Source organism: Balaenoptera physalus, assembly GCF_965194825.1.
Source record: "Balaenoptera physalus genome assembly, chromosome: 11".
In the NCBI taxonomy this organism is placed as follows: domain Eukaryota; kingdom Metazoa; phylum Chordata; class Mammalia; order Artiodactyla; family Balaenopteridae; genus Balaenoptera; species Balaenoptera physalus.
In genome coordinates this window covers 57,586,558-58,670,512 of record NC_138896.1, presented here as the reverse complement: position 1 = coordinate 58,670,512, position 1,083,955 = coordinate 57,586,558, and the positions used below count along the sequence as shown (strand labels likewise).

General features: G+C 42.5%; 7 protein-coding genes, 1 long non-coding RNA gene and 3 pseudogenes across 18 annotated transcripts; 4 read left to right on the top strand and 7 right to left on the bottom strand.

The window, feature by feature from the left end:
- Window positions 1-25,187: 25,187 nt before the first annotated feature.
- Window positions 25,188-25,791, bottom strand: LOC309637376 (small ribosomal subunit protein eS10 pseudogene; annotated as a pseudogene). The gene has a single exon. The product of its transcript is annotated as a small ribosomal subunit protein eS10 pseudogene (transcript).
- A 4,796-nt stretch (window positions 25,792-30,587) lies between these two features.
- Window positions 30,588-32,177, top strand: LOC309637381 (small ribosomal subunit protein eS27 pseudogene; annotated as a pseudogene). The gene has a single exon. The product of its transcript is annotated as a small ribosomal subunit protein eS27 pseudogene (transcript).
- Window positions 32,178-80,713: 48,536 nt separating this feature from the next.
- DYNC1LI1 (dynein cytoplasmic 1 light intermediate chain 1) lies at window positions 80,714-134,737 on the top strand. Its single transcript, XM_082411865.1, has 13 exons — window positions 80,714-81,329; window positions 81,523-81,596; window positions 105,089-105,205; window positions 105,943-106,173; window positions 114,880-115,049; window positions 117,337-117,430; window positions 119,951-120,086; window positions 120,673-120,784; window positions 122,548-122,607; window positions 122,734-122,778; window positions 123,439-123,559; window positions 124,840-124,995; window positions 126,833-134,737. Exons 1-13 carry the CDS (start codon window positions 81,184-81,186, stop codon window positions 126,943-126,945), a joined length of 1,575 nt encoding a protein of 524 aa, XP_082267991.1. The 5' UTR covers window positions 80,714-81,183; the 3' UTR covers window positions 126,946-134,737.
- Window positions 134,738-148,517: 13,780 nt separating this feature from the next.
- On the top strand, window positions 148,518-190,111 carry CMTM6 (CKLF like MARVEL transmembrane domain containing 6). The gene is made up of 4 exons (XM_082411873.1): window positions 148,518-148,752; window positions 166,910-167,086; window positions 184,713-184,811; window positions 187,361-190,111. The coding sequence occupies exons 1-4, from the start codon at window positions 148,615-148,617 to the stop codon at window positions 187,481-187,483; spliced, it is 537 nt and encodes a 178-aa protein (XP_082267999.1). The 5' UTR covers window positions 148,518-148,614; the 3' UTR covers window positions 187,484-190,111.
- Window positions 190,112-226,458: 36,347 nt separating this feature from the next.
- Window positions 226,459-268,611, bottom strand: CMTM7 (CKLF like MARVEL transmembrane domain containing 7). 2 transcript variants are annotated; one of them, XM_082411875.1, is made up of 5 exons: window positions 268,215-268,586; window positions 235,705-235,878; window positions 231,154-231,252; window positions 228,574-228,655; window positions 226,459-226,991 (listed from the first exon to the last, which is right to left on the bottom strand). In XM_082411875.1, the coding sequence occupies exons 1-5, from the start codon at window positions 268,371-268,373 to the stop codon at window positions 226,978-226,980; spliced, it is 528 nt and encodes a 175-aa protein (XP_082268001.1). In that variant the 5' UTR covers window positions 268,374-268,586; the 3' UTR covers window positions 226,459-226,977. The 2 variants fall into 2 exon arrangements, with proteins under 2 accessions (XP_082268001.1, XP_082268000.1); XM_082411874.1 differs by lacking the exon at window positions 231,154-231,252 and having other exon boundaries at window positions 268,215-268,611.
- Window positions 268,612-280,378: 11,767 nt separating this feature from the next.
- Window positions 280,379-375,461, bottom strand: CMTM8 (CKLF like MARVEL transmembrane domain containing 8). Its single transcript, XM_082411879.1, has 4 exons — window positions 374,956-375,461; window positions 285,996-286,169; window positions 282,097-282,213; window positions 280,379-280,633 (listed from the first exon to the last, which is right to left on the bottom strand). Exons 1-4 carry the CDS (start codon window positions 375,100-375,102, stop codon window positions 280,550-280,552), a joined length of 522 nt encoding a protein of 173 aa, XP_082268005.1. The 5' UTR covers window positions 375,103-375,461; the 3' UTR covers window positions 280,379-280,549.
- Window positions 375,462-378,386: 2,925 nt separating this feature from the next.
- On the bottom strand, window positions 378,387-493,034 carry GPD1L (glycerol-3-phosphate dehydrogenase 1 like). 4 transcript variants are annotated; one of them, XM_082411861.1, is made up of 9 exons: window positions 492,870-493,033; window positions 478,947-479,124; window positions 465,242-465,382; window positions 463,644-463,782; window positions 455,549-455,661; window positions 444,100-444,333; window positions 443,752-443,858; window positions 384,352-384,494; window positions 378,387-378,421 (listed from the first exon to the last, which is right to left on the bottom strand). In XM_082411861.1, the coding sequence occupies exons 1-9, from the start codon at window positions 492,914-492,916 to the stop codon at window positions 378,402-378,404; spliced, it is 1,122 nt and encodes a 373-aa protein (XP_082267987.1). In that variant the 5' UTR covers window positions 492,917-493,033; the 3' UTR covers window positions 378,387-378,401. The 4 variants fall into 4 exon arrangements, with proteins under 4 accessions (XP_082267987.1, XP_082267986.1, XP_082267988.1 ...); XM_082411860.1 differs by lacking the exon at window positions 378,387-378,421 and having other exon boundaries at window positions 384,113-384,494; window positions 492,870-493,034; XM_082411862.1 differs by lacking the exons at window positions 378,387-378,421; window positions 384,352-384,494 and adding an exon at window positions 434,057-436,889.
- A 448-nt stretch (window positions 493,035-493,482) lies between these two features.
- OSBPL10 (oxysterol binding protein like 10) lies at window positions 493,483-875,308 on the top strand. Of its 4 annotated transcripts, XM_082411848.1 has the most exons (13): window positions 575,548-575,672; window positions 593,253-593,353; window positions 666,068-666,243; window positions 673,251-673,330; window positions 713,812-714,003; window positions 783,900-784,110; window positions 809,350-809,504; window positions 841,544-841,693; window positions 855,422-855,899; window positions 865,033-865,219; window positions 867,880-868,062; window positions 871,530-871,683; window positions 873,994-875,308. In XM_082411848.1, exons 2-13 carry the CDS (start codon window positions 593,304-593,306, stop codon window positions 874,036-874,038), a joined length of 2,061 nt encoding a protein of 686 aa, XP_082267974.1. In that variant the 5' UTR covers window positions 575,548-575,672; window positions 593,253-593,303; the 3' UTR covers window positions 874,039-875,308. The 4 variants fall into 4 exon arrangements, with proteins under 4 accessions (XP_082267975.1, XP_082267973.1, XP_082267972.1 ...); XM_082411849.1 differs by lacking the exons at window positions 575,548-575,672; window positions 593,253-593,353 and adding an exon at window positions 493,483-494,550; XM_082411847.1 differs by lacking the exons at window positions 575,548-575,672; window positions 593,253-593,353 and adding an exon at window positions 573,526-573,668.
- LOC309638140 (large ribosomal subunit protein uL23 pseudogene) lies at window positions 793,955-809,277 on the bottom strand (annotated as a pseudogene). Its single transcript has 2 exons — window positions 809,252-809,277; window positions 793,955-800,664 (listed from the first exon to the last, which is right to left on the bottom strand). The product of its transcript is annotated as a large ribosomal subunit protein uL23 pseudogene (transcript).
- A 14,226-nt stretch (window positions 875,309-889,534) lies between the features above and the next one.
- Window positions 889,535-983,387, bottom strand: STT3B (STT3 oligosaccharyltransferase complex catalytic subunit B). Its single transcript, XM_082411845.1, has 16 exons — window positions 982,643-983,387; window positions 938,876-938,984; window positions 934,962-935,249; window positions 920,646-920,711; window positions 918,916-919,015; window positions 909,110-909,208; window positions 907,833-907,979; window positions 906,533-906,581; window positions 904,986-905,140; window positions 902,362-902,573; window positions 900,956-901,143; window positions 900,056-900,227; window positions 898,999-899,172; window positions 896,473-896,586; window positions 894,221-894,433; window positions 889,535-891,186 (listed from the first exon to the last, which is right to left on the bottom strand). The coding sequence occupies exons 1-16, from the start codon at window positions 982,951-982,953 to the stop codon at window positions 891,106-891,108; spliced, it is 2,478 nt and encodes an 825-aa protein (XP_082267971.1). The 5' UTR covers window positions 982,954-983,387; the 3' UTR covers window positions 889,535-891,105.
- On the bottom strand, window positions 964,511-974,875 carry LOC309637385. The gene is made up of 2 exons (XR_014250508.1): window positions 974,401-974,875; window positions 964,511-974,078 (listed from the first exon to the last, which is right to left on the bottom strand). It is a non-coding gene; the product is annotated as an uncharacterized lncRNA (long non-coding RNA).
- Window positions 983,388-1,083,955: the final 100,568 nt, after the last annotated feature.

Genomic DNA, 1,083,955 nt, shown 5'->3' with positions numbered 1-1,083,955 from the left:
TGCAAAATGATACATGGAGCTCTTGTATACTCCTCACCTAGTTCCCCCTGTTGTGATCGTCTTGAATAATTATTACATTACTGTGGTACATCCATCACATCTAAGAAACAACTTTGGTTGGAACATTACTATTAACTAAATTCAACATTTAAAAAATGAAAAAAACTTTTTTCAGTCAATGTCGCTTTTCTGTTCCAGGGTCTTGTCCAAGATACCACATTAAATTATTCATGTCTCCTTAGGCTTTTTTTTTTTGCGCTCTGCTGCGCCGCTTGCAGAATCGCAGAATCTTAGTTCTCCAACCAGGGATCGAACCTTGGCCAGCATCCAAGTCCTAACCACTGGACCGCTAGGGAATTCCCTCCTTAGGCTATTCTCGTCTGTAATCACTTCTCAGATTTTCCTTGTTCCTGATGACTTTAACAGCTTTGAAGAACACTGGTCAAGATTTTTGAAGAATGGACCTGGATTTGGGTGTATCCAGTGTTTTTCATGGTTAGACTAGGGTTACAGGTTTTTAGGAGAAAGACCACAGAGGTGACTTGCCATTCTCATCACATCAAATCAAGAGTACGAGCTAACAGAATGACTTACTGATGATGTTGACCTTGATCACCTGGCTCAGGTAGTGTTTGCCAGGCTTCTCCACTCTTAAGTCACCTCCACACACTACTCTTTAGAATCATTAAGTGTAGCTCACAGTCGAATGGTGGGGGGTGTTAAGCTCTGCCTCCTGCCATGGGGAGTCTGTGCATAAATTATCTTCTCTAAGGGAGATTCGTCTCTTCTCCTCCATTTAGTTACTTATTCAATTATATATTTATGTCCGTATGGACTCATGAATGTTTATTTTATTTATTTAAATTGAAGTATAGTTCATTTACAATGTTGTGTTAGTTTCTGGTGTACAGAAAAGTGATTCAGTTATCCATATATTTATTCTTTTTCATATTCTTTTCCATTATGGTTTATTACATGATGTTGAATATAGTTCCCTGTGCTATACAGTAGGGCCTTGCTGTTTATCTATTTTATACATAGTAGTTTGTATCTGCTAATCCCAAACTCCTAATTTATCCCTCCTCTGCTATCCCCTTTGGTAACCATAACTTTGTTTTCTATGTCTGTGAGTATGTTTCTGTTTTGTAAATAACTTCATTTATATCATATTTTAGATTCCACATAAAAGTGATATCATATGATATTTGTCTTTCTCTCTCTGACTCACTTCACTTAGTATGACAATCTCTAGGTCCATCCATGTTGCTGCAAATGGCATTATTTCATTCTTTTTATGGCTGAGTATTATTCCATCGCATATATACACCACATCTTCTTTACATGAACATTTATTTTATATTGTGGTTATAATCCAATACTACATTATTTTGTTGCTCAAATTGTTTCAGCTTTGCTAGTTGGGAACCTTTTCAGGTTTGCTCCTATGTCCCTTTGACATGGTTGCTCATGTTTTAAAAAAACCTTCTAAACAATTCATATTAACATATACACAGAAAATGCACAAAGCATAAGCACAGTTTTTTGAATTTTCATCAACTAAACATATCCACATAACTAGCACCCAGAGAAAGGACAACACATTACCCGCATGCAGAAGCCCCCTTCATGTCTCCTCCCATCCCTGCACAAGGGCAATTCCTAACCAATGGCTAATACCATTGGATTGAGTTTTAAACTCGATAAAAGTGGATCACAATATATTTTCTTTAGAGTCTAGCTTCTTTTGCTCAACCTTACAAGATTCTTGCATGTCATTGAATGAAATTAGTTTCTCATTGTTATGTAATGTTCCATTATGAGAATGTACCGTAATTTGTGTATTCATTTTATTGTTGAGTAGTTGGGTATTTTGTCTATATTGAATAAGCCCAATATGAATATTCTAGTATGTCTTTTGATTAGTATGTTAGAGCCCACATAAAAAGACACCTGCAGTGTTTATTGATCTTGCCACTGTAAGGAGCCTCTCAATAAAAAAGGAATTAAAAGGAAATTGAGAGAATTTGGGCTTTTGCTGGATGATTTTAAAGAGGGATTAGGGAAGTTGAGGTGTTGGCAATTTTGGATTGGAGGCAGTTGGGAAACAGACAATTCAGTGACTGAGTGTCTTAGTTTTTATCTAGGAGGCAGGAGGATTAAAGCAAGGCTAGAGAGTTGTCATTGGTCAAGGAGCTGCATCACTCATGTTAGAAGAAGTTGTTCCCTCATTTTTGTGCGTATGGAGGGCTTCATTTCTGTCTTGTCCCAAACACAATTATGGTGTAACCTTCTCTGAACATGTTCGTATTCTGTGAGTGTAGTGTATGTCCCGCTAGGAATGTTCTGCTAGCAGAATTGTTTTTCTCTTAGTCTCCAGGCTTGTCAGCAGAGCCACTTTTCACTTTCTCACATGTGGTCCCACCTGTTGGACCTTATCCATTTCACGGATATGGAAAATGAGGTGTTAACCCACTTTCCCAAGTAACAAGACTAGTAAGCAACTATTATCTTAACTGTTACGTTCAGCTTTAAAGGTTCTAGAATTCGCCTATGTGGAAAACATCTTGGGTCTCTTCTCTCACCTTTCCATATCGGCAGCTCTCCCTCGTTTACAGGGAGGGAGAAGAGTTAATTCAGATGTGGGAGGTGTGGGACTTCCCCGGTGGTGCATTGATTAAGAATCCGCCTGCCAATGCAGGGAACACGGGTTCGAGCCCTGGTCCGGGAAGATCCTGCATGCCGCGGAGCAACTAAGCCCGTGCGCCACAACTACTGAAGCCTGCAGGCCTAGAGCCCTTGCTCTGCAACAAGAGAAGCCACCGCAATGAGAAGCCCGTGCACCGCAACAAAGAGTAGTCCCCTCTCGCCGCAACTAGAGGAAGCTCACACGCAGCAACGAAGACCCAACGCAGCCAAAAATAAATACATAAATAAATTAAAATTTATTAAAAAAAAAAAAAGAAGTGGGAGGTGGAAAATCTCAGTGGGACTCTGCATGGTCAACCATGGCAAGTCAGTTCACATCCAGCTAGTGATGGTACCACTGTGTACCCACAGTGCCTCAAACCCAATGTGGTCCTTGCCACTTGTGGAAGACTGTCTCCAAGAATGGTTGTCACCAGTTCCTCCCATCCCAATATGAACATTGCTGCTCTTCCCTTCCCTTTGATTATGAGTTGTGACTTGCTCCAACCAGCAGAATGCAGAAGTGATGCTGAGCCAGTTTTGGTTCTAGCCCTTGAAAGGCATGGCAGTGTCCACTTTTCCTCCCTTGTACTCAGCTACCATGCTGTAAGGCTATAAGACTGTCCTGCTGGAGCGAGACCATGAGAAGGGGAGCCAAGATGTCCCAACTGACAACCAGCACCAAGGTTCTGGACATAAAAATGAAGCCTTCTTGAACCTTCTAGCCCAACCCAGCTACCAGCCCAATGCAGTCACATGAGTGATCCTAGCTAACATCATATGAAGCAGAAAAACTGCTCAGGGACTTCCCTGGTGGTGCAGTGGTTGGGAGTCCACCTGCCAATGCAGGGGACACAGGTTCGATCCGTGGTCTGGAAAGATCCCACATGCTGCGGAGCAACTAAGCCTGTGTGCCACAACTACTGAGCCCACGTGCTGCAGCTACTGAAGCCCGCGTGCCTAGAGCCTGTGCTCCACAAGAGAAGCCATCATAATGAGAAGTAGCCCCCGCTGGCCACAACTAGAGAAAGCCCGTGTGCAGCAATGAAGACCCAATGCAGCCAAAAAAAAAAAAAAGAAAAGAAAAACTGCTCAGTCAACCCCCAGAATGGTGAAAAATAATGTTATTGTTATTGGACAATGACTAATTTTAAAAATTGAGATATAAGCACATACCATGCAATTCACCATTTTAAAGTATATAATTCCATGGTTTTTAGTGTATTCACAAAGTTGTGCAGACATTACCAATATCTAATTGTGTCAAACCAGCAAGGTAGAGTGGGGTTTTTTTTTGGGTTTTATTTTTTGGCCATACCTTGTGGCATGCAGGATCTTTCCCCACCAGGGATCAAACCGGTGCCCCCTGCAGTGGAAGCATGGAGTCTTAACCACTGGACCATTGGTCCTGTGTTTTTTGTTTTTTGTTTTTTAATGACTCATTGGTGCCTTCTCCTTGAGGACATTTCCAATTTACAAGTGAAGAAAAAAATATGTATGTTAAACATATTTTTATTACTCTCTAAAACCTGAATTCAGAAAGATTATTCAACTACAAATAATGGGAAAATTGAGTAGTTAAAATTTTATCATCATCGTGAGATATTTCAGAACACAGAAAAGTACAGAATATATTATGACAAGTTTATTTACCACTCAGATTTGACAAATGTCAACGTTTACCACATTTGCTTCAGGTCTTTCTTTTGAAAACCGTTACTGGTACAGATGAGTCCAATTTATATTCCCTTCCTGATTGCATTTCCCTTACTCTCTTCCCAGAGGTAGCCACTTCTCTGAAGATAGTATGTGTCCTTGTAGTTCATGTTTAAAACACGATATACCCATAAACAACATTTATTATTATTCATTCAACTTTAAATATCACACTGACAGTATCATTCTGAAACTTGCTTTTTAATTTTTTTTATTTAAAAAAATTAAAAAGGGACTTCCCTGGTGGTGCAGTGGTTAAGACTCTGCACTCCCAATGCAGGGGGCCCGGGTTTGATCCCTGGTCAGGGAACTAGATCCCGCATGCCACAACTAAGAGCCAGCATGCTGCAACTAAAAGATCCTGCACATGGCAACAAAGATCCCGCGTGCTGCAGCTAAGACCCGGCTCAGCCAAATAAGTAAGTAAATAAATAAATATTTTAAAAATAAAAGTAAAATAAAATGTTTTAAAAAAATTTTTAAATTAAAAAAACATTTTTTTTGCCACACCGTGAGGCTTGCGGGATCTTAGTTCCCCAACCAGGGATTGAACCCGGGCCACGGCAGTGAAAGCGCCAAGTCCTAACCCCTGGACTGCCCGGGAATTCCCTGAAACTTGCTTTTTCAACTCAATGCTACATCTTTGAGATTGAAATATATATTCATAACATATAATATTTATTTTAAATATATATTTATATAAAAATATTATAAATGTATTATATATATATTAAACAACATATATAGTTTATAGTATTCCAGTAAATGATGATCACTTAGGTATACTTTTGTAGCATGATCCCTACATAAAAGTCTCATAGGGACTTCCCTGGCAGTTCAGTGGTTAAGACTCCTCACTTCCAACGCATGGGGCTTGGGTTCAGTCCCTGGTCGGGGAACTAAGATCCCACATGCCTCGCAGTGCAGCCAGAAAAGAAAAGTCTCATAAATAATAAAGGCATTAATTATCTCACTGATGAGAAATCTGCAGGTAGACTGTTCCATTGCCAAGTCAGTGACTCAGCAATGTCAAGATGCAATTTGGCATCCCTGGGATTCTATCTTCCTCTTGTGGTCCCAAGATAACGGCCATAGCTCTGAGCATCATACCCTTGCCTGTCGCGGTATCCAAAGGAAGTGGAGGAAGGGGGAAAAGAATTTTCCTTTTCCAGCCTTATTCTCTAACATATAGGTACCACATTTCATCAAACCCAAGATCCTATCAATTTACTACTAAAAATAAAGAGTGCTGACAATTAAACTGGCTTAATGCTTTCTTATCCCTTAGAATTTATGTTTAAATAAATAGCTCTTTGAGACCTAGACATAAAATTTTTAAAATTATATATTACTCCTGAGTATACAAAACAAGAAAATAGAAATGAAATAAATTGTTTAAGGTATTTTCAGAACGTCTTCCCACCAGAGTTCCACTCTAAATTACTTTTCAATTCAGTGCCTTCCCTGTCTGTGTTCATCACCCTCTGTGCCCTCAGGAACAATGGCAGGACAGCAATCTCCTCACAGAATCACCACTGTTGTCTCAAGAAGGCCCATTCTGCAGGTTTTAATTCTGGCACTTTCTGGATCTTACCAGAAGTCACGAATGGTAGGTTTTCAGATCAAGTTTGCACACACATGTGGAATGACAAACACACCATAGCAGCCATCTGACAGAGATTGTGAGAAGCCTGGTAATTTCAGAAACAAAAGAAAGAGTGTGTGTCTTAGAATCAATGAAGTACAGTGAATCTTTCCCAGAAGTCTCTCACCAAAATCTCCCCTTAGTTCTCCTCGGTGAAGTTGGTTGCCTGCCCACCACTGGATCAATTACTGGCAAAAGAGATTCCAACTTATGCCTTGGATTCATCACAATGCATCCATAAAACATTTATGTGGGGGATAAATAAAATCAGGATTTTATTAACCAGGAGGAGCAGGAACGGACTGCTGAAAGGACAGTCCCTTATCACTTAATCACTGTTTGTCTCTTATTGACAGACTCAAGTCATTTCCAATTTTCATTTTACAAACACAGCTGCAGAACCACCCTTGGACATGCGCACTGTTATGGGAGCTGCTCTAGGATACATACTATCAGGTGTAATTTATTTGAAAGTATAACAAATCCTATGTGTCTATCTTCTAGCTTCGTTTCATCATAGACTTATTTCATCTCCCCTGTCCTCTTCTTATGTTTTTGTTGCTGGAATATTTTAAAGCAAGTCCCAGACATCATACCATTCACTTCTAAACACTTCAGTATGCACCCCAAAAGGAATATCCAAATACTTTCTTGCATAACCACGCCATTATCACATCTAACACAATTCAAAATAATTCCTTAATATCATTCAATTACCAAGCCATACTCAAATTTCCTCTATTGTATAAAATACTCTTTCTGTAATTTCTGTTTAGAATCAGGATCAAACAAGATCTCTTTTATTTGGTTATGTCTCTTGTGTTTCTTATAAGTCTTTTAAGTCCTATGTTTCTCTTAATCTAGAACAGTCCCCTACCCTTTTATTTTTTCTTTCATTGACTGGTTGATGAAATTAGAGTCCAATATAAGATCCCTCCTTTGAGATCTGGTATATTGCTTCCTTGTGGACTACATCCTTTATGCTCAATATTTCCTGTGGACTGGAGATCAGTTTTAAAGGCTTGATTATATTATGATTCAAAAAAACTTTTCCCTGAGAATCTTTTCCTAGGTGGTGCTGTGTACTTTTTGCATCACTGTCTGGAGGCATGTTATACTTTCTGTCTCATTTTTGGTGACATTAAGATTGATCCTTGGGTTCAGAGAGTAATAGTCTGATTTTTTTTTTTTTTGCTGCGTTGGGTCTTCGTTGCTGTGCGCAGGCTTTTCTCTAGTTGGGGCGAACGGGGGGCTGCTCTTCGTTGCGGCGCACGGGTTTCTCATTGTGGTGGCTTCTCTTGTTGCGGAGCACAGGCTCTAGGCATGCGGGCTTCAGTAGTTGCAGCACCTGGGCTCAGTAGTTGTGGCTCGTGGGCTCTAGAGCACAGTCTCGGTAGTTGTGGCACACGGGCTTAGTTGCTCTGTGGCATGTGGGATCTTCCTGGACCAGGGCTCGAACCCATGTCCCCTGCATTGGCAGGTGGATTCTTAACCAGTGCACCACCAGGGAAGTCCCTGACAGTCTGATTTTTATACATTTCCTACCAGCCTTTCTCCTAGTGGTTTCTGAAGCACTAATGACCACTGCCTTAATCAGTTATTTCACTAATAGTTGAAACAATTTTCGACTTTCAACACTCCTGCCTCTGTTAACTAGAATCAGGGCTGAGAGCCTCCATGAATTTTATACACTAGGCATCTCCCTTGCCTTACCTTAGTCCTAGCCCTAGCTAGAATTCTTCTGCACTGAAAAACTTTCCCTTGTCCACAGTGATATTTGGTTACACTGAAATTCAGTTTATATCAGAAAGGTAGGATGAATGCTTAGTTCTTTCCCTATAATTATTGATGTTCCGAGGAGTAAGTTGATGTCCCAACAATCTCTAGGACTATTTCTTTTCTAAAAAATTATTCTGAGCTCATATATTTTTTTATATGTTCAATATGTTTTAATCAACTGCAGTCCTTAATCTTTCTGAAATTAAAATTATTCCATGTGTGGACTTCCCTGGTGGCGCAGTGGTTAAAAATCCGCCTGCCAACGCAGGGAACACAGGTTCGAGCCCGGTCAGGGAAGATCCCACATGCCATGGAGCAGCTAAACCCGTGCACCACGACTGCTGAGCCTGTGCTCTAGAGCCCGTGAGCCACAACTACTGAGCCCGAGTGCCACAACTACTGAAGCCCGTGCACCTAGAGCCCGTGCTCCACAACAAGAGAAGCCACTGCAATGAGAAACCCGCGCACCGCAACAAAGAGTAGCCCCCGCTCACAGCAACTAGAGAAAAGCCCGCGTGCAGCAAGGAAGACCCAATGCAGCCAAAAATTAAAAAAAAAAAAAAAAAAAAAGCATTCTCAGAGAACTGTAGCCCTATCCTCACCTGCACTCCCCTTTCCCATTATCTAGTCTTTTTATCCTTTTCCACCCACCCACCCCTGGTAATCAACTTCTTAAGTTCCTGAGAACTGCAGTTTCCCCCCACCTTTTAGAAATATGTAAAATGTGAACATTTCTGAAGTAGAGACTCTTAGCCACCTACCCCAAATGAGTTCATCTTCCAAAGTCATACAGTCAGTGGTGGGAGGAGGGATAAATTGGGAGATTGGGATTGACATATACACACTGCTATGTATAAAATAGATAACTAAAAAGGACCTACTGTATAGCACAGGGAACTCTGCTCAATACTATGTAATGACCTGTATGGGAATAGAATTTTTTAAAAGTGTGGATATTTGTGTATGTATAACTGATTCACTTCGCTGAACAGCAGAAGGTAACACAACATTGTAAATCAACTATAGTCCAATAAAAAAATAAAGCATTGAATATTAAAAAAAAGTCATACTATCTATAATTTTCACTTATCAAAGGCTCCCTTCTCCTACTCTCCCTGGCAGCTAGGTGTAGTCACAGGACTACTGCTTTAAAAGGTTTTTGCATGTCTTCTTTCTCTCTTTTTCTTTTTCTTCCAATTCTCCATCCTGCTGCCTAGAATGTAAATGTGATGGCTGGAACTCTAACAGCTATCTTAGATCCTGAAGCCAAGAGTCTGAGGGATAGAGGAGTGGAAAGCTTAAAGAGCCTGCATTCTGGATGATATCGTAGACGCTCCATACCAGTTCCAGACTGCATTTGTGTGTGTGTTGCATGCAAGGCTTATTCATTGTTTTTTGGTTTTTTAAAAATTTATTTTATTTATTTATTTATTTTTGGCTGTGTTGGGTCTTCGTTGCTGCGCATGGGCTTTCTCTAGTTGCAGCGAGCGGGGGCTACTCTTTGTTGCGGTGCGCAGGCTTCTCATTGCGGTGGCTTCTCTTGTTGCAGAGCACAGGCTCTAGGCATGCGGGCTTCGGTACTTGTGGCAAGTGGGCTCAGTAGTTGTGGCTCACGGGCTCTAGAGCGCAGGCTCAGTAGTTGTGGCGCACAGGCTTAGTTGTTCCATGGCATGTGGGATCTTCCCGGCAAGGGCTTGAACCCTTGTCCCCTGCATGGGCAGGCGGATTCTTAACCACTGCACCACCAGGGAAGCCCTTATTCATTGTTAATTTGGGTGTTCTATCACATAAAGCTGAAACTAATGTTTTTTTTTAAAATTAATTTATTTATTTGCTTGCGCCGGGTCTTAGTTATGGCAAGCGGGCTCCTTAGTTGCAGCTCTTGGGCTCCTTAGTTGCAGCTCGAGGGCTCCTTAGTTGTGGCATGTGAACTCTTAGTTGTGGCATGCATGTGGGATCTAGTTCCCTGACCAGGGATTGAACCCGGGCCCCCTGCATTCGGAGCGCAGAGTCTTAACCACTGTGCCACCAGGGAAGTCCCTGAAACTAATCTTAACTGCTTCAGTCTCTAAATGAAACTAAGCAAATAGATCTGATTTTATTTTTGCTTGTGTCATTTAAATTTATTATTTCATTATTTACGGTCCCACATAAATCCTGTAATAACTCAGAATGAAAACCATAAGTTTGCATTAGAAATTTTGGTATTGTGATGTCGTCAGGGCTAATATTGATATATGGTTAGTGTTCATGCGTATGGTTATGGGGGCTGTTTACAGATGACTCCAGTACTGAATGAAAAGTGCCTATGCCATATTTCCTACTAAATATTTCAAAAATCACCCCAAATAAGAATTGCATTCACTGATTTGCACATTTAACAAATAGTTATGGAATGTACTGTGCTAAAGTGTCAATTCAATGGAGAATGAAAATGAACACAGACCCTGTCTATTTACAAACCAATGAGGCTATAGATATTAACGAAGAGTCATAGGTATGTATATACATTTGATTGTGTATATTTGTTATTATGTTATATGTTATGACAAATGAGAGGTAGAAGGAGCAGAAAGATGCGATTCTGAGAGTGCTTTTTGTGGGATGTGACCTAGCCCAGGAGTCAGGAGGCTCAGAGAAAGCCTGAAGAAGCTAGATCTGAAGGTAGAAATTAACAAGGTAAAGGGAAGAGCGGGTACAAAGGCCCTGTGGTGAGAGGGATCCTGCTGAGTGTGAAGGATGAACATATGTTCAGTGTGGCTTGGGCAGAGAGAACGAGGGGCAAGGGGAGGTCCCTGGGGCAGGGAGGAGCCAGACTGTTCCTGGTCACACAGGCCATGTTAAAGAGTCCTGTTTGTTTCTTGTCCCACAAGGATCACTGCTTTTTATCACCTGATGTCCAATGTTTTGAAAACCATTATTTTTCATATTTTTAAAAATTAATTAATTAATTTATTTGTTTATTTTTGGCTGTGTTGGGTCTTCGTTTCTGTGCGAGGGCCCTCTCCAGTTGCGGCGAGCGGGGGCCACTCTTCATCACCGTGCGCGGGCCTCTCACTGTCGTGGCCTCTCCCGTTGCGGAGCACAGGCTCCAGACGCGCAGGCTCAGTACTTGTGGCTCACGGGCTCAGTTGCTCCGCGGCATGCGGGATCCTCCCAGACCAGGGCTCAAACCCGTGTCCCCTGCATTGGCAGGCAGACTCTCAACCACTGCGCCACCAGGGAAGCCCATATTTTTCATATGTTTTTGAAATATATTTTCTCTACCTTTTCCTCTAATGGTTACTTAATATTTCATGGTATAGATGTGTCTTGATGTATACAACCAATCCTGCATGGTGATCGCTGAGATATTTTCTAATTTTTTGCTGTTTCAAAGTGTTACAACCAACATCTTTACACATGTACCTTCTCTTCCATTGCATGATAGCTGTGCTGACACAATTTGTCAATAGAAGGCGCTGATGGAAGAAAAGTCAAATGCAGACACCCTTTAAGTAAATTGAACAAGACTTCTCTCTTATGGTCATTTTTCTTTCCAGAACCTGCTGTCTCTCACTCCAGGCCAGCCGCCTTCGGGAAAGCCCAGTTTACTAGGTAGGTTGGTACCTGTAAACCCCTGTTATGAATTGTTTCAAGTTCCTTCTTCGTGTGTAGGACTGCTCGGCCATTGGCAGTTAAGAGGTAGAGTTAGGCAACTGTTTTATTTATTTTTATTTTATTTTATTTTTAAAATTTTGGCCACACCGCGAGGCGTGTGGAAACTTTGGGAATCTTAATTCCCAAACCAGGGATCGGACCTGCACCCCCTGCATTGGAAGGCAGAACCCTAACCACTGGACCACCAGAGAAGTCCCTAGGCAACTGTTTTAAATGTCCCTGAACCTTCTATGATGAAGAGGAGGCCATTCTGACCACAGCACGTAGGAGTTTCTAGAGCCTCACTTCCTCACCCGGGTTTGTCAGCTGTATTGATGAATGTCAGTAGCTGGCTCCGAGGGAAGGAAAGCCAAGCCCAGTCACCCCCTTGGGTAAATCAAACAGGTTTTACATACCTAGGGGATCCATAAGGAAGCGAGCAGTCAGAAACAAATCAATCAGCAGCAATCTTTGGGATGGACAGAAGTGCAAGCTTCAGAACCTAAACAATCTCACCATAAATGTGTGTGTGCTGGTGGTGGGGTGAGGTGCAGATGGGAACGTCTGGGTCTCCAGGGTCACATTCAGCCTCCAGGAAGCTCAACTGCCCACTGTTGGGCCCAGACTGCTGTGTGTATGTGTCAACCTGATACGTGCTGGGCCAGGTGACCCTCACCAATCCTGGGGCTAAACACTATGGGGTTTCACTGTGGGGCACCATTTACATACCCTCAGCATGACTGATCATCACCCTGCCTGACCTCAGGTAAGCCGTCTGGTCTACAATGTTCCTGAACTCAGAGCTGTGGACACAGGACATGGCTCAGTGTGTTGGAGTCTCTGGGATCATCCAGCAGATACTTAGACCAGATGAACGGCCTGGCTGTAGGCATACAGGGTCAAAACCTAGAAGCATCTTTCACCGTCCATTCTTGGGAAATGCCTGTTACAACCTTTGCCCATTTCCATAGCCACTGCTGCACCTTTTCCAAGACCTCATCATACTAAGCCTCAGAATTGGCCTTGGACATGGCCTTCGTGGGCCCCGGCTCTCCACACACCTCCCACATATGTGGCTCTCATTACACGTGTACTAGCGTGAGTTTAGACCTTTGGGATTGGTGTACATACCTACACCCCTAACTTGAAAACGTAAATTTCCCACATCCACTAGGTGACACCCCATTACAAGTTATACATTTAGGCTCAGCATTTTAAGACTGCTTGCTTTGAGAATATGTGATCTGACCAAGATAATACCTCCCTTTGTACTGTCAAGTTTAAACATGGTGGGTCCAGTTCCAATATGAATTTCAAGAGCTTGACTGAACGATATACACAAGTAACCATATAGAGAGACTGGTTGTGATCTCTCACTCTGCTCCTCCATTCAGTCTGTATCTGTTGAAAGGATGTATTTGTTGCATGGATTAGCCACTGTCTTTATATAGAAACATCTCCTCTATGACTTGTTTCTCTCTGGAGTACCGGAGACCCTGGTGCAGGCCAATCTCAAGTCTCTCCTCCTCAGTCCAGCTGGTTTAGTCTCACAGCTTTGCCAACTGGCAGTATGTCTTCCACCTTTGCCCTTTCATTTATCAATAAAACAGGAGGAAGAACAATAGGGCCACAAATCCCTTTCCTTAGGCAGTACAAGGAGGCCAAGGCCATGCTATTTATAGCAGGTAATGCAAACGGAAATAAATCAAGATATTGTCTCCTGTGGCTAACTTTGATTGTTCTGGCTCCTGGCTACTGTTTAACTTCCTTTGGTGATTGTAGCCATATTTTATAAACCCTTCCAGCAGCTGGACCTCGCTCAATTGCAGCAAATGCTGGGAAATCAGACCCAGCTCTCTCTATATATACCTTGTCCTGTGCACTTGCAAACCGACAAGGCTTGCTCTCTGATTTCCTGTCCTGACAATTTTGCTTTATTTCATGTCCTTACCATTAAAAAATTTTTTTTTAAATTGAAGTATAGTTGATTTACAATATTATATTAGTTTCAGGTGTACGATATAGTGATTTAAAATTTTTATAGCTTATACTCTATTTAAAGTTATTATAAAATACTGGCTATATTCCCTGTGCTATACAATATATCCTTGTGGCTTATGTATTTTATACATAGTAGTTTGTATCTCTTAATCTCCTACCCCTTCTTGCCTCCCTCCCTCTCACCTCTCCCCACTGGTAAACCACTAGTTTGTTCTCTGTACCTGTGAGTCTGCTTCTGTTTAGTTATATTGATGAGTTTGTTTTATTTTTTAGATTTCACATATACATGATGACATACAGTATTTGTCATTCTCTGTCTGACTTATTTCACTGAGCATAATGTCCTCCAGATCCATTCATATTGTTGCAAATGGCAGAATTTCATTCTTTTTTATGGCTGAGTAGTATTCTACTGTATATATATATACCAGATCTTCTTTATCCATTCATCTGTTTATAGACACTTGTTTTGCTTCTATATCTTGGCTATAATGCTGCTATGAACATTGGGGTGCATGTATCTTTTCGAATTAGTGTTTTCATTTTTTTTGGATAAATACTCAGGAGTAGAATTGCTAGATCGTATGGTAGTTCTTATTTATTTATTTATTTAGGCCGCACTGTGCACATGCAGGATCTTAGTTCCCTGACCAGGGATCGAACCCATGTCCCCTGCAATGGAAGCTCAGAGTCTTAACCACTGGACTGCCAGGGAAGTCCCTGGTAGTTATATTTTTAGCTTTTGAGGAACCTCCATGCTGTTTTCCGCAGTGGCTGCACCAATTTACATTCCCACCAACAGTGTACAAGATTTTCAAGTTTACTCTACATCCTTGCCAACATTTGTTATTTATGGTCTTTTTGATGATAGCTGTTCTGACAGGTATGAGGTGATATCTCGTTGTGGTTTTGATTTGCATTTCATGTCCCTACCATTCTTGATTTCAGCCCGCAGTATGTGTCAAGGCTCTGTTTGTACTGTACACTGGCCACTCTGTGAAGGACTTTGCCCCCAGCAGGGTATTATAGAAGGCAGAGGACTTTAAAGTAGGGAAAGGGGAGGGAAGGACTGACAGGTCAGTTTCAGTGAGAGATAGCAGTCCTGCTAACAACTGTGGGCAACCCCTGCTGGTCTGTATTCTGTTTAACTATTTTGAGAGAAAACAGAAAGTGAGAAACCAGCAACGCGTGAAAAGATACTGAGGGCTAACCTACTTTCGGTTTGTGGGATTAAAAACAATTCTTGTTTTCTGATCATAAACCTCAGGTTTATCTGTAGACAGTAATTCATATACACAATGCAGCAACGATATAAGGCTTTGGCTTTATCCAGAGTTGGCAAATAAAATGACAGTGGTTGAGCTTAGCTGTGTGAAGTCACCAGGCAAACTAGACTGTCACCCTGACCCAGGGTAAGATGGAGGCTGGTTAATTGATGATATTAGGAAATGAAAAGGAACAGGTCAATGGGAGGGGTTAGGGTCCATGTAGAAATAAAGGAACACAGTGACAGAAGGAGGCTATGAGAAGGTCAGAAGCACAGGTCCAGCCCTGCCTGGAGAAGCCAGTGCTTCCAACATGATTGCCCTTCTTTGTGGCAAATATATTATAATGACTGCTATTTTCATTGAGGCCTCCTTTTCTTTTTCTTTTTAAAAATCATTTATTTATTTTTTATTGAGGCATAATTGTTTTTAATTAAAAAAATTTTTTTAAATTTTTGGCTGCACGGCATAGCTTGTAGGATCTTAGTTCCCCGACCAGGGATTGAACCTGGGCTATGGCAGTGAAAGCGCCAGGTCCTAACCACTGGACCACCAGGGAACTCCACTGAGGCATAGTTGATTTACGATATTAAATAAGTTTCAGGTGTACAACATAGTGATTCACAATTTTTACAGGTTACGCTCCATTTATAGTTATTATAAAATATTGGCTATGTTCCCTGTACTGTACAATATATCCTTGAAGCTTATTTATTTTAAACACAGTAGTTTGTATCTCTTAATCCCCATACCCGTATCTTGCCCCTCCCCCCTTCCCTCTCTCCACTGGTAACCACTAGTTCGTTCTCCATATCTGCGAGTCTGTTTGGGCCTCCTTTTCTTTATCTGTGAAATAAGGAGGTTAAACTAGACAATGTAGGGGAAACCGTGAAAATCATTGAAATGTAGCAAAATGATTACTGGGTGTCTTCAGTGGAAAAATAGGCAGACATTATCTGAACACACCCTGCTGGGTCATCTAATTCTAATGGAGTATCATCTGCACCTTTCCTTGTCTTTGAGCTCTTTTGTAAATTCATAAATTGTAGATAACTGATGGCAATGCAAATGATTCTTGTCCATAGGCATGCAAGTAAAGTTTGATAGGTGGAAATGCAATTGAATTCTTTCTCTCCCTGCGTTCTTACAATCGTTTATCAATTTGTAAGTTCATTATTACCGATTGCTTATATATGTGGTTCTTTGTATTATCCTTTGACCCAATTATAATATCTTATTAGTCCTCTAATTTGTTAACGAGTTAAATAAAATCTTTGACCTATTATTATTTTATATTTTTATGAGTGTCACGATTTTACCGTGTTTAAAAAACTATCCTTTAACAACAATTGCTCAAAAATCCAATGATCACAAAACTATTTGGTAGAAAACCATAGTTTTTTTAGGAGGATACTGTGGTGAAAGTGATGAATTGCTTCCAAAATTGCTTAATTTAGCCTGTGGTTATAATTATACACCAGAAAGATATAGATTAAAAAGATCAAATGCTTGCTATACACCTGAAACTAACACAACATTGTAAATCAACTATACTTCAATTTTTAAAAAAAGATCAAATGCTAGAGAGTAGTGGATTTACCAAATACCCCAGGTGTATGCCTGAGTCATGTAGAAGCTAATTGGTTCAAGGTGTTTTCTGAACAGAAATTTTATTGGCCAGTCTTGTACCTGAGATCATCCAGGGTAGAGACTCTTCCAGCCTTTGCCTCGGCTATACTTTGGTAAATATGCCTTTGTCATGTGCCATCTGTGTCCACTTGGGGCTTTCTGTTGACAGAAGCAGCTACAGCTTACTACACTGGGGTGGTTTCAAGCAAGACCATTGTGCAAGAAATGATAGTGGAGTAAGATTTGGGGTGGGCAGCCTTGAGAGGAAATGTACATATGGGAGAAGGAATTCTGGAAGGGATCTTCACAAATCAGTCAACACTTGTACAGACCTATCTGTAAACCAGGTATGAGCTTTTTCTTTATCCAAACCTGGTCCCAGGAAACTCTCCACGAGGTCATGGTGTGGCTTGATGGAGGGGCGGCAATGCAACAGGAGTGAGTGTCACAGGAGAAGTAGGTGTTGAATAAGTCCTAGCCATATGCTTACACACCTTGCGTATGCCTTTTAGACCTGCTCCCCTCTGCTCTCGTGTGTACGTGTACCACCACCATCTGAGGATGCGATGCTGCTGCACACGCCTGGCCTCATGGCTTGGCGGATCAGAGAGCAGCCAGTCTATAGAGTTACCAGATTTCTCACAGCCAAGCAGCTGGTCCTATCAGGGCTTAGTAACAAACCAGAAACTTTTTCTCAAAAGCAGAATAGTTAATAGCAGAAGAGAGCATGGCTTTGCTCCAAAATTGTACCTATTTAGACTATGATTTTCCCACTGGGGCTTTGTCTGGTACTTTTATTTACCAAAAACATTCAAGTGCTATGCTGTGTCAAAAGGCCCAAGTGGCAGGGTGGCTTGTACCGCAGCCTGGATTCACTGCAGAGTTTTATTGCTCTGGGACCCCACTTAAAACTGGCTTCTTTAAGGTAAGTGGGCTGGAGCAGCACATTTAAAGGTGGTAAAATTTTGCCTTCAAAATCCAAAGAAGCTAAAACTATAAAATTCTTAGGAGAAAACATGGGTATGAATCTTTGTGACCTTGGATTAGGCAATGGTTTCTTACATAGATATGTGGTTTAAGATATGACACTTCAAGCACAGCAACCAAAGAAAAAACAGATACGTTGGACTTCATGAAAATTAAAAACTTTTGTGCATCAAAAGACACTATCAAGAAAATTAAAAGATCACTCACAGAGTGGGAGGAAATATTTGCGATTACGTATCTGGTAAAAGTCTAGTATCCAGAATATAAAAAGAATGCTTACAACTCAACCATAAAAAGACAACCCAATTTAAAAATGGACAAAGGGGGCTTCCCTGGTGGCGCAGTGGTTGAAAATCTGCCTGCCAATGCAGGGGACATGGGTTCGAGACCTGGTCTGGGAAGATCCCACATGCCGCGGAGCAACTAGGCCCGTGAGCCACAATTACTGAGCCTACGCGTCTGGAGCCTGTGCTCCGCAACAAGAGAGGCTGCGATAGTGAGAGGCCCGCGCACCGCAGTGAAGAGTGGCCCCCGCTTGCTGCAACTAGAGAAAGCCCTCGCACAGAAACGAAGACCCAACACAGCCAAAAATAAATAAATTAATTAATTAAAAAAAAAAAATGGACAAAGGATCTGAACAGAAGTTCCTCCAAAGATATCCAAATGGCCAATAAGCACATGAAAAGATGCTCAACATCATCAGTCATTAGAGATGCAAGTCAAACCATAATGAGATACCATTTCACACCCACTAGGATGGCTATAATAAAAAAGATGGGCAATAGAAAATGTTGGTGAGAATGTGGAGAAATTGGAACATACATTGTTGTTGGAAATGTAAAATAGTGTAGCCACTTCCAAAAGCAGTTCAAAAACTTAAAACCCAGCAGTTCCGCTCCTAGATAGATCACCCAAGAGAAGTGAAAACAAATGTTCCCACAAATACTTATACATAAATGTTCATAGCAGCATTATTCATAATATCCAAAAAAAACAAAAGGAAACAGCCTGTCAACTGATGCATGGATAAACAAAATGTGGTATATCTTATACAATGTAACGTCATTTGGCCATAAAAAGGAGAAAAGTACTGACACATGCTACAACATGAAAACATGCTAAGTGAAAGAAGCCAGTCGCAAAAGACCACATACTCTATGATTCTGTTCATACGAAATGTCCAGAATAGGGAAATCCATAGATACAGAAAGTAGATCAGTGGTTTCAGGGCTGGGAGGAGGGGGATGGGGAGTGACCGCTAATGAGTTTGAGAGTTTCTTTGGGGGATGATGAAAATGTCCTGGAATCAGAGTAATGAGGATTGCAAACCTCTGAGAATAAACTAAAATCCACTCAATTGTACTTAGTTCTTCTTTAATCTGAAAACAGTTCTTCAATATGTCTTTGTCTTCCATGACATTGATGCCTTTGAAGAATATAGGCCAGTTATTTTGTAAACTGTCCTTCCATTTGAGCTTGTCTGCAGTTCCTTCATGTTTAGATTCAGGTCATGCATTTTGGGGCAGAAATGATGTTGTCTTTCTCAGTGCCTTATTTCAGGAGGCACCTGCTGTCAGTTTTCCTGGTGTCACTTTGTCTCAATACTGGTGATGTGAACTTGGATTGCGTGATAAAGCTGCTGTCTGGCAGGTCTTGCCACTGTCAAGTTGCCCCTTTACAATCAATATGTAATTTGTGGGGAAGTACTCTGACACTATGTAAAAAACCTATTCCTCGTGAAACTCTATCATTAGCTTTAGCATCCATTCACGATTTTCTGAATCCTCTAAGGTTTTTTTGTTTTGTTTTGTTTTTAAATTTAATTTAATTTATTTTTGGCTGTGTTGGGTCTTTGTTGCTGCGTGTGGGTTTTCTCTAGTTGCAGCAAGCGGGGGCTACTCTTCGTTGTGGTGCGCGGGCTTCTCATTGTGGTGGCTTCTCTTGTTGCAGAGCATGGGCTCTAGGGTGGGGGGGGCTTCAGTAGTTGTGGTGTTCGGGCTCAGTAGTTGTGGCACACGGGCTTAGTTGTTCCGCAGCATGTGGGATCTTCCCGGACCAGGGATTGAACCCGTGACCCCTGCATTGGCAGGTGGTGAATCCTCTAAGGTTTAAAATGACTTGTTTCTACTCAGACTAGAGGCTGTTTAAATAGTTGTTGTTTTACTCCTAAACTAATACCAATTCCTCTACAAAAGGGTTTTTTTGTTTGTTTGTTTGTTTTTAAAAGTCTTGATACTCTCCTGATCACAAGAAAGGCATCCAGGCAGAGAAAAAGTTTGACACAAAGAATTAAAAAAACAGCAGGGTGCTTTCCTTTTTCTCTTCTCTTTTGTTTTCAAATGCAACCTCTGTGTCTAGACATGGAAATAAACACACAGTTGTTCAGTGTAATTATATCTATTGTTTAGGGGGCTGAATCAGACTGGTGGGGAGGACTCGCTAATGTAGAGGTTAACACTATTTTTTCCTTCCCACTCAGCGCCCATTGGAACAAGTACAGCTTTGGAAATGCAAAATAATGTTTTCGATGTCTTATGAAGCCCATCATTTGATTTCCTTTTTTGGTAGTCCTGGTGATGGTGGGTGCAGATATTGGGGAAGCCAGTGGCTCAGGAGACATTCTGGAAATAAAATGCTACAGGAACAAGTGATCAGATTCCACTGATGCATATCTCAGCACGCTGCTTCCTGGCTACAGACAACCTTAACTTCAGTTTTCTAAGCCTCAGTTTCCTTATCTGAAAAGTGGGAGGGGATAATAATAGTACCCAACTAATTGTTTAGCTGATTAAATGAGATAATACACGTGAAGCACTCGGTATGGGGTTGGCACCTAATTAAATACTCTGTAATGTTTGTTATTATTATCATTATTCAGTGGTCTTAACTGGGCAGGGATTATTGCAGTGACTGCTTTAGGAGGAAGACTAAGTTGCCAGGCTGGATGCTCAATCCTAAAATCCTAATACCACTGCCTACTAATTTCATCAGTGTAGCCTCAGCCTGTTTGGGCTTTGAAGGGCTTTGTAGCTCCAGGTGTTGCCAATTAAAAGGCAAAGGCCTGAGGACATGTTCACCTCCTGTGCTGCCTTAGAGAGCAGAGCCCTGGGAGGGACAGAAATGCAGGCAGGAGAGCTCCAGCTCTAGAAGGATGGTAAGGGAGTGTCTGTAGCATCAAAATATCTGGATTTAAATCTCACCTCCCAGGAATGAGTGGTGTGAGTTTCATTACTGTTTATTTTTTTTACTGGAGTATAGTTGATTTACAATGTTGTGTTAATTTCTGCTGCACAGCACAGTGACTCGGTTTTATATATATATGGGAAGCTAGTGGCTCAGGAGACATTCATGGCCATATGTGTGTGTGTGTGTGTGTGTGTGTGTGTGTATGTTTTCATATGCTTTTCCATTATGGTTTATCCCAGGACATTGAATATAGTTCCCTGTGCTATACAGTAAGACCTTGTTGTTTATCAATTCTATATATAATAGTTTGCATCTGCTAACCCCAAACTCCCAGTCCATCCTTCCCTTACCCTCCTCCCCCTTGGCAACCACAAGTCTGTTCTCTCTGTCTGTGAGTCTGTTTCTGCTTCGTAGATAGGTTCACTTGTGTCATATTTTAGATTCCACCTATAAGTGATATCATATGGCACTTGTCTTTCTCTTTCTGACTTACTTAACTTAGTATGATAATCTCTACTTGCATCCATGTTGCTGCAAATGGCATTACTTTGTTCTTTTTTATGGCTGAGTAGTATTCCATTGTATATATGTACCGCATCTTCTTTATCCATTCATCTGTCGATGGACATTTAGGTTGTTTCCATGTGTTGGCTATTGCGAATAGTGCTGCTATGGACATAGAGGTGCATGTATCTTTTTTTTTTTTTTTAATTGTGAGAATGGGTACCATTTTATTTATTTATTTATATTTTTTAAAAAATTATTTATTTATTTATGGCTGTGTTGGGTCTTCGTTTCTGTGCGAGGGCTTTCTCCAGTTGCGGCAAGCGGGGGTCACTCCTCATCGCGGTGCGCGGGCCTCTCACTGTCGCGGCCTCTCTTGTTGCAGATCACAGGCTCCAGACGTGCAGGCTCAGCAATTGTGGCTCACGGGCCTAGTCGCTCTGCGGCATGTGGGATCTTCCCAGACCAGGGCTCGAACCCGTGTCCCCTGAATTGGCAGGCAGACTCTCAACCACTGCGCCACCAGGGAAGCCTGCATGTATCTTTTTGAATTATAGTTTTGTATGGATAAATGCCCAAGACTATATATATCCTGGGATTGCTGGGTCATATGGTAACTCTAGTTTTCTGAGGAACCTCCATACTGTTCTCCATAGTGGCTGCACCAACTTACATTCCCACCAACAGTGTAGGAGGGTTCCCTTCTCTTCACATCCTCTCCAGCATTTATTATTTGTAGACTTAAAAAAAAAAAAATTTATTTATTTATTTATTTTTGGCTGCGTTGGGTCTTTGTTGCTGCATGCGGGCTTTCTCTAGTTGCAGCAAGCGGGCTTCAGCTTCAGCGGGCTTTGTTGTGGTGCACGTGCTTCTCATTACGGTGGCTTCTCTTGTTGCGGAGCACAGGCTCTAGGCGTGCAGGCTTCAGTAGTTGTGGCGCGTGGGCTCAGTAGCTGTGGCTTGCGGGCTGTAGAGCACAAGCTCAGTAGTTGTGGCGCATGGGCTTAGTTGCTCCACAGCATGTGGGATCTTCCCGGACCAAGGCTCAAACCCATGCCCCCTGCATTGGCAGGTGGATTCTTAACCACTGCGCCAGTGGGGAAGTCCCTGTAGACTTTTTAATGATGGCCATTTTGACTGGTGTGAGATGATACCTCATTGTAGTTTTGATTTGCATTTCTCTAATAATTAGTGACATGGAGCATCTTTTCATGTGCCTATTGACACATGACACTGCCTATATGTCTCCTTTGGAGAAATGTCTGTTTAGGTCTTCTGCCCATTTTTTTTTTTTTTTGATCAGGGATCAATCTCTTTATTCACAACAGCATTTCAGAAAAAGGCAAACTTCGCCTGATGCCCTTTGATGAGGCGTAGACTCTGCCCCCACCGGGCGTCTCCATGGAGCTCTGCACCCCTTGGGGACCTTCCCTGAACCCCCAGCACGTGGGAGCCCCAAGGGATGACGGCCAGGGAGTAAGCTGAGGTCGGCATCACAGAAGAAAAACCAGGTGGCTCTTGAACCCCATTCTCTCTGGCCTCACACCACAGTCCAGAGCGCCAGGCAGCCCACAGCACAACTTACTGTACAGAACACCCAAGGGCTCCAAGTCCAGGAAGAATCAAACACAGAGAGCCAGGGAAAGCTCTCCCACATTTCTGTCCACAACAGCCAGTGCTGTGAGGACAGACGGCCAGCCAGAGGCCTCTGGTCGGCACCGTTCTGCTCATGTTTTTGATTGGGTTGTTTGATTTTGGTGTTGAGTTGTATGAGCTATTTGTATATTTTGGAAATTAAGCCCTTGTCGTTCACATTGTTCGCAAATATTTTCTCCCATTCTGTAGGTTGCCTTTTTGTTTTGTTTATGGTTTCCTTTGCTGTGCAAAACTTGTAAGTTTGATTAGGTCCCATTTGTTTATTTTTGTTTTTATTTCTTTTGCCTTGGGAGACTGACCTAAGAAAACATTGGTACAATTTATGTCAGAGAAGGCTTTGAGTTTCATTATTTATATCATTCTTTGGTTCATCAGTTTCCCCATTTGTAAAAAAAGGAATAATATTAATAATAGTATTTATTATATGTTGCCCTGTGGGATATTTGAAAAAGGCAACAGGTTCTGGCTTTGTTAAATCCCCAGGAGCTGGACGCACACAGTTTTCCCTCCCGTCCAAGGAGGGTGCCTGGACTGGATTGTGTATGTGCACAACATGGAACTAGATTATTACCAGAGGTAGGTGATGTTGGTGGATATAAAACAGATCTGAGTTAATCTGGACCAAGAATCAGAAATCTCAAGTGGCCTTGATAATAATGGCCAGTATTTTTTTTATACCCCTTACCCTGTGCCAGGCAGTTTAAATACTTTACAGAACCAACTCATGACTCTTTACCAAAAACCTATGACGTAGGTTGTGTTTTGATCTCTGTCTTAGAGGCTTGAAGTCTCAGGCACAGAGAGGTCACAGCTAGTAAGGGGTGGGGCCGATTCAAACTCAGGCAAGTTCATGCTTTTCATCAAAGTATCCAGAAACACAAGGAGGGTAGAACCCAATGTCACTAAAGAGCGAGATCATCACAGACAGTCATCAGACACTTATGTCTTGGTTTACGGAGCCAGGACCTTGCTCCAGGGGCCTTGCATCCTGGGAATTCACCGCTGCCTTGGGGAGTTTGTCCAAGCGGGAGCCTCTGTGCAGATATAACACATCATTGCTCTCTCTGCGGGGGTTTGTACATGCAGGGGAAAAAAGCTCCTTGGTGCTTTTTATAAAAAATAAAAGCCTTGAAGATCCATAACTCTGAGTACATTCTCGGGGTGAAAACAAGTTCACCTCAATTTGCTAAGTCTGGCAACCCCAGGCAGTGGCTGCCCCGGTTTCCCCCTCCCCACCCATCTTTTCTTCCAGAGGTTGCTGCAGGCACTTGCTGAGAGCAAGTGTAGCCTGACTGCACCTGGCCTCAACTGCCCTGAGTCTCTCTTTCTGCTCTGGGGGCAGCTGTGTGGGCTCCGCTGTGTTTTGTGTTTCCACTCCCACAGCGTGAATACTTAGATTGTGTCCAATTATCTGTCAACACAAACTATACTATGATAAACGCTCTCATCCTGGTTCCCATATGGGCCAGGATGAAAAATCCTTTGGGACATATAACCAGGAATATATTCTGTGGCCCAGGGTATGTATATTCTTATGTCACTAAGAAATGCCCGATTGCTCTTCAGAACATCTGCACCACTCCTGCCAGCGGGGCCTGCAGGACCCTATGCCCCTAATCCCAACCAACACGTGGCATTATCCATCTTTCTAATTTTTGCTGGTCTAAAAAGTGTAAAGTGAACTCTCAATGCTGTTTCCTTTTGTATTTCTCTAGTTACTAGTGAGTTTGAGCATCCCAGCATAGGCCTTTTTGCTTTGTCTCCTATTAATTGCTCATTTTCCCATGGGGTTCCTTCTTGTTGATTTGCAAGAGTCTCTTGTACATCCTAGATATTAGTCACCTATCAATTTTAGACATTATAACTGTCTTCTCCTATCTTTGTTATTTGTTAACTTTTTCCATACTGTTCTTCATTGAACACAAATAGGTCATCAGCTTTATCAATTTTTTCCTATGGTGTGTGCTTTTGAGTTTCATTGAAGTCCTTCTCAACATAGACAGTCTCTCACATTTTCTCATTTTAAATTTATATGCTTATCTTCCCATTTAGGTCTTTCATCTGTCTGGAGCTCACTTTTGTGTGTGGTGTTAGGTGGGGATCCAGTTTTTTTTTCTCTAAAACGTGAGCCTTTTTTTTTCAGGACCTTTCACTAAACAACCGCTCTTTTCCCATTGCTTTGTGGTGCCAGAAGGTACCATGTTTGTCCTGTGCCTTCTTGAGATTAGACAAACCAGAAGAAGGCAGAACCTAGTGGGGGACAGAGGGGAGAGAGGCCGCTGTTTGGACTCCAGATATTTCTACATCCAGAAACCCTAACCCTGCCTTGTTTTTGCTTTAGTTTTTGTCATTTGCAACTGAAGTGACTATTACAACCATGATGCCTTAATCTAGCTTCTGTCTAGGAGAGCATACCCTCCTGACTAAGGCTGCCTGGGTTCCAATCCCAGGTCCACGACTAAGTGGCTGTGTGACTTTTTTTTTTTTTTTTTAAATCTTTTCTGGCTACACGTTTATTCAACACAAAACAATCTCTTCCAAACTTTACTGAGGTGGCTGACCACGTCCACGACCAAATCTGCCTCTAAACTGGAATTCGGTTGCTGACCCCACCCCGGCCTCAGCTTTCTTGTCGGCACCAGAGGGCACAGCGCTTCGTCTGTAGGTGTCTCTGTCGGCTTCCCCTCTTGTGAGTCTTGCAGGTCGCTCTCCCTCCAGACCTTTGGGCTGTGGCCTGCCAGTCTCAGGACGACTGCGGCGCAGGTTAGCAGGCACAATCTCAGGGGGCAGGTGGAGGTAATCCCGGAGATAATGGATACCCTCCTTGGTTAGGTACCAGTAGAAATGTCTCCAGGCAAACTGTTCCTTCATGTAGCCTCATGATTTGAGAGACTGCATGGCCTTCATGACGTGAAGATTGGGCACATTCTTGTCTGCCAGCTCGGGGTGCTTAGGCATGTGGATGTCCTTCTTGGCTACCATCACTCCCTCCTTAAAAAGGAGTTCATAAATGGCAATCCGGTTCTTCTTGGGCATCAACATCGCGACGGCTGCTGTGTCCGGGGTCGGAGCTGGAAAGGAAGGGGTATCCGCTGTGTGACTTTGTTATAAGTTACACGATCTTTCTGGGCTTCAGTTTCTCCATCTGATAAAATCAGGGTAGTAATAGTACTTAATTCATAGGATTATGGTGAGGATTAGATGAAACAATACTTAAAGGAGAACAGCGCCTGGAATGTAGTAAATAATAAATGTTATTCACTTGCATAATCCTATGTTCCCAATTAGCTGTGAGTAAATCGTGTATGATTTTGATCTATCTGGTTATATTCTAATTACACCTGAGAGGCCATTTAGGAAGTCATTTAGAAAATTAATTTTTTTGGCATACAAATAAATTACTCCTAATCGATCTATTTAAAAAGTCCTTTTCAGGAAGTCCCTGGTGATCCAGTGGTTAAGGTTCCGCACTTCCGCTGCAGGGGGCGTGCGTGTGATCCCTGGTTGGGGTTCGGGCTGGGGGAACTGGGATCCCGCATGCCACACCAAGCGAGGCCAAAAAAAAGAAAGCCCTGGCGGGTTTCCCTGGTGGCGCAGTGGTTGAGAATCTGCCTGCCAATGCAGGGCACATGGGTTCGAGCCCTGGTCTGGGAAGATCCCACATGCCGCGGAGCAACTGGGCCCGTGAGCCACAATTACTGCGCGTCTGGAGCCTGTGCTCCGCAACAAGAGACGCCGCGATAGTGAGAGGCCCGCGCACCGCGATGAAGAGTGGCCCCCGCTTGCCACAACTAGAGAAAGCCCTCGCACAGAAACGAAGACCCAACACAGCCATAAATAAATAGATTAATTAATTAAAAAAAAAAAAAGAAATAACTGGCAGTGGAATAAAAAAAAGAAAGTACTTTTCCTGCACTGCCTTCTTGGGAACTGTGACAGTCGCCGTCACTAGGTGGCGCCTGAGTGGATTCCGGGAGCGTGAAACAATGGGCCTTAAAGCAGCAGTCCCCAGGTTTTTGGCACCAGGGACCGGTTTCGTGTAAGACAGTTTTTCCACAGTCCCGGGGGGGTGGGGGTGATGGTTCCGACGGTAATACGAGCGATGGTTCAGGCAGTAAGACAGATGGGGAGCAACGGGGAGCGGCAGATGAAGCTTTGCTCGCTCCCCCGCCTCTCACCTCCTGCTGTGTGGCCGGGTTCCTAACAGGTACCGGTCCGCGGCCCGGGGGTTGGGGACCCCTGCCTTAAAGAGCATCTGAGCCAGGGTCAGCTCACCATGTGCCAGACGGATTCATAGGTGAGGTTAATTTGGCCTGCAAGGAATTCACAAAACGTTTTAAAGTGCATCTGCTAATATTCAAAACTCAGGAGATTCCATATAAAAATCCGACTTCCAGTGCCCGGATAAATAGGAAAGCCTGGCAACCTGGGACCTGCAGCGGTGCTTCCTTGAGGGTGGGTGGGCTCCTCCAGTCCCACACAGCCCCATTTGTTCCTGTCATTTGTCCCTCCCTGGCTCCTCTAGGCATTTGAGTTTCTAACCCCTAATTATCCCAGTCATTCCCTTTGCATATTGGAGGCTGAGGTCCTACAGAGAAGGGAAGGGCTGGAACTGGAATCTTACCCGACAGACCAGGGCTCTTTTTTTTTTTTTCTTTTTGGCTGTCCCTCAAGGCTTGTGTGATCTTAGTTCCCTAACCAGGGCTTGAACCCGGGCCCAGCAGTGAAAACATGGAGTCCTAACCACTGGACCACCAGGGAAGTCCCCAGGGCTCTTTTTTATACCCATGTTGTTTCTTTTACACTTGGTTGTTTTGAGAGACTGACTGAAGCTAAAAAGTGGGTAAGACATTGTGGAAGAACTGAAATTTGGGAATTTAGGGGCACCAGTTAGATGATTAAAATAAGGTGTGGGGGGACTTTGCCGGTGGCACAGTGGTTAAGAATCCGCCTGCCAATGCAGGGGACACAGGTTCCAGCCCTGGTCCAGGATGATCCCCCACGCGGTGGAGCAACTAATCCCGTGCGCCACAACTACTGAGCCTGTGCTCTAGAGCCCGCGAGCCACAACTACTGAAGCCCGCGCACCTAGAGCCCGTGCTCCGTAACAAGAGAAGCCACCGCGATGAGAAGCCCGCGCACCACAACGAAGAAGAGTAGCCCTCGCTCACCGCAACTAGAGAAAGCCCGCATACAGCAACGAAGACCCAACGCAGCCAAAATAAATTAATAAATCAATTAATTAAAAAAATAAGATGTGGGAAAAAGTAGAGGTCAGTAGGATTCTTTTTCTTTTCTTTGTGGAAAGTAACTTCATTGGTTTTGGGGGAAATAATATATGTTTAGTGCAAAAGATTCAAACAATACAGAAAGATACAAAGAAGAGGGTAAAGATTTCCCCAAATTCCACTTTCCATTTATAACTCCCATTCATTTTGGTGTCTATGCTTCCAGCCCTCTCTCTGTGTATTTATAGATACACTTAATATAGGCACTGTTTGGGCCAAGGAGTATCTGGGAGTATGGGGCCTTAAAGTTCCCACACCATCTTCATCAGCTTCCCTCCAAGTAATTCTTTGATATGGCCCATTGGGAGTTTTTTCAATTATATTAAAGTGGTATAAAAATGAAATGTCAAAACTTTATGCTCACCCCCAACTCTCTTCCAATCAGATTGCTATCCAGCCCACCTATATAGAAATTCTATATAGAAATTCTGGAGCTGCCAGTGCATGTTTCAAATTTCCCTAAATGAGAACATACAAGTTGTTTTGTAAACTGATTTTTCCACCAATAGAATTCCTAGAATATCTGTCCCTAGTTTATAAATACAGACTTTAGAAATGAATAAATAGGGCTTCCCTGGTGGCACAGTGGTTAAGAATCCGCCTGTCAATGCAGGAGACACGGGTTCGAGCCCTGGTCCGGGAGGATCCCACGTGCTGCGGAGCAACGAAGCCCGTGCACCACAACTACTGAGCCTGCACTCTGGAGCCTGCAAGCCACAACTACTGAGCCTGCACGCCTAGAGCCCGTGCTCCGCAACAAGAGAAGCCACCACAATGAGAAGCCCAGGCACTGCAATGAAGAGTAGCCCCTGCTCGCTGCAACTAAAGAAAGCCTGAGCGCAGCAAGGAAGACCAAACGCAGACAAAAAGAGAAAAACAAATACTGTATGCAGCCAAAAATAAAATTAAAAAAATAAACAAATTTATTAAAAAAAAAAAATCTGGGTTAAAAAAAAAAGAAGAAATGAATAAATAAATCTCACCTTCAAGAACACCCTCAGCAGACTTCCCTGGTGGTGCAGTGGTTAAGAATCTGCCTGCCAGTGCAGGAGACAGGGGTTCAAGCCCTGGTCCGGGAAGATCCCACTTGCCGTGGAGCAACTAAACCCGTGTGCCACAACTACTGAGCCTGAGCCCTAGAGTCCGTGAGCCCCAACTACTGAAGCCCTCACGCCTAGAGCCCGTGCTCCACAACAAGAGAAGCCACCGCAATGAGAAGCCTGCGCACCTCAACGAAGAGTAGCCCCCGCTCGCCGCAACTAGAGAAAGCTGGCGAGCAGCAATGAAGACCCAATGCAGCCAAAAATAAAAATAAAATAAATAAATAAATTAAAAAAAAAAAAAAAGAAGAACACCCTTAGTGTCATCAGGACAAGCCAGTCATTTAATCAGACTTTACTCCATCTGACTGATGACTGGAAAGATGGGGACCAGCTAATCAGAACCCAGCGTGCACATTCTAAAGTCTGTATGATTGCTCACAGTAGGCGCTAATAGGAACAATCTTTTTTTTTTTTAACATCTTTATTGGAGTATGTTTGCTTTACAATGGTGTGTTAGTTTCTGCTGTATAACAGAGTGAATCAGCTATACATATACATTTATCCCCATTTCTCCTCCCTCTTGCGTCTCCCTCCCACACTCCCTATCCCACCCTTCTAGGTGGTCACAAAGCACCGAGCTGATCTCCCTGTGCTATGCAGCTGCTTCCCACTAGCTATTTATTTTACATATGGTAGTGTATATATGTCCATACCACTCTCTCACTTCATCCCAGCTTACCCTTCCCCCTCCCCGTGTCCTCAAGTCCATTCTCTACATCTGCATCTTTACTCCTGTTCTGCCCCTAGGTTCTTCAGAACCATTTCTTTTTTTTTTTTTTGATGACCGTATTAGTCAGGTTTTTGCTGTAATAATATTACATAGTAATCAGCTCCCAAATGTCAGTGATTTATAACTACAAACGTTTATTTTTCTCCCGCTGGTCTGCGCGCAGCATGTGGGTGGCCAGGCTTCCCCTGACCTTAGATTTGGGTCTGCTCCACGTGTTTCTCATTCCAGGACCCAGGCTGAAGGGGCAATGGCTATGCAGGGCATTCTCTCCTCATAGCAAATGTGCAGGAGGTCAAGCCAAATTTCACAAATTCATGTAGAGCCTCTGGTCAGACACGACGTTTGTTACATTCACCCACATTCTCTAGACCAAACCCAAAGTGAGTGAGTTAGAGAAGCGTGCTCTGTCTGTAGTAAGCCATGGCGAGGATGGGGAGGGAAGAAAGAGTCATGAACAAAAATACTATCTACCACAGGGACCAACCAGGATGGGAGATAAAATGAAATTTAGACTAAGACCTATCGTTAAGCCTTATAAATGCAGTTTGAACCCACGCTGCTTGAGAACCGCAACTGCTTCATCTAGTGTGTCCCTTAATCAAAGAACCTTTGTCCTCAAAGACTCTTACTGAAGGCTCCTCTCTGATCGTACTCACTCTGCCTTTATATTTTATATGCTTTATGCTTTTGTATAGTATATGCTTTTTATGCTATTTAAAGTTATGAAGACCTCACCTGGGTCTTTAAAAAAAGGAAAAGGTTAAACTGCCCTATCAATTTTTGATTGCTGAGAGAACTATTTTGTCCTTTCCCTTTCCCTGCCAAAGTTACGCCAATCAGCAAAAATAAATTTTCCTGTGAGTAAAAACAAGGAGTATTGCTGCCAGGCATCAAATGAGAGAGCACTATTTTTATGTTTTTTGGAAGGTGTAGCATCTTGCTCCACTGTTACCATGGAGAATCCCAATTGTCAAGTTTAATCAAATGCTGGAAAATTGAAATTTATGCAAAGAGACTAGCTTAGTAAGCAATTACCTTTGCTAAGTGACAACTAGGAGAAATATTTCGATGAAACCTCTTACCACAAATCAAGCATTATCCCTTGGTATCAGTTGACTCAAATTAACACTTTCATGTGTGTCAACTGCTTTTCTAAGGCTATTGCAATAATATTTCAACAAAATCACAAATTGCATGCACACCACTTCCAGTATAAATCACCATGGATGTTTGGAGCACATATGAACTGCATCAGAATACAGTAAGGAATATATAAAGAATGGTTGTAAACAGGGAATTCCCTGGCAGTCCAGTGGTTCGAACTTGGCACTTTCACTGCCATAGGCCCAGGTTCAATCCCTGGTCGGGGAACTAAGATCCCGCAAGCTGCGCAGTATGGCCAAAAAATAAAAAAAGAATGGTTGTAAACAAAGGTGTCTCTTTTGTTAGTGTGGTAATGTATCAGTTTCTAAAGTTCTTCCCAATAAATTAATAAGAGAAAATACTCAACATAATTCAGAAAAAGTAAAGGAAATGGAGGGAGGGTGGAGTTCAGAGACCAGTCCTATCAGATATTAAAACATACAGCCTTTCCGGCAGTGACGACCTTCCCACGAGAACATGCCTCTTGCAAGGATTTCTTTCATCCCTCTCCAGAAGAGAAGATGAAACACAAGAAGAAGTGCTTGGTGCAGAGCCCCAGTTCCTATTTCATGGATGTGAAATGCCTGGGATGCTATAAAATCACCACCGTCTTTAGCCATGCACAAACAGTAGTTTTGTGAGTTGGCTGCTCTACTGTCCTCTGCCAGCCTACAAGAGGAAAAGCAAGGCTTACAGAAGGTTGCTCCTTCAGACAGAAGCAGCACTAAAATCACCCTGAATCAAGATGAATGGGAAACCATCCCAATAAACACATTTTGGATACAAAAAAAAAAAAAAAAATTAAAACATGCAGGATAACCAAACGTAAAATAGATAGCTAGTGGAAAGCAGCCGCATAGCACAGGGAGATCAGCTCGGTGCTTTGTGACCACCTAGAGGGGTGGGATAGGGAGGGTGGGAGGGAGGGAGACACAAGAGGTAAGAGATATGGGAACATATGTATATATATAACTGATTCACTTTTTTATAAAGCAGAAACTAACACACCATTGTAAAGCAATTATACTCCAATAAAGATGTTAAAAAATAAAACAAACAAAAAAACCATGCAAGATAAAAAAGAAAGGTATCCTTCTGATGAAAGAATAGGCAGCTAAATGGAATAGAATAGGGAGGTATGATAAAGCATATGAGCTATTTCTATGGTATATACCCCAAATAATCAAAAATTAGGACTTGAACAAATATTTGCACACCAAAGTTCATAGCAGTGTTGTTCACGATAGCCAAAAGGTGGAAACAACCCAATATCCATCTACAGATGAATGGATAAACAAAACGTGGTATGTACATACCATAGAATATTATTCAGCCTTAGAAAGGAAGGAAGTTCTGACACATGCTGCAGATGAACTTTGAGGACATTATACTAAGTGAAATAAGTGAGACACAAAAGGACCTGAATATAATTTTAAAGATCCTAAATGCTGCTGTTGTGCTATTGCATATTTATTATAATTATGGGCTTTGCTTTCCTCTTCTCCAGTCAAGTTCTGCTCCTGACAAACTGAAGACTTTTCTCTCGTATTAGAGTTAAGTGATGCTTAGAAGGTGAGGTCAGATAATTATCTGAACTGTTTCAAAACTGGGGAGAGTTATGCTGACTGGGACACAGGATCCAATATACCTATTAGAAATATACATGAACTAAAAAAACAAAACAAAACAAACAAATAAAATGGAATCCAAGAAGTTGTGTGAGGGGTCCTGTCCCTGTGAAGTGAAAAGGAGAGGTGGTCTAATACCAGCCCAGGCAGTTGGCTATGAACCACAGTGCTTTGGGGAGAGGAAGTTCCAAGAATAGAACCTCCAACTGCAGGCAGCCCTCCTTACCACTGGGAAGCCACAAGAAAGGGGAATGAATCTACATCAAGGTCAGAGTCCTTCTTATGGGAGTCAGTGAAGGCCAGTCATAGGCAGCAGGCAACACAAAACATGCTGGTCATTCAAGAATGACCCTGTGTGAACAACACATGGCACAATAGCCCAGAGCAGAAAGAGAAAACTTGGATGTCCAGAGGGATCCACTGATGGAGTAAAAGGAAGGGCTCAGGACTTGACTAAGGTGGGACCGGAAGGAACCAGCCCTAGATCTCCCTCTACAACACTCCCCGCCACATGTGATGGTCCAGGTTCCACTCTAAAGAAAAACAGAAAACTGAGACAGAGTACTAGGTTGTCTCAAAATATATGCACCATAGGCTCGCTGGAGTGATTTTATGAAAGACCCGGAGGGACTCAAATGGCTTTCCTAGACAATCTGCAATTATTCTACCTGCTGGCTTCTTCTTGGGCTAACAAATGAACACTGAAGGCTGAGTGTTAGTGAGTTAGCCGTTTACACCACTTTCTGAGGATCAGTTTGACCAACTTGTTTTCCTAAAGTTGAGTTGGGATTCAATCAGGGGGTGGGAGTTTTAAAGGGCAAGGAGGAGAAGGCGGGCAAGGAAAAGAGAGGGAGGGTAGAAAGATCTTCAGAGAAGGAGGTGTGAGAATAAGACCAGGAAGGAAGTTAGGAAGAAGAAAAGGCAAGATGGGCAATGGAAAGGGAGGGGCAAAAGAAGAAAAGTGTACCCACAAGGTTTTTGTTCAAATGGACCTGCCTTACAGCCCTCACACAGCAAAAATATCATACAAACCTTGACTTTGTGTCCACCATGTTAGACTCACCATAGTGTCTAGAATTATGTCTAAACTATAGAAAATGGATTTCTGTGTCTTCTATTTAGACAAATATTTCAGCCCATAAATGTATTGTTTTCACTTGTATGATACCAAAAAACTAAAACTAGAATCTTGTTTGACTTAATTTTTTTCTCATGAACTAAATGTGGTTCCACAAAGACCCAGATACGTCTCTCTTTTTTTTTTTTTTTTAAAGAAACTAGCTCTTTTTTTTTTTTTTTAATTTATTTATTTATTTTTGGCTGTGTTGGGTCTTCGTTTCTGTGCGAGGGCTTTCTCTAGTTGCGGCGAGCGGGGGCCACTCTTCATCGCGGTGCGCAGGCCTCTCACCATCGTGGCCTCTCTTGTTGCGGAGCACAGGCTCCAGACGCGCAGGCTCAGTAGTTGTGGCTCACGGGCCCAGTTGCTCACGCGGCATGTGGGATCTTCCCAGACCAGGGCTTGAACCCGTGTCCCCTGCATTGGCAGGCGGATTCTCAACCACTGCGCCACCAGGGAAGCCCCCAGATACGTCTCTTTCTGTTTAGAGGAATAACGCCTTGTTTGGAGAAATGGCATTATTCCAAATAATGTCATCATGGCTGGAGGCACCCATAATGGTCCGGAAACAGTCACAAACCTAGCTAAAAGCAGAAATTGGCTTTAGAACTAAAAGGAATTACTTGCCCTGAAGAGCCAGAATCATCTTGAAAAAGAAAAACAAAGTTGAAGGATTCAAACTTCCTGATTTCAAAACAAACTACAAAGCTACAGTAACCAAAGTAGTGTGGTATTGGTATAAGGATAGACAATAGACCAATGGAATAGAAGTCCAGAAATAAACCTACATATTTATGGCCAACTGATTTTTGACAAAGGTTTAAAGACCATTCAATGGAGGAAAGGATAGTCTCTTCAACAAAGGGTGCTGGGGGAGTTCCCTGGTGGTCCAGTGGTTAGGTCTCGGTGCTTTCACTGCTGGGGCCTGGGTTCAATCCCTGATCAGGGAACTAAGATCCTGCAAGATGAGACATGGCCAAAACAAAACAAAACAAAAACTAAAAAATAAAACAAAGGGTGCTGGGACAACTGGATATCCACATGCAAAAGAATGACTCTGGGTCCCTACCTCACACCGTATGCAAAATTATCTCAAAATGAATCCACAATCTAAATATAAGAGCTAAACTTTAAGACCCTTAAAAGAAAACATAGGCTAAGTTTTCATTGGCTGCATTGGGTCCTCGTTGCTGTGCATGGGCTTTCTCTATTTGCGGTGAGTGGGGGCTACTCTTCGTTGCAGTGTGCAGCCTTCTCATTGTGGTGGCTTCTCTTGTTGTGGATCATGGGCTGTAGGCACACAGGCTTCAGTAGTTGTGGTACACAGACCCTAGAGCTCGAGGGCTTCAGTAGTTGTGGCACATGGGCTCAGTAGTTGTGGCTCATGGGCTTAGTTGTTCCACAGCATGTGGAATCTTCCTGGACCAGGGATCGAACCTGTGTCCCCTGCATTGGCAGGTGGATTCTTTTTGTTTTGTTTTGTTTTAAAATTTTATTTATTTATTTATTTATTTTATTTTACAGCTGTGTTGGGTCTTCGTTTCTGTGTGAGGGCTTTCTCTAGTTGTGGCAAGCGGGGGCCACTCTTCATCGTGGTGCGCGGGCCTCTCACTATCGCGGCCTCTCTTGTTGCAGAGCACAGGCTCCAGACGCGCAGGCTCAGCAGCTGTGGCTCACGGGCTTAGTTGCTCCGCGGCATGTGGGATCCTCCCAGAGCAGGGCTCGAACCCGTGTCCTCTGCATTGGCAGGCAGACTCTCAACCACTGCGACACCAGGGAAGCCCGGCAGGCGGATTCTTAATTAACCACTGCGCCACCAGGGAAGTCCCTGGTAATGGATTCTTAAATATGACATCAAAAGCATGAGCAACAACAACAAAATAGTTAAATTGGATTCATCAAAATTAAAAACATGTGCGTCAAAGGACATTATCAAGAAAATGAAAATACAACCTAGAGAATGGGAGAATTTATTTATTTATTTATTTATTTATTTATTTATTTATTTATTTATTTATTTTTGGCTGCATTGGGTCTTTGTTGCTGCACATGGGCTTTCTCTAGTTGTGGTGAGTGGGGGCTTCTCATTGAAAGGCTTCTCTTGTTGCGGAGCACGGTCTCTAGGCACATGGGCTTCAGTAGTTGTGGCGCATGGGCTTCAGTAGTTGTGGCATGTGGGCTCATAAGTTGTGGCTCATGGGCTCTAGAGCACAGGCTTGGTAGTTGTGGTGCATGGGCTTAGTTGCTCCACAGCATGTGGGATCTTCCTGGACCAGGGCTTGAACCCATGTCTCCTGCATTGGCAGGTGGATTCTTAACCACTGCACCACCAGGGAAGTCCCGGGAGAAAATATTTTGTGATAAGGGGTTAGTATCCAGCATATATAAAGAAGTCTTACAGTTCAACAATAAGAAGACTATCCAATTTTAAAATGGGCAAAGGACTTGGGTAGACATTCCTCCAAAGAAGATGTACAAACGGCCAACAAGCACATGAAATGATGCTTATTAGTAATCTGGGAAATGCAAATCAAAAAAAAATGTATAAATACACATTTCCATCTCTTTATGTTTTGGAGGGTTGAAAACTGTCTTCTATTATTTGTTCATATGTCAGATGAATGCATTTCCAAAACAATTGGAGCACAATCACAACTAGTCAATCAAGCAAATCAAGAAATTCAGTCCTAAGACTTTGTTTCAATTGCTATGGTTGGGGGAGCAAAGATGAGTTAGAGGTAGTGCTGCAGATTACAGGATGAGGGAGATACGGATGGATGGAGATTGAGGAAAGACAGCCTAATAAAATAAGGAACAATGACACACATCAGCAAAGCAAGGTCTCAACTGCCCCCACTCCCTCCTCCGCCTCATTTTTGGAGGGAGACAACCCATGCAGATACAGGGACTCTAATGTTATTTTAATGTTCATACAATCTTTTCTTAAGAATCTGTTTATTTTATTTATTTTTGGCTGTGTCAGGTCTTAGTTGTGGCATGTGGGATCTTGCGTTGCAGCGCGCGGGCTTCTCTCTAGTTGTGGCACGCGGGCTCCAGGGCACGTGGGCTCTGTAGTTGTGACGTGCGGGTTCCAGAGTGCGTGGGCTCTGTAGTTTGCAGCACACAGGCTCTCTAGTTGAGGCGTGCAAGCTCAGTAGTTGTGGCACGTGGGCTTAGTTGCCCCACGGCATGTGGGATCTCAGTTCCCTGACCAGGAATCGAACCCACATCCCCTACATTGTAAGGTGGATTCTTTACCACTGGACCACCAGGGAAGTCCCAATGTTCATATAATCTTTACCAGAGTGTTTTTTTCCTGTCTTCTCTGACTACTACATAAGTATAACCGGGTAAGCCAGTTCTCCACCCAGAACCATTAGGGACGAGGCAGCCTCGAGTCATCTTGGAAAAGAAATAAACATACGATTCAAGCTAGATGAGAGCCATACTTGCCTCTGGGCAAAATATAAGAGAATATGGCTTAGATGAGATTAGAAACAAAAGATCAGAATAAACACTTCTTTAATCTCTTATGAGAATAAGAATTTCGAGCCTCTCTCTGGAACTTTCTACCTGGCCTGATCAGCTGTATATATACACATCAAAAAAATTAAATCATATGAAAAAGTTCAAAATCACCCTTCCTTGTCCTTCCGTCCTATTCTCTAGGAGCAACTGCATTTAATACTTTAATTTGTTTATTCTTTTATTGGTGCAGGTTTCTAAATAATTACATTAATATTTTATTTATCAAATTTTGACATAATTTATGGCTTTCTGAATCAGTCAGTTTTAAGTCAGAGAAATAAAACCCTCACCATTTAGTAGAGAAAATGTAATAAAAAGGTTGGAACGGTAGTTCTCAACTGGGGGTGATTTTGCTCGCCAGGGAACATCTGACAATGTTCTGACAATGTCTGGAGACATCTTTGTTGTCAAAACTGTGTGGAGACTACTGGTATCTAATGGGTATATGTATGTGGGTATATGTATATATATATACATATATATATGTATTTGGCCATTCTGTTACCAGGTATAATCAAGAGAGAGGCTCAAAATACTTATTCTCATAAGAATATTATATATAATATTCTTGTATATATAATATATCATATATAAATATATAATATTATATAATATATAATATAAATTATACATTATATATAAATATATATATATAATGTTATATATAGAGAGAGACAGAGAGAGAGGTGTCTCCCAGATTTCAGTTACATTTATATTTATGTCACTGAGACTAGATATCTTTACTCATTAATGCTGTCAATCATAATTTAATGAGCAATGTTGTTTATTCACGTTGTAAATGTTAATCATAGTTATGTTTCTTTTCTTGTACAACTTTTTGTTCTTTCTTGGAATTAACAGTAGTCTCTTTTTTTGTTTGCTTAGTTTTCTGTGCATTTATCACTAATTATTCTCAAATTCCCCATTAGGTCTATAAGACTTCTTTGATATATGTTTTTTTTTGATGCATTCCTTCAAGTGCATTAGAAAGTCTATTAGTTTCTTTTCTTTTTTTTTTTTTCAGTGATCTCCTTCCTGTATATCTTTCTCCTTTAGTGTCAGTCCTTTGACTATATCCGTAAGTTTCATTATCTTTTCCTTTTTGAAAAATGGTTTACTTTTGTAAAGGAGCTGTTATTGTCCTCTAGAACTAATCAGAGAAGTGATGAAACACTTAACACTTTGCCTCCTCCAATAAAGCCTAAGTAGGGTAATTAGATGGTTCAGCAGGAGAAGAGTTAGAAGTGATTTTCTGAAAAAATTCTATACCAGGTTAAGGACATTTTTGACACTTGAACCACCAAAAGAAAGTTAAGTATTCTCCTTGTAGTTGAGTAGGGAGGCCAAGATGAAGTTAAAGTGGTAATTAATGGCCTAAGAGGATGAGATGAAAAGGTACTTAATTTGAAGACATTTTTATTTCTCTTAATACTGTTCTATATTGTTCCGCCTTGTTTTATCTCATAATTAAGAACTGCTAGTTATATTGACAAAGGGTTATGTTTTTGTAGGAAAGCGTATAAGAAGCTTGAGGTACATTTCTGTTTCATGCTGATAATTCGTGTGCTGGATCTTGGGGCAAGCTGCATCATTCACCTGGTGAAGGCTGATACTTTATTTATTTTTTAATTTTATTGGAGTATAGTTGATTTACAATGTTCATTTACAATGTGTTAGTTTCAGGTGTACAGCAAAGTGATTCAGTTATACATATACATATATTCATTTTTTTCCAGATTCTTTTCCCATATAGGTTATTACAGAGTGTTGGGTTCCCTGTGCTATCCAGTAGGTACTTGTTAATTATCTATTTTATATATAATAGTGTGTGCAGGTTAATCCCAAGCTCCTAATTTATCCCTCCCCCCCATGTTTCCCCTTTGGTAACCATAAGTTTTTTTTGAAATCTATGGATCTGTTTCTGTTTTGTAAATAAGTTCATTTATATCATTTAAAAAAAATCAGATTCCACATGTGAGTTCGTCATATATTTGTCTTTCTCTGTCTGACTTACTTCACTTAGTATGATCATCTCTAGGTCTATCCATGATGATGCTGCCAGTGGCATTATTTCATTCTTTTTTATGGCTGAGTAATATTCCACTGTGTATATGTATCACATCTTCTTTATCCATTCCTCTGTCGATGGACACTTTGGTTGCTTCCAGGACTTGGCTATTGTAAATAGTGCTGCAGTGAACATTGGGGTGCATGTGTCTTTTCGAATTATGGTTTTCTCTGGATATACGCCCAGGAGTGGGATTGACGGATCATACGGTAGCTCTACTTTTCGTTTTTTAAGGGACCGCCACACTGTTCTCCATAGTGACTGTTACCAGTTTACATTCCCACCAGCAATGTAGGAGGGTTCCCTTTTCTCTACACCCTCTCCAGCATTTATTGTTTGTAGACATTTTGATGATGGCCAATCTGACCGGTGTGAGGTGACACCTCATTGTAGTTTTTTTTTTAATAACTTTTTTTTTAAGAGTGTTAAGATCTTTATTATTTATTTATTTATTTTTGGCTGCGCCATGTGGCATGCGGGATCTTAGCTCCCCGATCAGGGATCGAATCCGTGCCCCCTGCAATGGAAGTGCATAGTCTCAGCCACTCGACCACCAGGGAAGTCCCCTCATTGTAGTTTTGATTTGCATTTCTCTGATAATTAGTAATGTTGAGCATCTTTTCATGTGATTTTGGGCCATCTGTATGTCTTTGGAGAAATGTCTGTTTAGATCGTCTGCCCATTTTTTGATTCGGTTGTCATTATCTATTTCTTTTAAAGAAATTTTTACCTCTTCTTACTCTGTCTGTTGGGTGTCTCTCTGTTCATTACATTATTTTCCCCAATGAGACAGTCTACACAATAATTGATCCCTTTCATCTTATCTGTTTCAGAATTAATAGCAGTCCCAGGGTTATTACATCAGTCTACAGATGGGAAACCCTGGATTTAGTGAATCAAATCCAACTACCTTGCCTTTATTTTTATGGTTGTAGTAGACAGTGCTGGTGCCCTACCCTGATCCCATTTACTGTGCTAGCGCCCCTCTTCCCAGCTATTCTAAGTGTTGCTGATAATGGCTCAAGCTTATACCTGTCTCTGGAGATTTATCCTTGGCCAGGGGGAGCCACCTTATTGGGAAATGCCTGGGAAGTGCTATTTCCCCTCAGGGCATCAGGCAGCCAATGACTGACTAATACGAGGATACAAAAACTGTCCCCTTGCCTCAAAGGGGACAACTCTGTGGTGACATTCACACTCCAGAACTGGGATCAGGCTGAAATTAGACATCAGCTGAAACCTCATCTTTGTTTAGCCTCTTCCCCTGCTTCCCTTACCTTTTTACAAGTTTCTCCTGAAAGCACGACTTCAGGGTGTCACTTGTATAAGAATCTCTGCCTCGGTCTCTGCTTCTGGGAACCCAACCTAAGACAGTGGTGAACATTTTTTGCCTTCTTAGCATTCATCCTCCCTTCTTAATAGCACCAGAGTTTCTTCTTGGGAAATGACTTTCCCATCACCCTATTATGGACAGTCTTGATGTGACTAAAGCTAGGTACCTGCCCTTCCATCTTGGAAACTGAAGGGGTTTGTGGAGGGTCCTTCCAGTAAATTCTTCCTCTCACTGCCTTGGGACAGCAGGCTCAGGCTTTTGACCTAAACTCCGCCAATGTGACATTCTCTCCAGGGATTATGAATCTTGAGTGAGCAATACAAAGATATTTGAAGTTCGTTTTTCTCATCATGGGCTCCTGCTAGCCTGTTTCTCCTTCTCCACCTTTCTGTGGTTCCTGCCTCTTAACTTCCAGCACCTTGATTCCTGCCCACTCCCAAGCTATTTGGTTATCCTTTTGTGAGTTATCCCAATCCTTCCAGTAGTTTCCCTTTTGTGTAAGGTCTCTCACTCAGGTTCTCTTGCTTATAAGCAAAAGAATCATTAACGATGCAGTTACCTTAGTCTCTTTTATCTAAGTGCAGAGAGGAAAAGGATCTGGGACCACATCACTAATTCAGAAGAGGGGAGACTTAGGGCTTCTGAGCTTGGTGAGTAAGAGCCTACCTGGACAGCTCTTCTTGCTCCAATGAAGAGGTAGGAGTTTGCAAAGCATCTTTCAACTGAGTAAATTATACTTTGATCTTAGGTGAGATTCTGAATTAATTTCTTCTCTTAGAAAGCTGGTGTCTGGGGACTTCCCTGGTGGCACAGTAGTTAAGAATACACCTGCCAATGCAGGGGACACGTGTTTGAGCCCTGGTCCGGGAAGATCCCACATGCCGTGGAGCAGCTAAGCCCATGCGCCACAACTACTGAGCCTGTGCTCTAGAGCCCGCGAGCCACAACTACTGAGCCCACGTGCCACAACTACTGAAACCCGTGTGCCTAGAGCCCGTGCTCCTCAAAAAGAGAAGCTACCGCAATGAGAAGCCCGCGCACCACAACGAAGTGTAGCCCCCACTCACCGCAACTAGAGAAAGCCTGTGCGCACCAACGAAGACCCAACGCAGCCAAAAAAAAGAAAAAAAGAAAAAAACTGGTGTCTGGCTTTCAGCCGCAAAACATACATCTCTGTCTGAAACCTCCTCTCAGTTGGCATTTTTCCTTTTCTTACATGTTAATGCATTTTTCCTTTTCTTTTCTTATATGTTCATGTAACAGTCCTAAAAACAGAGCAATTCAACTGCATGAAGAGAGCTGTACTTCTTAAAAATATCTTCTGTAGGAAGAGAGACTTTCTTATGAGTGGAATTCTTCTCCCTAAATTGTTCAGTTCTGGGATTGTAGGGAAGGAAATGAGCTCAACAGAAAAACCAAAATAGATGCACTTGATTCCAGAGGAATCTAAAGACAAACCTCTGTTCTGAGTTACCAGGCAACTGTTTCTCCAAGGATGCTGTCATTTTGATTTTATAGAATAATAGGGTGCCTGAATTTCTGCCTCAAGAGATTTTGGGATAATAATGAGTTCATCTTTTGTTATTTAAAAAAAGTATAAGGAGAAATCTCTCTCTTGCTTGGCACACGTTTCACTCTTTTTTCTTTCAGTTTCTTTTTTGTGTGTCTTCAAAGCAAACAGGTTTTCATCTGTTTGGGATTTTTTAAAAATTTATTTTATTTAACTATAGTTGATTTACAATGTTGTGTTAATTTCTGCTGTACAGCAAAGTGACTCATGTATGTGTATATATATATACATATATATATATATACACACACATTCTTTTTCATATTCCTTTCCATTATGGTTTATCATGGGATGTTGAACATAGTTCTCTGTGCTATACAGTAGGACCTTGTTGTTTATCCATTCTGTATATAATAGTTTGTATCTGCTAGTCTGTTTGGGATGTTTTTGTTGGGTCCTGCTGAGAGTGGACATGGCTGGAAGACCACTCAAGATGTTGATTTTTCGCTGCTTCAGATTCTCATCTTATGGTTACTAATTTGTTTTATCCACAAGGAACAAAAGAAAAAATTGCACGTAAACATCGCCTAAAACAATAGTCCTGGGAAGCTCAGCCTTAGGCCTAGAAGCAAGGTCACCCACACAGGTAAACAAACTATTATTGGATAAAGAGCTGGACAAAGAAACAGACACATAGATGAGTCTTTTCATCAGTATTTGAAAAAAGAAATCCTTGCAGAAACACAGTTGTTTGTTCAGGTACTTGTGTATTAATCTCAGAATAGAGTTTTCTAAAAAATTCCATGGCTAATTTTCCAGTGTCTTTTTGTCTGTACCATGATTTGTTACTTTTTATTCATTTGTTTCTTAGTGAAAGCCTAAATTGTGCAAAGGTCTCTGCTGGACATGAGTCGACTCCAGTGGAAGAGTCCACAGTCCTAGGCTTCAAGGCATCTACTGTCTAGAAATTCGAAGAGACAGGCCAACAACTCTTGAGCAATGATACAGAATGGAAACTAACGCAACAGAAAGGGAATGTAGGAGAAGGATGTCAGGGGAACCAAGTGTGTACAGCTAGGCTTGAAAAGGTGCAGCCTAAGGGGCTCCAGGAGGCCATGCATCAGGAACCCCAGCAGAGGCCACACTTTAGAAGAGTGTAGTCAGCAAGTCCCTGCTGCCTGCAAGGAGTGACCTCCAAACCGTCCCCTCCTCCAGGTGTCATTCACTCCAAATTCCAAACTCTAGGAGAAAGCACCCAGCCCTCTGTCTGTGTTGGGCTAATCAGGGAGGACCTTCCTTTTAGGAAGCTGCAGAGACTTTCCACTAAGGCCACACATGTGGGGCGTCCCCCAAACAGAGAGCAGCAAATAGGAAGGTGAGGTTAGAGTCTAGAAACAAAGGGAAAGAGCCAAGCGTCCACTGCATGTATTATTTATCTTTGAATCTCAAAATCTAGGCAGAGTCTAGACACGGTGAAGACAATTCTTAATGTTATTAGGGGAGAAATTATCTATAGAAGATTGGAAGTAAAATCATCTACCCCAACCCTTTTATTTTAGAGTTAAGGGAACTGATGCCTTAGATGAATGTGGCCTACTGACATCGAGCCAGTTGAAGAGGCTGGATTGCTATTCACTGTCTCAGTCTCTGGTTGCCATACCCTGCATTGTTTTTAGGGCTGACATCCAGCTGGCACACACTTGATTGGCTGTACTGATTGTCAAAATATTGAAATACTTCTGAACAAGTTGGTAAGCAGCCACTGCCCTGATCCCACTGGTACAGACAATGTCAGGGCTCCATCCTCCACCTGACTCTCTGGGTGGTTTCACCTCCAGCACCTGTTACTCTGCAGCAGCTGCTCAGCCAAGGCACAGAGAGCCAGACGTGCGTGGGAAGGAGATCCCTGCCCGATGTGGCCGTGAAACAGTGACCAAGAAGTGCTAAGATAACAAGCGGCTGGCTCCCTTGCCTCTGGTTGGGAGAAATCTGCAGCGTAGCTTCAATCCAGAACTTCACTTGTTTATTAGTGAAAGCCTAAACTGTGCAAGGGTCTCTGCTAGACATGAGTCTATTCCAGTGAAAGAGTCCACATTCCCAGGCTGTGGCATCTGGGATGAGGCATCCCTGAGGGGGTCTGTGATGGTTAATTTTAAGCATCAACTTGACTGAGACACAGGGTGCCAGATATTTGGTTGAACCTTATCCTGAGTGTGTCCAGATGAGATTAGGATTTGAATAGGTAGACTGAGCAAAGCAGATGGCACTCCCCAATGTGAGTGGGCCTCACACAATCTGCTGAGGACCTGAATAGAACAAAGGAAGGGCGAACAAAGAGACAGAGGAAGGGAGAATTCGATCTCTGTCTGATTGCTGGAGCTAGGACATCAGTCTTCTCCTGTCAAGGGCTGGGCCTTACACCATCAGTGGTCTTTGTTTCCAGGCCTCCAGATTTTGACTAGAAGTTATATCACCCATTCTCCTGAATCTCAGGTCTTCAGATTGACTGCAACTGTCTTTTCTGGGTCTCCAGCTTGCAGGCAGCAGATGGTGGGACTTCTCAGTTTCCATAATCATGTTAGCCAATTCCATATCTATATATATGGAATCATATATGTGTATATATATTCATTCCTCCCTCAGTATCCAGGAGCCCTCGCATATACCGAAATCTGCAGATTCTCAAGACCCATAGACAGCCCTGTGTTTCTGCATCTGTGGATTCACCCAACCCCTGATTGTGTAGTACTATATATATTTATTGAAAAAAAATCTGCGTATAAGTGGACCCATGCCGTTCAAACCCATGTTGTTCAAGGGTCAGCTGTACACGTGTATTCCATTGGTTCTGTTTCTCTGGAGAACCCCAATATAGCACCCTTGCTTGGCTTCCTCTCCTCCCCTGTCTTGCTTCATCCACTTTCTTAATGGCCTTCCCTGGGAACATTTCCTTAATAAATCACTTCCATGTAAATCTGCATCTCGGAATCTACTTCCAGGGCACCTGAACTTCTAGGAAAATTCCCCAAAGCCCCACCTCTCCAGGGCCACCCTGGCCCCTTCCATAGTATGCCCCATACCTCCCCATGACCTAGTAACTACAGGATTAATGCCTGACCCAGCAAGGACCCTCCTGGACCTTATTTCTAGTCTACAACCAGCATTGGTTGGACTAGTCACTGCCTGGGTCATAGCAGTTGTTAAATATTTTGAATATAACCCTGAACCTATTGAAATGTTAGGGCTACAAAATATAGAAACTAACGAGTGTCTGCTCTACTCACAAAATCTTTCAGTTTCTGGGAAGACTCAAATATGTCAGGGCAGGTTCAAGCCACATGAGCTGGCCATTCTGGCCATGGCTGACTGGACCAGGGATAGACACTGCACCTAAGCTGAGCCAATGAGTTTCTCTCTTCAGAAACTTGACCTGAAAGACACAGCAGTTGGGACTTGTTGGGGCTGAGTCACCATAATGACATCATTGCCCAAAGGGGAAGGTCCATGAATTCCTGGTTCTGCCCTACCCAGGGTTTGGATGTTTAACTCTTCCAGTAATAGCTTTCCAATAAGTTCCCATTTTTGCTTACATTTGCTGGAGTAGCTGTTTCTTGTAACCAGAAGACGCTTAACTAATATCCTATATTAGCATGTGGAATGACTACTACTCGTTTGTCTTGTTCACAGCCTCCAGCACCTAGCATAGTGCCCAGCATGGATTAGACACTCAAGAAATATTTGCTGCCTCAATAAACAGCTCTCTGTAGGAAGGAGAAGAGCACCTTGAATCTATCTATCTATCTATCTATCTATCTATCTATCTATCTATCTGATTTGGATAAATATATAGGGTTGAAAATGGGGAAATTTCATCCACATTGCTTGAGTATGTATGGTCTCTGGAGGAAAAACAAATTTACGTGCCTCTTGCTTTTGCTCATATTTTTTTCTTCATTAAAGTTTCCTCCTAACTAATTAGCTTATCTCATGGTCTATCTTCATTTCTTAAATGGAAAACATTTAATATGCTAATTAGTGTCACATAGCTTTAAGGTAAAAATCTTTTTATAATTTTAATTTTAATTTTTTGGCTGCGTCGGGTCTTAGTTGCGGCATGCAGGATCTTTGTTGCGGTGCACGGGCTTCTCTCTAGTTGTGGCTTGCATGCTCAGTAGTTGTGGCACGTGGGCTTAGTCGCCCCGCGGCATGTGGGATCTTAGTTCCCCGACCAGGGATCGAACCCACGTCCCGTGCATTGGAAGGTGGATTCTTAATCACTGGACTACCAGGGAAGTCCCTAAGGTAAAAATCTTAATTCAACATGAATTTAGGAGGTTTCTGAAATACATATCATGTTGGTGAGTACATATTCCCAGCTAGTGAAGTAAACCATTTGGGCACCATCTTTGATGTCCCTATGTCACTACTACTTACTCCATTGATTGCCTTTCTTTAACAGCTCTAAACTCTACACCTCCCACTGCCCAGTTTTGATCTCTTAAGTTAGAAAGGGTAGCAACTGCAGTTTAGGAATTTTGCTTAAATGAAGAGAAAGTGTGCTCATGATAAAGTCTTTTTTTACACTGGTAAAACAAACTAGCTCTGTAAGTAAGGAGAAATAAATTTGGGGATATAAGGTAATGAATGAACCATACAGTTGTATGTTCTTCCCAGGCATCTTGAGAGAGAATTCTAGAAATTTCATTTCCAGAAATCAGGTTGTCGCCATCATCATAGAAAATCACCTCAGTCAAAGGCTGTTCTCTGACACAAAACAACTGGTTTTGCTGGTGGTGGCTTCTGTTGAATCATCAGTAGAAGTTAGACAACATGTGGGTGTAAACTGCAACAGTCAAAACAAGCAGAAACCCAGAGAAAGAAATCTGGGTTGTTCTCTCTCCTGCCTGTCAGCAGAGCAGTCTCTAGTTATTGCAAAGCAATTTGAAGGTTTGAGCAGACAGAGTAAGTCCTTTGAAGGACTTGCAGGTATTGCTGCTTAATGAGGATGTCTGGGAAAACCAGAGGCTTAGAAATGGGGCACGTAGACTCAAAGAAAATGCTTTTGTGTGTGTAGGAGCAGAAAATGGACTTGAACCCATAAGAACTGTGAAATGTTTTCATTTTCTGCCATTGGAGAAGGATCTGTGTGTGCCAAAGGTGTCACAGGAACTTAATAATAGAAAACAGTCTATGAAAGACACCTTCACATCAGAGGGTGTGACAGCTCATGAGAAAGAGCCTTCTCTTCATGGCTCCAGAGCATTACCTCATTTTGCCCTGGGGTGGCTCAAGTGTACCCATCAAAGCAGAGCAGCCGTCTGAACGCTGGGAGCACGCCCACGAACACTGCTGTTTATTAACTTGGGACCTGTGAAGACAAAGCCACGTCCTCACTTGGAACATGGAAAAGCTGAAGACATCGGGCTCTTGCTTATGTCTCTTGATTCCACCCTTGCAATAGTGAGACCAGGTACCGGTTACTGAGGGCTTAGATGTGCTGGGCACTCAGCTGGGCCATCCTACACACTGTGTCTCAAAATCTCCCAGACAATTCAGTGGGGCAGGTATGAACCCCACCCCCTTCTTTACAAATGAGGGAACTGAGTCTCAGAGAGGTAAAGTGACTTGCCCAGGACCACCCAGTGGGTGGAGAGCTCTATCTGTTCCCAAAGCCCAGGGTCTTCGCTTCACGGAAATGCCTGGAAAAATTGACGGTTGCTTGCTGCCTTTCAGAGCTGCAGGAAGATGTCCATCGCTTCTCTCTCATCTTCTTTGCTACTTAGTAGCATTTCCTGGCTAAGTGTGGTCCCCAGACCAGCAGCATTCTGGAGGCATCTTAGACATGCAGAAACTGGGGCTTCCCCCCAACCCCAGACCTGCCCTCCAAAGTGGGAGGAGAACTGATCACCTTCCTCACTGTACATTCATTTCAGGCCTTTGATAATGTGCTAATTATCCTGTGAGTTACCTCAGAGCAACTCTGAGAAACAGTTTCTGTGTGCTTCATCAAATCTTTGAATTTCAAAGTGTGTTCCTTCAACTGAAAAAGGGGTATCACTTCTGCTGATCTCTTGCCCCAGAACAGAAATCTCCATCAAACAAGCAGGGGAAAGAAGCAAGGGAAGCATTCCAAAAGGTTCTCTGATGAGGCTGTGGGCAGCTGCATTTACCAGCACCTGGGTATTACCAGATAAGGCTAAATATTAACACCTAAGAAGATTAGTGGAGATTGCAGGAGGGGGACTCTCATTGGGTTAAAGGTCATTTGCTCTCAAATCTCTTGCTGGGGAGGAGCCTCACAGTGGAAGTGACAAGGCAGGAGGCCAGGAGAAAGGGCACAGTTATGGGGACGAGGCTTAAAGGGATTTCTCTTCTAGAGGGGAAGGTGGATGACCATGGGAAGAGCTTCTTGTGGCTCCAGGTTTTTGGATAGAACAAGGGGTTACAAGGCAAAGGAAATTAGTCAACAAGAGAGATAAGAAGAGAAAGACTAAGCTTAAAATACAGCCAAGAGGTTGGCAAATAGAAGAAAGTAGTAATTCAAGACAGAAGAGAGAGAAGAAATTCTTCACCCATGGAACCATACTGGAATCACCGTATTTTGCGATTTTTTTTGAGATTCCAACTTCTGGTTCCTTGGAAGTCTAAAGCCCTCCCAAAGATTTCTTCAGATTACCAGGAGCTTATTTTCTTACAGTTCTATCAAGTTTATGGTTTGCACATCTTTCTAATGCTTGAGTCCCGCCTATGAAACCCCATGCAGTCATTATGTGCAGCATAATACATGTTTTTCTTATTCAATGCATAGAATGATTCTGCCCAGAAGGAATTATATCCTGATTATTTTATGGATAAAGAAGGTAATGGTGGCTCAGAGAAGTATAGAAATTAGGCCAAAGAAATATAGCTAGCAAGCTGAGGAGCCAGGATTTGCATTCATATCCATGTGACTCACTGGTGGCCGCCAGTAACCCATGCCTCCTGGTGTTCATGCCCTGTGTGTTCCCTTCCCCTTGCGTCTGGGCTGGGCCTGTGACTTGCTGTAGCCAACAGGATGCAGGCAGAATTCCAGACACAGGCTCCTGGGAGCCTTGCAGTCATGCAGGAAGACTGACCACCCTGCTGGAGAGACCATGTGGAGAGGGAAAAGCTCTGAGACCACATGGAAGAGAAGCCAGGCACCTGGCAGCCGGAGTAAGCTAAAGCCCCAGACATGTGATCCCAATGTAACCATTCCTGTTCGCCACCAGCCTTGCCAGTGGTCTGAGCTGAGGCGTTGGACATGGTGGACATTAGGCTTCAACAGACATCAGGTGGAGCAGAGATGATGGGGCTGAACCTGCTCAAATCCCTGACCCACAGAACTGTTGAAAAATGCTAAAAATGGTTGTCTTAAGTCAGTGAGTTTTGGGTAGTTTGTTGTGTAGCAATAAGTCACCAAGACACACGCTGCTGTCCTGTGACTGAGGAGAAAGAGACAGTGATGAACTCACGAGGTCTTTGAATAAGAGGGAAGGAGAGGCGGGGAAAGAGTGGGTTAAACACGATTGTCAGGGTGGAGAGAGGAAAAAAAAGGGCATAATTATGCAGACCTTTAAGTAGGGGAAACAAGAAGTAAAGGAATCCTTAGGTTACCTTTACCAGGCAGCATTTCTGCTCTAGAGCAAATCCTCACAATAGAATTCATGCAAAGAAAATAAAAAGGCAAGATACAGACTATTTTCAACAGGAAGGTAATAGAACAAAGTGTTTAGAGTGGCTGTCTCTGGGTGGTGGGATTGCAAATAATGCTTTGTTAGTCTTGCATATTTTCCAATTTTTCCATATTTTCTACAATAACCTCTTAAAATTTAGCTTAAAAAATTTTAATATCAAACAAGCAAAAGTACACGCATTTATTCCTGTCCTGCCCCTAGGTTCATTAGAACCTTTTTTTTTTTTTTTTTTCACATTCCATATATATGTGTTAGCATATAGTATTTGTTTTTCTCTTTCTGACTTACTTCACTCTGTATGACAGACTCTAGGTCCATCCACCTCACTGCAAATAGTTCAATTTAATTTCTTTTTATGGCTGAGTGATATTCTGTTGCATATATGTGCCACATCTTCTTTATCCATTCATCTGTCAATGGACACTTAGGTTGCTTCCATGTCCTGGCTATTGTAAATAGAGCTGCAGTGAACATTGTGGTACATGTCTCTTTTTGAATTATGGTTTTCCAGGGTATATGCCCAGTAGTGGGATTGCTGGGTCATATGGTAGTTCTATTTTTAGTTTTTTAAGGAACCTCCATACTGTTCTCCATAGTGGCTGTATCAGTTTACATTCCCGCCAACAGTGCAAGAGGGTTCTCTTTTCTCCACACCCTCTCCAGCATTTACTGTTTGTAGATTTTTTGATGCTGGCCATTCTGACCGGCATGAAGTGATACCTCATTGTAGTTTTGATTTGCATTTCTCTAATGATTAGTGATGTTGAGCATCCTTTCATGTGTATATTGGCAATCTGTATATCTTCTTTGGAGGAATGTCTATTTAGGTCTTCTGCCCATTTTTGGATTGGGTTTTTTGTTTTTTTGATATTGAGCTTCATGAGCTGCTTGTATATAGAGAATGGACTTGAGGACACAGGGAGGGGGAAGGGTAAGCTGGGATGGAGTGAGAGAGTAGCATTGACATATATACACTACCAAATGTAAAATAGATAGCTAGTGGGAAGCAGCTGCATAGCACAGGGAGATCAGCTCAGTGCTTTGTGACTACCTAGAGGAGTAGGATAGGGAGGGTGGGAGGGAGACACAAGAGGGAGGGGATATGGGGATATACGTATACATATAGCTGATTCACTTTACAGCAGAAACTAGCACAATATTGTAAAGCAATTATACTCCAATAAAGATGTTAAAAAATAATAATAAAATGGAAAAAAAAAGTACATGCATTTAAAAAATTTCCATATACACAAGTGCTGCAGTAAAGTATTTGCCCTCTGTCCCATCCTTTCTTTCCCATCTTGAACCCTACAGGCAACTCCTTTAACTATTTCTAGTTTACTTCTTTGAGTGGTTAAGTCCACATCCCTAAATAATGTGCTTGTGCTTCTATTACTTGATTTATTAACATGAGGCATCTATTGGTTCCCTGTCTCAAAAGTCTTATTATTTTATTCAACAAACATGTTGAATATGATGTGCAGGTGTTACCAAGCAAGGGCTCTTGTGCCTGCAGTGCAGAAAGCCAAACTCTGACAGTGGGTGTTTTCAGCAAAGTAAGGGTTTATTGCAGGTGCCAAGCAAGGAGAAAGGGCAGCTCATGCTCAAGAGACCCAAATTCCCCAATGGCTTCCAGGCAAGGGTTTTTAAAGACAGTGTTAGGGAAGAGGGTGGGAGGATGCATGATCAGCTTGTGGAGTTTCTTCTGACTGGTTGGTGGTGAAGTAACAGGGTGATGTTTCAGGAATCTAAGCCTTCTGGTTCCAACCAGTCTAGTGTCTGTGTGCTTGTGGTCAGCATGTAGTGTCACCATCCTCCACTTGCATAGGGGTCTTAGTTTCTGCAGAAGAACTCCAAGATATGCACCAGGTTGTTAAGTATATCCCTTTAGGAGGAGCTAGGAGTCCTATGACTCTGTTGTCCTGATCATTAACTGCTTGAACTTGCTCTTTGGAACTTGGGGAAGGCCTAGGAGACTAAAGCCTTTTTTTCTATGAACAAGAAATGGGGGACATGGAAGGACTTTTTTACCTGGGAAGGCCCCACAGGGTCCTGCTTGGTTTCAGTCCTCCATTTTCTTTGCTATTCCTCAATCCTAAAGGAACAGGGTTTTGGATAGAGAGATTAATCATAACTCAGGAGAACTTGGTTTTAGGGGGACTCGGTTTCACACGCACCATTCAAGTACTGGTAAGAGGACAGAGAATAATAAAGAGAGGGTTCCTGCCCTTTTTAGGGCACATATTCTAGTAAAGGGCGATGGCTGATCAAAAACAAAGAAAGAAATAAAATAATATCCAATAATAGAAAGTACTATGGAAAAAACCACATAGGGTATGGACAGTATGGCTGAGTATATCTTCCAAAAATTGGCTGCAATAATATCTTCCATTCCACATGGCTCATCTAGATTCTTATCACTCACTTATGAAGAGGTAGAGTGTATTTTCCTTACCCTTGAATTGAGGTGGATTGGTGATTTACCTGTAACCAACAGAACACAGCAGAAGCAATGCCATGTAATTTCCAAGGCTAGGTTGTAAAAGGCAATGACGTTTCCCCTGTTTGCTGGAATACTTTCTTGAGACTGTTGGCTGCTATGGGAGCAGTCCAACTGCCCTGAAGCTGCCACACTATGAGGAAGCTCAAACCAACACACAAAGAGAAACCACACGGAGAGGCCCTGAAACTGTAAGAGAAAGAGGTGCCCAGCCAGCCCCCAAGTGTTCCAGCCCCCAGCCTGTCCCCTCCAGCCACCATCTGATAGCTAGCCTGAACCGTGAGAGAGAGCCAGCCTTGGAAAGATCTAGAGGTGAAGTGGTCCAGGCAGAGGAAAGAGCAAGTGAAAAAGACCTGAGTTAAGAATGAGATTCACACCAAAAGACAAAGACAAGAATTTTCACAATAACTTTATTCACAATAGCCCCAAACTGGAAACAACCCAAAAGTCCATCAACAGAAAAATGAGTAAACTAGTATTAATCATACAATGGAGTACCATTGGGTCATTAATGCAATCAGTTTACTACACTTACATTCCCAGTTCCTCAAAATCATGCTGCGATTTTTCGTTGCTTCCTACATCTTGTACATTTGTTTTCTAATGTTTCTAATTGGTTCTCTTTTGCTGTTGAAAGAAGAAATATATGCTTTCTTTACTACATGACTAATATCATTTAGCTTCTTCTTCCTTTTTCCTATTGTTTGAAATGTATTCCATGTTTCTTAAAAATATTCTTGTGAGAGCTCACTGAGTCTTTGATCTAAGGTGAACTGGTTGTGCTCAGGCTGCTTGAACAGCTGAGAAGCTGGAGTTTCTTTTCATAGCATTCCTTGGGGAGTTCCACTGTGTCCTATATACCACATCTTCCTTTGACAGAAAGGATACTTGAGAGGCAAAATTTCTAAGCTCTTTCATGTCTGATAATAAGTTGGATGCCTTAATCTTTTTTTTTTTTTTTTGGCTGCGCTGAGTCGTCGTTTTGGTGCGCAGGTTCTTCTTTGCTGTGGCGCACAGGCTTAGTTGCCCCGCAGCATGTGGGATCTTAGTTCCCCGACCAGGGATCAAACCTGAGTCCCCTGCATTGGAAGGCGGATTCTTAACCACTGGACCACCAGGGAAGTCTCTGGATGCTTTAATCTTTTCCTTTATTTGTGATCTGTTGTTTCTTACCTTCCTAGGAAGATTGAGGGTCTTCTCTTAATCCATGATGTTCTGAAGTTTCCCTTTGGTACCTAGACTTGGGTTTTAAAAAAAAACCAACTTATTAGACCAGGAACTCAGAAGGCTCTTTCAAAGTAAGGGCATATATCTTTGTAGGAAATTTTGTTCCATAGTTCTTTAATAATTTCCTTCCTTTGGTTTCCACTTTCTCTGTTTACTGACTTCCTACTATTTAGATGTTGAACTTCCTAGGGTGGTCTTCTATCTTCATTACCTCTTCTATTTTCCATTTCTTTGATTTTGTTCCATTTCCTGGAAGAGTTCCTTTTCTTTCAAACTCTCTGTGGAATTTTTTATATCTGCCATTATACTTCCAAAGATTTTTCTTGTGCTGTTGACTGTTTCCCCCCCCCGCCCAGTATTCTGTTCTTGTTTTATAAATATAATAGCTTCTCAAATCTCTTTGAAGTCACTTAAGTTTTTTTGTTTTTAAATTATGCTTCCTGGGCTTCCCTGGTGGCGCAGTGGTTGAGAATCTGCCTGCCGAGGCAGGGGACATGGGTTCGAGCCCTGGTCTGGGAAGATCCCACATGCCACGGAGCAACTAAGCCCATGCGCCACAACTACTGAGCCTGCGCTCTAGAGCCCGCGCTCCACAACAAGAGAAGCCACCGCAATAAGAAGCCCACGCACCGCAATGAAGACCCAACGCAGCCAAAATAAATAAAAATAAATAATTAAAAAAAAAATTATGCTTCCTTCTGTTCTCTAGTTTATCTCCATTTCCTCTGGGGTTAATTGTACCTTTGACTTGGTCTTTCTTTTTCATGTTTCAAATTTTCTTAATGTTTTTGGTAGCCCTTTGTTAACTGTACATACCCAAGAGTAAGAGACTGGATAGATTTTTCAAGGTATTTGGTACTGAATCCTTCTGCTGGTGTATATGTCATGCTCTTTCTTTTGGTCCTCAGCTGAGAGGTGAAGTGGGCAGGGCTTATTTATTGGCAGACTTTGCTCTAGAATGAACAAGAAGGGAGTAGGCCTTGAGATGATAAGATCTCAAGATTCCAGAATGGGGACAGCTTCATTCTGGGAGCCCTCCAGGCAGTTTATTCAGTTTCTTTAGAGTCTCTGCCAGATTGTTAACAGGATGGTTCCCAATGAATCAAACCTCCCTGTGTCCATGCCTCTTTAACAATGGCTTTGCAGCTCCTCCATCAAAAGATGAAGTCTATTTCTTACCTGTTAAACCTGGTCTGCCCTTGTGACTTGCTTTGGCTAACTGAATGCAGCAGAAGTAACACTATGCATGTTCTGGGGCCTCAGTCTCAAAAGGCCTTGCAGCCTCCAGCTTCTCTCTCTTGGAAGCATGAGCTAGACTACTGAAGTGATGAGAGACCATGCAGAGAGGGGGCCAAATGACAGCCAGAACCAAGGCCCCAGGCCATCTTAGACTGCCCAGACCTGGTGGAGCTGCCAATTGACCGCAGCCAACCCATAAAATTGTGAGAAATAATAAATGAATGTTATATTATGCCACTAAAATCTGGAGTGGTTTGTTGTACAGCCATGATAACTGATACAGAGCTTTAAAATTTTTTTTGTTTGGATTGCCTGTGTTCCACATGTGCGAGGTAGATGCAAAGTGGAGATCTAAATGGTTCAGTTATTCTGAAAACAAACATTCAACTAACCCCTGTTTTCTGTCCTTCGCCTTGCAGCCCTCTGCACCAAACATCTCTAAGCCTTGGATCTTTCTTGGTAAGGCAGAGAGGGGTAGTTATCTGACCCAACAGCCCATTCTTTTGTTCCCTACTTAATAGCACCACTCTGATTTTAGCAGCTAAGACTGTATAATTCTAGGGCTCCTTTGCAGCTTGAGGCTGCCACATGAAGTTCTAGACAATGGGATCTAAGGGGAAGAGTTCTACGAGGTTTCCAGGCAGACTGCTTAAATGGAATTGACCTGCTAGGAAGGGTTCCTTTTGCTCTTCTGCTCTTCCTTCCTTCTGCTGCCTAGAATGTGGATGTAATGGCTGGAGCTCTAGTTGCCACCTTGGGCCATGAGAGGATGAAAGCTATACACAAAGGATAGTAGGGTTGAAAGACCAGACTGAATCTGATGGCAGAGTGCAGCTGCCCTTTTAGTTATGCAGTGCCTACCTCCAGATTTCTTTTACATCAGAGAGGAATAAGCTTCTCTCTTGTTTAAGGTACTGCTAATTACCACCCCCTACCCTGTTTTATGTAACCGAACCTAATCCTAGTTATTATAATTTGACCTCTGCCTGTCAGCCTGGGATCTTCATCTACTGTCGATGTTTATCTTGGTTGCTTTCCTCTCTCTATTTCATCTCTAGCAGTTCCATTGGACTTTAGAATATTTTCCATATCTCATCTTATTATGCTCTAACTTTTTGAAAATACAGAACATAATTATAATAATGATTTTAATGTCCTTATCTGCCAATTTTAACATCTGTATCAGTTTGTGTCTACTCCGCTGATCGAAGTTTCTCATATCAAGGTTTCCTACAGTTAATTCTCAAGGGGCTACATTCTCTTAGGTTGGGTTCCCCTAGAAGGAGACATGGACACAAGCATTTGAGTTGGGGGTGATGCCAGGAGAACTGGTAGGGGAGTAGGAAAGTAAGACAGAAGGAAAACCAACCAATGCAGGGTATGTTAATGAGCAGGTTACTGCTCCAGGCGTCTGTGATCCACTCACACTGGGACCTGTGTGAGATGGCAGAGAACAAAGATGTCCTACCCACAAGACAAGGAAACAGGGATTATTAAACACCAACTCCCATTGGTCATTGGTTGATGGTTGCTCCAGGAGATGGCTTCCTGCCCTTCTAGCCTGCCTGTTCAGATGGGCCTGAGCAAGACTCCTGCAGCCAGAGAAAGCCCTCAAGTAACACTTCTTAGATGCTTGTAGTAGGAAGTGGTTGCTATATCTGGGAACGGTGTGTGCTGAGGGAATAGGAGCAGGACTCTGACAGTGTCTGCAATACACACCATACCTGGAGTCCAAATCTTCATTCAACAAACAAGCAAAGAATGAGCTGCCTTCATGAAAGTCTTTGCCTTTCCCAGTGTGGGTTTCATTGACTCACTCTGACCCAATGCATGGTGTTCCTTCTGATTTATTTTTGCTCCTAGGCACTTCACCAAGCCTCGTGGTTTTTCCAAATGAAGGAAGAGATATTTTATCCTATTATATGTAGTCAGCTGATGGGGAAGGAGGTACCCTTTCAGGCTCTCAAGCACCAGAAGAACATAGCCTTCCTTCTAGCTGGGCAGCCAGCCGCCTGGCCATTCCATCTTCTGTGTCATGATGTAATTTAATTTCTAAAAACAACCCAAGTCTGGAGCCTGATGGCCTGGCCAAGTCTGGTCCATCTGGGCTGCTCTCAGAGAGGCTTGTTGAGGGCTTACACATATGCCAGAAGTGGCAGACAGTGCCCCAAAATTGCAAGGGACTTAACCTCTTGGGGACTCAGTTTCCTATCTGAAAAACAACAAAGAGGGTGTGGGAGGAGGCTATCTCTAGGGTTCCCTCAAACTTGAGGACCCTGCCTGGCCTGCAACTCCTTAGCCAAGAGAGTCATCTCTGTCACAGATTCTCTCTAGGGACTGCTGAGTGGAGGCCGCCCCTTCACTCGGTCCCCAGACTCTTGGCCTCATTCCCTTTGACTCTGTAATCCCACACCTGAGAGTACATCGCAACAAAATACCCAGAGGTCAGATTGTCAGCACAAAGGTGTTCACCACAAATTCACAGAAGAATGGCCAGATGGTTTATGGCATATCCAGGTGATGGAATAGGATTCAGATGACAGACACACTGTGAATTTGTCAACGGCATACAGATTCACACAACCCATGATATACTTTATGAAAAACAGGATATAGAACCATGTATGTAAAAGGATCCCAACTGGCTCTAATATATGATTATATTATAAAAGATCTGCATTTTCTTTATATATAGATTTACCTATTTTGTTTATGTATTTATACAAGATCAGAACATGAATTATAGTTCATTTTTTCCCTTCTTTACCTTATTCTGTATTTTCGAAGTTTTGTAAAATTACCGGAAGTATGTATTATTTTTATGAACAAAAAGAAAACAAAAGTATTTAAAACAGTACATATTTGGGACTTCTTATTTGTCTGCAGGAGCTCTAGTGTAGGCACCAAGTATCCGCTGGACGTCTTTGACTCGGTGGGCTTCATCGTCATGGCCATCACAGGTATTTAACATTGTTCCCTGCATTCTCTAGATACAGATGATAGAGTCTGAGCCCTGTTCTTTTTTGGCTCTTGCAAATGCTGCTGTCTCAGTTTTCAGCTGAGAGTCAACGGCGTCATCTTCTGCCCAGACTTGTGCTGACTCTACAGGGGGAGAGTGACCTCATTTACTTTGGGTGGAGCTGGAGAAGGGGGATGGGAACTGCAGATGATAAAGGCTTCAATTCCAATTTGCTTTTGCTCCACAGCCAATACCTACAGCTGGATTCTCTGCTTCTTTACTTAAAAGCAAACAGACCAGGGCTTCCCTGGTGGCACAGTGGTTAAGAATCTGCCTGTCAATGCAGGGGACACGGGTTTGAGCCCTGGTCCTGGAAGATCCCACATGCCACGGAGCAGCTAAGCCCGTGCGCCACAACTACTGAGCCTGTGCTCTAGAGCCTGTGAGCCATAACTACTGAGCCCACATGCCACAACTACTGAAGTCCGCGTGCCTAGAGCCCGTGCTCCGCAACAAGAGAAGCCATCGCAATGAGAAGCCGGCGCACCGCAGTGAAGAGTAGCCCCCACTCACCACAGCTAGAGAAAGCCCGCGTGCAGCAACGGAGACCCAGTGCAGCCAAAAATTAAAAAAAAAGAAAATAGACCTTGCAAGGCAAAAATGGTTGTTCAGAAGTCCATACTGTGTGTGTGTGTCTGTGTGTGTGTATGTATATGTATTTGGCTGAGAGGCTTGTGGGGTCTTAGTTCAACAGCCAGGGATCGAACCTGGGCCCTCAGCAGTGAAAGCATGGAGTCCCAACCACTGGACCTCCAGGGAAATGCCCATACTGTATATTTTAAATGTGGGTCACATGGCTCATTTACGAATCGGACCCTGACCCTTGTCACAGATGCTGTCAGTGTCCCACCCATATGTCCTTCGGCTTCGTGGAGAACTTCCTAGTCTCTCTGTCCAAGACAGTCTCTGACCCTGGGAAGTGGGGCTGCTCAGTCCACTCCAGGGCAGACCAGAGGCGTCACATAATTAATGTCCCACACTCAGCCCTTAGTCCCTGAGGGATGGGAGTGGGTGTATACACACTCCATCTCTCCGCCCTCAGTGGGATGGTTCTGAGGCATGTTCCAGGACCTCCAGAGTCCTCAGAGGATGAAGCCACAGGGGCCATGACAGAGACCTGTTGATGAGCATCTGCTTCATTGTTTCTCCACCCTCCTTTCTCCTCTCCCTCACTGTGGTCCTCAATAAACCTCATGCACCAAAATCCTTGCCTCACTCCATGCATACCTGACAACGCTCTGGGCCATTTGCAATAAAAGACATCACCTTTATCCTCCCCAAACCAAGGTGGAATTAGGGATATCAAGTTCACTTACTGCATAGGCCATAAAGCAGGAAAGTACCCTAAATTCCAGTGGTTTGAAACGCTCTCAGTTGGATATGAGCAATGAATCGTTTCCTGTTACTACAAAGAAAGAACTCATTCTGGACAGTGGCTGGAAAAGAAAAGAGAACCTACGTCATTTCCCTAAAGCGCTGGAGACATTTCCTCCCAGGCCAGCAAGAGCTTTGAAATGATCGTGCCCTAAAAATAACATTCTCACTCCTGAATGCGTTATAAAAACTGAAACGGTGGGTTATTTTCATCCACCTCCAGAGCAGCTGCTCAGGAACTCTGAACATCGGAGGGGATTATGCAATGACTTGGCACTGTCTTCCGCTTGGCAAAGTAAATCATTGTCTGTGATGGGCTTTCAAGGTAATGCAATAGGACGTGTGAGGATCCACGCAAGGAGGGAAGGAAAGGGGTGAAGAGTGGGGAGAACGAAGAGAGGATTAGAAAGGGGGTCACACGCAGGGCCTGCCTGCCTTCCTGCTTACCTTGGAGAGCATCCCGCACTCGCCCTCTGCACCTCGCCCAGGAAAGCCCTGATCCTCTCTGCCTTATTCGCCCTGGCTGCGACTTTCCCCACACCACCCCTGGACCTGACCACTGGTCTAGAATTCACTACTGACCTAAGCTCCACTCCTGACAGGTCCTTGGAGAACACACAGGCTTTCCAGTGGAGTCAGACGCTCCCAGCTTCCTGGAAGAAGCCACTGAGGCCACACTTGATTACAACTCAATTTACACAGAGAGCTTTTTCAGTGGAGATTATACAGATGTCACTGGTGTTTATCATGACTGGAGCACCAGACCAGCCCAACACCTCCTTGGGAAGTGACAGTTAAGTCCCAAATAAAGAATTATTTTTCTCATATATCGAGAAGTCCAGAGGTAGGTTGTTCAAGTCTAATATAGCAAATTCACAATGCCCTTAGGAAGCCAGATCTCTTGCACTTTTCTGCTCTTCCATCCTTAGCATTTGACTTTCATTCTCTTGGCTACAAAATACTACTCTACCTTCAGGCATCACATCTGTATTCAAAGAAGGAAGCCAGAAGGACAAAATCCGTATGTCAGCTGAGTCTTTCCTTCTCTATCATTAAAATACTAATTTTGTGGAAGCCCCATCCAATAGACTGCTGACCAAATCCCATTGGCTAAGAATGGGTCACCTGGTCTGCCCTAACCTGTATGGGAGACTGGGAGATGACATATTTTAACTGGAACATTGCCCCAAAACAAAATTGCAGTTTTGTTAGTGAGGAAGAAGACAAGAGTAAACACTGGATAAACAATTGTTAGCTCATGCCATTGAGCCCACCTAAGCACACTGGGAATGGGGAGGCGGAGCAGGCGTCTGGCCCCAGGCTTCCCAAGGCTTATCACAGGGAGCAGACAGGGCCACTGGCTTTGGCCTCAATGTCACAAAGGGCCTCAGAGTTTGTCCTTTGACCTTATATTTGTTCAATCATTGCATTTTGTGTATATGTTAAATTATAAATTTATTAAAAATAAATATTTGAGGGGACTTCCCTGGCGGTCCAGTAGTTAAGACTCTGCCCTTCCAGTGCAGGGGGCACAGGTTCGATCCCTGGTTGGGGAACTAAGATCCCGCATGCCGTGCGGTCTGGCCAAAATTTTTTTTTTTAATCTTTTTAAAAATTAAAAATAAAAATAAATAAATAAATATTTGAGATATATATTTTTTTCCCACAACTCTCTTTTCTTTTTAAAGGTAGTATTCCTTTTAGTTAATTTATTTTTTATTTTTATTTTATTTTTGGCTGTGTTGGGTCTTCATTGCTGTGCGCGGGCTTTCTCTAGTTGTGGCGAGTGGGGGCTGCTCTTCGTTGCGGTGCGCGGGCTTCATTGTGGTGTCTTCTTCTGTTGCAGAGCACGGGCTCTAGGCGTGCTTGCTCAGTAGTTGTGGCTCACAGGTTCTAGAGCGCAGGCTCAGTAGTCGTGGCATGCAGGCTCAGTAGTTGTGGCTAACAGGTTCTAGAGCTCAGGCTCAGTAGTTGTGGTGCACGGGCTTAGTTGCTCTGCGGCATGTGGGATCTTCCCAGACCAGGGCTCGAACCCGTGTCCCCTGCATTGGCAGGCAGATTCTTAACCACTGCACCACCAGGGAAGCCCCCACAATTCTCTTTTGACTTTTCTTCACTAAAATATCTTCCCAGGAGTTTAAAATATATCCCAGGTCTCTCTCATTTTCTGGCTTTGTTGCAATGACTTAACTAGTAATGATGGGCAGTGGATGGACATATGGGCCCTCACATACAACAAAAGCTCTCTGTGATCCAGGGAAGTCTGCAGGCAAGGTGGGAGCAAAGCAAAGCAAGAGATGTGTGATGCTGTAATTTTGGTTTTACCCATGGGTGGTAGAAGGTGGATATCTTGGGGCCATAGGCCTTTTGATGGTCTTGACCCTACCCAAGGGGCTTCCATAGACACTTCCCAAGGCAGTGCCAAATTAAACTCCTGCCTCAGTATAGCCAAGGTCTGTTCTCTTAGGCAGGACAATAGACAAGAATTCTGAGTCAAGACCGTGACATCCAGGGCACCCGCTTTCCCCGAACTACTCCCTGTCCCCCCCTCTTTCTCAGCTCTCTCCTGTGAGGAATTTCAGTCTGTCGGCAGACAGGGCAGATGCTGTAAGGGAAAAGTTGCTGTATTAGGTTCAGTTGAAGCAAACTCTGCGTTCCACTTTAGCCAGTTTCTACTCCCTCCAAATTCAGACACCAAAGCACCCCTAGCCTTTGGGTTCCCGTGTACTCCTCCAGCTGCATCAGCTGTTTTCCTCCAATTGTTGGAGAAAACACCAATAATGTTAAGAATGATGCTTTAGACCCTTCTACTCAAAGTGTGGTCCATACACCCACATCATCTGGGAGCTTGTTGGAAATGCAGAATTTCCATCCTTACCTCTGATATTCTGAATAAGAATCTTCATTTTAACAAGATCGCTGGTGATTCAAATGCATACTGAAGTTTGGAAGCTCAGCCTTAAATGTTAGCACCTTAAATCATGAATCATAAATCTAGCTCTCTTTGCTCATTCATTCAGCCACCTAATGATTGTAATTTGACTGCTGCAGCAGAAATGCCCGACCCAAAGTCCTTTTCCTTGCCTTCTTTTTTTTAAAAAAATATTTATTTATTTGCCTGCGTCGGGTCTTAGTTGTGGCATGTGGGATCGTCATTGCAGCATGCAGAATCTTTAGTTGTGGCATGCAGGCTCCTAGTTGCGGCATGTGGGATCTAGTTCCCTGACCAGGGATTGAACCCAGGCCCCCTGCACTGGGAGTGCAGAGTCTGAGCCACTGTGCCACCAGGGAAGTCCCCTCCTTGCCTTCTTTTTATTTATTTATTTTATTTTAAAATTTATTTATTTATTTTTGGCTGCGTTGGGTCTTCGTTGCTGTGCGCGGGCTTTCTCTAGTTGCGGCGAGCGGGGGCTACTCTTTGTTGCGGTGCGCGGGCTTCTCATTGCGGTGGCTTCTCTTTGTTGCGGAGCACAGGCTCTAGGTGTGCCGGCTTCAGTAGCTGCGGCTCAAAGGCTCTAGAGCACAGGCTCAGTAGTTGTGACGCATGGGCTTAGTTGCTCCACAGCATGTGGGATCTTCCCGGACCAGGGCTGGAACCCGTGACTCCTGCATTGGCAGGCGGATTCTTAACCACTGCGCCACCAGGGAAGCCCCTCCTTGCCTTCTTAATAACAGACTTCAATTTTATTTGGGCAAGAAATATGCCTGCCTAAATGACCACATTTCCCAAGTACCCTTGCAGCTAGATGAGGCTGTGAGATTCTCACCAATGACATATAGGTGGAAGTGTTTATGGGACTAATGGAAAGCCTCTGAAAACCAGGTGGTATAGCCTTCTTTCTTCTTTCCTCTTAACTGCTGCCTGTGATATGGACATCACGGCTGGCCTTTAGAAGTCATCTTGGGACATGAGGTGACGTTGGGAACAGAAGTCACAGGCTGAGAATGGCAGAATAGAAAGATGAAAGCTTATGTCCCAGAAGACACAGTGAAATTACTGTATCAGTCTGGATATGCTGATATAGTATCATATATTATATCATATGTGGTGTATGTCCAGACTTCTTTTATGGGAAACTTCTATCTTGTTTAAGCCACTGTAATTTTGGGTTTTCTGTTATATGTAGTTGTTATTTGGGTAAGTGTCTAGAACTTATTGGCAAAAAAAAGAGCAAATATTCAGCCCCTTAGCAATTAAATCTCTCTTTGTACATTAATGAGATTGAGATTCTGGTTTATGCATCAGTCTCTCTGAACTCTGGTAATGTGAATCTGTTCCTGAGAAATGACCTGGTGACTAAGTGTTGGGGGAAGGGCAATAAGGGTGCCAGCCGGGAGGACCACCAGGTGGCCAGCTGGTCCCTTTCCAGGCAGCACCCCTCTCTCTTGCCTTTCATTTTCTTCTTTTTTTTTTTTTTCATTTTCTTCTAATCTTAGTACATACTATTAGCAAGAAGAAGGAGAAATAAAAAGCCTAATAATTCCAGACAGAATAATCCATTGTTCAATCTCTAATCAACTTATTTATAAACTATTTTCTGAGTTATGAAGAGTTAATTGGTCTTTATAAACACATCAATATTCTAGACAGAACATCTCTTTTGAAGACTATTGTTCTATTCTTATTATTAAGCATGGAGAATTTCACTGTAATTCTGACATCTTAAATTATTTTCCAAACTACAGTTACTAATAATAATATTTGTTGTATGCTCTCTACCTTACAAAGCCCCTTCACATACTTAGTTTTATTTAATCCTCTACAGCCCTGTGAGTAGGTATTCAACCCATCAACTTATAGATAAGGGAACTAAGATTCAGAGAGGTTAAGTAATGTGCCCAAAGTCACACAGCCAGAAAGTAGTAGTAATTTCACCAGGCTCCTGGCCACAGTGCCACACTGCTCTAATCCTTTGCAGGGACTCACTTAATGGGGCCAGAGAGGATATACTGGGGAAGTGGCACATAGCATCTTCTTCCATCACATCATATAGCCTTTGCATATTTATGTGTGCAACTGTCTTTTTTATGTTTTTATTTTTTATTATTATTTTTAAAAACATCTTTATTGGAGTATAATTGCTTTACAATGGTGTGTTAGTTTCTGCTTTATAACAAAGTGAATCAGCTATACATATACATATATCCGCATATCTTCTCCCTCTTGCATCTCCCTCCCACCCTCCCTATCCCACCCCTCTAGGTGGTCACAAAGCACTGAGCTGATTTCCCTGTGCTATGCGGCTGCTTCCCACTAGCTATCTATTTTACATTTGGTAGTATATATTAGTCCATGCCACTCTCTCACTTCGTCCCGGTTTACCCTTCCCCCTCCCCATGTCCTCAAGTCCATTCTCTACATCTGCGTCTTTATTCCTGTCCTGCCCCTAGGTTCTTCATAACCTTTTTTTTTTTTTTAGATTCCATATATATGTGTTAGCATACAGTATTTGTTTTTCTCTTTCTGACTTACTTCACTCTGTATGACAGACTCTAGGTCCATCCACCTCACTACAAATAACTCAATTTCGTTTCTTTTTATTGCTGAGTAATATTCCATTGTATATATGTGCCACATCTTCTTTATCCATTCATCTGTTGATGGACTCTTAGTGCAACTGTCTTTTTACAGCTGCAGGTTACACACAGGCTGCAAGCTGGTTTAAAGTTTTCCTTTCTTTCAGAGGTAGAAAGGACATGAGGTTATCCACTATTACGTACCCCCATCCCTCAGATAAAGTCTCCAAAGCCCAAAGAAGTGAAACAATTTAATCCAAGATCTCAGTTAGTTAGATACAAGTCCTAGACTAAACCCCCAAACCCCTTACCTCTGGCAGAGTGAACACTTCTCCTAAAACATCACCATGATTCTCAGTAAGTTCTGAGCAGATCATGTTATCACAGTAATGTCTTGACAAAAATAAAGTATCCTTGGTTTATATATCAAGATGCAACACTGGTTGCTAGTTAGATCTGGCCCAGACTTCCACTGATTAACACCAAAATGAATCACTGGCTGCTCTAGGACCCGCATATTAGTACAGGAATGAGTCCACCTAGAAGCTACTGTCTTAAATCAGCACATGATTACCTTTGAACTACCCTGAATTGATATTTGAAAAAAGCCTGAAATCAATCACTACATAGGTTTAGACGTAAGTATTACTCTACAGGGCTGTAGACATAAAACCAGTTTTATATGTAAGCCCCAAGCAGCCAGCTTTTTTTGCAATGCAGGAGCTGTTTCTTCCACTGAGCACCAGATGAAGTAGCTGACTTGCAGTTAGGCTTCATGTTGTATGAAAAAACCTGTACCTTTACTAGAAGCACGTTCAGTGTGGCCAGACAGCCCCCTACGAGAGGCAGGTGAGCAGTGATGTGCCAGTTAGCTGGCTCTCTGAAACAAGCATCCTGATTTGTAGCATTTGTGACATCTATGGGGTGAATACTCCCACCATAGGCAATTTCAGGCTACCAACATGATGTCACTGAACACAGAGTTGGGAAGAGATGTGCACATTTGCTCCAGTACCCGACTGAGAGCCGAGGGCTCACTTGCCTGACTCAGAGATTAGTGAATTCTATCTCCCACTTCCCTCTCATTTCAGAATTCCAGAGCATACGTCCTGAATATCAGACATAATTAGCTGCATGATTGAATATTTTTGTTCTTTTCTGTGTTTTGTTTTTTTGGTCAAATGCATTTAATTGAGTCAATGCAAATGAATTGTACCTCTGATGTCTGTCTCGCCTTTAGTTGGGAAACAGGTAAAATCTTTCATGCTCAGATAAAGTGGATCACTTAGATGATACTCATGGTGGTCACTTGGGAACCAAAGGTCCCTGTGATGGCCAGTCTGAATTTACGAGACACCGAAGAATGTGTTCTCCCATCTCCACCTCAGTCTCAGCAGTACCCCCAGATTCCTTTCTGCCTTGGTCTCTCCAGGCGAACAGAATGAGGAGCCAGCTTCATGCTGGCAGCAACTTTAATATCCCCTACCTGCACAGATGTGTGGATGTTGAAACTTTATTTTCCATCACTTTTTGTTATGTTGGTGGATATTATTTATGCAAGGTAATAAAAAGAAAGTACATTAGCTGGATCCCACTAAAAATAAAAATTAGAATTTGTGTAAAAGCATTATAAATTTTTTTGGCAAGAATCATATTCTTGACCTTTTTATTAAGGTTAATATGCATATATTAAAGTGTATGATGTACATTAATCTTAAATGTACAGCTTAAGGGATTTTTACCTAGGTACACACACATGACTAACATCCAGATCAAGACCTAGAACATTTCCAGCATCCCAGAAGTCTTCCTTATGCTCCTTCCCAGTCAGTAAGTGCCCCCCCGCCCCGCTGCCCCGGCCACCTGTCCCAGGTATTTTATTATTATTATTTTTTTTTGTCTGTGTTGCACGGCTTATGGGATCTTAGTTCCCGGACCAGGGATTGAAACCGGGCCCTTGGCAGTGAGAGAGCCAAGTCCTAACCACTGGACCACCAGGGAATTCCCTGCCCCAGTTATTTTAATGTTTGTTGTTGTTTTTCTAAAGATAATTCTTAATCATTGGCTCATAAAATGGTAGAATTCATCCAAAATGCTTATTGTACTGATGAGGCAATGGAAACTTAGAGGCCAAGTGACCCTCCCAAAGCTGTCAATTTGTTGTCTGGGCTGCTTCTAGGAGCCAGGACCCAATTCTAGTCCAGCGGTTCTTAATGTGTGTCCTCCAGACCAGAAGCAACGGCATTATGTGGGAACTCACTATAAATGCAAATTCTTACGTAGCCCCACTCCCACCTCCTGAATCAGAAACTCTGGGATGGGGCTCAGCACTCCATGTCTGAACAGGCTCTCCAGCTGATTCTCATCCTCACTCAAGGTTGAGAACATCCCACTCACTTCACTCATGTGCCTGCCCCACCCCTACAGGTGTTTGATCTGTGAGGATTGAAAGAGACAGTGTATGAAGAATCCCTAACATGGAATGAAGAATATCTAGCTTGGTGCCTGGCATGCAGTTGATTCCAAAAATGTTAGTTTCCTTTCACTCTGTTTATTCATCTTGATCCCAGAAAAGGACGTTCGGTTTCCAACTTTACCCTGACACTCAGTTGTTCAATGTGTACATATAATTGAGAAGGGATATAATTGAGAAGGCCAACAAAATGGGTCACATCTAACAAGGTGAGGAGACCAAAAAATGAAATCAAATCAGGAGAGAAGAAAGAGACTGAAATTCTTCAGTCTAAGAAAATAAAGGCTGAGAGGAGACACAATCAAAACTATAAAATCTTGGACTTCCCTGGTGGCACAGTGGTTAAGAATCCGCCTGCCAATGCAGAGGACATGGGTTCGAGCCCCGGTCCAGGAAGATCCCACATGCCGCAGAGCAACTAAGCCCGTGCGCCACAACTGCTGAGCCTGCGCTCTAGAGCCTTTGAGCCACAGCTACTGAAGCCCGCGCGCGTAGAGCCTGTGCTCCACAACAAGAGAAGCCACCGCAATGAGAAGCCCGTGCACCACAATGAAGAGTAGCCCCTGCTCGCCTCAACTAGAGAAAGCCTGTGCGTAGCAACAAAGACCCAACGCAGACAATAAATAAATAAATAAAGTTAAAAAAAACCACAAAACTATAAAATCTTAGACAGAAGGTGTGAAAAGTGAGAATTTTGTTCAGGATATATTCCTTCCTTCTCTGACCCACCTGCATGGGAAAACAGTACCTCCACATCCCATGGATGCTGGGCTTGGCCATGTGGTTTGTTTTGGCCAATGGAATGTGGGCAGAGCCGACACACTGTCAATTCTGTGTGTGTGTTTGTGAGCTCTGCACCTGGGCCTCTGGAAGATTCTGACCTCCACCAGGAGAAGAACGTGACCCGGGTAGCCACTAGCCCTCATCCTGGACCCCAGAAGGAGCCCTGTGGAGCAGACCCACAGGCTGGAACCAATTCCAGCTGACCTGCAGACCCACAGCCATAATACATGCTTAGTGTGGTATGCTGCTGAGTTGCGGGGTGCCCTTTTATGCAGCATTATTGCAGCAAAAGCTGACCACCTGGTATATCTGGTGAAAAACTTTTATAATTCCCTAAATGCAAGGACCAGGCATCTAAACATTGTTCTGTGTGAAACTTCAAAAGAGAAACCATTTCTATCTGGTCCCTCTTCTTTAAAGCCTCCATTCTTACTCTCGATGTCCCCTCCCTCCGTTGCCCCCGATTATTTGGTTTCAGTCATACACTGTGGGTAGATTTTCCCCATCTCCTTATTTCCTCAAAATGAGCTGTCCTTTGGGCCATTCCTCAGAGTTTTACTTCCTCTCCAGTGATGATGATAATAATTAAAGCTAATAATAAATAGTGCTTTCTACGAGGTAGGGAATGTTCTAAGTGCTTGACAAAGTTTAACTCATTTAATTTTCACAGCCATCTATGTGGTAAGTACTATTTATTAATTTCCATTCTGTAGATGAAGAACTAAGGCAACAGAAATTAAGTAATGGCTCCAAATAGCACAGGGTTAGTAAGTGGAGAACTGAGGATTCAAGCCGGGTAAGTTGACCCTCCACTCCAAGCTCTTTGCCGTTGTCTTTTCCTTTTTAGTGGTGGGTTAAATGAATCAGCTAATCTACGTTAACATTAATTAGTTATCCAGTATTGGTTTATTATTTCCTCAGATACCATAAGGTCAGGGACTTCCCTGGTGGTCCGGTGGTCAAGACTCCACGCTGGCAGTGCAGGCGGGGCGGGTTCAATCCCTGGTTGGGGAACTGCGTGCTGCGGGGCCGAATAAACCCCCCAAAACCTTAAGGCCATAACTCATTACGTGTGTAGAGGGCGCCCTGAAGAAATGAATCTAATGATGGAATTTCGCCCTGTGACATGCCACTAAGGAGATAACTTGAAGGAGATATTTTTTCCCATGCCCCTCGGATCACACTCTAATTTCAAGAAGGCCAAAGAATTAGCAAACTCAGACTTTGAAAGAAGAAATTTTGGCAAAAAAAAGGAAGTGACTCTTCTCTTTGGACAGTGCGTTCTCCGCATGCAAATCACATGACTGTCAATGCACACCTGAGTGTCGCGGAGGGGGTCCCTCCTACCAGGTGCCTCCCCAGGATTTCAGACTCTACCTCCTCATGCCTGTCTGGATCCTGGCAGCTTCGGTTCTATTGTTCCTGCATCGTGTCTGGATACAAAACTCCATCTCCTCGGTGGTTCCTGCAAGAATATCAATGAGACTAAGCATACGATTGTTTTCTATTTTTACTGAAAACATGTTAAGACACAGAGGAGGGGATCACATCGCAGATCACACAGTCTCTGCCATCTCGCGAGGCCCCATCCAGCGCCTCAGGTCACCCCCCCCCTTTCCAAAACCACGACACCCTGTGTACACAGAGCCTTGGTGGGCAGTCCCCAAGCTTTGGCTGCTTCTCTCAAGAGGACCAGGCCCACCAAGCCATCTGTTTCTCTAGCTTTCAGCTACCCTTTCCCCTAAAATTCTGATAAATCCAAATTTCTCTATCTTGTTACAGTAAGAAGTACTAAGGAAAGTGGTGGGCTATGATACCATTCCCCCACAAGGAAATCTACTCGAAATGAATAAAACAGTTCAGCAAAATTGGTGGATAAAGGATCAATATACAAACAGCAATAGCATGCTGATATACCAGAAACCAACAATTACATAACCTTAATTTATTATTATTCCATTAATAAATAACACATGAATCAATGCCATTTAGCCTATTTACCAGAACTATAGGGTACCTCGTGATAAGTCTAACAGAAGATATCTAATAGAACAACTTAACTCTTCCTTTGAGGGAGAGTGGATTACATAAACTGGATTATTCATACAGCAGAATTCTGTATAGTAACTAAAATGAACGATCCAAGACCCTCCTATATATCTACATGGCTCAATCTTGAAAATATAATATTGAGTGAAAAAAGCAATTTGTAAAATGTATAAACACATAGTATAAAATTCCTGTAGGGACTTACCTGGTGGCACAGTTGTTAAGAATTTACCTGCTGGCACAGTTGTTAAGCAATTTGTAAAATGTATAAACACATAGTATAAAATTCCTGTAGGGACTTACCTGGTGGCACAGTGGTTAAGAATCTGCCTGCCAATGCAGGGGACACGGGTTCAATCCCTGGTGCGGGAAGATCCCACATGCCGCGGAGCAACTAAGCCCGTGCACCGCAACTACTGAGCCTGAGCTCTAGAGCCAGTGAGCCACAACTACTGAAGCCTGCGTGCCTGGATCCCGTGCTCTGCAACAAGAGAAGCCACCACAATGAGAAGCAGGCGCACCGACCGCAAGGAAGAGTAGCCCACCCACCCCAGGTCACCGCAACTAGAGAAAGCCCTCGTGCAGCAATGAAGACCCAATGCAGCCAAAAATAAATAAAATAAATAAATTTATTAAAATAAAATAAAATTTATGTAAAAATTTAAAACCTACAATTGAATATCCAAATATACATCTGCATGAGAATGAAATTCACCTATTTATTTTTTTGAGATTTTTTTTTGATGTGGACCTTTTTTCTAAAGTCTTTATTTAATTAATTTATTTATTTAAATAAATAAATAAATTTATTTATTTATTTTTGACTGTGTTGGGTCTTCGTTTCTGTGGGAGGGCTTTCTCTAGTTGCGGCGAGCAGGGGCCACTCTTTATCGCGGTGCACGGACCTCTCACTGTGGCGGCCTCTCCCGTCGCGGAGCGTAGGCTCCAGACGCGCAGGCTCAGCAGTTGTGGCTCACGGGCCTAGCCGCTCCGCGACAAATGGGGTCTTCCCGGACCGGGGCACGAACCCGTGTATCCCTGCATTGGCAGGCGGATTCTTAACTACTGCGCCACCAGGGAAGGGAAGCCCTGAGTCTTTATTGAATTTGTTACAATATTGCTTCTGTTTTTTATGTTTTGGTTTTTTGGCCACAAGGCATGTGGGATCTTAGCTCCCCGACCAGGGATCAAACCCGCACTCTGCATTGGAAGGAGAAGTCTCAACCACTGGACTGCCAGGGAAGTCCCCAAATTCACCTATTTTCAAGATGAGGCTACCTCTAAGAAAGAAAGGATTGGAAAAGTGGACTGACTTTAAAAAATTCTAAGAGGATTGTATACCTAAGAGGATTGTATTCTAAGAGGATTGTTATACAGTGTTATATGTCAAATATATTCGATAAAAAAAATTATAAGAGGGAAAGACGTTCTATGGTGATATTATGTTACTTTCATATAATGTGCATATTATTAATGCATATTAATATAACAATAGATATATATTACTTTTTGGTATTTATACGTTTGAAATATTTTATAATTAGAAATTGAAATGGAAATTTTATATGGGTTCAAAAAAGGATTTCAATGCGATAACGCTGAAAAACCTTTCATCTTCTTTAATGACTTTATTTTGGTCTAATCATGTATATTTCTAAATGTCCAAGACAAAAAAAGGAAAACGAAAATTTGGTCCTTAGCAGGAAGCTAGAGAGACTAACCAAATGTTGTAAAATAAGAGATCAAACTCCTTGATTGAAATTTTACCATTATGGAAAGATCAGATCAGATGTGCAATAACTTGCCCTTATTTTGAGAGGTTTTTAGGTAATGCTGAAACAGGGCAAGTCACTTAACAATCCTGCACCTCAGTTTTCAGATCTAGTGGCTGAACTAAGAAGTCCCATCCAGGTCTAACATTTTATGAGATCCTAGAACCCTACGCTCTTCGTGTGAGCTTCGAACTCAGATCAGCTTGCCTGGAAGGGCCTGCTCCTGGCAAAAGTTAAAAGCAGTCTCTTTTCTGTCAGCTGGAGAGAATCAAACAGGGAAGGCTCAGAATACAGAGGACAATGTGGAGAGGAAATCAACACCTAGACTTGGCAGATCAGTTAAGAAGCGGCAGTGAGGGGAAGGATGTTGAGGATGTCAGTCCTGCAGGTAAGACGATGACTGCCCTGCCCTCTTTGACAACAGCAATGTTTAGGAAACAAGCATTATTTACTTTGTTCTTAAGTGTGGGGCTATTTTGAATTCTACTTTAACATGTATACATGCATCTCATTAACTATAGTAAAAATTGGATGGTAATTTAAATATATGCTATAAATTCAATAGTTGCAGTATGTTTGAAATGATTATTATAACGGTATAATGGTTATGTTTTTTGTTTGTTTTTTTGGCCGTGCCGTGTAGCATGCCAGATCTTAGTTCCCTGACCAGGGATCGAACCCGCGCCCCCTGCACTTGGAAGCTTGGAGTCTTAACCACTGGATGGTCAGGGAAGTCCCCAATAATGGTTATGTTTTTAAAGAAAAAGAGTCCTTGGTTTTTAAAAATATGTATTGAAATATTTATGGGTAAAATAATACTATGTCTTGGATTTGATTTAACATAATTCAGAGATGGAAGAAGAGGGTGAGGGTCAAACTAAAATAAGACTGGCCATGTGCTGGTAACTACTGAAGCTGAGTGATGGGTTCATTATACCTCCCCTCTATGATATATGTTTGACATTTTCCATACTATAGAAGGTAAAAATACTGTCGGTAAAATAAAATGCTTCACAAGCTAGCTTCTTTCCTCAGTTATCTCAGTTACTTGTAGAAATTCTACCCACTCTGACTTTGGGCGCCACCACTTGCCTGGGGCATTTTCCCAATCTGTTCCCACAACATTTGCTTGCCATGCAATGACAAACTTTTAAATCAACGTTGAAGTGGATTTCATAATGATTGAATTCTAAGAAATTTTCAAAGATTGGAATTTTCAGCTTTTCCACGAAGGAAAACTACTATAGTCTCAAAACTACCATAAGTCTCCCATACTGGATGGACCAGTAAAGCATTTCTTATAGAAAAACTGAACTCAGATTTGTTAAGTACTTACAATATGTCAGGTATTGTTTGAGTTCACTATTTTTTATTTAAAGAAGATTGATTTAATTAGAAATACATATTATTATCTCCATCTTAGAGATGAGAAAGCTTGACCTTACCCAGGTCATACTGCTAACATGTTTGGAGCCAGGATCCCAGTCTGCAGGTGGATAAATCCAAAGCCTGAGTTCTTTCTACCACATATCCTTGCTTTGTGGTCCAGCAGTATAGATACCCACTTGGAAGCTTGTTAGAGATGCACTCTCAGGCCCCATCCCAGTCCTACTAAATCAGAATCTGCATTTTAACAAGGTTCTAAGGAATTCGTGTGCACGTTTAAACCATTTCAACATTGAGAAACCCTGCTCTACAAAACACCTAATAAATTTATTTCAAATAAGAATAACAGTAAGTATTTCTGCTGAGTCCTCACTATACGTCAGATTCCATTTGTTTACCTCACAACTCTATCAGAGGTGAGGAAACAGGCTTTACAGTTTAAACAACTCCAAGGTCACATAATAAGTGGCAGAGTCTAGATTTGAACTCAAATTGGTCTGATTCTGGAGTCTGGGCTGTACCCATGACCCCATGCACCTCACTGCAAATGCTGAATCCAAACACTTTATTTCATCTAAATGATGCAAATCAGCTATCTTTTTCTTTCTTTCTTTCTTTTTTTTTTTTTTTTTTGCTGCATTGGGTCTTCATTGCTGCGCAGGCTTTCCCTAGTTGTGGCGAGGGGGGGCTACTCTTTGTTGCGGTGCACGGGCTTCTCATTGTAGTGGCTTCTCTATTGTTGTGGAGCACGGGCTCTAGGCATGAGGGCTTCAGTAGTTGCAGCATGCAGGCTCAGTAGTTGCAGCACATGGGCCCTAGAGCTAGAGGGCTTCAGTAGTTGCTGAGTGTGGGCTCAGTAGCTCCGCAGCATGTGGAATCTTCCTGGACCAGGGATCAAACCCGTGTCCCCTGCATTAGCAGGCAGATTCTTAACCACTGTACCACCAGGGAAGTCCCTGCAAATCAGCTGTTTTACCACTTGATTTATCATTAACATTGTTTAATCCAATACTTAGGTTTGATGGTGTGGACAGAGTCTAAAATGTCAGACTCAATATAATATTGCTGCTATTTAAAAGCAAGATTTTAAACCATGAGGTCATATGGCAATATAATCCTTAGGCTAGAGCCGGTGTATTAAAAAATATATATGTACTAGGGTGAAAATTCTATTAGGTTACCTGTCATCATTTACCAATGAACTGAAATAAAAGGTGAGGTTGATTCTTCAACACAATCCTGAGATTTTCTGAGGAAGAATCGGATAGGACATTCTGCTTCCCGATTTCACCTTTACAGTACTTGGCAATGCTAACTTTCTGTTTTCTAATAGTAAAAAGTTGAAGATCATTAGAATCTCCTTAAACACCTTCGAATAAACAACTCTTTAATCTTACATGGTGTAAAATAACTGATTCATTTTGCTTATAAGAAACTTCCCACTGGGCAACTCATTCATCCTCTTTCCCATGTGGGGAAAAAAGAAACATATGTAATGTTTTTGTTGGTACAGAATATAATAGGTTATATTCTAGGCTTACTTTTAGTAAAGCAATAAGAAACCATAATTAGCTCTAGACTAAAGTAGACTAAATTGTTATGAACATGAAATCACCTGCAGCTCCAAAAGACAGTGCATTTCTAAAAATGCCATGGAATTTCATATTTTTTGCCTCATGTAGAGCCCCCAGAGCAGAAAAACTTAATGACCTTGATGATCTAGTGTTGGCAGATCTCAATCTATAAAGTCAGTTACTAGATACCTTCTCCTTTAGGAAGTAAAGAGGCTGGCGGAGTGTAATTCTGGAAATCTAAGAAGTAAGCGGCATTAAAATCACTATTCTTTTGAAAAGGTAATGGACTTGAACTTCAGAGTATCTGATTACAAGGAAATGAGATCCTCCAAAAACATATGTAAGAACTATCCAGCTAACAATATATTAATCAGTGAACCTTTTTCTTTCTTCTTTTTAGTGGGAAAGAACAGATTAAAACAACAATGACAACTAAGCATTCTAAAAATCCTAATTGTTCTGTATTAAAAATGTATAAATAATTAAAATGTTTAGATGAAGAAACATTCTTCTAGCCTAAAAGATAAGTCTCTTTGTTTTCCCTGTGTCTCACAGAGCATCTACTCCATGTGAATGTGGATTGATTTACAGGTTGTTACCCTTTCATTCATCACCCATTTTCCAGGAATGAACGTGGATATTGTGGTGAGGAGCTCAGTCCAAAACGAAAAGACAATTCTAATTATTGTCTTATTCTGGAATTTTAAAAACTATTCAGGGCATATTATTTTTCAGTGATACATTTATAAGCACATGAAACATTTTTTCTTTGTGAACTGTAATCCTCAAGTATGCTTGTACACAAACACACACAAATGCATACACAAGCATTTATTTTTTTAAAAGGAGGGGCACGGATTTCATTTTAGACCCAGAAATAGAGGAGATTCTCTTCTGCTGTTTCCTATGAAGGGGGGGAAAAAAAGCCCCTAAAAATGTCTATTTCCATCTTCTCCTGTCAGGTATTTCCCCACCTCTTTCTTTGTCTAAGGTATGAAGTTCTGCCAGGGCTCACCTGATAAAAATCCTAGGTGAGTGGTAGGAGAGAGGTTAGATCTGTAATTTAGAGGGACTGGTGACTGAAAAGTGAATTAAATACCCATCATTGTATTCATTCTAAGGAGGTACTTAGAGTGAGATAAAAATGACTCAAAGGAAAGCAAAAAAACCAAGATTCGTTGTCTCTTTTCCCTCTAATTGGATCCCTGGATCTCCTGCTGGAGAGTAAGAAAGGACTTTTACTTACTTGTAAGCAAGGACTCTGCCAATTCTAGCATTACCGTTTTGTCTCAAATGTCAGGGGTGTTACCAAAAAAAAAAAAAAAAAAATTCTTACATCATGTAAGGGAGGGCACTCTTTAACCTCTGAAGTTCGTTCTGACACTTTTGTTGACACTTTATGACAAGTTGTTCATAAAGTCAAATTTTAAGGGGCCACTCATCGCCTTGCTTATTTCTTTTTTCTTTTGGTTTTGGCTTTTCAGCTGGCATTTGTATCAACTGTGATTGCATTTGGCGCAGTGGGTGAAGCAAGTCTTGTTTGAAAATCTGCCAGAGGCGGCCTGTGGAAGCTGGTACAACAGGAAGCAGCTTGAGGGGTGGCTGCTTTGTCTCAGTTCTCAAACTCAGAGGGAGGCATCCCTGGCAGAAAGAGGAAGTGGCCTGCATCCCCCACCTCAGCCCTCCAGAAGGTTCCCCTCCCTAAGCAGTTTTCTGCAGAGCTCTTGTGCATGACAAATGATTGCTTTTCTTTCTTTTTTTTAATATATTTATTTATTTATTTATTTATGGCTGTGTTGGGTCTTTGTTGCTGCTCGTGGGTTTTCTCTAGTTGTGGTGAGCGGGGGCTACTCTTTGTTGTGGTGCGCGGGCTTCTCATTGTCATGGCTTCTCTTGTTGCGGAACTCGGGCTCTAGGAGCGCAGGCTTCAGTAGTTGTGGCACGTGGGCTCAGTAGTTGTGGCTTGCAGGCTCTAGAGCTCAGGCTCAGTAGTTGTGGCGCACGGGCTTAGCTGCTCCGCAGCATGTGGGATCTTCCCGGGCCAGGGCTCAAACCCGTGTCCCTTGCGTTGGTAGGCAGATTCTTAACCACTGCGCCACCAGGGAAGCCCTGATTGCTTTTCTTGAGATACAGAAATACCTAACTGTGACCTTGAGGAAACTGTTGAGTAAGCAGAGGATGATGGTTGACAGAGAGGGAGGAGAGACATAGCTCCCGAGAGACGGAAAGCTGGGGAGAGGAGCTGTCCCTTCTCTGACTAGTGTTCCATTTCCCACTTCCAGGCGCCTGGGCTCAGCTGAATTAGAAACGAAACCAAAAAGGATATCTGGGGTACACCCTGGAGTATCCCAGCAGGATCTAAGACTTGCCCATACAACAGCAGGATACTATTGAATATTATCGAGAAACCTAAAGAGGCCCAGAGCCTTCAAGAATAGGTAAATCAGTATTCAGGCAACCTGTTAAAGTAGCAAGAGGACGTGGAATACTTTTATATCAAAAAGTGGTTAAAATATTGTAAAAGAGAGCTCCTGCTTTCCAGTGTTGAAGAATTTTTTTGTATCCCCTTTTCTTGAAACACACACACACATCGTCATCATCATCATCCTGAAATTTTAGAAACCTGGTGACAAGCAGTAAATCTGTTCCTTTATCCATATCTTCAACAAATCTTCACTGAACGTCTGCTATGTTCTAGGCACAAAGTGCTTGGGGTACGTTAGTGAAGCTCTCAAGAGCTTAAGTTCCAATAAATAAGTAAATTCTACAGTCAGCCCTCTGTATCTGCAGGTTCCATGCCCACAGATTCAACCAGCCTCATATTAAAAATATTTGAAAAAAATTCCAGAAAGTTCCAAAAAGCAAAACTTGAATTTGCCATGTGCAGGCAACTATTTATATAGCATTTACATTGTATTTACAACTATTTTCTCAGCATTTACATTGTATTAGGTATTATAAGAAATCTAGAGATGATTTAAAGTATATGAGAGGATGTGCATAGGTTAAATGCAAATACTACCCCATTATATATAGTTGAGCATCCATGGATTTTGGTATCTGTGGGTGGGTCCTGAACCAATCCCCTGCAGATATCGAGGGATGACTGTACTACGTTAGGAGGTAATAATCAGTACATTTTATACTATGTTAGAAGGTAGTCAGTGTTATGGAAAACAAAAAGGCAAGCAAGGTAAGAAGAACCTGGAATTGCAGGGGTGAAGATTTAAGTTGCAGCATTGAATGAGGTGGTCAGGGTAGACCTCATTGAGAGGCTGAGAACTGAGCAAAGACATTGGAGGAGAAGGAGTTAGCCAAGTAGCTATCTGGGGGAAGATATTGGTTTGGGCAGCTGCTTATCTCCTTCATGGCAGAGGGAACAGCTAAATCAAAAGGATACACAATATGTTTAAGGAACAGCAGTGGAGCCAGTGTGGCTGGATGGGAGCAACGGAGGGACACAGTGGAGCAGAAAGTCCAGAGAGGCAGTGGGGGCCAGATTCTGTAGAGCCTTCTGGGTCATTGTAAGGACTTTGGCATTTACTCTGATTGAAATGAGGAGCGACTGTGGGGTTTTGAATAGAGGAGTAACATGATCTGATTTTTTTTCCCGGTGTTGAGGGGTGACGCTGGCTTACGGGATCTTAGATCTCCAACCAGGGATTGAACCCAGGCCTCGGCAGTGAAAGCACCAAGTCCTAAACACTGGACCACCAGTGAACTCCCTTTTGGTCCACCAAGGAACTCCTTTTTAAAGGATCTCTCCAGCTACCATGTTGAAGAGCCTTTTACAGCAATTCAGGCAAGAGATGATAGCTCAAAGTGGTATCAGAGAATGAGTGATAAGAAGTTGGATTGTGGGTATATTTTGAAGGTACAGACTCCAGGATTCCTAATGGATTCAATTGTGGAGTGTGAAAGGAATGGAGGAGTCAAGAATAGCTCAGGCAACAAGGAGCCGCTACCTAGTGGGGACGGTGATGGGTGAAGCGGGATTTGAGGGGAGAGGTCAGCAGCTCAATGTGGAGCATGTTGAGTTTGAAACGTGCTGTTAGACATCCAAGTGGAGACGTGGAAGAAGCAGTTGGGGACTTCCCTGGTGGCTCAGTGGTTAAGAAGCCGCCTGCCAGTGCAGGGGACATGGGTTTGATCCCCGGTCTGGGAAGATCCCACATGCCGCAGAGCAACTAAGCCCATGCGCCACAACTACTGAGCCCGCGTGCCACAACTACTGAAGCCTGCACACCTAGAGCCTGTACTTCGCAACAAGAGAAGCCACCACAATGAGAAGCCCATGCGGCACAACAAAGAGTGGCCCCTGCTCAACGAAGAGTAACTAGAGAAAGCCCGTGTACAGCAACGAAGACCCAACGCAGCCAAAAGTTAAAAAAAAAAAAAAAAAAGCAGTTGGATGTATTAACGTGGAGTTCTAGATGGAGCTCTGGGCTGGAGAGAGAAACCTGGGCGTTTTTATCATACAGATGGAATTTAAAGCAACAAGACTGCATGAGATCACCAAAGGAGTGAGTATAGATAAGAGGAACAAAGGCTGAGCCTAGGAGTCCTGTAACATTAAGTGGTCAGGAAAATGAGGAAATGGTGGAGGAGACTGAGCTAGTGAGGCAGAAAATAAACCCAAGAGAACATTGTGACCCGGAAGCTATGTGCAGAAGGATATTTAGAAGGGGTGATCAGCTGTATCATATGCTGCTGAAAGGTCAAGAAAGACGAGGAAGGCGAATTTACCATTGGACTTAGCAACAAGGAGATCATTGATAAGAAGAATAAGAGCAGTTTCTGTGGAGTCATGGGGTAAAAGTCTGATTGAAGTGGGTTCTAAGAGCAACGGGGAAGAGGAATCGAAGACAGCATATAAAGACAAATATTTTAAAGAGTTTTGCTGTAAAAGGGAGGAAAGAAATATAGCAGCTGGTGAAGGAGCAGGGTTAAGAGAAAATGATCCAGTTGAAATCAATAAATGATTATATAGAGAAAGAGGGGGGAGAATTGTTGGAGCAATGTCCTTGAGTGGAGGAGAGGAAATGAAATCTAGTGCACAAGTGGCGAGATTGCTTTAGTGTAAGGGTATGGATTATTTGTCTATGATAACTGGCAGGATAATTATTATGACAGTGCAGGCACTGGAAGGGGGTATATGTGTTAGTGGAAATCTGTGTAAGTTCTAAAAGTCTCCAAGTAGGGGAAAAAAAAAAGAACACTTAACAAAGGATTAGGAGTCAGAATGACTTTGGATTTCTCAGGGACAACACTAAAATCTAGCAGACAAGGGGTCAAGGCCTTGAAAAACCTAAGGGAAGATAATTTGCCACCTAAGAATTCTATACCCAGCCAAACTATCACTGAGTATAGACTACATGCAATTTCAAACAGACAAGGTGAGCTCGATATCTTGTTTGCCCCTCCAGATCCACTCTGCACCCTTCTCTATCCTTCTTTGTGCTCAGGTAGGTAAGCCTGCATAGATTGCTTTGCTTGAGTTTTTTGCCCTCTGGCTTCTGGTAGGGTTGCAAATGTGAGACACTGGCAGGATACCACAGGGCAGAAAGAGCGGTTAGTGCTGTGTTCCTTTACTCAAAGCCACAGATCTTGCTGATCAGCACTTTTCCTATAGCTGCAGCTCTCTGGATTCTAGCAAACATCCCTTCCTTTTTCCCCTTCAGCCCTAAATCTTCCTGCTGTTGCTAGCCGCATCTCTTCGGATCAGTGACACCTTTGTAAATAGTTCCTTCATTAAGCTTTCATCTGGGCCTTGATTGAATACACAGGTCTCCAAAAATGTAGCCATACACCTTTTTCTCATAAAACTAATGGAGAAAGTTCTCCACTAAGATAAGAAAGAAGACGACACAGGAATGAGGCAGAGAATTTGCAGAACAATGGTGAAAAGAGATTCCAGGATGAAATTAGGAATCTCTTTTGTATTACGTACAAAGAACAACCAATTCCAACTGCAGCAGGCGGGACGGCAATGACAGTGCAGCAATTCCACACCCGCTGCGGGGTTTGTGGACCCGACTGAAGAGTGGGAGGGCGCACTGTTCACCTGACACACCCCAGCGCGCCCAGCTGCAGCCTAGGGCTGCGGAGGGGGTGGCGGGAAGCTCTTCAGCCCGCTGAGCTCAGGACGACTAGGTCTGCAGCACGGCAGCCCGCCGGGCCACCTGCGCACGCGCATCTCCTCCTCGCCGGCTGGCGGCCTGCTACGCACGCGCAGTTCGCCGTCTCTCGCTCCGTCAGTCCCTGCAGGGCCTGGGCCCCACCCCCGCAGGCCCCGCCCCGCCGCCGTGCGCCAAACGCTGCATATCCGGGTTCTCGCCTCCGCCGCCGCCGCCGCCGCCGCCGCCGCCGCCTGGCTCATTCAGCTTTGCCGGGACCGGTGAGATTCCCGACCAAGATGGCGGCTGTGGGGCGAGTCGGCTCTTTCGGTTCCTCTCCGGGGGGATTAACCTCGACTTACACGGGCGGCCCCTTGGCCAACGAGCTAACCTCGGGCAACGGCGGCGCCGCGGCAGGGGACGACGAGGACGGGCAGAACCTTTGGTAAGGACCGCACCCTTCCCCGGTCCCCGCCGGTACCCCCGGGCCGGGGATGCCCCGGGGTCGCGTGCCCGCCGGAGCTCGGCGCCCGGCCCAGGCCGCCGCGTTCTCGGCCGCCCCCGCCCGGGCGCGCGAGGCTGGTGCCGTTTCTCCCTCGCGGGGCTCCAGCCTGAGCGTGCGCCTTGCTCCCCGCCAGGTCCTGCATCCTCAGCGAGGTCTCCACCCGCTCGCGCTCCAAGCTCCCCGCGGGGAAGAACGTGCTGCTGCTGGGTAAGTGCCCCGACCTGCTCCGCCCTGCGCGGCCCCCCAGCGTGGCCTGGGTCTGAGTCCGCCCGCCGCTCTCTGGCTCGCTTTGTGCGGACAGCCGGGGCTGGCCCCGCCCCGCCGCCCGACCTGTGGCTGACAGCTGGGGGAGAAGGAGAACAGGGACCCCTGCCCCGGGACCTGCAGGGACCCGCCCTCCCCTGAAAGTTTCTCCTCCCCTGGGTGTGTGGGGTTGGCCCTGACAGCTTCCTCCGGGAAGGACAATGCGATAGCCCATCTGAGAGATTCTAGTGGCTTGGGGTTTACCTAGAAAATAAGGATGGTTTTTCTTTCATGACAAAAATTGGTAGCAGGAGGCTCTTCGCGATAGCTCCAGTGCAAATGGCATGCCATCAATATTTAATAGCCGGCTCTTTGTATAATTTACAGAAGCTAGAAATGAGACCTGGTGTAGTCGTGATAAATGTAATTATTTGATTCAGCTTTTACGGGTACAGTGGGCTCGTGTTGCAGCTGTCTTTTTCACTGTCACTTATAATTCTGAAATTTGTAAAGTGCAGTAAACGTTTACCTTTCTCGCTCAGTCCCTTCGGCCTGATGGGTGTAATAAGGATTAATGGTCTAATGTCTCAAATCTCCTGATTGTTCTATATTCCCTCTGCTCTCTGGAAGTATTTTGTTTCTTTACTGACTCTGGGGGTGGACGTGGAGAACAATTCACAGGTTCACATTTTTGCAGGCTTAGCTCCAAAGTAACTTAGAGGTTCTTTCATATTCTTTAGATGTGAAAATTTGAAGTTTGGCTTATAGGATGATCGTTGAATTTTAAAACTTTGGTATTGATGTCTCAAGACTTTTTAATGTTCATTTAAAAACAGGAAGGGAAACAAAGAAGTCAAATGATACTTGTCAGGGTCCGCTTTTAATGGGAATGTTTAGGTAGAAACAAATTATTTTTCATGAACTCTTGACAATCTACAATATATGATTCTTGGCGTTATTTATTTAAAGTTACTGGAGCTAGTTGAAAAATTAGTGTTACCTTTGTTTTTTTTTTTTTTTTTAATATATATCACTTTATTTATTTATTTTTATTTTTGGCCGTGTTGGGTCTTCGGTGCTGTGCTCTGGCTTTCTCTAGTTCCGGCGAGCGGGGGTTACTCTTTGTTGCGGTGTGTGGGCTTCTCATTGCGGTGGCTTCTCTTGTTGTGGAGCACAGGCTCTAGGCGCGCGGGCCTCAGTAGTTGTGGCACGCAGGCTCAGTAGTTGTGGCACGTGGGCTCAGTAGTTGTGGCACACGGGCTTAGTTGCTCCGCGGCATGTGGGATCTTCCCGGACCAGGGCTTGAACCCGGGTCCCCTGCATTGGCAGGCGGATTCTTTACCATTGTACCACCAGGGAAGTCCCTACCTTTGCTTTTAATGTGATTGAAAGTACCTACTGCGGATTCACCTGGGTTCATTCATGACCCTATTACATACTAGTCCTATGATCTTAAGCAAGTTCTTTGACTTCTATGACCCTCAATTTCTTCTTCCTTAAAATGGATGTTATAGAAATAATAATGCCTACTTCCTAGTGTTATGGGGAGAACTGAATGAGATTATGTTTGTGAAGTGATAACAGCACAGTGACTTTTTGTGATGAGTCTCTTAACTGGATTAGAAAATATTTTATCAGAACTCTTTTTAAAAATTGAGTTAGTGCCTACGTAACTGATATTTATAGGGCAGAGATAGATTAGGATCCAAGAGCAAAAAAAAGTTCAGAAAATGTTTTCAGGTTACTAGTTTAAACAAATTACTATTAAGCGCTAAACTAAAATGGACCTAACACAAAGTGACCTCATTGAAGTGGGTTATGTTTCAAATACTCTAAGTTAAATAAGACTTCTTTTCAAATACTGCCATTGTAAAGATAAGATTCCTGAATTTTGTTTTCATTTTATAAGTTCCTCCCAGTTATTCCTGTGCACTAGATGTTAGTTAGATGGTTCTGTTTTTAGTGAAACAAAAGTGACAGTTTTGTTCATTTCTTAACGTTCCTAATTTGCACTGAGGTTGCACCATGCTTTTTTTTTTAAACCCTTTTTTTAATCTGCCTTTGACACTGGGTCAGTGCATATGGCTGAATATATTTAGAGGCTCTAGACCTCCATCCTTCCAAACTTAGAACAGATTAAATTTCCTTTTATATAAGCTTTTTTTTTTAACTTATTTTATTTTTTGGCCACACCATGCGGCACGCAGGATCTTAATTCCCCAACTGGGGATCAGATCTGTGCCCCTTGCAGTGGAGGTGCAGAGTCTTAACCATTGGACCACCAGGGAAGTCCCTTATGTGAGCTTAATAGTTCATAAAGCTCCATCTAGTATCAAGTTATACAAGCTTAAAATTAAAAAAATTTTTTGAGTACTGTTACTATTGGGACTTTAATCAAAGTCCTTTTCAGCTTTGGAAAAAGCTGATAACAGATTTTTATACTGATTACATAAATAGGGTTAATTTTCTAAAATACCTCTAAAGATTTCTTAAAGACATTTTACCATCACATATTATGGCCGCATTCAGTTTATGCTGGTAGAGGGGAGAAATAGAGAAATAGGGATTGTGGTTTTCTTTGTTATGAGTTTGAAGGTGCTAGGCAGGAGGATGCTTGGCCCTAATATGTCTTTCATGAATTATGGTGATCTCTGGAGTCTCGTATTTAAAAAACCAAATCTGAGACTATAACAAGGTTTTACGTTTCCAGCAACTGTATAGAATAGGAACATTGATCAAGGCTTAAGTACCCCAAACACAAATTGCAGTTTAACTTTACCTTGCTACACGGCCTCCCCTCCCACTGCCTGTGGGTGAAAGGGGTCAGAACTAGCAATGTGTGCATGTGTGTAAGCCATCCTCAAAGCATTTTCATACAAATCTTAGTTTGCCTCCTCTGTCCCCCTTTCCCCATTCCCCCCAAAACCTGGGAGATAGATGTTAACACCAATTATAGATGAGGTACTGAATCTTAGAGACCTGTTCAGTGAGTTTTCCGAGGTCACACAGCTGTAAAGACCGTGCCTTCTGTGGCTCTGGCCTGGTTTTCCAACTTGATAGAAGTTCCTTCAAGGGAGTAAGTGCCACGTACTCTTCCTACTGCATAACTTTTTTAAAAGGCCATCTTTGAGTAAAAATACTAATGATTATTTTAAAGTAAAATCCAAATATTTGTTGGATTCTAGGATGTAGCTTAATGAGGGACACGTCTGTTGCCATGGCATTTGTGTTGAAGCAGTCATTTACTCTACCTGGGCCTGACCCCTAGTGAAACCCAGAAACACTATGGCATTAGCATTTAACCATTGTTTCATGAAAGATTTTGAGAATGAACTTGTTTGTTCTTAATATTAAAAGGAAAAACTTTTTTTAATATTTATTTATTCATTTGACTGCGTTGGGTCTTAGTTGTGGCACGTAGGGTCTTTCGCTGTGGCGTGAGGGCTTGTGGGCTCTGGAGCGTGCGGGCTCAGTAGTTGTGGCGCGCTGGCTTAGTTGCCCCACTGCATGTGGGATCTTAGTTCCGACCAGTGATCGAACCTGCGTCCCCTGCATTGGAAGGTGGATTCGTAACCAGTGGACCACCAGGGAAGTCCCTAAAAGGCAAAATTCCTTGTGCATGTATTTTAAGTAGGATTTAACTTATAAATGGTCCTTTGAAGAACTGTTTTTTTCTCTTTACCCTTTATATTTAATCAAACTTTACTACAGAGATTGTAATTACATGTATTTCAATAGCTGTTTTTGAGGACACTTTCTTCATACCTCGGTTACTTAACCATGTTTTGGTAAGAAAACTACCTAAGGAAAATAACAACAACAATGATACCTAAAATTTATAGAGCACTTACCTGTACCAGCCACATAAGGATTGTTTACATACCGTGATTATCCCCTTAAAGATCAGGAAACAAACACAGAGCTGTTAATTAAATTGCTGTGAGGTTACATAGCCAGAAAGGGGCAACATCAGGATTCTGAATTGTGCAGCCTGGCTCCACTGGACTGTCTCTCTACAGAAAGAGAGCTTTCTTTGTAGGAAAAGCAAAAAGATGTTGAGCAGTTATTAAGGAATTTTATCTGATTCTCGTGATGTAATCTGTCTCACTGCAAAAAAATCTTACTGATAAAGATTAATTGAATTCATTGTCTGTGAAGATACATATGTAGCCCTGGACCCCAGCACAGTGCCTGGCTTATAGAAAAGACGTCAGTATAACTTCCTGATTTAAGGCCAGCATGAATTAATGAAAACTAGTTGGCCCTTCGGTAAATCATGTAAGCCTCATCTTTCTCATCTGTAAATTAAGATATTTGGATTTAGTCATCTCAAGTCTTATCTCTTCTGACATTCTGTAATTATTTCTAATTGTAAAGCTTGTGAGTTGTATATTTTTAAAGAAATGTTTTGAGAACATATTGCAATTGGGTTTAAATTAATAAAGTATTTCTTTGTATACGTGGGCTGTTTGATTCCACTCAGGGAAGAAATCTCGAGTCTGCATTTTTCCCCGAAGGTGCTAATTCAGGATAATGTGCAGCCAAACAAAGCCCCACAAAATACTGAGCATCATCAGGAGTAAAACTAGTTTCTATTATGTTTGAATTATTGCAAGTAGGAAACCTTAAGATATACACTGGACTAGAGATCTGTTCAGAGAAGTAACTTGTCAAGGAAGTGAATGGTTTTCTGTGTGAGGACTTACTCTAAAAATAATGAGATTGTTCAGTCAGAAACTTAATTTTGGGAGAAGCTGAGATTAAAGATCCCCAAGGTTATATGACTTGTGGGAAACACAGATTTTTATCAGTAGATGCTGTTTTCTGGCATGATTGGTTATGGGAATGTGATGCAAGGAATAGTGTTACCACATATATGATACTGGACTGGTAATTTTCAAAGGATTAACGAAACTATTGCCTGTTATGTGTTACTACTGCTAAAAAATATAAAATGTTTTTGAGAGTCCAATGGCATATTGATATTTTATGATGGTCAGCAATCTATTAAGGCCACATAGTAAATAATCCAGGCTCTGTGAGCCATAATGGTCTCTGTTGTAACTACTCAACTCTGCCCTTGTAACCCCCAAAGAGCCATAGACAATCCATAAGTGGATGGGTGTGGCAGTATTTAGTAAAATTTTATTTACAAAAACAGCACCTCCCAATGCAGGGGACACGGGTTCAAGCCCTGGTCTGGGAAGATCCCACATGCCGCGGAGCAAATGGGCCCGTGAGCCACAACTACTGAGCCTGCATGTCTGGAGCCTGTGCTCCGCAACGAGAGGCCGCGACAGTGAGAGGCCCGCGCACCACGATGAAGAGCGGCCCCTGCTTGCCCCAACTAGAGAAAGCCCTCGCACAGAAACGAAGACCCAACACACCCAAAAATAAATACATAAATTTTTAAAAATAAATAAATAAATAAAACAGGCAGCAGACCAGATTTGGCCTGTGGGCTCATTTGTAGACCCCTGCTTTAGGCTATTACGGGCATCAATTTTATCAGTAAGCACAGGTGCCAGTTAATAGAGGTTTCTGGTTAATGGAATATGATGTTTGGCCCCTAATAGGTGCTCAGTAAATAAACGTTGGATGATTGATGACCAGCTTTTACTTTATTCCAGCTAGAGGTATAGTTTCAATGCAGGTTTAAGAAATGTCAAGAGTGGTTCATATATTTCCCCTTAGTGCTGCTGTCAAAAACAGAAAACAGAGCTGGAAGAACTGCAGATGTCGACCAGTACAGTGGTAATTCAGCTGGTGTGAAGTCCATGTGAGAGAAGGTCAGCAAAAGTACTTTGAAAATGCAAAACACACAGGAGCTTTGTGTTGGGAAAAAGAAAAGACCCAAGTTCAGCATGGGACTGTTGCTATTGAGTGACCATGGACTAACATTTTGGGGCCTTATTTCTAAAGTCAGGGCAGTGGCTGTTAGACTTCACAGGTAACCTCTTTATTTATTTGTTCATCAAGCATTTATTAGAACGTGCTGTGCATAAAATGCTCTGCTGGGTCATCTGGAGGAAACGGGGCTCACTAGGTCCGTGCCCTCCAGGAGCTTATAACTTTCTGTGGGGAAGGACTCAAAGTATATAGTAAAAAAATCAAATGCCAGTCTGAAATAATTGCTAAATAGCTTACATAAGTTTTTATGGAAAAGGTGGTATCTGAGTAAAATTTTGCTAAGTAGGGTGGGGAGGAGGACACTGCAGGACTAAGGGAACGTGTTGCTGTAGCTACGAACGTGGTGAAAAGGCCCAGGGTGCTCAGGTGTGGAAGAGTCCTTAACTAGAGGCCCCCCAGGTGTGGGAGTCAGCCCTTCCTACCATTCGAAGCTGTGGGATTGTGGGCAAATTACAGCCTCCTAACTGAGATTCTTTCATAGTTCCTGGGATTAAAAGAACTGAAAGAAATTATGTGTAACATACCTTCCTCTTAAAATTAGTATTCACTGTTTTAAATTATAAAAGTAATACATGTTTCTTGCCAGAGAGAGAGAAAAAAAAATGTATGAGGATAGGAATGTTCATTTTTTCTATGTGTATATTTGTTTTTTTAAACAAAATAGGCTCATACCTTGTATTTTGAAGTCAGATGTTTTTTCTTTATGTATCAGAGGGTTTTTTTTGTGTGGCAGTAGATATGGATTTCTTCCCTTTTAATGACTGAATAAAATATATGGCTCTATCATAATTATAAGATTGGTAAACAGATTATTATTGTTATACCCCATTTTCCACTTGCCAAATATTATCTTTGGGATAAATTCTTGTTAAGTTAAATTGCTGGGTCAAAAGTATATATATTTTAAGTCTTTTTGTATATTACTAAACAGTATTTTTGGAAAGCTGTACCATTCTACATTCCCACCATCAGTATGTGAAAGTACTTGTTTGTCTAGCACTATTGCTGACACCAAGGATTATTCATTTTAATCTTTGCCTATCTGGTAGGTAGGTTAAAAATTGGCCTGTTAATTTAAAGGCAATTTTATTGTAAAATATATTTCATGTTTGTTAATTAAGAACTATTGCATTAGTGTGACTTTGACCTTCTGGAGCATAGGAACTGTTAATAACCATTGGGATCAGCACTTGTTGGCCTTGGTGAATGTCTATTGAATTAAACTCAGTGGTTTTCAGTTCATGTCTAGTCAGGCTGCAAGAGTGAGAGAAATGATAAAGGAATAAGTTCTATTTTTTAATGTGATGTGGATTGCTGAATGATGATATTCAAAGGTAGGGCTTTGGCCAACTGATGGGGTGGGAGTATCATATATTATGCTTGTTACTTGAGTGTTCTGCTAGGTGCTTTACTATGTAGCATGTTCACTGTTTTGGAGAAGAGGGCTTTGAACCCCAGGTTACACAGCTGAGCTAGGATTCAGGGTTGGGTTTGTCTAACTTTCCACTGTCCGTGCACTCCTTGACGTATTGGAGGGAGGTAGTCTTGAATCACCGGGTGCAGATGCTACAGCTGGTTAAGTTTCTCCCTGCTCTTGCCGGCTGAGGCAAGGGAGGAGATGCTCTTTGTGAGATGGACAGCAGATCAAAACCCCCCACCCTATCTGGGTCATCAGATAATTTATGGAAGGCCATGAAGAAGGTCCAAGCCCAAAAGTACCTCCAGTGATGACTCCTCATGGCTCTTGTCACCAGAGCTTTCAGGTAAAATAGGATAATTTATTTTATATCATACAAAGTCAAATCAAAAATGTTAATTTTACAATGTTGGTATCTTACTTGGATAAAGAAGGAATATGGCAGGTTAGAATTCTCTCTGTCATGATGCTGTGGACCATAAAGTTTCCTACAGAAGTGTGGAAGTGTGAATCAAAGGTCTGCATAGAAAGCAGGCATCAGGCACACAGACCTATGCTGAGCAAGAAGAGTACAGTGCTTCAGCGTTCCACGATAGCAGGAAAGGAAACTGGGAGGAAAGGGAGGCAGAGTGCTGCTTAATTTTACCTTTTGTCATCCCTGTCTGTCTTGAGCTGGGGGGAGAAGACTGGAAGCTGCTCCCGATCAATGACAGTGACAATAGTGTGGAGGAGCATTGCTGGATTTAAATCCTGACCCTTCTTTAGCAAATTGCTTAATCTTTCAGATTATACTGTTTGCCTTTTAGGATTATCGTGAGGATTGTATGAGGTAATGTTTGTAAAACACTTCAAACAGTGGCATACATGGGAAGTGTTCAAGATAGCTGTTGCTAACGTATTGTGTGTACTTAGTGTTCTGACTGCTCATTTTCATGATTCATGTTTTTATGTTGTCTTTTTAAAACACTGTTGATGTCTTATAAAAAATTTTTTTTTCTAGTGTATCACTGATCAAGGAGGTAGGAATTGTAATAGTCAAAGAATTTTAAATCCATCACTTTAGAGATTGTCTGGATTTACCTCCCCCTCTGTTTAGAAGACAGGGAGCAAATGGAAATACCTGACTTGTCCGGTTTCACACATCTAATGGTGACGATGTTATAGTTGGAAATCACATCTCCTAGATCTTCACGTATTTAATTCATTAATTAAATTATCATTATAAAGTTTATGGACAGTACATCGTATTGCTGAATTAGATCTTTTGAGGACATAAAACAATATCATGAGCACACCTTTACCTCTATACTGTTTTGGTGACTTTGTGTGGAGTTTTTCTTTTGTAATCAATTTGGTTTTCAAATTTGAGCTGAGAAGTGAGAGTTGATGGCTGTTACTACTTTATGGTAAAACCGAAGTTCTTTTGAGTGCTTGGACCCTGTACTTGGTTCACTCACAGAGAGTGACTTATCTGAATAGGGTTCAGACAAATAATTTGAAATACAGGCTTATTTGCTATGGAGAATTTCACTGTAATTGGATCAACAAATCTTTCCTCCTTTTGGTCCATCCACTAGGACAGGGTTTGGCCTATAGACTGTTTTAGTATGGCCAGCAAGCTAAGAATGGGGTTGGTTTGTTTTTTACATTTTTAAAGAGTTGTGGGGGGGAACTAAAGATAAATATGTGACAGAGACCTTATGTGACCTGCAAAGCCTACAATATTGCTGTCTAGTCCCTTACAGAAAAAGTTGCCCAGTGCCTGGATGAGGACATGAAAATAACTTTATTATAATAGAATTTGATCTAATGAAAAGTTAGTTTTTTAAAAATTTTTATTTTATGTTGGGGTATAGTTGATTAACAATGTTGTGTTAGTTTCAGGTGTATAGCAAAATGAATCAGTTATGCATATACATGTATCTATTCTTTTCCAAATACTTTTCCCATTTAGGTTATTATAGACTGTTGAGCAGAGTTCCCTGTGCTATACAATAGGTCTTTGTTGGTTATCTATTTTAAAAATAGTTGCGTGTACATGTCAATCCCAAACTCCCAATTTATCTCCATCACCACCCCCCACCCCCAACCCGCCCGCCTTTCCCCTTTGGTAACCATAAGTTTGTTTCATTCTATGAGTCTGTTTCTGTTTTGTGTATAAGTTCATTTGTATCATTTTTTAAATTAATTAATTAATTAATTAATTTATTTATGGCTGCATTGGGTCTTAGTTGCTGCACGCAGGCTCTCTCTAGTTGTGGCGAGCAGGGGCCACTCTTCTTTGCGGTGCGCGGGCTTCTCATTGTAGTGCCTTCTCTTGTTGTGGAGCACGGGCTGTAGGTGTGTGGGCTTCAGTAGTTGTGGCTTGCGGGCTCTAGAGCACAGGCTCAGTAGTTGTAGCGCATGGGCTTAGTTGCTCTGTGGCATGTGGGATCTTCCTGGACCAGGGCTCAAACCCGTGTCCCCTGCATTGGCAGGCAGATTCTTAACCACTGCGCCACCAGGGAAGCCCCACTGTATCATTTTTATAGATTCTACATATAAGTGATATCATATGATATTTTGTCTTTATCTGTTTGACTTACTTCAGTTAGTATGATCATCTCCAGGTCCATCCATGTTGCTGCAAATGGCATTATTTCATTCTTTTTAATGGCTGAATAATATTCCATTGTATATATGTACTGCATCCTTTTTATCCATTCTTCTGTTGATGGACATTTAGGTTGCTTCCATGTCCTGGGTATTGTAAACAGTGCTGCATTGAACATTGGGGTGCGTGTATCCTTTTGAACCTTGGTCTTCTCTGGATATATACCCAGGAGTGAGATTGCTGGATCATATGGTAGCTCTGTTCTTAGTTTTTTAAGGAACCTCCATACTGTTCTCCATAGTGACTGTACCAATTTACATCCCCACCAACATAGGAGGGTTCCCTTTTCTCCACACCCTCTCCAGCATTTATTGTTTGTAGACTTTTTGATGATGGCCATTCTGAGTGGTGTAAAGTGATATCTCATTGCATTTTTTTTTTCCCTTTGGCTGCATTGGGTCTTCGTTGCTGCGCATAGGCTTTTCTCTAGTTGTGGCGAGCGGGGGCTACACTTCGTTGCAGTGCACGGGCTTCTCATTGTGGTGGCTTCTCTTACTGCAGAGCACAGGTTCTAGGTGTGCGGGCTTCAGTAGTTGTGTCACACAGGCTCAGTAGTTGTGGCTCACAGGCTCCACAGCGCAGGCTCAGTAGTTGTGGCGCTCAGGCTTAGTTGCTCCATGGCATGTGGGATATTCCTGGACCAGGGCTCGAACCCATGTCGCCTGTATTGGCGGGCGGATTCTTAACCACTGCGCCACCAGGGAAGTCCCTCGTTGTAGTTTTGATTTGCGTTTCTCTAATAATTAGCTATTTTGAACATCTTTCTTTGTGTCTCTTGGCTAGCTGTATGTCTTCTTTGGAGAAATGTCTATTTAGGTCTTCTGCCCACTTTTGGATTGGGTTGCTTCTTTGATATTGAGCTGAATGAGCTGTTTGTAGATTTTGGAGTTTAATCCCTTGCATCATTTGCAAATATTTTCTCCCATTCTATGGGTTGTCTTTTCATCTTGTTTATGGTTTCCTTTGCTGTGCAAAAGCTTTTGAGTTTAATTAGGTCCCACTTGTTTATTTTTGTTTTTATTTCTATTACTCTATCAAAAAAGATATTGGATCAAATCAAATGATCAAATGGATCAAAAAAGATATTGCTATGATTTATGTCAGAGTGTTTTTCCTATGTTTTCTTCTAAGAGTTTTATAGTGTCAGGTCTTACGTTTAGGTCTTTAATCCATTTTGAGGTTTTTTTTGTGTATGGTGTTAAAGGATATTCTAATTTCATTCTTTTACAGGTAGCTGTCCAGTTTTCTCAGCACCACTTATTCAAGAGACTGTCTTTTCTCCACTGTATAGTCTTGCCTCCTTTGTTGTAGATTAATTGACCATAGGTGTGTGGGTTTATTTCTGGGCTGTCTATCCTGTTCCATTGATCTATATTTCTGTTTTTGTGCCAGTATCAAACTGTTTTGATGACTGTAGCTTTGTAGTATAGTCTAAGTCAGGGAGCCTGATTCCTCCAGCTCTGTTTTTCTTTATCAAGATTGCTTTGGCTATTTGGGGTCTTTTGTGTCTCCATACAAATTAAAAATTTTTTTGTTCTAGTTCTGTGAAAAATGCCATTGGTAATTTGGTAGGGATTGCACTAAATCTGTAGATTGCCTTGGGTAGTATAGTCATTTTGACAGTATTGATACTTTCAATACAAGAACATGGTATATCTTTGCATCTGTTTGTGTCATCTTCGATTTCTTTCATCAGTGTCTTAGTTTTCCGAGTACAGGTCTTTTGCCTCCTTACGTACGTTTATTCCTAGGTGTTTTATTCTTTTTCATGCAGTGGTAAATAGGATTGTTTCTTTAATTTCTTTTCCTGGTCTTTCTTTGTTAGTGTATAGAAATGTAATAGATTTCTGTGTATTTATTTTGTATCCTGCAAATTTACCGAATTCATTGATGAGCTTTAGTAGTTTTCTGGTAGTATCTTTAGGATTTTATATGTATAGTATCATGTCATCTGCAAACAGTGACAGTTTCACTTCTTTTCCAATTTGGATTCCTTTTATTTCTTTTTCTTCTCTGATTGCTGTGGCTAGGACTTACAAAACTATGTTGTATAAAAGTGGTGAGAGTGGACATCCTTGTCTTGTTCCTGATCTTAGAGGAAATGCTGAATTTTCTTAGCTTTTGCTTGTCAAATCTGAATGAGAACCTTGCTGAGTAGAGTATTCTTGGTTGTAGGTTCTTCCCTTTCATCACTTTCAATATATTATGCCACTCCCTTCTGGCCTGTGGAGTTTCTGCTGAGAAATCAGCTGATAACCTTATGGGAATTGCCTTGTATATTATTTATTACTTTTAATATTTTTTCTTTGTCTTTAATTTTTGTCAGTTTGATTGCTGCGTGTCTCAGCATGTTCCACCTTGGGTTTATCCTGCCTGGGACTCTCTGTGCTTCCTGGACTTGGGTGACTGTTTCCTTTCCCATGTTAGGAAAATTTTCAGCTATTATCTCTTCAAATGTTTTCTCAGGTCCTTTCTCTCTCTCTTCTCCTTCTGGGAACCCTCTAATGCGAATGTTGGTGTGTTTAGTGTTGTCCCAGAGGTTTCTTAGACTGTCTTCGTTTTTTTATTCTTTTTTTCTTTATTCTGTTCTGTGGCAGTGATTTCCACCATTCTGTCTTCTTATCCGTTCTTCTGTCTCATTTATTCTACTATTGTTTGTTTCTAGTGTATTTTTTATTTCAGTTATTTATTGTTCATTTCTGTTTGTTCGTTAGTTCTTCTGGGTCTTTGTTAAACATTTCTTGTATCTTCTCGATCTGTCCCTCCATTCTTTTTCCAAGATCTCGGCTCATCTTTACTATTATTACTCTGAATTCTTTTTCAGGTAGATTGCCTATCTCCACTTCACTTAGTTCTTTTGGGGTGTTATCTTGTTCCTCCATCTGGGACATTTTCCTCTGCCATCTCATTTTCTCTAACTTACTGTGATTGTGGTTTCCATTCTGCAGCCTGCAGGCTTGTAGTTCTTCTTGCTTCTGCTGTCTGCCCCCTGGTGGATGAAAGTGTCTAAGAGGTTTGTGGAGGCTTCCTGGTCAGAGGAACTGGCTCTTGCCTTGGTGGGTGGAGGTGGGTATTGTCCCTCTGGTGTGCAGGGTTGTGTCATGGAGTGTGTTTAGTGGGGAGCTGTGTGCTCAGGAAGACTTTAAGTATTAGTCTGTCTGCTGATGGGTGGGGCTGTGTTCCCACCCTGTTGGTTGTTTGACCTGAAGTGTCCCAGCACTGGAGCCTACAGGCTGTTGGGAGGGGCCAGGTCTTGGTGAGAAAATGGCCACCTCCAGGAGGGCTCACGCCCCTGAGTACTCCCCAGAACTACTGCTGCCGGTGTCTTTGTCCCCGCAGTGAGCCACAGCTGCCCCCCGCCTCTGCAAGAGACCCTCTAATACCAGCAGGTAGGTCTGGTCCAGGTTCTTATGAGGCCACTGCTTTTTTCCCTGGGTCCTGATGTGTGTGAAACCTTGTGTGCACCCTCCAAGAGTGGAGTTTCTGTTTCCCCCAGTCCTGTGGAATTGCTGCAATCAAACCCTGATGGCCTTCAAAGCCAGATTCTCTGGGAGCTTTTCCTCCCATTGCCAGACCTGCAGGCTGGGGAGCCTGACGTGGGGCTCAGAACTTTCACTCCTGTGGGAGAACTTCTGTGGTATAATTGTTTTTCAGTTTGTGGGTCACCCATCCAGTGGGTATGGGATTTGATTTTATTGTGATTGTGCCCCCTCTTACTGTCTCATTGTGACTTATTCTTTGTCTTTGGATGTAGGATATCTTTTTTGGTAGGTTCCAGCGTTTTTTTGTTGATGATTGTTCAGCAGTTAGTTGTGATTTTGGTGTTTTTGTAAGAAAAGGTGGGCTCACATTCTTCTACTCTGCCATCTTGTCTTGGAAGCTCTAGTTATGGTTTTTGTTTTTTGTTTTTTTTGTTTTTTTTTGGTTTTTTTTGCTGTGCCCCATGGCTTGTGGGATCCTAGTTCCCTGACCAGGGATTGAACCTTGGCCATCAGCAGTGAAAGCATGGGATGCTAACTGCTGCACCACCAGGGAATTCCCTGATTTGTTTTAAAAACACCTTTAAAATATGCCCTCTTTAAGAAAACCTAATATGGAAATGCAAATTTAGATGAACTATTTAGAGAATAATTTTAACATCCTCACTAAAGAGTGCTTTGTAGAAGGGCTTTCATCTTAGTCTGTTTAAACAGGAACTCTCTACTTGTACAAGTATATGTTTACAGATCATTAACTATTTGGCTGGCACACTTAATGCTGGTGTGTCTGTTTCACTGCCAGTTGAAGGCTGAGGAACTGAAGATAAAACTTTCTTAAAGTTCATAGATGTTACGTAGGTGCATTCTTTCAGCATTGTTTGAAGCCACACAGGCCCCATTGCCCTACTTGCCACCCTAAAGGTATATTAATTGGGTAGAATGAAGTATGTATGTAATTCTTACTATATTTTACTCATACTATTAGGCTCTGTGTTTTGTTTTCCAAAAATGACTTGGAATTTAATGGCTTTTGTTTATTGAATGGTTAGGCCATTAAAGGTGATTTTTAAATGTCCATCAATTCCAAACATAGGCATCCTGAATTTTAACATTTTTTGATCCTTCTAATTGTATAATAGAATAAAGAGGAGGTTCATGACGGACTTTTTAGTATCTTAAAACTAAGTTCAGATTGGCTGTGGCAAGGCAGCTCAGTACAGTGACTAGAAAGTTTTCCTAAGTTTAGTGAAGGAGGTATGTTTTATGATCTGTTATTGATGAGAGGGAGCCGCTTAAATTTTATAGATATGAGTGATGAATTACTATAGTAGATTGTGGTAAAGGTCCAGGATAAGCAATGACAGATGAGGTATAGTTATGAATACAGAGACTGCATGTGGTTGTGATTAAGAAATAAGAATGTTGCTAAAGGGTCTTCTCTGTATAGGACAGATGCTATAGAGTGAATGAGTCCCCTCAAATTCATGTTGAAATTCTAACCCCCAATATGATGGCATTAGGAGGTGGGGTCTTTGGTAGATGATTAGGTCATGAAGGTGGAGCCCTCATGAATGGGGTTAGGGCCCTTACAAAAGAGATGCCAGAGAGCTCTCTCACCCTTTCTGCCATGTGAGGACACAGTGAGAAAACTGTCCCTGACCCAGGAAGCCAGCCCTTACTAGACACCAAACCTGCCAGCACTTTGATCTTGGACTTCCCAGCCTCCAGAACTGTTAGAAATACATGTCTGTTGTTTAAAGCCACCCAGCCTATGGTGTTTTTGTTATAGCAGCCCAAAGAGACTAAGATATGGTTTCTGGTTTTGGTGAGCAAGCAAGCAAGTGCCCGTTAAGAATGGGATAATTTTTTTCCTGTAAGCATCTTAAAAGCAAGAACTTTATATCTTGCTTACTGTTAAGAGAACTTGCCCAGAGAATATTTGTTGAAAGAAGGGGACAGACGTGACACACTGAAGGAAACACACAAATAAGCTGACACACTACAGTGAAGTATATGAAGTGTGTGGTATGTTGTGGAAGTACAAAGGAGGGTGCTTAACCGGACTTCTGGAGTCAGAGAAAGCTTCTTAGAGGAGACTAAACTGAGACAGGAAGGATAAGGTAGGGTTCTCCCAGGTGCAGTGAGGGGAGGGGAAGAATGTTCCAGAAAGAAGTGAAAGTGTGTGCGAAGATTTAGAGTTGAGAGAGAGAGGCCTCTCTGCTGCACTGGAAGAAGTTGTGAATGGCTGGAGCCTAGCGTGCAGGTGGTGGGACATGGTGAGAGATGGGCAGGAAAGGTGAGGGGGCCTTTGCAAGGGACATTGGCCTTTACAGTTTGCCCTTTACTGCGAGAACAGCAGGAAGACCCTTAGGGTTTTTTTTCTGACATTTTATGAAAATTCCAAACATACAGAAAAGTTGAAGGAATTTTACAGTTAATATTCATATACCCAAACCCAGATTCTTCCATTAACATTTAACTATTTTTGCCTTATCATATGTGTCCCACCATGCAACTATGAAAAAAAATGCATTTCAAAGTAAATTGCAGATGTTGGTATATTTCCCTTTAAATACTTCAGCATGAATATCATTAACTAGAATCCCTTTCAGGGTCTTAAGAGGGAGCGTGGCATGATTGTTTCAGGAAGATCACTCAGCTGCAGGGTGCGGAATGGATTAGAGTGTGGTATGAACTTGGTGAATGTTCACTTTTGAGTGGTATGTTTATGTAGTGAGAGAAGAGAACTGGGAGGCTGATGGGTTAAGACAGAGAGAAAAAGCAGTCTAACAAATAATGTGGTTGGAAGGTGTGTATAACCCTAGAACAAGACTATATCTTTACAAATACCTCAGATGAGATTTCTGGAAATAGTAGGTAACAAATGAGATTTTGTTTACAGAGTATGTCTTCATTGGCCTTCTTAGACATTTTAGAAAGTCTATTTTCAGATGTCTACATTTACCATCAAGACAAATCATGTCAGAGTTCATTTAGATGTTAAAAAAAAAAAAAGGTGACAGCAGCAGAAAATGGTCATTATAATTGAGGCCTTGAGGCCTAAGACTTATTTTAAAATGTGTAAAATATGAATGTTTAATTTTCAACCAACTATAATTTCCAAATGTCGTTAAAGTTGAAGAGGGGAGAAATTTTGTTCCCAGAAAGATTTTGTTCAGCAAGCAAAGTGCGTCTTCAAACATCTTGAGAATCTTCTCTGTTAGGTTTAGAATATTCTTGAGAATAAGATATTCTTCTGTTTTTCTTCCCTCATTATATTTTCTTCTGAGGACAAAGGGGAGTTGAACTATTGAGAAGGTTGACTTGGATTCTCTTGGGAGGTTTGGGTTACTGTCACCATGCTCCCACAGTCTTTGTGACTGTGGCCTGGCCTCAGTTTCCTCATCTCTAAGTAGAGAGGATGTCGTTGAGTTCCTTATAGCCTGTGTGTGTTTATGAAATGTTCTTTATTCTCATTGTGAACACTTGTAATTTGTTACCAGAAATGAGAAATTTCAAATCACAGAATGGGAGGAAAAAATCTCTAACTACCATATTTACCATATAAAAATCTCTAACTACCATATTTACCGTATTCCATTTATTTGACAGTACTCTTTTTTTCCAAATTTAATGTTGTAAAATTTTTCTTAAAATGGGTCCCCAAGGTTTAAAATTCCAGGAGAGAAGAAATTACTAGTATAGTAAAACAAACTTCATTCCCAGTCCTTAGAGGTAGAATCAGGAGAATGGGAACATAACCATCCGTCACTCAGAGGCTGCCCACAGAGAGGAATGCATTAAATCATTTTTCTTTTTCTTCTGAAAATAAGTGACCCCTGGAAGCAGGAGTGTCTTATTCTTTTGTCATAATACAAAAATAATAAGCAGTATGTTCAATAGTCTTCTAAAGATTTAATTATTGTTTATTGTATATTGGAAAGAGGGTGCTTTGGAGTTCAACTCATATGAATTCAGATCCTGGCCTTGTCATTTCCTACTTGTTTGAGACTTTGGATAAGATACTTTAACAATTCTGAGCCCCAGGTATCCTCAAATGGGAGGTAATCATCGTTCCGCTAGAGTTGTGGTTGTGTTGGAATTACTGCTGGTTAAATGCATACGGTAGGCACCGTGTGTTTGCTGCTACTGCTGCTTCCATAGAGATGGAAGCAGAAGCCACTGATGGTTCTGTTTGACTAGGCTGTGGGCGAAGGGAGGTAAATTACAGTCCTTTAATTTTTCTTATATAGAAGTACATTGATGGCCTTGAAATTTCATCCCTTTTCTGTCCTGACTTCTGAGGCTTTTGCATTAATGCACACTAAAGTTTAAAAACCCTCCTGGGACTTCCCTAGCAGTCCAGTGCTTAAGACTTCGTGCTGGGACTTCCCTGGTAGCACAGTGGTTAAGAACCCACCTGCCAGTGCAGGGGACACGGGTTCGAGCCCTGGTCTGGAAAGATCCCACATGCCACGGAGCAGCTAAACCCGTGTGCCACAACTGCTGAGCCTGCACTCTAGAGCCCACGAGCCACAACTACTGAGCCCACATGCCACAACTACTGAAGCCTGCGCGCCTAGAGCCCATGCTCCACAACAAGAGAAGCCACTGCAATGAGAAGCCCGTGCGCTGCAACGAAGAGTGGCCCCCGCTCACCGCAACTAGAGAAAGCCCACGTGCAGCAACAAAGGACCAACACAGCCAAAAATAAATAAATAAAATAAATAAAATAATTAAAAAAAAAAAAGACTCCATGCTTCCACTGCAGGGGGCATGGGTTTGACCCCTGATCGGGGAACTAAGATCCCGTATGCCACAGGGCACGGCCAAAAAAAAAAAAGAAAAAAGAACCCTCCCTAAGTGGGTAAGGGGACAGAATTTGCATTTGTTCATCCAGGGATTTGTGAAACTTGTATTAATATCTTGGCATATTTTTTTGTTGTTTGAGACAGTCTATCAGTGGCTACTGTGTAGGAGGATTAGGAATATACTTTTCACTATGAAGAGTTAATAGGCACTGGAGATGCAGCAGTTATCAAAACACAAAAATGCCTGTTCCTCTGGAGTTTTGGAGGGTAGGGAGTGACTAAGCAAAAAAAAGAAAAAGCCGTATTATGTTAGTAAGTTCCATGGAGAAAAAACAAGAAGCAGTAGGGGTGTTGGGAGGTTGTGATTTTATTGATTGATTGATTGATTGAGGTTGTGATTTTAAATGAGGTGGTTAGGGACAGCAGCCTACCTGAGGAAGTGATATTTGAGGGAAGTTGTGAAGAAGCTTAGGTAACACATAGAAGAGTATGTTCTAGATAGAGGGAACAGTGGATAAGGGCCTTCATGTGGGACTCTTTTATTAATAATTATGTAAGTGAATGTTTGGGGGGGAAAATGCAAGATAATGATATTAATACTTCTGTGCATATTGAAATGTGAGTTATTTATGGGACATCCAAATAATGATGACCAGTAAGTAGTTCAGGAGAGACTGAGGCTGGAAGGAAGTCTATGAGTCACCAGATTATAGGTGGTATTGAAGTCTTGTGTGGAGATTCCCCTAGAATTATATGTAGAGCGAGAAGAATAGAGGTCTGAAGAAGGAACCCTGGGAAACACAAATATTGGGGCGGGGGGGAGGTGGAAGCTTGCAAGGAAGACTTAGGACCAACCACCGAAAGGTAAGTGGTGGAACAGGAGGGGTGGCGCGACTATCGCTGTGGCAAGGGAGGGACTTCTCTGCCCTCTGTGTTTCCCTTAACCTCTCTGCCAGCTCCCAGCCAAATCAGCCTTTGAGTCCAGCTGTCCCACCACACCACTAATACTTTAGTTCAGGCCTACCTCATTTCTTGCTAGGACTCCAGTAATTGTCTATTATCTAGTCTCTTTACTCCCAAACCTACCCTTGTCAGTCACTCTTCCACACCTTTGTGATAGCAGTCTTTCTAAAATACCTAAATACTGCCAGTGACTCTTCAGGATAAAGCCTAACCATCTCAGCCTGGCATAGGATGCCCTTTGTGATCTGGCATTCCCTTTTTATTCTCACTTTCTGGCTCCTTTTCCCCCTCACATTCTAAATTTCATGCATTCAAATTATTTGTCCTTTCTAGAAGGACACTTCTTTGTCTCCAGGCCACTGTATATGCTTTCCTACTTCCTGGAATGACTAACTCTCTGTGGTTCATTAACACTACAAGATCTGGCTGAAGTGCTACTTTCTGTGCAAAGCCCTTTTTGACTTCCAGGCAAATCCAGGATCTTCCCTTTGGTCTGGTTTCCTGCTTGTTGCACATCTCAAGTGCAGTCCTAATGGCAGTATCTTGAAATTGTCTTGTTTGTTTTCCCTCCAATTTATGAGCTCCTAGGACAGCAACTTTGACCTGTGGATCTTTGTATTCCTAGTGCTTGGCTTAGTGTAGTAAACATCTAAGTAACGTCTAAATGTCTGAGTTCTCAAAGTGTGGTCCTTGGACCAGCAGCATCAGCAACACTGGAAACTTGTTAGAAATGCAGAGGCGTGGACCCCACCCCAGACTTACTGACAGAGAAAGCCAGGAGGTGAGGCCCAGCAGTGTGTTAATTTAACAAGCCCCCCAGGTTATCCTGATGCATTTTGAGAACCATTAGTCCAGTGAAATGAATGATGGTCAGCATTCACTGGGGAGGAATAAACTCTGGTCTCATGATAAGTGGGGGTGGCCCCTTCCGTTTGCAGTCAGCCATCACACTGTGCTGATGGGTGCAAGAACTTAGAGTGGTGAGCGTGTGCAGCTACGATTGACAGTATTTTTGGTACCATGAATTTGGGCTCAAAATCTATTCTGAGCTTATTGACTTAAACCTTTGAAGTTAGAATTAGATAAACTAAAAGGAAGACACGAACTTATTACTTAAGGAATCACTCATAATCTTACCATCAGAGATAACCAAATTATCGATGATTATTTCTAAGGGATATTATTATGGTTTTATTCTTTTTGCTTACGCTTAAGATTACGAGTATATATATTTTTCAGAAACTTTTGTATATAAAATATATATTTGAAATATTAAAAAGAAGTTGAAACAGACTCAAATTTTTGACCCTTTTAAAGATACGTTGGGACTTCCCTGGTGGCGCAGTGGTTAAGAATCTGCCTGCCAATGCAAGGGACATGGGTTCGATCCCTGGTCCGGGAAGATCCCACGTGCCGCGGAGCAGCTAAGCCTGTGCACCACAGCTGCTGAGCCCACACGCCACAGCTACTGAAGCCTGCGCGCCTAGAGCCCGTGCTCCACAACAAGAGAAGCCACCGCAATGAGAAGCCTACGCACCACAACGAAGAGCAGCCCCTGCTCGCCACAACTAGAGAAAGTCCATGCACAGCAACGAAGACCCAGCACAGCCAAAAATAAATAAATAAATAAAATTTAAAAAATAATATAAAAAATAAAGATACTTTTTCACTTTTTAACATCTAAAGTGGGAATTAAAGAGATAAGATAAATGCTGGCTCATATTAAGTGAAATTTTATCTGACTAATTACTGCGTATTTTTATGGATCTCTATATATTATACTTCGAAAATTCTTAGTGAACATTGTATTGTTGATTTAAGCTTCTACGATAAGTCTGGGTACTAAGTGTTTGCTTATAATACATAACACTGTTTCTGTGGGGTAATAAGTTTTCAATTGGTGTCATTTTAACTTAGAAGACTCCTTTCAGGAAAGTAGCCTGTCATAAGAAAAATCTTGATTCTTTCAAGTTATAGAACAGACTCAGACTCTTTTTTTTTTTTTAAGTTAGTAAACTTCATTTTTTTAGAGTGGTTTTATGTTCACAGCAAAATCGAGTGGGAAATATAGAGAGTTTCCAAATACCACCTGTCCCCATATATGCACAGCCTCCCCCACTATTGACATCCCACACGGTGTTACATTTTTACAGTCAGGGTACTAACATTGACACAGCCTTATCACCCAAAGTCCATAGTTTACACGAGGGTCTGTTTTTGGTGTACATCAGATGGGTTTTGACAAATGTCTAATGACTTGTATTTACCATTATAGTACCATACAGTATAGTTTCACTGTCTTAAAAATCCTCTGCTCTGGGCTTCCCTGGTGGTGCAGTGGATAAGAATCTGCCTGCCAACGCAGGGGACATGGGTTCGATCACTGGTCCGGGAAGATCTCACAGGCCGCGGAGCAACTAAGCCCGTGCGCCACAACTACTGAGCCTGTGCTCTGGAGCCGTCGAGCCACAACTACTGAAGCCTGCGTGCCTAGAGCCCATGCTCTGCAACAAGAGAAGCCACTGCAATGAGAAGCCCGTGCACCGCAACTAGAGAAAGCCCGCGTGCAGCAACGAAGACCCAACACAGCCAAAAAAAAAAAAAAAAAAAATCCCTCTGCTCTTTCCTATTTAAACACTCTTTAAAAGAAAGTTTTCATAGGTCTCACACGGTGATTTAGATTATTTTTATTATGTCTAATGCTCATGCCTACTGAGGTGACTAGATATAAATTCTTTAAATTTTTTTTATAGTTCTTGAACTATAAAAACAAATTATAAATTAAATGCCATAAAAACTATGGAACTGATAAAATTCAGATTAGTAATCAGTATAACACATGATGTTTTGCTGAAATTAAATGAGTTTAATAGTAGACAGAAATATTTATGTATTTTATTTTTCACTGGTTAACCTTATGATGTCCATTTTAAGCATGATCATAATGGAACTCATGTCATTATCATAGATATTCCTGATTTCAACCCAGTCTGTATTTTGCTGGACCATTTTAATGGTTCACTGCAAAAATAGTACTATTTAATAATAGTACTATTTAAGTAAATATTTAAGTAAATATTTAATGGCAAGTTCTTTATTGCCTAGTTAAGTCTATACTTATTGCTGTGAAATGTTGGAAATGGTTCAGAACCATTCTGACCAGTACAGTTGAAAATAGTACTGACTGCTTTGGGACACTTTCTTTTGAGTTTGGCATACCTATGTGGCCACTCTCTTCTCTGTTCTGTCTGCATCACTTGGCCTCCGCTTGGTACCAGAAGGATGATAAACACCAGTGCAGAGGTGGGTACTGCAATTTTCTGACAGCATTTAGATATAAAGATAGTTATTCAGAAGATCCAGGACATACAGAATTTTTTAAGTGCTTAACATGAAAATGAAAATAACTTTTAAATTCTCAGAGAACTCATGAGTCTCCACTCGTAAGTCCTTAGATCCAAGAAACTCACCTTTATTAAGTACCAATAACACAATATTGCCAATAACAAAACAAGTCCATGAAATAGTAACATGTAGTATTTAAATAAATTCACAATATAAAAAAAACTCACCAAAACATTGACTAGCTATCCTAGTTTTAAACTTTTAAAATTTGTGCCAAGTTTAAATCACATGATTTCTTGCTATTAATATTTTTTAAGTTACATTTTATTTTTGTCTAGTCTACATTCTCTCTGCCCTTGTTTTTGCCCAACTCACTATCTCCAATCCTCACCCCTCTCCTTTGCGCATATTTCTTATGGCTTCATGGTTTTGGTGAGGCTACAGTCACAGTTCCCTGCCCAGGTCAGTTTTTATGTATTATCCTTCCTCCATGAGTGGCCCTTGGGTGTGCACATAACCCCAGCTGGGCCAACTAATAGTCTTTACCTGAGAGTCTTCAGACTGAAAACTGACAGAGAGAGTCTTTTGTTCCTTGTAGATTAAATGAGGATGTCATAAGAGTTGAGCCTCCTGAAAAATACCCATGGAGGAAGCCATTTGTAATAGGGTAAAATGAGACTTAACAAGAGGAGCAGAGATACCAAGAGAGAGAATCCTGGAGGTGAAGTCCGCATCTTCACCTGTGTAATTACCTAGTTATCTTCCATCAAATTACCCTTTTGGTTGAAGCTAGTTCCAGTTGGGTTTTCTCTTGGCACACTAGAAAGCGTTCTTAAATAATCCATGTTATAATTTTAAAGATTTGTCCTTTTTTACAGGTGAAGATGGAGCTGGAAAAACAAGCTTAATCAGAAAAATTCAGGGAATAGAGGAGTACAAGAAAGGAAGAGGATTGGAATATTTGTACTTAAATGTTCATGATGAAGACAGGGATGGTGAGTGTCGTTTATTTGTAATGTAAGTTTACTGAAGTCTTTCCAAGTTGCACTGCTGTCCGTATTAATATTAGTCTTTGACTTTTCTTAGTGTGTCATTTTTTACTAGGAGACCTACTGTGTCATGCCAGTCAGTAAATAGTTATGTTAGGGCATACTTTTATTGGTTTGAGATTGGGATTCATATAGTGGTATTTTTAAATGTCTTAGGGTATTGGTGTGCAGACTTTAGCTTTCTTGCTAACCTTGAAGAATCTCAATTTTTCAGTTCATTTTCCCTCTGATAGTGAAATAATAGTATCCTATGATTGTTTTGCCCTCTTTTTACCCTCATCTCATTTTTTGACGTGAAAGTGTCATTTACTCCCCAGCTTTTCTCATCTGATCAGCCAATTTTTTCTTCTATAGATCACTTGCCTTCTCATTTTCATATATAATATCTTGAATATGCATGGCTCTATCTGCTGATGGTAAGAATAGAAACATGTTATTCAGTCTGTGGTTTGGGATTGAGAAATATGAAGTAGAGGATGCTGATTTTCTGTGTTGGCAGTTAAATCATTTTCTTGAGTATTCATTAGGACTTTACTGAATTGGTAGATGTAACCCAAGTAGGTGAACCTTGCCAAAGGAGACATCTCCTGTGGAGATGCCTTAAAATACCAAGTAGTATTGTTAGTTGGATGATGAAATGACATTATCCTGTTGCCTTGGTAACTTTCTTTTGTCTGTCGTAGATCAAACAAGATGTAATGTATGGATCTTGGATGGAGACCCGTATCACAAAGGCCTCCTTAAATTTTCACTGGATGCCATTTCTCTGAAGGACACTCTAGTTACGTTGGTTGTTGATATGTCAAAGCCTTGGACTGCTTTGGATTCTTTACAGAAATGGGCAAGTGTTGTTAGAGAACATATTGACAAATTGAAAATTCCTCCTGAAGAAATGAAAGAAATGGAACAAAAGTGTGAGTAATCTAGAAAATATAGATTTCAAAGACAAAATGTCCTAGCTGACTGTCAAAATTGTTAGGAACTTTTGACTTTGAATAAGGTTTAATGAGGAAACTCAATGAGAGTACTGCTTTTGAAATTCAATTTGAATGATGTGCTGTTTTAATATAGTTTTACATTGGAAACATATACATAATGGCAGACTCTTTAGTAGAGGCGCCTTTTCTTCTTTGCCAAAAGGCCGTATGTGTTCATTTTGGAAAGTGGGTTTTCAGGATAAAAAAATTTGAATCTTTCTTCAGCTGCTCATTTTCAGTAGTCTCGTTTCTTGATAAGTAGAACAATCTTTACTAACCTTGTCAAAATGAAGTATGTCCATAAAGATGTTAAGTAACAGCATAAATATAAAGATGTTAAGCTGGTTGTATGATTTACAAGGTACATAATATATTTTGTATGTGCCCATGTAAGTTGGAAATTCTCATGGAAATTATGAAAATGATACGGGTCATTTCTAACAAGTTGTAAGCCACTTGTCACAGTTCTTAATTTCACTGAGAGCTCTTCATATGTCATTGTTGCACTTTGCTTAAGAAAATATACAGATGGTATGCTGCCGTTCTTTACTATTGTTAGCCGATAACTTTTAGGGGAAATTTGACAGCTTACTGGAATTTATATGCACGGAAACAGTAAAAACTTAAGAGAATGTATGTCCTAAATTATTGAAAAGGGTGTCTAACTGTTTTTAATCTATACCTTTTTTTCCTTGTTGGCCATTACCTCTGGGGCTTTTTTTTCCCTTCTCTAAGTTTATACTATAGCAGTCAGTGGTTTTCAGTGTGTGGTCCTAAGACCAGCAGCATCAGTATCAGTACAGTTGAGAGCTTGTCAGAAATACACATTCTCAGGCCCTATCCCAGACTGCTGAATCAGAAACTTCTGGTGCATGCTAAAACTTGAGAACCAATTAGATTTCAGCCTCTGATTTGAAGGGTAATAGCTACCAGAGCTGCTAAAGGTATACGCGTGCCCCCCTGTTCCTGATGCTCAACTGTTCAAGATTCCCTCTTCCTGACCCCATGTAAGTTTAGGACAGTTTTCCTCCTTTGTGGCTCTGTATAATATCCCCTCATATACTGTTTTAATCCTGCGCTGTGGATAATTTGTTTCCAAATTTGTTGTTTTGCCTTTAAACATGAAAATCACTTGTATGGAAATCCCTGTGTGTGTGTGTGTATTTGTCAGTGGTCCCTTAAGATTTCCTTGAAGAGTAATTACTAAATCAAAGTATACATTGTTAAGCCTCTTTGTATATTCACATTAACTTTTTTTTTTTTTAATTCAAACAGAAAATCACAAAAATTATGATCATCCTCATCAGTTCACTCAATCCCATGTAATTAATTTGTTTTTCATCTTGATCTTTTGTTAGCACTTTTATGAATTCATCAGTTTTCCATTAGAGTTCTGAAAATGCTTATTCATTCAGTTCAGCAGTATAGTCAGTTACCAGAAACCTGTACTTGTCAGAGTCTTTTCCATGAATTCCTTGAACATTAAACCCTTTTATAGGAACATTTTTGCGAAAGCATCAGAGTACACCCAGAACTCTCTGTAAATAACAAAAGACTTAAAAATGACCACGGTTAAGATTTGATGAAAGTTCATAATAATGCAACTGACAAGAAAATTTAGTTATTTCTGAGATATACATTTTAAAGTAATAACTAGAATTATGACTTATAACATTATACCAGAACATGTAAGATTTTTAGAAATTTCATGTAATGTCTGAAACATTTATATTAACATATTTCCATACAAATAACCCAAAGAAAGTTTAGTATTAGTTGTTTTTTTGTTTGTTTGTTTCTGTTTTTTTATACTGCAGGTTCTTATTAGTCATCAATTTTATACACATCAGTGTATACATGTCAATCCCAATCGCTCAATTCAGCACACCACCATCCCCACCCCACTGCGGTTTTCCCCTCTTGGTGTCCATACATTTGTTCTCTACATCTGTGTCTCAACTTCTGCCCTGCAGACTGGTTCATCTGTACCATTTTTCTAGGTTCCACATACATGCGTTAATATACGATATTTGTTTTTCTCTTTCTGACTTACTTCACTGTGTATGACAGTCTCTAGATCCATCCACGTCTCAACAGATGACTCAATTTCGTTCTTTTTTATGGCTGAGTAATATTCCATTGTATATATGTACCACATCTTCTTTATCCATTCGTCTGTCGATGGGCATTTAGGTTGCTTCCATGACCTGGCTATTGTAAATAGTGCTGCAATGAACATTGGGGTGCATGTGTCTTTTTGAATTATGGTTTTCTCTGGGTATATGCCCAGTAGTGGGATTGCTGGATCATATGGTAATTCTATTTTTGGTTTTTTAAGGAACCTCCATACTATTCTCCATAGTGACTGTATCAGTTTACATTCCCACCAACAGTGCAAGAGGGTTCCCTTTTCTCCACACCCTCTCCAGCATTTGTTGTTTGTAGATTTTCTGATGATGCCCATTCTAACTGGTGTGAGGTGATACCTCATTGTAGTTTTGATTTGCATTTCTCTAATAATTAGTGATGTTGAGCCGCTTTTCATATGCTTCTTGGCCATCTGTATGTCTTCTTTTTTTTTTTTAAATAATGGAGACATTCATTTGGATTCTCCTACAGGATGGTAGTCATTATTAGTAGCTCACACTTTTTTTTTTTAAATTAATTAATTAATTAATTTATTTCTGGCTGTGTTGGGTCCTCGTTTCTGTGCGAGGGCTTCTCCAGTTGCGGTGAGCGGGGGCCAGTCTTCATCGCGGCGCACGGGCCTCTCACCGTTGCGGCCTCTCTCGTTGCGGAGCACAAGCTCCAGACGTGCAGGCTCAGTAGTTGTGGTTCACAGGCGTAGTTGCTCCGTGGCATGTGGGATCCTCCCAGACCAGGGCTCGAACCCGTGTCCCCTGCATTAGTGGGCAGACTCTCAACCACTGCGCCACCAGGGAAGCCCCATCTGTATGTCTTCTTTGGAGAAGTGTCTATTTAGGTCTTCTGCCCATTTTTGGATTGGGTTGTTTGTTTTTTTAATACTGAGCTGCATGAGCTGTTTATGTATTTTGGAGATTAATCCTTTGTCCGTTTATTTGTTTGCAAATATTTTCTCCCATTCTGAGGGTTGTCTTTTCGTCTTGCTTATGGTTTCCTTTGCTGTGCAAAAGCTTTGAAGTTTCATTAAGTCCCATTTGTTTATTTTTGTTTTTATTTCCATTACTCTAGGAGGTGGAACAAAAAAGATCTTGCTGTGATTTATGTCAAAGAGTGTTCTTCCTATGTTTTCCTCTAAGAGTTTCATAGTGTCTGGTCTTACATTTAGGTCTCGAATCCATCTTGAGTTTATTTTTGTGTATGGTGTTAGGGAGTGTTCTATTTGCATTCTTTTACATGTAGCTGTCCAGTTTTCCCAGCACCACTTATTGAAGAGACTGTCTTTTCTCCATTGTATATCTTTGCCTTCTTTGTCATAGATTGGTTGACCACAGGTGTGTGGGTTTATCTCTGGGCTTTCTATCTTGTTCCATTGATCTGTGTTTCTGTTTTTGTGCCAGTACCATATTGTCTTGATTACTGTAGCTTTGTAGTATAGTCTGAAGTCAGGGAGTCTGATTCCTCTAGCTCCGTTTTTTTCCCTCATGACTGCTTTGGCTATTCGGGGTCTTTTGTGTCTCCATACAAATTTTAAGATGATTTGTTCTAGTTCTGTAAAAAATGCCATTGGTAATTTGATAGGGATTGCATTGAATCTGTAGATTGCTTGGGGTAGTATAGTCATTTTCACAATGTTGATTCTTCCAATCCAAGAACATGGTATATCTCTCCATCTGTTGGTATCATCTTTAATTTCTTTCATCAGTGTCTTATAGTTTTCTGCATAAAGGTCTTTTGTTTCCCTAGGTAGGTTTATTCCTAGGTACTTTATTCTTTTTGTTGCAATGGTAAATGGGAGTGCTCCCATAATTTCTCTTTCAGATTTTTCATCATTAGTGTATAGGAATGCAAGAGATTTCTGTGCATTAATTTTGTATCCTGCAACTTCACCAAATTCATTGATTAGCTCTAGTAGTTTTCTGGTGGCATCTTTAGGATTCTCTATGTATAGTATCATGTCATCTGCAAACAGTGACAGTTTTACTTCTTCTTTTCCAACTTGTATTCCTTTTATTTCTTTTTCTTCTCTGATTGCTGTGGCTAGGACTTCCAAAAATATGTTGAATAATAGTGGTGAGAGTGGACATCCTTGTCTTGTTCCTGATCTTAGAGGAAATGCTTTCAGTTTTTCACCATTGAGAATGATGTTGGCTGTGGCTTTGTCATATATGGCCTTTATTATGTTGAGGTAGGTTCCCTCTATGCCCACTTTCTGGAGAGGTTTTATCATAAATGGGTGTTGAATTTTGTTGAAGCTTTTTCTGCATCTATTGAGATGATCATATGGTTTTTCTTCTTCAATTTGTTAATATGGTGTATCACATTGATTGATTTGCATATACTGAAGAATCCTTGCATCCCTGGGATAAATCCCACTTGATCATGGTATATGATCCTTTTAATGTGTTGTTGGATTCTGTTTGCTAGTATTTTGCTGAGGATTTTTGCATCGATATTCATCAGTGATATTGGTCTGTAATTTTCTTTTTTTGTAGTATCTTTGTCTGGTTTTGGTATCAGCATGATGGTGGCCTCATAGAATGAGTTTGGGAGTGTTCCTTCCTCTGCAATTTTTTGGAAGAGTTTGAGAAGGATGGGTGTTAGCTCCTCTCTAAATGTTTGACAGAATTCACCCGTGAAGCCATCTGGTCCTGGACTTTTGTTTTTTGGAAGATTTTTAATCACAGTTTCAATTTCATTACTTGTGATGGGTCTGTTCATATTTTCTATTTCTTTCTGGTTCAGTCTTGGAAGGTTATATCTTTCTAAGAATTTGTCCATTTCTTCCAGGTTGTCCATTTTATTGGCATAGAATTGCTTGTAGTAGTCTCATAGGATGCTTTGTATTTCTGTGGTGTCTGTTGTAACTTCTCCTTTTACTTTTCTAATTTTATTGATTTGAGTCCTCTCCCTCTTTTTCTTGATGAGTCTGGCTAATGGTTTATCAATTTTGTTTATCTTCTCAAAGAACCAGCTTTTAGTTTTATTGATCTTTACTATTGTTTTATTGTTTCTATTTCATTTATTTCTGCTCTGATCTTTATGATTTCTTTCCTTCTGCTAACTTTGGGTTTCATTTGTTCTTCTTTCTCTAGTTCCTTTAGGTGTAAGATTAGATTGTTTACTTGAGATTTTTCTTGTATTTTGAGGTAGGCTTGTATAGCTATAAACTTCCCTCTTAGAACTGCTTTTGCTGCATCCCATAGGTTTTGGATCGTCGTGTTTTCACTGTCATTTGTCTCTAGGTATTTTTTGATTTCCTCTTTGATTTCTTCAGTGATCTCTTGGTTATTTAGTAACGTATTGTTTAGCCTCCATGTGTTTGTGTTTTTTACGTTTTTTTCCCTGTAAATCATTTCTAATCTCATAGCGTTGTGGTCAGAAAAGCTGCTTGATATGATTTCAATTCTCTTAAATTTACTGAGGCTTGATTTGTGACCCAAGATGTGATCTATCCTGGAGAATGTTCCGTGCGCACTTGAGAAGAACGTGTAATCTGCTGTTTTTGGATGGAATGTCCTATAAATATCAGTTAAATCTATCTGGTCTGTTGTTTCATTTAAAGCTTTTGTTTCCTTATTTATTTTCATTTTGGATGATCTGTCCATTGGTGTAAGTGAGGTGTTAAAGTCCCCCACTATTATTGTGTTACTGTCGATTTCCTCTTTTATGGCTGTTAGCAGTTGCCTTATGTATTGAGGTGCTCCTATGTTGGGTGCGTATATATTTATAATTGTTAGATCTTCTTCTTGGATTGATCCCTTGATCATTATGTAGTGTCCTTCCTTGTCTCTTGTAACATTCTTTATTTTAAAGTCTATTTTATCTGATATGAGTATAGCTACTCCAGCTTTCTTTTGATTTCCATTTGCATGGAATATCTTTTTCCATCCCCTCACTTTCAGTCTGTATGTGTCCCTAGGTCTGAAGTGCGTCTCTTTTAGACAGCATATAGATGGGTGTTGTTTTTGTATCCATTCAGCAAGCCTGTGTCTTTTGGTTGGAGCATTTAATCCATTCACGTTTAAGGTAATTATCGATATGTATGTTCCTATGACCATTTTCTTAATTATTTTGGGTTTGTTTTTGTAGGTCCTTTTCTTCTTTTGTGTTTCCCAGTTAGAGAAGTTCCTTTAGCATTTGTCGTAGAGCTGGTTTGGTGGTGCTGAATTCTCTTAGCTTTTGCTTGTCTGTAAAGCTTTTGTTTACTCCAGAGAATCTGAATGAGATCCTTTCGGGTAGAGTAATCTTGGTTGTAGGTTCTTCCCTTTCATCACTTTAAGTATATCATGCCACTCCCTTCTGGCTTGTAGAATTTCTGCTGAGAAATCAGCTGTTAACCCTATGGGAGTTCCCTTGTATGTTATTTGTCGTTTTTCCCTTGCTGCTTTCAATAATTTTTCTTTGTCTTTAATTTTTGCCAATTTGATTACTATGTGTCTTGGCGTGTTTCTCCTTGGATTTATCCTGTATGGGACTCGCTACACTTCCTGCACTTGGGTGGCTATTTCCTTTCCCATGTTAGGGAAGTTTTCGACTATAATCTCTTCAAATATTTTCTCAGGTCCTTTCTCTCTCTCTCTCGTCTCCTTCTGGGACCCCTATAATGCGAATGTTGTTGCGTTTAATGTTGTCCCAGAGGTCTCTTAAGCTGTCTTCATTTCTTTTTATTCTTTTTTCTTTAGTCTGTTCCGCAGCAGTGAATTCCACCATTCTGTCTTCCAGGTCACTTATCCGTTCTTCTGCCTCAGTTATTCTGCTCTTGATTCCTTCTAGTGTAGTTTTCATTTCAGTTATTGTATTGGTCATCTCTGTTTGTTTGTTCTTTAATTCTTCTAGGTCTTTGTTAATCATTTCTTGCATCTTCTCGATCTTTGCCTCCATTCTTCTTCCGAGGTCCTGGATCATCTTCACTATCATTATTCTGAATTCTTTTTCTGGAAGGTTGCCTATCTCCACTTCATTTAGTTGTTTTTATGGGGTTTTATCTTATTCCTTCATCTGGTACATAGCCCTCTGCCTTTTCATCTTGTCTATCTTTCTGTGAATGTGGTTTTTGTTCCACAGGCCGCAGGATTGTAGTTCTTCTTGCTTCTGCTGTCTGCCCTCTGGTGGATGAGGCTATCTAAGAGGCTTGATGGGAGGGACTGGTGGTGGGTAGAGCTGACTGTTGCTCTGGTGGGCAGAGCTCAGTAAAACTTTAATCCACTTGACTGTTGATGGGTGGGGCTGGGTTCCCTCCCTGTTGGTTGTTTGGCCCAAGGCAACCCAACACTGGAGCCTACCTGGGCTCTTTGGTGGGGCTAATGACAGACTCTGGTTGGGCTCAGGCCAAGGAGTACTTCCCAGAACTTCTGCTGCCAGTGTCCTTGTCCCCACAGTGAGCCACAGCCACCCCCCGCCTCTGCAGGGGACCCTCCAACACTAGCAGGTAGGTCTGGTTCAGTCTCCCCTGGGGTCACTGCTCCTTCCCCTGGGTCATGATGCGCCCACTACTTTGTGTGTGCCCTCCAAGAGTGGAGTCTCTGTTTCCCCCAGTCCTGTTGAAGTCCTGCAATCAATTCCCACTAGGCTTCAAAGTCTGATTCTCTATGAATTCCTCCTCCCGTTGCCGGACCTCCAGGTTGGGAAGCCTGACGTGGGGCTCAGAACCTTCACTCCAGTGGGTGGACTTCTGTGGTATAAGTGTTCGCCAGTCTGTGAGTCACCCACCTAGCAGTTATGGGATTTGGTTTTACTGTGATTGCGCCCCTCCTACCGTCTCATTGTGGCTTCTCCTTTGTCTTTGGATGTGGGGTATCTTTTTTGGTGAGTTCCAGTGTCTTCCTGTCGATGATTGTCCAGCAGCTAGTTGTGATTCTGGTGTTCTCACAAGAGGGAGTGAGAGCATGTCCTTCTACTCCGCCATTTTGGTTCCTCTCCCACATTAACTTTTTTTAAGTGAAGGTTTTGACAATTTTGCAAACGAGTTCTAAAAACTTATTAGTATTGGTAATATCTCCCTAGTTTTTATGGGAGTTATAGAATAAACATGGCTCAAGATTGCACCTAGGTAAAGAGGAGGAGACCTGAATAAAGGGTTTAGAGAAAGGAAGTTAATATTAGAAAGCCACCTGGAACTGTCTTTTAGATTGTGGAAACCTTCCCCCCCCGCCATATTTATTTATTTTTTATCCTTTCAGTGCTGTTTGTGAATTAGAGAGGGTAGAGGGACAAAGCTCAATTGTGACTTGCCCACAGTAATTTGCACAGATTGAACCAGGCCTGCATTGAACCCCACCCTTTGGAGCCCCTCAATGTTTTATTCTTCCTCCTGATAATTAATGTGCGTCCAGTGTTCCTATACTGTCTTTGAATTGGATTTCTCAAAACCTCTTTGTTTCTTACACAAGACTAAGTGTGAACTCTAGTAAAATATGTATTTAGACAGCAGAAAAGCTACCTCCTGAAATAAAAAGCCATTTCTAAACTACGTATTAAATTATTTACTTTGATTTTCAGTGATTAGAGACTTTCAGGAATATGTAGAGCCAGGAGAAGATTTCCCAGCTTCTCCTCAGAGAAGAAATACCGCATCACAGGAGGACAAAGACGACAGTGTGGTTTTACCTCTGGGTGCGGATACACTTACGCAGAACTTGGGCATTCCAGTACTAGTAGTTTGCACAAAGGTTAGTTTGCTTCCTACAGATTCTACTACTGATACTAACCAAGGATGAACAACTGTTTTATTTTCTAGGCTCCTTTTGGAGTTGACACATTAGTTTTCCTAGGTAACTTTTCTTAATAAGTAGATATGATAGTTTAAAATATTGAATGGTATTCACATGTTTGTTTTGTGAACTTAATCATAGTTTTCTTTGAAAGAAAATGTTACTTCAGATATTCTAAAATTTGTGATCAAATTTCATTTTCCTAATTCCAGTTAGACTTCAAATTGTATAGTCAGTTTAGTAGAGATAGTTACAGGTAAGATGATAGCTATCAACTTTATAAAATAAAATATTTTTCCACAGTAAGTTTTATATACTAATATCTTGATGTTAGAAAATGTACTCAAAATAAGATAGACTTAATTTAAAAGATGTATCAATACTCATGTAAAGTTGATATGCAGTTATCAAAGGCCTTTTATTTATTTAAGAGATTCTGGTAGGATTACTATTATAAAAATTCTGTTAATTTAGTTCTGTCACTGTATACACTTTATAATACAATCAAATTTCCTTTAAAAAATAATTTATAGTTCATCTTCTCCCCATTTGGTCCTAAGTAGTATGTCTTTACTGTGTAAGCCATGGAATAGTTAAGATAATTACAGAACATATAAACGCTTTTGAGATCTAAAATTATTATGTTTTTTGTAATGTAAAATTTGCACATCTAAATGAAGGAGGGTGTGGAATTTATTCACCTTTGGAATAAAAATGATAAAAAAATTTAAATATAGCTTAAGTTTTACTTTAAACACTATAAAAATTATCAATAACAAAGGAATGTGGGGGTAGCATTTAAAATAATTAAGTCAAAGTCTATTGTCTGCTTTTCAAATGGTGATTCAAGTGTAGTTAATTGTTACTTATATCTTTTGCATAAAACTGTGCTTAAACTCTTACAGTAGAATCCTTTTGTCTGCGGTTTGTTTGGGTTTTATTTTGTTTGGCAAAGAGCTGTTTATTGGCAGATATTTTCCTGTTTTACACCACAACTTGCCTTATAAAAAGCTCTTTATTTTCCAAAGAAAAAATGTCATGCTTTAAAGGGACCCAAATCAGTATCAAATGAGTCATAGGTTCATAAAATTTTTAAGCCAAAAGAGATCATCTATAGTATTTCACAGAATCTAAGACACCATCAGTTCTGCTTCAATTTAAGAGCTTTTAAAGTGTGTGGAGGGATGGGGGAATGTGTGTCTCAGGATAGATGAAGAATGGTGGTTCAACTCAGTTTAAAGACGCTTGAAATTGAGACTCAGCTAGGTTTCTTGCCAGATCCTCATATTTCAGTTAAAAATGTTTTTACTAAACTATCGTGCTTCACCAAAAATGTCATAAGTCAACAGTATAATAATTGTAAGTATCTTTAATAATAATGAAATAATTACTCTCAGTGTTTTATAACATGGACAGTATGCTATATCATGTTTATATAAGGAGACTGTTCTATGTTGTATATATGCATAACAAAAAATTACATATCAAAAAAAATGACATCAAATTTGACCCCAAACTAATATTAGGTATGATGGACATTGTTTATTTTTAGATTTCATAACCTTCAATTCACAAAAGTTTTGATGAAGTTATTTGGATATCATGATGTTTGAACATACCTTAATTTTTTTCCTAGCATTTTTTTTTTGGCAAGCAGAATTCAGAATTGTTTCATTGATTGTACAGGTGACATTTCAGAAATAGCCTGTAATTCCCCTTTTTTGCTGTTGGTGAAATTGAAGTGAGAGTGAATAAAAGCACCAGAAAAGAAATAAAGGTCAATTAAGAGCTATCAAATAAGCAGAGGAACAAAGGGGAAATAGTGAGAGGTGCAGACTCCCTGGATATACAGAGTGTTTTATAGAACTAGAATAGACTTTAGATCTTAAAAACTTTGTTCTAGGACATAAGTCATTGAGTTAGCAAGTATGACCGCCCATTATAAGGTTGTCCTGTTATTCTTCATTCCTTTATGTACTAAAATTTTCTCTTTGGTGTTCTCATCACATTCAATATACCATAGAAATCAATGCTTTTTAAAGAAATAAAAGTATTCATTAGTCTTAAGACTCCAACTAAAAGTCTCTAGACATAATAGGAGTAATTAATATTCTAGGTTCTACTGATCAGTCACTGTATCAGAGTGGTAGTTTTGTGATATTCCCTCACCCAACATTGAACTGTTTAAATCATTATATTATTATTTAAAGTTAATATTGTTTTTTAAATTATTTTAACTCATTAGTGTGATGCCATTAGTGTGTTGGAGAAAGAACATGACTACAGAGATGAGCATTTTGATTTTATTCAGTCTCATATCCGGAAGTTTTGTTTACAGTGTATCCTTTTAATACATTGATTGGTGCAGTGTTCCTTAGCTGTTTGGTTGTTTGTTTGCTTAAGTAAAGGAATAAATTGATGACTTCAGAAATTCCATAAACTTTTTTCCTCCTGCCTCTGGTTGGAAATTTCAATTCCCAAATCATTTATATCTAGGCATTTTGAGATATAAAAGCACATATTGAAATATGTAACTTTGATTTGCTGTTTTTAAAGTACTGTGATTAAGAAAAATAATGATCAGACTTATGTAGAAAATTCTAATGAGTTGGCATTGAAAACATTCTCGCTGAAAACTGGTATTCATTTCTTGGGGGTGGGTGGTAGGGAAAGATCAATATTTGGGTTTGTGTGTTCTTGTTTTTAATTTGTTTAGTATGTTATCTCCACTATAGTCTAATGCAATGGTTTTTAAATCTGGCTTTGCCCATCTGAGACTTACTGAATTGGAACATTCCAAGGGGAGGCTGGAGAATCTATGCTGAATTTTAAAAAAGCTTTCTGGGTAATTCTGATGATCACAAGGTTGGAAAACCTAGCATAAGGAATCTTGTGTAGTCTAGGTTGCAAGGATTATATGAGCCAGTGAATAACATTTACAACTAAACAAAGGATAAAATGAGTGAGTGCTTTTAAGAGAATTTCCTGTTGAAAACTTCAAACAGCTTGAGAGCACCGAAGAGAGGTGTTCTCACTTGCCCCCTTGGATCAGATGTTTTGCAGTTGCAGTCCCCAATCAAAGCTTTTGGGTCTGAAAAGTGAAGAAATGATAGATAGTAGCAGTAGACAGGAATAAGTAATGTACACATGTTTATAGTATCTGTAGTTTTTCATCATCATTAATGGACATTTAATTTAAGGACCACTTGGCAAGAGCCTCGTTGAATAATGAATAAGATCACTTGACACTGGGAGTTTCCCTTTTCCTTTTTTCCTTCAGTACTTTGTCCTCCATGGCACTTTCTCTTCTCATGTCACATAATGGTTAGTTGGATTGTATTAAAGGGCATTTGTCTGCAAAAGAAAACAAAAAGTAGAAGTAATTGAAGTAGGTGTTGATAGCCTTTTTGTTATCTTTGCAGATTAGAAAATTTGAGAACAAACAGTCTCTTTAAACATTTATTTAAAGCTACACTTGGAAATGTACATATAGAGATGTAATCAGGAAGGAGACTGTCCACTACAATAATTACAGACCTTTAGTAGAGCTGGTTGATTTTAAAAGAATACAAAACAAGAAATCACTTCAAGATAGTGAGAGGGGGGCTGCCCTGGTAGTGCAGTGGTTAAGAATCCTCCTGCCAATGCAGGGGACACGGGTTTGAGCCCTGGTCTGGGAAGATCCCACATGCTGTGGAGCAACTAAGCCCATGTGCCACAACTACTGAGCCTGCACTCTAGAGCCCATGAGCCACAACTACTGAAGCCCATGCGCCTAGAGCCCGTGTTCTGCAACAAGAGAGGCCACCGCAATGAGAAGCCTGTGCACTGCAACGAAGAGTAGCCCCCCGGCTCACTGCAACCAGAGAAAGCCCGTATGCAACAACGAAGACCCAACACAGCCAAAAATAAATAAATTAATTAAAAAAAAAAAAAGGTAGTGAGAGGTGTGTGTGTGTGTGTCAGTGAGGACAACAATTCAAAATCATCTTTATTTTAAAAATTAAAAAATTTTAATTGCATTGCAAATTTTCCAGCTGTGTAAATCTTCCAAATTATAAATTGGCTCTCGTGAGAAAGATCATTCATGAAAAGTTCACACAATTAAGCATTTACTTAAGATTATGGATGTTTGTTTCTACCAAACTAAGTATTATGACAAGTAGTATTTAGCAATACCATTTTAAGGTTCATAAGCCTTGGTTTGTGTCCTAGAAAATACGAGTATCCTAGTTCAGAAGTTAGACCATTCTCAGCATTTCCTCTTGGCCTGAGTCACCATCTCTCTTGAGACCCAATGGCTAGTGCCAGTGTTTTGGTCATGAAATCTACTTTTGCCTTGGATCGTTCTTAAAAGTTTCCTGATGGTTCTTGATGGTTCATCTTCTCTGTTCAGTGGATCTCCTGAGCTTTCTCCGCAAAGTCCTAATTCCTGGACTAGTAAAAACTGTAAGAGACACTAGTGCAAGCCATTTTTGTTAAAAAGGCAAAACAGTTTTTGATAAATAATATCCCTCCTTTATGGAGTTTAGGAAGGTTAAAAACAAAGATAAATTGCCTCTTCATATGCTTTCAATGTAGAGGTAGTAGTGGTGTCAGTTATTAAATTTACCTTTACTTTCTTGGCTAATGAGATTTTTGCCCTCCTAAGTTAAATCAATTATGTAGAGATAGTTCTATTTGCATTTTAGCCTGTATATAAGTATTTTATAGTTTTGAAAGTCTTGATTACCATGTAATTATGCCTTTGGAAATTATTTTTGAAACTAATATGCATAAATGCTAAGCTGAGAACCCAAAATTTTATGGTACCTGTTGATGGAGTTTGTCCAAAAGTTTCTTTAACGGTGTTCATTCAGATGGTGCAGCACTTATTTACACTTCAGTAAAAGAAAACAAAAATATAGATTTAGTATATAAATACATTGTTCAGAAACTCTATGGATTTCCCTACAAGATTCCTGCTATTGTTGTGGAAAAAGATGCAGTATTTATGTAAGTATACTCTTAATGTATTGTTTTATCATGTGTTGTTGCTCCAATTCGATGGTGCGCCATCATCATCATCTCATTCTCATTTGAAGTGAGACCAGTAGACTTTTCCATGATGAGTAGGTGAGAATCTGTTCCTAGATTGTTTTGTTTATAACCTGCCTTGATTTATTTATCTTTGCCTTTTAGTTTTACTGCTGGTCTGAACCCTTTTGAAAGGCTTGCTATTATAACTAAACTATCTATTGGGTGCATATATCAGTGTATCTACTCTCTAATTGGTTATGATACATAAAGGACCCAATGTATAATCTAGACATGCTTTGAAAAGTTATCTGAATAAATTGGGAGGTAAAAATAATTACCACCTTCTCCCCAAAAAACCTGTAATGACAGTTTTAAAATCAGGAAGGTTGATAATAATTTTAAGTAGAAATTAGTAAACTTGAGCATTATAATAAAACTGATTAATTTTCCATAATTGGTCAAATTTAACTTCATAAAAATATTCCCCTTAATATGATCATGGATTGAATGAAAGAATGACTATATAAATGCTTGAGAATTTGTCATGTGCATTTCTTTCTAGTCCAGCAGGGTGGGATAATGATAAGAAGATAGGAATATTACATGAAAATTTTCAAATGTTAAAAGCAGAAGATAATTTTGAAGACATCATAACTAAACCACCTGTCCGAAAGGTAACAGTTTTAGTATATAGTCTCAATATTTAGGCTTTTAAACTGAGGGGGAAGTCCATAATTTTAAGATTGTAGGTAGAAAGGTAAGGGAGTCCTTTGCTATCAAGTTGTGAACTTTACAACCTAGAGCTCAACCAAAAGCCAAGAACACCTTGTTAGAATAATTGTATTGGCTTCTGTCTGTCTAGGCAGATCTTGCATCTTCATGGTCATTAGTTATTCATACTAGCCCACAGCTGTCCAGGGGCTGCCACGTTCCTAGATTTAATTTTAGTCTTTACTATTACATGTCATTCTTATAACTATTAAATCGCGTTTCAGAAGGTATTCTTCTTTTATATATCTTGATTTGCTAAGCAGTATATGATGTTTTATGGTTAGATAGTATAGATACTTATGAAAAGTTGTATAAAAATGAGTGTTTGAAAAGAAAAAAAATGAGTGTTTGCATGTAGTACTTCTCACTGACTTTTAATTTGAACATGTTTCCGGAAAAAGTAATTTTGATTTAACATATAATGTTCTTAATTAAAAACCCAAATATTTACATTGAGCAGTTAGAAATAAGAAAAGTAACGTCAAATGAAAAATCAGTTGGTGTGTTACTTGGTTTGGATGTCTGTTAAAAGAAATGCACACATCAAAAAAACCCCCCAATTTTTCCCATTCTCTCTCTTACCAGCAAAATTGTGCTTTAAGTTGTCTTTTATTCATTTCGCAAATATTTATTGAGCCACTGTTCAGGCACTAGGTGCTGAATAGGAGGGTGATGCAGTAGTGAATCAGTATATATGCCACCTCTCAAGTGGTGATCAGTGCTATGGAAATGAAGCCGAGTGTGGGAAGGGTGAGTGAGAGGACCGAAGTGGGGAGGGCTGCAGTTTTAGGAATGATGAGGGCATGTCTCTGATGAGAGGGGAGAATGTTGAAGGCACAGGGAACAGGAAGTGCACATGCCCTGAGGCAGGAGTGTGTGAGGGGACCAGAGAGGCTGGAGAAGAGCCCCAGAGGGCCAGAGTGGTAGGAGAGAAAGGCCTCATCATTAGGCCGCAGTCAAGACTTTGGATTTCATGCTGAGTGGGATGGAAAGTGACGGGGGCGGGGGGGTGCAGGGGCGAGTTTAAGCAGAGGAGTGATATAATCTGACCTAACCTTTCAAAGGATCGCTCTGGCTACTGGGTGGAAAATAGACTATGGCGTACCTTGTACAGAAATAGGAGGAGCAGGAGACATTTGCAACTCCTTTTTTTCTAATTATTCAGCAGGTAGAAGAGACATTATGTTTTTATTTCAGGGAAACCAGGGCCAAGTTGATTTTCACTCAGCTGGGATATTATTGGCCCTTTTAAAACACCTGACTGTTGCTTAGCAGATTTTATAAGCATGACTGATATGCCTATGGCTCTCAGGTTGTGCTGTCCAGTACAGTAGCTACTAGTCACATACAGCTTTTAAATATAAATTAAGTACAACTAAATAAAATTAAAAATTCAGTTTCTCAGTTACAGTAGCCACATTTCAGCTGCTCAGTAGCCACAGGCTAACGTATTGCACAGCACAAGTATAGGACATTTATATTATTGCAGATAGGTATCAGACAACTCTGCTGTAGGGCCTTGGGGAGGGCAGCTCACCCATGTAAATATGGTTTAGGTAATGTTCATATTCTTGGTGTTTTTTAAAAAAATTAATCTAGAGAGTAAGTTATGAATGACATTAACATAATATATGAGACTTGCTCATTTATGCATTACTCATTTCAGTTTGTGCATGAGAAGGAAATTGTGGCAGAAGATGACCAAGTGTTTCTTATGAAGCTACAGGTATGAAATTACATCAGAAACAGACTTAGTATGATTAATGGTTAAACTATTCTTGTACATATTTTCTTTAAAAATACAGTAATACATGCCTGAATATCTAACCTAGAATTTTTTTGTGTTTTTCAGTCCCTTTTGGCAAAGCAGCCACCAACTGCAGCTGGAAGGCCTGTGGTCAGTATTACAGATTTTGACAAAATTATTAAAATGCAGTGCATATTGTTTTAGTTCTTTTTTTCTTAATTATATACCTGTCTTAAATGGGTATGCTTTAATATAAACTTGCATTAAGGATTCTCCTGGAATTTGTGAGATTTTAAAAGATAAAACTTCACTCCCGTTTAGAATATTGAAATCATAAATATCTATTTTGCAACATCTGTCCCACATGAGTTAACTGTGCCAAACCATTTATATGTGCTATTTTGTAAATCCTCACAACAGCCAGATGAGGCAGGTCCCCCATTTTGCTGGTGGGGAAATGGAGGCTTTGGAGGACATCATGGCTTGCCTGAGATTATACAGCTGGTGGGATGGGATGCAAGTCCAGATTGGAGTCCAGATCTGACTCCCAAGCTTATACTCGTAACCACACCTCATATTCAATATGTTCTTTTTCCATTGAAGGGAAAGTTAGTATTCTAAAATGCAGTGGGTCTCTGGTATTCTAATAATGAGGACACAATTGCTAAACACTTCTGCCCAGGGCTTGCAGCGTAAAGGGACCAGTAGAAGATATGGGGGACAGTTGCAAAGTAGTTTTTTTTTGTGATAACTTCTGTGAAGTTGAAAGTTTCAGGGTTCTGTAATTATGCCTTTCCTATTTTTACTTAGGATGCCTCGCCAAGAGTCCCAGGAGGCTCCCCTCGAACACCAAACAGATCTGTGTCATCCAATGTTGCCAGTGTGTCACCCATCCCTGCTGGGTCAAAAAAAATTGATCCAAACATGAAAGGTACATTTCTGTCTTTCTTAGAGAAAGCAACACAATACATTTAACAATAGAAATCTACCTAGAGTCATTCCACCTTTTGCTTTAGCTATTTTCATTTTTATTCAATAGCTTCTAATCTTTGTGTCTGTCAATACAATCTCATAGTTAATCAGACTGTGAACCATTTTATGGTGTAGTCTTAACATATCATCTCTGTGCTGTGAGCTTTATGAAAGCTTTGTGTTATATTTAATCATTCTGCTATGGTAGGTCATTGAAGAAATTCATGTTTTTCCTATAATGGGTTATCTGCAGTTAACATCAAGGAAAAAACTATATGCATTATAGTTATTTCTATAGGAATAATTGCCATAAGTAGGATTAGTAGGTGAGAGTTTGTACCTTTTTATGCCTTTTGGTGATGTTTCTCAAATGGATTCTTCAATTCACATGTCATCAACATTGAGTGTTGCAGTTTGCCCACACCTAATCAGCATTCTCTAAGTACTAACAAATAAGAGCTCTTCCCCCTAGTATTTCCTTTCTGTTTGTATTTTTCTTCTGTGAATTGTTTATTGCTATCCTTTGTCCATTAATATCTTAGAACTTCTGCTGGTTTTCATATAGCATTGGGTAACTTTTTGTAATACTTGAAGCAAATATTTCTCAACAGTTATATATTTTTTTTTTTTTTAAAGGAATTCCTTTATTTTTATTATTTATTTATTTATTTATTTATTTATTTTTGGCTGTGTTGGGTCTTCGTTTCTGTGCAAGGGCTCTCTCTAGTTGCGGCAAGCGGGGGCCACTCTTCATCGCGGTGCGCGGGCCTCTCACTATTGCGGCCTCTCTTGCTGCGGAGCACAAGCTCCAGACGCGCAGGCTCAGCAGTTGTGGCTCACGGGCCCAGTCGCTCCTTGGCATGTGGGATCTTCCCAGACCAGGGCTCGAACCCGTGTCCCCTGCATTAGCAGGCAGATTCTCAACCACTGCGCCACCAGGGAAGCCCAACAGTTATATTTTTGAAGAACGCCTTTCAAAAGAGAGATATATTTGCATCTAACAATCTGTTTTAAATGCCTTTGGCCTTTTAAAAATAATACTCTAATTTTTTAATAATTATCTTACTCTCTTAACACTCATATTTTGTTTTATATATGAGTAGATTAGAGAAGTTACCCAGCCTCAAAAGATTAAACTTGAATTTGGAACATTTTCTGTATATAATTCTACAATAATAATTTATAGAAAAGTTGAATGCTTTGAGTACAAGTTTTTTATCTTATCTTTTTTTTTTATAGCTGGAGCTACAAGTGAAGGTGTCCTGGCAAATTTCTTCAATAGTTTGCTGAGTAAAAAGACTGGTTCCCCAGGAGGCTCTGGTGTTGGTGGTGGTAGCCCTGGAGGTGGGGCTGGAGGTGGAAGCAGTGGTTTACCACCATCTGCCAAAAAGTCAGGTATAGTTACCTGGAGCTTTTTTTTTCCTTAAACAGCTTTATTGAGATATAATTTACATACCATGAACTTTGCTCATTTAAAGTGTACAATTCAAAGTTTTAGTATATTTACAGACTTACATAAACCATTACCATAATCTAATTTTAGAACATTTTCTTCTCCCTAAAAAGAAACATCCAACCTATTAGCAGTTATCCTTCCCTAACGTCCAGCTTATTAGCAGTTATCCTTCCCTCCCCTGCAGTCCTCCTAGGCAACAAACAATGTTTTCTGTCTCTTTGTATTTGCCTATCTGGAGATTTCATATAAATGGAGTCATGTAGTATATGCCTTCTTTAAAATAATGTTTCCGAGGTTCATCCATGTTGTAGCGTATGTATCAATATTTTGTTTTTTTTTAACTGCTGAAAAAATTCCATTGTATGGATATGCATACATATTTTATTTATCCATTTATCAGTTGATGGACATATGTTTTCATTTCTCTTGGGTATATATCTAGGAGTGGAATTGCTGGGTCATGTGGTAACTCTATGTTTAAATTTTTAAAGAACCGCCAAAGTGTTTTGCAAAATGCCATACCATTCTACATTCCCACCAGCAGTTTATGAGGGCCCCAGTTTTTCTCCATCCCTTCCAACAGTTGTTATTGTTAATCTTTGTGTTTTAGTTGTTTTGTTTTTTTTGGTTTTGCTTAACCAAGTCCAAAATGTCTCTCTATTTGTGTGTGTGTGTGTGTGTGTGTTTTAATTGAAATATAATTGATTTACAATATTATATTAGCTTCAGGTGTACAACATAGTGATTTGATATTTTTATATATTACAAAATGATCACCACTTGTCCATCTTTTTGGTTAGAGCCATCATTTTGGCTGTGAAGTTGTATCTCATTGTGGTTTTGATTTGCATTTCCCTGATAGCTAATTATGTTGAGAATCTTTTCATGTGTTTAATAACCATTTGTATATCTTCTTTGGTGAAATGTCTATTCAAATCCTTTGCCCATTTTAAAATTGGGTTATTTCTCTTATTGTTGAGTTCTAAGTGTTTTTTATATATTCTCTTTACTAGACCCTTATCAGATATAGAATTTGCAAATGTTTTCTCCCCTTGTGTTGGTTATCCCTTCACTTTCTTGAGTGTCCTATGAAGCACAAAAGTTTTGAATTTTGATGAAGTCTTTTCCTTTTGTTGTTTTTATAATTGCTCTTCAAGCAGACTTTTTAACCCATTCTCCTTTTTTAATCACACCTTCTTGCCACCTTTTTCACAAGTACCTGCAGCTACCATTTTTGACCATTTTACAGGTTCCTGGGTATAAATTGAATTATTTTCTGGCTTCTCGCACTCTCAGTGTAGAAGATTACCTTTCTCAGTACTGCTGATTTAATTACCACTCACTCATCTTTCCAGATTCTGAAATTTTGTTGCTATTTTTCTCTTTTACTGTTCTTATTGTTCTATGTCTTTAAAAAAGTATACCTTTATGAGATTAAATGGTAGGTGCTAGTTTTACTTCTATTTGATAACAGACCCCACAATTTAAAATGAGGGAATTCAGGGGCTTCCCTGGCAGTCCAGTGGTTAAGACTCTGTGCTTCCACTGCAGAGGGTGCAGGTTCGCTCCCTGGTCAGGGAACTAAGATCCTGCATGTTGCGTGATGAGGCCAAAAAAGAAAAAGAAAAGGGGAATTTTTTAAAAAATTAAGGATGTTTATATAACTGTGTTTTAGATAAAGTTAATGAAACCGTTGGCAGTTGTTAAATGAGGACACATTGGTGTTAAGGATATTTTGACTTATGTCTAAATCTTGGTTTCTTTTCCTTTATATAGGCCAGAAGCCTGTCCTGTCAGATGTTCACGCAGAACTAGACAGAATTGCACGAAAACCAGTTACAGCTTCTCCTGCAGCACCCACATCTCCTACAGAAGGAGAAGCTTCTTGAAGATACCAAATAAAGCCATTTATTCAGTTTTCTGGGATAATGTAAACTTGCCTCTGCCTTCTCCTTCAAAAGTGGTATTAGGGAGCTGGAGTGCTTTTTCAGCTGGACTAAATTCATGTCTTTTTTGTGTATGTGGTTGCCCATTTTATAAAAGGGAAGTATACAGAAGAAAAATTATTCTACACTATGTAAGATTGCTATTTGCATTGCCACTTTGCATAAGGAAGTAATTTTGGATTTTGAAAAACTCAAATTTATAGATCTGAAATACAGCCATGCGATCATATTCTAAAGGCTACTTAAAACATATAGGAGGGTTTGAGAAGGGCAGAAAATAATATGCTTTGGGCATTCGACTTACTTGGAAGGAAGTCCAAGCTTATTTTAGTTAAGACTATTAAAAAATCATTAAAAAAAATTATGTGTTAGTTTTGCTGGAAAAGAAGATGATCAGTTGTCAGATTTTCCACACCAACGTAAATATGCCACCACACATGGAATATGCTGAGAAAACGATCAGATAGCATTTGATACACTAGTCATTGTCTCAATCCATGATCCTGTAAGTTGTCATCAAAATATGATTTAGAAATATTGGTCAAGATTTGTTTCTTTAACTGAGAAGAAAAGAAAGCACACTGCCTAAATGTGTAAAAGAAAAATGCAGAGGTTGTTAAAATGTAAAGAGGTAACAGTCTTTGGATTTGTCTATATATATATATATCTACATATATATATATATCTATATATATCTATATATCTATATATATATTGATATATATATATATATGGCTCTGCCTTAATATACCCCTTTTTTGTTTGTGACTTTCAACTGTAATCAGTTAATAAAGTATTTATTCTCTGCATTCAGGTTCAAATAACTTGTTTCATTCTCTTATATTTAAATTTGTATTTATCATATAATGAATAAGATTTGTTAGTACTTTTTTAATGTTTGATTTAATAGGATTATTAAGCTTTCTGATCTTCTTTCTAAGAGACGAGTACATGAGATTCACTGCCTTGTCAAAGGAATTTACCTTGATCAGTACATCTTCCCCATCAACATGTCTTGAACTGCAGAATCTTACATCAGCATTCCTAGTAGAAAAAATAGAGCCTTTTATCATTATTTAATGGACAGGAGCTGTTTTAAAAGTTTGGCAAGTGCACTGAAACATAGCTACTCCCTTACAGGTGAGATCACCTGGTAATAGTTCCACCTTTTCAATACTCAGATTTCAGCGCTTGTTTTGGAACCTTCGTGAGAACAGTTTGATTTTCCTACTGAAGTTCAACTAAAGAACGCATGTACATTTGACCTGTTGTGTAATTTCAGATAATTTGGGGACAATGGTTACTACCCTTTATGTTGGTCTTTGTTGTAACTTTAAAATATATATTCCAAAGATTTTTTTTTTCAACAGAATATTTGAGGACAGTACCTCTACTATCAAACATAATTCTTTCATTAGAACTTTAAAATCTGTTTGGTTTTATAATAGTATTTGGCTTCTAATGGTTGAATGTAAATACTAAAAATATATGAGAGGGTTATAATTTGTTTCAGTGTGGGAAAAACTTAGGATGTTTGTGGGCATGGAAAAATTAATTTGCAAAAACATTTTGTTTAATAAAATATGAGATGAAAAATGCCATTAATAAAATCTTCAGTCCAGAAGGGGTTTTGCAATCCTGGTGTTGTAAAGACCAGTTTTTCTAAACTAGTAGTACTTGATGAAGTAAGTGAAACTAATGAAGACAGTTGCAGACTGTGCATTATGGTATACTTTGGTATGTCTGCTGTGTTTGCATGTCTAGACCAACTCATGTTTTTTTTCTGTGTGACATTGGAGATGTACTGGAAAATCCTCAGAATTACATTGTTACCTGAAGTAATTGTAATTGTTCACTTTATATGGGATTCAATTTTAACTAATCAAAAATCTTGTGTTTACTGCGTTTAAACCTATTTTTGTCCCTATTTTTGCAAGGAAGTTTGTTTTTAAACTACTTAATCTTTTTTGTTTGTTTTTTAAGCAGTTTTTATTGAAGTGTACAGTACAGAAAAGTGTACAAGTTACAGGTGTATGGTTTGAAATATCACAAAGTGACCACATATAACCAGCACCAGGATCAAGAAAGACAGCATTATTTGCACCCCAGGTGCTTTCCTTGTGCCCCTGTCCTCCCACCTACCAAGTAACTACTGCCCTTTCTTCCAAAGCTGTAGATAAGTTTTACTTATTTTTAAGCTTTATATAAATGGAATCTTACATTTATATTCTTTTGTGTCAGGCTTCTTAGTATTCTGTGGTTCCTCCATTTTGTTGCCTATAGCAGTTGTTACCCATTGTCATTGCACCATAGTATTTCATTGTGCAAATACACTGTAATTTTTACAGTATGCTATTGATGGGTGTGTATTAGTTTCCTAATGCTGCTATAACAATTTACCAAATTTTAGTGGCTTAATACAGATTTATTATCATACCATTCTCGAGGTCAGAAGTCCAAAATCAGCTGTACTAGGTTAAATTAAAGTGTCAGCAGGGCTGGTTTCTTTTGGAGGCTCCAGGGAGCATCTGTTTCCTTCCTTTCCAGCTTCTAGAGGCTGCCTGAATTCCTTGGTTCCTGGCCCCCTCTCCATCTTCAAAGCCAACAGCATAGCATCTTCTACTCTCTGCTTCCATCACATTGCTTCTCACTCTGACCCTGCTACTTCCCACGTATCAGGATCCATGGGATTAAACTTTGGCCCATGTGAGTAATCCAGTATAAGCTCCCTCAGCACGTCACTCTTCTTGCTTGCATGGTTTCTGTAAAGAAATTGGATGTTATTCTTACCTTTGCTCCTCCATAGGTGTTTTTTCCCTTTGGCTTCTTTTAAGATTTTTTAAGTCTTTGATTTTATGCAGTTTGAATATGATATGCCTAGGTGTAGTTTTTTTGGGGGGGTGGTTATCCTTAGTGTTCTCTGAACTTCCTGGATCTGTGGTTTAGTATCTGACATTAACTTGGGGGAAATTCTCGGTCATTATTGCTTCACATACTTTTTCTGTCATTGTCTGTCTTGGCATTTTCATGTATATGTTACATCTTTTGTAGTTGTCTCATAGTTGTTGGGTATTCTGTTCCCTCTTTTTCTTCCCCAGTCTTTTTTCTCTTTGCTTCTTAGTTTTGGAAGTTTCTTTTGACAGGCCCTCCAGCTCAGAGATGCTTTCCTTAGCCATGTCTAATCAGCTAATGAGCCCATGGAAAGCATTCATCATTTGTTAGTTTTTTTTTTAATCTCTACCTTTAAAAAAGAATTATTTCTTAGAATTTCCATCTCTCTGCTTACATTAGCCATCTGTTTTGGTGTGTTGTCTACTTTTTCTGTTAAAGCCCTTAACATATTAATCAGAGTTGTTTTAAATTCATGGTCTGATAATTCCAACATCTCTGCTGTGTCTGGATCTGATGCTTGCTCTGTCTCTTCAAACTGTGTTTTTTTGCCTTTTACTTATGCCTTGTAATTTTCTGTTGATAGCTGGACATGATATACTAGGTAAAAGGAACTCCAGTGAATAGACCTTTTAGCACTGTGGTGGTGAGGTGTGGGGCAGGGGAGGCATTCTGTAGTCCTATGATTAGGTCTCAGTGAACCTGTGTCCCTGGGCTGTGAACTTCATAAGTGCTTCTCCATCCCCCCTGCCCCCTTACACCATAGGTGGGACAGGATGGCTAGAGGGAGCTGGAGTTGGGCATTTCCCTTCTACCATGTTGTTTAGGCTCTGGTAAACCCCAATTAGGGAGGCTCTGATAAAATGGCTTCTCTTGAGGGCAGGCCTTGTTAAGAACAGAATACTCTGACTTATTTCAAAACAGTTAACTTTCTTCCTTCTCCTACCGGAAGCACCAGGGGATTTTTCTCTGATTTTCCCTTTGAGACCCTGGTAGGGCTCCAGGAGGTAGAACTCATAAAACAGTGGGGATCCCCTTCTAACTGGGGGTTTTTAACTCACAGACTTGTCCACTCTGAGCCTCCAGTAATTTGTCAGTTACAGCTCCAGCTTTCTTACCCCAGCACTGTCTCCCTTAGAGGTTTCTGCTTGGAAGTTTCTGCTTCAGTAAGTTGTGGTTCTCTGTGTCCACCTGCCTGCCTCTCCAATATGGAGGACTGCAGTTGGCCCTGTGACCTCACTTGTCTGACAGATCTAAAAAGAATTGTTGATTTTTCAGTTTGTTCAGCTTTTTACTTGTTAGGATGGACTTCCAAACTCCTTACTTGGTGGACCAGAATCCCAAAGTCTAATTTCCCCCTCTCAAAATCCTAGCCACACCTGCAGAGTCCCTTTGCCAAGTAAGGTAGCATTCACAGGTTCCAGGGATTAGGATGTGGACATCCTTGAGGGGCCAATAGTCAACCTACCACAAGATGTTTGGGTGGTTTCAGTTTTCCAATTGCTGTTATGAATTGTGTTGTTATGAACAGTCTTGAATGTGTCTTGTGGAAAACACGTTCTCTGTTGGGTGTATATGTAGACATGCATTGCTGGATTCATAGGCTATGTGTATATTCAGCATTAGCAGGTGTTAAATGTTTAGCCAAACAGTTTTTCCAAAGTTATAAGAGGTCCCATTCCTGGGAGAAAATATTTGCAAATTATATATCTGATAAGAGTATAGTGTTCAGAATATACAAAAACTCTTAAAACTCAATAGGAAGACAGCCCAATGTTGAAATGGACAAAGTATTTGAATAGATATTTCTTCAGAGAAGATATACGAATGACAAGCACATGAAAAGTTGCTTGATATCATTAGTAACTGGCGAAATGCAAGTCAAAGCCACAATGAGATACCACTTCACAGCTGAAATAAGAAATAAGTGTTGGTGAAGATGTGAAGAAATTAGAACTCCTGTACATTGCTGGTGGGAATGTAAAATGGTGCAACCACTTTGGAAAACAGTAAGGTTAAACATATAGTTACCACATGACCTAGCATTTCCACTCCTGGATATATACCCAACAGAAATGAGAACGTATGTCTTCACAGAAACTTGTGTACAAATGTTCATAGCAGCATTATGTATAATAGCTAAAAGGTGGAAACAAAACATCCATCAGCAGACGAATGGGTAAACAGAATATGACGTATCCATACAATGGAATATTTTTCAGCTATAAAAGAATGGGAGTTCCCTGGTGGTCTAGTGGTTAGGACGCTGTGCTTCACTGCCGAGGGAACTAGGATCCTGCAAGCCACATGGCGTGGCCAAAAAGAAAAAGGAATGAAGTCTTGATACATGCTACAACATGGATGTACTTTGAAAGCATGTTAAGTGAAAGAAACCAGTCAAAAAAGTCAGAATGTATGATTCCATTTATATGGAATGTCCAGAATAGGCAAATGCTTTGAGACATAAAGTAAATTAGTGGTTGCAGGAAGAGAGGGCAACGAGGAGTGACTGCTAATAGGTATAGGGTTTCTTTTGAGGGTGATGAAAATGTTCTGGAATTATACAGTGCACAGTCTTGTGAGTATACCAAAAACTTGATGTCACTTCAAAAGGGTGAATTATGGTATGTGAATTACATATCAATTTTTTTTAAAGGAATTCACATTACTACCAGCAATATATGAGTTCCAGTTGCTCTGCATCTTTGCATACACTTGGCTATTGTCTATCATTCTGGCAGGTTTTTTATTTATACAATAGGATCTCATTGTGGTTTTAATTGTATTTCCTTAATAACTAATGAAATTAAGCATGTTTCATGTTTATCGGCCGTTTGGATATCCTCTTTTGTAAAGTACCTGTTTAAGAATCTTAAGAGTCTTATCATTTTTTTCTCCCTCAGAAAAATAGGGAGATATTTGACTTTTTCTTACTAACTCATTCTTTACGTATTCAGAATACTAGTCCTTGTCAGATACGTATTGCAAATATCTTCTCTCATTCTGTGGTTTGGCCTTTTCACTCTCTTATTGCTATCTTTTGATGAATAGAAATTGATTTTAATGTTCCATTTGCCAGCTTTTCTTTATGGTTATTGATTTTTTTTTACCTGTTTTGAAGAAGTCTTTGCTTGCCCTCAAGGTCATGAAGATAGTCTAAGTTTTTTTTTTTCTAGAAGCTTTATTGTTTTACTTTTCTACAATTCATCAATTCATCTGGGATTGATTTCTGTGCATGGTATGAAGTAGGGGATAAAGGTTGTTTTATTTTTAGTGTGGTGTTCAATTAATTCATTACCACTCTGGTGGGGGGTATATCATCCTTCTGAACTGCAGTGTCACCTGGGTCATAATTTGTCCATTTATGCATGCATCTGTTTCTGGACTTTTTGTTCTTTTCCATTTGCCAGTTTCTCTATCCTGTACTAGTACTACAGTCTCAATTTCTGTAGTTAAAAAAAAAAAAGCCTTTATCTGGCAGCCTAAGCCCTCCCCTATTGTTTTTCCTTAAGATTGTTTTTGCTATTCTTGACCCTTTGCATTTCCATATAAACTTTAGAATCAGGTGGTCAGTTGCCACACCAAAGAAGTGGCATTTTGATTGAGATTGAATTTATGGATCAATTTGGGGATAATTATCATATTTACAGTATCTTCCAAGCTATGCACAGGAATATCCTTCCATTTATATAGGCCTTCAGTCTCTCCTCGCAGTGTTGGTAGTTTTCAGTGTATCATCTTGCACCTTCTTTTGGTAGATTTTTTTCCAGCTAATTTTTTTAGGCTATTGTATTTTTTATTTATTTTTTTGGCCATGCCGTGCAGCTTTCGGGATCTTGGTTCCCTGACCAGGGATTAAACCCGGGCTCTCGGCAGTGAAAGCTCAGGGTTCTAACCACTGGACTGCCAGGGAACTCCCTTTTTGATGCTGTTTTAAATGGCATCCTTTTAAAGTGTTATTTTCTTTGTTGCTGGTATGTAGAAATACACTTTTTTATGTTGATCTCATCCAGCAGCCTTACTCAGATTCATTTGTTAATGTTCATCCGTAGTTTATTTTACATGTGTCCTATCTACAGTCCTCTGCTCTCCCAGCTGAGCTATTGAAAGGTGCACCACCTGTAATTTATTTTATATTTTTCTACATATAGTTATGTCATCAGCAAATAAAGAGTTTTAATCTTTTCTAATGTTATCTTGCTTTGTGATGCCTATGCTCCAGTATAGGATTCTATAGAACCGATGAGAGGAAGCATCTTTATCTTGTTCCCCATCTCAGAATGAAAGCTTTAAATATTTCACTATTGAGTATATTTGCTGCATGCTTTTTGTAGATACTCTATCAGAAAGAAAGTTCTCTTCTTTCCTAGTTACTTTATATCATAAGTTTTATCATGAATGGGTGAATTTTATAAAATGTTTTTTTATTTATTGAGATAATTTTTCTGTCAATGGTATCAGTTACATTACCTTTTAGAAATTTTAAGCCAACTTTGTATCCCTGAAATAAATTTAACTTGATCTTGATGTATTAGTTTTATTATATTGCTGGATTTGGTTTGCTAATATTTTATTAGGATTTTACATCATGCTCCTGAGAAAAATTGGCCTGTAATTTTCATGGTTTTGTCAGTGTTTGATATCAAGATTATGTTGACATCATAAATCAAGTTGGAAAGTATTCCCTCTTTGTAGTCTTTGTAAAGAGTTTGTGGGACTTCCCTGCTGGTCCAGTGGCTAAGACTCTGCTCTCCTAATGCACGGGTTCGATCCCTGGTCACGGAACTAGATCCCACATGCCGCAGCTAACCCCCGGCTCAGCCAAATAAATAAGTATTAAAACAAACAGTTTGTGTAAGATTGGTGTAATACTTGTTAGTTTTGCTTCTTTAAAACTATCAGATATCAATTTATAAGGCCTCTTGTGGAACTTAACAATAGCCCAAATGGTAATATCTATTACAGTTTTCGTATGTGGGCTTTCGTTTTAGAGAAAGTACTTGCTTTTTAAACTGGTAAAATGCCAGAATACGGGAATTTCATGTAGCACTTTATTAATGTCTTTATCAAGTAGTGGTTCCCCATGCTGAAATAGGATTGTAGACAGTGATGTCAGGGAATTCTCACTATATGTGTAAGAGTTACCCTGTTATCATGATCACTTCAGAGAATTATAGGAAAAATTGTAGTCCATACATACAATAAAAAATACATGAAATAATTAATGTGAAGAGGTATATGAAATTCAAGGATTTTTAAAAGGTATTTCTCAATCAGATAATTAGTATATGGATACAGTTATACTTTGAGAAATAATCATAAAATAATGATGCTTCCAATTTCTCAAAATATGACTATATATAGAGAGAGAGAGGGAGGGAGAGTAATATATACACACACACACACGTTTGGGGCAGAGTAGTACCTTGATCTCATTGTATCACCAAAATCTTTTTAGAATTAGTTGGTGACAATTCTTTTCTGTCTTATGTTGGGTTAAGAATTTTTTCTAAAGTTCAAATATGGGTGATTCTTAAAACTTTTGGTCTAAGACTCCTTCCCCCACCCCCTGCACAAGGCTTGGAAGGGTCTTAGTTCCCCAACCAGGGATTGAACCTGAGGCCTCAGCAGTGAAAGTGCTGAGTCCTAACCACTGGACCACCAGGGAATTCCCAAGACTCCTTTATATTTGTACTTATTAAGAACCCCAAAGAATTATTGTTAATGTGGTCACTTATCTGTATTTGCCATATAATAAATAAAAGCTGAAAATTTTTAAATATTCATTTATAAATAACAATAGTAATTCCATTACATGTTAAAGTAACTTTTTATAGAAAACAGCTTTACAAAACTAAAAGTATGTAGAAGGGTACTGTTTTACATTTTTACAAATTCTAATGTCTGGCTTAATGGAAGACTACTGGGTTCTCTCATCTGCTCTGTATTCCGTCTGATCTGATGTGCTATTTGTATTCCAGGAAGAAAATCCAGCCTCACAAATACATAGGTGGAAAAAGTAGGAGTATTTTAATAGCTTTTCCAGATAATTGTGAATTTTCTTTTCTGATACTAAAGCTTGACAAGTGTTAGTTTTTTAAAGGTTAATTGCAGTGTGGAATCCATTGGTCTTTCTTGCCCTTTGAGTGGATTTTTACCCCTATGTGATTTTGTAACATTATTCATTGGATTTAGAAAATATCAGTTCACTGAACTACAAGGTTCTTCCAAATATTGACATGTCCCATTATAAAATGTCTCCCCAAATCACATATTTTTAGTTATTATCAGATCTCATTAGAAAAGATTAAGTGGTGGGAAACTGTCAGGCTGAGTGATGGATACAAATTTTCCAAGATTCTGATTTTTTGAAAGTTCACATTTTATCAGTGTAACAGATACTGTCAGTTTTACTCCTTGTACTGACAGGCTCACTTCGTTCATTTCTGAGAAAATGTCTGCCAAATACATCTGAGAAACCAGTTGGGCTGTAAGTAGTTCTTTCAAGTAAGCCTGGTGGAAGAAGTGGCCAGTTCAGCTTACCACTCAATAGCACGAAAACACTTCTGTAAGCAGCAGAAGTGGTACATGTGTCCTTCCATTTCCTCACACAGAATTTTAGAAGAACTGGTACTAAATGGTTGCAACTTAGTGAAATTAATTTTTACTTCATCAAGGGAATTCTTAAGTGAACTTGGCTTTATATTTTCCCCCAGAGTGGTAGAGTGGTGAAGAATACGATGACTACAAGTTCAGTTTGGTGCCACTGCCTTGCCGTGTGCTAGAGTGCTAGCAGTTTTACTCCGTCTGTGGTGCAAACAAATGTTCACACAGTGAAAAAGGCAGATGACCTCTTAGTAGTAGTATGAGAGTAGTTTTGACTTTATGGAATCCCAGCAAAGTTCTCAAGACTCTAGGGGTCCTCTGAGCACACTCAGAACTGCCATTATAACCCAGTAGCCAAATCAGTCATTTGATTTTGTCCTGTGTTGCCTTAGAATTTAAAACAAGGCTTTGGTTCAGAAATTTTGGTTGATGTCCTGTAGGATGTGACTCTTCTAAACATTTTCTATTAAAGTGTGTTCTGTCTTTAATGCTACAACTTTGCCAATAGTTACCTGGGTTAGTCTCCTATTATTCTGTGTTTTGTGCATGTGCACTCTGGTCTACTCAGATGGGAAATACTATTAAAATGATAGGTGATGACCAAATCTTTTTTTTTTTAATTAAAAAAATTTTTTTAAAGGTTACTTTCCATTAACAGTGATTACAAAATATTGGCTCTATTCCTCATGTTGTACAATATATCCTTGAGCTTATCTTACACCCAGTAGTTTGTGCCTCCCACTCCCCAACCCCTGTAACCATTAGTTTGTTCTCTATATCTTTGAGTCTGCTTCTTTTTTTGTTATATTCACTAGTTTGTTGCATTTTTTAGATTCCACATATAAATGATGTCATATCTGAGCCTGGAGCAGCCACCTGCACCTTGTGTTCCTGTCTCCCTGTGTCTGTGTGCTGCCCTGGTCCACTCTCCTAGAGTTCCCCCTGGTTAATCCCCTAGTATTTGTCGTTCTCTGTCTGACTTATTTCACTTAGCATAATGCCCTCCAAGTCCATCCATATTGCTGCAAAGGGCAAAATTTCGTTCTTTTTAATGGCTGAGTAGTAGTCCATTGTATATACGTACCACATCTTTTTTTTTTTTTTAATAAATTTATTTATTTTATTTATTTATTTTTGGCTGTGTTGGGTCTTCGTTGCTGCGCACGGGCCCTCTCCAGTTGCGATGAGCGGGGGCTACTCCTCGTTGCAGTGCGTGGGCCTCTCACTGCAGTGGCCTCTCCCGTTGCAGAGCACGGGCTCTAGGCGTGTGGGCCTCAGCAGTTGTGACTCACGGGCTCTAGAGCACAGGCTCAGCAGTTGTGGTGCACGGGCTCAGCTGCTCCGCGGCATGTGGGATCCTCCCGGACCAGGGCTCAAACCCATGTCCCCTGCGTTGAGGTGGACTCTCAACCACTGTGCCACCAGGGAAGCCCTACCACATCTTCTTTATCCATTCATCTGTTGATGGATTCTTAGGTTGCTTCCATATCTGGCAATTGTAAATAATGCTGCTATGAACATTTGGGTGCGTGTATCTTTCCGAATTAGTATTTTTATTTTTTTCGGGTATGCACCAGGAGTGGAATTGCTGGGGATGGCCACATCTTTTGCTGTACTCCGCAAGCTTTTGCTGCTCTTTAACTGCAGTAGATGCTTAATATTTCGAGAGCATTAACTTTCAAGTAAAATAGTCTTAGTCCAACCCTACCTTGCAAGATATGAGCGTCTTAGCCACCACCTCCTCCTTAAATGGGCTTTGTAAAGCCACGAGCATCTTCATATGCAAGAACTGCGGTGCCAGGACGCTGTGGAAGACCGTGGAAAGAGGCAGAAAAGCTGGATTACTCCATTTATTAATCCCTTGACTCTGTAAGTTATTTATTGTTCTGTAGCCTTAGTTCCATCATCTGCGTAGTGTCAAGGACAACCTGCTTAGGTGTAGAGTTACAAATGGGGTAAATGAGATTAAGGCTGTGGGGGTGCTTTGTAAACTGAATTGTTACACAAATTAAATTTTCATAGCCGCCGGGAAGGAGTTTTAATTTACATAAATTCCTTAAATACTAGTCCCATGATTATTCAAGTATGTTTAGCTATCTGCTCTAAATATATTAGCGTAATGAGACCACTTCGGAAACACCTACTGCCTTGTATGCTTGTTTCCATAAGAAAATAGTTATATATGTACACACATATATATATTTATACATGTGTATATATTTATACATATATGTATAAAATGGTATTATACCAACTGCTAGCTATTTGTAAAGATAAAATTAGATCCATACCTGACATCAGTCACAGGAATCAACTCCAAATGTTATCAGACCTAAATATAAAATATGAAACCATAGAATTACTAAACGAAGACATAAAATTATTTTGTATCTGAGTGGGGAAAGGCTTTCTAACTTTAACTCAATCCACATGCAATGAAAGAAAACTTTTGTATTCACCTACCTAAAAATAATTGGGAAAAAAAAGCATGATGGCAAAAAGCACCATAAGCAGAGTCAAAAGGCAAGCAGAAAGTTTGAGAGATAGTAGTTATATCAGATAAAGAGCTGATATACCTAATATTTGAAGAACTCTTAAAATAGAGGTGGGGGAGCTAAAATCCTTATAGAATATAAATAAACAGGCAAAAAACATGAACAGACAAGTAAAACAAAAATGGCCCTTGAACATATGTAAGTATGTTCAGTTTTCCTCAGGGAGAAATGCAAATTAAAATTACACAAAAATATTATTTCTCCCCATCTGAATGAAGAAAATTCAAAGCTTGATAATACACTTTGTGGGAGATGTGGAGATGTTGGAGAAACAGGTGTGTTCACTATTCCTGGGAGTGCAAAACAGTATAACCTCTCGCAAGGGCAATTCGCAGTATTTAACACAACTACACAAACTTAATAATCACCTACCTAGGAATTTACCCCCAAGATACATAGCTGACAATACAAAAATAATATTCACACAGTTATTCATTGTGACATTATTTGTAATTGCAAAATATTGGAAACAATCTAAATGCCTATTCATAGGAAATTGGGTGAATAAACTGAGGTATGGCCACTCAATGTAATTATTCAAAAAAAACAAAACCAAAAAACAAAGCTGATTTCTATGAACTGACATGCAGCAACTTCAGGACAGTATATGTCTCTTTCCACTAAAGAAACACAGGGAAGATAACCAGAAGCAAACAAAATGTTACCTGCAGGGGGTGATTGAGCAAAATGAGACAGAACAGATAGACTGAACACCTAAGTGTACCTTTTTGTATGTTTTTACTTCTGGAACTTTTGTTAATGCTTCACATTTTCAAAAACTAATACTTAATCGATGATGAGGGGAAAACAGGTTGTTTTCTGGAATCTTTAATGACGCTCAGTGTGAGGCACCCTGTGTTAAGAGTGGCCTTGTAATGACAGAGACACCCTGTAATCTAAATCCCAAACTGGACCCCACCCTCTTTTCCCAAAGCAGTCAGAAGATTCCACCTTGCTCCATCACATCTCCCACCCTAGCAATCAGACTGTCCTGAACTAAAATACCCAACTGATATTGAGGAAGGAGGCTAAGTTATCTATAGTCTTTCCCCCCCCCCCCCCGCAAATACCTCTGAGGAATTAACTCGGCGCACAGGAGTGCAGAAAGCCTAGAACGGAAGGCATCACTAGCATTCCTTTGCCATCGCAGCCCTCTGCTGGTATACATAAAATGTGGAGATTGATGAAGTTATTTGCTTATCCTCTAGTCTTGTTGATAAACTATCATCCCTAGGAGATTTCTGATCCTAACTTTTCTTTGCTTACCTGGCAAAACACAGCACCAAACACCCACGTTTTTGGAAATGTTGACGAGGAAAACTTGAGACCTTCTTCTTTGCCTCTATGACGCTACTTCTGTGTTCTCCTGCTCTCTAAATATGCCTTTATTTCTGACTCCTGTTTACCTTCTCTCCCACTCCTGCCACAGTCCTAGCCTAAATCCTTCTTCTCTCTGTAGGTTCTTCCCTTGAATTTTTTTTTTTTTTTTTTTTTTTTTCCTGGCCGCGCAGCTTGTGGGCTCTCAGTTCCCTGACCAGGGATTGAACCCAGGCCATGGCAGTGAGCGCCCGGAATCCTAACCACTAGGCCAGCAGGGAACTCCCTTGCCTGGAACATTTGTACAGTTCTGTCAGTTTGATGAGTTTCCCAAATGTTTTATCTCCTCCAGCTCCATATTTGAAACTAGGTACGAAGAACTCCACTTGAACTTACTTCTGGCATGGTAACCTTGGTGTGTCCTGGTCTGAGTTCTTCACCTTGGCTTTGTTTAGACAAAAGGTCCAAAACCTGAAAATAAGGCCGAAGGATTACCAAGTGCCCTTTCAATGCCATATATCAGACTAGAGCAGTGCTTTTCAAAAGGTGGTCCTGGACTAGCAACATGTTGGAACTTGATATAAATACAAACTCCCAAGTTCCACTCGAGATCTCCTGGGTCAGAAACTGTCGGGGTGGAGCCCTAGAAATCTGTGATTCAACAGGCATTCCTGGTGGTTCTGCTGAGAATCTGAGGTAGGAACTACTGAACTAGAGTGGGATTGTCAGACTGTGGCTTGTGGGCCAATCCGGCCCAGTGCCTGTTTTTATAAAGTTTTATGGGGATATGGTTGCAATATAGCATTTACTTATGTATCATTTATGGCTGCTTTCACTCTACAACAACAGGATTGAGTACTTACGACAGAGACTGCATTGCCCTCATGGCCTAAGACGTTTACCATCTGGCCCTTTACAGAAAAAAGTTTACAAACCCCTAAACTACAGCATTGTCCCCCACACCCTCTGAAGGGTCATCAGTGGTCTAGGGAAAGATAATTTTACTTACTATTTATTATTGAATTGGGCCCAGAGTCTATAATGTTAGATGTTAATTATAGAAGATATATAAGCTACAAATAATTTTGTGTCTTTATTTATTTTAATTTTAAAGATTGAAGTATAGTTGATTTACATTGTGTTAGTTCCAGGTATACAGCAACTTGATCAGTGAGACATATATCAATTTTTTTCAGATTCTTTTCCCCATATAGGTTATTACAGAGTGTTGAGTTCCCTGTGCTATCCAGTAGGCTCTTGTTGATTATCTATTTCAGTGGTCCCCAACCTTTTTGGCACCAGGGACCAGTTTCGTGGAAGGCAATTTTTCCACTGACCTCCCCCGCCCCAGTGACCCACGGGCAGGTGAGGGTATGGTTCAGGCGGTAATGTGAGTGATGGGGAGCGGCAGATGAAGCTTCACTCGCTCGCCCGCCACTCACCTCCTGCTGTGTGGCCCAGTTCCTAACAGGCTGGGACCAGCACGGGTCCGTGGCCCGGGGATTGGGGACCCCTGATCTATTTTATATATATTGGTGTGTCTGTGTTAATCCCAATTGCTAATTTATCTCTCCACCCCTACCTTTCTCATTTGGCAACCATAAATTTGTTTTCTAAGTCTGTGAGTCTCTTTCTGTTTTGTAAATTAGTTCATTTGTATCAGTTTTTAGATTCCACCTATGAGTGATACCATGATATTTGTCTTTCTCTGTCTGACTTACTTCCCTTAGTATGATAATCTCTAGGTCCATCTGTGTTGCTGCAAATGGCATCATTTAATTCTTTTTTATGGCTGAGTAATATTCCATTGTGTATATGTACCACATCTTCTTTATCCATTCATCTGTCGATGGACATTGTGGTTGCTTCCATGTCTTGGCTATTGTAACTAGTGCTGCAGTGAACATTGGGGTGCATGTGTCTTTTTGAATTATGGTTTCTTCTGATATAGGCCCAGGAGTGGGATTGCTGGATCATATGGTAGTCTATTTTCAGTTTTTTAAGGAACCGCCATAGGGTTCTCCATAGTGGCCATTACCAATTTACATTCCCACCAAACAGTATAGGAGGGTTCCCTTTTCTCCACGCCCTCTCCTGCACTTATCCTTTGTAGACTTTTTCATGATTGGCCATTCTGACTGGTGGGAGGTGATACCTCATTGTATTTTTGATTTGCGTTTCTCTAATTAGCGATGTTGAGCATCTTTTTGTGTGGTTTTCTTTTTTTAAACAGTGTGAGTAAAATTTACCTTTTGAAATTGGCTTCTTGAAAGTCTGCCCTGTTTTGAATTATTTTTTTCTTTTCTTTTTTAAAAAATATTTATTTATTTATTTATTTATTTGGCTGTGCCGGGTCTTAGTTGTGGCACGTGTGATCTTTGTTGCCGGTGCGGGATCTTTAGTTGCAGTATGTGGGATTTTTTTTAGTTTCAGGATGCAGAATCTTTTAGTTACGGCATGCGAACTCTTAGTTGTGGCATGTGGGGTCTAGTTCACTGACCAGGGCCCGAACTCTGGTCCCCTGCATTGGGAGCTTGGAGTCTTAGCCACTGGACCACAAGGGATGTCCCTTGAATTGTTTTTTGATGAACTACCCCAGGACATTTCTCGAGGGCAGGTGTCGTATACAGCCCCTCAGGCCTTGTGAAGATGGAAGTGCCCGTAAGTAGAGGTTTTAAAGTTGTTGTTATGGGAAATAGCCACAAGGTGGCAGGATTTCTTCATGCCCAGGTCTGGTTACTCAGGCAACCAGAGCCTTAGCGAAAGTGGTGTTCCTGGGTTGTCAGAGTGGAATGTGCCAGAACAAAGGCCCAAGGACTTGTGTCTCATTACTTCTTCCCCTTTACTTTTCACCTTTCCCCTGACAAACCCCAACCCCTAGAAAACTGCTATGCTGAGGGTGCTTTCATCTGGAGGTGGGGCGATTCTAAGGAAGGAAGCTGGAGGTGGGAGGCCCACCACCAGGAGACATGGAGACCAGGTGACTTTTCAAAACTCTTCCAGCCCAGAGGGTCCACCCTTCTTTGCATGCACTGGGCTTGGTTTAGCTGTAAGAGGGCCCGCCTGAATCTGGAGATTGTGGTCCCATCCAGAGGGGACCAGGCACTAGAGGGCCAAGGGGGGCTCATTTGACGGCACATCCTTCCTAACTCACTGAATCCCAGGATAGTCCAGCCTTGGGACCCAAGTTTGCTCAGGCTCCAGGGATGGGACACCAGCTTGGGTCACCAAGGCCTGAGGGGAATATAGTAGGCGTTTCTTTTTTTTTCTTTTTAATTTAAATTTAATTTTCATTTTATATTGGAGTATTGTTGATTCACAGTGTTGTGTAAGTCTCGAGTCTCAGTGACTTGATTCAGTTATACATAGACATATATCTATTCTTTTCCCATATAGGTTATTACAGTGTGTTGAGTAGAGTTCCCTGTGTTATCCAGTAGGCCCTTGTTGATTATTTTATATATATTAGTGTGTCTGTGTTAATCCCAATCTCCTAATTTATCCCTCCCCCCAACCTTTCCCCTTTGGCAACCATAAGTTTGTTTTCTTTGTCTGTGAGTCTGTTTCTGTTTTATAAATAAGTTCATTTGTATCAATTTTTAGATTCTACCTATAAATGATATGATATGATGTTTGTCTTTCTCTGACTTACTTCCCTGTTTTCTGATAGAAGTGAAAATGATTTCTCTGCTAGACTTAATCACAAAGGCAATAATTTGTGATTATTATAAATTAGCCATTTATCTAATGGCTAAACATTAGCCAGTTTCGGATCTAACCTAGTAATCTTATTCCAGCTTTTTTTCATACGTAGACACACTCACAGACATATACATACCACGATCTTTCATATCATTCTCTGAACCATTTTTGCATTCTTTTGATTGCTAGTGAGTTAAATAAGTCTTTGAAGGATGCTGACATACTTGGAGGACCGTCATGTTTTTCACTTTTTGAAGTTTATACTTTGATCCTGACAAGAGTTAATTCCTCCTGTGTTCCTTGTCTCTGTCAATCTATGTTACATGGCTTGAAAGTTTAGCACCTGTTCCAGTTCCTCCCTTTTTCTTCAAACAAATCAATCGCCAAACCGCGCTGGTTTTCCCTCCCACAGGGTCTTTTCAAGCCATCCCTTCTGCTCTCTTTCCATGACCACTGTCTGAATTTGAGCCTCTCTTTCCTGCTTCCAGAACTTCTACAACAGCCCCTACCTGGCTCTTTGTAACCAGCCCAGTCTACACAAGGCTGCTAGAAAAATATCCTCAAGCAAAAGCTCTGGTCATTTCACTTCCCTACTTCGGTGGTTCCTCATTGTTCAACAGTAAAGGAAAGCCCTAGTTCCTTAGCCTGATTTCTAAGGCCCTCCAAAATCTGACCCTCAGTTTATCCTCCTTGACAACCCTTTGTCCTTCCTCCCTCTGTTCTCTGTGCAGTCTCTTTGCTTTCCATCCCCTTGCCCCTCTGCCTACAGTGCCCTCTGTCCTCTTTCTGCATGTCCAAAGCTCAGTATTCTTTAACCCCCAGCCTGAAGCTCTACCAGGCTGATCCTTTTAGCTGAAAATCATTTCCCTCTACTCTGAGTTCCCAAAATATTTACTTTGTATCTCTTTTATGGCACATACACTTTGTTTTGTGAGGTGGTTTGTTATGTATGTTTCTGTGGCCTCACTGTAGGACAGTGTCTGTGGTCCAAATTTGTATCCACATTACTGCCTAACTGTGCTAACATAGATAAGAGAGCCATGAAGTTTTTTCAGTAGGAGCTGCTGAAAACTTAAAATTTCAACTGAAAAGGTAGCACCAAATTATTTTTTTAATGTTGAAAATCTCCTCAAATTATATTTTCCCAAACTATCTCTTTTTGTGAATGTTTTCTTTCCTTCATTTAAAAAATATTAACTATATGAAAGGAGAAAACTGAATACTCTCCAAAACTTAAATGAATCTTCCTTTCTTCTATTTAGTGTATCTTTTCTCCATAAATAAGATTTCTCATTTCAATGTAGCAAGTCCCAGTATTTAACTATACAGTGTTGTTTATTCATTAATGAAGCGAAAATTTTCTGTGTGGTTGCCCCCATCCAAAGGACTCCCTAGTACAGTCATCCTATGGTGTCCAGGAGGGAACTGGTTCCAGGACCCTCCCTGGATACCAAGATCCTCAGATGCTCTAGTCCTTTATATAAAAACATGTATTTGTATGTAACATATGCACATCCTCCCATACATTTTAAATCATCTCTAGGTTACTTATAATACCTAATAAAATGTAAATGCTGTGTAAGTAGTTGCTGACATACAGCAAATTCAAGTTTTGCTTTATGGAACTTTCTGGAATTTAAAAAAATATTTTCTATCTGTGGTTGGTTGAGTCTGCAGATGCAGAACCCATGGATACAGAGGACCAACTATACAAGTGTTTGTTCATGAAGACCTAAAATCTTCAGTTGGTCTTTTAACTTATTAAGAAACAATAAGCGGGCTTCCCTGGTGGCGCAGTGGTTGAGAGTCTGCCTGCCAATGCAGGGCACACGGGTTCGAGCCCTGGTCTGGGAAGATCCCACATGCCGCGGAGCAACTAGGCCCGTGAGCCACAGTTACTGAGCCTGCGCGTCTGGAGCCTGTGCTCCGCAACAAGAGAGGCCGCGATAGTGAGAGGCCCGCACACCGCGATGAAGAGTGGCCCCCGCTTGCCGCAACGAGAGAAAGCCCTCGCACAGAAACGAAGACCCAACACAGCCATAAATAAATAAATAAATAAATAAATGAAATTTTAAAAAAATGTTAAAAAAAAAAAAAAGAAGAAAAAAAAAAGAAACAATAAGCAATGCACATTTTTTTAAACTGGCAGGGATATTAGTGTCTAAATGCTAGGCACCCCCAAATCAATCAGAGCAAAGGAGGTTATGGCACGTCTGCTGTCTCCTACCTAATAGCTTTCATTCCCATCATGTTATGAAACAGTGTTCCTCCACATGTGGATGGATTTCTCACCGCTAGTATCTGGAGAGCTTCTTACAAAATTATATTCCCAAGACCCACCCAAATCCAGACACTTTGGGGCTGGATCTCCAAGGAGCTTTTTTTTTAACTTCCGAGATGATTATTTGGCACCCTGAAGTTTGTGAATCACAGGCTACATTCTATCCTAAGTTCAAAGAGAAGCGGAGAACCTTTTTAGACTTGCCCAAGTGCACCATAAACAAACCAAGAGCGTTGAGAGTTGTCCATTTTTTCTCCTCTCTCTAAGTGTCCTTCTTCTTTGTAACTTTCCCTTAATATTTTATTTTGAAAATATCCAAACACAGAAGTTGAAATAATTGTGCAATGGACACCCATGTACTACACCATTAACATGTTATCACAGTTGCTTTATCACAAATCTCTCCTTTCATCCATCTCTCTATTCATTAACTCATCTTTTTTTTTTTTCATGAATTTCAAAGTAAATTTCAGACACAGGTAGTGTCTAATTTGGGATGATGGTGACTTGGAGAATAACAAGGCAGTGAATTCTTGTAGCCCTTGTGAAAGCACAGTGGCTTTATTGGCCAGGATTGGTGGCTGCTTGACCTCAGCAAGAGGTTAAGAATGTGTTTAATCAAAGACAGAAGGATAGTTTTGGCTGACAGTAGATTATCTCCCTGCCCCCCACCTCCACCCCCTCCAGCAGAGTAGTATCTATTTGTCTCTATTCATTTGAATCGGAGCTTTTGTTTTGTTACTGGGAGAAGAAAGGGAGGTTTGGGGCTGTGGAGAACAGAAGATAAATGTGGAAGCAGAGGGCAGCAGTAACCCCTCCCTTTAACACAGTTTCAAGGCCCTAATGGAGAGATGGGTTACAGGCTGAGGTTGCTGGCTTAGTGGTTAGCAGCAAGGCCATGAGTCAGACTGCCTAGGCCTACATTCTACTTGTCCCTGGGTGTTTGACCTTGGATGTGATACTTAGCCTCTTGGTCTTGTTTCTGAACTGAACTTGGGTCCTCTTGCCCAGCACACAGCAAAGCCAGTTTACTGACACTCGGTTGTAGTGAAGGAAAGTACTGCATTTATCGGCGGGCCCAGCAAGGAGAATGGACAGCTCATGCTCAAAAGACCTGAGCTCCTCGGTGGTTTTCAGGGGAGGGTCTTAAAGGCAACATTTGGGGTGAGAGTTGCAGAGGGCATGACTTTCTTCTGATTGGTTGGTGTTGAGGTAACAGGGTGGTGTTTCAGGAATATTAATCACCAAGCTTCTGGTTCCAACCAGTCTGGGGTCTGTGTGCTTGTGGTCAGCATGTAGTCACCATCCTCCACCAGTGTGGGGGTCTTAGTTCCTGCAGAACAACTCAAAGATCTGTGGTCAGATTATGTGTATATATCCCCTGAGGAAGAACTAGGACTCTGTTTAATCCCTGAGCTATCATTTCTTGACTGCTTTGCTTTTGTTTCTGCATTCCTCACTTCCATAATTAGTAATTGCTTGAATCTGCTCTTGGGAACTCAGGGAAGGCCTAGGAGACTAAAGCCTTTTTTTAAAAACAAGAACTGGGGGACATGGAGGGGCTTTTGTACCTGGGAGGACTGGGTTCCAGCCTCAGTTTTCTCATCTGTAAAATGAAAGTAATGACAGTACCTACATTATATTGTTGTGGAGGAAATATGTGTGCCTAGCATGTAACTTGATCAACTTCAGTTGCTAAAATATAATTACCTTCCTTGATGAGTATCTTTTAAGTTCACACAAAATTAACATATAGGGCTGTAGCAGCTGGTGAACAAAAAGGAGACAAGTAAATGAAACAATTTTGATAATTAACTCTAGAAGGAATTCAGAGAGAAGCAGGAGGGAGAAATCCTGAAAGTCCTTCAAGACAACCCATAGCACTTAAAATGAAATCCAATTTTTTCCCTTGCTCTGCAAGGCCCCTACATTATCTGGCCTCTGCCTACATCTCCAACTTCACCGCCTCTCTTTCTCCCTTATTTAACCTAGCCACACCAGCCGTTTCATAACGAGCCGAGGTCATTGGATCCTCACGGCATTTGCACCTGCTGTTCCCTTTCCTTGAGTCTCTCCGCAGATCTTTACAAGAAGTTAGAGAAGAGGTAAGGCCTCGCGGCAGGGGGCGGGGCTCTGGAGGAGGCGGGGCAGGGGCGGAGTCGGCCGGAAGTGGGGCGTAGGCCCAGGAAGTGAAGGTCCTGGTAGCGGAGTCGGTGAAGTCGGCGACGCCAGTTGCGGTCTTGCGTTCCCGGACCGTGGGCGATGGAGAACGGAGCGGTCTACAGATCCACCACCGAGGCGCACCCGGGCCCCGCCAGAGGCGCCCGGAGCGGCCTCGTCGCCTACTTCACCCTGCGCCGGCTCAAGCGGACCCGGCTAATCCTCAAACTCCTTCAGCTGGTGAGTCCGCGGCCGGGGCGGGCGAGAGGAGACAGTCGAGCGGCTCTCAAGTGGCAGTTAAGAAGCGGCCGTTTCCACATCTCCAGTTCCTTCCCTCTCCACCTGGGGAGGGGCCGTTCCCCTCGGGGCTCCCCCTTCCCGCCGGCGCCCCCTCATCCCGGGTCCCTCCCCGCTGGGTCCCCGACGGCGACCTAGGACCACCGAGCGTGTTTGGCGGGCGCAGGAAATGCGTCAGAGACCGAAGTCAGCCGCTTAGACTTTCTCTCCTCCTGTGTAGGACTTCGGCTCTTCTCCCAGCTGTAACTCTGCGTTATCTCCCGAAGTGCCTGTATTTAGACTATGAAACGCTTTTTGTTTATCTTTCTCTGGTTCTTGCGGGTTTCCTGGTGCGAGCCCAAGGGGGCAGTTTAATTTGTTGGACAAAGTCTTCCGATACTACGCAAGGCAGAGATGTGTGTGTCCAATAAATTGTCTCCCAAAAGTTTTATATTGACTGGAAAAGACTTACTTCTGAATGAGCAATATGTGTGTACCAAATACGAAGTCAAAAGGACAGCTTTTTGTGTGTGTTGTGTGCAGGCAGCAGAGCGAGGGCATTCTTTTTCAGTGTCGCTGAGTTTCAGTTTACTTTGGGCATTGGTTAAGGACCTTAAACCTACTACTGAAAATATCAAAACATCTTTGAGATTTAAATTTTAATTCAGACTACACACATATTAAGCTCTTATGTTCTGTTTTAACCAGTGATAGGTAACATTTTCTGCAGGAGGAAAACTCAGACTGTTTAGAGTGTTTATGGGTTGGGTTGGTTTTTTGAACCAACCAAGTGAAAATAGCCAGTTAGTTTCCTTGGAAAAATCTTAAGTTCTTAGAAATCAGGTAACCAGAACTTATATTCTTAGAACTCAGATGACCTACTTTTATTGGATAGAAAAATAGTAGTCAGAAAACAAACAGTACTTTTTAGCCACCAAAATGATCACTTCTGAGAATAATTGGGGAGTCATTTGGAAGCAAATGACACTGTGGCCTGTGGAACCCAAGGGTCTGGCTCTATCTTCTTTTAATTCCATACTGGCAACCTTTCTGTTCTTACCAGGTGTCATCAGCTCCCTCCTGCCATTGTTCCTTTGCATGGGCGGTTCCTTCTACCTAGAAGGGCTTCCTTCTTCTCTTCCTCTTGTCAGCTCTCACTTGGCTTTTAGATATCAGCTGTTTCTCTGCCTTAGAGCTAAAATGTTTCTACATAAGTAGTACAACTCTTTAGAACAGAAGAGGGTTAATATTCCTCTGAAGCATTCTTGCTGCTCAAAAGACATCATAAATGCTGGTCTGTTGCCCATTAAATCTCTTTTTAGTTGCCTTTATTTTCCCTTTCTAATCAGAACTGGCAAATCTAAAGTAAAATTTCCCAGTACCTTGTTTATAGTTTAGTAAACTGTAGTTCCATGTCTTCAAAATAGAATACAGCCAGAAGTTTGGATAGACTTTTTACTTGGATGTGGTGAGGAGAGGAAGATGAGTTTGCCTTTCGAGGGTTGTTAGACTATTCCTGCTTGTTCTCCATCATCCTTAGGAGAAAGAACGAGAGAATAAAAGCTGCCACTGCACAGCTTGCGGGATCTTAGTTTCCTGACTCGGGATTGAACCTGTGCCCTCCGCAGTGAAAGCTCGGGGTCCTAACCACTGGACCGCCAGGGAGTTCCCTCTGTTTATGGGGAACTTGTAATGTTACAAGAACACTTTCTCTAATATAGATTTAAAAAAATATTTCTTCGTTATTGCCTTTCATTTTGATGGTTTTCTTTTTGTTCCTGCTTTGTCTGTTTTAATGTCTTACCTCTTCACAACAGTATATTATAGGAGTTACCCAGAAAGTCCCAAGGAAGTTATATATGGAATAAATGAAAACTGTCATCCAGCCAGGGGCAACAGGCAGAGTCTTCTTTGCCTTAACTCAAACTCTGCTTTAAGTTGTTTTACTTTAGATAACTTATTTTTTAATTAAATAGAATTGGAAAGCTCCAAGAAGGAAACAACCGTAGTGGAGAAACCCATAACCAAAAGAGGAGGTACTTTAATAAGAGACCTGCAAGCCCTATGACATTTTATTCAAAATATAGTGCATTTTTGTGTTTGGGTAAATTATTCTAGACCCATAAATCTTATCAGATTCTCAAAGACCCCAAAAGGGAAATGAATCTTATTCTAAAACTTAAAAAACACTGTGTACTTAGGAAATTCTTAGAGTCCTACCTAGGAAGTTGCATTGGATTTCCTCTGAGGTTCTTTCCACTCTTAAGATTTTTAGAAATCTCTGAGGCTCTGTGGGATGTGCTTGCTGATACAGAGCTGAACACCAAAGGGTAGATAGAAAACGGAGCCTGCAAACAGAAGGGGAGGTTAGAGAGAAAAGAGAATAACCAGCTCTTGAGTTAACATACTCTGGGAGTTACATGGCTCTGTCTACCATTCAGATGTGACCTTAATTTTGTCAGAGGCTTGTCCATCCACCCTTCCAGAGCTGAAGAAGAAATAGAGATTCAGCTGAGAATTTACCATAAGGAGTCATTGCAGTTCTAAATTTATGCAGTCACTTTATTAGTTTATTCTATCCTTAGATTGGTCCTTATGCCCATATTTTATTTTGTGACGTTTTTGTTGCTATTGTTATTTTTGAGGGAGTTTGTTTTTGTTTGAAGGGAGAACAGACCTTTGGCAACCTAATTCCTTGCTAGTAAACTGGTGCAGTGATCTAAGTATGTGTGATACTCTCTCTGCCACAAGCCGACATTGTGTTTATGGTACCAATTGAATGTCCTGAAGGCTGCATAGTACTATGATTATAATGACTTTTTTTGGCTGTGTTGGGTCTTTGTTGCTGAGTGCGGGCTTTCTCTAGTTGTGGCAAGCGGGGGCTTCTCATTGCGGTGGCTTCTCTTGTTGCAGAGCACGGGCTCTAGGCACGCGGGCTTCAGTGGTTGGGGCATGCTGGCTTAGTAGTTGCAGCAGGCGGGCCCTAGAGTGTGCGGGCTTCAGTAGTTGTGGCACATGGGCTCAGTAGCTGTGGCTCGCGGGCTCTAGAGCGCAGGCTCCGAAGTTGCAGTGCATGGGCTTAGTTGCTTAGCAGCATGTGGGGTCTTCCTGGACCAGGGATCGAACCCGTGTCCCCTGCATTGGCAGGTGGATTCTTAACCACTGCGCCACCAAGGAAGTCCCCATAATGGCTCTTCAGGCAAGCAGTTTGATTTAGAATTCACCAGTCATTTAAATTTATTAAATTATAAATATTGTTACTCTGTAAGTGCCAAGAAACAGATCACTTAGAAGCAGTTTGTATTATGTTGGTGCTCTTTTCATGATTTAAATGTGAAAACTGATAGGCACTAAATTGAAATGCTCTGTTTTTACCTTGAAGATCTGTAATGTCAGCAAATTATATCTTCGAACCTTTGGGAGAATAAATGTTTGCCGAAGGCAAGAGAGGCTTACCTGATTTCAGGCTGACTGATTTGTTTACTTGAACCTTATGTATCACTACAAGATTTTTAGTAGCAAATTCAGAAATTCACAGACTAATATAATTGTGTAGATGGAGCCTTATAATCAATAGCAAATGTTAAAAAGTTCTTTTTATGAGAAGTTTTTTGGTGGTAGACTGCTAAATGATGGAGAATTAGTATGTAGTATGATGACTGTTAATTTTAGGGAAGACTGAAGTTTCAGAAAAGGTAGTGAAACTGAAATAGAGACACAGGGTAGTCATTATCTGAATGTTTAAGTCACCAGAACTGTAAGACCATCTTTAGTCACTAAGACTTCCCAAATGTGTTGACCCTAGCACGTTGGTTTTAATGTATGATTTAACAGCAAAAGGGGAAATGCACAGAACTATAGTTGTAACTTCAAAAACCCAACTTACAGGGAAAACCTACACAAACATACATAGTCGTAAAATGAACTTAATAAGCAGTGCTTTATTGGGGGGAAACAAGTACAGAGTGGGAGTTAGGAGACCCGGGTTCTTGTCTGTGCCTGGCTAACTTGGGATATAGTCTGTCAGAGATTAAGTCAATCAACTGTAAGCCTGAGGCTGGGAGACTGTGCTCTCCAAGGGCTCTGCCAACTCTAACAGCTTGATAATTCCCTTAATTATGTTTGGATAAAATTTCATGTCATTAGAAGGAGCCGCATTGGGTGTACGTACTGTTGTTAGGTGCTTAGCCTAATATTCAGTAAGCAATCTTTAGTACATGCCTCCATGCCATTGAGAGCAAAACTGTTTACCAGAAAGTAATCAGTGAGCCTCTAAATTTATGGGTTGCATTCACCATTATTTCCTTACGCAATTCAGTGACTTTATCTCTTTTCCAGTCTTTAACCACTTTGGTATTTAATGCTGGTGACCACACATTTCTCAAACTTCTTCCCGTAACTTTCACATCTTTTTTCTTTTTTCTTTTTTTTTTTTTTAATTGTATTTATTTATTTTTTGGCTGTGTTGGGTCTTCGTTTCTGTGCGAGGGCTTTCTCTAGTTGTGGCAAGTGGGGGCCACTCTTCATCGCGGTGCGCGGGCCTCTCACTGTCGCGGCCTTTCTTGTTGCGGAGCACAGGCTCCAGACGCGCCGGCTCAGTAATTGTGGCTCATGGGCCCAGTTGCTCCGCGGCATGTGGGATCTTCCCAGACCAGGGCTCGAACCCGTGTCCCCTGCATTGGCAGGCAGACTCTCAACCACTGCGCCACCAGGGAAGCCCCCATCTTTTTTCTTTTTTAATACAAAAAAGTGTCTGCTTACAAATATAAACATAAATATATATGATTACTTACATATGTATGATTAATAAAATAAGGCACACTTCAGCCCTCACACCACTCACACACTCTGCAGCATCACTGTTAGATTTACAATTTGGAGGAGTGTGTTTACTTACTTTCTTTTTTTTGGCCGCACCGTGCAGCCCCCTACATTGGAAGCGCGGAGTCCCAACCGTTGGACCACCAGGGGAGTCCTTTTTAAAAATTTTTTATTTATGTGTTTGTTTGTTTATTTATTTATGGCTGCATTGGGTCTTTGTTGCTGCACGTGGACTTTCTCTAGTTTTGGCGAGCAGGGGCTACTCTTCGTTGTGGTGCGCAGGCTTCTCATTGTGGAGCACGGGCTCTAGGTGCGCAGGCTTCAGTAGTTGTGGCTCGCGGGCTCTAGATCGCAGGCTCAGTAGTTGTGGCACATGGGCTTAGTTGCTCCGTGGCATGTGGGATCTTCCCAGACCAGGGATCGAATCCGTGTTCCCTGCACTGGCAGGTGGATTCTTAACTACTGCGCCACCAGCGAAGTCCTGCAAGTCCTTGCTTTTTAAGGAGTTTAGGAAAGAAGTGTTAAACTTCCTGTGACTTGCTTGTCTGGTGCAAGTTGCCCTGTTCCCTCCTCCCCTTGAACTGTTGATGTTCCTTCAGGCCTCACCTGGTCCTCCGCTCCTCCTGTCTGCTAACCAACTAAATCAGACAGGCAATGCCTGCATCTAGAAGTCCATACTCCCTGGCATGATAATCACTGTCACTCAACTCCTTAACCATTTTCCTCATCACTTCCCATCCAGTTAGGTTGGTTGCCTTATTATCCCTTTTGGGCTACTGTGCAAATCCTTGCTGGCATGAATCTGTTCCTTTTGTGCTGCACCTGGAATGCCCTCTGCCTATCCTGATCCTGTGTGTCTCTTGGCCCTGATTTGAGTCTTGCTTTTCCACTCATCTTTCTCCAGCTATTATTAGTGCAGGTGGATCTGAACATTCTCCTGAGATTTCCTGAATTTATGTATAACAAATGCTCAATTATGAGATATAAAATTATTGTTTTTTTATTTTTTCTTATATATTAATCTTTTTGCTCTGTTATTATGTGTTCCTATATATATTACAATGTTGGATACATGATACTCAACACACTGTATTTTTAAAAAATTTTTTCAGCATCTTTATTGGAGTATAGTTGCTTTACAGTGGTGTGTTAGTTTCTGCTGCATAACAAAGTGAATCAGCTATACATATACATATATCCCCATATCTCCTCCCTCTTGCGTCTCCTTCCCACCCTCCCTATCCCACCCCTATAGGTGGTCACAAAGCACCGAGCTGATCTCCCTGTGCTACGTGGCTGCTTCCTACTAGCTATCTATTTTATATTCGGTAGTATATGTAAGTCCACGCCACTCTCTCACTTTGTCCCAGCTTACCCTTCCCCCTCCCCGTGTCCTCAAGTCCATTCTCTATGTCTGTGTCTTTATTCCTGTCCTGCCCCTAGGTTCTTCAGAAACATTTTTTTTTCTTTTTTTAGATTCCACATATATGTGTTAGTATACGGTATTTGTTTTTCTCTTTCTGACTTACTTCACTCTGTATGACAGTCTCTAGGTCCATCCACCTCACTACAAATAACTCCATTTCGTTTCTTTTTATGGCTGAGTAATATTCCATTGTATATATGTGCCACATTTTCTTTATCCATTCATCTGTTGATGGACACTTAGGTTGCTTCCATGTCCTGGCTATTGTAAATAGAGCTGTAGTGAACATTGTGGTACATGACTCTTTTTGAATTATGGTTTTCTCAGGGTATATGCCCAGTAGTGGGATTGCTGGGTCCTATGGTAGTTCTATTTTTAGTTTTTTAACGAACCTCCATACTGTTCTCCTTAGTGGCTGTATCAATTTACATTCCCATCAACAGTGCAAGAGTGTTCCCTTTTCTCCACACCCTCTCCAGCATTTATTGTTTGTAGATTTTTTGAAGATAGCCATTCTGACTGGTGTGAGGTGATACTTCATTGTAGTTTTGACTTGCATTTCTCTAATGATTAGTGATGTTGAGCATTCTTTCATGTGTTTGTTGGCAATCTGTATATCTTCTTTGGAGAAATGTCTATTTAGGTCTTCTACCGATTTTTGAATGGGGTTGTTTGTTTTTTTGATATTGAGCTGCATGAGCTGCTTGTAAATTTTGGAGATTAATCCTTTGTCAGTTGCTTCATTTGCAAATATTTTCTCCCATTCTGAGGGTTGTCTTTTGGTCTTGTTTATGGTTTCCTTTGCTGTGCAAAAGCTTATCTAAGTTTCATTAGGTCCCATTTGTTTATTTTTGTTTTTATTTCCATTTCTCTAGAAGGGAGGTCAAAAAGGATCTTGCTGTGATTTATGTCATAGAGTGTTCTGCCTATGTTTTCCTCTAAGAGTTTTATGGTGTCTGGCCTTACATTTAGGTCTTTAATCCATTTTGAGTTTATTTTTGTGTACGGTGTTAGGGAGTGTTCTAATTTCATTCTTTTACATGTAGCTGTCCAGTTTTCCCAGCACCACTTACTGAAGAGGCTGTCTTTTCTCCATTGTATAGTCTTGCCTCCTTTATCAAAAATAAGGTGACCATATGTGCATGGGTTTATCTCTGGGTTTTCTATCCTGTTCCATTGATCTGTATTTCTGTTTTTGTGTCAGTACCATACTGTCTTCATTACTGTAACTTTGTAGTATAGTTTGAAGTCAGGGAGCCTGATTCCTCTAGCTCCATTTTTCTTTCTCAAGATTGCTTTGGCTACTCAGGGTCTTTTGTGTTTCCATACAAATTGTGAAATTTTTTGTTCTACTTCTGTGAAAAATGCCATTGGTAGCTTGATAGGGATTCCATTGAATCTGTAGATTGCTTTGGGTAGTATAGTCATTTTCACAATGTTGATTCCTCCAATCCAAGAACATGGTATATCTCTCTATCTGTTTGTATCATCTTTAATTTCTTTCATCAGTGTCTTATAGTTTTCTGCATACAGGTCTTTTGTCTCCTTAGGTAGGTTTATTCCTAGGTATTTTATTCTTTTTGTCACAGTGGTAAATGGGAGTGTTTCCTTAATTTCTCTTTCTGATCTTTCGTTTTAGTGTATAGGAATGCAAGAGATTTCTGTGCATTAATTTTGTATACTGCTACTTTACCAAATTCATTGATTAGCTCTGGTAGTTTTCTGGTAGCACCTTTTGGATTCTCTATGTGTAATATCATGTCATCTGCAAACAGTGACAGCTTTACTTCTTTTCCAATTTGGATTCTTTTTATTTCTTTTTCTTCTCTGACTGCTGTGGCTAAAACTTCCAAAACTGTGTTGAATAATAGGGGTGAGAGTGGGCAACCTTGTCTTGTTCCTGATCTTATTGGAAATGGTTTCAGTTGTTCACCATTCAGAACGATGTTGGCTGTAGTTTTGTCATATATGGCCTTTATTATGTTGAGGTAACTCGCTCTGTGCCTACTTTCTGGAGGGTTTTTATCATAAATGGGGGTTGAATTTTGTCGAAAGCTTTTTCTGCATGTGTTGAGATTATCATATGGTGTTTCTCCTTCAGTTTGTTAATATGGTTTATCACATTGATTGATTTGCATATATTGAAGAATCCTTGCATCCCTGGGATAAATCCCGCTTGATCATGGTGTATGATCCTTTTAATGTGCTGTTGGATTCTGTTTCCTAGTATTTTGTTGACGATTTTTGCCTCTGTTTTCATCAGTGATGTTGGCCTGTAGTTTTCTTTGTGACGTCTTTGTCTGGTTTTGGTATCAGGGTGATGGTGGCCTCATAGAATGAGTTTCGGAGTGTTCCTCCCTCTGCTATATTTTGGAAGAGTTTGAGAAGGATAGGTGTTAACTCTTCTCTAAATGTTTGATAGAATTCACCTGTGAAGGCATCTGGTCCTGGGCTTTTGTTTGTTGGAAGATTTTTAATCACAGTTTCAATTTCAATACTTGTGATTGGACTGTTTATATTTTCTGTTTCTTCCTGGTTCAGTCTTGGAAGGTTGTGCTTTTCTAAGAATTTGTCCATTTTTTCCAGGTTGTCCATTTTATTGGTATATAGTTGCCTGTAGTAATCTCTCATGATCCTTTGTATTTCTGCAGTGTCAGTTGTTGCTTATCCTTTTTCATTTCTAATTCTATTGATTTGAGTCTTTTCCTGTTTTTCTTGATGAGTCTGGCTAATGGTTTATCAATTTTGTTTATCTTCTCAAAGAACCAGCTTTTAGTTTTATTGATCTTTGCTATTGTTTCCTTCATTTCTTTTTCATTTATTTCTGATTTGATCTTTATGATTTCTTTCTTTCTGCTACTTTGGGGCTTCTTTGTTCTTCTTTCTCTAATTGCTTTAGATGTAAGGTTAGGTTGTTTGAGATGTTTCTTGTTTCTTGAGGTAGGATTGTATTGCTGTAAACTTCCTCTTAGAACTGCTTTTGCTGCATCCCATAGGTTTTGGGTCGTCGTGTTTTCACTGTCATTTGTCTCTAGGTATTTTTTGATTTCCTCTTTGATTTCTTCAGTGATCTCTTGGTTATTAAGTAGTGTATTGTTTAGCCTCCATGGGTTTGTATTTTTTACAGAGTTTTTCCTGTAATTGATATCTAGTCTCATAGCATTGTGGTCGGAAAAGATACTTGATACGATTTCAATTTTCTTAAATTTACTGAGGCTTGATTTGTGACCCAAGATATGATCTATCCTAGAGAATGTCCTATGAGCACTTGAGAAGAAAGTGTATTCTGTTGTTTTTGGATGGAATGTCCTATAAATATCAATTAAGTTCATCTTGTTTAATGTATCATGTATAGCTTGTGTTTCCTTATTTATTTTCATTTTGAATGATCTGTCCATTGGTGAAAGTGGGGCATTAAAGTCCCCTACTATGATTGTGTTACTGTCTATTTCCCCTTTTATGGCTGTTAGCATTTGCCTTATGTATTGAGGTGCTCCTATGTTGGGTGCATAAATATTTACAATTGTTATATCTTCTTGGATTGATCTCTTGGTGTCCTTCTTTGTCTCCTGCAAGAGTCTTTATTTTAAAGTCTATTTTGTCTGATACAAGAATTGCTACTCCAGCTTTCTTTTGATTTCCATTTGCATGATATATCTTTTTCCATCCCCTCACTTTCAGTCTGAATGTGTCCCTAGGTCTGAAGTGTGTCTCTTGTAGACAGCATATAGATGGGTCTTGTTTATGTATCCATTCAGCCAGTCTATGTCTTTTGGTGGGAGCATTTAATCCATTTACATTTAAGGTAATTATCAATATGTATTTTCCTATTACCATTTTCTTAATTGTTTTGGGTTTGTTATTGTAGGTCTTTTCCTTCTCATGTTTCCTGCCTAGAAAAGTTTTTTTAGCATTTGTTGTAAAGCTGGTTTGGTGGTGCTGAATTCTCTTAGCCTTTGCTTGTCTGTAAAGGTTTTAATTTCTGTGTCTAATCTGAATGAGATCCTTGCTGGGTAGACTAATCTTGGTTGTAGGCTTTTCCCTTTCATCACTTTAAATATGTCCTGCCACTCCCTTCTGGCTTGCAGAGTTTCTGCTGAAAGATCAGCTGTTAACCTTATGGGGATTCCCTTGTATGTTATTTGTTGTTTTTCCCTTGCTGCTTTTAGTATTTTTTCTGTGTATTTAATTTTTGATAGTTTGATTAATATGTGGCTTGGCATGTTTCTCTTTGGATTTATCCTGTATGGGACTCTCTGCGCTTCCTGGACTTGGATTAACTATTTCCTTTCCCATGTTAGGGAAGTTTTCAACTATAATCTCTTCACATATTTTCTCAGTCCCTTTCTTTTTTCTCTTCTTCTTCTGGGACCCCTATAATTCCAATGTTGTTGTGTTTAATGTTGTCCCAGAGGTCTCTAAGACTGTCCTCAATTGTTTTCATTCTTTTTTCTTTATTCTGCTCTGCAGTAGTTATTTACACTGTTTTATCTTTCAGGTCACTTATCCGTTCTGCCTCAGTCATTCTGCTATGGATTCCTTCTAGAGAATTTTTAATTTCATATATTGTGTTGTTCATCATTGTTTGTTTGCTCTTTAGTTCTTCTGGGTCCTTGTTAAACGTTTCTTATATTTTCTCCATTCTAGTTCCAAGATTTTGGATCATCTTCTCTATCATTACTCTGAATTTTTTTTCAGGTAGACTGCCTATTTCCTCTTCAAGTGTTTGGTCTGGTGGGTTTTTACCTTGCTCCTTCATCTGCTGTGTGTTTCTCTGTCTTCTCATTTTGCTTAACTTACTGTGTTTGGGGTCTCCTTTTCACAGGCTGCACGTTCATAGTTCTCGCTGTTTTTGGTGTCTGCCCGCAGTGGCTAAGGTTGGTTCAGTGGGTTGTGTAGGCTTCCTGGTGGAGGGGACTAGTGCCTGTGTTCTGGTGGATGAGGCTGGATCTTGTCTTTCTGGTGGGCCAGACCGCGTCCGGTGGTGTGTTTGGGGGTGTCTGTGACCTTATTATGATTTTAGGCAGCCTCTCTGCTAATGGGTGGGGTTGTATTCCTGTCTTGCTGGTTGTGTGGCATAGGGTGTCCAGCACTGTAGGTTGCTGGTTGTTGAGTGGAGCTGGGTCTTATCATTGAGATGGAGATCTCTGGGAGATCTTTTGCCGTTTGATATTACGTAGAGCCGGGAGGTCTCTGGTGGACCAATGTCCTGAACTTGGCTCTCCCACCTCAGAGGCACAGGCCTGACACCCGGCCAGAGCACCAAGACCCTGTCAGCCACATGGCTCAGGAGGAAAGAGAGAAAAAAAGAAAGAAAAATATAAAATAAAGTTACTAAAATAAAAAATTAAAATAATTATTAAAAAAATTTAAAAAGTAATCAAAAAAGAAAAAAAAAAAGAAAGAAGAGAGCAACCAGACCAAAAAAACAAATCCAGCAATGATAAGCGCTAAAAACTATACTGAAAAAAAAAAAAAAACAAAAAAAACAGACAGGCAGAACCCTAGGACAAATGGTAAAAGCAAAGCTATACAGACAGAATCACACAAAGAAGCAAACACATACACACTCTCAAAATGAGAAAAAGGAAAAAAATATATCTATATATTTTTTTAAAAAAGGAGAGCAACCAAATCAGTAAACAAATCTACCAATGATGGCAAACTCTAAATACTAAACTAAGATAAACATAAAACCAGAAATAAATCCGATACAGAAAACAAACCCCAAGTCTACAGTTGCTCCCAAAGTCCACCACCTCAATTTTGGCATGAGTCGTTGTCTATTCAGGTATTCCAGAGATGCAGGGTACATCAAGTTGATTGTGAATATTTAATCGGCTGCTCCTGAGGCTGCTGGGAGAGATTTCCCTTTCTCTTCTTTGTTCGCACAGCCCCTGGGGGTTCAGCTTTGGATTTGGCCCCGCCCCTGCATGTAGGTCGCCTGAGGGCATCTGTTCCCTGCCCAGACAGGATGGGGTTAAAGTAGCAGCTGATTAGGGGGCTTTGGCTCTCTCAGGCCGGGGTCGGGGGGGGGTTGTTGGGGGGTGTCGGGGGTAGGGGGGGTAGGGGTGTGGAATGTGGGGCGAGCCTGCGGTGGCAGAGGCTGGCATGACGTTGCAACAGCCCGAGTTGCACCGTGTGTTCTCCCAGGGAAATTGTCCCTGAATCGTGGGACCCTGGCAGTGGCGGGCTGCACAGGCTCCCAGGAGGGGACGTGTGGATAGTGACCTGTGCTTTCACACAGGCTTCTTGGTGGCTGCAGCAGCAGCCTTAGCGTTTCATGCCTGTCTCTGGTGTCCGTGCTGATAGCCGTGGCTCGCGCCCGTCTCTGGAGCTCCTTTAGGCGGTGCTCTGAATCCCCTCTCCTCGTGCACCCCTTTGGGAAGTCTGAGGTCTTCTGCCAGCATTCAGCAGGTGTTCTGTAGGAGCTGTTCCACGTGTGGATGTATTTCCGATGTATTTGTGGGGAGGAAGGTGATCTCCACATCTTACTCCTCCGCCATCTTGAAGGTCTCCCTCTAATTTATTTTTTAAATCGAGGTATAATTGACATGTAACACTTTCAGATGTACAACTTAATAATGTGATATTTGTATATATTGTGAAATGATCCCTTTATTTTGTATTAGAGACTGTACAGTGCTGTGGGAGATTTTAAAGGAAGGTTAGTAGCATCAGAGATGGGGAATCAGGAGAAATTTTCATAATGAATATAGCTTGTCGTGCTAATTTCTTGGCCTTTATCTGGGAATAGGAACTAGTAAATTCTGAACTTGATCTAGTACCCCTTCATTCTCTAGGATGTCCATGTAGAACCCTACTCTTGATACTGCTTTAGGGCTTAAGGTCAGTAAGAATGACTCCTTTAATAAGTTTGGAATAGGACTTGTAATGACTTGTCACTGATTGCTTCTGGCCCAGCTGGATCCTGCCCTTTTCTTAGGGAGAGTAGATAAGCAGTCTGTGTCTCTACTGCAGATAAGATTTTATTGTCTTATAGCCTGCACTGATGAGTGTTCCTGATAATTTCATTATTGTAGAGAAGAATGGTTCAAGATCAACTATTCTCACACCCCAATTAGAGTTTTAGGCTCATATCTTCTCATAGTTAATTGACTTTCATACACCTCAGGTATATTTTGCAAATGTCTCATAGAGAAACTCCTAAAACTTGGACAAGATTTAACATAGAGTCGAGAATAAAGCAAATGGAATATTAAGACATTTGGGATCTTATTATACTGTAGACTTATAAAAACTTCTCTTGTAATTATAATTACAGGTGGAGAAGTACTTTTACACAATGACCTTTTGGGACTTGTCTTGGTGTGTCGCTTTATCCTGTGTTGCGGTGGCTGGGAATGCCTCGCCTAGCATCTGTCTGATGTGAGGAAGTTGTTTGGGATATTCTGGACTATTTTATGCCTCATTAACTTACAGGAAATCACAGCAATAGGACCTATTTTCATCCTTACATGCATTCTTTTCAGTTGTGGGAATATATGAATTTTGTATTGCCAACAGGAAGGGGGAAATCCCTTAGAGGTTTAGATGCCAATTTGGATTTGACTTTTTTTAACTTTTTCTTTTGAAATAATTATAGAATCACAGGAACTTGCAAAAACAAAATGTAAAGGGAGGTCCTTTGCATTCATGCGTGTGTGTGTGTGTGTGTGTGTGTGTGTGTGTGTGTGTGTGTACACCTCTATGCTGTTTTCTCAAGTGTAGCTTCCTTAATCACTGCTGCAATCAAGAATCAGAACTGTTCCATCGGACTTCCGTGGTGGCGCAGTGGTTAAGAATCCACCTGCCAGTGCAGGGGACACGGGTTCAATACCTGGTCCGGGAAGATCCCACATGCCACGGAGCAACTAAGCCCGTGCACCACAACTACTGAGCCCGCGCACCTAGAGCCCATGCTTTGCAACAAGAGAAGTCACTGCAACGAGAAGCCTGCGCACCACAACGAAGAGTAACCCCCGCTTGCCGCCACTAGAGAAAGCCTGCATGCAGCAACGAAGACCCAATGCTGCCAAAAAATAAATAAATAAATGAATAAAAATTAAAAAAAAAAACTTCCATCACCACGTGGTTCCCTCGTGCCACCCCTTTTATAGCCACACCTCTCCCCTCTCCCCTGGCCACCACTAATTAGTTCTCCATCTCTATAAGCTTTGTTATTATATAAATGGAGTCATGCAGTGTGTAATCTTTGGAGATTGGATTTTTTTCACTTTGCATAGTTCTCTGGAGATTCATCCAGATTGTTGCATATACCAAGTTTGTTCCTTTTTATTGCTAAGTAGTATTCCATGGTATGGATTACCACAGTTTGCGTAGCCATTGAAGGACATCTGTAGTGTTTAGAGTTTGGGTCTCTGATGAGTAAAATGTTATGAACATTCATGTATCAGTTTTTGCAGGAACGTAAGTTTTCATTTCTCTTGGTCATATACAGAATGTAGGAATGCAGTTGCTGGGTCATACGGCAGTTGCATGCTTAGTTTTTAAAGAAACTGCTAACCTGTTTTCCAGAGTGGCTGTACTATTGACCTCTGATTTGATGAAAGTGTTTCGTAGGATAAAATTTTGATTATATACTTACGTATGTGTTGATTTTGGTAGCAGTCTTAGTGCCATTAATACATCTGGTTGCTCCTGCTGGCCTGACTTGTGTGAGACAGCATTTCCCAAAAGGCTTTGACTTGGGTCATCAGTCATTTTGATGGTTTAATGCCCAGAAGGAAATTCCCTTAGCTTCTACAAAACCCACACAAACTGCACAAGTGAATCTCTTCTCTTCCTTCCTATTTCTAGAGGAGAGTTAGCCTCACACCTTGAGCCCTGAATCTTGCCTTTAGAGATCCTATTTTCTTTCTCTGTCTTTAGACATCTTACAGGTTTCTGTCTAAGCATTTAAACATGCTCAGTTCTCTCCTGTCTTTAAATTCCTTTCCCTTTGACCTCATCCACTGGGTGACTGGGCTGCCTGTATTGTACTTCCTTGTCTAGCCCTCACTTCCAGTGTACAGTACAGTAATCTAGGTTGCCTCCCTGAGCACACTGAAATGGTCCTGTTGATGTCACCAGCAACCCTGTAGCTCAGTCTCATGTAAGCGTTTCAGTACTCTTGAGTAGCATTCAGCACTCTTGATTACTTGCTCTGAGTAGAAATACTTTCTCTTGATCGACTACCCCTTGGACTGCTGCTCCTAATTGTCCTTTGCTGTTGTCTCCCCCTCTGTTCATCCCTTAAATCTTGGGGTTCCTCACAGTTCTGCACAGGGCCGACTTTCCTCATTCTGGGTAATCTCCCACATCTTGGTCTCCACCTCAGACCTGTCCCCTGAGCTCCAGACCCATATATCCTTTTGCCTCGTAGCCAGCTCCACCTAACTCTTCCGCAGACCTCTCATATACAGCATATTTAAAATGGAATTTATTTTCTTCCCAGCACCCTTGCCTCCTAAAAAGAAGAAGAAAAACTCTTCTTTCTTCAGTGAGGCACCAGTGTGTTAATACCACATCACACAACAGTGGGAGCGCTGTTAAAACCATCTGCATTTAATTGAGTTGCCGAGTTAGCCAGAGATAACTGTTCTCCATTCAATGAAAATGCGTAAAAATTATACTTTAAAAAAAATTATTTAACTGCGCTGCGTCTTAGTTGCGTCACGTGGGATCTTCACTGCTACGTGCGGGATCTTCATTGCAGCATGCAAACTCTTAGTTGTGGTATGGGGGATCTAATTCCCTGACTAGGGATCGAACCCAGGCCCCCTGCATTGGGAGTGCAGAGTCTTAGCCACTGGACCACCAGGGAAGTCCCCAAAATTATACTTTTTATGGCCAGTTAAATAACTGCAAGACTAAAATTGAATGTGAAAAGGAATTGTTTCTATGAAAATAAATTGAATGCTTTGGAAAGACCAAAAAAGCTACTAAATACTTGCAGTGGAATTAAGTAAGAGCAAGGCAACTGTGGAAGGCCAGTAAAACTAGTCCGACTCTAGAAGGATTCTGCGCGCTGCTTCTCAGGTGTCCCAGATCTTTCTCCACTTCAAATAACATCAGTCTGGAAGTGGTAGTCATAAATGATGGAAGTGATTAATGCAGAGAACACGATGGGGAATTCCAATCAGGTGCATTCTCAAAGAAAAGGCCCACTTCAAAAGACTGAATAAATAAATGTGCCTTTTTGTTCTAAATGAAAATAAAATGGTTTAAGCATATATGTATTATCTTGTTTCCTATTCCGTTTGTATTCATCCTGTCTGATGAGGGCTTCTACTGCATCTTCCAGTGATTTCACTCTTGTCCATTACTACTACCCTGCTCACTACCTTTCCTCTGATTTCTGACATCAGCTTCCCCAACTGGATGTCCAGCCCCAGTTTTGCCCTCCCCCACTGTCTCCCCCTCCATCTCTCCTCCCCGTCCCTTCTTTATATTGTAGCTATAAAGAACTACTAAAAGCATAAACCTGATCATGTTACCCCTTTGCTTTATAAATTTATTTATTTATTTATTAAAATTTCTTGGCTGCGTTGGGTCTTCGTTGCTGCGTGCAGGCTTTCTCTAGTTGTGACGAGCAGTGCCTACTCTTCGTTGCGGTGCGTGGGCTTCTCATTGCAGTGGCTTCTCTTTGTTGTGGAGCACGGGCTCTAGGCACACGGGCTTCAGTAGTTGTGGCACGTGGGCACACTAGTTGTGGCTCACGGGCTCAGTAGTTGTGGCTCGCGGGCTCCAGAGCACAGGCTCAGTAGTTGTGGCGCTCAGGCTTAGTTGCTCCACGGCATGTGGGATCTTCCCAGACCAGGGTTCAAACCTGTGCCCCTTGCATTGGCAGGCGGATTCTTAACCACTGCGCCACCAGGGAAGTCCCTACCCCTTTGCTTTAAAAACCCTCAAAATCCAGATTCCTTAAACTAGTAAAAGGAGGCATTTAGATCTGGTCTCTGCTTATTACCTCTCTGGTCTCATTTCATCATTTCTGTGCTGCCATCCCCTCCCCTCTGACGCGTTAGCCATGTTGACTCAACTCACTTTCACGGTTGAGTGGAGGTTGTGGGATATCTGTGTGTGGTTGGCGTGGAAAGGTACCGAGCTCTCTCACTTCTAGGTCCTTCTGTGCACTGCTTCTCTGCCTGGAACTTTTTCCCCTATCTTTCACCCCACAACTGACTCTACTGTCCTTCTGGTCTCAGCTTTCCTTCCGGAAGCCTTTCCCAACCTCCAGGTTGAGTGCCTTTTCTGTGTGCTTTTATAACAACACCCCGGATTTCTCCTATTCTAGCATTTAGCACACAGTAGGTAGTTAATTATCTGTGTACCTGTATTCCCTTCAAGGCAACTGGAGTGTAAATTATGTGTAGATCAGGTTCATTCAGTAATCTTTTTTTTTTTTTTAAAGCTTTCCGTTTCTTTTCCTTTTTTTAAAATTTTATTTATTAATTAATTTATTAATTAATATTTATTTATTTATGGCTGTGTTGGGTCTTCGTTTCTGTGCGAGGGCTTTCTCTAGTTGCAGCGAGCGGGGGTCACTCTTCATCGTGGTGCGTGGGCCTCTCACTATCGCGGCCTCTCTTGTTGTGGAGCACAGGCTCCAGATGCGCAGGCTCAGTAGTTGTGGCTCACAGGCCCAGTTGCTCCGTGGCATGTGGGATCTTCCCAGACCAGGGCTCGAACCCGTGTCCCCTGCATTAGCAGGCAGATTCTCAACCACTGCGCCACCAGGGAAGCCCTCATTCAGTAATCTTGTTTGCTGAGTCTCCACTTGATAAATATTTGAGTGAACAAGTGGTGTTTTCTGAATACTGTAGGTTTCCCTGAAAAAAACTTAAGCAAAATGTTTTGTTTCTTTTGTAGGTGCTGTCTCTGTTGGCCTTTATCTGTGAGGAAGTTGTGTCACAATGTACTTTGTGTGGAGGACTTTACTTTTTCGAATTTGTAAGCTGCAGTGCCTTTCTGCTGAGTCTCCTTATGCTGATTGTGTACTGCACTCCAGTTTATGACAAAGTTGATCCCGCAAAAGTCAAGTCATCGGTAAGCATGAAAAAATATAATTCCTATAACAAGAATTTAGATATTTTTGGATCTTCTGTAGTTGTATTGTTTACAGTAGTAATGCTTTCATAACTCAGTAACAGGAAAAGTCTCTATCCATTGTTCCAGCTCTGCCTCTAAGCAACTCAGTTTTTCCCTGCCAGATGGTATGGTAGAGGGGGAAGGTGAAATTAGAATGAGAGTGACAGACACTGCTGATAATTTACAGTTATTGGTGGTTTAATCTAATTCACATGAGGTATTTTGTAAAAACTAGGGTTTTGTCGCTTTTGATTTCTCACATTTCAGACTGTCACTCACTGGTTCTACAGTTATTCACTGTGTGCCTATTGTAGGCCAGGCATTATGCCGGACGTAAGAGATGGAGTAATGAACTAATGTGATATATTGATATTTTTGAAGCCTTTAAACAAAAGAACATGTAATTCTACCTGTTTTGTTTTGATTTTATTTTATGAAAGAAAGTTCTCTATAAGTGAATTTAGAAGGTATTTGTTAAATTCATTGTGCAGAAATTTCCCTTTTAATAAAAGTCTATGTGAGAATTTTATACTCACAAAATTAGAGAGTGTGTAACTTTCTAAAGACTTAGTCTGCTGACCCTCTGTTTTTATTTGAGTATAATATGGATTTTTGAGATAACAGGTAAGATAATTTACATAGTTACTGCATTTAAGGAAGAAAGAATTGAGCAGTTTATTTCTTCAATAGCATTCAAGTTATCAGGAGTGGTTTATGAGGAATTGTAACTATCAGGGTTGATTTATGAAAGAATTCACAGTTTTGAGGGAAAAGATAAAAATTAGGGTAAATTTTAACTAATAAAAAAAGAGAGGGACTTTCCTGGTGGCACAGTGGTTAACAATCCGCCTACAAACACTTCTCCTCGGCCAACTGGCAAAAGAAGTGGCCCACACCATCGAGAGTCCCATTGTTGCTGTCGAAATAGAAGCCCAGAGAGAGCTACACGGTGAAAGTCAAAGGGAGATCAATCAAGAAAAAATGGACAAAGAAGACAGGAGATGAACAGAAAACAGGAGGAAGAAACTCTTGAGAAAAAAAACAGAAAAAAGAGAGGAATAACAGATGGAGCCATGTGGCTGACAGGGTCTTGGTGCTCAGGCCGGGTATCAGGCCTGTGCCTCTGAGGTGGGAGAGCCAAGTTCAGGACATTGGTCCACCAGAGACCTCCCAGCTCTACGTAATATCAAACGGCAAAAGATCTCCCAGAGATCTCCATCTCAACGCTAGGTGCCAGCTCCACTCAATGACCAGCAACCTACAGTGCTGGATGCCCTATGCCAAACAACTAGCAAGACAGGAACACAACACCACCCATTAGCAGAGAGGCTGCCTAAAATCATAATGAGGTCACAGACACCCCCAAACACACCACCAGACGCAGTCCTGCCCACCAGAAAGACAAGATCCAGCCTCATCCACCAGAACACAGGCACTAGTCCCCTCCACCAGGAAGCCTACACAACCCACTGAACCAACCTTAGCCAGTGGGGGCAGACACCAAAAACAATGGGAACTACGAACCTGCAGCCTGTGAAAAGGAGACCCCAAACACAGTAAGTTAAGCAAAATGAGAAGACAGAGAAACACACAGCAGATGAAGGAGCAAGGTAAAAACCCACCAGACCAAACAATTGAAGAGGAAATAGGCAGTCTACCTGAAAAAGAATTCGGAGTAATGATAGTGAAGATGATCCAAAATCTTGGAACTAGAATGGAGAAAATATAAGAAACGTTTAACAAGGACCTAGAAGAACTAAAGAGCAAACAAACAATGATGAACAACACAATATATGAAATTAAAAATTCTCTAGAAGGAATCCATAGCAGAATGACTGAGACAGAAGAACAGATAAGTGACCTGGAAGATAAAATAGTGGAAATAACTACTGCAGAGCAGAATAAAGAAAAAAGAATGAAAACAATTGAGGACAGTCTTAGAGACCTCTGGGACAACATTAAACACAACAACATTGGAATTATAGGGGTCCCAGAAGAAGAAGAGAAAAAAGAAAGGGACTGAGAAAATATTTGAAGAGATTATAGTTGAAAACTTCCCTAACATGGGAAAGGAAATAGTTAATCCAAGTCCAGGAAGCGCAGAGAGTCCCATACAGGATAAATCCAAAGAGAAACATGCCAAGCCACATATTAATCAAACTATCAAAAATTAAATACACAGAAAAAATACTAAAAGCAGCAAGGGAAAAACAACAAATAACATACAAGGGAATCCCCATAAGGTTAACAGCTGATCTTTCAGCAGAAGCTCTGCAAGCCAGAAGGGAATGGCAGGACATATTTAAAGTGATTAAAGGGAAAAACCTACAACCAAGATTAGTCTACCCAGCAAGGATCTCATTCAGATTAGATGGAGAAATTAAAACCTTTACAGACAAGCAAAGGCTAAGAGAATTCAGCACCACCAAACCAGCTTTACAACAAATGCTAAAGGAACTTCTCTGCAGGAAACACAAGAGAAGGAAAAGACCTATAATAACAAACTCCAAACAATTAAGAAAATGGTAATAGGAACATACATATTGATAACTACCTTAAATGTAAAGGATTAAATGCTCCCACCAAAAGACATAGACTGGCTGAATGGATACATAAACAAGACCCATCTATATGCTGTCTACAAGAGACACACTTCAGACCTAGGGACACATTCAGACTGAAAGTGAGGGGATGGAAAAAGATATATCATGCAAATGGAAATCAAAAGAAAGCTGGAGTAGCAATTCTCATATCAGACAAAATAGACTTTAAAATAAAGACTCTTGCAGGAGACAAAGAAGGACACCAAGAGATCAATCCAAGAAGAAGATATAACAATTGTAAATATTTATGCACCCAACATAGGAGCACCTCAATACATAAGGCAAATGCTAACAGCCATAAAAGGGGAAATAGACAGTAACACAATCATAGTAGGGGACTTTAATGCCCCACTTTCACCAATGGACAGATCATTCAAAATGAAAATAAATAAGGAAACACAAGCTATACATGATACATTAAATAAGATGGACTTAATTGATATTTATAGGACATTCCATCCAAAAACAACAGAATACACTTTCTTCTCAAGTGCTCATAGGACATTCTCTAGGATAGATCATATCTTGGGTCACAAATCAACCCTTGGTAAATTTAAGAAAATTGAAATCATATCAAGTATCTTTTCCGACCACAACGCTATCAGACTAGATATCAATTACAGGAAAAAACTGTAAAAAATACAAACCCATGGAGGCTAAACAATACACTACTAAATAACCAAGGGATCACTGAAGAAATCAAAGAGGAAATCAAAAAATGCCTAGAAACAAATGACAATGAAAACACGACGACCCAAAACCTATGGGATGCAGCAAATGCAGTTCTAAGAGGGAAGTTTATAGCAATACAATCCTACCTCAAGAAACAAGAAACATCTCAAACAACCTAACCTTACACCTAAAGCAATTAGAGAAAGAAGAACAAAAGAGCCCCAAAATAGCAGAAGGAAAGAAAACATAAAGATCAGATCAGAAATAAATGAAAAAGAAATGAAGGAAGAATAGCAAAGATCAATAAAACTAAAAGCTGGTTCTTTGAGAAGATAAACAAAATTGATAAACCATTAGCCAGACTCATCAAGAAGAAAAGGGAGAAGACTCAAATCAATAGAATTAGAAATGAAAAAGGAGAATTAACAGCTGACACTGCAGAAATACAAAGGATCATGAGAGATTACTACAAGCAACTATATGCCAATAAAACGGACAACCTGGAAGAAATGGACAAATTCTTAGAAAAGCACAACCTTCCAAGACTGAACCTGGAAGAAATAGAAAATATAAACAGAACAGTCACAAGCACTGAAATTGAAACTGTGATTAAATATCTTCCAACAAACAAAAGCCCAGGACCAGATGGCTTCACAGGCGAATTCTGTCAAGCATTTCAAGAGCTAACACCTATCCTTCTCAAACTCTTCCAAAATATAGCAGAGGGAGGAACACTCCGAAACTCATTCTACGAGGCCACCATCACCCTGATACCAAAATCAGACAAAGATGTCACAAAGAAAGAAAACTACAGGCCAATATCACTGCTTAACATAGATGCAAAAATCATCAACAAAATACTAGGAAACAGAATCCAACAGCACATTAAAAGGATACACCATGATCAAGTGGGGTTTATCCCTGGAACGCAAGGATTCTTCAATATACACAAACCAATCAATGTGATACACCATATTAACAAATTGAAGGAGAAAAACCATATGATCATCTCAGTAGATGCAGAAAAAGCTTTCAACAAAATTCAACCCCCATTTATGATAAAAACCCTCCAGAAAGTAGGCATAGAGGGAACTTACCTCAACATAATAAGGGCCATATATGACAAAGCCACAGCCAGCATCATTCTCAATGGTGAACAACTGAAACCATTTCCACTAAGATCAGGAACAAGACAAGGTTGCCCACTCTCACCCCTTTTATTCAACATAGTTTTGGAAGCTTTAGCCACGGCAGTCAGAGAAGAAAAAGAAATAAAAGGAATCCAAATTGGAAAAGAAGTAGTAAATCTGCCACTGTTTGCAGTTGACATGGTACTATCCATAGAGAATCCTAAAGACTCTACCAGAAAACTGCTAGAGCTAATCAATGAATTTGGTAAAGTAGCAGGATACAAAATTAATGCACAGAAATGTCTTGCATTCCTATACACTAAAACAAAAGATCAGAAAGAGAAATTAAGGAAACATTCCCATTTACCATTGTGACAAAAAGAATGAAATACCTTAGGAATAAACCTACCTAAGGAGACAAAAGACCTGTATGCAGAAAACTATAAGACACTGATGAAAGAAATTAAAGATGATACAAATAGATGGAGAGATATACCATGTTCTTGGATTGGAGGAATCAACATTGTGAAAATGACTATACTACCCAAAGCAATCTACAGATTCCGTGGAATCCCTATCAAACTACCAATGGCATTTTTCACAGAAGTAGAACAAAAAATTTCACAATTTCTATGGAAACACAAAAGACCCTGAGTAGCCAAAGCAATCTTGAGAAAGAAAAATGGAGCTAGAGGAATCAGGCTCCTTGCCTTCAGACTATACTACAAAGCTACAGTATCAAGACAGTATGGTACTGACACAAAAACAGAAATACAGATCAATGGAACAAGATAGAAAACCCAGAGATAAACCCATGCACATATGGTCACCTTATTTTTGATGAAGGAGGCAAGACTATACAATGGAGAAAAGACAGCCTCTTCAGTAAGTGGTGCTGGGAAAACTGGACAGCTACATGTAAAAGAATGAAATTAGAACACTCCCTAACACCGTACACAAAAATAAACTCAAAATGGATTAAAGACCTAAATGTAAGGCCAGGCACTATAAAACTCTTAGAGGAAAACATAGGCAGAACACTCTATGACATAAATCACAGTAAGATCCTTTTTGACCCACCTCCTACAGAAATGGAAATAAAAACAAAACTAAACCAGTGGGACTTAATGAAACTTAAAAGCTTTTGCACAGCAAAGGAAACCATAAACCAGAAGAAAAGACAGCCCTCAGAATGGGAGGAAATATTTGCAAACGAAGCAATTGACAAAGGATTAATCTCCAAAATTTACAAGCAGTTCATGCCGCTCAATATCAAGAAAAGAAACAACCCAATCCAAAAATGGGCAGAAGACCTAAATAGACCGTTCTCCTAAGAAGATATACAGATTGCCAACAAACACATGAAAGTATGCTCAACATCACTAATCATTAGAGAAATGCAAATCAAAACTACAATGAGGTATCACCTCACACCAGTCAGAATGGCCATCATCAAAAAATCTACAAGCAGTAAATGCTGGAGAGGGTGTGGAGAAAAGGGAACCCCCTTGCACTGTTGGTGGGAATGTAAATTGATACAGCCACTATGGAGAACAGTATTGAGGTTCGTTAAAAAATGAAAAATAGAACTACCATAGGACCCAGCAATCCCACTACTGGGCATATACCCTGAGAAAACCATAATTCAAAAAGAGTCATGTACCACAATGTTCACTGCAGCTCTATTTACAATAGCCAGGTCATGGAAGCAAGCTACGTGTCCATCGACAGATGAATGGATGAAGAAGATGTGGCACATATATACAATGGAATATTACTCAGCCATAAAAAGAAACAAAATGGAGTTATTTGTAGTGAGGTGGATGGACCTAGCATCTGTCATACAGAGTAAAGTCAGAAGGAGAAAAACAAATACCATATGCTAACACATGTATATGGAATCTAAAGAAAAAAGAATGGTTATGAAGAACCTAGGGGTAGGACAGGAAGAAAGACGCAGATGTAGAGAATGGACTTGAGGACACGGGGAGGGTGAAGGGTAAGCTGGGATGAAGTGAGAGAGTGGCATGGATTTATATATACTACCAAAATACATAGTTAGTGGGAAGCAGCCGCATAGCACAGGGAGATCAGCTTGGTGCTTTGTGACCACCTAAAGGGGTGGGATAGGGAGGGTGGGAGGGAGATACAAGAGGGAGGAGATATGGGGATATATGTATATGTATAGCTGATTCACTTTGTTATAAAGCAGAAACTAACACACCATTGTAAAGCAATTATACTCCAATAAAGATGTTAAAAAAAATAAAAAACAAAAATAATCCGCCTACCAATTTGGGGGACATGGGTTCGATCCCTGGTCTGGCAAGATTCCCACATGCCGCTAAGCAACTAAGCCCGCACGCCACAACTACTGAGCTCTGTGCTCTAGAGCCCACGAGCCACAACTACGAAGCCCAAGCCCACACGCCTAGAGCCCATCCTCCGCGACAAGAGAAGCCACTGCAATGAGAAGCCTCTGCACCGCAGTGAAGAGTAGCCCCTGCTCGCTGTAGCTAGAGAAAGCCAGTGTGCAGCAGCAAAGACCCAGTGCAACAAAAATAAATAGAGAACTGGATAAATACAAAGCAGTAAGATTTTATTGTTTTAAATTAATGAGAAGCAAGCATTGGGTCCTGTATTGATCATACACCTAAGATTTACTTTTTTCTGTATACTCATTTGTACTCTTTAGTTTTGTACCATAAGAATCTATTGCCTTCTTTCACTTATTTATTTTTTTTGCATTTAAAAAATTTTATTGAAGTATAGTTGATTTACAGTGTTGTGTTAATTTCTGCTGTACAGCAAAGTGATTCAGTTGTACATATATATATTCTTTTTCATTATGGTTTATCACAGATATTGAGTATAGTTCCCTGTGCTATACAGTAGGGCCTTGTTGTTTATCCATCCTATATATACTAGTTTGCATCCGCTAATCCCAAACTCTCAATCCTTCCCTTTCCCACCCTCCCTCCCCTTTGGCAACCACAAGTCTTTTCTCTAAGTCCACGAGTGTGTTTGTTTAGTAAATAAGTTCATTTGTGTTGTATTTTAGATTCCACATATAAGTGATATCATATGGTATTTGTCCTTCTCTGTCTAACCTACTTCACTTAGATGGACCTAGAGATCATCATAGTATGTTGCTGCAAATGGTGTGATTTCCTTTTTTTATGGCTGAGTAATATTCCATCGTGTGTATGTATGTGTGTGTGTGTGTATACACACACACACATACATATATATATACATATATATATACACACCACATTTTCTTTATCCGGTCATTTGTTGATGGACATTTAGGTAGTTTCCATGTCTTGGCTATTGTAAATAGTGCTGCTGTGAGTATTGGGGTGCATGTATATTTTTGAATTACAGTTTTGTCTGGGTGTATTCCCAGGAGTGTAATTGCTGGATCATATGGTAACTCTATTTTTAGTTTTTTGAGGAGCCTCCATACTGTTTTCCATAGTGGCTATACCAATTTACATTCCCACCAGCAGTGTAAGAGGGTTCCCTTTTCTCCACACCTACTCCAACATTTATTATTTGTAGACTTTTTAATGATGGCTGTTTTGACCAGTGTGTGGTGGTGTACCTCATTGTAGTTTTGATTTGCATTTCTCTGATAATTAGCGATGATGAGCATGTTTTCATGTGCCTATTGGCCATCTGTATATCTTCTTTTCAGAAATGTCTATTTAGGTCTTCTCACCATTTTTTGATTGGGCTTTTTTTGTTATTGAGTTGTTTGAGCTGTTTGTATATTTTGGAAGTTAAGCCCTTGTCAGTCACATCATTTGCAAATATTTTCTCCCAGTCCATAGGTAGTCTCTTCGTTTTGTTTATGGCTTCCTTTGCTTTACAAAAGCTTGTAAGTTTGATTAGGTCCCATTTGTTTATTTTTGCTTTTATTTCTATTGCCTTGGGTGACTGGTATGATTGGTACAACTTACATCAGAGAATGTTTTGTCTATGTTCAAGGAGTTTTATGGTGTCATGTCTCATATTTAAGTCTTTAAGCCATTTTGAATTTATTTTTGTGTATAGTGTGATGGTGTGTTCTAACTTTATTGATTTGCATGTGGCTGTCCAACTTTTCCAATACCACTTGCATTAGAAGCGTGGAGTCTTAACCACTGGACAGCCAGGGAAGTCCCTGTAGGGAGTTTTTTTTGTTTTTTACTACAGATTCTGTTTCACTTCTCGTGATTGGTCTGTTCAAATTATTTCTTCTTGATTCAATTTTGGTGGGCTGTATGTTTCTAGAAAGTTGTCCATTTCTTCTAGATTGTCAAATATGTTGGCATATAATTGTTCATAGTATTCTCTTATGGTTTTTTTGTATTTCTGCAGTATCAGTTGTGATTTTTCCCCTTTCATTTCTTATTTTGCTTATTTGGGTCTTGTCTCTTTTCTTCTTGGTGCACCTGGCCAGAGGCTTGTCAATTCTGTTTACCCTTTCAAAGAACCAGCTCTTGGTTTTATTGATTTTTTTTTCTATTTTTTAAATCTCTATTTTATTTATTTCCTCTCTGATCGTTATTATTTCCTTTCTTCTGCTGACTTTAGGTTTTGTTTGTTCTTCTTTTTCTGATTATTTTAGGTGGTGGGTTAAGTTATTTCAGATTTTTCTTGTTTCTTAAAGAAGGCCTGTGTCACTATGAACTTTCTTCTAAGAACTGCTTTTATTGCATCCCATAGATTTTGTTTATCTTTTTTGGCTGTGCTACACGACTTGTGGGATCTTATTTCCCTGATCAGGGATTGAACCCGGGCCCTCAGCAGTGAGAGCACGGAGTCCTAATCACTGGACCACCGGGGAATTTCCCCATAGATTTTGTATGGTTGTGTTTTCATTGTCATTTGCCTCAAGGTATTTTTTAATTTCTTCTTTGATTTCACCATTGACCCATTGATTATTTTATTTTATTTTATTTTATTTTTATTTATTTATTTATTTATTTATATTTTTGGCTGTGTTGGGTCTTCGTTTCTGTGCGAGGGCTTTCTCCAGTTGCGGCAAGCAGGGGCCACTCTTCATCGCGGTGCGCGGGCCTCTCACTATCGCGGCCTCTCTTGTTGCGGAGCGCAGGCTCAGTAATTGTGGCTCACGGGCCCAGTTGCTCCGCGGCATGTGGGATCTTCCCAGACCAGGGCTCGAACCCGTGTCCCCTGCATTGGCAGGCAGGTTCTCAACCACTGCGCCACCAGGGAAGCCCCATTGATTATTTTAGGAGCACGTTGTTTGGTCTCCATGTAATTGTTTTTTTTCTTGTTTCTTTTTTTGTTGTTGATTTCTAGTTTCATGCTGTTGTGGTCAGAAACGATGCTTGAAATAATTCCTATACCCTTAAATTTGTTGAGGCTTGTTTTGTGCCCTAGTATGTGGTCAATCCTAGAGAACGTTCCATGTGCGCTTGAAAAGAATGTGTATTCTGCTTTTTGGGGGTGTAATGTCCTGAAAATATCAACTAAGTCTAACTGTTCTATTGTATCACTTAGGATCTCTGTTGCCTTATTCATTTTCTGTGTAGAAGATCTGTCCATTGATGTGAGTGGGGTGTTAAAATATACTATTACTGTTCTCCTGTCAGTTTCTCCCTTTAGGTGTGTGTTTGTATTATGTATTTGGGTGCTCCTATGTTGGGTGCATATATGTTGACAAGTGTAATATCCTCTCCTTGTATTGATCCTGTTATCATTATATAGTGTTCTTTATCTTTCTTTATAGCCTTTGTTTTAAAGTCTATTTTGTCTGATATGAGTATTGGCAACCCCCACTTTCTTGTCATTTTCGTTTGCATGAAACATCTTTTTCCAACTCCTCACTTTAAATCTAGGTGTGACCTTTGCCCTAAAGTGGGTCATTTTTTTTTTTAAATTATTTATTTATTTGTTTTTGGCTGCGTTGGGTCTTCGTTGCTATGCACGGGCTTTCTCTAGTTGCAGCAAGCAGGGGCTACTCTTTGTTGCGGTGCGTGGGCTTCTCATTGCAGTGGCTTCTTTTGTGCAGAGCACAGGCTCTAGGCACGTGGGCTTCAGTAGTTGTGGCACGTGGGCACACTAGTTGTGGCTTGCGGGCTCTAGAGCACAGGCTCAGTTGTTGTGGTACACAGGCTTAGTTGCTCCGCGGCATGTGGGATCTTCCTGGACCAGGGCTCGAACCCGGGTCCCCTGCGTTGGCAGGCGGGTTCTTAACCACTGTGCCACCAGGGAAGTCCCTAAAGTCGGTCTCTTGTAGGCAGCATAGTGTATGTAGGCTCTTGTTTCATCCAGTCTGCCACTCTGTGTCTTTTGATTGGAGCATTTAGTCCATTGACATTTAAAGTAATTATTGATAGATACGTATTTATTGCCATTTTAAACCTTGTTTTCCCGTTGATTTTATATTTCTTCTTTGTCCCTTTTTGTTTTTCCTTTTGTGGTTTGAAGACTTTCTTTGGTATTATGCTTATGTTCTCTTCTTTTTGGTGTTTGTGAACCTATTGTGTGTTTTTGATTTGTGGTTGCCCTGTTTTTCAAGTATATTAACCCTTCCCATTTGCTTTAGACTGGTAATCATATAGGTTCGAACACATTCTAGAAAAAAAAAAATTACATTTTCTTACTCTCCTCCCCCACATTTGATGATTTTGATGTCCTCTTTTACATCTTCATGTTCTTCCTTTTGCTGTTCTTTGTGGTTATCGTCACTTTCACAGAAAATTTTGATTTTCTTTTTTTAAATCTGTATAGAGCTTACTTAAGTAATTTACTTTCTGATTAGGATTTTCTCTTTCCTATAGATTCTTCTTTTCTATTTAGAGAAGACCTTTCAATATTTCCCTTAGGATGGGTTTGGTATTGCTGTATTCTTTTAGTTTTTGTTTGTCTGAGAAATTCTTTATTTTTCCTTCTATTCTAAATGATAATCTTGCTGGGTAGAGTATCCTAGGTTGCAGATTTTTCCCTCTCAGGACTTTGAATGTATCTTGCCACTCCCTTCTGGCCTGCAACATTTCTTTGTTTTTTTTTCCATAGACACCTTTTTTTGGGGGGGGCGGGGGGTGCTGCATTGGGTCTTCGTTGTGGCATGTGGGATCTTCATTGCGGCATGCAGGATCTTCTTGTGTTGTGGCGTGTGGGCTCTTCGTTGCAGCGCATGGGCTTCTCTCTAGTTGTGGTGTGCGGGTTTTCTCTCTCTAGTTGAGTTGCACAGGCTCAGTAGTTGTGGTGTGCGGGCTTAGTTGCCCCACGGCATGTGGGATCTTAGTTCCCCGACCAGGGATCAAACCTGTGTCCCCTGTATTGGAAGGCAGATTCTTTACCACTGGACCACCAGGGAAGTCCCTGGCCTGCAGCATTTCTGTAGAGAAATATGTCTTGGTGTAGGTCTGTTTGGGTTTATCTTGTTTTGGACCCTCTGTGCTTCCTGTACCTGGATATCTGTTATCTTCTTTAGGTTTGGGAAGTTTTCAGCCATAGCATCTTCAATTCCCTTTTCTCTTTCTTCTCCTTCTGGGATCCCTGTTATGCGTAGATTGGCATGCTTTGTATTATCCCACAGGTCTCTTATGTTGCTTTCATTTTTTTTCATTTGCCTTTCTGTCTGCTGTTCTGATTAGGTGATTTCCATTATTCCATCTTCCAGGTCACTTGTTCTTCTGCATTATTCGTTCTACTATTCATTGCCTTTAGCTCAACTTTCATCTCAGTGAATGAGTTCTCTAATTTTTCTTGGTTCCTTTTTATAGTTTCTATTTCTTTTTATAGTAATCTGCATTTCTATAAATAGTCCTTAACTTCTTCAGCGTTTTCATTATCTCCTTTTTGAACTCGATATCTATTAGATTAAAGAGGTCTGTTTTGTTGTTTGTTCTTTCAGGGGAATTCTCTTGATCTTTTAATTGGGAGTGGTTCCTCTGCTTCTTCATTTTACTTATATTTCTCTTGCTCTATGAGTTGAGGACGAACAATTATCTACTGTGGTTTGGAGGGCTGTTTTTATGTGGGAGTGTTCCTGTGTAGCCTTTGTGGGTTTGATATTTTTTGGTGCGAGGGCTGTTTTTAGCTTGGATGCCTGCCACCTCTTTCCTCAGTGTATGCTGGCTGTTGTCATCCCCTTGCTAGGAGGTGTGACTGGTGTTGTGGTGACCAGAACCTGCACTGGATATTGAGTGGGGCCTCCTCCTTGCTCTGTGGTTTTCACTGCTCTATCAGGCTGGGTTTGTTCCCTAGTTGTTGGAGTAGAAGCCCCCAGGTGCATTTCTGAGTGATGGTGCAAGGTAGGTGGGATTGGCGTGCTCCCATTGGGAGAGGAGCCACTGACTATTCCTCTGCCAGAGCTGTTCACAGGTGAGTGTGCTCACCTGTCACCCGTTGTGCGGGCTCACAAAGTACACTGTTGTTGGCACTGCCCTTGCCCCCGTCTCAACCTTGGGAATGCCATCAGTCAGCCCTGGTGTCCCTCTGGCCTTGTTTTCACAAGGCCACCAGCGCAGATCCACTGAAGTCAGGTTCCAGGACTACAGTAGTTGTGCACCTGGACCTGCCGTGGGGGCTATGGAGGCAGCTCAGACCCTGGCCCAGCCCAGTCCCTACATGCATGTGCCCACAAAGCCCACAGCTGCTAAGGCCAGATCTGTCCCAGCCATGGGAGGACCTGTTGTCCCTCGGATGTTCTGCAGGTGCTGAATTTACACAGCTGGCGGCGGAGGTGTAAGTCTGTGGCTTGCACAGCTGCAGGGAGAGATTTCAGCCCTACTTCCTAAGTCTCGTGGCCGCTGGGGTCCAGCTGTGGTTTCAGCTCTGCCTCTGTGTGTGGGCAACCCACTGGCGTTTGCTCCCAGAGCCCGCCGAGGCAGCGGCTGGGACGCTGGAGCCTGTCAAGGCAGGAGCCCCCAGGGCGGTGGCTGGGGTGCGCTCCCCTGGAGCCTGCGGAGGTGGGGGCTGGCACGTGAGAAAGAGGCTGCTATGGCGGCCTCCATCCCCTCCTCATGCGCCACTTAACGATGGCGCTTCACTTCTGTGACAGGCCTGGGCTTCTTCCGCAAACATCCCCGGTTGCGACCGCACCACACTCCAGCCCCTTCAGGCTGTTTCCACACAGCCAACAGCAGCCCTCTCCCTGTTCTGTCCTCTAAACTCTGAGTTTCAGCACCCAGCCCCTGCCCGTACCAGCAGATGTGTGTCTCAGGCTGGGATGCGCAGGGCGGTGGCACGGCCGTCTGTGCAGGTCTCTGTTTGTTCTGCCTGCCACAGACCAGTTGTTGCACTCTCCTCTGCACCTCTGAAGCTCCCTTTCTGTCCTGGTTGATCTCCCTGCCAGTGAGGGGGCATCCCAGGGTGCAGGAACCTTTCCTTTTTCCAGCTCCCTCCCATGGCCGCAGATCCCGTCCTGCTTTCCCTTTTTTTTTTCCCTTTTGTCCTACCTGGTCACGTGGAGATTTTTCCTGTCCTTTCAGGTGTTTGAGGTCTTCTGCTGGTGTTCAGTAGGTGTTCTGTGAGAATTGTTCCATTTGTAGGGGTATTTTTGGTGTATTTGTGGAAGGAGGTGAGTTCCACGTCCTTCTACTCTGCTGTCTTGATTGGGGCTCCTATTCCCTTCTTTTAAAATAATTCTTTAAGCATGAAATATTGCCATTTGCAGTAATATGTTAGTTACTGGACCTAGAGAATATTAAACTTAGTGAAGTAAGTCAGAGAAAGACAAATACTATATGATATCACTTATATGTGGAATCTTAAAAATAATACAAAAGAATCTGTATACAAAACAGAAACAGACTTAACAGACATAGAAAACAAACGTATGGTTACCAAAGTGGAGAGGGAAGGGAGGAGGGGACAAATTAGGGGTGTGGGATTAAGAGATACAAACTACTATACATAAAATAGATAAGCAAAAAGGATTTACTGTGTAGCACAAGGAACAATATTCAATATCTTGTAATAACATATAATGAATATAATCTGAAAAAATATAACTGAATCACTTTGCTGTATACTTGAAGCTAACACAATATTGTAACTCAACTATACTTTAATAAAAAATACATATATATAATGATTCTTTTAAGTTTGAAAAATTAAAAAACAAAAAGTTGATACCAAACAGCTAAAAAAATAACTTTGAAAAACAGGTAGAGTCTGAGTCAAATCCATTAAGACTTTGATGAACACATACATGCAGTTCTTGGTATGGCCAATATATGGCAGTTCCCATTATCTTACCCGATAATAGCTGCTGTCAGTGTTTACTGTGTGCCAGGCACTTTATGTGCTGTGATTTAGAATCTTCACGCCTCAATGCTCCATTTTTCTGTTGAGGAAACTTAGGTTGAGAGTGGTTAAGTAACTTATCCAAAGTTACACAGTGAGGGTAAAAATAAACAGATTTGAACCCAGGAAAGTTCTCACACTCTGAAGTCTACCATGTGGCCTAGGCAGAACGCTGCTAGAACCACTGCCCTAGTATATTTAGATGCTATCATGGCACATATCGTCACCACAAGAATCTTTGTATAGCAGTGACAACAGAACCCATTTGTTTTATGAAATACGTATTAAGAAGAGGATGCGGAGAATATCTTAGAATTTTTGTTAATTATATTTTTAATCTGTGAAAAGTCTTCCTTTTTACAGATTAGTATGTGATAAGATTTGGACAAGGGAAAAATTCAGTAACATCTGAGCTGGTTGATTTGTAGCTTGAATGTGTAAATTCATATTTTAAACATTAAAGATTGAAAATATTTTTTTCATTTCTTATCTCAACAGCAAAATAGCACTACTTTCCATAAAAATATTTTTAGAAATGTTTATAGTTTTTTAGTGCTGCATCTGTAGCGTTTAAGAACATTGATCTTTCTGACAAGAAACAACATATTTCCCAGTTTAGTATAATGGTCAAACTAAGCAAAATGTAAAGCACTTATTACATCAAATTTGAGCATTTAAAAAGTTATTTTAGAGTAAATACTGATTTTAAAATACTGAGGAAAAAAAGAAAAATTAGTCATTTCATCCTAAAATAGCTTTTGTAAATATTTTACTGTATGTCTTTTGGGTCTTATAGAAAGTTTTAAACATAGTTGTAATTGTAGAGTATGTATGTTCTACTTTTCACCTAACATCGTAAGGAAGTCATGTTTGCTTGAATGGTTTAAAAATTACTTTTACTGTCTGCTTATTAATATACTTAAATTAAAAAAATCTTTATGTAAGGACTTTTCTGTTATAGAGAAAATGTTTTGAGTGTGTGGTGGTGGTAGTGTCTAGGGAGGAACAGTAATCTTTTTGGAAAGAGAATCTTTTCTATCCCATGCTCTTGTGGGTCCCGTTGTATCAAGAATAACAATAGCCAATGTTTATGGAACATTTATTGTGTTTCTGGCACTGATCTGATCACTTTCCATGGATTAACTCTAATCTATAGAATCACCTATGAATACGATATTGTTACTACTCTCATTTTGCAGTTGAAGAAACAAAGGCACACAGACCTTAGGTAACTAATTCAGTCATGTAGCTAAGAAGTAATATTACTGGAATGTGAACTCAGGTAGTCTCGCTCTAGAACCCGTGTTTATTGAATACTACATTATTTTGTCTCAAAATGATTGTCTTGTTTAAATACCTCCTTGAGTGTACTCCAAATATTAGTAAATAGAGTTTTATATTTGTATGTAACAGATTTAAATAATATTCAATTCAAAGGAATAGGAAAAAAAGTGCTGCAGAAAAGCACCTCTTTTAGAAGCAAAGAGGCAATCTCTGCAATTTCTTGTAAGTGTTAAGTGAACTAACAAAATAGTGAATTCTGTTTTGGGTAGTTTTACTGATACTAGGTTTAGTGGAGATTGCATTTCAGAAAATTCAAAAAGTATCAGACTTAAAACACTTTGGAGTGGCTGTCATTTTTCCAGTTTCTCCTCTGAATCAAGTATGTATGTCAAGCACTGTTTTCAGTTGGCATTTGAGAGCGAGCCTCCTGAGGTGATGCCTGAGAGAGCACTTGCAAACCATGAAGAATTCCATTGCTGTAAGCTGCATTATGATGAGATGTGGATGCTTTTATGTAGTAGATGATCTCATCATACAAGCTCATGTTGGATTACCCACTTGGCACAATTGAAAACGACATGCTATTCCAAGAAAGCCTAAGTGTCTTTAGTTAATGATGGGTGATCCTGTTGAGTCTCTCTTTTCCAAAGTGCTTTAAAAGCACTGAAGTACTCTCAGAGAGGCCATCCTAGCATGGATTATGTTGAAAGGGAAGAAAAATGCTGTTTTTTGCTGGAAGTAATGTGGGATTTAATAAATCCTTTGGCTTTGATCTTAATATGTCCTAGAGAGGGGACTTCCCTGGTGGTCCGGTGGCTAAGACTCCGTGTTGCCAGTGCAGGTGACCCGGGTTCGATCCCTGGTCAGGGGACTAGATCCCACATGCTGCAACTAAAGATCCCGCACGCGGCAACGAAGATCCCACGTGCTGCAACTAAGACCCGGTGCAGCCAAATAAATAAATGAATATTTTTTAAAAATTAATACATCCTAGAGAAAAAGATAAGCACACACATGCATGACCTTTGGGGATCTGTTTTTATTTTATTTCATTTTTATTTATTTATTTGTAATAGAATATAATTGATTTTACAGTATTATATTAGTTTCAGGTGAACAACATAGCAATTCAATATTTTTATAGATTATACTCCATTTAAAGTTAGTTACCAAATAACGGCTAGATTTTCCTGTGCTGTACAATATATCCTTGTTGCTTATTTATTTTATACATGATAGTTGGTACTTCTTAATCCCCTTCCCCTATCTTATCCCTCCCCTTTCCCCACTGGTCACCACTAGTTTATTCTCTGTGTCTGTGGGTCTTTGTTACTCATTTGTTTACTTTTTAGATTCCACAATAAGTAATAATGGAGAACTATTTTTATTAAAACATTATCTTGTGACGTACTCTCTGAATATGCCCTGTCCAGAGTGTGCGTAGTGTTCCTTTACAGGGTATTTTATCAAATACCAGGCTTATTGAAAAGTTAGAAGTTGAAGTATGTAAGTTTGAGTCAAGAAAAAAAAGTCACTGAAGTTTTTTAAAAGTTAAAAATTAAAACATTTGTTTTCAACCACCCTAACCATGCTGTATTTCTTATGTTTTATGTGTATGTATAGGATTTTTATATTACTGTGGGAACAGGATTGGTGTTTTTGGTGGCATCCATCTTTTTCTCTTTGACACATGACAGTACCACGGCTGAACTTGCTTCAATTGTAAGTAACTTTTATCTTTGCTTATTTTTATTTGCTTAGAAATATGGAATTTGGAAAGTACTTGACAGGTTATACAGTAAGGGAGAGTGGTTTGTCTTTTAACTTATTTTTTAGTGTAATTTGATTAGAGGCCTAAAAGCAAATAAATATGATAGCCTTAAAAACCTAGAAACTGTCTTTAGAATTTGACTGAGTTTTGTTAACAAAAATCCATTGAAGCCACATATGAACTTTATTGCTAATGGAAGTGGTAAAATTGACTTGATTATCTTACATTTCTCCCCTTTTTGGTTCAACAGAAACACATCTACATATCAGGTGCTGTTTTAGGTGTAGAGAATAGACAGGAGAAATGACCCCAAAGTTCAGCCTAGTATAAGAGATAGATAAGTAAATGTTTTTATCTGAAATCCTTGAGGGACCAAATGTTTTTTAGAATTCAGAATATTCTGCATTTTAGAAAGGTAATACTGTGCATATACTGTATTACACACCTTCAGAAGGCCTGGGCAGCACCTTGTAATCCAACATATTAATATTTCTGAAGCATCTGAATATTCACAGTAAAAGAGATAGGTAAAGACTGTAAAGAGTTTTACGTTGTGTCAATTTTGAGCCAAGTGAATCATGAAACTTCGAGTTTTTGTTTCTTTTTGGACTTCAGAATTACAAATCAAGGATCATGGACTTAATTGGTGCCAGTGCTGTGAACATGAACAACTAACAACTGGTTAACAAATCCTCTTACTAGTCAGCTGATTTCCAATTAATGCTTTGTTCATAAGAAAATTGAAGTTGTAATTAATTGAACTGTCAGCTAATAGATCATTAAAACTGCTTTTTATGATAGAACAACTCAAAAGGAGTTCAGAGAATTAGATGGCTATAACATATCTACCTATTTACGTGAACACGGTTTCTTAGTACTTAATGTGTAAAAACAAAACAATAAAATTAATGCCGAACCTTGATGCATTCTAGCAGTAAGTAATATTTAGTCATGGATACATGAAATAGCTGAAGAGAAAAAAAGCCTTATGCTTAATTTGTTTGTAATCATATTTTTGTTGCAGAAGAGTATGATAGGGTGAATCAGTAAAATACTTCCTAGTATAAAAATGTATTACTATAAAATCCTGTGGAGGAAGTAAAATAAAGTTGAGGAAATGTTGAGTTCGTGGGGGGAAAAGAAAGCATGTCCTAAAATTACCAGCTATTAAAAAAAAAGCTTATTTGTGTGTTTTAATTAGGTGGTGTGTCAGAATATTACAGTATTCAGATTTCATTAGATATATTTAAGAGTGACTGGTGGTTTAAAAGCTCAGTATTTATAATATGCTGGAAATTATCTTTTGCAACTATTTAAATTATGAAAATTATATAGACTTAAATGGGTGAGGGAGTCCACTTTTTTAAGAATTATGATGTGAACAGAAGAGCTAGAAGATCATTTGGGTTATATGCATAGAGGGTCCTGTATGGACCGGAGCTCTCTAAGGTGGTCAGAGATGTCTTCGTAGACAAGATGACATCTGATCTGCCTTTAAAGTGTCAAATAAATTTGCCAGTCAAATAAGGGGACAGATGCCATCAAGCCAAAATACAGACTCCAGAGTGAAGAAGGGACTTGGGTTTCGAGGGGTGGAATTGATAATTACATTTTGGTTGGATGTGTTGGGGACATCCAGTTGAATTAATGAATTAGGAGCTCCGTTTGCTTTACAGTGAAATGAGGCAGAATGGAGGGATGGGGTGTGAAGGGCAAGAGACTGCAGCAAACGACGACAAAATGTTAAACTTCATGGAGATGGAGCCTTAGAATTGAGACTTTAGCCGTGACCTACATCGATTTTCTCTTTTTACAGAGCACTTCTTTGGCCCCCTTCCTTAAGGGTTTTGCTAGTGAAGAAGCTAAATTTGCACCATGGTCTTCTGTCTCTTGACAGAATTCTCAGAATGTTTGATTAGATGTTAGAAGAGTACAATGAGGAAGAAGTGATTTAAGGAAGAGGAAGTAGGTAGTGGCGTCATGTTGCTGTGTCATTACAGTGTGACAGTGAGCTGGAAAATACTTTTTAGGTAATTGAACCATTTAACCTAAAAGTATCTTCCAAATAGAATTTCTGTTTTGATACAAATAACCTTTTCCATTTTTACCTAGGCGTGGCTGCCTGCTCTTCTCATCTGTGTGTCAGTCTAAACCATTGCTAACAATCCGGTGTTTTGTATCATGTTATAGGATTTTGTTTTTCATCTATTAACCTTAGCTTCATAGATTGGCACCTCACACATACACACACACACAAGACAGGACATTAATATTTTGTGAGACTTTGACTAATGACCATTATTCTGGAATTGTTTTTTGTAACTTCTTTCCATTTTTTGATGACCTTAAAAATTTTTTAACCACTAATGTTAAGAATGATGTGTTTAAGATAAATTGATGAATTGTCTTGCTTGTATAAAGCATGATCAGAGCCAAGTAGGAAATGTGACAGTATATTGCAGAATTCCTCATATAATCTTTGCCCCTTTTTCCTCCTCAGGTGTTTGGATTTCTAGCAAGTTTTGTGTTCCTGTCTGACTTTTTCATTATGGTCTATGAAAAACGTAAGGAGCCCCGGCCAAGAAAACCTGAGGCTACTGTTAATGAACCACTTAATGCTTAGAGACTCTAGGGAACAGGTGTTACGTCGCCACTGCGTGGTGCCTGAGCCCTGGCAGAAGCTCTTGTAGAGTCTGTCATTATTAAACCACTTCCTTTGGAGCGCAAGGCAGAAAGGCAGTTTGATCAGTATTGATTGGACTGTGTGTCAGTCACCACAAATTGGGCCAGAGGGCTTTTTGTTTTAAAAAATATATTTTCTTTTGGTAACGGTTGAAACTTGTGTCAGATGAAGTTTTGTTTTGTTTTGTTTGGAGGTGAGGGCAATTGTTCCTTTAAGTCACATAGCTCAACTGATGATAAATTATTCTGTCATTGTTACTAGGCTTAGCTTTCAAATTATGCTTTACAGCTGTATAAACAGCATGATTAAGTTTATCCATTTAGAAATGGTTTCATTTTTAAATTAATTTGCTTAACTATAACTTTGCTTTTGGATGACTAGATAAAATTTAATGTATATTTAAGAGATCAATATTTTAAATGTTGGTCTAGGTTTTTTCCTTAAAATGTAAAACCCAGGCTTTACTGTATCTCACTCAGCCTTAAAATTATACTGTAACATTTTAGGATAATAATAATTAACTCTTTCTGAGACCTTTTATAGCCTAATAGAAAATGTGTGGGAGACGTTGATATTGTCCATGTTACAAAAGCAACAGCATCAGTAACCCCATGTTTATACTGTACTTTGGTTGTCAGTATCAAGTAAAAAAAAAAGATCTTTATATAGAAAGATAGAAAAATGGAAGAAACTGCTATCATGACTAAGGACCAAAGATAAGATACACTTTTGCACAATGCAGTGAAAGTAGTTATAAAAGTAGGCCTCGACCACTTCCAAATGCCTGAAGAGATGAGTTCATACTGCGAGATAGAAAATGGTTTGTTCCCTTTTGCCATATGATTATTTCTACTGACGTTAATACAGCTCTGCAGGTTCTGTTCAGTGTTTTCTTTGGAGCCAATCTTCTTTTAAAACCCCAATCTTTGATTTTTGATTTGAGAGCCTCCCTTTTCTGTCTCCTTATCAGAATGGTCCATGTACTACTTCATCAGGCATAGCTGGGCCTCTGGCTCTGGCTTCCTTGATGGCAGATTCTCCAGAATCTTGGGCCCTTTTAATTGCATAGAGTATATAGCAGGATCTTTCTTTAGGGTTCTTGTTCCCACATAGGCATTGCTCTGGTTTTTCTTCAAAGGAGACCTTCTTAAGAAAGTGAATATCCAGAGATTCCTGCCCAGTTTAATACTGTTGATGGTGTAAGGGAGTAGTCAAACTATTCTCGGAAGACACTTCATATCCAGTTCTGATAATTTGGAAGAACTGTCTGTTGCTGGCAGGCTGTCTTAGAGCCAGCCAGCAAGGGCACTTTGAACAAGACCTTTCTTAAAGTGGGTCCTTTTTTTTTTTTTTTTTTAAACGGGACCTTTCTGACCAAGTGGTTCACAGACTAGACCTTTCTTGTCCTCCTGGTAGATTTTTTTTGACTCAAGACTGTAGGGCTCAGGCAATGAGCCCATGCATCAGATCCTTCAGTACTTTGGTTAAAGTCTCCTGGGCTAGTAGGTTTTCTGTCTGAAAGAGTGGAATCATGTTTCCAGTGAGACAGTTTAATGACCTCATCCTTTTTTAATTTCTCATCTGCCAATTGTGTGTTGTAGATGGTTTTCAGACGCAGATGGCCGGACACAGCTTCTGCTCTTAGTGACTCAGAACCTTATCCATTTGTATCAGAGCTTGGATGCTAGTGCTAGTGGTGATGTCACCACTACCTGCTTGGGAGATAATGAAACCAATCTTGGATGCTGTTTTAACTAGGTGTGCTGTCTGAGAGAGGAGAAATAGCCTGGGTCTTGGGTTCAAAGATAAGCAGCTTATGATAGGCAGGTTCTCAAATTTCACATCCAGCTATACTGTTGTCCTTTTAAGTATCATCTGCACCCAGCTGGGATTCAGAGCAGACCAGCTGGGCTACCTCAGGGTCCCGACTCATGCACTGGGCTCAGTTGAGTTTGATGGAATGTCCTCTGCTGGCCTCACATCCACAGCATGTTGGCGTGGAACTTACTTAAGCTCTGCTTGTTCTGAGGTTTCACTTCCATTTGTTTCATTGGCACAGAATGAACCTCTTAGCTGGCCACCGAAAGGTAATATCTTCACTGGTATTTTGGGTCACTCTAGAACCTTTCTTCACATTGTTTTTTACAGGACCCATGACTGATTAGCCTCCATCTTCTATTGTAGAAGGAGTTAGTTAGGAGTAAAAAGATCTTTGTGGTAAATAAAAATTTCAAGGTGAACTTGAAACCAAAGATACTGTTACTTACAGAAAAGGGCACGCTTAGTAAACTCAAATGTAAAATAATTTTTTATTAACGTTTATGGTAAATTTATATTGTACACAAATAGACTGTTTAGAATGGTTCTTAAAAATTATAAGGGAAATGCACATACAGTATAAAAATTTTATAACTGCTCTACTTCTGTTTGGGGACTGGGAAATGTATTTTTACATTGTTTATAACCAATCATTTTTGTATTTAATAATTTTAAATCCTGAGTCTTTTATATCTCTCTCAATGTCAAATTTTGTAGTCTTCTTTTTAAATAAACCCACTTTATTGTTCACACCTTTGTAGTTGTTTAATTATTATAAAAACATGGTGTTTAAATGAAAGCTTTCTCCAGAGTTCTAGGAGTTGGCTCCACAACCTTGTTAAGAATACTGGACTTTGGATCTGCCTGGGCGTGGGGCATGGGTAGAAAAGAAACACGTCCAACTCCTACCCATGGGCTGTCCCTCTTCTTGGAAAGTTGGAATACACATTGAAACAACATTTTTAGGGAGCCGTATGTGAAGAGTTACAAAGGAATGTTTGTTAAGGACTAAATATACCTTTAAATACTCCCAAAGAAGCAAATTTGGACTCGATCACATTTCTCGGTGTGGCCAACAATCCTAAAAACAAAATAGGTACATTCTCTTGCAAGCTATTCAGTGACTGGGAAAGTGTGAAGCAAAACTGAGGTGGTTCTGGTAAAGCTACAACTATTTGTGTAGTTTGCAAAATTCCTGCCTCCAGACGTACAGAATAACAAGGTCTTTATAGTCGTCAAGAACTCACTGGAATTTGTACATTCTTCGGAGTTTTGTGTTTGTTTTGTTTTGATAAAGAGCATGATTTTATCAATATGCAGTCAACTGCAAGGAGCAGAAACCTAATTAAGTAAGTGGGTCTTAAACAGTAAGGAAAATTTACTTCACAAGAAGTCTGGGTAGGGCAGTTCCACAACTGGTAAATTCAGTGGCTCACCAGGGACCCAGGCTCTTTCCATGTTTTTCTGCCCATCCACCTTTTTTTTTTTTTTTTTAATTTATTATTTATTTTGGCCATGCTGGGTCTTAGTTGCAGCATGCGTGTGGGATCTAGTTCCCTGACTGGGGATCAAACCCAGGCCCCCTGCATTGGCAGCACGGAGTCTTTCCCCTGGGCCACCAGGGAAGTCCTTGCCCATCCACCTTCTGCTGTGAGAGTTTTTGTCTTCTGGATTGACCCTTTATGGTTTCGCAAGATGGTGGCAACATCTCCAGGCATCATCTGCTTGTACAACAATGTCCAAAGGCCAGAAGAGAAGAGGTTGTTGATTCTTCCATGTCCTTCCAAGGTGTTCCTTTTTCACAGAAGCCCCTTGGTGGACTTCACCTACTTATCTTACTAGGAGATATTAAATACCTGTTTCCAAATCACTTTTTAACATGGAGACTAGAATTGCTGTGATTGGCTTAAAGTAATCAAGATTCCTCCCCTTAGGTTGTGAATATCCTTTGAAGCATATAGCCTTCTGATACCTGAACAAAATTGGTTCTGTTAGCAAGAGAAAGCGTCATGGGTTAGGGATCAACAGTCTGTCATAAGCGTGTAAAGGATTGTGACCTAGCTAGGAGAAATAAAATACCCAGTTTAAGAAATTTCTGCAACATTGTAAGTCAACTGTACTTCAATTAAAATTAAAAGCAAAAAATTTCTGTAGGCCTGACTACCCCAAAACAATTTAAAATAGAAAAACTTGTTTTATTTTTTACACTAAATTATAATTCTACAAATAATGTCTACCATAGAAAATTGGTTTAACAAAAGTGGAAAGTATTGTTCTTTCCCTGATATCTTTGCATTTAGCTACTTTAAAATTTTTTGAAATATGTCAAGCACTGGAATTACAGAGGATAATGCTTATTGTAGATACCACCCAGCTTTAGTAGATCATAACATTTTGCCATATTTGCTTTAAGGCCCTTGTTTAAAGAGAAAATGAAGTTACACTTTTCAAGTACCACCACCTCTAATCTTGTTCTCTTTCCTTTTCCAAAGGTAAACACTGTCTTGAATTTGGTGGATATCTTTCCTGTTTTTCTTATCTGACATATATATAGATGTATCCATAAACAGTGTACAGCGTGGTATAGTTTGCTTTTTTTAGTCAGTAGTATTTTTTTTTTAAATTTAATTAATTATTTATTTATTTATGGCTCTGTTGGGTCTTCGTTTCTGTGCGAGGGCTTTCTCTAGTTGCGGCAAGTGGGGGCCACTCTTCATCATGGTGCGCGGGCCTCTCACTATCGTGGCCTCTCTTGTTGCGGAGCACAGGCTCCAGACGCGCAGGCTCAGTAGTTGTGGCTCACGGGCCTAGTTGCTCCACGGCATGTGGGATCTTCCCAGACCAGGGCTCGAACCCGTGTCCCCTGCATTGGCAGGCAGATTCTCAACCACTGCGCCACCAGGGAAGCCCCAGTAGTATTTTTTTTAATGTATTATTTTTGGCTGCGTTGGGTCTTTGTTGCTGCAGGCAGGCTTTCTCTAGTTGTGAGCAGGGGCTACTCTTCGTTGTGGTGTGCGGGCTTCTCACTGCGGAGCACGGGCTCTAGGCGCTCAGGTTTCAGTAGTTGTGGCACACAGGCTCAGTAGTTGTGGCTCACGGGTTCTAGAGCGCAGGCTCAGTAGTTGCGGTGCATGGCCTTAGTTGCTCCGCAGCACGTGGGATCTTCCCGGACCAGGGCTCGAACCCATGTCCCCTGCATTGGCAGGCAGATTCTTAACCACTGCACCACCAGGGAAGTCCTAGTCGATAGTATTTTGAAATTTATCTGATACTTGTAACTCTAGTTCATTCATTTTAACTGCTACTTGGTGTTCCATCATACGTATACTACATGCCACGATTTACTTACCATTCCTCTGTTTATAGAAAAATTTTTTAAATTCTTGATCATTTCAACCAGTGTTGCATTGAGCAGACATACTTGGAACATCTTGTGTACATGTGTTGGGTGTGTATTTAGAAATCAAATTGTTGGGTCAGAGGGTATATGCAATTTCAACATGGCTAAATATTTCCAAATGGGTCTGCAAAGCGGTGGAACCAATTTGTTTATATTCTTTTTTTTAAAATTATTTATTTATTTCTTTTGGCTGCATTGGGTCTTCGTTGCTGCACGTGAGCTTTTCTCTAGTAGCGTCGAGCAGGGGCTACTCTTCGTTGCGGTCTGCGGGCTTCTCATTGCAGTGGCTTCTCTTGTTGCAGAGCACGGGCTCTAGGCGTGCAGGCTTCAGTAGTTGTGGCACACGGGCTCAGTAGTCGTGGCTCGTGGGCTCTAGAGCGTAGGCTCAGTAGTTGTGGCGCACAGGCTTAGTTGCTCCGTGGCATGTAGTATCTTCCCAGACCAGGGCTCAAACCCATGTCCCCTGCATTGGCATGCAGATTCTTAACCACTGCGCCACCAGGGAAGTCCCCCCAAATTTTTTGACATTATAAAGTACCATAAGGTAATGATGAAAGAAATATTAAAAGTAATAAAAAGCAAAGCTTATCCCTTTTACCTTTTGCATAGTGATTTAACTAGTAAATATTTAACAAAGAGAATTTAAGTTAAATATCCCAAAGCCAGACGAGCTACTTATGAACAGTTTATCAGAATAAACTCACCTATGTGGCAAAATAGTGAGAAGATTTATAAGTAGACGTGATAAGCCTAATGAGCCTGGTGATAGCTGGTTGTCCAGAAACTTAGTTCAACTTTAAAAATTACAAAAAAAAACTATAAATTTTAATGTATTTCTAAATGTTCATCTAAAAAGGTACAGCTTTTTAGAAACAGGATACAACCTTATCTAGAGAGTAAATATAAACAATACCTTAGTTGGCTTAAAAGCAGCACCAATTAAGAAGGCATTCAAAAAAAAAAAAAAAAGAAGGCATTCAAGCTCAACAATATAATTATCTTCTCCCTTTTTTTGTTTTGTTTTGTTTTGTTTTGTTTTTTGGCCACACCATGTGGCTTGCGGGATCTTAGTTCCCCGACCAGGGATTGAACCCGTGCCCCCTGCAGTGGAAGTGCAGAGTCCTAACCACTGGACTACCATGGAATTACCAACAAAATAATTATCTTAATACCAACAACAAATTAATCAACTCCTAGTTTAATACTGGACTTATTAATAGAAGCAGTAATATTAATGAGTAACAAGAAATATTTCTCCTTGCATAAGCTTACGTCAGTGACCAATGCTATACTGATAATTAACAGTAAATAAACGAAACCAACGATAAACTATTTATCAAATACACTGTTAACCTTTATACAGTTATACACCTAAGGAAGATTTTAAAAAAGTAAAAGGAACTCTGCAAACGCAAACCCCACCTATTTACCAAAAACATCACCTCTAGCATAAGAAGTATTAGAGGCACTGCCTGCCCAGTGACATCTGTTAAACGACCGAGGTATCCTGACCATGCAAAGGTAACATCACCATTTGTTCTCTAAATGAGGACTTATATGAATGGCCACACGAGGGTTTTATTGTCACTTACTTTCGATCAGTGAAATTGACCTTCCCATGAAGAGGTGGCAATGACAAAATAAGACGAGACGACCCTATGGAGCTTTAACTAACCCAAAAAATAAATGATTAAGGGACAACAAAAATTTCATGTGGGTTAACAATTTTGGTCCGGGTGACCTCAGAGAACAAAAAAGCCTCCGAGTGATTAAAATCTAGACCTACTAGTCAAAATAATTTATCATTTATTGATCCAAAAAAATTGATCAATAGAACAAGTAACGCTAGGGCTAACAGCACAACCCTATTCTAGAGTTCATATTGACAATAGGGTTTACAACCTCGATGTTGGATCAGGACACCCCAATGGTGTAACCACTATTAAAGATTTGTTTGTTCAACGATTAAAGTCCTACTTGATCCGAGTTCAGACAGGAGTCATCCAGGTCGGTTTCTATCTACTCTATATTTTTCCCAGTTTGAAAGGGCAAGGGAAATAAAGCCTACTTTATAAAAGTGCCTTAAAATAATTAATGATATAGGGACTTCCCTGGTGGTCCAGTGGTAAACACTCTGTGCTTCCAATGCAGGGGGTGTGGGTTTGATCCCTGGTCAGGGAACCAAGATCCCACATGCCGTGTGGCGCAGACCAAAAAAAAAAAAAAAAAAATTATATAATCTTAATTTAATTAATTCCTAATTACTCAAGAAAAGGGTTTGTTAGGGTGACAGAGCCCGGTAACTTCATAAAACTTAAACCTTTATAATCAGAGGTTCCACTCCTCTCCCTAACACAATGTTTATAATTAATATCTTAATACTCATTGTTGCAGTTCTTCTAGCCATAGCATTCCTTACATTAATTGAACAAAAAGTACTAGGTTATACACAACTCTGAAAAGGACCAAACATCATTGGACCATATGGCCTATTACAGCCTATTGTGGATGCAGTCAAATTATTCATTAAAGAACCACTATGGGTCACACCGGTTAGAATGGCTATCAAAAAGACAAGTGATAACAAGAGGTGGTAAAGATGTGGAGAAAAGGGAATCCTTGTGCACTGTTGATGGGAATGTGAATTGGTACAACCATTATGGAAAATAGTATGGAGTTTCCTCAAAAAATTAAAAGTAGAACTAATATATAATATTATCCAACAATTCCATTTCTGAGTATAACTCCAAAGGAAATGAAACCACTATCTTGAAGAGATATCTGCAACTCATGTTCATTGCAGCATTATTCACAATAGATAGAAAGATATGGAAACAACCTAAGTATCCATTAAAAGACAAATGGATAAAGAATGTGGAATATTTATTTATATAATTCTACCATAAAAAGAAGGAGATCCTGCCTTTTGTGACAGCATGGACCATGAGGGCATTGTGCTAAGTGAAATAAGTCTGACACAGAGAAACACTGTATGTTCCCACTTATATATGGAATCTAAAAAAAAATTTAACTCATAGAAATGGAGAGTAGAATGACGGTTGCCAGGGGCTGGGAGTGGGGGAAGTGGGGAGATGTTGATCAAATGGTACAAACTTCTGGCTATAGGATGAATAAGTTCTGGGTATCTCATGTACAGCATGGTGACTGTAATTAGCAATACTGTATTATATACTTTAAAGTTGTTAAGAGAGTAGATCTTAAATGTTATCACCACATGCAAAACAAGGGTAATTATATGAAGGGATGTAGGTGTTAACTTACATTTTTGTGGTATTCATTTCACAATACATTCATATATCAAAAAAAAAAAAAAAAAAAGAACCACTATGGGGACTTCCCTGGTGGTCCAGTGGTTAAGAATCTGTCTTGCAATGCAGGGGATGCTGGTAAGATCCCACATGCCACGGGGCAACTAAGCCCACACGCTGCAACTACAGAGCCCATGTGCCACAACTAGAGAGAAGCCCGCGCACTGCAACGAAGAGCCTGTGCACTGCAACGAAAGATCTCGCGTGCCACAACTAAGACCCGACGCAGCCAAAAGATAAATAAATAGGGCTCCCCTGGTGGCGCAGTGATTAAGAATCCTCCTGCTAACACAGGGGGCACGGGTTCAAGCCCTGGTCTGGGAAGATCCCACATGCTGTGGAGCAACTAAGCCTGTGCGCCACAACTACTGAGCCTGCGCTCTAGAGCCTGCGAGCCACAACTACTGAGCCTGCGTGCTACAACTGCTGAAGCCCATGTGCCTAGAAACCATGCTCTGCAACAAGAGAAGCCACCACAATGAGAAGCCCACATACCACAGCAAAGAGTAGGCCCCACTCGCCACAACCAGAGAAAAGCCCACGCGCAGCAACGAAGACCCAATGCAGCCAAAAATTAAAAAAAAAAAAAAAGATGGGAGTTTAAATCTCCCCTTAATGATATGCCACAATCAGAGACATAAACAAGATTCATTACTATTTCATCAGTCATTCTAGCCCTACTTATTATAGTCCAATGAAAAATTTCAAACTACGTTTATCACTTAAACCCAGAATTAAAACTCACTCAAATGCAAAAACAGGGCTTCCCTGGTGGCGCAGAGGTTGAGAATCTGCCTGCCAATGCAGGGGACACGGGTTCGAGCCCTGGTCTGGGAAGATCCCACATGCCGCGGAGCAACTAGGCCCGTGAGCCACAACTACTGAGCCTGCGCGTCTGGAGCCTGTGCTCTGCAACAAGAGAGGCCGCGATAGTGAGAGGCCCGCGCACCGCAATGAAGAGGGGCCCCCGCTTGCCGCAACTAGAGAAAGCCCTCGCACAGAAACGAAGACCCAACACAGCCAAAAATAAAAATAAATTAATAAAAAAAAAAAAGCAAAAACAATCCACCCCTTGAGAAACAAAATGAATGAAAATGTATTGGCCTCTTTCATTACCCCCCCAACAATAACAGGACTTCCTATTGCTATCTTCATTGCTCTAGTCCCAAGCATTGTATTCCCCACTCCTAACCCACGAACCCACAACTGTATCATTTTTACTCAACAGTGACGAGTCCAATGCACATCAAAACAAATAATGGCCATTCATAATCACAGAGGACAGACCTGAACACGAATACTTCAATCACTCATTCTATTTATTGGGTCAACAAATTTACTAAGACCCCTACCACCTTCATTTATACCCACCACACAACTCTCAATGCATTCAGGTCTAGCAATCCCTCTATGAGCAGGAACTGTAATGCCTGGTTTTCCCCACAAAACAAAGCATCCTTGGCCTATTTTCTATCACAAGGACCCCACTGTCTCTTATCCCTGTGCTAGTCATCATTGAAACTATGAGCCTATTTAGTTAACCAGTAGCCTTAACAGCCAATATTAGAGCAGGTCACTGATTAATTCATTGAATCGGAGGGGCAACTCTAGCACTACTACATATTAGTACCACCACAGCCCTTATGACAGTCATTATTCTTTTTTTTTTTTTTAATATTTATTAGGCTGCATCGGGTCTTAGTTGCGGCACGCAGGCTCTAGAGCTTGCGGGTTTAGTCGCCCCTCGGCATGTCAGATCTTAGTTCCCCGACCAGGGATCAAACCTGCGTCCCCTGAATTGAAAGGAGGATTCTTAAACACTGGACCACCAGGGAAGTCCCGACAGTCATTATTCTTATCCTACTCACAATCTTCGAATTTGCTGTCCCCCTAATTCACACTTACATATTCACCCTACTAGTAAGTCTCTACGTATATGACAACACACAAAGACCCACGAAACCCCTGCATGTCAGAGTAAATCCTAGTCCCTGACCCCTTACAGGAGCTCTTCCAGCCCTCCTAATAACATCCAGCTTTGTCATAGGATTTCAGTTTAATTCAGTACTATTATTAGCACCAGGCTTACTAATACTCTAATAATATAACAGTGATGGCAAGACATCGTCCAAGAAAGCACCTTCCAAGGCCAATCCTGTACCAATTGTTCAAAAAGGACTTCGATATGAACTCATTCTCTTCATGATTTCAGAAGCCCTCTTTCTTAACAGCTTTTTCTGAGTCTTCCATCACTCGAGCCTCACCCCACACCTGAACTAGGCGGATGCTGACCACCCCAGGCATCTGCCCTCTAAACCCACTAGAGGGACCACTCCTCAACACCTCAGTCCTATTAGCCTCCAGGGTACCCATCACCTGATCCTGCCACAACCTCATAGAAGGAAACCAAACACATACGCTCCAAGCCCTTTCTATGACAATTGCGCTGCGTGTTTACTTCACACTTCTACAAGCCTCAGAATAGTACAAAACGCCTTTTACAATTTCAGATGGTGTATATGGATCAACTTTCTTCATGGCTACAGGATTCCACGGCTGACATGGAATGATTGGTTCTACTTTCCTAATCGTCTGCTTCTTACACCAATTAGAATTTCACTTTACATCCAATCACCACTTGGACTTTGCGGCCTGATATTGACATTTTGTAGACATAGTATGACTATTCCTTTATATATCTATTTATTGATGAGGATCTTCTTGTTTAGTATTAAATCATTCAATTGACTTTCAATCAATTAGTGTTGGTATAATCCAAAAAATAATAAATCTTATATTGATATTAATCACAAATAGAACACTAGCCTCACTGCTTGTATGTATCACATTCTGACTCCTTCCATTAAATATTTACACAGAAAAAACAAGTCTCTATGAGTGTGGATTTGACCCCATATGGTCGGCACGCTTACCCTGTTCCAGAAAAGTTTTTTTAGTGGCTATGACATTTCTTCTCTTCGACTTAGAGATTGCTCTCCTTTACCTTTACCCTGAGCATCCAAACAAATAACCTAAAAACCATGCTCATTATAGCTCTGTTTCTAACCTTACTACTAGCAACAAGGCTGGCCTATGAATGAACCCAAAAAGCACTAGAATGAACTGAAAATGATCATTAGTTTAAGCTACAATAAAGGATTTTAACTCATTAGATTATGATTAAGTTCATAATTATCAAGTGCCTTTAATATATATAAATATTATTATAGCATGTACAGTATCTCTTGTAGGATTACTAATGTACCAATATTCCCTAATATCCTCACTAGATATTATGCCAGGAAGGAATAATATTATCACTATTCATTATAACAACCTAATAATTATTTGCAACCCTAATAATTCTAAACACACTATTTAGAATAATTCTAAATTCTAAACACACTATTTAGAATAATTCTAAATTCACTCTAGCAGAATACCCATTGTCCTACTAGTATTTGCAGCTTACAAAGCTGCACTTGGACTATCCCTATAAGCAATAGTATCACACATGCATGGCACCGACGAGGTACAAAATCTTAACGTTCTCCAATGTCAAAAATCATTATCCTTACAATTATATTAATACCACTAACAGGATTATCAAAGAATAATAGAATAGGAAGTAACCCTATAGCCCATAGCTTACTGATTAGTAGCCTACTTCTTCTCAGCCAATTTAACGATTATAGCCTCAACTCTTCACTAGTTTTTTTCTCTGACTCCCTATCAGCACCACTAGTAGCTTTAACAACACGACTTTTGCCACTCATACTTCTAGCCAGCCAATCCCACCTGTCCAAAGAATCTCTAACCCAGAAAAAACTGTACATCACCATACTAGTAAAATGACAAATATTTCTAATCTTAACATTGACTACCATATATGGAAACACAAAAGACCCTGAATAGCCAAAGCAATCTTGAGAAAGAAAACTGGAGCTAGAGGAATAAGGCTGCCTGACTTCAGACTATACTACAAAGCTACAGTAATCAAGACAGTATGGTACTGGCACAAAAACAGAAATACAGATCAATGGAACAGGATAGAAAGCCCAGAGATAAACCCATACACCTATGGTCACCCAATCTATGACAAAGGAGACAAGAATATACAATGGAGAAAAGACAGCCTCTTCAATAAGTGGTGCTGGGAAAACTGGACAGCTACATGTAAAAGAATGAAATTAGAACACTCCCTAACACCATACACAAAAATTAACTCAAAATGGATTAACGACCTAAATATAAGACCAGACACTATAAAACTCTTAGAGGAAAACATAAGCAGAACACTCTTTGACATAAATCACAGCAAGATCTTTTTTGATCCACCTCCTAGAATAATGAAAATTAAAACAAAAATAAACAAATGGGACCTAATTAAACTTAAAATCTTCTGCACAGCAAAGGAAACCATAAACAAGATGAAAAGACAACCCTCAGAATGGGAGAAAATATTTGCAAACGAAGCAACTGACAAAGGACTAATCTCCAAATATATACAAACAGCTCATGCAGCTCAATATCAAAAAAACAAACAACCCAATCAAAAAATGGGTGGGAGACCTAAATAGACATTTCTTCAAAGAAGACATACAGAGAGCCAACAAACACATGAAAAGATGCTCAACATCAGTAATTATTAGAGAAATGCAAATCAAAACTACAATGAGGTATCGCCTCACACTGGTCAGAATGGCCATCATCAAAAAATCTACAGACAATAAATGCTGGAGAAGGTGTGGAGAAAAGGGAACACTTTTGCACTGTTGGTGGGAATGTAAATTGAAACAGCCACTATGGAGGTTCCTTAAAAAAACTAAAAATAGAACTACCATATGACCCAGCAATCCCACTACTGGACATATAACCAGAGAAAAACATAATTCAAAAAGACACATGCACCCCGATGTTCACTGCAGCACTATTTACAATAGCCAGGACATGGAAGCAACCTAAATGTCCATCAGCAGAGGAATGGATAAAGAAGATGTGGTACATATATACAATGGAATATTACTCAAATGTAAAAAGGAATGAAATTGGGTCATTTGTAGAGATGTGGATGTACCTAGACACTGTCATACAGAATGAAGTAAGTCAGAGAGAGAAAAACATATATATTAATGCATATATGTGGAATCTAGAAAAATGGTATAGATGATCTTATTTGCAAAGCAGAAATAGAGACACAGACGTAGCAAACAAACATATGGATCCAAGGGGGAAGGAGGGGTGGGATGAATTGGGAGATTGGGATTGACATATATATACTACTGATACTATGTATAAAATAGATAACTAATGAGAATGTACTGTATAGCACAGGGAACTCTACTCAATGCTCTGTGGTGACCTAAATGGGAAGGAAATCCAAAAAAGAGGGGATATATGTATACGCATAGCGGATTCATTTTGCTGTACAGTAGAAACTAACACAACATTGTAAAGCAACTATACTCCAATAAAAATTAATAAAATAAAATGTTTCCCAGAAAAAAAAAATGACTGCCATAGAACGAATCCTAGTTTACATTTTATTTGAAGCAACACTAGTTGCAACACTTATTATCATTACCCGATTATATAGTCCAACAGAACGACTGATGCAGGACTTTATTTCTTATTCTACACACTAGTAGGATCCCTCCCACTTTATTTTTTTGTGTTTTGGTTTTTTTTTTTTGGCCACACCTTGCAGCTTGTGGGATCTTAGTTCCCCAACCAGGGACTGAACCTGTGGCACGACAGTGAAAGTGCTGAGTCCTAACCACTGGACCACCAGGGAAGTCCCCCCCATTCAGTAGTTTTTAAATTTGGGGGATGCTTCACCTCAGCTATGGCGTCTGAGGCCCTAACACAGTCAAATACATGTACATTTGAGCTTGAGCATCTTTTAATACGTTTGTTGACCTTTTAAGTCATGAGCCCATCTATACCAGTAGGTACAGATGCTGATACACGATCATACTTTACATCAGCTACTTCAATTATCTCTATTCCCACAGGAGTAAAAGAATTTAGCTGGGGCTTCCCTGGTGGCGCAGTGGTTAGGCATCTGCCTGCCAATGCAGGGGACACGGGTTCAAGCCCTGGTCTGGGAGGATCCCACATGCCGCAGAGCAACTAAGCCCGTGAACCACAACTACTGAGCCTGCGAGTCTGGAGCCTGTGCTCCGCAACGGGAGAGGCCGCGACAGTGAGAGGCCCGTGCACCGCGATGAAGAGTGGCCCCCACTCGCCACAGCTGGAGAAAGCCCTTGCACAGAAACGAAGACCCAACACAGCCAAAAATAAATAAATTAATTTTTTTAAAAAGCCACATATACACACACAACCATACTACATATTTAAAAAAAAAAAAAAGAATTTAGCTGATTAGCCACTCTTCACGGAGGTAACATCAAATGATCCCCCGCTATATTATGAGTCCTAGGATTTCTTTTCCTTTTACAGTAGGTGGTTTAACAGGAATTGTTAGAGCCAACTCATCCCTAGATACTGTCCTTCTCGACACACTCTATGGAGTTGCACTTTTCCACTATGCATCAGGAGCGGTCTTCATCACCATAGGAGGCTTTGTGCAACTGATTCCCGCTATTCTCAGCTTATACACTCAATTCAGCAGGAGCAAAAATCCATTGTGAATTATATTTGTAGGCATAAATATAACCTCCTTCCCAAAACATTTCCTCGGTTTATCTGGAATACCACAATGATATACTGACTACCCTGACGCACATACAACGTGAAATACCATTTCATCAATAGGTTCCTGCATTTCAGTTACAGCAGTCATACTAATAATTTTCATCATCTGAGAAGCACTTGCATCACAACAAGCGGTCTCAACAGTAGATGTAACCACTCCAAACTTAGAGTGATTACATGGATGCCCTCCACCATATCACACATTTGAAGAACCCACTTATGTGAGTCTAAAATAAGTAGGAAAGGGACTTCCCTGGCAGTCCAGTGGTCAAGATTCTGCCCTTCCGATGCAGGGGGCGTGGGTTCGATCCCTGGTTGGGGAACTAAGATCCCACATGATGTACGGCACGGCCAAATAAATAAATAAAATAAAATAACTAGGGGACTCCCCTGGTGGTCCAGTGGTAAAGAATCCACCTTCCAGTGCAGGGGACACGGGTTCAATCCCTGGTTAGGGAACTAAGATCCCACATGCCCCGGGGCAACTAAGCCACAACTATTTAGCTCGCGAGCTTCAACGAGAGAGCCTGTGTGCCACAGACTACAGAGCCCATGTGCTCTGGAGCCTGCGCACCACAACTAGAGAAGAGAAAACCCACATGCCACAACTAGAGAGAAACCCGAGCACACCACGCACCATAACGAAAAGATCCCACATGCCTCAAAGACCGTGTGTGCTGCAACTAAGACCCAACGCAGCCACACAAAAAAAGAAAACTAGGAAAGGAAGGAACCAAACCCTCTTCTACTGTTTCAAGCCAATACCATAACAATTATGTCTTTCTCAATAAATGAGATATTGGTAAAAAGTACATAACTTTGTCCAAGTTAAATTATAGGTGAAAGCCCTATCCCTCTCCATGGCATATCCTTTTCAACTAGGCTTTCAAGATGCAACATCACCCATGATAGAAGAGCTTCCTACATTTCCATGATCACACGTGAATCATCTTTTTTTAAAAATTTACTTATTTACGTAGGCTGCACCGAGTCTTAGTTGTTGCATGCGGGATATTACTTGCCGCATTCGGGACATTAGTTGCGGCATGTGGACTCTTAGTTGCGGCATGCGGACTTCTTGGTTGTAGCATGTGGGATCTAGTTCCCTGACCAGGGATCGAACCCCGGCCCCCAGCATTGGGAGTGCTGAGTCTTAGCCACTGGACCACCACGGAAGTCCCGAATCATATTTTTCATTGGCTCTTTGGTTCTTTATATTATTTCACTCATACTAATGACTAAACTAACACATACAAACACAAGAGATGCACAAGAAGTCTAAACAATCTGAACAATTTAACAGCCATCATCCCAATCTTAATTGCCTTGGCATCCTTATGACTTCTTTATATCAATCATCCTTCTCTGACTGTAAAAACTCTAGGGCACCAATGAGACTGGAGTTACGACTACACAGATTATGAAGCTTTAAATTCTGACTCCTCTGTGATACCTGCCTCAGACCTAAAGCCAGGAGAACTGCGATTGTTAGAAGGAGATAACCGAGTAGTTCTACCCATAGAAGTGACAATGCGAACATTAACCTCTTCTGAAGAGGTTTTACACTCATGAGCTGGGCCTTCATTGGGCCTAAAAAGAGATGCTACTCCAGGATGCTGAAACCAAACAACCCTTATATCAACACAGCCAGATAGTGCTCAGGAATCTGTGGAGCAAATCATACCTTCATACCTATCATCTTCGAATTAGTTCCACTAAAGTATTTCAAGAAATTGATCTGCAACAATATCATAAATTCATTAAGAAGCTAAGCTGCATGAAACTTAAGTTAAAGATGAGAGTTTAAACCTCCCCTTAATGATATGCCACAACTAGAGACATCAGCACGACTCATTACTATTTCATCAATCATTCTAGCCGTATTTATTATATTCCAATGAAACATTTCAAACTATGTTTATCACTTAAACCCAGAACTACAACTCACTCAAACACAAAAACAATCCACCCCTTGAGAAACAAAATGAATGGAAATGTATTGGTCTCTTTCATTACCCCAACAATAACAGGACTTCCTATTGCTATCTTCATTGCTCTAGTCCCAAGCATTGTACTCCTCACTCCTAACCCATGAATCCATAACCGCATCATTTCTTTTTTTTTAAATATAAATTTATTTATTTTATTTATTTATTTTAGGCTGCGTTGGGTCTTCATTGCTACACATGGGCTTTCTCTAGTTGCGGTAAGCTGGGGCTTTCGTTGCGGTGTGCGGGCTTCTCATTGCAGTGGCTTCTCTTGTTGCAGAGCATGGGCTCTAGGCACGCGGGCTTCAGCAGTTGTGGCACGCAGGCTCAGTAGTTGTGGCTCGCAGGCTTTAGAGCACAGGCTCAGTAGTTGTGGCGCATGGACTTAGCTGCTCTGCAGCATGTGGGATCTTCCCGGACCAGGGATCAAACCCGTGTCCCCTGCTTCAGCAGGCAGATTCTTAACCACTGAGCCACTAGGGGAGTCCCCTTGCCTATTTTCTACCACAAGGAATCCCCAGTGCCTCTTATCCCTGTGCTAGTCATCATCAAAACTATAAGCCTATTTTGGCAACCAATAGCCTTAGCCATACGGTTAACAGCCAATATTAAAGCAGGTCACTTACTAATTCATTGAATCAGAGGGGCAACTCTAGCACTATTCAATATTAGGACCACCACAGCCCTTATGACAGTCATTATTCTTATCTCACGATCCTCAAATTTGCTCTCCCCCTAATTCAAGCTTACATATTCACCCTAATAGTACAGTAAGTCCCCTACATATGAACAAGTTCTGATCCAAGAGCACGTTCGTGAGTTCAATTTGTTCGTAAGTCCAAATTAACCTTGGTACCCAACTAACACAATTGGCTATACAGTACTGTAATAGGTTTATAATACTTTTCACACAAATAATACATAAAAAACAAACACAGAAAATAAAGAAAACATTTTTAATCTTACAGTACAGTGCCTTGAAAAGTACAGTAGTACAGTACAACAGCTGGTATACAGGGGCTGGCATCGAGTGAACAGGCAAGAAGAGTTACTGACTGGAGGAGGGAGAGGAGGGGGGAGATGGTAGAGCTGAAGGATCGTCAGCAATGGGAGACGGAGGGCAAGCTGCAATTTCACTCATGCCTGACATTGATGGCATAGGTTCTGGTTCCTTGCTGGATTCAATTCTATCCACCCTCTTGCTTCCAGACATCCTGGGCTTGAAATAAAGACACTGTACTACTGTACTCTATACAGTACTGTACAGTAAAGTACACAAAAGCACAACTGTAGAGGATGCAGGCATGTGACAGTGTACGCCAGACACGTGAACTAACTTACGTGATTGGACATGCAAATGCACATTCGCATCTTTGAAAGTTCGCAACTTGGAGGTCCGTATGTAGGGGACTTACTTTAAGTCTCTACTTAAATGACAACACACAGACCCACCAAACCCCTGCATGTCATAGGGTAAATCCTAGTCCCTGACCCCTTACAGGAGATCTTTCAGCCCTCCTAATAACATCTGGCCTCGTCACAGGATTTCAGTTTAATTCAATATTATTGATAGCACAAGGCTTACTAATACTCTAATAATATATCAGTGATGATGAGACATCATCCGAGAAAGCACCTTCCAAGGCCATCCTGTACCAATTGTTCAAAAACGACTTTGATATGGACTCATTCTCTTCATGATTTCAGAAGCCCTCTTTCTTAACAGCTTTTTCTGAGTCTTCCATCACTCGAGCCTCACCCCACACCTGAACTAGGCGGATGCTGACCACCCCAGGCATCTGCCCTCTAAACCCACTAGAGGGACCACTCCTCAACACCTCAGTCCTATTAGCCTCCGGGGTACCCATCACCTGATCCTGCCACAACCTCACAGAAGGAAACCAAACACATATGCTCCAAGCCCTTTCTATGACAATTGCGCTGTGTGTTTACTTCACACTTCTACAAGCCTCAGAATAGTACAAAACGCCTTTTACAATTTCAGATGGTGTATATGGATCGACTTTCTTCATGGCTACAGGATTCCACGGCCGACATGGAATGATTGGTTCTACTTTCCTAATCGTCTGCTTCTTACACCAATTAAAATTTCACTTTACATCCAATCACCACTTGGACTTTGAGGCCTGATATTGACATTTTGTAGACATAGTATGGCTATTCCTTTGCGTATCTATTTATTATTGAGGATCTTACTCTTCTAGTATTAAATTGTACAACTGACTTCCAATCAGTGTCAGTATAATCCAAAGAAGAAGAAATCTTATACTGACATGAATCACAAATAGAGCACTAGCCTCACTGCTTGTATGTATTGCATTCTGACCCCCTCCATTAAATATTTACACAGAAAAAACAAGTGTCTATCAGTGCGGATTTGACCCCATAGGATTGGCACGCTTACCGTGTTCCATAAAATTTCTTAGTGGCTATGATATTTCTTCTCTTCAACTTAGAGATTGCTCTCCTTTTATTGTACTTTTACCCTGAGCATCCCAAACAAATAACCTAAAGACAATGCTCCATGAACAGATGCTTAACATCACTAATTATCAGAGAGATGCAAATCAGAGCTACAATGCGGTATCGCCTCACACCAGTCAGAATGGCCATCATCAAAAAGTCTACAAACAGGGGGCTTCCCTGGTGGCGCAGTGGTTAAGAATCCGCCTGCCAATGCAGGGAACACGGGTTCGAGCCCTGGTCCGGGAAGATCCCACATGCCGCGGAGCAACTAAGCCCACGCGCCACAACTACTGAGCCTGCGCTCTAGAGCCCGCGAGCCACAGCTACTGAAGCCTGTGCGCCTAGAGCCCGTGCTCCACAACAAGAGAAACCACTGCAATGAGAAGCCCACGCACCGCAACAAAGAGTAGCCCCCACTCGCTGCAACTAGAGAAAGCCCGCATGCAGCAACAAAGACCCAACACAGCCAAAAATAAATAAATTAATTAAATAAAATTTTTTTAAAAGTCTACAAACAATAAGGTGTGGAGAAAAGGGAACCCTCTTACACAGTTGGTGGGAATGTAAATTGGTACAACCATTATGGAGAACAGTATGGAGGTTCCTTAAAAAACTAAAAACAGAGCTACCATATGATCCAGCAATCCCATTCCTGGGTATATACCCGGAGAAAACCATAATTCGAAAGGATACATGCACCCCAATGTTCACTGCAGCACTATTTACAATAGCGAGGCCATGGAAGCAACCTAAATGTCCATCAACAGTGGAATGGGTAAAGAAGATGTGGTGCATACATACAATGGAATATTAGCCGTAAAAAAGAATGAAATAATGCCATGTGCAGCAACATGGATGGACCTAGAGATGATCATACTAAGTGAAGTCAGACAAAGACAAATATCATATGGTATCACTCATACGTGGAATCTAATTTTTTTAAAAACTGACACAAATGAACTTATTTACAAAACAGAAACAGATTTACAGATACAGAAAGCAAACTTATAGTTACCAAAGGAGAAATGTTGGGGGGAGGGATAAATCAGGAGCTTGGGATTAACATACACACACTGCTATATATAAGATAGATAACCCACAAGGACCTACTGTATAGCAAAGGGAACTCTACTCAATATTCTGTGATAACCTATATGAGAAAAAAATCTGGAAAAGAATGAATATATGTATATGAATAACTGAATCACTTTCCTGTACACCTGAAACATTGTAAATCAACTCTACTCCAATAAAATTTGTTTTAAAAAATGCTCATTTTAGGGCTTCCCTGGTGGCGCAGTGGTTGAGAATCTGCCTGCCAATGCAGGGGACACGGGTTCGAGCCCTGGTCTGGGAAGATCCCACATGCCGTGGAACAACTGGGCCCGTGAGCCACAACTACTGAGCCTGCGCGTCTGGAGCCTGTGCTCCGCAACAAGAGAGGCCGCGACAGTGAGAGGCCCGCGCACCGCGATGAAGAGTGGCCCCCGCTTGCCGCAGCTAGAGAAAGCCCTCGCACAGCAACGAAGACCCAACACAGCCAAATAAATAAATAAATAAATAAATAATAATTAAAGGTGCTAATAATTAAAAAAAAAAAAAAAAGCTCATTTTAGCTCTGTTTCTAATCATACTACTAGCGACGAGCCTGGCCTATGAATGAATCTAAAAAGGACTAGAATGAACTTAATATGATCATTAGTTTAAGCTAAAATGAATGATTTTAACTCATTAAATTATGATTAAGTTCATAATTATCAAGTGCCTTTAGTATGTATAAATATTATTTTAGCATGTACAGTATCTCTTGTAGGATTATTAATATACTAATCTCACCTAATATCCTCACTAGATATTATGCTGAGAAGGAATAATATTATTACAATTCATGATAGCAACCCTAATAATTCTAAACACACATTTCACTCTAGCCAGCAGAATACCCATTTTCCTACTAGTATTTGCAGCTTACAAAGCTTCACTTGGACTATCCCTGTTAGTAACAAAAGGGATATAATAATAAGAGTAATAATAATAATCAAACATGTATGGCACCAACTAGGTATAAAATCTTAACCTTCTCCAATGTCAAAAATCATTATCCCTACAATTATATTAATACCACTAACAGGATTATCAAAGAATAATATAATCTGAATTAACCCTTCAGCCCACAGCTTACTGATTCGTTGAATAAGCCTACTTCTTCTCAGCCAATTTAATGATAATAGCCTCAACTCTTCACTAGTTTTTTTCTCTGACTCCCCATCAGCACCACTATTAGCTTTAACAACACGACTTCTGCCACTCATACTTCTAGCCAGCCAATCCCACCCGTCCAAGAATCCCTAATCCAAAAAAAAAAAAACTCTACATCACCATACTAGTGATACTACAAATATTTCTAATCATAACATTGCCTGCTGTAGAACGAATCCTAGTTTATATTTTATTTGAAGCAACACTAGTTCCAACACTTACTGTCATTACCTGATGAGATAATGAGACAGAACGACTTCACACAGGACTTTCTCATTCTGCACGCTAGCAGGATCCCACCCACTCTTAGTAGCACTAGGACATATCCACAATACTACAGGCTCATTAAACTTCTTAATAATTCACGGACACAGAGAACAGACTGGTGGTTGCCAAGGGGGACGGGGGTGGGGGAAGGATGGAGAGGGAGGCTGGGGTGAGCAGATGTAAGCTTTTATATACAGAATGGATAAGCAACAAGGTCTTACTGTATAGCGCAGGGAACTATATTCAGTATCCTGTGACAAACCATAATGGAAAAGAATATAAAAAAAGAATGTATATATATGCATAACTGAGTCACTTTGCTGTACATCAGAAGGTAACACAACATTGTAAATCAACTATACTTCAATTAAAAAATTTTTTTAAACTTCTTAATAATTCAACATCAAACACAAATAATACCCGACTCCGGATCTAACATTTTCATGGGACTAGCAGGCATAATAGCCTTCAGTGTAAAAATACCTCTCGACAGCCTTCACCTCTGATCGCCCAAAGCCCAGGTAGAAGCCCCCAGTGCAGGACCCATAGTCCTTGCAGCTGTATTACCAACACGTGGAGGCTACAGCGTGCTATGGTCACAACAATTCTAAATCCACGCACAGATTTCAGAGCATATCCCTTTCTCATCCTTTCCTGACGAGGAATAATTCTCACTCGCTCCATTTCTTCACACCAAACAGACTTAGGGTCACTCACCACATATTCATCAGTCAGCTGCACAGCACTAGTCGTAGCCATTCTCATCCAAACACCTTGAAGCTATAGAGGAGCTGCCGCCCTAACAATTACCACCGCCTCACATCATCTATACTCTTCTCCCAGCAAACTCACACCACCAACGCATTCACAGCCAAACAATCATCCCAGCACAGAGGCCCACAAACGCTCCTCCCATTCACAGCAACATGATGATGACTAGCAAGCCTTACAGATTTAGCCCTACCCCCAACTCTCATTCTAATTGGAGATTTTTTTTAATTGGACTATAGTTGATTTACAATGTTGTGTTAGTTTCTGCTGTACAGCCAGGTGAATCAGTTATACATATACATATGTCCACTCTTTTTAGATTCTTTTCCCATATAGGTCATTACAGAGTATCGAGTAGAGTTCCCTGTGTTATCCAGTAGGTCCTTATTAGTTATCTATTTTATATATAGTAGTGTGTATATGTCAATCCCAGTCTCACAATTTATCCTCCAGTAACCATAAGTTTGTTTTCTACATCTGTGACTCTATTTCTGTTTTGTAAATAAGTTCATGTGTACCTTTTTTTAGATTCCACATATAAGTGATATTATATGATATTTGTCTTTCTCTGACTTAGTATGATCACCTCTAGGTCCATCCATGTTGCTGCAGATGGCATTATTTAATTCTTTTTTATGGCTGAGTAATATTCCATAAGATATATATATATATATATATATATATATATATCTAATGGAATATTATATATATTGGTATATATAATGGTGCATAAATATATATCTTTATCCATTCCTCTGTTGATGGACATTTTGGTTGCTTCCATGTCTTGGCTATTGTAAATAGTGCTGCACTGAACATTGGGGTGCATGTATCCTTTTGGATTATGGTTTTCTCCAGATACATGACCAGGAGTGGGATTGCAGGATCATATGGTAGTTCTATTTTTAGTTTTTTAAGGAACCTCCATACTGTTCTCCATAGTGCTTGTACCAATTTACATTCCTACCAACAGTGTAGGAGGGTTCCTAGAGTACTATTTGTAGTAATATCATCTTTCTCATGATCAAACGTTACCATTATCCTCATAGGAATTAAAACAGTAATGACTGCTTTAGACTCACTATAAATGCTAATCATAACACAACGAGGTAAATATATACATTACGTTAATAACATCAAACCATCACTGACATGAGAAAATGCCCTTATAACTCTCCACCTCTTACCCCTCTTACTCCTGTCACTTAATCCCCAAATTATTTGGGGGCCCCTCTACTGTAAATATAGTTTAAAAACCCCCACTAGCTTGTGCATCTAGTAACAGAAGCTCAAACCTTCTTATTTACCAAAAAAGCATGCAAGAACTGCTAATTCACTCCTCCATACCTAACAGGATGGCTTTTTCAGACTTTTAAAGGATAGTAGTCATCCCTTGATCTTAGGAGCCAGAACACTGGTGCAACTCCAAATAAATGGAATAAACTTATTTGCCTCTTTCACACTAGTTACATGATTTATTTTAATACCACCAATTATAACAACAAACTCTAACATCTATGAAAGTAACGTATATCCATCCTACATAAAAACCACTATCTCAGAGGCTTTATTACCAGTCTAATCCCCACAATATTATTCATTCACTCAAGCAAAGAAATAATGATTTCAAACTGACACTGAGTCACCCTCCAAACCTTCAAATGATCACTTAGTTTCAAAATAGATGACTTCTCAATAATATTTGTACCAGTAGCACTATTTGTTACATGATCTATTATAGAATTCTCAATGTGATATATACACGCAGACCCGAATATTAACTGATTTTTCAAATACTTACTCCTCTTTCTAATTACAATACTAATTCTTGGTACTGCCAACAATCTTTTCCAACTTTTCATCAGAGGAGAAGGAGTTGGAATTATATCTTTTTTACTGATTGGATGATGACATGGCCGAGCAGCAGCAAATCCAATTGCCCTTCAAGCAATCTTTTTCTTTTTTTCCTGTGGCCATGCCATGCAGCTCTTGGGATCTTAGTTCCCCAACAAGGGATCCAAGCAGCCCTGGCAGTGAAAGCACGGAATCCTAACCACTAGGCCACCAGGGAACTCCCCCTCAAGCAATCTTTTATAACCGCATGGGAGATACTGGATTTCTTATATCGATAGCATGATTCTTATTCAACTTAAATGCATGGGATTTACAACAAATTTTTATACATAACCTAGACTACCCAAACTTACCCTTCATAGGACTTGTTTTCCAGCTGCAACTGAAAAACCCACCCCATTTGGCCTACCCCCTTGAATTCCCTCAGCAAGGGAAGGCCCTATCCCTCCCACCCCCTCCCCCGCCCCCAGCCCTACTCCTCTCAAGTACGAAAACGCAAGACTGGTAACAGCATTTTTCTACTTATTCACGTTTACCCCCTAGTAGAAAATAACAAGTTCCTTCAAACAACAGCATTACGCTTAGGAGCAATCACCACACCCTTTACAGCAACGGATGTTCTCACCCAAAACGACATCCAAAAAATGGTTGTTTTCTCCACTTTCAGCCAAGTAGGCCTCATCATAGTAACAATGGCATGAATCAACTTCAATGAGCCTTCCTGCACATTTGTACATGCGCCTTCTTCAAAGCCATATTGTTTCTATGCTCCGGATCCATGATCCACGATTCAAACGATGAACAAGACATTCGAACAATAGGAGGTTTATGGAAAGCCGTATCTTTTAACGCAACATCTCTGGTCATCGGAAGCCTCGCGGGAACAGGAAGACCCTGCCTCACAGGTTTTCATTCCAAAGACCTAATGATGGAAACTCCTGACGCGTCAAATATCAACGCCTGAGCGCTGTTAATCACTCTCATCACCACGTCGCTCCCAGCTGTCTACAGCACTGGAATTCTTTTCTTCCTGCTCCCAGGGCAACCTTGCTTCTCTACATTAATTCTCATCAGTGAAAACACCCGCTCTTAATCGATTCCATCAAATGTCTATTAGCCTGGTGGCGCAGTGGTTGGGAATCTGCCTGCCAATGCAGGGGACACGGGTTCGAGCCCTGGCCTGGGAGGATCCCACATGCCGCGAAACAACTAAGCCCGTGAGCCACAACTACTGAGCCTGCGCGTCTGGAGCCTGTGCTCCGCAACAAGGGAGGCCACGATAGTGAGAGGCCCGCGCACCGCGATGAAGAGTGGCCCCCGCTCGCTGCAACTGGAGAAAGCCCTCGCACAGAAACGAAGACCCAACACAGCCAAAAATAAATAAATAAATTTATTAAAAAAAAAAAAAAAAGTCTATTAGCCAGAAGCAACTTCACTGGATTCCTTCTCTCCAACAATATTACCCCACCAACAATTCCACAAATAACTATGCCTCATTATTGGAAATGAACTGCCCTGGCCGTGACTGTGTCAGGTTTTATTCTGGCCCCTTGAAATCAACCTGACTACACAAAATCTAAAATCGAATTATCCTTCAAACCTCTTCAAATTCTCTCACCTCTTAGGATATTTTCCAACTCTCATGCACTGCCTCTCACCATACTTAAATTTATCAGCGAGCCAAAAATCAGCCTCATCGTTTTTTAAAAAATTTTATTGAAGTATAGTTGATTTACAATGTTGTGTTGCTTTCTACTGTACAGCAAAGTGAATCAGTTATACATATACATATATCTACTCTTTTTTAGATTCTTTCCCATATAGGTCATTACAGCATACTGAATAGAGTTCCAGTAGGTCCTTATTAGTTACCTATTTTATATATAGCAGTGTTCCTTTGCCTTTTTTTTTAATACTGAGTATTTTCTTCATTTGAGAGTTCTTGACATATTATAGATATTACCCTTTGTAATATGCCTTGGAAATATCTTCTCATATTCTGTGAATTATATTTTAACTTTGCTTCTGTAGTTACCTCAAGGTCAGAGATGTTCTCCTCTACTTTCTAAAATGTTTAAGGATTTGCGTCTTATATTTAGTACTTGCTTGTGCCTTGATTTTTGTGTGTGGTGTGAGTCTCTCATCCCCTCTGATTTATTATTTCAGTGAGTGACTCTGTTCCTCTAATAGACAATATTGCCCCTGTCATTTACCAGGTTTATGTATATGCCTGGGTCTGGTGCTAACTTTCTTGGGCTATTTTTCCCCTTGCTAATACCACAGTCTTGATAAAAATCTTAATATCTGATATGGCAAGTTCTAAATAGTTTTATTCTTGGCACTTTTTTTAATTTTAAAGACTTTTTAGAGAAGTTTTGGGTTTACAATAAAACGAAGAAGATTACAGAGGCACTTTAGTTTTTATTATGAATTCTTAAGATGGATTTGGCAAGTTTCATTGAAAAATGAAAAAAGCTTTTTGATTTTTTCTTGGAATTGCATTGAATAGATTAATTTGTGGAAAAATGATTTATTATTGACCCTCACAGTCATGAACATAGCATCTTCACTGATTTAGGTCCTTTATTGTTTTTCAGTAAAGTTTCATGGTTTTCTTCATAAAAGTCTTGCCCATCTTTTGTCAGATTTATCCTAGATACTTATTTTTGTAGCTACCCAGAATGGGATCTTTTTCTTTTCTTGGCCGCGCAATGTGGCTTGTGGGATCTTAGTTCCCTGACCAGGGATTGAACCCGGGCCCTCGGCAGTGAGAGTATGGAATCCTAACCACTGGGCCACCAGGAAATTCCCCAGAATGGGATCTTTATTTAAAAATTACATATTCTGATTAGAATTGTGGAACAAGGATGGGGTTAATTTTGATTATTTTGTATTCAGCAATGCTGCTGGCATCTTTTTTTCCCTCTAATAGTTTGGATTCCTGTAAGACATCTCACATTCTGGATTTATCTGTTTGTGTTCTTGTGTTATTTATCTTGTTCCTCTATTCTTAGTATTTCCTCTAAACAAAAAGCAAACTCTAAAGTCTTGCTTAAATTCAGGTTAGGCTTCTTCTTGTTTTAAGCGTTTCTTGTAGGTGATGTTGTGTACTTCATCAGGCAGTGTGTACCCTGACGTAGTGCCACTCTTAGTGCACACTTAATCAGTGGGTTCAGGTGCTGACAGCCTGACTCCTCCCACTGTAAATTTTCCCATCACCTTTTTAGCTGAAAAGTTTCATCCATTGACCTTTGTCTAAATCTGTTATTTTAGTAAGGGTTGCAAAATGGTGACTTTATACTGTAATTCCTGCCACTTTTGTTAACTAAAATTCTTCAGTAATACTGTTACATTTTTAGCATGCATATTTGATTTTATACAAACGTATAAATTTAATCAGTGTTCCTACCCATCTCCCAAACAAAACTGACCTTAGAATGAATGCCCATCAGTTCTTCCCATCTACTGCATTGTTGTTGCCTAGTTGTTTAAATTTATCTTGTTTTAACATCTCCCTCAAGTTAGCTATTATTGTTGTTTTATGCAACCATTGCTTTTTTAGACTTGACAATATATTTTATTTTTTCCTCACCGTTGCCTCTTTACATTCTACTTATTTTTGGATTCCATTTTCTTCTGACTCAAGGGTTAGTTGTCCTTTCAGCAAGAGTGCCCTTATACTTAAAAAATAGCTAAGCTGGATGGTGAATTCTAGATTGACAGTTTTGGGGTTTTTTTTTTAATCTCAATCCTTCAGAGATATTATTCCATTGTCATCCGGGCTCTAACATTGCAAAATAAAAATCTGCTGTGAGCCTACATTCATAGTAGGTCATCTTTGGTTCTTTTAAGATTTTATCTTTGCATTTGGTATTGAGTTTCACTGGAAGACATCCAGGTGGATTTATTTTCATGTAACTTACGAGGGATGTGGTATGCTTCCTTAGTCTGAGGATTGACATTCTTCATTTCTAGAAAATTCTCATTTGTTTTCCACTTTGAAATTAGCTCTCCTTATTCTCCCTCTGGATTAGATTCTGCATCAGGCATGCATGGGACCTTCTCATTCCATCCTCTGTAAAGTTTTTTTTTTAATGAGAAATGTGTTTTTTTTGGCTGCATCAGGTCTTAGTTGCGGCACACAGGCTCTTCGTTGCAGTGTGTGGGCTTCTCTCTAGTTGTGGCGTGCAGGCTCCAGAGTGCATGGGCTCTGTAGTTGTGGCACACAGGCTTCACAGCATGTGGGCTCTGTAGTTGCGGCACACAGGCTCTCTAGCTGTGGTGTATGGGCTTAGTTGCCCCGCGGCGTGTGGGATCTTAGTGCCCCAACCAGGGATTGAACCAGCGTCCCCTGCATTGCAAGATGGATTCTTAACCACTGGACCACCAGGGAAGTCCCATCCTCTATAACAATGAACTCTTTAATATTTTCTAATTCTTTATCTCTCTGTGCTACACTCTGGATGGTAGCCTCAAACACTAATTTTTTTCTTAAGCTGTATTTCACTTATTCATTGAATTTTAACTCTAATTTACAGTATACCAGCTCCATTGAGCTTTTAACTTCATTTACTTTATTTTCTTTCAGATTATTCTATGAAGATCCTAAGTTCTTTTGATGCTAATTCTCCTATTTGTTGGATTTACTGAATCTTCCTCACATTGGTTCCACTGTATCCTTTGGAAGTGCAAACTCCAGGTTTCCAATGGCTCAGCCCTTTTTATTTGATCCTCAGGTTCGACTCAACCACCTGTACACTTGGCCTAGCTTCTGAGTACCTTTCCCAGCCACCAGTTACCCCCCTTCCCTCACAGTCAGAATATTTAACATCTACAAAAAGATTGTTCCACCAGAAGCCAGTAGCCAGTTGGAACCAATGTCAACCCATCCTGGCTTTGGACAAACCAATGTCAACCCATTGCTTCTGCCTTTGAAATCCTCTCAAGTTAGGGTTTAACCTAAAATCTACATGGGCAACAGAGAAGAAGCCAGATCTTTTTTTTTTTTTTTGGCCGCACTGCAAAGCATGTGGGATATTAGTTCCCTGATCAGGGATTGAACCCATGCCCCCTGCAGTGGAAGCCCAGAGCCCTAATCACTGGACCACCAGGGAATTCCCAGAAGCCGGCTCTTAATAAAACCAGCCTCTATGGAGCAGGAGGTATAGCTGGAGACTCTGAAGTTCTAAACCCCACCTTGGTGCCTTCTGTAACTATCTCCACAAATAATGATGCATACTAAGTAACTCCCAAATTCAGTGACTTAACACTATATAGTTAGCTCATGAGTCTGTGGGTCATAGTTTAGGTTGCGTGGCTTTTCTGTCCTTGGCAGGGCTGACTTGAAGTCTGGCCATAGGCTTGCTGTTGGCTGGAAGCTCATGCTTCTGGGTCATCTCTCTGTCAACAGGGGAAACCAGTCCTCCTCCATGTGCCTCTCACATCCTGCCAGCAGGCTGGCCCAAACATGTTCTCATGGCAGTGGGAGAAGCAAGAGGGACAAGCCCCAAAGGGAAAGTGCTTTTCAGGTCCCTGTTTTATCCTGTTTTAACATCCCACCCATGTCTCTACTTCCTTGAGCACATGCCCTCACAACGAAGGGTGGTAGCTGCCACCCTGATGGGCATCCTCTGATTAAAGACTATTTTCCCTCAAATGTGAATCTATAGGGGAATACGTTCACTGAATGGAATACAGAAATTCTCTACTGATATGGAAAGATATCCAATTTAATATGACACTGTGCCTCTTGGTACAGATATAAGTAAGGCATATTGGGGGGAATCAAGCAGGTTAGAAGTTGAGCATGTGCAGTTCCCTAAGCTTTCATTAGCCTATAGTTTGTTCGGGACATAAACAGACTACAGGCAGAGAGGGACCCCACCCCACAGTGCTCCCATGTGTATGTACAGAAGGTACAGGGGGCACTCAAGTAATCATTCAACTCTCAAAGAATGGAAGCTCTCTGGAAGAGCGGCCTTATTGGAAAAGGAGACCCTCAAGAGCTCAGGGGCTGGACAATCCCACTCCTGGGCATATATCCAGAGAAAACCATAATTCAAAAGGATGCATGCACCTCTATGTTCATTGCAGCTATTTACAATAGCCAGGACACAGAAGCAACCTAAATGTCCATTGACAGAGGAATGGATAAAGAAGATGTGGTATATACAATGGAATATTACTCAGCCATAAAAAAGAACAAAATAATGCCATTTGCAGTGACATGGATGGACCTAGAGATTGTCATACAAAGTAAAGTAAGTCAGAAAGAGAAAGACGAACATCGTATAATATCACTTATATGTGGAACCTAGAAAAATGGTACAGATGAACTTATTTGCAAAGCAGAAAGAGTCACAGATGTAGAAAACAAACTTATGGTTACCAAGTGGGGAAGGGGAGGTGGGATGAACTGGGAGATTGGGGTTGACATATATACACTACTATGTATAAAATAGATAATAAGAAAATACTGTATAGCACAGGGAACTCAGTGCTCTGTGGTGACCTAAATGGGAAGGAAATCTAAAAAAGAGTGGCTATATGTAAATGTATAACTGATTCACTTTGCTGCACAGCAGAAACTAACACAACATTGTGAAACAACTATACTCCAATAAAAATTTAAAAAAAAAGAAAACAACTCAAGGGCTGGAATCACTATATTTTTCCATTGTGCTAACTCAAACCTTTAGAGTCATCTCTCCAATAAGCTACCAAAATGAGGGAGGAAATGAACCTCCAGGGCCATCCAAATTTGTCTTAATCCACCCCTGGCCCTGGGGCCCTGCAGCTGGGTTAGATGAGGGTGACATAGTCAACATCATGAGAACTAGAAGATTAGGGGAAGGACATTTGAAACTGTTGGTCCATACTTGTAACAGGGGGAAAAAAAAAAAAAAGTTACTCATGTCCCCTTGACCTCCGTGTATTTCTGGGGTCAGACATGTTCACACCTGATCAGTTGAGATCTGTCATCCCCCGTCAGGGATGAGCCACACCATCCTCCTTTCTGGACTCAGGAGTTGCCATTTTCCAATGTAAGTAGACAGTGGGCAGAGGAGGGTGGCCATAGAATACCTGGGACAAAGTGTCCAAGTTTGTCTACATAGATTTGAATGAAATGAAACATCCACCCCTTCATCTGTTGAGGTCAAAGCAGGTGCAAAAGTCCTTGAGTACCTAGGAGCTCAGGTAGACAGAGGCGGTAATCACCTTGTGCAAGTTGTAGAAAGGTGAAGACAGACCAGCTGGCCCTGTGGAAGTCATCACTGAGGACTCTGGTATAGCTGGCAAATAATACAAGTCTTTGCAGTGAAGAGTTGCTTGCATGATTTCTCACTGGGCATCTCAAGCTTTATGGTGCTTGCTTACCCATGGTGGACTTGAGCACAGCCCACTGGTCTGTGGTAGAGGTGATGGCCACACGTGTTGGCTTTTTCCATGTATGTTTGTCTCAACACTTTTCTCTAGATGTGGTTGCTTCATCTAAACATACATATAATGTAAATATTGAGTCTGTAATTATTTACGTTTACACGGGGGATGCACCCAATATATGGTATGTCTTTACAAGTCCAGTCCTGGGCGGCCCAAAGACCTGACCATTACAGCTAGGCCGTTAGCGACAGCCCATGAGCTTATATACAGATATTGTTCGTTAAATCCTGGGGGGTGCACTCCGGCTAGAAGTCCCACCTTAAGTTCAGCTCATCACAAGGGGCGTCCATTGCTGCGGGCCATCGGCCGTTTGCTCTCACTGAAAGGCTCTAGCATCATAGAGGACCTGCTCACCTTGGAGGTGGGTGGGATCCTTCGTCACTGATTCTTGTCAGCTGGCCTTCATGAAACCAGCAGCCCAGTAGGGAAGACACCTGTTTGTGAAGTTAGTTAAAGGCTTAGGGGCTGGCCTTAATTGGAAGATCCATGATATTTTCATGATAGAACTTTCCCATCTATGGAATGTAGTTCAGACTTGCAGGATGTCAAGTTGGAGGCTGTTTTGATTAGAGCTCAGTCATTCTCACAGTCGCTTCTCAGCGGCAGGAGAAAGTTCTCAAGTTCAAAAGCTCAGAGGCCCAGAGGAACTGGAGGAGTGGTCATTGCCAAAGGCCCCCTTCAGCTGTGCAGTTGGTCACAGACACATGTACTTCCTCTAGGTCTGAAGAAGACAGAGGTGCTAGGGTAAGGTGTCTTTCATTGCCGCCCAAATGGCTTCCAAGATTATTGGTTATTTGGGGCCCTCATTCAAAGGTGGCCACACGTCTGATGACTTGGGGTGGAGGCTGTGGGAATATTTCCAGGTTTGGGATGTACTACTGTCTCCAACAGCCAATATGCAAAGTGGCTAGTTTGGGGGTGGGGCCCCTTTTTTGGTAAGTGGTAGCTATGACAAAGTTTGTCCTTAACTGATTGTGAAATGTCTCTTTGGCTGTGACGCAGCTCCCAAGATGGTTAGTTGGAAGGCAGGTCACGTGGATTTTGTCCTCATTGAGGGGCCCATCTGTCTTTCATCAGCAGTGCTTGGGTGATGCAGCAAAGCAGTTTTCTCTGTGGAGCCATTACAGAGATGCCTGCATACCCACCAACAGTTCACATGATACCAGGTGTGTCCAAACCACTGATGCTCTCTCACTGGAGAATTCAGGGCAATAAGTGTGTTGTGTGCTGTGCCAGGTAAAGGCAAACTCATTCCACCCGTCCCTCACCCCTCCATGCCCCCATTTAAAAAATAAAGTGTTAGCAGTACCCCAGGCTGCAAACTAAGAGCCAGGTATGATGGCAGCAGCACCTCCATCCACTTTGGAGACATCGGGCACTGTGGAAATGAAAGTGGCCACCTTCTTATTTAAGCGCCCAGAGTCCACAGTAAAGCTCCCAGCTTCCATCGGCCAGACAGCGGGGTGCAACTTCCAAGGAAGCTTGGAAGATATGCGTAGCACCCCTGGCCATCCAAAACCTTGGGTGAAAAGACCTTGTACCTTTTCTTCTCCCAGGAAGAGGCACTGTTTCAAACGCTCGGCAAGCTTTATGGGGAAACCCTGTCGGCGGCTCTGCCTCTGACCCCTTACATGAGCCACCAACAGTGGATGCAATGAACGGATCCCGTGAGCAGGTTTTTACAAAAGAGCAGCAAGCACAGTCCAGACCAAAACCAACCAAACAAAACCCCACAAAACTACAGGCAGTATCTATAATAGAGTTTAGGAATATGTAGGGCTTCCCCCTGGGTGGGGATGAATCCCGCCACCCGATCCTATACCTGAGTCTTGTCCCTGCTTGTCTCATGGCTGTAGTTTATCCGGTCTGAGTTTTATCAGCTCACGCTGAGTAGTTCTTTGCTGCACGGGAGCCGTGGACTCACTCCAGGTTTCTGCCTCTGCTGGTCCGCTCCGCCCGCCCCTTTAAGGCTGTCAATCACCTGACTTGGCTTTTAGTCGTAAAATAGATACATCTGTGCAGGAGTTTTCCTGGGCTGCCTTCTTCCTGGCATTCAGTGGCCTCATTAACCAGGGTTTTTATTTGGTAGGTGACTCACCTCTCGTTCAAACGACTTGATCATCTGAGAATCTTAGTGGCTTTCTGTCCACCCACTTCTTGGGGTCCCTGGCCGTTCACTGCCCCCTTGAGGCCGTGTATTTTCTTTCCTTGGATGAGTCAGATGCTCAGAGCTCTGGCCAATGGGGCCGCCAATCTCCACTACTGTCTTCTGAGGCTGCCCCTGAATAAGGCTGTTGGTGCAGCCGCCGCATATTGTCGGCTTGTACCCACAGATCCAGATGAACCATCTACGTGGGCAGTGAAGCCGGGAAGGAGAGAGAACCAGCCAGTATGAGGATGCGCTGCCGAGTAGACCACCCTGTGTGATCATTTGCATGGTCCCACGGGACTGTCCTTGGAGACACTGTATAAAACCTGCCTCAGAACAGTCTGTCCCGGGAGAGGAGGACAAATGTATCCACTGACTCCTATGTCCCATTAGCCAGCATCACCCCACGGGGCAGGAACTCCTGCACCTGCGGGCTGGACACCCCTGGCGGCGACCACGGGAAAGCTCTGGTGTGACAGTCAAGACCTGTCAGTGAAGCGTGCAGCCCAGCTCCGTGGTTGCGCTGGAGTGAAACTGGTCACAGCCCTTGCAGGGCAGGCACACGGTGCCCGCTGGATTAAGAGATGGGGGGGCCAAGAGGATGTCCAGTGCTGCCTAAAATGCGGTGTCTGTTACAGCAACACAGCGAAAGGATGACATACAGCGTGGGGTTTAATAAATAACGGCCATACTTCGCTGCACTTTTTAGGCAGTACATCGAGCAACGCTAGAATTATGTAATAAGAAAAGCAAAGGTGTGGTGAATGGTAGATTCGGAAGAGAAGAGGACCGGGGGTGGGGGTGGGGGATGGGAAGCGTGTAGTTACAGTTAAATGGAGGCTGCGGTCGCGAACCAGAGGATTATGATTCATCTGAGCGCCTGAAGTCCAAATAAAACGTGGCAGTTGCGCTTCTGTTCCCGAGCCCTGGAGTCGGACGAACCGGGCTCCCCGCGGCCACCAAAAGGCGGCGCTGCGGGCGCGGGCGGCCACCTGCGGGGCCCGGTGAGTTTCCCATAGAAAGGCAGGCCGAGTCCCCGGGGAGCCGCGGCGGCGCCGGGCAGCGCGCCTCGGGCTGGGGACCCGGCTCCCGCTCCCCGGGGAGGGCCCCGCCCCCGCCCAGCGGTCGGGAGGAAGCAGCTGACTTCCTGCGTCCCCCCCACCGCCCCCGCGCCCACCCGCCCCAGCACCACCGCCGGGGGCGGGGTAGCAAACCTGGGGCCCCGGCAGGCCGCAGCCAGCCCCACGCAAGTTTTGTTTGGCCTAAAAATCCAGATTTCCACTTCTCTCAGTCACTTGGGGAATGAGGGTTTCTTTTTCCTTTTTTTTTTACAGTTTTGGTCAGATCAATAGAGTGCCCATTTTCCTGGCTGCTATCACTCTTCAGAACTGAGCCCTGCGCAACGCTTCATACCATAGCATTTCCTCTTTTGCACAACTTTATATATTAATCATGGTCTTTTTTTTTTTTGGCATAATTACTTATCTATACAGAAAATTACAGTAAATCCTCAACAAGCCACCAGTGGCCTCAGTCTCCTTACAATGTCCAGAGGCTCCAGGTGTTCTCACCGCGGTCTCCTGAGGAAGTTTCTCCTGGTTTCCTGCCCCCTTCAACCTGGGCCGGTCGCTGTGTCCATTTGTCTGGTGCCCCGTGGGCAGCCTGGCAGCTCCCTTCAGGGCAGGGGGTGCCTGACTTTTTTTTCTTTTTTAAAGCAGAGAAATCCCTTTTCTCAAACTAAATCCCCCATGAAATTCCATTATATAAAACAGGAAATATAGTATTCATATAAATTACTCATTTACATTTATAACATTGACTTCTTATGAAGTGAGTCTAGAAGAGTAATGGGATTAATTTGAAAACCGCACGATTTGGAGGAAGGAGCTAACTGGGGCTGTAGCCTCATCTTCCATTCATTCCGCTGCTTGGTCCTGGTGGCAGGAGTTGGAGGAAGCCTGGCTCGCCCAGGACGTCGTGGAAGGTTCTCAGCCGCTCACCTCCCACTCCTGGCGTCTCCCTGGACCAGCCCAGGTGCAAGGCCAGCCTTCCCCGAGGGCTGCATGAGGCCAGGGAGCCTGTGCTGGAGCATGGCCGGCCCAGGGGTTCCCACCGTTCAGTGCTTGCCACTGATAACAGAAGAGTGTGCGTTTTAAGATGTTAACATATATTTTGCACATAAAATCGACATCTGTGAGCTCCTCGGAGCACCTGTGAGAGTTCACAGGCTGCAGTTCAGAAACCACTACAGTGGAGAAAAGATGGCGCTGAGAAGGGGCCCAAAGGTCTGCAGTGTTTCCATGGCAACAGAAGTTAGCTATCCTTGCTAAGGAAGAGGCCTGGGAGGTGGTGGCACAGGGAGTGGGACAGCTCTGGGTCACCTGAGCATCCTGGCTGGAGGCCCAGGCTGAGGGCCAAGCAGGTCACCATGTCTGGAAGAGAAGCCGCCAGGCCCGCTGCAGCACAAGGGCTGTGTCAGGCCAGGGCCTCCGTCAAGAACACACTTGTTTCCTTCTCTGGGCCTCCTGCAGACACCAGGGCCACCTGCCTGTGGAGGAAACCAGCTGGCACAGGCTGGCTCTGGCCCCGCCCTGCCTGCCCACCCAGAGGACCTGGGTGGGGTGGTCACAGGCCAGACCTGGACTCAAATCCCAGCTCTAGCCCTAACCTCACTTCCCCTCGGCTTTCTCCTTGGATCTCCCTACTCCACGGCCCAACCTTCAGGATAGATGTGCTTCCTAGCAGGGCCCTCAGAGAAAGAGGCAGTGCTATGGCTGCACGCCACCTCCTGCAGAGAGCAGCACAGCTAAGCTGTTTTCCAGAGCCTCTCTGAGCAGCAGTCTTTCTTGTGGGCGGTGAGAAAACACCTGTGCAGAGGCCTGCCAGACAAACGGCCCCAGCCCACTGTCCAGCCCTCCTCCCCAGGTCTCTGCTGGCCAGGAGCTGCCCGCTCATGGGAGATGATGTGGGCAGACCCACTCTGGTCTCATCTCCCAGTGTCCCTAGTGCCACAGGTGCCAACGCCCTATCCTGGGCCTGTGGTGGCCACAATGAGCCAAGGCTGGCTCTTGGTCCTTGGGGCAGGTACCTGACTCCCATCCTCCCCCCATGGGTCCAGTCTTCCCTCCTCTCACACCTTGGCTTGGTCCTGCCTGGCTGGGTCTGCTCAGTGGGTCACCTCCCCGTGCGGGGACAGAGTTTGGCTTACGTGTGGGCACTCCCCCTGGGTGAGCAGCCCCAGAGAGCACCTGGTGTAGAGAAGACACCCACATCCTGCAGCCTGTATCCTTTAGACCTGCGACGCTTAGCTGTTAGAACACGGCGCTGGCCTCTGCTGGGCTGTGGTGCCTGCTGTGGGGTGTGCGTAATTGGACCTCTGCCTTCCTCCATTTCCCAAGTAGCTTTGCAGCTACTTAGGTGCCTTAGACAGAAGGTCCTGCATTGCTTTAAAAAAAGAAAAAATTGTGGTAAAATATACATATAACATAAAAGTTAACCGTTTTAACAAATTTTAGTTATACAGTGCAGTGGCATTAATTACATTTAGATTATTGTGCAGCCATCACCACCGTCCATCTCCAGAATTTTTTTTTTTTTTTTTTTGGCTTCTCACCATGTGGGATCTTAGTTCCCTGACCAGGGATCAAACCCGTATCCCCTGCAGTGGAAGCACGGAGTCCTAACAACTGGACCACCATGGAAGTCCCAACCAGAATGTTTTCATCTTCCCAAATGGAAACTGTACGCATTAAACACTCACACCAGGGCCCCTCCCTCCAGACCCTGGCAACCACCATTTTACTTCCTGTCTCTCTGAATTTTGCCTACGCTATGCACCTCATGTAACTAAAATCATACAGTATTTGTCCTTTTGTGTCTGGCTTATTTCACTTAACATAATATCTTCAAGGTTCATCCATGGTGTAGCATGTGTCAGAATTGCCCTCTTTTTAAAGGCTGCCTGTGTTGCTTTTGAGTCTTGTGTAAACAGTACTGGCTTCCACCCTTTTACATCAATTTACTTTGAAAATACACAAGGGCTTCCCTGGTGGCGCAGTGGTTAAGAATGCAGGTGACACGGGTTCGAGCCCTGGTCTGGGAAGATCCCACATGCCACGGAGCAAAGCCCGCGCGCCTAGAGCCCGTGCCCGCAACAAGAGAAGCCACCACAATGAGAAGCCTGCGCACCGCATGGAAGAGGAGCCCCTGCTCTCTGCAACTAGAGGAAGCCCGCGCCCAGCAACAAAAACCCAACGCAGCCAAAATTAAATAAATAATTTATAAAAAAGAAAGAAAATACTCAGATCTTGAGAGGCCAGGACCATCTGCATCCTCTGCTCCTCTTACCGCCGGTGGGGCACACAAACCCAGTGGGCCCCCAGGTAGCGCTCACTTCACAGCCTTCTTCTAACTTAATGAGAAATCCTTCTGCAATTGGCCAAGTCAACATTTTATTTAAAAACATACAAACACGTACACAATGGTAACAAAAGGAAAGGAACCGAGATCTCCTATTTGGGGACAGGCTGACCTCATGGTGCTCCCATAAGCCTCACTTTAAGAAAGAGGGTACCTTCAAGACCAGATTTCCAAGCGAGATAAATTAGGAGGTGGCTGTGTTTTCACAAGAGGATTTAAGGCAGCGCCCCTCCCCGAGGGCTGGGGAGAGGGGCATCAGTCCCTGAGGCGGTTCTAAAGCAGGAGGGAGAGATCATATTTCCCTGGAGGCTGCTTTTCTTTCCCGGACGGGGAGGAATATTCTCTGAGGAAGTGAAGAAGGCTGGCGTGAGAGGCTGGACCCGCTCAGGAGCCGGAGGAAGGGCCCCTCCCGCACCCACCGGCCCGGGGACCCAGACCCCGGTCTCTCCTGCGGCCGCCGGCTCAAGCCCCTCCATCCGCGTGGGTCACACGTCCTGCAGCGCCTCCTACAGGGCTGGCGGGCTGTTAGGGTATCAGACGGCGGCATCTGGGAAAGGAAGCGGAAGAGTTGGCAGAGCTCGGCACGCAGGGCTGCCCAACGGCTGCGCATGCGCTGCCTCCCCGTCCGCACCACCGCCCGTGGGAATGATGATTCCCCTCCCAGCTCCTCCCCACCCCAGCCAGGCCTCTTCCTCAGAGGTACTGTAACTTCTTCAGCTGTTTCTTTTGGCTCTTCCTCCGTAATTTTACCTAGTATATGTATACTTACATTTATAGATTACTTTTAGACATTACCTATGAACTTTTTCGCATTTTTTTACCATTCATTTTTTCTTAAAACAGTTTCACAGACATATAATTCATATACCATACAGTTCACCCATTTAAAGTGTGCAATTCCGCCGCTTGCACTATATTCACAGAACTGTGCAGCTACCCCAATTTTAGAGCATTCTCATCGCCTCCAAAAGCAGCACCACAGGCATGCGCAGTCACCCCTGTATCCCTCCCCCCAGCCCTAAGCAACCACTACCCTACTCTGTGTCTCTGTGGATTTGTCTATTTTGGACATTTTTCCTAAATGGAATCCTACAATATGTGGTCCTTGGTGACTGGCTCCTTTCACCTAGCCTTCTGTTAGCTTTTTGCCACTGGGACCATTAAGACTGAAGTGCTGCTGTGGCAACCTCTCTGCTGGGCAAGGTAAGGTGCTTCGATATTTTTAATGTATTTTTAAAAAACAAAGAAAAAGAAGAAAGAAAGGAAGTGCTGGATCAAAGAAAGAAGTAAATTAACCGAAATAGCTGGTTTGACTTTCAGCAATTCTATTTCTAGGAATTTATTCTAAAGATAAAAAATATTAAGTGTGTGTATAGGGATATATTTATAAGGATATTCATTACAGCACTGTTTAGTAGGAAAGAATTTTCTTTTAAAAAATAAAAAAACAAACATAAAGTCCCCAAATAGGAGACAAGTAAACTACGGCACCGACACGCAATGGAGCCAGTGCAACACCGTGGAGCCATGAAGGATGCCAGAGAAGGACACCTAATGATGTGGGGAAAGTGCCTGATAGGGGGCTAGGTAGAAGCAGAAGAGAAGGTTACAAAATAATACATGAACTCTGATCCTTTAATAAATGCACATGTGCAGGGACTTCCCTGGTGGTCCAGTGGTTAAGATTCCGTGCTTCCACTGCAGGGGGCATGGTTTCGCTCCCTGGTCGGGGAACTCAGATCCTGCAAGCTGCACAGGGCAGCCAAACAAACAAAACAAGCACATCTCTCTATATATATACTCAGAGAGGAAATGCAGGAGGGATAGACACCCAGCAGGTGCTGTTTCTGGGTAGTGTGATAATGGTTTTTATTTTTAAAAATTTCTTTTTATTTCGATTTTCTAAATGTACTACATTTTATTTTTGTCATTAGGAAACTCATTTAAAGAAAACGCTAGGCCATCAGAGACGCAGATGTGAGGGTGCCCCTGGGCGCTGTGGAGACAAGACGGAGCAGAGGGTCCTCTGCAGCAGGGTGGTTCCCTACTGCCGAGCTCCAGAGCCTGTGTCCTCCCGTTCCTGAGCAGAGGGAACCTTCTCGGTCATCTGTTTTCAGACCAGAACTCACCTGTTGACTGGGTCACGCACGAGATCTTGTAGGACAGCCACACGCTCGCCAGGCAGAGGAAGGTGGCCAGGAAACCGAAGATCTGCACGGGAGAAAGGGGGCAGGAAGAGCCCAGGCCGAGGGCAGTCACGCGGCAGCCCTTTCTGCTGCTCATCCCTGGGCCTGTTTCCTATACCAGCTGTGGCTGGGAGGGAGCTCAGGGACTCAAGTGACCCGGCCACCCGTCCTCGCTCAGGTGTGGAGGTGACGCCCGGGCCCGCAGCTGGGACACAGTCAGGCCTCCGGTCGCCACCCCTCACCTCTTCTCTAGGCAACTACCTGCCCACGCTCGGGTTTATGTTTACAACCGAGCTGGGGCCAAGCCACCGGACTTTAATTATCCTGGGCTAATAAGACAGAAAAAGGAGGAATAGTACATTTTAACTTGGGTTTTTAACACATTAACATTCAAATGGATTTTCCTGGTGTGGTAGCATCATCTGCACTTCATCCGTAAAGGCTTTCTGTCTGTCTGGCTTTACAGCTGTGTCGGAGCCAGAAGCTGAGGCCCCAATACCTAGTCTTAGGTTTGCATGTATTTAAGTAACGTTAGGCTGAAATAAGTTCAGGCAGTGCTCCTTTCCTTTCTGTGCTCAGCTGTGAGCACCTAGCCCAGAGCAGCCGCCTCGTTTGTGATAAGGAAAGGGCCTCACGGCGGCTCATTAAATGATGGAGCAAGAAGCAGGCAGGGACTCAGGTGTCTTTGCCTGGAACTTGGAAGCCTGTAGCCTCTCCTGACTTGTCAACACTGGCAGCGGCAGCAGCTAACACTGACTGAGCACTTACTTCGTACCACGCAGTGTTCTAAGCCCTTTAAAGGAACCCGCACAGCTCTGCCAGGTGGGCGCGGCTGTTACCTCTCCCCGCTCATTTTTCAGCTCAAGAAACCAGGGACAGGAGGTCAACTCTTCAGCCCAGGAATGTGGAGCCAGCAAGGGCCAGACCAGAGATCTGAGCCCAGAGTCCACCTCTGCTTGCCTGTTGCCCAGGTGCCCTCAGGCCCTCCAAGTGCACGGCTGGGAGCTCCCTGAGGTCCAGAAGGAACGGCCCAGGAGCAGCCAGACCAAGCGCAGGATTATCCAACCTAGCTGCTGGTTTCCACACGTGGCTGCCTGTCACCCCACCCCCGACCCCGTCCATTGCTGTGGCTCCTTTTGTACCAATTGTCTGCACCACATAATCAGCCTATTAGAGCCTGTCCTGGCCTCTCATTGTCTGTTCTGCACAATTAGCACATTATACACCATCCCAGTCTCCAACTGTCCACACTGCATAACTGAACAGTTTATTATAGGGCTACACAATGCTCTTCTGGATGACAGTGCCTTGTGTGCTAATTGTTTCATGTGCCCTGGCCTCCTAAGCTAGATCACCACTTTCTCATTAGCAGGGACCATGTCTTTTCATTTCTTCTGGCCCCTCGCCTGGCCCATGCTTGGTCCTAGGCACAGAGATCGTGTATGACAAATGGGGTTTATTGGGATTCCAGGGCTAACATTGTAATGTGCCACCTCAATCAGGAAACCCAGTGGGAATCTCCCCACATAGTCCTGAAACACAGCGGGCGCCAAGCTCTTCTGTGCCCCCTCTGCCAGCCTGCCTGCAGCTGGGCAGGGGGCAACCATCCCTCTTCTTGGAAACTGCCTGGGGAGGGGGGGAAGGTGCTTAAGGGGCACGAGTGCTCAGGGGTTTGGCCACCCCTCCGTGGTGACCTTCTGCCCCATGCAGACTCCACCCCTCCGTGGAATTCCAGGCACTCACCCACTCTTGGCCCAAAGTCAAGAGAATTTTGGTACCGTGTGGAAGTGAGTGACTATCACACAGAGAGCTTTTCTTAAAACTCATTTGAAAAGTGAGGCAAATCAGTTCTGGCCTACAGACTTCCAAACTGTAAACAATTAGCTAAAACAGAAATCAGATGACAGGAGTCTATAGATCTTTTTAAAATAATGTATATACACATATGTGTATCTGTGTGATAAATATATATAGCTCCCATAGCACTATGTTTTGTCCACTTCCATGCTACTTCTATTCAGGTTAGCAGATGGGTCAATTTTCACCTCTGAAAGGTATAGGAGTGTTATTTCCTGGCCTGAATACTGTTAAAAGTCAGGAATGGCAAAGCTAGGACTCATGGCAGATTATCACTAGCTGATCACAATAATGTTCCCCTGGGCTGGAAAGAGGCCTCAGAACCTTTCCCTGAACGGGGCTGAGACAGCCATGAGCAAATGACCAGAGTGAACATGAGAATTAAAACCTACTTGCACCCTGATTTAAGTAGTGGCTGTTAAGAGAAAGAGGCCTGGGCCGCTGGGGCCATTTGAGTTTGTAACAGCCCTGCCCATCCACCTTCTGACACCCTGCCCCGTGGGCCCAAGTTTAAGGCTCTTTGGAGACCACTGCTGGTGGATCAAGGTCCGGACTGATTCTGAGAAAGAAAGGCCCAGAGAACAACCCCTTTGCTGCCCTGAGAGGAAGAAAATGAGCATTCGGAACAGGAATTCATTCCTGCCGCTTCCCGGAGAATGTCCTCACCGCTCCAGCCACCAGTCGGCTCTGGCTGTAACTCTTGGAAGCTGCCACGATGGACGCGATTAGGAGGAGCAGGGTACCGATTAAATAGTGCAGGAGTTCCTGGGGGCAAAAACAAAGCAGAGCAGTGGGTAGGGAGCTCCACTCCTGGTTCTCAGAGGAACCTGGGCATCAGGAGAGATGCATGGAGGGGAGGGAGTGACACTTCCTCTTCTCCCTGTAACACCCCAGCAGGAGCAGCAAAGCTCACAGGCAACGAGAAAGGAAGGCCAGCCAGGATGAGGCCACACAAGAGAGAAAAGACGCCAGGCAGGCAGGAAGAGAGGCGACAAAGAGAAAGGATGCTTCTCGGGTGAGGAGAGATGTCCCCCTGGGACCACTCCACTCCTGAGGTCAATCTGTCCATGGTACCTTGACCTCCGGCCAAAGCTACTAACAAGCAAATGAGCTGCTTGCAACTCCAAGGATGGAGAGTTTAAATGAAGCTCCAGCTCTGAGAAGCAAAGCCCCTTAAAAAGATGTATGCCTTCGCTTCTGCTTCAGAGAAAGTTCTGGGCTAGCAATGTGCTGGTTTTGGTGGCTGCCTGGAGGGTCTCCCCATTCTGTGAACAAAAGTCCTCCCAGTTCTGTCCTCATTTTGTCTTCTCTCTTCTCTTCTGTTGGAAGTGTGCCCTCAGGCCAGACTGCTGAGGGGTCTGCAGGAAGGGCTGACTCCGCCTTTGCTTCCCTTGGGTCCACAGGGGCATCCATTTCCGCCCCATTCACTCTCCGTGATAAAATGGGGTCTTTGCAGGCCCTGGATGAGGCGGGGCGCCTCTGTCATTCGACAACAAGGGAATGGTTCGCCTCATCCTTTCCCCTCCCCACAAACGCCAGATCAGAGGAGAACTGGGGCTTAGGGCCATTGACAGTGGGGTGTGCTCCAGAGAGGAATTTATAGCTGTCAAGGCCTATATTAAAAATGAAGAAAGGTTTCAAATTAATAACCTAACCTTTACCATAAGACACTGGAAAAAGGAAAGCAAACTAAACCTAAAGCAAGAAGAAAGAAGGAAATAAAGATTGGAGCAGAAATGAATGATACAGAGAATGGAAGAAAAACAGAGGAAATCAATGAAATCAATAGCTGGTTCGTTGAAAAGATCAACAAAATAGAGAAACCTCCTTTAGCTAGACTGATCAAGAAAAAAGAAAGAAAACATTCAAATGACCAGAATCAGAAATGAAAGACAGATGGGAATTCCCTGGTGGTCCAGTGGTTAGGACTCGGTGCTTTCACTGCTGGGGCCTGGGTTCAATCCCTGGTCTCGAAACTAAGATCCCACAAGCCAAGAGGTGCGGCCAAAAATAAATAAATAAATAAAAGTGGGGACATCACTACTGGTGTTACAGAGTTAAAAAGGATTTTAAAAGAATACTATGATCAATCATATGCCAATAAGTTAGATAACTTAGATGAGATATTCCTAGAAAGACATGCTACTGAAAATGACTCAAGTAGGAATAATCTGAATAAAATTTATAATAAGTAGAATCTGAATCAACAATAAAAACACTACCCACAAGAAAAGCTCAGGACCAGGTGGCTTCACTGCAGAATTCTACCAAACATTTAGAGAAGAATCAATTCCAACTCTTCCCAAACTCTTCTAAAGAACACAAGAGGAGGGAACACTTCCCAGATCATTCCATGAGGCCAGTATTACCCTGATAACAAAACCAAAGACATCACAAGAAAACTAAAGGCCAATAATATATCTTATGAATACAAACGCAAAAATCCTAGCAAACCAAATCCAGCTACACATAAACTGAATCATACACCACAGCCAATCAGAATTTATCCCAGGAATGCAAAGTTAGTTCCACATGTGAAAATCAATGTAATATGCCATATTAATAGAATCCTGGGGGGAAAACCTACATGACTATCTCAACAGACAAAGAAAAAGCATTTGACAGATTCTATCACCCTTTCATGATGGAAACACTCAACAAAGTAGGACTAGAAGGTAACATCTTCTATTTGATAAACCTCCTACAAAACCCCCACCTAACATCATATTTAATGATAAAAGATGAGTGCTTTCCTCCTAAAATCAGCAACAAGATAATGATATCTGCTCTTGCCACTTTAATGCAACATTCAACTAATTTCTTGCAATGAGCCAAGAAAACGAAGCAAAAAGCATCTAGATTGGAAAGGAATGTAAAACTGTCTCTATTCACAGATGGTATGCTCTTATAGATAGAAAATCCTAAGGAATCCACTAACAATCTATTAGATCTAATAAATGATTTCAACAGGATTGAGGGTACAAGATCAATATACAGAAATCAATTGTATTTCTATCCACTTGTGATGAACACTCCAAAAATGAAATTAATAATTACATTTGAAATAGTATCAAAAAGGATAAGATACTTAGGAACACACTAAACAAAAATAGTATAAAACTCATACTCTGAAAACTACAAAACATTGTTGAAAGAAATTTTAAAAGATCTAAATAAATGGGAAAACCTCCCATGTTCATGGATCATGACTTAATATTGTTAAAATGGTAATACTCTCCAAACTTATCTAGATTCAATGCAATTCATATTAGAATCCCAGCTGACTTCTTTGTAGAAACTGAAAAGCTGATTCTAAAGTTCATATGAAATGGCAAAAATCCAAAACAATCCTGAAAAAAAAGGACAAATGGGAAGACTCACACTTCCTAATTTCAAAACTTACTGCAAATCCATAGTGACCAAGGTAGTATAGTAAGATCAGTGCAACAGAGTTGAGAGTCCAGAAATAAATCCATGCATTTATGGCCAACTAATTTTCAACAAGCTGCCAAGACCACTCAATGGGAGAAAGAATAGCCTTCCCAACAGATAACTGGGACAACAGGATATTCACATGCAAAAGAATGAACCTGAATCCTTGCTTCATACTATATGCAAAAATTAACTCAAAATGGATCAAACACCTAAATGTAAGAGCTAAAAGTATGAAAGGCTTAAAAGAAAACACAGAGGTGAATCTTCATGATCTTGAATTGGCAATGGCTTTTTAATATTATATCAAAACCATAATCAAGAGAAAAATATAAATTAGATTTCATCAAAATAAAAACCTTGTCCTTTAACAGATACTATCAAGAAAGTAAAAGAAAAAGAAAAAATTATGGGAGAAAATATCTGATAAAGGACATTTAACTAGAATATACAAAGAACTCTTACAACTCAAAAAAACAACCTAATCAAAAAATTGGCAAAGGATGTGAAAAGACATTTCTCTAAAGAAAATATACAAATGGCCAAAAAGCACATGAAAAGATGACTAACATCGTTAGTCATTAGAGAAATGCAAATCAAAACCACAAGCTGTAACTTCACACTCACTAGAATTAATAAAATCTCGAAGTTGGAAATTAACAAGTGTTGACAAGGATGTGGAAAAATTAGAACCTTTATATACCACTGCTAGGAATGTAAAGTGGTACGTCCACTTTGGAAAACAGTCTGGCAGTTCCTCAAACAATTAAACATAGTTACCATGTGACCCAGCAGTTCCACTCTTAGGTATATCCCCAAGCAAAATGAAAATATGTCCACACACAAAGTTTGTACACAAAATGTTCATAGCAGCATGATTCATAATTGCCAAAAGGTAGAAATTCATAATTGCCACATGTCCATCAATGATGAATGAATAAACAAAATGTGGTATATCCTTCCCATGGAATATTAGCTATAAAAAGAAATGAAGTACTGATATATGCTACAACATAGATAAACCATGAAAACACTCTACTAAATGAAAGAAGCTAGTCACAGAAGACCAAATATATGAGTCCATTTATATGAAATGTCCAGAATAGGAAAAGTTACAGAGGCAGGAAGCCAATTAGTAGTTGCTCAGGGCTGGAGGTGAATGAGGGATAGGAGGTAACAGCTAAAGGGTACAGGGTTTCTTTTTGAGGTGATGAAAACATTCTAAAAATGACTGAGGTAATGGTTACACAAGTCTGGGAACACACTAAAATCCATTGAATTGTACACTTCAATGGGTAATTGTATGACATGTGAATTATATATCAATAAAGCTGTTTTTAAAAAGAATATAGTGGGAAGAAAAAACCCTAGCAACTTCTGACATGTTTCCTCAGACTCTGCCAGTCGACTTTAGCTGACAAATCTTATCAATACTCACACAGTGTAAATACCCATCACCCCTGTCAGCTTCTTCCTTCCATGTTCCTCCTCCGAGTCACACACACACACAGCCCATTTTCTGTCACTTGAGAAAACAAGCACTGAGGTGAGAGGCACAGCCTTCTTGTAGCTGGAAGGTGAGTTTTAGAAACCAGTGGTGAGTTTTAGAAACCAGTGGGACATGAGGCATAGACGTCCACCTAACAGTGGGAAATTCAGAGCTGAAGCAGCCAAGGATGGTGCAGGAAGGCGGGGTAGGCAGACAGGAAGGACTCCGTCAGGTCTCAGTGCCCAGCCAGCATCCTGACTTGTGCAGGCCGAGAGCAGGCCCGGCCACTCCCTTACCGACAGGGGCCAGCTGATACAGGTGAGCACGCGGTACAGGCGGAAGAGGTGGACCAGGTAAAAGGCGAGAATCATGATCAAGTTGCAAATGGTGACCACTTCAAAGTAGCTGTAGGCACTGTAGCTGGTCCACAGAGAGCTCCTCACGCAGATGAAGGCGATCAGCAGCGAGATCTGGGACGTGAACACAGAGACATCAGAGAAATGCCCACCCAAGATGGGCACCCAGGGAACGAACAACAAAACAACAGAAACACAAACAACCGCAGGGAACTGAGGAGCTGCCACAATCCAGGTTACCCCATCACAAATTGGCTGGAACAGTGCAATTTCCCACAGTACAAGCTTTTGAAACACAAGCCATTGTGAATGCTGAGGACGGCAGGGAGTGGGCTGTTCTCTCTGTTCTCTGAGGTCCATGTGCCAGCAGGATGCATCCTCAGGGAGAGGGCAGGAATTCTGGAAATACCCAGGCAGGACCACCTCCCTTATTTGCTGGACCTCCATGGAGTCAGCGTGATATTGAACCCCAGGTTTCCATGTTAGGTTGAACTGAAGGAAGTTGCCAATATTTGACTGTTTTTGACCCACCAAAACGTTAGTTCATACGTATAACCTACCAGCTGGCAGACAGTAAGTTACTGTCAACGAAAAATCAAATAACCAGCAAGCTAAGAAGAAAGAAAAGAGAATTTTATTTGAGCCACCCTGAGGACTATAACCTGGGAAACAGATTATCAGAAGCTCTGAGAACTGCTCCATTGATCAGGAGTTAGAAATGCAGTTTTATATATACATATATATTTTTTATAAATTTATTTATTTTTGGCTGCGTTGGGTCTTTGTTGCTGCCCACGGGCTTTCTCTAGTTGCGGCGAGTGGGGGCTACTCTTCGTTGCAGTGCGTGGGCTTCGCACTGCAGTGGCTTCTCTTGTTGCCGAGCACGGGCTCTAGGTGCACAGGCTCAGTAGTTGTGGCTCACGGGCTCTAGAGTGCAGGCTCAGTAGTTGTGGCGCACGGGCTTAGTTACTCCATAGCATGTGGGATCTTACCGGACCAGGGCTCGAACCCGTGTCCCCTGCAATGGCAGGCGGATTCTTAACCACTGTGCTACCAGGAAAGTCCCGCAGTTTCATACATTTTTGAGACAAAGAAATTATGTATCATATTGACAGGTTAGCATTGTGTACACAGTTCCTCAAGTGTTTTTTTTTTTTCAGTTATGCATGTAGAGACAAACTTTTTAGTCAATGCAACCCCTTATAGGAGATGAAAAAGAAATATATTAATCATAGAATTACAATGCTGGCATGTGAAGAAAGGGGCAAGCTTTTTCTCAAACGTTGATCTCATCCTCCTGCTTTGAGGAGGTCTGGTTAATGTGTAATGCAGATGCACACTGCCTATGGGGTAAGGCCTACTACAAAGGGGGCATGTCATTTGTTGTTGCTGTTTTTGTTTTTTTCTGTTTGTTTGTCCTGCCATAGAAAATTTACGATTTTCCTCATCGTTACCACTTACTGATGCTTGATGTACATGATCTCCTTGAGACTCCCCACAACTCTACCAGGTCAACAAGATCATCCCCATGCTCATAAGGGGAAACGGAGGCACACAAGCCCCCATACTTAGCTTAAGGCTACGTCCACTGTAGGCTGCGGAGGCACGATTTGAACCTTAGTCTGTCTGATTCCAGGGACCCTGTTCCTCCATGTCAGATGCAGCTTTGCCTTCCAAAAACTGTGAGCCCTCACCACAAATGACCTGAGGAAGGCGGATGTGCCATCAGATGTGTGGGAATCCTGACTACAAGGTGGTACTTGCTCCCCCCCGGGCCTGTGGTGAGAGCTTGCTAAGTATATTGTTACATGAATGAATGAGTGTGCAGAATCAATAAACTAATGACCTAGTAATGAATGAACAGATCAGGTCAATTATTAGCAACATAAGAATACCATGGAAGGGCAGACTGGAAGAGAGGAGAGAAGATTCTGAGTTTCTGGGAAGGCCACTCACAGAGAACAAAGTCTTGTTCACCCCACACAGGGGATAAACCAATAACACACAGGTGTTAAACGTATGTAAAGTCTCAGGGTCTATTTTAAAAGCACAACTAATTTAGGACAAAGCTGAAATATTTCACACTGCCTCTTTCCTACAGAACAGTGATTCTCCAAGGGTGTGTGTGTGTGATTTCGTGTCCTATGGGACGTTTGGCAATGTCTGGAGACGTTCCTGGTTGTCACAGTTGCAGGGGGGGTGTTACCCACCCTCCACAATGCACAGGGCAGGCCCCGTAATACAGAACTATCTGGCCTCAAGTGTAGCCTTCAAACTACTGCCCTACTGTGGAGAAACCCCGCTGTAGAAAATGTGAGTCTACAATGAGAATTAGATCACGAAATGGATCTAACGCTGGTTAAAGTGGTTAATGCTAAAAACTCTATTTTCCAAAGCCCCTCATTGCTAGCATTCTACCAAGGTCCTCGGGTACAGGGACGCCAGCTAGCAAAGAACACTCAGCTTGAGCCTAAAGTGGGCATGAAGAGTGTTCTGCTTAACAGATCAAAGCAGAAGAGTGTGGCCCTGACACACAGGGACCCTCAACATTTGCGTATTTCCCTTTGCTAATGAGCAGCAAGAGGATTTTCATTTTTTCAGTTCCTCTCCAGCCAGCCGGCCACAGTGACATAATGATTCACACCTAGAGGTTGTTTTAAAGCCTCAAAGGGAGGCTTTGCTTCACTCAGGAGTGTGCATGATGGTCAGAGCTCTGCTGCCCTATAAGCCCCCATTTCCAGGCCTCGTCTCTCTGGGGAGTCTGGGGGGGTCTCCCCAGCCTTGCACTGACCCTCTCACACACACTGGGGCATTTTAATTCAAGGCCTGCCTTAAAATGCAAATAACCCAGGATTATGCAGTGGATTTCTAGGTGGAGAAGCTGTTTTGCACCTAATTTAATTCAAAGATTAGAATAATTTTTATAAGTCTTCATCTGTGACAAAGTCTGCAGACACGTGGGTGGGAGTTTCCCCAACCAAGGAAAGGGGCCCGGGCAGGTCTTCCCCTCTGAGCCCAGGGGCTGAGCGCCGTGCAGCAGGAAGTACATTATTGCTCTACCCCAAACTGTCTCAGACCTCTCTGGGAAACCTGACTATGAAATAAGACTTCCTGAATTCTGACCCCTGGGTCTCAGGCCGCCTACCACGTGCTCTTCTCCAGCAGAGCCCAATTTTGGACAATCTCGTTTAGACAGCAGATGGTGTGTACTTGTGCACACTACCGAAAGTGTCCTTTTTGCCGAAGGAGTCATTTATTACTACTTTAGCTAGCCAGCATCTTAGCTAGTGCACTTAAGAAAAAGAGAGACTTGATTGACTCTAAAGTTTTCAAGAACTCCTCCAGGGCCAGTGGGTAACCTCTGCAAGTGCCCTGAATCCTCTAGATCAATACTCAGGGGGCAGCCAGGAAGGTGAAGCAGAAGAAAGGACAATGGAGAGAAAAGGCCTGGGATGTGGGCGACCGCCCCGCCCCCCGCAACCAGCCCTCTCAGGACCTCTTCTTCCCCCACCCTTTTTAAAAAATTGAAGTAGAGTTGATTTACAATGTTGTGTTAGTTTCAGGTGTACAGCAAAATGATTCAGTTATGTGTGTGTGTGTGTGTGTGTGTATATGTGTGTGTATATATATATATATATCAGTTATACATATATGTTCTTTTTCAGATTCTTTTTCTATTATTCAATATTACAAGACATTGAATATAGTTCCCTGTGCTGTACAGTAGGACCCTGTTGTTTACCTATTAGGACCTTTTCTTGTTCTCAGTGAGAAAAGCCTGAATTCAGAGAAGCTGAAGTGAAGAAGGCTGGGAGGCTTTTGGAAGACACATACGGTTCTGTTTATTCATTTATTTTTTTAAAAAAATTTATTTATTATTAGTTTTTGGTTGTGCTGGGTCTTTGTTGCGGCACTCGGGATCCTCGTTGCGGCATGTGGGATCTTTTAGTTGCGGCATGCAGATTTCTTAGTTGCAGCACGCATGCGGGATCGAACCCGAGCCCCCTGCATTTGGGAGCACAGAGTCTTACCCACTGGACCACCGAGGAAGTCCTGGTTCTGTTTGGAGTAACGTCAATGTGATACCACCTAAAGGACTCACTTGTTTCTCTGGGTGCTTCCTAGCTCCTCTCATAAAGGTCTGTTCTTTTATTTTTTATTATTATTATCTTTTTTGGCCTCACTGCGCGGCATGTAGGATCTTAGTGGCCCGACCAGGGATCAAACCCATGCCCCCTGCAGTGGAAGTGCGGAGTCTTAACCACTGGACCATCAGGGAAGTCCCAGGTCTGTTCTTTTATAACGAACTGTCATGAAAAGTTGAAAATAAGGTATCTAACATAAATGTCCAGGGGTTTAAAAGTCATGTTCCAAGAACCCTTAACTCAAAGCCGGGTCTCACAGACCCACCGCGGCATGTTTACAGCCACTGGCTTTCCCTCAGATTAGAAACCACCTCGTCCCCCTCAAACCGTGTCCTTTCTGACTCCATGCTATCAGAATTCTTATCAGAAAGAAGAGATCATTTTTGTGAAAGCAGCAGTGTGTTTCAATTTCACAGGAGAGGAAGCACACTGAACATTACCTGAAAGAGACGACTGTCCCCTGAGAATTTTGCAACTAAAACAGGCTGGTCCCTAAGTCCATGGCCAGGTGCCAGGCAGCAGGCCCAGGCCTGGGTGGGTCTCCCTCAAGGAGGAAATGGAATTTTGAAGTCTAAGATGGACAAGTTCTGGAGAAGCCTCCAGAGGCAGTGCTCAGGAGATGACCTCTGGTGGTCTCAGGGTCCCGGCTGCCTGTGCCCAGGGACATTCCCTCGGCAGGCCTGTCCCCCGATGCCCTGCCACGTCTGGGGCACTGAGTGTGCCTGTGTCTGGCTGCAGATGGCACCAGACACCTTTGTTTGAGAGGCCGGGGCTGGATGCCAGCAGGTCACCCACCCCACCCTCTCGCAGGGTTTTTATTCTGACCTTGGGATAATGTCTCAGTGAGAGAGACAGGCAGGAGGAGGGAAAGCAACTGATAAAAGGCAACATCAAAAGGCCTCAGACCAACTCTAAGAGGCTTTCCTGGAAAAGCCCAGGAGATGAAAGCCAAGCTTGTTCAAAAAGTCAGAGATGTGGACGATGATACAGTGATGGGAAACTGCATTTGTAGATGCACGCAGGCCCCCAGCGACTCTGCTTGGCAGCGGGCTGGCAGGCAGGAGACTCTGCAGTGTTCCAGCTGTGGCTGAGCTCTGCCCTGGGGCGCGGGGAGACACACCTGTCTGCTGGTGAAGCCCCCTCTAGGGACCAGGAAATGGCCCCGTGCAATCTCATGAACAGCCACGTGCCAAAGGATTATTCATTGGTTATTAAAATTCACTTATTTTGCTTTCTTGTATTACAAAGATCGCACGTCAAGTTGTAAAAAGCACTTTATGGGCTTCCCTGGTGGCGCAGTGGTTGAGAGTCTGCCTGCCGGTGCAGGGGACACGGGTTCGAGCCCTCGTCTGGGAAGATCCCGCGTGCCGCGGAGCGGCTGGGCCCGTGTGCCGCAACTACTGAGCCTGCGCGTCTGGAGCCTGTGCTCCGCAACGAGAGAGGCCGCGATAGTGAGAGGCCCGCGCAGCGCGATGAAGAGTGGCCCCCACTTGCCGCAACTAGAGAAAGCCCTCGCACAGAAACGAAGACCCAACACAGCCAAATAAATAAATAAAATTAAAAAAAAAAAAAAGCACTTTATGACACGTCTTGGAGCTCTTTAATGGCACATATACAGATCTACCCTTTCCTTTTAATCAGCTGCGGCTTCACTGGACTCAGGGTCTCTCAACCTCGGCACTGCTGACACTGACCAGGAGGACGCACTGTCGTGGGCGGCTGCCCTGCAGGATGCCTAGCTGCCACCCGGTCTCTTGTTTCACATGTGGATTTCCTTTCTGTCGCACTGGCCCTCCTTGACTTGATGCTCCACAAAGGACAGCCCTTCGCGAGCACTTACTATACCCAAGCCCAGGGCTAAGTGCTCTACAATTTTTAACCAAGTTCATCCTCACAACAGTCCTAGAAGGTAAATACTACTGTCATCATTTTACAAGGAAAATGAGGCACAGAGAGGTTAAGTGACTTGCTGAAAGTCACACAGCAGGGAAGTAGAGCCAGCTGGGCCCCCGGCATGCGACTGCATGTCCTTGCTCCCCACCATGATGCTGTCCTGCCTACAGGACCTGCTTGTTTCTCTCCAGGACCGTTTCCTGGCTCTTGCCTCTGTTTCCAGCCAAGGGCTTGAACTCTCTATCCGGTTCCCACTAGGGGCGAGCACGGAACAGCCTGTGGGACCCCGGATAAAAGAAGGGAATCCTACCCTGACTCAGAGTCCCACACACTCGGAGGCAGGGCTCTGGGGCTCCAACTCAGAAAGGTGGGCCCGTTAAAAACGGCGGTCATGTCAAGTGTCCTGCTCAAACAATAGGGTTACTCTAATTACATAATCAGTACTTATTCAGTATAGAAAATTAATTCATACAGGTGTCTATTTAAGAAAACAAAAATCAACCATAATCCCACTTCTCAGAGATAACCACCACCCCTGGTATTTTGGGGTATTTCTTTCCACATATGGACGTTATGAGCACATATGTATTATTATTCCTTTTTGAAGATTGGATTACATGCTATATACAGTTATATACTCTGCTTTTTAAAAAGATTAAGTATTTTATCATTTGCAGTCTCTCCTCACTCGGTTATTCTGCTTTAGAGCTCCAGCAAGCTGTGTATTTCACCTGTTTATTTTTGTTGTCACCCCCCGAAAAATAAGCCCCCTGATGATGGGGGTTTTGATCTGTTTTGCTCACTGTTGTTGCCCCAGAGCCAGGAACCCTGAATGGTGCGTGGGTTCTCCATAGTTATTTGTGGCTGGAATGAATGAATACCGTTTACGGTGCACCCCTGAGGCCTTCCACGTTCCAGGCACTGGGCAGGGCCACGCTCCTGCTCCCTCGTGCTGAGAGGGGAATAGAGAAAGGAAAAAGCATCGCCCTGGACAGGCCCTACCTTTTACGCACGGGAGGAGACCAGTACGTTTGCGGTTCTCCTGCGCATCTGAAACAACTGCGAGCTTTAACCCCAGAAGCAAGGGGTCACCAGGGAAGCTGTACAAAATACACACGCACACGTTCAGGTGTGGATCAGGCCAGAGTGACGCTTTGACAAGCTGGCCACCCCAGCCGGGGCCACCGCTGGCCAGTGCGTTCCTCATTGGAGATGGGTCAGCTGTGGGAACACGGGCAGGGCCCAGAGCGAATTCCCTGCTCTACCCCCAGGGCCCAGCGCAGAGGAGGCCTTCAGTGACGTGTGCAGAACTGCATTTGGGGTGAAACTGGATTCTCACCGGGACCCCGTAGTAAACATGGCCTGTGGGCAGACTGCAGCCTCTTCTCCGCAATCATGTCCCCTTGGCTCTCAGGCTACAGGAGGCAGCACTGGACACAGGGGTTTGCTTTGGGGGCACAAGCAGGAGGGGGGCTGCCTTAGCAGGGGCCACCACAACAAGCAGATGGAGTGCCCAGCAATTGAGACACACCCGGAAATATTTATGGATGAGCCAAAACGTAGTATAGGAGCTGCTTCACAATAATATGGGAGCAAGTGGGCATGAAAGGTCTTTGGGGGATGATGGAAATGTTCTAAAATTGGATTACGGTGATGGCTGCACAACCCTGTCAGTTTACTCAAAACCACTTAATAGTATGTTTAAAACAAGTAGCTTTTACAATATGTACATTATGCCTCAATAAAGCTGTTAAATATAATATGGGAAGAGTAAGGGGATGAGGATGTATTTCAAGGAGGACTGGGCATGAATTGGTGACTGTTACAGCAGGTGATGAAGGTGACAGTACACCCTCTAAGGATGCGATGAGGATTAACTTCAGTTAACACATGGAAAGTCCTGGTGCTTCACCCCAAACAAGTATGCAACGAACTGTGAAATAACATTAACAGTGAACTAACATGTGAGGGTTAATACTGAGCATTGGGGACCTCCCTGGTGGTGCAGTGGTTAAGAATCTGCCTGCCAATGCAGGGGACATGGGTTCGAGCCCTGGTCCGGGAAGATCCCACATGCCGCAGAGCAACTAAGCGCATGCTCCACAACTACTGAGCCTGTGAGCCACAACTACTGAGCCCGCGTGCCACAACTACTGAAGCCCGTGCGCCTAGAGCCCGTGCTCCGCAACAAGAGAAGCCACTGCAACGAGAAGCCCATGCACCGCAACGAAGACCCAACGTAGCCAAAAATAAATTAATTAATTTAAAAAAAAAACTGAGCATGGGCTTGGGAGGCACTGCTGGGCTCAACACCAAATTGTCAAATATCTTTAAAAAACGCATATCCTTTGACCCAGTAATGCCATCTCTAGTAAATTATCCTACTGAAACAGTGGTGGGTTTTTTTTTTCCTGGTTTTTTTGTTTGGCCTCTAGTCTTGCAGAATCTTAGTTCCCCAACCAGGGACTGAACCTGGGCCTTGGTAGTGAAAGCGCTGAGTCCTAACCATTGGACCGCCAGGGAATTCCCCAGTGGTGGGTTTTCAATTGAGGGAACACAATATTAATTTATAGGGGAGAACATAGAAAATACATTAAATGCTCTTTTTTAAGATTCTAAGATCAGGATAAAATCAGATGATAAGACCCCTGTGTGCAGCCAGGGTCTGACTCAGAGTAGGAGCTAGTGTTTCTCAGAGGTTCCCTGATGAATAATAAAAATAAAATAAAAGAGGCTGACTGCCAAGAATCTTCTCCAGGACCAGGGGGAGCAGGGGCAGGGTCCACAGCCCTTGCTGGGACATGAGCTTTTTACAAAGTGCTGAAATAATGATGATTATTCTCACGAATGGCTACTACTCATTAGGTACCTCCCACGTGCCCAGCACAGGGCTGTGCTATTATGACTCCCCTTCTACAGATGAGGAAACAGATGTGGAGAGGTGCCTGCCCCAGGCCATAGAGCTATTTGCACAGAGATGGGATTCAGTCTTTTCCATCTGCTTCCCAAATGCGGTTCTTAACCACAGTACCCTGCTTCCTGCCTCTTTTATGTGTTTTTTCTTTTCCCAAGCTGTGGGACTGGGCAGATGACTTCATCAGCAAAGCTTTAACTGTAAAGCTTTCCCTGAGGACTCAATGGCCTGGGGTAGAAGACGGGACGGGACCGGACCGGGCTGCACAAGAAGCTTAAACTCTCTGCAACCAGATATGCTGACTCCCTCGGCCTCAGCAGTGCAGGGTAAAAGTAACATCCGACCCCCCGTTAGCACACTGTGGCTGTTTTCCAAAAACGGCCACAGCAACATTTCCAGGCTGCTGTGCTCTTCCAGAGCCTTGCTGCTCCCCACCAAAAAGCAGAATCCATCCACTCCCCTTGAATCTGGGCAGCCTTGGCACCGCCTGGAATGTGGTGGGATTGATATGGCAGGCCTCCCACGGCTGGGTTAGAGGCCCCGACATAGCTTCACTGTGGCCCCCTCCATCTGCAGACGCACCCCTGGAACTCTCCCACCAGAGGTCACTTGGTGAGGCCACGGGTGGGCGTCTGGCCAGAACCCCAGCTGAGGGCTGGTCACCAGCCAGTATCAACCACCACACGTGAGAAAGCGAGTCTTCAATCATTCCGGCCCCAGCTCTCGAGGTCTTCCAGATGCAGCCCAGTCATCCTGGAGCAAAGACAAGCCCCGTTCACTGCACCCTGCCCGAGCTCCTGACCCACAGACTCTGTGAGCGTAATAAGTGGCTGTTTTACAGCTACTAACCTTGGGCGTGATTTGCTGTGCAAGCACAGTAGCTGGAGCAGGCGCTTAAACAAAAAAAAAGGTCCCGCTTGGCCTGTTCTGAAAGTATGCATTGTTCTGGGTTTCGTGTTTTGATTCTTTGCAAGGGGAAGTTGAGGTCCGCTCAGAGGGCAGTGGTGGGCCCAGGTGAGAGATCACATCTGCGTCTCGCACCTGGCACTCTGGCTTAGACACGTCCCCTCTGCGGAGATGCTCTTGGGGCAGCTCAGCTGGAAGGCAGCTGTCGCCTCCGAGAACCTTGTCGCTGACTATTACATAATGAAGCCGCTGTAAAGGGGACGGCGGAGGATGGCTCGATAGATCCCCACCTCCGTCCCACATCGCATCCGAGAGGATGCTTGTCCGGGATCGTCCTTGACGAGAGGCTCTGATGGGGCAAAAACCGCTGGGCCTGGAGGCTCCGGGTTCGATTGAGAAAAATGAAAAATGCCAGTGACAGTCAGAGGCTACATCCTCGAGCTCTCGGTCTGGGCTTCCCTGCAGCCGTGGCAACTAAGAGGGAAAAGCAGGAGCCCAGGACGGCTGCCTTAGCATCCTCTCGGCTCACCCCGAGTGGCTCAGCTGGTGAGAACCACTTATTTATGCTTCCTGGTAAGATTTCACTTGAAAAGAAGATCCTCCTACCAGATACATCTACATATTGATTTTCTTTAAATTCAGGGAGGCAACTGTCTACACAGTGCTGAGCACAGGCAGGTCCTTGAGTCTGGGGAGCGGGTACTGCCCACCATGAGCTCTGCGACAACGCCACCTCCCACCATGTCACGAGACTCAAGCTGCTAGGCTGCTACTCCCAGAGGGTGACAGACACGTGGATAGTGCTGAACCCAGTTACTCCAGCTGAACCCAGCTCAGATCAGACTAGAAGCTAACCTCGAGACATGGAAGCCAGCCCGGGTCATGATTAGCAGGGTCAACCCCAGCTGACTTCCGTCATGTGAGCAACAAACACTCATTGTTGATGCCACCAAGATTTTACGACTGTTTGTCATGCAGCAAAAGCTAACCGATGCATCTGTTTTCAGAATTTCCCTGGTTTCCCATTTAGGCAACCCCAGTTTTTAAAGTGAAAAGAAGAATAAATTATTTATTCAGTGATTATTTATTGAGTCCTAACCATGTTCCCAGCCCTGCTGAGGGACACAAGGCTACACTGGTTTCTACTTTGCCAAAAACAATCCTACGGAAACCTTGATGCAGAAGAAAGGGTTATGCCACTCAGTACTTTGGCCAGATCCTGGGGAAGTAAATATTTGAAGAAGCTGTGCGGCCGGCCCCAGCAGGAGGCCTGGTATCCAGCCCTGGGCACGTGCCAGAAGTAAGCGCCTGCTGAATTTGAGAATGCGGGTGTGGGATACCTTGATTAAAAACCCAGGCAGCGGGGCTTCCCTGGTGGCACAGTGGTTGAGAATCTGCCTGCCAATGCAGGGGACACGGGTTCGAGCCCTGGTCTGGGAAGATCCCACATGCCGCGGAGCAACTGGGCCCGTGAGCCACAGCTACTGAGCCTGCGCGTCTGGAGCCCGTGCTCCGCAACAAGAGAGGCCGCGATAGTGAGAGGCCCGCGCACCACGATGAAGAGTGGCCCCCGCTTGCCACAACTAGAGAAAGCCCTCGCACAGAAACGAAGACCCAACACAGCCATAAAATAAAAAATAAAAAAACAAAAAAAAAACCCAGGCAGCATGATGCCAAACCAGTGCCAGCCTGGGGGAAAAAGAAATTAGTCTGGGATAAAAAATGACAAAGCAAATACCTAAGAACAATTAAAGGATTGTAAGCATGTGTCACTGATGGAAAACCACAGTGGTTAAGGATGCATGACTGTCGTCTGGTATCCTGCGAGGAGTGGAGAAGGAAGCCTGAGTGTTGGCCAAAGGCCACCTCCAATCAGAATGAGTGAGGCTGAAGGGGAACAGTAAAGCACAGCCAGCAACCATGATAGGTCAAATTGTCACTTAACAAACACAATTACTAATGGGCCAGTTAACCTCGCTGGGCCTCAGTTTCCTCATCTTTAAAATGGGGATAGGGCTTCCCTGGTGGTGCAGTGGTTAAGAATCCGCCTGCCAATGCAGGGGACACGGGTTCGAGCCCTGGTCCGGGAAGATCCCACATGCCGCGGAGCGACTAAGCCTGTTCGCCGTGACTACTGAGCCTGCACTCTAGGGCCCACAAGCCACAACTACTGAGTCCATGTGCCACAACTACTGAAGCTTGTGTGCCTAGAGCCCTGCTCTGCAACAATCCACCACGGTGAGAAGCCTGCACACCGCAACAAAGAGTAGCCCCTGCTCGCCCCAACCAGAGAAAGCCTGCGCGCAGCAATGAAGACCCAACGCAGCCAAAAATAAATTAATTTTTTTTAAAGTCCTTGCAGAGGTATTTTGGGAAGAGTAAACAGGATGATGTCTGAGAAGCTCTTAGCACAGAGCAGCACTTAAATGGCGGTTCATTGAAGTGCAGCGAGTTGTCACCGGGAGATGAGCACAACGTAGGACAGCTTAGACACCCGTGCTGCCCAAAGGGCGAGGAGCCTCAGACCCGGACACAGGTACCTAAAAAGAAAACAGGGGTCGAATGCCATCAGAGAGGCACCATCTGTGAGAAAGGATGCTGGAGGAGAGGAAGGCCAGGCACATCCTCTGTGAAGAGCGGATGTGGCCCAGTGTGGACCCACGGGAGGCAGGATCTGAACACACAGGGAAGGGAAAAGGAGGCTTCCAGCTGAGGGAACCCGGTGGGAAGGTGTGGGGTGGAAAAGCACGGGGCGTATCTGGGGACAGGTGAGTTGTTCTCCATTGCAGGCAAACCGCACATGTGCGTGACAGGAACAAAGCTGGCAGGAGCGGGGGGGCGTCCGATTCCAGGCTGAGGAAGTAGACATTCTGGGCAGGCAATGGGGAGCCAGTGAAGGTTACCGAGCAGGGAAGAACCACAACAGAACTGCAGGCTTGGAAAACGAATCTAGTGGAGATGGGGGAGAAGGAGCGCGCGGTCAGTTAGGAGGAGGCTGTGCCCATGCTTTCAGGGGCACGAGGAGCAGAATCAGAGATACAGCCAGAGGAACGGGCGGAGAAGGCGGGTGGGAGGAGGGCGGCAGGTGGCACAGATGTCCCGGGGACCCTTGGGGGTGACGTGGGGAGCGGCCCCCGCATCACAGCAGGCGGAGGCCGACAGGAAGCTCCCCCTGCGAGCCCGTTCGGGAGGCGGCTGCCTCGGATTCCTCAGAGTGCTGACCACAGGCTCCACATGAGCTGGCAGCCCCATCTGTTCAGACCTTGGCACAGACAAAGCCACTCATGAAAGAAAAATGCGCCAGGCCTCCCCCTCCTGCGGGCCACCAGTGCCCCCGCTCCTGCCCTCTGGCCCAATTCTAGAGAACAACTCCCCAGAGAGGACAAGACCACGGGGCTGGCACGGACACCTCGCCCATGTCTTCTTCCCTCTCCAGCCACCATTTCCTCGGTTCAAAGGCACAGTTACTGTGACCTGCGCCCCCAGCTTCAGTGACATCACTCCCAAAAGCAGGCCCTTCTCTGATGCCTCACTCTCCTTTGCTCTCTCACTTTCGGGTCACCTGTGTGCCAGGTGAAAACAAAGACTCTCCTTCAGAAAGTTCCCCACCTCCTTGACCTACACTTACAAAATAACCGGTAAGGCTGGAACCTGACCCCTCCCTACACTTCCCCTCACCAGGCCTGCAGGGTCACCCTGAGCCTCCTGGCTGCTGTAAAAGCTGCCTGGTGGTAAGACACAGGGTCTTTCGGTCCCCACGGAGCAGCCCTGCCTCTGCCCTGGTCTAGATGCCTGTGGAGGAAGCAGGAAGGACAGAGACATGAACATACAGTTCATCCTAAACAAAGCCCCCTCTCGTGCACCCTGCTAAGAGGGAACCAGACCACTCAGATAAATGCAGCACAAATACACTGTCCCCAGGGCTGCACTGGGGCTGGGCACAGAGCAGGACCTCAGTAAGGTGAGACAAATCACCTTGGATCTGGACTCAAATGCTTCTTTTTACATCCTGCTTCTGAACTGAGTTTCACTACGTTATGCTGTTCTAACACATGGGCAGAAGTGAGACACAGGTAAAGCCCAAAAGAGCAGCAACCACAGGAAGAAGAATGAGAGCCAAGGATTCAGAACAACCCGCGCTGGCTTATCAGTATGTGAATGTCTCAAAGAGAAGGTCTGGAAGTGGGCTGGGTCATTAGCAAGCTGCTGGATCAACTCTTTCCAGGCTATCAAAACCCTCAACAAAATATTGGCATATTGAATCCAACAATCGATAAAAAAACATAAATGCTCAAGAATTAACTAAAGTTTGTCCCAGGAATGCATGGCTGGTTCAACATTTGAAAATCAATGTATGTACCGTATTAACAGACCGAAGAAGAAAACCCAAATACTCATATCAACTGATACAGAAAAAGCATTTGACAAAATTCAATATCCATTTATGATAAAAGCTTTCAGCAAACTAGGACAGCAGGGAACTTCCTTAACCTGATAAAAGGCATCTACAAAATAATCTAAAGCTAACAATGTACTTAGTAATGAGAGACTGCATGTATCCCCCTAAGACAGGGAACAAGGATGTCCTCTCTCACCATGCTTATTCAACATATTTCCGAAGGTTGCAGTAAGAAAAGGAAATAAAAGGCATGTAGATTGAAAAGGAAGAAACGAAACGTCTTTATTTGTAAACAACATGATTATTTATGTGGAAAATGCCGACAGAATCTACAGAAAAAGATCCTAGAACTAATAAATGGGTTTAGCAATGTCACAGGTTTCAAGATCCATACCACAATCAACTGAACCTGTAGATCTAACTGCCAACTGGTAGGAAATACTGGGGACTGAAGAACTTGTTAGGGACACCGCAGGGATGCACTCAGATGCATCTACGCAATGGGAGTGAACCACAGGAATGAATGAACAGCTTTATTCTAGAAATAAATTGTAATGAAAAAGAAGGAAGAGGAGGAAGCCACAGATTAAAAGAGACTTGAGAGACAGACACATGAACAAAATACGACATGTGGTTTTTATCTGGATCCTGATTTGAGCAAACCAACTGTTTAGATACACACACACATAACTGGGGAAACCTGAACAGACTGGATATTTGATATTGCTTGTCTTTTAAGTTGTGACAATAGTAATATAACAATATAATATAATATAATCATAGTGGTCACTATTAAAAAGTATACATACTGAAATATGGAATCCTGCATCTGCTTCAAAACAATCTATGGGGTAGATGGGAGACAGACATAAAACAAGACTGACCATGTGTTGATAATTGTTTTAGTTGGGTGATGGATGCAGGGTCATTATAATATTCTCAATATTTTTATGTTGAAAATTCCCCATTATAAAAACTTTAAAAAGCAACGTACAGGGAACTGTGAGTAGACCCGAACCATGGAAATAATGCTGCGACCAGGGAAGGGTGGCAACTGAACAGAGGTGTCAAGAAACTGTTTCCCAGTTTATCCTTTTTAGACTTTCAATGCAAGACCCAGATGAAACAGGTAAATTAACACCCTCACTGCTTGATTAATTCCTCCAGCAATTTTGCTGAGGCGGTTGACAATGACGGGGAAGCTGTCAAAGCCTGACAGAACCATGACGAGCTGATTTCTATGGCTAACAGCGCTTCCATACCTCACCACTACCAAAACGCCCATTCTGGGAACCAATCAAGAATTTTTCCAAACGCTACGCCTTTGCACAGGCCGTTCCCTCCTCCAGAACGCGCTTCCCGCCTTTTCCTCCTGCCTCGCCATCACCCCACGCTCAGGTCTCAGCCTGGAGGCGCCTTTCCCGGGAAGGTCTGGGCACAGGCGGGGAGGACCCAGAGCACCCTCGGCCTCCTCCCGCAAAACCCTCGGCCGCTGTGCTAATCACACTTCACGGATTCAAAGACGCCCGCCCCGTCTTTGCACACCAGCTCTTCCCTCCAACCGGAGGCGGAGCTATACCTGCTGCTGGCCAGACCAGACAGCACCTGTGGAGCAGTTACCATTGCCTGCCATGTGCCAGCATCAGAACTTGCGAGTGGGTGTCAGCACGTGGAAGAAAATCCCAGAGGCCAGAGCGGAGCACTCTTCGAAGCCCTGGGAACCAGAGGCTGTGGGGCTGACATGGCGAGATGGTGAAACAGGCACATCAAAACAGTCAAAAGCCAGCTTACGAGCCCAGCACCAGTAGCTTTTAGTTCTTTCACAGATTCTTCTAAAGAATGCTGCACTGCTCACACTTTGGATGGCACAGAGGACCAGAGTATGCAAAGATACTTTAAAAAAAGAGTCCTTAAAAAAGAAAAGAAATTTAGAAGAGGGCCACTTTAGGAATATCTTAACCAATTTATTTTCCTTCATCAAGTTTCCTTTTTATGTATTCACAAGAATATATAAAATCTCCATTTAGTTAAGTCTAAAGGAACTCTTTCAAGGAGCATAAAATAAAATTTCTAAATGATAAGAGATTTGCATCCTCATATAGTTAACACTGGCTTCCTTTCCTAGCAGTGTCTAAAACAATGCGGCCTTGGAGGTGATGAAATACAACACCTGTATAGTGTCCAGATCTTCTGCCCAAGGGGAAAGGTCTGATCAGCCTTGTTTACCGCTGTCCCCCTCAACATCTGGCACAGGGCTGGGACAGAGGAAGCATCAAATAAATATCTGATGCAGTGACCTGAAGCAGAGCCTCTGCCAGACAAAGAGCCACGACTAGAACCACACAAAGGTTTTATCACTCGAGCCAGAACTAGAAATCCGAAAGTGAGCTGGCTGCGTCAGGTCTTCTATTCTCTCAGCCTTTGATCCACTACAGCGATGCCGTTGTTCAGTGTTTGCTGGTGTTGCTTTAAATTAGGAGCTCCGTCCTGACAGCCTGACAAAGCGGCAGACACTTCTCTCATCCCTCGGCTCACCTCCGCTTGTTTTGGCGTCAGAACCCCGTTTTGAGTGCGTAAGTCAGTGGAAAGCTGTTGACCCAACTAAATAAAATCGGGTATCCAGCCTCTCCCCGCAGGCTCCTGCCTCCTGGCCTGCAGGCCTGAAGTGACTGCCCCGGGCCCTTCCACAGCTCGGCCACTCCCCTCTCCCTCATTATCCCTATTAATGATCATGATTAATAATTATCATTACTGGGTCTTCTGAGGAGGTCCACGCCTCTCAAGCACTTCACCCAAGCTGACTTTTCTGAAAGGAGTGCTGTTACCAGAGGCTTTGACAAAGAAAATCTTCTTTCAGTTCATTCAAAAAAAAAAAAAAAAAAGATTCTGCACGGACATAGAGAACAGACTGGTGGTTGCCAAGGGGGAGGGGGTCGGGGGAAGGATGGAGAGGGAGGCTGGGATTAGCAGGTGCAAACTATTATATACAGAATGAATAAACAACAAGGTCCTACTGTATAGCACAGGGAACTATATTCAATATCCTGTGATAAACCATAACGGAAAAGAATATTTTTTAAAAAGAATGTGTATATATATATATATATATATATATATATATATATATATATATATATATGTATATATGTATAATTAAATCATTCTGCTGTACAGCAGTAATTAACATAACACTGTAAATCAACCATACTTCAATAAAAAAATAAATTTTTTAAAAAAAGCAAAAACAAACAAAAACGACAACAAGAAAAAAAGATCCTGACTGCTTTCTAAATTCCAGGCACCCTGTGGTGACCCAGACAGGACGGTCACTGCCCTTACGCAGTTCAGGTCCTGGTAGAGAAGACCCACCACCAACAGGTAATGAAGATGTGAGCAAGGGGATTTCAGCTAAAGAGGTGCTGGGAAGAAAGCAGAACTGGGCAACAGAACAGGGTGATGGGGGGTGGCTGGGTGGAGTTGTGGGGGACTACTTCAGACGGGGGGGTCCTTCAGAGGCAGAACAGGGGGAAGCAGGCCATCTCTAGACCTAGGATTGTTTCTGTTTCCTTATATTTAAATAGGAAAAAAAGGGGAAAACCACACGGTCCAGTGGTTAGGACTCAGTGCTGTCACTGCCGAGGGCCCAGGTTTGATCTCTGGTCGGGGAACAAAGATCCTGTAAGCCGCGTGGCGCAGCCCAAAAAAACAAAACTAAACCATAAATATGAAAAATGGGGCCTTGGAGTCCTCTGCACACAGCTGACAGAAAAAAGAGTAGAGAATCCTGCCTCTTAAAAGCCTCAAACAGGAAGCGACAAATAACACTTCTACGCTCATTCCATGGGTGAGAACTAGCTGCACGGCTGCACAGCTGTGGACCAGAAACAAGCCTGCACCCTGGGAGAGGGAGCCCGGGGTTTTGGTCAACAGCTAAATACTTCAGCTGAACTCTGTATCTGATGGCATAAACTACTGTGAACTCGGGTGCATGGCAAAAAAAAAAAAAAAAAAGAAAGGAAAATAATAGTAACTAAATGAGAGAGGCTGTTGTGAAGAATCCCCCAAGCAATTTTAGCCATTGTCCCAAGGATATTACCTTTTTTTTCGTTTTGGCCGAGCCATGAGGCATGCAGGATCTTAGTTCCCCGACCAGGGATTGAACCTGTGCCCCCTGCAGTGGAAGCGTGGAGTCTTAACCACTAGACCGCCAGGGAAGTCCCCTAAGGATGTTACCTTTGAGTTAAGCCATTTTTGCCTTTTCTTTTTATTAACAGGACATGCAGTTAAGCTCAACATGAACTATTACCCCCAGATAGGAAGTCTGCAAAAGGGACTTTTGTGAAAACAAAAGCACTAAAAGGGAGATAAGTCACCATGATCCAAACACTTTTCTTTCCTTTCTTTCTCTTTTGCCTCTGTTGTAGCCACAAAACACGGAGAATCAGAGGGTCCCTCTGAACCAACTTCAATATCCAATGATGGGGCTGCTCTGTCCTGGACTCTTCACAAATGTCAAAGTCCCGAAAGATAAGAGAGACCGTTCCAGGTTGAAGAGATTACAGAGACACAACCACTGAAGGCAACACTAGACCAGAAAAAGGACGTTAGTGGGTCAACTGGTGAAACCCGAATAAGGCTGATAGATTAGACACGACAGCACTGGTGTCACTGATCTCCTGATGGAGGGAGCCATACTGCAGTTTGTAAGAGAAGGCCCTTAGGAAATGCTCACTGAAGCACTGGGGACAAAAGGGCATCAAGTCTGCAACTTACTCTCAAATGGTCCAAAGAAAAAAAATAACATGTATATAAATAAAAAATGATTAAACAAATGTGGCAAAATGTTAACAACCGGAGAACCTGAGGGAAGGGTATGTGGGGAGTTCTTTGTGCTGTTCCTGCAAAGTTTCTGTATATCTGGAATTATTTATAAATAAAAAGTTACAAAAGTATATATAGTTTAGAGACAAATCATTGGGCACTTCTACAAACATTTAAAACAGGAACTATTTCACAAGCAGTAAATTAAGCAGGGTTCACTCGACCATTTTAAGACATATTTGAGCTGCAGTCTCTTACCTGTAAAGATTCTACTAGAAAGCGGTAAAATTTATTTGGCATTCTAACAGTTTGGGGGAATTGGGGACACTTCATTTACTGTCCGTGGAAGGCCAGACAGCACATCTCTGGAACCCACTTTTCATCTTTTGCCTCCACCCTGCCATCTGAGAATGACTCTGATGCTCTCTTCAAGTTTGCTCTGTCTTTATGGTTCTGCTTTTCTCAGCAAAAATTCAAGGACCGCTTCTCTCTCTGAAAAACCTATTAAGGAAAAAAATGTGCTAAAATAAAGAAGATGGAGGCGTAATGCCAGCCAGAGTGGCGGAGGGTGGCCATCACCTCTCCAAAACTGCATGCCTGGAAATAAGCAAAGCACTTCTAAAAGGACAAACTAGGGACTTCCCTGGTGGTTCAGCGGCTAAGGCTCCACGCTCCCAATGCAGGGGGCCTGGGTTCGATCCCTGGTCGGGGAACTAGATCCCACATGCATGCCACAACTAAAGATCCTGAGTGCTGTAACTAAGACCCGGCGCAGCCAAATAAATAAATATTAAAAATAAATAAATTAATCAATTAAAAGGACAAACTATGAAAAGTCTGCCCACAATGGACAGTCTTTAATTGGTTGTATTAGTGTCCTGTGGCTGCTGTTACAAGTTACCACAAAATTGGTGGCTTAGAACAACAGAAATTTATTCTTTCACAGTTCTGGAGACCGGAAGTCCAAAATCAATATCACTGGGCTGCAGTCAAGGAGTTGGCGGGGCTGAGCTCTCTCTGGACACTTCAGGAGGGTGTGCTCCTTACTTCTCCCAGCTTCCATGGCTGCTCTGGCCATCCTGGCTCATGGCTGCATCACTCAAGCTCTGCCCCATCTTCACATCACCATCGCCTTCCCCACAACCCTGCTGTTGAGTCTCTTATAAAAACACTTGTCATGGGATGTAGGGCCCACCCAGAAAACCTAGATAATCATTTAAAGACCCTTAACATGATTAAATCTGGAAAGACCCTTGTTCCAAATAAGGTAACATTCACAGGTCCCTGGGTTTAGGACGGGGATATAAATTTGAGGGGAGGGGGACCAGATGACCCACTACATCTGGAAATCAATTTTTTTATCCCTAAATGACACTAAGACAACTATATGTTGAAATGGTGATCACAGCGCTAAATATAGGCATATCTTGTTTTATTGCATTTTGCTTTATTGCATTTTTTACAATAGCACTGGCGTCACTGATCTCCTGGAGTATCTATTGGTGCCTGTTTTCCAACAGCATTTGCTCACGTCATGTCTGTGTCACACTTTGGTAATCCTTGCAGTATTTCAAACTTTTTCATTATTATTATATTTGTTATTGTGATCTGTGATCAGTGATCAGTGATGTTACTATTGTAATTCTTTTGGGGGCACCACAAACCATGCCCATGAAAGACGGTGAGCTTGGGACTTCCCTGGTGGCGCAGTGGTTAAGAATCCACCTGCCAATGCAGGGGACACGGATTCAACCCCTGTCCGGGAAGATCCCACATGCTGCGGAGCAACGGAGCCCGTGCGCCACAACTACTGAGCCCGCGCGTCACAACTACCGAAGCCTGTTAACCTAGAGCCCGTGCTCTGCAACAAGAGAAGCCGCTGCAATGAGAAGCCTGCGCACCGCAACGAAGAGTAGCCCCCTCTCGCCACAACTAGAGAAAGCCCGCACGCAGTAACGAAGACCCAACGCAGCCAAAAAGAGATAAATACAAAAAAAAAAAAAAAAAAAAAAAGATGGTGAGCTTAACCAGTAGGTGTTGTGGGGTTTTGTTTGTTTGTTGGGGTTTTTTTTTGGCTGCACCCCACAGCATGTGGGATTTTAGTTTCCCGACCAGGAATGACCCCACGCCCCCTGCAGCGGAAACATGGAGTCTTAACCACTGGACCACCAGGGAAGTCCCTGTAGTGTGTGTTCTGACTGCTCCACTGACCAGCTGTTCCCCATCTCTCTCCCTCTTCTCTAGTGTCCCTATTCTCTGAGACACAACAATATTGAAATTAGGCCAATTAATAACCCTACAACGACCTCTAAGTGTTCAAGTGAAAGGAAGAGTCATATATCTCTCAGTTTAAATCAAAAGCTAGAAATGATTAAACTTAGTGAAAAAGGCATGTCAAAAGCCCAAACAGGCTGAAAGCTCGGCCTCTTGGGCCAAATAGCCAAGCTGTGAATGCAAAGGAAAAGTTCTTGGAGGAAATTAAAAGTGCTCCTCCAGCGAATACACGAAAAATAAGAAAGCAAAACAGACTTAATGCTGATATACAGAAAGTTTTAGGGGCCTGGTTAGAAGATCCAACCAGCCACAACATTCCCTTAAGTCAAAACCTAATCCAGATCCAGGTCCTAACTCTCTTCAATTCTATGAAGGCTGAGTGAGATGAGGAAGATGCAGAAGAAAAGTCTGAAACGAGCAGAGGTTGGTTCATGAGGTTTAAGGAAAGAAGTCTCTCCATAACATAAAAGTGCAAGGTGAAGCAGCAAGTGCTGATGTAGAAGCTGCAGCAAGTTATCTAGAAGACCTAACTAAGATAATTCACGAAGGTGGCTACGCTAAACCACAGATTTTCCATGTAGATAAAACAACCTTCTATTGGAAGAAGATGCCATCCAGGACTTTCATAGCTAGAGAGAAGTCAATGACTGGCTTCAAAGCCTCAAAGGAGAGGCTGATTTTCTTGTTTGGGGCTATTGCAACATTAAATTGAAGCCAATACTCACGTATCATTCCGAAAATCCTGGGCCCTTAAGAATTATGCTAAATCTACCCTGCCTATGCTCTCTAAATGGAACAACAAAACCTGGATGAGAGCACATCTGTTCACAACATGGTTTACTGAACACGTTAAGTCCACCGGTAAGACCTATTGCTCAGAAAAAGAGATTCCTTTCAAAATATGACCACTGGTTGACAAGGCACGTGGTCGCCCAACATCTCTGACGGAGATGTACAAAGTGAATGTTGTTTTTAAGCCTGCTAACACAACATTCTGCAGCCCATGGATCAAGGAGTCGTTTTGACTTTCAAGTCTTACTATTTACGAAATACATTTTGTTAAGACTATATAGCTGCCATAGATAGGAATTCCTCTGATGGATCTGGGCAAAGTCAACTGAAAACCTCTGGAAAGGATTCACCATTCTAGCTGCCATGAAGAACATTCATGATTCATGGGAGGAGGTCAAAATAGCAACATTAAAAAAAAAAAAAAAAAGCAACATTAACAGGAGTTTGCAAGAAGTTGATTCCAGCCCTCATGGATGACCTTGAGGGGTTCAGGACTTCAGTGGAGGAAGTCACTGCAGATGTGGTGGAAACAGCAAGAGAACTAGAATTAGACGTGAAGCCTGAAGATGGGACTGAATTGCTGCATCTCCTGATAAAACTAGAACAGAACAGAGGTCACTTCTTATGGATGAGCAGAAAAGTGGTTTCTTAAGATGGAATCTGCTCCTGGTAAAGATGCTATAAAGCGTGTTGAAATGACAACAGAGGATTTAGAATATTACAAACACTTGGTTGATAAGGCAGCAGCAGGGTTTGAGAGGATTGACTCCAATTTTGACAGAAGTTCTCCACTGGGTCAAATGCTATCAAACAGCACTGCAGGCCGCAGAGAAATCATCTGTGAAAGGAAGAGTCAATCCATGCGGCAAACTTCAGTTGTCCTATTTTAAGAAATTGCCACAGCAGATCACCCTGATCAGTCAGCAGCCATCAAACACCAAGGCCAGACCCTCCACCAGCCAAAAGATTATGACTCGCTAACGGCTAGAAGAGCATCTCTGGGGTGCACCTCACTCTCCAGAGCTCCCCGCAAGATCAGGCTGAGGCGAGACTTCTCAAACCCATCTGTCTAGTCCTCCTCTTGCCCTTGACTGCTTCCCTCACTCAAGAACCAGTTGCACAAGAATCCCCATCTCTAGCTCTGCCTTTAGGGAAGCTGACTTCAACACTCCCTGTGATGGATGTTGGGAAATTCTAAGAAAAATGCTGGTCACGCAGGTCTTCTTGTTCCCTAGACTTTTCTGGTTCTTAACATCTTAAATAAAGTTAAGTGGGAGTCTAGAGCAGTGGAACTCTGAACCCTGAACACGAAGTAGAGTCTCTCAATGGCAATGAATGTGGAAGGCCCCTGAAACCCTCTGGGAGAAGATCACAGGAGATGTGTGAGAATCTAAATTACAGGACAGATGAAAAAATTTCCAAGAGCAGGCAACATTTGGTCCAGGAATTCTACTTTTAGGAGTTTCTCCTTCTGATTACCTTGTACACACACAGAACTATGATATGTACAAGGGTATCTACAACAGCCCTATGACGTAACAAAAGATGGGAAATAACCTAAATGCCTGTTGAGAGGGGACTGGTTAAATAAATTATGGTAAATCTACTCTCTGGAACACAATGCAGCTGTTAAGGAAAATGAGGAGAATGAGAATACACTGAACACATAAGAAATTATCCCCAAGATGGAAAGAAGATGGACAAACACGCACACACACACACACACACATCGAAACATAAAATAACTCCTGAAGGATATACAAGAAACCAGTATCACTGGTAGCCTCCAGGAAGGGAAAGCGAGAATTGGAGGACTTTTTGAACTTTTAAAATCTTGATCATGTGAATGTTATCTGTTCAAAAAAACCAAATACAATTTTAACAATTGTACAACCATAATTACTGTTTGGATCAGGATTTTTATTTTTTAGAATGGCTCTGGGAAGTGACCCTGGAGGACAGTGGGACTACTGGGCGATGGGGGCCATTCTTACATGTCTAGTAGCTGCACAGAAGGTATTTAAATTCCCCACACGGTTTCCTCATCTGTAAAGTGGAAATACTGACACCTCTTAGGGATGTTGTAACGACGAGTGAGTTCTAGCATTTAAAGCATTCAGCACAATGCCAAGAGCAAGAACTCAACCAACAGATTTACTCCACAGGAATTCAATGACACGTGACCACAGCCCAGATAAAAACTTGTATAACTGTTACTGTAAAAATGGCCACTGTACCTCCTGTCTCCTGCACGGCTGTTGCCCCATGTTTTCTTGCTAAGGAGCAGCCGTGAGAGCACCAGATTTGATGCAAGAGGCCCGGGCTTCTGTGGGTGTGTGAGATGTCTACTGCTGCATAGCAAATTACCCCAAGTTGGTAGCTTAAAACAATATTCATTTATCATCTCACAGTTCCCACCAGTCAGAAGCCCTGGCAAGAGACTTCTGCTCAAGGCTGCAGTGTAGGTGGTGGCCAGACAGGGGTTTCATCTGAGGCTTGGGGCCCTCATCCAAGCTCATATGCTACTGCAGCTATAGGAATGAGGTCCCTGTTTCCTGGCTGGCTGTCAGCAGAAGGTTGCTCTCAGCTTCTAGACAGAACCTATAGATGCTCGCCACGTGGTCCTCTGCCAGGCCCTCTCCCAGCAAGGCAGTTTACTTCTCCAGGGCCAGCAGGAGCATCTCTCCTTTGGGAAGAACCCAGTACAGCAGGTCCCCTACGTACGAACCTTCAAGTTGCGAACTTTCAAAGATGCGAACGTGCGTTCGCAAGTCCAATCACATAAGTTAGTTCACATGTCTGGCGTACACTGTCACGTGCGTGCATCCTCTACAAGTGGTTGTGCTTTTGTGTACTTTACAGTACTGTATAGAGTACGGTAGTACAGTATCTTTAATTCAAGCCCAGGATATCCACAGAGATTCACGATGCAGGAAATGGCAAGGGGATTTTCTTTATTTGAGGAGGCACTGTTAGTTTTTGAAGCACAGGACCTGAACATAGAATGGTACATAAAGGTTGCAGCAGCCATTCAAAACGCAATCCAGTGCTACCGTGTCATCTATGACGAGAAAAAAGGAGCTACTACCCAATGATAGCTACTACTATCACTGGATCATTTTTCAAGAGGGTAGATAGAATTGAATCCAGCAAGGAACCAAACCTGTGCCATCAATGTCAGGCGTGAGTGAAATTGCAGCTTGCCCTCCGTCTCCCATTGCTGATGATCCTTCAGCTCTACCATCTCCCCCCTCCTCTCCCTCCTCCAGTCAGTAACTCTTTTTGCCTGTTCACTCGATGCCAGCCCCTGTATACCAGCTGTTGTACTGTACTACTGTACTTTTCAAGGTACTGGACTGTAAGATTAAAAATGTTTTCTTTATTTTTTGTGTTTGTTTGTTTTTTATGTATTATTTGTGTGAAAAGTATTATAAACCTATTACAGTACAGTACTATATAGCCGATTGTGTTAGTTGGGTACCTAGGCTAACTTTGTTGGACTTACGAACAAACTGGACTTACGAATGCACTCTTGGAACGGAATTCGTTCATATGTGGGGGACTTAACTGTACCTCTTTTGAGGGCTGTCACCTGATTAGATCAGGCCTACCTGGAGATAATGTCCTTTTGATCAACTCAGAATCATCTGATTTAGAACCTTAATTACATCTGCAGCATCCCTTCACCTTGGCATATGACATAACCATGGGAATGACATCCCATCATCTTTGCTATTTCTTATTGGTTAGAACAAGTCATAGGTCTTGCCCACACTCAAGAGGATGGAATTACATAAGGTTGTGACTCACTGGGGGTCCCCCTAGGGTGTGTCTGCCACAGTGGGCTAGCCTGGGAACCTGTCTGCCATACACAGACAGACAGACAGCACACCATGGCGGGGAAGGGTTGGGCCTTGGCCACACCTAGGCTCAAATGCTGGCTCCAGAATTTAATGGAATTTTTGAAACTTGGGCAAGTTACAAAACCTCTCAGCCTTCATTCAACCAACAGAAGGGGAAAATAAATAACAGAGTCATTAAGGGTTAAACAAAGGGGAACTGCATGTAAAATTGCCTGACATAATAAAGTAGACACCCGAACCTTAGTTCTCCTCTCAGGAGGAACTTAGGACTTAAACACAAAGATGATACTAATGGTTTCCTCTTAAGCCTTCCAGCAGCCCAGACAGTAACATGTGAAACGCTTTATAAAATACGACACACACTGTCTGGCCTATACCCCAGTGAGGGGTTTTCCCCAGTCTGGCTGAGTTCATCTCTGGCAAAAGGTGAAACTGTCATTAGTACCTGCTGTCACATCTCAGAGCACCTCCTTTTAGCTCTGCTACCGTCTGCCCACCAATGAGGAGCCAAATGGATAAGTTATGGTCCAACCAACTACCACGTGTAGTTATCACAGCATCCTTTTCAAATAAGGTTTAATGACATGGAAAAATTCTCATGGCATATTGATAATGAAAAAAAATAACCCCAAATTGTCCTTTTATGAGCTCAAGACCTGGACTCAAACTGCTTCACTATTTATGGCTTTGTGACTTTGGGCAAGTTACCTAATTTCTCTGTGTTTCCTCATCTGTAAGGTGCAGATAATGATAGGACCTACCTATCATGAGGATTAAATGAGGTCACACATGTAAAACACCTAGCCCAGTGGCTGTCACCTAACAGGAACTCAATGTGTGATAGATGCTATTATTATAATTAGTTAAGTATGACTTTCATCATTTGAGAGGAAAAGTTTAAAAAAGATTTCTTTATAAACAATATTAGCATGGTTGCCACCTCCTTAGGGGAATAAAAAAAACCTAAGAGGAAGAAGTGAGTAAAGAGATATGGAGGGTCATGCTATATTTAATCACTCCCTCTGCCTTCCAGAAGGTCCAATTTACTCTGTACCCGAAAGCCTTTAATTTCTCCCCCCTCCTTCTCATTCCCTTCTGAATTCCCTTCACTTTCTCCATCTCTAAAAAAAGAAAATGACACCCTCTTTACTCTTAAATTTCACAGCAACCCCTTCCGTGAGTAATGTGTGGCAACCATTTTATAGACAATTTCTCTTTCTCTATCAATCAATCTATCCTTCTATTTATCTAAAGTAAAAGGCTGCTCAAGGGAAAGGAAGAGCCTTGTCACTGCCGCTGCGAAGTAAAACACAAAGCAGGTGAAAGGCTTTCTCAGCAGGACGCTGAGAAGCTTCTCGGTGCTGATTTCCGCCAGGGAGCAGGACCGGGCCGCGCTGGGGAGAGGCCCCGTTCTCCTTGCGAGCCCTCATCTCTCAGGGAGACCCGGGGCTGGAGGACCAGCCGCCAGCACCAGGCCCTGAGCCAGGCCACGGATGCCAGGAGTTGCTAAGGACCCCAGAGAGGAATGCCCGGGAGTGAGCAGTGGGCAAAGGAACTGCTGAGCCAAACTGGTGACAAAGAAGGAGAGCATGTGGCAGGCGGCGGGTCAGAGGGAGGCCCCCAGGCAGCAGGCCTGGGGCAGCACCTCGGGCAGATGGCAGGGGGAGGAAACAGATGGACAGCCAGGGCCCGGGCAGGAAGCGCCAGCACTGAGAGTGGGGGATGAGGGATGGGAGGAAGGGAGCAGAGAGAAGGCCTTCCCTGGTACAGAACTGAAATCAATGCACTGACCCACACAGGGAGGCCTCGGAATGTCCCGGAGGGTCTCCAGGACCCACTGTAATGCCAGAAACCCTGTGCAACTCTGTCCAGACTCATGCGGGGCAATGCACCAGCCCCATCCCCACCCTGGTCTCCCAGCCTCATGGACCCTTCAGCTGCTGTTTGCATCAGGACCATCTTCTCTGGCCAGTGGTTCCCAATCGGGGGTGGGGGGGACAGGCAGTTATTTGGGGTGCCCTGGAGGGGAATTCTTGCCAGTAGTTAGGAAATCCACATGCTCTGCAGCCTGAATAAATAATGCCTCATACCCGCGTGGTACTATCATCCTTCCAATGTACGCGGCTGTTGCCATAGCTTAAATACAAGTGCCTTTAAAAGTATTTGATAAAAAGAAAGACTGCAGTAGACATTATACAGTTCTCATTTCATTCTGGACATACAGAAGATGATTTCTCCAAGACCCCTTGCTTTTGGAAAGGACATGTGGCTGCTTCTGACCAATGGTATCACCTTTGAGCCAAAGAATAAAAGAGAACCTGTAAGATCCTTATGTGCTTATTATCTTCTTTGATTTCAATTGAAGAAGGCATGTGTCATAGAGGGTGTCCCAAAGTCATGGTGGTGACTCCATCAGCCTTGCACCGTGTGACTTGTGAAAAAGATGTATTTTCACACCAGCAACCAATGACTGATATAAACTATGAAGAAATAAATCTTTTCTTATTAAGCTCTAAAAAAATAAAATAAAAGCATTACAAAATTTCCCAGTCCATCCATGTCACTGTTCCTTTTCCAAACCATCAGACACCAAAAATACTACTATGACTTAAAATATTACTACTATCACACTTGGCTCCTTGAAATTTCTGGATGATAAAGGGACAACCATTAATTTCTAGATGTTAACAAGTCTAGACAGTTATTTAATGCCAGCATGCTCAGCAGGGCAAGAGGCGCTCCATTCCTCTCTGTGAAAGGTGAGGGCCATTTATCCCTGGGAAGTATTTATGGCTTTGCACACCAAAACTTCTCTACAGGGGAGTTCATCACTGTCTTGTTCGTGAATGGGCAGAACTGGAAGCTCCTTGAGCCACAAAAAGGGGGAGGGGGCTGGTCACACAGGCAAAGGGACATTCGTGACTGGCTATAAAAACACTGTTGAAAACCTAATTGCAGACAAACCTTAAGTGACATGAGAAATCATTCATCACATATTAAGCAAAAAAAGCATTTTACAAACAGTAGAGTATCATCCTTCTTTTGTAAAACCAAAACAAAACCAACAACCACAAATTATATCTCTCCTATGAAATAGTAGAAAATCTTACTTTAAATATCAATCTTGGGGGAGACTTGGGGGAAGACTCTAGTTTCTTCCCTGTGTTTCTCAAAGTTTCTACAATGAACAAGTATTACTTCTGTTATTGGGAATAAAGCCCATAACTTATGTCTTATTATTTTTATTTGTTTGACCATTGATGGACAGCAGTTTCTTGTTCTTGCATCGGGATTGGGTTGGGGTCAAAGACTCTTGACAGTGAGGTTCTTTGCTGCCCTTAACTCTGCAGCTTCCAGGAAACAGGGCATGGGGGTGCAGGTTGCATTTGGGAACCAAATGATCTGAAACAGAACACGGAAGGGTGGGCCATTCTGGGCTACGCTGGCTCATTCTCCACTCACAGGTCTATTCACGGTTATATCGGAGGCTGCGATCCCCCAAAGTCTAACTCCATTTGGAATCTCGGCTGTGAATGTCCAAGGGAAGCCCATACTTGCTCCGACCTCCTAGAAAGTCTTTAGGATGCTCTCTCTGGCCAGAAAACTCAGGCACTCTCCCCCGACTCACACACCCACTTAGGCTCCTTCAATCATATTTCGGACAATTCACCTCTTTAGAATAGTAAGTACTTGCAGTGCCTTCATTACTGTACTGAAACGAATAAAATGCATCCTGCATATGATCCTCATCTCTGTGACAACCAAAAAAAGCTTCCACAAAGTTCCAAAATGACCCCTAGGGGGCTGTACAGCCCCAGGTTGAGAACCATCACTTCAGTGGTGGGTTGATTATCGACATGATGACTTCTGGGATAGTCTTAGAATAAGGACCATATCCTCAGCACTATCTGGCAGACCCTAGATGGTCTAGTCTTGGCATATTTCTCCAGACTCATCCACATCACTCCCAGCCTTGTTCCTACCCTCCAACCATTATCACTACTTCTTCCTCCAGTCTCAGAGCCACTGTCTGTGCTCTTCCTTCTTTTGGTAACACTGTTCCCTCATCCTTCAAATATTCCTTCCTCAAAGAAGCCCATCCTTACCTCCCAGACAGGGCAGACCCCCTAGTTAATTCTCTATGACACTGAGGACCTCTCTTTCATAGCTTTTGTCCCAGTTTATAATTTTATATTTAAAATCATTTGACTAATACTTTCCCTATTACATTATAAAGAGAACAGGAGCTGACCTGTCTGGTTTACTCTGCTTTCCACACTGCTCTAGCATACAGTAGGTGCTCAATATTTACTGAGTAAATAAAGGAACCTTCTGGGAATTCCCTGGCGGTCCAGTGGTTAGGACTCCGTGCTCTCACTGCAAGGGCCTGGATTCAATACCTGGTCGAGGAACTAAGATCCCACAAGCCCCGTGGTGCAGCCAAAAAATAAAAATAAAATCAAGGAATCTTCTGGAAGACACTTACATTTCCATCTTTACTGCTTATGAAACTACACTCTGATTCTCCTTCCCTATTATGGTTCTGCAAATGTCCCAGTCACTGCCGAAAGGATCTATCTTGTTAACGGCTGTATTCCCCACGCCTCGCTTGCACAGAGGTAAGAAGAGAGCAAATACTCAAGAAGTGAGAGAAGCCTCTTTCTACATGTCAGGGTGGGAAGGGGAAGAACTGCCCAACACTGGCCCATGTCTCACCCTATCTCCTTCCTTTCCACCACCCCAACATCACCCAGCTCTGACTTAAGCACACTGAATTAGGACGTGGAGAGGCCAACGGGGCATGCCCAGCCCGACACACCCACATTCATGTCTCAAGATTCAACTCAAATGTCACCTTGCTCAAAACCAAAGCAGCGGGCTTCCCTGGTGGCGCAGTGGTGAGGAGTCCGCCTGCCAATGCGGGGGACATGGGTTCGGGCCCTGGTCCGGGAGGATCCCGCATGCCGCGGAGCGGCTGGGCTTGTGCACCACAACTACTGAGCCTGTGCGCTAGAGCCCGCGAGCCACAACTACTGAGCCTGCGTGCCACAACTACTGAGCCTGCATGCCACAACTACTGAAGCCCGCGTGCCTGGAGCCTGTGCTCCGCAACGGGGGAGGCCGCCGCAGTGGGAGGCCCGCGCACCGCGGTGGGGGGTGGCCCCCGCTCGCCGCAACTAGAGAAAGCCCATGCGCAGCAATGAAGACCCAACACAGCCAAAAATAAATAAATAAAAATAAATAAACTATTTAAAAAAAAAACAAACAACCAACGCAGCTCAGCATGATTTTTTTTGTTAGTAACTAAAATGCCTCTACTTCCTAATTTTTAGTCCATCTAGACGCTATTCTTTGAGAAAAGGGAACTAAGTCCCTCTCCCCTTCAGGTCTGGCCCAAGCAGGAAACCAGAGCCCCCTCTACACACGCTCAGCACCCAGAGTAACAGAGCTGTGGATGCCTGGGCAGCCCTCACCCCGTGTCCAGGCCTGGGGCTGGCCCACCTTGGTAGGCCCTGCCTCTGGGTCTGTGACCTTGCGTCTAACCCACATCTCTTCCTTCACCCTCCCTTTCAAAACTACCACTTCTCCCTCACCATTCTGGCTGCAAACATGACAAGGAGTGGAGTCACAAAGAGCCCAGCCCAGTTTCAAAACATACCGAACAAACGGGAAAGGTGTTGAAATTTTAAAATTGTAAGGAAGAAAAACATGGGAAGGCAGAGAAGAGTGGGGAACAGGATAACAGGCCGGGCAAGGTCTGCGCTGCTGGAGGTCCCTGCAGCGCCGGTGGCACTCGGCGCCCAGGCCTTCGCCCTGCCCACTCTACAGTGAGCCCCATTCCGGCGACTCCCGCTCTCCCCAGATAAGTACCGGCTCCCCAAAAGGCCTTCCCCATTGACCGCTGCCGTCCAACGGCCCCGAGAACCGGCCCGCCCTTGGAACTTGAGGGGCAGGGCCCGGGACGGCTGCCCCAAGGGTCCCAGGGCTTTCTACCCCCGTGAACGCCTGGCCTTCGGACCCCGCGCTCGGGCGAGGGTGAGCCCCGAGCAGGAAGCCCTGCGGCGCGGAGTCCGGGGAAAGAGGCGGCGGGAGAAGGTCGGCTTCCGTGGCCTGAGCGCTGCCGCCCGGCCGCTCTCCACCCCCGGCCCGGGTCCGAAGCGGCGCGGCCCGAGAAGAGGAAGGAAGACACACAGGAACTTTGGCCGTGGTTTCGGTCACCAGCTCTCAGGCTCCGCAGAGTGGCTGGAAAAACTTGGGACCTCCGAGCTGGGGAGGCGCGAGCAGGCCGGATGGGTGCGCCGAGTTCCAGCGCGGGGGCTGCACGCGCAACTCGCCCGAGGAAGCCCCCTCCAACTTGACTTGGGCGGCGAGACCCCCGCCGCGGGCGCGTCCCCTCCGCGGCCACCCCGTGTGACCCCGGCTCGCGCCCGGGCCTCTCTTACCATCTGCGCCACTTTCAGCAGCGCTCCGTGGGTGCGGGGGTACACGGGGTCCAGCAGCCCCTCCGAAGAGCTCGCGCCCAGCTGCCCCGCACCGGCCCCGACTCCCGGGGCGCTGCCGCTGCTGCACGTGGTGCGGACGAGCCCGGGTCCGTGCGACATCGCGCGGCCCTCGCCGGCCGGCAGCCTCCAGCTGCCGAGGCCGAAGGCCAGAAGCAGAGAGGCTGGGTGGGGCCGCGGGGGCGTGGCGCCGGGGCGGGGCGTGGCGCCGGGGCGGGGCCCGAGCCCCCGGCCCGCGCTGAGGACGCCCACCCAGCCTCCGCCGGACGCGCAGGGGAGGGCCTGGCCTGAGCTCTCCGGAAAGGTGGCGGCAGCCCCCGCCCTCGGGGAGGCGCGAAAGTTGGGCTGGAGGGAGGGGGGAAACGGACGCACTGGGCCGTGGCCTTTCCGAGATGGGCGAGGCCCGGGCACAGCTGGGTCTCAGCCTCCTGGGATCTGGTGTGGGTGCGGCTGCGGATATGTGCTAAGGGTACTTGATTGAAGTGTAACTCACATACACTGAAATGTCCAAACCTTCCGTGTTCAGCTCCGTTGTTATGTATGTGTGTGTACACCTGTGCAACCACCGCCCACAGCAACAAATACCGGGCCGATACCCCCCAAAAAGTTCCCTCGTGCTCCTTCCCTCTTTCTGTCACTATAGGTTCGTTCTGCCTCTTCTCAGACTTGATGTACTTGAAATAATACAGAATATTTTCATTTGTGTCTGGCTTCTTTCACTCAACAAGATGCATCGAGATTAATCCCAATAAAGCTGTGGTGAACATTCCGGTGAGATTTTTTGGTGGACAGAAGCTCTCATTTCTCCCGGGAAAATACTTAATGAGTGGGTTTGCTGGGTCACAAGGTGAACATAGGTTTACTTCTAGTAGACGCTGTCAAACAGAGATGCTACATTGCACTCCTTCCGGGTTACTTTTATTTTTCTTTATTTTTTATTTTTTTATTATTTATTTATTTATTTATTTATGGCTGTGTTGGGTCTTCGTTTCTGTGCGAGGGCTTTCTCTAGTTGCGGCAAGCGGGGGCCACTCCTCATCGCGGTGCGCGGGCCTCTCACCATCGCGGCCTCTCCTGTTGCGGAGAACAGGCTCCAGACGCGCAGGCTCAGTAATTGTGGCTCACGGGCCTAGGTGCTCCGCGGCATGTGGGATCTTCCCAGACCAGGGCTCGAACCCGTGTCCCCTGCATTAGCAGGCAGATTCTCAACCACTGCGCCACCAGGGAAGCCCCCGGGTTACTTTTAAAATGAGCAAGCAGGACTACAGAAATGAAATGTTATCAGTGTCCTCTCTGAGCAGTGTCCCTGTGGCCACACTTGATATATCTCCAAATGTTTCGAAATAACACAAAAAAATCTACCTCATGACATCATTGGATGCCAGTGCTGTCCTGTCATCAGAAGACAGTCAATGTGGCAAAGTCCTGATAATTCTAGAATGTCGAGATACTCATGCAATCTGTTTTTTTTTTTTTTTTTTTTTTTTTTTTAACATCTTTATTGAAGTATAATTGCCTTACAATGGTGTGTTAGCTTCTGCTTTATAACAAAGTGAATCAGTTATACATATACAATATGTTCCCATTTCTCTTCCCTCTTGCATCTCCCTCCCTCCCACCCTCCCCATCCCATCCCTCTAGATGGTCACAAAGCACCGAGCTGATCTCCCTGTGCTATGCGGCTGCTTCCCACTAGTTATCTATTTTACATTTGGTGGTGTATATATGTCCATGACACTCTCTTACCCTGTCACATCTCACCCCACCCCCTCCCCATATCCTCAAGTCCATTCTCTAGTAGGTCTGTGTCTTTATTCCCGTCTTGCCACTAGGTTCTTCATGGCCTCTTTTTTTTTTTTTTTTTTTTTTCCCCTTAGATTCCGTATATATGTGTTAGCATACTGTATTTGTTTTTCTCTTTCTGACTTACTTCACTCTGTATGACAGACTCTAACTCCATCCACCTCATTACAAATACCTCCATTTCATTTCTTTTTATGGCTGAGTAATATTCCATTGTATATATGTGCCACATCTTCTTTATCCATTCATCTGTCGATGGACATTTAGATTGCTTCCATGTCCTGGCTATTGTAAATAGAGCATGCAATCTGTTTTGACAAGTCTCCCAGGTGATTCTGATGACCACTCAAGTTGAGCACCATCATTGCCAAAGTTGAGGCATTTCAGGAATTGTAATACCATGTTCTCTACTTGTGTGTACATTTGAAAGTCTTCATGACTAAAAAAAATTGCCTCTAATATCTGTTTTCTGTTTAGATAATAGTCACAGTGCCTTCCATTTCGTTCTCTATAAGACAAAGATAATTGCATCTCGGGGCTGCTGTGATAATGTGATAGCCGTGCAGTCGCTCTGTGACAGCTCCAGATGCATGTCGTTTTCCATACAGATTTACATCATCACTTTTGTACTTTTCCAAGGCTTCGGACCCCATCATGGACATGACAGGGGGTCTTTGTTGAAGTGAAGGCTTCAGGGAAGCAGAAAAACCCAGCAGTGGATAATTTCCCCTCCTTCCAGGGGCCTTCATCCAATTCTCCAGCAATCTTCTAAATCAGTGATTTTCAGTGTATGGTCCCCAGACCAGCAGCACCAGCATCACCCCGGAACTGGTGAGAAATGCAAATTCTTAGCCCCACCCCCCTCATCCGCCCCAGACCTGCTGAATCAGAACCTCTGGGGGTGAGGCTCAGCAATCTGTGTTTTGGCAAGGTCGGCCCTCCACCTCCCACGTGATTCAGAGGCATGCCGGAGTTTGAGAACCACTGGCGTTTCCGGAGTCCACTGGAGCTGAGCCTTGCCTGGGTTTCTCGGACTGCCGTTGGCCCATGTGCCACCCAGCTTAGATCGGAAATAATCACTGGTGGTGGCCATGCTGTGTTAATCACTTTATCATGATCACTTAAAAGCCCGAGCGAGAGGCTTGGCAGCACAAGAGCTGCGTGCTGATCGGGAGTGCAAGAAGAGGCTCCACAGACCAGACCTGCGGCCAAGTACACAGAGGTGTCTACACGGGGTGATGACTTCTTGGTGGGAAGGGCTGCCCCCTGGGGAGGAAGGGCTTTGGTGGGTGCAGGGCTGGGTGCACTCAAAAGAGGGGGCCCACCACCTTTGCCATCTTGTCTTGCCACCTCACCAGCCACATCTAGCAGCTTCCACTCCTTTGGACCCCATGCTCAAGCCTGAATGAACGTCACGGCCTCTGCTATATCATGCCTCTGAGTGTTTGTCTGAACTCTTTTCTCCACCGACGGCTGGTTAACAGCTCTTTATCCTTCAGTGTGTGGATGAGATGGCCCCTCCTCCTCCAGGAAGCCTTCCCTGACTTCCCACCACTTCCCAGTAAGGGTAAGGTGACCCAGGTGGGCTCCCATCATTTGATTAGGAAGTTGCATGGTGATACTGTCAAGTCATCTTTGGAAAATACCACCTGCCATGACTCCTATGAGAATTAGATAAATTAAGGCCTGGAAAGTCCTCAGCAAAGTGCCTGGCACATAGCAAGTCCTCAGCAGTGTGCAGGCTCTTCTGGGCCTTTATCCTGATATCCATGGCACCAATCACAATGCCTGGAACACAACGGTGCATCTTTATTACTTTTCAATTTGATAGTGGAAGAACCATTTATGCTTAATTGCCATGAAGCCCAAGGATAATCGTTACTATCAGATGTGACTAACAGGTCACATCAATTTCACTGGTCTATTAAATTAAAACTAAGTCTGAACATGAATGCTCACTCTGCATTATTTGTTGTGCATAAGGAATAATCTTCTACTTGAAAATGGGGGGAAACCTATCTGGAGATTCAAGAAAAGGGTAGCGTGGAAAGAGCACTGGATTCAGAGTTAGAAGACCTGGCTGGGAATCCAGGTGCCTCGGAGCAGGAATCTCCAGATCTGCAAAGCAGGGGGCGGCGCTGCTTACTCACAGGGCTGCTGTGAGGAGTGAATGAGATTACACGTGTTCAGGCATTTGGTACACGTTAGTGGACCCTGAAATAGGCTGGGATGGAGGACGGCTGTGTCTGGCAGGCTGGGGCACTGGCAGACGGGCAAACAGCATTCTGAGCCAGGACCTAGCAAAAACAAGCAAGCAAACAAAAAAGCAAAGACCTCTGGGCTGCCCTTGGTTCAGATCTGCCCTTTTGTTCATAAACCTTGACCAGCTTACATGCCTTGTACCATGTCCCTCCGATACCCCCAAGAAACGTCTGTAAACAACTGAGGGACACGAAACATTGCTAACGCTTGCTGCCCGGCTCAGGATGTTTGTACTTGGTTCCTGCCTACACTTGAGAATTTGGCGCTGACTCACACAGGTGGTCCCTGAATTACCCCCACCCCCGCCCAATGTGTCTCTGGAAAGCCCACCCTACGGTGGATGTCACGTTGCAGACTGATGTCTGGCAGTGGTTGATGAGAGCATGGTGACATTGGATGGGTCAGCAGTGAAGCTGGCCTTGGACAGTTTTCTCTCATTTTCTGATAATTTCCTGTGTGTTGCCATGACTTCTCAAGTAGACTGTAGGTAGGCTCCCTGTAGACCATCTGCTTTGTGAATGCTCTCCACTGGCTGTGACTTGCTATGCTTTGCGGCTGTACATTTGCAAGAGTGGGGCAATGGAGGACCCCTAACTCCTTTAGCAGTGGGACAGTCTGCATAAGGGTCCTGGTTTTATTTGCTTGACCTTTGGAATGAGGAGATGGGACTTTAGTTGCTGGTCTGCCCACAAGTGAAGTTATCTGGACCTCAGTGTTCCTATTTGTGAAATGGGCTGATAGCGCTCATTTTTGAGGTTCAAACAGAAATGAATCTGAAAATGTTAAGAAAGGTAACAAAGCAACATACAAATGTAAGGAATAATTAGATTTTTGTGCTAACGTTTTCTATCAGCATCAGTATTCCTATGAAGTTATCAGGACGGGAGGGAAGGAAGGGGAGAGGGAGGAGAGGAGAGGAGGCTCTTTTTCCTTCTTTATCCATGAAATCTTTCATAAATGAAATAAATGATGACCAAAGATGACTACACTTCCCTTCAAAAGGAGACCAAGGAATGGGCATAGTCCCCTGAATGGTTTTTACGCAATTGCTCTGGTCACCTGCCCACCTTTATAAGAGAACTTGAAGATGTTAATTTTTCCACAAGTAATAAGGATCCTTTTTTTCTTTTTGACCTGCTGAAACCACTGCCTTCTCTCGTCTTTTATTTAAAAATATTTATTTCCTGATGATGAAGGTATTTCCTGCTCAGTGTAGAAAACTGGGGGAAATTCAGAAAAAACAAAGAAAACTGAAATCACCCCATGATCCCACCACCCTTTACAGTTTGGTTTGCTCTGCCTTTTGTAAACACCAAGTTATACCACAAACATTTCCTGTTAAAAATTACTCACAAAGGGTTTTTAGTGGCAGCATTGATTTTTTGTGTGTGTACAACTTATTTTTCTCCATCATATATTTTTAGGAAGACAGCACTTTAACAACTGATCTTCGTTTTAATAACCAATCTAGCAACCACAGTTCAAGCACAGCTTGAAAAATGTGTTAAAAATACAAAGTTAAATCATTAATGATGGTGCTAACCAATTCTGACTCTGAATAAACTTGGGTTGTAGTGCATTCATTTCTAAAGTCTCTTTCAATGAATTTAATTAATTATTGAATCATTCTCCTCCTGTTAGGGTTTTAGGCTAATTTAGTTCTTTTTCCCCCCTATTATACATAAGACCAGGATTAGCATCTTTGTGCATGAATCTTAGACTCCTAAGAGAAACATCCCCAAGTTCAGGGAATGGATAATTTTTAAGGCTCTTCATACGTACAGTGAAATAGATTTCTGGAAATGTACCACTTCATCCCTACAGCCTATGTAGTTTTCACCTGGTTCCTTTCCTCACAGTACAGATGTTCTCTATCCACTAGGCTGGAGGAGCTGGAAGCTCAATGATGTCATCACGAAGAAGTTTCTTTCCACCTCCCTCTCTCTTCCAGTCACCTTCATCCCACGACTGGCTTCTCCTTGTGGTCGCAAGGTATTTGCCAACAACTTCCTGCCTACGCATTTCCTCAGAACTCCTTTCTCAGAACTCCCCAGCAAGCCTGGTCACGTGTCCCTGCCTGAACCAGTCGCTGTGGCTGTGGTGGGACTGGCTTAGGCCATTCCTAGAGCACAGTGGAGCTGGCTTTCCCCGAAGTTGCTGGGGTGTAAGTGGGTGGTATGGATGTGCAATAAAAACTAGGGTAGTCGGATAACAAGAGGCGGGGAGAAGGGATGCTGAGGCAGCAACAAGGCCGGCTACATCCTGGATGAGTTATTCCGAATATTCTAGAAAAAAGTCTGCCATTGACACACAAGTTTTCTCAGAACACACCTTCCAAATGGAATGTCTCTTCAACTTTCTTGCCACTCACCTTCCTAAGTTTCTGAAAAATCATCGCCTCTAGGTTGCCAAGCACTTTCCCCCAAAGCTGATCCTCCTAGACACCGAACACCTAAGTTAACTAAGTTTACTTGTAACAACACATACTCTAATCTTCCCCATTATTCTAGGTCATCAGCACTGGAACAGTTACCTCACCTTCCTGTACAGCTGTCTGCTTACAACTGGCAGCAAGAACGTAGCCAGAACATTTATGTAAGGCCAAGTTAGGAAATACTTCTCAGGTTGCCCTTTTTCAGTGTTAAGTGTGCACACGTCTGTCCCAGGCTTCTATGGGCTTTCCTCGGAAATATGGTGGGTCTGGTCCCAGACCACCAAGATAATGCGAGTCACAAAAATTTTTTGGTTTCCCGGTGCATAGAAAAGTTCTGTTTACACTATACTGTAGTCTATGAAGTGTGCAGTAGCATTATGTCTAAAAAACAATGTACATACTTGATTTAAAAATATTTCACTGTTGGGCTTCCCTGATGGTGCAGCGGTTGAGAGTCCGCCTGCCAATGCAGGGCACACGGGTTCGAGCCCTGGTCTGGGAAGATCCCACATGCCGCGGAGCAACTGGGCCCGTGAGCCACAGCTACTGAGCCTGCGCGTCTGGAGCCCGTGCTCCGCAACAAGAGAGGCCGCGATAGTGAGAGGCCCGCGCACCGCGATGAAGAGTGGCCCCCGCTCTCCGCAACTAGAGAAAGCCCTCGCACAGAAACGAAGACCCAACACAGCCAAAAATAAATAAATAAAAAATTAAAAAAAAAAAAAGAAATATTAAAAAAAAAAATTTTACTGCTAAAAAATGCTAACCATCACCTGAGCCTTCAGGAGTCCTAATCTTTTTGCTGGTGGAGGGTCTTGCCTGGATGTTGATGGCTGCTGATCAGGGCGGTGGCTGAAGGTCAGGGCATCTGTGGCAGTTTCTTAAAATAGGACAACAGTGAAGTCTGCTTCATCAATTGACTCTACCTTTCACAAATGACTTCTCTACAGCCTGCAGTGCCGTTTGATAGCATCTGACCCATAGATCTTCTTTCCAAACTGGAGTCAATCCTCTCAAACCCTGCCACCGTTTTATCAACTAAGTTTATGGAACAGTCTGAACCCTCGGTTGTCATTTCAACAAGCTTCACAGCATCTTCACCAGGAGCAGATTCCATCTCAAGAAACCACTGTCTTTGCTCATCCATAAGAAGCAAACTCTCTTCTGTTCAAGTTTTATCAGGAGATGCAGCAATTCAGTCCCATCTTCAGGCTCCACATTTAATTCTAGTTCTCTTGCTATTCCCACCACATCTGCACTGACTTCCTCCACTAAAGTCTGAGGGCTGGAATCAACTTCTTCCAAACTCCTGTCAATGTTGATATTTTTTACCTCTTCTCATAAATCAAGAATGTTCTTAATGGTATCTAGAACAGTCAATCCTTTCCAGAAGATTTTCAATTGACTTTGCCCAGATCCGTCAGAGTAATCACTACCTATGGCAGTCAGAGTCTATGAAAAATGTTATTTCTTAAATAATAAGCTGAAATGACTCCTTTATCTATGGGCTGCAGAATGGATGTCGTGTTAGCAGGCATGACAACATTATCTCATTGTACATCTCCATCAGTGCTCTTGGGTGATCTGGTGCCTTGTCAATGAGCAGTAATATTTGGAAAGGAATCTTCTTCTGGGCAGTAGGTCTCACAGTGGGCTTAAAATAGTCAGTAAACCATGTTGTCAACAGATGTGCTATCATCCAGGCTTTGCTGTTCCACTTACAGAGCACAGGCAGGGTGGACTTAGCCTAACCTTTAAGGTCCCTAGGATTTTCAGAATGGTAAATGAGCACTAGATTCAACTTAAAATCACCAGCTGCATTAGCCCCTAACAACAGAGTCAGCCTGTCCCTTGAAGCTTTGAAGCCAGGCACTGACTCCTCCTCTCTAGCTATGAAAGTCCCAGATGGCATCTTCTTCCAGTAGAAGCCTGTTTTGTCTACACTGAAAATCTATTGTTTAGTGTAGCCACCTTCATGAATTATCTGATCTTCTGCACAACTTGCTGCAGCTTCTACATCAGCACTTGCTGCTTCACCTTGCACTTTTATGTTAAGGAGACGGCTCTTTTCTTTAAACCTCATGAACCAACTTCTGCTAGCTTTAAACTTCTCTTCTGCACCTTCCTCATCTCCCTTAGCCATCACAGAATTGAGGAGATTTAGGACCTGGCTCTAGGTTAGGTTTTTTTTTTTTTTTTTTTTTTTTTGGCTTAAGGGAATGTTGAGGCTGGTCTGATCTTCTTTTTATCCAGACCCCTAAAACTTTCTACATATCAGCAGTGAGTCTGTTTTGCTTTCTTATCATTCGTGTATTCGCTGAAGGAGCACTTTTAATTTCCTCCAAGAACTTTTCCTTTGCATTTACAGCTTGGCTGTTTGGCACAAGAGGCTGAGCTTTCAGCCTGTCTGGGCTTTTGATATGCTTTCCTCACTAAGTTTAATCATTTCTAGCTTTTGATTTAAACTGAGAGACATGTGAGTCTTCCTTTCGCTTGAACACTTAGAGGTCATTGTAGGGTTATTAATTGGCCTAATTTCAATATTGTTGTGTCTCAGGGAATAGGGAGGCCTGAGGAGAGGGAGAGAGACGGGGAATAGCTGGTTGGTGGAGCAGTCAGAACACACACATTTACTGATTAAGTTTGTCATCTTATAGGGGCATGGCTTGTGGTGCCCCCAAACAATGAACAATAGTAACATCAAAGATCACTGATCAAAAAAAAAAAAAAAAAAAAGATCACTGATCACAGATCACCATAAGAAACATGAGAAAGTTTGAAATATTGGGAGAATTACCAAAATGTGACACAGAGGCATGACACGAGAAAATGCTGCTGGAAAAATGGCACCAATAGACTTGCTCCACATAGGGTTGCCACAAACCCTCAATTTGTATAAAACACAGTATCTGTGAAGTGCAGTAAGGTGAAGCGCAATAAAACGAGGTCTGCCTGTATGCCTGGATTGTTTTTTTTCTGTGAAAAATCTCTCTTTTCAATTTAATAATTGTCTAGGGAACAGAAATACAGACTTTTAAATTAATATTCTACCCAGGGCTGCATCTTCAGTTAGTGTTTTTAAATGTCTGTCCTCTAAGCAGAGATATTTTATGTATTTAAAATCTTTTGTGTGCTGATACCCTGAAGGGATTTTCCTATGAAGAGAGCAATTTAAAAATGTACAAAAGCAACTGACACTGAACATTCTTGTCTCTAGATTTTCTTACAGTTTTAAAATATTGGCTAAATATTTACCTTTTGGGGCTATGAGTTGGAAATAGCAATGGAGAGAGATTAAATGCCTAAAGCATTTCATTGATTTGCCATGAGTGTGGAAATACATCAAATTAAAACCCACCCGGCTCTATCAAAGAGAAGGTGATGGTTCTGGAAGGGCTGAGAGGTGAATGCAGACAGTGAGCACAGACAGCAGAGTGTAAGCACACTCTATACCATCCCTGTAATAACATTTTTCAACCCCAGAAACCTATTCTTCCTGTTATGCTGGCTGTGTTGCATGTGGCTTTGCTTTTTCCTTCTTTCTCAAGAGAAAAATTAAACCCAGTTCAAAACTTATAGCTTTAGCTGAGTAACAGAGAATCATTTTGTTGTCTAAAAACCCACACTTAAAAATTATTCATGAACAAAGTCTCTCAGTATTCAAAAGAAGAAATGATTTCCTTTCAGCCAAAAATAAATTTTTGGTGGTTTTTTGGGGTAAACTTTTAAGGCAACACAAAGGGTCATGCTCTTGAAAAGCCACATATAAAGACATGACAGCAAGTCTCCTCCGCATGGACGCAAATGAATCACGGATCTCTTGAAATAGATCTCTTTGGCGCTACGGGTTCAGGAAAGGCCTACAGCTGGTTGTGGTTTATTTGGAAGACATTTCAAAGTGGCTTATGAAACCTTTTACTCCAGAAGTTACTTCCTATGTATGTGTCCATGATTATAGAAATCACACTCTCACACACACACACACACACACACAAACATAAAAGCAGGCTTCTTTCTTTATGACTGTTTCCAGAAACAGAGACCTCTTAGGTTACAGTTTTTCTGCCTCTTATGGAGACTTGATTGCAATATAAAGTACTTTAAAAATCTACCAGGTAATGAAAGAGAATGTAAAAAAGAATATATGTGTATATAAATATATATAACTAAATCACTTTGCTGTACACCTGAAACTAACACAACATTGTAAATCAACTATATTTCAATTAAAAAAAAAATCCACCAGGTACATGCAAGGTGAACATGCTTCTGGGAGTGTGAGAGGGAGAGATGGACAGAGAGGCAGCACACACAAACCCTGACTAGTTATTTCAGCTCTTCTTGCAAAATCAGCGAGTCAGAGGCTGTCCGGGTGATGACTGGGAACGCAGCTCCAGAAAGATCGCAGCCCCGGTCACCTGCAGGTCTGCGTCACTGAAGCTGAAGCTTCATGGCTACATGCGGGACCCAAAGAGGCCTCTCGTGTTCCCCACCCCCACTCACTCCCACCCTCCACCCCACCTCTCCCTCTTGGTGTCCCCTCCCCCCTACCTTTTTGGACACACAACCCAAGAACATTCTTCATTGTTCCTTTCAAAGGTCTGGGGTGGGTGTCATTAGACACTGAAGAAATCCCAACTCTCCTTTATAGGGGGAAACAGAGCTTGGCTAAGGAATTAGATGAACAGGAAAACCAACGCAAACAACACACAACAGAAAGAAAACAGCACTGCCACACGAGCAGAAGAGAGGAGGCCACGGGGCCATGCCCACAGAGTGCACGGCCAAACCCTCTCCCTACCATCAACTATACTAACGTTTCTGTGGTTTTTTGTTTTGCAGTTTGAAAAATCACCCAAGATACACTGCCATTCCAGCAAGAACCACCTTGCCTAAAAACACTTCCTCTAAGTGCACATCTGCCTCCGGAACGGGGTTCTTCCCACTGTCTCATAATATCTAATAACAATGTTACAAAATATTAGGGCTTGGAGATTTGGAGCCTTTTGGTCCGATATGTTCCACCAAATATGGTACCTGTGTCTGTGTGGTCAGCAAGATGGTTTTTAAGGTACATGCAAGTATTTATCCTTTTAATGGTTATGAGCTTATTTTAATCTGTATTAGAAAAAAATACCACCAGCACATCAGCCACTGTGCTCAGAGCACCACTTAAGGCGAGCTCATTACTAAGTTCTAAGGCTAGTGTCTCATTAGATGCTTTCTGTGCCAACCAGTTGGCATGTGAGACTCATGCCACCGGCGATCCCCAGACTTGAGGAGATGGGTCTCTCCAACCACGCTGGCCTGGGGGCTGTGGACAGTGTCTCCTGGCAATATCACCCTAGGCAACCCCATGAGGATGAAGAACTCCCCCCAGCCCCCGGCCTCAGGCTTCAGCAATAGGTCTCCTTTCTTGAGTCAGATGCCACATTACCCTGGATTGTGAAACATTTAATGAAAAAAGAATCTGGCATTTTTAAAAGTTAGGTTTACAAACTTGATGCATTCTTAATATTAGCAATTTATCTATTTCTAATACACTGCCTGAGAAAATAAGGTCTATGAAGACATCAACAAGATAATTAAGATTCATTATAAGCTACAGCACTTTGCAAGTAAGTATCCAGTTTAATTATAACAAACCACTGTGAGCAAATTTAACTAAGTATATAAAAACATTAGTTAAATACAATTCTCTGGAAATATACATTATACCTACAGCTGTTTTTACAGTGAGATTCTTCCTTTTTTTTTCCCTTTTAATTCTCAAAATGGCAAATCACTGTATGGTCCTGGATCTCCAAGCTATAAAACTGAAATATGTGTTTCCAGCGTAGCAGACGGTGACCAGGAAGGCGAAGAACTGGAGAAAACAAAGCATAATAGAAATGGGGTTTAGGGCACATCCTAATTAGCACAAGTTATCATTTCACCTCTACTGAATAATGCACTTATGGCATCCCTTGACTCCAAGCTTTCTCATCTAAAACTGCTTTATTGGTTCAATTACCTTCCTTCTGAAACAATTTCAGACTAGGCTGTTTTTCTTTTTGGGAACCTATCTGGAAAGCCTGTAGTCTTACTCCAATAAGCCCAGGGTGTTCACGTGGGGGTGAATATGGTGGTGTGCATCTGAGAAAAGCCTGTGTATTTCTAATTTAGTATCGGTGATTTTAGACCAAGGCTTAACCTCAGATTGTCACAGGCTCAGTTTACACAAACAAGCTGAGTGGGCGGAAGGAAGCCAGGGGCCCCCAGGGGGTGTGAGTGCAGAGCTGGGAAAACGCCGGGCCCTCTCCTGGGGCAACCACAGCCCAGTTCCACCTGATTCTTCATTTTTTAAAAAATTTTATTGACGTCCAGTTGATTTACAATGTTGTGCTAATTTCTGCTGTATAGCAAAGTGACTCAGTTATACATATATGTACGTTCCTTTTCATGTTCTTTTCCATGATGGTTTATCGCAGGATATTGAATATAGTTCCCAGTGCTATACAGTAGGACCTTGTTGTTTATCCATCCTATACATACTAGTTTGCATCTGCCCAGCTGACTACTCGTGCTGTGTGCTAACTTGAGCCCTGTGACTTTTAATCTCACGTGGATCCACGCTCTTTACCCTTCAATAGAGATTTTGAAATATAGGTCAAGAATACGATAAACACCCATGGATCACCCACCAGCTTTAACATCATACTGTTGGTCTTCCTGTCTAACTGCCCGCCTCCCGCCCCCATCACTTCTACTGCGGATGGAATGTTATAAGGCCCATCTCAGAGAAACTTTTTTTTTTTTCAGAGTAACTTTTAAAATTAGTTTTTTAAATCTGAAAAATACACACTTATGGTTTAAAAATGCAAACAGTACAGAAGCACATAAATTAAAAAGTAGAAGCCCCTCATCCCACACTCCTCATGGCCCATCACAGTCCCTGGAAGGAACCTCTGCTGGTGTCTATCTTCCCAGGCATCCTTAGAGCATAAACAAACATTTCTACTTCAACACACAGAATCCTAGTGTGCTCATCTTCTGCCTCTCTCTCCCACGGACACTGTAGGCGGAATTATTCTTAGAATCCCTCAAATGTTTTTTTCTCCCTCAAACACTTATTTTGTTCTAGCATTTGTCTTTCACTCGAGCGGACTCTTTCAGCCTCTTTGTGCTCCAGGCCAACGGGAGGCCCCATGATGCTCAAACCAGGAAGTTCATTGCCAAGGTGTCCCTCCCGCAGGTGATGCTTTTCCCTGCAGGTTAACTTTGTCCTCCTCGCCCTCAGCCGGCCTTGGGGAGGGAGGAGGAGACCGTGGGGATGAAGTGCTCACTCACCGACGAGGCTGCCCAGCTGTTGAAGTTGTGACTGTCCCTCTCCGGGGAGACAGAAGACGCATCCACAATAGCGGCTGAGAGGTATAAGACGAAGGCACTGCCATTAAAGCACAGACCCTGGGAGACAGAGGTGCAGAGTGTTTAGGGAGCCTGGGAAGGTCTGGGCACACCCGGATCTCAGAAGCGGCCAGAGGCACACCTCGGCTGTGGCAAGGGGCCCACCTGGACTCGTGAGGGGGCAGGGGACAAGGGCGATGAGAAGGCAGCTCCTCGGCGCCTTGGGGGTACTCGGTGCACGCTGCTTCCTCGCTTACCAACGCTTTGAGGGGCTGCAAAGGGGCTCCTCAGTTGGAGCAGCGAACAAAATATCCCAACCAGAAGGCAGACGCGTCTGACGTTTAGCATCTGCCAGCAGCGAGTAAAATTTTCAAAATTTGGCTGTAAACATCTTAAAACTGGGGGAGTTTACACAGAAACCCAGATTTCTGGATTCTCTTAGGAAGGGGAAAAAAACAACAACAACAGAAGATCTAACGATCCTGGGAGCACATTTCCAGCTTATTTCTCTGTGAAGAATACCCTGCGGTTGTTTAAGTCAGTGCATCTGGGTGGCAAGGATTCAACAGGGTTTACGCTCACTTGCATGACTTTCTGGTCTCTTCACACGTGTGAGTGTGGAACCCCAACATGGAGGGGTGTCCTGACTGCTGGCCAGGGTTCTAATCACTACTCAGGCAGAGGAGCTCCCGGAGCAGGATGACATCAGAAAAAACTGCTGGATGGAAGTTGAGAGACATGGGCCCAATTGTGCGTGAACCCGTGCAGAGTCAGGAGGCTCCAAACCTCAGTTTCCTTAGCTATAAAATGCGGACACACCTCACGATGATAAATTCTGAAAATGCAAATCAGAGCATTTTCAAACCCGGGAGTTTCAGAAGGGAGCAGTGTTAAATAAGAAAAAAAAAAAAAAAGTAACATTAAAGGCAATATTTTAAGTTCTTAATGTAATAAATCAATGAAGGAGGCTTAGGCTTGGAGGAGAGACAGACTAATAGATGCTCTAGGCCAGAGGTCAGCAAAATAAGAACCCCGACCAGCAGTCAGGAGACCAAGACTTTGAGTCCCTTCAGAACTGTCACAAAATAGCTAAAAATATGGAAGTGGCTTTGGCACTGGCTAATAAAGAGCGGCTGGAGAGTTCTGAGGCACATGCTAGAAATATGGATGTTTAAGGAGATTCTGGTGAGGTCTCAGATGGAAATGAGGAATATACGTTATCGGAAACTGGAGGAAAAGTGATCCTTGCTATAAAGTGGCAAAGAACTTGTCTGAAAGGTGTTCTAGTGTTTTGTGGAAGGGAGAACTTCAAGCAATGACATCGAACGTTTAGCTGAGGAAATTTTTTTAGCAAAGTGCTGAAGGAGTGGCCTGGTTCCCCCGACAGCTTGGAGGAAAATGCAAAAGGAGAGAGATGAATTGAAGAAGGAATCATTAAGCAAAAAAGAACCAGAACCGGGACTTCCCTGGCAGTCCAGTGGTTAAGACTCCGCACTTCCAATGCAAGGGGTGCGGGTTCGATCCCTGCTCAGGGAACTAAGATCCCACATGCCGCACAGCGTAGCCAAAAAAACAAAAAAAACAAAACAAAAAAGAAGGTTTTGAAAAATTCTCAGCTCAGCCATATTGCGAAAAATGAGAAAGCTCTTTCAGAAGAGAACACTCAGGGTGTGGCCGAACAGCCTTTTGATAAACAGATTACAGGTACAAACCACAGATCTAATCGACCATCTTAGCAGAAGCCAGGAATAGGTAAGGGATTATACCAGTAGAAACATTACCAGTTTGAACTGAAGGGGATGCAGACGGGCCAAAATGAAGGAGGGCTGTGGAACTTCTTGGATTCTATGGGACAGAACCATAGAACTATTTGACTGCGAAATAGCTTTATCTTTCAGGAAAAGAATGAATCGCCCGAAGGTGATTCAGAGATCATCAGGGCTGCCACTCCCATCGCGGGCCCAGTGGGCAGGCTGGTTCCTCCTCAGTTTCAAAGGGTGGGATTTCTGTGAGTCAGGATATCCCTACCCAGTGCCACAGGGGCAGGGCCACCCTGCAGAGACACCAGGGTGACATTGCTACCCCAATGCACCGGGAAGGCAGAGCACTGAACCAAAAAAAGGATTGTTCTGGAGCCTTAAGATCAGATGGAATTTGCCTTGTAACTTTTGGGCTTGCTGGGGACCTGTCACCCCTTCCTTCTTTCCTATTTCTCCCTTTTGAAATGGGAATGTCTATCTGTACCTGTCTCACCGCTGTATTTTGGAAGCACTCAATTCGTCTGGTTTCACAGGTTCATAGCTGGAGAGGAATTTTGCCTCGGGATGAACTGTACCTCGAGCCCCACCCATATCTGACATAGATGGTATTTAAAGGAGACTTTGGACCAAGACTTTAGTTGATGCTGGAATGAGTTTGGGGGATGTTGAGATGGAACAAATGTATTTGCATGTGAGATGGTCATGATTGGGGGGGCAGAATTTTTTTAATATATTATTATTTTTATTAATATTAGTATTTTTTATAAATTTATTCATTTTTATTTACTTATTATTTTTGACTGTGTTGGGTCTTCGTTGCTGCACGCAGGCTTTCTCTAGTTGAGGCTAGTGGGGGCTACTCTTCATTGCGGTGCACAGGCTTCTCATTGCAGTGGCTTCTCTTGTTGCGGAGCATAGGCTCTAGAGCACGTGGGCTTCAGTAGATGCGGCACGTGGGCTCAGTAGTTGTGGCTCGTGGGCTCTAGAGCGCAGGCTCAGTAGTTGTGCCGCATGGGCTTAGTTGCTCTGTGGCAGGTGGGATCTTCCCGGACCAGGGCTCGAACCCATGTCCCCAGCATTGACAGGTGGATTCTTAACCACTGCGCCACCAGGGAGGCCCAGGGCAGAATATTATGGACTGAATGTGTCCCCCCAAATTCATATGTTGAAGCCCTAACCCTCAACGTGATAGTATTTGGATACGGGGCCTTTGAGGTAATTAGGGTTAGAGGAGCTCATGAGAGTGGGGCCCCCCTGAGAGGGTTAGCACCCTTCTAAGAAGAGACGAAAGGGAGCTCACATCCTCTCTTTCTCTCTCTGCCATGTGAGGACACAGCAAGATCAGCAGGCATCTGCAAGCCAGGAGGAGAGCTTGCACCGGAAACCAGCTGTACTGACACCTGATCTTAGACTTCCAGCCTCTAGAACTGCGAGAAATTTCTGTCATTGAAGCTTCCCGTCTAGGGTATTCTGTTTTGGCACCCAAGCAGACAAAGATAGGTTCTGTAATCTACACATTTTCTTATCTATTCCCCCTGCCCCGCCCCCAGGCTGTGTCTCCCTTTGTAATCATGCACCCAGCATGCAGTCAGGACAAGAATCCAGTCACTCTTGACTACTCCTGCTCCCCAGTGTGAGGTCACCTAGTTGTTCTAACAGTGACTTTCATTTTTCATTCCAACTCTTCACCTCTCAACATCAAAGAACTCTGGTACACAAAGGGTTAAAGCCACGGCCCCAGGAGGGGTTTGGAGGCCAGAAGATCTGCTGAGGCTATGCCCAGACACACCTGTTCCTAGGTGACACTGTTTATAGGGAATTAACAAAACAAGAGTGTACGCAGAGAACAGAGCTTCTCTTGATTCAGTCTTCTGGGGACTGGTTTGCTACTTTGCCTAAAAGGAATTCCTGGACCTTCCAACAGTGCTGTGTCACGCTCAGGTGTAAAACACCTGTGCTGCGTTCTCCCTGACTCTGCCCTCTGCTTTGTTGGCAGAGACAATCCCGAATTGTCTGGAGAAGGACTAAATTCCGTCCTACCTAATGGGCAGTGAACAAGAAGAACGCCCACGGTTTCCTTACCACCGCGGTCCAGGGCACCTGGGGGATCCTGGTGTAGGTCATCGTTATGTAGATGATGAGGAAGAAGACGGTGAGGACCCAGTAAAACACAGCGACAAACATGACCCAGCCAAACGCAGGGACCCGGAAGTACTCAGTTCCAGCGATCAGTGTCCATACCAGCAGCCCCAGAACCTGTGAAACGGGAGAGGCCGTGGAAAGGAAAAGGGAGGTGGAAGAGAAGATGGAGAAGGAGGAGGAAGTGGGGACAGAGAAAAAAGTAATTATACAAAGTGTCAATCACAATTTTTACTCATATATATGGGTACATGTACCAAATGTGATCTGGCCGCAAGCTCACATTCTTGCAAATGCCAGGAAGGTAAAATGAATGAACAGAACAGGCAGGGCAGAGACCAGGACAAACAAGAAACCCACGCCTTGTTTCTGGGGGAAGTCTCTGCCCAGCTCCGGCCAGCTGTGGGCTGGTTTTCTCCATCTTTCTCCCACCCCCACCCCCAGGAGAACACAGAAACTCAAGTTTGTACATGATGACCTCGATTTTTAAATGTCAGCACTAATAAAGAGGGGCAAAACAACACACATCTGTGGCTGGAATCTGCTCCCGATAGCTGTCAAGGGAACAAGACATAAGTTATGCATTTATTCCAGCAACGGTCACCCGACTTCACTGCTGCTACAGAGCAAGACCAGCCCGAAGCCCCACCACATCACCACTGAGTGAAGGAAGGATGCTGGTCTACGCTGTGTGAGTCTCTGGTCCTCAAGGAGGGAGGCCACGGCGAGGTGTGCCTTCCAGGGCCCAGGAGGACTTTATTCCTAACCCATAGGAAGGAAAGTTGGCATCTAAACCCTATTCCCAGGAGACAGCATCAGGCATGTGGGACGGACTCTGGCAGCAGATCTGGCTGCTGTGTAACTTGGGACAAGCGATTTCCTTCCTGTCTCAGCTCTCTCCATGGGATGTGGGACAAGACATGAAACTGACTCTGATCACAAAGCTGGTCATTCGGCGTTGACACCTGAGCACCTGCCCTGAGCACATGCCACAGGCCAGGCTTCCTGCTCCGTGGGCCCCGAGGGTAGAGCAGGGCAGAAACCAAACAGACCTGCTCATGCACGACTTAGAGTCTCATGGGGGGAAATATCTGAATAGTTACAGTTGGGAAAATGCTCTGAAGGAAATAAAGGGTGTGACAAGGGTCTGTGACGGGGGCTGTGACCTTTTTGGCAGGAACAACAAATGTCAGAGGGGGCTGTGCTGAGGAAGAGCCTGAAGACCCTCTGGGAGCTAGTAAGACGGGCAGAAGACACCGTCCCAGGCAGAGAGCATGGCATGGGCAGAGGGCTGCTGGGGAAGGGCCTTCTAGAACCTGCAGGAGAGTGGAGGACGTTAGGACATGGGTACAAGATGTTAGAGGGCTTGGGGAGGGTCAGATTACGTGGGCCCAGGACACCTAAGGATTTTGTACTTTATCCTAAGAGCTACAGGAGGATTCTGAGCAAGACAATGATAAGATCAGGTTAAGTTTTTGCAAGATCACTCTGACTGCATGGTGAGAACAGGCAAGCAGAGTGTGGGTAGGGGTAGGGAAGCACTTTGGAGACGGCTGTAATAATCCAAGTGGAAGAAGATGATGCGCCAAGATGCTGGTGAATACTGGGAAGTGAGTGATTCAAGGCAAATTTCAGAAGGAGACAGGACCTTCACAGATTTGATAGATCAGATTAGGATAAAGTGGAATTACCCCCAGGTTTCTGGAAAGACTCCCCAGTGGATTAGGGTGTCACTTCCTCAGCTGGAAAGATGAAACAGGAACAGGTTAAAGGGCTGACCTGGGCTCAGTTTACAACCTATCCAGTCTAGGGGAGCCAGGGACCTCAGGATGGGGTTAGAAGTGGACAGTCCAGGGGGAAGAGTTCAGGCCCCTCTTTAGGAAAGAAGACTTCCTGTTAGGATCACTTAGCCCTCAGACAGGCTTCCAGGGGACCTTTTAAACTGTTCACTGAGACAAGCCCACTTCCCTGGCGAGGTCTGGATGTCTGTGCTGGGGAGCAGGGAACAGACTCTAAGTGCTGCTGCTTCCCCTCCTTAGAGCTGAAAGTTGATGTTCTTTTATCTGCTTGATGTCGTATATGAATGCCAAAGAAACATTTAATGGAGATATATTTTTGTGTTTACATTTGTGGCAATGGAATTTATTGCAAGTGAAGAAGCACAAAACAGGATAAAATCCCAGAAGGTGCCAAGCCTCAACACCCATGGGGTTTTGGTCTGGAATTCATCACAACTGACAGGTCATCTACACACACAGGTGTGCTATTCCGCTGGATCAGTAAGACAGGTAACACACCTCATCCAGCATGGTAGGGTCTGAAACAACAACAAGGGCTTCTTGATTCAAACTGAAGGGGTCAGAAGGGGCCTCTGTTGATTCACACAGGAAATAACCACAGGAAGAACCACGGCAACGTGGCAGCTGTCTCTCCAGGAGTGTGCAAGAGTTTAAGAGTTGCCAGCGTAAGCCTGTGCCAGCTAAACAGGCTTGGCTAACAGCTCTTGGCTCTGAATGTGAAAATGGTTTTCATTATTAAAGCAAGTGGAGTCCACTATCCAGAGACGCTCTGTCTAAAGTGCTAGCGGCGGTCATCTTTTACACACAGAGATAATATCGCTAACTGAGCTGTCTCTCAAAAAACAGGAATCCTTGACCCAAGATCTCACCAGCATACACAGGAAAAGAACTGTCAAGAAAAGAATTACTCTACCCAAGTGAATTTCCTAGGTAAGTGAAATATATCCAGAAGCACACTTTTTGTCTCTCACTATAACCAATACTGATGAAAAGCACTCTACAAAAATAGCTCCGTGTGTGTGTGTGTACGTGTGTGTGTGTGTGTAACTAGATCTTTATTTGTTTAGACTACAAAAATACTGTTTGTTTTTTCACTGATAAACATTATTTTAAGCCAACCCTTTTTTTTGAATGGTAAATCTAAGACAAAAAAGTTTACGAAAGTGGTAAGTGCAGGTAAAAATAAGCACAGCAGTATAAAAACTATATATAAAACACACAAAGAAGTCACAAACACCAGTTGTAAATTCTCGAGAAACCAATATAAAAATTTTACATCCAGCCTTCCTAACTTCTTTCGCTTGCATTTATAACTACCACCTGCAAATCCTTTTCTTTCTCCTTTAAAAATACGGATCACTCAGTATATGGTGCCTATAACTTGTTTCTTTCCGTCAGCCATGCCACCGAGGACCTCTTTCCAGATCTATGTCGATTTTAACAGCTGCCCAGTTTTCCATAATTCATGTAACCAGTTCCCTATGGAGAAAAATTTAAGTTGTCTCCTTTATGTTTGTACAAAAAATACCCAGGGAACATTCTTATATAATGTATACCTCTGCAAACCTGAATTCCAGGATAGATTTCTAGAAGTGGAATTTCTAGAATATTTTAAGCTTTCAAATTACTGTCAAATTACTCATCAAAAAACTTGTGCTGATTCATCCTCTCATCTGAGTATGCCTGCTCTTCCCTTCCAACCTCATTAAATGCCCAGGTTTTAAATGATTAAAAACCTGACTGAAAAACAAAAGAGATCTCATGTTTTGCCCTTCACTGCTTGACTGAAGTACAGCACAGAGAAAAGTGTACAAATCCTAAGTGAACAGCTCAATGAATTTTCACAAACTGGACCAACTTGTGTCACCAGCATCCACTCAAGAAAGAGAACATGTCTAGCACCGCTGCGGCGGTGGGGGGGGGGGGGCTCCATCACGCCTAGTTACTCCTTCCCTCCTCCGAGGGTCCCACCTCCCCTGGTTTCTGTCATCCTGTTTTGGAACTTCACAGAGATGGAATCCTATTGTCCATGCTCCCATGTTTGATTTCTCTCACTCAACATTGTTTCATCCACGACACTGAACGTCATTTGTTCACTCTCTCAGCTGCCCCAGCGATGGTTCTCAAACGTCAGAATCAACTGAAGGGCTTGTTAACCTACAGGTGGATGGGCTTCCCCCCAGAGTTTGTGATTAGTAGTAGGTCTAGGAAGGGATCTGAGAATCTGCATTTCTAAGTTCCCAGGGGATACTGCTGGTTCAGGGACCACACACTAAGAACAGATGTGCTGTATCCTTCTTGTTTATTTTAGTTTGCATTTTCCTGATCAGTCGAGGATGGAAGAGCATCTTTTCAAATGCTTATTAGCCACTTCTAGTTCTGATTTATTGATGTTTTAAAAAAATCACTTTCTTACTGATCTGTAGAAATCTTTACATAACAGGGATGGTAACAAACTACATATGTGGCAATATTTTCCCATCCAGCTTTTTTAAATTCAGTCTTTAGTCACACGGGAGTTTAAAATTTTTACACAGTTAACTGGTAGCTCTTTGAGCCTTCTTCTATTCCTATGTGCTTAGGAAGGGCTTCCTCAGCACAAGATTATAAAAATATTCTCCTATATTTTCTGACAGTTTTGTGTGTATGCTTAAATCTTTAAACAAACTAGAATTGAATTCTATATACAGGGTGAAGAAAGTCCAACTTTATTTTTTTTCTAGCAGATGGTCAGGTGATCTGTTATCACTTACTGGTGACTTCTCACATTTTGGGTCAGTTTCTGGAATCTTCATTCCACTCATCTGTGTTGACTGCTGTGCCAGCACCAATTCCTGTAGCTTCAGCATGTATTGTAGGCTTTTGGGTAAAGATGTCAAAATGGACACATGAATCTAACTTTGTTCCTTCCCCAAACCCTTCTAAAATTATCATCAGAATGAGATGAATAGGAAAGGAGACAAAAGGGACACATTTTTGGAAGGGGCTCCCCTGAGTACACAGCAAAATGGATGAAAACAGACTCAACCGAGGTTCAGAAATCTCAGAACCTCAGGTGCAAAGAGAAGATGTTTTGAACAATCAAAGAACCACCAAGGATCAGAAAACAGAAAGGCTTTTAACCTTTTCCAGAAGCAGACAGAATGTTAGAAAATAATGGCAAATGCTTTCAAATTGGAAAGTGGTTTCTAACCCAGAAATTACCCAGGAAAATAATCAATGAAGAGCAAGAGGCAGACTTTTTTTTTTTTTTCAGATATGCAACATCTAAAAAAAAATCCACCTTCCACACCTTCTCTCTCAGTAATCTACTGAAGGATATGACCCAACAAAATGAGGGTATAAACTCTAAAAGAGGAACTACTGAGTAAACCAACAGAACTCTGTGGGAGAAAGGTGAGGGTAATCCCCAGAAGGAGGGGAAATCCAGGCATGACAAACGCCCCAGGCACAGAAGGTAACCAGGTCAGATCGCAGCCGAGTGACTCAAAAGACAGGGACTTCCCTGGTGGTCCAGTTGTTAAGACTTCACACTCCCAATGCAGGGGGCCCCCGGTTCCATCCCTGGTCAGGGAAGATCCCCCATGTCGCAACTAAAAGATCCTGCGTGCCGCAACTAAGACCCAGCGCAGCCAAATAAATAAATAAATATTTAAAAAAAACAAAAACAAAAGACAGGCATGGTGAAGGCCATCACCACCGTGCCTTTCGTCACTTTACCTTCTTCTTAACCTGGTGAGTCTATTAGGGAATCTGCTCCACCCCAAGTGAGGGAGGAAGCCAAGAAAGAGGAAGACAAGGGATCCAGGAAACCAGAAAGTCAGCCCAACAGAAAGGTAAAGGGAATGCCAAGGTGAAGGGAGATCCCCAGGAGAAATGCATCCAAGATAAAAATGAGAACTCTGATTATCTGATGGGAATGGCTTGTGGGAAACTTTACTGAAAGGCTATTAGAAAAATGCGAGGTGGGGCTTCCCTGGTGGCGCAGTGGTTGAGAGTCTTCCTGCCAATGCAGGGGACGCAGGTTCGAGCCCTGGTCTGGGATCCCACATGCCGTGGAGCAACTGGGCCCGTGAGCCACAATTACTGAGCCTGCGCGTCTGGAGCCTGTGCTCCGCAACAGGAGAGGCCGCGATGAGGAGTGGCCCCCGCTTGCCGCTACTAGAGAAAGCCCTTGCACAGAAACGAAGACCCAACACAGCTAAAAATAATAAAATAAATAAATAATAATAATTTTTAAAAAACGGAATTCCTTTAAAAAAAAAAAAAGAAAAATGCGAGGTGAATTAGCTACAAAGAAAAGTGACCAAATTCTTAAAAAATATGTACGTTATTAACGTCACTATACCAAAAGAAACTATTAGCAGCTGTTTGTAGTTAAGTGTTCACTGTAACACTTGACTCTAATATTTACACAGAGATAATAAATATTGAATATTGACCTGAACAAATGATAACAAGGAGAGGAAAGCAATAGGGATGATGCAATGGACTGGATATTTCAATTACCTGCCTTGTGGAATGAGACTGATTGCCCCACCCACCCCGCTTCCTGAATGGTACCAGATATCTGTGTTTTTTCTATGAAGAAAGTTTTTTAAAACTGAAAACCTTCAACATCGTGACCTCTTGAGACTGTCAGCGAGCTGATTCCAACAGCCCTGCTGGACCCTCCGCATGCACATGCCTCCCACGCAGCTTCCTTATTCTAGGGTCCTGTGGACCAAGGAAACAGATGCCTTAGATTTTTAAAAATCACACTGAAAGACACACTGAGTTTGTCTGTGAGTTCTCTCCTGCCTCTGAAGCCTCTGAACTTTGTGACAGCTGTTCTGCTGCTCAGAGGAGTTTAAAGGGTCTCATTTATTCAAATGTACACTGAGCATCTCTTATGAGCCAGGGCTTTTTCGAGGCACTGCGGGTTGGCTGCTTTCTTTCTGACTTTAGCCTGGAACCGGGATGGGCACCATCTGTCCTTCAGCCTTGAAAACAGACAGGTGACTTCTGACAGTGAACTAGGCTACCCTGGGAGCAACGCATCAGCTGTTTCCGGCTGGCTTTGCCCCGGGGAGCTGTGTTAATCCAGGTGTGAGCTCAGCACACCTCCAAAATACCTCAATGGGCTTTAGATCATTGACCATATTAATTCCTTGCAATAAAGTGGCGTTGGAAACTGGCTACTGTAGACTTACTCTTACGTGTCCTGCAAGGAGAGAACCAAACAATATGACCATGCCAGGCTGTCTCCTCCTGCCATGTTTAATACCACACACACGTGACAACATTCAATCATTCAAAAACCTCACTGAGGGCTTCCCTGGTGGCACAGTGGTTAAGAATCCTCCTGCCAACTCAGGGGACAAGGGGTTCAAGCCCTAGTCCAGGAAGATACCACATGCCGCGGAGCAACTAAGCCCGTGCGCCACAACTACTGAGCCTGCGTTCTAGAGCCCGCAAGCCACAACTACTAAGCCCATGTGCCACAACTACTGAAGCCTGTGCACCTAGAGCCCGTGCTCCGCAACAAGAGAAGCCACCGCAGTGAGAGGCCTGCGCACCACAACAAAGAGTAGCCCCCACTTGCTGCAACTAAAAAGAAAGCCCACGCGCAGCAACGAAGACCCAATGCAGCCAAAAATAAATAAATAATTTATTTAAAAAAAAACTCACTGAGTGTGCACTGGTGGTGCAATGATGTGGGAAAACAGACATGGTCTCTGCCTCTGGAAAAGGTCGGTCAATGGATATTCAACTATGAACTGTGGTTAAGTCCTATGAAAGGAAACTAGGCTGATACAAGAATGTAAAGCACAAGGACCCAACCACGTCTGGATGGTCAGAGGCAGTTTAAGATTAAGTAGGTCAATGGGAGTTAGCCAGGCAACATTTGGGTGATGGAGGGAAAGCCAAGACTCTGAGATCTCAAAGACATCCCATCTGATGACGTGAGTCTCCCACAGGCTCCGACCCAATACACGAAGGTCAGATGGAAGTTCAGTTCCACAGGAGACTGACCCATGGCTTGGCATCGGATGTCAGTCTCCAGACAGCACCTTTTCTCAAAGTCAAGACTCATTCCATAGTGGTTTGAGGGCCAAAGAATGTGAATGCTGGAAAAGAAGTTCAGGAGATGTTTGGGATCAACAAGCTTAGAGCTAGTTAGTGGTCAGAGCAGAACCAAACGTCTAGTCTGGTGTTATTTTAATTTGTAGCATCGGGTCTTGATGTCTTCCTCCCCTTCTCCGCTTCCCCGTTCTCTGGCTGGGGTGATGCTAGCACTCGTGGTTACGTCAGACTGAGAAGCAGAGCTGGCTCAGTGGGGAAATCACGTACTCCAGAGTCAGCCTGTCCTTGGCCAAGTTACCAACCTGAGCCTGTTTCCTTATCTGTAAAATGGGGATACAGAAACTTTCCTCATAGGGTTGTTGGAAGACAAAGTGAGTTAATATATGCACAGCAGTGCTTGGGACCAGCTGGCTGCTGGGTCAGTTATTACTATTATGCTAGTATTATTAACAGGGTTGACAATGACTCTCAGGAGTACGTCCCCTCCTCCTTTCCCAGGATCCTTTTCTCTATCGTTCAAGGTTTTTACACCTGTATGGAGCCAAGGAGTCTTACCTATGTCCAGCTCCCTGACATATGGACTGAACTTGAGGCCTCTCCTATGGGCAAGATGCCCAACAAGATGCCAGGCTAAGTGAACCAGGAGCGTCTGACCCTTCAGCTCTGTCCTCTCTGCCTGTGTGGACACCCTCAATATCATGGTTACCATGTCCTCCGTTCCTATTTGGTTAAATGGTACAGTGCCAAGGCCATCTGGCCTGGTAGAAAGATTCAGGCTTTGAATTCTTACCAGCTGTGTGACTGGGCAAATAACATTTATCTCCTTAACCAATATTTTTTGAGCACTTACTATGTGCTCAGGCCCCAAGTAATAGTAATAGCATATAATGTCCTAGAGAGTAAGGAAGAGCTTTCCATGCCTCACCTCACTTTAACCCACACAGCTGCCCTCTGAATAACTTTCATCAGGACCGTTTTACAAATGGAGAAAACAGGCACTAACTATGTGTTACATAGCTTAGTCCTGACTTTTAACTATGGTGTCACATAATATCAATAACATGCCCCAAATCAGTTAATTTCTCCGCGCCTCAGTTTCTTCATCTGTACCCAGGGATAAAATGTATCTTCTAGAATTCACATGAGACAAGATGCTCTATAAATGATAACCACTATTGTGATTAATAATGGCAACAACAGAGCGTTTGGCAGACCACAAACCTGCCCTGAGGGCCAGCCACGTGCAAGGCTGAAGAGGCCGGCACCTGCTCTGTTTTCTTGCTGTGCTGGTTCGGAGCATCACCTGGAATGCCACCAGCCAACCCCTCCCAAGCGCAAGTCTCTGGGCAGAAATAAGCTCTGGTAAAATGAGCAGATGCCTTGATGCAAACCCATGCTTGGTTCTGCAAAACAAAATTCCCCAGAGCTGCCCACTGACGCTGGGCCACCAGGCAGTGCTCGAGCTCATCGTTACAAAGCCTATTATCTGCTGGCCTCTCCCGTGGCGCCTTGGTTCATTTAAAATAGAGACAGATAGAAAGAAAACAGGGATGGCTGCAAATCTTATCTGCTCTGATGCTTTAAACATCCGATTCAGAGAGCTGCTGTTTTTAACTCAATGAAGACCAGGAAATCCTGGGAGAAAGCTGATATACTGCAGAGGCTGACATCAGAGCCATCTCAGGTCAGCAACCACGCCGTGAGCACCTGCTACAAGCCAGACACAGTGCTGCGTGCTCAGGGTCCAAAGGTGAGCAGGGCACGAGTTCCCACCCCTGAGGACTCTACCACCTCGTGTGAGAGATGAACACAATCCAGTTCCTTCTTTTTCATGGGGGTTGACAACTGTGGGCCATGGTCACCCGCAGCCCGCTGTCTGTTATGTACAATCCACAAACACGGCCAATGCCCATCCATTTAAGCGTTATCTAAGGCTGTTTTCATGCTTCAACAGCAGAGTGCATGGCCTTTGGCTGCAAAGCCTAAAATATCTACTATCTGGACCTTTACAGAAAAAATTTAGCCAATCCTGTTAACCGTCACACTCACTCTCTGCATCAGGAAATATACACACGTGCACATATAGTTGTTAGATTTTTGTTTCCTGCATTGTTTCAAATAAACCAGATTATTAACACACTGAGCCAGAGGAGATGACAGGGGAAAAGCGTGCACCCTTTCCCTGCACCATCGAGGAACTGTATCATACTCAAGATGACAGCTCCCTATACCTGCTGAGTGCTTTCGAGTCACCTCCACGCCCCTTCCAGATCAGCAGTGCTTCTTCTGTTCAGCAAGCATGGCGAACTTTTCCATTTACCCACTAGAGGGTGACCAAACACTGCTTATGAAAGGTTTAGGAGCTACGGTCCCTCCTCGGTGGGATGAGATCAGAGTTTACCATCTGTCTGGATAAGTTCCTACACTTGAAGCACATTCCACAGAGGTGGCAGGATGTGGAAGAATAAACTCGGTCTGGGACCCACCCATTAGACTCAGACGTTGCCTGGAAACAGATCTGACAAGAAATGTACTCGGCTGGCTTGTGATAAGGATTAATTAATACGAAGACTTGGAAGGGGCAAATTTAATCCATGCGCCCCGACTAAGCTTTATTGAAGTATGCTTAATACCTGCTGCTTTCTTCAACAAGAAACTGTGCCTCTTCGGGCCTCTGCTTCCCAATCTGGGAAATGGGGAAGACAGAGTTAGGAAAGCAGTTTTCAAATGGGAGTTGGGGGACCAGCACCTGGGAGATGCATATGTGAATCACCCGGGGGTATTTCAAACCACTTTCTTCTTGGTCGTCTTCCCACTCTCACACACCATGAGGGTTGGTGTCTCCCTCTGGCCCTGCTTGACCTCTCCTCAAGTACCATTATAGGAGACCCTTGGGTGCTGCAGAGCAGAACAAAGCTTGAGGCCTACGTGATGCTAGTAGTTTGTGACTTAACCTTACTCTTGCTTGGAACTTTAGTGTGACATCTATGATCAATTAAAGGCCTGCTCTGAGGGAAACCACAGAACCTCAATATTCCCAGCAGGCAACTGAATGGAAATCTGCATATGGGGCTGGTTTTCAAATATATGTACAAATTCTTTGACACACCTCTTGAATGCAGGCTCCTCTCAAATGTTTCTGTTGAACGGAGTGTGGCAGAAATGATGCTATGTGATTTGCGAGGCTAGGTCATAAAAAGGATCCAGCTTCTCCTGGGCGCTGGGGAAGTTGGCAGCCACGTTGTGAGGACACTCAAGCAGTCTTGTGGGGAGGCCCACACAGAGAGGAGCAGAGCCCTCCCACCAACTTGCCAGCCAGGCGAGGGACTGCCTTGGTGAAGTGGATCTCCAGGCTCAGTCAAGCCTTAACTGACTGCAGCCCCGGAAGACACCTGACTGAGCCCCAGGAAAATGCCTGACCCAGAACTGCCCAGTTAAGTTGATCTTGAATTCCTGATCCACAGACACTGCGAGTGATAATACATATTTACTGCTGTTTAAAACTGTTACGCTTGGGGGTAATCTGTTACGCAGTAATAGATGACTAATACACGAAGTTCATCCAATGTGGGCTTGTGTCCAAGAGGCAGAGTGGTAGGGAGGGAGGACCTAAGACCTAAGTTTGTCACTAACTTTCTGGCCCCTCTAAGCCTCAGTCTGTGCCTCCATGAGATGGGCATGGCACCATCTAGGTTGCTGCAGGGTCTGAAGGTGTTTTGTGATCTACAAAGAGCTACATAAACAGCAGTGATCACTGGTCTCATGCTTTTCTCCTCTAGGAAACATGATGCAATGCTTAGCAGAGCTGGCATCTTGGCAGTAAGGGTCCTAGAGTATTCAGCCAGTGAAATAAAGTGGGCTCTATTCCTGTAGTTAGAAATATGGGGCTCAGGGCATTAAGGACGTGCTAGAGGACACGCTGGCACACTTTTCCTGTGAAGGGCCACATGGTAAATATTTCGGGCTTTCTGGGCCATATGGTCTCCAACACAACTATTCAATTCTGCCACTGTGGCATGAAAGCAGCCACAGACAATATGCAAAAGGATGGGAGTAACCGTGTTCCACGAAAACTAGTTACAAAAACAGGTGGCAGGCTGGACTGGCTGGCAGGCTATCATCTGCCAACCTCTGCCCTCGAGCCTTGCTTCTCCAAGTGTGTGGTCCCCAGAGCAAGTCTCACCTCCCAGGAGCTTGTTAGAAATGCAGGCTCTGGGACTCCCCTGACGGCCCAGTGGCTTAGACTCCGCGCTCCCAATGCAGGGGGCCCGGGCTCGATCCCTGGTCAGGGAACTAGATCCCACATGCCGCAACTAAGAGTTCGCATGCTGCAACTAAAGATCCCGCGTGCCGCAACTAAGACCCAGCGCAGCCAAATAAATATTTTTAAAAAGAAGAAGAAATGCAGATTCTCAGGCCGCCCAGCACTGAATCGGCATCCCTGGGGGAGGGGTCCAGCCACGTGTTCTGAAAGCCTCCAGCAGCTCAGCTCTGAGAAGGCCCGCCTGCCTTCCCTCCTTTCCCCCGAGCCCCACACACCAGGGGCTTACAAGGGATTTTGGGTGACAATGACCTGATCAAAGATCTCAGGCCTCACAAAGGACACACACCACTTCAATATTCTCCATGAATTAGTGAACAACACTGGATTCATGGTCCTGGGTCACCAGTAAGCAAAGGAGCAGTCAGTCCTGGTCAAAGAGCTTAGAGTCTTCAAGAAAACAGAACAAACTGTGTGGTAGCAGCACTCTCAGGGCGAAGGGATTGGGTTCAGTGACACCCAAAGGCCTCCTCAGTCCCTGAGGCTGAGGGAGCCCTTTGTGGTCAGACGCCGGCCCGGCTCCCGGCGCTGCTTGCTTCTTTCAGCAAAGTTCTTTGAATGCTGGTTTCCTTCCGTTTTGGTGAAGCACTGGGGTATAAAAGGCAAAGGGCGGAAGGAAAAGGGATACCTTTTAAGGAACAGAAGAGAGATGAAAGGCTTATAGGGAAGAAGCAATAGGAAGGAGGAGAAGAAAGGAATTATGGGGAGTGGGGATCACTACAAAGCAGCACCTTCCTCTCTGACCTGGGGGGACCCTCCATCCCATCACGACGATAACTGTCTTGCCTCTCATCAGCATCAGTGTCTGCCTACGGTATTGCCAGTTACATCACTCATCTCATTCAGCCACACACAGCCGCGTGGTGTAGAGGATCATGATCTCCAGTGTAAGGTCAGGTCCAAATCCACGGTCTACAAAGCCGGGTCTGAGGACTCCTTTCTGCTATGGAACCTCCCAGCACCGCCCACAGGAGCACAGCTCTGCTTGAGGTCAAGGAAGCATCTCACACGAACGAGCCTTCCTGTGTGCTGACTCTACTGCATCGCAGGCCCCCTGTGGGCACGTCCCCCCAGGGGTGGGGCTCCACCTCTGTCCTCCGCCCTTGAGGCACCAGGAGAAGGAGGAGATCAGACAAAGCAGTTCAGACGCTGTAAACAGTACAGTATCAGAAGTCACACGGCCGCTCTTTAATGTCAACCTTAAAAGCACTGTAATAAAAACCAAGCAAGGAGGATTATGAACTGATTTCCTCCACCAAAGATGCCGAGCGCTCGACCCACAGCTGCGGTGTGAAAAGCCGAACCCTCACATTGAGGAAGCCGGATCAATGTGCTGGACGTGGGGGGCTCTGCAGGTCTCTGTCCAGGCTGCTGTTCTCTGCAGTCTGTCCTTCCCTCGGTCCATGCGCCCTTTGGGTGTCTAACTGACTCTGAGTGCAGGAAATAAGGTTGTGCTTCATCTTTAGCCGAGGGCTCGGATCCCTCAGCAGTCAGGTCTTGCTTCCATGGAGCTGGAAAGGCCCCGGCGACGTGCTCCCCTGCTGGTCCAGCGGTTAAGAATCCATCTTGCAGGGACTTCCCTGGTGGCGCAGTGGTTGAGAATCCGCCTGCCAATGCAGGGGACATGGGTTCGAGCCCTGGTCCAGGAAGATCCCACGTGCCGCAGAGCAACTAAGCCTGTGAGCCACAACTACGGAGCCTGCGCTCTAGAGCCCGCGAGCCACAACTACTGAGCCCTCGTGCCACAACTGTTGAAGCCCATGTGCCTAGAGCCCGTGCTCCGCAACAAGAGAAACCACCGCAGTGAGAAGCCTGTGCACCGCAATGAAGAGTAGCCCCCACTCGCCGCAACTAAAGAAAGCCCGTGCACAGCAATGAAGACCCAACACAGCCATAAATAAATAAATAAATAAATAAATAAATAAATAAATAAATAAATAAATAAATAAATAAAATAAACGTATGTATGTACCTTCCCTTAAAAAAAAAGAATGGGCCTCGGGACTGGAACACAGCATTACCAAGAGATAAAGAACTCAGAGAGCCTGTGCAGGGCTTATCACCTTGTGTCGGAGTGTCTTCCTTTGTTCTGCTTTAGTATGTACACAATGGCCCTCAGGCATGTCCCCAGCTTTCACACTCCACAGGGGAAGCACTGGGGCCTTTCTGCTGTGGCTGAAGAAGGGTGCTCACAAGCCAACTGCCCTGTGTTGGCCACCAGGGGCACTGCCTAGTGAGGAGGGACTGATGTCTACTATTGAAACTGATGTCTCTTCTCCACGCAGGTAAAGCGATGTCCCATCCAGTTGTGTTTTTCTTGGTAACTCCAATTCCAAGGTGCAGTGGCAGAAGTGTTTGAAGTGCTGCCTGAGATTGGTGATCAGTACAAGATGTTCTGCTCCCTTGGGATTGAAAACTAGTGATGGTACTCAGCTTGACATCTGTCTTTATGTCATTTCCATACTGTTTTGATTACTGCAACTTTATAATAAGTTTTTGAAATCAGGAAGTGCGAGGCCTCTAGCTTTACTTTTTCTTTCTCAAGATTTTTTGGATGTTCATGATCCTTTGAAATTCTGTATGAATTTTAAAAATTTTCTGTGCTTTGGTGCTGGGAAAACTGGACAGCTACATGTAAAAGAACGAAATTAGAACACTCCCTAACACCATACACAAAAATAAACTCAAAATGGATTAAAGACCTAAATATAAGGCCAGACACTATAAAACTCTTAGAGAAAAACATAGGCAGAACACGCTATGACATAAATCACAGCAAGATCCTTTTTGACCCACCTCCTAGAGAAATGGAAATAAAAACAAAAATAAACAAATGGGACCTAATGAAACTTAAAAGCTTTTGCACAGCAAAGGAAACCATAAACAAGATGAAAAGACAACCCTCAGAATGAGAGAAAACATTTGCAAATGAAGCAACTGACAAAGGATTAATCTCCAAAATTTACAAGCAGCTCATGCAGCTCAGTATCAAAAAAACAAACAACCCAATCCAAAAATGGGCAGAAGACCTAAACAGACATTTCTCCAAAGAAGATATACAGATTGCCAACAAACACATGAAAGAATGCTCAACATCATTAATCATTAGAGAAATGCAAATCAAAACTACAATGAGGTATCACCTCACACTGGTCAGAATGGCCATCATCAAAACATCTACAAACAATAAATGCTGGAGAGGGTGTGGAGAAAAGGGAACCCTTTTGCACTGTTGGTGGGAATGTAAATTGATATAGCCACTATGGAGAACAGTATGGAGGTTCCTTAAAATACTAAAAATAAAAATACCATATGACCTATCAATCCCATTACTGGGCATATACCCAGAGAAAACCATAATTCAAAAAGAGTCATGTACCACAATGTTCATTGCAGCACTATTTACAATAGCCAGGACATGGAAGCAACCTAAGTGTCCATCGACAGAGGAATGGATAAAGAAGATGTGGCACATATATACAATGGAATATTACTCAGCCATAAAAAGAAACAAAATTGAGTTATTTGTAGTGACGTGGATGGACCTAGAGTCTGTCATACAGAGTGAAGTAAGTCAGAAAGAGAAAACCAAATACCGTATGCTAACACATATATATGGAATCTAAAAAAAAAAAAAAAAGGTTCTGAAGAACCTAGGGACAGGAATAAAGACGCAGACGTAGAGAATGGACTTGAGGGAAGGGTAAGCTGGGACGAAGTGAGAGTGGCATGAACTTATATATACTACCAAATGTAAAATAGATAGCTAGTGGGAAGCAGCTGCATAGCATAGGGAGATCAGCTCGGTGCTTTGAGACCACCTAGAGGGGTGGGATAGGGTGGAGGTGAGGGAGGGAGACGCAAGAGGGAGGAGATATGGGGATATACGTATATGTATAGCTGATTCACTTTGTTATAAAGCAGAAACTAACACACCATTTTAAAGCAGTTATACTCCAATAAAGATGTTATTAAAAAATTTATTTTTCTGTGCTTTTGCAAAAAACGCCATTGGAATTTTGATAGGATTGTGTTGAATCTGTAGACTGCTCTGTGTAGTACGGACATTTTAACAACACTATGTCTTCCAATCCACAAACACAGATGTCTTTCCATTTATTTGTCTTCTTTAATTTCTTTCAGAAGTGCTTTGTAGTTTTCACTGTACAAGTCTTTTGCCTCCTTGATTAAGTTTATTCCAAAGTATTTTATTCTTTTCGATGCTATTGTAAATAGGATTGTTTCTTAATTTCCTTTTCGGATTATTCACTGCCAGTGTATAGAAATGCAACTAATTTTTGTGTGTGGATTTTGTATCCTGCAACTTTGTTAAATTCATTACTTGTTCTAACAGGAGTTTTGTTTGGTGAAATATTTAGGGTTTTCTACATACAAGATCATATCATCTGGGAAGAGAGCGAATTTTACGTCTTCATTTCCTATCTGCATGAGTTTTACTTCTTTTTCTTGCCTACTTAATTTGGTTAGGACTTCCAGTACTATGTTGAAAGAAGTGGTGAGAGGGGACATCCTTGCCTTTTTCCTCATCTCAGAGGGAAAGCTTTCAGTTTTTCACCATTGAGTACATTGTTAACTATGGGCTTTCATATATAGCCTTACTTATGTTGAGTTTGTTCCTAGTTTGTTGAGCATTTTTATCTTGAAAGGGTGTAGAATTTTGTCACATGCTTTTTCTGCATCAATTGAAAGGATCATGCAGCTTTTGTCCTTCATTGTGTTAATGTGGTGTGTTATACATTAACCTTCATATGGTGAACCATCCTTGCATTCCAGTAATAAATTCCACCTGATCATGATGTATAATCTTTTTAATGTGTTGTTGAATTGGGTTTCTTAGTATTTTGTTGAGGATTTTTTCATCTACATTCATTAGGGATATTGGTCTGCAGGTTTCTTATAGTATCTTTGTCTCATTTTGGTATCAGGGTAATGCTCACCTCATAGAATAAGTCTGGTAGTGTTCCCTCCTCTTCAATTTCTGGGAAGTCTGAGAGGACTGGTGTTAATTCTCCTTTAAATGTTTGGTAGAATTCTCCAGTGAAGCCATCTTGTCCTTGGTTCTTTTTTTTGGGAGGTTTTTGATTACTGATTTAATCTCTTTCTAAGTTATAGGTCTGTTCAAGTTTTTAATTTCTTCACAATTCAGTCTTAGAAGATTATATGTTCCTAGAAATTTACCTGTTTCTTCTGGATTGCCCAATCTGTTGATGTATAATTGTTTGCAATAGTCTCTTGTGAGCATTTTTATTTCTGTGGCATCAGGTGTAAGTAATGTTTCCTCTTTTTTTTTTTTTTCACACACACACACTGTATTTTATTTTTACAAGAGATAAATAGACTGACACCAAGCATTGTACATGGATGACCACAACAAAAGCAACAATGATTGCAATTACTAAACATGAAACACACTCATACTATGTCATAATATTGACATTCAGTCCAGTAATCCTCCACTGTAACAGCTCCTTTACTTTGCAGTGAAAATTGATTTGTATATTCTTTGCCTCTGAGTCCTTGTGGGATTTTTTTTTTTTAATTCAGACAGAAAGTCACAAAAATTATACTCATCCTCATCAGTTCACTCAGTCCCATGTAATTAATTTTTTTTTCATCTTGATCTTTTGTTAGCACTTTTATGAGTTCATCAGTTTTTCATTAGAGTTCTGAAAATGCTTATTCATTCAGTTCAGCAGTACAGTCAGTTACCAGAAACCTGTACTTGTCAGAGTTTTTTCCATGAATTTCTTGAAGATGAAAGCCTTTTATAGGAACATATTTGCAAAAGCATCAGAGTACACCCAGAACTGTCTGTAAATGACAAAAGACTTAAAAATGACCACTGTTAAAGATTTGATGAAAGTTCATAATAATGCAGTTGACAAGAAAATTAGTTATTTCTGAGATATACATTTTAAAGTAATAACTAGGATTATTACTTATAACATTATACCAGAACATATAAGATTTTTAGAAATTTCATGTAATGTCTGAAACATTTATATTAACATATTTCCATACATATTTCCATACAAATACAAATATAAGATTTTTAGAAATTTCATGTAATGTCTGAAACATTTATATTAACATATTTCCATACAAATAACCCAATGAAAGTTTAGTATTAGTTGTTTTGTTTGTTTTTTTATACTGCAGGTTCTTATTAGGCATCAATTTTATACACATCAGCGTATACATGTCAATCCCAATCGCCCAATTCAGCACACCACCATCCCCACCTCACTGCAGTTTTCCCCCCTTGGTGTCCATATATCCATTCTCTACATCTGTGTCTCAACTTCTGCCCGGCAAACTGGCTCATCTGTACCATTTATCTAGGTTCCACATACATGCATTAATATACGATATTTGTTTTTCTCTTTCTGACTTACTTCACTCTGTATGACAGTCTCTAGATCCATCCACGTCTCAACAAATGACTCAATTTCGTTCCTTTTTATGGCTGAGTAATATTCCATTGTATATATGTACCACATCTTCTTTATCCATTCGTCTGTTGATGGGCATTTAGGTTGCTTCCATGACCTGGCTATTGTAAATAGTGCTGCAATGAACATTCGGGTGCATGTGTCTTTTTGAATTACGGTTTTCTCTGGGTATATGCCCAGTAGTGGGATTGCTGGGTCATATGGTAATTCTATTTTTAGTTTTTTAAGGAACCTCCATATTGTTCTCCATAGTGGCTGTATCAATTTACATTCCCACCAACAGTGCAAGAGGGTTCCCTTTTCTCCACACCCTCTCCAGCATTTGTTGTTTGTAGATTTTCTGATGATGCCCATTCTAACAGGAGTGAGGTGATACCTCATTGTAGTTTTGATTTGCATTTCTCTAATAATTAGTGATGTTGAGCAGCTTTTCATGTGCTTCGTGGCCGCCTGTATGTCTTCTTTGGAGAAATGTCTATTTAGGTCTTCTGCCCATTTTTGGATTGGGGTGTTTGTTTCTTTAATATCGAGCTGAATGAGCTGTTTATATATTTTGGAGATTAATCCTTTGTCCGTTGATTCGTTTGCAAATATTTTCTCCCATTCTGAGGGTTGTCTTTTCGTCTTGTTTATGGTTTCCTTTGCTGTGCAAAAGCTTTGAAGTTTCATTAGGTCCCATTTGTTTATTTTTGTTTTTATTTCCATTACTCTAGGAGGTGGATCAAAAAAGATCTTGCTGTGATTTATGTCAAAGAGTGTTCTTCCTATGTTTTCCTCTAAGAGTTTTATAGTGTCCAGTCTTATATTTAGGTCTCTAATCCATTTTGAGTTTATTTTTGTGTATGGTGTTAGGGAGTATTCTAATTTCATTCTTTTACATGTAGCTGTCCAGTTTTCCCAGCACCACTTATTGAAGAGACTGTCTTTTCTCCATTGTATATCTTTGCCTCCTTTGTCATAGATTAGTTGACCATAGGTGCGTGGGTTAATCTCTGGGCTTTCTATCTTGTTCCATTGATCTATGTTTCTGTTTTTGTGCCAGTACCATATTGTCTTGATTACTGTAGCTTTGTAGTAGAGTCTGAAGTCAGGGAGTCTGATTCCTCCAGCTCCGTTTTTTTGCCTCAAGACTGCTTTGGCTATTCGGGGTCTTTTGTGTCTCCATACAAATTTTAAGATGATTTGTTCTAGCTCCGTAAAAAATGCCATTGGTAATTTGACAGGGATTGCATTGAATCTGTAGATTGCTTTGGGTAGTATACTCATTTTCACAATGTTGATTCTTCCAATCCAAGAACATGGCATATCTCTCCATCTGTTGGTATCATCTTTAATTTCTTTCATCAGTGTCTTATAGTTTTCTGCATACAGGTCTTTTGTCTCCCTAGGTAGGTTTATTCCTAGGTATTTTATTCTTTTTGTTGCAATGGTAAATGGGAGTGTTTCCATAATTTCTCTTTCAGATTTTTCATCATTAGTGTATAGGAATGCAAGAGATTTCTGTGCATTCATTTTGTATCCTGCAACTTTACCATATTCATTAATTAGCTCTAGCAGTTTTCTGGTGGCAGTTTTAGGATTCTCTATGTATAGTATCATGTCATCTGCAAACAGTGACAGTTTTACTTCTTCTTTTCCAATTTGGATTCCTTTTATTTCTTTTTCTTCTCTGATTGCCGTGGCTAGGACTTCCAGAACTATGTTGAATAATAGTGGTGAGAGTGGACATCCTTGTCTTGTTCCTGATCTTAGAGGAAATGCTTTCAGTTTTTCACCATTGAGAATGATGTTTGCTGTGGGTTTGTCATATATGGCCTTTATTATGTTGAGGTAGGTTCCCTCTATGCCCACTTTCTGGAGAGTTTTTATCATAAATGGGTGTTGAATTTTGTCGAAAGCTTTTTCTGCATCTATTGAGATGATCATATGGTTTTTATTTTTCAATTTGTTAACATGGTGTATCACATTGATTGATTTGCGTATATTGAAGAATCCTTGCATCCCTGGGATAAATCCCACTTGATCGTGGTGTATGATCCTTTTAATGTGTTGTTGGATTCTGTTTGCTAGTATTTTGTTGAGGATTTTTGCATCTATATTCATCAGTGATATTGGTCTGTAATTTTCTTTTTTTGTAGTGTCTTTGTGTGGTTTTGGTATCAGGGTGATGGTGGCCTCATAGAATGAGTTTGGGAGTGTTCCTTCCTCTGCAATTTTTTGGGAGAGTTTGAGAAGGATGGGTGTTAGCTCTTCTCTAAATGTTTGATAGAATTCACCTGTGAAGCCATCTGGTCCTGGACTTTTGTTTGTTGGAAGATTTTTAATCACAGTTTCAATTTCATTACTTGTGATTGGTCTGTTCATATTTTCTGTTTCTTCCTGGTTCAGTCTTGGAAGGTTATACCTTTCTAAAAATTTGTCCATTTCTTCCAGGTTGTCCATTTTATTGGCATAAAGTTGCTTGTAGTAGTCTCTTAGGATGCTTTGTATTTCTGCAGTGTCTGTTGTAACTTCTCCTTTTTCATTTCTGATTTTATTGATTTGAGTCCTCTCCCTCTTTTTCTTGATGAGTCTGGCTAATGGCTTATCAATTTTGTTTATCTTCTCAAAGAACCAACTTTTAGTTTTATTGATCTTTGCTATTGTTTTCTTTGTTTGTATTTCATTTATTTCTGCTCTGATCTTTATGATTTCTTTCCTTCTGCTAACTTTGGGTTTTGTTTGTTCTTCTTTCTCTAGTTTCTTTAGGTGTAAGGTTAGATTGTTTATTTGAGATTTTTCTTGTTTCTTTAGGTAGGCTTGTATAGCTATAAACTTCCCTCTTAGAACTGCTTTCGCTGCATCCCATAGGTTTTGGGTCGTCGTGTTTTCATTGTCATTTGTCTCTAGGTATTTTTTGATTTCCTCTTTGATTTCTTCAGTGATCTCTTGGTTATTTAGTAACGTATTGTTTAGCCTCCATGTGTTTGTCTTTTTTATGTTTTTTTCCCTGTAATTCATTTCTAATCTCATAGCGTTGTGGTCAGAAAAGATGCTTGATATGATTTCAATTTTCTTAAATTTACTGAGGCTTGATTTGTGACCCAAGATGTGATCTATCCTGGAGAATGTTCTGTGCGCACTTAAGAAAGTGTAATCTGCTGCTTTTGGATGGAATGTCCTATAAATATCAATTAAATCTATCTGGTCTGTTGTGTCATTTAAAGCTTGTGTTTCCTTATTAATTTTCTGTTTGGATGATCTGTCCATTGGTGTAAGTGAGGTGTTAAAGTCCCCCACTATTATTGAGTTACTGTCGATTTCCTCTTTTACAGGTGTTAGCAGTTGCCTTATGTATTGAGGTGCTCCTATGTTGGGTGCATATATATTTATAATTGTTCTATCTTCTTCTTGGATTGATCCCCTGATCATTATGTAGTGTCCTTCCTTGTCTCTTGTAACATTCTTTATTTTAAAGTCTATTTTATCTGATATGCGTATAGCTACTCCAGCTTTCTTTTGATTTCCATTTGCATGGAATATCTTTTTCCATCCCCTCACTTTCAGTCTGTATGTGTCCCTAGGTCTAAAGTGGGTCTCTTGTAGACAGCATATATATGGGTCTTGTTTTTGTATCCATTCAGCCAGTCTATGTCTTTTGGTTGGGGCATTTAATCCATTCACGTTTAAGGTAATTATCGATACGTATGTTCCCATGACCATTTTCTTAATTGTTTTGGGTTTGTTTTTGTAGGTCCTTTTCTTCTCTTGTGTTTCCCACTTAGAGAAGTTCCTTTAGCATTTGTTGTAGAGCTGGTTTGGTGGTGCTGAATTCTCTTAGCTTTTGCTTGTCTGTAAAGCTTTTGATTTCTCCATCAAATCTAAATGAGATCCTTGCCGGGTAGAGTAATCTTGGTTGTAGGTTCTTCCCTTTCATCACTTTAAGTATATCATGCCACTCCCTTCTGGCTTGCAGAGTTTCTGCTGAGAAATCAGCTGTTAACCTTATGGGAGTTCCCTTGTATGTTATTTGTCGTTTTTCCCTTGCTGCTTTCAATAATTTTTCTTTGTCTTTAATTTTTGCCACTTTGATTACTATGTGTCTCGGCGTGTTTCTCCTTGGGTTTATCCTGTATGGGACTCTCTGCGCTTCCTGGACTTGGGTGGCTATTTCCTTTCCCATGTTAGGGAAGTTTTCGACTATAATCTCTTCAAATATTTTCTCTGGTCCTTTCTCTCTCTCTTCACCTTCTGGGACCCCTATAATGCGAATGTTGTTGCGTTTAATGTTGTCCCAGAGGTCTCTTAAGCTGTCTTCATTTCTTTTCATTCTTTTTTCTTTAGTCTGTTCCGCAGCAGTGAATTCCACCATTCTGTCTTCCAGGTCACTTATCCGTTCTTCTGCCTCAGTTATTCTGCTATTGATTCCTTCTAGTGTAGTTTTCATTTCAGTTATTGTATTGGTCATCTCTGTTTGTTTGTTCTTTAATTCTTCTAGGTCTTTGTTAATCATTTCTTGCATCTTCTCAATCTTTGCCTCCATTCTTATTCCGAGGTCCTGGATCATCTTCACTATCATTATTCTGAATTCTTTTTCTGGAAGGTTGCCTATCTCCACTTCATTTAGTTGTTTTTCTGGGGTTTTTTCTTGTTCCTTCATCTGGTACATAGCCCTCTGCCTTTTCATCTTGTCTATCTTTCTGTAACTGTGGTTTTTGGTCCACAGGCTGCAGGATTGTAGTTCCTCTTGCTTCTGCTGTCTGCCCTCTGGTGGATGAGGCTATCTAAGAGGCTTGATGGGAGGCTCTGGTGGTGGGTAGAGCTGACTGTTGCTGTGGCGGTCAGAGCTCTGTAAAACTTTAATCCACTTGACTGTTGATGGGTGGGGCTGGGTTCCCTCCCTGTTGGTTGTTTGGCCTGAGGCAACCCAACACTGGAGCCTACCTGGGCTCTTTGGTGGGGTTAATGGCAGACTCTGGGAGGGCTCATGCCAAGGAGCACTTCCCAGAACCTCCGCTGCCAGAGTCCTTGTCCCCACAGTGAAACAGAGCCGCCCCCCCGCCTCTGCAGGTGACCCCCCCAACACCAGCAGGTAGGTCTGGTTCAGTCTCCCCCAGGGTCACTGCTCCTTCCCCTGGGTCCCGATGCACACACTACTTTGTGTGTGCCCTCCAAGAGTGGAGTCTCTGTTTCCCCCAGTCCTGTCGAAGTCCTGCAATCAATTCCCACTGGGCTTCAAAGTCTGATTCTCTAGGAATTCCTCCTCCCGTTGCCGGACCCCCAGGTTGGGAAGCCTGACGTGGGGCTCAGAACCTTCACTCCAGTGGGTGGACTTCTGTGGTATAAGTGTTCGCCAGTCTGTGAGTCACCCACCCAGCAGTTATGGGATTAGATTTTACTCTGATTGCGCCCCTCCTACCGTCTCACTGTGGCTTCTCCTCTGTCCTTGGACGTGGGGTATCCTCCTTGGTGAAGTCCAGGGTCTTCCTGTCAATGATTGTCCAGCAGACAGTTGTGATTCTGGTGCTCTCACAAGAGGGAGTGAGAGCACGTCCTTCTACTCCGCCATCTTGGTTAATCCTCTCCTCTTTCATTTCTTATTTTGTTTCAGTCTTTTTTCTCTTTTCTTAGTTAGCCTAAGGATTTGCCAATTTTGTTGATCTTTTCAAAAAACCAATTAAGTGTTTCTTTCTTGATGGTGAGGATCACATACCTCTGTAGCACACATATAGGTATACATTCATGGGTTTTAATATTCACTGATTGAAGGTTCACCTATTACTGCAACAGAAAAGAATCCACGGAGAAGGAGGCCAATTTGCCATATTACTGAAGACTGTCCAGGCAGTTTCTGTTATCAGTATATTCTACACTTCAGTCTTTTTGACCTGTCATATAAAAAATGAAATTTCTCTCTATATTAAGGACAAGGAGAGGCTGCAGCACAGCTTATACAATTTGGTAGTTTGGAATGGACCCTTCCAGTTGCCTTCCAACAACCCATCATGTGCTGAATCTGATATTTTGTAATTAAGAAAAATGCAATGGGATTATTTTGGCAATTTTGTTTGGGAGTCTCAAATTCAAACTTCACTCTAGCTTTTTTCCTAAAAGATGTTATCAAGTTGCCGTAAATCAAAATTTATTTTAAAAGCCTTAGAGAAGCGCCATTCACAAGAGGATGCATAAAATCCTGTTTGGGAGCATAATTACCTTCTAACTCCATGTAAACTTGAGTTTTCCTAGACTGCATCTATTTATAGCACATCTGTGTAAAACTCCATTTTTTCCTCCTTCCACCAGCTGAATGAGGGGCACTAATATTACCGTACACCAGGACAACCAAAGAGACGGGCTTGCATGAGGCCAGTGCATGCAAGAAAAAAGACACAGCTCTTTCCCTTGAAGAATGCTCAGTGTGGCCAGGGAGATGAAACAAACAGAAAACAACACTGCAGCACAGCCCAGGGTAAGAGCCTAGGAAGTGCAATCACGTCAAGAAATGCTGAGAGGTTCATTCAGGAGGAGCAAAAAATGAGTCTGGGTGCTCAGAGAGGACTAACAGCCTCAGGAAGGCCAGGACGGCAGGCAGTGGTGAGGCGGGGGCTTGGCACCCCCACCTGCTTTAAGGATGTGGGCCAAGACAGAGGGTTGGCAGCAAGAGACACGGAGGGACAGAGGGGTTGGGGCCACACTGTGGAGCGCTCGGGACGGCAGGTTAAGGAGTTCAGATTTTATTCACCAGGAGGGCATGATAGGACCAGAGGCACTTTTGGAAACAGATGTTTCTGGCATCAGCATTTCTGAGTTGGCACACCTTCAAAATCTCCTTTGGCAATGGCTGCATGGGGTGAACCAGTCATGTAATCGAGCGTGGCTCGTCATCGGGAAGATCTGTTTCAACGTAACGTTGCCTGGACGGCCAGCAGGTCGGGGGAGTGCCGGGGCCCCTGCCGGGCTGGCCTCTACACCACCTGGCTGCGTCTGCTTCATCTTAGGAGCAGACCTGCGATCCTGAGGGAAGGTTCTAAGCCGGCTGTCCTGAGCCGGCTTATTTCACAGCTCCCATTAAGTGTCTGCATCCTAGGTGATGCCATCACCTACCACTGCTCCTGGGACGGTAATGTCCCTCCACTCAGTGGGTTCAGATGCTCAACCCGGCATTTTACAGTCAGCCACTGGCCCCTTGGGACTTCCTTTGTGACTGTCCAGGAATACTGTACACACGACTAATCTCGGGGAGGACGTGGCACTTTGCCACATTCCTTCTTCCACCAGCTGAACGAGGGGCACTAAGGTTACCGTACACCAGGACAACCAAAGAGATGGGCTTGCACGAGGCCAGCGCATGCAAGAAAAAAAGACATGGCTCTTTCCCTTGAAGAATGCTCAGTGTGGCCAGGGAGATGAAACAAACAGAAAACAACACTGCAGCACAGTTGTATGGGAAGCCACGTTATCTTAGCATCAATTTTATCCAAAGATTTGGGGGTAAGTTAGGGGGAAAGTGCTATCACAGATAAATAACTAAATACCTGCTATAGACTGAAAGTTTGCGCCCCCTCCAAATTCATATGCTGAAACCTAACACCCAGTGTGATGCTATTTGGAGGTGGGGCCTTTGGCAGACGATTAGGTCATGAGGGTGGAGCTTGCACGAGGCCAGTGCATGAATGGGGTTAGGCCCCTTCTAAAAAAGTCATCAGGAAGCTCCCTCTTCCCTTCTGCCACGCAAGGACACAGTGAGAAATGAGCCGTTTATGAACTAAGAAACAGGCTCTCACCAGACACCAAATCTGCCGCACCTTGATCTTGGACCTCCCGCCTCCAGAACCGTGAGAGAGAAATCTCTGAGGTTTACAAGCCACCCAGTCTACGGTATTCTGTTACAGCAGCCGAACGGACTAAGACAGTACCTTTTCGCTGAAAATCAAAACCAGGAATATTGCAGAGGAGAAGGCTCACAGGAATTTTAAAAATAAAATATAAAACTCCAAAAAAAAAACACCAAAATCCACCTGGGCAGCATCAAGCCTCACTCTCAGATCCCTGAGTTCACTCTCAGAGGTTGGGGAGAGTTTTGGTTGAAAAACTTGATTAAGCTCAGGCTGACAGAAACAAGACTTGTTAATTTGGATACTTACTGTCACATTTTCCTTCCACTGAGTGTCTAAAAATGACAAGTCCCCTCCCCTCCCCTGGGAGAAGCTAATTATCCGTGGCTCAGCTTGGACTTTTCTCTGAAGAACAGGCGACCATGGAGGTTTTTTTTAAGGCTGCCAATAACAATGCATCTCTATTACTGGAACTTCTTCCCTGCAGCTGAGTTAGTTACACCTAGACACCCCTTAGTTTATTTCACAATTTAAACAGGCAGGCGATGCTCCACCGGGCATGGTCACAAACCAGTGCTCCCATTAAAACTGGAATAAGATGCTGCCGCCAATGGAGCTGAAATTTTAAACAGTTCACCAAGCTCCTTCCTGGGCAAGATGATGTGAGAGACCCCAGCCTCCTCTTCCCTTAGACAAGCTTAACAGTAATAATTCCCTAAATGAGGAAAAAAGGTCCACCTGCTACTTCCTGCGCTCTCGCAGAGAGGCCTGGCAGAGCTTCATGTAAGAGGAGGACACACAGGCCAATAAACCTGAGATGATTACACTAAATTGGCAGCAGCCCACTGGAGGCAGAACATTTTAACAAATAGGCATTTATAATATTTATAACAAGTCCATGTTGTCTTTGGAAAGGAGAGCCCAGAGAACATCTTTCACAGGGGATAACTAGAAGGCATTTGTGGATGGAAGAAGGTTTCCACTACTCACGAGGTAGGGCTCCTAGACGGGAGAAATGTTTTCACGTTACAAGCAAACAGCTTCACGACCAGGCCCCCGATACCACACTTTACTGTTCTTAAGTAAATGGTCCAACAGATCGTGTTGCAAGCCACCAGTGAAAAGTCTCATCATTGTGAACACACAGAAATGAAGGGGAGGGCCCTGATGGAAAAATAAAGCCCAGCCAACTCAGTTGTAGAAACATGGGGCTGGCATCCAAGTCAAAGTTCACCAGAAATAACCCAAATTCACTTGGCCAGTTTCAAAGCCATTCATTGCTGCATCTACCCAAATGTGTTGGCAACTAGCAGAACTGATCAGCTTTGGGCTGGGTCTGCATCATTTTACACGCCGGGGGGAAAAGAAAAAACAACTAGCATTCCTTGAGTCCATATTATGGGCTAAGGGATTCCTAAGTTCACCACCTATCAAGGCAACAACTTGACAATGTTGGTAATTTTGTCCACATTTTAAAATGCAGAAACAAAAGTGAGGTTGGCAATTTGCCCAAAGCCAGCAGCAGGTGTAGGATCTGCACCTGATTTTCTGATTCTAGAGGCTGTGGTCACTTATAAGATCTTGGGCCGCCTCTTTGGAGTTCTGCTCAAAAAGCCGGAAAGGGTTGTAGCAGGTCAGACTCCTCGCATGACAGACACGGCTCTGTGACAAAGCCTCAGAGCTCCTGGGAGTCTCTCGGATACTAGGAAAAGCTTGTGATGACTCGGCCTCTGGTTCAGGAGCTACGAGGAACTATTTATGTGGGAGGATTATTAGGGGTAGAGACTACAGAGCTACATTATGGGTGAAAGTTACCAAGTTTGAGAATCAAAGTCTGGCCCTGCTGGTGTCAATTTAAAAACACACTTTTTATACATAGAGCTTGTGTGTGTAAACTACTTAAGACGAAGATGGAGAGTCAGGGGAAGAAGCGGAAATGGCTGTTTTACCGCTGATGCTCGCTCCCAGAAACCCATGAATGCATCTCGAGGAAGCGAACTGGGGACAGGAAGCCTGGCAGGTGAGTGGCAAGTGGAAAGCTACCAGGGCAGGTCCACAACATCCGCCCCGCAGTCCCGTCTCTGCCCCCAGCCCTGCCAGCCTCAGGGGCTGAGCAGCTGTCAGAGTGCAGTCGGGAGGACCAAACCGCCTGCATCCGCTCCAGCATCCTCGGGCTGTTTGACGACCACTATGCTGGACCTCACTGCTGCCCTGCTTATGGAAAGGTCAGGCCCCAGGGCTGGCACCTGGGCCAGCGTTTATGGTGAGAGCTCATGCGGTTCTCCAGGAGGTCCAACCCCACCCGCCCCTAAAACACCCGCTCTGTAGAAACAGGAACGAAGATCGACCAAGATGCCGTGGGGAAGGCAAGAAGCTCCCTCTGCTGTCTCCGCCTCTGGATTTCTCTGTAACCCAGCCACGAAGAAGAAAAAGGCCAGCCATGTTGCCAGTGTCAGTGCTCTGGCCACTTAGGGAGAGATGACAGCAATTCAAGTCTCAAGTCTAACTTCCTGGGGAGGGACTTCCTTGGTGGTCCAGTGGGTAAGACTCTCCGCTCCCAATGCAGGGGGCCAGGGTTTGATCCCTGGTCAGGGAACTAGATTCCTCATGCATGCCACAACTAAGAGTTTGCATGCCGCAGTGAAGATCCCATGCGCCGCAACTAAGACCCGGCGCAACCAAAATAAATAAATATTTTTTTTTTCCATGGGTTTTTAAAAGTAATTTTTTTTTTTAAGAGATAAATAGACTGACACCAAGCATTGTACATGGATGACTACAACAAAAGCAAGAATGATTGCAATTACCAAACATGAAACACACTCATACTATGTCATAATATTGACATTCAGTCCAGTAATCCTCCTCTGTAACAGCTCCTTTACTTTGCAGTGAAAATTGATTTGTATATTCTTTGCCTCTGAGTCCTTGTGGGATTTTTTTTTTTTTTTTTAATTCAGACAGAAAGTCACAAAAATTATACTCATCCTCATCAGTTCACTCAGTCCCATGTAATTAATTGTTTTTTTTTATCTTGATCTTTTGTTAGCACTTTTATGAGTTCATCAGTTTTTCATCAGAGTTCTGAAAATGCTTATTCATTCAGTTCAGCAGTACAGTCAGTTACCAGAAAAAAAAACTTCCCAGGAGGGGCTTCCCTGGTGGCACAGTGGTTGAGAATCTGCCTGCCAATGCAGGGGACACGGGTTTGAGCCCTGGTCTGGGAAGATCCCACATGCCGCGAAGCAACTAGGACTGTGAGCCACAACTACTGAGCCTGCGCGTCTGGAGCCTACGCTCCACAACAAGAGAGGCCACGATAGTGAGAGGCCCGCACACCGCGATGAACAGTGGCCCCCGATTGTCGCAACTAGAGAAAGCCCTCGCCCAGAAACAAAGACCCAACGCAGCCAAACATAAAAATAAATAAATAAATAATAAATTTAAAAAACAAAAAACAAAAAACTTCCCGGGGACACCATTGATGGGCTGACTTGGGTCAGCTGCCCATCCCCAGACCACCCAACTGTAGCCATGGCTGGGTGTGGGGGGAGGTAGCTGCCACCATTGCCTCTTCCACTGCCACCATTCGTAGAGAGAAGGAAAATTCCTAGAAACCCTGTAATCAAAGAACTCAACAGGTGTCTGGGACCAGGACAGCATTAAAAGTGGCCCAGCAAGCAAGCTACCTGAGTTACCAATCCACGAGGACATTAAAACCCTCATGGATAAAATATTAAACTTGGTGTCATGCAAAATGTAAATTAGCTTCATGCCAGCTTCTCAATGACTTTAAATGCTCCTAGTAAGTTATAAACCCACCACTAAAGAACACTTGAAAGATGACCAAAAATAATGACCTACCTGATAAAACTCCAAGGGAAAAAAAAAAAGAAAAAGCCATCTGATTAATACAGAGCTAACATGCCGTGCAGAATAATCTGGATTGAACTGCCTGCTAACTTGGGTTCTGTAGTTTAGCTCTGGGACCTGTGGTTTTTCCTCTCAAACACACATAGGGCTAAAGTTCCAAGTGCCACGGATATAGGCCTGTTCCCGGACTCCCATGGGAAGGGAATTCATCACTGAGCACTGAAGTCAGCAAACTTTTTCTGTAAAGGGCCAGAGAGTAAATATTTTAGGCTTTGCAGGACAGACAGTTGCAGTAGCTCATCTCCATGGCTGAGGCCTGGGAGCAGCTGATATGCAAACAAATAGGCATGGCTGTGTTTGAACAAAGATTCCTGAAAACTGGCAGCAGCACAGATTTGGCCCCCAGGCTGTAGTCTGCCAACTCCTGATCTAGCAGATTACAGACACAATTTCCCTGCACCTCAAAAGCGGTTTGGGATACTATGGTGGGGCTCCCCTACCTGTGAGGCACGCTGCTACTCACCAGAACATCTCCCTGAAGATGTCAGGACAGGATGTGCCTCTCCCTCTTGTGTCCCAGGAGGGAGGCCCGAGGAGTCAGTCCACACACACGCATGCACACGCACGCCCACAGGCACACTTTCACCAACTGTGTGGTCCTCCCCCTCTCCCCATACAATGTTCTATTTTCAGCAGATTGTCAAGTGAACAAGCTGGTGCAAGACCCAAGCCTCACTTAGGTCCCCAATGCCGTTTAAATAGTGCCACGTTTCCCTGGGAAGCATGCTGGCACAGCTTTTACACCAGCAGGAAAATACACCTCTGACTTGGGTGTTGCTTTTATTTATATTTATTTTTTTAATTTTTTGGCCTCACCACTTGGCTTTCAGGATCTTAGGTTCCCGACCAGGGACTGAACCCAGGCCCTCAGCAGGGGAAATGCAGAGTCCTAACCACTGGACCGCCAGGGAATCCCCTTGGGTGTTGTATTTAAACCCTGTCTCCTTGTGGGTCGTATAAATAAAACGGCTGGTCCTTAGCCGATACCAGCACTGATTTCTCAAGACCAAAGTAACTGCCGACATAGGAAAACTCCAGAAAAGGAAAGTCACCGACTATTGCCCAAGAAGTACAACAATGCTTTAAAATAAGCTTGGGGGGGGGGGGTCTTGGGTAGAGAAGAAAGGAAGCCATTAGCTGCTAAGGAACCACTGTCCTAACCCCGAATGAAGGACGGGAAGTAAAATAAGATCACAGGGTCAAATAAAGTCACTTCTGTTTTCCGGTGATTTTGCAGGGAGAGAAACTAAGTTTATGTGGAGTTTCAGAGATGAAAGGAAACCACATCTCCTTCCTCCGTCATCTCACCTACCACACCCCAAGTCCAGGACAAAAAGCAAAAACAGATGCCAAGGAAGAGGTTCAGGTACATCTCGAGGCACTGTAAATTAATCCAATGCTATTTAATAACAGCTTTATTGAGATGTAATTTACACACTATAAACCGCACACATTTAAAGTGTACAATGCAATGCATTTTAGTGTATTCACAGAACTGTACACCTGTCACCATCATTTTCGAACATTTTCATCACCCTAAAGAAACCCCTTCCCCATCAGCAATCCCTCCCCCTTTCCTCCCACCATCACCACCCTCAGCCCTGAGCAAGCACTGATCTACTGTCTCTACACATCTGCCTATTTTGGACATATCATATAAATGGAATCATGCGATACCCAGCCCTTGTGTCTGGCTTCCTTGTTGCAGCATGTATTTTTTTCAATGGCTGAATAACATTCCATTGTATGCCACATCACATGGTGTTTGTCTGTTTATCAGCTGATGGAAATTTGGGTTCTTTCCACTTTTTGGCTTTTATGATTCACTATCATAATGTTTGTGTGGACATACATTTTCATTTCTCCGAAGTCTGATTTGATTTCAGATGTACGAGGGAAACTGACTAAGGATCTGAGGGAGTGGCACCGTTTGGGGTCAGTTTAGGTTTTCAACAACAGACGCACAGATCTCGGGTGAGAAGCAGAAGTTTCTCGGGGTGCTCCCTCCCCGACACAGCTGCTCCAGTGGAGCACGCCTGCAGGAGGATGTCCACAGGGGCCTCAACTTTCAAGTTCACTCTGCACATTACTGACTGCAGCTCCCAAAGCCTTTTATGTCAAGTATCCCAACGTGAACTGACAAAACACTATTTCTACCAAGGGTTGTTTTTTTCGAGGATGGTTTTGACAGCTCTGCCATGCCTCCCTTCTCAGCAGAGCCAGTTTGCACCAACATCTGAATATTTTGTGGCGTTTTCCCCTTCTTAGCGCATTAGAGCAAGTGTTAAATGGAACAGTGGAACCACCGATGCAGGCGACAGCATTGTTAACTATGTGTTCACAGGATGGAAGTCAGTAGACCGTCCAACTGAGAAGAACAAACTTCACACATAGAAAATGCTGGAAGTAGCTCTCTGGAGAGCACCTAAGAAGCAAGGTGAAGTGATGAATGAAGTGGTAAAACCTTTTAAAGTACAGACTGAGAATTAACATTTCAAAAAAACCCCCAGCATGGTCAATTTCCAAGTGAGACAACATCGTGATGCCAAGACACAATAGTAATCAAATTGGCAAAAATTAAAGACAAAGAAAAATTATTGAAAGCAGCAAGGGAAAACCCTCAAATAACATACAAGGGAACTCCCATAAGGTTAACAGCTGATTTCTCAGCAGAAACTCTACAAGCCAGAAGGGAGTGGCATGATATACTTAAAGTGATGAAAGGGAAGAACCTACAACCAAGATTACTCTACCCAGCAAGTATCTCATTCAGATTCGATGGAGAGATCAAAAGCTTTACAGACAAGCACAAGCTAAGAGAATTCAGCATCACCAAACCAGCTCTACAACAAATGCTAACTTCTCTAAGTGGGAAACACAAGAGAAGAAAAGGACCTACAAAAACAAACCCAAAACAATGAAGAAAATGGTCATAGGAACATACATATTGATAACTACCTTAAACGTGAATGGGTTAAATGCTCCAACCAAAAGACACAGGCTTGCTGAATGGATACAAAAACAAGACCCATATACATGCTGTCTACAAGAGACCCACTTCAGACCTAGGGACACATACAGACTGACAGTGAGGGGATGGAAAAAGATATTCCATGCAAATGGAAATCAAAAGAAAGCTGGAGTACCAATACTTATATCAGATAAAATAGACTTTAAAATAAAGAATGTTACAAGAGACAAGGAAGGACACTACATAATGATCAGGGGATCAATCCAAGAAGAAGATAGAACAATTATAAATATATATGCATCCAACATAGGAGCACCTCAATACATAAGGCAACTGCTAACACCTGTAAAAGAGGAAATCGACAGTAACTCAATAATAGTGGGGGACTTTAACACCTCACTTACACCAATGGACAGATTATCCAAACAGAAAATTAATAAGGAAACACAAGCTTTAAATGACACAACAGACCAGATAGATTTAATTTATATTTATAGGACATTCCATCCAAAAGCAGCAGATTACACTTTCTTCTTAAGTGCGCACAGAACATTCTCCAGGATAGATCACATCTTGGGTCACAAATCAAGCCTCAGTAAATTTAAGAAAACTGAAATCATATCAAGCATCTTTTCTGACCACAACGCTATGAGGTTAGAAATCAATTACAAGGAAAAAAACGTAAAAAACACAAACACATGGAGGCTAAATAATACGTTACTAAATAACCAAGAGGTCACTGAAGAAATCAAACAGGAAATCAAAAAATACCTAGAGACAAATGACAGTGAAAACACGACGATCCAAAACCTATGGGATGCAGCAAAAGCAGTTCTAAGAGGGAAGTTTATAGCTATACAAGCCTACCTCAAAAACAAGAAAAATCTCAAATATACAGTCTAACCTTACACCTAAAGGAATTAGAGAAAGAAGAACAAACAAAACCCAAAGTTAGCAGAAGGAAAGAAATCATAAAGATCAGAGCAGAAATAAATGAAACAGAAACAATAAAACAATAACAAAGATCAATAAAACTAAAAGCTGGTTCTTTGAGGAGATAAACAAAATTGATAAACCATTAGCCAAACTCATCAAGAAAAAGAGGGAGAGGACTCAAATCAATAAAATTAGAAATGAAAAAGGAGAAGTTACAACAGACACCGCAGAAATACAAAGCATCCTAAGAGACTGCTACAAGCAACTCTATGCCAATAAAATGGACAACCTGGAAGAAATGGACAAATTCTTAGAGAAGTATAACCTTCCAAGGCTGAACCAGGAAGAAATAGAATATATGAACAGACCAATCACAAGTAATGAAATTGAAACTGTGATTGAAAATCTTGCAACAAACAAAAGTCCAGGACCAGATGGCTTCACAGGTGAATTCTATCAAACATTTAGAGAAGACCTAACACCCATCCTTCTCAAACTCTTCCAAAAAATTGCAGAGGAAGGAACACTCCCAAACTCATTCTATGAGGCCACCATCACCCTGATACCAAAACCAGACAAAGACACTACAAAAAAAGAAAATTACAGACCAATATCACTCATGAATATAGATGCAAAAATCCTCAACAAAATACTAGCAAACAGAATCCAACAGCACATTAAAAGGATCATGCACCATGATCAAGTGGGATTTATCCCAGGGATGCAAGGATTCTTCAGTATATGCAAATCAATCAATGTGATACACCATACTAACAAATTGAAGAAGAAAAACCATATGATCATCTCAATAGATGCAGAAAAAGCTTTTGACAAAATTCAACACCCATTTATGATAAAAAACTCTCCAAAAAGTGGGCATAGAGGGAACCTAGCTCAACGTAATAAAGGCCATATACGACAAACCCACAGCAAACATCATTCTCAATGGTGAAAAACTGAAAGCATTTCCTCTAAGATCAGGAACAAGACAAGGATGTCCACTCTCACCACTGTTATTCAACATAGTGTTGGAAGTCCTGGCCACGGCAATCAGAGAAGAAAAAGAAATAAAAGGAATCCAAATTGGAAAAGAAGAAGTAAAACTGTCACTGTTTGCAGATGACATGATACTATACAAAGAGGATCCTAAAGATGCCAGCAGAAAACTACTAGAGCTAATCAATGAATCTGGTAAAGTTGCAGGATACAAAATTAATGCACATAAATCTCTTACATTCCTATACACTAATGATGAAAAATCTGAAAGAGAAATTAAAGAAACACTCCCATTTACCACTGCAACAAAAAGAATAAAATACCTAGGAATAAACATACCTAGGGAGACAAAAGACCTGTATGCAGAAAACTGTAAGTCACTGATGAAAGAAATTAAAGATACCAACAGATGGAGAGAAATACCATGTTCTTGGATTGGAAGAATCAACATTGTGAAAATGACTATACTACCCAAAGCAATCTACAGATTCATTGCAATCCCTATCAAATTACCAATGGCATTTTTTACAGAACTAGAACAAAAAAATCTTAAAATTTGTATGCAGCCTCAAAAGACCCTGAATAGCCAAAGCAGTCTTGAGTGAAAAAAACAGAGCTGGAGGAATCAGACTCCCTGACTTCAGACTATACTACAAAGCTACAGTAATCAAGACAATATGGTACTGGCACAAAAACAAAAATATAGATCAATGGAACAAGATAGAAAGCCCAGAGATAAACCCACGCACCTATGGTCAACTAATCTATGACAAAGGAGGCAAAGATATACAATGGAGAAAAGACAGTCTCTTCAATAAGTGGTGCTGGGAAAACTGGACAGCTACATGTAAAAGAATAAAATTAGAACACTCCCTAACACTATACACAAAAAAAACCTCAAAATGGATTAGAAACCTAAATGTAAGACCGGACACTAAAAAACTCTTAGAGGAAAACATAGGAAGAACACTCTTTGACATAAATCACAGCAAGATCTTTTTTGATCCACCTCCTAGAGTAATGGAAATAAAAACAAAAATAAACAAATGGGACCTAATGAAACTTAAAAGCTTTTGCACAGCAAAGGAAACCATAAACAAGCCGAAAAGACAACCCTCAGAATGGGAGAAAATATTTGCAAATGAATCAACAGACAAAGGATTAATCTCCAAAATATATAAACAGCTCATGCAGCTCAATATTAAAAAAACAAACAACCCAATCCAAAAATGGGCAGAAGACCTAAATAGACATTTCTCCAAAGAAGACATATAGATGGCCAAGAAGCACATGAAAAGCTGCTCAACATCACTAATTATTAGAGAAATGCAAATCAAAACTACAATGAGGTATCACCTCACACCAGTTAGAATGGACATCATCAGAAAATCTACAAACAACAAATGCTGGAGAGGATGTGGAGAAAAGGGAACCCTCTTGCACTGTTGGTGGGAATGTAAATTGATACAGTCACTATGGAGAACAGTATGGAGGTTCCTTTAAAAACTAAAAATAGAATTACCATATGACCCAGCAATCACACTACTGGGCATATACCCAGAGAAAACCATAATTCAAAAAGACACATGCACCCCAATGTTCATTGCAGCACTATTTACAATAGCCAGGTCATGGAAGCAACCTAAATGCCCATCGACAGACGAATGGATAAAGAAGATGTGGTACATATATACAATGGAATATTACTCAGCCATAAAAAGGAATGAAATTGGGTCATTTGTAGAGACGTGGATGGATCTAGAGACTGTCATACAGGGCGAAGTAAGTCAGAAAGAGAAAAACAAATATCGTATAGTAACGCATATATGTGGAACCTAGAAAAATGGTACAGATGAACCGGTTTGCAGGGCAGAAACTGAGACACAGATGTAGAGAACAAACGTATGGACACCAAGGGGGTAAAGCCGCGGGAGGGGTGGGGTGGTGTGATGAATTGGGCGATTGGGATTGACATGTATACACTGATGTGTGTAAAACTGATGACTAATAAGAACCTGCTGTATAAAAATATAAAATAAATAAATAAAAAACAAGGAAAAAAAATGACTGAAGCTGGGTGGTGGGTAGATGGGAGTTTTTTACCCTCAGTTTGAAATTTCCCACGATAAAATTAAAATAAAACTACACATTCCCGAGACCTAAACACGGAGAGAAATTCCCAGGGTCTCAGCACTGTTTGGCAACAGTTTGCTGTCACCTTTATCAAAAGTGGAAGGTTGTGGTGGAAATTCCTTCTGATTATTTTAATTCGTCAAACAGGTAATACACTGACATGGCTTGGAAATGGAAAAGTATAAAGAGTCAGACAGCGAAGCGTCTCCAGTTCACCGGATCCCTCTTGGGTCTCTCCTACCACAGCTTCCCCCGCTCCCTCCCTCCATCCAGAGGCAAACGTTGTTATTAGTTTCTTGCGCATCTTTCCAAAATTACACTTAGCTCTCCCCCTCCACCTCCCCTTGTTGTCCTGACTTGATATGTTTTGGAGCTCTTTTCCAAGAACTTAGAAAGCATCCTTACGTCTCATTAAACTGCTACATAATGTTCCCGAGTGTAGAGTCTCTGCTAGTTCCGTATTGGTGGACATTTGGGTTTGTTTCCGGTCTCCAGCTCTGCAAACAGTGCTGCAAAGGCTCACCTTGCACAAATACCATTTTGTATGCGTTCAGGTTCGCTGTGGGGTAGATTTATACAGCAGTGTAACTCCTGAGTCAAAGAGTACCTGTGCCTGTCCTTACAATACCTGCTGTTAAACTGCCCTTCATAAAGGTTAGACTTTCATTTACTTTCCCACCAACAATATGTGAATTTCAAAATAAAACCCAGACAAAGTTCCGAGCATCTCTTTCCTCCTTCCCTTTAGCATTGTCTTTCCTCCGACATGAATGCTTGTTTTCCTACTAAATGTCATTTCAAGTGAGATGGACCAGGTCAGACGTGAAGAGTTTACTTTAAAGAAGTAATCTCAATTGTCCATGCTTACTGTTTAATCTATGTTTTAAGTCCTTACATAAACAATAAGCTAACATTTACTGAGCAGCCCCTAAGAGCCAGGCGGTGCTTCGAGCCCTTTCCGTGGACCCACACACTTAGACCCTGTACAGTTTTGAGATCAAGTCTGTCACCAGTCTCAGTTCAGATGAGCAGAGAAGCCCGGACTGAGTGACCGTCCCAGGTTACACAGCTTGGGAGTGACAGGTGATGTCAGGGGTCCCCCACCTCTCCCTCCACCACTCTGATGGTTAGAAAAACTTACAAATTCAGATTCCAGGCCACTTCCCAATATCCAGGTCTCTAACAGTAACATGTAAGTCTGGTGTTCCGTTTTCAAACAGTGGCTTGTCCTGCATTTTTAGGAGTAAATTATACACAAAAGCATTTTCTTATCAGAGGAAAATGTCCACCATATTGGCAAACAGACTTCCAAATCTGGGCTCACAACCAGTCGGATGTGAGCTGAGCATGGAGCCCTGAAACATTTATAAATGGAAAATGTTTGACGTTAAAAAAAAAAAACCACAGCAGTCCATATATTCTATGACTTAGGGGAAAAAAAAAAAAAAAGAGAGAGAGAGAGAGAATTGGGACTTCCCTGGTGGCACAGTGGTTAAGAATCCGCCTGCCAATGCAGGGGACACGGGTTCGAGCCCTGGTCCGGGAAGATCCCACATGCCGTGGAGCAACTAAGCCCGTGCTCCCCAACTACTGAGCCTGCGCTCTGGAGCCCACGAGCCACAACTACTGAAGCCTGTGTGCCTAGAGCCCGTGCTCTGCAACAAGAGAAGCCACTGCAATGAGAAGCCCGCGCACCGCAACAAAGAGTAGCCCCCGCTCGCCGCAACTAGAGGAAGCCCACAAGCAGCAATGAAGACCAAATGCAGCCAAATAAATAAATAAAAAAGAATTGAACTTAGGGGGCTTCCCTGGTGGCACAGCGGATAAGCCTCCACACTCCCAATGCAGGGGACCCGGGCTCTGCAGACGGGAAAACCAAGGCACAGAGAGGTTAAGTAACACCGAGGTCGTGAACAAAGACAGAGCCCAATCTCCTTGTGTCCTATATCAGTGTCCTTCCCACTGTCCCACCCAACACTCCAAGGCTCTGGAGAAGGACCTGGGCAGTGGAGGTACCCAGGTGTGTGCTAAGGGGCATTCCTGCAAATCGTCTGTTTTCTTCCGAGCACATATACACACAGAGATGGGCAGGGAACGTTATACATTTGTTTCTCCCCATATAGAAAACTCAGCAGATTACTCTGCGGCTTGCTTGTTTTTTCTTCACATCACTAAGGTCCCTAACAGTCTGTAGACATGAACCTGCGTCTGTGTTGTCTGAAGCTGCTGAGAGCAGGACCGTTTAGCCTGAAGGCATCCTCCTACCCAGGCCAAATTAGAGACAAGTGGTGGGTGGAGTCTGAGGGAGCCATGGCTCCTCTTCTATTTTTCTGAAAAGGAAGCTTATGTCTCTTCCATCCTGAAGTAGTAACATTAGGAATAATAATAATAGTAATAATACTAATATTAGTAATAGTACTACTAATAATAATAAAGGAAGAAAAATCTGCTTCTCTCCATCTCCCTTTTTTCTCTTTTCTTTCTGAATTGTGCTCCTAATGGGAATGGCCTTAACTTGCACCTCGGTTTCTTCTTTTTTTTTTTTAATACATTTATTTGTTTATTTATTTATCTATTTATTTTTGGCTGCTTTGGGTCTTCGTTGCTGCGTGCAGGCTTTCTCTAGTTGCGGTGAGCGGGGGCTACTCTTCGTTGTGGTGCGCGGGCTTCTCATTGCAGTGGCTTCTCTTGTTGCGGAGCACGGGCTCTAGGCGCACAGGCTTCAGTAGTTGTGGCACGAGGGCTTCAGTAGTTGTGGCTCGCGGGCTCTAGAAGCGCAGGCTCAGTAGTTGTGGCGCACGGGCTTAGCTGCTCCGCGGCACGTGGTATCTTCCTGGACCAGGGCTCGAACCCGTGTCCCCTGCATTGGCAGGCGGATTCTTAACCACCGCGTCACCAGGGAAGCCCCTCGGTTTCTTCTTAAAGCAGTATCCTCTTGTCTTCTAAGAGCTTACACTCTGCCAGATTCCTTTGCTGCTTTATTTTCCTTTGCACACTCCCTGAACGTGGTCCTCCAGAGCCTTCTCCGCTTGTCCTCCTGTCCTACACTGGTGGTCCCCAGACCAGGAGCAGCATCACCCGGAAGCTCCACTCCAGACCTACTGAGTCAGAAACCCTGCGGGGGGATTAGCGAGTTGAGATTTAGCGATCTTCCTGGTGATCCTAAGGTTTGAGAACCGCTGCCCCCGACAATTCCAGCCCACAGTCACCTCCCCTCATCGTGTGTGCCCAGATCCTCACCTTTAACCTCAACTTCTTTCCAGCTGCACATCCACACATGCAGGTGTGCTAACACTGACCCCAAGGACTTCTTCTCTCCCCCAGGGTCCCTTCTTCCCATACCCCCAATGCCACATCCCCACCTGCCCGGACGAGCCGCCAAGACACCGCAGACTCCTGCTGTTCCCTCACCTTCCTCATCCAATCGGCCACCAGGCCAGGTCAATTCTACCTCTTCTCTCCATTTCTAGGGCCTTACGTCTGGTCCTCATCATGTCTCAGTTGGCCTCACCTGGGTGCTTCCAAAGAGTCGGCGGCAGTGTGGAACTACAAGAACACTGGGCACAGCTGGTCTGAGTGAGGCCTACAGCAAGTGTCTTGAAGAATGTCTGCATGTAGTCAAACTAAGTGTAGGTATATGCTATGCCTCGGCAATCTTAATCCTGGGACTGTGTCCCCCATATTCTCACATAGGTCCACGGGTGACATGTACAAGGATGGTTATCACAGCATCCAGGGTTGGAAGCAACTTGGCCAAGCATCCCTGGGAGACAGGATAGGTAAAAGGTGATGGACGCACACTCTGGCAGACTAATCGCACTGATGGCCCCAATTAACCTATTACCATGCCCTCTGCAATGTGACTTTTCCGCTCCTTCCTTCAAGAGGTAGAGTATTTCCCCACACTTTGAATATGGGTTGAACCTGCGACTTGTTTTAACCAACAGAATATGATGGCAATGAGTGTGTGTAAGTTCCAAGTCTAGGCCTTGTGCATTTCCCTCTCTTGGACTCCTGTCCTGCCACCACGTGACCAAGCTTGGGCTAGCCTCACGGAGGATGATCACAATATACCAAAGACCTCTGAAATTACCCAGCCCCCAGCAGACCCCAGATGAATGAGTGATACCAGCTGAGATGAGCAGGGCCAGGCACAGATCAGCCAAACCACTCAACCAATCACTCAGACTCAGGAAAACTGAACGACTGTTGTTTCAAGTCACTAAGTTTGTGGTGGTTTGTCGCTAAGCATGACTAACTGATAACACACTCCAAGGAGTACTATGCAGCAACTAGAAGCAACAGAACAGATGGGTGTGTAGCAAAATGAATTGATTCTAACGGCACAGAGCTAACTGGAAAAAAAGGTGAGTGAGATGATTTATGCAAATGCAATTGTGTTAAGATATCCACACAAGTCAATAAAACGCACTTTATGGAAAAAAAGAAAAATCAAAGATTTACATTTAAACCCTAAGTATGGTTGCCATGGTGTAGAGGAAAAGGAGGATAAAGGGGAAACAATAAGAGGCCTCGCAGAGGTCAATGCTAATGTATGAACAGAAGAGTGATTTCGTAACCCTCCACGCTGACTCACCTTGTAAATTCCAGCTCAGAGGAAGCGCCTGTTCTCAGCCTAAGGCACCAGTTCCTCTCCAACAGCTAAGGTGGCCTGTAAACTAAGAACGTGCATTTCCCAGAGTTTGGTGATTGTCTACTGGTCTGTTTTGCTAACGAGATGATCAGCTTTGAGCGCAGTGTCTTAATTTTCTTGCAACACCTGGTGCCTCATATACTGCAAACATTTGTTGATAACAGAACTCTTTTATCCTGTAAAAAGGAGCTTTTCCACCTTGGTACCACTGACATTTTGGACCTGATATTTCTTTGTTGTTGGTAGTACGTATGTGTGGTGGAGGACGCTGTCCTGTTTACTGTAGGATATTTTAGCAGCATCCCTGCCTCTACTTAGTAGATGCCAATAGCACCCTCCGGGTTGTGACAATCAAAAATGTCTCCAGGGGGCTTCCCTGGTGGTCCAGTGGTTAAGACTCCACGCTCCCAATGCAGTTCCCCTGGTTGGGGAACTAAGATCCCTCAAACCATGAGGTGCAGCCAAAAAAAAAGAAAGTCTCCAGATTTTGCCATACGTTCCTTATGGGTCAAAACCACTCCCTGGTTGAGGACCACTGCCATAAAGGATTGGGCTACATGATGCTACGATTCTGAGATGGCACTTTACAAACAGTGAACATGTTTGAAACAAATAACGTCTAAGATGACTAAATTATACCACGCTCTACAGAATACTTCTCCAGGAGGATTCAGATTGCCAACATTTTTCCTTCTCAGATGGTTCTCATCCAGTAGCCCAAAACTAGTGTCTTCGCTCACTACCCTAAGGGGAGAGATGAAATATTCAATACAAAATCCACTTGAGTTTTCAAGTCCATGCAGAAATATTTCTAAGTTTTTAGTCAAACCTTTTCTTTTCTTTTTAATTAAAGTATAGTTGATTTACAGTATCATGTTAGTTTTAGGTGAACAGCACACTGATTCAGTTATACGTATTTTTTTCAGATTCTTTTCCCTTATAGGTTATTACAAAATATTGAGTATAGTTCCCTGTGCTATACAGTAGGTCCTTGCTGGTTATCCATTTTACAGTCAAACTTTTTATTTACGAAGTTTAAATGTCCCTTTAAGCCAGCGGTAGATGCTGCAGATTTTTCTCATGACACTGCAGAGGCTGTTTATCTAGCCAGCGCTGCTGAAGCGGACATCCCTGTTCTGTCCTATTAACTAAACATGAAAACCGATGCGTAACCACGCTCACATAATTCTGCCTCATTTGCCTTGTGTGCACCACCAGGGCAAACACCAGGCATTTCAATAACCTCACCCAGACCTTCAGTAATCACTGCAGGCTACTGGCTCCAGACAAATATTTGCCTTGCAGGTCTCTCTATGGGGAGATGAAGCTCAACTAAGCTTCTTTTGTTCATATAGACTGAGTGAAACAATCTGGAAACTACAGAGCACTCACATCATTCATTTCTTGCAATTATACAAATAAAGGAGCAACAGGGATGGTTCTACAAAGATCTGACTGGACGCCCTTCCTTTTACTTCTTCTTCCCTTGCAGCCTCCAACAACAAATCAAACAGGGCTAAGAAGAACATCAGTGGGTGAAAGTCTGTTGGGGAGGAGTACACTCCCATGGTCTCAAAAGAGGCCCCCACAGACTTACGACAAGAGCGCCCCATTTTACAAGATCTGGCAGATACCCCTGTAACCCGGAGACCACACTCAGCAACGTTGCTGTGGAAACAAGCCATGATCATGTGCCCCCTGATGTGACCTGGTCAGAAACATACAGCACCACCTACCTTGTATTCTTGCCCACACTGTTTAACCTGAACCTTATCATGAGGAAAACAGACAAACCAGGCTGTGGAACATTCCAGAAGAAAATGGCCTGGACTCCTAAAATGTCAGTGTCCTAAGACAACAAAAGGCTGAGGACGTTCCTAGATTAAAAGTGACTACAGAGACATAGCCACCAAATGCAATTTGTGATCCTGATTGAATCCTTGAACAGAAAAGGTGGAGGGAGGGCTTCCCTGGTGGCGCAGTGGTTGAGAATCTGCCTGCCAATGCAGGGAACACGGGTTCGAGCCCTGGTCTGGGAAGATCCCACATGCCGCAGAGCAACTAGGCCTGTGAGCCACAACTACTGAGCCTGGGCGTCTGGAGCCTGTGCTCTGCAACAAGAGAGGCCGCGACAATGAAAGGCCCGCGCAACGCGTTGAAGAGTGGCCCCCGCTTGCCGCAACTAGAGAAAGCCCTCGCACAGAAACGAAGACCCAACACAGCCCAAAAAACAAATAAATAAATAAATAAACAAATGTTCCTTTCGGTAAAAAGTTTAAAAAAAAAAACAAAGAAAGAAAAGGTGGAGGGAAAGGACATTACAGGGACATACTGGGACATTAAAGAACATTTTGGGAATGCGAATATGGGCTGCATTAACTATATAGTATTGAACTGATGCTAAATTCCTTCAGTGTGATAAAGGGATTGCAATTATAGAAAAGAGTATCTTTGTTCTTGGGAGATACACTGGAGTATTTAGGGACTGTCATATCTGCAACTTCAGAGTGACTGAAGAAAAAATAAAATACACAAACAGAAACTAACACAACATTGTAAAGCAATTATACTCCAATAAAGATGTATTTTTAAAAAACACACACACACACAAGGAGATATAGCAAGTGTGGCAAAATGTTAAATGGGAAATTTAAATGAAGTTGTCTAGGGACTTCCCTGGTGGCTGCAGTGGTTAAGAATCCGCCTGCCAATGCAGCGGACACAGGTTCGATCCCTAGTCCGGAAAGATACCACATGCCACGGAGCAACCAAGCCTGTGCGCCACAGCTACTGAGCCTGCACTCTAGAGCCCCGCGAGCCACAACTACTGAGCACGCGTGCCACAACTACAGCGTGCCTAGAGCCTGTGCTCCTCAACAAGAGAAGCCACCACAATGAGACGCACACGCACCGCAATAAAGAGTAGCCCCTGCTCACCGCAACTAGAGAAAGCCCGCGCGCAGCAATGAAAACCCAATGCAGAAATAAATAAATAAATAAATAAATAAATAAATAAAAAGAATGATCTGAAATCAGTAGTATTGATGCATCAGAGTTCTCAAAAATCCTAGAAATTTCTCATGGATACAATAATGGGCTTCAAGATTGTGAATCCCAAGCAAATATTAAAGTAATCTTTGTAACATGTCAACAAACTGAATATAGAGAAATCTTGCCAGGAAAGGGCTCCACTTCCCAGCAAGCAGTGACTCTCAGCAACTTAGAATAAGACAACAAAGATTCTCTTCAAAAAACCTTACTTATTTACAACCCAAATTTATTTACTTTGGACTCTGAGACTTGTACAGTTTGGACAGTCAGTAGAGAGTTCATGTAATGGTGACCAAGAACAATCTGCTGAGAAAAGGAGGAGGCTGCCTAGCTGGGCACATGGTTGTTTGTAAGGGTTGGGGGTTAGAGAGAGAAAATTAATAGTTTTTTCTGTTTGGTCGCGCCGCTGCACACGGGATGAAGGATCTTACTTCCCCAACCAGGGATCGAACCCGCGCCCCCCTGCAATGGAAGTACAGAGTCTTAACCCCTGGACCACCAGGGAAGTCCCTACTTTAAATCGTTTAATAGGGCCGCTTGGATATTAAGACCAGGTCCTTCTTCAAAGATGACAAGTTTCTGCACCAAATGCCCTGGTTCCTTTGTTCAAACCTAGCGAGTCAATCTCTTTCTGTCTGGGATCTCAAAAGACCCTGAAGCTACAGGCAAAACTTGGTGTGTGTGTGCACACATTTATGAGGAAAGGAAGCTTAGATTTCCCTGGTTCTCCACAGACCCCTGACCTCCGCAAAAGGTTAAGGGCCAACGCCTTCTGAGATCTGCTATAATCCCTTCTCTGGGCTTGAAATACCCAGGGAGCTTCAAGCACCCCACAAGTGTACTTTTTAACTCAAAAGAGCCTCTGATTCCTTATTTTCTGTTTCCATCTCTCTCCCCAAGGTTCTGGCTTGTCAGGATGCCAACCTGCTTTTTTGAAGCTTTGTTTCATCTTTTCCCCCCTTGGCCCAGGAAATCTTCGCTCTCAGACTTAAAAACTGACTTTGAACAGAGAAGTGGCCCTAAGGTATAGGGAACAGAAAGATCCTGTTAAAGGCACTTGGCACCGTAAACTGAATAGCAAACAAAGGCACACAATTCCACTTCGTACTTTTCCACTGTTATTTGTTCCAAGTAGAGAATTAACTTGAAAGTGGTTATCTTTATCTTTTATATGTTATTTTATTATATATGATTATTTTATGCTTTATATAAGAAGTCTAAAGTAGAAGTCTAGATTCTAAATACAGACTATGCTATTCTTTTTTTTAATTGATTTTTTAAATTGAAGTATAGTTAATTTACAATGTTGTGTTAGTTTCAAGTGTTCAGCGCAAAGTGATTCATTTTATATATGTGTGTGTGTATATATATATATACACATACACACACATATATATATTCTTTTTCAGATTCTTTTCCATTATACGTTATTAGAAGATACTGAGTATAGTTCCCTGTGCTATACAGTAGGTCCTTGTCGTTTAGAGTATGTTATTCTTATTTAGGAAAAAAAATTAGAAATTAGTGACTACTCTTAATTCCACCAAAGGAATGAGTCTATTTTTGTTACAAAATTTTCAGCACCAGAAGGAATATTAATGACTAGAGAGTCCCAGCTTTCCATTTTACATATGATATGCAAAAACAAAAGTACCCTGACTTATCCAATGTCACACAGCTAGCTGGCTACAAACTCAAAACTCAGAACCTCTAAAGCCAGTCCAATGTTCTCTGGAATACCACCTGGTTTCTCCACATTAATGCCTTCTGAAAAAAATATTTTTCCTCCTTCTTTGTTTTAAGACTATCAATAATAAGAACCTCTGGCTGGAGCCAAAAAGCATTCTTGGAAAACTGTGTGAGCTGTCAGGAATCTCCAGTACAATGTCACTACTGTGCCTGGAGAAGCAATGCTACAGCTCCCCTGAGCCCAAGTGGGCACAAGAGATCCCCCCCCCCAGCTGTGTCTCCCCGCTGCCCCTCTTCACCCACCTCCGCCCTACCTTACCATTTCCTGCACTCAACTGGCAGGTTGGAAGATAAGGCATAAATCTTTTACTCTTATATTGAATTGCCTTGTTCTTAGTTTTAAACAGAAATGAACAGAAATTTCTACATTGTTAATTAAAAGGTACCATGTTGCTTTTTATCCATGTGGCTGTCAAAGTATACTTTTTGAAAAGTTAAACACTTGCCTCTCATGTAAATATAGAGGAGACATGCCAAAGATTTAACTCATTGATGAAGGAATCAGTAGGATGACAAAGCTGGCTCAAAGGAGGGCACAAAAACCGAAGTGGAGGAAAAAAATCTATGGAAAAAACAAACTCTGGAATAGACTAGAAATTCTGATACAAAACTAGTTAGGAAACTCCCTGGCTGTCCAGTGTAGGACTCTGTGCTTTCACTATTGAGGTCCCAGTTTCGATCCCTGGTCAGGGAACTAACATCCCACAAGTCGCGTGGCGTGGCCAAACAAAACAAAACAAAACAAAAAACCCAAAAACTTATTAATGTCCTACAGGGCATAAAGCTTTAGCCTTGATGGGCCTTTCCTACCTGGGAGAAATCATTCACATCTTAATTGGACAAAAATCATTTGCAACTTATTAATATCAGCCTGTTTTCATAGGGCTTGTGAGTGAAAAATGATTTTTATATTTTCAAATGATTGAAAAAAATCAAAAGAAAAATATTTTATGACACGTGGAAACTACATGAAATTCAAATATCAACACTCATAAATAAAGGTTTATTGGAACACAGTTGAATGCATTTATTTATGCATTGTTTATGGCTGTGTTCACAATACAACGAGTTCAGTAGTTACCACAGAGACCAAACGGCGTGCAAAGCCTAAACTATTTACTACGTGGCACTTTACAGAAAAAAAATTGCTGACTTCTGCCCTAGAACATCAGATGATCTTCAGGAGGCTTGTTAGACAACATTCTAGTAGGATACGGAAAGGGCACTCGGTCGTCTCTTTTTGCCGTATTTTTAAGTTCTGGATAAATTTTTCTTAAATCTTTCCACCAGTTTTTGATGTTTCTCCCCTTGAGTTAATGACTCCTGTAGAAGAAAAACCTATGTCTAGTGTAGGAACAGCCAAGCTAGATAGAATCCTGGCATTCTTATGGTTAAACCGAAGTACTCCAACGTGTTTACAAAATATAGGGTAACCTAAGCCAACGTTTTCATTGATTTAAACCAATGCTCCCTTTTGAACACACCTCCAAAAGGAGGAGTAGAAGGAAGAGACACTTACATTTGAAAATGGTGCCGCAACATCCTCTGACCTCGAGCTGTTTGTCTAGGACCTCAGACTGTTCTCCGTGGAAATACACCAGACTCTTTGAAGAATGAACTCAACCACGATGGGTTTAAACTAGCCATGTGATGAGGGGCTGGTTGATAGGGGAGAGCAAATTAAATTTAAAATCAGGATTGTTTTCATTTTATAAGCAAAGCTGGATGTAAGGAAAAATTCCCACTAAGGTTTCTCTGGAAAGAGACCAAGAATTCTGAAAATAATTTTTAAGGAAAGATTTCGAAAAGCAAGGAGTCACATGCCAATTGCATGTCTCATATTTTAGACCTTCCAATACTCAAAGTTTTTAGTTAGGAGATTATCGAGAGTGTGTGGGGATTCTATGAACAAAGAACACTGCCAATGACCATGAAATGTGCAGGGGAACTCAAACCAGGCCTCTTTGCCTTCGCCCTGGAGTTCCTTGGCATCTCTGACTTCTCCCTGGCTATTCTCATCCAGGGCTCCCTCTTAAACAAACACTCCAAGTCCTTAAATTAGTACCCAAACTATTCCCCCGAATTCTTCCCACATACAGATCTTCTTTTCCTATTTTAAACTGCCAAAGCCCCCTGAGTTTAAGAACTTTATTTTCTTTAACTACCACAAGCTGGTAATGAAGTGTTCCTCCAGATAAGGCCGGTGAACAATAGAAGAAATTATCTTTCACCACCATTTTGTGCAAGACGCTGTAACGACACCACTGGGACTTCAGGCAGACAAAGCAACCTGGAACATCCACCCCAGCAGCGACAGGGCTGAGACCAGCTATGGGGTTGTCCGGGTGAGGCAACCATTTATTCCACAAGGGGAGTTTGAGTCACAAATGTTGCTTCATAGAAGAGAATAGCCTGGTTAAAAGTTCAAGTTCAGACTGTGTCCATTCAAGGCAAGGAAATGGTGTGATCCCTCAAAAGTAGAGGGCAATTTCCCTAAAATCATCTTTTTACACTAAACACATAATACGGGGATTGATTCTTTGTCCAATGGCTAGAACACCAATCTCCCAGAAAAACAACCATCTTTTGAGAGCAAACACATGGGGAATGAGCTGAAAAGGTAGCCTCCTGAGGCTTATTAAAATGATAAAAACGTGGACATTAGGTGGGCTGCTCTGCTGCCCTGTACTGGCGGGGCCAAGGATCAATAACACACAAAGGCACCCACGCAAACGTGGGCACACACACACCCCTCCTGTGCCTCTGTGGTCGAGCGAGGCACTGCTCTTCCCAAGAAAAACCTGGGTGAGCAAGGCGGAGGTTGCAACCCATGGAATCTCAAATCCAGTAGGAACATCTGAAGCAACACAGTACATTATGCAACCCTACGGGCACCATTCCCATGGAATAACGTCGACAGAGCCCTCAGAGTGAAGCAACACTGCAGCCCCAGCAGGTCATTTAATAAATGCTCCAGAAGAACAAGTGATCTCTCCAGGGTCATCGGGCCAGTAATGGGGCCAGAAGCAGAACACGTGGCTTGTCTCAAGGGAGTGGCAAAGGGAAACCAGATTCCTACAAAGGAAAACAGGTTCCAACTGGGCCAGGTTGAATAAAGACACACAAACAAGCATCCACGGTCCGTCCTATGCTTCAACTGTCTCAGAGGAGATGGCGTTTGGAAGCCTCAAAGGACAGTGAAAATTTTGAAAGCAAGGAGGAAGCTCATTCTTGGTGGAGGAACGGCAAGAGTAAAGACCGAGAAATGGACAAGTGCAGGACACTTGCCACTCGGGAAAGCAGATGAGGCTGAATCTCACTGAGCGCCTTGTTCAACATGAATAAGGTTATTAAAATAGATGTTGGGACTTCCCTGGCAGTCCAGTGGTTAACACTCCGAGCTTCCACTGCAGGGGGCACGGGTTCCATCCCTGGTCGGGGAACTAAGATCCCATGTGCTGTGCGGCGCAGCCAAAAAAATAGAAAATTAAAAAAAAATTTTTTTTAAATAGATGTAATGCTGGCTGATGAAGAAACACGTGGCATTGCTCACCTACAGAGCCAGCAAGAATCCGAAGTTTCTACAACACCGATGGTGTGGCAGTGGAGACACAGCTGACGGGACTGCCGAAGGGCATGGCCCTCGTGGAGGGGAAAGCTGGCAAGAGCCACCAAAATGAGAGGTGTTTACCCTTGATCCAGGAGCCCCACTTCTGGGGACCTATCCCACAGATACACCCGCACAAGGGGACCATGGCCATGAATAAGCGGCTGACCAGCAGCAGCCTACAAGCCAGGGCCCAACGAGAGGGGACTCGCGGACTCCATCACGGTGCTGCCACCAAGGATGTGAGGAGCCGCCCAGGTGTGCGAACCCGGGGGGTGGCTGGGATGTCTGTACACGGAAAAGTAAAAATAGGCAGATAGACAGAAAGACAGGCAGACAGACATCGCAGGAAGGGGAGCTGTGTATAGAGCTTGTTAAGGTAAAAAGAGGTGGGAAATAAAGATACTTGCTTGTATTCGCCTGAAGAAGCAGTTCTCAACTTTGAAACAGTTTTGCCCCCGGAGGCATTTGATGATGTCTGGAGACATTTTTGATTGTCATGAGGCAGGTGGGTGCTTCTGGCATCTAGTGCATATGCACAGGACAGCCCCCTGCCCCCCAACAAAGAACTACCCAGCCCCAGATGTCAACAGTGCTGAGGCTGAGGAACCCCAGACTAAAGAAACGACAGAAGGATAAATAAGAAGCCTAAGGCTGTCCTGTGTAAGAGGCGGGGTTAATGACAGGGGTGGGAGCAATATTTCTGGGCACAGCTTTTCATAAGTTTGCCTTTTGAACCATGTAGACATATTACCTAGTATATGCCTGTTTGGAAACTAAGTGCAATTAAGAAAACAGAAACACAAAGTCGTGATGTGTGTGAAACAAGAGAGGCTCCACACTGGGACTCGGGGCCCAGCTCTGCCACACCCCAGTCTCCAGGCCCAGCCTCCTCATCTGTGAAACGAGGCACCTCTGTAAGAGGAGCTCCACGTCCCTCGGGAATCTCCTCCAATTCCAAGCTGCCCTGCACCACAAGGAGGTCACGACCCAAGGTGATGTGGGTTGAATGAGGGGGCAGACATTTCTCCCACACGCAAACTCAAACTCAGGAATGCTCAGATTTTTTTTCTGAATATTTTCTCCAATAATCGCCTTGAAAAACACCAAACATTCTCTGTTTCCAGAGCATGTTGTTAAAAATCAAGCCACGAGGTAAGCCTGGACAGAAGAAAATGAGAGCTACAGATCATGGGAGGGATTTAATGATCCCTGACATTAAAGGGATTTTGTGATCCCTTAATGATTAAGGAGATATAATCTCACCTAATTCATAGCCTATGTTCAATTACCAAGTCATACAGGCTGGGAAAATAACTCCCACTAGCCATCCACAGAGTGGCGGCAAAGGCCACCTCCTCCTCTAAAAAATAAATTCACACGGGACGAACTAGGTGTAAGGGGGCAGGATGTAGGGCCCAGGACTTGTGCCCAGGTCACTGGCTTAACTCACCACAAACCAGGCGGGTGCCGGGTACCTCAGACCTTTAGGTGGGAAAAGGAAAATTCAAGAAATAAGGTTTCCAGATTCGTTCCTTTCCTGGATCCAACTGTGACCATCCCAGTGAGGCCACCACTCATCCCTGCAGGACAGCTTGGTAGAAGGGGATGCGGGCTGAACTGGCGTCCTCCCTGTTTCACTTACAGCGACGTGGCTTTCGATAAGTCACTTAACTTTTCTCCATTTCTTCATCTGATTAAGTGAAACGCCTAAAGACTTGTCAACAGTTGACTTACAACAAATACGCTTCTCCACCCAAACTCATCTTTGCCTCTCATCTCCCATGAGATTGCCAGCGGAGAAAGAAAAATAAAATCTACATCATATTCCAGCCCTACTCAGCCTGTTTTAGTATTTCTCAATCTTGAATAGTACATGGGCCTCTTTAAAGTGAACATAATTCTTACAACAACCCTCAGTGATGGCTAAGTCACGTAATGTCAGTATAAATGAGAACTAAACGTACATCCTTTCTTTCTTCTTTTTGGCCACACCTCGCAGCTTGTAGGATTTTAGTTCCCCGACCAGGGACTGAACCCGGGCCCCAGCAGTGAGAGCACGGAGTCCTAACCACTGGACTGCCAGGGAATTCCCAAACACACGTCTTTTACTTATAGGTTCCTCCACACTGATAAACCAAACTAAACTTGCAATTAAATAGAACACAAAACCATAGATCCAATAAACTTCTAATCAACAACAGTAGTTACTTTTCAGTAGCAAGATTTAATGAAACCAGACACTCTTTGCAACTGAGATACGGTACTGAAAGCAGGGTGTCAGTTGTTTTGTGTTTACTAGCCATGTCATATCCTGTGTGGAAATACAATTCTCCAGTCACTTTACTCCAGCTGCTGCAAGCCCCTTCATGAAATGTGGCATTACTTGGCCTCACTTGGTCTAACCAGACCCCTATATAATCAGTCTGTTTGTTCTTTTGTCATTAGCCCATGATGGATAACTACAGCTCAGCATCAAGGTGATACAAACACAAACACAAGTGTCTGCCCTGAAGATGCCTGGCAACCCTTGGGCAAACTCAGAATGTCCAGAATTTGCCTGTAACACTACAGTTACTCAAAATTTTTTTAATTTCTGAAAACACAAACACTGACTCCAGCCTAAGAAACACTGCCATATTAGATCACATCTAAACTCCATAATCTAGCACCAAAGTACTGGAAATTTGGCCCCAGACTATCTTGCTTCACATAGGAACACATTTTAGAAGCAGCTTAAGTTACACATACCTTACACTTACCCACACAAAGGTTTTGTGATTTGGACTGTAATTATTTTGAATTTATTTGGGAAAGAGTTGACATCTGTACAATATTGATGCTTCCCATCCATAAACACGGTATAGCTTTTCATTTTTTTAATGTTCATCTTTCATAGTTCTGCTCTATAAAGGTCATATATAGTAAGTTTTAAAAATTATATTTGCAAACTGTTTATTGTTTGTGTACAGAAATGGAATTGACTTGGCCATCTCCATACAGTTGGAGGATACATGAACTAATGAGGATTTTTATACAAAGACTAATTTTCTAAAGTATTTATTCAGATTCTATCAATCTAATCAACCTTTAAAAGCGGAGGCATTTATATATTCTACTAAACTTATATCACACTAAATCCAATGTTCTAATTTAAATGTATTCTGATTTGGTAGAATAACTGTAATTCCTGTCATACACAATGACAAAATATAAAACTTTACTAGCATCCAATAAATCTAACACTAAAATTTATTTGAACACTAAGAAAATAATTCACCTAGTAATAGTTTAATAGTATTAGCAACTGAAGTATTTCGTGATTTTAAGAGTAAAAGTAATGATCACATTGGGCCCCAACCTGGTTAAGAACAAAATATCTGGGAGGTTTAAGTAAAACTTTGAAAAAAAAAATTCATGACTATGTGTCATGCTAATTCTGATAAAGATAAAATATTGAAGAAAAACTTCAAATTGAGAGAACTGAGCAGCTGTGTGTGTGTGTGTGTGTGTGTGTGTGTGTGTGTGTCTAAGAAAATGGTGGCAATCTTACTTTATTCCTTTCTAGCTGGGAACTCCCTTACCTCATCTGGGTTCAAATATCACAGAAGGTACCCAATAAAAACGGCAGTTATGCACAAGGGCTTAATTTCTAAAATATGCAAACAGCTCATACAACTCAATGACAAAAAAAAACAAACAACCCAATCAAAAAATGGGCAGAAGACCTAAACAGACATTTCTTCAAAGAAGAAAAACAGATGGCCAATACGCACATGAAAAGATGCTCAACATCGCTAATTATTGGAGAAATGCAAATCAAAACTACAATGAGGTACCGCCTCACACTGGTCAGAATGGCCATCATTAAAACGTCTACAAATAACAAATGCTGGAGAGGGTGTGGAGAAAAGGGAACCCTCTCATGTTGTTGGTGGGAATGTAAATTGGTGCAGCCACCATGGAAAACAGTATGGAGGTCCCTCAGAAAACTAAAAATAGGATTATCATATGATCCAGCAATCCCACTCCTGGGCATATACCCTGAGAAAACCATAATTCAAAAAGACACATGCACCCCAATGTTCACTGCAGCACTATTTACAATAGCCAGGTCATGGAAGCAACCTAAATGTCCATCAACAGAAGAGTGGATAAAGAAGATGTGGTACATATATACAATGGAATAGTACTCAGCCATAAAAAATAATGAAATAATGCCATTTGTAGCAACGTGGATAGAACTAGACATTATGACACTAAATGAAGAAAGGCAGACAAAGACAAATATCATGGTATCACTTTCTAAAAATCTATACAAATGAACTAATTTACAAAACAGAAACAGACTTAGAAAACTTATGGTTACTAAAGGGGAAAGGTGGTGGGGGATAAATTAGGAGGTTGAGATTAATATATACACACTAATATACATAAAATAGATAAACAAAAAGGTTGGGACTTCCCTGGTGGTACAGTGGTTAGGAACCCACCTGCAAATGCAGGTGACACGGGTTCGAGCCCTGGTCTGGGAAGACCCCATATGCCGTGGAGCAACTAAGCCCGTGTGCCACAACTACTGAGCCTGCACTCTAGAGCCAGTGAGCCACAACTACTGAGCCCATGTGCCACAACTACTGAAGCCCGCATGCCTAGAGCCCGTGCTCTGCAACAAGAGAAGCCACTGCAATGAGAAGACCGCGCACCACATCAAAGAGTAGCCCCTGCTCGCTGCAACCAGAGAAAGCCCGTGCGCAGCAACGAAGACTAACACAGCCAAAAAATAAAAAGAAATAAAATTAAAAAGAAAAAAAAGAAATTCAAGCTTCAATGTCTGCAGATAAAATTGCACTGGAGCACAGGCAGGCTCACTCAGCTACAGGCTGCCCATGGCTGCCTCACTGCAGTGCAGAGCTGCATGGCCTGCAAAGCCCCGAACATTTTCTCTGGCTCTTTATGGAAACTGTGCCAAGCCCTGAGTCGAGTGTTTGCTCTCGGGCAGGCCCTGAGTTCCACCCACATTACAGACATTTAATTCTCCAATGCCCGAAGGAGGTGGGATTGTTCTCCTTGTCAGAAAACCAGAACAGCCTCAACTTCAAAGTCACCTGTGCTACCTTCATTCAAACATTTGAGTACAAAAAAACAGGTGCCAGGCACTGTGCTAAGTAGGGGGGAATTTAGCAGGGAACAAAACAGATACAGCTTCTGCTTTCAAGGACTTTATATTCCCAAGGGGAGAAAGGCAAAGAGCAGTATGTAGTTATCAGTCGGGATAAGGGATACGGAAAAGTCACCGATCAGCACAGGGTAGCGTGGGGCGGAAGCCAGTTCTGTTGCCAGTCCCTGCTTTAAAAAACAAAACAAAAAAAACCCCCAAAAACAAACTTTTTATTTTAAATTATAGACTCATAAAGCAGTACAGAAAGGTCTTGGGTACCCATCACCCAGCTTCTCCCAATAGTGGCACCTTACGTAACTGCAGTACTTTATTAAAACCAGGACACTGATACATTAAGACAGGCACAATACACTTAACTAGTCTACAGAAATTATGTGGATTTCATCCATTTTTGCAAATACTTTTTTGGGGTATACGCTTATGTATAATTCTGTGCAAGGCCCCTGCTTTTTACTACTATATTACCTAACTTCCAACCGAACCGCCTCCAGCGTGTACCCACTGCTGCCCCGGAAACAGTAACATTTAGGGGCTGCTCTCCATGTGCCCTGAGGGTCCTAAGCTTCCTTCTTGGGTCAGGTCAGATGTGCCTAGACTGCATCGCTGGAGACTCTGAAACGCTCCCTCATTCAACTGCCCTGCGATGCCAGGCCTGCAACTTCCCTCTACAAGGAAAGGCCACGTGGACCCTGCGTCTCAAGTTTCTCCCAAGCTTCTCTGAGGACAAGATCCAGGACACCACTCAACATTCCTGATATAACTGCCCACGTGAGAGAACTCTCAAAAAGAGCCAGGAAGGGGGGCAGGGATAAATTAGGAGTTTGGGATTAACACATACACACTAGTATATATAAAGTAGATAACCAACAAGGACCTATTGTACAGCACAGGGAGCTATGTTCAACGTTTTGTAATAACTCATAAGGGGAAAGAATCTGAAAAAAAGAATATATATATGTATAACTGAATCACTGTGCTGTATACCTGAAACTAACACGACATTGTAAATCAAGTATACTTCAATTAAAAAAAGAAAAGAAAATTCACACACACACACACACACACACACACACACACACACACAAGAAAAACAAAACACGGACTTCCCTGGTGGCGCAGTGGTTAAGAATCCGCCTGCCAACGCAGGGGACACGGGTTCAAGCCCTGGTCTGGGAAGATCCCACATGCCGCGGAGCAACTAAGCCCGTGTGCCACAACTACTGAGCCTGTGCTCTAGAGCCCGTGAGCCACAACTACTGAGCCCGCGTGCCGCAACTACTGAGCCTGCATTCTAGAGCCCACGCGCCACAACTACTGAAGCCCGCGTGCCTAGAGCCTGTGCTCTGCAATGAGAAGTCACCGCAATGAGTAGCCCGCACACCGCAACGAAGAGTAGCCCCCGCTCGCCACAACTAGAGAAAGCCTGCGCGTAGCAACAAAGATCCAATGCAGCCAAAAATAAATAAATAAATTAATTAATTAATAAAATAAAAAGAGAGAAACAAAACAAAATGAGCCAGGAAGAAAACCAAGCAACCAAACAAACTCTCCCTCAAACAACTGACTGGCTTCTTCTGTTCCAGTAAGGAGAACTGTAATGCCATTCATTTACTCAATAAAATATTTATCGAGTTCCTCCTGCCTTCCAGGTACCAGTGTACCAAGATGAATAGGCACAGTTCACGGCCTCTGTGAGCTGGGATCTTGGCCAGAGGTGGAGGCAGACACGAATCATCTAGAATGTCTACTCTAAGTCCTAAATACACTTTTTTCGATGATGCTATAGTATCAGTTACTTAGATTTTTCAATAAAAAACACAACATGATGACTAAAAGGAATAAAAAATTATGAGTGACAAAGCAGAGTGCGGCAGTCGTGGGGGGCAGTGCACCTCCCCAGTTCCTGGTCGGTGGGCAGCAGAGAGCGCGAGGCGCAGGTGACCCCCCCCATAGTGGGCCCCTCCTACCTGCCACCACCACGGTGCTCACTCACCTGCTTCCTCCTGCTCTCCCGGGCTAGAGTTTTTCCCATTTTCTTTTGTTAAATTTAAGTGTATATTTGCATGGAGGTTTATATATACTCATAAAGCTACTTCAAATCCTTTTTAGAAACAAGTGGGCTACAAATAAAATACCCAGTGGATAATTATAAACGGAGTTTCAGAAAAGACACTGAAGGCATTCTGAATATCCAGAGCATCATTTTCTGGCCAGAAACTAACAGTGCGTTGGAGTCTCTGCGTGGATTGCCTCATTTCTTTGTTATTCCTCCTCAAAGGCTCTCTGTACCCCAGTTCTCAAATGGGGGTATGTGCACATGTGTGAAATGTACTGAAGATGTTTCTGGTGTCAAGATCAATCCTGGGAGCCAGAGGCAGTAAACATCCTATCATGGAGGAAGAGTCCCAAGCAATGGTCAACATTAGCCACGTAGGATGAGCTCAAGAGATTGTGGTTCAGTCCAAAAAGAAGAAATTCAAGTGGGCTTTCCCCTGTTAGAGTCAATTAGCCAAGTTCTGCTCCATGACATGTAGCTGTCACTGATAAAATGACAGAGATTGTCCCACATGGGAAAAGAGCAAAGAACAATACAGTAAGAAGGGAATAGCAGCTCCTAGATGACCACGTGCTTTCCCACGACTTGGGCTAAGGCCCATTTCTCAACCTTTTTTCATGATTGTCCCTCATTCCCAAGGAACCTTTGTAAACATCTTTTCCCTAATGTCCTCCAATTCTCCCCTCCATGAAACATGTTTTTCTTTTAACAAACATTTATTTAGTGCCTATGATGTGTAAGGAGATATTTCAGGCCCTGGGGGTATAGCAGTGAGCAACATAAACAGTCCCTACTCTCACATCGCTCTCATTCTAGTGGGAGTATCAGCCCCACAAAAGTACGTATGTCAGATTGTCAGATGGTGATACATGTCATGGAGAAAAATAAGGCAGGTACAAGGAAGCCGAGTAGCTGGAGAGGCTGACCCAGGAGCGGAGCAGGACATGGGGTCTTGTAGACTGAACAGATTTTGGCTCTTACTCCAGATGAAATGGACGGGGCATAACATGACACATCTTAGCAGGCTCTCCCTGGCTGCTTTGCTGAAAACAGACTGGGGCTGGGGTGGCACAAGCAAGGGGATCAGTTAAGAGGCAACTGTAAAAATAAGACAAGAAAGGATGCTGGTTTGGCTGAGGGTGGTAATACTGGAGGTGGGGAGAACTGATAACATTCTGGGTAGATTTTAACTTTCTTTTGTAGTATAACCAAATCACCATCATCACAGCTAAACAAATTAACAGTAATTATTTAACACCAATACTCAGTCAATATTCAAATATCCCTGATTATCTCATAATTGTTTTTACCACTGGCTTGTTTAATCAATAACCAAATAAGGTCCCTATAATGTAACTCACGGACATTTATCTCTTAAGTCTCTCTTAATCTATAAGGTTTCTCTCCCATTACTCACTTTATTTTTTCTTTAAAATGTGTTTTTTGAAGAAATTGGGTAATTTGTCCTATAACTGCATTCTTTTTTTTTTTTAATTAATTAATTTATTTGTTTATTTTTGGCTGCATTGGGTCTTCGTTGCTGCGCACGTGCTTTCTCTAATTGTGGCAAGCAGGGGCTACTCTTCGTTGCAGTGCGCAAGCTTCTCATTGTGGTGGCTTCTCTTGTTGCGGAGCACGGGCTCTAGGCACGCGGGCTTCAGTAGTTGTGGCTCGCGGGCTCTAGAGCACAGGCTCAGTAGTTGCGGCGGATGGGCTTAGCTGCTCCATGGCATGTGGGATCTTCCTGGACCAAGGATCGAACCCATGTCCCCTGCACTGGCAGGCAGATTCTTAACCACTGTGCCACCAGGGAAGCCCCCACTAACTGCAATCTTGTGAGTTCTTTAAACATGTTTCTCTGACCCCCATATTTCCCGAAAATTGGTACTTAGCATTGAGTTGCCAATGAAACGTACAAGAAGAGACGGTAAGTTGGCCTATACAAATCAGGGATTCAGGGAAGATTCAGGGGAGAGGTCCAAGCTGGAGATAGAAATTGGGAATCATAGGGACTTCCCCGGCGGTACAGTGGTTAAGAATCTGCGCTTCCACTGCAGGGGGCACCGGGTTCGATCCCTACATTCATTGCAGCATTATTTACAATAGCCAACATATAGGGACTTCACTGGTGGCGCAATGGTTAAGAATCCGCCTGCCAATGCAGAGGACATGGGTTCAATCCCTGGCCCGGGAAGATCCCACATGCCGCGGAGCAACTAAGCCCATGTGCCACAACTACTGAGCCTGCACTCTAGAGCCCGCGCACCACAACTACTGAGCCTGCATGCCACAACTACTGAAGCCTGCGTGCCTAGAGCCTGTGCTCTGCAACAAGAGAAGCCACTGCAATAAGAAGCCTGTGCTCTGCAATGAAGAGTAGCCCCCACTCTCTGCAACTAGAGAAAGTCCGTGAGCAGCAACAAAGACCCAACGCAGCCATAAATAAATAAATTAATTAATTAATTAATTAATTAATTAAAAAAAATAGCCAACATATGGAAGCAACCTAAGTGTCCATCAACAGATGAATGGATAAAGAAAATGCGGTGTCTATATACATATATACACACATATACAGTGAAGTATTAGCCATACAAAGAATGAAATCTTGGGAGTTCCCTAGTGGCCTAGTGGTTAGGATTCAGCGCTTTTACTGCCATGGCCCAGGTTCAACCCCTAGTCTGGGAACTGAGATCCCACAAGCTGCGCAGCATGGCGATAAATTAAATCGAATTTAAAATAAAATAAAATAGGGCTTCCCTGGTGACACAGTGGTTAAGAATCTGCCTGCCAATGCAGGGGACACGGGTTTGAGCCCTGGTCCGGGAAGATCCCACATGCCGTGTAGCAACTAAGTCTGTGAGCCACAACTACTGAGCCTGTGCTCTAGAGGCCGCAAGCCACAACTACTGAGCCCGCACGCCACAACTACTGAAGCCTGTGCACCTAGAGCCCGGGATCCACAACAATAGAAGCCACCGCAATGAGAACCCCACGCGCTGCAACGAAGAGTAGCCCCTACTCGCCGCAAGTAAAGAAAGCCCGCGTGCGGCAACGAAGACCCAATGTGGCCAAAAATAAATAATAAAATAAAATAAATAAATTTATAAAAAATAAAATAAATAAAATAAAATAAAAATAAAATAAAATAATGAAGTCTTGCCCTTTGTGACAATATGGATGGATCTAGATGGCATTATGCTAAGTGAAATAAGTCGGACAGAGAAATACAAATGCCCATGATCTCACTCATATGTGGAATAACAAACAAATGAACGTACAAAACAAAACAGAAAAAGACTCACAGATACAGAGAACAAACTGGTGGTTGCCAGAGGTGACGGGCAAAATAGGCAAAGAGGATTAAGAAGTATAAAGTTTCAGTTATAAAATAAATAAGTCACAGGGATGTAATGTACAGCATAGGGAATACAGTCAATAATAATGTAATAACTTTGTATGGTGACAGATGGTTACTAGACCTACGGTGGTGATCACTATGCATACACCTGATGCTAATATAATACTGTTTATCAATTATAATTCAGTTTTTAAAAAGAGCAAATGGGATGAGAGGAATTAGGAAATAAAGACAAGTCTTTCAAGAAGTTTTGCTGCAGAGAGTTCCCTGGTGGTCTAGTGGTTAGTATTCAGTGCTGTCACTGCCGTGGCCCGGGTTCGACCCCTGGTTGGGGAACTGAGATCCGCAAGAAAGTTTTACTGCAAAGAGGAACAGAGAAAAGAGTGATAACTGGAGGCGTATATGATTTTGAAGAAATTTGCTGTTGTTTTCGAGAGGGGTCCAACGAGAGCACAGTCTCCTCATGCAATTTTTTTTTAATTAATTATTTATTTATTTTTGGCTGTGTTGGGTCTTCGTTTCTATGCAAGGGCTTTCTCTAGTTGTGGCAAGCGGGGGCCACTCTTCATCACGGTGCGCGGGCCTTTCATTGTGGTGGCCTCTCTTGTTGCAGAGCACAGGCTCCAGACGCACAGGCTCAGTAGTTGTGGCTCACGGGCCTAGTTGCTCCACGGCATGTGGGATCTTCCCAGACCAGGGCTCGAACCCATGTTCCCTGCATTAGCAGGCAGATTCTCAACCACTGCACCACCAGGGAAGCCCTCCTCATGCAATTTTTTTTTTTTTTTTTTTAAGAAGTAATTGAGTTCAAGTGAGGTCATTAGGGTGGGCCCTAATCCACTATGATTGATGTCTTTTTTTTTTTTTTTAAGAGCTCCTGACTTATTTATTTATTTATTTATTTTATGTTTTTGGCTGTGTTGGGTCTTCGTTTCTATGCAAGGGCTTTCTCTAGTTGTGGCAAGCGGGGGCCACTCTTCATCGCGGTGCGCGGGCCTTTCACTGTCGCGGCCTCTCTCGTTGCGGAGCACAGGCTCCAGACGCGCAGGCTCAGTAGTTGTGGCTCACCGGCCTAGTTGCTCCGCGGCATGTGGGATCTTCCCAGACCAGGGCTCGAACCCATGTCCCCTGCATTGGCAGGCAGATTCTCAACCAATGCGCCACCAGGGAAGCCCCTCATGCAATTTTAATACCACAGACAAATCACTCACAGACACAGAAAACAAACTTATGGTAAGCAAAGGGGAAATGGGGGGCAGGGACAAATTAGGAGTTTGGGACTAACATATACACATATGTATATACTATACACAAATCAGATAACCAACAAGGACCTACTGTACAGCACAGGGGACCATATTTAATACCTTATAATAATCTATAATGGAAAAGAATTTAATATATATGTATGTGTGTGTATATATATACACACACACACATATACGAATCACGTTACTGTATACCTGAAACTAACACAATACTGCAATTTAAAAATATTACAGATAAACCATATATCTATTTGTGTACTATACGTATATATGCACTTACACATGAAAAGAGTAAGATTTTTTTTTTTGTTTCCCCCCACTGGGAACCAGTTTTTGCTCCCTTGCAGATAATATTGCCTCCGTTGGGAATGCATGTGCTAAAGTAACCAAAATGTTCCAAGAGAAGAATCCAGCTACCTGACTCCTCCTACTTCCATTAATGTAAAATGAGTTCTTTGCTAGCCAAGGAAAGTGTTTTCAGGTATAGCCACCAGATGTATTCCAGGGAAAGCAGAGCTTATAGCTACATGTGTACTTCTACACAAAATCCTCCCATGGTGGGGCTACTAGATAATTCCATATTCTGACGGTCATACATAAAGGCATCAAACCTCAGTTTTCCCCAAACAAAGACAGGAGTTCCAGGGTCATTCACTCTCCAAACAGTTGGGTGCAGTGAACTAAGCACCCACCATTTGGAGTCAGAAAGACCTGGTTTGAATCCCATTTCTGCCACTTCCTGGTTGTGATCTCAGGTCACCATAACTTCTTTTAGCCTCATCTGTGAAATGGGATAAGGGTAGTTCCAGATATAGTGGGCTCATGCTTTTACCTGTTTTCTCTCTCCTTGGAGACCTACCTTTTCTGCAATGTAATTTGAGAGGGGATGACTCCATCCCCTGGTACCAGAAGTAGACAGATGACCCAGGTGTGGCCAGCGTATTCTATCTCCTTGGCCATACTGACTGGACCAGGAATGGCCATACGACTTAAGGTAGGCCAATGCGAGACCTCCTCCAGCACTTGGTTACTACTATGAAGAAAAAGATTCATGTTCTTTTTTTTTTCCTGGAATCAGTAACTATAAAAATAATACTGAACTGTGGGTGGCATCTTTGTCATCATGTAGAGAAAGCCTTCCTGAGAACAAAGTCTACACAGAAAAAATCATGGCCAAGAGATGGAGAAAGACTGAGCTCTGCTATCATTTGTGTTCCTGGTTCCAGCCATACCTGAAGCTATACCCATACCTCCATTTCTCAGATACATGAACCAATAAGTGCTTCTCCTTTCTGCTGTTGTTCAAGTCGGTTTGGGTCAAGTTTCCATCATCTACAACTAGAAAGGCCACGATTAACACGCTATTTCATTGTGGTACATTAAAAATGTTTATACAAGTTCTACAAAGTGTATTTCTCTGAATAAACACTCAATAAATGGTACTGATCATTACCCTGTTATGCACCAGGTGCTTTGCCAGGCATCGAGGATATAAAGGTAAGTAACAGGTATCGTGTAGAATTAGCAGTTTGTGTATTAGGATGGGACAAAGCAGAGAGAACTCAACTTGGTAAAGGAAGAAGGGGCTGAGTTATCCTGAGAAGGAGTTTGCCAGGCCTGAAAGGGAGGGAAGGGAATTCTAAACAGAGGTAACGGAAGTATAAAAGCCTGAAGGTGTGTTGAAAGAGATGATCAGGGTACAGCTGAGCAAGCAGCCTCAAATGTCTACTGGGACCAAGCAGGTAACATAAATGAGTGAAACCCGTGAGGTATAAGGCAATGAACAGCTATGACTCTTGGGCTCAGTTGTGAGCAATCTGGACGGGGTGGAGGGCTGCATCAAGGTGAACACAGGGCCTGCAGTGGCATAAAACAGGACCCACTCTCACCTTCTCTCTTTATGAAGAAATGGGTTTTAGTTATTCACACGGCCATAGAGACAGAAACCACGTTTCCTCAGCCTTAGCTGCAGCCAGATGTGGCTAAACCAACAGGACATGCCAACAGAGAAGAAATGACACATGCAACTTCCAGGTTGGGTCTTGAAGGGGTGCAGCCTCCACTTTGCCCTCCTACTGGCGCCTGGTGCAGACGTGACAGTGGGAAACAAAGTAGGATCTGGGACCATAGATGAACCCACTGTTCAGGGCAGAGAGAAAACAAGACAAAAGCAGCTGGATCCCTGGCACCTTGGAGCCGTCCTATCTGCTCTGGGAAACTAGGCTTTTGGCTGCTGATTGCAAGAAAAACACATTCCTGCCTGGTTTAAGCTCCATATCTTGGTCTTTGTCACAATAGTCAAACAAGCATTTAACCAGTACTCTTACAGGTAGAGGCCAGCTACCTTTTGGTTCCAGAGGATGACTGCCATGAGGGACTGTAGGCCCCATGTTGTGCCTTGATCCAATTTTCCAAGAGAACAGGGAAATCTAGATTTCCTTTTCCTTTTTTCTTTCTTTCTTTTTTTCTTTTTTAGGCCATGCCGCTGTGCGGCATGCGGGATCTTAGTTCCCCGACCAGGGATCAAACCCGTGCCCCCTGCAGCGGAAGCGCAGAGTCCTAACCACTGGATCACCAGGGAAGTCCTGGGAAATCTAAATTTTCTTAAAATATCTGATTTTTACATATTGGCAATGAATTCTGATTTTCAACACTATACAGGCCAGGCTCATTTCTGTTCCACGGGCGTCTCTGAAACCAAGACTTGTCATTAGAATAACAATTTAAGGCGACAACAGTGACAAGACATTCTGAGTCCTGACTGTCTGGGCCACACGAGAGAGTTCCTACAAGCTCTCATCACTCAGTACAGGCCTCAGGGCAACTCCAGCCCCAGAGCACCAGCTGTCCAAGCCCCGCAGCAGCAGCAGCAGCAGAGCCATGGGGTCTGACCTGCCTGCAGCCCACCATGCAGGGCCTCCCTGGACACCCGCGGCCTCTGCCAGGGTGAACGTTTCCCTTTCTTTCTCTCCCTTCCCCCTTCTTTTCAAGATTAAAGAACTTCTCACGAGACAGGGATGGACAGCAGTGTCTGGAGATGTCACCCATTTGTGCAAAAAAAAATAGGTGGCGAGAAAGGCATCCCTCAGTTTCCTACGGAAGGGCTGGGTGCCTCACCGAACAGGTTCACCCAGACAGACAGCTCCCTGGAGAAGGAGTGGGAGGTGGCAGAAGACCTAGAAGGTATGACGTCCACTGCTCATCCACCACCTGAGTGGCATCGGCGCCGGGCAGGGCCCCAAGTGATCCTTCTAAAAAGTAACCTCCTGGTGACGCAACTTCAGCTGAGCCCTCCTTCTGCCCAGGAATGCAGGGGGATCACCCACGCAAAGGTCCACGGTTGACCAGAGGCAACTCCTCTCACTGCCCAGGGGCGATGACGCCCATCAAGGTGCTCAGACAGGTGCAGGCCACGTGACATCCTCGCGAGCCCACGTAACGACAGGAGAAACACCAGGGCATTACTGTTGCTCAAGGAGCACAATGAACAAAACAAAACCAATCACGTTATAGAAAAAGTGGTTCCTATTTATAGTGCCACCTGCCCTCTAGGGAGCTGGTTCCTAGCTTGCTGCAGAACCCCTGTTCTGTGGCACCCTCACCGGATTAAGATGCATAACAGAGGCAGACGGATTTGGAGGCGAGGAGGGCGAGTAAGCCAGGAGGGAAGGGTGACACAGCAACACTAGAATGGAGGCAGAGGTCAGTTTGCACTGGCCAAGCTCCAGCCCCCATCACTGGTCAGTGCCCAAAACTAACCCAGCACTTGGGCGGGTGGGCTTCTTATGGACACGGGAGACAGGCAACAACGAATGGCAGGGGAGGTGGGGGAGGAGGCTGGAAGACCAAGAAAACACTGGCAGGAGGCCTTTAGGCTCCGCCTACAGGGATACTGAGGTTCTGAGCCATTTCACCAATACCCTTGGCAATGGTAGAGGGGGAAAATCTGCCTTTCAATTTAGAGCCATATGCAGTCTCTCCTTTGGGTTGGGTCTGGGTCTATGAAGACTATGATGGGCATAGTAGATAGGAAAAAGGTAAAGAACTTCTAGAAATGTAAGAGAATTGAAATTAAAGTTTGAGTATATGAATTAAACTAAAGAAAGAATTATTAAAATGGAAGATATAGCAATAACATTGATACATATGTATATCAGAACACAGAGTTGGAAATTATCAATTTAAAAGACATGGCAGGGAATTCCCTGGTGGTCCAGGGTTAGGACTCGACACTCTCACTGCCGAGGGCCTGAGTTCAATCCATGGTCGCGGAACTAAAATCCCAAAAGCCTCGCAGTGTGGCCAGAAAAAATAAATAAATAAATAAAAGACATAGCAGATAGAGTCTGAGGATCTAACACATATTTAGTTAGAGTTTCAGAAGGAGATGAAATAAAATGAGAAAGGTAATACTTTCAACATTTCAAGAGATAATGGCTGAGGGTTTTCCAATATTGTTGAAAGATCACTCACTGGATTCAAGAATCCCAATTAAACCCAAGGATATATAAAAAGAAATCCTCAGCTTGACCTATTATAATGAGATTGCTGTACATACAAAGACAATTTTAAAAGCAAAAGCAGTTCAATTAAAAAGCAATGATGGGGGGGCTTCCCTGGTGGCGCAGTGGTTGAGAATCTGCCTGCCAATGCAAGGGACACAGGTTCGAGCCCTGGTCTGGGAAGATCCCACATGCCGCGGAGCAACTAGGCCCATGAGCCACAACTACTGAGCCTGCGCGTCTGGAGCCTGTGCTCCGCAACAAGAGAGGCTGCGACAGTGAGAGGCCCGCGCACCGCGATGAAGAGTGGCCCCTGCTCGCCGCAACTAGAAAAAGCCCTCGTACAGGAACGAAGACCCAACACAGCCAAAAATAAATAAATAAATTTTAAAAAGAAAAAAAAAAATCAACAAGACGATTCTAAAATTTATATGGAGGGAATTCCCTGGTGGTCCAGTGGTTAGGACTCCGCGCTTTCACTGCCGAGGGCGCGGGTTCAGTCCCTGGTCAGGGAGTTAAGATTCCTCAAGCCTCACAGCGCAGCCTGAGTAAATAAATAAATAGTAAAAAAAAAAAAAAAAAAGCAATGATGGGGACTTCCCTGGTGGTGCAGTGGTTAAGAAACCGCCAGCCAATGCAGGGAACACAGGTTCGAGCCCTGGTCCGGGAAGATCCCACATGCCACGGTGCAACTAAGTGCATGCGCCACAGCTACTGAGCCTGCGCTCTAGAACCCACGAGCCACAACTACTGAGCCCACGTGCCACAACTACTGAAGCCCGTGTGCCTAGATCCCGTGCTCCGCAACAAAAGAAGCCACCACAATGAGAAGCTTGCACACCACAACAAAGAGTAGCCCCTGCTCGCCGCAACTAGAGAAAAGCCCACACACAGCAACGAAGACCCAACGCAGCCAAAAATAAATAAATAAATAAATTCATTTTTTTAAAAAAAAAGGAATGATGAATTATGCTTTGACTGCCAACTCTGACAGCAACCATGGAAACCAACAAGACAAAAGAACAATACTTTCAATGAACTGAGACAAAAATGACCGTCAGTTTGGAATTTGGCCTAATAATCTTTCAAGAATGAGGAAGAAAAAGATTTTCAGAAAAACAAAAACAGATGGGAGGTCTGAGATGGAAGAAGGAATAGTGAGCAAAGATGTCAGGCAACCATGTGGGTTGTGGATAAAACTAAATTGTTGATTGTATACAACAAGTGTCATGCCTATCTTGTAGGTAGAAAAGAGGACAGAACTAAATGGCTAGACCATATTTTAAATTGTGAAGGACGTCATCTGAGTTAAGAGTTCCAAGGTCTCTGTTTCCGTGTAAGAGCAAGGGAAAAATACGGATTCATTTTAACCTGGATGACAGACTAAGCCTGCTTGTTACGATAGGTAGAGAATCTACCTAACAGACAGAGCATAACTTCCAAATAGGAGAAAGGAAAAAAAAAAGAGAAACACAAAAAAGAGAATTTAATCCGTCTAAAACATGGCAGTCCAGGCGGCCATCAACACAGAAGAGGCAGGTGACGGTACATTGATATAATGGACTACAACTTGGAAAGCGAGTGAATACACATGTAGCAACGTGGAAGATGCCGAGGGATGAATGAAAGTAGCAAGTCATAGAAGAAAATATCACGTGATCCTATATTCTGTTAACGGTCAAAATAAGTCAAGGCTAAAGAATGGCCGGACCATGAACTTTACAGAACACAAAGCCAGGACAGTGGGTTACCTCTGGGGAAATGGGCAGGGCACACCAGGGGCCTCTAAGATAAGGTCATGTTCTATTTCTTAAACTGAGTGGATAGCATATGATTACTTGTTTTATTATTCTTTAAATTATATATGGGTTTAGTGATGTATGTTATTTCACACAAAAAAGTTTGAAGGAATCTTAATTCTGGGGGCATGATAAAGTCTGCAGAGGACACACCTCCCCACTTCTCAATTATATGTCAGCCATGAAAAGACTGTGGCTCCACCTTTTTTAAGTGCCTCGGGAGCTGGGAAATGCGAGTGCCAACTCCCACCCGAGCTTCGTTCCACAGCTGGCAGCTAAACCAGCCTGATCTTAACGAGTGGCCTAGTTAACCTGAGCTCTGGTCTTGCACCTGTCGCTAAATCAATCTAATCACATAAAGGGAAGTTAAAAAATCCAACATTCGCCTCCCAGGGCAGTGTGAACATCAGCTCATGATTTGAAATGTGAATGAAAAGGAAAACTGCTCAAGATTCATGTCACCGTTAAAGGAACCTTAGCCATGACTTCCAAACTATAAGCTAGGAGAATATTAAATTATAGATCTTCTCAAACATCCATCTCTAAAGAAACTTCTGGGCCTGTGAAATCCGAAGAAAGGCAGAGCCTCAAAGCACACAGACTTTCTTCCCCCTAAAGTAAACCTAAAGCTGAAGGAAGACTGGCTGACAAATCTTCCATACTTTCTCCCCTCGAGGGCCACATGCAGTGTTGGGCAACACAGTGGCTTTGTGCCTCCAATAATCTTATTCAAGAATGTTCCTTCGAGTCTGTTCAAAGTTTAGTGCTTCAGATAAAGTGTTTCTTTTTCTAAAGTGATCTTTGATGCCTGCCAATCCATGACTGATATAGATTTCTTGTTGTATCCTTTAAAAACCTCAATTCAAAGATTTTTGCCCTGCCTCAAGTCCTTTCTGGAAACAAGGCAGGTTATAAATCAACGATAAACATGTCTTTCTCCTCTGAATTATTTTTCCCCCAGAAAGTGGCACTTCTGATAATTAGATATGGGATAGATGAAGGAAAGGGGGAGGCAAGATAAGAAGCAAGGTCAATGCCTTGCGTGTTTTCCAAAACACCGCATTAAACTCAGACCTTTGGAAAACGGACCCGCCCCGTGGCTTTTTAGACCTTCTCTGAGTAAAGTCTACACAGGAACACAAACAGATGAAATCTTTCCATTACACCTACAAACCTGGCATCACTCATAATTGTGGCTAGATCACTCTCCTGATCTTTCACAGTCTAAATGAACTAATCCTGTTGAAAGTTAAAATAAGCAGGTCTTTGTTCTCAATGTAACTTTTAAGCTTTCTTTAGTTAAAATTCTAATCCTAACCCTAACCCCACTACACATCACAGAGGCTAAATTCTATATTCATGCTCATTGCTGGGTGCATGAGAACTCACAAGAAACTAAGATTTGGCCACTCATTCCAAACGCAGCCCTGTTCAAGGAGGATTAATCTACAGTCTGGACCTACTGAGGGAAGAAATGAACCTACATTTACCCAAGAAATAAACTAATATTTCCCTCTGAGACAGGGCTTACGTATATTTTAGCTCACTTCATCTGCTAACCTGTGAAGTCATCATCACCCTTCTCATTATTATAAATGGAAGTTCAAGAAATCTTAGGTTGGTCATGCAAGGTCACAGAACTAGAAATCAAACGCACATCTAGAGGGAATTCTCTGGCGGAACTGACAGGTTCAATCCCTGGTCGGGGAACAAAGATCCCACAAGCCGCATGTCCAAAAAAAGAAAAAAAAGAAAAGAAAGTGCACATCTAAATGGAAAAAGGGCAAGTCCTTAGAATGTTCTAGAAGTGTGACAAATCACAGGAGGTCTTCCACCTCCAACACAGTGACCCTGGTAGAATCCAATGAAGGTGGCTGTAGCAAGCACTGCATGTGGAGCCACTCAGCTCCACTCCCCTCCCCTCGCAGTGTTGCTTACTCTCACGAGAGGCTGGAAAGCCAGACCGCCGCAGCTCAGGTCCCACCCATGATGGAGCTCTGGCAGACACACCCATGCCGGATTTAGAAGCCAAAGACCACATCGTGGGGCCAGAAGACATGCTTCAGCAGCTTCTGCATTCCCACTGGCAGACTCAGCCGAGGCAGCGTTGGTTTTTTTGTGGCAGCCGTAACTGAAACCCCTGTGTCCCATCCCTAGTTTCAGAGTGTTGACAGATAAGTCAGGGGGAACGTGGGGCTGTGTGTCACAATGGAGGTCCAAGATCCAGCAGCAATGAGGAGATCCTGCTTCCTTGCCTTCCTAGGATAGGCCAGTTCTGTGGTATTATACTGGGAGGTGTTGCTGGAAGCTCAGCCTAGAGCCTGCTCCCCCAGCTCTACCAAAAATTTTGGAAGCCATCTAGTGATTTATAATAAGTCTCCTGATGCTCCCACTAGCTAAAGTGGATGTTGTCGTCTGCAACTGAACCTTGACCGAGACAGTGGATACAGTACTTTCCCGTAGAAGGGAGATTCCACTGGGTTGGTTACCAGGAATCTCATGGGTAGGTATGGAAGAGGGAGAAGCAACCAATGGAACTGTTTCACCTTGCACCCCACAAAGGTGTGGTTGACTCATTCACATATAATTTGAGAACTGTTTCCTCAGATCATGGCTCAACTAGAAATGGGAATGAAAGAAGGAATTCCCCAAAACCTGGGGCTGGCTTCATATCAAGTGAGATAATAAACATGGAAATTCATTTACTTTTAAATGAAAATGAATGGTAAAATGCTCATCTAAGGAAAAGTACTACCACCTTCCTGGGAATAACTCTCGCCATAAATCTTAGCAAAAAAAGGAAACAAATTGTATTCTGCATGTGTTAAATTTCAGATTTAAGTCCTTGAGATGAATAAAAGACCAAAGGCCAGCAAGGAATAAATGCCTCTTGAGTTTCTGCTCAAATTTGAAAATTTGAGGATTTTTAAAAACTATCTTTCGATATCATCCTAAGCATATTTTTCTTTTCATGTCTTACATCCTATCATTGATCATTCCTTTAAATAAAAATAGAAAGGTGCTATACCACTATATTCTAAATGCTAGACAAAGGTTCTGGAACACAATAACTATTCAACACATATTTGATGACTGAATAAATAAGATACGCATTATTAATTTACACTGTAAAACTCACAGCATTATAGACTGGAAAAGACCTTGAAGAGCTTAAGAATCAATAAGAAGATGTAACAGAAGACAAGGGAACAGCTGAGGAGTGTTCTTCTTAGGAACTATAAAATAGTGTAAATCCCTTTTCCAAAAATTAATCTATGTATTATATAATAACCCAATCAATCAAAAGCCAAGATAATTTGACAGAGGAGAGGGGACACAGCAGTGAATGACTTTTTAAAAAATTCTAAAATTTATGGCTGGGGTGGTTTACGTTATCAGATGTTAAAACGTATCCTAGAATGACGGATTTTAAAACTTGGGAACAAAGACTGGAATAAACTAGAAAGTACAGAATTGAGCCCAAGTCGATACAAGAACCAAATAAATGAAATAAAGACAGCAACCCAGATTAGTGAATGAAAAATAGATTTATAGATTATCATTATATCATGTTGGGACGACCGAGAAGATATCTAAAAGCAAAATTAGAGCCCAACTTTCTACCTTCAGCTAAAATAAATTTCAATATTAAGGTTAAACATTAAAAAGTACTATAAGAAAAACACAGGTTAAAAATTCATGTATAATTAATTATATTTAGTTTTGTTAGAGAAGTAGAATTTTCTAATGAACCAGACATAAGGAAAAAACATGACTGATAAATTTAAAGATAAGCTTTACATTGTGTAAATAAAGTCAAGGCACGAAAAGCTAGAAAAAATATTTGCAACACAGAAAGAAGGTCAATACTCTTTATATACATAAAAAATGCCTTGACATGAATAACAAAACAGCAGAACTTCTCTCTCAAGGCAGCTGACTAGACCTGTATGTTTATCTCTCCATCCTTCCCAAATTCCACTGAAATGACCAAAAACAAAAAACACCACACACATGCGAATAATTTTAAAATACACAGTAGTGCTGAGAAGCTGGAAAGAGCAACAGCAACAACCTATAGCCATGAGGGATTCCTGGGAGACATATGGGAACAAACTAAGGATAAGTAATGGGGTTTCCAGTTCAGCCCTGGAGAGGAAAACAGAGGACCATCAAAAAGGGGAATTTCTAAGCAGACGCTCAGAAAAATTCAAAGATTAAAGGTAACAGCAGGGGCTTCCCTGGTGGCGCAGTGGTTGAGAATCTGCCTGCTAATGCAGGGGACACGGGTTGGAGCCCTGGTCTGGAAGGATCCCACATGCTGCGGAGCAACTAGGCCCATGAGCCACAACTACTGAGCCTGTGCGTCTGGAGCCTGTGCTCCACAACAAGTGAGGCCACGACAGTGAAGAGGCCCGCGCACCGCGATGAAGAGTGGCCCCCGCTTGCCGCAACTAAAGCCCTCACACAGAAACGAAGACTCAACACAGCCAAAAATAAATATAAAAAAATAAATAAATAAATAAAATATTAAATATCCTGTGTCAGTAAGTTTAAAAAAAAAAAAAAAGGTAACAGCAGAAGTGAGAAAAGGAATGAGCCAAGGGTAATCTGATAAGGACTAAATTTAAAGACTTAGAGAGCTGTCGAGTTAATCATTCTCTCCACATCCCCTCTAGCAGTTACTTCTGGAAACAGTCTCCAAGATAAAGCTTCAAGACTTCCAGATTCTTCAACAAGCTATTTGCATACCTCATAACAAAGCCCGAGCAGCCACACTGCCCCCAACGCCCCTTCTGCCCCATTAATAATTCCTTTCCTCTGAGAAAAAGACATTAGATGCAGGTCATGTGGTGAAAACCTGCATTCGCTGCTGTGGGCACAGGGATTCTCACTTAAGCTGAGCAAACAGTCTCCAATCATTTCATCTACAATTACAAATCGACAATCATGAATCACCAAATGATTAAGGAAAACAGCCGTATAGAAGCAACAAACTCAACAAGCAGAAGTGGTCTCTTTGTAAACTAAGAAAAGCTTAAGTACGATTGACCTCTGAACAACACAGGGGTTAGGAGCACCTCTGACCCTCTGCGGTTGAAAATCCGAGTATAACTTATAGTCAGCCAACCTCGGATCATGTGATACTGCAGTATTTGCTATTGAAAATAACCCACCTGTAAATGGAACCAGGCAATTCAAACCTGTGTTGTTCAAGGGTCAACTGTATACCCAAGAGTCTTAAAGTGATTCAATAAAAAAGCAATCAGACTACAAAGTAAAAGAATGACAAAATGCTGGGAATTAAAACTATCAAAGCCAAAATAAAAATTCAGCAGTTGGGCTGAAGAGCAGAACATACTCAACTGAAAACCACCTGAATCTGGGCTGGAAGTGTTATTGTCCTGGAACTCTGCAAAAGAACAAAGAAATGGAAAGTATAAAAGAAAAGTTAGGAGATATTGAAGACAGTTTAATCTCTTCGGGAACTTCTTTTGAATGAAGATTATTTTTTGAAAGAGAAAACAGAAAAAAAAACAGATGCAGGAAATACAAGGAATTTCCCTGCACTGAAGACAGATTTGAATATTAGTTATAAAGGGCCCAACGAGTACTGGGAAAGATGAATTTTAAAATGCCCTTCTGGATTCATAGTGGTAAAGCATATGATCTCTAAAGAAGGGGAGAAAATTCCAAACGCTTTCAGGGAGATTTTTTTTTAAATTTGGTTACTTAAAAGGAAATTAAAAAAAAAAAAAAGGAAGTGAGAACCTGATTCCCCCAGAAGAGTGGGTTTGAAGCCTAGTAAAACAAGCCTTTGACTTAAATACTATAAAGCTCACAGTTTACTGCAACTGATGCAAAGGACATGTTCTCAGCAGGGAACATCTGGCTAGAGCTGTCCTGAGAGAGGGGTTTCAAGGTCTTCCTGATTTCTCCCAGGCTGGAATGAGGGCGTTCAGCCTGCCCAGGCACAGATCCCACCAGGACTCAGGAAACTCCAGGTGGAGGCTTAACAATCTTTTACTCCCAACCACATCAACCTGATGCTCCAGTATAATTACCTCATATGGTTGCAAAACTGCCTTTCATGAGCCATTTCACCCTGATATAGTAACAACATTCCACCTACAATTTCTTGCCACACCATCAGCACCAGCTTTCTACATTCTCATAGGTAATTTAATGTGCAAGGCATCATTCATGCAAGGTTGTACTGCAACTAAATCTGTGGGAGTGGCAATCACGAGACCAAGGTGGGTGGGGGGGACTGAACCTTACAGGCCTGTCCAGGGACTACCAGACCATCAGGTCTCTTATTAACACCACCAGATGCTAGAAGACAATGAAGCAACATCTTCAAAGAATTAATGAAAAGAAATTTTAAGACCTACAATTTTATACCAACCAAATTATTGAAGTATAAAGGTAAAAGAAAGATGTTATTAGATGTGCAAGGATTCAAAAAATTCAACACCTTCAAACCCTTGCTAAAAGAGTTACTCAAGGAGGTACTTCAAAAGTGAAAAATAAACCAAGAAAGCAAATAACACAAAAAACAGCATGAAAAAAATTAAACCTGTAGTCGTCAAAATAGTTGTTTGGTAATATGCGTGGAAAGCTTCAGGCAACTGGCAAGTAATTATTCCTAAGAAATCATTTTTTTAAAAAGTAGCCCAGGGATTGTAAAATGGTGCATTCACTTTGGAAACCAGTCTGGCAGTTCCTCATACAGTTAAATATAAAGTTATCACATAATCCAGCAATTCCACTACTAGGAATACCTCCAAGAGAAATGAAAATATATGTCTATATAAAAACTTGTACATAAATGTTCTTAGCAGCATTACCAATAGCTAAAAGGTGAAAACAACCCAAATGTCCATGAACTCATGAATGGATAGATAAAATGTAGCCACACAATGAAATAATATTTGGCAATAAAAAGAAATGAAGTACTGATTCATGCTTCAACATGGATGAACCTTGAAAATATTAGACTAAGCGAAAGAAGACAGTCACAAAAGATCACATATTGTGGGATTCCATTTATATGAGATGTCCAAAATAGGCAAATTTTATAGAGACAGAATGTAGAATTAGTGATAGCATAGGGAGAGTTGTGGGGAAATGGAGAATGACTGCTAATGGGTATGGGGTTTCTTTCTGAGATGATGAAAATATTCTAAAATTGATTATGGTGATGGCTGCACAACTCTGAATATTCCAAAAGCCACTGAGTTGTACACTTTAAGTGGGTAAACTGTATGGTATATGAATTATATCTCAATAAAGGTTATTAAAAAAACAAAAAATTGTCTAACACAAAGTGCATGGTGAGGAATAGGTAAGTGTTATCTCTTGAATGGAATGTGGTTACACATCTTAATTCTGTGGGTAGTTAGAAAAATATGTATAAATATTTTGGGTAGATTTTTAAAAGTTAACTCCAAACAAAATAGAAATGGAATTTATAACTTTCAATCACTAGAGGAAAAAATAAGGAAAACCAAGAATTCTAAATAAGTTATCACAATAAATATGAATGTGTTAAAAATTTCCATATTGAAAGACAAACTCTCAGACTCGGTATAGAACTAAAATCTAGTTATATGATCAATACAGAAGATATAACCAGATGACAAAAAGGAAGAAAATTAAAGGTAGGGTTTCCTTTGAGGAGATAAAAATGTTCCAGAACTAGATAGAAGTGATCACACAACATTGTGAATGTACTAAATGCCATTCAATTGTTCATTTTAAAATAGTTAATTTTATAGACATACCTCATTTCATTGCACTTTGATTTAATGCACTTCAAAGATACTGTGTTTTTTACAAGTTGAAGGCTTGGGGCAACCCTGCATCAAACAAGTCTTATCGGCACCATTTTTCTAATAGCATTTGCTCACTTTGTGTCTCTGTCATATTTGTTAATTCTCGCAATATTTCAAACTTTTTCATTATGTTAAGTAGGGGTTTTTGTTTGTTTTTTAAATTAATTAATTAATTTTATTTTTTCAGCTGCGTTGGGTCTTTGTTGCTGCGTGAGGGCTTTTTTCTAGTTGTGGAGAGCAGGGGATACTCTTCGTTGTGGTGCACGGACTTCTCGTTGTGGTGGCTTCTCTTGTTGCAGAGCATGGGCTCTAGGTACGCAGGCTTCAGTAGTTGCAGCACGTGGGCTCAGTAGTTGTGGCTCGCGGGCTCTAGAGCACAGGCTCAGTAGTTGTGGCACGTGGGCTTAGTTGCTCCGTGGCATGTGGGATCTTCCCGGACCAGGGCTCAAACCCATGTCCCCTGCATTGGCAGGCAGATTCTTAACCACTGCACCACCAGGGAAGTCCCAATCTTTTTCATTATTATTACATTTGTTATGGTGATCGGTGATCAGTGATCTCTGATGATACTACTGTAATTGTTTTGGGGCGCCATGAACCTGGTCCATGTAAGATGGTGAACTTAATCGATTGCTGAAATGACAACAGAGGGTTTAGAATATTACATAAACTTAGTTGATAAAGCAGTGGCGGGGTTTGTGAGGATTGACTCCAATTTTGAAAGATGTTCTACTGTGGGTCAAATGCTATCAAACAGCACTGCATGCTATAGAGAAATCATTCATGAAAGGAAGAGTCAATTGATGTGGCAAACTTCACTGCTGTCTTGTTTTAAGAAACTGCCGCAGCCTCCCCAACCTTCAGCAGCCACCGCCCTGATCGGCCAGCAGCATCAACATCCACGCAAGACCCTCCACCAGCAAAAAGATTAGGACTCACTGAAGGCTCAGGTGATGGTTAGCATTTTTTAGCAACAAAGTATTTTTAGTTAAGGTATGTACATTTGTTTTTTGAGATGTAATGCTATTATACACATAACAGCTTACAGTATAGTGTGAACATAACTTTTATACACACTTGGAAACCCAAGAATTCATGTGAGTAGCTTTATTTTGATATTTGCTTTATTGTGGTGGTCTGGAATCACAATATCTCTGAGGTATGTTATGTGAATCTAACTTCAGTTAAAAAGGGACAAGAACATATCAGATAAATGCTAGCCAAAAAAAGCTGGGGTGGGTGGCAGTATTAAAATCAGACAAAATAGAACACAGCAAAGTGATCTACAAGGCTGGTCTTATACATGAACATAGACACAAAACCCTCAGATATGATACTAACAAATCAAATCCAAGAGTTAAAAAAAAGTCTTAAAATCCACTAGTTTATTAAAAGAATACCTTACAACTAAATAGAGATTATCCTAGGAGTACAAGAATGATTCAACATTAGATTTCCTAATACAATTCACTCCATTAGCAAATAGAAAGAAACAAAAACCTGTATGATCACCTAATAAAAAGGCACCCCCCCAGCCAAATCCTATCTCCCCAATTCAAAAACCATTCCTGATTAAAACAGTTACACAGTTAAACCTACCTTCCTTAATTCAATAAAGAATATCTACCAGAACCTACAGTAAAACCTGTATTATCATTAAAGCATTAGAAACGCCGCAATTAAAGTTATGAGTCCGCCAAGGATACCCATCTCATCCCAATCATTCAACATTACACTGGCAGTCCTAACCTATGTAATAATAGAAAAAAAAGTATAAATATAAAAAGGAAAAGAAAACCATCATTGTTTCACAGATGTTACTATAATTTACTTATAAAATAATAAAACTATTAGAACTAATTACTCAAATAAAATGGCTACACACAAGAGTAAAACAAGATAATCAACAGCTTTCTTACAAACCACAAATAGTCAGAAATTGCCTAATCCAATTCATTTTTTATAAATCCTATTTATCAAATATACTAAGAAGTACATAAAACTCATCTGGAAAAAACTTACGACTTCAAGAGCATCAAATGACCTTAAATAAATGCAGAGACACAATATTCCTAGGTGATAAGATTCAATATCATGGGGCTTCCCTGGTGGCGCAGTGGTTAAGAATCCGCCTGCCAATGCAGGGGACATGGGTTCGAGCCCTGGTCCCGGAAGATCCCACATGCCACGGAGCAGCTGGGCCCGTGAGCCACAATTACTGAGCCTGCGCGTCTGGAGCATGTGCTCCGCAACAAGAGAGGCCGCGATAGTGAGAGGCCCGCGCACCGCGATGAAGAGTGGCCCCCACTTGCCACAACTGGAGAAAGCCCTCGCACAGAAACGAAGACCGAACACAGCCATAAATAAATATAAATAAATAAATTAAAAAAAAAAAAAAAAAAAAGATTGTTTAAAAAAAAAAAAAAAAAAAAAAAAAAAAGATTCAATATCATAAGGACAGCTCTTCAAATTAATTTATAAATTTAATGCAATCTCAATCAAAGTTGTAGTGGAATGTAAGGAACATTGATTTTAAAAATCACCTCTAAGTGTTAGTGTAAGTACACAAGCACAGCAAGAAAGAGAAAAATTTGTATGATTTACCCTACTGAATATTAAAATGCATGATAAAGCTATAGTCAATTTGGAAATGACTCAGAAATAGAACAGGGTCAAGAAATAGTTACACATATGTGGGAATATAATATGATTAATGGTGAGACAACTAGCTATGCATTTGGGGGAAAAAAGTGAGATTACATTCTTATCCACACACAAAGAACTTACAGCTTTAGATGGCAAATTTTTTTTAAAAATATTTTTTTAATTTATGTATTTATTGTATAATTTGTATTTATCAATAAATAAATACACCCTGTGCAGCGTGCAGGATCTCAGTTCCCCGACCAGGGATTGAACCCAGGCCATGGCAGTGAAAGCACTGAATCCTAACCACTGGAGCACCAGAGAACTCCCACTGGTAAATATTTTTAGCATTTAAAGAAACTATATTTTCTTCAAATATTTGTATAATATTGGGGATAAGGAAGCCATGTTTAAGCGAACTAAACCCCACAAGGCTAAATAAAGGTAACACTCTAGATTTCATGCAAATTAGAAACTTATTTTGATGAAAAATGTCATGAATGATACTAATAACAAATGACAAAAGAAAATTAATACCCATAATACACAGGAAACACAAATCAACAAAAAGCGATATGGAAAAATATCAAGATATTATTAAATAAAAAATAAATTGCAGAATATATAATACACTCATTCGTGTGTATTTGTTTTATACTACGTGTGTATTCACACGTGTACAGAACAAGTGTACAGAAAAATGTGAATGGTAGGGACTTCCCTGGCAGTCCAGTGGTTAGGACTCCGTGCTTCCACTGCAGGGGGCCCAGATTCTATGCCTGGTCAGGGAACTAAGATCCCGCACGTCGCAGGGTGCGGCCAAAAAAAGAAAAAGAAAGAAATGTGGAGTTAAGGAGGTAGGTTAGCAGAGACCAGAGACATTCAGTTTTCACTCCATATATACATGATTTTAAATTTATCTGTACAATGAACACACTGCTTTAAGCTTCTGTAATTACATTAATGTTTAAATATATTCTCATTATAAAAAATTTAAACCATACAAAAGATAAGGAGTTAAAAAGCAAACCTCCCTATTCAAACACATCCCCCAAACCATTCTTATTTCCCTCCTGGGAGGTAATTTTCATTAACGTCTTTGCTCCCTTTTATATCTCTAAAACATTTTTTAAATAAAGAAAGAGCCCCGGGATTTCCCTGGTGGTCCAGTAGTTAGGACTCCACGCTTTCACTGCCAAGGGGCCGGGTTCAATCCCTGGTCAGAAAACTAAGATCCCACAAGCCAGGCAGCCGGCCAAAAAAAAAAAAAAAGAGCCCCATTTTTTTAAATGGGTGAAGGAAAAAAACAACAACAGGTAGTTACTAAAAGAAAAAAAAAAGGCTAATAAGCATATTTTAAATGTTCAATTTTAATAATCACAGGAACACAAATAAAAACCATTTGCTTTCTGTGTGAAGTCAGACAAAGACAAATATATGATATCACTTATATGTGGAATCTAAAAAAATGGTACAAATGAACTTATTTACAAAACAGAAATAGAGTCACAGATGTAGAAAACAAACTTATGGTTGGGGCAGGGTATAAACTGGGAGTTTGGGATTGACATATACACACTACTATATATAAAATAGGTAACTAATAAGGACCTACTGTATAGCACAGCCAACTCTACTCAATACTCTCTAATGACCTATATGGCAAAAGAACCTAAAAAAGAGTGGAGATATGTATAACTGATTCACTTTGTTGTACACCTGAAATTAACACAACATTGTGAATCAACTCTACTCCAATAAAATTTTTTTTTTTTAAGTTTGCTTTTTTTCACATGTGCAGGGCTCCCCGGAATAATTAGCTGATGGTCTGCCTGGTGGGTGTCTATGCCAAGTCAGTTTTTATTAATCTGAACATCTCCCACCCCAAGAAAACGGGCAAATATTAAAAGTTTGAGCATTTGCAGAAACAAACCCTGTCAAACACCGAAACTCCACTAGAGGGAATGCAAATCAGTTTAAACCTTTCTGTACAACTTGGCAGTAATATCAAAAGGCTTGAAAACACATAAGCCAACCCCACCCCACCCCCTACACACAAACAAACACACACACAAAACTATTAGAACTAATAAATGAGGTCAGCAAAGTTGTAGGATACAAGGTCAAGAATACAGAACTCAGTTGGATTTCTATGATCTAGCAATGAACAATGTGAAAATGAAATTAAGAAAATAATTCCATCTTCAATAGCATCAAAAAGAATAAAATACTTAGGAATAAATTAACAAAAGAAATGCAAGACGTATGCAGAAGACTATAAAACGTTCGTAAAGAAATTAGAGAAGATCTAAATAAATGGAAAGACATCCCATGTTCATGAATTGGAAAACAATTTTTTTAAGGCGGCAATACTCCCCAAACTGATCTACAGGTTGAACACAATCCATATTAAAATCCCAGCTGCCGGGGCTTCCCTGGTGGCACGGTGGTTGAGACTCTGCCTGCCAATGCAGGGGACACGGGTTCGAGCCCTGGTCTGGGAAGATCCCACATGCCGCGGAGCAACTAGGCCCGTGAGCCACAATTACTGAGCCTGCGCTTCTGGAGCCTGTGCTCCACAACAAGAGAGGCCGCGATAATGAGAGGCCCGCGCACCGCGATGAAGAGTGGCCCCCACTTGCTGCAACTAGAGAAAGCCCTCGCACAGAAACCAAGACCCAACACAGCCATAAATAAATTAATTAATTTTTTTAAAAAAAGTTGTTATTAAAAAAAAAAAAAAAAAAAAAAGAATCTGCCTGCCAATGCAGGGGACACGGGTTTGAGCCCTGGTCCGGGAAGATCCCACATGCCGCGGAGCAACTAAGCCCGTGCGCCACAGCTACTGAGACTGCACTCTAGAGCCCGCGAGCCACAACTACTGAGCCTGCGTGCCACAACTACTGAAGCCCACGCGCCTAGAGTCCATGCTCCGCAACAAGAGAAGCCACCGCAATAAGAAGCCTATGCACCTCAACGAAGAGTAGCCCCCACTCACCACAACTAGAGAAAGCCTGCACGCAGCAACGAAGACCCAATGCAGCCAAAAATAAATAAATAAAATAAATAAATTTATATGTAAAAAAAGAAAAATTTGTTTAAAAAAAAAAAAAAAATCCCAGCTGCCCTTTTTGCAGAAATTGGCAACGTGACACTAAAATTCAAGGAAGGGCTTGTATTTGGAAATACAAACCAAAACCACTGTGAGATACCACTTCATACCTTGTAGGATGATTAGAATCAAAAAGAAAATAAATCTTGGTGAGGATGTGGAGAAACTGGAACACTCATATTGCTGTTGGGATTGTAAATTAGTGCAGCCACTTTGGAAGCAGGCTAGCAGTGCCTCGAAATATTAAACAAAGAGTTACCATATGATCCAGCCATCCCTTCCCAGGTAAATGCCCAAGAGAACTGAAAACTATGTCCACAGAAAAACTTGTACATGAAGGTTCACAGTAGCATATTCATAATAGTCAAAATTTGGAAACAACCCAAATGTCCATCAACTGACGAATGGATAAACAAAATGTTATATATATATAATACAATGAAATATTATTTGGCAACTAAAGGAATGAAGTACTGAGACATACTACAGCCTGGATGAGCCTTGAAAACATTATGCTACGTAAAAGAAGCCAGACAGAAAGGGCCACATATTATAGGATTCCATTTATAAAGAAATGACCAGGATAGACAAATCCATAGAGGTAGAAAGTAGATTAGTGGTTACCAAGGGCTGAGGCCAGGGGAGACCAAGGAGTGACTGGTAACAGGTAGAGGTTTCTTTTTGCAGTGACAAAAATGTTCTAAAGTCAGTAGTGAAAGCTGTACAAATGTGAATATCCTAAAAATCCCTAAATTGTACACTTTTATAAGATCAACTTTTTGTGAATGATATCTCAATAAAGCTGCTTTTTAAACACAGCTATGCCCAAACTCATAGAACTCTACACTAAAAAGGGTAAATTTTACTGTATACCTCTATAAATTTGACTTTAAAGAAGATTCATATACCCTGTTACTCAATTCTAAGTACTCATCTGTAGAAAACATTAAAGACCATCCAGAAAGATGTAGCTTAAAGAATGTTTGTTACAACATTGTTCCAGAAAAGAAAGAAACCTAAACTGAGCAGCAGGAACCTGGATATTTATGGAATACTAGGTGGCCTTTAAGAATGCCAGGAGAGCGCTTCCCTGGTGGCGCAGTGGTTAAGAATCCGCCTGCCAATACAGGGGACACGGGTTGGAGCCCTGGTCCAGGAAGATCCCACATGCCGCGGAGCAACTAAGCCCGTGAGCCACAACTACTGAGCCCGCATGCCACAACTACTGAAGCCCGTGCGCCTACAACCCATGCTCCACAAGAGAAGCCCGCGCACCTCAACGAAGAGCAGCCCCTACTCGCCGCAACTAGAAGAAAGCCCACGGCGCAGCAACGAAGACCCAATCAGCCAAAAATAAATAAATTAAAAAAAAAAAAAAAAAAAGAATGCCAGAAGAAATTAATCACTGATGGGGAAAGGTAACTTATCAGGTCTCCCCAGAAACTGGCACATGTAGATTGGGTAATCTGAGCAGAGTTTAATAAAGGTCTTATTTAGAAAGCAGGGTGCAGGAAGACCACAAGCAAGAGGAAGCGGCTGGGAGTGACCAGTCAGCAGAGCCAGGGAAAACAGCCGAGCGCAGAGGGCTGCCAGACAGCCCGCCCAGCACAGAGCGACACAGCCAGGCTGCTGAGCCCCAGCAGGGAGGAATCCCAGGAACCTGCTCCCCTCCCACCTTACAGCTTCCTGCGGGTGCCGGGAGGACATCGGAATCCAGTGGGACATCAGAGGGGACCCTGGACACGATCTGTGCAAGTCAGCCTGCAGGGTGGAGAGCCGGGTGGAGAGTGCATCCAAGTGACAAATGGAAGATGTCCAGCACAGATGGTCACAGCAGTAAACAAGGAGTAGTTTACAAGTGACTACTTTTTTAAAAAACTACAGATAAGTAACATACAACCACTTAAGAAACTCTGGAATGGTTTACTCCAAGGAGTAAACAGTGGTTCACCCAGAGTTCCTCAACGGTGGTGCTGTTGGCAGCTGGCAAAGCAATTCTTCATGGTTGGGTACTGTCCCAGGCACTTTAGGACATTAGCCTCCCTGGCCCCCAGGGCACTAAACACCAATAGAAACCTCAGGCATTACAATAACCAAAAATTTTTGAAAAGCCTCCCCACTCCCAGACATAGGTTGGTACCATGCCTGATAGTAACCACCGTGGGGGTGAGAATTGAAGGGTTTTTTTTTCTTACTTGCATTTTTATAATTTTTCTACCAAGACTAGGTATTGTTTTTGTGAAGTAGAAAAAATACGTTCACTATTCTTTAAAAAGAACTCAACAGAATAGAATAATTTAGATTCCAGCTCTCGGGGAAACCCTATTTTGTCCTTCCCCTAAGTTTGCTCATGACAGTAAGTAAATGAAAGGCGATCTGACATTATTACACGGATGACATAACTCATTTTGAAGTCACCAATAACAGGAAGAGTGAGATTAACTCACCTTCTGACAAATCACTTTTATTCTTCATATACTCATAACTGTTATGAGATCACAGCATCCTACGAGTCACAGGTCAAGTACTAGATTGCTTCCAGTTTGTTATAAAACTTTAAAAGGAAGGAAACCATTACAATTTGGTTTCTACACGGTGTTACATTGGCACAGCCTAGAGTATTTTAGCAGGTTGAGCTATTACCACTCACCCCTGTGAGAAAGCCAGGGCAAGGGATTTTGACAACAGATTTGGGGAAACATTGTGTTTTGTTCTCTATTACTTCCCCCAGGCTCAAGGGGGGAGTCAGGTTCTTAGTAATTCTTTGTCTCAGTATTTTGTATTTTCAAGGCAGAAAGTAGCATTCTAACTTTCTAAGGCAGGTCTAACTTAATCTCAGGGCTGGAAGTGTAATAGTTTGAAACCGCCCCGCCCCCATCCTGGGATAAAGAAGTAGTGGTACCATTTTCACTAAGTTCAAGAAACCATCCATTGTAAGCTGCATCCTGACCCAGATATTAAAACATGAACAAAAAACGATCTTGGATCAATAAAACATAGTATACCATTTAGGGTGATCCTTAGCATTTTTAATTTTAAAAGTCCTTCTAACGTAAAAAAATATTTAGTTTAATAGGCTCACATTACTGATGACAGTTTAAATTAATACAACTTTGGGGAAAGATAACTTCAGGATATGTATCAAAACAGAATATGTACATTTGTGTACCCTTTGACACACCAATATATACTTCAAGGAACTTTCCCTCAAGAAAGTCAACTGGAGGGTTTCCTTGGTGGCGCAGTGGTTAAGAATCTGCCTGCCAATGCAGGGGACACGGGTTTGAGCCCTGGTCTGGGAAGATCCCACATGCCGCGGAGCAGCTAAGCCCATGCACCACAACTACTGAGCCCGTGTGCCACAACCACTGAAGCCCGCACGCCTAGAGCCCGTGCTCCGCAACAAGAGAAGCCACCGCAATGAGAAGCCCACGCACCGCAATGAAGAGTGGCAACCGTTCGCCACAGCTAGAGAAAGCCTGTGCGCAGCAACGAAGACCCAATGCAGCCAAAAATAAATAAATAAATAAATAAAATTAATTAATTAAAAAAAAGAAAAGAAAGTCACTGGAAAAGTGTGGAAAGAGAGGGAAAAACAGGAAGATTGCTACACCACTGGCTATACTAGTAAAACCTAGAACATGTTAGTTTTAAAACAGAAAGCTGAGGAAATCAAATATAGTACTTCTATATGACAGAAAACTGTAATAATGCAAGAGATCCAAGACCCTGAAAAATGTTCATGGTAAGTAAACACAGCAGTTAACAAATCCATGAGAAAAATTATAATACATGCGTAGGGGAAAAAAAGTATAAAAGGAATTTCAGAAAAAAAACTAAGAAAATGGAAAGATAAAAAATCAAATTTTTAAAAATCTCCTTAAACGTCCATGAGATTTCCTGATTGAGAGAACACACCAGGTCCTTAGTATTATGGAAGAAAACGGACTCATATGAAGGCACATCATTATGATGTTACAGATCTCTGGGGAGAAAGAAGATTCTACAAGCTTCCAGAAAGGGGTGGGGGGCGGAAATCAAGAATTGGAATTTCTTTTAAAGAATTATAAGAGCTAGAAGATAATAGAGGAATACTTTCAAAATTCTGAGGGAAAACAATTTCCAATCTACCATTCTTTACCTAGTCAACCTATTAATTATGTGTAACAGTGGAATCAAGACATTTTGAAAGATGCAAATCTCGACTTACACATGCATCCTTTCTCAGGAGACTACCAGAGGCTGTGTGTTCCCCCAGCGGCAGTGAGTCAAGACAGAGAAGGACACAGGTCATGGGAAGGAGGGGGTCCAACCCAGGAGAGAGAGGAAGAGAATCTCCAGGGTGACGCGCAGGAGATCCCAGGCCATCAGCTGTGCCCAGGTGAGCAGGCTGGGTGGGAGGAGGTCAGTAGCTCCCAGAGAGGATTGGTCAGAAGGATGACCCTAACTGAGTACCAGCTGCCTCTCAGTTTCCTGAGAGGGGATTCAAACAACTAAGGTAAAGTTAGTGTCTAAATATCTAGAGAACTAAAAAACGGAAACAGAATTACAGACTCCAGGGAAAACAAGAAATTGGGCAGAAAAGGAAAAGCACTCATAGACCACTCAGTGGCTCCTCTGTGAACAGTGTTCCCAGTATCCTAAGGTAGCACTGGTTAGTGATGTAACCCAAAGACAGGAAAGGTGTATGTATAATGGGGGTGGGGAAGAAGTGGTCCAAGAGAGCTAAAGCCTCATCTTTCAGAGTGGGAAGCCACTGAATAACATCTACAGTTGGCAGGGGGGGGAGGGCGCAGTTGGAATCAAGAACCAGCATTATAAACACATTATTTAGAGCTCTAAGAGATGTGAACGTGGGTACCTCTGCTATAGCGATGGTGGGGAAAACTTACATTTCCACCCGTAGAACTATGACTCTTTAAAACTTGTGCATGTATAGACGTGTCAAAAATAAAAACCCAACTCTAGTAGTAATAAGGACAATTTTTCTTACATATTTTTCCATTTTTTTCAAAAAACGTATTGAAATCGAAAAGTATACATGCCAACATATCAACAGTGGTTATTTCTAGTAACGGGATTGTGGACCATTTACATTTTTTCTTTCACTTTCCAACTTTCGGAAAAAGTATGTAACATGGAGTTTATTGACCATAAATCAGAAAACAAGAGGTGTTTTACTTTAAGCCTGGTCCACATCCACCCCAGGGTAGAAGCCCCATCTCTGTCATTTTAGCTTCTGCTCGTTCTGCTGGAGCAGGGGAGCCTGCCAACTCCTTCATTCACACAGCAAATATTTGTTGAATTCCTATAAGCCAGGCCCTGCACAGTGATTCCAATACCCCGGCTTTTTACTGGATCTCCTGAAGGCCTCAATGCCAGCTGGGGGAACCAGCTGGGGGAACCAGCTGGGGCATGGGCTAAGCCAACACTTCAAACTCCTCGTGCACTGGATCCACCTGGGATTGATTCAGTTGGTCTGGGTTGGGCTCTGAGACCCTGGAGGAGCAAGCAAGCTACTTGATGTGCACAGGTTTTGCTGAAGGTTTCTCAGAGGAACCACTGGGGTCCTCAGTCACTTCGGCACCGTCATGGCCCCGTATAGGCTAGATTTCAATCTCACAAATGTTTAAGTGAAAGTATACGAGATACAGCAAAAGGGGCGCTGCTTAGACAGCTAGAAAGGATGCCCCTTGGTAGTGAAGAGCAGGACCCTGGAGTCAGGCAGGCCTGGGTTTGAATCCCACCTCCACCACCCCCAGGTGCGACCGACTTCCGATCTCTAAGCCTCAGTCTCTTCACATGCAAAATGAGATAATAATTAAAGCTACATTCACAGGATAGGGTTGTTGTGTGGTACATGAGAGCACGAAAGCATCTAAAGCGCTTGACGAGACCCTAGCACAGGATGAAGACAATAAATAGTGGCCACCACTAGCTGTTAACACGGCCGGCGTCCTTTCTCAGCCACGAAGGGACCTAAGGGGCGATCACTTGACCTCTCAGCCTCCATGTCTTCCTATGGAGAGGAGAAGGCACATGCCCGGCCTCCTTCCTCAGAACGTTCTGAGTCTTAAACCAGGATGTGCACAGCACCAAACAGGAGACCCTTTGGTCTTCAAAGAGCACCAGACAGGAGACCCTCAGATTTTATTCAGTAAACGTCTCCTGATTCACCTCGATTTTACTACCAGGTAGATAAATTAAGAAAAAGAAAAAGTCTGCTCCTCTTCTCTGATCTTCGTAAAGTTTTGCTTTTAGGGAAAAGGCCACCCAGGTAGAGGGCAGGTAAGGGAGGCACCAGGTGTCCCTGACGCTCATTAACACAAACTCAATGCCCACCAAGCATCCTGCTCCCAGAACACACCACGACCACAGAGAGGGCCCAGCAAGTCGAGTTTCTCTCCAACGGACCTCCCAAGGGTCACGACCCTCTCCCCCAAAAGAGCCCAAGGTGATGGGACCTCGTTCAGAAAGGGGGTCTCTGAGTTTGGCACCTGGGGATGAAGAAGAGGCTGAGCAAAAAGGATTCCTTCGAAGCCCTCCCGAGCATGCGAACAAGCTCCCAGGCGAGGAGCACGGCGCGGGGCCCACCTGCGCCCCTGCCCCCGGCCCCGCCCGCCCAGAGGCACTCACGATCTCCGCCACGATGAGGAGTCCGGGCAGGGTGCGGAGGAACTCGCGGTCGTAGGCGAAGCTGCTGCTGGTGGTGGAGAAGTTCTCCGCGAAGGAGCTGGCGGTGGTGGTGACGGTGTGCGAGCGGGCGCGCTGCGGCTCCTCCATCGTCGCGCCCCGGCCGGGCCGGCCCCGCCTCGGGGACCCCCGGCGCGTCGGGGCTGGCCGCGCGGCCCTGAGCCCGGGGACACCGGCGTGGGGGGAGGGGAGCGCGGCGGCGCGGGGACCAGGGCGCGCGGGGGTCACCCGCCGGGATCCGTCCGGCCGCAGTGCGTGTCCGGCGAGTGCGCGGCCGCCCCTGCTCCTAGGCGCGCGGGCTCTCGGCCTGCGCGGGGGCCCCGGAGCAGGAGACCGGGCGAGGGGAGGCCGCCAACAGCCAAGAGAGGCGGCGGAGGCCGGGCGGAGGGGAGGGGGCGTGGAGAGGGGCGGGCGCGCGGCTGGCGGAGAGAGACCGCCCCGCGGAGGCGCCGCGGAGCGACGGCCGCTTCACCTGTTGCGGGGCTCGCAGCCGGGAGGGCGCGCTGGCGCACGCGGGGCGGCGGGCTGCGCGGCGAGTTGGGGGAGGGAGGGAGGGCTTGGGGAGTGGGGGGAGGGAGAGCGGGGGTCGCGGCCGCTCTGCCAGGCCCCGCCTCCCGAGGGCGGGCCGCCGTTAACCTGTCTCCTTCCACCTGGCGGCGGCCAGCCCTGGGTCCGTGGACCCCGGGGAGAGCCAGGCCTCCGGGCCCTGCGACTCCTGGAATGGAGGGGCGGTGACTCCAGGGGCGAAAGAGCGGCTGGAATTACGATCCGGCCGGACCTTAGACCCGAGATCGATGCGACGCCGCCGGGACTGTCCAACCAGAGCTTCTCCCCCTGCCGCCGCTTCCGCTGCCGAAGCCCGGCGTGATTTCTTGCTCCTCCTGCCAGGAACAACTTGAGGAACCAACTTTTTCGCCGGGTTTGGAAGGCGAGATGCTTCCTGGCGCTCGCAGTGGCTCGATCGCCGGGATCCGTGGAGCCTCGGGGCCGGCGCCTGGCCCGGAGATGAGAGCGGGGAGATATTTGGGATCCCTGGTCATGATGAATCTGTGTCCCATCACCCTCGGTAGGAAATGTTGGAGGAAAGCTTGAACGGTGTGTGTTGTGCAAACTAAAGTTTCTGACTAACGGGCTGTACTTTCCTGGGGTGCGGGAGAGGATGAGGGAGGCCCACACAGTGAGGCAGCTTGTTAGAGGGTCAGGGTGACCCGAGCTCCAACACCGGCACTTGCATTTCTCAGCTGTGTGACCAGGAGCAAGGGCCTCCACCTCTCTGTGCCTCAGTGGTGCCATCTGTAAAATGCGTAGATGGCCATCTTGCCAACAAAAGCATCTTCGTGGCGCTCTCTTGTATTGTGAAAGGATGGCAAGAAATGTTCTATTTTATTCAGAAACCCGCAAAAGCAAAGGAAATAATCCTTGTTCACAAATAAAGGGTTGCTCTGGGGTCACCACAAAGCCATTCCCTCTTATGTGTCCCAAGACACGTTTAAAAAAGATCAGAAGGGACATTTTTTTCCACAGTGTCCTATCAGCTGAGCTGAGAAAGCAAAAACTATTGCATACAATCTAATAAAACAAAACAAGGAATTCGTTTCTTTTAGTCTAGGGCCTACTCAGGAGGACCTCAGGGAGTAAAAGTTAAGGCTTCAAAAGCATTACAGGGCTTCCCTGGTGGCGCAGTGGTTGAGAATCCGCCTGCCAATGCAGGGGACACGGGTTCGAGCCCTGGTCTGGGAAGATCCCACATGCCGCGGAGCAACTGGGCCCGTGAGCCACAACTACTGAGCCTGCGCGCCTGGAGCCTGTGCTCCGCAACAAGAGAGGCCGCGATAGTGAGAGGCCCGCGCACCGCGATGAAGAGTGGCCCCCACTCGCCGCAACTAGAGAAAGCCCTCGCACAGAAACGAAGATCCAACACAGCCAAAAATAAATTAATTAATTAATTAAAAAAAAAAAAGCATTACAAAGACGACGATTTAGACAAATTCCATCCATGAGCGTTTGCTAAGCATCTTGGGCTGGTGGTTAAAGAGAATAAGAAATATAGCCCTTTCCCCTAGAGCAGCGGTTGCCAACGTCTGGTACCCCGACCAGCAGCATCAGTGTCAACCAGGAACTCTCAGAAATGCAAGTTCTCAAGCCCCATCCTAGACCCACTGAATCAGAAACTCTGAGGGCAGGGGCCAGGAAGCTGTTTTTGAACCAGCCTTCCAGGAGACTCTGATACATACTGAAGTTTGAGAGCTACTGGTTTAGAGAAACCAATTTTGCAGCTGTGGAAATAAGAGATACACACATGGAATGGCTGGAGAAGCTGTCTGTGGCATCGTGCAGGACATTTAGCGAAGGCAGGAAGGAAGTCGAAACAGCTCTATTTCTGTATTACAAAGGACAAGCCCTTCTCAGAAAACCCCTGAGGCCAAATGGATTTCAAAACTCAGATCTTTAATTTAGAAAGGTAAAAATGTACATATACCATACACCATATAACACCCTCAGTGAGGTCTGGAGTGGTACTTTAATCAAATACACTAGTTTTCGGCAATGAAAATACGTGAATGAATTAAGTGTGTGTTTGGCTTATCTACTGCAGTGCGATAAATGCTCCCAAACATCAGTGGTTTAAAATAACAACCATCTTACTCATGAATCTGTGGGTCAGGAATTTGGGCGGGGCTTGGCTGGCAGAGTCTTCTGCTCCTCACGGTGTTGGTTGGAGTCATTAACTCAGCTGTTTTCAGCCGGTGGCAGGGCAGGTGTGGAAAGGCTGAAAAGCCTTCACTCACATTCTGTTCACTCCCTTTCTGGCACTTCAGTGCTCCTCTACCTGGCCTCTCTCTCTCTCCATGAAGCTTATTAGGCTTCCTCATAGCATGGTGGGTTCAGAGTAGTTGGACTTCTACACAGTAGTTGGCTTCCAAGAGGGGAAAAAATAAGCAGAAGCTGCAGATCTCAAGATCCAGCCTTGAAATCTACAGAGCATCATTTCTGCCACATTCTATTGGTCAAAGCCAGTGATAAGGGCAGCCTGATTCAAACAGAGGGGAAATAGACACCATGTCTGGATGAGAGAAGCAGCAAAGGACTGTGGCCTTTGCTTTTAATCCACGGCCTTTCATCTTTTAATCCATGAAGTGGGATAAAAAAAGACAATAACTTCACACCATAACTTCACACCAGGTTAAGTCATATGTTTCTACCAAATACATTTTCTGCAAACTTGAAACTTTTGGTTTTCAGGTTCTTAGATTTCAGAATTACAAAGAAGCAATTATACACTGGTTGTTGACAAATGGGCTGCTCCTTTCCAACTGCTGCCTAAATTCAGGTGCTCATCTTCTGCCTGGAAGCCTCCTGATGGGATGTCCATTCCTCCAATGACATGTTTATACAATCCACCCTTCATCTACCTGCAAGAATTATTGTCCTGAAACCCCAGGCTCAGATCTGGGTTAATGTCCCACTGTGCACACTATAAAAGCCGCTAGGAGGTGGCACACCTCACGCTTCCAGCCCTTTTCCCAAACTGCTCTAGAATGCTTCCCATTCCAACCCCAAATACATTTTCACATGTCTCTGTAGGTGTGACCACTTTATGTCCATAACCAGCTTTTCTCAGCCTAGAAAGCCTCCTACCTTCACCCACAGCTCAAATCTGCATCCTTTGGGCCCATTTCAAAAGCTACCTTTTCTGTGATTTCCATTAGATTTCCATAAAGCTTATTATCGTCTTTGCTTTAGAATTCATTCATTTTACACACCTCTCTTTAACACTTCTTGAGGGACTATGAATTACCCTTCTTTATCTCCCTCCCCACCGGAGGAGGTATTGAATGAATGCTGAAACCCAAACTTTATTCTTTTTTTTTTTTAATGTTGATGAAGTCTAGCTTATTTTCTTTTGTTGCTCATGCTTTGGATTTTATATCTAAGACTCCATTGCCAAATCCAAAGTCATGAAAATTCACACCTGTGTTTTCTATTTTTTTTTTTAATTAATTAATTAATTTATTTATTTTTGGCTGCATTGGGTCTTTGTTGCTGCATGTGGGCCCTCTCTAGTTGTGACCGGGGCCACTCTTCGTTGCAGTGTGCAGGCTTCTCATTGCAGTGGCTTCTCCTGTTGCTGAGCACAGGCTCTAGGCGCACTGGCTCAGTTGCTCCGTTGCATGTGGGATCTTCCCGGACCAGGGCTCGAACCCATGTCCCCTGCATTGGCAGGTGGATTCTTAACCACTGTGCCACCAGGGAAGTCCCCCAAACTTTATTCTTAAATGCAGAAAAATATCAGAGGAAGAAAAGGTAGGCCCTGCCCTCTTATAAAAGACTTCGTGCAGAACAGAGCTTTGAGCTTAGACTTGTAGGAGTTATCTAATTCATTAAAATGGAGGAGAAGGTGGACAGGTAAGAAAGACATCACCCAGCCTATAGGAACAGGCGAAGCAACACCACAAGTGCCAGCATGAGTAGGCCAGGTACAAACAGATACAGAGAAATCTAAGGAGATCTGTTTGCATGGAAGAAGGTTCTCGTGTGGGTTGTTGAGGGTTTATACAGAGTCTGAAATATGGTTTCCACTAGGCCATATTACCCAAGAAGCAAGCTATGAGATGTAGCATTGCCAAGAGTCCGTGGAGCCCAGGCCTTTCCACAGGGACCCAAGGCTCATCAATAATTCAGTGAAAAAGTGGACACCTTGTGACTTTTACCTACTATCTGAAAGAGGACCAAGGGACATTCTCATTTATAAAGAATTTTTTATAGATTCACCTAACACTCGTTTTTCTTCATTATTATTCTACTTTAAAATTAATTATGATTTTTTCAGGCAAGAATCATCAATGGATGTTAGAATTAATGAGTGGAAGTATGATGAGAAAAAAGGATATTTACATCATCTCAAAGTATCACCCCAGAAGGTACAGTTTTCCCTTTGAATACTTATGAATTCATAAGTAACTCTGCAGTGGGGAGACCTGTGAGACACCACCAGATGTCAAAGTCAGTATCATCAGATAGCGTGTACCTCCTGATCTGACGCATCGAGGAGAAAGCAACATCACTTCTGTGGTCTTCTTATCAAAATGAATAACCTGGGCTTCCCTGGTGGCGCAGCGGTTGAGAATCTGCCTGCCAATGCAGGGGACACGGGTTCGAGCCCTGGTCTGGGAGGATCCCGCATGCCGCGGAGCAACTAGGCCCGTGAGCCACAACTGCTGAGCCTGCGCGTCTGGAGCTTGTGCTCCGCAACAAGAGAGGCCGCAACAGTGAGAGGCCCGCGCACTGCAATGAAGAGTGGCCCCCGCTTGCCGCAACTAGAGAAAGCCCTCGCACAGAAACAAAGACCCAACACAGCCAAAAATAAATATAAATAAATAAAAATTAAAAAAAAAAAGAATAACCTGACTTCAGTCATGAGGAAAGGACAGACCAAAATCAAAGGACATTTTGTTAAGTATCAAGGTCATAAAAGACAAAGAAACACTGAGGAATTGTTCCACACTTGAGAGCCAAGTGCAAGATGAAATGCTAGATGAGTCGGAAAAAGAACCTCAGGGGACTTCCCTGGCATCCAGTGGTTAAGATTCCGTGCTTCCAATGCAGAGGCCTCGGGTTGGATTCCTGGTTGGGGAACTAAGATCCCACATGCCACTTGGCCAAAAAATGAAAAAATAGAATAAAATACATGTGAATTCAAAAATATACAATTAAAAAAAAAAAAAACCTCAGTGAGACAGTGGGGGAAATCTGAATAAATTTTGTAGATTAGATAACAGCATTGTATCAGTGTTAATCCCATGATTTCAATCTTGATACTCTTGTTATGTAAAATGTTAATATTTGTGGAATCTGGGTGAAAGTTTACAGAAAATCTTTTTTTTTTTTTTTTGCAACTTTTTGGTTAGTCTGAAATTATTTCCAAAAGTTAAGAAAATAAAAATAATTATTTATGGTTGATCACAGAGTTCTCTAGTTCCAACTGTAGTTCAGATTCTCCAGGCACATTTGATTTTGTAGTTTATCCATCCCAGAACTTCCTGTCTCCCCTCCTCTTGTTATTAATGTGTCTTGTAGGGAAAGCAGGAGTTTGGCTTAGAAGTGAGAATGTTCTTTCACTCAGTCCTGAAAGCTACCAGTCAGTCTGGTCTGTCCTCAACTTGAAAACAGGCAGACATGGGGCCCAAATCCATTCACCAATGAAGCTGTAGGTCTGTTTGTTTGGGTTCCAAGATGCTCTCTCAATTTGACCAGAGGCCTTAAGTCCTCTGGGGTTAGCAGATAAGGTCAAACAAGTAAATGTATCAGCCGGTTTTGTTTCAGAACAGCTTCTTGAATTGTGGTCTTCTAACCAGATACACTTGGGCTTAAAATATTAACTTTGTAGAAGGTTCTTACCTCACACAAAGGAGTCCATTCACTCCCATTTTTCTTGGAACATATGATCGCCCAGGTCACACTTTATTTTTGTGTTTTAGTTTTAGAAACAGGGACCAGAAATATTTCACTTTCCTCTTACCATAAATCCACATTTGGGAACCTGGAAATGCAGTGAAATCAGCCCAACATTCAAACTCAGTTGAGGGGCATGTAATAGAGAATGGTGGGGTCTGTGGTGAATAAGAGCACGAATGCTCTAAAAGGGCCACCTGGGTTTCTACCCCACCTGATTGCTACCTTGCAAAACTTTGGGCCTAGTATTGCTAGAAATCCCAGTTTATTTATTTATTTATTTTCAGCCACACAGCGCGGCTTGTGGGCTTAGTTCCCCAACCAGAGATCGAACCTAGGCCCTCAGCAGTGAAAGCTTGGAGTCCTAACCACTAAAATACCAGTTTTTAAATATTGCCAATTAACGTCCATTATTTTAAAAGACTGTATGTGTCACCTTTGTGGGCTGAACAACGAATCTGAGAAACCATCAGTTGGCATCACCTGATTCAGGCAAAGGGAGAAGGCTCTCTTCTCCCTTCCCAGCCCCTTCCCCTCTCCCTCCCCCTGGGAGGCCCTCTAGAAGTCTGGGAGGGTGACTCTGAGTGTGGAGGGACTGGAGGAACTACTGAGGAGAGAGGTGAGTGAAATGTGAAATCAGTGGAGGGATGCTTAGGGTTGACCAGGGTTTTCTGGAGCCGAGGAAGGTTAAGAGTGGGAAAATTTAGAGGGGTTAAGAGTCAGCTGATTTAGAACTAGGTGTTTAGAAGGTGTAATAATAATAACTAAGTAGTAATTAATTTATTATTGGCTTATTTTGGGTCAAGCACTGCCTTAAGTTGAATTCTATTCGATTTTTTAAAAATCTTCTTGGGACTTCCCTGGCGGTCCAGTGGTTAGGACTCGGCGCTTTCACTGCCGAGGGCCCGGGTTCGATCCCTGGTCAGGGAACTAAGATCCCACAAGCTGGGCAGAGCCAAAATAAAATGAAAAATAAAAATAAAAAATAAAAATCTTAAGGGTCTTGATCTCAATGAGAAAGATGGGCTCCCCAGAGTTCTTAGCTGCGGCCATTGGCTCAAGAAACATTGATCTAATATCTACAACGTGCTGTGCACTATTGGACTACACAGCTCTGTACGACTGTCCCTTCCTTTACTGAATATGTCATCAGAAGCGGGGAGACAGCAGTAAATGAGTGGTGGGTGGGATCCCTGCCAGGCCAGGGGTGGGCCCAAGGTCAGCCTGCACAGTGGGAAGGCAGCATGGTCAGGCTGGGGATCAGGGACTGTTTCTTCCAGAAGCAGACATTTAACTGTTTCCAAGGGCCATTCGAAGTTAACTAAGCAAAGAATCGGGATAGAGGAGGAAATTCCAGAGGAAGGACACAATTCCCCCATCAGGAAGCACGGGATCGGTGTGTTTGCTGAGATATATGGTGAGATGGGTTTTCAGCCCTCCTGGCTGTCCAGGGTAAAAAACAATGGGCCTGCTCCCTCTCCATTTGGTCCATAAACATTAATTACACTGTGCTTGGCAAAGGGGGAGATGGGGAGAAATTCCATCAATGAGCATTTATGAAGCTCGTGATCATACCATACCCCCTCCTGTTCGAGTCACTGAGAGCTGCAGGGGTGCGCGTGTGTGTGGGGGGGGGGGTATGTAATCATCTTCCTAGAGGAGTGAATAAAGTCAAGATCAGGTACTTGAGGCTCTCGTGATCCTCAAGCTTTTTACTTTTTCTGCAAGTACTTTACAAGCAAGTAGAAAATTAAATTGACGATACACATAACATTTCCACCAAACCAAAGCTCAAGAAGAGGACTGGGAGGTGGGGGGGAGGGGGTGGGTACCGTTCACTCCCTCCCGAGGGGCAGCTTAGTTGACCCCTCACACCAGGTCCTAGAGTGGAAAATGACTGAGGTTTGTGGAAGGAAGGGAAAATTTTCCTGCAGCACCTTGCAGGGGCCCATTTATCTTATTCAAACAATAAAACAGCATCAATCACAAGCAAATGGAAACCCTGGAACGTGTCAGAATGAGGCCCACGCGGCTGGGCGCTGGATTCAGAAAGGAGACCCAGTGCGTTTGGAGGAGCCGCCCTAGAAGTTCCAAAAGGGGTGGGAAATCGGAAGCAGCCGCTGCTAAAAATACCCTGTGCTTGTGAATAACGCTTTGTGGAGGCTCCATGGGCCTAATCTACAGACTTTGCTTTGTAGGACTGAAAAAAATTCTAGGCTCTTATAACAATCTGAAACAGAGGTGAATTCGAGGGTCCTGTTGCCAACACCTTTTAATGAATAAAAGCTAATTAATGCTAATGAATAGCGTTAATTAGGTGCCCACGAGCAAATTCCTCTGACCCAGGTACTAGATGAGCAAAGACCTGTCCCCACGTAGCTGACCACACCCAAAGAAGCGCCAGGAACCTTCCCAAATGAAATCAGAAGCACACCCAAAAATTGGACGGCAGAGATAAAAAGCAGAGTAATTAATACCCACAAGTGTCTCTCCGGAAGACTCTCGAGAGGAACGCGTTAAGCAAGCAATTTAGGGAGTGGGTGTTTGCTTACCAACTACATTTGCTTTAGAAAGAATTAACTGGAAGGTTTATTTATAGATGATTAACTATTTGACTGAAGAGAGAGGATGGAGCTGAGAAACATAAAGGCAGCTAGGATCTTTAGCCAGAGTCCGAGAAGCACCAATGAAACACCCCATTTGTACAAAGAGATACATTTAAATGCATTCTTGAAGAGCTGCTGGCAAATAAAAGGTAAAATGTATTATGGGGTTGCCTGTTTATAATGCCAAGAATCACCCCCTTGTGTATTTGTCTTGGAATTCCCACGGTCAAATCCACTTTGTTCACAAGTAAGTTACTGTTTCTTCGCGCGCAGCATGTACTTGCCTTGGATGGTGGGAAAGAGGCTCCAAGCCTGGGTAGCATGTCCACATTTGCACAAGCCCAAGTCATATTAGCATCAGGCTTATTAACGGATGGATGACAAACTGCACTTGGGTTTCTCCCCTCCCTCGACCTGGTAAATCTGTAACCAGAAAAGCCAGTTAGGTCTCCTAGTTTTGTGGGATCTGTGCTTTTCAGAGGGGGACATCCTGTGAGAGCTTCGGAATGTATTCTAAACTCACTGCCATCGAGAATGGAACTCACCACGGACTCCTAGCCTCGTGCGCGGAATGTGATAAGCATGCAACAAGATCTGAGGCGGGAATAGAGTAAAAAGAAGTACTTTTCATAAAACCACAGTATTGTGGGACCTCTAAACAGGTTGTCACAGACAACTGAGACAGCGCTCGGCACAGAGCCTCCTACGTTATTCTTATTTTTAATTATTATTATTATTTTGGCCACGCCACACAGCTTGCAGGATCTCAGTTCCCTGACCAGGGACTGAACCCAGACCAGGGCAGTGAAAGTGCCAAATCCTAACCACTGGACCGCCAGGGAATTCTCACGTTATTATTGTTTTGATGATTGTCTCCCTCTCTAGGAATGGGTCATGTCCACCCCATCACACAAGGAGCAGTTGACATAGGTTTTTTAGGCCCAAATTGGAGATTACAACCACTTCTCATCAGCAGTCTTTTTACAGGACTGATTTTAGCAACTCTTACATGACAGAGACTCTAGCTGTCTTCAGATGTCCCCTGTCCCCTCCTTCCTTTAATAATAGAACTCTAGAGTTTTAGCAGGGCACACAGTCACCTAGTTAAGGACATTTCCCAGCCTCCCTCAAAGTTAGGTGTGGCCATGTAGCTAAACAAATAATAATAATAACAATAACAACTTACAGTCTCATATGTTTCAGGTAACTATTCTAAGTGCTTTAGATATACCAACCCATTTAATTTTCACAATAACCCCAGGAAGGGTTAGGAAACAGAGGTGCAAAGACATTAACTGACTTGGCCAAGACCACAGATGGTAAGTGGTAGAACTGGGATTTCAACCCCAAAATGGGGGCCCAGAGTTTGCCTTCTAGCTCACGTTCAGCCCAGTGGAATGTGAGTAGAACTCCCAGGCCCTGCCTTCAAAGGGGAGAGGCTCACTCCCCATCGCCCTGTCTCTCCTTCCTGCCAGCGGGAAATTGCCATCTTAAGCCACAAGATGGAAGCCGCTTGTTGAAGATGGTGGGACAAGATGAAAGGATGGGTGCCCAACACCACAGAAGCCATCAGCCTGATGCCTTATGCTCAGCGTGTTACAGGAGAGAGAAAGAAATCTTTATCTGATTTTAACCATTGCTATTTGGGGAGAGAAGGGTTAGGGTTAGGTAGTCTTCGTTACAGTAACACTGTAAGAACATAACCTAACGAATCCACCTTAGGTCAAGAGTGAGGTCATGGAGGGAAGGGAAACATGTCTTTGAGCACCTACTGTCTTCACACATTGTCTCATTCATTCCCCACAGAAGTTCTGCAAATAGGCATTGTTAGCCCATATTTGGAATGAAGAATCCGAGGCTCAGAGTGGGTAAGAAACTTGCCTAAGACCACACAGCTCATAGATGGATGGGCTGAGATTTCAAGAAACCTTCTCCAAAGGCCTCTTTTCCACTGTTCCACAGTGATGCTCTAGGAAAAGGTGACTCATTTATAAGATGCATTTCTACAACATCTGTAACGTGATTCATACCCTTTTATGAGTTACTCCTCAAGGCAATCTGATCAGATTGGTGCTCTTAGTTCCATGCTGCAGATGAGAAAACAGGCAAGACAAGCAATTATACCCCCAACATCCACAGAGGGCTAGATTTAGAAGCCACAGCTGCAGAAATTCAAGGCTGATGATTCCTCTACAAAGAGAACAAATTTGAGAACCTAGCAGTCCTTATTTTTAAACTTGTGAAGTGTCTTCTCATTTTTCAGGAATTTTAATGGTGGGGGATAGAAGGGGAAGAGGTTAGTTGCTGATGATACGGAAGTGCTGTGTTTAGTATGAGTTTTACAGATTTTTCCTATTTGACTATTCAAGGTTTGTTGGTCACATCAGACCTTCTGAGTTGCGGGGGACAATTACATAAAGACCCCCCAACCCAGAAGCTGGCCCTCTTCTAGAGACAAAGGAGGTGGTCACCGAGGGTCTCACTCATTCTGGCCATAGACAGCCTCAAGATGGGAGACCTGGGGACCCCTGGGTCCTCAGTACCATTTTGCTTCTTCTCCTGTTTCCTGCAGGAAACCAGCTTTCTCTGTTTCTGGTCTATCTGGGGGGATATGGTAGCCAAAACTTCTCTACTCCATTTCTGCTGGGTTAACAAGGGCAGCCAGACCACGCTGGAATCTGCATCTCCCACCCAAATTCCCAGGGAAGGGGTCCAAGAGTATAGTTCAAGCCCACTGCCTGCCTCCTCATACAATCAACGATGGCCGATGCACCACAACGCTGTGGATTGGGGGGGGGGGGTGCATTCCTATGGAAACAGCAGTGGCCAGATGACTTAGTACAAGGGGTCCTCAAATCTAGCTGCACGTCAGTCATCTGAGGAACTTAAAAAACTGTCCAAGTCCAATGCCCACCTCCAGAAACTTTGATTTAATTGATCTGGATGAGATGCCGTATGGAATCCTGGCATCAGTGTTTTGGGGAAAGTTCCCCAGGTGATTCTTTGTAGCCATAGTAGGGCATTTGCAATGTATCTTAACAGCAAAGAGGAACATTTTCAGGAAGATTTTTAAGCAGGAAGCTGTGTGTTCTGAAAAGCTGTTTGCTTTGCTGTGATTTGTCCGTGGCTCCATTCCTCTCTTATGTTAAAGAAACGTCTGAAGATCTTGCTACTTGAAGAGTGGCCCCTAGACCAGCCGCTGCAGCAGCGGCACTGCAGAACCTCGGGCCCTGCTCAGACCTGCTAGACTAGACTCTGCATTTTAACAAAATCCTGGGTGCTTCCGTGCATATTAGAAGCACAGCTTTAAGCCCTTGGTTCTCAAACCTGGTTGCACATTGGAGTCACCTGGGGAATATTAAAAACTACTGAGGCCAGGCCCTACCCCCAGGGATTCTGATTTAATTGGGCTGAAGTACAGCCTGGGTATTGGGATTTTGAAGAGCTCCCCAGATGACGGTAATAGGCAGCAAAATTTGAGAACTATGGCCTTAAGAGTCTTCCCTTCCCACATTCCCCACCCCACTTCTCGCCCTGTCCCCCCCCTCCCCCCCCCGGCCAAAAAGCAAGTAGGGGAGTCAGTACTGAAGATCCTACTCTGTTAGGATGGTGAATTCCAAGAAAGCAGTTTTCCTGCTTTGTACAATTTGCTGTAGGCTTAAGGATGGTAAACAGCTCCAGGCAAAAATACAGCCCTAAAGATTCGACTTAAACTTTTACAAGAATTGATTTGGAGACCGTATGCCTGTCCAACTCTCTACCCCTTCCCTCTCCAGAGCCGTACCCCTAGGTGTCAGCCTGGCGTTCTCTCCAAGCCACTGCTTGAGGGCAGGGGAAGGGGGAATAAATATTAGGCTTCCAAACACCTCCGTGTCCACAACACAGGAGAGAGTTTTTCTTTTCTTTCTTTCTTTTTTTTTTTTTAAGTGGGCTGCTCAGTTTATGCTTTGCCCTGCTCTGAGCAGCTGAACTGAAAAGCACTCCAGAGTCCATCAAGCGGGGCAGACAGCATGGGAGGGAAATAATGGAAAAACATGGCAGAACAATTGTCCTTTTATACAAGGTGATCTTCGCTGGGGGAGGGGACTCTTTTGTTTTATTATTCTCCAAATTAGCCTCACAGGAAAGGGTCTGTGCTCTCCCCCGAATGCCCATCACCCCAATCCTGGGCTTTTCTTTGTCACCTTTCAATCTCCCCAACTCCGTAGTTTTTCTTTTCTTGGGAAAGAATCACGTTTCCTTAAAAGGGTTGAGGCAGATGTTGAAACTCAAAACCAAAGAACTTAAATCTGTAGGATTTCAGGAGCACCAGTGACCGATGAAATACGGCAGAGTAGAGACAAAACTGCACGAACAGGGAACTGGGTCATCTCCCCAATACCTGGCTCCAAGAAGCAGCCACCTGGAACTATGAAAATATGCCACGGTTCCTTAGATCTTCCTGAACCAGGTCTTGAAGTCGAAGGGTAACTTCCAGTGTGACAAGATGGGTTTGTTGGACTTTGAGGTGTCTCTCCAGCATCAATCATACCCTTCCATCGTTGTAGGGTTGCCAAGGTGGGAGAATGAGCCTGACCCCACCCCCAGCCCCTTGGCTGGTCTCTGATTGGTTCAAGGCAGTCGGGATACTCCTACCTCTGCATCCTGATTGGTTGGAAGAGAAGTCTATCTCAATACTGTGAGGGGAAGCTGGATTGAGGACCAAGCCTACACGAGGGAGGAACACTGAGCTGAAAAGCAGAGATGCACCCCTCAACGTGGCCCTGAGGAGTCAGCGCATATGCAGCCCAGCGTCCTCATCCCTGGGTCGGGAGAAATCTGCGGCGTGTGTTCCACCCCACTTCTGAGAGCTTCCCGAGGGACTAAGCTTAGGTGCCCAGAGTCTGTAACTGACTTAACAATGCCCCCTTTATTGGCCGCCTTCCCTTCCCCTTATCACTTCCCAGCGCTTTTCTCGTGTTCCCTTCAGATCCCGGAATAAACTACTTGTACTCAAATCCTCATCTCATGTCTGCTTCTGGGGGAAATCTAAGCTAAGACAGTTTTGTTCAAGTCGAACTTTTAGAACAAATAGGTAGCTTTCTCTTTGTGGATGCTGTGGTGCTTTTTGGTCCTCTGCCTGGATTGATTGCCCCTTCTCCCTGGTCTCTGCTAGACAAACTCCTACTCGTGCTTCAAGACCCAATTCAGACTTGTCCTTCTCTGTGGGTTCTTCCTAGAAGACTTAGTCATGGCCTCCCACTGTTGGAATGACCTTATTGGAGATGGGCATTTACCTGGCAGTCTTTCTTCCAAACCAAGTCAAGCTCCTCTTCCCCAGGGACTTGCACAGAAGGTGGCACACAGCTGTCATTCAATAAATATTTGTTGAGTCCATGTGTGAATCCCTAACATGATAACATGGTGGTTGTTTTACATCACTAAGTTTTGGGATGGTTTGCTACATAGTAGTAGCTAACCAGAACAGCCATGATTAACTTTTTTACCTTGTGCATGCTACTTAAACTTTCAGATCGCTTACCTGAAAAATGGGGATGATGATAATAGTCGTACATGCTGTCTAGCTGGGTTTTTGTGAGTGTAAGTTAAGGGATTTGTGCCTGGCACGTAGTCATTGCCCAAGGAATACTTTCACTAGAGTTCTTACTGGCAGGGCCAAGCACTGAACTTGTGATCTTAAAGAGATGTTTAATAACCAACACAGCTGACTTTCCAACAGGGTCCTTTTAAGCAGTTTCAGTTCTGAGACTAATTCCTCTCCCAGAGGTTTAGTTCTTCACCTGCCACAGGTGGTGTTTTTTTGGGCTTTGGGAGGCAGGGGCTTGTGGCAGATGGGTACCCATTCCCCAACCCTTTCGCTGGCCTCACGCAAGGCCCAGAGGGCTCACTTTAACTGCCAGTAGGGGAAACAGGCTTCCCAATTCCCTTAATCCCTGATTCTCACAACATTCTGCTGCCATCGTACAGAAGATGAAGCAGTCAGCCTGTGCTAGCCTTGCAAGGGCCTCCCCTCCCCTCCCTCCAATCTCCTGCTGAGGCTCCCGAGTGGCTAAAGAGAACAGCCTCCAGGGCAGTCTGGTACCAGAGCAGGATGGGAAAGGGTAGAGAGGAGAGCTACAGGGGCAAACAGAAGTCCTCCAACTCAGCATCGGTGTCTTGATTGAATTTTCAGGGGGAAAACCGTAAAGGCTCAAAAAAGATTAAATCACTTTCCCAAGGATACAAGGAAATGGATGGCGCTCCCTGGAGGGATGGCCTAGTTATTCTCCTTATAACTATGTCTTTGAATGCAAGTTCCTTGATAATATCAGAGCAAGATTTTTAAAATTGTTTTGGTGGTGGAGGGAATGGGATGCAACCTAAATATATTTGAATCTTCTTTTAAATCATATTTATGTCAATTAGGTTGGTTCTTTGTTTTGTTTTTTTGCCACACAGCAAGGCTTGTGGGATCTTAGTTCCCCAACCAGGGATTGAACCTGTGGCCTTGGCAGTGAAAGCGTGCAGCGCTAACCACTGGACTGCCGGGGAATTCCCCAATATCAGGTAGTCTCCTTGGGAAAATGTTTCTCTCACTGGGCTGGGTCTAGGGCTGGGCTGAGAGCAGGGTGACAGTGATTAAGGTAACTCCCTCGAACCCTGGAAATCACTGGTTTTGAATGGAAAGGCACCCAACATTTTTCCCATTTTTCCAAGTAGGTTTACAGTGTGACTTCAACTCCGTTCTTCCTTTTCTCATATGTTTCAACTAAGTCTGGGTTCTAATAAAGACTAAACTGAGACATGTTGGTCTCCCTTGCTAGTGAGCAGTCATTATTTGCGGTAGCTAAGGACTGCATACCGTAGGCAAATGCCAGAGGCTTGGAACTACTTCAGGCATGAATAAAAGCCGGCCTGTTTTTAACTATTGCTGGTCCCTGGATCTCCCTGAGCTTTATCTGGGAGGCAGGAGTGTAGCCAGAAGCACAGATCCTGAAGCCAGAACACCCATGTCTGCCATTTCTAGCTGTGTGACCGTTGGCAACTAACTTAACCTCTCTGTGCCTTGGATTACTTATATATATATAAGGAATATATTCAGTCATATATATAGTATATATATATGACTGAATCACTTTGCTGTTCGCTTGAAATACTATAAATCAACTATACGTCAATAAAGAAAAACAATCCCTGACCCTCTGGAGTTGACATTCTAACACTGTTGGTCGTGGACATCAAAGGTAGACTTACCATGAAGATCAAGGCTACAGGCCCCTCAATTGCACAGGCCCTTCCAAAGGCTCTATGGGGGCCCCTACCAATGCCTTTTCATTTCTTGCCTAATTTTGTACTCATAATTGTGTATTCTCTTTCTTCAAGAGGGCCCTCAAAACTGCAGAAGCCTGAGTCTGCAAACCCCACAAAACCTGAGTCTGCCTTCTTTTATTTCTTTTTTTAAAAATATTTATTTATTTATTTGGCTGCACTGGGTCTTAGTTGCAGTACACAGGATCTTCATTGCTGTGTGTGGGATCTTCGTTGTGGCACGTGGGATCTTTAGTTGTGGCATGTGGGATCTACTTCCCTGACCAGGGATCGAACCGGGGCCCCCTGCATTGGGAGCACCTAGTCTTAGCCACTGGACCACCAGGGAAGTCCCAAGTCTGCCTTCTTACTGTTTATTACTAGTAATAATGATTATTTGGGTGATAATAATCATTATCATTTGTTGGGAAATGAGGCAATGTTGTAGGTGACTTCTGAGGTCTTATGTTATTACTCTGAATATTTATTCCTTTAAGTATCCCAAAGAAGGCCATCCCTGGTGGACTCACAGGCCAGGTGCAGAGCCTTGTGGATCCAAATAGGCATTAGAGCACCTCTTCCTTTGTCACCTCCCCCATCCCCTCTGGCACACTATGCCATCTAGTTAAGCCTGAAAGCTGTCAAAAAAGAAAATTGTTTGCATCAGCTGCTCCACCTGATTCGTTCCCTTAAGGCTGTGGACTGGGCTTGGACTCTTTTGGTGAGAAGGGGGCTTGGAGACCATAGGGCTCCAAACCCTCATTTCACACAGACAGGAGCAACCCAGGGTGCTCAAAACTAGGACCTGAATTCAATACTCTTCCCTATAGCGGCCTGGATCCGGCATCCAGAGAGGGGACAACCCATATTTGTCAAAATATCACGTAACAAGTATTCAGGTGTTTTTTTCACAATGTACCTACTGCTCAGGTATCTGCAATACACATGCAAATATAATTTCTAACCTGCCCCCAGGGAGTGGCCTCTTTGGATGGCAAACAAGACTTTGCTCCCTTTAAATGCCTCTGTACACAGAGTGTGTGCAGCCCACCTCACCCCACGCAGCTGACTTGGGAAAACAAACATATTTGTCAATAGGCACAGCCATTAAAGACCCATGCAGGAATTTTATTTTACAGGTTCTAAGTACCTCTAGAAAAACTTTTGCCTTTTGGACTGGGAATATCTAAGGAAGTAGATTTTAAATAATTGGTTTCATATCAGTTATCTTGTGCTATTTATTGCCATTCTGAAAAAAACCGTATAAAATAGAATTGCCTGTCATGTAGATTCTGGGGGGAATTACATGCAAAATTAATTTACTCTTTAAGCCAGACAGCATATATAATTATCTGCTGTGGCTAGGATTGCAGTTTTAAAGAGTGCTGGGAATAGCAATGGGTGAAAAAGGAAAGATTTGGATAGGAGCTTTCAAATAATTATTCCATTAGAGCTGGTTTATTAACTTTGGTATTAAATTAATATATCAATGGCATACTTGTTCCAGGAACAAATTTTCTTTAACCTTCTCCATGTATCCAAATGCCCACAGAACTTTCAAAAATTATGCTGGGCAATTTTGCTTTTAAAAATGCCTTGACGGGGGCTTCCCTGGTGGCGCAGTGGTTGGGAATCTGCCTGCCAATGCAGGGGACACGGGTTCGAGCCCTGGTCTGGGAGGATCCCACATGCCGCAGAGCGACTCGGCCCGTGAGCCACAACTACTGAGCCTGCGCGTCTGGAGCCTGTGCTCGGCAACGAGATGCCGCGATAGTGAGAGGCCCGCGCACCGCGATGAAGAGTGGCCCCCGCACCGCGATGAAGAGTGGCCCCCGCTTGCCACAACTAGAGAAAGCCCTCGCACAGAAACGAAGACCCAACACAGCCATACATACATACATACATACATACATAAAAAAAAAAAGAATGTAAGCAGACAAGAATAGCATTAAAAAAAAAAAAAAAAAAAAAAGCAAGCCTTGAGGGACTTCCCTCGTGGCGCAATGGTTAAGAATCCGCCTGCCAATGCGGGAGACACGGGTTCGAGCCCTGGTCCAGGAAGATTCCACATGCCGCGGAGCAACTAAGCCCATGTGCCACAACTACTGAGCCTGAGCTCTAGCGCCCATGAGCCACAACTAACGAGTCCATGTGCCACAACTACTGAAGCCCACGGGCTAGAGCCTGTGCTCCGCAGCAAGAGAACACACCGCAATGAGAAGCCTCGGCACAGCAACAAAGACCCAACACAGCCAAAAAAAAAAAGCCTTTTAGGGACTTTGCTGGTAGTCCAGTGGTTAGGACTCCTCGCTTCCACTGCAGGGGGCATGGGTTCCATCCCTGGTCGGGGAGCTAAGATCCCACATGCCCTGTGGTGAGGCAAAAAACCCCACTGCCTTTCATACAATGGTCTTTTGAATAAAAGTTCGGGGCTTCCCTGGTGGCACGGTGGTTAAGAATCCGCCTGCCAATGCAGGGGACATAGGTTTGAGCCCTGGTCTGGGAAGATTCCACATGGCGCGGAGCAACTAAGCCTGTGCACCACAACTACTGAGCCTGTGCTCTAGAGCCCGAGAGCCACAACTACTGAGCCTGCATGCTGCAACTACCGAAGCCCGCGTGCCTAGAGCCTGTGCTCCTCAACAAGAGGAGCCACCGCAATGAGAAACCCACGCACTGCAACGAAGAATAGCCTCTGCTCGCCACAACTAGAGAAAGCCCACGGGCAGCAGCGAAGACCCAATGCAGCCAAGGATAAATAAGTAAAGTTATAAAAAAAAAAAAAGATCTTCCCAAGTTAAATAACTTAATTGCACATGATTTTTCAAAGCATAGCTTTAAAGTACTAGGGGATCTGAAATGGATGGTAATTTTCATTTCAATTGTTTTGTTTTTTCAGCCCATGTGAGTTTACGTATCTTGTCTAGGTCTCATACTAATATTGGCTGGCCAAAAAGTTCGTTCGTTTTTTCCGTAAGATGGCTCTAGTAGCATTTAGTTGTCTTTAACTTCATTCGAAACAATTTTGTTAGATTGTATTGTGACAGCTGTCATATTAGCGTGCATTTAGAAAAAAACTTATCAAAATTGGTGAATTTTTGTGTAGCCATTTTAATACTGAAGACAGAAGAAAAAAAGCAACATTTTTGGCATATTATGTTTTATTATTTCAAGAAAGGTAAAAACGCAACTGAAACGCAAAAAAAGATTTGTGCAGTGTATGGAGAAGGTGCTGTGACTGATCGAACATGTCAGAAGTGGTTTGCGAAGTTTCGTGCTGGAGATTTCTCACTGGACGATGCTCCAGGGTCAGGTAGACCAGTTGAAATTGATCAAATCAGTTGGATTTGATCAATCCAATTTGATAGCGATCAAATCGAGACATTCATTGAGAACAATCAACGTTATACCACACGACCGACATACTCAAAATATCCAAATCAATGGCTGAAAATCATTTGCACCAGCTCGGTTATGTGAATCGCTTTGATGTTTGGGTTCCACGTAAGTTAAGCGAATAGAGCCTCCTTGACCGTATTTCCGCATGCGATTCTCTACTGAAATGTAACAAAAACGTTCTGTTTTTAAAATAAATTGTGACGGGTGATGAAAAGTGGATACTATACAACAACGTGGAACGGAAGAGGTCGTGGGGCAAGCAAAATGAACACCACCGACCACACCAAAGGCCAGTCTTCATCCAAAGAAGGTGATGTTGTGTATATGGTGGGATTGGAAGCTCTAGTATGAGCTCCTTCCAGAAAACCAAATGATTAATTCCAACAAGTACTGCTCCCAATTAGACGAACTGAAAGCAGCACTCGACAAAAAGCGACAACAGAAAACGCATGATCTTCCATCAGGATAACGCAAGACCACATGTTTCTTTGATGACCAGGCAAAAACTGTTACAGCTTGGCTGGGAAGTTCTGATTCATACGCCTTAGGCACCAGACATTGCACCTTCAGATTTCCATTTATTTCAGTCTTTACAAAATTCTCTTACTGGAAAAAATTTCAATTCCCTGGAAGACTGTAAAAGGCAACTGGAAGAGTTCTTTGCTCAAAAAGATAAAAAGTTTTGGGAAGATGGAGCTATGAAGTTGCCTGAAAAATGGCAGAAGGTAGTGGAACAAAACAATGAATACGTTGTTCAATAAAGTTCTTGGAGAAAATGAAACAATGAATACGTTGTTCAATAAGTTTCTTGGAGAAAATGAAAATTGTGTCTTTTATTTTTACTTAAAAACCAAAGGGGGACTTCCCTGGTGGTGTAGTGGCTAAGACTCTGCACTCCCAATGAAGGGGGCCTGGGTTCGATCCCTGGTTGGGGAACTAGATCCTAAATGCATGCTGCAACTAAGAGTTCGCATGCCGCAGCTAAGAAGTCCGCGTGCTGCAACTAAAGATCCTGCGTGCTACAACAAAGCACAGCCAAAATAAATAAATATATTTTTTAAACCGAAGGAACTTTCTGGCCAACCCAATAGTATCTTCTCTGGGAGTTCCCCGGTGGCCTGGTGGTTAGGATTCTGGGCTTTCACTGCTTCGGCCCGGGTTCAATCCCTGGTCGGGGAACTGAGATCTCACAAGCTGCGCAGCCAAAAAAAAGAAAAAAAAGTGTCTTCTCTGACTCTCAAAACTGTCCCACCTTGAGGATAACTTACCTGGTCACCCTAATTCTACTGCAGGTCATGCTGGGTAAAGATGTCTCCTTACAAAGACTATCAGTTGTTTACTGAATGATTAACTGCCAGTTACCAAAGGACCTATATTTCCTACTGAGGTAGATGGACTAAGCCCAGTGTTAATGATTTCATTCTATTTACTGAATTGTGCTGGAGCCCATTAGCTAACCAGCAACTGGCCATTAGCATGCTGGGAAAAGAAAAAAATAAATGATAGAGTTACAACAATATACCAGGCAGAGGAAAACAAAGGAGATGAACATGAGCAAAAGCCAGGGAGTGTTCCAAATACAGAAATGACCCCAGAATCTGTTTTTCCTTTTAATTGAAGTATAGTTGATTTACAATGTTGTGTTAGTTTCTGGTGTACAGCAAAGTGATTCATATGTGTGTGTATATATATATATGTATGTATGTATGTGTATATATATGTATATATAGATATATAGATATACAGATATATTCTTTTTCATTATGGTCTATTACAGAATACTGAATATAGTTCCCTGTGCTATACAGTAGGACCTTGTTATCTCAGAATCTTTTTATTTAACAAGATCTGCTACTGAAAAACCAAAGTTTATAATAACCTATCTAGGAAGAGAATCTGAAAAAGAATGTATATATGTATAACTGAATCACTTTGCTGTACACCTGAAACTAACACAACATTGTAAATCAAGTATACTCCAATATAAAATAAAAATTAAATAAAAAGGAAAAAGAAAAAAATTAAAATAAAAAGTATATCTGGATGTTAAAAAACAACAACAACAAAAACCAATGTGTGGAAAAAATGGAATCTACCATGCAGTCAAAAATTATTAAGGGGACTTCCCTGGCGGTCCAGGGGTTGGGACTCTGTGCTTCCAATGCAGAGGGAGCGGGTTCGATCCCTGGTCTGGGAACTAAGATCCCACATGCAGCGAGGCCAAAAAAAGAAAATTATTAAGATCTTTCAATATTTACAGTAATATCACAGCTGGAAAGATAAAATTATTTATAGTGTATGACTTAGCTGTGACTGGAGAATGATATATTTTGCTCCTGAAAAAATAAAAATGATGTTTTATGAAATTTTAATAACTATCTAATCCTTTATGAAAAAATCTAGAACGTTTGGGGAAATGCATGCAAAAAGTCAGTTTTAATTCAGTAGTTCAAATTTATTTATCAGAGTAGTAGAAATAGTTTTGATGTATAAATTTATTCCCATGCTGAAATTATTCCTAAAACATAAATTTCAGAACCACTAAAAATGGAAAAAGGTTTCCCTCTGACAATGAGGAATATTCAGGAACATTTTCACTGGGTGATTTGAGTCTTGTAGCTGTTTAAGGAAAAGTCTGCTCTGAGCATGTTTCCTTCCCCAAATTATTAAAGCAATAAAAATTCACTGTATAATATTCCATCAGTAAAGAAATGCCAGAAATGAAAATTACTTCCTCTCTATTCCACTCTCCAGAAGTAACTATCATTTTTGCTTTCAATTGAAGTGGGATTTTTTTAAAAAGAATTTTTTTTTTTTTTTGGCTGCGTTGGGTCTTCGTTGCTGAGCACGGGCTTTCTCTAGTTGTAGAGAACCAGGGCTACTCTTCGTTTCTGTGTGTGGGCTTCTCATGGCGGTGGCTTCTCTTGTTGTTGAGCACAAGCTCTAGGCACACGGGCTTCAGTAGTTGGGGCACATGGGCCCAGTAGTTGTGGCTCACAGGCTCTAGAGCACAGGCTCAGTAGTTGTGGCGCACGGGCTTAGCTGCATGTGGGATCTTCCCAGACCAGGGATCGAACCCGTGTCCCCTGCATTGGCAGGCAGATTCTTAACCACTGTGCCACCAGGGAAGTCCCCAAAAAGAAATCTTTAAAGCTTAGAATAAATATGCTTTGTGAACAAAAAAAGTGAAAAAAATTAATAATATCAATGCAAAGATACTTTTTCCAGGGGGCAATTTCTCTTTACTTGTTAATGGTGTAAAAATCAATTTCCAATCATAAAGCCAAGATATAATGATCCAAAATATCACTTTTTTTTTTGAAATTTTTATTTTGAAATGATTAAAGTCTTGTTATGGACTGAATATTTTTCTCCCTAAAATTCAAATGTTGAAGCCCTAACCCCAGTGTGATGGCATTAGGAGGTAAGTTAGGTCATGAGAGTGGAAACTTCATAAATGGGATTACTGGCCTTAAAAGAATAGGCCAGACAGCTGGCTTCCTGTCTTTCTGCTATGTGAGGATACAACCCAGAGGCCTCTGACCAGACCCCGACCACGCCAGCACCCTGATCCCAGACTTCCAGCCTCCAGAACTGTAAGAAATAAATTCCTGCTGTTTATAAGCCACCCAGTCTCTGGTACTTTGTTATTGTAGCCCGAAGTGACTAAGAAAAGTCTCAAAAGAAGTTACAAAAATAGTACAGAGGTCCCAGGTATCCTTCACCCAGCTTCCCCTAATGGTTACTTCTGACATGACTATGGTATACTATCCAAACCAGGAAACTGACAAGATCATTTCTTTTTGAAACACCACGTGTTTGGGGGAAAATCCTGCCGTAAATATGACAAGAGACCAGTTGGATTCTTTTTAGTCAAATAAGATTATTCTCCAAGGTATCTATACAGTAGAAGGACCTAGTAACAACTATTATTATTATATGTAACCTGACATCAAGTCACAGGCCTGGATGGATGTGAACACAGAATATTTAGTGGGCTTTGATGGACTACATATTGGTTTAAATGCTATGCCATCCTGGTTGAAATAAGCTGAATTTAAAGTAACAAAGGACATTGATGGAATGAATACATTTATACTTAATGGTAATGACATTGGAAATACATTTTTCTTCTTTCCTTTTTTTCTATTGGAGAATAGTTGCTTTACAATGTTGTGTTAGTTTCTGCTGTACAGCAAAGTGAATCAGCCACACGCATATATATGTCCCCTCTTCCCTGGATTTCCTTCCCATTTACCTCACCACAGAGCACTGAATAGAGTTCCCTACGCTATACAGTAGGTTCTCATTAGTTATCTATTTTATGCATAATAGTGTATATATGTCAATCTGAGTCTCCTAATTCGGCCCCCCACTTTCCCCCTTGGTATCCATACGTTTGTTCTCTACATCTGTGTCTCTATTTCTGCTTCACAAATAAGTTCATCTGTACCATTTTTCTTGATCCCACGTATATGTATTAATATACGATATTTGTTTTTCTCTTTCTGACTTATTTCACTTTGTATGATAGTCTCTAGGTCCATCCACATCTCTGCAAATGGGACAAGTTAGTTCTTTTTTATGGCTGAGAAATATTCCATTGTATATATGTACCAGTACCACATCTCCTTTATCCATTCTTCTGTTGATGGACATTTAGGTTGCTTCCGTGTCCTGGCTATTGTAAATAGTGCTTCAGTGAACACTGGGGTGCATGTATCTTTTTGAATTATAGTTTTCTCTGGGTATATGCCCGGGAGTGGAATTGTTGGATCATATGGCTCTGTTCTTAGTTTTTTAAGGATCCTCCATACTGTTCTCCATAATGGTTGTACCAATTTACATTCCCACCAACAGTGCAAGAGGGTTCCCTTTTCTCCACACCCTCTCCAGCATTTATTGTTTGTAGATTTTTTGATGATGGGAAATACGTTTTTCTTTAAAGTACTATTTATTTAATTTTTAAAAATATTTATTTATTTGTTTGTTTGTTTGGTTGCGCCAGGTCTTAGCTGCAGCACGCAGGATCTTCATTGCCATGTGCGGGATTTTTAGTTGGTGGCATGAGAACTTAGTTGCGGCATGCATGTGGGATCTAGTTCCCTGACCAGGGATTGAACCCGGGGCCCCTGCATTGGGAGCGTGGACTCTTAGCCGCTGGACCACCAGCAAAATCCCTAAAGTACTATTTAAATACAACATTGCTTCAAATGGAAATCAGCAGCTGTGCACAACCACAGAACTTATGGCACTGATATTTCAGTTGTAACAGAAAAGCCTGTCTCCCAGGCCACACTTAACATTAGTTCCTCAAAAGCACGGTTTTAATTTATTTTGGAAAGACCTACATTTGGTGCATCCTTCACTCTTGAGATTGCATTTAGCAAAATCCAAGAAAACAGATAATAAAGTAATGTGGGTATTACTACTATACAGTTTTATAGTTATCAAGCAGGTGGTTTGGGGGCTTGGAAAACGTAATGACAGTATATTTTTATAGGCCAGAACTACTGAACAGAGGAACATAGAAGGTCAAAGGACTTTTCAAGATAAAAAAAAAAATCTATTTATTCAAGAAATACTTGCTGAAGATCACCTGGTAGGCAGGCACAGGCCCGGGCACTGGGTACACAATGCTGGAATAGCCTTTTTTTTTCTTTTTCACATTTTGACACCTCAGAAATAGAGAGGTGATTAATGGTGTCCTAAAATCACTGTTGGCCGTATGGCAATTGTGGTGTAGTCATCTCTGCCTACAAATTTGTGAATTTAGCTATAATTCCTGTTTGTGATACTGGTTAACTGCTACCCTTCAATGGTTTGGTCAACAAATCATTTAAGAAGCATTTGAAGAAGGAATATGAGTCCTAGTTGTTGTATGAAAATCTTCCATTGACCCTTCCAGTAGCATCTTTTTTTTTTTTTTTTTTTTTTAACATCTTTATTGAAGTATAATTGCCTTACAATGGTGTGTTAGCTTCTGCTTTATAACAAAGTGAATCAGTTATACATATACAATATGTTCCCATTTCTCTTCCCTCTTGCATCCAGTAGCATCTTGAAAGCACAAAATCAAAACTTGCAAAATAGGCATCAGGTCATTGGAAAAAAATTCTAGAGACAATAGTGGAGTACTTTCTAAAGAGATTCTGAATATATGACATTCTTGATGTCTTAGGGGATAATATCATGTTGGAAAACATTTACACAAAGACTCTGGATTGAAAAGTGGTTCAGAAGAATAAGACTACAAATGTGAATTTTATTACTCACATATATATTATATCTACATACATGGTATATATGTGTGTAATATGTAGCATATCATACACATGATATATAAGATACATATATATGAATCAACAAATATATTTTCCTTCTACATAAATGCAAGAGGGATATATGATCAAATATATGTTTAAATAAGCTTATTAAAAAGGCCAAAGAAATCCAATAGGAAAGGGACATTTTTTCAACAAATGGTGCTGGAACAATGGCTATCTATTAAAAAAAATAAAAAATAAAGAATAAAGAATACTGACCCCAACTTACACTATATACAAGTTATTTTGACAGCTTAAGGCTGTGGATATATGGTGTAAAATTGTTTCAACTTTTTTGTATGGTTGAAAATTTTCAAGATAAAATAAGTCTAAAAGAGCTCTATCAATCAATATAAAATAAAAATTCTAAGTGGTAAAGAGTCACTGTCTCCTAGTTTAATTGACAGGGTGTTTTTTTTTCTTTCTTTCTTAATTGTACAAAAGATAATGATGTATCTTAAAGTTGACAGAATTTCAGATTTGAAGAAATACAGTGGTTCCTAGGATGGAGGAAAATACAGTCCTCTTTCACCCTTTGGGACATGAATCTGAGACTGGGAGGTGTTAAGTGCTATAACAGGGTAGTGTGAATGCACCCCTAAAGTAACCCTTACATTTTAGAGCTTTGCAGTTTGTACTGGGCATCCACATTATAACTGCAATGAATTATAATTCACTGTAATTTCTTAACCATCTTGCAGGTAGGTACACGATTAGCCCAATGTTCACTGGTCAATGAATGAATGAAGGAACACATAAAAAAACTAGGGCCCACATCATTAAAAAGTCTACAAATAACAAATGCTGGAGCGGGTGTGGAGAAAAGGGAACCCTCTTACACTGTTGGTGGGAATGTAAATTGGTGCAGCCACTATGGAAAAAAGTATGGAGTTTCCTCAAAAAACTGAAAATAGAATTACCGTATGATCCAGCAATCCCACTCCTGAACATATACCCAGACAAAACTATAATTCAAAAAGATACATGCACTCCTATGTTCATAGCAGCACTATTTACAATAGCCAAGACATGGAAGCAACCTAAATGTCCCTCAACAAATGAATGGATAAAGAAGATGTGGTACATATACACAATGGAATATTACTCAGCCATAAAACAGAATAAAATAATGCCATTTGCAGCAGCATGGATGGACCTAGATATTATCATATTAAATGAAGTAAGTCAGATAAAGACAAATATCATATGATATCACTTATATGTGGAATCTAAAATTCAATACAAATCAACATATCTACAAAACAGAAACAGAATCACAGACATAGAGATCAGACTTATGGTTGCCAAGGGGGAGGAGGGAGGGAGAGGGATTGAGTGGCAGTTTGGAGTTAGCAGATGCAAACTATTATACATAGGATGGTTAAACAACAAGGTTCTACTGTATAGCACAGGGAACTATATTCAGTAACCTGTGATAAACCATAATGAAAAAGAATAGATATATTTGTATAACTGAGTCACTTTGCTGTACAGAAGAAACCAAACACAACATTGCAAATCAACTATACTTCAATAAAATTTTAAAAAAGAAAAAAAATTTAAAAAGAAAGAAAAGAAAGAAACCAGGGTACAGAAGAATTAAGTATCTTAACCTAAGATAATCCAACAAGTAAGGGTTCTAAGACTTGGTTCTTCTGACACCTCTTCCTGCTAAACCATTTATCTTTGATTAGGTTCCCTAAAAGCAGAGCCTGAGCTGAGGATGTCCTGTGCATGATTTATAGAAGTTGTTATCTCAGGAAAAACCTGTAAGGGATGAAGGGAGGCAGGATAGGGCCAGGGATTGAAGCTCCGTGGAGACGGGAGTTCAGCCAAAGTCCAGCCTCAACCTGCTCACAGGAACCCTGGAGAGGGAGTGTCTCACCTTGGGGCGGGGGGCTGGGCTTGTTTACTCCTACATCAGCCTGTTCATGGCTTGGGAGGCCCCACCTTCTCATGTAGGGGGTAGGCATCTTTGAGCAAAGTGGCTCTGAGCCAAAACTCAACTGCAGCTAAAGAATGGGGGCACCAGCCAGGGAAAGGGGGCCTGGGCAGAGCAACACAGCCTCCCCTCTACCAGTGGGAAGAATGTTCTCTTTAAGAATCGAGAGAAGGGACTTCCCTGAAGGTCCAGTGGTTAGGATTCTAGGCTTTCTCTGCGGGGGGCCTGGGTTTGATTCCTGGTTGGGGAATTAAGATCCTGTAAGCTGCACGGTGCGGCCAAAAAAAAAAAAAAAAATTTGGGCTTCCCTGGTGGCGCAGTGGTTGAGAATCTGCCTGCCAATGCAGGGGACACGGGTTCGAGCCCTGGTCTGGGAAGATCCCACATGCCGCGGAGCGGCTGGGCCCGTGAGCCACAATTACTGAGCCTGCGCGTCTGGAGCCTGTGCTCCGCAACAAGAGAGGCCACGATAGTGAGAGGCGTGTGCACCGCGATGAAGAGTGGCCCCCGCTTGCCACAACTAGAGAAAGCCCTCGCACAGAAACGAAGACCCAACACAGCCATAAATAAATAAATAAATAAATAAATAAAATTAAAAAAAAAAAAAAGAATCGAGAGAATATACAATGGAATACTACTCAGCCATAAAAAAGAACGAGATTTTGCTATTTGCAGCAACATAAATGGACTTGGAGGGCATTATGCTAAGTGAAATAAGTCAGATGGAGAAAGACAAATACCGTATGATATCACTTATATGTGGAAACTAAGAAATACAACAAACTAGGGACTTCCCTGGTGGCACGGTGGTTAACAATCCGCCTGCCAACGCAGGGGACACGGGTTTGAGCCCTGGTCCAGGAAGATCCCACATGCCGCAGAGCAACTAAGCCCATGTGCCACAACTACTGAGCCTGAGCTCTAGAGCCCACGAGCCACAACTACTGAGCCCGCGTGCCACAACTACTGAAGCCCGCGTGCCTAGAGCCAGTGCTCTGCAACAAGAGAAGCCACCGCAATGAGAAGCCCGTGCCGCAACAAAGAGTAGCCCCCGCTCGCCGCAACTAGAGAAAGCCTGCATGCAGCAACGAAGACCCAGCACAGCCATAAGTAAATAAATAAATAAATAAATAAATAAAAAGAACTACAACAAACTAGTGAATATAACAAAAGAGAAGCAGACTCACAGATACAGAGAACAAACTTGTGGTTACCAGTGGGGGGAGAGGGGCAATATAGGGCTGGGGGAGTGGAAGGTAGAAACTATTGGGTGTAAGATAGGCTCAAGGATGTATTGTACAACACGGGAAATATAGTCAATATTTTGTAATAACTGTAAATGGAATGTAACCTTTAAAAATTGTATTAAGGGCTTCCCTGGTGGCGCAGTGGTTGAGAATCTGCCTGCCAATGTAGGGGACACGGGTTCGAGCCCTGGTCTGGGAAGATCCCACATGCCGCAGAGCAACTAGGCCAGTGAGCCACAACTACTGAGCCTGCGCGTCTGGAGCCTGTGCTCCGCAACAAGAGAGGCCGCGATAGTGAGAGGCCCGCGCACCGCGATGAAGAGTGGCCCCCACTTGCCACAACTAGAGAAAGCCCTCGCACAGAAACGAAGACCCAACACAGCCAAAAATAAATAAATAAATAAATAAAATACAACAAATTAAAAAAAAAATTGTATTAAAAAAAAAGACTCAAGAGGAGAGGAGGCCTGCTTAAGCCCACACTGTTTACCCTCAGCTTTATGCTTTGGTCACGAGGAGTAAAGAAATGAGGCTGGGCCTGCCAGTTCTGCTTTATGAGTGACAGCTCCACAGGGCGCCAGCTCTCCCCACGCTGCCTCCCCGCTCCTCCCTCCCCTTCTCCCCTCTTTCCCCCCCTTCTCTCCTCCCCCTCCTTCTCTTCTTCTTCCTCTTCTCTTCCTTCTCCTTCTCCTTTTTAAATTACCAAGTGACCAAGAGCCAAGCACAACAACTAAAGGAGGTGCTCAGTATAAATATTATCCCCTAGTTGGTGTGCCAGCATTCCACATCCCCTTGGATTTCTTTACCACTTCCCTTCACACAAGCTCTCTAGCTGAGTCTCTTTGGTGTCTTTGTCCTAACACAGCCCTCAGGCTGCCGGGAGCTGGCTTACAAACGCCTGGCAGTTTACAGACCTTCCCCAGGAGCCCTTAATCTCTGTGGCCCTGAGTCAAAGGGACCGTTCCACCATCTAGTTCCGCCATGGGTTTCTTCTGGGAACACTTCCCGATACATAACTTTCACATGAATCCTAGTCTCAAAGTCTGTTTCTGGGAAATTCAACCTAAGACATTCCTTTTTACCACTCAGGGAAACTGAGATGTAAGTAAGTTGCCCAAGCAAAAAAAAATTGATTAACACTGAGATGGCTCTCTTCTGGTTCTCAGATTCACAGACCAACCATTCTATTCAATACAGCTTTGTGAATCAAGGTCCTCATTAACGTCCAGGTCTCTCTGCAGGACAGCTCTGCACAAAATGCTGCTAGGAAGGGCCAGCCATGCCAAGCCGGCCACCTCTTTAACCACCATCCCAGGGTTCATTAAAGTTAGTTCTTAGAGAGTAGACTCTGCTGTCCTCAACTTTGCTCCCCTCCTCCTGTAGAACCCAGCAAATTTTCCAATATCCAGATATCAAGGACCAATGCCTGGCAATGATAAACTTTTCATTGTACCATAATGAAAAGGAGGGAAAAATGTCAATGTGGTAAATTTTGTATGACAGCAAATATATTCAATTTAAAGGACTCTTCTTTACTCTGAGATGGTGTCCTTCCAACACTTTTAATGTTGAAATATCCTTTCTTATATAAGATAATAGTAAAAGTAGATAGCAGTTGACTTTTTTAAAGTGGTCTAATGTAACAATATTAAAGTTGGCAACTCTGTCATAATAGATTTTTTTAAGGTAATGGTGGGTGGGTTGAGGGGCAATTTTATTCCTCTTGAAACCCAGTAGTCCAGAAGTTACAGTCTTGGGGGTGTACCGGGCCCTGTGGGTGTCAGGAAATTTTCTTACTTCAGTAGAACCCTTCCTTAATCATGACTACCAGTGTTAACCAGGATTCTCTTGATAGCAAGTGACAGAAATCCAATGATCTTAGATTAAAGAGGCTTTTGCAAGGCTCTCATTACTTCAAGAAGGTGCTGGTAGGCCTCACAGACAATGGAACTAAGCACTCAAAAACCACTGTGACTAGGAGTTTGGGATTAATATATACACACTACTAAATATAAAATAGGTAAACAACAAGGACCTACTGTATAGCACAGGGAACTCTACTCAATATCTCGTAATAACCTATGATGGAAAAGAATCTGAAAAAATACATATACATATGTACAACCGGATCACTTTGCTGTACACCTGAAACTAACACAACATTGTAAATTAACTATACTCCAATAAAAATTTTTAAAAAACCTCACTGACTCTCCATGTTCCCAAGTATAACAATTGTGTATTTTTTTAATTAATTAATTAATTAGTTTATTTTTGGCTGTGTTGGGACTCCGTTGCTGCACGTGGGCTTTCTCTAGTTGTGGCGAGTGGGGGCTACTCTTCGTTGCGGTGTGCAGGCTGCTCATTGTGGTGGCTTCTCTTGTTGTGGAGCAAGGGCTCTAGGTGCACAGGCTTCAGTAGTTGTGGCACGCGGGCTCAGTAGTTGTGGCTCGCGGGCTCTAGAGCACAGGCTCAGTAGTTTTGGCGCACGGGCTTAGTTGCTCTGCGGCATGTGGCATCTTCCCAGACCAGGGCTCAAATCTGTGTCCCCTGCATTGGCAGGCGGATTCTTAACCACTGAGCCACCAGGGAAGCCCAACAATTGTGTATTGTTACATAACAAACCACTTCAAAAATCAGTACATTAAAACAACAATAGTCACTTATTACGCTCATGAATCTGCATTGGACAGGGTTTGGCAGAGAAGGGAAGGCTCATCTCTGCTCCATGCGGTGTCAGCTGGAGGCCTCACTTAAGGGCTGCTTCTAAGGTAGCGCGATCACGTTGGCAAATTGGTGCTGTTAACTGGGTGATCATCTGCGCTGAGGGCTCCAGGTGCAGGTCTCTCCATGTGACTACTGCTAGCATGAGAGCTGGATTCTAAGGGCAAGCGCCAGAGGGCGAGCCAGGGGAAAGCTGTATTGCCTCCTATGAGCTGGTCTCTTAGTCAGACGGTACCCCTCTGCCCTCCCTATCAGGGGAGGGCAGTCACGAAGCCCCATAGTTCTTCAAGGGTTGGGGATAAACTTCTCCTCTTGACGGGGAGTGGCCAGGTTCTGGAAAAGTGTGTGGCAGGAGAAATACGACCGTGGCCACCTTCTGGAAACACCATTGGCTACATCTAGCATTGTCTTCATTCTCTCCAGTGGATTTCTCCCAGGCATGGAGGGCATGGCCATCTGTGATTCTCAGGCTCCTATCTTCAGCTCCTTCATCTGAGAGGGATGCCCTCTTGCCTTTGGCCCAGCTTGGGGTAGATCTTCGCACCAATTACAGCGGGAAGAGATTGAATAATGTGATTGGCTTATTTGGGGTTAGGGGTTTACCAATCACTGTGGCCTACGGGGTGAGATCTGAAAGAAGATGGCCCTAAGCATGGGACCAGGGGCAGGATAGGGGCAAAACACAGAGCCAGCAGAGGGGGGAAGTACTATCATGAGCAGACAGGTCAATAGCTGTCCACCACAGGGCTTGCTCATAAAGGCTGCTCTTCCCCTCCCCCACGGGGTGACAAGGAATGCGGCCAGGGCCCTGATAAATGGGATCTCTGGTTACAACCCAAGAGAGGAATCGTATTACTTTATAGACCCAATTCTGACAATACAACTACAGGTTTGGGTGGAAGCTGTGGAGATTTACATTTAAAGAAGCAAACCCGGCAGGCTTAGCAATAAATGGAATTCATTTCTTTCTGGAAGTTTCTGCCCCCAAGGAGGCGTGCCGTTTCAACCTATGTGCTCCTGATGGCTGCAAGCAACTCACATACATTTCTCAAAACAACTTCTTTGGTTGAACACTTCAGCTTTTGAACGCCAACTTTGGCCCCCAAAACGCAAGAAGCCACTTGAGATCCTCTGAATAAAATCGAGATTTTGGGATAGTCAAGACCTTCTACCATCTGGCTCCAGCTAAAAAAAAACAAGCCTCCATTTCCACTACCAGCGTAAACTGTAACAGATAGAATTTAAAATAACGTTTTAGGGGGACTTCCCTGGAGGTCCAGTGCTTAAAACTTCGCCTTCCAATGCAGGGGGTGCAGGTAAGATCCCTGGTCAGGGAGCTAAGATCCCACATGCCTCGCGGCCAAAAAACCAAAAACATAAAACAGAAGCAATATTGTAACAAATTCAATAAAGGCTTAAAAAATGGTCCACATCAAAAAAAACTTTAAAAATAAAATAACGTTTTAGGGAATTCCCTGGCAGTCTAGCGGTTAGGACTCCATGCTTTCACTGCCGAGGGCCTGGGTTCGATCCCTCATTGGGGAACTAAGATCCCAAAAGCCATGTGGTGCGGCCAGAAAAAACAAAACGTGTTTTAAATACTTTTCAGTATTTTTATTTGTCACCTTTGCTAGTTTCCTAGGTGGTGGATTATGGACCCTTTTTGTTTTCTTCTTCATATTTTTCTGTATTTGAGGAAACCTAATCAACGTTACTTTGGGGGAAACAAAATTCTTCCCTCAGTAGAGAGGTCCTCTCAAACCTGTCAGGCGCTGCTGGAGCTCTTCCGTAGGGGAGGCTGTGCATCTTCCATCACCCGACTGTTATCCCTGTGAGATGATCACAGCAGCCCCCAACCCGCCTCTCTCATGCCCAGGAGCGCAGTTCTGGGCTCTGGACCAAGATGCACCATCCTCAACCACCTTCCCACTCCTGCCCCCTGGGTATTTGAAGATCCTTATCCAGGTCATCCCACACCTCAGCCTAAGCTCTGTCGCCAAGTTAACCAGATTCAGGATGGTGGACGGGAAAGGTCACCTGCCATTCTAGTCAACAACGAATGTTGCCCACCATCAAGCCATCAGCAATTGCAGCACCCCCGACGGTACAAAGTCCAGTTTACCTTCATTTACAAGTGTCAAAAAGAGTAACTTTCAAAAATGTGTAAGGTCAACTAAGGCATCTGCTAAACCATTTTGCTGGTCATTTTGAAGCCTGGACGACGCAGGAAGAGTCTATTTTTGTGCTTATTGTTGAGAGCGGCAGGAATCAACAGGAAAGCAAACCCCATGAGTGAGATCAGATCATCTCGGACAATGGGTTGTGGAGCCACTGCCCCAAAGCTGCTGAGTGAGTCTGAGAGTTAGGGTCTCCCCCACCCCGCCACTGGAGCAGCCCAGGTGCTTCTAGGAGCTTCACAGAGCAGAGGTCAGAGGCAGATCAAGGGGCCTGGGAACCTGCCAGCCCCTGATTTGTGTGGGGTAACGGTCAATGAGGTAAGACAAGGAAATAGAAATGTTTTCTGCTTGTGCTGACTCAGGCCAGGCCCTTGGGCTGGAGTGTGTGTGCCTCTGTGTGTGTGTGTGTGTTTCTGTGTATGTCTCTGTGTGTGTGTGTGAGCGTGTGTGTGTGTGTGTGTGAGCATGTGTGTGTGTGAGCATATGTTTTCCTGACCAGCACAGACCTATCTCTGCTCAGTGTTGGATTGTTAAAACTTCTGAAACCAAATACTGCTTCTCATCTTGCTGTTTATAGAGACTGACAGATTTCTTTTATTATGTAAGTTTAAAACCCTTTATGTCTCCTAAGAAGTTTATGGACCCCCTAACCCACTGCTGTGTGAGGGAGCCGGTCTGGTTTAGACACCTGGGAAAGCAAGCAGTCTGGAAATACTTAGAGAAATGAGATTTGCCAATATGTACCCATAGCCCAGCCTTCCTCACTCCTGGGGATATGCCCAGAGAAACTCATTCCTGAGTTCGTGAGGACACATGTAGAAGAACATTCATTGCAGCATCCTATGTGTGACAGAGGGCTATGTCTGCCCATCACTGGGGAGTAGAAAAGTAAACTGTTGAAGAGTGGCAGACCATGGAATTCCTGGACCAGCCAGCATCAATGAACTAAAGATACATACAATAATATGGACAGATCTTGCAAATACGATGTTGAATGATAAAAATTTAAAAATAGAGGGAGAGGGGACTTCCCTGGTGGTCCAGTGGCTAAGACTCTGCGCTCCCAATGCAGGGGGCCTGGGTTTGATCCCTGCTCAGGGAACTAGATCCCACATGCTGCAACTAAGAGTTTGCATGTTGCAACTAAAGATTCCGTGTGTTGCAACTAAAAGATCCCGCATGCCGCAACGAAGATCCCACGTGCTGCAACTAAGACCCGACGCAGCCAAATAAATAAATAAATATTTTTAAAAAAATAGGGACTTCTCTGGTGGTCCAGTGGTTAAGAATCCGCCTTCCAGTGCAGGGGATATGGGTTCAATCCCTGGTTGGGGAACTAAGATCCCACATGCCACGGGGCAACTAAGCCCATGCGCCACAACTAGAGAGTCCGTGCACTGCAACTACTGAGCCTGCACTCTCTGGAGCTCGTGCGCCACAACTAGAGAGAAGCCTGCACTCCACAACTAGAGAAGCCCGCGTGCCACAATGAAGGTCCCGTGTGCGGCAACTAAGACCCGACACGGCCAAATAAAAAAATAAATTAAAAAATATATATATATATAATAGAGAGAGATCTAAAACAGTACTTCTCAACATACAGATGGCCAACAAGCACATGAAAAGATGCTCATCATCGCTAATTATTAGAGAAATGCTAATCAAAACTACAATGAGGTACCACCTCACACCAGTCAGGATGGACATCGTTAAAAAGTCTACAAATAACAAATGCTGGAGAGGGTGTGGAGAAAAGGGAACCCTCCTACACTGTTGGTGGGAACGTAAATTGGTGTAGTCACTATGGCGAACAGTATGGAGGTTTCTCAAAAAACTAAAAACAGAGCTACCATATGATCCGGCAATCCCACTCCTGGGCATATATCCAGACAAAACTATAATTCGAAAAGTTAATGCACCCTAATGTTCATAACAGCACTATTTATAATAGCCAAACTGTGGAAGCAACCTAAATGTCCATCAACAGATGAATGGATAAAGAAGATGTGGTACAGGGACTTCCTTGGCGGTCCAGTGGTTAAGACCTCACGCTTCCAATGCAGGGGGCAGGGTTCAACCCCTGGTCAGGGAACTAAGATTCCACATGCCATGCAGCGTGGCCAAAATATTAAAAAAAAAAAAAAAAGATGTGGAATCTGAGCCCCACACAGACCCACAGAATCAAAGTGTCTGGGGTGGGGCCCAGGAATCTGTGTTTTCTCCAGGTGATTCTTATGCAGCTGAAGTTGAATTACCATTTACACGCATTTCAAATACATACATACATTAAACAATTCTCTGTATTTTCCCAAAGTAGGTTCATATCCAAAGAAATCTACACATTACAGTAAGTGCTCATGGGGAGAAGCATGGAACTGAGGTGAAGGGGGAAATCCAATGAAATAAATATAAAAGTGTGGCCCAGCTCCCTCTTGATGATAGTAAGTGATAAACTGAATGACTAACTTAATTCTGCAAAATCCTAAAAGTAAACTGGAGAGAGAGGCACTGCAGACACAGGGAAATCTTTTTTTTTTTTTTTGGCCTTGTATGTTAAGTGCACTGACTGCTCCAGCCAGCAGAGGTATACGCTGTGAAGTGTTCACACCTGTGCATGAATAGAAGCTCGGTTCCTCCTACTCCCATTAAGCAATTTTTTTTTTGGCTGCGTTGGGTCTTCATTGCTGTGCATGGGCTTTCTCTAGTTGTGGCGAGCGGGAGCTACTCTTCCTTGTGGTGCGTGGGCTTCTTATTGTGGTGGCTTCTCTTGTTGTGGAGCATGGGCTCTAGGTGTGTGGGCTTCAGTAGTTGCAACATGCAGGCCCTAGAGCTCTCCGGCTTCAGTAGTTGCGGCGCATAGGTTCAGTAGTTGTGGCTTGGGGGCTCAAGAGCGCAGGCTCAGTAGTTGTGGTACACGGGTTTAGTTGCTCTGCAGCATGTGGTATCTTCCTGGGTCAGGGAACAAACCTGTGTCCCCTGCGTTGGCAGGCGGATTCTCAACCACTGTGCCACCGGGGAAGTCCCTAAGCAAATATTTAAATATATCAGTTTGAGGCAATGCCAAAGTATTAGCCTGCCCAAAATGTCCACATATTTTATTCCGGCCCTGAGAGGATTACCTTATTTGAAGAGGCCTGTCAAACAGGTGAGAGGCTATAGTTGGAAGAAAAAACACACTTTCTCCAGGAACAAGTTAGCCCGCAGATCCCATAGGACGTGGCCAGAAAATCAGGTCCAAGGAGCCCTTGGCCCACCCAACAGGGGAGCTGAATGACCACAAAGAAACAAACTTCTCTCCTGTTATTTTTTTTTCCTCTTTTGTTTGAGAATCTTACTTCTGACTGTTGGGAAAAGCAGAGCAGTGGTTTCCTTGGCTGAGCCCTTAAGCATTAGGTTATTTAGGTGCCAAAGGACCTGATAGATGTAGTGGTGAAGAGGTTGGCACTGTGCAGACCAGGAGCCCTCTTTATCTGGATGCCCCCTCAGTCGTGGAGGGGCTGAGTGGCCGGCTGGGATGGTTTATGGTAACAGGTCCCCAGGCTGGGAGTGGAGAAGGCTGGATTTATCCTAGGAATGCAAGGTTGGCAACAATTGAAAATCCATCAATGTAATATACCACGAAAATAGAATCAAGGGGAAAAAGCCACTCCTACTGTATAGCACAGGGAATTATATTCAATATCCTGTGATAAACCATAATGGAAAGAATATGAAAAAGAATGTATATATATATGTATAACTGAGTCACTTTGATGTATAGCAGAAATTAACACAACATTGTAATTCAACTCTACTTCAATAAAAAATAAATTTTAAAAAAGGGAAAAAAGCCACATGATCATCTCAACAGACACAGAAAATGCATTTGACAAACTTCAACACTTTTTCATGATAAAAACACTCAACAAACTAGGACTAGAAGAGAACCTCCTAAACTCGAAAAAAACAAAACAAAACAAACCTAAACTCAACTAAACTAAGCTCACATCAACTAAACTAACTTCATACTCAGTGGCAGAAGACAGAATGTTTTCTTCCTAAGACTAGGAACAAAATAAGAATGTCTGCCCTCACCATTTCTATTCAACATTCAACAATTTGACAGGTCTACTAGGCAAGAAAGTGAAATAAAAGGCATCCAGATTGGAAAGGAAGACATAAACCGTGTGTCATCTATTTGCAGATGACATGATCTTATATATAGATAATCATAAAGGACCCACTAAAAATTATTAGAACTAATAAACAAGTTCACCAAGGTTGCAGGATACAAAGTCAGTATACAGACCTTGTTTTATTGCACTTTACTACACTTTGCAGATACTGAGTTTTTTATAAATTGAAGGTTCGTGGCAACCCTGCATCAAGCAAGTCTAGTGGCGCCATTCTTCCAACAGCATTTGCTTACTTCATGTCTCTGTGTCACATTTTGGTAATTCTCACAATATTTCAAACCCTACACCTACAAAAAGATTACGACTCACTAAAGGCTCGGAAGATGGTTAGCATTTTTTAGCAATAAAGTATTTTTAAATTAAGGTATGTACATTTTTAAAGACATAATGCTATTGCACATTTAATACAGTATAGTGTAAACATAACTCTTATATGCCCTGGGAAACCAAAAAATGCATGTGACTCAATACTGCGATATTTGCTTTACTGTGGTGTCTGGAACTGAACCCACAATATCTCTAACGTATACCTGTACAAAAATCAATTATATTTATATACACTAGCAATGAACAATATGAAAATGAGATTGAGAAAAATTCAATTTATAATACCATCAAAAAGCATAAAATACTTAGGAATAATTTAACATGAGAAGCATAAGACCAGTACACTCTATAAACTATAGAACACTAAAAGAAATTAATGAAGACCTAAGTAGATGGAAAGATATCCCATGACTATGGATTGGAGGATATATTGTTAAAATGGCATACTCCCCAAACTGATCTACAGATTCAATGCAGTCTCTATCAAAATCCCAGCTGGCTTTTTTGAAGAAATTGACAAGCTTATCTTTAAAATCATATGGAAATTCAAGGGACCCAGAATAACCAAAACAATCTTGAAAAGGAGGAACTAAGCTGGAGGACTCACACTTCCCTATTTCAAAACTTAATATAAAGCTACAGTCTTCAAGTCAGTGTGGTACTGGTGTAAGAATAGACATATAGACCAATGGAATAGAATTGAGAGTCCAGAAAGAAACCCATACATCTATGGTCAATTCATTTTTGACAAGGGTGCCAATACTATTTAATGGGGCAAGAAGTCTCTTTCATAAATGGTGCTGGGATAACTGGATAGCCACATGCAAAAGAATGAAGTTGGCCCCTACTTCATGCCATATATAAAAGTTAACTCAAAATGGATCAGAAACCAAATATAAGAGCTAAAACTATAAAACTCTTAAACGAACACATAGGTTTAAATATTCACACATATACACACTACTATATATAAAAGAGATAATCAACAAGGACCTACTGTATAGCACAGGGAACTCTATTCAATATTCTGTAATAACCTATATGGGAAAAGAATCTGAAAAAGAATGGATAAATGTATATGTATAACTGAATCACTTAGCTATACACCTGAAACTAACACAACATTGTTAATCAACTATACTCCCATATAAAATAAAAATTAAATTTAAAAATAGAATAAAATAAAAGTACTCTGTTCAATACTGTAAAAAAAAATCTTCAAGACCTTGGATTAGGCCATAGTTTCTTAGATAGGACCTGCAAAAGTGACCAAAGAAAAAGTAAATAGGACTTCATCAAAATTAAAAACCTTTGTGCTTTAAGGACACAGTCAAGAAAATGAAAAGAAAACCCAGTGAATGGGAGAAATATTTGCAAATCATGTATTTGACAAGAGACTTGTATCTAGAATATATAAGGAACTCTTACAACTCAATAATAAAAAGACAATCCAATTTAAAGATGAGCAAAGGATGTGAATATCAGTTTCTCTAGGAAGATATACAAATGGGCAATAAGCACATGAAAAGATGCTCAACATCATTAGTCATCAGGGAAATGCAAATCAAAACCACAATGAGATACCACTTCACACCCACTAGGATGGTTATAATAAAAAAAGCAGAAAATAACAGGTGTTGACAAGGATGTGGAAGATTTGGAACCTTTGTGCACTATTGGTGGGCACTTAAAATGGTACAACTACTGTAAAAAATAGTATGGCAGTTTCTCAAAATGTTAAACATAAAGTTACCATATGACCCAGCAATTCCACTCTGAGGTGTATATGCAAGAAAACTAAAAACATATGTCCACACAAAAACCACACATGAGTGTTCATAACAGCATTATTCATAATAGCCAAAAAGTAGAAACAGGGACCCCCTGGTGGTCCAGTGGGTAAGACTCCACGTTCCCAATGCAGGGGGCCTGGGTTCGATCCCTGGTCGGGGAGCTAGATCTCTCATGCATGCCGCAACTAAGAGCTCGCATACCACAACCAGGAGCCTGCATGCCACAACTAAGAAGTCTGCATGCCACAACTAAGAAGTCCGCATGCCGCAACTAAGGCCTGGAGCAGCCAAAATAAACAAATAAATAAATATATTTTTTAAAAAGTGGAAACTTGCCAAAAAAAAAAAAAAAGTGGAAACAACCCAAATGTCCATCAACTGATGAATGTGGTATATCCATACAATGGAATATTATCCAGCCATAAAAAGAAATGAAGTACTGATACCTGCTACAACATGAATGAACCTTAAAAACAATTACGCTAAACGAAATAAACCAGATACAAAAGACCACATAGTGTAGCATTCCATTTATATGAAATGTCCCAAACAGGCAAATCCATAGAGATGGAGAGTAGATACAAGTGGTTGCCAGCAGCTGGGAGAAGGGGAGAGTGGGGAGGGATTGCTAATGAGTTTCCATATAGTGTGGCCAGCCTTCTTGGTTTGTCTGGGACTGAGGGATTTCCACGGTGGGTCTCTCAGTGCTAAAGCTGGGACAGCTCCAGGCAAACCCGGAAGAAGTGGTTGCCCTATTCCGTATCTGTAAATGAAAGTGTTATATTAGGTTGTCTCTAAGGTCCCTTCTAGCTTACAAATTCTTTGAGATTTTATTTGTGAAAAAAACAAACAAGCAACAACACACAATCAAAGCCCAGAACAAGAAAAGCCTGTTTTTCTTTCCCTGTCTGGTAAATGATACGCCCCGGGCAAGCTTGCTGTCCAGACCTCTTGGTCATACCCAGGGTATCCATAGCCTTCCCTGAGTGTGGGAGAAGCATGGGTACCATGCATCTACAAAATAACCCCTTTTCAGTCTCTAACCCCAAACCAAAGAAATCAGAACATCTGGATGTGGGACCCAGGCCAAGAGGATTTTTAAAAAATCTGCCAGGTAATTCCAATGTGCAGCCAGGTATGAAAACCAGAGGCAGTGGGATCTGACACCTGCCCTGCTCCTCTTTCCCAGCCCCTCCCATGACTGGGCTAAGGGCTGCTGGGAAATATCAGAGGAGCTGATCAGAGTCTCTCTCAGGAATTTGAACTAAGACATTTTGGGGGAAGCTTGAGAAAGGCAGGAGAGGCCATAGTAGGTCACAGGTGAGAGGTCGTGGAGGGGGTTGGGTTGAGAGCAGAGGTCAAAGGAAATTGAGGAAGATCAAGAAAAACTAAGCAGACAGGGACCCAAGCACAGGTTTCACAGGAGGCCACAGACTAGTGACTGCTGGTGCCGCTCTGCTTCCATTCCAGGGTTTGCCTAATTCTGTTGAGTTTTATAATAAATCCTCTTTCTCTTAGCAGGAGGAGATATTGCATTTTCTAAAGATGGCTACAACAATATCTCCAGCCCGCATGCTCCCCTCAGTGTGACCTCACCACTTCCCCATCGGAAGGTGGCAGGTAATTTCTCTCTCCTTGAATCTAGGGGGTGACCTTATGTTGTAGCCAACAGAATGCAGCAGAAGTAACTCTATGTGTCAGTAACTCTACTGACTCTATTCGTGTGCTGAGTCAGAACAGCCATGCAGCTTCCATCTGGTTCTCTGGGGACCTTCTCTCAGGGAACCCTGAGCCACCAGGTAGGAAATCTGACTCCCCTGAGACTGCCATCTGACTAGGTCATGTAGGCTCTCCAACTGACAGTCCCAGCTGAGTCCAGCCCTCCAGGCATCCCCACCAAGGCGCCATATTGGATTCTCCAGACAAACCCACCCACTAGCTAGTACCACTGAGCGACCTCAATCAACATCATGAGAAGAATTGCTCAGCCTGAGCCCTGCCCACATTCCTGACCCACACAATTTATGGGATGTAATAAAAAGGTTGTTCTCAATCTACAAAGTTTGGAGTAGTTTGTTACACAACAAAATAGAAACAGGTTGTCTAAGAAAATCTGTATTCCTTGTCATCAAAGAGCCTGATGGGCACACCAACTCTCTCCCAGGGTTTGTCCCCATTCCTAACTCACCTTTGGTTTAGTTTGTTTTTTGTGTTTTGTTTTTGGCCATGCAGCATGTGGGATCTTAGTTCCCTGACCAGGGATAAAACACACGCCCCCTGCAGTGGAAGTATGGAGTCTTAACCACTGGACCACCAGGGAAGCCCCACCTTTGGTTTAGTTTTCATCAGGCCCCCAACCACCAACCTCCCACCACCGACGGGTGAAACTTGCACTGTGGATAGGAATTGCTGACACTTTTCACAATCAGAATTGTTCTAAAAAAACCACAGCACAATTATAAAGTATTAAAAGAAAATATAAGCAATATATTGTTTAAAGTTGTAAAATATACATAAAACCGTTTTAACCATTTTTAAGTGGCATTAAGTACATTCACATCATTGTGCAACCATGACCACCATGCATCTCTAGAATTTTTCATCTTGCAAACCTGAACCCCTACATCCATTAAACAACAGCTTCCCATTTCCTTCTTCCCTCAGCCCCTGGTGACCACCATTCTACTTTCTGTCTCTGTATTGGACCACTCTAGGTACCTCATGTAAGTGGAATTATACAGTATTTGTCCTTTGGGGTCCGGCTTCTTTCACTTAGTGTAATGTCTTCAGGGTTCATTCATGTTGTTGCAAATGGCAGAATTTCCTTCCTTTTTAAGGTTGAATAGTATTCCACTGCATGCATATACTGAATTTTGTTTATCCATTCATCCATTGATGGACACTTGGGTTGCTTCCACCTTTTGGCTATTGTGAATAATGTTGCTATGAACATGGGTGTACACATATCTGCTTTCAATTCCCTGAAGTGGAATTGCAGGATCACATGGTAATTCTAATTTTAGTTTTTTGAGGAACCCCTGTATTATTTTACATAGAAATTGCACCATTTTTCATTCCCACCAGCGGAGCACAAGGGTTCCAACTTCTACACGTTCTCACTAACTCTTTTTTTTTTTTTTTCCTGGCGGCTTTGGGTCTTCGTTGCTGCGCGCGGGCTTTCTCCAGTTGCCGCGAGCGGGGGCTACTCTCTGTTGCGGTGCGCGGGCTTCTCACTGTGGTGGCTTCTCTTGTTGCAGAGCACGGGCTCTAGGCACACAGGCTCTATGCACACGGGCTTCAGTAGTTGCAGCACGCAGGCTCAGTAGTTGTGGCTCACGGGCTCTAGAGCGCAGTCTCGGTAGTTGTGGCACACAGGGTTTAGTTGCTCCGTGGCATGTGGGATTTTCCCAGACCAGGGATCGAACCCGTGTCACCTGCATTGGCAGGCAGATTCTCAACCACTGTGCCATGCGGGAAGCCCTCTCACTAACTCTTGTTATTATTATTATTATTATAGACATCCATCCTAATGGATGGAAAGTGGTATCTCATTGTGATTTTGATTTGCATTTCTTTAATAACTAGTGATGTTGAGCATCTATTCATGTGCTTATCTTCTTTGGAGAAGTGTCTGTTCAAGTCCTTTGCCCACTTTTTCACCCGGTTGTTTGGTTTTTCATTGTTGAGTTGTAGGAATTTTTGGAAATTCTGTATATTAACTTATTATTATTATTATTATTTGGCCGCACTGCGCAGCTTGCGGGATCTTGGTTCCCCAACTAGGGAACACGGGCCACGGCAGTGAAATCACGGAGTCCTCACCACTGGACCACCAGGAAAATCCCTTGACCCCTTATTAGATTAATGATTTGCAAATATTTTCTCCCATCTTGTGGACTGCCTGTAAGCAATATTGAAAGAGCTCAGACTAACACAACATTGTAAATCAACTGTACTTCGATTAAAAACAAAGAGGGACTTCCCTGGCAGTCCAGTGGTTAGGACTCCACGCTTCCACTGCACGGGGCATGGGTTCGATCCCTGGTTGGGGAACTGAGATCCCAGAAGCTGCGTGAACCAGCCAAAAAACAAACAAAAAAAAAGAGAGAGAGAGAGCTGAGAAACAGCTGGGTACTTTCTGAGCGTGGTACCAAAACAGAAATAATAAAGGAAACAGTCAGTGGATTTGACTACATAAAAATATGTGTTAGCTATGATTTAAAAATACTACAAACCGGGACTTCCCTGGTGGCGCAGTGGTTAAGAATCCGCCTGCCAATGCAGGGGACACGGGTTCGAGCCCTGGTCCAGGAAGATCCCACATGCCGCGGAGCTACTAAGCCTGTGAGCCATAACTACTGAGCCTGCGCTCTAGAGCCCAAGTGCCACAACTACTGAAGCCCACACAGCTAGAGCCCATGCTCCTCAACAAAAGAAGCCACTGAAATGGGAGGCCTATGCACCACAACAAAGAGTAGCCCCCGCTGGTCGCAACTAGAGAAAGCCCATGCGCAGCAACAAAGACCCAATGCAGTCAAAAATATAATTAATTGTGCTCGCTTCAGCAGCACATATACTAAAATTGGAACGATACAGAGAAGATTAGCATGGCCCCTGCGCAAGGATGACACGCAAATTCGTGAAGCGTTCCATATTTTTCAGGGGACACGGGTTCGAGCCCTGGTCTGGGAAGATCCCACATGCCACGGAGCAACTGGGCCCGTGAGACACAATTACTGAGCCTGCGCGTCTGGAGCCTGTGCTCCGCAACAAGAGAGGCCGCGATGGTGAGAGGCCCGCGCACCGCGATGAAGAGTGGTCCCCACTTGCCACAACTAGAGAAAGCCCTCGCACAGAAACGAAGACTCAACACAGTCATAAATAAATAAATAAATAAATAAAAGAACGTGAATTTCTTTAAAAAAAAATATATATATAATTAATTAATGAATTTAAAAATAAATAAAAAAACAAAACCACAAACCATATCAAAAGTAAAATGACTCAGGAAAAATTTTTTTGCAATATACAGCAATGGATTTTTAATATGTAGCAAGTAAAATCCAAGTAGTCTAGTAAACAAAAGCTAAACCCCAATAAAATTAAACAGGGCAAAAGACACAAATATATAGTTACAAAAGAAGAAATATACCATCCTTTCTACACATAAAAAGTCTTGTGGAAGCAAAACTGACATCTTGCTTCCATGAAGTCCCAGGTTTAGGGGAAAATACACTTTCAGGCCTGTCAAATTCTAGCCCCTCGAATTAACGGACTCCTGAGCATTGCCTGTAAGGTGCTGACAACTTAATGCAAACAACTTTATCCCTGACTTTGCAATGCTGCTGTCTGAAGTCAGGCCACAACCTCATAGAAATGATAACCCTGTAAGGAAATTGCTGGTTTTCAGTCCTGAACATACCAACTGTAAATTCAGTCACCTTGGTAATTCTGCAGTGTTTGGCTTTAATGACCTGCTGTGTTTTTTTTTTTATTTGAATAGCAGATCCTTCTGGCTGTCTCATATTTCTTGCAAGTAAACTTCTTTCCTTTTCTTACTGCTGTTATCTGAGTCTTCAATTCACTGGGAATCAATGAAATGCACATTAAAATAAAATATTAAAATATTAAAATATCAAGGTACCATTTTCACCCATTCAGTGGGCAAAGATGTATTTTGCCAAGATACTGCTTAATGCCAGCTGGGTGGGCAGTAAGTTGGGCCCACCTATGTGGCTGCTAACTTTTAAAATATACACTTTAAATCCTGTAATTCTAGTACCTGCAATTCAACAATGGTTATTTAGGTATATCCTAAAACTAAAAAGAAACAAACACTAAAATGTCACCAACTTACAAACAGTCAAATACATTTTCTAAGAATATGTAATACTCTGGGGAAATGCTCTTGATTTAATGTAAAATGAAAAAAGTGGGATCATACAGGATGATGGAAAATTTGATAATAAAACCATATATATGGCATTTTCATAAGAAAAAGAAAGTATTTAAATCACTACCCTTTCCTTTTCTTTAAGGAAAAAATAATTTATATGACTGCTGTCATTTAATAACAGAGCACACTAGAACTTATTAAGTTCAATTAAGGTGGAATTATATATAATGTTGTGTATTAAGGTCAGTTAAGGTGGGTGGGACTGGATGTGGCGGTTGGGAATGAGCAAAAGAAACAAGAGCGGGGAAGAAAGAGAGCTGGGATAGTGTGGGGGACTGAGAGAGACAGACAGACAAACCTAGAAACTTAGGCAGAATGATCAAATGAAATCAATTCCTAGAGAATTGTTTCATGTCCTCTCTCTCTTCCCCCGCCCTCTCTCTCTCTCTCTCTCTCTCTCTCTCACACACACACACACACACACACACACACACACACACACACACACACACACTCCGGGCTATTGTTTCAGAAGGTTCTCTAACAGAAACCAACAAAGAAGACAGCTCTCTGAACCAACAAGAACACAGACTCTCCTGCAGTTACAAGTGAAAGGAAACGATGTTCACATCGAATCCTTGTCAGAACAGCAGGACACCAGAGATGGCTCAGAAGTTGTGGTGGGCTGTTCTGGGGACAAAATAAGTCTTATGGCAAACGGCTCTACACCCTTCCCTGGAAATCACCAATAAATGTCGTGCAGGGGCTCCCACCTCTGGGAGGCGGGGACTTGGGCTCAGGCTACTGAATTATTTATTAGAGCCCTAATTTACAACAATGAAACCAGTTTAAACAAATTAAAAGGGCAGGGTAGGGGAGTAAGCAAGCACTGGCCAAAAGAAAAGAACAAGCTGTTATTTACAAAGGATGCACAGGCACAGGCGCAGACATGCCATGTGATCAGAGAGGCAGCATACCAGCAAATTAGCAAACGTCTCTTGCAAAGATCAAAAACAGGAGTAATTGCCCACGGCCGGCCCAGGTACCAGCTGCTGAGCAAGCGATCCTGGCTTCTGTTGGATACAGAACTGGCTCTGTGTAAAGAGCTTTGAAATGCTGGGTCAGATGAGGTCTGTCCTATCTCAAACTGAGACTCACACCTTGAATTGCCCAGGTTTGAGAATGCTTGACTGGATGAAAACCCTCCAAGGAGCCTGCTTTAAGTAACAGGGAATGTCCCAGAGCTGGAATTAGGAAAGTGTCACCAACACAGGAGATTTAACACTTGGTGCCTGGAAAATAAAGCAGCGTTCCTTGGCACCGTATGAGAGAAGCAGGTCAAGTTAGCAGCTTTCAGCTACCCCTGGAGAGAACCCAAGAAGCCATCCAACACCTGTGAGTGCCCTGCTGGGTGTGCATTTCAGGAACCTCAGGGTCTTTGATTCTTGTGTAGTCACTCCTTCCAATAAGTCAAATTGGCCCAAGCTCTGAGGTGGCTGCATATAATGTAACAGAAAGTTCAAGGGGACCTCACACAAGATGTGGTACATATATACAATGGAATACTACTCAGCCATAAGAAAGAGTGAAATAATGCCATTTGCAGCAACGTGGATGGACATAGGCATGATCATAAATACTAAGTGAAGTAAGTCAAGAAGAGAAAGACAAATATATATGATACCACTTATATGTGGAATCCAAAATAGGACACAAATGAACTTATCTATGAAACAGATACAGACTCACGGACACAGAGAACAGACTGGTGGTTGCCAAGGGGGGAGGGGGTTGCGGGAGGGATGGAGAGGGAGGTTGGGATTAGCAGATGTAAGCTATTACATATAGAATGGATAAACAACAAGGTCCTACTGTATAGGACAGGGAACTATATTCAATATCCTGGGATAAACCATAATGGAAAAGAATATTAAAAAAAAGAATGTATATACATGTATAACTGAACCACTTTGCTGTACAGCAGAAATTAACACAACATTGTAAATCAACTATACTTCAATTAAAAAAAAAAAGAGGACCTCCCACATGTATCTGTGAGTTAGATAATGGCAGGATGCACAGAACAGACATATCTTCCTGCCCCCTCCCTCCTGTTTCCTTTAACTCGGAAAAGTGGCCTCAGCCTCAGCGCTGGGGCATGGCTGTGACACTGAGACAGATGTAGGGCAGGACTCTGACAGGGAGATGTAGACAACACCAGGTAAAGGGGTGAAACTTTCTACCAGCATGCGAAGTGGAGTTGTACTGCCCACCTGGAACCGTGAGCTGGTCATCGTAGCCATGAGATCATAACAACACGACAGGGCACATCATCAGGGCACAGAGGAAGCCAGCACATGGAAGGAAATCCTCGGAGAGATGAGAAGAAGGCAGGGAAATAGATTTGACAGCTTGTTGCTGCCAGAGCTTCCTTAGCAAAGATAAGATCAGGATTGGGTTTATTTAAAAAGAGACAAATCCTGGTGTCTACCCAAGATGTTTGTTCCTATTGTATTTAATCTGTTGGCAGGAGCAGGAAAGAAGTCAGTTTGGGGTAAACACTGCGTCAAGCAGTAGCCATTCCTCGCAGAGCAAGTCTGGACACTGGATGCTGAAAATGGACCAAGAAAAACCAGCACATCCTGGCAGCATGCCCTGCGCAGGGGCTTCAGCTGTGTCTTTTGAGAAACACAGACCATCTTCGTCAGCAGAGCTTTGAACGCCCACTAAGATGGGAGGTCAGAGAGCGGAAGGTGAAACTGGACATCACACTCCAATTCCATAGAAAAGGGACATGCGGGTCCCTTCCTGAGAGCCGCCCAGTCAGTTTTGCTAAACAGAACTGCAAACCCTTAAGACATGTAGAATAAGTATTCCTACATTAAAGTGGTTTACAGGAAAAAGTTGAGATTGCTCCTAAAAGACATCTCTATCAGAGCTTCTCAGGCCAGCAGGTCAGTGGAGTCACCCAGGGAATCTGGGACCCGCTCAAGACCAGTGAATCCGAATCTCTGAAAATCGTTGTTTGCAGAGCCTTCCAGGTGGTTTCAATATGGACGCAGGGTAAGAAACAGTAGCGTAGAGCAGAGCTTTTCTAACTTTAATGGGCATACATCTCACCTGGGGATCTCCTTAAACCGGAGTTTAATCCCAACAGGTCTGGGGAAGGCTGAGAGCCTGCGTTTCTAACAAGCTCAGGGGATGGGGGTGCTTGATCCAGGGCTACACTTACGATGCGAAGAGCCTCTAGAGCTACCTCTTTAATTATGGGCATTGGATTAAGGTTTCTTATCAATAAAGTACAATTCAAAGCCAGGGATAAACCTTTGTATCATTTTGGTCAAAAAACTTTTCTTATCATGTGTGGGAGGAAGACAGGGGTAAGCAATCAGATCAGATGGGCAGAAATCAGAACAATTTTTAATTTTGGTCACATTTTTCAGTAAACATTACTTCAACTGATGAATCAGTAAACTAAATGTGGTACATCCCTACACTGGAATATTATTTGGCCATAAAAGGGAATGAAATCTTGATACATACTACATGGATAAACCTTGAAAATATTACCCTGGGAATTCCCTGGCAGTCCAGTAGTTAGGACTCCATGCTTCCACTCCAAGGGGCCTGGGTTTGATCCCAGTTTGGGGAACTAGGATCCCACAAGCCTGCGGTGTGGCAAAAAAAACCCAAAAAAACCCAAAAACAAACAACTATGCTAACTGAGGGAGTCAGTCACAAAAGACCACATATTAAATATTGCATTTACATGAAATGTCCAGAATTAGCATATTTATAGAGATAGAAAGCAAATTAGTTTTTGCTTAGGGCTGGAGGGATGGGGGAAAGGAGAGCTAGCTAAAGGGCAGGGGGCTTCCTTACGAGGTCATGAAAATATTCTAAATATTCATGAAATATTCTATAATTGACTGTACTAAAAAAACATTGAATTTTACACTTTAAATGGGTGAGTTGTATGACATGTGAATTATCTTTCAATAAAGCTGTTAAAAAATTACTGAAATGGCTTCCCTGGTGTCACAGTGGTTAAGAATCCGCCTGCAATGCATGGGACACGGGTTCGAGCCCTGGTCTGGGAAGATCCCACATGCCGCGGAGCAACTAAGCCCGTGCGCCACAACTACTGAGCCTGCGTTCTAGAGCCCGTGAGCCACAACTACTGAGCCTGCATGTGCGCCTAGAGCTGGTGCTCCGCAACAAGAGAAGCCACCGCAATGAGAAGGAGCCCGCGCACCACAAGGAAGAGTAGCCCCCACTCGCCGCAACTAGAGAAAGCCTGCACGCAGCAACAAAAACTCAATGCGGCCAAAAATAAATAAATAAATAAATAAATTTATTTTAAAAAAAATTACTGAAAGATCTTTGCAGTGCATATAAGCAACCAAACATATAAAGAATGTATAATATTTTTATGTATTATATATGATATACATTATGTTCTTTATATACTATCTTTAATATTATATAGAATATATAATATAAAATACAAAGATTATATAAAGCCTTGTAGGAGCAAGTCTATTAAAAAAAAAAAAAAGGCAAACAACCCAACAGGAAAAGAGACAGAGGATGTGCACAGACAATTCACAAAAGAGAAAACCAGAAGGGTCAATATACACACGGAAAGAGGCTCCACTTCTTTGGAAGTCAGGGAAATAAACATTAGTATATCAACCAGATATCAATTCAGACCCATAAGATTGGAAAAAGAAGTGCAAAAATTAGGATAATGACACTAAGCTATGCTAAATGTATTCTCATGTATTGCTGGTGGGAAGAGTAGACTGGTCCAAAATCTTTGGAAAGCAATTTAGCAATATTTGAGTACATTTAAAGTGTGCCTATTCCATGACTTGCTGATATACACATGTGAGAAAGTCTCACCCATGTATACAGGAGGCATGCACAGGAATATTCTTCCATTATTTTCTGTATTAGTAAAAAACTTCAACAACTTATATGCCATCCATAGGGAAATGGATAACTATATTGGGATTTATTCACATAATGAAAAATTAGCTTTTAAGAATAAATGAATTTGAGCTACTCTATGTAGTAAAATATTTAAAATATGATTCATATTACCTCCTAGAAGTAGTCTAAAGAGAGCAAAGGTACAGGAGAAAGTCAAGTTGGCAAATATGTATGTGACTTGGACCTGACACTCCATCACCTCCACCCCGTTGCCTTGGCCAAGCCAGTCACACGCCAAGCCCTATCTGCAAGGGCTGGGAAATAGACTCCATCTGTAAAGTCTCATGGCCAAGGTGGATTCAGGGAGGGCTGAGGAATTGGGGCCATGATTGAAATGAAACAAAATGAAACATGGACTATGTCCAGGCCTTGCCCTGGGCACCTCAGTCTTATTTAGTGGTTCCTGGGCTCTAGATCCCCTCCCCTCCACACCTCATAGACCTCCCTCAGGGCAATCCGACCTCATAGTGGCCTCACCCAACACCTCTGACGCTCATCCGCTTTTGATCTGTGGTCCACAATGTTCTCTTGTCTCCTGGACGTCTCCCTGCAGAAGACCCCAAGCGATTCAAACCAAGTATGGATTTGTCTTTTTCTCCCCAGGTTCTTTCCATCTTGAACTTCCCTAATGTGTTCAGGGAACTGTAAGAAGCAACTTATACATGTTCTGACTCCTCAAGAAACCTGACACTATCTACAGACAAGGAAATTGAAGCCCAGAGAGGTTAAGTTATTTGCCCAAAGTCCCACCAGGCCAGAACTTGAATCCCCACCTGACTCCAAAGTCTTGAAACTAGATGTGGACTCAACGTAAGGGGCCAGAAGCTTTTAAAACTTGGTGCTTTCTTTTTAAGAAAAAGAATACAGGGAATTCCCAGGCAGTCCAGTGATTAGGACTCTGCGCTTTTGATGCCGAGGACCTGGGTTCGATTCCTGGTTGGGGAACTAAGATCCCACAAGCCACACAATGCAGCCAAAAAAAAACAAAAACAAAAACAAATTTAATAAAACAAAGTTAGGTACAAGGCTGTAGAAGGGATAAGTACAAGTAAGAGTCTTGAAGCGTAAATTTCATTCACTTCCTGATAAAATAGCCTCTAAATGGAAATCACACTATCTCCAAAGATAATGAATAGGCAAACCAGGGAGAAGATTGGGATGCGAAGAGGTTTTTTTCTTCACTGCATACCACCCTCTTGGCTGAAACTTCTTTAAAGCATGGAAGGAAAGTCCATCCTTTAGAAGTATTTCCCCAAATATGTTCCTGGAGTCTTTCCTGAGAATAAAAAGGAAGCAGATACTTTTGTTTTTGCCAGAATGTCAGTGTCAGAATAAGAGGGAAAAGAAGACAGATATTTAACAAAGACAGACATGAGTGGGAGTCCAAAATCAAGGAAGGGAAAGAAATCCAGAAGCAACAAAATCCAGTCCGATGTTTAAGTGGATACAGGACAGAGTCAAAGCAAAACATCAAAACTTACGGTTCTGGGTTACAAAGTCAAAACGAAACCTAGATACTGGACAACTGCCCAGCACAAACTCCACTCAGCTCACATGAAATGCATGGCCTTCTTGCCACTTGACCAAAAAGCCACAGGAAGAATGATGCTATTTTTTGCAGGCTGCCGACTGCCTGGGGGAAAGTCATTTCCAAAGAGTGACCTCTAGTGGACAGGAGGGTCATCGTTCACTGGAACCGGGAATTTCCTGACAAGCATCTTAACCCATTTCAGCTTGCTTTTTTTTTTTTTTTTTTAAATTTATTTATTTATTTTATTTATGGTTGTGTTGGGTCTTCGTTTCTGTGCGAGGGCTTTCTCTAGTTGCGGCGGGCGGGGGCCACTCTTCATCGCGGTGCGCGGGCCTCTCATTATCGCGGCCTCTCTTGTTGCGGAGCACAGGCTCCAGACGCGCAGGCTCAGTAATTGTGGCTCACGGGCCCAGTTGCTCCGCGGCATGTGGGATCTTCCCAGACCAGGGCTCGAACACGTGCCCCCTGCATTGGCAGGCCGACTCTCAACCACTGCGCCACCAGGGAAGCCCTCAGCTTGCTTTTTATTGTACAAGAAAGAGCCTTCTGGGGTTTTGCTTAAACAGTGAATTTGTGATGTTTTAAATTTTTAATTAACGTTTCTTATTTCAACATTCCTCGTAAACAGCTCACTTACATGACATATTCTGTGCCTATATAAACCTTCAGCACCACCAACTCTTACAGCTGTTGGTAAGATGGCTTTTTAAACAAAATTCTAGTTTTGAATAACAAAATTTTACTTTTTATGGTAAAACTGGTAGGAGAGACTTCTAAATTCTTTTTTTTTTTTTTTTTTTTTCTTTTTTGGCCACACCGTGCAGCTTGCGGGATCTTAATTCCTGACTAGGGATTAAACCTGAGCCCCCGACAATAGAAGCACCGAGTCCTAATCACCGGACTGCCAGGGAATTCCCCTGAATTCTTGATAAATACAAAATTGTGTATTTCTCGGATTTATTGGTTCGATTTAGATCTCTGTTATAAAGGTATCCCTAGTAGAGGTTATAGAAGTAATCAGGAGAAGAAAATGAGGTCAGAAGCGTAAATTGCAGCCATCCTTCTGAAGGTTACTTTGGCAGTGTTTGTTAAAATATAAAACACATTAACTTTGTGCCAGCCATTCCACTTCTAGTACTTTATCCTCTAGATTTACTTACCTAAGTGAACAGAGGTACATGTGCAAGGATGTTTACTGAAGCAATTACCATAATTAGAGAAAACAATCTAAGTATTCATCTGTAATAAATTATGGAAGTCATATAATTAAACATATGCAGATATTTAAAGGATGTGGGAGATCCATATTTTCCAATATTAAGACTATAAAAGAAAGTTTTAGAACAGTATTTTTTTTTTGGTTTTTTTAAAATTAATTTTCATTGGAGTATAGTTGCTTTACAATGTTGTGTTAGTTTCTGCTGTACAGCAAAGGGAATCAGCTATACATATACATATATCCCCTCTTTTTTGGATTTCCTTCCCATTTAGGTCACGACACAGCACTGAATAGAGTTCCCTGTGCTATACAGTAGGTCCTCATTAGTTATCAGTTTTATACATAGTAGTGTACATATGTCAATTCCAATCTCCCAGTTCATCCCACCGTCCCTTCCCTGCCTTGGCATCCATACGTTTGTTCTCTACATCTGTGTCTCTATTTCTGCTTTGCAAATAAGTTCATCTGTACCATTTTTCTAGATTCCACATATAAGCGATATTATATGATATTGGTTTTTCTCTTTCTTACTTCCCTCTGTATGACAGTCTCTAGGTCCATCCACATCTCTACAAGTGGCACAGTTCCGTTCCTTTTTATGGCTGAGTAATATTCCATTGCATATATGTACCACAGCTTCTTTATCCATTCCTGTTTGTTTTTTTTTTATAAATTTATTTATTTTTGGCTACGTTGGGTCTTTGTTGCTGCGCGTGGGCTTTCTCTAGTTGTGACGAGCGGGGGCTACCCTTTGTTGCGGTGCTTGGGCTTCTCATTGCGGTGGCTTCTCTTGTTGTAGAACACAGGCTCTGGGCACGCGGGCTTCAGTAGTTGTGGCTTGCAGGCTCTATAGCGCAGGCTCAGCAGTTGTGGTGCAAGGGCTTAGTTGCTCTGTGGCACGTGGGATCTTCCCGGACCAGGCCTCAAACCCGTGTCCCCTGAATTGGCAGGCGGATTCTTAGCCACTGTGCCACAGTCCCGTTTGTAGATTTTTTGAAGAACAGTACTATGTCTTAATATCTAATACATGCATGAACACTGTGTATGTAAACAAGTTTTCAGGAAGAATTGAGTGACTGCACCTTTGACCTTTCAGTCACTGTCTGATTTTGTTTTACCATGAACGGCCATTACTCAAAGGAGGTGACATAACCTAAAATTTAAGAACCCAAACTCTGAAGGCAACCTGTCTGAGTTCGAATCCTGGCTTTATCAATTACTAACTCTGTTAGGTAAGTTCTTTAGCCTCTTTGTGCCTTAGCTTTCCCATCTGTATATGGGATGATAAGTTTTGAGAATTAAATAAATTCATATATACAAAGAACCAGAGTAGTAAAGCTAAAAGTGCTTTACCACTATTATTTTAACTTACAATTTTAAAAACTAGGTGTTGATATATTCAGGGAAACTGGGTGGCCCTGAGAGTTTTCTGTACTATCTTTGCAACTTCCTGTGAATCTATAATTATCTCAAAATAAAGAGTTCTTAAAAAGTTGCTTAAAACAAACCACTGATATAAAAGATGGTCAAGATATAATGTTAGCTGAAAAAAAAGCAAGGTGTATAGTAAGCTCTATTTTGTGTAGAAAAATGGGAAAGGGATTAAGTATATATTTGCTTATGTAAAATGAAATTCTAGAAGAGCACATTAGAAACTAGTAACAGTGGCTACTTGGGCAGTGGGCAGATGGGCTTTATTTTGGAATCAAGTGACTGTTTCCCATTCAAAGATTATTTTAAATAAGAGCTATAACAAAAAAGAATCACAAATAACACTTCTATCAAAGCATAAAAGCATTGCATTTCCATTTGCAACAAGTTGAATAACACCAACTTGACAAATTACAAGTTCAATGATGAAGGTACTTTTCCAATGGCTCAATTTTACTCAATGTGTAAAATTCAGAGATGTTTCATTCCTTAGTTTTTGAAGTGGAGCTGAAGAGTCACTCCTTTTGGCTTCAGCTAGACAAGGTTTTTATTTTTTATTATTTTAAAAAATTTATTTATTTATTTTTGGCTGCATTGGGTCTTTGTTGCTGCGTGCGAGCTTTCCCTAGTTGTGGTGAGCAGGGGCTACTCTTGGTTGCAGTACATAGGATTCTCATTGCCGTGGCTTCTCTTGTTGCGGAGCCCAGGCACTAGGCACGTGGGCTTCAGTAGTTGTGGCTCACGGGCTCTAGAGCGCAGGCTCAGTAGTTGTGGCGCATGGGCTTAGTTGCTCCGTGGCATGTGGGATCTTCCCGGACCAGCGCTCGGACCTGTGACTCCTGAATTGGCAGGCAGATTCTTAACCACTTTGCCACCTGGGAAGCCCTAGACGAGATTTTGAGTTTACAGCTGGCATGTAGGCTTATCGAAAATCTAATGACATTTCTAATTAGAAGCTTTTGAAATGAGGAAGACAACTTAAGGACACTCCAGTGTTAAAGAAGCACGTGTTAGGGAGGTCCCTGGCAGTCCAGTGGTTCAGACTCGGAGCTTTCACTGCCAGGGCCTGGGTTCAATCCCTGGTCGGGAACTAAGATCCCACCAAGCCACGTGGCATGACCAAAAAAAAAAAAAAAAAAAAAAATATATATATATATGCACACGTTATAAATCCTGGCCCTTGACGGCATTAATTCTGGAGGAGGGACAATTACATATACAAAGTCTGGACTTAGCTAGTTAGTCCTGGGAGGAGAGGAACAGACATATCCACAGTGTACCCACCCACATTCCAACACAGCCTCCTGTGTCCAAACAAGCGATGCCAAAATAGATACTAGGATGCTATAGGGACCAATGTATAAATTCTCCGAAATCTCTTGATATTTCTTAAGTTCCATCTCATCTTAACTCCTCAAATGTCTTTTTAGCAACATCTTAGGGTAAGTTATGCCAGCTGCTGTAATAAATAACACTTAAATCTCAGTGGCATAATAATGATTTTTGTAACTATCACAGTCCAACGTGGACCGAGGGTGGGGGGACTTTCTCCACACAGTCATGTAGGAATCCAGGCTTTAAGAGCCAACATACAGTTTCCAGGTCATCCTGGAAATTGATATCTAGTCAGCACGCAGGAAAAGAGTAAAGACTCAAACAGAATCGTAACCCCAGGAAGTGGCATTTTTTTCTTCCCTATGTCATTGGACAGAATTCAGTCACCTAACTGCAGGGGAGGCTGGGAAATGTAGTTTGTGCATCTCAGAAAAAATTTTATAATTTAGTTAATATATATCCTTGTGTCTGCCATAAGCAGCTATAAATCTGTCTCCTTTTATATGTTAAGATTTCCTGCTTTTCACTGACCTTCACAGTAATCCTTTGAGCCAGACTGCATGGATATTATTCCTGCTTAAACGATGGGGAGAATGCACTTCAAAGAGGACTTGGCTGACTTGACGAAATGGGTACTAAGACAATGAAGCATGATCTCGAACCCAAGCCTTGCCACAGTGCTACACCTCCCACCCAAACGAAAGGGGACGCAGCTTGCTTCAGTACTCATCCAAACCAAAGGGGACGCAGCTTGCTTCGGTACTCAAATCAATCACACCTTCAGTAAATTAGTAGATTATGCTTATAGCTTTCTCATACAACTTATTTCCTCAAAATAAAAAAGAAAGAAAAGGTTCACCATCAACTTAAGTTTACAAGTAGTCATAAAAAGTTATAAAGATTATGTGGTAAAATTTTAATGGAAATATATTTGGGAGAATAACAAAATTGGTCACATACAATAAATTCTGGACAAATTTCAGACTTTATTTTTTCAAAAATTGCCTCTCCCTCTTCTTTCTTCTAGAACTTCTCTCAGATGTATGTTGACTCTTATCCTATCCTCTATTTACTTTTTAAATTCTGAGACATTTTCTCTGCTACTTTCTGTTAATATCTTCATATCTATTTTCCAGTTTGCTAATTCCATCTACAGCTCTGTCAAATCTACTCTTTAATCTGTCCAAAGACATAATGTAAATTATATTCATTTCAAGATGTTCTAATTGGTTTGTTTTCAAGTCTCCTTGGTTGTTCCTTCACCCCCAACAGTAATTTGACCTTAATACTTTAATCCTCCTTTTATGTCTCTATTTTTAAAATTACCCTTCAAAGCACCTCTCATTTTGCTCAATTAAATATCTAGGCATCTAATTCTTCTGTTTCCAAAAGGCTGTTGACTTTCACTCATAATGAACTATTTTGCAATTATTTTATAATTTTAAAAGTGCATATTCAGTGGGAATATTTGTAGGAAGTGCATACTTACGGGAAGCCTGTGCAGCCTGGATCCAGAGTGATTTCTGCAGGTGTTTTTGTTTTTGCTTCTGTCAGTTACCTACCGGCATTACTGGCCCAAGTTCTGACGTTTATGCTAACTTTGGCTTGTGGTTCCTGGATATAAAAATTCAAACCCAAAGCCTGTTTGTGGTGCTGGCATGATCACAGGTTTTCAGCAGAGACCTTTTTCTCTACCTGGAGTCCAACTTTCTTGCTTCTGCCCATATGTGTTTTCTTAGCCCATTTTCTTCCCAACAGTGTAGCCCTCGGAGGTTCTAGCATAAGCTTTACAGCCCAAACCCCTAGGTGATAATGGAGAGCACTCCCACACCCTCCCCTGAAGCCACAGAGCCACCTCAAAGCCTTACTCCTCTGGCCATCAGCCCCCATTTGTTTCAGGCTCTTGGGGATTTCTCTCACGGTCCACTGGATGGCTGCAACTGGAAGGCCTCCATCCTACACTTACAATTATATAAAAAGATCAGCAAGCAATGGAAAGGAACACAGACAAATGGAAGCAGATGTGTTTGAGGAGTGCATTAGAGATAAAGCCTTTCTTTTAAAATTTGCCTTTTTATTGTTGTCAATGCAACACAATTCAGGGAGAAAAAAAAAAGAGCTTCTTAAACAAATAAAACTATTAAATAAGCTGATTTTAAAAAATAGGATCAGTAGCACAGGTTTGGGGGATTAAATGTTTATTAAATCAAGCTTTTAAATTATATCCACCTACAGTCTGTAAACAAATATAGTACATGTGTAGGTAAAAGGCTCAGATTAGAGCTAGTGGAAAAACTGAAGATTCCTTTGTACAGTGGCACCTCACTACTCCCTGGGCCGATACCATGGGGCCAATGTTATAGCTAAGAGTTAAATGAAAAACCAGAAGGAGTTTAACTCAATTCCACCTGCTAGGATGGGTTTCAAGACAGATATTTATTCCACATTATAGTAGGTTGGATTATACAAGGCAACAGCGTAGTTTTTACATTCAGAGATTTGGCTGAAACAGTATAAATTAAGCTTCTCTTCTAGATGTCTCCCTCCCCTATTACCATAATTAGTAAGAAAGGTGAATTAAAATAAATGATGGACCACAGGTGGTTATAAAAATAGATAACTCGTAGAGTAATAAATATCTACAGTTAGCAAAGCACAAACTTATATAAAATTTACCTTTTTCCATATGTGCAGAATATTATAATTATGTTCAAGAGGTACAGTCAGAAGACCTCAGAGTGGTAAGAGGGCATTTATAAAGAAAAAACACTCAAGTACAAAACCCAGAGTAGGAAGCTGAATGCAGATGAGAATATACAAAAGACAAAATCCGAATTCCTCACATCTGATGATCCTACTTGACAGACACCACAATTAGCCTACAGCCCTTTATGTATCTTAAAAAGCAACACTTTGTTACCTATGTACAAACTTTTCAAAATATTAATTATGAGACAAGCAAAAATGGATTGACTTAACAGTGGCCCTAAAATCAATGAAACTTGTAGCATTTTGTGTGCTTTCATATACTTCTGTGTATAGGAGTTTTTAAAATTCCCACAAAATCTGTTCTATAATCATTTTGGGTATAGAAGGGAAAAAGTCCCAAGCTGGAAAATAAGAAAGGTCAAAATCTCAAAGTGACTGAAAATGCATGAATATGTAAGACATTCATACATTCCCTTAAACACTTATCAAGTACTATGTAAGGTAACTGCAATGCTATCCTGAAACCAATCACATTTACAAAGATACAGTAATTCCCATTCTAATTCTATAATTAAAAGCACTTAGTCCACACAATGTGCGTTTCAGCGAGGTTGACATCCACTTGGCTGTACCTCATAGTGTCACCTTAAAGCTATGTCAAAGATCTATGGCAGACCTGAACTGTAAAGGTTCAGAATGAACAACACCACAGGCAGTCATTCATCCTCATTTCTTGCAGAGAGTGAAGGGTATACTTGAGCTGTCCTAAGGTCACCTCAGCCTGGAAACTTTGGCAAGTTTCCTTGCCAAAAAAAACCCACAAAAAACCTCCATAATCTGTCTGGGACTTGCTGGGTTAAATAAACAGGTTCCACTAACACACATTCTACCCCTTCAGGAGGGGTGTACAGGTGCAGCTTTCCCCAAACTCACTGGACCTTGCCAGGGAACACCGGAACCAGCACTGGATCCCGGGACACTCGTTTCCTATGGAACATGATTTGAGAAATGCCAATCTAAAATAAATTTTCTACAGTAGTGGTTCTCAAACAGTAGCGAGCATTGAAACACATGGAAGGCATGTCAAAGCAGAGACACAATACCCCCACTTCAGAGGTCTGGGGTGGGACCCGGGAACCTGCATTTCTAAGAGACTCCAAGTGAAGCTGATGGAGTGAGGGCCACACTGGGTGATATCCTTCTAGACAAGGACCCACGCAAGCCTCAGCTGCAGGAAGCCCGCCAACAGCCTCAAGAAAGGCTGCAAATGGCATTTGCTGCAACCAATTAAGCGGGAGTTCAAACCAGCTCAGTGATGTCTGAGAGCCTCTGGCTGTGCCCCTACTCACCGGGCGACAAGGGCACAGTGACTGCACCTTAAAAGAGGAATAACAGCAGCCCCCTTTCAGGGGACCTGTGAGGCTTAAAGGAAATATTTGCACAAAAGTACGACCTGACAAAAAGCATCATACAAGTGTCATTAATCAGAAGAATGTGTCAGTCACAGCAGAAAAATCCCAGATGAGTTTTCTGTCTTCTGCCACTGCTGAGCCTTTATGAAAGCACATTCTGGTAGCTAATGAAGAGAAAAGAGGCTAAAAATGCAGAAAACTGCAGTGAGAGGAAAATCTATGAGTGGATTACCTAATTAAAAATAAGTAATTGTTAAAAAAAAAAAAAGATCAACCCACAATCGAAGTAGTTCATTATGTTGGCTTTGAGATAGTGTTTAAAAGTTACAGTATGTTGATCTTTGAACTCACTCACTCATCCACTTTACCATGTTAATGTTGGTTAAATTTTAACCTCAAGAGAATGAGAGAAAAAGAAATTCCTTCACTGGAATACATAGGAATTAGATCCAAAACTTTTATCTGCGATAGTTCCAATCTGATAAACTACCACAGTGGGAAAATTTCAAAAGTGATTTTTAAAAAGGGCCTTTAATTTTGGTTCATAGAAACATCCACAGAATGAAAAAGGAACACACACTCACACGTTCATATACGTGCGTCTAGATGTTGCCCGGTAACATCTTAGCTAATGAACTTCATTTCGCAATTCAAAAATGAACCTGTAAAAATTCATACACATCCATGATGGGATTACGGTCACGCAAACATCTTGTTGCCAAGTCCCGGTTTCCATCTGAATCCAAATGACTGATCGGAAAGGCAGGCCTTTCCCTGACAGGTGGCAAGATTCACTTTATGTATGCTCTGGATGGCTCTGGAGACAAGACAACATCTCTTGAACGGGCCTGCCTTCGTAGCAGATCTGGTACACCGCAGTGAACAATGGAAACCTGGTCGAGGGGACAGGAAAAGACAAGTTAAGCCGTCTGGTCTACCTCACAGAACCAACTAGTCTTTCTCTCCCGCCTAACGGACTGCAGACTAGCATATGCTAGTATTGGAAAACAAAGCGACCGCCTTCACGTCCCTCCATTACTTGGTCTGCAGAGAGCCTCTGCACGGTGGCTGTAAGAACTTGGTACAACCTAAACCATCCCCTGCCTCGTTGTTTGGAGTGCGCTGTCTACACTCACATCCCAGGGTAGTCTTTACAGGGTGATCTGTGGTCAATGACATCAAGAGTTGTGGCTCAGGCTCTTGGCCAAATCTAGAATGAATCCAAGTTTTTGTCACTATTTTAAAAGGTTGGAGAATAAATTTTTAAATCACAGGGAGGTACTTCTCTTGCTGCTCCAAAATCAATCATCCAAGAATGAAGATGAGGCAGCCCACACAGCACCATAAATAATGCAGGCCTGGAACATTCTCAAAAGAATCAACGTGGGGACCCACAATTAGCGAAGTGCTGATCTCACGTTGGAAGTGGGGTTTATTCTGCCTTTTCTTCCAAGATGCGAGCACAGGTATAAATGAAAGTTTGAAATGGGTGAGGGCACGAAGGAGTGGGCTAATACTCCACCGTAAGAAAAGATAGCGTTATCCCAGGGCACTGCTGGCTCAGCAAGTTATTATTTATTTATTTTTTATGGCAAAAATCACTAAGGAAATCACTTTATAATTTCAATCAGGCTTTTAAACACACACACATACACACACAGCCTAAAGTGAGCTTGAAAGAATTCCCAGGAATCTTCAAATCCATTCTGAAAATTATCTAGTTAAGCATCCTATAATGACAATGTAATTTAAGAACAGCAAACAGGGCTGATTAGTTATATGTCTTTACGACAGTCTGTCACTGTGGGTTTTTTGAGGTTCAGAATGTTCTGGGGGTTTTTTGGAGTCAGGTAGAGAATCAAATCTGACTCCACAGCCTATTAACTTTGGGCAAGTTTCACAAGCCCTCTGACCCTGTTGCTCATCTGCAAAATGGGGCTGGACACTCAAGATTATTGTAGTAACTGACTTAAACGTGTAAGGTGGACAGTACGACACATGACATACGGTGGATGTGCAATAAATAAACAGCTTATAAATGCAGCCACAGGGTGGCCACTGGGTTCCAGACTGTTCGAGAGGACAGGGCCCAAGCCTAGTTTGTTCACCTCCGCATCAGCACAGCCTGGCCCAGTGCAGGCAAGGGGCAGGTGCTCAGTGAGTTATTTGTTGAATAAATTCTTGTAAATGGGAGTTAGAGCCTGGAGATTTCAACCCTTTCCATGGCTTAGTTTTCCTCTTCCTAAGATGAGAACAACTTGTATGTCCCTCAAGCAGGGTGGCAGGTTGTAAGTGGCCAACCGAAACCATTCCCAACCCCCTTCTCTCCTTATCGAGATTGGAAATAGCCTAAGGCTCACTTTCTCAGCCTTTCTTTCACCTAGAATTGGCCCAGTAAGTAATTTCTAGCCAGCAAGACACAATACATCTGGGAGAGTTTCTGGGGAAGATCTTTCTCTCCTTGAGAGGCACTGGAGGAAAAATCTGTTACCCAGACTGCCCTTGCTCCCTGCCCCTGAGTGCAGTTGTGTACGTGATGCTTGGAGCTGCTGGCGCCATCTTGAGGCTTTGAGGGAAGGTTAACAAGATCACTAAGATGCTAATCCAGAGGCACTGAGCCAACACCAATAATGTCCACCTCCAGATTCTCTGTTACACGAGAAAAATAACCCTACTGTTCAAGGCATTTTAACTAGGCACTGCTCTTAAAGCCAAGAGCAATTTTCATGACCAGCCATTTCCAAAATGTGTTCTGTAGACGAGGTGTTAACAAGTGATACAGAGGCAGGGAGAGGGGGGATTTCTATCAATAAGTAATTTATTTAACCCTCACAACTGCCCTATGAGGTAGATAATATTATCTCCACTCTATAGATGAGGAAACTGAGGCACAGTTTCTGACTTTGTAGCCAACACTCAACCACTAGGTTATAATGCCCGTCTAAATGCTATTTTCTAAATTTTAAAATGCTACAAAGCCAATTAGATCAGTTTGGGGAACTCTCTAAAGAAGGTGAGAAGTGAAAGGAGGACAAGGAAACCATAAACAGAATGAAAAGACAACCTAGTGGATGGGAGAAGATATTTGCAAATGGTATGACCAATAAGGGGTTAATATCCAACATGTATAAACAGCTCATACAACTCAACAACAAGAAAACAAACAACCCGATTAAAAAGAGGGCAGAAGAAGTGAATATACATTTTTCCAAAGAGGAGATGCAGATGGCCAACAGGCACATGAAAAGATGCTCAATCATCAGGGAAATGCAAATCAAAACCACCGTGAGATATCACTTCACACCTGTCAGAATGGCCATCATCAAAAGGAACACAAATAACAAATGTTGGCCAGGACGTGGAAAAAATTTACAGTCCTATAGGTGGGAATGTAAATTGGTGGAGCCACTGTGGAAAACAGTATGGAGGTTTCCCAAAACACTAAAAACAGAACTACCATACGACCCAGCAATCCCACTACTGGGCATATATCTGAAAAAAACAAAAGCACTAATTTGAAAAGATACATGCACCCCAATATTCATAGCAGCATTATTTACAATTGCCAACATATGGAAGCAACCTAAATGGTCATCAACAGATGAATGGATAAAGAAGATGTGGTATATATAAACAATGGAATACTACTCAACCATAAAAAAGAATGAAATGTTGCCATTTGCAGCAAATGGACTCGGAGGGTATTATGCTAAGTGAAATAAGTCAGAGAAAGACAAATACTGTACCATATCACTTATTTGTAGAATCTAAAAAATACAACAAACAAGTGAATATAACAAAGAAAGAAGCAGACTCACAGATACAGAGAACAAACTAGTGGTTACCAGCGAGGACGAGGAGAGGGAAGGGGGGAGGGGCAATACAGGAGTGGGAGAACAGGAGGTACAAACTATTATGTATAAAATAAGCTACATGCATATATTTTATAACATGAGGAATATAACCAATATTTTATAATAACTGTAAATGGAGTATAACCTTTAAAAATTGTGATTCACTATATTGTACACCTGTAGCATATAATATTGCACAGCAAAAATACTTCCCAAAAAATAAATATTTTTTTTCAAAAAGTGAAAGGACAAAAGATAATATTTTATTAAAAAATGGGCATAAACCAAATAAATCAGCTATCCTACTAATGGATACTGAGGGCTTAGATGTGTCAGGCCTCAATCATGAGCCGGGATGTGCAGTATTGTAAATGAGGCCCCAGCCCTCAAGGAGCTTACAACACTGTTATGGGCTGATTGTACTCCTCCCCCAAATTCACCCAATGCCCCAGCCCCTCAGAATGACTATATTTGGAGACAGGGCACTGAAGGAGGTAATTAAGTGAAAAGGGTTCATTAAGATGGACCATGGGACTTTCCCAGCAGTCCAGTAGTTAAGACTCTGCCTTCCAATGCAGGAGGCTCGGGTTCGATCCCTGGTCAGGGAACTAAGATACCACACGCCGGGTAGTGTGGCCAAAAAAAAAAAAGATGGGCCCTAAACCAATAGGGCTGCAGTCCTCATAAGAAAAGGAGACTAGGACTCAGACGTACACAGAGGGGAGACCACGAGAAGACGCGGGGAGAAGAGGCTTCAGAGAGGTCAACCCTGCCGACACCTTCGATTTCTGTCCTCTATAACTGTGAGAAACAAATTTCTGTTGTGTGAGCCACTCTGTCTGTGGCATTTTGCTGTGGCAGCCCAAGCAGACTAATACAAACACCTGATACTCACACATGGTCATAAAGACACAGGCACAAGGACGTTAAATAAAGCAAATTTCACAACAACAGAAAAACCCCAACAATGTCTATTAATGTCTTAACGTCTATCAAGAGAAGATTGGTTAATAAATAAACTGAGGTTCTCCCACACCATGGAATGTTCTGCAGCCATTAAATGAGACCTCTAGGTGCAGATGTGGAATGATTTTCAAAATATATCCTAGGGGACTTCCCTGGCGGTCCAGTGGTTAAGACTCCACACTTCCAATGTAGGGGGCACAGGTTCGATCCCAGGTTGGGGAACTAAGATCCCACATGCTGCATGGCGAAGCCAAAAAAAAAAAAAAAAAAATTCTGAAGTGATGAAAAGGGACAAAGCAGACTGTGGAGTTCGTTACCCATCACACAAACAAAAGGGCCATGTGGAAAGTTCACCAAACCCTGAGAAATCCACCTCCATCTGGGGTAGGGATCAGGACCCACTTTAACCTGTGTGCCTTTTTGTAGGACTTTAATTTTTTTTTCTTCCAAAAGCATGTGCCCCCCGTGCCCAAATTTGAAAAATAGAAGTAAAATTGTAAGTTTATGCAATAAGTCCATAGCACATTAGCAGCAACAGTTTCTAAACCAGGGGTTGGCAAACCATGGCCTGAGAAGCAAGTCTGGCCTGTGACTTGTTTCTGTGCCGCCTGTAGGCTAAGAATCATTTTTACCTTTTTAAAGAGCTATGAACAGAAACAAAGACTATAGGGCAGAGTCCTGTATGTGGTCTACAAAGATGAAATCTTTGTTATGTGATTCTTTACAGAGAAAGTTTGCCGACTGCTGCTCTAAACAGTAAGTTCAAAGCAGGGAAAATGATTTGTATCTGGAGGATACGAAAGAGGTTCTCTGAGGACAGACCTGGCTTGCCTTGTGGGCGGTGATGGTTGAGATGCTCATAAGGGGGTGTCCAGGCAGGCCAAACCACAGGACAGATGCACACAGGAGTCTGAGAAGGAGGCGGTTGGGGCCAAGGGAGGTCCGCTTCCACTAACGCAGGGGTCACAGGACACAGTTAGAAACAAAGTTGGTACTCAACTGAGATGCCAACCTAAGGCCTGTGGACCTCCTTCTCTAAGAGCAGGAGGCCTCTGAGTTAGAGGTGACCACAGCAGTCATCTGGTCTACCACTTTGACTTTGTGGATAAACAGCACAGAGTAGCTAAAAACATGACCTGCCCAAGACCACACAGCTAATGAGACACAAGGCCACTGGCCTCCTGCTCAGCGCTCTTTCTATAGCAGGGAAGGGAGAAGGAAATGGAGGAAGACCAGCATGGTGATGGCTGGAATGGAAAAGAAAGAAATCCAGGTAAGCGGCGGTGCGAAGGGAGAATAGCAGGACTTGGCTCTACTTGTGCCACTGGGGGCAGGCGCAGTGGGGGATGGGCCCATGGGACTCGACACGAGGCCTGGGAGAAGGGCAGGTGCCCCTCAATCCAGCAGTGACCTCACTAAGCACAGGGATGGCTGGGTCAATTTCTAATCAGAAGAAAATGGGACATGACTGTGGAGAGGCGGGTTTCTCCTGTTTGGTTACACTTGCTTTTAAACAGGCAGGTACTGATCCCAGAACACCTGTTCCAGCCTGTATCCTCCAGCAGTTAGACAACACACAGACTCACACCAGCCAATGTGTCAACTCATAGAATCCTATCAAAGGGCAGGACCCTATCCTATCTGTGTACTACTGTGGGATCCTAGGACTCTATCTTGGTTGCACACAGATGCCACTTTAAAACTGTGATTGGGAGAGACTCACCATCATCAAACACCCAGGTATTTTTTTAAGACTTAAAACAAAATTTCCTGATAAAGACTTAATGGTCATTAAAGTAGCCCCAATCACACACAAACCCATCAGTGTCTGCTGTTAAATAGGTAAGGAAAACCATGCATATCATGGGTATTTTCCTTTTAATCATGATTAAAAGGTAGTTCTCCTCCTCCAAGGCTTGTTTATGACTCCCCCCTCTGCCCGGCTGGCATTGAAAGCCGTTTCAAAAAAAATCAAATGCAAATCAAGGAAGGAAGACAAATGTTCTGTTGTCCCTCATTTCTAACTTCCAATAGGGAACTGGACGGCTGAACAAGGGGGAGAGCTGGATGCAGGCGGCGGGGTCAAGATGCAGGTGCTTGGGACCAGCAGCATCTAGACTGACCTGTAGAGGGTAAGGGACCTGATAGCAGACCCGTGACCCACCTCCCGGTGCAGAGAAGTGCACGCTGGGGACCAGCTCCCTACTCTCCCAGGCACCCACCTCTCCAGACTATTACAGGAGAGTTAAGGACGCCCAGGATGTGGCACACAAGCATTTACTGGGTGGTGTGGTGGCATCGTGATTACGGAGACAGGCTTAGCAAATCAACAAGAGGAAGGGCTGGGGCAGCCTCAGACGCTGGGCAGCTTCTGTGGGACTACCGGGCTTCCTCCCTCCATCCCGCAGCAGAGCAAGCTGATCCAAGCCACCTCTAACATGTGACCCGCCTGGACGGGCAGCGGAGGATGGGTGGGGAGACTACAAGGCTGCTCATCACACCTTAAACGGGGCATCTCCAGTGCTGGAGTCCTGGGGGCAACTTGTCCTTCCTTCTTTTCTGAATTGTCTGACATTTCATTAACAAGGCTATGTCTTTTTATTAAAAGGACAAAGTAATCTTTTTTTTTTTAATTTAAAATGTATGTCATGTAGCTCTTACCAAACACCCTGCAGGACAAGCCAGAATCTCAAACTTCCTATTTTGTACTATGCCCTACAGCGCTGAGCCTCCCTCCCTCGTTTCGTGTTTTGTGTAAATGCTTATTTTCAGGGCAGGCAGATGTTTCCTGTCACACAAAGGATGGAACTAATCCAGTAACTTTCTGCACACACTCATCAAACGCCTGTGCTCACACGCTGACCAGGCTGGGGGTCGTGAGCAAGAGGGAAGATGATGGCCGCTCCTCTGGCCTCGTGGACACTGGGACACTTACTTGTCGAGCAGCCCCTTCTTTTTGAGTATGCGGTACACCTCGGCCGAAGTTTGAGGTCCTTGCAGCTTCTGCCCATTCAGCATCTCCTTCTCCAATTCTTCGATGGTCTTAAAAACAAAGGATGAAAACAATCTCCTGTAAAATCTAGAGCATCACTTATTTTAAGAGCAGAGTGGGGGAGGAGAGCTGCAAGCCAAGAAAAGATAACGACATACAAGGCAGAGGGTGTAGGACTGAAGTGCTTTTAAGCAAAGGCAGAGGGCGGTTAGCAGGACAAGCCCAGCACACACAGCCTCCACCCCCAGGACAGCGGCTCTCCCCAGCCCGGGATCCCACGCCGGGGGCTACCTTTCCGGTCCTGGCAAAGGCCTCGGCCACCCTGCGGTTCCGGCCCCCATAGCAGGTGGTGATCAGATCAGCCACGCCGCAGCTCTCCAGGAATGTGGCCGTGGACACTTGGCCCTTGCAGAAGAACCTGGCAAAGGCGATCATTTCCATGAGCCCCAGGCGGATGACAGCGGCTTTGGTGTTGTCGCCACAGCGGAGGCCGTCGCAGAACCCGGCTCCCACGGCCACGATGTTCTACAAAGGAGACAAGAAGCCTGGGGATGCCGTCACATGCCCGCTGGGGGAGAGAATGCAGGGAAGGCAGGGACACTGGCTCCCCTCGGTCCCACACGACCCAGGGTTCTTTTTTTTTTTTTTTTTTAACATTTATTTATTTATTTGTTTGTGCTGGGTCTTAGTTGCAGCATGCGGGATCTTCGTTGCTGCGTGCGGGATCTTTTAGTTCCAGCATGCGGGATCTAGTTCCCCGACCAGGGATCGAACCCAGGCCCCCCGCACTGGGAGCTCAGAGTCTTAACCACTGGACCACTAGGGAAGTCCCACGACCTGGGGTTCTGCTTTTGTACCCGTGAGAGAGAGAGAGTAGAAAGAAGGGACCAGGCTCCCATATTCCCACACCTGTGCTCAGAGGGAGGCATCAGCCAGAATGGGAACGGTGGATGGGAGTCTCTGGTCAAATACTGCTAGAACAAACGGCTTTTTTTTTTTTCTTTTATAGTTGAATAAATCAAATGCTTTATTCAACTATAACATTCACAGAAAAGTAGTCAAATCGTTAAGTGCACAGCTTGATGAATTTTCACAAACCAGACACACCTGTGTAACCAGCACCCTGATCAAGGAGTAGAACGTAACCAGTGCCCCAGGAAGCCCCCTCTGACCTTCCCCTGGTCACCCCTGCACCAAAGGTAACCTCTCTCCTGACTTCTAATGGCACAGGTTTACTACTTTCCTTGTCCTTAAACTTTATATGAATAGAATCATACAGGGTGTAATCCTTCGTGTCTATCTTCTCTGTCTCAATTTGACATCACATTTGTGAGCTTCAGCCGTATTTTTACACATAACATTTAGCATTTATTTTCATTGCTACGTTATATTCCACTGTGCAAATATACTGCAATTTATCTGTTCTGTTGATTGGCATTGGGGTAGTTTCCAGTTTGGAGCCATTACAAATGGCTCTGCTGTGACACCTGGTACATGACCTCTGGTGACCGTGAGCAGGCATTTCTGTTGGGAGCGTACCTGGGTCAGAAGTGCTGCGTGATGATGAGTGCATACGTGCAGATCAAGTTTCCGCCTTTTGTTTCATTTAATAATCCCTGGGATTTCCCTGGTGGCGCAGTGGTTAAGAATCCACCTGCCAATGCAGGGGACACGGGTTTGATCTCTGGTCTGGGAAGATCCCACATGCCACGGAGCAACTAAGCCCGCGTGCCCCAACTACTGACCCTGTGCTCTAGAGCCCGCAAGCCACACTACTGAGCCTGCGTGCCACAACTACTGAAGCCCGCGCACCTAGAGCCCGTGACCCGCAACAAGAGAAGCCACTGCAATGAGAAGCCCGCACGCTGCAACGAAGACCCAACTCAGCCAAAAATAAGTAAGTAAATAAATTTAATAATCCCTAAATGAGCATTTCTGAAGCGCTGGGTTGTTGCATGGCTCTATGCTGGACACCAGGCAGATCAGACATAGACTTGCCTCTTCAGAAGCTGATAACCTAGTTCGGGGGTCAGCAAATTAGGGTCAAGTGTTATAAGTAACGTTGTACTGGAAACCAGGAACCCCCGTTCAGTTACACACTGTCTGTGGTTGCCTGTGTGCTGTCAACAGATCTGAGTAGTTGTGCAGAGACCTGTAAGGTCTGCAAAGCCCACATTTTCTAACGAGCTCTTCTGGAAAAAGTTTGCCACCCCCAACTTAGCAGGAAAATAAAACCTGTGCACAAATCACAATGATGCTCAGCAGAAAGCGATATTACGTAAGAGGTACTGAAGGCTGGGTCTCATTTCAACCCATGTGTACTGAGCGTGCACTGTGGGAAGCCCCGCTGGACCCTGGAGGGGCTGAGGGTGCCCTCAGGGGGTGGGGGGCTGCAAAGATAGAATTAGACACAGGGCGTCCTCAAGGAGTTGACAATATCACTGGGAAAAGACATAGAAAAGCACATCATGAGACAGAAGGACGAGATTGTGCGGAGAAGCTTCATTTCAAAGCAGGGAAGCCTGCATGGAGGAAGTGGCATCTGAACTGGGTCTCAAATCCTATGTAAAACCAGACAATCACATATGCCAAGTAATGCCTGAGTGGAGGTGACGGGGGGTGGCGGTGGGGGGTGGACTTGTTTGGGACACCAGTCAACCCTCAGGTTCCCAGCTCTTTCCATGTTACCAGCTCCCTCTCCAAAAGCACTCAATGCAGGAAAAAATGCAAGTATTCTGCCTCTGTCTAACCATACAAGCATTTTGTCATAATACCTGATGCCTGTATATGGATTTGTGCCTTAAGAGATCTTAAACTATGAAGCCAGTTAGTAACTGAGAAATAAGCTAAAATAAAATAAGTGCATTTCTTCCTCACTCCCCCTAATTTTTTAAAATTAAAGACAGAACATTTTTAAAAACATTCAGAACTATAAAATCTGAGGGATAAGGTAGAAAATGGAATGACCCGGGGAGGAAAAACGTCTTCTCTGGTTGATATGCAGTTTTTTATAAAACAGATCAAACACAGCACTGATGTGGCCAGGCTCACCCTGACAGGATGTGGCCACTTCAGATGAAAAAGTTCCCGTGAGCCCTCTAGAAGCTTCGGTGGGCTTCCAACAGAGCAGGACCCTCTACTGGCTCCCTGGGTGGCGGCAGATGAAGACGGCTGAATGAGGGACCAGAAGGCAGGGGCCCTAAATGAACCTTCCCTTCCTCAGCAATCACATCAGGCCTTACTCTGGTTCTGGCTATTCCTCTGCAAAGGCCAGGATCCACGCAGACCCCGGCTCGTACAGCTGCAGGCAGAGCTGAGGAATCCAGCCTCCTGACCCGGGAGCATGTTTTCATAAGGTATCACCTCTGCCTGTACCTGTGAGCTTCTCCAGTCCTTCCCACCACACAGGCAATGCAGACTGTAGCTCTCAGCAGCTCCCTGACGACAACCACCAGCCCCAAGCACCTGCTGCATGTGCACAGGGATGGGGGGAGGGCGATTCCTGGCTGGGCGCGCTTGGCGTCTGGCAGCATCACGTGCGGAGGAGAGGGGAGAGGCAGAGTGAAGGAGCTGGAGAGATGCTGACGGGCGAACTGGGATCCATTCTGCGGCTCTGCCCCAGAGCCGCTGAGTTGGGATGGAACAGCCGGACCTTTTAGATGGGACACTGTGCAGAGACCAGGAGCGAGAACACCCAAGGCTGGGCCCAGACAGGCCCAGTCACCCCTCCTGGCATAGCAGCCAAACCGAGGAAGCGCATAGGGAGATACGAGGGGCACACGCATGACATCCAGAGGGCTTCTGGTTCTCAGTCTGCCTTGTCACTGTGTGACCTTGGGATAATCACTCCACCTGTCTGAGCCTTCTTGGCCTTGGTTGTTAAATTCAGGGCTTGGACGAGATCTCTCAAGGCTCTTCTGGTGGTGACATTCCTCCAGGGAAGCTGGCTCAGTTGTGACCTGCCCTGGGACTGCAGACAGTGGGACAGCCCTGGGGCAACAGAGAGACACCTAAAGACGTGCAGAGGGACTGACCACAGAGACCACGAAGCCAACTGTTGGTGAGCCCACCAAATGGTTTTATCGAAGTTACTATGGCAACACGTCAAGGCCTAGCTTCCAAATGGTTAGATTGTGGAAATGGCTCTCTGATGCCTCCTGGGCTGTGTCCCTGTGCCCACCCCCACCTCCTCACAACGTGACCCACTCTGGAGGTCACTTGACAAACCAATCCCAGCCAACGTCTACAGACTGGATGGGACATAACACGGACTTCCTTTCAACAAGGGGCTCCTACGGATTATTTACGAAGTGCCTACAGTGAGCCCACCAGGCCACTGCACACACAGTCTCATCCGTATTCTCATGGCAACCCCGGCAAGTGTGTGCCTGTCCCCCTGGCTGGCTCACCGAGGGTCAACGGCTTGCCAAGAACGCCCGGCTGGTAAGTGATGCACGTGGGACACGCCCCCGGTGCCTGGCTCCACGGGCCCACTGTTCCCTGTCCCCTGCTGCTTCCATGGTATGGCAAACGTGGCCTGGCCACTCCCACCCCTCTCTGGGTCCAAGAGACCTTCCTGAGACCTCTGCAACCAGATATCAAAGAGGACTGCCTCTTGGGCCTGCATGGAGGCTCAGGAGGCAAAAGCGGGAGGCCTAGGAGGAGAAGAGATTTACGGGAAAGAATAATAAAAATAACAACAAAAGTTAACCTTATTGATACGGGGAGGGGGAAGGGTAAGCTGGGACGAAGTGAGAGAGTGGCATGGACATATATACACTACCAAATGTAAAATAGATAGCTAGTGGGAAGCAGCTGCATAGCACAAGGAGATCAGCTCGGTGCTTTGTGACCACCTAGAGGGGTGGGATAGGGAGGGTGGGAGGCAGACGCAACAGGGAGGAGATATGGGGATATATGTATATGTGTAGCTGATTCACTTTGTTATACAGCAGAAACTAACACACCATTATAAAGCAGTTATACTCCAATAAAGATGTTAAAAAAAAAAGTTAACCTTACTGAACTGTTTCTAAGTGCTTCATATATTATTAACTGATTTAATCTTCACAACGTTCCTACAAGGCAGGTCCTATTACTACAAACAGTGAGAGGCAAGGAAACTCAGGCACCCGGGGTAAGTAGCCCACCCAAGGTTGTACAGTCAGGACCAGGAGAGCTGGGTTTCGAGCCCTGGCAGCCCAGCTCCCTAGTTCTCTCCAGGGAACAGATCACACAAGGCTGCTCCAGGCCAGTGAGTGGAAGGCACAGAGGGGCCAGCTCAGTAGAGTTGACCCCATCCAACAGAAAAGACCAAAGCAAAGGGAGTGAGCTCTCAGTCACTGGAAGTATCCAAGCAGGAGCTGTAATGCATGAGCCCTGAGCTCCAACGCAGTGCTTCTAACCTTCTATGTCACTGCGCTCAGAGAAAAGGCAGAGGAGGGTGCCCGTGGCCCAGGGGCACACAGGTTGGGAACACCTCCCAGTTTGCCCTGGATGTCTGGCCTCCCCACCACGGGGAGGAGGGGCCACTGCAGAGTCAACCCCTCCCGTCTAAGGGGACCCTGGGCCAGTTTAATCACCATATGATGCATCCTGAAATCCTCACTCTCTCACCTACCACTTATCACTGTCAAAAGAAAAATAAACACACTGAGCTGGTCAGATCATGTCTGAATAGCACCCGAACAGATGTCCTCTGAGATCGCTCAGCTGTGAAATTTATCACTATCCGCTGGGCATTTAAATCTGCTTTAAACTATTCATGTGAATAGTGAAAATTTATTCATTATTTTAAACACAGAGCTAAAAATACCATGATTTTCAGAAGACAGGCGTCCTTAAGCCGCTGCCCATTTCCCGGGTGATAGCAATACTCAGAGGCAATCATCCTCCGCGAAGTGCGGTCTCTGCAGTCCTGAATTGGGGCAGGTTGGATAGGGCTCAGTTTCTTTCGCTCCCACCCTCCCACAAAAAGACTACAAAACTGGAGGAGCAGCCCATGTGACCCACAGTTTATGCAAACACTATCACCACCTAGGGAGAATGGTCCTGCTGAAACCCAAGTCAGTATTTTCTGTAAGTCCAACAACCCGCCTGACTCTTCCTGAGGCCACCTCCGAGTGCATCTGACCTCGCGGAAACCTGAAAAGTGTAGGCTAACTACACCGAGGTACCACGTATGGTTTGCAGGTTGGGTACTGTGTAAGGCCACCTGGCTGAGATGTCTAGGAGGCCCAAGGTCAAGCCCACGCTCAGCCCACCAGGCTGCACACCCTGATGAGAAGCTGCCTTAGTGACAGCAGTGTTGTCCAGCAGAAGTTTCTGTGATGACGTAAATGTCTGCTATCTGCTCGTCCAACAGAGTAGCCACTGGCTGCTGAGACTCAAGACTAATGTGGCTACTGAGTCTCCGAAATGGGGCTACTGTGACTCAGAAACTGAATTTTGAATTTTTTAAAAAGTTTTAATTAATTTGCATGTAAATGCACACAGCCACATGCGGCCCTGGCTGAGACTGTGCACCAGGCTGTGGCCCACAGTACATTCATCACAGCCAAAGCCCTGGAGGAAACCTACACGCCCAGCAATTAGGGTGGTGAGCCTCACCACAGACAACCCTACAAAGAATGTTGAGCCTCTGTGGCACAGGTAATGGGTGTATCTCCCAATCTACTCTCCTCTTCTTCCTGAGTCCTAGAGTTCCTGATTTTCATGCAAGTTTATGGCTACCCAGAGAGAGGGGGAAATTTCCCAACCTCCCCTGCAGCAGGTATATTCACACAAGTAAGTACTAACTGCCCATTAAGATGAAGCCAAAGTGTTACACTGTGACTCCCAGAACCTGCCTTAAAAGACAGCTGCCACATGCCCTTTATCCTTTTTTTCACCCTGCTGCCTGGAAGGCAGATGTGATGGTTGGAGCTCTGGTCACCATCTTGGAACACAAGTACAAGAGCCATACCTCGTGAGCTGGAAGGAGCCTGGGTCCCTGAGAATTCGGTGGAATGGAGTTGTCATATGGATTCAGGATTTTTACACAAGAAAGAAATAAACTTCTACCTTGTTTAGCCACTTTTTTTTTTAAATTGTTTGTGAAACTAAATCTGGTTTTAATGCACAGGTTTTATTATTTATTTATTTATTTATATAAATTTATTTATTTTTTATTTTTGGCTGTGTTGGGTCTTTGTTACTGCACTTAGGTTTTCTCTAGTTGCGGTGAGCGGGGGCTACTCCTAGTTGCAGTGCGCGGACTAACTGCGGTGGCTTCTCTTGTTGTGGAGCGCAGGCTCTAGGCGCGGGCTTCAGTAGTTGTGGCGCACGGGCTCAGTAGTGGCGCACGGGCTTAGCTGCTCTGTGGCACGTGGGATCTTCCTGGACCAGGGCTCGATCCCGTGTCCCTTGCATTGGCAGGTGGATTCCTAACCACTATACCACCAGGGAAGTCCCAGTCACTATTATTTTGGGTGTCTGTTAATGAAACTTAATCCTGATAAAGTTTTTATTAAAAATAACATAGGTTGAGGACTTCCCTGGTGGCGCAGTGGTTAAGAATCTGCCTGCCAATGCAAGGGATACAGGTTCGAGCCCTGGTCCGGGAAGATCCCACATGCCGCGGAGCAACTAAGCCCGTGTGCCACTACTGAGCCCGCGCACCACAATTACTGAGCCCGCGTGCCACAACTACTGAAGCTCGCATGCCTAGAGCCCGTGCTCCACAACAAGAGAAGTCATCGCAATAAGCCTGCACACTGCAATGAAGAGTAGCCCCCGCTCGCCACAACTAGAGAAAGCCCTCGTGCAGCAACAAAGACCCAAAGCAGCCAAAAATAAACAAATTAATTAATTAAATAAAAAAGAAAACATAGGTTGAGCTGTACACTTACGGTTTCTGTACTTTTCTATATGAAGTACCTCTTAAACTTCACATTAAAACAAAAATTCACTGCTAGTGAAAGAAGCCAGACACAGAAGAGTACATATTGCACAACTCCATTATAAAAATTCTATAGTGTACAAAAGCAGATCAGTGGCTGCTGGCTTGGGAGAGAGGGGTGAACTATAAAAAGACATATACGTGGGCTTCCCTGGTGGCACAGTGGTTAAGAATCTGCCTGCCAATGCAGGGGACACAGGTAAGCCCTGATCCAGGAAGATCGCACACGCTGCGGAGCAACTAAGCCCGTGTGCCACAACTACTGAGCCTGTGCGCCACAACTAGTGAAGCCCACGTGCCTAGAGCCCATGCTCCGCAACAAGAGAAGCCACTGCAATGAGAAGCCCACGCACCACAACGAAGAGAAGCCCCCGTTCGCGGCAACTAGAGAAAGCCCACGCGTAGCAAGAAAGACCCAACGCAGCCAAAAATAAATAAATAAATTTACAAAAAAAAGACATACAGAATTGTTTGGGGTGATGGAAATGTTCTGTATTGTGGTGATGATTTTCAGGGTATATACACCCAACTGTTAAAACCCACTGCATTATATATTTAACTGGATGCAGTTTAATATACACAAATTATGCCTAAATAAAGTTGATATTTAAAAAGGAATACTCCCGTAGTGATTAAGAGATTAATGTAGCTAAGAGGTGAAGGACATTCTGAAGCAGTAAGATGCACTGGTACAACATGATTTTGCATTTTGAATTTTCTTTTTCTTTTATCCTTGTAAGGAGCTGTTATCTTTCTTCCTCTTTTTTTTTTTTTTTTGGTAAGTCAAATGCCCTCATGCTTTTGAGCACAAAAAAAGTGTACTTCAAAAATTTTTTTAGGGCTTCCCTGGTGGCGCAGTGGTTGAGAATCTGCCTGCCAATGCAGGGGACATGGGTTCGAGCCCTGGTCTGGATTCCACATGCCGCGGAGCAACTAGGCCCGTGAGCCACAATTACTGAGCCTGTGCGTCTGGAGCCTGTGCTCCGCAACAAGAGAGGCCACGATAATGAGAGGCCCGCGCACCATGATGAAGAGTGGCCCCCACTTGCCGCAACTAGAGAAAGCCCTCGCACAGAAACGAAGACCCAACACAGCCATAAGTAAATTAATTAATTAAAAAAAAAATTTTTTTTAGTGTGGAGAAGACTACTAAAGGTTGTTAATGTGGAAAAAGTAAAACATACAAAAAAGAATGCATATATGTGTGTAACTGGATCACTCTGTCATGCAGAAATTAACACAACATTGTAAACCAACTATACTTCAATAAAATAAATTTTTTTTAAAAAGTAAAACAAACTGTTTGAACAGTAAGATCCAGTTTTTGTTTTTTTTTTGTTTTTTTTAATTAATTAATTAATTAATTAATTAATTAATTTATTTATGGCTGTGTTGGGTCTTAGTTTCTGTGCGAGGGCTTTCTCCAGCTGCGGCAAGCGGGGGCCACTCTTCATCGTGGTGCGCGGGCCTCTCACTGTCACGGCCTCTCCTGTTGCGGAGCACAGGCTCCAGATGCGCAGGCTCAGTAGCTGTGGCTCACAGGCCCAGTTGCTCCGCGGCATGTGGGATCTTCCCAGACCAGGGCTCGAACCCATGTCCCCTGCATTGGCAGGCAGACTCTCAACCACTGCGCCACCAGGGAAGCCCCAGTTTTTGTTTTAAAAAGGGAACCTACACAAATGTGTACTTGCTAAAAAGACTGGCAAGGGAGACAACAAACATTAATAGTGATTATCTCAGGATGTAGGGATTGTCTATCAGTCATTTTCACTTTCCTCTCTACACCTCTCTGTAGTGTGAAACTACCTTTTATAATCAGGAGGAAAACAACAAAATGATTAATTATGTAATCAAAGAAACACATGCCCATCTGCCCCGGTTGGGCAGGCTCTAGCAAGGGAGGGCTTCATTTCATTCAACTGCCCGGACACCAAACAGAAAGGTCAGGTCGTCCAGAGTAACCAAAGAACACCGGACTGAATCCTAAAATCCAGGATCACATTCTGACTGTGCTAATATTTGCTAAGTTTGAGTCATTTACTCTTTATTTTTTTTAAAATTTAATTTTTTCATACAGCCGGTTGAGTCATTTACTCTTTGGCTCTCTCATCTCCTTATCTGTCCAATGGGATGGTTAGACTCAATTACTGCCAAAGCACCTGTTTCTCAGTTTTCAAAACTCCCAGCTCTGATGCAAGCCGGCACCAATGATGGTAACTGATTCTGTTTTAAAGGAAAGCCAGGGGAAGGATGATAAATGGTCCTCAACCCCCATCTGCCTCCACCCCCCAAGAACCACTCTATCATGGGTAGCAGGAGGCTTCCTGCCAACAGACATGAAAAGCCATGCTCAGTTCAGACACAGGACCAGCATGTGGTCCCATCAGCAGAAACTTCTCCAGAGCCCTCAATCTAGAATCTTTCTTCTCCCCCTGCTCCTTTGTTCTGGGCGGGTTCTCACAGCTTCCCCATCCACCACGGAAAATAACCCAGTCACTTTGAGACAGCTTTGGAGCACACAGACCATGCTGAGCAATTAGGCCTTCATGGTGCCACTGCTGGCGAGCTGTCATTAGTTTAATGAAGGACTATTAAAAACACATAAAAATCTCAACCAACAAAAATAAACAACACAGCCAAAGCCAGCATCTTAAATGTATAGCAGGTCGTGTGCAATGTGAGAATCTCCCACCAGCATTCGAAAAGATGGACTTCCTGGGAGCCCAAGTCTTTCGTTGGCTTCAATTTTTTAAATTCTCATTGTATGGAGACGTGACCACACATACACACACGATATTAATTCTACAAAGTGGTTTTCAATTCTGACCAGGAAAAAAGGTGTACACTTTGGAGAAAGCATGGGAAGGCGCTCTTTGGACTGGTCTCCCCTGCATTCTTTTGATCTTTGCAATTTTCACCTGACAAAGTGAGGCGAATGCCAGATTACTTAATTTCCTACCCTAGGTGCTCAAATTCCTGAAAAGCCACTTCTGCTACAAAAGAAATTACTCAAAAGTGACTCAAAGGGGTTATCCATTCACATGGAAGCTCTTTATTTTTCCTTTTTTTTTTTTTTTTTTGAGATGGCAGCTAAAGCAGCTCTGATTCCAAGGGGAGAAGGATGAGAAGCTGCAGCCCAGCTTCCCGTGGGCTGTTCCCTAGAGTCAGGATAGAGGGACCCCAACCACGACTTTTAAAGGCAGAGGGGAACAAGTCAGGAGCCCAAGACCAAGTGCGGAAACTTCCCTTGACCCTCCCAAGTCACTAGCCAATAGAAGCTGGTTCTTTAATCTGATCTTTTCCCTTTACAGGCAAAGATAAAGCTGTTCTTAGAAAGACCTGTCAGCAGCAGATTGTTTTTTTCCTTTAAAAACAACCAACCACACCATCAAACCAATAGAGTAGCATCATTCAGAGGGGCCAAGTTCCTCTTCCTGCTCAAGATAGTAAGTAGGAGAAATGTATAAATTAATAGAATACTTCACTCCCTGGTAAGACTCCACAATCAAAGTAGTCCCTGGCTTTCCAAATGTTAATGCTGTCAATTTCCCAAAGAACAAAAACCCACCCTTCTCCCAGATTTACAAATAAAAGCCAACCATGAGTGAGAGAGGAAATCTAACCGCCAAGGAAAGGCTGGGGCAAAGGAGGAAGTGATAAACAAGGCTGCCAATTCACTATTCTCCCCAGAAGTACGTGCACAGAACACAGAGGCCGTTCTTCAGGACTGGCTGCAATGATGCTAGCAGTGGCCCTGTGTGATCTCTCCTCCTGTGAGCAGAAATATCAAGGCTGCGTTACCTTCAGAGCACCGCACACTTCAACCGTGTCCGCGTCATCCACCACTGTAATTCGAAAATTTGGAGTCTGCAGAAGTTCTTTGAAGAGAAGGCCGTTCTCCATTACCTTGCTGCCTATTGAAAGGTTAGAAAAAAGGAAATTAGTAACAGCCTCTCATCTTAATTTTTGCATCTAACACAGTTTAAAATGATGTTTTTCTTATTACAAAAATAACATATTTTCCTGATAGGAAATTTTGAAGAGTCATAGGACTAGAAATAGAAAGTTAAAATATTCCACAATCCCACCACAGGATCATTAACAATTTGGCATACATCTTTAACTTACTGAAATAGGAATATACATAGTTTTTCTCAAAATTGAGAACAACATATGTGATTTCATAATCTGCTTTCCCCCATTTATGGCAGGAATAATTTTCAGTGACATCATATACTTTCTACATTACTTTAAATGGCTGCTTTGTATTTTACTGCATACATGCATTATATTTTATCTAAGCATCTTTCTATTGTTTGATATCTAAAACTGTTGCAACTTTTTGCTACCATACACACTTATAAGCTCCTTCCAGGGGAGGAAAGTACATCCCTTTCTACCAACATCTGGCTTGACCAGAGGACATGCCTGGACTCACAGAGGGTGGGACAGATTTCCCCACCCCTTGACCTTGGGCTTAGTCACGTGACTGGCTTTGGTCAACGGGACATTAATAGACCTGACATAGTGGAGGCTTGAAGCCTATTTGTGCAGTAGTAGGGCTGGTTCCTTTGTCCCTCTGCCTTCACTGCGAGAATACATCCTGGCTGGCCCGCTGGACTCTACAGAAAGATGAGACAAAGCAGCAGAACCACCCCAGCTTTGATCCGCCAGCCTCCAGCAGACCCACAGATGTGTTAGCTGTGCTTATTTTGGATGCCACTGAGAATCTGGGATTGTTTGTTACTTAGCATCACTATGGCAACAAGAGAACTGATACAACATCAACAAACATGTTCACTGACAATTGTGGAAGATGGAAATGCATTCAAAGGGTCCTAATTTTTGTTCCCGTTGTATCCCCTCCCTTGGGACCATGCTTAGAATGACACGGAGGATCAGTACTTTTCACGTTATTTTTTTGGTTAGCGATTTTCAGTTCAAAACAAAAATAAAACTTTACACATAGAGCCTGATGTGAGATCTGCTCTGGTTGGTGGGACGCAGGGTGGCTCTCTGCTCTGGGAGGGCTCCGGAAATCAGGATGATAAAATTCACCAGCCAAGACCTAGCTCCCACGTGATGATCTCCACACAGAGCCTGGGGACTATGGCACTTTGGCCCTTCCTGCCTCGAGGTTCTCAAGCCTATTCCCAAGCTTGTTTGCACATTACAATCACCCAGGATCTTTAAAAACACCAAAGGCTGGCTACACCCCAGACCCATTAAATTACAAGCTCTGGGGTGGAGCAGGCATCACTAATTTCTGAAGCTCCCCAGGTGACTCCAATGGGCAGACAAGTTGGCAAACCTCTGATTTAACCTCCTCTAGCCTCATGAGTAAAACACTATGGCACGCTCAGGACTGTCTGAGGTTAAACAGGAATCAGGTGTGAAAACAGCCTAGGCTCACAAGGATCACACAAAGGTCTATATAATAATAATAAGATAGCTGATACATGCCTATGACTGATTTGCCCCATTGACAGACAGGAGGCCCAGAGAGGTTTACCAAGTTGCCCTAGGTCACACAGCTAGTAGGAGGCAGAGCCCGAATTCTAACCCAGGTGCTCTGGCTCCAGGGCCCGCACTCCCTCTTTATGCTATGTTCCTCTCAGGGGTGGGAAAAGAGAAGATAAGCAACAAACATCACAATCAGAACTATGGTCTTCCAACGCAGGAAAAAAAAAGAGGATTGTCAACAATTAAAATTACACCCAGAAGTAATATAATGTCAAAATGATCCAGGGGAGAGTGGAAAGAGGGTGGGAAACAGGGAAATAAGGCCAGCCAGCAGTCAGTCATTACTAAAGATGGGCAGTGGGGTTATGATACTGTTCTCCCTACTTTCATTTGGTTTAAGGAAATTTGCCATCATATAATAAAATGTTTAAAATACCTACACCCTATACTTAGAAACATATTTTCAGGACCTCCCTGGTGATCCAGTGGTTAAGAATCCGTGCTTCCAATGCAGGGGGTATGGGTTCGATCCCTAGTCGGGGAACTAAGATCCCGCATGCCGTGCTGTGCAGCCCAAAAATAAACAACAAGAAAAGAAACACATTTCCTATTCTACAGGCATTGCTATGATGTCATTTAGCCGAGTTCTCCTCTGTCCAAATATTAGAAGTATGTCCACTTGAGCAAACTGTCCTCTTCCTTTCTTAAACAGTCCTCCAGACCAGCAGCACCGTTTCATCACCTGGGTTGGGCAAAGCAGCCCCGGCCTCACATCGTGATGTTATTCCTGTCTTCTTCCTCTGTCCTCACCACCAGGGCCACTGCCTGGGGCCTCCGACACGAGGGAGGCTCACAAGCATTACGGACAGGCCTCCACTCCTCCCACTCGAGCCACTTTAATCCAACCATCAGCAGCTGTGAGTAACCTGACACATGGCAGGGAGAGGACTGCTCTCCATTTGCCGCGCTGATAAAAGGTGGCATCTGTTGGTGCCTCTGTGGCTGCAAATTACACACATTAGATAGGTGAGCTTGATTTACGGCAATCTTACATTTTCTCAAATTCACCTTTTATTTATTTTTATTCTTTTCCATTATGGTTTATTATAGGATATGGAATATATTATATATTGAATATAGTTCCCTGTGCTATACAGTAGGACCTTGTTGCTTATCTATTTTATATATAGTAGTGTGTATCTGCTAATCCTAACCCCACCCCCTTTTCCTTTTGGTAACCACTGTTTTCTATGTCTGTGAGTCTGTTTCTATTTCGTAAATAAGTTCATTTGTATCATATTTTTTTTATTATTTTTTATCAGTTTTATTTTTATTTATTTTTTAAACATCTTTATTAGAGTATAATTGCTTTACAATGGTGTGTTAGTTTCTGCTTTATAACAAAGTGAATCAGTTATACATATACATATGTTCCCATATCTCCCCTCTTGTGTCTCCCTCCCTCCCTATCCCACCCCTCTAGGTGGTCACAAAGCACCGAGCCGATCTCCCTGTGCTATGCTATGCGGCTGCTTCCCACTAGCTATCTATTTTACATTTGGTAGTGTATATATGTCCATGCCACTCTCTCACTTTGTCACAGCTTACCCCTCCCCCTACCCATACCCTCAAGTCCATTCTCTAGTAGGTCTGTGTCTTTATTCCCATCTTGCCCCTAGGTTCTTCATGACCTTTTTTTTTTTTCTTAGATTCCATATATATGTGTTAGCATACGGTATGTTTTTCTCTTTCTGACTTACTTCACTCTGTATGACAGACTCTAGGTCCATCCACCTCACTACAAATAACTCAATTTCGTTTCTTTTTATGGCTGAGCAATATTCTATTGTATATATGTGCCACATCTTTATCCATTCATCTTTTTTTTTTTTTTTAAAGGCAGTTTTATTTATTTATTTATTTATTTTTGGCTGTGTTGGATCTTCATTTCTGTACGAGGGCTTTTCTCTAGTTGCGGCAAGTGGGGGCCACTCTTCATCGCGGTGCGCGGGCCTCTCACTATCGTGGCCTCTCTTGTTGCGGAGCACAGGCTCCAGACGCGCAGGCTCAGTAGTCGTGGCTCACGGGCCTAGTTGCTCCGTGGCATGTGGGATCTTCCCAGACCAGGGCTCGAACCCGTGTCCCCTGCATTGGCAGGCAGATTCTCAACCTCTGCGCCACCAGGGAAGCCCCATTCATCTGTTGATGGACACTTAGGTTGCTTCCATGTCCTGGCTATTGTAATCATATTTTAGACTCCACATATAAGTGATATCAAATGATATTTGTCTTTCTCTGTCCGACTCACTTCACTCAGTATGATAATCGCTAGGTCCATTCATGTTGCTGCAAATGGCTTTATCAAATGCACCTTTGAAATTTTTAGATCTTTTATTGTTTTAAATCATGGATAAGAAAGCACTGACCGTATTATTATTACCAGTCATAAGCAGTGATGCAGCAAGCAGGGACCCATGGCATCTGGTCCAGAACAGGGAAGGCCCATCAGCCACGTGGAAGGGCTCTCCAAACTCAATATGAACCAAAAGACAGGAAAATCCCACTTGTCCTCCACACCAAGTTTTGGAGATAATCAACCTATTTAATAAGACTCCTTCAAAACCCTCATCTCAGTCTGTAATTCCCTACTGTTTGTGTACCTAGAAGCTCCTTCTACATAGAAGGGGCTTATGAATCCCTGACATTTAGCATCATGACTGATACATAACAGACTTTGAACAATATTTGTGGGTTGAGTGGAAGTCTCAGACTCTGTGAAGTCAGTCCCAAGAAGGAAGGGAGTTCTCACCACAAGGGGGTGCCGCAGTTCCCCATGCTCGTTAGTATTTTTACCAGACACTGAAAACAATGCCATCTTCTTCCTCCTCCACAGAAGACTCAAGCGGACTAAGATTCCTGAATCTGTCATAATTAAAAATGAGTTGGCTGCTAATGTCATCAGGAAAGGAGACCTGGATGACCACAGCACGAAGATCAAATCCGGAAAATTTAACGTTGATACAATTATCTAACTACAACCCATATTCAGATCTCCCCCATTACCCCAGTGTTGCCTTTATGGCAACCAGGATCCAGCCCAGGATCCTGCACTGCACTTAGTGGTCAGGTCTCTCTAGACTTCTCCTTTAGCCTTTCAATATCTTCTATGACACTGACATTTTTCAAGAGTGTGGACCAGTTGTTTTGTACCAATGTCCCTTCCTTTGGGCTTGTCTGGATATTTCCTCACAATTAAATTCAGATAAAATAAGAAAATTTTAAAAGTATCACTCTCCTATTCTATCTTACTTTCAACAGTTAATTTAATTTAATTCAGGTCACTCTTACCAGCCATGGACCAACCCACAGAGAAGGCAGTAGAAGCACTGGGTTAATAACAGAAGCCAGAGGAAGAGATGTAACTTCTGTGCATTTGTCTGTGTTACACACCAAAAAAGTCTAATGCACCCAACTGGGAGAAAGAAGGCCAAGAGGCAGGTAAAAATCCTAGCTAAAATCTACAGGTCTTTTTTTTTTTTGGCTGCGTCGGGTCTTAGTTGCGGTACACGGGATCTTTCGCTGCAGCGTGGGCTCTTCGTTGCGGCTCACGGGCTTCTTTCTAGTTACGGTGTGCAGGTTTTCTCTCTCTAGTTGTGGTGCGTGGGCTCCAGGGAATGTGGGCTCTGTAGTTTGTGGCACGCAGGCTCTCTCATTGAGGCATGAGCTCAGTAGCTGTGGCACGTGGGCTTAGTTGCCCCTGGCATGTGGGATCTTAGTTCCCCGACCAGGGATCGAACCCGCATCCCCTGCACTGGAAGGCGGATTCTTTACCACTGGACCACCAGGGAAGTCCCTCAAATCTACAGTTTTGAATCAAGGATTGGAGAAGTCTCAACCCTATAGAATGATTGGTGTAACCAGTCAATCCTAACCAACTGATTAGCAAATTGATTACTGGCAAATAGGATTGAGCTGGAACAACTAGTTAAAAATTATTTTTGAAAAATAGAAGTAATTACATATCAATTTGACAGGCTGCACTAAAAGCACAGATGAATAAAAGAACTATGAAAGAATAAAACCTATATACAGACTAGCATACATATGAAAATTTTTTTTCTGGAAGGATACATAGGAACTGAACTGCTAACAGTGATTCTCTTTGGGAAGAGGGAATAGGTGGGAAACTACAGTCTTAATTCTAATTTATACCTTCTCGTACTGTTTGAATTTTCTTACCTGTGACTATATTGCTCTTGTAAATATCAACCTGGGTAATGTTATTATAGGTCATTTTGTTTTCTTCCTTTTACTATTTGTGATACCTCTCCTCTCCAAAATTATTGTTTCTCCCCCACCAAAAAAAATTTTTTAAGGGCCCAGATAAATGGATTGTCAACAGAATGCTACGCAGCTATGAAGATGTATGCTGATAGAAGTAAATGAAACAATTATGAAAGAATATATAACAACTACAGCCGTAAATAGTTTGCCACAAATGGAAAAAAATAATGAAATTTAAATGAAATTAAAAATGGTTTTTGTGGGGGCTTCCCTGGTGGCGCAGTGGTTGAGAATCTGCCTGCCAATGCAGGGGACACGGGTTCAAGCCCTGGTCTGGGAAGATCCCACATGCTGCAGAGCGGCTGGGCCCGTGAGCCACAGTTACTGAGCCTGCGCGTCTGGAGCCTGTGCTCCGCAACAAGAGAGGCTGCGATAATGAGAGGCCTGCGCACTGCGATGAAGAGTGGCCCCCACTTGCCACAACTAGAGAAAGCCCACGCACAGAAACGAAGACCCAACACAGCCATAAATAAATAAATAAATAAATAAATAAATAAATAAATAAAATAAACCCCCCAAAAAAGGAAAAAAAAATGGTTTTTGTAAGTCAGAGAAAGACAAATATCATATGATACTGCTTATATGTAGAACCTAAAAAAATGGTATGAATGAACTTATTTACAAAACAGAAATAGAGTCACAGACATAGAAAACAAACTTATGGTTACCATGGGGGAAAGCAGGGGGAGGGATAAATTAGGAGTTTGGGATTGACATATGCACACTACTACATATAAAACAGATAACTAATAAGGGTCTACATATATAGCACTGGGAACGCTTCTCAATACTCTGTAATGACGTATATGGGAAAAGAATCTAAAAAAGAGTAGATATATGTATACGTATAACTGATTCACTTTGCTGTACAGCAGAAACACAACACTGTAAATCAACTATACTTCAATAAAAATTTTAAAATAAAGAAATTTTTAAGAATGGTTTTCTTTTGATTATCTCTATTTTCCACTGTAATCAGATAATGTCCGTACAGTTCCAAATAAAAGAGAAAAAAGCAAAAAAAAAAAAAAAAAGAAGTGAAAATGGCCTAACTTACAGGCATGTATGAGAACCTTTCCCCATACATCCCATCTTACTCAAGACAGCCTGATCTTGCTCAGATGCTCAGAGCTTCCTTTAACAAAGCTGCCAAGGAGAAATGATTCACATTGCCGGTATGTTTGACAAGGGTGGAAGTAAGTTCTGGAGTGGTAGATAAACTTAAAAACACTTCTGCAAAGCACCTGCAAACCCAACAATATTACTCTTCTACGAGTCCTATAATACGGGCACTTGGGAATTCCAAAGCCCTTTTTAAAAGAAACAAAAATTTTCACAACACCAATGTGTAAGAGTGGAAAGAGCTTTCTGTTTCAAGAAAAGAGGAGACCCAAGTTCACGCCTGGGTTCTATATTAGCTGTGTGACCTTGGGGCAGGTAACTTACTCTCTGGGCCTTGGGCTTATTCACCTGAAAGTGGGGATCATTCCCATCAATTTCTAGATCTCCTTGGAATCTAATGAGGATCCAGATCCTGGCATCTGTGAGTAAAGAAAAGCTGGGTTTCCCTTATAAGAAGAGGTACCAGAGAACTTGCTTTCCCTGATCCCACCCCCCCACCCCCATGTAAGAAGGCAGCTGTCTGCAAGCCAGGAAGAGAGCCCTCATCATAGAAAAGTGTTGGTTAAACCTTAATCTTGGACTTTCTAGCCTTCAGAACTGTAAGAAATAAATTCCTGTTGTTTAAAAAAAAAAAAAAAAGAAAAGAAAAGCTGGGTTTCTAAGGCTCCACCATGGATGTAACCACCTGCTTCTTGGTACAAGTACCCTTGTGTTTTTGTGTTTAACCTCGATAATGCATTACTGGATCACAGTGGGTCAACATGGTCTCCTTGGCTTTACTTTCACTCCAGAGGTTACTGAAACGCTTCAGTCCCACAGAATGGCCTCCTACATAAAATTCCCACTCCAATGAACGTCCACCCCAAGAATGTTAAGGGCAGCAGGGAAGAGTCCACTACAGAAAATTCCAGAAACGGAAAATGTGCCTGTTAAGACACCCAATGTCCCTTCCCCAGGCGGCCCTCACCGATGGTGGTCTCACAGAATTTCCCAGCAGCCACCTCATTGGCAATGTTGGCTCCCATCAACACGCTGATGTCAATGCCCATCTTCTCTCGGATGATGTCGGAAATGAGCTTCAGCCCCTCAGGACCCTCGTCTATGCCCTGCAAGGATGTCAGCAAGTTAGGGGAAAACGAACCACCAAGGACAAGAGGCAGGAGATCGTTGCTTTATAGGTCATCTAGATTCAGACTTCCAATGGCATACACAACTTGAAAAATCTCTCTTATTTACAACAGTAAACAGACATACTGTGTATGTACCATTTAAAGAGTAAAAATAAAATGAAAATGTAACCACTCAGGTTAAGAAAGAGAACATGAAGGACACCACTGAAGTCCCCTGTGTCTCTCTCCAAGTTCATCCTCCTTATTAGTGTTTCCTGGTCCCCGCCAGGGTGAACCCCTATCCTGAATGCTTTATGCCCTGTTCCCTTGCTTTTCTTGATCATTTTGCCACATAAAACTATACCTAAACCGTTAAGTTATATCAGTATATTTTTGAAAACCTATAAATGAAACTGTACTGCTCACCTGTGTGCTGTTTTGTGCTATATTATTACTTTGGAGATTCACCCACACGGCTGCATGAATGCTCTGGTTCATTCCCATTTACTACTGTGTAGTATTCCACCATTCATTTGTCCATTCTATTGATGACTGACATTGAACTGTTTGCTTTCATAAACATTCACCTGTGAACACTATGAAACACACTCTCTCAAAGAGGGTTCTTCCCCTGGCAGCCTGGGGAAGTTTATGGACTCATTCTCAGACTTGATATGCATAAAGCAAAATACATAAGATTACCCAGGAAGACAATTATACCCAAATATAGTTATCAAATGTTAAAAAAAAAAAAACAAATTTGTGACAAAGTAATATATGTATGTTATTAATGTAATTATAAAAAGATGTCATGGCAGGTCTAATAATTACCATAATTTCCAAGTAGTGACAAGCATACATGATACTTTGAGATATCTGAAGCCACTGTAAAGTGATACGAAAATACCTGTAATTTCTATTGATCACAGGGTCAAGGTCCTGCTAGTACTACTGTCACTGAAACTCTGGCCTGTGGCCTACACTCACAAGAGAAGGAAACACTTGTTTCAGTTAAAATGAATAAAAATGCAATTCCGCCCCCACATTTTAGGTCCATGAACTCTTGAATTCTATCCGTGGACCACTGTGGGTGGTTTGTGGACTTCTGGTTAAAAACTCTCTCTTTCGGGAATAAACCCAGGAGTGGGAAGTAAAGATGATTACTCTCCCAGTGAATGCAAACCATGCAAGATTTCCAGAGCTGGTGGTTCTTTCTTTGGGGGACCCCACTCTCGCGCCCCCCGCCCCTGCCCCTGCGAACCCTCTCTACGTAGAAAGCAGCCCCTCCTAAATGTGAGAGGAGCGAGGCTCGTGGAAGGCGTGGTTTTGATTCTCTTCCAGGCATCTTTAAAAAAACAAATCCAAACCAGCCATAACTTCCCTTCAGCTCCTTATCTCCAAGAGGTGAAAGAGGAAAGGAAGTTCCCGGTAACCGTGCGCAGCGAGGGCCCGTCACCTTGATGAGGGTGATGCCCAGCGCGTCCTTGGCCACCCTCCCGGTGATCTCTTCGCAGATCCGGTGGATGAACTGGTGGGGGATGACAAACACCACCAGGTCTGCGTCCTGCACGGCCTCGCTGAGGTTCGCAACAGCAACCTGCGAGGGCGAGGGGGACACGGTTACTCCTAGTCCGAAACACATCTCTTCACGCGCTGACCAGGCATCAGATGCCTCCGCTGTGCAGACTGTCAGTCAAATCAGAGCTGTGTTTGCGCCGCCTTCCCCACTCGGGACGTGCAGACGTGCATCTGAGGCCAGCAGGGTCCTGCCTCTGCTGCTTACCACCTGGGCGAGTGCCATACCCTCTCCCCACCTCGGTCCCCTTCCCTGTAAAAGGCGGTCATAACCAGCCTGTGCGGGTGGTTCTCCGTTGCTCTCCCACCCCTCCCCCACCCCCTCCCCCCGCATCCATTTCTACCATTCTTTGCCCCACTCTCTCCCCAGGAGGCTGCACTCTGTGGGCTGTTTCCCCAGGCGCCCTTGCTCTCTGGCTTCCAGGTGGCTTCAGCCCAAGGCGGGCACTGCCGGGAGCTCCAAGGTGGGAGGAGAGACGGGCAGGGTGTTGCTCTGCTCCTGGGGCCACTCCTCCCCGGCTCACAGGGGTGCTGGCCTGGCTTCCTTCTACAGCTCCACCTCCTGACCTGGTCTGAGGCAGCCCCTCTTCCACGTCTCTAAGCTCTGGTGGGGCCGCTGGAGTGACACTGGTCTGTCCCCTTGCCCTTTCAGGGGTGGCCATGGCTTCCTGCTGCTGCTAATCTCTGGACACTTCACCGAGCCCTTCTGGTTCCCTCGACTCCACCCATGCCTCTGTCAACAGTCCTACACTAAGCTCTCCTATGTAAGCACTTTGAGAGCGCTGTTGTGAAGAATAAATGACATAGAACAGAGTCTGGCACCTGGTAGGCACTCAATAAATGTCAGCTATTATGATGATTTCTTCCCTTCAGGTAAGTACAAAGATGGGTTTTAAAATTTAACATGGGCACATACACACACACACACACCCAGAGGCAGAGGTGAGGCCACCGAGTGAGGACACAGGGGCATGTAGTCTCTAGCAGAGACTGCCTGTTGTTGCCCAATGTCTGTTCTCCCCCTTCTTCCTCAGCAAGAGAACCCACAGTTTAGGGTGAGGCTCATAACTGCCAGGAAAGAAGGCTACATCTCTAAGCTCCCTTGCAGCTAGGTGCCCTGTGTGACTAAGTGCTGACCAATAAGGTGTAAATGGAAGTGTTGCGTGTGACTTCCAGGAAATGCCTTTGAAGGCCTTTCTCCCTCCTTTTGCCAGAGGGAATGTGAAGAGATGGCTGGAATTCAGGCAGCCATATTGGACCATGAGGAGGAAAGCAAATGCTGAGATGGCAAAACAGAGTCCCTGACATCGTGATGCATCATTACGACAAACATGTTTTTTTTTTTTGAAAAGTATGTAACAGATTTCTTTTTTATTTACAATCAAGTTCTGTTGGGCAACAAAATTAAATAAATAAAAGATGTGATGAACGTCTTTTATATAAGAGAAAAAAAGCGCAAACATTTACTCTGCTTAGGTCACTGTTACTTTAGGTTTTCTTTTTTTTTTTCCTTTATTTATTTTTTATTTTTTTATTTTTTGGCTGTGCCGCATGGCATGTGGGATCTTAGTCCCCCAACCAGGGATCGAACTCGCACCCCGTGCAGTGGAAGTGTGGGGGTCTTAACCACTGGACCGCCAGGGAAGTCCCTATTTTAGGTTTTCTGTCATATGTAACTGAACCTAACTGAAACTGACATAGTTCCCATTAAACACTCCTGGTTCCCAAAATGAAGGGAATTGGACACAGAATCTTCCCTGAGGAAGTGCTATCTGCCACAGGAACATCATTCAGAATGGATAAGCCTCCTAGGAAATCTAGTTTGGGAGTTGTGATGGAGATGCCAACTCCTTGACAAAATTTATTCTCCCCTTTCTCCATAAACACAGAGCTGCAAGCTGGTCACTGGTCACCTAGCTCAGGACTGCATTTCCCAGCAGCCCTTGCAGTTACATAAGGCCAAGGACCAAGTTCTCATCAACAGAATGTGAGACGGAGCAGTGCACACCACTTAAGGCCCAGAGCCCTTAAAACAGTGGCTGCTTCCTCCACACTTTCCCTTCCCACTTTTGTGCTAGTTGACAACCTAGATCTAGGAGATGGCACAGAAATGATGAAGAAAGATGGGACCAAGAACAATGGTGTGAAGAAAAGCTGTTAGACCACTATTATGTGAGAGGGAAATAAATCCCTTTGTCCTTTAAAAGTCACATTATTGTCTCTCCTTACAGCTTAGTCTAGCCTATTAACTAACTTGTGCAAGAGTTACTCCCTCACTGAAAAAATTCCCCAAGGGAATCTACCTGGCATTATTTCACTCCCTCCTCCCTTTGGCTGGTATGCAAGACCTGTCATTTACCACCCAGCCTTCATTCCCCTTCTTTCTAGCAAAAGTGCCTCTAAATTTCATTTCAAAAGCTACTGCTTCCCCATTCTACCATGCAATTTGGGTTGAATGGGCCCCTCCCCTGCTCCATGGATGGTCCTTAAGTTGTTCAAGCCAATGGGCACATAAAACAATGGGAGCCAATGTTTGCTGGAGCTTCTGAGAACAGCTGCTTCCTTATACTTCTGCAACAGCTATTGGGTCTTTCCTTGAAAAGTATGGGATGACAGTGCGAGGTCTGGAACAGCTACAACCATTTTACAGATGTGAGGGGCAGAACCTAGACCTGCCAAGGGGCTCCCATGTGAATGAAGGCAGAGCAGAGAAACAGAGGAAAACAGGGCCTCATTGACATCACTTAAGCCACTATTTCAGGCCGCACCTGAAACCGGCCCTATCTGAATTTCTAGTCATATAACCCAAAACATCAGCTTAAGCTGATCTGAATGGCAACATAGTCGTTCCTCATAGAGCAGATCACAACCCGGAGCTTAGCACTTCTCCCTCCTTATTCATACCCCCAAAGGCTGGGGGAAACCTGCCTTCCTCTTCAAAGGGGCTTCTTCAGGTTGGTAATCTAGGCTGGATAGCAAGGACTCATCACCAAAACTCTACCTGCCTATTAGTTCCCTGGCACGTGGAGATTTTACCTCCTCCAAAAAAGCAGTTACTTATTCTATTCCATTAGCCCCGATGCCAACATACAATTGCTCTATTTGTCCCTGATTGGCAAGGCTCATTATGTTCTTACACATTCCCTGTGGTCCCAGCCAGAACCACCAGCCTTTGTAAGACCTCTGACCCCCCACTCCCCTTTGGGTTACTAGCCTTACTTAGGCAGGGACTTCTGCTCTCAACCCCCTTCTCATACAAAGCCTGGCCACCTAAATGTTAATGAAAACCCTTCTTTTCTGGACCTATTGTTTCTCCTCGTCCCCATCGACCTCTACACACACACACACACACACACACACACACACACACACACACACACACACACACACACACACACACACACACACACACACACACACACACACATTCCATCTCTTCAGGGCACTTCCCTGACATGGTGAGATAGAAAAGACATCAGAACCAGAGAAAAGATGGAAAAGATGTAAGTTTGGGTCCCATGTTTGCAACTGATCAGCTGTGGGACCTGGACAGATGACTCCTGTTCACTGACCAGTCACCCCGCCTACAGAATGGGGATAAAAATCACCTTTCCTACCAGCTATTTCACAGAGCACTTTCAAATTAATATAAGTAACAGCACTCTGCAGTGATATGAAACAAGTGAAAGAGATTACTCATCAGAAAAATCTACTTGCCTCCTATGAATTCTTAACCTTTAAGGCATCAGCCCATCCCTATGTCCCCTGTTACAAAATATTCCCATAGAAGCTGCCAGCGGGCCCAGGATTTCTTCTTGTCTCTTACATTTCCTTTCTCAACAAATCAAAGAACTTGTGGTTGGTTGGGTGTGACGGGTCTCTGGGACAATAGGCCTGGGGGCTCACTCAGCGTGGACTGATGTCCTTCCATTGTCCTTGACCTTGCCCAAGTGCTTAGGGTTTAACCCGCAGAAGCAACCTGTAACCGGAGCTGCATTTGTGTGGTGCACACGGCCCGTGATTCCTGTTACACAGGATCAAAATGAGCTCTCCTCAATGAACACAGTAAATCAAATACCCTCTTTCAGAATTAAAGCTTTAGCTAAGCCTCTATCTTATCTTTTACCCTGAACCAAATCAGGACACTGCTTCGGAAACGCTGACCTATTTCATGGGTCACCTGCCAAAATCTTCCGGAGGGTATCCACCATCAAAGATCCTGAAATGTGCTGGGAAAGACATCTCAGAAGAAAAGGGCTTGCCTTTCATTGGCAAGGAGGACAGGTAATCCAATCAGAACAAAGGCATCACGGCTGGTCCGCCTGATGCCAGGAATCCAGGGCTCTTGGTCCAAGTTAATAAAGAAACTAATAATAATTAAAATCACTTAAAACAGAGCCAGTAAAGTCTGTGGGCCAAGCCTGAAGGTTCTTTTGTTTCCCCCTGGATTAGCTATCACTGTGCAGTGTGTGGGCATCTTGCCCCACCTCCACCACCAGTTAGCTAACTGGACACCACAGGCAACTCGCCTACATTCTTCAGGGAATAAGCATTTAGGCTAAACACAACAGCATGAGTAATAACACAGAGCAAAGTACAGCTGGCACACAGTAGGGGTTCAGAAATATTGTGGTTTCCTCCTGTTCCCCTAACCTCAACTTAGGCCAAGATTGTAGGTGAAATTCATATCCTTGGCTCTACACTCAGAAAAATGATCCTCGGGTACAGACAACCTTAACTGATGATTCTTATATAAATATACCAGTGTGGTAAGTGAGGTTGCTTCTGGGGGGAAAAAAGAAAGCTGCGAACCCCCTGAATTCCACAATACTATACGAGCAATATAAACTTATCATGCAGACCAGTGGTGCCCAAACTGCGGTTCCTCAGCCAACAGCATCACCATCACCCGGGAAATGCTCAGAAATGCACATGCCTGGGCCTCCCCTGAGACCCAGTGCATCGGAAACTCCAGGGGTGGATACAGTGATCCCTGTTAAGCTCTCCAAGTGGTTCTGAGGAACACTTAGGTTTGAGAAGCACCAGTGAAGATGAATCCTCCAATGAAAATGAAAAAGCTAAACTCAGGCAGGAAAGAGTTAACACTGAAACTCCTACTGAACTGATATTCTAATATCCAGAAGCCTTTAAGCCAAAATTAATAGATATACTTGCAACCCTACTACCCAAGTCAGTGGTCATTTTTTTTTTTTTTTTTTTAAATTATCTTGGCCTAACCCTCCATCCCACAGGACACCACCGAAAGCACTGAAACAGAACTCTCCAGCCTGGTTCGTTCTCCCTCACCACGTCTGCTGTCCCTGGCACTAAGCCAAACCACAAATAACGCCTGGCACTATTCCAGGCACTGAGGACACATCAGTGAATGCAGGCCTATGCAAGGAACCAAATCCAGAGAGTCAGTAACAAAGAAAAATATCTAAATTGGATTTCAAAACTTAAAATTTTTTGGACTTCCCTGGTGGCGCAGTGGTTAAGAATCTGCTTGCCAATGCAGGGGACATGGGTTTGAGCCCTGGTCTGGGAAGATCCCACATACCACGGAGCAGCTAAGCCCATGTGCCACAACTACTAGGCCTGCGCTCCAGAGCCTGCAAGCCACAACTACTGAGCCCGCGTGCCACAAGTACTGAAGCCCACGCACCTAGAGCCCGTGCTCCGCAACAAGAGAAGCCACCGCAGTGAGAGGCCCGTGCACCGCAACAAAGAGTAGCCCCCGCTCGCCGCAACTAGAGAAAGCCCACATGCAGCAATGAAGACCCAATGCAGCCACAAATTAATTAAGTTTAAAAATGATATCAAAACTTAAAATTTTTACGCTTCAAAGGATACTATCAAGAAAGTGAAAACTCACAGAATGGGAGAATATACTTCCAAACTATGTAGCTGAAAATGGATTTGTATCTAATAAAGAATCCTTACAACTCAGTAATAAAAAGACAACCCAATTTTTTTAAATGGACAAAAGATCTGAATACACATTTCAGATATATAAGATATACAAATGATATAAAAGATATACAAATGGTATATTGTTTTATATTTTTCAGATATAAAAGATATACAAATGTCCAATAAGCACATGAAAAGATGATCAATATCATTAACCATCAGGCAAATGAAAATCAAAACCACAATGAGATACCATTTCATACCCACTAGGATGGCTGGGATCAAAAAGTTAGATAATAACAAGTGTTGATGAGGATGTGGAGAAATTGAAACCCTCACACACAGCTGGTGGGAATATGTATAACGGTGCGGTCGCTTTGGAAAACAGTCTGGCAGCTGCTCAAAAAGTTAAACAGTTACCCTAAGACCCAGCAACTGTACTCCTAGGTATATACTCAAAAAGAACTGAAAACATGTTCACACAGAACACTTTACACAAATGTTCCCAGCAATATCATTCATAATAGCCAAAAAGTGGGAACAACCAAAATGTCCACCAACCGATGAATGGATAAACAAAATATGGTACACCCATAAAATAGAGTATTAGTCAGCCATAAAAAGGAATGAAGTACTGATGCAGGGTACAACGTGGATAACCTTGAAAACATTATGCTAAGTGAAAGAAGCCAGTCACAGAAGATGACGTATTGTATGGTGCCATTTACATGAAATGTCCACAACAGACAAATCTAGAGACAGAAAGTAGATTAGTGGTTGATTAGGGCTGGGGACAGGAGGAAATAGGAGGTGACTGCTAAAGGGCATGAGGTTTCTTTTTAAGGTGATGAAATATTCTAAAATTGATTGCAGTGATGGTTGCCCAACTTTGTGAATATACTAAAAACCACTGAATTGTACACTTTAATGGTAAATTGTATGTCTGTGAATTCTATCTCAGTAAAGCTGTTTTTAAAAACAGAGCTGGCAAGGCTTAGAAGGCAAAGATGAGGGTTTCCCTGGTGGTGCAGTGGTTGAGAATCTGCCTGCCAGTGCAGGGAACATGGGTTAGAGCCCTGGTCCAGGAAGATCCCACATGCTGTGGAGCAACTAAGCCCGTGCGCCACAGCTACATGAGCCTGCGCTCTAGAGCCTGAGAGCCCCAACTACTGAAGCCCACGCACCGCAACGAGGAGTAGCCCCCATTCACCGCAACTAAAGAAAGCCCGTGTCCAGCAATGAAGACCCAACGCAGCCAAAAATAAATAAATAAATAAACTTGGGGAAAAACAAAAAGAAGATGACAAAGATGAGACGTCACGACAACTATAATTCACAGAAGATGCTGCAACTGTCAATCCTGGTGTCACACTGAGGTTGGTTAAAGCTGGACCGAGGCAGAAGAGCTCTCTACCTGCGTGACCTCCTCTAAACAAAGGCCCTGGACAGACAGCCGTAACACAGGACCAACAATTTTTATCCCGCAGTGACAGGAAATAAGAAATGTTCCTCCATTCAGGTCGAAGGGGAAATCACAAACCCAGACTGCCTCAGCTTTTAGTGAGAAGTTGATGACACGGTGATGTCATTGTTACAGAAGGTTCCCCTGTGAAGGGGTCACATATGACCACGTGGTGACCTGGAGAAGGGTCAGGCGGGCAGCAGTCTGGGGGCACCAAGCAAGGATGACTCACAGTCTCAATCAGCACAAGAGGCAGACGTCATAAAAAACAATCCTACGTGGATAAAATGCAGCACATCTCTTCTGCTTGAATCCGCAAGACAGAAATGAGTAAAGCCAGCTTTTTAGCTCTAGATCCACATTCGCTCTGAGTCAATTAATCTTATGTCTGGCTTTTCATCTTAAAAAATGGTAACAATAATCGGTCTTGTCTAACACTAGTTGACTCTTTAAATGATCGAATGAGGTATTTGAAAAACTCTGAAATAAACATAAAATTTTTTAAAAAACCAACAAAAACAAAGCCCTAGCTTTGTAACAGATTCTTAACACTAAACAATTTATGTGAATCCTCTCATTTACTCCTCACAGCACTGCTAAGGAAACTACTCACAGGGGCCCATCTTACCAAGAGGAGGGGGGCTGCCCAGACTCACTCAGAGCAGGCCGTCGACTCCAAGGTGTGCCCATCACCACCATGCTTCACCACTGTTCAACTTTTAAAATTACTTATTATGAGACATTTCATACATACAAATTCTAGAATCTAGAAAGCACAAAGAAAAAACAAACAATCAAGCACCTGTGTACCTTCTGCCAGCTTAAGAAATAAAACTTTCCAATACCCTGGGTGTCCTATACCAAGCACCAGCAAGGATGTGGAAGGATGTGAGTTCTCAAACCCCACTAGGTGTGTGGAGATGGGCACAACTGAAACAGGAGGGAAGGGGGCAGGGCACAACCTTTAAAAGAAGGACACGGGGCTTCCCTGGTGGCGCAGTGGTTGAGAATCTGCCTGCTAATGCAGGGGACACGGGTTCAAGCCCTGGTCTAGGAAGATCCCACATGCCGTGGAGCAACTAGGCCCGTGAGCCACAACTACTGAGCCTGCGCGTCTGGAACCTGTGCTCCGCGACAAGAGAGTCCGCGATAGTGAGAGGCCCGCACACCGCGATGAAGAGTGGCCCCCACTTGCCACAACTAGAGAAAGCCCTCGCACAGAAACGAAGACCCAACACAGCCAAAAATAAATAAATAAATTTTTTTTAAAAATAAACAACCCAAAATGGTTTAAAAATAAATAAATAAATAAAAATAAATAAAAGAAGGACACGGCCATTGAGGATACAACATAAACTGCTTAGAACCAATTAGGCCCAAGATGGCAGAAGAGTCGACTTCCGGTAGACCTTGAGCCTCATTAAGCTCTCATTATAATACATTAGCATATGCTAAACAACACACCCACAGGCACCATGACTGAAGGCCTCCCATAAAAGGCCCAAAAGTGGGTGGGGTCCAATTGCTGGAAATTCTCACCCCCCTCCAAGACTGTTAGAATACTCCTCCCACTCATTAGCCTATGAAATTAGCCAGCCCGTGAACACTAACAACCCCCGTAACCCCGAGGCCTTTGGCCTTCTGAGATGGCCCACACTCTGTCTGTGGAGTATGTATCTCTCTAAATAAATCCACTTCTTACCTATGACTCTGTCTCTCACTGAATTCCTTCTGAGCTGAGACATAAAGAACCTGAATTTCAGTAGGTCCTGACACCGGGTGTATGATTTTAATTAAAAGACAGTGGGTTCAAGTTCCAATCTGGGTTTCGGTTGGTTCGAGTCCCCGCCCGTGGGTTCAAGTCCTAATCTGAGTGGTGTGGTTTCACTATCACGCTGGAAACCAGTGGTGCCATCTGGCAGATTACAGGCTGCATCCCTGTGACCCAGCGATGCCATCCCTGGGACAGGGACAAGGCCTTTCCTGGGGGCACTGTCTACAACAGCAAACGACCGGAAACCATGCAAATGTCCAGTCCAGGGAACGGATACACTAACTGTCATAAGCCTACAAGGCTTCAGACATCAACCATCTGGGAGCAGAGTTCCTCCCTCGTCCACACCCGGGGAGGTGGGGGGTGGAGTCAATCATGGGCCAGGCTCTGAGAGACGTGGCTCTTGACTCCCTCCTTCCCCCCTGCTCCCCTGTTCTCTGTGCAGGCAGAGAACCATCTGGCAGATTCACCTCCCCCCACGTTCCCTGAGCACTACGCTAGGAACCCTGGGAGAACGAAACCCCAGAAAGTCAAGCCCACACGCCTGGGGCAGGTGGGGGTACAGAGTGGTCCCCACAGAGTGGAAGGAACTCTCTACAGAAGGGAAGGAGTAATCGATCCCGACAGGTATGAGAAGGGAAGCTCGGAGGAATGGTCTGCCCAAGCATGGTTAGAGATGACCTCAGAAGCCTTCCAGAGCCGCGGGAACAGCGGCGCCTTTACTCTTTCCATCAGATACTTGGGTAACTAAACTGCCCAGCTCAGAACCCTAGGGAACCTTCCTCTCCCCCACTTACTGCACCAGGAGTAACTGCAGGGAAACACTGCCCGGCCCCAGTGCAGTGACACAGGGAAGTCATCAAGTCATCACTGTCTAAAAGGCCACGACTCAGCAGGCTCAGGAACAGGTGTGCCAGCCACCAGCTCTGTGACCTGGGGCAAGTTCATTAACCTCTCTGAGCCCTGGTTTCTTCCCCTATAAAATCAGAATCACCATCACAGTAAGAAAGCTAATAGCACCAACCTAAGAGGGTCACTGAGAACATTAAATGAGACTGTAACCAGACAGGGATGGGGTTCCCCGGAGAAAGAGAACAAGGCATGGCTTTCTTGACAGAAGAGAAGCCATCTTTGGCCTAAGCCATTTTGTGATCTGAGCCACAGTGCTTGCCTTTGAACAGGTCTCAGTAATTAATAATCAAAAGGAAAAACTTATCAGGCAAGAGAAGTAACAATAGCAAAGATAACACATCAGTTGTAAAGACTCCCAGTTAGATTAGCCTAAAGCACTACCTTAAGCGGTTTGCAGGATTTAAACCCGCCTCGGGTTTAAACACCACCAGATCAACTGGAACCTAAGGAATGATGATGTTGACCATTTCTGACCCTTGTAACTTTCAATCCACTTTAGCTTGGACTCACTCAGTCCACCACCACCCAAGCCCCTTTGTGAGTATGCATGTTCCCTTAGCTTAAAACTTCCCCAATTTTTCCCCTCCCCCTTTCCTTTGACTTTAAAATTGTAGCCCACCTAATCCTCAGGGCAGAGCTCCCTCGCCTGACCGCTTGCATCTCATACAAGCGTCCTGTATTAATAAATCTACTCCTTGCCAAAAAAAAAACTTCCCCAATTTTGTTGCTGGGGAGACACTACTTTAGGAAAGATCCCTGGTGTTCTCCTTACTTGCTCCAAGTAATAAATCCAAGAGGTAAACCCAGTTTTCGGGTAACGTGATGATATATGTAAACTACTTTGCACAGGGCTTGACACCAATGAACACTGTAGCCAAAGGCAATTGGAAATCCTCAGTGAGCAAGGTCTTTGCATCTCCAAACTTGCTGGCATTCATCAGCCGACAAATCTGTCTCCCCTGCTAGGAGTCAGGCAGCCACCTGGGCTGGTTTTCAAACAGACTCTTACAGAAAGCCATCCAGGGGTGAATCTGGAACAGGAGTTCATGAATTCCACTCACACAAGCAGCCGGGTCACCATTTTCATTCTCAGGCTCACCTTCTCCTTCCTCCGCAAGTCACTGGAATGAGGCCAGGCAATAACCTAGATTTTTCCTGCTCAGGCCTAATAAGCTGGAATTTTAAACTGTCAGTCTTCCCATTTTCTATTTCCTCCAATCTTATTCGGTAATTTAGGTCTTGACCTTGATTTTAATTACAGACCAATAAAACAGGAGGGAAGGGAGCAGGGCACAACCTTTGAAAGAACGACATAGTCCAAGGACATGACATAAACAGATTAGAACCAAATGGGTCCAAGATGGTGGACAAGTCAACTTCCACCAGACCTTGAGCCTCAGTATATGCTCACTGTAACACATCAGCAAGCTAAATGACACACCTACAAGCGCCATGACAGTTCTAAGGTCGACCATAAGGATCAAAAAGTAGGTGGTGGCCCAATTCCTGGAAATCCCCGCCCCTTCCCAAAATAGCTAGAATACTCCTCCCACTCATTAGCCTATAAAATTACCCACCACTATAAAAACTGACAACCCCATACCCTGGGGCCTCTCTCACCTTCTGAGATGGCCCACACTCTGTGGAATGTGTTTCTCTCTAAATAAATCCACTTCTTACCTTTCACTTTGTCTCTCACTGAATTCTTTCTGCGATAAGACATCAAGAACCTGAGCTTCATTAAGTCCTGAGACCAGGTATGTGACCTCAGTCGGAAGACTGTGGGTTTCGGCTGGGTTTGAGTCCCAGCACGTGGGTTCAAGTCCCAATCTGAGGTGCACGGCTTCACCAGTGCATTAGCTGGCCTAGGGATGGACCAAAGTCCATGCGCTTAGAAAGGGTATGTGAAATAAAATTCATATTTTGTGGCAAGACAAGAAAAATTTAAACAAAAAAAATTTTCTCTGCCCTTTGGCCTCCTCTCTCCCCTCTACTGTGCATTGTGTATCTGCATTACACGTGGACCAAACCTTCCCCGTCGGCGGAAATACCTGCTCAACCATGAAGAGCAACATTCTCTTAGCGTCAAGGAGACAACTCCTTAAACATAACACTCCTTCTTTATCTTGTACAGATTTGGATTGTATGAACTGTCAGTAATTCATTTAACATAAAGCCCTCTGTCTCAAAAAACTTATGTAACTATGCCTTGACTTCTAATGGGCGGAACAGTTCTCAACACTGAGATGCTATTCCCAAATTATAATCCTCAATTTGGCTCGAATAAAATGTCTACTTCTTTCTTAGACCAACTGATTAATTCTTCGTCAACAGGTATCTCGGGAGTTACCAAGAGACACAAGACAAAGGCAAAATTATTAGTTCTAGCTTTGATGTGACCACCACTCTGAATGCCAAGAAACTAGCCTGTGATGAGCTGCAATGTGTCCCCCCAAAATTCATATGTCGAAGTCCTAACTCCAGTACCTCAGAATGCGATTGTATTTGGAGACAGGGTCTTTTTAAAGGTTATTACGTTAAAATGAGGTCACTGGGGTAAGCCCCATTGCAACATGACTGGTGTCTGTCTCAGATACACAGAGGGAGGACCACGTGGAGACACGGGAAGAAGAAAAGTCCAGGGGAGGCCTCAGAAGAACCAACTCTTGGGCTTTGTAGGGGAGCAGATTTTGCCACCTCAAAATATGCCTCTTTGGCACATTATTTTAAGGTGGTTGTTTTTTTAAGAAACAGCAGACAAGGAAGAAACTGAAAACCAAGTAGGAGCTGTCCTTTCGTAAGAAACATTTACATTCATGAGGGAAATCTCCATTTGTAAGGGGGTCTCCCTCCAAGTACCTGGAAGAGCTGGGAGGACCAAATCTCTAGAAACTCTCAGGAAAGGGGAAGGCACTGACTTAAATCTGCGGAACCACCTTCCCCTTGATTACTGTGCTTTCCCCATCACCTCCCAGAACTGACTCTCCCCACCCTCAACATCCTCTTTTGTCTTTAGCTGAGGATAATATTTAAGGTGAGAGCTTCAGCCATTTTGGTGAATGACAGTTTTCCTGGGTCTCTCCTATGCGTATATGTTATTAAACTTTTGTTTGATTTTCTTCTGTTAATCTGTCTCATGTCAACTTAATTCTCAGACCAGACAGAAGAACCTAGAAGGGTAGAGGAAAATTTCTTAATCGGTCTCATGTCAACTTAATTCTCAGACCAGAGAGAAGAAACTAGAAGGGTAGAGGAAAATTTCTTCCTCCAGACAACGTGAAGCCTCCAGAGCCGTGAGAAAATTAATTTCTGTTGTTTAAGCCACCCAGTCTACCGCACTTTGTTATGGCAGCTCTAGCAAACTAACACAAGGCCCATGTTCAGAGTCAGGAAAACCAAAACGGACCAAGCAATGAACTTGGTGGTACAGAGGAACAGGAGACCGGGGAAGCAGCTTTCCCATCTCCCCACGTCCCAAGTGCTAACTCAGCCGAGTGTAACTTTTAGAATTAACCAAAGTCTTACCACGTTTTCTGGCAGCTTGTGTCCAGGGAGATATTTTACATTTTCATGGTCATTATTTATGATGTCTGTCAGTTTTCTCCCATTAACCGTTTCTTCAAAGACCCACATCTTGACCGTGGAGGCAAACTTCTGAAGTTTCTTGACATTATCACCAATTATTTTTGCAACAGCTGAACCCCTGCAAAAGAAACAGTGGAAAAGAAAACAAACTCACTTGGGCAGAAGAGAGAAAGCACTAGATTATATTTCAGGAGACTTGTGCTCTGATTCAAGCACTGAGCTTAGAACTCAGATGTGATGTCGCCTCAGCCGTAAGCTGTTTTTTTGTTGGTTTGGTTGGTTTTTTAATAAACTTATTTATTTATTTGCTTGTTTTTGGCTGCATTGGGTCTTCGTTGCTGCGCGCGGGCTTCTCCAGTTGTGGCAAGCGGGGGCTACTCTTTGTTGCGGTGCGCGGGCTTCTCATTGCGGTGGCTTCTCTTGTTGCAGAGCATGGGCTCTAGGCATGCGGGCTTCAGTAGCTGTGGCACGTGGGCTCAGTAGTGCCCATGTGCTCTAGAGCACAGCCTCAGTAGTTGTGGCGCATGGGCTTAGTTGCTCCGTGGCATGTGGGATCTTCTCAGACCAGGGCTCAAACCCGTGTCCCCTGCATTGGCAGGCGGATTCTTAACCACTGCGCCACTAGGGAAGTCCAAGCTGTTTGAAACTTAGTTGTTTTCACTTGGAAATACCACCCCATGATCAGGAAAGCCCCAGAATTTGCTACAAGGTCAGAAAGCACCACCCCTTGAAACTAGTAAGCACCAACCTATCTTGGAAGAGAGTATCACAGAAGGAAGAGAAATCCACCTGAAAGATGGCATTTTATATTTTTATATATTTTTTATATATTTTTATATTTTATATATTTTAAAGTAACACTTCAAGCATTCATGAAGTCTCCAAAGCAACTAGGCTATATTTCAAATCCATCAAGGAGATTAATATGCAGCTACCGTAGAATAAGCTGTGTCCTGGGGAACTGCAACAAGCTCCATGTGCAGTCATAAAGGAAAGACAAGACCCAAGTGGATTCCAGAAAAGGAGCAGAGCAAGGGCATGGGTCCCCCCAGCAGACACCCAGAGGCCTCTAAAAGCTCCCTTTTTTCTGCATCTCTATTCACCAAACCTATTCTGGTAGTGAATCAGTCTCCCATAGGCTTTCCCACAGGGGAAGGGAAGATGCTAGTTAACGCCAGTCCTCTGCACAAGAGCCGCGGGTGTGCGGCTGGTCCCCGTGGCAGAGGTGATCATGGTCAGCGGGCACCTGTGCCCATCTCACAGGTGTGTTGAGTGCACACTGATTGGGCCGCGGGTGGTACCTAATCGCGGCTGAACCAATCAAGTTCTTTTATAGGAATCTGAACAGAGAAATAGTTTGTTTCTTAGATAACTTTCCTGGTGTGAGGAGCAAAGGAAAGAATGGTAAAGAGCACCTTGAGAATTCACGTGTCAGGGCATTCATTATTTTTTCTAATGATTTTTTCTAACGATTCAGACAATTTGTGAAATGGAGGAAGGGGTGATGACAGAAAGGGGGTGGGACCAAGCTGATGCAGAAGAACAGACTGGAGACAGTTATCCTTATGTTTATCTTTGGCTGCACAATAGAATTACCTGGGAGACTGAGTTCCAGGCCACACCCAAGATCAACGAAATGGGTACCTCTCGGTACCCATTTCTCGATCCCAGGGAGTGGGATCAGGCATCAGCAGTTATTAAAGCTCCCCTGGGACTGACGTGCGGCCAGAGTTGAGAACAGCTGCTCTGCACAAGGATCTAGAACTTTGGTGCTCTCCTTCCTCACAAAGGAATAACTGTAAACATCAAAGCTCTGTGGCTTTCCCTGTGAAGTCCTTATTCTCTGTCAGCAGGACAGTATATTAGCTAAATATCCATTAATCCAATTCTCCTCTGACACCCTGCAGAAAAAAGGCCGAGAATCTCCCCACCATCACTATCACTTTTACCCTAATGTTTATCCTAATAACTCACACAAGGTCAAAGAGAGCAAGTGTGATTCTGGGGAACTGAGCAAACCGAGGAGGGGATCTATAAGACACTAGGAATCCAAGTCTAGTAAATCAAGTGGGAAAATAAACTAGAACCATGAGCCCCCTACCCATGGTCCACAGTCTTACTGGAATACACTTGTTTCTCCCTTTACAGCCGCCTCCTGGGGAAGCCAAGCATTTGCAACCAGAGACAAACCTACTGTGTTTCTGCTGAAAAGTTAGTTAAGAAAATTTAAATAAAAATTGGAACTATTAAGAACTAAGCCCACCAGGGCTTCCCTGATGGCGCAGTGTTTAAGAATCCGCCTGCCTATGCAGGGGACACGGGTTTGAGCCCTGGTCCGGGAAGATCCCACATGCCGCGCAGCAACTAAGCCCATGCGCCACAACTACTGAGCCTGCGCTCTACAGCCCGTGAGCCACAGCTACTGAGCCCGCGTGCCGCAACTATTGAAGCCCGAGCACCTAGAGCCTGTGCTCTGCAACAAGAGAAGCCACTGCAATGAGAAGCCCACACCCCGCAACAAAGAGTAGCCCCCGCTCACCGCAACTAGAGAAAGCCTGCGCGCGGCAACGAAGACCCAATGCAGCCAAAAATAAAAAAAAAATAAATAAATTTATTAAAAAAAAAAAAAAGAACTAAGCCCACCATACCTTGTCCTTTGGAGTTCAAATGGGGCTTAGAAGGACAGAACAAAAATAAGGGAAACTCCAGTTGCATTTTTTACTCATGGGAGGTCAGCAGGACCTCACTCTACCTCCTCCCAGGTTTCATCAAGGACTTCATTCAGTCATTCATTCATGCATTTATCTCAGTTATCAAAAATATCCTGAGCACCTACTGCACATAATGCCTTGGGCTAGATGCCGGTGATATAAAAGGCACAGCTCTCAAAAGCTTCCCACCCACTTAAGGAGATGAACACGGTAAAAGGAATTCACAATCCTGTGTGTGATAAGAGGTGAAGGGGAATGAGGAACACGTGATTAGAAGGGTAAACTGCGAGGGACTTTTAACACAAAGGACTCAGATGCGATCCAGGTAATCCATGGGAAGGCTCGCCTGCCCAGCGTTCAGCTGAGGGACCCACAGCGGACAGACCTGGCTGGGGTCCAGGGAGAAGACACGGGAACGGTGCTGAGGAAAACCATACCTCTGCAGAGAAGCAAAAAGGGCTTCATACACCAGGGATGGGAAAAGCAGGCAAAGCAGAGCTTCCAGCCAACACTCAGCTAATCACAGACACGTGAGGGAGCCGGGCCAAGCCAAGAACTAACCAGCTGATCCAGAGATGCACAAGCAACAACGTGTGCTTGTTATTTTCAGCACCGAGTTGGCAGAGGGTGGGCTGTTTTGCAGTGATAGCTAAGGGATGCATCAGACTCAGCAACGCTGAGGCAACCAGAGGTAACTCCAGGTAATTCTGGGCCAAGCTATTGGATCTGCCACTCATGGATGGGGGAGGGGAGGGGAGGGAAGGGAGGAGATGGACGCGAGGAAGAAGCATGAAATTCAATTCAAGAATGAATCCACGGAGGGACTTCTCTGGTGGTGCAGTGATTAAGAATCCGCCTGCCAATGCAGGGGATACGGGTTTGAGCCCTGGTCCGGGAAGATCCCACATGCCGCGGAGCAACTAAGCCCATGCACCACAACTACTGAAGCCCGCACACCTAGAGCCCGTGTTCTGCAACAAGAGAAGCCACCACAATGAGAAGCCCGTGCACCACAACGAAGAGTAGCCCCTGCTCACCGCAACTAGAGAAAGCCCGCGTGCAGCAAGACCCAACGCAGCCAAAAATAAATAAATAAATTTAAAAAAAAAAAAAAAAAAAGAATGAATCCAGGGAGATGAACAAAAAGATTCTAATGCCTATAAGGCCTAGTCTTGTTCTTTCTGTATAACTTATACAATAATATTTTTTTTTGGAGATCAGAAATGAAAACACTTTAATTTGTTCTGTTTTAATCTCTTTCAATACCATCTCCATTTGAACCAAGTATTTTCTTTGCTGTCCACCTTTTCTGTGTTGTTTATAAAACCTCAAAAGTATATAATTCACCTCAACATAATAAAGGCTATATATTCTATACGACAAGCCCATAGCTAACATAGTACTGAATATTCTTACCACCAAAAATGGGGAGATGGGGGCAGGAGGAAACTCTTGGAGGTGATGGATATTTATTACCTTGCTTGTGGTGATGGTTTCATGGGTGTATTCCGATCTCCAAACCCATCAAATATTAAGGATGTCTGAGTTTCCTGTGTTTCAATTACACCTGAATAAAGTTGTTTTTGTTTTTAAGTATAATCCATACCCAAAACTCCTTTGTGGCTTTGAAATGGTACTAAATGTGTTTGTCACATATGTGTAAGGAACAGGATCAAATAGCAAAGGGAGTGTTTTGGAAGAACCCGTGTGTTTTGAAGGCAACTATATAAAGTCCACATATAAGTGAAAACCCTGTCCTAAAAAGATGCCTGGCCGACAGAGGACCAGTCTAAAAACATGCACAGATATATCAGAACTGAGCCTAAAATAAAATAAAAATACTGCGTCCAGTCCAGTCCATGGAGGCGGTTTGTGTGTGGCTCAGCCACGGTCGGGGCTGGGGTCCCATGGCCACGGTGGCGGCGTCTCCTTGTTTCAGGGGCTGTCCTGTAACTGGCCCAGCCCGGTCAGGCACAGACCATTAACACGGCTGGGTCAAGGGCACAGCAGCCATTGCTCCACCTGCCAGCTCGTCCATCTACTAAAGGCCAGGTCTGCGATGAGTCCAGTTTTTCCCAAAGTGAGGAGTGGGGGCCAGAGGTAGCCCCAATGGCTGAACGCTGCCCACACACACACACAGCATCAAGTGACAACGACACATGTGTGCCCTTTTCAACTCTCCTGGCCTCCCTGAGAGAGCGCCGAATGTCTCATGTGAGTGTTGGGGTGTTTCCCAGCTCCCCAGCCTGTGTGAATTTCCCTTCTTCCCAAAGTATGAGGCGGCCTCCACTCAGAGCCTTGGCAGGGACCAGTATCTGGCAAGGATTTTATAATACTGTTTTGTTTCCATTCTACTGGTGGCTGCTGTTACCTTCTACTTGCGGTCTTTGGAGTGGTGATACAAAGTTTTCTTTTAAAGTCAACTTTTAAAGAAAGTCTAAGTGAATAAGCAGAACAAAAGCAAGCAGGGCAGTTTAAAGGAGGTTTAATTCCATCTAAACCTCCACCTGGCAGATTAAGACACGACACAGGAGGCTCGGTCACTCTGACCTTGGGTTACTCAACCAGGTAGTGGCAGAACTGGGAGGGGGACTCAGGACGGCTGACGGCCAGTCCTGGGTCTTTACTCCAGGGTATAATATCACATTTCCCATGGAATCATGAATTATCTTATCAACAAGTCTTGGGCCTCAAAATACAGACTAGTTTGCAACCTCAGCAATATTATGCCAACAAAATTTAAAAGGGACTTGGGGTGGGAAATCACGACCCGGTGCCAGCTGGGTACACACTGGGTATTTGACACAAGAGCTCATTTCATCTTTCCAGCAGCCACGTTATCCCCACTTTACAGATGAAGAAGTAGAGGCTCAGAGAGAATGAATAAGTTACCCGGTCACGCTGTCCATCTAGAGCCAGCAGTTCTGACCCAGATCTGTTTCCAAAGCCCACACTTTCTACTAATTCCTGTTTGCTGAGGGGTAGAGTAGAATCATTTGTTGAGAATACACATTAAGCACCTATGCCATGCAGACACTGTGCCGGGCACAGAGGACACAGGGGATAAAGCTGGTAAGTCTAAGGTTGGGGTGGGGGAGAATTCGAGCCAGAGGGAAGGGCCCGTGGAGCAAAGGTGCAGGAACAGGAGGGGCAGGGAGACTGTCCTCTGCTTTTACCCAAAGTCCACACCTGGTGGGAGGTGGAGGAAGGGCGAGGGGAGAGGTGATGAGCAGGAGGGGGAGAGAGGGAGAGGAGGCTGAGAAAGGAGCAGAGGGAAGGGGACGGGGAGAGGGAAGGGGAAGAGGCAAGGATGGGGCAAGAGGCAGAGGGTAGGGGTTTGCTGACTACCAGGTGTCAGGCACTGTTTGTTTGCTTTTTGTTTTTTGATTGACACGTAATTGACAAATAACACTGTATAAACTGAAGGGGTATAACCCCTTTGTCTGATACATTTATGTATTGCAATCTGATTACCACCAGAGTACTGTTTTCAATACCTTACCCACATTATCTGTTTCAAGCCTTAGCAACCCTCTGAGACAGGGCCTATCACGATCCCCATTTTTCAAGTGAAGACACTGAACTCCAGGGATCACACTGGTGGGTCAGTGAAGGAGGAGAGATCCACAGCCCAGGCCATGTCTTCACCACTCTGCTCTCCCTCCCTGGGTCCCAGCTGGACAGACACCCACCTGCTGGAGGTCCTAACCTCCACTGGCAACACCCCCCTTCCCCCCAACCCCTTGGCATTCACTCACCTCTTCCTCTCTAAAAAGATGTGACATTTTAATCAGCCAAGGAACAGGATGCCTATCAAGTCAGGTTGACAATTCCCAGAACTGCACGGGGTGCAGAAGCTTACTGGCACAGAAAAGACCCCACAGACCGTCCTTCTTTTACCAAGGAGGAAACTCTCTAGGGAGAACAAACAAGGGTTCAGCTACATTCTCCCCATCCCATGCCCAGAGCTGATCCTACGTGTGGATCCAAGGGAAGAGGGTGATCAGTTTTGGTTTAAATAACATCTACTTTCTTATTCATAAAAGCAATACATGAAAGACAAAAAAAAAATTATAATCTTACCACCCAGGGAGAACCACTGTTAACACTTTGTGTAATTCTTTGCAGTTAAAGGGCTTTTAAAGTACAATCAAATGCCAGGGTATTAGATGCAAATGTGAAAAATAAAGTATTTTAAAAATAGATTCAACTTGGTGAATGTTTATTTGATCTCTGGATAGGGAAGCTTTCTAAGTTCAAAATCAAAGATAGCAACGACAGAGGAAAAAAGATCAATGTGAACAACTTCACATAGAGAAAAAAAGGAGGGGGAGAAGCAGATGAAAAAAGCCTTTCTGTCTATCAAAATCCAAACTGCAGAGGAAAAGCCTCAAATAGAACGTTACATTTAACAAAAAACAGGATGCAAAATTGTATATGCCATATGATCATATGCATCACATGCAATTAACAAAATACATACCACCTCACACCTGTTAGTGTGGCTACTATATTAAAACAAAACAAAACAAAAACAAGTGTTAGAATGTGAAGAAATTGGAACCCTTGTGCTCTGCTGGTGGGAATATAAAATGGTGTAACTGCTATGGAAAACAATACAGTGGTTCCTCAAAAACCTAAAAATAGAATTGCCATATGATCCAGCAATTCCCCTTCTGGGCATATACCCAAAAGATTTGAAAGCAGAATCTTAAAGAGATATTTGTACACCAATGTTCATAGCAGAATTATTCACAACGGCCAAAAGGTGGAAGCAACCCAAGTGTCCACTGATGGGTTGAACAGATAAACAAAAGCTGGTAAATTCATACCGTGGACTATCATTCAGCCTTAAAAAGGAAGGAAATTTTGGCACATGCTACAAAAGAAGTGAACCTTGAGGACATTATACTAAGTGAAATAAGCCAGTTACAAAAAGGACAATTACTGTGTGATTCCACTTATGTGAGGAATTTATATGAACTTGAAGTTGGAATCCAGCCACGACATGGAGAAGCCCAAGCTCGCCTGCTGCAGAAAGATAGACACGTGGCCGGTCGCCCCCATTAGCCTGGCCAAAGCCCACCGACTGTGAAAGGGGGCATCGAGGACCAAGAGCCCCAGCCCACTAAACACCTGACTGCTGCCTTATGAGTGAGCCCAGGTGAGACCAGCAGAAGACCCTCCTCGCTTAGGCCCAACTGCTGACCCCCAGAATAACGAGCTAATCAATCATTGCTGTTTGAAGCCATTAAGTTTCAGGGGAGATAGTGGGGCAGCAACAGATAATCAATGAAGTTCCTAGCACCCAACTGTGAAAGGAACTGAGCCCCAAAGTAGAATGATGGCAAAGTGCCACTAGGATAACCTAAAGGAGCAGGGGGACTTCTGTCTTAGTTCCTGATGTCATCAAGCCTGGGAGGTAGGGATGAGGGGAAGAAGAAAGACCTAGATGGTTGACGACCCCAAACACAACTTCCCACCAGCAAGGACTGAGAGGCTTGGAGATACTACTTGGCCTGCCACATGGAAGATTTAGGGGACATGTGACTCTTCTATCCAATGGGACATGTTTTAGAAAAGAGTGGGCTCGGACTTCTCTGGTGGTGCAGTGGTTAAGAATCCACCTGCCAACGCAGGGGACACGGGTTCGAGCCCTGGTCCGGGAAGATCCCACATGCCACGGAGGGACTGAGCCCATGTGCCACAACTACTGAGCCTGCATGCCACAGCTACTGAAGCCCACGTGCCTGGAGCCCGTGCTCCACAACAAGAGAAGCCACCGCAATGAGAGGCCCGCCACTGCAGCAAAGAGTGGTCCCCACTTGCCGCAACTGGAGAAAGTCCCCGCACAGCAACAAAGACCCAACGCAACCGGAAAAAAAAAAAAAGAGTAGGCTCGCCTCAGCACTGCTCACAGACTACTGGGTAGAAGCTGGAGGTGACAGATTCTCCTCTCAAACATAAGACTTTTCTAATACCTAATTTACTAGATTAATTTTAAGATCAGGTGCCTTAAAAACAGTAAACTATGCTCATGTCATGTCTACAAGAAATGGGATGCCTCCTTTGGAGGGAAACTGAACGGGATGATTTTTTTTTTTTTTTTTTTGGCCGCACTGCAAGGCATGCAGGATCTCAGTTCCCCAACCAGGGATTGAACCCGTGCCGCAAGCAGTGAAAGCGCAGAGTCCTACCCACTGGACTGCAAGGGAAGTCTCTCCAGGATGATTTTTAAGACCTCATTTCAATTTGATTTTTCTTAAGTGGAATATTGTTATACTAGACTTTTTTGGGAGGGTAAGCTACTCAATATTTTTGTGACGATGGGATTTGTTCTCAGGTAAAAGTATGCTTCTCATTAAAAATGATAAGAATTTATAGAAACACGGACATTGGAGTTAGAAAGATCTGGGTTTCAACTCCACCTTAGTAACCACTGACCTTGAAAAGTTTTCTAATCTCAGTTTTGTCATCTAAAATAGGAATAATAGTAGTACCGCATAGATTTGTTATGAGATTTAAATGAAATAACGCACATCCCAGACACAGAAAATGACCCTAAGTGGTAACTGTTATGATTATCCCCCTTAAGGGAGGGGAGGAAGTGAAGAATGATGAAAGAGGTGAAAGAGGGCTAAGATAGGAAAATCAGACTCATCCCCAATATAGCTGTGATGTACATACACTGCACAACAACAGAAACAGGTGTGCGGATCGGCCTGGCAGGTGTCCTCAGCCTGGCTCCTGAGGGACATGGGTCTCCTCCCAGGTCAGCCCGAACCACCACTACCTCTCCCTCCAGCTTCCACAGTAGAGGTGTGTCAGTGCCGCCTGTGGACCAGGAAGGGGTCGTTTTGACCTCAGAGGAGCTAACACGCAGATGCCTAAACTGTTTTGAGCCCTCCACGTGGGGATACAGCAAGCATCATCACAGACACTGAGCAGCACAGTCAAAAACGATGACACTGGGGGATGAAGAGCTGCCAGGCTGCATTCAGATGCTTCCAACAGGACAAAAAGGGTCAGCCACACGTCCAGCTTCAGTCATCAATGCAAAGTAGGCCAAAGCTCTCCCTGACCTTCAGTCCCAGAAGTCAAGCTGTGGTGAAAACAAGGGCCAAAGATAACTCTCGGAAACACCTCCCGCTCTTTTATCTTCTCCCTTTCTCTGCCTCTATTCCTTAGCATTTTGTGATTGGCATTGGTAAAAGTACACTTCTCACTGAAAACGCTAAGCATTTATAGAAACATGGACATTGGAGTTAGAAGGATCTGGGTTTCAATTCCACCTTATTAACCACTGACCTTGAAAAGGTCCGTTTTGTGATGGCTCTGGTCAAGGATGATGGAACTAACACAGACAGCATTTTTTCATTAGCTGACAACTACTGAGTGCTAGTCACTTTGCACTCTCTCAGATCATCTCATTGCATCCTCACCATGATCCTAGACAGTAGGTACCCATGTCAGGAGCAATGATTCTTGGAGAGAAGCAGTTTGCTCAAGGACCTAGAGCTTGATGGGGCCAGAAACCTGGGGGGTGAGAATCCCGACTGCCTCCTTCCACCGCTGCCTGACCCAGCCTCCCAAGGAGGTGTGGGGTGTTTCTGGACTTAGACTGCAAATACAACCCTGAGGTTTTAGTTCTAGAACTGCATCTTGCACTGTGTCTGGGTGCCCTTCCCAAGGTTCTGGTGAAGGAACTTTGTTTCATCTTTGGAGGAACCTAAGAAGCTTTTGTTTTTTCCTTTCTGTTGCTATTGTGAGTCACCAGGACCAAGAAAAGCCATGCCGGTTAGGAAGCACCTCCCTGCATCCCCACAGGGGGAAGCACAACAGGGCTCAGCTGGATGCAAGAGGCCCCCTTGGCCTCCTCTCTCTCACCGTCTAGAAGAAAAGAGGTGAGGAAGGGCAGGACAGGCCCGTCAGTCTTCAGGTATCTGCATAGCAATTGATGATTATTTACATTGGGGGACGAACCAATGTGAGCTTTAGAGCCACCTTTTAGCTATAGATGTAACATCATTATTTCCATAAGCATTCTGAGCTGCTTCAAAGTCCCAAATGTAGGGACTTCCCTGGTGGCGCAGTGGCTAAGAATCCGCCTGCCAATGCAGGGGACACGGGTACGATCCCTGGTTCGGGATGATCCCACATGCCACGGAGCAACTAAGCCTGTGCGCCACAACTACTGAGCCTGCGCTCTAGAGCCCGCAAGCCACAACTACTGAAGCCCGCGTGCCTAGAACCCGTGCTCCACAACGAGAGAAGCCACCGCGAGAAGCCCATGCACCACAACAAAGAGTAGCCCCCGCTCTCTGCAACCAAAGAAAGCCCGCGCGCAGCAACAAAGACCCAACACAGCAAATAAATAAATAAATAAATATATACTTTTTTTTTTAAAGTCCCAAATGTAAACACTGCTTAAGCAATTTCCTATTCCTGAGCATCTGGAAGGGTCCGTCTTTTGGTAACCTGTTTTAAAATCAGCAGAAGGCTAAAATCCCTTAGGGAAAAATCTGTTCCACCCTCAGGGAATATGATTCAGCAAGTCTAGCTTCCGTGCTAATTCTGATGCAAGTTGTCTTTGCACCACATTTTAAGAAACATTACTAAAAACACTATTTAGAACGTCTACTCTTGGGACTTCCTTGGCGGTCCAGTGGTTAAGATTCCGTGCTTCCGCTGCAGGGGGCACGGGTTCGATCCCTGATTGGGGAACTAAGATCTCGCATGCCACATGAGAAAAAAAAAAAAAAATTCAGAACGATAACAAAAATCTAAAACATCTAATCTTGTGACAGATATTTCATTCTACTTTGTACTTCTTTTGAATTTATCTTCCAAATCCTTATCTATCTGTGACCTGAAGGAAGGGATGGTGTCCACTTGTGTCCCTATCCCTGGAAAAACCACCATATCTGCGTGGAGCAGACAGTCAAATGTCTTTGACCAGAGCTGAACACTCAGTGGGCCCCTGGGCAGCCTCTCTGTGTCCTTTACTGTCCCTAAGTTCCTGAATCTCTCTGGGGAGGTCGTGAGCCTCTCTCTAGGACTGGCATGGCTCTGCACCCAGGGCAGCAACAAGGAAGCCAACGACTGTTCCAGTCTGATCCCATCATTAAGGGAACCAGCAGCCAGACCAGACCATCAGCACATTTCTCAATTGCTCTGCTCCAGTGTCACTAGCCAAGTTCTACTCCATTTCCTTGGGCTGGAGTGAGCCAAGAAAAACAGTCAAGTACATCAGAGAGAGGCTGCGGGAAGCCGGGGGCATGGGGCCAGCGGGGGGAGGGGGGACGGGGGGCAGGGCCACAGGAGGGTCACTTCACAACTCTTGTTTCAGGCCCAAATCTGGCGTAGCCCAGCCATGCCACTTCCCCTGCACCTGGCAAAGGAGGAAAAGGTGCTGCCGTCTGTGGTTCTGTGGCCTCTTACAGAAGAGGAAACTAATGTTAAAGAACACGCGCTGAATGGGCGCTTTTTCAGTCTCACAGCCCACAAGGCAGCTGACATTTCACTCAAGTGACCTTGGGATCAGAACTGGCAAGGTCCAGCTGAAAGTCCATACGAAGCTCTGCAGTGGGCAGGTACCAACTCCATTACATGTGGGACAGAACATTCTGTTGTTGGTTGAAAAAAGAAGTTTACAGAAAAGTGCGTAATATCCTAGTATTTGTAGGGCAGAGAGATAAAAAAATATATGTAAACATTCGCTTGCATTTGATAGAATTCTTCTGTAAAGAACAGAAGAAACTGATAACACTGGTTTTCTTCCAGGAGATACCTTGGGAGACAAGTGTGGATGGGAGATGTTTCACTGTTTTTTCTGTGGGGTTTTTGGTACCTTTTAAACAATGTGAATTATTGCCAAATCATATACAATTACATTTTTACATTAAAAAGTTAGTTTTTAGACATTCATTTAGTATTTACTTAGCATATGCCCGGCCCTAAGGTATATGCTGTTCTCAAGAGCTGGGAGGGGAGGAGTGGAAACAGATAATCAAATAAATCATCATCTTGCAATGACAGATGTCAGCAACAGAGGCACAGGGAGAGGCCCCTCACCTTGCTGGGATGGAAAAGTGGAGAATCAGATAAGGTTTCCTGCAAGAAGTACTTTCTGGACCAAGTGTTAAAGACGGAGACCAAGTAACTAGTACCAATTGCTGCAGGACTCCTAGAAGCCTGAACCGTGATAAGTGTCCGGCCACAAAAAAACAGAAGGACTTTAAGGACATCACTCTGAACTATTCTATACTAGTCCCTCGGATGTGAGAAAAATAGCGCGCAGCTATGGAAAAAAGACTGAAAATATCAGATGCTATACCATATTCTGCCTCCTCTCCCCCAGCCCACTTTCCTCTACAGTAACCCAAACACACCAAATAATCCCACTGTGTAAGTTTCAGAAAGGTAACTAAAAGAGCTGACATTTAAAGTGCTTACAAGAACGCCTGGCACAAAGTGCTTTATAAACGCTGAAGTCAAATAAAGCCTATCGGAGAAGCAGAGCTGCGCAAACATCCCCCCAAGGGAGAATTCCCAAAGTCCCTGAGCTACTGGGGAGACCGGCCTGTAGGAACGTGGATTTTCTTCCCGATACTTAATATTAAGATACTAGACTTCGCAGAAACCGGAGCGGGACCCGCACCTGGAAGGGCAGAGCCGGCCCCGCCCTCGACCTGGATAGCAGGCGCCCTTCAGTCCCCTCTGCTTCGGTTTCCTCGATTCGGAAACCCCAGCAAGAACGTTCGAGCCTCCTCCAACTCCTCGGCCCAGGCGATGTGCCCAGGAGAAATGAAGAACGCCCTGAGGATGTTGCGCAAAGCCCCCGGGCGTGGCGAGCAGGTGGCCTCCGTGCGCCCGCCGCGCAGTGCCGCGAGCGCAGACAGGTGCCCGCCGGTGCGCCGTCCCCTCTCTCCGCGTCGCCCCCGCGAGCACATGGGCCCAGGGCCTCCTCGCCCAGTGCCTCGGCGCGGCCTCCCCGGGCGCGCGGTGCCCAGCCCGGCCGCGAGGCCGCCCGCCCCGCCTCCCCACGCATGGTGCCCGGTGCCCACGCCGCGGCCGGGACGCGCGCGCTCGGACGTCCGGCAGAGGGGCTTCCCGCAGGCGGAGCCCGCGCCGCCGGCCCGCCGCCGCTCACCAGTTCCCCGAGCCCACGATGCACACTTTCAGGGGCGCCGCTGCCATGGCCAGGCCGGAACGCTGCAGACCGGCGCGCGCCTCCCCGGCCGGCCGCCCGCCTCCGCCCGCTCCGCCTCCTCCCGCTCGGCCTGAACCCGCTACGGCTCGCGGCAGCCCCGCCCCTCCCGCCTCTCGGCCAATGGCCGCTACCACCCCCGCCCGAGCGCCCAGGGCCACAGCTGACAGCCGGGAGGACCCGCCCCGCCACTCCCGAGAACCACCGCGCACGCCCGGGCCCGGCTGGCCTCCCGGCCCCGCTCCGGCACCGCCCAGCCCTGCCCGAGGCCTGTCGGGACTTGTAGTCCGCGCCCCCTGGATCGACGCTCCCGCCGCGCCCCTTGCCTCCCCGGGCGGCTGCGCCCTGACTCGCGCTCCGGGCGCCGGGGGCTGCACCAGCCTCCCCGCGGAGCAGTCCTGACCCGGCTGGCCCGGGTGCCCCCCACTCCGACCCTCTCGGGAAGAGCTGCCGGGGCTGCAATTTGGAGCCGAGAGAGGATCCTGGATTGACTCTAAAGTCAACCAGGCTTGGTCCAGAGCTCGAAGTGGCCACCCCATCCTCTTCAGCTTCCGCCTCCTTTGTGGAAACAAGAAACCACCTGGCACCGCCGAACTTTGCGGTGGCCGTGTATCTTCTGAGGCCTTCGGGACTTGGCCGGACAGTACCTGAGCTCTAGGGAGGGGGAGACCTGGACGCGGGCGGCGTCGCCGTCACCCACTGGCTTGGCAGGACTGGCCTCCTCATGGTCTTCACCCCAGGACACCAGGAGGGTTTGCGGTTCTGTGACCACGCTTCCCTCCTTCCTGAGAAACAGGACGTTGTGTATCCATTCTGAGCATCACTTTCCACCAGGCGCCGCGCTGGACCCTGAGGAGGAGGACAAAGCGGTGTGAACTAGGGTTTCTGAAACTCCGCTGCAGCTCTGAGTCTCCGGAGCTTTTCAAAATCCCCACGCCCAGTCAGCACCCCAGACCAATTGCATCAGAATCTCCCGGAATGGGATACAAAACTTTCAGATTTTTTAAAGTTCAAGGGGTGATTGCAAGAGGACTCAAGATTGAGAACCAGAGAACCAAAATATCAGTGGAGACCGGCTGAGGAAACAAATACTCTACTACCTAGAAAAATACTAGTTTGATGCCCAGAGGATTAACTGTTATTTTTGTTTTCACTTCTACATTGTATGAAAAATTTATCTCTGTTACTTATGATACTTAGGCAAGGAACTACTTAGAATGAGTGAGACAGAGCGTGCCCTCCACTCCTCACTGGTGGTTAGCTCTCAGTTATTTGCCAGGAAAGATACCAAAGCGGGAATGATGTGAAAGATGGACTATCCAAGCTTTATTCATTTTTTTTCCCTTGCCATTTGTGTTACCAAACAGGTTTGTCTAATTAAGTAATGAACTCATGTACTTGAGGAGTCAGCATACTTTGCCAAGATTCACACCAACTGATCGGCTCATTTTTAGCCTTTGCCTAAAAGATTTATTCCTCATATGGACGCTCCCATTCCCCAATGCTGCAACTGCACCCGCATGAAAATGAACTGCCTGAATGCTCTGTGGACCCATCCTGCACAGGATCATACAGGGTTTATCGATCACCGGAGATGCATGACACATTGTGCCAGGATGACATAGTGAGTAGTCATTTATTTTCTAGACTGGCTACAAAGATCATGCAAAATTACATGTATCAACAGGGATATATACATACATAGTACAACTGTAAGGGAAAAGAAGGGAGGGAAACACAAAATACAGGATTGTGGTTCTAGTGGAGAGGAAGGTTGGTTATGCTTTACATTTTTACATATACTATAAACATTTTTGTGTATTGATTTAATGAAGGTCGTGGGAGAGGGGAGAAGCTCCAGGACAGAGAAGTGAGACAATCCAGTGCTGAGATGGCTGGTCCTCTGCCAGTCCCCCTCCTGGTGAGCTAAGATGGCAGGGCTGCCGAGGTTGGCCTTCTGTGGGCCACCCAGAAGAGGGTTAAACAACCTGGAGGACGACAGGTTAGCCCGTCTCATGGGACATGTGAACTCTTGAGGGACCCGGAGAAGTCCCAGGGTGTCTACAATTCGGTGTGTGGAGACAGCACCTGACAACATAACTGGGGTATGCGTGTATCTTGGTAAAAACTCACCAGGCAGCTGGGAGAAGCCAGGCAGCCCTTTAGAAACTCAGCCTAGCAATCTCCTTAGCCAGGGCATTGAGTTCATGCAGCACACTTCTGATTTTCTGCATTACAAGAGGCACGGCAACACTATTCCAAACTTTCCTATATAACTGGAGTCTCCTTTCCTCTCTTGGCTCCAGCTAACATTTTCCTCCGTTCTCTTAAGCCCTCACCACCAGCGTCCTACCGTGTCCCTAACACCCTCCCAGGGCCTTTCGACTCCTGCCTGCTACCCGGTCCCAAAGCCAATGCTGCATGTCAGGTGGCAGCAACACTCCACTTGCAGGGCTCAACATCCGCCTGGTTATTTCTTGTTGCTTAACAAAGCATCCCAAAGTTAGATCTCCAAGCAGCCACATTTCATTTCTTTAGCTCCAGAATCAGAGGGGAAGGCTCTCTCCACATGGGGTGCACGGTCAAAGGGGGCTGGAGGATCCACTTCCAAGCTGGCTCATTTGCATGCTGGCAAGTCGGTGCCCACTGCTGGCTGGTGGGCTGCAAGCCTGAGTGTTCTCCACGTGGGTGGGCCTCCCCCAAAGCTGCTTCTCCTCGTGCCTGCGTCCTACCAGCAAACATCTCAAGGGAAAGGAAACGAAAGTTGCCGGTTTCTTAAGACTTGAACCCCTAAATTAATCACAGCATCACTTCTGTCATGTGATCTTTTGGTCAAGAAATCACAGAGGCCAAATTCTAGGGGAGGGGACATAGGCCTCACCTCTCAGTAAGACAATGTCAAAGAAGTTGGGGGCCAGGTTTTAAAACTGCCACAATCTGTAGTGTATTTTCATATTATAAGTGAGGACACTGAGATACAGCAAGACTAAAAAAGACTTCCCAAAGTTCCCATGGGGAGTCAGAGCCAGGAATTGGGGATTCTGTATCTTACACTCATCTGACTACTCATTCATTCAGTGTGTATTTACTGAGCACCTGCTGTGTGCCAGTCACGGTGCTAGGTCCCAGGGATGAAGTATGAAACGAGAGGCAAGGTCCCTCCCCTCTTAGATACTTACATTTAGAGGGAGATACAGGGCCAGTTGACAGGTAATTACCCTACAGTGTAATTTACTATGGCAGCCCAGAAAAAAAAGTCTCTGTCCCAGATTTGGGGGCTCACAGAAGGCTTCTTAAATAAAGTAAGATCTTTGTTGAAGCCTGAAAAAAAAGGTGCTGTTGGCAAAGTGAGGGGCTGGCGGCGGGTGGGCACACAAAGGAGCTCTTCCAGGCAGAGGGAACAGTATCAACTAAGATTCAGAGATTACGGACAGATGACATGTTCAGGAACTAAAAGGAGCTCAGTATGGATGGAAGGGAGAAAGGAATAAGGGAAAGAGTATGAGGCGCAGGGTAAATGGAGAGAAATGAAGATAGGGAGGTAGAGGAAGTGCCTGATCATGATTGGCCTTATAAATGATATCAAAGAATTAGAACTTAAATCCTGAGGGCAGAAGAAGCCATTGTAGGGTTTAAAGGAGGAGCTTGACATGGTCAGGGCCAGGAGGTAGAGGCCAGGTGGGAGCCTGCTGCAGTGTTTATTCTTTTTTTTTTTTAATTAATTTTTATTGGAGTATAGTTGATTTACAATGTTGTATTAGTTTCAGGTATGCAGGAAAGTGATTCAGTTATACATATACATATATATACACTCTTTTTTAGATTCTTTTCCCATATAGGTCATTACAGAGTATTGAGTAGAGTTCCCAGTGCTGTACAATAGGTCATTATCAGTTATCTATTTTATTTATTTATTTATTTATTTATTTATCTATTGGCCACACTTTGGGCATGCAGGGTCTTAGTTCCCCAACCAGGGATTGAATCCGGGCCCTCAGCAGTGAAAGCACCGAGTCCTAATCACTGGACCACCAGGATATTCCCTAGTTATCTGTTTTATATATAGTAGTGTATATATGTCAATCCCAATCTCCCAATTTATCCCTCTCCCCTCTTCCCCCCTTGGTAACCATAAGTTTGTTTTCTACATCTGTGATGCAGTGTTTATTCTGCACGAGAGATGATACTGGCTTAGATAGGATGGAGGCTGGTGTGGTGGTGATGGCGATGGGGAGATGTGGGTGAAACTGAGACATATCTAGGAAGTAGAAAAATAAGACCTACTACTTTCTTGGGGGCAGAGAGAGGAAGGAGTCTAGGATGACTCCAGCTTTCAGGCTTGGGCAACTGAATGAGTATCATTTGCTAAAACAGGAAGAGGAATTGATCTGGAGAGAAGGGTGATGAGCTCAGTTCTGGAGAAGTTAAGTCTGAGGAGTCCATTTGGATTCCGTGTGCGGATTTCAGGGAGGCAGTAAGAGACACATTTGCAGATCATCAGCACGTACTTGGAAATCCCAAGGGGTCAGTGCCTAGGACGCTGCCAGGCACAGAGTAGACACTCAATAAATGTTGAGTGAAAGTGATTGACATCACTAACAGAGATGGGTCAAGTATCAAAGGAAGACAAACCAGGACAGGACTCTGAAATGGACTTAACATTTAAGACCCTGAGAGGACAAGAAAGGAGCAGCAGGAATGCAGAGTGTGGTGTTATGGTTGCAAAGGAAGACCGCATTTCCAGAAGGAGGGGTGGTCACAGGGGAGTTTGAGAGTGGTCAGACAAGATGAGACCAGAGTGCATCTTTCAAGCTAGCAGAAAGAAGGCTGCCAGCAAAGTATGGTCGTGCAGGTAGCACACTGCACAAGGCCAGTGGGCGCCATGCACATTGTGGACATTGCGGATTGGTGTGCTTGAGAGGACCATTTTCTGACAGAGGGAAGCAAGTGTCTTGAGGAAGGGATACCTTTTTCCAGTCCACACTGGAAAGGTCTGGTATGGGCTAACCACGGCCCTGGCTGTTGGTGGGCCCCATGAGAAGACTTCAGTTTCAGTTCTGGGCAGAGCTTTTGGTGGGTGGAGGCATAAATGGAAAGCAAAGAAATGGCGCTTGAGAGAGTGTAGACGCTGCTTTCTAGAAGTTTGGCTGTCAGCAGAAGATGAGGGCTAGGGACGTGTGGGGAGGGACGGCAAAACCGAAGGGGGAAGGGAAGAATTCGTAGGGCTTTTTTTTTTTCCTTTAAATCATGCGGGAAAGGCTAGAACATGTTGGAATATTCCTAGGAAGGAACCAGTAGAGAGGAAGAGGTTGAAAACACAGAAGAGAGAATGAGAGGGAAAGTAGGAGAGGGAGAGAGGGATTAGCCTTAAATTAGATGAGATGATCAGAGAAGGACTCTGAGCAGGGACACCTGAGTGAATCAAAGGAGCCAGCACTCCAGGGAAGGGGAGCAGCCAGTGCAAAGGCCCTGAGGCAGGAAATAGCCTCCGTGTTTAAGGAACAGAAAGAGCTGTAGAATAGTGAATAGTGAACAAATACGAGAGAGGGGAGAATTGCAGTCAGAGATGCAGTCAGGCCAGGACCTTGTGGTTCATAGTTTAAAAGAAAAAAAAAAAAAAAAAAGGATTTCCCAGTAGCCAAATCTGTGTCAACACAAGCATTAAAGTAAATAATGATAAATAACAAGGATTTACTGTATAGCACAGGGAACTATATTCAATACCTTGTAATAACCTTTAATGGAAAAGAATCTGAAGAAGCACATACATATACATGTATAACTGAATCAGTTTTCTGTACAACTGAAACTAACACAATGTTGTAAATCAAAGTACTTCAACTTAAAAAAATAATAAAGTAAATAAATAATAAATAACTAAAAATAAACAAATAATGATAGTAATGGGCTTAAACCCTTTGAATGAACTAAAAATTCATGGGTCTATGGTGATGAGAAATACGTAAACAATCTAGCAGAAGGGAGGGTTCCTGCTTACAGTAGCATGCCAACTAGGAAACACAGAGGGAAGGACAGTGCTCCACAGTCGTCAATGGGTGCCAAAATAGTGGTGGAAGATTGATGAGGGACAGGATATTTACGGAGCCTCAAAGTTTCCACGCAAATTGCTTACAGGGGATAAAAAAACTTCACAGTAGAGAAGACTGGCCGACACCACCTTAATCAATTGGGCAACATCGACATTACCCGTGATGGGACACACATGCCTTCTTTAGCTGGCTCGAGAAGGCATTTAGTTAATATTGGCTTCTCGAAAAAATATTTTGAAATAGCTCCCAGGCCTTGGGATTTTATAGATTAAACACATTTTTACTTGTCTGGAAGTCTGACAGAGAATCACCAATTTTTTCTTCTTCCAAGTAAGGATATAAACCATTTGCCATATACTATTCGCATTTCATTTATTTTATTTATTTTGATTCATCTTATTTATTTTAATTTGATTAATTAATTAATTTATTGAATAACTGCTGCATTCACAGGATTCAAAATCCAGAAAAATGGGAAGGGTATACAGTGAAATTCTCTCTCCCTCCCTTTTCCAGCCCCCAGTTCCCTCCCTTGAGGAGACATCATTACCAGTTTCTCTTATGGACACATTATTCTGTTGCCTGCGTCCCCACTTAACATTATTTCATATTGCAAATGCCAGTCAATGCCAAAAACTATGCACATAATGAAAATGCAAAATGAAGGATGTAAAGAATAAATTAACCTCTTTAGAAAACTCTCCCCACAAAGTCTTTCTTTTCCTTATTTTTCTGTGGCACTGACAATGTTTTCACAGGCTGGTATTGGTTAAATTCATTCCTCTAATTCCAGGGAAGATGTAAACTTGGGTCGCCCTCGAGAAACATTTTATCTACTCTGTCCCCCAGTACATGCGTCACTGCTTTGCTTCCTAATTACACACCGTACAGCCCCCAGTGGTAACACTTGTTCTTGGTACGACAGGCTTCAACTGAAATTGCCCATCTTCAATATTGCTATTGACAGTCTAATTAGAAAGTACAGATTTTTGGCCAAAGAAAACAGTGTCTCATTCTGGAAATTTATGTGGGCTTTTATCTCAGTTCCTTGGGGAAAAGAGACAGAATAGATGAAAGACAGATTTCGCTGCTTGAAAAAACCAAATAGAGTTCCAGACACAACAGTAGCCAGTGTCAATTATAATCTGTTCATACCAAAGTATTAAATTATCAAAAGGGTTGTGCACCAGGTTGTATCCACCAAATGTGCCTTTTCACCAGCCCCTTAGACTGGGGTGGTGTAAGGATTTGTTGCTTGTTTTTTTTTTTTTTTTTTTAACTTTGGGTTTATTTATTTATTTATTTATTTATTTATTTATGGCTGTGTTGGGTCTTCGTTTCTGTGCGAGGGCTTTCTCTAGTTGCGGCAAGCGGGGGCCACTCTTAATCGCGGTGCGCGGGCCTCTCATTATCGCGGCCTCTCTTGTTACGGAGCACAGGCTCCAGACGCGCAGGCTCAGTAATTGTGGCTCACGGGCCCAGTTGCTCTGCGGCATGTGGGATCTTCCCAGACCAGGGCTCGAACCCGTGTCCCCTGCATTGGCAGGCAGATTCTCAACCACTACACCACCAGGGAAGCCCCTGTTGCTTGTTTTAAAGATCATACTACTATAACCTACCTTTTTTTTTCTTATATAAATTTATTTATTTTATTTTATTTTTGGCTGTGTTGGGTCTTCGTTGCTGCGTGCGGGCTTTCTCTAGTTGCGGCGATTGGGGGCTACTCTTCGTTGCAGTGCGCAGGCTTCTCATTGAGGTGGCTTCTCGTTGCGGAGCTTGGGCTCTAGGCATGCGAGCTTTAGCAGGTGTGGCTCATGGGCTCAGTAGTTGCGGCACATGGGCTCAGTAGTTGTGGCTTGCGGGCTCTAGAGCACAGGTTCACTAGTTGTGGCGCATGGGCTTAGTTGCTCCGCGGCATATGGGATCCTCCCAGACCAGGGATCAAACCTATGTCCCCTGCATTGGCAGGCGGATTCTAAACCACTGCATCACCAGGGAAGTCCTATAACCTACCTTTATTTAGGAGCCAGCTCTTAGCCAAGCACTGGGTATTATTATTGATTACATCTGGTGTACCAGCCACCTTGGATGACTTGGAGAACTTGGGAGTTTTAAAGATGAAATTATCAGACTCAGCACTGTACCCTACCAGAGAGAGTCAGAGATACTTGTTCAGTTTCTATCTGATTAAAAATCAAATGTTAACCTGGTCTTGGTTCTAGATTTGAGTCTTATTTGTGTGCTTATTCAACACTGAACTCCTACCATATGCTGGGAGCTGAGGATACAATGTTAAAGAAAAGAGGCAAAGGTTAGTCTGGAAAGGAGATCAGATAAAGAAACAATATCTTCCATAGAGTCCAGCCTGACGTTGCTCTGATAGGAAACAGGGGACTCTGGGAACAGATGGGAGTGGTACCCACTGTGCCCAGAGCAACAGGTAAGACTTTCTGGAAGAAGGATGTCTGAACTGAAGGATGAGTAGGAATTAAATGGGAGAAGACTGAGGCAGAGAGAACAGCACATGTGAAGGCTTGGAGCCAAAAGAAACCTAGCTCTTGGTTCCTTTGAGAACTGAAAGTTCAGTCACTTAGAGGATAGAGCAAGAGGTAGAGACAGATGAGGCAGACAGGTGGACGGGGACCAGGTAATGGAGAGTTCTCTTGTAGGGGTTTGGATTTTATTTTGAAGGCAGAGGGGGAATATTGAAGCATTTTGGCGGATAAGTGATGTGGTCATATTTATCTTATAGACGATCACTCTGGTTGCATTTGAAGGGGTGAGGGGGGGAGGAAGTTAAGGATGACTTGCAGATTTCTGACTTGGGTCGCTGGGTGGGTGGGAGTGTTTTGAGGCAGAAGTTGCATTTCTTGGCAAAAGCAAAATACCTGTTGCTTTTCTGGTTTTCCTCTTTTCTAGACCATGAAATCAGATACCATGCCTGTGTTACATTCATGCCCAGCTGTATTCAAGATTGGTTGTAGTTTTCTGTAAATGACCTGCCAGCATAAGAGATGTGATTAAATTTGTAAAAGATTGGCAATTTGGAGGAATTAAAATTTTTCCATTCTTAGGTCACTTCTCAATGCAAGACAGAGTTGGGTACAGCTTAGCCCTCATAATATCACTGTCACTCTCCATGGGTTTTTTCCTCTTAATTTTTAAAAACCAAAGTAATACATACACATAGTTTTAAACTGCGTATTGTACTAAATACTACTAAATGGAAAGTGACAATCCGCCTCCCAAGATTCCATTCCCTGGAAATAACCACTTTCAACTACTTTTGGTCTTTCATCTGATATTTACTTCCATATTTCTAAATAATGTTCTTATGCTACTATTTCTTTTTAAAGTAAAGTTTTGGGGTAAGTAATATGTTCATGTGGTCCTAAAATAAGACGTGTAAAAAGAAATACAGTAAAGAGTCTCTCTCCTTCTTCTGTTTCCCGTTAGTCTACTTCCCACCCAATCCACTTTCCTCAGGTCACCACTGTTAGTTTTCTATATGTACCTATATACAAGAAAATAACATTATATATTTACTTTTCTTTTTTTCACACAAAAGGTGGCATAGTACCCCTCATCAATCAGGGTGAAGTAGAATGTGTTGCAGTAACAAACCATCCAGACACCTTAGCGGATTCTTTCTCATTCATGCTCTGTGTCCTCCCTTGGTGGTTTCACGTTTTCCTCACACAAGGTTGCAAACCAGCTGAATCTCTGCCATCTGGAGTGTCATGCTTGTGATGGCAAGAGGCAGGGAATATAACAAATTGTTCTTAGGCCCCTAAAGGCTTCCTCCCAGAGGTGACATGTGTCACTCCTGCTCCCATTCATTGAGCAAACCATGTCATGTGGACCTGACTGTTTAAAGGGGGCAGGGAAGTGCAAACGTATCGTGTGCCCGGGACTCAGAGAGCTGGATGTGCTGGTGGACCACATTGATGGTCACCTCATAGACGCACCGCTCTGCACCTTGCTTTTTTTCAGCTAAGAACATATTTAATCATGCCCTATTTGCTCTATTTGAGCAAATAGAGCATCTTTATTTATTTTTTTAAAAGGAGATGGACATTTGCATTTTCCCCAATGTTTCCTTTACAAAAAAGGCTGCAGTGAATATTCAGATGTTATTTTGCACACACGTGAATATATGTCTAGGATCAATTCCCATAAGCGGCATTGCTGGTTCAGAGAGTACACACATTTGTAATTTTGATAGGTATGGTCAAATTGCTCTCCACAGAGAATAGGCCAGTTTACATTCTTCCCAGAGCCTTGCCAAGGGAGGGAGTGTACTACCAAACTTGTGGGATTTCACCAGTTTGATGGGTGAAAATATTCTCACTTTATTTTTACACTACATTTCTCTTATTATGAATAAAGTTTTCTGCTACTTCTTGATTTGTATAATTCAGATGTCCTGTAATAGTATGGGAGTTACTTCATTAACACTGGCGCCCACCCCACCTCCACCACTCCACATGCACCTATTTCCTCCCCAACATCCTCTCTGCTCTGTAATTGCATCACCGTTTGGGGTCAATTCAGTAATTAGTTTGCCTTTTTATGACATGTAAACATATTTAGCTATAGCACTGAGAAGTGTATTATAATAAGATTTCCTCTCGTGTATTCTTTCTCCCCCTTGGACTTAATAATTGCCTTGGTTTTTTGCTCACATTTTTTTTTCTACCAATCCTTAAAGTTTTATCATTTGCTCCATTGGATTAAGTATATTCCTATCAGTAGTTTTCCCCAAATGATCAAATGTATTGACTATTTTATTGATCCTATCTTTACCTGGCGATTTCCTTCCCACTGTCTTCTGTCTCTTACGCCATCCTGACCTATTTGCTCTCTTAGCCTGCTTCTTGGATCCCGTGTCCTTCTTCTTCTTGGATTACTCCTTAGTTAAGTAGAGCATATCAATTACGAACTTCTTAAAAATTCTGTTTCTAGGTCTTTAATGGCTTTGTTCTGACCTCACCTTGATATTGGACTAGTATGACATCGTTGGGTAAAGATCATTTTCTCTCAAATTACGGAGACGTTATTCATTGGCCACTAGTATCCAGTGATGTGTGAAATAATACAGTTCAGTTCTATTTGTCCTCCAGGATCCATTCTTCCTTTTTCCTTTAGTAAGAAAATGCCTGACTTCTAGCTTCGCTGGAGATCACATTTCCTAGCCTTCCTTGCAGTGCTCTCTGGACAGGTGACTTAAGCTCTGGCCAGTAGACTGAGTTGAAATCCTGCTTTCCACTTCCAGATTGTAATCTGGAAGGAATCAGCGTCCAAAGTCCTTTCACTTTTCCCTCTTCCCCGAGGAGGGATGCAGACATGATGGGGGTACCTAGGTTCACCCCCTAAACTCAGAACTAGAAGCTGGACTGTGAAGATTCCTGAGCTGCCCTTCCAGCCCTGGGCTTTACCTCTGAGCTATGGCTGGAGCTGGGAATAAATTTCCATTTTGATTACACTCCTCCATTTTCTGTATCTCTGTGTTAAAGCCACTTAGATTATTCCCTGCTACACTGTTCCTTTCTATACGACCTGTGTTTCTTTCTCTGAAACTTTTAGGATCCTCTTTTTAACCCCAGTGTCCTGAAATTTCATGATTTTGGCCCTGTCACGGGTCTTTCTAAATTCAGTGATGCACTTTCCGTCGGAATTATTATGTTTTTCAATTCTTGTCTCATTTTTTGAGGAATTAGATCCTATCTGTTTTCTCTGTAGTTTCTGTCTGCAACTTTCATCATTTAGCATTTGTGTCCTTCACTGAAGTCCTGCCCCTACCCTCACTTTCTGGATTTTATCTTTCAGCTCTTTTGGTGCTTCTATTTTTTTTTTTTTTTAAAGGCTGTGTTGGTGGTTTCAGTTTCCAAGAGTTCTTTCTGATTATTCTTTTTTATCTCTTTGAACATATTAAGTATAGATTTTTTCCCCTTCGTTTTCTTTTGTGTTTGCATTATCCTGTGTGTGCTATCTGTCATGGCAGAGGCTTTTCCACACGTTTGGTGTTGTGAGCTGTTCATAGTTAAGCGTGAGGCACCTCTAGGTGGCTTGGGCGGGCTTGTCAACAGAGGGGCGGATGGGTGGGTGGCAGCAGGGCTTTTATGTAAGGCACTCGCAAATGTCATTATCCTGATGACTTTTCTCCAGAGCAGGTTAATTTCTCAAGAGGAGAGTTCTGTAGTTTCCTGGCAGGGTGGAGGGCATATGCCTCATCCTTAAAGTTGAGGGGGAGAGAGATCACACGTACACTTCAAACTCGCTTTCACGTATAAAGATATTAATGATTCACTTTAGCGAGCCAAGGATCATAACATATGCATACTATAGCATGTTTGTTTGTTCATTTAACAAATATTTATAATGACTCTCTCAGTGTGTGTGTGTGTGTGTGTGTGTGTGTGTGTGTGTTTGTAATGCTGGTAAGGCAAAATTGAGAAAAACCCCATCTCTGCTTTGGTTTGTAGCAGATGTGATCACAATGTATGGTCAGATAAGGACTGCCGTGATGGGGGTGGCGATGCCAGGCAGGGGATTCACCTGTATTTTGCAGGGAAAGGGGGAGAGTGGGTGGGGGAGGGACTCTACTCCTTTCTGCCCATTTTACAGATATGGAGTTTCCCTTCCTGCTTGTCCCCTCTCCTGCCCCTCCCAAAAAATAAAGCCAGGTCTACCAATTATATATTGATAAATCAATATGTGTTGGTAAAACCTTTGACATGCCAATACTCCTGAGAAAATGAAAGCCTACCTGTCATTCATACCTTGGTATTAATTACGTTAACCAGATAATCACTTAAGCTTAACTAAACTATGGGATGTTAAATGTAAGAAAGGAAGATTACTAACTGCCAGTCTAAGAGAAAGCTGAATGTATTTGCTTGCCTGGAAAGGGAGAGCTATGCCATTCAGTCTGAGTTTCAGAGTGTTACCCAAAAACTGGGTTTGCCTCTTGGTGGATGTCGAGCCAAAAGACACAACCAAGTCAGAGATCAAGAGAAGGAAGGATTTACTACTTGCAGCAAATAAGGAGAACACTGGGGATCTTTCCCAAAGTAGTGTCTCCCCGAACTGCGAAATTGGGGAAGTTCTAAGCTAAGGGAACATGCATACTCATGAAGAGGCTTGAGCTGAGTGAGGAGTCAGCATAGAATCAGGGCAAAGGTCGACAGAGTCCAAGCTTCAGCTGATTGAAGCCACAGTGGTCAGGAAAAGTCAACATCATCTTCCCTTAGGTTCCAGTTGATATGGTTGTTGAACCCCCCCCCCCGAGGGGGGTAGGGTTAAATTCTGTAAAATAGCTCAAGAAAGTGCTTCACGCTAATCTTTACTATGAAACAGAACTGGGAGTTTACAACTGGTTTATTATCTTTGCTGTTGTTACTTTTCTTTCTTGGTAACAATAGTTTGTCCTTTTGTTCCCTTCAGATCATTACTACTGAGATGCATTCAAGGGCAAGCATTGGCCAGGCTTAGATCATAAAATGGCTTAGGCCAAAAATGGCTTCTCCAATGTCAAGAAAGACATGCCTGGTTCTCTTTCTCGGGGGACCCTTTACCTTATCTGCTTACAAGAGCAGAAATTGGAAGGGCTAGATACAGAGCAAGAAGGGAGCAAGTAGAAACAAGGTAGCCTTCTGAGCTCTGGTCTCTGCATGGTACACAGGGAGGACTGTAAACTCTCCTTTGTAAACAGTCACTTTCCTTCCAAGTGTCACATCAGTGATTCTGAGAAACTTAGATTCAGACAGATCCAGGAGGGGCCCAGGACAGGGTTCAGTAGACAGGATTGTCTAAAGATAGTTGAAACTTAGCAAGACGTTCTTGTCGTTTTGTTTTTTAAAACAGGGACCAAGTGGTTCCATGACAGTGTGGATTGAGTTTACAGGAAGCTTGGAGGCCTTCCAGGTGGGACATTCCCGAGATAGCATTAAGGGGTCTGAAATAAAGGAGGAAGCCTCTGACAGTGTCAGGGGGATGTAGAGAGCATTAAGTGTGTCTGTTTGGAAGAGGAACTTAATAGACTTCGCTGCTTTACCCAGGGTCTTAGGGATACCTCTCTCCCCTATGTCTGCAGCCATTCCTGTGGTCTTGGCTCCTCTCCATGCAGTAATGAGGAAGTTGGAAAGTTGATCACATTTAGCTGAATCAAAAGGAACCCCACCCAGTCCTTTGGGACAGGCTATCCATTTAGAAACCGTCTTGGGACTTACCCGGTGGCGGTGGCCCAGTGGTTAAGAATCCGCCCACCAGTGCAGGGGACATGTGTTCAATCCCTGGTCCGGGAAGATCCCACATGCTGCAGAGCAACTAAGCCCATGCGCCACAACTACTGAGCCCATGTGCCACAACTACTGAAGCCCATGCACCTAGAGCCTGTGCTCCGCAACAAGGGAAGCCACCACAAAGAGAAGCATGTACACCGAGACAAAGAGTAGCCCCTGCTCTCTGCAACGAGAGAAAGCCTGCGCGCAGTAACGAAGACCCGACACAGCCAATAAATAAATAAATAAAATTAATTTTTTTTTTAATTAAAAAAAAAAGAAAGAAACCGTCTTGCACAGTCTTTGGTCTCTTTTTGTTGCCCTTCTCTGACTTGAGTCTTTGTTCTTGGTTTTTCCTTTTTGCCGTCTTTTCTCCCTACTTTCCCCCAGGTTTTAATTCCCCCATGCTCCCCAGGATCCACCTCTGTGGACATTTCCTGAGCTGTACCTTCCTCTATTCCCATAGGGTCCAGATCCTTCACCTCCATTGCCAGTTAAACTTCAGGAAATTGTGTAAAATATGGCACAGATCAGTGATGAATATCCTAATATAAAAGAGTTCTTATAACTTAGTAGAGAGAAAACTGAATATCCTAGCAGAAAAATGAGCACAAGACATGAAAAGAGAATTTGTACCAGCAGAAACACAAAGGACCAATAAACATGTAGAAACATTCAGGGTCAGAGGTAATATTTAGATGATGGAAAGAACAGGTAACCTTTTAAAAATTTATGTCTTCTAAATTCCATAATAGATGTGTATTACTTCTGTAACAAAAGAACAGCAATAAAATATGTTCAAACCATCTGGGATTCAAGTCCTGCTTGGTTCATCTTGGTTGAGGAGTTTGTAAAGGATGGAACAGGCTTTATGTATTCCCCATTCAAAAAAAACATTTACTGGGAATTCCTTGACGGTCCAGTGGTTAGGACTCTACACCTTCACTGCCGAGGGCTCGCGTTCAGTCCCTGGTTGGGGAACGTAAAATCCCCGCAAGCCGCACGGCACGGCCAAAAAATAAAATTAAATTAAATTAAAATTAAAAAACATTTACCTTTGAAGACGGGTACCCAGACCTTAACACAGGGGAGAGAACAATTATCTTTTTTCTGGTTTCGTAAGATATAGAATCTCTATTCCCAAATGGGAATGGTAGGAATTCCTGAGCCAGCTTGAAAGAGGCAATAAGAGATTTCTGGGCAGGCCTCTGATGTTTTAGATCCTGCTTTGTGGGGCAGCTGCCTTCAGAGAGAGCTGATAAGGACTCAGTGCTGATGGTTTCCTTGTCAGCTGATTCCTGGAAGAGAAACCGGTCTTTGGGTGTATTTCCAGAGGCAGTACCGTGATTCTTGGGAGTCACGGAGAGAGCTGGACAGAGACAGAATGGACCTCACAGGAAGGGGGATCTTAGCACCGGGGTCTCAGAGCAGAGCCTCGATGACTGTTTGTAAGAGAACCTGCTAGACGGGCCCATCCTTGGTGGACCAGACACCTTAACGGCTGCTTTTGTACTATTTACATTCTGTGACTCTGTTTGTCCACGTAACTGCCCCTAATGGCACCAGCAGGACCAAACTAGAAGACAGCTGAATTTATAGCTCGCCATACACTACCTGCACAAAGGCAGGGGAAGGCAAGGTGGAAAGGGCTTAGAATGGGGAGTTCGGTTTGTGACCTTGATCAGGACTGGATGAGGAGGCAACTATGCAGGATTGGCGAGGAATTTGAGGGATTCAAAGAATCTTAAGTTGCAAAGTATCTGTTGATGGTTTCCACTGAAGGGTGATGTATCTTTCAGGAAGTTCCTGTTCTGAACAATCTAGCCTTTTGTCTCTGCGTAATCTTCTGGAACAGTAGTCATGCTTACGAGGGCAGTGGAATTCTAAAGTTAAATCAACACAGCCTCTAAAGGGTGTGGGGGGCAGGTGGTCTCAGTCCTCAGGGCCCAAGCTGCGTGTGGGGGGAGATGGTTTGCGTTGTCATATTTAAAGTTGAATCTAAGAGAAGAGTCTCTTTTTTGTACATTTTTACTCACCTTGCTTTCCCAGGTCGACTGCTTTACTGGGAAGAGGACACGTTAACTGCCGATCAGTTCACCTGCGTTTAGATTTCTTATCCCAAGTGAGCCCATGTACAAATCAGCCCCGTGCTGTTCCGTGTCCCAAGCTCTTTATGTAATTCATTCAGTCAATGCTAGTAGTATTTACCACGAGGCAGGCTCTGTGTTTAGTTTAGTATTTCACATTCATCATTCATTTATTTATTCATTCAATGATTTTTCAATGAGCACCTATATAGTGTCAAGCAGAGTGCCAGGTGCCAAATACACAATTGTGACCAAGACACAGCTGCTGTTCTCAGGTGGTTTATCCTCTAGGAATCTCATCTTCAAAGCAGTCCCAAGGGATACTGTGTTAATGTCCTTTATGGAGGAGGGGACAGGGATGCAGAGTGCTCACATGATTTGCCCTGTCTTCCTGATTGCACATGGTGAGTTTGCAGGAATCCTGGTTAACCTGACTCTTAACGACCCTGCCCTTAACCTCTGGTGTTGGTCTGTTTACCCCTGGCCTGGTCACTCTGTGATGTTAAGGCCCAAAGATCCTGAGCTGTAGAGCTGAGACCCTGGACTTCTACTTGGCCGCCTTCCTGGTCTTCACGTGGCTCTAAACCCCTTGCTTCCTTGGCAGCCTCCAGCCCAATGCAGGATTAAATGGGGAACTAACTGGTCACTCTGGTGCTAAAAATAGTCAGCAGCCACCTCTTCCCCTGAGATACTTCAGATCAGTATCACTCCTCACTTCCTCCAGAGGGAATGCAATGCTCTGCTATTGTACCCTTGAAACATACCCAAGTTGATTTAGCAACCAAGAAATGGGGTTGAAACTAGAAATGGGGAATTCCCTGGCAGTCCAGAGGTTAGGCCTCCGTGTTTTCACTGCCCAGGGCCCAGGTTCGATCCCTGGTCGGGGAACTAAGATCCCAGCAGCCGCGTGGCACGGACAAAAAACAAAACAAAACAAGACAAAACCAAAAAACAAATACAATCAGATGTGGTGACTTTTCTGACAGGGCGTCTGGGGTTCTCAGGGACAGAGCAGGAGGAACTCCTCAGCGTTGGCCTCCACAGTGGGCTCTGGAGGAGGTGCCTGAAGGATGCACAGGGAAGGTGAGATGCAGAGGGGAGAAGAGTGATGTGCGGGGCCTGGGGGACAGCCTAAGTGAGGCTCCTGTGAGGAACCAAGAAAGGTCTGTGTGTCTGATGGACAGAGAGGGGGCTGGAGAAGTTTCCGAGGAGAGGGAAGAGGCAGCAGGGTCAGATCAAGGAGGGCCGTGTACTCCATGCCAAAGAGTTTGGGCTTTGTTCCCAGGGCAAGGGAAACCAACGAAGTGTTCTTTAAGCTGGAGAGAAACATGGTCAAATTTGCCATCTTGAACATTAATTCTGGCTGCAACTGAAGAGAAAGATTGGAGACAGAGTGGGGCTACCGTTACTCTGGGGGAACAGTGCCCTTGGCGAGGGCAGAAGTGGGAAGCACGGGGTAGATTTGGGATAAAGATAAATGGTAAAACCAATATTATTTTTGGTAGCTGAGTGTCTGTGCAGGATAAGAAAGAGGGAGGAATTGAGAGTGATGGTGTCCAGCCTGGGTATCTGATGGATAGGGAGAGAGAAAGAGGATGAGCTTGTTGGAAGCACATTGAATTAACCTCCGTACACTTGGGAGGTGGGAGGCTTGAAGTGCAAACTAGTGCGGAGGAGGCCAGACCTCGCCTGTAGGAGAATATAGCCAGCAGCTATTTAGTTAGTTAGTTAACTATTTTATTTGATTTTTTTAAATTGAGGTATAGTAATTGATTTATAATATATTAGTTTCAGGTGTACAATATAGTGATTCACAATTTTTAAAGATTATACTCCATTTAAAGTAATTATAAAATATTGGCTCTATTCCCCGTGCTGTACAATACAAACTTGTAGATTATTTATTGTATACGTAGTAGCTTGTACCTCCTAATCCATCCTAATCCCCTACCTCTATTTTGTCCCTCCCCCCTTCCCTCTCCTCACTGATAACTACCGGTTTGTTCTCTATATCTGTGAGTCTGCTTCTGTTTTGTTATATTCACTAGTTTGTTGTATTTTTTAGATTCCACATATAAGTGATAACATAACACTATTTGTCCTTCTCTGACTTATTTCACTAAACAGAATGCCCTCCAGGTCCACCTGTGTTGTTGCAAATGGCAAAATTTCATTCATTTTTAAGGCTGAGTAATATTCTATTGTGCATGTATACACACACACACACAAACACACACACACACTCAGGTTGCTTTCATATCTTGGCTATTGTAAATAATGCCACTATGAACATTGGGGTGCATGTGTCTTTCCAAATTAGTATTTTCATTTTCTTCAGATATATACCCAGGAATGGAATTGCTGGATCATATGGTAGTTCTATTTTTAGGTTTTAAAGGAACCTCCAAACTATTTTCCACCGTGGCTGCACTGATTTACATTAGTTAGTTAGTTAATTTTTATTTATTTATTTATTTTTTATAGCACTTTTTGTTTGTTTGTTTTTTATTTTATTTGTTTTGGCTGTGCCGAGTCTTAGTTGCGGCATGCGGGATCTCCGTTGTGGCATGCGGGATCTTTTAGCTGCAGCGTTTGGGATCTAGTTCCGTGACCAGGGATTGAACCCCGGCCTCCTGCATTGGGAGCGTGGAGTCTTACCCACTGGACCACCAGGGAAGCCCCTCAGGAATGCCTTTCTTTCCTGTCTTCCTTTAATGTCTCTGAGCTGTCCTGATACAATTTTTTTTTTTTTGCCACGCCACGCAGCTTGTGGGATCTTAGTTCCCTGACCAAGGATTGAACCTGGGCCCCCTGCAGTGGAAGCTCAAGTCCTAACCACTGGATCACCAAGGAAGTCCTGTCCTGATACATTTTTTAAAGGTGACAATCAGACTGTCTGCCTGAACAGGTATCATGCTACCTGAAGCCAAGAGTATAATATTATAATCAAATAGTCCAGCAAATTTGTTTGATGTATGCTTACTGATTCAGAACCAGTTAAAACATACAGAAGTAGTCAGGACTCAAAAAAGGCCATACTTTTCTATAGTTAAAACACATTTTTCGGGCTTCCCTGGTGGCACAGTGGTTGAGAACCTGCCTGCCAATGCAGGGGACACGGGTTCGAGCCCTGGTCTGGGAAGATCCCACATGCCGCGGAGCAGCTAGGCCATGAGCCACAACTACTGAGCCTGCGCGTCTGGAGCCTGTGCTCCGCAACAAGAGAGGCCGCGATAGTGGGAGGCCCACGCACCACGATGAAGAGTGGCCCCCACTTGCCACAACTAGAGAAAGCCCTCGCACAGAAACGAAGACCCAACACAGACAAAAATATAAATAAATAAAATAATTAATTAAAAAAACCCAAAAAACCCCCACATTTTTCGTGTTTTATTTCTTCTCAATTTGTTAGTTATCTATAATCATATTTATGTCAATGTTTTTGTCTGGATATATCATCATGAAAATTTTCAAACATACAGAAAAGTTGAAAGAGTTTTACAGAGAATACCCATATACCCACGGATTAGATTCTATAACTGGCAACATTTTGTTAAAGATGCTTTAGCACATACATATCCAGTTAGCCACCATCAATTTATCTGATTTGTTTTGTTTTGTTTTGTGTGTTTTTGGCTGCACCACATGGCTTGTGGGATCTTAGTTCCCTGACCAGGGATTGAACCCAGGCCCACGGCAGTGGAAGCTCAGAGTCCTAACCACTGGACCGCCAGGGAAGTCCCTATCTGATTTTTAAAATAAATTTATTTATTTATTTATTTATTTACTTATGTCTGCATTGGGTCTTTGTTGCTGCGTGCGTGCTTTCTCTAATTGCGACGGGGGGGCGCTACTCTTCGTTGCGGTGTGTGGGCTTCTTATTGCGGTGGCTTCTCTTGTTGCAGAGCACGGGCTCTAGGCATGCAGGCTTCAGTAGTTGTGGCACACAGGCTCAGCAGTTGTGGCTTGCGGGCTCTAGAGCGCAGGCTCAATAGTTGTGGCACATGGGCTTAGTTGCTCCACGGCATGTGGGATCTTCCTGGACCAGGGCTCGAACCCGTGTCCCCTGCATTCACAGGTGGATTGTTAACCACTGTGCCACCAGGGAAGTCCCCCCCACCTGATTTTTAATGCATTTCAAAGTTGCAGACATTGGGACAATCCCATGCATATCATTAATTAGAGTTCAAGGTTTGGTTACAGATTTTTTTTTGAGGTAAAGTTTATATGCAGTGAAATGCACAGATCTTGAGAATGCTATTAGATAATTTTTGAATGTCAATGGTTTCCTGATAACGCCATGAATTATTAATCCTTTGAATGATTCCTATCACCATACCCACACAAGTCCATGCAATAAAAGATCAAAGTCATTCTCACCTCAGACTGGTTTCTTTGCATTGGTTACTTTCCTCAGGCTCCAGAGCTAAGTACATGTGTCTCAGCTGGTCCTCTCCTGGGCTGGTGCCCCGCCCTGAGGCTCCACGTTTCCCTTTCACCCCCATGGGGGCCGACAGGTGGTAGACAGTGTGGAGCAGATATTACCAATCCCAGGGCAATGGCTGGATCAGTTGGCAGTGGGATGTGGGGTTGGGGCATGGAGGAAAGAGCCAGGCTACCATGATGGTGTGCAGGAGAGAAGGTAGGTGTGAGAATGGGTTCTGGATATTTGAAGCCTTGGATGCTGGGAGTGGAGAGATGGGAGGGGGATAGCTATCAGGATTGGGGAGAAGGAAAAGGAAAGGAAAATCTAATAGATGTCGCCCAGCGCAGTGGTCAGAGGAGCAGGTGTGGGGTCAGACTGCCTACGTTCATGCCCCTGCGCCTCCATTTATTAGCTGTACATTTGTTTTCACTGAACTCTCTGTGTTCCACAACTCTCAATTTCCACATCTGTAAAACGGGGATAATAGGAGTACCCACCATTCGATTCTTGTCAGGCGCACGTGAAATCATGTAGATGAGAGTGAAGACGCTGTTTCCTGGTTGGTGAGGGACAAATGTTGGCTGAACAGGTTGGAGGAGTGGTTGTCTGGTTTAGCTTTGGGGCCAGTCTTAGACATTTACAGTTTAGAACAAGGAAGGCCTCCTGCCTCTCTTCCTCATTCCCGCATCCTCATCACTCTGCCATCTGCCTGCCGTGGAAGCAGCATTAGTGTCACAGGAAATAGAGCTGCTCATTTTGCAGAAAGTCTTAGTTGCAGATGCCCAGAAGAGTTACTATATTAAGTGGGTTTCATTTAAAGTGAAGATCTCTGATCTTTTGTTTTGTTTTTTGTTTTTGATAGGGAAAGGTAGAGAGAACTAGGAGTCTAAAGAAGATGGAAGAACTAAAGCCACCAGGAGTGGGGGATAAGCAAAGGGGAGAGATGGGTACATCCAAACTGATTCTGTGGAGTGTCAGTTATTTTTATTTTTAATTTTTAAAATAAACTTATTTAATTAATTTATTTATGGCTGCGTTGGGTCTTCGCCGCTGCGCGCGGGCTCCCTCCAGCTGTGGCGAGTGGGGGCCGCCCTTCATTATGGCGCGCAGGCTTCTCATTGCGGCGGCCTCTCTCGTCGCGGAGCACGGGCCCCAGGCGCGCGTGCTCAGTAGTTGTGGCTTGCGGGCTCCAGAGCGCAGGCTCAGTAGTTGTGGCGCACGGGCTTAGTTACTCCGCGGCATGCGGGACCCTCCCAGACCAGGGCTCGAACCCGTGTCCCCTGCATTGGCAGGCGGATTCTTAACCACTGCGCCGCCAGGGAAGCCCTATTATTATTATTATTATTATTATTATTTTTTAAATTGGAGTGTAATTGCTTTACAATGTTGTGTTAGTTTCTGCAGTACAGTGAAATGAATCAGCTATATCTCCTCCCTCTTGGATCTCCTTCCCTACCCACATCCCACCCATCTAGGTCATCACAGAGCACCGAGCTGAGCTCCCTGTGCTATACAGCAGGTTCCCACTAGCTATCTATTTTACACTTGGTAGTGTATTTATGTCAATCCTAATCTCCCAATTCATCCCACCCTCCCCTTCCCCCTCTGTGTCCACACGTCTCTGCATCTGCATTTCTATTCCTGCCCAGCAAATATGTTCATCTGTACCATTTTTCTAGATTCTACATATATGCGTTAATACATGATATTTATTTTTCTCTTTCTGACTTACTTCACTGTGTACAATAGACTCTATCTAGGTCCATCCACATCTCTACAAATGACCCAATTTCATTTCTTTTTATGGCTGAGTAATAATTCCATTATATATATGTACCACATTTTCTTTATCCATTCATCTGTCGATGGATATTTAAAGCAAGCAGTGTTTTCATATATGGAGGACCCCATTTTTGCAATGCAAAAATGTTCCGTACTGTAACTAAGAAATAAGAAGCTATAGGAAAATGGGTTCAGGACAAACAGTAGAGCTAAGATTCTGGATTTTTTTTTTTTTAAACCTTGAATAATCACATTTATTCTTTCTGCGATTTTGTTTCGTGCTGCTGAGTCAGCCCTGTGGCGGAGGGAGAGAGGAGAACGCCGAGCCAATCCCGCTTTCCCCCAGTTCCTCTTCGAGGAAGATCGCGCGGGAAATCTGAGAGGCTGACAGAATTTTCAAGCTGTAGGGCCAGTACCGCCTCTAAAAGTGCTTGTCAACTCTGGCTGCAGGCTGAACGCTGTCAGTTGGGAACATCACCGCCCCTCCTTCCCCAACCAGGTAGAAAGCCAAGCTTGCAGCCGTTCCCTTGTTGACCTTGTCGCCATTTCCCGATGACTCTGCTGTGTACACAGAGGTTCACCTTCTGCGCCCTCGTTCTGGCTCTTTCACAACCGTCTCTGCCGTCTCTTTGCAGATTGATCTGTTAGCATTAACTCAATTATCAGTTTACTCTTATCATAATCACCATAACAGCTCCTACTAAAATTTACTTTTACGATAGTCATTAATGGAATCTGGCTCCTAAGTGACTCACAAGCGTTTTCCTGCCTCTGGGAGAAGCCCAACCGAGCCTTCATGCAGAGGGAGTGGGAATGTTCTCTGGCAGGAACCACACTCCTAAGTGCCTTTAGGAAACTGCTCAGGGCTCCACCCGGACTTTCTCACTCACCCAAGCTCCTGGCACCAGCCCTGTGTCATCTCAAAAGGCAAGGCATGCAACAACAACGAAAAATGCAGGTTAAGGGAAATTAAATACTGTAATTTATCTCACACTGTAAATTAATTTTAAAGGGAAGACACAATTAGGTTACTTTGGAGCCTTTCAAAGCAGGCTGTTCATTCAGAGGTAAGCCTAGTTTGCCCTCCAAAATCAGGTTCCCGTTCCTGCAAATTTCCAGGAGAGGCTGCATTGAATTGTTATTTCGAGCAAGATTCTTTTTTTTTTGGCCGCACCGCGCCGTTTGTGGGATTTTAGTTCCCCGACCAGGGATTAAACCCGGGCCCCAGCAGTGAAAGCGCCGAGTCCTAACTACTGGACCGCCAGGAAATTCCCTATATAAGATTCTTTCAACAAATGATCTGTGAGATCCTACAACGTGCAGGGCTCTCCACTAAGTGCGGCAGCTCAGGGAAGGAGGGGCGGCGTGTGCCACTACGCATCCCAGCAGGCTGACCACAGGATCAATTCTGACCCTGGAACTGGTGGCGCACGGAGTCGGGGGGGGGGTTGCTTTTGTTGCCTTTTTAAGGAAGAATAGGACTTTGACCCCTCAAAATGGAGAAAAATGGTATGTTCTAGTTCCTACTACTGCATAATAAGCTGCCCTAAAACTTAGTAGCCAAAAAGAATCATTTTATTATGCTCACAGACCCTCTGCATCAGCAATTCAACAAGAGTGCAATGGAGACACGGTATCCAGGTTCCCCAAATAGAAAGACTTCAAGGCTGCAGGTGACCCCACAGCTGGGGGCTGGAATTATCTGGAAGCATCTTCAGTCACATGGGGGGCAGTTGATACTGCCTACTGGATGTGACCTCAGTTGGGGTTGTCAGCAGGATACCTGACGGGGGCCTCTCCGTATGGCAGCGTCTTCCTCACAACATGGTGGCCAGCCTCATGATGGTCAGGTTTCCAACTTGGTGGCCCAGGGCTCCAAAAACGAGTGTTTCCAGAGAACCAGGCAGAAGCTGCATGGAGTTTTCTGACCTAGCTTTGGAAGTCACAGCGTGTCACTTCCACCACATCCTATGGGTTACAAAAGAGGCACCAAGGTGAGCTAGCTCAGTTTCAATAGGAAAGGACAGAGACCCTCACCTGTTAATGGAAGGCATATGGCCGTTTAAACACTTGTCACAGGTGTGCTGAGAAAGCACAAGAGCATGTGGTGTGCTTCCAGCTGCCAGGTGGTCTGTGCTGCTGGAATTTCCCGTGCAGAGTAGAAAATGGGACTGTGAATGTGGACCAGAGCCCCGGTTTGAAAAATCTTTCCTGCCTTTGTGGCAGGCGCCATATCTGAAGCCACACATCACAGAAGAAATAGAACTTTGTTTTTCTATGAGTCAATCTGCTTTTTCTTTTGAGAAATTCCATCAGGGCGTGGAGACTTAATCTCAATTCTGGCAGCTCTCTGCCACTCTGGGTCACTCACGCTCAGTCCCCCCTCCTCCCTTCTCCGGGGCGTATGCAGTGGGGAGGGAGCGAGGTCAGGGCTAACTTCCATCCCAGCTGGCATGGGCCCAGATGTGCCCGTACCTGATTTGTCCTGGGATGTGATTCCAGCAGGGTGTGCCATGTTGTCCCTTACTGCTGGGCTTCTTGAGCTTGGCTCTAGTTCACTTAAAACTGCCCCCTTCACAGGGCATGTGGGGCGGGGGTGGATTTTGGCTCCTCTCCTGCATCTCCCTGGGGCTGCAGGGAACTCTGGGAGGTGCTTTGGGATCTTCTCTGTCTACCTACTGCCTTTCACTCCTGTGCCAGGCCAGCTGCAGAGACAGCTCAAGACCTCAGAGGTAACAGTCAGGCTCCTTCCCCTCTAGAACCTCCAAATCTATCTGGCAGCTCTCCCTCACTCCCTTTGCCCTCAAGAACCAGGTTCCCTCCCCTGCAAGTTTCAAGTAGAGGCTGCACTGAATTGCTATTTCAAATAAAGTTGATAGATACCATTCTTGCAGCAAATAATTTTAACCACTCTCCCTTACCTTTTTTCCACCCCAAGCAAGGATTCCTTAAGATCTAACCCAACAGTAAACCCCTGGGACTCGGAATGTGAATTTGACCACATTCTTCCAAAACCTTTTGTATGTATGCCCAGAGGACCTCTCTTTTCCAAACTCAAAGGTAAAGATTGGACTCGGGTCCTGAGTCATCCCTTCCCTGAGGCAGTGCAGAGGAAAAGATAGCTCCTCAGCGTGAAGAAGGTCCAAGGGGTAAGAGTGAAGAGGGAGAGCAGTGATCACCTCGTATACTGAAAATGTTCCCATTACAAGCCTGGTGAGGCAGGCACAGAGGTGCACCGCTCACATCCCCTTTCAAGGAAAGGCTGGTTGCCCAGCTCTGAGAAGTGTGCTTGTCTGGCAGCTTCCAGCTTCTAGCTTCTTCAGAATCTGCCTCAGCTTTTTTTTTTTTTTTCCCCCAATTGTGGTAAAATAAACATAATGTAAAATTTACCATCAGTGGTATTTAGTACATTTACAATATTGTGCAGCCATCACCTCTATCTAGGTCCAGAACATTTCATCGCCCCAAAAGGAAACCGCAAATGCATTAAGCAGTCAGTTCCCTTTTGCTCCCTCCCCCCCAGCTCCTGGCAACTTTCCATCTACATTCCGCCTCTATGGATTTGCCTACTCTGGATATTTCAAATACATGGAAGATACGGCCTTTTGTATCTGGTTTCTTTCGCTTAGCATATATACAAGGTTCCTCTATTGACCATTGTGATTAGTGCTGCTGTGAACATTTGTGTGTAAGTTTTTGTTTGAACACCTGTTTTCAATTCTTTTGGGTATATTAACTTAGGAATGGAATTTCGGGGTCATATGGTAATTTTATGTTTAACTTACTGAGGAACCACCAAACTGTCTTCCACAGTGGCTACACCCTTTCACATTTCCACCAGCAATGTATAAGGTTTTCCAATTTTTCCACACCCTCACCAGCACTTATTATCTGTCGTTTTGATCATAGCCATCCTAGAGGGTGGAGAGTGGTATCTCACTGTAGTTTTGATTTGCATTTCCCTAATGATTAATGATGTTGACCTAAAAAAATGCACAACGTGAGAGTTCTGAGTTAAGTTTTATTTGGGGCAAAATGACGACTGCAGCCCGGGAGACGGCGTTTAGGATAACTCTGAGAAAATGCTCCGAGGAGGCGAGGGGAGGGGCCAGGATATATAGGAGTTTTGCAACAAAGGGCAGGTAGTCAGGAACCTCAAAAGATTGTTAATTAAAGAAAACCAGATATCTCAAGTTAAGGAATTTAGCGCTTTTCTATGTATGGAAAGATGCAAGAGGCTGGGCTTACTGAAATCATTCCTCTGTTATGCACCTCAGCTATGTGGGGCCAGCATCCTGTATTTTCACCTCCTGAGTTTCCTCAGGGCTCACCGCAGGGAGTGGCTGCAGTCTGATGGCCGCTAGATGGCAGGTATTCTTTTCAGACCTGAGTTTCCTTCCAGCTCACTGGCTCACATTGGAGGGCTGCAAACATTGATGACTGTGACATCCTTTGTTTATTGATATGGCAGGAAATATTCCACGTATAAATATTCCATTTATCAATGATGTTGAACACCTTTTCATTTGTTCCTTAGCCATTCGTATATCTTTGGAAAAATGCCTTTTCAAATTCTTTGCCCATTTTTTTTTTTTTTAAGTTTTTTTTTGGCCGGGGGGTGGTGGTGGGTAGGCACCCCCCTCTCCCCCCACCCCCAGCGCCTTGAAGCTTACGGGATCTTAGTTCCCTGACCAGGATTTGAATCCGGGCCACAGCAATGAAAGCACTGAGTCCTAACCACAAAACCGCCAGGGAATTCCCCTCTTGCCCATTTTAAAATTGCGTTGTCTTTTTCTTGTTGAATTGGAAGGGTTCTTTACATATTCTGGATACCTGCATCAGCTTTTAAGTTGAGATTCTCTCTCCTGGGGCATCCCCTGGCCAATGACCAGGTAAGACAGCGGTAGGAGGTCTTGGCCAATTCCATCCTACAGAGGATGTCTCTACAGGGAGAAATGTTGCCAGGTCTGCCTCGCAGTCAGTCTGAGATCTCGCCCTGCCCAATCCTGCTTCTCGTGCATGCCCCGCTCCATCCTAGCAACTGCTTCCCCAAGTACGCAACCTGCAACAACCAGATGACAGCGGGTTTATCCATTCTTCTTGTTTGACTGAATGTAGTCACAGCCAGGTGACCACATCAAGATGGGGTGGGGGTGGGGGAGGGTGTGTTCCGTCCACTCGACTGTTTTAATTTGGGGCCTATAGTGTTGCCCAAACACATGCACACAACACACACACACACACACACACACGAGAAAAAATACATAATACTAATATAAGAACATTTTGAATTGTAAACTTTAAATATTTTCAAATATACTTTTTTTGTTATTTCTGTATTTTATTTATTATTACTTTTTTTTTTTTATTACTATTTTTTTTTTTTTGGCTGCGCTGCATGGCTTCTGGGATCTTATTTCCCCAACCAGGGATTGAACCCAGGCCCTCGCAGTGAAAGCATCGAGTTCTAACCACTGGACCGCCAGGGAGTTCCTGTTTATTTTCTATTAAATTGAAGTATAGTTGGTTTACAATGTTGTGTTAGTTTCAGGTGTACAGCAAAGTGATTCAGTTATACATATATGTGTATATATATATATATCTTTTCTTTTTCAGATTCTTTTCCCTTATAGATTATTACAAAATATTGAGTATAGTTCCCTGTGCTATACACTAGGTCCTTGTTGGTTATTGTTTCTTCTTAAAGCAATCTGGGTAATTTGTATTTTCTAGAAGATCATCCATTTCACTTAAAGTTTCAAAATCATTACTTATAAACATGCACACGTATAATAGTGTTTATAATCAAAATTGTGTTATTACAGGAAATTTGGAAAAGTAAGGAGAAAATAAAAACCACTTATAATCAATTTAAAGAGAGAGAATCACTCTTAACATTAAGGGGTATTTCTTCTGTTTTAAGTTTAAAAAAAAATCCTACATCTTTGTTTTTATACCTATGTTAAAAACAACACAACAGGCCCAAAATGGAGTTGCTTATGCTACACCCAGTGATACCAAAGAGTCTTAACTTAATTACAGTTTCAGCCTCTCCCAGAAATGGAATCTCTCTCTTTTTTTTTTTTTTTTTTTTTACTTTTTTGGCCGCACTCTGTGGCTTGTGTGATCTTAGTTCCCATTCAGGGATTGAACCTGGGCCCTGGCAGTGAGAGCTCAGAGTCCTAACTACTGGACCACCAGGGAATTCCGGGAATCTTAAACTAGTCAGTCCGGAATCACCTGATCAACAGCATTAGGTCATCTGCTTGATAGACCCTGCCGTGCCCTAAGGGAAAGTGACTGCGATTACCGACCCACTTGTTTGCCTAGTGTAGCTTCCTTATTCCTGCTCCCTTCTGGCTACAAAAGCCTTTCATTTCATTACTCAGTTGTAAAAAAGAATGAAATCTTGCCATTTGCATCAGCATGGATGGACCTAGGGGGTATTATGCACAGTGAAATAAGTCAGACAGAGAAAGACAAATACTGTATGATTTCACTTATATGTGGAATCTAAAAATCAAAGCAAATGAACAAATATAACAAAACAGAAACAGACTGACTCATAGATACAGAGAACAAACTGGTGATTGACAAGGGAAGGGGTAGGAGATGAATGAAGTAGGTGAGGGAGATTGAGGTACAAGCTTCCAGTTGTAAAATAAGTCACAGGGATATAATGTATAGAACTGGGAATATCATCAATAATATTGTAATAACTTTGTATGGTGACAGATGGTTACTGGACTTATCTTGGTGATCATTTTGTAAGGTATAAAAATATCAACTCACTATGTTGTACATCTGAAACTAATATAATATTGTAAGTAAGTCAATTGTACTTCAATTTTTAAAAAAAGTCTTTTATCCTGTGTAGCTTCTCAGAGCTCCTTTCTCTCTGCTAGATGGATGCTGCCTGGTTTGAACCAATTTTTGCTCAAAATCAAAAATTTCAATAAGCTCCAGTTTGTCTTTTCACATCTCCTTTAGAATTTCTATGTTCTTTTCTTCTTTTTTTAAAATACATTTTTTCTGAAGTTTAGCTCTTTATTAATTCTTTAATAGCTCCTAAAATTTTTATATTAATCTTACTGTTTTCTAGATTGTTACTAATTTTTTATTTTGTCTTTGTAGTTTACTTGGAGTAGTCTTTAATCCATCTTAACTTCTAGATAAGGCTTTTTGTCCATTTATTTTATTCTTCTTGTCTAGGATATGGTTTTTGTATTTTTTTTTTGAACAACTTTATTGAGTTATAATTTAGCTACTGTGAAATTCATCCGTGGTTAAGTGTACAATTCAGTGATTTTTAGTAAATGCACTGAGTTGTGCACACATCACCACAATCCATTTTAGCACATTTCCATCATGCCATTTTATAACTCATGCCTGTTTGCAGTCAGCCCTCATTCCCACCTCCAGCCCCAGGCAACCACTGGTCTGCTTTCTTTATGTGTAGATTTGTTCTGTCTGGACCTTTCATGTAATGGAATCATATAGTATCCAGTCCTTTGTGCCTGGCTTCTTTCACTGACCATAATGTTTTTGAGGCCCACCCATGTATCAGTACTTCTGATTTTTTAGATATGTCCACCTACTGCTTTCTGGTGGTTTTCTCCCTAGATTCAGGCAGAAATCAGCACTTTGCCAAAATCTTAAGAGGACCCTTTTGCAAATCTCTGGAACTCTCAGTGCAACTCCCTTATCTCTGCTACGTTACTCCAGATCTTTTAGATATTTTATAAACAACTTTTTTGCTCTTATATAAAAACACTTTTTTTTTTTTCACCCCCGAAGTCCTCAGAATGATGCTCCCTTTCCCTTGAAAGCTGCAGAATCTCTTCTAGGATGTACAGATTCTCTCCTCTGTGAATGAGGAGATGGTCACCGGTCAGGTGACTGGACTGTTCTTACCCCCTTCATTGAGGGAGGTGTCAGATTTCTCCCTTCAGGCTGATGGAGAACTGGACTGCACTGTTTTCCAAAACAATTTCTGGTGACCGTGAGGCTTTCTTCTTTTTTCTCGGCTGCATTGGGTCTTCGTTGCTGCGAGTGGGCTTTCTCTAGTTGTGGCGAGCGGGGGCTACTCTTCCTAGCGGTGCACGAGCTTCTTGTTGAGATGGCTTCTCTTGTTGCGGAGCACAGGCTCTAGGCGCTTGGGCTTCAGTAGTTGTGGCACACAGGCTCAGTAGTTGTGGCTCCTGGGCTGTAGAGCGCAGGCTTAGTAGTTGTGGCGCACGGGCTTAGTTGCTCCGTAGCATGTGGGATCTTCCCGGACCAGGGATAGAACCCGTGTCCCCTGCATCGGCAGGTGGATTCTTAACCACTGCGCCACCAGGGAAGTCCCTGTGAGGCTTTCTTCTGACAGAAGCAAAACTTTTTTCTGCTCACATTCTAAGATTCTCCGACTGCAGAACCAGTCCAGGAAGCTGCCCAGTGGAGTGAGAGGGCCATCTGCCTCCTGCTTGCTGCCCAGCCCTCCTAGTGAGCCCAGAGGCACATTCTCTGTCAGATGGGGTGCATGGGGGGCCCTTTCTTCCAGCATTTATTGTTCTGGGGTTGCTGCCTGAGAGGATGCTCACCTCCCAAGATGCAGCGGGCGCATCAGTAACGGTAGTTGTTGTCATTGAATAGGGAGGGTGCCAGACAGTGAGGCCCAACTTTGGTTTAGACCAGTTAATTTTTTTTAATTTTTATTTAAAAAAAATTTTATTGGAGTATAGTTGATTTACAATGTTCTGTTAGTTTCAGGTGTACAGCAAAGTGAATCAGTTATGCGTATACGTATATCCACTCTTTTTTAGATTCTTTCCCCATATAGGTCATTACAGAGTACTGGGTAGAGTTCTTTGTCCTATACAGTAGGTGGTTCATACCAGTTTAGATCAACTAGCTTGCCTAAACTAGCAGGACTTCTGCCTAGGTGTTTGGTCAGAATGAGGGGATAAGTCGTCTACTTTGTGGCTGTCCATGGTGCAGAGAGCTGAGTGGGTACCATCCCGAGTGTGTTTTACAATCAGTGTCTGTTCAAACACAGCATTTAGTGGGAAGGTCTTTTTTTTTTTTCTTTCAGACTTTGCCGTGTGACCTCTGTCTTTCACTTGTCTCCCTGTGTCGCTCTGAGGAGCAGCATCTTAGCAAGTTGGGAGGTGCTGGGGGTTTACCCCCTGTTAGCCTTGAGGCAATCTAAGGATTTCGTATTTGATTGTGTAGGAATTAGTAAACTCCTGACAGTTTCAGAGTGGAAATGGAGAGGTGAGTGGGTCCCGGGTCAGAGTCGTGACTCTGGAATGGAGACTAGTTATGGGGCTACTACCACCATCTATAATGCATAAGACAAAAATGGTGGTCTGGCCAGGGCAGGGCAATTGGGATGGAAAGGAGGGAAAAGTTTCTCATTTTTTCCTTAAAATTTTTTTTTGTGGGGTAAAATATATGTAACATAATGAGGGACTTCCCTGGCGGTCCAGTGGTTAAGACTCTGCGCTTTCACTGCAGGGGACACAGGTTGAATCCCTGTTCGGGGAACTAAGATCCCACATGCCGCATGGAGCGGCCAAAAAAATTAACTACATAAATAAAATAAAGGATATGCAAAACAAATTCAATTTTTAAAAAAAGCTTTAAAAAAAAACCCATAATGCCGTACCTGGAGTAGTCAAATTCATAGACACAGAAAGTAGAATGGTGGTTAGTTATCAGAGGTGGAGGCGAGGAGAACAGGGAGTTAGTGTTTAATGGGCACAGAGTTTCAGTTTTACAAGATGAAGAGTTCTGGAGACGGATGCAGGTGATGGTTGCACAGCAATGTGAATGTACTTAATGCCACCGGACTGCACACTTAGAATGCTTAAGATGGTAAATATTATAACGTAGAACTTTAACCTCTGTTCTATTTTCTGTCTCTATGAATTTGCCTTTTATTTTTTGCTTGTTAAATCTGTGAAGATAGCTTGAGTTCTTTTCCTGCCAGAAGGTTGAGGGATAGAATGAATGGATATACACTTAAGGGCTCTTCCAATCATTGTTTTTTTTCTCTCTCTCTCTCTATATATATAATTTAAAAAAATTAATATATTTATTTATTTATTTATTTTTGGCTGCGTTGGGTCTCTGTTGCTGCGTGCAGGCTTTCTCTAGTTGTGGCACGTGGGCTTGTTGCGGAGCATGGGCTCCAGGTGCTCGGGCTTCAGTAGTTGCAGCATGCGGGCTCAGTAGTTGTGGTGCACGGGCTTAGTTGCTCCACCGCATATGGGATCTTCCTGGACCACGGCTCGAACCCGTGTCCCCTGCATTGGCAGGCGGATTCTTAACCACTGCACCACCAGGGAAGTCCCTCAATATTTTTATTAAAAAATAACATCAGTATCTGATCCTATTGCACAGATGACATTATCTGTTGTGAGTTTCTGTTTTAACATATTTTTTTTCTTTTTTTAATTGCTCTATAGTTGATTTACAATATTGTGTTAGTTTAAGTGTACAGCAAAGTGATTAGTTTAAGTGTACAGCAAAGTGATTCAGGGACATATATATATATATATATATTCTTTTTCAGATTCTTTTCCATTATAGGTTATTATAAGCTATTGAATATAGTTCCCTGTGCTATATAGTAGGTCCTTGTTGTTTATCTATTTCATGTAGAGTAGTTGGTATCTCTTAATTCCATATTCCTAATTTATCCCTCCCCTCTCTTTCCCCTTTGGTAGCCATAAGTTTGTTTTGTATGTCTGTGGGTCTGTTTGTTTTGTGTGTAGACTCATTTGTAAAAGTTTTAGATATCACATATAGGTAATATCATGTTATATTTGTCTTTCTCTGTCTGACTTCACTTAGTATGATAATTAGCATATTTTTCTATAAAATATCTTTATGGTGTATCCTACACCCCACCCCACCCCCACTTTCCCATCTCCAGGTTCTTTCTGGGGTGGCCGGCTGTGTACCTGATGAGACTGTCTATTGCATTTATATTTCCTATTTCTTATTGTTTGCTTTTACATATATGCTCTTCCTGTATCAGTTTTTCCCTCTTGAGTCTACCACCAAATAGTTCTTTAAAAGTTACTAATATCATTAAATCAGCTATACTTCAATTAAAAAAAACATTTAAAATAATTTAAGTAATTAAAAAAATTTTTTTAAGTTACTAACATCAGAATTTTGTGGAGTCTTTCAGTATATTCAAAGCCTTTCTGATTAAATAATGGGAAACAATCTAAAAATTTTTGCAAGAAGTTGGCCTCTGGCCCAAATCATAATTTAAAAAAATTATGTTCAATATATGAAAATTAAAAGTTCTAAATACCAGCAACCTTGTCTTCATCTGTGAGCTTAAAATATATCGACAGGACAAACCCAATTTCTCTCCCTGAAATTCTAAAATTGTGAAGTGGGGCTTTCCTGGTAGCACAGTGGTTAAGAATCCGCCTGCCAGTTCAGGAAACACAGGTTCGAGCCCTGGTCTGGGAAGATCCCACGTGCCGCGGAGCAACTAAGCCTGTGCGCCACAACTACTGAGCCTGTGAGCCACAACTACTGAGCCTGCGTGCCACAACTACTGAAGCCCGTGTGCCTAGAGCCCATGCTCTGCAACAAGAGAAGCCACTGCAGTGAGAAGCCTGCACACAATGATGAAGAGTAGCCCCCTCTCGCTACACCTAGAGAAAGCTCACGTGCAGCAACGAAGGCCCAACGCAGCCAATAAATAAATAAATAAAATAAATAAAATAAAATTGTGAAGTGTTTTACTTTTTTTTGTAGGTGAAGTTCACTTTAGTTCTCCTTGATTATTTTCAATCTTTCTATTTCCCTTGTTAAAATATTTCATATCGTCTTACCACCCCCTTGAGATAAAGAAGTACTTTTGGACAAAATGTGATTCCAACCAGAGAATATTTTATATAACTTAAAGGTTGTGCTTAGTAAAATTTTATCACTTGCTTACTCAACAAAATTTAGATACTATAAGTTTAGCCTCTAACCTCCTTTGACATAATCCTCACTCTCACTTTATGACACAGTCTCTTCTGTTTTATTTAATGGTTTAATAGAATCGTGTTTGAAACTGGCTGGAAAGCAATTACAAGAAACGGTTTACAGGCTACGTTCAATGGGCAAAGTTAGAGGATTTATTGCTCTTGGATATAACATTATTATTATTATTAAAAATTATGTGTTGATTGCTGGTGGTTGCACCTGGAGCCACGTGAGACATAAAGAAACCGTAATCACTGCCCTACGCCCCATTATCTGGCAAATAAAAACGATGTGTCTCTATATGGTTTCTCTGGCTCTACCTCAGATATTTTCCCCCTTAGAGTGAGATGATGCAGTTTCACCTTATTTTCACTGGCTCTCTTCCCATGTGTATTAGATCCCCTGGCAGTCAAGTTGAACTCCCTAAGAGAAAAAGCACTAGAGTGCTGAGGTGTACCAGTGACCTCTGCCGGCACGTAAAGTTGATTCATGACTCCAGGACGGGCCTCAGGCTGCCTTTGCTCATTTCTGTGAGTGAGTGTTGGAAATAACCTTAGAGGTTAGTGTCATTCCAAACTCGCTGGAAGAGGAATTTCCCCACAGGAATGAGATAAAGGGATTTCTTCCCTCACATCGGCAAGGACACTTGGCAAACTCTGCTTGTGCCCACTTTGACGAGCGTTGTCTCTCTTTAGCGTGTTCATGCCCACTGTACACTTTCTTCTCTGCAGGCCTGTTTACCAGATTGACAAGGGCAGGGGCCACGGGGGGATGCTGTCTGGACCAAAGGCCCTGCCCCTTTTGTTCTGGATTCCAGCTGAAAGCAGAGTTTCTTTTTTTTTTTTCTTTTAATGCATATTGTATGCAAATCTCTCCCTGGCATCTTTATTATTTATTTATTTATTTATTTATTTATGGCTGTGTTGGGTCTTCGTTTCTGTGCAAGGGCTTTCTCTAGTTGCAGAGAGCGGGGGCCACTCTTCATCGCGGTGCGCGGGCCTCTCACTATTGCGGCCTCTCTTGTTGCGGAGCACAGGCTCCAGACACGCAGGCTCAGTAGTTGTGGCTCACGGGCCTAGTTGCTCCACAGCATGTGGGATCCTCCCAGACCAGGGCTTGAACCCGTGTCCCCTGCATTGGCAGGCAGACTCTCAACCACTGCGCCACCAGGGAAGCCCCAGAGTTTCTTAAAGCACGGCTTTCCAGCTCTCTAAGGAAGAAAGGCGGGAGGGAAGGAAGGATAGAAAGAAGGGAGGAAGGAAGGCATTTAGAATTAGGCAGTCACTCAAAAGATTTATTTGTTTATTTACTTATATATTTATGGGACTTCCCTGGTGGTGCAGTGGTTAAGAATCTGCCTGCCGATGTAGGGGACACGGGTTCGAGCCCTGGTCTGGGAAGATCCCACATGCTGCGGAACAACTAAGCCCGTGTGCCACAACTACTGAGCCCGCGCGCCTAGAGCCCGTGCTCTGCAACAAGAGAAGCCACCGCAATGAGAAGCCAGCGCACCACAACAAAGAGTAGCCCCCGCTCGCCATAACTAGAGAAAGCCTGTGCGCAGCAACAAAGACCCAACGCAGCCAAAAATAAAAATAAAATAAACTTATTCATATTGAAGTATAGTTGATTTACAATGTTGTGTTAATTTCTGCTGTTCAGCAAAGTGATTCAGTTATACATATATATATATTCTTTTTTTACATTCTTTTCCATTATGGTTTATCATTGGATATTGAATATAGTTTCTTGTGCTATACAGTAGGACCTTGTTGGTTATCCATCCTATATATAATAGTTTCCTTCTGCTAACCCCAACCTCCCAATTCTTCCCTCCCCCAACCCCCTCTCCTTTGGCAACCACAAGTCTGTTCTCTGTGTTCGTGAGTCTGTTTCTCTTTTGTAGATAGGTTCATTTGTCCCATATTTTAGATTCCCCATGTAAGTGATATCATATGGTATTTGTCTTTCTCCTTCTGACTTACTTCACTTAGTATGATAATCTCTAGGTCTATCCATGTTGCTGCCAATGGCATTATTTCATTCTTTTTTATGGCTGAGTAATATTCCATTGTCTATATGTACCCCATCTTCTTTATCCATTCATCTGTCGAGGGACATTTAGGTTGCTTCCACGTCTTGGCTATTGTGAATAGTGCTGCTATGAACATAGAGGTGCGTGTATCTTTTTTAAAAAATTTTATTTATTTATTTATTTATTTATTTTTGGCCGTGCTGGGTCTTCGCCTCTGTGCGCGGGCTCTCTCCAGTTGCAGCGAGCGGGGGCCACTCTTCATCGCGGTGCGCGGGCCTCTCACCATCGCGGCCTCTCGTCTCTTGTTGCGGAGCACAAGCTCCAGATGCGTAGGCTCAGCAGTTGTGGCTCACGGGCCTAGTTGCTCCGTGGCATGTGGGATCTTCCCAGACCAGGGCTCGAACCCATGTCCCCTGCATTGGCAGACAGATTCTCAACCACTGCACCACCAGGGAAGCCCGCATGTATCTTTCTGAATTATAGTTTTGTCTGGATATATGCTCAGGAGTGGGATTGCTGGATTATATGGTAATTCTATTTTTAGTTTTTTGAGGAACCTTCATACTGTTTTCCATAGTGGCTGCACCAACTTACACTCCCACCAACAGTATAGGAGGGTTCCCTTCAAAAGATTTTTGTAATGGACTGTGCTAGGCTCTCTGATGATGGGGCAGGGTCGGGGGTAACACAGGTAAAATATAGAAGGAACCTTTCCCAAACAGGGTATAGGTAATTAGAGAGGATAAACCATGTGTTCCAGTAACTGCAGCACAAGGTCAAAAGTGGGAAGTGCCACAGGGGGTCTAGATGGAGAGCTGGGGAATCCAGAGCACAGAGCAGACTTCTAGTTGGTCCTCACATCTATCCATAAGGACACAGCAAACTAAAAATGCACCATACCTTCCACAATCTCTCTTTCCTCCTACCTTCCATCAATTATTTCTCATAAAAGGAGCAGATTTCTTAGCAATAGAAAAGGAAAGACGACAGAATGAAGAGGATACCAAACATTTAAAAATACAAAAGAGGAAATAAAGAATCTGTGAGCTCCATATGTTTCCAACCTGCTTAGAGAGGCTTAAAATATAAAAACCACCTCTTTGTAACATTCTTCCTTTGCCAGAAAAGGGAAGAAATACATTTTATATTGCAATTGAGTGTGCATATTATGTGTGTGGGTATGCGTGTCTGTGTCCAAAACACAAGTTTTACAAACCAATACTTGCGATAAAAGAATTATCTGTTATCTATTCTGTAGCTGATGGTGGCTGGGATGTAGAGGGTGACGGAAGAGAACACTCTGGTCTTTGGTTGAGGCAGTTGGGTCAGATGGTGGTGTCATTTACTGAGATGGAGAAAATGGGGGAGGGACATTTTTCAGACATTTAGAGAGAAGAAAGTGAATGGAATAAAGATCCCTGATTCGGCCATGTTATGTTTGCATTACTTACGATAGTGGCTCTCAGACATTTTGACTGTGACCCACAGTTGGACAGACATTTGATGTCAAGACCAAGTTGACTGCCACATCTACCTATGTGAGCACGTGTGCGTATGAGAGAGTGTCTGTATGTCCTCCTTCCTGAGCCAGACCATGTAAGCTCTGGGCTGAGAGATGGGTTGAAAGATACCAGCTAAAAAGAGGACCTGCTGAAGTGGCGGGGCCATCATGAACGGGGAGGGAAATTCTCAATGTTTCCCTTAATCCCAGGCTGAGCCCCCATCCAGAGCCCACTTCCAGAACCCAGCGGCTAGTTAGTTTCAAAAGGCCAAGGTGACTGACAGATAGAAGACAGCTATCCATTCTTTCCATTGCTCCATCTGGAAGAGAACAGGAAGGAGGAAGCTCTAGGTCTTGTCTTGCTGTGAGATAAAGCTAAATTGTGAAGCCTGAAGAGGCGTCTCCATTTTTTGCAGGAATCTGCAAAAAATCCTCTTGCGTAAAATCTGAACACATTCCAAAAAAAATTTTTTTTTAAAAAGAGATAAAGAAAAAGAAAAACGGAATTCCCTGGTGTTCCAGTGGTTAGGACTCCGTGCTTTCACTGCCGAGGGCGCAGGTTCAACACCTGGTCAGGGAACTAAGATCCCACAAGCTGTGTGGCCATGGCCAAAATTAAATTAAATTAAATTAAAAATCTGAACATATTCAATTTTCTATTAGTTTTTTTTTTTTTGAGCTAAACATAATGAAAAATATATAGAAAAATTGAGCAAATACTCCCATTTTCAACATCAAGATTTTTGGGGTTTTTTTTGGCTTCATTGCCTGGCTTGCAGGATCTTAGCTCCCGGACCAGGGATCGAACTCAGGCCCTTGGTAGTGAAAGCACCGAGTCCTAACCACTGGACTGCCAGAGAATTCCCCCAACGTCAAGAATTAATAACTGTTAATGTTCGTCTGATTTGCATCTTGTCTTCTCATTAACGAATGTGAAACATTATAGATGAAGCCGGCATACCCTTTAATCACCGCCCCAACCCAATTCCTCTCCTGTTCTGTGCCCTGACTTCAGTCAGCCGTGATGAGTTTGGTCTGTATCTTCCAATCCATGTTTTATAATTTTCATACATAATCATTTATAGCTAACGTAAGGTATTAATTTACATATCATTTCATTTATTTATTTATTTTGGCCGCACTGGCATGTGGGATCTTAGTTCCTCGATGAGGGATCAAACCCACGCCCCCTGCAGTGGAAGCACAGAGTCAACTGCTGGACCGCCAGGGAAGTCCCCACATACCGTTTTATTAATAAATGACTCCTTGGCTGGCCATGGCTCTTCTCACTCAAGCTAGTCTCCTAGAACTCCAAAGTTTGTCCTCTCTGGGCATGACAACAGTCAGTCTGGGGGCTGATGCAGATCTGTGGATGCCAGTGCAGCATCTCTGGCCCAGAAGTGAGGGTATTACCAAGGAAGTGAAGCGGGCTCTGGGGAATTTCGGTCCTGCACCTGCTTCCTCAGCTTAGAGCGCTCTCGGCTAAAAATAGCAGAAGTTGTGCACCATCTGCAAAGCTCAGCTGTGAGGGCCCCTGTTTGGAAATGAAGGGAACGTTAGCATCGCTGGTCATTTCCCAAGAACAATCTTTGTTCACGAGGCAAAATGTACTGCATATATTAATTGATGGAGGGTTTTCTCTCATGACCAGTGGTATGCGGTAGGATGCACCCTGGAGTAATAGTCACTAAGGGATCTTTGAGACACACATAATTTCTTTGGCCGTCCCTTTAGGCATCCCTGTAATCACATCAATCTGGGTTCTAAGTTGAAGTTATATTAATCAGAAAAGGAACTCCTTAAACAATATTAAGGTTCTTACAGAATCTTAGTGAGGACCAAGGAGTTGGTCTGGGAGGCCACGGAGCCGAGAACAGTGCCCAACGCCCTGCTCCAGCGTTTCTTCCCAGACAAAGCTCATTTCTGTGACTTTCAGCTTGTTTGTGGCTATGCTTCCTTATACTATAAATATTTTTATAAACTAAAAGTGTGTGTGTGTGTAGGTAATACCTGTACATGGTACAAAATTCAAAAGGTATGAAAGGATAAACAGGAAAAAGAAGTCTCCTTCCCTCTATCCCAGTGGCTCAATTTTCTTTCACAGAGGCAGCCTTATTTTCAACTCCTTGCATGTTCTTCCAGAGAAATGCTATGCCTATGCATAAATGTTTATAGATTTGTTTTTACTTATACAAATAATAGCACACCATATACCATAGAGTTTGTAACATGCATTTACCAACTAACACTGTATTTTGGAGATTGAAAATACAGACCTGCATCATTCTTTTCAGCAGCTGTATCACTCAGTCTAGGGTAGGTTAGGCTACAGTAACAAAGAGCCCCCACATGTGATGACAGCATTACGCTGATACCAAAGCCAGACAAAGATATCACATGAAAAGAAAACTACATATCAAAATTCCTCATGAGCACAAGCACAAAAATTCTTAATAAGACTCTATCAAATCAAATTGATCAATGTAGAAAAAAGGATTATACACCCTGACCAAGTGTATTCCCAGTATATCCTCTGTCCTAGGTATGAAAGGTTGAATTAGCATCCAAACATTAATTAATTTAATACACTATACTTATAAAGGCAAATAAAGTAAAAGACTACATGATCATTTCCATAATATAGAAAAATCCAACATTCATTCATGATAAAAACCTTCAATAAACCAGATAGAAGGGTACTTCTCAATCTGATAAAGGGCATCCATGAACAACCTACAGCTAACATCAGTCTTAATGGAGGAGGACTAAATGCTTCCCTTCCCAAGACTTTCTACTCTCATCACTTCTATTCAGCCCTGTACTGGAGGTCCTAGCCAGGATGATAAGGACAATAAGAAAACAATTCAACTTAGAATCAAACAGAACAAGATACTTAGGAATGAATTTATCAAAAGTAGTGCCAGGGACTTCCCTGCTGGTCCAGTGGGTAAGACTCCACGCCCCCAATGCAGGGGGCCCAGGGTTCGATCCTTGGTCGGGGAACTAGATCCTGCATGCGTGCTGCAACCACGAGTTTGCGTGCTGCAACTAAGAAGTCCTTATGCCGCAACTAAGATCCCGAGTGCTGCAACTAACATCCTGAGTGCCGCAACTAAGACCGGGCACAGCCAAAATAAATAAATATTTTTTTAAAAGTAGTGCCAGATATATACACTGAAAACAACAAAATATTGCTGAGAGAAATTAAAGAAAATATAAATAAATACACGTAAGTTCATGGATTGGAAGACTCAATATTGTTAAGATGGCAATTTCCCCAAAACTGATTAACTCAACACAATACTTAACAAAATCCCAACAGATGACTTTTTGCAGAAATTGATAAGCTGATCAGAAATTTTTTTAAAAAATTATTTATTTATTTATTTTTGGATGCATTGGGTCTTAGTTGCAGCATGTGGGATCTTTCGTTGTGGTGCCAGGCTCTTCGCTGCAGTGCACAGGCTTCTTTCTAGTTGTGGCATGCGGGCTCCAGAGCACATGGGCTCTGTAGTTGTGGCACTCAGCCTCAGTAGTTGCAGTATGCGGGCTTAGTTGCCCCGCAGCATGTGGGATCTTAGTTCCCTGACCAGGGATCGAACCCGTATCCCTTGCATTGGAAGGTGGATTCTCAACCACTGGACCACCAGGGAAGTCCTCTGATCAGAAAATTTATATGGAAACACAAATAATCTTGCAGAGCCAAAACAGTTTTGAAAAGGAAAAACAAAGTTGGAGTACTTATGTTGTTCAATCTCAAAAACTTACTATTAAAGCTCAAATGTGCATAAGGTATTATTATGCCAATTAGAGTACCAATATACTGAGATGTGCTACAAAAGGGATGACTCTTGAAAACATTATGCTAAGTGAAAAAAGCCAAATGCAAAAAATGAGTAAAGTATGATTCCATTTATGTAAAGTGTCCAGAAAATACAAATTTAGATACACGGAAAGTAGATCAGTGGTTGCTTGGGACTAGATGTGGAAGGGAGATTGTCTGCAAAAGGACTCTAGGGAATTGGAGGAAGGGGTGTTCTAAAATTCAAATGTGATGATCGTACAGTTTTGTAAGTTTACTAGAACTCATTGAACTGTGTACTTCAATGGGTGAATTTTATGGTATTTAAACTGTATGTCAATAAAGCTGTAAAAAAATAAAAAGAACAAAAGATAAAATTCAAATGCTGCACCAAATCATGAAAATTCACTGTCAGAGCCAATTGTATCATAAAAGTGCACAGGCATCCAGATTTCTGATGTTTTGTGTGATAGGCTCATTAACTCTGCTTCTACAGAGCATTTTGAGTGGAATTTGGAGAGAAATCCCTCTATCACTTTGGGGTCCACATTTGAACAAATATCTAGAACCATCCGAAGAAGCAGAGGCCCTTGCTACCCTGGCCAAAGATCACAATGTAATTGTGATTTAATTTCTATTTTCTAGTTAAATAGAAATAAAGGATAGGGCTTCCCTGGTGGCGCAGTGGTTAAGAATCCGCCTGCCAATGCAGGGGACACAGGTTCGAGCCCTGGTCCGGGAAGATCCCACATGCCGCAGAGCAGCTAAGCCTGCCAGCCACAAATACTGAAGCCCATGCGCCTAGAGCCTGTGCTCCGCAACAAGAGAAGCCACCGCAATGAGCAGCCCGCGCACCGCAACGAAGAGTAGCCCCCGCTCACTGCAACTAGAGAAAGCCTGTGCGCAGCAATGAAGACCCAATGCAGCCAAAAATAAATAAATACATTTATTTTTTAAGAAAAGCTTTAAAAAAAAAAGAAAGAAAGAATAAGAAAGGGAGCTAACTTGATGAAGAATCAGACTACAATTCAAGCTATTGATCATGGAGCCAAGTGGAGATAACATGATGAAAGACTGCAAACAATTTCACATTTAACAAACTTGTATAATTGCATTTTTAAAATGTGTTGAATCTTTTTTTATAACTCACTTCCACTCAATTATTTACACATGTGACCAATCCCCATTAAGTGGTGTGTGGCCATTGAATGTACGAAAACATCAAGAAAATGCTTTCTATTCCAACTATCTAATAGAAGCTTACATGATCTTTGTCACCAGTCTTTCTTTGCAAATGTATTCCTTTCTTCAGAACTTTCCTCCTACCACACATTTCTGCTTAGTATGAATTTCCACCTCTCCTTAAAGACTTAGTTCAAATACCACTCCATAGCTCATTCCTTCTTGAGCTCTGATTATTTGTGTAAATAGATTATCAAGTATACTTGTGTACAAAGAATGGTGCCTCATTCCTGGTGCCTCTAGGGCACCCTGCACTTGGTAACCTCGAAGTGTTTGTTGTATTGAGTGGAATGTGCCACCCCCTGGTGGCTGAATAGAGGAACAACTTCATCTTTGCTGAAGGATGGCCCAGTTCTTCAAACTCCTGTGGACTTTGGAGGGCTCAAAAATGTGTGGAATTCAATTCAAGAGAGTTTTGAGGATGATCTTCTAAAATCAGAATGAGGTGATGTTTGCATGACCCCCTCAAATCAAGAGTGGCTTGGGCTCTCTCTCGGTGGAAATTACCTTTTTTCCATTTCTCCCCCCTCCTCTTCCCCTCTCACTTTCCCTTTTTCTCCCTTGTGGACCCCTTTTTTTTTTTTTTTTTTCTCATATCCACCAATTTTGAAGTTTTTCTTCTTTCACTTCTTGTTCTCAACTTTTCATTACTCAGTTCTTTGAAACTGTGGTTTCCTTTTGATTTCTGCTTGTTTATATTCCGTTATTTCCAATGTGATCACACAGGAAACAATATTTTCTTTCTTGTTGTGTTTAATGGACACAGTGGACCAAACTCCAAACTCAGCCACTGATGTTCAGTTCCGGGGACAAAGAAGACCTCTTCAAAGAGGGTGTCTTGCATTTTTATTAACTTTCTTCCAATGTTGTTTCCCATCTATTCTCTTGCTCACTCTTTTTTTGGTACTTGAAGGAGTCTTCTTAGGGTGAACATACAGGTATTAGAGCACTCTCCACTCAACTAAAAAGCAAACTGAAGCAGAGTGAGAAGGAATACCTGTCTCTGATCACAGATACTCAATCTGATATTTTTTTAAATTTAAGTATAGTCGATTTACAATGTTTCAGGTGTACAGCAAAGTGATTCAGTTATAATAGTATATACACATATATGTATATATATGTACACATATATTATTTTTCAGATTCTTTTCCATTATAGTTTATTACAAGATATTGAGTATAGTTCCCTGTGCTCTACAGTAGGTCCTTATTGTTTATTTTATATATAGTAGTGTGTATCTGTTAATCCCAAATTCCCAGTTCATCCCTCCCCCCTTTCCCCTTTGGTAACCCTAAGTTTGTTTCCTATGTCTGTGAGTTTATTTCTGTTTCATAAATAAGTTCATTTGTATAATTTTTTTTAGATTCCAAATATAAGTTATATCATATGATATTTGTCTTTCTCTGACTTACTTCACTTAGTATGATAATCTCTAGGTCTATCCATGTTGCTGCCAATGGCATTATTTCATTCTTTTTTATGGCTGAGTAATATTCCATAGTATACATATACCACATCTTCTTTATCTGTTCATCTGTCAGTCGACATTTAGGTGGCTTCCATGTTTTGGCTGCTGTAAATAGTGCTGTTATGAACATTGGGGTGCATGTATCTTTTCAAATTAGGGTTTTCATCTTTTCCAGATATATGCACAGGAGTGGGATTGCTGGATCATATGGTAACTCAATTTGTAGTTTTTTAAGGAACCTCCATACTGTTCTCCATAGTGGCTGCACCAATTTACATTCCCACCAGCAGTGTAAGAGGGTTCCCTTTTCTCCATACCCTCTTCAGAATTTATTATTTGTAGACTTTTTGATGATGGCCATTCTGACTGGTGTGAGGTGATACCTCATTGTAGTTTTGATTTGCATTTCTCTAATATTAGCGATGTTGAGCATCTTTTCATATACCTGTTGGCCATCTGTATGTCTTCTTTGGAGAAATGTCTATTTAGGTCTTCTGCCCATTTTTTGATTGGGTTGTATTTTTTTTGATATTGAGCCTCAGTGTGATCTTTGTTCCCACTGCCCATTCACTGGCTAATCCATCTACAAAGCTGATTTCCAAAGCACTGGGGTCAAACTTCTTTACCATAAGTTTTAACAGCTCTAGTTTTTTTTAGGAGTCTGTAATCACTTATTTCTTTAAGTTTAGCGATACAATGAATGTAATTGCTCAGAATTCACCTGGCGTGATAGAACGTTAAAGCTAAGAAGATAAATTATTTTTTAACAAATGAGAAAATCGAGGCTCAGAGGTGAAATGACTTACCTGATGTCACACAGCCTGTTTGTAACACAGCCAAGATGAAAACCCAGGTCTCTTAAATTCCAGTTTTGTGCACTTTGCAGTGCTCTGTGCAGTCTAAACACAGTGTGGAGGCATTAAGGCAGGGCACAAAGAGCCAGGACCTTGGACCCAAAAGATCTGATTTGAATCTCAGCCTTGCCACTTCCTAAATCACATTAGGTAAGTTATTTAAGCATGTTTCCTCCTCTGTAAAGCTGATAGAATCTTGTACTGACCTTATAAAGTTGTTGTGAAAATTAAAAATATAAAACACTTAGCATAGGGAAAATGTGTAGTTCTATAAAAAGTAATTATATTTACTTAAATTAATTATATTTAAGTAATCAAAATATATATATTTTGAGACCAGTATAGCATAGTAGCTAAGAAAGTGATCTTTGGAGTCAAACACCTGGTGTTTCTAGTTGTAGGACCTTTGGAAAGCTATTTACCTTCTCTGCGTGTTAGTTTCCTCATCTGTCAAATGGGAATAATAATAATACTTGTCTTTTAGGGTATCTAGAAGCTTGAATGAAATAATGTATGAAAAATTCAATGTGCTTGGCACGTAAGTCAAAGCTCAATAACTCAGGGCTCCTAATCGGCAAACCACTGAAGTAAAGAATTTAGTCTAGGAAATATTTTATTGGAAAATAGTATTTTCTTTGCAAAGTGATGAGGTTTGCAAGGAGAGCAGCAGTAATGACTTTTCATTGTCAAAAACGTGTTAACAGCCACGAAGCACGAGCCATGGGGCTGCCGGGTCTTTACAGTCTTTTCCTTAATTTAACTCCCCTAATAACCCGACGAGGGAGGTATCAGAATACTCAGATGCAGACAGATGAAGTAACTGACCCAGGGTCATCCTGCTAATAAGCAGTTTCACTAGGGTCCAGGTTGCTCCAAGCTCTGTACTATTATTCTGCTGTGCTATTTTAATTCTGTCTCCCCGGCTGAACTGGTAGAATTAAAACCTGAGACTTTGAAAAACTGCACTAGATTTCGATAACCTATTCTAACCACCAAAAACTGTTAGAGATAGCATCTGTACATGGCTTTTATAAAGTCAGGAAAAGCTCTTTTTTTTTTCTTTTAAAAATATTTATTAATTTATTTATTTTATTTATTTGGTTGTGCCAGGTCTTAGTTGTGGCTCGTGGGCTCCTTAGTTGTGGCTTGCCAGCTCAGGAAAAGCTCTTTTAATGCTTAACCATTCCATGAAATCTCTTGATTATTCCTAAATGTAGCTCCTACCACAATTGGCTTTTAAACCCCGTATTAGTTTGCTAGGGTTGCCATAACCAGATGCTACCAGCTGGGTGGCTTAAACAGTAGAAATCTATTTCTCACAGTTCTGGAGGCTGGAAGTCCAAGATCAAGGTGCTGGCAGGTTTGCTTCCTCCTAAGCCCTCTCTCCTTGGCTTGCAGACAGCTGCCTTCTGTGCACACGCATCCTTGGTGTCTCTTCCTCTTCATGTTTTGTTTGTTTTGTGGTAAGAACACTTCACTTGAGATCTAGTCTCTTAACCAGTTTTTAAGTGCAAAACACAGTATTCTTAACTATGTTGTACTCAGAGCTCCAGAACCTATTCATCCTGTGCTAACAGAAATGTTTACCCATGGAGCCACATCTCCCCATTTCCTCCTTCCCACAGCCCCTGGCAACCACCATTCTACTCTCTGCTTATATGAGTTTGACTAGCTTATATTCCTCATATAAGTGGAATCATGCAGTATTTGTCCTTTTGGCTGGCCTATTTCACTTAACATAATATCCTATAGGTTCCCCTATGTTGTTGCATATGACAGGATCTTCTCTCTTTTTTTTATGTATAGAATGTTTATTGAAGTATTGTTTGTAATGACAAAAATTGACAACATAAAACATCTCATTTTAAGTTTTTACTTAGACCAAACCAACTATGCTATAGACTTATGATGAAATACTGTTAAATCACATAATATAGCTTCATAGTATGCATAGTATACATCAAAGTGCTATAGTATTGATAAATCTTTACAAACATGGGATGATATTCACATGTGTGTTTGTGTGTAACAGGTATATATTTGGAGAGAGGAAAAGATTAGCAAAATATACATTTAACTGTATAGAATTAGTAAGTTTGATTGGGTTGTAGGCTCTTCTTTTTTAAAAGCTGAATATTACTCCATTTTCTCTCTCTCTCTCTGTGTACACCACATTTTGTTTATCCATTCATGTGTCAGTAGACATTTAGATTGTTTCCATATCTTAGCTATTGTGAATAATAATGCAATGGATGTGGGAGTGCAGATATCTTTGAAATCCAGATTTCAATTATTTTGGATATATACCCAGAATTTCTGGACCTTATGATAGTTCTATTTTTAATATTTTGAGGAATCTCCATACTATTTTCTATAATGGCTGCATGAATTTCCATTCTCACCAACAGTGTACAAGGATTCCCAATTCTCTACATCCTGGCCAACACTTGTTCTTTTTGGTCTTGTTGATAATGGCCATCCTAAAACGTGTGAGGTGGTATCTCATTATGGTTTTGATTTGCACTTCCCTGGTGCTTCGGGATGTTGAGCACCTTTTCACATACCAGTTGGCCATTGTATGTCTTCTGTGGAGCAATGTCTATTCAAGTCCTTTGCCCATTTTGTAATTGGGTTACTTGTGTTTTTGATATTGAGTTTTACAAGTTCCTTATATATTTCGGATACTAATGCCTTATCAGATATATGGTTTGCAAATATTTTCTCCCATTTCATAGGTTGCCTTTTCATTTTGTTATTGGTTTCCTTTGCTGTGCAGAAGCTTTTCAGTTTGGTGTAGTCCCACTTGTCTATTTTTGCTTTTGTGGCCTGTGCTTTTGGTGTCAAATCCAAAAAATCATTGCCAAGACTGATGTCAAGAAGCTCTCTCCCTGTTTTCTTTTAGGAGTTTTACAGTTTCTGATCTTACATGTAAGTCTTTAATCCCTTTTGAGTTGGTTTTTGTGTATGATGTCATATAAGTGTGCAATTTCATTCTTTTGCCTGTGGATATTCAGCTTTCTCAACACCATTTGTTGAAGAGACTATTCTTTCCCCATTGTGTATTTGGCGCCCTTGTTCAAGATCCGTATGTTACCGACCTGGGTTCTTGGACTCTTTAATCAATAGAAATTGATAAGAGGCCAGAAGAGGAATTCAGGCAAGGCTTTACTGGGACTCATGCTGTAGCAGGGGGGAGAAAAAACAAGTAACATGTGTCCTTGCTTGCTCCCTGAGGTGGGGTGAGCTGGTTCCTTATATGGGGTGAGGGTGGGGGCGGATTGGTAGGTCAGGCAGGAGGGGTGGCTCAGGTGGTCTGCCCACCCCCTTGGTGGGGCTGTGTGCAGGGGGCATGCACAGAACCCTGCTTTTGCTCCCGGCACCTCAGAAGTGGCAACTGGATTCTGGCCTTTTTGTATCTTGTTCATAATTTGCCCCAAAAGGCACATGCATGCAGTTATTTTTAGTCCCTTATAGTTTCTTTGTCTTCTGTTGCTTGAGGAGATGTTTGTCCAGGTGCAAGCGCTGCAGCAAAGGGTCCCAGGTCCCAGGTCTCAGCCTGTCTCAAGTTCACCATATAAGATTGGGTTTATTTCTGGGTTTTCTATTCTCTTCCTTTGGTCTATATGTTTGTTTTTATGTCAGTACCATACTTTTAACTTCTGTAGATTTGTATTACATTTTGAAGTCAGAAAATGTGATGCCTCCAGCTTTGTTCTTTCTTGAGATTGCTTTGGCTATTTGGGATCTTGTGTGGTTCCATATGAATTTTAGGATTATTTTTTGTATTTCCATTAAAAATGTCATTGGAATTTTGTTGGGGATAATATTGAATCTATAGATCACTTTGGATAATATGGACATTTTAACAATACTAAGTTTTACAAGCCAGGAGCATGGGATGTCTTTCCATTTATTGGGGTCTTCTTTAATTTCTTTCAGCAATGTTTTGTAGTTTTCAGTATACCAGTCTTTCATCTCCTTCATTAAATTTATTTCTAAACATTAAAATTGGGAGTGTTTTCTTAATTTTTCTTTTGGATACGGTGTTAGTATATAAAAACGCAAGTGATTTTTGTGTGTTGATTTGGTATTTTGCCACTTTATTGAATTCCTTTATTAGTTCTAAGAGTTTTTTTGTGGAATCTTTAGGGTTTTCTACATATAAGAGTGTGTCATTTGCGAACAGAGATCATTTTACTTCTTCCTTTCTGATCTGGATGGCTTTCTTTTTCTTGCTTAATTGCTCTGACTAGCACTTCCAATACTGTGTTGAACAGAAGTGATGAGAATGGGCATCTTTGCCTTGTTCCTGATCTTAGAGGAAAAGCTTTCAGTTTTTCACTGTTGAGTATGATGTTAGCTGTGGGCTTTTTATTTCTATTTATTTTATTTTATTTTAGAGGGAAGCACATTTTATTGAATTTATTTAATTTTTTTTTTTGGCTGCACCATGCGGCATGCAGGATCTTAGTTCCCTGACCAGGGATTGAACCTGTGCCCCCTGCATTGGGAGTGCAGAGTCTTAATCACTAGACTGCCAGGGAATTCTTGTGGGCTTTTTATATATGACCTTTATTATGTTGAGGTAAATTCTTTCTATAACTAGTTTTTTGAGAGTTTTCAATCATGAAAGGTATTTTTGTGGGAGAACGGGGCCTGGGATTTGTATTCCATCATCTTACTAATGTCACCCCTCTTCCTCCTCTTATAAGGACACCAATCCTATTGCATTAGGGCCCCACCCTTTTGGCCTCATTTAACTTTAATTACCTCTTTATAAGCCCTATCACCAAATACAATCATTTCGGGGGTTAGGACTTCAACATATGAATTTGCTGGGGGGGACAGTTCAGTCCATTAAAGAATCCAAATTTTTATCCTCAAGGTAATAAGAGTGTTTTCTATAAATACTTTCAGAAAGACTTTGATTGACAAACACAGTCATGAATTTTGTGTCCAAGTTCCCCAAATTATACAATGTGAGTGCCAGAGGGGACCTTACAGATCATAGTTAGGTGCCTTCAGTTTTCAGTTGGTGAAACTTAGAGCCAGAATGGGGAAGGGGCTTGTGTGAGGGTCACACAGCTGGGACTCACTGGCACCCATACTGGAACCCAGAATTCCCATGTGGTGCAGGGGTCATTTGATTGCAGTGCACCTGGCTATTTCAAATCTGATTTTATATGTGATATCCTCCCTGCTATTCACCACTTTGAATTTCACCAATGCTCTCTTTATACCTAGGCAGATAGCAACTCAGCTCACGCCAAGCACATTTTCTCATTTTATAGATAAGGATGTCTGAGAGGTTAAGTCACTTGCTTAAGGTTCTCCAGCTCGTAAGAGACATAGCCTGAGGTGGATGTAGAGTTGCAGGTTTATGTGCTGGTGAATTGAATAGCTCATGTGTTTGCTCACTCTGAAAGCTGAGTCATCAGCTTCTTTCTCCGCTCCTATTATGACGTATCATGGCAGGTTCAACAACAGACAGCAAAAGAGGGCAACTACAGACCTTCACAGGGCACTGAAAAATGATTCTTTTGTTCTGATTCTTGTGCAAAAAAGGATTGCTGGGGAAAACAAATAATTTCTGCATGGCAGGGCCAGGGCACTTTAAGCAGATGGGCTGGAGAATACTTTATAACAAAAGCACTTTATAGTGATGGTAAAAATATCCTGTCCATGATTTTTAAAAATCTAAACAATGTAGAAAAGTATAAAGGAAGAGTAAATTTTCTCATCTTCCTGATCCATCCCCAGTTGCATTCTCCAGAGGTGATTATTACTACTTTCGTGCATGTACTCAGAAGTATATTTTAAGCACACGTAAGCACATATCTAATATATATAAATTATAGTGTAGGATAATACTATAGTTATTGTTCAGCAATGTACTTTTTAATCCTTAACAGTACATCTTGACATAGTTTCATATTAGTATATGTAGTTCCATTTCATTCTTCTTAATGATGGCAAAATATTTCACTGTAGGAATATACCACGATTTATTTAATTTTTCCTATTATAGACTGAATAATGCCCCCTCCCCCAAATGTCCATCTCCTAATCCGTGGAACCTGTAAATGTTACCTTATTTGAAAAAAGGCTTTGCAGATGTGATTAAGTTAAGGATCTTGAGATGGGGATATTATCCTGGATGATCTGGGTGGGCCCTGCATGAATCACAAGTGTTCTTTTAAGAGAAGTGTGGACAGGGGCTTCCCTGGCGGTCCAGTGGTTAAGACTCTGCACTTCCACTGCAGGGGGCATGGGTTCAATCCCTGGTCGGGGAACTAAGATCCCACATGCCACGTGGCGTGGCCTGAAAAAAAAAAAAGAGAGAAAGAGAGAGAAAGGCAGAGATCTGACACACACAGAGGAGAAGGTGATGTGAAGACAGAGGTGGAAATTGGAGGGTTGTGGCCACAAGCCAAGGAATGCCAGCAGCTGCCAGAACCTGGAAGATGCAAGGGACAGATTCTCTTCTAGAACCTCCAGAGGATGTGCAGCCCTGCTGCCACCTTGATTTTGGACCAGTGCTATTGATTTCAGACTTCTGGCTTACAGAACTGTGGAAGAAGAAACCTGTGTTATTTTAAGCCACCAAGTTTGTGGTAATTTGTTAAAGCAGCCACAGGAAATGAATACAATTCCCGTACTGATGGACATTTAGGGTGTTTCTACCATTGTGAAAGTGAGCTATAATGATTAGTTGGCACATGTAGCTTTAACCACTTGTACAATTATATTTGTAGGACAAATTCTATGAAATGGATTATCAGAGGCAAAGGATGTACATGTATAAAACAAAGATTTCATCTGGCCAAAAGAGAATATTTTATGCTTCCCAAATGAATTCCAGATACTATATGTCAAAATGTACATCTTTGAGTTTATAGCTTTAAATATTTGTCATAAAACAATAAAGACTGAAACCAAATGACCTAACCACTCAACTCAAGAATCAACTTAAAGAACAGAGTAAATTTGAAAAAATAAAACAAAAGGAAGTAATAAATAAAGACAAAAATCAGTAAAATAGTGAATAACAATAAAACAAAACAAAAATATGATATATATCAATATAACCAATGTTTTGTCAATATAATTAGTTTGACAAACCTCTAGAAAGACTGAGCAAAAGAAAAGGAGAGAAAACATGCAAACAAACAAATTACAAAGTAAAAAGCAGGAAATCAGATATAATAGAGATTTAAACACAATAAAATAACATTTAAAAATTTATACATAAACGTATCAAAAGTAAAAACTGATGGGAGAAGAAATAGGAAACTTGAACAGACTTACTAGTATCTTGAGAAAAAGTATCTCAAAGATCTCTTCCTATGCACATTAAAAACCACAGGCCCGTGATGAATTGGGAGACTGGGATTGACATATATACACTAATATGTATAAAATGGATAACTAATAAGAACCTGCGGTATAAAAAAATAAATAAAATAAAATTCAAAAATTCAAAGAAAAAAAAACTACAGGCCCATGATGAATTGGGAGATTGGGATTGACATATATACACTAATATGTATAAAATGGATAACTAATAAGAACCTGTGGTATAAAAAAATAAAATCAAATTCAAAACAAAAAAACCCCCAAACAAACAAACAAATAAAATAGAGGAAAACACCCCACAAAAAACCACAGGCCCAGATGATTTTTACAAATGTCTCTCAATCTCTCAAGGAGTATATCATCCTTACTTTATGTCAGTTGTTCCAAAGAGTAGAAAAAGAAAACCTGCTTGACTCATCTTTTGAGTCTAGTATAACCTTGATTCCAAATCCATATAAGGAAAGTAGAAGAGAAGACATTTCTAGGTCTGGGCAGATGTAAGTGTGGTAATTTATAAGTGACATTCACCCAATATTCCCAGCTCTCCCCCAGCTTTCTGGGTGCACAGTAGAATTGAATATATTAACCCGTTTGAGGCTGGGTGGGGCCTCTTTAAGTTCTGACCAATGATTTATGAGCATAAATGGTAGGTTATTTCCAGGCTGGTGAGTTTAATGGCTGGTCTGAGACCCTCTGGTGTCTCTTTACCTTTGTCATGGCAACCAGCAATGTGCGAGGTGGCACTGGCTCCATCAGCCTGGGTCTCTGGGTGACTAAGATGAGCAGTTACATCCCTGCTGACCGGTGACAGGCAGATGGCATATCTAAGAACGAAACCTGTGCTATTTTAAGCCACTGTGGTTTGGGGCTTGCTTGTTATTGCAGCAGAATCTGGCCAATGCAATGGTCAACTGATACTCACTCTCCAACCCAGCGTTCTTCCAGCAAGCCCATCCGTACTGCAAAACCCGGAAAACGAAATGCAACCCTTTTCAGTCTCCTTTGCAGCTGGAGTTCTTGGTGTGATGAAGTTTCAACAATTAGCTGCACTTGAATAAAATGTAGACGTGCCAAGCGTGGAACAGGCCATCTTCCCACTGCTCTTGCTGTTACTTTGCTTAGCGTGGTCATGGAGACACTACTAGAGCAGCATTTGGAGTCCAGTCGCTAGCTGTGAGTGTTGAGAGGCAGTTTTGGAAGCATCAGGCTCTGGCGTTTGCATTCTTGTGTCCAATCACTAGCTCCTTGGAGTCAAGCAGCTGTCGTGATGGTTCGGCAGCTTCCTGCCCTGTAGGTCACAGCTCCAGGTGGGATCTGGCAGCTGCTCCTCCGTGGCAGTTCTTAGTTCTTCCTCTGCAGCTGTGGCAGTGGAAATAACACCCATGGTCTGTTCTGAGAGTCATTCCTGGACACCCAGCCTAGCGCCTGCTTCACCATCCCTTTTATGACTTTATAAGCACCCAATTCCCTAAATTTAAACTCTTCCTGCTTATGTGACTTCATACATGCAATTAAACCCTGACTAATTTAAGACCTACCTCACAACTACAGATTCTAAATTAAAATATTAGTTAACTAAATCTACCAGTAACTATGTATATATATGGGTGTGTGTGTATTATACACACACATAAACAGACATATATGTACATAATGCAAGGATGCTTCAACGTTAGAAAATCTCTATATGCAACCGACCCTATTAATTGATTAAAGGAGAAAAATCACAAAATTATCATAATATAGAAAAAACATTTAATCGAATTAAACAACTCATGCTAAAAACTCTCAGAAAATTAAGAATAAATGGTAATTTTATTTTCTTGTTAAAGGCTATTATATTAACCAGGGTACAGTGAACTGCTACAACAAAAATGTGTAAACAGTGGCCTAAACAAACACTATTTCTTTCTTACTTAACCATCTCACTGTGAACAGTCCTGGTCTGGGGGACAGATGACCCTCTCCATGTCATCATTCAAGTTTCCAAGTTTCTTCTGAGTTATAGTTCCAGCATCCCACAGGGATGTCATTGTCTTTGGTGGAAGCTAGGTGGCTGCCACAACTAGGTTCCAGCTGTTAAAAGACATCACAAAGGAGGCATGGCCAGTGTCTTAAGTCCCAGACCCAGAACGACTCATATCGTTTTTTTTTAAATTTATTTTATTTATTTTTGGCTGTGTTGGGTCTTCATTGCTGTGCATGGGCTTTCTCTAATTGTGGCGAGCGGGGGCTACTCTTCGTTGTGGTGTGCAGGCTTCTCATTGCAGTGGCTTCTCTTGTTGCAGAGCACGGGCTCTAGGCACGCGGGCTTCAGTAGTTGTGGCTCGCGGGCTCTAGAGTGCAGGCTCAGTAGTTGTGGCACAAGGGCTTAGTTGCTCCACAGCATATGGGATCTTCCCAGACCAGGGCTCGAACCCTTGTCCCCTGCATTTGGCAGGCGGATTCTTAACCACTGTGCCACCAGGGAAGCCCGACTCATATCATTTTACATTCCAATAATGATAGTTTAGACACATGGCCTCGTCAAACTGCAAACACATCTAGGAAACGTGCCAAGCTCTAACTCTGCTGCCATGTGTACACAACCATTATGCACCACTCCAGATCTGCTTGGCTATGCCTACCTCAGTCACTTGCAAGGGTGCCCCTGGTGACAGCTCATGCCATTCCTGAGGCCTTAGACACCTAGAGGTCAGGGGAGAGGACCTGAGAGGGTCACAGTGAGCCACGATCTGGCATTTCTTGAATGCACGCTTGGTGGCAGTGCTGTTTCCACAGTCCAAGGAGTCCCCACCTGTGCACTGCCCAGAATGGACCTGCAGAGACGCTAAGTCTCCTTGAAGCTATTGAGGGGGATGAGGGATGAATCCAAACATGAAGGAGGTTAAGGCCTTAAGGGGCTGACCTGCACCACTGGGAGATAGAACATGGCAGGATACAGCAAAAACAGTGCTCCCTTTTCAACTGTATCAGGTGGTTCTGTGCCTCAGTCATATCACACAGCCTCTCTGGAGACATGCTTCAAAGTCCGGGCAGCACTGTTTGAAGCTGTTTCCAGCCTGGGAACGTATTCCCTGTTTGCTTTGCCCCCTTTCTTGCTTTACTTCCTTGATTTGCTTCCATGGGTTTGCTCCTCTCCCCAGTAGAGTGTTAGCATTTAAACTTTACCTTAGGTTCCATTTTCTAGGGAAACTGGACTGAGACACCAAAGCCCACAGAAAGCATCTTACACTAAGGGACAATTTTAGATGCATTCCCTTAAGATCAGAAATAAGGCAGGGATGATTGATATCACCACTGTTGTTCAACACAATACTGCTGGCTCTAACCAATGCAAAAAGACATAAGAAAGAACTAAAAGGTAAAAGGATAATAAGGGAAGAGATAAAATTGTCATTACTTGTGAAAGATATGCTCAACTGTATAGAAAACCCAACAGAATCAATAAACAAACTATCAAAATTTGTAAAGGTTTAGCAAGGTCTCTAGAAAAAAGACCACCTTACAAGACTCAATAGCATTCATTCCTTACACTAGTGATAAACAACTATAAGGTATAATAGAAAGTGTATCTTTCATAAGTACAAAAAATATAAAGTATCTAGGAAGTAAGATATCAGGGAGGTACTCAAAACCTCTTAGGAGAAAATTTGAAAAACTTAAAAAAATAGAAAATGATCTGAATCAATGAAGAGACAGTCCATAATATTGGACTGGATGATTTAATATTATAAAGATGCTTATTTCCTTCCAATTAGTAGTCTATATATTCAAAGCAATCCAAGCAATATTCCAGTCAGATTTTTTTTAAAGAAACCCTACCATCTTCCTATAAAATGTCTAAGGAAGGATACACGTCCATAAGGATACATGTCACTAGGTTCACTTTGAAATAGAAAAGCCAGGCTTCATCTTCCCAAATATTAACACACACTACAAAGTAACAGTAACAAAAACAGTATGGTAATCATGGATGAACAGACTGGCCCAATGGAACAGAACAGAGAGCTCAGAAACAAATCTTTGTGTACAGGAGAACTTGATAGATGGTAAAGTTGACACAAATCAATAGAGAAAGGAAAAAGTACCTTAGTATTGGAGAAAAATAAAATTGGATCCTTACCTCACTTCATTTATAAAACTGGACTACAGATGGACTAAGGTGCCCTGGAAAGATAAAAGTATAAAGTTAAAAGAAGGGAATTCCCTAGCGGTCCAGTGGTTAGGACTTGGCCCTTCCACTGCAGGGGGCACGGGTTCCATCCCTGGTTGGGGAACGAAGATCCTGCATGTCACACAGTGCGGCCAAAAAATAATAATAATAAATTAAAAAAAATAAAGTTAAAAGAAGAAAATGTAGGAGAATATCTTTGTGATGGGAGTGGGGTTGAAGGATTTCTTAAGCGAGGCCCAGAAAACACAAACCAAAAGGTGAAAAAGTTAAATGGGTTATAGTACATACAAATTAAGAATTTCTTTTCTTTCTTTTCTTTTTTTTTTTGGCTGCGCCGAGCATCTTGCAGAATCTTAGTTCCCTGACCAGGGATCGAACCATGGCCCTCAGCAGTGAAAGCACAGAGTGCTAACCACTGGACGGCCAGGGAATTCCTAATAATTTATTTTAAATATGATACAAGTGACAAAGTTGACAGTTGTCTCACAGGGAGATTTTTACATCATCAAAAAGTGACACAGAAATACAATCTAGATTATAAAGCAAATCTAATAGAAAAATGCACATAGGGACTATCTAAACGGCCAGCATTGCTCAACTTGGTTATGTAACTGAGAAATGCAAAATAAAACGAGATACCGCTTTACAGCCTCTGGGGTGGCAGATGTTAGCATCTGATGATTCCAAGCGTGGGTCTCTGGAGAGCAGTGTGCCCGAACTTAGGGATGCTGCATACACCCCGTGACCCAGCCAGCCCACTCCTGGGTGAGGACTCCAGAGAAACTTGCTCACAGCCCACGAATGGATGTGTCCACCGATGTTCATCTCAGCATTCACCTGGTACTGGGCAGGTGGAGGCAACCAGGCTTTTAACAAGAGGAGGATGGAATAAGGACTATGGAACAGATCAACCTATGGGGTAACTTTCAGCAGTTAGGTGCTATAAACTTGATATCCAGGTGCATCCTGGGCAGATCTTATTTACTTATTTAACTGAAGTATAGTTAATTTACAATGTTGTGTTAATTTCAGGTGTATAGCAAAGTGATTCAGTTATACATACATATATATCTATTTTTTTCACATTCTTTTCCCTAATAGGTTATTACGAAATATTGAGCATAGTTCCCTGTGCCCTGCAGTAGGTCCTTGTTGGTTATCTATTTTATATATAGTAGTGTGTATATATTAATCCCAAACTCCTAATTTATCCCTCCCCCCCCTTTCCCCTTTGGTAACCATAAGCTTGTTTTCTATGTCTGTGAGTCCATTTCTGTTTTGTATATAAGTTCATTTGTATCATTTTTTAAGATTCCACCTATAAGTGATATTGTATGGTATTTGTCTTTCTCTGTCTGACTAACTTCACTTAGTATGATAATCTCTAGGTCCATGCAGCTTGCTGCAAATGGTATTATTTCATCCTTTTTTATGGCTGAGTAATATTCCATTGTATATATGTACCACATCTTCTTTATCCACTCATCTGTTGATGGATATTTAGGTTGCTTCCATGTCTTAGCTATTGTACTAGGCAGATCTTAAAATCAGAGTGTTGACTGAAAGAAGCAGATTCAGATCCATGGACAATATGACTCCTGTATATATATATATATATATATATATATTTAAATTAATTAATTTATTTATGGCTGTGTTGGGTCTTCGTTTCTGTGCGAGGGCTTTCTCTAGTTGTGGCAAGCGGGGGCCACTCTTCATCGCGGTGCGCGGGCCTCTCACTATCGCGGCCTCTCTTGTTGCGGAGCACAGGCTCCAGACGCGCAGGCTCAGTAATTGTGGCTCACGGGCCCAGTTGCTCCGCGGCACGTGGGATCTTCCCAGACCAGGGCTCGAACCCGTGTCCCCTGCATTAGCAGGCAGATTCTCAACCACTGCGCCACCAGGGAAGCCCCAGACTCCTGTATATTTTAACAAGGATACCAACATATGCAAAAGTACTTATCAAGTCCATTAAATCAGAGGAGGAGGGGCGAGAATAGGGGTGGGAACGGGAGGGAGAAAATAAAATAAAATAGGAGACTGATGTAGATGCTGTGAGCTGAGGATTATAATTAACTCAATGTCTGCACCTGTTCTCCAAAAACCAATTTAAAAAATTCTAGCCGTCTTATTTCTTGTCTGTAATATGCCCTGCATCGTTCTAGGGCCTTGACACACTTTGAAGCAGCTGTTTGTGCGTCTGTCGCTCTGCGAAGCTCCGAGGGTCTGGAGAGCATCCATGTGCCCCCCAAACCCCTACCCTCCGTTGTTCCCTTGGCACCTGGCACAAGCAGGCGATAGTTTTGTTGAATGAAAACTCAGAACACTTGGGAAACCAGTCTATACGTTCCTCAAAAGCTTAGAAATGTGGACAAACCAAAGAATGTGGCGCTTAGAGCCAAGATTTTCTACATCTCCTCCTGCGTATTTTCAAGGCTCGAGGTTGGAAAGCAGGTCCTGTTTTTGGTGCTTGTGTTCTGTCTCCCCTGACTGGTTCCCTGTCTGCTCCTCCGGGTCCCCAGCTACCCTTTCTCTCTGGGCGGGAAAGTCAGCTGACGGTGGCATTGTTGTGCAATGCTTCCTGGTGGTAGAAGTGAGAGGCCAGGAGTTTGCCCATCAGGGCAATAATCCAGCGAAGGCGGGCCAGGGAACTGTGCTCTCCTGCTTCCACCCCTCCTTCCCCCGGTGCGGGGTGGGGCGGGGGGAGGTCGGGGGTCTGTGGGGGGGCAGCGGGGGCGGGCCCACACTGCCCTCGGGGTAAAGTCTCTACCTGACGTTCCAGATCTGCTCAGCCATCCGGCCTCAGCCTTTGCCACTTGAATTGGTACGATCTGCTTCTTTAACCAAGGGTACAACCATGGTCACGCTTTCCGACTTTTAAAATTCAATAATAAATGATTTTAAATAAAACAGTTAAAATTAAAACTAAATAAGGGAGTAATCAACAACGCTTTCTTTCTTTCTTTTTTATTAATTTTTTATTTTTTTAAACTTATTTATTTATTTATTTATTTATGGCTGTGTTGGGTCTTCGTTTCTGTGCGAGGGCTTTCTCTAATTGCAGCAAGTGGGGGCCACTCTTCATCACAGTGCGCGGGCCTCTCACTATCGCGGCCTCTCTTGTTGCGGAGCACAGGCTCCAGACGCGCAGGCTCAGTAATTGTGGCTCACGGGGCTAGTTGCTCCGTGGCATGTTGGATCTTCCCAGACCAGGGCTCAAACCTGTGTCCCCTGCATCGGCAGGCGGATTCTCAACCACTGCACCACCAGGGAAGCCCTCTTTTTTTTTTTTTTTTTTTTTTTTTTTAACATCTTTATTGGAGTATAATTGCTTTACAGTGGTGTGTTAGTTTCTGCTTTATAACAAAGTGAATCAGTTATACAGTTATACAACGCTTTCTTATGCCTGGCTCCGGAGGCGTCACTTTGTAGCAGACACCAGCTCCACCGACCTTGGGCCTGCCCCTCCCTGCTGTGCTGTAAGTAACAACTCCTTTATCTCACTGTTTCAAACTCAGCTGTTGGCAGGGTGAACAGGTTGGAAAGCACTCTCAGCATTAACCCCCGTGCTCGGAGTTTCCACTCTGCCTCTCCAGACCCATGATTCTCCCTTCTCCACCCTGCTCTGGGCCCTGGAAGGTCCACCTCTCCAGAGAGCATCCGCAGGCTTCCTCCCCCTCCTCTTCTGATTGGGTTCAGCCAGTGAAGAGACAAGCAGGAGAACTAGCCCGTTTCACTGTGCAGTCTGTTCCCTCCCAGGACCTGGAATGATACCACCCGCTGCTGAATCCAGGTCTCTCCTCGAGGCCGCCTTATGTCTCTGTAGCACTTTTATCTCTGGAGTCTCATTGTCCTTCCCTGCAACTCAGCATTGGTTGAAGGCCAGCCTTGTTCCCCTGAATGTTCTCAGGAAGTAGGATAGGACGGTTCAGGGCAAAGTCGACACAATGGCTCTACTTCCTCTTCAAGGATCCGCTTTGCTCCATAACCAGGTGCCTTAGGAAGCGGAAGCCCCATGCAGCCTACTTGCCTTTCACTTGGGCATATATAGGAAGAACACGCCAACAACCCTTCCCTGAACAAAGAACACACTCTCTAAGGTGACTGTGCGTTCCACCCTTCGATGTAGGAGAGTCTGGTTATTTTATACCGTCTGGTATAAATTAGATATTATATATATTATATATAATTATATATATATATCTGGTATATATTATATACCAGACGGTATAAAATAACCGTTATGTGCCTCCCGCCCCCACGCCCCTCTCCGTGTACTAGGTGTACTGTTGATTCACCTTCACCAACACCACCAATTCCTCCAGTGTGCCACCCTCTCCATCTTACGCCTTTGCCCAAGTCCTTGCTGTGCGGTAAGGTAACCCCCCCCTTCATTTGCCCAACTCCTGCTTTTCCCAGAGTGGGGTCTGCCTCGTGCAGGCAGTCTTCCTTAACCTAACTTACGTCTAAAGTAAATCCCCTAATTCAACACCTTTCCGCACTATATTGTAATGACCTGATTATCTGTGGCCCTCACCGAGACATAAGAAAGTAAAAATTATCACAGACTTTTTAAATCTACCTGGCCAGTCATCAGGCTAGGATAAAAGATACAGATAAAATCTGTTCCAAAGTTAACAAAAATTAATATCTCTCTCAAGGACACTGTAGCTATAGAGTGTTACAACAACTCCCTTCTTGGAGTGAGTACTGTTTTCTTACTGAAGAATTTTTTCTCTAAAATCATAGACTATCAGAAACTTTGCTGTCTGGAATTATGTTAGTTAGAATGAAGCATCCACCACAAAAAAACAAATGATAATTATGTGATGTGATAGAAATGTTAGCTAAGGCTATGGTGGCAATCAGATTGCAATACATAAATGTATCAAATCAACATGCTGTGTACCTTAAAGTTACACAATGTTATATGTCAATTATAATAAGAAACATTTAAAAAAGTGAAACATCCCACGGTGGGGGGTGGTGGGGGTGTCTAAGTCGTGACACAGAGAAAAGCCTCATTTACAAACCAGGTGCAGAGCTTACAACCCAGGTGCAAAACTTTGGATAAGAGGTTTCTGAACACAGTATTCCAACACTATCATAACTTTGTTTCCAAGTAAACAGGTCCCTGGGTCCACTTCCAGGACTTACGATAATACCTTAACACACAGCCCTACTTTGCTTTGAGTCTATCAGTATACGGCTTCATTTACATTTCACCTAACCGCCATTCCTTCCCCCTGTCCTATAACTCTCTCTTTTCCTTTGTTTGGTGAGACCCCCCTATGAATCCTCTGATGTGCATTCCCTCTGCCATACGTCAGTGAACCTGACTTTGTCAGTCTGAGGTTTGTGCCTGGTGGTCTTGGGCTGATTGAGACAGCAATTCACCACAGCACCTAGAACATAGGATAAGAGCAATATCTGTTCAGTGGGTGAATGAGTGAGTGACATGTTCCCCTAGATAGACTAGTGTGAGCCAAGAAGTGTCCCTAGGCCCTGGCCAACTTGGATGGTTTAGATCAGGATTTTGGAGTCAGGACTGCGTCTGAATCCCAACCTGCCATTTACTAATTATGTGAGCAAAACAAGTTTCTTACTTCTCTGGGTCTCAGTTTCCTCATCTCTTAAAGGGATTATTATTATTATTTATTGAATATAATCATCCCTCTGTTACAGAATTGTTGTAATTATCAGAAAAGATTGTCCAAAGATTGAAAATGGACAAAAGAGGGACTTCCCTTGTGGTCCAGTGGTTAAGAATCCACCTTGCGATGCAGGGGACGCTGGTTTGATCCCTGGTCAGGGAACTAAGATCCTACATGCTGTGGGGCAACTAAGCCCGAGTGCCACAACTACAGAACCTGCATGCCGCAATGAAGAGCCTGCACGCTGCCACGAAAGATCTCACGTGACGCAACTAAGACTCGACGCAGCCAAAAAAAAAATACATAAATATTAAAAAAAAATGGACAAAACAGACTATTGGGTGTCCTATCAGGGAGTGCTGGCCATTGTTTAGGGAACTTCTGAGGTATGTTTCCATAGGGGCGTGCACATTAATTGACTTGCTGTTGGCGAGACTTTTTTTTAAACCACTCTCTGAGGGTAGAAACTAAGTTGAGAAAACTGATGGTTCATAGTAATGCAAACGGTTCCTGTTCATGGCAATGCCAACTAATTTTGTCTGATAGAGAATATAAATCTCTGTAATTCCAATTCTTATTTGAACCAGTTTTAACATCTTACCAGTTTCCTATAATTAACGAGTTGGATAAAACCTTTGACACGTGTTCCTTTCACATGTGTACCTGAGTCATGATTTTACCTTTTGAGATTGTAATTTAGTATCATGAAGAGCAATGATGGGTGTAACATGCTTCCTCTGCTAGAGACCCTTGAGAAGTGGCTGTGATGATTATTTCATCGGCACACTGAGATAGGAGACAGCATGTGCCAACAGAGCAGCAAAGGCATAGGGAAGGGGTGAGGAAGGCGTAATTCTTTTTTTTTTTTAATGTACTAGATATATATTTAATTAATTAATTAATTTACACATATCTATTCTTTTTTTAATAAATAGTTTTATTTATTTATTTATTTATTTTGGCTGCTATGCGTCTTCGTTGCTGCACGCGGGCTTTCTCTAGTTGCAGCAAGTGGGAGCTACTCTTTGTTGAGTTACGTGGGCTTCTAATTGTGGTGGCTTCTCTTGCTGCGGAGCACGGGCTCTAGGCGCGTGGGCTTCAGTAGTTGCAGCACGTGGGCTCAGTAGTTGTGGCGCACGGGCTTAGTTGCTCCGCGGCATGTGGGATCTTCCCAGACCAAGGCTCGAACCCGTGTCCCCTGCATTGGCAGGCGGATTCTTAACCACTGCGCTGCCAGGGAAGTCCTATATCTATTCTTTTCCAGATTCTTTCCCGTATAGGTTATTTACAGAGTATTGAATATATTTCCCTGTGCTATACAGTAGGTCCTTGTTGATTATCTATTTTATAAATAGTAGTGTGCATATGTTACTCCCAACCTCCTAATTGGAAGGGGTAATTCTCTTGGGACACCTTCTGGCTGGATGGATAAGCTTGCCCCTCATCTTAGGTGTCTCTTGTTTTCAAGCACAGAACCCCACCTGGAACAATGGTGGGGAACTCATGCCACCAAGCATGGGTGGAATGGCCAGGCTTCAGGAAGAACAGACACTAACCTGGATCTGAGGGCATCTTTATTCAAGGACCCCCAAGGGATGTCTTCTCTCCCCCTCTGAACTCTGCCTGTTTGTTGGCTTGATTCTGTATTCCTGCCGTGGACCTTGTCCACACAGCCAGGAACATGGCTGCCAAGGCTCCCAGGACCCACTCCCCAAGGCTGCCACCAGGAAAGAAAGATGGTCTCTCCTCAGTCCCAGTTCCATGGCTCTCCAGGGAGGACTCTGAGTGGTCTAGTTTGACAAGCTGTCCATCTTAGAGTCTTCAGTTGTGACCATGTAAGAAAAAGGTCTTTGCCATGTGAACCATCTGGCTGGAGACAGGGTGGGAGCAGTTCCAGGAAGAAGAGAGAGATGCTGAGCAGAGAAGGTGAAATGTTGGAAACTGGAGTGTAACATACGTGGAACTGGCATTGAGGGGGGACAGCTAACAATGTGAAAGGAGGAACAGTCAGGGTAGGGGCTGACACACTGCGCTGAGAATAGTGCCATGATTTTGCACAGAAGATGTGGAAATACCTGCAGAATGAGTGAGATAAGCGATGGGCTTATATAGGTGTATTCGTTACCCTTCACACGTGGGTCAGTATGCTGGCCTCCTTACAGGTGTCAGTTAGCCCTCACAGAGGCCCTCTGGAGAGGTATGATTGTCTTTACTTCCACTCAGTTTCGGATAAGGAAGCCCACAGAGGTCATATAGTTATTGAAGTAGCAGAACCAGTTGGAGGCAATTTGATCCTAAATACCATTTGGAATGGACCTTTGGTTTTTTTTTTTTTTTTTTTTTTTTTATAGATAATGTTGTGTTTCTTTTTTTTTTTTTTTTTTTAAAGATATTCACGATCTTTTATTTATTTATTTATTTATTTATGACTGTGTTGAGTCTTCGTTTCTGTGCGAGGGCTTTCTCTAGTTGCGGCAAGCGGGGGCCACTCTTCATCGCGGTGCACGGGCCTCTCACTATCGCGGCCTCTCCTGTTGTAGAGCACAGGCTCCAGACGCGCAGGCTCAGCAATTGTGGCTCACGGGCCCAGTTGCTCCGCGGCATGTGGGATCTTCCCAGACCAGGGCTCGAACCCGTGTCCCCTGCACTAGCAGGCAGACTCCCAACCACTGCGCCACCAGGGAAGCCCTGGACCTTTGGTTTTGTAAGCACATATTACAATATAATACAAGCTTGGACATGACTCTGATCTTAATTTTCCTCCTTTATTTCAAGTGCTAACTCACCTGAGCAGAATGGCCATGCCACAGTGAAGGTATAGGGAAGGGAGGGAGGCTGACACTTGTATAAGACCCAGGAAAATGAACACCATTTACCAGGTACAGGAAGAAAGCCTCGAATAGAATAACCTGGTACGATTAAGGAAGGCGGAATGAAGGCTGAAATTTCTGACAGGGAGATAATCTCCCCATGAAGATAATCATTAGACCATGTGACTCAAACCTTGAGGAACGGCCAGGGTCACAGCTCTAGATGTTTAAAAGGAAAACGAATTAGTCTTGAAGAGGCCTCTCAAGAACATTTCGGCACTGACCTCAGGTGAGGGAATTGAATGATCCCTTTCATGCCTTGTCTTTAGGGCCGGTTCTGTGACGGCAGTAAAATTATTTAGAGTCTGATTGGAGAGTTTCATTATAAAATAGAGTGCTCTGTGGGTCTTATTTCCCTGGGTGGTGGGTGTGCCTGGGAAAGGCAAAGCTGTCAAGGTAGTGATCCTATTCCTGACACCAGGGTATAGTAGAGACAGCCAGATTTTCTGAACCCCATAGCAAGACAGATGAATGGCTAATGATTTTTTAAAATGATTTTTAAATATCTTTTTGGAAACAACCTCCTGGGACATAAATAGGTAATCAGATTTATTGAAAAGAAAGAAAAAATTGGGGGCCATGTCATCACCGTTGACATAGGGGAACCTAGTGGGGAAGGGGCTAGCAAGGCAGAGAAAATGATACTTTTGCCCGGTGCCACACCCCAGGTGACTACTGCAGCCCGGGTACAGCCTGTCCCTGGAGTTAAAATAATGCCATCAAGAGAGCAGAGGGGAGATAGCTGATCAAGACTGTAAGTCCCAGAGCAATGCTGACAGCAAAGCAGGACCAAAGGAAAAGTAAAAATTAGGCCCTCACCTGGAGATTATCATCCGTATCTGACTGATTTGAATTTCGCAAATTATGCCCCTCTTTTTTCTCTTTTATGCATCTTCCTCAAACTTGCATTTTCTTATGAATGCAGATTAGCTAAATAGATGTTAAAGACCCATTTATTCTAAAGTGTGAATGACTACCCAAAGCTGATGGGTACTCTGATTTGGAAAAATAAATTTTATTTATCCAAAAGAGTTGAAAAAGAACTGAGATAGTTGGAAACTCTCCAGTAATGGTGAGTTGCCATAACCAAAGGGGGAAGAACTCTATAAGGACAGAAAAACCAATAGACATGGGCTATTAAGGAAAAATCAGGAACAGGAGACTAGAGCCAAACAGGGAAGAGGTGGAGTTCCCAATATGGACTGAATTAATGGGTAGCCAATTGGAAAGAACAGCTTTAAAATAGGAAATCCAAATTACCTTATTTGTCATTTATGTATCAAAAATCCTTGGAAAATATCCAATGAAAGAGATAAGGTGATTGGAAATTGCTTATGGGTTCTGCTGGTGACAGAATGAAGTATCTCAAGCCATGCGATCCCAAATTAATATACTTGTGAAGTTCTCTTTCTCAGTTGTAAATAAACCCAATGCTTGGGGACAACTCTCTGCCCAAATTCTGACTGTTAACAATTCTCCCTTGCCAGCAAGAAATCAACTGACTCAGTGCTCATGTGGAATATTTTGTGAGTAGTTTTCATTTGACTGGCTGAACCACCAGTGGTGAGGTATGCTGATGGGGAGTATAACTTGATGGTGAGGACATTTTTTCTCTCTTCCTTTTCATTTGGGGGAGAAATGCTGAAAGGAAAACAAAAACCCAAACACACCCTCTCATTTTTTGGTACTTTACTATTCACAAAGCATAACACAAAGTATCTTATTTGAGCCTTAAAACAGCATCCACATTTTTCTGATGAAAACACTGGGGCTCCAAGAGAGAGAGTTGGTTCCTTCCATGGCAAGGAAGAGGCAAAGCTGGATGCACATTCAAGTCCACTGGACCCCAAATGCCACTAAGCCCCAGCCCTTCCATCTCCCATCCCCAAAAATTTGTTTGATGAAATGTGTTGTAAGCAGACTATCTGATGTGGAAAGCAAAATACAAAATTCTCCTTGTGTCTGGCATCTGCCAATTCACTAACTCCTCTCTGTCTCTAAAAATGAATGATGTTCATAAATGATCATAAGACTACTAGAACTTAAACACTGTCTTTTGCAACTGTAATAGTCATACTTATGGGGCTCTGCTAGGCATATAAATCGGGCATGCTTTTATAGCCAGAAATAATTTACTGCATAATGTCTGCCAGTAAATTGGAGCATATGATGATCCTAAATGTGTCTTGTCAGGAAGTAAACCATTCAACTGTAGAAAGGGCACGATATCTGTAAATAAAGGCACCCACCTTTGCATCAAGATGAATCTCCACGATCATCGCCTTCCTTCTGGCTTCTATCCCACTGTGAGTGGGGAGCCTTGTGGGGAGAAGGGGAGAAGCCCTTTGATTTTCCTTAAGTTCTCCAAGATTCACAAGCTCCCTGTTATTTGGAATGAAGTTCTCACAACAGTGAGCTTTCTATCTCCTGTCCCGAGATACTTGTCAAGTTTTTGTTTGTTGTTGTTGTTGTTTTAGGATATTGAGTATAGTTCCCTGAGCTATACGGTAGGACCTTGTTGTTTATCCATCCTATATATACTAGTTTGCATCTGCTAATCCCAAACTCCCAACCCTTCCCTCTCCCATCGCCCCTCTTGGCGACCACAAGTCTGTTCTCTATGTCTGTGAGTCTGTTTTTGTTTTGTAGATAGGTTTATTTGTGTCGTATTTTAGATTCCACATGTAAGTGATATCATATGGTGTTTGTCTTTCTTTTTCTGATTTACTTCACTTAGTATGATGATCTCTTGGTCCATGTTTGTTTGTTTTTACTTATTTTTTAAATTCTGCACTCTCTGGAGAGGAGTATGGGATCTCTCTATTCACTGCTTTTTGGACTTTTGCTTCAGGCAATTTTGTATTCTTGCTTCAGTAGTTTCAAACTACAGAAATTGACCCGAATGTTAGGATTAATCCAAAAATAAACTTCAATACACGGCAGTTGCTTGTCTCTGGAATTCCTCTCTTTCCCTTGACTGGGTAGTACAAAGATACATTATAGATTTCCAGTAGAGTGGTCTTTTCTCTTTCTAAACTTTAGGAAAACCAATTCTTAGATCTGTGGATAAAAGCCTTAAGGTCCACGAACCCCCTTTCTTCCTTGGAAATTTATATCTTAAAAAAATTCTTCAGATCAGAGCATAGGCTGGCTCATATGTAGAGGTTGAGAAACCCTCCAAGTAAAAGAACCCACAATCATGTCGTTGTTCTCTTGCATGGGAGAGCAGAGAGAAATCAGTCCTCCCAGCAGATTGCAGCAAAAAGAACGTTACAATTCTCAGTTAAATTTAAAATGTTTCCTTGGACAGATGTTTTTCTTTGTAGGAATGCTACATTGTTTTTTTTTTTTTCATTTTTATGTCTCTGGAATATTTTGCCTATTTCAGTAATCTGCCAGTCTGGTTATATGGGCTCAGCCACTGGGAAGTTGGCATAACTATTGTGCAGACCACTTAAAACTGAATTGAAATGGACTCCAGTGAAGAATGTTCAGCACGAGACTGGGGCTCCAGCTCTACCACCAGCTCACAGTGTGACCCTGGGGAAGTCTCTTCCTCTTTCTGGGTTTCATTTTCCTTTTCAGGAAAATGCCGAGATTGGCTACGTCTTCTCTTTCCAGCCCTTCATAGAGCATTTGTCGGGTGTTGAGTTGGGAAGGGGACATGTCGTGGATGGTCATTAGCGGTGGCTTTGTACCACAGGTACCTTAAGTATTCACCGCACATGTATTTCACTGCATCTTTGGACGGGGGTTTTCTATGGATTTTTTTAAGCTGGGGTATTTGTTTTGTGGCCTTTCAGGAGCCTCAACATTGTTGCAGAACAAATGAATGTCTAGATTGTTTCTTCCTTTAGCAGTAGCACAGCTGGCATTCGTATTACACTTTCAGTTTATAAAGAATTTTCACATTTGGTGTCTCATTTAGATTAAGACACTCACTGAAATGTAAACGGAGGATAGTGTATAGAAAAGACACTGGCATTCCTTCCTAAAAGGTCTGAGTAGGGCTTCCCTTGTGGCACAGTGGTTAAGAATCCACCTGCCAATGCAGGGGACATGGATTCGATCCCTGGACCGGGAACATCCTACATGCCGCGGAGCAACTAAGCCCGTGCGCCGCAACTACTGAGCCTGCACTCTAGAGCCCGCGAGCCACAACTACTGAAGCCCGCGCGCCTAGAGCCCGTGCTCCGCAACAAAGAGAAGCCACCGCGATGAGAAGCCCATGCACCGCAACGAAGAGTAGCCCCCACTGGCCGCAACTAGAGAAAGCCTGCACGCAGCAACGAAGACCCATTGCAGCCATAAATAAATAAATAAATAAATAAATTAATTAAAAAAAGAAAATGGTCTGAGTAATATCAATCGATCAATAAATAAAAGGGTCTGAGTAATATCACCTGGGAAACCTAAAGATTTGAGCAGGTGATGATAAGTATGCAGGTAGGCAGACATTCATCCATCCTTCCTTCCATCCATCCATGCATCCACCACCCTTCCTTCTTTCCTTTCATCCATGCATCCATGCATCCGTCCTTGCATCCATTCGTCCTTCTGTTCCCTGCCATAGGGAACCCATTCCCTAACGTGAAGGTAACCTGGCACTTGACCTCATATATCTTTTTTTCCTTCTTTTTAAAAATTTGTTTAAAATTTTTACATTTAATAAAATTCACTCTTTTTTGGTGGACAGTCTATGAGTTTTGACAAGTGGATAGAGTCCTTATAACCACTGCCACAATCCTCCTACAGAGCAGGTCCATCACCCCACCCCACTCCAAAAAATCCTCTCCAGCTGACTCTGTAGTCAGACCCTGGCTTCACCCTTACCTCTCGGCAACCACTGATCTGTTCCTTGTCCCTATACTTTTGCCTTTTCCAGAGTGTCCTATAAATGGGATCACATAGTACATGCTTCAGTCTGGCTTCTTTTTCTTAGCATAATGCATTCAACATTTACTTGTGCTGTTGCAGGGATCAACAGTTTGCTCTCTCTTATTGCTGAGTAGTTGTCCGTTGTATGAATGTATGTTTTGTTTTGTTTTCAGTTCATTCCCCAGTTGAGGGATACTCGGGTTGTTTCCATGTTTTGATGATTATGAATAAAGCAGCAATAAACATTCTTTTAGAGGTTTTATTGTGAACATAGATTTTTGTTACATTTAGATAAACATCCAAAGTGGGATAACTAGGTTGTATTTGTTGTTGTTGTCGTTTTTGTTGTTCTTTCACTTGTATTTATTTTTAATTGAGGTAACATAGATTTATAACATTATATGTTTCATGTGTGCAACATTATGTTTCTACTTCTGTATACCCTACAATGTGCTCACGCCCAAAAATTTGGTTTGCATCCCGTTTACCCATTTCACCCTCCCTCCCAGACCCTCCTCCTGTGGTAGCCACTACTCTGTTCTCTGTATCTTTGTGTTTGTTTTTGTTTGGTTTGGTTTGTTCATTTATTTTGTTTTGTTTGTTTGTTTTTTATCAATATTTTTACTGAAGTATAATTTATTTACAATGTTGTGTTAATTTCTGCTGTACAGCAAAGTGATTCAGTTATACATATATATATATATAAATATTCTTCTTTAAAATAATCTTTTCCATTATGGTTTATCATAGGATATTGTATATAGTTCTCTGTGCTATACAGTAGGACCTTGTTGTTTGCTTGTTAGTTTTTTATATTCCACATGTTGATGAAAATAACCAATAAACAATCTATACAAGGAATAGAAAAGAGTTTTATTTGAGCCAAACTGAGGACTATAGCCCTGAAGACAGACCCTGCACAGTTTTATGTCTTGTCAGAACAAAGAACATCAAACAAGTCAGGGAAACATTCCTTCAAGGTTTCAAAAAATAGATCAGCACGTATACAGCAAGTCAGCGTGGCCTTGGCACCTGAGAAAGGAGTCTTATTGCCAGACACATTGATGTCCCACGAAGGGAGTCATTTAATCTTTATTTTTAACATGGACATTCTTGACTTCTGGTCAATGTGCCCTTTTCCTTAATAATTAAAGGAGATGTACAATGTATGTTTGATAAGCCACAAACAGGCTGTTTTAGCATGAAATTCAAGTGCATTCATGTATAAGCCAGAATGACTTCCTTATATCTCCATATGTGAAAATTTCTATTACTACACATATGAGTGAAATCATACAGTCTTTGTCTTTCTCTGTCTTATTCACTTGGTAAGTGTATGTTTAACTTTAGAAGAAACTGCCAAAAAGTTTTCCAAAGTGGCCGTCCTAGTTTGCATTCTCACCAGCAATGTATAAGCGTTCCAGTTACTCTTAAGTCTTCACTAGCACGTGGTATCATTAGTTTTGTGTGTGTGTGTGTGTGTGTGTGTGTTTAGCCATACCAATAGGTATGTAGTATATCATTGTAGTTTTAATTTGCATTTCCCCAATGACTAAAGATGTTGAGCATCTCTTCATGTACTTATTTGCCATCTGTATATCACATTTGATGATTATTTAAAACTTTCACCATTAAAAAAAATAAGGCTGTTTATTTTCTTAGTTCTACATTTTGAGAGTTCTTTACATATTCTGGGGACAAGTCCTTTGTCAGGTACGTGACTTGCAAATATTTTCCCCAGCCTGTGGCTTGTCTTTTCATTCTCTTGTCAGTGTCTTTGCAGAGCAAAAATTTTTTAATTTTGATAATGTCAAATTTTCAATTTTTAACAATAGATTATGCTTTTGTTGTAGTATCTGAGAACTATTTCCCTAATCCAAGTTCATAAAGCTTTCTCCTATGTTTTCTTCCTAAAGTTTAAGAGTTTTACCTTCCACATTTTGGTTTATGATTCATTTTGAGTTAATTTTTGTATAAGGTGTAGGTAAGGTTCATATTTTTTTTTTTGCATATGAATGTCCAGTTGTTCCAGCATCATTTGTTGAAAAGATCACCCATGTAGGCTCAATGTAATCACAAGAATTCTTGTAAGAGGGACACAGGAGGGTCAGAATCGGAAGGAAATGAAACGACAGAAGCAGAGGTTGGGGTGATGCCATTGCTGGAGGGGCCATGAGCCAAGAAATGCAGGTGCCCCTAGAAGCTGGAGAAGGCAGGGAACTGACTCTCCCCTAGAGCCTTCAGAAAAAATACTATACTGCCTGCTAATACTTTGATTATAGCCTGTAAGACCATTTTTGAATCTCTGACTGCCAGAACTGTAAGATAATAAATTATAATAAATTTGTATTGTTTTAAGCCACCAAGTTTGTGGTACTAGTTTACAGCAGAAACAGGAAACTAATACAGAAAGCTCCATTGAATTGTGTTTACACTTCTATCAAAAGTCAATTGGCTATTCTGTAGAACTATTTCTATTTTTTTTTTTTTTAAAGATTTATTTATTGATTGATTGATTGATAGCTATGTTGGGTCTTCGTTTCTGTGCTAGGGCTTTCTCTAGCTGCGGCAAGTGGGGGCCACTCTTCATCGCGGTGCGCGGGCCTCTCACTATCGCGGCCTCTCTTGTTGCGGAGCACAGGCTCCAGACGCGCAGGCTCAGCAGTTGTGGTTCACGGGCCCAGTTGCTCCACGGCATGTGGGATCCTCCCAGACCAGGGCTCGAACCCGTGTCCCCTGCATTAGCAGGCAGATTCTCAACCACTGCGCCACCAGGGAAGCCCGACTATTTCTAGATTTTCTATTCTGTTCCATTTTTCTCTGTGTCTATGCTTTTGCCAATACCACATCGATATATCATTTTTATTTTAACCTGCCCTGAGTTATTTTATTTTCCCTGCTTCATATCTTCAGGATATGAAAATCTGGTCAAGGGTAGTGAGAAGGAAACAAAGAGATAAAAATTACAAAATGACAACTTTCAAGGTAGCCATCTGTATTAGTTAATTACTGCTGAGTAAAAAGTTATCCCAAATTTAGTGGCTTAAAACAGAAACACTTACTGTCTCACAGTTTCTGAAGGTTGGGAATCTGGAAGCAGCTTAGCTGGGCGGTTCTGGCTCAAAGTCTCTCATGAGGTTGCAGCCAAGCTGTCTGTCAGGGCTGCACTCATCCTGAGGCTTGACTGGGGTGGACCTGCTTCCAAGGTCACTCATGTGGCGGTCAGCAGGCCTCTGAAAACCTGCTTCCAAGATGATTCACATAGTGGCTGGCATGCTTTAATTCCTCTCTGTAGGCTGCCTGGGTGTCCTTATGACATGGCAGCTGGCTTCCCTAGTGTGAATGATGAGAGAGAGAAACAGAGAGAACATTCACCTAAGACAGGAACCATTGTCTTTTTATAACATAACCTTGGACATGATGTCTCATTACTTCTGCCAATGTTCTCTTCACTAGAAGTGGGTCACCAAGTCTATTCCACACTCAAGGGGAGAGGAATTAAGCTCCACCTCTTGAGAAAGTATCACAGAATTTGTAGACATATCTTTGAAACCACTATAGTCTGGCCACAAATTATTTATATCCCTCCCACATGCAAAACACACTTGTCCACTCAAGGGCCCCTAAGAGTCTCCTCCCATCACTGCACCAGCTTGAAGTCAGAATCACATCCTCTAAGCTGAGTCCAGGAGAGGAGAGGATGCCCAGGGGTAGCTATTGAAGATCAGCTCCTTGAGTTCATTCCCGCGACCTGTGAAACTGATGAAAGGCTGTCTGCCCCCTCCCCCCTCAACAGACAGTGGTCAACAGACACAGACACAGGATAGCTGCTCTGATATTCCTGTTCAAAAAGGGGGAAACGGGAAGCAGGAAGGAATCAGTGGTCCACGGTGATTCTAAAATCCAGTCAACAAGTTGTAATCCTCTTTCAAGTCCCTTGATTGCATCTCAAGACCTGGGAATAATTCTCCTGTGGTCCTTGACTCCCTCTCCAAACCCTTGGTTTTGCCTCCCAGTCAAACTTCCCTCTTTACAAGAGGTAACGCACCTTTGCTCTGTTTTCCTAACCCCAGTTCATAAAGATTTCTCCTATGCTTTCTTTTAAAAGTTAATATTTTTGTGTTTCACCTTTTAGTTTTTGATTCCTTTTGAGGTCATTTTTGAATAAAGTGTGAAGTATGGATTTTTAAATTTTTTGCATATAAATGTCCAATTGTTCCAGCACTGGTTTTTTGTGGTTTTTTTTTGTTATTGTTGTTTTTAAAGAAACTGTTTATTTTCCAACCACCTTTTTTCCATTTTCTGCCTAAGAGTCTGTGGAAGAACAGCTTCCGTGTGTTCCTGCTGCAAGGAATTTGAAAATATCTTCCTTGTTCATGTGCAGGACCTCAAGGGCTCTGGATATTGTGGAAGTTTTCCTTTAAGTTACCATGGGAACCAGAACACTGCGGTGTTGACCCCTCCCTGGGTATCTTGGAAAGTCAGCACCTTTGTTGAAATGTGGCAGAAATGACCCTGTGCCAGTCCCTAGACCAGGCTTCAAGAGGCTTTGCATGCTTCCTCTTTCTGGAACCCTCTCAGTGCCCTGAGAACAAGCTGAGGTGAGGCTGCAGGAGGATGAGAGATCCTGGTGAGGACGAAGAGCCCAGCTGTCCCAGCCAAGGCCAACCTAGACCATTCAGCCATCGCTCAAACACGCGAGGAGACCCAGACAGGATCAGCACAGTGAAAACTGATTCACACTTTCTTGGAGAATTTTGTAATACATGAGCCATGTTTATAATAAGCAGTTTGACCCAGTCATTGTAATTCCAGTATCTTATTCTAAGGAAATAATTTAACTAGTGTACAAGGTTATTTAAAGAACATTTTTTTATAACAGCAAAAGTTTGAAACACTATAGTGTGCCTCACTAATGGGATGATTAAATAGGGGTGCACATATATAGAACAATACTCTGAAACTTTTACAAATATATAGCTGATATACAGGTGATATATATAGATGATATAGCTCTAAAGGAACCTCTCTATACCATATACTTCAGTCAACAAAGCACGTTAGAAATATATTTTACAGTATGAACCTTTTTTTTTTTTGGCCGCATCACGCAGCTTGTGGGATCCTAGCTCCCCGACCAGGGATTGAACCCAGGCCCCCTGCAGTGGAAGCACGGAGTCCTAACCACTGGACAGCCAGGGAATTCCCAGTATGAACCTGTTTTTGGATAAGATAATCTGTAACTATATTTCTGCATAGAAAAATGTCTGGAAGAACATACACATAACTTATTAACAGTGGTTTCCTCTGGGGAGGTGTTACAAATATATTTCACTTTCTATTGTACATTGTATCTTTGTGTATATGAATCTTTACAAATGAGCATCCATTTAAATAAATTAATCATCAAAACAATGACATAATTTCCATTTTGGAAAAATGTCAATATAATGTATATATGGCTGTATTGTGAAGGTGCATATGACCATTGTAGTAATTTGATTTTCCTGGATATAACCCTCAGGGTGGTCCTGATGGAGCGCTCCTGGTTCACAGGGTGATGGACTGTCCCTACTCCCATTGTGGTGTTTCCATCTTCCCAGCGGCTGGTAAAGTTGCAAGTACATACTGCAGCTGAAGTCCAGGCAGTGAATTTGTAAGAACATTGGACTTGGCGTCAGAAGACCTGAGTTCAGGTTTAGTATTAGCTTCTCCTTTCTGAGTTTCTGTTTCTTCCCCAGTAAAACTGCACTTCATTCATCAAACAATTAACATTTATTGAGGATTATGGTGTGCAGACCCTGTGGCTGGATGCTAGGGGCCCAAGCTCCTGCCCTGCTTCTCTCCCAATGGTGATGGGAGAATCAATTCCTACATGAACAGAAGTGTAACAAGAAATGGAATTCCAGGCACTGAGCTGTACTTTTAGTGGTTTCATTAAGTAGAAGAAAGACTGAATCCATTATGAAGCAAGTGGAATAGTTTAGTGGTAAAGAACTCAAGCTCATTAGCCAAACTGCCTGAGTTTAAATTCTAGCTCCAGCAGGGTTTGGGGGGATGTTGCTTTTTTTTTTTTTTTTAAGTGATTTAAGCCAGATATTGCAAATATATTTAATTAAGAAAAATTTTTTTGGCTGTACTGTGTGGCATGTGGGATCTTAGTTCCCTGACCAGGGATCGAACCCATGCCCCCTGCATTGAAAGTACAGAGTCTTAACCACTGGACCGCCAGGGAAGCCCCTTAAAATTTTTTTTATTTTAAAAAATTTTAATTGAAATATAGTTGATTTACAATGTTGTGTTAGTTTCAGGTGTACAGCAAAGTGATTCGGTTATACATATATGTGTATGTATATACATATATTTCTTTTTTAGATTCTTTTCCATTATACAGGGGATGTTGCTTAACATTTCTTTTTTTTATTTTTTGAAATATAAAATATTTTTTTTTAGTAAATTTATTTATTTATTTATTTATTTTTGGCTGCGTTGGGTCTTCGTTGCTGCACGTGGGCTTTCTCTAGTTGCAGTGAGCGGGGGCTCCTCTTCGTTGCGGTGTGTGGGCTTCTCACTGTGGTGGCTTTGCTTTGTTGCGGAGCACGGGCTCTAGGCGCGTGGGCTTCAGTAGTTGTGGCACGCGGGCTCAGTAGTTGTGGCTCCCGGGCTCTAGAGCGCAGGCTCAGTAGTTGCGGCGCACGGGCTTAGTTGCTCCATGGCGTGTGGGATATTCCCATACTAGGGCTCGAACCCATGTCCCCTGAATTGGCAGGAGGATTCTTAACCACTGCGCCACCAGGGAAGCCCTAAAATAAATTTCTATTTCTCCTTGTAGAACAAGAATAAAATTTTTTACATCTTGCCCCAGTTTTGCTGAACATTTCTTTGTTTCAGTTTTTCTCCACCTGTAAAATAGGAACAGGAACAGTACACAGCTCATGTGGTTGTTGTAAAGATTAAATGAGTTACTATGTATAAAACACTTGGCACAGTGCCTGGCACATAGTAAGTGCTCAATAAATAATAGCTATGATTGTTATTATTTGGGATGGAGAACACATTAGATCAGTTGTTTCTAACACAAATGTGACCAAGTTGAAACAGAGGGTGATGTGCCTGTGACAAACTTCTCTCCACTTGTGGCTTCATGTATGGCATCTGGCCAACCATGTCAGTGACTAATTACTTTTTCTAAAATTTATTTTGGGACTTCCCTGGTGGCGCAGTGGTTAAGAATCCGCGTGCCAATGCAGGGGACACGGGTTCGAGCCCTGGTCCAGGAATATCCCACATGCCGCAGAGCAACTAAGCCCGTGCACCACAACTACAGAGCCTGCGCTCTAGAGCCCGCGAGCCACAGCTACTGAGCCCTCACACCACAACTACTGAAGCCCACGTGCCTAGAGCCTGTGCTCTGCAACAAGGGAAGCCACTGCAATGAGAAGCCTGCACACCACAACAAAGAGTAGCCCCCACTCGCCGCAACTAGAGAAAGCCTGTGCACAGCAAAGACCCAATGCAGCCAAAAATAAAAAAATAAAAAAAATAAAATGCTGTGAATTCAGAACACAAAGATAAAAAATTTTATTTTATTGAAGTATAGTTGATTTACAATGTCGTGTTAATTTCTAGTACTACTTACTCTTGCTGGTCCATGAACATCCTCTTAAGACTTTATGTGCCATTGGCAAGAATGACAGTCCCAGCTAGAAGAGGGGGTTCCGGAAACAATTACTGGAAACTCCAGACCAGCTCTCTGGGTCCATGTGGAGAAACTGGGGTAGTCAGCTCCCTACTCGGGGCAACTGTTTCTGCCCATTATTTGAAGAGGTGTGGTGTGTTTGTCCTTTTGTTCCAATTATGTATGGCTTCCATTCACAAAGTCTTCACATGGTCCAAGATGGCTGTTAGATTTCCAGTCATTCTATTTACACTTGTATTTTTCTTAATGATTTATGCAATCTGGGTGAGTTAAGGAAATAAGTCCTTGTTTTGGGCATATACGTTTTGCAAATATTTTCACCAATTTATTATGTCTTTTGTTCTCAAATTGTTTTTCCAACATGAAGAGAATTCTGCAGGTATCTTTTCTTCACTTGCTATTCTACAGTGGGTCAAGGAAAGCTTTCTAGAAAAAGTGACTTTAAATTTAAAACTCCAGTGATCCAGCAATCCCACTCCTGGGCATATTTCTGGAGAAAACTCTAATTCGAAAAGATACATGCACCCCAATGTTCACAGCAGCACTATTTACAATAGCCAAGACATGGAAGCAACCTAAATGTCCATTAACAGATGAATGGATGAAGAAGATGTGGTACAGATATACCGTGGAATATTACTCAGCCATAAAAAGAATGAAATAATGCCATTTGCAGCAACATTGATGGACCTAGAGATTATTATTACTAACTGAGGTAAGTCAGACAGAGAAAGACAAACATCATATGATATCACTTATATGTGGAATCTAAAATATGATACAAATGAACCTATTTATGAAACAGAAACAGACTCACAGACATAAAAAACTTATGGCTACCAAATGGGAAAGGGGGTGGGGGAGGGATAAATTAGGAGTTTGGGATTAGCAGATACAAACTATTATAAATAAAATAGATAAACAACAAGGTCTTATTGTATAGCACAGGGAACTATATTCAATATCCTGTAATAAACCATAATGGAAAAGGAATATATATATATATATATATATATATATATATATATGTGTATAACTGAATCACTTTGCTGTACACCTGAAACTAACACAACATTGTAAATTGACTATACTTCAATTAAAAAAACAAACAACAACAACAACAAAAAACCCAATTCCATGGGTAAGAAGCACAAGCCTGGTGAAGAGGCGGGGAAGAGTGGGGACATGTGTGCTCCTCTCTCTGTCATGGTCTTGCCTCTTCTTGCAGCACATCTGCTCCATGCACCTCTTGCTAGTGACTTACCTCTTTGGCCATTTCTGATCCCACACAGCTGGCTTGCTCTTGCTCAGCCCTGGCTTCTATGGTCTGAATATTTGTCAACCACAGTTTCTGAGAAACTCCCTCAATCATGTTCTACATAAAATGTATTTGACATAAATTACTACCATGACTGGGATGCAGGAAAATTAGTTATGATATCTCATTTGTTTTTTTCTGTGACTTGATCAAATTACTCACTTTCCCTATAAAATTCCTACACTGTCTGCAAGAGTAATTAAAGCATTATATGAAGTAATACAAGGCCAAAATGCATTGGAAAAAAATTTTTTTTCTTCTTTTTAGCAGAGAGTTTTGAATCCCTTATCAATATCCACCCAATTCCTATGTTGAAATCCTAATGCGCAGTGTGATGGTATTAGGAGGTGGGGCCTTTGAGAGGTGCTTAGTTCATGAGGGTGGGGTTAGTGCTCTTATAAAAGAGACCCCACAGAGCTCCCAAGACCCTTCTGCCACATGAGGACACAGTGAGAAGTCTGAGGCTTGGAAGAGGGTTCTCACCAGAACCTGAACATGCCGGCACCATGATCTTGGACTTCCAGCCTCCAGATTTGTGAGAGATACATTTTTGTTGTTTATAGGCTCCCAGTCTGTGGTATTTTGTTACAGCAGGCTGAACAGACTAGGACTCTGACCTTGACTAGTCCTTTCAGTGTAGCCCCTCCCCCCTTCAACTGGACTATCTCAAGGGTCTCAATGTTTTAGTCCAAAGTGAGAATTTCCTGGGCTGGCTCATCCAGTCACAGGTGGGCTGGGTAGGATGGAGTAATGGTGGTAGAGGTTCGATAATATGAAATAAGATGATGGCACCTCCCCACTTTTAGCCGGACCCTCAGGTGGCAGGCCCCCACGAGGGGTGCTGTGTGGACATATAATGACTGATGGTTATTGTTCAGTATGTGCCCACCTCCCAGTCCTCATGCCAATGAAGGGCTTCAAGAACACTCACACACTGACCAGCTGGCTCAGGGAAAGTTATGCTGTGGGGCAAAATGGTTCCTAAAATCTCAGCGGCAAAGATTTTGTGCATGTGGCATGGCCAAGGCTAACTGGCTTCAGCTCTGTCACACGTCTTCTCACTCCATGACCCAAGCTGAAGGACAGCCCTGATCTGAGACATGCTGCTCACCTGGCGGGAGGAAGAGAAAGATGGTGGAACCGTGTGATGACTCTTAGACTTATGTTTGGACATAGCATCTATTATATCTGTTCACAGTCCACTGGCCAAAAGAATTCCATGGCCAAGCCTGAGGGTCATGTGGAGGGAGAACAGTCCTCCCAGGGCAAGAGGCGGTAAGTATTTTGAACAAATAAACATTCTCACGTAGTTCATCCCAGCCAGTAGTATCATCAGTCCTATTTTGCAGGTGAGAAAACTAAGGCTAAAAGAGGTAACGTGATCAAGGTCATAGATTAGAACTCAGCTCCGTCTGGCTTCAAAGTTGGTCCTTTCTACCATGCAGTCTCTTGAGAATTTTTCTCTTTTTACACTGTGTGGGTACTTGGGATTGTAATTTATTCAGGGCACAACCCACTCTCATCAGCTCCAGAAGCTTCTCCATGAAAATTGCTAGAGCTAACCCACCTTTGAAAGCTTCCTGGAAGGCTATGGAGCTAGAAAGGGGTCAGGCTGGGGGAACTGTCCCCATGAAAGCCGACTCTATTTCATTTAGTAATTTTTTAACTGTTGAATTATTTATCTGCTTTATGGGTTTGTAGATGGGGATCACCTATCAATATTTGTTTTTGTTTTCTTGTGTGTGTGTGTTGGGGAGAGTGTGAGATCCTCAAAGCTATTTTCTAGGTAATTTTGGAAACTTCCAGATTGCATTGGATATTTATATGCACAAAAATGATGAGTGCAGTGGAGAGAGTGTAACCCATCTACTTTTGTGGAAGAGCAAAAACACAACTTCAGATTTAGAAACCCAGCTGCAGCTCCGTGTACCTTGGGGCGGGGGTGGGGTGGGGTGGAGGTGGGGGGGGGCAGAAGTTACAGCCAATAGACAGAATACTTTGCTCTGTTTGTAAGTATCTCTGATTTCTCCTGCCTTCAGTGCACTTACCCATTTCGGAGCCTCCGGTTCCCAGGTGCTTCGTGATGTCTGATAACACCAGGTAGGGCTGGATTTGCCAGGTTTACGTGTGTCCATCAGGGTGGGGATTAGGGTGAGGGCAGTGCGGCACCTAGGACGCTCAATTTAAGGAGGCACTCGCAGGAACCCGAGTTCTCTTGCCTCCGGTCCCGGCCCTGGTGTCCACTGTGCCATAACTCCGCTGGGTGAAAATGCCCCGGGAGAGCTTACCTGCCCTGCCCTCCCCTCCCAGACGCACAGGAGAGCCCGGAGAACCTCCCTGCCCTGCTTCTTGGCTCGGCCAGTGAGGTCGATGTCCAGGTGACCGTATACGTGTGTCCGGGCCAGGCTCAGTGCGGAAGACTGAGAAGAGTGTGCGCGTGAGCCGGCGTTAGGCCAGGCGGGTCCATATCCGGGTGGACCCGGTGGGTGGGACCGCCCCTCCCTCCAGGTCCCGAGGTGGGTGGGGGGTGGGGAGTGACGCGCGGAGATTCCCTTTCGCACCTTCCCATCCGAGAGGGGGCGGCAGGGTGTGGATTCCGGGCGTGCCCACCCTGCGCATCGGCGCCGGGAGCGCCCCGAGCCCCGGGCTTGGGCGGCCGCGGGGACTGGAAAGCAGAGGAGGAGGAACCGGAGGAGGGCTTGCCGAACCGGCCACCCGCTCCGAACTTGCCGGGGAAACTAGTGCGGAGGGAGGGGCCGGGGCCCGGGCCGCGGCGGGAGGAGGGGCGGCCGCAGCTGCATCCAGCCCCGTTGGCTTCCTTCCCAGCTCTCCTTTGCCTCCTCCTCCTCTTCCTCCTGTATGAGTCAGGCGTTTCCCGGGGATTTGGAGCAGCCACGCGCGGCCCGGGTGCCCGGAGCTGTAGCCGCCGCCGCGCCAGGAGCTCCAGCGCCGGGGTCGCCACCGCTGCGGGCACCCGCGTCCCAGGCGCGCGCGAACCATGGAGAGGGCGGCCCAGGGCGCAGACGGCGGCGGGGGCAGCAACAGCAGCAGCCGCAGCAGCAGCCGCGCCACCTCGGCCGGCTCCTCGCCCTCCTGCTCCCTAGCGGGCCGGGGGGTCTCCGGTCGGTCGGCGGCCGCCGCGCTCGGCGGCGGCGGCAGCCGCAGTAGCCCGGGCTCGGTGGCCGCTAGCCCGTGCGGGGGAAGCGGCCGGCGGAGGGAGCCGGCGCTCGAGGGCGTGCTCAGCAAATACACCAATCTTCTCCAGGGCTGGCAGAACAGGTAACGCGCCGGCCGGCCGCCCGCCCCTCCCCGCGCGCCGCTTGTTGTGAGTGTGAGTGTGTGCGCGCGCGATCAGGCCGCCGGCGAGCCGGGGCCGCCTCGGCACCCGGGCCCTTCCCGCGTCCCCGCTCCCCTCGGCGCGCCGCCACCCCACCCCGGGACCGCATCGCAGTGGCGGGGAGGGAGGGAGAGCCCTGGCTCCTGCTGGGACTGGAGCGGCGGGCGGGCGAGCGCGCTGGTCCCCGGGCCCTGCCTGCTAGCGGTTTCCCGTACTCCTGGAGAATGGCTGAGGACGGGAGGCAGAGGGGGCGTGCTTGACGCCTGGATGAAAGAGCTAGTACATCTGGTCCCATCACAGCAATTCTCCTCATATCATAGTTCATTTAAAACTTTGTCGTTTAAAGACACCACCACCACCACCACCGCCAGAAACCAGCCACTTATCCTCGGCTGCTTCCGGCGCGCATGCTAGCCCCCTGCCCAGTTGGTGGCCGGGAACCTCCAATCTCTGCGACGGAAGTTTAGGGTTTTTTTTGTTTTTTGTTTTCCTTTGACACCCTCTCCCCTTTCGAAATGGCAGGTCGCTATTTAAATTATTATCATTATTTTTCCCCTTTAGGTATTTTTTGAAATTCCCTGCTCACTCTACCCTCACAGTTGGGAAGCCTAGTTATGGACACGTGGAAGGATGGGTGTCAAGGGAAGGGGTCGCGGTGCTGTGTGGACTGAGTAGTGAGAATAGTGAGGAACACTTGAAAGGAGCAGATGGGGTACTGCTGCTGACATTTTTTAACTTTGTTTTTCAAAAGCAAGTCAAAGGAAAATACAAATGTCCATGCAAGGAGAATGGGGCTTTTTGGAGAGGTTGTTGATGAGATCTTGTGTCTGGTCCTTAATAGCCCTTGGATATTAGGACTTGGGGTTCTTAAGGATGCTTGTGAGATTTGAATCACACCCTGGGAACTCTTGCTTCTCTCTGCTGGTTAGTAGAGTGCGTGGTCCTCTCTCCCTTTGTAAGTTTCAGATTGTTTACAGCTGAAACAGCAGGCAGTTATTTACATGAAACTCAACTTAAGAGGAAGATGACTTCCTTCGTTTGGAACCTGAGTTGATATTATAGACAGAGAACTTTCACCGGGCTTTCCTTGGAGATCTGCTACTGTGTTAGCGGAAGTTGCACCTTAACTTTTGAATCCTTTTATTTCTTAAAATAGCCCCAGTGTCTGCTCTTGCCTTTCCCTTTTCGCCTTCAATTCTTGGAGAGCTGAAAGGATGGGTCGAGTGCCGAGAGGAGGAAGATGAGAGGACTGAATCTGATTTCAGTTCCTGGTAATTGCGTTGTTAATGGCACCTCACCATGCCTTGCTGGTGATAGCATTTGGTTTGTGTGTTGGACAGTCACCTTTAATGCTTTTTTTCCCAAGTAGCTTATGAGGCCAACAGAGCTTTTACCCTGGATTACTGTTATTTCACTTGGGGATGGCATTTTACCTGCAATGTATATTAAAGGATTTGTTCTTTGGAGTGGATTTAGGGGGAATTGGAGTGACTCATGCTTTTGTGTATCTAAATCTACTGGAGTATTTAGGTTGAAGGCCAGATTGAGAAGAGGCAAAATTTATAATAATGATAATAGTAATAATAACAACAACAACAACATGTACCTGATTGCAGGCTACACAGGTGAAATGTACTGTGTGTGCTGCTAAGATCTCATCTTTATTGAGTTTGTTTACTGTGGTTTATAGCTGCCTGCCAATGTTTGTTCTCATCACAGTAGATGCACTGGTTTTGAAGTCTACCACTGACTCCAAAAGCATTGTCTCTTTCTAATGGTTAATGTCTCAGTGTCAGGTTTTGTTTCCCACATCTGTGTTCCCCCAGCTGTGGCCAAGGCTCCATTTAGTGATCCGGAGAAAATCTTTGATGGCTGTGACTGCATACTTTCTTCTCAGGGGGTCTTATAAAGGAAGATCTGGATCAGTGAAAAGGAAGATGGAGGAGGACAAAGACAGAAACTTGGAAAATATATTCATTTGTCCATTTAATTATTCAGAGGCACCATTCCAGCTACTCTGGAGCTACTCCAGTGTTTAAAACACTTGGGCATCTTCTCATCAAGTAGTGGAGGGGTCGCAGGATTCAGAAGTGGAAGGAGCCCACCCTTCCCCAGTCCAGGGAATTGCCTTGGTGCAAGTAGGTGGGCTGGGTCAATCTCCCTGCATTTGGGGGCCTCATGGTGTGTCCCTTTGCAGTTCTTTTCAAATTGCCTGCAGTCAATGAGAAATCTCCAGCCTCGAAGTCCTTGGTGAGTGTTCCCAGGCTGCCACGGTGCTGATGACATCCTCCACCGGCTCCTAGGGCTTTGCACCAGTCACCCCCTAGTCACCACTTTACTCAGGTGTCTGCTTGCACGTCCTCAAGTTTCTGTAACGCTTATATTTTACCATTCAGTATCATATTCTGCCTTAACTTATTTGTAGTACTCTCATCCTCATCCCCATGCCCTGAGGAAGGTGGTTTGACCAGAACACAAAATAAATGACATAAACAGAGGTGACAGGAGGGAAAACTACACAGGTGGGACACGCTCAGGAGAGCATGTCCAGGACACTTGGCTCTCTCATTGGCTGAGAAAGTGTGAAGTAATCAGAGCCGGGGGAAGTGGGGAGGGCAGGGGAGGGAATACCCATTAAGGAGTTTCTATAATCCGTTATTATAGTTCTTTAAAGAAAATATTTCAGACATTACAGCATGATAGAGATTTGTAAGATGGCATTAAAGAGTAAATGCCTCTAAACAAATGAATACAATTTCCGGAAGAGGTAAGTGCTACAAATATTAAAAATATATTTAGGGAATTCCCTGGTGGTCCAGTGGTTAGGACTCTGTGATTCCACTGCAGGGGGCCCGGGTTCAATCCCAGTTTGGGGAACTAGGATCCCACAAGCTGCACGGCCAAAAAAAAAAAATATGGAACCAGCTTCTAATTCTTTTCCAGGTGATTGGTGGGGTTGTGAGAACTCAGTAAAACACTGAAAGGCAAATCTTGAATAGGCTAAGGAAGATGAGTGTTAGCAAAAGAAAACCTCAGGCCACCAATGGACATTTATTTGGAAAGTTAGAGCAGTGTGTCCTGACGTCAGCATTTAGCACACCTGTTACCTTGGGCCAGTTCCCTTATTGCACTGGGCTTCCGTTTTCCCATCTGTTAAATGTTGAAGATGGTGTTACCCCTATGCTTCTCATTAGTTCAGTGTGGGGATTAAATGAAGACATCGGTGTATAAGGGGCTGAGAATAGTTCAGGATCCTGGGAAGTGGGAGCTATTATTGGATCTTCAATTTGCCCCTTGGTAAATGGACCCTTTCTGGTCCATAAAATTCTTGGTCTAATTTTTGAATGCTGGGATGACTCTGGGACTCCATTAACGTAATTATCCTAGAGTTCTTTGAGGGGAGAGAGATCATTTAAAACTTGGAACCAGACATTTACATCTCTGTGGGAAGTGACTTACTCCCTCTTCCAGCCTCTAATCCCCATCTCCCTTCCTTGCTTTTCCTCCTTAACACTTAACCGCCAGCTGACATGCTCCATATTTTACTCTTTTGTCTTTCTGCACTAGGTGTTAGCTCCCTGAGGACAGAGAATAATTTCACCTGTCTTGTTCACTGCTGTATTGCCAGTGCCTAGAACAGGGTGTGGCATATAATAAAGGTTCAGCAAGTATTATTGAATGAGTAAGCAAACGAATGCATGACAGAGAAGAAATCAAACCAGGACTTAGTTCTGTTTTGGCCAGTGTTTGCTACTGTTATAATTCTTAGTTCTCTACCTGCTCATAGCCTTGTCCTTGAGTTAGTACGTTTATCATTTGCCCTGCTGTCCGCAACCATCAGTCTTTGTCTTCTGGGTCAGCAGACATGCCCACCCTGACTTCAGACCCGCCACAGCCCACCCAGGGTGGACCTTTAGGGACTAGATTTCCAGGGCTTGCTTTTGTCTTGATCTGCGTTAACATACTTTGAGAAGGTAGTGTTTAGCCTCCAGCCATGATTTCCCAGGATTTTGGGGCCACCTGGCCCATTTAGCAAAGCCAGTAGGGGCATATATTAACTTTAAAAATCATACTGCATTAAAATGAATGGTTTTTGAATATTCCAGTAGTTTTAGAGGTAATTGGTGGTGATACTAGGTTTGAAAATCACTACTCTGGTTTAACGTTCTTGCCTCTGTGTACTTTGGAAGGATTTGCACATCTTGCTGTCTGGGTTGTCAGATTGTTCTGAGGCTGCACTCAAATAGTTTAGGGACACTAGATCGTTTCATTGACAATAATAATAAAGGGGCAGTTGCTTAGTGTACGAAACTGCATATTACATATAATATATGTAATATGCACAATATATCTAATATATTGTATATGTTATAACCTGCTGTGTGTTAATCATTCCCTGCAGGATCCCCTCTCCCCCACCTGTTAATTTTATTATTATTATTTTTAAGTTTCTTGATTTATTTGGTTGCACCGGGTCTTAGTTGCGGCAGGTGGGCTCCTTAGTTGTGGCAGGCAGGCTCCTTAGTTGCGGCAGGCGGGCTCCTTAGTTGCAGCACATGGGCTCCTTGGTTGTGGCATGCAAACTCTTAGTTGCGGTATGCATTTGGGATCTAGTTCCCTGATCAGGGATCGAACTCGGGCCCCCTGCATTGGGAGCGCGGAGTCTTAACCACTGCGCCACCAGGTAAGTCCCCTCCCCCACCTTTTATTTATTTTTTTAAAAATTTATTTATTTATTTGTTTTTTTATTTTTGGCTGTGTTGGGTCTTCCTTGCTGTGCGCAGGCTTTCTCTAGTTGCAGTGAGCGGGGGCTACTCTTTGTTGCGGTGCGCAGGCTTCTCATTGTCATGGCTTGCTGCAGAGCATGGGCTCTAGGCGTGCCGGCTTCAGTAGTTGTGGCACGTGGGCTCAGCAGTTGTGCACTCTCTAGAGCGCAGGCTCAGTAGTTGTGGTGCACGGGCTTAGTTGCCCCGCGGCATGTGGGATTTTCCCGGTCCAGGGCTCAAACCCGTGTCCCTTGCATTGGCAGGCGGGTTCTTAACCACTGCGCCACCAGGGGAACTCTCCCCTGCTTTTAAAACGTACATGTATTTGGGGAGATTTACACCAAATGGTTACCATAGTTTTCCTTGTTGGTGGGATTGTGGTTGATTTTTATTTTCTTCTCTTCTCTTTTTTCCATTATTTTTTCCCCCTAAGGTTAACTTACATCCATTTTGCGGTTCGAAAACGTTATTGAGAAAAAGGAAAGCTGCCCACACCTTTTCACATAATCTCTGAATAACTGAGTTTTTGAGGATAAATTTGAAGTCTAACATACATTCAGAAAAGTACAGAACTCATAAGCGTACATAATTCAATGAATTTTCATACACAGAGCACACCCAGATCAAGAAAGAGCAGCCCCCCAACCCCATTCCTTGCAGTCATCCCCTCAACCCCCCCGGAGGGCTCCACTATTCTGTTTTCTAGTACCGTAGATTAGTTAGGCCTTTTTTTGAATTTCATATCATACAGGATGTGATCTTCTGTATCTGGCTTCTTTCTCTTAACATTATGTTTGAGAGCCCCACCCGTGTTGTGGTCTATTTATTTCCACTACTGTTTGGTGTTCCATTGTGTGAATATACTAAATATGTTTATATCTATTGCAGATGCAGATAGACATTTGAGTTCTTCCCAGTTTTTGGCCCATACGAATAGTTTTGGGAAATAATATGTATGCCTTTCTGTGGGTGGCTACCTAGGAGTGGAGATATTGCAAATGTCCCCCTTATGAGATATTGCCAGAGAGTTTTGCAGAGTGGTTGTGTCTGTTAATACTCCTCCAGAAATGTGTGAGTTCCAGCTGTTCCACAGACTCTTGCACACTTGACATCGTCTGTTGTTTTCACCGTAGCCAATCTGGTGGGTATGTGGTGGTATTTCATTGTGTGGTTTTGATTTGCCTTCCCTGAAGACTAATGAAGTTTAGCGTCTTTTCATGTATCTATTGGCCATTTGGATGTTATGTTTTGTAAGGTGCTATTTAAGTCCTTTGTCTATTTATATATTGGGGTATCTGCCTTTTTCGTATTGACTTGTAAAAGTTCTTTTCTGGATACAAGTTCATTGATGGGTCTGTATACACATGCACACAGGCAGTGCATATTAGAGAAGGCAGCTATCTTCTTTCACTCTATGGTTTGCCAGTTCATCTCTTCCTATTGTCTTGGTAAACATAAAATCTTAATTTTAATGTCACATTTTCAATGTTTTCCCTTTATGTTTGGTTCTTTTTGAGACCTGTTTAGGAAATCTTTGCCTACCCCATGGTAATGAGATGTTCTCTGATGTTTTCTTTCAAGAGAAAAAAACCCTTTTATTAATTTGAAATTAATAAATTAATTTCTTAGGAGTTTGAGTTGATCCTGGGGGAATGTAGACTGCTGGCAGAAGCAATACAGCTTTAAGGCTTCCAGTCTGTATTAGTTTTCTTATGGCTGTTATGAAAAATGACCACAAACTTGGTAACTTTAAACAACAGAAAGTGATTTTCTCATAGTTCTGGAGGGCAGAAGTCTGAAATCAGGTTCACTGGGTCGAAATCAAGGTGTTGGCAGGACCGTGCTCCCACCGGATACTCTAAGGGAAAATTGCTTCTTGCTTCTTCCAGCTTCTGGTGGCTGCCAGCGTTCCTTGGCTCGTAACTGCATCACTTCAGTTTCTGCCTGTCTTCATGTTGCCTTCTCCTCTGTGTGTGTCAAATCTCCCTCCGCTTCCCTGTTAGAAGGACTCCTATGAATGCATTTAGGGCCCACCTAGATAATCCCTCCATTTCAAGATCCTGAATTTTATCAATCTGCCATATGCCAAAAACTTTGCTGTGTAAGGTAACAGTCACAGGTTCCAGGGATTAGGATGTGGACATCTTGGTGGTGGGGGGGTATTGCATCCCGACAGTCATAATTCTAAGGTGGTTCTTTAGCTCTCCAGCTCCCTTCCCCATCCACCTTTCCTGCCTTCTACCAGTTGCCATGGTGACGGCCATCTCTCCCATGGAAGGGCGCAGGTTGCTGTCATGACTATAATGGGCTTGTTAGGAAGCATTGGTGGGCTCATTCATCTTTGTTTGCTAGACAGACCCCTTGGGCAAATATTAGGTAGGTAATATTGTGAGGGAAATTGTTTCTAATGCCTGTGAGTAAACCTAATTTACTTTAATGGGCAAATCGGGGTTTCTTTGGGGTTTCTTTAAGTTCTACTGAGCAGTTAGTTTTGGAAGGAATCATGTGATAATCTGTTTTCCATTTTATCATCAGAATGACTCATTAGTCCAAGGACTTCTTTTTAAAGTTATAATTAACATACAATACAATGCACAGGTCTTAGGTGCTCTGTTTGAATTTTGATACTTGTTTATACCATGTAACCACTGCTCCAAAAGGTACAGAACATTTCTGCCCCCCGGGAAGTTTCCTTGTGCTTCTTTCCAGTCCATTCCCCTTTCCCTGCAATCTGTTTCTGATTTTTATCACCATGAATTTGTTTTGTTCTTTGGGTTTCATGTAGATAGAACCATACAGTATATCCTTTTTGGAGTCTGGTTTGTTTAGTTCAGAAAGATGTTCTGAGATGCGTCCACATTGCCGCCCCTCTCAGTAGTTTATACTGGGTTTCTTTCTGTTGTTGAGTCATAGTGCATTTGTGGATACACCACAGTTTGTTTATTGATACACCTGTAGATGGACGTTTGGGTGGTTTCTAGTTTTTGGCTATGACAAATAAAGCTGCTGTTTGTGTACAAGTCTGTGTGTGGACACAAGCTTTATTTCTCTTGGGTCAACACTGGGGTTGGAATTGTAGGGTCCTAGGAGAGGTGCATGTAGAAACTGTTAGAGTGGCTGGACCGTTTCCCACTGCTCTCCATCAGTGTATAAATGAATGCGTTGCTCCCCATCCCGGCCACCTTCCGTGTTGCCACCTGGGGAGCTTTTGGAAGCTGGGACTGCCTCCTTCTCCTGGAATCGCCTTGCTTCTGAGGGGACAGCCTGCAGGAGCACAGGCTGGTGACGTGCTTAGACCCCCTTGCTGGTCCAGCTTTGCCTCGTTTTTGCTGCACGACCTTTACAAGTCACTTACCTCTTTGGACCCCGGTTTCCTCATCTGTGCCTGAGGCCAGCCTCATAGCGTTGCTGTGACCTACTGCATGCATCGGGCCTGGCACAGTGCCTAGCACGCAGTAGTTTGTTTGCTGGGAGTCTGGTATTTTAAACAGACCAGTGGGTGACTTCGTGGAACCTGGGGGTGAGTTGGTGGTCATTGTTGACCCAGCCGTAGCCAGTATGCAGCTATTTCTCAGCCCTTCCTCTCCCTGCTCAGGGCCCCAGGTGACAAATGGTTTGATTTGTGTAACGGGTGCTGGTCTCTATTGGCTGCCCAGCCTCTGGCCCGGCAGGGTGTGCTCCAGCGGACAGCTGTTGGAGAACCCTGGGAGGAAAGGAGAGATGAGGGCCTTTGTGTGCTAAAAGCAGGATTGAGATGATTGTGCCGGAAATATGGGAGGCGTTTTGCACATTTCCTCTGGGCAGCTCCTGATGGGATTTCGGGCATGGCCAAGACAGAATTAGAAAGAAAACCATCCAGAATTTGGTTTTGATAACCCAGACTCGATTGGATATGGTCACAGCCCAGAGAGAAAGTGCTTTATTTGTGCCTTGTGTAATGTTATCAAGAATAACGATACAGGGCTTCCCTGGTGGCGCAGTGGTTAAGAATCCACCTGCCAGTGCAGGAGACATGGGTTCGAGCCCTGCTCTGGGAAGATCCCACATGCCGCGGAGCAACTAAGCCTGTGTGCCACAACCACTGAGCCTGTGCTCTAGAGCCTGCAAGCCACAACTACTGAGCCCACGTGCCACAACTACTGAAGCCCGCGCACGCCTAGAGCCCCTGCTCCGCGACAAGAGAAGCCACCACAATGAGAATCCTGCGCACTGTAACGAAGAGTAGCCCCCACTCGCCAACTAGAGAAAGCCCTCCCGCGGCAACAAAGACCCAACGCAGCCATAAAAAAAAAATAATAATAATAACGATACAGTCAGGAAAAGTGGTACACAAGCCTGTTCTCTGAAGGTCGGAGAAGGCATTTGAGCCATGAATAACCTTTTCACGTTGTGCGGTAGTTTTTAAAGGACTATTTCTGTTTCTGTGTGGTTTGGTCCCTTTCTAGAAGTATTTTGATGAAAATGTAACAAGTTGAAAGGTGACCGACCTCGGTGTTTAGTAACTCTTTTCCAGGATGTGTTGTGTTTATCTGCAGTGCCGGTCACGTGGCCGGTGAGCCACGAGCAGGTATTGGGAACCACCGAGGAAGCCGTGGGATTCAGGTTCTCCCGAGTGTGCGTGGGGCTGGGGCTCTCCGTGAGCCCCTTGTTCGGGGGGAGTTAAGTGGATTAGGCAACAGGTACGTCCCTGCAATGGTCACTCCGTCAGAACTGTGATGGGTTGTGAACAGTGCAGGGAACGCCGCCACGGCGGTTTTTCTGGGCCCCTTGGTTGTTCAGTCGGGAGACTTTCCAAGCCCTGCGTGAGTTGGCAGCATCAGCCCCCAGACGCGCTCCTCTCTACGTGTAATCAGGCCTGATGGATGTTCACACCCCACGTACTTGTTGAGCACCTTTTTTGTGTATACCAAATGCCGTGCAGTATTTCTGGAGAAAACTCTAGTTCAAAAAGGTGCATGCACCCCAGTGTTCGTTACAGCACTAGACATGGAAGCAACCTAAGTGTCCATCGACAGATGAATGGATAAAAAAGATGTGGTACATACACACACACACACACACACACACACACACACACACACACACACAATGGAATATTACTCAGCCATAAAAAAGAACGAAATAATGCCATTTGCAGCAACGTGGATCGACATAGAGATGATCCTACTAAGTGAAGCAAGTCAGCCAGAGAAAGACAAATATATGGTATCACTTACACGTGGAATCTAAAAATTGATACAAATGGGCTTATTTACAAAATTGAATATACTCACAGACATAGAAAATAAACTTATGGTTACCAAAGAGAAAAGGGGATGGGGGAGGGATAAATTAGGAGTTTGAGATAAACAGATACAGACTATTGAATATTATATATAAAATAGATAAACAGTGAGGTCCTGCTGTATAACACAGGGAACTATATTCAGTATTCTGTAATAAACCATAATAAAAAAGGATATGAAAATGAATATATGTATCAATCACTTTGCTGTACACCAGAAACTAATACAACATTGTAAATCAACTACACTTCAATTAAAAACAAATAAACAAATGCCCTGAGAGATGGGGGGGGTCAGAAGAACACAGTGCAGGCCCTGCCTTATGGAGCTGACAGCCTGAAACAGGGGTGGCCGACTTTTCCTGTAAAGGGTCAGACAGTTAATATCTGGCTCTGTGGGCTCTGCGGTCTCCATGGCAACTCCTCAACTCTCCCATTGTAAACAACTGGGTGTGTCTGTGTTCCAGTAAAACTTTTATCTACAGAAACAGGTGGTGGGCTGGATTTAGCCTGTGGGCTGTGGTTTGACCATCCCTGGTCTGAAATGACATGCAGACCCCTCAATCAGGGAGTCAAGGCAGCCTCATGTGGTGGCAAAGGATATGGATTCTGTAGTCCAACAGCCTGTGCTTGCATCCTGGCTCTGCTGTTTACAACCTGTGTGGCTGTGGACCATCTAGTTTACCTCTCTGTGCCTCGGTTTCTTCATCTGTAAAATGGGGGTGTTATAGTGTCTGTGTCATAGGGTTGTTGGGATCAGCTTCAAAGCTGCGTGTAAACGGCTTAGAACAGGGCGTGGCCCATAGAAAGTACTTATGATACAGGGTGGGGTGGGGTGGGGTGTGGGGGGCTGATGCTACCCGAGAGGAAGCACCTGGGGAGAGCCCTACCTGGTGGGGATAGAGGGGAAGTGGCAGGTGAGGGGAGACCTAGGATGTCTAGGGGGTTCATCGTGCAGCCCAGGGCTTGGGGAGAGCTTCCCTGGTAGAAGCTCTGTGAGTACAAAGGTTGGGAGGCATGGAAGGAGGGAGTTAGTTTGGTATGGCTGGAATGCAGGTGGTACATGGGCTGTGGCCAGAGACTAGCCAGTAAAAGATAGACCAGGCTGGAAAAGCCTGTTTCCCGAAGGACATCTCAAGCTGCCGAGACCACAGGTCATAAAATGTCAGCACTGCCAGAGGGGAAGGGATACATTTGTGGGCCCAGGGAGCATCGGACACTTTACATTTACAATTTAATCCTTAACATGCGATGAGAGGTGTTGCAGATTTATCCAGTCTCCCCTTCTTCTATAGTCATAGAACCCCAGGTTTAATCTGGATGTGTGCTTTGTCCTAGGTAAAACTATATTTGCACCCCTCATTCCCCCCTCGCAGCTAGGGATGGCCATGCGATTGTATTCTGGTTACAAGCAGAGTGGTCACATAGTAGTTTCCTGGAACCTTCTTTGTACCTTTCCCCTTTTTTCCATATTGGAATATAGACATGTGGCCGAAACTGGAATATAGACGTGATGGCTGGAATACCAGCAGTCGTCTTTTTTTTTAAATAGATTCCTGGAGTCATGGCAGGTCCTCCATTTTTAAAAATATTCATTTTATTTATTTTATTTATTTGGTTGCGCTGGGTCTTAATTGCGGCAGGCACGCTCCTTAGTTGCGGTTCGCCGACTCCTTTAGTTGCGGCACGTGTGGTCCTTTGTTGTGGCAGGCGGGCTCCTTAGTCGCGGCATGTATGTGGGATCTAGTTCCCTGACCAGGGAGTGAACCTGGGCCCCCGGCATTGGGAGCGCGGAGTCTTACCCACTGGACCACCAGGGAAGTCCCCCAGCAGTCATCTTGAGTCTTCATGTGACTGGGATGAAGGCTATCAAGGCAGAAGATGCCTCTGATGACTTTGTTGATCAGAGCCACCTCACAAATCCTGGGCTGCCATCTTCTGGACTTTTCTATTGGGGGAATAAGCTTTTTTTTTAAGTCACTATTCGCAGCCATATCTAACCCTAACTGATGCAGGTGGAATCTCTGTTTTACAGATGAAGAAACTGAGGCATAGAGTGACCTAAGTTGCCCAATTAGTCAGGTGTGGAGCCAGGATCTGTCTGACTCTGGAGCATGTTTTCTTTCCATTACCCTGGAAGGAACTTGGAGATCTTCCACCCCCTCATTTTATAGATGAGATCACTGAGGGCTTTGCCTCAGGGTAAACCAGCAGTTCATTCCACTGCAAGGTAATCATTGCTCTGTTTTATCCCTCATTCACTATCTCTTCAGCCCTGGCCTTTCCCAAGAAGGGTCCCTGTGTTGTAATTAGTGATTTTGTAGCCTTCCCCTGGGCAGAATTTCCTTCTGTGAGTAGTTGATGTTTGGTGGGTTTTCCCTGGTCAGAAACAGGCACTGTTTTTGGGCTGTATGTTTAGAGCTTTCACAGCCTTGCCTCTTGCCTCCTGTAGTTCTTAGTCATATCTTTTCTTACTGTACTGTCCTGTCTTCACTCGGGCTCCAGGGGCTGGCTGAGGGGGCCCTGTGACTCTTTGGAAGCGCTGACAGATGAATCTTGATTGACATGGAGAACTCCCAGGTCATGAAGCTCAGAGTGTGGACTTTGGCTAAAATGGGGTCACATGTTTTGAATGCATTTTGCTTTTGGGATTCTCGTGTAGCTGAGTTCCACCCTATTACTAATACCTTAAAAATGGGCCTCCCGACCCCTTTGGCTAATGGCTCAGCACAGAGATTTTCTGTGTGCCTGTTCGAGCTGACTCATTTCATGTGTTGGTCCCAAAAAGTGGAACAGGACAAAAGGCAATTTGTGCCGCTAGTGCTGTCGAGAGAGCATTGTTGCATACTTATTATATATGTGGCATTTCATATTTGGTCACTTTCTGTACTAGCAACAATCTTTGTGGTCATTTTTATTCGCCTGGCTAATGTATGCCTTTTTCTTTTTGTGAGGTCTCCATTTGATACCTTGGCCGGAAGTGCATTGTAACACTATTGTAGTCACTTAGTTAATCTGGAGTTTCCTGTAACTGAAATTTTTTTTGTTAAATGTCAGTTTTCGGGATTCCTTTGGGGTCAGCTGAAATTCAGGAAAAGAGTATTAAAAGCCAAAACTCTATATTTTTTTCTTCACATTGAATAACAAGATAGGATTGACATAAAGATACTTCAGAAAATCTTTGTATCAAAGAAACAGGACTAAACTTGTGAAATCAAGTTTAAGTCTGGGCGAAGTCATTTTTTGAACAAAAGCAAAGCGTAACCTAACTTGGAAGAGACTAAATCGCAGTTATCTGTGTCATGGAATTGTCTGAATTTCTGTTTATCTAAAGGCTTGCTTCCTTTTCCTTTCCAGCATTGTAGCAGTCGTTGGTATTTTTAGTGTTTTTTGTTTTGTTTCCGTCTTTATTTTTGCTTTCTTAGTTTGAAACCGTAAATTCCCTTTTAACACTTCAAAATGTATATTTTGTAACAACTAAATATAACTTGTGATCTGATTTTTTTCTGTAAATGACATTATGACAGTATGCGGTCTATTAACAGTACTGTATCCATGTTAATTATTTGATTTTAATATTTGTACAGTGAAATATATGGGGGTAAAGGGGCATTATTTTGGCAACTTACTCTCATGTGGTTCAGGAAAAATGTGTGTGTATATATAGAGAGAACGAGAGAAAACGATAAAGCAACTGTGGTGAAATGTTAATAGTTCTTTAGTAATAAATAGTTCTTTGTATCTTTGTAACTTCTCTGTAAATTTGGAACTTTGCTAAAAAGTTAGCAAAAATTTGTTTGGCTTATTTTTTAAAAAGGCTGTGGGGCATGCAGTGTATACTTCCTGGCCCAATGTAGTATGTATCTAATAAAAATTACCCAGTTTGCCTTAACCTCTAATCTTCTCAAGTGGCCACTGAGGCAGCCATCCTGCGTACTTCACCCACTCTGGTTTGGAAGATGCCCCAGGTGTGATAAAATGATTCTTAGACAATTCCGGACTTTAGCTATAGTGAAGATGGTGGGAATTGTTAGTGCCTGGGAGCAACTGTCCATTAAACTAGGTAATGCCACCATATTTGCAGCTTATTGAAAGACTATTCAACCAAAGGCTTGGAGATTTGTGTTTTTATCCCTTCCCTGTCTAGTCTAGCTGTTTCATTTTATGTGGATGTCAAACGGTTTTTTTTTTTTTTCATCTGTAAATGAGATGAAGTGAGAAGCATATTGCTTGTTCTCTCTGACTGCAACATAGGAAAATTAGAATGAATTATCATTTATAATCACTTTTAAACCTACAACTTATAAATTGTTATCTAGAATTATGGTGATGCTTGTTTTAAAATTACCTGTGAAACATTTGTTGAATAAAGAGGGCAAAGGGGGGGCTTCCCTGGTGGCACAGTGGTTGAGAATCCGCCTGCCAATGCAGGGGACACGGGTTCGATCCCTGGCCCGGGAAGATCCCATATGCCGTGGAGCAACTAAGCCCGTGTGCCACGACTACTGAGCCTGTGCTCTAGAGCCTGTGAGCCACAACTACAGAGCCCACGTGCCACAACTACTGAAGCCCGCGTGCCTAGAGCCCATGCTCCACAATGAGAGAAGCCACCACAATGAGAAGCCTGTGCACCGCAAAGAAGAGTAGCCCCCGCTCGCCGCAACCAGAGAAAGCCCGTGCGCAGCAACGAAGACCCAACACAGCCAAAAATAAATAAGTAAAATAAATAAATTTATTAAAAAAAAAAAAAAGAGGACAAAGGGAATGTGTCTTGGGAGTTTTGTGTGACGATGGGCCAGCTTCTGGGAGCAGCTCTGGGCATGTGTGGTGGCCTTGACTGCAGGACTGTAGATGAAGACTTTGGACAGGAAGTGGTTCAGATATTTTCTCCCATTCCTTTGGCTGCCTTTCCACTCTGTTGATTGTGTCCTTTGATGCACAAAAGCTTTACAATTGGATGTTGTCCCATTTGTCTGTTTTTGCTTTTGTTGCCTATGCTTTTGGTGTCATATTCAAGAAATCATTGCCAAGTCCAATGTCATGAAGCTTTTCTCCTATGTTGTCTTCTGGAGTTTTATAGTTTTAGGTCTTATGTTTAGATATTTAATCTAATTTTGAGTTAATTTTTGCATATAGTGTAAGATATGGGCCTAGCTTCATTCTTTTGCATGTGGATATCCAATTTTCCCAACACCATTTGTTGAAGAGACTCTCCTTTTCCTACTGAGTAATTTTGACACCTTTGTTAAAGATCATATGATCATATACAGAATGATATACTGTATGGGCTCTCTGTTCTACTTCATTGACCCACTTTCTTTGTGCCAGCACCACACTGTTTTGATTACTGTAGCTTTGTAATATGTTTTGAAATCAGAAGTGTGAGTCCTTCAACTTTGTTTTTCTTTTTCAAAATTATTTGGCTATTCGGGGTCCCTCGAGAGTCCATATGAATTTTAGGATGAATTTTCTGTTTCTGCAAAAACTGCCACTGAGATTTTGCTAGGGGTTGCATTGAATCTGTAGATCCTTTTGGGTAGTATGGACATCTTTTTAATTTATTTTTAATTTTTTGGTTGTGCCATGTGTTAGTTGCAGCACGCGGAATCTTCGTTGAGGCATGCAGGATCTTTCGTTGCAGTGCACGGGCTTGTCTCTAGTTGTGGCATGCGGGTTTTCTCTCTCTAGTTGTGGCACATGGGCTCCAGAGCTCGTGGGCTCTCTAGTTGAGGCACGCGAACTTAGTAGTTGTGGCCCGCGGGCTTAGTTGCCCCGCGGCATGTGGGATCTTAGTTTCCCAACCAGGGATCGAACCCGCATCCCCTGCGTTGGAAGGCGAATTCTTTACTACTGGACCACCAGGGAAGTCCCTGGATATCTTAAAAATATTAAGTCTTTCAATCCAAAGACATGTGGGATGGCTTTCCATATATTTATGTCTTCTTTAATTTCTTTCAGAAATGTGTTGTAGTTTTTAGTGTATAAGTCTTTCACCTCTTTGATTAGGTTTATTGTTTTTTTTTTAATTGAGGTATAATTGATTTACAATATTGTGTTAGTTTCAGGTGTACAGCAAAGTGATTCAGTTACACACCACACATATATATATATTTTTTTTCAGCTTTTTTTCCATTATAGGTTATTATAAGATATTGAATATAGTAGGTTAGGTTTATTCTTAAATATTTTATTCTTTTTGATGCTATTATTAGTAGAATTATTTTCTTAATTTCTTTTTTGGATTGTTCATTTTTAGTGTATAGAAACAAAACTTTTTTTGTGTGTGTTGATTTTGTATCCTGCAACTTTGCTGAATTCCTTTATTAGTTTTGACAGGTTTTTTAAACTTTTGTGGACTCTTTAGGGGTTTCTTTTTTTAAAAAAATAAATTAATTTTATTTATTTATTTTTGGCTGCATTGGGTCTTTGTTGCCATGTGCAGGCTTTCTCTAGTTGCGGCAAGTGGGGGCTACTCCTTGTTGTGGTGCGTGGACCTCTCACTGCAGTGGTTTCTCTTGTTGCAGAGCAGGGGCTCTAGGTGTGTGGGCTTCAGTAGTTGTGGCATGCGGGCTCAGTAGTTGTGGCTCGTGGGCTCTAGAATGCAGGCTCAGTAGTTGTGGCACATGGGCCTAGTTGCTCCACGGCATGTGAGATCCTCCCAGGCCAGAGCTCGAACCCGTGTCCCCTGCATTGGCAGGTGGATTCCTAACCACTTTGCCATGAGGGAAGCCCTAAGGGTTTCTTTTTTTAGGAAATATTTATTTATTTTTTGGCTGTGTTGGGTCTTAGTTGTGGCACGCAGGATCTTTTGTAGTGGCACACGAGCTCTTCATTGCAGTGCGCGGTCTTCTCTCTAGTTGTGGTGTGCGGGCTCATTAGTTGTGGTGCACGGGCTCTCTAGTTGTGGTGTGCCAGCTCAGTAGTTGCAGTACTCGGGCTCCAGAGTGCGTGGGCTCTGTAGCTATGGCACACTGGCTCAGTTGCCCTGCGGCATGTGGGATCTTAGTTCCCCGACCAGGGATTGAACTAGCGTCCCTTGCATTGTAAGATGGATTCTTAACCACTGGACCACCAGGGAAGTCCCTCTTTAGGGGTTTCTATGCATGTCATTTGCAGAGATAATTTTATTTCTTCCATTCCAATTTGTATGCTTTTTATTTCTTTTTCTTGCCTAATTGCTCTGGCTAGGACTTCTAATACTATGTTGAATAGAAATGGTGAGAGTGGGCATCCTTGCTTTGTTCCTGATCTTAGAGGAAAAGCCTTCTGTCTTTTGCCATTGAGTATGATGTTAGCTGTGGACTTTTCATAAATGGCCTTTATTTTGCTGAGGTAGCTTCCTTCTTTTCCCAGTTTGTTGAGTGTTTTTTATTTTGAAAGGGTCTGCTACCTGCTTTTGTAAATAAAGTGTTACTGAAACATAGTCATGCCCATTTGTTTACATATTGCCTATGTCTGTTTTCACTCTCCAGTGACAAAGTTGAGTAGTTGCTGCAGAGACCTTGAGGCCAGCAAAGACTGAAATGGTTACTGTCTGGCCCTTTTCTGATTGCTGCTTTCAACTATTAATGTGGTAGGTTACACTGATTGCTTTTTGAATTTTGAAGCAGCCTTGCTATCCTGGGATAAACCTCACTTGGTTATGGTGTATTATTCTTTATTTATGTTGCTGGATGCAATTTGCTAATATTTTGTTAAGGACTCTTGCATCTATGTTTATGAAAGATATTTGTTTGTAGTTTTTTAATACCATCTTTGTCTGGTTTTGGTATCAGGGTAATGCTAGCCTTAAAATGAGTTGGGAAGTTATCCTTCTTGTTATATTTTCTGGAAGAAATTGTGTAGAGTTGGTGTTATTTCTTCTTTAAATATTTGGTAGAAATCACCAGGGAAACCATCTGGCCTGGAGATTTCTTTTTTGGAAGGGTTTTTAACTACAGATTCATTTTAAAAATAGTTGTAAAGCTATTCAGATTATCTGCTTCATCTGGGGTATGTTTTGGTAGTAAATGCTGTTTGAGGAATTGGTCCATTTCTTATAAATTGTTGAATTTATAGGGTGTATAGAGTTGCTTGTATTATTCCCTAATTATCCTTTCAATATCTTGAAGCCTATAGTGATATTCCCTTTTTCCTTTTCCTGATATTGGTAATTTGTGTCTTTGACAGTCTTGCTAGAGATTTATCAATTTATTGATCTTACTAAGAAGCAGCTTTTTGTTTCACTGGTGGTCTTTACTGTTTTCTATTTTTAATTTTTTTTACTTCTGCTCTAATCTTTTTTATTCTTTCCTTCTGCTATTTATGTTTAGTTTCTTCTTTTTTTAGTTTCTTAAAGTAGAAGCTTAAATTATTAAATTATTTCATCTTTTCTAATGTAAATATTTAATGCTATAAGTTTCCCTTGAAGCACTGCTTTAGTTGCCTTTACAAATTTTGATATGTAGTATTTTAATTTTAGTTCAGTTCAAAGTATTTTCCAGTTTCCATTGAGCCTTTCTCTTTGACTCATGGATTATTTAGAAGTATGTTAATTTCCAAGTGTTTGAAGATTTTCCTGTTATCTTTCTCTTACTCATTTCTAGTTTAATTTCATTATGGTCAGAGAACATACTTTGTATCATTTCAGTTTTTAAATTTTTTTATGGGTTGTTTTATGACCTTGGTTATGTTCTATCTTGGTGAATGTTCTATATATACTTGAAAATAATATGTATTCTTTGTCATTGGGAGAATTGTTCTGTAAATGTCAATTAGATCCAGTTCTTGTTGATAGTTTTCAGTTCTTCTATATCCTGATTGGTTTTAAAAAACCTTTATAATTTTAGAGCTGTGGTCTAGAAAGAAAGCACAACCCCTGCTTACAATGTCATATGTATTCAAAATTTCCCCTGAATTTGTGTTCTTTCACAGACTGCCTTATTTGTATATTTAATTTTCCTGAATATCACCTGCATAAAGTCACGAGAACTTGATATTTGTTCATATTTTTGGAAAGCACACAAATATTACAGGACGGGGTGCTGTTAATCTTATTTTATGAGGTCCTCTCCCTGACTATCTGGTACTTGCCATTATTTTAGGTAAATATCTAAAAAATCAGTTTTAGAGCCACCTGGAGATACTTTTTTTTTTTTTTTTTTGACCTTGGGGCATGTGGGATCTTAGTTCCCTGACCAGGGATTGAACCCACGTACCCTGCAGTGGAAGGGCAGAGTCCTAACCACTGGACTGCCAGGGAAGTCCCTGGAGATACTTTTTCAGACAATTTAGGGGACTCCAATTCAGGCTTAATGTAAATACATTGGGTTCAACCCCGCCAGCCTCACGACACAGCCAGAAAAAGAAAATGTATGTATATATATATATATGCGTTGGTTCTAATGAGTGGATGAATGGCCTCCAAAGAGGTTCTGAGACCACAGCTCCCCCGTTAAGACTGCCGAGTAGACTGAGTCACCAGGGAGACATCTGTGGAAGGAACCTTTAGAGTATCCAGATTCATCCATCCCCTTTACAAGAGGGGGATTTTCCTTTATCCTCCTAAGACTTCCATTCCAGCTTTGAATATGCAAAGTCTTCTGTAGTATTTTGAGCCTGTTATGGGGCCAGGGTGGACCCTAGACCACATCTATAGAAGAGGGACCATTAGAGCTCTGATCCTTCGGTTCTGAGGATCCCGGGCTGGACTGGGGTCTTGTCTCACACAGGTAACACCTTGATCTCTCTCCTTTTTCTCCCCACCCTAGCTCGTGAATGACCTTAGACAATGCATTCTAAATGGGGGTGATAAAGAATGGTTCCTGGGGTGGTGGTGGTGAAAATGTCTCACTTTTTAATATATAAAGTGCAGATATAGGTAGAGTACATAAATAGATGAACAGTCTATCTCTTGTATTAATTTCATTGGGGGGATGCTTAAGGAAATTTGTCTGAAAAGGCTTCCTAGGAAACTGATGATGATAAAAAAGGTTGAGAAATACTGCTTTAAATTGAAGTTGCTGAGAGGCGCCAAGCGGAAGGGCTACTGGGCTTTGAACAGTTTCTAATTGGCGGCGGGAGGGTGATGCTTCAGAATTTTATTACAAGAAAATATTTTTATCCAGAGATTTTCAGTGACTAGAACAAAAGGAAAATAGGATTAAGTCATATCATGAATTCAGGTTAAATGTGAGGTGGTTGTTAAGAGCTTTGTTAAGTAACACAGGGAGAAGTTATAAAATAGGGAGAATTTCCTTCTGCCTGGAGTCCTTTAAGAAAGGTCCTGTGGGAAGTAAACCAGGTCTCCTGGAGGGCTGTCAGTCCATTGGGTGGCTGAGGAAGGAGCCTTCAAAACAGTATTTTAAAACCTGGGTACCACCCCTTTTCCCATTGTTTGGACAATTGGCAACGTTTGAGTATGGGCTATGTATTAGGTAATACTATTGAATCAATGTTAACTGCCAGAAATTGATAATTGTACTGTGGTTAAATAAGAGAAGGTTCTTATTCTTGGAAAATACATAATGAAGTGTTTAGGAATAAAAGATGTCTGTGCCTCACAATGTTTCCAGAAAACCTGTCTATAAGGAGAAAGGGAGAGGGAAGGGGAGGAGGAGGGAGCTGGGTGGGTGTGGATGGAGGGGAGGAAAGGAAGGGGCAGGGCAGGAGAAGGGAGGGAGAGAGCCAGAGCCAGGATAAAGCAGATACCAGAACATCAGTAACTGTTAAATATGGGTTCAGCAATAAAGGAGTTCTCTGTAATATTCTTGCAACTCTTCTATAAGTTTGAATCATTTCAGAGTATAAAGAAAAAGAAATAAAAAAAGGAAACAAGAAAACACATGGCTTCTTTGAGATATACAAGTCACACCGTGTCCTGTAATATTATTTGATTTGATGGTTTATTTTTTTAATTTTAATTTTTTAATTGAAGTATAGTTCATTTACAATGTTGTCTTAGTTTCTGCTGTACAGCAAAGTGATTCAGTTATACATATGTATACATTCTTTTTCATGTTCTTTTCCGTTATCGTTTATCACAGGATACTGAATATAGTTCCCTGTGCTATACAGTAGGACCTTGTTGTTTATCCATTCTATACATAATAGTTTGCATCTGCTAATCCCAAACTCCCAATTCATCCCTTCCCCACCCACCTGTAATGTTATTTGAAACCAACAAATCAATGAAATAGTTTGACTGAAAGCAGGATCCAGGAGAGCAGGTGTTGCCCTAAGTCCTGGCGCAGTGCCGGGCTGTAGTCGGCTCTAAATAAATATTTGCTAGAATGGATGGAATCAGAGTAGCAGTGATTTCAGAGTAGGCCTTGCAGGTTTGGATGTGTTTCCCCATACACACCTCTCTGTGCCTCTGTGGTCTTTGTGAAAATCACCAAATGACAAATTTTGTCTCAGGGACCTTGCATTAACGACTAGTGTAATGGAAGACACTGAAACCCTAATTTTAGACTTCTTGCTGGTAAAGCACACGAGGCACCCAGCAGAACATTTGTGACATTCTTCCTGTACTGGTTCCCATTTAATAAGTATGGAATCTCCAGAAAACTGTGTTTAGGTGGAAGCTAAAGTTCCTTTTATTATGGTAAAATATACATAACATAAACTGTACCATTTTAACCATTTTGAAGGGGACAGTTCAGTGGCATTAAGTATACTCACACTGTTGGGAAGCCATCACCATTCTCCATCTCTAGAACTTTTTCATCCTCCTAAAGAGAAACTCTGTATCCATTATGCAATAACTTTTATTATTATTATTTGCTTAGCAAATCATTTATTCTACAGAATTATAATTGTTACCTGTAGTGACAGTAGGCTACGGGACCCCAAATCTCAAATTGGTGGCACCAAAATTAAAGAACTTACTTTAATTAATTATCTTGAAACACAAATTTAACAGGAACATCTACTGCTAGTTTACACAAATTAACTTTCCCTAAAGATTATGACATACATGGGGAGGGGCAATAGAGGGTAGGGGATTAAGAGGTTATAAACTATTATGTATAAAATAAGCTACAAGGATATATTGTACAACACAGGGAATACAGCCAATATTTTAAAATAACTATAAATGGAGTATAACCTTTAAAAATTGTGAATCACTGTATTGTACACCTGTAACTTATGTAATATTGTACATCAACTATACTGCAGTAAAATTTTTTAAAAAGATTATAGCATACACTATAATATATACTGTTTAAAGTGAAACGTGGGACTTCCCTGGTGGCGCAGAGGTTAAGAATCCACCTGCCAATGCAGGGGACATGGGTTCAAGTCCTGGGCTGGGAAGATCCCACATGCTGTGGAGCAACTAAGCCTGTGCGCCACAACTACTGAGCCTGTGCTCTAGAGCCCGTGTGCCACAACTACTGAGCCCTCTTGCCTAGAGCCCGTGCTCCGCAACAAGAGAAGCCACCGCAATGAGAAGCCCGTGTACCGCAATGAAGAGTAACACCTGCTCACCGCAACTAAAGAAAGCCCGCGCGCAGCAACAAAGACCCAACGCAGCCAAAAATAAATAATAAATAAATAAGTTAATTTAAAAAAATAAAGTGAAAAGTAAGATTTCTAAGGCTTTTAAAAATACTTCTTAAAATTAACCTTATGGTGGAATAATTAACAGACAAATGTACCTGTTTTCAGTGTATAGTTCAGTGACTTTTGTGTCTTTTTTTAATACAAAAAGGGGGTCATTCTCTGTTTTAATGACTTAGTTTTCTAGTTGTAAAGGTATTATTTCATGTTCCTTATAAAAAACTTGGAAAATTCAGAAAAGGCTACAGAGAAAACTAAAGACATTAATAATGATCTCTATCTCTCTTTAAAAATAGACTCTTTTTAGAGCAGTTTTAGGCTCATAGCAAAATTGAGTGGAACTAGAGTTCCCATGTACCCCATGTGCGTGCCCCCAGCCTCTCTTATTATATTTTAAATTATAAAGTAGAGAGTTGCTAGCCTTCTGAGTTTTCCGGGGTCACTTTTCTCCCGGAGCCTCCCTGGCACTTGGGTTCTCCTACACCTTGTTTGGTGGCTCGTGACAAAGTCATGCCAAGAAGGCAGCCACGGGGTTTGTGTTTGCCTGGTAGGTCTTCAGTATTTGATGGTTGAGCCAACAAGTGATTGGCACAGCTTCAGATTTCGGTTTGTTATAGACTTGCTTAGAAGTATTCTTTTCGGGGTGAGTTCTACATGGAGGCTCTAAAACAGCTCTGGCAAATAAAAAATACAGCTCTGACTTCTTGATGAGACATTAACAGATAGAGGCACCTGGGCATTTATGAGCTATGAGGTGGTTTAAGCTAATTTTCAGACAGCTTTCGTGTCCAAGCAGATTGTGTCCTAACTCTTTGTTGGTGAGTATTTTGGATCTTGGAATGTATTTTCCTTCTGAAAGGAGGAATAAGGATTAAAGAGGATGGTTCGTGGGAAAGAAAGAGAGCTGGTAAATTACTCCCAGGGGGTGAGCAACACTTCGTGTGTGTGTGTGTGTGTGTGTGTGTGTGTGAGAGACATGTGACTGATGCCCTTGAAAGGGGGAGAGAGGTGGTCACGCAGTCTCTTGTGGCAGTTTCCAGGAAATCAGGAAGGTTCAGAGACACTCATTTGGTTTCTGAGCCGATGAAAGGGGAGACAGAGCTGCAAAAGGAACTCCCATTCTCACTCAGAACTGGATAGTTTTAAGCTGTGGGGGGAATGTTATGTACACTAGCTTGCAACCTTCTGGTGTCCATTCTAGCCTTGCTGTCTCATTTAGGTCAATTGGATCTGAGTTAGAAATTTGGCCAGACAACAGAATATTTAAACTGGTTTCCCCTGTTGCACCTCATTTCCATAGTCTTTATAATCCGAATCGATGCAAATGCTCTTGTTATCCTGAATGTGAATGCAGGCTTCTGATTTGTTTAATTTTATATCATGTTAATAGACCCACAGACATAGAAAACAAAGTTATGGTTACCAAAGAGGAAAGTGTAGGGAGGGATAAATTAGGAGTTTGGGATTAACAGATACACATTTTTATACATAAAATAGATAACCAACAAGGACCTACTGTATAGCACAGGGAACTATATTCAATATCTTGTAATAAACTATAATGGAAAAGAATCTGAAAAAGAATATATATGTATATAAACATATACATATATATAACAATCACTTTGCTGCACACCTGAAACTAACACAACATTGTAAATTTTACTGTAATAAAAGTGGAAAAAATTTTTACTTCACATTGTTGAACTTGGTGAGTGTAGCTGAGGGTCTGAATGACAAGTGGGGTGTGGCTGGTGCCAGCCTTACTTTATGTGGTACCTCTGGCATCCTGGGCCACAGGGGAAGGGTGCTTTAGTTAGGTTGATAAAACCCAAAAACAAGTTCAGGAAGGGACCTCCGGGGCTCCCCATTTGCCCTGGGTCTTGAGCTGTTTGTTGCTCGTGGAAGCTTTTTTGTATGTAATTTTTTGAACATTCAGCATGGCACTAAGATGGTCCTCTCTGTGCCAGGGAGTTTGGAAGAACCGTTTTACAGTAGAATACATCAGACCCCAGGAGGGAGAGTTTTATATTTCTTAACTGCTAGGCAACTTTTTCATTCTCAGCATTGGAGAGAACTTGATTGTAAGTAACCCTATGACCACATGTTACAACTCAGGAATAATCCTGACGTTTTACCTCTATTCTTTTTCTGGAAGCATTTTCCAAAATAAATAAAAATTGCTTAACAGTAAAAGGCAGGGGTAGGCTGACATTTTCCTTCTCAGGGAATTATTCCGGGATCCTGAAGGCCCTCAGATGAACTTGCCCTTATCTCATAGGTAAGGAAACAGCCCCAAAGAGATGACATTTAATTCAAAGTTATACTCTGACTTTGTGGCAGAGTCAGAACAAGAAACTGGATCTCTGCTCCTCAGGCAATTTTGGAAAAACTCCAGAAGACTGATGCTAAATATGGTCTTTCTGCCCTGTGGTTTTGTTATACAGCAAAGAATACCCACTGGTTTCTCATTATCTGGCCAGTGCCCTGAGATTCATTCCACATTGCAGTTTATTAGCTGTTTTGAATGATGGAGAAGCATTTCAAAACGTGCAGAGAGCTATTCTTGAACCCTGTGTGCCTGGGGTATTAAAAGATCGTGTTGGGGATATCTTATCTCTGAGTCTGATGCTAATTTCCTCTAATATATCGCAAAGAATAAGTCACTTTTTTTTTTTTTTTTTTTTTTTGCCTTAGGGTTTGTGGGATCTTAGTTCCCCAATCAGGGATTGAACCTGGGCCCTTGGCAGTGAAAGTACGGAGTCCTAACCACTGGACTGCCTGCAATTCCCTATATCGCAAAGAGAACTGTTTTTTTTAAACTTTTAATTAATGAATTAATTTTTGGCTGCGTTGGGTCTTCATTGCTGCACGCGGGCTTTTCTCTAGTTGAGGCAAGTGGGGGCTACTCTTCGTTGCGGTGCGCAGGCTTCTCATTGCGGTGGCTTCTCTTGTTGCGGAGCACTGACTTTAGGAGCGCAGGCTTCAGTAGTTGTGACACACGGGCTCAGTAGTTTTAGCTCGCAGGCTCTAGAGCGCAGGCTCACTAGTTGTGGTGCACGGGCTTAGTTGCTCTGCAGCCTGTGGGATCTTCCCAGACCAGGGCTTGAACCCGTGTCCTCTTCATTGACAGGCGGATTCTTAAGCACTGCGCCACCAGGGAAGTCCAGAACTAGGTTTAATAGTAGCTTTCTGTAGCCAATGTTGCTTTTATTTCATTTTCCAAGTTATGAATAAAGAACCAGTCTTTAGGACTGCTTCGAATCTGTCAGTAGATAGTGCACTGTTTCTTGTGATGCTGAAATAGAAGATGCATTTCTGAATTCTGGAAGGTACCTAGCTAAATCTGATTAGGTTGCATTAAACATTTAAGACTTCCCTGGGGACTGATGTTTCCTAGCAGGTCTTAGGACAGAGCATTCTTCAGTTGCTTGGCAGTGGCTCTAGCCTGGACCTTGGCATGTTGGCAGATGTGACATGTTTGTTTTTCTTGCACACTCCTCCATTCTTGAAGAACTGCTCTTTTGGACCACACCCTGGCTCCCTAGAGATGGTGTTTGACCTTTGGGGGACACTTCCCATGGTGCACTAGTGAGCTTTCCACGTGCTGCAGTGGCTCTTCCTCTGGTTAGGTATAGGGGTTGGCAAACTTTCTGTAAAGGGTCAGATAGTAAGTGATTTCAACTCTGCTGTTGTAGCATGAAAGCAGCCATGGACAGTATGTAAACAAACAGGCATGGCTGTGCTCCAATAAAACTTTATTTACAAAAAACAAGTGGTGGGCTGGATTTGGCCCATAGGCCATTGTTTGCTTATCTCTGGTTTAGCAGCTTTTTGGAAAACAAGGCTGAAGCACCCTCTGCTTCTGTGGGTGATGGAGGAGAGAATCCAGTACTTGGGACATAAACATCTTAGTTGAGATTTAGCATCCGTGGTGGGGAAGATGCTTTTGTATTATTTTTCAATAACTTCTCAGTTATTATAACAAAAAAGGCTTCTTCTGGGAAAAATTTTCCCCTAATCTCACTGCTCTTGGGATCATACAACCGTATTTTCATTTTTGTACATTTCTTTTGAGTCCTGTCATTTTGTACTTTTAGTTTTGCAAAGCCTTGATGTGTGTGCAAACCAGTTGGTTTTATTCAAGAGCAAAATGCACCTGCGTATCTGACAGGTGTTAGTACATTGAGATCTAGTAAAGCCTAAAAGGTATAAATCAGTTTTGTTGGAGAAAATATTTTAAGGACAGATTTGTGAGGAGCAGTGTCATTTTCTGTTTTTTGACTTTTTCAATAAAAGAGTTATAATTCACTCTTAAGCCCTGTAAAAGAGGAATAGCCAGAGGGCCAACTATTGGAAGAAATCAGGCCAGGACTAAAGTGAATCAGGTAAATGGCTATTCAGTGCCAAAGTCACACTGTCGCTCTAAGTTAACTTTGTGGTCCCCAGGTTTCATGGCGGCATGAGCCTTCCTGCACCTTTGCCAATGGCCGCAGAGGCTAGACCACAGCAGATTAAAAATTTTTTCTTTCTTCTTGGTGCACACACAATAAACCAAGAAACAAATGACCACATTTCAGTCTCACACTATATGAAGTGACTCTAAAGGTGTATTTTCCTAAACAGGAATTCCCAAATATATGTATCTCCAAGAATGGCAAGCGTCCTTTTTACAACAGTGCTACCATCACTCAAATTATTTTGAAAGCTACTTTTTTGGAATTGCCTTCAGAACAAGTACAAGCCACCGCAGAAAAGAAGTCTGCCTGCTTTGTGGTCTTACCTCATTTTTGACTAAAAATGGCTCTGACTTGCTTTCTGCTGTTTCCCAATCTTGTAACCATGCTCAGAGCAGATGGATTTGTCTCAGTGGACCTAAAGGTTATGGGTAATGACAATAAACCAGGAGCTTCTGAGGGTCTTTCATTGGAGGGAACAAAAATATTTATTTCTGTGTAAGTTGTGGTAGTTAAAAAACAGTCATGCCTTTTGTACATCATTAGGCTGTTCTCAAATCATCATGCCAACATGACTTTTGAATGAGATTATTCTTACCTGAAGTGGCCTCCAAGAATGACCTGGTTTATTCCAAATCCTAGTCTAGGGTGTGAGGCAGAGGTCCTTGAAAGGCCCTCATTTTTTATGTGCTCTCTTGTCACTGTTACCTTGGATATTTGAAAGGCTGTTCTAGGTTTGCTTTTCTGCGAGACCGTGTGTATATTCCTAGAAGCTGACAGACTGTAATATGTTCTCCCTGTTCCTCTTGTCCTCTCCTGCCCTCCCTCCAACATGGCAAGTGGGAAGCTTATGTCCTGTACTAGGGAGTTTTATTGTCTGGCAGGCAGTTGTGTAGGCTCGTAACTTGGGAGACTGTCTCGGAGCTGCTCAGAAGCAGAGTTAGGATCTTCGTTGCAGACAGTAGATTCCTTCTAAGCCATCTAAGCAGCAGGCGATTTATTAGACAGGTTTAATTAGACAGTATTTCTGGGAGAACCAAGCTTCAGTGCTACACGTTCAGCAATGATACAGCTTGTCTCCAACCAAATCGCAACCATAACGTGGTTCTAATTCACTTCCACCCCAGTACCTGTGACGGTAGAGGCAGAACAGTAAACCCTCTGCACAGCTGCTCCAAGACATCAAACACGCCTCCCACTGTCCTGTCTTGCTGAAAGTTCTGGCCTCCCAGCCTGCGTCTGCTGCCTCCTGTCGTTCCCCTCTGCCTTTCAAGTCTTGCGTGGGTGCATCTGCTTGTAAGAATCTAGCTGCAAGAGAGTCGGTGAACGGAGCGTCTAGCTTTCTCTGCAGAGCAGGAAGGCAGGTGGGCTTGAAGACTGTTGGATAGTGCTGAACTTTGCAATGTTTGTGACCAAGGGTGTTTGCATAGAGGTGATGACTAAAACTCTGGTGGGTAGATAGATTCTTGAAGTGCAAAGAACAGAGGGAGAAGGACTGAGTGTGGGAGACTCCGGGGCTATTGGGAGAATTCAGTGACTGGGATTCAGTGCAGCTGCCAGTGCTGTTACCACTGTGTGGCAGGTGGCACTGCTGTGTAGGAGCGGTTTCCTGCCATGCCTGTGCCCTTGACACGGTCCTGACCTTGGGAAGAGGGAAGAAGTGCTGGGCTCATGGTGCTCTTTCCTATGTAGCTCTGGGGTTTCGTGGCTGGCAGAACCAGTTTCAGTTTCCAGCCTGATGACCACAGGTAAGTTATTATGCCATTCTGAGTTTTAGTCTGCTTATCTATAAAATGATGATATGCTTATCATGCAGGGAGATTGTGATGGTAAAATCAGATAACAGGTGACTGTCTAACCCACATCTCTGATGTATGGTGGTTGCCCAATAAATGACTACTATTATGCTCAACTTTGCCCTCTTTCCCTTTTCCTTTTGTCAGAGCAGGTCACAGCTGCCTTAAACCCCAGTGGGTACAGTAGCTTCTGTGCTTTTTCTTAGCAATTAGCTTACCTCCCCCCCACCCCCCGTGTGGCTAACTTTCCCCTTGCTCCCTGAATATTTTATTTTGAAAAATTTCAAACATACAGGAAGGTTGGTAGAGTTGTATAGGGAGCACACATATATCTATCACCTGGACTCTACAATGAACATTTCATTATACCTGCTTTATTACGTAGCTTTCCATCTATCCATCCATCAACCCGTTTCCTTCCTTCCTCCCTGCCTCCCTCCCTCTCTCCTTCCCTTCCTCTCTCTCTCCATCCCTCCTCCCTCCCTTCCTCCCTCCCTCCCTTCCTTCCTTCCTCCCTTCCTTCCATCCTTCCCTCCCCCACACGGCTTTCGGGGTCTTGGTTCCCCGACCAGGGATTGAACCCGGGCCCTGGCGGTGAAAGTGCGGAGTCCTAAACCACTGGACTGCCAGGGAATTTCCCATTTTATTTCTTTATACATTTCAAAGTAGATTACCAATATCAGTACACTTCCTTGTAAACATTTTATCCTAACATTAACGACCTGTTTGCAGTTTTTTTCTCTTGATGTAAAACTTCACAATGAAATGCACGAATCTTAAGTGTGTGTTTGCTGAGTTTTGACAACTGCGTGCACCTGTTACCCAAAGCCATGTCAAGATATAGAACATCACCACCTTCCCAGAGTTCCCTCGTGCCCCTGCCCCTCCCATCACAGGCAGCCACCGCCCTGCTTTTCCCCCACTATAGATTAGTTTTACCTAGTCTAGCATTTCACGTAAATGGAACCAGACAGCAGGTACTAGTTACTGCCTGGCTTCCTATAGTTAGCCTAACGCGTTGGGACTCGTCTGTGTCGTCATGTCTTATCAGGCACTGATTCCCTCTCACTGCTGAGATGGCAGCTTTAAAATCATTGCTGCGAAGAAGGAAGAACCATGAGCCTTCCTCATGGAACTTGGAGGTGGTTTCTCCTTTTCCTTTCCGGTTGGATGGCATCAATGCACAGAGGCTCTTTGTAGCCGATTAGAGTTAAAGGGTCTCAGAGGCCGTTTGGCTCAGTCTCTCTGGGTCTCAGCATCTGGGCCAGGGCGCCCTTTCTCTGATCCGTTTCCCTCCCCTCTCCAGGAATAGTGTTAGTGGAGGTTTATGTGCAGGAGGAGTGAGAGGGCCAGCGGATGGGCACCTTTGACGTTTAATTGTCTTAGGGTTAAAAAGCATGAATCCAGCCTTCTTATAATTTTTGTTGTTGAGGATTTCGTTATGCTGAGTACATGCTAGAAATATAGGACCAGTCGGCCGCAACAGCTGGGTTGGAAACAAATTTCTATTTGGCTTTTCTGTTAACGAATTAACCAGAACCTGAAGCTGCTAAATTCTCTGATGGAAAAAGGAGTCACTTTCTTGCCTCCTCTCCCCAATTTCTTCCCCCCCCCCACCCTTCCCTTTCTTTCATCCTTCCTCCCTTCTCCTCCATCTCTCTGTCTCTGTCACACACACACCACACACACACACACACACACACACACACACACACACGAGACACACACCCCTTTTGAGCATATTTACATTTAGTGACTTATATGAAAGTTTAGGTAGATCGTTTTTGAAGGTGGTTGAGATGTTTGAGAGGCAGAAGGAAGAGGGTGGGAAAAGAATGGCACGGCTTGATTGGCAGGGCGGCAGTGCCCACTCTCCGGGGACAGGTTATTAAGTAATGTGACAAGTGTTGGACCCAGCAAGGCTCCGTATGTGCTGGTTCCTTCTTTGTTCTCTCGTGTGCAGAGGTTCTGGAACCTGCCTGCACAGGAGAAGTACTGGGAATTATTACAGAATACTTCCCACTCTGGACCAGTTGAACCAGAATGTGGGCCCCCTCCCCCGCACCGTTCAGTGTGCACCCACAGTTTAAAATCACTTCGGGACCCATTTTCACGTACATTATCGCCGCTAATCCTAATAATCATTCAAGGCAGGCAGGTTTTAGTAAGATCTTATTATTTTAGCTGAGCCAGCTGATGTTGAAGTGGACGTTTGAACAGAGGGCAGTCTGACTGCAGTGGCCACATTCTCCCTGTTACTCCGTGTCCCCCCCTGATCCCTTTATGTGGATGGATTTCATGGAGCAGGATGGTTGTTCATTCATTTGTTGCACACCATCTGCCACGTGTGGGTGGAAGGTCATTGGTGGATCCCTCCCTCTGGGAGTAAAGGGCAGGGAAAGAGACCCCGGGCCATGGCGTGGAGTCCCAGGGCACAGGCGGAGCACGGTGGAGGGGCACCAGTTCTGGATGTGGTAGGCAAAGAACTCTTTCTGGAGGAAATACCACCTGCTTAGGATGTGGAGTTGTGAGAGAGCTCTGAAGCTTAGAGCCAGAAAGAAAAGAACCAGGAGCTGGTTACTTTATCACTTTTATCATGAAACACTCTCAATCCACCCATCGTGTAGTAAGGCGTGTTTTCTTACTTGCTCCAGCATCCTCTTTGCATTTGAAAAATAAAAGAAAATGCTTTATCATAGGTTTTCTTTAAATTGCAAATTTTGTTGAATTTTAAAGGATTTTTTTTTTTTGTCTGTTCAATATAACATGTTAAGAAGATGTAAAAAAAAATTGTGACTTTAGAGCTAAGAAATCCTGAGCAAATAGTGCTTATGTCCTACCACTCCTGGAAAGTATAGGTGTTCTGTAAGAAGAGTAGAATCATATGAATTATTTCTAATTTCTTTTCTTCCTGGTGGAAACCTTGTAGTATAGCATAGTGTTAAAAGCCTCGGCTTTTAACATTAAATAAAAGCCCAGCTTTGTCACTTTCATTTAACTGTATGTATGAAAGTTACCCTACCTTTCTAAACCTCAGTTTCCTCATCAGTAAAACGGAAATAATAATACCACATATAATCTAAAAAATCACTTATTTATTGTTTCCATTTTGTAATTTTATACTGTCATGAAATGAATAGATGACTATTTTTTATCTTTTTTTAAAAATTGAGTTATAGTTGATTTACAGTGTTGTGTTAGTTTCAGGTGTACAGCTAAGTGATTCAGTCATACATCTATCTATCTAGCTATTCTTTTCCAGATTCTTTTCCCTTATAAGTTATTACAAAATATTGAATATAATTCCCTGTGCTATACAGTAGGTCCTTGTTGTTTATCTGTGTTATATATAGTATTGTATATATGTTAATCCCAAATTCCTTATTTATCCCTCCTCCCCACCTTTCCCCTTCGGTAACCGTAAGTTTTTTTTCTATGTCTGTGAGTCTGTTTTTGTTTTATAAGTAAGTTCATTTGTATCATTTTTTAGATTCCACATATAAGTGATATCATATATTTGTCTTTCGCTGTCTTACTTACTTCACTCAGTATGATAATCTCTAGGTCCATCCATGTTGCTGCAAATGACATTATTTCATTCTTTTTTATGGCTGAATAGTATTCCATTGTATATATGTACCACTTCTTTATCCATTTATCTGTCGATGGACATTTAGGTTGTTTCCATGTCTTGGGTATTGTAAATAGTGCTGCAGTGAACATTGGGGTGCATGTATCTTTTTGAATTATAATAGTTTTCTCTGGATATATGCCCAAGAGTGGGATTGCTGGATCATATGGTAGCTCTATTTTTAGTTTTTTAAGGAACCTCCATTCTGCTCTCCATAATGGCTGTACCAATTTACTATTTTTTCTCAGCTTTTAAAAATGTAATATTTGGTTTATACAAAAGAGTATATGCAAGTATATGTTATATATATATATGTATATGTCATAAGAGTAATAAGAACATGAACAGGTGTGAGTTCACTGCTCAATCAAGGAAGGATCATGTAACCACTAGAAGCTCACCTACGCATGCGTTCTCCAACTCCTACACCTCCCCCCTTTCAGGTTACCATTAATTCTTGGGTTTTGAGTCATCATTTTTTAAAAAATATTTTATTTATTTATTTATTTGTCTGCACCGGGTCTTAGTTGCACCACGTGGGATCTAGTTCCCTGACCAGGGGTTGAACCAGGGCCACCTGCTTTGGGAGTGTGGAGTCTTAGCCACTGGACCACCAGGGAAGTCCCTTGATTCATCATTGTTTTGTCTTTTTATAAATAATAATATAAATTATTTTTATAATATTTATTTAAATAATTTATCATTTAGTTTTGTTTGTTTTCAGTTTTATATATTTAAAAAGTATGTTGTGGGGACTTCCCTGGTGGCGAAGTGGTTCTAGTGCAGGGGGCCCAGGTTCGATCCCTGGTCAGGGAACTAGATCCCACACACATGCAGCAACTAAGAGTTCGCATGCCACAGCTAAGGAGCCTGCGAGCCGCAACTAAGGAGCCTGCCTGCTGCAACTAAGACCCAGCACAACCAAATAAATAAATAAATAAATATTTTTAAAAAAATGTATGTTGTATGTAGTCTTCTGCAGTTGTTTGTTTTCACTCATTATGGTTCCAAAATTGATCCCTGTTATTGTGTTTAACTGTGGTGCATTCTTAGAACACTGCTTTGTGTGAATTACTTACCTGGTGGTAGGGGTTTAGATAGTTCCATTTTTGCTCCCAGGAGCACTGTTGCCACTGTGCGCACACGTGTGTGTGTGTCTCCCAGTGCATGCGGTCGAGAATTTCTCTGTGATGGACATGTAGGAATGGGATTTGGGGGTTTTAGAGTATCTGGACTCTCAATTTTATAAGATGATGCTAACTTGTTTCCTAATGTAGGTGTACCAGTTTAATGCCTGCCAGTGGGGTATAAGCGTTCTGTCATTCTACATCTTTTCCAGTGTTTGTCATTGTTAGACATTAATTTTTTTAAAAAACTTAATTGAAGTATACTTGATTTACAGTGTTGTGTCAGTACATATATATATATATTCTTTTTCATATTCTTTTCCGTTATGGTTTATTATAGGATACTGAGTATAGTTGCTTGTGCTATATACAGTAGGACCTTGAGCTTATCTATTTTATATATAGTAGTTTTTATCTGCTAATCCCAAACTCCTAATTTATCCCTTCCCCCTCCCTTTCCCCTTTGGTAACCATAAGTTTGTTTTCTATGTCTGTGATTAGACTTCTTAATTTTGCTAAGCTACTGGGTATAAATAGTATCTCCTTGACGTGTTAACTTGGGTATCCATGATTCTCGGAAAGAGAGCAGCTCTTCATTTGTTTAAAGGTCATCTTTTCTTCCTCTTTTGTGAAATTCCAGCTTGTGTCTTTTGCTCAGTTATCTAGTAGGTTATTTATGTTTTTCACATTGGTTTATGAGTTGTTTATATATTCTGAATACTTATCCTTTGTTGGATGTATGTGTTACACATATCTTTTCTTAATTGATAGCTTGTCTTTTAACTTCGTGATGCTTTTTTTTGAAAACAAATTTTTATTATTTTTTATATTCTCTTTATTATGCTTCCCAACACTGGCAGCTGCTCCCTTCACTGACAGAAACAGCCATCTCCCCTGGCAGGCTCATCTCAGATGCCTGGGAAGCCAACACAAGCAAACATAAGTAGAGTTTCCTGCAGAGACCTGCTTTTAAAAAATTGCTGATTCTCAGATCGCTGCATCAACCCACAGCACAACTGACAACTCAGATCTTTCACTGAGAGGAGCTCCCAGCTCCGACCCAAACCCCGTCAATCCACAGATAGTGACCTTAGGTCAAGAGGTTCTTAATTTTAATGTGACAGGGTTTCTATATTTTCTTTTCTGGCTAGCTAGAAAGATATTCTTCTTTTTAGATTGAAGTATAGTTGATTTATAATATTGTGTTAATTTCTGCTGTACATCAGAATGACTCAGTTATACATATATATTCTTTTTCATATCTTTTCCACTGTGGTTCATTACAACATATTGAATATAGTTCCCTGTGTTATGTAATAGGACCTTGTTGTTTATCCATCCTATATATAATAGTTTGCATCTGCTAATCCCAAATTCCCAATCCAACCCTCCTGCACTCCCCCTCCACAAGTCTGTTCTCTATGTCTGTGAGTCTGTTTTTGTTTCATATATAAGTTCATTTGTGTCATATTTTAGATTCCACATGTAAGTGATATCATATGTTATTTGTCTTTCTCTGTCTGACTTACTTCACTTACTGTGATCATCTCTAGGTCCGTGTAGCTGCAAATGACATTATTTCATTCTTTTTTTGTGTCTGAGTAATATTCCATTGTATATATGTACCACATCTTCTTTATCCATTCATCTGTTGATGGACATTTAAGTTGTTTCCATGTCTTGGCTATTGTGAATAGTGCTGCTATGAACAGAGGGGGTGCATGTATCTTTTCGAATTGTAGTTTTGTCCAGATATATGCCCAGGAGTGGGCTTGCTGGATCATACAGTAGCTCTATTTTTAGTTTTTTGAGGAACCTCCATACGTTCTCCATAGTGGCTGCACCAATTTACATTCCTACCAACAGTGTAGGAGAGTTCCCTTTAGAAAGATATTCTTTATTTTCTGCTGAAAGTTTCAAAAGTTTACCTTTCTCAGTTAAGTCTTTAATCTGTCTGGACTTTTGTGTCTGTGGTGTGAGGTAGGGATCCAATATCCTTTAGTGTTTCCTGCACTGTACAGTGTTTTCCTGAGAATGGAGAGGAATGTAAACACCCCAGCTCCTTACACAGTCTGGGCACATGCAAGGTGCACTGTAAGGGTAATTTGTTGCTATTTTAACTTTCAGTCAACTTTTTTTTCTGTTGATTGTGCATTTCTTCATGAAATCATTAATGTGTACATTTTAGGAAAGACAACTGAGGCAGGTTTGCATTGGTTAAGAAACCAACCTGCAATCTGTCCTCCCCCCAGCTCTGCCCTAGTATTGTCAGAAACTTGATCTGTGAGTTTAATCAAAGGGTAAATCATAATTAATGAGTTAATTGATTTGAGCATCTATTTCCTTTTGCACATGGTTGGTGATTCAGAATTTCTCTGGCATCTTACTGAATACCTTCTCGCGCTGCCCCTGGATAATCAGATAATCTTTTATTACAAGGTTCATCTCATTACTTTGGAATTTGCTTATTCAGCTGTGTATTGCCATAGATGTACCCTCTAAATACATGAAGGCAGGGGCTGGGGCTTCAGCCAGGATGCTGGAAGTTCTCCTAAAGTTAATTCCTGCTTGAATGTCTTGGACCAGATTGTTTAGGCTGCCCAGAAAACTTGCTTTGGGGGCCTTTTCCACTTTCTCAGCTGTACTGTAGTGGAAAGGAGAGGCAGAGAAGTACTTCTTGGAAAATTAAAACTGCTTGGCCACACTCCTGGGACACATTGAGTGCACACAATGAAATCTGGAAAGTAAAACGTGCAACTTTATAAGGTGAGCATAAAAAGCATCATAAAAATTGGAGGAATGTTGTCAGTTATATGGCTGAGGATGACTGCCCGTTTATTGCTTGCGTACCGTCAGAGAAATCCACTCTGAGGCCGGAGGGGTCCTGGGCAGAAGGCAGGTAGAACTGCTGGCTGCTGTTTGTAACAGGCGACAGAAAACCCAAACCTGGGAGAGCAGCCTTCAGCCTGGGTTGTAAAGTTACACTCCATGCTCGAGGCTTTTCAGAGATGCTCAAGCACCTTGTGGAGGTGAGTTTGTTAACCTCCTGGACAGTTTCCAGGGAGGTGGAAAGATGGAAAGATTCGTGATGAAGAAGGACCCTTCTCCATTCTCCTGCCTAAATGTTGTTCTCATGGACTTCTGGAATGATTCTGTAGCAGATGTTGTTGGTACCCTGTCCGGAACCCCTTTAATGACCCAGTGCACCCAATGCTTGGCTACAGCACGGTTGGTTGCTAACCCCTCACACCTGGATCCTTCACTGGAAGATTCTGCCTTGCTGGAGAGCAGCTCCGTAACCTGGAGATGACTGGGAGGAAACCCCTCATCCCCTACCCTGGGGTGCCCTGTGCACAGGGGCTGACATCATTGACTGATGTCCAAGACTGGGGTGTAAAACCTGGCCCTTTTTCTCCAGGCAGCATGAAGTCTGTAGTACAGTTGACTCCGGAGCTCCCTGGGGGATCAGACCGCTGCTCGCCTGCTCTTAGCCCCCATCTTTTCCTTTCCTTTTCCTTTCCCTTACTTTCTTGCACGTTTCTCTTGAGAGCACCTCCTCCAGCACCCATTGGCACAGGAATCCCCACATCAGTTTCTTCTTCTAGGGAACGTGACCCAAGACAGACTCATCCATTTATCCTCTCTGGCCATCACACTTGGCTCTGTACGTGGAGCTTCACATCTGAGTCTTTTCTGCCCTGTGAGGTTCTTTGGAGGGCTGGTTTCGTGTCTTGTCCATCTTTAGACTTCCACCAACCTCCCAGCACCAGGCCCTGCTCCTGGGACCTGCTCAGTGCTTGTCCAGCTGCATGAGGGGAGATCTCATGTGTAGATGTCGAAGGGCTGGGGAGGTGACTACTGATGTTGCTGTGGGGTCTGGTATTGATAATGTGGATGGTTACCCACAAGCATGCAGTGGGCAAAGCACAGTCCTGCCTCGGTGAGGAAGCCAGTGCTTGGATTTCTCACTCTTAGTGATGCTGTAGGAGCTGTCATTGGCAGCCAGGTTGGGTGGAGGAAGGTGCCTCAAGCTTTGGTGCCAAGCCAGGGGCTCTTGGCCAGGCTGGATGGACAGGGGGGCGTGGCCCTGCCTTGACCCTTGATGGCCAGACTCTGCAGGTGGGATGCTGGCCTTTCTGTCTCGCCCCATAAGCCCTCACTCCTCAGTCATTGCTCTTCTTGTGTCTCTTGTCTTGGCTTCACAGCTCTGACATCCACTGAGTTGCTGGAGCCAGAAATTTTGTGACTCTTTCTGTCTCATTCTCTCTCCAGTATCTAACCAGCCACGGAGCCCTCACTGCCTCTCTGTCCCGCTCTTCCTGCCCTTTACCTTTGTTCAGATGCTTCTCGCTCTGGCCTGGACACCCATGGTCGCTTCTTACTGGCCTCCCTGAACCCAAGCTGGTCTTCTTCAGCACCATCTCCACGGGGATCTTCCCAAAGCGTATGGAATCCTTAAAGCTCTTAGCAACTTCCCGTGACCTCCAATCAAATCCAAGCTCTGCTAGAATGGTACCCAATGCCCAGCCCCCGTGTCACCCCTCATCTCATACTGTCACTTCCTATCCCCCCACTGCCCTGCCTGGTAGGTGCTGTGTCCTTTTTTTTTTTTTTTTTTTAAATTTTCTAAACTTTTGGCGACGCGGCAAGGCTTGCGGGATCTTAGTTCCCCCACCAGGGATGGAACCTGCACCCTTGGCAGTGAAAGGGCCGAGTCCTAACCACTGGACAACCAGGGAATTCCAGGTGCTGTGTCCTTTGATAAAGGCTCATGTGTTGCTCCCAGGCGGGAGCTGCTACTACTGCACCTTGCGCAGCCTTCTGTTGTGACACTTTTCACACGGCATCTCCCTCCATCTGCCCGTGACATTTAATCTGTGTCTTACTCATCATTGTGTTTACAGTAGGAAGCCTCATCTTTTGTACACAGTAGGCAGGAAGTAAAAAAAAAAAAAAAGTTAAAAAAATTCTTTTTTTAAAAAACTTTATTCAACTATAGTTGATTTAAAAAATTTTTAATTGAGTGGTTTCTAATCTTTTTTGTTATTAGTAAAATAAAAATTTTGAGTTCCCTCTTCCCATTTAATACTTAATAGTGTTTGCTGTTTCAGGAAATATCTAATGGTAAAAGATACTCTGAATTCAATTATGCTTTTCAATAATTTGGGTTTTATTAGTTGCAGTGGGATCTGCAGGCATATGAAAAGTAACCATATTTATGTGCATAACACATTGTTCCTGTCAGACCAGGGTCATAAGTGCAAATGTTTTGCAGGGTCCAGGCCCTTGAGCTCGAGGTCAGGGGTGGCGGCCTCAATGTCCTGAGTGGTCGGGAAGGTGGGATGTGGGTCTGCACCCAGCGTCTGATGGGGCAGCTGCTTCTCAGCTCTGGCCTCTCATTGCCATGGGGTGAACATGGGCCCAACGTTGAGCTACTTGGGTATTTCAAGGGGAACCAGATGTGGATTTTTGTGAGAAGCTCTTATTATTATTTTTTTTTAAACCTGTCTGCTTTTTTTTTTTAAATTTATTTTTATTTATTTATTTATGGCTGTGTTGGGTCTTCGTTTCTGTGCGAGGGCTTTCTCTAGTCGTGGCAAGCGGGGGCCACTCTTCATCGCGGTGCGCGGGCCTCTCACTATCGCGGCCTCTCTTGTTGCGGAGCACAGGCTCCAGACCCACAGGCTCAGTAATTGTGGCTCACGGGCCCAGTTGCTCTGCGGCATGTGGAATTTTCCCAGACCAGGGCTCGAACCCGTGTCCCCTGCATTGGCAGGCAGATTCTCAACCACTGCGCCACCAGGGAAACCCCTCTTATTTTTTAAAGACTGGCAACTGGTTCAAAATTCAAAAACAAACCAAAAAAATGACAAAAAAGCCAAAATAAACAAAACAAAACACCCTTTCCTGGTCAGAACCAAATGGATTAGTGGACTTGAGGCCTGGAGCCTGTGTTTCCTGCTGTCATTGGAGACTCTGGTCCAGATGGTCCTCAGAGCACCTCTGTGGGGACTCCGGGACCCCCTGGTTGCTGGTGCTGCAGTTGGAACCATAGCTTTGGCCCTGAAGTCCGTGGTGGGATTTGACCCCTTGTTGGCTGACATGGAAGGGAAGTTTAGGGAATCTCCTTCTCCATAGTGACCTCCGGGTGCCCTTTGTTGGTGTGACTTGTTCCCTCTTCATCTGAAGCCACCACACTGGCCGGGATGGGGCTTGTCTCTAAGTGACAAGTGGGTGTCACAGGTGGGATTTACTTTTTTTTTTTTAATAATAATCTTTTTTATTTATTTATTTATTATATTTATTTTTGGCTGTGTTGGGTCTTCGTTTCTGTGCGAGGGCTTTCTCTAGTTGTGGCAAGCAGGGGCCACTCTTCATCGCGGTGCACGGGCCTCTTCACTATCGCGGCTTCGCTTGTTGCGGAGCACAGGCCCTAGACGTGCAGGCTCAGTAGTTGTGGCTCACGGGCCCAGTCGCTCCGTGGCATGTGGGATCCTCCCAGACCAGGGCTTGAACCCGTGTCCCCCGCATTAGCAGGCAGACTCTCAACCACTGCGCCACCAGGGAAGCCCCGGGATTTACTTTAAAATCACCATTTGGTTTCTTTATGTGTTTGTTCATAAAGTGGTGGAGGGTGGACCTGCCCTTTCTACTAAAACCCAAGCACTGGATCTTTCTAAGTAAATGTGTTGTAGGCATTAGAGTTGCCTCTAAGTCTATCCAAGCTTGGGTGGAAGGGACAGAGGGATCATTGGGGAGTGAGGGCAGCCATTCATAAATCTTTTTCTCCACATGTCTCTGTGTGAATATATTAATGCTTTAGCAGGTCTGTTCATTTAAAATAGAGATTACCATTTTCATAGATGTTAACTCCTCAGATGCCCTGATCACATTCTTGAATAAGAAAGAAAGTTGTTACCGCACACAGTTTAAAAGCAGTTCTAGGGCTTCCCTGTTGGCGCAGTGGTTAAGAATCTGCCTGCCAATGCAGGGGACACGGGTTCGAGCCCTGGGCCAGGAAGATCCCACATGCTGCGGAGCAACTGAGCCTGTGCGCCACAACTGCTGAGCCTGTGCTCTAGAGCCCACGAGCCACAACTACGGAAGCCTGCATGCCTAGAGCCTGTGCTGCAACAAGAGAAGCCACTGCAATGAGAAGCCCGTGCACTGCAATGAAGGGTAGCCCCCGCTCACCACAACTAGAGAACGCCCGTGTGCAGCAACAAAGACCCAGCGCAGCCATAAATAAATAAATAAATGAATAAATAAATAAAAGCAGTTCTATTCTATTACGCTATTCTATTCATTTTTAATTTTAATAATATTTTGTTATAATCTTTAAAATTTTTTATTTTAATAATTTATGTATTTTTACATTAAAAAAAGCTATTTAACATTCCTGGTGGGAATGAAGGTTGATATGACTTTTATGGAAGACAGATATATAGTCTTTATCAACAGCCTTAAGAGTGTTCATGTGGTTTGACCCAGTGATTCTAATATATCTAATGTATCCTCAGATGGCAATCAGAGAAGTCCAGCAGAAACACGCATGAAGATGTTCATTGCTGTGTTATGTATAACCATGAAAAATAGGGAACAGCCTAAATAGGGGAATAGTTAAGAAAGTTAAGCTCCATCTGATGAAATACTATTCGGATATTAAATGATGTTTCTGAAGAACATTTAATGACAATGGAGTTAATGCTCCTGATACAATGTCAAGTGGGAAAAAGACGGTTTCAGTGAAAATATCCATGTGTGTCTGACTCTCTGTGTGTGTGTAGCTAGACAGTAAGATTTTAAGGGAATATTCCAAAATATTAATAGTGGTTTTCTTGGGTTGGTGTAATTATTCTTCTTCAGAGTTTCCACAATGAACACATATTGCTTTTATAGTCAGGAAAAAAATTACATTTGATTTTCTTTCAAGCTATTAAATTTAAAAAAACTGTTGTGTGACCCAGCAGTTCCACTTCTAGGTGTATATCCAAAAGAATTGGAAAAAGGAACTTGAACAGACACTTGTATGCCAGTGTTCACTGCAGCATTATTCACAAGAGCCAAAAAGTAGAAGCAACTCATGAGTTCATCAATAGATGACTGGTTAAGCAAAATGTGGTCTATCCATATAATGGACTATAATTCGCCACAGACAGGGGTGAAGTTCTGATGCATGCTGCAATGTGGATGAACTTTGAATGCACTATACTAAGTCAGATAAGCCAGTCACGAAAGGACAAATGCTATAGGATTCCACTTATATGAGATTCATAGAGACAGAAAGTACACTAGAGGCTACCAGGGGCTGGGGATGGGTGCAGAGTTTCTGTTTGGGGTGATAAAATCGCTTTGGGAATAGATAGTACTGATGGTTACACAACATTGTGAATGTAACTAATGCCCCTGAATTGCACAGCTACAAATGGTTAAATGGCAAATTTTGTTATATGTGTGTTACCACAATAGAAATATTCAAAACACGAGAAAACTGTGTTGGCCGGTTGAACCGTGTGTTTGCTTTGAATGACAGTGGCTGTCACTTTTTGGTTCATTTATCTCAATTTTTGCTTTTCACTTTGACCCCACAAGTATGCCTGCACTGTAAATGTGTTGTTTTGAAGATTTCAGATGCCAGGCTCAGATCTTGATAATGGAGCAGGGGATTAATGAGGCATCTAGGAGGGTTTAAAAGAATTTATAAAGGGAAATGTGTTACTGTTAATCTTGGGCCATACACTGAGTTCTTGCCTGGGAGGAGAAGGAAGAAAGAAAAGGCTTGGTGATACCCAGCAGCCCATAACAGTTCTGGAATATTCAGAAGTCTTCTGGCACATCAGACAGCCCTTGAAGAAATACAGCCTGCACTTTTTTGCTTTGGGAATTCATTTGGCAGCAAGAAGTGCTAAGGAAAGAGCTTTACTTATATTCTCTGCTTCCTGATATTTAAGGAATTCATTTCACTTGCAACTTCACACCAGTGCATTTTCTTTCCCTTGCAAAGGGGAGGCGGTGCCCCTCTGACGTGTTAGAGATGGTGGATGGCTGAGGCTGCTTCCCTTAAAGGTGACTTCTTAGCAGTCCATCTGAAAATGATTCTGGAAAGTAAGCAGTTGGGGTCAGCAGGGATCTTGGCAACAGGCAAGCAGCCAGATCTCTCTCAGGGGAGTCTGAAGTGTCTAGACGGGATGCTTTTGAACTCTTGGTATGTTTCCAGATCATTGTTTGGCTCCTCTCTGCTTCTGTTAGGATTTACACAGTTCACAGAGGTTTGTTGGACTAACGCTCAGCTCCCCTTAAATCAACTGAAAAAGCGACCACTTTTATATTCATCAAAGAGTCTTCCCTGCTCGGTATGCCTTCCCTGAGATTTATTTGTTAACCCAAGATGACTCCCATTTTCCTTTTATCTTTGCTTTTGGAGTAAGAGTTAGCCGAGTCTGTTTGTGTTACTTTTCCTTTCTGTTTGCCGCAGACCTTGATATAATACAGTCTCTTGTGTCTAAGTGGTTACCGAAGTATTAAATATAAAATATTTACGTTTTTTTCTTCTGAAGTTATTTTTCCTTAAATATTGATATTGTTAAGTTTCCATCCCTTCGTGTTTAGCGTGAGGAGAAAACATGCTTTGAGTATTTCACTCACCCATTGAACAAATGTTAACTGAATACTTGCCCTCCTCAATCCCTGGCACATCTTGCAGTGACTAGCTCGCAGGCTCCATCCTCCGGGAGTTTATATCCTAGTGAGGCAGATGGACAGGTACATTTCAGAGTAAAAGGGGTTGTGTATCAGCAAGCACAGGGAGTGGCAGGAGCCCAAGGGAGGTACCTAATTTAGTGTTGGGGAAACGGGAAGACTTCCTGGAGGAAGTGACATCCACACTGAGTCTTGAAAGATAATAGGAGTCAGCCATGTCAAGGGTTGTGGGGCTGCCCAAAGCAGAGCGGGCCAGAGGTGAAAGAGGACATCATTTGTTTGGGAAAATATAAGAACTTCAGTGTGAGAGCACCGTAGCCCATGAGGGAGGGTCAGGGAAGAAGGGTTAAGAGTAGACATTGGGGGACTTCCCTGGTGGCACAGTGGTTAAGAATCCACCTGCCAGTGCTGGGAACACGGGTTTGATCCCTGGTCCAGGAAGATCCCACATGCCTCGGAGCAACTAAGCCCGTGTGCCACAACTACTGAGCCTGTGCTCTAGAGCCTGCGAGCCACAACTGCTGAGCCCACTGAGCCACAACTACTGAAGCCTGCGCGCCTAGAGCCTGTGCTCCGCAACAAGAGAAGCCACCGCAATGAGAAGCCCGCGCACCACAACGAAGAGTAGCCCCCGCTCGCCGCAACTAGAGAAAAGCCTGTGCGCAGCAACGAAGACCCAATGCAGCCAAATAAATAAATAAATTAAAAAAAAAAAAAAAAAAGAGTAGACATTGGAGAGGAAGGTAGGTGTGACCTTCCAAAGGCCTTTGTCATGAGATCGTGGAGCTCACAGAAAAATTTTAAATGGGGAAATAACTTGATCAGATTTTAATTTTAGCAACCTCACTGTAGTTGGAGACATATATAAATGTAAATAAGTAAATACATGTATATGTATGTACGTATGTGTATATATTTATTTATTTATTTGAGATATAATTACATACGGTAAAATGGCCACAGTTTAGTCGACGGCCAGTTTGGTTGATGAGTTTTGACAACTGTGTACATTCACGTTACCACCACCCCAAACCAGATATGGAAATCTCTATTCCCCCAGAAAGTTCCTCTAGATCCCCTTCCATTCAGTCACCCAACCCCCACCCCCCTACAGCCACTTTCTGACTTTTATCTCCAGTTATGTCTTTCTTGGAGTTCATGTAAATGGTGTCACACAGTAGGGGCTCTGTTGTGTCTGGCTTTTTTTCAGTCAGCATAATTTGAAACTCATCCACATCATTGTATTTATAAGTAGCAGCTCCTTTTTATTTTTTAAATATTTATTTATTTATTTATTTATTTATTTTTGGCCATGCCACGCAGCTTGAGGGATCTTAGTTCCCTGACTAGGGATCGAACCCGTGTCCCCTGTAGTGGAAGCTCAGAGTCCTAACCACTGGACCGCCAGGGAATTCCCATAGCAGCTCCTTTTTATTGCTGAGTAGTATTCCATTGTATGGATGAACCACAGTTAGTTTATCCACTCTCCTGTTGGACATTTGGGTTGTTTTTAATTTTTGGTTTTGATGAATAAAGGTGCTATAAACATTCTTATACAAGTCCTTTTTTTTTTTTGGATGTACATTTTCATTTCTCTTGGGTAAATAATAGTGGGATTGCTAGGTCTGGCTGTATTTTTTTTTTTCTTTAATTTTTAAAATAGATCTTTATTGGAGTATAATTGCTTCACAATACTGTGTTAGTTTCTGTTCTACACCAAAGTGAATCAGCCATCTGCATACATATACATATGTCCCCAAATCCCCTCCCTCTTGCGTCTGCCTCCCATCCTCCCTATCCCACCCCTCTAGGTCATCGCAAAGCACCGAGCTGATCTCCCTGTGCTATGCTGCTGCTTCCCACTAGCTAACTGTTTTACCTTTGGTAGTGTATATATGTCGATGCTACTCTCACTTCGCCCTAGCTTCCCCCTCCCATCCCGTGTCCTCAAGCCCATTCGGTCTGGCAGTTTTTTAAACAGTATATTGGAGTTGAAGGGCTGGGAACAGGGAGGCCATGGAGTACAGTCCCACTGAGAGATGAAAGTGTCCAGAAATAAGGTAATTTAATCCTGGAGGTGGATAGCAGTGAAAAAATCCCTGTAATGAGGAAGTTGAATGAATAGGACTGGGCGATGGACAAGATGGAGACGAGAAGAAAAAGCCTCACTGGATATGGGAATGAATGGCGGTGTTTTCTCTGAACCAGGAAATGAATGCAGGAGGTGCAGGGAGCGGGGAGGGTAACAGTTTTAGTTTGGGACAGTTGAGTTTGAGATGCTCGGCAGCAGGAGAGAGGGCCAGGAGGCAAATGGCTCTGTGAATCTGGAGGCCGGAAGAGCGATCTGGCCAGCAGGTGAGGAGCAGGCAGTGGTCACCATGGAGGCGGTAAAGGAGGCCATGGGAGTGGAGGAGATGAACAGGCAGGGGCGAAAGACCTACCCACAATGGGGAGAAGATATGATGACACATCACCGACAGTGCAGCACTTGATTTCAGAGTATATGAAAGAACTGCTAAATATCAATAAGACAAGGGTAGCAATCTAATAGAAAATGGACAAATGATCAAATGAGGCTCCTCAGAGAAGAGGAAACCAGAAGAGCCACTAAACTCATCAAACTCTGCCCACCTTACTAGTCATCTGAGAGATGCAGTTTAAACCACTGTGGCACACAATTCCACACCTTTTAGGTTGGCAAAAACAAAAACAAAAACAAATCCTCAGCAACAAGTGATGGCAAGGATGTGAAGTAGTGGGGACCCTCACCCACTGCCGATCAGAATGTAAATGAGTACAACCTCCATAGAAAAACTGTTTGATGCAATAATAATAATAATGAACATACTCTCTAGGAGGGTGGTAATTCTCCTGAGCACAAATCCAAGTAGATCTGTCACGCATTTGCACAGAATATACACACACCAAGGTTAATAGCAGCATTGTTTACATGCACACAAATATGCAGGAAGCCCAAGGGTCCACCAACCAAAGATGAATAAGTGAATAAATTGTGGTGTAGAATAGGAGATACAAACATGCATGAATTCCACAAACATAATTTTAGGAAAAAAAAAAAAGCAAGTTGCAGAGGGTGTGTAAAACATGCTCTTCTAAAACATTTAATTTTTAATTTTTGGCTGCGTCAGGTCTTAGTTGGGGCATGTGGGATCTTCCTCGCGGCACGCGGGATCTTCCTCGCGGCACGCGGGATCTTTTGTTGCTGCGCGGGCTTCTCTGTAGTTGTGGTGTGTGGGTTTTCTCTCTCTAGTTGTGGCGCTGGGGCTCCAGAGTGCGTGGGCTCTGTAGTTTGCGGCACATGGGCTCTCTAGTTGAGCTGTGCGGGCTCAGTAGTTGTGGCGCGTGGGTTTAGTTGCCCCCGGCATGTGGGATCTTAGTTCCCCAACCAGGGATCGAACCCGCATCCCCTGCATTGGAAGGCGGATTCTTTACCACTGGACCACTGGGGAAGTCCCTAAAACATTTAAAACTGAGCAACATAGTATTATGTATTGCTTAAGGACTCACATCCAAACATAGTAAAATCGGGGGGGAAATACCAAATTAGAGTTGTGGTTTCCTCCAGGAGTGTGGGAGGGGGTGTCTGCCAGATTCCCTGCTCTTACCTGGTTGATAACGCTTTGTTTTCTTGAGTCGGTGCTGAGTACTTGAGTGCTCATTGTGTGTCTCTTTATGCCTTCTTGCATTTCTGGATGATTTTTAAAAGGGAGGGAGCCCAGGACAGAACCTTGGGCGCACCCACATGTAAGGTAGCAGGATTTAGAGTGTTCTGACTCTGACCCACAGAAAGAATTACGTACTTTCTCTTCCAGGTGTACACATGTACACAAATACAAACAAGACCCAGAGACCAGAGTTTCATGGAAGGTCTTTATCCTTTCTTAGGAGACACACTCTGGTAGTTTCTATTTTATTTCCGTTTCTTAAAAAAAAAAAAATTGGGGTTGCAACCCTCTAAGCCAGTGGTTCTCAGATGGGAGTGATTGCCAGTCTGACCGTGTCTGGAGACATGTTTGCTGGTCATGACTGGCATCTGGTGAGTAGATGCTTGGGATGCTGGTAAACAGCCTCTAAGGCACAGGGCGGCCCCCACAACAAAGAATCACGTGGTGCGAATGTCTGTAACACCAAGGTTGAGAAACCCCGCTCTGAGTTGATTTCCTGAAGGTTGAAGACTTAACAGTTTGAAAAGCAGTGATGGAGGCGGGGGAAGAAGATTGGCGAGCCCGATACAAGGAAAAGCAGGAGTGTGTGTGGGTCTAGGAAGCTGAGGGAGGAGAAGGGGAGGGTGTCTGAAATGTGCTGGTGGAGTTTGGCAGCTAAGACCGTGCTGGTGTGAGTTTCGCTGGAGGTGTGGGGAACAAAGCCAGGGTTAGTGGAGGGGAGAGAAGATGGCAGAGACATCTCAAGAAGCTTGGCTGTGAAGAACAGAATGATAACTAGAGTAGACTGTAGGTTTGAAGCAGGATGTTTTTCCCAAGATGATAGTCTTGGCACATTCAAACGATGATGGAAGGGAGCTGGTAGAGAGGAGGATTTGAGGGTATAAGAGAGAGTTAACAGAATGGAGCCCGTGCCTGGGAAGTCAGGAGTGGATGGAGCCCCGAGCAGGGCTGGAGGAGGGAGGAAGGACATAGAGGAAAAGGAGCTTGGGGTGAGGAGGAAGTTGAAGGTATTCTTGCTTCCTCCTCTGTGAAGCAAGAGGTGAGGTCATTTTCTGAGAGTGGAGAGGGAGGAGGGGGGAGGTGGTGGACTCCAAGGCTTGGGTAAAGTGGAGGAGGTTTGAAATAGCCTTTGAAGGGACTGGGAGAAGAGCTGAGTGGGTGTTCTGGGCAGCTCCAAGGGCCTCTGGAGAATGGAGACCATGAACCTGTTACGCCATCAGCTTTAGCGGATGTGTGATTTTTCTCCTTGGTGTTGAGCGTCATGGAGAGAGACACAGAGGAGGTGATGGGGAGCAGGATCTGGGGTTGGGGCTTGGTTGGGGGGGTGTATACGGGAGCACAGGGGAGTTGAGATCATTGGCCAGTGGGTGGTTGATGGAGGGTGGAGGAGAAAAGGGATGGAGACAAAGGATGCAGAGAAGTAGAAAACAGAGCGATCGGCAAATTGGAGCATCAGGTGAAATGGAGGAGCTGGCGTAGTTGGAGAAGCTGTAGGAGAGATCTGCAGGGGAAGGAGTTTATAGAGGATGAAAAGAAGTGGAGCGAGATGTTTGGAGGGCCTGCTAGAGGTGGGGCAGTTCTGAGTGTTGACGGGAAGGTCCAGGATGGATCTTTGGGAGGAAGGCAGTAATGCAGAGAAGGAGGTTACAGAATGAGGACGAGGAACCAACTAGCCAGAGCTTGGGGAATTCTGAGGTCGCTCAGAATGACAGCTGGACGCAAGGAAGACAAGCCAGGTGACAGGGCCTTCAACGAATGGAGGGGAGGACTGGTACATGTAGATGGAAGTGTCACCCAAGGGTGGAGGCTCTTAGTTTGGTTTTGGGGAATAAGAAGAGGCTGCAGTGTGTTTCCATCAAAAGTGCCACTTTCAGCCAAGAAGGGAAGAGAGGCTGGGGTGAGAGGTGGTTCCACGGGGTAGGAGGATGGGGATCGGGATGGGGATGTGGGTGTAAGATTATGGGAAAGGATGGCTGGGGGCAGGAAGGGACTTCAGCTTGGCGTAGGGCTGAGAGGCATGACGGGAGTGAGTAGCCCTGTGGTTCTCTAGCTCCCCTGGTGGTTGGGAGGATCTAGTCTTCTCTCTGGAAGCAGTTTGGGAAGTGTTCTGCTGGACCTAAAGTGATGCTGTCTGAATTTCTGACTTGGAGTAAGTTGGCTGTACCTTCTCTTTTGTGAGTGATGAGCCCCTAAAGAGGAGGCAGAATCTATATGGCCAGGACTTGGCACTAAAAGGTCTTTTATGGCATCTAAGTATTTCATGGTCCTTTGACTTTGACTTTCTAGAGGCCTGTCTACTGGAGACGTGAATATTCTCAACTGCTTTTTTTTCTTGGTTTCTAGGAAAGAGGAGAGTAAGAAGACCCCATGGGGTTCAGCTCCATTCAGTCCCTTTGTAAATTGGTGTGATCAGACATATCTGGTTCTTTAAAAACTATCAAAGTGAATTAAAAGAAATGAATGTTTTAATGGAACTAGATATGATTGAATGGCTTTCTTTCGAAAGCTTTAGTATCAGGATGAAAAATTATGCTGTGAATGCTTTCCCTACTTTTTCTTAAAAATATGAACATTTCTTCTTGGAAACAATACTGGCATCTGTAACAGCATTTAATTAACAGCAGCCTCCATGAGTTATCAAAGAAGGGTGGTTGAAAAAATCAAGTACAAATTATACAGGAAGGGCTGACTTAATAAATAAATGCTAAACCCCAAATTATTTTGGTAGTATAAGAAAATGGGAGAAGAAAGAAAAGTAATTAAAACATGAGAAGCTGAACCAAAGGAGGAGTGAAACCTTGGAGAAACTCTGGAATAGACTTTTTTTTTTGGCCGTGCTGCGCGGCTTGTGGCATCTTAGTTCCCCAACCAGAGATTGAACCCGCGCCCTTGGCAGTAACGGACTTTTAAAGCCCAATTTGAAATGTTCAGACGAGGGGAAGTTACATAAGGAAAGGACAGTTCTGGAGTTGAGAAGGGATGGTGGGGAGGAAATGCTTATAAAGGCATAAAGGGGAAAGCAAAGATTTTTCTCACAGCAATTGTGACTTTACATAAAAAGTGAAAACACATCAGCTCCTGATTGTAGAATTCTGTTATCACTTCATTTATTTCCAGAACCCTTTGGTTAAATGCAGCATATTCCTTCTACCTTTCTAAGTATGAAAACAGATTCTTTCATAAGAGTATTTTTTCTTCTTTTAGTTCCCAAAGCAGTATTTTCCAAGATGCGTTGCACCGAATGATGTTTCAACAGGCTGTTCAAAGGAAATAAGGAATTTTGTGTTCAAATAAGTTTGAGAAGTATTGTGTTAAAAAAAGATAAACAGGTTTATTTACTGCACAGTTTCTCAGAGTCTTTAATACAAAACATGCATGTTTGAATTTCTAAGATAAATGGGGTGGATCTTTTAAATTCCTAAATAAACATTCAGTCTCTAGTTTCTTTTTGGTGCTCTGGTTTTGCTCTAGGTGACAATGTACCTAGGTAGAAAATTTCACCTCCCTGGGCTCCTTTGCCACTAGCAGTGACCCAGTACTGGCCAATGAGATGTAAGTTAAGTCTCTGCAGGGTGGGGCTTCCAAGGAAAGCTATTGCTTTCTCGATAAACAGGATCCAAGGAGGCTGGCACACACCTTTGTCATTGTCCTTTCTAATTTCTCCTGCTTGAAGGAGCTGTAGTCAACTTGCACCAGGAGAGCAAAAGCCACATGGTATGAGTAGCAAATCAAGAAGATCGAAGGAAGGAAGATGGAAGCAGTTCTTGACGGCTTCCTGAAGCTACTCCACCAGCCTTGGACTCTCCATCTGGGACTGATTGTCCTAGTTGAAAAATAAAGCCCTATTTCGTTAAACCATTGTAGTTGAGTTTTTATTACATGTAGCTGAGCGCAATCCTGTCTCATACGAGGGTGATGCAGTAAACAGCCATTGAACTTATTTTAACCATAGAAACTTGTTTTGTTTTTGAAACTGTGTGGAAGACCCTTTGGGAAATGCTGCCTTAAAGAAAGAGGGGGGGATAAATTAGGAGTTTGGGATTAAAATATACACACTACTACATATAAAATAGGTAAACAACAAGGACCTACTGTATAGCCCAGGGAACTATATTCAATATCTTGTAATAACCTGTAATGGAAAATCTGAAAAAGAATAGATTTATATATGTGTGTGTGTATGATCACTTTGCTATACACCTGAAACTAACATGACGTTGTAAATCAACTGTACTTATTTCAATTAAAAAATAAAGGGGAAAAAAAAATAAAGGGAAAAAAGAATATAATACAAACACAAAGGTAGTCATATATATTTAGCCCTGTTTCTACAAGTATGAATTTTCTGATATTCTTTGGCTGTGGAATAAGTGTTTTGAATTTTGGTCTTTTTCTTCTATTCTTACCTCTTCCCCTCATACAAGAAGTTTTTGCTTCTCTGAAAAAAACTTGATAATTTTTTTATGCCCCTTACCAAAGTACTTTACATAAGCCAGATTTTTAAAAAAACTGAGATGGTTTTATTAGCCTATTCATGACTTCTTTATATAGTAAAATTGTCCTAAAAATTTGTAGGTGAGTTGATTCAGATGTACATTTATTTCCATCATAATACCAGAGATGTTTCTTTTGAATTCTTTTATTCTTGACTTTGGCACCTACCCTCTTTCTGCCTTCTCCGTCACAAAATTATTATTGTGTAAACCAACACCTGAATGTCCTAGGGAAGCTCTTCATGTGAGTGATTTTTGTAAAGTTGGAAATCATTTGTAATTTGATTGAACACAGCATGATTGCTCTTCTTCTGTGAGTTGGGTTTTCCTTGGGTTTTAATTTTATTAGTTTTTAATTTATTTTATTTTTGGCTGCTTTGGGTCTTTGTTGCTACGTGCGGGCTTTCTCTAGTTGCGGCGAGCGGGGGCTACTCTTTGTTGCGGTGCGTGGGCTTCTCATTGCGGTGGCTTCTCTTGTTGTGGAGCACGGGCTCTAGGGCGCCCGGGCTTCAGTAGTTGTGGCGTGTGGGCTCAGTAAGTTGTGGCTCGCGGGCTCTAGAGCGCAGGCTTTTAGTAGTTATGGCTCACAGGCTTAGTTGCTCTTCAGCATGTGGGATCTTCCCGGACCAGGGCTTGAACCCATATCCCCTCCATTGGCAGGCAGATACTTAACCACTGCGCCACCAGGGATGTCCCTTTCCTAGGGTTTTAAAAAAAATAGTGTTAGGCTATATTCTCTGATAAAAGAATTTTCAAATCTGGTTTTTAAAAAAAGGCATGTAGGGACTTCCTCATTCTATAGCTGAAGGGACTTACCTATGGCCTCAACGTTGAGCCAAATGGTGGCAGAACTGGGGTCATCACCCCTTGTGTCCAGCTCACTCTGGTGACAGCCTGACAGTAACACCATGGAAAGTTATAGTTCATTTCACTGATCTGGCCTCAGTTTCTCCATTGGTAAAACTGGGTAACTTCTCGTTTGCCTGACTCACAGTAAAATCTTTAAACTGTTTTGTTTTGTTTTTTTTCTTTTTTTAGTTTAGTTTATTGATGTATAGTTGGTTTACAATGTTGTATTAGTTTGTGGTGTACAGCAAAGTGATTCAGTTATACATATATATATTCTTTTTCATAGTCTTTTCCATTATGGTTTATTATGGGATATTGAATATAGTTCCCTGTGCTATACAGTAGGACCTTGTTGTTTATCCATTCTATATATAGTAGTTTGCATAAACTATTTTGAGTTGTTTGGAATTGAATACTTTTTCTAGTGTACCATGTTTGTTGGGAAAGAAGGATATTTGGCTTCAAAAAAGTTTATATTTTTAAAAATCAGGTTTACATAGAATTCAGTCTTCTCATGTGTATAGTTTAGCGAGCTTTGACAAATGTACATGGTTTGTCCACCACAAATGAGAAAGAATATTCCCACCATCCTAAAAAGTTAGAGAAGCTTATTTTCTTTGATTAATATGAAATAGTAATACTTTTGAAAGTAAAATTCCAATTACTTGCATGCAGGTTACCCATAGCGATATTTTGTAAGTACAAGGTAGTTTTTCCTTTTCTCTCTCCTCCTTTCCTTGCCAGTCTGTGTTTATTTAGGGAAGGCCAACTAATTTTTTTTCTTATAGAGGTATGATTGACATATAATACCATATTAGTTTCAGATGTGCAACATAATGATCCAATATTTGTATATATTGTGCGATGATCACCACAGTAAGTCAACATCTGTCCCCAACATCTGTCACCACCACCATTTGGCCACACTGTGCAGCTCGCGGGATCTTCGTTCCCAGACCAGGGATTGAACCCAGGCCCCTTGCAGTGGATGCGTGGAGTCCTAACCACTGGACCACCAAGGAATTCCCCAAAAACCTTTCTCTTGTGACGAGGCTTTTAGGGTCTACTCTTTAGCAACTTGCAAACCACATTTTCCTCATTAATTTGAGATGTCGCTTCTATCGTATTCTTATTTCTCACATGCATTTTGGATGGATTGGAGGACTGTTTGTTCTTCACTCATCTGACCCACTGCCCGTACTGATTACACAGTTTTAATTGTTGTAGCTTTATGATATATCTGTTTGAATATTTTATAGGGCTGTTCTCTCTTTGTTACCTTTATTTTCAGAGTTTTCTTTGTTATTCTCCCCTGCTGGTTTTCCCATGTGAATTTTACAATGTGCTTATTCAGTGCTTCCTCCCCACCCCCCAAAAAAAGGTTTCCTAGTACTTTTATCAAAATTGTATTGGGTTTATAGATTAATTTAGGAAGAATTAACATCTTGAGAATGTGAAATCTATCCCTAAGATGTAATATGTCTTGCTTTTATTTAAGTCTTTTTTAGTGATAGCTTGGAGTGTTTTAAAGTTTTCTTCATATAAGTCTTGCACATATCTTGATAATTTTATTGCTGGATACTTTACTTTTTATTTTGTAGTCATCATGAATGCTTTTCTTCTATTATATTTTATAATGGTTATTTTTCTCTATATTAAAGCTACTTTCTATATTAAAGCTACTTTCTGTTTATTTGGCTGTGATGGGTCTTTGTTGCTGCACATGGGCTTTCTCTAGTTGTGGCGAATGGGGGGCTACTCTTCGTTGCGGTGTGTGGGCTTCTTATTGCTGTGGCTTCTCTTGTTGTGGAGCATGTGCTCTAGGTGCGCGGGCTTCAGTAGTTGTGGCACGCGGGCCCTAGAGCGAGCGGGCTTCAGTAGTTGTGGCTCACAGGCTCTAGAGCACAGGCTCAGTAGTTGTGGCTCACGGGCTTAGTTGCTCCATGATGTGGGATCTTCCCGGACCAGGGATTGAACCTGTGTCCCCTGCATTGGCAGGTGGATTCTTAACCACTGTGCCACCAGGGAAGTCCCTAAAGCTACTTTCTGTTAATTTGGTTTCAGTAAACTTTTTTCGTGTCTAATTACATTGATTGGAATCTCCAGATTCATGTTAAAAAATACTGATGATATATTGCATTCTTACTTTGAACCGGACTAGAAATCTGTTAGGCATGATGCTTGCTTTCATGTTGAGATAGGGTTTATGATGTTAGAAAATACCGATCTCCATCTTTTTTGTTCTTCTAAGAAAGAATGTTGAGTATTATCAGATGCCTTTTAAGTGCCCGTGGCAATGATGGATGACCTATCATCTAAAAGATTTCTTTTTAATCTTAATTGGATATGAAGGAGGTAAATGAGGTAGTTGAAGGTTGGATGTCTCTGTGATTCTATTGTACAACTCATCTCTATTATCAAATGGTACCGGTATTTCATAAACACAGACCTGATAATAGATTGATTTTTGAATAGTAATTTTATATTTCTACCTTCTTCCGTCAACACCTTTTGGTACCTTCAAGTCAGGCTTCTAGTCTAGATGGAGTTATATGGCTGCAAATTTGCATTCCGGGCATTCTTAGTGGTGCAAGTCTGGGGTAGATGCTAGGGCCTGTATCATCTGAATCAAGAGTAGGGTATTGGGGCGTGGGAAGGCATGGCTCACACAATAATTATTGTCTGGCAGCATGCAGATAAACTTTTAAAAGTCACCTTGATGTATGAGTCATTCCTGAAACTCTCAATTAGTGGTTTTTTGTTTTTTGTTTTTTTCCTCTAGGCAGGTTAAGATAGATGCCAAATGGACAGGATGCTTTGCTTATGTGTTGCCTGTTTTAAAAAAATCAATACCTCTGAATCAAAGTTTTGTAAGGACCTAAGTGCTCATTTTCTGTAGAGTTTTAAATAAAGTCTGCAAGTCTCAGTTATTTTTCTTAAAGGTATTTGTGCTTTCTGATAGAAGGTGATTGTTATAAATGTAACTAACCTGATCTCATCCCTTGGGGGTTTCATGACCTTATTTTACTGATTGTGGCTCGTATTTAATTTATTCTCCCTCTTTGTTCCTCATTTTGATCATGCAAACTAGCCTTTTCGGGCTTTTAAAACTTCTTACTCCTTACCTGTGTGTGGCTTCCTCCCTGTTCTTGAACAGTGGCCTAGGGGTTGGGGTGGATGAGAGAAACTCCAAGGCATGAACATGCTTAGATGTGAGAACTCACAGGCACAAAGCTCTTTGCCCTGTATTAGTGGAAGAACTCTTTAACCATCCATTCACTCAGCCTCTTACCCAGATAAGGTGTTTCTGGTTAATTACTTCATACAAGATTTCCAGAAGAGCTGAATTAGAAGAGGCTGCAGATGAAGGCCTGGGCAGGTATGCCGACTGCAGCAGGAATGATGGTTACAGCTTAGTGGGCGACCCTGGAATTAAAACAGGAGAAAACCAGCCATAGGGGGCTGTTTCGTGAAGGGCAAGCCTTCTGTCCCTTTTCAATAGGCTGAGAGGGTTATATTAGTACAGTATTAAAGTAGTTAAGGTGACCCTGGGCATCCAGGAGAAGCAAATTTGACATAGTTTGTTCTGCTTATGAAAGGAGAGAGGTATGCCGTGTGTTTTAGACTCAGTTCTTGGGAAAATTTACCGAGCTAGTATTGAAGAGTGCAGATTCCTGTTAATAAGGAAACATAAAAGATTTGTTGGTGGCCAAGTTTTTCTTTAGAAATTAATGTTATTAGATTATATGGTTGAAAATATCCTCTAAATATTCTGGAGTTTCTGTTACTTATAATAGTGGCCTTGGTTCTGATGGTAGTTGAGGAAGTTTCAGATTCACCTTTTGTAAAGAATACAGTTTTAATCTACTTTAGATCCCAAATGTCAGTGACTCAGGAAGTGTCCAGAATTTGTAGCTTTTATTTCATCTTTGATTTTGCGTATGGTTGAGGAAGCTCCACGTGTGTTATTATTTCTCTTGCTGCCTATGTTCTGTATCATTCCTATGCTGGTTGAATAACCTCTGCTTGAGAGTCATATTCAAAGCACTCTGCGTGACACTGTGTATCCACACTGCGCTTCAAGCCAATTTGTGAATCTTTACAGTATGTCTGTGCATTTTTACTTGTCTTATATTACACTAACACCTTGAGTGTGTTGGCTTACTGAAGATGTTTATGGCATATGGGCTAAAAATTTTCATGTCTTTCTATTTCTGTCATCCAGAATTTGTAGTAACTTCACGAGGAAGTGAGCTGAAGTTTTAAGTTTATTCCAGGGTTTCTCAGCCTTAGCACTATTGGCATTTGGGGGCTGGATAATTCTTTGTTGTGGGGGCATGATGTGTGTTGTAGGATGTTTAGCAGCATTCCTCTACCCACTAGATGCCAGTAGTATCTCCCCTAGTTATGACAACCAAAAATGTTTCCAGACATTGCAAATATCCCCTGGAAGGCAAAAGTACCCCCAGTTGAGAACCACTGGTTTATGGTATACAGAGAATGGTTTTTGTTATTATAAGAAAATGAATAAACATTTGTTGAGGGCTAAAACTATAGGATAATTCCAGCATAAAGAAGAAACATTCTTCAAAGAAAAACACATAGGTGAATAAGTAAATATAACACTGTGTGATAAAGGCTATCATAGATATAAAGATAAGGGAGTGGTTACCTCTGCAAGAAAGAGGTCAGAAAACACAAAAAAAGGGGGGAGGGGAGATATTTGACTTGGGCCATGAAGCATGAGTAGGAGTTGACCAGAATGAACTTGTAATGGCTTTTACAACAGAGAAGTCATCATGAATAAATGTTAAATGACTCTACGGTCTGCCTTGGGCTATGCTTCTTGTCCTAGCATAGGTATTAATAGCATTCCTTTTACTCTCAAAAATGCTCTAGTTTGAACAATACACGGTCACTCTGGTAAGGGCTTGGAGACTTGAAAGCACATGGCCAAATGATGTATTTGAGGTGCAGTGAGTCCTATAATGTTGTCAGAGTGTAGTTTGGGGGTGGAAAGAGATGTAGAGAATGCCTGGAGATGACGTTGGGACCAGATGTGGAGGGTCCTGGAGGGTCTTGTATGCCATATTACGAAGATTGGACTTGCTGCAGACATTCTAGGAACCATTTCAAAGCTTCCACATGAGGGAATGTGTTAGGAAGACAGCCACAGGGAAGGTAAGCTTTCTGGGCCCTTGAGCAGTTTCGGTTTGATCCATATGGTGTGTGCATCTCCCAAACACTTCCCCTTAGAGAAAATAGTTCCCTGAGAAGTTATTCTTGGCCAAGTTTTGCTTGGTTACATCCAGGTATTGTTACTGAGTCTAAGCTCATACCGCTCGCCGCACGACAGGCCAGTAAATCGAGAGGCAGGGTGTTGGGGCAAGGAATAGTGACTTTATTTGGAAAGCCAGCAGACCGAGAAGAGGGTAGACTAGTGTCCCAAAGAACCATCTTACCCAAATTAGAATTCAGGCAGCTTTTGTACTGAAAGGGGAAGGGGTGTGGCTGGTTGTTGCAACTTCTAGGTACAGGAATCCTGCTATCCAGGTAGGTCTGGTCACAGTGTTCTTGTAAACCACCACCAAGATAAATGTTATTCTCTGTTCTGCAACGTCTTATCTCTGTGTGAATGGAAAAGCCTGGGAGGCAGAGCCTTGAGAAAGGGCTGTCCCATATATTTCAGGCTATACGCAACATTCTTTTACAAAAGGTGCAGAGCCAGCATGACTAAGTACAGACAACAGAACCCAAAGTTTAGAGCTAAAGGAATAGGTCCAATATGGAGTCAGGTTTGTTCTTCTCTGTTACAGTACCGTTTGCAATTGTGTGACTTTCAGCTGAGTTTCTTTAAGAAATAAGGAGACTTTCAGAGGATTCATGTAGATTTTCTTCCTGACTTATGAATGAAAAAAGTTTGGGTCTGTTCCTGAAATTTGAATGGATGGCAGCTCTTTGAGAGAGAGAATGAATTATCTAATTCAGTAGTTGGCAGAGTACATCCTGTGTGTCAAATCTAGCCTGCTGCTTGTTGTTATGTAAAGTTTTACTGGAACAGAGCCCCGGCCATTCATTATTATTGTCTACGGCCGTTGAGCGCTCCAAAGGCAGTGAGTAGTTGTCACAGATGCCCTACAGCCTGCAATGCCTGAAGTGAATAAGATAACTTTTCTCATAAAATCACTAAATCACTCAGGTATTTTTCACATCTTCACTCTGGCAAAGATAATTTCCAAATGGACTAAATTATGCTGTTTTTAGTACATGTACTTGTTCCAAGTGAGGCTTGTGTTTTCAGTCTCGCAGTAGAAATGGTGTTACCCAGGATTTTACCTGAGGGAGCCGTAATGCTCAGAACTTGGCTTTTCTGTCTTCCAGGAAGTCTTGAATGTACTCACTGGATCCGTTACTGATCTCACGGGGACATGCTGACGGGCTGAGTGCGTGGTGGGGCTCACTCCATCCTGGGTGTCTGTGACACTGCTGCCCTGTTGGCTGTGGAGCGTGTCTGGCGGCTTTTTCCAACTCCAGAGTCAAAGCCATAAAGGACAAATATATGTCACACTTTAAGTTTTTTTTTCAAGCCTTTTTTTTTTTAGAGAAAAGTGTTGTTTTACATGAATTTGTATGTTGGAGAATATTTTTAGCTTTTAAAAATACAGGAGGAAAAAGAGGTAGTGTTTGGTCGGCCTAGTGCATTTCCTCCTCATAATTTTCTGGTCTCCCCTCATTTTAATGGCCATGTTTGTTTGTTTATTGCCTTTCAGAGTGACTCTTGCATTCTGACTCGTGACAAGCTGCATACTGGTGTGGGCAGTAACAGGACCTTTGGCGAGACAGCCAGGGACAGCCAGCTATTAGCCAGAGACAGTGTTAATTAACCAGAATTGGTGGCCTCCTGCCCCCTTTCCAAAATCAGACTGGATAGCTTGGCTTTTTGTGGAATTTGGCTGCTTGCCTTCAAGGATTCTCCAATAAAAAGAGAATGGTTACCCTAGGAAACCAGTTCACATAAATGAAGAGTGCTTTTTAGTCCTCTATGGTCCTTGCCCCTGTTCTTTTTTTGTGAAGTGTTCACACAAGGGTTTCCTTCATCTCTCATTTGCTCCTTTAAAGCCCCAAGTGATCTTTATACCCTGTGAACCCCTGACATTAACTGCTTGAGATTTTTCTGGAAATTCCTGGTGTCACTTAAAATAGCTTCTGTTCTGTGCTTTAGGAAGTTCTTGTTGCTAATTGCCGGTAGCTACATCTTTGAGTTAAAGAGGTTTGGCCGGATTTGGGTGCATTTGTGAGACGAAGAATTTCACCCCAAGGGAATTCTCTGGCAGTCCAGGGGTTAGGACTCTGCACTTTCACTGCCGAGGACACGAGTTCGATCCCTGGTCGGGGAGCTAAGATCCTGAGGCTTGCGTCAAAAATTTAATAAAACAAAACAAAACAAAAAAACCTTTAAAAAAAAAAAGAAAAAAAAGCATCCCATCCCAGCAAGATGGAGCCACACGTGAAGCCAGCTGGGCTGGGGACCAGGTCACTGTAACACTGAACACTGACGCCCCAGATCCTTGGTCTGACTCTTCTCTTTCCTCCCACTTCTAAAAAATTCATAGACTTTTTAAAGAACAGTTTTGGGTTTACAGAAGAATTAAGCAGCTGGTACAGAGAGTTCCTGTATATTCCCTATGCCACCCACACAACATCTCTGTAATTAACATCCTACATTAATGTGGTACATTTGTTACAATTAATGAACCAGTATTGACACTTTTTTTTTTTTTTGGAAGGTGCTGTGCATCAGGCAGGATCTTAGTTCCCCAACCAGGGATCGAACACATGCCCCCTGCAGTAGAAGCTTGGAGTCCTAACCACTGGACCGCCAGGGAAGTCCCCTCGACACCTTATTATTAACTAAAGTATATAGTTTGTTCAGATTTCTTTTTTTTTTTAACCTAATGTCCTTTTTCTGCTCCAGAATCCCACCCTGGATACCACATTTCATTTACCAGTCTTGTCTTGATTGTGACAGTTTCTTCGACTTTTTTTGTTTTTGACAACTTTGACAATTTTGAGCAGTGCCAGTCAGGTATATTGTAGGATGCCTCGTGTTGGAATTTGTTTGATGTTTTTCTCATGATTAGACTGCGGTGATGGGTTTGGGGAGGAAGAGCACAAAGATAAAGAGGCATTTTCATCCCATCATAACAAGGGTACATGTATCAACACGATTCATAACTGTTGCCGTTAACTTTGATTGCCTGGCTGGAAAGTAGTGATTGTCAGCTCTCTCCACTGTGAAGCTTCTCTTTCCCCCGCCCTTTTCATACTGTGCTCTTTGGAAGGAAGTCATTATGTGCAGCCCACACTTAAGGAGTGGAGAGTTATGCTCTACTTCCCTGGGGGAAGAGTATTTACATAATTTATTTAAAATTCTTGTGCATGGAAGATTTGTCTGTTCGCCTCCATTTAATCATTTATTCATATCAGTGTGGAATCATGGGTATTTACTTTTAACTTTGGGTTATGGTCCAATATTACTTTATTTTGTTGCTAAAATTGTTCCAGCTTTGACCCTTGGAAGTTCTTTCAGTTGGCTTCTTTGTCATTTTGACACGCCCCTATCCTTGTGGCCTTTTTGTTTGTTTGTTTTTGAGCACTTCCTTCTTTCTGGCACTGCAAGACCCTCCAGGCTCCTCTTGTGTATTTCCTGCCCCAGTCCTAGCATCAGCCATTTTTCCAAGGAGCTCTGGTTCCTTTTATTGGAGAATGGTGTTAGAAACCAAGATCTGGGTGCTAAGTGTGCTTGCTGCTGATGGGGTGTCATTTTGTCTTAGCACCTCTCAGCTGACAGAGGGAAAAAAAAATGTGTGTGTATACTAAGCCGCACGTGTGTGTGCGCGCGCACGTGCGCGTGTGTGTATATATATATGCGTAAACTTCTGTATCTATACATGAGTTTAACTCGTTTTTAACATTACTGATATCTCCAACTCTGATCCATTACCATATGGACCATTCTAGACTCCTCCTCTTGTTTATCTGTAAACCCCCAGTTCAACAGTGAGAAACTTGGATTTTACCTTCTGACATCCATTTACTTAATTGTTCAATTCCATTGTACGTGTATAGTAGTATCAGAATTGTTAACTAATAGGCCCCGTGGGAAACAACTTTATCAAGGAGAATAAGTGCTTAGGTGTAGTTTCTTTTGCCTTTAGTCTGACAAATTCCACTCATTTCCAAAGTTACTTAGGTCAGCACTTCTCCCCACTCCCTTCAGTGAGGTTGTTTCATACATTTGTAATACAGTTAGATTCTCTTGTCACAGTCTGGCTTCTTTCCTGAAATCCCTGACCTCCTAATTTCTTTCTTAATCTGCATACATCAGGGTTCACTGTTTGTGTCGTACGTTCTATGGGTTTTGACAAATGCATGCCATATCCACCATTATAGCATCATACAGAATACTTTCACCACCCTGAAATGCCCTATGCTCCACCTATTTATTTCTCCCCTTTTCCCCCCAGACCATTGACAACCACTGATCTGTTTGCTTTCTCTACAGTTTTACCTTTTCCTCCTTCCATTTAAAAAATTCTTTACATGGGAATTCCCTGGCGGTCCAGTGGTTAGGACTCTGCACTTTCACTGCCGAGGGCCCGGGTTCAATCCTTGGTCGGGGAACTAAGCCACACAGCGTGACCAAAACAAACAAACAAACAACCTCCCTCTTTACGTTTGACTCTCTGAAGTAAGTTTCCACTGAGAATGACCAGCCATTCAGAGCTTATGGTCATTATTCTGCTGCTCTAGGAGGTTCAGGAAGGTGGACCTCTCTTTGGAATAAAGGAGAGGATAATTATGATAGTGTGTTGGAGGGGAGGGGAAGGATAAATTAGGAGTTTGGGATTAACAGATACACACCACTATATATAAAATAGATAAACAAGGACCTACTGTATAGCCCAGGGAACTCCACTCAATATTTTGTAATAACTTATAAGGAAAAAGAACCTGAAAAAGAATAGATAGATAGATATAGATGTATGACTGAATCACTGTGCTGTACACCTGAAACATTGTAAATCAACTATACTTTAATTAAAAAAAAAAGAAACCACCAAAAAAAAAAAAAGAAAGTGTGTTTGTTCAGACTTTCTGCACAGCCTGCTTTGGGGGGCAGTGCCGCCCTGCCTGTGTCTACAGCCTTGTTTTCTCCAGCCCAGGATAGGAATCCCCATTGGAGACACATTCTGGAAGCCATTCCTCCTTCTTTGTGGATTGCCTCCCACGAACACTTGTTTATTCCCCTCTCTTAGAAATTTTGAATTGCAGAGATGGGCAATCAAGGTGGGTTCTTGCTGGAACTCTACAAGGTGCCCCCGCAGGAGCTGGAACAGTTATGTTCATCTCTGGAGAAACAGAGATTAGAATCAGAGAGAGAGGGGACACTTCCTCTCTGTTGTCTGGATTTCCAGTCTTTGCTTCCAGGGCCTTCCTAAGGCCTGGCCACCTCCCTTGGCTTCTATGAGATGCCTTGAACCCCCTTAGTAAGTCACCCCTGGGTTTGCTGAAGCAAGTTCAAATTAGTTTCTGTTATTTGCAGTGAAGGAGCCCTACTGAAGTGATCTGTGTTTCAGTTTGGTCTTTTCCTCTGCCAGGTGCCATTCTGAATGTGTTTGATGTGTCAGACTTACATTGATACTAAACTGTTATAAAAGCCCTAGTGGAAATCTGTGTAGAGGCAAAGGAGGGGGTGGTTGAAGCTCTCTGGGGGCAGCAGGACAGAGCTCAGGACAGAGGTGGGTCTGTCAGGTGGGCAGGGCAGGGCATTCCACGTAGAAGGTGCAGTCTGAGCAGAGGCCTGGAGTTAGGGAGTGGAGTCATCTCAGGAGTTGCGATAGATTTATCGAAATCTAAATATTACAATAAAAGAGATAGCCTTAGCAACATATATTTAGTCCGTGTATTTCTTAATGGGAGTTGAGGCTTACAATAAAAACATGTATTAAACAAGCACAGTAAGTCAGAAAGACAAATACCATATGATGTCACTTATATGTGAAATCTAAAATATGACACAGGGGGAACTTCTCTGACAGTCCAGTGGTAAAGAATCCGCCTTCCAATGCAGGGGACGCGGGTTTGATCCCTGGTCAGGGAACTAAGATCTCACATGCCACGGGGCAGCGAAGCCTGTGTGCCACAACTACCGAGCTTGAGCGCCTCAACTAGAGAGCCCGCGTGCCACAAACTACAGAGCCCACGTGCTCTGGAGCCTGCGCGCCACAACTAGAGAAGAGAAAACCTGCACAACTACAGAGAAACCCGCATGCCGCAACGGAGAGACTGTGTGCTGCAACGAAAGATCCCATGTGCCTCAATGAAGATCCCGCGTGCTGCAACTAAGACCCAATGCAGCCAAAAAAAAAAAAGATAAATAATAAATAAATAAAACTTAAAAAATAAATAAATAAAAAAATATGACACAGGGACTTCCCTGGTGGTCCAGTGGTTAACAGTCTGCTTTCCAATGTAGGGAATGCAGGTTCGATCCCTGGTGGGGGAACTAAGAGAGCCTGCAGGCTCTGGAGCCCATGTGCCACAACTAGAGAGCCTGTGCGCTGCAACTACTGAGCCCACACACTCTGGAGCCCATGCGCCACAACTAGAAAAGCCTGCGTGCTGCAATGAAGAGCCCGTGCACCTCAACGAAGACCCAGCGCAGCCAAAAATTAAATAAATAAAAATAAAAACAAACAAACAAAATATGACACAAATGAATCTATCTATGAAACAAACAGACTCACAGACATAGAGAACAGATTTGTAGTTGCCAAGAGGGAGGGGGTTGGGAGAGGGTTGGATTGGAAGTTTGGGATTAGAAGATGCCAACTAGTATATATAGGGTGGATAAACAACAAGGTCCTACTGTATAGCATAGGGAACTATATTCGATATCCTGTGATAAACCATAATAGAAAAGATTTTGAAAAAGAATTTAAAAATATTTATTAAACAGAAAAGTTAAAATTAAGATGGAAACGGAGAGATAGATGTCCATTTTTAGGGAAGGGCCAGGTGGCTGAATCAACCCAATTGGGTTCTTCAGCAGGAACCCGAAAACCCACTGATCTTGGTTTGGCTAATTGGAAAGAGGAAGGGAGATTAACAGGTGCCTGAGAAGTAATTAATCACAGATTTGTAAAGCTTTTATGTTGGGGCAGTGGGGGGAGGGAAGGTGATTGTGCAAGTGTCCACTTCAGTCTTCTAAGAGTATTGAGTGGAACAAACATTTACATTTCTATTGTGCTGATTAACATGATCCGTGGTGAGTGGTGGACTCTGGGAAATGATCATTTTAGGGGATGGTGGTAAAAAAATTGACTGTGAGTCAATTTAGAGGGAGGTTGGTTTCCTTTTTTTTTTTTTTTAATTAATTTATTTATTTTTGGCTGTGTTGGGTCTTCGTTGCTGTGCGCGGGCTTTCTCTAGTTGCGGCGAGCGGGAGCTACTCTTCGTTGTGGTGCCCGGGCTTCTCATTGCGGTGGCTTCTCTTGTTGCGGAGCACGGGCTCTAGGTGCACGGGCTTCAGTAGTTGTGGCTCGTGGGCTCTAGAGCGCAGGCTCAGTGGTTGTGGCGCATGGGCTCAGTTGCTCCGCGGCACATGGGATCCTCCCCGATCAGGGCTCGAACCCGTGTCTCGTGCATCGGCAGGCGGATTCTCAACCACTGTGCCACCAGGGAAGCCCCGGGAGGTTGGTTTCTCAAGAAAGTGTAGGATATCTCACTTATGCTCTGCTCACAAAAACAGAGGCATAATGTCTGTAGGAGACCTCTTGTCACACTTGACCCCTCTGATTTTAGAGGCAGGGGGCTGGCCACTCACTCTAAAACCTGCCAGATGCATCCAACCAGGAAGAAAAACCAAGAAGGAACATTTTATGGTTACTCTAAAATTGAGGAAATATGTTTTTGCATGTTGACTAACTTTGAAACGTTCTAGAATGTAGGCCCTCTGAGTAGAACTGAGTATCTATCAATGTGTGTTTTAGACTTTTTGATAGAATTTGAGCCATGGCATTGAGAGTAAATAAATACTGTGCATTAATTATTGACTTACTAGAGACAGTGCTGGATCCATGGTAAGGAGATTTTTTTCCAGCTTAATGAGATGTAACTGACAGACATGTAATGTTGTATAAGTTTCAGGTGTAAGATGTGATGATTTGATGCACTTATACATTGCAAAATAATTGCCACAATAAGGTTAGTCAACACATCGATCACTTCACATAATTACTGTGTGTGTGTGTGTTTGTGTGTGAACAGTTAAGATTTGCTCTCAGCAACTTTCAAGTATGTGATACAGTATTGTTAACTATAGTCGCCATGCTGTACATTAGATCCTCAGAACTTATTCATCTTATAACTGGAAGTTTGTACTTGAGGTATGAACTTATACTTGTGGGATTTGACCAGCATTCCACATTCTTCCACACCCTAGCCCTTGGCGACCACCAATCTACTCTCTGTTTCTATGAGTTTGGCTTTTTTAGTTTCCATGTATAAATGTGATCATGTAGATTTGTCTTTGTCTGACTTACTTCACTTAGCATAATGCCCTCAAGGTCCCTCTGTGCTGAGGGGATGCTGTGAGGTCGGTCACCAGAGAATTTGAGGACAGGAGTTGGGAGGGGAGAGGGTGTGGTTGGAATAACTGCAGAGCAGGGCAAGTCTTATTCATGATAATTTTTACCCTGTTCTCATTCAACAACAATTTATTAAATGCTGTGTTCAAAACACTGTGTTGGGTGCAGGTGCGCATACAGTAGAAAACACAACAGACACTTCCCTGAATACAGGAAGCGTAGATTCTAGTGCAGTGCTGTCCAATAGAATCTTCTGCAATGATGGAAATGACCCATAGGTATGCTGTTCAGTACGGTAGCCCGTAACCATGCTGTGGGTATTGAGGAGCTTTAAATTTTACTTAATTTTAATCAATTTGAGTGTAAATAGCCACATGTGAGTAGTGGCCACTTAGATAGCATAATGGGTCAAGTAGATTCTAGTAATCTTCCTATTTCAACTGCTTCATTCTAGGAAACTAGAAAAATTTAGTTTTTTGTCTTTTCTTTTGTTGATGTGGTGTATCACATTGATTTGCGTACGTTCAACCATCCTTCTGAACTTGGGACGAATCCAACTTGGTCGTGGTATATGGTCTTTTTTTATGTGTTGTTGGATTTGGTTTGCTAATATTTTGTTGAGAATTTTTGCATCTATATTCATCAAAGATATTGGCCTGTAATTTTCTTTTTTGGTGGTGTCTTTGTCTGGTTTTGGTATAGAAAAATTTGATACTAAGGACTAGAGTCCCAGGCTCAAATAATCCCACATATGGGGAAATGAGAATCCCATCTTGGATATATTTTTGCTATGAAATTTCCCAGAGCAAGTTCCATGGAACACTAGTCCCATGAGATATATTGCCCCCCACCAAAAAAAAAAAAACTTACTATGGTTTGTAAGTTTGGAAAACACTGCCTGCTGGATATCCTTGTAGGGCTGCACAACAAACACAAGCATATTTATAGACTCTGGTAAGTCATACAGTAGAGAAACTGATGCTTGGTTCAGTTTCGCTTTAGCTGAGTTTTTCAAACTTAGCTGATGATAGCACCTTTTTATTCACTGACACCTAACAACACATAGAACACTTTGGGAACCGAGCTTGGTTTAGGACTGGCTTAAAAACAAAAGGAAGAAATGGCTGTAGTTTTGTCATAGACTGAATGTGTCCCCTTTCCTCCCTCCCCCAATTCATATGTTGAAGCCTAATCCCAATGTGATGGTATTAAAAGGTGGAGCCTTTGATAGGGTAATTAGGTCATGAGGGTAGAGCCCTCCTGAATGGGATTAGTGCTCTTGTATAGAGACCTCAGACAGCTCCCTTGCCCCTTCTACCTTGGCAGGACTCAGCAAAAAGCTGTCTGTGAACCAGGATGTGGGCTCTCACCAGACACTGAATCTGCTGCACCTTGACTTTGGACTCCCAGCCTCCAGAACTGTGAGAGAGAAATGTCTGTTGTTTATAAGCCAGCCAGTCTGTGGTATTCTGTTATAGAAGCCTGAACGGAATAAGAGAAGTCTCTGCTTCATTCTTAATTTTCCAAGTATATGAGAATCTTTCCATTCCCCTAGATTTTGGTGGGTGGAAATGTGACAGGGTCTGGGGCATAGAACTGCATGGTACACATTTGGGTGCTGAATGATTGCTTCTGTCTAGAACAACTAAACTCTTCAAAGTTTTATGTATATAAATGTTGTCTAGTCAGTTTTCTAAGTTTTCTAAGCTAGGTTGTGGTCTAAGATAGCCTGAATTTATACATGCACAGAGAGATTGAACTGTTTGATTTTGCTTTTCTATTTATTTGTTTTTATAAAATTTGTACTCATGCGGCCATTTCCACCTTCTGACTTGGTTTACAAAGGCCTGTATGGACTCCATGGCTGTTGTTTAAGTCCCCTGATCTACTTGGTTGTAAATTAGAAGCACATAGTCTAGGATATATTAACCCATATGGTATTAACAAAATTCTGGTTGGATTGAAGTGTACATCAGTTGTCACTCACTATTTTTTTTAAAAATTAATTAATTAATTTAATTTTAGCTGTGTTGGGTCTTTGTTTCTGTGCGAGGGCTTTCTCTAGTTGCGGCGAGCGGGGGCCACTCTTCATCGCGGTGCGCGGGCCTCTCACTATCGCGGCCTCTCTTGTTGCGGAGCACAGGCTCCAGACGCGCAGGCTCAGTAGCTGTGGCTCACGGGCCCAGTTGCTCCGCGGCATGTGGGATCTTCCCAGACCAGGGCTCGAACCCGTGTCCCCTGCATTGGCAGGCAGATTCTCAACCACTGTGCCACCAGGGAAGCCCGTCACTCACTATTTTTAAATTTTATTTAATTTACTTAAAAATTTTTTTAAAATTGGGATATAGTTGTTTTACAGTGTTGTGTTAGTTTCTACTGTACAGCAAAGTGGAGTTCCCTGTGCTCTACAGCAGGTTCTCATTAGTTAAGTATTTTATACATATTAGTTAATGTATATACGTCAATCCCAGTCTCCCAATTCATCCCACCCCCCCTTTCCCCCCTTGGTGTCCATACGTTTGTTCTCTATGTCTGTGTCTCTATTTCTGCCTTGCAAACAGGTTCATCTGTACCATTTTTCTAGATTCCACATGTATGCGTTAGTATACGATATTTGTTTTTCTCTTTGACTTACTTCACTCTGTATGACAATCTCTAGGTCCATCCACGTCTCTACAAATGACCCAGTTTCATTCCTTTTTACAGCTGAGTAATATTCCGTTGTTTATATGTACCACATCTTTATCCATTTGTCTGTCAATGGACACTTAGGTTGCTTCTATGCCTTGGCTGTTGTGAATAGTGCTACAAATGAACGTTGGGGTGCGTGTATCTTTAGAATTAGAGTTTCCTCTGGATATGTGCCCAGGAGTGGGATGGCTGGATCATATGGTAACTCTATTTTTAGTTTTTTAAAGAACCTCAATAGTGTTCTCCATAGTGGCTGCACCAATTTACATTTGTCTGTGGGTACTTTTGTGCTCCATTAGCAGAGTTGAGTAGTTAAGGCAGAGACTCTGTGGCCCACTGAGCTTAAAATATTTACTTTTGGGACCTTTCCAGAAAAAGTTTGCAACTCCTGTTCTAGGGCCTCTGCCATTGGCCCTGAGTGTCAGCTGTGAGTGTCCTTACAGATCTGAAGGCTGAAGCAGGCGGGGCATTAGCCGAGTTCCCTGTGGGTGTTGCATTTAATATGAACCCTGCTTTGGTGTCCTGAAAGGCTGTACCATTGTGATGCAAAGAATCAAAGTAATAGCCCAAGTGTGGCAGACCTTGAAATAATCTTTGATTAAGGAGAACATTTTATTCTGGTCTGTGTTTGAAATAAGGGCCTGCTGGCTTACAGAATGGTTGGAATAAAGGAAATAGGGGCCCTTTAATTTATGAAGTGTGGATTAAATTGAAGTGGAAGGTAAAAGAAGCATGCTATAAATATTGGTAAGGCTTAGGAGACTTAGGGATGCAGTTGAAGGAAGGGACATTTTGCAGTGGAAGACCGAGCGGTATTTCAAAAGTACTGATCCAGCTCACATTCTGTTTGCCAAGAACAGTGGAGTGGGGAGTGTCTCTGGAGACCTGGCCTCTGAATTCTGCAATTGCCTTGTCCCTTCCTGGAGCACGTGTCCCTGTATTGAAAGAGCAGGGAGTTACGATGCTATTGGTTTTCCTCACCTCTCCAGGGCAGCGGCCCCTTGGTTTTCTTGGACTTTGCTTTTCAGTGCCTCCAAATTCTCAGATTTTTTTTTTTTTTAAAGGATGTTAGGTGGTCGGTTTCGAAGCTGCTACTCAGAGTGGCAGCCATTCAGGGAGATGGATGTGAGGTTCACAGATGGCAGAGTTGCCCAACATGTGGAGAATGGCCCAGGAAGAAGAGCTGACGTGGACACTGAGGGTCTGTGGAATCACAGTGCCCGTTTGACCAGAAATTGCTGGGTACCACAGTGGCGCTGCTGAGTCAGTGAGTCACTGTAGGAATGTCATTTGCATTTTTTCGCTAATGAAATAATTTGCTGAGAGGAGATGATTTAGTGAGCAGTCCCCCTCCCCTCTCCTTTTTTATTTTTAACTCTGAGCTGCACCAGCCATAGCTTCCATTAGCCACAAGAGTCATCGAGTTAATGGAATCTTTTATTTTCCATTATCTTGTTCTCTTTCCCAGGACTAATCTCCAGGTGCCTCAGAAACAGCCTCAGAAAACAATGCACAAGACCGGAAAGCAAATCAGGAGGGTGTTCTGGGTGAACGCCGACATATTTCCCTTGGTAGAGAACACTGGTTAGAAACTAGAGGTCTTGGTGATAAGAGGATGTATGCCTTTAGTATAAAGGAGAGTGACTGTAGAAACAAAGCTTTGAGAGACCACCAGAGGCCAGGCCCTGCCGCCTGAGGAGGCCACATGAGCCCTCAGGTTGCTTTCTTCATCAACCTCTAGGGAGGGTTCCCGTAGCTCGGTCTATAAAAACGAAAATTAACATTATTAAGAATCCTGATGCTATTGTTGGAGGATGGAAGGAATGAAAAATGCCCTCTGAACTGGGAAGGTATCTTGAGATGGAAAAATGAGGCAGGCACCTCCATGTAATCAATGGACCAGTTTATTAGAGGGTAACTTACAGGAGTGGAATCGGGCAGACAGTGACCCAGAAGTGTTCGCAGCTGCACTCCACACCTCCGAGGGGACGTTGGGACAGTTTTATAGTTAACCTAGGGTATGGGGGTGGGTGCTCGGAAACAGGATGTACCTTCCTAAGTCAAGTTTTATGAATGGGTAACTGGTTTCGTGGGTGCCGGGAATGTCAGCGAAGGTCTTCATCATTGTTTGGGGACTAACAGAGCGTGGAGGCCACCTGGTCCTAATGATTATTAAACACTGTCTATTAACTATTACCTACAAAGGCTCTGACAACAGAGTGGCGATTTACCGCGCAGTACAGTCCTGGGTAGGGTCAGCCGGAGAACAGGAGGAGCCACACGGGCCAAGATGGCGTCAGTTGTGCCAACAGCCATACAGCTGTGTGGTAAGGTTTTATTCTTTCAAGAGACCTCGTTCTAAGCTAAGTGCGACTTCTCTCCAGTGAGCTACAGTCAGTGTTATTGGGTGGCTGTTGACCAGGCCCCTCTCTCTGATGGATGCTGTTGGAGAAGTGATTTCAAGGTTTCTTGTTGGTTACAGATCACGAGTTAAGGGAGAGCCAAGCTGCGTGCAGTGCCTGAGGGGGGAGCTGCCCATCTTCTCTTCCACCTCTTTGCCCCAAAGTGCCCCCATCACCTATCGGAGATCAATATCCTCCAGTACTTAAAACACATCCTAGCCTATGGGAATGGACTGTTCGATCAGGGAATTGATGGCCACAATCCAGAGAATCACACAGGCTGTGTGGAGGCAAGCAAACATCTTAAAATAATAGAAACCAAAGTCAATGCCGGTCCCTTCCTTAACCTCATCCTCACCCATGAACCACAGTCAATACAACTAGGCCATTTACAGTGGAAACGCCCTGCGCCCACGCCCAAGGCTGGCCATCCTGCCTCTGAGTCAGCTGATAGAGGAACAAGTTATCAGGCTGCAGGTGGAGGAGAACGGGGTGACTGTTTTAGCTGTGCTGGAAAATTCTGTGTTACTTATCTGTACACGTTACATGTTATCTGCTGGCGTAAATCTCTGCCTGGACTGTTGCAGTTAGCTCTTAACAGACCTCCCCGCTTCTCCAGCCACCCACTTGAGCATCATTCTGGAGTGATCCTCTAGCGTCAGAAGCCTCCAGAAGCCTCCCCTCGTATCTGGAGTAAAATCAGAGGCCCTTACCGCAGTCTGCAAGGCCCTGCGTGATCTGGCTCCTGGCTGTCTCGCAAGTCAGCTCCCATCACTTGCCCCCTCACTCGTCTGCCCCTGTTACACTGGGCTTTCTCCTGCTCTTTTCCGCTTGCCCAGCCTGCTCCCACCTCTGAAATTGTACTTATTGCCTGGAACACAGTATTTCCTTCAGCTGGCACACCTCACCTTCTTCCTTCTGGTCTCGGCTCAAATCCTCCACGTATAGACAGGCCTTCCCTGACCTGGTGACGTTAGAATGCTCCAAATGGCAGCCTTTTTTCACTTTCTGACACTGTATTGTTTTATTTTTTTCTAAAGTGCTCACGGATACTTAACATATTTGCTTATATGTCTGTAATTTCTGTCCTCCCACTAGAGCTCCATGAGGCAGGAATTATCTGTTTTGTTTACTGCTCTTTCCCCAGCATCTAGAAGAACGCCTGGTAGTGAATGTAAACCTAAGTTTAGGAAACCTTATCATTTAATGAAATAAACCATGGATCAGAAGTTCAAATAGCCGGTCCTTTTACAAACTAGCTGAGAGATAACAGGAAAGTCACTTAAATTTACCAGCCTTAGGTTTCATTTGCATAAAATGGAGTGAAGAATACCTCTGCATTTTATAAGATGATGAAATAAGGACTCAGATGAGTGTTGGGTGTGCTGGGTGCTGGTTGGGTTCGGGGCCACAGGACCCTTGCACTGCAGATGCTCGGGAACCATTGGCTCCATGTTGCTTTTACTCCTAGTCACAGACCCTTGAGTGGGTACCTGGCATTGCATCTGGGGTGTGACCTATGACCTAAGGGAGACCTTTAAATAAATTATGACATCGGTAATTCAGAGGCGGGCTGTGTAGTTTCCCTGATTCTCCAGAGGGCTGGGGAAATGTTCAGCTTCCCAGAGCCATCAAAGTTCTCTCGACGTAAAATCTTCTACAGAAGTGGGTTTGGCAGGCACGCTGTCTTCAATGACCTGAGTGACAGTTCTTCAAAATCAAGTTTAACTTCAGGGAGTTCTCTGTTAGCCATGGATGACCTAACACCATCATTGTCACCATCAGGTGCAGCCTGTCTTATCCCTGAAAGTCGAATCCAATCTGCTCTTGGTCAGCTGCGTGGAGCCAACCTGGTTCTCTTTTCTTCCCGTTCAGAGAGGAGTGGCCAGTTGGGGAGGGGACTGGGGACTCAGGGTGGTCCCCAGATGGATGAACTAGGTCCTGAATGGTTGGGGATTGATTATTCTGCTGACTGGCTGGTCTTTAATCAGGGATAAGTACACTGGGTAAGATGCAGAGTCACTGACTTGAGATTTCACAAAAGCAAAGTTTCCCATCCTGGTGTGGAGTCTCAGGCGTATTCATAGAGTACTAAAAACGTTCTTGGTGATGGAGAATAGTTTTGGCTTTAGAGAGCTTTCTATTCTGATTGTGATGGTGGTGATAATAGGTAAATGAGGCCAATAAATGATAATGAAGGGACACGTTTTTGTTTACTGACCTTCACCTTGGTCCATCAGGGAACTTGTATTTGCCTCCTTCATATGCGAGGTACTGTGCCCAGCCCAGAGGGATTCTTAATCAAGTAACATGGCCCCAAAGGAGTTTCCAGCTTAGGTGGCAGAGATAGTCGTGTAACTGATGATGGTGGTGATGATGATAATAATAACAGTAATAATGATAATAGGAAGCCAAGCGATTTCCCACTTTTTCAGCTCCAACAGTCGGCTGCGGGAGGGTTGATGAAAGAGAGATGAATTCTGGCTGGGAGTGGTAGGAGCAGGCAGGTCATATATATTTTATGAAAAACAATTTAAGAGATGGTTGGGGGAGGGTGTGAGAAACTTGAAGAATCAACTGAAAGGAGATTAGCTTTTTGTGAAGTGGACTGTTTTGTTTGCTCTTGCTCTGCAAACTGAAGTGGCAAGTAACTGACCAGGCAAACGAAATAGTTGTCATGCTGCCCGTCCTTGATATTTACGTCTTTGAGTTCACTGTCTGTAGCGCGTCCTTGAAATACCACACAGCTTAGTGGGGAGCCCCCAAACTCATGTTGCCTCCACGGGAGAGGAGATTAATAAGGTCGAACAGTGGCCACCAGTGCTCAAAATTCAGGCTGGACCTTCCCTGTTTGTGGAGAACACACATCACTTCATTCCTCTCTTTCTCCTGTTTCCCCCTCTTTGAGGGATGGGAAGAGTCAGAACGGCGAATCAGGTGACAGTTTCTTGGCAAGAAATGCTCAACTGTCTTGCAAAGAAGGGTTAGATGTTTGTTCTAGAGATGGTGTAGTGGACATTTCAAATCAGATTTGGAAAATACCGTTGATGTTTGGGATTCAGTTGATACTTACTAATCTTCATCCTCCTAAATCTCATTATTGAGATGAGCAGCCATTAGGCCCTTGGACGTGGTGCTCTTTGTGGAATGCCACTCGCTCTGACGTGTTGACAGGTTTGCTGTCGTCATGTGACTTGGGGAGTAGAGAGTCACAACTGGTGTGTATCCAGTACAAGATCACAGACACATGCCCCTGAAAAAATAAGACCAGGATTCCTTTCTGCATATTGTTTCTTTATTGGTAGAATAGAAATAATATCTATGTCACAGAGCTGTTAGCTCAGCAACTAGAATATAGTAAATTAAATTCCATAACCTGCTGTTCCTAACCACAAAAATAATAAAATGAAAGCTCTTTCCTTAATTGTAAAATGAAAAAAAAAAAAAATAAGACGAGGATTTTTTTAAGGGTAATTGCTAAGTATCTCCTCAGTATGTTAGTTGAGAAATAATTGCGTATATATATTGTTTATATATGTGGAATATGTGGAATATATATATTGCTAGCAGTGTGCCAGACACTGTTCTAAGCATTTTACAAATAATAACTTATTTAATTCTCAGAAAAGTCCTTTGAGGTAGATACTTTTCTTACCTGATTTCTTTGTTGTGTGTTCATTTGTTTCGTGGCCACTAGAGACATGTTGGTAGTTGCGTCTAGAAAAATTCTTTCGAGAAAAACCTCAAAACTGGGAATTCTGTCCACTCGCTGACACCTCCTCTTCCCCAGAAAATTGGGGAGGTTCCATGTTTCCTTGAGCTCAGTGGCAAAACACCAGCGGCTTCCCCAGGCCAGATCTTGACAAGGTCAGACCAGGTTGGAAATGATTTTGACTCAGGCTCCCTGAGAGAGTCTGTGGCGAGTGGGCATGTGTGGACACTTGGGCCTCTGTGTCCCCGCTCAGGATTCTGTGTCCGCAGAGAGCGTGCTGTGTCCACAACTCCCAGGAGGACCGGCGACCTCAGGGTGGCTTTGTTTTGGCCTCGGTGTTGTGGTCACGGTGGATCGTGTTGCATGGAGGCCTCAGAGCATGTGTTGGAGGAACAGTTGAGACTTTAATCTTGTTTTGGGCAGCGTTTTTGGTATGTTGGACCCTTTCAGGTTAGTTTAATGACATGCCAGGTAGAGCTAGCCAGCATGCGGATTTCCCTTTGGGAATGTGTGTATTTTTCCAGGGCCCTTGGTGGCAGCCTGAGCTGAGCTGATCTGATCTGCCCATCTGTCATCTCGACTTATTCTTGCATTAGTGCCTGAGACTAGTTGCCAGGCCTGCCCTGTCCTTCCTCCCCAGCCCTGAGATCCATAGGCGGGGGAGCTACGACGCTCCTGCTGAGTGTTCGGTTTCCTGGAGGACCAGGGAGAGAGTGAGCGAGCCAGCTGCCCACGGCGGCCGCAAGAGGCGGGATGCTGATCTCTCTGGGGTGAAGCCCATCAGCCCTGGTGAGAATTCTTTGGACGGTCCTGTTTGGATTTTCCCCTTTCATCTCCTCTCCTCCCCGTCTCCTCGGTGTTAGCTGCCTGCAGAATCCCTAGAGGAGAAATTGCCACTGGGCAGCCGAGTTCACTGGTTTGAGCAGACATCCCACCTCTGACTTGCAGTCTGAATAGTCGACATTTCCTGACCGGTGCGTTCTCCAACACCACACCTCTGCTTAGAAGATGCTTGAAGGCTGAGGCGCCTTGTCCTGAGGGGGGAGATTTAGTATGCTCACAGCTTTCTGAGACAGGCAGGATGGTGCAGGGGTTAGGGGCAGATTGCCTGGGCTCACGTTGTCTCTACTGCCTATGGGCTGTGTGACTCTGGTAAAAGTGAACCCCTCTCTGTTTCTTCATGGTTAGAAAGGGGTACTAATGATACCTACCTCAGAGGGTTAGGCCAATCTGAACAAGTATTGTCTTTTCCACCTTCCCTCCTCTCCTCCGTAGAAGGACCATGAGATAAAGGCAGGGATTTTTTTGTTGTTGTTGTTAACCTTTAGATCCTTCTTGTTTATTTTTTATTTACTTATTTTTTAATTGAAGTAGAGTTGATTTACAATATTGTGTTAGTTGCAGGTGTACAGCACAGTGATTCAGTTATACATACATACATATATATATATATATATATATACACACATATATATATATTCTTTTTCATATTCTTTTCCCTTATAGGTTATTATAAAATACTGAGTCTAGTTCCCTGTGCTATATAGTATAGGTCCTTGTTGTTTATCTGTTTTATATCTAGTAGTGTATGTGTGTTAATCCCAAACTCCTAATTTATCTCTCTCCCCTTTCCCCTTTGGTAGCCATAAGTTTGTTTTCTATGTCTGTGGGTCTATTTCTGTTTTGTAAATAGATTCATTTGCATCTTTTATTTTTAGATTCCACCTATAAGCAATATCATATGATATTTGTCTTTGTCTGTCTGACTTACTTCACTTAGTATGATCATCTCTAGGTCCATCCATGTTGCTGCAAATGGCATTATTTCATTCTTTTCTTATGGCTGAGTAATATTCTATTGTACATACATGCTTTTTTGCATAAGCTTTGCAGGGTTGGTTTGGGGGTTCCACAGATTTCAGAGACCCATGCTCCTTCTAACTTTCTGCTTCATCATCCCTAGGGTGTGGCCATGTCCTCAAAGTCCAAAAGGAGTGTTGGAATTCCAGCCATCACATCTACCTTCCAAAAAAGCAGGTAGAGGAGGGGAAGGAATCTAATCCATCACTGTTCTTCATGAGCTAGAACTTAGTCAGATGACCACATCTAGCTGAAAGGAAGGTGGGGAAATGTATTCTGGCATCATGTATTGGCCCAGATAAAAACTGGAGTTCTCTTGATTTGAGAGAGACAATGGATATTTGGTAAGTGGGGTAGGTAGTCAGTCAGCTGTCCCCACTATACTTGGTTTCAGACCACAAGTTAATCCTAGCTAGAGCTGAGGTTGCAGCCCCTGGTTTCAACCCAGAGATCCATCTTTCCAGTGTTCCCAGTAAAAATGGAACATGAGTATTGGGAAACAGCTGGTGGACTCAGTACATGTTTGGAAGAAAAGAGAAGTTCTTTTCTCTTGGGCTTACACACCAACAGGAACTGATTTGCTTCACAATAAACTTAGGGTCATGGAAATCCATGAATCTTGAAATATACAAATAGATCATGTATGGTCACAAAGAAGACATGTTTCAGTTCCTATCTTACTGACATTTCGTTAGCATTTGACACAGATGATTACTCCTGCCTTTGTGAACGTTCTGTTTCTGGGGTTCTGGTTTTCCTCCTACCTCTCTGTCTTGTTCTGTCCACCTCTTTTCCTGTTTAATGTTGTAGTTCCTCACGTCTTGATCCTGGGCCCCCTCATCCCTGCCCCCCTTCTCCTCCCTGTATTCTCCTTCTGTGCAATCTCACCCATGGCTTTGGCTTCCATGGCTACTTATTTTTAGATGATTTCATCTTTATATCTCCAGCTCAGACCTTCTCTGGGTTCCAAATCCATTCATCCAATTGCTAGTCAACACCTTTTGGAAGTTTTAAAGGCGGGTGAAGTGCAACAGTCCCCAGACGGAATTCCCAGTTCATTATCAGGTCTTGTCAATTGTACCCCTGCAGTGATTCTGTCACCTCCACCCTGGTCTAGGCTATTGCCAGGATTGCTGAAGTTTTTTAAAAACACCTTTATTAAGGTATAATTTACACACCATAAAATAGACCCATTGTAAGTGTACAGTTCAGTAATTTTTAGTTAATTTATATAGTTGTGCAACTATCACCACAATCCAGTTTGAGAACATTCCTATCAGCAAAAATAATTCCCTCTAGCCAGTGTGTAGTTAATACTCTTCCCATCCTCAGCCCCAGACAGCCACTCATCTGCATTTTGTCTCTATAAATTTCCCTTCTCTGGATGCTTCATATAAATGAAATCATACATTATATAATCTTTTTTGCATCTGGTTTCTTCCATGTAGCATCATATTTCTGAGGTTCACCCATGTAGCATGTATCAGTACTGTGTTCTTTTTATTGCTAAATAGTATTCCATTGTATGGATGTAACACAATTTGTTTATCCATTCACCAGTTCATGGACATTTTGTCTTGAGAAATGAGACTCAGCACAGCTATAGTCATACGTTTATTTTTGTAAATATGTTATTGTCTGTTGGCACCATTTTTCCAAGCCCCCATCAGATCAGGGACCTTGTTGCCCCCCCCCCCACCCTGCGCAATATATTTTTAGCATTTAGCATATAGTGCCTAGCAAGGTTGGTACTCAGTTAAAAAAAATTTTTTTTTAAAGAAACGAGGGAATTCTTGGAAATAAAACTTAGTTTTGGAACCAAAGCTAAATTCTTTAAAAATAGCTGGGCTTTTGTAGATTCTCTTTTGTTTAACCGTAGAATGAGTAAATGTATCCACAATGCTTTATCCATATCACAGAACATGGTACAGCTGACCACACTGAGAACCTTGCCAAATAATATTGCCATGGCACCTCCAAAAAAGAGCAAACACTGGCTCGTGTTTTAAGTTCTGTCTTGTTGGCTTTGTAGTCAATTAACTAAAGTGCTGTTGCTGATACAATGCAATATGAGCATTGGATCCGACTCACTGTCTGCATTCAGAAATGCGATGTGGACTTTTGGAAGTTCTTGTTTTATAACCAGACAGACCTTGAGGCACAGCGATGGTGGAATGGCTCCAAAGAGAATGAGCCAGCTTTGTGCTTTTGCAGATGTGGGCATCGAGGCTCAGAGTGGATAAGTACCGTGGCCAAGGTCACAAAAGTGAGAATTCAGTGGCTCTCAAAGCGTGGTCCTACCTACAGCATCAGCATCATCTGGGAACTTGCTAGAGTTCTCTGGCTCTACCCAGATCTCCTGAATCTGGGGGTGGGGGGGCACAGGAACTTGTGTCTTAACAAGCTTCCAGGTGATTCCGATGCAGCAAATGTTTGAAAACCACAGGTCTAGTCAGGCCTCTTGCTGCCAGATCACACCTCTTTCCTATGTGCTGTGTAACCCAAAGGGAGAAATTAAGGACGCTCTGATCCAGGGAGAGTGGGGCTTAGGGCCTGACTCAGTTGGATATTTGGGGCAGAATAGCTGAGCCTAGGGGCCTGCTTCTGATCCTAACTGCTTCCCTGGTCTCCACAGGCCAGCTTCCCATCTCTCTTCAGTTTGGTGGGTACCAGGCCTGGGCTGCCCACTCGTCTTTGTCCCGGGGCTTTAGCCAGTATCAGAATCCTTTTCCCTGTGACTTGATGTATATGTTGAAGCTTTTAGTGATAGGCAGAGACTTGATTCAAGACTCGGCCCATCTCAAGGATTCCCAGGTAAGTTCCATGTGTTGTTGATGGCAAGAATGAAAATGAATTGTGAGCGTTAAGATGGGTCTCGATATTTTACAGTTTAGTTAAAGTTGTAGTTGAAGTTCTTACCTAATGTCCTTGGAAACCTAAGAGTTAATAGGAGTTCAGAAGGTGACGGGGCAATATTCTGAGAGCCTGTACTAACTTGTGTTAGAAAGCTCTCAGTTCTTGCTCCTGGTATTAGATCACTTGGTCTTTAAAAGCAGATGGAGTCTCATGATAGATCAAATCCAAGCGCAGGACATCAAATCTTGTGTTAAGAGTTCACTGTGACTTATGCTGGTCCTTTGTCAGGTGAAGGTGGTTCCCGAGGCAGCAGCCACTTGGGCTGGTGGCCCTTAATCTTCAGGTGCTTCACTTGGGCTGGTCCTGGGGCTGCTCTGCGCAGGTGGGCACCTACATGATGCTAGTTGATGATCCGATTATACAGGAACTCCAGGCCTGGTGAAGAAACTCCCAGAAGGAAGGCAAGGACAAAGTAACTTTTCTTTAAATCTTTCTCAAAAATAACTTTTTGTTATTTTTGTAACAAAAATAACTTTCGTAACTTTTCTTTAAATCTTTTCTTTAAATCTTTCTCAAAAATACTTCCAACGTAACAGAGCCAAGATACCTACTGCCTGAGCTGTGGTGATTTAGGAGCAGGGCTTTGGCTCTTTCAGACCAAGACAAAATGAGGTCAGCTCACACTTAAATAATATATTCTGCTTGATTGCATGGGCCCATAGTGCTGAGATGTTTGCTGAATGAATGCTTAGGGGTAAAAGCTTGAACGACCAGAAAAAAAACAGGGTGTGAGTAACACTCGAAGGTTTTATCCTGACTCGATTTTGCACTGGTTTTTCTACTTGGATGATCTAGGCAGACTTTGAAATTCATTTTCCTGATCTCAGCCACAAAGATTCTGATTCTCTAAGTATGGGCTGGGAGTCAGGAATCCACATTTTTAACAAGCTTCCAGGCTGATTCAGAAGCAGGAGGAAGTAACCCAAACTGTAAAAAAACATTCTTTTTAGAAGGCAAGACACTTCAGTATTCTTTTTTAAAACTCTGCTTTACTGGTTGTCTTTTAATTTTATTTATGGATTATTTTTAGCTGGAGACTTTTTTAAATTTAGAAATATGTGTCAATACTTTTCTTTATGGTTTTGCAATCTCTTGTTATGGTGCCCTCCCCACCCTAACTGTTTAAAAATATCCACCCATATTTTCTCCTAATACTAATATATAATATAATTATATGTGAATATATTATTAAAATGAATACTATTAGTTTAATTTTTTAAAGTCTTTAACATGTCAGATGTTATTTTGCTATGAGGTGCAAACATTGTGCCCTATAAAATTTCTACTTTTAGATGTTTGATGTTTTTTTAGACAACATTTTGGAAAATGTTCCATGCACATCTAAAAAGAAGTTATATTTTTCCTTGGAGTATGTAATTCTTTGTAACATTTAAAATAAAACTTGGGAATATATTGTTTTTATTTATTTATTTATTTATTTATTTATTTTTTATTTATTTATGGCTGTGTTGGGTCTTCGTTTCTGTGCGAGGGCTTTCCCTAGTTCCGGCAAGCGGGGGCCACTCTTCATCGCGGTGCGCAGGCCTCTCACTATCGCGGCCTCTCTTGTTGCGGAGCACAGGCTCCAGACGCGCAGGCTCAGTAATTGTGGCTCACGGGCCTAGTTGCTCCGCGGCATGTGGAATCTTCCCAGACCAGGGCTCGAACCCGTGTCCCCTGCATTGGCAGGCAGATTCTCAACCACTGCGCCACCAGGGAAGCCCGGGAATATATTGTTTTGAATCTATATATCCCCATTTGTTTTCTGCATATCTGTCCAACTCTGGGCAAAAGGAGAATTCTAAAAATCTCCCAACCTGATTGTGTTTAATTTTTTTTTTCTTATCTGTCTGTCCGTTTTGACCCTATGTTTTTGCATCTTTGTAGTGAAAACGGTATTTTAATAAACACAGGGTATCTTAACAGTTTTGAGCCGTAGCCTGTAAGGCTAGATTCCCTGGTTAAAGACTACCCCGTAATTTCCTCTCTGTAAGATCTTGAGCGTGTTTTTTTTTACCTTTCTGCGCTTGAAATTTTCATCTGTAGAAAGAGGTTATGGTCACATCTACTTCCTAGGACTGCTGGGAGGTGTAAATGAGATAATATGGCAGCACCCAATGCGTGACACATAGAAAGTGCTCTGAAAACATTAGCAATCATTTTTATCAGTGGTTCAGTTTATATATTTTTAAGACATCTGAAGACCAGCATAATGGTTCTGCTATAGACAGGCCATAGTACATGACATTTTTCTGATATATTTGAGGTTGAACTTGTATTGCATGCCTGGATATTTTTAATAATGGCTTGAGTTATGTGACAGAGTATATTTATCCCTGAGTTGGTGATGTGCCTTAGGGTCCTCTGACAGTTTAGTACTTTCTGGAGTGTGTTGGAGTCTCTCACTTAGTGCTTTTGGTGGGTGGTGGTGGCAGTTGTGGAAGTCTCTGATGACAGGTTGAATAGTAGGGAGCTGAGAGATGCAGGCAGGCCTCTCTGCATTTCTCTCGCCATCGCCCCAATTTCATGTGTTGAGAGGATGCCAGACTTTAACACTTGGCTGGGATCCAGGTTGCCTGCAGGTGCTGTGCCTTGGAACCTTGTTGTGAGGTTTTGATGCCTGGATCCATCGTCTATCCTCTCCAGGAAGTTTGGTTATCATGAGAGAAATTCTGGAAGATCTATCCTTCTTTCTCAAGCCAGAAACTCTAAGGGTTTTGAGTGTGAACCCTTCTGAGGTCAGGAGACCACAGTGACCAAGGTGTCCTAGGCCCACCTGGAGAGGCAGAGACACCCTCTCTTACATGAGACAGGCAGCTCCACGGAAGTAACTCTGGGGAGAACTTTGATACATTCATTTCTGAAGATGAGGGAGAGTGTTCAATCAATGATCGGCAGCTGATAGTCCTTTTGAAGACTTCAGGTAAACTTAGGTAAATACACCCACAATTTGAAATCCTCCTTCCCTTCACAAGTGAGTATGCTTTGCTTTGCTGATTTTCCTTGAGTTTTTATTTTCTATAAGCAATAGGTTGGAAGTTTTAGAAACGTGGTGATACTAGATCTCAGAAATGGTGCTATTTCGGGTGGTTGTGGGCAAGAGGGAATTGGAAGGCAGGTGAAACCTGGAAAAATGGGTGTGTAGTGCCTGCACCGGGCAAGGCCTCCCTGGTACTGTGGGGAGAGGAGGACGCCCAAGGCCAGGAGGACGCCCAAGGCCGGCAGGACCAAGCCGCTGCCATTTTGGTGTGTTGCTGGGATTCTGGAAGAGTTAGGCAGTCAGTCACCCAACCCAGAGAAGGGTCTTTAGCTGAAGAACAAAGGTCACTGTTGTCATGGTCAGGACAAGGCACAGGTGGCCTCCAGCAGGACCTTCTCAGAAGACAGAGGGCCTGGCATATGCAGATTTCTTCAGAAATTATGAATCTGTGAAAGAGTTTGAGGCGGTGAAGAAGGCTGGCATCTTTCAGAGTGCAAAGTGATTTTGGAATGTAAAGAATTTCTTTGGGTTGAGTTCCCTGGAAGTTTGTCACTGAGCTGTGTTCCTGAACTATGAAGTGTGAATATTTGGGCTAAAGAATAGCTTCTCTCTTTTTTTTAAACATCCTTATTGGAGTATAATTGCTTTACAATGGTGTGTTAGTTTCTGCTTTATAACAAAGTGAATCAGCTATACATATACATATATCCCCATATCTCCTCCCTCTTGCATCTCCCTCCCACCCTCCCTATCCCACCCCTCTAGGTGGTCACAAAGCATCGAGCTGATCTCCCTGTACCATGTGGCTGCTTCCCACTAGCTATCTATTTTACATTTGGTAGTGTATATATGTCCATGCCACTCTCTCACTTCTTCCCAGCTTACCCTTCCCCCTCCCTGTGTCCTCAAGTCCATTCTCTAGTAGGTCGGCATCTTTATTCCTGTCCTGCCCCTAGGTTCTTCAGCACCATTTTTTTTTTTTTTAGATTCCATATATATGTGTTAGCATACCGTATTTGTTTTTCTCTTTCTGACTTACTTCACTCTGTATGACAGTCTCTAGGTCCATCCACCTCACTACAAATAACTCAGTTTCGTTTCTTTTTATGGCTGAGTAATATTCCATTGTATATATATGCCACATCTTCTTTATCCATTCATCTGTCGATGGACACTTAGGTTGCTTCCATGTCCTGGCTATTGTAAACAGAGCTGCAGTGAACATTGTGGTACATGACTCTTTTTGAATTATGGTTTTCGCAGGGTATATGCCCAGTAGTGGGATTGCTGGGTCGTATGGTAGTTCTATTTTTAGTTTTTTAAGGAACCTCCATACTGTTCTCCATAGTGGCTGTACCAATTTACATTCCCACCAAGAATAGCTTCTCTTGATAAATAGTTAATAAATACTGTGGAGGCGGGGGGGAAAGAAGAAAGAAAATAGAGGGCCTGGGAAGGTGAGGCAGATCCCAACAGGAAAAACGCCTGCATGAGCTGGGGGCTTGGTCCGCTTTCGCGTGTGGAAGGGTGGTGGACGGGGCCTCGTGCCTGGCATGGAGTGAGCGGCGGAGCCCCACGGAGAATGGGAGGGGTCCTGACCCCCTCCTGGAAGTAGTACCGTGGGTATGAAAGGTGTCTGCTCAGGCATCATGGGCCTGGCCATCACCTCCCTTCTCAAGCCCTTTCCTCTTGCTTTAATTTTCACTTTTAAGTTTAGATGAAATGATTTAGCTTTTTGTCAGCAGCAGCCTGTCTGGCAAAGTTCCTGTTCGAAAGATTTTTTTTTTTCACTGCATTTTTTTCCACTTTGTAACCCTCTTGTAGTTTGCTTGTACCTTCTGCTTCTTGGCATTAATGAACTGGTTCCCCCATGTTCCTCCCCCCCATCCCCCCAATCCTTTCCCTTTATTTTTCTGCTCCTGACTGGATGCTAATGGCCATTGGTGTGCTCCACCTTCTCAAAGTAAATATGTCTGGTTTTCAACTTCTAGATCCTGAAGTTGAACCTTCATGAAACTATCTCAGGCAGGTGGGGGTGGGAATTAAAAGGCTACAGGTGTTGACAAATGACCCTCAGCGATGCAAGGCTTGGAGAGCAGTGATGGGTAAGGGCAGCTACTTTGTGTGTAGGCCTGCTCAAGTGAGCGTGAATGTGTATGCGCGTGTGAGTGCGTGTGCATGCAGGTGTGTCTGCGTCTGTGCACGTGCTCACGTGTTGTTTTCGAAGCAGTGGCCTGTCCTCAGCCCTTCTGAGGCAGGCCTGCCACTTGCCGCGGGTCCCAGCTTTGGGACGGGGCGAGGCTGCCACCCCGAAGCTGACCTGATCGGGACTGATGGCTCTTTTCATGGGTTGGTTTGATGTCTCCCCTCTTTCTCTCTTTTCTCTCTCAGCACCCTCTTTGGTCTGTTAACGTAGTCCATAAAATATGTTCCCTCCGTATACAGTTAAGTTCACCTGCACATTGGTCAAGTTGCAAACTAAAGCTCGAGATGTTAATTAGAAAAGAACCCATTAGGAATTAGGTTCGTCTTATTCATTTCTCCAGAGGGAAAAACCTTAAAGAATGTTTCAGGATTTTATCTGGCGTTTGCACCTCATTTAATGAAACCTCATCCAGAAATACGGTTAACTTTTCCATTTAGAATGAAAGCTATGAGTTTCAGATACAGCAGCAAGCTTCAAACAGCAGTGCCTGACAGAGCCCTGACCCTGCGGGAAACCAAATGTAATTTCTTACCTCCCAGGGGGTGTGACCCACAGGCAATGCCCTTCTTAGTGCCACCTGCATGTGACAGAATCTAAATCAACTTTCAAAGACCATCCTGAAAGAACACTTTATGTTTAGTCTGTTGTAATTTTTAATCACATATTCTCCTTTCACTCCCTTCCAAATAGGATCGAATTTTTAACTGTCTTTAGGAAAGGAGTAAATTATTGATGACCTTGCTTAGTGCACATGATTCAAACCTGTGCATTTGCATTAAAGCTATTTTAGGAAGCAGTGGAAATAAGTTTTTTTTCTGCCTGAGGCAGGGGGTTAGAATTAAGATGTCATTTTGAAATAGGTAATGTGAAAAATCATTAACGTGTTCCCGTATTCTGCATAATGTGACCTCAACTGGTTATTCCGTCATCCTTATTGAAAAAACCCCCCAGTATTCAGTTCATTTCTTGGTACCAGCTTCTTAACCACGTCCTTTGCGAATATATGGTTGGTCTGAGCAGGATGCGTTTGTGAAGCCGCTTCTGGGAGCGGGGAAGGCTGATGGGGGCCCGGTTGATGAGTGGGCAGAGCAGAAAGGGGAGAGGTGTTCAGCCCTTTCTCCATTCCAGCCAACGGCACAGGGTGGATCGGGGGCGGGCAGGGGAGTTGAGGGCAACTTGCTCTTGCCTTTTCCTTGAAGCCTGTTCAGGTTATGCGCTACCTTTCCTGCTTCCTGCTGTGTAAAGGAGGCATGTTTATGGAGGGGGGACACTGCTGCTCTGCCAGAGCGGTTTGGGGGGGTGCAGGGGCGGCTGGAGACACAGAATGCTGTAGTCGGAGCCGAGGTTCCTTCCCTACACTTGTACGGACTATTGCTCTTCATGCTGTGATTTGCCAGGAGCCGTGTCTGCACAGCTGCAGTCACCATGACATTAAGTATAGGTCACATGGAAAACATTTGCTCTTTTTTTAAATAGATCTTTATTGGAGTATAATTGCTTCACAATACTGTGTTAGTTTCTGTTGCACAACAAAGTGAATCAGCCAGATGCATACACGTGTCCCCATATCCCCTCCCTCTTGAGGCTCCCTCCCACCCTCCCTGTCCCACCCCTCTAGGTCATCGCAAAGCACCGAACTGATGTCCCTGTGCTATGCGGCTGCTTCCCACCAGCCAACTATTTTACATTCGGTAGTGTGCATATGTCGTTGCTACTCTCACTTCGCCCCAGCTTTGCCCTCCCACCCCATGTCCTCAAGTCTGTTTTCTACGTCTACCTCTTTATTTCTGCCCTACAACTAGGTTCATCAGTACCACTATTTTTTTTTTTTAGATTCCATATATATGTGTTAGCATACAGTATTTGTTTTTCTCTTTCTGACTTACTTCACTCTGTATGACAGACTCTAGGTCCATCCACCTCACTACATATAACTCAATTTCGTGAGAACATTTACTCTTTTTTTTTTTTAAACTTTTTTATTTATTTATCTATTTATTTTATTTTTGGCTGCGTTGGGTCCTACGTTGCTGTGCGCGGGCTTTCTCTAGTTGTGGCGAGTGGGGGCTACTCTTCTTTGTGGTGCGCGGGCTTCTCATTGCGGTGGCTTCTCTTGTTGCAGAGCACGGGCTCTAGGCGCATGGGCTTCAGTAGTTGTGGCACGTGGGCTCAGTAGTTGTGGCTCGCGGGCTCTAGAGCGCAGGCTCAGTAGTTGTGGTGCACAGGCTTAGTTGCTCTGTGGCATGTGGGATCTTCCCGGACCAGGGCTTGAACCCGTGTCCCCTGCATTGGCAGGTGGATTCTTAACCACTGCACCACCAGGGAAGCCCAGAACATTTACTCTTAAAGAGAAGGGCAGGGTCAGCATTTGAATAATGTGACCACTGGCGGCTCAGAAATCATCCCAGCTCTTCTCTCGTTGACAGAATTTGGTCTTCACATCACAGAAAGGAGGAGAGGAGCACATTTCAAGTAGAAGGACGTGAAAATAGACATTTAAAAAAGATTTTTTGTGAATTTGTCAGGCTGGCTTCAACTGATCTTAGTGGCCTAATAAGCAGAAGCTTCTTTCTCATCCATGTAGAAATGAGGTGACTCTCTTCCAGGTGGTAATTCGGGGATCCAGGCTGCTTCCCTCTTGTGTCTTTGCCACACCCATTGTGGATCCCGAGTTGCCCTGCAGGGTGTCTCCATTCCAGTCTGTGTGTGTGTGTGTGTGTATGTGTGTGTGTGCGCGCACATGCGTGCACGTGTGCATGCGTCTCTCTGTCTGTCTGTATGTTACAGGCCTGGCTCGCATTTCTTCTGCTCACGTTCTGTTGGCTACAGCTCAGTCAAATGGCCACACGTCCTTACGAGGAAAGCTGGGAAATGTATTCGGCTTGTGTCTCCTGGAAATGGAGGGCAGGGATTTGGTGATGAGCTGTTAGTTTAGGCCAGTGCTTCTCAAATTTGAGCTGCATCAGAATCACCTGGAAGCTTCCTGGCCGCCCCACACCCCCACCCGTTTCTGATTCAGCAGGTCTTGGGTGGGGCCCAAGAATTTACATTTCAAACAAGCTCCCAGGTGATGTTGATACTGCTGGGCGAGGAACAGCACTTTGAATAGTCCTGGTCCAGGAGTACATTTTTGTGTCTTGATTTATCCATGCTAATCGTGGATACCAGAAGTATATCCTTATTATTGCGACTCGAGAGATAGGGAAGGAGAGGGGTAAAAAAGATAAATAGCCTTGGCCAGGACATTTGGAATGTTACAAATAATTAATGTTTCTTAGAGGAATTGGAGTTTTGGAGGGTTGAGACCTGGGTCGTCAGGTGCGCCTGTTCTGTGGGATGGGGATGAGGTGGGACCTCTGTGGCCAGGCAAAGGTGCTTTCAGCTCGGCTAGCTCTGTTGGAACGGGAAACTTTGGAGAATAAAGTACCTAAGTGGGTACAGGAGAGGTGACGCGGAGCAAGTGACAAGGGGGGACTTGCGTGAGACTCGAAGGAGAGTTTGTGAGTGCTGGACTGAACCAGGTGTGGATTTGGACACAGACAAGTGGGACTTAGATTTTGAGTCTTAGTGCCTGTAAAATGGGGAATAATGATGGCTGTCTGTTGGTTACTATGAGAATCAGTTAGGTCGGAAGTTTGTAAACTTTCTTGGTTCGTGGTGCTTAGAGGTTAAAAAAAAATCCTACAGTTTCATTTATTATGAAAGCAGTCAGCTCTTTTTTTTTTATTATTAAAGCAGTCAGCTCCAAACAACTTCATGTACATTGATGTCCTAACAACTCAGTGGCCGTTTGAAAAAATAATAAACATAAATGTTTATGTTTCTACGTTATGAGTATGTTTCTACATTAAATAACTGCAATTACTTGTTGATGGACTGTGTGTGCCTGCGGATTCTGCACAGCTTCTCTTTCAAACCTTGGGATCTTATTGGCATCGCTGCCCACTTCCTATTCCCTGTCTATGTTTCCTTGTTAACCCAGCAACTGCTGAAAACCCAGCTTTGCAAAGATACTATGTCTTTGAAAGGAATGCAGTGCAACTAGTATCGAAACTGTGAAAACTGCCTGAGTTGTTCGTATGCTTCATATCTGACCGATGTTGAGCATCACTCTGTATCCCTCAAAAGTGTGACATATTTTCCAGTGCCTCTGCAAGTTCACAGCGGTGACCCAGCTGCTTTGGTGCACGGATTGAAAAGGGTGGAATTCGGTAGTTTTTTCCCTTTCATTCATTCACTGAATAAATATTAACTGAGTATCAGCGAGGTGTCAGGCGCACTGTCCGCCTCCGAACAGCGTAGAGTCTGGGGGGAACCAGACACTGAATGGGATAATCCTGCAAATGTAGACTCCCGACGAGGCCAGGGCCATGAGGGGTGAGTTCAAAGCGAGAGCTTGTGGGAGGAAGATTTGACCTGGTCAGGAGGCGCTTTCTCAAGTTGGTGGCACCTGAGTTGTTCCTGAAGTTACCGTGCAGTAAATAGGGGAGGGAACCATGTTCTAGCCACAGGGGTGGCAAGTATATCTCAAGCTGATGAAGAACTTGCTTCCTCCCACCCCCCCAATTGCGCCGTGGTTGATTTGAGACTGGTATTGTGGCTTGTGTGTGCCACGTGTATCAGACAATGTCTGGACTCTTTCTTTAACGAGACAAACTCCAGTTGGGTGCTGATGCGAAGCCCAATTGTGGGAATAGTTTCGATGTCATGGATTGGTAACAATCTGTAGACCATCACTTCGAGTAACTGCTCCAGGTGGGGGAAACAGCATGAGCAAAGTGGTGGAAGGCAGCTGGGTGAGCCAGCATGGGTGGAGCAGAAAGTGAGAGGCTGGGAGAGTCAGCAGGGGCTGTGGTGAGCCTCTGGGTCCCAGGGGGCATGTGGGTCTCACATGAGGACAACTCGTCCTGGTGGAGAAGGGGAAGTTGTCTTGATTGCTTCCTGGTGATAGATGGTGACTATAAACAGGCCAGGTACTCGGCTACCAAGATTTGTTTGAGTGATTTAGGCAACTAGCAGTTTCCCTGTTTTCACCCTGAATGTAGACTCCAGTGGCATTACAGCCTCCCAGAGCTGAGGGAATTCTTGTCCCTTTGTGTGAAAAGTGATCCATGGAAGGGCCCGCTGGAGGGTGCCCAGGGGGCTGTGTGAGCACCTCCAGTTCCTGGATTGACCAGCTCTGGAGCTCAGGCCCCATACAGTGCCCAGGCTGTTGGCTGGAGTCTGGCCCAGCTTGCTGCTTCTGGGGTGTGAATTTCAGCTGTTCCTGTGAAGTCACATGGAGCCTGTTACCAGAGTCTGTGTCCCAGTGCTTCCCTCTTCTTTACCATTCTGAGGCTAACGTATGAATGGGCATTGCACCGAGCCCAGAATGGGCCTGGCCCTTGCCCCAGGGGCCATGACAAGTTCTGCTTTGACTTAAGAACTGGGTGCTCTCTGCCTACACGTGGATGACTTGTGTGGGGCCTGGCAGGGACGTTTAGCTTCCAGCATCCTGGGCTGGGAGCCTTGATGTCAGTTTAAGGATTATGTTCTTTTTCTTCTTTGCTTGGAGAGAAAACTGATGCACTGTGGTTTCTCCACACAGGTACTTTGTGCTGGATTTTGAGGCTGGTATCCTGCAGTATTTTGTGAACGAGCAAAGCAAACACCAGAAGCCTCGAGGGGCCCTGTCTCTGTCCGGCGCCATCGTGTCCCTGAGTGACGAAGCGCCCCATATGCTGGTCGTGTACTCTTCCAACGGGGAGATGTACAAACTGAGAGGTACGTTCTTCTCCCGGGAACTTTTCAGACGGGCCTCCTGGGTTCACAGTTACCATGGTGATGGCTCTCTTGTTTTTTGATTTTTTTAAAAAATCACTTTTAACTATTTGCCGGGTTTGCGGACTCTGGTGACAGATGCTGCTTTTCCTACCCCTGGGATGGGGAGAGGAGCTGACATTAGGAAGTGTTTGTCCTAATTAACTGAGCAATTAAGGACGAAGGAAAGGTGAGTGATCGCAAACCTGGCTGAGCCTTAGGACTTGGACAGATTTTTCATATTAGCTCAGTATATATTTTCTTGGACCGTATACCGTGAATCTTTCCTCCATTGCCCGTGGGGCTGTGATCTGAGGACAGGTCAAGCCTTTTAAGGGTCATGGTGTCCTCTGCTCAGAGTTTCTCTAGAACCAGCTCTTAGTAAAGGCCCCTTCACTTGTACTTTATTTAACCCATTGTGGCCCTAGAGCCTGGTGAAAAGCCAACTGGTGTTATGTCCTGTGGTCCACTTGCTCCCCTTCTCTTTGCTTCTTGAAAGCTGAGGTCTGCTAAGCATTCTCGTCAGGTCTCGGGGGAGCCCAGCATTTGGCCGGAACTGTAGGTCTTGTCGCCCCCGAGGCATATCCACCTCGCAGGTTTTCTGATGGGCCAGACTTGTCTGCAGCGATGTGATTTGATTGCTAGATCATTCTTCCAGCATTCTGTCATGGGCACATTGCCGGAAAAATTGTCAGTCTTTTTCTAACAAGATAACAAAACCAAACCCCAAATGCACATGTTTGCACGCGTGTGCATGTACACACACACCAGAGTCAGTGTTATTAAGGTCTGAGGAAAGTAGTGTGTATTAAGTGTTCAGGGGTGGTAATTCTGCCTCTTATATGACACTTTTCTTTGCCCAAGGAAGGGCCACGTACAAAGAAGAGTCCCCTCGTTATCTCTCCTTGACGCCAGGGGCTGACAGTGGTGCGTCAGCCTCCGCAAAGCCAGACTGAGGGCCTCGATTCCCCAGCTCAGAGCTCAGTGTTTGCTGACCTTCCTCCAAGCTTTGCTACCCAGAGGTGGGCTAAGCTGAGGTTCCTTTATGTTTTATTTTTCGGCCACGCTGTGCAGCTTGTGGGATCTTAGTTCCCCAACCAGGGATTGAACCTGGGCCTCTGGCTTTGGAAATGTAGAGTCCTAACCACTGGACCACCAGGGAATTTCCTGAGGTTCTTTTATTATCAATATACAAGTCATATCTCAGGATCTATAAAACAATCCACAAACCTATGATATAAAAATGTCTATAGTTGAAGAAAGTTTTTTGTTTTTTGGGAACTGTGAGAAGATTCATGTTCTCTTTGGAGATTCATACAGTGTGTGTCCCAGATTTATATGGTTCTTGGTTTCTCTTTGCTCTTTATTGCTTAATAAATTGTCAGAGCAGAAACAATAGCAGGTGAAAAACTTAATGCCCCACCGCCTCCTGTGGTTTCGTTTTCTTTTTTATTGAATTTTTGAACTTTATTTATTTTTTTATACAGCAGGTTCTTATTAGTTATCCATTTTGTACATATTAGTGTATACATGTCAGTCCCAATTGCCCAATTCATCACACCACCCTCATGCCCCCCCGCCGCTTTCTCCCCTTGGTGTCCATACGTTTGTTCTCTACACCTGTGTCTCTATTTCTGCCTTGCAAACCCGTTCACCTGTGCCATTTTTCAAGGTTCCACATATATGCGTTAATATACGATATTTGTTTTTCTCTTTCTGACTTACTTCACTCTATATGACAGTCTCTACAAATGACCCAATTTCTTTCCTTTTTGTGGCTGAGTAATATTCCATGTACATTCCATGTACCACATCTTCTTTATCCATTCGTCTGCCTATGGTCATTCAGGTTGCTTCCATGTCCTGGCTATTGTAAATAGTGCTGCAATGAACATTGGGGTGCATGTGTCTTTTTGAATTACGGTTTTCTCAGGGTATATGCCCAGTAGTGGGATTGCTGGGTCATATGGTAATTCTATTTTTAGTTTTTTAAGGAACCTCCATACTGTGTTCCATAGTGGCTGTATCAATTTACATTCCCACCAACAGTGCAAGAGGGTTCCCTTTTCTCCACACCCTCTCCAGCATTTGTTGTCTGTAGATTTTCTGATGATGCCCATTCTAACTGGTGTGAGGTAATACCTCACTGTAGTTTTGATTTGCGTTTCTCTAATAATTAGTGATGTTGAGCAGCTTTTCATGTGCTTCTTGGCCATCTGTATGTCTTCTTTGGAGAAATGTCTATTTAGGTCTTCTGCCCATTTTTGGATTGGGTTGTTTGTTATTTTAATATTGAGCTGCGTGAGCTGTTTATATATTTTGGAGATTAATCCTTTGTCCGTTGATTTGTTTGCAAATATTTTCTCCCATTCTGAGGGTTGTCTTTTCGTCTTGTTTGTAGTTTGCTCTGCTGTGCAAAAGCTTTTAAGTTTCATTAGGTCCCATTTGTTTATTTTTGTTTTTATTTCCATTACTCTAGGAGGTGAATCAAAAAAGATCTTGCTCTGGTTTTTGTCAAAGAGTGTTCTTCCTATGTTTTCTTCTAAGAGTTTAATAGTGTCCAGTCTTATATTTAGGTCTCTAATCCATTTTGAGTTTATTTTTGTGTATGGTGTTAGGGAGTGTTCTAATTTCATTCTTTTACGTGTAGCTGTCCAGTATTCCTAGCACCACTTACTGAAGAGAATATCTTTTCTCCATTGTATACCCTTGCCTCCTTTGTCATAGATTAGTTGACCATAGGTGCATGGGTTTATCTCTGGGCTTTCTATCCTGTTCCATTGATATGTATTTCTGTTTTTGTGCCAGTACCATATTGTCTTGATTACTGTAGCTTTGTAGTATAGTTTGAAGTCAGGGCATCTGATTCCTCCAGCTCCATTTTTTTTTTGCTCAAGACTGCTTTGGCTATTCGGAGTCTTTTGTGTCTCCATACAAATTTTAAGATTTTTTTGTTCTAGTTCTGTAAAGAATGCCATTGGTAATTTGATAGGGATTGCATTGAATCTTTAGATTGCTTTGGGTAGTATAGTCATTTTCACAATATTGATTCTTCCAATCCAAGAACATGGTATATCTCTCCATCTGTTGGTATCATCTTTAATTTCTTTCATCAGTGTCTTATAGTTTTCTGCATACAGGTCTTTTGTCTCCCTAGGTAAGTTTATTCCTAGGTTTTTTTTTTTTTTAATAAATTTATTTATTTATGGCTGTGTTGGGTCTTCGTTTCTGTGCGAGGGCTTTCTCTAGTTGCGGCAAGCGGGGGCCACTCTTCATTGCGGTGCGCGGGCCTCTCACTATCGCGGCCTCTCTTGTTTCGGAGCACAGGCTGCAGACGCGCAGGCTCAGTAGTTGTGGCACATGGGCCTAGTTGCTCCGCGGCATGTGGGATCTTCCCAGACCAGGGCTCGAACCCGTGTCCCCTGCATTGGCAGGCAGATTCTCAACCACTGCGCCGCCAGGGAAGCCCTATTCCTAGGTATTTTATTCTTTTTGTTGCTATGGTAAATGGGAGTGTTTCCTTAATTTCTCTTTCAGAGTTTTCATCATTAGCATATAGGAATGCAAGAGATTTCTGTGCATTAATTTTGTATCCTGCAACTTTACCAAATTCATTGATTAGCTCTAGTAGTTTTCTGGTGGCATCTTTAGGATTCTCTATGTATAGTATCATGTCATCTGCAAACAGTGACAGTTTTACTTCCTCTTTTCCAATTTGTATTCCTTTTATTTCTTTTTCTTCTCTGATTGCCATGGCTAGGACTTCGAAAACTATGTGGAATAAGAGTGACTAGAGTGGACATCCTTGTCTTGTTCCTGATCTTAGAGGAAATGCTTTCAGTTTTTCACCATTGAGAATGATGTTTGCTGTGGGTTTGTCATATATGGCCTTTATTATGCTGAGGTAGGTTTCCTCTATGCCCACTTTCTGGAGAGTTTTTATCATAAATGGGTGTTGAATTTTGTCAAAAGCTTTTTCTGCATCTATTGAGATGATCATATGGTTTTTATTCTTTAGTTTGTTAATATGGTGTATCACATTGATTGATTTGCATATATTGAAGAATCCTTGCATCCCTGGGATAAATCCCACTTGATCATGGTGTATAATCCTTTTAATGTGTTGTTGGATTCTGTTTGCTAGTATTTTGTTGAGGATTTTTGCATCTATATTCATGAGTGATATTGGTCTGTAATTTTCTTTTTTTGTACTATCTTTGGTTTTGGTATCAGGGTGATGGTGGCCTCATAGAATGAGTTTGGGAGTGTTCCTTCCTCTGCAATTTTTTGGAAGAGTTTGAGAAGGATGGGTGTTAGGTCTTCTCTAAATGTTTGATAGAATTCACCTGTGAAGCCATCTGGTCCTGGACTTTTGTTTGTTGGAAGATTTTTAGTCAGTTTGAATTTCATTACTTGTGATTGGTCTGTTCATATTTTCTATTTCTTCCTGGTTCAGTCTTGGAAGGTTATACCTTATACCTTTCTAAGAATTTGTCCATTTCTTCCAGGTTGTCCATTTTATTGGCATAGAGTTGCTTGTAGTAGTCTCTTAGGATGCTTTGTATTTCTGTGGTGTCTGTTGTAACTTCTCATTTTTCATTTCTAATTTTATTGATTTGAGTCCTCTCCCTCTTTTTCTTGATGAGTCTGGCTAATGGTGTATCAATTTTGTTTATCTTCTCAAAGAACCAGCTTTTAGTTTTATTGATCTTTGCTATTGTTTCCTTTGTTTCTATTTCATTTATTTCTGCTCTGATCTTTATGATTTCTTTCCTTCTACTAACTTTGGGTTTTGTTTGTTCTTCTTTCTCTAGTTCCTTTAGGTGTAAGGTTAGTTTGTTCATTTGAGATTTTTCTTGTTTCTTGAGGTAGGCTTGTATTGCTATAAACCCACCTGTGATTTCTAAAGTGACACGAACCCGTACAAAAGAACAGCCCAACCAATTAACCATTTGAGCCATCTCATTTTGCCTTTTAGTTGTTATTCTCTGGGTTATTAAACCTGAAGTTTTTTTTTAAGGGTTGTTTTAATAGCAAACATAAAAGTTTTATTATCTGCGTGAACTAATCACAAGGGCTAAATTTAGCTTAAACTTACCCACTACAGCAAAGGCAGGACACATTTCTGCCTCTTTCTGGCTGGTCCTTGGTCCATCCCAAAGAATCTGGGCATTGGTTTTCTCATTTTACATCTCACTACATGTAGAGATGAATCTTGATATTAATAGATGCACAGCTTTGGGAATGTTTTTGGTGCAGAGCCTTTGGGTACTGCCGCAAACCAGCAATTCTTCATGTTCCTAAGGGAAATGGCTCTAGGTTCTGCAGAATCCTTTTATTCTTTGGAAGTAGGGTTCACCTAGTCTTATGCTGGTCTGCACTTCCAGATTTCTTCACCAGAAGTTCAAGCTGAAGTTGGGTTTTATTGACAGATGACAGGCTCATTTTTGTAAACGATACAAATTTCTAGGGGAATCATTTTGTTTTCTGCATAGTCAACATTTATGCAGTGAATATTCTGTTAAAATATTTATGCAGTGAGTTATGCAATTAAATTAACTTGGATTTTATTAGAACCTGTTATGTATCCATGATCTTTTAAGAAAATAATTTTATATATTTGAGAGATTGGGGTGTAGATGGAAGATTGTGACTATGCAAGTGACTGGTACTGTAATGTCTCTTTGGGGGACATTTGAGGGTCTGTAAGTCAACATTTTGTACCTTGTTCTGTTCAGTCATAATAAGAACCCTTGAGAACACATATTAAAATGGTAATTCAACTGAACGCTAATTTTGTAAAGGCTGATAACTCCACATTACAACTCCAATAGATAACAAAGGGGCCTCAAACACTGTACTTTGATCCTCCTTTTAGCCTCATCGCCTCATATGGTAGAGGCATTAAAAATAAGCATGTTTTCTCTTCCCTGCTGCTTTTTAAAGAAGTAGAAATGACTTTTTCAGAAGAGTTTAAAAAATTGGCCAAATTGTTCTCATAACAGACATTTCAGAATAAGTTAAGTTTTTAACATGGTTTAAGAGGGAATTTTTTTGTCACTTTTTCAGGGAAACCTTCATTAAGCACCTGTCATAGGACTATATTAGGTGCCCCCACTGTGTACTACACAGTAGGGCAAAGTGTTTTAACAAAGCATATTTGCAGCCACTTAGATAATGCCCCACCGAAAAGGAAATTCCACCTCTAACCCCCTTCTAATGACAAGAAACTTACTTTATTCAGTTTTGTTCTGTTTGAGGTTTCTGAGTTGGTATTTATAAGTTGAAAAGAGAGATTTAAAAAAATGTGTTGGGGCAATAAAAATGCTACAATGTGGATGAACCTGAAAAGCATTAAGTAAAAGAAGGCAACCACATACTGCATGGGAGCATTCATATGGAATGTCTAGAATAGGCAAATCTATGAGACAGAAAGCAGATTAGTGGTTGCCTAGGGATGGGAAAGGGGGTGGGGAGAGAGAAATCTGATGGGTAGAGGATTCTTTGGGGCATACTGAAAATATTCTAAACCAAGATTATGGTCATGGTTGTACTATTCTGTAAATATACTAGAAATCACTTAATATTAAAAACAGGTGAATTTTATGTATGTAAATTCTATCTCAAAGCTGTTAAAAAATCTGTTAGAAATTTAAAAAAAGAGAAAGAATATAAGTGTATTGATTACTTTTGGAGAAATTGATCTGTATGTGTTCAAGTGATTCCATCCAGGAAGATGGAATTCTGAAAATCCCTTTAAGTTTCTCAAAACATTTTAGATTTCTTAAAAAAAAAAAAAAAAAAAAAGACTTTTGATTGAGATTTGGTGTCGTCAGATTTTTGGCATGAGTACCATCTGCATTTGCCTTTCGCTCCTTCATTCCCAGGCCCCCAACCCCTCAAGGTGTGTGTAGAAATGGGTTGGATGTGTTTTGGCTCAATTGCTCCAAGCCTTTCTTTCTCTATTTTAGCTGCTGATGCAAAAGAGAAACAGTTCTGGGTGACTCAGCTTCGAGCTTGTGCCAAATACCACATGGAGATGAATTCTAAGGTAAGTCACTGCGGGGTGGGTTGGAGGGGGGGGGGGCGTTGCATCTGCTGGGATCAGCCTTCAGCCCAGTGATTGGCTTCTTGGGGGAAGCTGTTTTCCATAGTATCTTTAAAGTTCTCCACCATAGAGGAATTCATACTTGTCCTGTGACATTTACATTTAAAGCCAAGAGGAAGGTGGGAGGATTTGCTTGTAGGTAGAGTGAAGGGGCATGCAGACACTTTGTTGGAACTGATTCTGGAAAGACACTTCTGTGTCTTTCTGTGTTGTCCATTTAGGCAGCTGGTAACTGGTCTACAGAGAAGCTTGAGCAGATGGTGTCACTGTGGCGGCGGCAGAGGAGTCAGATTTACTGTTCACGAAGACTCGTTGTTGTCACAGACCCTTAAATAAAACGAGACCCCAGCTCGACGAAGCGCTCTGTAAGGTGCTTCTGCATCTAAGTGTGTCGGAATGTTCTCAGGTAGTTTGGCATCCATGTATGAATTAGCTTCTCCTCAGGATTCAGTCTGAGATCTTGGTACAGATGCGCAGGGGATAGGAGATAGGAGGTAGGCATTTTCATGGATTATTTGGAGGATCTCCTATCCTTAAATACAGGAAATAAATAAGTCAGACAGAGAAAGCCAAATACTATTTGTTATCGCTTATATGTGGAATCTAAAAAAATAATACAAATGAATGCATATACAGAATGGAAACAAACTCACAGACATAGAAAACAAGCTTGTGGTTGCCAAAGCGGATGGTGGGGGAGGGATAAATTAGTCGTATGGGGTTAACAGATACAAACTACTATACGTAAAATAGATAAGCAATAAGGATTTGCTGTGTAGCACAGGGAATTACAGTCAATGTCTTGTATTTTAATAATCTATAATGGAATATAATCTGAAAAAAACCCACAACAGAATCACTTCGCTGTACACCTGAAACGAACACAATATTGTAAACCAACTGTACTTCAATTAAAAAATTGTATAGGAAATAATTGACCAATGAATTTATTCAGGGCAATAAATATTTGTTAAAATTAACGAATTAACGTTCAGAGGGCTACCCCTTTTATGTCATTAGTTCAAATTTAGTTACGATATCCATTTGCATTCTTTTTCTGTATTCCATGTATCTGATAGGAAGACCCACACTTCAGACTTCTTAGGCTTCCATTTACTGTAACCTGTCTGCTGTCTTGCTCAGGGAGGACATGGAAATGTCTTGCTAGTTATACCTTCCTGTTCTGCTTCCAAATACAATCTGAAATGATTTCTTCACAATGATTTTGTTTATTTTTTTCTTTCTGGAGACATCTTCTCTCCTTGACTTGCTTACGACAGTTGCACTCACTGTAATGCCCCTCTTGACTTGCTCCAAATGTGGTCTTTAATCAAAGGTAGGGCCCCACTTCTTTTTTTAAAAATTTATTTTATTGAAGTCTAGTTGATTTACAGTGTTGTGGTAATTTGTCCTGTACAGCAAAGTGACTCAGTTATACATATGTATACATTCTTTTTCATATTCTTTTCCATGATGGTTTATCCCAGGATATTGGATATAGTTCCCTGTGCTCTGCAGTAGGACCTTGTTGTTTATCCATTCTGTGTATATCAGTTTGCATCTGCTAATCCCAAACTCCCAGTCCATCCCTCCTCCCCCACCCCCTCCCCCTTGGCAACCACAAGTCTGTTCTCTGTGTCTCTGAGTCTGTTTCTGTTTTATAGATAAGTTCATTTATGTCGTATTTTAGATTCCACATATAAGTGATATCATATGGTATTTGTCTTTCTTTTTCAGATTTACTTCATTTAGTATGATCATCTCTAGGTCCATCCATGTTGCTGCACATGGCATTGTTTCATTCTTTTTTATGGCTGAGTAGTATTCCATTGTATATATGTACCACATCTTCTTTATCCATTCATCTGTTGATGGACACTTAGATTGCTTCCATGTCTTGGCTATTGTGAAAAGTGCTGCTATGAACATAGGGGTGCACGTGTCTTTTTGAATTATAGTTTTGTCTGGATATATGGGTAGGGCCCCACTTCTAAAGCTTTTTTCCCTCTGGCCTGCTTTATTTTCCAGGAATTATAGTAGGAGTTCTGGACATTACATCAGTATTTTATAAACACCTAGGCAGGGCAGTATAAAATTATTTTCTTTTTATATGTATTGTTTTACTTTTTATAAAAGAGAACAGAAGGGGATCAAATAAAAAGGACATATCTTCACCTATTGCCATAGGTGCTCATTGGAGATGACTGCTCTTTGGTACATCAGCCTAGTAAATTCAGGCATGTGTTAGTGTGTATGTGTATGTATCTGTAGCTGTACATTTGTTTTTTACACAAATGGATCATATCATGCACACTGTTCTATCTTTTGGTTTTTTTACACTTATTAATGTATCTTGGAGATTTTTCCCTGTTGGACATCTGGATCTACTCCACTCCTGTTAGGATGGCCAGATACTGTTCTAAGGGGTGGATGTCAGTGCTTTATTTGAGTCCTTCACTGACAGACACTGACCATTTGATTGTGGTTGTTATACATGATGCTATAATAAACATCTTCGGACACACATCTTCTGGTACCTCTAGGTGTGTATATATATGAATCTATACCAGCGGAAGTACTGGGTTATAGAATAGAACATGGAAGGTGGATTCGCTTGTGGGGTTGACTCGTATACTAAGTTCACTAAGTCTCTTCTACTTCTAAGTCTGCTTCTGCTAAGTCTCTTCAGATGCTGATTGGGCGTTAGTACCTTCTCCCCTGCCTTTCAGCCCCTAAAGGATGAACGTGTGATAGGAGGGGATGATTATCACTGCCTCTGGAGGTTGTCTCCAGCCAACCCCATGATGGGGAGAGAGGGGGTGGGGTTCAAACTCTGGGGGGGCACCTAGGGCTCCCTTTCGGCTCAGCTGCCTCTTTTCTGACTGGCGCCCCCATCCCCACCACAAACATACTCCTGTTGCAAGTTCACTGCTGACAGCTTGTGAAGGCATTTTTTTTCCTGTAATGGAAGTAGCATTGTTTTTAAAAAATTGCGAATATTACCTGTATGCAATGCAAAACATTCAGAAGATAGGACAGTGTAAAGAAGGAAAAAAATCACCCCAAATCCCAGCCCCAGACCTAATCTCTGATGATACTATTTGAGTGTGCATCCTTATCTGTGTAGAGAAATATCAACAGAAAGAGGTCATGTGACCCCATGTGGGGTCCATCCTTCCAGTCTTTTCCATACAAGCATGGGGGTGTGTGGACTATTTCTGGGAATCAGAAGGCTTGTCTGTTGTGGGGAGGTATGGGTGGGGAATTCTATCAGGCTGTATGTTATGCCTTGTGTGAAGAATAAGGAGATGTGTAGCTGCTGTTTAATTGGTTCTCCCAGGAAACTCGGTTTCTGATGACTAATGACTACAGCTTTCCTGACTGTCTGCCGCCCTGGGGTGTGAGCCAGAGGGCTTTGCACAGGTGCTTAGCTGTCTTGGCTGCACGACATCACAGCAGGGAAGCACCTGCCACCGGGACTAACCCAGTGGCATCTGTGGAATCTGGAACCACGTGGTTGTGAGGGACTTCAGGTGTCATCCAGTCCTGACCCCACTGCATCCCACCATCCTCACAGAAGTGCGTACCAGAATATTTATGGTAATAATGAAAAAATGTGGGCTGATTCTCTCAAAACAATCCCTGGTTTTATTCACCTAGAGGGGGCATTGCTGGTACCTCACTGAGTGAATGCTAAGAATTTGGGGAGTCATCGAACAAATGACATCGAATACCTCTCTTTTATGACTAAACAAATTTGAGGCCCCTCAGAACAGTTTGGAATAGCTCAGAAGTAATGGAATGATTAAATAGTGGGAAGGGATCCCAAACTCCCTCTGTTCAATGTGTCTAAAAACAGTAGCTATAAGGAATAGGACAAGAGGTAGGTCCTAAAACCGTGTGGTCCAGTATGGAGGCCTTGGGGCACGTGAGGCTGTCCAAACTGACATTATTTGAAATTAAATTTGAAATTCAGTTTCTCGGTCATGCTTAGCCACATTTCAGGCGCTCAGGGGCTATGCTTGGCTGATGCCTGCCATACTGGACAGCACAGGGTTAGAACATCTTCCATCATCACAGAAGGTTCTGTTGGCAAGTGCTGATAAAGCTTCCATTACGGCTTCATGGTTTCTAAGGAGGGACTTGCCGGTGTCCGGTTTAATCTCCTCTTGCGCCATGGACAGTGTTTTGCTTTCTTTAAATCCGGAAAGGTTGACTGGTGCTTCCCACCCCTCTGTCCTTGCTTCTGGGCTTCCCCTGCATCCTTCCGGTGAGGAGTTCTGGTCTGTGCCACAGCCTTGGCGTTGAATATCCTGCTCCCTCTCACTTCTCCCGTGGCCTCATCTGTGCAACAGGGTCCCTGACCTTACTTGTCTGACGTTAGGAACTGGTGTTCTCATGTGGTCAGATTCCACTGCATGCTTACTGCACTGCAGCTGTTTGCCAAGAAAACGCGTTTGAGGTGTTTTTTTTAAACTTTTATTTGCATTTTTTTTTTTGCAGAATTTACTCTCAGGCCATAAGTTTTTGTTTCTTCAGAGTCTTCTGGGGTATCTTTTTCTTCTGTGCAACCTCCTTTCCTGGTTTAGGGACAATCTGCTCTTTTTCAGTGAAGATCATCTCAGTGTGGTCGGGAGAGCTCATGCACAGGTTGATCGGACCATGGGCTCTGCTAAGTCCTGAGCCGCATTTTTGGGAGCTGTATTCACCTGAACGTGCTCACTGATCAGGGAATCTACATCTAGGCCCTAAAGTTCAGCATCACTCTCTGCATTTTTGAGCACGTGCAGTAAAAATTCAGCACTCTTTTGGGGCCATCGACTGTGCGTCCAGCCCCACTGTTTGGCCTGAGCGCACCTACTAACTTCACCACTGGAATGATGGAATGGCACCCATCGCTTCTGTAAAGGGACATCCTTCAGATAACTCGGTAGCTTTTTGGATATGCATACCTTTTATGGCCTGGGCAGTTTCACGAGTGTTCTTAGAATGAACACAAAGATTTGAACCTCTTGTTTTGCATGATTTTGTGAGGTTTTCTGGGTCAAGTGAAGAGCAAACCATTTTCAGAGGTCACCTCAAGGCTGCTTACTGGAAAAGCTAGTTCGAGCTTCTGTGAGGCGCAGAGGAGCGAGGGCAGGCTGCCGTGGCGCTGCTCCCTGGCTCACACAGCCTTTGCTAGCACCCGCTTCCTAAGACAAAGTCCAGAGCTTTACCTTGGCGACGGCTGCCCCTTACATGCCAGGTCCGGTTTCTCCAGCTTCACTCTCGGGTACCCAGTGTTCCAGACACACGGCTCCCCAGGCACACTGTGTACTTTTCCTGCGTTTGTGCTGTTTGCTGGGCTAGGAGTGCCTTTCCCTCTCCGTCCTTCCTGGGGTGAATACCCATGTGGTCTTCAAGGCTCATAGAGTTCTGTGATGCCTTCCTGACCTGCCTGCTCAGAGTGGATCTGCTGTCCCCTGTGCTCCCGTTTATACCAGGACACACCCGTAGGACAGCACTTTTCATGGTGTGTGTGCGCGTGTGCGCACACGTGTCAGCCCTCAAGGCTGTGTCCTTCCACCCAGGACTGTGGGGAAATCATAGCTGTCTCCTCCATACCTGCCACTGTCGTGACAAGTCACGATGGATATAAAGCATTTGAAGCAATAAATGTCAGCCCTGCTTCCTCTTCCTCACTCCTTCCTGTGTGTGTTAGTAACAGTAGTATTAGTAGTGGTAGTGGTGCTGGATTTGGGTTCCCTAAACGATACCCAAGTTATCATATTTTAATTTTCATTGAATACTATTGTATTTTATATTAGATCAAGTACTTGAGGATTCTTTCTATGTAGAGAGAGCTCTGAGCTTCCTGCAGCCAGAAGTCAATCAGGAGTAATGTCAAACAAAATGTATCCTGACTTTTTTTTTTTTTTAATTGAAGAAAATAGCAATCAAAAGGAACACATTTTGGGGAAAGGAAATAATAATAAATGGCCTCTATCAACACATTTCTACGTGGCAGATACTAAGAGAGGTGCTTTTCTTGGATGATCTTAGGTGTGTCTCACAACAGCCCTACGAGGCAGGTACAACTATGACTGCGTTTTTTGTTTGTTTGTTTTTTTAACATCTTTATTGGAGTATAATTGATGACTGCGTTTTATAGGTGAGGATGGAAAGGATAAGTAATATGCCTGCCCATGCCCGCATAGCTAGCAAGGGCTGCCATCTCTTTAAAAAGATTTGAGATATAATTCACATACCATAGAATTTACCCTTTAAAAGTGTACAATTCAGTGGTTTTTAGTGTATTCACAAGGTTGTGCAACTGTCAGTGCTGTCTCGTCCCAGAATCTTCGATCACCCTCTAAAGAAACCCCTCCTGTGCCCATCAGCAGTCCCTGCTCATCCCTCACCCACCTCCTCTCCCAACCCCTGCCAACCCCAAACCACTGTCTCTGAGAAGTTACCTATTCTGGACATTTCATGTAAATGGAATCATTAAGTATGTGGTCTTTTGTGTCTGGCTGATTTCACTTAGCATAATGTTTCCAAGTTTCCTCCATGTTGTAGCATGAATCAGTACCTCATTCTTTCTTATGGCTGGATAATCCCATTGTATGGATATGCCACTTTTTTTTTTTTTTGCCTTGGCTGTGCGGCATCTTAGTTCCCCGACCAGGGATCGAACCCTTGCCTCCTGCAGTGGAAGCACGGAGTCCTAACCACTGGACTGCCAGGGAAGTCCCCATGATATGCCACATTTTTTTTATCCATTCATCAGTTGATAGATATTCGGCTTACTTTCACTTTTTTGTTATTGTGAATGATGCTGCTATGAACATTTGTGCACAAGTTTTTGTGTGAATGTATTTTCTCATTTCTTTCGGGTATATACCTAGGAGTGGAATTGCTGGGTCACGTGGTAACTCTGTTTAACTTTTGGAGGAGCTGCTCTTTTCCAAAGCAGCTGCGCCATTTTACATGCTCAGTGAATGAGGGTTCCAGTTTTCCTACATCTTTGTCAACACTTGATCTTGTCAGTTTTTGATTATAACCATCCTAGTGGGTATGAAGTTGTATCTCATTGTGGTTTCGACTTGCATTTCCCTAGTGACTAATGATTTGGGGCATCTCTTCATGTTCTTATTGGCCATTCATGTGTCTTCTTTGGAAAAATGTCTACTTCAATCCTTTGTCATTATTTATTTATTTATTTTTAATTGTTGAATTGTGAGAGCTCTTGATATATTCTGGGTACTAGACACTTATCAGATACATGGTTTACAGATATTTTCTCCCATTCTGTGGCTTGTCTCTTCACTTTTCTCATCTTTTTTGACATAAGCAAAAATTGTGAGGACAAATGGGACATCTGGTATAATGGAGTGGGGATTGGAGTCCAAGGACCTGGTTTCTGGCTGTGCCTGGACCACTCACAGCAACTAACTAGTCTTGTTGTCTAGAGTAACTTAATCTCTCTTAACCTCTGTAAATGGGGCAAAATAATTGGCATCAACCATACAGGATGGTTTTTAGGGTGAAATGACATTAAGTACTTCACAAACATCAGTTCTTTTTATAGCATGAACTCTTCCAGCTCTGCCAGAACATCTGTGTTGACAGGTAACTTGGTCGTAGAGCTGGGTTCCACCTGAAGATGGATCACTCAGGACTAGAGGCTAAGAACCGCCTCCAAAACCTGACTGTAATGACTCTTTCCCCGACAAGGTTGGCTAGACTGCCCAAAGGATTATATTCCCCATGCATCAGAAAGTTCGAGAATAATCCCGACTGAACCAGTTTGGCGGTTTTCATATTGTGTGGTCTTGTGGCCAGTAGTTCCAGTCTCACTTTCTGAGGCTGTGGGGTGGCCCGGCCACCTGGTTCACAACCCGTCCTCTAGTGCCACTTGGGACGAGTTACCCTCTGAGCCTCAGTGCCCCATCTGTGAAAGGGGGATGACAGTTATCGATGCAAAGATCGAACTGTGGGTTGTGGTGAGGTTTCCGTGAGTTAACGTCTGTCATGCTCTTACTGTAGAGCCAGATGCTGAGTTAGTTTCCATAAGGGGTGCTGGGCTGGCAGGAGGACCCTGCCAAGTTGGGCCTCATGAGGTCATCTCCCTGGGAAAAGGCCAGGACCAGACTGCCCAAGACTGTATGCACGGCTTGCGACACGGGGTATTTCTGATAAATGAGTCTCTAAGATAATCAGAAGAGAAATTTTTTTTTCTGGGTGCACCACACAGCTTGCAGGATCTTAGTTCCCCAACCAGAGATTGAACCCGGGTCCACGGCAGTGAAAGTGCCGAGTCCTATCCACTGGATCGCCAGGGAGTTCCCAGAAGAGAAATTTTTTACCTGTTTAAATAGCCAACATTAAAATAGATGGAAAGTTTAAGGGGAAAAAAGGGTGGAGAAGGTGTACCATTGTGGAACCAGTCAACCAGTCAAAACAAACAACAAACAGAGCAAATAGAGATACACAACACACACAGTCTTTGGAAGGAAACATAAGGGCCTTGTAACAGTGGTTGCCCCTGGGAGGGAAGGGGGAAACTGGGGATTTAGAGTTGAAAGAAAGTAGGGGTTTAGGTGTACCCTTTGATACTTTTTGAAATTTTCATGTTGTGCATTGACATATACACATATAGTAGTTACTCAAATGGTTAACATTTAACTTTGTAAAATTTTTCCTTTTTAAAAAGCATCGCTGAGGCTGATTGGCAAAGTGCTGTGCTCTCTCAGGCTACTGTCAAGTTGGCCCTTTATCTGCAGACAGAAGCTCTTCCCCAGTCACTGATTAGCCTGCTTCTCTTTATATTCTCTCCTTGAAGGTCTTAAAACCAAATGTCCTTAAAGATATTCAGTAATTCCAGATTCCTGCCAATTCAGATGAGGCTTCTAGTCTTGTTTCTCAGAATTGATTTTACTTGATACGGTTTGGGGTGTTTAAAGTTTAATGCTCTTTGGGGGAAGTGCTCCTTCCCCCGCCCCCACCCCGATTTGAATCGAACAGTGATGAAGTGTGAACGTGGCTCCCTCTTCTTCGGCTGAAGCCTTCGGTGCTGGGGCGATTGACTGAGGAGCAGGGAGCCTGCATCTGGGTGTGGGGTTCTGTGAGCAGAGCTTCTCCACTGGAGGTTGAAGGGGGTTTGTGCTGCCCACCTGAGAACATTTTTAGAAATTGCCTGTGTCTCAAAAAAATTCAGCTCATCCTTCTTACTGTACAATATACTAGCCTGATTTAATATTTTAAATGTGTTTTATTTCTTTACCCAAATCGTTGGGTAAAAACCAAGATATTTGGGACTTCCCTGGTGGCGCAGTGGTTGAGAATCTGCCTGCCAATGCAGCAGACACGGGTTCGAGCCCTGGTCTGGGAACATCCCACATGCCACGGAGCAACTAAGCCCGTGCGCCACAACTACTGAGCCTGTGCTCTAGAGCCTGCGAGCCACAACTACTGAGCCTGTGTGCCACAACTACTTAAGCCCACGTGCCTAGAGCCCATGCTCCACAATAAGAGAAGCCACCGCAGTGAGAAGCCCGCGCACCGCAACGAAGAGTAGCCCCCGCTTGCCGCAACTAGAGAAAGCCCGCGCGGCAACGAAGACCCAACGCAGCCAAAAATAAATAAATAAATTAATTAATTAAAAAAAAAAAAAAAGCAAGCTGTTCATCTCCCACTGAGGCCCTCAGGTAAAAAGTGCCCCAGGTTGAGAAGCAGAGCATCACAGGGTCCTGTCTGTGTTCCTAAGTGGCAAGTCTTTGCGGGAATCTCATGCGATGGGTTTGAGCTTCCTAAACACTCCCAGTAAGTAAAGCTGGACAAGCCTATCGGAGGATTTACTCTTCTTGGCTCCATCTTCCTGTTTTCTGTTGTTGGGCAATTTTACTTTCATGTTATATTGAGTGCATTGCCATTTTTCTTGTAGAATTTTTCACAGATAATTACCTTTTGGGTACTTAAAACTAAGTGTAAAACATCACCCTCTGAAACACACCATCAAATTAAGTAAATAAAACACAATTTAAAAACAGTCTTTATTAAAACGATAGTTTGGGGAGTTTTTATTGCCTTAATAAAGTGCAACAATTTTGCATACATTCTCGAGCATAGTTTTAAAATTAGGCTGCCTGCCTTGCCCAAAAGGGAAGTATTAGTGCTACCAAGGAGGATGATCTTAGGCCAAGGGGACCTTCAGATTTTTTAAATTTTTAAGGAAAAAGTAAGGGTACAGTTTTGATTCAGTTGAACTCATTTATTCCACCTTTTATCTGTATATATATACGGCTTTGTTCTAGAATAAGTAGTTGAGTTGCTGTTTCTGTCTAGAAGTTCGGTGGATGGTTTTATATTGTGAGGCCTCTTTGAGAAGTTTTGATTGGAGGCAGGATAAACAAGTCTTGGTCTGAGGACATTTCCTACACTTCATCGTAGGCAAGTATGAATGAACACACTAAGGACAGGAGAATCCAGGCATACAGTTGGGATCAGCTGTTCACGGTCTGGTCATGGTTTTGCTGACATTGGGAGAGAAGTTTAGAAGGAGGCCAACCTGGAAAGAGTATTCAACAAACCCTGAGTGTGCTTGGGTGCCATGACATTCTGGCTCCGGGGACATGATGATTCCATGGAGAGTGGCTACATGGAGCTTACACATTTTCGGGGAAGACAGTCAACAGATAGGTACTGTCAGGTAGCCATAAGTTCTAGAAGAAATAACAAGGTCAGAGACTAGAAAACAATTGAAGATTTTAAGGTATTCCTACTCAGAAATATATCCCATGTATGCTGCATTCTTTAAAAATGTCAATATCTTGAAAGATCAAGAAGGCTGTGGAAATATTCCAGATTAAATGAGCCTAGAGACATGACAACTCAATACAATACCTGACCTTAAACTGGATTTGAGTCTGTATTGACAAAATTAGATAATGGATCGTGGTTTAGATAAAGGTAGCTGATAAATGTTTTGTGGTTATGTAAGGAAATATCCTTGTTTTTAGGAAAGACACCCTGAAGTAGTTAATATTTAAGGGCAAAAGGCCATGATGCATGTAACCCTCACTCAAATGGTTTAGGAAAAATTTTTAATATGTCTTATAAGGGCAAAAGGCCATGATGTATGTAACCCTCACTCAAATGGTTTAGGAAAAATTTTTAATATGTCTTATAATTACACTTGTGTGTGTGTGCACATGCGTGCACCCGTGTACTGGGGAGAGAAAAGAGAGGGAACAAATGATAAACGGGATAAAATGGTAATTGGTGAAACTGACTAAAGGGTACACAGGAGTTTTTCTTTTGGTGGGTGTAACTTTAAGTTTGAAATTATTTCCCTGTAAAAAAATTTAAAACATCAGGTATAGTCTAACAAGTTTCAAAACAAGATCCTATTCTTAAAAAACAACATATATTCCTTGGGAGAAATTTTCTATAAATCATTTATATATTAGTATGACTTTTTCATTCTTTTTTTTTTGGCTGCGCTGTATGGCATGTTCGGGACCTTCTTTCCCCAACCAGGGATCGAACCCACGCCCCCTGCAGTAGAAGCGCAGAGTCTTAAACATTAGACCGCCAGGGAAGTCCCATTTTTCATTCCTTTTTTTAAAAATTTTTAATATTAGTATGACTTTTAAAGAAAGTAAATTTTCACTTGCTATTATCTAGCTGAGACTAGCCACCAAGGTGCTCGATGGTTTTCTGAGAATTAAAGATAATTTGGGGAAAGGAGGCATGATAGGGTCATTGCAGTCAGGCTAATATGGAGAACTGGTTAGAATACTGGGCTTTGAAGAGCAGGGAGGATGATGAGTTATAGGTGACGGAGACTTAGAAAAGGGGGGGGGCAAGCCAGTGATAAACTACCCCCGACTGAAGGTGAGCAACCTCTGTAGCCCCTTCTATGTGTAACTTTGGCATTTATCTTTAAAAAAAAATTTTTTTTTATAGAGATATAATTTAGATACCATGAAAGAAGGTTGTGGATGACCAATAATAATGATATTTTATTTTATTTTTTTAAACTTTTAATTTTATATTGGAGTATAGTTGATTAGCAATGTAGTGTTAGTTTCAGGTGTATAGCAAAGTGATTCGGTTATACATATACATGCATCTATTCTTTTTCAGATTCTTTTCCCATTTAGGTTATTACAGATTATTGAACAGAGTTTCCTGTGCTATACAGTAGGTCCTTGTTGTTTATCCATTTTATTTTTATTATTATTTTTTATATAAATTTATTTTATTTATTTATTTTTGGCTGCATTGGGTCTTCGTTGCTGCACGCGGGCTTTCTCTAGTTGCAGCGAGCGGGGGCTACTCTTCATTGCAGTGCACGGGCTTCTCATTGTGGCGGCTTCTCTTGTTGTGGAGCACGGGCTCTAGGCACACCGGCTTCAGTAGTTGTGGCACGCGGGCTCAGTAGTTGTGGCTCGCGGGCTCTAGAGTGCAGGCTCAGTAGTTGTGGCACATGGGCTTAGTTGCTCTGCGGCATGTGGGATCTTCCCAGACCAGGGCTCGAACCCGTGTCCCCTGCATTGGCAGGTGGATTCTTAACCACTGTGCCACCAGGGAAGCCCTCCATTTTAAATATAGTAGCATGTACATGTCAATCCCAAACTCCCTAACTATCCTTCCCCACCACCCTTCCCCCCAAGTAACCATAAATTCGTTCTCTAAGTCTGTGAGTCTATTTCAATAACAATGTTTTATATCACTATATTGTAATATATAAAATTATTCTGCCAGTAGCTATCACAACTGATCAAAATGCTAGGCACGGTGGTAAGTACTTTAATAGACATTATTTCATTTATTCCTTAAAAGATGCTTACAAGGTCGTTTTAGTTTCCTAAAAGAGAACGAGGATAACAAAACCCTGAGAGATTATAAATAACTCCCTTGGGTCACATATCTGGTAAAGGGCTGGATTTTGAACCCAGGTCTGTGATACCCTGAAGCCAGTGGACGAGGCTGCCTCGCCGTGTCCGGGACCCCTGCTGCAGGAATTGGGCTGGCAGGGTGAGCAGAGACGTTTTACTTGTCTCTGGTACCTAGGAACAGAACACGGGGTACTTCTTGAAATGTGGAAGAAGAAAATTGATACTTCTCAGCCCAGGAAGGGAAGAAAGATTTTGTAAGTAATAGATCTTCAATGTATTAATGTAGGGAAATGAAAATACTTGGAAAGTTAATTGAGTGGTTTTGGGTTAGTATCAGTGGAGTCAGTTCTGGGCTGGACCCCTCCATTTACCCACCCACCCATCGGACTTGCATCCTCAAGGTGACTGTCTAACACTGACCTGTAGTTTTTTGGTTCTGCCAGGCACCCACAGCCCCAACCTCTCTTGCCCGTGCTGCAGGTTTGATGATCCTGTTTCTCTACCACAAACTTTACCCTCATCATCTTCTACTCTTAGCTGCTTTTTTTTTCTGGCCACGCTGTGTGGCATGTGGGATCTTAGTTCCCCGACCAGGGATTGAACCTGTGCCCCCTGCAGTGGAAGCATGGAGTCTTAACCACTAGACCGCCAGGGAAGTCCCATACTCTTAGCTGCTTTTAAAGCCCCCCCGCCAGACTCCTTGACACCCGTCTGGAGAGGTTATCAAGAAGCCCACTGGAGTTAGGACACAGGGACATTTTCAGTGAACCCTGAGTTCCATTAGTAGGTTGGCATCCGCCTTCAGAATCTCTCATCCCTCTGAACCCTCCTTGGCCAGGTCGGCAGCTGGAAAAGTTTGCCGATGCTGATACCTGTATTTCAGGTATTTCTTTTTCGTTCATCTACTTGGCAGCTTCTCTTTATGGCATCTTCTTTTTATCCCCCTTCAGCCTTGCTACTTGGCAGGCCTGCATACCTCTTTGGATTCCAAAGCTCTTTCCTTTGTGCACTAGACAGCTGGCATTTATTAACCACCTACTGTGTGCATTAGACTCTCCCTAGTGCTCTCTCCTTTAACAGCTTATAGCATAGAAGCTCCAAGTTCCTAGATCCTCATCATGTATTGAGGTAAAAAGCAAGAATGACAACAGGAAACTGTTTTTGTCCCACGGAAATAGTTTGTTCAGATGCCACAAGAACATGTTCTTCCCTCATAATAACAGTGATAAGTGGTGCCCTGTAGTTGCTAAGTTCCCTCCGTGCAAGTCACGTGGTACCAGGGTTTCTCAGCCTCAGCATTGTCGCCACCTTTGGCTGCATCGTTCTTCGCTGTGAGGGGTGTCCTGAGCGTCGTAGGACACCCAGCAGCATCCCAGGCCTCCACCCACTAGAGGCCGGAAGCACCCTCACCACCAGCTGTAACTCCCAAAAAACTCTCCGGACTCTGCAAATGCTTCTTGGTGGGAGGAGGGGGGTTTGGGGGGGCATCATCCCTAGTTGAGAACTATTGCCTCGTATAATTCTCACAACAGTCCTTTGAGGTAGGTGTCATCTCCATTTCACAGATGAGGAAACTGAGGCTCAGGAAGGTCCAGTGGCCCCAGGGCTAGGGCATGACAGAGGTGAGACCGGAAGCCATCCCCACACCTTTGCTTCTTCATCTGAGCCTCTTTGGGACCCAGGGCTGCTGTGCCCTTGAGCCTTTGCTTTCGGGAGAGGCCTTGCTCTCTTGCCAGGTGTGAGGTAGCTCATCCCTCACGTCTTGAGATTCCTGGGCTGCTCCCCCCGCCCCCTACCCCGCGGGGGATGCAGCGAGGAACTGAGAGAGATTTTAGCAGCAGAGCAAGGATTCACTCGCTCTCCTGCTCCACCGAGCCGGTCCCCAGGCCCAGCCGTAGAATGAAGGGGACTCCACACTTTGCAGCCTTGGACCCCCTTAGCCAGGATTCTGCACAAATCTGAGAAGAGGCGGTGGCACCTGGCACGTGTTTCTGAAGTTTAATTTCCCCCACACACTGTGCTGCACTGATGGGCAGAGAAAAGACAGAATGTTTGCTGGAGGCTGAAGCTTGATGGCCTGTGCGTGAGCTGTTTTGGGCACTGGCTGGGGGCTCCGGGCCTCCTGATGGGCTGCGGGCACTTGGCCGCCGTGAGGACCCCCGGTGGCCCGTCCTCCTGCCTCATCCCACTGTGGGCCGAGGCAGAGGGAGGCCCTCGCCTGCCCCCTCACCCCTGGTCATCAAAGGTAAACGGGGTCCCAGGAACTGAGGAGGGGGGTGAGGGACGCATTTACTCATCAGCTCCCCTCCATGTCTCCCTTGGGACAGTGTGGTCTAGGCTTCCAGGGCACAGGGGTTTCTGCACATTTTGAAGCCATGAATATTCTTTCCCCTAGTGGATGCACAGTCCAGAACAGCCAAACTTGAGGAGGTGTCTCTTTATTTTTATTTATTTATTTTTATCTTTTTTGGTTGCGGCATGCGGGCTCTCCTGAAGACTTGCCACAGCTTCAGCTACCGGCCTCGGATGGCTGCTTTGATCTGCTGGTTTTTGAAGCCCATGGGAGTCATCATGTTGTTAGTTTCCCCTCATCTCACGTGTCGGGATGATGTGCAGACACAGCCCGTGAGCGGGGGGCAGCTCAGCTCTGAGAGTCAGGAGACAGGGTGGTGGAGTCGGTGTTCTGGTGGTGCTACCGTGGGCCTTGACCTTGAGCTGTTTGCTTTCTTTTGTACCTCGGTTTCTTATTCTGTAACATAGGTGGAGCCCTTCCCCTCTTGTGTTTTGCAGAGATTTTGCATGATAAGTAAATGACAACTGTCAGAGAGGCTTAATGAAAGTAGTTATTCATGTCATAATTATGATGATGATGAGTAGTATAATTGCCAGCTTTCTGTGCTCAAGGTGCCGTGAGGGTGACCTGGGGGGAGGTCTCCTGTGGACCTCCGTGTGTTTCTGTGGGAGAAGAAGGAAGCACATTTCTCTCTCTCTCACACTTATTTTAATTTGGGAATGGACAGAAAGTAGATTTGCTTTTTTATGTGTTGGAAGTTCTCTGCTGCCCCCTTGCTCTCTGCCCTTCTGTTCCGTTCTGATCCTGCGAAGTCAACATTTTAGGCACTTTTTTCAACAAGGAAGGGAAATGAGGCCCTCTTTTATAAATTGTTTTGAATTTTACAAAGTTGCTTTTGTATTGTTTTGTTTGTATTTGTCACATGATAGTCTTGGAAATCTTTCCATGCCACTGGGTGAATCTGTCTTTAAAAAAACCCAGCTGCATGGCATGTAATGAATGCATTTGTCATAATTCTGTTAATAATCTCCTGGTGAGCATTTTTTGAGTACATAATAGACCCTTGGATGTAGAGAAAGGCCTGGTTTATCTGTGGTATGAAGTGGTAAGGCCAGTGAGATGTAGAATAAGGTAGTCTCCTAGTCTTGGCTCTGTGTGCTTGGAGTTAATTGTTCAGCTTCTCTGGGCCTCGATTTTCCTTTTAAAAAGACAGATTTGGACTAGAAGGTATTCTCAGATCCTATCCAGCTTTCAGTGTTACAAATCCATCCTCAGATCTCATGTACTAGTTGTCTCCTTCTGTGTAACCAATAACAAACATCCTGAAACTTAATGTCTTAAAGTCACCACCACTTTATTCAGCTTACAGTTAGGCTGGGGCTTTCTTCTTGTCTGAACTGGGCTCAGTGGTTCTCCTTGGGCTTGCTTATGCGTCTGCAGTCACCTGGCAGGCGGGTTGGGCCTGGTATTCCTGGATTGCCTCACTCACATGGCTGGTGGTTGGCTGGCTGTTGGCTGGGCAGTTGGGGTGAGGGTTAAAGAATATATCTAACCCTCTAGCAGGCCACTCCGGGTCCCACGTGGCTGGGCAAGGTTCCCAAAGTAGCAAGAACAGAAGCTGAAAGGCCTCTTGAAGCCTGGGTGTGGAACAGATGCAATGTCACTTCCATTGCATTTATAGGTCAGAGCACATCACAAGGCCAAGCAGATTTGGGGGGCAGGGAGACAGACCCCCCCCTCCTGATGGGGGGAAGTGCCAAGTATCGTGGCCATTTTTACAGTTTAACATGTCCTGCGAACTGAGCCTTTGAATAGCAGTGAAAGACTGTAGAAAGGGAGGAAGAAACAGAGAGAAGCTGAACATGGAGATTTCAAGAACTTCTTCTGGTCAGCAGTAAATAGCCTTGATGTAAAACAAACAAACACACAAACAAAAAAAAGAAGCAAACAAAAACACTTCTTTGGACTGCTACTGTATATATGCTAGATATGTCTCCCAGCACCAGGGTTAAGAAGATAAATTCCACGTGGCTGCTGTTTTGAGACAGTTTAGTGTGGGATTTGATGGCTACTCCAGTAAGCTATAATCCAGAACAAACATTTCTGGTTGAAATACAAACCCAGCGCTGTGCAATCCCAAAGGAGGGGCCCACCTAGTCTATCTGGGGCGTCAGAGGAGATTTTGGGCATCTGATTCTAGCAGGATGAGTTGGCATTTAGTGAGCAGAGAAGGGCCAGAGTGGGCATGGGAGGAGGGTGGCAGATAAAGGAAACAGCGTGAGTGGAGGTTCTGTGCCGTAGAAAGACCAAAGGACTCAGGATCAGGAGGCTATGGGGTCAGTAAGGTCTGAGCTCAGGGGGCAGATATGGTGGATGTCACAGATGTGATGCCAAAAATGCTTACCTCATCACTGAGAAAATGGAGCCAGACAGGCTCGGGAGCTCTTCTAACATTTTTTGAGATGGTGAAAGTGAACCGGAAGTTCAACATTTCCACCGAATTTGTCCTTGTATGTTCTGGAAGACAAGAAGGTAGCGTATTTGTTTTCCCCTTCCTTTATTTCTGAGGCATTTGTTGAGTCTAGTACATGTCTGTCATATACCAGGTCAATTAAATGAGGGAATACTACTTATCTCTTATTTAGCCCTGGCTGCTTCCTCGATGACTTTGAGGTTGGTGAGAATAGCTGTGAAAGCCCAACGAAGAGAATTCTGCCATCCTGTTCTGTACTCAAAGTGTGTTCTTTCTTTCAAGCAGCCTAGAAACATGATTCTGGGGAGACTGCCCGTGACAGTAGCTGTTGGATGCCAACCCAATAGCCATTCCTTGTTTGTTCTTGCCACTGGACCCCTGATTTGCTCCACAGCCAGTGGTCTTGGGCCCAGGGATGAATTGTGCTTGGTCTGAGCCCCTCATGGCCAAGTACTCGCCCACCAGCCCCTCCTGTCGCTGGGGATGGTCATGAGACCCATTCTGACCAGTGGGGCTTGGAGAGGGGGCTGTTGTGGGCAAAAGGGGAATGTTTTGATTCTGGTAAAAGGAGAAAGCTACAGAAGGAGGAAGTCCCTTGGTCTCATTTCCCTGGATACCCACGTGTGTTGACATGGCACCTGGAGTAGTGGCAGCCAGTTTGTCACCATGAGGGATTGTGCTTTGGGCCAAAGCCACTATACAGAGAGTGGCTGAGCAGAGGTGTGGACTCTGGGACCACCCAACTCTGAACTTATTGCTAAGTAGTAAAAAGGGTTATAAAGTTCAGGCCACTATCAGTTGATTTTGTTACCTGCAACCTTTCCTAAATGATAGACTGTCTATATCATGATCAGGGATATGATGAAATAAAGAAGAGAACCAGAGTGTACCTTTTATCCAGCCCCATTTTAATGTGGGAGGAAATATTGCAGACCATTTTGCCATGCTTTTTGATGGACTGGCATCCTTGGCTTTTGGCTAGAAATGCTCCCCAGCTTTTCCTGTGTTAATCCTGAAACCTGGGCAGAGAGGTGACAGCACGGAGTGGGCATGTAGTGGGGGGGCAGGCGTTGCTCCCACTGATTCTGGGACAAAAGCACCATTAAGAGGATGGGCTTTGGCATGGGAACTAGTTGTTCTTTAAAATGTAGGCTTCTTTTTGTTTTAAACACAGTAGGAGATTTGAGAATGGTGGAGCGTGAGTTTTAAAAAAGAACTGAGGAAAAAAGTCTCTGGGTGGAATTGGAACCAGCCTAATGGAACTTGTGATCTTCATGTTTGGAATGAGAGTTGTACCATGTTTTTAACCATGACCTGGTACCTGCCCTATGTCCATATTTGAACAAGGGGTTGGGGGAATGTGAAATTCGTGCAGGAAGAGCAAATAGCAACAGCAGGAGACAAAATGAAGTGTGACCCTGAGAAAGGGCAGGCGGTTCAGCAAGAGGTAGGATGGAGGGTTAAAGACCTGGAGAAAAAAATAAAAGAGAATTATGCCAGAGTCTCTAGAAGCACACCATGCTCAGGGCCTAACAAGCAAACAGCAAACCTTTAGGACAGGTGCCCTGGCATGTAAACCCTGGTTCTGAATAATCTTGTAGGGCGCAAACTTGCCTGTTTGGCTGTGTGTAAGGAAGGCCCTTATGGGATGCCTTGCTCTGGGTTCTGTCGGGCAGGTTCAGTCAATGGGGGGGTGGGGGTGTGTGTGGAAGCAGCGTGGGCGGGGGCAAGGAGGGTGGGCGTGGCTGTCCGTTTCCCTCTGCCTGGGGTGGGCGTGGGCCCCGGGCAGCCCCACCCACCAAGTCCAGCCCCTTCTGGGTGCTGTTTCCACCCCTCTCCCCAGGATCCCTTCAGCCCTAGAGGGTAACCTAGAGATTACACGCACCTCCAGGATGCCTCACCCTTCCCTGGTGGTTCTTTCTGCTCTTCCATCCTCTGTTTAACCAGTTTTCCACATAAAATTTCCCCCAAGAGATTTCCAATTTCCTGACCGGACACGGTTTTGTTATCTCAGAATGTGCACAGTTCCGTGTGGGAGAAGCCCAGTTCTGATCGCCCCTTTGGAGGACTTCTTTGGTGGTCAGCACAGACGTGGACTGGGGTGGTGGCCGGGAGTGGGACAGGAATGGACAGCTCTGAACAGGGAAAGCTAGACAGGAATGGTTACCAGAGTGTGAGAAGTAGAGTGGGGAGGATTTAGGACGACTTGTGAGTGGGGTTTGGGCCGGGAGAAGCCAGCCTGTGGGCAGATGATGTAATAAGAAAGCCGGGGGGCTGAGGGGGAGTACTTCCCTAGTAGTCCAGTGGTTAAGACTTCCCCTTCTAATGCAGGGGATGAGGGTTCGATCCCTGGTTAGGAAGCAAAGATCCCACATGCCTCCTGGCCAGAAAACCAAAACCTAAACAGAAGCAATATTGTAACAAATTCAATAAAAAGACTTTAAAAATGATCCACATCAAAAAAATCTTGAAAAAAAAGGGGTGGGGTGGAAACGGGGCAGGGAGGGGGTCCTTTGAGTGAAGGCATTTTTAAAAAATTAATCTTTATTGGAGTATAGTTGATTTACAATGTTGTGTTAGTTTCTGCTGTACAGCAAAGCAAATCAGTTATACATACACATATATCCACTCTTTCTTAGATTCTTTTCCCATGTAGGTCATTACAGAGTATTGAGTAGAGTTCCCTGTGCTATACAGTGGGTCCTTGTTGGTTCTCTATTTTATATATAGTAGTGTGTATATGTCAGTCCCAATCTCCCAATTTATCCCTCCCCCGCCCCTTTTTCCCCCGTGGTAACCATAAGTTTGTTTTCTACATCTGTGACTGTTTCTGTTTTGTAAATAAGTTCAAGGGAAGGCATTTTATAGATGATTGGAAATCTGTAGTTTGAGGGCTGACAGTGAGCATTTGTAAGTCCTCTGAGAAAAGGCAGCAATTGAAGACACAGTGAGAAAAAGCCCTTTGTAGAGAAAGGTACATGCCTAGGACTGCGGATTGGCCCTCAGGGCTCACCCACAGCTGGGTGGCCTAGGATAAGTAGAAGACTTTGGTGAGAAAGACGATATGTGCCGCAGATGCAGGAGGGGCCCGGGGAGGGTTCACCATCCCGGAGGCTCTGAAAGGTGGGAGTGCTCAGTGGCATCAGAAGCTGCAGGAAGAAGGGTGATTGGGAAAAAGCATTAAGGTTTGCCCCGAGGAAGGTGAGAGGGCAGGATGTTTATATTTAGCCACCAGCATTAGAGGAATTGTTTCAAGTAGGATTTTAAAAACAGCCGTTTCTTCACTGTATCATTGTTCAGTGGCCTCAGATTTGCCCTCTGCAAGGTGCACATCTCATCTTCCCAAGGCCTTGACCTCAGGTGTGCAGGATCCTTCTCGAAGTCAATAAGTGATGCTCGGATGAGCCATGCAAACTGTAAATGGGGCGACACTGGGACTGAGAGAGCCTGCCTGCGGCACTGACAGAGGTTTGCCCACACCTCCCTCTTTCTGGGGCACCTGGACCAGTAGAGAATTTCACATCTGGACTTGAGGGAGTGATTGTGTGGGCCTGGCAGCATCTCTGGGTGAAGTGAGAACTGCTTCCTACTGAGTTCTGCTTTGTGTGTAATACAGTCTACCTTAGAAGGCAATTCCAGAATGATATAATTTATTTGTTAGTTTAACTTTTTCGATTATAGAAGTAATGTAATGGGATGTAACAAAGTTTGGAAAATAGAAGAAAGAACAATGTGGTCTCACCACTGTAGAACTTCCGCTGTTAACAATTTGTGATAGTTTGTGCAAATAGTTTTTTACTCCTGTGTTGGTTGACTGACTTCCTATTTTACTAAGAAAACTTGAGCTGTTGTTTAGAAATGCCTCCCAGTTTTTAGCCAGTGGCCCTGGGTGTATAATCCTGCCTGCATTAAGGGGAAATAAGACCAGCCTTATAATAAAATAAAGTTCCATATACATGGAAAAAAGAGATGAGTAGGAGGACATGGGGAAAGGCTGACAGACACAGATTATGTTAGAATTGTCTACGGAGGGTTCTCTGATTCTTAAGGCATTAATTCTTGCTTTTTTTTTTCTTCATTTTTTAAAAACCGAGGTGAAATTCAAATATCATAAAATAACCACTTTATTTTATTTTTTTGGCCATGCCTCGAGGCATGTGGGATCTTAGTTCCCCGACCAGGGATCGAACCTGCGGCCCCTGCATTGGAAGTGTGGAGTCTTAACCACTTGACCGCCAGGGAAGTCCCTAAAGTAACCATTTTAAAATGGATAATTTGGTGACATTTAGTACATCCACAATGCTGTGCATCCACCACTTCCATCTTCCATCTTGTTCCAGAACATTTTCATCACCCCAAAATAAACTCCTGAAGCATTTACTTCCCCGAGCCCCTGGAAACCACCAATCTGCTTTCTGTTCTACGGTTTTACCTGTTTTGGATAGTTCTTATAAGTGGAATCATACAATATGTGACTTTTGGTGTCTGACTTCTTTCATCCAGCATCATGTTTTGTTTTTTTTAAAAATATTTTAATTAATTAATTAATTTATTTATTTTTGCCTGTGTTGGGTCTTCATTTCCGCGCGAGGGCTTTCTCCAGTTGCGGCAAGCGGGGGCCACTCTTCATCGCGGTGCACGGGCCTCTCACTATCGTGGCCTCTCTTGTTGAGGAGCACAGGCTCCAGACGCGCAGGCTCAGTAGTTGTGGCTCACGGGCCCAGTTGCTCCGCGGCACATGGGATCGATCCTCCCAGACCAGGACTCGAACCCGTGTCCCCCGCATTAGCAGGCAGACTCTCAACCACTGTGCCACCAGGGAAGCCCCAGCATCATGTTTTTGAGATTCAACCACATTGTAGCACGTCTGATCATTCCTTTCTATGGCGGAATAATATTCCATTGTATGTTATGCTATAATTTGTCCATTCATCAGTGGACGGAGATTTGAGTTGTTTCTACCTTTTGGCTCTTGTGAATAGTGCTGCTGTGAATATTTGTGGATGTAGATGTGTATTTGTTTGAGTACTTGTTTTCAGTTCTTCTGGGTGAGGCACTGACCTTACTCCTCACTCCCTAGGTTGTAAAATACATAGATTGAGGCAGACCACTTAGACCCTGGCAGCTCTCTGTTGGAACCCACGCATTTTGCTGCCTGCATAGCACTTCTCTGCTTTATATTGATTTTGGTTGCAATCCCAAAGATAATACATGGGGCCTCTTTTGCCCAATAGAGGGTGATTGGTGCTTTGTTACAGGAATCCTAGTTCAGCATCTTCTGTGTATGGTGTAAAATAGAAGACGGAATCTCACTGGTCTTGTCATAACTGCTTATGGGGTAAAACAGTCTTTTACTGCTCTGCCTGTCAGCGGATCTTAGTTCCATAGCCCCAGACTCCAGAGTCCCTGTCACTGCCTCAGAGAGGGGCTGCCTTCTTTGCTTGGCTCAGATCTGAGGGTCCTGGGCTGCCGGCGACTGTGGACCATTAGATGTGTGACTCCCCATGTCCTGGAGATACCCCGCCATGAACTTTTTAATCAGTTATGTTCTATTCACAGTGTCTAGATCGGGCCCTTGTCTGGAAATTTCTCTATATTCCTCAATAGAACTCTTGAAAGATTTGAGGAGGAAATGAAATTTGACGTCATGCTTATGGAACTTCAGCCTAGAAGAGTAAATCTGGATGGAAAAGAAAAGAGGAGGGACCAGCAAATATCAGCTCTGATGACAGATTAAAGCAAGCGTACCATTTTGGCTACTGTCTGGCACCCTGTGTAACAATGCGTAGTACCTATTGTTTTAGGTGGATTCTCCCAGAGGGCAGAGCCTGAGAGATGAAGGCTTGGGTGCAGGATTGTGGAGTTAGGGAGAGAAGCAAGAGGGAAATATGGAAATTGACAAAGGCAACCAAAAGGGCGGGTTTTTGTGCTGGTTACCGCTGTGGGCGGTTAAAGCAGAATCACCGGTTGCCCTTGTAGGAATGTGCTTCAGAATTCTCTACCCCAGGTCCGGAAGATGGGATTATTTATCCGCTGGCTGCCAGCACCCACTGATCAAGGGTTGCCCCATGGGCATGTTAATTCTCTCTTGTACTTCCAAGTTTGCTCTTGAACCTGTCAAGACAGGTACCTGTACCTCTTGAAAGTTTGTTCCCATTGACTTTTTGAATTGGCTCCCATAGAACAGCCCCAGGTCAGAAGGTAGGAGGTTTTAAATAGTGCAGCCAAGGCTGGTACTAACGTCTGTGCACAGCTGGTCGCCTCAGAAACTGCTGGAATCGAAAGGTGGGCTGGGAGGACGTAAGGCAGGACACATCTGTATCTGACACATGTCACTTCCACATCCCCTATCTCTGTTTTGGTCGCCACTGCTTCTTTGTCTCTCAAAGCTTCAGGAATATCCAGAATTGATGATATCTGATCATAGGGGATTTTCTCAGCGAGGTTCCAAGTGAAGGTCATGTATTTGTCCCAGTGCCCTTAACCTCTTTTTTCTCCTCTATTATTCATTTTGATGGAATTAAGCCAGTTGATCTGTTAAAGTCACTAAGTCTGTTAAAACTGTAGGAATCCAATTAGATTTTAATACAAGACAAAACCCTCTTTTAAAAAATGAATGATTTGGACTCTTCAAGAGGTAGTGGAGTCTCTGGAGACAGTAAGGAATGAGGAAAAATCTCTCGAGTACTATCATGCAGGGAGCGATCAGAGTTTAACTTTCCCCTTCATGTGCCCTCGAGTCTGTTGTAACAGTGACATATTAGCTCAGAAGCACTTTGAGTCCTAGAAGGACCTATTGTGTGTCTGTAACACCCAACAGCTTTGCATCCACGTTTCCTGTGAGGATCAGGCCATCTTCCTCCCTGTCCCCTGAGTATTAACATACAGCTGACCTGCCCAGGTATAGAAACCTGGAGCCAATACCACCTCCCCTGTGATGAGCCCAGAAGCTCTTGGCCGAGCCAGTATTTGCACTGGTGAATTCATGGAAACCGCTATCTTGCAGCTCAGTCTTTGGAGAACAGGGTTTAACCCCAGGGCTGACACTCCAGGAGAAGTTCTCTTAGCTGATGATTTGGAGACACTGTCCCTTGATAAAAATCAGTTGGCTAACTATAGAGAACAGTATGGAAGTTTCTTAAAAACTAAAAATAAAGTTACCATATGATCCTGCAATCCCACTCTTGGGCATACATCTGGAGAAAACTATAATTTGAGAAGACATCTGCACCCCAGTGTTCATTGCAGCACTGTTTACAATAGCCAAAACATGGAAGCAACCTAAATGTCCATCGATAGATGAATGGATAAAGAAGATGTGGTACATATATACAATGGAATGCTACTCAGCCATAAAAAAGAATGAAATAATGCCATTTGCAGCAACATGGATGGACCCAGAGATGATCATACTAAGTGAAGTAAGTCAGACAGAGAAAGACAAATATCATATGATATCACTTATCGGTGGAATCTAAAAAATGACACAAATGAACTTATTTATGAAGTAAAAATAGACTCATAGACAGAGAAAACCAACTTATGGTTACCAAAGGAGAAAGGGTGGGTGGGATAAAATAGGAGTTTGGGATTATTATGTACACACTACTAAATATAAAATAGATAACCACCAAGGACCTGCGATATAGCACAGGGAACTATACTCAGTATCTTGCAATAATCTATAAGGGAAAAGAATCTGAAAAAGAGTACATATATTATAATATATTTATATATAACTGAATCACTTTGCTATACACTTGAAACTAACACAACATTGTAAGTTAACTATCCTTGAATTAAAAAAAAATCTAATTTACAGTATCAAAAAAAGAAACACAAACCAGTTGGCTAAAGCCAGGAATCATAATCTTAAGCACGTGTGTCATTTTAACTTAAAATCCTCACTCACCAGTCTCTGTGGGAGGGAATGAGCTTCACGTTCTACTACTCCACCATCTTGATTGTTCTCCCTCACTCACCAGTCTTTAGAGGTAGGTCCAAGGCCCTTTCACCAAACATCGGTTTACTGGTGGAAAGTCTGCATCTTCTCCCCTGTAGAAAGCATATCTGTAATGTATCACCTATAATCTTCTGTTTTGGTTTCTTTAAAGAACAGGGCAAACTGGTTACAGAATCCTTCTAGGTTTTTCGAAATGGTTTCTAGTCTTTTACAGTTATCATGACCGTATCTCACTGAACAGCAGTTTTTAGCAACTCAACTTTTATTGACATTTTCCAAGTCATCCAGCTTAGTTTCATGGAGACTTTATGATTTCATAAAGAATTCATCATACCGATCTTGGAGAGGCAGCAGTGTGCGGTGGCTTGAAGTGAGATCTTAGTTCCCTTCCCAGCAGTTGAATCTGGGTAGCCTGGATGAAAACCAGGAATCCTAGCCACTAGACCAGCAAGGGCTAGAGGCTAGAAGCAAATTTCCCCTGGCTCTTGCCTCCATTGAAAAATGCATTTCTCCAGGAGGCAGAAACTGTAAAAACAGGTACAAAGTTTATTATTAGAAACAGAGCACAACAAGTGGGGGAACACACAGAGAAACAGTTTCAGTTAAGACAGAAGCAGGGCAGAGATACACCCGGGGAGTGAAAGGGTGTGGGCGTCCCCCCTAATCAGGAGGAGTACAGTGAAGAGGCAGTTAAGTCATTTATATAGGGCAGGTCTTCCGGGTCTTTGTTTACCTTTGGCCAATTGTCTGGTTTCTTTTTCCCCACGTGACCTGCCCTAGGACCCTTCCCGACATGCGTGTGTAACTTTTTTCCAAGATGGATTCCAGCCCAGAGGCCTATGGGGGGCCTTGGCATCACGTATTATGGGGTGGTTCCCTCTCCTTTGTGACCCCCGAGGAGCCTTTCTGCACATGTGCAGTATCTCCCTTGCCCCTAAGGATGGGAAATATGTGACCTCTTGATCTTTTACTCAGACAGGGTTTAGCCCCTCTCTGTCCCTGCCGTGACTGTTATTTTAAAGTGTCCACAGGAGACAAAGTCCAGCTATTTACCCTGTTTCTGTTGTTATTTCTATTTCGTAGTGCAAACAGGAGGCTGATCGTAAGTGTCTAACCTGGAGCCCACCTACCTCCTGCCTCAATACATTTGAATGATTTTTCGTAGTTATATTTTGTCAGTTTACTATGCAAGTTAGGCCGTTAAAGTAATGCGTACACCTGCATCAACAGAGTAGGGACTAAATCCACGTGGCTCTTTGTGGACCCCCAGCTCCGCTGGTGGGCGGAAGTGTGCAGGCGTCACTGCGGGGGTGGGGGGTGGGCTGTGAGACGTGAGCAGTCTGTACCCGCTGTGCTGGACGGTGGATGGAAGGAATGGAAAGTGGTGGGAAATCCAATTACTTGGTCAAATTGAGGACATTGAGAACATCCACTAGACCTTTTCTAACTCTGCTACCCGATACCCTGAGGTTGGACATTGCAAAAATCCTCGCATATAGTATGGCATTTACAACTGGCCTCCGGTTTACATTTCTTGGGGTGAGAAAAAGATGGGCTTCAGGCTGGTCACTTACAACCTTTTCTGGGCTGCTTCTAATGACTTCATCCACAGACTTTATGCATGGAAATTACTGGCACCCCCTGGGAGTCCTACGGGCTTTTTTGCTTTGCCAGATACTCATTTGCTGGGCCAGCTTCTGCAAATTTCAGTGATTGGAATGACAGGGCCTAGTCCTTAAACCACTTATACTTCTAATGACTCCCGTCTTAAATTCTTGGATAAAAATTGAGAGATCTGAGAGTGAGTCAGGTTCTTTTCTTTGCGGTCCAGAAATCATTTGTAGGGGAAAAAAAAAATCTTGTTGGCTCTGTATACTTGTCAAGTCTTGTGTCTGGATTGTTAAAAATCCTAGACACAAATTCCTTAGTGTTTTAAAAATAAGCTTAGCTTAGTTTTAGCATAAGCTTGTGAACCTGTGGTTTGTTTCTCTTTGGCAAGGAGTGCCTTAGGGAGAATTAGGGAGGGGTTACGTAGGTGCAGAATACCTACCTGTGTGTGTTACATGCAGATAACAAGTCCAGTAGGAAAGAGGAGGGCAAATATCAATAGCTTCAAAGGTTCTGGTCAGATACAAAATTTTAGGAAAATTGCAGCTTCCTGTTGCTACCACCCCACCTCCCACCATGTGGGTTGTTAAGGTGCTATTTACCCAGATTCCCTGAGTTATTAGCAAATCCTGCATTTCTGTCTTAACTTCATCAGTAATATCAAACTTGAAATAAGTAATTTCAAGTGGGATTTATTCCACGGATCCTGTAGGATTCTGCATGCAGCTGAGGCATGTTGACAGTGGTGTGATTTAATTTTTTTTTCTGTGGGAAGCATTTTGAAACACAAGTAAGAGTGCCCTTTTGAGCTTCCTGCTTTTGTGCCTGAGCATTTGGGGAGGAGATAATGATCTCTAAGTAGATAGGAGTGCCTCTGTCAGAGATGAGTTATTGATTGTAGGAAAATCACATTTGCTTCTTAAAATGATCTGTCTTAGAATTGCACTTTGGACTTTCCATCCCTGTGGCTGGGTTGACCCACTGGTAAGTGATGGAAGTTTAAACATAAAATAAGAGCCCCCTTTCTGCCATGTTATGGAGTGATCATTTATAGAATCCCTTGGCATGCAGTCTCCTTTTGTTCTGTGATTCATTTCTGGCATAAAGTATCTTCTAGGTCGATGATATTGAGATGTGAGAGGAAATAGGGAAGGGAATAAATCATGAAGTGCCCATCTGCAGGGCAGTACAATTTAACCATGAAAATGATCCAGTAGAGATGATCTGTGCTATGTAGACATATATAAATTGTATGCAAATAACAAGTTAATGCCTGAATATGGCCCTGAGGAGGAAAGCTTGCTGGAACCCATTGTTCTCATTTGCTCATCTTTCTGAGCATCTGAATCAGCCCCAGGTTGTACCAGGTACTCTGGCTTGCCTGGCCATTGTCTGTAATGTCTAATTCAGGAGCTCTTCTTTCCAGTCGTTACCTCTCTGACCTCATCTCTTACTGCTCTGTGCCTTGCTCACTTCACCCCGGCCATGCTGTCCTCCTTGCTCAAACGCGCCAGGTGGACTCCTGTCCCAGGACCTTTGCACCTGTTGAGTTTCTACCTAGAATGCTGTTCCCCAGTTGTCAGAGCATGGCTCACTCCTTTGCTTCACTCAGGTCTTTAAATCAAATGTCACCTTCTCATGAGGGCTTCCCTGGCCATCTATCTAAAATTGGTAAGCCCTCCCACTTTTGTCTATCCCTGCTTTGTATTACTTTTATCTATTATTCCTGCTTTAGATTATTATATATTATCTAAAACACTTTATATTTTATGTCTATCTGTCTCTTTGCCTCCCCAGAATGCCACTTCCATAAGGACAGGGATACTTGTCTGTTTAGTTCACTGTTGTATCTCTGTTGCCTAGAGCGGTGCCTGGCGCATAGTAGGTGCTCAATAAATACCTGTTGAATCTCTCAATTATGTGTGTTGGTTGAAACAGTACCAGATTGCTTTTTGGACATTTTGGGCTTGGGTATAATTAAGTGGGGGTGGTGTGTCTTTTCCAGACTCTTCTGCCTCTTGGAAAAGGAGAGGGATATCTCCCTCTCCTTTGAGTCATTGTTGGTATTTTAAAAATTAGGTTTCCAGGGAGGGAGCAGTGGTGTAACCAGTGGTTAAAATTGAGGTTGGGGGTATTCATTGCTCTTATTTACTGCGTTTGTAGCACTTGCGAGTTGAGGCCTGTGTCAGATTCCACAGGGTACACAGTGGCTGGATGCAGTCCCTCGCCTGGGGGAGGTCACAGTCTAGGGAGGACAGTGAGGCATGGACAGACCACCCGTGGGTAAAACACACTAAGTGCTACGAGGGGTGTGAGCTGCATTTTATTCTTGATATCTGTAGATATACCATTGCCCCTATTATTATGGATAATTGATTAAAAAACTTTAAATCCATGTATTTTCGCCTTAAAGAGCTTACTGTTTGAGTATTTGAGAATTGGCACGCTTACGGGGCTTTGATATTATAAAGGATTTTTTTCCCTCCACATGCTAATTAAGCTATTAGTTATGGTTATAAAGAGTTGTGGTGACTTTTTCAGACCTCAGTTGAAGAGAGTGGGTGAATCACTCTAGCAAGTGCAATGTAATGGGCCACAGAGGCAGCTCGCTTGGACTTGACTCCCAGCTCCATTGTTTACTAGCTGTGTGACCCAAGGAAAGATACTGAATCTTTCTGTGTCTTATTTCTGAAATGGAAATGATAGATCTACCTCATGGTATCATACAGATTTATTATAAATTTTTATTTTAAAGATTTACATTATTTAAAGATTTATTAAATCTTTTATTATAAATTATAAAAATGATTTAAGGTGTGTATATAATACTTAAAACAGTTCATGGCACACAGTGGGTGTCATGTGTTAACTATTATAAATATACTTGTAATTAAATTTATAACCATCATTACTGGATCATGGTAAACTCATCAGTCCAAACGAGTCCTTCTCTTAAAAATTTTTTTAAGAAACTCTTCTAATTATTTTTCTTTTTTCCTGGCTCCCATTCCCCTGTCAGCATTAATTCCTGGCATACGTTTTGTGTCTTTGTTTGCCTTGTGTATGCCTTTTGAACTTACCTAAGTGGTATTGTCCTGCTGGTCTTATCATTTTCTTCTTAAACTTTTCTAACTCAGCAGTATGTTTATCAGTGTTGCCCTACATACCTCTAAGTCATGACTTCTAACTGATGCATGTGTATTATTGTATGAAGAGTCTACTTTTTAGTTATACAGACTCTTACTTCTGTCCACCTACATTGCCTCAAACTCCCCACCTTCATCACCTGGGAGCATCCTTGTATCTATCCCTCTGTATACATGTGTCTGGGAGCATATTTGTTGGGTACCTGCCCAGCAGAAAGTTTGAGGATCATAGGGAACATACATGTATATTTTCACTAAATTCTGCTTTACTGCTACCAAAATGGCTGCACCAGTCTACCCTCTCACTAGCAATGCAAGGGGTTCCAGTATCTTTGCATCCTTGCCGTTATTTGGGGATGTTTTACTCTTTAATTTTGGCAAATCTGGTGGGTATACAATCTCCTGGTGATTGTAATTTGTATTTCTCTGATTACCTTGATATATTATTAGCCATTCCTGAATCTCCTGTAAATTGCCTATTCTTAATCCTTTGCCCGTATTTTTTGCTGTGTTTTCTGACTTCTTTCTCTAGGAGCTCCTTTTATATTCTAGATATTAATCTGTCTTCTACAAGTCTCTACACACCTGTGATTTTTGTCTACAGTGTCCTTGTTGAATAGAAACTCTTACTTACAATGTAGTCAAATCCATCAAATTGTTCAACTTGTGATTTACACTTTTAATCTTGGTTAAGAAATGCTTTTCTGCATGTTACATAACTTTTCTCCTACCTTTTCTTTTGTTAGCTTGTAGTTTTACTTTTTACATTTAGATTTTTGCCTTTGTATATCCCGTAAGACAGAAAGCCAGCAATATTTTTGCTTTTCCCAATAACATTTGTTCTCTCCACTGGTTTATGGTGCCGCCTCTGTAATATACCAAGTTCTCATGTATACTTAACATGTTCTCACACCCTCTTTTCTAGTTTTTAATCCAATTGCTAGTTCCTGCATGAATACCATATAGTCATCGTGGCTTTGTTGTTTGTTAGTATTTGTATCTGTTGGGAGAGTGAGCCCCTCTCCTTTTTCTGAATTAACTTGGCTCTTCACAGACCTTTGTTCTCCTATTTATATATTGTAATAAATTTGCTGAGTTGCTCAAAAAATCCTACTGGAATTTTTATTAGAACAATTATATAATAATTTGGGAGAAATGACATCTTTATAATAAGTTGTCCAATTCATTCACCTGGGTGTGTCTTCATCTTCTCAATTCCTCATTGATTTATTTTCACAGATTTAAAAAAATCTTCTCCACAAAAGTCTTATATATTCCTTATTGGATTAATACCTGTACATCATAGTTTTATTGTTATTTTGAATATCTTATTTTCTACTGTATTTTCTAGTTGGTTATTGCTGATACAGAGGAAAGCTATTGACCTTTCTAAGTTCATCATATATGTGGCAACTTTGTTGGACTCACTAGTGTGCTTTCTTTTTATTTTTTTGTAAAATGGTCACACGTACAGTCAATGACATTTTTGTTACTTCTTATCCTTCTACCTCTTTTTCTTTTTTTGTTCCTATTTTGTTGGCTAGTGCCTCTAGTACTGTGTTAAACAGTGATGATATTGGAATCCTTATCTTGTTTCTAAAACTAAAAGCAGTGAAACTAAAATTTCTATATTAAGTCCGGAGGTTGCCCTAGGGTTTTGGTGGTTGTTCTGGGTTTTTGGTGGTTGCTCTAACGTAACTAAGTTAAATCAACTTCTTTCTAGTCCTTGTTTTCAGAGTTGTTTTTTTCCTATTGAAACAACTATTCAGCATTAAAAAGTCTTTGTTTCATGTTATTTACAAACAACATATATAAAATAAAATGATTTTCTTTGAGCATCTGCAGTTCTAAGAGAATATAGTACACAGTCATCCTGCTTTCAAAGGAGTGTTGCATGTGTATTTTTACGATAGGTGAATGTGCAAGAGGAAAGGTGAAAATGGATAAACTGGTATCAGCTTTCATCCTTTGTATCAAATGTTTTTTTTTTTAAAGGAATTCCTTTATTATTATTTTTTAAAAATTATTTACTTATTTATTTTTGGCTGTGTTGGGTCTTCGTTTCTGCGCGAGGGCTTTCTCTAGTTGCGGCAAACGGGGGCCAGTCTTCATCGCGGTGCGCGGGCCTCTCACCGTCGCGGCCTCTCTTGTTGCGGAGCACAGGCTCCAGACGCGCATGCTCAGTAGTTGTGGCTCACGAGCCCAGCTGCTCCGCGGCACGTGGGATCTTCCCAGACCAGGGCTCGAACCCGCGTCCCCTGCATTGGCAGGCAGATTCTCAACCACTGCGCCACCAGGGAAGCCCCTCTATCAAATGTTTTAGTGTCAGCCTTGTGTCAGACACCGTCTCAATGACTTAAGTCCTCATTTAATTGAGGAGGACCAGCTGGAGGGCCTGAGTCTCTCATCAGGTTTTTTTAGTTAAATCTTGACCGAGGCTCGTAATCTGGGTCCTCTTTTGGTATATTTCATTTTATCTTTTTGAGGCTGTAGTTTTTAGATCTATAAAGTGGGAGGACTAGACTTGAGATTTCTTCTAGCTCTAAAATTCTGTAATTCCACAGCAGGACAATAGAAAGAGGGAACCTTCACGCTTTTAGAATAAAGCATCGAAAAGGAGTCTTGGTACGTGGAATCACAAGGTCCCAAGTAAAGGATGTGGATAGAAGGTGCAAGAGCTGAGAGGGTGGGTGTGTGGAAGGTTTTAAAATTGCACATGACCACTTCTAGGTGGATCTGCAAGATGGCGGAAGCTGGGGGAAGTGGGAAAAAATAGTAGTGTGTGATATGCCAAGTGCATGAGACCAGTGCTTTCAGCCCAGTTGTTTTCTGTTTTTTTGTTTCTGGCCTTGCCATGGGGCATGCAGGATCTTAGTTCCCCGACCAGGGATCAAACCTGTGCCCCCTGCAGTGGAAGCACAGAGTCTTAACCACTGGACCACCAGGGAAGTCCCTTTCAGCCCTTTTGGGACCTTCAACTTGACCTGGACAGAGGCTGGGCCAGAGTATGCATTAGGGATTCTGGAGCAATTGGATTAGCTGTTAGAGAAGAGTCAGCAGAATTTATTTGGTGACTGAAAATGTTGGGAGAACAGGCAAGCTGAAAATGTCAAGATTTCTATCCCTCTATTTGCAGGAAATGGAAATATATGCATTTTGCTTGCCCTGATTTTTCAGAGATCTAGCATTTGCATGTATAATCAGGATGATATGTTTAGAAGCAAGCTACAGCCTTCCTCTCTGGGGAAAACCACGATTTTTCCTTTGCAGACATGTTTGTGTGTATTTTAACAGAATCTTGGTATAAAGTTAGTGAAAAGTGTTTAAGGTGTATTCAAGATTCACAGATGACAATGGAAGAAATTTCCTAGGCTTGGTAACTTAGAGTTGAAACTCCTATTTCTGTAAGAGGACAGGAATTTGGAAAAGTAGAGAGAGCTGAGTATAATTTTGAGAAGTTAATCATGGCAGTGAACTTGGAAAATGTCCCAGTTTAAAAAATTTTATTTCTACTTTAGGTCTGTTTTAAGCTGAGGTAACAGAATATTAAAAAGCACAAACAAACAAATAAAAAGCAGGGCAAAAGAAAAGGTTTATATGAAGCTATTAAGCAAAATAGTAGGATAGATTCATTTTAAAAACACTCCACATTAAAAAAAAAAAAAAGCCACATTTTATTGAGATGTTGACCACCAGGAAAACAAAAATCTGAATAATTTTAAGGCCCTGAATGTAATATTTTAAAAACTGTTATGCTTTTCCCTTTTGGTTGATTTTGAGGTATGTTTCCTTTTGGAAGAAAAGGAATAAACCACAATTTTTATGATTAGCTTTCACATCTTTAGAAATGGCATATTGATTTGTTTTTTTAGAGGAGAGAGAAGGAATGTGATGAAATGATTTTAGTCAGTTGAATTTATTTTTCACAAAACATAACCAGGCTGGTTTGATTTTTCTGCCTCCCCTGGGCTATTTTATTCTGAAATATAGTGTCTTTTTTCCCATTGCTGTGAAAGAATTCAAGGAAGTGAGGAAAATATGCACCAAAATTAAATGGCATTTGAAGGCTGTTATAATTGACTCTCAGCAATTTTTCCCATCAGAAAAATTTTCTACAGACGCAGTTGCCATGAATATATATTTAAGATATTCCCCTCCCCTACTCCTTTTCAGCTTTTTAATTTCAGCTGCAGCAAGCTTAATTATAAATTTTTGATACAAGTTTTAAGACTTTTTTATGACCAGCTGATGATCTTTTCGGTTTGAGGGTTTGTTTATTCCAAAATCCTAATGGGAAATTGCTCATTACTTATTTATACTAATTCTTTGCTTTTGGTACCCATGTATCATTGGAGCAATCTACAGGCACTTCGTGTTCTACAACAGATAGGTTTTCAAAAACGTGCAATCATAGTAAATGTACTTTGTACTTTTTTCTCTGAAGCAAACTTTTTTAGTAATTAGGATGATTACTCTTAATTTACCTTTTTTTTTTTTTTTGTAAGTTAAGGAAGTTAAGGTAAGGCTATGTCTGCTTAAGGCACTTGGATGAAAACAACCTTTAAATCCATATACTTGACTCTGGGCCCACTTAACAATCATTCACCTACTCGGTACCCAAAAGCCTCATTTTTATTAATTTTTGAATGATAATGATGACATTTATTGCATGCTTCCTATATGGCATGTGCTTTATCTATCTCTTTTCATGTTACTCTCCAACAACCCATGAGGTAATGTTAGCATTTTAGAAATTAAAACACCACGTTACTTTACTAGGCCACACAGCTCATGAGTGGCAGAGTGCAGATTTGAACCCAGGCCGTCAACTTGAGAAACCGTGGTCTTAACCACTGAGCCACACTGTCCTGTGGGACTAGATCATCTCCTCTTGCTGCTCTTCTGGACGGTAGTCCTGTGATTCTGTTCTAAGCTTCCCAGGCTAGACTGTCTCTCTCCGGCTTGTTGCTTGGTTTCCCTGCTGGAAATATTCTTTCTAGTGCTGCGTCTCCCTTTCCAGTCACACCTTTCCTTTATGCCAGTTTGGGCCAGTAAATACAAAAAGGATGTCTGTGTGTCCCTGCCTTGAAACCTTGGGAAACGTAGAAATCCAAGGAAGAAAGTAGGGAAAAACCAAGAGGTTGGTAAATATAACACCTGATTACAGGTGGAATCCTGGGCGGGGTCTGAGCATCTGTACTGTGTCTTACCTGCTACCTGTTCTCTTCTTTGGCATCACCCCATTTGTCAGGCAGGAACCCCACTTACCTACTGCTACTTGCTGAGGGAGGGGGCACAGGGGGTGACTCTCCTAAGTAAAGAGTGGATCTCACTCCCGGGTAGGAGCCGTTACTCTTGCCTCAGAATTTTCTGCAGATGGCACACTTGGCATTTCTAGTTGCTCCCTTGAAGTCAATATTTGGAGCAAAACCTTGACATGTTGTTCCTCAAACTTTGATAATATTTTGTTTTAAATTAGTAGCAGAGAGGTTTGTGTATGACATCTAAGTGTAATTTTCTTTTTTTTTCAATATAGCTGTGCCACGCAGCTTGCAGGATCTTAGTTCCCCAACCAGGGATTGAACGCACGCCCTTGGCAGTGAAAGAGTCCTAAGCACTGAACCGCCAGGGAATTCCCTAAGTGTAATTTTTTTTTAAATTAATTAATTAATTAATTATATATTTTTGGCTGCGTCAGGTCTTAGTTGTGGCACGCGGGCTCTTCATTGCTGTGTGCAGTTTTCTCTCTAGTTGAGGAGCATGGGCTCCGTAGTTGTGGAGCGTGGGCTTAGCGGGGGCCACTAGTGGCAGCATGAGGGATCTCAGTTCCCCGACCAGGGATCGAACCGGTGTCCCCTGCATTGTAAGACCGATTCCTAACCACTGGACCACCAGGGAAGTCCCCCTAAGTGTAATTTTCAAACACAACCTGGACATTTTCGACAGGCCACCTTTTGGAAAGAGCCGCTTGTTTGTAGTAGTTGCAGTTTGCTGCCTTTTCTGCCTTTTTCTCTGGGTGCCTGATGACCTATGGGATTTATCAAGAGAGAGACTTGTTTTGCTCATATTTGCCCTGAGAGGAGACATGAGTGTGAATTAAACCATGAGAAACATACAGTGAATGGGAAATTAAAGGTTTTTCGACTCAAATTTACTGCTTGTGAATTCAAGTGACAGCCATCAAATAATGAGCGTGGGGTTAGATGTCCACAGCAGAATCCTTTGGCTCGTGGGTGACTTTCCTGATTTATTGTCGTTTACATGATAGTCCTTCAGGCAAAGGCGCCCCTTACCAGAGAGGTCTTCCTTTCTGATTTCTGATGGGTTCTCATTCTGCTTAGAATTTAGAAGTGTGGTTCCCTCTACAGTCTTGCTGACCATGTAGGTTCTCCAGTAATTATTTAATTACATTTTGGGCTTCATCACGACTTTGACCCTATAGAAAATAAGGAGCAGGTCAGTGACTGCTTACAATTTTGTGCTAAGCGGCTTCTTAACATTTTAAAAATCAGTAATGCCTTCATCGATCAAGTTTTAAGGGCTATAAGGAAAGAAACAAACTTTGGCCATGCAGCTCCTGCATGGCAGGCACTGTGCTAAGTATTTTTTGTGCATGATCTACTTTAATCCTTATGATGGCACTTAAGGGTCAATATTATGATTCCTTTTTTAAAGATTAGGAAATTGATGCTTAATAAGAAAGCTTAACTCACTTGAGGCCACATAGCTGGAACCTGGTAGAGCTGGGGGTGCGGGCGAAACCTGGCTGTCTGGCTTCAAAGCCCAGTGAAAAAATCTGCCTTTTCTTGGGTTGGAATAAGGCTCCCAAACAATCAAAATGTATTTCAGAGTGGACCAAAGGGTGAATACGTTGTTCCATAAAGTTCTTGGTGAAAATGAAAACAAAACAAACAAACCAGAAAAACAAAATGTATTTCAGTAGATTAATGCTTAGGCAAATTTGCGTCGTTGAAGAATTAAAGGCATAGCTTCTTTCCTCCTCTTCACTCCAAGGGAAAAGATTGAAGCTGAAAGTAGACGATTGTTGTATTTCATTGTGATCAAGGTATACTTAATTCTTAGACCACAGATTTCTCCAGTTACCTGCTGACTTAAAAGCAATACACTGCCTCCTGACTTTATCTGTCTTCCTATTAATTCTGTCCAAGTTCACATCCAGAGAAATTTACAAGCTACCGTGGTACTGCAGGCTAACACAAAATTCTGATTTCTACCCTGGCTCCCACCCTGCTCCCCAACCCCTTGGAGATTTGCAAAATTGTGGATCATTAACTTTTAACAATTTTTAGACCTGTGACTGTTATCCAAGGCTGGAGGCTTTGAACTTCCTGTCTGGGTTGCTTTGTACGCCACCCGTGTCTCTTTATCTCCCTCAATTCTACTCAGGCTTCAAATTCTTTGCCCTCAGAACAGTCTCCTGTGATGAAATCAGCTCGCCTTGATCTTTCTCTTCTTCACTTTGACATTTTCTGGCTGTATTGCCAAATTAGCGTCTTGTCACGCCCTTCCTTACTCTGTGTGTGTGTGTGTGTGTGTGTGTGTGTGTGTGTGTGTGTCGGTCTCGCTGTCTCTGTGTCTGGGCTGTTGTATCCCCAGCAGTACAATAAACATCTATGGTGAAAGATGGCCTCATACATCTCATGTTTCACCTTGACATCACACATCAGATATTCTCCTTGGCACAGAGTAGGTATTTGATAATTGAAATAGAGAAACTAACATGAATCCAGCATAGCATCTAACTGCCTTTTTTTCTCAGGCTGAAATGAAGTGTAGAAACATGTAGAACACAGCTTTTTATGTAGAATGTAGAAAATCTTGGATCGATAATCCATTCACATGGTTCAGAATGAAAGAATATGAAAACTATGCAGTGAACAATCTCCCTCCCTCTCTGTTCCTACTCTCTCATTCCTAGCTTCTCCATGAATAAGTAGCCCACTTTGAGTTTCATGTGTATCCTTCTAGAGTATTTTTTGTTTTAAACAATGATTATAAACAAATGATAAAGACAGTAATTTCCACATTTAAAAAAATTATTTATTTATTTATTTATTTGTTTATTTTTGGCTGTGTTGGGTCTTCGTTGCTGCGCACGGGCTTTCTCTAGTTGCGCGAGCGGGGGCTACTCTGCATTGCGGTGCGCGGGCTTCTCATTGCGGTGGCTTCTCTTGTTGCGGAGCACGGGCTCTAGGCACGCGGGCTTCAGTAGTTGTGGCTCGCGGGCTCAGTAGTTGTGGCCCGCGGGCTCTAGAGCACAGGCTCCGTAGTTGTGGCTCACGGGCTTAGTTGCTCCGCGGCATGTGGGATCTTCCTGGACCAGGGCTTGAACCCGTGTCCCCTGCATTGGCAGGCGGATTCTTAACCACTGCGCCACCAGGGAAGCCCTAACTTTCCACATTTTGACACAGAACTTTGCATACTATAGAACAGTTAGGAACCTTGCTTTTTTCACTTAACTGTATAGTTTAGAGATTTCTTTTTCCAGACCAGTTCACGGAGACCTTTCTTATGATCCTATTACGTCCTGGTCGTGTTCCGTCATGGAGGTGTGCCGTGTCTTATCAACCTGTCCTAGACGGAGGGATATTTGCATTGTTTCCCATCCTTTGCCATTAAACATATGACTTTGGTGACTACTGGGCACAGATGCCGTCCACCTGGGTGCAGGTGTATGGAGGAGACATTCCCAAACAGGGCATTGCTGGATCATGGGGAAACGAATCTGTAACTGGGACAGGTCCTGCCAGATTGCCCTCCTCGGGCTTTCTGCCACCTTATACTCCCACAAACCCCTCTCTCTAAGGTCCTGTCAGTAGACTGGGTACTCATATTTTAGGATTTTTGCCAATCCAATGGGTGAAAGATGGTATATTTAAATGTGGTTTTATTGTATGAGTACAGTTGAACATGTTTTCATATAATTTAAGGGCCATTTATATTTCTTTTTTTTTGTGAATTGTCTGTTCATATCTTGCCCTATTTTAATAGTTTGTTGTTCTTTTTAATTCCTAGGCATTATATTCCTATTTACGAATTAGAATGATGAGCCTTTTGTCTGTGAAACTAGTTGAAAATATTTTTCCTAGTTTATCGGTTGGCTTTGTCAGCGGCGGGAGTGGGTCTTTAAAATCTGTTTCACGTGCAGAAGTTTTCAGTTTTTAGGGTGTCAAGTTTATTGAACTTTTCTCTTATGGCTTTTGGATTTGGAGGTGTTAGGTCTTCCCTACCCCAATGCTACATGTTTTCTTCTAGTGCTTTTTCTTTTTCTTCCCTTAAGTCTTTGATCCATTTGGGGGTCTGTGATCTGAGAGATAAATCCAACTTTGTTTTTCAGTTGGCTGCCCAGTTATCCCATCACCAGTTACTGAAAAATTCATCTCCACTAAGTTGTGATGCCGTCCTTATCATATACTCAGTTGTTATTTGGATGATATGTTACAATAGGATGAAATAACAGCACTGCACTGACAAATGGGGATTAATTGGTGGATTACTTGGTACATTCATTCACTTATGCAACAAACATGTATTAAGTACTTAATGAATAACAATCATGATGTGCCAGGTCTTGGGGATATAAAGATGAGTTTGAAAGAATCAAAGTTTAGCTGGGCAATGAATAGAACCTCGATGTAGTGGAAGAAGAGCACAGAGGGGCTGAGACAGACGGGGGATGCTCCACGCGGCGCAGGGCGTTCAGCTGGCTTTGCCGGCGGGAGGGGAGGGCATTTAGGAAGAGGAGCACAGCACCCCGAGAGCCCGTGGTGTTGGGGGCCTCAGAGTAGCTCTCCACGGCCATATTTTGGGGCAGGAGACATGACCGGAGGCGAGACCAGAAGCGTAGTTAATGGAGACAGTGTCTCTGGCCTGCGTGAGTGTGGGATTAGAGCATGTAGTGCCGGGCACCTCCCCAGCTCCTCGTCCCTCTAAAGACGAAGGGGAAAGCCTGAGAGGTCCAACATAAATGGAAGCCAACACTTGGTTGTGTTCTGCAGGTCGGTTGTTGAATTTTGATGCCTGTTGCTTATTCTAGACGACTCCAAGCTCCCGAAGCCGAAGTCTCACGTTGCTCCCCCATGGAACACCCAATTCTGCATCTCCCTGTAGCCAGAGACACCTCGGTGCGGGGGCCCCCGGCGTGGTCACAATCACACATCACAAGTCGCCTGCTGCCGCCCGAAGAGCCAAGAGTCAGTATTCCGGCCAGCTTCATGAAGTCAGAGAGGTACGTCTTGTTCTTCTCCTAGGTTCAGTCTTCTGTGGGAGGTGAGGGCTGTGATGTTGCTCTGCCAGCTTCTCTTCCTTTGTACCGTCTTGATTGATGGAGAGAGAGGACCAGAAGCAAACCTCCCAGACACAGCCATGACAATCCCTCCTGGTTTAAAAAAAATAATGATTTCTGGGAATTCCCTGGCTGTCCAGTGGTTAGGCCGCACGCTTCCACTGCAGGGGGCATGGGTTGATCCCTGGTCAGGGAAATAAGATCCCGCATGAAAAAAAAAAAAAAAGGTTAAAAAAAATTATTTCTGTTTCTTGAGTTAAGTGAGTTTTAGGAGACCTCTGCCAGAGCTCAGAAAGCAGAGGACACCAGCCCATAGTAACACGGAAGGAGATGGAAGGGCCATTCATTAAGGCCTCCATGCTCATAGCAGAGAAGAGAAAGAACAGAAGGAGGGTAATTAGGAAATAATTGAGGGCATTTTGAAACTCAGGAAGTGGTGGACTTAAAGCTGGTTTCCCCTTTCCTGCTTCACTTTATGAAATGCTTACCTGCTCTCACCATCACATATACACTCCAAGGAGGTGTGGGGCAGTGAAAAGAGCACTGTCCTTGGAAGCAGAAGACTCTGTTGCCTTAAAGCTTGGAACCCAAGTTTCTGCATCCACGAAATGGAAATAACACAGGCCCTACCAGCCTCTCAGGGGAGATTTGAGGATCACATATGATAGTGTACATGAAAGCCCTTCCACTGGGTATGCCTTAGGGGTTATGTTTTGTTTTACTTTTGATTCACTGGGAAGTCATCAGTTTGGGGCTCCCAGGTCCTTAGTATTCGTATCATCCTTTGCGACTGTTGCCAAGCACAGACTGTGTAATATCGCTTATACGTGGAATCTAGAAAAATGGTACAGATGAACTTATTTGCAAAGCAGAAATAGAGACACAGATGTAGAGAACAAATGTATGGATACCAAGGGGGGAAGGAGGGGTGGGATGAATTGGGAGATTGGGATTGACATACATACACTACTATGTATAAGATAGATAACTAATAAGGACCTACTGCATAGCACAGGGAACTCTACTCAATGCTCTGTGGTGACCTAAATGGGAAGGAAATCCAAAAGGAGGGGATATATGTATACGTATAGCTGATTCACTTTGCTATACAGCAGAAACTAACACAACATTGTAAAGCAACTATACTCCAATAAAAATTAATAAAAAATTTTAATTTAATTTAAATTAAAAAAATTGTATAAAATAAATGATCTTCATCTTAGTTTTCTAACTTGTGTTGAGTGCTGAGGCTTTTTGCCCTGCAGCTGACTTGTGTAGGCACCAGCTTGTCCTCTTAAAGAAGTAGCAGAATCCTTACTCCGTGTCAAGCAGGAGAATGGGGCTCCCAGAATAGGGTCTTGCTGTGACTTGAATCAGCATGCATCTTGTTTTATTTTTTAAATGTCGCGAGCCAAGTAGTGCTGTGTCAGCTGGCTATCTTGTTCTAATTCTGGCCCAGGACAGAAAATCTGAAGTCTTCTGACTCAGATCTGTAGATGCATATGAAAGACATTTTTGGATAGATTTACACATGCATATACTCTTTATTGCCTAATAAAGAAAAGGTACAGAGTCGGATGCTCCCTTTGAGATAGTCACCCTGATGTGAAAAAAAAACAAAACAAAAACTGTTTGGCTATGAGCTTAATTTCGCTACCTTGGATGATACACGAGCAGTGATTGTGGTGCACATGTATATATGGCTTTTCACTTGTCATGGTACCTTTTCAAAAAGCTTTATTATGGAAAAACTTTGAATGTACACAAAGCAGAAGAGAATAATGGTCCCCATCACCCAACTTAAGTAATTCCAACCCTCTGTTGTTCTTTTTTCATCTATTTTCCCCCCTTTCTTTGGGGTGAGTTGAGTATTTTAAGGAAATCTTAAATATTTTATCATTGCCAGTAAATGTTTCAATATTTATCCAACAGATAAGGACTTTAAAAAAAAAAAAAACAGGAAAACCGCAATACCATCATGTCGCTGTTATGTAAACCTCATTGCATATATATTTTGCAAGTACTTTAGAGACTTTAACCTTAAAAAAAAAAAAAAAGAAAAGAGTAAGTTCATGGTATTTTGAGAATTCTTTTAATTCTAACTAATCTCTGATAGACTTAACTATTCTAAGTGTTGATAGGAGGCCTGGTACATATGAAAACAAAAGGAGGAGGGGGGTACTTGTGTTTACTGAGCAGTGGCCCAAATAAAAGTTGGGGGACCTGGCTTAACTTTTAGTAGCATTTGGTTTCATATAATGCCAAGATCTGTTCTACATCCATTTTTAAGAACTCAAGTTTTTAAAAGGATAAGAGTATGTTCTTTGGGTATGTCTGTATAAAAACGTTTAATTGTATGACGTATATAATGCAGAAGAAATCTACAGAAGAAGATCAGAATAACCCATGACCCTACCTCCCTTCACATAACCACTGTTAACCTTTCAATGAATTTACTTCTTTTTTTTTAAACTTTATTTTGTGAGATTCCAAAGAGAGAAATACTCATTTTCTTTTTTTACTTTTATTTTATTATTTTTTAAAAATTGAAATATAATTGATTTACAATGTTACATTAGTTTCAGGTGAATTAACTTCTTTTTTTAATATATGTTACATATGTAGATATGTAAAAATTCTATAGTATAATCTAAATTTTGTAAATGACTTGTCATAATTTTTCTTATATTATTATCATATTATTTCTTATCATATTATTATCATATTATTTTCTCTCCATTTTCCATCAATGGTGGGAAATATTGAAATTTCCCAGGGAGTTTTCATTATATGACAAATAACTAGGTGACATGCCTCCATAGCTGTTTTGGTTTGGTTGTTGTACTCCTGGGCAACAACCAGGTATCTTCTTCAGGTGATTGCTTTTGTTTGTGATGACCTTGCTTGCTGAAAATTAATTGTAAGTGAGCTTGTCGACATGTATACAACACTGGCAGTTGAGGGTTGCAGGGTGGCGGACATCTTGAAGAGAAGGCAGAAGTTTTGATTCTCAAATTTCATGCCCAGCTTCCCTCCTGACTGGAGAAGGGTGACTGTTCTGTGACATCAGTCCTTTTATGGTATGGACCAGTCTGCCTTGGGAACTGAGAAAATTTCATCCTGACCAGAAAGTTCTGCAGTTTTAAAAGTCTATTAATCTCAAAGTATAAAGGCACCTCAGCTTTTGAATGCCACTGTATTTATTTATAAAATAACTAGAAGAAAATGGAATAGGGTTTTTAATCCAGCTGTACAGGGAAGATAAACTTATGGCCACTGAAGCAAGGGAGAAAATCATCGTCCACAAGACAGATGTGCCCGAATATCTGAAGAACAAAAGAAAAATAGCCCAGCCACAGGCAACAGAATCAATATTAAATGGAATGCCACAGCATGGGTGAAGATAGTGAGACAGTTTAAAAGATGAAATGGTTATTATCCAAAATATAAAGAATTGAGATCCCAAAGGTCAATACCCAAAGTCATCTCTGGAAGTGGCAAGGAGAGATGAATATAGAAAATTCAAGACGTGATATCATCGTGAAGAACAGGTGTATCCTCCTTAGCAATTCAAGAAATGGAAATCAGGACTACTTCGTCTATCAGATTACCAGGAATAATTGTAGGTTACGGTGGTAAGAAATATTGGCAGTGCTGCATATTTTCTTTTTGCTACAGTCTGGTGATATATAATAAGAACTAAACACAAAACAAAGCTCTTCATTGCCATTGACCCATAAATTCCCTGTTGGGAACTGTATTCTGAGGAAATCCATGGAATTGGGGGTAGAGGAGGAAAGTTAATTTGGGTTAAGGTATTCATACTAGTAAAGTGAAAGATTCAACACAGAGCATTCTGGGAATGACTGAATAAACAATAATACACTTAACATGCTGAATTACTATATAGCAATTCAAGATAAAAGTCTTGGGCTTCCCTGGTGGCGCAGTGGTTGAGAATCTGCCTGCTAGTGCAGGGGACACGGGTTCAATCCCTGGTCTGGGAGGATCCCGCATGCCGCGGAGCAGCTGGGCCCGTGAGCCACAACTACTGAGCCTGTGCGTCTGGAGCCTGTGCTCCGCAACAAGAGAGGCCACGATAGTGAGAGGCCCGCGCACCGCGATGAAGAGTGGCCCCCGCTTGCCGCAACTAGAGAAAGCCCTAGCACAGAAACGAAGACCCAACATAGCAATCAATCAATCAATCAATCAATAAATTAAAAAAAAAAAGTCTTGTAAGTATCATTTCTACTTGGACATGTGTATATAAAATAAGAAAATAAGAATAGAGAATATTGTACACACATTGGCCCATATGTCCATATTAATAAAGTCCAGAAAGTGTTTAAAAGAGGTAGTTCCAGAATTTTGGATTTTACTTGCGTTTAAAATTTAGAAATAGAATTTTCGGAGAACTTAGTGTTGCAGGTTTTAAAATTTGCCTGGTATGGATGTTTTTAAAGCGCAGTGACAATCTGTTACCACCATCTCATAAAAGCACATTTAATCCCCCCGCCCCCACCAAGGCATATAATCTTAGAATAAAGGGCCATTTATTGCATTGAATAAGTTTAGTTTTATGAAAACCATACTGCATTTCCCTTGTTTTTAATTTTTTATCTTATATTGGAAGAACGTTCATCATGGATTGATTCCAGCCTATGAATCTGTGTTTTAAACCACTGATTAACACTGATTTTTTAACTGTCTCACCCTTATGCCCCGCTGTCCACAGGGTAAAGTTTGCACTCTTCAGTGTGGCAAACAAGGCCTTCTGAAGTCTGCCCATCTCTGCCTCTCCGTCTGGCTGCCTGGCCTCAGCCTTCCTCCTCCTCCCCGCCCTGCACTTCCTGCCTCCCTCTGTCGGGAGGTACATTGTGCAATAGAACTTTCTGCCACCATGGAAATGTTCTATCACTTTGCGCCCCACCCCCTGGGGAGCCGTTACTTACATGAGGCTAATGAGCTCTTGAAATGTGGCTGGCCTAAATTGAAATGTACTTTAATGAACACTGCATGTGAAAGTGCACGTGAGATTTCAAAGATAGTACCCCAAAAAGGTAAAATGTGTCATGAATAATGTCTTAATACTCATGGCAGGTGGAAGTGAACATCTTTTCTATATGTTAGGTTAAATTAAGTATATTAAAATTAACTTCACCTGTTCCTTTTTATCTTTTTAAGTGTGCCTACCAGGAAATTTAAAATTACATATGTGCCACCCATTAGTGCCACTGCAATTGTTTTATAAATAGAATCTAATATATTTTATTTTTATTTATTTATTTGGCTGCGCTGGGTCTTAGTTGCAGCACGCGGGATCTTCGTTGCTGCCTGTGGGTTCTTTAGTTGCGGCTTGTGGGATCTAGTTCCCTGACCAGGGATCGAACCCGGGCCCCTTGCATTGAGAGCGTAGAGTCTAACCACTGGACCACCAAGGAAGTCCCGAATCTAATATATTTTAAAAAATCAATTTGAGCCCCTAGCTGTTTAAGCATTTGATGATTGAAATGTGTGGTATTCTAACTTTTACACTTTTAGTGGCATTATAACAGGTTTTAACATTATTTAACGTTATTTAAATGGACACAAGTTCAATTGGTACTGGTATAGTGTAATTTTTATAAAATTTCTGTTCACTAGATGCTTTCTGAAAATATACACCCCTCATACCTGTTTATATGTGTGTGCTGTGTGTGTGTGTGTGTGTGTGTGTGTACACACCTGCACACATGAATTGAAGAGCATAAAGTAGGAAAGTCAGAGGTTTCTTCCTTTCCTAATTCTTCATTGCTGTTTCCCAGGAGTGGCTACTGAGGAAATGATCTGAGTGTCTGCACACATGACAGCACATGTCTGTGCACAGAGCTGTGTGTATGTGTGGGACTATTTGTGGTCTCCAACAGGTTTTAACTATTTTCTTCCTGGGATTAGAGTTAAGAAAATTCTCTAAAGAGAGTCCCTACTAAAATTTTTCTCTAAGTCCAAATATGGTAATAGGCATGGGCATAATAAACATTTGAGCAACACAATAAGCTTTGTAGTGCCCGGGTTCTTCTGGCTTTGACCAAATAATTTTTTGTAGTTGTGACATTTGAGACTTAAATACACTTAATTCAGTAGGGAGACTTTGGACTCTGTAGCTTGATGACAGAAAAGGTCATGTTATTGCATTGTAATGGGTGAGGGTGAGGCATAAATGTAGATTTAATTAAGCGTTCAGTGATCATTTATTGACAAATAGCAATTATCCTTCTCTTAAAGTTTTTAAAATTGTTACATAGCTTGCTTCCAGCCATGTCACATCACATACCTTTTTATTTTTTGGCCACGCCATACGGCATGCGGGATCTTAGTTCCATGACCAGGGATCGAACCCGTACCCCCTGCATTGGAAGCTCAGAGTCTTAACCACTGGACCTGCAGGGAAGTCCCCAGGCCACATACCCATTTGAAGAGAGGGCTGTGTGCTGCCCTGGTGTATAATGGGTAGATAAACTGTATTGAGGCCATGTCCTTTAATATGTGTTTAAATTTTTTTATTTATTCATTTATTTATTTATTCATTCATTTATGGCTGTGTTGGGTCTTCGTTTCTGTGCAAGGGCTTTCTCTAGTTGTGGCAAGTGGGGGCCACTCTTCATCATGGTGCGCGGGCCTCTCACTGTCGTGGCCTCTCCCGTTGCGGAGCACAGGCTCCAGACGCGCAGGCTCAGTAATTGTGGCTCACGGGCCCAGTTGCTCCGCGGCATGTCGGATCCTCCCAGACCAGGGCTCGAACCCGTGTCCCCTGCATTGGCAGGCAGATTCTCAACCACTGCGCCACCAGGGAAGCCCTAATATGTGTTTAAATAAACCTTTCACAGAGTATAATGTGTGGAGGAGAGTGTGTTTATGTGGTTCCAGCTGTGTGAATTTATATGTATGTTTCTTCATTTAATGCACTGTCATGTTTACTTAATGCACATATAAGGAGGGATGCTTTAGTGAGGTGCCATCTTTATAAATGATACTGACTCAGTATTCTCCCTTCAGGACGGTTTGGTTTGATTCTGATACACGTGGATGTAGTGAATACCTGCTTAGAAACCTTGATTCATGTATACAGCCTTTGCTATGGAAGCAGTAGCTGTCAGTACCCTGACGAATTTTATTAGCTGATCAGTGTTAAGGTAGTGGTCAGTACTGGCAGCACTGAATACAGCCCATCCCATCACCAGGGAAACCGCATTTAAGGTATAAAGTGCCTTTATCCTTTGTGTGAACAGAATGATTATTTTTAAAAATGTCCCAAATTAATTCTCCTGTGTACTTTTTGGATAAATGATGACCAGTAACCCTCAAGTGCATTGGAGTGGTGATTTGCAATCTCTCAAAATATGTCAGCCCCAGACTTCAGTTTTCAAAAACTGTAATGCAGAGTTCCTTAATAGCAGTTATTTCCAAATGTTTTTAAAGCAGTAGAGTATTATTCTCAAATAAAAATATTATAGATCCCTACTATATAAAAACAGTGCTTTATTAGTGCAGATTTACTTTAGAAGGTGGAATGGGCATTTACTGATTGATTCCAAGTTGACTTGGAATAGTATTTATGACCACCATTGTGATCTCTTAGTTTCTGTATCCATGCAATTTGAAACAAACATTTGGTGGTGCATGGAACCCCTTGGAGATCCTCTGAGAACCCAGTTTGAGAGTCACTGGATTTTGGCATTAGCAGTATTTCAGGTGAATAACAACAATAGCAAAGTAGTGAGGTCATGTCCCCTGTCAACCTCCAACTTGCTGTCTCTCAAACTGCTGCCCTGGGGGAAGGAAGCTCTGCCTGCTTAGGGCACCACTGGGGGCATGCGGAAGGTGGGGGAGGCTGAGGGCGGAATTAACCACAAAAGGACTAACTGCCTGGTCTCCCGGAAAGCTGGGGTTGCTCACAGCTTTCTGTTCCTCACCTTGGTTGAATGATAGGTTCTGGCCTTGCTGGTTATAATTCTAATCCCTCTTTTCCCACTTTTATCCCAACTTCTCCCAGAATTCCTTCCTTACTCTCAGTTGATTCTCTTGCTAGGCTTGTTTTTCTTTCATTATTCTGTTATATTTGGAAATGAGGCATTTATTTGTTTACTTGTTTAATGTCTGACCCCTTTTGTCCATCAAGAGGTTTTTTTTAAAAAACCTCTTTATTTCTCAACCCTTAGCACAGTACCTGGCACGTAGTAGGTGCTCAATAAAAATTGGAGTAAATGAGTGATTTTTCATGAAGGGGATCATAGCCATTGGGAAACACTCCTCTGCAGATTTGGTTAAAAGCTTTTGGTGAGGAAGGGATTTCTTGCCCTGTAGCATATTTTTAGGAGAGTTATGGTCCCAAAACAGAAGCAATGGGGTGCTTGGGCCCAGCTGTATTATGTATTTACAGTGGGCTGCCTTCCACTCTGCCCCAGACATGCTTAGGTCTTTCTTTTCTTAGTTCCTGGTACACTTTATATCTACCTATGTTTTTAGCAAATATGTCTTTATGTTATAATTATCTTTAAAAATCTCCCCACTAGTGTATAAACTTTTTCCCCAAAGGCATGGATTCATTAATAACAATAGTGACTGTTACATGAACAATAATATTTCATACTTGTTGGGGTCTTACTGTGGTCCACGTACTGTGCTCAGCTTTACTTGTGTGATCCTCAGGTCAGCCCTGCGAGGTAGATATTATTATTGTTGTCTGTTTTACAGATGGGAAACTGAGGCATAGAGAGGTTAAGGCAAAGAGAGGCATATCAGCCAGGGTTCCACCAGAGAAACATATCCAGCGGAAGATGTATGTGAAGAGATGTATTGCAAGGACTTGGCTTATGTGCAGTTGTGGGGCCTGCCTCTCAGCCACTGGCCCAGGTGGCTCTCTATCCACAAAACTGCTTCTTCAGAAAAGCCTCAGCTTTGCCCTCAAGGCCTTTCAGTGGAACCTGGCCCACCCAGATTATCTGGGTAATCTCTCTCACTTCAAGTCAACTGATTATGAACTGTAATCACACCTACAGAAGACTTCACAGAAACATTTAGATGAGTGATTGAATCACTGCCAAGTTGACACATCAAAAAGGCCATCACAAGAGGTCACACAGGTAATAAGTGGTTGTTTCTGGCCTGGGTGTTAGTTCCTATGTTGGGAGTTGTGCAAAAGATGGGATTCCTGATGCATCATCAGTCTATACAGGAGATAATAGGATTCATGCCTGGGAGTATAGTGATTTCTCTGGGCAACCCCTACCCTTGTCACTAGTGATTAAAAAAAAAGGGGGGGGGTTTGAGTGGTTAATGATGACCAGCCTATTGAGTTTTGTGCCATGTGACTCTACCATCCTGAACAAAGCTGTCAGACCAGCTGTCGCTGCCTTGTCCTCTAGCCCGGCCTTTGGACTTGGAGGTGGTCTTAAGTGGGAACTCTATAATGAGATTAGCTGCCCCTTTAGAGTGTGAATGGGAAGTACACAGATGCCAAGTGGTGGAGAAGAAGTAGTTAGTGGAGAAATGAACTGCTGTCAGCAGAGTGTAAGCAGCTAAGTCACGAACTGGTGGATCCCAGAGGTTACCATTGTATTAGTCAGCATGCTTCAGGGAAACAGAACCAATAGGGTTGGGGGTGGGGGAAGGAAGAAGGTTTATTTTAAGGAATTGGTTCGTGTGAGTGTGGAGGCTGGCACGTCCAATAGGTAGGCTGCAGGGTGGTCAGGCAGGCTGGAGACCCAGGGAAGAGCCAGGGCCACGGTTCACGTCTGAAGGCTGTCTACTGGCAGAATTTCCTTGTGCTTGGAGGAGGTCAGTCTTTTGTTCTATACAGGCCATCAGCTGATTGGATGAGACCCACCCACAATACAGAGGGCAATCTTCTCTGCTCAGAGTCTACCAACTTAAATGTTAATCTCATCCAAAGACAGCCTCATAGAAACATCCAGAATAATATTTGTCCAAATACCTGGGCACCATGGCCCAGCCGAGTTGACACATAAAATTAACCATCACAAGCACCCTAGACTGTTGTATTCCCCCTGTAGCCTTCCTGTATGTGTCTGCCCTGAGGTCTTGTTTCTGGAAAGCTCACACGGCTTGACTGTCTTCAGTCAAACCAGGCTCGGGTCCAGCGCTGGCCTCTGATGTGGGCTTGGAATGATGTGTGCAGCCCTGGCTCTTGTCCAGGGACTGGATAATCTAGGTGGTTGGTTAAACTAACATGAAAATTATTTGGTGCTACAGTGGTTAATGGCAGTAGGAATTCACTGGAAAGTGAGGCCAGTGTGGGCTGTCCGCCCCTCCACATGGACCCGTACCCTTTGGGCTCCACAAATCACTGGGACCCCTGGAAAAATCAGACCCCTGGATTATTAGACTATTGCTGAGAAAAATGATATATATGGTGAGGGAACCTGTTTGCCTCTCTCTGGCTCACAGAAAATTCGTGGTTCAGACACCTTTGAAGCGTTACACTCAGAAGGAAGCTAAGTGGCAGATTATTTTATGTCACTTTTCTGTGACAGAAAAGACTTCTGCATGTTTTTACCCTAGGTGGCAATTTAATACAAGGAACCTTCCTATCAGTGCCCTCGGGCCAAGAGATAATAACGTATTTTTGGATATTGACAAGGAGGGAAATTAGACAAGTTTGTCCTTTGGCGCTCAAGCCACCCTTGGATCTTGTGTCTTATGATCTGATTCTTGGTGATTTTTGCAGAAGATGTTGTTTTGTTCCTAGTGGCTCATAGTAGCATTTTAGGATAAGACAGGGATCCTTCCTCATGTAAAACCCAGTCATCTTGTTCTGTTTTCAGCAGAGGCACTATTCCTCTCTCCCACCCACACTAGATGCTTGAGCACAACAGAATTGCAGCTGAATTACAGTATTCCCTTAACTACCCACCTTCCTTAGCCACCTCTTTGCCCCCCTGCTGGGACCATGATCATTTTCCATTGCTTTGATCCGAGTTTTCTCTAGTTCATTTTTAAGGTATGGCATCTTTTGCTTATGTTATACTTTCGTATTAGAGATTGAGCAACATAAACAGTCCTGATTGAAAAATCAAAGCCCCATTGGACTTTGATTCCTTTTTTCTACCAGGGCAAGCAGTTTGCAAATGGCTGTGAACAGGTCACAGTCAGGAGATTAGAAAAAAATTTTTGAAGTTTTCTAAAAGCGATAGAAGACAATTCACAAGTGTCTTTAAAGAGGATACAAAGGAAACCAGTAGAGAAGCAGTTGATTTCCAGTGAAAAATCAAAGGATATGACATGGTGCCACAGAATTCCTATTTCCTATTAACCTTAATCTATGACTGTATTTCTTGACTTCTTTTTTTTTTAAATAAGAACTGTGTCATTAATGGGTATCACTGTTTTACATGAAGTTCTGTTTTTGTAGGAAAAAGCATGCTCATGTCTGGAAATATGTACTAGATGCTTGGAGTCTCCGCTAACCAGGCTTAAGGCATATGTATGCATATGAAGCTTATAGGACTGTAGTCCAGGTTTCTCCAAACATACTTGGTCACCCACCCTTGTCAAAAAAATGTATGCCTCCCATTAGATATATATTTATTTACGAAGTATTACATCTAAAACTGATTTGATACATTATGAACATTAATCAAATATATAGAAACAGAAAGAAATAGATTAAAAAAACAGTAAACAGCCTTGATTCTCCATTGCTGTATCACAAAGCAGCCTCTAACCTGACAGCGTGAAACTACAACAATCCTCTCTTTTGTTCAGAAATCGGCCATGTGGGCGGGTGTATTAGGATGACGTGGCCTCACACTGAGGGTGTCTGGGCTCCCTGGGGGATCCTCCGTCGGGGGCAGGCCGGGCACCTCCCTGTCTTTGTGTCCAAACAGGCCCTCCAGCTCGGTGGCTTCCGACTTCTTAGGTGGCAGCTCAGGACTCAGGGCAAGTGTCCTGGGAACAGGAAGTGAACGTTGCTGGTTTCTTGAAACCTGGGCCTGAAATTGGCACTCTGTCACTCATATTTTAGGGCTCACAGAACACAGAACACAGATTTAGGGGGAGGGGACAGAGACCCTACCCCCTTGATGGGAGCAATAGCTAAAACCATTTTTCGTCTACCAAATAAGCCATTTATGTGTTTTATGTATATCACTGTAACCGAAATAGCCACATATCTGCTTCTTGCTCCTTTGCTTCCAGAATTTGGATCCTGTATTAGTTTCCCAGGGCTGCTACAACCAAGTACCCCAAACTGGGTGACTTAAAACACATACATTTATTGTCTCACAAACTGGAGACTGGAAGTCTGAAATCATGGTGTCTGCAAGGTTGGCTCCTTCTGGAGCCTCCAAGGGAGCCTGTAATTCTGTGCCTGTCTCCCGGCTTTGGTGGTTGCCAGCAATCCTTGGCTTGTAGGTGCATCCTTCCAACTTCTGGCTCCTTCCTTCATCCTGTGACCTTCTCCCCACGTCTCTGCCTCTTTCCGCCCTCTTACGAGGCTACTAGTTATTGGATTTATGGTCCACCCTAGTCCAGCATGACCTCATCTTAACTAATTACAATTGCAAAGACCCTATCTCCAAATAAGGTCACATTCTGAGGTTCCAGTGGACTTGAATTTTGAGGAGCACTGTTGAACTCAGTACAGAAGACCCCTGTGAAGTTAAGCTCTTTTATGTCACAGCACTCGAAGACTATTCTTCCATTTGTCACTGTGTGATGGTGATTTAGTACAAAGAGTTGTCCACATGGGCTTTAAGCTCTTGGGTTTGTTTTTCAACATGGCAGGCCTGGCTTGGAACCACAGCTCTCTTGACCTCACGGGTGGGCTGCCTGGGATAGGTCTGGGCCAGGTTTAGTTTGTCGCGCCCTGGGTGAAAGTCGCCTTGCCTCTGGGGTTCTTGCCTCTGCCATGAGGTGAGGGGAGGCTTTGAGGGTAGGATGGCTGATGGGACCAGGCTCTGTTGGAGATTCTGGCTCCGGCTTATTGAAGCCTTGGACAGTGGCAAGGCCCAGCATGTGTGCTCAGGGCATTCCTCCTTTGTCCTGACTCTTCATGCAGACCGTGGGGTTCAGTACGTACACGCATCCCTACTACAGGGAGCTCACGCCTATCAGATGCTAACGTGTGTCTTCTGCATCCTGGCCCTGTCAGATGGGTTTCATTCCCACTGTACAGATGAGGACACGAGGCCTCGAGGGCCCAGCCGTGTGCTCAGCTCCTTCAGAGAAGCAGCTGTGCCAGAACTGGAGCCCACGGAAGCCTCATCCCGGAGCCCTCCCTCAGCCAGGCACACACAGTCATCTGCACATGCTCCTTGGTGCCACCCGCGGCCTTGGAATCGCGCCTGTGTTTCTACCTAGCGACAGGGCAGGTGTAGCGCTCGCGGCACCTAGACAGCTTGGCTCAGATACCTTCTTTTACGTGTCATTCCCAGCTTACAGTTGGTGCTAAAGGCAATGACAGGAAGTTTGAATTTTTGTAGCTTTGAGGTATATTAACATTTTGTCCCATGTGTCATTTCATAGAGAAAAAAACTGCCTGTGTAGGTGATAAGTAAGTGGTATAGGCTGTGGGGCTGGTGGACAGCCTTGTGAGGGCGTGGGTCTCTGTTCTGGGCCCGTGAGCTGCTCTGTGACCCTTGGGTGGGTTATCTGACCTTTGCCCCCACCTGCGAAATGAAGGCACCAGGCTGGGTCGCCAGCTCAAAGATGCTTTGGTCGTTTATAAATCAGAACTTGATGTCACAGTGAAAAGGACATGATAGGATTTCTTTCTGAAGGTTGTTCATCCCTCTATTTACTTTCATTCTTTGATGATTACTCTCCCCAGTGCAAGAATATAGTCTTAAAATAGGTGTGTGAAGAAACATTTCTATATTTTTATTTACAGAGAAATTCCTTATATAATATATTCTTTATTCCTTATATTGGAGAGATCCAGTGTAAGACATATGTGATTTACACGGGTTGTCCACGAAGGATGAAATAAGAATCCTAAAAGTAAACAAAAACTTCTGCCCTATATTTAGGGAGAAAAAAAACCCAGAAATTATATTATTTTAGTACAAATTTTTACCTCCAACATAAATATAATTGTCCTTCTGACATGCTATTGGGTAAATCTTTCTTTTTTTGCCTGTTGTATAAACTGTTCCAAACATACCTCAGAATAAACATCCATCAGCTTAACACTCAGGAGATGAGAAGGTAAGGTGAAGATTTCTCACTGACAGAGAAATTATCACAGGAAGGCATGTTGTTTAGAATTTACTAACATTGGGGCACGTAAATCACAGCAATAATATTTCATAATTACACAGCACCTTTCATTTGAGATTCTAGAGAGCATTTATAGACCAAGTTGGGAGCTGTGACAGTCGTATTAAACTTTGTGCTTGGAAGGAACTGATAGATATAATTCAAGAACCAGAATCTAGATACCAGGGAAGGTGCCCTCCAGCCCCGCCAACGGGGAGGTGAGCCAGGTATGGAGTTGTGTTGGTTATAATAATCTTTGAGATTGGCAGTTATTTACTTTTGTTCAGAGGTAACTTCCGTGTTAACTCTATTTGTTAAACAGATTAGAGTTTTGAATTGCTGGTAAGTACACAGGAGATCAGAAGGGACCTGTGTGTCTGCGGAGATGGGTGTTGGCCATCTGTTGACAAAGGGCTTTCTTTCTTATTTTTTTTTTCTTAAAGTATAGTTGATTTACAACGTTGTGTTAATTTCTGCTGTACAGCAAAGTGATTCAGTTATACATATATATACATTCTTTTTGATATTCTTTTTCATTATGGTTTATCACAGGATATTGAATATAGTTCCCTGTGCTATACAGTAGGACCTTGTTGTTTATCCATTCCATACATAAAAGGTTACATCTGCTAACCCCAGCCTCCCACTCCATCCCTCCCCCAACTCCCTCCCCCTTGGTAACCACAAGTTTGTTCTCTATGTCTGTGAGTCTGTTTCTGTTTCATAGATAGGTTCATTTGTGCCATATTTTAGATTCCACATATAAGTGATATCATAAGGTATTTGTCTTTCTCTTTCTGACTTACTTCACTTAGTATGATCATCTCTAGGTCCGTCCATGTTGCTGCAAATGGCATTATTTCATTCTTTTTTTATGGCTGCGTAGCATTCCATTGTACCACATCTTCTTTATCCATTCATCTGTCGATGGACATTTACATTGTTTCCATGTCTTGGCTATTGTGAATAGTGCTGCTAGGAACATAGGGGTGCGTGTATCTTTTTGGAAAGATAGAGTTTTCGATTAGAGTTTTGCCCGGATATATGCCCAGGAGTGGGATTGCTGGATCATATGGCAGCTCAGTTTTCCGAGGAACCTCCATGCTGTTTTCCACAGTTGCTGCACCCATTACATTCCCACCAACAGTGCAGGAGGGTTCGACAAAGGGCTTCCTGCCTCCGCTTTCCCAGCCTGCTGCCCTGACCAAAGGCAGCCACTGCCATTAGCCTCTTGTGTGCTCTATACATGTGTTGGCATGTATGTTATATGTACCTGTATGTATATGTGTAAAATATTCTTATTTTTAAAAAAATAGTCTTGTTTTAAAAAACCCCAAGTGTAGTGTATTATACACATTGGTATGTACTTGTTATATTCTGTTATGAACTTTGCTTCTTTCTCTTGGAAATGGCTCCTTGTCGATCACATAAGAATTCTTTCTCTGTTTGGTATCAACAGAGCGCTCTTCTGTACAGATAAACCATGGTACGCTTCAACACTCCTCTCTTTCAGAACTGCTACGGGCCAAAATTCCATGTGTGATCTTTTGGGCTGAGCACAGGCAATTACAAGGGCTTTACCTGGCAGGCCTCATGAGGAAAGCTGCCCTCCTGGGACCAGCCTGGATGTGGGATCTGGAGGCAGTTACAGCCCCGTGCTCTTCTGCGCGTCTGCATTTCTAGCCCTGGCACCTCTCTCCGAGGCCTCCTTATCCAAGGGCCCTGGCCAAGACCCTTCCCCGGCACCTCTGCCGACATCTCCTTGTGAGAGGAGGGGGCTCAAAGACACTTTTCTCCACTCTCGGTCCTCAGTACTTTTCCCTTTGTAGCCCTTTCCTTCTCCCTTGGCAGCGAGAGGATCGCCTCCCTGCCACCCACACCCATAGATCTGACCCTCCCTCACCTTCTGCTGTTTCGTAGGGGAAAATGGCACCTTTTCCCTGTTCTGCCTCTTGCTTGCACTGTAGTCCTTCTGTATCAGCAGGAGATTGGGTCCAGGACCTGCTGCAGATACCAAAATCTGTGGATGCTTAAGGCCCTTGGTTGGCCCTCAGTATTCACGGGTTCCGCATCTGTGGCTTCAACCAACCACGCGTGGAGTACTATTTACGATCTGCTGTTGGTTGAATCTGCAGATGGGGAGGCAGTACTATCACAGTAAGTAAATAAAGGCTTAGTTGTTACTTTCAGTTTGGCTTCTTGTCCTAATTGACGTCCTCCTCACCAGGCAACTCAAGCTCTTGACACTTTTAAGGAACAATTTACAGTATTTCTAATTTTTTACTCTTATAAACAACACTGTAAGGCAGCGGTCCCCAACCTTTTCGGCACCAGGGGCCAGTTTCGTGGAGGACAATTTTTCCATGGACTGGGGCGGGGGAGATGATTTCAGGATGATTCAAGTGCATTACATTTATTGTGTACTTTATTTCTATTATTATTACATTGTAATATATAATGAAATAATTATACAACTCACCATAATGCAGAATCAGTGGGAGCCCTGAGCTTGTTTTCACTTGCCACTCACTGATAGGGTTTTGATATGAGTCTGCAAGCAATTGATTTACTATGGTCTCTGTGCAGTCAAACCTCTCTGCTAATGATAATCTGTATTCGCAGCTGCCCCCCAGCGCTAGCGTCACCGCCTCAGCTCCACCTCCAATCATCAGGCATTAGATTCTCATAAGGAACGTGCAACCTAGATCCCTCAAATCCGCAGTTCACAGTAGGGTTCTCATCCCTTGCATGCACAGTTCACAGTAGGGTTCATGCTCCTGTGAGAATCTGATGCTGCCGCTGATCTGACAGGAGGCGGAGCTCAAGTGGTAATGCGAGCCATGGGGAGCGGCTGTAAATACAGATGAAGCTTCGCTCGCTTGCCCGCCATTCACCTCCTGCTGTGTGGCCCGGTTCCTAACAGGCCACAGACCGGTACCAGTCCGTGGCCCGGGGGTTGGGGACCCCTGCTATAGGGAATATCTGTGCCCGTGTGCTGTTTAATAAAAGTAAGGATTATGGATGGAGAATTGCTTGATGGAACTATTTATACAACCCCCGGTGATGTTCAGGAGACGAAGTTTCTCTACACCTTTGTGGACTCCCTGGGTTTTCAAACCTTTTGCATTTGCCATTTGGCTAGAAGAAAAACAGTATCTCAGAATTTTAATGTTATTTTAAGTGAGGCTGAGTATCATTGCATATTTATAAGAGTGGTTCATGTTTTTTGCCCAATTTTGTTTAGTAGCCATTCTTTATTTTGTTGATTTCTAGGAGTTTTTTTATATATTAAGGAGATTCACCTTTCCTAATTTGTCAGTTGTCCTTTATTGAGGGTGTTTTATTCTGTGTTGAAATTTTTTATTTTTATGTGGTCAAGTTACCAATCTTTAAGGATTTGGAGTTCTGTATCATACATAATTAGAAAAGTTGTTTTCCACTCCAGGGTTATTTAAAAAGCACCCATGTTTTAAAAAATGTTATAGTTTCATTTTTAAAACAGCATTATTGAAATATATTCCATACCATAAAATTCACTCATTTTAAGTTGTTTTTTGTCTTTTTTTTAACAGCTTTATTGAGATATAATTCATGTACTATATAATTCGCCAATTTAAGGTATAAAAATCAGTGACTTTTAGTATATTCATAGATATGTGTAACCATCACCATAGTCATAGTCACATGCTCCTCGGCATGTGGGATCTTCCCAGACCGGGGCTTGAACCCGTGTCCCCTGCATTGGCAGGCGGATTCTTAACCACTGCGCCACCCGGGAAGTCCCACACATTTTGTTTTTACAATTCATCAGCTGATGGACATTTGGGTTGTTTCCATATTTTGGCTATTATTAATAATGCTACTGTAAACATTTATGTACAAGTTGTTGTGTGGACATATGTTTGCATTTCTCTTCGGTATATACCTAGGAGTAGAATTGTTGGGTCATGTGGTAATAACTCATTTGAAGTTTACAGTTCAATGAGGTTTAGCGAATCTTTATAGTTGTGCAGTATGGCCACCGTCCAGCTTTAGAACACTTCCACTGCTGTTTTATTTTTATGTTTTAAATATTTCAAAAATTTGTTCTGTTTTTGTATTTGAATTTTTGTTTGATATGGAATTTATTTGGTGCAAAGAGTGAGAACAGCATCCATCTGCATTTTTTTCTTTGTGCATATTTATTTTTCCAACACCATTTATGGAATAGTCCATAATTTTTCTACTGATATGGCAGTGCCACCTAAACTGCATACTAAGTTAAGTGTTTGGGTCTGTCTCTGTTCCTTCGTTTCTTTCTCGTTGATTTGTCAGCCTGTTAATGTGCCAGGACTATAATATTTTATGTGCTGCCACTTTAGACTATGCTTTAGTATCTGATGAGGCCAGAACACCTTAGCCACGTTTTATTTCAGCCATTCCTGGATGATTGTTTCCATATGAACTTTAGAGACAGCTTGTTTAATTTTTAAAAACTCCACGGCCACCATCACCTTATGGGCTTTTTTATTAGTCTTGCATTAAAGTTATGCATTCCTTGAGAATTGACATCTGAATGATATCCTTTTCAAGAATCAGGGCATAGTTATTCACCTTTCAACTCACTTCAGCATTCTTTTGTGTCTCTCAGGAGAATTAAAGTAACATATTTTTTTGGCCTCTCGGCTTGTGGGATCTCAGTTCCCCAACCAGGGATCGAGCCCGGGCCCTCAGCAGTGAAAGCACGGAGTCCTAACCACTGGACTGCCAGGGAATTTCCCCCTACATGGTTCTTTTAATTGCTGAGTATTTTGTCCCTTTTATTGCTACTGCAAATGGATTTTTTTCCTTTATATTTTCTAACTGATTGGGCGACTTGATTGGGTGGCTTGTAAATAATGAGGCTGTTGTTTTCTGTGGGTTGAATTTATTCCCAGAAATCTAAATACCTTGTGTTATTTTGTTTGTTGTAGTTTCTCTGTTGATCTTCTCTGGTTTTGCAGGTGTACAATCCTATCTGTTACAAATAGTGATCATTCACCTCCTTCTTGATTTTTTAAAAAAATTTTAATTAATTAAATTTTTTTTTTTCTTTGTGTTGGGTCTTTGTTGCTGTGCGTGGGCTTTCTCTAGTTGCGGCAAGTGGGGGCAACTCTTTGTTGCGGTGCGCAGGCTTCTTGTTGCGGTGGCTTCTCTTGTTGCGGAGTGCAGGCTCTAGGTGCGCGGGCTTCAGTAGTTGTGGCACGCAGGCTCAGTAGCTGTGGCTTGTGGGCTCTAGAACGCAGGCTCAGTAGTTGTGGCACACGGGCTTAGTTGCTCCGCGGCATGTGGGATCTTCCCGGGCCAGGGCTCGAACCTGTGTCCCCTGCATTGGCAGGCGGATTCTTAACCACTGTGCCACCAGGGAAGTCCCCTCCTTGATTTTTATCTGATTCCTTTTAATAATTGTGTTGGGTAGTGTATCCAAATTTCTTTTTTAAATTGCGGTATAGTTGATTTATATTATCATGTTAGTTTCAGGTATACAGCATGGTGATTCAGATATATATATATATATAATTTATTATTTTTCAGATTATTTTCCCTTATAGGTTATTACAAAATATTGAGTATAGTTCCCTGTGCTAAACAGTAGGTCCTTATTGGTTATCTATTTTATATATAGTAGTGTGTATATGTTAATCCCAACCTCCTAATTTATCCCTAAACAAATTTAAATTGTAGTGGTTATGGTGATAGTTTGTGCCTTAGTCCTCATTTTATTCAGAATGCTTCTAGTTTCCCCATTAAGCATGAAATACATGTATATGTGTTATATATATATTATATATAATACATATAATATGTATTATATAGTGTATATTATATAATGTATGTATAAAATATATTAAAAATATATATATACATTATTAAGAGCTTTTTAGAAATCTAGAAGAGATATTAATTTGCCCATTTGATCAATACTATTGCAGGTCTAAGGTGTTCCAGGAAGGATTCTAGTTCTGAGGGTATAGTGGGAAATTAAACAGAGACAAAGCCTTTGCTGTCACGAAGCTCAAAGTCTAGTGGGACAGACAGGAAAGAAATCAAATAATTAATAAATGTCGGGTTCTATGAAGTCAAGCGAGGAGAGAGGGAGGGAATAACATGGTGAATTTAGTTAGGACGGTCAGAAAGGGATTTAGAATTGTTTCAGGTGTCTTTTCATTAGCTTTGTCTTTTTCTTTTTATTTAATTTGAAATTCTGGGTACGCTTGCCCCCGTTCCAGTCTCTAGCATTTTCACCGGGGCTGTGGGGACTTCAGAGCAAACCCAGCGAGTGATGTGCCCTCTCAATCCACTGGTTGGTATTTGCTTGTGCTCAGCTTATTTCCAGGATACTGATTGTTTAAGAAATGAACTCAATTCGTTAGAGAGCAGGGTAATTTATCACTACATTCCGGGATCACAGTCTGCAAACTCCACAACCCACAGGACCTCGGGGGCCCTGGAGCTTCCCTGGCCGCCAGCTCTCCTGCGTTGCTCGGGCCGCTCCCGGGCGGCTTCTGTGTTCCCTCTTCTCTCCCTGCTGGCTGCTGGATGCCTACCTTTGCCTCTTCTCCCGGCTCCTCCCTCTTCCAACTTCTGGTCAGATCTGCTGGGATGACAGGAGTAAAATGGGAATGATTTTAGTCTTACAGGATGAGTGTGGAATCTTGGCTCTTTTTCTTCTCAGGGATCCACCAGGCTGTAGGTTACTGATCCTGGGTGACACTAAGGTTATTGTAGCTAGTTGCTCATTTGACAAAATCAGAATAGAACTGTGGACTGTGGAACTGTCTTCATACTATGTAATTCCACCCCCTTTTAAAATTGAGGTATAATTGACATATACCATTATATTAGTTTCAGGTATACAGTATAATAATTCCATATTTGTATTGTGAAATGATCACCACAATAAGTCTAGTTAACATCCGTCCCCATACATAATTACAAATTTTTTTTCTTATGGTGAGAACTTTTAAGATTTACCCTTTCAGCAACTTTCATATATGCAAGACAGTATTTTTAACTCTAGTCACCATGTTGTACATTACATCTCCATGACTTATTTATTTTGTAACTCCCAAGTTTGTACCTTTTGACCCCCTTCATCCATCCCCGCCCCACCGCCTTTAGCAACTGCCAGTCTATTCTCTGCATTTATGAGTGTTGGAGGATGGAGGGAATGAAAAGTGCCCACTGAACTGAGAAGGCATCTTGAGACAGAAGGATGAGGCAGGCAGCTCCATATAATCAATGGACCAGTTTATTACAGGATAACTTACAGTGTGGGATCTGGATCAGGAGGACACAGCAGCCTGGAAGCATTCGCAGCTGCACTCCACACCTCCGAGGGGACATTGGGACAGTTTTATAGTTAACCTAGGGTGTGGGGGTGGGTGCTCAGAAACAGGACGTGCCTTCCTAAGTCAAGTTTTATGAATGGGTAACTGGTCTTGTGGGCAACAGGAATATGTCAGCGAAGGTCTTCATCATTGTTTGGGGACTAACAGAGCATGGAGGCCACCTGGTACTAATGATTATTAAACAATGTCTCTTAACTAGAAAGGCCCTGATGACAGAGAGGCAATTTACTGCACAGTACAGTCCTGGGTATAGGGTCAGCGGGAGAATAGGAGGAGCTGCATGGGCCAAGATGGCGTCAGTTATGCTAACAGCCATACAATGAGCTTGGTGTGTTTTTTCCTTTTTTTAAGAATCCACATGTAAGTGAGATCATGTGGTATTTCTCTTTGTCTGTCTGATTTATTTCATTTAGCATAATGCCCTGTGTGATGTTCTTTATACAAAAAGATAAGTTTATTAATGCATCATGATATCATGGCCCAGCATCTGTATTCTACTTCTTAAATATTTTCCGATTCTTAAATAATTTCTTATTTCTTATAGAGTCCTCAGTGCCTATGTCCTCGAGGCGGCGTTTGGTTCTAAATTCGGACAAACCATATCTCACCACCTCCACCATTACTGCTCTGGTCCAAACCACCATCATCTTACCTTTTAACTCTCCCTTCTCCTGCCCTTGGCCCCCACCCTGTATTTTTCCACACGGTAGCCAGAGTGATCTTTTCATGGCCATATCGGATCGTGCAACTGTTAAAGAGCTGTGATGGATTTCCACTGTACCTACAGTAAAACCCCAAATCTGATCCGTGGCCCCAAGCTCTATATGCCCAGGTCCTTGGCTGTGTGTGACCTCATTTCTCAGACCTTTTTCACCCTCCCCTTTCCTGGGTTCCAGCCACCTGGCCGCTGCTGTTCCTGCACTTACCCAGACACCCCCCATTTCAGGGCTAAAAGCACGTAGGACTGAGCACTGGGTGATAGTGGGAGAATGAAGCATGTGAGGCAAGTTACAGTCACGTTGATTAATTTTCTTTCAGCTCATAACAAGAATCACTTCTGTATTTAGTTAGCACTGTGGGCTTCTGGAAAGGCACCCTATAGATGAGGGACCAGGGGATGTGGCCAGGCTTAGTGGGTACCTCTCTGGTGCGTACAGACCTCAGTCACATCCTCGTGTGCAGAGAGGGTGAGCGAATCCCCAGAAAGGGTCAATGTCTGTCGTACCTTGTCTGATTGGGGATTTTGTTTGAAAGTTCATCTGAAAGGAGGAGTCTGAAATACCTTGCCTGAAATCACTTGCATAATTCATTTTTAAAGAAAATAGAAACCCATGCTGATTCATTTAAAGCATGAGCGAATGATGTCTTAAAGCTGAGAATGATTCAGCAGACCCTGCACACATTTTAGATTAAACAATAATAATTATTATTATGAATTTTGTCAGTGATGTAGAAAACCAGAAGGAAAGTTGGGCATGATAGTGGAGATGTTAAAGTCATCAGGCAGTAAGACGCTCCTCTGGGGATAGTTTGCTTGTTCGAATTAAAATCTGAATCATTCCACTGAGCAGACACACAAAGTGAGAACCTTGATCCTTTAAACAGCCCAAATAAATTGCAGACCACAGCAGATCAGGTAGTTGGGAAAGTGAAGTATTATTAAAGTTGAATAACCTCTGAAACAGCTTCATTTTGTAAGCTTCATTTAGATCACTAATGTTGCTGTTTATTGCTTTGGCAGTCAGCACTTTGAGTGTGGGTAGAATTGCCCTGAGTCCTTATGAAGTGCCTTCGGTGGGCTCTGTCCACCACGGGGTTGGGGTGCTTGCTGGGAAAATGGCAAGTAATTTTGGGGTAAATAATTCTGCTTGTTAAGATGAAGAGCTTCAAGGTGTGTTTTTTTTGGTTATTAGTTTTTTTTTTTTTGCCCTTCTGTCCTAAAGTATGACTTCTAGTTGGTGGATCACAATTTGCTCTTTTGCTAATTGAGATGATCTCTCTGTTTACCCTAGAGGCTGAGTCATTTGCTAATGAAGAACTTGAACTTGTCACTCAGTCCTACTGGCTTTGCATCTTGGCTCCTGACTTGCTGAGTAACCTTAGGCAGGGTCTTTAACCTCTTCCTGCCTCATTTTCCTAATCTGTACAATGGGCGTAATGTCAGAATTATCAGGACCAAAAATCCATTATGTTGAGAGTATTGGGCTATCAACCTTAGAATAAAATAAGTATCCATGATTCGTGCTACTGTAAATAAATAACTGAATAAACAAACAAATGGGGCAGAAGGAACAGCTCTTCCTTACGTAGAATTCCAATTAATAAATGTAGAAAGAATGAGCAATAGAAGATGACTACCGGGTGCCATAATAATCATTGTTGCAGGCAAGAACTATCAAAGTATACTAAAATTAGTGAAAGTATGATGAGAAACAGGACATTTCCATAATCTCAAATTATCTCCCTATAAGAGACTTAATAATTACAAAGAAAAAATAGTACTTGATAGCAGAGTGACACAGCAGACGCCACCCTGACCGAGTGATCAAGGTTAACATCACCAGTAATAAGATGTCCTGAACCCCCAAATATGATGCATTGAGAAGGCACAATGGTATTCTTGCCAAAAATGCATCTAATAACCTCACTGTAATCATTAGAAAACAAGAGGGACATTTTGAAAATAACTGGCCTGGACTTTTCAAAAGTATCACAGGTTAGAGGAAGTGAAGAGAGCTGATGGCTAAATGCGATACGGGATCCTGGGTCCTGGACCAGGAAAAAAGAACTGAATGGGAAAGCTGGTGAAATGCAAACAGGTGTGAAAATTCAGGTGCTAGCCATGTATCAGTGTGAATTTCCTAGTGTTGCTAATTGTGCTGCTTTTATGTAAAGTGTTAACCATAGGGGAAGCTTGGTGAAAGGTATATAGAAACTCTCTGTACAATTTTAGCAACTTTTCTGTAAGTCTAGAATTATTTCAAAATAACATGTTTTACAAAATCCATTATGCACGTGAAGCACCGGACAGAGTGCCTGAGGAAACACAACAGTGATTGCTGGTGCTGCTTTTGGTTTGGAGGAAGGTGGTTACAGATGTTGCTGGTTCTGCCAGGGACTCAGCGTGGCTCTGTGACATGGAGAAAGTGTCCTTCTGTTTTGTCATAGGATTACAGGCTGGGGCTGTGGTGTCCCTTGACGGCTGGCTATCACTGACCCTCCCTGGAAAAGCTCAGGCCGTCAGGCTGACCTTAGGCCAGCAGCGCCACTCTGGGAGAAGAAGGGCTATAACTGGTCACTGGGCCAGTGGAGCTTTTCTTGAAAGCGGGGAGCGGGACCACCAGAACCTGCTTCCTCATTGCCTTCTTCCTATGACAGCATCATATCCGGGTGGCAGCTGATGTTTATAGACAACTCTCATTGATTCAGGAAAAATCATTTGGGGGGATGCTCACGGAGTCATGTGCGATTTTAGGAAATCCATTTTGTAGATTGGAAGAGTGTATTAGTCAAGCCCGGAGGCTGTAACAAAGAGACCCCAAATACCGTAGTTTAAATAAGGTCCAGGTTTGTTCTCTCTTAGAGGGTCCAGAGGCTACCAACTGGAGCTGGCCGGGTGGCTCTTTGATCATCAGCACAGGCTGGCTCTCCAGTTGTTACTTTTTCCAGCTTGTGGGAAGGGAAGGGAGGGGCCTGGGCTCCGAGTTGGCTTTATGGTGAGATGGAGAATGTAGACCTTTTGCTTCTGGTCATGAATCATGTGCAGGAACTTGGTGGCGTGGTCATGCCTCTCATGCAAGTGAGGCTGACAATACGGTCCCCAGCTGGGCAGCCAAATGCCCTGCTGAAGCCAAGGGAGGAGGCAAGGGGGGTGGATACCAGGGGAGCGGCAGCATCTTGCCCCAGAGCCCCTTCTGCTCTCTTGGTCAAATTCAGAGAAGTCTTTGTAGAGCAGCTTGAAAAGTGTTCCCCACGCCTGCAGCCCTGCCCTTTGCTCCCAGTCTGCAGGTAAGGTCTAGGCTCTTACAAGCAGAGGGAGTGATAATCTGATCATAACCCCGTGGCATGAGAAATTGATACGGATTTCCTGGCATAACACAGCACTGAGGGCATTCATGGCTCTTAGGTATCTAAGCTGCTCCTATTCTTTCCTTGTGATGGAATTATGTTTGCTGGCAGGTGAGAAGCCAGGATCTGTAGAGCTGTTGAAGGTGGGGGGTGTGGCAGGAGGCTAGAATCCTCTCAGATGGGGCCAAGGTCACCTTTTCACATCTGGTCTGTCCTTCCTCCACATACGTGGTGCTAAGAGCAGCTGTTCACTGTAGGAAACTTCTGAGACTCGGGGACCATAGCAGCCCCATCACCGCACTGCAGAGATACCATGCCGCCTTGTGTGGACCGGTTTAGTTCTACCTAGAGAGTCCCCATCCTACGACCCTGGAAGGTCGCTGGTCCTCATGCCTGACACCCAGCACCCAGGGACCTGAAAGAAGTTTGGGGTGGCGGGGCCCTAAACCCCTGACTCCCGCCCCCTTGGAGACATCCTAGCTCTGAAAATATCAGCAAGCTTATCTTTATCTAGGAAGAACAGAACATTTGAGAGGTTTTTCTCTTTTTTTGGTGAGAGAACAGTAAAGCATTATATTGTCGCTGAATTAAAGTCTAAGAAGATAAAGCCTGAAACGCAGTCCCTGTTGCAGGCATATTTCAGAAAAGCTTCGGAGAGAAAGCCAAAGGATGTTACAAACTGAATAATTCTAATAACACTTTTCTTCTTAGGGACTCATATAATTTCGAAGTTTCCTTCACTGTTATCAGTACAGTTTTCTTTTTAAAATAAAATTTAAATGTGTACCATAAGTTTTTATAGCATATTGAATTTTATGGTGTAGCTATGAATTTTAACTTGCTCCAAAATATGGCTCATTAAATGCCTTTTCTTGCCATCACCCCGCATGATTTTACGCTGATTGTTTATCCCTGTAAGCAGTGGTGTTTTGCCTACTTATTTGCTTTCAGTGAAGGAAGGTGGTTGGAAGGATGGAGAAGGAAAGCACCTCTTCGGGAGAAGGGTTATTAGCAGGAGTTGATGGTCTGTGGGCTGAAGCTCTCCTTGTTAGGATGCCCAGGAGGGGCTGGAACGCGCACACTCTGATGACCCCATCAGCCCTGCAGCAGGCTGGTGTCAGCACTGGGGCTGGTGGCTTACTGAGACTTGTCATTAAAACTTCTCTCCCCTCCCCGAGATGAGCTGCACTTTTACCCGAGTGTAATGGAGACAGCAGAGTACAACCATCTTGAAGTGAAATGTTGCTGCCTGCTTGTGGTAGACCAGCATGAGTTCATTGACCTGGACTGTTATTGAGGAATTTTTTATTTTTTAAAAAATTTTATTGGAGTATAGTTTACAATGTTTGTGTTAGTTTCAGGTGTAAAGCAAAGTGATTCAGATATACATATGTTCATTCCTTTTCAGATTCTTTTCTCATATAGGTTATTACAGAATGTTGAGTAGAGTTCCCTGTGCTATACATTAGGTCCTTGTTGATTATCTACCTTATGTATAGTAGTGTGTGTGTGTGCCAATCCCGAGCTCCTGGTTTATCCCTCCCCCCGTGTTTCTCCTTTAGTAACCATAAGTTTGTTTTCTAAGTCTGTGAGTCTGTCTCTGTTTTGTAAACCAAGTTCATCTGTATCATTTTTTAAAAAATTAGATTCCACATATGAGTGATATCATATGATATTTGTCTTTCTTTAGTATTTGTCTTCACTTAGTATGATAATCTCTAGGTCCATCCATGTTGCTGCAAATGACATTATTTCATTCTTTTTTATGGCTGACTAATATTCCATTGTATATATGTACCACATCTTCTTTATCCATTCGTCTGTCGATGGACATTTAAGCACAGCAGAGAATGTGGGGAGATGGTCTGTTTTAGAAACATCTGTGGTTTCTACACAAGAGTATGTGGCCCCTGAAGCCATGTCATCAACATGATTCAAGTTCATGTGAGAAATTGGACAATCCCTAAGATCATTTTCTGCTCAGAGCTTCTTGTCCTTTTACCCTCTGGCCAAACTGAACCCAGACAGAGAGTATTAAATGTGCATCTTTCACTTGTAAGTTTCTGAATGTGCTGCATTTGATTCGTGGGATTTGGAGCAAGCAACTTCTGTTCCTGGTCCCTTCATTTTCTTACCTGTTAAAGGAGGTTGATCGATGGTTTCTGCCATCATTTCTGGAGTGTTCACCGTGTACCAGGCACTGTGCTGAGTACTCATTCATCTTCACCAACAGCTCTGTGAGCTCTGCCCCGTTACGGTCATCATTTTACACATGCGGTGCTGGAGGCACAGAGGGTAACTTGTCCAAGGTCAGATAGATAACAGATGTGAGGCTGGAATCCAGACTGGCCCATCAACTCCCCACTCTCTGAGTCGTGCCTATGCTTTAGTCTTCTGCTCTCTCTCGGCGTATCTGAAAATCAGATCCAGAGGGTTTGCCTGGCAGACAGATCCCCACGAAGAATCAGATGAGATCTAGTTCTGGAAGGGCCTTGGGTGTAAAAGACTGACTGACATCTGCCTTAGAGTGACAGTTTTCTGCACTCCAGATTCAAACTGTATAGAGGACTTGAAGAAACCTGTTTTCTAACATTAAATAAAAGCTTACTTAGGGACTTCCCTGGTAGCGCAGTGGTTAAGAATCCACCTGCCAACGCAGGGGACAAGTGTTCGATCCCTGGTCCGGGAAGATCCCACATGCCGCGGAGCAACTAAGCCCGTGCGCCACAACTACTGAGCCTGTGCTCTAGAGACCACAAGCCACAACTACTGAAGCCCGCCTGCCTAGAGCCGGTGCTCAGCAACAAGAGAAGCCACCGCAGTGAGAAGCGCATGCATCGCAACGAAGAGTAGCCCGCGCGCAGCAACAAAGACCCAGTGCAGCCAAAAAAAAAACAAAAAAACTTGCTTAGTTGCAACTGAGTATGGCCTTGGAGGGCAGGGAGAGGGGCAGTTAGGTTATCACGATCCAATAGAAATATAATGGAAGCCACATATGTAATCCAGATTTTTCTTTAGCCATGTTAAAGGTAATAAGAAACATGTCAAATTAATTTTAACATATTTAACTCAATATATTCAAAATTTTACGATTTCAACGTGTGATCAATATGAAAACATAATGAGATACCTTACATTTTTTTCCATATCAAGCCTTTGCAATTCAGTGAGCGTTTTACACACACTGCACATGTCCCAACTGGGTCTGGCCACGTTCCACATGCTCGTAGCCACTTGTGGCTAGAGGCCACTGCACTGGGTAGCCTTTATCAATAGATAAATGTACTAAGACAGTCTTGCAGGCAGCTTCTTGGGCCTGGACCCAGAATCTGGAACAATTTGTGAAAGTGATCATTACCGTTCCATTTTACAGCACAGCCTATGAATGTATGTGGAGTCTAGGTTGAGAGTGCTGGGTAAAACCATAGCTGTCAATTTGTTACTGGATCCAAGCTTGTACTGCTTGCTGCACGACAGGCCAATAAATTTAGAGGTGAGTTGTTGGGGGCAAAGAATAGTGACTTTATGCAGAAAGCCAGCAGACCGAGAGATGGTGGACTAGTGTCTCATAGAACCATCTTCCCTGAGATGGAATTCAGGCTTCTTTTATACTAAAAGGGGAGGGGTTGTGGTTGGTTGCTGCAGACTTCGTGGTGTCCGAATCCTTTGTTCTTGGCAGTTGTCCAGGTAGGTCAGGTCACAGTGTTAAACCTGCAACAAGATAAATGTTACTCATTGTCCTGCAACTTTTTATCTCTATATGAATGGAAAAATGTTAAACCTTTAAAGGTCAGAGTCTTGAGAATGGGCTGTCCTGCATATTTCAGGCTGTAGGCAACATTCTTAACTTGTGAACCCTGCTAAAGCAATAGAATACAAAGGTTAAAGTAAAAGAAACAGATCCAACATGGAGTCAGATTTGTTATTCCCTGTTACCCTGTCCCTGTCATTTTTGTCTAACATACATCTCCCCCCTCTCCATTTTATAGATGAAGGTATAAGCGAGGAAAAATTTCTCTCTACTCCTCTGAGTTCTTGGCTGAGACCCAGGTAATAAAAGATTAAAGGGAGAAAAACAAACAAAAGCATATCAACATGTATACCTCATGTAAACATGGGAGATAGCCAGGGAAAAATGACTCAAAGAAGTGGCTTAGAATTCTGGTTTATTTATCATCTTCAACAAAGGACAATAAATTTGTGGAGAAATGACAGGACAAAGGAAGTCAGTTTTGGGGTTCCCAGGGCAAAGATGAAGGATAGGGAGTGAAGTTTGTTTTGTAGGTTCCTCTGGTGTCACCAGGCGGATAGGGTCTAAAGCTGCCTTAGGGGGTTAACCTTTGTCCTTCTTGGTGGAGGGGGAGGAGGAACACCTTTGTAAATTTATGGCCTTCTTGGAAAATGGGAGGGCAGAGGGTTTTTCTTGTATCTGCTTCTTCCCAGTTGCCTTCAGCTCATAATAATCCTTACACCAAAGTGGCACATTTTGGGGCAACACCATCTGCTACCCTTCAGAGGCAAGGATACTGAGGAAGATGTCTGGGGTCACACAGGGTTATTGGCTTTGCTGGCTTGTGATATATTGTATTGTGGAAAAGGCGTAAGTGACCACGCCTTTGTGTGTGTTTGATATACCCCCTTTTATGTGAGAAAATAGTTGTGACCTTTAGCAGGGTTCACAGAAACCCTAGATTGGAGAAATGGAAACATTCTCTGAGATCAGCTGGTTCAACTTCATTTTCTCTACTGGGCCTGAGGGTCAGAGAGGTTAAATGGTTTGCACAAGGTCATAGAGGTGGGTCTCTTGACTTGGAGCTGTTGTTTTGCTGTCACACTCAGAAGACAGTCACAAGAATCCATGGCTTTAAGACAAAACAGAGCAGAGGAAGGAAAGTCCAACTAAGTGCTAAGGATCTTACCTTTCTTCGAACATTCAACTTGTTTCCGTGTAAATTCCCTGAAATTGCTGGTGAGGTTTGTGAGTCTCTCTAGAAGCAATGTGTGCAAGGATGGGAGAAAACGCTTCAGTTGGGGAGAAAAGGGGTCATTGACTGCTGGCAGAGGTGAGGGATGAGGTTGACACCTCCTGAGTTTGGACACTGGGCGGCCTTCCTTAGCCAGGAGAGGGTCAGCTGTGAGCGATCATTCACAGCAGGGATTATCAACCCTGGGGTGTTTGACAGTGCCTGGAGACATTTGCTAACTGGCATCTCGTGGGTAGAGGCCAGGGATTCTGCTAAACATCCTACAATACACAGGACAGTCCTGTACAATTAGCTGGACTAAAATGTCAATAGATTTGAGGTTGGGAATCCTTGACTTAGGGAGGGGCAAAACTCAGATATATCGGAACTCTCTGTATTTTCTTTAATACATCTGAACAATATTGTTTCTTATGAGTCTGAATTTAATTACAGTGACTTTTTTGCTTGGAAAGCTTAGAAAGTCTTCATAATTCCTTGTTATTTTTCATGAACCAGAGGAGCTTTTTAAGGAGAAATAGTCATAGATAACAAACAAGGACCTACTGTATAGCCCAGGGAACTCTGCTCAATATTCTGTAATAACCTAAATGGGAAAAGAATTTGAAAAAGAATAGATACATGTGTATGTATAACTGAATCACTTTGCTATACACCTGAAACTAACACAACATTGTTAATCACCTATACTCCAATATAAGATAAAAATTTAAAAAAAGGAGGAGAAATAGTCATATTTGTGAGATCATCTTATTTCAAAAAGGCAGACATGTATTTGGTGCTGGGTTTGGGGTTTCTTTAATTCCCATACCTGACCCCCTTCGTTAAACCCACATTGTGTTGCAGACTAACAGCCTGATAAATAAGCAGCTGTCATCTATATTATCAGACATTTATTGCTAATTAGATTACATCTAAGTTTAGAAATTAAAAAAAACTCTGTACGTTTTAATTTTCTGCATAAATTATTTGTGCTACAGGGGTCCTACAAATGGGTCCTTGATTGTGGTGCTGAAAACTTCAGCAGAGCTGGGGGAAGTGCAGTGTCTGGCTGCTTATATTGTAACTATTTTAGGCAGAGAGACAGTGACAGGAGCTTTCCTAGTCTGGCTGGGAGTTCATGGGGAGGTACAGATGCCATCGGAAGGGGGAGGCAGGACCAGAAAGTGATGAAGGGATTATGAAGGCGTTTCTGCCACGTTTGGTTGGTTTGTGAATAGGCAGGACTGGGGGAAATTGGGGAGCTGGTGAAATTGACTAAATCGATACCTATTTTCGCTCTTCCCTTTGAGGATACAACAAAGGGAATCTAAAACTTGCTTCATGCTTACCTTCCAGGAAATCCAAATTGTGTGAGTTCTTGGGGACAGAGCCAGCCCCTGTCACCTTCTGGACCATCTGGTGTGTCTGGATAGCTGAGATTTTAAAACAAATGGACACATATACACAGACACACACATGCACAAAAACAAAGCAAAACTGCTGTGGTGGTGTCATTTTTAGGTAATTAAAAGCCTTTCAGACGTCTCATATGCTGAGTGTGGGGGAGCGGAGCTGCTTTGCTCCTTGCTTAACCTGGGGTGTTTGAAAGCCACCCTCGGCTTTCTCGAAAACTTGCAAAAGCTTCATTGAAAGGATCAATTCTACAACTTGATAATGATTTTTTTCTCCTTCCTGAATTCCCGTATGTTTATTGAAAGTGACGCATAATGTCTGATTGCTTGAAAGCTCCTGGAATGTTCTTTGAGGTTCCAGATGATAATCTATCTTGGTCATGTTTTAATCCCTCAAGGCACCTATACCCACTGTGTAAACGTTGGATGGCTCAGTCAATGTTGGATTGAACTGGAGTATACTGGGTTCTCTTTTTTCCTTCTTATAGATATAACCTTTGAAATGCAGTTTTTCATTTAAGCACTGGGTGCTTTTAAGACCATAATCACATAATGATCTGTTTTTCTCAGTTGGTGGTAACTAGCTCTGTTACTTTGGCCTTGGGGAGCTCAGCTCAGCAAGGTTTTGTGAAGTAAAATTAACTAGTGTGCTCGCTTCTGTGAACCAATACAAACTCAGGCTTTTGATCCATGCACATTAGAATATAAGCAGAGTGAACTCCTTCCAGAGTGTAAGACTGGGTTTATTCTGCCATGCATGCTCATACAAACATTTTTCTGAGGCCGTCAGAAAAATGTCAGAACCTCAGGGTGAGTGCATCTGTATTTTTATTTGCTGTTAATCCTGCTTTTATAACTCTGTCCTGGAGACTCCCACCCGCTTCAGATGTGTACTAAATACTGTGGCCGACTGGCTTTTACTAAAAGGGAGTTTTGAACCTGAGAATGTGCCCTGCACATCACTTCTTCCTCTCAAAGCCACTGTGCATTTTATCCCAGTCTCTGCGGTTTGCAAAGATGCATTATGGTTTTTCAACGATAAGATTTTTCACCTTGCTTCAGAGCCAAATCTTTAGAAGAACAAGCTGTTCCAGCGTGAAAAATGACACTTCTATTTTAAAACAAAAATGTTTTGTTTTGCAAAAAGGTCACACAGGTATTTTTTTTCCCCATGACATTTATTTTCTTGATCCAAGTGGACCAGACTTGAGCCTTCTCCATCCTTCTCTCTTTCTGCACTTGGTAACTTGTTTATGAGTCTCAGATGCCCAGTTCCTTATGCCAGCCAGCCAGCCAGGGAACCCTCGACCATCTGGCCTAGGTTTGGGGGATAACATGAAAATGAATTCCAACAAGCAGAGCTGTGTTTCCTGCACCATCTGGCCTTTAGACACGTATGTGGTTGATCTTTCCTGTCTGGGCTGGGGGATCCGCTTTGGATGATGTAAGCCTATTACTCAGGAAAGACGGTTGTGTAGAGCACATCTTGTGGGTGAGTGTGTCCTGTTTATTGCAAGGGTCACCAGGGGGCAGTGGGTGCTTGGGGCTTTCAAATCTTCAAATTCAAGCTTTGGGGTTGGACCCCAGGGACTGGTACCAGTTCTAAGGACCTTCGCAGCTCTGCAAGCATCTCAGTGACATCTCTGCCTGCAGGTGGCTACGAGAATGCTGTCACGTGGCCTCTTAATCTTTATCCTCCATCAGTATTTAGTGATTGGCAGATGGCCGCTCCTAACATCTGCGATGTGGAGACATAAGAATTTGATACATATGACATGTAAATCAGCCCCTGACTCTTCGGGGGTAATTCAGGACACGTTCCTCGTTGAGCACATACTCAGGGTTTTGCCAGTACCGCCGCACGCAGATCGTCTTTGAAAGGCTCCGGGAACTTATTGCCAAATGGCCCAGAGAAAAGTCATCCTAATTTACAGCTTTGGCCAGCAGTGGGTGTGACCGCTCACTTCCCTGAACTCTTGCCAACACCGACTTTTATCACATTTAAAATTTCTTGTCAACTTGCCCAGTAGACAAAAGACGGGCATCTGATTCTTCTGCTCATTTGCATTTCTTTAATTACTTGTGAGATCGAAAAACGTCACATGCTAATTGATCATTTGTAATTTTGGTAATTGCATTGCTTACAGTTTAAAAAATATTTTTTAATTTTTAATTTATTTTATTGAAGTATAGTTGATTTACAATTTTTTGTGTTAGTCGTTGCTTACAGTTTTATCTCACTAATTTCCGCTTAGCTGAAGAAAGGAACACCCATGTGGTAGGATACCAGATAGTCCTTAAGCTTATGTTTTGTTTTTTTTTAGTATAAATTTATTTATTTTTGGCTGTGTTGGGTTTTCGTTGCTGCATGTGGGCTTTTCATTGCAGTGGCTTCTCTTGTTGCAGAGCACAGGCTCTAGGTACGCGGGCTTCAGTAGCTGCGGCACACGGGCTCAGTAGTTGTGGCTCACGGCTCTTGAGTGCAGGCTCAGTAGTTGTGACGCACGGGCTTAGTTGCTCTGTGGCATGTGGTGTCTTCCCAGACCAGGGCTTGAACCCGTGTCCCCTGCATTGGCAGGCAGATTCTTAAGCACTGCGCCATCAGGGAAGTCCCTGTTTGCCATTTTAAATCTTCGTTTTGGAAGTTATTCTAAAACTCTGTAGAGGCAGCATGTAGATCTTAAGTTACTTGCAAATGCACGGTGTGAGGTATGTAGTCTGAGTAAATTTGGTATGAATGGTCTGTCTCTGATCTGTCATCTTGTTGATCAACAGGATTGATGGGGCTGACCTGGTTGGCTTCCCAAAGGACCTACAATAATCATAATATTATTATCTTTCAAATCTGTTATATATGTGGTTAAAAGGACCAGACTTAACGTAGTTAAATCAATCCACAAGCAGCCCTGAGGCCTAATTCTAGCCTCGATCAAATCCCTTTTTTTTTTTTTAATGAGTTAAAAACAAAGAAAGTTGACAAGTTGCACTCTCCATGATATTTGCATATTTTTTGATACGCTGTAAATTACTCAAAAAGGCAAACAGACTAAAGAAAATGAAGAACTAAGAAGGAGGCAACCAGCTGTGTCTTGACCACTTATTGGGCCGCACGGCATGCAGGATTCTAGTTCCCCAACCAGGAATCGAACCCGTGCCCCCTGCAGTGGAAGTGCGGAGTCCTAACCACCGGACCGCCAGGGAATTTTCCCCAGAATACTTTTTTGTAGTTGTCTCATTTAATCCCAGAAAAACCTGGTAGACAGGTAGAGTTATCTCTGCTTTATGGAGGAGGAAATTGAGGACTGGATAGGTTTAAATCATTTGCCTCCGGCCTCAGGTAGTAAGGAGGTGGGCTGGTTCAGATCTGTGTCTGTTCAGTCTCAAAAACTTCTGCTGTTGGTCTGGCCCAAGCTGCTCGCACCTGGAATACTGCAGTTTGCAATAACTGGGGGTTACCTGGGAGGTGTGCCAGGATTCGCTTTTATTTAATTTAACTTAATTTAATTTAATTTATTTTAAAAATATATTTTATTGAAGTATAGTTGATTAATGTGTTAATTTCTGCTGCACAGCAAAGTGATTCAGTTATACATATATGCATTCTTTTTCATTTTCTTTTCCATTATGGTTTATCCCAGGATATTGAATATAGTTTTCTGTGCTATACAGTAGGACCTTGTTGTTTATCCACTCTCTATATGATAGTAGCTTACGTGTGCTAATCCCAAACTCCCAATCCATCCCTTCCCCACGCCCCCTCCTCTCGGGCAACCACATGTCTGTTCTCTGTGTCTATGAGTCCGTTTCATAGATAAGTTCATTTGTGTCATATATTGGATTCCACATGTAAGTGATATCATATAGTATTTGTCTTTCTCTGACTTACTTCACTTAGTATGATAAGCTCTTTGTCCGTCCATGTTGCTGCAAATGGCCTTATTTCATTCTTTTTAATGGCTGAGTAATAGTCCATTGTGTGTGTGTGTGTGTGTGTGTGTGTGTGTGTGTGTATACAGGATGCATTTTATTTTATCTTCTTTACAGGGTGCATTTTATTTTATTTTTTCCTTTGGCCGTGCTATGCGGCATGTGGGGTCTTAGTTCCCTGACCACGGATCAAACTCGTGCCCCCTGCAGTGGAAGCGCAGAGTCTTAACCACTGGACTGCCAGGGAAGTCCCCCAGGATGCATTTTAAATGGAGCCGAGACTTAGGTGTTAAAAAAAAGTGAAACTAAAGCACTTAAATCACACAAGAATTCCTTTTGGCCTTGGAATGGGGAAGGCTTCTTAAAACATGACTTAAAAAATCTTAAGTCAAAACCAGAAAGAGATTCACGCATTTGACTTCTTAAAAATAAAGACTTTCGGGCTTCCCTGGTGGCGCAGTTGTTGAGAGTCTGCCTGCCAATGCAGGGGACACGAGTTCGAGCCCTGGTCTGGGAAGATCCCACATGCCGCGGAGCAACTAGGCCCGTGAGCCACAATTACTGAGCCTGCGCGTCTGGAGCCTGTGCTCCGCAACAAGAGAGGCCGCAATAGTGAGGCCCGCTCACCGCGATGAAGAGTGACCCCCCACTTGCCTCAACTAGAGAAAGCCCTCTCACAGAAACGAAGACCCAACGCAGCCATAAATAAATAAATAAAAATTAAAAAAAAAAATAAAGCTACAATAGATGTAGCATCTATTTAAAAAATAAAATAAAGACTTTCTTGTGGCTGAAAAAGTATTACAAGAGAAGTCAACCTGGAAAAATAATTACAACTCATAACCTAGATAAAGGCCAATTCCCCAGTTGTGTAAGGAGCTTCTCAAAACTGGTGAAGAAAAGCCAACAACCCAATGGAAAAGTGGAGAAAGATTATGAGGATATGGTTCACTGAAAAGGAAAGAAAAATGATATCCCTGGTCTTTGCCTTCATCATTATCTGGTTCTGATTAGGCTTTTGCCTTCATGAGAATTACAGGAGTGACTCAGAAGCCACGTTTGGATCCTCCAACGTTTTAGCAAGTTGCCCCTACCTACAACGGTGAACAGTTTGGGTGGAACCATTTGGAATCACAGGCTGGGAATCATAACTTATGGCTGTGTTTTGTCCAGAAGCTTCAGTCACTAGCATGCCAAAGCCATGCTAAGAGTGCAGTTCTCTGATGCTCAAAAGACAGTTTATTGAGGGAAGGACAGAACTTTAGCCTGGGATGGTTGTCTTGTCAATGAAGAGGAATTGTCCAGCTTCTTTGGGTTCTTAAAGATCAAGCCTTACAGAAGAAATCCCAGAATGGATCCTTGTGAGAACTGAGAGCCCTGCTGGAGTCAGTCTAGTTCAACGGGGCTTCCCTGGTGGCTCAGTGGTTGGGAATCCGCCTGCCAATGCAGGGAACACGGGTTCGAGCCCTGGTCCAGGAGGATTCCACATGCCACGGAGCAACTGGGCCCGTGCGCCACAACTACTGAGTCTGCGCTCTAGAGCCCACTCTCCACAACTACTGAAGCCTGCGTGCTTAGAGCCCGTGCTCCGCAGCAAGATAAGCCACCTCAAGGAGAAGCCCGCGTACCGCAGCGAAGAGTAGCCCCCACTTGCCGCAACTACAGAAAGCCCGCGTGCAGGAACGAAAGACCCAACGCAGCCAAAATAAATAAATAAATAATAAAATAAATAAATGTATTAAAAAAAAATCTAGTTCAACGTCTTCATTTTACAGGTGAAGAAAGCACGGCTCAGAGAGGTCGGTGATGTGTTCAAAGTCACACACAATGTTCATGTTGAGTTGAAATCTCCAGAACTCCCTCCTTTGCTTTGTGCTTGCAAGTGGGACTGTGGGTCGGGGGGCAGGGGGTGCTGAAGAAGCAGCTTTAAGGCAGATGGTGGCAAGTCTGGGAATTCTTCTTCACTGAAACTATTTTTTCTGCAATTGCCTGGCCAGACCTGAGTTCTGTCTTGACTCCTTCCCTGTCTCCATTTCTCCCTCCCACAGACACCAATCACACACCTACCACGTGCCCTGCACTGTGATAGAGAAGAGACCTTAGCTTCTCCTATGTTGCCTACTGATTTGAATCAAATACTCTTTAGTGACCACTAGGCTGGTGGGACAATAACAGGTCACTCACTCATCTCACAAAGAGATTTCTCTTGTGAGATTTCGCATCTCACATTTCTCTTGTAGATGAGAAAAAGTGTTCTAGGCTTTCAGAATACCTAGTTTAAATTAGCTACTATGTTCTAATAACTAGCTGGGAAATAAGTGTCACCATTGTTTGGTGTTCCCTGTGATCCAGAAACCATGAGAAGATGAGCCACAGGGTGGATCTGGTGTGTTGGGAGATTCCTTACACAATTTGGTTTTTCGTTTAGGTTTTTAGAAGGCTTTGGGTGTGGAGAGAGCCTAGTTGCAAAGTCCAGTGGCATCTTGCTCCTTAGCCTTGGTATTCTCTGTTCTTCATGAATTTAAACATTAAATACCTTTTTAAATGTTTATTTTTAGTGCAGCATTAGTGATAGTCTGATCTTGAGATGGGTGAATTATCACTTAAACTTTTAAAAATTGAAGTGAAATTACCATAACATTAAATTAACTGTTTTAAAATGAACAATTCAGTGACTTTTAGTGTATTCATAATGTTGTGCAACCACCACCTCTGTCTAGTTGCAGAACTTTCTCATCACCCCAAGACGAAATCCCACACCCATTAAGCGGTCAATCCCCACTACCCCCTCCTCCTAGCCCCTGGCGACCACCAATCTTGGTTCTGTGGATTTACCTATTCTGAATATTTCATGTAAATGGAATCATACAATGTGTAACCTTGTGTGACCTGTGCATCTGGCTTCTTTCACTTTGCATAATGTTATTGAGGTTTATCCATGTTGTAGCATGTTTTAGTACTTCACTCCTTTTCACGACTGAATAATACTCCATTGTGTGGATATACCACAATTTGTTTATCCATTTATCTGTTGATGGATATTTGAGTTGTTTCCACTTTTGGCTGTTGTGAGTAGTGCTGCTGTGAACATGCGTGTACGTGTATTTTTTTTTAAATCAGTTTTCAGTTTCTTGGGGCCTGTACCTAGAAGTGGGATTTCTGGGTCATATGGTTATTCTACATTAAACTTTTTGAGGAACTGCCAAACTGTTTTCTACCATGACTATCTGATTTTACTTTCTCACCAGCAACGTATGAGGGTTCTAATTTCTCCACATCCTCACCAACACTTGTTATTTTCCACTTTTGTGGTTATAGCTAGCCCAGTGTGTGTGAAGTAGTATCTCATTCTGCTTTTGATTTGCATTTCCTTATGACTAATGATGATGAGCATCTTGTGGTGTGCTTCTCAATTACTTAACTTTTACATATAATTAATCTCAACTTTAAGTCCTAACACTTTCTTGAGACCATTGAATCCAATCCCATCACACCCATGAACCTGGAAGTTGGCAGCCATCACAAGATACCCAGGACTCCAGACCATCCCAGCCTGGCATCCCCATGTGACTCTGTGTATCTCCCTTTCTGACCCTGTTCCCCAGCTCCTGAAACCCTTTCATTGTGCTTCTTGGGATTCATGGTCTGTCATCAAACATAATCCCCTACATCCTCAACCTGTTTTCTGAATGGTTCCTCACCTTCTCTGTCTGGAACCTTTTTCTCCCCGGCAGCCCTCCCACGTGGCTGTGATTCTCTCTTTCCCTCCTCCCAGGACATGGAGATGGAGAAGTGACCTCCTTGTTTCTCTGCCCCTTCCAGATCATTCTCCCTCCCTCTTCCCTTAAAACACCTGCCTTTGAATCTCATGCTGTCATCCTACTGTATCCACACCATCCATGATGGGGATGATGGTTTGACCTTGTAAATTGCCATTACTCCCTCCAGCCTTTTCCTTGTTAACCTATTTAGATTCTATGGCCTCTCAGTGTGTCAAGCCCTTGCGTCCTCCCTCAAATCTCTTTACACTTCTCACTTGGCTGCACTCACCTGGCAAAACCCCCAACCTTGGTTAAACCTTCAAACCTGCAGCACTTCCTTCCCCATCTTCACTTTTAGGTGATGACCTTACTTCTCTTTCCCTGAGAAGATAAAAGCCACCAAAAGAGAACTTCCAATAGTCTCCTTCCTCCATCTCTGCCCACCCACCTGCCTCTGTTTCAGACAATTCACATTCCCTGTTTTAGGCTGGTCCCTGCACTCATGTGCTCAGTGCTACCCCCCTCTCACTTGCTCTAGACATAGTTCTAGAAATTCTCCCTCCTATAATGTCAATCTGTTGGATTATTCCTGTAGGAGAGGCGAAGCTTAACATTTTTCTTCTCCCCTCCTAAATGCTCTGGCAGGAGCCCTATCCATTAGATGGACAAAAGACAGACTAACAAGAGAAAAACAAACAAAAGTTTAGATCTTAAGGCCTGCATCTTGCATACACACGGAAGTGCTCATGACTGGGAACTCAAAGGAGTGGTCAGAACTGGGGCTTGTAGAGCATCTTAAGAAAAATAAATTTTTTCTGTGAAGTGACAAAGGAAAAGGACTTTGAGCTTGTAAGTGCTGTACATTGTGGAAAGGTGGAAATATATGGAGGAAACTGATGGATGATTAGGGGTAGTTACTGAGGTTTGTTATGTGAATTCCTCTAGTGCCTTCTCAGGCTGGTAAGGGTCTAGAGTATCTGAAATTAAGAATCCTCTCGCCCTTCCTGGAAGAAAGGAAGAAGGCACAGAGTGTATCTTGTTTGCTTCTTAACTGCCTTCAGTTTAAAATAATCCTTATATTAGGACTTCCCTGGTGGCGCAGTGGTTAAGAATCCGCCTGCCAATGCAGGGGACACGGGTTCGATCCCTGGTCTGGGAAGATCCCACATGCCGCAGAGCAACTAAGCCCGTGTGCCACAATTACTGAGCCTGTGCTCTAGAGCCTGCGTGCCACAGCTACTGAAGCCCGCACACCTAGGGCCGGTGCTCCGCAACAAGAGAAGCCACCACAATGAGAAGCCCACACACCGCAACGAAGAGTAGCCCCCGCTGGTCACAACTAGAGAAAGCCTGTGCACAACAATGAACACCCAACGCAGCCAAAGATAAATAAATAAATAATCAATCAATCATCCTTATGTTAAAGGGACTTTGTTTGCAGTGGCATATTCTGCTGTGTTTCGTTCCCATCAGCATACAAGTCAGCTGTAACTTTTTCCATCTTAAAAAATCCTCTCTTGACCCCATACTGTCTCCAACTGTGGGTCACTTTTCTGCTCCCTTTTAAGCTTGTTTCCAGTCTTTTGTAAGCCTTTCTTATTAAGGCCTTTTCCTCCACAATTTCCACCAAAACAGTTCTCATCAAGCTCACCAAGGATCTCCAGGTTGGTAGATTGCATGGTCACTCCCAGGCCTCATCCCATTGGTGGATCAGCGGTACTGGATCCAGCAGGTCCCTTCCTCCTTGAAACACTGTCTCCCCCATGAGCATCCAAGACACCACGCGATCCTGCGTTTCCTCCCATTGCACAGGTCGCTCCCTCTTCTTAGTCTCTGTTGCTACTTCCTTCGTATATCTCAGTCTCTAAAATGCTGGAGTTTCTTCTCTGTCTTCAGTTGTCCCCTTGGTGATCTTTTCCATAACCGTCCATCTGCTGACCACCCCATGCTCACGTGTCCAGCTGCTTAGATGGACTAAGACTTCCACTTGGTTGTGTCATCTCTGTCTCAGAGTAACTATGTTCATGTGGCCAAAACTGAAGTTGTGAATGTCTTCCACATCCCTTCCCCATGCCCCACAAGCAACAATAGCAAAAACTTGCTGCTGTCTCTTCCCGTGTCTTTTTTTAAACATATATATATATATATTTTATTTCATATTCTTTTCCATTATAGTTTATTACAAGATACTGCATACAGTTCCCTGTGCTATACAGTAGGTCCTTATTGTTGATCTATTTTATGTATATCAGAGTGTATATATTAATCCCAAACTCCTAATTTATTTCCCCCCACCCCCCTGCACTGTTCCCCTTTGGTAACTATAAGATTGTTTTCTAAGTCTGAGTGTTTCTGTTTTGTAAATAAGTTCATTTGTATCATATTTTAGATTCCACATATAAGCGATATCATCTGGTATTTGTCTTTCTCTGACTTACTTCACTTAGTATGATCATCTGTAGGTCCATCCATGTTGCTGGAAATGGCATTATTTTATTTTTTTAAGGCTGAGTCACCTTTCCATTGTATATATGTACCCCATCCTCTATATGCGTTCATCTGTCGATGGACATTTTGGTTGCTTCCATGTCTTGGTAATTGTAAATGGTGCTGCGATGAACGTTGGGGTGCATGTGTCTTTTCGTATTATGGTTTTCTCCAGATATACGCCCAGGAGTGGGATTGCCGGACCATATGCTAGCTCTATTTTTAGTTTTCTAAGGAACGTCCACACTCTTCTCCATAGTGGCTATTACCAGTGTACATTCCCACCAACAGTGTAGGAGAGTTCCCTTTTCTCCACGCCTTGTCCAACATTTATTGTTTGTAGACATTTTAATGAAAGCCATTCGGATTGTTGTGAGGTGATAACTTGTTGTAGTTTTATTTGTTTTCTTGTTGTTTTTTGGCTGCACCATGCAGCATGCGGGATCTTAGTTCCCTGACCAGGGATTGAACCCGTGCCTGCTGCAGTGGAAGGGCAGACTCCTTACCTCTGGACCACTGGCGAATTCCCCCTCGTTGTAGTTTTGATTTGCATTTCTCTAATAATTAGTGGTGTTGAGCATCTTTTCATGTGCCTGTTGGCCATCTGTATGTCTTCTTTTCTCTTCCCAAGTTAATACGTGGGAACTGCATCCTTCCAGTGGCTCAGACTCCAAACCTGGAGGTCAATCTTTGTCATTTATTCCATTTTTTTCCTATATTCCACATCAGAATTGTAAGAATACACCATTGTGTCGTCCATCAAAGTATAACCAGCATCAGACTCCCGTGACCCTGTTACCAGCTTCTCGCCTGGATGCCAGTGAGAAGAGCTTGGTTACTGGTCTCCTTGCTTCTGCTCTTACTCATAGCACCATTCTCAATCCAACAGCTGGAGGGATCTTTTAAAAAGTCCGATAATGTCTCTCCTTTATTCAAGACCTGCCAACACTGGAACAGCTGATGCAGTCTGGAGCAGGGAAAGTACAAAATAAGCTTGGGGCATTATATGGTATCTGAATGGAAGCGCTCAAAGGCTCATGGGTGTGTGTCAGAAAGATAATAGTGGTGATGGTTTATAACATTCGAAATAGAAAAGGTAACCATGAGTCTGTAGTGAGAGCAAAAACGAAAAGTGGCAGGTCGTGGGGAGAGAGAATGTCAACAAATAAATGTAGAAAGCAGAGAGAGTTAGAAAATCACCGTTTTGGCATCCCCAAAGAAATAATAGATGTAGGCAAAGACCATTAAGGAATGCCAGAACTGTTAGGTGAAGGGTGCTGGGGAAAGGGATATTCGTAAGGTGTAATTGTGGGTTTTGTGTGTGCATTTGTAAGATGCCAAAGAGTACTTGCTAATTGCAAAAGTGAAAATACAACATTCAGGGAGGTAGCTGGCGGTTCCCACCTTATTTGAGTGTTCATCCCTAGTGTCACTCAGTGTTCATTGATGGATAACTTGACATGATGTGCCTGCTGATGGGGTGCCACGTGACATTCTCGGTGACACTTATGAAATACTCCCCAATCCTAATCTAATCAGGCCTTTAGACCTACTTCCCAGTTTGCAGAAAGGACGGGGGATAGAGAAGCAGTTAAACAACACTAGGAGGGCGCAGTCGGACAAATCCAGGAGGTGGGAGCTCCTAGGAGACCCACAAGTCTTGTCTCCTCAAGAAATAGAAGAAATGGACAGAGACCGTGTAGTTTTAAAGAGACTCCTGTGACATAGCAATCAAATTGTCTATTCAGACCTTGATGTTTTAGACGATTGGGGACCTCTGACGATGGACTATGTATTAATTAATTTAATGGGAGTTATTTTTAATTTTATGAAGGGAGACGGTAGTATTGTGGACAAGTAGAAGAATGTCGTGGCTTTTAGGAGATGCATGCTGAATTATTCAAGGATGAAGTGTTAAGTTGTTAACGTTTCAAACGTTTCAGGAAGAACAGGTATGTGAGAGAGGTACAAACATGTGCATACACGCAGATAAAGCAAATATGGCAACATGTGAGCAGTTGTTGAATCTTGCTAGTGGGTATGTGGGTTTCTAGTCTTTAAATTTTTCTGAATATTGAAATTTTAAATGACAATTTAAAAAAGCCCACTTAAAATGTGCCCCTTCTCACACAGTGGAATCTAGACGTTACAACTGGTCCAAATGGCCCTACTCATGCAGCCGCCTCCTCACCTCTTTGAAACCTTCTCCATCTCTCTCCCTCCCTGACTTGAGTCCCACTGGCCTTGATGTTTGTTGGCCCTGCCAGGCCTGCTCCCACCTCAGGGCATTTACACTTCCCACCTCGCCTTCCTTCCTAGGACATCCTTCCTTCGGCTCTGCGCATGGCTTCCTCTTATTCCCTTGAGGTGTTTACTCAAAGGCTGTCTCGTGAGGCCTTCCTAGGTTACCCACCTATTTAATATTGCAGCCCACTTGCCCCCCGTCTCTTGCTCTTTTCCTTGCCTAAGTTTTCTCCACAGTACTCATCACACCTGACACACCGCACATTTGCTTGTTTACTTATGGTCCATCTTCCTCCCCTGGAACATCGCTCACGTGGGCAGGGATTTCACTGGTTCATTCCTGGCTGTACCTCCTTGCCCTGGAGAGTGCCAGGTTAAGCCTGCCAAGATTTAAGAGGATGGGTTCCCAGGTTTTCTACCCAGAAACTTTAAATAGCCTTAAAAACATCTTGCCTCTGTGAACTGTGAAGAAAGTGACACCACTGAGAGGTAGCAGAGAGGAATCCATAGGTGAACATCATTTAGGAACTAAAATGATTATTTGGACTATGAAATCCAATAAAATCTGTTGTGTAAAGGCTGCCCAGAGAGTGATTTACCAAAAAAAAAAGAGTATTTGAGAAGGTTTATTCTACATCAAAATCAATACCTTTAAAGGTGAAGGGGCATGTCTGGGAGCATATTTTTCTGAACTTGAATAACTGCAATGGTCATGATTATTCCAATTTACTATTCATCACAGGACTTTAAAATAATTGAGTCAACTTAAGCCTTCTGTTTTGAAGTGGAGATAGTGCCCAATAACAAGTGTCTCTTCTCAGTAATCAGCCACCTAACATTTGCCTGAAAAAGGGATATACCACAGTGGTTTCATGGAACCACACACACACACACACACACGCATGTGCCTGCACATGACACTATACTTTTCCTCTTTTTCTCCTTTTTTAAAATTAATTTTTATTGGAGAATAGTTGATTTACAATGTTGTGTTAGTTTCTGCTGTACAGCAAAGTGAATATACATTTCCTTTTTGATTTTGAGTTTATTTGTATTAGTTTGATAGCTCTAGGCTTTCAAAATATTTTAATACTTTAAAAGCATGTAGTTGAGGGACTTCTCTGGCGGTCCAGTAGTTAAGACTCTGTGCTTCCACTGCAGGGGGGTGCGGGTTCGATCCCTAGTTGGGGAACTAAGATCCCGCATGCCGTGCGGCGTGACCAAAAAAACCCAAAAAACAAAGACCAAAAAAATACAGTTGAGCCTCATTTTTCATGGGTTCTGTCTCTGCAAATTTGCCTGCCTGCTGAAATGTATCTATAACCCGAGAATCAATACTCAGGATGCTTTCCTGGTCATTCATGGACATGCTGCAAAAAATTCTGAGTCCCTTGACGTGCAGGTCCCCAGCTGAAGTCAAACAAGGCAACCTTCTGCCTTTTTGTTTCAGCTCTCATGTTATAAACAAATGTGCTTCTCACAGTCTGTTTAGTGCTACATTTTTGGCATGTTTGTGCTTTTGTCAGTGATTTTGCTGTTTTAAATGGCCCCCAAGTGTAGTGCTGAAGTGCCGTCAAGTGTTGCTAAGTGCAAGAAGGCTGTGATGTGCCCACTGGATAAAATATGTGTTTGGTGAGCTTCGTTCAGGTGTGAGTTATAGTGCTGTTGGCTGTGAGTTCAATGTTCATGAAGCAAAATTGTGGTATATCCAAAAAAAGGAAGAGGAAATCTGACTATCTGTATGTCAGGACATGCTGGAAAATGCAAAAGTAACATCTTTAGTATGTGATGAAACTTTGGTAAAGATGGAAAGGCAGCTAAATTTGTGGATTTGTAAGATGGTGACCGATTTTTAAAAAGCATAGTGGGCAACATTGTCGTGGGGCTGAAAGCCAAAGACAGTTTTGGTCATGTTACCCAGGGTCAGGAAAATGGTAAACCCTTCTTGCCTAGTGCTGGCTGGCTCATGTATCTCAAAAGGTGATATGTCGTGAAAAATGTTAAATTTGTAAGTTGGACAGGTTCTAAAGATCAGGGGACTGAGGAATAATTTTAAAAATGCAGTCTATCCTCTAGGCTTTCAAAATATTTTAGTAATTGAAAAACATACAGTTGATCCTCATTATTCACGGATTCTGTATTTGCGAATTCTCCTCCTTGCTAAAATGTATACGAAACTCCAAAATGGATACTGTGCCTTTGCGGTCATTTGCAGACACATGCAGAACATCAAAAAATTGTCACCCAACGCACACGTTCCCAGCTGAGGTCCAGCAAGGTGATGCTCTGCCCTCTGTGAGCGCTGTGGTACAGGTGACCAGAGGTTGGAGACGGGAGGGGCGATTTGTGCTGGAGGCTCCACATCTGCGATTAGTTGGATGGGGTTTGAATCCCAGCTCTGGTACCAGTTGGTGGGACGGCCCCAGGCGACTTTCTGAACCTCGTTTTCTCTTTTGTAAAATAAAGAAAATAGAATCTACCAGACTGAATTATTGTCAGCATTTAAGAGATAATCTGTGTGAGATATATATGTGCGCACACACGCACACACACACACACACACAGACACACACACGCCCTAGGAATAACGGCTCAGCATTTGCTAATTCACTGTTCATGGTGACTCTGTGGAGCATATTACTGCAAATAATGAGAATCAACTATACCTGCTAAGTGTTCTACAAGAAAAGGATTACATGGAAAAAGTGGGCTTTGATGCTAATGAAACTAGCTTGTGTTACAAGGACCTTGGCAGACAAACCTAGAGGTGGACCAGAATGTCACTGCAGGCTCCCGGGACCCTCACGCTGTATTTCCCTTAGCAGCGACGGTACAGTATTCCATCATCAAGCATCCACGGCCACTTCGTAGAATGTAACTACTGTGAATAATGGGACCCGAGTGCAGTCGATTTGGTGAGGTTATTTTTTAAGAACAGGGAAATCAACTCCAGTAGGGAAGGAAACGGTTCTGCAAGAGATGTGTAATGTGTTTGACATTGACCGCATTGCTTCTGAAACAGGTTTCATGATGGTCTGGTGAAAACCATAGGATAGAAAGATTCCATATCTGTGTTTATTTGCCACTGGTGCTCACCATCACCATGGTTGCTGACGTGTTCAGTGTTTCCTATTTGCCTATCACTGTTTTCAGCTTGTTACACGTAATCTAATTTAACCTGCAGAATAACAGTCGTGGTAGTTATAGCAGGAGTGGAAACAGAAGCAGCTGCAAACACTTGTGTGATGCTGTGTCAGGTTATGGACTAATTCACCCCTCACACATGCCTCTGCCATGAGAACTCTTATGAGCCCCATTTTACAGGTGAGGAACCTGAGGCCCAGAAACGAGTAAACCACACACCCAAGGTCACACTTAGTAAGTGGTCCTGAGTCTGTACGCTTAGACCCTAATTAGTTCTGCTGCTTTCCAGGGTGGATGCGTTGGGGAAGGCGCTTTCTCCACCAATAAGCAGATTCACTGGGTAGGAACTTGTATGCTCTCTCCACTTTTTATTTACGTATTATTAACTTTCCACGCCCTGAGCTCAGATTAGTGCCTGCAGGCTCTTCAGCTGATCAGTTTCTATAGGTTGTGACATAGCAAGTGTCAGATGATAAACTCCTGTTTCTCAAACCAGCCTTGTAAACAGAGGCTGACCTGTTTGCCAAGGAGAACTGACCACACAGGATAAATGGTTAAGAGTTATGGTCTGTTGTGGTTGCCATTTTTTTTTTTTTTTTCCAATCTTTAAAATTTGTCGACTGAAAAAAAATGCACGACGTGAGAGTTGTGAGTTAAGTTTTATTTGGGGCAAAATGAGGACTGTAGCCTGGAAGACAACATTTCAGATAGCTCTGAGGAACTGCTCCAAAGAGGTAGGGGGGAAGGTCAGTATTATATATAATTTTAGTGAAGGGTGGGTACGTGCAATCAGGCACCCCATTGTGGCAGAAGGTTGCTGCTAGGCACGAGGAGCAGATGTTGCCGTTAATGATTTTAGTGCTTTTCTAGGTTTAGATGCCAGAATTGGGCTCATAAAATCTTCCCCTGAAAATATCTATCTGAAGACCTGTTCTGCCAGTTTTTCCCAGCATACAGAGGGCCTTATTCCTGTTCTCCACTCTGAACTCCTTTCAGGGTGTGTTGAGGGTCAGAGGCCGCAGTGGCTTGTGACTTAATCCTTGTAGAGGCAGAGATGGCAAGTGCCAATTTTTAGTAAGCAAATTGTTGAAGGGAAGTGATGTGGGGTATTAAGAGTTTCGTGGAGTTAGTTTGGAAAGGAAGAATAGATTTTTTTTTTTTTTTTGAGAAAAACAAATAAAGGCAAAGGTACATTTCTTTTTTACTTAAAAAAAAGAAGAATAGATATTTTTTCTTCAATTTAAATCTGAATAGATGCCTCTCAGGATAGGAACCAGAGAGCATGGCATCTCCCCTGGAATTGCTCTCTGCACCCTTCACGTTATCTGAACCGGGAGTTCTTAGCCTGACATCAAAGGCCTACAGATTTTAGTTTTGTTTGTTTGTTGATTGATTTACTATTGGCCACAAGTGCCTTTGAGAGTCTCATGGAAGCTAAGGACTCTTTCCTCAGGAGCAAAATGCTCGCAGGCATAAATAACCCTGTCACTGAATCCATTTTGTAGGCACCAGACCTCCTGAGAAGCCCACTGAGAAAGCATCTTAGGGTTCATGGATTCTAGAACCTTCTCTCTTAGGGGAATCTGTGAGCTATTTTCATCACTGTTAAATTCCCTAACTGAAGCCAAGCACTTATCTATGTTTCTTTGCTCTTCGCTGGATATAGATGAACGTTTGCTGGGTACTCTGGTTTCCTTATGTGCAAGAAGTCCATGCAGAGTGAGATGGGGTTTCTTAGCGTGAAAGATTGGGAACCACTAGTCTATATGGGGCCTTTGTCTTCATCGCCCTCACCCTTCCCAGAATCTTGTTCATCTGGACAGCCTTTACTCTATAACTTAACAGTGTAGTTTTATACTGTTTTGATGGTTTTGTATGTACATGTTTTATCTTCTCTGTTCATTCTTAGAATCCTGAAGGAGCTGTGTCTCTTGCCCCTTTCTTCTTTTCCGTGGGGCTTGGTACCCAGTAGGCCAGTGGGCTTATTATTATTATTTTTTGTTTATCAGTATTATTTGTTTTTTGTTTTAAATTGAAGTATAGTTGATTTACATGTTGTCAATCTCTGCTGTACAGCAAAGTGATTCAGTTATACACATATATACATTCTTTTTTAATATTCTTTTCCATTATGGTTTATCATAGGATATTGAATATAGTTCCTTGTGCTACACAGTAGGACCTTCTTGTTTATCCATTCCATATATAAAAGCTTACATCTGCTAACCCCAAATTCTCACTTCATCCTTCCCCCAACCCCCTCCTCCTTGGCAACCACAACTCTGTTCTCTGTCTGTGAGTCTGTTTCTGTTTTTTAGATATGTGCATTTGTGTAGTATTTTTTTTTAACATCTTTATTGGAGTATAATTGCTCCACAATGGTGTGTTCATTCCTGCCATATAACAAAGTGAATCAGCTATACATAAACATATATCCCCGTATCTCCTCCCTCTTGCTTCTCCCTCCCACCCTCCCTATCCCACCCCTCTAGGTGGACACATAGCATGGAGCTGATCTTCCTGTGCTATGTGGCTGCTTCCTACTACCTATCTATTTTACATTTGGTAGTGTATATATGTCCATGCCACTCTCTCACTTTGTCCCAGCTTACCCTTCCCCCTCCCCGTGTCCTCAAGTCCATTCTCTACATCTGCATCTTTATTCCTGTCCTGCCCCTAGGTTCTTCAGAACCATTTTTTTTTTTTTTTAGATTCCATATATATGCGTTAGCATACAGTATTTGTTTTTCTCTTTCTGACTTACTTCACTCTTTACGACAGTCTCTAGGTCCTTCCACCTCACTACAAATAACTCAATTTCATTTCTTTTTATGGCTGAGTAATATTCCATTGCATATATGTGCCAAATCTTCTTTATCCATTCCTCTGTCGATGGACATTTAGGTTGATTCCATGTCATGGCTGTTGTAAATAGAGCTGCAGTGAACATTGTGGTACATGACTCTTTTTGAATTATGGTTTTCTCAGGGTATATGCCCAGTAGTGGGATTGCTGGGTTGTATGGTAGTTCTATTTTTAGTTTTTTAAGGAACCTCCAAACTGTTCTCCATAGTGGCTGTATCAATTTACATTCCCACCAACAGTGCAAGAGGGTTCCCTTTTCTCCACACCCTCTCCAGCATTTATTGTTTGTAGATTTTTTGATGCTGGCCATTCTGACCGGTGTGAGGTGATACCTCATTGTAGTTTTGGTTTGCATTTCTCTAATGATTAGTGATGTTGAGCATTCTTTCATGTGTTTGTTGGCAATCTGTATATCTTCCTTGGAGAAATGTCTATTTAGGTCTTCTGCCCAGTTTTGGATTGGATTGTTTGTTTCTTTGATATTGAGCTGCATGAGCTGCTTGTATATTTTGGAGATTAATCCTTTGTCAGGAGCTTCATTTGCAAATATTTTCTCCCATTCTGAGGGTTGTCTTTTCATCTTGTTTATGGTTTCCTTTGCTGTGCAAAAGCTTTTAAGTTTCATTAGGTCCTATTTGTTTATCTTTGTTTTTATTTCCATTTCTCTAGGAGGTGGGTCAAAAAGGATCTTGCTGTGATTTATGTCATATAGTGTTCTGCCTATGTTTTCCTCTAAGAGTTTTATAGTGTCTGGCCTTACATTTAGGTCTTTAATCCATTTTGAGTTTATTTTGTGTATGGTGTTAGGGAGTGTTCTAATTTCATTCTTTTACATGTAGCTGTCCAGTTTTCCCAGCACTGCTTATTGAAGAGGCTGTCTTTTCTCCATTGTATATTCTTGCCTCCTTTATCAAAAATAAGGTGACCATCTGTGCGTGGGTTTATCTCTGGGCTTTCTGTCCTGTTCCATTGACCTATATTTCTGTTTTTGTGCCAGTACCATACTGTCTTGATTACTGTAGCTTTGTAGTATAGTCTGAAGTGCGGGAGCCTGATTCCTCCAGCTCCGTTTTTCTTTCTCAAGATTGCTTTGGCTATTTGGGTTCTTTTGTGTTTCCATACAGATTGTGAATTTTTTTCTAGTTCTGTGAAAAATGCCATTGGTAGTTTGATAAGGATTGCATTGAATCTGTAGATTGCTTTGGGTAGTATAGTCATTTTCACAGTGTTGATTCTTCCAATCCAAGACCATGGTATATCTCTCCATCTGCTTGTATCATCTTTAATTTCTTTTATCACTGTCTTATAGTTTTCTGCATACAGGTCTTTTGTCTCCTTAGGTAGGTTTATTCCTAGGTATTTTATTCTTTTTGTTGCAGTGGTAAATGGGAGTGTTTCCTTAATTTCTCTTTCAGGTTTTTCATCATTAGTGTATAGGAATGCAAGAGATTTCTGTGCATTAATTTTGTATCCTGCTACTTTACCAAATTCATTGATTAGCTCTGGTAGTTTTCTGGTAGCATCTTTAGGATTCTCTGTGTATAGTATCATGTCATCTGCAAACAGTGACAGCTTTACTTCTTCTTTTCCAATTTGGATTCCTTTTATTTTTTTTTTCTTCTCTGAATGCTGTGGCTAAAACTTCCAAAACTATGTTGAATAATAGTGGTGAGAGTGGGCAACCTTGTCTTGTTCCTGATCTTAGTGGAAATGGTTTCAGTTTTTCACCATTGAGAACGATGTTGGCTGTGGGTTTGTCATTGTGTCATATTTTAGATTCCACATATAAGTGATATCGGGCTTATTTTGTTGCAGCTGCCATTTTCGGGGCGGGGGGCAGTGTCCGGCAAAGGTGTGAATCCTTTTGTCAGCAGGGGGCAGCACTGGAGAGGGTAAAAATGGTCATTGTGCTTCAGATTAGCCAATCTCAAAGTTGAGGAAATTGTTCCCCAAATAAATGCAGCTCTACTAAAATCTAGCATGTATGTCAGTTTGAAGCAATACTTTAAACTTTTACTCGAGGAATGGCTCTACTTTAGATAAGTAGTTTTTGTTTGTTTGGCCATACTGCTCTGCTTGTGGGATCTTAGTTCCCTGACCAGGGATCGAACCCGGGTCCCCAGCAGTGGAAGTGCTGAGTCCTAACTGCTGGACCGCTGGGGAATTCCCAGTTCTTTGTTTTTTGATGCTTTGGAGTGGGGTGGAGGGTAACACACAGTCAGAAACATGAATATTTCCTCTTGCGGAGGGTTGCCTTTTATTGCTACTAAATTTACATGAAAATAAAGCCAATTTATCCCTGGGGTGAAATATGTATTTACATTGTAGTTGTGGAAAGAATTACAGCCTCTGTTTATTTTGCATTTGGGAAACAGGAGATAGTATCTGGAAGAGTCACTAATAGTATACATTTTCTAAAAGGTTAGGTTAAAGCTGGTGAATTAACAGGACACAGGTGGGCCTAAGGGGAAACAGTCATTTCTAAATATTTTCTGAATTGAAGGAGAAAATGCATTTTTTCTTCTGTAAATGCCCGGCTTAGCCCAAGTTAGGCAGCCCCAACTACTGACACAAATATAACAATGGAAGCAGAGCATTTTCGCTGGGTAAGAACAAACCTGGAACCTGAAACAGTGGCCCAAAGCCTGGGAATGCATCTAGTGAGAACATCATTGAAAACTGGTATTCCCAGCCAGGTGCTAGGGGCACACGGGCATGGGGCTGCTCCCCAGACCTCAAGAACTTAAAAGAAAAAAGGTGAGCACTCACGGGGGGTTGGAGGGGCTGGGGGTGTGGTGACTGGTGACTTCTGCCTGGGAGATGCGCAGAACTTCAGGAGCTGGGCATTGGAAGCCTAGTAGGACTTGACCATGAGGGGTGAGGAGGAAAGGATTTCCAGGTAAGATGTAACCTAGAGAAAGTCAAGGAGTGCAGGGCTGGCCGAGGAGGTGGAATATTCACGAGAAGACGGGCATGATACACAAGCCACCTGTGAGAATTACACCTAGTTCTGTTTTCAGATCCTGTACTTTCCAAGGTCATTGCCAGGGCCAGACACTTTCTTTTTCTCTCTCAGGTTGGGTGATGGGAAGAGAAGAATTTATTCCTGTGAAAAAGAGAACTGTTTTCATCACAGCTGCATAGGGGAAACTCCAGAGGGCTCTTGAGGGAGTGTTGGCTAATGTCAAAAAACCCAGAGCTCCTTGGTGCTAATTTTAATTTCCACAAAGTTAAGGGTGGCGTTGGACCCGTGAACCTGATAGGTAACACAGCTTGGGGGTTGTCGTCTAGATGTTGGAAAGTCTCAGGAGAGGTGTGAGCTGAGAGAGGACAGGGGATTGAGTCCCTTTCTCTTAAGCCCCCTTTAGCCTGTGGGACCCTATTGACCTTGCGTTATGAGGTGGTATCACAGATAAGAGAGCGGTGGGGGGGTTTGAGCTCAGTTAGAGTTGGGTGTTTATCATACACATTTATAAGAAGTTAGTAAACTTCTAGAACCCTCGGACAGGAGGCTGTGCGAGCGTGGCATTCATGTTTAGGGAAACACCTCACCACTGAACTAAGTGTTTTGGATGAAAGCGTTGACTGATGTTCCAGCTGAGACATAACGTCTTCCTGTGAAGTGAGTTTTTAAGGTATTTGTAAAGAGTGTGCATCCTTGTATCTCATGCATGTCAGAATCTTGTATCAGGTTAAAATCACAGTCAAAGAGAAGTGGGTTGAGGGGAGACCCCATCCTGAAGGGGTTGGTCTGTGTGTGCAGGGCTGTGGTATCACATGACACCATTCTTCACATCCCTGGTGTCAGCTGACTAGACCAGGGCAGGCATCCGACCCATGACCAGCCCATCATATTCACTTTCTCTCAAATTTGAAGTCACACCTGTGAGATGGGGTCGATGTGGCTCCAGGGCCTCTGTTGAGATTTGTCCAAGTGCAAGAAGTTTTCAGGGGAGTAAAAGGAGAGAGAGAAGTACCGACATCAGAGACCACAGAGACTGGAGGGATGGAGAAGAGAGACCGTGGCATCACTGCAGGACAGAGAGTGGTCCTTTCTAGGAGATGCTAGGCACCTCCGTCCCATATCCATGAAGGGATCCCCTTCTCCTTGAACTCGCGTGGGTCCATTTACGCTCTTTGCTGCTAAACACTCTCTATGACCACGATCAGCCAGACCTGGGAGGCACGTGACCACTGCAGTTTTCCGACGAGATGTGGCAGGGAAACAGTTAACCTGCTCCTATTCGTCCGCAGAACTGGCATGGTGCCTCCTTACCTTGTCAATTTTGAAAGCCCATGGCTGTCACTCAGATGGTGTTTGGGCCTTTTATTCATGTGGATGTGTCTCAGGTTGCCCTGTCTTTTTTCATGCCTGAAGGGAGGAGAACGGCTCTTCCCAGCTCTTAAGAGATGCCTGGGTGCTCCCCTTCATCTATTCGTTCACTCATTCTTTCCACTAGTATTTTTTGCCTGCAGTTTCCCAGGCCTTGTCCTAGATGCTAGAGAAGCAACAGTGAACAAAAGAGCCATGGTCCTTGTCCTCATGGAGCTCAGAGGCTCATAAGGGCGAGAGAGAGGAACCAAGTAATAGCATAACACATCGCTTACTTACAACCATGATGTGTCCTATGGGTGATGGGGATCGTGACCTTTTTGGGAGATGGTGGAAGGCTGCCTGCTGAAAGTAACGTCTAAGCTGAGTCTGAAGAAAGAGTAAGACTTAACCAGGAGATGCACTTTTGGTGGGAATGTAAATTGGTGCAGCCACTATGGAGAACAGTGTGGAGGTTCCTTAGAAAACTAAAAGTAGAGTTACCATATGATCTGGCAATCCCACTCCTGGGCGTATATCCAGAAAAGACGAAAACTATAATTTGAAAAGGTACATGCAACCCAGTGTTCATAGCAGCATTGTTCACTACAGCCAGGACATGGAAGCAACCTAAATGTCCATTAACAGATGAATGGATAAAGAAGATGTGGTACATATATATACAATGGAATATTACTTAGCCATAAAAAGGATGAAATAATGTAATTTGCAGCAACATGGGTGGACCTAGAGATTATCATACTAACTGAAGGAAGTCAGACAGAGAAAGACAAATACCATATGATATCACTTATATGTGAAATCTAAAAAAGTGATACAAGTGAACTTATTTACAAAACAGAAATAGACTCGCAGACATAGAAAACAAATTATGGTTGCTAAAGGGGAAAGGCGGTGGGGGGGAAGGATAAATTAGGGATTTGGAATTAACAGATACACCATTATATATACTACTATATATAAAATAGATAAACAGCAAAGACCTACTGTATAGCACAGGGAACTACATTCAGTAGCTTGTAATGACCTATAATGGAAAAGAATCTGAAAAAGAATATATATGTATGTATAACTGAATCACTTTGCTGTACACCTGAAATACTGTAAATCAACTGTACTACAAAAAAAGACAAAAAAGACAACCAGGAAGCAGATATTCCATGGTCGAGCCTAGAGCCCATTCAGGTAGGGCTTTGTTTTTCCTAGGAACATACAGATTAATTTAGAGGCTGTAAGAAACATGAGGTTGTTGTGTGCCTGGAGATGTCTCATGTGCAGTTAAAACATCCCATTCCCTCTGTCCTCCAGGGAGGACTAACAGTTAAGGCTGAAGGTCTAAGGTCACAGGCTACAGGAGGAAATATCATTTATTCCTTGAGTGGAAGTAGCAGCTCCGGACTAGGGGCATTGGAAGGGAGTTCTTGGACTTGCTAGAGGACCTTGCCAGCTTGTCTACACTTCCCGAAACTTTGGAGCTGTGCCCTTCCTTCCCCCCTTGCTTTCTCGGTAGTCTCCCCTCCTCCCCTCTCCTTCTACCTTTTCTCCCTCCCCCCCCACCCCGCTTCATCCCCTTCCTTTCACTGCCCTCTCTTCCTTCTTCCTCCTCCACCTATCTACCCATCCACCCATCCACCCATCCACCCATCCACCCATCCACCCATCCACCCATCCACCCATCCATCCATCCATCCATCCATCCATCCATATACCCATCCATCCAGCGTTTGTCAGGCATCTCCTGTGAATAGAGTCTTTTGATGAATTAAGATCCTGTGGGCCCTTCTCACAGTGTGTGTGGTCGTGGATTAACTGATTGATTCTCTCAGTAGGCTGGGCCCTGGAGATGGACATGTATGGAAATCATTATAATAAATTCCCTTTGCATGTTTATTCATGTGAATAGTGGTCATGGACTACACACTCTTATACATCCTTAAAAAGTGGATGCCAGAGTCATGAGGAAGAGTGGAGAAGGCGTAGGAATGGGTCCAGGGCAGTTCATTTCCATCACACAAAAGCAATTTCCAATGCAGGCACCTGTGAGGGGTGTTAGCTCTTTTGTAAAGCACTGTATATTATATATCACTATGCTAGCTCGTATTTGAGCACCTCGAGGATTACATTGTAAGCAGTCTGTGTGCAGGAATTGTGTTCTCTGTTCTGTAAAATGGTGACTGCAGTGTCATTTACCCAGTGGGGATACAATAAATATTAATTACTGGTGGCTTATCCCTTACCATAATTTTCCCTTTCAGATTAATGAAGCAGATTCCTGATAAATGCATTTGTCTCTCCAGAGTTTCATTTGCCAAGGCTCAGATGCTGTAAAGGATTTGCCTGGAGATGTGACTTTCTTGTACAATTTTGTCCCCCTCTTTCAAGTATCATTTGGAGATGCATTTCTTTCCTGAAAATAATTGGCACTAGTGAAATTCATCTTAGCTGGAAAAGAGAACTATATTATCATGTTCTTGTCTGCTGCTTTGCATAGATATTTGAACTAAAAACAGCGATTAAGTTTTGAAAGAGAGTAACAGGCGTTAGTAGGTAGAGCTGCGGCCTAGTGTGAGATAAGTACGTGCTACCAACCTGAAGTTAGATATAGATGTCTATTGGCTTTTTTTTCCCCAGGAATTCTTAGAACAACCTTCGAATTTCCCCAAATGGAGATTACATATCCAGAAACTTAGAGGTTCTCTGATATAGGCCGAGAATGTACGTGGAATGTGAGTGTGAATAAAGGTAAAGCAGACTCAGGAAAGTGGTTTAATTTCATACTCGTTGATCTTTGGTTTGTAAGGTTCCATTCTGCAAGAGATAAAAACCTGATATACCAGCCAGCATCTGCTGAGAAATGGCAGGTCGACCAGAAGGCTTCTGACATGGATCAATAAAGCAGCGTTTTAGTTTTTGTTTTATACATGAGGTATATTTAACAGTTTCTGATGAGGGGACTTCTGAGAGATACTTAAACACTTGAGTGAAACTTCCACACCATTTTCAGGACAAATCCTTACCCTTTGTTGTTCAGGCTTTGTTTATGAATCAGGATTTCTTTCTGGGGATTTTACCCAGGAAGACTTTGTGGTCTAACTTGTTCTCTTTCAGTTCAGAGTGAATTGCATCTAATTCCTTTTAGGCAGAAGGCCTTGCCAGGTGAGCATCTCTGTGTGTGTGTGCGCGCGTGTGTGTGTGTGCTGTGATCACGAATCGTCTAGGGCAGTGCCGTTCTGCGTGCCTCCTGGGAGTGAGGCAGAGGGGCAGAGACGTTTGGATCCAGGACACTGGATTTCAGTCCTCACATCTCCACTTGCATGGATTATGATTTGGGCCCCAGGGTCGTGTAAAACAAGAATCACAGCGACCAGCCTGCCTTGGGAGCAGGGCAGAGCTGGGAGAGTGAGAGATGATGAGTGTGGTAGCACTTTGTAAACTGTAAGGCTCCCCCTTGGTCCGGAGGTGAAATGGCCCTGCTTCTATGATTCATGTCAATGGCTGTGACTGGTGTGACTGCTGTACCGGAAGTAGATGGAGAAGTTGAGAAGGAGGAACATGGGAAAGCCAAGAGCCGCTTTCTGCTTTCCTCTTCAGCTTAGATGCTGGGTTCAGATCAGACACAGGACCTTGCTTGGCGAGCTTGGCAAAGGTGGACAGTCCTGCCCTTATCCAGTGGGTCCTGGAGGCAGAGCAGGCAGTAGGACCGGGTCCAGGTAGACGCTCCCTCTGGCATGAGGAGGGTGTGGGCACCTCGGGCATTGTTTCCCATTGTCTCTTTGTCCTTGGACCTTTTAGGAGAGAGCTATGGCTTCTTCATGAGCTTTCTGAATCCAGTTGGTTCTCCTGGTCATCCCTCCCCTCCCAGCCAGGGCTGTGTGTAGCTTTCCTTCCATCGCTGGGGCCACCTTGTCCCTTGCCCTACACCCACCCCCCTATCCACACGGCTGCTTCCACCCTGATGAAGGGAGCATGCTCTCTGGACTCCCTTTAGTCTTATTTGCTTGAATTTTCTTTACTGGATATGGAAACTTCTTTTTTGTTAAATATATTTGACATATAACGTTCTGTAAATTAAAGGTGTACCGCATGTTAATTTGATACATGTACATAGGGTAATAGGATTGCCATTGTAGTGAGATTTAGCACCTCTGTCACATTACATAATTATCCCTTCTTTTTAGTGGTTGGAATAATTAAGTTCTAGTCACTTAGCAAGGTTGAAGATTATAGTACAATATTATTGTCTATATTCATTATACTGTGCATTAGGTCTCTAGGGCTTATTTACTGCTCGTTACTAGATGTGGAAATTTCTTAACCTTTTTTAGCCCCATAGTATACAGGGACATGTGTAATGAATTAAAATTTAAAAAAAAATACTGGTTTTCATTTTTTGAGTTTTTTTGTCTATGAAATTGGTTATGAAAAAAAGATGATTTTTAGAGAGTGCTAATAAGAAAGAAGACAGCTCACACATTGCTGAAGGAAAACAAATTGATAACAATTTTTTTTCGATGGTGAGCTGGCAGTATTTCTCAAAAACCTTAAAAATTAACGTTAAGTACCCTTAAATTCAGCAACTCCTCTTCTAGGAGTTTATTTTAAGGAAATCATTACAAATTTATGCTGAGATCTACCTACAGAGAAGTTTGTGGAATTGTAATTTGTCACTGAGAAGAAAGTTAGACCTCATTGTAAGGTCCAGCGATAGAGAATTGGGCAATAAATTGTGGCCCATTTATGTGCTGGAATGACCTGCAGTATCGTAAATAGTATTGTTACAATTCAACATGGTATATAGAATAAAAAAAAGCAGTATTATGATGTGCAACCACTTTCGTAAAAAGTAAAAGTACATATTTGTGCATAAAACTGTTGTAAGTATGTATACCAAAATTTTAATATTTATTTCTCTAGTTTGGGATGTGTTATGGGTATTTTTTTCTTCTATTTTACTATGTGTGTTTTTTTTTTTTCTGTGATAAGTATTGTTTTTGTTAAAAAAAAAAAAAAAAGAAGAGAGATATTTATAATGAAAACCAGCAGTGGGTGGCACTTCCACCAAAGCCCGGGTCGTGGGCGTCGTGCCAGGGAGGCCAGTCTTGTGCTGGTGAGGGTGAGTGCCTTTATCACATCCAGCACCCTGCCGGGGCTGTGCCTGTATGAGGGAGGCAGAGGTACAGAGCGATGAGGGATGAAACAAGGCGGTGATTTCCTGACCCCTTACCTTCTACTCAAAGTCCTTCTGTTGGCCTATGGTGTTTTCGTTGAGAACAGGATAAGAGATGATTCCTTTTGTACCTGGCACCCCTCATTACCAACTTAACATTCAGTACAGACAGGTGGAGTGAAAAAATAATACTTTTAACGTTTGTGTCAGCATCTTCTGTTACCTCATTCTGAAAAGGCATTCTCCACCTCAGTTTTCCTTTAGCAAAAATTCCATGAGAAGATGTGATGGTGACGTTGCATGCAAGGAGCTTCTGCTCCAGAGCCAGGGTTGACTTTGCTTGGAGTGAAAAGCTCTTCCATGATGCAGCCACTACAGTGAGATCTGTGGAAAGACGTCTGTGATGTGTGTATTAGCTTTCTGGGGCTGCGGTAACAAAGTACCACCGACTGGTACTTTGTCTCCCGGCGCTGGATGCTAGAAGCCCTCAGTCCAGGCATTGGCAGGTTGGTGCCTTCTGAGGACTGTGAGGGTCTGTTCCAGGTCTCTCTCCTTGGCTTATAAATCAGTCTTCTCCCACGGCTTCTCTCATCTGCCCTCTGTGCGTGTCTGGGTCGTCATTTCCTTGTTTTCTAAGGGCACCAGTCATATTGGATTAGGGCCCACCCTAATGACCTGATTTTACACTGATGACCTCTGCAAAGAACCTTTCTCCTTGATTGCAGCAAGGATTGAAACTCCTTGGTAACAGCCAATCATACTTTTTTTCCTGAGAATTTGAAACAATGTGATTGGAGTCATGCACATGTGCAGCAAGTTTGGAACCCTTCATGGCAGCCCCTAGAGAGGGGGTCCTCAGACTTTTGCTGCGGAGAGTCCCAAAATCTCAGCCCTGTTCTTGTCCTTTCTGAGAGTTGGTTGTTCATCATCTTTAATTCTACAAGAAACTCCTATATTTTTCTAATAATTTTTTTTTATTGAGGTATAGTTGATTTACAATGTTATATTAATTTCAGGTGTACACCACACCTGATTCAATATTTTTATAGATTATACTTCATTTAAAGTTATTATAAAATAAAGGCTATATTTCCCTGTGCAAAAAAAAAATCCTGTCTCCAAGTAAGGTCACATTAAAGGTACTGAGGGTGTAGGATGTCAACATATGAATTTTGGAGGGACACAATTCAACCCATAATGATGTATTTCCTCCCTATTTAAAAAAAACTCATTATTTTGAAAAATTTCAAATGTAAAAACATTAGAGAAGATAATATTAAACCTCCATGTCACCACCAACAGCTTCAGCATCCCCAAAGCCAGTATCATTTCATACTCTCCCCCACCAACACCACTGGAGTATTTTGAAGTAACTCCCAGCTATAAGAGGTGATGCATTTCAAGTGGTAAAGGTTATACAATTATATATAAGGGATATCCTGTTAAATAAAATAATACTGTGTGTGTGTACGTGTGTGTGTGTGTGTGTGTGTGTGTGTGTGTGTGTGTGTGTATAAATTGGAAGAGTCAGAGTAATACCAGAATGTTAGGGCTTATCTCTAAGAAGTAGGATTTCAGGTAATTTTTACTTCCTTTTTTAGAACTGTATTTACTTTCTGATTTTGTTGGGATGGTGATTGATGGTGTGAGTCAGCCTTTTGTAATCAGAATAACAAAAACAAGTTGTTTCCAGGTGGTGAGAAAAGGTGGGGTGAGGGACAGTGGAAGAAACATCACCGTAGTTGTTTTCTGAGGCAGAAAGGGTATTGTGCTTCCTGAATAAGAGAAGGAAAGAGGAGGAAGTATATCAGACCATGCCTCGGAGTGGAGCCGCCCCTGAGGAGGAGAGTGAGGGCTGCCACGACAGGTGAAGCTGTGTGTGACCTCAGCACGGACTCCTGGCTTCTCTGAACCCAGATTTCCTGCTTGCAAAATGAAGGAGACAGACTTGACAGCCATAGATTCCTTTGCGCATGAATGCTGTGATCTCATAGTTCTTTTTTTTTTTTTACGTATAGTTGATTTACAGTGTTATGTTAATTTCTGCTGTACAGTAAGGTGACTCAGTTTTATATATATATATATATATATATACACACACACACATACACATTCTTTTTTATATTCTTTTTCATTATGGTTTATCTCAGGATATTGAATATAGTTCCCTGTGCTATACAGTAGGACCTTGTTGTTTATCCATCCTGTATATAATAGTTTGCATCTACTAACCCCAAACTCCCACTCCATCCCTCTCCCGCCTCCCCACCCCCCAGCAACCACAAGTCTGTTGTCTGTCTGTGAGTCTGTTTCTGTTTGTAGATAGGTTCATTTGTGTCATATTTTAGATTCCACATAGAAGTGATATCATATGGTATTTGTCTTTCTCTTTCTGACTTACTTCACTTAGTATGATAATCTCTAGTTACATCCATGTTGGTGCAAATGGCATTATTTTGTTCTTTTTCATAGCTGAGTAGTATTCCATTTTATATATGTACCACATCTTCTTTATCCATTCCTCTGTCAGTGGACATTTAGGTTGCTTCCATGTCTTGGCTTTTGTGAATTGTGCTGCTATGAACATAGGGGTGCATGTATCTTTGTGAATTAGATTTGTGTCTGGATATAGGCCCAGGAGTGGGATTGCTGGATCATATGCTAACTGTATTATTAGTTTTCTGAGAAACCTCCATACTGTTTTCCACAGTGGCTGCACCAACTTACATTCCCACCACCAGTGTAGGGAATTCCCTTTTCTCCACACCCTCTCCAGCATCTATTATTTGTAGACTTTTTGATGATGGCCATTCTGACTGATGTGAGGTGTGGTACCTCAGTGTAGTTTTGATTTGCATTTCTCTAATAATTAGCCATGTTGAGCATCTTTTCATGTGCCTATTGCCCCTTTGTATTTCTTCTTTGGAGGGATGTTTATTTAAGTCTTCTGCCCATTTTTTGATTGGGTTGTTTGTTTTTCTATTTATGATCTCATAGTTCTTGAACATTTCAATATGGGTTTGTCTTTTGGGAGTTGGTAAAGATAAAATGTGCATTTCATATTTGAGCAATGTGGAGTTATTACTGGGGGTGGCGAGGAAATGATTGTAGAAAAGCCAAAGGTGAAGGTAAGACAGAAAAGAATCCGTTTTTAAGAAATGTGGGGACCCATCCCCATATCTTCAGAAGTGTTTCTGAGTATGTGCGTGTGCAGTTCAGAATTTTGCTTTTGCCTTTTGCCTTGGATGGCATGGGCTGCTGTATAAATAGCACTGAGACTTCTTGGTAACACTCACGTTCTCATATTGAAACTATGGAGGGACCAGGATGGATGTCCTTCATCTCTGGATTGGCCTTTCAACCACTCTTTTCTTTCATTTCTATTCCCCTGGTCTCGCCTGATAAAGGCTACATGTCAGAATGTTGAACTAAAAATGCCAGTAGCCCGTCCTGCCTCCCAGTGGTGGGGGTGGACAGAGAGATCTGGAGTCAGCGCATAAGTTGTCTGGTAACAGTCAGCCTCAGTCGTACCCCCTGAGGTCCAGCAAAGAGGGTATAAATCCAGAAAGTAGGTAGAAATGTAGAAATGATGAATGCTTCTCTTCTGTCAATTTTCTAAAAGAGAGAATAAATTCTATAACCAAAAAAATGAATGACTGGTGCTTGGCCCTCTTCCATCTGGCTAGTTAGATCTGCTTAGGAAGCAGCCTTCAACTTGGAAGTGGAAATAGCATGTATGCACTTACATACCCTTGAAAGGAAAGCACACTTTTCTGCCCAAAGGCATAAAAATGACTTCAGGCCTGAGATTCCCCTCTGCCACCCAGAGCTGAGGGTAAAGGGGATCCTGCCAAAACAGGCACCTGTCCCCTGAGTGGAAGGTCTGGACTCTCAGGCAGACCAGCAGGGACCAGTGGAGACCCCGGGACAGGAGATAAACCAAGCAGATAAAAATAGCACCACAAAGTGTCTGAAATTAGATTGTCATTGAAAACCATGGGCCATAAAAGTAGGCTAGGGCTTGTGTGCTCAACCTAAACATGTGATTGCCTCCTAAAAAAATTCAAATTGGACCTGGAATCTCCTAACATGATAGCCAAAATGTCCAGGATACAGTCGAAAATCACCAGTTACTCCAAGAACCAATAAAATCACACGTTCAATGAGGAAAGAGAATTATCTGACATCCAAACCGAGATGAGTCAAACGCTAGTTTTATGTGGGCACAGCCTCACCCAAATGTTTACATGGGAACTCTGCCTGCCTTCCAGCTGCAGGGGCAGGCTGAGCAGTCATCACAGAGATCCAGTGGTTTGCAAAGCCTTAAATATTTACTCCCCGGCCTTTTATAGAAGTTTGCGGACACAGGTAGTTAGGTCATCAAAGATCTAATGGTCAGTTTTGGGGAGATCTTTCCTTCTTTTTCCCATTTTTTTTTTTTTCCAATTAAAATTTTTATTGAAAGTTGAATTTCAGAGCAATATCTCTGAAGAAATTTTCACTACAATTTAGGCTTCCAAATTAAATTTAAAATTCAACGGCCCATGTTACTATTTATTTGAAAAACTCAACAAAGATGACAAGATGATTAAGGCCTGTATTTCAGATGGTTAAATTTACATATGCCCAGGCAACAGTAACTCCATCATAATTCACTCCTCTGCCTAGAAGACGGTAGGTTCTTTTGATGTTGGATACTTTACAATGTGGAATTTTGGTCTCCCTTGGTTTATAGTATAGAGTAATATGTTCCTTACGTTGGTTTCTCTGCTCTCTTCCTGTGTTTTGTCACCTTGTTCTTCCTCTTTGTCTGTAACCTCATCTGTGTAGCCGGCAGCCTCACCCCTGGAGAGGGACCCTGTTTCCTCCTGCTCATCTTTGTTCCTTATTGTCACCGTCACTCTCTTACTCCTGTCAAGTAGTGTGGATTTGAAGATCTGCCCACTCGATGGGGTTTTCTTTGTCTGCTCACCTGATGAGCCTGGAGAGAGATTTGGGAGTCCAGGAGTTGTTTAGGACTGGCCTCCATGGGGTTGTGCTTGGGACCACGGAGAGCGGTGCAAAGGGACCCGGGACCCTGCTTCAAGGAAACTCTTGGCTTGTTAACATTCCGGTTATGCCAAGAGCTGGAACAACAGACAAAGCCCAGGAAGTGCAGGAGGCAGGTTGAGAGTCAGGGAAGCGACTCAGCAAGACGGAGAAATTGTTCAGGTGAGGCCAGGACTTAACTGGGTTCCCAACACTCAGAAATGTGGAGAAAGGCTGTAGAGGTTGGGATGTTGCCTCTCCAGATGTCACCACCACCCTCTAATGACAAGGCCAAGGGACTTTATTATTCATGCTGTGGGGGAAATGCCACCTCCATGGGGCAGTCTCTCCCAGCCAGGAGGGCAGCGTCTGGATACGAGAATTAGAACTTTGGTTGACAATACAGGGTCTTGATTGGGATCAAGGGACAACGGCTCAGGATTGGTGGAAACAAGGCAAAGACTTTGAGACAAGGCATTTAACAAATTTTAGGGTGCACACTGTTATGTTGATGGCTTCCATTTAAGAGCTGATGGATATTTCGGGAAGCTTCTGTACTGTAAGGAGCCGGCAAGCCATTTCTGGGGTGGGGAGTCTGGAATTTTAAAGTAATGCTAATGAGGGTAGTTGAATAGTAAATCTGTGTTAATGGAGATAGTAAGCTCTGTGTGTGTGTGTGTGTGTGTGTGTGTGTGTGAGACAGAGAGAGAGAGAGAGAGAGAGAGAGAGAGAGAGAGAGAGGGAGAGAGAGAGAGAGGGAGAAAAGTGTTAGTTTTAGTTAGTTTTGGTTCTAAGGTCTTTGAAGCCTGAGTTAGCCAAGGACTGATCCCTGACCCAGACGGGAGACTTAGAAGGGGCTCTGGAATTCCACCAGGCTGAGGAGAAATGTCAAACCAAGGCCACCTTGAAGTTGGCATCGAATTGTTTGTTCTCCTTCCAGGCAAGAGGGATTGAGTTACTGAAGGTCCCAGGGAGTCTGTGAGCCCAGAAGGCTCGGCCAAGCAAGGCCGGCAGCCCTGGTGACATTAGGATAAGAAATCGGAGCGTGACACTGCTGCTTTGGTTACTGACGGATGGATGAGCGAGGAGCTGGTATTCGTGGATGTCTAGCCTGTCAGGACTGGACCTTTCCGGCGCCTCTCAAAACCTGCACCCAGCTTTGCAGGTCAGAACGGTCTGAGGCCATCAGGGCGAGAGCAAGTGTAGCCGCTGCCCCCTTGCTGCCCCCTCCTCAGTTCCCTCTTTAGCAGGATCTCATCTTGTTGAGCTGATGTCACTGGGTTTTGGTCTTTGCCTTCAGCTTTGGTTTCAGCTTCAGTGAAATAAAACCATAAAATCTGCAGCCACTGACTTTCTTAGCGTTAACCTATGCTTTGATTTTGCAGTGCACATGCCGTTGTTTGTGCTATGAGAAGTGGACCATAGCATTTTTCCTTCCCTGTGAAGTTGGATTTGACCTAAAGGTAGACTATTTCACAACTTCAGAGTTGACATTCCCAGGGGGTGGATCTCTGAAATTTCACGGGGGTCCCATTTTGCACCTGTGTTAACAAGGTGGCGATACCCCTGATTGTAGAAGCCAAACGCCACAAGAAATGAAATGTGTGCTTTTTTTTTTTTTTTTGGTTTTTAAACACCACACATGGTTGATGTTGTGCTTCAGAAGAAGTGTTTAGAGCTCTGACTTGAAACTTATGTAATTAGTGGTTCAAGCTGTTCAAAGGCTGGCGGCCGTCACTGGCCGTGCTTTGCCCTTGTGTTGAGGGTGTGGGAACCTTGCAGGGCAGAGGGAGCTGCTTTGAGACTTTGTTGTTGGTGTTTTTGTCGTGTACAGCTTTGCGACATCTTCTCATATGTGCCCTTCATTAAAATTAGATATGGAAACAGCTAAAACTTGTTCTTCCCAAGTCTGATGAAGGTTCTCCATCAGTGCCTCCCAGTGTGAGAAAAGTTAAAGCAGTGATAAGCGTGATATACAAGCGCGGAGGCTGGGAGTCCTGTGTTGCTTTCAGGGTTTGTTCAGTTTCTTTTGGAGCCTGATGATGCTAATAGAAAGTGAAGGTTGGCATCGATTGTGTGTTTAAAGACTAAAGTTCTGTTTTGCGTCACATGGAAAAGGGGAGAAAATGACTCTTGGCGTCTCCCGTGTGTCACGCGCTGTGCTAAGCTCGTTTTAGTGCTCAGTTTACCAAGAAAGATGCTGAAATCCATCCAGTGTCTGGTCCCTGGTGAGTCTGTAGCACAGGGTCACTCAGGGAGCGCTCTCAGCATTTTGAGCAGGAAAGTTCTGCCTTGACTTGTGGGGCATGTGGCACCCCTGCCCCCTCCCACTCAGTGCCAGCCGTGCTGCAGTCATTGTAAACGTCAAATCCACCCACTGCGGGTTCAGACGTCCTTTGCTGGAGGCTGTCCTGCCTCTTGGCGCTGGCAACAGGCTCCGATAAACACTGTTGAATACTTTCTAGAGAGCAGATACGTGCCTTCCATCTCTGGGAACCTGCCTCTGTTGTAATAGGGTAGAAGATTCTGGACGTCACTTTTGTGTTTTTATTACCTGAGATTTGCATATTTTATGCTTGTGAAATAACAAGTACTTATCCTATACTATATAATTGGAATACAGTTCTTCTTTTCATTGATTAAAAAGGAGTATATTCCATAGTTAATGGTTTCATTTTACTCACCTTTTCTCTCAAGCATTATGGTATCGTCCATAATAGTTCAGAACATAATACATTTACATTCCATCATTATATTTGCGTCTTCCCTTTCAACGCATCATTTTTCTAAGACAAGATTTTATGGTAGGAATTTACAGAAATGCTGACTACAACAAGTAGCTTGAAATCAACTTCTCCCTAAATGTTAGCAGTTCTACGTAGAGTTGACTGTCGAAGAATATAAAAACATTTTATCTTTTTCAATGTTAAATTTAACCATTTTCTTGGCAAACCTAAACTGATAACAGAGGTATTATTTTTACTGAATCTTCAGCCATGTTGTCCTAATAGACTATAATGATTTGTGTAGACTTTGTGTCATAAACAGACTCTCTTGCGCCCCAGTGAGAAAAAAGGAACCCTGGGGGTTCCTTCATTGTTTAAACAGATCCATCAGTGAACAGCACAGATAGAATAGTCCTTGCTTTCACACTAGTACAGATGAACATAAGAAATAAGTAAATTACAAGTTGGGTTGGAAGATGGTAAGTGCTATGGAGAAAAATAAGTTGGGAAGGAGCACAGGAGTGCCAGGATTTTGGTTGGACATATGATTTTAAATTATGTGGTTCAGGAAGCTTTCCTGAGAAGGCAGCTCTTCAGCAAAGACCTGAAGGAGAAATGAATTCTTATTGAGCTCCTATTATGCCCCAGGTACTGTTTTAAGAGCCAGAATGGCTAGGTATAACCTCTGTAATCTGCAAAAAATAATTTACATGGCCAGAGGCTGGGCGTGTAATATGTTTAATGTTGAAATTTTTAAAAATCTTTTTGAAGTAATGGCACCGATTTTGGTAAGTAGGATTGCAATGGGGGAGCTTTTTTTTTTTTTTTTTAAGGAGATGACTACACAGAGTGATAGGAAATAGCAGATATTTGCCTTCAAAAGAAAATAGAAAAATAAGCCCAAGCATGGGATGAGTTTTGTGTCCAAGTCCAGCAGTCCTTACAGAAGTATTGCTTCTTCCCAGCTGGTGGCATCTTGATGGTAACAAGGATCCTCCTGGGATGACAGTGACAAAGCAGGAGCGATTGCTTCAAATTAAGGATGGCTTTTGTGAGGGATGCTTAAAGAACAGTGGACCGGAGTCCAGAGAACAGGAGTTGGTTCCTGCCTCTGATGCTGACCTGTGACCCTGTGACCTTGCGCAGGCTGCTTTAGCTCCCCCATGTATCAGCTCGACTGTTTATTTGTTCGCCATGCAATTTATGCTCATCATCTTGCTTAGCGAGATAAGTTGTAAAACAGGAGGGGCATGAACTTCACAAGGTCACCAGTGAAGTCCTTTTCTAGTTCTTCAGTTCCTTTCTCCTTCCTTATTTGTCCAAGGAGACACTGCTTGTCTATAGCTTACGAACTGAAGCCAGGCCACAACACAGGGTTACTGGTTTGTCACAGCTTCAGCCGTGGAGCAGGGCTGGCTCTAGAACTCCCAGTTTTTCTCCTCCTCCTGTCACCCTACACACGGTGTTAAGGAAGTCGCGGGCTCTTGTAGCGTTTTGGGGTCGGAGTGGGTCGGCACTGGCTTCGGTCTGGTCTCACCCCCACAAATGCCAGCCCCAGATGTCACTTCTATTTCTTGAACTTCGAATAGGGCTGCCAGGGAGTTAGGGATGGATTGCAGCTGGAAGGAAAGCATGGAATTAACCTTGCTCTGAGGCAAAGCCACACGCTTCCACTGTCTCAGATAACCTTCCGTGGTCCAAGGACCTTAAAGTTGGTCACAAGACTTCTATACTTTTAGTATATTTATTATTACCTTCCGAAGATCTGTAAACTGATACACCCAGGTGGCCCCGATGGTCCCTTTCAGCTCTAAAGTTCTAAAACCCTCTTGTGATCAGAGCTCTAGAGGCGTGCCTTTGCGTGGATGGACCCAGGTAGATTTCACCCAGGACTGCATCATCCCAGGAGGGCTGTGCGCCCAGCACCCTCCGAGCTGTCTCCCACGCTGCTGGCAGTCTGGGTGGTGATGCCGTCTCTCACCACTTTCCCCGCACTTTCATCCACACCGGTGGTTTAAGCGCTGGCTCCCCGCCTGTGGAAGAGAGGACTTCGACCCTCACCTCCTCGCTGTCTTCCCGTTCCGCAGATGATGACGCAGGTGGAGGGACAGCAGAAGAACCTGGTGCATGCCATCGAGTCTCTGCCGGGGTCCGGGCCCCTCACTGCCTTGGACCAAGACCTGCTGCTCCTGAAAGCTACCTCTGCTGCCACCCTCAGCTGCCTTGGGGAGTGCCTGAGCCTGCTCCAGCAGAGCCTGCACCAAGCCGGCCAGCCCAGCCACAGGCCCGGGGCCTCGGGTAAGACCTCCGGGGGCCCGCCCGGGGCTGCAAGGGCGCGCTGTCCGATGTACGCATGCGTGTGTCTGTCTGCCATCGCCTTCCTCCTTTAAATCCATCCATCTCGCCTTTTACCAGAGCGCTTCTCCATTTACCCCTTCTTCCTTCCCCACCTCGCTTGGGCTATATTTTTATTTCTGTTTTACCCATTAGCAGTTGCCATCCTATGCACAATTTAACGTGTTTCCATGAATACTCTGAAGCTACTTTGAGACGTGCTGGCACGCCGTTCTCCGTTGCATTCCGTTTGTGAATTTTGCACTGAGTGTTGTGTTTGCAAGACTCATTGCTATGCAGCCTCTAGTCCGCTATTTCTAACTGTGCCTGTGGAGTGCGTCCCCCAACACTTGGCTCCACACCTTCTCCTGATGGACACCCGCCTTACCTCCTGCTCTCTGGCCACCCGCCCTCACCGCCCCCCTTTCCTGTCCCCTCAGGGCCCGGTGTGAGAATTTCTCTGGAATACATAGCAGAAGCATTTCCAGTTCTTGACCAAGAAGCTAGAGATAATAATAACCCCCCTTAAGATGCTCCAATCCTTTCGAAGTGTTTAATCGATAAGCAGATAGAAAGATATTAGGGAAGATTAAATTAAATGATAAAGGTGAAAATGGCTTGAGATTGGTCATGTCATACAGAATTGTAAAGTATTAGAATTAAGAGACGAATTAAAGCCTCATGGAGCTTTGTTGCCCAGGGTTCAATTAATTAATGAGAAATGAGGCAGTACAGGTGATGGAAAGTATAGCTGGGTTATGACAGATAGTCTGTATTTCACGCTTCCCGCAAGTCCCCTTTGCTTCCCTCTTTCACCAAGGTTAAAAGGGGGATGTTGGTTTCCTACAGTAAACCGTATAAGGGTAATTCGGGTTTCTTTCTGTAATACCCACCATCATGTACTAAGCTCTGATTCTGTCAGCATTTGGCTTTTGCTACACATTTTCTGAAATCTTCACCAAGTAGATATTATTATGCCCATCATGTGGGTGAGATGCTGGCTCAGAGGGGTTAAATGACCTGCCCGAGGCCACCCAGCTACGGCAGAGCCACGTCCAGAGGTGGGCTCTTCCCACTGTGGTAGGTGCCTGGGGTCCTTTGTTCAGTCCAGAATGGAACACCCAGCGGACTCTGGGTCCCCCAAACTGGGGCCAGGGACACTGTCCTGCTCACATCATAATTTTCTCAGGGCAGGTCTATCTTCTTTTTCTTTACTTTTTTTTGGAAATAATTTGAGACGTCTAGAAAAGTAACAAGCATAGTATGAAAAATCCTCATATCTCCAAATACTCTGAATGCCAACATTTTATGACATTTGCTTCATTATCTTCTGTCTGTATATATAAGCGTATTATAATATTCTAACCACTTAAGAGTAAGTTGCAGACTTGATATATATCTTTACTCTTATATACCACAGTGTAAATTTCATTAAAAAAAAAAAAAAGCACTCTCCTACGTAATAACAGCGCAGTGGTCAAAATCAGTAAATTAACATGAATACAATCCTCTTCCTAATCTGCAGGCCTTACTAAATTTTGCTGATGGCGCCACCAATGTCCTCTGTAACAAAAGGAAAAACATTCAGGTACAGGATACAGGCTGGGAGGGGCATGTGTGTCGAGGCACGGAGTGAAGGCACCCAACCTGCTTTTCTCCTTCCTCCTTCCTTCTCCACTTGAAAAATGGGACTCTGATGCTGGGACTCCCTGACTTTTCCTGATCTGGATGGAGCCTCGGTGAGTGCGTTGGGGCTTGGGTACAAATCAGTGTTAGACCGGATGCTTCTCAAGATTCCTAGGATCGCTTTCACACCAGATTGTGTGTCCAGCCTCTGCGACCGAACAGGCTCATTCCGAGAATGAGTGGATAGAAGCTTGACCCATTTTCTTGTTCCTAAAATTCATCCCTTACGTCTTTCTTCAGGGTGGCTTTCTAGCAAATTTCTAATTTTTGTTCCTGATTTTCATTGTGTCTCTGGGGTTTTTTTTTTTTTTTTTTTTTTTTTTTTTTTTTTTTTTTAGCATCTTTATTGAAGTATAATTGCCTTACAATGGTGTGTTAGCTTCTGCTTTATAACAAAGTGAATCAGTTATACATATACAATATGTTCCCATTTCTCTTCCCTCTTGCATCTCCCTCCCTCCCACCCTCCCCATCCCATCCCTCTAGATGGTCACAAAGCACCGAGCTGATCTCCCTGTGCTATGCGGCTGCTTCCCACTAGTTGTCTATTTTACATTTGGTGGTGTATATATGTCCATGACACTCTCTTACCCTGTCACATCTCACCCCACCCCCTCCCCATATCCTCAAGTCCATTCTCTAGTAGGTCTGTGTCTTTATTCCCGTCTTGCCACTAGGTTCTTCATGGCCTCTTTTTTTTTTTTTTTTTTTTTTTTTTCCCCTTAGATTCCGTATATATGTGTTAGCATACTGTATTTGTTTTTCTCTTTCTGACTTACTTCACTCTGTATGACAGACTCTAACTCCATCCACCTCATTACAAATACCTCCATTTCATTTCTTTTTATGGCTGAGTAATATTCCATTGTATATATGTGCCACATCTTCTTTATCCATTCATCTGTCGATGGACATTTAGATTGCTTCCATGTCCTGGCTATTGTAAATAGAGCTGCAATGAACATTTTGGTACATGACTCTTTTTGACCTATGGTTTTCTCAGGGTATATGCCCAGTAGTGGGATTGCTGGGTCGTATGGTATTTCTATTTGTAGTTTTTTAAGGAACCTCCATACTGTTCTCCATAGTGGCTGTATCAATTTACATTCCCACCAACAGTGCAAGAGTGTTCCCTTTCCTCCACACCCTCTCCAGCATTTATTGTTTCTAGATTTTTTGATGATGGCCATTCTGACCGGTGTGAGATGATATCTCATTGTAGTTTTGATTTGCATTTCTCTAATGATTAATGATGTTGAGCATTCTTTCATGTGTCTGTAGGCCATCTGTATATCTTCTTTGGAGAAATGTCTATTTAGGTCTTCGGCCCATTTTTGGATTGGGTTATTCGTTTTTTTGTTATTGAGCTGCATGAGCTGCTTGTAAATCTTGGAGATTAATCCTTTGTCAGTTGCTTCATTTGCAAATATTTTCTCCCATTCTGATGGTTGTCTTTTGGTCTTGTTTATGGTTTCCTTTGCTGTGCAAAAGCTTTTAAGTTTCATTAGGTCCCATTTGTTTATTTGTGTTCTTATTTCCATTTCTCTGGGAGCTGGGTCAAAAAGAATCTTGCTGTGATGTATGTCATAGAGTGTTCTGCCTATGTTTTCCTCTAAGAGTTTGATAGTGTCTGCCCTTACACTTAGGTCTTTAATCCATTTTGAGTTTATTTTTGTGCATGGTGTCAGGGAATGTTCTATTTTCATACTTTTACATGTACCTGTCCAATTTTCCCAGCACCACTTATTGAAGAGGCTGTCTTTTCTCCACTGTATATGCTTGCCTCCTTTATCAAAAATAAGGTGCCCATATGTGTGTGGGTTTATCTCTGGGCTTTCTATCCTGTTCCATTGATCTATATTTCTGTTTTTGTGCCAGTACCAAACTGTCTTGATTACTGAAGCTTTGTAATATAGTCTGAAGTCAGGGAGCCTGATTCCCCCAGCTCCATTTTTCGTTCTCAAGATTGCTTTGGCTATTCGGGGTCTTTTGTGTTTCCATACAAATTGTGAAATTTTTTGTTCTAGTTCTGTGAAAAATGCCAGTGGTAGTTTGATAGGGATTGCATTGAATCTGTAGATTGCTTTGGGTAGTAGAGTCATTTTCACAATGTTGATTCTTCCAATCCAGGAACATGGTATATCTCTCCATCTATTTGTATCATCTTTAATTTCTTTCATCAGTGTCTTATAATTTTCTGCATACAGGTCTTTTGTCTCCTTAGGTAGGTTTATTCCTAGATATTTTATTCTTTTTGTTGCAATGGTAAATGGGAGTGTTTTCTTAATTTCACTTTCAGATTTTTCGTCATTAGTGTATAGAAATGCAAGAGATTTCTGTGCATTAATTTTGTATCCTGCTACTTTACCAAATTCATTGATTAGCTCTAGGAGTTTTCTGGTAGCATCTTTAGGATTCTCTATGTATAGTATCATGTCATCTGCAAATAGTGACAGCTTTACTTCTTCTTTTCCGATTTGGATTCCTTTTATTTCTTTGTCTTCTCTGATTGCTGTGGCTAACACTTCCAAAACTATGTTGAATAATAGTGGTGAGAGTGGGCAACCTTGTCTTGTTCCTGATCTTAGTGGAAATGGTTTCAGTTTTTCACCATTGAGGACAATGTTGGCTGTGGGTTTGTCATATATGGCCTTTATTATGTTGAGGAAAGTTCCCTCTATGCCTACTTTCTGCAGGGCTTTTATCATAAATGGGTGTTGAATTTTGTCGAAAGCTTTCTCTGCATCTATTGAGATGATCATATGGTTTTTCTCCTTCAGTTTGTTAATATGATGTATCACATTGATTGATTTGCGTATATTGAAGAATCCTTGCATTCCTGGGATAAACCCCACTTGATCATGGTGTATGATCCTTTTAATGTGCTGTTGGATTCTGTTTGCTAGTATTTTGTTGAGGATTTTTGCATCTATGTTCATCAGTGATATTGGCCTGTAGTTTTCTTTCTTTGTGACATCTTTGTCTGGTTTTGGTATCAGGGTGATGGTGGCCTCGTAGAATGAGTTTGGGAGTGTTCCTCCCTCTGCAATATTTTGGAAGAGTTTGAGAAGGATAGGTGTTAGCTCTTCTCTAAATGTTTGATAGAATTCACCTGTGAAGCCATCTGGTCCTGGGCTTTTGTTTGTTGGAAGGTTTTTAATCACAGTTTCAATTTCAGTGCTTGTGATTGGTCTGTTCATATTTTCTATTTCTTCCTGGTTCAGTCTCGGCAGTTTGTGCATTTCTAAGAATCTGTCCATTTCTTCCAGGTTGTCCATTTTATTGGCATAGAGTTGCTTGTAGTAATCTCTCATGATCTTTTGTATTTCTGCAGTGTCAGTGGTTACTTCTCCTTTTTCATTTCTAATTCTATTGATCTGAGTCTTCTCCGTTTTTCTCTTGATGAGTCTGGCTAATGGTTTATCAATTTTGTTTATCTTCTCAAAGAACCAGCTTTTAGTTTCATTGATTTTTGCTATTGTTTCTTTCATTTCTTTTTCATTTATTTCTGACCTGATCTTTATAATTTCTTTCCTTCTGCTGGCTTTGGGGTTTTTTTGTTCTTCTTTCTCTAATTGCTTTAGGTGCAAGGTTAGGTTGTTTATTCGAGATGTTTCCTGTTTCTTGAGGTAGGCTTGTATTGCTATAAACTTCCCTCTTAGCACTGCTTTTGCTGCGTCCCATAGGTTTTGGGTCGTCGTATCTCCATTGTCATTTGTTTCTAGGTATTTTTTGATTTCCCCTTTGATTTCTTCAGTGATCACTTCGTTATTAAGTAATGTATTGTGTAGCCTCCATGTGTTTGTATTTTTTACAGGTCTTTTCCTGTAATTGATATCTAGTCTCATAGCGTTGTGGTCGGAAAAGATACTTGATACGATTTCAATTTTCTTAAATTTACCAAGGCTTGATTTGTGACCCAAGATATGATCTATCCTGGAGAATGTTCCATGGGCACTTGAGAAAAATGTGTATTCTGTTGTTTTTGGATGGAATGTCCTATAAATATCAATTAAGTCTATCTTGTTTAATGTATCATTTAAAGCTTGTGTTTCCTTATTTATTTTCATTTTGGATGATCTGTCCATTGGTGAGAGTGGGGTGTTAAAGTCCCCTACTATGATTGTGTTGCTGTCGATTTCCCCTTTTATGGCTGTTAGTATTTGCCTTATGTATTGAGGTGCTCCTATGTTGGGTGCATAAATATTTACAATTGTTATACCTTCCTCTTGTATCGATCCCTTGATCATTATATAGTGTCCTTCTTTGTCTCTTGTAATAGTCTTTATTTTAAAGTCTATTTTGTCTGATATGAGAATTGCTACTCCAGCTTTCTTTTGATTTCCATTTGCATGGAATATCTTTTTCCATCCCCTCACTTTCAGTCTATATGTGTCTCTAGGTCTGAAGTGGGTCTCTTGTAGACAGCATATATATGGGTCTTGTTTTTGTATCCATTCAGCCAGCCTGTGTCTTTTGGTGGGAGCATTTAATCCATTTACATTCAAGGTAATTATCGATATGTATGTTCCTATTCCCATTTTCTTAAATGTTTTGGGTTTGTTATTGTAGGTGTTTTCCTTCTCTTGTGTTTCTTGCCTAGAGAAGTTCCTTTAGCATTTGTTGTAAAGCTGGTTTGGTGGTGCTGAACTCTCTCAGCTTTTGCTTGTCTGTAAAGGTTTTAATTTCTCCATCGAATCTGAATGAGATCCTTGCTGGGTAGTGTAATCTTGGTTGCAGGTTTTTCTCCTTCATCACTTTAAGTATATCCTGCCACTCCCTTCTGGCTTGCAGAGTTTCTGCTGAAAGATCAGATGTTAACCTTATGGGGATTCCCTTGTGTGTTATTTGTTTTTTTTCCCTTGCTGCCTTTAATATGTTTTCCTTATATTTAATTTTTGATAGTTTGATTAATATGTGTCTTGGTGTGTTTCTCCTTGGGTTTATCCTGTATGGGACTCTCTGTGCTTCTAGGACTTGATTAACTATTTCCTTTCCCATATTAGGGAAGTTTTCAACTATAATCTCTTCAAATATCTTCTCAGTCCCTTTCTTTTTCTCTTCTTCTTCTGGGACCCCTATAATTCGAATGTTGGCGCGTTTAATGTTGTCCCAGAGGTCTCTGAGACTGTCCTCAGTTCTTTTCATTCTTTTTTCTTTATCCTGCTCTGCAGTAGTTATTTCCACCATTTTATCTTCCAGGTCACTTATCCTTTCTTCTGCCTCAGTTATTCTGCTATTGATCCCATCTAGAGTATTTTTAATTTCATTTATTGTGGTTTTCATCATTGCTTGGTTCCTCTTTAGTTCTTCTACGTCCTTGTTAAATGTTTCTTGCATTTTGTCTATTCTATTTCCAAGATTTTGGATCATCCTTACTATCATTATTCTGAATTCTTTTTCAGGTAGACTACCTATTTCCTCTTCATTTGTTAAGTCTGGTATGTTCTGACCCTGCTCCTTCATCTGCTGTGTGTTTTTCTGTCGTCTCATTTTGCTTATCTTACTGTGTTTGGGGTCTCCTTTTCACAGGCTGCAGGTTCGTAGTTCCTGTTGTTTTTGGTATCTGTCCCCAGTGGCTAAGGTTGGTTCAGTGGGTTGTGTAGGCTTCCTGGTGGAGGGAACTAGTGCCTGAGCTCTGGTGGATGAGGTTGGCTCTTGTCTTTCTGGTGGGCACGTCCACGTCTGGTGGTGTATTTTGGGGTGTCTGTGGCCTTATTATGATTTTAGGCAGCCTCTCTGCTAATGGATGGGGCTGTGTTCCTGTCTTGCTAGTTGTTTGGCATATGGTGTCCAGCACTGTAGCTTGTTGGTCGTTGAGTGAAGCTGGGTCTTGATGTTGAGATGGAGATCTCTGAGAGATTTTTGCCGTTTGGTATTACGTGAAGCTGGGAGGTCTCTTGTGGACCAGTGTCCTGAAGTTGGCTCTCCCACTTCAGAGGCACGGCCCTGATGCCTGGCTGGAGTACCAAGAGCCTTTCGTCCACACGGCTCAGAGTAAAAGGGAGAAAAAATAGAAAGAAAGAAAGAAAGAAAGAAAGAGGCTATAATATAGTGAAGTAAAATAAAGCTATTGTAAAGCAAAGCTATACAGACAAAATCGCACCCAGAAGCATATACATATACACTCACAAATAAAGGAAAAGGGGAAAAATTAATATATCCTGCTCCCAAAGTCCACCTCCTGAATTTGGGATGATTCGTTGTCTATTCAGGTATTCACCAGATGCAGGCACATCAAGTTGTTTGTGGAGTTTTAATCCGCTGCTTCTAAGGTTGCTGGGAGAGATTTCCCCTTATCTTCCCTGTTCGCACAGTTCCTGGGGTTCAGCTTTGGATTTGGACCCGCCTCTGCGTGTAGGTCGCCTGAGGGCGTCTATTCCCCGCACAGACAGGACGGGGTTAAAGGAGCAGCTGCTTCGGGGGCTCTGGCTCCCTCAGGCCGCGGGGAGGGAGGTGTACAGAGGAGGCGGGGTGAGCCTGCGGCGGCCGAGGCCGGCGTGACGTTGCACCAGCCTGAGGCGGGCAGTACGTTCTCCCGGGGAACTTGTCCCCGGATCACGGGACCCTGGCAGTGGCGGGCTGCACAGGCTCCCGGGAGGGGCGATGTGGAGAGTGACTTGTGCTCACACACAGGCTTTTTGGAGGCGGCAGCAGCAGCCCCAGCGTCTCACGCCCGTCTCTGGGGTCCGTGCTGATCGCCGCGGCTCACGCCTTTCTCTGGAGTTCGTTTAGGCGGCACTCTGAATCCTCTCTCCTTGCGCGCCGCGAAACAAAGAGGCAAGAAAAAGTCTCTTGCCTCTTCGGCAGCTGCAGACTTTTTCCCGGACTCCCTACCAGCCAGCTGTGGTGCGCTAACCCCTTCAGGCTGTGTTCACGCCGCCAGCCCCAGTCCTCTCCCTGCGATCCAACCGAAACCGAAACCCGAGCCTCAGCTCCCAGCCCCGCCCGCCGAGCAGCCAAGCCTCTCGGGCTGGTGAGTGCTGCTCGGCGCCGAGCCTCTGTGCGGGAGTCTCTCCGTTTTTTTCCTCTGCGCCCCTGTTGCTGTGGGGTCTGCGGTGATCGCCGCGGCTCGCGCCCTTCTCTGGAGTTCGTTTAGGCGGCGCTCTGAATCCCCTCTCCTTGCGCGCCGCGAAACAAAGAGGCAAGAAAAAGTCCCTTGCCTCTTCGGCAGCTGCAGACTTTTTCCCGGTCTCCCTCCCAGCCAGCTGTTGTGCGCTAATCCCTTCAGGCTGTGTTCACGCCGCCAGCCTCAGTCCTCTCCCTGCGATCCGACCGAAGCCGAGCCTCAGCTCCCAGCCCCGCCCGCCCCGGCGGGGGAGCAGACAAGCCTCTCGGGCTGGAGAGTGCTGCTCGGCGCCGAGCCTCTGTGCGGGAATCTCTCCGTTTTTCCCTCTGCGCCCCTGTTGCTGTGGGATCCGCGTTGGTAGCTGCGGCTCGCGCCCGTCTCTGAAGTTCGTTTAGGCAGCGCTCTGAATCCCCTCTCCTCGTGCACCCGGAAACAAAGAGGGAAGAAAAAGTCTCCTGCCTCTTCGGCAGCTGCAGACTTTTTCCCGGACTCCCTCTTGGCTAGCTGTGGTGCACTAACGCCTTCAGTCTGTGTTCACGCCGCCAACCCCAGTCCTCTCCCTGCGATCCGACCGAAGCCCGAGCCTCAGCTCCCAGCCCCGCCCGCCCCGGCGGGTGAGCAGACAAGCCTCTCGGGCTGGAGAGTGCTGCTAGGCGCCGAGCCTCCGTGCGGGAACCTCTCCGCTTTGCCCTCCGCACCCCTGTGGCTGCGCTCTCCTCCGTGGCTCCGAAGCTTCCCCCCTCTGCCACCCGCAGTCTCCGCCCACGAAGGGGCTTCCTAGTGCGTGGAAATCTTTCCTCCTTCACGGCTCCCTCCCACTAGTGCAGGTGCCGTCCCTATTCTTTTGTCTCTGTTATTTCTTTTTTCTTTTGCCCTACCCAAGTACGGGGGGAGTTTCTTGCCTTTTTGGAGATCGGACGTTTTCTGCCAGCGTTCAGTGGGTGTTCTGTAGGAGCAGTTCCACGTGTAGATGTATTTCTACTGTATCTGTGGGAAGGAAGGTGATCTCCGCGTCTTACTCTTCCGCCATCTTCCCGAGAACCCCTCTGTCTCTGGGGTTTTTAAGGGCCTGGAGGGACAAAGCTCGAGGTGGAATTTCAGATGTGGTGACAGGTTGAAATGAGGACTATTGGGGTGGGGGGAGGGGGAGACCGAGCAGTGTCGCGGACACTGTGCCACCCACCATGCTGCCTTCTGCAGCTCTTCCCTGTCCCACCCCTGGCCTGGCCCCGTTTGTCCATCCTCCCTTCCTTTTAACCATTTTTTTTTTTTAACATCTTTATTGGAGTATAACTGCTTTACAATGGTGTGTTAGTTTCTGCTTTATAACAAAGTGAATCAGCTATACATATACATATATCTCCATATCTCCTCCGTCTTGCGTCTCCCTCCCACCCTCCCTATCCCACCTCTCTAGGTGGTCACAAAGCACCGAGCTGATCTCTGTGTGTTTTTAGCCGTTTTTACCAAAGAACTTGGCTGAAGGTTGGAGAATAGAGCATGAAGCATCATAAGAGTTATTTTGTTTCTTTGTCTTCTTAACCCTTTCCAAAGTTACATTCCATATAACACAACCCCTTAGGTTTTAAAACATTCTGCATGTGTCTTTTAAATCTGTGCCATGTGCAGTGGTTAAGAATCCGCTTGCCAATGCAGGAGACATGGGTTCGATCCCTGGTCCTGGAAGATCCCACATGCCTTGGAGCAACTAAGCCCGTGTGCCACAACTACTGAACCTGCACTCTAGAGCCCGCGAGCCACAACTACTGAGCCCATGTGCCACAACTACTGAAGCCCACGTGCCTAAAGCCCATTCTCTGTGACAAAGAGAAGCCACCCCAGTGAGAGGCCTGTGCACCGCAAGGAAGAGTAGCCCCCACTAGCCACAACTAGAGAAAAGCCCGTGCACAGCGACAGGACCCAACGCAGCAAAAAAAAAAAAATTAAAAATAAATAAATAAATAAATCTGTGCCACACATTTGGGGGAAAAAATGGAATTACTTCCTGCATCCAAAGCATCACAGTTGCCTGCAGTTAAAATGGATTTCCAGACTCTCAAGCTAGCAGAATAAGAGAATCTGGCAACCCTGGGAGTGTCACCACAAAATGTGTTTGTTTAGAATCTCAGGGCTCTTGAGGTTGATAGTGGCTGTAGCAGACTGACTCCCGCTGATAAAAACATAATGGTTATATCCAAGGAGTGCCAGGCTGGGTTGATGGAAATCAAAATCTCATTAAAGCCAACCTCTGTCAGGGTTTCCTCTAGATGTTCAAGGGGCCTGGGGCGGGGGGTGCAGATCCCCTAGCACAGCCGGTATCCATGGGCATTGTTCTTGAAGTTTCTATGCTTTCTGACCCCTGCACTGATTTTTTTTCCTTGTTCCCCTCTTCAGAATCAAAAATTAATTTGTGGTCTTGCAGCACTTCATCTTCTGTAGCCTCTCATTGCATCTTCTGGGGAATGTGTCGGCTCTGGAGCCTTTGTCTGCAAATGTTGCTCCCTGATCCTGATTTCATTTCAAACACGCAGAGCAACTGGACCAAGGTCCAGAATTACTTGAGTGTTCACCTGCTCCCACCTACGCATTTCAGGCTCTGGGCCTGTCTCTGATGTTACCTCTAAGATATGCAGGACTGAAATGCTTCATTTAACTTCTGTTTATGAAGAGGTTTGTAGCTAAAATTAATAAAGTAACTTGGCTTTTTGGTCAAGGCTTGTGTTATGCAGCTCTCCTCTGTCCTGGTGACTAGATCTCCTCCAACATCTTGATGGAGGCAGTTGATTGACGGGGTGGGGCAGGTGGGCATCTGGTTTCCTGAGTCTAGATGTGCGCCTCTGATTTTATGTGGAGGGGCAGGCAGGGCTGCTTCAGAGATGGCTGGGCTGCTTGGGAATCTGGGCTTGAGGGGGGTTCCGGAACCTTAAAGTGGTCTGGGGGCAGAGTAGTCTGCTGCCTGTGCTTCTGGGTAGTTCCTCACTTGCACCCTTGATGCGGGGAACTTGCTTCAAAGTCAGTGCAGACACCTGTGACCAGACCAGCACGTTCTAGTGCGAGGTCAGAGCTGGGTACCAACGAATGGTGGGTGCAGGGCACGTTGGGAGAGAACACTGGGGTCAGAGCTGCTGGAGCGAGGATGGTAGAGCCTCAGGGAATAGCTGGATGATGCCCATGCCCTTGGACATAAATCAGGGCCAGAGATCAAAACAAGTGTAATTGAAGAGAGGAGAACCGGAGCGGAATTTAATATGTGCTTCTTAACTTGCCCTTCCAATAACTTTTTCATTCTCTTTTAAGATTTGTGGGAATTGTCAGTTAATAAGCCAGTTGCATTGGTTCCTCCTATTTTGGGGTTTGGCCAAAAGGGTCAAATAGGTGACACTATTTTTATAGGTACTCTTCTTGGCTCTTCTGCCCCGTTGCCTTCTTCCTTCTGCTTTGCTTCGCTTTTTTCCAGAAACAGCTTCAGATTCTCAACCTTCATCCCTTTTCCCCACTCAGAGATTCTCTTTGCTTTTCTCTGTCTCTTATACCTTCTTTCTCAAGACCTGCTGCTTCTGGTGAAAATGAGTCCCACATAAGTCACCCTCCCTTATCTTGTGATTAAAAGCCAAGATAGAAATGTGACGACGATTCCTTCAGTAAACAGCATATGGAGAAAATGGAAAAGCTAGCATTGCAGAATATTTCAGATGGTAGATTTTTTTTTTTTTTACAACTGTATAAACAGATTGTTTGAGTGGCAGCTCCTCTGTAAAGAAAGCAGTTAGATCCTAACATCCCAGCTTTTCATCATAAATATGCCTTATGTTTTTCCCACGTTTGTAAATGTCAGTCTTATTCCATTTGGGAAAAACCCTCTCAGGTTGACTGAACCTGGGAGGCGTGAATTCACTGTGTTACAGGAAGAGGCAGGGACCTTCCAGGGACCTTCTCCTGTCACTGGCCTCTGAGCAGAGGTGTCACAGCCCTGGCACGGGCACTGCAGCTCCCAGCACTCAAGCAGGGTGTAAACCGAGGCCAAGGACAGAGTAAGACAGTTCCATGGTCAAACAAACCTTAAAGCCCGCAGATAAATCTTCTGTAGCTTTCTTTCTGCTTCTGGTTGCTTCAAGGAACCAGAAGCTCTTTTTTCCCTTCTTCCTGGCATTCTTCTATCTACTTAGGCATGTTGTGTGAGGAGATGCAGGCGTGTGTCAAAGCCTGGTTTAAGGACTGGGTTTGCCATTTGGTGGACATCCCATCCTTTGTCTTCCTCCTCTCTTCTGTTGGATCATCTTTGATGGTCTCCTGCTCACAAAGGTTAAGGTGGACCAGAAAGTGAAAGGTAATTAACATGCAGCTACCTGATTGGCCACCAGTCAGCAGCCACATGGTAATATTTGATCCCAGTCTTCTTTGCATTTGTACTTGCCGGTATGTTTGTGATCTTCTTTCTCCTTTAGACCTTCTGAGTCACTTTCTATAAGTGAGGCATATTTTCTCACCTGTCAAACACATCAACAGTAACACACACCATTAGCCTTTGTGCCACTAAGAAAAAGCTGCCAATTAAACTATGACACGCCATTGAGTGTAAGATGAACTCCAGCTTCAGGGTTGTTAAAATGTGAAAATTGGTGTGTCTTCCAATTAATGAAATATGGTTTAGACTTGCATTTTGTTTTATGACACGATCTTGAGAATCTATCTTTCAAAAGAATAACGCAGTCCATTTATTTTTTCCCTTACACTGGTAGTTGTTTTTCTGTTGGTCTCTGTTACACTTTTTTTTTTTTTAAATAAATTTATTTATTTATTTTTGGCTGCGTTGGGTCTTTCTCTACTTGTGGTGAGTGGGGGCTACTCTTCGTTGTGGTGCGTGTGCTTCTCATTGCGGTGTCTTCTCTTGTTGCAGAGCACGGGCTCTAGGCATGCAGGCTTCAGGAGGTGTGGAGAGCGGGCGTCAGTAGTTGTGGCTCGCGGGCTTAGTTGCTCCGCGGCATGTGGGATCTTCCCGGACCAGGGCTCGAACACGTGTCCCCTGCATTGGCAGGCGGATTCTTAACCACTGCGCCACCAGGGAAGTCCCTCTGTTATGCTTTTTGTTTTCATGTTTCTATGCTGCTTTTCTTGTTTCCTCTTATTTCCCTACACAGATTGTATTCCCTTTTCTTTAGTGTTTTGGGAAAAAATATGTACGTAAATTCTAGTAGTAGTTACATTGCATTCTTCATAAGCATTCTTTAACTTGTATTTTTCTAATCATCAAAATCAAGAATGACACTGTGTCTTCACTCTCTCCTTTAGTGTGCTGAAGACTTAGAATACTTTAATTTCCTTTGTTTCTCAGATAGACTTCCCAATTTTGGGTAATATAATATGGGGGCTATTGTTATTAGTATTTAAATATTAATTTAATACTTAATAATGTGGGATAATGATTAAATCTCTTTAAAAGAATTTTAACTTCATAGTTGTGTAATCATGTTTATAACAAGTATTTAAATTCAGTTCTAGGACTGGGACAGGATGAAATGAAGTGAGGCACCCAACGTGAGCACACATTTAAGGGTGCCAAAGTAATTAAGGTAAATGCTGTTTTAATGCAATATTTTTAAACCAAAATTAATGCAAAAAATCCAGGATGAACAAAATATTAAAACCTTAAATAAAAACAGGATTTGACAGTGTGAGGCAGGTGAGACTGAGTCCTTTAAGACATTTTTTGTTTTGGCATTAATTTTGATTTAAAAAATATTGCGTGAACATGTCATTTATCTTGACTACTGAGTGTTTTGGTGCCTCTCTAAGTCTTACCCCTAGGCAAGTGTCTTTTTACCTCCCCTGAGTCCCAGCCTTGCTCAGCTGTATGTTCAACTGGGTTCATTGCTCACTGCCAATCCTTTTATACAACTTCTCCAGTCTTGAGTTCTTAATTCTGCTTCTTTTCTTCATGTATTGGGATATGTCCTCAAGTCGTTTTTTCCCCCAGAAGGTAGAATATTTTCTGAGTCTCTGCAGCGCTCCTCAGAAGGCATACAGTGAAGAGTTTAAGAGTCTGGGCTCTGGAGCCAGGTGACCTGGGCTTTCATCTCCCTTCTACCCTTGACACTTATCAGCTCTTGTGCCTTTTTGTTTCTTTACCTGTCAAGTGGACATAATAATAGGATCTACCCATGGGTCGTCATTAGGATTAGATGAGTTCGCACACGTAAATTTTATATGGTAGTCCTTGGCACCTAGCAAGAGCTCAATAAATGCTGACTCTTTTTGGCAGAGGAAAGGTAATTTGTCTGAAGATAAGCATTATCCCCCCAGCCCCACACCCACCTTCAAATCTGTAGACTTTTATTTGCATTATTCTCTTCATCCACCCACCTTCTGGTGTTTAGTGTTGCAGCAAAATCCAAGACTAGCTTGATTTCTTTTTTCCTTTAAGGCAGGTCTAACTTTTCTGCCTAAATGCTTGGAAAATTTTTTCTCATGATTTTTTTTTTAATTAAAAAATGTTGCCAAACTTCATGAGCCAGGCAGTCACTATATTACTCTATTTTTATATGTGTTTGAAATTTCAGTGAGAAAAAGCCTAAGAAAATATCACCAAGCTGTGTCTAGATGTGAGTCTTTTCCCATTGGTTTTGCTGGATTGAGGTGGGCTGTTTTCAGCAGAACCCAAAGCCCTCTCTTCAGTTCGGGCTGTGTTTCTTTACTTCTGTCACTGTTTATTGTTTCTGTTCCACTGATCTGATCTCTTTACTTTAGGGTCTCTGTTGTGTATCTTCTGTCTTATGTTCTGTCTCATTGCTGGTCTTGTGCCCTTTGCAGCTGCTCACTGGTAGAACTTCATTTTCTTGACACACTACTTACTCGACTTTCTACATCGTTGATTCTACTTTTTCCTCGTTTCAGTATTAACCTTAATTCTGCTAATGTTGACTTTGTTTCCTTATAATAATTCCTTTCTGCCTCTATCTCCTTCGTCACCTCAGCCTGTTTTCTTCTTCTGGCTCTCTGTTCTTGTTTCATAGCAGCTACTTTATTTTGTATTGTTGCGAGGATACACCTCTCCTGATGTTTTCTCTGACACATTATGTTAGAAATTTCAGAGATATATTGTTCCTATTAGCCTTGTGAGTATCCTTCTGAGGATACTGTTTCTTTTCCCAAGCACTATATGGTCCTTTTTTTTTTTTTTTTAACTAGTGAAAACTTTTATATTTAAAATTAGCCAGCTGGACTCAGTTTAGATGATCCCAGTTTTGTTGGCAACATCCAAAGCATCATAGTCAGGAGCCAGTTGAACATATGCCTTCTTCTCTCTATCAGGCCTGATCAGGGTGTTCACCTTAGCCACGTCAGTGTCATAGAGCTTCTTCACAGCCTGTTTAATCTGGTGCTTGTTGACCTTGGCATCCACAGTGAACACCAGTGTGTTGTTGTCTTCTGTTTTCTTCATGGCTGACTTGGTGGTGAGGGGGAACTTGATGATGGCATAGTGGTCAAGCTTGCGTCTCCTAGGGGTGCCCTTCAGAGGATATTTGGGCTGCCTCCTGAGCTGTCGTGTTTTGGGCCGTTGGAAGGTGGGTGACACCCAGATCTTCTTTTTTTTGTGGCCATGGACACCTTTCAACAGTGCTTTCTTGGCCTTCAAAGCCTTTGCTTTGGCTTCGGCTTTGGGAGGGGCAGGGGCTGAGAGAAGGAAAGAAAATGAGGGTGCGGAGGCGCTCACTACTGGTCTTGAGGCTGGAAGTGATTGATTTATACACTCGCTTTCATTCACTCTATATTAGAATTTTCCTCCTTTATCCTCACATGAGGCAGCTCTATCCAGACTCCCAAACCAGTGGCTAGTGATTAGAGCAGCTGGACTGGTCTGAGGCGGTCTTCTCTCCTGTCCTCCCTCACTGGTTCTTTGATGCTCTGAATCCATAGAATGTACAGAAAACTGCATTTCCCAGCATGCATTGCTACCCCACCCTTCCTGTCCTGGTCTTTGTCTCAGGATGCTGTGTATCACAAGCAGGCCAGACTCTACTTCCTGCCCTGTTGTCTGTCTCCTGGTTATCATCTCTGAATGATGGTGGTGTGGAGGGGAGGGAGGGGCAGAGTTCAGGTGTGGGAGTAATGGACGGAACATTGTCCTGATTGCCTAGGAGAGCAGATTTCATTTTTTCCCCTAGTGCTTTTTTAAGTTTTCCTAATTATTCCAGAGGACATTTACTACTTGCATAATAAAATAAAATGAAAAGAAAGTAGTACCCCTGTATTTATGAGACAGCTGCCCAATATTTAAGATCTGAATCCAACTTCAGGTCTCCGAGCAGGAGTTGGTCAACAGGACAGGTAAGAAGTATCTTTCCACCTTTCTTAGGGAAGATTCTGGGTCTTGGAACCCTGGGTTGGTTTTCTTAGTCCAACCCCATCCACCTTATTATTTATGGGGATTCTTCATAAGCCTGTCCTTAGCTCATCCTTCAGCCTTTGATTTTAGTATTGTGAGTTTCTAACTTTTAAAAAATGACATCAAGGACTGATATATGGATGCCTTTTTGCCATTAAAAAAAAAAAGTTGTGGTAAAAATACAAATAAAAAAAATTTGGATTGGTTCAAGATGGCAGAGTAGAAGGATGTGCTCTCACTCCCTCTTGCGAGAACACTGGAATCACAACTAACTGCTGAACAATCATCGACAGGAAGACACTGGAACTCACCAAAAAAGATACCCCACATCCAAAGACAAAGGAGAAGCCACAGTGAGACGGTAGGAGGGGCGCAATCACAATAAAATCAAATCCCATAACTGCTGGGTGGGTGACTCACAAACTGGAGAACACTTATACCACAGAAGTCCACCCACTGGATTGAAGGTTCTGAGCCCCACGTCAGGCTTCTGAACCAGGGGGTCCAGCAATGGGAGGAGGAATTCCTAGAGAATCAGACTTTGAAGGCTAGCAGGATTTGATTGCAGAATTTCGACAAGACTGGGGGAAAGAGAGACTCCACTCTTGAAGGGCACACACAAAGTAGTGTGTGCATCGGGACCCAGGGGAAGGAGCAGTGACCCCATAGAGACTGAACCAGACCTACCTGCTAGTGTTGGAGGGTCTCCTGCAGAGGCGGGGGGTGGCTCTGTCTCACCATGAGGACAAGGACACTGGCAGCAGAAATTCTGGGAAGTACTCCTTGGTGTGAGCCCTCCCAGAGTCCACCATTAGCCCCACCAAAGAGCCTGGATAAGCTCCAGTGTTGGGTCACCTCAGGCCAAACAACCAACAGGGAGGGGACCCACCCCACCCATCACAGACAAGTGGATTAAAGTTTTACTGAGCTCTGCCCACCAGAGCAACAGCCAGCTCTACCCACCACCAGTCCCTCCCATCAGGAAACTTGCACAAGCCTCTTAGATAGCCTCATCCACCAGAGGACAGACAGCAGAAGCAAGAAGAACAACAGTCCTGCAGCCTGTGGAACAAAAACCACATTCACAGAAAGATAGACAAGATGAAAAGGCAGAGGGCTATGGACCAGATGAAGGAACAAGATAAAACCCCAGAAAAACAACTAAATGAAGTGGAGCTAGGCAACCTTCCAGAAAAAGAATTCAGAATAATGATAGTGAAGATGATCCAGGACCTCGGAAAAAGAATGGAGGCAAAGATCGAGAAGATGCAAGAAATGTTTCACAAAGATCTAGAAGAATTAAAGAACAAACAAACAGAGATGAACAATACAATAACCGAGATGAAAAATACACTAGAGGGAATCAATAGCAGAATAGCTGAGGCAGAAGAACGGATAAGTGACCTGGAAGACAGAATGGTGGAATTCACTGCCGTGGAACAGAATAAAGAAAAAAGAATGAAAAGAAATGAAGACAGCCTCAGAGACATCTGCGACAACATTCAATGCAACAACATTCGCATTATAGGGGTCCCAGAAGGAGAAGAGAGAGAGAAAGGACCTGAGAAAATATTTGAAGAGATTATAGTCGAAAACTTCCCTAACATGGGAAAGGAAATAGCCACCCAAGTACAGGAAGTGCAGAGAATCCCATACAGGATAAACCCAAGGAGAAACACAACGAGACACATAGTAATCAAATTGGCAAAAATTAAAGACAAAAATTATTGAAAGCAGCAAGAGAAAATAATTAAAGTGATGAAAGGGAAGAACTTACAACCAAGATTACTCTACCCAGCAAGGATCTCATTCAGATTTGATGGAGAAATCAAAAGCTTTACAGACAAGCAAAAGCTAAAAGAATTCAGCACCACCAAACCAGCTCTACAACAAATGCTAAAGGAACTTCTCTAAGTGGGAAACACAAGAGAAGAAAAGGGCCTACAAAAACAAACCCAAAACAGTTAAGAAAATGGTCATAGGAACATACATATCGATAATTACCTTAAATGTGAATGGATTAAATGCTCCGACCAAAGGACACAGGCTTGCTGAGTGGATACAAAAACAAGACCCATATATATGATGTCTACAAGAGACCCACTTCAGACCTAGGGACACATGCAGACTGAAAGTGAGGGGATGGAAAAAGATATTCCATGCAAATGGAAATCAAAAGAAAGCTGGAGTAGCAATACTCATAGCAGATAAAATAGACTTTAAAATAAAGAATGTTATAAGAGACAAGGAAGGACACTGCATGATGATCAAGGGATCAATCCAAGAAGAAGATATAACAATTATAAATATATATGCACCCAACATAGGAGCACCTCAATTCATAAGGCAACTGCTAACAGCTGTAAAAGAGGAAATCGACAGTAACACAATCATAGTAGGGGACTTTAACACCTCATTTACACCAATGGACAGATATCCAAACAGAAAATTAATAAGGAAACACAAGCTTTAAATGACACAACAGACCAGATAGATTTAATTGATATTTATAGGACATTCCATCCAAAAACAGCAGATTACACTTTCTTCTCAAGTGCGCACGGAACATTCTCCAGGATAGCTCACATCTTGGGTCACAAATCAAGCCTCAGTAAATTTAAGAAAATTGAAATCATATCAAGCATCTTTTCTGACCACAACGCTATGAGATTAGAAATCAATAAGAAGGAAAAAAACGTAAAAAACACAAACACATGGAGGCTAAACAATACGTTACTAAATAACCAAGAGATCACTGAAGAAATATAAAAATACCTAGAGACAAATGACAATGAAAACACGACCATCCAAAACCTATGGGATGCAGCAAAAGCAGTTCTAAGAGGGAAGTTTATAGCTATACAAGCCTAACTCAAAAACAAGAAAAATCTCAAATAAACAATCTAACCTTACACCTAAAGGAACTAGAGAAAGAACAAACAAAACCCAAAGTTAACAGAAGGAAAGAAATCATAAAGATCAGAGCAGAAATAAATGAAATAGAAACAATACAACAATAGCAAAGATCAATAAAACTAAAAGCTGGTTCTTTGAGGAGGTAAACAAAATTGATAAACCATTAGCCAGCCTCATCAAGAAAAAGAGGGAGAGGACTCAAATCAATAAAATTAGAAATGAAAAAGGAGAAGTTACAACAGACACCGCAGAAATACAAAACATCCTAAGAGACTACTACAAGCAACTCTATGCCAACAAAATGGACAACCTGGAAGAAATGGACAAATTCTTAGAAATACACAACCTTCCGAGACTGAACCAGGAAGAAATAGAAAATATGAACAGACCAATCACAAGTAATGAAATTGAAACTGTGATTAAAAATTTTCCAACAAACAAAAGTCCAGGACCAGATGGCTTCACAGGTGAATTCAATCAAACACTTAGAGAAGAGCTAACACCCATCCTTCTCAAACTTTTCCAAAAAATTTCAGAGGAAGGAACACACCTAAACTCATTCTATGAGGCCACCATCACCCTGATACCAAAACCAGACAAAGATACTACAAAAAAAGAAAATTACAGACCAATATCACTCATGAATATAGATGCAAAAATCCTCAACAAAATACTAGCAAACAGAATCCAACAACACATTAAAAGGGTCATACACCATGATCAAGTGGGATTTATCCCAGGGATGCAAGGATTCTTCAGTATATGCAAATAAATCAATGTGATACACCATATTAACAACTTGAAGAAGAAAAACCATATGATCATCTCAATAGATGCAGAAAAAGCTTTTGACAAAATTCAACACCCATTTATGATAAAGACTCTCCAGAAAGTGGGCATTGAGGGAACCTACCTCAACATAATAAAGGCCATATATGACAAACCCACAGCAAACATCATTCTCAATGGTGAAAAACTGAAAGCATTTCCTCTAAGATCAGGAACAAGTCAAGGATGTCCACTCTCCCCACTATTATTCAACATAGTTTTGGAAGTCCCAGCCACGGCAGAGAAGAAAAAGAAATAAAAGGAATACAAACTGGAAAAGAAGAGGTAAAACTGTCACTGTTTGCAGATGACATGATACAGATGACATCTGATAGGCAGATGACATAGAGAATCCTAAAGATGCCACCAGAAAACTACTAGAGCTAATCAATGAATTTGGTAAAGTTGCAGGATACAAAATAAATGCACAGAAATCTCTTGCATTCCTATACACTAATGATGAAAAATCTGAAAGAGAAATTAAGGAAACACTCCCATTTACCACTGCAACAAAAAGAATAAAATACCTAGGAATAAACCTACCTAGGGAGACAAAAGACCTGTATGCAGAAAACTATAAGACACTGATGAAAGAAATTAAAGATGATACCAACAGATGGAGAGATATACCATGTTCTTGGATTGGAAGAATCAATATTGTGAAAATGACTATACTACCCAAAGCAATCTACAGATTCAGTGCAATCCCTATCAAATTACCAATGGCATTTTTTACAGAACTAGTACAAAAAATCTTAAAATTTGTATGGAGACCCAAAAGACCCTGAATACCCAAAGCAGTCTTGAGGGAAAAAAACAGAGCTGGGGGAATCAGACTCCCTGACTTCAGACTATACTACAAAGCTACAGTAATCAAGACAATATGGTACTGGCACAAAAACAGAAATATAGATTGGTGGAACAAGGTAGAAAGCCCAGAGATAAACCCACGCACATATGGTCAACTAGTCTATGACAAAGGAGGCAAGGATATACAATGGAGAAAGGACAGTCTCTTCAATAAGTGGTGCTGGGAAAACTGGACAGCTACATGTAGAGGAATGAAATTAGAACACTCCCTAACACCATACACAAAAATAAACTCAAAATGGATTAGAGACCTAAATGTAAGACCGGGCACTATAAAACTCTTAGAGGAAAACATAGGCAGAACCCTCTTTGACATAAATCACAGCAAGATCTTTTTTGATCCACCTCCTAGAGTAATGGAAATAAAAACAAAAATAAACAAATGGGACCTAATGAAACTTAAAAGCTTTTGCACCACAAAGGAAACCATAAACAGGACGAAAAGACAGCCCTCAAAATGGGAGAAAATATTTGCAAACGAATCAACAGACAAAGGATTAATCTCCAAAATATATAAACAGCTCATGCAGCTCAATATTAAAAAAACAAACAACCCAATCCAAAAATGGGCAGAAGACCTAAATAGACATTTCTCCAAAGAAGACATATGGATGGCCAAGAAGCACATGAAAAGCTGCTGAACATCACTAATTATTAGAGAAATGCAAATCAAAAGTACAATGAGGTATATCACCTCACACCAGTTAGAATTGGCATCATCAGAAAATCTACAAACAACAAATGCTGGAGAGGGTGTGGAGAAAAGGGAACCCTCTTGCCCTGTTGGTGGGAATGTAAATTGATACAGCCACTATGGAACACAGTATGGAGGTTCCTTAAAAAACTAAAAATAGAATTACCATATGACCCAGCAATCCCACTACTGGGCATATACCCAGAGAAAACCATAAATCAGAAAGATACATGCACCCCAATGTTCATTGCAGCACTATTTACAATAGCCAGGTCATGGAATCAACCTAAATGTCCATCGACAGACAAATGGATAAAGAAGAAGTGGTACATATATACAATGGAATATTACTCAGCCATAAAAAGGAATGAAATTGGGTCATTTGTAGAGTCGTGGCTGGATCTAGAGACTGTCATACAGAGTGAAGTAAGTCAGAAAGAGAAAAACAAATATTGTATATTAACGCATATATGTGGAACCTAGAAAAATGGTACGGATGAACCAGTTTGCAGGGCAGAAATTGAGACACAGATGTAGAGAACAAATGTATGGACACCAAGGGGGGAAAGCAGCAGGGCGTGGAGGTGGTGGTGTGATGAATTGGGAGATTGGGATTGACATGTATACACTGATGTGTATAAAATGGATGACTAAGAAGAACCGGCTGTATAAAAATATAAAATAAAATTCAAAAATTCAAAAAAAAAATTTGGCCTCCTAACCATTTTTAAGTATACAACTCAGTAGTGTTAAATTCATTCATATTATTGTACAATCAATCTCCAGAACCCTTTTCATCTTGCAAAACTGAACCTCTATACCCATTAAATAACTCTTCCCCCCACCCCCTTTGCTCCACTTTGTCCCCAGCCCTTCTCCACCATGGACATACACGCTTTTTGAAACATACACTCTTCTTGAAATTGACCATCTCTGAAAGTCTTAATGGTCATCCATTCATTCAGCACAGATTTAAGGAGCTCACACTCCTTGCCAGACCCTGTTCTGGGTTCTGGGGATACAGCAGTGAGCAAGGGCAGTATTGTCCCTGTTTTCAGGGAGCTAATGTTCTAGGGAGAAGAGGAAGGCAGACAATAAACGAATGAACAGGGTGAGTTCAGAGAGTGCTAAGAGCCGTAAGACAGTAAACCGACAGCTGGTACACGGGGTGCCTCTGGGGTGCTGCTTTGGCCAGCGAAGTCCCCCGGGGCCTCTTTGAGCGCGTGATCGTTGAGCCGACCCCTGGATTTACTCAGGAGATCTCCTCCCCCAGGTAGAGGAACTAGAGGATGACAGTCTGAGCAGGGAAATAGCACACACAAAGGCTCTCGTCCCTTTGAAGAATGGGGGGAAAAAAAACCAAACAGGGGCTTCCCTGGTGGCGCAGTGGTTGAGAATCTGCCTGCCAATGCAGGGGACACGGGTTCGAGCCCTGGTCTGGGAAGATCCCACATGCCGCGGAGCAACTAGGCCCGTGAGCCACAACTACTGAGCCTGAGCGTTTGGAGCCTGTGCCCCGCAACGGGAGGGGCCGCAATAGTGAGAGGCCCGCGCACCACGATGAAGAGTGGCCCCCGCTCGCCGCAACTAGAGAAAGCCCTTGCACAGAAACGAAGACCCAACACAGCCAAAAATAAATAAATAAATAAATAAATTAAAAACAAACAAACAAAACAAAACAAACAGCCTCGCTTGAGCATCGTGAGCAGCCGGGAGAGAATGAGGAGATGTCAGGCAGCATCTGAGGTGCTGAAGGGCGGCTGAGTTCTAGTTCACGTGAGGTTGTCTGCACTTGAGCCCACCTTTCCTTCATCACTCACTCCTACACTCAGGCTGAGAACAGAAGCTCCAGATTCAGCTGAGTCTGAGGCCTATTCTTTTTCTAATGGCAGAATTGCTACAGTGTAAAGAAATCTACCTCTGATCACTCCCGTCCCCCTTAGCAAGCATATATACAACTATTCTGTAATAACCCATGACTCTTGGAAAGATCAGTATTAGAGTTAGAAAGTTTTTTTTTGTTGTTCCCAAGGGTTGAGGGAAAATTTTAAAAATGCTTTATAAGGAATTCCCTGGTGGTCCAGTGGTTAGGATTCTGCATGTTCACTGCTAAGGGCCCGGGTTCGATCCCTGGTTGGGAAACAGATCCCAAAAGCCGTGTGGCATGGCCAAAAAAAAAAAAAAAAGAAAAAAGCTTTATTAACAGCAATATGGTAGCTAGAATGGCATGACCGCATCCATCCTCCATGCCCATGTCCGTCCATGATGTGGCTTCCTGACTTCTGCCACCCGAATGGACTTCGGCCACATGTAATGGCCTATCACACGTGGCGTGATCACACTGCAGGCGTCTTTTCTCAGCTGTGGTCATCATGTCAATGGGCATTCAGACTGCATTTCGAGCAGCCTATACCTGATACAATTTGACTTCTGTTTTTTATTGTAAATATTTATAAGTATTTTTGAAAAGTTAAAAAAAAATAAGAGAAACACCCTCAAGGAGATACGGCACATGCGAATTGTTTCTGTCCGAGGACAGGGAGAGACACAGCCTATGGTCATTACGCAGAAACTCGTTTATAAATAGGTGACCTGAATCTACACTTAAATCCACTGAATCAACTTAAATCCACTATGGTCCACTTAAAATGGGACCCACTTCAAGTCGGGTTTCTTCAACAGCATGGTATGGCTATTTCTTGAGCTCTAAATGTTGGGTTTGGAAAATACTTGGCATCATTCAGGTCTTTATTTCAGAAAGCATCCTGGGATGGCACGGGCCTAAGTCACACTCCACAGAGCAGCTGAAAAATGGGACACTTGGCTCTTTGCCATCGGCCAGCGCCAGCATAACCTGGGCCGTTTTACCCAACTCCGTGGAGGATGAACAAACCTGCCCGCCAGAGCCAGAGGTAAGCTCGCCAGCCTCTCTTCGCACCTTTCATGGCTTGTGTTAGCGCTTGTTCAGAAGTAGAGTAATTATGTTTGTAACTTGCTCATTGCTGGGTTTTAAGAGGAGACAAGTTATAAAATGGAAGCATCGCCCAGGGAGACAAAATCAGCTCCGTGCACGCACGCCTGGCGCTCCTGTTCTTGTGCCTGGCAGCTGCCGTGGGCGAACTGTGAACCAACTGATGGGGAATCTCCTATTTTCATTGAAATGGGAGTCGTTTTCACGTCACGTGGGAGAAACTCCAGCACACCCACTAATGTGACGCCTCTTGACATGATGGGAGCGCTTACAATATATTCTGTCGCTCTCCTGAATATTGGCTTCTTTGTGTGGTTGTGCTAATAACATGAGCTCCTTCCTCCCATGCTCGATCCCCGCATGCTACACAACCGGGCCAGCCCAGGGGCAGTGGCCGGGACTCTTCTAAGCGTTGCACTAGCCCAGGTCCAGGAAGGAGCAGCCCTGCAGACCTTCGGGGCTAGCCAGGCCCCCACAGGCTCCCTGGACCCAGTCATCTGCCCGCGCAATCTCCGTGACTAACTGCGCCTCTAAGTGGCAGCTGGAGGGAAGCCAAACACAGCCTGCATTTTGTCAGTTTTCCCGGGTGTCATGAGTGAATTTCTGTTTTTTCTCTTTCTTTGGATGCATGTGTCCTGTTGACATGATCTCGTGAACCGGGCTGGGACCTACTTTAACCATGTGTTAGAGGTGGTTCTTCATTTGAATTGAAATCACTTTAGCCTGAAAATTGTGGAGGAAAATCTATTTTGTAAGATTGCAAGCCCCAAGGCAGCTTCTTCAATCAAATGGTCTTGGTTATTCATTGAAATTTTTCTCCAAGCTTCACGTGATTCTATTCTCCGAGGGCCACTTGAGGGCTCAGGTCTTCCAGAGGCAGGGTCGGCCTGCCTGCAAGTATTTCATCAGTATCTGTAAGGTGACTTTGCAGGGTATGAAACGATAGGGGATGTGAGATTTTGAAAGGTATTTGCCTCTGCCTGTACACCGAGTTTCAGGGTGAAACACTTGCAGCTGACGTGTGGGTGCCTCGCAAGGTAAGTTGGCAACTGAGAAGATGTCGGAGCTTGCTGTCAGGTCGCTCTTTTGAGAGCCTCGGGTGGGGTCACGTTTGAGGAGGTCGTGCTTAGCTGCTAAGGGGTTGAGAATTCCAATCACTTCCATTCTGTTGGAAAAGAACCTTTGGGAGTTCACACCATAATACACATACCTAAATCTTGCTCTAGAAAGAAATTAAAAGAGAAGTTCTTAGATCTTTAGAAATAACTGTTTAGATCCTCATCCCCAGCAACATCACGGGGAAACCCTAACAGAGGCTGTCACCTAATAAGCTTTTTTTTAAAAAAAATGATTATTTATTTACTTAAGTGTAGTTGATTTATAATGTTGTGTTACTTTGTACTGTACAGCAAAGTGATTTAGTTACACGTATATATAATTATTAAATATTCTTTCCAATTATGGTTTATCACAGGATATTGAATATAGTTCCCTGTGCTCTACAGTAGGACCTTGTCGTTTATCCATTCTATAGATAATAGTTTGCATCTGCTAACCCCAACCTCCCACTCCATCCCTCCTCTAATCCCCCTCCCCCTTGGCAAGTACAAGTCTGTTCTCTATGTCTGTGAGTCTGTTTCTGTTTCATAGATAGGTTCATTTGTGTCATATTTTAGATTCCACATATAAGTGATATCATATGGTGTTTGTCTTTCTCTTTCTGATTTGCTTCACTTAGTATGATAGTCTCTAGTTGCATCCACGTTGCTGCAAATGGCATTATTTCGTTCCTTTTTATGGCTGAGTAGTATTCCATTGTATATATATGTACCACATCTTCTTTATCCATTCATCTGTTGATGGACATTTAGGTTGCTTCCATGTCTTGGCTATTGTGAATAGTGGGGCTATGAACATAGAGGTGCATGTATTTTTTTGAATTAGAGTTGTGTCTGGATATATGCCCAGGAGTGGGATTGCTGGTTCCTATGGTAGCTCTAATTTTAGTTTTCTGAGGACCCTCCATACTATTCCCAATAGTGGCTGCCCCGATTTACATTCCCACCGACAGTGCAGGAGGGTTCCCTTTTCTCCGTGCTCTCTCCAGCATTTATTGTTTGTAGTTTTTGATGATGGCCATTCTGACTGGTGTGAGGTGATACCTCATTGTAGTTTTGATTTGCGTTTCTCTAATAATTAGTGATGTTAAGCATCTTTTCACATGCCTATTGGCCGTCTGTATGTCTTTGGGGAAATGTCTACTTAGTAACCTGATAAGCTTATTATTAGGGCTGCTGATCTTCCCTATTCTGAGTCCTTCCTAGTGTATGTCTGCCTTTCCTGTGGGTGCTTTTTCTAACCCTGAAGTTTGAGAGGTCTGTTCTTTTAACGTAAAATTATTGCCCACTTTGCTTTGCCAGTCAATAACATTGGCAGAAGATAATATATCATTGTCCATACGAAATAACTAGCTCCCACGTTCAACTTTTAAAAAATACTTTGAAGGAGAAGAACTAGGGAGAGCTTTTAAGTTAGGAACAATCATTAATTTCTGATTGTCGTTTTTGCTCTTATTCCTTTTGTCAGAGTGATAGGAGATATTCTCTGGTCCTCCCTTGCAGCAGTGAGAGGCTTATGGGGTGTGATGCAGGTGTGAATGTTTTCTGAGAAGGAAGGATTAGAGCTCTTTTGCAAAGACGTCCTTCATTTTTTCCAGTGACAACTCTGGTAGATGATTCTCGCAACCCAAACAGCTAGTGTTGGTTGGACACTATTTTTATTTTAGGCCATTGTGCTTTGTCACTTTTTTTTTTTTTTTTGTCGTAACAATTGAAGAAGCTAGCCATAGCCACCCAATAGTTTTCTTGTCAGAAAAAGGAAAATGTTTCCATTGCCTCCCTTTTGTACAATTTGGAGAAATAACCCAAGAAGGAATGAAGTGAAATTCCTTATGAGAAGGTTTCTTATCCCTTTTGATGTGGAGAATGTAGTTACTATGTGAGTGATCATTGGGAGACTAGGAATTGTAGTTACTGTGGTACTTTAGCCAAATATTTTCTTCTGGCTTATTGTTTTGATCATATTAGGTCTTTAGGAGCACAAATTAGGGTATAAAAGGTACCGTACTCCAATGTATATGTATTTTTTAATGCCATCAAGCAATTAACTCAATCCAATTCCCATCAGACGTAGACTGGGTATCCTACAAGCCAACTCAATTCTGATACTGTCCACCTGGAAGGAGCGTCAGATGTCACAGGTGCAGGGCTCAGTCCTGCAAGACTGAGCGCCCCATCAATTTCAGACGCCAGTCACAGATCCAGGTTGTCACCTGTGCTTCTGACCAGCCGGCTGTGGATAGGAGGTTCCCATGTCCTCTTCCTCAGGCTTGATTAATTCGCTAGGGTGGCTCACAGAACTCAGAGAAACATCTACCAGTTTGTTACAAAAGGATGTAATTAGGAACAGAAGGAAGAGATGCATACAGCAAGCTCTGTGGGAAGGAGCTCGGAGCTTCCGTGCCCTCCTGCCCTCTCCGAGTGCACCACTCTCCCCACCAACCGTGAAGCTCTCTGAACCCTGTTCTTTAGGGTTTTTAAGGAGGCTTCATTACATAGGCATGATTGATTAAATTTTTGGCCACTGGTGATTTACCCTCCAGGCCCTCTCCCCTCCCCGGAGGTCAGGGGTAGGACTGAAAGCTCCAACCCTCTCATCAAGGGGTTGGCTCCACCTGCAACCATTTCCCATCCTTAGGGGCTTTGCAAAGGTCACTCGTTAACATAATAAAAGACACTTTAAAGGTTTCATCTCTTTGGAAATTCCAAGGGTTTTAGGAACTCTGTGCTGGAAATAGGGACAAAAAAGCAAATATATATTTCTTACCATAAATCACAATGTTACACTCCCCTCCACTGGTTCTGGCTTACCATAAAACAACTTACAGATATCTGGAAAATGAATGCATTTTCAAGCTTAGTCTGTTTCATTCTCAACAGAATAGATCTCAGAAGAGCAGCGTGTATTTAATGTGTGAGTTACGAGAGAATTGTGGTTGGCTCTGTTATCAAATGCAGTGATCTCAAAATTTTATTCGGCTGGGGCTGGGACCCACTAAATGTGAAAATGATATGTTCTTCTATAATGAAGTGAGTTAGGATCTTGGTTTCCCCATTAGGAGAACAGTATTTCAACTCTCTCAGCACGGTTTGAAATTTAAGTTTAGACAGAAAAGGGTTTTGGTGGTGCTTTCTTTGTCGAAGAGTGCCTTGTTTTAGGACAGGAGGAACGGTGACTGGGGAGATGAAGTACTGGGCCTGGCGCTCTTGACCTTCATCCACCCTCCGGATTGGAAACCCACCAATGCAAGTCCACGTCGCAGGCTTTCTCACAGGGAGGTTTCTAAATGCATGACAGTTTCCTCAGTGCATTTGTGTGAGAGTTGGAAGCTGAGACGGGGACCAGGTTCCTTCTGCTGGTGCTGCTGGCGGACAGGGTCAAGGGAATGTGAGTATTTAGAGGCAGGTGCAGTGACCAGACTTACTTATTGTTCTGGGGCCTCAGTCCCCCTGCGTTGGCAGGAGAGGCTATTGTGGCCGCAGCGGCGGCAGCAGCCCGACACTTGGATCAAGGATACCTGCAGTGGTGTGTCCTTGCATGAAAAAGTCTAAGGGGGCCTTGTGTTCTGCCAGACCAGTGATGCTCTAAGCACCTAATTCCCATATCAAATCCCTTCCTGATTGAAATACCTGGAGTGGTTTCCATTCCCGGCCCTGGATCCTGACTGGTTGGGCTGTTGGCATAGGGAAGCAGGGGGTGGCATGGGGACAATCCTCAATGGCAGCTCACATGTCACCATGTTTACCCACCTTTCTGGAGGCTGTTTCTGAGAGACAGAAACCCTGATTTGTCGTAAAAGTCAGGTTTATTGAGGTAAATTCATATATAATGAAATTCACCCCTTTAAAATGCAATTTTATCACTTTTGAACTTTGATCTGTTACAACAGTTCCATCGCTTTCCAAGATTCCCTTGTGTTCCTTTGTGTTTAACTCCTCCCCTAGCCCCTGGCAAGCGCTCATCTGTTTTCTGTCCACGTAGTTTTGTCTTTTCTAGAATGCCATATAAATGGAATCATGCAGTGTGTACTCGTGAGCCTGGCTTTCTTTGTTTAGCATAACGTATGTTGTGTTAATCATTGGAGGCAGTTATTAGGTGCCCGGACACTGACCCCTGGCCTGGAGGGAGAAGATGGAAAGTCTGTCCTGTTAATCCCTCTCCACTGGGGACCTTCAGCAGGGGGTCTTGAAGCCGTGTCTCAGGAGTACACCGTCAGCTCCTATCAACCCCTGGGTTGACTGTTTCATTAGAAAACTTTGCCTGGTGAATTGTCTGCATCACAGTGGCAGTAATGCCATCAAGAGACCACATGACCTACACTCCCCAAACCTAGCAGGTTCAGAAGGACTTCTCATAATGTCCCTAAGTACTAAGGACTCGATAAGCATATAAATTAGCCAGTGGGCTTTGGTTAGAAAACTGCAGAATTTAATTTTCAAGCAAGTGTGTCAAAATCCCCACTTCCCCAAGGGAGGGCATTGTTTTACAAATAAGGGAAAGAGACAGATATAAAGATTTAGCTGAATTTTGCCTCAAGAAGAACTTTCATGCTCTTGGTTGAATTGTCATCTTTAGCACTGAACTGTTGAACCACTTAACCACATATAAAGCTGTTAGTTTTGAAATCCTCTGACATTCAAGTTGAAGCCTGACCAGGGTAATCTCAACCCATTTTGATCCTTTTTATTCTTCATCTCCACAGTACACCAATGTATAGGTAGATGTTGACTGAGCATTAAATGTAAGGCATGGGATGGTGATAGAGTTTTTCAAGATAAGGTAATATGCTGTTTTGATCCTTTGGATAATTCTTTTAACACACATTTTCAATTTGTTCAAAATATTTGACACGTATTTGTTGTCAGCTGTTTGACCATGGAGTGGGTCAGCTAACACATCCTTATAATGGTTGAAAATCAATTTAGTGAATTCTGTGATAGCTCCACAAAGTTAATGGTTGCTACGTAGGAAATGTTGTCAATCACATTTGGACTTTGTAACAAGTAAGGTCGTGGGTGATATGATTAGCCCCTTTCTACCCCACTCCCCATCCTGTCATTAGAGAGTTTGATTGCCTCTTCTTCCCAGATCCTGTAGGACAGATGTTTTTTCTCTTTGAGCCATGGCCTTTGAGTCACTACATCTTAGAATAGTCTTTAAGGGTCCAATGGCCACTCCCCAAACTGGAGTGACTGACTGACTTGCCAAGAGTCACAGAACTGGTCAGTGGTAAAGGCAGGATGGACGTCTAGACTTCCTTTCTCCCCAGCCAGTGCCCTTCTGTATATACCACACCATCTCCTGTATCCAGGAGGATTCTTTCAGCTGCAAATAACAGAGAACCCAACAGTTAGAAGCTCAAGCAATAACTGCATTTAATTTTCTCACACAGTAAGACTTCTGCCAGTGAGTGGCCGTGGGTTTGCTGCAGCCACTCCTGATGGCCTCGAAGATACAGGCTCCTGGAGAATGGTATGCAGTTCCTGAAAAAAATTAAAACTAGGACTACCATATGATCCAGCAGTTCCACTTGTGTGTATTTATCCAAAAGAATTGAAATAAGGTTCTTGAGATATTTGCACCCCAGTGTTCATTGCAGCTTTGTTCCTAATAGCCAAGAGGTGGAAACAACCTAAATGGATGAATGAATGAAGAAAATATGGTATATGGATGATATGGTGGGTTGTTATTCAGCCTTAAAAAAGGAATGATCCTTTAGAAACATTATAATAAGTGAAATAAGCCAGTCATAGAAGGACAAATACTGCATGATTCCACTTATAGGAAGTATCTAAAGTTGTCAAACTGATAGAAACAGGAAGTAGAATGGTGGTGGCCGGGGCAGTGGGGAGGGGGAGGGGGAGTTGCTATCCAGTGAGTGGAGAGTTTCAGTTGTGCAAGACGAAGGGTTCTGGCGGTCTGCTGTGCAGCCATGTGCGTGTAGCTAACACTACTGTACTTGTGCACATCCACATTTGTTAAGAGGGTAGATCTCATGTGCTTTTTATCACACAAAAAATTGATTACTTCTCTCTTAAAAAAAAAAATGAAAAACCGGTTTCTTCCATTCTTCTTGCTGTTGGCTTTTCATCCCCATGCTTGTCATGGTGGGAGCATGCCAGCTACAGTCCCAAGCATCACCTGCTCACAACATTCTTTTAGAACGTGGGACGAGATGAGAGCTCTTCCCAAGATGCTCTGTGTGGGAAGGGAAGTCCCCGGCACACGTTTCTTGTTATCTCATAACCAGAACTAGATCCCCCCCAAGACCCCCCCAAGACCCAGCAACTGGGTTTCCATGACTGCCTTAGAGTTACCAGAGTCACCCTCCATGGCTGTGGAGGAGGGTGCTAAATCACAGGGATCTCGAGTCCTAGAGGGACCCATATTGGGTCCCCATTAGCCTTGGGGAGTAACAGAGAGTGTGGCTGGACCCCCATACCTGCCCCAAGCAGGTTTTCTTCCTGCAGTGCTCATCTTCAGTTTCCATAAGACTTTTCTAGTGGGGAGGGATAAATTGGGAGATTGGGATTGACACATACACACTACTATATCTAAAATAGGTAACTATTAAGGACCTACTGTATAGCACAGGGAACTCTACCCAATACTCTGTAAAGACCTATGTGGGAAAAGAATCTAAAAAAGAGTAGGTACGTGTACATGTATAACTGATTCACTTTGCTGTACAGCAGAAAGTAGCATAACGTTGTAAATCAACTATACTCCAATAAAAATTTTAAAAAATTACAGATTCCCAGATCCCAACCCAGGAAAAAAAAGACTTTTCTAGCCCGACTGTTTCATCTCATAGGCCAAATTTTTTGAGGGTAGACCTCTCTCTGATCCCTCATTGAAGACTCCAAAATATTTAGGAAAGCACCGTGGGCATAGTAGACATTCTGTAAATATGTGATGAATGAATGAATGTGAATGATGAAGTCCATCTGTACTGTTCATAGCCTGAGGGCATCCTTCTCCCTGTCCTCATCTCTGTCCCTCGCTCTTTCCTAGGGGTAAGTCTAACCTGTTGAGTGGCAGGTGAGTTATGTATGCTGCTGTGACAAGTGATTCACTGATGGCCAGTGTCCTGGACCTCCCTAGTCAGAAGGCTTTCTTACTAATTAGTCCATTTCTGGTCAATGGCCTCGACCTATCCAACTAGGTACTAGATGGTGGTGGTGATGTGTGGAACTCTTATTATAACCTTTTCAGAAGATCCACAGAGGGCATTCCATTTAGGTTCTGACATTATGGAATGGGGAGTGGCTTTTAATCATCCGGGTTTTCTCTTCTCCTCTTCTGGCTGTTGGTTTGGAGAGAAAACAGTCCATCCACTGTGCAAATGTAGAAGAGACACCTCCTGGCTACCAGACCCTTGAGACTTAGAAATCAGAAGGATCCAGGTTGTTGCTTGTGCTTGAAAATAGACTGCTGTCTCATAAGTTTGCTCTGTGTTCCCAGTATAGTAAGATAGTAATTATTCATCTTCTCAGTTATTTGTTCATTCATCAGACATTCATTGAGCTACTATGTGATGGACATGGAATGGAGAACTCCTTAGTTTAGCAGATTTTCATAGCTCAGTACTATGAGATGAATCATACACCCACCTCCCTGCAAATTCATATGTTGAAGCCCTAACCCCTAATAGGACTGTATCTGAGAGTTAGCGTCTTTAGGAGGCAATTAAGGTTAAATGAGGTCTTAAGGATGGGGCCCTAATCCAATAAGACTGTAGCCTTGGAAGGAAGAGGGAGAGAGATCTCTCTCTCACTTTTCACCCTGTGAGGACACAGCAGAAGGCAGCCGTCTGCAAACCAGTAAGAGAGCTCTCACCAGAACCCAGCCATGCTAGCCCCCTGATCCAGGACTTCCAGCCTCTAGAACTGTGAGGAAATAAACTCCTGTTGTTTAAACCACCCAGTCTATGGTATTTTGTTAGCCTGAGCTAAGATACTCAGCTTATTAACTGTGCACTTTTCACAATAGTTATTTTTTTATACCTTGAGATTAGAAGCAGGAGAAATGGTTTTTAGCCAAGTGATGTTTCCAGGTTAATTTGCCAGCACCATGGAGGTGCTGGTGGTCTGTGGCTGCAGGCCGTGGTAGTTAAGATGACCGTCTGTGAGATGCATGGCATTTGGAGACATATTTCTGCAGTGTTCTCATAGGCTGTGATTGCTGAGAACAATCTCTCCTCCCATGGCTGAGAGCTCCTGTCTGTCAAAAAGAGCGTTTTTCTGCCCTCTTCTCTTCTTAACAAATCAACAGCAAACATAACCATCACACACAAACCTAAGCTCTGTGTGCATTTTTCAAGGGCTTCTTGAACTTGGTTTCTGGCCACATTAGTGAGCTCTCAGAGGCACAACAGTGTCATTTCCTGTGCAGCTTTGGGGGATTCATTTCAATTTTTGCTACTTTTTCAACGACTTGTTCCTCCCTTCATTCCTTTTCCTTTTTTCTTGTATCCCTTTTTGTGGGTGATAATAAAGTTTTGTTTTCTTGGCTGGTGTTGCTTTTATAAGAGCGAGGTGGAGTATAGTCAAAGGTCCCCAATCACACCTGCTCAGGGGCCAGTAGGGTGTGTCTGGGGCTTCCAGTGGGTTCAACCCTAGAACAAGCCAGTCTTCGGGGAGCCTTGGGGGTGGTCACCGTGTTGCCTCCCTTTCCTCCCTTACCCCCAGGCCACTGTGGCTTTGTGACATAAACACCCACCAGAGTGTTGGGGACGCAGCCATCTTGGATTTGCCAATTGTGAGCTGGAGCCATATGAAAAAAATCAGCACCAGGTGGTATAATCTCTTCTATCCTGACGCAGTCCCCAAAGGATTAAGCGCTTTGAAACTGGTGAATGAAGAGGGCTTAAAGCACTGCAGTGTTTAGTATGGGTTTTGCCTCCCCCCCAACCCCCTCTCCTCCTCCTCCTCTTCTCTTTGCCCTCCTATCAGTCCTGTGGCCATAGAGGGAGAAAGTCAGATCTGAAGCAGAGGCGAAGAGTTGAAGAGATTGTAGCCATGTGGTAGGATAATTTTTAGTGTCCTGGTGTTTTGGGTATTTATTCTCTTCCTACCACTGTGGCCCCAAATTTCACAACTCTGTCTGCTTTCCGCCTAGCCCGCCTTGCCCCATGAGATGCTACCAGTAGAAACGAGCTCTTCACCATCTGCCCGGCTTACATTTTTATTTGCCCACGACGAATAACTCTTCTCGAGGTGATTTATATGCTGTCTCAGATGCCGTTCACTTTCCAGAGATGTGAAGTCGATGCTCGGAGATTTATGATCTTGGGGAAAGAATGTTATGGAAGAAAAGAGGAAAATCTTTTCTCACATATACTTCGGGCTCTGCCTGAATTAATCAGTGAGTTCTTGGATCCCTTTTGCAATGTGGATTGAGTTTTGTAGGTGGATTATGGGGCTGTGCGGTGCAGGGGCTGCCTCTGTGCTATATTATAATTGTAAATTTAAAATTTTTTGGAAATGGTGATAGATGAGCAGCTCAGCAGAATGGAGATGGTATGTGTGTATGTGAATGAAATTGTCTAAGTTCTGATAAAGATTTTACCCCCTCTGGATATAGGGCTCATACAGCCGCCCCTCTGATACTTGAACTTACTTTACCAGCAGCTGTTTGGCTGTGCGTCCTGTCCCCAGTCACCCCAGCACCAAAGCTCTCCTTGCCCCTGCAGATATTAGAGCAGCAGGGGCCAAGCAGGTGGGCTTTGTGAGGTGACAGGTGCAAGTCAAGTGTCATGTGACACCCTGTCACCACCATCTTCTTTCTCCTCTGAGGACAACTCATAGCCATAGCTTCCCCAAAGCCCCGGGCCCCTTTTCCCTGCCATTCACCATCTGCAGCCAGCTAATGAGACATCAGACTGTCCTATGTCATTTGTGGCTCTCTTTATTAGCTACAGTAATCCCAGCAAATGACCTCATCACAAATAAGTGTAAGAAGATGGGCAGAAATACAGCCATTTAGAGGAAAAGGAAACCATAACTTTTTTGGAAATGAAATTAAACCTAACTGAGAACAGTATATCAATCCTTAAAGCCATGGAAATGTCCTTCAGATTGCCCCAAATCTCTCTTCACACTTTCCTTGATCTCATCAGAATTGCTTTCCTTGAAAAAGAATAAGGAATGTATAGAACTTGATTGTTTTATAGTTAAAGTAATACTGCAAGAGTATCAGATCTGACTATAGCAAATGTATAGTATTTAATCCACATTCTGAGTTTGAAAGAGCTTTGTGGGTTACTCTGGAAATGGACTTACACCATGAATGACATTCTGCTTCGGAAAATGTGTTTCAGGTTCCGAATATCTTCTTTTCAGTGGCTTGTGTACTAAAATGCAGGGCCAGTTTGTAGTTCTGTCTTAAAAAAAAAACATGTAATTTGGGGAGAAAACAACTCCTTTGGGGAGTATGAGGTTTTCTTATAGTGACTGAAACCAATTTCCTGCACTGAAGTGAGAAAAGAAATGCAAGCAAGAGAAAGGGACTACTTTTATGTTTACATGCCTTTTAATTTCATTATGATGCATTTTTAGAGCTAAAAACCTTATTTAGAATGGGATCTTACATAGAAATTCCCAGAATGAGAAAACACCTGTCCATTTTAGATGCTGCTCTGTGAGATCAGTGGTTCTTTACTAGGTGAGTAGAAAAGTGGGGACAGATGTCATAACAGTTCCTTCCTGAGCCTTAACAGAAGGCCTTCATAAGCATCAGAGTGCCCACCTCACAGAAGCAAGCTTTTTGTTTATATTTTTTTAGAACACAGATTCCTTAAAGAAGCAGTCGGTAGAACATAAGATACAAAACAATAACAAAGACAATGAGAGATCCTCTTTTAGGTGGTTTGGCTCTTGAGATGAGTAAAAAGTGTTTCAAAGCTACCAGGGGTATTTTGGAGAGGTGAGGTTAAATGATTGCATTTCTAGATCATGGGAATGAAGCTGATATTCTCTTTCTTCTCTTGGATATTCTGGTCTAGAGTAGATGTCAGTTTAAGCTGTCCCTCGATGTGGGGTTAGCGTGATGTCTCTAGGGTTCCAGCTGTGGAGGCTCGGTTGGACCCCAGCTCTTGGACTTACTGTCTGTGAGAACGTGGGCATGCGAATTATCAATGGTAATGATCGTAGTAATTTCCTGATGGAAATGTGATGAGAACTAGATGAGACGGTATATTTTCAGTGTTCATCTCGGTGCCTGGCACATAGTAGGTACTCAGTAGTCAGAGTCTTATTCAAATTGTCTTTGACCTGCCTGTCTTACCTCAGTTTGTAGATAGGAAGTTGGTTGAGGAAGCCCTATGAGCATTTGTTGTTAAGCTCTTCTGGGTTCCTCATGCGAGATTCATTTCTCTTATGTAGTCTTCCAAAAGAGTATTCTGGGTGTAAATGATGACAAATGTATATATTTATACGGTGGGGCCTGATTCACAAAGGGCTTCCATTAATAACTTACTCAAACTTGGCTTCTCCAGGTATAACTGATTTAAGCATTATGAAGCAGTTTTGTTGCAAGGTACGTGTCTTGCCTGGCTTCTCTCTGAGGAAGTCCTAAAATCACCCAGCCAGCTGGCAGGGTGGGCCCAATTCAGTGGGCATCTCTAAGGCAGGCTGCCCAGGTGGGCTGATTTTCACAGGACACCCCAGCTTTGCCCACCAGAGGAAGTCTGGAGTGTAGAGACATAAAGGAAATATTAGGTAGGTTGTATTAGTTTCCTATTGCTGCTGTAACAAATGGCCACAAACTTAGCCTAAAAGACACAAATTTATCCTCTTACAGTTCTGTAGATTAGAAGTGTTACGCAGGTCTCGGTGGGCTAAAATCCAGGTGTCAGCAGAACGGCATTCCTTTCTGGAGGCTCTGGGGTGAATCCATTTCCTTGGCTTCTTTCCAGCTTCTGGAGGCTGCCTGCATTCCTCGGCTTGTGGCCCCTTCCTCCATCTTCAGGGCTAGGAACCTTGCATCTCTTTGACTCTGCTTCCGTAGTCCTGTCTCCCTGTGATTTCTCTCTTCTGCCTTCCTCTTCCACTTTTAAAGATCCTTGTGGTTACATTGGGCCCACCCAGATGATCTAGGGCAGTCTCCCTACTTTAAGCTGACTAGCACCCTTAATTCCCCATTGCCATATAGCCTAACCCAGTCACCGTCCTGGGCATTAGGACTGGACATCTTTGGGCTCTTATTCAGCCTACATAGCTGGTGAGTTGGTTGGCAATCACAAATACATTAGATAAACCATGAAAATAAAACTGGGATGGACCTCCGACTTGAAATAGAGCCAGTGGTTACATTGCTCCCTTGGAGGAAAGCAGTCAGCTCAGCTGGATGCGTTATCGGGAGAAAAGTAACTGGCTTTGCTTTTTGTACATAGTGAAACTTTGCCAAACTGACTTTTCCCAGCCTGCCTCTGCTCCTCACCCCTCCATCCCTCTGCTGCTCCCAAGAGCCTCAGAATTAAGCCAGACGTGACCCATGAGGTCATCTTTGACAGTTCACACAGTTCAGATCTTGGCACTGGGAGGAGGAGGACTTGAAAAATTATGGGAACATAATTGTCGCATAAACACAGCATAGGACTTGTAGGAAGTCAGAAGTAAAAGTCCACTCTTTCTTCCTTCCAACATACCTCCTACAAGGAGCTACTGTATCTCTTCTGGGGAATCTGTTTGCATAGCAAACATATATACTTTAAACAGTTTTTACAACGGTGGAATCACACTACAGATAATGTGGCTCTTTAATTTTTAATTTACAATAGACTTTAGGTATATTGTTTGCACTCCTTTTAACAGCCACAAAGCATTCAACTCTGGGTGTATCATAATTCATGGAATCAGGTACCGTAATTTATTTAACCAGACTCCATGAGAGACTTTTAGATAGTCCAGTTCTCTTTTACAGGTAGTGCTCGGCATATATTTGGCACACTAATGTACATATGTCTTATATAGGGAAACTGTCTAGCAGTGGAATTTAAGTGGAATTCAGCCAACATATGTGGGAATTTAAAATTTTGCCAAGTATTACCAAATTGCCCTCCAAGATTGAGCCAAATTTATACTCTCAGCAATGTGTGAGGGCTGCTGTTTCCTGTTCTTTTGCCATTAGGAATGAATATCAAGGTCCTATTTTCTTACCAGTGCTTTTTAAGAAGAAAAATGGTATCTTGTTTAATTTCTATTTTTATGATTATGAATGAAGTTGAGAATACGCTTCACGTATTTATTAGCTCTTTGTATTTCTCTTGTTTTCAATGTCTTGTTCACAGCCTTTGCACATCTTCCCATTCAGTTGGACTTTCTAATTAATGTTTTATAAGAATTCTTTTTACATTAAGCCAATTAGTCCTTCATAGTATGAGGAAAATATTTTGTCCACTTCTTGGGTGTACTTTGAGAGGTAAGACGTGATGACCACAATCATGGTTACGGTCGCCACTGTAAAATCTTTCCCCGTGAAGGAGCCCTTCGCTTGAATTGGTTTGAGTCAGATTCCCCTTGCTTACATCCTTTCAAATGAATTTTGTGTGTTGCTGTCTAGGGCTGCCCACTGAGATGAGCCACGGTGTTGCTGTGTTTGTGGTGGCTGTTTTATAGGGAGGTATCACACTGTGGGAACGTACGTGAGCTGATATGTACACCTATCCTTCCTGGAAACATCGTCGGCACGAATCAAGCATCCTCTCATTGAGAGCATTGGTTCTCCTACCCTCAGCTTCTCCCTTGCCCACTTCTTGCTCTCAGGCAGATGTCAAAATGTGTAGCGACTCATTCTCTGGTGCTTCTGGTTTGGACAGTCTGTCTCCATCCAGGGTCTAATGTTGCTGGTTTTTAAGGCAGTTTTATGCAGGATACTTATCAAGTTGAAAAAAAAAAAAACACCAATAGTTTTATTTCTCAGAAATGAAGTACTTAATGTCAGAAGTTAAATTGTTTTTTAGTTTTAAAGACATTGGATTATAGCATGGTAAAATATTCAGTTAAATATCACCTACCATGGGGTATTTTTAAACACGCAAGAGGGATGTGTTTCATTATCGCCCTTTATGAATGGGATGAAGATTTATCGTTCAGGAACAGAGCATTTTTCAAATGTCTAGCCAGGTGACAGAAAGCCTGGCTTTGAGAGTCATCGTAGGACTATGTTATGCTGGAGAAATGGAAATTCTGTGCATCAGAATGATCTGAAAAAAGAAGAGACGATTTAGTATTTAAAAGAGTGTGGGTCCTACCTGAGACATTCATATCTTAAAATTTACTGTGCTCTTTTTGTGCTGAATATGATAATCCCACAGTTTTAAAAAATGTATTTATTGAAGTATGGTTGATTTACAATGTTAATTTCTGCTGTACAGCAAAGTGATTCAGTTATACATATATATATTCTTTTTCATATTCTTTTCCATTATGATTTATCATAGGATGTTGAATATAGTTCCCTGTGCTGTACAGTAGGACCTTGTTGTTTATCCATTCTGTATATCAATATAGTAGTTTGCATCTGCTAATCCCAAACTCCCAATCCTTCCCTCTCCCACCCTTCTCCCCCTTGGCAACCACAAGTCTGTTCTCTATGTCTGTGAGTCTGTTTCATAGATAAGTTCATTTGTGTCATATTTTAGATTCTACGTATAAGTGATATCATATGATATTTGTCTTTCTGTGTCTGACTTACTTCACTTAGTATGATCATCTCTAGGTCCATTCCTGTTGCTGCAAATGACATTATTTCATTCTTTTTTATGGTTGAGTAGTGTTCCACTGTATATATCTACCACATCTTCTTTATCCATTCATCTGTCAATGGACGTTTAGGTTGTTTCCATGTCTTGGCTGTTGTAAATAGTGTTGCTGTGAACATTGGGGTGCATGTATCTTTTCGAATTATGGTTTTAAACCCACAGGTCTGATCATTAATAGTGCTCACTACACAGTATTTACATTACCCTGGGATGATTACAGCTGTCTCACACATTTCCCCTTGACGTTTTCAATGAATAAGCATTTGAGAGTGGGACAAAGCAGAGTATGATACTGTGATGGTTTTTAACGTAGAAGACATAGTAAGCCTCATCTGGATTTTATGGCAGTGAATAATATGAAAAAAAAAATTGCTGCAATTACCCTCTTAGATCCCGAGTATCAATTCCCATTTGAATAAAAGTACAGGGAAAACTTCTTTTAATATCCGCTATCACAGTGGCTAGAAAAATCGTTGCACATAATGCAAATTACAAAGCAGAGAAAATGCCAGCTATTTGAGCCAAAATGTATTGAGTGGGATTTAGAGATTGTAGCTTTAACGGAGCGTTATTGGTGCTTCCTCATTGTAGAATTAAGAGCTGTGTGGTGGTTTTCTTTCTGGTTTATTTCTTTTTCTACAAGACACTAGATAGAGCCTGTTTTCTCTGAGATGCTTTTCCCTAAGTTTGTTAGTTTTTACTGATATCAAGACATGATAGACAAATACCAGAGAGTTTTTAAGAGAAGTGAAGAATCTAAAATTGTCCAAGCTTGGGGTTGTTTCTAAAATTCCTAGCTTTTGATCTTCTTGTGGTACTAAATCATTGGATCTTCTGAGAGTCAGAAATTCCCAAAGGGGGTAGTAATCCAGAAACTCTACCCCTTGAAGTGAAATGGTGTAGATTTCCCTGATTTTGGTCCTTGAAGGCTGGGATGCGTCTGTGTGTGTATTGATATGTGCCTGGCACACAGGAGTCCCCTGTGAATGGTGTCTCTGGTGGCCTGGGCAGAGCGTTATCTGCAGAACAGTTTTAATGGGTTTTGCCTTTTCCATTATTCATGATGCAATCCCTTTTTGCCTGCAAAGAACAGTAAATGCCTCTTGCTTCCAATGACTTGTAAATCAAAACTATTCTGTGCGGCTTCCCTGGTGGCGCAGTGGTTGAGAATCCGCCTGCCAATGCAGGGGACATGGGTTCGAGCCCTGGTCCGGGAAGATCCCACATGCCGCGGAGCAGCTAAGCTTGTGCGCCACAGCTACTGAGCCTGCGCTCTAGAGCCCCTGAGCCACAACTGCTGAAGCCCACGTGCCACAACTACTGAAGCCCGTGCACCTGGAGCCCATGCTCTGCAACAGGAGAAGCCACTGCAATGAGAAGCCCGTGCACTGCAGTGAAGAGTAGCCCCCGCTCACCACAACTAGAGAAAGCCCGCGCACAGCAACGAAGACCCAGCGCAGCCAAAAATAAATAAATTAAAAATAAACAACTATCCTGTGGTTTGTGGTGCCACTGGTTATCTCCTTTGAGTTATCATCCCCTCCCCAAATTTCCATTGGAGATAATCAATTGAGAATTTCTAAGCAAGAGGCAGAAAGGATGAAAATGGACAGATACAATTCAAAGTCAGAATTAAATGACCACCTGGTGGAACTACTGATCGCCCTCTTCCAGTCAAAGTTTATAGCTTTCTGATCCTGGGCCTCCCTGGTGGTGCAGTGGTTAAGAATCCGCCTGCCAATTCAGGGGACATGGGTTCAAGCCCTGGTCTGGGAAGATCCCACATGCTGTGGAGCAACTAAGCCCACGCGCCACAACTACTGAGCCCGCATGCCACAACTACTGAAGCCCGCGCGCCTAGAGCCTATGCTGCGCAGCAAGAAAGCCACCACAGTGAGAAGCCCGCGCACCGCAACGAAGAGTAGCCCCCGCTCGCCGCAACTAGAGAAAGACCACACGTAGCAATGAAGACCCAACGTAGCCCCCCAAAAAATAAATAAACAAAACAAACAAAAAAGCAAAAACAAAAAAAAGTTTATAGCTTTCTGATCCTGTTTTTGGGCCATCAAGTGAAATTTCCAGAACCTGGTCTAATGTTGAGAAATACAATTTCCTTCTTCAACTTATGCCTACACAAGATTTTGATAGAAGTTGTCCATTTGTCCGTGTTTGACTCCCATGTTCACACTGGGCACTCAGGATTGGGTTTGGGGAATCAGAAGAGGCCAGTGACACACTTCCTGCTATATCTTTCCCGGGTGCCAGGCCTCTAACACGCCTGCTGCTTTTCTGGGCTGCTCCCTGGAGCCCCTATGGCCTGGGATCATTGGAGCAGCGGTTTCTCAAGTGCTGGCGTGCATTCCAATCACCCGGGGGGCTTGGTAACACTCAGGTTCTCCAGGGGTAGGGGAGGAGGTGGGCTGGAAGCCTACAGTGGGCGTAGAGTTTCAGTTCTGCAAGATGAAAAAGTTCCAGGAATCTGTTGCCCAGCAATGTGAATAGAGTTGATACTACTGAACTGTACACTTAAAAATAGTTAAGGTGTTAGAAAAAAAAAGTAATTGAATATAAAGTGATTTGTCATAACTCATGGAACTACGCACTAAGGCCTGTACATTGCACCACATAGAAATGCTATTTCGATTCAAAAATCAACGTCAAAACACAAACATATCACAGGTCTGGGCCCCCATCCCCACAAACATAACACAGGTCGGGAAGTCTGGGATGGGGCCCAGACTTCGCATTTCTGTCAAGTTCCCAGCAATGCTGGGGCTGCAGGTTCGGGACCATGTGTTAGACCTGATCCCGGGCTTCCCCCTGCTCCATTCTGCATCCCCTCCTTGCTTTGCATCCTTTTCCCCTGTGCCTGCCTCTAAGTACGAGCCCATGACTGCATAATGTGTGGAAGAAGCAGGTGGTCTAGCAATTAGCAGCATCAGGTGTAGACTCTGAAAGGACCACTAAGGGGGTGCCATCGACTTTAGTCTCCTTGTGTTTATTTTCTGAATAGAGGCATTCACCATCTGCAGAATCAGAAGAAATCCATCCCTCAGCACAAAACATAAATCATTAACAACTGTGGATATAGAAAGCCAGAATTCTGTTCTCGATGCGCATCCATGGTTACGAAAGAAGCAAATCACAGGGGGACCCGCCCGCCCCCCCCCCCCCCCGATATATCATTCCGTCGTCTTTTTGTTTCTTCGGTGAAGGTGCTTGTAAAATGGTTCATCTGTGGTTCAGTAGGAATTTCAGAGTTTTAAAATGACCTGTTCTCACTGAGCTTTTTATTGCCAAAATGTTAAGAAAAGATAGGCAAGGCAGGAACCTGTGAGCGACCCTGGCGAGGCCTCCGTGTGGGATGTTAGAGGAGGGAGGGATTCCCTCCGCCCCGGGATCATCAGAGCCTGCATCAGGGCATGCGTGCTCTTTCTGCAGAGAAATCACAAATGGTGGGAGGCATGGAAATGAGTTGGGGGGACATTTAAAGTGTAGAACTCGGGACTTCCCTGGTGGCGCAGTGGTTAAGACTCCGCTCTCCCAATGCAGGGGGCCTGGGTTCGTTCCATCCCTGGTCAGGAAACTAGATCCCACACGCATGCCGCAGCTAAGAGTTCGCATGCCACAACTAAGCAGCCTGTGGGCCGCAACTAAGGAGCCCACAAGCCGCAACTAAGACCCAGTGCGACCAAATAAATGAATAAATAAATATTAAAATAAAATAAAATAAAGTGTAGAACTTGTGCGATGATGAAAGTATTTTCTTTGCCAACTGACCAATATGGTAGCCACCAGCCGCCTGTGGCCGCTAAGTACTTACAGTGTGGCTGGTTAAATTGTATTTCATTTTAATTAATTTAAATAGCTACTTGTGGCTGGTGGCTACTGTGCCGGGCAGGGTAAGTCTAGGCTGGAGGATTAAGTGAAGAGCAGGAGGGGATGTGACAACGGGTCTCGGGGAGCAAAGCCCGAAATGGTGGGCTGAGTGAGTGGATCGTTTTCTCTGGGCAATGGGATGGCCTTGAAAACTTTGAACAGAGAAGTGCATGTTTTGGGAAGATCATTCTAGTGGTGCAATATGAAACAGAGCGTAAGAGGAGGGGTCTGGAGCAGATGAGAATCTGACAAGTGTTTGGATCCTGTGAGATGTGCCCGAGGCCCAGTGTGTGATGGCAGAGATGGGAGAGGGAAGGGATGTGTAAGCGGGTGGGTGTCGGGGTGCTGGGGCGCCGGGAAGGTGTCTGTGAACCTGCAGGCCTCAAACCTGGGTGACAAGGAGGATGGTGAGTGAAACAGAGAAGGTGGGGTGCTGCAGGGGGCCGTCGAGGTGTGGGAGGTGAGATGCTAACGGCCCTTTCCCACTTGAATGATGCTGCGTCTGAATCTCCTGAGCTCTCTCCTCTGTGGCTCCTGATTGACTAAAATAATGCCACCTGTAGACATCGCGTCCAGTTTTGCTGCTGGCTCCATCTGCTCCCTCCAGAGCTTGCTTCTTCCTTCTGAACTGCCTGCCGCCGCCTTGCTGCTCCCCCGTGGCTCCTGCGGTGCTCACTGTTGACCCTGCAACTGGGAACCCACACCAGCCACTGTCCGCACAGAGGCTGCAGGCCCAGGGGGACCCAGGCCGTGTCCTACACCGTCTGTGCTCCTCTCCTGTGCCTCACGCGGAGCCTGATGGGTCTGTTTGTGGAATAAAGGGAAGGGGAGTGGGGGACATTCTCTGCCATTCCCAGTGCACGCCGTTCTCCCTCACGCTGAACCGTGGCTGCAGGAAGCTTCCAGAATGGTTCTCAGTGCCCGTCACCCCTGTGACAGTCACACTGTGGCTTAATTAACAGGCCGTTCCTCGGGGCCTGGGTTATATTTTTCAGCCTCTTAGTGATCGTCAGTAGTTGCTCACTTCCAAAGGGGAAAGCCAAGTGTGTATTTACTCATTCAAGGAATATGTCAGTGTCAAGTCCTATCTTTGTTGATAGAGACACAACAGTGAACAAAACACAGCCTGGTTCTCGTGAGCTGACCTTCACCAGGGGACAGAGGTGATCAATCAGCGTATGATACGATCAGTGCCAGGAGGGAAGGAGCAGCGGGGGCGGGGGGGGGGAGTGGGGGCATGATGGGGAAGGTGGGGAGGACGGTTAGGTGACTCTTGAGTAGAGATCTGAGTGAAGGGAGGGAGGAAGCCATGCAGGAATCTAGGGGGAGAATGGTGGTAAGAGCAGGTGCAAAGGCCCTGAGGTAGACGTGCACTTCATGTGTTCTAGGAACAGAAAGTGGCTGGCGGGGCCTGAGGAGGGTGGGGGAGGGATGCGGTGGGAAGGAAGGTAAGAGAAGCAGTGGGGCGAGATCACATGGGGCCTCGTGGGCCCCAATAAGAACTTTGATTCTGAAGGAAGTGGGGAGTGTTTTGAGCATGAGTTAGAGGATCTGCTTTATGACTGAAGAGGCCTGCTGGCTGCTGTGAGGAGACCGAGGCCATAGAGGGGGTGTGGGAAACTTGCTGGGAAGCTGTTGCAGTAAATAAGCGAGAGCTGACGGTGGCCTGTGCCAGGGAGTAGAGGTTGTGAGAGCAATCGGATTCCAGATGCAATTGGCAGGGTTTGCTGGGGGCTGTGGTGTGGGTGGAACGTGAGAAAGACTGGAGTCAGGGGTGGTGCTGAGGCTTTTGGCCGAGTGGCTGGAAAAATGAAGTTGTCATTTCCTGAGACAGAGGATCACGTTTTGGAGGTGTGAGTTGAAAGGTGTGTTTTGGATATATTATGTTTAATATGCCTATTAGGTAGTGTGTTAATTTTCTATTGCTGCTGTAACAAATTATCACAGACTTACTGGTTTAAAACAATGCAAACTGATCGTCTTATAGTTCTGTAGGTCAGAAGTCCGACATAGGTCTCACGGAGCTAAAATCGAGGTTTTTCTTGGAGGCTCTAGGGGAGACTCAATTTCCTTGCCTTTTCCAGCTGCCAGAGGCTGCCTGCTTTCTTTGGCTTGTGGCTCCTTCCTCCATCTTCAAAGCCAGCAATGCTGCATGTCTGACCAGTTTCCATGGGTACATCTCCTCCTTCTGACCACAGCCAGGAAAGAGTCTCGAATTTTAGGGATTTCTGTGATTCTGTTGGATCCATCTGGATAACCCAGGATACTTGCCCTGATTCCAGGCTTTAATCACATCTGTAAAGCCACTTTTTCATGTAAAGTAACATATTCACAGGTCCCAGGGATTAGGACGTGGACGTGTCTGGGAGTCTGTTGTTCTGCCTAATAGCTCAGGGTGTGTGGATAGACACTTGGACACACAAAGCTGGAAGTCAGGGGAGAAGGCTGAACTTGAGATATAAACTTAGAAGCCATCAGTGTACAAGTGGTTTAAAGCCACGGCATCAATCACATGGGCTTTCCAAGGGAGTGAGTCTAGTCCTAAGGTCAAAGCCACATACAGTCTGGGCTGAGCCAAACCTCCCTGTCACGTCACTCTGGTTGGAAGGGCCCCGCCTTTCTCTGCTGCCCTAAGCGCTGCTCCTTGGTGAGACTCAGGCCAGAGTCTGGCTCTGCACACGTCACCTTCCTTCTGGCCTTGTTTGACTTTGCATCATGTGTCCTTTTAATTTTTTTTAATTTTAAAATAACAGCTTTGGGCTTCCCTGGTGGCGCAGTCGTTGAGAATCTGCCTCCAATGCAGGGGACACGGGTTCGAGCCCTGGTCTGGGAAGATCCCACATGCCACGGAGTAACTAAGCCCGTGAGCCACAATTACTGAGCCTGTGCCTCTGGAGCCTTTGCCCCACAACAAGAGAGGCCACGATAGTGAGAGGCCCGCGCACCACGATGAAGAGTGTCCCCGGCTTGCCACAACTAGAGAAAGCCCTCACACAGAAACAGAGACCCAACGCAGCCATAAATAAATAAATAAATAAATTTAAAATAACAGCTTTATTGAGATATAATTCACATGCCATGTCAATTCACCCATTTGAAGTGTGCCATCCCGTGGATTTGAGGGTGCTGCCAGCTGTGTACCACCAGCACCACAGTCAGCTTTAGGATATTTTCATCACTCCAAAAAGAACCTTACCTCTTAGCTGTCACCTCAAATCCCCCTGCCCTTCCATCCCCCACCAACCACTAATCTACTTTCTGTCCCTGTAGATTGGCCTGTTCTGGGCATCTCATACAAGTGGGATCATGTCATATGTGGTCTTCTGTGACTGGCTGGCCTTCTCATTTTCAGTCTGGATTTTGTCCTTGCACGCTCCAGTTTTCCCAATTTTTCTTTAGTTTTATTCATTCAGTCCTTACAATTTTTTTTTTTTAACTGAGCAGCTATTATAAAACCAGGCTTTGTGTTGGGATTCTAGAAATGAAAGCCTGAGTAGGACAGGCTTCCCGTCATCACGGAGCTCTGAGTTGGGTGAGCTGACAATCTCATGGCTGTCGGTCTCCCCTCCTGAGCTCCCGGCTGATGTTGCTGCTGGGTCAGGGCATTCTTCCTCCCAGGTCCTGGAGGAGGCTTCTAATCCACATCGACCCAGAGCCCTAAGCAGCCAGCCCCGATCATCAGCGTTCCTGTACCAAAAGAGGGCTGACGGTCCTGCTGCGACGGGAAAGCAGATAGATGGGCAGTTGCATAAATACAGTTGGGCAAGTGCCGAGCTGGGCGCGGACAGGTGCTTAGGGATTCCTGGTTAGGATGGAGGCATCGCCTCTGCCCCCGTGAAGTATGGTTGAACTAAGTCTCGAATGATGAGTTGGGAACTTACCAGTCCCACCCAGGGCTGGAGAAAGAAAGGTCCTCCAACAGATCCCCGCTGGTTGAATTCAGAGACCGTGGCTTAAGACTGCATCCTTCTGTCTTCAGTATCTCATGCGGTGCTTTGAGTTCGAGGAGGCTGGTGCAATGGTAACTCATTCAGGCCTGGTGACTGCTTACCCTTCAGCCCACCCCAAGAAGGAGGGGGGGTCCTTTTATGTCTTAAACCACCACTTTTCCTCTTGTCAGAGGCCAGGAGGGCTAGGATGGGTCTCAGGGAATTTCTTCCCTACCTTTCCTGGGTAGCCTTGGATGGCAGGCACCCCCATCCTGTCACTCCCTGCAGACCACAGCAGGTCTCCTGAGGCCAGGGGATGGCCTGCACTCTCCGATTCACTGTCCTGGCTACTGTGTGTTTGTCGCATGTGGTTCCTGGATCTGCATGTGACTCTAGGCTGAGATTTGTTGGAGGGTGGATTTCTATGAATCCCTTCCTGCTGCAGCCCCAGGTCCAGGAAGTGATGCTACCTCGTGGTCAGGGCCATGGACTATTTGGGGGGCCTGGACCTTTGCAGCCCCAGAACCCTCGGTGTCATCATTGCTGGGGAGGGCCTGGGAGACAGCATGGGCGGCATCCTGCAGCTTCCAGAAGGATGCTGCCGGGATGGGAACGAGCACAGGCAGGGGTGGTGGGCACTTCAGCTGTGGTTTCTAGATCCCCGTGGCCGCAGGTCCACCATGTGCCCATGAGGATGCCGCAGCCTCACGAGAGCAGCAGGCTTTTGCTCAGTGTTCCCTCTGCACCCACTTCCCGTGCCCTGACTTCCCCGGGCCTCTCCGCAGCCCTCCAGGGGGTGGGTGCTACCATCTCCACTTCACAGGTGAGGAGACAGCCTGCCAGGTGGAAGGTGACGGGTTCAGGATTTATGTCCAGGGCCGTCTCTCTGCAGCCACCGCGCAGAGCTCTCCCTGGATGCTTTGCTGCCTTGCAGAGCTGTGGTGATGCATCCTCTTTCTTCTCCTTCTCGTGACCTTTATCCCCATACTCAGGGGCTTCCTGTGAGTTGGGAAGCGTGACCCGTGCTGCTGGTGCCACCCAGGACTAGGGCACGGTGGGCGTGCCCCTTCACCCCTCAGAGCTTTGCTGAGCCCTCGGCCTGGCTGTGAATTCAGTGCTGGGCTGGGCTGGAAAGGGCTGGACTTTTGCTGATGGAGAAAAGGCCATAAAGCACTGGATGCGGCGCCGGCACTTTGCTTGACCCACCATGCTGGCACCCTCCCCTTGATTCCCGGTGCCCACATGCCTGGGCCAGGGGTCCCGCTGATGTGCTTCCAAAACCTCAACTGCAAAATAATCACCTCCCCCTTTGTTTGCTGCTGCTGCTTCCTTTTTCCTTTGCGGTACTTTCTTGAGGTTTCCTTTGCTCCTTCGCAATTCCTTTCTTTTCTGCTTTCATTTAAAATGATTTTCAAGTAGACACACGGATGCTGGAAGAGGGCTGGCGATTCTCCTCCCTCTGAATGCTTACCTCATGTGTCTTGAAAGGAACGCTTTTTGAATCTTCTTGGTGTGATGTTCCCGATGACCTTGGCTGATGACGAATGTACCCTCCCCCCCACCGCCTCCCCGGAAGCAACTTCCTTCTGCCTTCCAGGATGTGTTTGATTTAAAATTAACCTTTCTGCAGGTTGGCCCCTTTGCTCAGGACGAGCATCTGTCCTTGCAGTCTGTGAGAGCCAAGTGTGGTAAATGTGTATGTATGTGTGGGTAGAGCCAGAAAGCCAGTGCGTCCACTGGGAGGCGGCAGAAGGATTATGATGGCAGTGGCAGCCAACTCAGTGCCCCCCAGATGGCAGCTGGGACCAGCAGGCTGCGTGGACATGCTTGTACTTGAACCTGTCAAGGATAAGAGCCAACTTCTCCGTCAGGTCCCCCCCACCCCGCCACAGTGGCCTCATTGTACCTACCTCCAAATGGCCAGATAAGGTCCCCTAACTAAGGGAGTGGCCTCCAAGGCACAGTCGGTGGCCTGGCTTCGACGTGGCTCCGCAGAGAGGACGGTACACGTGAGGAGACTTCAGCTGCCGCCCTGCATCAGGGCCGAGGGGCGTCAGCCGGACCAGACACCATCCGAAGACGTGTGTCCGACGGCAGCCCTCTGGCATGACTTGTGACCAGAGACAAGCATCCGTCCATTCCGACCGAGAGCCCTTCCACCGGGCAAGGATGGCCTACTTTTGGGGAATTAGAGACACGCACAAGAGAGACTCGTCTGGAGGAGAAACCCCGCCTGTGCTGAGCGTGGCGAGAACAGTAGGTCCCCGGGAGCAACCAGTGCACGTTCAGAGGACAAACTTCACGTCTGTGTCTGTCCTCGGGAGATAATTGTTCCAAGTGCGTGGTAGGGAGGGCCGTGCACTTGACAGTCACGGGGTAGATGTTTCCTATTGGGGAATGAGGGCCAGAAATTACTGGTGGAATTTGCTGGACGGCTGGCTGTCTTTGGAGGCTCCAGGCTCTGCTGAGGCTATTGATTTGAGCCCCAAGTTGGACCGGGTCCTCGGATCCAGCTGTGCCAGTTCTCGTGACCTTGGGCTGTCAGGTGGGGCTTCTTAGGATTTACTGATAAAATGTTATTGATATGAAGATGCGCTCTGAGGACCAAGTAGTGGTTGTGATAACTTGGTTAAATACACTGTGAATATTGAGATGAAAAAATGACTAGAAATTAAAGAGGCAGTAATACCATTCTCATTAGAACCAAAAAAAAATTGGTTTGGTTGTTGGTCCCTGGGTACTTGTACCTCTTAGACACTCAGACCCTCTTGCTTTTCTTCCAGTATTCACTGCATTTCCTTTTTTTTGGTCCCCTTGGTCTGTCTCCATGTACCCACCCTCCCAGTCTCTCTGACGCCCTAAGCTCTGTCCGTGTTTCACTTTCCTATTTTTCCTAAAACCTCTTATTCTCTGGAAGACCAGCTTCTCTTGACTTTTATCCCCTAGTGAGCAAAAGCAGGCTCGCCCTGGTGGCCGTGATTGCGTGTCATTGCATGTTCTGTGTAGTTGTGGGCTTGAGAAGCGCATCGCGTAGGACACGTCATTTCCTGGTTACTCTTCTGCCTGCTGCTGTGATACAGGCATTGCTCTCATTTGAGGGCGTCTGAGGGTGGTGACGCTCTGGGTCCTCTTTCCCGCTGCCCACCTTTCGCTGGTCCCCAGAATACCAGAGAGTCTTCTTGACATGGCTGGGTTCCCCCCCTTTTCCTGTAAGGACGATATCTGGGCTACGTTGTGTTCTTGCATTCAATGCCAAGATTCTCTGGGGTGGCTCAGCCCAGCTGTGCCTCCACGCCAAGGTACCAGCGTGCGGGGAGAGATGCCAGGCTTTTAAAAACGATTGAGGTGAAGTGTGTCCGCTGCCAGAGAACATTCATCCTCTAGCTGGCTTTGTATCTTGGGCAGGGAGAATTTCAGGAGAGGGGTGGCTAACTTGAGCTCAGTGGATTATGTTTTTCTGTTGAAGACGTTGTTTAGTTAAGAATACCTCTTCCAGGATGCTTATTTACCTGGCAGAAGATGGCTATAGGAGTCCATCCTGATCCTTGCTGGAGGAGACCCCTCACACCTGCATGTCTGGGTTTTCAGGGCTCTTTGTGGAGCTGCTCCCCGCCCAACAGTGTAAAGGCTCTTTGGAAAGCTGGGTAATGCACAGGCCTCTCTCTAATGCCTTGAGTCTCAGGGTTCAGCCCTTTAAGACATTAGGTTAAAGAGGATGTTAGTACAATAGATCCAGCTGCTTATACTGGCCCCAGCTGTCTGAGGGCCAGGTCTCGGTTAAGAAAGAAGGAGAGATTGTTGTGAAGAGAGACGTACACCGTCTGAGGAAGGGAAAATAGGAGCGAGGCCTGGGAAGCGGGGGTGGATTTGGGAGCGTGGGGTGGAGTGAGGCCTCCGACAGGGAATTGAATGGACTCTAAAGATAAATGTCTGTTTCCTGGGTTTTTTTTTTCTGGAACTGACTCCAACTGTAATTAAATCACATATGTGTATTGAATAAAAGAGGTTGGAATTTCAGGCTTGCTTGGAATTTGCATTTATATATTAAAGAATTAAAATTTTGTGCAAAAGAAGAGACGCTAACAAAGTTCAGTGTCTCCCCTACACCGGTGTCCCCCTTGACAAGACTGCTGGACCCACATACACCTAACTCAAGTCACAGTGTTGCTTCTGGCTTTGGTCCTCGGCCCGTGGAGGAGCTGCCCCCTATCAGATAAGGAGTAGAGGTTGGTGATGAGGCAGGGACACGTCTGCAGGTGCTGGGACCGTCTTTGATTCGACCACTTCCCACCCTGAGAGCTCATCTCTCTTCCATGACCCTTCAGACCTTGAGACCCTGCAGACCTTGCGAGGCCTGAGGTCAGCCCCGGGCAGATACCCTTCTAAGAATCCAAGGAGAGCAGAACCCTCTCTCCACAAAATGCCCAGACACACAATTTGTATATGAAATGTCAAGGGTATGGGTAGGTATCTTAACGAGTGTCCACGGGGCCCAGGTTAAGAGTCCTTGCTTTAGGGCCCAGGTCACTGCTGAGCTACCAGGGGTGCCCCTGAACCCCAGCTGCCAGGTGGCCTTTTCCTGTCCATCACCTTTGCTTTTCCGTCCCCCCCATTTGCTAACAAGGCAAGAGTCACTGGATTGTTGTAGCACCCCATGTCCTGCGGTACTCATGTGGGAGAAATACTGAGTCATAATTTTTTGTTTTGATTAAAAACCTCTTTTTTCCAAAGCCCGCTTCTCTTTATAACATATTCTCATTCCATTTTATCTTCAAGTTTGCGTACATTTTTACGGTTCGGGCTGGCTCATTTGCAAAGCTCTCTGGGGAACGACAGTATTTAAAGATTCTTCTTGCTTGAGTCTTAGGAACTTTCTCAGCGTTATAAAGCCATTTCTTACTTTCAGTTTTCTTCTGCAGTGGAGAAAGACCGTTCTGCCACCTTTGGTCACCTCGGGACGGTTGCCATCACTTTACAAGCAGAAATCCATTGGTATTGGAGGGTGTGGGCATACGGGGCACCCAGGAGAGGAGCAGAACTTGATGAGCGGGAGGGTGAGGATGTGACGAGCACGTGGGCCTGACTGTGGAAAGCAGACTTGGATCCACTGTCCGTTACTGTTGTTGTGGATTTCACATCAGAACAGCAGAATCTGCAAACCCTTGGCCCTAAAAGGGAAGGTGTTCTGTCTTTAAAACTGCATCAAAGCCTGGTTCTTCGAAATCTCCATTTCTCAGAGCCCCTGCTAACCATGGGTGCTTTGCGGGTGCCCACTGATGGGTGTTTACACGGCCAGTTGACCTCCTTCAGACCGACATGCCCTGTTGGGGACCCCTAGCCTCCATCCACGCGCCCTCATTTTGGACCCACACCAGAGGGTGGTCTCACCTTCTGCATATGGACTTGAGTTCCAGTGTGGGTGGAATCGGGGGTGTCCTCTAAGATGTTCACTGACAACGTGATGAATGAAACCAGCTTTTTTTTAAAACCCTGATTATTTACTCAAGGTTGGATAAGAGACTTTTTGCAAGTTTTCCGAAGCTGCAGGAGACAGAAATGTTGCTGGATCCTTGTTTAAGCTTAGGGCAGGGTTTGCTAAGGGTCTGTGCCAGTGAGGGGATGTGTGTCAGGCTCCCCGTGGCCTTTCCTCCCTTGGCGGGACTTCAGGGCCCCCAGGAGCTCTGGCCGCCAGTCGCCCTGGAGTGAGTCAGCTTCTGAGGCCTGTGCACCAGCCTTCGTTCTCCTTGCTGGAGCCAGTGTCCCTGACGGTATCACCAGACACAGGAAATGTGATGTTGATTCAAGTGGGACAAGCTGGAGAGGTTTGTGTGCACAGTAATGTATGTTCTTCGTATGATGTGGCAGGATCTCGCAGAAGGCTTCTTGGCTCCTGGATGTCAGGGGCCAGCTGGGTTTGGTTTCCAAGGAAGGCAGACAGCAGGAGAGGTTTGGTCCCTGTGGTCTGTAAGCATCTCCCCGCGAGTGTGGCAGTGGGTGGGAGGGGTGCACTGGCTTGTGGGCAGATGGGAAAATCACACTTTCAGAAGAAAGAACAATTCTTCACTTTATAAAACTTACTTGAGCTATTGATTTGTTTAGTTTACAATCAGTGCTTTGTGAGAGCAACTAATTTCAAGCAGGAACAATTGCACTCCAGATGGAGCTCCTTTTCTCTCTCTCTCTTTTTATTTTTTGGTTTTTGGTTTTAATTTTTATTTTATATTGGGTATAGTTGATTAACAATGTTGTGTTAATTTCAGATGTAAAGTGATTCAGTTACACACATACATGTATCTGTTCTTTTTCAGATTCTTTTCCCATGGAGCTCCCTTTCTTGTTGAGATGTATAAGGACCTTGAAAGCTACGCCCACCCCCTTGAGTGCAGGATGGTAGCGTGATTTGCTTTCGATTGTCCTTTTTCCTCCCACACAAGATACCCAGGGCTTGCCCTCTCCTGCCCCGCTGCCCTGGGTGGAGGGGATGTCTGCTAATATAGGTGACCACCCAGCAGGTCACTGCAAAGGAGGTAGCAGCTCCATCACCTTGGCATTGAAGGGAGTGTGTCTGAGCTCTCTGGCTTTGGTGGCAACTGACGGGAAATGCAAACTCACAGTGAAAGGAGACAGCCACCCTTTAAAACTTGCCTGAAACCCAGAGGAGGAAGGAGCAGGGAAGGTCAGGAGGGCAGGTATATGGGAGGGTGGCCCTGCTTTAGCCCGTCGGACTCGTAACCACAGTGACCTTGGCCGCCATGGGCGCTGAAGCTGGAGGAGAGGTGGGGGCTTCCGGGCATTGACAGCAAGTGCTGGTTCCTGTTCCTCTGTCTCTGATTTCCCAGTGTGGAATCAGGGTGGCCCATGGCCCCAGACTCCCCCTCTGGTTAGTCTTCTCTGGACCATGGTGGGGGTCAGGGGCCCTCAGTTATTTCAGTATTTCTAGCAAAGCACCTTTCCAATGATGTCACATAGCACACATGACATGAGTCTAGGGAACCAGGCACATGATGGAAACTTGACTTGTGGCTGGAGGAAAGCCTCATGGCCTTGGGAATAATTTGAGCAGTATGTCTATGGTAAATGTCCATTTCAACTGAAATTTTAAAAAATGCTACCCCAGTGGAAAGAGCACTGTATTTCCTCTGGAGTGTTGGTGAGGAAGGACCAGCACGTGTATGTGAGGTCGGACAATTACAAACACCTTGATCGCTAAATAACTTTTGTGTTTTGGAAGTAGATGAGATGGTTCTGTCTAATGAGGTTGAAAATCATTAGTTTTTGCTTGGATATCTGGGCAAGTCTGTATCCTTTTATATTAAAATGTTTGGGCTCCCGTGTTTCTGTGTGTTAAGTTCATTATGTCTGACCAGTCAACAGTAATTAGAAACAATTATGTAGTGTTTTGTGTAGAGTGCTTTTGCTGACATAGAAACAAGTACTATGAGAACATACATAAATGAAGAATGGTGAATAAGATTATTTCTTTCAACAGAATTGTGAGGGCAGCTGTAATTGTAGCCAGAGCTCTTGGTAGTCAGGTATTAGAAAATTATGCGCTCAGCAGTCCACCTTGCATATTTAATTAACTTGCCTGCTTTCTCTGTAATTTGGAAAACTGGAATCAAGCAATTGAATGAATAAAACTTGCACCAAGGGAAGTGCAGGGTCTGTTAGCCAGGTTGAAGCTTAGCATTATTAGAAAATTTTGGACTTTTTCTTTACATTTTCATTTTCGTTTCCCTCCATAAATTAATGCCAGCACTGAGCCTTTTTTTTTTTTTTTTTTTTTTTTTAAAACACTTGCTGTAGTGATATTCACTAATGGGAATAGAAATAATTTCAGAGTAAATTTTCCCATAAATAAGGTAATGTCAGTTTCACGGGTGTCTGACTTCTGCTTATAAACAGAGAAATTTACATTAGCTGTAGTGCCCTGGGTTGTACAAGTTAACAGGAGAATATTATTTGGGAATAGCCAAGGTGAAGGGACTCACACTTGAATATTATAGTTAGTTTCTTAGAGGGCAGGAAGCTTTCTTGTCGGGGGAGGTGCTTAGGCTAGAAGGTTCACTCACAGGTGAGGGGGAAGATGAGAGGGCTCCTGAGGTGCTTAAAGATGGGGCCTGCACCCCAAACATCGTCTTCTGCCCCACGGCCGGGAGGACCAGTTTATGGAGAAACTCTATCTGGGCAGGCTTGGGCTCTCTGCCCTTGCTAAGCACATGGGTTCGGTGCTGTGCTTCTCACTTCTCAGGACCAAGCTGGTGATTTTTACTGATGATCTCGTTTTAGCCAAACTCAGGCCCCGAATTGGTTTTGTCAGAAGATGAGAAAAGTGACACTGAAGATCAGGAAGAGACAGAAGTGGGCGTCATGGAGGATCAGCGCAGTGTAATCCTTCACCTCATTTCTCAGCTCAAACTTGGAATGGATCTGACCAAGGTAGGTGGGCGTGTCCCCTGGGGCTTGTGGCCAGTCGTCTGGGTGCCTTCTGTTCCTCACAGGCCTTCCCGCTCGGGAGATAGGGGATGCAGAGTGGGGAAAGGTCAGAGCTGCGGTCAAGTATGGATGTTCCAGGGATTATTGGAAAGGATATTTTATGTGAACGATCATCCCCAGAGCATGAGCCTTGCATTTGCTTCTCTGGAGGAGCTGCGATGCTTTGAGGGCAGGGAAAGCACACAAGATGATAAGGACAATTCAAGATGGGATTTCTTTGTCTCCTGCTGTGTCCTAGAGAGGATTAAAGGTGACCTAGAGAGATGGACATGGCACATTGGCCACAGAGAGAAAACAGGAGGAAGGAAATGGTGTGGGCAAGAGTGAGGCTGCCTGCACCACCACCACCACCCCCCGCCCCACCTCTGGGCAGCTGGCCACCTCCTGTTGCTGGCTGTCATTGGCCTTAACCCCATTGATGATCCAGACCTCACTGCCCACGTGGAGAGCTGTGTGCCTGCTGGTTGGTAGACACGCAATAACTCTTGTTGGTGCTGCACCCATCCCCGGAAACCTCGTTGAGAGGACCCAGCATCCTCCACGCTGATGGCCGGCAATGGCCCCCGTGGAGCCTCCCCCGCCTCCGGGCAGTGGCTTCGTTCTGGAGGCGAGAGGGAAGGCCGCTCTGCATGCGGCGGAGAGGCGTGGGGGCATCGGGAGCGTTGTGGGTGGTGGGAGATGCCTGGACTTGGCTGTCCAGCCCACCCGGCTTCCCTTGCCCGTCCTGATGCTGATGCCGAAAGCTCGGCTTCTTTGCACCGGTGCCAAATCGAATCTTGGAGACAGAGTTTTGGGTGAAGTAGAAAAGAATAGCTTTATTGCTTTGCCAGGCAAAGGGGGACACAGCGAGCTCCTGCCCCTCAAAACTGTGTATCTCAAACCAGGAGGTAAGGAGTTCAAGGGTTGGGTTGCTGATAAGGATCAGGGTGTGTGCAGGGCCTGCACTCCTCCAATCTGGCCTCAGGTGGTCTTCTGTGGAATGAAGAATGCTAACATTTTCCATTTGTTGGGGGTTATCTTTCTGCAGAAGAGCTCAAGGATATTATTATGTGTATCCCTTGAGGTGGAACCAGGCCGCTGCCCCAAGGCTGCACTGTTGTTTCCTGGCTGCTCCTCCCTTGTCTCTGCATCCCCTCCCTTCTCTGATTAACAGCTGTTTGAAGGGCTTCCATGCCCGGGAGCCCCACAGGGTCCTGCTCAGTTTCGGTAGGTGCATCGTGATTAGGAGGGAGGGACGTGACCACGGGGGAGGGCGTGCTGGGAATGAAAGTTCTGGGTCCAGAAGGCCTACTTGAAATGGTTGGAGCCCCTGAAGGCGCAGCCTGGGGAAACTGCCTTGAGGGTCGTGGGCTTGTTTGGCTGCAGGGAAGGGGCTGGATTCCACGAGCTCAGCTTGGCCTGGAGGCCAGACCAGCGAGAGGGAGGGGGCGGGTGAGACAGGCTCTTTGAAGAGGAAGGTGACAACAGGGAACCTCAGAAGGGACAGAAAAGCCTTTTCTTGGGGATGGTCTTATGGGTTTGATCATGAGGGAGTCTGACATCCTGGGAACCTGCACTACTTTCCATGGGATTGGGGACCCATGCTGGGCAGTGTGACCTGGAAGGTTCCCTTGTCTCCCCTTTCCCTGCCCTCTGCTCGGGGGCTCCACACACCAAGCTGACCTCCTGCTGCCTTCCCTTAATTTCTGTCTCCTGGCCGTGTAATTTGCATCCTTTTTGCTAGAAGAATCATTTAAGTGCTTGTCTTTTAAAAAGCCCCCTCTCTGATTCCTGTGGATGGTGTAGACCACTCAGATGGAGCTTTGAGTGAAGACCTGGGGGCTGGAATCTGGGCCGTGACATCACTAATTTGACCCCAAACCATGTTTCCAAACTCTGGTTCACAGCCCGTTTTGTGGGTTGTAAAACCAATTTAGTGGGTCAGATGATCATTTCTAAAAAATGAAATAAAATACATTAGAAAATACCAGAGTGTACAGCAGGTGAAACTTTTTCGTTCTGTTGATACATGTGTACTGGGTCACCATGTGAAACATATTTGCATCGTGGATCATATTCTATAATTCAATGTAGACTCCTGAGTGATACAGGAGAGAGACTGTCAGAGTAAGCGAAGTTGCCCAGGTCAGATGTGGAGAAACCCAACAGCACCGAGGGGACTGTATGACGGCAGGTGGAGTGTCTCAGAGACATCACCTTCTGGCTCCTGTGTTTTATTTTTTAATTTTTTTATTTGGCTGTGCCGCACGGCATGTGGAATCTTAGTTCCCTGACCGGGGATCAAATCCATGCCCCCTGCAGTGAAAGCTCAGAGTCCTAACCACTGGACCGCCAGGGAAGTCCCTCTTGTTTTAAAATATGGAAATCATGAGAAGTGTACATTGCCTTTTCCTAAAAGAGCAAACATGTTTATCCAACAGTCAGCTATGAGAAAGAAAAACTTATCTAATCTATTGTTTATTAACTTATTTACTGGAAAGAAGCTGTTATTCAGAAACCAAGGGAACATTTGACAAGCTGAAATACTTGTGAAAGGAAGAGGGAAACCTTTTATTGTCCCATGAGGCTTCTGGGCTTTTGTTGCCCTGCCCTGTAAAAATGTTGATGAAATTGTATCTTTCCTTTTTTAAAAAAAATTTTATTGAAGTACAGTTGACTTACAATGCTGTGTTACTTTCTGCTGTACAGCAAAGTGATTCAGTTATACATACATATATATTCTTTTTCATATTCTTTTCCATTACGGTTTATCATAGGATATTGGATATAGTTCCCTGTGCTATACAGTAGGACCTTGTTTATCCACCTTATATGTAATAGTTTCCATCTGCTAATCCCAAACTCCCCCTCCATCCCTCTCCCACCCCCTTCCCTTTGGCAACCACAAGTCTGTTCTCTGTCTCTGAGTCTGTTTTGTTTCATAGATATGTTCATTTGTGTCGTATTTTAGATTCCACATATAAGTGATATCATATGATATTTGTCTTTCTCTGTCTGACTTACTTCACTTAGTATGATCATCTCTGGGTCCATCCATGTTGCTGCAAATGGCATTATTTCATTCTTTTTAATGGCTGAGTAATATTCTATTGTCTATATGTACCACATCTTCTTTATCCATTCATCTGTCGATGGACATTTAGGTTGTTTCCCTGTCTTGGCTATTGTATATAGTGCTTCTATGAATATAGGAGTGCATGTATCCTTTTGAATTATGTTTTTTTCCAGTTATATGACCAGGAGTGGGATTGCTGGATCATATGGTAGCTCTATTTTTAGTTTTTTGAGGAACCTCTATACTGTTCTCCATAGTGGCTGTATCAATTTACATTCCCACCAACAGTGCAAGAGGGTTCCCTTTTCTCCACACCCTCTCCAGCATTTGTTATTTGTAGGTTATCTCTTTCCTTATTGTCTCTTCCCCTCTTCTTGGCTCTTGTCTGTGTCATTCAGTTAAGCTTGTGCTAAGCTGGCAGTGGACGAGCTTGGCCTGAATGGCACTTGGTTCGATGAGCAGGCACCCTGGAGAGGTTACCTTCCTCGACTTGAGGGTGAAGCTCTGATCTCTCTGTAAAATAAGCACGCAGCCCCATCTTTGTGGAGGTGTCCAGCGCAGCTGCATTCCCAGGTCACCAGCCTCACTGGGCCTTGAGTGCTGTATTTTGCTTTAGTTCATTAACCGTGGTCATCAGTTTCCTGGGCAAGTGACCAGTGGGGTTGTACAGCACCCCATGCTCAGAAGCATCCCAGGCTTGGTTTACTGCTCTGCTGTTGCTGTCTTGAAATTCTTAATCATTTTGAACAAGAGGACTTGCATTTTTGTTTTTCACTGGGCCCCCCAAAGTAGGTATCCGGTCCTGCCTCCAGAAGCACCCTCGTCTGTCCTCCTTCCTCAGTTGTGGTTCCAGAAGCCCAAGTTGCTGGTGAATTCCTCCACTGGATATCCTGCTACAATTGCACAAATCATGGGTAGCCCAGGAAGGAAAACGAGGGAGAAAGGAGGAGCCACAGAAGACGGAGGGCACGGAAGGGCTCGTTGACTAAGGGACATGTAGGTTGAGCCTGAAGGGTGAGTGGGCAGTAGTGGAAGGAACTAGAGGAAGGGCATTCCTGGCGGAGGGAACAGCATGGGCGAAGCCAGAGCGCACAAGGCGGTGAGGCTGGGGAGGGGTGTGTGCTGGCGGGGCACGCGGGAGCCTGGAGTGGGGGCTATAGGGTCGGATCTGCAGAGCCTTGTGGGCCATTGAAGGAGGGTGAACTTGATCCTGAGGGTGATGGGAAACCTCTGGAGGCCTTGGAGCAGGTGAGAAACGTGTGTTGTTCAGAGTTGCTGCCCTGCTAATTTGTGGGCTCCAGGGACGGGGGGCCCACAGGATGCAAGGTTGAGCTTGGGGGTTTATGACGATTTTTACCTTGTTTTCAGGGCTATGAAAGGCAGCCGTCAGTAATGCATGTGCTCTCTCATCTAACAAGTACTTATTGAGTACTACACCTGCCAGGTACTGTTCTAGGCGCTGGGAGTGCAGCAGTGAACAAAACAGTTAGAATCCACGCCTCGCGGAGCTTGTGTGATGGTGGAAAGAGACAGACAATAAACTAGAGAGAGAAGAGAAAAGAATGTGGAGATGCAAACACGGTGGAGAGACACAGAGCATGGCGGGTGGGGATTGAAAGCTGATGGGGCGGGTGAGCTTCTTAGAGGAGCCGCTCAGCGCAGGATTCTCCAGGTGTCACTGGAGTACAGGCCAGGTGAAGATGAGAAAGCCAGCCAGGTGACCATGTAGTGGAAGGCTGTTCAGGCCAGAGGGGTCAGTGAGTGGACAAGGCCCAAGGAGGCCCTTGCCTGGCATTTTGAGGACGAGCAGGGAGGCCATTGTGTCTGGAGCAGAGTTGACCCGCGTGGGCTGGCAGGAAATTAAATTGGCAAGACAGCAGGGGCTGGATCGGAGCGCCTCGTCGGACATTGTGAGGACTTGGGGTGTTATTATGGATGACATGGGTGGCCGTCGGAGAGCTTTGAACAAAGGAGTGCAGGGCTTTCCTTGTATTTTAAAAAGATTATTTTGACTCTTTTGTAGAAAGTAAACTGGGACAGGGCAAGTGGGGTGCAGGCAGCAGGGTCAGGGTGGGAATGGAGGAGGTGACAGACAATGGCAAGGGCAGTGGCAGTTTCTGGGTGTACTTAGAAGACGTGCCAGCAGGCTACAGGTATCTTTTTTTTTTTTTTTTTTTTCAGGTATCCTTTTTGCATGTGGTTTGGTTGTAAGGTATGAGTAAGAGAGGAATAAAGAATGACTCTAAGATTTCAACCTGAGCAACTGGAATAATAAACATTAGAGCTGCTGTTTGTTTCAGTGACCTATTGCTGAGGGATTGACCACCCTAAACAAAGTGGCTTAAAATAACCATTTTATTTATGTTCACAGTCTGGGTTGGGCTCAGCTGGGTGGTTCTTTTGCTGGTCTTGCCAGTGGTCACTGGTGTGCCTGTCATCAGCTGGTGGGCTGGTTGTAGGCTGGACGTGGCTGGGACAGCTGGGCCTCTCTCTCCCCATGAAGTCTTGTAACCTTTCTGTCTCCATGAATCCTTCCCACATGGTCTGTCCAGCTGGGTAGCCAGACTCTTACATTGTGGCTCAAAGCTCCCAGGAGGTCCAAACTGGATGCTGATAAGCCTTGGGCCCCAAACTGACACTGTGTCACTCCCACTCTGTTGATTAAAGTGCCACAAGGGGACTCTGCAGGGGTGTGAATTCCAGGGGCTTGGGTTCATTGAGGGCCACCAGTGGAGCAGACCACCACCCCCGCTTACCAAGGGGGGAGAGGCTATGGGAAGGGGAGGTTGGGGTGTTTGGGGGGATATCCCAGATTCAACCTTGGGTCTGTTGGGTCTGAGGGATCCATTCACTCTGCATCCAAATTGAGAGGATGTGTAGGCAGCTGAGTATAGAAGCCTGGGGTTTGTGAGTGAAGCTTGGGTACCAGTTTGAGAGTGAACAATGTGCAGAGGGTGGTCCAACTCAGGAGATGGCAACCCCCCTTTAGGGAGTGAGTAGAAATGTAGGGGGAAAGTCCAAAGGCCGAGTTCGGGGAATCTCCAGTATGTGAAGGCTGGAGAGATGAGAAGGGTCCAGCAGAGGAGACTGAGGAGGGTCAGCTGGGGGGGAAGGGGGTGGGGTAGGAAGCAGAGGAACATGATGACATGAAGTCACACACAGGCAGTGTTTTAAGGAGAAGGGAGTTCTCTGCTGTGAGGCACTGCTGCCGACACGCCTGCAGAGGGACCATTGCCTTTGTTTTGGTCAAAGTTTGATTAGGTGGCTTCAAGGGAGGATGGGGAGAAAAGTGGTGACAGGGAGTAAAGATGGCGTTTCAAGGAGCTTTGATGCAAAAGGGAAGCAGAAAATTGGGAGGAAGGTCTGGAACTGAGAACTTTGGTTTCTGAAGATGTTTGAATGCTGATGGGAACGGTTGGGAGAGAGGGCGGGGATGCCTGCGGGAACTTGAGAGGGGAGGGGGCCTGGGATCCCGTGCCGGGCGGAGGGTCTGTCCTTAGCTAGGACAGTCCACTGTTGTAGCAGGAGGCAAGCAGCAGAGCGGAGGGGCGGGGACCCCGGGGGACCCTCAGGAGAGCTCTGTGTTTACGCACGTGGCTCTGAGCCGGGACGCGCCCCAGCTGTTAACCTCGCTTCTGAATGTCTCTGTTTCCTTGCCTGTAAAGCAGGGATAATCGCGTCTTGCTCCGACATCTGCACAGCCACGTGTCAAGGATTCAGAGCAGTGAGGGTGATGAAGAGGGAAGGGCTGTGAGAGATTTGGGGAGGGAGGAGGCAGCAGGGATGAGTGGCACTCTCAGGAGGAGGAAGGAGGTGGCAGGCTTGCCCCTCGCCCCGCCCCAGGGCGGGGCACGTAAGGATTCTAGGTCACGAATTTAAAGTGAGAGCAGCCAACATGTGTCTCTTTTCTCCAGTTAAGTTGAGCTGCCAGGTTGAGGCTCGGAGAACGTGAGGAGGTGGATTAAACCAGAGTTGGAGTTTACTGGCTGACCCCCCCAGAGGGAGAGAGGGCCGAGGGGCCGGGGGGTGGGTGGTGGTGGTGGCAGATCAAGGGAGTGAGTGTCAGGTGGGGCAGGGATGCCACGCTGGACGTGGAGGAAAATGAGGCGACAGGGGATGGTGGACATGATGGGGTCGTGGGGCTGGGGCTGCGATGGAGTGAGCTGGACGTACGGGGCGATGGGTGGAGGGGGGGTGCTTGAAATTGAGATTTTGGGGGGTGGTGGTTGTGGGGAACAGCAAGGTCCAGAGTGGGCCTGTGACCTCTATGGATTCCTCAAGAGATTTGGTCTAAACTCAAATTTTACAGATTCAGATGGGGCAGAGATCTGCTGGAATCGGGGATTGTGAGCCCTTCCAGAAGGCATAACTGATTGCATAGAGCAGGTGGGAGTCTGGGGCTGCAGACTGTGGTTGAAACTAGTGCAAAGCAAAGGGTGGATTGAACTCTCCTTGGGTGCCCCGTGCACATCCTGTCCTCAAGGATGTTAGACAAGATTTGTACATTGAGAGAGAAGCTTGCTGAGATCGTTGTGAAGTTTCTATGATTCTTAAAGAATTATTTAAATGGTTCCAGTAGAGCTGTTTGTTGAACCAAGAGGAGACGTGGTTTGTGGTTGCGGTTTGTGTGCCCCCTGGTTCGAGAATTGCCTTATGACAGACACCCACGTGCCCGCCACTGGGTTCAAGGGCGAGAACAGTCTCATGGCCTGCGTTCCTGTTCACGGATGCATAACCTCCCCCAAGGTCGCTGCGTTGTCTTGTACTTCCTCCACAAGTGGCTTCTTGGTGTTATAATGATACAGTGGACATCTTGAACTCAGAGCTTTTTCCTTTGATTGAATTATTTTATTAGGCTAAATTTCCAGCGTCAATCACAACAAGCACAGATTAACAGTGCTGTGCTTAAGCTCCTTCTTCTAAGGGGGGAATTTGCCCGGGTCCACACAGTTGTCGCTGCCAAGAGATGAACCTCGGCTCACAGTTTCTGACTCTCCTGCAAGCCGGGCCCTTTTTTTAAAAAAATTAATTTTATTTTAAAAAAATTTGTATTGAAGTATAGTTGATTTACAATGTTGTGTTAGTTTCAGGTGTACAGCAAAGTGATTCAGTTATACATATATATATATCTATTCTTTTTCAGATGGTTTTCCATTATAGGTTATTACGAGATATTGAGTAGAGTTCCCTGTACTATAACAGTAGGTCCTTGTTGTTTATTTTATATATAGTAGTGTGTATCTGTTAATCCCAACCTCCAAATTTATCCCTCCTACCCACCTTTCCCCTTTGGTAACCATGTTTGTTTTCTATGTCTGTGAGTCTATTTCTATTTTGTAAGTAGGTTCATTTGTATCATTTGTTTTAACTAGTGCCTTTCCTGATGTCCCAAGCACCATGAGATGCGCATCAAGGGAGCTGGCCTTTTAAGGAAACCAGGGGGAGCATTCCTTTGGCCTTTGGCAGTGTGAATCCTCTCCTGTTCATTTTGTAAGGCTGGATTTTTGTGTACTTCCCCTGGTTTCCTTAAAGGATTGCACAGGTCAATCTCAGGTGGTCTTGGCCTCCCTTCCTTGCTTGTTTGCACTGGGTAGGTTTCCCAGACTGAGAACAGAGTATTATGTAGATGACTCTCAAGGTTATTAGGTTAACTGATGTTTCTTTGGAGAAGTCGCACCTGCTCTGGCCTTCCTTAGCGGAGGCCCACTGTGCTTCCCTTTGTGGGGAAGGGACGGACCATTGCTCTTTCGGGGGACCCTTTGACTTTCTCTATGGGTGATCAATTGTTTCCAAGTTCTAAGATCCCAACCCAAACATAAGTTATTTACTTCTAGATTGATGCAACTTTAGCCATAATTAATTGTTCTCTCAGTCCTGAGTGCAGATCTTCTTTTTTTTTCCTTTCCCCAAAGTAGTTTATTGTCTTAATTATGTTAATGGCAGAAAAGGCAGCCCTGACTGATGGCTCAATAATCTGCAGTAGCGATTGCAGCCATTTGGCTGCCATGAGTCTGAGCAGCTGGGCCGTCGCTCACCTCTCGGTTGGAGGCAGACAGTCCAGTTATTCCTCACCACTTTGGGGCTCCCTGTCGGCAGTGTCCACCGCCCAAGAAACAGATGATTAAGTGACTTATTGGCAAAGGGACCAACAAGAAGTCAGGGAGGTCATAGGAGAGAGAGAATCCACTTTAATGAAACGTCTTGCCCAGAGTGGTCAATGTGCTGGCTTGAAAGGACATAGGTTGGGTATTCTGCACAAACACCAGCAAGAGATGAAAGGGGAGATGGTCACCCCACTCCTGCCCCATTCTCCTCCATCTCTCTGGGAATTCTGCTTTTCCCAGCGCGGACAACGCCACAGCATCACTGTCAAGTGCAGAATACATGCCTCAAGGGTTGAACCTGTTGGCTGTGAGACCACATTCCCTGGGTCTTTCATTTCAGGAGGGTTGTCTTTGACAATTAGTAAGTTCTCAGGTATTGCATCCCTAGTAGAGCCTTTTTTTTTTTCTTTTTCTTCCAACTCTTCATTTAGCACATTTTCCAATCTACAGGAGAGTTGCAAGAATAGAACAATGAACTTCCACATATATGCTTCACCTTTATCGGCCAATTGTTAACATTATGCCACTTTGTATTTTTCTTTCTTCTTTCCCCTCTCCCACTCTCTCCCTGCTTCTTCTCTCTGTCCGCCACACAGCAGGTACACACGCACATGTATGTATGTGTTTATTTTTTGATGAGCCATTTCAGAGTAGGTTGTAGACATGACACTTCTCCCTAACATCCATCAGTGAGTGGACCTCAATGGGCCATCAGTGACCTAACAAGGTCATTCTCCTACACGACACATTTGTCACCCTGGGGAAATTTAACATGGCTATGATACTGTTTCTTACACGCCCATAGTAAAATTTCCCCCCAGTTATCCGAATAACGCTCTTTATAGCATTGATAAGAGCAAAAAGAGCCCTGTAGATGCTACGATGGGGGTGTGTGATGGGTACAGTGAAGGAGGGGGTGGATGCAGGAGCAGGAGCTGTCAGAAAAGACCTCATAGAGGAGTTTACCTTCTATGAGCTGGTAGCTGTTTCTCATTAGACAAGGGCAGGAGGGAGGGCAGGAAAAGGAAACAGGAGTGAACTCGTGCGTGTGTGTATGTGTGCTTGTGAGGGGAGGGCTGGGGCAGAAAGTGAGGGATACTGTGAGACTGGAGGAGGTGGGGGGCCAGGCTGGACTTTGTGTATTATAGAGATTTTAGAAAGATGACTCTAGCTGTGGTGTGGAGAAGAAATAGTGGCGGGCGTGACAGCTGGAAGGTGGGTTAGGAAGCGTCAGCTGTACTTTTCCAGATAGGGGGCACCATGAGTGTCCATTCTTAGTTGCCGATGGTCTCCCTCCCCTCTGCACATTAATGACAGTCTTTGGGCTGGTGGATTGCCTTGTCATCCAGGAAGAGTAGAATGGACTAGAAGGTGGGGCTCTCGTCCCACCTTTTCCCCCTGGGCTGCCTCCTGACCCCTGCATGTTAGGGGCAGGAGAGGGGGTGGCCCAGCCGTCCCGGTTCTGACGTCCAGTGACCGCTCACCTCCCTCGTCCTCTGAGGGGAAGAAGATGCTCTCATTGGCCCGAAGCAGAGAATCGTGATGTGTCGGGCGATGGACAGAACTTGGGGGGCAGTTGGGAGCCCTGAGGTTCCCCACGCTCTCCTACACCTTCCCTGCCTTCTCGCCAGTCTGTCCCCTCACCTGTGAGACCAGGGGCTTGACCTGCAGCATCCCGAAGGGGTCTTCGGGTTCTGATGCCAAGCGATTTGGGATTCTGTGTGGCGTTCTTTTTTCTATTTGTTTTGTTTTGTTTTGTTTTTTAGAATTTCACTTATTTATTTATTTACTTTTGGCTGTGTTGGGTCTTCGTTTCTGTGCGAGGGCTTTCTCTAGTTGCGGCAAGCGGGGGCCACTCTTCATCGCGGTGCGCGGGCCTCTCACTATCACGGCCTCTCTTGTTGCGGAGCACAGGCTCCAGACGCACAGCCTCAGCAGTTGTGGCTCACGGGCTTAGTTGCTCCGCGGCATGTGGGATCTTCCCAGACCAGGGCTCAAACCCGTGTCCCCTGCATTGGCAGGCAGATTCTCAACCACTGCGCCACCAGGGAAGCCCTATTTGTTTTGTTTTAATCCTTCAGCTTCTGAGTTAAGAAATGCTAAGTTAGGGGAAATGCCTTAAACTCTTGCCCTTTTCCAAAGTACCCCATGAGAGCGTAAACATCCACGTGATTCTTTCCTTTTAATTTCAGTCTCGGGTGCAGCCCTGAAAATTCCTGTCCAGAGGTGGGATTGTTGTCAGAGACGCCCCATCCCACGGGGTCAGGGAGGAGGAGCCCAGGTCATGGGACCGTCTTCACGTGGAGCTCCTCAGTGTAACTCTGCACCCCACCCTTGCCCTCCATCAGAGGGCCCCCTGCCTGGGAGGGAGCGCAGGAATGGAGTGTTTCAGGAAGGTCTGGAGATGCGGACCTTGGTGGCTTCTTTTCTTTTTCAATTGATTTGGTCGCATTGGCCGGGGGTGGGGGAGTTCCAAGGTTGCTGAAATCCACAGCCTCAACCTGCACATCCTGGGTGGGGAACATTCCTGGGGGGACCTTGAGTGGCTCTGTGGGGGCAGGCATGGGTGGCACAGCCGGGCCCCTGTGAGCCTCATGAGAAGGGCAGGCCCCACAGGGCATGGGGATGGCAGCTGAGCTTGACCTGTTCCCAGGCAGAGACAAAGGAGGTCATAGCAGTGGCGTCTGAAGGCGGTTCTGAGCCAGGATGCACTTTTCCCGGCCATCTCACATCCTCAGGCTGCCAGATGCTCAAGTTTGTCAAGTTGTGGCTGAAAGAAACTTAGGAAATCTCCATTAATTTGCATAGTTGTGTTTTAAATAATGTTTCTTCTTCTAGTTTATTATAAAAGTAAAGCAGAAAGATACTCAGAAGGAATGTAAAAATCACTCACTTCTGTCACCCAGAGAGACATGTTAAATTTGATGTGTTGCTGTGATACTTGGGTTGTGTTACATGCTCATTTTACATCTGGCTGCTTTTCGACTTAGCGAGGGTGCATTGTCCTCTGACATAGTTTTCAAGTGGGACAGAAAAGCATTAGAAGGGGTACCAGCCTCACCTCCCCAGCGGGCTGGGCTCCCCCCAGTTTCCTCTGAAATCTCTGCTTTGCTGTCTGTCTCATGTACGCCTGTCTGTCGGGACACCTCACTTCCAGGGTATCTCCATCTTCCCCTAGGAAGGGCCCCAGCAGGCTGAAGTGGGGGCCAGGTCACAGATCTGTGTGTGTTATTATTGGTTAGCAATGCTTTCGTGGGAGTTGGGGCCTATGATGTGACAGAAGGACAGACTTGGCCATGTAGGGAGGAGTGTAAACCAGCTGCGTGACCTTGGTGAACCCCTCCCCTCACCCGGATGGTTCAAGGGGGAGCCAGCGGGTCAGGGCCGGCCTTCCAGCTTCAGAACCCCGTGACTCCCACCACGGGGAGCAGAGTGAGATGCTCCAGGTCAGCGCAAGCTTGTCTTGCAGCCAAGGGGTGGAATGGTAATACCCCATAACTACGTCATCAGATCACTGAGGGGGTGGTAGCATATCAGGGATGGTGAGGGCTTACCAGCTTCCCAGAAAGTCCATCATTTGCTTTAAGTGACCTAATCCTTGGGTTCTAGGCACTTGGGTTGTATGGTGCCTGAAGGACCACTTGGATCCACTTTGGACCAGTGAGGAGTCCCTTAGTGCCTGACAGAGCATCCAAGCTTCTACCTGTCTTCAGTAATGGGGCCAGTGACACACCGAGGGGATGGCCCCTGTGCCAGTCCATTTACCAGAAGCTTCAGTATTAAGTGCCAGCCTACTTCTTTGTAACTTCTGCTCATTTCTTCTGGCCCAGCCTAGGGGGCAGCCTCTACCCATGGCCCCTCTTCTCCGTGGCAGCCACTGTGGACACTGCCCGCTAGCTGGCCTTGCCTCCGGAGACACGGGTCGGGCCCTTTCCACATTCCTTCCCTGCCCTGATCCTGTGAGGGTTTATACGCTGCTCTTCCTACAGAGATCTCCAAGCAGATGTTCTTAGTGGCAGGTCCTGCTCTACCTGGGCCCCCCTTTGATGCAGCACCAACGAGCCCCAGTATCCGTGTTTGTGGGAACACACTGAGCAGCCCCCCTTGGTTGTGCCTGATGGCAGGAAGAATACAAAAAAGCCCTTTGGAGCTATTTTCTTCACGTCTCTAAATGATGGGGTGTGAAAGAGGGCTGCGTGTTAGCAGGGCACTGGCCATGGAGGGAGGGACAGAGGCTGTTGTTTCAGCCCAGGTGAGCAGAGAGGAAAATGGCTCAGAGGAGTCTAATCCATGAAGCTGGGTTGATGTTGATGCCACCGCTGCAGCCACTTCCAATTTTTTGGATGTTCTTTCCTCTGATTTGTCATGTGTGCGCAAATCAGAGGAGCTGGTCCCTGGCACCCGCCCTTAGGACCTTGCTTGACGGGGGTTGCAGCCTTGCTTTTTTCCTTTCCAGCTTTCTCTCCTGCACCCCTAGGGCTTACTGTCTGACTTTGTCTCCTCTGGCCGCAGGTGGTGCTTCCCACGTTCATTCTCGAGAAGCGGTCCTTGCTGGAGATGTACGCAGACTTCCTGGCACACCCAGACCTGCTGCTGGCTGTCGCCGCAGGGGCCACGCCACAGGACAGGGTCATCGGCTTCGTGGAGTATTACCTCACCGCCTTCCACGAGGGCCGCAAGGGCACCCTGGCCAAGAAACCCTACAACCCCATCATCGGCGAGACGTTCCACTGCTCCTGGGAGGTTCCCAAGGACAGGGTCAGGCCCAAGAGGACTGCTGCCCCTGCTGCCTCCGGCCATGAACACCCGATGGCCGACGACCCCTCCAAGAACTACAAAATGCGGTTCGTGGCCGAGCAGGTGTCCCACCACCCGCCCATCTCCTGCTTCTACTGTGAGTGCAAGGAGAAGAGGCTGTGCGTCAACACTCACGTATGGACCAAAAGCAAGTTCATGGGCATGTCCGTGGGGGTCTCAATGATCGGGGAAGGTAAGCCAAATCGCTGGGTGGAGTTGGGCTCTGACCAAGGGACATTTGTGTACCTGATGGACACTTGAGGATTTGTGTGTGGAGGCCTTTGTTTTTATTCCGTTACGGAATTGGGAGTAAGTGGGCGGGTTGGAAATATGGATGGGTTTTGCTATTTGGGAACCAGGTTCTGGTCATTTCCCAAAGCGGCCGAGGTGATGGGGTAAGTGGGATGCAGCTGTTTGCCTCTTAGGCTGCCCACCTGGATCTTCACCTGCTCCTCGTGTGTGAGCCGCCTTACAGAGCCTTTTCTTTCCAGCTCTGTATGAATATTAGAGTTGGCTTCAAATCTATGAAAACACATTTTTCTTCATTCTCACCAGTTTCTGGCTCACAGACAATGAGGATCATAGTGCTGCCTATTCAAAATCTGCTCATAAATAATTCCCAAGGCAAATCTCTGGACGCTGGGCTTGCAGTTCTGAAGGGAAAACCCAGTATAATCAGACCACTCGCGGATCACACGTTTCTCTATTAGCAAATAGCTGTGAATGAAGGTTATTCATTGTTTGAGGGAAACTGTAATCATCCTTGTCAAATTCAGGAACCTGTGTTAGTGGTTCTTCAACCTCTTTTGAGTCATAAATCCCCGTGAGATTCTGTCTGTAGACTCTCAGGAAAAAGAAAAATCCAACACAGAATTTGGCTTTCCGTTTCAGGGCATACACGGCTCCTTGGAAGCCCTTTCCAAACCTCAGGAGATGAGAACACCTTTCATTGACTTAGCACGCTCTTACTGAGCACCTACTGGTTGCCAGCCATTGTCTTGGGGGCCATGGGTACTTGAATGAGCAAAACAGACAGAAAGAATCTCTGTTCTCACAGAGCTCTCTCTTCTGCTGGGGAAATACAATTGTGTAGTGCTTTGGAAGGTGATAAGTTCTCTGGAGAAAAATTAAGGCGGGAAGGGACGTGGAAATAAAATAAAGGATCTAGGAATGGTGGGGAGAGAGCAGTGGGGCTTTGGGTTGGGTTGGGGTGGCAGCTGGGAAGACGTCACCGAGAAGGTGACAGTTGAGCAAAGACCGGGGTTGGGGATGAAGGACCCAAGAAGGTGATGAAGGACAGGCTTTGTCGATTACCCGGGGAGTGTGTCTTGGTGGAGAAAACAAGGCCAGAGGCAGAGGGGCCAGGGACCGGCATGCTGGTCCGAGACAGGAAGCCTGTGTGGCCGGAGCCGGGAGAAGGGAGGTGGGAGGGAGAAGATGCCGTCGGAGAGGTGACTGAGTCCAGGTCACGTGGGGCCTCAGGGGGGCCACTGGCAGGGATGTTGGCCGTCCCACTAAGTGAGCTGCCAAGTCTTTGCGGGCTTTGAGCAGAAGAGTGTCATGATCTGACTTGCAGTTTAGCAAGATTGTTCCAGCTGCTTGTTGAAACTAGACCATAAGAGGGGGAAGGCGATGCAAGGAGACCAGTTAGGAGATTATGATAATAATCCAGGCAAAAGGCGATGGTGGCTTGAACCAGGGCAGGAATGGTGCGGAGGTAACACAGGGTGGGAATCTGGATGAATTCTGAAGTGGAGAGATCAGATGTGGGGTATGAGTGAAAGGTGATGCGAAGGCTTTTTTTTTTTTTTTTAAAGATATTACATAATCATTGACGCTATTCCCTACATTGTGCACTGCGTACCCGTGACTCATTTATTTTGCAACTGGAAATATGTACCTCTTAATCTCCCTCATCTATTTCTCTTCTCCCCTCTGGCAACCACCTGTTTGTTCTGTGAATCTATGACTCTGTTTCTGTTCTGTTCTGTTTGTTCATTCGTTTTAGATTCCACCTATAAGTGAAATCGTATAGCATTTGTCTTTCTCTGACTTATTTCACTTAGCATAGTACCTTCTAGGTCCATCCCTGTTGTCACAAATGGCGGAATTTCATTCATTTTTATGATTGAATAATATTTCATGGTATACTTATACCACAATTTCTTTATCCATTTGTCTGTTGATGGGCACTTAGATTGTTTCCATATCTTGGTTATTATAAATAAGGCTGCTCTGAACATAGGGGCGCATATATCTCTTTTAATTAGTGTTTTCATTTTCTTTGGATAAATACCCAGAAGTGGAATTGCTGGATTGTATGGTGGTTCTATTTTTAGTTTTTTGGGAACCTCCATACTGTTTTCCATAGTGGCTGCAACCATTTACATCCTACCAACAGCGTAGGAGGGTTCCCTTTTCTCCACATCCTTGCCACCATTTGTTATCTGTGATCTCTTTGGTGATGGCCATTCTGACAGGTGTGAGGTGATACATCATTGTGGTTTTGATTTGTATTTCCCCGATGATTCGTGACGTTGAGCATCTTTTCATGTGCCTCTTGGCCATCTGTTGTCTGCTTTGGAAAAATGTCTATTCAGGTCCTCTGCCTATTTTTCAGTCGGGCTGTCTGTTTTTTTTTGACGTTGAGTTGTATGAGTTCTTTGTATATTTTGGATACTAACCCCTCATCGGACACATCTGGATTGGATGTGAGGTATGAGAGAAAGGTGACACCAGGCTTTTGACCTGAGCAACTAGAAGGATGGAATAGCCGTTAACTAAGGTGGGGAAGACTGAAGAGGGGATTAGTTTGGAGGCAGAGCACAGGAGCCCAGTTAGGTTGTGTTGGGGTTTAGACATTTGAGAGGGGGGCTTGAGCAAACAATGTCCCTACAGGCCAGAGTTCTGGGGCAGGTCCCGGCTGAGGTTAAAGCTTGTCATGTAAAGCCTGGAGACTTGTATGTGTTGCGTGTCTGTGTCGTGTGAAGGGTAGGCCTCTGATGTTCGGGATCTCGGCTGCCCTGTTCCTTCCAGGCAGCCTAGGGGTTGCAGCCTTCATTCACTCTGCACAGCCCTGGACACACTCTTAAGGCTGTGCGTGTGTGGGACACCACGTAACACCCTCTGCTGAGACCCTCGGCCGTGGCATCCCTGGAGCAGAGCTGGGATTTGCTGCCCTCACTTCTTCTCTCTGCTTGAAAATTCTACTTAGAACTTCTCAGTGAAGAAAGCAGAAGGAAGATTCTGGAGACAGACTGTGGAAGGCCCCTTCCTGGTCACCCCCCCCACCCCCATGTATTCCTGCTGTCGACAGGCCTGGAGAGGGTCAGGGGACCGTCTCTCATTCTTGTGAGGCTTTAAGTTTGTCTCAGTCCTTTCAGTAGCTACGTCCCCCTTTCTTTCATATTAATTAAATGTGAGCTCTGTAACACACAATTTTTCGGATTTTTCACACAAAATGCTTCTAAGAATCCCCAGACTTCAAAGCCAAAGGTTCTGGTTCCTGTCCTCAGGGCTCCTTTGGGGGAGGGGTTATGGGGAGGGTGAATGGGGGAGGTGGGATGATTTTCTTTCCTCACTCCATTCCCTGCACTGACCCAGAACCTTCCATGAATTTGTTGGTTGGGCATGAAGTGACATTTTTTTCCCACCTTTCATTTTTTCTTTCTTTTTTTTTTTTTTTTTTTTTTACTTTTGGCTGCCGTGCAGCTGCTAGGATCTTAGTTTCCCAACCAGGGATCAAGCCCGCGCCCCCTGCATTGGAAGCGATGAGTCCTAACCACTGGACTGACAGGGAAGTCCCTCCAACCCTTCATTTTAATTAATAAATTTATTTATTTATTTATTTATGGCTGTGTTGGGTCTTCGTTTCTGTGCGAGGGCTTTCTCTAGTTGCGGCAAGTGGGGGCCACTTTTCATCGCGGTGTGCGGGGCTCTCACTATCGCGGCCTCTCTTGTTGCGGAGCACAGACTCCAGACGCGCAGGCTCAGTAATTGTGGCTCACGGGCCTAGTTGCTCCGCGGCATGTGGGATCTTCCCAGACCAGGGCTCGAACCCGTGTCCCCTGCATTGGCAGGTGGATTCTCAACCACTGCGCCACCAGGGAAGCCCCAACCCTTCATTTTAAACATTAGATGGGTCCACTTGAAATTTTGTATGTAAATACACGGGCTTACATTTTTAATTATTGCCCTAAGACTGTGGCCTATTTGGCTATGATAAAATGCCATTATCAAGTGCTTCATTATGCCTTGAATTCCCCGAGGTTGTAGCTCAGAGACCTCCCCCGAATGGTCCCTCAGCTCTGACACTGAAAGGCCCTAAGCGTGACACTGTTGAGCCAACCCCGAGATGACATCCATCCGTGGATGGAAGCAGAGGCCCCTCTGCTTGGTACCCACCCTCACCGCTCGGGACAGAGGTCATCCAGCTTCTCTTGAAACCCCTCCCCGCCAGAACTCCAGACCAGCGCCCAGTAAACAGCACAGCCTCTGAATTGGGTCTGTGGGGACAGGCAGGGACCCGTTTGCCCATGAATGCCGGCACTGTGGGCCCTGAAGACCAGTTCCCCAGAGTTGCTTTCCATGATTCTGTGCTTTCTTTCCAGAGTCAACACCCTGTCGGAATATTTTGGTTCCTCAGAGTTATTTTAAATTTATCGGTTGGAAAATCTTAGTGCTTGGCCTTACGTTTATTGATAAATCAATTTGTGGGACGTAAAGCAAAAATCTCCCAGCTTGAGGACTAGCTATGTCCCGGAAAGATGATTATTCAGTGTTTTTCAGCTTCTCTCAGCTCTTAGGCTAATGAAAAAGGATCTTTCATTTGTGAGGCCATTTGCAAGTCTAGTTTTAATATAGTCTTTTATTCATTATTAGGGACAGATTTTTGTATGCAATCCTGAAAAAAAGAGTCCTGGGAAGGCATAATTGCCGGTGATTTAATGAGTGAGCGCACATTTATGGATTTTCAGAAAAGAGCCTGGGAGTGTGGTCTTGCCAGTGCTTTAAACCAGCCTTGCCCTGGGGCTCACTCTTCTGATTTCTGTGGACTTGCGGGAAGTTTCACCTTGGTTTGGAAGAGGTTTTCCTGAAGACGAGTGGGAGGAGGGTGCCTCCCACCTGGCTCCCCATCCCCCATGCACATCACCCATCAGCAGATTTTGTGATTTCTTCTTTGTTCCCAAGTGGAAGTACCACTGCTGAGAATTCACCTGCCGAGAGATGGGGGTGTGGTCAAGATTCCAGCGGTGTAGCAGGCTGCGTGCCCTGAGCTGAGTTTCAGTGTTGCCTTTTTTACAGCCCCATTGAGGTGCGGGTACCGTTATCCCTGCATCACGGATGAGGCAGCTGAGGGGCAGAGAACTTAAGGTCACCAGGCTGGCGAGGGACGGAGGAGTTGGCATGATCCTCTAAGATCTCATCTAGGGCTTTTAAAAAATGGTGGCGTATGCTCCAGGTAAGTATGTTCTAAAGAAAATATCAGTGGTATGATCCTACCTCACCGAGTTTATATTCGTGAATGAGACCAGGAGGACTCAGCACGTGGCGCTCGTGGCTGTCGCGTGGTCCTGGTCCGCAGAGAGAGGCCACCGCAGGATGTGCAAATGGGTGGGGGTCCCCAAAGTATGGCAGGTCAAAGGCTGGAAAGGCTGACAGCAGAGGGGGACATCGTAGACATCGGGGTGGGGCAGTGCTGTCAGGGGACATTTGGGCCCCTGGGAGGACTTTACTGCTACATAGTCCATCAGCATGGAGGGTGAGGATGGGGGACAGAGAGCTGCCTTCTCTGGGCCCTGGAAGGCAGGTGACAGAGGGACCGGCAGCCTCCTCCTCAGGGTCTCAGGGCCCCTCCCGCTGCCACAGGCCCTGAGACTCTGAGGGTGCGGCTGGCACTCAGGGAGCCGGAGGCTTGCGAGTAGAACTGGGGCGGAGGGGTGGGTGGGTAGTCTTCCGGAGCCTCTCTCTTTCCAACTTCCACTTCCGGTTCCTCTTGACTGTTGGTGTCAGACCTGTTGGGCATGAACTTGCCACCTGCTTCGCTCTCTTTTTAGCAGCCTGATTCTAGGAAAGACACAAAGTAGGCCTGGAAACAAAAAGTATACCAGGCCTGGCCATTCTTCTTCCAGGGTCCTGAGCACAAGCTGTAAGAAGCGACACACTGGTGTCGAATCCTCCTTGCAGACACAGGTCCACCCTTGTGCATCACGGGACAGGGCCTCAGCGGTCACCTGGGGTAGCTCTGCCCCCTGAACTGTGGGGAGGGGTAAGTGACAGAGGGAGGGTGTTCCGTGGCCCAAGGCTTGGCTTTGGGGAAGATGGTGTAATTTCATTGAGAGCTCTGGCGAGTGGGGAGGTGGGGAGAAGTCAGTGTGCTCTGATATTCCGTGTATTTGGTGTAGCGGAGTCTTACTGTCTGTGCATTTATGTTACATGTACTCAATTCTCTTCCTGGTTAAGGAGAGAGATTTAAATGTTGCTGCGATCTCTGCCCCCCAGTCCTGCCCACGCGACTGTGAGTGACCTGAGTCTGCTTTTTCTCGGGGGGGTCTTCTCTCCCGCCTGTGCCCATGTGTGAGCGTTCCGCCTCCCTGGGGGAGGTCACGACCCCCAGACGCACATGGGCCCGTCCCCTGGGCTTTCCACGCCAGCCCCCTGTGTCTGTGGGTCAGCAGGTGTAACTTTGCTGAACTTACCTGGGGGTGAGGTTGCGGGTTCTGGACAAGCCTGGTTTGTTCCAAAAACTGTGGCTCATGGGCGATGCAAGGAGTTTTTAAGGGTAAATTGAGTGACTCCTGAGTACATCTTCATATTGACTTTGGAAACTCAGCATTCGTGATCCCTTTGTACCTTTAGTCCCCTCTCCTCAGACTCTCCTGGCAAGCTCCCAGGTCTGAAAGGGACACACACACATACACTGTCTCTCTGCTGGGCAGATTCTAGCTCTGTTGATTGATTGATTTTCTTTTATTTATTTTAATTTTATTGAAGTGTAGCTGATTTACAGTGTTGTGTTAATTTCTGCTATACAACAAAGTTACTCAGTTATACGTATATGTGTGTGTGCGTGTGTAGATATACATTCTTTTCCATATTCTTTTGCATTATGGTTTATTACAGGATGTTGAGTATAGTTCCCCATGCTATACAGTAGGACCTTGTTGTTTATCCATCCTATATATAATAGTTTGCATCTGCTAACCCAAACTCCCACTCCATCCCTCCCCCTTGGCAACCACAAGTCTGTTCTCTATGTCTGTGGGTCTGTTTCATAGATAAATTCATTTGTGTCATATTTTAGATTCCACATATAAGTGATATCATATGGTATTTGCCTTTCTTTGTCTGACTTACTTCACTTAGTATGATAATCTCTAGGTCCGTCCATGTTGCTGCAGATGGCATTATTTCATTCTTTTTTAGGGCTGAGTAATCTAGCTCTGTTGATTGAGATGCTTACCTAGCCTCAGAGAGAAGTACCGACTAGTCAAATTACTTAACCCCTGAGTTTCCGTTTCTACCTCCTCATTTAAAAATGATAATAATTAATGCTGCGTTGAATGGTTGTGAAGCTCACAGAAGACACTGCATGTGAAGCCCCTGGAAGTGCTGGGTGGCCAGGAAGGGTCCCCCAGGGCACATGGAGCCCCCTCCTCGCTCTTTCCAGTGGAGGAACCAGGGGCCCAGGGAGGGGACATCACTAACACCTCCAGTCACATAGTTCCGGCGGAAGGGCAGAACTGACCTTTCTGAGGCTCTTGCTGCACTTGACCATTGCAGGCCCAGAGTGGGCAGGAATAGAGCTGGGAGGGCTTTTCTCCAGGGAGCGAAGCCCCAGTGCGGGGTGGGAGGCCGAGAAGGCCCCTCACACAGAGCAAACCTCAGCAAGCCAGGCGTGCTGGTTCTCAGGCCTCTGCCAGCCCAGGAGGTGCTGCCCTCAGCAGAGGGGGCCCTGTGGGTGCCCGACCGGACAAGCCAGAGCAGGGGCTGGGTGTCAGTGCACCAGCTGTACAGCAGCCCCAGGAGACGGCGCCTGTCGGGGTAGTTCACGGCAGCCTTTGAGAACTTGTTCAAAACTGTGGTTCCTTTCCCTAGAAACAGAGACAGGCCCACGTCATTTTGCATTGTTTCAAGAGGATCAGATCTCTCCAAGACTAGTACTTGGCTCCCAGCCTGGAGAACCTCTGTTCAAGGGGTGGGTGCCCCCCGGGTGGTGACAGCAGCTGTGCACTCTGCTTTGTAACTTCCTGAGAACCTTTGAGGTTGTCTCTGCTGCTCTCAGGATAAAGGCAGAACTCCTTAACAGGCTTTTTCGAAGTTTAAAGACAAGGCCTGGCCCCTGTAGACCTGGGCAACCTCTGTATCTATACCCACCACTTCCCTTTCTTCCCTGGGGCCCTTTTCTCAGACCCCCGTGCTCACCCGGCTCCTTCCCACCACAGGGCCTTTGCACATGCCTCCCCCTGCTTCTACTTTCCCTCCCCTCTTCCTCAACTCAACTCTTACCCAGCTCGAGTGTCCCTTCTGCCGGGAAGCCTCCCCTCCCAGCTCAGCTCCTGCTGCTGGAGGCCCCGGTCACCTCCCCCTCCCACCCCATCACAGTCACAGTTTTGTGTTTGTGAGTGCTTCATTCACGCCCACCTTTCTCTTTGGCTCCTTGAGGGCAGAGAGCGGGTCTGTCTTGCTCACCATGTGTTCTCAGCGTCTCTCACGCAGTAGAGATGCAGCGAATAGATAAATGGCACGTGGGTGGCCGGCCTTTGCAGAGGTGGGAGGCGTGATGTCTGCTGCAGGAGCGTGTTTGTTTTCTCATCTTTGCGTCTTCTGGTCCCCAGTGATGCCCAAAGCTCAGCTTCTCTGTGCACTGGGGCTGAATCGAATCTCGGAGACATAGTTTTGGGTGAAGTAGAAAAGGATAGCTTTATTGCTTTGCCAGGCAAAGGGGGACACAGTGGGCTTCTGCCCTCAAAAACTATGTGTCCCAATTGGGGAGGATTTGGTGAGGAGTTTTATAGCAATGGTTCAAGGGTGGGGTCGCTGATAAGATTAGGGTGCGTGCAGGGTCTCAGGTGCTATTAGGTCTCCTCATCTTGAGGAGCTTCTCTGGTCCCTTTCATCTCAGCTCCGGTGGTTTCTTGGCTGCACCTCCCTGGATTAGCAGCTGTTGCAATCTGCCCTTTGGAACTCAGGGAAGGTCATGGAGGCTACAAGAAACGGGAGACAAAAAGGCTTCCGTGCCCGGGAGCCCCTCAGGGTCCTCCTGGGTTTCACCAGCTGCGCTTTCCTGGTGTGCGAGCCTAACCCTTCCCTCCTGTCTTCCTCAGGTGTGCTGCGGCTGCTGGAGCATGGGGAGGATTATGTGTTCACCCTGCCCAGTGCCTACGCCCGGTCCATCCTCACCATCCCTTGGGTGGAGCTCGGAGGAAAAGTCAGCATCACCTGCGCCAAGACCGGGTACTCAGCGACAGTGATCTTCCACACAAAGCCTTTCTACGGGGGGAAGGTCCACAGGTAGGAGGGGCCAGGGAGACTCCATCTCTGTCCGATCACGATGCCCCAGGGTTTCTTGTCTGCATCAGAAGACTGGGTTCCAGCCGTGGGATGAGTTGAAAAATCAAGATCAAGTTAACAGATCTGTTTCAGATGACATGTCTCACCGGGCAGCGTCGTGAACCCTCCCCACTCTGGTGATGTGTTGGCTGAACATGCCCCAGAGAACAAAGGGCTTCTGGCGTTATGGTAACCTCTCGCTTCTGAGGCCCGAGGCCCGAGGCCTGACCTGCACTGATGCAGTTGTTTTGTGAGCTCCATGCAACATCCTGAATCCTGCATCTATGAGAGCAGGACCGTTTCTCTCCTTTTGGAAGCTGGGAAGCAGGTCCTAAGAAACAGAAGGAGAGGCCCGCTGTTTGAGGGGAGCATCGCCTCGTTTTTATGGCTCTAATTATTAATTTCCCCCTTTGGAGCAGATCGCTGGATAATTAGCAAGCCCCCATCTTTGACCTTTTTCTTGCAAAGCTTTTCTGGATGGCATTCACGTGGGGTGCTGGAGTGTCCCCTGGAAAGTAGGCACCTTCAGTGGCCGTTTTGGAGCCAAACATACCAGCCCCCAAGAGCTGATTATGCGCGTTTCTCCCCGGCTCCGCGGCCCCTCATGCCCCAGTGGTAGCTTGGGATACGCTGTGGGTGGGGCAGCACAGAAACTGGCAAAAGCTGTAAACCAGGCGTTTTCCCTCCTGGCGAGCCCGTTGTTAAAGCGTTACCAGCACAGCACGGATACGCTTCCGCTGTGTGCCGCTGGGAGGATTCCTGGTGCCGCCCGGGCTTCCGGCGGTGTTCAGGCTCAGGGGGAAAAATTCCAGACCTGGAATTTGAAAACACCAAATTCATCCCGAGCTTGGCCAGTAGAAAAAGAGGACCCGGGCTCCTCCACCTCCCGTTTCTGCCGTGGTACTCTGCCTGCAGCAGGTTCCTGGGGAGAGGGAGGTGGGCTCTGCCTTCACCCAGAGCTGAGACCCGGAGCCCCCGGGCCGGGTGGGTAAGGCAAAGGGCCACACATCTCCACCAGGGGCCCTTGTGAAGCCAGGCTGGAGGGGTTCGACCTTGTTTAGTGATCGAAAAGTTCCCCCTAGACTCTCACACTCTTTTTGGTGGCTGAAATGTACACTATTAGTTGCTATTTGAGGGAGGAGAAGGGTGTATATATATATATATATTTTTTTAATATTTTATATATATTTTTTATTGGAGTATAATTGCTTTACAATGTTGTGTTAGTTTCTGCTGTACAGTGAAGTGAATCAGCTATATGTATACATATAACCCCTCCCTCTTGGACCTCCCTCCCCCTTCCCCCCTCCCCCCTCCCACCCATCTAGGCCATCGCATAGCACCGCGCTGACCTCCCTGTGCTATACAGCAGCTTCCCACTTACTGTCTGTTTTACACATGGTAGTGTATTTATGTCAAACCTAATCTCCCAATTCATCCCACCCTCCCCTTCGCCCCCCGCAGCCCGTGTCCACACATCCGTTCCCTAGGTCTGCCTTTCTATTCCTGCCCTGCAAATAGGTTCATCTGTACCATTTTTCTAGATTCCACATATATGCGTTAATATATGATATTTGTTCTTCTCTTTCTGACTTACTTCACTCGGTATGACAGTCTCTAGGTCCATCCACGTCTCTACAAATGACCCAATTTCATTTCTTTTTATGGCTAATATTCCATTATATATATGTGCCACATCTTTATCCATTCATCTGTCGATGGACACTTAGGTTGCTTTCATGTCCTGGCTATTGTAAATAGTGCTGCAGTGAACATTGGGGTACATGTGTCTTTTTTAATTATGGTTTTCTCAGGGTATATGCCCAGTAGTCAGATGGCTGGGTCATATGGTAGTTAGTTCTACTTTAAATGACACAATAGACCAGATAGACTTAATTGATATTTATATTTTGTTTTTACTGAGTTTTGTGATTTCCACCCCAATAATAACATCTTATAAAACCTTGGCGTTTTTATCAAAACTAAGAAATTGATGAAATTCAACTAAACAAATCACAATATATAGTGTATACAATATAGTGTAAAACATGTATAATTTTCAACCGCCTATCTAATTTATTGTCAAAAATCAATAAAACAGTACTAATTGAAAAAAACTAAGAAATTGGGGGGATAAATTAGGACTTTGGGATGGACATATATACACTACTATATATAAAATAGGTAAACAACAAGGACCTACTGTATAGCACAGGGAACTGTGTTCAATATCTTGTAATAACCTATGAGGGAAAAGAATCTGAAAAAGTATATATGTGTGTGTGTGTGTGTGTGTGTGTAACTGAATCACTTTGCTGTATACTTGAAACTAACAACATTGTAAATTAACTATACTTCAATTGAAAAAAAACTAAGAAATTAACATTGCTGCATTCCTATGAACTAATCTACAGACTTTATTCAGATCCTACCTGTTTTCCCACTGATGCTTGCTTTTTTCTGCTCAAGGATATTAGATCACATTTTAAGAGCTAGTCTTTGAGCAAAAGAGCAAAAAGCAACCCCATGAAAAAAACTCTACATGTGAGGATGCCTTTTGAAGTCGGTCTCTGTTCTAATAATCTTGCAAAGCGTGTTTATTCGATGCTTCATTAATGCAGGGTCACAGCAGAAGTGAAGCACAACCCGACCAACACCATTGTGTGCAAAGCCCACGGCGAGTGGAATGGGACCCTAGAGTTCACCTACAACAACGGGGAGACCAAGGTCATTGACACGACCATGCTGCCAGTGTACCCCAAGAAGATCCGACCCCTGGAGAAGCAGGGCCCCATGGAGTCCAGGTGGGGACCAGGCCATGTGCTCCTCTCCAAGCTTTGTCGTCCTCAGCACTTGACCCAGGGGGCAGAGAGGAAGCCCAATGCAGAGGGGCCAGCAATCACATTCTAATTCCTTTGGAAACGTGAATTGTCCTCTGTGTGTCACTTCCGCGTAGATCCTTTGTTGTTTTCAGTTTAGTTGCTCTGCAGTCATGGGGTGGAGTGTGAAGACAGCCCACCCGGACTTTAATGCCTGTCCTAAAAGAGTTTGTCAACTCTGTGGGTCTGTTACTCAATTGCAAAGTTAAATACAGAGAGATGCTAGTAATCAAAGAACTGTGCAGCAAAGCAATGAGATACTTTTTTTTTCTTACCAGATTAGCAACATAATTCAAAAAAATTCAGCGCCGGCAAGGCTGTGATAAAGTTAACACTCTATGCCCTGTGCTTCCGGGAGGCAGGTGTGCAGGTTAGCTGCATGGATCAGTAGCTTTAAATTTGTGAGTTCTCCTCTTGCAGTCCATTTCTGGGACTCTCATCTAAGGGAAAATTCTTCAATTCACAAAAGGTTTTAAATATGAAATTTGGGTATTTAAAAAAACAAACAAACTAAAAGATAAACAAAAGGAAGAAAAAGAAACCATCTAACCGTTCAACGATTGGTAAACAGTTAAGTGAATTATGGAGAATTCACTCTATCATATGAATATCCCGCAAGCCACTTAAAGTGATGTTTATGCAGGTACAGAAGCAGAATCTTCTGGAAATATGCCATTTTAATTTTTTTAATCCAGGAGGTCAGCCAGCTACGGCCCATGGGCCAGATCCCATCTCTGGCTGATTTTTGTAAAATTTTACAGGAACACAGCTGCGTCCATTTGTTTGTATCTTGTTTGTGGCCGCCCTCTGGCTACAATAGCAGTGAAACAGTTGCGACCCAGACCAAATGGCCTGCAGAGCCTAAAACATTTCCTCTCTGGCCCTTTACAGAGAACGTTTGCTGGCCCCTGCTCTTATCTAAAAGCATGCTGCTCTGTAGAAAGAGGATATAGGGTTGGAGTGAAATTACAGATGATTCTGTGAAAGGGTTTGCCATTACAAGAAGAGTTTGTAACGAAATTGGAAAGGTGCTTTTTATGTGGAAACAAAGCAGGGATACCAGTGTGTATAAATCACACATTATCACCGAGTTTAATAGAAAGAGGGCTGCAGTGTCCTGGAAACTTGGCTTTGTGGTAGGATTAGTCCACTCGTTCTTGTTGATCAGAGTGTAACCTTCTCCGTGTCCAAATGGAGGGCGTGAACCCAGCCCTTTGGGCTGTGTCAGGAAGGAATCCGTCCCCTGGCCCCTGACGACACCTCCCCAGAATCAGGAGCCCTGTGCTTGCTGTTACAGCACCGCTTGTTTCTGGTATGGCTGTTGAGAACAAAACTATGATTCCTTTGAGCTGTTCTTCCAAGACTATTGAGTAGGTTAGCTCTTCCTCATCAAGCCTTGCTGGGGGTGGAATGGATGGAGGATGCAGTCTGGAACCAGAGAGGGGGGCGTATCGCCTCTTCCCGTCTCGCATACGTGGACTTTACTGGAACCTGGACCTGGGCTGTTGACAAACCCAGCAGCCCACCTTGTTCTCCGAGGCGGGAATGGCCTTGAGGTGTAGCGCCTGCCGCTCAGAGCACCTGAGCCCAGTCCCCTGTGCCAGGCCTCACCTGAGGAGGCGAAGGAGGGCCCAGCCAGTGGTCTCAGCCCCCACCGGCCCCTGTGGAGGGGAACCCCTGCCCCATTAAGGGGAGAGTGAGGCTGCGCTTACATCGGCCCACTACTGTCAGTGTGCTCGCGACGCTCAGAGCCCGGCCCGCGCAGGCATCCTGCTGGGGCTGGAGCCCTCCACGTGGCGATGCTGGCCACGCCCGGCCTAGCCACCACCTGGCCCTTGGCCACCAGGACCTCCGCTTCTAGCAAAGGCTCCCCTGGGCTTCCTTTTTGCTTTTCTTGCAGACTTGCCTCCGCCCTCTCCGCCCTGAAGGTTTTTTTGCCTTTCCCTTTGTCCTGAGGTTCAGAGCCTTCTGAAGCAGAGCCCCTCTAGGGGGCTCTTGGTTGGACCCTGTGGGTGTCTGGGCAGAGCCCTTGACCTGTGGGCTGGTTCTTTGCTCACCACCCCATCTGCAGTCCCTGGGGCTCTCTACCCTCTAAATTTGGGGCCACTATTTTATGATGGGCCTTCTCAGGGGTCCTGCCCTGAGAGCACCCCGACCCTGGATGTCCGGGCACCCAGGCCTTCCCTCAGCGCCAGGTGTGTGTTGAGGGTTCAGGTGATGGAAAAGACTGATTTGACCCGGCACCCAGCCCTCCCTGTCTCCTTCCCCACCTTCCTTTCCTGTTTTAGGCCATCTTTTCCCCTCTTAAGTCAGCTGTCAGCGTGGTAGAGAGAGCAAGGGCTGTGAGGCCGGTAGGACCTGGCTTTCTCCCACCTTCCAGAGGTTTCTCCTGTGTAAGTTAGGAGCCAGGGTGCCACTGTACCCTCTGCATGGGGGGGTGCTGGGCGGCGGTGGGCAGGCTGGCCTTGCAGCCAGAGCCCGGGCCCCATCGGTTCCTGGGCTCGGGTCCCCCAGGAGGGCTGCTGTCCTGGCTGCACTGGCCACTCCCCTGCGGGCTCCTGGCTCAGGATCTAACGGGGAGCGTCCGCTCAGCCCCAGCTGCAGAGGCATCTTGTCCCCAAAGCCGGGGGTGGGGGTAGGGGTGCTGGTGCTCGCTGCGGAGAAGCCCGCTGGTTCCCTTGTGCGGAATCCCGACTGGTCCTGATGTGCCGAAGTGAGGAAGTGTCCCCCTTCACCTCAGTGCTGGTCCTCCCCCCCCCAGCACGGAGTGGGACTGGAGGGGGCACCCCGGCTTCCTGAGGAGGGAAGCTGCCACCTTCTCCAGTGAACGAAGGACTGAGTGGGTGAATGAATGAATGAATGTGTCTAAGTTTGTGTGTAGACACGGGGAGGTGACGGATCCCCCAGTGTCTGTAACTCCTAATACGAGGCTCCCGGTGGGAGAGCAGCCCCTGTTCACATCCATCAGCTTGCTGACCTCGGGCAGGTCACTTCACTTTATGTGGATCTGTTTTTCTCCCCTTTACGATGGGGTGATAGTATCTCATCTGTATCCCTGGGGTGTTGTGATGATGAGATGAGTTAATCCATATGTAAAATGTTTAGGAATGTGGTGAATGCCCCGTGGCAGGGTCTGCTGTAGATTCTGTCTGTAGGAGCAGTTTGATTGTTCCAGTCTTCCCTAGATTGGTCTAGACACTCAGAGCCCGGGAGGGGAGAGGGGATTCAGATCTGGGTGCAGGTGGGGCTCTGGGCCTGTGGAGTGAGCTGCTCGCCCCCTCCCGCCCCGCAGCCCAGCATCCTCGGCTCGGGCCCTTCCTCGCCCAGGACCGCAGCCTCAGGCTGCTGGCCCTGCCTGACTGTTTCCTGTCCCCAATGACCCCCGCCCCCAGGAACCTCTGGCAGGAGGTGACCCGATGCTTGCGGCTGGGGGACATCGACGCCGCCACCGAGCAGAAGCGGCGGCTGGAGGAGAAGCAGCGCGCAGAGGAGCGGAAGCGGGAGAACCTCCGCACGCCCTGGCGGCCCAAGTACTTCATCCAGGAGGTGACCCTGCGGGGTGTCCTGGGCGGGGAGGACGGGCAGGGAGGGCCTGGGAGGCCTGGGCGTGGTGGCCGTGGCTCCAGCGGCGCCAGGCGGTCCCATGGGCGCCTGCTGCTCCCCAGCCTGCCCCATCAGGGGGACACACCCGCCTCGGGGAGGCACGGAGGGGGCTGCGGCTCTGGCGGCGTCCTGCTTCACAAAGACCACAGCCCTGCTACTCTGCCTTCAGTAGCAGATTAGTCGGGAAGCCCCTCCCAGCCCAGCTCCACACCTGGATGGGTCAGAACCTTCTCGATGACAGCACCCTTTCAGAGCTTTGCCTCCCAGGGGCCCAATGGAGGATGGACGTGCTGGGGAGGCCCGTGGGGGTCCGCGTCCCCACGCTGCTGCTAAGTGGTGTTGGAAGGGGACCCCACCCCCCACGCCCCTCACCCCCCGACTGCCTCCCCGCTGGGCAAGGCGCCCTGTGCCCAGTTGTTTGTGGCACAGCCGGGCAGCATTCTGAGAACAGAATTGGAAATGACAAAAGTGTAGGAGCCACAATTTTTAAGGCAGGCTGGTCAGGAGCCTGGCAGCATCAATGAGAGAAACAGGCCGGTGAAGGCGGGGCAGACCCAGGGTCCGTATCTAAAAGGGTGGATGCCACTGACCTCCAGGCTGTCACAGGCTGATGGCCCAGTTCTTCAAGAGAAGCCAGAAATCAGAATTTTTATGAGATCTGATATTCACCTGGTGTCAAGGAATTTTTAAAAATGTAAACACTAAGGGCCAGTTGAAATCTGTCTGGGCTTTCCTTGCCTAGGCACTGCTGGTGTCTGACTTCTGCTCCTTGGAAGGATGGCTCCGTGGAGCTGGAGGTCTGCGGGGAGAGTTAGTGACCTTGAGGTGGGCTTCTGGTCTGGAGCAGGAAGCAGCCACGTGTCTCATAGAGGCAGGAACTAGGGCCGTGGGCTGAGCGCAGATGTCAAGGTCAGATGCTGGTTCAGGTAGGAAGCCTGCTTGGGGAGTGTATCCGTGTCTGGAGGCCTCGCCCAGGGGAGGTGACTCTGTATTAGGGTTCTCCAGAGAAACAGCACAGAACCAACAGAAGATAGAAATTTAAATAGATTTATTATGAGATTGTGGAGGCCGAAAAGCCATGGGATCTGTGGTTTGCAAGGTGGAACCGCAGGAAAGCCAGTGGTATGATTCAGTCCAAAGGCCTGAGACCCAGGGGAGCCCATAGTGTGAATCCCAGCCGAGGGCAGACGTCAGGATGAGGTGCCAACTCAACAGTGAGGCAGGCAAGAAAGGGTTGATTCCTGCTTCCTCCACCTTTTGTTCCATTCAGGCCCTGGGCAGATTGCATGATGCCCACCCTCATGGGGGTGGGATATCTACATTACTCCACCCACCAATTCAAATGCTACCCTCATCTGGAAACACCGCCCCCTCCCCTGTGCTGAGAAACAATGTTTAATCCGGGGCCAGTCAACACATAAAATTAACCATCACAGAATCCCCCAAGGATCCTTCTGTTGGATCTGGTCTCTCTGAGACAACTAGGTTGCCTGGCTTGTGTGGAAAGTTGCACATTAAAAAGTAAAATGACAACAACCAAAAAACATTGTTTTCCTCCCATAGGGTGTAAGAAAAGCCAGTCTGTTTATAACAGGAGGCTTGAGGATATTTAAAGAATACAAATCATCCCAGCACCAGCATGGTTAACATTCAGTACATCCCTCTAGTCTAGCACCAGATTGCATACCATTTTGATTCTTGCCTTTTCCTCGCTGGTATTTGACTGCTGTCCTCTCCTGTGTGTGCTGATGTCTTTTGACTGCTGCCTTGCGCGTGCCCTTTGTTGGGCACTCCCCTCCAGGCTGGTGGGTGGTAAAAATCACTGGTTTGGGCAGATTCCTCCTATTCAGGCCCTTGTCTTTTCTCTTCCCTGTCCATTTGTCCAACTACCCTCTTTTTTCTCCTGTCCCCCTGTTTCCAAGGCCTTTTTTTGGTCAGCTAATCTTCCTTGATGTAAACCAACAAAGCCCTCCCCCTCGTTATTTTGGTCATTTTGTGGGGTTTGCTTCCAAAATGCCAGATATGAAGATCCCGTGGGCTCTAAAAAGCAGCCGGGCTGAGGAGGGGTGGTGAGACCACCAGCGTGGCTTGGCTGTGAGACATCAGGAGAGGCAGGCACACAGGTTGGTGGTCCTGAACAGATAGATGGTAACCAGTACTGTGTGTTAGTAGCGCAGCAGGGGATACCCTTGCTTCTCCCCTTGCCTCGCCGACAGGTCTCCATGTAATGATGTGTCCTCCTCTCTCTTGCAGGGTGACGGCTGGGTATACTACAATCCTCTCTGGAAGGCACACTAATGGGTGGAGATGCAGAGCTTTCAGAAATGGTCCTGTTTTTGTAGGAATTAAAGTGGTACAGTATCAAGGTTCTGCTGGTATTCCCTGAGACCTCTTGATAGCATTCAAGACATGGTACCTGAGAGAGAAATTACGTACTGTGAAAAATGCACCCCCAGACTCTACTATGGGATAGAATTTATTCAAGAGCCATTTGGGGCATGCGTGTGCACACACGTCTGTGTGCAAGCTCTCGGCACACTGTATGTTCACACGCATGTGCTATGTCTGCTGGATATTATTACACATGTAAATAGTGCACTTACCAATATTGAAGTGGGTAATGAGCTCCTTTTTATCAATGAGGTTTGAAGTTTTCTACTTTTCACTTTGCCAAATACTTTTGCACTCACAAAGTATTCTCCAATTGACAACTCCTGTCCAAACAAAGGTGAACTGGCGTGGCCCTACTGCTGTCCGTCTGGTAGAAGGTGGCTGTCATTTCAGAATTATCGCTGTGCTTCCCACTCCCCGCCCAAGTCAACATTTGTTTGTCCATATGCAAGACAGATCAACTGCCATTTCCTGCTGGATGGGGAGCGGGCAGGAAGCTGGTAAAGGTTTATGCCGGAGCATTCTAGGATGGAGCACCCCTGGGAGAGCCTAGAGCCAGGCCTACCTTGGAATGTTCCTCGCATCTCCTTGCCCCAGAAGCTTTCTGGTAATTTCTCATGCTCAAAGCTCTAGTCATACAATTTTCAGAAGCTGCTGCTTTCATGGTAGAAAACAAGTCATATGGAGACTGTACTACCTTTATCCTGAAAAAAGGGCTTTAGAAATGAAATACACGCATGCATATACAAACATGCACCACCACAGCCTCAATCTTATATTTCGTTTGGGGAAAGAGAAGAGAATATCCTGTGGATTTTTTTTAAAGTGCACCTCTCGTTTGACCCGAATTCTGCAAGGAAACCACTGTGATTAAAACATCCATAAAGCCTGCATCAGTGTTTCATGGTTTCAGTTCAGTTTCAGTCTTCAGCCTTTACAAATGAGGTCAAGACATGACCAGAATATAAAGCAAGGAGAAAATGAAGTATTTGATCTTTGCTCAATGCTTAATTTATTTTTTACTGTGCCACTCTAATGAGAATATTTATACAATCCAGTAGCATGAATGCTTCTCTGTAGTAATACTAATTTTGTGCCTTTTGTCTGCTTTCTTAAGACCAATTGTTCACACTTTGTAGATATTAGACAAATATATTTCGATTAAATACTATACTTATCTGTGTGTCTGTATTTTATTTTTAGGGATTCCAAAGTTCTGTTGGAATTGGTGGCTCCGAATGAACTCAAATTTTATTGATTAGTGTTAATTTGATGTGAACAGCAATCATATTTTCATCAAAACATCATGTATGGATATTTTGTGACAAGGTCATAAGGTCACATCTAGTGAATAGTCTTGTTTTGAGAGAAGTGACTTACCAGGCAAAACCATAATGTAGGCTTCTTCCAGTCTGTCGTCTTAAAACATCCGGGAGAGTAAAGTGTTTGGAACCATTTTATTTCTGAGAGGGAAAGTGGAATAGATGCTATTTTGAGAAGAAAATCCTCAGTGAGAAGACGGAAAAGTAATCACTGTGGTGTTTTTAGATTTTCCAGTCTTATACCAGAGTATAAACCATCTGGGTAGTAAAAAATGGAGAAGGGTCACTTTTTTTCTTTTTGGAGGGGGGGTTCATTTTGCCTTTTTAAAAATTGTGAAATACCATATAAAAAAGATGTACATGAAACATAATACTGTTCCAAGAATAATTATAAACACCATGTACCCACTGCTTAGGGAAGGAAACCTGCTTGTTCATACCTTAAAAGCCACCTTTGTGCCCTGACAAAATTCCCCTCCTGGACCCCAGAGGTAACACTGTCTTGACTCCTGGAGTAATCATCCTCTTGGCTTTTTTTTTTTTTTAATTTTTTAATTTTTTTTTTTACACAGCAGGTTCTTATTAGTTATCCATTTTATACATATTAGTGTATATATGTCAATCCCAATCTCCCAATTCACCATACCCCCCACCCCCACCAGTTTCCCCCCTTGGTGTCCATACGTTTGTTCTCTACATCTGTGTCTCTATTTCTGCCCTGCAAACTGGTTCAACTGTACCATTTTTCTAGGTTCCACATATATGCGTTAATATACGATATTTTTTTTTCTCTTTCTGACTTACTTCAGTCTGTATGACAGTCTCTAGGTCCATCCACGTCTCTACAAATGATCCAATTTCATTCCTTTTTATGGCTGAGTAATATTCCATTGTATATTTGTATCACATCTTCTTTATCCATTCATCTGTCGATGGGCATTTAGGTTGCTTCCATGACCTGGCTATTGTAAATAGTGCTGCAGTGAACAATGGGGTGCATGTGTCTTTTTGAATTATGGTTTTCTCTGGGTATATGTCCAGTAGTGGGATTGCTGGGTCATATGGTAATTCTATTTTTAGTTTTTTAAGGAACCTCCATACTGTTCTCCACAGTGGCTGTATCAATTTACATTCCCACCAACAGTGCAAGAGGGTTCCTTTTTCTCCACACCCTCTCCAGGATTTGTTGTTTGTAGATTTTCTGATGATGTCCATTCTAACTGGTGTGAGGTGATGCCTCATTGTACTTTTGATTTGCATTTCTTTAATAATTAGTGATGCTGAGCATCTTTTCATGTGCTTCTTGGCCATCTGTATGTCTTCTTTGGAGAAATGTCTATTTAGGTCTTCTGCCCATTTTTGGATTGGGTTGTTTGTTTTTTTAATATTGAGCTGCATGAGCTGTTTATATATTTTGGAGATTAATCTGTTGTCCATTGATTCATTTGCAAATATTTTTTCCCATTCTGAGGGTTGTCTTTTCGTCTTGTTTGTAGTTTCCTTTGCTTTGCAAAAGCTTTTAAGTTTCATTAGGTCCCATTTGTTTATTTTTGTTTTTATTTCCATTACTCTAGGAGGTGGATCAAAAAAGATCTTGCTGTGATTTATGTCAAACAGTGTTCTTCCTATGATTTCCTCTAAGAGGAATATATATATATATATATATATATATATATATATATATATATATACACACACACACACACACACACACATATATATATACACACACGCACATACAGACACACCACATTTTGTTTACCTGTCGATGAACATTTGGGTCGTTTACATCTTTTGGCTATTGTGCATAAATCTGCAATGCGCATGGGAGTGCAAGTATCTCTGAGTCCCTGCTTTTAATTCTTTCAGGGGTGTGTGTGTGTGTATAGTGTTATATTGTATGAAAATTCCACATTTAATTCTTTGAGGACCTGCCATACTGTTTTCTACAGTGAGTACACCATTTGGCATTCCCACCAGCAATGCACAAGGGTTTGATTTCCTCCATATCCTCCCCAACACTTGTTATTTTCTCTCTTTTGTTTTTTTTTACAACAATCATCCTAATGGGTGTGAAAAGCTATCTCATTGTGGCTTTAATTTGCATTCCTCTAATGATTAGTGATGTGTTTATTGGCCATTTGTATATCTTCTTTGGAGAAATGTCTATTCAAGTCCTTTGCACATTTTCTAATTGGGTTGCTTTATGTGTTGAGTTGTAGGAGTTCCATATATATATATGATTTGCAGATTGTTTTCTCCCGTTCTGTGGGTTGCTTTTTCACTGTTGATAGTGTCCTTTGATATACAAAAGTATTTAATTTTGATTAAGTCCATTCTTTTTAATAGCTTGTGCTTTTGTTGTCATATCCAAGAAATTATTGCCAAATCTAATTTCATGAGCTTTCCCCCTATGTTTTCTTCGAAGAGTTTCAGTTTTAGCTCTGATGTTTAGGTTTTTGATCCAGTTTAAGTGAATTTTTGTATATGGTGTTAGGTAAGTGTCCAACTTTATTACTTTGCATATTGATATACTGTTTTCCTAGGACCATTTGTTGAAAAGACTCTTTTCCCCATTGAATGGTTGTCTTATCAAAAAACCATTTGACAATTCCTGGACTCCCTAGTCTATTCCATTGGTCTATGTGTGATTTTATGCCAGTGCCACAGTTTTGATTGCTTTTGCAGTTAAGTTTTGAAATCAGGAAGTGTGAGACTTTGTCTGTTTTCTCTACTTTATTTACCTCTATGCTAATCTATTATTTCCTTCCTTCTGTTAGCTGTGGGTTTAGTTTTGTTTAGCTCATTTGTTTCTTAAGGTCCAAAGGCTGTTGATTTGTGAGCTTTGCAAATGTAAGTAATTATAACTATATATTTCCCCTTAACACTGCTTTTTGTAGCATCCCGTACATTTTGGTATGTGTTTTTATTTTCATTTGTCTTTAGATAAGTTCTAATTTCTCTTGTGATCTCTACTTTGATCCATTGGTTAAGAGTATGTTGTTTAATTTCCACATATCAGTGGATTTCTCAGCTCTCCTTCCACTATTGATTTCTAATTTAAATGCACTGTGATTGGAAAAAATACTTTGTATGATTTCAGTCTTAAAATTTACTGTTCTGTGGGCTAACATAGGATCTGTCCTGGAGAATGTCCCATGCACGCTTGAGAAAAATGTGTATTCTGCTGCTGTTTGGTGGAGTGATCTGTGTGTGTATGTTAAGTCCAGTTGGCCTACAGTGATGTTCAACTCTTCTATTTCCTTATTGATCCTGTCTTGTTGTTTTTATCTATTGATAGTGGGGTATTGAAATCTCCTACTATTATTGTAGAGCTATTTCCCCTTCAATTCTGTAAATGTTTGCTTTATACATTTTGGAACTTTGATGTTTGGTGGATGTATGGTTATAATAGTTATATCTTCTTAGTGAATTGATTCTTTTATCAATATATACTGTCCCTGTGTCTTGTAAGTTTTTGACTTAAAGTTTAGTTTGCCTGATATTAGTCTAACCACCCTTGCTCTCCTTGGTCACTCTTTGCATGAAATATTTTCCCCATCCTTTGACTTTGAATGTACACCGTGTTCTTAGATCTAAAGTGAGTCTCTTATAGAGAGCATACAGTTGGACCTTGTTTTAAAATCCATTCTTCCAGTTTATGTCTTTTGATTGGAGAATTTAATCTATTTACATTTAAAGTAATTACTGATAAGGACTTACTTTTGCCATTTTATTTGTTTTCTGTGTGTCTTATAGCTTTATTGTCCTGCATTTCCTTCATTATAGTTTTCCTTTGAATTTAGTTGATTTTTTTCTAGTGATACATTTTGTTCCCTCTCATTTTCTTTTGTCTTTATTCTATAATCATTTCACTTGTGGTTATTAGAGGGATTACACATAACATCCTAAAGTTATAACAATCTATTTTAAATTAATACCAACTTAACTTCAATCACATAAAAAAACTAATCCTTTAGTTAAAAGGGATTACACATAACATCCTAAAGTTATAACAATCTATTTTAAATTAATACCAACTTAACTTCAATCACATAAAAAAACTAATCCTTTAGTTAAAAGCTTTAGTTAAAAGCTTCACCCCTTTTTATTGATGTCACAAATTACATTTTTGTATATTGTGTACCCATTAACAGGTCTATGGTTATTTTTATGTGCCTGTCTTTTAAATCACGTAGAATAAGTTATAAAATTATACAAAATTGTATTGGTTTTCATATTTCTCCATGTATTTACCTTTATATTTTTATAGCTTTGAGTTATTGTCTAAAGCTTTTCATTTCAACTTAAAAAATGACTTTGTGTAGTGGTAATGAACTCTCTCAGCTTTTGTTTATCTGGAAAGCTCTTAATTTCTCCTTCATTTTTGAAGGGCAGTGTTGAAAGGTATAGAATTCTTGGTTTACATTTTTTTTTTCTTTTAGCACTTTAAATGTATATTCCTACTGCCTCATGGCCTTCAAAATTTCTGAGAAATCCACTGATAATCTTGTTGAGGATGGCTTTTATGTGATAAGTCACTTTTCTCTTGCTGCTTTCAAGATTTTCTTAGCTTTTGGCTTTCAACAGTTTGATTATAAGGTGTCTCAGTGTGGTCTGTGGGTTCCTTTGGGTTTAACATACTTGACATTTGTTGAGTTCCTTGAATTTGTAGTCATGTCTTTCGTCAAATTTGGGAAGTTTTCTGCCATTATTTCTTCAAATCACATGGGCCATTTCTCTCTCTTCCTTCTGGGACTCCCATAACGTATATCAGTCCATTTAATGGTGTCCTGAGGGCTCTTTTCACATTTCTGCAGTTTTTTGTTTTTTTGTCTCTTGAGACCTAATAACTTCAATTGACCTGTCTTCATGACTTTTTCTTCTTCCTGTTAAAGCACTCTACCCAACTTTTCATCTTATTTGTTTCAGTTCCAGAATTTGATTTTTTCTAAAAAGATTATTTCTATCTTAGTTGATTCTGTGTGTTTTCTTGAGTTACTTTAGTCCTTTGTGTTTTCCTTTATTTCTGTGAGCATATTTAAGACAGTTGGTTTAAAGTTTTTGTCTAATACATCTGATGCCTATTTCTTAAGGACGGTTGCTGTTACATTATTTTCTTCCTCTGCATGGGCCGTGTTTGTCTGTTTTTTTTGTATGCCTTGTGATATTTTGTTGAAAATTGGGCATTTGAAAAAATAACCATCTCTCCCAGTGTTTTCATTGCTGCACCCCAGGGAAGACCTTCACTGATGTGAAAGGTATGTGAGCCTTGGGATCAGCCTGGTGTGGAGGCTTAAGGTTCTCTAAGGTCTTTTCTGGACATGTGTCTTGCCTGGGGCTGTGTGCCATTTTTGATTCCCCCTTACACATGACTACTTTTTACATGTCTTAATTCTTTAGAGAGTTTCCCTTCAGCTTCTTCTCAGGACCTTAGATATTCTCTTGTTCCTCTATCCATAATTTCTTGCCCAGGCATCTCCAGGTCTGTAGTCTCCCTGCAGCCTTCTTCTTTTTAAGTGGAGTATAGTTGATTAATAATGTTGTGTTAGTTTCAGGTGTACAGCAAAGTGATTCAGTTATACACGTATCTATTCCTTTTCAAATTCTTTTCCCATCTAGATTACTGTACAACATCTAGCAGAGTTCCTTTGCTGTGAAGTGGGTCCCCATTGGTCATCCCTTCTATATATAGTAGTGTGCATCTGTCAATTCCAAACTCCCAATTTATCCCCCCTGCTTTTTCCCTTTGGTAACCATAAGTTTGTTTTCTAAGTCTGTGAATCTGTTTCATACAGAAGTTCATTTGTATTTTTTTTTTTTTTTTGGTTTTTCATATAAGCGGTATCATATATTTGTCTTTCTCTTTCTGGCTTCCTTCACTTAGTATGATCATCTCCAGGTCCATCCATGTTGCTGCAGATGGCATTATTTCATTCTTTTTTATGGCTGAGTAGTATTCCATTGTATATATGTACCACATCTTCTTTATGAATATTGGGGTGCATGTATCTTTTTGAATTAGTTTTCTCCAGATGTACGACCAGGAGTGGGATTGCTGGATCATATGGCAACTCTATTTTTAGTTTTTTGAGGAACCTTCTTCTCCACAGTGGTTGTACCAATTTACATTCCCACCAACACTGTAGGAAGGTTCCCTTTTCTCCATATTCTCTCCAGCATTTATTGTTTGTAGACTTTTTGATGATGGCCATTCTGACTGGTGTGAGGTGATATCGTAGTTTTGATTTGCATTTCTCTAATAATTAGCGATGTTGAGTATCTTTTCATGTGCCTCTTGGCCATCTGTATGTCTTCTATGCAGAAGTGTCTATTTAGGCCTTTTGCCCATTTTTTGATTGTGTTGTTTTGTTGATATTGAGCTGCATGGGCTGTTTGTAGATTTTGGAGATTAATCTCTCACATCATTTGCAAGTATTTTCTCCCACTCTGGGTGTTGTCTTTTCGTTTTGTTTATGGTTTCCTTTGCTGTGCAAAAGCTTTCGAGTTTAATTAGGTCCCATTTGTTTATTTTTGTTATTTCCATTACTCTAGGAGACGGCTTGAAAAAGATATTGCTGTGATTTATGTCAGAGTGTTCTTCTTATGTTTTCCTCTCAGTTGTACAGTATCAGGTCTTTCTTACATTTAGAGCTTTAATCCATTTTGAGTTTATTTTTGTGTATGGTGTTAAAGAATGTTCTAATTTCACTGTTCTACATGTAGCTGTCCAGTTTTCCCAGCACCATTTAATGAAGAGACTGTCATTGTGTAGCCTTGCCTCCTTTGTCGTAGATTGACCATAGGTGCGTGGGTTTATTTCTGGGCTTTCTATCCTGTTCCATTGATCTATATTTGTGTTTTTGCACCAGTACCATACTGTTTTGATGACTGTAGCTTTGTAGTATAGTCTGAAGTCAGGGAGCCTGATTCCTCCAGCTCCATTTTTCTTTCTCCAGATTACTTTGGCTATTCGGGGTCTTTTGTGTCTCCATACAAATTTAAAAATTTTCTGTTCTAATTTTATGAGCAGTGCCTCCCTCTTTCTGTAGCTTTCCCCAGCTATACTACTTTTCCCTGAGACTAACAAGTTAGGCGAAGTTATTTTTTCTTCTGGCAGTCCTAGACACATCAGAATTTTGCAGGTGAGTTCTGCTTTGTTCCCTCCTCTTTAGGAGAGGTCATTGAGAGCTGCGCTGCTGCTTTCTCTCAACCATGCCACTGTGGAGAGGTGGGGCCAAGGTGAATAAAAGCACTGTGAGATTTCATACTATTTTTAATGTGACTTTTTCTTGACTGGGCATTCGTTCAGTGCTGTAGACCAGTGAATGTTTTCCAGAGCCCTTATAATGGTATTTTAGCCAGTCTCTAGTTTGTTGTTATTTTGAGTGTTTCCATGAAGGAATGATGGCCTGGAGCTTCCTAGTCTGCAACCTTGCTCTCATGTGTGTGTTATAAGCACAGTGCAAAAATCTAGTGTGCAGTGTAATGAATTATTTTAAAGTAGAAGCAGACACATGTAATGAATTATTTTAAAGTAGAAGCAGACACATGTAACCACAATCCAACTCCAAAGAAAGAAACATTGCTATCACTCCAAAACGTTCTTACATGTTCCTAGTCAAATTCCCCATTATTCTCCCTCTACCCCCACAAAGTTGACCATTAATCCAACTTTGTGGGTGAATCACAGCCTGGTTTGCTTTATAGCTTTAACAACACTATGTATACATCCCTAAATGATACATAGTTGTTGCCTGTTTTTGAACTGTATATAAATGGGATCATGTTGTTATATATCCTTTGGTCTGGCTTTTTAACTCAAATTGTTTTTAAGATCACCAATGTTATTCCTTATCAATGCAGTTCATTCTTTTTCCTTCAATACTATTCCATTATATGAACATACTGCTATCAATCAGTTTACCATAGCTACTTCTGACAGACTTAGAATTGCTGGGACATGGGGATATGCATCTTCAGTTGCATCAGCTAATGCTGAGCAGTTAAGTTCTCACCAGCAATATACACGTTTGTTTTTGTACATCCTCTCACTTATTTGCACATTTTAGCTAACCCTGGTGGGTATGTTCCTTTTCATATATTTACTTCCTATTTGGTTTCTTCTGTTAAGGACTAATCAAAATCATGTGTTTTTTTTTCCTAAGCGTTCTTTACCCAGTCTGGATATTAATCCTATGTCAGCTGCAGGTTGGGTGACAACACATCCTCGTTTGCCCAAGATACCCAGTGTATGCCTGTGGTCTCAGAGTAAATATTAAAAGTCATTGAACAAAGGTGTAGAACTCACATCACCTGAGTTGAGTTCAAGACTTACTGAAAAGCTACAGTTAATCAATCAGTGTGATGATATTGGTGTTGAGGACACACACAGATTGATGAAACAAAATAGAGAATTTTGGTCAGTTTATTTTCTACAAAGGCCAATTAAATGGGAGAAATAGGACTTTTCAACAAATGGTGTTGGCCCAACTGAATAAATAAAACTCACACCTCAAGCCATACACAAAAATTAAATCAACAGATTACACACCTAAAAGTTAATTCTGTGTAGACCAAAGATAGATAGGAAATGGGAGGTTTGCTCACTGACAAGTGTGGTTTTCATATTCCTGGCAGAAGGGAGGTAACAGAAGCTTGACTAATACCCAACTTCCTCATAAATAGCTAGGGCCATAAAAACATTAAAAAAACATAGATTATATGTTTATATATAATATACATTAAAAGATACAAAGTATATATTTTTTCCTTCAGCAGGATACAAGCCTGAGCTCTGATTCACATTAATCTAGTGTTGTTAGAAGAGAGAGATGATGTTTCATCTATCTATCTGGCTTGTTTGAATAATTATGATAGTGTGCTGAGGTTACAATGCACTGTTGTCACAGTCAGTCAGTCTGGCTGCCACTTGATCTTGAGTTTTCATTCAATCTCATTAGCTTCAGCTTTCACTGAAACCCAATTCAACAAAAGCAGACACTTGGTACTCTAATCAAACTGTCACCAGAATTTTAAAATAAGACGACTCCAAGAATATTCCATATTCTCCAAGTAAATAAAATACTGAGATTGTGACTATCTATCTATGGGATGCACAAAATTTGGATTGCCAAAGTCTAGCTGTTACACAGCAAGAAAGAGGTGAAGATGTTGTTTAAGAAACAAATACTGTATCTGTTTTAGGATCCAAAGGACCATAGGTAACTTTGTTTCTAATATTCAACTTCTGACAGTAGTGGACTGGGGCAGTTTGGACCAACTCTCTGGCTAAGGACAAGCAGTAAAGCTGGACAAGAAATAACACCTGTTTTAAGACTTCACAGAACCAAGACAGCATCACCACGCCAGAACCCAGGAGAAGATGCAAATCCTGAGAGAAGAGCTTGGCATTTGAGGCCATTTCCCCCTGGAAATTGGCAGAGACTGAACTGCAATTTCAGTAACCTTGCAGAACTAGGAGGACACATGTTGGTATTGAAACCTGCATGGATGAAGTCCTTGCAGGGTTTCAGCCTGGGAATAATGAACCAGCCCTCACGGGGATGGCAGGCTAGCTCTGTGTATCATATAGCATCCCTTAAATTCGATTAATGTGACTCTGGCTTGCTAGTTTCACTAGGTACCTAGCAGAAACAAAATCTTCTAGAAAGGAAAATATCCTAGGCCTAAAAAAACAATTTCTTAAATTATGTGTCCAGAGCACACAATCTGCCCCCTCTCTCCTCCACACATTAGGAGGAAACACACACCAGAAACAAAACCCACAAGAGCTGAGTTAGTGGATTATCAAACAAACACACTTTAAAATAACTATGCTCATTATGTTAAATAAAGGACTGTCAGTGGGTCAGCTGTAAACCGTAAAAAGAAACAGCAGATTTGGCATGGCAAGAGAGAGAAACTCCAAAATTGAAAAACAATAAGTAAAAAGAACTCAGTGGATGGGTTTAAGAACAGATGATTAGCCATAACTGATGAGAGACTTGAGTCGAGAAAATACACAGAATGGAGAGGCAAAAGGAGGGAGCCAATAAAGAAGGCTTAATTAACCATGTTCAACTGGAGTCTTGGAGAGCAAAGAGCATGGGGCAGAAACAATATTTAAAAAGATGATTTGGGAACTTAAAAAATGATGAAAACCAACAAGCTACAAGGCTGAAAGCCCAACAAATCCAAAATAGGGTACACTAGAAGGATGAAAAAGATACATCATGCAAACATCTTAAGAAAGTTGATATATAACTTACTAATCAGACAAAATAGGCTTTAACAAAAAGCATTACTGAAAATAAATCCTGATATTTCCAAAAAAATTGAAGGTTCAATTTACCAATAGAAGTTCTAAATATATATACACCTAATAATCTGGGTTCAAACATACAAAATAAATCAACAGTTCAAAGAGGTATAGGCAAACCTGTAACAGTATACAATTTCAATACATCTTTCTCAGCAAATAACAGAACAAGCTTCAGGGAGATTTTACACACACTTTGGACCACAGAGCAAATTGCAAACATTTTCAAAGGATTAAAATCAGAGTATCTGATTACAATACAATTAAGGTAGAAACTGATAATAAAAGGATAACTAAAAAACCACCATATTTGAAAATCAAGAAATGTACATCTATATAACCCATGGTTCAAAGAAGAAAGTACACAAATTATGCATTAAACTCAATGATAGTTCACATCAAAACTTGGGAGAATGAAACAGACTATGATTGGAGTAAATTTATAACTTTAAGTTCATGTATCACACTAAGGTAAAAAGAACAACTCTCCTGCAAGCAAACAAAAGTAAATTAACACTAATGAAATAAAAACACACTGTAGAAAATGTCAACAAAGCCATAAGCTGGTCTTGGATAAAAAAACTGAAGGAAAATGAGAAGCAAGGTAATGAGAGAGAAGAGACAGAAATAGGGATGCAACAAGAAAAAAGAAAACCAGAAATAATCATTATTCCAGGAACACAAATTTAGTTCAACAATGTAAACAGAAAGTCTCTGTAATTCACTATTAACAGAATAAAGGAGAAAAATCAGAATCATCTTAATAAACAAAGGAAAAAAATCACCTGATAAAACAAAACTCATTCATGATAACTCAGGAAATTGGGACAGATATGTACTCAATCCGATCAAAGATACCTAAAGGAAACTACAGTAAACATATTTAAAGGAGAAATATTGAAAACTTTGTGTGAGACAGAAGACAAACATGTTATCTTTTCTATGCAGTACTACGCTGGATATCCTGACCAGTGCAGCAAAGGCAAGAAAATCAAATGCATAACCACTAGAAAAGGAGAAATAAAACTGCCATTATTCCCCAATTATGATGGCATATGTTTATAATAATCTGAATAAATTATTAGGATGAGTTTAAAAGGTTGTTCAGTACAATTTCAACATATAAAACCAAATGTTCTATATACTGACGATTGAAAAATAAAATTTTATAAGACAGTATTTATCAAAAAATATACCTTGTAATAAAACTTATGAAAATGTGCAAGACCTATTGAAAAACTACAATACAGATATTAAAGATGACCCAGACCTACATAGATTGAAGGATATGCCATGTTCACAGACAGAAGACTCAGTATTTCAAAGGTGTTAATTTTTCCTAAATTCACCTATAGTTTCAATGCCTAATGCCCAGTCAAGAGCCCAACAAGGTTTTTCTTTTCTTTTTTTTTCTTATTTGGTGTTATTTAATAAACTGGTTCTAAAATTTATATGGAGAAACAAAGGGCCAGAAATAGCCAAGCGAAGTCTGAGAAGGTGGGGATGGGAGACATTACCATATTAATTATCTTAAAGCACATTAAATCAATACAGAAAGGTGAGAAATCTATGGACTATAACATACAGCCCAGAAATAGATTCATGTATGGATTTACTGCAAAAGGAGAACTGCAGAACTTTAGGAAAAGGACAGTCTTTTCAATAAATGGTGCACAATTAGATTTGCATATGGAAAAAAATAAACAACCAAAAAACCTAACGAACCCAAAACAAAACCCAAACAATTCACACTGTACTCAACAAATGAATTCCGGGCAGACTGCAACCCTAAGTATAAAAGATAAAACAATATATTTCCTGGAAGAGAATACAAGAGATGATCTTCACACCACAGGTTAGGAAAATAGTTAAACAGGGCACACAGAAAGCTATAGGCACATGGAAGACTGAAAAACACAACAACATTAAAATAATGAATTCCTAGGCAGTTTGCAACACAAATGATGAAGAGGTTATATACAGGATATATAAACAAGTCCTACTAATACAATAAAAAAAAAAAAAGAAAAACCAAATCCTTATAAAAAGGGGATTGCCAAATGACCAACCTCATTAGTAACCTGGAAATGGCAAACTAAACCACAATGGAAAACCATCATTCACCCACCATAAAGGCCACATTAAAAAGACTGACAAGGGCTGATTAGGATGTGGGAGTAACAAGAACCTTCATACCCTACCAGCAATTCTACTTTATTAGGTAAATACCCACTAAAATGTGTGCATGTAAGCTCCACGAGAGGTGTAAAAGAAAATTCCTATAGCCTTAACTGTAATATCCTCCAACTGGAAACAACACAAGTATCTATCAATAGAATGGTGTGTGTGTGTGAGAGATACACACATACAAGAATACTATACATCAATGAAAATAAATCTACAGCTGCATGCAACATTTGGAATTTCATAAAAACTAAGCAAAAGCAGCTAAATAAAAAAATACATACTTTGATGCCATTTTATTGTTCAAAGAACATGTACAATTAAATATGTTTAGAAACAAATTACTGTAAAACCTAGGGGACTGATTACCTCCTAGAGGGGCAAGTAGGACAGGCCAGTGACCAAGTGGGAGCATGAGGAAGCTTCTGGCGTCCTGGCAGTGTTGTTCTCTTGATCTGAGTTGTGGTTACAGAGTTGCTCGTCTTGTGGTAACTTGCTAAGATGTACATTTTTGTCTTCCCGGTGTCACACATCACACCAAAAGGAGGATTACTTTTTCATTTCAGACACCTGCCATTTCTAACAGACTGCTGTTTCTACATTCATTCATGACTCCACCTACCTCAGTGAGGCCTGGGTAACAAGGCAGGGGGTCTGACAGCACTCACATCAAGCAGCACCCATTCCAAAGGAGGAAATTCTGGAGAGGGTTGCACAACAATGTGAATGTACTCAACACTACTGAACTGTACATCTTTAAAATGGTTAAGATGGTAAATTTTATGTTATATATTTTACTACCATTTAAAAAAAGTGGGCAGAGGCTCCAGATTTCATGATCTTATGACCTTAAGCTATGGAAACGATAATACCCTATAGGCTGCTTTTATACCATCTAGTTCTCTGGCCTTTTGGTCATGGCCTGGGGACTCAAAGTTAAAACTCTACAAATGCAAACTCAAGTAAGTAGGTAAGGACGTAAGTTTGAAAAATGAATTTTATCTTTGGACTTGCTGCCTCACTGCCTTATTTATACTACAAAGCACTCAGCTTGTTCAATTCTAAGATGTGGAATAAAAATAAAAGCTGTTTTACTGTCTATAATTTCACTTTTCTGCTACAATAAAATCTCAAGTGTGGTTACAATATAGTTTTTGCTGAGGCAATCCACTGAACCAAAATGGGGTTCCCTAAAACTGGAAAAGGTGAGAGATCATTCGTGCTCTTAATGAGAAAATTATACAAGACTTGGCTGATTAAATGTCGGAACTTTACAGAGCAGGGCTTTTGTTAGAGTCCTAGCCTCATTTACATGGAGATTAAATTCTTATTTGGCTAGGTGTCTTCCCCTCACTCACACATAAAAAGTCAAAATGAAATTTTCACTCTGGGGTGGAAAGGAAGGCAAAATAAATAATAGATTAGTTCAACTTAGACCTTAGACCTAAGTTGAACTAATCTAGCACTTTTTTTCCTACACGTGTTCTCTAAAACCTTTGTAAAAGTGAACAAGAAGGAAGTATGTGTTCAATACTGTTAGTCCTTTCAAAAATAAAAGATGTATAAAAGACAACACTTAACACAAAATTTGAATTAACTTTATTTTCCCTACAGTCAACAACTTCTCTGCATTGAATTTTAAAGCAACAAAGTAAAATAAAATCCTCCAAATGACAAGGTATCAGAAATCCAGATTTAGTTACACTTTATTTGTGAAAAGGTTCAACCATTTTACTGGTATGTAAAAGAACCATCATCTGGGTCAAAAATGGAGTCTATGAATCAAAGAATATTCTACACTTTGGAAAAGAAAATCAGCAGTAACATTCTCAATGAATATTGTAAATTACACTTTTCTTCATAAAAGTTACATACTATTCTGCACTTTTCCACCAAAAGCAGTGGTGTAAATTATGCTTGTTTATATAAAAAAAAGATATCCTGTGGCAGGAAAAACCCTTTCTCTTTCACTTTTACTAAACAGGAGAAAATTTTCAAGTCTATATAAAGTTGCCTATGAGACGGAAAGTGAATGTGTTCAATCTCCATTTATATTTTAGTGCATTTTTTTGGACAATTGTCACATTTTTAATAAAAGTAAGAAAATGCATATAGCATTAAAGAGTGTTTCATCAAATGCTTAAGGGATTAACAAAATATGGAGCAGAGGACAAAATCACTGTGATGGATGAAACTGTTATAAAAATGAGAGAAATCCAGGCGAACTTTACAAATCCTTTGTCATTTTGAAGAATCACACAAAATGAACTCTGGCTGCCTGTCCACTTTAAGGGTTTCTTCCTTAATCTTCTGCATGTAAACAAAGTGCTAACCTCAGGACTAAGATACCAAACCCCATCCTGGTAATAAGCAACGTTCGGTGCAGTTGCCATGATTTCCAAAGGATATAAATTTAGCCCTTGAATGAACAATGTATGAGATCTGCTCTGTAAGTACCTGGTGAAAACAACTGCTAACAGCAGCAATAATGTTTCAACATAAAAAAAAACTATTTGAATCGATTAGTTAGAGGTCCATCTTTGAAACAGCAGCTTCTTCTCAGAGCAAACAGTAAGCAATAGAAAACGTACATTTGATGAAACATTCTTTGCACTGGAGAAACATGAAAATAAATATAGTTCAAGGAAGTATCATTATTTTTCTAATACCTCTTTCTCAGACCGTACTAGTTTACTGGTTCAAGAAGCTTGCATCACATTTTGTCATTCATATTTTACATATTGCTATCTGGGTAATTCAAATAAAATGCAGGTCTTGTAAAAGAATAAAAACACTGACAAGTATGCATGTGCCAGGGACCAAATTAGAGGGTTCTTTGGTGTGATTAGTCCAAATTCTCAGATTTGAAGGATAACATGTACCAGTAAAAAAAAAAGTCTGCTGTTAGACATTTACAGCAGTGCTCTGTCCTGCTTCACATTACAAATCAAAAACAGCTGTTCTCAGTAAGCCAATTTTATTTTTTAAATCAGGCATTGCCAGAAAGTTTTGTACATTAACCTGGACCAGTGATGGGTCCAGTGATGGTTCTGTACCCTCCGTTGCTGTGAAACATGACATGAGCTAAAGGCAAAGACCGGTTCTCAAAAGGACATCTGCTTCAAGTTAGGAACCAGAACAGTATATTTAAACAGTCTTCTTAGATATTTTCTTGCCTTTCTTAAAAACTAGCTTATTTTTAATGTAGCCACGCTTCCTTTTCGCAGTCTAAAAAGAAAACAGAACACATGGTGTTAGTGCAGGTTTCCTACGGATTAAAACTACAGATACACACATGGTTTACTGCAGAGTGATGAAGACTGTCTTAATAATCCCTCAGATCTTCCTAGGGCTGGACTCTGAAACAGCACCACGAACTGCTCTATGCCAAGGACGCCAAGATCCAAGATGAACTGGACTAGGTTCTCACCTTTAAGATGAAGGACAACCACAGCAGTCCTCAAACGCCTGTCATACATTCCTCACCATCAAGTGAATGGATCCCCACCTCACCTCTCAACCACTGAACGCTTAGGTGTAATAATTACTCACATTTCCAGGCATGACAGCATATATAACTAGACTAAGGATTCAGAAAATGTTAATGGTGCTCCTAGTTTAGTTTCCAAGAATTAGCTGTGTCAGAAATACAAATTAACTTAGTAACTTTTGGAGCCCCAATTTTCTTATCTGTAAAAAATGAGGATGATTATACCTATCTACAAAAATAAAGAGAAATAAAGTTACTTGGCACATTCTCCAATTTAGGTAGGAAAATAAGCACTTAAATATTAAAACAAAACCCAAACACCAAGAAAAAAACCCCATAACATTTCTTGAGCATCACAGATCTTTAAAAAACTAAGACATTTTTCATTTTTGTTAACACTTCAGGATTCCACTTAAAATACTGTCAACTGATGTCTGTGGTATAAGAAATAAATTACTACAAATGTGGTGGTAGAAATTACTGCAAAAATGTTTGTTATTTTAGAGTCTCACAAAGATAAATCAATATAGGACATGGGTCTGACAATCTGACATATTCATAGATACTGAAAAAAGCAAATTTCTTGGAAATTAGTTCTTTAAGGCATCAGTCAAAGCACTGGGTTAGCAGCAGGTGACGACTCAAGAGATTGACCCCTCAATTCAATTCTCACATTTAAATACAACTTTTGGAGGAGGTTTCAGAAACTCTGGCAAATGCTATGTCATGTACATATATATTATGATGTTCAGTTTAAAACAATTTATAATTTTTTTCTAACAGCGACAAAAATACAAGGCAGAATGCAATCCTTCTTAAGGTCACAAAAATTAGCTACTGCTAACTTGCCCACAATATATGTTACCTTATTATTAACTTATTTTATTAGGGCAAAAAGTAAAGAATTTCAGAGGGCACAATTTGTAAAAATTCAATCCAGGCCAAGGAGTTGGTTTCTTTATCATCATCACCTACATTATTTCTAACTTGAATCCTTTTCTATGAGATCCTGTAAAATGCCCCAGGTCTCTGCACGTATGTATCTAGGTCCTCAGGGTGTTTCTCTCTAGGAGCAGGTGAGCCATGCAGCCCTGGACTACAATTCCCAGTGCCTCAGCCATGTCAGCTTGGCAGTGGCAGGAAGTGGCTGCTGTACTCACTCACACCCCCTTCAACACCCGAAATAAAAACCGGGTTGGAGAGAGGAAAGCTAAACAAATAAAAAGCATTCCTGCTAGGACAAAACTGAGTATAAAGCCATGGAAACCAGAAATACTAGATCCATGTTGTTGGCTAATAGAATATGTTTTTGGCATACAAGACAGATGGATTTTTATTTATCCAGTCACTTATTTGGGGGAAATGATGAGAAGACAAAGAGGTCAGGTTAAGAGACTTCACTATCAACAGTTATACAGCAAGTTCAATGCCTTGTTTTTCAAGACTGGGCTGAGACTTCTTAGGAGTGACTGCCTTCAGACGGGCAGCATTTGTTCTGACTTCTGCACTGATGTGACTCACCATTTTCTTCTACCACGTGCCTATGAGACACCAGATCACTTGATATGACTGACACAGTGAGTGCCAGCTCTCTGTGACTTATTTAAATACGTTAGTCTAGATATGGTAACCTATTCCTGGCATAGAAAGTATTCAGTTAAAGTTTCTATTTACATACCATACAGTTAATATTCAGCACTTTATAGTACAAATTGAAATAATCTGTATCCTAAATATATTTGAAGTATATTTTAAGTAATACAAAGGGATAAGACAATTCCTTCAATGATTTAAAATAACTGATCTGAGCAATGTAAACCTAAGTATCTTTCAAGACTTAAGACTGAGATCAGTCTTATAACAATTAGTATTATAAGGGTAGTACCTTAAAATACAATCTTAATATTTCTTCTGACTGCTCATTATTTTCCATCTCCCACAGAGGGCAAACCATATAAATACTCATTTTTCAGCAGCTTTTATAGCAAAGATTAGATCTATTTGGTTTAAGTGAGCCATAATGACCTCCAATAGAAGACTTCATATCTTATTAAATATTTATTACAAAAGGACTGCAATAGTCTCATCATCATAATTCTACCTACAAGCTTTGTCATGACAATTACATTTAAAAATAATTATCTTAAGATAAATGATTTTTTTAAATTCAAGACTCAAACCAACTCAAGTTTACTTTTTATTCAATGAATAATACAGTAACATCGTACTGAGAACGGAACATGAAAATGCTACATAAATTTGCTTTGACCAAAAGATGATGAACGAATCACAACTGTTATTACTTGTTTGGCATTTTTACTTTCACAAAGGTTCAGAAGCCACAGACACATCTCACTTTACAAACAAGCCTTAATAATGGGAGTGGCACAAGCTAAAGCCAGAACGCCTCTGGAAAATCTCAGCTTGGTTCACTGATAACCACTCTTCCCTATCGAGAACTATCCAGAACAGTTGCTGCTTGGGGTACCTGAAGTGCTCAGTTTGCAAGGATTGCCCTCAGCAGGCTGGCTTTATATCTCCTTTGTATATAAGCCTTGGTCTTTATTCATCTGGCAAATGAAAATTTATTCGCAATTTTCAGTAATTATTTATCAGTCAAACCAACCAATCTTTGAGTTACCCTTTTTTTTCTCTTCTTTTTAAATTTTACTTGTTTTTTATACAGCAGGTTCTTATTAGTTATCCCTTTTATACATACTAGTGTATATATGGAGTTACCCTTTCATAAACATGACTTCATTTGGCACCCACCTTCTTTGACAAATACTTCTGTTTTGGGAAAATGTTGGTTACTCGAGGTTTGTGGTCTAGTGTCACCCTGTTATCGGGTGCTTTCACTTTATATATCCTGACAAGCCAGTGCTCTGATGTAAAGGCCTCCTCCAAATGCTTGAATTTAATGTCCTTGTTTCCAATCTCAGCATTACGTGTTCGATCAAAACCTGGGGGTGTACGGAAATCCAGCTGCAAAAGTGACATTAGTATTGGATGTTAACCATATTGGAAAGCTTGCAATATTAGAAGGTAGTAAATGTTAGCAGCAGAGTAAAACTTTCTCCTTTTAAACTAGGAAAACACAATCAGAGCAATATATTGTAACAGTTCTTGTATGTTGCTAACCAGATAGGAAGAAATCTGCACGAGAGAAACTAAATACATCAGAATTAGAGCTTCACTGAACCCTTAAAGTGGATGAACAGCCCGCAGGCATAAAAAAACCAAAATAGCAAAATGAAATCCATTAAAGCCCTTCTTATAGGTATTCAGAGAAAACACACAGAAGGGCCTGCTTTTCTGCCCCAGGGCCTTGCACTATACCATCTACTCTTTCAACCTCAAAGTTCTTCATTCAGTGATTTTGCATGGCTGGTCCCTTTCTATCCTTTGGTCTCAGCCCAAATGCCATCCCTTCAGGAAAATATTTTCTTGAGATTGATGGTTGAGAAGTCTCCTCCACTGATTCCTTATTCTTTTACTCTATAGTGTTTGTTGCTAAACGTTTTATTTATTTTTAAAATTACTTATATCCGCCAACAGGATGTAAGCTGCATGATGACTTCCCCTTATTCAGTGTGGCTCTATCTCACCAGCACTACTTGTTAAATCAGTGCACAAGTAAAGCAGTGACGCTGACAATCCTGAAATTGGGAGCCACAAAGGAAGTCAGACAAGCCAAACCATGGGAAGATTAACCAAGAATGAAAGGAGGAGAAAATGGGGGGACGCAAGAAGATTTTAAGAAATTCTCAGACTAAGTTTATGTTGCCACACAGAACTTAAATGAATTCAACTTAAAAATAAAACCAAAAACCAAATCTCCTCCAGTGCGAGAATAACTTGTTATTGCACATCTATACAAGAGCAAGTTATATACTTCATGTCTTAAACATATTATTCTTGAGTAGGGAAAGGCATCAAAATGAATGCATGCTAGACGCACAGCTTAGAGCTCTTGATAAACGTGACAGAAAAAAAAAATCCTTCAATGCTCTCATTAGTGAACAGAGAAACTAATCTTTCACCCATTTTCTGAGGTAGCTAATTATTATGGCTTAAGTTGCTTCTTTCTTAGCATGAGTTTAGAGACCAGGCAGTGGCCTTCAAAGAAAACACAAACAAAAACCTAAATCTGGTAGTAAAATTTCTGTCTGTTTTTTCAGAGCCACCTGTAGAGTAATTCCAAGCGAATAATGCTGAAACATGATCTTGACCCCTGGTATCTGTATAAAATTAAACAAGCAATTTTTCCTCTGCCACTGATGTAACCTTAGTATGAAGGTGTAACTTGGTGTGACAGTCATGCAATCTGAGAGCTATGAAGAACCACAGAAGCCATCAGTCCAACCCCATTATATACAGACAAGGAAAAAAACAAGTCCAGAGAGAATGTGACTTGTCCAAGGGTTACGTGACCTGACAGAGCCAGATCTGGAACCCAGGTGTTGTGACAGTCCGTTATCTGTTCTTTTTGCCACGATGCCTCTTTGCCCATTCACTCATTTTTGTTGACTCTTAATCTTTTGTACCATATCATTCCAATTTGCTGGGAAAACTCTGACCCAGAGAGTCCTAGCTCTCTGTGGTAATGCAGAACAGGGAAACAGTGAATATGTGAAGTGACTAAATAATTCATCTCTTTAATTTCAGGCTTTCCCCCACCAGGCAGTGAAGTTAAACTACTTAAGATCACACTGTTTCCCAGCTGGAAGACCTCTCCCCGGTCTTCCAAAAGCATGAAGTCAAAAAGTGAGATGGCAAGCAAAGTATGGATTTGAGCCTATGTTAATTAACAATTTTGGAAAGAAATCTTCGATCTAAAAAATATTTCCTCATTTTTTACATACAAGTTTCAGAAATTAAATTTAACAGAGAAAAGAATCTTTTAGATGAGCACATTTTTCTTTACAGCACAACCAAAACATCATTATCTTGTTTTTTAGAGTCAAACAAGGCTACTTAATATTCCTTTGAATAAAGATTATAGAAAAATTGATGTAACTAACCTGCATTTCTCCAAATCTGTAGTATGACATTTTATACATAAGGCAATTCAACAAAGTAGGGGATCCTGCTTTGTCTACACGGAATTCTCCTTGTGGGGTGAAATAGTCACTTTCCTACAGGAAAGAATCCAGAAGTTTGTGTCAGTTTAAAATAACCAATTCAAAGCTACAGGTTCCCCTTTTCATTTCCCCATAAGAACTAACTTTTGAGGTATCTTCATAAAGCCATATTTAGTTACATCTCAAAAAAACATAGTATCAGAAGATGAATTTATAAATTTAATGTCATCTCTTAAAAAACCCACAAAACTATCATGGGTGTTTTTTAAAGCTCAGTATAGAAATCATTTATAGAAAATAAACAAGAGCATCCAAGAAAACATAGAGAAAAAGAACAATAGTCTGTTAGAGTGAGGGAGGGCAATTATTAATTAATTCTACCAGATTTTAAACCATGTTATAATAAAACCTCAATAATTTAAGGAAAAAAAAAAAGGTACCAATACCATGATTTAGTATCAGGTAGGCCGACTAAATTTGTTCTTTATTTTTCCATATGAACTTTTAAAATCAGTTCTTTAGTTGAGAGGGGAATGTTTAGAAAACTTCTGTAGGAATTTTTATTGGGAGCTCATCAAATTTATGAATTAACCTCTAAGAGGGCTAATCTGACACTATCGATAGAAATTCCTCATCTAGGAATTTATCCTACAGAGATACTTATATGTGGGCAAAATGATGAGTGTAGAAAGTTATTTATCGCACCACTGTTTATGAGATTAAAAAACTGGAATCAACCTAAATGTCCATTAACAGGGACAGGTTAAATCATGGTGCACACACACAATGGAAGACACTATGCAGATATAAAAAAAAAAGGAACGAAGGATCCCCATAAGATCTCCACAATATATTGTGAAGTAAAAAAAGCAAGAACAAGGTGTATATTTTGCTACTAGTTATCTGCTTCAATAAGAATCATAAGAAAATAGTAAGAGACTACCATGGACTTTTTTCTTTTCCTTTTCTTGGGGTGGGGGTGTAAACTTTTACTGTATATCCCTTTATATTTTATTTTTTGAACCATGTGAATGTGTAAATTACCTATTCACAAAGCATAGGAATTTAGGATTTTTCTCTATATAAATGGTTCAAAGCATATATCTGGATCTACCACGTCACAGTTTTAACACTGCTAAAGCAAATGCACAAATGAAAATTACATACTAGGAGGATTAAAGTAAGACCAATTTAACACAAGGTAATACTGTTTATTAATTGTAGTTAAGGGGAAATGTCACAGCATTTACATTTAAACAGGGAATCTGGGGCTTTACTCGACTTCATCCCTGTCACATAAAACACATTCATACATTTTCCCAAAAGGTTCTTTTATTCTGGATCAGCAGTGAATCTTACTCTCATCTTTTGTGCCTTCACCACGTAAACCACAACACTGGGTGCCCAACCTCTCTGAGCTCACAGCTGAGTGGGAGAGATACAACAGAATCTACCTACAAACCAGGCTGGATGTGATCTGATGATGCACCAGAGAAGGGCTTTTGGAGAGGGGACAAATCTGTGGTAGGGAAGGTACTCCAAGAAGAAAAGAGTATAAACACGTGTGTCAGATGAGCCAAGGAAAGAAACCACGAGGCAAGTTTCATGGGCTAGAGTAGATCGACAGAGTGGAAAAAGGTGACAGAAGGACAAGAGGCCAGCAAAGGAAAGTGAAGTATTAAGGGGTTGCATTCTGAGCTAAAGCGTTTGGACTTCATACCAGTGCTTCCTTATTTCAATCATCATTATGATTATTTCAAACCAGCCTCTAGGCTGAGGCTTCATCTATGTTACTATAAATTCTCATAACAGCACTACAAATGAATTATTCCTGGCATCTGTTAGTGATCAACTGAAACAGCCGTAATCACCATTATAACACTAGAACCTAGAACAAGACCTAGTGCTCGAAGCATATAATGCTGACTGGCTGAAAAACAACTTGCCCATAGCACCAAGCTGACAGTGGCAGGGTTTAGTTCCAACTCATGTCTGTCTGGTTTCAAGTCCCCTTTCCTTAAACTAATGAAGGCTTTAAAAAAAAAAAAAAAAAAAAGCTGGAAAGTTACATGATCAATGTGTTGTTAGACTGGGAGAGGGAACAAGAATAAGGCACAGATAGCAATTTCAAGGCTACTGTCCTATTGCAGGTTTATGAGCATAGGGGTCAATGCCAGAGTGGAAGCAATGAAAATGGAAGGAAAGGGCAGAAGTGACAGGCTGTAAGGAGTAAAAGCAAGAATTTTGACATGCGATTGCTTTGTAGGGGAGAATGGAAGTACCAGGTATGAGTTTCCAAAGTTTTAAACCTGGGAAAATGCTTATGGTATCTTTAATAAACAGTAAAGTCAGACTGAAGAACTAATTTGGGGGATAGGATAAGGAAAACAAACACGATGCAATTAGCGAGGTAAGAGGGCTACTGGGAGCTGTCTTTCACACACCGAGAACGACCTAGTTTCTTACCCGAATGTCTTTTGGATGTTCCCCTTCAGCTATCCTAACCATCCAGAGAAATTTGTTGATATCATCACCAGAATAGCCAATAACCCCTCCAAAAATAACCAAAACATAATCTACATCCAGACTCCTCATGATTTTATAGGCTGCTGTTTCATTTGAAGACATGGCTTTTCCCACCTACAGAATAAAAAAGGAGAATGTGTGTACTTAGTCCCAAAATACACTAAAAATAAAAATGAACGCACATTTTTACTTTAAGATGGAATGCATCTCAAGAGTTTGATTTACATGGAATTCTTTTTATAGAAATGATTTGCTATGAATTCAACAGATTTACTGAGATTTATAAGCACCTCACTTACTACAACCAATTATAGCAGAAATGTCAAAATCAGAAATACATGCTCTAATATTCTGCTAATAATTAGGTCTCATGAAATGAACATTTTAATATGAAAGCAGGCAAGCTTAAAAGAAGTAGAACTTCTCATAACCTCAGGCCAAGGATGACCATCCATCTAGCTAGCACAAATATATCCTTTTCTTCAGTTTACTAAACATCTAATGATTAGCTACAACACTAATACAAAGAGAACTCATTTGGCTAACGCCCAGTTATCTATTTAAAATCTTTAAAGAACAGAGAGGTGATAACTTTAATCAACGTAAATTAGTTATTTAATAGCTAGAGCAAACATAATTTGCATGCCCATAAAACACAGTGCATTTGTTTTACATATCTGCAAATACTTTTCTTAACTTATGAAATGGAAAATACAAGACAAATATAATATTTTAAGTTTCAGATTTTGCCTAATTCTCCAGCAAACAGCCTAGAATTCTGAATGATACTTAAATAAATTCTATTCTTAAAAACAAAATAAGTAAGCATACCTTGAACTCACTTTATTGAATAAATATGTAGAGAAGTATGTTCAAAATTCAGCAAGCAAAGAGTACTTTCACCCACATTTTTCCTACTTAATCACAAGTGAAGTCTGATTGCTAAGTAGTGAATAAAGGTTTGTAACTTTTGATCTTTTGTTGATCAAATTCTTACCAGTGCTATGTGGCTGTTATTCCAGGTGTTATTATCCACCAAAGTAGTTCTATTAGCCATCCCAGCTATTTGATAGCCATAATCCCACCAAGACATCACTCGGGCATGTTCATCTGTATTTTGCCTCAGCCAAAAGTAAGCTTCTCTAAAATCATCTAAGATATTCCTGGTGCTGAAAACAATCACAATATTCTTTTAAATGATATCTTAGAAGTGTGAAGATGGTAACTTAAAACCTTGAGGTGCCAGGCCACTAAGTAATTTCACATTTTAAGGATGGTAGTTAAAAGCCTCCATGGTAGGGAGAAAAAAAAAAAAAAATCAATGAGGAGCTAGACTAGTGCTTCTTAGACTTTAATATGCATACAAACCACCAGGCCATCTTGTAAAAAGCAAATTCTGGTTTAGTAGTTCTGGGGTGGAGCCTGATACTGGGCAAGTCTAATGAGCACCCAAGTGAAGCAGAATCTGGGGTGGGAATGTGGGGCTGCGGTACATAAACCAGCAGTTCTTAAACTGTAGCTGCATCAGAATCACCAGGGGGCTTATTAAACCACGATCGCTGAGTCTCACCCCCAGGTTTCTCATTCTGCACACTGAGGTGGGGTCAAGAATTCAGATTTCTAAAGGATTTCCTGGTAATGATGATGCTCTGTGTCCAAGCACGACACTTTGAGAAAGACTAATGTGTATGTTATATATGCAAAGATATTTTGGAAAAGAGCAGGAAATACAATGATTATTACCTACTTCTACCAAAGGGGACGGGCAGGGGAAAGGTCACAAGAAAAGCACAGCAGATTCAAATGCAGAGCCTCACAAACATCTCTGAATTCTCTCTTTTGAGGCAGGAAAAAAGGGTAGGCATCAAATCGTTTTGCAGTCAAGCTGTCTTCTTACCCGTCATGATTGTAAGAGGCCAGGACCACACTTGGGCTGGAGTACGCGTTGCTTGTGACCCAGGTACAGTGGACTGCAAACATCATCAACAGCATCAGCATCAACATGGTAACAATGCTTTTTATATTAGGACCTAATCCCTCTTCAGTTTTTTCCTGTTCAGTTACATGCTTCCTCACTTTACCTGCCTGAAAATGCAAAAAAACTGATGAGACAAATTCATCATTTGACTTGCTTTCATTAAGACACTCAAAAGGGAGAAGTTGGGAGAATGTTATCTATCATTTTAATTCTTTCAGAAGGAAAATGTATAACCATTAGGAATTCTCGTGTGGGTCATACAACATTTTCTAAAAGTTATCAAGGTGGATTCTAAAGTCAAATGTGAATAAGAAGGCTTCCTGGAACTAAACCCAATCCAGGAGCAGGTTGCAGAGCAAAAGACCTCCAGTAAGAAGCTGCTTTCAAACTCAACTGTCCTTATGTTTTATGTAAATACAAAGGGGATAACCAAATCGTCTCATGCTGGCCACCTTTTCTTATAAAAAATCTGAATTCCTCACCATGAAAACAGCAATGTCCAGCTATAATCCAGAATTATCAGAATCAGTTTTCTAATTTCCAAACCCCAAACCAACAGACTTGTTAAAATCAAGATTACATTTTTGAAAACAAAACAAAAACCTCACCGAACAGAGAACAGAACAGAGTCAGAGGTTCTAAATTGCAAGGCTAGTTATTAAGAAACCACAAAACAAAACATAACAAACCCAAACACAAAAGCAGGTATGTGCCTTATTAGCACTAATCTGTATGAATCATATTGGACCTATCATAGTAAAGAAAGAAAATTTCAAAATTAATACGTATACTGCGAAGCTTCATTGCTTATTGCTACTTAAAAATCTAGTTAATAAAGTTTACTATGTCATCCAAGACAAGTGCTCTGATTCTAAGTCTTTTCCACACTTGCACCAAATATAATCCTGCTCTGTTAGCTGAGAAGTTAAAAGTGAATTACATTATTATATGGGCCAGCCACCTAGTGCTAACGAACTGGAGACTTTTTGTTTTAAGGCACTTATTCCCCTTGTGAATCACTATTCAGTCAACCAAATATTTTAAAAGTTTACAGTGAATATGGACCTCAAGGATAAGCACTTTGCACATGGTTTCAGAAGGATTTATAGCGCTAAATTTTATGTAATTTAGTAGAGCGCCAGCTTTCTGAGTGAAAAGACCAACCAGGATTCAAAATTTGAGGCAAGCAGTAAAGACCAACTAGAAATGTCATAGTTTGCCTAAATTCTTATTTAATCACACTTCATAATATATATATAAGTTCTTACTGTGGTGGAAAAATAAAACACATAAAAATTTTAAAGGCCTTACTTTAGATTTCCCACCTTATCATACAAATTTCCTGGGTTTCTCTTGTCATCCTCATCACTGCTGTCCTCCACAGGTGGGTTTTCCCTTTTCATGTCATCCCCCAAATAATGCTCAAAAACATTTGAGAATGCAATTGCAGACAGCATACAGACGACTGGAGTCAAGGTCAACATCAGCCGCACCATCACGCCAGCAAAGTAGACAGCACTGATGGCATACAGAGCAACTGCAAAGACAAGTTCTCTCGTAACACTTCAGAAGAGAAAAGGGTTCCAGGAAACTCCACTGACTATTTAAAACTATTTAAAACAAAATCTAAAAACAGACAAACATCTCATAAAAGGGCTAATTGTATGTATGTATGTATGTATGTATTTATTTAAAAGAGGAACTTTAAAAAAAAATAAATTTATTTATTTTGTTTTGGGCTGTGTTGGGTCTTTGTTGTTGCACGCAGGCTTTCTCTAGTTGTGGCAAGCCGGGGCTACTCTTTGTTGCAGTGCACGGGCTTCTCATTGTGGTGGCTTCTCTTGCTGCGGAGCACAGGCTCTAGGTGCGTGGGCTTCAGTAGTTGTGGCTCACGGGCTCTAGAGCGCAGGCTCAGTAGTTGTCGAGCATGGGCTTAGTTGCTCCACGGCATGTGGGATCTTCCTGGACCAGGGCTCAAACCCATGTCCCCTGCATTGGCAGGCGGATTCTTAACCACTGCGCCATCAGGGAAGCCCTAATTGTTTTTAAATTGATAATGCTAACCAATTTAAAAGTCATATTTAGAAATTATAACTAGTGTTGACCAAATGAACACTGCACATCAACAGTTTAGAGAAGCATATCATGATTCAAGTTTAATTATAGCTACTATGGGGAATGAGACAATTCATTATTTGTCAGCAGCATCACATATTAGAAAAATTTGTAACTGACAGATGAAAACATGTTTGGTGAATTGTATTATTAGGCACAGTAAGTTTATAGAATCAAAGTCTATGAAAAGTCTGTGCCAGTATCTGGCATAAAGCCTGCTTTAAAGTAAGAATGGGATGAGAAGAATATAATTTATTACCAAAGGAGGAACTTGTAAAGTTATTGCCAAGAAACTTAAAAAAAAAAAAAAAAATTGGAAGCAATTTCCAGTAGTCAAAGCTTTCCAGGTAATATGCTCCCCACAAGGAAAGGCTCTATCATTTCTGTCTAGAGGCTATATGACTTTACAAAGTTATTGAGTCATTTGAGTGCCTATCTCATTTGAAGCTAATTCACAATTTTTTTCTTTACTAAAAAATACATTCATTATACCATATTGTTTATCTCAATGGATTTTTATATATGTACACACCTATGTAATTAGCACCCATATCGAAATACAGAACATTTGTATACCTCCTCAGCAGAATCCCTCATGCCTCTTCCCAGTCAATAACTGCTCCCCTCACCACCCCTCCCCAAAAAGGTAATCACTATTTGGACTTCTAAAGCGATAATTTAGTTTTCCTTATTCTTAAACTTCATAGTGATGAAATTATATAAAAATGTTCTCTTTTGTACTGGTTTCTTTTAATTACCCATGCTATTCTTTTATTAGTTGTTGTGTTGTATTCTACTGTACAAATACACAAAAATCTCTTTATCCTACTGCTGATAACCTTTGGAATGTTTCTAATTTGGGGCTATTATGGATAAAGTTGCTATGTATACTCTTAAACATGTCCTTTATGGGACACATGCACTCCCTTCTCTTGGGTATATACCTAGGATTGGGACTGCTAAGGCATGAGTGGGCAATATGTCTAAGCTAAAATCTTTTTGAATGATACAATATTAACATGGCCTTATCCAGAGTCCACTGACCTATATAGAAACCAGAAAAGAAGGAGTGTCATCCTTTGGTTAGAACCTATGCAGATGCTATTTTATCTCTCCTGACTTCACTCTGGAACAGTAACTTCTGAGTGTCTCTCATGGTCCAGGACCCATACTTGCACAAACTATTTGCTTGTGTGACCCTGTGCATATTATAAAGCTTTTTCAGTTTCAGGTTTTATCAAATGCAAAACAGCCACGGCATACTTCTTGTGATGACTGAATTACATAAAAGTGTTTGGTATCTGTTTATTTTGTCCATTTATATTTTGAATGTCAGATCCTAAACACTGGCTTTAAAATAGTTTGTATATCTAAGTCTTGTAAGTTGGAAATTACACAAATCTATCAGTCAAGAGGGTGTTTACTTAGGTGATTCTTATTCCATTACAAAATGTACTTCTGCACTGAAATTTGGATCATGGATGCCCCTGCAAACTTCCTTCTACTTAATTGGATTTAACTGAGAAAATAAAGTCAAGTCTATTCTGTCAACAGTTATAATTTCCAATTCTCAGCCACAGACTATAATTGCATTAACCTCTCAGAAAACAATAAATTGAATGAAAAATTTATATACTAGTCCAAAATGAAAAGTTAATAATTAGAGTATATATAATGCAAATTCACTGAATTTTTCTTGGTTAAGCACTTATGCAAAGTAAGAAAGTTTATCTTAAATATGCATAGAGTCAAGCAAAGAAAAACAAAACTTTAAAGTGCAGTGATAATCTCAACAAAAATAAATAAATCAAAGTATTTATTAAAAATCTCTTACCAAATACTCTTTCATCGTTGATATTTTTAATGCAGAACCATAGGCCTGCTGGGAAGGTACACACAAGAATATGCAGATCAAAGAAGAAAGATACCCAAGTTGTAGGTTGATGCTCAGACACTGATGCAATAATTGGAATGTGTATTTTTGCATACCTGGTATTAAAAAAAGTTAACATTATTTAAAAGTAAATGATAAAACAGGAGTTCCTTTTAGATGAATAAACTTTCTCTGATTGTAGATATGGTTCCTATCCCTACCTCTTCTTGCTTAAAACTATATTCCAATGTAACCAGCTAGAGTGGAAATAAATCTGATACACACTGGTAAAACCAAAACCAATATGCCCCTCCTAAAATCAGAATTGTCTAAGGCCAGTTATAAAAGTGTTGGCTCTGACTTCTAACACAAAAATCTTTGCTCAAATAGGAATTTGTTTTCCAGTTTTAACTTAGTACTTTTCTAAGTTTGCATCAACGAGTTTCACTATCTTCTGGACTTATTACTAGCAGAAGTACCTTATCCAATAAGATATCATATTGCCACAATACCTTTCTTAACAAGGAGATGGCACAGAGGCTGGTGAGGGAAATGGAAAAGACAGGACAAATTTTCCCTGTAATTCCAAAGTGGTCAGTTAAAGTCTGAAAGCAAGAATAAGTATGACTAACAAAAATTTAACCTAGGATTTTAACCTAATCAGAATAACTAACTTCTACAACTGGGGTTTTCCCTCAAACTCTGGTGATGCAAAGGCTGATCTCTGGAAGTTTGTGTCTGTTAGCTTCAGCCATTCATACATAATTTGCTTATGCCCTTTAATTAGTCATGGGCAGGAGCCCTTTTGGTATCACACCAAAGGGCAAGCCTGTTCAATAAATTGTGGTAGGTTTTTTATTGGGCCCACATGGGGAGTAACAAAAAAGATGGAATAGCAGAATCAAGGGAGAGAAGTAAATTATCACCAAGAGGTATTTTCTTATCCTTAGGAAAACATTTCTAGAGATAAAAAATTATTCAGCTAATTTAAAACTAAAACTTTTTTACTAACTCTTTTTATAATAGCACTCTTAAAAAGCACAACAAATATTCTCTAGTATATTTGATAGGTTAAAAAATATCAAGAAACTTAGATAATGTGGTATTAAAAAGAAAGTTAAATTTTTCTTCATATCTACGGCATATAGATGCTATAACATAGCATCTATCCTTAATGATTAAAAATTAAATATTACTAACAGATGGAAACTTTGAATACATTGGTAAAAACAAAAATCAATTACTAAAATGGCACACGTTACCTGAAATGTATTAACAAATAAAACTAAAATAAGGAGTTGCCCATGAACAGAAATGTGACTTACATACATATCACACTAAAAGTGAATTCCAAACAGGTATTATAACAGACAAAATACAACATTTACTAAACTAGTACATGCTAGATACTTTAGAAATGTTGCCCAGGTATTGACAGAGATACTAACAATAAAGAACAGATGACAAAAGGGAAATAACATGAGGGCAAATAACTTATATGCACTTACCCAGTATCCCACAATGAGTAAAACCTGCCACTCCATGGTGCAATGTAACCTTGGAAGGAAAAATGTAGAGGAAATTAATCTGCCTTTTCACTGTTATGTTTATTGATTATTATGGATTAATTTAAGCTAATATTAAAAGAATTCTTGTTTTTAAAAAAATAGGTGACAACGTTATTTCACACAGCTGGCAGTCAGATAAAATAAGGTTAGGGATCAAATAAAAAAAAATCCACGGACATTACATTTCCAGAGAAATACAACAAGTTGATAGATAAAATTGCAGAATGTTTTCCAATTCTCTCTTAAACCTCTAGTTGACTAGTAAAATAAAGCTAAGATATTAAGATAGCATTGGATAATTTTAAAAAGTGAGAGGTGTCCAGTATGCCAAATTTAGATAAATTACAAAGATGATTTTAATTTTTAAAAAAATTTATTTATTTTTTATTTATTTTTGGCTGCGTTGGATCTTCATTGCCGCGCGTGGGCTTTCTCTAGTCGCATCGAGCAGGGGCTACTCCTCGTTGCGGTACACAGGCTTCTCATTGCGGTGGCTTCTCCTGTTGCGGAGCATGGGCTCTAGGCGCAAGGGCTTCAGTAGTTGTGGCTCACAGGCTCCGGAGTGCAGGCTCAGTAGTTGTGGCACACAGGCTTAGCTGCTCCGCGGCATGTGGGATCTTCCTGGACCAGGGCTCGAACTCGTGTCCCCTGCATTGGCAGGTGTACTCCCAACCACTGTGCCACCAGGGAAGTCCACAAAGATGATTTTAAACATTCGTGCCTTTTATTCCTGTCAATTAATTCTTCATGATTTTATGATGTAGGCTGGTACATTAATTTGGCATACCTTCAGAAAGAATTTGACCTGTTTCTAGGGACTAGTAAAGTCAGGATTAGAAAGTAACTCGGAATCCAGAAGCAGACTGAAACTGATTTGGTTGACTGTTTAAAAGCAGGAGATAGAGTATACGTACACAAGGGAGGGTAAACCTGCACTGTTAACACTGGAAGCTTTGAATTTTATACATTTTGGGCCTGTTCATCCATCAAGAGAAGGATGCTTGAAAGTGGATTTATCAGAACCTGAAGCAGCAAAATTAAGATACTGTTAAAAAAAATCAAAAATTGTAGTGCTATTCATATTTTATAGAACCTCTGACTATTATTTTCATACAGTTTGTAAAGAAACCACAATATTTAACCTACTGGGATAAATGGAACATGTACAAAATTTGAAAAAGAATTACCTTTTGCAATAACCTAGAGACAAGATTCATATCCTACAGGGCATGACACCTACCTGTATAAGTCAAATAGATGACACTAAGGAACACAGCACCTGCAGCTAGTGATACACCCAAAAAGAACAGGGTCTGGAACTCTTGTTTTGTTAATCGGTCTCTCAGATACTGCAAGAAAGCATAAGCTTGCAGCAATGCAAAGACACCTAATTAAAGAAAAGGTTCATATAAGTAATCAACAAAGCATTTTTACCAAGGACATTTACAAACGTTAATTTGGAAGACCTTCTTAGAATACCTTGTACCATTCATATCAAAGACTAGTCATTTGATCTGACATTACCTTTGTTAAATGACAGTTAACCAATTAATACATCCAAAAAATTCTGTTACATATTTTTTTTAAAATGATCAGACTCCCCATACATGGACCAGGCAAGAAAAATCTCATTTCAATAACTGAAGCCTATCCAGCACATTAAATTCCACCCTTTGTCCCATATGTTAGCAACATGTTTTCTAGGAAAAACAGAAAAAAAATAAAGAAACGTCATTAAAAAAATAATTCTCAGATTTACTGAAGGATACAAATGACCTGGATCAGGAGAATCCTGATATATGGTTACTGTTTATAGTTGGGTGGGGGGTAGAGATGGTTCAAGATTCTTACTGAGAATCTGATGATAAAAGCTATGGAACATCGTCTCAGAAAGTTAAATATACTGATATTTATAAAATGCTACAAACAAAAAAACTACCCACAGACTTCCTATGGATCATGCACCTTGTGTGAAGAATCTCTGATGAAGTTTTATTCACAGATCTCCCATTGTATCTTGTTATTTGTGACCGAGATTAATGGTGGCAAAATTCTCTGCTTTAGGGAGAGGAATTATATTACCTTATAATCAATAGGAAAGCCATTAATTCCAGTTAGTAGATACGGATAAAATATTTTAGTGAGATGTACGGAATATAAAAATGAAATGTTCCATCTAAATTTGGTAAAATGAAAACTCAGTGATACAGTAACTCAGTGTACAGATACACTATTTAATTTATACAAAGCAAATGTTATTTAGTGTTTGCAAAAAAGGATGTTTTGCTTTTTCAGAACAGTCACAGCTGGCAAGATAGGCACTTTTAGGCACACAATATCAGAAAGTCTCCATAAACTCTATGATATTCATGTTTTATAGTGGTGATGTTTTAGAACCAATACGATGAAAATTAAAAACAACTACAAAACCCCAAAAGAACCCTTCATTCCACTGAAGATTGGGCAGTCATACGTTCACAGATTCTTTAGAAGAAAGAAAATAAATATTTTTCATACCTGCAGCTGCCATGTGTTCACTTGTTCTGATTGGCTGGAATCCCACAAAGGGTATCTGCATGGATAATATTAAGCCCACAATATAGAAAGTGCTATATGCTATAAAGACAAAATTGGAAACAAGGATAATTTACTATTACCAATAGTACTTCAAACATAAATATATACACAACTCATATATTTTTAGCAAAGTTTTAACTGAACTTATTTTAAGAATAGAATACTGAAGTGACTATTCTATTTGATACATATTTGATGGTTAATCATACATTATAAATCGTGAAATTCTTTCTGCCATTTTAAAAAATATTATTTTAAGGAGACTGGTGCTGTTTTACTCTCCTGAAAATGGAATCAAGTTTTTTTTCAATCTATCATTAATAATCAATGACATAACCCAAGAAGCTATGTAATATATAAGTAAACACCATTCCTATTGGCATTAACCCAAAGTATGCATGACCAAATGAATACTTATCATCATCATATATGAATAGCTGCTATTGTCTCAAAAGCTTTTAAGTATTCACACCCTATTTATAGTCTCCTAACACTTTTGTACAGTACTTAACCAGTTTAAAAAAAAAAAATCTTACGTCCATCCGCTAAGTTTTCTGTGATTAAAGAACAAAAGAACACAGAAGTCAAGCCATAAAACAGACTAGTTACTGAATTTATTAGGATCTAATAAAGGAAACTTATTTGCTCTTGGCACTGAATATACTATATAGTATTCTTGGCTTATATCAACCTAAGTGTATAGGTAAATTGGGGAGGGGCTACAATTTGTATAACAGACTTATTTTTGCATTTAAGTGTTCACAGATCACTACCAGACAAGCTGATTACAGCGAAAGTATTTGGAATCACTGTAATTAAAAATTATTTAGAAATGAAGTTAAAACTCATGTAAAATAAGTTAATGTGAAGATTATTCCATTTATAAAAAGCTTATTCACATACTTTATGAAGTATAGTCAATATTTAGTTGTTGGCAAATAAAGTACTCTATTAGAAAAAAAAGACTGCAAGAGAACTGTTACAGCAGGCATATCTGTATGCTACACATTGTACAGCACAGCATATGCTTCCCTTCACTCAACTCAGCTGAGAAAGAATGCTTATTTGGGGCTTCCCTGGTGGCGCAGTAGTTGAGAGTCTGCCTGCCAATGCAGGGGACACGGGTTCGAGCCCTGGTCTGGGAAGATCCCACGTGCCGCGGAGCAACTGGGCCCGTGAGCCATAACTACTGAGCCTACGCGACTGGAGCCTGTGCTCTGCAACAAGAGAGGCCGTGACGGTGAGAGGCCCGCGCACCGCGATGAAGAGTGGCCCCCGCTTGCCACAACTAGAGAAAGCCCTCGCACAGAAACGAAGACGCAACACCGACAAAAAAATAAATAAAATAAATAAATAAAAATACCCTATAACTAACTTAAAGAACTATTTAAAAAAAAAAAAAGAATGCTTATTTGCTTTTAAAAGAAACCCATTTATAGAAGGTAAATTATGTGTTAATGGTTCAAATGTTAAGTTGTCTTCCAAGCTGTCTGATGAGAGATGACTACAGTGTTAGATAAAGGATAAGAAGCTTAAGTAAATGTAATAGGAAGGACCAATGTATAAAGTTTCTGATGACCTCAAGCTAATAGAGAACCAGTTGTCTAGAGGACGCTGCAGAAGTAACCCATCCAACAATGTACTTTCCAGACATATTAGTGTTGGAATACAATTACTCTCAATAAGACAGTTGAACACAAATGCAATAAGAGTTAAGTAAATATAAATAAGAATTTCTATGTCACATATATTTGAACTGTCAACCAATTTGGTTGATGGGTTATCTAATAACAGTATGTTTCTTTAACAAATCAGTCTGTGTAGACACCCAGACGAAGAGTCACAGAGGCAGAATTAGAAAAAAAAATGGGAACAAGGTCATTGTGTGACCTTGAACAATTACTTAAAAACAAAAGTTTGTTTCCTCGCAACAGAATGAGGAGTTTGGACAAGATTTGTAGATCCCTCCTCTCCTCCGCCCCAATAATAATAAGCTAAGATTCTATGATCAACAGGCCTTTTAGACACCTAGAGCTGAGAAATTAAACCCTGGAGAAATATTGAACACACAAAGCACAATTAGAGGGACTTCCCTGGTGGCACAGTGGTTAAGAATCTGCCTGCCAATGCAGGGGATAAGGGTTCAAGCCCTGGTCTGGGAAGATCCCACATGCCATGGATCAACTAAGGCCATGAGCTACAACTACCTGTGCTCTAGAGCCCGCGAGCCACAACTACTGAGCCCGTGTGCCACAACTACTGAAGCCCGCACGCCTAGAGCCCGTGCTCCACGACAAGAGAAGCCACCACAATCACAAGCCTGCGCACCACAACAAAGAGTAGCCCCCGCTCACCGCAACTAGAGAAAGCTCACGCGCAGCAATGAAAACCCAATGCAGCCAAAAATTAAAAAAAAAAAAAAAAAAAAAGGCACAATTAGAAAGGCCAAGCCTGAGAAAACCTTATGTCATTGATGTGTATTAATTATAGTTAAGTCTACTTACATCCTCTGAGGCTGGATTTCTCTTTCTTATAAACACAAATGAACACTGAATATTATATAACACTGCCACAGAATTTGGATTAGATATGACAAATGGCACACACTGAACAAAAAAGTAAAGTCTTTTAAAAAAAAACTGAGGTCAAATTCACATATAATCATTTTTTAGTGAACAATTCAGGGGCATTTAGTATATTCTCAATGTTGTACAACCACCAAACCTCTCTAGTCTCAAAACATTTTCATCATCCCAAAAGAAAACCTCATACTCACCCCATCCCCTCTATCCCAGGGCAAGGCAAACACAAATCTGCATCTGTTTCCATGGATTACTGGTTTGTTCTTTTTTGTTTGGTTGGTTTGTTCTTAATTGTAAAGGTAATGTATTGTTTAGAAAAAAAAAAACACAGTAAAAAGTGAAAGTCTCTAGCCCATTTATTTCCCTTTAAGCCACATTTTCCAGAAATAATCACTAGAAGGCATGGTCGGCACACATATACATGATGCATACACACATCATACTGTCTCTTCAAATGGGACTATACTGTGCTTGGTAATATAAAAATTTCAGCGATCACTTGCCTGGAAACTATCTATGAAGTTTCCTCTCAGGGATTTGTTCAAGTTCATTTCCAGGCATATCCAAAAAGAGAAGACTAAACCTGGTAATATTCTCATTTCAGCAGTTTTATGCAACTTCACAGAGGTATTTATTGTCATTAGTGAAGAAGAAAACATTTTATAAAAAAGTAGGTGCACTAGGGCTTCCCTGGTGGCACAGTGGTTAAGAATCCGCCTGCCAGTGCAGGAGATACGGGTTCGAGCCCTGGTCCAGGAAGATCCCACATGCCGCGGAGCAACTAAGCCCGTGCGCCGCAAATACTGAGCCTGTACTCTAGAGTCCGTGAGCCACAACTACTGAAGCCCACACGCCTAGAGCCCATGCTCCGCAACAAGAGAAGCCACCGCAATGAGAAGCCCGCACACTGCAACAAAGAGTAGCCCCCGCTCGCCACAACTAAAGAAAGCCCGCGCACAGCAACAAAGACCCAATGCAGCCAAAAAGAAATAAATAAATTAAAAAAAAAAAAAGAAGTACGTGCACTAGAGTTCAAGTTAATAAAAAGATGGAGATGAGTTCAAGAAAAAGAAATTCAATCTCGGCAAACATAAAAAAGGCCAGGTGGGACTTAAATTTGTAAACATTACTTTGTAAATATATATTAATGTCAAATAAATCTGAACTAACAGAAACAGACAAGTTCTATCTAAACAATATTTTTCCTATAAATATTCCTCTATCCAAATTAACCTCATTTATACCTACTTACATGCACCAATGATACAAAGCTGATAAATGTGCTATATGCAATAATCCAAAGATAACCATTTCCTTTTCAGAGAACTGGATTCATGTCTTCCCTACTTTTATCTTTTTTGGATCACTGATACTGAGATGTTTACATAGGGGGATATATGTTCTACTTCACAGCACTCTTTAACACACCAATATTTCCATTGTTAAAGAAATGACAGGCCCCAAATGGAGTCACCTGGGCTAAAATCAAAACTTAATTCATAACCTTAATTGCAGTCACAACCTTCCCCAGGAATGCAATCCTAACTGGTCAGTGTGGAATTTTTTGGTCAGCACCAATGAGGTAATTCTTTCTAAACCCCCCTCACCAAAGAAAGATGAGGTAATCTGACACACAGACCCTTCCCTCCCCAATAGGTAGGTTACCTAAGCCTGAAAGGCATTTCTGTTTGTGAATTTCCTTGTATTGCCTATAAAAATCTTTCCCTTTCTGAGGCCCTTTGGAGCTCCTTTCTACTTGGCTAGATGTGATGCCGCTCAACTTATGAATCATTCACAAAGCCAATTAAATACTTAAAATTTACTCAGTTGAATTTTGTTTTTTTAACACTATTAAATTCAGGATTGCCTGCCAAGTAATATAAAATGTCACAAGCTCATCTTGCTTTTAATACTGCCCTTCTTCTTGAACCTGTAAAATTAGATATACATCTCCATACCTCAATTTAAATCCCATTTACAAACCCATGTTTTAAAACAATGAAAATAAGAATTAGATATACTTGAGTATTAAGAAATAGTGAAGTAACTTTCAATTCTTAAAAATAAACACAATCTCCACTGCAAAATGAAAACAAGTTTTTCTCCATTCTTTATACCAGAGCATCAAACAGTGTGTTTAAAGATTATCTCTTTAATTAATTCATTCAAATATTAAGTTTATGTCTATCATGGTCAAGACTTTCTAAAAATACAAAATCTTATTAAGATCAATCCTATCCTCTAAGAGTTAGATATCTAATTGGGGAAATCAGAGATGTACACAAATAACCACAATACAATGAAGCAAGTACATGTGACATCAGTGGAAAAAACCCTGGCTCTATAAAAACTTAGAGGGAGAGAGCTCCTCTTCTTGACATGGGCATTGAAGAGGCAGTTGACAACACCTGTACCATTCTCTAACGTTCTCAAAAGACCTCAACAACACAAACACATGGCAATCATTCTCCACCAATTCTTCCTCCGGACTCTTTATGAAATTTGACCAAACTACTATCTACATCTATCACAACCTTCTATCCATCCATCTTAACCTACTTTTCTTACCCTTTAAACCAGACGAATAAAGCTTTCCATCAAAGTAGTAAGCTCTAAGAAAACGCATAAGACCAATAATGTAGTAAATCATTTATTACATCACGACAATGTTCATCACACTGCCATCCTGTGGAAGTACAGTTACTGGCCTTCACTACTGCAGACCATACTTCCAGTGTGTCAGAATTCCCCCCAAATTACCATTAGGAAGATACATACAAAGTCTGTTATTCTGTTTGGTTATTTTTAACCAAAGAAAATCTCTTTGGTTTGGGACAAATAGTAATCTTCTGAAACAGAACCTAAACATCTTTTCACTCTTAAAGTATTTTATTTGTTTTGGGACTTCCCTGGTGGCGCAGAGGTTAAGAATCCGCCTGCCAATGCAGAGGGCATGGGTTTGAACCCTGGTCTGGAAAGATCCCACATGCTGCAGAGCAACTAAGCCTGTGTGCCACAACTACTGAGCCTGTGCTCTAGAGCCTGCCAGCCACAACTACTGAGCCCGCACGCCACAACTACTGAAGACAGCACACCTAGAGCCCGTGCTCCACAAGAGAAGCCACTGCAATGAGAAGCCCACACACCGCAATGAAGAGTAGCCCCTGCTCGACGCAACTACAGAAAGCCTGTGCACAGCAACGAAGACCCAATGGAACCAAACATAAAAAAAAAAATAAATAAATAAAAATTTTTAAGTACTTTATTTTTTTTTAATCCAAGGGTATGGGGTGGGACCAGATTGATACAGAGAAGAAACAAACCACTGTCCTTGACTTAAGGTGTACAAATGAATTGTTCTATAAAATAAAAGGCACTGAAAGGCCTGATTCGAGTTCCAAAAGAATGTCAAGTTTTCAAGAAGCTCCTGCTGTTCCCCAAACTAACCTTCAAGTACCTGCTTAAACAACTTATGTTGACAGTACCCTTCATGCTTTTAAAGTACTGCTATACTTCCTTTTACTTAAATAAAGTTAGAAAAGGTTTTGTGAATATTATATTCCTGTTAACTTTGATCCACCATTAAATCACCTTACCATTTCTGAGTTGTTTTATCTCCTGGGTGATGATGGAAAGGTCTAGCAAAATATTCCTTTGCCATCCCCTGTCTCTCTCAACCAAAATAGTACTAACCAAAAGAAACATAGTGAGGAAATACTTTAAAATTCAACCAATTTTGCTTTATTATTAACAAATATGATTAAAGGCTTGTAAGACTGTTGAAGCTTTTGACTAATAAAGATACTTTATTACTGTTTGATTACTTGACTACTGTGAATGCTGGTAAATAAAAGCAGGGTGAAAAATGGTAAGAAACTTATATGCAATTAAAGCTCACAAGATTGCCCCCCCGCCCCCCAAAAACTAAAAATAAAAAAAACCCTCCACGGATTCTTCTCGACCAGCAGAGAGAAATACAATGACTAACTTAACAGATATACATAATGAGAAAAATAATTTTTCTTCTTCCAGGATGCTGTTCATTGCAAACTATGTAGAGAATGAGTCTTGTAAACTATTATTTTATAAGCTCTATTTGTAAAAGCAGCAAGAAGCGACTTGTTCAAAACACCTGAGTGGAGAGACAATCACAACTTTTAAAAATAGCAAATATACTTCGTACTGATACCTAAAATGAAATCAAGGATAGTACAGCAGAAAAAAAACAAAGAAATATAATTTGAAAGTATAAGATGATGTTCCTTGGTAACTTCTAGAGCTAAATATAAACAAGGAGGGTGGCGTGGAGAATTTGAACACCATGAAATTATCTAAGACTTTGCTAATCTAACTTCATACACATCCATAACATCCCTAACCCATTTTATTTTTTCTTCCCTCTGAAAAGCTCTTCTAATATTCTTATATTCTCAAGAGCCAACCAAAGCAGTGTTAACTGTATGCTTTTCTAAAGTGACCAGAGAAATTCTATTCATCAAATACAAGGTCTTTTCTCAACTCTCATCCTACCTGATCTTAGTGCTAACACTTAAGAGGACTTGGTCACTGTTCATGCTTTAAACTTTTATGTAGAAAATACTCCCATTTGACCTCCTTAACAATGTATTTATCTGGCTACTTCTAACTCTTCCTTTAGTTCTTCCTCTTCCTGATTCAGGGGCATTTCGCAAAAGTCTATCCTTCAATCTTCTCCCTAACTCTGTTCTCCTGACCATTACATTTTCAGGACCCCAATTTTTTAAATTAAACAAAGAAATTCTTAGTTCTTCCCCATAACCATTTAACTTAAAATGTTTTTCCTTGTATAGTTCCAAAACAAAAAGCTGAGAGTTATTGTTTAATCTGTCATCTTCTTTTCTGGATTCCAATGATTGTTTACAGTGTTTTCAGGGTAAAGAGATTTATCATAGGTTGATATATTTCCCCAGTAAGTATTTATTTATATGGCTGGCACACAGTTACAGTGATTTTTTTGCATTACGGGCTATGGAGCCAAAATATCTAAGTTCAGGTTTCAGCTCCATTACTAGCTACGTGATTTTGAGCAAATTATGTCTTCTCTTGTTTCCTCATCTGTAAAATGAGGATAGTAATAGTAACTATCCTCACAGTGTGGTTATGAAGACTAAATGAGTTAAATACATGTGAAGAAATTAGGACAGTTTGTGCTATATAAGAAGAACTTGATACATACAGATGTTCTATTTCAGTGGTGATTGTTATAAAGTATGCTGAAATGGTAAATATAATTAATATACTCTAACTTTAAAATTGATATAATTTGTACTAAAAAAAAAAACCTATCCTTTTAAAATGTACCATTGAGTGGTTTTTATTATATTCATAAAGCTGTGTAACTATCACCACTATCTAATTCCAGAACATTTGCTCATCCCCAAAAGAAACCCCCTACCCATTAGCAGTCACTCCTCTACTCCCCAGACCCCTGGCAACCACTAAATCAACTTCCTGTCTCTAATCTGCTTGCTGTCTTTATGGATTTGCCTGCACTGGACACTTCATACAAAAAGAATCCTACAGTATATGGCCTTTTGTGCCTGGCTTATTTTACTTAGCACAATGTTTTCAAGACTCATGATGTAGCATGTTATCAGTACTTTATTCCTTTTCATTGCCAAATAATATTCCATTGCATGGATGTACCACACTTTATCCATTCATCAGTTGATGGACATTGGTTTGTCTTCACTTTTTGGCTATCACGAATAATCAATGCTGCTATGAATGTTACAGTACAAGTTTTCGTGTAAATATATATTTTCTTTTTTAGTTGTGGCCCACTGGCTTAGTTGCTCCGTGGCACATAGGATCTTCCCGGACCAGGGATCGAACCCATGTCCCCTGCATTGGCAGGCGAATTCTTAACCACCGCGTCACCAGGGAAGTCCCAGAATCGCAGTCTCCCTTTTAATATACCTTAAGCCCAAAGAATCCACGGAAACTTGTTACAGAAAATAATACAATAAAATATTGTAAGGACTATAACAGAAGCATATAGTACACAGTTCATCCTAAGCAGTTACAAAGTAAATATATATTTTCAATTCTCTTAGGTATATACCTAGGAGTAGAATTGTGGGTCACACGGTAACTCTATGATTAAATTTTTGAGAAACTGCCAAACTACTGTTTTTTAATCAAGTAAATAAGATTTATATCTTTTTGTTACTGTTTTCCAACATTATTATAATGGAATTATATTATTTTACTAAGACACTGGTTTCAGATCATAACTTCTCTGTGATTAATTCAACCCAAAGAAGTTCTGTCTCTCTCATAGAAAATGCGCTCTAAGATTTGAGACATTATCTATTACTAAGCATCTTATTCAAAAGATATGTTTTAAAACCTGTAGAGCAAATTAAAATTGTGTAGAGAAAATACTCAGTCTCTATTAGGGTCCGAATGTTTGTTTCTCCCCAGAATTCAATGCTGAAAACCTAATGCCCATGGAAATGGTATTAGGAGGTAGCCTTTGGGAGGTGATTAGGTAATGAGGGCTCCAAGGAAGCAGTACCCTTTTAAAAGAGGCCCCAGAGAGCTTGCTCATTCCTTCTATCAGGTGGGGACAAAGAAGGTACCAGCCGTGGAACAGGAAAACAGCCCTCACAAGAATGTGAGCATTCTGGTGCCTTGATTTTGGATTTTCTGGCCTCCAAAACTGAGAAATAAATTTCTATTGTTTATAAACTACTCAGTCTCTGGTATTTCGTTATAGCAGCTAGAATGGACTAAGACAGTCCGTTGTATATTATACAGAAAGAGCTTTCAAAAGTTTATTAAACTGTTAAGGATCCTTAATCTCTTACAGTGAGTAAGCTGAATTTGAACAATATGTATATGTGAATGATAGAAATGCCCATTCCCCCGAATTAAAATAAAAGGTTGACAAATATTAAATCTAGACTGATTTCGACAAAAACTCATTAAGGGAAAGTTGATAACAACACACTTAGTAAAAATGCCTGACCCTCCTTATTAATACAAAAAGCAAAATAAATCTAAAATTATTTTTACCTCCTCATGAATAATACTAACCTAACAGAAATGTCTGTTCAATGAAAAGAACGTATATGAAACACCTCTTAGAAGTTGACAGCTATCAGAAGTCAAATCACTTACCTATGTAGACTCTTTTGCTGTATCTCTGCATTAGTAACAACACAAATACATGCAGTGGAATAAGGTTGATAATAAACACATAACCACCCCAAGCAGAGACCTATGAGTAAAGAAATGCTAAGTTAAATAATTTATATACTTGCTTTTAAAAATAGATAAGTTTTGTGATGACATGTCATGACAATCTAAACATATAATAAGCAAATATAAACACACAAGGATTTTTAGCAATTTTGAGATGCTTAAAAATGGATCTGTAACCTACAAATAACCTATTTTTCTTTATTTTTATTGATAAGTAACAACACAATACCATAAATCCAATACACTTTTATATATTCACTGGAGAAATGGTCAAATTAAATTAAACTTATAAGAACACTGAGAACAATATAATTTGTGAATTGGCAATAAAAAGACTGTCATGGAGAGAGACTTTTAGAATATAGATCATAAATTTTTAAAAGAAAAAAAACCCTTTTACTCCCTCCATTTTTGATGATAAATACGTTGCAAGAAACTTCACTAAGATTAAGAACAATGGATGTTAGCATTAGTCAACAACTAAAAGGAATACTCAGATGATCTGGATGTGCTTTGTGATCCTCAAGACAAAAGGTGCTATACCTTGGGTATAAATTTCTTCCTACCAATGGATACAAATCAAGATCCCAGTTTAATGTTTAGCCTGTAGCACAAAATTAGAATAATTCTATTTACCAGACAATTGAGTATGTTATGTTCTGGTCTAAATCAATAAAGATTCTAAAGATTATGTTTATTCCAAACCAATAGAATTTATTAAGTACATTTAGTAATAGGCAATAAGGTCTGTCAAGATCAAAGTTCTTGCATGTTCTCTAATAACTAAAAGCTTAAAAGAACCATTTGTACCAACAGTCACCTTAGGAGACTATATGTTAACACACATGTTCTAACAATGCTGCCCTTGTCTAAAATATATAAAAACAATTTAAAAGAAATGGCCTTCAGTTTACAATTCACATAAGAACACCAGTTTACTGTTACAGTCATACGCTATTTTTCACCAAAGACAACATTACTCTGGTTGAGTTCCAGTTCTAACTGAAGGACTTCTGGTTATTTCCAAAATTTCAGTCTAAACTTGAAAGAGAATGGGTTTGCTATTATTGAGTACAACTGCACAGAATGTGTCCTAACCTTTAACCACTTTAAAACGGGCATGGATAATATGGAAGCACAAATTCCATGACATTTGTTTAAGAAACAAAAAAAAGTTACTTAAGATTATCATTAATTTTCAGCATAAGACTACTATATAGGCTGTGGTGTGGAAAAGAACGGCAGGAGATTAAAGAGGTAATACTGAACCCCAATCTTAAGTAATCTGTTGAAAAAAATTATGTTAAGTAGTTTACAGGCTAACCTAGAGAATGTGACCATTATTTAGGAAAAGTTGTACATTTGAAAGAAAAGTTTTTGTTTCACTTGCTGCAAGTATTACATTTGAGGGGTTGAGTACTAGCCCTCCCCACTAAAGTAAAAGTCCATACCAGGCCCTGAAGGTGGGAGTAGGAAAGAGAGTGGTAGTAAGGAAAGAGAATACATTAAACAAAAGATGTTAAAGACCGCAGGAGAAACGAAGTGGAGAAGTAGCCCTGGATGAGAAGGGAATGATGAAGAGGAGGCACTGATCCAGCTGCCAAAGACTTGTTTGCCCTCATGTAGTTTGTAACATGAAATCTTACCATATAGAAATATGACAAGCAGCAGCACATCGTCCAAAAAACTGACCCAGTTTTTACAGATTTTACCTAAAAAACAAACAAGCAACTGATATAATAAAGTTTATAAATGTTCCTGCTGAATGAAAAAAGGTTAAATGTTTAGTAAACCTGTATTACAAAAAGCAAAGATTATTTTTTAAAAAGAGTAATGAGGTTATACAGATACTTGGATCCACTTAATATATATCACATTTATAACACTGGACAGTAGTCATACATTTTAGGAATAGCTTTGATTTTTTTTTTTTTTTTAGTTATATAGTTTTTAGTAAAAAGAATCATCTTAAAAGGAACTTCTGTTTTTCCATTTGTTATATTTTCTATCTTAAAATGATTAATATCAACAAATTAAGATTTTTAACTAAAGAATAAATTTGTTCAGTAAGTCTACATTTTTATATGGTAGGTTTGCTTAGACATAACACCTTAATCTGTAGTTTTTCTTCATCTGAATGTGATCATCTATATCTCACATATAATTATGAGCATCCATTTTTGAAAACTTATCATTATCTAGAAATTTTCAGATACCACAATCATATCTTCAATAAATTTATATTCTTAAAACTTCTAGAAGGCCTAATGATATGTCAGTAAAATTCTCAATTACTCTGAACTGGAAAGACAACATGCAATAAATGAAGGTTCAAAAAGTTGACATATCTCTATTGTCTTAAAAAAACTAATCAAAGAGTTTACGTGCTCATTTGAAAAATCAAAATGTATTATTAGCACCTTCAGAAAACAGAATTTAAAATTTTAGAAACATAAGCTCTAAATACTTATGCCAAGAGCAAAGGGTCATCTTTAAGATGAATTGAGTAAGAAATGATAGATGTAAGTCCCATTATAGGTAATTCTGTATTAAACATTATAGGTAATTCTGTATTAAAAGAGTTATCTCCATGTTCAAATTTAACAGTATGCTTTCTATAGAGCTTATTTCAAGGAATTCTTCACTTTCAAAATGGGCTTCTATTTCTGTTAGTACATTAAAACAAACTACAAGTGACGTCCAATCTTTGGGGAAATTGTAAAACAAACAAAAACAAAACAAAAAAAAAGGAAGGGAGGGAGAGAGGAAGAAAAGAGAAAACACTCAAGTTTTACAGCACTTAGAGCTGTATGAGACTTCTAAAAGACTATGAAACACTGCTTTGAATTCAATGTTACAGTGCACATGTGTGACAAAACACACTCCAATCTCCTCCCCCAAACCATGCCAACTTCGACAAAGTTTACCTTTGGACAGGGTCAAATAACAAGGTGGGTCCTATTCTAAAACGTGAATGGGGAGGGAGTATATTAAAATATTGAAAAACTTAAAAGTGAGAAAATTACAACCCTGGAATTTGTGTTATAACTTTATTCATAAACTAAAAGCCACTGAATTGTATACTTTAAAAGGGTAAATTTTATGGTATGCAAATACTATTTCTCAAAAAAAGTCTGTGCAGTGCAGCGAAAACAGCACTTAGAGGGAAACTTATACCTTTAAGTGCTTATATTAGAAAAGATGATCTCAAATGACTAATTTATAATCTAGAAAAATTAAAGCCCAAACTGAGAAATAAAATAATGAAAAGAGATAACCATGTACATGTATCAGAAGACTTCATATTAAGATAACAATTCTCCCCAAACTATCTATAGATTTAATGTACTCCCAATAAAAGTAGAAATCTCAACTCATTTGGGTAGATGTTGATAAGCCAATTTAAAATTTATATGAAGCAAAGGACTAGGAACAGCCAAAATAATTATGAAAAAGAGGAACAAAGGGCTTCCCTGGTGGCGCAGTGGTTGAGAATCTGCCTGCCAATGCAGGGGACACGGGTTCGAGCCCTGGTCTGGGAAGATCCCACATGCCGTGGAGCGACTAGGCCCGTGAGCCACAATTGCTGAGCCTGCGCGTCTGGAGCCTGTGCTCCCCAACAAGAGAGGCCGCGATAGTGAGAGGCCCGCGCACCGCGATGAAGAGTGGACCCCACTTGCCACAACTAGAGGAAGCCCTCGCACAGAAACGAAGACCCAACACAACCATAAATTAATTAATTAATTAATTAATTTAAAAAAAAAGAATAAAGAGACTTTATTAAAAAAAAAAAAAAAAGAGAGGAACAAAGTTAAATCACTCACGCTACCTGATTTCAAGACAACACGGTGTAGGATAGATATATAGAGATCTCAATAAAACAGAAGAATCCCAAAATAGACTGACGTGTATACAGTCAACCTATTCTGACAAGGCTATCAAAGTGAGTAATTCAGTGGAGAAAGGAGTCTTTTCAACAATGATGTTCGAATGATGGGATATCAATATCCTCCCCAAAGAGAACCTCAGCCCTTTTCTTGAACCACAGACCATAATCAACTTGAAACAGATAACAGATCTTAATGTAAAACCTAAAACTATTATGTTTCTAGAAGTAAAAACATGAGAAAATGTTTGTAACTTTGGGGTAGGCTAAGATTTCTTAGATGACACACCAAAAGCAAGATCCATAAAAGAGAAAATGATAAAGTGGACTTGATCAAAATTAAAAATTTCTACTTAAAAAGATATGTTAAAAAAATAAAGACAAGCCACATACTGGGAGAAAATGTTTGCAAAACACACATCTATCTGATAAAGGACTTATTTCCAGAATATATAAAGAACTCTTACAACTCAGTAATGAAAAGCCGAACAGCCCAACCAAAACATAGGCAAAAGATATGAACAGACATTTCACCAAAGAAGAAAAGGAATGGGGAATAAGTACATGAAAAGATAATATTAGTCATTGGGGAAAAGCAAGTTAAAACCACGGGATACCACTACAAAACTGTTACATCTGTACAAACTATGTACTGGTGATGCAAACAAAATAAATGCAACTCTTCATACTCTGATGAAGGGAATGCAAAATGATAGTCACTTGCAAAAACCACTTGGCAGCTTTTTATCAAATCAAACATGTAGTTATTTTACAAACCAGCAATCCCACACCTAGGCATTTATTCAAGAGAAATACTAATTTATTCCATATGAAGAACTGTATGCAAATATTTATAGCCTCTTTATTCATAATTATCAAAAGCTGGAAAACAAAATAAATTATAGCACATCCATACAACAGAATACTACTCAGCAATAAAATGTAACAAACTACTAAAACATGCAACAACATAGATGACTCTCAGAAGTATTATGCTACATGAAGTAAGTCAGACACAAAGGACCACCCCATACTATCTGCTTCTATAACATGGCATTCTGGAAAAGAAACTCCCAGAGACATACAGACAGAAATCAGATCTGTGGTTGCAAGTAATACGGGTTAAGGAGAGGACTGATTACAAAGGCACAGGAGGAAACTTAAAAAAAACCCCAAAACCCCACAACTATAGGAGGCAATATGGTAATAAGTATTATTCTAAGTACTAGTCTATCTGCACTAGCTCTGTTTTTGGTGACAGTAACAAAAGAAGTAATAACAAACATGTACTCATCACTTTCTGTGTTCCTACAATGTTCTATACCTTTACATGCATTAACTTATTTAAACCATATGAGGTAGGTACTATTATTACTTCCATTTTATAGTTGATGAAATAGATATTCGGGAGGTTTAAACAACCCCAAGTGATAGAACTGGAATTCAAACAAACAGGAAGAAGATCCAAGAAAAACAAAACAGTGAAACAAACTAATATTTGAAATTATAATCAAAGACAACTTTCCAGAAATAAAAATTATCAATATACATGTTGAAAGGGGTCACCATTACCATAAGTGTCAACTTTGGGACATATCCTAGGAAATTTATTAGACTTCAATTCTATAGAGAAAAAACTAATTATTACTTCAGGAAAAAAAGATCATGTTTGTTATGAAACACATAAAATTAGGTTCTTGACAATAACAAAGCAAAATGATCATAGTACAACAATTCCAAGAAATTCAAGTAAAGAACAAATGACCTAGACCTTTCCATCTAGCCAAACTCTCATATATGACACAATAAAAAAACAGATTTAAACATGTGAGGACTTGAGGAATATGATACTCATGGGCCTTCCCTGAGGAGTCCAATTAGAGGAATACCTTCATCCAACTGAGAGATATCATGTATAAAAAATGTACAAATAACATTAATATACAAAATACTATGTACTAGTATATAGCATAAAATATATTACATACTTAATAACATGTATTACATGTTAATATATAACAAAAGCCATATATGAAAAACCCACAGCAAACATATTAAATGGTGAAAGACTGAAGTTTTTCCTCTATGATCAGGAACAAGACAAGGATGCGTACTTTCACCACCTCTATTCAACATAGTACTTGAAGCTCTAGCCAGAGCAATTAGGCAAGAAAAACAAATAAAAGGTATCCAAATTGGAAAGGAAGACATAACATCACCCCTGTTCACAGATATGATCTCATAGGGAGAAAGCTCTAGATTCCACATACACAAAAAACTGTTAGAGCTAATAAATGAACTCAGCAAAATAGCAAGATAGAAAGTCAACACACAAAAATCAGTTGCATTTCTATACTCTAAAAATGAACAATGCAAAAAGGAAATTACAAAAAAATTTCCAATAGCATCAAAAAGAATAAAATACAAGTTAACTAATGAAGTAAAAGACTTGTATGATGAAAACTATAAAACACTGTTTAAAGAAAACATAAATAAATGGAAACATCCCATGGTCATTCATAGACTGGAGGATGACAATATTACCCAAAGTGATCTACAGAGTCAATGCAATCCATATCAAAATCCAATGATTTTTTTTTCTTTGCAGAAGTAAAAAACCCACCCTAAAATTCATATGGAATCTCAAGGGACCCCTAATAGCCAAAAGAATCCCGAAAAGAACAATGAAGACAGAGGACCAACATTTCTTGATTTTAAAACTTACTACAAAGCTAAAGTAATCAAACAGTGTGGTGCTGGCATAAAGACATACATATAATACATACAGACCAATGGAACAAAATAAAGAACCCAGAAATAAACCTTTGCATATATGGTCAAATGATTTTCAATAAGGGTGCCAAGTCCTCTCAATGGGGAAAGGACAGTCCCTTCAGCAAACAGTGCTGGGGAAACTAGATATCAATGTGCAAAATAATGAAGTTGGACCCTTACCTAACAGCATATACAAAAACTAACTCAAATACACCTAAATGTTAGACCTAAAACTATAAAACTCTTAGAAGAAAACACAGGGCAAAAGCTTCATGCCATTAGATTTGGCAATGATCTCTTGGATATGACACCAAAGGCACAGCAATAAAAGAAAAAATAGACAAATTGGACTTCATGAAAAATTAAAAATTTTGTGACTCAAAGACAATATTAACAGAGTGAAAAAGGCAATCCATAGAATGAGAGAAAACATTTGCAAATCATGTATCTTACAAAGGATTACTATTGAGAATATATTGAGAACTCCTAAAACTCATCAACCAAAAACATCCAATTCAAAACTGGGCAAGGGACTTGAGTAAACATTTCTTCAAAGATATACAAATGGCCATTAACCACATGAAAAGATGCTCAACCTCACTGCTCACTAGAGAAATGCAAATCAAAACTACAATGAACTATCACCTCAAACCTGTTAAGACGGCTTACTATCCAAAACAAACAAACAAACAAACAAGTGTTGACGTGGATGTGAAGAAATTAGAACCCTTGTGTACTGCTAATAGGAATGTAAAATATTACAGCTGCTACAGAAAACAATATGGTGGTTCCTCAAAAAACTGAAAATAGAATTACCACATGATCTGGCAATTTCACTTCTGGGTATATACCCCAAAGAATTGAAAGCAAGGTCTTTAAGAGATATCTGTATACCTATGTTCATAGCAACATACTCATAATAGCTAAAGCATGGAAGCAACCAAAGTGTCCATCAACAAATGAATGGGTAAACAAAAGGTGGTATATAAATACAATGGAACATTATTTCAGCCTTAAAAAAGGAAGGAAATTCTGACATATGCCACAGCATGGATGAACCCTGAGGAACCTTGAGGACATTACTCTAAGTGAAATAAGCCAGTCACAAAAAGACAAAAACTGTATGATTCCACTTACATGAAATACTTAGGAGAGCTGTCAAAATCACAGAGACAGAAAGTAGAATGGTGGCTGTCAGGGGCTGGGGAAAGTTAAAATGGGGGGTTATTGTTTAATGGATATAGTTTCAAGTTTTACAAGATGAAAAACTGTGGCGATGGATGGTGGTGGTGATTGCACAACATTATGATCTATTTAACCCCACTGGACTCTACACTTAACAAATAGTTAAGATGGTAAATTTTATGTTACATGTATTTTATCACAATTAAAAAAACACAAAAAAAACCAAAAGCAACAACCATGAGATACCACTTCATACCAACAGGCAAGTAAAACAAAAAAACTAGAAAAAAAACAAGTATTGGCGAGGATTAGGAGAAATTAAAACCCTCATACACTGCCAGTGGAAATGTAAAATGGGGAAACCACTGTGGGAAACAGTCTGGCAGTTCCCCAAAAAGTTAATCACAAAGTTATCATGCCAACCAATAATTCCACTCTTAGGTATATATGGAAGAGAAATGAAAATACATGTCTACATAAAAACTTGTACACAAATGTCATTAGCAGCATTATTCATAATAGTCAATGTCATCAACTAATGGTGGATTTAAAAAATGTGGTATTATCCATACAATGGATTATTCAGCCATAAAAAGGAAGTACTGATACATATCAAAAATATGAATGATTATGCTCAGGGAATGAAGCCATACATAAAAGGTCACATTTTTTAATGTGGGCTTTATTTACATGAAATGTCTAGAATAGGTAAGTCTTCAAACAGAAATTAAATTAATGGAGGAAAGGCAGAATTGGGAGGTACAAGGTTTCTTTAGGGGGTGATAAAATGTTCTGTAGGTACACAGAGGATACTAAAAACCGCTGAACTGTACATTTTAAAATGGTTGAAACAGTGAATTTATGTTATATGAATTTGGCTCAATTTCTTAAAGTGAAATTTTAAAATATGTTGAAAGGTAATTAACATGCCAGTTAAGGCACTCCTGCAATGATTCAGACTCATGCTATGTTAAAAGAATATAAAGAATAAAAAAACTATATAAACAATACCACTTTTGCATTTCATAAAAGCATACAAAATTTAAAAAATATGACAAAATGCAAATGTAGTAACACCTGGGTGATGGCTTCTTTACATTAGTTTTCTGTTTCTAAATTTCCAACATACAGAATATATTATTTTAAAAATTTATTACAAAATGTTTCAAACATATAGAAGAGTAGAGAATAATAGCCATCCAGACTTCCAAATGCAAATACATCATATATTTGCTTTGGATGATTTTATTTAAAAAATTTTTTTTTTTTTTGCTGACAGAGTTGAACCTCCCTTCATACTTTCTTCCTCAATATCACCCACCCATACTCAGGAGTAACCACTATCATAAAGTTGGTATATATGTGGATAAATGCCATATTTTTATACTTTCATTATAAATAGGTATAAACAAACAGTACACAATATGGTTTGTACTATTTAAAATTACTGTATGTATTCTACCTCAACTTATTTTTCCACTTGGCATTATGGAGCTGTCAAGCTCCATCCATTCATATGTATTGTCAAGATATATACTTAATATGTAATTTAAATTCTATTAGTTAAAAGACCTCAAAAGGATGTTCCAAATTTTAAGGTTTTTTCTCAGTTGTTTTTAAACATTTTTTGGTGAATACAGCGGCATCAGCAGCACCTTGCTGCTTGTCATCATCTTCATCACCATGGGTGCTTTTCTTTCTTCTCTCTTAAACTCAAGATCAAGCAACTGTCTATGTTGATTGACTGCAACAATTCTCCTCTGAAATTCCTTGCCAAAGCAAAAATATCCACAAGCTAAGGAGCTTTAAAAGATGTAAAATATAAAAGAGAAAAATAATGCTACCATTCACCTAGCTACCTAAAAATATGTAAGAGTATTCATATGTAAAAATTTGGAGCAATTTCCAACATTGAAAAAGTATGAACATAGGCTAAAATAATAAAGAAGAAAACAATTAAATATATGCAAGGTTTAACTTGAAGCTAGTACTAAGGAGCCCCCTTTTCCTTGCAGGAAAAACATTAAGTTTAGATAGCTTAGCAATAAATAGACTTCTGGTTTCTGGTTCTACACGTAAGGAATTGGACATCACCACTCAGTCCTAACAAGTAAAAAGCTGAACAGACTGAAATATCAACAACTCTTCCTGGATCTGTGAGTGAGGGAAAGACACAGGACAAACTGCTGCTCTCAACAATGGAGAGACACACATGCAGGAATCAATACTGCAAATAATTGGGGGCAGGGAGGTGGGTAGGGAAACCTAAGTCTCAGTGTGGAGACTTAAAAACTCCAGGGTGGACTCAGTCATATGGTGGTCCCCACAATTATGCTGGATTTGCCTTGAGGATCTTAACCAGGTTCTCACAATAAATATATGGAAAAACAAAACCCCCTTGTTGCTTCTGGCACAGGGAGGGGAACAGTAAACGTTCTGAAAAATGCAAAGGCATTCTGTTCTTAACAAGGCCTGTCCTCAGAAGAAACTATTAACCAGAGCCTGACCTGCTGGGGTGTTATCAGAGCCTAACTGACCTGGGGAAGGGAAATACATAACTCCAGTCAGCTCTAGCCATCCTTTCCCACCTAAGTGGGGAGAGAAAAAAAAAAAAACATTTGTAAAGTTCACAGTCCAACTTACTAAAAGACTTAGACCTAATCATAGGACTATACCTTACCTCCTGATTACTAAAGGCTTATTCACAGCAATTCCTTTTACCAAGTGTATCATGTCTGGCTATGAAGAAAATATTGCAAGGCATACCAAAAGGCCAAAAAACACAATTTAAAGAGACAGAGGAAGCATCAGAACCAGATATGGCAAGGATTCTGAAAGTATCAGACCAGGAATTTAAAACTATGATTAATATGCTAGGAGTTCCAATGGATAAAGGAGATAGCATGCAAGAATAAATGGGCAATGTAAGCAGAGAGCTGGAAATCCTAAGAACCAAAAACAAAACAAAACAAAAATCAAAACAAAAAAAGAGGCTACAGATGAAATGAAGGATGCCTATGCTGAGTTTATGAATAGACTGGCCATGGCTGAGGAAAGCATCTCTGAATTAGAGGCTACATCAATAGAAACCTCCAAGACTGAAAAGAACAAAGACCAGAAAAAAATAAAACAGAATATCCAAGGACTGTGGAACAACAACAAAAGGTGTAATATACATGTAATAGAAATACCAGAAGGAGAGGAGAAAAAGGAACAGAATATTTGAAATGAGAATGACTGATAATTTCTCCCAGTAAAGTCAGCCATCAAACTACAGATCCAGAAAGCTGAAACACTAAGTAACAAATGCCAAAATAACCAACCACAACCAGGCATACCTTTTTCAAACTACAGAAAACCAAAGATAAAGAAAAAAATCCTGAAAGAAGCCAGAGCAAAAGACACCTTGCCTATAGAAGGACAAGGATAAGGATTACATGACTTCTACTCAGAACTCATACAAGCAAGACAAGAACAGAGTGAAATATTCAAAGTACTGAGAGAAAAAAACCACCAATCCAGAATTTTGTGCCCTGTGAAATTATCCTTCAAAGTTAAAGGAGAAATAAAGACTTTCTCAGACAAACAAAAATTGAGGGAATTTGTTGACAGATTTGCCTTACAATAAATGCTAAAAGTTCTTTAACAAGAAGGAAAATAACATAGATCAGGATCTTAGATCTACATGAAGAAAGGAAGAGCATCAAAGATGAAGTAAAGGTAAATTAAAAACTTTTATTTTTCTTATTCTTAATTGATCTAACAGATAAGTCTGTTGAAAATAATAATACCAACAATGTATTCTATTATGTATGCTCATATAAAAGTGAAATGAGTGACAGTTATGACACAAGGGAAAAGAAGGAGGAATTAGGATTATTTTGTTATTATAAGGTACTCACTGCCTATAAAGTGATACAGGCAGACCTCAGAGATATTGTGGGTTTGGTTCCAGACCACTACAATAAAGCAAATATTGCAGTAAAGCAAGTCACACAAATTTGTTTCCCAGGGCATATAAAAGCTATGTTTACACTAAATTGTAGTCTATTAAGAGTACATTATGGGGCTTCCCTGGTGGCGCAGTGGTTAAGAATCCACCTGCCAATGCAGGGGACACGGGTTCGAGCCCTGGTCCAGGAAGATCCCACATGCTGCAGAGCAACTAAGCCCGTGTGCCACAACTACTGGAGCCCACGTGCCTAGAGCCCATGCTCCACAACGAGAGAAGCCACTGCAATAAGCCCGCGCACCACAACAAAGAGTAGCCCCCACACGCTGCAACTAGAGGAAGCCCGCACGCAGCAACAAAGACCCAACGCAGCCAAAAATAAATAAATTAATTAAATAAATTAAAAAAAAGAGTACATTATGCTTTAAAAAACCAACACATATACTTTAATTAAAGAGTAATTCATTGCTAAAAAATGTTAGCCATCATCAGGGCCTTTAGTGAGTTGTAATCTTTTTGCAATAGTAACATCAAAGATCTCTGATCACAGATCACCATAACAAATATAATAATGAAAAAGCTTGAAATATTGTGAGAAATACCAAAATGTGACAGAGACACAAAGTGAGAAAATACTGTTGGATAAATGGCACTGACAGACTTGTTTGATGCAGGGTTGCCACAAACCTTAAATTTCTAAAAATGCAGTATCTGTGAAGTGCAATAAAATGAGATATGCCTGTATAGTATTCTTTGAAAGTGAACTTGGATTAGCTGTAAATGTATGTTGCAAACTCTATGGCAACTGCTAAAAACAGTTTTAAAACAAAGCATAACTAATATGCCAGAAAAAGAGAGAAAATTGAACATATAAAATGCTCAGTTAAAACGACAAAAGGTAGAAAAAGAGTAGAGAACAAAAATAAAACAAAGAACTAAAGAGTTCCAACTAGAAGACAGTAACATACATGGTAAATATTAATCCAACTAATAATAATCATTTGAATGCCAATGGTCTAAATGCACAAATTAAAAGAACAAATTGTCAGGGTGGATCAAAATCCAAGACCCAACTATATGTTGTCTACAAGAAACCCACTTTAAATATAAAGATATATATAGTTCTAAAATAAATAGATGGCAAAAAATATACCATGCTAACACTAATCAAAAGAATGCAAGAGTAGCAATTTAATCTCAGACTGAGCCAACCTCAAAGCAAAGTGATCACAGATAAACAAGGGCATTACACAATGACAAAAGGATTAATTCTCAAAGACTACATAATCCTTAAAGTGCATGTGCCTAACAACAAAGTGTCAAACTACATGAGGAAAAACTAATAGAGCCACGAGGGTAAATGGATGAATCCACTACCATAAATGGAGACTTAAAACCCGCCCTCAGATGGATGAATCCAGCAGGTAGAAAATCAGTAAGATTTTCATGATTTAAGAAAATCATGAAACTCAACACCACCACCAATCAACTGGATATTGGATGTAATGGACATCTAAACTTGATTTCATCCAAGGACAGCAGAATACATATTCTTCTCAAGCCTACATGGAACATTCACCAAGGTAAACCACATCTGGGCCATGAAACACATCTTAACAAATTTGAAAGAATAAAAATCATGTAAGGTGTTGCTCTCAGCCCACAATGGAATTAAACTGAAAATCAGTAACAGAAAATTAACTGGAAAATCTCAAAATAAATGGGGATTAAACAACATACCTTTAAACAAATATATGGGTCAAATAAAAAATCTCAAGAAAAATTTTAAAATATTGTTAACTAAATAAAAATGAAAACAACTTACCAAAATTTGTGGGATGTAGAGAAAGCAGTGCTCATAGGGAAATTTACAGCATTGAATGTATATAACAGAAAAGATAGATCTAAGACAATTATCTAAGTTTCCACCTTAGGAAACTAGAAAAAGAAGGGCAATTTAAATCCAAAGGAAGCAGAAGAAAAGAAATAAGAATCAGGGCAGAAATCAATGAAGTTGAAAACAGGAAATTTATAGAGAAAAATCAATGAAATCACAAACTGGTTCTTTGAAAGATGAACAAAAATCAATACGCCTCTAAGCCAGGCTAAGAAAAAAGGAAGGCACAAATACTAATATTGGAAATAAAAGAAGGACCATCACTACAGATCCCATGGACATGTATTAAAAGGATAATAAAGGAATACAATGAACAACTCTATGTGCACAAACTTGATAACCTAAATGAAATGGACCAATTCTGTGAAAGAAATCTCCCAAAACTCAAACAAGAAGAAACAGACAATCTGAATAGGGCTCTGTCTATTAAAGAAATGGAATCAATCAATAATTAATAACCTTCCAAAACAGAAAGCACCAGGCCAAGGTGGGTTCACTCGTGAATTCTACCAAACATTAAAAAAAAAAAAAAAGACAGCAATACTCTACAACCTCTTTCAGCAAACAGAAGTAGAGGGAACACTTCCTAACTCATTCTACAAGGCCAGCATTGTCCTAACGCCAAAATCAAAGACATTACAAGAAAAGAAAACTATAGACCACGATCTCTCTCATTAACGTGGATGCAAAAATCCTCAACAAGACATTAAGAAATCAAGTCTAGGGCTTCCCTGGTGGCGCAGTGGTTGAGAGTCTGCCTGCCAATGCAGGGGACACGGGTTCGAGCCCTGGTCTGGGACGATCCCACATGCCACGGAGCAACTAGGCCCGTGAGCCACAACTGCTGAGCCTGCGCGTCCGGAGCCTGCGCATCCGGAGCCTGTGCTCCGCAACAAGAGAAGCCACGATAGTGGGAAGCCTGCGCACCGCGATGAAGAGTGGCCCCCGCTTGCCGCAACTGGACAAAGCCCTCGCACAGAAACGAAGACTCAACGCAGCCATAAATAAATAAATAAATAAAATTAAAAAAAAAAAAAAAAAAAAAAGAAATCAAGTCTAGGGCTTCCCTGGTGGTGCAGTGGTTGAGAGTCTGCCTGCCAATGCAGGGGACGCGGGTTCGAGCCCTGGTCTGGGAGGATCCCACATGCCGCGGAGCAACTGGGCCCGTGAGCCACAACTACTGAGCCTGCGCGTCTGGAGCCTGTGCTCCGCAACAAGAGACGCCGCGATAGTGAGAGGCCCGCGCACCGCGATGAAGAGGGGCCCCCGCTTGCCGCAACTGGAGGAAGCCCTCGTACAGAAACGAAGACCCAACACAGCCATAAATAAATCAATTAATTTAAAAAAAAAAAAAAAAGAAATCAAGTCTAACAACGTATTATAAGAATTATATATCAATATCATGACCAAGTGAGATTTATTCCAGGTATGACATAGCGACTCAACATTTGAAAATCAATTAATGTAATTCATGACATCAAAAAGTCAAAAGAAAAAGATCATGTAACTACAGTTGACCCTTGGACAAGGCAGGGGTTGGGGCAGTGACCCCCTCACCCCCCTTGGTATCAAAAATCCACATGTAACTTGACAGTAGGCCCTACATAATCTGTGGTTCCATATCTACGGATTCAACCAAACTTGGATCATGTAGTACTGTAGTATGTATTTACTGAAAAACAAACCTGTGTATAAGTGGACCTGCAGAGTTCAAACCCGTGTTGTTCAAGGGTTAACTGTGTATCAAAAGATAGAGAAAAAGCATTTGACAAAATCCAACATCCATTCATGATAAAATCTCTCAGCAAACTATTGACACAAATAGAGTGGAACTTCTTCAACTTGATAAATATTACCTACAAGACAAGGATGTCTCCTCTCACTATGCCTTTTCAACATCATACTGGAATTAGCAGCTAATACAGTAACACAAGAAAAGGAAATAGAAGGTATACAGATTGGCAAGGAAGAAATAACTTGGCAACAGTAAAATAATACAAGTTTCACAAACAGAATTCAACATCCTAAGCCACTGAACCACATTTCATTTTCCTAAGTATCTGACTCCTCTCTCCCCTACAAAAGAAACAAAATCAAGAGCTTAATTTTTTGATAGCCTCTTTATTGGAGCTATGACTTACTTGTTACAAACAGTAACAGAGTTCTCTGTATACAACTATAATTGATAAAAGACAAATGCTGCACAACAGCATTTCAGCAGAAAGTTCATGGGTATTAACGATAACAAAACATTAAGTGTTACTTACCCACAAGTAATATGTGAACTGAAGTGCAAAAATAGCAATGCCTTCATTATCAAAGGATCCAGCTACTGACCGAGAAATGTAACCTGGTACAATAGCAATAAAACAAGCAGCTAAAAGTCCTGCTCCTTGGTTCCAAAGTTCTCTGGTAAGCAGGAAAGTAGATATAGATGTAAGGCCGCTAAAAGTTGGTGCAAGGAACACACATACATCTCTTATGTGAACTGTTATGTTCAGTGTATTTAAAATCCAATGAATAAGCCCAGCTGTTATCATCAACCCTGGGTAAACCTAGGAAGAAAAAAAAAGGACAATTTAATTACATATAAAATGAGGTAGCTGAAAACACTAATGTAAGCTTCTTTCTTTATTATTATATATTGTTTATAGTAAGTTTGAGAATAAGCTCTTATAATAGTTTGCCTTCACACATTACAAAATTAAATGTTCTTGTGGATTAGATACAAATAAAAATCTGATATTCAGATACATACTTAAGCAAAAGAAGAAAGATCATACTGAATGAATGATTAAAAGTGAAGAGGTTTAACAATGAAAAACTACGTAACTTTCTTATTGATCCCACTAACTCTATCTTTTCACTATAAAACAGGGTCCTAATCTAACATATCCTTAAGTTTGGAGTTTTAACGTGCTCCAACATTGCCTATACTTGTGTTCAAGGGACTGAGAAAAGGACGGAAGATGAAAGAAAGTTACGTGCAATATTATTTAAGTGGTATTTATAAATGATTTTTCCCTTCTTTCAAAGTCAAGATTTGGAAAGTAAACAATTTTAGCTAGGAAAAGAAGGACTAGTTAGTTGGTGAATTCAGATATAATATTTTCGGACTCCTGGAAGATTAGACCTTTTTACACTTCTTAAAATATTTAAGGATAGAAAGGAAATAATAAACTAGAATAGGCCAGTTAACAGTTATATTCTGCACCCTCCCTCTAAAAGAGAACATGAAACATTAAGAGGATTCAAAGAACAAGAAATAGGACATTAATTCTGAGCTATTCTTCAGTGATTAAAATGTGTATTTATACTTCCATCCTTATCTAAATCCTAAAAGATTTTTCTTTCTCCATCACTGAAACTACAAAGAATGTTATAAATTTCCTTTCCTAGCTATCCTATTTAAACTTGCAAACTCCCATGGTCTTTAACCCAACTCCATTGCTTTTTTCTCCATAGCACTTATCACCATTTCACATACTATTTATTTTACTTATTTATTGTCTATTAACTAAACACCCTCACAAGAATATAAGCTCCAGAATAGCCAGAAAAATTTCCCCAGCATCCAGAGAACAATGATTGGCACAAAATGAATGCTCGATAGAATGTATAGAAGGAGAATGGGATAATGGAAGGGGGAAAAAGTATGGCAATCATCACCATTTTTAAAAATCAAAATTTCGTTCCATTTCATATATGATAGCAGGCCTTAGTGTATGATATTGTTAGCAATATTCAAAGAAAATGGAAATGAATTTGAAAATACTCTAAATTTGGCAGACTGAACTGACATATGAAATACAGCCAAAATAGGTAGAAGTACTAGATGAAAGGACCAAAAAACTCTAAACAAACAAATAAAACCACCCAACAACAAAAAAGGCATATTTAAGCTCAAAAGGAAGGGAACCCTCCAGGTTCCAAACATAAAGAAGAAATTCAAAGTAGGTACTGATGCCGTGGGAATCTAAAAAGAGAAAAAACAAAAACAAAGCAGGCTTGATATATAGGCACTCGAGGTTCGGGGGTAGTTACCACTCACCACAGGGATCAAAGAAAAGGCCTAATTCCCAGCACAAAACCAGGGCCCGTTTATGAAACTAGACTAGACAAATTCTACCCATCCATCAAGGGAAACAGTAAGGAACTCTTGCCTGACTTCCAAAGCTCTGAATAGAAACAAAACAAGAAATAAGAAACTCATTCATCACATGGGTGAATATGGGTTCTACATTTATAACAACATCATGTATAAAAAACCTCAAGCTGAGAAATAACCTCTAAAAACTGTCCTAAAAGCAGTAAGACCTCTAAGGGCTCCAACAAAGGCAAGTGAGAAAGATTATTATAAGGATGGTCCCAAATACCAAGACACCAGGAGTCTCAGAAAACAAGCCTTCATTGAGGGTGAATTCAAGATAAAAATTTATAAACACACCAGGAAACAAACTATAGTAATCAAAGACTAGTACAATGAAGTAATGATAGCATTCACCCCACAAGAAGTACAGATACAGCCATCTACCACATCTCTCACCATTCAATACCTTTCTAATTCACCCTAATTCATGACTATTGCCCTGTATCTTTATCTCTGTTTACATCAAAGATAAGAAGATGCCCCAGATTATAACACAACATCTGACTACCACGGAGAACCTATTCCTTCCAAATACAGAGGGAACATTTATAAAAGTTGGCTATATCTTGGGCCACAAATCATGCCTCAATAAATTTCAAAGGATTAAAATTACAGGATTTGTTCTTTAACCATAATATATTGGAAGTATAAAGCAAAAAAAAGATAACTAGGAAATTCTATTATGTTTAAAAGTTAAATACAAGTAACCCATGAATCAGGGCAAATTATAGTGGAAATTAAAATACACTTTGACCTGAACAATAATGAAAATACTACATATCAAAACTTATGCAATGTAGTTAAAAGTGATTATTGGGAAATTTATAGCTTCAAAATGAACACATTAATAACAAAGAAATGTTGAAAATTACTCATCAAACTGTATCAGGAAGACAGATAAAAACATCAAAACAAACTCAAGAAAGTGGGACGAAGGAAATAAATGGAAATTAACACAAGAGAAGGCAAATATTTAATAATCAACAAAGTCAAAGTTTCTTTGGGTTAAGAAATCTACTAAAATTGATAAACCTCTGACAAAACTGATCCAGAAAAAAATACGACACATATATATTGCCCAAACAGGTGTCTTGTCTTTCATTTTCTCTTCAGCATTCTCCTTACATCCCAAATCCTAAAATATTTTCTCTTATATCATCTTCTGGACATTATAATTCCCCACGAACTATGATCAATACTCAATTACCTCGAGTAATTGGGACCTGGAAAATTACAATTATCTGATTCTTCTACATTTCTATTTCCTTCCCCAAATTTTTTTTCAATAAAGTTGTTATAGAACAAAACAAAAACATACAAATAACCTGAACTTAAATGTGTGACAAGAGATCCACTTGTCAGAAATAGTGGCTAGTATGAGGTAACCCAAAAACAGGTTGGGGGGTGAGAGTGGGAAGAAGAGGGTCAAGAAAAGAGATTTAGCAAGTTAAATACTAATCAGCCACAGAAAAATGTGTTCGTTAACTATACAAAGCTTTCAAGAATTGCCACCACCTTAGGGCTTCCCTGGTGGCGCAGTGGTTGAGAATCTACCTGCCAATGCAGGGAACACGGGTTTGAGCCCTGGTCTGGGAAGATCCCACATGCCACGGAGCAACTAGGCCCGTGAGCCACAACTACTGAGCCTGCGCCTCTGGAGCCTGTGCTCCGCAACAAGAGAGGCCGTGATAATGAGAGGCCCGCGCACCACGATGAAGAGTGGCCCCCACTTGCCGCAACTGGAGAAAGCCCTCGTACAGAAACGAAGACCCAACACAGCCATAAATAAATAAATAAATAAATAAATAAATAAATAAATAAATAAATTTTAAAAAATCAACTGTATTTCTATGTGTTAGCAATGAACATGTGGAATTTTAAAATACAACACACCTTATTATTGCTCAGAAATACTTAAAATACTTAAAAATACAAAAAAAAAAAAAGAATTGCCACCACCTTAGTGATTAACATTTACTCAAATAACCGCAAAATTTTAAGATTAACATAAATAACTGCAAATATACTTACAGTACCACCGACTATTCTTCCTAGTGGATACCATGCTCTTTCATCAAACCAATTTAAAAATTCATAGAACCCATGAGATGCAAGATGATGTGTTGATCTATAATTAAACCTAGAGAAAACAGGAAAAAAAGAAATGTTATAAAACTTTACTAGAAAGAAACAGCTCTCTTTCTAATATTATACTTTATATTTAACTCTTTATATATAGCTCTATGGCTACATAAATACATCTTTTATAACAATTTTCCTTAAACCTAAGTAACACATTATTTTCCAAGAAATAGGCTAATACCTCTAAATATAACTAAAAACAAAGTCCCTCCCTCCCCCCCCAAAAAACAACTCTACCAAACTAGTAATGCTCAAATTAACATTTGGCCATTGCCTGGGGTACAGATGGTAGACAGCTATGCATTTGAATTTTTAAAAAGTGAGGGTACATACAATTTACCAAATGGTCAAAGAAGTCAATGACTCTCAAAAGATTAAAAACCACTGACAGAAACTAGCATCAAAATGAAGGATGCACATTCAACATAATTGCCTCCAATCCTATAACCCTAAAAATTACAGAAATAAAGAATAAGTTATAATAGCACTAAAATCATGGGAGATGAACTGTAACAGCACTTTAAAACGAGAACATGACCTTAACGAATGAGAAATTTTCTCAATGAAAGACAAAAAATCAAATGAGAAGAAATGAGATGGAAGAAGCCACAGCCCAAATTGCAACCAGAAGTAAACTGCAAACCATGGTATGTGTGTGTGTGTGTTGGGGAGGTGGGGGAATGGGAGGAGTTTTGGTGTGTATGTTGAGAATTGTGTACAAATTGAAATGTCTATGTATTGATCCTCAAAACAACCAATAAAATCTCGATTATGAAAGACTTTCTTGAAGCACATTAAAAAAAAAAGCAATCCCACTTAGAACAGTATAAAAATCAATAAAATATTTAACAATAAATTTAACCAAGATGGTGAAAGACCTGTACACTGAAAACTATAATACACTGATGAAAGAAGACACAAATAAATGGGAAGATATTATGTGCTCACGGATTGGAAGAATTATCAATAGTATTGTTAAAATGTCCATATAACCCAAAGCAATCTACAAATTCAGTGCAATCCCTATAAAAATTCCAATAGCATTTTTCACAGAAATAGAAAAATAACCCAAAATGTGCATGGAACCCCCAAAGACACTGAATAGCCAAAGCAGTCTTGAGAAAGAACAACAAAACTGGAAGTATCACACTCCCTGATTTCAAACTATGTTACAAAGTTATAGTAACAAAACAGTATGGTACTGGCATAAAAAAAGACACACAGACCTTTGGAACAGAACACAGAGCCCAGAAATAAACCCACACTTTCACAGTCAACTAATCTTTGACAAGGGCACCAAGAACAAACAATGAAGAAAGAATAGTATCTTCAAATAAATGGTATTGGAAAACTGGATGTTATTAATATATGCAAAAGAATGAAACTGGACCCTTATCTTACACAATACACAAAAATCAACTTGAAATGGATTATTGACTTCAATGTAAGATCTGAAACCATAAAACCCCTAGAGGAAAACAGAAAAAAATCTCCTTGACATGGGCCTTGGCAATGATTTTTGGGCATACAATGCCAAAAACACAGGCAACAAAAGCAAAAATGAACAACTGGGACTATATTAAGCTAAAAGGCTGTGCATAGCAAAGGAAAGAATAAACAATATGAAAAGGCAACCTATGGAATTAGAGAAAATGTTTGCAAACCATATATCGAATAAGGGATTAATATCTAAAACACTTAAGGAACTCATACCTCTCAATAGCAAAAAAAAAAAACCCCAAAAAACAAAAACCCACAAAAAATCTGATTAAGAAATGGTCAAAGAAGTCAAAGAACCTGAAAAGACATTTTCCCAGAGATATACAAATAGCCAATTAGGTATACGAAAGGTGCTCAATATCAGAAAATGCAACTGAAAACCACAATGAGAAACACCCTCACATCTGTTAGCGTGGCTACTATCAAAAAGAAAAGAGGTAACAAATGCTGTCAAGGATGTGAAAAAAGGGAACCCTTGGTATACTGTTGGTGGGGATGTAAATTCATACAGCCATTATGGAAAATAGTGTGGAGATTCCTTAAATTTTTTAAAAGTAGAACTATCACGTGATCCAGAAATCCTATTTCTGGGTATAGAGTAGACCCTTGAACAATGTGGGGGTTAAGGGCATCAAGCCTCTGTAGGTGAAAATCTGCATATAACTTATAGTGAGTTCTCCATATACTTGGTTCCTCCACATCTGCAGTTCCTCTGCATCTGTAGATTCAACCAACTGCAGATTGTATTTATCAGTGACAAACATCCACATATAAGTAGACTCATGTAGTTCAAACCTGCACTGCTCAACGGTCAACTGTATATGCAAAGAAAACAAAATCAGTATATAGAAGAGATATCAGCACTTCCATGTTCACTGCAGCATTATTCATAATAGCCAAGACGGGGACTTCCCTGGTAGTCCAGTGGTAAAGAATACGCCTTCCAATGCAGGGGACGTGGGTTGGATCCCTGGTCGGGGAACTAAGATCCCACATGCTGCGGGGCAACTAAGCCTGCGCGCCACAACTAATGAGCCCGTGCGCCTCATCTAGAGAGCCTGCATGCCACAAACTACAGAGCCCACGCGCCACAACTAGAGAAGCCCATGTGCTGCAACAAAGAGCCTGGGTGTGCAACGAAAGATCCTGCATACCGCAACAAAGATCCCGTGTGCCACAACTAAGACCCGACATAGCCAAAAATTAAAATAAATACATACATAGTAGTCAAGATATGTAAACAACTTAAGTGTCTGTGGATAGATGAATGGATAAAGAAAATGTCATTATACATTTATATAATGGAATACTATTCAGCCACAAAAAGGAAGGAAATCTTGCCATTGGCAATTTGTGACAACATGTATGAACCTGAAAGGCATTTATGCTAAGTGAAATAAGCCAGACAGAGAAAGAAAAATACTGTATGGTATCACTTATATGTGAACTCTTTTTTTAAAAAAAAGTTTAACTCAGAAAGAGAATAGAATGGTGACTGCCAGAGGATGGGGGATGGGACAAATGGGGAGAGGTAGGTCAAAGGGTACAAACTTCAGTTATAACATGAATAAGTTCTAAGGATCTAATGTATGACAAGGTGAGTGTAGTTAGTAATACGTACTGTACTGTATACTTGAAATTTGCTAAGAGGAGATGAGATCTCAAGAGCTCTCACCAAAAAAAAAAGAAAAAAGAAAGGAAGGAAGAAAGAAACTATGTGAGGTGACGGATGTGTTATGATTGTGGTAATGATTTCACAATGTCTATGTATATCTCAAATCATCATGCAGTACACATTAAATACACACAACTTTGTCAATTATATCTCAATAAAGCTGAAAAAAAGTATTATGAAAAAATTAAGAAATCAAAAGGTAAATCCAGTTTTTACATTTAATCTTAACAGAATCATCATTATGCCCCACAGATGATTAGGAAATAACACAAAAAACTTCATATACCTCTCAATAAATTTCAAAATGCTAAGGATAAAGTGCAACTTAAAATCATTCATAGAAAATAAACAGATTTTCTCCAAAGGAATATATCAGTCAACTGGAATCACTGAATGCTATAAAGGCAATGGAATAATATACCCAAAATTCTGACTAAGGAAAAAGGATTTTAAACTCAGAACTTAAAACAACATTTGTTTTCCAGAAACAATTCTGGAAATCTAAGCTAGTGCTAGAAATGCTACACACCCTCTAAAAGAAAGTACCAGAGCTAATTTTAAAAGCGAAACCTCCAAATGCTAGAAACAAAGTATTTATTGTACTTAAAGGTGGGACCAGGGGAAGACTATCCCTTCAGAGATGAAAAACAATGTATCCAACAGCATGGAAGTGGCTAAATTTTTCTCCTCCCAAGGGAAGAAAGACTCCCATAAAAAAGGTAAAGTCTTCACCTTTGTACCACGCATGTTAGTCTAAATTTACAAGGGATCTCCAAATCAAGAAGTTAACACTGAAACCAAGGTCCAAAAACTTGGATTAACAGTAAAAGCAAAAACCAAAAATAACTTGAGACTCAAATGAGCTCATAAAGGACAGTTACAAACTATAGGAGGTAGAGGAGCACCATTAGGAAGTACACAACAGGAAAAGTAAGTAACATCCCCAAAACCTGTGAAAATAGTTCAATGATAAAAGGCCTAGTATTTTAACAAGAATCAGGATTTTAAATTTTAAATGCAATTTTTCACTTAAAAAAAATGGACTCCAAGAGATTAATATGTTCTTAAAACTAAGAAACATGGGGTTCCAACTTCATAATCAAAATTGTTCTGAGTGGTATTTTTAACTTTCCATTTTGCATAATTCTTGGCCTCTCCCTCTCTGTTCAATCATTCTCTTCCTTGGCTTTTATAACTACAATAGTCTCCTATTTTTTTACCCCACGTCTCCAACCCTCTTCTCTGCTTTCTGTACAGGCAGCCTCCTCTACCCAAGATCCTCTCATTAACTGTAACTCTCCCCCAAAAGATGTCAGTCATACCTGGGTCTTCAATTATTATCAGTATTCCCACAATTTGCCAATGTTATCTCCCTCTCTACATTTTTTTCCCCTTGAATGTCAAAAAGGCATCTCAAACTCAGTATCCAACTAACTCATGATTGGACACCACTTATCCACCCCCAAAACAAATACATACACTGTGTCTGCTTTTAGTACTTTCTATCTAATTACCACCTAATTGAAAAAGCCAAAAATCTAGGTGTCATCCTGGAGAGCTCCTTCCCTCTCACATCCTATACACAAATCATAACCAGGTTATTTTACTACTTAAATATCCTTGAAATTTGTCCACTCTTTCCTACTCTGATACTAGCACTGTAATCCAAGCTATCATTTTTTAACTAGACTACTGCAGTAGCCCCCAACTCATCCCCCTACATCCGTTTTGCCCATGTCCTAATTCTCCAATCTGTATACTGTTTCTCAACAAAGAACATCTTTTCAAAATGCAAATGTGATCATATTGCAACCCTCTGCTGAACTATTCAAGGGCTTCATCTCTTAAAATTAAAAGGAAGGAAACTTCACTTAACATAATCAAAGCCACACACACTCTAGCGCTTACATAACTCTAGCCTCATCTCACACCTTACTATCTCCCTACTTTCCATATACCCATCCTTCAGTCCTCCAGACTCACCTTATCCCCTCCGACCTCAGGAACTACAGATTGCCAGTTCCTTCCCCCTGGATCACTGCTATCTCCCCTCTTAGCCTAAATAACTAATTCTTCAAACTTCAGCACATTTCTAAGGGATGCTGTTGACAGAAAAGGTTCAATGTACTTTTTTCTTCTAGCACTTGCCACAGGTGCAATTTCACATTAGTGTACTTGATTAATATTTACTACACTAGATAAATACTCCCACGAGGAAACCACATGTCTCCAACACCTCGCATAGCACCTGGTACATAGCAGCCCTCAAATATTTGTTGAATGAATAACTGATTTCATAAATATGTTTTTAAATGGAGATGAAATACACTCTAGATAGCTTGCCAGATAGCTACCTAACGTCAATTTTAAATGGTATCCCCAAAGTTAAAGACTAAAACCAATTTAACTATACTTCCTGAGATCTAAGCCTGAAGGCAAAATTAAAGTGTTAAAACAAACAAGCAAGCTCATTAAGATTCTACTGAAAACCTAGTCAAAGTAGCTAAAAACTAAACATAAATGGATGTAGAATGTGTATAGTCCTAGTTTATCCCCAGAATCAAGTCAATCCTGGTATGCAAGGCTCCCACAACTCCCTTAACTCTCTTTTTTTTTTTTTTTTGGCCGCGCCATGCAGCTTGTGGGATCTGAGTTCCCCGACCAGGGATCGAAGCCATGCCCCCCTGCACTGGAAGCACGGAGTCTTAACCACTGGACTGCCAGGGAAGTCCCAACTCACTCTTACAAACCCATTTTCCTTGATTTTCAGTTAACTTCTTCCTGTCTGATTTGCCGTTCATTTTTCTATCCTATTTTCTGGCCCAGTTTCCAACCCAGCACTGTGAATAGTTTACTGAATGCCCTTATGGGTTTCCCTTCTTATCGCCTGGAAGTGAAATAACAGGACTTTAGTAAAGGGCAGCACACTCTTATTTCACTGAGCACTTTGAAGGTAGTAATAGTCACTATCTTCTTCTTAGGCCCGTAACACAGTACCTCCCCCCTATTCTCCCCCCATACAACACACCACTACCACTAAACTAATCAGCCCTGTCTGATAGCTAAATGAACTAACTATAGAGATAAATAAAAGGTGGACACCCTACCCAAGAGTGCTTGTTGCTTAGTAACATTACCAACATTTAGGATTATCAAACAATTTTTGCCAACAATGGTAATCTGCATTTCTATGATGCCTTGTGAGGTTAACACTTTTCATGTATTTAATGGTCATTAAATTTCCTCTGAAGTATGTATTGAAGTACTCTGCACATTTTTTCTAGTTAATTTGACTAAGTTCTTCATACTGTTCTTTTGTCGGTTATGTGAGTTGCAAACTGTTCTCATTCATAGCTCCTCTTCACTCATGATGGTATTTTTTAAAGAATAGAAATTCTTGACATAAAACCTAATTTATCAATTTTTTTTTGCTGTGAGTTAGTGCTTTTTTTCTGGTTAAAAAAGTCTTTTACTGTCCCAAGGTCATAAAGATATTTTCTTTTTCATGATAATTTAGTTTAAACTTACTTATTTAGGTATTTAATATACCTGGAATCAATTATTTTATAGGGTGAGAAATATTTATATATTTTTATTTCCCCTGTATAAATAATTGTTCCCACATCATTTACTGAAAAATTATCTTTTCTCCATTGCTGTACAGTTCTACCTCTATCATACACTAAGAGTTCATTAATGGGCACATCTGTTTCTGGACTCTATTCTGCTCAAGTGGTCTTTATGTCTATCCTTGCACCAATAATATGCAAACTTTATAACTAGAACTTTAAATAAAATCTTGACATCTGGCAGAACATTCTAAAACTGTGCCTTGTATTTTGTCCTTTTGCATCTCCACATGAATTTTAAAATAAGCTGTCAATTCCACCAAAAAATCCATGTGGGGTTTTGACTAAAAGTCCATTAACTCCACATGTTGATTCGGGGAGAATTAGTATCTTTACAATACTGACTCATCTAATCCATAAATAGAGTTTATCTCCTTCTTATAGGTCTTCTTTAATGTCTCGTCAGAAAATGAATAATTTCAACCTTAGAGATCTGACACATCTTTGCTTAGATTTATTCTTATTTTTAATAGTATTTTCATTTATTTTTTAAAAATCCTGTTTGACATATTGACAGGTATCTCTTTTTTAACATCTTTATTGGAGTATAACTGCTTTACAATGTTGTGCTAGTTTCTGCTGTATAACAAAGTGAATCAGCTATATGTATACATATATCCCCATATCCCCTCCCTCTTGCGTCTCCCTCCCACCCTCCCTATCGCACCCCTCTAGGTGGTCACAAAGCACAGAGCTGATCTCCCTGTGCTATGCGGCTGCTTCCCACTAGCTATCTATTTTACATTTGGTAGTGTATATATGTCCATGCCACTCTCTCACTTCGTGCCAGCTTACCCTTCCCACTCCTCGTGTCCTCAAGTCCATTCTCTACGTCTGCGTCTTTATTCCTGTCCTGCCCCCTAGGTTCTTCAGAACCATTTTCTTCTTTAGATTCCATATATATGTGTTAGCATATTGTATGTTTTTCTCTTTCTGACTTACTTCACTCTGTATGACAGACTCTAGGTCCACCCACCTCACTACAAATAACTCAATTTCATTTCTTTTTATGGCTGAGTAATATTCCATTATATATATGTGCCACATCTTCTTCATCCATTCATCCGTCGATGGACACTTAGGTTGCTTCCATGTCCTGGCTATTGTAAACAGTGCTGCAATGAACATTGTGGTACATGACTCTTTTTGAATTATGGTTTTCTCAGGGTATATGCCCAGTAGTGGGATTGCTGGGTCATATGGTAGTTCTATTTTTAGTTTTTTAAGGAATCTCCATACTGTTCTCCATAGTGGCTGTATCAATTTACATTCCCACCAACAGTGCAGGAGGGTTCCCTTTTCCCCACACCCTTTCCAGCATTTATTGTTTGTAGATTTTTTGATGCTGGCCATTCTGACTGGTGTGAGGTGATGCCTCATTACAGTTTTGATTTGCATTTCTCTAATGATTAGTGATGTTGAGCATGCTTTCCTGTTTGTTGGCAATCTTTGACAGGTATCTCTTGATATTTTTACATTGATTTTATAACCAGAAACCTTGCAAATGCTTATTAATTCTAATAATTTACCACTAGATTCCTTCAGACTTTAAATTTGAAAATCAATAAACATTCCTGTGACTATGTTAAAATGAGAGAGATGTCTCAAAGACTACTTGACAAACTTCCAAGTTTTTAAAGCCCTGTTATTAGAGGTAATGTTTTGTTCCCACATCATTCTATCCCATTACCTATCCCTTATAATTGCCAATCTTTTCAATTATACAGAAAATACAGATAAATATTAACTTCATTCAAAGTAAAGACGTTTAACTGAAATACTTAATTAAGATATATAATATGAAATTCCAAAATGGAATAAGCTACTGCATTTCAAACTTTAAAGGCTTGGAACCTTTATTCAAATAAAATCTTCATAAAAAAATAAAGGAAAAATAAAAGTATTTTTTAAAATAGAAATTTAAGCCCAAATTTATAACATTTATTAATAAATCAATCAGTAAGAACAATTAGGTTCTTTCAGTAAACACAGAATCTTAAACTCGAGGTTATATTTCATAGTTGCAAAGATTCTAAACATCATCTAAATTTATTTTGGTATTTTGTTTTGGTTCACAAAATTGTAAAATATTTGACTCAAAAGTAACCGTCAAACAGTAATCATTTTTTAAAAAGTTTTCCTTGCTGTTAAAGATATTATTCAATTAAATGATGCAGAAGTTTGTTTAGAGCCTAATAGAAAATTTTAGTAATGCTTGTATTTCTCATTGAGTGTATATAAACACACATATATAAATTACACCAGAAGCACCCAAATCTAAATTTGTAACACTGTGTTGCAGATTCATTTGTTACTACAAGTATACTATAAGTATAGTCTGGTTATTTACTTTTATGTGAATTCCCAGGAAACTTCAGTTGAAGTATTAAACACCCAATCCAAACTGATTCAGACATTTTCCCAAAGAAAACCAAATACCAACAGGTACATGAAAAGGTGCTCAACATCCTAATCACCAAGGAAATGCAAAGAGGTTATCATCTCACACCTGTCAGAAAGGCTATTACCAAAAAGAAAAGTATTGGCAAGGATGTAGAAAAAAGGGAACCCTTGCACACTGTTCGTGGGAATGTAAATTTATGCAGCCACTATGGAAAACAACATGGAGGTTCCTCAAAAAAATTAAAAATAGTACAACCATATGACCCAGCAATTTTACTTCCAGGCATTAATCCAAAGGCATTAATCCAAATCACTATCCTAAATAGGTATCTGTACTTCCATGTTTGTTGCAGCATAGCCAAGACATGGAAACAAACTAAGTGTCCATTGACAAATGAATAGATAAAAGAAAATGTGGGGTGTACACACACACACACACACACACACTCTCTCTCTCTCCCCCCCCCTCAGGAATATTATTCAGCCATAAAAAAGAAGGAATTCTGCCATTTGTAACAACAAGCATGGACCTTAAGGGCATTATGCTAAGCGAAATAAGTCAGAGAGAAAGACAAATACCAGACGATCTCATTTACGTGGAGTCTAAAAAAACCCCCCAAAACCAAAACAAACCAAAAAACCTAAACAACTCAGATACAGAGAACAGACTGCTGGTTGTCAGAGGTGGGGTTGCAGGGGTGGGGGAAATGGGTGAAGGTGGTCAAAGGGTTCAAACTTCCAGTTATAAGATAAATAAGTCGTAGGGATGCAATATACAACATGGTGACTACAGTTAATGATACCGTAGTGTATATTTGAAAGTTGTTTAGATCTTAAAAGTTCTCATCACAAGGGAAAAAAAAGGTGCGGTAATGAATGTTAATTAATTAAACTTATTGTGGTAATCATTTCACAATATATACATATATGAAATCATTATGTTTTACACCTAAAATTAATACATTGGTATATGGTAATCATTTCTCAATTGAAAAAAACAAAAGAACCTGGGGCAGGGGGGGAAATTAATAACCAGGGGAAAAACAAAACAAAACAAAAACCAATCCAAAACAAATATAAAAGGCATTTAGATTAATCATACAATTACTCTTTTCCATTACAGTAAATAACCAAAAAAAGAATTGTATCTATTAATCTTTTGTTTCACCTTCTTATTGAGCAATTTTAGCATGGTCTTTCTTAGCTCTTTGTTCCATCTACATAGAAACCCACCACAGCCGTGCATTTTATTCTCCTTTCTTCCTGAGATCCCCTCAAACCTGAAATTCATTCTTGAAGCCTTCTCTAATACTCCATCCTCCCCTCCCCAGTCCACTTGAATTTGTGCTTTGAAAACATCACGTTGGAACCTCTATTCTAATTTACCTGACAGTGGAATATTTTTTTCTTAGTAACTTTTGTATCCTTGAAGGTATCATATAGTTCCTGGCACTTCACTTATGAGGGTCAATTAATTCTTTCTGGCATACTAGTAATGAGTAGTAACACTGACTTAAATTTTGGCTTCTATTTCCTTCTTCATTAAATGCAAGCAATTGTGTGCACAAAAGCTGTCTTCAATTTCAGCATGTCCAATTTACATATTTAAAAAATTTAAATAGCTGGGGAGGATGTTATAGATGAAACAAGATGGACCATAAATTGAAAACTGTTGAAGCTGGGTGATGTATACACATTCGGAGGTTCATTACAGTATTAACTCTACTTTTGCTTATGTTAGAAAATTTCCATGATACTGCACGTGTGTATGTGTGTGTGTATATAGAGCTTACATATACATGCACACATACCTATATATGCAATTATAATACTTACATATACATAGATAGATGATCTACATAATTATATATATGAGTAATACATATTGTTAAAAATTAATAAACTTCAATTAAATAGAGTTGGGAGACCAGAAAGGGGAGCTCTCATGCCCTGCAAGGACGGCAGAGCCCAACAGGAGGAAGAAAGGTTCCTCTTCTTCCCTGGCAAGGACTCAGCAGCCAATGAAAAGCCATAGACTCCGTTTAGCCCCTCCAATTTCCTTTTCCTCTCTATAAAATGGCATGCTGGGACTTGCACATGGCCTGCTGTGGTTGCAGATCCTGAATTGCAATTCTCTGCTGATCCCAAATAAACCCATTTTTGCTGAAGAAATATCTGGCAGTCTATTTGTTTCAAGTCAACTATATGTAAACTTTATTATGGAAAATTTCACACACACACACACACTCATACATACAATTTACAGTTTTCCTCAAGTAAAACTAGGCGAATTGACTGAGAAATGATGTATTAAAGGTTAGGAGACATCAAAATAAGACTGAAATAAAAGAGAAACAGAAGTGGTAAAATAATATTTAACTCAGTCTGAGAAAACTACCAGATTTTACATATACTTTTATTAATATTGTCAGAAAAACTTTTGGTATTTTAAATTCAATAAAATGATTTGTTTTGGAACAAGTGTGAAAAAAAGGTGCTAATTATTGAATACTCTGTATAGTAGATACATGTGGTTCATTGTGGTCGTCTCTACTTTTGGTTTATTTATTTTTCATAAAAGTTTTTAAAAAAATAAATGAACGCCTTCCCCCAAATTCTCTCAACCCAATTTCTAGAGCCAACCTGAAATTCCAATAGTGTGTGTAAGAATGACTTATTAAGCAGACAAAATAATTCTCACATGAACTTTTTCATTCTAAAACGGGCATATAAATAATTTTACTGCTTTCCAGTAACAAGCAAACTGCTTCAAGATGTAAGGATAAACTGGGGATCATAGGAAAATGTGAGTTTTAAATCTGATAAACAGCCATATTACAAATTAAAAGAGGTCTTAGAGACCCACCTTTACAAAGAAGCTAAGATATATAAATTTAGTTTTCTTCTGCAATGTATATTCCTAAGACCTCCGTGTCCTTTGGCTATTCAAAGACACCGCCATTTTATAATGGCCTTTCCCGATATCTATAAGAGACAAATGAAAAGTAACAAGATAGGAGTAAAACGCTTGCTTCTGAAAGCCACACACTTGCCTGTTTTTAATCCTTATAAATTCCGTAGTATTAATTCTTCTTCATCCCAAGAAACCCTTCAAAAGCTAAGAAAAGTCTATGTGCTTGAAACAACCTCTTAAAGTAGCAAGATGAGATTAAATTATGGAAGCCCATTTATGGAAAAATGGTTATACCTCTTGGGTTCTAGTAGAGATTAGCACAATACTTGAATTCAGAATATTACAGCTTAAATAGAACTTTACGGCTTATTCAACATATACGATATTGTTTCCTTAGGAAAACAAACACTCAGTACCAACCCATTTGTAAACCAGGCCCGCCCTTCTGAACAAGGAGGGAAAGTGCTGCCTCTGAGTTTTCCTTCTACTGATCTTGTTGGAGACCTGACCACTTCATACATTTCGATTTAGGTTTGTTATTTCACCTTATGTTATACTGAAACACTTACTGTACACTCAAAAACAATAACGAAATCTCACGATTATGTACTGAAGCAAAATACCACAATATACCCTTAAAGGTTAAAAAAATTTTATACCTCAGTTCTAAAGTTAACGAAAGGCTTTTCTATCTTCAAGAGGAAACTTCTGAGGTGGGAAAGGGTTTTGTATGTTTAATTAACATTTCCAGTTCTCTATAAAAATATGGCACTGTATCAGAAAAAATATTAATTGGAAGATGTCTAAGAATAAGTAGAATAGTATATTCTTAGCCTTAAAGCTATGACCAACCTGAAGTCATCTAAGACCCCTGTGACTAGCTTTTGTAACAGAATATATGGTACGTGTAGAATATGAGCTAGAAAAGCTGAGAAATAAAGGTCTCAATTTATAGCTAACAAGTAAAGATAGAGAAAGTTCCAGCCTGAAGAAATGGGCTAAGGCAGTGCTAAAAGTAAAACACAAGCAAGTCTCCCAAAGGCCAGTTCTGTCCTCCTTTTCCCTAAACCATTACTTCTCTAAAACTATCTACCAAATGCATATAAATATAATTAAACCTTTAACTAAAGTTTGCTAATTGACATTTTCCAGGTCCTATGTCATTGCTTTTTTGTAAGACTGGCATCAAAATGACTGTCTCAAAATAAGTGCTTGCTGTAATAATCCCTACTCTTTTCACTTCTATATTAAATTCTTATACAGATCCAAGATTAACACACTTTTAGATGAACACAGTGGAAACCTCAGAAATTTAGAAACCAGGCTTTACAGAAACAGATTCAAATTAGGAAACAATAGAAAAAGACTGCTTTTGGCAATGAAAGAGCAAGATAAACACAGAGGGGATGGTAGACAAACATGTCCCACACCCCACAAATGTTCAGTGCACAAATCTAATTTCCATAAGACAACACAAGTCTAGTTTAGCTTAGCCTTTGCAAATAAAATCTATAAAGCAGAAGAATAAATCAGAAACAATGGAGGAAACAAACAAAGGAAAGGCAAGCAGCTTTGCTCCATGATGGTGATAAAGAACCGCAAATATAAGTAGCAAAGAAGGGAAGGAGAGGAAAGAGATAGGGCAAAAGGGGAGAGAGGAAGTAGAGCTCTGTATCAAGTACTACCACATCTCAACATTCCCCTTAAGGTCAAAGCCTTGAATCATCCCACTATTTTAATTTGCTTTGTGGTGAAATACCAGGTTAACTGAAGTTTCATTCAAAAATAAGGATATGTGAGGGCTCATAGTTGTCTCCTATGAATAGAGAACCTATGTCAATTTGACAGCACGTCTTTCAAAGCCTCCCCAAAATTCTTGTCTGTAAAGACATTATAATATGTGCCTCTAAGGATAGCTATTCTACATTGAACATTAGTATGGTTTTCATTTTTAAAAGGTAATAATCATGTACCATTTTTTAAAAAAAATTCTAAGCAACTAATGTGTCCCAGGTTTCCATTCAGCACTAGAAAGAGAGCAGTGAAAAAGACAGGCAAAGTCACTCTCTCCTGGAGCTTAAGTACAATAAACACAAACCAGATAACTATAGGTTGAAGCAACAGCTTTGGAAGACACTAAAGGGATGGGATAAAAGAGTGAAATAGGAAGAAGGGGAGGAAGGGGTAAAGATGGCTTTAAGCAAGGTATAAATGAAGTCTTCTAACATTTGTGAGACCTTAAGGATGGGAGCAGCCAACCATTCCAAGAGGTGGGGAGAGCTGTCCCTAGGTAAAGAAACTAGCAGTGCAAAGACCTTGAGATAGGAGAGGTTAGCCTGTTTAAGGAGAGAAAGGGGTCCAACAGGGGGAGTAGTAAAGAGATGCATTTTTAGCACTATTTATTTAAATGCAATTATTCTTTCTTAAAAAAATTTATTTATTTCTTTTCAGCTGCGTTGGGTCTTCGTTGCTGCACGCGGGCTTTCTCTAGTTGCAGCGAGCGGGGGCTACCCTTCGTTGTGGTGCACGGGCTTCTCATTGCAGTGGCTTCTCTTGTTGTGGAGCACGGGCTCTAGGCGCCTGGGCTTCAGTTGTTGTGGCACACGGGCTTAGCTGCTCTGCAGCATATGGGATCTTCCCGGACCAGGGCTCGAACCCGTGTGCCCTGCAATGGCAGGCGGATTCTTAACCACTGCGCCACCAGGGAAGCCCATAAGTACAATTATTCTTTTAAAAAATTGTTAACAGTTGTCAGGTACTGTGATAAGAATAGTTGTTATTTAATCATCACAAAAAAAGAAACCTTTGAGGTAGGATACTATGCCCAATCTGACTAAAGCACAGAGATGTTAAATACTTATCCAAAGTCATACAGCCATTAAGTAGCCAAGATGGGATTTGAACCAAGCAGCTCTGACTCCAGTGCCCACATTCTTGAGCATGATCACAAGATGATTCCAAACAGCAAGAGAGTAATAAACGCCAGTAATAATTTGCATCACCTTCCAGGCACTGTGAACCTTAAAAGTGGATCTTAAATCATTCCCCGTACCCTCAGATTCCAAAGAACTCCTCTCATACTACCTTTCTGACAGGAGTGGGGTATACATTTTGAAGCGAATAGAATATATACTTTTGAAGGGAAGAGGGTACCATCCCATTTAATCCACACTTACCTGTATATTAGGCTCCTGTGTAAACTCTCATTTGAAGAAAGGGTTCAAGAGCTAAAACAAGTGTTTAAAAAACACTGGCATATGTTTAAAATTATATAAGCAAAAGCATTAGCATAGTTCTCTTAAGATGTTTTAAGATGCAACTTTGAACCTTGAAGCTTTTGCTTTCTTAAGTTACTTTGGAAACAAAAGGACAGAGAAGTCCAAAATACCTCTGACTATATCATTTCAGATTTCAACTCTGTGGTACAGATATTACCTTTTAAACAACCATAGCCTGAATAGTCACTACCTTGAATGTTGCAATCATTCTGCCGGAGAAGAGAATTTTGGAGGTTTAAGCACAACGAATTTTCAGGTGGAAAGAAATACACATCATTTACACTCTTGATTCATTGGCTAGTACTAGTCACGTGGCCCCACCCATGCGCTGAGAAAAGAGGGAAACCAGATACTGGTGAATAGCACTATCAGCTACCATATATGTCATGCTATTTTGTAGATGAAGCAAAATTCATTAGTCTGTATAGTATGATTGTACTTATGCCAAAAACCTTAAAGGTTATGTGTGCATGCACGCTTACATAAATTTCAAAAACTGTGTATCCTTTGAAGAAATCCTAGCAGAATATATAACAAGCGGTTAATAGATTATGCCTCATTCTTTGATTTTTTAAACAATGAGCAATTTTTAACAAAAAAAGAAGAAAAAAAAGCAAAACCAAAAAGGCTAGGCAAAGAAAAAAAAAATCATAGCCAGAAAACTTCATTAAGTGCTGCATGACCAAAAATAACAACCATCACTACTACCTTCAAGCTTCACACAAAACCTATAAAATGCTTTTTTACCAAATCCTCCAACAACTATTAACTATTACTCTCACAAAGGAGATACAAAGCAAGTGGTCCCCATCTCTGCCTCATATTTCTCCCCTTCTTGGCACCTTTCTCATATTTAATATATTAACCAATTCAACCACCACTGTCAAGCTCCAGATAACCACTCTTACCAGTAAGCTAAAATTTCTAATCTTTACTCCCTCAAAGTTTATTTCTCATCTTACAAAACGTATGTGTAAACCTGGGTAAACTTCCTTTTCAAAAAAGACTTGAAATCCCTCCTTCCACTTCTACCCAGTACAGGTTTGCTTTACCCAAACCAGTCTTCCCATCATAGACAAGCTTGCCACATAAATGTTAAAGAACTATTTTGGGAGAATGTCTCATGATAACATGACATTGATGTCTGTTATCATTTGCACATTCAATGTCTCAGAAAGGAGAAAGGATGGGAAAAAAGTTTTTTCTCATGCAGAAATTTTCCTTCATGCTTTTAAAACTCTGTTTACAAAGTATAAAGAGGGAACTAGGAATTTCTATTTGATCTTAAAAGGCCAGTTCACTTTTATAATATACCTGTTATATATGGATCAAAAATATATCTGATAGAAAACAAAGTCTCAGTTCTCATGAAAAGAATGCAAGACAGACTTGTTAATAGGTTGCATCTATTGTCCATTATTGCAGCATCTTTCAAGAGATGTATACAACTTTCAGTATTATCACCACAATCATCTATCAGTATTTTGATTTGAACAAATTACTTATGACACTTAAAGTGTAACAATTTATTTTGAATATCTTCCTCTTTCTCCTGTTATGAAGTATTTTCTAATTCTACAGGACTTTCAAATAGAGTTGTTTCTCTTCCTTTAATGAATTTAAAAATCACAATTTACTCTTTATCCCATTTTTTCCTTAAATCTTTAAATAGTCTGGTTACTGACAAGTGAGAAAATTATTCATATAACCATTTCAGAAATGAAGTCTATGAGACTTATTTAATCTGTCTTAAGAAGTCATTCTCCCTCTCTTCCTGAGGAAAAAATGTCCAAAATGTGTAGGGGTGGGTAATTTTAACTCCTTTTGACTTTCACTCTTAGATTATTCAAGTAATATATTACACTACAGAAAAGTAGTCTCTACCCTAAATGAAACAAGGGAAGCTCACCTTCTCCATTACATACTTCTAATACTTAACTACTTCAATTGGTCTCTTTTCTCTCTTGCATTAGTCTAGGTCTTCTGTAAGAGAAAAAGGCTTTTCCTGTTTCCTCAAATACAGTAGTAAAAACTGTAATATGAAAACATAAGAAAAGCACTGTCTTCTAAAAAAGATACTGGCTTTATGGAAAAGATCTATTTTTCTAACTTCAGAGTTCTACATTGTTTCCTAAAGAACCCTGTTTAACTATCATCAGCTTTATTAGAGTAAGAAAATCTATGCTAAGCTATGTAGAAGCTTGATCTGTCCTAAGGGAGACCATCTGTACACCAAAATTCCAAATGAGACACCCCTCACCAAAGGCAAGCATCTCAAGGTTTATACTGTAATTTCTGTCCCTGAAACTGACCTCTGTCCATTTTTTTTCCCTTTTCATTTATACTGACTTTTCTGCTCTATTTCATGCTTTAGAATTAGTAGGATAGTGTTAATAAAAATTTTTAGACTTACCCTCACAAATATCTCAGGATATGTATTAGTTCTTTCAAGATAAATTTGCTACATTCAATCTGTTTAGATTATGATCCAACAAATAAATTCCTGAAAACTCAAATTCTCAGAAAGAATCACGGAGTTTCCTCTGTGACATCTCCATGACAGATACCTGATTTGCTCTCTTTGAGAGAAAGGACAGTATCTCCACACGAACATTGTGAACTGTGCTGTGCCTTCATTTGGAAACCTAGAGATTTTTATACCTCAGGGCAACATATAGGGACAGGTGAGTGGTATGCTTTCCTTTTGTAAAATGGGAGATGCATGACTGTGCAATTAGAGATGGGGAAAGAGAATCAGTATGATGCCTGGACCTCAGTTTTAAGAAAAAGTACATAAAGAAGCTAAGAACCTGACAACTGATTCTCTTCCAAGTGCCCATTTCCCTAAGTCCTTTAGATGAAAAAAATTTTTTGTGTACCATATACATTTGATTTTCTTGGTCACTATGCTCCAAAGATTGATGTCAAGAGTCTGACTGATGCCAGACTCTTTTCATTGCTACCTCTCCTCTTTCCCTCGTCCATTCCCTGAACTTTGACTACCATGGATTATTCCTAAGTACACAATTCCTTTTTCTAAATTCTAAATCCTCATATTGAACAGCCCACCAGAATAGCTGCTGAGATGTCTTCATGGGCACATCATACTCAACATACCTAAAACTGAACTCATTTTTACTCTGCTCTCCACTAGTAAAGTTGCTCGCTATCTTAAAAATTTTACCATTATCACAGAGAATCATCTTAGACTACTCACTCCCTAAACCCAGCTCCTAAAATTTCCCAATAAGAAGTCCTTTTCATATTCTATCTAGACTATTTCACTTCTCTTTACTGACTTCTTACCACCTCCCAATCCATCCTCCACACAATTCTCTCTTAAATGAACTATTAACCATGCTAATCCTTCACTGTTTCCCAAAATCTACAGGACAAAGTCCTGATGTTTTTGAGACTCCCTTCCCTATCCCCACCCTGAAATGTCTCCTCCCTACTTCTTTTTCTCCTCATATATTCCAAACTTTTTTTCCTTAAATATATACTATTCATGCTTTTTCATACTTCTATACCTTTGCACAAGCTGTTCTTGTTTCCTGAAGAGCAAATCCTCTTCCATATCCTCCCACACTTACCCTTCAGGACCTAACTCAAAAGACACTTCCTCCTAAGTCTTAACTATCCTTTTCAGCTAAGGGCTGGCACTCCCTCCGTTATGCCTCTACTGGATATTGCACTTTGCATTTTACCTCTCTCCAACCAACATACTAAATAGCATAAATTTACCTATTAGGCTCCATCGTAAGTGAATAGTAACAAAATTAACAAACAGTGAACATTTAATAAGTGTTTATTATGAATTATATACTGTTCTAAGTACTTTTATTTGTATTAGTTCATTTAATCTTTGTGGTAACTTATTGAGACAGGTACTATTGTCATCCCCAATTTATAGACGAGAAATCAACTGCAAAAAGGTTAACTTTGCTGAAAGTCACTCAACTAATGAATAGCAAAGCCAGGCGTCACACAATTTGGTCTCTAGGCAAAGATGAATGAATAGATCTTCCTACCCCTACCACCAAGCACCCAGAATATAGTAAGTTCAATAAATGTTAAAGCACCTCTGAACATTTTATATATGATCCAATATTAAAACATTTTCCCACGAATGTCCCCTGGGTAAGGTGATTTAATGCTAGTGTGAAGTTATGAGTTGTGTAAAATGTTTTAACTCCCACTCCAAGGTAAACTATTCTTTCTATAGAAATATACCATTCAGGTAGAAGGAAATAAAAATAGTGTAACTGGTTTAATCAAACTTTCATTGTGTGAACACTCCATAGTCAATGCTATTTCGGTCCCTCTTCATGTTCTGGCCTCTAAAGTCTTTCATCCATCCTTTGTATCACCCACAAAACCATTCAGTATTATATACAGAAATGAAAAACATCTGCTACAGCCAAATTAACTTCTGCTCCACTTATTTTTTAAATTTATCTGAATAAGGGTTTAACTCCCACAATTATCAATCTCCATACTTGACCTGGCCCTATCCTATCCCTATTTACATTATATCCTTTCTCATTATATCCTGGCCATAGGGGCCTTATTTTCCTTCAGCATGCCAAACTTGTTCTTGCTTGGAGAGATGGTCTTAATTCAGATCTTCACAGGGCTAGCTAACTCCTTGTCATCCTGGTCTTAGCTCAAATATCACCTCAAAAGGGCCTCATTCACTTCCCTCTCTAAAGTGATAGGCCCACAGCCACATCCCGGACACTAGCTAGCATGTTACTTTATTTTTTCTTTTTATTTGTTTACATTTTGCTTGCCAGAAAATAAGCTCCATTACAACAGAGACCCCGTATATACTCCAAACACTTGGTACAGTGCCTGGCACATATTCAATAGTTATCACACAGTAAATATTTGTTAGGTAATTTGAACATCAAAGGTACCATTTAGTACTAAAAGCATTTGCTCTACTATAATTCAGATATGCAATCAAAGCCTATGGGGGGAGGGGGGGGAAAATCAATGCTTTTCCAAGTTCTAAGATCTGTAAGACGCCTTAACTTATCACCATTTTGTTCCACAAAAATACATAATAAAATAAAAGTAACATAGAAAGATAAAAGACAAGAGAAATATAGATTAAAAAATTCAAGACTAAGTAAAAACATACCAAAATGTAAGTCATAAGGGCCTACAAGTTCAACTTCAAATCTGACTTCATTTCCCATCAGTCAAAGCCAAATAGGATAGACCTAGAGTCTGTCATACAGGGTGAAGTAAGTCAGAAAGAGAAAAACAAATACCGTATGCTAACACATATATATGGAATCTAAGAAAAAAAAAAAAAGTTCATGAAGAACCTAGGGGTAAGATGGGAATAAAGACACAGACCTACTAGAGAATGGACTTGAGGATATGGGGAGGGGGAAGGGTAAGCTGGGACAAAGTGAGAGTGGCATGGACATATATACACTACCAAATGTAAAATAGATAGCTAGTGGGAAGCAGCCGCATCGCACAGGGAGATCAGCTCTGTGCTTTGTGACCACCTAGAGGGGTGGGATAGGGAGGGTGGGAGGGAGGTAGACGCAAGAGGGAAGAGATATGGGAACATATGTATATGTATAACTGATTCACTTTGTTATAAAGCAGAAACTAACACACCATTGTAAAGCAATTATACTCCAATAAAGATGTTAAAAAATAAAACATCCTAAAAAAAAAGCCAAATAGGAGAGGCATGAGTAACATAACTCTCAACAGAAAGGATAAAAAATGTCATTTCCTCAATCAAATTAAATTTTGATCGAACGTATATCAATATGACAATGTTTTTGAACTAAAATAGAATACAGATATCAAAATGCAGTAACTCTAAGATGAGTTTTCTTAAAACATGAAGCTTATCCTAATTAATTTTTTGCAAGAATCATGCTATTTTATCTTTTTATAGGTTATTATAGCTAGGTACCACCTCAAGGATAAGAGTAACAAGATTAGAAACAGGAGAGTCAGGACAATAAATTAACAAGTGACAGAATATGCATGTAGCCACAGATTTAGATTTTGACATTCCTGAACATCTTGCCAAGAAGTATATATTTTCTTGCAAAAAAATGGTGTTATAATTGAGAACAAGCATTTCTGACCAGAGAAAAATCAGGTTTACTAATGGAAGTATTTCTTTTTCATCATTCTTACACCTATATCTGGGATGGTTTAGAATGCAGAAGCAAAGAGGACAGTCTGTAGAACCCAGTAATTATGATTTAGTTGTGCAACCAAAAAGGTAAGAAAAACAGTAAAAACAATGAAGAAATGAAGGGAACCACCAGACATATAAAATATTACATTTTCACAGTGTTCAGTACAGGTGAACACTCAATACAGAGTAATTTCTTGCCAACTTAGAGCTGGTTATGTTTCTGAAAAGTTGGCAAAACCATCAGCTGGCAATGAAAAATAACCTCATAAAAAAAGGAGGGAAAGGCGGGGTTTTTAATCATTCTGGATGAGAGCCTCTGAGAATCTGATGAAAATATGGATTCTCTCACCAGAAGAATGTGCATAAAAATTCTGCAGAATTTTGAATTTATTTTTAGAAGACCCCCAACATATAAGTCACAATAGAAAGGCATTTCTTTCCAGCACTGAAAAACCTACTCTGAGTTATCTTCTTCAAGAGTTCAGAAAAACTACACCTGTGATCTACCAGTTTCGGGAAATCCAGAGTACACTTATTTTTCAAGTTTCTGACTCAGCCATTAAATCGTTTAAAATTTACTGTTATTTTCATCAGGGAAAAAAATAACACCATGACTACAAGGGATAGCACCAGTTAGGCAAAGTGCTATGTAACCACCTGGTTCTTTTTCAAATTACTGTGGTGCTTAAGGGCTTTTTGTATCAAAACAGTAAAACAATAGTGTCTCCATTCTTTGCTTCATCTCAAAAAATTAAAGAGAGGTGGCAAAAAGAGGAGAAAAAAGAATAAATATTTAGTTTTCATTTGTTTAAGAGGAATATAATAAACTTCACATTTACAAAAAAGATCTGATTTTTAAATTTTGGTATATAAATAAAGCACTGTGCTATCTCTAACTGTGGTTGGCAAAGATATAGTTGGAGCGAGATTACTCCACCAACATTTAAAACAGATGTCTTTTGTGCATCCTAGAAAAGAAAAAACTAGAAGCTATATAAAGAAAAAACACTGATTACAAGATTCTGAAATAATACAAATATTTTTCTTGAAAAATGCAACCATGAAACGTGGATACCAACTTATGAATAAACTATAGTTCACAAATAACTTTTCACTCAGAGCCAATAAGCCTGGGCATTATGCATACAAGCACACAATTCTAACTAAGAACCAGAGGCAAACTCGGTCCCTGACCTCAGGAAGCTGACAACCTTTGACAATCTTACAGGAGGGATAGTCAACAAGCAAATACAATCAAAGAAAAGAACACATAGGATACTAAAGGACATCTGACATTTTTTTCATTTTTAAAATCTGAAGTATAATTTAATGCATTAAAATACACTGATGTTATGCTCGATTCAATGAGTTCTGACAATTTTATAATCTCATCAACCATAACTATCACCCAAAACCATCACTGCAGAAAGTTCCCACAGCACCTTTAAAGTCATTTCCCCCTCCCACTTTGAGTTCTTTCATCACAGATTAATTTTGCTTGTTCTCAGATTTCATATAAATGGATATTTTATTTTCTATAGGTGTCTGGCTTCTTCCACTCAACATAATGTTTCTTATATTTATTCTTGTAGCAGCAGTTTGTTCCTTTTTTCTTGCTGAGTGGTATTCCATTTTATGAATACTACAACTCATTCTCCTACTGAAGAACATATGGGTTGTTGCCATTTGAGGCAATAATTAATAAGGCTATAACATAGTTTTCATAATGCTAATAGAAAATAAAGCTAGATCAAGTTTTGTGATGGCAAGAATATACTAAAAGGAGAGAGAGAAAAGCAACCTAGGAAGAATATTTTAAAAAGTTGAGTAAGACCTAAAGAGATACTTGGTGTTTCATTAAGTCTATTAGATGCTCTTGTGGTATGCACCTTCACAGCATTTGTCATTCTCAACTGTTTCAAATCTGTCTCCCCCACTGGACTAGAATCATGTCTATCTGGGTTCACACCATTGTATCCACAGCACCTGGCAAATAGGTAACATTCAGAGATGGGAAAGATTTTTATTAAGGGTATTTGTATTCGTTTTCTATGGCTGTGTAACAAATTACCACAAACTCGATGGCTTAAAACAACATATATCATTATCTCATGGTTTCAGGGGTCAAGAGTCCAGGCATAGCTTAACTGGATCCCCTGCTTAGTGTCTCACAAGGCTGCAATCAAGGGGTTACCAGGGTTGGACTCTCATTTGGACTCAATTAGGGAAAGAATTCACTTCCAAGCTCACTTAGATTGCTGGCAGAATTCATTTCCTTGAGGACCCTGGTTTCTTGCTGGCAGTTCTTTGGAGCCTCATAAGGGTCTGCCTGCAGTTCCTTGCCACATGGACTTCTCCAACATGGCTGCTTAGTACTTCATAATGCCAACACGGAGAGTCTCTGGTGTGAGTCCAGTAGTAAGATAAAAATCTTATATAACGTTAACATAATCATGGAAGCTACATCCCAACCACCCTAGACTCTGTCCACCACTCTATTCTTCAAAGACTACCAATAGATAAGCTCTTTCAAAAATAATTCATTCTGTGAAAAGATTCACAGTCAATTATAATTCTAAGAGTTTTTTTTTTGCAAAGTGTAGCATAAGATTTTACAAAATTGGCTGGGTTAACACGTATTCACCTCGTAAATGAGAAGGCAACCAGTGCCACCAACAGAAATGATCAATTATGGATGCCAAATGTAAGCGTAAGAGAATTGAGAAATAAAGGAAAGGAACAGAATTTCACAGAGATAATAAAAGTGAAAACCAAAGTGTTAGAACACCAATGATTACATCCAGGATTAAAGGTTTTCTGTTCCTTCTCTTTTCCTTTAACTTGTCTAAGAACTTTCAGGCTACACAAGGTACCAGATCTACATAAATCCCACTAGTTAGGAGACTACATATATACCCAAATTTCACACTAAAGGGAATAGAAAACAACCAAGACAAGGGAAAAGTACAAAGCAGCAGCTCAAGCTGGCATTTCAATCTACCTTTTATTATTCCTGCCATCTAGTGGCAGGATCAAAAACAAAAGCATGCCACAATGACATGCTAATAAATAAGTACATGAGAGGAAAAAAACCCGAATTTATTAAATTATTAAAATGAACACTCTAAATCCAATCCTACCATGTGATACATATAAACACTGTTTATATAATCATATTAAACACAGCCAATTTTATAACAAACTATGGAAACTCATATGTGAGGATATATTCAAGCCTAATACGATTATAGAGATTCATATCAATATTTAAGCAACAACAGCACAACAATAAAATTTCAAAGGATTACTAATGATACAGAATAAAGAAGTCATTTTTTACTATTTTATTATTACTAGGTCAATTCTGAAGTTTGAAAAGACCCACAAATGCAGACTGACCACTACCACACCATCAAATCATGACTCATTTATGTAAAAGCAGTTGCTACTGGGTCGTTAACACAACTCTCACTAACCTCCCTGGCTCTTACAGCTGATGGGTGGGTCATTTTGACTTGAGGTCTTCCATAAGCAGAGAGCATGCTGTATGTATAAGATGGACAAACTACCTGCTTCTCTACTCCTGAGCAACACATGGAAAAAAAACAAGGGTTGTTCAAAAGCTGGAAATGTCCTGCAGAACTTCTCTGTACCATCCCACTTAAGGTGAAATGCATTACAAATCAAAAAGATATCAGATCTCACAAGAACACACAGAGCAAAACTACTTTCAAACACATATCCATATTTTAGTTCTCTCTCAACTTCTGCCTTAACTGGCAATGACAGCTATCAGTTTTCTTAAGTATCCATTTGAAAAAGGAGTATGTTGTGCTTTATAAAGGACACTTAATAAACTGAAAAAAAGGAAACAATGATGAGAAGCTGGCACCAAAAAATTATATCAAAGTAAGTATCTTAATGCCATTTAAAAAATCTAAAAAAAAATTTCTAGGGTCACATATAAAAGAGTGTATTTGATAAATTAAAATTATCCAATGATATTTTTTGCTCAGTTAAATACAATACAGACTGAAGTCTAAAAAACCTACACAAGAGAGGCAGATGCACACGCCTTCGTGTATTCTTTCTCTCTATAAAGCGCACATGTGCGCACACACACACACATACGTGTATGTGTAATACACATTTTAGTCAGGCACACATTCATATATAATTGCAACAAGATCTCCAACAAATGTTATATATATAAACATGTTGATTTACATTCATTTATTGTTATTAGATACTATCTAACATTGCCATTATATAATTATTATGTAATATACTATATAAATAAGATTTCCAGCTAATAAGCATTTGATATATAAATATGTATTATAATACATATATTTAAGTCAAGACACATATTCATATACTACAGAAATAAGATTTCCAACTAACAAGCACTATCTATAGTAATAATATCCCATGACCCATAATTTGCTGTGATTAAAGAACCAAAGTGGTTTTGGTCAACTAATAAATTCAAAAGCTAAGCACACATTCAGGGGGAAAGCAACTCCAAGAGATAAACTAAAATAAAACGGCCACTCAAAATAAGCAATGTATACAGGCCTTCTCTGGAGATCTTAATTTTTAAGACCTAAGGGAAGGCATATTCATAAGCCATACTGCAATGTTAAAATCTGACAAATTTCCAAGTACTGAAGAGCTGGGTGTCAAAATACTCAACTTAGTCACCAAGACAAATCGGGGTGATGGTATAAATGAGCAGATACTTGTTTACTTATGAAAAAATATATACGCTCCCATTATAATGTGGATATACTCGATGTTCACAATGCAGTAATTCTTTCAAACCTGCAAGCCTGTCAGTCCTAGTTGTAGCTCTGTGACTTTGAGAAAGTCACTTAGTATCATTAGGCCTCAGGTTCCTCATCTATCAAATAAAGCAACTAGATCAGTCTTTCCCAAACTGCAATGCACTCAACACTAATTAAAAAAAAAAAAAGCTACAGTGATTCCTAAATTAAACATGTAAACACTATATTAAATAAAATCAATATTGTCTTCAAGAACTTCTCAGCTTTTAACATGCTAATGTGTATTGTAAATAAGTGGATGGGGTATTCAGTTTTTTCCAAATTTAAATTATCATAGGTTATTTAGTTTTGAACTACAATTCCTGGGATATGTGTTCTGCAGAATACACTTTGGGTAAGCACTCTAACAAATAATTTCTATGTTCTCTTCTAGGTATGAAGTTCATTCTACATTCCAGAGGGGGGGAAAAGTGATCCAGTTTACCTAGTTTTAGTCACCCCATTTTCAAACAAAGTGTCAGCAAACATACTCAAGCAGTTATGAAAGAATAAAAGGAGAGTGATTCAATTTTCTCCTCCCTTTTGACCCACATTTCAGGCTTGAGGAAGAGGTGCTAGGAAATAGTGAACTATAAGAAAGTTTTAGTATCCTTCACATATCAAAGGTAATTTTATTAATTTCTATAAACTAATAACATGTATTGAACTCCTCAGAGAATAGAATGTTTTTGGTATACTTTTATTTTTAAAATGTGTTTATTCTGAGAATTACAAATGTTACAAATGCATTTATTGAATTTTAAATGAACTTAATTTTTTCCCTCTTTTCTACAAATGGTGTTGTACTATACTCAACCTGGTGGAATCTAGCTTTACACTTTTTGCCAAATTACGTGACACCTATACTTTATCATGGGAACATTACAGCAAATGTTATACGTCAGTTTACTTCTTGAGGAAGGGTAACTAATTCTCATGCAGGACACTGGAATTGGAAGAATATGGGGCTGGGAAAAATAAAAATGAATGAGAGGCTCAGTCCTGTGATGGCTGGTATCACTGGTGGAAAAAAACATTTCTGCCTCAAAGTCCAAAGATGCTCTGAATTCCACTGTATGTCAAAAATCCCTCCAGTTAAGTACAACTACTATTATCACTTTCATTTCCGCCTTTGAATCTTGGACCCAAGAAACCTGAAGTGACATGAAAATAAGTCATGCTGCCTGAAGCATTGTTTTTACACTTGAGAGCTGTACTGAGGTGTCTGTCTTCAACATATAGAACTGTAATGATCAGAAACTATACTTGTACAAATAACAATTTTCCTAAATTTGAGGGTTGGGAAGAAGTGTCTACAAGTTTATTTCTGTATACTGTGCATTTGCTCTGGCATGAGAGAAAGCTGCCTCATTTTATTCAGTCTTACATTGCAGAATTCAGAATTGCTCTGTGGCATTTTCAGTTTTAAAGCAACTCAGCTGCGCTTGATGCATGCCTACAGTGTTCTTTTTAAAGTACATATGGCAAATATTTGAATATTAGTTGTGAATCTCTAGCTTTATTAGAATTCTTATTAAACATTCTGACCACAACGCTTATGAATCTTAATTTTCATGATAAACTTTGTAAGTAGGGTTAGTCAAGGAAATCTCCAATATCAGCCAATTCCTTTCCGCTGTGTTCTGAGAACTCCAGCAAACCCTCAAAGTGAGAGGCTAAGTGCAGAACTAGTTTGGCTATCAACACAAGTGTTTGAAATGTACTGGCAGATCGTGAATGAATGATCCAACTGAATAATTTAGAGGAAGAAAAGTGAGGACTGGGGAAGGCAGCAAGACTAGAGAACTTGGACCTGAATGTACTGGTTCCAGCTCCGTCACTCTGGCATCACCAGGCCTGTTTCCTAACAAAGGCCAAACTTTATCTAAGACATTATAATTGACCATAAATGAATTTTAAAAACTTGTAAATTTTTCCAAGCGTCAATCTTTTTTTTTGGGGGGGGGGGGCGTGTAACAAGCAGATTGATGCCATTTCATCATGCCATTTCATAATTGTACATGTTTGCATATGCTATTCTTTATACCAAAAATATCCCCTGAGGCTGGCTGACTTCAAGGCCTACTTTCTTAACATACTAAGCAGTACTGACTCTTCTCATCTGTAAAATGGGGGTAATAAAATATCTATCTCACAGGACTGCTTAAGGACCAATAAGCCACAAAATGCAGTAAGATTTGCAACAAACTTTAACCTAGACTTAGTATCACCTCTCCCTCACACACCAAAATATAAAACAACCCAGTAAAAAAACTGACCAAAGACATAACAGGTATTTTACAGAAGAGGAGATAAAAATGATAAATACACTGTGGTAGCCAGTCTCCTAAGATGGTCTGAAACAATTGTCCCTACTGGTATATACTGGCATCTTCTCCCTTGACTCAGAGATTGGCCTGGCAACTTCCTCTCTCAGGCCACTCTTTCTTAGCACCCAGCCACCATGCTGTGAGGCAGTCCTAGCAGCCCCCCGTGAAGGAGTCAAAAAAGAAAAAACCCAGCTGACCTCCCAATCAAGACTCCAAATGACTCCCAGCCGTCCACAGCCCAGCCATTCTAGCCCCGGCTGACTGCAGCCTGTTGAGCCTCCGATGACTATAATCATCCCAGCACCAAAGCTGAAGCAGAAGAACCTCCCACTCAACATACAGATTGCAAAATAATGAAATGCTGTTTTGTCACTAAGTTTTGGGTGGTGTTTTATATTTTTATAAACAACTGAAACATACTATGACAAAATTCCCAGGTATATACCCTAGCAAACATGTACACATATGCATCAGAATATATAGTTTTTAATGTTCACAGTAGCATTATTTATTCATAAAAGCAAAAAACAGGAAACCCAAATGTTAATCAACTAGAAAATGTATAAATGCAAGTCAGAGAAGCTTATATGTAGGATACTATTTTTTAAAGCTCCAAACAAAGCAAAACTTAGCAATATACTGTCTAGAAATACACACATGAACTGTTTTTTTTTTTTTCTCCAAAGGAAATGTTAAATAGAACTCAGGATGATTGTTTCCTAGTGTGAAGAGGAAAACCAGGAAGATAGGTTAGTCACTAATGAAGTGACTCATTTTTAACAACCTTCAAAAAATATCCTTATATTTAAAAAGATTTTAGTTGCGCCTCAATTTCATTTTTCTACTTTGAACAAATGACTGGACTTTACACAGTTTTCTTTTTTTATTAATAAATTTATTTATTTATTTTTGGCTGCGTTGGGTCTTTGTTGCTACGCGTGGGCTTTCTCTAGTTGCTGTGAGTGGGGGCTGCTCTTCGTTGTGGTGTGCGGGCTTCTCATTGCAGTGGCTTCTCTTGTTGCGGAGCATGGCCACTAGGCACACGGGCTTCACTAGTTGTGGCACGTGGGCTCAGTAGTTGTGGCTTGCGAGCTCCAGAGTGCAGGCTCAGTAGTTGTGGCACATGGGCTTAGTTGCTCCACAGCATGTGGGATCTTCCCAGACCAGGGATCGAACCCGCGTCCCCTGCATTGGCAGGCAGATTCTTAACCACTGCGCCACCAGAGAAGTCCCTTTACACAGTTTTAAGATTACAGTTCATCTGCTGCACGTTGTTTCATTATCCTGTTCTTTCTAATGTCAGAAAGCTGCTTAGCATATTAAAACAAAAGTCTTCTTTAGCTAACTAGAATAAAAATATTAGGATTGAGATTAAACTTCCATGAAGCAAGTTCATTAAATTTTTAAATTTAACATATTCAATATTTTAATTGTCAATTTATTCAACAAACCCTACTCACTATGACAGATTTTTTTAAAGGCACACTGATGGATGAAGGCTAAAAAAAAAACATTTTTAAGCAAAAACATCTTGTGAGATCATTACAGCACATCAGGTTTAGGACTCACAGGAATGCTGCTATTATTACATGGAATAATACTATAATTAAAGAGCTGATTAGTCATTTTGTTAGAGCTCAATCCATAGTAAAAGAAGATAAATATATATCTTGGTTTATTTAACTCTTAAGATCTACAATATTCAATGATCCTCCCAATGACTAGACATAGACAAAACTATTTCCACTGCAGACACTTTAATGGAGACAAGCAACTTACTTCATCCCTAGTGAGTAGTTTTATTTAGTATCCTTCAACCTCTTATGGTAAAGTTTAAATGAGATCAGAGCTGGGATGGCTTCCTAAAATGTTGCTTCATTTCCATATAAATTACCCATTATCATAAAGTTAAGAGCCAAGAAACTAAATGGATCATTAATCTAATCCCACCCAAACTCATCATTTGTATGATTTAGTATATTCTAACTAGTGCCTGTGTATACAATGATCATTTCTATTCTTCCACATTAAGATATTATTTCTCATGTTCAAACAAAATGCCAGCTTGTGAATTTTACTTCTGTTGCTGATATCTTTTTTCATTTATCATCTCAAAAGTTAACAACACTGGAACTTTTATCATTCATATGGTTATTGGATATTAACTTGTCTGTCTTTTCTTATTCAATGTTCCTTAACTAGTGAGTTGAAACTTGAGACAGAACTTTTACTCAAGAGTTGTTTGTATTTGGAAGAAATACTTCTGTAACTAAAATCTCCCTCCCTTAAAGTTCTTCCTAAGGTATCCATCTATCCAACTAGCCATCTCTCAATTGCTGATGGCAATCACTGATGCTCACATAAACTACTTCTATAAGCATTATCACCTCCTTTCTTCAACTCTTTTCTTCTTAAGATTAAAATGACACTTTTATTGAGAGCAAGATTTTGATGTTCACTATAAGAGGTTCACCATAGCAATTCCAGTGTGTGTGTAGGGGCTGGGGGTGGGTGGTGTTTTTCAACACCACCAAGCAATTCTCTGACACCATCTGCGTGTTCTACAATTCAACTGACACTATCTACCTGGAGAGAGCATCAGATCCCACAGGTTAAGGGCTCAGTCCTGCAAGACTGTGCACCCCATCAACTTCAGATGCCAATCACAAGTCCAGGTTGTCACCTGTGCTTCTAACCAACTGGCTACAGATGGGAGGTCCAAGAATCCCTTGGGTTGGATTAATATACTAATATACTAGCTCACAAAATTCAAAGAAATATTTCGTTAAGTAGATCACCGGTTTATTATAAAAGGGTAGAACTCAGGAACAGCCAGATGGAAGAGATGGTATGTGGGAAGGGGTGCAGAGCTTCCATGTCCTCTCCGAACCCACCACTCTTTCTCTCAATCTCCACATGTTCACCAACCTAGAAGCTCTCCAAACTCTGATCCTTTTGGTTTTTATGGAGACTCCATTACATAGTCATGATTGATTAAATTATTAGCCACTGGCGATTCCAGTGATTAAATCACTTCCAGCTCCTCTCCCCTCCCAGAAGTCAGGGGGTGGGACTGAAAGCTCCAACCCTCTAATAACCAGGGTTGGCTCCACTGGCAACCATCTCCGATCCTTAGGTGACCCAGGGACTTTCCAAAAGTCACTCATTAACATAACAAAAGACACCTTTAAAGCTCTCAACATTTAGGAAACTCCAAGGGGATTTAGACCAAATATGTACTTCCTATTATAAATCACAACATCCCAACTACACATATGATTTTCCCAACAGCACAGTCAAGTCCAAGGTTTATCAAGGTATTACACAATAAGCACTTCCTGTACTATTACTATCATCACCAAAACATAAAATGTGGTTATCATTAAGGATAAAGGATCCATGTATATAAATTGAACACTCACTAAGTTCCCAATATAATGTAGATATTCTGGGAAGAAAATTTTCTTAAGGATCTTCCGTTTGTCTTTCTATAGTAACAGTAACAATAAATTGCTGTTATTATTATTCATTAGAGGGGGAAATGAGCACCATATCACCACAACAGTATCTCACCAATTTAGGCAAAGAACGAATAATAACTTCATCTCCTTGAGTATTTTTACATTACACGTGTTAAAATCTTCTTCAAAATGGCTCTGGCCTATTTAGTTAAATGAACAGTCATAAAATTTAACTGAAGTAAGTCTATTTTATACTGGGATTAATAAAACTTGTACCTATACCTCACGTAAAGCAGATAAGCTATAGTGGATTGTTATTTCTGAAAGAAGTATGCTGGGCATGTTTCCTAATAGTTAATACATTTCAGAAAAATATCCCTACTTCCCTGAAGAAGTCACACAAGAGGAATACTAGAGGTGTTAAAATAGCTTAAATCATTAAGTTGGACCATTATCCAAACAGAGCCTAATTCAAAGTTTCTCTCTGGCATGTATTACATGGGATTTGGGGGAGAAAGGGTAATAAGTATATCTTCCTTATGATACTTGATTTAAATTTTAAGTTTGAATTCTTTAGAAATATTGATTGACTACATTGGAAGTTTGAAGAAAGACAGTCCTAGATTTAAATTCTTCTTCAACTAATAATGAATTAACCATACAGTCTTTTATTTGTTCACAAACGAAATCAACTGTTATCCATTCAAGTAGCATGGGTTCCATACTAATGCACAGCAGAAAAATACCACCGAATTTGATCAAAATCATTCTGACCAACAGATAGAAATGCATTAGAAGCATTCATGTTTATTTCACTTAAGAACTGCTTTCTAATTAAAAGCTCATAAGCTGGAATCACGTTTCCAATAGTATCTTTAAATCACTTGCTAATATATAATGACAAATTCTCATATCCTAATAGATTCTAAGTTCCTACCTAAAGATCAATGACCTTTTACCATTCTCTGAATACAACTTTTTATCCCCTCAAGACAGTTTCTAAAAGGATCTTACTACTATCATAACCTCTCCCATTCTTCCTGAAGACTAAGACAACTACTAAATCAATAGAGATAAAGATATTGAGATGGGCTGGGACCTGGGACCCTTTACTGCAGTGCTTGCACCTGGACAAACATCTCCTGGAGCAAAAGAATACAAAGAAACTGTAAGGGACTAAAAATAACCGTGTGCATGCTCAGTTGGGGCAAATTATGAACAACATGATACAAAACAGCCAAAACCCAACTGCCATTTCTGAGGTGCCAGCACCAAAAGCAGGTACTGAGAATGATCCCTGCACACAGCATCACCAAGGGGGAAGGAAGACCCCCTAAGCCACCCCTCTGGCCCGACCCACCAATCGCCCCTACCATCACCCCTAAGGGACCAGCTCGCCCCCGCTCAGGGAGCAAGCAAGGGATCCCGTTACTTATTTTTGCTCCCTCCTGCTGCAGCACAAGTCCCAATAAAGTCTTGCCTGAATTCCTCGTCTGGCCTTGTATCCGTATCTACTGATTAAAGAGGCCTCGTATCAATTTATACTGATTGAAGAACCCAGGTCGCTATCAATATGGGAAAAGAACAGAAGTGGTGGCCAAGGAAGATTGGAAGAAAGCAACAGGAAAAACAACATTCAGAGAAAAGAAAGCTATTCAAGAGCCCATGATATCAACACAAACAAAATCACACACAACCGAGGGTCAACAGTCCTCTACAAAAATACCAATACATTAAACAGTCCAGTCTTAGGGTTTTCCTAAATTCCTGTAGTTCAGATCCCCTTTCAACACTCTCTTTCCTTCTTTCTTTCAAGAACTAACTACAGCAGCTCTTTTCCTTACATAAATTTTAATACACATTCTTTAAAACGAACAATAGTTGGTAAAAGCTACAGTTTAAAATCCAGTAATTTTGCATTTATGATTATTTGATTATCATTTGGCTCTTGAAAGTGATGTCTCCTCCCCGCCCCCATCCCCAACCCTCTTCTTTGCAGTCTCAGTGTCTGTTTAAAGATTAAATCTCTCTGGTCAGTTAGTACCTTTAAAACACTTGTCAAGGTTATCTAGAGACCAGGTTGACTAGAGCTCAGTGTTCAACCATGAGACAATCTTTTTATCTCAAGTGAAGAGAAGGATGCCTTCTCTTTCTAACAGATACTTCCTTCCTGCTGCAAAAGAGCAGGCAACCTCCTCGGTGGGTGAGAAGCCTGGTTAATCAAATTATTGCTGAACCTTATTATCCACATACACTCAACAACTCTTTGATCAGTGAAGATGAATCTTAAAAACAATGATGAGCAAAAAAAGCAAGACACAAAAGCCACAAGTGCATTTTTTCTAAAGTTTTTAAATAGGCAAAACTAAATTATATCATTTAGGAATGCACTCAGAATTATACCACCTAGGGGAAAAAGCAAGAATGTAATTATTGTAAAGTGTGTGGCGTGGAAGGGGATGGATTGAGAAAGTACACACCAAGAATTCTGAGGTCGTGGCAATTTTCTTGATGATGTGAGTGATGGTCACATGGGTGTTTATTTTATAATTAGTCATTACACTGTATATTAGGTTTAAATACTTTTCAGAATGTTTTATATTTCACCATTAAGTGAAAAAAATTTTTAAAGGCTGAAACTGAACATCTCACTGATAATAAAAAGCCTCTGTAGAATACATTTCTTTCCCCGTTTATGTAAATATTTAAGACATTTTCAAAGAATAACTCAAAAACGACAAGAGTGCTACCTTCCAATAACTCTGTACTCCATTATTTTTCCTGTGGATTACACAAGTAAGATCATATAATAATTTAGTTTAACAATAAAAACTTCCTAAATAGGGTGTATTTTTCTTTACAGGAGTTACTGGTGTTATAAGAATAAGCATGGGGCTCCCCTGGTGGCGCAGTGGTTGAGAGTCTGCCTGCCGGTGCAGGGGACACGGGTTCGAGCCCTGGTCTGGGAGGATCCCACGTGCCGCGGAGCAGCTGGGCCCGTGAGCCACAATTGCTGAGCCTGAGCGTCTGGAGCCTGTGCTCCGCAGGGAGAGGCCGCGATGGTGAGAGGCCTGCGCACCGCGATGAAGAGTGGTCCCCGCTTGCCGCAGCTAGAGAAAGCCCTCGCACAGAAACGAAGACCCAACACAGCCATAAAAAAAAAAAAAAAAAAAAAAAGTAAAAGTCTATTAAAAAAAAAAAAAGAATAAGCATGAACTGCTAAGACAGTAGATCTAAAAAGTTCTCATCACAAGAAAAAAAAATTGGGGGTAACTATGTTAAGGTGATAGATGTTAACTAGACTTACCCTGGTGATCATTTCAAAATGTATACAAATATTAAGTCATTATGTTGTATATCTGAAACTAATGTTATATGTCGACTCTACCTCAATTAAAAAAAAAAAAAGCATTATGGTCACAAGTGAGTTTCCAGCATGATTCTTTTCACCAACTCCACTCATCTGGCCAGCAACAAACAATAATTTAAGCTGCACATATACCGGCACTTTAGAAATTATGAATTACTATATTTTAATTTTTAAAATAGTATAGAAAACAGTATGTGCTGTAATATTATCTATCCATCTATCTATAGAAAGAGAGAGGAGTCCAATAATTTAAGTTTAAAAACCAAATTCACTTGAAGTCATTTGCAGGTTGGAGAGTTTCCTAGATAACATTAAAAAAAAGAACACCAGGGCTTCCCTGGTGGCACAGTGGTTGAGAGTCCGCCTGCCAATGCAGGGGACACGGGTTCGAGCCCTGGTCTGGGAAGATCCCACATGCCGCGGGGCAACTGGGCCCGTGAGCCACAACTACTGAGCCTGCGCGTCTGGAGCCTGTGCTCCGCAACAAGACAGGCCGCGATGGTGAGAGGCCTGCGCACCGCGATGAAGAGTGGCCCCCGCTTGCTGGAACTAGGGAAAGCCCTCGCGCAGAAACGAAGACCCAACGCAGCCAAAAATAAATAAATAAATTAAAAAAAAAAAAAAAAAAACACCCATAGTATGAAGAAAAATCTTTACCTGATAATAGCTAATAAACCTTCAAGGCATGAAAAAGAAATTAAAAGAAGCCCCAAAAGAAACATTACCAACTTGGTCATCAGCAAATCGCTAATACTTTACTAAGAGAAACAAAATTTCTTTATGTTTTTATGCATTAATATTTCCCTTGGGATAAGAATGAAGAAAAAATTAAGAATGAAGGAAAAAAGTCAAAAAATAAATGTTTGAAAAGTTAAACTACGGAAACTATTAACTCATGGAAATTACAGATAACTGATGCAGTTTTTAAAATCACTAGTTCTAAAGAAGTCAAACTTCACACAAAAGCTGTTTCCATGACTAAACTTGAATTGCCAACATCTCCCACACTGTCAATTTAAAGTGAATGGTAGGGACTTCCCTGGTGGTCCAGTGGCTAAGACTCCTTGCTCCCAAGGTAGGGTGCCCGGGTTCGATCCCTGGTCAGGAAACTAGATCCCACATGCCACAACTAAGAGTTTGCATGCCACAACCAAAGATCCCACATGCCACGGATTTGATGACCTAAGACCTGATGCAGCCAAATAAATAAATAAGTACTTTTTAAAAAAGTTATCTCTAAAAAAATAAATAAAGTGAATGGTAGACACTAACTTCCCCTCATCTTCTGAAGTAACAATTTTCAAACAACTTCTCAAAAACTTCCTCTAATGCAAACACAGGTGCAAAGAAAATAGAAAAGAATCTAGCCAAGCCACAACTGTACCACCTTAGAAAAAGTACTTCACCACTCTGGCAGTCAGCTTCTTCACCCAGAAAACAAGCCAATCCAACCAACATATACTCTAAAAGTACTTTAGACTATAGAATTCTGAGTCTACTCCAAAAGTTTAACTTCCACCCCATAATTCTCTTAACTCAAATGGCTTAATATTTCCAACCTCATTACTCTGAACTTTTAACGGACGAATGTAAATGAAAACAACATTCAGTTGGATTCAATCATCTTTCCCTCTCATTCAGCTATTCCCTTAAAAGCCCCTCTCTGAAAATTCCCTAGTCATTCAGGTATAACAACTTTAAGCCACCATCAACTCTTCTCTCTTCCCTACATCAAAACAAACAATTAGCAATCATCCAACTAATGAGTGTGGTTAGCTAGAGCAGGGACTGTGCCCGGGGCATTCTGATAGGTCAATGTGTTAAGACTTAAATCAGGGCTGCTGATTAAAAAACATTAAATTAAATGGAAGACACGTTCATTTAAGCCTGCCTTGGAGGCAGAGAATGCAATAAAAAGGACAAGATTTTGTAGGACAGGTGGAGACATAGATTTTGGAGAACAGGTGGACCTGTATTATTCAATCCTTGAAAGGAATACTGAATTGAAATATTTTTTATCTACAGAAATAAAAGATGTTACCTGATCTCTTCAATTCTAGGATCTAAAATCAAGTTATAAGACAAGGTAAAAACTAAGTATCTACCACCATTTAGAACATATGTTAAAGTTACCTTGCAATACTAAGTTCCAAAGAAAGAAAAAAAGTCACAGATGATATGGTCAACTTAGTGTACCAGCCACAATTTTCCAGAAATTTGTTTTCCTAAAAATAGTACAAACTTCTCCAACATAAAGACACCAACTTACATACAGGTTATACTCGAAAATATGTTTAAATGTCTTTCATTAAAAACTACGAAAGCACTTTTCCAAAGAAATAAAGCTCCAAATAGTAGTTAGGTTTCCTGGAATGTCTACAAATGCCAGTTAACCTACATTTATCAATACTAAAATATGAGAGCCTCAAGCAGTTGCTCCTATTTCTTCCAACCCTGACCTAACAAACTTTTTTTTTTTTAAATCTTATGGTATTGCCACTTTCTATCAATTTCTAAATCCTTGGAAATTATTCATGTAAGAAAAAGGTAAAGTAAGGACACAGAAACCTTCTCAGAAAAGAGTAAGAGGTTTAAAAACAAAAAATGTCCACCAGAAAAAGGTAAAGCAAATAAAGGGGTGAAGCTGCAGTAGCAGGTTAACCATTTAGATTTTTTCCCTTTCAATAGTATTAATTTGCCCATATAGTATAGTTGTGGGTCCTACATTATTTGAAAATGTTTTCCTGTCTTCCTATTTATTGTAGGGACTGACAGAAGCCACTTCTGCAATCATACATAAAACTCCATTAAGCATTCCATGTGGATAAAACATGGCAAAGAAAGAGCATAAGACTCATCACAGTAAGCAACAGGCTGACCAATAAAAGGCTTCTAATAATTCAAAAGAGTTTAGGAGTTCCACATAAACTAAATCTAATAAAACCAACATCAGTATCTTTCTAACAACTTCAGAGCTTCTCCTGAGACACCAGATTCAACAAAGTCATTTAACAGACGTGGGCTAATGCAATGACTTATGATGTAGGTTAGGTAAGTTACTAACCAAAACCTAGGATGATTGAATCTCGTTCTAACCTGCACCCCAATCAAAGACGATATATAAACAGTATTTATACTCATTATATTCAAGTATTATAGAAAATAAATGCTACCCGGAAATAAGAGCTCCTCTTTATCATGGAGTTCAGGAACAAAGATGACATTCTTTACATTACAGTGAACAGTACACTACCGGTATCCTACAAGTAAGATTTAAAAACAGTAATGGACAGATAAAAAGATATGATAAAGCAAATAAAGTAAATACTAACTGTAGAATCCACATGTTCAGTATGAGTGTTCACTGTAAAAATCTTTCAACTTTTCTGTATGCTTGAAAATTTTCATAACAATTAGCATTATACAGGTCTATTGAATTGTAGGGTGCTTTATAATTCAAGTTAACTGCAATATTGTCTTTCTCTAATAGCACTAAGTTTGCAAAGTAAACAAATTGAGGAAAAAAATATGATTCAGTCACTGGAGAATATTAATCTTTCCGTTATTTCTGAGAGCACATATGCACTGATTAATAAGATATCACGATGAAGAGAACTTTTAACATTTTCTCTCATACCCCAAAGCACCCAAAACTTACTGAGAGCATAAAAATCAGAGATAGACCATAGACAGACTAGTAAGTTTCCTCATATTCATAATAACTGGGTCAGAGCATATAATGCAATTCCTTATTCTAAGTTTCTACGACCAACGTTGTCTTTATGCAAACTACTCATGGCAGTATGTGGTGTGCAGTATTATTCAAGTTAGCCCTCAATGCATGAATACTCTAAAGAAAGAAAAAGTTCCAAAGTGGTTGCTGACAGAGCCTAACTCCCCCAGGACATGCCTCAGGAAACCCAGGATTACTACCTATAGGAGCCACCACACTCACCCAATGGGAGCAGGTCCAATCCCATCATCCAACCCAGCAGCTCAAGGCACTCCTTGCACCTCCTCCCTGAGTGTTCGTATAACGTAGAATGATCTCAAGAGCTCAAGGCTAGAAAAGTTTTAAATTACAATGAAATCAGTGACAGTATACAGTAAGTCCCCTACATACAAATGAACAAGTTCCGTTCCAAGAGCACGTAAGTAAGTCACATTTGTTCCTGAGTCCAACAAAGTTAGCCTAGGTACCCAGCTAGGTACCCAGCTAACACAATCAGCTACATAGTACTGTACTGTAATAGGTTTATAATACTTTTCACACAAATAATACATAAAAAACAAACACAAAAAATATAGAAAACATTTTTAATCTTACAGTACAGTTCCTTTAAAAGTACAGTAGTACAGTACAACAGCTGGCATACAGGGGCACGTTCCCATCTTTGAAAGTTCCCAACTTGAAGGTTCGTATGTAGGGACTTAATGTACCTGTTCTGAAGTGCATTTGGACTGCTGTTGCTAATGATTCCATAAAGTGCCTTTTTACGATTGAGGGATGTTTCTGATCTAAAATTTGTTTTATTACCCATTTTGTCTTCTTCAGAACTGAGGTCAATAGCCTCTTTTTGTCATCTGCAAAGTGAAGAAAAACATGGAGACCTCAAAGTACAGGAAGTACCCCCAACTTACAAACAGCTTATGTTCCAAAGGTTTATCACTCCTTTGAAAACATGTTTGTACTAATTAACCTATTTATACCATAGTTTCTATGAAAAATTGCATCCCAAGTTTCAACTCTAAATTGCAGCTTTCTGCCCTGCGAAAAGGCATCTGCTGCCCTTTTACAGCTAACTGCAGCCAAAACTCAAGGCTCAGAGAATTCTTCTTCTAGGGGTCCAAGGAGAACCCCCTACAACCTGTACAGGCAGGGAAAAATGCAACTCTTTTATAGGGAGCTTTTCCATTGTCTCTGTGGGAAAAGCTACCACAATTTAACAAGATAATGGTTATGGGAAAAGCACCTGGTTAATATGAAAGTATTAATAGTTACAACAAAAATAAGTAGAAACTACATTCTGCTCCAGATAAAAAGAAGATAAAATTAGGTGCTGTTAAACTAGTTGGTCAACCAAATGTTTGCCAAGTACAGACAACAAATTCTCAAACTGTGTCCTCATGTTTGATCAAGTCAACTGATAAGGGAGGAAATTACTAAAGTGAAGTGGTGAAGAGATCATTACCAAAAATGCGGCCAAGTTCTAAAAAAGTGCAGTGTATTTTAAAATTCAATAAATACTATTGAACATCACATACCAAACCTTGTAACAACTGGTAAGATTTATAAAATAACTTGAATGACAAACTTAAAAAACAAGTATAACTTTGTGACAATGAGTCACCTTTGGCAGCTAACTAGAGTCTTACTTACGCAATTTAAGTACTAATGTTAAAATTTACAGAAATAACTCACAATCAAACAGAGAAAGTAAACTTTTCACTAAAAAGATTTCAGAATTGAAGCCAGTACAGAGACATGAGAAAAAGGGATCAGGAAAGGCCAGAATAAATTGGTTTGTGGATACACAACCTGAGAGGAACATTTAAACATTATTAAAGGTTCATGTTACTACTACATGTTAAAACAGTAATCCGAGAGACTCCCAAGATAGTATAACACTAGAATGTTTGTAGAATCAAAGTGCTGGTACTATTAGTAGCTTTGAAGGAAAACCACTTTAAAATCCAAATTTTTCAACAGGAATGGATTATAAAAATAAGATGCCTAACTGAGATCTTTGAACGACATGAAAAGAAAAACATAAGTGAGCAAACAAGGGATTTTTTTTTTGACGGAAAATTCTCTCATTAAGTCACCTGAATTATACTTAAGACATTAGATTTATACTGGCAAATCTCCATTCACAATAAAGGATAGGGACAATTCCTTTATTATAAAAGGCTATTTACTACTAGTCAGAATTACCTAACATTATGAACGTAAACGCTTAACCAGGAATATAATAAAACGTATATATTAAAACTACCAGTAAGCTGAAAACCTACATTAATAGGTCTTTAAGACCGAAGAGGTTTATATACCTTTAGATTAGAGTATATGAATTAAAATTCGAATTGTAGAATGTTATTCGTTCTACTAAAGGATGTTTCTGAAATGTGTTTTATACACAGAAAGACACAAACAAATTTTTGTGTGAGTAAAAAAGGGTTATGCTCTCCAAGCATATTCTTGAAACTAGAGAAGAAATCAACTTTTAATTTTTTGCCATATTGAAAAAAAAAAAACTTATCTGTGAAGCAACCCGATAAGACTTTTCATGATTATAATACTCATTTTAGTAGAAACTCTTTGGCTCACTTGATGCAGATTTCTAATCTTCCTTCAAAATTAGGAAAAATATCCATCATCTCATCATTCAGTTGTGAATTTTTCTGCAATCCTTAATTTAAGCCTCAATGTTAGTACTAAACATTATGCAGCCTTCTGTTTATAAAAATGATACTCTCCAGAAATATTATTCACAATTTTTGTTACCCGTAATGTTTGGTCAACCATGCACTTCTGCTCTTGTAAACTGAAAATACACAACTTTCTCTTTTTACACGTTCAGCAAAACATTAGCAGTTTTCATTTTCTGGTTTCAATTTCATTTTTATCTAATTTGCTTATGTGTTTCAAAGCTAAGACTAAGAAAACTCTGTCTAGTTCATAAGCATCACAGCAATTTATTTTCTTCTGTGATTCCAAGTAACACAGAAGTTGTTTTTTAAAAAAAATCAAACCTCTAAAATGGAATGGAAACGTTGCAATGGAAGCATGTCACAGCTGTTAACTGTCTACCTAAATTGGATTCTCCAGAAGTGGACCCCTCTGTTGTTCAACAGATGATGCACTACCAATTTTTCTATCTGTAACAGAACTTCAATTGGTATTTTAATATATGGGTAACTCACTCCCCCAAATATCTGTTATCCATATATTTAGTAACTCTCAAGAAGATTCTCTCTCTGTACTTCCAATGACAAATACCCTCAAGGTTAGTTGGGCCTAATTATAAGGAAGTAAGATGAACTCAAGGGTGATGGGTCAAGAAGATGAATTAAGTCAGTTTTAAAAGGCATAGACTAGGGCTAAAACAAAAAACAAAGAAAACTTAACCCAGGTTGGTCAAGTTGGAAAAAAAAAATTAAAGCACTCTTCCTATCTAAATAATTCACAGACCAGTAAATTAAGTTAGCTAAATTAGCTAGTGCTCTTTATGCGGTAATTTCCTAAAACATTCAGGTCAGTCCCTGATACCATGTGAAACTTCAGTATTACAATCTAGGGCTCCCCATCACTATGGAACTGTTTGTTCTCTAATCCACAAACCTTCCTGCAGAGACCAATAAAGGAACTAACGCAACGCCTTCGGATACTGTGCATAACATACTGAGGGTGACAGTTTGGCTCACAGAGTAATGAGCCTGCTCTAAAAAGTAGTCCAAGATAATTGTGGACCGGTGAGGTGCAGAGTGCACTTGAAGGCTTGAAAAAAAGCCACTCTTGAAAATATCTAACGTTAAGTAAGCGTCCCTAGCTTTCCGATCACTTTTAGGGATCTTATTTCCTTTCCTCCAACACCTTACTCCCTCGCTTTTTCCCTTCCCGTCTGAGAGCCAAGAGAAACACGGTAAAAGCGTGCAACTGCGAGGCTGCGCCGACGAGGCTCCTGCACATCTGGACTCACCTCCAACTGCAACAGGGCACCCCCTGGGCGAGCCCATCCCAACCAGACGAAAACGCGCGCGAGAAGCTGAGAGCAGGCGAGAGCCGCGGGCGGGGAGGCGGGTACTCCGCCGCCCGGCGCGGCGGGTCGGGCTCCGCGGGCCGAGGCGGCTGCGAAGAGAAGCGTTCGCCCTCCTGGGAGTCTGCAGACTCGCCCGACCCGGGTCAAGGTCCCGCTCGGGCCCCGACGCCCCGCCTCAAGCGGCGCAGAAGAAACTTCGCTTGCAGGCGGGGGCGCGCCCGAGCTCGGGACCAGTGGCGGGTCCGGGCAGAGCGCGGGGGGTGGGGGGGTTGGGGGGAGGGAGGCGCCGGTCCCGGGCCCGCGGCGGGGGAGGGGCGGCGGGCACTTACCACGGGTCGAACTCGTGGATGATGCTTTCGAAGCGGATGACGGCGAAGAGGCGCGAGCTAAAGCCGGCGAGCCAGGCCAGGAAGAGGATGGTGAAGGAGAGCAGCGACTGCCAGCCGGCCGGCTGCGACAGCCCCCCGGACAGCCCCGCGGGGGCCGGCTTCGGCGCCGCGCCGCTCGCCGCCTTGTGCGCGCACTGGGCCCCGGGCCCATGGTGGCCGTGCCGGCTGTTCCCCAGGGCCATGAGGCCGCTCCACGGGGATGAGTTGAGGGACGACTTGTGCTTGCTCTCCGGGGCCGAGGGCTCCGCCATGTTGTGCCCCGGCGGCGGGTCTCGCTCCGCTCCGCCGCCGCCGCCGCCTGGTCCGAGGGGTGCTGGGCGGGGACCCGCAGGAGGAGGAGGAGGAGGAGGAAGAAAGAGGAGGAGGAGGGAAGACAGCCGCGCGCGCCCGCCCTTAGCGCCGCGAGGCCGGGGGACAGGGGGTGGAGGCGGCGGCGGGGAGTCTCCGCCTCAGCAGCGGCCGCGACCGCCGCTCTCTCAACTCGGATGGCCCCTGCGCCCCTCTAGCCATCCGTCTTCCCAGTGCAGTTGCGGCAGCGGCGAAAGCCGACGGGACGAGGGCGCCAGAGAAAGAGCAGGAGCAGACGGAGGCGGCACCACGGCTCGGAGCAGCAATGACATTCCCCCCACAACGCCGCCCACCCCGCCGTGAGGAGCAGGAGGAGGAGTCCCCCGAAGTCCGGGCGGAGCTCAGGCTACCTCTGACTCCGCCCCCGACCCAACAGGAACTGGCCCCTACGCCTGTCACAATGCGACAGGTCCGTTAGGGGGCGGGCCCAGAACCGCGGTGCCGGCCAATGGGGGCGCGAGCTGGGGCGGGGCTTGGCACAACCGTTCTCCCCTCCCCCCTCCCGGCCTCGCGCCCGTTTGCCCGGAGCGGCCTGGCTGCGCGGTTACGGCTTCATTGTCAGTTGAAAGACGCAGTTTCGCGCGCCTGTATTGGCGGCCAGGAGGGGCGCTAGGCGGCTCCGCGCGTTGCTTGGAGCTGAGCCGGGCCAAGGGGGCGGGAGGTGGTCGAGGAGAGACGGGCGGCCTCCTTTAGAACCAGTTTAGGGGACGCAGGGAGCGCCGCGCCGACTGGCCTGGCGCTCGCGGGCGCTCCGCGGTCGTGACTTTTAACCCGCTTTGCGCGGAGCGCCCGTCACGTGACCGGGCGCGCAGGCGCGCAGTCCTAGTGCCCTGCGCGTGGGTCTGGCGCGTAGGGATCTGCCGCCTGGGCCTCCCCGCTTCTGGCGCAGCGAATCACCAGCCCGCGGCCGCCCCACGACCAGCCCAGCGAGCTGCGCCTGGCGGCCTGCCTCCGAGGTCCCGGGCGAGGGCACGTTTGCCGGCGCTGGGAACTCATCGGAGCCGGCAAACAAGCCTCTAGCTCGGGAACGACCCCGTGGGACAAGGGAAGTGCGACTTTCTCCGGCTTTTTTCACTTCTTGTATTTTCCTGATTGCAAAGATGACGTTTGTTCACTGGAAATGTGGGCAAATGTAGGAAATTGTTAACAGTTGCATACATTCCATCAGACGGGTGAAACTTTCTGTGGACTTTAAGCTGTTACCCAATCCTCTCTTCATTAGGTGATAGCGAACTGCAGATCCCTGTACACGAATATTTGCACGTCTAGTTTGTAGTTTTACACCTTTCTCCCCCTTTACCCACACCCCTGCCCCCCAAAAGAAAGTGCTACCCGGTAGACTAAACTCAAAGCAAAATGAGTTTAAATATAAGTGGAGTAATCAACTTTATTTCAATAAAAATTTCTATATATATATATAATATATGGAGACTAGACGTGCTCTGATATAAGCCCCAGGAAAGGCACGGAGCTTTCAGTATGATCAACACTCCGTAAATACTTGATTAACTTTTCATGTAAATTAACATTTACGTAAAATTGTCCATTTTATTAGGTAAATAACATTTGAACTTAAAAGCGTGTATTCACGTAATATTATAAAGGCACTCAATTATTAAGTCATTAAAAATTTAGTACAGAAAATGTAAACACATTTAGAAGTTGTGTTTAAATAGTAGGTCTTTTCAAAATGTTAGCTAAATGAATAAGTAGCCTTGGTTAGCGGCTGCTCTTTGAAACAACTGGACCCAGCTACGTACTCAACCTGCTAAGTGATTAACTTTTCTCTCATTTACTTACAAAATTAAATAAATAAATAGTCTCATTAAGAAAAGGATGAAAAGGTTTCCAGAAATAGACTTTCCCACTAATGATTTAATAGCCGACATTTATTGAACATCTAAATTTTAATGAGAATTATGATAGAATATTAACTGAGTCCTGTTGTACCAGAATTCTAGGTGACTTGCTCTATGTCAGAGCCCAAACCTTCTAGGCTAAAATGCCAGCATTTAGAGAACTTGTGCCCGTGTTCCATGAACCAAAGTTCTATCAGCCTAAAATAAATCTTATTTTGTGTTTTTATTTGGATATCTCAATTTTATTGTCTTTTGTGTAGATGCTGCCTATTAAGTTGTATGTTATCTTCTTTTGCTTCCTTTTTGGTTGTTTAATGGCCAGAGCCCTGGTCTGAAAAGTGACAAAGCTTGGTTCTGGTCCCACTTTTTTGCTTACTAGCCATGTAACATTGGACAAGTCACCTGCATGGGTTACCCTTTCTACTCTTCGAGTCAATTGTTAATATCAAATTAGATCGCTTATCTGGAAATATTTTGAAAATTTGTTAAGGTACATATGCAAATCCAGAGTAGTCATGAGGGTAAAAGCAGCAGGGAAAACTCCTGTTATTCTTTTTTTTTTTTCCCATTTAACATCTTTATTGGAGTATAATTGCTTTACAATGGTGTGTTAGTTTCTGCTTTATAACAAAGTGAATCAGTTATACATATACATATATCCCCATATCTCTTCCCTCTTGCGTCTCCCTCCCTCCCACCCTCCCTATCCCACCCCTCTAGGTGGTCACAAAGCACGGAGCTGATCTCCTTGTGCTATGGGCTGCTTCCCACTAGCTCCTATTTTACATTTGGTAGTGTATATATGTCCATGCCACTCTCTCACTTCTTCCCAGCTTACCCTTCCCACTCCTTGCGTCCTCAAGTCCATTCTCTACGTCTGCGTCTTTATTCCTGTCCTGCCCCTAGGTTCTTCAGAACCATTTTTTTCTTTAGATTCCATATATATGTGTTAGCATATGGTATTTGTTTTTCTTTTTCTGACTTACTTCACTCTGTATGACAGACCCTTAAGTCCATCCACCTCACTACACATAACTCAATTTCGTTTCTTTTTATGAATGAGTAATATTCCATTGTATATATGTGCCACATCTTCTTTATCCATTCATCTGTTGATGGACACTTAGGTTGCTTCCATGTCCTGGCTATTGTAAATAGAGCTGCAATGAATATTGTGGTACATGACTCTTTTTAAATTATGGTTTCCTCAGGGTATATGCCCAGTAGTGGGATTGCTGGGTCATATGGTAGTTCTATTTTTAGTTTTTTAAGGAACCTCCATACTGTTTTCCATAGCGGCTGTATCAATTTACATTCCCACCAACAGTGCAAGAGGGTTCCCTTTTCTCCACACCCTCTCCAGCATTTATTGTTTGTAGATTTTTTGATGCTGGCCATTCTGACCGGTGTGAGGTGATACCTCATTGTAGTTTTGATTTGCATTTCTCTAATGATTAATGATGTTGAGCATTCTTTCACGTGTTTGTTGGCAATCTGTATATCTTCTTCGGAGAAATGTCTATTTAGGTCTTCTGCCCATTTTTGGATTGGGTTGTTTGTATTTTTGATACTGAGCTGCATGAGCTGCTTGTAAATTTTGGAGATTAATCCTTTGTCAGTTGCTTCATTTGCAAATATTTTCTCCTATTCTGAGGGTTGTCTTTTCGTCTTGTTTATGGTTTCCGTTGCTGTGCAAAAGCTTTTAAGTTTCATTAGGTCCCATTTGTTTATTTTTGTTTTTATTTCCATTTCTCTAGAAGGTGGGTCAAAAAGGATCTTGCTGTGATGCACATATGGTCACCTTATCTTTGATAAAGGAGGCAAGAATATACAGTGAAGAAAAGACAGCCTCTTCAATAAGTGGTGCTAGGAAAACTGGACAGCTACATGTAAAAGAATGAAATTAGAACACTCCCTAACACCATACACAAAAATAAACTCAAAATGGATTAAAGACCTAAATGTAAGGCCAGACACTATTAAACTCTTAGAGGAAAACATAGGCAGAACACACCATGACATAAATCCTGTTATTCTTGATCTTCACTCACTCACTCACTTGCGGATTCATTCAAGTATTCATTGAGCTCCTCCTTTATGCCAGGCTCTATGTGGATCATGGGATGCAGGAGGGAACATGAGGGATATGGTTCCAGCCCTAGGGAGGTGGACATTGAACCATCACGTTACTAAGTACCAAAAATGGAATGTGGCAAATACAATGGAAGGGAGATACACAGGGGATTTGATCTTCAGAAGATGAGAACATTACCCTTAGGAAGCAGCACTAGGGGTGAGGACTGGGGGTGAGAATGAATGGACCAGGGGAAGAAGAATGGAAAGAATTATCCAGACAGAGAAGCACATGCAAAGGCCCTGCCGTGGGGCTGGGGAGGCAAGTACAAGGAACCCAGAAAAGGGCCAGTATGGCTGCAACACAGATAGTGGAACAATGTGGGATAGGAGTTGAAGAAATGGCCAGATAGTGTGGATCATGTTAAGAGGTGATTTTGTTTTGTTGTAACTGCAGAGTAATAGGGAACCATGAAGGGCTTTAAGCAGGATGTGGTGTGTGTGATATGGCGTGAGAGATGATCATTGTGCGGTTTGAAAAGATTACTGGTGTGCAATGTGGGAAGCACATTGGAGAGGGGACCAGTGAGAGATCTCATCAGTCTATGAGGGCCAATATCTGAGATTTCCGAGGTTACTTCCGTGAGGAATGCATTACTGAAGAACTATTAAGGAACCCATAGGCATAAATTGCAACACGGTTCATTCTCAGTTTCCAGCTCACCAACATAGAAAAAATGGTTTCCAGTTTGTGCATGAAGATTGGGTGTACTGTTTTGCCTCTCTGCACTTAACTTCTTGATCCTGCTAGGTGCTTATAATGTCCTCACTGAGTTCAAATCTCCGAGGGGTTAGACAGTCAAACGTAAGTGGTACAGTGTGATGAGTGGAGTGGTGAAATATCAGGAGCAAAGCAGAAATTCACCAAGACACACCAGGCAGAGGGATGCGGGGATTCCAAGCAGAAACAAGGAAGTCCTTGGAAGTCATACTCGAAATGCAGTATTAATGAAGGTGCGTTGGAAGATGAGGCTGAAAGGGAGATAAGAACCACATTATCAAGGATTTGTCTGCCTGGTTAAGGAGTTGAGATATTAACCTTTAAGCAGCTGGGAGTCACTGAAGCATTTAGAACAACAATAAAACCATCAGACTTGGTTAATGGAAAAAAATGTTTGACAGCAGCATGAAAAGTATACTGGAAAGGGTGAGAGTAGAAGGGTGGGGTCCAGAGAGGAAGTGCTAGATTGGAGAGGTATCAAGGGAGCAGAATCCAAAAATTGATGGTGGAAGTCAGAGTTAGGATGAGTCTGGGGTGGGAGGTGGTGTCACAGAAATGGGGAGCACAGGACAAGGCACAGGTTCGGAGGGAAGATGATCAGATCAGCTTTGGACATGTCATGCTTTAAGTCTCTTTAGGATATGCGAGAGGAGGTGTCTAACATAGAGGCACATAGATAAAGAGATCTGATGCTCAAGAGGGAAACGTTTTTCTGGGGATAAAGGTTGAGGACTTCTTGGCCATGGATGAAATTTTGGTGGAACTTAATTTAGAGAGAATGATAGAAGGGTTGAAGACAGAACCCTAAGGAACTCCCAAATTAAGAAGATCGAAAATGAGCCTATAAGGGAGGCAAGACAGGAGCCAAAGAGATGGAAGAACCAGCAGAGAGGGTGATGTTCCAGCAGCTAAGTGGAGAAAGGGGAAAGAAACGAGGCTAGCAGTGGCACAGAGTGGAGAGAAGTGCAGTGTGACACTGCTGGAAAATGTGCCGTGTTTGGCAACCAGGAGTTGGCCAGTTCCTTTCGCAAGGCCAGTGTAGGGAAGCAGTAAGGAGCAGAAACCAGATGGCAGCGGGTGAGGGGGGATCGGAAGCAAAGGATGCAGTGACAGGGAGTGTAAACCACCCTTTTTAGAAGTCTGGCTTAGAAAGCACACAGAGGATCAAGTCAGGTCAAGAAAAGACAAAATGACTGATCCTCAGTGCCTGGCATTTCCACTGTGGTCAAGAAAGACCTAAGTGATGATTCCGTGTCTCGGGAGTGGCACAGGTCTTAAAGGAGTTTTCATCCTTCCTAGAGGAACCAAAACAGCGTGACACACATTCTTGTACTAAACACACCACAGGAGGGGGTGGCCAGAGCCTGGCATTTAATTGGCAACTATAAATATTTGGTGACTGAGGGACTTCACTCTTACATCATCCCCTTCTGATAAGCATCAGTCGGAGTACCTGTCTGGTGACCCGCAGCCCCAGAGGGGAGAGGGAAGCAGAGAGGGAGAAATGTGGGAGAAAAGTGATGAGGTTGTGAGCTCCTAGCTGGGCTGCCTAGAAGCAGTGTTACGTGGTGGTTTAGAGCACAAGCTCTGGAGACATCCTGCCAAAGATCAAATCCCGGCTCGACTTCTGAGTCACGTGGCCTATGGCAAGTTTCTTCACCCTTCTGTGCCTTGGTCTCCTCGTCTCTAAAGCATGGATAAGGACTGCACCTTCCTTTTAGGGTCCTAATGAGGAATAAAGGAAACAATCCAGGAGAACTTGGACCAACACTTAGGCACAAAGGAAGCACGCAATCCATGTTGGTTTTTGACACTATTACTGGGACTACTTCTATATCTAGAACAATGACAGATGGGCTGTGAGACTTACCTCTGTGGATCTCCTTAAAATAATCCCCCATGACCTGAGCCCATCTCAACACTTCTCTGTTTCTTTAAACTAGGAAGTACCTGCCTCAAATCAACCACCACCTGGGAATGCTGTTTCACTGAAATATCTGCTAGATAAACTAATGGGAAGCTAAGGTGGCAAGAAAACCTCAGAGGGCAGGTGTGGTAGGCAGCTTCTAGTGATCCTTGATTGCTGGTGTTCATACCCTGTGAATCTCCTCCATCGGGTGTGGGCTGGATGGAGTGACTTACTTCTAAGCAACAGAATATAGCAAAAGCGATGGGCTGTTGCTTCCGAAATTAGGTTATTAAAAACTAGTCTCTTCTTCTCCTCCCCCTCCTCCTCCCCTCTCCTCGTCCTCCCCCCCTTCCTTCCCCTCTCCCCCCTCCCCCTCCCCTTTTCTTCTCCTTCTTTTCCCTCTCAGGAAAGCAAACAATAGTACTGTGAGTAGTCTCCTAAAGGGGCCCCACGTAGCATGGAACTATTGTCTCTGGCCAGCAGCCTGCAAGTACCTGAGGCTGCGAACAGCCACAAGAGTTTGCTTAGCAGCAGATACTTCCACCGCCCAGCCTTGAGATGACTGCACCCCCAGATGACACCTTGACTGCAGCCTAATGAGACACCCTGAGCCAGAAGACTCAGCTAAGCTGCACTCAGATTCCTGGCCCACAGGAACTGTGAGAAAATACATGTTTATTATTTTAAGCCTTGTGTAATTTGTTACACAGCTATGGATAACTAATACAGGGGAATGATAAGGTTATCAGCAATCTTTTGCATAATTTTCCTAAGAATGTACCTAAATAACCTGCAAAGATGAAAAGAAACAACCCTACTGTCACCACTTAATCACCCAAAGAATATTCTAAGGCACACTCATCCCATAAGATACTTTGGGAGAAAAAAAAAGTTTTCCCGGTCAAAAAACCCAACATGCTTTATTTCCCCCTTGGAAATTTATGATAAACTTTGCCATACTCAATGCTCTGGAAAGTTCCGCAGTAACTCAATTTTACCTCCACACTGCCCAAGCCTATTTGACCTGTTTCCTCATAACACCTTTTAACAGGATATGAAACATCCAGTCCTCAGACATAGTTTGGAAAACACTGCATGAGATTAAAGTTGACACTTCAACCTCAGCTCTAGAACTGCAAGCACCTTTCATATGGAAGAGCCCTGGACGGGCAGCTGAGAGTTGCATTCTGGGTCAGGCCTTGCCAGTAAGTCAAGTGACCTTAGGCAGGGTTGCCAGTAAGGCAAGTGACCTTAGGCAGGTCACTGAAGCTGCCCACAGGCACCTGTCAAATAACTAGAGCATCAGCATCTTTAACTCACCACAGCCCTGCAGGGTTGGTTTTCATTCTCTTGACTGCTGTCTCACTATCTTAAGATAGCTGCTGAAGCTCCAGACATCACATCAGCCCTACAGCCCTGCAGGGTTGGTTTTCATTTTCTTGACTGCTGTCTCACTATCTTAAGATAGCTGCTGAAGCTCCAGACATCACATCAGCATTTGAGGCAGAATGTCAGGGGAACAGGAAGTGTCAATCACGTATGTCTCCCTTTTTTAAGGAAAACAAAAATTTCACAGAAATTACCTTAACTTACCTTCTCTTAGGTCATTGGCAAGAACACACTACCCCCCCCCCCCGCCGACCCCTGTGATCACATTGAGTTTCTATCGCCCCAGGGCTCCAGTGTCACTTCTTCAGGCATGTCTGGCTGTGCTGATAGCTCAAACAAAAATCCTGAAATTGGGTTTCAGTGGGTCTGATTGGCCTGACTTGGATCAAGTGTCAATTCCTGACCAAATGCCTTGGCTAAGAGGATGAGAAACACTCACTGATATAAACCAATGAGGTGGCTGTGTTCCAATAAAACTTGATTTATCAAAACAGGTGTCAGGTCAGATTTGGTCTGCAGGTTGTAGTTTGCCAACTCCTGAACTAGAGTATTCCTTATCCCTGAAATGATGCAAATTGGAGAGCTTGATTTATTATTATTATTATTATTACTACTACTACTATTACTGAATGCTTTACAGAGGTAATAAAGTTATGTGAAGACTCTGCCTACCTCCCTTTGTCCTGAAGCCAAATTTCTTCCCTTTTCTCCCTATAGGTAATCATTTTTATTATTTCCTTTTGTATCCTTTCAAAATTCGTTATGAAAAGGCAAGCACATATGAACATGTTTTCTTATTTTTCCATTCTTTTTACATGCTCTACACACTTCTCTCTGTCTTGATTATTTTTTCTAAATATTTATCTTAAGATCTTTCCACATCAGCTCATAGAGAAAATTTTTATTACTTTTTATGGCTGCCTGATATTCCATAGCATGGATGTATCATATTAATTTAATCAATAACCCATTGGTGGGTGTTTGAGCTGTTTCCAATCTTGTGCTACTACAAACAAAGATACAATGAATAGACTTATAAGGAAGCAATTTTTCCCAAGTGCAAGTGTATGGGTTGGAGAAATTACCATACATGAAATTTGGTATGAGTATATTTGTAATTTCAATAGATAAATTGTCCTTATATGGGCTTTTATCTATTGCCTTACCACAGTGTGTGAGAGCCCCATTTCACAGGGCTCACCAACAATGTACATTAAGAAACGGTTGGCTTTTTGCCAACAAGTGAGATGCAAACTCATAGTTTTAATTTGCATTTCCCTTATGAGTAAGGCTGAGGGTACTTGATTTTATATTTAAGGCAATCTTTTCACATCCTCAATGAGGCAGAATTGCCATCACTGATTGTGTATCTTTAAGCATACTTATTGGGGTAGTAGCTCCAATATTATGGAAACCATTAACATGTATAGTTTTATTTGCTGGTTGCTCAGAAAACGAAGCCAATTACAGTGAATTCATGCAAATCTGTTCCTAAACAACACCCCCCCCAAACTCTTCTACTCTTCAATTTAGCATATCCTCTGGAATATCTATTCTACATCATGTACTTCATGAAAGTACCTCTGAGGTAATGACGGGATTTTTTACGGTGCATTAAGAAATTCAGATAGAATTTTTCTAAAGAACAAGTAACTGTTTGCAAATGCCTCCCCTGAAAGAAAGAAGGTTGTTTCATTTTGTTTTAATGTCAGGAAGTTTTGTGCCTTCCTGATATTTAGCTGAACTGTCCACCTCTTCCTGAGAGTCTTATAGGAGCAGATGAGTAAATAGTTTACTTTAGTAAAAAATATTTTCTTTTAATGTATTTGAGGTACAATCACAGTGATCTGTTGCAGTGTCATCACCAATCCTTATACACTGGGGATTTTTTTTTTTTTACATATTGTAAAATGATCACAGAATCAATAACTGCATTATATTTGTAAGACAAAGTATTATATTCTTATATAAAGTAAGTCAGAGTGAAGTTCAAAGAAGCTTATAAAATATGAAGATGCTGTTATTTCACCCTAGAGGTGTCTGGAAAACAGGAAAAATTGACATAAGGACTTTTTCTTGCTTAACCAGAGAATTTAATATATATTGAGCTTCAGAGTTTATGTATTCATTTTTTTTGAATCTCCCCACTTCTTTCTATTGTAAACTGTTCATATCTCAAACATTTAATTTTAAAATTAGGTACAATAAATATTATGCTGAAGAAATGTCTTCCACTTAGTAACTACACAAAACAAACTCATTTACCAAGGAATTAGAGATTTTGTTGGTTATTAAATTAGTGACATAATGAAATGGAAGGCACATTAGCTGGAAGTTATAAAATTGAAAACTACATTATAATTTGTATAATAAAAACAAAATTAAAAGGAGCTGAAGGGATATATTAATTGTAAAAATATTCTGAACATCTAAAGCATTATAAATGCATTTACGATTGGGATGTTCATTTCATTTCTGATAACGTGGGTTTCTTAGGCTCTTTCAAGTTTTCAAAGAATAGAGATGTATTTGGGTTCTGGGTAATGGAATTTATTGAAAGGATGCACAGAGGAGTAAAAGAGAAATAGGAAGACCTCTCTGCAGATGCACAGCCAGACTGCAGAGAAAACAATAAGTTATTTTCGGATGCACAGCAATTCTAGTGTCTCAACAAAACTCTGCTAGGCCAGTCGTATGACCTGTCATCTTCCTTGCACCATGTCCATATGCTGACGCCACTGTTCTGTCTTGGTTCCCATTGTGACTGCCTTTCCTGTCTTTACCCTCTAACACACTCACTATTCTTGTTCTCAAAGACACTTACTCATGCTTCCTTATGGCTCCTATTGCTCTGGGGCTTACTGCCCTCTCTTGAACATCTTTCCTTTTTTATTTTTGAATTTTACTTTATTTATTCTTTTATACAGCAGGTTCTTATAAGTTATCCATTTTATAAATATTAGTGTATAGATGTCAATCCCAATCTCCCAATTTGTCACAGCACCACCACCACCACCCCCGCCGCTTTCTCCCCTTGGTGTCCATATGTTTGTTCTCTACATCTGTGTCTCAATTTCTGCCCTGCAAACCGGTTCATCTGTACCATTTTTCTAGGTTCCACATATATGTGTTAACATATGATATTTGTTTTTCTCTTTCTGACTTACTTCACTCTGTATGACAGTCTCTAGATTGATCCACGTCTCTACAAATGACCCAATTTCCTTCCTTTGTATGGCTGAGTAATATTCCACTGTATATATGTACCACATCTTCTTAATCCATTCGTCTGTTGATGGGCATTTAGGTTGCTTCCATGACCTGGCTGTTGTAAATAGTGCTGCAATGAACATTGGGGTGCATGTGTCTTTTTGAATTATGGTTTTCTCTGGGTATATGCCCAGTAGTGAGATTGCTGGGTCATATGGTAATTCTATTTTTAGTTTTTTAAGGAACCTCCATACTATTCTCCATAGTGGCTGTATCAATGTACATTCCCACCAACAGTGCAAGAGGGTTCCCTTTTCTCCACACCCTCTCTAGCATTTGTTCTTTTCTGATGATGCCCATTCTAACTGGTGTGAGGTGATACCTCATTGAACTTTTGATTTGCATTTCTCTAATAATTAGTGATGTTGAGCAGATTTTCATGTGCTTCTTGGCCATCTGTATGTCTTCTTTGGAGAAATGTCTATTTAGGTCTTCTGCCCATTTTTGGATTGGGTTGTTTGTTTTTTTAATATTGAGCTGCATGAGCTGTTTATATATTTTGGAGATAAATACTTTGTCTGTTGATTCGTTTGCAAATATTTTCTCCCATTTTGAGGGTGGTCTTTTCGTCTTGTTTGTAGTTTCCTTTGCTTTGCAAAAGCTTTTAAGTTTCATTAGGTCCCATTTGTTTATTTTTGTTTTTATTTCCATTACTCTAGGCAGTGGATCAAAAAAGATCTTGCTGTGATTTATGTCAAAGAGTGTTCTTCCTATGTTTTCCTCTAAGAGTTTTATAGTGTCCGCTCTTACATTCAAGTCTCGAATCCATTTTGAGTTTATTTTTGTGTATGGTGTTAGGGAGTGTTCTAATTTCATTCTTTTACATGTAGCTGTCCAGTTTTCCCAGCACCACTTATTGAAGAGACTGTCTTTTCTCCATTGTATATCCTTGCCTCCTTTGTCATAGACTAGTTGACCATAGGTGTGTGGGTTTATCTCTGGGCTTTCTATCCTGTTCCATTGATCTATATTTCTGTTTTTGTGCCAGTACCATATTGTCTTGATTACTGTAGCTTTGTAGTATAGTCTGAAGTCAGGGAGTCTGATTCCTCCAGCTCCATTTCTTTCCCTCAAGACTGCTTTGGCTATTCAGGGTCTTTTGTGTCTCCATACAAATTTTAAGATTTTTTGTTCTAGTTCTGTAAAAAATGCCATTGGTAATTTGATAGGGATTGCATTGAATCTGTAGATTGCTTTGGGTAGTATAGTCATTTTCACAATATTGATTCTTCCAATCCAAGAACATGGTATATCTCTCCATCTGTTGGTATCATCTTTAATTTCTTTCATCAGTATCTTATAGTTTTCTGCATACAAGTCTTTTGTCTCCCTAGCTAGGTTTATTCCTAGGTATTTTATTCTTTTTGTTGCAATGGTAAATGGGAGTGTTTCCTTAATTTCCCTTTCAGATTTTTCATCATTAGTGTATAGGAATGCAAGAGAGTTCTGTGCATTAATTTTGTATCCTGCAACTTTACCAAATTCATCGATTAGCTCTAGTAGTTTTCTGGTGGCATCTTTAGGATTCTCTAATGTATAGTATCATGTCATCTGCAAACAGTGACAGTTTTAATTCTTCTTTTCCAATTTGTATTCCTTTTATTTCTTTTTCTTCTCTGATTGCTGTGGCTAGGACTTCCAAAACTATGTTGAATAATAGTGGTGAGAGTGGACATCCTTGTCTTGTTCCTGATCTTAGAGGAAATGCTTTCAGTTTTTCACCATTGAGAATGATGTTTGCTGTGGATTTGTCGCATATGGCCTTTATTATGTTGAGGTAGGTTCCCTCTATGCCCACTTTCTGGAAAGTTTTGATCATAAATGGGTGTTGAATTTTGTCAAAAGCTTTTTCTGCATCTATTGAGATGATCATATGGTTTTTCTTCTTCAAGTTGTTAATATGGTGTACCACATTGATTTGCGTATATTGAAGGATCCTTGCATCCCTGGGATAAATCCCACTTGATCATGGTGTATGATCATTTTAATGTGTTGTTGGATTCTGTTTGCTAGTATTTTGTTGAGGATTTTTGCATCTATGTTCATCAATGATATTGGTCTGTAATTTTCTTTTTTTGTACTATCTTTGTCTGGTTTTGGTATCAGGGTTATGGTGGCCTCATAGAATGAGTTTGGTAGTGTTCCTTCCTCTGCAATTTTTTGGAAGAGTTTGAGAAGGATAGGTGTTAGCTCTTCTCTAAATGTTTGATAGACTAGACCTGTGAAGCCATCTGGTCCTGGACTTTTGTTTGTTGGAAGATTTTTAATCACAGTTTCAATTTCATTACCTGTGATTGGTCTGTTTGTATTTTCTATTTCTTCCTGGTTCAGTCTCGGAAGGTTGTGTATTTCTAAGAATTTGTCCATTTCTTCCAGGTTGTCCATTTCATTGGCATAGAGTTGCTTGTAGTAGTCTCTTAGGATGTTTTGTATTTCTGTGGTGTCTGTTGTAACTTCTCCTTTTTCATTTCTAATTTTATTGATTTGAGTCCTCTCTCTGTTTTTCTTGATGAGTCTGGCTAAGGGTTTATCAATTTTGTGTATCTTCTCAAACAACCAACCAGCTTTTAGTTTTATTGATCTTTGCTATTGTTTTCTTTGTTTCTATTTCATTTATTTCTGCTCTGATCTTTATGATTTCCTTCATTCTACTAACTTTGGGTTTTGTTTGTTCTTCTTTCTCTAGTTCCTTTAGGTGTAAGGTTAGGTTGTTTATTTGAGATTTTTCTTTTTTCTTGAGGTAGGCTTGTATTGCTATAAACTTCCCTCTTAGAACTGCTTTTGCTGCATCCCGTAGGTGTTGGATCATCATGTTTTGATTGTCATTTGTCTCTAGGTATTTTCTGATTTCCTCTTTGATTTCTTCAGTGATCGCTTGGTTATTTAGTAACGTATTGTTTAGCCTCCATGTGTTTGTGTTTTTTCCGTTTTTCTCCGTGTAATTGATTTCTAATCTCACAGCGTTGTGGTCAGAAAAGACCTTGATATGATTTCAATTTTCTTAAATTTACTGAGGCTTGATTTGTGACCCAAGATGTGATCTATCCTGGAGAATGTTCCATGTGCACTTGAGAAGAAAGTGTAATCTGCTGTTTTTGGATGGACTGTCCTATGAATGTAAATTAAATCTATCTGGTCTGTTGTGTCATTTAAAGTTCATCTTTCCTTCCTTAGTGATTTTCTGTTTGGATGATCTGCCCATTGGTGTGAGGTGTTGAAGTCCCCCACTACTATTGTGCTGCTGTCGATTTCCTCTTTTATAGCTGTTAGCATTTGCCTTCTGTATTGAGGTGCTCCTATATTGGGAGCATATATATTTATAATTGTTATATCCTCTTCTTGGATTGACCCCTTGATCATTATGTAGTGTCCCTCCTTGTCTCTTGTAACATTCTTTATTTTAAAGTCTATTTTATCTGATACGAGTATTGTTACTCCAGCTTTCTTTTGATTTCCATTTGCATGGAATATCTTTTTCCATCCCCTCACTTTCAGTCTGTATGTGTCCCTAGGTCTGAAGTGGGTCTCTTGTAGACAGAATATATATGGGTCTTGTTTCTGTATCCATTCAGCGAGCCTGTGTCTTTTGGTTGGAGCATTTAGTCCATTCACGTTTAAGGTAATTATCGATATGTATGTTCCTATTACCATTTTAAAATTTGTTTTGGGTTTGTTTTCATAGGCCCTTTGCTTCTCTTGTGTTTCCCACTTAGAGAAGTTCCTGTAGCATTTGTTGTAAAGCTTGTTTTGTGGTTCTGAACTCCTTAGCTTTTGCTAGTCTGTAAAGCTTTTGATTTCTCCGTCGAATCTGAATGATATCCTTGCCGGGTAGAGTAATCTTGGTTGTAGGTTCTTCCTTTTCATCACTTTAAATATGTCATGCCACTCCCTTCTGGCTTGTACAGTTTCTGCTGAAAAATCAGCTGTTAACCTTATGGGAGTTCCCTTGTATATTATTTGTCATTTTTCCCTTGCTGCTTTCAATAATTTTTCTTTGTCTTTAATTTTTGCCAATTTGCTTACTATGTGTCGTGGCGTGTTTCTCCTTGGGTTTATCCTGTATGGGACTCGCTGCACTTCCTGGACTTGGGTGGCTATTTCCTTTCCCATGTTAGGGAAGTTTTCAACTATAATCTCTTCAAATATTTTCTCGGCTCCTTTCTCTCTCTCTTCTCCTTCTGGGACCCCTATAAAGTGAATGTTGTTACGTTTAATGTTGTCTCAGAGATCTCTTAGGCTCTCTTCATTTCTTTTCATTCTTTTTTCTTTAGTGTGTTCCGCAGCAGTGAATTCCACCATTCTGTCTTCCAGGTCACTTATCCGTTCTTCTGCCTCAGTTATTCTGCTATTGATTCCTTCTAGTGTATTTTTCCTTTCAGTTATTGTATTGTTCATCTCTGTTTGTTTGTTCTTTAATTCTTCTAGGTCTTTGTTAAACATTTCTTGCATCTTCTTGATCTTTACCTCCATTCTTTTTCCGAGGTCCTGGATCATCTTCACTATCATTATTCTGAATTCTTTTTCTGGAAGGTTGCCTATCTCCACTTCATTTAGTTGTTTTTCTGGGGTTTTATCTTGTTCCTTCATCTGGTACATAGCCCTCTGCCTTTTCATGTTGTCTATCTTTCTGTGAATGTGGTTTTTGTTCCACAGGCTGCAGGACTGTAGTTCTTCTTGCTTCTGCTGTTTGCCCTCTGGTGGATGAGGCTATCTAAGAGGCTTGTGCAAGTTTCCTGATGGGAGGGACTGGTGGTGGGTAGAGCTGGCTGTTGCTCTGGTGGGCAGAGCTCAGTAAAACTTTAATCTGCTTGTCTGCTGATGGGTGGGGTGGGTCCCCTCCCTGTTGGTTGTTTGGACTGAGGTGACCCAACACTGGAGCCTACCCCTGGGCTCTCTGGTGGGGCTAATGGTGGACTCTGGGAGGGCTCACGCCAAGGAGTACTTCCCAGAACTTCTGCTGCCTGTGTCCTTGTCCTCACAGTGAGACACAGCCAGCCCCTGTCTCTGCAGGAGACCCTCCAACACTAGCAGGTAGGTCTGGTTCAGTCTCCTATGGGGTCACTGCTCCTTCCCCTGGGTCCCGATGTGCACACTACTTTGTGTGTGCCCTCCAAGAGTGGAGTCTCTCTTTCCCCCAGCCCTGTCGAAGTCCTACAATCAAATCCCACTAGCCCTCAAAGTCTGATATTCTAGGAATTCCCCCTCTCGTTGCCGGACCCCTGGTTGGGAAGCCTGAGGTGGGGCTCATAACCTTCACTCCAGTGGGTGGACTTCCATGGTATAAGTGTTCTCCAGTTTGTGAGTCACCCACCCAGCAGTTATGGGATTTGATTTTATTGTGATTGTGCCCCTTGTACTGTCTCATTGTGGCTTCTCCTTTGTCTTTTGATGTGGGGTATCTTTTTTGGTGAGTTCCAGTGTTTTCCTGTCGAAGATTGTTCAGCAGTTAGTTGTGATTCTGGTGCTCTTGCAAGAGGGAGTGAGGCCACATCCTTCTACTCTGCCATCTTTTTTTTTTTTTTTTTTAAAGAAATTCACGTTCTTTTATTTATTTATTTATGACTGTGTTGAGTCTTCGTTTCTGTGTGAGGGCTTTCTCTAGTTGCGGCAAGTGGGGACCACTCTTCATTGCGGTGCACGGGCCTCTCACCATCGCGGCCTCTCTTGTTGCGGAGCACAGGCTCCAGACGCGCAGGCTCAGTAATTGTGGCTCACGGGCCCAGTTGCTCCGTGGCATGTGGGATCTTCCCAGACCAGGGCTCGAACCCGTGTCCCCTGCATTGGCAGGCAGATTCTCAACCACTGCACCACCAGGGAAGCCCTACTCTGCCATCTTGAACCAATCTCTTGAACATCTTTCTGCTTCTCATAAAATCTTCATACATCCGTTTTAGATTGTTTCCCAGGAAGAAGTCCCTGAGATGGGCTTGTGTGTGATTTACTAAGGAAGTGCCCTCAGGAGAAATTGGCAAGGGAGGGAAAAGTCAAGGAAAGGGAAGAAGCCCAGCAAGGATGCAGCTAGAAAAAAAAAGACCTGAGTGCAAAGGCAGCGGCCAAGCTAAGCTGTGAAGCTAAAGGTGAAGGATTGGTAGAAGAACGTCATCAAGAGACTGACGGTCAGCAATTGTGTTCCAGACACAGTGCGAGTGTGTGTTTGGTGAAATGGTGACCAGTTCAGCACTTCATACTTGGGCCATGTGGTACGGCCAGGAATGCTGTCCTTGATGTAGGATAATCTGAGCATATCCATGGAATTCTGAAGTATTGCTTTTGACCCAAGTGAGAATGCAGGAATCGGATGGGACTGAAGTGCTGTCATATCCAAATTGTAGTGCAGACCTCGCTTGTCAGGACTTGGAACCAGACTTCCTGTGTTTGTATCCTGGCTGTTTTTACATGCTGTGTGCCCTCGAGTGAATTACTCAACCTCTCTGTGTATCAGTTTTGTCCATCTGTTAAAGAGAATAATAATGATATTAATAATAGGATCTACATAAAAGGGTTGTCAAGATTAAATGAGTTCGTTGAAGTAAAGCATGAGGACAGTACTTAATATGGTGAGCGCTCAATAAATCTTGTCATTATTATTACTGAACCACTTTGTTTTTCACTGAGAAAAACTGTTTCCCAGCTGCAACATCTAACTTCAGCCAGAAATTTTGGACACATGTGCACTGGGTCACAAAGGCAAACCACATGAGAGGGAATAATAATGCAAACCTCAAACCACTCTTGGAAAAGCAACTCAAAGGTCATGTTCAGTTGAAAGTGGTCGGGCAGTGTGGTCTTTAGTGGCAAAAGCGAGGGCGTGTGCATGCAAAGTATAAAGCGCCAAGCAGTGAGACGTTTGACAAACCACACATGAAATTAAATCTTGAGAGTCCCTCCTCATGTATCCTGTACATAATATAATGTGTTTAGACAGGGTCTTGTTTTTTTTTTAATTTATTGAAGTATAGTTCATTTACAATATTGTGTTAATTTCTGCTGTTCAGCAAAGTTGACTCAGTTATACATATATATACATTCTTTTTCATATTCTTTTCCTTTATGGTTTATCACAGGATATTGAATATAGTCCCCTGTGATATACAGTAGGACTTTGCTGTTTACCCGTTCTATATATCATAGTTTGCATCTGTTCATCCCGAACTCCCAATCCATCCCTCTCCCACCCCAACTCCTTGGCAATCGCATGTCTGTCTTCTATGTCTTTGAGTCTGTTTCTGTTTCATACAGAAGTTCATTTGTGACATATTTTAGATTCCACATATAAATGATATCATATGGTATTTGTCTTTCTCTTTCTGACTTACTTCACTTAGTATGGCAATTTCTAGCTCCATCCATGTTGCTGCAAATGGCATTATTTCATTCTTTTTTATGGCTGAGTAGTATTCCATTGTCTATATGTACCACATCTTCTTTATCCATTCATCTGTCAATGGACATTTAGGTTGTTTCCATGTCTTGGCTATTTTGAATAGTGCTAATAGTGCTGCTATGCACATAGGGATGCATGTATCTTTTTGAATTATAGTTTTAGACAGTCTTGTATATTCATGAATCAAGAATTAAAACTAGACTAAAACTGTAGATTTTACTTAACTGACTCTCATCTCACACACACACACACGAAATGTATTTGATCTCTCCTTGGCTACTGAGACTGGAGAACATTCTAGAAAACCCCAGTACTTCTTGAACTTTTATTCCTTCTTTTCTAAACTGTCTCTGTGGGGAATGTGATTTATCAGTGACTCTGTGAAGGATTCACAAGCATGATTATATCTTCACTTTCTCTGCAGGGATGTGAGACTGAAAACAAGCTACCAAGAGTTTGCCCACCCTGCCAGGGCAAACTTCTCCCACCTGCCAGCATCTCCTGTATGCACTCGACTCCCTTTCATTTCAACACTGAGAACCCAAACATTTGTGAGAATGAAATCTTATTCAGGTATACCAACAAAACTGGAGCATTAACTTTAAAACTAAATTCATTTCTGCTTGAATTCACGTTTTTTTCTCTACATCGATAGTACTCATTAAGTGTCTGCAAGCTTACTATGTCACAGAGATAAGAAAAACACTCAAGAGTCTGAGTACACTTCAAAATTTACTTTAAAAAAGTAAGTAATTTTGAAAGAAGACATTCAAATCTCCTTCTCTGTACATTATTTAACAAAAATCATGAATGGTTAATGGTAACTTCTATGAGTATAATGAGAGCTTAATTTAGTTCTCTCCTATTTTCCCCTATTCATCTTTGTGCCCTTTAAATAAAAGAGATTTATTTTATACTCTACACATAATTATGGTTTTGTGCCCTGTATTAGTAGTAGGGAATGCCTTGTTCCATCTCTACTTCAAAAGAAGGTTTTATAATTTTAGAGAAATAAATAAGCATCTTAAAGGCAGAGCATGTGAGCACAGATTATAAAGTAGACACTGACCCAATACTGTTGATATTAAGATGTAGGCAGAAATTCATAACGCTCAGGGTAATTAGCAAGAAACAGCCCTGAGAAGTCTCAATAAGTTTAAGAGGTTTTAAACACTGCAGACCAGGATAAATGTAAGGAATATATTCAAAGAATATTTATGCTCCTCTCTACCAGGTACAGGGCATTTCCAACAAGTCAATGGCACATTTATTATTCTAGTTTTGTTTAGGTTCGGGTTGAACTATTCATTTTCCAAACAATAGCCTATAAGAATGAACTCTGTTCTCTCTTTCTTTCTTCTGTTTTTTAGTAACTGTTTCTGGTTCTCCACATCAATTTCCTTTGCCATGTTGTATACCTGATCTATATTTTAAAAAGTGACTTCCTCTCCAAAACACACCAATTTGAAAAGATACCTGCATCTCCATGTTCATAGCAGCGCCATTTACAATAGCCAAGATACGGAAGCAACCTAAGTGTCCATCGACAGATGAATGGATAAAGAAGATGTGGTACATATATACAATGGAATATTAGCCTTAAAAAAGAATGAAATTTTGCCATTTGCAGCAACATGGATGGACTTGGAGGGCATTATGCTTAGTGAATTAAGTCAGACAAATACTGTATGATAACACTTGTATGTGGAATCTAAAAAATACAACAAACTAGTGAATATAATAAAACAGAAGCATACTCATAGATTTAGAGAATGAACTAGTGGTTACCAGTGGGAAGGGGGAGAGGCAATATAGGGGTGGGGGAGTGGGATGTACAAACCATTGGGTGTAAGACAGGCTCAAGGATATATTGTACAACACAGAGAATGTAGCTAATATTTTATAATAACTGTAAATGGAAAGTAACCTTTAAAAATTGTATACAAAATTTTAAAAAATTTTAAATGACTTTCTCTGAAGTTATAAAACCTGCTTGAGGTCAAGAAGGCACAACACCTTGGGCACATTTTACCCTGGGCTGAGATGCCATTGTACAGATTTAAGTAGAGGGATGAATTCTGGGTGGAGTCTTAGCACCACACACCTAAAATTTTGAAGGAGTGGGGGTGGGTTTTGTGTTTAAAATACAGTTACACACCAGGCCCCCCTGTTTCTCTTACCCTAGTAGTTCCTGTTCAACCTTTCTTAGAAATTCCAAACCATGTGAGGAAGAAATGTGAAGGGAGAGAAAAGAGGAATGGAAGGGAAAGAAAGAAGTGTTGTAGTTATGGGAGCAGCTGTTGGAGAGACAGAAGAGAAACTTCTAGGGAGTAGGGAACATGGAGGTGGGGGGGAAGATCTCATATAAATGCTGTTTTCAAATAATCATAGTAACTAAGAATAAAACCACAGCTGACTCTACCTGTGAGATGTCAAATGACTGAAAATAAGAAATTTGTGTGCCAAGGGAAGCAAGGCAGCCCAGGTGCTGACACAGCAGACAAGCTTGGGCAGCAGGGGAAGCTGGGCATCGGACAGGGAACCATAGTGTCACATCATCCATAGCTTTCTTTTCCACCTTGATCAATATTTTGTTATTTTTCCACTATTGCTAATGGATAGAATCAAAGCTTATTTTTCACAAGAGGTGATTAATGTACTTTAAAATTTATTTGTATTTATTTATTTATTTTAACTGAAGTATAGTTGATTGACAATGTCATGTTAGTTTCAGGTGTACAGCAAAGTGATTCAGTTATACGCACACACAAACACACACACACACATCTCTATTCTTCAGACTCTTCTCCCTTATTGGTTATTACAAAATATTGAGTACAGTTCCCTGTGTATTTGTATTTATTCTTTAATTTTTTATTTGGAGATTCCAGAAGTGTACGACAACAGAGTTCCCATATGCTCTTTACTCAGCTTCCCCTGATACTAGCATCTTACATAATCATAGTACAATGATTAAATGAGTTCATTTGTACCATTTTTTAATTCTACATATAAGCGATATCATATATTTGTTTTTCTCCGTCTGACTTACTTCACTCAGTATGACAATACCTAGGTCCATCCATGTTGCTGCAAATGACATTATTTCGTTCTTTTTTATGGCTGAGTAATATTCCATTGTATATATGCACTTACTGTATAGCACAGGGAACTCTTCTCAATACTCTGGAATGACCTATATGAGAAAAGAATTTTAAAAAAGAGTGGATATGTGTATATGTATAACTGATTCACTTTGCTGTATAGCAGAAACTAGCACAACATTTAAAATCAACTATACTCCAATAAAAATTTAGAAAAAAATAAAAATAAAAAACAAAGGAATGAACGTTGGTGCCTGATTATTACTAAACTAGAGACTTTCTTTGGATTTCACCAGTTTTTCTATCAATATCCTGCTAAGCCTATCAGAGCCCTGGGTCACAGTGATCAGCTCAGGGATTGGCCTGTGACCCGATCGGAGCCACCGAGATGCTCAGATGCATCTTTGGGCTTTTGAGGAAGAGGAAGGCGTAGTATCCTATGGGGCTTTACCTCACGGGATATAAGCCTGGAACTGTGGTAAGCATTCTGCTATGTGTGTTAATCAATATTAGGTTTTGCTAAGAGACAGAAATCTCACATTTGCAATAATCTAAACAAGATAGAGATGTATTTTTTTTCTTACATGAATGAAGTCTGAGGTAAGCAATTCAGGGTGGCTCAAGGTCCAGCAGGGAGTGGTTTCTTTCTTGCTCTGTCATACTTGATAACATGGATGGTCCCAGACGGATGCTTGAGCTTCTAGGCTGCAGGGAGGAGGAAAGGGTGAAGAGGGATCCTTCAAAGACACTTGCTGGAAATTGCCCATGACGCTTCTTCTGCTTGTATCTCATTGGCCACACTACTATGCATAACTGCAGTAGAGGTGTGGTAAATGTGGTCTTTACCTCAGGAGACTGTGCGCCCAGCCACAGGTGAGAGATTTTATGCTAAAGGAAGTAAAGGGAAAGTAGCTGTGGGTGGACAATGAACTTTTTCTGCTGCTCTCTCCACCAACCAAGAGCCTGACTGAGGATAGAGCCTGTCCTGAAGGAGCAAAGTTGAAAGATGAAAATAAATCAATCTTGCCCTAGTGGTATCTTTGAACCTCTGGATCAAACTGCACCTGAAGACAGACTACCCCTGCTACTTAAGCTAATAACTCTCCTTCCCTCCTCTCCCTCCCCACTTCCTTCCTCCCTTCCTCCCTTCCTCCCTTCCTTCCTTCTCATTCTTTTTTTTTAACCTGAAAAAATCTCGACGGGTACAGAAAGGAGGATTCTCCCAAAGAGCATTTAAACTCATTTTTATTTCTTTGTCCTCTCGAGCTCTCCATTCCCCTCACAGTTGCTCAGAAAGACAAGTGAATTTTCCCTTATATCTCCTAAGGGCCAAATTATGCGTCTCCATGCTCTATTTCCTTTCAGCCTAAAGGAGAGGGAACTGCTGGTGTTTCTTAGAACTTGCCTTTTTGGATTTGATTAAAAATTTAAAAATATGTTGCCTTGTAAACCTCCACTAAGACTCGTAAACTGGAATTCTCAGCTCGACCTATTCTAGGTATATTTACTTATCTTTAGCAAATGCTTCTTGGAATTCTTTCCCTATTCAGTAAAAACTCCTCTGTCCAATAGCTTGGCTACATACCACCTCCTCTTTCTCAGTTCTGACTTTTACTAACATTAATAGCATCTGTGAGAATTAGAGCTTAATGGATTTCTTTCTGTTGATCCGAGAATCCTGCCATAATAGATCTCATTTTAAAGGACTCCAAACAATTGGTCAGCAGTCCAGCTTTTTTTTTTTTTTTAAGTAACTTTGCTAGTAGAATCAATTTGCCCAGACTGTTCCCTTGGCATCTTCTTTTCTGGGTCTTTCCTTTGAAGCAGAAGATCCAAAATATTAGGTTTGGAAGTTTTCCTTTCAGATTCTGAAAGCATGGTTTTCACTTAAATTATTATGCTTCTCTGTCCCTACTTATATCAGTAAAGTGATTAGGAGTGTCTACCAACCGCAATTCTCAGGCTCTGAAATTTGGCCTTTGGAATTTAAATTATACCGCAGCACCATATGGCAGAGGAGAAAGGAGTGCTCAGTTTCTTGTCTAACAGAGAGCTCCTCTCAAGCAAGGGGTATTGCGGTCACAGCCCAAGTTTCCCCGGCCCTCTGAGGCTTAGCATCTCCTGCTGCCTCTCAAGGCACATGTGCACAGGATTTTCTAAAGCAGCTGCGAGAAAAGTTGCTACAAACCAGAGAGATGAGTAAGAGCCCACCTGAGTCCACCATCACCCATCTTCCCACCACTGATACTGACACAGCCACGAAGCCAAGCCCTGGAAATGGGAGAACTCTAGGTGTCCTTCACTTATATGCATTAAAAAAAAATGTATTTAACTTGAGGCATATTCAGAACGTCATTCCTTTCCCCGAGGGCATGGTAAGCAGTGGCTACCAGCCTAATGCAATTTTGCTTGGGAGCACCACGGAGACCCCTAAGGCTTCTGAAGCCCAAGGTCAAATGCTACAGAAGTCCAGGTGTGTGGGGCGGGGAGGGTGCTGCTAATTTATGATTATGGGGACTCTTCTCTCTGAATCTGTCACAAATAAATGGGACCCAAGGAGCTACACATCCTCTTTAGGATTATAAATGGGATCCTGACGTTTTAGACTCTCTGCCACCGTCGTGACTGAGTGTCCTTTCTCTCACGCCCGATAGTAGGGGACACCTTACCACTTACTGAGATGGCGAACTTGTACTTGGCTTCTCTCAAGTCAGTGTCAAGACTGTTCAGGACTACCCAGGGCTGGAGATCTCTCTTGTTTAGTTTGCACAGGAACTGAGCAAGGTCCTCTCGTATGCTGGTGGCACTGGATATCTGCTCTTGTCCTCCAGACCCACTCTGCACATGCGCTCTGCTCCTGGTGGCTGACCTGGATGGGTGACAACCACGGGGCCCTGCCCTTTGGCTTCTAGTAGGGGTGTCCAGCAGCGAGTACGGGCAGGGAGGTTGGGGTGCTTGTTTCCCTGGCCCCCTTTCTGTGGGGTCAGCAGTGCTGACACGCCCACAAAGCTCCTGCCCTGTGACCCTCTCCTCTCTGATTTCTGGTAACCTCTCTCACTCCCTGCCCCTCCAGGCTCTGAACCTCCCCCCTGCTGTCACTAGCCCTGAATATTAACACCGTCCATGGCGGTTTCCCTAATCCTGCCCACACTTTTATAAATAATCCATTTCTTAAACTCTCTCCCAATTTCTCAGTTTCAGTGTGCCTCGTGTTTCTTGCTATAACCCTATGTGTTAAAACAGTGTTGTCTTGATTTGTCCGTTTTCCCTTCTGCCTCTTCCACATGCTCTGACTCAGTCTTTCCTCTTAAGTGTCTGTAAAAGACCACCATCTTTGTTTGCTTGTGCTTGCTTACTTCGTGCACTTTTGCCTCGCCTGGTTTCCAGAAGGATGTGATTGATGGTGTGCCTGCTGGCTGGTTGTGCCCCAGCGCTGACTTTCCTCTGCCCATTTTAAAATGCACTATATCAGGCTTCCCTGGTGGCGCAGTGGTTGAGAGTCTGCCTGCCAGTGCAGAGGACACGGGTTCGAGCCCTTGTCTGGGAAGATCCCACAAGCCGCGGAGCAACTGGGCCTGTGAGCCACAACTACTGAGCCTGCGCGTCTGGAGCCTGTGCTCCGCAACAAGAGAGGCCACGATAGTGAGAGGCCCGTGCACCGCGATGAAGAGCGGCCCCCGCTTGCTGCAACTGGAGAAAGCCCTCGCACAGAAACGAAGACCCAACGCAGCCAAAACTAAATAAAATAAATAAAGAATTATTCTGCTTTCCTTATTGAATTACTTATTAAAAAAAAAAAAAAAGCACTATATCTTAGGTCACCCACACAGTCTTTTAAAGAAATTGGGGGGAAACCTTCAAACTGGCTATTCCCTGTCACGAAGACAACCTCTAAAACTAGATTTTATTGAATTCAGTCCCTTAAAATAGAATTTGATTGACCCTTTTGGAATGGATATAACCTCAGAAATATAATATGCACTTGCCTGGTGACATTGAAGTATGTCCTATTTCGGTTAGCACGGATGTCACTTTGATTCTTTTGAGATAATTGTCTTCTTATAGAAAATGGAAAATTTTTTTCTTAGGTGCCCATTGCCCTATCAGAAAAATAAAATGCCAAGGAAAATAATGCCAATGTATCACACTTGTGATAAAAAATAATCCAGATATGGGTGCTAATTTCTAGGTTATTCAAAATCGGGATAGGTTATTCAAGGCTCAAGTAGACACGACATAATTTATAGTACCAGAGAAGTATATGGTGCCTTTAAATAGTGGTAAAACGTTTTGAATCCTAGGCGTTCTGACTATGGCTTTGGACCAGAACTTTTACCCAAATGGGAAAAGGAGATGTGGCAGATGCTATAAATGGCCCACTCACCTCCCCGTCACCCCTCCACCCCCAGACGTCACCTGCTGCTTCCGTGGAGGATCTCTCTACTTGCACAAAGCTTCCTCTCGCCTGTATCTCTCTGCCATTGGGATGTGCTGGGCCTGGGTGAGGAGGATGCCCCAATAGCAACCCTCAAGTGTATAGGGACAGGAGCTGGAGGATAAATATCCACATATCTTTATCCATCTGGGAGAAGGGACGGTTCTGAGATGTGCTCTATGCAGGCACTAGTGGATCCCCAGCAGGACTGAAACCCTGTTGCCCATGGCAGTAACGTCTTCATCAGCATACACTTTATTGGTTTTCCTCCCTTTCCTGTCTCACTTCGCTACTCTCTCTGTGCTTCTTGTGATCGCCTCCCAAATAAATGACTTGTACGCAAAATCTTGTCTTAGGGACTGACTTTTGGGTGAACGCATTTAGGACAGGAGACTTCAGAAGGACAGTGAGAGGAGAACTACGGAAGATGAGATCAGGTCATTCTTAGCTACAAGAGGATCGTTGTCTTTTATGTTCTTCTGAATCATCTCTGTCTTTAGATTATAAACTATTGAGAACACTGGCTGTTTCTAATCAACTCTATACATCTCTACAGTCTATGTGTGCAATGAAGAAAGACTCGATAAATATTTGATAATAATGACATTTCTAAGATTATGCTATTTATGGTAGCCATTACCCTAGTGAAGGGATATAATTATTGCAAAAGAGCAAATTGAGTTCTGCCTTTTATAAAAGGTAACTGCCGTCAGCTCCCTTTGCGTCATCTCTAGAAGCTAAAAAAAAGCTAGTGTCTTCCTCAGATGAGCACTGTTAGGGGGTGATAAGTTTATACAGTTGTGTTCAAGGCAAACTGAATTTCTTCTCAGGTAGCTTGTCAGTTTTTCACATTCCTCCACTCATGTTGCGCATACGTGGAGTGATTGCAACATCTCTGCGTAGTTCCTTAGACAACACAGGTTCACCAAATGCACATTGAGGGTCTGTATCTGCATGCACAGCTCAGTCTTAGCATTTAGAACTGGCTGCAGACCTTTCTAAATCTTATTGGAAGGAGCTCAATCCAAACACAAATGGCAGAGAATTCAATGGAGAAAACAATAATGAAACAAGAATTATGTGCATTATTTAACTCTCAGCAACTCCCCAAATTCTAGCCTTTACTCTTTGACTTGTCATCCACCCACTTATTCAGTGATATGAATAATGTTTTCTGCATATTGTTTTAGGATTTTTTTCCCATAAATTACTCACCAGCATTCATCATATAGTTGAACAGTGAAAAGTCACACCCAGGATAATATCAGACTATTTCTTCATCTAGCTAATATTAAAGAAATTGAATAGGCTCCCACAAGCCACATGGTGCAGCCAAAAAAAAAAAAAAAAAAAAAAAAGAATTGGAATACTGGAATAAAGTTAATTGGTCAGCCTAAGGGAAAGTGAACCTAGGTGTGTGTTTGATTACCCTCGTGACTTTTCTGTGAGTTTGGCATTTTTCAACACAAAAAGTTGGAGAAAAAAAGATGTGATCAGCTAAATAATCACTAACAAATTTGGTGGAATTAACTGGGAGCAGTTAAAAAAACCAAAGTGAATTGTGCTTCAATACTAAATTAACTGCATAGCACAGGGAACTATACTCAATATTTTGTTATAACCTATAAGGGTAAAGAATCTGAAAAAGAGTGTATATATATGTACTGAATCACTTTGCTGTATACCTGAAACTAACACAACATTGTAAATCAACTATCCTTCAATAAAAAATACTAAATTAACTAATTAATTAGTTAATTGAATAAATGAATGAATGATCTGATCTCCAACCTTGTATTTTTTATTTAGAAGAAAATACTGAAAGTGAGAACTATGAGGTGGAGAATTTGTTACCAGGAAGATTTCAGAAAATGGAGGAGTTGGAGACTAAAATGAAGCTTTTCTTCTTAGTTGCATTGTTGAAACTTGCAACCAATTAATTTCCCCAAAAGCTCCCCATTCTATATTAGCTTCTAAGTAGAAACTTGTTTTTGCTTTCATTTCCAGTTAACCCTCCATTGTACAGTAGACAGGGAGCAATACTGTGGACCAATAAAAGCAGCAAGAGGACAGACCACAAAAGATACTGGCTGGTTGTGCTGTTCCTTTCTGGTTACCCTCAGAGTCCACAGTCCCTTTCTGCAGAGGATTTTACCTATGAAACATCATGCTCTGTACCATGCGCCCCCGCCATCCAGGCCACATGCTATTGGAGTAGTGAAGGGGTCCAGGTTCAAAGATGGCCAAAGGTCAGCAATCTTCCAGGTGGCCTGGATCTATCCTGTTTTGTGGCTGGCTTCTCTGAGGATGTTGGAAGATGAGACACACACAGACATACAGCAAGAGGAGGGCAGCACGGAACCAGGGAGGTAACAAAGAGATGTCTCTAAGTGTGGATGCTGTCATGGGAAGAGAAGTGAGTCCTTAGACAATGGCTGCAGCAGTGGAAGCAAAAGCAGAAAATTATTTGTCAAGATTCTTGTCCCTTGTTTTCAAGGGACAAAAACCCAACTTGAACTTACTTAGGCAAAAAAGGGAAATTTATTGGCTGACATAGCCATGAAGATTGGGTATGTGGTTAGGTAGGATGAGAAGCAAGAATTGATCCCAAGCAGAAATTACAGTCTTTGTCTTGTAAGCTTGTTTCCCTTGGTCTTGTGTGTTTTATTTTCTCTACTTGTCAACAGGCATCATCAATACAGGGAGAGGGGACATGGCAGCTCTAACACTAAAACGTTTTAGGGAAAGGCTCTGATTGGGCCTGCTTAGGTCACATAACCATCACTGGACAAATCAGTGTGGCTAGGAGGGCTATGTACTATGGTTGACAGTTTTCATGGTTTGCAGGAGAGAAAAAACGACCTTCAAGAGAAAGAAGGTAAATTTCCCCAAAGAAGGGGGAAACTGGGTAGAGTAAATCATTGATACCCACCTTAGTAGCCATAATGGCAGAATGTTAGAGAAGGAATCAGTGGACATCTATTTCTGAGCACAATAGCACTTAATATTTGGTTGTGTCATCAGAGCATCTCCTAATCTCCTAAGGCTACAGCTGTTCATGTGTATTAGTCAGCTATTACCATAATAAGCTGCATAACAAACATTCCAAAGATCTCAGTGGCTTACCACAACAAACATTTATTTCTCATTCATGAATTGGGGGTCATCAGGGATGACTCTGCTTTGTGCTTTGATCCCGGTTTGCTCTGTGCATCTTCTCATTCTGGGATAAGTGCTATCTGGGGCATGCTCTTTTCATGATGAAGGGCAAAAGCTCAAGAGATCAAACCAAACTCTGCACTAGTATTTTTAAATGTCTCTGCCTCTATTTGCATCATGTTTATCAACATTCCCTTATCCATGCCCATCATCAGGACCAAAGGAATTCCACAGAGGTGAGGAAGAGAAAGTGGATACTTGCTGGATAATAAGACAACCTACCATAATCCTGAATGGAATTGAAAGACATTCTAGGAAGTCTGCTGAAATTGCTTTTTATGTTTTCTTGTTTTTCTATATATTTATTTAGTGGATGTATATCTCAGTTCAGAAATCCAAGCGTTGAAGTATACTTTATTTCCTCTAATGCAACTTAATTCTTTTTGGAGCCCCCATTCAGTTGAGTGGCTGAAACTTGACCTCCTTGAATTCAGAATCATCTGTGTCTTTTTCACAATCGGATCTAACTCCTGGGGGTTTATGTATTATCAAAACATATCTGGAGAGCATCTGGTCTTCGACACATCTTTCTGCACATACAGCCGCTGAAGTGTTCATCATTCTTCTGTCTCAGAAGTCAATCCTTGCAAATGACCACTGGGAGCTCACATCTATGGCTTGCTTTACATGAGAATCATTCAGCTGCTTCTGTGCTATGGTGGGCTTTGTGGGGCCAGGAATGACCAAAGTTCTGCCTGCTTAGATGCACATCACTCTCCCCAGGTCTCTATAGACTGTGCTGCTACAGCTCCAGGCAGGTCCATTCACATGGGCAACAGAGGTCAGGTACCCATCCCTTGGTCCTACAAATCTATCTTAAGTTTGCTGCCTACTGGGGGCTCATACTAGGAAAAAGGGTACAAAGCCACAGTCTTGAGGACTTGCTCTTTTCCAAATATTTAATTTGTCCCTGGATTTCTCCTTTTCAGCCAATCAAGAGTTTTCCAACGTTGAAGAAACCCTAGTCTACCCAGTGACTTTCCCCCAACTCAACCCTGTTCTCAACCATGGAGTTTCTCTGTCTCTGCCGAGGATGGTCTCCATCTGTCCTCTCCTTCAAAACAGGGCCTAGGACTTTGGAAACCCAACCCAGGAAAACACCACTGTTTCAGCTCTCCACCAGGGCGTGTCCCTGCCTGGAGGCAGTGAGCTCAAAACAGCCTAACTGTTTGGAGAGGAAAGAACATAGGGAAGAAATGAACTACTGGGGGAAATAGCTTAAAAATATGACCTTTACTACATTTACAGGGATCCACCGATCATGCATCAGTTCTTAGGAATTTGAAGGAAATAAAAATTTAACAACACACTTTCATAAGTCATATCAGTTAGGCTTTAAATGGATTTTGGTACTTATGTTAAAATAGGGATTTGTTTGACATGGTGGAAAATCACAACATTCCTAACTAAATAGCAAACCTATTCACATTATGAAAAAAGGTTCAAGAGGAACTAGAAAGTTGTCCAAAATCCCTGTTATTTTCCCTGTGACAAGCTGGAAAGTGTGGTCATTCCCTTGCAGAATGTGAAACACTGGCCTAAAGAGTTCCTCATTTTCCACCCCAATTGCCAAACTTGCTATTGCACACCTTCTGTGGGTCACAGAGTGTTTAAATATTTTGATATATATATATATATATATATATATATATATATATATATATATATATATATATTTACACACACACACACACACACACATATATATATATATGCTATTCTTTGGTGGACTCTTTTGGAGATGTTTGATCAGCTAATGAGACTGCAACTCCCCATTTTCCCAGGAATGACTCTCATCCTAATAGTTCGTTCTTCAGCCACCGTGATTATTCTGTGCAAACTCATCTCTAGCTATGCCACCTGGACCAGAGTTGGACATAAGCTCTAAACTTGCCAATCTCCTGGGCCTCTGGGGCTGAAACTGAAAGGTGAGTCTGTCTCTTGGCTGAACCTTCAGGTCCTGGAAAGCAGATGAAGCTGGTTTGGGGAGAGAACCTAGAAGAAGACTTTGCTGAATGTGTCCTCCTAGTTTTGTCATTGCCAAGTCCTTTCTCTCCTGAGGTCGTGTGTCTTGCTCCCTCCAGGCCTTTGAGACTCTGCACCATCTCACAAGAAAGCCCCTTCCTTTGTGAACTTGATCTCATCTAATTGTATTCCTCTTGTTTGCAACAAAAGAACTTGAACAAACACACTTTTCCTTTTGCTGAGCTCAGTTAAACCAGAACCTTATTTATATCAACAAAGGACTTAATTAAGCTGAGTGGGTAACAGTGTCAAGGATAACTTGGATAACTAGGAGTAGCTGATCATATTTCCTTTAAAGGAAAAGAGAACATAGTGGTGGCTACATGTTGAGTCACAAAGTCCCAAGCTATAATTCTGCATGCATCAAACTGCCAGTGTGGAGTGCTTGTTGTTTATATGAGAGCAGGATCCGAAACATTTATGCCCCTAGTTAAGGAACAGTGTGAACAAAGCAAGGGGAACTTTTACAGCCTGCAAAGAGCAGCTGAGGGTTCACAGGTGGAGGGAATACACAAGAGCAAAGTTTTCACTTCAGACATAGGAAGTTTTTGTCATGCTTATTATTTTAGGCTACCAGACTGCCTGCTTTCATGTATTGATATATTGACTTTGCAAAAATAAAATCATTAAAAAAAAGTTTGATCACATGATTCCAGCCATCTGCTTCTGGTGACGAAGTTGGGGGGTGCAGAAAGCCAAGAAAGGATGTACTATCTTTTGTCAACCGAGGCAAAAATAAAATTCACAGATCAAAACTCAGAACTTGGGGGAAGGAGCATCCGGATTTCTCAAATAAGTTGAGAAATATGCAAACTGTAGACCTCTCTTGAATTCTGGAAAAATCTAACTTTGAGGGGTGAATTTTGCCTGCTTTCTAGAAGATGAACTCGGGTCAGTGGATGTGGGTGCTATAGGAAGTGACTGGAGTTTGAAGCCTCAGATCCAAGCGTCACTGAAGAGAGTTTCCTCTTTCTCTGGATCACCTCTGCTAGAGGATAAAAATAAAAATGAGTCTATTTGAGTACCCTTGAAATTTTGCCTGATTTCATTTGTTGAGTATTCCATTTAAAGGCCCCAGTTCCCTGGTGCAAGCCCCAGAAAAACACTTGCCCTGAAAAAAGCTGTATTCCACGATCACATCTCACAGTATCGGCCGACAAGAGCATCTGGCAGTTAGCTTTTTATAGAGCGGGGGAAACAATCTCTCTTTTGAACCATTTTTCTGTTTCTTTAAATTAATAGAACTTCTTTTTCTTGAGGATGTTCCTGGAGTGTAGCAGCAGGGCATTTATTCTTCATTCTTCAATTTCAGAATTTATTTAACTTCTAATTCCACAAAGTCTGCCCTCAGCCCTTGACCTCCTTTCTTGCTGTTAAATTGAGCTTTCTGTGATTGCTGTGGACAAGATGACTCTAGACAAAATTGGAAGGATGTCACATTTGTCATTGGCTCCCTTTCACCCCCCCATTAGCACGATTCCCTTTCTACTCCCCATCCATGCTAAGTCACTCACATTGCCTGGGTGGTCCATCTTATGTAGACCCAACTTCCTCTGTAGTGCCCAGAGATCCCACTTCTGTACTTAACTATGAGCAAAACCATATTTACTTATTTTTGTTAACTTAAAACATACGATTATTGAACATATATTGTGTTAGGCATATAGATACAAAAGCAAATGCCACAGGGCCCCTGTTTTCAAAGAGATCACAGTCTAGGCAAGATAGATGCATACAAATGTACGTATGTGCAACAGCAAAGCAATCAACTATCATAATAATCCTTCGGTAAATAATAGAAATGTGACATGATAGAAATGGGTGAAGGCCCTTGGGAATTAGAAGGAAAAGCAGAATTGGGAGTGAGGGAAGATTTGGGAAGGATTCAGGTTAGCTGAATCAAATCTATTCCAGAAAAAATGTGAGATAGCAGATTTTCAGATTGAGGGGAAACTGTATTTCCTCATTTTAAAGGGGAAAAATAAGAATGCATTGTCAGAAACAGGGGTGAACCACAGATCAGGACCCAAAGATGACAACTGAAAAACATTTGAAATTGGGTTGACCCTGGAAGATCTGGGCTATGTGTTCACTGAATCCATATTTCTTAAGAGATTAGGAGATTGGATCATAACCTAAACTGTAAAATGTTGATCGTTTCTTCTTACAAAAATAATGTGCAATGAGATGAATATCAATTTTGAAGTTAGAACTGGAGAAAACTGGAATTGAGATGAACCACATGGCATATTTATTGATCTGCTTTGGCTTAGTGGCTTATCCTTTGCAATACAGGTTTTCATAAAGAAGGAGAGTAATATGATAGGTTTCTTCAAAAGTCTATTATGAAAATAGAAAATGACATTTTCTTCCTGGGTAGAATTAGCCTGATCCTGGTAGACCTGTCGGGACATTGTTTCGTGTACTGTCCTAATTGAAGAGCTTGATGGATGCCATTATGGGGTTAGTGGGTAATGGGGCTGGGGTGGAGGTGAACTTAGAGAAACACCAGAGGGCAAAACAGTGAACACTCACCTTTTAAATTCACATGGAAACATGCCATCAAGGAGAAATACTCAGAAAAACGTGACATTTCCTAAACTGTGGTATTTAAATGCTGTATTTATCCTAGTCAATTTTTCTCCAAAGAAGAAATACAAATGGCCAATAGGCACATGAAAAGATGCTCAACATCCCTAATTATTAGAGAAATGCAAATCAAAACTACAATGAGGTACCACCTCACATTGGTCAGAATGGCCATCATTAAAAACTCTACGAATAACAAATGCTGGGGAGGGTGTGGAGAAAAGGGAACCCTCCTACTCTGTTGGCGGGAATGTAAATTGTTAACAGCCACTATGGAGAACCGTATGGAGGTTCCTTAAAAAACTAAAAATAGAGCTAACATATGATCTGGCCATCCCACTCCTGGGCATATATCTGGAGAAAATGCTAATTCAAAAGGATATATGCACCCCAAGGTTTATAGCAGCACTATTCACAATAGCCAAAATATGAAAGCAACCTAAATGTCCATGAATGGATAAAGAAGATGTGGTACGTATATACAATGGAATATTACTCAGCCATAAAAAGAATGAAATAATGCCATTTGCAGCAACATGGATGGATCTAGAGATGATCATACGAAGTGAACTAAGTCAGAAAGAGAAAGACAAATTTGCATTTGGCAATCTTCCTGTAGGGAGAGAGCTTATAACTAGGAAGAGGACATTCCTGTGCAAACAGAATTGTAGACTCAGCCCCTGGGAACGTGTTTCTTAGTCTTACAAAGATAAGGGTGGCAGCAATGAGGTGGTTCTCTAAGTGTGAACTCTGAGCTACCTGGGGAAAGTTGTTGAAAACACAGATGCCTGTAGAGAACAGACGTGTGGTTGTCAAGAGGGAGGGGGTTAGGGGAGGGATGGAGTGGGAGGTTAGCAGATGTAAGCCATTGTATATAGGATGAATAAGCAACAAGGTCCTACTGTATAGCAAAGGGAACTATATTCAATATCCTATGATAAACCATAATGGAAAAGAATATGAAAAAAAAAGAATATAAAAAAAAACCCCCAAAACATAGATGTCCGGGTTCCATTTAGACCCTCTGAATCAGAATCTCTGGTGGAAAGGCCTATGAACCTGCACCCCAGGTGACCCTGACACCTACTACAACCTTGCTGCTTAAAGTGGAGTACAGGGCCAGCCTCACCTGGGGGCCCCCATCCCTGATCTCCTGAATCAGGGTCCGCATTTTAACATGTTCTCCCACGTGATTCTTCACGCAGTCAATTTGAGAAGTCCTGGCCTAATGGTTTGAGAAACATTCATTTTCCCCAAAGGATTCTTTTCCTGACAGATTCTGAGAAGCGGGAGGGAGAGGTAAGTCACAGAGTATTCGTTTGATGCCCAGGTGAAGCAGCCTGGCACACAGAAGCCCTCTGACAGGGCGCCCAGATGATTCTAGTGCAGTGGGGACTCTAGGGAAGGGGTATCAGTCTGCCGTCTCCAGGGCTGGCATCTTTAAATGCTCCTGGAGGCAGCATGGACGTCCTGATGGGCACTGGCAGCAGTGCCAGGGGGGTGTCCTCAAATGGCTTACCAGGTGACAGATACCCAAGGAAGGGGGAGAGGGAGGCGGGCCGCCCTGCTGAGTCCCAGAAGGAACAGGCGGAGACTGTGGGGCTTTGAGAACTGACAGTCTATGTCATATCACTGTGAGCAAGAGCAGCAAGTACAGATCAGAGGCTGGGAAGGCTGAAGGCAAGCAGGTCGCATTACAGTTTGTTATACCAAACAAATGCGATCAGAGGCAGTGTTTATGTGTCCCAGTGGTTCTCAACCAGCGGCTGTTTTTAGACCCCTGGGGGCATTTGGCAATGTCTGGAGACTTTGACAGCTCAGAGGTCGAGGCCAGGGTGTACCTCTAAACATCTACAATGCACAGGGTAGCTCCAATAACAAACCTTATCCGGGCCAAAATGTCAGTAGCGCCCAGGTTGAGAAACTCGGAATTGTATCCCAGAGATGGATTTACAAAAAACCAGTATTCCCCATCAACTTTACAACCATCGTTGGTGATATTTAAAGATTTACCACACAGGGTTAAGCTAGGGAAGTGGGAACCCTTCTAGCTGGCAATCGAGTTGACTACAGCATCATTTCAAATTGACTCTTTTTTCAAGTACCTTTGCAGATATTGAAGTTAAGCTGATTAATCTCAAATAGCCAGTGGAGTCTTCTGACCTCTTAAAACTACTGGGCACTGTATTTGTCCCATTTCCTGATTCTTTTTTTATTCAGTACTAACAGTTCTGAAAAATAATGACAAGTGACTCAGCAGTAAGGAGACCAATTCCTGCCAAGTGCTGAGAACCGTGTTATCAGGGCCCAGCAATTGGAATACTCTAGTTTTATCACACACTAGGCCTCCAGGCTAGAGGAGGGGAGAAAGTGATTATCCATCACACACTGGCACCCAGCGCTTGCTCTTCATATCTGATCAATTACGAGCTTAAAAAACAAATTACATATATATAAAAATACATTTTTGGAATAACCAGTTATTAGGATTTTATTCCTGTTATCAGTGGGCCATATTGAGAACTCACCCAAAAAAGGAGAAAAGTGATTCTAGGAAGTCAAATTTCTGCACTGGGTAAAGAAGACACTTTCTAGGGAGGGCTATGGACCTTAGTAAAAATCAACCAAGAGACACATGAAAGTAAAAATAAAATTAATTTTGTTTGTTTTTTGGAAAGAGGAATATAAAGTTTCAAGAAGAAGCATGCTGTAGGTAAAAGAGCATTGGAGTTTAGATTAGACAGACTTTTGTGTGAATCCTGGCTCTGCATCATACTAGCTGGGCGACTACAGGCTTGTTTCTTATTCTGTTTCCATTTTGGTTAAAAAGGGATATTACTATTTACTTCATAGGCTTGTGCATTGGTTAGCTATTGCTGTGTAATAAACGCCACAAAACTGCAGAGGCATAATGCAATAAAGCTTTGTTTATGTTGTGTGGGGTCAGCTGGGAGGTGGCTAATCTGGGTTAGTTTTTTAAAAAATTATTTTTTATTGAACTATAGTTGATTTACAAAGTTGTGTTAGTTTCAGGTGTACAGCAAAATGATTCATATATATAGATATATATATATGCTTATCATATATGCATATATATATACTCTTTTTCAGATTCTTTTCCATTATAAGTTATCACAAGATATTGAATATAGTTCCCTGTGCTATACAGTAGGCCCTTGTTGTTTATCTATTTTATGTATAGTAGTGTGTATCTGTTAATCCTAAACTCCTAATTTATCCCTCCCAGCCACCTTTCCCCTTTGGTAACCATCAGTTTGTTTTCTAAGAAGTCTGTGAGTCTGTTTCTGTTTTGTAAATTAGTTCACTTGTATAAATTTTTAGATTCCACATATAAGGGATATCATATGATGATATTTCTCTTTCTCTGGCTTACTCCACTTAGTGTGATAATCTCTAGGTCCATCCATGTTGCTGCAAGTGGCATTATTTCGTTCTTTTTTATGGCTGAGTAATATTCCATTGTGTGGGGTTTCCCTGGTGGTGCAGTGGTTGAGAATCCGCCTGCCAATTCAGGGGACATGGGTTCGAGCCCTGGTCTGGGAGGATCCCACATGCCGCGGAGCAACTAGGCCTGTGAGCCACAATTACTGAGCCTGCACGTCTGGAGCCTGTGCTCCGCAACAAGAGAGGCCACGATAGTGAGAGGCCCGCGCACCGCGATGAAGAGTAGCCCCCGCTTGCCACAACTAGAGAAAGCCCTCGCACAGAAACGAAGACCCAACACAGCCATAAATAAATAAATAAAATTTAAAAAAAAGTCAGATGGGAAGACTAATTTAAAAAAAAAAAATTCCATTGTGTGTATGTACCACATCTTCTTTATCCATTCATCTGTCGATGGACATTTACGTTGCTTCCATGTCTTGGCTATTGTAAACAGTACTGCTGGCTTGGAGTGATTTTATTCTCTGAGAGTCTCATTCCTCTCCTGGGACCAGAGGGCTGCCTGAGAATGTGTTGCCCTATTTCAAGTCTTTGCTTGTATCCCATGTATTAACACACTATTGGTCAAAGCTGATCACATGACTGAGGCCAAAGCCAAAGGGAGGGAAAATACACCCTGCCCCATAGAAGCAAAAGCAAGTCACATAGGCAAACTCACATCCCTGGAGCAGAAAGTCTACGCTTCCCAGGAAAGTGAGGGGCAGGCAGTGAACATTTCTGAAAAATAATCTAATCTACTACCACTGCTAAAGTGATTAAGTGAATTTATGTCCTCAGAGCACCTTGCATAATGTCTGGCACTAAAGTGTTTTAATAAATGTTAGTTCCTTTCTCCTCCTCCAAACTCTGATTTTACAATGAAGAATGGTGAGCATGAACTTAATTTCAGAGATACCATGACTATTTCAAAATAAACTTGAATTCTGTAGTATGATCAGCTGTGAGAGAAGGTATAAAAGGAAAGGAAGAGGTATTGAGAAAATATGGAAACAGTCAGAAGAAGAATGAGGGGAGAAAGAAACAATACCTCCTCAAATTTGTAAGGCGGGGGATAAAAAAGTTATAGCAATACAGCCACACAGCAGAGGAACAGTAAAGAAGGAGGAGGAGAAAATGACTGAACAAGAGAATCACCATGAAACCCAGGGAGCTTTTTCAAAATATATACACCGTTCTTCCCTCCCCTCTCTCCCAAGTTCTGAACTGCATGTTTTTCACACGGAGTAGGCTAGGAAAGGGAGAGGAATGTGCATTGTTTTATGGCCTCTCTCAAGGTTTTATGAAAGACTAATTGGCGTTTTAACCACCGTTTACAAGGTCATTGAGCGCACTCTATCCCGATACTTCAGAAGCTCTAATCTGAATGTGGTTATTATTTCAACCTGCCAAATGAGCGATCATTTATTTCCTGGGAAGGTAGTGTGAGGGAGAGAGAAATGGTATCATAGAGATCAAGTGAAATTGACTTGTGGTTTTTGACTCTTATGACTTGGTCCATCCAGAAAAAAGAATATTCTCAGCACAACCCATCTGATCATAAAGTATTTCACATCACCCCACTGCTCAGTGTTCCATAGTAGGAAAAAAATGTGCAGGAATTATTTTCTAGAGCCTTCAATGTAACACTCTGCCTACAAGTACTTCCAGAAGAAGAGAAGAAATGCTTTGGTCAAATTGGACTTGGTTAACAAGAAACAAAAGGAACCCCTGTTAAGATGAAAAGTGTTAATATTTAACCAGGTTCTCCTTGTAAAGAGCAATGGTGAATGGTTTTAGCTACATCACATACTTAGGGAAACAAAGATATACAAATTCAACCCTCTTTATTTTCCATAGTGAAACTCTTGTTTGCTTTTTGCCTGAACCATCTTGTTTATGGTCACACTGCCAACAGCCAACACACAGGAGATGCTTAGAAATTGGGGTAAAGTCAGGAAAAGGCCGTTTTCGAAATTATAATTAGCAAAAATCTGACTCGTCGTGGACATTAGCGGGAATATGGAGGGCACAATCCCTCCGCACACATTTCTTTTAAAAAAAAGAAAGATTGTACTGCTTGAAGAAATGAGAGCATTCCAAGAACAATATTCAGCGTTTCATATCAAAAAGATAGGCTTTGGAATGTGAAGGTGTAAAAAAAAATGTTGAATGGTGCTGTAAGCTGTTAACCTGACATAAGGAGTGACTTAAAAAAAAAAACACCACCACCACACTGATTCTTAACTGAAGGGTTTCATGGAACCTAGAAAGAGGAGGCCAGAATGCAAGAATTTTCTGGTATTTTTCTTCTACCACTTTCCACTCACTCCTGCCAGCCTCTTTGCTCTTCCTCATCACATCAAGTTCATTGCCACATCCAGGCCTTTCCACACGCTCTGCCCTGGGCCTGGGGAGGGGCTTCCCAACCTAGATACTGGCTCGCCTCACCTCCTCACTTCCTGTACTTAGAGCTGCTTAAACATAACGCCCTCACCAAGGCCTGCCTTAACCATTTTCCCTGAAATTGCTCTCTGTTCCCCTCTATCCTCTAACTTGGCATTAAAGTTCTTCCTATCATTTCCTACTACCTGACATTACATTATACACTTACTTTGCTAATCTGTTTCTTGTCTCTTCTTCACTAGAATGTAAGCTCCCTGAGGCCAGGGCCTTTGTTTTACTCACCACCGTATCTTCAGTGTCCAAAGCAGCGCCTGTGTCTGGCACACAGCAGGTATTTCAGTAAATTCTGCTCAGTGAATGATTGCCTGTAGGGAGGAAAGGACATCATTTTGTACTATTCAGCACAGTTCTAAAGCTGAAAATATCCTTAACGTGAAGAAGAGCAATCCTTTGGCTACCACAGCTTTGTGAAAAATTCTACTGGACATATACATTCACTCCTCGAATAGCCAGTTGGACCTACCGGACGTGGAGCACCTTGCTAGGTGTCATACGCAGAACCGATGCAAATAAGGCGGGGTCCCTGCCCTCAAGGAATGATCGTCCAGCGGTGGAGTCAGATCTTCCTGTGTGATCGTTGGGGGTGCCATTCACATAGACATGACATAAATCACACCTTCCTAAAGCTATAAAGTACCCAACCTGTCCAGCTGAATACAACAAGCTAGGACACAGCATTTCTCTTCCCTTCAGCCAACATGGTGCTTTCTAACAACCCAGATAGCAGGGGACTTTCATTCATTCATTCAACTAATATTTATCAAACACCTGCTACATACAATAAGTCCCCTACATACGAACATTCAAGCTGTGAACTTTTGAAGACGGGAAAGTGCTTTCCATCAACGTCAGGCGTGAGTGAAATTGCAGCTTGCCCTCCGTCTCCTATTGCTGACGATCCTTCAGCTCTACCATCTCCCACCTCCTCTCCCTCCTCCAGGCAGTAACTCTTCTTGCCTGTTCACTTGATGCCAGCCCCTGTATGCCAGCTGTTGTACTGTACTACTGTACTTTTCAAGGTACTGGGCCGTAAGATTAAAAATGTTTTCTTTATTTTTGTGTTTGTTTGTTTTTTATGTATTATTTGTGTGAAAAGTATTATAAACCTATTACAGTACAGTACTATATAGCCGACTGTGTCAGTTGGGTACCTAGGTTAACTTTGTTGGACTTAAGAACAAATTGGATTTACGAACCCGCTCTTGGAATGGAACTTGTTCGTATGTAGGGGGCTTACTGTAATGGGAGTGGGAGTGGCAGGGCTGCAGAATAGAGGTGAATGTGAGAAATTTGTACAACACTTTGTGCTTTAGGGTGAATAGGAACAAAGCAAATCAAATGCAATTTCTCTATTTTGATATGCTATACATAAATACATCCCCCAAATCATTTCCATAGTTATGCAAACAAGAGTGACATGAATAGAATACAAAACACAGGAAAAAGTTCATCTACATTTTTACCACCCAAACAAACGAGTACTTTCATTTTTGCGTCTTTCCGGCCCTTGCAGGAAAACCTATGAATGTTTCTCTCTCTATAATCAGAGTGTTGATACGATTTTATGGTCAGGCCATCTTGGGTTTGAGGCTTTGCTTGTCACCTCTGAGCTTGGAGGATGTTATGCAGGGAACATCTGTACTTCTGTCTGCAATGCCTTCAGCACACAGATGCTGGATTTTATGACAGGACCTTAGTGAAGCGGCTTAAAGGGGGGCGTGGAGGTGCAAAGAGCCAGCTGGGTTAGAGCAGCATAGTCGTGTGCATGCATCTTGTCAGCTCTAAAGCACTGAGCCAAAAATGTGCACGTGGCAGAAATAAAGGAGAAGAGAACAGGTTATATTGAAGTGGTTGCAATCTTCCTCCTTCATTAAGGAGGAAGGACTCTAGCTTGGTCATTCTAGAGTCTTTCTTTTTTATTTTCTGGAATTGGGAAAATTGAACAACACCCCCAAAAAAGAAAAACAAGCAAAAATAAATTTAAAAAAAAAACCCTCAACCAGGGAGCTACAGAATAAAGACCTAATATGAAGGAAAGACAGGGACACCATAAAATGGAATGGTTATCTTGCAAACGACATCACAGCGACATCAAAGTGATGCAATGCTGCTAAATGTTTAATACAGGCTTTCTGAAAAAACAAAACTCTATGTGTGTGTACACATACATAAGTAAGTTTATTATAGATTTTATTGTGTCATGCACAATTTACAGAAAATAAAATATGTAACACTCTTTATTATAAATTCTTTATAAACAATTGATTCCCACAGAATGCTTTCATTGATTTTTGCTGAACTCTTAGATCCATTGCAACTGATAAATGAATATCGTTCTCACATAAATGTTGGTTAATATTTTCATTTATTTTAACAAGTTAGACATAAGAAAGTGAAACAACAAAGAATATGTTTAACTTTACACATTCATCAATGATGTGAGTGACTGACTTTTTTGATAAGTCGGATAATAGTTTTGGAGCCCCGAAAGAATCTTTTCTTAATTTTTTGTGCTGTTCACGATGTAAGGCATAACACAGTTTTAAGTTTAATCTGTATTACTAGCATTTTTTCCATGACTTTCTTAAATCTTGACAACCAATAAAACAAAAAATCAAGCCCTGGTTTGGAGTGTCTGCTGATTTCCATGGTGTAAACCCTCCCATCATGGCCAATTTCAAGCTACCAATATGAGGTCACTGAAAATGGAATTGGGAGCAGAGGCCAGAAGCACTATTGTATAGTATCTCCACATTACAGATACAGAGTGTAAAGAAACCTTAAGAGTATATAGATAGTAGTAAAATGTAGTAAAATAATTAGAGAGTGACGGATTTCTGAGTGTTTATTACAGCTTCTTGAAGTATAACTGACATACAGTAAATTGCACGTACTTGAATTTGATAAATTTTGACATTTGTATATACCTGTGAAACTACTAGCACAATCAAATCAAATACCCGCAAATCTCCTCATGTCCCTTTATAACCTGTCTCTTCCACTGCCTCCAAGCCCTGCCCTCGGATGACCACTGGTTGGCTTTCCATCACTATAAGGGTGATTTGTTTTCTATAAGTGGAATCACTCTGCATGCACTCTTTTCTTGTCTGGCTTCGGCATAACTATTTTGAGATTCACTCATGTTGCTGCATGTTCATTCCTCTTTTTCCACTGAGTATTGCATATTTATCACTTTGGTGTATAATTTATTTTGTTGTAAGTTTCTATAATTTAATTTTTAATAATGGCTGCGTTGAACAACCAGCTGGCAAAATTCCTGAAAATTGAACAATTGGCTCTTTCAAGCTGGTGCAAGCCGACTCTGGCATACCGCTGGTGGGCTGTGTGCATGTGTGTGTGTGTGTGTGTGTGTGTGTGTGTGTGTGTCTTGCTTTAGGAGAAGGTTGAGAGCCTCTGGGACAGTTGCAGGGTTTGAGGAATAATTGGAAATGAATGAAAGGGAAGAGAGAATTTCTAACAAGTTCTGTGTTCCCTCTTTGGTGTTCTTTGAGAGCAACTGCAGTAAAATGTTAATTAAAAATTACTTTTTGGTTGCTGGCTTGTTGTTATTGTTCTAGTGTAGGAATCTTTTAAAAATTTATTTTCCTTATTTTTTTGGCTGTGTTGGGTCTTAGTTGCAGCACATGGGATCTTAGTTGTGGCACGTGGGATCTTTGTTACGGCGTGCAGGCTTCTCTCTAGTTGCAGCCCGTGGGTTTTCTCTCTCCAGCTGTGGCACGCGGGCCAGGGCACGTGGGCTCTGTAGTTGTGGCACGCAGGCTTAGTTGCCCCGCAGCATGTGGGATCTTAGTTCCCCGACCAGGGATCGAACCCGTGTCCCCTGCATTGGAAGGCGGATTCTTTACCACTGGACCACCTGGGAAGTCCCGCTTGTTGTTTTAAAGAATGCATGACTGGACCACAATAGACCTGGGCTTTGCGGGTTTTACAGGAGGGACTTTTATTCCTGAGGGTTCCAAGAGAGAATTCCAAAAGCCAGAGTCAACTTGCTTCTGGTTCCTCAGGGCAAACTGGTAGAGAAGGATCTGGAGCTGATGCCTGAGCACAAGGATGCTGGGAGTTGGCTACTCACAGACCGCTTCACCTCTCCCCGAATGCACTAGACAGTCAGGTGTGTGGGAGACGGCTTGGGCTTGGACTTCATCCTGTGTCACTGGCACATTGTCATCAGGGAGATGCAATTTAGGATGTGACACCCACTGTGTACATCCCTGAATATATCCTTGGGTAGAGGCCGAGAGGTGGGAGGTTGTTCCATGTTTCTTCTGTGCTGTAACAAACTAAAAAAGCTAGTAAGGAAAGCTGCAATGCTAACTATTTATTGAGTGTTTACTACATGCAAGACACTCAGCCAAGGGCTCTCTGTACAGTATCTGATTTAATGATCAGAACAACCCGAGCTGAGTCATAGGATCATACCCATTTTACAGGGAAGTTAAGTGCTTTGCCAGAGGTCACAGCAGGAAGTGGTGGAGACAGTATTAGAACCCAGGTCTGTCTGATTCCTCTGGTCTTGACCCCTACACTGTGCAGCCTTCTGGTTGGCTGACCTGTAGGAAACTCAAGAGTGCAAGGAGTTAAAACAAGAGTTACAGGCCTAGTTGGCAAAGGGTCTTTTCCCAACTAAATGACAGCATCCCCGGCTGCCTAGAGAGCGTGCCTCGAGGTGACACTGGGGTCCAGTCATCAGGGGCCTTTTAAACTTTTTTTTGAAACTTGGATTCACTCCTAAGGGTAATGGGGGTACCATTGATAAAGTGTGGAGTGTGGGCTCAAGTACACATTAGAGAAAAATAGGTTGGAAAGTGGTCGTATAAGTTAAGATATAGGCTAAAGACATCCCAAAATACAAGGTAGATGTGCCAGTACTCTCTCATTTTGACAAATCCTTCCAACTATTATTTTGCAGATTAGGTTCAAAGAAGGTAAGGAACTTGCCCAAGGCCACACTGCTCCCCAGAAGCTGTGTTAGGATTTAAGGCTGTACTTTATGCAGTGAAGAAAGGACAGCTCATACTCTGAAACCCGAGGAAGAACGAAGGATGCCTGAAAATGGAAGGAGTGGGAGTGGATAAGGGGAGGAAGGCGCCTGGAACAAAGACATATAAACTATAGTGGCTTAAGTAAATAGGCTTATTTACCTCCCAAGAACAGTCTAGAATGAGCTCACTTGGGCTGGTAGGGTGGCTTTGCTCTATGAGGACATTCAGAGACCCTGGTGCCTTCCATTTTATTGCCCTGTAATCTCCTCGAATGTCCTTAGCGCTGATGCTGGCTCACTTCCACACTGGTGGTCTAGCCTGGGGCAGGTCAATCTTTTAGAAGACCCTGAAGTTGGCTACACCCCATTGGTCTAAGTAAGTCACATGGCCACACTTAACCACAAGGGAGTCTGGGAAATGTAGTTTCTTCTCGGGTGGCTAGATTTCTAGCTAAAACTCAGGGGTCCTACTACTGAAAAGAAGGAGAAAATGGATACTGTATGATCTGAGTCTTTTAGAATTGCTCCTAGGCTAGTCATGTGGGAAAACAACAAAAGCTGCCTGTATAATAGACACACAAGACAATTAATGAAAACAGTATTCTGCGACAATTTAAAGTGTGACGTGTGGCAAATAGTGTTTTGAATAGACGGAGAGAATACATTCAGTGTCCTGTATCTGTGTCATTCCTCTGTGGCTCTCCTTTTTGCCCAGCAGGTGGGCATCTTTTGGAGATGGTGGCTGTGGCAGAGTGGGTATTTCCCATGGCTCGGGTCTTCTGCAGATCACTCAATTGGTTGTAATATTCTGCCTGTTCTCATGAGAGGTGGGAACCAGTGGATATTTATGCTAAAAGGGAATGGGTGATGCTGATGGGGACAGTGGTGGCTGGAGACAACGGGCCCTGGGCAACTACTCCTCAGCTTTAGCTATTTATGCCAGGAAGGAATGTGGCCAGGGTTTCTGGGAATTTGAGAGTCTCAATAGAATCCAGAAATCCAGGTTTTAGCATGTCATCCATCTTTAAATGTTGGCTCAAATATTTCAATACTACTCCGTGGGCCAAAAGAACATCCCTGTGAGCTGAGAGCAGGCTCTGGTCTCTGACTTAATCTCTCAGAACCTTATTTCTTCATCTGTCAAATGGGAGTGATACACACCTCAAAACGTTACAGGAAGGATGGAAGGCAATATGTGTCTGGGCAGATAATCATTATTGTACCTGATTTTGTTCATGATGAATCTGCCTTAGAACTGGAAAATTCTCGTGCCCCATCCTATTGGATGGGAAGTTCAGGATGGATGTTTTGAAGAAGCTAAGAGGGCAGAGTCTATGTGATTTACTGGAATTGGCTGCTCTGATTCAGGACTTCACATTTATCCCAATGAACATTTTCCAACATTGCCTTTTGGAGGTGTCATGCTCAAGAGTTGGGTCTTGCTTGATCAACAAGCTTGAATTAGAGAGTAAGATAAATCTGTTCTCCACTCAGCCCTTGCTAGTGTGTGACTTTGGCTAAGTTATATTTCCTGTTTTAAAAATGAGAATAATAATAACTTACCTGAGAAAATAATTGTCAGGACTCAATGAGATGATACATATAAAACCCTTAGTGTATACTGCTGGGCATATAGTAAGTATTCAATAAACATTAATTGTAATTAAATATTATGTCTTACCCAGGTGGAAGATTATATAAAATAAGTTGCTTGTTGTTTTTATTTATGATAAAATTTGTATTTTCAGGCAAATCATTTTACTTAGTCAACATCTTGAGGTTTTTTTTTTTCCCCCCCCTGGGAAAATTGCAATAATAGATAAAATCTTAGGAAATATTGCATAATATTGCATAAATCATCTTTTGTGCAATTCCCTTTGTTGTTCTAAAGCAACAAAGTGACCTTTAAAGAAAAGCAATTTATTCTTAAAGTAAATCACTAAAGGAAAGGGGGAAAAGGTCTTGTATATTGCTAGTATTGGATCTTTGGGCTAGCGCCTTGTTTGGCATCATTTGTGTTGGTTACATGCTATGTATAAAGACTTATTTCAGAGCTGATAGATCCTGTGAAAAAGGAATATTGAAATTTACTACAGTAAGGAATACATGATCTGTCCTACAGAAAGCCCCACAGGCAAAAACAGTGGAGGCAAAATGCAAATGGTGAATGGGTCCTTCCAAAAAGTTATCAACCAGCAATTAAGCTCTTTTTTCAAAAATAGACAAACTCCCACAGGATGGTTAGACCTATTGATCATCTTTATCTGTATCACTATTATTATTACTAGTAGCAATATAATAATTACTGATGCTTATTGGGATTTTCCTATGGACCACCCATTGGGTAAACTGCATTACATGCTTTACCTTAGTGAATTCTCTCAATAACTCTATGAGTGAGGGGATATTACTATTCCCATTTTTCAGATGAGGAAATTGATGCTGAGGAATGTTAGCTAACTCGCCCAGCTTCATTCATTTGTCAGTGGCATGGTTTGGCTTCTAACCTAGCACTGCATGGCTCCAATGTTCATGATTCTGTGAGGGAATGGAAATTCTGGTGAATGAGATGGAAAGAGGGAAAGAGATTTGATTTGGAGCTTTAAGCCCTTTCCCAGAGGGTATGTCCGAATCGAGTACCTTATTGTGGGTCTGTGGGGAGAGGGGGGAGGGAAGCCGGAAGGTCTAGGAAGGGAGCGAAGGAGCAGTGGAGACTTTGAAGACCAACTCTGAGTGCTTTACAATTTCAGCAGCTGGGTGGCTATCTCACGCTCATTCTTTGATAACCTGACTTATTTGCTCTGACGGGGGATGGCTTTTGTTATCCACATTGGTGATCACCATTCTGGAATTCCCGTGATGTCCCCAGAGGTACATTCACACTTGTCAGACTGGGTTTGGGGACTGTGGTCTTGCAATTACGGTGCAGTTTCCAGACCCACAGTTCCAGCTCACTGACCCCAGCTGGCAGGGTGGTCCCTCTCTCCAGGTGCAGTCAGCCTCTGTCAGAAGCTAAATGTCTTCATGACAGCTCTGACAATTGTCCACTCTCCTGTGTGGAGAGGAAATGTTGTTTACAACTCTGTGTTGTTGGTTATTTTCTTCGCAGTGTCATCAGACTTCAGTCTTCTTGTTGAATCAAATAGTCTATATCCCTTTCATGATAATAATTTAACATATATCCTCACTTTGATCACATTTATTTGTTTATTTATACTAAAAAAAATTTTTAACATCTTTATTGGAGTATAATTGCTTTACAATGGTGTGTTAGTTTCCGCTTTATAACAAAGTGAATCAGCTATGCATATACATATATCCCCATTGATAGCTTGGATGAATTTATCTATAATTACGTAATGTTGTCCTTGACTAAGTTAAGGGGGATTTTTGACAAAGAAACTACTTCAATTATGAAGTTGTTGATCTTGAATGGGATAAGATACAAACTAGATATATACCCATAGAAATAAGAGAAAAAATATTTTCAGGTGTAATAGGCTGGGGAAAAACTCCAAGAGTCCTGTCCTAGTAAAAGCAAAACACTATTTCCATTTTTTCTTGTTGGCTTTGGAGCCTACCAGCCACATCCTGCTGGGCAGAGCTATGGAAAGAACAGTGGACATTGGGACAGCTGGGCTCTACTTTTGGCTTTGTCATTGTATGGTCCAGAATTCTTTGGCTTGTACATTGCAGAAAGGGTAACTCAATCACTTAAGCAAAAAGGGAGTTTCTTGCTTAAGTAACTTAGATGTTCAGGGGTAAATCTGGCTTCAAGTAGCTCAGAGTTATAAATTATGTCGTGAAGGCTTCTTTTCTTTCCACCCCTCAACTCTACCTCTGCTTCTTTCTCAGACTCCACAAGGCAGCTTACATTAGCTCTGGTCTCATCTGCTCACAGGGTCTAGACCAGCAAGAAAGCACAGGACACTTTTCCAGCAGTCCTAAGGTTCACTCTGAACGAACAGGCCTAGGGATCCATGGTATCCCTGGACCAATCACTGTGGCGCTTTAATTGACCATGTGTGGATGGAGCCTCATCCGGATCCCATAAGAGTGGAGAGGGTAGATCCCCAGACAAAAGTGGGGGTCGTTACCAGGAGATGGGGAAATTTACACAGGCGAGTGTCAATGCCACTCACCAATCATGTCACCTTAGAAGGAAAACTAAACCTCTGTGGAAAGTAGAGTTAATTCTGCCTACTAAAAATGGATTAAAAATAGTTTGTAGACCAAATAGCAAATGCTGGAGAGGGCGTGGAGAAAAGGGAACCCTCCTATACTGTTTGTGGGAATGTAAGTTGGTGCAGCCACTTTGGAAAACAGTATGGAGGTTCCTCAGAAAACTAAAAATAGAACTACTATATGATCTAGAAATCCCACTCCTGGGCGTATATCCAGACAAAACTATAATTCAAAAAGATACACACACCCCAATGTTCATAGCAGCACTACTCACAATAGCTAAGACATGGAAGCAACCTAAATGCCCACTGACAGATGAATGGATAAAGAAGATGTGGTACATATAGACAATGGAATACTACTCAGCCATAAAAAAGAATGAAATAATGCCATTTGCAGTAACATGGATGGACCTAGAGATTATCACACTAAGTGAAGTAAGTCAGAAATAGAAAGACAAATACCACATATCACTTATACGTGGAATCTAAAATATGGCAAAAATGAACCTATCTACGAAATAGAAACAGACTCACAGATATAGAGAACAGACTTGTGGTTACCAAGGGGGAGGGGGCTGGGAGAGGGATAGACTGGGAGGTTGGGGTTAGCAGATGCAAACTACTATATTGATATATAGGATGGATAAACAACAAGGTCCTACTGTATAGCACAGGGAACTACATTCAGTATCCTGGGATAAACCATAATGGAAAAGAATATGAAAAAAGAATGTAAATATGTGTATAACTGAGTCATTCTGCTGTACAGCAGAAATTAATACAACATTGTAAATCAACTATACTTTGATAAAAAAAATAGTTTGTAGACTACATATACCAATAACAGTGCTTTGTAAACTGTGAAATGCTATATAATTTCGTGTTATTATCTTTAGAATTTTATCTGGGATCTATACGTAGGAGTGAGCTTGATGAGTTATACAAAGACTGTGTACATCTTCAATCTCACCAGGGAAGGCCAAATTACTTTCTACTATTAGCAGTGAATAGAGTTCCTGTTGATCTACACTGTTTCAAGCACTTGGTATCAGACTTTCTAGTTATTTTAGGTATTAGACTTTAGTTATTTTCCAATCCAATGTGTATCTCATTACAATTTACATTTTCCTGATAACTTACAAAGACCATCTTTTTTCATATCTATTATAATGTGGTATTATATTTGTTGGCTATATTTAGAGTTGTTCAATTTTTTACTCACTTAACAATTGTGATGTTTTTTTGCTTTCTCAACCATTCGTAGGGAGCTCTTTTTATTTTCAGGATACTAATACTTTGTTAGTTACCTTATTACAGATACTTATTCTCAGTTTGTGGCTTGCCTTTTTGCTTTTTTTAGGGTGTAATTTGATGAATATAAGCTCATAATTTTAACAGTCTAATTTACAATCAGTGTTATCCTAAAAGGTTTGTACTTTCTGTGCTTTAAGAAATCTTTCTGCCCTCTAACCCCTTGGGTCATAAAGATACTCTCTTCTAAAAGTTTGAATGTTTTTGCCTTCCATATTTGAATTTTTAATCCACTGGGAATTTATTGTGTATGTTGTAAAGTAGGTGCTCAATTTCAAATTTTCCATATGGACACCCACCACCATTTAGTCAATCACTGTCTTTCTCTACTGCTGTGAAGTGTCACCTCCATTTACACAAAGTATCCTTCTAGGCATGCACCTGTTTTAGGCTCTCTGTCCTATTCCCTTGGCCCATTTGTCCATCTCTCTCTTTTTTAAACGTAGAACTTGCACATGTTTGCAATGGCTGTGAGAAGAGTATGGTCTGGAGAATTGGGTTCACACCCCGAAGACTCTTCCCGTGCTTCATCATATATCCTAACAGTATTTTGCTAATCTGGTTTCAAGAAGTTTTATTGAACTCTACCTACTAGATATCACTGCTAATCCCTGCCCTCGTCCACCCATTTGTAACAACAGCATTGCTGGGTTGTTTTTTTTTTTTTTAAATCACTTGTGGTATTGGAATTAAATGAAATTGAGTTTAAAAATCTGAGAGATTTGGGAAAGGTTATGTATTTTTTACCTGTAGAAAACCTGGAGAGTGAAATATAATTTGGAGAGAGGACCTGAAAGGCTAACAGTTTCAAAATGGAAGGTTCATGATGAGTAAAGCTGGGTGAGAGGGGAAGGAGGGTAGGGGCTGCGCAGAGCTAGGGTTTCAGGACAGAAAACCCCAAAGGAAAAGTATCCTTATGGCTCTTTTAGCCTATGGAACATTATTGATACTTCAAGAAATATACTGGGGGGACTTTCCTGGTGGTCCAGAGGTTAAGACTCTGCATTTCCACTGCAGAAGGCATGGGTCTGATCCCTGGTGGGGGAACTAAGATCCTGCGTGCCACGCGGCACTGACAAAAAAAAAAAAAAAGGAAAAAGACAATGGGAATAAAGGCAGATAAAAGCCAGACAGGATGTAGATAAAATATATATTTTGTGAATATGGCTTTTTAGCTTACAAAATATTTTTTTTCTCTCTCTGTGAATAGGTTTAACTCTTAATATATGTACTATCTCAATGTGATTTTATATTAACAGTACAAAAATAACATGATTCTTGGCTCCATGCTTTAATTTTCTGTCCCTTCTCCAGGGGCAGTGAGCACTTTTGTTGTTCCTCAAAGAAATTTCTTTGCCCGCAGCTCTCCCAAAGCACGGGTTGGAGCAAAATTCACGGAGAGGGGAATTCAAAAGGCTACTTGCTTTAAATCAGCTAACTGTATTAGAAAAAAGTAGGGGAGTAAGATCCTAGAACTCCATGATTAAAACAGAAACTAAGCTGTTTAGCTCAGAGATCATGTCTTTTCAGGCTGTAGCGTCTGGCACACTGTGTGTGTATGTGGGGTTATTGGTAATAATTATGAGTATGACTCGAAGAATGTGTAGGAAAGCAGCTGCCCTTAAGATGAATTGGACCCAAGCCACAGCACACAGTGTCTGATGAATTAAAAACCCTGGTCCTTGTTCAAATCACCATTCCCTTCAGCAGAAGCCAGCCAAGGAAATACACAGCAAGGTTAAAGGCTGCAGGTGCAATCAGACATCAGCTGTGCTCTTGGCCTTTGACCTCCGCATGGAACATGTTGAACATCAGCCAACTTGGATGCAAAAGTCAATCCTTGCCCACTTCTCCAGCCAGAATCCCCTCCCACAGAAGCATTACCAAGCAGAGAAGAATTGGTGGCAACATTTTGTAGGGAAGGTGGAGGACTGGGATTTACATTGGATACCTTACAAAAAACTAGTTTAAAAGTCCCCTTAAATAGTTCTGATTTCCCCAGTCTTTTGAGCCCACCCCCAAGGGAGGAACTTTCTCTCTGGCTCCTCTCAGGTACCCCCCAGTGATGCTGGGCCTTTCTCGGTACACCTTGCCTTTGTTTTTCTTTTCCTCACTCTTTAGAGCATGTCGAGTTCTCCCCATTATCTTAAGCCTGGCAGGTTAGCTACCACGTTTCATCACTTGGTCATGTCCCGAAACGGAGGCTCTTATATCCACGCTAAGGGGCTTATTCATTCATTCAAGTGTTTATTAGGTGTTTACCATGTGCTAAGAACTGTTCTAGGCCCTGGGGATTCAGCAGTGAGCAAAACAGACGGAAATCCTTACCATCAAGGAGCTTATATTCTAGCAGAAGGAGCCCAACAAAAATAAATCAATAAAACAACTAAATAATAATTAAAACATATAAAATGTATAAAATGTCAGATAGTGATAAGAGCTATGTGCAAAAATGAAGCAAAGAGATAAGGGATTCTGGAGAGGGGGTTGCACTTTTTAAGAGGGTGGTCAGGGAAGATTTTGCTGGCAAGGTAACATGTGAGCACATTCCCAAAGGAGGTAAGGGCGTAAATCTTGGATAAATCAGATGAAAAAGTGTTCTAGATAACCGGAACAGCAAGAGCATGGACCCTGGGGCAGAAGTGTGCCTGGCTCGTTTCTGCAAGAGCAGGGAGGCTGTTGTTGCTGAAGCTGAGGAAGGGCGAGAGTAACTAGAGATGAGGTTGGAGAGATAATTGGACAAGATCCTGAAGGGCCTTATCCTGTGAAGATTTTGGTTTTTACACTGAGTGAGATGGGGAGACATTGGGGAATTCAGGGCAGACAGATGACATGATCGGATATATGTAAACCTCCTTCTGGCTATGGGGCTGAGAGTAGACCATAGGAGGGAAAGGGAAACTGGTTAGAAAACTCGTACCATAACCCAGCCTAGAAATAAGAGTGGCTTGGAGAATGGTGAATGGGGTGGAGGTGGTGAGAAGTGTTGGATTCTGGATATATTTTAAAGGGAGTGTTAATAGACTTTGCCGATATTTTGGATGGGTGTATGGGGAGAAGAAAGAGGGAAAGTGAAAGATGTCTCTAAGGTTATTGACTTGAGTCCCTGAAAGATGGATTTTCATTTTCAGGGATGAGGAGGATTGTGGGGGGTGAGGTGTGGGAAGAACAGGAATATGATTTTGGCCACAGTAAGATTGAGATGCTATTAGCTATTCCAGGGCAGATGTTGACTAGGCCCTTGGGTATAGGATGCTGAAGTTCAGGGGAGACATCTAGACTGGAAAGACAAATTTGGGAATTGTAAACATAAATAATAATTAAGAGTGAGGGTTCTTGGGATCACCAAGATGGCTGGCATAATCTGATGACATGACATTCAAAGCTTATCAGGACATTCTGTTAAAACAAATAAGATGCTCTCCTAGGGACTTCCCTGGTGGTCCAGTGGTTAAGACTTCACCTTCCAATGCAGGGAGTGCAGGTTCGATCCCTGGTCAGGGAGCTAAGATCCCACATGCCTTGCGGCCAAAAAACCAAAACATAAAACAGAAGCAATATTGTAACAAATTCAATAAAGACTTAAAAAAAAATGCTCCACATCCAAAAAAAAAAATCTTTGATTGGGATTGACATATGTACACTGATATGTATAAAATAGATAACTAATAAGAATCTGCTGTATAAAAAAAATAAAATAAAATTCAAAAAAAAATCTAAACCAAAGGGGGGAAAAAAAAAGATGCTCTCCTAAGTGGGAGTCTCTGTGCACGTGACTCTGGCAGGGTGGAGACACATAGACCCTATGTGATCTGACCCTGTATTTCATTCTGTTCCTGCTGCACTATCCTCTGTGCTGTTCCTTGAACTTGCCACACGTGCTCTGATTTCATGGCTTTGACACTTGCTTTTCCTTCCTCCTGAAAGGCAGAAAAAGGCAGGAAAAGGCAGGAAAAGGAAGGAAAGGGAAGGAAAAGGAAGGAAAAGGAAGGAAAAAGAAGGAAAAGGAAGGAAAAGCTTCATCTTGCTTCCTTCCTTCAGGTTGCTCACCTTATGTACTACTTATCTTTTGCTGGCTAACAAATTACTTCAACGTAGAGGCTTTATTACCTCAAATTTTCTGTAGACAAGAAGTGTAGGACCAGCTTAGCTGGGTGGCTCTGGCTAAGGGTTTCACATGAGGCTGGAGTGCAGACTTGAGCTGGGGCTTCAGTCATCTGAAGGCTTGACTCGGGCTGGAGGTTCCTCTTCCACGGTGCTTTATTTACACGTCTGACAGATTAGAGCTGCTGGAGGGGAGGTCTGAGTCCCTCTCCACGTGGTTCTCTCCCAGGACTGCTTGAGTGTCCTCCTGACATGGTGGTTGGCTTGCCCCAGAGAGAGTCATCCAAAAAAGCAAGGTGGAAGCTTTGACACCTTTGATGACCCAGCCTCAGAAATCAAATACCTTCATCTCTGCTGTACTTTATTACACAGAGGCCATCCCCGATCTTTTGTGGGAGGAGACTACATAAGGGTGTGAATATTGGGAGGTGAGGCTCACTGAGGGCCATCTTGAAAGCTGGCTGCCGCATCTTATCAGAGATGCCTTCTCAGACTATCCTGTATATTATGGACTGAATGTATGTGTCCCCTCCCAAATTCATATATTGAAGCCCTAACCCTCCAGTGTGGCTGTGTTTGGAACAAGGAAGTAATTAAGGTTAAACGAGGTCACATAGGTGGGACCCTGGTCAGATAGGATTAGTGTCCTCATAAGAGACACCAGAGGGCCCTCTCCCTCTCTCTCTCTCCCTCTCCCCCCACCACCCTCCATGTGCACATATTGAGGAAAGGCCACGTGAGAACACAGAGAAGGTGGCAGTCTGCAAGCCAGGAAGAAGAGCTCTCACCGCAACTGAATAGGGTGCAATCTTGATCTCGGATTTCTAGCCTCCAGAACTGTGAGAAAATAAATTTCTGTTGTTTAAGCCACCCAGTCTGTGGTATTGGGTTGGCTAAAGAGTTCGTCTGGGTTTTCTGTAACATCTTGCGGAAAAACCTGAACAAACTTTTTGGCCAACCCAATATTTTCTTTTGACAGCCCAAGCAGACTAATATACTGCATAAAGGAGCAACCTTATTCCCGAGCACTTTCTATTCCCTGTATTCTGCTTTATTTTTCTCCACAGTATTTATCACAACCTGACATTTTCTCAGTTCATTTGTTTACTGTCTGTCTCCCTTACTGGAGTGGAAGCCCCCTGAAGCAGGGACTTTGTCTATTTGGTGTACTGTTGTATCCTCAATTCTGAAACCAGTGCCTGGCACATAAAATGTGCTCTGGGAAATTTCCTGGCAGTCGAGTGGTTAGGACCCTGCACATCCACTGCAGGGGGCACAGGTTTGATCCCTGGTCGGGGAACTAATAAGATGCTGCAAGCTGTGTAGCGAGGCCAAAAAAAAAAAAAGGTGCTCTGAATTACTTGTTGAATGACAAATGAATGGATGCATATTTGACCTTATTTTATGTCTCCTCCTCACCCTGTTAGTGGCCAGGATTCTCCTTACTTTAGGTAAACGTGGGGTTCATCATATTCCAGCACCATTTCTGAAATCAGGCATGAAACAGAATATTTTAAAAATCTCAATTTATCTAGTGCTTGGATTATTCATTATAATGAGTTATTTGAAATTTAACCCAGTGAAATATAAGCCCATCTGAGGTAATTTTGAGGTGGCTCTCACCTAGAGATGAGAGCCTAAGCAATTTTTTTTTTTCTTTTTTTTGAGGTTAAGCAACTTGCTTGAGGCCACACAGCTAGAGAATGACAGGGGAAGATTTGAACCCAGGAGGTCTGGCTCCAGAATCTGCCTACAGCCCCAGCCATTGCTGCTTCTCCATGTCACTGTGGTGGTTGTTCCTGGTGGAGCCCATAGGGCACACCAAGAAGCTTCTCTACCAGTACGAGGCCATGACGAAGCTGACGAACGAGGAGAAGTTGTCCAGGCATCAGGCCTGGGAGTCGGAGCCGGAGGTCGGGTCCCAAGGGAGAGTGGGCAGATGGGAGGTGGCAGGGGTAGGGGTGTGTCTTAACCATGTCTGCCCTTGCTTCCCAATTCAGGTGCTGGAGATCCTGAAGCTTCGGGAGGAAGAGGAGGAGGGGCATGCGCTGACCATCTCACGGTCAGCTTATTACCTAAGCAATAAACTATGGGAAACCTTCCAGTTCTTGGGGCTGTTTTTCCTGCCTGAGGGTGAGAATTCTGCACTTTGTAGAGCACATGTAATGACTAATCCTGATGAAATGCTACATGTGTTTTTTGCACGCAGGTAACAATAAAAGAGAGTGAGGTTGAAAAGAAATGCAAAATACATTTCTGTGTATTCCAATTTTCCCATCACACTTATGCACTTACTTCTATAGTTAGAAATGCAAAAGTTATAGAAGATGAAATAAAAACAATAATCTTGAAGTAGGATAAACTCATTCATATCTGTGCTCTGCGTCTTGCTGATGGGGTTAGTTATTTAATCTCCCTGAGTCTTAGCTTCCTGCTCTGCAATTAAGAAACAATAGTATGGAACTTCAGCCTTGACTTCAGTAGAAAAATGTCCCAGTGTTGGAGTGTGTTGGCTCATTCTTGTAGCTTTCAGTCAAGTCCTGAAAGAATGGGACAAAGTTTGGCCCAAGATGGCTCTTATAAGAGGAAACAGGATATAACCTTGATACGAAAAGTCCTTTCTGTTTGCAAAACCAGGGGCGGCCAGATTGGCTGACCAAGGACGTCACTTCACTGCCAAGGACAGGAGTGCCTGCCAGTCTTCTCTGGCTGGATAAAGTGTGCTCAGGACTGGGTGTTCTGGGTGGTTATATTTGATTTTATCCAAAAAGGACTCAGCTGCGGTTAACTTATTTTTTTTTCTACCACTGTTGAAATATTTAGATGTTGGAAATATTCAAATTGATCGTTGCTGGACTCTGAGAAATTATCCGTGGACCTGACTTGGAGGAAGAGACAGTCCCCAAGAGATGCCGGGCTTGGAGCTAGATGGAGTAATGGGGTGAGACTTCTGGTTGTCTCTCCCATAAAGCCCCTTAGCCCATACTAAAAGCTGCTACCATCGTCATCATTATTATTAATGCCACTGTTTCTTCTCCCTCTGCAGAAACACAGACGCCCCCATTAATCTCACTTCCATCTGGGCTTGCTTAACCCTGTGGGCCTGAGCTTCCATGGAAGCATGGCTATGCTGACAGCTGAGATTTTAAAAAGCTAGAGCAACTGGAAATCAGCACACTTTCAGCCAACAGGGTGCTGGGAGGATCTCAGTCAGTAGGGATAAATTAGTTATAATGCAGATATTGACGGACACAGGCAATTCTAATGAAGCTAGAGTGGAGACACAGGGGATTCAGAAAGGCAGATCAATAAGCAAGAAAACCCACTGGAAAAGACTACCTTATAATGATTGGACTTCCGGTCTTTGGCCTCTTTCCCATCCTCCCAAGGCGGGCAGTACTGTAGTCCTCTCCTTTAACTGCCTCCATCTGGGCTCCCCTCTCTGGCTGCCTTCCTGGGTCTGCCCAGCTACCACGTTTAGAGCTTTCTCCCATTCTCATCCCTCACTTTTGCATGGGCCTGGCAATTTCTCATAGCTTTTAAAATCTGTTAATCAGTATACACTGCCAAGAGAAGTTGGTTTCAGACTTAACTAGCTGCTATGGTCTGAATGTTTGTTTTTCCCTCAAATTTATAGGTTGAAATCCTAACCACCCCCAAAGGTGATGGTATTAGGTATTTGGGAGGTGCTTTGGTCATGAGGGTGGAGCCCTCATAAATGGGACTAGTGCTCTTATAAAAGAGGCTCCAGAGAGCTCCCTGCCCCTTCCACCGGGTAAGGACACAGGGGGAGGGCACTGGCTGTGAACCAGGAAGAAAGCCCTCACCAGAAAACGTGACCCTGCTGGCACCCTGATCTGAGACTTCCCGCATGCAGAACTGTGAGAAATAAATTTCTGTTGTTTCTAAGTTACCCAGTCTGTGGTTTTTTGTTTTGTTTTTTTAATAGTAGCCCAAATGGACTAAGACACTAACTTTACCAATACCATCATTAAATATAATGATGGACTTAAGGGGAAAAAAATGGTAAAATCTCTTTCCTTAGACTGCGAAATCCAAATATTTGCTACTCATTTAAGCTCAACCTAAGCAAATTCCTGTATTTCAGTTGTGGAAAAGTAGTCCTCCTCTTTAAAATTACAAAGTTATAATGGATTTTTGTTTTTTTGTTTTTGGCCGTGACACACAGCTTGTGGGATCTTAGTTCCCCAGCCAGGGATTGAACCCGGGCCACAGCAGTGACAGCGCTGAGTCCTAACCACTGGACCACCAGGGAATTCCCCTAATGGATTTTCTCTGGTTCATATTATGTTGTTAAAAGATTTGTATTTGTTGCTTACTTTAAACAAGAAATTTTTTTGGATTTCTGAATTCTCTTGAAAAGTCAAAAGATCTGGCAACCCTGGGCCCGCACTGCTGCAGGCCAACGGCTGCTATAGCTGAGTCAAGGCTTCCCTCGAGTTCGGCGGGAGCCCTTCTTTTTGACATGACCCCCACCTGGACAGCTTCCTGCATTCGTGATGTCCACCTGGCTCCTACAGGCATTTCAGTGTTTGACCTCACTGTTAGAGACTGCCTCATGGTTTCTTTTTAAACCCTGTCACCTTTAGAACAGAGCTGTGTGCAGAGATCAGTGACAAGTGTATTAACTTCAATGAAAGAGCTAAGGTCATTTTGTTCAAAGGTTCACTCATTCATTTATTTACTCATTCATTCCAATTACCTTACTTTCTATCATTGCCTGTGGCTTTAATTTTTTAAATAGCTGCCATCAAAATGCAAACAGTACAAAAATGTTTACATAAAAAGTAGTGTCTCTCTCTCAAATCTCCCAATCCTCCTTCCCAGAATCTACCTCTTTTACTAGATTTTTATGTATTCCTTCCCAAGAAAGTCTACACATGTATACAGTTAATATATATCTCCCTTCATGTTATACTAAATGGCAGCAACCTGCAGACGGTTCTGCATCTTCCTTTTTTCACTTAATGATACATCTTGCAAATTACTCCACATCAGTGTAGATTTGCCTCGTTCTTTCTAAACCCTGCAGAGTGTTTCATTTTATTCATGCCCAATGATTTAAGTTTAGTGGTGGGCCTGTAGATTGTTTTTAATCTTTTATGAATACAAACAACATACAATGAACATCCTTGTACATATTTGGGATGGGGAAAGTCTGCCAGCTGTGTTTTGAGAAGTAGAGTTGCTTGGTCCAAGCATACAAGCAATAATGTGCTGGAGTCAGTTTATACAGGCCCATGAGGACCAGGTCAAACGTATCTCTTCCCAGCTCCGTGGTCAATGACATCACACCGGTAACTTGAATTGGCCATAGTGAGAGTATTTACATCATGGGAACCTGCAATCATTACACATGAGGGATTCCCTTGTCCCTGGAGAGCTGGTTGTTAAACACTGCAGTACCTCAGTTAAATTCTGCCACTACCTGGAGTTAGTGCACACTCCATGGGTTAAGGGCACAGCCCCCAACAAGGCTGGCCTCACTTCAGATACCAGCTGCAAGTCTGGAGGTCCCCAGGCCACCCACACTTCTTAGCCAACTAGTTACAAATGTGGGGGCTCCCGTGACCCCTTCTGGTTTGATAATTTACTAGAATGACCCATGGAACTCAGGAGACCACTTCACTTATTACAGTTATACTATGTAGGGTGCAAATCAGGGCCAGCCAAATGAGGAAACCTATTGGTGAAGCCTGGCAGGTTCCCAAATGGAGTTTTTGTGGCTGCAGGGACACATCATCCTTCTGGCATATCAATGTGTTCATCAACCAGGAAGCTCCTGGAGCTTCAAGTGTTCAGAGTTTTTATTGGTGTTTCAATATGGCAGCATGATTGATTAAATTATTGACCATGTGATTGAACTCAATCTCCAGCCGTGTCCCCTCCCAGGGGAGGGAGGTTGGGCTAGCAGCAGGTGGCCTAAAGCCCCAACCCTGTAATTACAGGATCGATCTCTCTGACACAGCCAGTGCTCATCCTGAAACTTCCTAGGAGCCCATAACGTCACCTCATTAACTCAGGTGCAACCCCAGGAGCCCACCATAAATAACAAAAGCACTCTTAACACTCAGGAAATTCCAAGGGTTTAGAGGTTCCATCCCAGGAACCTGAGACAAAGACTATTCGAATTCTTTATTATACAACAAACACTTAGCATATGACTGGGTATAAGCATTTAAAGTGTTGACAGACATCTCCAAATTGTCCTCCAAGGAGGCTGGACAAAATATTCAGTACCACTAGCATGTATGAGTGTTTTGGGAGGGAAAATTCTGACCACAGTGACTCATCATACTGGACCACTAGACTATACCAGTTATTTCTTAGAGACCAAACATGAGGAACTCAAAGTTACTTCTCTGGGAGAATACATTTCTACTCTCGCTGAATCTTCAGTGAAACCCAACACTTGCAAACCTTTCTTATGGCTTTATGCTCCTGCTACTTAGGCAAGTATTTATTGGTGAAATTTGCCAGCTATTGACGGAAATAAGACGACTTCAAATGCCTCATACTTGGTCTTTAACCTTTTTATAATCACTATATTAGAAAATTTCCCTAAAGATTGTCTTTTAAGAGTAAATTCCATGTATGATAAAAACTTTACAAGTCTGGGGAAAGGTCACTCTGAAATAGTGACAAGTAGGAATAAGAAAGTTTTGAAAATGTCATCGTGTACTTCTGTCTTCTTACACATGACAATGCTAATTTGTTTCAAAGTATTGTCAGATCCCATTGGGTAATGCTTTAGTAGAATATAAAGAAAATAAAAAGTACATAATCACTAAATAAAGTGACTTAGTCATTGAAATTTAATGAATGTTATTCATATAAATTCTAAGTGATTGACACATTAACTCCTCTCATCCTCTCAACAACCATATGAGATAGGTAGTAACGCTATTCCTATTTGACAAATGAGGAAACTGAGGCATAGAGATTGAGTCATTTGGTCAAGGTTGCACAGGTGGGAAGTGGTAGACCCAGTACTTGAACTCAGAAATCTGGCTTCTGAGACCATGCTCTTTGCTGCAACACCACACTGACTTTATCTCCGATTCCCCAAATGAGCACTGAGAATTGACATGAGTCTCAAGGAAGCTGGGGATGGGGGTGCTAGGGTGAGAGGGCCAGAACTGGGGCCAAGTGGAGAGGTGAGGACTTGGCCTAGAACCTTCCAGGGCCAGGCTGCTGCCTGGAACTTTATCCCCCCCTTCCCACCTGTGGACCACCCCTTTTCATTTGATGGAGCACATCATGGGGGCCACACAGGGTGCTGTATCAACAGTTTTTCCTAGTACGGCTGGGAGAATATCCAGCAACAGTTTCCTGTGGATATTCTAGCGACAGGAGGCCCACCCATAACCTGAGTTTGGTGCTACTTTATTAAAACAGCTAGGCTAGTTGTCTGGATTGTTCTGTCATTAACACGGTTCAGCTGGGGACTACATTTCCTAGAATCCCTTTCCCCCTACGATTCTGGGTTAGAGTTGGCCAAAGAGGAACTTGCATAAAATTTGAGAGGCAGACATGAAGGGCTAGGGCTTCCCTGGTGGCGCAGTGGTTGAGAATCTGCCTGCCAGTGCAGGGGACACGGGTTCGAGCCCTGGTCTGGGAAGATCCCACATGCCGCAGAGCAACTAAGCCCGTGAGTCACGATTACTGAGCCTGTGCATCTGGAGCCTGTGCTCCGCAACAAGAGAGGCCGTGATAGTGAGAGGCCCACGCACCGCGATGAAGAGTGGCCCCCGCTTGCCACAACTAGAGAAAGCCCTCGCGCAGAAACGAAGACCCAACACAGCCAAAAATAAATAAATAAATACTTAAAAAAAAAAAAAGAAGTGAAGGGCTGGCCACCCCTTTCTGAAGGTCTTTTCACAGTCAGATAGTACAAGTCATAATCAGAGGGGCCCTGTCAGTTCTCTGGCTGGATTCCCCAGGTCCCATATCTTTTCTGTGTGTATTTTTGTCCCAAAGGCTCACACCTGCAACTCTTCTTCAGAGGCCTGTTATCAGGCTACTAGAGTTAGTCAAAATCGCCTGGGAGTTTACGGCCCCTGAGGGTGACCCTTGGAAATGATCTATGGCTGCAATCATCACGAAAGCTCTGAGGCCACTCACACGCCAGAGCTCCCCTGGAGGCCAGGCTGGAGTGACCCTGGGAGGCCTGGTTGCATCCTGCCTACACCACCCACAGTAAGTCACTCACACAGGACCCTCACCTTGGAGAATTTATCTGGATAAACTAACCTAAGACCAAGAGTACCTAAGAAAAAACATTGGCTTCCAACTTGGTTTGTTCGACGTGCATCAGCCAGCTCTAGCTACCTCCTCTTTCTGGGCAGGTCTGTACTTTGAGTCTTTTGATGGAAAGACTCAAATGGAATCCAAAAACCCACGATACTGAGGGTAGATAAAGGGTTTCACTGACTCTGGCCCTTGTCAATGAAAGTGGAAGATGCAGGTTTTCCTCATCTAATCAGGAAAACAGATTATCTAGATTTTGAAATAGGAGGTTGGTCATGAGGTGTTAGAAGAGCTGGAGGACAGGTGGGAGGGTATGGCTTCCCAAAGATCAGTCACTGCAGCAAGTGTCTGCCGCCTCCAGTTCAGAAAGAGCAAAAAGAAAAAAGAAAAACTGCTGCTCGTTGCCCTCAGCCTGCTGTTGTCAGGGCCTAGTTGGCAGAAAACCAGGAGCCTGCCCCTTCCCTCAGCCACTGCCGCCTCCCCTTCCAAGGCTGCCCCGACTCTGCAGAAGCACAACCAAGTCTACAGAAAAAAAGCTTTTTCTGAACTCCTGCCGGGTCTCTCCTTGGCGGCATGTGACAAGGAGCCAGGTGGAAAGCCAGGCTGGAAACTGCAGTTTGCAGGCTCTGTACCCGGCAGTGGAGAAGCAGCTGGAATAGGGGATTGTAGGGCTGAGACAGGAAACACCATCCACTCTCACCTCAAAGTCCCCATCCTCTTCCTGGTTGGGAAAGTCATCCCAAGATGCCCAAAGCTTCAGAATTGGTGTCGGATGAACTTATTGGGATGGAGGAGTTGGGGAGAGGGGAAGAGGGCCAGGGATAGGACCCTGAATGGACGGTAAAAGGTAGCACCTGCTGTCTAGAAAGCATCTATCTATTCAAGAACCCTGGGAGACTTCCAGGCATGGGACGGTTTAGTCCCTTTCACTCCTGTAGGACACAGATTGCGGGACACACTTTCTTTTATCTTCTTTGGGACACTGGTGGATAACCTTTCATCTAAACTCTAACAGAAACTTCAGCCTTTCCCAGGAACAAGCAAGCAGGCATGCTTTCAGACACAAATGAGCTTGAAGAGGAGAACTGCAGACCCGTGGGTGCTTCTGTTTGGTTGCCAAATATAGTTGATCTCCTAGATCAGGCCCGGAGACCTTGGCATTTGTTATTCAAGAATCAAAGTCACAGTCTATTAATCCCATCTGCTTTTGAGAAACAGGAACAGTCGGTGGCCTGGTTCTCAGGCTCCACCCAAAGCCTGCTCCCTTGGGCCTCCTGTAGGTCTCTCTTTGTTCAGAGAATTTTCAGCTCTAGAGTGAGAAGAATAATTTAAAACCCCCTGTATTAACTTTCTATTGCTGCTATAACAAATTTTCACAACTGTAGAGGCTTAAACAACACAAGTGTATTACCTTATAGTCTTGGATGGTACCTCTGGTCTAAAATCAAGGTGTCAGCACACTCGTTCCTTCTAGAGGCTGTAGGGGAGAATCCACTTCCTTGTCTCCACCTTCAAAGCCAGGAGTCCAACACCTCTCTCGACCTCTGCTTCCATCTCTTCCCTCTGACTCTGAACTGCCCATATCCCTCTTATAAGGCCCGTCAGATTACACTGGGTCCACCTGGGTAACCTAGGCTACTCTCACCTTAACTTAATCACACCTGCAAAGTCCCTTTTATCTTGTGAGGTAACATATTCACAGGTTCCAGGGATTAGGACGTGGGCATCTTTGGGAGCCATTGCTTAGTCCACCATGCCCACTGTCTGGAACGTATATTAAATGGACAGGAGGCGGAGGCCCAGCACTGAGTGTTGAACTGGGCTAGAATCCCCCCTGTATTGGAAAAGGCAGCTTCCACGTGGCCTTTAAAATGAAAATTAGTTGGCAAATAAATCAATGTTAATGAACCCAAATTTCCTTGCCCCTTCACTATTTGAAGTAAACTAGTTTAGGCCTCAGTTCCTTTTGACTGAAGAAGCATTTTTTAGAACAGTTGCCACACTAATAAGAATCTACTGTATAGCGCAGGGAACTCTACTTAATACTCTGTAATGACCTATATGGGAAAAGAATAAAAAAAAAGTGGATATATGTATATGTATAACTGATTCACTTTGCTGTACAGCAGAAACTAACACAACATTGTAAAGCAACTATATTCCAATAAAAATTAAAAAAAAAAGAACAGTTGCCACATATGCCACGGGTCTGGGTGGTCACATGGAGGGCAGACAACAGATCATGGGGGAAACAGAGCTGGTGTGAAGAGATATGGGCTCGAGATTTGCCCAGGGATCAGTGTGAGCGTCCAACCAGGTGACTCCAGGCAGATGCTGGACTCGGGAAATCTCACCTTTAATGTACCAGTGTGCATGCGTGGGGCACTGGCGTTCTCACACCACAGGGCATTGGTCAACCGTGGTGTGTGTCCAAACCACCCACAGAGCTTGTCAACCACACAGCTGGCCTCCCCGCCCCGTCCCGTTCAGAGTTCCTGAATCACAAGGTCTGGGGTGAGGCCCTGGGATGAATATGTTTAACAAATGCTGAAGATCATTCTCATTAAAGTTTGAGAATTATTGCACTTGTGTCTTGGAGCCCTTATTAGCATCAAAACCCCAAGGGCAGTTTTTGTGAAACAGAAAAGTGTGTCATAGAAACCTAACCCAATGCCAGCTGGGTAGTTGTAAGATTTATTTCCATAAAGCTACACATTCATGTTTAGAATGAATCTCTTCTAGGGCTCATTCTAAATATGGTCAATATGCTCAAAATTGCAATAGGCAAGAGGTAGTATATACAGATAATGAGCTGCAAAAAGCACTCCAAGTTTTGGGTATAGCTGTTTGCTTCTGGAAGTGTCCAAAAGGGGCTACATCAGAGAGGCAATTCAGTTTTTCTCTTTGCTTTCACACACCTGCATTTAATATTGAAGTCTAGTCAATTCTCTCTGGCTGAGTTGATGTGGATTGCCACATTTCATCTAAACTCAGACATTATCAGTTTTAAGGCACACCATTATTTTATGTACCACTATGAAAGAAAAAAGCCAATTAAACGATGATAATTACTATACATACCTTCATTTCATATATGTTAAATTCATAGGGGTAGGGGGAAGCACGTTGTTAAAATTCGGTATTTCAAGATTGCTGCTTCCCATGAAACAGGAGGCTATTATTTCTGGGATGAGATAAGTTTCCCTTGAACTTGGAGCAGGTTATTTTCTCCACACTTGGAGGTTATTTTCTCCACATCTATGCACAGGAGAGCAAAATCTAGTTCTGTGTTAGCACATATTTTGTATGACATTGATCTCTATCTTGCTAATTAAAGAACAACGTCTTAGAGACTAAAAACCAGTGATTATGGAACTAAATTGAGAATTAGGATTAAAGTTTAACAAGAAAATATAATAACATCAAGTTGTAACAGTGTCTCCGCTGTATCATTTAAAGAAGAACAAGCTCAGAAAAAAGAAGAGAAAATACTGTTCTACTTATTGTGGAATTAGCCAGGAAAAGTGTCTGCTCTGAAATATCCTTCTAGACTATGGAAATTTAATAGGCAGATTTCACCCTTGAAGCTTAATAAATGGCATTAGAACACGTGTTTTTTTCCAGCTCAGGCACTGATATAACCAAGATTGGTTTTTGTCACTCATGAAGAGAAAGCTAGGTAGGAAAGCTAGCTATAAAACCCTAGTGGGATTTAGGAATCACATTCTCTATGCTATCTGCCGTAAGGCAAATGGTACATGGTAACTGGAATTTGCTTTTCTAAACTACGAGAGTATATATTTGTGACTCTTATTCAGCCAAGACAAGAGGCCGCTCCACTCCTATATTTGAAAATAGAGCAACCAGATTTGGAAACCAGATTTGCAACCCATGTCATCTGATGGCAAAGATAAGATTTTGTCCCCTGGGCAAGAGGTGATTTGGTTAAGGTTTTTTTTTTTTTTTTACAGGACACCTGCCTTGGAGATAGTTTGTTTTGCAGCCATAGATGAAGTTTGGGGTAGTTTTTGACACAACAATAGATACCTGAATTTGGGGTAGTTTGTGATGTAGCAACAGATGATGGAAACAGGAAGAAACCCAGTAAGGGTAAGCTTTCAAGCCAAACCCTTTAGAGGGTATCTCCAGCTTGATCCTGTTGAGGGAATCTGAATTTTGTGTCAGAGTTATCTTAACCTTAGGTTTTCATGTTCCTGGTTATTGGATAAGGACACCTGAGGGGCAGAGATGGTGGCATAAACTCTCCAGCTCTTCTGGCTTTCTTCAGAGTGTAGACAGTGTCAGTCACCCCTCAGAGTGTACCTGGCCTGCAGCTGGCACTGCACCATCAAATCAGAGCAGATAGTAGTAACTCATCTGTTATTATTTCTCAATATTTAACAGACTACACAACACAAGCAAGAAAGCCATGCAACAATCCAAGGCTGTAGCTTGTTTGATTGATTAAGGACTTTATTTAATAGTAACACATTGTGGGAGGAATCTTTGTAGGTAGAGGAACAGGTAGGTGCACTTTCTTTTTTGCAAGATAGGAGAAATAAGCCCTGCAAAATGATGCAGTTGAAAGATGCTTGCGTAGCAAAGCACAGGAAAGCAGCTTTGTGACAGCACCAAACATTTCCTGCTGTTCAGAGAAGCGTGAAGTGGGAGATGCTAAATCATTGACCGGTGTGTTAGACAGTAGTGTTGGCACAACTAACTTCCTAATTCCTGACCCTATTGAAGAAATGCCTGTAGTCTTTTTTGTTGCGTTTAATTAGAGCATAAATATGATCTTTAAAAAGTGGAAATTGGTTAGAATTCGATGACTATTTTTATAGAGAGAACTAATTTTCAACAAAGTGTCTTAGAAAACCTGTGCTGGCAGTTTGGGGAGGAAGGTCTCATTTTCTAAAGGCAAATTTTGGCTACCTCTGTCCTCTCCCTTCTACCTTAACACTTAAAAACAGAGAAATAGGTTTTTTTAAAATCCACAATATAAAGCAATAAGTTTTGTGATATTCTTTCCTAGATTTATCTTACAACAGAAAACAAGTTTTCACTTGGTCTATGGTTTTTAACATACAGATGTTCAGAATGAATGAAAGAATTTTACACACCACAGTTAAGAGCTGATCTATTCCACTTGCTGTAATATACAACCTGGATCTCTGCTGGGCACCCAAAGCACTGCTGTTGGGGTTTTTGCTGGGTGGGACAGCAGCTTTTGGCAGTGCCAAAAAAGCTTAAGTGCTGAGGTTAAACTAAGAGTTCTGGGTAAATGTTGCCTCAAAACAGCTGCTGGCACCGAAGCCAAATAAGCCAAGGAATCAATTACACTCAGATGCTGGCACGTCAGATGGCTAGAACCATCATCACTGGAGCTGCTGGGAGAGAAATCTCTGGTTAAGGCGGGTATCTGATGATGCTAAGAACAGAATACACACCCATTTCCTGGGCAATTGTTTCTCTTCCATAAGCTCCCGCCGAGGGACACAGATGGCATCATTCGGCCCCAAGTGGCAGCCCTTCCAATGCCTGGGCACCATTTCCTCCTTCATTCAGATATCTTATCGGGAAACGAAGTTTTAATGGGAGACAATGAGACCCCCCCCTCTGGGCTTCCAAGTGCCAGCTGGTGGGGAGAGGGCTTCTGGGGTCACAGACACAATCACTGCTTCCATTTGGCTCCACTGATTGCTCACTGCTGGGGGTGATGGGGATTTGTAAGTTGATTAGAACTGGAGATTTAGTGGCCGAAGTAGAATTTCTCAGATAATTGCTGGAAATGGGCCAATTCCTTTGCTGGACTGAGTTCCACGTGGCAGATGATATGCTCTCTTACCAAAACCAGATCCACAAGAGACAGAAACGATTCTTAAAGACACACCGTCCAAACAGGTGTTTGGTCTTGTGATCAGCAGAGCAAGGGAGGACAGGATGGGATGCTCCTGTATTTCTATTTCTTTGCTCTAAGGTGTTCACCAAAGGAGTGTCAGAGCCTATTCAGGTTTTTTAAATTGGTATTTGACACCACAGCCTTAAACTTATAAATGGACTTCTTGGGCTTGGGATGGTTTTCTTTAGAAAATGAAATCAAAGTGAAGAAGATTCTATTTCTCTCTAGAAACAATTTCAAAGGGCATCCTATTTCTTTCTTCACCTGAATCTTTTCTTTTGTAATTGCATAGTTTTCTGCTTGTAAATGTGTGTGTGTTTCATGATTTTTCCTGCAAAAGACCATGTTTGACCCTCGCAGTCGGTCAGGATGTCATTAAAACAGTGTGAGCTTGTGAGTCCAAACCAAGACCCCACACAGCTTTGTGCTGCACAGAGTTCAAAATGTTTTAAATGTTGTGCCTGAAAGACTTAAAAAATTATACCACCCAAGATTGGTGAGGGGGCCTGGAAAACGGTACTCCCATACCCTCCTGCTGCTCCTGGAAAGCAATCTGATGATGTTGATCAATGGCTTTAAAAATGTACATGTCCTTTGACCCAGCACTTCTTCTAGAACTTAGTCTTTAGGAAATAATCAGGGACGTCAGCAAAGTTTGGTTTCTCTTAACATTAGTGGCTGCCTGTCTAGCAAAATTGTGTCCAGCAAAATCTTGTCTAGCAAAATCTTGGCAGTAGTGTTTAACTTCGAAGGACTAGAATAGGGTGTATTCTGTAACAACAAAGGTGGAAATGTGAACAGTGGTTGTCTCCCCCGGTTGAATTACAATTCTATTTTGCGTATCTGTATTTTCTAATTTTTCTTCAGTGAATATGTTACTCATTTAAAAATATTTTAAAAATTTTGAACTGTGAAAGAATTTTGTTGTAGAAGTTTGTCTACTGACATGATAAAAATGTTCACAGGAAGAACAATTGTAAATAAAAGGGCATTAAACTGCATGTGCAAAGATTCTACTTTTTAGAAAAGAGAAATCAATTTCTTCTCTGTCTTTGCACCTTTCCTCCTCGCTTTCACAACACAGAAACATGTTCGCACACACACACATCTGGAAGCACACACACCAGTATACTGCAGTGGTTCTCTTTTGGTGAGCGATACGGAACAATTTCTTCTCTTTGCTCACCTGTTTAATTTATATTTTTTTCAATGAACGTGTAATACTTGTATAATTGGAAAAAAATAGAGCTTAATTTCACACACAATAGACAGGATGCCTGAAGTGTACATATGAAGGGGGTTGTCAGGTGCCCTGTTCTCAGTCCTCCACCCCCTTCTTCTTACTGAGTGCTGATGTAGGTTTGGGATTTCCTTCTATCTTAGGTAAAATGGAGCCTCCCATTTGCGCAGAAATGTTTTGGGGCGGAAAGGCCTTAGACAACAACCAGGCAGCATCTCAGTGGCCTTTGGGGTAAGATCACACATCTGGGATTTAGAAGCAGGCATGGGGCGGGAGGATTTGTAGCCTGCCACCTCTAAAAATTGCACCCAGTGACCCCCTTTTAAAAGCCTTTGCCTGGCCCAGCCCACTGGCTCCGGGGGTGGCTTCTGGCTCTTTCCTACCTGGGATGGGCAGGAGGGAAATGATTGTCAGCGGTGCTGATCTATTAGAACCAGAAAGCTTTCCCCGGGCTCTCATAAAACATACTGCACTTAAAGTCACTTCCCTCATCCATTTATTCCCCTAGAGAAATCCGTGTAACATGGGGAGGTGAAGGAGGAATTAGAGCAGAGCTTCTCACAGCTGGGGACTTATAGGCAGTGGTATGTAATGGCTAGAAGCAGGCTTTGCTTTGCTAGCTACCTCTGTGTGCGCAAGACTCTGCCACACAGTAGCTGTGTGACCTCGGGCAAACACTTAACCCCTCTGGGCCTTAGTTTCCTTATTTGTAAAATCTAGATGACAACATTGTAATGATTAAATTAGGTAAAACAGGTACAGCACTTTGAACAGAGCCTGGCGTTTGGCAAGCACTCAGCAAATATACTACAGCTTCCACAAATGTTGCCGTATTGTTGTTCATATGTCCTCTTCTATTATTTTAATTATTTTTTAAAATAGATGACCCGTACCCATGGTACAAATTATAACTTCAAAATGTAACGAAAAACGTACAGTGATGTGGTAGCTCCAATACTGCCCCCTTCCAAAGATGTCCATGTGCTAATCCTTGGATCCTGTGAATATGTTACATGGCAAAAGGGACTTTCAGATGTAATTCAGTTTATGAACTTTAAGATAGGGAGATTATCCTGGATTATCTGGGTGGGCCCAATCTAGATAAAAACAGAGAGATTACCCGGCTAGCGATAGATAGGTGCAGCAGAAGAGGAAGGCAGAGAGATTCTGAGCATGAGTGAGATTCACTAGCTGGTGCTCCAGGTACCATGTGGGATGCAAGCAGCCTGGAGGCTCCAAGCCCAGCCCTGGATGACAGACAGTGAGGACACAGGGACTTCAGTCCCACAACCACAAGCAACTGACTTCAGCCAACACCCTAAATGAGCCAAAAAGCAGATTCTTCCCCAGAACCTCCAATAAGGGACGAACACTGCTGGCACCTTGGTTTCAACCTCATGGAACCCAGAATAGAGAAACCAGTCAATCCAACCCAGATGTTTGACAGTGAGATAACAAATTTGTATTGTCTTAGGCTGTGAAAGTTTTCATAATCAATAGAAAACTAAAAGTGAAGAGTAAGTTTCTCTCCTACCCTTGATCCCCAGCCCCCATTTCCCTTTCCTGGAGACAACCTCCCTGTGTTTAGAAGGGAAAATCAGAAAAAGGAAGGAAATAGGTCTCTTATTTGGGATATTTTAAGCTGAGAGATTTTGGTTTGGGAAGATCAAAGGGTAGGAAGAATGATAGTTCTTGAATGTTTTCTTAGGGAAATCTTTAATGCTGCATTGTGCCAAGTGTGATACTGTCCATGTGAAAATGATTAATGAAGCAGTAAATTTGAGATATTTATGAATCTTTATAGAAAAGAGAATCACAACTATTTAGAAAATGTGGATAATTATGAACATAATGGTGAACTTAAAAGATGTGAATGTATCATAAAGGAAAGCTCCCTCTGAAAATATGAGGTTTTCTTTTTAGAGCCATCAAAAAGCTTCTGAATAGTTCAGTCCTGTCCCTCCTAGAAGCCAAATTCTCTAGAGAATGGGGAGAGAGACAGTGGAAGGGAGAAAAGGAAGAGACTATTAGTCAATATGAAGAAGAGAAATATGAACAGAAAAGAACTGTAAATATTGCAAGTGGAATCGGAGCTTGAATCATTTTAATCAGGTCTGGGACAAGGTAGACAAAAGATGGTCCTGTAGATAGATTGGGTCATTTTATATGTTCCTCCTTCTATTGATAACCAGTCTGCAGCCTTATATTTCTCCTACTGACATTGGAAAGTTGACAGTCTATCAGCTATTACTTATATTTTAAACCTGGCTTTGCAGGGTTTTGTTTTTTTTTTCTGGTGTTGGTGGCAGGGAGGTCAGGCAAGGAATGCAGTAAGCCATCAAATGGACATGCTGGCATATTCTTTCAGAAGACTCACCAAACCTGACTTACATGTTGAAAACTTATTGTGTTTTACTTTACCCAAATGATTCATAATTAAGAAATCAAGGGACTTCTCTGGTGGTGCAGTGGATAAGACTCCACATTCCCAGTGCAGGGGGCCTGGGTTTGATCCCTGGCCAGGGAACTAGATCCCACATGCATGCCGCAACTAAGAGTTCACGTGCCACAACTAAGGAGCCCAAGTGCAGCAACTAAGGAGCCGGCGAGCCGCAACTAAAGGAGTCAGCCTGCCGCAACTAAGACCCGGCACAACCAACAAACTAACTAACTAACTAACTAAATAAATAAATAGATATTAGAAAAAGAAATCAAGTTAAAAATGCTTTATGAATATTTGGAGGAAATAAAGTATATTGACTAGTCTCATGAATGTTAGCCCCAGTGGGAATATTGTAACCATTCCTATATCATATGGATGGTGGAAATAATAATTGTTCCAGTTAGATTACAAATAAGGCAAAATGCAGCTTTCTCATGACAAAAATAGAATATACAATGGTGCTGTCTGAATAGTCGTTTTTTATTTTTAAACAGAAAAAAAACTTAAAAAAATCCAATTGCTTTGCAATAATTTTCTCAAGACATTTCATCCCGAGAAGAATAAGATGTAACTCATAGACTTTTATTCCCACCCAACAAATGTATCACAGTGTGTGCAATCACCCAGGAGTTCACTTCTAGACTTGTACATCCTCAGACTCCCAGTTATTGTTACATTGATTTCAAAGAAAGGCCAGAAACAATTTCCTTTGAAGTCTTTCTGTCTGTTACGACACAGTGCAGAGCACCAGGAAGATGCTCCCACCTGGCCCCTTTTTTCCAACAAAAGAATCCTGGGCGTCGAGGAAGTGCTTTCCAGTCAAGGCTCTGCAGTCTCTCTGCTCTTGGCTGAATAAGAAAGGTGTCTCAGCTAAGGTGGCTTTGATCAATAGAACGCCTTCAAGGTCAGCAAAGAGAACCTGGTTTAATTTGCTTTTGTAGAGGAATGAGGACAAAGGCACCTCTCATGAGTAGAGGACAGGGGGATGTTCTTGTGGTACCCACCAAGGCCATACACTTGGGCATGGAATTAGGTTTCTCATGGCCCTCTTGGTCCAGACCATTCTCTTTAAAAATGATTTAAAAATAATTTTCCAAAGGGGAAAGGTGGGGGGGGGGGGAATAAATTTGGAGGTTGGGATTAACATATACACACTACTATATATAAAATAGATAATCAACAAGGGCCTACTGTATAGCACAGGGAACTCTACTCAATACTCTGTAATAAGCTACATGGGGAAAGAATCTGAAAAAGAATAGATATGTATATATATATAACTGAATCAAGTTGCTATACACCTGGAACTAACACTACATTGTAACTCCACTATACTCCTATATAAAATAAAAATTTTAAATATTTAAAAATAATTTTTATTTTTTATACAATTTTTAAAGTTTACTTTCCATTCATAGTTATTACAAAATATTGGCTATATTCTCTGTGTTGTGCAGTACATCCTTGAGTCTATCTTACACCCAGTAGTTTGTACCTTCCACTCCCCAGCCCCTATATTGCCACCCCCCATTGGTAAGAACTAGTTTGTTCTCTACATCTGTGAGTCTGCTTTTTTGTTATATTCACTAGTTTGTTGTATTTTTTGGCTTCCACATATAAGTGATATCATACAGTATTTTTATTTCATTGCCTGATTTATTTCACTTGGCATAATGCCCTTCAAGTCCATCCATGTTGCTGAAATTTACAAAGTTTCATTCTTTTTTATGACTGAGTGGTATTGGTATTCCATTGTATATATGTATCACATCTTCCATATCCATTCATCTGTTGATGGACATTTAGGTTGCTTCCATGTCTTGGCTGAATAGTGCTGCTATGAACATTGGCATTCTGTTCTCTTCATGTGGCTAATGAAGAAGACACCACATGTGGTTAAAATAACCCCCAGAAGAAACTGGCATCCTAACTATGAGAATCACATCAAAGAACATCCTTATTCACTATGATCACACATCTTCAAAAGACAAATTATTAACACTCATGCAGTTGTCCTGCTTGTGGTCAATTTGCTAAGAGTTTTCCATACCCAGCCATGTCAGTCAGATCAAACTGCATGCATCTGATGGCCAACTGGATTATTGCTCATTAAACTGGGTAGTTGCTCATTTATGAGAAATACGGGGTCAAATGCTCTGGTCCTGATAAGAGCATGACATTTTAGAAAAGCGATGTGTATTTTATCTTTAAATCTAAGAGTGATAGTGACTGTTGACAACACCAGCTGTTATTTGTCCTTCTGCACCCATCTTGAGGGAATGTTTTCAAATACATTTGCCAAACCATTGACAGGAAGTTCCTTCTTCTTCCATTTATAAAGCTACAGTTTTGGACCTCGTTATCTTTTAGAGACTGTCTCAAAGAAAGTGAGGCACAATTCTTGACTGTGAGAAGGTGTAGTTACCATGATCTTGGCAGGAGTTTTTGACTATCTGTTTTACAGAATCCAAATTAACTCACTTCCGTGATGACCCATCTAGTAAACTTTGGGTTTCTCCATTAAAACTTTTTTGGACTGAAGTCATCCTCAACTTATTTCTCCATTTATTTGTCTTCTTTTCTGCTTAATGGAATAAGGTGGGTGGTTGCTGCTGAGTTTTGATGATTGGGAGGTGCCGTGCATGGTGGGAGCTTCTTGGATGGTAAGGTGGGGAGCTGACAACAGTGAGAATCTCCGTGGGCAGCGACAAGAGCTGCCATGTGCTCTAATTAATATTCCACAAACCTCTTAGGTCTCAGCTTCCAAGCCATTTCCTCAAGCAAGCCTCTTCTGACTCCCCCAAATTAAATGTCTCTGTATTCCACTGCTCCCTGTACCTCTCCTTTCACACTATTCAACAAATTTCCAAATATCTGTCTTCTTTCCCCATAGGCTGTAGGCTCCACATGGGATGGGAATAGTGTCCATCTTGTTCATGTCTGTGTCTCTAGCACTTACCTTTCAATCATGGTGGACTGGCTTTATGTCCACCAATCTTTCTTTCTTGATTGTAGCATTTGCCTCTTTGAAGGTGTTCATTTTTGCATAGCAGAAGGCCATCTTTACGGTGTGGCTTTAAGAAAATTTTACTTCACCCCTAGGCTTTGCTATCAGTGTTCTTCCAGGTTTCTTTGTGAATAAAGCTCAAGTCAATGAAGATGCACATCTTCTCATGTTTTATGGGCAGGGTTAATCTAAGAGTCCACGGGAGCTTGTTTATTTGACCAGGTTGTCCTGTATGTCCGTCTGCTCAGAAGTGAATGCGAGGTGCTTCATTGCTTGGTGGGTGAGTAAATTCTGCACTAGTCATTCTACAGCCCAGGATGCTTGGTAAATACTTGCTGAGTTTAGAAATCAGTGGTAAAGGAAGTGGTCATGTGGGGTAAGAAGCTTACATTTGGGAAAGCACATTTGCCCTCCCACATTCAAATCTTGAAAAAAGGGTCTCAGATCTGTAATAACGGTATTTCTATTTTTAATCATGTTTTCCCATGGAATTAACATTTAGTGGTCTACAGCAGAATAATTTGAGGAACTTCAGTTTCTGTCTCTTTGGGGCTGAAAGCAGATGAATGAAAACAAACTGGGACTCACTGATAGTCTGTAGATAGAGCTAATTGCTTTAAAAGCCTCAGGATTCCTTCAACCTCCTTGCCCCTATTGGGGTTAAATGCCTCCCTCTCTGGGGATGAGAGGATTCCTTTCTGGCCTGCAAGGCATCTGTGCATTTACAGGCCTCTGCTTCCTACCGCAGGTCTTTAGAATCACACAGCTGCCTTCACCTTTTTACAATTTCTACCGGCGAATTTTTGGAGAGAAAAGGCAAGAGTTAGCACGGGTGGCAAGTAATTATAGTTTTTGATTCCCAATCTTTACCTAAAGAACTAAGAGCTTTGTGATGATTAAGACTGTAAACCTGTGGGTGCTCGTGGAAGCTGTGGGGAGAAGACGGGCTGTACAGATGGGACTGAGAGCCTCCCACCTGTCCCCCACCCTGCTGCCTCCCCCGTGTAACTCCCGGAAGACAACCGCAGAGGAAGACGATTTCAGGAGCTTAAAGGGCGTTTGTTAATCATTTGCATTGCCCAGAATTTCAGATAAGCTGAGCGGATTTCATTTCAGACACTAAGTAATAAAATGCAGGGCTAATTTTAGAAGTTATTATTCATCAATCAATTAAGTCAGGAAGTTATTTCATACCCTCCCAAAACAATTTTCTAGGCTTCCTGTTTCAGTCACTTAGCCACGATGAGCAGGCAGGGGAAACCTCGCCTTGGAAAGCAGGATCCCGGTGTGAGCGTCCCTCTGCTTTGTGCAGAAACGGGGCCAGGGCTGCGCCAGCCAGGAACAGGGGACAGAGCTGACTCGGCTTTCTATTTTCTTTCTTTTATATACTATTTGGCTTTTTCACTGGAGACTGTCAATTTTTGGTGAATGTGATTTTTACACCAAACTCTTTATTTTGGTCTCGAGGGACCAGATGACTCTGATGGTATGGCTCTCTGTGGTTTGTGTTATTGTTCAAAACATCAATCGTCTCTCCATGTGGAGCCCTTCCTGCTGGACAAAGGATTATACCTCCCTGCCCTGCTGAACTCAGGTGTGGCCATGAGGCTTGCTTTAGCCAAAGAACTGTGAGTGAATGTGATGTGAGACTCCAAGCAGAAGATCTCAGGGCTACCCTTCTGATTTCCTTCTGCCACAAACTGGCCAGGTCACAGGCCGGGTGCCAGGGGGAAGCTGGGCTGGCAGAGCACCGTGGCTGATCCGAGACAGCCGGGCAGCAGGCACAAGAAATAAGCCGCTGAAAGTTGGGGTCACAACAGCACGGTGGCCTATCCTGAATGACACCACAGTGAAAACATTTGGGGCCTAATCAGTGAAAATAATTTTTGCCCGCCCCTCTCCTTCTTTGACTTCTGCTCATAGAAAGCAACCCTCATTACCGTTCGCAAGGATACTTTTCCAAGTAGCCAAGGATACTTCTCCAAGGCTCAGGAGAAAGCTGTGATGTTGCTAACTGAAAACTGAAGCTTCCCTGTAGTAATATACTCAGAAGAGCTGGACAGAGAGGTTGCTCCGTGAGGGCCGAGATCACACACATCTTGCTGTATCTCTGGTGCTTACCAGTGTGCCTTGCCTGTAAGCGCTCAATAACTATTTGTTGAAAGGATGCTGAGTGATTGAATATACAAGAAATCAGGCATCTCCATGTTTATAGGTGGCAGAGAGCACTTTGGACTTAAAAAACTTACAGGCACACCCTGGAGATATTACAGGCTTGGTTCCAGACATCACAATAAAACCAGTATCGCATGAAGCGAGTTACACAAACTTTTTGGTTTCCCAGTGCATGTAAAAGTTATGTTTACACTGTACTGTAGCCTGTTAAGTGTGCAACAACATTACTTCGAAAAAAATAATGTACCTACCTTGATTAAAAAATACTGCTAAAAAAATGCTAACTATCATTTGAGGCTTTGTTGAGTCGTAATCTTTTTGCAATAGTCACATCAAAGATCACTGATCACAGATCATCATAACAAACAGAATAATAATAATGAAGAAGTTTGAAATATTGCGAGGGTTACCAAAATGTGACACAGAGACACGAAGCGAACAAACGCTGTTGGAAAAATGGTGCTGACAGCCTTGCTCGATGCAGGGTTGCCACAAACTTTCAGTTTGTTAAAAAAAAAAAAAAAAAAAAAATGCAGTATCTGTGAAGCATAATAAAACAAAGTGCAATAAAATGAGGTCTGCCTGTAGGTTTAGGGTTTGAAACGCAGGTTAAATCAAATAAGGAACCGAGAGGCTAAGGTGGGTCTAAATGAGTCTGCTGGGGTCAAACCAGGTATCAAAACCCCACGTGTCACTTGGGACTGTGCACAGAGCATAAATAAGTGAGACAGGCTGGCTCATTTTGGCCCAGAAATAGGCTCCCACCCCTTCTTCTTGAAACATGTGGTTCTCTTAGTCTGTCTCTAATTTCCCCACATTTTGGTAGAGAAATATTTTTCTAACTTGACTATAAGGAAAATAAAAGCACGATTAGAATGACAATCAGTCACTCATGGTCAGCCTCAGTTTCTCGGGGACAGAAGCAGGGGAGGCCTGAAGAACCCGTGTCCGAGCAAAGGAGTCAGTCATTTCCCAGCTCCGGCTGAATGCTGCCATGTTGGAATACGGGTCCAGTTTTCCTACAGCATCCTAAATTTCATGAGAAGCTGGCAATCTGGCTTTTGGTTTTGAATTTCCTAATTTTTCAATGTTGGCACCTAAAAGACAACATTAAGTTCAGTGCAGGCCTGCAATGCACCTTGGCAGGGCAGACTTGACCCTATGCCACATTGCAACTTTGACTATAGTCTGTTTCTACAAGTGTGGCTTCTGGGATGACAGCGCTGGACTCTAAGGTTATATTTGCATAGGTGTGTGTGTGTTTTAGAAAACACCTGGAGGGAGGGCTGATGCCAGTTCCCACTGCGCCCAAACCGCAGACAGGTGACTCACTATCCAACCTGCCATGAGGGCAGCAGAAGGCTGCCAAGTGGCCTTTTGGAGTCTCTCCTCCACTTAGGCCAACATCCTTTAACGTTGAGTTGTTGAGTTGAGTATTTCTAAGATTAAATTGGAGACTTGTGTACTAAATTACATATTCAGGGGGTCCTTGCTGAAATAAAGCGTTTTTGTTTTTTGTTTGTTTGTGGAAGTGTGTTTGTCTCTTGTTTCTTTTTCTCAGACAACATTAGAAATGTCCAATCTCCTCCAAGGGAAATGAAGGCCTGGATGAAGAGGCAGAGGGTTTGGAGTCCCAGGACGAGGATGTTCTGGAAGAGGACAGAAAGTCCTGTGTATGAGGGGGTCCTTGTTGTCTTCAGCTATTCTGAGGTTGGAGACTGTGGGCTGCAGCAGTGGCTACTGCGAGAAGATGTGTATGATCTTTGGGATGTACCCAGCTGATGGAGTTTAAAGAGGACAATTGTCTCACTTGTGTCTGCCCAGCCTCACCAGAACATTCTATTTTGGAAATTTCCCTCATTCAAAAATCCTACCTCCAGAAGGTAGGAGGCAGGTCTCACATAGCCAGCCCTCACACTCCCGTTCTTACAGCTGATGTTGAGGCCAGTGACCTAGGCTCTGGGTTTCTTCTATTTGTCACTCCAGATCTGCTTTCCACCCCTCTCTACATGCTCTGTCCACCAGGAGGCCGAGCTGCGTGGACTATATCACCAAAGTTTCCTTGCTTCTGGCTTCTGGTTGGCTTTAGCCAATGGGAGGTAATAGCAGGAGATTGGACAGTGGAAGGAGAGAGCAGTGGGACACGGGTTCCCCCAGCTCCACCTGTGCCAGGAAGTGTTCTAACTGTTGCTACTGCTCCAGGAATAGAGTAGGGATAGTAGAGAGTCATAGAGATCATTGATGACTTTGCCAACCTGGTGGAGAACACAGATGAGAAACTGCACTGAAACCAGGTGTGTGAATATGGTGGACAGAAAGTCAACATCTTGTGGGATGATTGGTGATTGTTATTGCTGCTTGTGGCTACTGTGGTCACTACAAGCTGGCCTTCCAACTAGTACTGATGAAAGAACCACCAGCTGTGACACCTGCCAGTGATGGAGAAATGCTCAGAACTTGAAAGCTGCTCTTGGTAAAGTCCCCCAAAACTCTGAAACAAAACAAAACAAAACAACAACCCACAGAATGGGAGAAAATATTTGCAAACGAAGTGGCTGACAAGGGATTAATCTTCAAAATGTACAAACAGCTCATGCAGCTCTATGTCAGAAAAACAAACGACCCAATAAAAATATGGGCAGAAGATCTAAACAGACATTTCTCCAAAGAAGACATATAGATGGCCAAAAGGCACATGAAAAGATGGTCAACATCATTAATTTTCAGAGAAATGCAAATCAAAAACACAATGAAGTATCACCACACACTGGTCAGAATAGCCATCATCAAAAAGTCTACAAACAGTAAATGCTGGAGAGGGTGTGGAGTAAAGGGAACCCTCCTGCACTGTTGGTGGGAATGTAGTGTAGCCACTGTGGATAACAGCATGGAGGTTCCTTAAAAAACTAAAAATAGAACTACCATATTATCCAGCAATCCCACTCCTGGGCATGTATCTGGAGAAAACCATAGTTAGAAAAGATACATGCACCCCAATGTTCATTGCAGCACTATTTACAATAGCCGGGACATGGAAACAACCTAAATGTCCACTGACAGATGAATGGATAAAGAAGATGTGATACATATATACAATGGAATATTAGCCATAAAAAGAACAAAATAATGCCATTTGCAGCAACATGGATAGACCTAGAAATGATCATACTAAGTGAAGTAAGTCAGACAGAGAAAGACAAAATCATATGGTATCACTCATATGTGGAATCTAATTTCTAAAAATGATACAAATGAACATATTTACAAAACAGAAACAGACTTACAGATACGAAAACAAACATATGGTTACGAAAGGGGAAACGGAGCGAGGGGGAATAAATCAGGAGCTTGGGATTAACATACACACTACTATATATAAAATAGATAACCAACAAGGACCTACTGTAAAGCACAGGGAACTCTACTCAGTATTCTGTGATAACCTATATGGGAAAAGAATCTGAAAAAGAATGAATGTATGTATATGTATAACTGAATCACTCTGCTGAACACCTGAAACTAACACAACATTGTAAATCAACTATAATCCAATAAAATTTAAAACAAAACAAAACAAAAGCTACTTACTATCTCTACTTTCTCTACTGACCTCCAGGAATGGCTCCTTCCCCTTGGCCCTTCAGTTCTAGGTGTGGTAATGGTTTCCACTGTTACTAGCCCTTGGGTGTGTCACCATCTCTCCCCACATCATTGTAAACCATCCTCTTAATAAACACTCTGCAATTATCCTTCTGAGTGTGCCAGCTCTTTCCTGCCTGGACCCCCACTGATTCACTCTGCCAATCAAACATGTCTTTGCCAAACTTTGACCCAAAACTAGTGACAGAAGAGGGCTGGGATGGTAGGATGGTTACTTTTTCTGTGTCAACTTGGCTAGGCCATGGTACCCAGATATGTGGTCAAAGATCATTCTGGACTGTCTGTGGAGGTGTTTTTGGATGGATGAGATTAAGATTTCAATTAGTGGACTTTGAATAAAGCAGATTTCCCTCCCCAATGTGGGTGAGCCTCATCCAACCAGTTGAAGGCCTGAATAGAACTGACCTCCCTCAAGCAAGAGGGAATTTTGCCAGCAGACTGCCTTTGGACTTGAACTGCAACTCTTCCCTGCCAGCTTACCCAGTCAGATTTTGGACGTAACTAAGCCTCCATAACCACATGAGCCAATTTCTTAAAATAAATCTCTCTTTCGTATATACAGTTGACCCTGAACAAGGCAGGGGTTGGGGCAGCGACGCCCTGTCCCGTCAAAAATCCATGTATAACTTCATAGACAGCCCTCAGATTCAACCAACCACAGATCATGTAGTACTGTAGTATGTATTTGCTGAAAAAAAATCTGCATAGAAGTGAACGCATGCAGTTCAAACCTGTGTTGTTCAAGGGTCAACTGTATATACCTCCTATTGGCTGTTTCTCTGGAGAACCAGTGAAATAATACAGATGGTGGGTGAACTTGCTCTCTTTCTTTGGAGGTTAAGGCTGTGAGGTAGAATTTCTGGCATGGATGCCTCGGTGGTTCAAACTGCATAATTATTGCCTGCTGGAAGTGGTGGCAGTAACTGTTTCCTAATCAGACTAGTTCTGCTGTATGGATTTGGGAACTCTTTCGGGGAGCTCATCTTAAGCCTGGGTCTCCAGCCCTCTAAAGGATTTGTGACATCCTTCGAATATTCTCCTTTTCCTCATTCAATCGAGTCCAGCTTCTGTTGCTTATAACCATTAACCATGACAGAAGCATGGAGTAAGTACAGTTGGAGAAAGGTCAGATTGTAAAAAAGAAAAAGTTTTGTTTTTGTTTGTTGATTTAAAGAATAATTATCAAATGTAGTTTCATGGTATTAAAGTAATTCATTTTTCTTGCAATAAAAAATAAATATACTGTCATCAGCTGTACTGTTATTTCTTCCTTTGGAGTGTAATGTATTTTTCCAGACTGGGACAGATAATAAACCATTCAAGCATATTGCTACTGTTCCCTCATTTAATTTCACTTCTGAATGTCCCTGTGATCTTGATTTAGCATGAGGAAGCAAATGTGATTGTGTTTGCAAGCGTGCATTCCAAGACGGGGGGTGCATGTTGGTCTATGATCCTTTTCCTCCTTCTCTTTATATAAACATGAAGTTAAGCTTGCAGTTCCTGTGATGTTTGTGGAAGGATTAATTTCTACAAAACATAAGATTTCAAAACCTGCCTAAGGAATAGTTCTACTTCCTTTATAATGCAACCAATGGCTTTTATTTCTGATGTAATAACGTTTTGACTTTTTGGTTTTCATGGGAATGCAGGAAAGGAGGAAATTTGTGAGAAAACACTGGTTTTCCTCTTGTCACATGGATTAATAAGCCAATGGCTCTATCCCTAAATTGAGTATCTTCTGTACAATATCCTTCTGAGTGTAACAATTAGTGTTTTTTTTTTTAATATATATACACTTAATTTTTTTTCAGGAGCAGTTTTAGGTTCACAGCAAAATTGAGTGGAAAGCACAGAATTCCCATATACCCCCTGCCCTCACCACAGGCAAAACCTCCCCCACCATCAATATCCTCCACAAGAGTGGTACATTTGTTATAGTGATGAACCAGCACTGACACGTCATTACCACCAAAGACTGTAGTTTATATTAAGGTTTGCTCTTTGCGTTGGATGTTCTACAGGTTTCGAGAAATGTACAATGTATCTACTAGTATAGTATTATACTGAATAATTTCCCTGTCCTAAAAATCCTCTGTTCTCTGCCTAGCCATCTCTCCTCCCCCACAAACCCCTGGCCATCACTGATCTTTTTACTGTCTCCAGAGTTTTGCCTTTTCCAGAATGTCATAGAGTTGGAATCATACAGTATATTGCCTTTTCAGATTGGCTTCTTTCACTTAATAATATGTTTTTACATTTCTCTCACGTCTTTTCATGGTGTGACAGCTCACTTCTTTTTAGTGCTGAATAATATTACATTTTACAGATGTACCACAGTTTATTTATCCATTCATCTATTGAAGAACATCAATTTAAAACAATTTTTAAAAGATGGCACAAGATCCACATTTAATTTTAACAGCTGTGTATATCATGTCAAGGCAAACAGCACTTAAGAGCAGGATAAGAACACAAGCAAATTTATGAATTAAAATTTTTGTCTCCTTTTCTCATTTGTACTACATGACTACCCTTATGTCTTTGCTGCTCCCCAAGGCACATATTTCTGAATAGATTATGCTCCAATTGTATTAATGAGAACTCCTGGCTGCCCATGCATGGCACCCCAGACCTCTTATGAGGGCCCTACTCCATCTATTCTAGTCAATGTCTAATAGGAAAATAGAAACCCTTCTAAATATTCCAGACATAGAGAGATTTAATACGGAGAATTGGTTGTAAAAGTCTTAGAATGGCTGGAGAAGCAAAAGAAGGAAAATGGTGTTGCCTAGAAATCAGGAAGCTGCTCCCCACCAAAAAACCAGTCTGGAGATTCAGAGAAGACATCAGTACCATATTAAGAGAGAGCAGAAATTTTGGAATTATCACACCAGAAATGTATAATAACTACAATAAATATGCTGAGGACACTAATGGAAAAAGTGGACAACATGCAAGAATGGGTGGATAATGTGAGCAGAGAAACAGAAATGCTAAGAAAGCATCCAAACAAAATGCTTAGAGAACATTAACCAGGATAAATACTAAATAATCTACCTAAGCATATCATTGTCAAATGGCAGAAAATCAAAGACAAAGAGAAAATCTTGAAAGAAGCCAGAGGAAGAAGCCCACATTGCCTGCAGAGAAACTGGGATAAGAATTACACCAGGGACTTACCTGGTGGTCCAGTGGTTAAGACTCCGCGTTTCCACTGCAGGGGACCTGGGTTCAATCCCTGGTCAGGGAACTAGATCCTGCATGTCGCAACTAAAACAAGATCCCACAAGCTGCAACTAATGATCCCGCATGCCGCAATGAAGATCCCGAGTGCCGCAGTGTAGATCCTGAGTACCACAACTAACACCTGGCACAGCCAAATAAATAAATAAATAAATAAATAAATAAATACTTTAAAAAAAGAATTACATCAGACTTTTATTCAGAAACAATGCAAGCAAAAGAAAGTGGAGTGAAATATTTAAGGTATTGAAAGAAAAAAAAAGCTATTCACCTACAATTTTGTATCCAGTGAGATTATCATTGAACAGTGAAGGAGAAATACGGACTTTTCAGACAAACAAAAGTTGAGGGAACTGGTTGTCAGTAGACCTGCCTTGTAAGAAATGTTAAAAGGAGTTCTTTAGACAGAAGGAAATGATATAGGTCAGAAACTCAGCTCCACATAAAGAAAGAAAGAGTGTTAGAGAAGAGATTATGAAGATAAAATAAAATCTTTTATTTTTCTTATTCTTAATTGATCTAATAGATAATAGTATGTTCAAAATAATAATAGCAACAATTTATTGAATGATTATGGTTATGGATCAGTGAAATGAATGGCAGCAATGTTATGAGGGATGGGAGGGAGGGATTGAGAATACTCCATTGGAAGACACTTTCACTACCTCTGAAGCAATATAGTGTTATTTGAAAGTGAACTTAGATTGATTGTAAAGGTATATTGTAAAATTGAAGGCAATCACTAAAAATTTTATAATGAAATACGATTGAGAAAAATGGAATCGTAAAATGCTCAGTTAAAACTAGTGAAGGTAAAAAAAGAGGGAAAGACAAAAAAAGAAAAAGAAAAAGAAACAAACAACAACAGGTAACAAATTAAGTTACAGATTAATGTGTAACAAAGTTACAATATGGTAGAGAAGGAACAACTATACTAATAATCAATTTACATGTATATGATCTAAATAAGTACACCAATTAAAAGACAGAGACTGTCAGACTGGATTAAAAAAAAACGAGACCAAACTCAATTTTATCTACGAGAGTTAACTCTATGTTATCTATAAGAAATCACTTTAAATATAAAGACACAGATAAATTGAAAATAAAGAGACGGAGAAAGCTATACCATGTTAATGCTAAAGAAAGCATTAACACGGTATTAATTCAGACAAAGCAGACTTCAGAGCAAGGAAAGTTATCAGGGAAAATGGGGGTATTACACAATGATAAAGGGGTCAATTCTCCAAGAAGACATAACAATCCTTGATGTGTACGTGCCTAACAACAGAGTGTAAAGATAAGTGAAGCAAAACCTGATAGAACTGCAAGGAGAAATAGACAACTCCAATTATAATTGGAGATGTCAACCCTCCTCACTCTGATTGAAAAAAAGGTAAACAGTAAATCAGTGAGGGTACAGAAGACCTAAACAACACCATCAACTAGCTTGTCCTAATTGACATTTATAAAAACTCTACCAAATAGTAACAGAATACATATTCATTTTAGGTGCACATGGAGCATTCACCATGATAGACCATATCCTGGATCATAAAACAATTTTCAGCAAAGTTAAAAGAATTGAAATTATTCGAAATATGAACTCTGAACTTACTGGAATTAAGCAAGAGATCAGTAACAAAAAATATTGGAAAAATCTCTCAATATTTTGAAATTAAGCACATACTTTCAAGTAACCTATGACTCAAAGAAGAAATCTCAAGAAAAGTCAGAAAATGCTTTGAATACTCAATGAAAATGAAGATACAATATATCAAAATTGGTGGGATGCAGCATTTAGAGAAAAATTTGTGGCATTAAATGCAAATATTAAAAAAGAAGAAAAGTCTCAAATACATAATCTAAACTTCCACCTTACACAACTAGTAATATAAACAGAAAGCAAGCTGAAAGAAAGAAATAGTAATGATAAAAGCACAAATCAATGAAATAGAAAACAGAAAAATAGAGAAAAATCAATGAAACAAAAAGATGATTCTTTGAAAAAATCAACAAAATGTATACACCTACAGCCATACTCTGAAGGAAAAAAAGAGGGAAGACACAAATTACCAATATCAGGACTAAAGTAGGGGATATCACTATAGACTCTGCAGATTTTAAAAGGATAATAAGGAAAAAACTATGAACAGCTCTAAGCACCTAAGTTCAATAACATAGATGGCATGGACCAATTCCTTGAAAGAAAAATAGTTACCAAACCTGATCCAAGAAGAAATGGATCATCTGACTAGTGCTATATCTAGTAGAGAAATTTAATTCCTATTTAGAAACCTTCAAAAAAAGGGTCCAGAAGACTCTGCTGGTGAATTCTGCCAAACATGTAATGAAGAAATAACACAATTTCTACAAAATCTCTTCCAGAAAATAGACAAGGAGGGAACACTTACAAACTCATTTTATGAGGCTAGTATTTCTTTGATACAAAAACAAAACAAAGAGAGTACAAGAAAGGGAAAGACCAACAACAAATAACCAATAACAGAACAATAACCTTCATGATACAGATGCAAAAATCTTCAGTGAGGGCTTCCCTGGTGGCGCAGTGGTTGAGAATCTGCCTGCCAATGCAGGGGACACAGGTTCGAGCCCTGGTCTGGGAGGATCCCACATGCCGCGGAGCAACTAGGCCCGTGAGCCACAGCTACTGAGCCTGCGCGTCTGGAGCCTGTGCTCCGCAACAACAGAGGCCACGATAGTGAGAGGCCCGCGCACCGCGATGAAGAGTAGCCCCCACTTGCCGCAACTAGAGAAAGCCCTCACACAGAAACGAAGACCCAACACAGCCATAAATAAAATAAATAAATAATTAAAAAAAAAATCTTCAGTGAAATATTAGCAAATTGAATCCAGCAATATGTGAAAAGAATAATGCATCACAACCAAGTGGGGTTTATCCTGAGAATAGCAAGGCTGGTTCAGTATTCAAAAATCGATCAATGTAATCCACCATATTGACACGCCAAAGAAGAAAGACCCTTTGGGTTAGGTAGAACATTTTTCTGGCCTGGGCTATGCTCCCTCTCCAGTGTTTGTGATAAGTGGGTGTTGGGTGAGCAGCTCTGCTGATCTTTTGTGATTGAGGGTCAGCTGCTGCTGTAGGGTTTAGGATAACTTTGGCTGGGATGATTGTTTTCTTCCATGTGGTCTCTCTCATTCCCCAAAAGGCTTCTTTTTGTGGTGGTAGCAAGGATCCGAAAAAGAATTGTGCATCCTTTGAGACCCAGACGTGGAATTGGCCCACCGTCACTTCCATAGCATTGTACTGTCAAAGGAGGTGACAACGTCAACCCAGGTTCAAAAGGTACGGACATGGATATACAGTAGACCCTTTTATCCACGGTTTCACTTTCTGTGGTTTCAGTTACCTGTGATTAACTGCGGTCCAAAAATATTAAATGAAATATTCCAGAAATAAGCAATTCTTATATTTTAAACAGTGTGCTGTCCTGAGTAGTGTGATGAAATCTGACACCGCCCTGCGGTGTCCTGCCCTGGATATGAATCTTCACTTTGTCCAGTGTCTCCCACCTGTTAGTCACTTAGCAGCTGTCTCAGTGATCAGATGGACTGTCTTGGTATCACAGTGCTTGCGTTCAAGCAACCCTTGTTTTATTTAATAATGACTCCAAAGCACAAAAGTAGGGGTGCTAGCAATTTGAATATTCTCTTACTGTGCCTAATTTATAAACTAAACTTTATCATAGGTATGTACAGGAAAAAAAACCATAATAATAAAAAAAAAAAGTTTGGTAATATCTGTGGCCTCGGGCATCCGCTGGGGGGTCTTGGAATGTATTCCCCGTGGAAAAGGGGGACTACTGTACTCTTTGATTGGAAGACTGACAAAATCGCATTGCAAAGGGGCATGGATACAGGGGAGATGGAGAATTTGGCCCACTTTTGGCAATTAATGTACTCCCAGATATTCACTTAGGTATTTTCAAGAAAAAGAGGTTTGCTATAAAATGCACATTTCTAGCATAGACCTAGACCTAGCTACTCCTAGCTACCCTCTCTCTCTGTCTTGTTAATTGGTGTGTCTTCTTCTGTCAAATCTGTCTAGAGCTCCAGTACTAATTCCTGAGTGAGAATCTGATGGGTCCGTTCCATCATGGGCCACCCACCAAACAGTAGATTGACAGATGAGTCCCATGAATGTCCCTCATCATTCACCATTTCAGTAATTATCAACCCTGTGCTACTCTCAGTATTAGCAGTTCTCTGCTCGAGGAAGGTTTCCTCTTGACCCAAGCTTGTGGGGCAGTCTGGCAGTGCTGAGGAATTAACCTAAATCAACAGCAGATGGCAAGTGGTGGATATGGTATATTGTTTGCCTTGATAGTACCAATTCTTTGACCCTCTCTTAATCCACGCCCCTTGCCCTATGACTCTTCAACTTCTCTCACTAAAAAGATGGTGTCTATTTCCCTATCACTTGAATCTGGGCTTCATGGGTTGTCATTGGTCTATAGGACGTTAGTAGACTTGCTACAAACAGAGGCTTGAGAAAGCCTTTGTGCATTTCTGCTTTCTCGGCTACTCCTCTGTGATTACCACGAGAACGTGGCCAGGCTAGCCTGTCAGAGGATGAGACGTATGGGGAGGCCAAGGCCTTTGCAGGACAGCTGAGAGTCAGATGACCCCTGGGCACGGAAGAGAGAGCCCAACTAGGATCAGCAGAGCCAAGTAGCCAATCCACAGCTGGGCTGCAGATGCATGAGTGAGCTTAGCTGAGATCAGAAGAACCTGCCCAGGGGACCTGCAGACATGTGAGCAGAATAAAGCGTTGTTATTTTAAGCTACTAAATTCTCCTTGAACTACAAGCCTGGAGGCTTAGTGGTTCAGGTAGGAAAGGTTAGGTTCTTGACTTCTTTGGCAAGAGGTAGGCTTGGGCATTAGGCATTGTTGAGAAGGGGGATTTTCCTCAGTTCCTTTAGTTCTTTTTGTAGCATAGCAAATGCTAGTCTTCCTAGAGTTTCCCTTATTTAGTAAAGAAAGAAATATTTATTCCTATTATGGCTTGGCCTTGAGGCTGGAGTTGGGAGGAAGAATATGACACAGGAGAAAACCTGTCCCTTCTGGGGAGATGTTTTAAGGGCAAAGAGGAGGCAGACAGAGAAAGAGACATTGAGGCAGAAAAGGGAGTTTGTAGGACATGTGGGTCCTGATATTCTCTCTCATGAAGAAGAGGCTCATCATTAGAGGAGACTGTGTAGGTCAGAGGACACCACTGCATTGCCATGAAGACACTTGAGTCCCCTACTCCTTATACCCAAATGCCATTTCGAAAAAGAATGTTTGAACATAGGTGTATTGTATGTATGTGTGGTTGGGGAATGCCATAAATAAGAGAGACTGAGAAGGATAGTAGTTACATATAGGGGGAGAGAAGGGGTTGTGGTCAGGAAAGGACGCATGAGGGATCTCTGGGGTAGTGGCAGTTTCTATTTCTTGACTGGGTGGTTTTCATAAGAGGTGTTCATGGCCATCTTTAACATGCTCTCATGATTGCAAAGTGGCTGCTGCATCTCATGGAGCATGTCCATGTATGGAGGTTCCTCAGAAAACTAAAAATAGAGCTACCATATGATCCAGCAATCCTACTCTTGGGCGTATATCCAGACAAAACTATAATTCAAAAATATACATGCACCCCTATGTTCATAGCAGAACTATTCACAATAGCCAAGACATGGAAACAACCTAAATGTCCATTGACAGATAAATGGATAAAGAAGATGTGGTACATATACACAATGGAATATTCGTCATAAAAAAGAATGAAATAATGCCATTTGCAGCATCATGGATGCAACTAGAGATTATCATACTAAGTGAAGTAAGTCAAAAAGAGAAAGACAAATACCATGTGATATCACTTATATATGGAATCTAAAATATGACACAAATGAACTTACCCATGAAACAGAAACAGTATCATGGTAATAGAGAACAGACTTGTGGTTACCAAGTGGTAGGGGCAAGGGATAGATGGGAGTTCAGGGTTAGTAGATGTAAACTATTACATATAGAATGGGTAAACAACAAGGTCCTACTGTATAGGTCAGGGAACTATATTCAATATCCTGTGATAAACCATAATGGAAAAGAATATAGAAAAGAATGTATATATGTGTATAACTGAGTCACTTTGCAGCACAGCAGAAATTAATGCAACATTGTAAATCAACTATATTTCAATAAAAAAAATAAATTAAAAAAAAAAGGACTTTCCTGGAGGTCATAGATGGCAAATTCCATTTATATCTCATTGACCAGGACTGAGTCATGTAGCCATATCCAGTTGCAAGGGAATATAGAGAGGTTAGTACTTTTAAGTGGACACATTGTCAACTTAAAAATACTAGGGTTCCATTAGTCAGAAAGAAGGAATGAACAGATTTGGGGTGGCTATACAAGTTAGGGTAATGCTAGCTGTTTTAACAAGGAAACTCCAAAATTTCAATGGCTTAACACTACAGAATTTTATTTACAGGTTGCTAAAAGTCCAGTGTCGGTATTCCTGGTCAGTGGGCAGCTTTCTGTCTTGTTGATCAGCTATGCTCTAGGGCACTGGAATCCTCTTCATTTATTAGCCAGATGGGAAGAGAGAGTAGAGAAAGTATACAGTGTCTTAGCCACTGAGGCCTAGAAATGACACATCACTTCTGCTCACATTCTATTGGGAAGAATGAGTCACATGGCTCCATCTAGAAGCAAGTGGTTCTGGCAAATATGGTCCCTGCTTTGGCATCTGCTTCTACTGACAACTCTGTACCTGGAAAGAACACACTTTTTCTCAGTGTATTCTTTTTATTTGCCTGTATTGTGTAGACTGGATCATTGATATTTTAAATTTTTATTTATTTATTTATTTATTTATAATTTATTATTTTTTTGTCTGCACCATGTGGCCTGTAGGATCTTAGTTCCCTGACCAGGGATTGAACCCAGGCCCCTGGCAGTGGAAGCACGGAGTCCTAACCACTGGACTGCCAGGGAATTCCCTGGGTAATTGTTTTTAGACACTTTTTACTGTAGTACACAATCAGAAAAGTGCATGTATTATAAATGTACAGCCCAGTGCATTTTCTTTTTTTCCCTATTTTATTGAAATATAACTGACATACAGCACTGTATAAGTTTAAGGTGCACAGCATAATGATTTGACTTACATACATCATGAAATGATCATCACGTAAGTTTAGTGAACATCCATCATCTCATATAGATACAACATCAAAGAACTAGAAAAATATTTTTTCCTTGTGATGAGAACTTTTGGATTTCCTTTCTTAAGTTTCATATGTAATGTAAACAGTGTTAATTATACTTATCATGTTGTACATTGCATCCTAGTACTTATTCATCTTATAACTGGAAGTTTGTGTCTTTTGACTGCCTTCATCCAATTCTCCCACCCTCTACCCACTGCCTCTGGTAACCAAAATCTTATCCCTTTCTGTATAAGTTTGTTTGTTTGTTTTTGAAGTGTAATTGACCTACAGCACTATGTTAGTTCCTGGTACACAACATAGTGATTCAATATTTCAATACATTTCAAAATGATCACCATGATAAATCTAGTTACCATCAGTCCAATGCATTTTCACAAACTTAATTCACTTGTGTGACCAGCTCCAAATTCAGAAACAGAACATAAACAGCACTGCAGAAGTCCCTTTGGGGAGGATAACTTTTTGATGCATAGGTAGCTGCTGCCATAGTAGACTATCAGGGGTCTCTGCCACAGTCATAAACAGCAGGAAATTTATATTTTCAATTTAACTATGTTGCTTATTAAGTGCCATATCCATCACCAGTGCAGTTTGGTTGCTAGGTTCTGATAGGAGTTTAAACAAACAGCTCCACATGTGGCTGGCCACAGGTTCCTGATTGGCTGAATTTCTGGTGGTCTGTTGATATTCACAAGGGTGCAGGTAATGGAAACCACCTTTGCAAATAAACAATGTTGTGAATCTTTTCAGCTTTGTCTAGTACATGAGGGTGTTTTTGGTTCTAAGTAAATACTGGTGATATTCAGTTTAATGGATCCTACAAATGAAATGCCTGAAACAAAACATTTCTCCTTAAAATATAGCTGACAGGACTTCCCTGGTGGCCCAGTGGGTACGAATCTGCGCTCCCAACGCAGGGGGCCCGGGTTTGATCCCTGGTTGGGGAACTAGATCCTGCATGCATGCCGAAACTAAGAGTCCACATGCTGCAACTAAGACCCGGAGCAGCCAAAATAAATAAATATATAAATAAATAAATATTTTTTATAATAGCTGAAATTGTGGGTACCTCTGTACTGCAGAGTTTATATAAATGTAAATGAGGTAGGCAAGTATACAGGAGCTGTTCAAGTGTTTCACATGCTTGTGTTAGTCTGGTAGGGTCTTTATTATGGTTTAGTTCTTTTTTTTTAATAAATTTATTTATTTAATTTATTTTTTTATTTTTGGCTGCATTGGGTCTTTGTTGCTGCGCGCAGGCTTTTCTCTAGTTGCGGCAAAGGGGGGCTACTCTTCCTTGCGGTGTGCGGGCTTTTCATTGGGTGGCTTCTCTTGTTGCAGAGCACAGGCTCTAGGCAAGCAGGCTTCAGTAGTTGTGGCTCTTGGGCTCAGTAGTTGTGGCTCATGGGCTCTAGAGCACAGGCTCAGTAGTTGTGGCACACGGGCTTAGTTGCTCCGCGGCATGTAGGATCCTCCCGGACCAGGGCTCGAACCCGTGTCCCCTGCATTGGCAAGCGGATTCTTAACCACTGTGCCACCAGGGAATCCCTATGGTTTAGTTTTAAGGCATAGAATCTTTAACAAGATTCTACCACATGCAGTGCTGGGTGGGCACCATATTTTGCTTTTGGTGGAGTAACCTTTGAGCACTTGTATGCAGTCACCATGCCAGTGCTCTGACAGCTGCGTGATGTAGGCCCAGAGCAGTGGTTATGAGCACTGGCTTTGGCATTAGAAAGATCTAGATCAAACACCTGGATTTGTCACTTTTTAACTATTTTTACTTGAGCAAACAACCTAACCACTCCTAGCTTCCTTTCCTCTCATAGGATTGTGGCGAGGCTCATCTGAGATAGTACATATTATATTCAACCTATTAGATGTTCAGTGAAATGTTTTTGTAGCTCAGACATAGGCTGGGCTCACACTTGACACTGCTCTTTAGCAGCTGGGTGAAATTGTCCTGAACCCTATTTAATAGTTTGTGGAAAGTCCAGTACCCCATCTTATGGACTCTGGCCCTGCCATGCCACTTCATGCTGGTACTCCATGCAGGCCCTCCAATGCCCTTCACCCTAAAGCTTATCATTTCATTAGCAGACACTAAAATTTGAATATTAGACATCCTTGTAGTTAGAAAAAGCTTTGCCCATTTCTGTACCTCAGGTTCCAGCTGCTATCAAAATTGCTTGGCAAGGCCACTTGTTCAGTTGTGTAGTTTGTGCACCACATGAAAGAATCTGGCCAAGAGAGGTGAGTGAAGGTAAAATCCAGCCTGCAATCTGGCTGTGAGCCTTACTGAAGGGCTTTGTTTACTCAGAGATGGTCCTTTTCTCTAATTAATCCACGCAGATGGGACACTTACAGATAAGTCACACAAGCGCCAAGTTGTTTGGTCATTTTACTCTCTTCTCTCCTCTTCTCCTTTCTGCTCTTTATATCCAAGGAGAAATAAAACAAATTCTTTCTATGAGTTCATCTTCCTTTAGACTAAACCCTTGGGGCCACATATTTGTCTTCTGAATTTGGAGATTTTCCGAGTGAGAAAGGTTCACATACCCTGTATTATGTAACAGCTTCAGTAGGGTCTGGGAAAGCACTCTGTAATTAAACACATTAATATTTCCTGGCAAAATGCTTGAATATTCATGCTAAGTGGGATGGATAAAGAGTATAAATAGTTGAGTCTTGCCACCAAGTGGGTTCAAGTCAGGTCAGATTTTGCTGCCATTGAGTTTGGAAAAAACATTCAACTTTCAGAGTCTTTTGGGTTTCAGAATAAGGGATCATGGACCTGTATTTTGATATGCAGAGTCATTGGCGTCTCTCCAGTTCCTATGTACAAACCCAGCTCGGGGCCATCTTCTGCCTGTGCAAAACTGTGTTGTAGACTTAAACTCTTGGTTGTAGTCTGATTGGCTAGATTTGATTTCTGGATTTGTGGGTATAAACTTTGCTGCACTGCTCATTAGAATCATCTGAGAAGCTTTAAAAAATTCTGGTTCCCAGGTTGTACCCCAGACCAATTAAATCAGAATGCCTGGGGGTGGGAGACACTTTTTAAAGATCTCTAGATGGAATAGACTTGTGGTTGCCAAGGGGAAGGGGAGGTGGGGGAGGGATGGATTGGGAGTTTGGGATTAGCAGATGCAAACTATTATGTATAGAATGGAGATTTTATATATATCTATATATATATGAATAACTTTGCTGTACACCAGAAACTAACACAACATTGTAAATCAACTATACTTCAATAAAAAAAAAATTAAATAAAGATCTCTAAGTGATTCCAACATGAAGCAAAGTCCGGGAACTTCTGGCTTTGGTGAAAAGGCCAAATCATTAAGAAAGATACAGGGGTCTGTCTGCTAATCACAGGGAGGGCTAAGCTGAGGCTGAAACAGGGACTCAAAAGCTGCTTTCTGCAACTGCCCTGCAGGCTGGAGGTGAGTGAGGAGTTGGAGGGGCCCCCACCAGCCTGCTGCCCTGGGGCAATAGGTCACACTAGCAAATTTGGCCTGGGACAGTCCAAAATAATACTGACGGGGAATTCCCTGGTGGTCCAGTGGTTAGGTCTCTGTGCTTCCACTGCCATGGGCACAGGTTCAATCCCTGGTCAGGGAACAAGATCCCACAAGCCGGGAAAAAGATGGATGGCCAAGTGGGAAACATCTAGAGGAACCTGCTGAATCTCCTTGCCTCTCTGGCCTCCATCCTATCAATTCAGCTTCTGACCATTGCGGCTCATCTGTAATTATCTTCTGTGCTAGGACCCTCGGGCCTGGAAGGGTTTCCCTGTATTGCTCATGTCACCCTAACAGCAGGGCTTCTACTCACCGTCGTTCCACTCTGGAGTCTTCACGCTCCTCATCCCACTTGATCCTATTTTGGTCCTAGAAAGCAGGGAGTGTACAAGTGGTCAAAATCATCCAGTTGCCGAAAGCCAGGCTAGCAGTTAGGGGTGAGGACACCTCAGGATGTGTAGTAGGAGAAGCAGGGCAAGAGATGCGTGATGTAGTGTGACCTACTCAGTGGGTATTCGCTCCCCCGCCCTCACTTTCCCACCCTGTTGATGCTGGGCTTGGCTGCGTGACTTTTTTGGCCAGGAGCATGTGAGCAGGTAGGGTATGAACAGAGACCTTAAATGGACCGTGTTACTGGGCTTTCTTATGCTCCCAGATCTGCTGTGAGATGAGAACACCTGGATTCTGCTGCCTCCTCAGCCTGCAGCCTGGGATGGGAGAGCACAGCTTAGGGCCCAGCCAGCCAACCGGGAGTCAAAAGGGAACCATCCCCGAGAACTGGGAGTGACAAAAATACGTGTTTGTTTTTGGAGCTACTGAGTTTGGGGTACTTTGTTATGTGGCATCATTGTGACAATAGCTGATTAATACTGAGAGGAACCAGGGGAGCATTCGAAGGTCGTTCCAGACTCAGCAAGGACATAGGGCCAATCTTAGCGCATAACAAGCCTGGAGCTGGCAGGTGAAAGCAGCCACACTGAGTTGCTAATAAGTAAGTCAGCCCTGGATGGGGGTGGGAGGAGGGAAGAGGCCTAATTCTGACAGTTTCACATTCAGAACTTGTTTTAAATGACAATGAATCTGGGTAAGCAACAACTCAGCAGCTCCTTTTTATAAAGGCATCTTGTCCCAAACTGTAGCAAGTACACACGCTGGACCAGAAACCAATCAAAATCAGTCACATCTCCAAAAACTGTGAATCACTGTATTGTACACCTGTAACATATAATATTGTACATCAACTCTACTGCAATAACAAAACACAACAAAACAACTCTAAGAAATATTACTATACCACAGTAATACAATGTACTATACAGTACAATCAATATCACAAAAGACTTGCTATAAATTGCACTAACTTAATTGGGGTGTTTTTCAAAGTTTTCAAGTCAATGAAAGAAGGCAATAAAGGATTTGATGGCAAAAAAGTCAGTCACTTCTCAGAAACACTAACCCCCTCATCTGTCCTAAATCTTTCTAGTGCTGTTTTAGTATCAGAGGATACCCAAAGGGTGGGTGTGCCTTTTATGTTTGTCTTTATAGAAAAGCAAGTCTGACCTTGGCCTCAGGCAGAAGAAAAGTAAATAAAAAAAGACTTAAATCAAACAGAACCCCAGAGGCCCTCCAATCCAGTTCCCGTTTTTTTTCCTTCTTAAAGAAAAACTTGTCTTAGTCTAGTTTATTGGGAAAGAAATGCACTATTTGTTTTAAAAATTATTTACTTATTTATTTATTTATGGCTGTATTGGGTCTTCGTTTCTGTGCGAGGGCTTTCTCTAGTTGTGGCAAGCGGGAGCCACTCTTCATTGCGGTGCGCGGGCCTCTCACTAACGCGGCCTCTCTTGTTGCAGAGCACAAGCTCCAGACGTGCAGGCTCAGTAATTGTGGCTCACGGGCCCAGTTGCTCCGCGGCATGTGGGATCTTCCCAGACCAGGGCTCGAACCCGTGTCCCCTGCATTGGCAGGCAGATTCTCAACCACTGCGCCACCAGGGAAGCCCCGAAATGCACTATTTTTTAATTCGACATTTAAATACTGAATAAGCAAATGAAAATTTTCCTAATTAAATTCTACTCTGTTGCACAGTATGGTGAAGGATAATTTGGACTGTACAAGATGTAGGTATCAGTGAACAGAAGGATCCTCATGATCCAAGAAATCAGGGAATTGTTGGGTTAAACAACATTTAACAGCTTTCTTTACTGCAGGACTTTTCAGAGCCTTTGCTAGGCCAGAGGATATTTTAAGTCTCTAAGAATAAAACTTTTCCCAAGTTTAGTTGAAAATGAAGCTCCCCTCCCCACCCCCCATTCATCTCTTGGGATTGTGTGGAAAATGCTTTAGGAGATGTTGTGTTAGATAAATTTCTGGGCTTGTAATAATCAGCGACTACGGTGGGTACCCTCCTGGAGGGTAGATCCCGATCAGCCTCTGCCCGGGTTTCCTAAACCTGAGGTCATCTCTCCATCAAGGGCCATGTCTCTCTCCTCTCTCTTTCCTGGGACAACTCTTTAGAATGCGTGGAATGGAACGAACCTGGCAAGCTTGTTAATATCTAGATATTTATAAATATGTAAATATTTCATCACTGCTGCCTTCCTCTGTACAATGCAAGCTCCCTCGTGAAGGTATTTGTACTGACGGAGCTCAAATCCACCGGCACCCCATATCTGTCATGGTCTTTCTCCTGGAATTCAATCGGCAAGAAACACTCATGGTACCGTATTTGTTAGCATTTGAGGAAAGACTCTTTCTCCGAGGGCTCAGGGTCCCAAGGTCTGATTTTTTTTTTTTCCCTGTGGTTGACAAGAGGGGCTTCTAAGCTGAGGCCCCTTGTGCAGGGCTTGCCACGTCCCCACATGCTGCCCAGCCATGTTTTAGGATTGTGGTTGGTTCTTGTACACAGCGCATCAGAGGCTGGACGTGTTTAATCTTGGTCCCTCGCACCAATGCTTCTCTCATCACCAGGGCAGTGTTCTTCCCTCTATTCCAAAGATAGGAAGGCTTGCTGGTGCTGCGACCAAGAGCTTATTGGAGGGTGAAATAAAAAGAAAAATTGCAGGAAAAGAATTTTTCCCAGAAAATTTAGATATTTTCTAAGGTAAAAGAAACACATTTTTATTTTTTTTTGGTCTCTACATCTTTCATTCATAGCCATGTGGAGTCAGGCTTGATAATTTCAGTTACTCAGCACTTTAGTGCATGTCAGAATCCAGGAGGTTAGACACGAGAATTCCAAGTAGCTCTGCAAGAAAAAGATGAAGAAAAAAAGATCTCTTGCCTAAAAAAAGAGAGCACTGTGAAGAGGATGCCGATGTCAGATCTTTTACTGTGGGCTAGAGCTTTCCATGGTTTGGGGCCATCACATCATTTGTGTTAATGCAAATCCAATCTCTAGGCCACATTTTGCATTTTGTTTCCTTTGCTTTAAATTTGCAGGTCACTGTGTGGAATTTGGCGTTTTGAGCTTTCGTTTTACTAAAAATTCCCATTGAATCTCCGTAAGAGTGGTTTATTAGAAGGGAAATTACCCTGTGATTTGGAATCCTACCACACATGCCCACAAACAACCCCACTTCCTCTGTTAATATTCCTTGCTGTAAATGGGTCTCCTCGCAGCGGCTTTGGCTCTTTTAATCTATGCAAGAGACCCATTTTCTGCTTGTCACCATGTTTAATTGTAACAGGTAGCTTCCTTCCCAATGTTCTGGATAACCATCTAACTTTACTTTGATTTGCATTGTCCTCATTTTTCCATTTATTAGCAAGCATATTGGCTCTGCCAGAGTCATGTAATTATCTTTGTGTCTGCCAGATTAGGGCATATGGCATATTATTTTGGGAAGGCAGATAATGCTCCCATTTGGAGCAGTACCCAGGCAGTCTGAACATGCCTTAGAAAAGATTTCTGTATAAATTAATTTCCCCTCTCAACTGTGTAACGACGGAGTATATTAATTTTTTGCTCTTTGAGGCATGCAAACTTAACTTGGAGAGGATTTTATAATGGCCTCCCATGATACCATTGGTTCAGCAATTTGAATATCTTAGCCTGGAAGATTTTTTTTTTTTTTTTTTAAAGAAAGCAAGCTGACAATCTGGTGTGCCTCTTAGAAAAAAGCCACCAAAACAACAGCTTTGGGTCAAAAGAGAAATACAGGGTTGTCAGATGCTTTCCACCACTTTCAGAACATCAAATGCTGTGTCTGAGAAGGGGAGACGGTCCATCAGAGGTAAAGACTTCAAAGCATCTGCTGGTGGCTCCAGCTGGAAATCTCCTGTGGAGTCTAATAGGACTCCTGCCGCTAAATCCCTGGCAAGCGCTTTGGAAACTCAGAGATGAGTCCTGAAGATATTTCAACATGGAAAAAATGGTCATGGACAATAATTTTAAGGGAAAAATAAATGGAGTTTTTCTTATTCTTTGTTCATTGCAGTGCTATGTTAAAAGAAGATGATCTCTCTAAAGGTAACCAGCCTGCAGTGTTGACTACTTTTGCAGGTTCTCTTGTTAAGGCTTAAGGAACCCTTAGTTCATCTAGAGTAGATGACTTTGATGATGCCCCAGCCTCACACTCCTCACTCCCTGACTTCCATCATCACATCTCCTAAGAGTCATGGAGCAGTGATTCTCAAACTCCAGCTCAGAATTACCCAGAGGGCTTGTTCAGAGAGAACGCTTGGTCCCGGTCCTAGAGCTTCAGATTCTGTGACCTGGACTGGGGTCAAGAATTAGCACTCTGCCAAGTTCACAGATGATGCTGACCGTTCTGGTCTGGTGGCTACCATTTGAGAACCGTTGGTGTAGGTGGAGGCTATGTGTACAGACTCTGAAGCTGAGCTGCTTGAGTTCGTGTATGGGCAGTTATCAACTTTCCAGGTACTGTGTTAACAGAAATACATACACATCAGACCTGTGCCCTTGGTATTGTGCACCATGTGGACTGCCTGGGACCTTTAACCCTCTGTGCTTCAGTTTCCTCATCGAGGATGAGAATACTAACAGCTACCCAATACGGTTGTTGGGGGTTAAACGAGATAATGCTTGAAAAGTATGTAGAACGGTGTCTGACACAGTAAATACAAACAATGAGTAACTATTATAATAAAATTATTATTATTAGAGCAATACTCTTAGAATTCCAATGTTTTAGACCCTGAAGTGACCTTAGAGATAATGTAGTCTAACTCTTCACCCACCCTCTTTTCTTAGGAAAGGAAAAAGAGTCACAGAGAAGTGGAATAACACACCTAAAGTTCTATGATGAGCTAAATGGTGCAGCTGTCAATCCTTAATTCAGTACTTTTTCCAGAACATCATGTGATTACTCTACTTTTAGAGATTTGTTCACAAACGATCATTCAGTCTATATTAAGGATGTTTTGATCTTGTTCAGCTAATTTTAAGATCAGAGAGACCTGGGAGATACAGGAACAACGTCATAATAATTTAATTATGTGTCTAGCTTGAGAGCAAGCTCTTTGTACTCGGTCCGTCACTTTGTGTCACAGGGGCCCTGGGATAAGTGTGTTTGGTAGGAAGGATCTGCAATTCACTCTTGTGTGTTATCATTCCAAAGCCTCTTCCCTCAGTCAGCTTAGATACAGTTATTTTATTTTT

Bases quoted from the DNA above. Each gene is read 5' to 3' on its own strand.
- STT3B (XM_082411845.1), bottom strand. From the start codon at position 982,953: ATGGCGGAGCCCTCGGCCCCGGAGAGCAAGCACAAGTCGTCCCTCAAC. The intron at 905,141-906,532 runs GTAAGTGCATAT...TTTTAATACCAG, and splicing joins TACTCATTGTGGGATACTGG to GTATGCAAAAATACACATTC. The intron at 891,187-894,220 runs GTGGGTGCCAAA...TTTTCTTTTTAG, and splicing joins AGAAGTATTTGTCAAAGAAG to ACTGCGAAAAGGAAGCGTGG.
- CMTM8 (XM_082411879.1), bottom strand. From the start codon at position 375,102: ATGGAGGAGCCGCAGCGCGCCCGCTCGCACACCGTCACCACCACCGCC. The intron at 286,170-374,955 runs GTGAGTGCCTCT...CCCGTTTCACAG, and splicing joins TCCTCATCGTGGCGGAGATC to GTTCTGGGGCTGCTGGTATG. The intron at 282,214-285,995 runs GTAAGGAAACCG...TCTGTCTCCCAG, and splicing joins AGGTGCCCTGGACCGCGGTG to GGTCTGTGCTTTAATGGCAG.
- GPD1L (XM_082411860.1), bottom strand. From the start codon at position 492,916: ATGGCAGCGGCGCCCCTGAAAGTGTGCATCGTGGGCTCGGGGAACTG. The intron at 479,125-492,869 runs GTGAGCGGCGGC...TTTCTTTTGCAG, and splicing joins ATCGTGGGCTCGGGGAACTG to GGGTTCAGCTGTTGCAAAAA. The intron at 455,662-463,643 runs GTGAGGGCCGCC...ACCTTTCAATAG, and splicing joins ATTCTGTGAGACCACCATCG to GCAGCAAGGTAATGGAGAAC.
- DYNC1LI1 (XM_082411865.1), top strand. From the start codon at position 81,184: ATGGCGGCTGTGGGGCGAGTCGGCTCTTTCGGTTCCTCTCCGGGGGGA. The intron at 120,087-120,672 runs GTAAGTATACTC...ATTTCTTTCTAG, and splicing joins GAAAAAGATGCAGTATTTAT to TCCAGCAGGGTGGGATAATG. The intron at 124,996-126,832 runs GTATAGTTACCT...TCCTTTATATAG, and splicing joins ACCATCTGCCAAAAAGTCAG to GCCAGAAGCCTGTCCTGTCA.
- OSBPL10 (XM_082411846.1), top strand. From the start codon at position 575,392: ATGGAGAGGGCGGCCCAGGGCGCAGACGGCGGCGGGGGCAGCAACAGC. The intron at 575,673-666,067 runs GTAACGCGCCGG...TTCTCCACACAG, and splicing joins CTCCAGGGCTGGCAGAACAG to GTACTTTGTGCTGGATTTTG. The intron at 714,004-783,899 runs GTACGTCTTGTT...CCCGTTCCGCAG, and splicing joins AGCTTCATGAAGTCAGAGAG to ATGATGACGCAGGTGGAGGG.
- CMTM6 (XM_082411873.1), top strand. From the start codon at position 148,615: ATGGAGAACGGAGCGGTCTACAGATCCACCACCGAGGCGCACCCGGGC. The intron at 167,087-184,712 runs GTAAGCATGAAA...GTGTATGTATAG, and splicing joins CCGCAAAAGTCAAGTCATCG to GATTTTTATATTACTGTGGG. The intron at 184,812-187,360 runs GTAAGTAACTTT...TTTCCTCCTCAG, and splicing joins CGGCTGAACTTGCTTCAATT to GTGTTTGGATTTCTAGCAAG.
- CMTM7 (XM_082411875.1), bottom strand. From the start codon at position 268,373: ATGTCGCACGGACCCGGGCTCGTCCGCACCACGTGCAGCAGCGGCAGC. The intron at 231,253-235,704 runs GTAAGGGAGTGG...TTTTGCCCCCAG, and splicing joins GTATCAGCTGGCCCCTGTCG to GAACTCCTGCACTATTTAAT. The intron at 228,656-231,153 runs GTGAGGACATTC...TCTCCCGTGCAG, and splicing joins GCCGACTGGTGGCTGGAGCG to ATCTTCGGTTTCCTGGCCAC.